This window comes from Achroia grisella, unplaced genomic scaffold (assembly GCF_030625045.1).
Source record: "Achroia grisella isolate CSIRO2021 unplaced genomic scaffold, CSIRO_AGI_Agris_v1 utg1063, whole genome shotgun sequence".
In the NCBI taxonomy this organism is placed as follows: Eukaryota; Metazoa; Arthropoda; class Insecta; order Lepidoptera; family Pyralidae; genus Achroia; species Achroia grisella.
In genome coordinates this window covers 274,388-1,427,820 of record NW_026712567.1, presented here as the reverse complement: position 1 = coordinate 1,427,820, position 1,153,433 = coordinate 274,388, and the positions used below count along the sequence as shown (strand labels likewise).

The window sequence follows — 1,153,433 nt, the reverse complement described above, 5'->3', positions numbered from 1 at the left end:
ATTCAACAGCTCGGATAATGTAAAATCAGAGCTGTAGTGGAATTTATTTCATATATTAAAAAATATAAATTATTTTCTTATATCCGGGTTCATTTTTACAACGAATTTCATGTGTTAAAACAAACTCTTGAATTCACAACCAGAGTTCAAGTATTTTTAAGCTATATTTATATATTTACTATAATTAATAAATGAATAGCAATCATTCTATAAATAGACCTGAAACAATAGTCTTGGTCTCGAATCAAAAACTTTAAGTAAATCTTACCTCAAAATAGATATGCATAAGAATAACATATTAGGTCGTAGTCATCCTGGTCCAAATTAATATCTAATCGGTGATTGTATTCACTTAACACCATATCGTCTCATAAAACAAGCTCATGATCATTAACAATTGGTCCTTCAGACCTAGCAGACACAATAATACCTAAACAGCACAATACATACAGACACTTACATTATGATTTTCTCATAAGCATTTCTCCTCAATAGAATGTCATCATGATACACATGTTTATATGTGTGATGAAGAAATTTGGAATTTTATGCCCTTAGATGTTGATAATATACAATTAAGTTCGTTTGCTTATATTTTTACTTTAAGATGATGATACAATTGGTTTCCAGCTTTACCGCTTACTGAAAAAGTGTCTGTAAATATAGCATAAACAAGGTCTTTCTTTTCTACTGTCAGGTAACCTACATCGATTCTTATATACTTACATGCCAGAAAAATCCTTCTATTACCATTTCTTTATATTTTTTCTATACAAAACAACTTTTATTATAAAATTCCACTGTAATATAAATAATATAAATTTCCGAATTGAATTCGCTTATAACACTCTCTAACATAATTATACATCAACAATCCCTATCGGGTTATAATGCTAAATATATGACAAAACAACGATTACTATAATATGTAAAATTAATAAGTACCCGAATATGAAGAAAGCCAGTACAAATAGATCGCAACCATGGACGACTTTCTTTAAAACAGTTTGTATTACATATAAATATAAACCATATATAATTATCATAATTACCATTGACACTAAACTAAAAAAATGTATATTTGCAATAAATTAATGAATCCTTTAATTCATAGCTTGACAATTATAATTCTCGTTGCTTTATATGAAGATTGTCGATGCTAAGTATTCAATACAAACGTGGCTTTTGCAATACGAAAGACTGGTCATGAACAATACCTTCTCCTACTTCGTCATTTTCCAATGAAGCTTTCTCTTCTGCCATCCTCCACCATTATTATTTAGAACACTTAAATCCCACTATCACATTTGTATATTTCTTTTTTCTACTGTCATACTTCTTTTAGGTACTTGTTCCATTATTCAATGCGTATGAAATAGTTACGTTGCACTTTTATTATTATTGTTACGTATTTATATATACTTCTATTTTAACATTTTTATTCTCTACCTTTTCTGGCGCCATCTACAACGTTTTGTTTTATCTTGTTGCCTGAAGTTTGTTTACTTTTTCTTCTTATAAAGTGGAATTGTTTTCTTTGAGTTACACTTCTGGCGCAACAAAGACTTAAAAAATTAAATAAATAAAAAATACATTTCATGACTTGTCACCCTAGTCTAAAATCAACTCTGTATGTTATTTCCAGATCATATGTCCAAGTTGTAGTTGACTTTGTTGAAAAATATATAAATATATAGGTATACAAACCGGATCTGCTTTATAGAACTCCGTCTTCATTGATTGAAATCAAATAGCTCCGAATTACGACGATATAATAAAAGTTTTCCGCTGAAAATATAAGGAGGAATTAAACTAAAACAATAAACATTACCGGACAAGATCTAATCAAAATGGCAAAATATTCTTAAATAAATCCTCAAAACAGAACGTATTTCATAGTTATTTTAATAAAAAAATTGCCAACTAAATAATTTTTTGATCTAATACACATTTAAAATAAAAATTGAAGAATACTTGGATAAAATACAAATTTATCGATATTCGCGATAGAGCAAGTAACGATGCTTTTACTTATTTAAATAAGATAAATTTAAATAAGATGCTTACAAAAAGCATTCGAATAACATTTTTATAAAATATTCAAGCTGTCATAAAAATGAAATCGTTTGGCTGCTCGATAGTTTAGATTATTATAGTAATATATTAGTCATTTATATTAACTATCGAGCATGTATGTATTTAGCTATGCAATTTTGTTTTACCATTTTTCAGTTACTTCAAACAAAAATTAGAATATGAAGAAGGTCGCATATAGTCAGGTAAGGACATAATACTTCATTATTTAAATTATTAAGAAACACGAAAGTTTAAAATTAACTATAATACTTCATCTTTATAGATACAGAAGTATAAAACAGTTATTATTCTTTGTTATCACTTCATTAATTATTATCTAAATTATACTTATAGGTAACATATATTATATAACTTACCCAAGAAAAGTATCTGAGCAATTACATGTCCAGCGTCCATATGGAACAGACTTTTAAGGAATCCTATGATGAACAGTACCAGAAACACGATCCAAAAGATGCAATATTTTTTCATAAGACCACATTTTTCCTGTAATTGAATTATTGAAAACAATTTTAAATAACTGACATTAATAGGTCTCCTTTTTCATAATAATAACTTAAAATTAATAGGAACTTTTGTAGGGTTATAACACTGGTTATAGAATGTCTAGTAAAATATCTGTAATAGGTTTTATTAGTCCTAAACAGTCTGGAGCAGGGTGACTTTTATCTTTATTTAATACTAACTCTGCAAGCGTAAATTCGATTACAATGTCGGTATATCTGTTACATCTACTTCAGCAGTCAAAGAACTTGCTTTGTTTCATTAGGATGGAGTACTTAGCAGTAAAATTCCTTTCAATATTTAGTCCTCATAAGATGTCCATATTTTTATTGGATAATAATGGAAGCAATCCATGGCATCCGCCTGTGCTAACAGTTAGCGCTGGCGTCGCACCAGTTGAAGGTAAAAAAGGTCAGGTCAGTTAGCCCAACGTGACAAATTCATCAGAAATTTACAATTCATTATCAGTCATCAGTCCATAATATTAGCAATCCCCTTTTCCCCCTGCAGATTACCGTTGGATAGATCATTAGCTTGCAATATAAATAACATTAAAAACCTACACACCTTGTAAACGGCGTAGACAAAAACAAGGTCAAGCACGAACTTTATGAAGAGAAGTATTACAAGCAAAACCACAATGGTGTACACAACGGAAGACATGGTGGTGTCGCCATCGTCCCGTTTCAACTGCGCCTCCGTAGCTCCTTTTATATCGACAGCGAAGGTGATCAGAATTATGGCCAACGTAAACGTTAGAACCTGAAATAAATACATCATACTGTCAGTGTTATATGCTCCTACTTCTATATCTATATTATAAAGAGATAAAGTCTGTAAGTCTTTAGATGTTTTGGATGTTCGAGGTAAAATCCCGTTAAACTTATCCGATTTTAATAAATCTTGATTCTTTTAGCATAGGCCATTTATCCAGAAAGACTGTAAGATTATATGGCATGCTACGACTAACAAGAACGTAGATGAAATGAAAATTGTTGCTATAACGGGGACAATGTAATGCAAACGAATTTAAACTGATATAAATGTTGAGAGAATTTATATCGGTTTAAGTTGAGCGAATTGTTTCGTTTGAAGAGCAAGCATCATCATGTATATCATAATGATATTACAGAGTATGGTATGTCACATTTTGTGTTTTCCGTGATGATGTTCAAGTCCTTAATGGTTGCCATGTTTCGTCAAGAGAACTGTTAACTTGTTTATAATTCTCTTAGATAGATTAATATAAGCCTTACGGAATTTATGATGCCCATCGTAATGCATCCAGTCTTCAGGTCGAATATAAAGCAGAACTTGTCGAGAACTGGCAACTCCATCCTTGCCTGTAAAGAGGAACAAGTGGTCACTGTTACATTAATTTGGTATATTTAAATTTGGGATCAATATCACAAATTTATTTACGCAATTTAAAACATTAAGTAAATATGTGAATAATTTTAGTATAACTAGAAGTAGCTTTTTAAAACTGTTTAGTTTTAAAGCAAGCTGTTCCAAACTATTATTTAAATATAAGATAACAACTATACTTATATATAAATTAAGGTGAAGTTGAAAGAAAAAAGATTTTGGAAGTAAGTAGATTTTATCGACTTTGGGGCTTTGGCCTTAAATTAAATATAGGTACAAATACTATTATTAACTAGGTAATAATCTATCATTGCCTAGAATTAAAAAAAATGGTGGACAAAAGAAACCATCTCTGTACTATATCCACATAAAAAATTGTAATAAATCAATCAAAATTTCAAAACATATCACGAAAATAAAAAAAAAAAATTCCTAATATATAATACATAATACCGTGTAGTATCTACATATTAATATTGATTTATTATAGGTATATCCGATTTTCCAACATAATTTTCCTGTTAGCCATTTTGTGTAATATTCCTCAAACACCAAGAAAATTTACAAATATTTTATAATGAATAAATCAATGCTTTATAATTATATTTATTAAAATTGTAAAGCGTTTTTTATTTATTATAAATCACTTATAAATTTTAGTTATAGTTACTTAATACTTATATCAAATAATGGAGGTCTAAAAATAATAGAAATAAGAATGAATAAAACTCACATATATTTACTATAATCATCAATAAATTAACAAATGTTAAAACTCTTTCATGTTCCTATTTCATTGCACATATTTAAAACACACGCCCAATCAAAATAAAAAGCTACATAAAAAAATACTTACCATATTACGTTAACAACTCAGTACACAACACTTGCCTCCGCTTTCCACCTGTGACTACGTACTGCTCTTGGAAATCATTTTAGTAGGACTTAGTAGTATAACAATGGTAGAAGAGACAACTTCAGTTTGCAAGAGCAACTTTGATTGAAGTCATAAGAGTGTTAAGGCGGCGATCGCATCTACATAGTCAGGCGTTCTATTACAAATTTTGTGTAATGTAACTTATAGTTAGGAACATGTTGTTTTACATATTTATATATTACTCAAAGTAATCACTAAACATCGAGTATAGTGGTTTACTACTTTCTGATAAATGTTAATAAAATACCAGATAGCGTTAATGCAATTTCTTATTAGCGGTTACCACTTGACGTCAGGGTCCGAGATGATGTGTCTGCTTATTTGTCATTTCAAAGACTTAAATGTAATTACTGTATAAAGACAAGACAAGACAACACCTATCACTGTTTAAAGTTAATGCCATAAGTGATCTCTTTTCGCACCAGAATAGCGGGCAGCAAATTTTTATTCTATATAAACAATATTTAATATTTATTGTTTAGATTTTTTTATTCAACAAACAATATTGATGGAGATATTTTATTTCAGACATTAATACTATCGTTCCCTAATTTTTTTAAAATTATGTTAAGATTCTTCCAAGCAAAATATACTTACATCAATTACTGTATTTTCAACTACTTTAATTACATTACCATACCTATTTGAACACAATAAAATCGACGATCAACTAAAGGGTAAGGGATTAATATACCAATATTACGGATTCGTAACTTTGTGTTATTTTCATATTAACATCTTCTTTATACAAATATAAATTTACCCAGGTTACGTTAATGTCAGTCGGTGCCTTAACACAGGAGGCTGCACCGATCTTGCGCAGAATGGATGTGAACACCGATCGATAACATTCCGAACACGAACCTCTCCTGCTCCTCGTGTTTAATGAATATATTCTATTTATATGTTGTAATTATAACATTCATTACATCAATTAGTCAGGTACATTAGTACACACTAAGTTCATCGCATTAATTCAGGTACTAATAACTCTAGGCATTATTTTTAATAAATGATTATCTAATGATGCTCTCGCCTGCGGTAACAGTAGGTATGTCCTGGAAGATAATAGAATGATAATGAAGTCAGGTCAGTTACGTAGACTTCATCCTAATTCTAGACTTATTGTTGCATATTCACCATGAATTAAAAACAATAGTTTCATCTGGGAGAGATCGCATGAAAGTCAACTTGACAGTAAATTGCTAACAAAAGACCATTCGTTCCCATTACTAATAACCCCTCCCCTCTACAGAGGAGGATATTTATATCAAGTCATGCTCGTTAGTTATTATCATCATTTTTAGTTATTAGATTTCAGCCGCCTGTTTGTGATGAGGGTCAAAACAGTCATCTGACATATTTGACTTTTTCGACAATTCTTGATCGATCGAAGTTGTTTTCTTGAAAATATGAGATACAATGGCTCTGAAAGTAATGGGAATGGGAAAATAAAAGAAGTAACAAATGATGGTGTATTTACAACATATTTAGTAATGTGCTGCTACTTATTATATTTTCCATCAGATTGATCATAAATAATAATATAAATCCAGTAATCCAATTCCATTTATTATATTACAGGATAAGCGTAAAGGGCCAGGATAAGAATAAGCATAAAAATAAATTAATACAGAAGCAGGTATGATAATAATAAAATTGAACTACTTATACCACAAATTAGAAAAAAGTTTCAAATTAAACCTTTTATATTTTATACTCGATTGATCAGTTCGTTATATTTTAGTAAACATATTCATTAAAAAATTATTTCCTTCTGTTTTTTGGTGAATATGGTTCAATTTCAATAGTATCCTGGGTCTCTTCTTGGACTCTCCTCTTCTCTATTTACGACTCTATATAAAGTAAAACTTGCCAACCTTTGTTGTTGGCAAGTATGTAAATGGGCATACAATAAAAAACCCAAATAAAAGGTCAGGATATTCCCTACACCAAGTGAAATATACGTCATTGAAATTTAGTGTTTCATTTCTGCTCGTAAACGTAGGCAAAGCAAGCATCAAAGTAGTCGTTACAGGTTGATGTGCGTTAATAAAAGCCTCCCCCTCTGCCTTCATCCCTGTGTTTAAAGTAAGTACCTACACATATATACATATTAAGTACTTTAATGCGTCAGAATTTAGTGTAATAAGTACAAATATGATTTGATATACTTCTTTATTATAAGAATTTCAAAGAACTATTAAGCAGAATAATAAATGCAGTAATTTTTTCTATAAATAAATATTGAAATTTAGGTATTTATTACATATATATGTAGGTATATATTATATATTGTAGGTAGGACACCGACAAGAGTGTGGCTCTTAAATTATGAATGAGATATTTGGAATGGCAAACAGTTGCCTATAGACATACCAGGGACATCAGGTCATCATGCGTAGCCATTCCTCAGGACAACTCCACCGCCTAGTACTGCTGGACTATTATGTATTATACGGTATTGTATTATTATTAAAGATAGAGAGTATAAATATATTTTTAGAATTAAGATTTCTGGTTCAAATGATACTTGTAACTGTTCTTTTTCTTCCAGTTTATTTAACCGGAATGGCGAACAAGCTTACGGTCCAACTAATGGTAAGTCGTAACCGTCTGTACCACACATTCGTTACCATTCCGCGGGACTAAGATGTCACGCCTGCTTATCCTGTAATTTATTTGCATTATGTCACCCTTCAACCGTAACACATTTTACATAGGAAGTACTTGGCGGTGAAGCAGGTGAGCCTGAGGTTTTCCATGCGGAGGACTTTTTACAATTCAGTTCCATTAAACAATTTTATTGATATTTACTCCTTCCTGCGCTAACGGTGTATGCTGTCGGGACTCTAGTAAATGATAATAGCATGAGAAATGAATCCAAAACAGTTAAACCACCGTGACGAATTCGCCAAAAATTAAACATGATGTTTTTAAAACGGGACTACGTTAAACGTAACAAGTTCCTCCGATGCGTACTTCTACTTACATTAGAGCCAATTTCTATACTATACTATCAGTCCTTCAACCAGTCACCAAATTCAATCATAGTCTCATTCATATAAATAAAAAGCGTCGTCCTACTGGCATATATGACAGCCGCGGTGGTCTAGCGGTCTAGCACACCGCTTTACTTCGGATGGTCACAGGTTTTGTTCCTCGCTCGGTGCAAACATTTGTATTTAAGAGTATGGTTGTTTGCATCGGTCTGGGTGTCATCTATGTATATTATGGATGTATTTAAAAATATATATATCTAAGTATTTATATCAGTTGTCTAGTACCCATAACACAAGCTCCAGGGTTACTTATTGGTGTTCTGAGTTATTTATATTGATTTACCTAATAATATCAAACACCTATACTAGAAGACTTTTGACCATTGACAGGAGTTATGGAGAGCTAAGCAGGAGAACGCCAAATTGCAAACACAGCGCAAATTACATTAAACGGGCGTATATATACCTAAGTATAGATATAGTAACGTAGTGATACTGCTTCCATAAAAAAATTAAGCTGACATTAATTTAGTGACTCGAATAAATTCGAATTCAAGCAAGTCTTTTGAATGAAATTGATGACACCCATAATAATTATGCTTAACGTACGATTACATCCGTTGATAACTAAATAGGGTTATCACATTAGTGTATGTTTATTATTAGATATTATGTCGTAAAGATAATTATATATTTTAATTTATAATACACAAATAAAAAATACATTATTAGTATGTCTCCATAATATGTAGCCTTATACTTCCTCGATTATGAAGCTTTTAAGACTCTGTATCTGCGTTGTGTGTGAAACTATAAATTTGATTTATACAATACAAACAATACAAACTGTATACTCATCAAGTTTTATATTATAATATTATTACAGTCTTATATTTTTATAATATAATACTGTAACACAATTTGCAAGTATAATAATCTAATGTCACTGATATCTTAATTGTTTCTAAAAATTGAAAAGTATTTTACACGCGGCTTTTTTTGACGTTGGTAACCTAGATCTTTAAGGATTGAGGTCAATTTTCATAAAGATGAACACATTTTTTTACTTTGCATAAAATAATACCTTGGATAATATTTAAATGTAGCTACTGAAAAATCTTTGAAAAGTAGGCTAAATGGAGGAGTACGTAGGATATAACACCTTGTAACCTGCCCTTACCTGCTAAGTAATATGCGTTCATCTGTGCCCGAGATACAACAATATACTCTTTTTCTATAGGATATAAAAAAACGTAAATGTAATAGCAGGCAACCCTAAACTTAGTACCGTTATAGCTCTATTGTATTACGACCGTCATTGAAGAATCACGTGGTCGTCCAGTATTCGCCATGCGGTCTATTATATTTATTTGGTGGCTTCTCGTTACAGTGCAGTGCTCTATAAGAACTGGTCAGTCCATAAAATAGTTCTACTGACCGATTTCAAATTTAAGATTTTGTGTTTTAAGGTTTTATGTGTACTTAGATATATATTAAGCGAAGTAAAATAACACGCTACGCAAGATAACATACGAGCGGATATTCGTTTATTTAATGACAGTGAGATACCGAGCAAAATCTTAAGTATGAAATCAACTGTTACCTATATAGATAAGTACAATATTTTGTTTCATTATTAAGTTTTAATGAGCTGGTATATATGGAATAAGATTTTTTTAATTATCAAGTACAGAGAAAGTGGAGCCAAAGTTGTCACGAATGGAATAGACCTTACCTTAAGGTATCATAACAGATAAATTATATGCTACTGGGGCATATCTTATAATTTCAAAGCGGAATAGCTTAAAAAGCTAGCTGCTTGATGACAGAAATAAATAGATATCCATGCAAACCATATACTCATATAAAGTCGTACCTTACTAATGTGCAATAAATTATTTAACTGAATTGAGTTTTCTATGGATTGACGACTATCAAGTCTACAGTTTAATAAAATCATTTAATTTGTTTAGATCAGCAATACTGGAAGGATTTAGCTAAAAAGGAGCTGAAGGAAGCTCTAGGAGTCAAATGGAACCAAGGAAGAGCGAAAAATATTATCATATTTATTGGAGATGGGATGGGACCTAACACAGTGACAGCAACAAGGATATATAAAGGTGGCGAAAGTCATAGATTAACTTACGAATTATTCCCGCATGTAGGCTTATTGAAAGTAAGTATATTCCTAGGTATGGATAGTCAATTTAAAATCCATCGCAACCTGTACTATTCGTGAAATTGAAGTTTTTCCAAGGAGTATTTATGAGAATATAATTTTTAGTTTGATCAAGGCAACAGTTCGTCTACATATTTGAAGAATTCTAAATTCGTACGTTTCTACCAAACTCGATAAACATCGGGACATTTTTTAGTTCACAAGTTTCCGAAATACTTTCTAAGATAAAAAAAAGTATTTTGTTTCTTTTGCCATGCCAAATACTACACGAATTCCAAATTTTACGGAGATTGAGGTAACCTATTGGTTAATATATTTATGGCTCCAATTTGGGGCGTAGGACAAATAAATAAACGTTTAACATTTTCAGTAGATAGATTGAACACTCACTTCAACTGAATTCATCGACAGTCCATCTGTTACACAAGTGTAACTATCACGACAGCACCACAGATATCATATTATCATTTGACGCCCGTGGTAAATCACTCATATGTTGTCATATATGTTCTAATCATACCGGCAGACCTATGCAGCTGACAAAATGGTGCCAGATTCAGCTTGTACTGCAACAGCCCTGTTATGTGGGATGAAGGTCAACTCGGATACTGTAGGAGTAGACGCCAGCGTGAAGCGTAAAGACTGTCTAAGGTCATTAGAGCCTGAAGTCAGACTGAAATCAATAGCAGCTATCGCGCTCGAATCGGGGAAAAGTGCAGGTAATAACGATATTAATATTCTACAGAACTACATATCTGTTATCGTCTACTAATATATATATATATATATACTAGTATCTATTATTGTTCAATAACCCAGTTTATAATGACTAACCTGAAGTGACATCTTAAACCACAAGAAATTTATTATCAAACATACCTACCGTAGTCACAGTACATCATCTAATCGATTACATTTTTGATGTAAGTATTGTATCCAAATACGGCATGCACATTAGGAAACTTACTGACAAGTTTGAAGGATCAAGAGAATAGTGAAATCACAATGAGTGAATGAACAGAAAATTAATACCTTAATCTTTTGATCTATCTACTGTAGCTCCGATGCTACTATATTCATTCCAATATGATGTCAGTTTATTTTTTTATTTAAATGAATTTCTGGTAGTAAACGTAGCAATTTCCAATTGGTTTTCACCAACCCTTGATTCTGTATTCGTGAAGCTAACGTCTAACATCCAGTGTTCAACAGACGCTTAGGCTTCATAAGCCTCAGCCTAACTAACTTCGTATTTATATATATTTGTGATTTACATTCTTCGTACTTGACTTATTAGGTTTCGTAACGACCATGCGTGTGACCCACGCAACCCCCAGTCCCCTATACGGCTACAGCGCAGACCGTACTTGGGAATGCGACGCGAATATTCCACCAACAGCGGCGAAGTGTAAAGATCTCGGTCGTCAGCTTATAGAGGACTGGCCTGGAAGAGATCTCAATGTTAGTATTCTTCGAGAGACAATATTATTTACGAATTGACTTGCTAAAAATAAATTTCAATTCTACAGTCGACTTAACAGAACAAAGATGTACTTCTTTGTTCTGTAGTCGACGCTATTCTAAATGTAATTTGACAGTGTTTTATAACTTGTCAATCTCCTAAAACATATAAACATCGGACACTTTTTTATTTTTTTGGCCCCGTGTAATGATTATCTTATCAAAATTGCTACCAATCAAAATAAACGTTGGGCACCATATTACACGTGACACAAGCAGCTGTGATAACGACAACAGTATCAAGTATAGGCTGTCTAAGAATTGAGTATCGACTTATATTCCAGGTGATCTTAGGAGGAGGACGACTGTCTTTAGTATCCAACAAAACTGAAACTCCTAATGAATCTACAACTACAGATATTCCCAGAAATAAATGGGTTTGTGTAAGGCAAGATGGATTAAATCTAATAGACAAATATAAGAAAAATAAAGAAATGCGGGGCCAAAAATATGCATATGTATCCAATTTGACAGAATTACAAAGTTTTAATGCGAATGAAACTGATTATCTTCTAGGTAATTATTTTTTTAGGTATTAGATTGCTACCTCCTAGTTCAAATATTTTAATAAACGTAATCACGATTATAGATGCTACAAATCATTATTATGTTCCAGGGATCTTCTCTGATAGCCATTTAGATTATGAATATGAACGGAACTCAGGACCCGCTGGAATGCCATCAATATCAGATATGGTAATAGCAGCGATTAATGTTTTGAAGAAAAATGAAGAGGGATTCTTTCTTATGGTTAGTCACTATTACTGAAACGGTGTACATCATGTTTACATATTCTGATAATATAAATCTTAATTACGAGTACCTACTTACTTATTATATAAAATTAGATCAAACCATTTCAAATTGTATAATTTCGCATTTTATTCCACTAACTGCGACAGTTAGATACAACTTTTACATTTGAAAAAAAAAATATATTCAGTAAGTACCTACCCACTCAAAATACTCAATAACATTTTTTTTATATAAAGTATAAATTCAAAAGAAATAGGACTATCTACAATTGCTAACGACATTATATTAGACGCACACAATTTATACTTGTTTTAATCTAAATTAAGGTTAGAATACAATCTTAATAGGTAGATATGGTTTACCTATACACTACTAAATGCAGGTGGAAGGTGGAAATATAGATATGGCTCATCACCGTGGACGAGCGAAAGTAGCAATAGAGGAATCTGCCGCCATGGAGGAGGCTGTCAGGGTCGCAGTTGCCATGACTGATGAGAAAGATACGCTATTGATCGTAACCAGCGACCACACTCACACGTTGAACATCAACGGATATCCGAATAGAGGGTCTAACATATTCGGTAACTATATAAATATATTAAATACTATGTGATAATCGATCCGCTAAACCACTAGAACAACGAAGCCGTCAATTTAATAATTGTAAGCAGAAGATTTTGAATAGATAATCATCACGTAGTGAAACTTCAGCCATTCGTTTATCGAATATAGATGGCTGCCATTAATAAGAAAGTAAAACTTAGAAGTGAAATTTATTTATTTTTAGGAATAGCTGGTACTTCGCCCCACGATGGTATCAATTACACCACCCTATCGTATAGTACTGGAGGACCCAGTTCGTTCAAATATTATGTCGACAAAAATGATAAGAACCAGACGACAGTGGTAAGGCAAGACCCTAGCCTGGAACAGACTAATAATGTTTACTATAAGCAAAATGCTGGCATTGTTTTAGATGAAAACAGTCATGGTGGCGGTGACGTCATAATTTATGCTAAAGGTAACCTAAGCTATTACTAAATTCATTTTAATTTCCTTTTTTCAAGATAAAAATTGACAAACTATTTCATATATTTACAACGTTTCTACCATAATATTGTAAGATTTTCCCAGAGTTAGACTTTTGCCATTCCAAAAACATAAATAAAATTTACGATTCATTGTTCACAGTAAACTTAAGCACCTATTACTTAATTTCTTAAATACTGATCGGTATAAATTAATTACGATATTTTAAGGATTTAAATATACCAAATGGAGACATCTTGATCTCGTATTTTTAATCTGAAAAATGGTTGTAAAGTTTTAGCATACTATAATGAAATATACCGAGAGTTGGTGGCTAATGTGAAAATGGCGTCACGTTATTTAAGTTACCCCCTTACTGCTTGGGTGTCTCATTCAATATATTATTTTTATTTTGTTCACAGGTCCTCATTCCCATTTATTCCACAATATACATGAACAGCATTATGTTTACTATGCTGTATTATATGCATCAAAAATGGGACCTTATGCATCGTCTAACGCATGCAATCCTACTTTTTTGGGATTTCTTATACTTTTTGTATTACTGTTCTTGCTTATACAGTAGATTTAACATTAAAGATATCTCAATATAGAAATATTTCATATTTTATTACACTAAACGATAGGTACTCTACCAAGTCTGATTGTCCAATACAATCGCCTATTTCAAACGCTAAGCAACTTAATTTCTAACTGTGTTTCGTTGAAGGGTGAATTAAGCCCCCGTAATAACAACGCATGAGTGATACCACGGCCTTCGCGTGATGACGTTTATCTCTTGTATATGTATATAGGCGACCGCTACCACCTACAATCAAAAATTCTTTGCGATAAGTTACATAAAAAGTAGGGAATGGTTCTTCTACCGGAATGGGAATCCAGATAATATGGGATTATTAATTACAAAAAAACCACGCGATGGTAAACAAACATTATAATGTTCTAATTGGTACCTCAAGGCGCATATTCGAAGTCATGGGATGGTTCATGCAGAATATAAAGATGACTGAAAAAAATGATATTCAACTAGTATTTTTTATTGTCTCAAGACATTGTACATCCATTTTAGTAAATAAAATAAATATTGTCTACGATAGATTTAAAAAGATCTAAGTACTTACATAACAAAATATTATAAAACAGCACCGAGTACCTATACGGTACATCCGTGGATGGACACACATTGTAACGATAAAAATAAATAGGTACTAAAAACAATTTTATATTCATTTGAGCGATATGTAAAGATGTGACGGAATACAAAACAAAATTTTAGTTTATTTCATAGCACAACTTCGTACAATTAATCTATATCACAATAATAATGTTGTTGTACCTACAGTCAAGCAATCCCCTTATTGTAAATATAAGTAGTTAACATTTGTAATAAAAAAAATATAAATCATCTGTTCATTTCGAAATGCACTATCCATATTTCACGAAATATAGCAGGAATATTCACAGTACATAAATATTCGAATATTATTTGGTTACAAGTGGATACAGACATCAATTGGCTTACAACTACTTATTATATACCGGTCACCAGTAACCAGTTTTATTGCTGACTCGATCTTATTTCATCGCTTCAATCTTCAATCTTCATTAACTCAAATACTTTTTGATAACAATGCCTACAACGATAGCGCCAGCCAAAGCTACGATCGCCCACTTTAGATTGGAGCTGAAACAAAAATTTATATTAGTGTAAAAATTATATAAAGTCGTACTAAAAATGGATCATTATTAATTTTGATTATTTGTAAGTTTTATAATTATTGTTTAATTTAATTTGCACCATTATTAAAGACATTATTTAAACAATTATATTTATTGATAACTGTATCATTTGTCTCTATCTGCATGATCCACTTTTAAACTGTACATAAAAATACTGAGTACATACGGCTTTATTTACTTAAGTAACTATCTACATATATAATCAAAGTGACAAGTAATAAAATGTACATTCTACATTTTACATAGCTGCAATTAAAGTCACTATGTAACTTAATAAATAAATAATAAAATAGAGCCTTAACACACTTTATAAATCGTTTGGTCAAATATTTTATAATACAATAATTCAATTAGGTACACTATCATAACCATTTTGCACTACATATTTACTACTACCTACATTATTCAACATAATACAAGTATCAAATTTAAGATATGTAACAAATATATAAACCTTATCAAAAACAAAACATTGTAATCCAACACGGCACATCGAGACAGCTTACCCAAGATACTGGCAGCGATGGCTCTTCCTCTTTGAATGGCCATACATAACCTTTCGGCAAAGTAGCTGCCAGCTCTCGTGTCACTAGTAACCTAGATGAGCCGCGCTGAAATACATGTCCAAAACTATTTCGCTTCCGGGCTCCACGGGCCCAATGACTCCACGGCATTTCGTTACATTAAATATATTTTTGTGCACCCGTATTCTGAATAAATTAGCAGCTTTAGAGAAATTATCTAAGTACAAGAAATAGCGAAACTAGTACCCTGGAGAGGAGGATGACGAACGCCTCTGCCCCTGTCCCCTTTAAAAATAAACAATTACAATATTAATATACTCTCCAACTATTCACAAATACTACATATGTTTTCTACATTGTGATTTTAAAATTAAACCTTTCGCACGGTAGTACTCGTGGTCTCCTCCTATGTAACAAAAAATAAGACTATGTTAAATAATTAATACTAATGACGAACTTGGTGGTCTAGCGGTTTAGCAGATCCACTTACTTCCGATGGTCGTGGGTTACATTTTCGTACAATAGAAACATTTGTATTCATGAATATCATGGTCTGTATTGTTCCGGGTGTTTACATGTAGTAGCAAACAAATGTATTTAATTATTTATTTTAGATATATTTGTGACTATAATGCAAGTACTGTAAAGCAAATAAAATACAGTATTCCACTAAATCTACTAATTATATATTTGAAAAACATAAATGTAATCAATTAATGAAAGAAAGAAAAAAAAATGTTGAATGAAATGAACCTTTCACGTGGGACGACAATTGACTGTAATCTTCTCTCTGTTTTTAGACTTTCAGGCTCTTTGTATTGAGACTTCGGTAGTGAAGCATGACTACTACAAATAAACATATTGAGAATAAAAACCCACACAGTGGCAGGCACCTAATAAAAATATCGATTAACCACAATACGCAGTAAGCAATTGTTGTTACAAAGTTGCTACGTCTATGCTATGTTTGCTTAGATCTTTTTATACTAGGCAACAAATTTTAATATGGAGTCAGATCAGCAGGAGTTCAGCAATAGGCAGAGTGATTCAAGAGGAAGGTTTACATGTTAAACGAATTATCGTGAAAAAACGAACTGAAAATGTATACGCATCGGACCTGCCAGTGGATCCATCATATGTTCGCCAAGTTTTTTCTGTGGACTCATTTTTCGGTAAACGTGGACAACTAAATAAATATAGAAAAATGTTATTGCCTTGTAAGAAAAAAATATTAAACAATATTTTTTACGCAATAATAATAACCTCGTGGCTGAACAGCTCTTGCACACAGGAGTCTTATCCGAACTGGAGAGACACAGAATATTTATTAGTTTGAAATTAAAGATACTCTAGGTATACTAATAACTATTAAGTTCTCAAAATTACACCAGATATTATTAACGAAATAAAATATTTAAGCTGACACTAATTTGCTATGATAAAATATAGAATGCACAATAACCTTGGTAACTTCTTTTTTATTTCTTTACAACTGTGAACAAAATATAAATTAGAAACATTACCTACTTATGATTGCAAATAAGTTTATTATGAATGCTCTTATCTCATAATGATATCTCTTATAATACAATATAATAATAAAATATATATTCCATTGGCGTAACAACAGGATGGCAGAGCAGATACAATACCAAGGGATCCAGGCTCCAAGGAGCTCCTGAGTAGTTCCAGATGCCATTAGCACGGGAAGATAGTAACATTTATAACATAATATAAAAATGTATTTAATAAATTTAATGTGAAGCTTTGTGAAATAAAAGGTGGGCCCTATCCAATGAGGTAATGAGCTTCATACTTACGTCACTACTTCTCACCAATTCCAGATTAGCTAAAGATGTACAATATGATAGATAGAATAGATCTACATTAGATTGTAATAATACATACCAATTGGTAACATTTGAAGATCCACTTTGCTCTGAGGGAGGAAGAGTTCCAATTTTGAACTTCTTCATAACAGTTCTGAAATAAATCAAATAATCTTTATTGGAATATAACTGTACATTCAATATTATATATAGTGATAATTAACTTAGTTTGCCAATAGATATACAACAAATAACAAATTAAAACTTTGGGATTTTTTTTCTATATTACATTTGATTAAATGACCTATACTACTAGTACTATACTACTACTATAGACTTAATACAATATAAGAACTGTTTCAAAATAAAACAACTTTATTTAGATTTATGCATGTTACATCTCATTTATAATTAATGTAATAATCACAACATAATGTGATGTTGTGGTGTTTATGTGGAGTATACAATAGAGGATGGTACCCACCTACAATAAGCCCTCAGCTTGTTTGTGTTTACTTTAAATTTGAGCCAGTTGTATTACAGAATTGAACATAAATATTATAATGGTTTTAAAAATATACTTTAGTATATAAATAAAAATGTGACAAGTTAAACTTATGGAAACAAAATAAACAAACCGGGCATCCTCACTGTGACCGACATCTTCAAAGGCCTGTGTGCCATCCTTTCCAGCCACATCCAACAGTGCCTCTTCACCACCAGGGTGCTAAAACAAAAGTGGGACATAAAAAGGACCTACCATTGATAACTAATAAATTTATAACTATTGTATATCTATACTAATATTATGAACACAAAAATGTTTCTGTTTGTCAGATTGTTTAATACCTTCTTAGAACTAAACGTGTGTTCTATAGATCTGAGGTAACTAATTGATTCTAAACACCTAAATATTTTTTTAATACATACATAATTACATACATACAAAATATATGTATAGTCGTACTAATGACATTAAAAACAAAATACGACTTTAACAACTCGTCTCTGTACCATTGTCGCTCAGTCATGTCCTTTGACACATCTAGTGTGAGGCCATGAATATATGTATTGATATAAAGTAGACCATAATTGATAACTACTAGTATTTATATTTAAAAAAAAACGTACATAGTATTAACTATTATTATTTAATGTAGAACGGTGTCTATTTTTTGTAACATAAATATTAACTAATATATTGTATTTTGTAGTTAAATAGTTATCCTATTTAACTACTTTACTCACTTCTTCCAAATAACTAGTCACATCGTATACATCATTATGAATTACTATCCACACGCTGTCTTTATTATTATGTTTCTTTACTTCGTCAAAAGAAATTTGTCGCGTCATAATTACAATATTAAAAAATTTCGATATTTCACTGAATAACAAGAAATAAATATTCAGTTTGGGTATATTAGAAAAAAAATGTCAAAGTAATTCAGTGTCAATGAATCTGTCAAAATCAGGTGAGTAATGTGACCATGATGAATTATGCCAATGGCCTTTTTTTAAGTCTCTGGATACATCGTTCGAAAATAAATTATGAAAGCATGAGTATTCAGTCCGTTCAAAGTCTATCAATCGTAATTTAACTAGAATATGAAACGTAACGCTTATTTGTTCAGTGCTGGAAAGCAATTCTAGTTTGTGGTATGACAAATTACTACATAACATGCCTTTATTTGCAAGTGACAGCTAATGTGAAATTAATATTATTTGAGATAACCGGAAACAAAACACTACTTTTTGACGACGATTCCAATTGACAGTTTTGATCGACATTTGACATAATAACAAATAACCTAAAATCTAACCTTATTTCTGTATTTTTTCCTGTTCAATGTGTAAGTGTAGTCAATAATACAAATAAATATTGCTGGAAAAATCACAAATATATTATTACTGAGTAAATAACTACTAGGTTTTAGTGTTGTTAATACCGTTTTGTGAATATTTATTACTTAGTCTAGTACTCTCCGTAACGTATTGTACGAATACATACAAACGGTGTTTTTTGCAACTTTGGCGCTGTATGTATTAAAAATATTGAGTTAAAAACATTTAATTAAATTAAATATTAGATGGCTGAAAATAAAGACTTCAATGACATAGTTGATGATATTTTCCTATGTGAAGATAGATATCACAAGGAAAGCTATAATGAAGGTTACAAAGCAGGTGTTGAAGCCGGTAACCCTGAGGGGTATCATTTAGGATATCATAGAGGAGCTGAATTAGGCCGTGAGCTTGGTAATTAATATTTAATTATGTTATTATTAAACTGTCAATCCCATAATTAAATGGCACCGAGAATTTATCAATCCCACCTTCAAATTTATTAGAAATATTTGTGTGGCCTAATAGTTTAGCAAACAACCACAATATTTGCAAATTCTATTTCCATAGAATAGATACATTATACAGTATTCATGACCATTAGGATTGTTTGTATTATAAACAATCCTAATATAATATAGTCATAGAAAATATAACAGTCAGACAAACAATTAATATGGCTAATAATCTGATAGTGACTAAAGCATTATATATTAATCGGTAAATAATTAAATATTAAAAACTTTATATTGATTTGATATCTGTAATATTACTATATGTTGGTATGTTCACAACTAATAATATTTGCTATAGGTGCAAATTAATATTATAATTAATAGAACTTACTTTAAAGCAGTCCAATTATTTTTTCAGGATATTATTTAGGTGTTGTAATATATTATCTAAATGCTAATGAAAAATCTGATGTAAAATATTCAGAGAAAGTGCTAAATACTCTAATAAAAGTAAAAGATTTGATTGAAACATTTCCACATACAAACTCGGAAGAACATGATATACTGGGCATGGCAGAAAACATAAGGGCACAATATAAAAAAGCTTGCGCTCAATTGAAAATATCATCAACAAATCCATATGATGCAGGAGTTTCCTTCTGAAAATTTTGGTAAGTTAATATATGTATTTATATTATAAATTAATACTTACTGAAAACTTTTAAAAGGAAAATTTTACTTTGCTAATAACATAAAAAGCTGTTTACCCTATCGATCTCAAAGAACCATATGGCATTAATGCAAAATTAATAAAGTAATTTAGGGGGGAAAGCGGATTGTTAGTAATATGGACTGAAAGCCCCATTTTAATTTCATATGATCGGTTAACTGGTCTGTTCCTCCTCCTTCCTCGTCATGTTCATCTTACCATCCCATTATCATTATATAATAATATAATTTCTTTGATTATTATTATTAGCTGTAGGTGAAATGGTATTATCATGCTAAAACCTGACCAGTTGTCTGTATGTAAATTTAATTATTGCCATAAAAAAAGTATTACTAAATTCATTGTTACAGGTTGCAAGACTACAACAATGGAGTCCACTGTACACAAGTTACGTCATAATTTAGACTCCATTACTACATTCCTAAATCCCCTGCTGCCACTAGCTAACTGTCATATGGTAGAATTCTTTACTCAAAATCATTGGGAGTCACTTGTCCCTAATGGCTTGAGAGAGGCAATGGCAAATTGGGGTTTTACAACAACAGTTGATAAGTTTTGGAACATTGCAACAGATTTCAACAATAAAGGTTTGTTGTATCTTTTGTATTGTCTAGGTTAATATTATAAAAAATAAGAGTCAAAATAGATTAACTCAAAAAAAATATTATAAATTTTAGTAATGCAATCACCATAGCAATCTATGTTGATTGCATGTCAATATTTCATAATGAAACTAATACACAGATACAGAAATAGAAATATAAAAATTGTTTAAACATTTTTAAATAGCCATAGTTTTTTTTAATCTACCAGTCATTTAGAAAACTGTCACAGCACAAAAAAAAAATATAAAGAAACTTTTGTGTTGATCTTTCTCCAAACCAACTTTTAACGAAATATTGTAACTTCACAAACTCCCAAATTACATGAGTCAATTAGAGTCAAAATATTATGACATATACAGTTGATTGAGTAACCTAATAAGAGTAATTAAGATTGATTTTTATGGAAAATCAATTAGTTATAGTGATCAGGGCTGACCAGTCTCAACAAGTAGCACTCTATGTAATTCAGAAATACATGTATATCATGAGTATGATGCAGTTTTTTAAAATATATTAAGTAAATTACTTAAAACAATATCATAATTTTATTTATGTTTTAGACAAAACTAAACTCGGTGACTGGATCAACAAGGCGCGTTCACACTGCATCACCATTAACAATGATTATTGCCTAACAGTTGAGCAACTGCAGGACCGTATCAAGAACTGGGGAGGTGAAGTTAAGCCAGAAATTAAAGTCAAAGAGTTTATGAGTGGCAAGAAAAGTTATGAGGTATGATTGATAACGTTTAAAATATTGATATCATTTGTGGTCTAGCAAAATAGCTCTTTTTATAGTTATGCACATATATAGAATACATCCAGGTGTTTTCTATTATATATTGTGTCTAAATTAGTATTTATTTAGAGAAACCAGCATATATCTTATAATAAAATTTTTGTGTCACAATGTTAGTTACCATATTTCTCCAAGTGGACAGTCAGTGGCAACGACTTTATTTTATACTATGTAATGATGATGATGTATAGATATTTCACAGTGCATATATATACATAGAATATATTTATGGAAAAAATGTATTTAGTATGTCTGCTGTTTTATAAACTGTGTTCTTGGTTAAGGGTGAGATAAGGCAGTAAAGTTAAAGTTATGTATATAGTGCTATTCATGTGCACAGGCGATGGTTACCTTTAGACTCTTTGCCAGTCCAATTATATAAAAAAAATGTATTTAATATGCAGTGCTTGTAGGTACAAACAATGTCTCGCCTTGTGGCATCGTTGTGCAGCGTCAGTTCATCAAATTGCTGTGTCGAGGCGGGCGGCGGTCGAGGACACTTGCCTGTAGCACTGAGCCTCGGGTATGGTGTACCTAGCCTTACCATCGATTGCGACGTCAAAACATTACAGACAGCGACCGAAAGAATCAAAATTATACAGGTATAATTATGTATGTAAGTATGTATATTATTTATGTATGTATATATTTTTAATAGATACTAAAGGAATAGTATACATCTCTGTGCTACCTGTATACGCTGGCGAGTCACTAGTGGAAGATGATAAGATAAGTATGAGGTCTGTTAGCCCATAGTAGCATATTCACTAGGAATTTATCACGGTGTTACCAGAGGGAACCGCATGGAGGTCAACCTGCCATAGTACATTGATAGCAATGGTATTTTTAATCCATATTTCTAACAATCCCATTCTCCATTAACCATTCTATTACATAGGAATGTATGTGTATTATATGGTCACGTCTCTTTTGTAGTAATATTAACAGATATAACATTTTCGTATTGATTTGTCAGCACAAATTTGAACCAGAGGTAGTAAAAATAGTTACCTTAGTTCACCTATATCAGCTGCCAGCTGTTTTTCAGTCAAAGGGTGTGATTAGGCAATGTAATTACAAAATAAGGCATATCACATTTTAGTCCACCAGAATGAAGTTATTCTTGACTACTACTACATTCTTTGAAACTCCAATTTTTGACAAGTTATTTGCACAAAAAATAGTTTTGAAAAAGATTTTGTACTACAAAAGCTGGCCTTAATCGTGATATAAATAGTATTGGACTATTATGTATATAACATTAATAATAATGTAATAAAAATAGTGCATATATCTCGAAACGTACCCAAAAGACAATCGTATCGAAAAACGTGTCTATGAAGTCTGTTAAAACAACTATACCTGAAACAAACCTAATATTAATTTCAGGTGTAACTTTTATGTAAATCATTATTCACTTATATAAATTCGTTGCCGTAATCTTTAATTATGCCAGTCATCCAGAGGCGTAATAATGGCTTTGTTTTAAAACAAATATTTGTAGTGTAGGCGTATGTAGGATGTAAGTAGTCATAACTTGTGTTATATAGGGTCGATACTAAACATATTACTGTTATGAATGTGTAAGTTTCTACACCTGAATGTTTGATTCATAGATCTCAATAATTCATAGATGTTCAAACCGATTTGGATAGGTTCATCTTATTTCGTGATTTCCTTTTCTTGCATGGGTTTATTGTAAACATTTTGTTTTCCTTGTCACTATGAAAAGTTAATTATGAAGACCACTGGTATCACATTCAATTGGTGACATTCTTAAAAACAGGTGTATGTTTTATAAGAATCAGTGCAGTTAATCATAAAAAAACAGTGAGAGTGTATGTATGTATGTGGATACAAAGATTTTTGTTAATGGAATCGAAATTTCTAAGGACAGTGACATGTAATTTTGCTTATACTTTCTGTATGTGTAAAAAATAAGTCCCATGTTTATATATGCTTGACTCATATTCATATGTAATATATAAATTTGATAACCATAGAAACAATGGCATGCTATAGCTAAAAGGATAAAGGATGGCAATGAGGAATGCATATCGGAGAGTATCAACAAGAATCTGCATAGATTTGCAAGCGCCTATATCACCAAGCACACTGACCTTAAAACTGTAGTTTATGAGAAGTTTCCAGAATTCGCCGGTAGTGACACTAAGTTACTACTAACAGGTAATATACAGTTTCTTCATATTCTAATTCAAATATTTTTACAATAACATGTTAATTATGTTAATATTTTGAAGAGAAATAGAAAGAATTATCCTCAGTATTCTGAACTACAATAAATATGAAATCTAAGAAGTATATCTCATACATTATTAATTTAATCACACACAATTACCCATATAATACTCAGTATAGTTAGTATTTATTTCATAGGGCTATAAGTACTTTTATGATAAAAACAACAACCATGGGTCCATACTGTACTAAAATTTATATACTTTTATTTATTTTTCGAGTTTAATAAATATATATATGGATAATATAACAGGTCTACACACATGTGGGAATTTGGGTCCAGATTCTCTGCGTATCTTCACATCTCAAGACTCCATTAGCACTATCTTCAATGTACCCTGCTGTTACCACCTCCTCACTGAGCGAGTCGATTCGGGCCTGTTTGACATCTTCCAGAGAGACTACGGTCTAGGACATGATGTAGGACAGGGGTTTCCTATGTCGCAGCATTTGAGAAGTTCGTATATCAGTTTTTTAGTTTCTCACATATGATGTATTTATTGGCGTATTTTGGCAAGTAATGGTCCATTACCATGTTAAATTACCAGTTTGCCAACACCATTCTTTAATAATTATAAATGTTGAAAATCGGAATTATAAAACTTTTTATAATTCCGATTTGATTTTTGTTTATTAGTAGTGTTCTGGTTTTTCTCCGGGTAAGAAACCGCGTCTATATCTTGTATTTAATTTCCATTCCTAGGGAGAGGTTAGAAATCTTTACTTTGTGATTACTTTGGTTCTATCTAAATGACTTTGTGAAAACATTCTATCAACCCAGATATTTTTTGTGATTATATTTGTGTTCCTGAAGATGAAAAGTGGACAGATTCTGCGCAGATATCAGCGTTTGTTAGGCAAATAACAGTGTTATATTTTATCTCGCAGATTACAATCTTGGTCGCAACGCAAGGATGCTAGCCGCCCAATCCATAGACAGGGTTGTATATCAGAGGCAGTTGCCATCCAAGAGTTTGCTGTATAGAGCTTTATTAGAGGTAAATACGTTATAATTTTGTATTATAAAAAAACAAGAACAATTAAATTAAAAATTAATAAACCCACAGTATAGTTGGTAAAATCTATTGTCTTTTTTATATAACTGGTATGGCATGCATGCTTGCGGTCCACCTAATGTTAAATGGTAACCGTCGCTAATGTATTTAAACACCTACTGAACGTAGCTTAAAAAGAAGACTGTTTAACGACTAAAATAAGTGAAATTGAAGAGAACATCCGAACGAAGCTGGACTTACTAATAATTATGTAAACAATGACATTATTGTAATAAAAAAACTAAAACTTTGCCTTTTTTAATTCGTTCATTATAGACATCAAGAAAGTCTTCCTATGACTCATACTATTGCATGCTAAGCCCTACAAATTTAATGATCCAATTCTTAGAAACTGTTACAAACACCTATTTTCTATGTGAATAATAATGAAAATGTATATAAGATAGGCTATCGAGTCGCAATTTGTATTTCCCGGTAATAATTAATTTTGAATTTGATGCTACGTCATTGATGCTTTTCACCGAATCTGGTGAAATATAACTATAGTTTATCACGCCACAGCTCCAGTATATCAATAGTTAATTTTTTTTCATACTGTTTTCAATCATTTTGATCCACTGTTTGATATTTCTATTATCATCATCATTGCAAGGCAATGATTATGATATAAAGATCCTTATCCCGTTATTTTAGATGCGCGAATATGTACTATTTCCCTTTTCCAGTAATCTTGGTCAGCCGTCATATCTGAGCTCAAGTTTAAGATTTTATTCCCTATGACTACTTTATTCCTTGGTGAAATTAGTTCATTGGTTTCATGAGTATCGTATCGTACTCGGGCTTTCGGTTTAGTATATCTTTACTACTATCCCCATATTATTAAAATATACATCCGCGACTGTAATTCCGGATGGTGTTGCTAGAACTATTTCTCATCTGACGTCGAATATAATTACATAGTTACCCTGGACTTGATTCATTACTTACTCAATATTATTTTGTTACAGGTAGTAATTAAGAAGTATTTACCCAACGTCCCACTGCCGGATGGCAAATTGAAACGCATTACTCCGAATAAATATAACGATTTCAGAGAATACATCAAAATAGCTGATTCTGTATTAAAGATAAAGCTGTTTGATATTCTACCCGAGTGTCATTTAACTGATATTGAAGAAAATTTGGATTCTCTATGGGAAAAAGTTGTGTTGTTCTATTTGTTAAGGTTGTGTTTAGCACAGGTGATAGAAAGTGTAATATTATTAGATAGAATTTTGTACTTATACGAGAGTGGTTTTGATAAAGTTTTTCTGGTCAAATTATTTGATCCAGTGCTGTCGCCAAGATGTCACAGTATTGTAGCTGTGAGATAATTTGTAAAATATAAATTTGTATGTACAACATTTCTTCAGGGTTTAAATATTTATTTAGGGTTAAACAATAATCTGAACCATTATTATTAAGAAATGGAATTAATTTCATAATTGAACATTAGTGCTAAATTGCCGATAAGACCGCATTTATTGATTGTATACTAATATTATAAAGAGGTAAATTTTGTGAGTTTGGATGTTCCGAATAATCTTCGATACTACTGATCCGATTTTGATTCTGTTGGATAGCCCAGCCTATATATGCTATAAACAATAGCAAAGCGGTAGTCCAAATATTACAAAAACGGGGAAAATGTGATTAAGACGAATTTGCATGGGTCCACCTAATTTTTAATATTTTCAATTGTCCACTTTACGTCTTTAGATACATTAGTTTTATTAATACTGTGGGGTATAATATATGTATATACCTTATGACTGACCCTGTAGTCTATATATTGACTAGCAAATTTCTTGACCATGATTTCAATGTCATGTCGTTGGCTCAATATTAGGTTTCAATCGCTCAATTTTCAAGGTTTATGATTCTATTCAAATTTTTCGCTACGAAGATGTGTATTTTACCTATAATTGTTATTATATATGTAAAGTTATTACGAATTTAGCATTATTTTATTAAATATATTTTAAGTTTTTATATTACTTTTATTTTATAATACCCACTAGTTAATTGGCCTTAATTATGTAACGATGTTATCAGAGGTAGAATATGAAAAGTCGTCTGCGCGAGTACGAATACCTACCTCAGCCTCACCTATTTCATCCGCGAAGCAACTTGCTTTGTAATATTTGTTTCAGTTGTAGGTTGACAGTGGAGGGCAAGACAGTGAAATTATAGGATAAGAGGCTTGACAACTGAGTCTTCTGAAGTGGCAACGCATGAGTATCACATGATGTAGTGCTGTATGTATTCATATAAACGACGCAAAACTGCTTACCATCAGGTTACCGTCAGCTTGCTTGACATTAAATAAATAACCGTGGACAATTAACACAGCACCATATAGTCATACGGTAAGCTTATGTCATGGCTACTAGACAACGGATATAAATAGTTATATATTTTTTGTAAATATATACCTACTACTGTAAATGGACCAATCAACCAACGAGAATAGAAAAGAGACCAACTGCCAGATGGTCTAAAGATATCGGGAAGACGGCAGGACCGACCTGGACAAGACACGCCACAGACAGATTGAAGTTTAAAATTATGCAAAAGGCATACGTCCAGCAGTGGACAAATATATGCTGAAATAAAAGAAAAAGAACTGTAAATGGACTATCTGTATCATTGCAATATTTGTAGCTGATTTATCTATATATATTTTTTTGCCAATCTCATGTGACGAACTGGTTTGAATATATTTAAAATATAAACTATTCTACATTTGAATTCAATAAATAATTGAAATGTTTTTAGTCGACGAATCCAGGGATTGACCACAATGGTTTACAGGAGGGAACCACAAATATCTGAAATGGTACATTAAAAACAGTGTAGTCACTAGTACCCTTTAGTTATACTCTCCACCTCTCCGCCGCGCCGTCCCGCCCTTACAGCTAGATGTGCTGTCTAGATATATTTGCGGAGACTTGTATATGGACCGTCGAATTTGCAAAAATTTTGTCGAGTTGTTAGACGTAATTGGCTTAGGACCGTACTTATGCTTATTTTTGGGGCAATCTAGGTATATCAGCAATAAACAATAATAGAAATGGAACGAACATAATGAACCAGGCAAGAGTAATCCTAATTGAGTATTGGTTCGGCTTTTATCTCAATACGAGTGTGTGTCTGTAAATATATACCTACTATCACCTGCATTTATTATAAGAAGGAACAACGTTGCTTATAAAATATTTTAAGATTTCAAATATTACCTACATTCAATACAATATCGAATCAAACACGAGTCTAAAATTAAGTAAAAATTCTAAATTTAAAATCCTGAGGAATATATTTTTTAAATAATTGTAACGGTGATTCATATCATAAATATATAGATAAACATCTCTTATATGGTATATATTTTTAAAGTAGGTATATAGTCGTCATATTATTTGATGAGTGAGACTATTATCTACACTCTCAGTTCATAATAAAAATCTTTATTAAATCTAAATATACATTAAATAGCGTAGGTGAGAAAGTAGTAAGCTTGCCATATGGATATGTTTTGTCCATTGTAGATACTAAACGAAATTTAATGAAATGGTAAGTAATCTTATTTTTTATGAATGATAATGGTTTGGTTTTCCCGTCTGTGCTAAGATGAGCATGAGGTCAGGTCAGTAAATTCACCACGAATTTATTACGATGGTTTCTAGGGGCCACCGCGTGGAAGATAACCTGTCATGGTACATTGCTAGCAATCGCAATAGTAACAAAGTGCACGATATGGCCATATTAGTTTTATCTGTTTCGTACCTCAATATAATAATATTAAGCTAAGAAAGTAATTTCGTGCTACGACAATAATAAAACTACAAAAAAATAATCAAGCAAAAAGGATTTTAGTGGTAGGTAAAAGTATACTCCTAGGAACTTAAAAGAAAATTATTCTGATCCCCAACAATTCCTAGTTATGGTCCAACCCACTTGAATTCCCCTTGTCGAAATAGCACCTAACTTTTACGAGTTTGTGTATCTAAGGTTTTCAAGGAAATTGAAATAAAATGTGTGTCGTTCGTAACATGAGCTAATTATCCTTGATACTGTAGTGGTATTCTACTTCATCCTCCGTCTTTAATTTTAATCAGAATTAATATATTTACGTTAATTAGTAGGTGGGCCGTTAGAATTCCATAAAAAAATATTGCTACGCCATTATAATTTAAAATATTGTATTATTTAAACGACCAAATGGCCCAACATATTATAATGATTGAAAAAAGTATATCTATCATATGTAATTCAAGTACGTTGTTAGTAAATTGATAGAAAACTATATTAGCTGTTCTCGGGACTTCATTTCTGTGATTGCGACATATTACTAGGTATGGAGATAATAAATAGTGTTCTTCAAACTAGTACATACTGATATTGAATAAATGTAATTTATTTTTATTATTGCTTTACTTTTTTAATTCTCGAAATTATTCGGGTCATATTTACCAAGTACTGATGAAAGTCTTGTCTTTTGTTTCCGATATCGTCCTGTATTATTATTAGTATGTATGCCCAACTTCAGTTGTCCGATCGATCCCCCGTCCAATTCAAAAGGGATCGATATTACGACGGCCTGAGCCGAGGTTCGAACCCCTAGTGGTGCCTTCAGACTAAAGTCGTATCCGTCAGGCGAGAGTTGGCCTTTAGCCGCTCCATAAGTTCTTCCGCGGTTTTGGAGTGCTATCTGCACTCGCCCCCTATCGTCTGGTGAAGCTGTAAAGGCCAGCTGCGGCCAACAGCATTAGAGTAGTCCGAAAAAAAAATGTTAGAGCCGTTTAATTTAATTTAATAAATTTATTTATTAAAATAAGATAGCATATTCCTTAACAGTGTATTATTAATTATTTAGAGATTTCTATTAATTGTAAATGTTAGTCTATAACATTTAAAGGTTAATCCACCGGTCATTCAATAGCAACCTATGCGTTTCAATTCGCTACCTATGCAGTTTTAATGGAACTAATGGATCCTGAGGCATTTTACGACGCCACTTTCAGCAGCTGACAGTCATAAAACTTGAACATCGGTAAATGAAAACATGTAGCTTTAATATCCACATTCACTTAAATTCGCATATTTAGAAACGATCAGACCAACATGAAATATTTTTAGTAGATCATGCAATAAATTCAAAAATGACGTTTTAGTATTTCAATTTATTCATTGGACTTAAATTTAATAGTATCTTTTTAGATAATAATAACATATACCTCTGGTGCCATGAACAGTTGCTATTAATTAGGTCGTAGTGGCAAATTTATTACGAATTAAATACCGGTTACCAGAGGGAACAGATCTAACAACGGGAAGGTTAATCTAACAGAGTACATTGTTAACAATGCGGCTACTAGTTTCCATTACGTAGAATCATTTCCACCAGTTTAATAGTCTTAGATATAGTAACTAACACCGTTTGTAACTCTGGTCTAAAGTTCAAGGATTTAAAATCTACTTAAGCATAGGTATACCAAACAAGGGAATAAATATATATGTCCAAATAAAGAATCAATGAAAGTAAGAAGGTACAGTAATGCATTCGTAACATTTCCGGTGTAGTTCCTGGTAATTATTTTGACTAGAGTAATTTATTTACTGACTTATCGTTTAAGTTTCCTTGTGGTCTGATTCCGAAACGAATTATAAACTTGTATTTTAATTACGTACTAATATTTTACAAGATACATTATAATTACAATATATAATATACTTAAAAGTATCAAAGAGTATCTACCTCTATTAGTTATCCTCTAATATGCAACCGAAACGTTTATGTACTTGGTTACCTTTATTTGTATTAATTTTAAAAATAATACTTTCAAATAAATTAAGAGAAGGTAGAAACGTAGATGCCCCAATTTCTAAGAAAATTATTGTTACTTGGATAGCTAATGTTCCAAATATAATCGAAACAAATAACATTTTAGTTCTTGGTAAACGATATTAGAATCTGAGTAGTATACCTGTTAGTAGTCACTGTTACCAGAAGTGTGTTATCAAATGGCATCACTATTAGTCAGCGTGTGGATACGGCAATGAACATAATAGGTATTTACGTGTAATTTCCATCTATCTATGCCACGTAGAATTTAGACAGGCAGCGCAGTCCACGAGTTAATAAACGAAACCGTTTCCAAGAAGCCAATGAAAGTATTCATTTTCATTATTGGTCTCGTGAATTTCAAAACTAGAGTTGGTGTAGGGAGCTATGATTAATTTCTTTCGAAAATTGCTCTGTTCTTTTTAGCTGTCCCGTCGGTTTCTTCATATATCTGTACGCGCTTAGGCACATATAGTCACGCTTGTTTCCTATTGGAGTAGGCAGAAATTAATTCAATTTATACCTCTTCTTCATTCAAATCATAAAACTAAACAATTTGTTTGATTATTTCATGGCGCTAACCTCTGGATCTCATATATTAAAAAGCTTTTTGCATTTGATAACGCAATTATTGAGGAAGGATGTAGGCCTATTAAACATCACTCCCATGGGAACCGAGCAAAAAGGAAAAGTCACAATAAAAAGTCACAAAAAGAATTCAAAATGTAATAAATCTATTATTACTTTGTTTTACAAGATGATAACTTATTTCAATTTACTTGTAGGTAGGTTTTTATAAGGTTGGGTCTTTTATAAGTAATACCTTTTTGTATACATTATAAACACTAAAACTGCCGTATATGTAATTTAAACACTAGCTGACCTTAGCCTGTGTAACATAGAGGAAACTCTCAAAGGGAACAAATTTTACCCGTTTATGTAATACTTTTTGTTGATAAACTATCACTGCTATTGGTCTTGTTTTTCGATAAGTAATATATTCAACACCGATAGAATTCGGAGATTCTAATTAGCAGATTCGTGAGATTATCGAGTCAACTAAACAAACTGAATAGTTATTCAGCTTTATAATATTAGTGTACATTATATTTTGCACAGGGCTTCATATTATAACCTAGAAACATTTAGATGTGTTTACCAATCGAAGCGTTAATTCCTCAAAACATAGGGATTATGCTGCAATGTCAACTCGAATGAGGTGGATGGAGGCCATGTTTATAATCTTACCCCCTGGTATTAAGTAGGTATATAAGTAGTGTTATTGAAAATTAATGTACATAAATATGTATAATAGGTACATACGTTTTATTTTGAAACTAGTGTACTCGCGACTTCGTCCGCGTAGAATTTAACTTTATATTTCTAAAACAAAAGTAGCCTAAGTACTCCTTATTACCTACATTAGCTACCTGCCAAAAATAGTCCCGTCAAAATCAAGAAGAAGAGATTAGCCAGAACAAACAGACAGACAGAAAAAAATTTATATTCATATGCATGTAGTAAAAAACTGTCATTTCAATATTACAAACAGACACTCCAATTTTATTTATATGTATAGATATATATATGTACATATATATATGTTATCATCCCTCTGTGTTATTTACTTCAGCAAAAAGTATAAGGTCAGTAGATAAATTATTACTTTATGTGAGAGTCTACTCAATATATGTAGGTATACATGAAGAATAACCAATTGTACAGAGGTCTATAGACTGTACATTTTCATCATATTTTTTATAAGAACCTTTAATAGACCTAGGTATACTTAGCTTAATAAAAAATTACTCTACTTATACTAGTATATTATATTTCTCTTATTTTTTACCTACTGTTAGCGCTCTTGAATAAACGAATAAGTGGAATATAAAAATAAAAATAAGAATATAAAAAAATGAGTTAATCAGGATTACAGGAATTACAGGAATCACCACCGAGGCCGTATGACTAATCTCAATCAATTGAAAGCTAATTTATTAAACAACGTATAACCTAATATAATAATTAAATATTTTTATTGTTTAATAAATAAATAATTTATTAATAATACCTCTATATTATATGTTTCCTGTGGTAACTACAGTTCCCTCTTAGAAAATTATTTAAATTAGTAGGTAAAAAAAGGTAAATATATTAGGTTAATTGTTAAAGAACACGTGCTACCTGTACGTTACGCTCTGAATGAGTGATGGTCTCGTAGGGTTATTTTAATGTAATGTAAAATTCATGATAAGACATTATAAACCAGGCAATTAGGGCCTCACAATAAAACTTATCGTATCGTATTATAGTTTCTAAATTAGCATTTACACACTTATGAATGAATAATATTTTTATTATCGAGATTATTTGTTTGAAAGAATGTAATTGTTTGTTGATATCATACCATCATTCACCACTTCGATATACATTCATATCGCATTGGGAACCTAGATACAATCTCAATATTCACAATGTAATATTCTGCCAGCCACATTAGGCAAAAAACACGCTACAAATCTTTAAATTAATAGACAATGCATTGTTTCTGGAACATATGTAATGACAATCGATTGATAATGATTATATTTAAAAAAAATGATAGGAGTTAATGTACCTATAAAGTAGTATAGAAAATGCATTCCCTAACCGGATATGAGGGGTTTAATTACAGCCTCAACATGTGCAATCGATCGAATAACACGTTCTACATTCTTAGATAGCGTAATGAATTACATACAAATACTTTCACCTCACGGGGTGGTAAAGATAAAAGTCATATCAGTGATTTATGGTTTATTCGACACTCCAACGATTTTGCACAGCATCAAAATATTACCACTATAATCCATCCCCATCTGCAGTAGGCGTGGTGACTAAGCTATACGCCTCTGCGAATTTCTGGTGGTTCTGCGTTTGAAACAAAAACTTCGGCGTTATTTATTAGAGATCATTATGAAAATTCGCGCTTTTTCCATTACAGCGTAGGCTGAACCTACGTATATAGCGTTTTATCTGTTCATCTTATCTTTTTTAATTATTTTATATAATACATCAGTTTTGGATGGATGGCCTCCTTTCGAACTACCTGATTAGGTTATATAAAAAGTTAAAAGTTTTCATAAATATTCGTATACGTACTTAGACACCTTCTATCTCATTTAGACCTCATTGCTATTCCAAATATTATATTCTTGAATAGAGCATTCACATGGATCATTCGAATATTATTTTATCTCAGTTTAGTATCTTAAATGTCAAGACCCTGGGAACCAACTTGCTAGACTTTGTTGATTTTTGAACCAAAATTAACTGTCCTGTAAGGAACGTCGTTAGTATCGCTTTTATAGTTGTAGTCCTGATAACTTTTTTTGTCATTTCTTAGCCTCTACTTGGAATAACAAGTGTTGTCGGAACTTTTATTCTTGATCTAAAAATCTACACGCCTAGCATGTTTGGTTCCAAGTGTCTTAATAGTAATTAAAATGTCCAAACAAATTCCGGCTAGGTGTGACGGTTAACTGATTTAAAAGGCCCTCCCGTTTAATTTCGATTTAACTAAGTTTGTATTTATTTTAAAGTTCTTAGTCGTGACTTCGTTTGATAAACTTTCTCACAAGCAGACTTTGTATAATGTCTTCTATTTCACAATTAAATCCGTCGTCAGCCGTTTGCTTTACTGTGATCCGATTTGAAGGACTGAGGACTAAGTTAGATTAGACTAAAAGACTAAGTTCCTATAGGTTACAGAGGCATAACAACTTACTTCTCAGGAATGGCAACTCATGAGAGACAGAATGTGCTCGTATTTTGTAAAGTTGTTGATGTATATTGGCGACTAACATTTTGCGTTGATAAATCGTCAAGTGATTTACAATTCCAATTACATAAAAAATGTATTGAGGAGAGAAAAATGAAGCCTATGACCAATTAAATTGTCTCTATTTATTTACCCCGAGAAAATTTTGAATAGTGGAATAAGTGGAGGGCTGGAGGTCGATCTTCAATGAAATTTTGGTCTCTATCGATCTAGCCATTTCGGAGGAGTATCGTTACAAAGACTCCGAACTGATCTCTAAAATTGCTCCGCGCTTGGCACTACGCTAAATAAACATTTTTACAATAGTAAGAATTGCCATGAATTTACTTACATATAGAAATAAATTAATACTACCAATAAATTTGAAAGCTAAGCAAATGAATTATTCTTGTATTTCATGAAATACGATAATCGGAATTGAAAGTGGATATAAAAAATTCAATTTGCGATGTAACCGGATTCTAGCACATGTGATATTTCATACATCTAAAGAATGACCATTATTACTCATAAATAAAGGTTGGTGCGTTTTGTTGTCTTCGCGGCACGGCGGTGGGCGCGCGCCCATACATCGCACTGGACATAGTACGTAACTGGGATGCTAATTATTAATATTACAATATTGTGGAAACGTATTATGAATTGTACTGCAATACCACGATATACCTATGAGACTACCTAATGGTCGATTTTGTTTTACAGTCTATACTTACCTACACTTAAAATAAAAAAAAACTAAATCATATTCATCATGTTTTAAATAAAGGCATTTTTTTAAATATAAAACCTTCTGTTTATACATAATAAATAAACAAAATATGATAGTTACAAAAAAATACACTAATACACATTGTGTGTGTTATGTTGTATCTATGTTATGTCTATATATGTTTTTGTACATAAATAATATTGAACAAATAATAAAATGTTACGAACTTTTAGTTAATACCTTAAATATATTTTGCCCTTTTAAAAGGCAACTCAAACAGTTACGCCCTACAGAATAGGGCGGATCACTCACCCCTATAGCTAAAAAGCCGGAGCTCATAGCTTATGCGGCACTCTGAACGCAACCATGAAACCAAACGTAGCCTGCACTACCGCGGTGCTAGCCCTGCTACTGGCCGGTTAGTTAAAAAAAGTTTTTAACTTTTTTATTACAACTAGATTTTTTTGTTTCTTTTTTTTTTGTAATTATAAGCATTCTAAATTTGTAATTATTATAAAATTTTAAGTTTCATTGAGTACAAAAAAAAGTATTTTTTTATGTAAAATACACTTAGGTATTTATTGCTCGTAATTTTATACTCTTTATTTGCTGTTCTATATAAGTTTTGGAGTAAACAATAGTTTAACTTTTAATAATTAAAAAAAAAACTCATTTTTAACTGCGATTAAGGTAAGTGCTATATGTAACTTTAAAAATTTTAAACTCTTTATTGATTGAGTTCACTGTTGTATAAATATGTTAATGGACATAAGTTCCTTTAAGTATATAATCCGTAATTGAAATATTTAAAAACATTATAAATTGTTGTATTGACACCTGTGTCAATCAACCACTCCTAAATTCCATGAAAATGTCCTAATTCTTGGCACCCACTGTGTGAACTTAATTAAACCCAACTTTTATTGCGAAGTCTATGACTGTACAAAATACATAATAATATTATCAATACTTTTTATTGCTACATTGTGTTTATCACAGTGTTATAAATTGGATATGAATGGCCTTTATAGCTATTTATATATTTATAGTTTGATTCACGTAAATATGTTTGTAATGAAATTGCAATATTAACAAATAATTGTTTACGTAAGTTTAAATCACGTACTTATGTACCTTGTAAAAAATGTATAAAATTTAAAACAGTACTAATCATCATTACATAATCATATAAAACAAATTCGCTATCGCTGTCTGTCCCTATGTATGCTTAAATCTTAAAAACTACTCAACGGATTTTGAAGCGGTTTTTTTAATACATAGAGTAAAGAGGAAGTTTTATATACCTATATAAGACATATACACCGGTATGAAGCCGCGAGTAGGTAGTTAGTATATAAGATGGTCCTAAGCGTTTTGTTATCATCTGGTATCGTTTTAAAATCGTTCATCGAAACTTATGAAGACTGCAACGATTTACTGATGCGAAAGATTCATTTAGTTTTTCAGTTCAATTTACTTTAGTTTAGATTTTTACCCGTGGCTACATCTACTTTTTTCAGATAAAAGATGGCCTATGTTCTATTGTTTTTCTATACCTACTGTTATTCTCTATTGTTATAATGTCCATCCTCGTCTCATGTACCTAAGTTCATGTAAAATTTTATTAAGATCCATTCAGTAGTTGTGAAAACGTAACAAATAAATAGAATAACACATTTTTATATCCATAATACCAAACTGTTACCAATAACTATGTCTGCTTTTTTAGATAAAAATAGGCTAAGGCTATATATGCCTTCGTGGTACCATCTACCCTCACGCAATTACATTTATCAGTTTAGTCGTGAAAAGGGTAATCAACAGATCGACTGACATACTTTATAGCAGCTATTATTAAAATACTAATATTAATATGAATTATCATCTTTTCGTAACACATACGTAAACTAATTCATTAAGTCAATTATTATAATGGTACGGTTACGAGATGCGTTGCTAATTGATTGATTTCATATTTTATCCATCCCTGTAATGCAATTTGTTATTATTAATAAAGAATATTCTCTGTTAGCTAAGTAGTGGACTGGTAGAAAACGCCTTCCGGTATTAAGTAAGTCCGTCATATGTAGCGTATTTAATTGTGCTTTGAAGCTCGTATAATAAAGTTTACGCCTACTATGACTTTCTTTCACATAAGTTAATTGTAAGATGGTACAGCTATGGTAGAAATTAAACTGTTATTTTCTGAAATCTCGCAATTTTCTTCGAAACTATGCATTTATTTGTGCCTTTTTAATAGAATAGAATAGCATAGAATAGAAAATCATTTATTCAAATAAACTTACATTGAAGCACTTTTGAATAGTCATTACATTTTTTTTAATCTACCGCTCGTTCGGAAAGCTGTCTCATCACAAGAAGAACGAGCAAGAAACTTGCGTGTTGCTCTTTTAAATAATTTTATTATTACTTTACATTTTTAAGTTTAAGTGTGTGAATACAAACCACCAATTAGCACTAATTCAATTAAATACTCAAAAAGAAAAAAATATTGAATACATAACCAACTGGTTAAACAATTAATAAGAGGAAATCAGTCATAGTGATTAGAGCAGACCAGTCCCTACAAGCAGCACCCGTTCACGAGTATGACGGATGAGCCAGCCATCACTGCGCTCGACCATATTTTAGGGAGCCCAATGACCCGGCCCACCACGCCGCCACAAGTCTGGACATTTTAGTGAGCATGACTACTCAAAACACTAGACCACGTCAAAGCTACTCACAATTGCCATCTGATAGTTATAGTATTCACATTTTACATAAGAATGCATGCGGCAATTAATACAAAAACCGCTACGCTTTCATATTTCTAAAATCAATCAATTAAATCAAGAAAGCAATGGGAAAATAAAATTATAACGTTGTATGCTAATAAACTAATTATTTACTTGATATGTTGTCATCTATGAATTCGTCTATCCTGTAATAGGCTTTCTTACATAAAAATTGTTTAATATAAGATTTGAATTGCCTCTCTGTCAGATTTAATGCAGATTCTGGCAGTTTATTATAAAATCTTATGCAATTACCATAGAATGAATTACTGATTTTGTGCAGACGGCATTTAGGTAAAATTAACTTATTTATATTGCGTAAGTTTCTACTTGTACAGTCTTTGAGTTTTTTAAAACTCTCTAAGTTCTTCCGTGCATACATGATATTTTCATAAATGTATTGTGAAGTAACTGTGAGGATATTTGAGTCTTTAAAGCCCTGACGTAATGACTCTCTTGAACCCATACCATAAATAGAACGTATGGCTCTCTTTTGTAAAACAAATATAGTATTTATATCGGCTGCTTTACCCCACAGCAGTATGCCATAAGACATTATGCTATGGAAATAACTAAAATATACAAGTTTAGCCGTCGCTACGTCTGTTAATTGCCTAATTCTTCTAATCGCATATGCAGCAGAACTGAGTCTACTGGCCAATTTTGAAATATGGGGCCCCCATTGTAATTTCGAGTCCACTGTTATACCTAAAAAAACTGTATCATTAACAAAATTTACTATTTCGTCATTAAGCAATAACTGTGTATTTATTAGTCTTACATTAGGAAGTGTAAATTTTATACACTTTGTTTTGCTGGAATTTAATAATAGGTTATTACATGTAAACCAATTTAATATTGCAGACATAGCACAATTTACATCGTCTAATTGATTACTTTGACGTCCAATTTTAAACACTAACGAAGTATCATCCGCAAACAGCACTATATCTGCAATTTTCTCTACCATAAAGGGAAGGTCATTTATGTAGATTAAAAAGAGAAAGGGGCCTAAGATTGACCCTTGTGGAACGCCCATCTTAATATTAGCTCCCTTAGATTTTACACCGTCAATATCTACAGTTTGGACCCTATCCTCTAAATAAGTTCTCATTAATTTTAGATCATTATCTCTTATACCATAATGTTCGAGCTTGTACAAAAGCGTTTTATGATCCACACAATCAAATGCCCCTAAAAAACTCCGAGTGCATCCTGTGACTTCTCCCAAGATTCGAAAATATGTGTCATTAGCGCAACACCTGCGTCAGTGGTAGACTTGCCGGCGTTGAAACCATATTGCTGACTGTGAAGCAGTCCGTTAACCCTGAAGTGTTGTAACATTTGATTTAACATTATCTTTTCAAACACCTTACTTAGAACTGGCAAAATAGATATAGGTCTATAGTTCCCTGGCTCAAATTTATCTCCTGATTTAAATAGTGGGATTAATTTGCTAAATTTCATTAAATGTGGAAAAACGCCACTATCAATACATTTATTAAAATTGCGCTGGGGTAAAAGTTATTGTTATATTAATAAATTACACATTTTTTTTAGTTAGAATTTACATAATTCTTGAAATGTACAAAATGTACATTACAAATAATACGTCAGGATCCAACTTATATATAAAATAATCGTGTGTCAATGTTACTTACTCCTTCGAAACGGCTTGATCCATTTTTATGAAATTTTATATGAATATGCATTAGTAGGTCTGAGAATCGGCTGCCATCTACTTGTGATACCCCTAAGTGATGAGGATTGTCCACACCTAACTTATTATTTTTATTAATTGTTTTTTTTATAATGTTGCATTAAATATACAACCGTATATTTTTACGCTTCTATTACCAACCCATATTTTTAATGGCGACTTCAATTTATATGGCAAAACAACGTTTGCGGAGTCAGCCAGTTATAATATAATCACAGATATCCTTCAGATTATTTGTTACCAATTTTTTTCTAAAATTGGTTTTCTCTCCATGTGTAAAACTACATTTGCGTGAGCGAAGTCGGGAGGTTTCGTAAAAATGAATTCCTAGTTTTTACAAAATAGTGTATATTTATATAAAAATGAAAAATAGCGATTCCACATTAATAGATGGTTATGTATATAACGGGATTTTCCTTTAGTAGAAATAAAATCATGGTAGATACACTGATAGCTACTTAAACTCATTAGTGTAATAATATCTAAAAAATACTAGCTAAATTGTGCAAATCTACATACAATATGAAATAAGCATTTAAAGAATTACATTCGATTCCATTCTGACTTTTATTTATACATATTTTCGGATAAGAATTATCCACAAATTATTGCCAATATTTATAATATTGAAAAATACTTCCAAAAATAATTATGCACGTATCTATACAAAATAATATATTTGGTCCCACTAGAAAAACTATTTCAGAGGTGACGAAATAATTAGATCGTAGTCGGAAAAATGACTAAATTCGATACCAAATATAATTCAATATTAATATATATTTTAAAACAGGAAAATACTTCTTATTTCTTTTTAAATCTGTTAAAAGTTAGTAATAAAGTACTTAGTAAAACATGATGCAACAACCTGTTGCGTTGTAGACTGGATTCTCTAAACAATAAATCGACTAGAATGCACGCAGCACCGACTATATCTAAGCTTACTTTAGCTACATAATTGAATTTTATGCCTTCACAATTTATTTCTTTCATTAATCTTAATTGCCACTTTTATTCACGGCTCCTTCTTGTTTATATATGTAATGGCCACCACGTAATCTCAATTTATAATTTGAAACAATTTTGTGAAAAATTACGGAAGAGAGGTATTTTTTTAGGCTCCTAAGTAGACACACCATTTGAGTACTGTTTCGTAGTCTGAAGTTTATATTAAATTATTTAGTTTGTTATGTTCACTCTTGGATTTTTATATTCTTGAATAAGTACTTCAAAATGTCAAATCTAACAAGCGGCACATTTTCGAGCCAGTTCAAATGTTTATAAGGATGATTCTGTTCATATTCCCACTGTCATCAAGTATATTTATGTAAATAGATTAGAAAGATACTTACAGATGACCCAGTGAAAAAAAATCTCCGACCAAGCCAATGATTTCGTGATTTATTATTGGAAAATTGCCATATAAAGATTAGTATATTTGTTGTTCCTTAACAAAGGTTAGACATAGGTCGGCATAATCACATTAGCGATTAGTAAGTATTAAAACTCTTATGTAATAACATTGGTAGCGTGTTGCATTAGAGTTTCATTCATTGAGATTTTGGAAATATAAGCTTATATCTATAGCCATATGATCACCTTGGATGTCAACATAAAGTTATTACGTATGTTTCTTCTTCAGCTTGACTTCGTCTGTATTAGAACAAACAGACAAACTTGATATGCTTGAAAAACAACTGTAAATATCAAATTAAAAAACGTTCCAAGTCATTTTTATGTTTATATTATATATTGTATAATTTAATGATAGTAATAAATAGAATACATTATACTGAGGGCATTAAAATCAAAGACATCATTTAGGTAGTCATTAAAGTTTTAATTAAATTAAATGTTAAAATCAAAAGTCTCAAAGTTACAAATGTAATTACAGAACCTCAAAAACCTTGTCATTCTGCAGTTAAGGCTTAGAATTACAGTTTTGTTTTAGAGGTTGGCTACACTGCATATACACATATATTCTCTAATGTATATCTAAACCAAATTGTCCAATGTAACAAATAAAATGTCATATTTTACATGAGTAACATCGCGAAATTGAAGAATTTTTCAAGCTTAAAACTTTTACTCATATTTAAAATACTTTCTGTTTGTGTTACTCCTTTAACTTTTTTATTACATTTTTGTTAACGCACAGTGTATATGGCATATCTATTTTTATATTTTTGTCACTGTTATAGGTATAAGTTGTTGTGTATGAACTTTTGATTAATACCTGCTTCTACTTACATTTTTTTTTTGTAATCGCAATGTTAAATAAACTGACGGGCCACCTGATGGTAAGTGGTAACCGTCGTCTATATATATATATATATACATCATTATAAATATCACGCTATAAACGCGTGTGATACTATTTCTGAGAATTAAGATTATCACGCTACTAATCCTGTAATTTCATTGTCTAATCTCACCCTACAACCGGGTTTACAAAGTAAGCTGGTTGGCGGCTGAAATAGAAGAGACAGATGTAATACCCACGCAGGCGACTATTCACAAAGTCTACCTAACTAAAATTTCTTAAAATTACGTATTAGAAGTTGACGAATTAATACAACTTACTATACGTCAGAACTTTCCAACCCAGTCTGAAATTCCTTAGGTTAAACGATGTAGAAATTATAGAAATATTATTATATTTTCCTCGGCTTTATAGATAATGAAATGTACAAGGAAATTTAACAATAACAAATGATACAATTCTTAGTTCCTTACAGCATAATGAAGTCATTAATTACTGGTCCATTGGTCACGAAAGAAGAATAAAATATTCATCACATACCAAATACTTATATAAATATTTAAGCGTTGTATTGTGTTAGAACCATAGACATAGAAACCGACAAAGCAGTAGCCTACCTTAATATATATGAAAACTAAGTGTAGATCTATGTTACTACGACGCTTATTGTCATGATGTCACAAAACTTGATATCAAACTCTCTCCTGTAAAAGTACTTATTATACATAATCAACTAGCTATTTCGAATGACTTCGTTTGCATTTTTCTGTAAAATCTGTCTATGTCCATCCTAGCGATATAATCTATCTTCATTATAATCCGTGCTGCCAGATAGACAGACATGTTTTCGTATTCATACAGTAATATGGATAATAAATACCACTACCCGTAAACCTTTGTTAGTTTGAAATTGTTTTATAAATTGTAAATCATTGTGATAGTAAACATGTAAAAGTGGCCAATGTAAAATGAAGTTTTATTTTTATTGAACACGTAGATGTAGATACGTTATAGGGTTAAGGACTTTAGTTACTATATTTTACCGAGTAAAAAACCATTGTTTTATAGATGAGGTATCTAAAAGAATATTAAACATTTTGACGAGCACTTTGAAAACTATAAAAATATGTTTTATATCTACTCCCATTTCCGGTTGAATATGACATTTATGCACGTAATATATTTAACAGTAATGTAGACATATGTACGAGTAAGTGTAATACATAAGAAGTGATTACAACCTACAAGATTCTCTTATTTTTACCGAGGACAATTCACACAGTGTCATCAAGTCCTAAACTAAACAAAGCTATAATTATACTAACCGCTTCTGCAAATATTTTTTTTGCAATAGCATATGCTAGTGGTCACTCTATTCTCCCAAATTTGAATTTCAATTAAACTGTATTATTGTAAACATGTACATAATTTATTAAAAAAAAATACGAGCTAAGTTTCTTGTCAATTCTTCTCATCTCGAAATTATTCCGAACTGACGGTAGATTTGACATATCATAAGAGTCTTTAATAGAATAAAGATATTTTGAATTTGAAATATATTAAATTTCTTAGACTTAGCTTTAAGTTTTTGACAACACTTCAGACTGACGGGCACCAGCAGTTTCAAAAATCATTTTATGGCTTTATTATTTTATTCTCTAATACAAACTTCGGAACAATAGGTAGTCCAATCAGTCTTCATTTTCTCTTAAAATTAAGTTATTGTTTATTATGCAAAATCGAATACAGGTAAAATCGCGCGTTTATATCGAATAATCTAAAGATGAAGGCATTAACACCCACATTATTACAATTGTTCGAGTAAAATATATACAGACCAAGTTATCTATAATGACTGTGATACAATAGATCCCCTAATTATAAATTCCGAATTAAAGCTATGTGGCAATGAGATAAGTTCAAGATTACAAAAGCTTCTTCGATTGCGAATCAACAATCGACGGCATTGAATTTTGTTTTGTTCTTGATAATAGCTGACTGTTACAAACTAATACTAGATTATGATATTGAATTTGGAAATCGTTACAATAACGAGGTTTTATTCTGTAAAAACAGAGAAGTAGAGATCTCATTACCATCTTTATCATTACGGCCTTCATGTAGGCATCAATAAACTATAATAGTACCTATATTAATAGTAAAGCAGCAATTACACTTATAAAATATGCCCACGTATTACTTACTTACTTTTTGTGCTTCATTTTAGTGCTTCAGCTTAATTTGTTAATATCTAATAAGCTGCTGTACTTTTTAGATATAAAATTTATCGTATTTTTTGTGGTTTCGTTTATTAGTTTATGTTGTTTTCGTTTGTGTCTTTTTATTGTTACCTACATCACAAGTTTACTTTACATGGATATTATTGGGAATCTAGAAAATGAAATAACGTTTGGGGATATGACCAGAAACACCCACAAACGAGCTAATTTAGGAAGGATTTTAGTATATTTATATCACAGACAAAGCTAGATACCACCCCCTTAAAGAGACATAGTATTACGTCTTCAAATTTATTGATAAGAAAAGTACATGTATTCATTGTGTCTATCTGTCTTTTGACAAAAAGATACAATTCTAATATCTATATAGTTTTTGTTAAATTTCTCTATTGCGAAGTATCATAAAAGAAAAGTTGGAATATCGTAATCATAACTTTTTAATAATACATCTGAGATTCGCATTGCATTGTTAAATCATGTGACCCCTTTAAAATATGCTAAGATCAAATTTCATACATTTCTGTTAAATATATGTTTCTTCTTTTTAGCAACATTGACAATGCCTACCTTCTCCAATTCTACTCCTTCTAGATTCTAATTAATGGGCGAACATAAATATTTGGTATAGATTTTGTCATAATCTTGTAATCTAGTAGGTACATATATTTTGTAATGACATTGAAACTGTAAAATGTTCAACTTAATCAACTCTTTTATAGAGACGATCTTCATTCCAAAATTAATTATTTCTATACGTAAGTAGCTATAAAACTTGAAATGAATGACCACTTTGCATATACGTACAGATTCATTAGTTAATTAAAAAACAAAAGAGAAAACATACAACGATATATGAAATATAAGCTTTACTTTTGATACATTTTATAAATATTGTGTAAAATGGAATACGTTTCCTGGTTATTCCAAGAATGATATGAAATATTATATGTTCCATTAGGTTTCTCTACTTGAGCTTGAATTATGGAATGAGGCCTTACTACTATGTTTATTAAATGTTACATTAAAAAAATATATTACGTTACGTCCTTACAAATGTAACATTATTTTTAATTACACAGAGAACCTATAAGTACACTTTTATTTGTAAATTGATATTTTATTTTGTTTACTCCATTAAGATAACGGTGTAATCAAAATAAATTTTCAGATAATATAAGCTGACTGTTGAATTCATGTTTAGGATGGAAGAGAGAGTATAGTAATAAATCCATATACATCTTATAAAAGATTATAAAACATTTCACACTAAAATTACTGTTTAACTTAATAGCACTGCGTAATTTCTCGTATTACGTTACGTAGGGCCAGTTTACATAGTGTTACATTACTACATTAGCATTCCAGCCCAGTTGAAATTGGAAGCCTTCAACTGATTAGAAATAATTAAATTAAAAACTGGACTAGAATACAGCCCATCCAGTGGTATATTTCAACCATACTTATTGCCATACCACGTTTTAATCCAGTGATTCTATTACAATGCAACCGAAATTGTAGACAAGTTTCCTATAGGTCATTTCAATGCTGGAAAATAAATAAAATACACTATTCTTTTCTATATGTGTTTATACACATATTTTTACAGACATTGCTATACAATGTCTGTAAAAACTATTCAAAGAACTTTATAATTTGTTAGTTTCTTATATAATCTACATTAAGTATATAAAGATACTTCCAGTCATATCAAAAGATTGATAAGATGCAATTACTTAAAAACAATTTAATATTATTAAAATTTTAGATTGTTTCTTTCAATGTTTCTCATAGATAGTTTTCAATTTAATTAACGATTTTAAAATTATTAATTAAGTGTAAACAGTCTCTTCACTAACTTGCTAGTCCCAGCAACTCTGACAGTGTAAACCGGGCTTTATTCAAAGTAATTCCTGTAAAGTAATTAAATTAAATAAACCTCCACGCTGCTCACACTAAATGCTCAGTTATTATTTTCAGGCCAGGCGCGCCCTTCCCATGTCTATTGTTATGATTGCCTGTCCCCTATTATTATTAATAAGAGTCTATGTGTAAATATTTTTACCTACAAACATCAACTTACAGACGTGATTGAGTTTAGTAATTATGTCTGAAATCAAATTACTGCAGACGAAATTAAAATAGTCTTAAATTCAATATTGCTGTAAATCCAAACAATTATCGTAAAGAATTAATTATAAAATAGAAAAATAAAGTAAAAAACTTAGTCAATAGAAAACAGCTTATATTAACTATATATAGATACCCAAATTTAATTTTCCGACAGAACTTGAGCTCCTAAAAATCCAAAATTGGTGAAAATCCAATTATGGTCAAAGCTGAGAAAGGAAATGAACGCTTTTAAATGAGCTCAGAAGGTGCACACGTACATGTTAAGGTACACGTTAATGTGTAATACTATAAAATATTTTCTTAAATATATTTTTATTCGTAAATTAGTTTATGTTAAATTTCATTTGAGGCAAAATCTACCCAAGACCGTAAATAGCTATGAGATTAGCTCTAAACATAAAAAGTACTTAATTAACCATTTGCTACCATCTTTTCTTCGTGTAAAATAGTGTAAATGAAATCGTTATTATGAGGTTAAATAGGTAATTTAGGCATAACAGCTCCTGCAATTAAAATATAACATAACATTGAATATCTAAGGTATATTATTATTATTGCTTAATAGTAACTTGTATCATATTTGAATTTTATCATTTATATATATGAATACAATTTAATTATAGACTAAAATAAAATATTCATATTGTATGTAGCACGTGCCGTAAACAGAATTAATCAAGATATGAACAAGGCTTTTTACGTTCCAAGTACTACTTGTAAGGCAGAAATCTTGAAAATTAGTTGAACCGCAAAGGTAGCAAACAAACTCCCACACTGAAGTCTACTATAGAAATATAACTACAACCATTTTTGTGTTGACTTTAAAAAATGTATTTAAAACATAATATTCGATGGTTCATTATATTATTGCATTACAAGTAAATTATTATAATAAAAAATCTGTCTTTGAAAACCCTTATTTTGTTGGACTTTGGCAGTAGTTACTTGTAAATATCAGTAGGTATATCAACTGATTGGTAAAATAAAACCAAGATAATTTTGTTTTCAAAGCTCAATGTGTATATTGTAAACCACACATATGTATTATGAAATATTGAAGTAATAAAAAAGAAATTAAGAATGTGAACCACTTTTGACACTTTTTACTACACACTAGTGGCTCGCCCCGGTTTCGCCCGAGTGTTAATAACTGTCAGTTTTATATATATTATGTATATATTAACATTGCCATCCTGTAATAAAATAGTGAAAGATATTTATCAAGTTTTTTATACAAACATTAAAAGCTTCGTCTTGCTAATATTAGTAGATATTGCTAGTATTTTTTTACCGATTTAGACACATATCATTAAACAGATAATGATGCATATAAGTAACACGAATGAAATGTTATATACATACATACGATTTTATTATACTTAATACGTAATAGTTATAAGTTTTTCTGGTCACACAAATCACATATATATAGAGTACCTTCAGTATTACATATTTATTTCAGGCCACACAAAATTAAATGTTTTGTGTGTTTGTGTAATGGCCGTGACTCGATAAACATGGTCATTACTTACCTAGCACGTGAGTAATTAAATGTTTCTTTATCTCAATAAAGGAGCGATTTGTTAGTTATTTATAGGTATATGATAGATTGGTACTATCCTTATTTGTATTATAATTGTGAGTGTTTGTTTATTAGTTAGATACATGGTTACTACCATTAGGTAGCTTTACGTCTATCAAGAATCTCTAAATGGGACATAAATGTTGTATTATTAATAAAGAATATAATATATATATATATATATATATATATTCATTCTATAAATAAGTTTCGATAAAAATCTAGAGATACAAAAAATAGTCTTAAGATTTTTTTGTGAATATGTGTTACATTTTTGTGTGAAAATACCAATAGAAATTTTAAAAATACAGTTTATTTTGATATTCTTTAAATTAACCATTGTTGCTACGTTCACGTTTCCATCCAACACCACACAGCACGGAAAAGGCAATTCGACTACCTATTACTTAGAAAATATTAATATATCTTATTAAAATAGAAAATATTTAATTACCAAAGCTATTTTTTAATTTGTACGTAATATAATATTTAAATAAAGTTTAAGTTTCAAGAAAAAAATAATTAATTTTCTAATATTTCTTTAAAACAGGACTTCTGACAACAGTGAAATGTTGAGTAAACTTTCTAAAGACAATTTATGTAACAAATATATTTTAATATTGTAAAACAAATGTTCAGGAGGCAAAATTAATGAAGTTGTTATCTTCCTTGATAATTTTGATATTTGAAGTCATCTAATTTCTATATTTTATTAGTCCCTTAATTAATAAAAGCTCTGTAAGCAACTTATAAGGTGTTACATATTAAATTCCCACATTAATTAATCTGCTTACTATAATGTGAATACACATACTTCCTTATTATTTAATATTGTAGTTTTGAAATTTAATACAAAATACAAAGTACGTATACGTTTCTCTCCCCTCTTGTTAATTAAATGTATTGTTATAAAGTTATTGGATATTTGCAATGAAGAAAGATATAGATTATACATTGTCCCGGTCAATCAATATGTCACAATCATACAACAGAGTTCGTTGACACAGGGTATCTCCTTATTTATGTATTATATTATATATATATATATATATTATATACCTAGGCGATCTTTTATATCATAAACGGTACACAAATTCATAGGTTTTAGCTACTTTAATATAATAGGATCATTGGATAGTGATATTTTTTAGTCAATAAATAATATATAGTACATAATATAACTAATAATAATATTATATATATGATAAATTATAGCGGCAGCATTACCATTTTAAATTCTTTTTCTTTTGAGAGCGCCCACTCGCTCCTTGATTTTTACTGCGGGATTTATTCTAAATTAATCAATAATTACGCACTACACTACTAAAAATAATTCACATGGCAAGACCGATTTGCGATTAAGCATAATCACAAGTGCTTAATAAATTTAATGTGAGATCAACTCTATCAAAATTTACTTTTTAAACGTTTCTACTAGAGGGCTCTACTTCCTTTAGCAAGCTAAGAAATGCTGCCTATGATTTAGACATATCATCAAAAAACTGTTTTCTCCAGACAATAATAATAGGAAGCCAATCGCTTACGATGACAAGGGTTGGATCAATCTGTATCCTTATGACTTGGTGATATTTTAATATGATCCCTTCATCGAGAATATGAGAAATGAAATATCACTGTACGCATCACCTAAAATGTAATAGGACACATGAAGGACGCAAGTTAATACTAACAAAAAGAGAATATTTCGATTACTTACAACAGACAACAGTTGAAAACCCACCATAATATGTGATTATTAAAAAAATCAGCAAACAATACAGAATGTATAGAGTAAAATACTATACAATTGTCCTGTATATTTACATATTTAAAATAAATTTATACTACAAATCAAATTTTTACGGGTCCCGCCTATTTAGAGTACAGATTCTCAATCGGTACACTGACAGAGTATGTTACGCCCATTGACAATAATTACAACAGATATACTCGATAATAAACAATAACCACAAATACTACTGTAAAAAGTCCGTTTACTGTCTTTACGAAAAAATATAATAGTAATAATAGTTGCTTTATCCTACAAACGGATTCTATTGAAATAAACTATTTTATTAAGTAAGTAATTTAAGTACAGAAAATCAACTTAAGGTTTAAGAACAGTGTACTCATATGTTTTAAACTAATTAAAATAAAAATATTCCAATTATGTTTGTCATGGCTGTAAGTACATTTACACAAAGAGAGCACAAATCTATTTATTGTTCGTACTTTGATTAATCTTAAACTTCAAAATTCAATACCTACATAATTCGTTTGACTGTCGTAAATCTCAATCGCCTATATTTATTAGAGTGTTATTAATAGGTGTTATACGTAACTACCATCTAATATTTTCTATTATAAGTCTTATAGTTAAGTATTACTATTAGTTGTGAGAGATGTTTTAAATTTTTCATTTGAGGGTAAACCCAAGGGTTTCATGTGTATTACTTACGATATCCATTTCTCCCATGTACGACCAGAGGTCAAACACGTCATTATCCTACACGATTACTCCTACGCATAAGACTAAAACTATAATATTCAGTACATCCATATAATAAGAAGATCCTAAAAGGTTGGCCGGCATCTTTGACTACTTAACTGCCAATAAGATAAGTAGATAAATGTTTTATCTGCATCATATCCTTCTCTCTCACGCATCAAATTGTCATTGGAATGTTAATATACAAAATAGTTTTAAAAATGTTAATATGAAGATATACACTGGATATTAAACTACACAACGAACATTGAAGCGAACATTTTACTAATTTACAGATACTGGAAAACAACTAGAAACTTTTCTTCTTAATTAGACACTAAGTAGGTCGAATCTAAAAACATGTAAACACCTTATAACTACAATACTAGTAAAATAAATTATTTTCTATAGCAATATTTAATTATTATTCTATTATAGTCATTAAATATTTATTTTATAAACTACAGGATAATAAAGAAAATACGAATTCAAAACCTACTATCAATCGAAGGCGGTTGAAATAGCAAGTAGTTATTTATACAATACAATACAATGTCATGGATATATTGTTTTAAAAACGAGTATATTAATATTGAATTTGTCGATAGCTTTTTAGAATGGGTCAACAAGTAAAATACTTTTCATTATTATACGTGAGTGCCAAAAGTTGTAATCCATTTATCGAACATATAGGTAGATATTATTATGTAGATACAATAGATACCGGCGCATAATTTTGACGTAGGTACCATGTTACCGCTTATTTATTTATTTCATTTCGTGGTAATTTACATAACCTAGTTGATATAAATTCTCATTACAAACAAGATCCAATCTTTGTTCTTCAATTATACAGTCAATTACAGGACTAATAATTAAATTAAACTTGCAATTATGTTTTTTATGCAATTAGAATAGCAAAAAAGCTGATAGCCTGATTGTAAGTAATAATCGTTGCCTAAATATAAATAGCACTACAACATCACATTGTCTAATGATGCCCATGACTCGACTCATACGTTGTCATTCCTAATGACTAAAATGTTATGTTTCTTATACTGTAACTTCACTCCCTCATTTCACCCTTTAACTAAAACACTGCTTGCAAAGAAAGCTGTTTGGATGCTGAAATAGGTAGAGAAAATTATCATACCTATATATTTAACCTATATAATTGGAATTTTAAACGTTGGACACATGGAGCCTAGAAGCTAAACTATGTTTGCCGGGTCAGCTAGTAATTCGGTTGGTTATAATTTTGTTGAATGTAAAGATGACAAATACTTACTTTGCCTTGCCATATATATGTACATATAATATGTAGCACACTGTCTACACATCAGGGAATACAGATATGAATTCTAATGCTTTTATAAATGGAGGTCTGTACTCTTTATTTGTGGGAAACACGCTTTGCCACTTTATAACAATTTAGATATTACCAAAATGTGTCATTAATATAACGAGCAAATAACAATTATGAAATGTTACAATTTTCTCTTATTATTGTTGGGAGTCACAAGTGTAGCCGTGTAATTTCCGCCATTTTGATTTTAATTAAGTAACAGAATGTAAAGATAGCTCTTGTTGAAATAGGATATTACAGAGTATATGAATGATAAACATTTGACCATAAAAATTTGTTAAAACCCTTGTGACTTACGAGTACTTGTCAAAAATATGTAGGTACAAGAAATTTAATAGATATCTATGTAAAGTATATTATAAAATTTATATCAGCTAGCTTTATTTAATTAATTCTTGAAATACGTAGGTAAGCACACATATATTGATTAAATTAAATTTGATTTTATATATCTACTTGACATATTATCCAATGTCATTCATAAAGAAATAACACTACTGTATTTGTAACAATACCTGAAAAAAAATATACTAATAAAACCATTATTCTATTTATTAACATACTACCAATGCCCGCGGTTTTTCCGGCGTGAAATTTTTAGCCTATATATTATTTTGTTGTATAAACTATATTACTGTAATTTTTCATCAAAATCCGTTCAATAGCTTTTGCGTGAAAGAATAAAATACATCCATCTATACTCACAAACTTTCGAGTTTATAATATTACTAGTTTATACCCGCGACTTCGTTTGCATGTTTTTTTTAATAAAAAGTAGGTATCCTATGTTTATTCCAATACCTCCAAGAACATGTGTATAAAATTTCATGATGATCGGTTCAGTAGTTTCTGCGTAAAAGCGTAACAAACATCCCTATTTCCACATTTATAATATTAGAGTAGGTAAGGACAAGATTTATATTGAGTAATATTTGATTATATTAGACATTACAGACAGAACATCATAAAAAAATAATGTGTATATATTCAAAGAATAAACGGTTCCTACATATCTCCTATGATATAAACTAGACGTTACGTATCTGACGTTTATCATAAAAGGAAGCATAGAGTTTGCATTTTTCTTACTTAGATAGAGAAAAGCAATAGGTATATTTATAAATGATTTTAATAAAAAAAAAATACATTTTATACCACACTGCCTCAGTGGTCTAGCGATTTAGCACACTTCCGACAGTCGCGGGTTCGATTCCTCGCACGGTACGAACATTTGTATTCATGAATATGGTTGTTTGTATCAGTCTGGGTATTTTCTATGTATAATATGTATGTATTTATGAAAAAACCTATCTAAGTATTTGTATCAGTTATTTAGTACCCCTAACACAAGATTTTGGTAGCTTAACTTGGGTCTAGATGGTGCTGTGTGAATTGTCCTGAGATGATGATTATTATTATTATTATTAAGGTACAACAGTCGTGACGGCTCAGCGAGACTATAGAAGTGAAAGTCTGGATCTCCTGCGGCTCCTGGCTGATAAGCCATTCATCGGACTGGGGCCCCATAACCGCTGGGACCGTGCTCCTCGTATTGAACTCGACATCGGTGCTGCCAACCTGGAACCACACTCACAAGCTCTTAGAAACTATGAAAACAAAGATTATTTGAAAAATTATGTCGACGACGATATAAGGTTAGTGTTATATTTTTTTTATAATATTTAGTTACAACATTAATGCATCACGAATACAACATTTTATTAAACAAAAATACATGTTATTGGTCAGGTTTAAAAAAATTTGAAATTAGGAAGTAAAAATTAACAGACATTACCAGGACGTTAATAACCTTTTCTTTAAAGTCATCAGCTATATTTTCCTACATTGTTGTGACAATTCGATTCGATACTTACTTTAAAAAATATTTGGTGTCGAATACTTACTACTTACTTCGTATTTACTCGTATCGGAACAGCTCTACCTATACTTATGTATATATATATTAAGTAATATTTAATTATATTTGACACTAACTAACCCGCGCAACTTCGTCTGCATCACACTTACTTGAAATTTATCATTATATTACACGCCCATTTTATATAATATCTTTTTAAATTATAGCCTACGTGTTATTCTAATGTATAGACTGTATTATTTTAAAGTTTCATGAAAATCCGTTAGTAGTTTTTGCGTGAAAGAGTAGCAAACATCCAGCCATACTCACAAACTTTCGCGTTTATAATATTTAGTTACAACATTCATGCATCACTAATGCAACATTTTATTAAACAGAAGACACATGTTAAAGGTTTTTTTAGAAATTAGTAAGTAAAAATTAACAAACATTTCCAAGACCGTAATGGCCTATTGTATAAGTTCATCAGGTATTGTATCATTCATTTTTTGCCAATTCAATTCGATACTACTACTTACTTTATCCCCTCCGATAGATCCAATTCAAACGGGGATCGATATTACGACAGCCTGAGCCGAGGTTCGAATCCCTAGTGGTGCCCTCAGACTAAAGTTGTATCCGTCAGGCGGGAGTTGGCCTTTAGCCGCTCCATAAGTCCTTCCGCGGGTTTGGAGTGCCATTCGCACTCGCCCTCTATCGTCCGGTGAGGCTGTAAAGGCCAGCTGCGGCCAACAGCATTAGAATAGTCCGAAAAAAACTTCCTTTATAAAATATTTGGTGTACTACTTAGGTACTTCTCTCTACCTATACTTACATATTAAGTAATATTTGATAAATTTTCGCGTTTATAATATTGGTAATTTTTTTTTTTTTTTTTTATTATCGTCATATCAACTTGCCATTTCTTTAATATTTCGTTTAAAATGTGAGATGGTAGTGAGATTACCAGGCGCATGTATGAGAGGTGGACGTAATGGTCATAGTAATTTATTTGTATAGGCCATCAATAATCAGGTGTTCCGTCAACTTATTAGTTAATCTAATAACAAATAATTATTCTCAGGCGAATGGGGTCCGAGAAAAGGTCTGCGGTAGCGACTGCGCTGAACTCGGGCCGCCGGAGACGCCAGCCTACGCCGGCGCTCGGTAAGGCAGTCACGCCGTATGTCGGCGTCGGTAAGCAACGCCGAGGCAAACACTTTACACATCAACACTATTCCCACCTCTTTCTCCTTACTGCCTTCTACCCGACTACGTCTATACTTTCATGCCATATTTACTACCCCTTCCGGGTTATTTATTTATATTAAAAGATAGGCTGTATCCGTCCTCTTATTACAATCTATCATCATGCCCAAATTCCATTAGGATGTGTTTAGTCGTTTAGTAGTTAAAAGATAACAGACAGACATAATTACGAAGTCACGGGTAACAATAAGCAAATAAATATATTACGTAATACACGGAAATCGCAGGTTGGTATTCTACAAATGCAAGGAACGCTCTGTTTTAGTGCTGTAAGTGTATACAGTGGTAGATTAGCGTACTTCCTCGTTTTATTGCTAACCACGAGTTGTCAGTCTGCCCACACTAAAGATTTGTGTGTATATACTTGTACTATCCCTCCCAGTAATGATGCCTAATCTATTTACGTCACTGTCGCCTGGTCAACTTGGATTCCAGACCTATTAACAACTTCGCAGTATTAGTAGCACGAATTCGACAGTATTATAACGAGTATTAAAAATTTTAATCCATATAAGATCTATCTTTGTACTAAATTTTAATAGATTCTATACAGCCATTTAAGCGTGAAAAAGTCAAAATCATCTAATCTAGATATTATTATGAAGTAATGACACTTTTCTGCTACTTTATCTGCTTCTTTGAGATGAAAGACAGCCTATGTCCGTCCTTGTGGTACAGTCTATCTTCATGACAAATTTTATTAAGATCCTTTCAGAAATTTGCCATAAAGAGATAACAAACAAACAGGCAAAGGCACTTACGCATTTATAATATTAATATGGATATGTAAGTATGAATTTCAAATATCGAAAGCTTTCAAAAAATCTAGTTAGAAATTGACATAACTCTAATTATGAAAACATATTATTTGTGTTCGTTTTTTTTAATATTTCTAAATTTAGAAAACGATACACAAAAGTAGAGTCGTTATTTGCAGATTACAATTAAGCCTTCTAATCTATTTAGGCGGAATTAGTGAATCTTGTTTTTAAAACTAAAAATTGTTTATAATAAATACAATGTTTATTTCCATCGAAATATCTTGTATTATGTAATTGGTACAGCAAAGAGACTGACGAAACCTACCAAGCTGGACCATGATGAAAAGCTCCTCCTACAAACCATCGTGGTTAATCCCTAGTGCATTCATCACGATGGGCTATAAGTGATCTAACTTCATTCTCATCCTTTCATTCTTTAATGGTGACCCTCCAGGGAATACCATTAGAACAGGTGGGTGAAACATGCCATTGTCACCCATTGAAAAAAAAATACCCCTAACATAATGTAGAATTATAACTCATGAGTATATGTAAATGAAGTAATACTAATATGTTTTTATATGATCATAAAAAGGAAGTAGGAATTTGGCAAGTTATTCAGATTCTCATTTAGGCCATTTCCAGTAGTCTGTAAATGGCTTATATGAATCCATAGAGTTATATTTACAGTCTTGTTTACCATCATCTTATAAGGTTTTTGCTTGTTTTCACGAGAATAAATACTTATTAGTGTAGATATCTAACTGAGGACCACATAATATTTGTCTGACTAACAACTCTAACAATATAAATACAAAAGTTTGTTTGTTTGTTACACTTTCACGCCTTAATCATTAATCATGACATTTAGCGTATAAGTAGTATTTGGGATAGAGGAGCACACAAACCAATTTTAATCCCTGTTAAACATCCAAAAAGTCGCATAGAGAAGCTTAAAAGTTGCAGGAATTAATAACATGTTATGTTGCATATACTATACAATATGCTTAATGTACAAATTTCGAAATTATATGAAATCAACATATTTTTAATTGTTTGAAGAAAAACCTTTCGTGTTCTGTCAGTGATTATGCTGGCTTTTTCACATAAAGGCAGAAATAATACAAAACTTAAAATCCCATCATGGAAAGGTTAAGATTTTTAAACTGCTACAATAAATTTAAGAAGATACATTCAATCATAAAATACTTGAAAATTATTTTAATAGAAATCTGTATTCATACATTTGAATCAAAACATTTTCACACTTTGTAGAACACAGAATAGGTGGTAGGTAAGTATGCGTATAAAATATTAAAATCAGCGCGTAATAAAAATACATTTTGTACCAATTGTAAAAAGAAAGTGCGTTTTTATTTGAATTTAGAATACAGTCGATCAATTAATGATAATATGAATAGGAATGAAGCATCCGCGGGCGGCGACTACCCACACAGGCGTAGGGAATGAATGTAATTGGTATTTTAATATTCAACAGTACTTTTTTGACATGTCCTCTGAATTTTTAGACACATCTAAGTTTAATTAAACCTGAATACAATATTTATTCAAAGTAATGTACTAATAGCGAATTAATATCCATTAATAATGACAAATTTATGCGAAATTATGTGGATTTGTATTCCTTTTACAACTGATCCGTTCGGATTTTACAAACGTATAAATATTCAACTAATGAAGTTCTCAAATTCTCTGCCTACTTATTGAGTTTTCACAATTTCATTTCTAAGTCGACACTCTATCTACCGCCCTACGACAATACCCATAATACTTAGATAATATTTTTTATTTGTATCTTAGTACACACATATAAATACCATACAATTGAATATGAGTAAATCTGCATATGTGTGCACCGTAATAATACAAAAGAACTAGGTGTAGAGAAACATTCAATGAACAAAACACTGATTTTTAACTATGACCGCGAGAGTGAATTAAAAACTGTATTATAACAATAGAAAATAAGTAAATTTTAAAGGAACTGGTGTTATTGTAATTGGGGTTACAGATTAGAGCACCAAATATTTATAAATACTAAAAAATTATAATGTAATTAGAAAAATATAAATAATATAAATAGGTATGAGAATTTATAAAAAAATATGAATAGTATAAAAAATGCGAAAGTATCTGAAAATAGGAATATTTTTTTAACTAAGCTTATTATACACGCCAGTAGTTTTCATATTAGTGCAATCTGCAGGTGTCCTTAACGACGTAGGCTCCTTCTTCGACTCTCTACGTGACAATTTGGAGACGCTCGCCTCGCTTTCACCGCAGCAACGGTCTACGCTGTTCCAAGATCCTCCGACTGTGGTCCAGGCACCATCTGCTGGTAATGTACCTACTTCTTTACTTACATATATTTATTTATTTCTAAGGAAACATCTAATAGTTTGAGTGCGGGAAATAACAGAATTTCTATTTTAATATTGTATATTAATTCTATTACCTATATATGTGCCGAATCATCATCATCAATTAGAAACATTCAGCAACCTATGATTTTAACAATAGAACCTTGTTTAATGTATTTATATACCTAAATTGAAAAGATATTTTTTGTTTGAAATTAATAAAATCAAATAATAATGAACCGATGTTAAAATTACTTTCATGAAAGAAAGATACGTAGCATTGATTGCAACTACGCAAAGCCGGGGTGGATCGGTAGTATCGTATGAAGTATTAATGGTACCTACTTTTGAAGTTGATGTTTAGCAGTTCCAGTGATTAGGTACCTGATGAGAGTATTGTACGGGTCACTGCTCACTCCTACATAGCAACATACATTATTTAGAATAGCCGTATTTTAGTACTAATTAGTAATTTGTACACTAAAAGGTGTAAAAAGGTCTACAAATGGTCTTAACTGATTTAAAGAGTTTCAAAGAGAAGCAGTAGGTATAGCTTCCTTTTTTCTAACTTCAACCCACAACTATCACTATGAGCAGGGCGGAAGCCTCTGTCTTGATATTTGCTCAACACAAAGAAGTCTCTAGTCTTTCATTCAGTTCAATAAATGACAAACGCCTCATTTTGCTGTGGCATATAGTTTTTTTTTAAATACAATTTATTCATTTCTGATATTGCCTTATAAAATTGGAAATTAATTTTTCCATTATTATTCATGGAGTATTTATTCCCATAAGATTTTAGTTTATTATTAACACAATACTCTGCATACAAAACATAATTTGATACTAAAAATAAACCATCATCAGTAAAATTAAAGTGAAGTTTTAAGATTAGGGTGTAGGAAACATCGATGACTAATATTCAAGAGATGGTGGTAGTTTAGAGAACACCCTATCACATTAAATTAAAAAATACCCACCCAAATGTGGGCATCTCAGGTGCTGTTTTCACCAGTATACCGACAGGTGATAATGCCTCTGGCTAAATTTAAATATTGGTGGTATATTTAAATTTAGTAGCTAAATCACTACGTCGTTTTGTATAGGATTTTATTTCGAATGATCCTTCTATTGAACTGGTACGATATTCACCTTAAGTTCTAATGCCTGGTATCTTCTTAAAAACATATTTCACTACTTACTTATTTACTTAAATATTAGTGTCTAATATGATAATTATTTAATAAATTCAGTTATAGTGTGTATTCTTTCGTTACGGCATACACTGCAAAATGTGACATTTAAAGTAATAGGTAACTCACTAACTAGTCTCAGATAAAACGCAATGAGAGAATGACACTTGTATTACAAAACTTTTGCATTCACTCGCTGTAGGACGCTGCCTGTTTAACACATTGTATATACGTGTATGTTGCTACATTTTATCATTGGGGAACATATTAGTGATATAACTCTTTTTCTATGATTTTATATATAAACTAAAATATTTAACAAAGTTTAATCTGTGATGCTATATCCTATATACCTATTTACATATGGTAGGTACATAATGATTATAATTATTAAAAAGATTAGGTTATGTATTGTATATAGATGACAATTTTACCATTGAGGTAACATAGAAAAAAATAAAAGTAAAATAAATATTCTCATGGCTGTCAAAATTAGTCGTAGCGTGATGTTATATACTATGTTCCTTGACTATTGGGCTATGTAACAGTAAAACAACAACAAAAGAAATAAACAGCTTTATAATATTAGGATAGATTTAAACTTGTTCCACTCACACAAAATGATACCTACGTCATATAAATTGAGAGGGTTTTAATCGATGCTGATATTATCAAAAGTTGTGTTTTACATGTTAAAACCAATCATTCAAAATATTAAACTATTTCAGGCTAAACCGCATAACGATTAACCACAGATCAATGATACCTATCGTATTTATAGAAGCTAATTAAATTCCACTAACATTTCAGTTGGTTACGGAATTTATTTAATTTTCATTGTTATTGCAAACGTATGTACACGGATAGCGGTATTTCGGACAATAATGCATACCAATGTTTTGCTTTTTTCACTTCATATTCGATGTAGCTTTTAACTATTATAGAATATTTAAATAATTTTAAACATTATAGTAATTACAGAGGTAATATTGATAAATCGAAAAATTATGTATCCTGCCAAGAAAATAAAAAAGAAAGAAAGATTTGCAGGAACACAAAAAGGACATTTTAAAATTTATATTGTGTATAAAAACCTGCTATCTTCGTAAATAAAAATAAACATTTTAAACAAATTAATCTTATAATATTACAATTTTCGTTTCATAATTAGATTTAAGTCTTAGTACCTACGCGTCGACACATTCAAAACAAAAATAGAATACCTATGGAGGACTCGATCTGCCCATCACATATCCCCATTGAGATGTTCTACTCTCGACTTATTGTCTAGTCATTACAAACTTTCCTAATGCGTTCATGTTGTTAGAACAACTTGTGTGACGCCATAATGAAATCCCTATAGATTGTGAACTAATACGGTTACTTTTTAATGCATTGTAATATACTGTACCAGTGTTCACAACTCCCGTCCCTGGCGATTGTGACAAACAGACAAATAACTAATTAAACTTTGTTATTGAACGTGGGACGAACAGATGCAGTTATAGGCTATGGAGTTACTAAAGTTAAAAATGCAATTGTATACTTTGTGTTCAGTATTGGTTATTTGTTGTTGTTGTTGGGTATCTACCGTTTGTTTGTAATCAATAATATAAATACAAGTGCATTCTATCTGCACATGAACTGTTTTAGGTGAAAGTATACAACGGATAATTAACATAATGCCATCCCAAGAAAAGCGGAGCTTGTGTTTTCTTGTACCCACTAAACAACTGATATAAATGCATTAATACATTTTTTTATTACATGCATAATATACGTAGAGACCACCCAAACCGATAGAAACAATCATACTTATGATTACAAATGTTTATACTAGACGAGAATTCGAACCTGGGACCATTAAAAGTAAAGCAGTGTGCTAAAACCACCGAGGCTGAAGAATAAAGCTTTTATTAAGATTATTCGTTGCTTTTCTATAATATTTTAACATAAGTATCTAGAATTCTAAATCTGTAAGTGTATTTACTCAACTAAATTATTTTAAAAAAATATATATACATTAACTGACTCCCATATTTGCAATTTATCGCTCTCTACGTATTTTAAAGAATTATTAAATTTTATTAGATATCCTGTAAAAAAAAGATACCTACTTACTATAATAAGGTAGGCTTATAAATTTAGTTCAGTAGATCTGGCTCCACGATTATACGCCATTTACTCAATACTTATATCTTTCTTTTTAATTTTTAGTATATATGAAGATATACATACACATATATAAATAGGTACTAAACATACAATTATAATTTAGCCCCGCAATCTTCGAGTCTAGAGTTCGGTCATTAAATTGTGTAAAATGTTTGTTAACGTATTTTTAAACGTAGCAAATCGTAATTACCGAGCCAATTGTATTTATTGCACATGAAGCGTGATGATTACGACAATTTTCAATGTTCAATGTTAAATCACAGTAATTTTAATGCATAAAATGTAATGCATACTGCTTTACATTTTTTGTGTAATTATATTTCCATATTATAAGGAGATTATGACAGTGTTACAGTATGTAGGTACTTTTAGTATTAGTATGTAATATTATGTTATCTGTGGTATGAGTAAAAATTAATGACATAGTCTTAGCTTTATATGCAAACCATAAATAACTATTAACCAGGTAAACTAATATAATGAAGACAAAAATTAACACTTTCTATTAAAAATAGATGCTATAATTTATGCGATCATTAAATGCAGCTTTAATAAATATGTATTCCTCGGGGGTACTAGAAACGACAACTTTCACAATATAACTTTTTGTCTTTATCTGATCTTAAATTATATTTATTAATTTATAGTCTCACAATTTAGAAAATAATAAAATTACGGGTATAAGCCTGCCGATTTTCACCCACTCAGTCATAAATAGGTCAATCTAAAACAATAGGTATGAGTACTATTTATTCGTAAATAGAAATTACAAAGAAGACTATAAGATGTTCAAAAAGGTTAAGGAATTAAAATACTAAAGTAAATAAGAAGTCTTTAAAATATTTGTAACAAAAAGCAATGACTAACAAAATGCCACGAAGTTGTCTGACCCAATAAAATTATGTCCGAATCGGCTCATCAAATCAAATCGCATAAAATCTTGATAGAACTTGACAATCCTCCACAAAGGGTCGGGCCATCCGACAGTAATATGATGTAAGTGACCTTTAATGCTATCATTGAACTGTACGATGCGTGCGTACCAATTAGGTCCATTTAAGACCTTCCTACACGTTCAGAAGGAAGCGGGAAAATTTAATTCTAAGAGACGGTTCCGTTTTAATTTAAATTTTATCATCATCACTTGACTGCGTTCCGTGTACTTTTGCCTCAATTATAAACAGATTAGATGTTTTTGCAATAAGGATTATATTATGCTGAGCTGTTTTCATATTTTAAAATATAAATTGTGTTCTTAAAATCTTGACAAATTGGATAAAATTTTTAATGGTGCCACCTTTATATATATAAGTACTTAAATATGGCTGGTCCAAGCAGTCCTTTCTTTGTTATATTATCATAGACAGATAGACAGATATTGTATTCATCTCATATGAATAATGACGATTAGAGTGTCCGAATTTTCAAATAATATTCTGATATTTCATTATTTCGACCTAGTAACAAGATTTTAATTTTAAATCTCAAATTATGCTCAAGATCATATATGTATACTTATAATGTTGATTGGTTGATTAGAGCAGGCATACTCATTGCATTTAATTAAAGATAAACTGCATGTTATTTTATTACGGTATTATATGTATACCAATGTACAAAATTTCATTCCAATTAATCCAGTAGTTTTGAATTCCAATATTGTTGAGATAAATGTAGTTACAGGCAATTAGAATACAGATAATATATAAGTGTAGTAACTATATATGAAATTACACGTTTAGAGGCATGAGATCTTAGTCGTCTGGACTGGCGACGCTTAGACGCGATACAATTGCGGTTGTCACATAACGTGATATCCGTAGTGCTCTGCATGAAATAGGCTATGGTTACCGTTTACCATCAGATACGTCAGCTTGTTTGTCCATAACATAAAGAAAAAAAATTATGGAAAGTAACCAATTTTTTTATTCCCAGGTGGTGGTGGAGGTGGCACTGGTATGAGGAGGCTGCATGCTCTACGACCACTGCGTCCTACTGGAAATATCAGGTGGGCTGACATGACATCAATATTTTACAACACTAACTACTAGACACCGCGTAGTCTTAGTAGACATTTCACCCTAAACTTTGTAGGATTTTGTGGCGTACGGGGAAATTCGACAGAAACAAATATTGTAGGGACTGATGGGAGGGAAAAATTTGGAGTTGGGGAAATGAAGTTCAACTAAAGAAAATAAAAATACCAAATAGGAAATGGTTTCGTTACAAAGTGGTCTGTTACGACAACTAACACGGACTTTTTTTAGGGGGATTTTTTATTCAATACCAGAGTTTCAAAACATAAAATTGAATGATCTGAAAGGGGTTGTTAACTATCTTGTATATAAAATTTGTTGTTGTCAGCTATAATATCACCTATAACAGCAATAGAAGTAGATAGAGACACATTATAAAGTTTATCAATAAATACGAGTCGCCTTTAACCCATTTCGCCACATATGACTATTGCCTATTAAAAATTGAGCTGACTAAAATCTGCACTGAAATGCACATAAAATAATAGTAAATCTCGGAATATAGACATAAAAACTATCTCTATATATATTAAGATAATACAAAATAAATAGGAAACCAATTCATTGCCCTCTGCAATGTAAGAACTATACATCAGGGCCGAATTACTCTATATGTCTTGTATTTCAATTTTAAGATATTAAACACATCGCACAAGCAAGTTCTGTGGGTTCATTGTACAATACTATAATATTTGAGATCTCTTTAATATTCCCGTAAAATTCAGACGTGAGCTAATACAGATTTCATTTATTTGAACTTGTTCATTTATGTAACAACGATATACTCTACTCAGATTAATAAGATAAAGAACATAGATACTTGTACATTAGTCAGGAGCACTTATACATATAATAAATTCAGCCAAATATCCATCTGGGTAATATGCTAGCGCAAATCAGATTATAAATAGATGTACTATAACATTTTTCATTTAATGAAGGTTAATTAAAACTAAAATACTGTATGAAATGAAATTATATACATGATTAATTAGATGAAGTTATTTTTCCCTTTTTTAATAATTCTGTATTATAAATATTGCATGTTAATTTAATGAGACGACTTTGCGGATTCAAACTGTGTCATGTGATAAGGTTAACTTAATCAATAAATATCTTCAGGTACGCATTCTAAGTTGATATTTATATTTAATCCAAATAAAAAAAATATAATAGAATTATTGTTTTTGTTTGTGCATCATTTTCATCAGTGAATCATTTCATATAGGGTACCTATTGACTTGTGTATATTAACCTATTATATTTTTATTACTACACAGTAATATTACTAATATCACAATATATGTAGTAAGTTATTGAGTCAATAATGCTACATACATATTTATTATATGAATATTGCTGCTATGAATGTAATAGGTATATATATATTAATACAAAAACCAGTGTTCCATTACCAAGATATTTTACCAAATCCTTTATAACTTAATACCATTTATTCATATAGATATTGTCTAAAATATTGTTGTACGTAGATCTTACAACCGCAGATCGTTCGTGGAGGCGGACGGCGGGTACCCGGGAGCAAACCACCACGACCCTGGCTTGCTGTGGACCGGCCTCGGACGGTAGACTAGCCAACCCTCCCTTCGTACAGCATAGAGCATATACCTTGCCAAATTTAATCCACTCCCCATATGTTAGAATACCATCTGAACATCCTACCGACTTAAATCGACGTGTTACACTCACTTATACGCCAATGGGCGGTAATTTCAATACAGAAATTAGTTTGTCCACCGACAAGAAACATTCTATTAGGCCACCCCAAGTGAAAATACGTAGTGAACATCCAAATTTCAATTTGATGTACGACCATGTAACATTGCCAGATATCATATTAGCTTTACAGGAATATTGTGATTTGTAAATGTTACATTTCTGAAATGTACATCGATCATATAAGATTTGAAAATTGGATGTGAAAATGTAACAAAAAAAATTTCTTAAATCTCCTCTCTTTTTAATAAAACTAATGTAAAACTGTGTTCTAATAAACATACGTCAATGGTTAGATAACTATGTATTAACTTAGTATAAGACTTATTTATTTGTATTAGGTAGATATAAGTTACTTGAGATAGTACGTACCTATTTTATCTCTGTTACTAGTCAAATATTAATGCATAAATTAAAAAATGCATCTTTTCTAGGTATTGTCAACATTTTGAAGTTTCTTTCGACTATCTTGGTTCAAAATATGTAGTTACCGAATGGTTTATAAACCTGCTATATATATATTTTGAAGTGTTGTAATGTTATATGTAACTTGGATATTTCTATAATTATGCTGCGAATATAAATAAAACATTTTCAGAACAATTAAATAAAATTAAACAGATAACACAAAGTTAACATTCAAATTATCTCAAATTGTTAAACCTACTCGAATTTGAAAGTTATTCGTAATTCGTAAGTGTATTTTTCTTGCTGTTTTTTTTTACTTTAACTATACTAAAATTGTTTTCATTTGTATATAATGAAGTAATTTAATTATCTCTATACTTGGATTATATGAAGTCAATATGACATGTCATTAAAATTATCAACTATGTATGAATACTTGTAATGATTAAGCATCGCAAATATTTCTGAAACTAATAATATTGTATTGCTGATTTGTTGTATGTTATTGTATGTATAGAAACCCTTTTAAAACATATATCATACGTAAGTAAAACAAAATCGCATAAAGGATCTCATAAAATTAACTTTTTTACTCCAACTGTCATTTCTATTAGGATTTAGTATAGGTATTCATTTCTATTATATAGTTAATTAAGTTTTGGAGCAGTTATTCTCAAAATCAGATTGAAGGCAATAATGTGCTTGCTTATCTAGTGCTAAACAACAAATTGTTGTCAATGTGGTAATCAAAGTTAATAGTGCGTGGAAATTCTAAACAATGATAATTTTACCTAAATTCCTTTGCTGTACATGAGCATATAATGATTATGTAAGTATAATTACTTCTGAAAACAAAATATAAGCCGTGAGAGTATGGCCCATGCAAGTAGATACCTGCTACCTCTACCTACATAGAACAGCTATAAACCATAACATAATCAAAGTTGGGTATAGCTCTCCTATTCGGAATCCATTTCTACGGGTTGCTACAGAAATAAAAAAAACACTATCAGCTGAATATTATTTAGTTTTGCTACATAGATAATTTTATCTCATCCACTGAACAATTACCTTTTCTCTCAATATTTGAGGTAGGTAGTACTTCTATATATGTAACTGTTATAGGATGTTCTCCATCTTCAGCCTTCCTGTACTTCACAAATATGTATGAGAATTAATTACACAAATAACAAGCAATGAACTACATCAACGAATAACGTTTCATTTCATGAAGAAAAGTATATAAGAAAATATTAGACCGTATCGTCATTTTAAATAGTCGATTGGTCAGATCTTGTATTTTAAATAATACAAGATCTGATCAATCGACAGAATTTGATTGGTGCTTCCGTTTGCGCTAATGGTATTTGCTAGTGAGGTACCATTAGTAAACTATAGTATGAGGGTGAAGTCAGTCAGGTTAGTGTTTGTTGAAGTCAATCAATTCATCATAATGAGATACCATATGATTTTTAGGGAGAACAGCGTGAAGAGTCATCAGACATAATATATTACTAGAAAGGTGTCCACTTACCAGAAATTTTTGCTCTCCAATACCTACAGATCGCAAAAATTTACATGTCTTGTTCTGTAAGGGTAACCTTTCTATATAGAATAAAGAGTTAATATGTTACCAAGAAAGTCGTTACCCTGATTGGTACCGCAATTGTCGTGAGTTCGAATATGGGGCAGTGTTGACTTCATCACCACGTACACCATATACTGCTGTCAGTACGTCTAATTATACTATGAATCATGAATACATAAATAGACAGTACTCATATGACGGCCTCGGAAGTCTTGGCATTGCTACCGTCTTACTTCCGATGATCGCAGGTTCGATTCACCGCTTAATATAAACATTTGCATTCATACGTATTTACAAACATATTGACAAACAATTAAAACTTTGGCCATATCAAATCGCGGCTGAAGTTCTAGTTAATATTATCATAAAAAAAATATAAAAAAGTGGGATAATAAATACAATAGAGAAACTAATAAAATTAATAAAAAAATCATTACCTTATATAATTACGGGTCAATTCATCCGCACCCCATATTTAAATACAACAAATAATACAAAATCGTACCACATAAATATTATTTGTGTAAGCTCAGCCACGGATGCTCGCTGCGTAAATAAGGAAAATGAACAGGAAACTCGTAATTCTACGCTACATTGACTCGATGTGTAGCTTAACGAAATGAAAGTACACATCATATATGATTAACCTTTCTGTTATTAGTATTATTCGTTTGATAGTTCGCAAATTATTGGCTTAGCGTATTATCTTAAATATATTTTTTTTCTGTACGTATGTGTTTGTTTATTATTAACTCGTAGCTGAACCGATTTGATAGAAATTTGTGTGGATATTTAAACATGTTCCTGATTAACTTAGAAACCTAAATTGCCTTATAAACCTGTTTTTCCACGCAGAACGACTTCTGCCGGATCAGATAGTACCTATACAAATAAAAAAGAGTAATTGCCTTATCAAATATTCTATAGATAGAACATTGCATAAAAACTAACATAAGATAATCTACAATTTATATTTCAATCATATGATTTTATAATATCTACCACATGATCGCTACTTTATAACTATGTATGTATGTATGTATGCGAATTTAATAAACTTGCAATGTTTTCGTCTTTAGCTACAATTGTTTCAACTACATCTGGAAGTATTCTTCAGAATGAGTGCGACGCGTACGTTGCAGCGAATTGTACATGAACAGTGTTGCTCTAGATTAAAGTGAACACTAAATTTCGTACATAGTTATAAAATATTAGTGTGAAATGATCATTAATTTTAATAGTCTTGCTATGTAATATTATATTATCTGTGGTCTTGCTATTGGTTTAAGAATATTCTAAGCAGGTGGAGTGTTGTATATCTCTTGTTATAATATAGATAACTTAGTGTGAAGATTGTCCGCTGTACAAGTACGATAGTACTTAAATTATTTTCCACGAATAGATCTCAAACTGCGGGCCACCTACATCAATTGCAGTCAATTACCTATCAATAGGCCATAGACAGAAACCGAACAACACATCCTCATTGCGTGACAATCATCCATAATAGTCATTGAATTGGAGAGTAATTTGAAAGGTATTTTTGTATGTCTCGGGATATTACGAAATGTTAGTACTGTGTTTGTAATATGTACATACATATGTACAGGCTACATATTTGGCAAATTTATGCATGTGCACAACAAAAATCTGTAGATTGGCCAAGCCGAAAAGGAAAATCCAATGCACATCTTATGTGGTTGTAGCCCACTCATGCATAAACGAAATATCTCCTTTAGAAAGTTTACACTCTATACTGAGGAGATAAAAACCATCAATCCTAAGAATATCCTTCAATTGTTGTCCCTGTTGGGTCTAGGCAGCGAACTCTGAAAAAAGGGCTAGCACAATAGATCTATGTAGGTTGCAGTGCTAGTCAACGCACGTGACAATAACCCAAACCGCCCAATAAAAAATATGTAGTACATACCTATATCCACTTATGCATAAGTGTTATATACAGAAAAATACATAGATATGCTGTGAATCTGAATGTGCAAAATTTAATCTATGCCTACCTATAGATATTACAAAGCGATGAGTCTTGACTGACTGACTCATCTTCTGTAAGTCCAAAATTCAAAATACAAGCAATCTACTTTTATAAAACATATTGTCTTATAGAAGCAATATGTACTTCTGACTATGAATATTAAAAATCCATCTGCATGGCTAATATGAGGCATCTTTAATCTCAGCTCCTCATTAGATCATTTACGAGCTGCATTCCGGTGATACAGCAGTAGAAATGTTAAGTAAGGAAGTACGGGAATAACACTATAGTTCTCAGGTATAAGCTAATCATACGGGGTTTACGAGCTTCACATTTATTCTATGACTAGCAGCACCCGCGACTTCGTCCGCGTGTAATTGAACTTTATTTTTCTAAAATAACTGAATTTTCTAAAATAAAGGTAGCCTAAGTAATAAAAGTCCCGTCAAAATCGGTTCAGCCATTTCAGAAATTAGTCTGAAAAAATAGACAGCTAAAAATGGTAAACAATGTTATTTTGGTGTATGTACCGTACTGCATGTAGTAAAAAACAGTTATTTCAATGTTACAAACAGACAGCCAATTTTATTTATATGTATAGATAATCCGCCGTTCTATTCACAATAGGGTGTTAAAATATAGCATAAACTGTGGGACGCGCCCACTGATTGAGAAGCCCCATGGAGAAAAGTAATTTGCGAAGAAATATCAACTTAAGTTTTAAATTAAATATCACAACTATAACTTTAAATCAAATCAAAATAAAATTCTTTGAAATGTTTCTTTGTAATGAATAAATTCAAAGGGAACATGAAAATATTCTACAGGCAGGAGCAACAAAAAACCTTGGGAAACCCTGAAATATAGTATAGTCTCTTAATTTTAATTTAGCAGGTATAGGTCTCCCATAAGAGATTAGTCTTTTAAGAGAACTAAAACACAATTACAACAATATTTATTTATTATACACTTAAATAAGTGTAGTATCTATATTTATTTATATACTATATAACTACTAGTTTTTGGTAAACTGAAGTCTCAAAGATATTGTCTACATTTGTGAAGTCACGACAAATAATAATTTAAACCTATTTTTATAAAGTAGTAGTAATAGACATTTACATCAATTTGTCATATACATCTATGTATATATATATATATATTACTTACCTAAATATGTAGAGACAATTTTGATGTACATAAATAAAAATACTTTTCGGACACGATTTTGCCCCATCCTTCATTTCCATCGATATTATCTTTGTATACCGGTTATTTATTCACACAGTAATTTAGCGACTAACATATGCGTCATATGAAAATCTCACGTTTTATTAGACAACAATCACTATCATCCATGTGACATCAGTAGCTTCATAAACCAAATTTATGAAATATTTCCCAATCTTCGTAGGACAATTTCACAATAACATTGTTCGCCCTTTTGTAAAGAATTGAAAATTGAAAAAGTGCTAAATTTAGTTGTGATTAGACGCTTTATAATTTATTTATGGCAAACAATTCTTATTGTAATATGAAAATCATGTTATAATTATTTACCACGCTCGCGTCGAAACTTTTTCAATTACTAAATATATTAAAATAACATTCACAAATTATAATATACCTATACAAAAAAATGGTAGTTTAATAAAATCACTAACATTCATGTTACCTTCTACAGTTATTTCAATTAAATTTATATATTGACAGTAGCTACACTATCCATTCTAATTTCGACATATACGTACATATTACATACAGATATCAATGAACAGTTGTTATCTCTGTCTGTATGTTTGTTACCTTTTCATTTCGAAATGAAATTTTATGTAAGGATAAATTCTACCACAGAGACATAGACTAACTTTTATTAAAAAAAAAACGGATAAAGCCGTATCTGCGACTATATAGTTATACCTACAACTGATCCAGCTATTAGGTAATAGCTGGTTCCGTTATATAACTATGCTCTAGTTATAGCCGCTTTTTTTTTAACTGATAAGACATTATGTAATCAATGGCCCTTCTATGACGTCGTAAATTAGATCATATAATGAAAGATAAAAGTAGGGTGAGACAAAAGGGTGACACATGAACTGGGTTTTGTGTTTATCTCATTCATTATAGTTGTCATTATTCCTCTCAAAGGCAATTTCGATAATCCAAAACAGTGGTGGCTCAACATAATCCTTTATTAACTATGGCATCACCGAAATAAGCCCACCTACATACATATATTTTATGCTCACCCCTCACGCTATGACAAAGATGTCCCAAATAATAGGGTGCGCATTAATTGATGACAATCTGGGACAAAAACTTTATGACAACTATATTTTTGTTAACAAAAAAGCCCTTTAGAGAGTGTGAATTTAAGTTAATTGTTGTCTTTGCAATTTTAAACGTCATTTAATCCCAAGATACATGTACACATTTTACAAACGTAATATAAGGTTAACATCATATAACCTACATAATATACACATAGTTACTTATACAAGAAGTTTAATTGTATTGTATAATGATCTCTATCCCGCATTTAACCTCTCGTTTGGGCCGTTGTGCTTGTATAGCCGTGACTCTTAGCCAGTCAAGCTACTCCCAGAAGCACAAAAGCCTCCTGGTTTCTACAAGGCACGGAGAGACTAAAGTTATACATTTTTTTTACAAAATAGACCTAACTATATTATGTAAATATATAGATTATTATTATTAAGGCCGTAACTACATGTTTGAGGAAGGAGACTCCTGGTATTGTAACTAACGTATTAAAAATACAAGACAAAAAAGTAGATATATGTATATACATAACGAATTACACTACTTTTTACACTCCATTGTCTCTATATATTCCATAAGCAAACACCCAATAAGATTTTAAAAAACAATTTGGTTTTTTATTTCTGAAACATTCTGATATGGAAATGGTAAGTACATTTATTCATAATTAAAAATAATAAGAAAATTATACATAACCTTACTTTCGCAAATAGGCAAAATTTATATTGTCAATTTAGTTGCGAAAATTTACAAAGAAACAATTACATGCATGAAGGGATCCTAATTAAATAATGTTGTTAATATTAACAATGAAATTACATAGTATAAAAACTGTAGGGCATAAACCTCATGTTTTGTATCCTATTCTGGGAAGAGCTGTGTACTTATCGTTTTATATAAAAATTAATCTAGGTACTCCAATTTTTTTATTTTCAGTGTGTTCTAGTTAGTAGAGGGTACGAATACATAATATAAAACACTCTTATTAGTAAAATTAACTGACGGTCGTATGTATTAAAATACCTATTATATTTTAATATATAAAATAATCTTACTATATGTGTATAAAGGAATGCTATATTATATTCTATAAAATACTAGCTTCGCACAGGTGTACATGACTGTATTGACCCAACCTCTAGAATCACTGTCTATTGCTAAAAACTGTATTAAAATCCGTTACGGTGTCTAAGATCTAACCGAGCAGATAGCGAAAGCGACTTCATTTTATACTACATAATGTTAATCCTATTTATAAGTTTGTATTTATTTGAATCCTGCATTTTTAAATGCCTCCAATATAAGAAAAGAAATTCTCTCTTTATCCTCATTTTCCTACATTATTATCGTCATAGTCGACCTATAAACTGAACCTCGTCAACGCCAACGATGCCGTGAAGACATTACTTGTTTTCTTAGGACGAATGGAGCACACGCTTTACCTATCTATGATTTTCAACGAGCAAAAGCATATCTCAAAGGTCAGCAGTTTACATACCATAAGAACATTATGTAAATTGCTGGTCTTCGAGATTATAATTATGAATAGTTCTGTTTTAGTATCCAACCCCAAGCAAGGTGCTGACCGGGTCGAGGATCGCTGTATAGGCCAAGCTTGCTATAGGTTTGAAATGCAATGGCCAATATGATATTATAGTACGTTTATTACGTTCATAGTATCAAATCAGAAATCGGTTCCCTTAAAAAAAGGATAGCCTGATCAGGTAATGGAAAAAATGTCAAGTATCTAGGAACTAGAAAATATTTAATTCGAAAAACTACTTTATTACATTGATATTTTGTTTAGTTTGTCTCAAAAATAGATTACCAAATTTTAATACTAAAAACATTCTGCTACTACTTTACTCGTTCTGCTTATAAGCACGTGGAATAGACCTGCCTAAAAGAAACATTAAAATCCGTACAAGCTTTTCAATTAACGAAAAAGACGCAATGACTAATTTCCTGTATTTAAACGTAATGAAATGATTGCGGTAGGCACAATAGATCAAATATCTATTGTCAATTTACATGCAGGTACTAATCTAACTAATGTTATAAATAGGGAACTGAGATTGTTACATCTCAACTGATCATTATAAAATAAGGTAAGGATAGTATTATACATACTTAGAGTTGTTTCTCCATTCCTTACATTTTATCCCGATCGTCGAATTTGTGGCGTGAACGCATTCGCAGAAAAAACTAGTAAACACTCGTAATATGATAACATGATATATTTTGACACCGCTTCACCTATAGAAAAAGATAACAAAACAATACATCATAATAAATATGTTTACTTTGCCTAAACAATGAATTACAGCTATGCAAAAAAAAAAGTTATAAAAAAAATTAAAAAATATGTAAGTAGGTACCTATATAACAAGTAATTTGCAATAATAGGTTTATATATATTTATATATAAACTATATATATATTACAATACCACTATTCATTATTAATTTATAGATTCCAAATTAGAATCAATCGTTTTAGAACACATCATAACCCTGGGCCAAAATCCCACGCAATAAACTGATATAGGTACTAATTATCATTAGCTGAGTATCTAATCAATTGAAGTGCATAATCGTCGATCAATTGTCGAAGTTCCTATGTTAAGCAATTAATAGGATATTTCTGTGCTAATGTATAGGCGATATCCAGTCCTGCTCAAATTTTAATCTTCAATCCTGACTAATTCTTAATTTTCAATTCTTTCAAATCGTGAAGACATTTTAGTAATTTTTATGCACAACCTGATATGGTATGGACATAAAAAATAGTAAAATGTCTTCGTCTTGGTCTTGTGTACATGCCATGGGAAATTGTAGTTCATACCACTCATCAATCTAGAGAATTGATCTGGCTAGAAAATAAACTTAGGACCTACCTATTTCCTTTTTAGCGTATAGTCAATTATCTACATAATAACATTATTTTTATATTTGTTATCATTATTATTATATTTTTGCTAAATTTGTCACAATGCTAACTGGCCTGACGATGATGAGCGTGAGCCTCATCTTATCATCGTCCACTAGCGCCCTGACCGCTGTCAGGGCGCTAGTGGACGAAGCCTTTAGAGCAGGTGGGTGCACTATTCCGTTATCATACAATAGAAAAAATAAACATATACAACTCAACTCTATTAGTAACCATATACATCTCAGTAAGAACAAATAAATATGTAGTTAATAGTTTATTACATTTGTAAATTTTCATGGGTCATAAGAGACAAAATTATAAAAGTTGTTTCTACGCGTTACATTAAGCATCTACAATAGAAGTACACAACATATAAATGAAGAAGTTAATTATGATTTCGTTTTCATTTCACTGAGATGTTAATCACAATAACAAAGTCCCGGACAAGTGACTAGAATTTTAAGTAACTAAGCGTTAAATTACTGTTTATGAATATAACGTTAAGATCCCACATCATCTGATAAAATGCTCGACATTTCTATTTTGTTAAAACAACGTAGGCGGCTTTGGAACTTGGGAACAGTAGCGACTTGACAGAATTGAATCAAGTCTAAATCGTAATCGATCGAACAAATATGGTATTTGTTTATATACGGTATTATCTGAAGTTTATTTCGCATATATATCTAAATATACCTACTTAGTTTATGTTTACGTAGTTTACTATAATTGAAATCAACATTATATATAACGAAATTTACATGAATGCTTATCATGAACTAATACGACTACGACTGCAAAAAAAATACCTATTATACAAATCTGTCTAGCAATTGACATTATAATTAAGTTCATAATTGCTTAGTGTTATTTGCAAATATTCCTATTAAAGTATTATTTTTAAGACATATCCCTGCCTGCAATAACTATTTTCAAATGAACGAATTAAAAGCAAATACCTTTCTAACTTTATCTTATCACTGACTCATCCTAATCATAGAAGGCCTATTTGTCATAAAATGTATAATAATGAGGTATACCTATAGTCATTGTTTAATATTTTGTGCTTAACGATGCGTAAGTAGGTACCTAGATATTCGCAACTCGTTCGATTTTCCTGAAACATGCAGCTAACTGATCCAGCCATTACTACATAGAGTAAAAACAACAGACTAACAGAAATAGGTACTTATTTAAGATAAAAACTTGATTATTATTATTGTATATTAGAAACATTTAACTTTATTAATTATACATCTGCTTACATAATTTTTGTAGACTATATTAGAGTCAGTCTATGTTAGTCATAATATGTAATCATTTATTGCCTATACTAAGCAGGTCTCAATAATAATGTAGGTAGATTGTAAATAATTATGGAACGCCTGGGCTAAAGATATAGGGACGCAGGCGAGACACTAAGCTAAGGATCAAGTAAGGTCAGTGAACCCATCGCGGTGAATTCACCTGGTTTTTTCTGGTTTCCAGGGAGGCTGTCCAAAGAGGAGAATACCTCCGTGCGGAAGTCGAACCGAAACCGCGAACAAATGGCTATTAGTAAGAGAAAAATAACGATTTAATAATTTTACTGCCTACCATTTTCTTTTTTATTCAAATTCAATAATGGGTACACTCACATCCTCCCCTAATAAATAGAGCAATTTTATGCAACGATTTCGTTTAAATGCAATAATTAAAAAGAAAATAGTACGCAGTGAAATTATTAAATCATAATTTTCACTTAATAGTAATAAACGGATAGTATCAAATGGAACGTTTACAGTTCAACGGCATATTAAAAACAAAGAGAGGCATAATATATTTATTATCTATCTTGTCCGTCTACTCTTTGACCTGCGCCAACGCATATTATAAGGCGATAAAGGTCGTGCAACATAGTCCGTCATATCGGACAGTCTGTAAAACTCGCGCGAGTCGTCACTACGTAAACGTTAGCGCGCAAAGTATTTTTTTTTAATTTAAACATGTTATTCTTAATAACAGTGGCAGTGCTCCTGGCCAGTGCACAAGCTAAGTTCTACACGGATTGTGGTATTTATCATTATTTTCATTATAATCTATTATTACGTGTTATTGCAATCGTGACAATTAGAGTTCCGGTAACAACTGATTTCATATAAAGGAAGGTTGATTACCAGTAACAAACACGCCCCTTATCCGTTTTATAAACAAAACATATTATTTACGTTCGTTCACAAATATTTTACGTTTATACCCTAAATTAATGTTTATGTTAAAATAACAAATACCAGGCATATAGATTACTTAATAACATCGTACATTACAGATTGAAAAAATTGCCACCTGCCTAATAGATTTCTACGGTACTGTAATTGCGACGGCATTGCTTTATAATAATAGCATAAGAATTACAAAATTCTTAAATAATACGACGATGTTAGTGTCAGTGCTTAGGGCAAATTACCTCCCAGACTAAATTTTATTATTAGCACGTTTTGTATGAGGAGGCCATACAAAACTTGCTACTAACTAATTAAATTCGATGAAATTTTGATCCACAGCATAACTAATATAAATTTACACTAGTCAGGCTTTTTTATAGAATTACACGTAACTGATAAACTCGATTATCACCCAAAAAAGAGTTCATCTTTGGCTTTTTCATGTCAACAATCCAACACAGTGCAAATATTTTTAAAAAGTGCAAAACATTGGATTATAACGAATTTTAAATATAACGACGATTTTAATTATGTACCTTCACACTTCACCTTCACACAGTTGCATACAATTTTTAATTATAATTTGTACAAGTATAACAGTTATAAGCTAAGTTGTACTAATATTTCCCAAATGCAACAGACTGGTCTAATTTTTTTTAAACCACGGTGATGGGATGCAAGCATACGGCCCATTTGATGGTAAAAGGTTCCCGTATCCTATGAACACTTGAAAACACCGTGGTTGTCACGTGCGCTTTGCCTACCCTAAACGCAGTACTGCAAATTTTAGTTAATTAAAATATTATTATATTTAATATGAGAATTGTTAGTAGATAATAGCATTACATAATTATTCCACCGATATTCTAAAGTCACAATACACTATATATTTCACTGCAGTGTCTCTCTTTTCAAACTGAAACATTGTATATAAGCACGCCGTTTGACCCCAGAAACAGGTGAAATAGTTAGAGTTTGCGTGTGTTATGTATTATGTAAATAACTTTGAACAAAGTCTCCATCTGGTTATGTTATTGTATAAAACAATGCCTAATTAACATGAAACTAAAACGTGTTTTGATTAGACGCAAATGATTATTTTGGCACATAATCACGTATTTTTTATTAAATACGAGATGAATTTATTTACGCTGGATTTTATCTGTAGTACAGATATCGCACGTATATTATATGCTATCGATATAAAATATTGTTATTAAACTTAAGGTTATTTAAATATAAATAGATAGTATATGTGATACTAAAACCACACATTCATTCAAGTTGTATACTCAGTATACAACTTTACGAATTACTCAGTATAATATACTGAGTAATACGAACCCTCTAGTACCTATAATAAATTATAATGGTTTAATAATGCAGATTCATATCATCTTTCAGGAACTTTCACTGTAAAGTTTCCACTATTAGAATAGACTTATTTATATTTTAGTTTATATTTACATCTCATATTGAGTTTATTGACATCACTGTATTTTTAATAAATAGCACGGTAGTTCATACCATTGCACATACTATTTAGGTACGTACTAATGTACTCTCTACTGAGAAACTTCTTTAGAATTTCTTTCTCAATGAGTAAACTCACTGAATGAATAATTAATTAAACAATAGAAAATTATTGAATAACGTGTGTGTAACAATGAGCGTAACAAAACATTATTGTAGAGCAGTAATTATTTGTAATGCTATTTAGATAGGTACCTTATAATTCTTACCCACGTTCTATAAAATATAACGATAGTATGAATGATGGATAACAAACAAAATATAATTGTTACCCAAAACTATACAAACAACCGAACTTTCATTCATCTAAAACAGAAATATGGGACATACGTGTATTCGTATGAACGCAAGTAATGGTGTTTACACACCATTACTTGCGTTCAAACAAACTTTCTTACCTGCATATTTTAGTCCTCAAGAACAGCAGTAGGTATATATATATATTATAAAATTATCTGCTTAATCAGATGAAAATCAACCTACTGAATACACTGTCAGTATTTACATTCAATTACGCGAAAAAAGTTACCGGTAACAGATAGTTCAAGATAAACTAACAACAGTATGAACTCGTAAAGGTTCACTTCTATACAATACATGAATTATATAGGTACCGCGTAGACCGTAACAGTCAACCATGCAGATCAATTCATTGTTCAAATAACAAAACTCGAACGCAGTATCATAGTACTACATGCTGAAAGCACTCCTTTTTTCTATATGTACACATTTTCCCCGCAGCTCTTAGTAGAATACCTGCGTATTATACATGTAGGTATACCTAATAGCAATTCTACTGTGTTCTGTTTTTTTGTCGAGATACATAAATGTATGTATTTTGACAAAAACAGCACACAGTACAATCAGAAAAATCATGAAAAAAACTGTCGAAAGATTAGAATATTTACATATATTGGCTTTAGCCAACCTTATTTGTGAATGTAAAAATAGATTAAATTATACCCTACAAAAGAGTGTCAACCCATCATTGATATGAATAAATTCACTACAATTCAAATAATAATAATGCAATGTATTATTATTGTACCATAATAGATATATGTATAATTATAACTACTCTTGAATTATTATAAATATTTCGTTGTATATTTTATTGTAGAATATACAAAAAAACAAAAGAATTACAGATGACAAAAACTTGTTACCTACTCTAGTAACTTTTGCTACCCATAAAATATTCCTCAGTACTAATGTAAATACCAATTATTGAAAAAAAATAATCGACCTCCCTATTTATTTTTCAGGATCACCACTGGCGAGCATAGAGAAGATAGAAGTGAGCGGATGTAACGACGATGCAAAGGAATGTGTACTAAGAAGAAATACTAATGTCACCATTTCGATCGAATTTACGCCATGTAAGTAGAGTCAGTTTTACAAAAAGTATTACTAAGTAGGTTTTTATAAGTTTCGCCCCTATTGTCCACAGAATAAAGGTAAGTGCCCTTTTTTTGGATTTAATTTTTTTAGTCTATTCGTTTTTGTTTTTCTCGCTTTGCTTACTTTGTGAAAACGTGTGTTGTGGCATCCCGGAGTTTAGGAATTAATTGACTAAGATTAAGATTGTATTTACCGAGGTCACTGCATACAAAGTCGCCTACATGAATCTGGAGCCGTCTGCCTCTACCTCTATACCACTCTCACCTATTTCGATCACCAAGCAGTTTGCTTCGTAAACTGTCCTTCGGATTATAAGTAAATAGCAATGATTACTAATCATATTCAGAACAACGAACAGCCAATAGGACTCTTCCAAGCTATGTACGAGTTCTTTTAATTGCCTGATAATGACTCGTTCAGTGACAAAACACGAGTCACAATATGGGTGTAGATTCAATAACAGTCGGAAAATCACTAATAGGAAAGATCATAATGTCTTAACGCTTTTTATAATTATGGTCGGCCGGGTTTCCGTACTGAACAATTGTGTTCTCGCACACAAAATACATAAAGCCATTAATCAATGAATTGGAGATTGGCGTGGATATTACATATCTAAACAAACGAAAACGGTGGAGTTTAACTCTCTTTTCTGAAGATAAATAAATTGAAAAACAGACCGACAGAAATATTTATGGGGTAGTCAACAGTCCATATAGTGATGAACATAAGACCTGCCAATATATAAGTAATTTTGAGCATATTTAAATCGAACATGGCAGAATACCCCTATATCTCGTTAACAAACGTCTCGCTAATTAGTTGGTTTTCTTTGTCTTCCATCACCGATAATTAAATGATTATTTATTTTTAATTTTCAGCAAAAGATATCGACAGTTTGGTTACGGAAGTGCACGGTGTGATCATGAATCTGCCAGTGCCATTCCCTCTGCCTCAACCGAATGCCTGTCAGGACACCGGTCTCAAGTGCCCCTTAAAGGTTTGCAAATTTGTGATATTTATTGTTTCAAAAATAAATAGAGGTACATCTAAAATAGAGGTATCCCCTTGGTTTTCCATTAGCTGAACTGACAAAGTTAGACTAACTTTTAAATAATAAAGCAGTGTGCTAATCTATTAGATCACCAAACTCATGTATCCATGACTTGTATGTATTTATATCATTTAAGGTTAATGAGTCTTTTTTTATGATTTTTGAATTTTTGTTACCAAACATGTCAATTAAAGATTCATTACTTGTACTTGTTTACAACAAATGGTCTATTTGAAACTAATAGTGATATTAACATTATTATTGACCACTCTGCAACCTGATATATTTAAAAAACCCAATGTACTATATGAACTAAAACTATAAATCCGAAAGATATCATTTATGTTTGTTCGTTTGTACTTGATAAACAAAGGATTGGCCGATTTGAAAAATTATTTTAGTTATAAATATACATGGCCATCGAAAATTGGCTATGTATATAAACACTAGAACCCAAAACAATGAATATTAGGTAATATTAGATGAAAATGAATTTTTATTTATACGTCTGTAAGTTTGTACGCATTAATCTCATAGTTTATACGAAAAAATATAATCTAATTATATTACAGGCTGGGACAAAGGTTAGCTACAAAGCGACGCTGCCAGTCCTTAAATCATACCCCAAAGTTAAAGTAGACGTGAAATGGGAACTAAAAACTGAAGAGGACGAAGATGTTGTGTGCATCCTGTTATCGTCCAGGATCAACTAGATATATGCAAATATATACAAATATGACAAATAAAGTGATATCTTACATCAAATGTATAACAATAGTTATTTTATTTTTAAATCTATTTATATTAATTTTCCAGTAATATTATAACTGTGTACGGAAATTTAATAAATATTACCTACTTTGTTTTCCTTGCACGACTTCATCAGAAAGTTTTCAAAGTTCATTAAAAATTTGCTTTACGTGAAATTAAAAAAGCGAATAGGAAAAATAATAATAACCCTGGATAATCCACGCAGTGCCATCTAGTCTAAGCAGAATTTGTGTTATGGTTACTAGACAACTAATATAAATACATAGATACCTACATATTTTGTGTAAATACATACATACATAAAATACATAGAAAATACCCAGACCACTACAAACTATTATACTCCTGGATATGAATGTTTGCATCGTGCGAGGAAACGAATCCGCAACCATCGGAAATAAAGCGGTGTTCTAAACCCTCTACTACTAAAGGTCGTCAATTATAAATCAACATATATATAATGAAGCATTATACCACAGAATATTCAATAGTTTCTAATAATAAAATGCTTGAAATGTTAATGATGTGAGTTTTCTTTATTTAATTTAGAAAATAGACTTTCCTTGTACTTAAAAACTTGAATCTCTCTGCAAGGTTCCATTTTAACACTGTTACTTACGATTCTCATTAGAAACAGGTTAAAATCACGCTACATTCGAATAGTCGCTATAAGCAGTATATATATAATAATTCATGCAGTCCGAATTCTGCCAATTAGTCGTCGATCCGTTGTAATCTACGTCGTTCAGGGTCATGTTTTTTAAGGGGTGATAATGTAATCGTGCCCTCTCCTGCACTAACGGTGTACGTTGGCTGGGCACCAGTGGAGGATGATAACATGAGTATGAGGCCAGGTCAGTTATACCAACGTTAACAAGACCAATGTTAAACCTTTAAAAAACAACAATTACCTACCAATGAGCTTTTACTTGACATAAACTTTATACAAACCATTAAAAATCTGTTTCATCATAATGTTGTTGTTGTATAATGTTCAGACAGGAGCCATGTGCTGGGACCCGAATAACTACTACTCTTGGCTAACTACTAAAGGCTAATACAGCGCTGACGTCGTTACATCCGGTTTCTACTGTGTTGTAATAATTGACAAATTATACTTTTTTAATTACTTATCTGATGGTTAGAATTTTAAGTACCGAACTCTACTATTACTATTACGTGAAAGTTTTGATGTTTAAATTGAATTTGATGTACATATATGCCAGTTCCTAGGCCTATATTAATAAAAAAAACATATAAAAGCATATGCTTTATTAATGTCATGTCATACATAAAATGCACTTCTGTGATATACAAAAATAATCTTACTACTATATACATATATAGTATTTTATTACCTATACATTTATTTCTTAAAAATATAACAGTTCCGAACCCGAATTGTGCTCTTTTGTAGATTAGACTGCCACAAAAAAGAACGTAAATTTTGATTAAGCTCTAACCTGAAGTCTAAGCTGATCATCATATTGATTTCAATTCACTATTTTTTTACGGTCCGACTTGATTTTATAACATAACGTAAAGAAGGCTTAACGAAATAAATCATTAGTGTATAATTTCATGAGTACAAAATGTAGCGAGACGGCACTATGTCAATGTCATTGGATCGCAATTGATTTCCAAAGTAGACCGGCACACTGTGTGGGAACAGTGTGCCGGTCTACAATACTAGGCATCATTACACACATTAGAAATCGTACACGGGTAATTTTACATCTAGATTGACTAGTCCTACATATAATTTACTGTCTTTTAAAAAAGGCAATATAATATTAATGTAAGTAATTGATAAATAAAATATATTAGGTCATAACAACTGATAATAAAATGAATAAAATAAACTTTAAAATACAATATTATTAATACTGCTCATACATTATTCAGGCTGCAATGCAAAGAAGCAGATGTCAATATTAGAAATAATTGATATTTTCAACATTAATAAATACATTAATCATTGTTATCATGCAGTTTGTGTAAAAGGTTCAATATTATATTCATATTCACACACAACTTATATTAAATTTATTATGTATTGTGCTACAAAGAACTTAAAATCATAAAACAAATTGATTCAGCTGTATTTAGTAATTAATAGTCAAATTAATAATTATGAGACATCATTTAACAGATTCACATCCAAATTATTCACATTAATTGACAATAACCTACACAATAACCCTGTAAAATTTTATAAAAATAACAAACCAAATAATACTTATACCTACTTTCTATCCAGCAAGTGTAAATTTTCTATAAGCTAGTTCGCAGTTAGGACTTCTTTTTAATATTACCTTTACACCTACAGCATAACTGCTGTTCAGATTTAAGTTTTTTTAGATGTAAATTAAACTCTTCCTTTAATATCTTTCTATACATCGATTCTTTAACAGGTGCCACATTCTCACTACTGCAGTCATTATAATACAAGGTATACATTTTTTTTATACTTAAACCAGGTGCCAAGTATTGCTTTTTCTTTGAGTACTGTTTTATAGATTTTGATTCAACTGTTTTAAAAGACATAATATGTTTTCGAACTCTGTCCTTTACCTCGGTCGGCAAACTATGAGCACTTGCTTCTGACAACCCTCTGCCATCTGGTTTGGGCAAATTCATATCTGACTTTCCTAAATGTACATTATAAACTGGTTTTTGAGATATTGCTAAAGTACCTAAATAGAAATTCTTACAAACTGTATATCTAACAGCTCTAACTAGGAAAAAATACTTAAAGGAATACCTCCTCTTGTGCTGAGCATCCATAACTTTATGTCTAGCATAGTTTCTTTCTGTAGTATTTAGTAAAAAATGACGCTTTTCATTTGCATTTAATGAATAGAAAGCCCTAAATATATGTTCTCGGTCCGTATTATTAATCTTCTCATTACACTTGTATTTACAAGTTTTTAAACAGTCTTTTGTGTTTTTCACTCGCCTCTCTGGAACATATTTCCCTCGTCTGCTAATGTATGCTTCCCCTCTTTGATGTTTCATTTTACGTACATTACAAGCCCAATTTTCAGGATTCGGTATTTGGTTCCGTGTTCTTTTATTTGATGGCACAATTTCTATTTCAGCTCCAGTAGTACTTTCAGTTTTACACCTAGAAAATAGAATATAAAATAGATCACAATATTGCAAATAATATTACCTTAAAGAGTTTTAATTATTAAAATTTGATTTTTTTATTTTAATTGACAATATCTAAATATATTGCCTATACTGTTTGATTAATACTTACTCCATATTTTTATCAGCAAGCTCTGGCTCTACTTTAGTTACAAGACACTGCTCCTTCTGATAACCATATGCATAATATTGTTGTTCACTACTTATTAACATATGCTGTTTGAATACAGGTGCTTGAGGTAACAGCATATGTGAAGTTATATGCAAACTATGTGCCATATCTGAACTCTGCAGTGACGCCATATGGCCCTGCATTGGTTGTAAATTTAAATGTCCCTGCTGACATTGCACTGAAATCTGATTCTGATTTATCTGTATAGCTTTGTCCGAGAGACTATTTACAGGTATGTGAAGAGTTTCAGGTGTTAGAGTTTGCTGGTAGGTAATTTTTTCTTGTGACCCTTGCACTGATGGATGAGGAATATTAATTAGCTGACTTTCAATCTTGTTGTTTGGTATAGAAGACTGGTAGACCTGCACAATGTGTGGCATATGTGCTTGATGCAGTTGATCCATTCTTGGACCTGAAAACTTTACAAAGTGTACCTAGAGCATATTGGTCCTGTCTCTTTTCAACTTTTGAACTATAATTATTTTGTTTCCCTTTAGTGAAAAGTTCCTACTGTCTTTCAAATACAAATTAGTAAAAATATACGTATAAATTACTGTTAGTTATAATTATAATAATTATTTTTAAACACTGTATAAAAAGTACTATGACTAGGATAATGTTCAGACTCTGAATTCACTAATACAATATTATTACAGGAAAGTATTTGAAAATCGGACGAGTACTTTTAGGTTATAGTTTGTTTATAATTTACGTTTCAATTAGAATTTCTTACAGTAAAAAAGTATACTTACCATTAAAATATATGTAGCTGTAAATACAGAGATTTACTATTTATTGACTTCTGGAATGATGGGCAAAAAGAAATAAATATTTTGACAGAAATCATAAAACAACAATAAAAATGGCAAACATTTTTTTATTTTAAACAATAACTTTACGACTTTGGATGATATTCATTCGGCCAATCAAAAATCATTCAGTTTTACTTAAAATTCAGATTATTTAGCTCATCCAGCCTATCCATTTTCAGTTTTTACAATAGTATTCACAATAGTTTTCTCTAAATAGAATAAAAAGAAAATAGTTCTTACAAGACTAATAAAAAAATTATAGTTTCGTAACTAGTATCGCTATTAGACATCGATTAAGTTTTACTAAATTGGAATATTAATATATAGCTATTGGGAATGTATGCATTCTTATACATACATTATTATTTCATTAAAACCATCAGTATAAGGAATAAATAACTTCTCGCAGACCTCAAGTTCTTTACCGGGAATTAAGTGTATACTACATATAATATGGAAAGGATAAGATCTCTTTATAGTTTGTTTATATAATAGTTCTTAGGCTGGAATGACTTCTTCAAACTACAAATAACTCATTCCAGGTCAGACTGGCAAAAGCAAAACTATTACGGAGAGATTGTCCTACTAAGAAGGTGACCATAACTCATGGACAAAACAAAACAAACTATAAATTATTAGTAAGTTATAATTTAACTTTACAAAACTTATGACCTCATGACTTATAATATTATGTAATAGTCTTAACTAAATAAATAAACCAAATTTATACAAAACAGTATTATTTCATAAAATTTTATATATGTTCAATTAAAGACGACCATTATTCAGTGTTGAATCCATATTACATCTACAAATGTCTATACTATAAGTCCTTACTATTAAATAAAAAACAAAAACAATTAATCATAGACATATTACTATCATATACTACATTTCAAACAATACTAATGTGGCTTACTATTACGATTAGGTTATAATCTTATTAACACTACAATATCAATACTTTTCCAAGTAGCTACATAAAAATAATATGCAAAGATTTGATCACTTTTATTCACTAACATGTTTATTCGTCCTTTTCATTTCCATTAGTATGGAAAGTTGAAATCCTTTTCGATGTAAAAACGATTGTAAAGTATATATTTCTGTAACGACTCTATCGACATATTTTTGAGGGATGGAGGGAATTGTTAGTAATGGGACCTAGCCACTCCAGCCAGAATTGTATTATGTCAGGTTGGCTTCCACGCGGTCGCTCCTGGGAATTATTGTAGGTAATTCCTAAATTGGCCATAATGCGATAACATACCTAACTTCATTCTATCATAGAATATGGTTAACGTAAGCTTGTGCACCACTTATCCATATAAATCAATCTTTGTTTACGTACTTGTATTTATTTAAATGACGGGCAAAAGATTTTTACAAATTAAGGAGTATTGTGAGGCCTAGAAGTGTTCTCGATAATATTTATATGTGTAGGTATTATATCTTTCCCTGATATAATAAAAATATTAAGAAAAATAAAAGTAATCATAGATATATTGTGTGTTATAAATATTACATGATAACTTTCAGGTGAACCCTGGCCTCGTTATCATAAAATATAAGATTTAATTTATATATATATTGATATTATGTTGGTGAACTACACAATAGTGTTTAAGGATTTTTGAAAATTCCCTAAACATTACACTATTTATATTTATACCTATTTATTTCTGTGCTTGCAAGTTTGTTGTTAATAACAAATTTTCTGGTATTTACCATAACTAATATTTAAACAGTATCAAATTTTATATAGGTATGCACGTATAATGCAATGGAATATATTTTATCTAAAATGTTATTGAATTAAACTCAATTACGTAATGCATGTGATAAGATACAAGTATATTTGTCTCATATAATATAATTTACATACAGACTAGCTTTTCTGTTGGCGTACGATACAATGAAACAATAACCAACATATCTTATTTATTCGAATAATTTGAAATATAGGAACAGAATGACCTTGAACTCTGTCCGTATTTTTTTTTACTGAGGTGGTAGGAAAATAATGTACTAACCAAAAAAGAATTATGTCATATAATTTTCGACGACTTTTGAAATTATAACTTTATACATATTAAAATTATAAAATACATTAGTTCACAGATTGATGAATAGGCATAGACCTACTGAAACTTGTTCTCTAGAAAGTGATATACGTAGTCATATACAACTAACATTATAGCACCACCTGGGCCCAGTCGAAGAACCTTAGGTAACAAACCTTTGTAGAGAGCTCGAAACCTAAAAGAAATGTTATTTTATTTTAATTATAATTCTACATCTAATTTAATGTCCTAAACAGGTAAAATTTGTGACTTTGGATGTTGGTGTTATCTACGGTGCTCGTGGTCCGATTTTGAAAATTCATTTAGTATTGAATAGCCCAATTATCGAGGAACGTTATATTTTATTTATATATCCAAATATCATTTTTATATTTCATTACATTTCAAATTAAAATTTTGTTAAGGGAAATTGCCACTGAACCACTTTTTCTGCCTCATAATATCTTTTACTTTAAAATGCTCTAACATCTCAATTTGGGGCTGAGCCAAATCCCTAAGATTATTTAAAGTTCTTTTGGAGATTTGAAATATTTCTGTATTAAGGTATATTGTGTGTATACGTGAAAATAACATGACCACCACTATTGCAACATATCCATTATCTACTCCTGCAAGACTCATTCCGATTGATCAAATTTACCTACATTTATTGGCCCCTGTGAGTATTGCATCACCAACCTTTCTTTTACTACAATTATGTAATATTATGTTATCGGTGCTACAGGCAAGCTAACGCTTACTCCGGTACACTTTAATTTGAACAAACGAAATAAATAAGTATTGTAAAATATATGAAACATTTTAAATTCTTCTCCTCTATAAACCAACTTACCCTTCTTCTTTATAAACTAATACAATTGCTCCTGTAGTAGATTTGTACTTTACGATCCCTGGTATAGGTTGAGGACCTTGGATACGACTTTTGGCGACGTCGAAAGGTATATTCACACAAGACCCAAGAACACCAGCTGTAAAGCCAATAGCTACTTTTCGGCCAAACTCCTTAAGAGGATCCTGATTACGGGAAAAGAAAGATTTATTTAAATTTGTCAGATTTCATATCTACTGTATGTACACTAAAATCACTTCTATCAAATTAAAATTGGCAAATATAGAAACCAGTTCTTCATTTCAATACCAGTATCACTAATATAAATGTAAGGAAATGAAATTAATTGGCATATCAAGCAACGTAACATCAAGATTAGTATCAGGATCCAGTGGTAGTTTCCGTTAGATTAACATTAGGTATCTATACTTTCCTATTTTACAATATAAACTTAAGCAGACAACTTACATGATATTCTGGGATCAAGCCTTTTACACTATGGTAAAATCCAAAGTATACCATATTAAAGACACCATTTCTTGCAATAGTAGCTGTTAAACCTTTGTTAAGTCCTCGTGAACCTACGCCATGTTCTCTAACGATTTGTCTTGTTACAGACCACGTACTTGGTACTTGGGCTGCTAAAGACGTATTGGACTGCAAGGTTACTTTGACTACTTCGAAAGGATTCACTAATATAGCCTCTGTTATACCAGCTCCAAGTCCTGCTAATGAGAACGTCTGAAAGTGCCATTTTATTATATAAGAAAAATGGTTTATTTCTGAAACTAGCTCAAACAGAATTTCTCTCATTAAATTTTATCTTATCGACATATAATAAAACAGATAAGTGATCAAAAATACCCAAGACATCAATCATACTACATATATAATTTGCCAATATGGTATCGGTCTTTGTATATTTTCTAAATCCTAAGAGTTGATGTATTTGTATGTATGTAATTTCGCGGCAAACCTAGTCAATATATTTAAATTATTTATGATGGAGCAATACGTTTACATTAATTCTCTAACGACATTGAATTGAAATTCAAGTTATTTATAATTCTCTTGTGAACATTGCTGAATAAAGTTTATCGCAGAAACTTTATTTATTTAATTATATATCTTGAATGGCATCATTACTTATTCGTATCACAATTATTCGTCGATAGCATGAAATGCCAAGAAGTTACTTTCGAAGAAAACCCAAAAATCTGACCATATCCAAGAATCAAATAGGTTGATGACAATAATAATAAAACTAAGTTTATATTAGGTACTTGTACGCTACTATACCTACATATGTTGTAGTTGGAAATCTTTATATACCTAATTTATTTGTACCGGTGAAACGTATAATCCGCCAAAAGTAAATTTATAACAACAAATGAACAACACGTGCAACACATCGTAATTATTTATGTATTTGTTTACTCAGATATAATGTGACGGCATCGGTGGTCTTGCGGTTTAGCACACTGCTTTACTTTCCAGTGGTTGGGGGTTCGATGCTTCGCACCGTGAATACATTTGTATTAATGAGTATGATTATGTGTAAATGTAGGTATATTCTGTATGTATTTACAAAAAAATATATATCTACATATTTATATCAGTTGTCTAGTATCCATAATACGAGCTCTGCTTAGCTTGGGACTATTTGGCCCTATGTGGATTGTCTAGGATTATTATTATTATTAATACTCAGTCAGCTCTTAACATTAGTGATATTCTAGTCGTACACATGTAACATATCTATTTCCAAAACTATCACTATCCCTAGTTAACACCTTCCTCCAATATTTTGTATTCAAATATTCAGTTATCTACTCCTAAAGTGCCTTTGAGGAAAACAGGTTCTACTTCAAACATAATAAATGGTATCTAATAACGTGGTTTAGTAATTAATTTATTACGCATCAAGATAATTGTTAAGTTGTTGACTTTTACACAATAAACATTAGGTAATCATTACGACTTATAATTCCGGTAGCAATTACTATGGTATTGTATCAACAATCTATGAAAGATGGTTATTAATATATGTATATACATACGTTTATTTTATGCTTACTATATGCTTTATTTTAGAATAAATAAACACCATTATATTGTTATGTAAGGAACCAAAATTTCTGTTATTAGTTTAAGTCTTACCTAAGTAGTAACTGTTTTTTCTTCCAAGCAAACAAATAGAATAAATACCCAGACTTCTCCGGCCTCGACTGTCAGAATCAATTTCTGAGTTATTTCAATCTATTAATTTTAATTTAAGTCAATATTTAGTGTCGTTAACAAAATTAAACTCCAAACACTGGGATTGCAATTTATACCTTCTCTATATACTGAACACTAGTTCTGGAGTAGAACAGTGTCGTGGTCGTCGTATCAAAGCTTAAGGATCAAACTAATGCATTAAACTAAAGCATTGTAAAATTATTCATTATAAATTATTTCAATATCGCGTTGAAGAAGCAGGAAGAGTGTAATTTAAACACCAGTAGAATTACAATTGCAATATCTAATAATTTAATTTAAATTTACATTGTCGTCAATATCATGGACGCGATTGGTTAACAGACGTGTTTGGTTGCTCAGGATTGAATTTACTTAGCCACGGCTATGAATTACGATCCATTTTGTACTCCTTTATATGCATGTATCATAATAGGGTTCTCTATTATCTTAGAACTTAAATAGATCTTACGATGAAAGCAGCATAATATAAGAAAAGCATATTATAACAGCAGTAGTTTTTAATAGGTAATTTAAGTCAGTTAAAGCTGTTGCTGTAAAAGTAAATAAATAAAATAGAGTTTATTACGATTTAGATAGAGTGGCGTGTTTAAGTCATCAAATACATATATCTGCATCTATTGAAATTAGAACTTACTTTACAGTTGCTTGATACAATATTAAATACCTGTATTTATTTACTTTTACGGCAACAAACAGAGTTTCCTAATTTGATTCTTAAACTCGTTTCAGTCACAAAATTCCTACTTAATACGATACAAGAAAGGTTTATCTTTTTTGTAGGTATACAAAAAAGATAAACCTTTATTGTACTTAACAAATAAATAATGGGGGAAGTGATCATTAATAACGGGAACTAGTGACCCCATTGCAAGCAATGTACCAAGTTAGATTGACCTCCACGCGGTTCATCACAATAGGCTAACTGACCTGACCTCATTATCATCTTATCATCCTCCGCTGGTGCCCTGCTAGCAAATACATTTAGCATATGCACAATTCCAATATCATTCATTAAAAAAAATATATATATAAAGTCTTACTAATGGTGTCGGTGTACTGGAGCCAAACATAAAAAACCTTTTATATTGCTCGAAGGTTACAAACTTTACTGCTCTTTTAGGAGTTTCGGCAAGAATTGGTGGCAAAATTCCTTTCCAGAAAGAAGTTAATCCTTCGTATTTATACATTTTTTTCATACAATCCACTATTCCACTGTAATAATGACGATCACTAGACGCTGGTTTGTTAACTTGTATTTGTAATCTTGTTTTAACAAGATCCAGGGGGTGCATAATGCAGACTTCTACGAAACCTGCACTTCCACCAGCACCAATTTGCATAGCGGCTTGCTTAATAAATTTTTCAAAGTCCGACATTATTTATGAGTAACTTAAATCTACAAATTTAACATAATACACAACATACACTCTTGCGTGTCTAACGCGTAATAGGCAGGCATGTATAAATACCTACTCAGTAAATTTTCTGGTTCTGGAAACTAAATGCGTTCAGCTGACAGTAATATATCTTCTTAAATAATATAGATAAGTGTATCGTTTCCGAATAAGTACTTACGTATTATGTATTTACCTATGAAGATGAATTAATTGTTCTGCGAGAGTTTTTATCATATCAGATATTACGAAACCAAAGAATTTATCTCAGTTGAGGTGCATGTTTCGTTGTTACCAATATATTATATTATTGCTTGTTTATAATACAAAAACTTATTTTATCTCTGGATGTACGTTTAGTTGTATTCCCAAAAACAGACATAAGTTATATTAATTTTTGTACCTTTATAGCATATGTATAGGTACTATCTATAATCCAATAAAGATATGTAAAACACGGCGTAACTCGTCTTAAAAACTTTTTGCTGATACTGATACCAATTAAATTAATTTGTACTTAAAATAAAAACTATTTAATAAAGTGTAAGTATTTGTTCCTAGAGGGCGACCATAATATTTGAACATAGGAGGATAGTAGAGCGCTTTGAAAACATATTTGATAATGAGGCAACATTGACAAATATTGCTGTCAAAGTCAAAAGTGTCAACTGTCAAACAGTTGGAATTTTTCAAGACGAAAACGAGAACTATTGAATTATTGGAATTATAATGATTTTCTTAAAAAAATCTTTCTAGAATTACTTATGATATTAATTTATTACTATAACGTATTAATTCATGTACAAAACTATTTTACATTTCCATACCTGTTTAATTTTTGCACTTTACTTTACAGTAACCACGAATTACTTAAAAACAATAAATGTCTGTAAAGTCTATTTTTGCTTGTACATCACATTTGTCATACAAAATGGCAGGAAATATCGGAGTTTCGCAGGAATTTCGTGAAGAGAAAATATGATTTGTTTTGCGTTATAGATAGTGTTATGTGGATGGGAAGTTGATTAGGTGCGGAAATGTGGACATAGCATATAAAATGGGTTCTCAGACGTTAGAAATATTACGCCAAGGTGTTTGGGCTTCGTTGACAGGAGGATGGTTTTATGATCCCCATCAAAATTTGTTTTGCAACACAGTCCACCTGTATGTTTGGTTGTTTTTGCTATGCCTGCCATTCTCAGTGTACCTGGTAAGTCAATATCTTGTAATTAATAATGCATTTAAGCATCTAAATAACTACTAGGTTATTGTGTGATGTCATGCAAAATCAGGTCAAATTGTTTGTACAACATTGTTATGGTTAATAGTCTACAACAATGATCATTGCTCTGATTTTTATAAATAGTCTTGTTAAAAACATCTAATAGGTATAAATTGATACTGCTAAAAAACACATCTGATGTAATATAATGTCCATTTGTTTTGTATCTTACAATACTAATACAGCTAATCTAATCAAAGAGTAGATCTGTCTTATTGTATGTAATTATGTATTAAAGTTCTTTTGGTGAAATGTTGGTTAATTTTCAACTCATAAAATAATGAATTTATACCTGTACATGATTGTGGCTTAATAAAAATTTATTATTATTTATTTATTATTAACTTCATGGATGAGCTCAATAGTTGATATTTATATCAACAATTGGATTTGAATTTGATCAAAATGACAATGGCTTGTCGTAGAGGTTTTTTTGTTATCTATATGAATCATTTATATGTATACATAGTAACGTTAGATCTATGTACATAAATGAAAATCAAGCTGCTGTTTTAATATTAATATTAACTCTAATTACTCAATTAATAAAACATTTTTGTAGCTATAAATGAAATAAATATTTAGAGTACAACAAATAACATGACATAATTTTTGGACTACTTAAAGAATATTCAGAGAAAAATAATAAATTGTTGATCAAAATGATAAATAAAATAAAATAATGAATACTTTATATAAAAAAGAAATATTATTTGCTATATATATATATATATATATATATATATCATATTTTATGCTACCAACAAGCATTTTGCATATGTTCTTCTTTCAATGAGGGTAAATTGTGGGAGTGAAATTATTTTTATTTGAATCAGATCAAATGATTATGCCTCTAAGAAAATCTTGTGATATATTCACATATTTACTAAATGTTATGTTTTGTATTATGTCTATTATTGAAAAATAATGAAAGAGTTTGTCATTTATCATCACCAATAAAAGTGTGCTCAACTACATCCTTAAGACTGCACTGCACATGCTGATACAAATTGTCAGTACACACAATTGCCATGTGTGCAATTAATTTTATATGATACTAGTGACCCATCACACCTTCATCAATTTGTGACTAAAAACAAATTATATTGAAAATTATCAATACATTATTTTATAAATACATAAGTATTTCTTAATTTAAATATATTTTTTATCACCCTAATAATATAATTTTACAGTATTTCCCGCCAGCGAGTACAGGTTGGATTGTGTACTGTGTTCTCGTTGCACTACTGTTCACAATACTAAAAATACTGAACCATAGTCTACACCATATGTATGATACAAGTGAGTGTATTATTGTACAACCTACTGGTGAAACAGGAGCACCTAACAATAACACTGTGTGAGTATTGCCCTTAAATAACATTGTTTTAGGTAATCATTTATTATTTCTTGAACTTCCAAAAGGGTACCAACCAAGAGACTTGTCTGTTATGTGAATTTGTATGCAATTATTACTCAGTGGTTTAAGTATGTAGTCTATGGTTCTATGTGATATTGTGTTTAATGGTGGAAAATTAAAATTAATGTTGTTAGTGATCTGCTAGTTTTTATCAAAATGGTTCAACATACTTAATATCTTCTACTTAGTTAATTTGCATACACACTGTGGTAATTCAAAGGTCAACAACAAGTATAACAAACATTATGTGTCATTGTTTTTTTATTGTCAACCTCACTATCTCTCTTTATCAAAAAAGTTAGTCATAAGTAGTGTACTCAAATTTAGTTAGTCTGTGTAAACAACAATATGAGCATTCACTTCAAAACATGATTCTTAGGTGTTATGTTTAGTGTACTAGTATATGATACTTCACAGACACTCTTATTTCCACTATGTACAAAGCATACATGTACATATGTACCTTTTTCTGCTGAGTAGTCTTTGGAAGTACCTCTATCTCACTCAATTCAGTCGTCAAGCAGTTTATTAGTGTGCTATGAAATTATAGTGTATGGAGACACTACATATTAGTCCTCAACATAAAGTCATGCTTAATGTTGAGGACTAATGCTACTATGAGCGTTGTATGATGACGTTATTTTAGGTCATGTATACGTCAACTGATCCAGTTTTTTTATTTTTTTGTTATTTGTTATTACTTACCCTGTTCTGGCTTGACATCAACTTCTGGGATACTGTATTGGACACCATTGCTTCTCTCTTAGTAATCTTGTTGCCGTTGCCAAGAACTTTCTTCTTTTATGTAACTGGCATAAAAGAAGAAAGTTCTTGAGGAATACTTTAAAAATAAATAACATAAAAGTTATGGCTGTTTAATTTTAGAATTTTCTTCTAATTTAAATATATCAGTAATTTTTACAGTAAAATCTATTTATTGGCTATATTATTTGCAGACCTGAAGAAGGCATGGAGATGCAAATGCTCCGTCTAGGTGGTGTAGTCGTGCAGGGTAGTGATAATGAGTCCATCACATCTTTGGAATACCACAAACCCAATAACAGTACTATTGGTAAGTTATTATGTTACAGTTTTAGTTACCCTAAATTGTTTTCGTAAATGGCAAATGAAACATCAACCATCCCGCTATACTTACTTTGGAAAGGTTTTGTTGATATCTTGTTTTTTTTTAATTATCAGTATCATGAATCCAGACTTAGATTTTATTTTATAACTCCTAACATACTCCTACTCGTAAATTATACGTCCGAAGGTCGTAAATTTTTGTTGTAGTATTTATCAGAAATCATTATAACAATATACATTGTCTGTATTTTTAAGTTATGTGACTTTTTATCTTTCAACAAAGGAATTACATCATGTTTAAAATCTATACTACAAAAACTATTCGCTTGTGTATTTACAGTAACATTGATATGTAGTTGGTACTCAATTATTGAAATATCAAAACAGATTAGATTTTGTATGATTAAAATGTTAGAAACATACAAAAAGTGTATTTATCCATACATTAATACAAAAAATATATTTTTGGGCCAATTCATATAATGAATCTTACATATAGATTTTGTACAAGTTTATAAAAATATATCAATATTAATGATAAAGAAAGTATGAAATAAGAATAATGAACTATGTAAAAGAGATATTATCTGATCTGAATGTCAAATTGAGCCCAAATAACAAATAGTGGCTAATAATAACTGGTGAATGTTTATTAATAGATCAAAGAGATGATGGATTATTCCAATTCCACCTACCCCTGTATAAGTATATTCTCTTTATTTCAGACTTAAAAGTTGATGTACATCGAAAAAATAGCTCAGAATCCAGTATGGAAGATAGTGCTATGTCTGCTAAACAATCTGAAGCAGTAGCCACAACAAAATCAGACCTGTGTGTAAGCACAGAAATACCTACGTTTGTAGATGTGGCTGTAGGTACAACCAAAAACCGTCCACCCAATAGAACACGATCCAAATCAGGTCACAAACGTGACCACCGAACCTCTAAAACCAGGAGAACGCAAGGGAGCAGAATCAACGAGTTAATAGTTGAAGAAGCATCCAGAAATATAAGAGTAGATAGTAATTTACCAGTACACATGTTAGTAGATGAAGGACCTTTCGCAAAAGTTAGCAGGGGATATCATGAATTTCCCCATAGACGAGGATCGAATAATAGAGGTTCTTGCAAAGAATGGTTATATTTAGACGGCAATGAGGCAATTGGAGAACACTATCAATCAAAGTTTGCCGGCACACATGGATTAGCTTTCGAATCAAGGGATAATTCAGAGCTAAGTGTTGGCCCACCATCACCCAAGAAACGGCCAGCTCACAGAAGAAGGTATACTAATTATCCTGATGAAAGCTGCACTAAATCTGCTATGGCATTGGCTACAGCGCAATCATCTAACATGAGAAGAAATTCTAATTCCACTATGTCCACGATACAACTACCGCTTTTAAATTCTACTGCGCAACTTGTTTCACATATGAGAAGACATTCAAACAACACTGATACTGGTTTCTTTGCTAGTGTCGAATTAGGAGAATACATGATGGTGAAAGCTGAAGCTCCTAGTGGTGATGCAGACAAAAACAAAGGTAAAAGTCCTGGAGTAAGAAGGATAAAAAGTGCTGCTCTTGAAATAGGATGCCCACCACCTAGTGTGTCGAATTTATCACCTCATCCAAATAGTGCAGAAACAATTGGTGGACAAATGCTAAAGAATCCGAAAAGTGCTGTGATTCCACCTCCTAGTAAAAGTTTAACTCGGGGCCCCCATCTTAATCTTTATCCCAAAAATGATTCCGGTGAAGGTTGTAGTTACCCCTATCTGAGTTATGGTTCAGAAATAGTGTATCCTATTGCAGAAATATCAGACGAAATGCAAACATCGCAGAAGGAAACCGATTTGGACTCTAGTGGCGAAAGTTATAGTGATTATGAAGATGAAAAACAATTTCGAGGGTTTGATTGGGATGCAGAGCAATCACCTGCTCTTCGCTCTAGTGATTCCGATTACGAGAATAATGGATCTAGATCACCTTTGCTAGATAGACCTACAGATATAAGAGTGGTCCGTACTAAAGTTCAAAGTGACTGCAAAAAATATTGTTGTGAAAGACATTCGGGATCTAGACACAGTTCTGAATGCCCAAATGACAAATCTAAATCTTTAAGACTGAAGAAACTCACTAAAAATGATTTACAGTATACAAGTAGGCGCCCAGAACAGCATGCCAATTCTTGTGAATGTAAGTTTAATCCAAATGGTGATTATTTCGATAAAGCGAGTGCGAGTTCCAAAGACTTATTAATAGAGAAATCTAGTTTAGAATCTAATGAAAATGCTGACCAATCTGATAAACAAATGAATGATAAAAAACTTGTGGAAAAGAAACTTTGGGACCATGATATATCCAATTCTAGCAGTAGTAGTGATACCAATCTAGAAAAACCACCAGAAGACAATAATCATAAATACAATGCCCCAGAAACGGAAGAATCACAATTGACCTGTGATAGCAAGAGTGCAGATGAAAGAAGCGTATATAGCTTAGACTGGTTATTTGAGGAATCACCGGAACCGATACTTACTAGCTGCTTAGATACTTCAGGGTCATGTCCGTTTATTCCAGAAGAGGCGTTTAATCAGAAATCATCAAATGCTTTAGGTGAGTCATCTTCGAATATTCCAAAAAACTTGGGAGCCATACCAAAGCAGATCAAAAACTTAGCACGTTCTCGAGCTTCGTCTCAGAAGGAGAACAAGAAGAAAGATTGTAAAAAAGAAAAAGATGATAATCAAAATGACGAACGCATACTTATGGATGCTGTTGAAGCTCAGGCTGCTTTGGTACAGGGTTTGGAATGTCTATTTGCTGCGACGAATGCCAATACAGTTGTAATGCCACCTCCAAACAGAGAAGACAGATCACGAAGTCACAGACAGAGTATAAGAGGTGAAAGAGAAAACTCACATAAAACAAGAAAACGATCTATTGAAGAAGTGGCACAAACATCTACCAATACTTTACTTCCAACATCAATGCCATTATTGGCGGCATTTATTAGTTCTCGAATGGAAATGGTGCCGTGTTCTGCCGTACCTGATAATCCTTCTCCGGAAATTCCACACCAATCAGAAGAAACACAAAGACAAAGGCCTTTAATGGACAGAAATCATAGAAATCGTGTCCGTAAAATTAAAAGATCAACTCGTCAGCGGAATAATCCATCACATAACAGTGCAGATAAGAAAGATAAAGCTGTAACCACTGATAACTCAAATAATTCTAACAGTGTCCACTTCGCAACGTCTTTTGATGATACGAGTGATGGAGCGATACATTGTTTTATGGATGAGCATGGTAATTGGATGTCATATACATTTGATAAGAACAGTTCAGGAAGGGTCCAAGCTCATCCAATTCCATTGCCAGATAAAGATGATAATCTAAAGTTAAAACATATTAAACCTGCCGAGAATCCTGACAATTCCCAAGAAACTGCAGGAGAAGGTAGTTGTGGGTCTTTAGAATCCGAAGCAGGAAATAGTGAAAGTATAACAAAAACGAAACGCGGAGATAGTATTGATCAAAGTTCATCTAACCAGGGTAGCAACAATCCATTATTATCAAGTAATAACAATGTGTCTACAGTTGTTCCTATAAATACTAACAACGCAAATAAACGTTTTTATGTATTTGATGGTGGAACTAACACAGATCAACCAAGATCACCTGTAGCATATGTCACAGATAGCTTATTAGAACAAATTGAAGCAGAAAGGCAGTCGCGAATGGGTCTCCCAAGCATGCATATCAATTTCTTGATAAACCAGCAGAGAGCACAGCAACAGGCGCAACAACAAGCTGAAAGTGTATCAAATAATATACCAAGTCTGATGCCCTCTATAGGAGAGGAGAGTGTAGAGATAAACATACGAAGTAAATTCTCGAAAGTCTTGGACGAAATGGAGAAAGTTAATCAACCAAAACCAAAGAGTTATTACAAATTCAAACTATTGAAATGCTTTGAAATAAAGGTTACCATGGATAGACTAAAACTGATGGCGTTATTTGATCGAAATTTAACTTTCAAGGAAACATTCATTACAATATTCTTGGCAATATCGGTTGCTGTGCTAGGTTCTCTAGTTTTAAACGTGGGCTTCTATAGAGACATATATGCGTTTTGGTTTTGTTTTATAATGGCTGGTAGTCAGTATTCCCTCTTAAAAAGCGTTCAACCAGATTCGGCATCACCGGTGCATGGTTTCAATAAAATGGTCGTGTTTTCTAGACCAGTATATTTTTGCTTATGTACCGCTATTTTGTACGCAGTTCATAGTTGCATAGAACAGAGCCCTGTAACTGGCGAAGTCGATACAAGAATAAAAAGAAGTTTCGATGACACTAAACCATTTACAATATATGGATTTGAACTGAAAGAGCGAGAGTTTCTACTTATTATTCAAGAGGGCTTGTCCAAATTCTTATTATTTTTTCCATTGGCCTTTAGTTTAGGTCTGTTTCCACAGGTCAATACTTTTTTAATGTATTTATTAGAACAGATAGATATGCATGTTTTCGGTGGTAATGCCACCAGCAGCTTGAGCGCAGCTGTGTATTGCATAGTGCGATCATTAGCTGCTATTGGCGTGTTGTATGGATTCGCGTACAGTGGTTTAGTAGAAGGCAAGAAATCTCAGCACCAAAAACACAACATTCTATTTTCAATTTTTTGCGGACTTCTTGTTCCAATAGCATATCATTTAAGTCGAAGTGCTAGTGATTATACTTTAATTTGGAACTTGATAAAGAAACATCTTTTACCACCTGAATTATATGTGATTCATAATCCAGAATGTTCACCAGGACATAATAAAGAAGAACAAAATACATTGAGCGATGATAAGAAAAACAACTCGGAAAGTAATATATCTAAGCAAAATTCGATCGGGAGTTCCGCATCGAAAATAAATTTTAGTTCGGAAACGAACATTGCTAGATCTCAAAAGCGATCTCAGACTTCTAGTGTTAGCTCTCTCAAGATGGACCCTCGAGCAGGGGATACCATGAACTCTTCAACTTCTCTAAAAGTTGATCCTCCAACAGAAATGGAGGACAAGGCTCGTGATGCGAACTTAAATAATTCGACCAATAAACAAGAAGCTACAGATAAACCTGAGGAGGATATGGAGGATCCTTTACCAAAGAAATTACAGGCGACAGTGAACGCACGCCTCAAGAACGATCTCATAGTGTGCACTTTTCTTGGGCTGTTCGTATTCGGTCTACATTGCACCACCGTATTTACGACTCTTAGGCCTCAGCTTAATACGGTAAGTTAGTTAATTTAGTTGGTTTCTATATTTGTGCTTCTATTAATCATTCCAATAACACATTTAGATATTCAATTTGTAACATATTTTAATTCTGATTCTTGTCTATTTATATTAATCTAATCATTAAGTGTGGTATTGCAGGTCCTGTGGATAATAGCAGGTATAATGGGGTGGATACTCCACTACTTAATACCCCAACTCCGTAAGCAGCAACCTTGGCTCTGTCTTGCGGGGCCAGTCTTGCGTCAACACGAGCATGCTCAATTCGAAGTCACTGAACCCGCACGCCTCATGTGCTTTGAAAAGGTAACCAAATCATATTAGATGATATTATACTTTTCTGTTTTTTTTTTCTAACGCCAATTATTGGCTGTTGGTGATATTCAATATATGTAGATTTCTTCCTCTTTATATAGAATCTCCACGTCTATTTTAACTATTACAGTGTTTTCTCTCTAAGTAGTTTTTTTTTTTACATAAAAGTGCAATTCTATGCCGGTTTTGGAAAATTGATTGCAACAATAAGTAAGAATAAATTATGGGCTAATTATTTAGTTCAGTATGTCGATATTCAATGGCGCCATATCGCAACTGACAACAATAGTCCATAATTGAAATTTAGCTACATAAGTAATAATAATAATCTCAGGACAATTCACACAGCGTCATCTAGACCCAAGTTAAGCTAACTAAAGCTTGTGTTATGGGCACTAGATAAATGATGCAATTTTTCCGTAAATATATATATATATATATATGTATATAGAAAACACCCAGACCGATACAAACAATCATACTCATGAATGCTAATGTTTGTGTCGTGCGAGGAATCGAACCCGCGACCATCGGAAGTAAGGCGATGTGCTACACCACCTGACCACCTAGGTCGTCAGTCAGCTAAGTGATTCTTATGTTTCGACCTCTCCATAAAATACTATAAACATCGTTAGAAAGTTTCCATTTTTTTTGTATGATTGCTCATTGAGGCATTCTTTCTACTGTAGATATTCGTGTACCTGTGCTTCCTGGAGCGTAACGTGTTGTACCCGGCGGTGGTGGTGGCGGCCACGTCGCAGGCCGCGCCGGCGCTCGCCGCCAAGTACGGGGACGCATTCGCAGCGCTGCTGCTCTGTGTCTGCGCACTCAAATGTACTAACGCACACATTTTATATATACCTATGCCTGAGGTTTCACGCGCTTGAACATATAGCCTATGTGTTATTCTATTGTATAACCTATATTATTGTAAAGGTCATTAAAATCCAATCGATACATATACACACTCATAAACTTCGGCGTATATATTAGTAAATAAATTGTTTTCTCTTTTACCGCCATATAGACCCAAACGAAGCAGAATGTGTAATGTTGGTTTGAACCACTAGACTTTCTTAAATACATTGTTTTTGTATATCTTTATAATATACTAGCGCACTACGTCGTCTGCATTACACTTACTTAACATTTATCATTATATTTCACCTAATTTACATAATATATTTTTAAATTACGGCCTATTTGTTATTCTGATGTATAAGCTATGTTACTGTAAAGTTTCATCAAAATCCGTTCCCTAGTTTTTGTGTGAAAGAGTAACAAAAATCCATCCATACTTACAAACTTTCGTATTTATAATATTAGTAAGATAAAACTAGCTGACTCGGCAGACGTTGTTTTGCCATATAAATTCTAATGCCATATAATTTATCGCCCACCGAGAATAGAATTTTTTTAATGTACTAATAATAACGCTATCAAAAATAAGGTTTCATTGCAGATGGGTGACAATTTGAGGTTGCATGTATTTTTAATGTTGAATCTAATCCTAATAATAAATGTATATTTTTAATGTAAATATAATTTTTACCGCAGGTCTCAGGAACGCCTATTCAGAACCAGATACTCAATACCTTGTCCTCGTGTTTGCAATTCTACTTTTTCAACGAGACCTGAGCAGTCAAAACATTTCGGAAACATTCCTCGTCGACTATTTTATAACGGCTATTATTTTTAACAAAGTTTACGAGTTTTTGCTTAAGGTAAGAATGATTACTATTTTAATTAATATTTAATTACTTTTTACAGTTCTAGATTTAAAAAACATTGTTTGTTTAGATCCAGTTCGTAGTGACATACATCGCACCATGGCAGATCACGTGGGGCAGCGCATTCCACGCGTTTGCGCAACCGTTCTCCGTGCCGCACTCCGCCATGCTTTTCCTGCAAGCCGCCCTCTCCGCGCTGCTGTCCTCCCCACTCACGCCCGCACTAGGTATATAACATTCGCTTAATTGAACAGACACAGTACAAAAACTTTAATATTTTAATTCAAATATATTTCACTAAACATTCTCATTTGTATGCTATCACTTTGCTTTGCTGTACGTACTATCTCAATAGCTACCTTTACACATACACTTTTTCACGCAGGAATCGGATTTTACCCAGAAAATAATGTGTATGTAAATGTGACCATGACGGAACCGCGCGCGCTGCAATCTTGCACATTCCCGCATTCTACAATAATGAGTGCTTTAGCGCCTTTTTGTAATTGTCATTCATTGTCATTGCAAAATGAAGAACATCTGACTATAGAGAAAGACATAATTACAAAGTTATTAATAATTTATAATTCTTAATAGTGGTTTTAGCAACTAAAATCAGTGAATAAATAATAAAATTTTAAAAGAAAGTATAATGACTTGAAATATATGCACGAAAGAGTAATTACAAAGAAATAGTAAAATGTAATCACACAGTATTGCACGCGTTTATTTTGCCGCGCTAAATCGCGCGTAATAGGAAGTTTTTTATAAAGGTATCTATTATAAATGTTTATTGTAAGAAGACAAAAATTGTAAGAAGGACATCTATCCTATGTAGCACCTGCCGTGAAAGATAACTTTCACTAACTAGAGTTCCGATTTACAGGTAGTGCTATATTCATGACATCCTATGTGCGACCCGTTAAGTTCTGGGAGCGGGACTACAATACTAAACGAGTAGACCAGAGCAATACGAGGCTATCATCGCAGCTCGAGCGGAACCTTGGCGCAGGTATTGCACTTAGATATATATTACTCTTACCTCTACATATATATATATATATATTTAGTTAGAAAGGTAAACAAGCTCTCGGCATACCTAATGCTAAGACGTAACAATAGGATATGCGTGCAGTATTACGGTCGTCACATGATAACGTGATGCCCGTAGCGCTGTTCATATAAATCTATTTGGTGGTCTAAATAGGCGATGAATCTTAGTAACTAATTATTCATTCTAACTTTTATTTGGATGGGACCTCAAACATACTAAACACCACATGATGGTGAAGAAGATTGATAATTTATAACTATATTTATTTATAATGCTGATTATTAAACAGAAAATGAGTATTGTATAGTAATATAATATGGTATAGTAGTTTTAAAATACAATTAAATAATGCAAAATGCTGTTAGAATTAAGTATATATAAGCTCTTAATCTGAATGTGAAATTGGGTAATAAATAATTTTACTATATGAAAACAAGGAGGAAACAAGGCAATGATATGGAAACTACTTGTAATTATTGCTTTTTTATAGTTACTGCATTGTACAATAATATAATTTCCTTTATTGCAGATGACAATAACTTGAACTCGATATTCTATGAACATTTAACGCGTTCGCTTCAACATTACTTGTGCGGCGATCTCATGCTCGGCAGATGGGGCCAAGTTCAACAAGGGGACTGTTTTGGTACGGCTGTTAATATTTTTAATGGTGTTGCGGAATAATTTTACGATGTTGTCGATTGATACGATGAATGAACAGATTAGAGTGAACTGACAATTCAACATTAAAATATTGATCTTATTTATAAAATAACAACAGTAAAAATGTCAGGTGGGGTGACAGAATTTGTGTAGTGTTTAGTAAACAATATTTAGTGTGTCTTAGTAGCCTTAACTAATTAATTGCAAGTATTACATTGAAGTATCAAGAAACTGTGTCCCATAAGCAACACATATCCCTGCTTTGAACTGGTGCAATCATAGGTATCTCTAATTCGTTTAAATTGTAATGTAATTCTCTATCTAAAAATAAATTAAATATTCCTCTTTCTAATGAGAAAGAGGAATATTTAATTTATTTTTAAACAATAATAAGAGATTTGAATAATTCTTCTGGTATTCCAGATAAATAGTTATATGTTATATTTCAACTGTCCTGTCGTTTTTATTATATGAAAGGCAAAAGGCAAAGCCAGTCCACATGTGACGACGAGTCAGGGCATTTTGTCTATAGGCGACGATCCCCACTTTTCAACAGGTGGACCGTCAGATTACTTAGCTTTATTTTAAGTTATATTGTTTATACAAATACATAGATATATTTATTTTTGTATGAAAGCACTGAGATGGATACAAACAAACACACTCATGAATACAAATGTTTGTACCGAGGAAACCAACCCTCGATCATCGGAAGTTAGGCGGTGTGCCAAACTGCTAGACCACTGAGCCCATAATCACAATCGCAAAATATAAGTTAATCTGACATAATTAATTTGGGTCTTCCGTTTCAGTTTTAGCATCAGATTATTTGAATTGTCTGGTTCATATTGTGGAAATGGGGAACGGACTAGTATCATTCCAACTACGCGGGCTCGAGTTTAGGGGCACGTATTGTCAGCAACGAGAGGTGGAGGCAATCTCTGAGGGCCCTGAAGAAAGTAATGGTGAGTCCTATTATAGTACCCGAGCTAGGGCCTAATTTCGACAATCATTTTCACTCAGCCGAAAACTTGTAAAATAAATAAGATTTTGTTTTAATTGTGTTATGAAGTCTAGTGAAAGTCAACTGCGTGTCCAAGGGTGGGAGGCCAATAGGGACTGCCATAACCATTTTAGAAGTTTTAAACCAGGAGGAACAGGTCAATGTGACCTGTAGCGGGCTCACGGGCCAATAGTATTAAATATGGTACACATTTAATCTATCCTGTATTTTTAAATGGATGATTAGGAAATCATCCATTTAAACGTACAATAATAGAAAATGATGGGAGCTTGTTTGCCACGACTCATTTGCTCTCACTGGTCGAGGCATAAAATACTGATCTACCGAGATACCTAAGTACAATCGTCTATATACCTCTTTTTACTCACTATTCCAGCAATGTATCAAGTCAGGTCGACCTCCACGCGGTTCTGGAAACCATCGTCGTTAATTTTGATAAATTTGAAAGGTTGGGCTAATTGAGCTGACTTCATGCTCTTAAGATTGTTCACTATGGTCAGCTGATAATGGTCATCCGCACCCTCCATTACAGACGAGTGGGGCTTCAGGGCGAACTTCTTTACCCCTTTACTAACAACCCCCGGGTAATTAAATTATGAAACTTTTAGGGCAGCTACTACTTAACGAAGTAATTTAATCTAGAGACATAATTTGATAAGAATATTTACAATTAAATTAAATTTAACTGTTAAAATAAAATAGAAAGGGTGTGAACGTATTCTGTGGAATATTTACCCACTAAAATCCTTTGGTGTTCCTTAAACTGCGAATAAGACGCAGGCCGTGTGGGGACGCACGGTATTCATCCGCACAAACTAAACTTAACCTAAGTTAAGAAGTGAGCTACGGTGAGCGCAGGCGGGTGTGTAGGATTACTAAAACGAGCTTGCTCGCGGCAGAGGACGGGTACGAACTAGGATTACTAAGACAAGCGTGCTCGCGGCAGAGGCCGGTGCGAACTTGCATTACTAAGACGGGCGAGCTCACGGCAGAGGGCATTCGCGAACTAGGATTAGTAAGACGGGCGTGGTGTCGTCAGAGGGCGTGTGCGCGGGCGCGTGGTGGTGCGGGTGGTGCGCGGGCTGCGGGTGGCTGGGCGCGTGCGGCGGCTGCGCGTGCGGCGGCCGCGTGCTGGCGCCGGGCGCGGCGTGGGCGCTGCGCTGGCTGGCCTGGCAGCTCGCCAGCGCGCGCTACGTGCTCGAGGGGTACTCCGTCACTGACAACAGCGCCGTCTCCATGCTCCAGGTCTTCGAGTTTCGCAAGATGCTGCTCACCTACTACGTCAAGGTGCGTATCGACACATCCTTATTAACACCTCTTATTATAATTGAACAGACGTGACATTTGACATAGTTAAAGTTTATATAGATATAATATATTAGAAACCATTACACGGGCTATCCCCTACATACGAAATATATTAGCGTGTACATTTACGCAGACATACAGACACAAATTCGGAAATATTTTATTGTAACTCGGTAACAAAAAAATAAATTGTTTGATTGTATATATATATATATATATATATATATGTATGTACAGACACGACTGGTTTACAACGGAATGTTACGGATTGTTAAACAATTTAATTTAGCTTATTCGATGTTAAATATAGTCTGTGAATATACAAATACGATAAGATAAAAACAATATATATTAAATAATAAGCTAAATTCAGTGTATTGTCTTTACGTTGATGGCACTCGAATTAGTAATCTGGTAATCTTCCAGCACTCGACGTTGACAGCAATAGGCTCAAAATAAAATAATTAAATCAATATAACACTTGTGCTGATACATATGTTTAAATATGAATCTACAAAGCCGCGCCGAATTTTATATATTGGCGAATAATATACGCACGTCATAAAAGTAAGGTCGGCAAAACCTTGCAAAAATCTTTAATAAAAACCTGTATTTATATTTGTTCATAAGGAAAGCATCAAGAAAAACAAAGACTATTTAACTGAATAACAATCCAAAAAAGGTGACAAATGACACACACAGAGATACACTTAGTTTTTAAAAGTAATAACCGTACGTAAGGTATACTAAGATATACCTATATATGATTATTACTTTTAAAAAATCTTATACTTTCAAAACTGTCACACACACTTATAAACACCTACGAATGAGATTTTATGAAACTGTTATTGACAATGAGCTTTGCGACAGCCGACCTTTCGGTCTAGTCTACTCTGTAAAATAATTCAGATCCATAGACATTGAACACTCATTTCTCAATTTTTTATCACTCTTAATTTATACACACTAGCAAAGTATTAATTTCATGTTTCGTGCTCAATGAAAGAACTTACTAACTTTGTTATAGATTATACGGTTTAGTCTGGATTATGTTTAAAAAGAATAGTATGCAGATGTATTTAAATCTATTTTGAGAGTAGATTACAGAGTACATCTGCTTATTGGAAGTCACCGCATCATAGAATACAATTTACAATTATTATTATATATGAGTAACAATGAGAGATCTTATCTATGTTATCAAGTTTATTCTACCGTAACTGTTTTGATATGTGTACCTTATTATTGTATGAAATGTAACATTGTGTGTAAACACCTTTCATTTACGCACAGAATAAATATATAAAAAAGAAACCATAGACATTTATTATTGGAGAGTGTTCAGGCCAACATATATATATTTCAGTATGTTGCCGTCAAGAATAGAAAATCTTTTAGTAATTTTAATTCTACCTATATTATGTGAGTCTAGCCTACTTGATAAATATTCTAAATTTGTCAGTGAAATAGAAACCATGATCCCCGATATAAACGCAACAGAAATTATAAATAAATATTCTCCTCTTCAAAGTCACTTGGCAGAGGATGGCAAACTCAATTTTAGTGAACTCGCTGTGAAATATGGACAAAAATGTGAACAGTACTCCGTGACCACCGAGGACAAGTACATAATTACACTATTTAATATTCCCGGAAAAGGTCGACCTATACTTCTAATGCACGGTATCATAGACTCATCAGATACATTCATTATAAGAGGAAATACATCTCTGGCTATCACATTAGCTAATGCAGGATATGACGTATGGGTTGGGAGTTTTAGAGGAAGTAGATATTCTTTAGGCCACGAGATATTGAATGCCGAAGAAGATAAAGACTACTGGAATTACAGTTTGTATGAGTTAGGCAATTATGATTATAGTGCCTCTATAGACTGTGTGTTACAGCACACTAATCAAGAAAAATTAACAGTTATCGGACATTCTCAAGGAACTGCAAGTTTTTTTGTTCTCACATCGGGAAGACCAGAGTATAACGACAAAATCAATGTTTTTATTGCTTTAGCTCCCATAGCATATTTAACCCACATGAGAGGTCTAGGGGCGATAGGTGTTAAAGTAGCACCTGCCATATACACTGCATTGAAATTAAAGGGAATTGTTGCGGTGTTTCAAGAGGATTCTTCACTAAAAAAGTTTATAGAGGTTTTGTGCACCCAAATGGAAAGTTATGAACTTTGCTTTGAAGGTGCTATTTTTCCAGCAGCGGGCTATGATAGTGAAGAAATAGAGCCCGAATTTATACGTGTAATCTTTGGTCATTATCCAAGTGGAAATAGTTTAAAGAATATATATCATTTAAGCCAAATTGCAAATAGGAATGCATTTGCTGATTATGATTATGGAGCAATAAAAAATATAGAAGTTTATGGGACTCCGACACCACCGAAATTTGATCTGTCAAAAGTGACAGCAAAGACGGCTTTGTTGGTTGGTCAAAATGATTTTTTATCCACCGTAGAAGACGTAGAAGCCCTAAATGCCGAATTATCAAACGTAGTGCGGTATCAAATATTGCCTGACAAGAAATTTAATCATCTTGATTTCGTTTGGGGAAAATATGCACATGAAAAATTATATCCTTATATATTTGAAATTTTAGAGCAATATTCATAGAAATAGCTTTTAAAATACTAATAGAAGAAATACACAAATAGTGATATTTTATGTATATTGTTTGTTCAAGTTTTATTTTAAATAAATGGTTATGTCTCAATAACATTCATATGAATACAACACACCATATAAAACCAATAAAAATATTGTATACACTCTTCAAGAATGACCGATAATTTCTTCCTCCCCTTTTTTCTTTTTTTTCTTCACTTATTGAGATCTCGTCGATGTATACCGTTTACATAGGCGGTGATATCGTTCCATGATGAATAATAAATTTAATATCTTAATAGAAATAACTTGTACAAGGATGAGTAGACTCATTTCTGTACAAGTAACAATATTTTGAGATTTTCATACTAAATGTATGGTCGTATTAATGAAGTTATTTTAAATTGTTTTGAAGTTCCCATTTTGAATTTGATTAATGGTGGTTCAGTTTTATTAAATTCTACCTGGACATCAACTTAATATCGCGTTATCAAGTCGATATTTTGAAAATAAATATGAACATAACACCTGACAGATATATGTCGATAATAAGGCAGTATTTAATAAACGGCAAACTGAAATCTCTAAGAAAAAAGTTTTATAAAAAAATTATGATTTGCCGAACACTGTTTTTACGAACTTGTTGAGTTTACTTCCATACAACTTTGCATCTACTTTTTGAACTTTCATCTTCCCTAAATACCTATTTATAATTCTTTGTTTTTTAATTATAAAATAATTTAGATATACGTTACAGGGTCTAGACTCTTCATAGTCTTTCGAGTTACTTAAATAAAAACACATATTCCTGAACATTATCATATAATATTAAATTAATGTTTGATTTGCATTTTTTATAAAATTCTGACAAATCAAATGATAAGAATCGATTTTATTGTATATCTAGAGTACAAGTGTTAGAAATTAATACAGGATTTCACGCTTCTGAGTTTATAATTAGATATTCATTAAGCCAAGTAATTATATCCAACGTGGCTTGTGTGCCACATATATTAACACGTTCATGATAACGATAAATTCAATAATAATTATGAACGTCAGGTCCAATGCTGTGACTAATTATTATTGAATAGTGTGCTCTTGAAAACAAATAAACAAATACAGTAGGTAGTATAGTCTTGGAAACCAGATGTTTTTATTTAGTTACGTCAGTTTGACGTAAGAAAGAACTTATTTCCGATATAGTTATTTAATTTCTTTTTAATAATGTGTAAATTTGGCTTTTTTACAGAGTATAATTTACTACACAATACAGTCGAGTAAACTAGAAGAATGGTTGGCATCGCCTGTTTTAATCGAAGCTCTGAAACCGATGAACGAGAGATCATTCGTAGACTTGGATCCAATATTCAATGTCAATCTGGATGAAGATTATGACTTCAGAGCCTCTGGTATAACTAGGTAAAGACAATTGTTTGAATATAAGTACTAGTTCGTCAGTTTATATATACAGTCTTAGTCGTAAAAGGTAAACTAAAACAAAAGCCATGTTGCAGACTAACAAAACTGAAACTAAGCTGTAGACTGAATTGGATGGTAGGGAAAAATATTAATACAAAACACTCGACGTTCATAAGGGACTTAACCTCCTACATTAATAAATTATTTTTATTTTATTTAGTATTAAAAACAACAATATTAAAATTATGTGACTGTGTGCCAAAAAGCAGGATTGCTGGGCCGTTTAAGGCCGTATATGATACAGTTAATTTCTTATATTCTAAATTTATGACATATATAAAGATATTAAAATATATATTTTTTTTTCAAATTTAACAATTAATGTATTTAATTTTATTTATCTATCCCGCAGCAGCAGTGTTAATGTAATTAGAGGATATAAAAGTAATATGTGGTGGACGTGTCGGTCGCAGGAGCCGGTTCTGCGCGGTGTACCAGGAGTGGGTGGGGCACTGCGCGATGCGGCGCGGGGCGGGCTGGCGGCGGCGCGCGGGCAAGGAGCCGGCGCTGGTGACGCTGTGCTTCGCGCTGAGCTTGCTCGGCCGACGCGCGCTCGCAGCCGCACAGCACCTCTCCACCTCCAGGTACTGATAATACGATACGACATACGCTGCTGAACATCACTCACAAGCCTTACAATTCGAAAATCAACTATACGCTAGACCAGTTGGCAGGATCATCTGTCATACTCATAAAAGAATCTTGCTTGCAGGGCCTGGTTTGCTCTTATCGCTAGGACTTATTTAATCTTATTTAGTTGCTTAAACAGTTGATTCTGTATTTAATATTGACTCTAAGAGTTATTGCTAGTTATATTCATAAATTACATCTGATAAATGAAAAGTTTCAATGAATTAAAAGAGCAACACGTTCTTCTTTTTGTGATGCGAAGTAAGTATTGCGAATTAGTGGTAAATTAAGAAAAATAAGTATGTTTATTCAAAAGTGTTTTTATTTTAATTTATCTGAATTAAGAATTTTCTATTCTATTGTTCTTTACTTTCAAGCTATTATACTATCAATTAATCCTGCAATATTTACTGTTTGCAGTGTGGAATTCTTCCTCTACGGTCTACACTCTCTGTTCAAAGGCGACTTTCGCATAACATGCGCACGAGACGAGTGGGTGTTCACCGACATGTCGCTGTTACACTCTGTACTGGCTCCAGCCATACGGATGGCCCTCAAGCTTCATCAGGTATATAAATGAGAAATATTTATAACATAGATAATCTGTTAAACAGAAGGAGTATTATTAGTTGGTAAACATTAATAATCTGTATGAAATAATGATATACTTTTATATTTTATTTAACTACATTAATATGGCTTATCAAACTATTTACTATGGTCTAAATTTTTCAGTCTTATGCTTAGTATTTAACATCCGTTAATATGTTTGAATATAATCTAGCTCAACTGGTATATCTTTTAGTGTATCTCACACACCGCTGGGCTCTTGTCATCGAGAGCAAAGGTGAGGCGTTGGCAGTCAGCCTTGATATGGCGAAGGCATTCGATCGGGTTTGGCATCGAGGTCTTCTATCGAAATTGCCCTCATACGGAATACCAGATTAATAAATTATTTTTATGGGTCGCTAGTTTTTTGTCTGTGTGCAGATGCATCAAAACCGTGGTTGACGGTAGTTTTCTATTTTAAATAGCATATATAGAAATATAAAATATTACATTTCTTCCCCGACATGTTTTTGCTGCATATTAATGATTTGTTAACTACGGTTGACATTCATTGCTATGCGCGATGACAGTACTGGGGACGCGTCTTACACGGGCCGTGCGCGCGGGCAACATCCCGCTTTCCGTTGTGGAGTCGCTGAGCTTGCGCGACAGCGCGTGTCTGAAATCGAGAGCACCTCTCCACCTCCAGTACTCTCACCAGAGTCTCCGATTGGGGGCGATTGAACTTCAATTCAACCCTACCAAGACACAAGCCTGCGCGTCTCACATAAGAAAACCCTTTTGCTGTGGCTCTTATTCCAGAACACGTCCATTTAATCTCTATTTATTGGGATTGCTTAACATCTCTAGCACAGTTGAGTTCTGTATCATCTCGAAGAAAAGGTCAAGCTGGCGTCCATAAATTGTGCTGAATAGAGCGAAGTTTCAATACTTAAAAGCGAACCAGAGACTTCTTTTGTGATGCGAAGTCGCAAGTTCGGCCGCACATGGAGTACTGCTCTCATCTTTGAAAAATACCAGCTCGTGTTTTTATTTTAATTTATCTGTTCAGAGACGTTCTATTGAGAATTTACTTTCGATGATCCCATTATCTCTCTAACGGTAATCGAATATTTACTGCTTGAGGCGAGACTTCGCATCGCTTTGTGTGTTCTACCTCTCTGTACAATGGCGACTTTCGCATAACTGTGTTCTGATGAATTGTTTCACATGATGCCTACGGCTGTTACACTCTGTACTGGCTCCAGCCATCGGATGGCCCTCGCCATCGACAGGGAATTCATCTATGGAACCTAAGTGGTCTCGTACAGTGCGGTTTCAGAGGATTATTAGTTCCCGCGTACACTTAGATTGTGGAATGAACTAATGCCGAGGTATTTTTATATTTTATTTAACTACATAATATGGCTTATCTATTTACTATGGTCAAATTTTTCAGTCTTCCATAGCTACGGTAGTATTTAACATCATTATCTAAGATTATTTGTCACTCAATGTGTCATGTATAAAAAAAAAAAAATCCATTATCCTTGCTCCGCAGGACCACTTCATGTTCCCCGAGGAGTACTGCGACAGCGGCGCGCTGTACGAGGCGATCTCATCTCACGCGGAGCGGCTCGTGATCTGCCACGAGGCGGCGCCCGCGTGGCGCTACAACGTGCTGCGTGGGGCGCCGCACCTGCTCGCGCTCAGGTACTGTACCGTGCTGTACGTACTACATTGTACGATCTCATCTCACGCGGAGCGGCTCGTGATCTGCCACGAGGCGGCGCCCGCGTGGCGCTACAACGTGCTGCGTGGGGCGCCGCACCTGCTCGCGCTCAGGTACTGTACCGTGCTGTACGTACTACATTGTACGATCTCATCTCACGCGGAGCGGCTCGTGATCTGCCACGAGGCGGCGCCCGCGTGGCGCTACAACGTGCTGCGTGGGGCGCCGCACCTGCTCGCGCTCAGGTACCGTACCGAGCTGTACTTATTCAAATCCCTACAGTCGTATAACCCTCCATATAGCCGAAACAAACATCTTAAATGACAAATAAGAAACTATTATACTAACTACAAATTTGTATTTTGTAATAATAATTAAATGTCTAACAATGTAACGACATTATATTTATAATTATTACAAAAATCTAAGGTTGTTACTTTACCTTACAGACATGTAATGGACGAAGGAAACGACGACTACAAAATAATCATGTTGAACAAGCGCCACTTGGGGTTCCGTGTGATCAAATTGAACCGCGAGTGTGTGCGCGGTCTATGGGCGGGTCAACAGCAAGAACTCATCTACCTACGTAACAGAAATCCAGAGCGTGGATCCATACAAAACGCGAAACAGGTATGTACAAATTGTTCAGATGCAACTATACTTTGTGCGATGTAGCATGGTGCGGGTGACAGTTGCCTTTATTATTATAGCTGGATTAAAATTAAGGTACTACAGTTATTAATTATTTAATATATTGCGAATGTGGTACAGCTGAAATACTAAGAGTTAATTTGTAAATCGCGGTAACTTTCAAGACGGAAACGAAATATTACTGAAACTGTCACCCGCGCCATGCTACAGCGCACAATGTATAGAGTTGTAATTTATTATATACCAATGGACTGGTAATAAGTCGCTACCTACTGTGTAAACATACAGTTATTGGACTATAGTGAAAAGAATATTAAATAACACTTATTGAGACTACTTTAAAATGTAAATGTATACCAATTTACAAATTTAATTGTTATTCAAATATACATGTTTGATTGTTACATAGCTTACCATTTGACTAAACTAATAATTGCCATATCTGTTACTACTATACTATACGCTTACGCGGTATTTAATGAAAGTGGTATAATGGGGCATCTATGTTAGATCCTTTAAGAAATGGGAAATAGAGTCGAAGGTGCAAGACGTTTTCTGACAAGGCATTAAGACGAATATTATTTTGTGACCTCATTTTTCTATATTTACACTTTTTATTAATAACATAAAAATAATCTTCGTCCCAAAAACCTTATCATAAAATGCCTCATATCTTCGACTTTCGACGTCGACAAATACAAAATTTTAAGTATTGACCAAATAAACTTAAAAATATTTCCAACACTACACGATTTAAATGTTTAATTTGTAGGCTTACGAAAGTAAGTCTCACGAATGTGATCATTATGAGGATGAGCGAATTAAAAATTCAGTACAATTTGAGTACGTAATTTATCGAAGCCCCCGTGTTAAAGCTTGTTATTTTTTATTTGTTCTGTTTATCCTTTAAAACATGTTCACGGCTACGTTTTACCATCGCAACGCCCGCCATCTATAGGGAATTCATCCCCACACTCTGGAACCTAAGTGGTCGAAAGAAGAGAAGATGCTCTGAAACCGCATTGTTCGACAGTGCGGTTTCAGAGCAGCTTTCTCCCGCTTACACTTAGATTAGAATATATAACTACCTGTTGAGGTTTTTTGGAGAGACTACAGCATGGAGTTTTTAAGAAGGGTATATTAAGGTTTGTTAAGTGGCAACACGCACATGACACCCTGTTTATCATCAGTATGCTTGTTTGCCACGTACGTAGTGTAAAAAAAGGAACTGTTGCATGTTAATGTTTGTGTTATATGTGGACAGGCGCTGCGCAACATAATCAACTCGTCGTGCGACCAGCCGATCGGATACCCGATCTACGTGTCGCCGCTGACGACGTCGTACGCGGACACGTCGCCGCAGCTCGCCACGCTGCTGGGCCGCCCCCTCACCGCCGCCGTGCTCAAGCGGCAAGTGGTCGCGCTGTGGAGACGGTACGTGCCACACCATGCGACACCACATAACATTCAACAAATACGCTAATATGGCACTAATATTAAATTAGATTAAATGGTAAACGTTGTATTATGTCCTATTTCTAGTATGTTGCGTTTCGATTCGTATAATATGCATGTGGTAGTATACATATAAATACGTTGTATATGCATCGCCCATGCGAAGGCGTACCTTTACAATGCAAAGGTACGTCTTCGAAGGAGACATACCTACTGCAATCGATTAAATGTTCCCTACGTTGCTACTGTTTTCTACGGCGGGAAAAGAACGATATTTGTCGATATCGACTACTCGACCTATACTACTTTTGTATGCCACTTGTGCTACCTTTACACGTATGCTTTGTTACACGCGAATAGGCTTTCATTAAGGAAACTATTTGTATGTAAACGTAGACAAAGAGAACGAGAAAGAATCTCGCGCGGATCAGAATATGGCTAATAAATAGTTTATTAATATTATGATAACGCGCAGGATCCGTCGTCGTTGCGGCGAGGGTTGCTCGAGTGGGGGCGGCACGTGCGAGGTGGGGGCGGCCGAGCAGGGCGCGGCCGGCGCGGGCGGCGCGGGGGGCGCGGGGGGACGCGCCGCCACCACGCCCCGCCACAACGCGCTACACCTCTCCAGGACCTCGCTCGGTATGACGTATACTATGTATATCTAGGGTAGTTCTTCTTTCGTGTCAATGCTAGAGCTAAATAATGTTACCGAACCATCACATATCACCATAACAAGGATATCCAGGAAGGTGTGATATGTTTACTGCGTATTTAATAGTACGCAGCAGCGGATGTGTACTTAATATATCTAAATTGCATGCTGGCAATACTAGATTTTCTGCAAGCGCTTCCCTTTATATACACATCGGAATTTCTATACTTTTTCCAAAATTAATATATTTTGGGTTTTGTTTGCAGCCGGAACGCGCGGTAGCTTAGCGAGTGCGGGTAAACCCACATCATCGACACTAGCATCATCTTTAGCGGGATTACTTAGAGAACATTCACACGAAAGGACGCAAGAGGAAGCCGGTAATATTTTTATTTTAAAAAAATTATTTTAATATCGGAATAACTAAATTCATATTAGTTTTATCAATGAATAATTTATTTGCTTTAATTGTATACAAAGCTACTTTATGTTTATTATATTGAACCAACGTTTGAAGTATCTTTTTCGTATATATTTGACTAATGGGTTATATGTATGAAATAAGCATTAATTATGTTTGTTCACGTAGCATACGGTAGTACTCAAGACAACAGCTCCCCGCGGAGACGTAGCGAAGAGAGGGGCGGCAGCGGGACGGGGGGGGCGGCCAGCGGGGGAGGCGGCGCGCGCCGCGAGCGGAACATGCGCGCGCGCACCGCCGGCAAGGAGACCGGCCGACAGGTAAGCTGGGCCTTTGAACAAAAAGAATAATGAAATCAACCTTAGTGTTTCCATTATTCAGTGCAATATAGCTTGCACATTATCACACTCTTGTCAAAACGACAATCGTGAATACAATGCATCGACATGCATTGTAACTGGAACTTTGAACAAAAATCAACCTTAGTACTAACGTGATGCAGTGCAATATAGCTTGCAAATTATCACGCTCGTGTCAAATCGATAATTATAAAATTTTAAGTATGTTGCATTTTATCTTTCTGTGGCATCTACACCAATACTAGAGACAGGCAGGTTGTCGTAACAGGTACTAAAGATATATATCTTTAGTACCTATGACAAGAATTTAGGCTCTGATGGATCAATACAGACTTTATAGTTTTTTAATTTAAAGAGTCGAACTGACAAAGCTGCATGGCTTTTTATTATTCCTTACTTAAGCATAAATCATAATCTTTTCGTATACCTTATTTTTTCGAAAAAATGGTTTGCTTGAATGAAATATATTGTTTCTGAATAGTTGCAACATTTGTACTGAAGAATAATTAAATCATTAAAAAGTTGCCTCGCGCGTATAAAGTTTAGCCTGTTCCTCTGTTCACAAAGACTCTGCATCTATAGGACTATAGATTTTTTTTATGTGGCGTTTAAGGAGGATTATTATGTTTGTTGCAAAAATTCCAATAACTGCATATGATATAAATATAATCTGAATTTCGATGCGAAGTGTAGATTTGATGTGAAAGTAGCGTTGTGATCCTGTGCAGGCCAGTAGCCGCCGCGCAGAGAGGCGCGGCCGGGGCGTGTCGTCGGGGGCGGCGGGCGGCGCGGGGGGCGCGGCGGGCGCGGGGGGCGCGGGCGGTGCGGGCAGCGCAGGCAGCTCGCACGGGTCCCGGCCCGGGGACGCCGCCCGCTCCGCCACCTGCTGCGCCACGAGGACGGCTGATCTCCCGCAGGTCGGTCATTACACTCCTTGACGTCATCATATCCAACATAAAAAAAATAACCCACCGTTGACATGGTTTCCTTGTCATGACAAAAGTGTCATCAAAAGCAACAGATGATACTCAGTGACAACAACAATTTAAAAATATAACCCACTGTTGACTGGGTACTTTCTCATGACAAGAGAGTCGTTAAAATAACATTTATTAATCATTTTCACTTATTCAGCACTTAGGGGTATTAAAAATAGATACTAGATAATTCTCAGGCCTACTGAATATATACATATAAAATTACATAAAAATCAGCCAAGCCGTTTCGGAGGAGTATCGTAACTAATATTGTGTCACGAGAATTTTATATATTGGATATGTATAGTTTGTATGCCACAAAAATATTGTATGTTTACATATTATTTCAATGATTCTTATATTTCTCTTGGTTTATCAAACTTCTCATTGTGCGTACCAAAATTCTATTTTTACCAGTATATTATCGTCTTTAACGAAGTCTTTCCGTAATCTTTATACAAAAGAACAATAAGTAGTATTACTTTATTACCTTATGGATTATATTATTTTGTTTCATTAGCTGACAATTAACAATACAAATATTCAATACGGAAACCGTTCTGGAAGCGAACCTTCTCTATTAGTTATCCAATTTCAATTATCAATTGTGTTAAATTATATAGTCAGTGATAGAGATGAATATATATGAGTATAGCATATTACAATAAATACAAAATATACTTTTTTAATATAAAGAAATGTTTTTGTAATTTTAGGGTTCTTTGGATAGTGGATGGGACGCATGGAGGGAACAGCCAAGACGAGCAGTGAGTGCAAAGGTAAGAAATATAAGATTGCTCTTCATAGTTAAATCAATTATTAAGATTTTTTCACTTAATATATCATTTATAAACGTCACTAAAGGTATAAGCGCTTAAACGCTATTGTTTACACCCATTTAACAACATTGCTATAAAAACGTACAACATGTTTCTATAACTCCTCGCCAAAAACTCTGTGCAAAAAAGCAACATGAAATAACTACTGTGACAAAGAAGCAGAGGCATGTACACGTGATCAGTTTAATGTAAAAGTTCTGTACTTTTAGTTTAACATTTTGTTTCTATTTTGAAGTAGTTCAGTTCTTTTGTATTTAACCCGGTTATCAGCTTAGTATTTTTTTAATTTTGTCTTAGACTAATTTATGAAATTAGAAATATATAGAAAAGAACGCTGCTTTTATTCGCGACATAGCATATTAACTTCTTCCCGTGAATATAGTGCCTAGTAAACATAACATATGTGATATAAAGGTGTGTACACAACGTGCTGCGAGCGCTGACTCCTCGCTAGAAGACTTACCTCTGGAGCCGGGCGGCCTTGGTCTCGACCTCTCACTGCCCGACTGCAAGATCATCGCCAACAGGAACGCCAGGCAAGAAAGAGACTTTAAAAGGTAGAAAGCACCCTCATCACACGCTTGTACAACCACTTCGCAACCTTCGATCCATCATGTCAGTAATCATCAGGATCATATATATATCGTGCATTGCATTTTATAGTAACTAGAAATCATCTATAAATTATGTCACATGAAATTCGTGATTTTTTTATATCTCCCCCACTGTGATTGTCACACTTCTCGGGTGCAGCGCCACGTAGTTTGAAATTTGAAATAATTTCGTTAATATTTAAATTTTGTGTTTTAATTTAGATATTGTAATGTAAATTAGGACCCCTTGACACACAATGTCACACTTGACACATGACGACGTGACATCATTTATGGATGGCCTTTATTTCATTCTTTATTTCATGCTTACATTGTTTGAGTTTGTCCGTTAATAAGAAATGCTTAATTAATTTGACTAACTACATCGAAAGGAATTGTATACTAAGAATTCATACTAAGATAGAACTAGAAAAATAATTTAAACTTTGTTTCACTTCAAAGTTAGCATGGAGTTAGAATGTGCGAACACTATCGCGCAAGTCAATTTTAAAAAGTCACTATCTTTCATTCGGTAATTTTTATGCACATCTATTTTGAAGTTGGTTGAAATGAGATTGGTCATGTTAAATAATGAAATAAATTCCAGGTATTTCATGAACGAAATAACATCGAAGGACCTGTCGAAACTTAGCAAAGATATACGACACGAGCGCGAGAGTTACCGTGATCTCACGGGCCGCTACACCGAAAAACCGGAGGCAATACCTCTGAAAGAGACGCACTACTCCGACTTGTCAAACAAAGAATCAATACTCAAGAAGGAATCAAAAAAAGATTCTAAGGCTAAAGAAATAAAGACCAAAATCAAACGGTCCGATTCGGGCCGCAGTGAATTGAAAATAAACGTCAGCGTGGGCAGTAAAGTGTTGATAATCGAACCTCTGGGGGTGTACGACTGTATTAATTTGGGGAGGAGGATAGACGTCCAGTGGCCGTCAGAATATCAACGGGAGAGGGGCGGTAGGAATTTCTGGGGGAGCTGGGTGCCGCTAGCAGGAATGGATGGATTGGTATGTCGATATTTTTTATTAAATACATATAACATACTACATAGTCCTTTATTCTGTAATAGACGTGTTCTTTAGTGTTTGATCGGAGTATTTGTCGTAAAAAGTCATGTCCATATATATCAGTCTCGCCTATTTCAATCACCAAGCAACTTATAAGCTGTGTTTCAGGTATAGGGTCATATTATAACATAACATTTTAGTCCTCTGAATGGCAAATAATGAGTAGTATCTCAAGCGTCACATAACATCATGTCCGGGAACTGTTCAGTATATGATTACCACTTACCATCTGGGGGACGGTCAGAATGTTTGGCATTCCAGTTATACAAATCGCGCGTTAGATTCCTCACACGGTACGAACATTTGTATTTTGTTTGTCTCGGTTTGGGTGTTTTTTAAGTATATTAAGTATGTATTTATAAAAAAAATGTATCTATGTATTTGTATCAATTGTCTAGAACGATAACACAAGCTCTGCTTCGCTTGGTACTAGATGGGGTCGTGTGAATTCACCTGAGATTTTATTATTATTTAGTCGAAAACTTATATGTATGTAAATATTTATTTATAGTGTTTTTCATAAATCAAACTGTGTTAAATAAAAAGAAATTGCTAATACTTAAAAATTGTTTTCTAAGGTTGTACACAAATGGACCCCAAGTCACAGAGATCCCAAACTCCGATCGCATGTGGACAAGAGCATCCTACTCATCCAAATAGAAGACAAGTTCGTTCCCATCGCGGAGAACTGCGTCCAGGATTTGGGCGATGAAGTATGAACTATCTCGATGTCAATCGGTTGTAATTAACTCGTCGAATTTATATGTTTAATATGTAAGTTAAGCTTTGAAAATTGGTACGAAATAATTCAAATTGAATTGAAATTTATCTTTATAATTATAAGGTTACAATTACATAACATCAGTGGAATGTTATGATAGACGCTGTTGTACAAAGATAATGGCAATATGAAATTAATGAGATTCTTACATTTTATTCTCTAAGATGTATAATAATTACGTAATCGTCTCTACAGTTGTAGAAACCGATCCCGCTTCTGTTATGATTTCTTCACAAAATAGTGTTACATTACTGATTATAAATATCAATACTATTTATTTGTTATTGATCTTAACCGATGTTGTCTATTACATCCCCATGTATTACATTTATCATATATATATATACGGAAGTCGCAAGCAACTTACTATTGTATACAAGTACATATCATCATGTCCCTTGGTTTCTATTTTGTTAACATATGACATCATTCTATTGATTAACAAAGCAAGTTTCTAACTATATCTCTCATTTCATATAATCTTCCTGCGAATGCTTCCTGAGTCTACAACTTCACTCTCAAAATGTATAAATGTAATTCTTTACTAAATTAATGTTAATGTTTAGGTTGCATGATGACTATTCCATTTTGTAAATACTAAATGAAAATGCTTTGTTGTGTGTGCGTAGATTTTATTAAACGTTAGCTTAATTAATGTAAATATACTTTGTAAATATTGTGAACATATGTAAACATTTGTATATTAATCTCTTAATGTAATAAAACGCGTATACTTTATTAGGTGCGATAAGCGTGTGTTAAAGTTCTTTTTTATTTTTGTTATATTTTTCTAAATTATGGTATTAGTGAAACTCTGTCCCAAAAATATCATAGTCTTTCTTTGAGACCAAATGAATCTATTATTTAATTTCTGTACATTACTATGTGAGCTTTGTGCGCGTGATCGTTATCTATATCCAATTGACAAAAAAATATATTATCATAATTTATAGGGCTGCATTTAGTACTAAAAATCGTCAACGCAATTTCAGCATTTAAACTCTTTTTCTTTTAGACTATTTATTTGAAAGAATGCGACAAAAGACACTAATACTTTTAATTAAATTCTCCAATTGTGTAAAATATTTGTAGGACGTTTCACTTTCTGGGTCTGTTTTTAAAGTGCAATAAAAATACTTTTAGTTATGTACGTCAATACTTTACAACACGATTTGTTCAACTGTTGGTAATTTTATACTTCCTCTACAAGTATATCTACTGAGATATTTATGATTAATTATTGAGATATTGAGAATAAACAACATTGTATTATTTAATATTAAGTGACCAGTGGATAGTAACATGTAGTAATAAAAGAATCATATATAAATCCAAGGATTGGGACATTCTTTAATTTCTTGGCCAACATTAAGCAGCGATTTAGCCAACTGCCTTATATGCCGATGGTCGCAAATTAGATTCCGAATCAATACAAATAAATGTGTTCATATTCGTGTGTAGTAAATAATGTAAATATAGCGATCATGTGCACAAACTATTATTTATTTGTAACTGTTATTTGTTATATGTATATATATAAATGTGAAGCAGTTCTCTATCTACGCAATGTTTAAAGTTAAAGTATATAGCACGTTGAGTTTTGTAAATTTACGGGGATAAATTATTAATGTTATTGATATTTGATTATTGAATATTTAGGTGGCAACATTTTATGTAAAAACTCGCGGTAACAAGTCGGAGCAGTACGGACTAACTTATAAAAATACTAGATGGGCCCGCGGTTTCATCCGCGTGAAATTTATAAGCCTATAATGTTATTCTGATGTATAGGTTATGTTATTGTAAAGTTTCATTAAAATCCGTTCAGTAGTTTTTCAGTCAAAGAGTAACAAACATCCATCCACACTCACAAATTTTCGCATTTATAATATTAATAATATTTACACACTGAATCAGTAATATCAATATCAGTATAAATATATAAATTCCATTGAAAATATCAGTGCTTTGTTTCATATTGAATTTAGACAATATACACATTTTATTAGAATCTATTAACCAAAAAATTATGAAATTTAATAAAATTTCATAATTTTTTGGTTACATACATAAAAGACTTAATATATTGTCGTCTAATAATACATTCTTAACATTCATAACATTCTTAAGTTAGTCTAAGTTGGTAACCACAGTGCAGCTCTATTTGTACATTTTTTTTTGTACCACAGTACCATAAACCCCATATGTTTATTAACACCAATTGTCTGTCTATTGATTGCCAAATCGATGACAATTTTATTGTGTTACAATCTCTGCTATGTTATATATATTGTAGGAATGAGGGTAATATTTTAAAGAGAGTTTTATATATGAATGTGGATGCTCCTAAGGGCAGAGGAAGGACAAAAAAGAGATATATGCGAAAGCTGGTATGACAAGAAGGAACTGAATAACGAGGTTACTGCGAACAAGGATGAATGCATAGAGGAAAATGTAATTACGCAAATAATTAATATCCAAATTAATGGTATAAGGACAAAGCAGATACGATATATATACTATGTTAGTATATATAACTTGTGCAAGTATAGTGGTACAGTTTACATTGTGTTCCGACTTGATAACGCTTGTAATTGAATCTACTCTCATTATTGTATACTATTTGTTCTCCCCGAGAATGTTGAGATGTTTACAAGTACTATATGAATTGCGTTGATTCACTTTCTATTCTATAATACGGTTATTGATGTTCACCATCTGTTAATTAGTTGTTTGTACTCAGTTTTTTCCCATTTTTACTGTTAATATAAAAAAATAAATAAAATAAATGAAAATATTTTGTTTTAAATTTCTTATTTTATTAATTTTAACATTTCTATTTTATATTTTCATGATTGTGTTGTTTATTAGACAATTTTAAAATATATGTACTTACTTGATTGATGCTTATAATATATAATTATGTTTAGATATAATGCGCAATTCTAGTAAAAATATATTTCTAGCGTCATACGTTGTAGGAAGTTCAGTTCTGAAATTATTTAAAGACCTATAACTGTTTGCGAGTTTGTTTATGTGACACATTGATAAACCGCGATACTTAGTAGTTCTATGCTAAATAATATCACATTGAACCGTCAGTACTAAGGCGATACAAACTCAATCACAATTATTTCACTAGTAAGTTTAAAGTATACATACGTAACATTCATATTCGTTCATAAAATTAACGTATTCCAACGAGAACATAACAATATAATATCAATACCCTATAATATAAACAAGATCTTTTGCAATCTGCTACTTATTTAGAAAGATATCATACTCTTGAAACAAGATGACATTTTTGTCTTTTTTGAAATCAGTACTAACAGTATTTATGGAGGTAGATACTATATTAACAGATGGTGGACGTTTCGTTGACTGTTGCACACAAAATTATGACACAGCCGTGTCCTTAGTGCCGTCCGTTCGCATTTACAACTCTCATAAGTTAATCATCTCCCTTCACCAATCATTATAATATATCTTCACTGTACAATTCATTCCACTATCGGAGAGTTGACGCTTTATATTTAAAATTATTTTGATTAGAAAATATATAATTGTTTTAAATAATGTCTAATGGTGATTGGTAAATGCGAATGGATCTCATAAAAATGAATATGTATTCTCAAGTTGCCTTAATATATTTTAGACTGATTTTTTATAATCGTGAGCGTGTCTAAGCCGATATTCTATTAATAGATAATTGTTAAGGTATATATTATTGAACTCTTAAATTATTTCAACTATAATAACATCGCAGTGTACTTACACTCCATTTGAGGCGGTTTTTCACTGTTAGCTTTATATTCGTTGTGGCGTATGATTGTTTAAATGTGCATTTCTTGTTGATAGGTAAGAGAAAATTGTTTTGTCACAAATAATATACTGCAACCCACAGCGTATAGTTATTATTATGTTGTACATATATCCAGTTTTTTTTACCGTTTTTAATTTATAATCTTACTAGAAATTCATAGTATCTAATATAATCCCAATTTCTGCAGTTTGTAATATGTAGGATTGGAACTGTAGGAAGGCACAATCCGTCCACAAAGATGTGCGTAATATGCAAGAGACACAAATTACAATTAGAAATAATATATCAAAATGTTTTAAATACTTTGTTGAAAAACTGATATTAAGATATTTTATTTAATCACAAATGTTAATAATTTGTGTCATCCAAAAAGTACACATTTTTAATGAATCGCATCTATATCAGTTCCGTAGAGATGAGTGAAAACCGCCATTAGAACTGTTAAATCGTGTTACATTGAATATCAAGATACCTGTATCCAAGAATAAATCGGTACATGAAGTTTATTTGTTTTATTTTTTGTAACCTACACCTATATTTAACCTATCTAATTGGAATTGCAAACACGCTGACGACCCTTCTGATGATAAGTCGTCGCCTATAATTACCTACATGGTTATAGTCTATACACGAACAGCACGCTATCATGTGACGCACATAATATCCTTCATGTATTAATGTCATGCCTATTATTTTGCAGTTTCACTGCCTTATCTCACCCTTCAACCTACACAGGTTACGAAATTAGCTGCTCGGCAGTTAGGTTGATAACCCTAATTCATAAGAACATACGTTTGCAGCTATTTATTCAAACCGGTATTTCGATGTTGGATTTTATAGATTTAATAATTTGTAATATTCTATTATAAAGAAAAAAAAACAGTTAAGTTAATCAAGAAAAATATTTATTTTCTATATTGTATAATATATATCTATACACTATATAGGTAGCATGAATATATCATATAAATTAAATTCATTTTCTACTTTATACAATGTTAGGAAAAAATAATAAAGTACTATGTTTTGGACGAGTGTGTGACCCTAATACATACATTTTGCGTGAAAACAAAAACAATGTATACTAACCACCATTAATAGATGTCTATATAAAACTCCAAAGGGTTTTTATTACAAAGGCCCGAAACATTAGGTATAATAGTTACCAATTATAAACTATATGAATAGGTAAAATGGACCCAACTGTGGTCAATATCTTTGTTCTATAAAAACTATGTTCTACATATCTATCGTACTAAGCTCGAAAAATGCATATTTGACGTTCAGTTGAAAACGCAAGCCTACAGAGAAAAGTATAATTTGAAAATTTTACCTCCACTGTATTAATTATTTTGAAACTATATTGTTTACTCTTTATCGAATTACTAGTGATCAGTTCCGTCTTTGGTTTGAAAGATAATACATATATTATTACAATACACTCGTTATATTATTATATTGGGATGGTGGAAATTCTAACAGTGACTTTATACTGATTAAATAAGATAGTCTGCGTACATTTGGAATACTACTACTATTCAATGTATACAATTATGTCAAAATAGCATTTAAAGAACCAGTTATAGATATCAAAGCTTAATTAAAAGTAACTACAACATTTTTATCAGTAGATACATATATTATATTCTGCAAGTAATATTAAAAGTGTCTATAGAGATTAAAACTCGGTGGCATAATTAAAATAGTGATGGTAAGCGTCTACCGCTTCCTAACTTTAGGACCATGTGTAGACACTTTAAAGTACTACGTTGATTGATACGTAAAAACGGATGGATTTAAAAAGCACCCAAGCTGAAATAAGCTCAATTGCAACACTAATTTTCAATAACACGTAACAAATCTTATTCCTGTAATATTTAGTCACAAATTACCGTGGCAAATAATTCAGTAACACATGACAACTCAACTCATGGAGCGAGATCTATTATAGGCAGATTTAGATCAATTAATCAAAACAACCGTATACGTTCTCATTTTTAACACTTATTCATTTTAAAAGTACTAAGATATGCGAAAAGTCTATTGTATGGTTCAACTAAATTCGAGACCAATTTTATACAATGCTTGATACTTGGTTCTAAATTGTACCTTTAGTTTGATAATCTTACATTCTTGTTTGATCTAAATCTACCATTACGTTATGTACAAATCTTTATTGATAGTTTATAAAACTATCAGGTTTATTGTTTAATTTATATATTCGTTCTAAATATTGACTTTAAATGGTGTAATACTTAGGTAGATAGTTTATTTGACTGCATAATTTAAGAGATGTAAATATTATCTGTAGCTAGAATGTTTTCCAATATTTTTTTACTTCACTTTTGGTATTATAAAATCATCTTAAATAATCAATGTATGATAAGTTTGCAAATTATGATAAGCGTTTACTTTTATAAATTACTTATCATATTTTTAACACAACACGTAAAACGGCGTAATTATAAAAACTACGCATTTAATTATCAAAAACATACTTAAATATAGATACACAGATCGCCATTAAGGCAAATCTATATGCAAAAACAAATAGTATAGCATATTAGTAGCACCTGTTTAAAACACAGTTCTAATATTTTCCATAATAAGTAATTATTTATTCAATAATAATACAATAAAAATAGCTTATATTGAGCGAAAATAGATTATTTTGAGGCACAAGATAATTACAAAAATATTATTTAGAAATAGTATCTAAACAACTTAAATAATGAACAGTGTCAAGCATAATTTGTCTTAAATCAATCGTTGTACATTATACTATTAATTGATGCGACAAATCACAAGATGATTCAAGACTTGAATCAACAAATGTAAGGCAGGCTAAATACAATAAGAAGCCCGGATATGTACATATTAAATTAGGTCAAATATATTTATACAAGGAAACTCTAAGTAAAAATAATAAATAGATGCCCGTCTCGATTTCGACCGGATTACACTTTAACTTATATCCATTTGAAATATAGCTTATTTTAAAACAGGCAGGTGTCTGCTAGGCTCTAGACAATCATAAATTTACAAAATTAGCAAACTGCGTATATAAACAGTTGATTTGTTCATATTGTAAACATTTTAATAAGTAGAGGAGGGGATTGTTAGTATTGTTAGTAATATGGAATAATAACACCATTATATACCATGTCAAGTTGACCGCCACACGATTCCCCTGGAAAACATTATGGTAAATTGCTATTTGTTGTAAAAATGGACTAATTGACCTGAGTTCCTGCTCATTTTATATTTTTCCACTGGTATTCCGCCAGTTCCGTTAGTGTAGGCGGGTGCATTATTCTCAATAAGTGAGATTCTCATCCTACTATATCTTTACATGTATTATAATAAGAATATTTTCTTATTTACATTCAGATTATACAACATCGTCGCTTTTAATTTATTTGTCCCTCCTAAGACTTGCTCAATTCCTTCCAGAATAAAAGTTAAAATGAGGCCGGGAGTGGTCAGATATAATTTCGATCAGGTTTTACCTAAATTATTTCAGTATTTTGAAATTAAAGTGAAGGTAATTTCCTAATATTTGCAGATAAGTATAGATACATAGTCTAAGCATAAACTACAGAGAATTGCTGATGTAGGCAATGTTTAATACAATTCACGTATATTTACTGAATACAAGATAAAACTTATACGCCAGATTCACTATTGTCTAGAATAGTGGTGCGTTAACATAACATTTTTCATTTCGCCATTCCTAGACGCAGAGATGATTTTTCATTCATTAAAAGTTTATTGAGATTGTTTTTCACAAATTAATTATACTGAAATACGTGTATTAAAATTATCTCACCCTGCTTGCTTCCAAATTATAATACCCTAGAGCATCGCCTACATTGCCTACTTATAGCTAGAATTCCTTGAGAAAACAGCATCTTTAAAATTATATGAAATGTACAACATTTAGGAAATCTGCTTTTATAAATTCTCTACATATTAAATATATTTTGTATTGACTTCATTATTTGTACATGTTCTTTATAACTTCTATATTATCTACAATAGGCCTATTACGAATTATATAAGTATTCCATACATTTAAATTTCTCTTTATTCCAATAGTGCCCTTCATAGATAAAAATATTACTTAACAAAACACAGTCTTACATAGACTAGGTCATTTAATAGCTATATTTATTTTTTTCTTTTGCACAAAATATAATTTTAGGTATCCAAGATTTTTATATTTATTTTTATGTGCTTAATGTTGGTACCTCAAATTATATTATCCTACTGTGCCTAAAATGTATAACTAGTCAATTCAAATTTGTCTATATGAGAGTATTCTTATATTCTTCATTATGTTTATGATTTACTATGTAGAATCTCCATAATGATCCATACTATGGAAACATTTAAATAATAAAATACTTTCTTTACATTTGTTGATGAATGACTGGCCTATACTAATCTGGCAAATGTTTAGGGAAACTCAAAAGGAGTGTATGCTTTTCGATGGGGTTTGCTTACGACTTGATATACACATATTGTAATTAGGGACTATGACAAGACCAGTGCCAGCACAGTAATAGTAGACTAATAAGCTCATAATAAGCCATATTGAACATGATATTAATGTTAATAATTAAATGAAAGTATCCACATAGGGGCTGTTCAAGTATTACGTAAGCAGATTTATCACAATTATTTACCCCCCATCCCCCGTTGTCAGCAAAAGTAAGCAAAGCTCTTACCCCCTCCACCCATGCTTACGTAAACATCTCTCAATTAATGTATTGTTTTTTTAGCAAAGACAATAATTCGTGTAAAAAAGTAAATTACGACCAATGACGTAATCATCATACAGACTCCCCCACCCCCATGTCATCCAAAATAAGCAAAGAAAAGACCCCCCGCCCCCCTATAGTGCTTACGTAATACTTGAACGGCCCCATACCACCTGTATGTGAATACATCACTGTTTTTCATTTCAGTAATTTATTTTTATTATTCGAAATTTTCCTGACTAAAATATGCATGCATGAGCATGAGATGCCAGTAGGTAGGTATGGATGATCTAACACTAGCAAACGAATATCAATTAATTATATGAACACAACTATTTGTAGATAAGTTACAAGGAGGCAAGAATGGAACTAAAACACTTACTAATCTAACATTCCAACATAAAATATCAACAACCTCGTAACATAGTTACATAAATTAGTTTTATACTAACATTAAAAAAAACATTTCGTATTTATAATTACAAAATATTGATAAAGTTTTTATGAACTATGTTTATTAATAAGTGATTTATTTTTCATAGTATATCCATCGATTACTGAGTCATATTTCTCACTCTGTTTAGTCTAAACTACTGTTTACAGTTTACGTACGTACTAAATGTGTGCATTGTTTACGATCCCTCCTTCTTGCCGGACATTCGGTCTATGAGACTAGTGATCATATCTGAGTCTACTAAACCAATGAATTTATCGACTATTAGACCATTTCTGATGGCTATAACAGCAGGAACTGCTTTCACCTAAAATTTAAAGACAACATATTACATATTGTTCACATAGCTCTAATTTAACATTACGATTTAGAAAATATCGAGAAACATTTTTTTTTATTAATAATGGGTTTACGCTTGGTCTTACCTCATCAGATGGTAAATGATGGTAAGACCTAGGATGTAGCGCGCTTACCCACATAAACCTGAAATATTTAGATTTTCGTCTAGGAATCTAAAATCTGAATGAGTGGTAGATTAAAAAACTATTCAAAAGTGCTCAAATTAAGTGCATTTGAATAAAGGATTTTCTATTCTATTCTAGAGTGTATCAAGCACTACAGTCGTGTTTTTTAAAAGATTAAATAAAGTAACTTCGATAATTACATAATTTTTCTAGTATATTTCGGACTTGCTGTTAAACACAACATTGGTCACTTTTTTTGCAATAAAAGATATGCTACGTTACGTTTTCTCTTTTATAATGTTACTACTGATGAGATAATTATTATTTCATATTCATTAGTTAGAGTTATAATAGGCTTATTACCTCGAAAGCATGAACCAGTTCTGCATTATCCTCAACATCTACTACAGCTAAGTCCAAATTATTAAGAGGCTCGATCAATTCCTTCAGTTTAGGCGTAAGGATCTTGCACGGTTCACACCAATCAGCATGGAAATTCACAATCACCGGCTTATCATTATTCATTACCTGTAATTAAAGATAAATGCAATATATCATAATTAGAGATAATAGCATCTTATATAAAGGATATTGTCTGGTCAACTATATATTATATTATTTAATTAAGCCATGGATGCCTTAAATGATAGGTTTTAGTAAGTTATCACTAGATATCATTTACAGCATTAATCCTCATTCAACTAAATACAAAGTGAAATGATAACAAATAATTAGTAGCGATTTTTTTTTCGTTAAATTTGGCAACAAAATCTAACATTGCATTTAAATGGCCTAGAGCCAAAAGGTTAAACTTGTGTCGAGTCCATTTTCAATTTGACCTAATTAATAATCAAAATGCCCGTCTATGGGGTAGGGTCCGACATTTTGAACCACTGCTCTATGGTGCTAAGTCAGTCAGTTATAAATTATATTTTAAAATAGATACTCACCTTAGTAACAAATTCGTTATTATTCTTAACTAAAATTGTTTCATTGTGAACAAGGGATGTAGAAATGTATCTCAACCTCTTCAGTTTTACTAAATTTCTGATTGGTGACCGTAAACCCTGAGATATTGCATTAGACATTTTGCCTGAAATAATATAATAATACTTTAAATAGACATTCATTCAACATATCATTTTAGTAGGAGTTATAGATCAATAAAAGTGATGAATATGAATTTAATATAACTATTTAATAATAATGAAATGGACGGTCATATCACTATTTCTGGAATTGCATTATCAATTTAAGGTTTATTAAAGGTCAGCAATACACACATACAACACTTGGTACAATATCTGTCCATAGGTTACACTAATCATTTACCATCAGATGGAACATAAGCTTGTTTGTCACTATTATTTGCCATCAAAAAATGTGTATTGTGCTTTAGATATAAACTAAAACATGCAATCAATATTTAATTAAATCCATGATGTGAAGTTTATTGAAATCTCGCTGATCAACAAACAGCATGGTGAACAGTGTGTAAGGAAATCAAACAGAACAGGCCATATGTGTAACCAGTGAAAACTGCTGATGAAAACTAAGTTGTATAAACTCAGATACTACTATGGTCTTTGAAAATATATAGTATAAATGCAAACAGGAAATGGTATAGATTCACCATACAGAAAACATATGAATACCCAATATTATATGCCACACCATATCCTACTTCTTTCATTATATAATAAAAAAATCTGCTTTCTTTACAAATGGTGAATTCTTATCAAACTGTAAGCTAGTTGTTTGAAGCTGATAAGAAATACACACTTGGAGATCCTAGCAAAGATACAGTAACTATGGACAAGGCTAATGAAAAGTATAATAATAAAAGAAACCTAATATAAATACTTTGACAAATCTGAGCTAAGCTGCTATCATGTCCTCTACATATATAACAATAACACTTGTTCACTAAGAATATAAAATAAATTAAAGCATCTTTATGGATTGCTCAATATTACCACCACAATATAAAGGTATTATCATTAGTATCTACACAATCAGAATGTACTTTGTCTTTATATAGTTAAGTAGTATATACAGTTAAATATAATGTGTTAACAATTAGCTGTAAGTTTATATTGTATTAATTTAATAAATAAAATAAAAAAAAATAGATCAAATTCAACAGAATACCTTGAATGATATCCTGATATACAACTATATAATCTAATAGACAACTCAGTATGCAGAGTTCAAACAGAACAATTAGTATATGAACTCTTAATGAGCAATTTATAACTATTTAACTAATGAAACCAAGTCATTATAATCTAGATAAGCAAGTTTTCAAGTATACATTGCTAATTTGTAATAGTAAAGTAAGTAACATAAAAATGTAGCAAAGCACAATACTTGCATGCAAAATTTATTTGTGATTATTTGGAAAAGCAGCAAGCATTCTATAGGAAATTATATTGTATAGTATACTATTTTTATTATAACTTCTTAGAGCATTATTATATAGATTACATTATTAAATTATTTTACTAAGTTCCAATTTATGGCTTTATAAAAGAACATACACTGACCCAACTGCTTGTAACTACTACTACTACCTATAACTATTAAATATAATATTATTATGCATAGATAATAATTATCTATAATTGTGAATGAAATATTATATAATAAATGATCATAATAATAAACTTAGGTCATCTGCCAATACTAGTTCACTTATTTCAACATATTTAACTATGTATAAAAATAATACATATAAAATAAGAAAAATATTATTAGATTTATTTCTGTCTATCAATTACAATACAGCTTTGCTTTTAGTACTTTACAGTGACTTACCAGACCAAAATTAGTTTATAATACCAAAACTTTTCACTTTTCGTGTCTCGATGGGAGTTAGACAGGTGTGTACAAAGAGAAATACTGAGCCACCGACAATACTAACAAGCAGCAAAGAGAAGACTGCGTATCGCAAAACAAATAGTTGGTCATAAAAGTTGGCACTGTAATCATACGTGTCCCCTTTTGGCACTGATATAAGTACGACAGTTAGCACTAATGATACGGTAGCCGCCACTTTTCCAATATAATGCCCAGTTCGAACGGATACCCAGCACAACATAAAAGTTACGAACCATACAACACTCAGAAAATACACACCTATACCAAAACTAGCCATTCTTGTTATTTATATAGAATGTACAAGCAATTTTTTTAGTTATTTGCATGATATGATAAGGTTTGTTAAGATTTATCACATGCGATGCCGTTGTAAAATAAATATAGCACAGATTTTTAATACAATCACATTTTGTAGATAAAAATATGATAAAAACCTTCAGAATAAATTATATGGTCACTATTTTCCAACAACTAAAACTTAGGTTTATGTTAATGTACATTAAGACCTTTGTAGTCAAAATCAATTGTCTAATATTGCCGTAATGCGTTCATATATAAAAAAATTAATATTTTTGTATAGACCTTATTGTTTGTTGGTTTGATTGACATAAAAATGACTAACAATAGTTAAGTCATACTGACACACCTTAAAAAATAAAAAAAGTTCATGTATGATGATGTCACTGTCAATTGGTCACTCGGCCACAGACAAAACTAATCTTACATCAGTACAATTTTTAAATACCACACCATACAATGACTACGAATTTTAAGTTTGTTTGTTTGTTTTGTATTTATATACATAGTAGTAAGAGAAATAAATATAAAAAACAAACAAACTCATTATTTTGCTGCTTAATTTTAAAACGAATCCATAAGCGAATTAAGAATGTATTAAAATTAAGCATGCTAAGAGTGTTAAGAAGACCATTTAAAAAATTTAAAAAGTTATTAGTGCAGCTATGTAATTGAATGTAAATAAAGTAGTACATTAATTTATTAGCTTTAGACTAGTTAAAATTATAAGATCTCATTAATTCCCTAATGAGATTTTATCTTTTTAATTGCATTTATATGAATTATTGAATAAATTGCACATAAGGTCATATTGTATTTCTTCAAAATACTCATAATAACATATATTATAATGTAATAACCATTATACATTCATAGTGTATATCTAATTAATTTTCTTCATTATGTAGCTAGCAGACGGAAAACTACTTTGTCAAATATGTCGAATTAATACAAAATCAATTTACGACATTGCTGCTCAAGTTCAATATTATTAAAATGTTTTAGAATGCAGTCAGATCATTTTTTGGATTCATTCAGAATTAAAAAAAATGTACATGATTGAGATATAAATACAATGATTCTATATATTTGATAATGTAATACGGCTTGACAATTATATTGTTATGTTGTCAGTATTGAATTGATACTTATTAATTTTCTTGTGTGTGTATGTAGCTGTCAATTATTTTAGAAAGGTAAGTGGTTTTCTAATTTTAATTAATAAATATACAATTTACAACAGTCTTTTTCAAATACCAAATTGTAAAGTATCATACTTTATTACGATACATATTTACCAGTCCCAAAAACGCGTGAGTACCCATAAATTTATAACGCCATTTCCGTTTTTTTTAGATAGGTGTTTAGTCTATTATTTTCCACTAAATCTTCTACTTCTTTGATAAGAATATAAAATTATTATAGATTAACAGATTGTAATTTCTAACTTTGTAAAATAATGTACACTCAACTCACGAAAGAAATATATTTACCTACTTCATTGACGGTTTCCTACCGTTTGTATTTTGATGACTAATCCTTACGTTTTAACAAGGTCTAATAATTGCTACAATACAGCGAAAGGCAAGGTGCGGAATATTTTTCAGGCAGATATATTTAAAATGTATTAATGTATGCTTTTGTAAGTAATTAATTGAATGAAAACAAACTATGAAAGAACGAGTTTTAAGTAGTTTATGAATATAATTATGATTTCATACACAAATAAGTAGTAAGATAATTTTTTTCTTAAAACGAAGACAAAGTGGATATTAATTTGTACAGCATTTAGACAGCATTTATCTGCTTAAATATAATATTGAAAAAAGTTGACATTGTAACTACTTTCTAATTGGTATTGTTTGATTTCTTGAATGACAGTTTTGAGTTTATTCTTTCTTATAATATAAGATAAATATTTTAATGTTTTATTGTGCCGAGAATAATTATTTAATTCAACTTCAACTATAAACACTTCAACTTTTATGAATTATGATTTAAAAGTCCGGGTATCCTTTTTAAAAAAAATAATTTTAAACTTAATTATTTAAACTTAATTTTTAAAGATTCTTGTTAAACAATGTGGGATATACAAAAACTAAACAATATCAATGTAATTGTAATGGATAAAGAAGGTTAATACTTTCAACATGTTTACTAAGTAAGTATAGAGTATAAAATTATGTTTATTGGGAAAGGAATAACAAAAGGGATATGCATATTTGTAAAATTATCCCAATTCCCAACTATAATTATTCCATGTGAACTGAATCTCACTCTTTCTCTCTGTCTAGCCCATTTTCCTAGTTTATCTAGTGTCCAATCTCCCTGACGCTTTGCCAGAAAACCTGTTCTGAGTTGTCTGAGTGGTAAAGTTGTCCGTGTCCATTTGCTTATTAATATTATTCCACCAAGTGGTGTGCTGCCTGCCCCTATCTCTCGTTGAGATTGGTATCCATATGAAGCAAATATATTATACACTTATATTAAATTTGTTGAAATTTGACTGGTTGATGATTTTGTAATATTATCTTTTTCAAATCAATTATGTTTTAGTTTATTGTTTTCAACAATAAATTGTCTAAAAAAATCCATGTAACTTAATAGTATAATCCTTGTATAATTTACTTTGACAGTGAATATAATCATCAACCTTTCCATCAATTCAATGTTGAATGAGGTCACAAGTAGAATAAAAAATGTTGATATTTATTTATACAGAAATATAATATCAATACTATTTTCCTTGTACTTATAATATAATACCAACAAATAAATGCCTATAATTAATTCTGAGAAACAAATATCACATTTAAAATAATCATAATAATGTTTAATATCTTTTCAATCCTAATACTATTAACTGACCTATACAACTTTTGTTTATTTAGTGTGTTACACTAATTTTGATCTCATACTAATTGTCCCAATGTATTAGAAGTTTTATTCAATCAAGCTGACTAAAAATATGATATCTGATAATTTTAAACTATGTTTTAAGAGCAATCTTTTCCAATACTCTATAAATTATAATAATATTTGCTATTTTTATGCTTATTGTAATAATTATTTTCATATTATTGTATTAAGTTCAAGTGATCTTTTAAACTAAGACATCTTAATAATCTTATAAATGCGGAAGTTTGTAAGTATGGTTGTTTGTTACTCTTTTACGCAAAAACAACTGAGCGGATTTTAAGGAAACTTTACAGTAATATAGTTTATGCATCAGAATAACATATAGGCTATATTTTTTTATTAAAACGTATGTATTGAAATTTAACACAGATGAAACCGCGGGCACTGCTAGTTTATTATATTATCTATATATCTATCTACGGCCTGTATCTGGACGTTGCCTTGCGTTTGCCCTCGTCGCGAGGTCACGGTCGAACGCACGCGCAGTGTCCGATGACAAAAAACCCTTTAATGCAGTCCTCACTGGCAGGTGGATTCAATACCATTTAAAATAAGTGCAGTACAAGCCGGTTTTAAGACTTGTTTAATTATTCGTCTTTATTATTATTATGGTAATCTTCCGCATTACTTGTGTAGCCATTTAGTAGACCTTTTTTTATTAATTATAAAAAAAAAGAACCTGCCAGAAAAAAAATTGAGATTCCAAAACACAATGATTAATACTTCCATAGCGTAGTATTGTAGATATTGTTTTTTATAATAATTATTGGACCATAATTCATTAAAATATTAGGTTTATGTGTGTGCGTGTCATACGCACGGTAGGGTGTGGAATGTTTTTTTTAATTAATCTGATGTACCTATTTTAAGCACTAATATAAAAAAATGAGTACCTACTACAATCCCTTTGCATATAAATTTTAGTTGTACCAAATTTCGTAATTTCCTCCTCGTAATTTTCTTAAATAGGTACAAACTTTTTGCTTCACGTATTAATATTATGATAATAGTGTAGATAGCGTACATATTGATAAATAATACGGATTGACGCTGATATTTAAATTTAACATAGATTCAGTATTTCAGCGCTATCATCAGGCAGTTCTTTAACTTATCAGTACTTAGTAATTATTAGTCTCGAATGTCTTTCGTGGCAATGTCCATACTGTTTATATTTATTGAACACTAATAAAACATTCTCTGTCACGGAACTGTTGTTGCACGGATCTTGATGAAAGTAGATATGTGCGATATACTTAGAAGTTTTATAAAAGTGATAAAGCATACGAAGTTACATGTTTTGCTAGCACGATATTCGTTTTTATTGTTCTTCTGATTATTTTAACTTACATATAGAAAAGGTAGTGGACATGTGTATGCCCAGTCTTATTTATTATTATATTATAATATACTTTTTCTTGTATATGTATGATTTCAGAAGGTCTAGAAATCACTCTGTTTATTTTTTTAAATGTAATGACAATATGGGATTATTTTTGTTAAAAATTGTATCCAAAGTTTGTATCTTAAAAAAGTATTCAGTATAGCAGTTTACTATAATCTTATTGTTTTCCCTTAGCTTTTAATTGCGTTATTCTAAAATATTTTTGACCTACTCCACATAGTGCTGCCAGCTGTTGTTGAGTAAAAATTCAATTTATTAAAATGGGTTTAACTATTTTCAAATGGCAATGTTGAGGTATATGTACTATCTGTTGTGGTATAGCATATATATACCTGTTCCAAAATCCTACTATTTGTATGATTTTGGATTACGTATGTTATTTACTCCTTGACGATATCTTAATATACAAAATGACTGTGCCTTTGACTATTTGTACTATGTTGTAATCTTTGTACCTATATAATCCAACATACATATGATTCAGTCCGGGTGAAGTCAGGATGGTTAATTTTTCAATGCACATGCACACATATGTGTTGTTATCGAAGAAAAATATATTTATAGATAATTTTACTCGTATATGCACGAGTATATCGTTGCGATACCCGTATAACAACGTCTGCGTCACCCTTTTCCCCGTTTCTGCAACATTTTTCATTGCATCTCCGCTCCTATTGATCATAACGTGATGTTTCAACCTGTATTCTCTCATAAATAGGCAATCCAAAACAATATTAAAAGTCGGATCACTGGTACCAGTCATTTAACTCTAACATCCAAATTCACAAACTATATTTCTTTAAATTGTAGTATAGAAGTAGATATTGATTGGGTTGAGTATATATACAAGGACAGATGAAGGAAATGAGAGTTACGGTAAAGGGAAAGTAATGAGTAACGACATATAAAATAGAAAGGCTCTTAAATCCAATTTCACCTGTAGGCATTTGATTCAATTATTTCGCATATCGAGACTGGGTTTAATTGGTTCGTGAAATAGTGTTATTTGGTTCTAGTGATTCATCCCAGCTTTGTCCAGGTGTTTACAACTTTGTGAGTTTTGTACATGATAACATAATATATGTAGTGCATATGTCACTCTGAAATAATGTACCTTTTAGACAGTGAAAAAAACGTCTCTAATTGACTCAGTTGTTTTGAAGTTTACTTACAACAATATGCTTATTTATATTGTAATACTAATTTTAAAATTATTGTTTAATAATTAACTATAGCACAATTGACATAAAAATAAATTCGTGTAGTATAAGCACCAAATGCTTTATGTTTGAGGAATCGAAAAGAAAACGACAATAAAAAACCACAAGAAAAAAGAAGAAATCTCTAGTATTTCAGTCAAATCTGTTAGTATTAAATTTAATACCAAATTATATAAATCTAGTTTAGTAAATTTGGGATATTAACTGTAGTAATTATTTTATATCTAGTACTCTCAGGGTTCACGAATAGTTTTTTTTTTATTTCACTCGTCAAAGCATACTGCCAAAATAGAAATACAATAATCCCAAATTAATAAATAGCATTGTTTATGTGCAATATGGCTTAGAATATTGTTAATGATATCTATTGATAGTGAATACAGTGCTACATACACTTGATTTAGACAATGACTATTATAAAAAATATTAACAGATAAACAGAATCAATGTGGATATCTTCTCTCACTTAAAAACTATTGTTTATTTATCTATAATAATATTATAAAGAGGAAATGCTGTTTATTGTTATGTTCGTTTGTAAGAAACTCAATAAATACTTAACATATTTTTAAAAGTCTGTAAATTACACTATGAGGGTTTTTTTTTAACGGAAGTTAATGGAATAGTACACCTGTATGCGCTAATGTTTTACGCTGGCGGGACACCGGTGACAAAACCAGAAATTTATCACGATGGTTTCTAGGCGTTACTTCTTGGAGGTGAACCTATATTATAAGAAAATAGTTTGGATATATTCCACCCGGGTTTGATTGTTACTGTTTCACGATTTAATAGTTGAAAGCGTATGAATCAAATTTTACATGAAGATAAATTGTATCACGAGTTAGCCTATCTTTTATCTCAAACAAAACAGACAAAGTCGCGAGTAACAACTAGTATTAAATAAAATTTTGACAATGTGTTACCGTCATTTTATTGTCGTGTCGAGATTAATTACAAATGGATATCGCCCATTATGAAGTCATTACGAACTGCGACTTCCAGCAATTATCTGGTCGACGACTTTAAAAGGTCGCATATGATTTATTGCGAGTTCCTCTCACGTACCTATTACCTTTTACCTTTGTTCCGATATTTAGGGTCCAAATGAAAATATATAGGGAAAAAAGTAGAACTACTATTATTATCAAACCTTTTTCACTCTCGGACGATTAGGAAACAAGCGCCTTTTCATGTACTGCCATAAAAATGCGGTAATGACTTGATGGCATTTATTGTTATGAAATAGTCCACAGATAGGATAGGATTACCAACATCATACATAATATGTTCACAGACTCACATGAGTTCGCGGTCTAACGGTTAAAAATCACTGGCTAGTTCTGGCTGGCTGGCTGAAAATCACTGGCTGGTTCCTCATCATCTGCTTCTTCCTTAACCATTAATTTTGGGTTGGCGTAATATGTTTTTCTCTTCCATTCATACCTGTTCGCAATCGTCTCGTTAAAACACTGGCTATTGGACAAGATTGCCAAGTACAATTTTGGTTTATTGATATGCAATTATTATCTTACATATATTTTCTTATAAATAAATTGGGTATCATTCATTATTAAATATTATACCATATATGCAATGTCGCGAAAAAATAAAATTTGTGGAATAACGAGTTTCTTTAATACAGTACGGAACTCTTTCGGACTTGCTAGATTTTTATTAGTCACGCTTGTTTTAAATTCATTAAAGCTTTGTATACGTTATTCAAGCTTCATTATGTATATAGTATTGAAAACGAAGTCTCCGTACATATACTTTAGAATATTATTACGCACATTTGGCCAAGTTTTTTTATTGTTGATAGTAGACTGTTCTCGAATGTTGACCAACGAATCTATCTCATAATTTATTTTTGATATAACGCTTGTTTAAAGCAAGTTACGTAACGTTTTTGAATGATATGATGTGGAAAAAAACTAATGTAAGATCGGACTCGTGTTGCTTTAGAATAAAATTTATTTTTCTCTACCTCAATGATAAGCGACAGAGTATTGTGTAACTAGTGGTTACCAACATGTCAATATGTGTACAGCACTGGAAATATAAAAAAAAATACTGTCGTAAAGCTTAATATATTATATATTTTATAATAAAGATACTGATTATTATTTGATTAGAATACATATTGTATTTACAGGTTGGAATAATATTTTTGGTGTAATTATTTATTTGAATACTTTCGTACGTATATTATTAACATAATTAAAACCCGTTTAACTATATTACTAATGTTTATTTGAAAACGTAATTGCATAAACATTGTTTTGATAATTAACTTTCTAAACAATTTAGTTGAATTTTAATGACACATGAAAAGACGATTCCAATAACGCTATCTCTATGTAAATGGTAAAACTCAGCAAATTACATGATGTTAAGAAGAGATAGAAAACTTGTACTATTAGTGCATTTAAACGGTTAATTTACGAGTATTGCCTGGAAACTGGTAACTTTTCCTTCTAAATTATATGTTTAGCTTATTCACTAACCAGTTACTACGTGCGGGGTTTATTACACAAATTCTTGATTACAACTTCAACTTCTTGACCCAAGGGTAAAAGTAGATATTAGGAAAATTACCACAGCGTAACGGTTCCATAATTAGTATAACGTTTAGAAGTAATCACACTATTCATGTGTTGCAAAAATATTAAAATTTTCTAAATTTAGACAAAACCAAAATCTCGTTAATTATATAAATCGTATTAGTATACTTTGATTTTAAAACGTAGTAGGTGGTAATAAATTCTCAATTCAGTTGTATTTTTTCTTGTACATTACCCGTCATTTTTGTCAATCTGAAGAAATCTGGCTGTTTCTAGGGAAATTTGAAAATATGGATGTTCTATTCGTTTTTTAACTGACTCTATAAAACCGATTGTTGTGCTGATCGTGGTATATCTATTGCTATCACAAAAGGAAGGTATGCTTAATAAGATAAAATATACATATACTATCGTGTCACAGGCTGCAGTGACAGTTTTCTCTATTATTCCTGTTTCTTTGGTTCTACATATTCATTTCATACAGTATTTACATTGTTTGGCTGCAGATCTAGTGTTTCGAAATGATACCAAAGAAAAGTAATTTTCTATTTTTTTTTTATACTACGATGGTGGCAATCAAGCATACGGCCCATCTGATGGTAAATGGTTACCGTAGCCTATGAACGCCTGAAACACCAGGGGTATCACTTGCGTGTTGCCGACCCAATCCAACCTCATTTACTTTGCGTTTGTTTTGCTTTATCATATTATGCCATTATTCATTAAAATTTTAATTAGATATTTTAAAAAATCATTAAATAACAAAATTATTTCTCTTCTCAGCTGAAGTAGCTAGCGGAACTGGACTGTTGGATAATGGTGTAAAATTATGACTTCTATAGCTATTCTAAAGTGTAGTATATGAGTAACTTAATTTGACTAAAATTTATTTCGTTATCCATAAATTAATAAAATATTAAAGTACTAATTGCAAATATTACATTTCTCATATAGTAAACGTTATTGGTGAAAGTAGAATGTAGTAAATAAGTTTCTATTTAATTTCAATCGGTTATCATTTTCTTATCTCGGTTGTTATTTTTTACAACTGTTTAGTTCATTGTGCGAAAAACCTTTCACTGTCTCATTGTAATGTGATGTTGTCAATAATCTTTGATTCGTTGCCGATATTAGAAATTCACTAGGCAAACGGACACCAAACAACAAGTGATTGTGTACTTTTAACTTTGATTAAAGAAGTATTAAGTTGTTTGTAATTTTGGTACATCTGTTACTAGATGTCTTCGCCAATCGTGTTAATGATTCTTTTTGCAGTCCATATAAAACCTGATATTATTTTAGTGAAGTTTCTTGTATGCAATTTAAATAATATTACAGTACTATACATCGTCTATGTGAAATAAGTAACTAATATGGGTAATGACTATTCGGATTTAATTAATTTAGTTAAACTAATATTAATCAAACACAATCTAAATAGATGTGTGGTTGTAGTAACTTTTTCATTGCTTCGTTATCCTTACTAATATAATTATAGGTTTTTTTAATTTACCCTCAGACTCACTGGCGTCTGTTTTATTGATTCACCTGACCTTGTACTTTACTTATGTAACACTCCAGCTGTTTTCGCATGTTTTCTTGAAACGAATCAGTTTATTCGTATTGATGTTATTACATTGAATTTATATACCATATACTTACTAACATATTATTCTTAGTTATATAAGTATTTGCGTTAACAATTTCCAAATAGTAATTACTTTTCCGCAACCTTTTTTTTATTACTCAAAATATTGGTACAAATATGTATCACTAAGTATCACTAGTATAGTTTCGTTACTATATTACTATAGTTTCAGTTGCTTTGTTATGCAATGCAATTGCAAACAAATTCCCTTTTCAAATGATTAAAATCGATAGGGTTGTACTTGTGTGTGAATTATAGCAAAAGTGTAGATTTGAAGTTACAAACGATAATAGTTAACAACTACTTTACATAATTAGACCTCAGGTTGACTGAATAAAACCTTCTATCTACGTAAGTATATAAATAAACAAGTATTGAAATCATGATTCATGGCATTCCCTTTACAGCTTATGCGTGTGTGAGTTTGTGCATCGTCAGTGTTTGTACCGTCTGCGCATGTAGTTGTAAAAGCAATAGGTAGATGGGGCAGGGGTGGCCATGCCACCCCAGTTAACGCGATTGGAAAACTTTAGGGCGGTGCAATGATTTGTATAACGAGATTTTTATAGATTAATTATTTAAAATGTTATTGATTGTGTTTACAATAATTGTACAGTTTATTTTATTACAGTAACTTTAATGCGTTTGAAGAATCATTTATTGATTTTTATTATATAGCTTCATTTATAAATTGTAAATAGAGAATTAAGATTGATAATAAATTTACATTATCAGGAAAGTAATAGATATTAATACGATACCCATATTTGTGGGCTATCCGTCACCGTTTTGTACTATCGACTCGATAATGCTAATCGAGTGGCGCTTGCCTGCGTGCGCCACACTAGGCCACCCCCAGTCGATTCGTTTTAGTACGCATTTGCTTTCATACGCAAACGGACGTGTTACCAAAATATTCGCGAACCGGTATTAAAATTGACACATTTGCAATAATTTACGCGTATATTATATTCCGGAATTTTCTAATGTAATCCCTTTTTGAAATCATACTGTGTTTGTGCATTTGTTGGAAACCTTGGAAGTTATAACATTAACCCATTTGCAGCGTCTGAAACTGAAATTAGCTTTCATGAGCATTTTTGTTATTTTATTTTTCATTCATGTGGTATTGTAGTGTATGTCAATATGTTAGTGTTTATCAGAGATTCGTATATATTTACATTTTATCGTACTGTAATGAGGTCTTTGAATGTATGATCGATTATTAAATTTAATGTTTTCTATTCTGAAGGTCTCAACGTAAATCAGTATAAATTTAACAAAAAAATGAATTTTATATCTTTGTTTTTGTACCTACTAACATTTTGATTTCTTGAACGTAAGCATTTATTAAAATTTAAATTATTTTTTTTATGTTATAAATTAAAAATAGAACCTACTCGTCTGTCTGTGTATTTATTTTGGCTTTGAGACTATTGCGATCTAATATTTATAGGAATTAATGAATTAATTAGCTTTCATTTGGTTGACCTGGCACGTATACAACACATTGGTATTCATAAATACTTATTATGTATTAATATTGGTAACAAAAAAATCACAAATGGCGACCTCGTCCTAGCAAATGTAGTGTAGAACAATCACCGGGCAGTGACAAACCTACATAAAATTATCAGAGAATTTATACTCGAAGCATGATCGGTGATAATGCGTAAAAATTATAATACAAATCTGTTTTCTCTTTGTTGCTAGATAATTAAAATTCCTATGAACGTTTCTAGTATGAGAGAGCACGGTATTTTATCAAAGAATGTTATTAATAATGGTAATTATTCTTTTTTCATTGAAACAAAGGATATATTATTATTGAAAAGTTAACGTAAATCTACAAGAATATATTTCTAAAAATATGTTTCTTTCAATAAACCTTGAAATTTTATGGTACATGTCTTACCCGGAATATCAATAATTTTATATTATATATATATAAGCCTACCTCTAGAATCACTCTATCTATTATAAAATGCCGCTTCAAAATCCATTGCGTAGTTTTAAAGATTGAAGCATACATAGAAACACAGCGACAGCGACATAATTTTATACTATGTAATGAGTAGGATTAGATTAGTCACAAGCAACAAATCTCCCATGTCATTAGAGGTAATTGTGGAAGATTTTAAATATCTACAGATATTAAAAATCATACAAAAATCTCTATATTTAAATACCACTCTGTCACACATTTACACATTCACATTATATATGGTCATGTAGTATATATATATTCAGATTTTTAAATTAGCTAAAAGAAATAAACCTTTTCTGCCTCTGTCTTTATTTTTAATAACGTTAATGTTTTCTTTAAACTCTGTTTAGTTATATTTTAAATGTATATATAGATGCCTACATATCCTTAAATAATTAATATCACTTGCGTGTTATTAGATATTTTTAGCAGATTACGTTTAAATTACGTTTCTTGACTTAGACCAACCAGTTATAATTTATTCGTATAAAAAAACATGAAGTTGTAGCTAACCTGCTGATTATTTTAATATGTCATATTAGTAGAAAAATTATCTTATGATACCTACCTTGGGAAATGCAGCGGTTATAATAGAAAATGTAAATTTTGATTGACCCATTTAACAACTAGTCTATACAGACTTAAAAGATTAACGACGTCATATTGCATGCGGACAACGATGTCAATGTCCTATTTAATGTCGTCTCAATCAGATTACATGTTTTAAATAGATTTGCAATAGCAACACATATTTTATCTGCTTTAATAAATTTGATTATCATCGACGCTTATATATTATTAAATTAAATTTGGCAAAAATATTAGTGCAATTTTTTCCATATTTTTCTGTATTATGTGATCTCGTTATGTTTGCTTACGATTGGAAACATCCAATTTTATACAGATGTAAGAGTATATATATATATATATATTATATTATAACTTATTAGTAAACGTCGCAGCATCCTTGTGGTTTCACCGGTATGAAATTTACAGCCTATGTGTTATTCTAATGTAATAAGATAGGGATAGGATAACTGTAGATTTTCTTTAAAATCCGTTCAGTAGTTTTTGTATGAAAGAGTAACAAACATTTGTCCATTCATACTCACAAACTTTCGCGTTTATAATATTAGTAAGATTGTTGTAAATTCGTGGAAATTCAATTGTTTCAACAAAATATATTTGAGTGTTTTACAAAGAGATATGTCAAAATCCATAAATCTCTTATTTTTTTTCATTTCTCTTTCCATTTTCCTAATCCATTTTAATTCTTATCTATTTATTACAAAATGAAAGTATTAAAGTATTTGCTATTTAAATTATTGTCTTATGAAAATTGTGATTGTAATGGAAGCGATATGCAGTTAACTGAAATCAATTGCCGGAATAGAGCAGAAAGTTGATGCAATTCGCTCTCTAGATGCACTATAATCGCGTGATTTCCAGCTAGTCATGCATTATCAAATAGTTTATGTTGCCTTTGAGACTTACTAATTACGCGTTCTCCAATTTAATTAATATAAAATTAATGAAATCGAGATTATGAAATTTAATCATCGAGTAAGGATTTGCAACTTCTCTTTTTAAAGCCACTCTATAAAAATAGCACAGATGTTTTATTTCATTATTTAAATGAATTTACATTTTATCAAAATATACACAATACTTAATCTGGCGATGAGGATGATAATGGAATGGTGTTCCCGTCTGGGCAGACAGTATAAAGTCGCGGGTCAGCGGTGTAAGCTTATGAGATCAGTCAGGTCTGCCCATTATGACGAATTCAGCAGGAATTAATTAGGATGATCTTGTAGGATGTCTTGAGGGGGAGAGACAGGACAAACTATTAATTTCCTCGGATATACACAATCTTTGACCTATATTAATTTGTAGATGCTGGTAGTGGTAATTAAAATACTAGTTTTTTTTAATTAATCGAATATCAGTATTAATATTAAGAAGTAACTGCCTTATGAATTTACCTGTATTTATGAGGGTTGTTTATATATTTAATTCTTAACTGTTCATTTAACTTAAGCCTGTTGTTTATCATATTTTTAAGTGTATATTTATACTTTTATAATTCACTACATATTACAGTGATTAAGGTGACTAGAAAATTTTCTTATCCTTTTGCAATATAGTGTAGGCCAATAAAATCGCAACTGATATAAAACAAAATAAACAATGTATCAATACATTAACAGTGTAAATTATCCAAAGGGATCAACGACACGCCACACGGCGAGGTGCGTAGGAGTCTATCTATTTTTGCACTTCAGTTTGTATGTCCGTCTCTGTCGCGTGTTACAGAACTGTATAGTGTTATCGCATTGCGTTTAGAAATTGTGCAACAATTGGCAAGACATTTGTTTTCCAGCCCGTCTGTACCGGAATCACACGTGGTCTCATGTGGAGGACCTGTACTAATTATCATTTACAAAGTTTATTTAATTTACATACGGGGGATTAACAAGTAAATACTAAGCGACATTAGTAGTGCTACCCATGTATCATGTTAGGTCGAGCTACACGCAATCCCATCCGGTTTAATCCTTCGTGGTTACGTCACGATGGGCTAACTGACTCGACTTCATATTCTTCCTAACATCCACAGTTAGAGGGTGATAAAAAGAGTAATCAGCTATGCCGTTAGCCCAAGATATCGATTAATACATTCTGTACCATTAGAAAAAACGTATTTGTACCATGTATTCATTGATTACCATATACCATCATAATTATCTTTCTCTCTAAAAATAACTTTGTTTTCAATTAAGTAAAGCTTGCTACTAACTACCTTGTCCTTCCAAGGTCGCCAAGAAGTGTATTCATGCGATACGTTTCGTGACCAACCCTATTATAGTTTCTATTACAGTGGACCGTATTAAAATAGTCGTGTTACCTACAGTTATTATTATTTACTAAGTGCAAGTATTGTAATTGTGATATAAGTACATAACGTGGAGAATGCCGTTCATAACATCTAATTAGTGAAGTGAAATGGTTTAATGTTAGTTTGTACAACAACCGCAGTATAATGTCGAAGACTTTGAATGCCTATAGAATGTAAGTATATTTGTTATCTATGTCTGTGATATATCTATGATAGAAAAAATGTGACCAATTAATCTTTCTCTCAATGTCTACTATGGATTATGATTCAGATTGTGATAATTAAAATGGAAATTAAATTAAGGTCAGGTGATTCCTCTTTTTTTAATAATTGCTGATTTCTATATATATGATTTTATATATTGAATATTAAAAAATAATCTCTTATTTGAAATATTACTTACAAATGGAAGAGAATGAATTTTTTTAAAATTAACATTTTAATTTTAATTCGACTTCGATCCAATTGTTAGGGCCGGAAATGTGACAGTAAATATGTTTGATTGCATTGAGCTTAATAAAATTAAATTCAAATAAGATTTTCATATGACATCTCGCATTAGTAAGATCCTATAAAAGGTTACCAAATGTCGAAAAAGTAATGTTGGTCGATTGAGAAACTGGAATTGTTATTATCTAATCTTTACGTTAAACACTCTGAATCCTACATTTATCAAACTACTACTATACAACACTATTACAACGACTTAGATATAGTTTCCAAATCTATCGTAAATATTAAACATGCGTAGTAAATCTAATTGAATTGTGGTTACAAAATTTTGTGCGTCAGAAATTATGTACCTTTCAATTGTTGCATTTTTCAAATAAAGATGTAATTAATAATTCGGATAAATAATCATACGTATACATACAAATAACAACTTTCGCACTATTTATTCATGAAATTAGTGTAACTTTTTCTGCACCAATATCCCCAAAATTGTAAAAAAGTCCGGTTCAATCCTTATCAGCAAACGGATCAGACATCTCATCAGATTACCTATCTGGAATTTGTTTCATAAAAATCTATATTAATTAGTCGTTGAAAATAGACCCTTGCATTATGATTATAGTAACAATGTTTTAAAAGCATAACATATATTTTCCATCAAACACACGTGGTATATATCTTTTAATATACATACATATTACGATTATAGTAATAATTAATAAAAATTTCTATTATGTTAGAAATCCATTACATAAATTCCTATTAAAAGCGTTTCGTCCTTTAGCCACAGTCTGTCCTTAACCTTTTGCGAAGCTTTCATCCGAAAAATTGCCGGCTGAAAATGTCGTATTGATCTCGTTATAGATATTCGTTAAACCGAGGAATGATTTTGCTTGTTGTAAAAGATTCTTTAGACAGATATAAAAATGTAAGTTGGTCACCAATTATTGACTTCACTTGCATAGAATAAAATAATAATCAATAAAACATGGAGAATCCGTTATTCTTAGAATAGAATAGAATAGAAACTTAAATATTACATGTAAGACTTTCACTTCTTTTAATTAAATTATATGAAGTTTCTGATTAAAATTTTTATTTGTAATTTTATTTCTGTAAGTTAGATGTAGATACTAATATAAATAATATCCGTGATTAAGTAATTAATTGCGGCGAAGGCATACGTTATACTTGCATATGTGAAATATAAACTGAATAGGCTTCTTAGGAATACTCAAATATGAAATAATCAAACGTTGTAGGACACAAATATCATACCAGTTATTACTTTTCATCCAATAACTGAGAAAACAGTTTTAATTCAAAAATGTCAATTTTGGTTTGTTTTATTATTAACTTCATTGATATCAATAAATAACGTTACTTTTTTGAATGCGACGCACGTACATGGTTCAATACCGGTCTTTATGGAAATATATTTTGGAAAGGTCTAAGCTCGATGATAGCCTTTGAAATTGGAATCTGTTATATAGATTGTCGACACATTGCTGACTTTTACAAATAGTAAAAGTCAGCAATGCGTCGACAATCTATCTAGTCTAAATAGACATCATGTAAACTTGTTTTTGGGTGTCTTCTTATTACAAAATCGTTTTATTTAAATAAAATGAATGCTGAAATTTAGAATCCGTCCTTTTTTATTATTTATTAAATTACGATGTCATGATACATACATATAAGTATAATTAGTAAATCACGCGATCTTACCAAGTTTTATTTTTATTGAGTACTGATATTTCGCCAGTGATTCAAATCACGGGTAAACTGAATAAAAATAAAACCTGATAAGATCCTGATTTACTAATTATACTTATAAATGACCGCGTCAAACTTAAAACAAAATATTTACATAGTATAAAATGCTGTCTGTTATGTCTTTTAAATTACGCATCGGATTTTAATGCAGTTCTTAGTAATAGATATACAAACGGAAGGTTTATATACTCGTATATAATATATGTACACCCGTACAAAACCAGGGCGGGTAGCTAGTTCAAGTATAAAATAGTATCTATCTCGTTTCCAGAAAATAAACCATGTCTAGAATAAAGCAGAATCGTAAAGTTGGCGATATTCTCGCCTGCTGGACGCCGGATTTTATTGCTGAACCTGTGGTAGGCTATATGTCTAGACGCATCGATTAGGTACCCTAGCCTTTGTCCTTTGTATAGCGAAGAGTAATTGCATTAGGGTTGCTACAGCTACACATCCTTTTGTCTGACTCACGTAACGGCTAAATTGAATGTAGTGCTTTTTATTAGTCTGCATTGTACAGTGAAATAGTGACTCAGTATCTATAAATTGGCGATGCATCAGTATGTCTTTTCGACGACTTTTATTTTGCCACAGATGCGAGCGAATATAATCAATAATGATTCATTTTGTATTACGGCATAGTCACAGCGTAAGGAAACTAACAGCGAGGGAATATCGTTGAAATTGCTGGAAACGTTGATAACTTTTGAACGTAACTTTGATATTAGACGAATAGTTTCTGTCTACTAAAAGCTATTGATTACGAACCCTCTTCTGCACTTAATAATATCTACATATAGGCATGCTGCGCATAATTTAGAGTAAAAAATTGTCACGGAAATATTATAATGGTAAACAATGAACAAAGGAAATATTTCTTGAATGGAAAGCATAATCACTAAAACACAATAAAAATATTGATTTTATTTTGTGTGTTGGTTTGTACGGTATATTAAATAGTTAATTAAAACATATTACCTTTTTTATATACCTACGAGTATATGTATACAATTTGATTAGTCTATATGAAATAAGGTAGTTATATTTTACTTTATAATATTGTTGGAGATTTGGACAATAAAGGCCCTAACCTCGAAAGTGTAATGTACCTTCTAATTTTCTCGTTCAAGTTCCAACGCTGTATAACGCGTGGGTATGAGGGTTGTAGCCCTTGGTAACCATGGCGACCGGTGTTTTATGTGCCCCACGTTGCCCGTTCCGCCCACCGTAAAAGAGGTGTCAGACTGGATTCCGGCAAAGTTCTTATACCATATACTAACACGTGTCTAGTCAAATTGCAAGATATTTAGATGTTACATACATTGACGTTATATTATATTTTTGGATGCATTCACATTTAGCGCTGAACTAAATTTCGGCACTAAATTTAAGTTTTGGTTTAGTTTAGGTGATACAATAAATTTTCATGTCAAATTTCAATAAGTTTCGTTCAGCCATATATTGAACATGAAATGATAAACAGACATGTACACATTCGCATTCATATTCTTATTACGGGAATATAATAGACACTGAAATATCTCTGACACTTTGTTATAGTAAATAACAGATACTATTGGCACATTATTTACTATTATATGTTAACGTTACCTAACGTCACAAGGCCGAATAACTTGCTAATGAAAAATTCTTGTGTCCGTACACGGACATACTACACATTGCCATATTGTTGTGTTTAACCAAATTACGTTCGTGAAATATATAGAATTTTTATATGTGTTGGTATAATTTGCGTATTTTTCATGGTAGTTAGAGAAAACTAATTATGAGTTCTTTAGTTCTCTAAATTCATAGCATTAGTATAGATCCCAACGCAAATGATATAACAATGTCACGTACGATCCTGCTATAAAACGTCAATTATTAACTAATCTTCAAGAATGGCATCACAAATAAGCACTATCTGTAAAGTAATGGTACAAGATTCGGATTAGTCTGTAATGAAACTGTTTAATCTGTGTTGTTTTGTTGTCTGTGGCATAAATTATAATTGACAGCGGCTCAGTTTTAGAACTTCCTCCTTGAGGTGACTGACCAAGAAACAGCATAATTCTGTGTTATATATAAAACTCAAAATAAATGGAAATACACCATAGATGTCTTTCTTCAAGACATATTCCCATACTGTCCTTACAGTGTATTATGTCCGAGATTCTATACATGATGTATATTTTGGAGGTTACCACATGCACATAGGTCACGCATATACCGTACTACACCTGCACACCTACTATTTGCCTTTATAGTGGAAAATTCAGACCCCAACATATGATCACATGGCTCGGAGATCCATTGTTAGACGCCAAGTCTCCTATTCCGTATGATCAGAGAATCGTTCCTCACGTATATCGTTCCTGATACATATTGGTGTACTAACCAGTTCATTGTTTTGAGTTTCAGTGAATTTTAATTTTATGAAAATTTTCGATTTCTGTACCTTAAATTGCTTAATATTATCACTTGAAAACATAAAAATTTGTAAATGTGCGTTATTGAAATAAACGAATGTAATATATTGTACACACAAAAATGTGTAGTCTTATTAAGTTTTTTTTAAGTTCGTTTACAAAATACCGCAATTAATCATGTTTGTGCCAAATAAAGTTCAGCATACTCTACTAATAACGATTTATCAGACAGCGTGCATGATATTATGTATATATATAAATATATATACCCGATAGTGTGTTATGTTCAAATACCTATACCCCTTGACATAAATAAGTTCATGTATAAAGAAACAAAAGTTCTATTTACTCAGCCCACTTTAATTATTATTATATTATATTATATTTATGATAATCTATAATATACGACGCAGGAAGTACTATAAACCCAATTTCTCGAAATATGATTGTATATATAAAATATTGTCACGTATTAAAATAATAAGTATGTCAGAAACTACAGTTACCCATCGATTTCCTATGTAGATACGACGTTTCGATCTCATTTATAAAACGTGACATACATACTTATTATATTTCATGAATAATATTCAATATACAAGGCGTGTAAACAATTTGTTTGCATACAGTATCTATTAAATATCTAAGGTGTCTTAATAGGGTAGGGTAGTTAAAATTGATGTAATGTGTCTTAATCAATGTGGATTAAGACACATTACATCAATTTTAACTTTTTATTTATTTATATATGGTTTAGTGTTTCTTTTAAATAAAAACTATTATTGAATTTATTTTATAAAATTATTTAACAGATATTTTTGTCGTTTTTATAGTTCTAACAATGCTATATTTGTTTTATCTGGGCAATTTGCATTTGTTTGAACTGCAAAGATAAAATGCGAAAATATAAAAGATATTCCTTTAAAAATGATTTGATTATTTTAGATTTAGATTATTTTCGAGCGGATGAAAATAAAGTAATTTGACTAGTCTAGAAAGCCATTTTTTTTATTGAAGAACATTAAAATATTGGAAAATTCAGATGATAACAAAAATTTAAGCCATGTCAGTAAAGTCCGGGGCTGAGAGTTAGTGTTTGTCATGCTCAACTGCTATGGAACTGAAATGATGATGATGATGAGACGGTAATAAAAAATATACCCTGACCGTGTTTATTAACGATCAGTACATTATAACTTTGTGAGTTTTGTAGATATGGCCTATGTCGTGGAATAATGTATATTTGAAACCTTGGCTGAAAACGACACGACCTCGATGGTCTAGTGGTTTAGCACGCCGCTAGACTTCCGATGGTCAAAAGTTCGATTCCTCGCACGGTACAAACATTTGTATTCATGAGTATCATTAGTTATATTGGTTTACTATGTTATTATTTATATATTTACATAAAAAAAAATCACTTATAAATTATGTCAATACAAACATTCAAAAAATATTATTTTTGCTTTTCATAATATTAGTGTAGCTTGATTCGTTTTTTGTACCAAACGAATTATTAGGGAGGTGATATTAGGATACGAGAACATCAATATTGAGTTCACAGATACATCCGATCTCATTTATCCGTCGCCAGTTTCCCACGGCAAATATCCTATAACGATTGGCGCACCCCTGATGTTTCACAACTTCCAGTTTCAGTTCCCACCCACAACTCGTAGGTTATTGTATATATTCTTTGTATTTGATGTCCTTTTTACTACACTATATCATTGTAATGCTAAATTTATTAATATTTTTTATCATAAGTATAATAATTATAATATAGTACAGTCACGTTTAGGCAATTTTTAAACGGTACAGTTTGGTCAGGTGTTCTGGATTCAGAGAGGTCCAAATGGAAAATGAATATGTACTTAAATTATTTTTGTCTTTATAACCTTTACTGATCGCTTTATAACATTTAATACTGTATCGGTTAGTATAAATGACTTTCGCGTACTCGACCAATGATTATTGGAAATGTTTCTCCATTCCTCAATGCTATTATTAGATTTTAAATAGTTATGTCCTTTTCATATAACCAACACATTCAGTAAACTACATAAAAAAACGAGAATGTCGATTTCCGTAATTTGTAGTTAGTTGAGAATTTAAATGCTCTGTACACATTGGAGTTTTGCCTGTCGCTGGCGCCAGTGACTATCTACATAACACTTAATATACTTTCTAATCTCAGCTGTATAAATAGTGACTTTAGAAGAAAATTAATAGAAAGTACATATTAATTGTATCTATACTTGAATCAAGTATACAATGGCAGTCTTTCATCTGTCTGTCTTTGCAATCTTGATTTCTATGCCCGTCAATCTCTATTAAAGATTATCTTAATATTCATAGTGAGATTATTATCTTTCCCATTTAAATTAAAAAATATATTATAATAAATGTAGTTATAATTTATCGACAAGTAGCGTTTATTGATTGAATGATTGACCGTACTTTCTTCAGTAATTTTACCCGTTTCAATTTTCTTGTTCTTTTAGTCTGTAATAATAATAATATCCCTGAACATTTAACAAAGCGCTATCTATTCCCAATATAATCAGAGATTGTCTTACGGATACAATTTGTTATAAATACTGTATTATATAATTTGTCTATATACATGAACAATACCATGGATACTTGGATCATGTGCTACCCTTGATACCACATATCCGTTTCGGAAGACTCAGGTGTCATGACTCGTATTCTGTAATTTCACTGTTTTATCTCGACTCTTCAGCAGAAATTTCGCTTATAAACCAAATGAGCTTGACAGCTAAGTTTAGACTAAGATACCCTTCAAGACGACTTTAGAGAGTACTAAGTAAAAATATTTGATATATTAACCAAATGAAATACTACAATACAAACTGATGAATAGCGTAATTGGTTTGTGAATAGGTTGCATTATATTGCAGTATATGGTTATCGTACTGCATTATACCGAGCAAAATTCTTTGTTTTATTACAAACGATTTGATTAAATCAGTTGTGCGCGGAGTTCACAATGATACAGTATAAATACGTATGTTATTTCCCTTTTTTAAATTCAAACGTAATGATTTTTGTATTAATCGAATTCAATCTAAATGATAACTTTATTTGTCATTTGTATTCATCATAATTTACACGTTGATGCAATGTAATGACATAAAATGTGTGTCATTAAGTGTATACTAGTATACATATGTTTAAATAGTACTAGGTGGGCGAGAGGCGAGTTCGATCCAATTACCTTAATGTGTCGAAGCCACAGATCGAGGTCCTTTTTATTATTTGTCGAAGTTATTGATGTGCTATTATTTGTATACCTCACGTTTCTAACATTATTGTCAGATGCGTAATTCATTAAACTATAATTATAGTATACTATACTATAAAGCATATTTTCGATTTACAGAATTACTAAGTTATATATGAAGATAATTACTGCCACGACTTCGTTCTCGTAAACTGGGTTCGAATGAATCAAAGCGCCTATGGCTTCTGTTCCGAATGCTAAATAACACACATGATGATTGTTTAAGCCATAAAGTACGGATGACGTAACAAACTAAACTATTTTTGTATTTATATTATTAGGTAATGAATAATTTAGTTAATTATGATTTAGTTTTACATTAAATCAAAATTCTGAATTAGTAAGATATACGGCAGTAATTAATTGAATTTGAGAACCATCTAGAAGTTTGTTTATAATGCATGTATTAAATATGTATTTTCTTTGTTGACAGAAAGAAGATCGAATCGTTAGGCAGGATGACGGCGATGACGCAGGAGGAGATGGTGGCCGGCGCGAGAACTGTCGCAGCCGGGCTCGAAGCACTGCGTGCCGAGCACGCACAACTCCTTGCTGGACTTGCAGCCAATACCGACCATGAACATGAGAAGGCGTCCCTCGTTAGGAAGAGCATTGACGCCATTGAACTGGGATTGGGGGAAGCGCAGGTCAGTTGAAATTAGATTACACTAGTAATAAAGTAACATATACCGTAACACATTTTACAAAACTAGTAATTTGGTTGCATGTCCTACAGGAAATTTATAAAGTCCGTTTCAAATTTATTGTTTAGTGTACACGTGACCAAAAATAATCAAATTTACTTCTTCATAATATTACAATAGATTACAAAAATATTGCATTACATGGTAAAAACCATTATGAAAGACCTATGAGTTAATTTCCTACCAACTCTTCTCTTGCACCCACTTTTTTGTGCCTACTAAAATCTTAGTACTTGTTTGAAATTTAACTTCTTCATGTTTGTTAATTCGAGTATAGTTTATAACATTGTAACAGTCACGAGGCTCTACCATATGTTAAGAACAACAAACAAAACGTGTACAGCTGTGGTTAGAGCATGAGATTCTATCTACCGCATACTGATACAGTCAATCGTGGATGGATGGAACATGTATTATGAAAATAATATTCGTTATGTATACTTACTGGTACTCTTATTGAGTCAGTTTGAGGACGAACTTCCTAAAATTATTATCTGTATTATCTTTAAAAATCATTTTTAAATTTCAAGTCATTCTATATTCAAAATATACACATGCATTTTTTTGGTTAGGACGTTTATTGCCTAGTGGCAATAAACGTCCTAACCAAAAAAATGCAATCAATATAATCAGGTAATAAATTTGTATGACATTATAAATTGAAACTTCCTTAATTTTGGTACCTCCATATTATTCATGCCATCTACAGATTGATTATTTTGCTCTGTCAAATCCAGAGTCCGTCTAATTATACCTCTGGCAAAGTAAATTATAGACATAATAGCAATACTGTTATCTTTGTATAACGGCGTAATTCAATAAGGAATAAGATAATACTTCGTTTTGGACCATAAAATAATATAGTTCATGTATTAACAAATACGGCAAGTAAGAATTCTTATATTACGATTGTTAACTATCGTGTGACGCACCATTAATTAAAAATGGTAAAGTCAATAATCATGTAACCTGAAACGGAACGTCAGAGGCCAGAGCCAAAGTAATCTATGTGACATTGACAAGTGGATGACGGACGATTGAACGGAGGCAGCGGGAGTTTTGGAGCGAAAGTGTTGATATTATTATAAAAACAAATAAGAGATAGATAATTGTGAATATTGTAGGATTGAGGTGTTTCTCTCCCTGACTAACCAGCATTACGCCTAAGTCGTCAGGATACTAGTGATTTTAAAAGTTCAGAAGCGGTACCAATCCCGCCTACAAATTCGACTGTAAGGTAATTCTGACTAGAAGTTGTGGTAAGTGAATTTACGTTAATAACACGCATACCATTAAACGCAGTTTCTCACTTGTTTTATTGAACTTTTGGATGAATTGCTTTCTACATATTAAATAGATTTAGTATGTACGATAACTTGCGAGAGTAATGACATGACATGTAGCACGATATTGAGGTATACAATATACCTAAGAAAGAAGTATTATGAATACGTTAAGTATAGAACAACACGGCTATCTAATTAGTTTAAAATACAGAGTAACTATTGTTATGTTATTAATGCCTATGATAGAGTATGATAGGATATCAACAGATTAGAAACAGTTACATTAACTATGTTGACATACAGGTTGAACATGAGAACACATACCATGTTATACATATAAACAGTGTAATGGTATTGCTGAGTTTGTTGCTAATTCACAGTAAATTAGTCAAACTTACTGTTCAGTTTTGTGTGTTTGTTCTACGTGAATTGAATTGAAGAATTGTTATTATTTCTTTACATAGGTACACATATATGTTTGATGATCCCATTTCAGATAAATGACAATCACAGGCATAGTCCAGGTATATGTCTTGATGGTGGTTATATTCCCAAATTGAGACACTGTCATATGTATATATATTATATTGGTTGATACTTTGATATGTGTTTATTAATGAATTAATAAAGCATATTAATATAGATAGACACAGTATATTGTTGACATAAACTGATACCAGCAACATAACATGTTATATTTCATAATATTAGATATTAAAGACATTTTAGATGCTATCTCATGATTAGCTGTGAAGCTCTCAGTGAAAATAGTACTTAACTCTGATAGTACAATTATTATATTTATTTCTTGCTGTGTTTTGAATTTTATATATATAGCAATGGCTAACAATTGGTAGTAAACTCCAATGTTAAAAAACCGAATAACTGTAAACTATTATTATTAATAGTTCCTTATTTAATCATTATTTAGTATAAAATCCAATTGAGATCTATTAGGATCCTCAAGGTTATCATAATCATATGATATTGATTATTAATGTGTTGAAAAAGCACCTAGAAATGATATCCAATTCCTCAAAGGTGTCATATTATGCTGGAATTATATATTATATGTATGCTCAGATTGAATGTATTATATGTTTGAGCAATTGGTTCACTTCTTTGATGCTTCTCTTGAAATTCATTAGAATGGCCCTTAGCAGCCATTGTTGATCAATAAAGGTACTTAAAGGTCCTGTGCAGGTACCTGTAGCTATGTACATTTGTCATTTGAGACAATGTTTAGTAAGTGAGTGTTGGAATTTATAAGCACCACATTAATATGTGACATGTTAGAAAGTGATAGATTACAGGTAAGACTATTCTTACATGGTTCAGTTTTATAATTTATGAAGTTGTCTTTTAACCTAAAGAAAAGCTTTTGGTAACTCCAGAAATGAATGTTATTGGCTCTTGATTGTATTATTGATTGTACAAGAAACCTGTTGAATTTTCTAAACAATACTTGAGCAACAAGCTTGTCTTTAAATTTACTATTAGTGTTATGAATATGAATAAAAGTTTTTGGAAATAAGTTAATATTTGTGTACATACAGAATGTTTGGATATATATATTGAGTCGCAACAGTGAGAGTATTTGCCTTTTGATGAGTTATAACTCTCCATACAGTAAATTGCACAAAATGTCATGATTTTATAATATGAATATGTACAACATACGACAATTGTTATCACAATAATGAAAATAGACTATTGTAATATATTGCAATGTATTGCTATATTGTCCAATCTTGTGTAGTGCATAAGCTAATGAACTGAAGATTTGCTGCAAGGATCTGAGCTTAAGTTATCCATTGAGTTTTATTATTTAGTGTCATTTGTAGAATGACAGTACTAAGAAACTATAAAGTGGACAGATTCATTGTTAAATCTGTATTGGAATTGAAATGTGAACCAAGGAGGAAATCATTGTTTAAATTCAAATTGTATTATATATTTGTGAAGTACAGATAATAAAAAAAAAAAATAGAATATATAGAATATATTATTGAATATTAATATAAATAAATGTATATCAGAAGATGATAATAACTGATTTAAAGCATTCACGAGTTAATAATGAACTCATCTTGAAGTTAGCACATGGATTGTGTCAAACAGTGTGGTCTAGAATTGTGAAATTTGGATAATAAACTTTATAATTCAGATATTATGGCAGGAAAATGGAAATAAATGAGTGCATAGCACTCTTTTGTTGTATATAGGTATGGACAGATGGGAGAGAATTAAGTGAATACATGTAAACTGTGATATGGTGAAATAGAGGAGAAAGGAAAAATTGGATACTATTTTTAAATGGTTTATGTAACTTACCTTTTATGTATTTGTATACTACAGGATTATAAAATATTTTATGATTTGACTAATGAAGTTTCTGTATATTAATTAGTTATTATTAAATAGTCTCTGTGGGAGGCAATGTTAAGATATTCAAAGTACATAAGCTTTAAAATTATTATAGAGGAAAATTATGAGACACAGACAGACAAGATTGTTAGGAAAGTAAAGAGATATGGATATTCTAGAAAACTTTGCTGATGACCTTGGTAATGTGGTTATTAATAGGCTGCATAACTTTCCATGCATGGAAATTCGTTCCCATTCTATACAACCGTTATATATTTATGAGAATTCCTGATTGTTGGTGTTTTATGCTATGCCTTTATAAGCATGTGGTTTGTTTTATTTAATATAACTTTGTTACCAAAGAGGATGAGACTGAAGTTAGTCGGTTTTATGAAGATAGCACTTCTATACTGTGGCAAGCTTCCAATTATCTTCTGTGAATCTACTGTACTGTAGAGGACAGTGCATGGTGATTTCGGTATAGCTATGACAGGAATATATAAGTAAAAAAAAAAAAAAAGAATAGGAAAAATCCTCAATATATTGTGAACACAAGTTAATCACTGCAAATGTAACTTAGATTGAAAGTGAGAGGTTGGTATCCGTTGGGATGAACAGTGATTCACAAGCACAGTATCAGTATAATTTATAGAAGAAAAAAATATATAAATAGTAATGATTCAAAAGAAAATTGTATCATATGTACAGGTATAAATACATATAGTAATGCCTATTTAACATTTAAATAGTATTGTGATTGATTGGATAGTAGGACGCCATATAATGAAATGAAAAATTTATAAGCCATATATATATATATATAAGAAAATGGCAGAGACGACAGACAAAAGAAACGTAGGACAGCAGAAAAAAAGATAAGCAGATGACATAAGAAAAAAAAAGGAAACAGCAGGAGAAGACTGGATGCAAACTTCCACAGAGAGAGACATGGATAGTCAGTATGGACGAGCTGGTTTATGAATATGGATACTGGCGTAATTTATGAGATTTTTATATGGTTTACTGATGGATAATAAACTACTTTATGAATAGCATATATGTAGAATGAAAAATAAATACTGCATGGTCTAAGTTGTAAGTTTTACATGTTATAGAGAATTATTTGTTGAGAAAATGTTTGCGAGCTGAGCCATTGTTCTTTAATTATAATGGTATTATAGTGAATACAAATTTAAGAAGCACAGGTAGTTAAAAGAAAAACAAAAACAAAAGGACAATTGATTGTTGTTAAATGTATGAGCATTAAAGTTTTGAAAAGTGTACATGGGTATACTAGATTTAAGTTGAAAGGATCCTATTGAACCTATAACTGTTTTAAGAGACCTTTATATCCAATGCAAATAAAATGAGAGACAATATAAGTTGTGGAAGTAAGGCTATATCTGACAATTTAATCCCAGGAATATATAAGAAAAGTTACTAGAGGATATAAATGAAAGTTAAGATATAAGAAAGTTAAATATTGTTAACAATAGATTACAGTTTACAGTTATAAATTACTGTTGTAGATGGTTTTGCCAATTTTATTAATTTCTAGTTAACCTTTGTTAAATCTTGAGATATTGTATCTATTAAGATTTTAATTGGTTGAAAAAAAAAAAAAGAGTATAATCGAAGCGTATAATGCTAAATTAACGAGCATGTAAGAATTGTTGGTATACATGTTGACTCAATTGACTGGAATATGAGATTGGATGTGTTGTATTTAGACCATTGTCACTTTTGACATAACTGTTGAGTTGAAGTAAAATAAAAGTGTTAACTAAGGCTTTTAATAGTAAACTCATCAACATATAAGAATTGATGTTGTCACTTGCATAGCATACGAGAACGGATGTATTAAATAAGTGAGGGTGTTTTAATGTTGAATTGTACAAAATTACAGGTGTAGAGATATTGGAAGTTTATAATAATAACGGTGATGTTGTTTTCAAATATTTGGTTGATATTGATCAGATAAATAAGATTGAATTAAATTTAAAGCGTTGTCTTTGACGACGACGGAAGTTAAAATTTTTATAAGTAATGATCAACGCAATCAAATGCTGGGCATTTGATTCCATAGATTAGTCTGAGCACCTATATGCACTTGTATGTGTGGCTGAACGCCCTTTGGAGAAATCGGATTGACTATTGTACTAACTAAATAGTTTAAATTGAAATTAATCCTTTCAGAATTGATTTTATGTGTCTGTTGTAATTAATGGGAAATTAGAAGAGGTGCTAATTTATAGAACCCAGACACCGTATACAGACACTTTAGAAATATTATGAATAAAGCGCTCGAGGTGTACAAGATAGTTACACTGCAAGATTGTAGTAAGGACGATCACAAGGTAAAATTTGATACACCTCTATGGAAAATAGTCGGTAAATATACGCGGTGAAGAGTTGTACATGAACGAATAGATCTGAAAGATTAAGGAATGCTAGTGATACAATGATGAGTTACAATCGATGACAAGCTGAATTATGAGCAAAATGGCTAATAGAACGGGCGGTTGATATGACAATGAAAAATGATTTGCAATACTTTGATGAAATTATGAGATTAATATAATAATCATATTACTATGAATACGATTTATGGATTTTAAGGTAAATGATGGTGATTTAGATTTGATGATATACTGATGAGATGATTGCGCTGAGATCGCGGCTGATGGTTCCGTATACGTTAGTTCACGGAGAAAATGGGGATCCGCGTGTGCTCAATGCGACGTACAACGAACGACTCGCTTTTTGTTGATGCTACTCAAGATTTGGTAGATAATAATAGGAGTAGGGTATGTGGTAGTAATATATTGCATGTTCGTTCAGAAATTGGTAGATACTAGATATATACCAACCAGATATATAATTCGAATTTGGTACATAATTAAATTGAATTAACTTATGATTAAACGTTATAAAGTCCTTTAAAGCGTTGGAGAAATAGTAAAATGGAACCAAGAAATCCAGTTCTTAAAGATATGTAATAGAATAAAAAGTAATAGTAAATTTTGATGGGAGTGCATATAACCCATAGTTGAGTTGCAATGTAGAGCACTTGAGGCTGAAGTAAAAATAGCATAGTACCATAAAGAATATGACTAGTTGGAGGCCGTAACTCCTTGCGTGCGCAAGCGGTGAATGCCTCATTGAGAAAATGACCAGTTGTTAAATATTTGATGTGTTTCAGTTGGAGGCCGTAGTTCCTTGTGGCGGCAAGCAGTGGCTGAGTCTAATGAGAATCTGACCAGTTTGAGGCCGTAGCTCCTTGTGTGGGCAAGCGGTGGCTGAGTCTAATGAGAATTTGACCAGTTTGAGGCCGTAGCTCCTTGTGCGGGCAAGCGGTGGCTGAGTCTAATAAAATCCAGATCTGTTGAGACCGTAGTCATAGTGGGCAAGCGGTGGCATTTTTTTAATGTTTTCTTTTAACAGGTATTTCACTAATTAGCTAGGCAGCCGTGTTTGCAGAGATGCTGACTAGTACCTGGTGTGAAAAATTAAGTGATACAACTTAAGGCGGAAAAATATAACAAAGACTGAATTCATGATGTTGAAATGTAATGTGTAGTTGTCAGTGGCAACTTTCATATTTTAAGTATGTAAAGTATCTCAAACTAAATTTTATATGATTTTAATTTTATTATATTACCCGATGTTAACTGTTATGATAATATCGAATGAGGCCCTTCGATAACGTTGGATGGCCGAAGTGGCTACGAATACCATCGATTAAATATAAAGTGAATAGTAGGCTTACTAAACTCACGTTCGTTTGACGAAAGTTAGTAATTCGTTTTATGGAAATTGCGCAAGGTTTTACAACAAACTCCCAGAGTCTGTACTCAATTTGCCAGAAAAAGAAATCAAATGTGTCATAAAATATTTTCTTTAAAAAAAAAAAAACTTATTATAAAATTGAAAAATTTATAAATGTCATCATTTATAAATCAGTGTTTTTTTTTAGAAAATATCTAACTTGAAATTCATAGCGCTGTCAATGTTGTCTGATTGAACTGAGATTAAGTGCGTAGCGGTTTTTATGTTGATTGCCGCACGCCTAATCCTTGTTGTTAATTAAATATAAGTAAATCAATATTTATTTAAAAGAGCAACACACAGGTTTCTTGTTTATTCTTCTTGTGATGAATCTGCGTTCTGAATAAGCGATAGATTCAAAAATCTTGACTACTCAAAAGTGCTTATATTAAGTTTGTTTGAATAAAGATTATTTCTATTTCACATTAATCTGGAACAGTGGGTTTTGGTTTATGTTAAACTGGTGTTGTAAAGAAAATTGAGATCAGTATCTACAATCATTTATAGTTCCCTAAATGTACAGGGTTCAAAGGGTGCAATAGATTACTTGACCAGTGAGCTGATGGTATTGTTAAGTAAATCATAACTGAAATTCAATGAATTATGTTATATTAAAATAATTCTCTGGTAAATCAAGAGTATCGTCGAAGTAAAATAGTAGTAGTAGTATTGAGGGTATTAGAACCACTTGAATAATATTGACCTGTTATTTTCTATTGGTGAGGTGAAGGCAGGCAGCGATTTTGTTCTAATTTTATGTCACGAGAATAATACTTTCTCTTTATATTTTTTTCTCTATATATGTAGGTAATTAAGTTTTACCTTTTGTAATGTGATATGTTAAATTTATCCGTTAAAATATTCAAGATGAGAAATGTCAAGTTCTATTTTGGAGGTATAAAAAAAAAATGCAATGTTCATAAGATCGGAAACTTACATTGTGATGGTGATATGTTACAGTCTGACTCATAGAAGTCAATCACCGCCAAATAATTGTTTGTTACTCTAAAAGGTTGTTCATGTTTTTGGGTGATTTGGATTATGTAAATTAATATATGTTATGTTATATTTTGTGCATTCTGAATGCATGCCGAAACTTAGCTCTGTTAGTATTGATTTTAGATTGTAAACCTTTGACAGTATACTAAGATAGTCAATGTTATGAAAGTAATGTGTATCTTTAGTTTATTTAGTAAAGTATTTGTTATATGATCCTGTAGACACTATATCCTTTGATAAGCATGACTACGCTCATCAGTTACCTATGTGTCTGGGCCAGACACTATTGCAGGATGGCCGACTGTTAACTATCGTGTGACGCACCATTAATTAAAAATGGTAAAGTCAATAATCATGTAACCTGAAACGGAACGTCAGAGGCCAGAGCCAAAGTAATCTATGTGACATTGACAAGTGGATGACGGACGATTGAACGGAGGCAGCGGGAGTTTTGGAGCGAAAGTGTTGATATTATTATAAAAACAAATAAGAGATAGATAATTGTGAATATTGTAGGATTGAGGTGTTTCTCTCCCTGACTAACCAGCATTACGCCTAAGTCGTCAGGATACTAGTGATTTTAAAACGATATCATCATAATCATTAATGATGATAAACTCGGAAGGTAAGAAGTTCATTGGAAGTATTCTCATGACCGTAGTGACTAATGAATGACACATTATTTTCACGAAAAATTTTCTATTATTCCAATCTCCTTCCAATAGTTTTTCTAATGACAGACTTCTGATATTACAAAACATAAAGAACTGTACAGCGGAATTAAAAACCTTATTCTTTTCCTGATGTCGGTTAAAAAGAGGTCGAGGTAGTCATAAAAGTAAACTGCAAATGTGCTGAAAAATAATAAATGCTGTCTTAGATCGAAAAATCTTTATCTTCTTGAAGCGCTCTCTGTACCAAAATGAGAGCCCTAAAGGTGTCAGTTTGTCCCACATTCAAGCCTTTAAGGACTTCCCTTAGAAGCATCATTTAGGTCACCTTCATTTCACAAATAGCCTCTAGGGATAGTGTGATAGCGGAGACTTGGTATTTTAGCTCGTTGATGTACCAATAGTGCCTCGCGGTTTTACCTGCTGTTTAGTTTAAAAGGAATGGCGGTCAATCTTGATCTTTGCATTGCATCACCCATCCACCCACGCAATTACGATTTTTCTTATACAGTTCATACCTCGTTCTTTTAGGCCCCATAAATCATAGTTGAAAATTTAAATAATCAAATATGTATTAGTTTAACAATTGTTGGGGATCCTAAATAAATGTAAAAATATTTAAGTCTCTTATTATTCTTAAAGAATATTGCGAAAAAAAGTTTGTCAGGTTTATATATTGATTTAAATGAGAATACAATAAACATGTACTCTTAACCAATTTTGAAATTAATTGTAAAGATTTTTTTAGGAACATATACTAAAAGTTACGGTAGCATTGTTTTAGAATCTAAATTACAATTATTATTATTTATCTCTCTAATTACATTGCAACCACGCATAAGACTTAAGTACCGTTAAACCTTGATCTTCTTATTGGTATATGTTACTAGATGTTACGCGCGGCTTCATGTGCTTTTTTGAGATGAAAGATAGCCTATCTTGATTTTTTCATGAAGATCTGTTTAGTATTGAATAGATAAGAAAAAGTAGACACTCGCTATATTATAGAGTATTAGTGTGGATAAATAATGTGGAAAGGTTAACATAATGTACAAAGGTGGACAAAGGAAACCACAATATAATCTCCCCTCTATTGAGAGCACCTCTACATATGATAAATATACTCTACTGTCGCCATGTCTCGTTACGTAGTGCGTCATCTCCTTTATTAACTCTCCCCCATGTTTGCTTTAAATCGTTGGAGTGTTTGCGTATTTTTCATTTAGCAAAAAATGTTTTGCACAGGTTTTATACATTTTTTTTATTTTCAACCTCAGACACAAAAAGAGGACTGCTTATGTTTTGACTTGTCTGATTATTTGTCTGTGGCATCGTAGCTCCTAAATAATTGGACCGACTATGATGCTTTTTTTTATTTGAAAGCTAACGTCATCGAATACAATTTTGCGTTATTGTTTTTGTATTGGAATTTGACGTACCAATGTTCATATTAAAAATTTATCAAACAAACATCAACATAATACGAAGAGAACGAGTAAAAATACTATGAATATATTTTTACACTTAAAACGAAACAGCCATTATTATTACTAGAGTTCTGACTATAGAGAGAGATAATGAATAGTTAGTATTTCCATTTATAAAACAAACACATTTTTCAATGTTGACTGTATCTACATTACTGAGCAACAAAATAAAATAATCATGTTAGACAACACTTGTAGAAACTCGAATTTCATTCAAAATACATTCTAATTTGCCTCAATCTATATCGATGTAAACAATTGTTAGACATTAAACTGGTGAGTTATAAACTCACCAGGTAACTTGCTACAGGTAAATATAATAATGTGGTTTCTATTATATTTCTCAGGATTCGATTATCTATATATTAATACGTGAAACAAAAACTGTGTGTCCTTTTTGGCGAAAATTGTGCGGACAGATGAGTATAAAATTTCGTACACCTATAGTTTATATAGAAAAGTGAAGAATGCACATATATTTTAAAAATTATTTATAAAATACATTAATAAATTCAATAAAATAAACATTACATACAGTACCATGATTTGACAGACACACGTATTGATACTATAACGCAATATATAATAGTTGAATTGTTATTTCTAGTTGAAAGATATTTTTGTATTTTTTATTATGGTGTAATTTTCACCACTGGTACTATAAATGTCTCAGTCAAAAACACTCTTTGTTTTGTGTATAAAAATATTCTCATAGTACTTTCTAGTCGTTTCTTAGTCCAATGTGTTGATGTTTGTAGTCTTTGACATGGATGTGTGAACGACCAATTCAAATACATCATCAGGTAGACGTAGAAAAGTAATCGTTATATTCATATTAATTTATGTATAATAAATAACTAGTTTTACCCCGCGGTATTGCCCGAAAAAGGGTAAAATGTTAATCTAGAATTTGATCTATCCGTGTGCCTAATTTTGAATCGTCGAGTAGTTTTGGTGTGAAGCAATAATAAACATGTCGCCGTCTATCGTCGCAAATCTATCCTCGTTCATTATTATTGGTAGGAACTACTAGTATAGGAGAAGTACTTTGTTTTGCGATTTCATCCAGTTTAATGTAAAATAATTAGGACGCCCGAGCTATAACTTCGTTATTACTTAGCGTTTCATTTGCTGTTAAACTTCAGGTTATGGTGTAATGTTAAATAGAATATATTAAGCAGACAGATAAGATCCAGTCAGAATAAAAAAAACATTCTGACTGAATTACAAATGGCCTGCGAACCAGCAGCCAGCAACAAGTCAATGCGGCGATCTCGGTTGAAAACTTCTATAATTGTTAAGGTAGCCGTATTATGGAAAATTTAGTGACCGTGATATGAAATAATTCATGAAATTAGGCTTTGGCTAGCTGAGTATAAACCAGGCAGGATACCTGAAAACCTGGATAGTGAGCCTAAATACGGAAACGGATTGCCTAGCCCGAAACGGACAGGACGTATTATGTGATGGCCTTTTGTAATGATCAATTTTGGTAATTATTTTCAGGTTATGATGACCTTAGCTTCCCACCTTCAGCTGGTTGAAGCGGAAAAACAGAAGCTGCGTACTCAAGTCCGCAGGCTGTGTCAGGAGAACGCTTGGCTCCGTGATGAGCTGGCAGCGGCACAGCAGCGCCTCCAAGCTTCTGAACAACGCGTCGCTCAGCTTGAAGAGGAGAATAAACATCTCGACTTCATGGCTTCCATACGGTTAGTCAAATGTTTATGTTATGCTAAATTTTAACCAGATGCAAAACGCTGCATTTCTGCTGCACATTAGAAATATTTTATTATAACGTATGTTGTGCTGACGGTGCATTTGACTAATCTTGGTTCTAATAAAAATTTCCAGACGTTTGTCTAGTATTTCCCCCAATTTTGTACTAAAATAAAAATTCAGGTTTTCAAGATAAGTCTTCTCAATGTAGAAGTATTTGTATCTACTGACCTTTTTTTTAGGCCCACTAGATCTACAAAAGCTCTTGTTGCTTTTTTATAATTCTATGGCTTTTTTTTTTAATTTTGACCGCGTCTTACGCAGCTTTTACTAATTTTATCTTGTGTTCTTAGTTTTTTAGATGTACATAGACGTGTCATAAGCCCCCCGTATTTCCATCTTTATTTTACCCATACAAACCATGTTTGTTCCGAAATTTTCCGCAATGGACACAAAATCCCCTAAATGAAGCATTCCGGCATTAAAGAAATTTAGATTGATTTGACTGTTTAATCCTTAGACAACACATATTTTTTATTTTCATTCATACCGATTTAAAAGATTAATGTGCAAAACACGAATACGGTACTATAGCGTAGTATGTTTCTTGATAAATGTCTTAATTATATAATTACAAATTTATTATCTTGTTATTAGGCTGATACATTTTATTAGAATATAATGTACACATTTACCTTACCTAATACAAACGTAAAAATTAGACTTTGTGATTAAAATAATAATGAATCGATTAATATAGATTATATTCATTATTATCAGTCAGAATCTCAATTTTAAATTTATAGCAGCTAGAGTAAAGACACTGATAAATCCATCTATTGTTGTTTATTTTGTACGTAATATTTCTTTATATAAAAATAATGTTGTAATAAACCAAGAAATAAATAAAAATTGTCAACTAATGTTATTAATATAAATAAAAATATATATATAATATATAAAATATATATATAATATATAAAATATATAAATAATACATAAAAATCTCGTGTCACAGTACTTGTTATCGATATTTCTCCCAATAGTCTTAACCTACTTTTATAAAATTTGAGTGTATTTTGGTAGGTTTAAGAATAGGCTACTCTTTATTTTTTTTATTATTTCTAGGCCCTCTCCAGAAACTATAAGTACCATACATTAAGTATTCTCTATCACAATATCTTATACAGAATTAGTAATCTTATACAGGGTATGCCAATCAGACAGTCACAGTATTCATGAAATTAAACAAATAATATTTCGTATAGACTTTTTCTTGGTAAAAGTCTTTCAATTTCATCTGTCTTCTATCCTGGCTACCCTTTTCAATCAAATTTGTAATTAGCTTTTATCAAAACTAGTATTTATCTAGCAGCCGATTTATTTTTTAGTTATTGATAATATTCAAGTGATATGAACAGTGTAAGGTTCTCTGATATTAATGTCCTCAATTAAATTCCTAATAAATCACGTTTATAAATATTTATATATATAAATTCCTAATAAATCCTTTCTATTGAAAAGATATTGTTTGTCGCCTAATTCCAGTAAAATATTAGATACGCCACAAAGGAAAAAAAAATCATAAAGTTACTATTTCTAAAATGACTCAATATAGTACAAGTGCACTATTTATACTAGGTTTTACCTGCGACTTCTACATACATATTAATTGGCCGAGATGAAGCACTACCCCATTTTAAATACTGTAAATGTAATATAAACGATTATTTGAACAAAAAGATAAGTATACAAAAACACACGCGTTTATAAGATCAACAAGCATTAAAATGTTACGTAAAACGCAATCTATTTATGGACATGTAATAGATTGACCTAGTTCCTTTATCACAGAAGTATTAATTGCACGCGAGGCAATAACCTCTTGAGAAGATATTTGAAGTTGCCCAACAATTATTTCCTGAATATCATTTAATTAAGCTCTTATAATTTGATTGTTCATTAATATCGATCAAGAAACATGACCATGATATAACAAGTGAATGACATGGTAACATTAATTTTCATTCATTATGCGCTACATTGACTTGCAAATCGATTTGTTTTGTTGTTTCTTGGAATCAAACCAGACTACATATAGGTATATTATATATAAATATTTTAGTAATTTACAGTAATGATGTTTAAATTAAGACTCGACTTATATATTTAGATATTACTTTTTATAGTATAGTTTGATGGTGAGTCTTATTTATGCTCCTAAAAGTTTCACTCATGTGTGATCGACTTCTTTTCATCTCCACAAAATCAAAACGGGTCTCAAGGGGATCAAAGTCTAATATAAAAGTTTGTTAGATAAACTTGAATTAAACATCTGTATACATATCACAACCTGTTAAAAAAATATATTATAAAACCTTTAAAAGGCAAAAGCACCCTTATTTTTAGTACGGTCGCTGAAAACGCCATTGTCTGCAGTCTGCTACCCTTTTATTTATGGATGTAACCCACATGATCCCTCCTTCACAATATAAATAAAAGAGGTTCTTATATTATTGTTATATATAGCAGTATATATTAATAATTAAAACAGACCTACTAGTATGTAATCGGAAAGAATTAAATAAAAATGATATTTTTTTAAACGGTAGAATAATAATAATAAGGGTATAAAACCATTAACATATATATATGTATATTACATTAACGCATATAACACCAGCCCTCTATTGATAGAAATATATGTGAAAGTGCTTCTAATTATATCTCTTTTTTACCTCACGACGAAACTACAATCTCTGAAATGGCTGGACCGATTATGACGGACTTTTTTTTGGCAGGTAGTTGATGTAATAAGGAGTAACTTAGGCTACTTTTATTTTAGAAAAATAAAGTTAATTTCCACGCGGTCGAAGTCGCGTGTAATGCTAGTTATTATTATTATATATAACTACTGCGCCCGTGGTTCCACCCGCGTTAAATTTCAATAAAATATATAGCCTATGGGCTATTCCGATGCAGCTATATTACAATAAAGTTTTAGTATTTGTATAAAAGAGTAACAAACATCCATACTTACAAACTTTCGAGTTTATAATATGTATTATTAACATAGTACTTTAACAGCTTCAGCAGAGCTTCCTCGCCGTTTTTCAGTTAGTATAGCTGTAAAAGCTATACTAGTTGAAAGACGGCCATAACTCTGTATTTTCTAATTACGTTACAACTACATAATGAATTTATTGCGGTTTCTCCACTTTCTGATTTCTTGGATGGCTTTAAGCTGTAAAACTTAGCAATTAATTTTATGTAAACAATTTAAGAGCGTTCGAAAGCGAAGTCCCGTAGCATTTGCATTAACTATCAAATTAAAAAAAATAACTTAAACTCTACTCACAGTATTTGATTGAAACGACTAACTAGAACACTGCTTACTTTGATGGTCGCAGATTGCAAACATTTGTATTCATAAATATGATTGTATTGGTGTATGCTATGTATCATCATCATCATCATCGCAGCCCGGAAGACGTCCACTGCTGGACATAGGCCTCCCCCAAAGATCTCCACGACGATCGATCCTGCGCTGCTCGCATCCAATGCCTTCCCGCGATCTTGACCAGATCGTCGGTCCACCTTGCTGGAGGCCTTCCCACGCTGCGTCTTCCGGTCCGTGGTCGCCACTCGAGGACTTTACTGCCCCAACGGCCATCTGTCCTACGAGCTATGTGCCCTGCCCATTGCCACTTCAAAGTCGCAATTCTTCGGGCTATGTCGGTCACTCTGGTTCTTCTGCGGATCTCCTCATTTCTGATTCGATCACGCAGAGAAACTCCGAGCATAGCCCTCTCCATTGCCCTCTGAGTGACTCTGAGCTTGTTGATGGGGCCCATAGTTAGCGACCACGTCTCTGTTCCGCAAGTCATCACTGGCAACACATATTGGTCGTAAACCTTCGCCTTGAGACACTGCGGAAATTTGGACGAAAAGATATATCGGAGCTTCCCGAACGCTGCCCATCCGAGTTGGATTCGACGATTGACCTCTTTCTCGAAATTGGATCTACCTAGCTGGATAGTTTGCCCTAACTATACGTAGTGATCGACATTTCGAGTGTAGAATCTCCGATTGTTACGGGAGCAGGTACGACATGGACGTTTGACATAATTTTCGTCTTGTCCATGTTCATTTTAAGACCTACTCCTTGTGAGACTCTACTGAGGTCTTCGAGCATTTTGCTAAGGTCTTCCAGGGTCTCAGCCATGACCACGATATCGTCGGCAAATCGAAGGTGATTGATGTACTCGCCGTTAATGTTGATGCCCAGCCCGCTCCAGTCCAGAAGCTTGAAGCATCTTCCAACGCAGCGGTAAGCAGCTTTGGCGATATGACATCGCCTTGTCTGACACCTCGCTGCAGTTGGATATTCTTCGAATTCTGGTCGTGGAGGCGAACTGACATAGTGGCGTTTTCATACAAACATTTCAACGCTTCGATATATCGATAGGCAATTTGGCACCGCTGGAGAGACTGTAGCACAGCCCACGTCTCGATCGAATCAAAGGCTTTTTCATAGTCCACAAACGCCAAGCAAAGTGGCAGGTTGTATTCTTCGGTCTTCTGAATTACCTGCCGCAGCGTATGAATGTGGTCTATGGTACTGAAGCCTTTTCGGAACCCGGCTTGTTCGGGAGGCTGGAAGTCGTCAAACCTGCGCGCGAGACGATTCGTGATGACTCTCGAAAACAACTTATAAACATGGCTCAGCAGTGTTACCGGTCTGAAATTCTTCAGAAGCGATTTGTCTCCCTTCTTGAAGAACAGAACCACCACACCCCTTTGCCATGCTTGAGGCGTTTTGCCCTCGAGGATGACGGAGTTGAATAGCTTCTGGAGGATTCGTAGAACAGGTCTACCTCCAGCCCTCAGAAGCTCAGCAGTAACTCCATCATCGCCCGGCGCCTTGTTGTTTTTAAGTTGTTTAAGAGCCATACCAATCTCGTACAGGCTGACGTCCGGGATATCTTCGGTATAGTGTCGGGTTAATTTGGCTCTAGGGTCTTTCGCCGTGTTGTTAACAGGTGCCCGTGTTGTCGTGTATAACTGTCCATAGAACTTCTCAATTTCCCTCAAAAGTTCGGGTTTAGACGAAACGATCCTGCTGTCATCCGTCTTAAGTCGCGTCAGCTGGCTCTGTCGGGCAGCCAGATCCCTGTTAAAGACTTTTGGGCCCTTGTTTCTCTCAATAGCCTCCTTTACACAATTTGTGTTAAAGTGGCGTAAGTCACGAGTCAAGGACTTAGAGATCTGCCTGCTAAGTTGCCGATACTGAGAAGCGTCAGTCGGAGACTGCAGGACCATACTTCGCCTTTCATCCATCAATTTGAGGGTAGAGATAGATATTTTTCCGGTTCTTTCTGCGCGGCGGGTTTTGAAGTGCTTAGACCCAGCCGCACGGACAGTTTCCACGAACCTGTTGTTGTAATGTAATAAATAATGCTATGTATAAAATATATTGATTTACAAAAAAATATTTAAGGATTTTCTATCACGTTACATAGTTGACTCCATAACACAAGATCTGCTTAGCTTTTGATGAAATGTCGATATTTGTGGACAATTTAGTCCAGATATATTATTTATTATATTATTTATTATTGTTAAATAAAATTAAAATATCAGTAAAAATCACTTTTTACGCTAATATAATTATACAAACAGCTAATATTTTTTGTATTATGAAACATCAAAAAACAAGATTATATGTAAAAAGTTTCTAGTTAGTTAGCTCTTTAGATGCTTTTGATAATGAACGTCGAAATCTTCTGTCTAAAACTCGTCTAATTGTTTAATAATCCATTTGAGAAGCTAAATTAAGTTGTTTGTAAATGCTCGAAGCAATTTTTTCAAACTGACGTGGTGTTTGCAAACAATTACTAAGATCTATTTTTAATACATTCTGACATAATGCTTATGTAGAATAGTCACAATGAAACTGCACATAGTGATAAGCAGAACTTTGAGAATATCGTTGAAAAATATTGGGTTTACGTTTTACTAAAATCAATGTACCTAGTAACTAGTGCTGACTTTAAAATATACATTGGTATGAAATGTTTCGATTGCATATTTCTCATTTTTTATAACATGCTGCTACAGATCAGCATGTTATAAAAAATGAGAAATATGCAATCGAAACATTTTATATCAATGTATATTAGTTTGCAGTAAAACGAAATGGACATTTATTGTTTATGTTTTAATAACTTAATTTTAAACCTTAAGTTTATACCAATCTCACCTCATCTTTTGGCCTGCGGTTTGTAATTCTGTAAGTAGTAATATGAAACTTTCTTTTTTAGGAAATATGACAGTGATGTGACTGAAGAGTCTGAGAACAGCCGCAGTGGACAGAGCGAGAACAAGCGCGATGATCCAATGGTGGATCTGTTCCCAGATGATGACCACGAGGACAATAGAACAAATAAGTGTAAGTTACTATACTATTCTAACCCATTACTATTCAACATTAATGGATTTTACTGCAATATTTGGAAAGTAATCTAGAGACGATTCTTTTATAGTTTCCAAATATTGCAGTAAAATCCATTAATGTTGTATGAATCCAGTGTGTCCACAGTCAGAACAATTTGAATGCTAAGATTATGTATAAATGATAAGTTCCGGACTGTTTTCTAACTTGATTGATTGAATACACAATGCTTGAGTGTGGACTGATTCTTACTTGTGTGTAAATACACACATACAAAAATATAATTTTCTGATTCTTACTTGTGTGTAAATACACACATACAAAAATATAATTTTACCTTTAGTACACCCAAATGGGTGTACTAAAGGTAAAATTATATTTTTGTTCCTTATATGGATGCGGAGTGGTCTAAAATGTTGATGGTTGTATTGTGACCTATCGTACAAAAGCCCTACTGCCTACTCTATCCTATAAACCTGTCCATTATACCACTGGTCGGGCGGTTACATATCTTACATAGTCGTGTCTTACAGTATGATAGGGGTAAAAACAGTTAAAACGTTGTATATAACAACTCTTCTTTTACACTGTAAAGACCTAACTACAGAGTCGTAGATAAAAACCACTTGCGATAGCGCGCGCATTTGTAGGCAATTAAAACAGTGTTACCATGTATTATAGCTTTCTGCCACTTTGGCAAAATTAGTTAAGAACTGGTATATTTTGTTTATGTTCATTAAATGATGTATGATGATTAATAATATATGCTTAATGATGAGAAATTATTGCCGTCGTTGTGCACCTGCAACACCAGAGGAGTTGATAGGTATTGTCGAATGTTTAGTGAAAGATGTATGCTCTTTTCTTGAAGATTTCATTATATATCCCGTCTAAGAAATGTCTTTTGCGATTAAACGAAGATAAACCATTTTTAAAGAAAACAAATTACTGATTGATCTTGATTTCATTGCGAGATATTATTATTCCAAAAACGATTTGTTGGTATTATTGCATTAGTAATAATTTTTAATTTTTGCAAAAACTATTTCATTCTAACTTTCGTGTATGCATCTCTTCAATGAAAATAAACTTTATTATAATTCAAAATTGCATTATCAACATAGGTATAAATGGTTCTAAAAGTAATAACATTATATTATTTATTAAAATAATACTTACGTACATATAGTTATAATATTGTGAATTTACATCCTATAAAAACTTTACCTATATAATGCAAAAAATAAAATAAAAATGGCTTCGATGAAACTATCGTGAGACTTCAGCCTAGTAAAAATATGCTGTAGTTGTATATAATTTTGTTGGATTACGAATCTGAAAGAAATAAAATTTGAAAAGGAAGGAGATTTTCTTGTTTTAAAACAGTCAAAAGACGTCCTTTTTCTTCTAGTTCTTATTTGCAATTGCAGTTTTCGTCTAAACTCGATTTAAGTGGCCCATGTTTTTATTGGTGGCCAGTATTATTAAGCGCCCTTTGCTCCAGTAAGTAAACCGTTCATACAATCTGCTTATACAAAAGAACTATAATATTTTATTAGTATATTATCTTACACCAACTAAAATGGTCACACTTAATTTCTTGTATGTTTTTTATATAAATATATATATATAATCTAATGCCTAAATTAAGTCACAATGTATTGTGAATAACATAATACATATATAATACTTTTTAGTAGTGGTGTGCAAAATATAAGTCCTTTGTTACCATAGTAAGTACTACAATAGTATCTGGTTTTATGTTATATGTAGGTGTATGTATAGTATGGTATATGTAGGTGTATGTATTGTACAAATACGCCGTACTATTCACGGACGTATTGTTATCATTTAGTGCCCCTATTACCCCTCAAATACGTTGCAAATCCGGAGCACTTACAAGACTTAATACAAAGTCTATCTCTGGTAACTTCGAGGTTTTTGCTATCCTGATGACCTTTTTTATAGATCTTAGTCTTGTTTCTATTTCTATTGATTATTTATTATATTTCAGGCTACTAATTGCTCATATTATAAATACCTTATATACTAACATATATATGTAATAATAATATAAATATAAATCGTCTTTGTGGTAACGGAACTGACGACGGAAAATAACTACGATAGCGCCGATACACCACCCCCTTGGGCCAGTAGTCCTCTTTCATGAAAGTCAGCAGTATTTGGCCGGGTGCCACAAACGCCTTGAAACTCGCTTTATTAAATATGTTAGTTTTTTTGTATGTCACCTTTTTTGTAATTGGCTAGCAAACAAGTCAAGGTAAGCAGTAACCTACATGAACAGCTCTGTGAACATCACGTTATCAGGTGCCACCCACGATACCACTCCTGCATTATCATTCCAGAGAACTAAAATTGTCATACTATAAATTTATTACAGTAATAGTTTTACACACTTTCGATAAATTATACAGTTTTTTTTAACTCGTAAGGTTTCTTTGTCTTTGCCTGAAGAAATCTAGAAACACTGCTATATTACTTCTATTTTCTATATCGTATATGCACAATTTTTCTTACAACAAAAATGTCATCCATATAACATTATCTTATCAATACTCTCATATCAGCTATAACATACATGCCTTATCAACAATGGAGACCGTTCAATTAATTTTCGATTTTTTTTTACAATTTTACGGGGATACATTTACTACAATGTTAATAATTTTACACTGAAGTTCTTACATAAAATTGTGGCCCGATGGTTTATTATCCTGATTTATATTCTCATACAGGTCGCAATGGTTGTGAGTTTGAATAAAAAAAAATGTATTCATTTTATCACTGACTGTTTCTGATTCTCGAAATATCGATAACAAATCAGATTAACCTTAACATAATAATAGATATGGTTTCAATCTAATATTCGGCTGCGGTGGACAATTCACTTAGATCCACTGTCGTAGTTACTGTAATACCGCAAGTCAGAGTCTTTTTTGTCAATTATTTCCTTCCCTTAGAAAAGTTGTGTTATGAAGCTTAGTGACCTGCAGTTGTGAGGGTAACTGCCTCACAAACAACAAAAAAAATCTTATCAAATTATATCTATAATCTATCTTAACAAATCAATATTATACTTAGATAAAAATTTATATTATATATATAAAAAAATAATCAGCTGTCCGTTTGAACCTTTTTATACGAAATAACGGTAAATTGTGTATTTATATATATATATATATATATATATATATATATATATATATATATATATATTATAATAAAAGAAAGTCAATAATGATGATGTCAATTTATTATTTGCAGCAATGTCACCGACTCCACAGTCGCAGTTTGCCCAGCAAGTCAACGCTGGGTATGAAATTCCGGCACGTCTTCGTACACTTCATAACCTGGTGATCCAGTACGCGTCCCAGGGTCGGTACGAAGTCGCCGTACCACTTTGCAAACAAGCCCTAGAAGATCTGGAGAAAACATCTGGACACGATCACCCGGATGTCGCCACTATGTTGAATATTCTCGCTCTGGTGTACAGGTAGATATTTTGTTAATAAGATTAACTTTGTATATTTTCTTTACTAGTTGTGCCCGCGACTTCATGGGTATGGAATATATGACAAATAACAAATTTCCATTTTCCTTTGTATGTCATATTTATTTATATTTATCCAAAAGCCTAAAAAACAAGTTTCAAACATCTATCTTTAAAAATGATGATACTTCCATATAACTACTTACAATACTTTCAACCCCTTACAATCCTTATTTCGCTATAAAGAGTAGCCTATGTCCTTTCTTAGGGTACTGACTATCTGTGTACTAATTTACACTTAAATAGGTTCAGTAATTTTGGCGTGACAGCGCGACAGACAGACAGAGTTACTTTCACATTTATAATATTAGTAAGGATTACACTTGAAATACGTATACAACAAATATAGACAAAGTGAGCTTATCTAACACTGTTTGGTATAACTAGTAGTGAGTAGGTAACACAATGTAATGTTGAAATGTCAAAAATTTTAAAATAATCATTTTAGTGATAGTGATTTGTATTTTAATTTATAAGTATAGAATCAGTATGATTGTGATGTATTATTATCCCAATTACAAATAATGAGATTGATAAATATGATTGTCTATTCAAAATCTTCCGTACACAATTTGACCTCTAGAAAGATTTATCTATTCTATTTGTGCGTTTTACTTTTAGAATAGACTACCATTTTGTTTATTAAGTGAAGTTTTCTTAGTCGATTAGGGCTATAAGGATATACCGTAATTGAAATAATGTGTAAGTAGGTGTGTAACTTTCACGATGATTAAAAACAATGAAATTACTTTGTTTTGTAATTACAATTATTTTTTTCTTAAAAATCATTATCATTGCATAAATTAAGTGAATGTTATGATAAATATACTATTTTATATTTGCAGAGATCAAAATAAATACAAGGAGGCCGCGAATCTCCTAAACGATGCGCTGTCAATTCGCGAGAAGACTTTGGGAGAGAACCATCCAGCGGTTGCGGCCACACTCAATAACCTTGCTGTGTTGTATGGAAAACGAGGTGACTAATTTATAATTAACTAATTACAAGCGTGCCTTAACAAGCATGATATCGTTAAGTAAAATTTTTCAATCCTTCCCGAATTGTTTTTAAGTAAATCTTTTTCCTAAATTTCAGTTTTCTTAACTATACTTTCGTTATATCTTTCGTTACCTGTCAATTCTCTATAGTCTCATATCGCAATGTGGATTTCAATTAAATAAATTCTAGTACTGATTTTTTAAATGTAATCCCGAACTAAACGAAATAAACGATAGTCAGTTAATTCTATTATTGACCTATTATGTCTAATGTCATGCAGACTGTTGTCCTCATACAAAGTTAACCGTTAGCACTTTGCAATTCAAAACAAAAGTAGTACTTTTTCGTATTTGATAGATGTGGGGTTAATATTAATATACTTCTTCATTTTAACGATAACCATGTTATTTATTTAGTGTTTATTTTTTTAATAAACAAATACACTTTGGATAATAAAAATACGCGAAGGTTTGTGAATATGGATTTTAATTGATTTTAATGAAACTTTACAGTAATATACATCAGAATGACACATAGGCTATAATTTAAAAAGATATATGAATTGGACGACTATTTTATCTTTACATAGTATAAAATGAAGTCGCTTCCACTGTCGCTTACATCTTTTAAACTACACAACGGATTTTAATGCAGTTTTAATAGATTATCAATTAAGTGTGATCAGACGAAGTTACGCGGGTCCATTAGGGAACATAATATATTATATTTGTGGTACAGGCAAATACCGCGAGGCGGAGCCTCTGTGCAAGCGAGCGCTGTGCATCCGTGAAGCTGTTCTGGGCCGCGACCACCCCGATGTTGCCAAGCAACTTAACAATCTTGCGCTGCTCTGCCAGAATCAGGTATATTTAATAGAAGATTATGAAATTGTGTGTCTTAAAAGCCAGTGGAGCATGAGCAGTTGAGTGTAAGGTCAGGTCAAATAACCCATCGTGAGAAATTAATCAGGAATCTATGATGGTGGTTTAAAATAATAGTTGGTAACTAGAATTTATATTTTATTAACGGCCTCCGTCGTTTAGCTTTTAGCATACCGCCTTAGTTTATTAGTATGATTGTCCATATCGATTTAATGTTTTCCATGTATATTATGTATGTATTTACAAAAACAATGTATCTATGTATTGATATGAGTCTAGTACTCATAATACAAGCTCTGCTTAACTTGGGACTAAACGACGCTGTATGATAATTATAGATAATTCACACAGCGTCTATAATTAATGTCTGATCTGGTCTATAATCAAATGAACATTAACATTAATTAAATTTCCACATTAATGCTACAGAACAAATATGAAGAAGTGGAACAATATTATCAACGTGCATTGGAGATTTACGAAAACAAACTCGGCGTCGACGATCCCAACGTAGCTAAAACGAAGAACAACTTGGCGTCTTGCTATCTCAAACAGGTGAATTGTTAAATAGTATATATGTGACAGAATAATTATGTGAACTTACATTCCGAAAGTAGCCATTTATTAATGTTCATATGAAAGAAGGAAGAAAGAAATGCATATAATTTTGTTGGTAGTATTTTGTGAGATGTGCATTATTGTGAGTTACACATTTTTTTTATACTTTTTATTCTATATTGTCGTAGAATGGATAACTTAAGGATAATAATTCTCTAATGCTTAGAGAATTTCAGATATTCTCTAAATGGTACTCTAAACCGTAACAAAATCCGTTGCGTTTTAAAAATAAAGTAGTAAAACATCTGTTTTTAACTATTTAAAAACAGATGTCTTCCCTTACACTGCTAGAGATGTACGATTAGATATACCATTTTCGTATATCTAATAGTGTAATTTACTTATTTCAGGGCAAGTACAAAGAGGCCGAAACACTATACAAGCAGGTTCTAACACGAGCACATGAAAGGGAATTTGGTACTATCGACGGTAAGTAATTACTACCATTACTCCATACAATTTATTATATACTTAAGGGGACTATTACATTATCTTACATTAAAATCATATTTAGACATTTATAATTACTTAGACATTTTCAATGTACATTAGAAATATTATGTGTATATTTTTTATTATACTTGTGAGATCATTTTTATTTTGTCTTGATCCTTAAAACATTATCTTAAATATGATATTGTAATAGTTTCCAAGGCATGAACTATGGAAAATGTACAAATATTGTTACGGGATTGGTATTTAAAATTTTTTAATTATAATAACAACCTAAAAACACATTTGTGGAACACTGTAACTTGTACAAATTATAGTATGTTATAATTATATTTGTTTGTTATTTTTAGTTTAATGAATAACTTATTTGTTTCTGTTTACCATTTCAGAGTATATAGCGTCATTAAAAAAGCCCAAAAAATAACAATCACCCCGCATCTTTTATGTAACTGTTTATAAACAATGACATATTTAAGGTTAAGAAGATATATTAGATCTCAGTTTAATAACATATATTTAATTTCTGTGTATTTGTTCCTATTCTCGGACCAGAGTCAAGAACATTCCTATGTAATAGTTTATTTTACGAATTAAGCCTGCTGTTTATTGAAACGTGAAATCGGTCCATATGTTAAATAAATATATGAATGACAAATATTTTATATACAAAGTTAACGATTTTACTGTACTTTTAATAGTTTACATTGTAGGGTACAAAGTATCAATAATTAATATGAATATTATTTATTTAATAATTGTATATATTTGTTTCATAAATATCAACTCATATTGTATATATCCAATTTAAAGCGGATATGTGTTACCATTGAGCAGGCATTAGCAGTTTGGATAGTGAAACCAAATATAATCGCATCTTATACAACACAAATAGTATTCATACATTATATTGATTTCAATGTAATAATGACTATTTTTTCTATATTTATGGAAATGTGGAATGTATACGATATTTGCTGTAAATTTTATTCTTCATGTAATTGTGGATTCAGGAAGATAACAAATTATTTCTGTATCTACACATGCTAGGCCGCGGATCTAATTCCATATTCAGATTCTAATTTAATATTTGTCATTCACTTGGATTAGTTAACCAGAACAGGGAATTTATATGACCAAAGCACAAAATGGATATCCTAGAAATAATACTGTCACATATCACTGCATAATATCACATTTTTGTGATTTGGTATAAAATGTTTTTACATAACAGTAAACAATAATGGATAATGCAACTATGTTATTGTCGAATATATTATGGAATGTTTAATTTCGAATATTTTTACATTTAGCTAGATGTTTATAAAAATTAGTGTTGGTTTTGTAAATAGTAGATAGTGAAAAGTAATAACAAAATTAAAAAAAAATGCATGGTAAATTTATTACAAACATGTTTGACATGAACTTTGACTACTCATTAAAATATTATATGGAGTTGATAATAAGATTTTATAAAACCGGAAATACTGGTAATAATTATTTTTAATTACCTAACTCTTAACGGTTACATTACTTAAAATGCTTATATAAACTTTATTTTTGTTGCCTATTATACCTGAGTTTATTTTATACATTGATATGCGATTTGAGAGGAGTAACATTTTTTATTTGAACGCTATGATCTATTCCACTCAAATCCCTTTATATATATATGTTATATTAATGCTTACTGGATGCATGTTTTCTTTAATAATATAAGTAAAATAATCGTTAATCCTATAACAAAATAATAATAATTTTTATAGTTATAATAAGTTTTAAACTTATATTTGCTCTTATGCATTTGGTTTCGGTTTGATTTATATATTATTATATTATATTGTTTATATACGTCTTCGAATACGTTTTTATTCAACAAGTCTGACTAAACTTGCCGTCCGATGCCAATTTTTTTTATTAAAGAGAAGCCTTAATCAAATGGGTAAGCCATGACTTTTTTAATTATATAAAATGTATATATTCTATTGTATAACAAACGGCGACGATACTTCATGTAACAATTAAACTAATGAAAATAACTCGTATAATGTCTTACTATAACTGATGATAATTGTGGTATTACTATTATAATTATTAATATTACATGGCCATTTTTTATATCTAAAATAATGCTAATTATCCATTAACCATGTTTCCTACCCGCTTGGTATTCCTAATACATGTATACAATATGAATAATAAATTTTGTATTAACACCATTGTTATATATCTCCAATGTGACATATGTTTGCTTTATAGTTTATCAAATTTCTTTAAAAGTCGAGTAAAATATCTATCTGACATATGTACTATATTAAATAAATATTATTCATTCATAAATTAAGAGCCGCGCTCTTGTCGGTGGAGCCCTTGCCATTTTCTACGATTTTCCATCTTTTAGTTGATGATACGACATGACTCCAACTTTTTCCTGATCTGTTAACATAGCTGTGTCTTGGTCTTCCTCTTCCCCTCTTTCCTACTATTTTTCCTTAGATAATATTATTCATATGTTTGTTGTGTCATATCAAGTGCTCCAACATTTACCACGCCTATTCTCTATATATTCGCGTATAAAATACTAAATTAATAAGCAAATAACAAACTTTTGTAGTTAAATAACATTGATACAGTAAGTAAAAGTTGGGGACGTTCAGTGTTCATTTAATTATAAAATTATATATATTTATAATCTGAGCACTCCACCTTCTGATGTAACTATGGCACGATGTAGGTGATTTAAAACTAAATATTAAATTTAAATTAATTGAACGTTAATATTATAATTATAGTTACTGTGCAATATCGTAACCGTTTCACTCGATTTTCGTAAATATATGCGAGCTGACAACTTCAGACTCTCTTTTTAGAACTAGAACTAGATTTGTAGTGGTAGGAACTAGATGTAATCTGAACGCGGCTGTGTGGTTGTTAGTGATGTTCATTGCCTTATTTATACAACGGCTTAACTATGAATTGAATTTCATATGTTTAAGCTGACAAATGTATATATATAGTGAGCTCAGATGCCTTTTATGTGAAAGGGACTTGGTAGCGTTGTGGAGCGATTTATATGAATATTATTTCCTGTGACGCTTTTTATAGATAGTATATTATAATAATTAGATAGAGTATTCAACACTAAATAATAATTTTCTATATACTTTTTTTTTTAGTTTTGCTCCTTTTTCGGTAAAAGATATTGTAAATAATTAGCTTTAAAATTGGTTTTCACTGGACATTAATAATTTTAACTATTGTAGTACTTTTTCGTCTTATATAACAATAAGAAAATAGCTTCAAAGAAATTTATAGAATATAGGTATACTAGACATTTTATTAATAACGAAGATATTTTAGGTATTGACTCTCAACTTAAAGGTTACATAGTGGCATAGTGAGTGACTGGTCCTGTGAGACCGTCTGCGGTAAAGTTATAGATTAAAAAAATGGTTCAAATAGATTACCGACAGTAACTAGACCCTTATTATTCTCACAGACACAAGAATGATTGCTGTCTGTTAGTTATAACAGACAGCAATCATTCTTCGCTGCTAAACAGTTACTGGATAAGTGAAAACTGGTTTTTACTAATTGGCAAATAAAAATCGATTACGTGTTGAATGCTCTAAGATCTAGTTTTGTATTATATAAATAGTACCATTTCTGAGTAGAATATAATAATATGTGCAATGTTCCAAGTCAATTTTATATGCCAAATATTGAATTGATATACAATACCGCTGAATTTTATTTATATATTTAACAGTAACTACTATTGTAGAATATATTTATTTTGATCATTAAATTTATTGTAAAATATGCATTTGATTTATTATTTAACCTCCTCAGTTCATAATAACATAGCATTATGAAGTAAAAAGCATTTGTTTTTATGATCTGAGCATAAACAATTTTGTTACACAGTCGGTGCGATGGGTGAATTGTTAACAAATACCATAACTATTAGGTGAGTGACACAAGTTTGGATATTGTGTGGCACAGGTAGGAAAGGAATAAACTCTCTTCCGTGATGTTTTTCTATTTTATTTTTATTTTATAATCTATAATCGATGTTGTACTGCCCCTTTGTGTCACACCTTCCCAACTTGTGTCACAATCAATGTTTTCTTTACCTATACTCGGGTGGTGTTGGTTTCTTATGTTACTTCCTATATTATAAGTGCGATTAAACCATGTTTAGTATTAATGGACATGCTACTAAGTTTACCTCTATAGGAAATTGTCTGTGGATCTAATACTTTATGTAATTATATATAAAGTTTAAAAAATTGCATGTTTCTAAAGTATTTTATAGTACGATGACTTGGCTCAAGCGCACTACGCTTGCTGATTATAATATGTAATTTTATTTTAAGCATTGTTAAATGTATTTACTGTATTGACAGGCGATAACAAGCCAATATGGCAAGTGGCTGAAGAGAGAGAAGAGAATAAACACCTTCAGAAGGAGAATGCGCCATATGGGGAATACGGCGGATGGCATAAAGCTGCAAAGGTTTGTGTTTTTTTATAATCTTTGTTTTAGGTCCTGCAAGCTATCTATTAAATAATCCAATGCAGCCGCTGGATGATTATTTTTTAGTCAAATTTTGGTCCAGAATATGCGTATTTGAATAGCTCTTTATTCGTCATTACAGGTCGATTCGCCTACTGTGACCACAACACTAAAGAACCTCGGCGCACTCTACCGGCGTCAGGGCAAATACGAAGCGGCTGAAACTTTGGAAGACTGCGCCTTGCGTAGCCGAAAGGAGGTGGGAAATACATAAAAGCAATATATATAAGCATATGTATTTTTCTTACAAAGATTTTTCTTTTTTGCTGTTGGCTGCTTTATTTTAAAATGTTTTATGACATTTTGTCTAGTTTATGCATATATGACATAAGTAATGTAACTACTGGCTGCACATTTTAATCGTTATCGATTAATATATAGTATAAAACGTTCTTACGTTAGCTTACATCATGGTTTTAATTATTTAAGAAAGGCGCTACAAACAAACTGGACGGATTCTACTACGCCCTCTGTAATTTTTTCCGTCAGATGGAAACGAATATAAATATTTGCTTTGTAACGTGTCTATTATAATACATATATAAGTAAATATTATATTTATATCATGGCTTATAATTATGAAAATTACTTACTAATAAATAATAATTATGTAAGTTATAATATTTTTTGCTTCATTATTATTATTGAAATGCACACCAACACAATCTTTATAAAGATATATATTTATAATGTAATTTCCTATATATTTGATTATATTGAACGCTATTCGGGCACATAATTAAGAATAATACATTGATTTGCACGCTGCCTAGCACGTTCAGCAAGTAAGTTCACGATACAAAAGCTCTTATCACGATTTTGATATTTACCACACGATTAACAATGTTTTGACAACAAGATTTAAGAAGATTCAAATATTTACAGTTCAGTAGAAGTACAATATATAAAAGATGGATACGTTTAACTTTCGAATTTAAATAACAATATATAGTCAACTTGATAGTTTATAGTAATATGTTTTAGGTTACTTCTCATTATCCTAAAGGATGTAAGAGTCAAGCACTTTAAGACCGGGCAAATTAAGAATAATTCTTTATATCAAACTGTCTGACCATCGTGGGAATATTATGTTCATATCTTTAAATAGAACAAGATAAGTAGAATTTATTAGGTTAGAATGAGATTGATTGGCTTTAATTAGCGTTCATGCTGAAATCTTGACACGTATGCAATATGTGTCATTTATTCAATTCTTAATTACAGTTAAAATAAGTTAATATCACTGCGGACGTTGCAAGACTTGGGTGTGAAGTGGTCTTAAATGTATTATGAATTACTCTCATTAGGCGTTGGACATCGTGAAGCAGTCCCGGGGACGAAGCGGACGCCAGGCCGGTCGCGAGGGACGCGAGGGGGACGTGCAGCTCGACGCTGCAGAGGTTAGGATGTTCACATAGCGCGGTTGTCATGTCTGCCAGAGTCACCATCTCTTGTCGCCTTCTGTCGTCTATTGCCCTGTTGCCGTCTCTGTGTCCGTCAGGTAAGGCGACTGAGTTCTTGCCTCTAGACACTATTCTGTCTTTTTACAATATAACCTTAGTCGCCTTACTGGTTTACATTTGGAAAAGTGTGCTTCGGTTCATTAACACTTGGTGTCTGTGTTAGTTGTTTAAATACATATTTTATAATTTTATTATATACTAAATAATTATTTAACGGAAGTAACACAACTTATAATTTATTAAAAATAATTAACTATTATTAAATACACGAATATATATCGCTACGATCAGTTTAACTGAGATGCTTACATTTTGTCAAAAGTAAATTCGGATGATTTTTTTTTGCATCCTATCGTTGTTATTAAAGCGACTGCTTTAATAACAACGATAGGAAATTACTGTGATGTTTATATCCTAGTTATACATATAGATATCTTAGTAATTTGATATCTTTGTAGCTAAAATTTGATTAATATAATATAACAATACTACACAGATATTAAAATCGTAATAAAACTCTTGATACACTTTTCCATTAATCATGAATGTTTCACTCGAGTTGCAAAGATTGTTTTTGATTGTTCATCACTCGTTGTTGTTCTGTCATTTGAAATATTAATTCACACATTAAGCCAAGTTAGGATTCATGCAGATCACCGCCTCTTGCCTCCTTTCACCTAGCTTAGGATTTCACTATTGTGTCTGTTTAACGTTCATTCACACCAACTCTGCTGTATACGAGCACCATATTACCAATTAATAAGCTTTTATATTACATTTAGTCATTATCATCCTATTATAGTGAATTTGTATTTAAGAACATTATAATGTTTGATTTTTAATATGAATAAACCTTTTTGAACTCAGTAATTTGCCCGAATAAAAAAGGTATTGTTTTTTTTTCTCAGCTCACATTGTGTAACTAGGTACGTGGCAGCGCGCAAAGTCAAATAACATATAAATATTAGTTATTTATTGTATATAATATACGTATCGTTTTTAGCAATAAACTTATTATCATATTTATTTTTATTTTTAATGTTTTTTTTATTTTTTTATTATTATAAATTATATAGTACACATTCACGCCACATTCCATTATTATTTGCACCATTTTAATTTTGTTTTGTTTTTATTTTCCTTTTCCGCCATAGGGTTCAAACCAAGCGAGTGAGCCACGCATGAACTTAAAATCAAAGCTGTTCAATGCTCTAGGGATCAACACGGGGAGTAATGCGCCGCACCAGTAATATTAAGAGCTATCGTTTAGAAATAAATTATAAGTTTACTCACTTGCTCTCAGCGCAATGGTTTTGCAACATAAAGTATAGTATGTTATCACATTTTTTTTTCAAATATCATTACTTATCAAATGATTTTATAAGTAGAGTCCATTTACATTTATTTGTTTAAACAACTATATTGATTTTAACGTTGAAAACATGCTTAATTTTATGTGGCAAACGCTTATGATCCCTCGGATGTTTAGCATGAGTGTGGATGAGTAAGGTTTCTTTGTTATTCTCGTTTTATTCATCCCAACTCGCAAACTATCTGCTCACTATTGTGTTGTGGGATCTCACGTGCGTTTCGTAATTACTGTCCGCCATTTTGAATTATTGAATTCATGATTTTTAACATGTAAGTTCTATTCTAATTAATTCTACAACCTATTATTGTATTACTTAACAATAAGTTTTAAATATTCAAAGTGGCAGGATTTTAATAGCTTCGTAAGTATTATTTATTAGCATGCGATAGGGCAATAATGAAAATAAAAAAAAAACAAGTGTGATAGAGAAAGAATGTTACTCAAGTATGTGAGCCGTCTTGTTTTAAATACGATCAGTTAAGATATGTATCTTGTAGACGGTGTAGTTTTATTTTAAAATACAATGACATCTTAAATTTTAAAAAGGTAATTACATTTTTTATAACTAATATGCGTGATATATTAAATCATCTTCAGTCAATATATAATAAAAAAACCTATTCATTACTTACAATGTCATTTTACAGTGAACTACAAGCGTACGAATAGGTGGTAATTTACACGTGTATTAAGTTCTTTGGTTAACTTTGTGTTTTGTGAACTTACAAAATATAGGTTATATAAAATGTAATATGTTCTGAGGATTTTTTGAATATTGCATTTATTAAGGTGTCGAGTGAATATATAGTATATAATTTCATATACTTAATTACACGCATGCTTTAAACAACGATTTTATTTGCTTACAATTGAAATTTTAATTTGCTGATATTATAATTTTATTGTATTATTTGTATGTTCTTTATAGAGAACGATGCATGAATGCAGTTATATAATTGTGAGCGTCTGTTGCTATTTTTTCAGCAGGTTAACTTATAACGTGGTTGAAACGAAATGGAATCTGAATCAAAAGATTTTAGTAACGTTTAACCGCGTCAATCTATTATATCCTGTTTTACAATACAGAACAAAACTATATTTAAAAATTCAAACGCATTTATTGATTAGTTGGTTAGTAAGGCCTTGTATTATGTGGTATACAGTACTGCAACATTTTAATTTAAATCAGCCTTATTGAAAAAATGTTATATATAATAACTACTAGACATCAGTGCGATTTCATTTCGATTCGTTCAAAAGTTAGCCTGTAGATTCTTTATAGTAATAATTAAATTAATTGTTTTATTATTTTATCGTTCATTATCAGTAACATTAATTATGCTTACATAAACTTTCATTCCAATGTTAGTGTATAATATCGGTTTAAGCTTTATGTGAGACTATATAGGTGATAAAATATTATAGTATTTTTTTTATATACATTGATTTTTATATCTGTACGTGGGTGCTGCTTGTGAATGTGGATTTTTTATTTCTAATGTACACTAGAATATATTTATACAGAGACGTTCAACAGTTTTAATAATATAATATATATATTAAAGAATCTCTCATTTGAACACAATAATTTCCCTTGTCACAATATGTTAAATTTCAATTCTTTTTATTGTCTCGTAAAATCGCGTCGAATTATAATTTTAATAATTGTTAATAAATATTTATATAACACATTTCGTTTCATTGGTTTCTTTTATTTCAATAATTTGTTATCGATACATAAAGGTGAGTCTACAGTGTTATGCAATTTATAGCCCACTTTAACAATATGTAGTTATTATGTTTCATATAATGAACGGTTACACATTATCATGAACAATCACGAGAAAACGCTCAAAATATCATTGAAATACACTCCAAAAAGCAATTCATTTTGTTACATTTGACGGCTTTCGCTGTTAGACATTTGTAGATGCATGACCGCATCTCGTCTTCATCCACAAACACTAATTGTTTTTTTAATTTCATAATCACTGGCATTCTAAGTGTTAGTTATTAGATAAGTTTATTTATATTTGGTTCTATTTCCGGAATCATAGTTTCTTTCTGTTATCAGTCTTTATGAAGTCCAGAACATTTACTCAAATAACATAAGTGTCAGCAAGGTAGATAAATAATTATAACAATGATTGACTCCACATCTCAAAAAAAACTTGCATGTTGTTAATTAATTTTTCGTAAACTTTGGTTTAACTTTGTTACCGACTATACATTTAATCAGACATACAATTAAGTATATATTTAATTTGGTTAATCCAAATAAAAGAAAAAAAACACAAATCCTTTTAATATGGATTTTTAGTTGAAACAAAATGGAGTGTAAATTGCATAACACGGGCGCGGCAGGACTCGGCCGAGGTGTCACGCAGTGCGAGTTTCTCGAAACTGCGAGAGTCGTTGAGGCGGTCTTCGGTGCGACTATTCAATCGGATCGCGGGTCGCCACTCGGCTAACCTGCCCCCTGATGTAGACTACACTGACCCCGAAAGGTAAAACTAGGGCCACGACCGTAACACCACATAAGGTTACACACATAGGGTTAGTCGTTAAACTTACACCAAGCCGAAAGTCAATTGTAGTTTCATGATACTAAACAAGTTTACCAAAATAGCAAAATGCATGAAAGAAACTCCTAAAGACCGCGTGGTCACGTGATCAATTTTGTCTAAAGAGTTTTCAATTTATTTTTAGGTGAATTAGTGTTCTATCTTTCGGCTTGGTATATTATGATTGACCTGAATACAGAGAGAAAGCTTTTGCAGCCAGTGCTTATTCTGGAAAGTTCTAATCGTTGCATAAAAATACGACGTATACAAACAATCTACTGTTAACATTGTAAAGTTTATGCAGTATGGAATAGATATTTGTAATATATTTCATGTTATTTGTGACTTTCCACGACACTCACTTTTCAAGCTTGCACTCTGTATGTACCTTAGTGGTAACACTACGCTGCATAGGTGTAATATACATATAATCTTAAGCTGCAATAATTAATATTGTGTATTAATCTCTTAGTTTGCTTGATTGCTGTAAGATGGCTAATTAATTTGCAATATTTCGTGTATTATATTTAAATTTAAATTGTGGTGTAGTGTGATAAGTAGTTGCCCTATAGCTTTGTCGTGTCATTCTCCAGCAAAGAAGACGTCAATTTTATGCATAGAAGTTTGATTTCTATTATAAAGGTAATAAGTGTATTTTTTTCATATATTCATATTTTCTTCATTTATTATAGTAGTATTTTTTATTTATTTATTATCGGTGTTAGTTAATTCGGTTGTACCACTAGGGTTGCCTAGGTTCGTCCGAGTAGTAGAATACTAGTCAGGATAGTTGTGGACTTGCAAAGACTTGCGAGAATTATATAATGCACTCCTGTTTGTATTAAAATAAATACGCTAAGAATTGTCTCTCATCTGATAAATTTTATCTGTATCTGTAATGTTATAGTCAGGTCCCTATACCATGGTGTGTGTTACAAGATGAATTCATTTTCAATACAAAAAATACTTTGTGAGTAAATCCAACAGTAAATTAAGTAGGCTTTATGCTTAATGCTACCGCGTGGTATTACAGAATCAAAAAACTATAATATACATTAAGCTTTTCCAGTATAGTGAACGAATTATTATTATGTTTGAAAGATCTATACATCGGTCAGTCCTGTCACTCCGAGTCTACAGTTATAATATCAGCAGATACCACTAATTTTCATATAAACAGTCGAGGAAACCGTAATTGATGAAGGCTATTAGCATGTGAAACAATCCAAAGTATCCAATTATTTTGTGGTACAACAGAATTCGCGCCCATACATAATATTGGGTATAAACCTGACATCTGTACTAACTTATTATATATTTTTTATATATTATGGATAACCTGCTAACTAGAACATAAACATTGTACTTCAATTACCTAACATAATTATATTGTTTCCATCAGTATGAAGCGCGCAAGTTCCCTGACCGCGCTCAATAAGTTGCACCCTACAAGCCCCAAGCACCAGCAAGTACTACAACAACGGTAGCCAACAAAGAAATCACAAATACTCAAATATACAACGTTCACTTTCGTCCGTATATTAGCACTGCAGTCGTGACTGCGACTCCGCTATTACTAATAAAATAATTAATTGAGTCGTAAAGACTAGATTACTAAGCCGAAACCCACTGATAGTTTTTTTGAAACAGAACAATTTTCTCAAGGGCGTATAATGGAAAAAAATAGCTTAATATGAACTGCGTGATTGTATGAAAAGTAAAAAATTATGTTTTGGGATTTAAAACTTTGTGTCTCAACGAATATGGTTCAGTTTTATAAGTACTCTACCTGGATTTCGGCTTGGTACACTTCTTAGGACCAAGCCTGTATAGTCAGCTTTGTAGAGATTGATCCATTGATCTTTTTACGATCTCGGGATATTTAGACACGTGTGTGATATTCAAATGTCGATAAGATATAGCATTTGTATTTGTATGCTACAAATGATTAAGATGGGATAGGAGACATTTCTCTTAGGTTAATTGTGAGAACAACTCTATGTAGTTGTTATATTGTGGTAACCATCAAGAGTGATCAATAGTATTCTTATCAACTTTGGAAACTTGTAACTTAGTATTATCATACTAAGTTACAGTTGATAAGAATATTTATACTATATTTGTTATTTAATTACAATAATTTGTAATTAAGTGCTTGACAGAATAGAAGAGCAGTACTAATAAAAAAATCATGTACCTACATAAGTTGCATATAATTAAATACTTATGGTTTTAAAAAAATTGTTATCATTGTACTATATTATGTTAGACTGATATATTTTATGAGGCTGACTATACAAGACGTAACGAGTTACTAATCGCAAAGATGTCCTTTAGAATGTTACAATATTTTGCTCTGCTGACGAACTTAAATTATTAAAACTTTATTTTTGTGTAATTGTAATTGCATTAAAGTTTAATGCCATTCTAATTGCATAAGACTTTAGTAATTAATCATTAAAGTCTACCTAAGTCTTATGTAATTGGAAAGTCTACCTCGGTAAATTTCTGTTATTGTTATATTAAATTAAATCCATAGATGGACAAATCTATTCAGTTCGTCAGCGATAGAGCCGCACTATTATAGAATATAATATATCTTTATGGTAAACAATAAGTCTAAACTATGGCACTATCAGGAAGCAGGTACTTAAATGTTGAATGTATGACATGGAAAATTCTAAATAATAAAATAGTTTTAACTTATGTAATTTGACCAAGATCTGTAATAGATCTGTTCTAAAGTGGAAACAAATTGAGCAGCAATTTTAAATATCTTTAATAACACATTGGTCTAATAATATTTTTGCTAATGGTTTTCACTTATTATATATTTAATTCAATATAATATTAATTACAAAAGGACAATTAAACGCAGAGTTAGGTTCTGCACAACCAAAACATTCCGATTTCGCAGTCCATTCATTTTTTATTTACAAATTGAATGATCTCACGCTTTAGCTTGTTCAAATAGGTTATAAGTATTTTAGGAGTTATGGTAGTATAGGATTTGCAGACAAATACTTTGAGGGTATCATACCTACGTATGTCATAGATATGTATTTACTAGATGAGCTGTTTATACTTCGTCTATTAAATGCGGCCAAAACATAATCATACCTATTCGCATTACTTGTGTTATTTGAACTGTTAAACACAATCTGGCTTACTATTTAGAGAAAACTTATTTTGTAGATTATCGACCCAGTGTGGTATGACGGTATATTCTGTAGTATGTAGTACCTCAATAATTTGAAACAATTAATATTTAATTAAAAAAAAATATGATACATACTATTGCGAGTCTGAAAATAAATCTGTATGTGTATTGAGTTCAGATGCGTAGGCTAGGCCTTAATTTAATTTGCAATTTGTGCAGGTATATAGCAAATAAGTATAAAGATAAGAAATAAAAGGATTTGTTCAAAATGGTCTCCATTTCTTTATCAAGAGAGATTGATATTTGTATAATAACTACACGATATTATTAAGAATGTTTTTGAATGATTCCAATACAAGTCTAGGTATTCAGTGCTACGAACTTGCAGCTCGGCACCAGTTCAAGATTATATAGATCGTCTTGGCGGGAAACTATTGGTAGCAGTGGAGTCACTAGCGCCTGTTACTTACAATGTACCCACATTTTATTAACATGTCCTAATTGATTTTGCGGGAAAATAGCTTGAAGATGATCTACTCATCTGACTGAGTATCTTAGTTTCGGTTTCACTTCCTAATTTATTTGCCTTGGTTATTCTTTATTATATTCAACCTTTATACAATTATACCATAAATAATTGTATAAAGGTTGAATATAATAAAGAATAACCAAGGCAAATAAATTAGGAAGTGAAACCGAAACTAAGATACTCATCTTGCTTTAGGATTAAATAGGTGTCTATGTACCTTGAGGAGGTACCTATAGGTGTATTTAGAGGAGATCGAGAATTAAATTTGTTTTCAAAGCTTAAATTATCGTCTAGTTTGAACGTTAACGAAAGGTACGAAATTGGCAACACTAAACCTTTTTCTAAATAGGTACTTTTATGGCCCTGGAAATCAATCAGGCAAACAATAAACAGATATTTAAAAAAAAGTTAATATACTACACTGCATTATTTGTACCTACCTACCTATTACTACAAAAATTAATTGGCTAGGTAGGTAGGTATTCTGTTTCGGCTTGTATTACAGACACACAATGGTGTCAAATATTGCTATTTTGTGCTGTATGCTTTGCTATGCAAATGCATTTAATATAATTATTTAGGCATTAATTGATACTGCTTTTCTACGGTAAAGATAGTGTAAAAATTATTTTGAATTAATTAAATGTCCATTTAAATCAATATTGCCGCTGATTTCATTAAACTTCTGTTTGTTGTCATATAGAATAATTAAACGGATAGGTAGCAATCAATTATTTGAGACAGAAGATTAGTGAAATTTGCTATGTAAAGCATTTTATACTTAATGATTTGTTGCATTTTGTATTTAGGAGTGAGTAGGTATAACGAGTAAAGACTGCGAATATAGTCATTTATCTACGTATTGTCACGAATAAGACAATGTTACTTAAATTATACTAGTAAATTAATAACATGCCTAGTTACATGGTTGTTAAATATAGGTATATTATTCACGAATGCAATCTTGTTTCTAAATTGATTGTTACATTGCATATCTAATAATCTCGCAGAATACCTACTCACTCTTAAGATATGTTTTAATTACTTTTATTATTCATCTTACATTTATTATAAATCTGAATTTGAATAAAAAAAAAATGGAAAAATTATTGTCCATATTATTTTTTATACCTCTTAACAAGATTATACCTTATAGTATTTACAAATGACCAGGATTTCTTACATTGTTCACGCCAATAATTACGAAATTGTGATTAATTTTCTTTGTCCATTGACAAAATTTACTTTCATATTATTTTGTCTGTGTTTTCACAGATAGATATGCGGATTTTAAATAGATAGACCGTTCTATTATAAACACTAGTTGGATGTATTGTTTGATGTATGTATGCTATATATGATGTATTCACACAAAAACTACAGAACGGATTTTGATGAAAAATTTACTGACATAGACAAGTGTACAGAAACTTTTCTCCTTGTTACTCGATTCATGTATCCTACTTTAATTACTGTAAGTATATACTTATATAAGTAAGTGTATACTTATATAAGTAAGTATATACTGTAAGTACCTACTTAGGTACCTAGATTTTATAATATATAGGTAGTAATATATCAAATAAAAAAGCGGCATTTACAAAAGATAAAAATAGAGTGTCCCAAAATCGCCTTGTGTACATTATTAATGAACTTACCGACAATAAATAAAGCGGGATATGACTTTAATCGCGTCTGGTCCGCTCATCAGCGACGCAACCGCAATATTTGGACGCAGCATTGTATTAATCATGTCCATAAATAGTAAGTATCCATACTTATATCTAAATAATACTTTCAAAAATTTGTTTTTGATAGATGAATATGGATTGGTGTACTCGCCTATGCTAACGCTAGGTATACACTGGCGAAGCACCAGAGGGGCATGATAGGATGATCATGAAGTCAGACCAGGAAGCCTGTCGTGGCAAACTCACCAAATTTCAAATTATATAATTATATTATTAGGTAGGTATAAAATCTGCCAAGAAACTACATGACGCTGTGTGAATTGTCCTGGTTTACCTAGGTATTAGGTATTATTACTGGACGTATTAGTACTAGAGTCTAGGCATCTTATTAGTTTATTTACTTAGTTTCTCCTAACAAATGTAATTGTTAAGTGATAAGAAATAAGGCAGTAAAGATGTATATTGATCGGCCGGCAACTTAAGATCCATAATGGAGGAATCATCAAATTAAATAGGTAGTAGGTACAAACTACCACATCGGCACTCGGTGACGCTGTGTGAATTATCCTATGTTGGCTATTTTTATGAGTATCTAATATTAGTATTAGTTAGTACTGGAGTCTATGCATCTTATAACTTTATTCACTTAGTTTGCCCTAGCAAATTTAATTGTTAAAGTTATAAAAACAGTAAAGAAAGTATGTACATCAATATATTGATCATCGGCCGGGAACATGAGACGCAGCTGCCAAAACACGTTGACGTGGGGTGTGCACTGTGCATACGCGCATAATAGTTACCTACACAGTCGGCTGCAATCGAGGATGACATCTTTATATCTTTTTATACGTATTATGTATTTCCATTTGTCATTACTATTCTTTGTTATACTTGTAGGTTCGAGTGTCTGAACAAAATTATTCCATAAATTAATATTTCATTATAATAATACTTAAACTTAGGTATTACTAAGGTGAAAGTTTAGATAGATGTTTCGGTAGATAGACTCGGTGGCCTAGCAGTTTAACACATCGCCTGACTTCCGATGGTGGCAGGTTCTATTTCTTACACGGCATAAACATTCATTAGAATGATTTTTGTCCAGATCTGTGTGTTTTCGATGTAGGTGTATGTATTTACAATTAAATGTATGTAAGCATTTTATGTAAGCAACAGTTGCCTAGTATCTCAAGCTCAACTTAAGACCAGTTAGAGCTGTGTGAATTGTCCTGAGTTATTTTGATATGTTATATTTATTATGTATGTATTCTTAAAATGAAACTAACACACACAGAGTATGTTTCTTTCACGCAAGAAATGCTACTGAAAAGATTTTCTTAATCAAAATATGAGGTAAAAACTTATACATTAGTATCTTACATTACTACATTACTTACTTTAGTATAGCTTTTCCATCAGAATACATAGGCTATAATTTAAAAAGTGGTGTCAAGTATGTCGATAAAATCTTAAATGTGAGAGTTAAAGCTCATAAATACCATAGATTTGTAATAAGAAATCGTACATGGAGGTACGTATATATAAATTATTTGAGCATTGTAGCATTTTGTAATGAACTGTAAAAATTTTGATACAGTACGCAATAACAGTGTGTAATTTACTATTAAAAAATCATACGTTATAATTAGGTACTTTTCACACTAAGTAATTTGGACAAATAATTTGAAATGTATGATGACGCCATTCAGAACTCGGGAAGTGGTCATTTTAAGAGTTGACACGTGATCGTATCAAAACAAATATTTAGCAGTCTTTGTCGCCGGCGCTCGTTAGTTTTGAATAAATTCTTATTACAAGTATGAATTCTTTCTACTCAGCCTTTTTATATAAATTGCTACTGACTCAAAGCGGATAAAGTCGCGGGAAATGGTAGTGTATTTAATCATTATCATTGATCTAAATTATAGGGGACACGGCTAGTTATGAAATTAATAGCTCATTCATTTAGATGTAGTCAGAACTGTATCTATTAGTAAAGGAACTTGCAATGATGCATGTAACCAGGCCGGCAGTATTAGACGAGCACACTCATAGATCTAAGTAGGTACGTGCCTACTAGCGTTTATTATTGGTATTTATTATTAAATAAGTTAATAAACAAATAAAACAATAATATCGGGTCTCGAAGATACTACATAACACGATACACTGTATGTGTATCATGTAGCGTAACCTACGTAATTATGTAACACGCAGAAATATTTACATTCGAAGAATAAAACTGGAGTTGATTATAGCCCTAACAATAAGTTGTTTGTGCCTATCTTGTTAAAAATGTTGGCGTGAACATATATTAGGAAATCTACTTCAAAAGGTTTATGTATGATATGCTTGTCATGATTCTGTCAACAATCGACAGAGTTTCATGCCATGTTGGTAGCATTAGTTCAATGTTTAAATACATCACGATTTATATCGGTTTGGTTTGTAGAAAAAAATCAAATATTCTTAATTATGTAAATCTGATATCATATATACAGTTAAAATTAAGAATTTCTATTTTTTTAGCTGGTTGAGAAGTAAATCATAAACCTTTCATTTATCAGTAATAGCTACCCATTTGTAGCGGCGACTGACGCAAGCGTGAGAATCAGGGGGCAAAGTGCGATCCCGTGGGGTTTCACTAACTAGGAGCTTATGTCAACAAGTCGGCACAATCTCACATACAAATCATTCGATTTTAAATAATTAATTAATTTAGTGCAACAATTACTTTGAATATATACTTCCTACTTACTTTTACTAATTACTTCCATTTACAATTTTTTTTTAACCAGCAGAGCACTTACGTCATATAAAAATGTTTATGACTGTACAAAAAGGATTTAATAGCCTCTTACTGTAGATATCATGTGAAAGTGTCTCCATGAGTAAACAATGCACCAAGTTACTGCCTTTTTGCATCACTGTGAAATTTTGTGTATCTGTAGATATTTGTAATTGTTTCTTTTTTATATACTTTGTTTTATTTTATTATATTTTGTTATCAAATACCTATGTGTGTATGTCTATTTGTTGATGTCTGTCTGACTGTTAACATCTATCTTTCTAAAATCTTTTGAAGAAGGAATCTATTATTTTACTCTTTGCTGTTTCGGAGGCCTCTGCCTTAATCAAGACACATTTTATAAAGTACCTACTGGTGTAATAACTGCTTGACGGTTTAAATAGGTAAAGCAGAGGTACACGCAGCTACTGTAAATAATACGATTTCTTCGATGGTGGCTTGTACCTAAATACCTACTAAGGTTTTTTAATTCATGATAATGGAATGGTGCATCCTCATCCTCATCCTCTGACTCTTACCGTTAGCGAAGGTACTCACTTTCGCTAACGGTATTACGTATGCAGAACGCTATTGGAGGATGATACAGTGATGAGCACGTAGCAGAGAGGTCAGGTTAGTTAGCCCTTCCTGGAGTACTAAGTATTGAAGAACTAGTCTGGATAGGTTTAAGTTACTTAGCGATAGAGGTGTATGTATTATTATTTCGGTCTAAAAGTATCTAATAGTTATTATAAAAAAAATTCGTTCAACAGAGTATGGAACCTACGGTTACATTTATATCATGTAAAAAGTAAAAAGTAATTTAGCCATTGCTTTACAGGGGTTGTCATATAAAGATGACACAAACTGCTGTTGCATATATACATATAACATTATTATTCCTTCATTAAACATTTGTTAAGTTTGTTTCGAATAAAAATAGGATTCAATTCACGCGAAAATAGAGGTGTAGAATCATCAATATTAGACCAGTTTGACGAAGATTTCTTTATACATACATTCTTCTTAAAGTTTGAAGAAAAAACATCTCGTTTTTATCTCGTACTGCATGCATCTCTATGTAATTAAGAGAAATACATATGTGTAAATATATCCGTAGCATTGACAAATGTAACATCCGCACTCCCCGCCCAAAATGTCCCTAAGCTCCGCCTTTCAGTACAACTGAAATGAAATGCGCGTACTCAGACTACGTTCGTGATTTCGCTCATGAAAACGTTCCTATTTAGACCTATCATTAGAATTAGTAAATATTATAAATCAAGTAGACATAAATCTGAATACGATTCATAAATATCAACAATGTGTTGTTAATACTTTACGCGTGTGTTGATTTAGTTTCTTTTATTTAAATATGGAGTATTTGAAAACAAATTTTTTATCACATTCTGAAGATGTGACAGAGAATCAATTAGAGCCATCGTATTTTGAGCCAATTTCATATCAAAATAATGATATCGATATCTCCAATCAACAAAATGTTCATCAAAATTACTTTCCTATTTTCTATGAATATAGAAACATGGAGAGGCATAATGTGTTTGATAATGCGTGTGATACTGATAGCAACCAGTGGGAGTGGTCAGGATGGGACGATGTCACTATAAAGGAAGAAAATGACGCGGAAGTAGGTGGTACCACATCTGGCCTAAGTGAAGAAGGTAATATATTTATAAATTAACTTTTTAAAATTATTAGGGCTGATTTGTTTCGATGTTCACCTTAGTTTATTTACCCACGCTGTGATTGCAAAAGTTACAAATATTATTGTAGGGTATTTGTTTTATATAATTAAAAACTGCAGCCCATGTTATTGTCTACCAATGTAGCTAATCAATAATATAAGAACGAATTTTGAAATCGGAATTTTCACGTTATTAGTCATAAAACGTGAGAAAGATGCATTGTGTAAATAACTAATTAACACGTCACCTTATCGATGAGATGTATCTAGTGTTAACAACAAGACAGCAAATAATTTAAATAAACGGCTGCAAAATAATTTATAAATATAGTGAAGATATGGACAATTATCCAAAAATACCTTTTTACATTAATTCCAAAAATATTAGGTAGGTATTATTCAATGGTAATCTCTCTCTCTCTCTCTAAAAAGAAGACCGATGAGTCAGTAAACAGTATATTTAGTAGATAAACATAAGTTAGTTTATGTACCATAAAATGCACCTGTGTGCGCCAGGAAACTTGACAAACATCTATAAAACATTGGCATAAACAGAAGATAGGCGCCGGCGCTACTACACGCATCTGCAAATGATCATTTTTATATTGCATTTGTCGATTTTAAAATCTTCATAGTGTGATAATTCATAAAAAATTGTGAAGATACAGTTATTTAAGTAATAGGTACGATTGTTTCACAATAATCTAGGATTTTTTACCATACTTTTTAAACATGACATATTAAATTTTTTTTTACCATTGTATAAAATATGCCAAGATTAAAACTTTTTTACATAATTTTTTTATAGAGTTGAGATCGACCGCTAGCAGTCGTAAAGAACGAACTGCCTTCACTAAAGCGCAGATACGAAGCCTGGAAGAGGAGTTTTCTCGTGCCAACTATCTCACTAGACTCCGGAGATACGAGATTGCTGTCGCCTTAAATCTTACCGAAAGACAGGTGGGCAACCAACATGTAAATCTACAGGGGTAGTCGTGATGTGTCTTATATCTACAGTGCCGAATGAACCTAGTAGCAAAAATATCAAATGCTACGGACCCCGCGCAGTAACACACACCCCACACTTTTACTACAACCTGAACATATTCTAATCTATAAAATCGGGTGGAAGGGGATTGTCATAAATTCATGGTGAATTTACCACGATGGGCTAACTGACTTGACCTCGAGCTCATCATATCATCCTCCACTGGTGTCCCGTCAGGGTAAACTGTGAGTGCAGGAGGATCCACCATTCCATTATCTCATAAATCAAATATTGTAATGGCAAACATGACGACGATCTATCTAATAGTAAGTGGTCTATACATGAACAGCAATAGGGACATTACGTCATCAAGTGACAACCACTCATGCGGTGCCATTCCAGATACCTCTTATCTTGTAATTTACACTCTACAACTAAAACCCAGCTTATAAGGTAAAGCTTCGCGGCTGAAATATGTGAGAATGAGGTGCCTATGCAAACTATAATAGTTTTAACATATATGTTCTCTAAACATCACGCCGATGTGAGATCTGTCTACTTGTTATGTGTAACTATTAGGTATGCCATCAAACTCGTAGTTTTTACTGTAGATGCTTTATTATACAAACTATATAGGTATATAGATTCTGAAGTATCTTTAGTATATGGGGCCAGTATGATGGATGACTACGTAAAACTATTCACGACTCGTGGTGGTCTTATTTTGTCACGTGGGGCCACTATGAACATTTCCTATGTTCATAGTGGCCCCACCCCTCCTTACTTCATGGGTAACTTGAGGAAGAGGGGTTTGGTTTAGTATTATACATATATTTAATAAAAGAGCAAGAAGAGAATTATTCAGAATTATTTTCTTCTAGGTAAAGGTTTGGTTCCAGAATAGAAGAATGAAATGGAAAAGAACTAAAGGCGTTTCAAAACACACAAAGAAGAAAGAGGCAATAGTTAAAATTAATTAAAAACATAGATTATATTATTGTAAATAGGCAATGAGTTGATTGAGAGACTTGCAAATAATGTTAAGAAAACACAATATTCTGGAGATAAGGATATGTTTATTACACAATTCATACGTCCGGCACGTAGTGGCCGTTGCGCCGAATATAAACTAAAAATTAATAATTGTAAACTAACACACTATCTTTGGAAGAAATTAAAACATCCGGTTATTGAGGGATTACAATTTGTTCAAAAACTGTGAGCACAACTTCACTCCGACAATAGGCGAACCAAAAAACAATTCATAATGGAACTTCCAAATATTAAAATAGGTACTAGTAAGTATTATAACATTCAAAAGGATTCCTTAGGGCGATGCCCTTCGTATTGCGAATAGAATGCAGTTCTGTTTAGGGCAGTACATTCATTATTTCATGATTTAGTAATAGCATCGCCATAAGGAATATAAATTTTCTGTACATTATTAATCGTAACATTGGACCATAATCTATATAATTGGACCAAAATAAAATACTAGTAATTCTCAACAATATATATATAATATGTAATCAACCATGATATTTATGAAATATAAACTGTAAGAACTTTCCGTATAGTAGTGGTTTGAGTAAGTTGTCATTATATAGTGTTTGTTATTTTAATATGTTTACGTTATATAACATGTATTATAAGTTATACTCCATTGTTAGGCACAATTTTAATCACCATTGTAATTTTGATGAACTTTGTAAATCAATTAGTTATTTTATTTGGCTCTACTTTAATATTTTTATATACTTTTAATTATTCATTATGTAATTAGAAACAATGCTATTATAGAAATGACTTAATTATTCGTATGTGTGTGTATCTCATTTAAGCAATATGGATATAAATAAATGTTATTGAAATAGACTTAAAATTTGTTACATATGTCAAGTATCTGCCTAACTGAAAAACCAGTAGGTATTAAGATATAACGAGGCAACATTTTTAAAAGATTAGTGGTTTATATATATATATATATATATATGTATACATACTATGATCATGTGTATTTCATATGATATCTTAAATTACAACAGTGGAAAAATATGCTCCAGTGATATTCAAACTATACTTTATGCTATACAACTCTATACAATACAGTGATTTGTCTATGTTCACGCAAATGATACGAGGTACGTAACAGTGGGCCAATCGTGTTTTAACTAATGAACACATTACAATAATTTATAAATGCATATTTTATAACCTGACTAGAGAATTTTGTAGATTTAGCTTGTAACTGAACATAATATTTAAGATAATTTAATGGTATTAAACAAATTTATTTAAATGGAATAAGCCTTATTCGGTTCTTTTCTGACAGAGTTGCAAGAGAATTGTCATTATAGTGTTATTTTATATATGTTGCAATATAACAGGATTATAGCAATTTGTAATACACCCAGAACTGTTAAAATTACAGATTATTATTATAGTTTATGGATGAGTAATTATATAAAATTTTATGAGTTACAACATGAACATTTGCTAAAGTTGTATATGTTATTTTGTATGAATATATTTGTATATGTATGATACTTTGTCAATTAATATTAATTCATTGTTACATATATTAATATGTAACAAGTATAATGGATAAATAGAAGTTTATCAATTCAGTGGCTACTTCAAAATTAACTATTTGGAGGAACTGCAATAATTGTATTACATACTCTACAGAGAGACGCACTTCTTATCATTCCATGGTTTCATCTTGTGAATCATTACAAAAAGGAATTTAGCGACAATAGGCACACTGCACCATTATTTCCAAGGCACAAGGGTTTATATACAAGGTTTACAGAATTTATGAAACTGTCATGTTAAATTTAGGCACATGACTCAATAGTGTTTGTGATTTACTTTTCTTAATTCCGTCTTTAAAGAAAGCAGTGTTTTATAGTAGTATCGTTATTTAAAAAAATAGGTACAATTATAAGCATCTCCTATAGGAAATTATTTTATAATATACATCAATGAAGTGTTACGAAATTAAATGTATTTAAAAGTAGTAAATTTACTTATTAGAAAATATTTCCGAAAACTGAATGCGACATAAAAGCAGTGTAAAGTGTATGTAGATCGGGTTTATTTCAAATGCAAACCCATTTGAAGAAATTACACTAAGTAGTATTCGGTAGCACTTCCTTTACACCCTGAATACTATTATTTTATATGAAGCTATTAATGATATTCAAAGAGTGCCACAAAATTGCTTTTTAGAAATATTCTAATTATATGCAGTGGCACATACTTCGGCATTGTATAAATCCAAATGGATTAGCTTTATTGTATAATATTATGATAATAAAATTGTACAGCGTCTGTAGCCTAGTTTTATCATCCTTTTATATCAATAAAGTTAATTCTATTTCCCACACTCATAAAGATTTTTACTGATAATTTGTATATCTATACCTACCCCTAATATATCCCTGTCAACAGTAAGTGCTAAAATATATAAATAACTATGCTATAATAAGTACAAGGGTTACTACTTGTACCACTAGTAGTAGAAAGATCACAATGCAATTATAATATCAGCATTTTCATGTATACATAGCTTCATGTAAAATTTCCTTACTGCTTATTCCATTTATGAAATCAATAAAATAGTTATTCAATTGATTTTAATAATCAATGATGTATACCAACGTATCATTTGCATAAATAAAAGAAAGAGAACCTATAATTTGAGAATAATATATTTAACACAATCCTTGTCACCATTATTCACAGCGCATTTAAATGTCCAACTTCCCTATACTAGTATATACACAGTATATAGTTACTAAGGCTGACCGGTGATCTCACTTAACATATTGCATCACACCTCAGAATCACTTTTAATCACTTTATTGCGTCACATCACAACGTCCCAACCTGAGGCGAGTATCACTAAACATAAGCAATAAGAAAATATGATTTATTAATAATTTAAACGGGATTAAATAGTTCATTGTCTCGGGTTACGTGACTAACACTACACAGCAGGACCAATATGCGATCTCTTTCACAAAACTGTATGGAAATTTGCCAAGGGCATTCATCCATTGGCAGCAAAATACGCATCCATCCACAGTTCGGAATAAATATAGTGAAACATACGGCCGTTTACGGGTGCGTAGTCACGTGAGGCCGTCGCTACACGACCACGAAGATGAGGCGTCGTTATGGACGCGTTCCGTCGGTCGTCGCTTGCGGTCCACTCGCCGCAACGGCTACCGTCTGCGGGATCACTGTCAGCGACTTCGGGATCTTGGGCATGATCATGTGTGTAGTCAACACGGGCAGGTTAGAAGGCACCTCGGCCACACCAGGCGGTGTGGTCCTCGCGGCAGCTCCGGGTGGGGTGGCTCTGGTCGTGGACCCTGGGGCTGTAGGCAACGGTCTGGGGGCCGGGCCCCCGGTTGAGATCAGCGGCCTGGGAGCCAGGCCGGGGCCTGACGGAGTCGGCCTGGCAGCCGCGGTCACTAACAGTGCAGACGACACCACAGGGGCTGGCGGTGTCTGCGAAGTAACTGTCGCCGTTTTCGGCGGGATGGGTGCTATCGTAATGTTCTTCAAACCGACATTCTTGAGTATCGTTGCGGCGTTTGTGCTCAGTTGACTCAGTTCGGGCATATCCTTTGGTTTATCTTGTGATTTTTCCTCGGTAATGTTCTGCACGACGGTGCCACCGTTACCGAGTATGGCCGAGGGCTGGATTTCCGTTACCACGCTAGTCTCTTCAGTGGACTGCCTTTTCGTCTTCGACTCACTGTCCTGTAACTGTTGTAATTTCTCCCGCCTCATTATGCACATCTTGTTGTAGTCCTGAAGCGTAATGTGGTACCGTTTTCCCGAGGACATGACTTGCACGAGGCTGTGAAGTTTGCGGCCGTCGACGGCGACCTGTGTCGGCTCGCGTGCTATCTTAGCCATATTTTCCTGTAAGGAGTAAAAATATTAAATAATAAAGTGTTCAATATATTAAATAATATATTCATATTATTTAATATATTGAACACATATACACAGAATGAAAGCTTTTTAAACCAGTGTTCATTCCAGAAAGTTACAAGTGTTGAATAAAAACACTATGAGCAAAAATATCTTTGGGTGATGAGTGACTGTATGAGTACAATATTATTTGTATTAATTCTATTTCAGTGGGACTAATACAGACTGAATACTAATACCGAAATGAAAAGATCACTTTCCAGAATGCTAATGGTCGAGCTTTTATTCTGTATTTATGCAGTTTACAGTAAAATTATATGAATTCAATGAATGTATACTCACGGGAGTAATAGGCATCAGTGTTGGTCTCCATGGTTTGCTAGTTGTCTTTTGACGTTTTGGAGTATCACTTTTTGAGATTTCCTTCTTTTCTTTAGGGTTTTGTGCATCTTGCTTTTTCTCCTTAACAGGCTCAAATTTGGCTTGATCGAACTTGGGACCCGGTAGAGGCGCGGCAGCAACTTCCGTAGGGTCAGAAGCCGATACGTCTTTTACGAGCTGTTGTATGTTATGTAGAACGTTCTGTATAGCTTTCCTACCTTGAGCATTTGGAGTATTAATAGCTATTAGCTCAGGAGGCAATGGTTTGGATTTTGTCTTGTCACTATTTTTTACAGCTTTGGGTTTGGGGAATATACCTGGCGGTGGCATGAACTTCTTGGGATCTTTGTCGGTATCCGAATGCTGGTTAGATTTGAGCAAGCTTTTACCATTTATTGATGGTTTCTTGCGGTATTCCAGTAAACTAATGGCTGGCTCACTGCGCCTGGGGGCATCATTGCTGATGTTGTCATAAGCACGCAATCTACTTTGCACAGAGTCACTATAATTGGCGGCGTGAGGTGACGCATTATGAGTCAACACCAAGTCCCCACTTCTAAAATATTTTTCTAATAATATTAAGTGGCGTAAGAAACTGGACTGATTACCATAAGGTCTTTGCAATTCATTCCATAATTTCTTAGTTTCTACATCATACTGAATCAAAGAATTGCATTTTTCCCATCCTTCAGGAGTAACACCTTTAACATTACTGAATTCTATATTACACTGCAAGTTCATTTCTTCTTCTCCTGGGAACAATTCTCGAACAGATATTGATGGGTTTGTTTCCAGTCTTTTAACAGGATTGGAGTATTTGCCATCAGTAACTTTCTTTGTTTCTTTCTCTCCACCTAATTTTCTTGATAATTCACTTAAATTTTTCTTAACCTGAGTGAAGCTTTCAGACAACTGCCACTTATTTTTCAGTGTATTTATATCAGCCTGTTTTCTATTTGGTATACTTTCAATAGTGCACTCATCGTTTAGTGTAATATTTTTAAGAATGGCATCTCTGGACTTGTCAAATTCATATATTTCCATGTCATTGCTTTTTTGTGTCATTTTCTCTTTATATGCGACCATATTCCCTAACTTATGAATTCTCTTAGCATTTTTATCATTTATCCTGTGCTGTTGACCGGGCTTCTGGATACCAGACATTGTCTGTAATTTTAGAATATTCTTTTGCTTTTGTGTCAAATTTGGCGTCTTTTGTAAGAACTGAGCAGGATTATTTTGTCTTTGGAGAAGATATTGTAATTCTGTCTGTTTATCTAACGGGAGTAAAGGCGTCTCCATATCAAACACAGTTTCTGATTCTGAACCATCACTATGTGCATTAGGTTCAGTATTTTGTTTGATAGCTCCAGGCACTAAAATTTTGTTAGACGAAATAAGACTTTCTATATCTTCTTCTATAGGTTGATCTAACTTCTGGCTTTCATTACTCTCTTCCTTAATTTTATCTTTATCTAGAGATTCTTCATTGTGAGGACTAGTCCTTTCCGAAGATTCACTATCACCTGTCTTTTCTGGTTCTGTTGATTTTCTCTGTTTCGATTTGGTCCGTTGCTTTTTCTTTTGCTTGCTGATGCTAGAATTACAGTCCTCTTGCATACTAGATTCGTCGAATTCATTATCAGATCCTGGCGGTACTTCTATGTTGTATATTTGGAGTAACCTGCAATATTTTGACACAGAACTTAGGATTTGTATAACAGTTCTTTTTTTAAAAATATAAGTATGCAAGTAAATATTTTGTTATACTTTTGAGGAATCGAACCCGAGATCATCAGAAAGTAAGGCGGTGCGCTAGACCACCGAGGCCGTCTATATAATAAATAACGTACTTGCGGCGGTAGCCCCTGGCGTGCGGCTCGCTGTGTCCGCCGCGCTGCAGCAGCGTGCAGTACCCGCGACAAGTCTTGCACAGCAGCGGTCGTTCCGTGAACTGCACCGGGATGCCGGCCTCTTGCAGCCACGGGTTCAGTTCCGTGTAGCCCTGCAAGAACATTTTTATAAATCCTGTCCATTTGCAATTTCAATTTAATATATATAAAACAATAAAACAAACTAAATATTTAGGCATGCCGTGGTAACCAGTAATTAAGTCAAGACTATATACCTGAACTTCTACAGTACCAGGACGGTACTGTAGAAGTACGGTACAGTACGGTAACGTTACGCAGAAATAATACGAAGAAAGCTGTTAACAGCTTTCTACGTAGTTTCCAAATTATATTTTTTAAACTAATCATCTAAAAAAAATTTCGACACATTTGCATCACAGGTACAGAACTACCCCGCTACAGCTCACATAATATTTTTTTTATATCCATATCTTGCAATCGGCTCACCAAACCTTTAGCAAAGTTGTGGAGTTTGTTTGTGCTAATATTATTTGAAAATTTTAAATTTATACCTATTTAGTCTCTGAGATACATAAAACAGTGTATTAGTGGAAGATTTAGTGTGTATATATACAAGGTGTATGAAGTGTATGTTGTGATGCTTGGTGTGACAACAAACGTAAAGTCAAATTTGTTTCTGAGATATAAAAAAAACAGTGTATAGAGCTGGATATAGTGAGTTACACATATGTGGTATATGAAGTGTATGTTGTGATGTTTGATGAGTCAACATAGTTAATATCAAATCAGTCTCTGAGATAAAATAACAGAGTTTAGTGGTGGATGTAGTGTGTGTACATACGTGGTGTATGAAGTGCACGTTGTGATGCTTGGTGATGCGCCTGCGGCACAGCACGCAGGCTTGTAGCGGCGCCAGCGCGCGGTGGTGGACGCTGCACAGCGGGATCGTGTGCAGCCCGGGGTAGTCGCACTCCAACTTCAGCTGATCAATATTATACTATTAATATACAATCAACTAGCCGCTCCACCCTCATGAAATTTATAGCCTACTAGCTGTACCCGCGACTTCGTCCGCGTGGAATAGTCACCTTGACCAAATAAAGAAAAAATATTTAATGATTTTTTTAAGGTTAAAATATTTACAAACTTTGAATGTCATATATATATTAATCAACAATCTAAAAAACAATTTTCAAGTTTCTAGCTATTATTAGCTGGTGATGATATTACAACATTTCATTTCCCCTTTCAAACCCTTAATATAGTTTCTCAGAGTCTAGACTAGAGTAGAGAGTTTTGGTGTGAAAGCGCGACAGACAAAGTTACTTCCGCATTGATTATGTATCTGATGTAGAAGCTATATTATTGTAAGGTTTCATTAAAATCCATTCAGTAATAAATAAGCGTGAAAGAGTAACAAACAAACAAACATCCATCCATCCATCCACACTCACAAACTTCTGCGTTTATAATATTAAGTAAAATTAGCAATGTACTTTTATTGATAGGGCAGCATCTTATCAGATCAAAGAGGCTTACTCCTAGAAAAGTATCAATAAACTGTGAGTGAAAGATAAGAATGAGAGAAAGTGTGTACGAACAAGATCATAGATAGATAAAACCGTTGGTACTGTGCAAATATGGTCAACAATACCATGTCAGATCGACCTCCACGCGGTTCCCCTGGAAACCATCATGATAAATTCCTAGTGAATTTGTCACGATGGGCTAACTGGCCTGACCTCATGTTCATCTTATCATCTCACTGGTGCCTCGTGTAAACGGTTAGCGCAGGCGGGTGCATCATACCATTATTATTCATAAAAAACATTCATCATCACGTATTGTAGCTAAGATAAATAGTAATTAATAAAGACTCGTCAAGAAGTTTTAATATGTAACACAAGTGCTCACCACTTTGTTCACACTGCTCCTCATCTTGATGAGCCATTTGCGTCTGATGAAGTTATCGGCAGTAGCTGTGCAGCCCTCTGTGTGGCAGATGGCTGGTCGTCCGCTGGCCAGAGGCGGCGCGGGCGGGTCCTCTTCGCTTTCCTCTTCCAGGGACGGACTCGGGATCTTCTCATTTTGTCTATACCGTTTAAATTATCTAATGTTAGAATACGTTGAGTTTTAAAGTCACAGTATATTAAGACGGCTCTAACTTGATCATGTAACAAATTTTGCCAAGAATTCGTCGAAGTCTTCAAATAAAACATATTACCAATCGCATTTTGTAAGTAAGCTATAGTAATGTAGTTAAGAATATACAGTTGTAGATTCTTTTGATTAGATTATTTCAGATTTTTTAGATATATTAGAATAAATATTACGATATAAGTGCGTAATGATGGTTATAACACATGAGGCGGAATTTCATCCGAGCCGGTGCTAGGGCATAATTGACCCCTGTGTGTTAAATACGCACGTATATCGTACGACGTTTTACAACACACTTGCGAGGAAACAGAATAAAAATCATGATATTATATTTTGTTCATTTTTACTGAGTTATTTTATATATCGGAAACTGGTGGAATTAGATCCACTTTACGAGCAAGTGTGTTGCAAAATAAATAAATTAATGAGTTCGTAGTTACTTTTTATATTGACTAGTCCAAGAGTGTACAAGAAAGAATATCTCACGGGTTGGACGGCGGCGAGGGCAGCATGGACACGTCTGTGGGCTGCTTCACCATGGGCCGCTTGCGGTACGAGGGGCAGTTGGCGCGCCGGTCCACGTGGCGGTAGCACGCGTCGCATAGACAACTGTCTATTGTTAGTTTCTCCTCATCTGTAAATAACATTACAGATACTTTATAGAGACTGTTGTATTTAAAATGTATTAATTTATTTTTGCAATCACAGGGTACAAACCTGTTTTGTCGCAGAATAAAATTTAGTCGGTTATTGAATAAGAGATATTTTATTTTTAAGAAATAGGAAATTATCTTTATACAAATAAACTTAATATAAACATTTTCATTATAATATACAATAGTTCTATTTTTTATTCTACCACTTATTCGGAATGCAGACTCATTACAAGAATGTGCAAAAATTTTTACATAAATATTACATTTACATAAAACAACATTTATTTAAAAAAATAAATGTTGTTTTATGTAAATGCACAAGGAGATGAATATCATAGAAACCGCTACGCACTCATTTTTGTGCATTCGTATATTATCAGCACATTTTTCCACATAATCATTATAATCATTTATAAACTCTTCAATTATAATAAGCTTTTTATACGAATTCACCTTAAGTGTTTTTAGAAATTAAAATGCTTACTGTCTAGAACTTTCTTCTGCCTCTCAGAACTTTTCATTTGCGCAATATGGCAGGGTGTGTCGAAGAGACCGAATTTTCCTCCACAATAGAAGCACTGGTCTTGACAAAGTCTCCCAGGGTGGATGCTAAATGATGATGCCTTCTCGGGAATAACTAGGTTCAAGGTCTCTTTGGCTTCTACAGGCTCTGGGACTGTTTCTGTGTCTGTGGAAAAACACTCATTACGAAATATGGACATACATGCAGCATATTACAAAGAAATTAAATTTTAACATTTTAATACAGAATCTATCAACTTCTTACATACTTTCTATGTAATGTAGAAATATATTAAAATATTTTGATATTGTAATATTATATAGTTTAAACATATCACTATGTTTTAAATTACTGATAAGGTATGAAATTGTTCAATATAGATTGGAAAAGTTCTCTACAGTATTTTAATTAAAAATATATTTTATTGAGATAATAACAATTTTTTTATTTCCATCAATTAGTTAAAGTACATTGTACACAGTAGCCAATCAAAATCAAATTCGCGCTGCAGGGTACACCGGGTTGAATTTTTGTGCGCACTGTTTGTAAGTAGAGCTTTCATAGTGAAAAATATGTTCATTAATTTTCTTTAAAATTTAATTTTAGTCATGCATATACAGAAGTCATGCTTTAATCTTTTTTATAGTTTTGATTAATGTTTTAGAATAAGAGATAGAAGGTAATTATGTTCATCGAATAGCGAGAAATAGTATAAAATTAAAACATTGGTAGACTTGTGCTTTTGTTGTCTGATTTGGCATACGCTTGCAGTATACGAAAGCACTTTATTAATAGTGTTTAAAATAGACATTGAGAGAGAAAATTTATATCTTATAAAGGAAAGAAAATGATAATCTGAAATCAAACAAATTGAAACAAGTATTCATTAAATTCTTACCCCAATAAAAATGGATTTAAATATACATAATATTGTATACTTTATACTAAATCTGGTTCTTAAGTGATGGAACAGTTTGTATAAAAGATATTTACTATTTTCAATGCTTCAAGTGGCTTTTTATATTATATTATATGTAATAGTAGTAACACTGCTAGTAATAAAATGACATTAAATTTGTAAATCTTTTCTGTTATAGTCTGTATAGAATACAGAAAGGAAATAGCTAGCTCCATGCATAATAATTAGAATTTGCTCTTTACAATAATTACCCTCTGTTCTGTTATGTGCTAGTGTGGTAACCTTTACCCGTCATATTAAGTTCAAGTTATTGTAAATTAGTACTAATTAATTTGTGATTTTTTTATGTATTCAGATTGGACTATAAAGCATAATTTATTAAAGCTTATATGCAGCCAGGAATTTAAGCCCTAATTCTCAACATTAGAACTCAAATTCCTATCTCCATATAAGCTGTAATGAATTTTACAAATCATAAAATAGACCTTTAGGTGAGATTGTGCGAAATTGAGTCTGCTTAATATGACTAATTTACCAACCAGAATACAAAATTATAACGAAAGAAAGTAAATAAATATATATAAGATATAAAATAATATATATAAAAAAAGTAAAACTGTAGGTAAAACGGTACGTTTTATACCGTATTAAAAATCTAATATAAAAGTGATATTGATTTTTTGTTTATATAAATATACTTTCTTTGCGTATATAATTAAACACTAATTTTGTGCTGTCATTTAGAATTCCCTTAGGTAATAGTAATTCTGAATGTGTATAAATTTTACATTATAATAATAAATAAATTACTTATAAAATTGAGAATGGAAAATGGAGGTTACAGTTAAAGCTTTAAAACATTAACTTAAAAAAAAACGGAAATGGACTAACCATTTCCGTTTTTTTTTAAGTTAATGTAATTTCTTATCATCTATGCAGTATGTATTATTGAGTGGTGAAACTCAAAGCATGAGATATCAGACTCTTTTAAAATAAATTAATGAAGTTAATAATCTTAATGATCTTGAGTATTTACAAAAATTTCACTCAGTTACAGCTAAATATAAGTGACAGCACAAAATTGGAAGTGTTTTTGGAGTAACTATGCGCAAATATTATATATTTATATATAGACAACTAAAAATCTTAAACAACGTATTTATTACATGATTTAAACAAAATGGAAACAGAATTTAAGTTTTCAAAAACTAATACTAATATATACTATATTTGCGCACAGTAAAGTTATGGGTGAGTGCATATGTCCACACACCATGGTTGTTAAGACGATTACTGTAATGTGATTTTCTGTGCCCACCATCTGTTGTTGCACCCACGCCGCCCTGCGGACAAATCAAATAATACCATTTATTAATTCTTGGAATTCATTGAAATTCTTTTGTAAAAAGGACGTGTTTAATGAATAATTGATGTCTGTAAAGATTCAATTGTGTTTTAGTATGAAAAGATATAATAAAATGTTTAATGGATAATCAAGTGAATGAACCAAAAAGGGAAATCTCTTTTTTATATTAAATCTTTAGTTCACAATTATTACTTATAATTATACACAAATTAACAGATTTTCTATGTAAATTTCTATAGAGGATGCATTTGTAAAAGTACTTTTAATAGTAGCTATAGAAAACATTTAATAAACAAAAATTAGTTTTAGTATATTCAGTAGTTTTGGTTTACCAATTAGATGAGTCATGTACTTCATAATATTATTAGTTTTGACTAAACCTATACAATTTTTTTGGTCCTGTATTTTACGAACTATTTCAAAACACCCATGATTGCACTTCAATTATGAAAAATAAAATAATAACTAATAAAATAAACATTATAATATAATAGTTTACTTATTACTGCCAATTTTACAGTGTAAGTATGTAAAAAATATTGGACATTCTTTACTTAATCAATTTTAAATAATTAAACAGATTTTAATGTAGATTGATAAATGGGCTCATTGTCGTAGCAAATATATAAATAAAAGTTCACACATTTAAACCCATAGGCCATTAAAAAGAGGAAATTAAAAAAATATCTCACCTCCCGCTTTTCGATGGTGTAATAGGCGCCATCATCATCAGCTGTTTCTGCACCTTCGGGCGCTGTCTTTCCAGATCTATTTTTACTCTTCTGGAATGTCATCTTCAAAGAGCTCCTGTATTTTTTCTTATCTCCAGTATTTCTATTAAGTTTTATAACAGTTTTTAAAGTTCCAGTGTAGTCACCTGATGTTGATTTACTGGTTTTACCTTTATTGGACATCATACCACCAAGGTTAGAGCCATAAATGCGTTGTTTCTCTTTTAATTTTTCTATTTTAGCTTCTTTTGCTGCTTTATGTGTTAACAAGCCTAGTGTCCTCAATACATTCTCCTTTCTTTTTTGACTTTCAGGGGTTTCATGTAAGACACTACTTGGACCAGGTAAACACTCAATTGAATTACGAGCAGACTTACTTGGTCTACCTGGACTTTTAAGCCGCTTGGCCACACCCTGAGCTTCAGAGGGTTTGTTCTCACTACCAACAGATTTATTATCAACTACTGCTTCTGTTTTTTCTTTTTCAGTATCACTTTTTTCTTCACATTTTTCAATGATTGCCATTTCATCAATGGTGTCACTAGGACCATCAGGTTGTGTAGATGGTTTAATGGTATCATCTTCTGTTTTTACTTTTGCAGAAGTACCACTGCTTTTAATATATTCTCCATCAGAACTTTTAACTAAAGCAGTATTATTAATTAGTTTTGTGTTATCTATATCTAATTCAGTGGTCAGTGAAGATTCATTAGAAATAATTTTGTCACTTTCTGGTGGTGGAGGAAGCGCTTCTGTTTCTATTAGTGGCATTTCCTCTGATTTCGCAGCCACTGGGGAGGGTGTGATGGAAGTGACTGGAGATTTAATATGATGTGGTGGAGATTTAATTGGATTTAGCGGAGATTTAATTTGATGTGGCGGTGATTTCATTTGTTGCGATGGTGATTTAATCTTTTCTAACGTAGCCATCACTTCTTCATGAACTTCATTTGCTGATTCTGAAGATTTTCTTGACAATACATCCAGTGAAGCTTTTCGTTTAGGAATGATTTTCAAATCGCTACTTATTTTCGGCTCAGTGACCACACGAGGTGTGAGAGATACTTGATTAGGGTCTAACACAACACCCGCCAAAGTCTGAGTAGGGTTATTAGGTAGTAAAGTAGCAAACTGTGGTAAATCTATTTGTGTGGGAGGTGATGATTTATCTACTGACTTTCTTATTTCAGTCAATGTTACATCTTTTCCTAAAGAATCAAATATACTCTTGGCATCAGATTCTTTTGAGTGGTTCGAACTTGTTGATTCTTTGCGGGCACTCACACTGTTCCTTTTAATTAATGTTACCGAATTAGGTAGATCAACATCGATGGACTTTCTTGCTTGATCTCTTTTAACAATTGAAATTGCAGAATTATTTTCAAAGCAACTTAAAACATTCTCCTTTTCAATAGTTTTCTCTGGTGATCTCACCGATTGTATGTCTTTCAGTGGTTTAATTTCAGCGCCTGATTTAGGAATCAATACAACATCACTAGTAACCATCATGGCTTTACTATCACTTGATTTAGATTCAGATTCTTGTCTCTGACGTCTCTTATCAAATTCTTCAAATTCTTTTAATCTGTCCATAAGCTTATCTATACTGGCTACATTGCATTTGTATGCAATTTCATTTTTGGAGCCACTATTTGTCTTATCAACAGAATCTTCTTCATAATGAAGCCTTATATTTTCACTATCATCAGTCTTAGAAGGTGTACTTTCATTTGTTAATGATGTACTTGTTTCTTTATCCTTAATAGGTGTATCAGAAGTTGCAATACTATTATTATCACCTAAAGGCTTTGACAAAGAGTAAAATTTGGAAACTGTCTTTGTTTGCAATTGATCTGTATTTTCAGTAATATTAGCCATCTCATGGTCACGGTCTATATTTTGGTCCAGATTATTAATGAGATCATCAATCTCCTTTGATAATGTTTCAAGTGTTTCTTGTTTATCCTCTGTTGAGTCACTAGTTACTGTATTGGTGGTACATGTTTTAGCCACAAGGCTTGGTGTTGGTTGTGTTGTAGCAGCTGCTTTTCTACCTCTCCTTGCTTTCCTCATATTTTTGGTCACTTCTTTTGAATTAAATGTTTCGGACATACTATTGAGTATACTACTACGAGCTTCAAAAAATGTATCAGTCTTTATTAATAATTTGTCTTCAATATCCAATGAATTTTCTATTTTTAATCTATTACTATTATTGTTATCAGAGTCTAAGGATGTACTTCTTTTTAAGCTCATACTTTTTCCTTTACTTTTTCTATTTATATTAGAACTAGGCTCTGGATCTGGTTTGGATTCAGCTATGTTGGAGTCAACATTAAGAGAAGGCACTTTTTCAGGTGTCGAGATCTGTACATTATTTTCAATATCTATATCTAGATCAGTCTTGGATTTATCTAATTTTTTGTTGAGCTCCTTACTATCTGTGTCATTAAGTTGTTCATTCAGGCTGACATCAGACTCTGTGATATCTGAGCATTTTGAGATTTCACTACCATCCCGGGAACATGACCGTCCTCTTTTTAATTTCTTGCAGTCTTCAGAGGATTCTAGAACTTCAGCTGTTTTTGAATCAGAGAGCAAGCGACGCCGCTTTTTCTGCTCTTTCATAACAACTTCATTCAACAAGTTAGTTTTAACTTTTCTTGGTTTCCCACTACGTAAATTTTTACCTTCAGAGAGTAAAGGACTGTTACTTCTTTCTGACCTCATGGAATAGGGACTTGTTCGTGGACCAAGCACCAAAGTGCTAGGTGTATCTGCAAGTACAGATTTCATCATGATCATATCAGAACTCAGCCTCTGTCTTCGACCAGCTGTTTTAGGACTAGAAGATCTAGAGCTTGGTGTCGTATCATCAACTGGCTCTTTCTTAATTTCAGAGACAGGTATTAGTGGGACGGTTTCCTTGTTTTGAGAATTGTCAGGTTCAATCTTAATAGCTGGTTTTCTACCACGCCTCACTGCCTGTTTGATAATTGTCTTTACTGCATTTTTTGCAACTATAGCTTTTTTACTGCGCAGTGTTTTTCTTATACCGAGCGGTCTCTTCTTAACTAGAGTCTTGGGCTTGGTAATAGGCTTCTTAAGTTCTTTAGATGTTTTGGGTTCATCTTGGGTAGATTTAGTTTTGTCTTCTTCTGTAACATCGGAAGCTTTCTTGCGAGCTCGAGTCTTGGGTTCTACTACTAACTCTTCATCGAGGCTCTTATCAGACTCCTCCTTGGTCTGTTTGGTTTTCATGTTGGAATAAATGAGTGGAGACGTTCCCGTTCATCCGACATTAGGTAAAAACTGTTGATCAGCGTGTCTTCTGTTAGATGATGTACAAGTAATCGGTTTCTATTTGTTTCAGTATTCAGCTCGTACAGATTGCTTACTCTCACTGTGTCTTGTAAACTATCTGTATTGCTTCGTTCACAGCAACTATTCTGTACTATTATAATATAACAATTTAACTTTAAAATTATTGACTCCTTGATTTCTGTGATAGTCCTACATTGAGCCATAACAGTTCTATAAAATATGCCATTTGAACCTGAAAACCAAAAAATGAAAACAAACTTTAATGCAATAATTTGTATAACAATTATCAGTGCTAGTGGATATCAATTTGTGGAGAAGAATATCCTTTAATTTTTGTATGAAATAATATAGTAATAACAGTATATTCTCATAAATTTACATATCAAATGCAAACTACATATAATTTAACAGTTATTTATTAATAAATTCGGCATGGTTCAGATATAAAATGACTCTATAAAATGTAGTAAACAAAAGCCAATGCGCGATTATACACAACTTTACAGTCAAATTGAACAATAATTTACCTTTTTTGAATACATTAGGCGACATTTAAGCCATTTGTAAATAACATTTACGTTAAAAGTGAACAGAAAAAGTTGTTTACATGCATGTTCGCTAAGAAAATCGCGCCGGAAAACTCATGAAAACCCCAGTGTTTTGATATTTTCGAGTAGTGGAGTGACACCTAACGCCACCTACAGCTGACCGAATGCGTGTGCGTCGAACGAAAGCACCAAATCATTTCCCTAGCCGTGGCGCACCTCCGCTATGTCCACACAAAATACTCACTATTTATCCAATGAAACCTCCAAAAATCACATTAAACAGTTATTTACACACACAATGCACCATAATATGCGAAAAAGTTCAATATAAACACGCGATTAAACTTAGAAAATGATTTTTGAAAAGCCCAAATGTCTGCAGGCGTCCGCCATAATGTTTCCTTCGAAACGAATAATATAGTTCTTATTGCTCTTGTAGCAATTCGCTCTATTCGCTATTCAAAATGGCGACGGTGTTGCGGTCACGGTGCGCGTTTGCGCGACTTTTTGGCGGAAAAACTGGGCAAATCTTGAACAATGTGATTGATTTAAATATAAAATCAACCCCGGAATCACTATCGGTAATTATTTATTTGTATTTTCACTTGAGTCGTCTTATAATGTCGCTTTGACCACGACATGTGACAGAACTATGGTTATACACCCTGCATAACAAGTTCAGTCGATGTAATTTTTTTTATATTTTCAGTTATATTACTAATCCTTTTTTATATTTTTTTCTTTACATATATTATTTAATGTTTAGTATAATGTAATTGTTACAGTTTTTATAATTAGTAGAGAAATTAAAATATTAATAAGTGATGATATATTGTTTATTTTACACTGTTCTTACTGTTTAATTAAGTATGAGTTCTATGAGTAATGTATTTTGCCAACGCTGATTGTTTACTTTGAAAAGTTTACAATGTATTACTAATTTTTTTTGGTGAAAAGAGTTCAGTTTTAATGAGTACCACCTAGTTTTTACCTTGGTGTACATTTTACAACTAAGGCTGTATATTATGTGTAGGTATAGTTAATTAAGTAGAATTTTATAAAATACTTCATGTTTTATTTTGTTTAACCAATTTAATTTATTGCAGGTAATATCGACTTCTAAAAAGTACTCTAATTATGCACATTCACCGTTTGTCAGAAGAGTGAAGGAACAATACGATTACGAAATTATTAAAAAGCCACAAGAATGGGCTTATGTTGAAAGGCTTATGCCTTTTGAGACAATTCCGGCAATATCTCCAAAGGATAATTACCCCTCGGGATATATACCTCCCAAAGAAGAATCTAGGAATCTTCCATATTTTATTCCTAGAAATAAAAACCATAATTTACCTATACATCTCGATATATCTTACCGTGGTATGCGTAAAATTTCAATTATAAAAAGAATAGATGGAGACATATGGCTTTTAAATGATGAAATAAAAAGTTATTTGAAAAATAAGTACAACAAGCATATTCAAACTAGAGTCCATGAAATGGGAAGGTTCATTGAGATAAAAAAAGACTATGTCAATGATATTAAAGGTTGGGCGTATTCTAAAGGATTTTAAATTGTTACTTTTAGATATTTTATAATAAAAATGTAGTTTGTTGTAATAAAATCATTATTATATGGAACTGTTGTATTATTTGATATAAATGTAATAATAGTGTTTTTATAATTTCATAATTAAATATAAATATAGTAATAAATGTATTATAGTTACTACATTTGCCTAATAGTACAGTCTAGTCTAGTCTAATAATTCATATAAAATTTTACAAAAGCGAAAATATCTTGTAGCATTGTTTGATACTTCTTATGGGTCGCAAACCAGGAACAGATCTAGGAGACCAAGTTTATCCTAATCCAAAACCTCTAAAGTGGTTAAGTATCTGTGATGTTAGTAAGCTAGTAAAAGTCAGCTACATCTGGTGAATTGAGGAGTAATACCCTTGCAATCATGAAAAAAAGAATCCAGTTATTTCACATCAAATCATAGTTTTATCTATATATTAAATATAAATACTAAGAGATATAAAATAGTCAGCTGGGTTTAGCGTGGTCTATTATGTCATTAGATAGCACGAACTAAAGAAAAGTCTGTGATTCCCGCTCACTCCAAAATTTGCTAGATATTAGTTTATTTATTCAGAATAGCATAGCTCGTTAGTCGACTGTAATGTGGTGGATACATGGCAGTTTAAGGTGTTAAAGAATAGTTATATTTAATAATAACAACTATTATTAAAATAGTGCCAATTTGGTACTTCATAATAATAGACGTTATACATTATAAGTCCATTTCAGTACTTGATTAGGAAATTTATTTAATTTTATTAATACTCCTTATGGTATCAGATATAGAAAATAAATAAAGTAATAAATTTACAATAATTAAAAAAAATTAGATCTTACATATACAAGTGTTTTCTTAATGTTAACATTAAAAAAACATTTGTATGAAATAATATAAATATTCTAAGTTAATATGTTATAAGTTCCATCCAAATTGATAACATTCATGTCTTTAAAAGTGGAATCTTTTCATAAAAATCCCATTCGTATGGTTTTGTTTGTCCAAATATTAATTTTTTATATTTCAATTACAATTCCTTAGGTAAATAATCATTGCGATTTACTAAAAAAATGTATATTTAATGATTTATAAGAATTCAATGAAAATTTAATGTATATTTTATATAAATAAATATTTGGCTGTCGAAACCTGTTAGACAGGGTGTACGCGGCATGAAGTTTGTTTTGTTCAGACGCCACTAGGGGCGCTGTCGACGGCGGAAGGTTTTATCTATGTAGCTATATAACATCCGCCCGAGTTCGCTGGGCCTCTGCCGCTGAGCGATATATTTTCGACTTGGATCGCTTCTTTGTTCAAAACAACTTTTCTATATCAAAAGCGAGTTGTGTTGAAATATACCACACTGGTCCGCGTTTTCAGTATGTTTGAGTTAAAGACAAAAGAGTACTTATTAATTTTTAGGTTACGTTTTATTATCAAAATGTTGATTAACATGAACTAGCTTATTTATACTTATGTAATTGTTAATAGCCAGTAATTACTACATTGAGAGACTATGCGCTAATAATAATTCAATGTTTGAACATTTACGGGCGCATTACGTAAGATATTACAGCTAATAGTAGATATAAAGTACATAGCATGGGTACCTACTATGTATATGTAATAATATATAATGAATTTCAAGGCTAAGTGCTTTCAGTCGGCCACGTGTACGTTCTAGGCATTGTAGTTTATGTCTACATATAATATCTATTTCTAGGTACTGTTTTATACTACTGCTAGGGTAAAGAGGGATTATTTTTCTATATGTATATAATTAGACTTCGTTTTTGAATAATTAGTACTGATCTATCAAGTGAACTGAATTCTTAATTACTTTCAAATATTGTTTTATGTTGCTATAGAAAAAGAGAATTCAGTTTTATCGTAGGTAATAGACTTTGCACAAAGTTGTCTGTTCTGGTAGCTCTGACTCAGTTATTTAAGCCGACATGAAGCTTGTTTTGTAAGCTGTGTTTCGGTTGAATGGTGAGATATGGCAGTTAATTTACATTGTATGGAAGAATGACAATACATGTGGGGTACCTACCAGGGTCTTTATACCGAGGATATATGTTCTTGGTGTTGTTCATGTAAATAGGCGATCATTACCACTTTATTACCACTACTGTGGTGTAAACGAAAACTTTACATCAATCAACTTGTTTTCAATTTCAGTTATAAAAACAGTAGCGTATTAGTAGATATTTTACTTACGTACGTAGTAACGTACCTTTGTTGTTATGTATACAATAAGTTATAGTATTAACAAAAAATAATTAGATATGCATCTTTTGAAGAATACCTTGACCTAACATTATTGTCATAAATGTTTTTTTTAATTGTTAATTATTATATTTTATTGTTAAATCAACTATCATTATGACGTAGGTAATAAATACCAGATCAATACGAAACTAGAGTTCTTAATTACATATATAGCAATTATTATAAAACAAAACACCAGAAACGCTTCAGGATAGACGCCTATAGCGTTTGCCCAGATACCTTAAATGATATAACCGAATAGAGACCTACTTTTTATGTGTAGGTAATTCTGATGTGCCTATAAGTTATATCACTGTAAAGTTACAACAAAATCCGTTCAAAAAGTAACAAACATTCATACTCACAAACTTCCGCGTTTATAATATTATTAAGATAAGATTAATACGACATATCATATTGCAGAATGTGTGAATGGAGAATAAAAAGTAATGAATGAAGATCAGGTCAGATGGCTCCTTGAGGCGAATTCACAAGGACTTTATCCAGATAGTCTCCAGAAGAATTTCTCGTTAAATAATTAGCGTCCGCCATTGATGACGTAACATAACGTGATCCTCAGTTTTCCAGGAGAGCTCTCTATAGATATAGTCCACTCTTTAATGTAAATGCTATGACAAACAAACTGACCCTTTTGAACGTAAGCAGTGACCGTCGCTTATATATTATATAAGTAGCAATACGGACATTACGTTATCATGTGATACCCGTGATTTTTTTTTCTACCCATGATAACTGATCGGTGACCCCCCTTTCGCAAACGGTTTACGCTGGCGGGTCACCAGTGGAGGATGATAAGATGAGCATGAGGTCAGGTCAGTTGGCCCATTCACCAAATCACTAAGAATTTATCACGATGGTTTCCATGGGGAACCCCGTGAAGGTCAACCTGACATGGTACATTCCTACCAATAATATCGTCAGTCCACATACTAACAATCTGATTTCCCCCAAAGTCGTGATCTTTATCCTATAATTTCACTGCCTAGTCTGCACCCTACAACATAAACTTAGGTTACAATATTCAAGCCAAACTCTAAGTTAATATTTAGGTATGTTATAACATTGATTTTGAAATTCTTTTAATTTGCATAAAGAAAATATAAGGTATGTATATATTTTACAGCAAAATTTTTAAAAAAGAATTGTTTTGCAATAAAGTACTGTCGCAAAAAGCAATATATATAAACTTGTCGCAGATATCTCTTGGCCGCCCATGTCGCTTTCCATTTTAAGCCGCCCTGTGAACATAATCTGCATCGAGCAGTTTGACCATAAGTATAATATTATTTATTTTATACTTATTAAAGAAAGAAAGAAATAACGAAAGAAAGATAATATTAGTATTCGATACACACAAATTACGACAGTAAACAAAAATAAAAAGTAATCGAATCCTATTTGAGCACTTATGACCTATTATGACTATATTGATATGTAGCGAAATTGGCTTGTTCGTTAGAGTGGTTTTCCGAATAGCAATAGCTTTATGTAACTATTAATGTGAACGAATTGAAAAACAAATACCAAATAAGTGCAATACTTATCTACATCGCTATACTCTGTGAAAACTAAATTAATGTAAGTAAACCCGCTTTTGGAATAAGCCAACAACGACAAACATATAAACACTAGCTGACCCCGAAAACATTTTTTTTACCATATAAATTAAAATCGATATTAAAAAATAAGGGTGAAAATTTGGGGTTGTGTGTATTTTTTAATACTGTGGTATTAAAAATTACACACGTTTGACCAAAAAATGAAAAGAAATGTTAGGGGTTACCCTTATCACTTAGGGGTATAAAAAGAATATGGAAATATAATTTAATAGAAATCAGTCAAGCCGTTTTGGAGGAGTATACCATACTCCTCTAAAACGGTAACATTGTGACACGAGAATTTTATGTATAGATAAGATTAATAAATTCAACATCAACGATTTTTATGAAAAACAATTTTATGTACAGAGACGGCGTTATTGATTTCATTATACTCGTGTATATTAGACCCTTTTTATAGGTTACTAGCGGTGATGATACTTGATGAAGTAGTATTCTGAGATAATAACATTCTGACTGGGAAGGATGAATATTGTATACTCTTCCCAATGCCGCATCTTTTTTTATGCCACGGTGGCCAACTACGTCTTGCCCACGTTTCCGTCTAGAAAATTTATTGTTAGCATTGAGTACTGTTGTAGCAAATCACTACTGCATAGGTTGATTTTCTACTGTTCTGCATGTTTTCTGTTGAGATGTCTACTCGTTGTCCGTTGCCTAAGTGTACCGCTAAGTGTATTACGGTAGGGTGTCTGTCATGTGTAGGAAACTCTAACAACCTCCACACTGTTCAGATGGACTGATGTATTCTGACACTGAAAATAGCTTGATCCGATGAATGGAATATACACCTACGATTTAAAAAATTCAAAAGTAATCTGCAGGGATTGAAACAATTTTGAATACAAAACAATTTATTTGGATTAGGAATGAATAACATTTACAACGCGACAGCTTTTCTTTTTTTCTATTTCTATAAGTTATTAAATTCGTAATATCTATTGAATGGCGTAGCCGATTTGAACAATTCAAAAAGTAATATAGATAAACTGAAACAGTTTTGAAAACAATATGATTTATTTAGATAAGAATTTAAACAGAAGTATGAATAAGATAGTGTAATTTTGGTCGGTATTTCGATTAATTTTAAAATGTAAAAAGTGGTTATTGTAAAAGTGGTTACATAACGATAATAGTTGGGCATATAGTATCGCGAAGTTTTTTGTAGTTATTGATAACGTGATGAACATACTTTTATTCTATCACCAATAGTTTTCGTAGCGCACGCGACGAAATATATTTTATAGCATTTTTTTACACCTTGAGTTACGTTACAAATGTTTTAGTAAGGATCCCTAATATTTTCTAGCAATAAATAATATACCCTATGTTACTCAGGGTGAATGTCTCTCAGCTTTTTAATGAAAGAATTTTTAGAATCGGCAAAGCAGTTTTTGAGTTTATTCATTACAAACATACATATATACATACACAATGTCAGTTAGTTCTCTCATTCACTTCAAAATATGGAATTAGTACGTTGACTCTAAGAATTATAATTATAAGAAGGTGAAAAATCGATCGAGGAATCCAATATTATATTGGATCGAAATTGTTTCCAAAGAGACAGCTAATTGAGCTAGTGCTGCCTTCTTATTGTGCTTATATTGTGTATTATTATTACTCATATGTACTACTAGCATAAGCCAAGATAAAGTTACTTAATGTTACTATTATTATACTTAACAATTAATGTTGCTTAATGTTTTGTTTATAATTTATGACAAAAATTGAGCAAATATATGAATAGAAAAGATCTATTTAAAACGTTAAGTATTATAATTTGAAATACTATCAAAATAGATTAATTTCGTAGGTATAAAATATAATAAGTGAACAACAACACGATATAAAATATGTAAAAAGAGTTATAAGTTCGATTAATGCAGTTTTCTTCTAGTAAGAAAAATAATTAAATAGGTTAAGTATTTTTTGAGTTCATGTATCACAAACAAACATTGAAATCCTATCTCTACCATAAGTGTAGATGACTGAGGCGCTAAACCTAATTATTTATGAAAATGATATATTAGTGTGCTATAAACCTCATAAATATTTATAAGCTATGTGTGATTTTCATTGCATCAGTAGTGGCAAAGTGATAACCGAATTGATGGCCCACTTACTGGCACGTGCAAGAATTCGTCTACCGAGCTGTTTGAATGTAAATGAAACCTTATGATATTATAAAAAAATATGTATCATCTATTTATTATATTATACGATATTCGTTCTAATAACCTTCAAGAATATGTGCACAAAATTTCATGATGAACGATTATTTTTTTTTGTGTGAAATCGTAACAAATATCCTTAATACATTTATAATATTAGTAAGGATTGCACAATGACGAGTGTACTAGTGACAAGTTTAATCCCTTATGGTTATGGCATTCTCTACCAGCTAACTTTTCGGTAAAACTAGAAAGAGTTGTAGGGCAGTGATGGAGAAATACTGTGAACCTTTTTGTTAATTAAAAAAAAATACAAAATACTTATTTAATAAAGCCTCTTTAAATTATTTGGAAGACGACCTTATATGGCGCTACTTATTCAGATAAGGCATTATATATTTTAAATATGCTAGACATAAGATACTTAGACTACATACCTAATATTTTAAGATTGTAATATACTAAAAAAACAAAATGTATACAAGTTTAGTTTCTTGCGAGTTCTTCTCAATTGAAGTAGCTGAACGAAACATCATTTAGAAAAATAATAGGTTTACATATAAATATTAAGGACAGGAAAGGTATAGAAGGAAAGGCAAATTACCTACAGGAAAAATCTACCTATATTTTCTTTATTGATTGTTTTTTTTTGTGTGTATATTAGACAATTTTCAACTTCCTAATAATTTCTTTAAATGTATTAATTTGTTATCTTTGAATAGCTTAGTACCTATAGCTGATATATCATAGATTAGGTATCTATTATTTCATAACTTAAAAGGCTCTCCTTGTATTCAAACTCCACAATAATATATTTTAAGTAGGTATCCATCAACTTAGAAAATATTACCGAAATCATACTTTTATATATAGTAGTTTTGATGAGTTTTGATGTCATTAAATACAATGGAATATCGACGATCAAAATATATAGAACTTAGTATATAGGTATCATCTAACCTGATTACGAAAACTAGTTATGCAAATTTCAACTAATCGAAATGTAATTTTTTGTAATGAAACCGTTGATTTTATAATTAGATTTGCAGTTGTGTTTTTGATTTTTGTTAATTAATTAGAATTATAAGTTTTGCTTACCTATAATTGGAAATTGGAAATTGTTGACTACAGACATGAGTGGAAGATATGACGAATGTATCTTAATCTTAATCTGCAATAGATATGTATTTGTAAAACCGATTCACAGTATACGTACATTTGTATGAAAAAGAAGTTTTGCTTGATAAACATTATAATAACGTAAAGATAATATTAATTATAAGATTTATACATATTCGTATATTATTTTTTTAGATTATTAAAATTATGTGCATTTGTACAGTACCGGTATAATTTAAATTGTTCTTAGTGTTACCAATAGAGTTACATTTTTTTTAGCATTTTTAATTAGAATAGAATAGAAATAATGTTTATTCAATAAGGAATAAATACTTCGGATTACTATTTTTTATAATTTAACTTCATTCTTAATGTTTAATATATCTTAAAGAGTCCAATGACCTGGACACCTTGCCTTTTATTTGTGTTGTAATTCAAACAAAAAGATAATAAAGATAAATATTTATAGTGCAATAACTTTTAAATGCACGATTCAAGCTCAAATGGAACTTATTACACGAAAAAACTAAATATCTTTCAGGCAAACACTCGACTTGAATTTAATAAAAAGGTAAAAATATCGAATGTATAACATTCATTGAATGAATACAATTTCAGACCCTGACAGTGAGTGACCCTGCTGACACTTATTTTTCTTCATTTACCCGTGTATAATATAGTAGTAGTAGTAGTGATGAAATGCTATAAATAAATTAAAAGAAACAGATCCACCTCTAAATATTTTCTTTATTTAATTATATTAGATCGAACGTTTATAATTAAGTAAATTAGTCATAAATTCTTCATAATAACTGAAATTATGAAGAATTTACAAAAAATCAAGGAATTAAAATTAATTTAATTAATTAAATGTATGGTCTCATATTTGAATTAAATAAAGGATTTATTGAATTTCATAATTATAATATACTTAAGTAGGTAAAGGGGAATATTATGACCGTTCACGTCAATATAATATTATGTTCCTAAAATTTGATACGTTATCGACACATCTAATCATATTGACAGAGTACAACCACAGCCAACACAGCCATATTTGAAAATTCTCTATTTACATATTTATTTATCTTAGTTCTGGGTTGTTGTAATATATATAAGTATATTTTATTTTAGTTACCAAAAATAAACAGACCTAAATACTTAATAAATAATTATTGAGTAAGGTCATTCTTAAGGTATTTGATAGTATTTTATTCCCATATTCGTCCAACTCCTTTTTTTCTTCTTCATTTGGCTGCGGTGGTTTGTGTTGAAATGAAGCATAAGTTCGAACTACATTCATAATAAATACTGAGTTAAACAATAAAAGAAAAATTGAAAATAATAACGATCATAGCGTCAAGAACAACTCTACATCTCTACATGTCTATCGATCTAATATTAGCCAGCTAGTATTTTAATTCTTTTAACTAATTAATCAATGTTTACAAACTTGGCAAGAGACAATCTTACAATCGTCTCCGAAATCTTTTGTTCATGTTTTTTGGTAGTAGTAGAATATTATATGATGTATCAAATATATGATATCATTGTTTATAATTTTATTTATTTGATCGTATTAATCTTTAGTACTTTTCAATAACCTATTAATGTACTCTGTAGAGACGGTACAAAATTTCATAACAATGTCTTTTGAACGTCTAATATTGTTCATCACATTGAAATGGTTATGTACGTGTTATGTCGTTGTATACTATTTTAATATATTTTATTCTAAATTTTGTATAGCCTTTAAGTTGTAGTATAGGAAAATAGTTATTGTTAATACTTAGTCAAATAGGTATGTTTTAAGGTTTTCCGCTTGGAATTCGCTTAATAAAGTCTTTTAAATAATATTATATTTTAAAATTATATTGTATGATTCCACGTATAGCTAAGCCTATTTTAGTTGTTTATTTATTGTATTAAAAATAATATAACTAGGAAATTGTATGATACCTATTTTCAAATAAATGTTCTTACTTACTTATTAGCTACCTAAACTAAGAACTAGTGATACAAAAGTATTTAGATAGTCTTTTGATAGATACGTATGTTTTTTTATTTAAACTTTAATCTACAGATACAATATATAAATGTACATATGGGGAATTTAACACCAAAGGCTATTTCTCTATCAGTGAATATCAGGAATACTGAGAAAATAGTAAGCAGTGCATTGTAGTTATGTAACGTAACATTCTTAAATTTTTACTTTTTCTTAAATTTAAACGTTCGGTATTCTAGAACCTTCGACTTAGTTGTAATGGTATTTTTATAACTTTTAACGCTGTAAAGCAGTGTGATGTAAATATCTTTTGTTATATTATATACCTATTATTCGTAGTTTATGAGTTTTCTTAAAGCTCATCTCTACATTTTATGGATTCTGGTAGCAAGTTTAATGTAAGGTATATTAAAAATAATGTATTTCATTTTCATTCGATGATATAAATTGAAGATTATTATATAAAATTTCGATATATATTTGAATTTACAATGTCAATTGATATATATTTAAAACTACGCACTACGACTAGTAGACTTACTCAAATGGTACCTAACGTAGATAATAGCTGTACCTATCAGGCGGGAACTAATAACACTAGGGCTCTTGCCTTCCGTTCTAATGAATGACAGGTAATCTAAAAGTCTTAACTAATTGGAGTAGCAGTAGCAGAGTATGAAGCCGACGTGATTCGCATTGGAGTATATAATGTTAAATGTATGATATACTTCATGAATCACAAATTTACGATTATCATTTTTGTTATACAGATTTGGTCATAAAGTTAATAAAAAAGTTATAGTTCAGTACTCATATTCATGAAAGTGAACAAATTGACTTAGGAATTATATATATAATATAATACGCGACATCTAAAAATATTCTTTATTTATATAAATAATATTCAGCTGTTTGTGTTTTATTTAATAATACATAAACGATTGCATGAATGGGAACGAAATTTAGTACTTTTGTAAAGCATCGAGATAAAGTAGTTAATATTGAATCAAACAATAACATAATAACGAATTTTGAATACGTATTTATATAAATAACTGATAAAATTATTACCACCTGTGTGGTTGAGCATGTGCCTGATATTCTTTATGTTGTGGTTGAGTCCAATATGAATGGAAGTCATAACCCCTTACTCCATAGATCAATCAACACGTCGTTTTGTAAAGAATTGGCACCGCTAATATTGAGAATTGAACCATAATTGATTGTATATTAATCTTATATGCTTCTAAAAAATAAAAGTTTGCACAATTTCCTGTAAAACTGTAAAGAATTTTATGCTTACATATAAAAATAAGATTTACATAAAAACAAAACCTTCAAAAAGAATCTCGACGAACTATTGCCTGAAAATATTGTGTTCTGAAAATAAAATTATTACATTGTCATATAAAATATATTTTGATCGTATTTATATGTATTTATTTATAGAATTAACAACTATTGCAAATATGTCAGACTGTCCGCTCCAGAGGAACTAGATATCGTTGCATTGCTGCGGGCCCAATACTTCTGGACGTTGACTCAGAGATATATATATATATAAACTGAGAGCATATCTCTATATATTATGATTAACTAACATAGTTTATAAGTTGTTTACTAACACAATATGGAAGTAATTCCAATTATCTAAACAAATAAATAAATTTATACAAAGCTGTTGCGAAACATATTGTATTATACAATTCCAATTAAAAATAATACATTTAATCTCAAATCTCAACTAGTTGTACAACAAGTATTTGCAATGTCTAGAACATTGCATATACTCGTTGTACAAGCTGTTAATTTGAAATTACTAACTTCAATTTTATTTATTTATTTATATTTGTCTCGCGAAATTTGGGATAGTTTTGAAATAATTTCTTCATTTAAAAGAAAGTTTTAAAACACTCTAACACTACAAATAGTATTGTATGAAGTTTATGGAAAAGATGTATATTATATTCTACCTTTGCATTGCAACAATAGATTTTTGCATTCCAAGTACATGTTGTTATATCCATTTTTCTGGACACTTTGTAGACACACATACCTTCAGATATATATTTGAGTTTCATTTATAAAATTGATGAAGAAATAATTTTGAAGTCGATAAAATAGCATGATTGGAGAGAGGTAGAGAATGTCATCAGGCATAGATCCCCCAGTATTTTTGAAGTGGAATTAATAAGTAGCTATTGTAATATCAAGATTACCTTAAGTATAAACTCAAGGTAATCTTGATATTATTATTATAATAGTTATTGATCACAATAATGTGTTCAATAACTATTGTGGTAGTGATCCCATCAATCAGTTCTGTCGATTGTTATTAAATCATTTACTCGGTGAAACTTTTAGTGCCTGAAGTATTATAATAAGATTTATATTGAAAATTATAAACAACTCAATATATTTTTTCTCAAATATCTCATAGTGGGACGATTGCACATGTTTAAAATGTCGTTCTAAGGTTTTAATTACTGTTTTGGTAGCCTGACGTATAAAATGAAATTAGTCAATCTACTTAAATAAATTAAAAATGGTACATGTAATGTAATAGTATATATAATATATATAATGTAATAATAAGATTGTTTAGTTTTTTATTGTCAATTAGTCATAGATACACTAATTAGTAGATAGTAATTAATAAGGCATAAAACATCATTTTATAAGAATAATAATAAGGCCGTAGACCTGGCTATTTAAATAATGTTTCGCTTTCACTGCCTATGAGACAAACAACCACAACGTAAACAGACAGGCAAATATTTTTTTTTGTATGTATGAATGGGCGATAGGATATACATGTGGTGGCATCGTGCCGAATTCATCAGAAATTAAACACGATGGTTTCCAGGATTTGATTTGTTACATGGTAGCATGCGTACGCGCAAAGCGTATTTATTTACAGTGTAAAATCCTAGAAAAAAACTCTGTAATTTTAATTAATTCATACAAATAAGTATGAGTAGGGGAAAGCTTATTGCAAATGTATTTGCATTGAAATAAGACATTGTATACAGTTAGTCGCTAAATAACTAAGTTTCGCAAGCGTTTAGCGAAAGCACGAGGAGTGGCGAGTTCTTGTCAAGCAAGTTCTTCTAAGTAGGTACAATACAACTTATATTCTGAATTTCGACGTGTACATGTGATATAGGTGCATATTTATGGGTATATATAATTTAATAAGAGCTGGCCATTGATACAGAAACTAAGGATGCCAATTCAGGGAGGGATTGCTACCTCGGGAACTACCTCCATGTGGCATTTTGACATTTCTTTGTATTATTTTACAAAAGATAAAATAGCTAGCTAAATAGCTCTTACTCGCGACTACACCTACATTCTTTAAGTTAAAAGATAGCATGTTACTGTCCCTGTGTGTACAATCTAAGAACTGACAGACGAAAAGCCTATATGTATATGTCGAAGCAGAGACAGTAAACGTAGTTTTTAGATAAAGTGACGTCAGCTACTTTAATGTCACTTGCACTTATTCTCTCTATTCCTTTCATTATAAAATTAGAATGATGTAGGTAACGTGGAACATGACTGTATTTTCGTATAACATAGTGTAGGTGCTATGTGCAGCTTATACAGAATATACTACGTTTTACCTATTTCAGCCTTTAAGATGTTAGTTGGCTTTGTAATATATGTTTCGGTTGAAGAGTGGCATAATAAAGTTACAGGATACAGAGGCATGACATCTTAATCTTCCGAAACGGTAAAAGTTGAGTGGGGCGACAAGAGTTACATGATGACGCCTATATAGGTAACTACATGGTAAATTTTATAAACGCAAATAAATATAAATATACATATATATTTATTTTATCTAACTCTATATATATATATATATATATATATATATATATATAATATATAGAGTTAGATAAAATCAGCCAGTGGAGCCAAGCAACGCGAAATGAGGTTGAATGTGATAATTTCTCGGAACTACACGTGTGGTGTTGGTATTTTGGTAATATAATAAATGTGAAAGTTTGCAAATTCATTTAAATGCAATATTTACTTTTATAATATAATTTGAAATTTAGATAGACGTCCTTCAATAACATACATGAATTTTTGCAGGTTGAGATTGTTACAATCCAGCTGTAACAATGCATTTTCCTTTTTACCTGAGGTAGACTGTAAGAAGTCGTCTACATCAGTCTCACCTATTTAAGCCTACTTTGTAAGCTGTTTCGGTTGTAGGATGCAGATAAGGTAGTCAAATTACAGGATCTGTTGTAGTTTGTTTTTTATACATACATAGATATAACCCTTATACTTGTGATATATCTCTATGTTTTTTTTAATCTTACAGTAGAAAAAAGGTGACAAATAGTCAAATAACTTCCACATTTTTAATAGTCTAGACCAGTGTTTCCCAACGTGGGGCCCACACTCCATAGGGGACCAATTAGATTAAAGGAGGCAATTAGAAAATTGACTCTTTATTAAAATTATATGGAATGTGAATTAAAATTTTTCAATTAATTTTTAACATACTTAATGTTTAGAAATTTTACTTACTGCTTCATGAACAAATTCCTAGTGATTTCTGCATTTCTTTATGTTATAAATAATGTCTGTTACTTAGGGGAAGGGGGGGGGGTTAAAAAGGTTAGGAAACACTGGTTTAGATTGATTTTATGTATTTATTGATGCTGGACTGGAAGTGGCGGTTTTTAAACTAATCATATGCGTTGCTTTCCTTTCATTATAAATACGAACGGCTGTGGCATCGTTGTTATTTCAATTGAAAAATGAATACAGCAAGCATCGGAATTGTAAAAAAGGCAATTATCTAGTAATACAAGTGTCTAGTAATACAGGTACAAATGATATCTAAAATACATAATGTACTACATAAAATATGAACCGACAGACGTCGTCCTGTCTCACAAAAGATTCCTTACCTGTACCTTCTACAAAAGATTATTTTTTAATGAAAATATGAATTACATCGGTAAAGTCGTTCTTTTCGTTATAGCGTGACCAAGGCAGTTAGTGATCAAAGCAATCTTAATACATAATATGGGCATTTCTATATGTAACTTATGTATGTATGTATTTCAACGCGGTCTATGGATTGAATCGATGGAAAAACTATTAAAACACCAAGTCGTTGGAATAACTCTAAATTAAGGGGATTACAATTCGATGTGTAAAATAGTGTACTGAAATAAAACAACTACCGATCGCTACTGAACGTCTAGAATGGTCTATTTCAAAATTATCTAATAAAATGTGTAAAAGGTTTTACATCTACTATTATTACTGTTGGGGTTCGCAATAAACTACAAACTACAAAAATACCTACTTTTTAAATGTAATTTGAAAATAAAAGCAAAAAGTCTAAATATTTTTTGTTTACAATGGATAGGTATATCCAAGATAATACTTATTCGAATTGAATTACTAGACTTAGAAAGATACATTATCAGAGGGAGGGATAGTGGTATTTTATATTTAAAAGACAGTTATGTACAATATTGATCACTATTATATTTTTTTATGTACAATAGTTTATTTCTTATACAAACAAAAGAACTTGAATTTTATATTATCTTTATTTACAATTTAGCTATCTCTATCTGTCTATTTCATGTAAAGTAGCGACATGTAATATAATGTCATGTCTTAATAATTTTCTTCCTCATTATTCATAAAAAAAAAACTATAAAAATTACTGATAAATGATACTCTTATACTGTATCTAGAACAACGAGGGCAGAGAGGACGTTTTTATGTGGAGGGTAATAATCAGAACCATTTAGCTTACTTGAAAAAAAACTTATGTATTACAATATTAGACATCATTCCCAAGCATAACATAAGACCATAAAATCTGATTCCAAATTTTTCGGAGAATTTAGTTCCGTAAAGTAGATTTTTTTTGTGTGCATCTATAGATATTATTCTTAAACATGCAAGTTATTTAGGTAGGTACACACTGTTCAAATCAGGTAAAGTTCATTATTGAATATTAAAATTAAGTAAATTTTGGAAAATCTCGTACATCAGTCTCACCTACTTTAGCCACAAAGCAGATTGTTGAGTGGCATCTCTAATATATGACCCTAGTGCTGTTAATGTACATACGCGACGGGTTTTTTAACAAATTATTATGAATTGGTTCACCCGCTTGCGCTAACGGTTTACGCTGACTGGGCAGCAGTGGAAGATGATAAGATAAACATGAGGTCAGGTCAGTTAGCCCATGGTGACAATTGCACCAGATATTTATTGAGGAGCGTGGAGGTCAACTTGACTTGGTGCATTGCTAGCGATGGAGTAATTAGTTCACGTTACTAACAACCACTGAGCCATGGGGGACGGTCACCATTTACATTTTCAGATCTTGTTTGTTATTTAAATTTAAAAAACATACGGCGCCTACACATTGGAAATACTGGTTTTAAACTATTTTCGCCCCCAAGTTCTTTCAATAGTCTTGATTTATATAACTTAGTTTTAACATTGTCAGGTAAAATACCATCTAGATGGAAACTAACAGGTTGTTAACGAAGCAATTTTATAGGTTTTCAGCGTATTTAGGTTAAGCGAAGAGAAGGTCACGACCCCGTTTCAGCATGAAGGACGAAACGAGGACAGCTGAAATTCACTTTTCATGTAGATAACACAGAAAACGTTACAAATACAATTTAGGCAAACATAAAACCCAGTTATTAGACACATACATATCTTTTTCTAAAAGTGTAGAAGATATATCTTAGCTGTATTTAGCTTAATATATACCTACTAAAATAAATATAAAAAGAGCAACACAAGTTTCTTGCTCATTCTTCTTGTGGTGAATCTGCATTCCGAATGAGTGGTAGAATCAAAATATGACTAATCAAAAGTGCTTGTAATGAGTTTATTTGAATGAAGATTATTTCTATTTCTATTTCTAAAACATTATGTATGCACAGGCTTTTAGGCACCATTTTATTATCATCCATTAAAAAAATTATAGATTTACTAGTAGCGTATTCTATCGGGTCGACCGCCAAGATGTCGCCTTCGAAATCATTCTGGGTTAACGTTGGGTTAACAGACAAGATTCATGGTCATACTATCGTATATGTTGTATATGGCCACCAGTGGACCATGATAAGCCAGAGTACAGTTAAACCTATTTAAAAAAGACATCTCGAAATTAAGAAATGATTAGGTATTATATTCTTTATTTATTATGCTACACTATTATATAAAGTTAGGAAATGGATACATAGTTCGAGAACACTGTTTTTTTAGTCGTTTAGCGACTCGGCGATAATAAATAGCAGATATGAATATTTAAATGATTTGTGTTTGGGTTATATGATATCTTTGACAAACTGTAAATTGATATTTGTTCATTCGATGCACATTTAAGTATTTTGGTAAATGATAATTCAACACTGATTGATTATTTTTTTACTTACTTCAAAAAAGAGAATATATTACAGAAGAATTCGGTAGTTTTTTTTTTCAATTTTATGACCTCCCCAACTTGTGTAACATTTATACAATTAAAAACTGATTTCGATTTTTTTGAATTTCAAATAATATGCATGCAGAAAGTTCTTAAAACAATAATTGTTGATCGAAATTGTTTTGCGTAGTTTGGTATTTATTCAAAACAATGATAAAAACATATCATTTACTTCAGTTCGAATGCCTACCTTTCGACATTTTCATCAGATGAGGAGTGATGAAACGTGTTTGTAAATGATGTAAATTGACAAATTAAATCTTAACTAAGTTTTTTTTTTTCAAATAGTGCACAAATACAAATTGAAAGCAGTTTAATTAATTTGGAATTGGTGGAATCAAATGGGATAAAATCGATGAGATGCTTATACGAATAAGAATTCAGGCAGGAGTTTGCCTTTAGCCGATAAATTCTTCCGCGGGTATGGTGTACCTCATTATTTGCCATCACTTTTGTCTGTTGAAGCTGTAAAGGCCCGCTACAGCCAGCAGCATTAGAATAGTTCGAAATAATTATACGAATATTCAGACATTAATCGTAAATGATTTATAAATTGACAAGTAATGATATAAATACGCATTACTACCGTTATATATATACTATATTTTGATTACATTTGTCTGGAAATATATTAGAAGCAGAAGCTTTTAAATAAATAAAGATTCACGAAATCAATTCATTCAAAAATACTGTTGAATTAAAAACTCCTCTTTTTTTGTAATTGGTCTAAAAGAGTTGTGTGTGGGCAATAGGCAATTCTATGTGTAGATACCATGTATAGATTAATACGACATGCAATTTTATATGTCGCATTTCTTACTTCCTTTCATAAACATTGCTATGTCAGCTATAAATAACTCACAATGAAAAATTGCAGCGTTCAGAAAATGAAATCACAGTAGGTATATGCGCATTTATAGAGGATTAAAATATTATTTACGCCAAATTCAGTACATTTCCTGATTTCCATTTCGTTGATTTTTTTATGTAATTAGATTGGCATGCTGACCTAAGCTACCCGAGTTTACCTATTTGATGGTAAGTGGTAACCGCCATCTATATATATAGGTACATAAACAGCAGTATGGATACCACCTGTGAGATTCATGAATATTTTTTACTCCAAATTGCAACTAAAGCAGAATTTGTACTTTCATACTCTTTCTTCTCATAAAAAAAATACGAAATTAAAAGACGAAACTATACAATGAATGTGTTGTATAGTGGATACAACACACTCTCATTGTATAATCTTGTTTTTTTAGTCCACATTTAACCTTAATTTTAAGTTTTACACTGGATTCCGTATACCTACCAGACTTAAACTTAAAACCCTTCTGTTGAAACTTAAATGTTTATAAATTTCAATTGTTTCTTTCCCTATTTTGGGGACAACGAGTTCCGTAGTTAATATTTTTGTCTTATCGAATGCTTCAGGCTTGAACTTATTAAATGTTCAGCTATGGCTAATAAATTTAAATTATCATAGTAAATGCAATTAATAATAAAAATATGTAAATATTTTACATAATATATTCAAGGATCATTGAATTCAGTTAAGAATTTCTAATATTAACAATAGACCAAGTGCGGCTAATCTAAAGTTCGTTAAACAATACCTATGCTCCTAGTACGAGTATAAAGCATATTAAAGCGATGATTAATCGAATTCGGCCATGAGTCAAATGATTTTCTTAGCATTTGTCGACTTTTTTTCTTTACGAATGCAACTGTAAAATAAAAACGTATTTTACTTATCATTTCGGTTTGAAGAATATGTGATATTTTCCGCTAGCGTATGGCTAAAAATCTTTCTAAATTTAGAGCTTTAAATGCTTCAATATTTCGACACGTACCTATACAATGTTAGGTTAGGTTAGGTACTGGTAAAGGCTGGGGCGACGTGGTCGGACAACCTCCAAGTATGGGCCATCCATTGGGAGGCTTCCCCATCCTCGTGGATACGTCCGCGGGGAACGGTGGCCGAACAATGGTTTGGTTCTGGTGCGCCCTGGGCGGGATAGTAGTAGTTCCTTCGGGATACTGCTACTATGTCGGCCGATAGTCCGGCGAGTAGGAGTAGGCAAATCTTTCTCTTTGACTTTGTCTGTCTTCGTCTTTTCTTTTCTTTGTCTTCTTCTTTTCTGTCTTTCTGTTTTCGTTTCCTTTTTCTTCTTTGCCTACTGGAAGCCAGGTCTGGTGGGTGCTTAACTGCGCAGCCGGACAGCACTTCAGTGCAACTGGCTTCAAACCGTAAACCTGCACTGGGTGTCGGTGATCACGTCTATCGGCCCAGTGTAGGAGCGGGGGCTCTTGGCTTAATTGCCCGGGGCCGCGAGGAGTCAACCTCTATAAAAAACCTCTTGTCTAAGCTCGGTGCCTGGCGAGGGACAGGTCGTCACGCGGAGCACGCTGCTGGAAATTCCTTTCAGTTAGCGTGTTCCCCGGGGCGGCCGGGTCGGAGGAGTAACTCCGGCCGCAAGCGCACCAACCTTTGGGCACCAGCCGCACCCAAAGTGTATTAGGCCGCAGTCGGTAGCAGGGGGCAACGCCGGCTGTGCAACCTTTCCCCCACACTCGTGGGAACAAAAATGGATGACAAACACAAAAAACCCTTTGATGAAAGGTCCGAGAAGGACGGTGTGACGAAGGAGTCCGTGAAGGACGGTGTGATGACGGAGTCCGTGAAGGACGGAGGAAATGCTGGGTCCGTTAAGGACGGTGAGGCGATGGAGATGAGAGGTCTAATGAGCGCGGAAGATGCGGCGGCGTTCAGCACGTTCGCTCGCGAACTGGAGTTGGCGGAGCGCGAACTGGCGTTGGGATCGGATTACCTCTCCAGTTCCTGCATGTCGCTAGTCGAGGATGAGGAGGCCAAGACGTCGTCCATAGGTACTCGGAGGTCGTCGCGGCGGAAGAGACGTCGTACGGATCCCAACTCAGGGTCGGAATCCGAATATAGTGGGCGTTCTACTCCGGCCCCCAAAAGGGTTGGGCAGAGCCCCTCGGCAGGTGTGGAGGCCCGAACATCAGGGTCAAAGGGATCAAATCCCTCCCAGGAGTTTGGCTACCGGTTCTACGAAGATGAGAAGTTTATTGAACCGGTATCCCTGCCACCAAAGAGGAAGGGGGCTATATCCAAAGCCATAACCACAGATGGGAGTAAGGAGGCCAGGGCAGGCCTAAAACAAGTCGTCGTCAGCCAGGAGCGATTACGGGACTCAGAAATCGAGCCCCCTCGCAGTAGTGAGCAAGGTGCACCCGCCCCAACAAGCGGTGCTGAGGCCAGCCAGGCTATTAGGTCAGTCAGGATGCAGGTCTACCAGCATGCGGAGGAGATCACCGAAGTCATTCGGAGATCAGCAAATATAAAAGGGACCTGCGTCAAAACGATGAAAGATGGGCTGGCCAGCATCAAACGGCTGGTCGATGCGCTAGAGGCGAGCTTAATCCCGAGTTTTGCGTCGCCACTTTTGGCACAAAACATTCGGCTGGAGCAGGAGGTGGAGTTTCTCAAGCGGGAGGTCGCTGAACTCCGTGCCGAGAAGAACAAAGCCGTAAGGGCGGCTAAGAAGGCGGAAGCTCCCGCCGCGAACACCGGAGAAGTTCAGGGACCGGTGGTGGGATCTGAAATGAAGGCCTGGAGGGCACAAATTATGAGGGACGTCGACGGCATAGTCAAAAACCGCTTGTCGTCCTTCATGTCGGAGATGAGGGAGTATCCCTTCCAACATCCGTAGATGGGGTCGGTTCCACCACCGGTCATAATGCAGGAGAAGAGCTGTCAGGCCGCTCCTGCCACTGCGGTTAGGGGTTCTGCCCCCAATGCCCAAGCTGGCCCGAAAACCAAGGCCAAAGGACCAGGGCCAAAAAAGGCCCTCACCCAGGGAGATCACCGTGGGCCCAGAGAGGAGGTGGCGCAGTCGGAACTTCCGACGACGTCATGGGCCACGGTTGTAAAAGGTAAAAGGGGCAAACTAAGTAGTGTCCCCGAGGGGCTACCCGGTGAGCCGTGGAAGTCCCAAAAGCAGGCGTCTGGAAAGCAGCCGAATAAAAGATCGGCACCGGCCCCATCCAAATTGCGGCCGCCTAGCTCTGCGGCAATCATCATAACGATGGACCCGCAGGCTGAGAAAGAGGGAGCGTCCTATGCGAATATCCTCAGGGAGGCAAAATCCAAGATTGACTTGGGGCCCCTGGGGATAGACGCTCTCCGGTTGCGAGTCGCCGTGACGGGTGGCCGCATTCTGGAGATCCCCGGCGTTGACAGCGGGGAAAAGGCGGATGCCCTAGCGGCGAAGCTCCGGGAACTTGTCCCGGAGGAGGTAGCACGGGTCTCCAGGCCCACTAAACAGGCGGAAATGCGTCTAATGGGTCTGGACGACTCCGTTGGCGTTGAGGAGATTGCCGCTGCCATTGCTAGCGCCGGGGATTGCCAGGTCCAGGACGTTAAGGTGGGGGACGTTCGCAGGAATCCTACCGGTGCGGGGGCTTGCTAGTTCCGCGCCCCAATACGTGCGGTGAAGGCCATCACCACCGCGGCGAAACTTAAAGTTGGCTGGGTGGTTGTCCGAGCTGAATTGCTCAGACAGAGACAGCTGCGATGCTTCCGCTGTCTAGAAGAGGGTCATGTGCGCGCCCAGTGCACCAAAGCGGAGGATCGCAGCGGTCTCTGCTATCGCTGTGGGGAGAGCGGCCACAAGGCGGCCTCATGCGCGTCTGCGCCGCGGTGTGCGGTGTGTGCCTCTAAAGGCAGGCCGGCAGACCACTGGGTGGGGGCGAAGAACTGTTCCCCGCCCAAGGGTAAAGGTGTCGGCAAACGCTCGGGCCCCAAAGTCCCCAACCGTGAGAGCGGGCCGAGCAGGATGGATTCCGCCCAGTAAGGGTGGCTCCATCCAAAGCGATCCGAGGTGGAGGGGCGCATGGGCGCCTCAGATCGCCGCAAGGGCCTGAGATGTCACCGCGGGGGCGGTGGCATCTCCAAGAAAAGCCCGAGAAGGTGGCGCGCGTATCCCCGCGCGCCTTCTCAAGAGAGGTGGGGTGGACACCCAAAATAAAAGCGAAGGGGCCCGCAAACTAAAGCGGGCCGACGCCGCCGGAGTTGCGGTGGACTGACATTTTCTCCAAGTAAAAAAAAAAAAAAAGGTACTGGTAAAGGCTATAGGCCGAGCTTAAAGGCCACGAAGAATAGTCACGTGAAAAAAAATACTTCTCATATGTGGGGGAAGAGAATAATAGAGATGCCTTCAGGTTGTGTTATTTGTCCGGTTATAATACCATGGTGAATTAAATTTCAAAGACAAACTGACCTGACTTTGTCTATGTTGTTACGGTACACCTATGCCAGTGCGGGCCGGTAAGCCATCAATTAAAAAAAAAACTAATTTGGGTAAGTTGTTAAATTTCATTAATTACAGGTTTTTCGCTTTGTATACAGGCTTACTTACCATATTTATAACTTACAAATATTGTAAAATAGCTCAATTCATTTAGAATTGGTGGTATCGAATTGGTTAAAATCCACGGGATGTATACAAGTTTTTCGCTTCCATCTACCTACCATATTGTATATCGCATTTTTCAAATATTGTAGGTGTACAAGTATTTGCGGGAGTAACAAAGTATTTATAGTAAGTTTATTGAACAAAGACTATTTCTATTTAGTACTTATGACAATGTAACTTAAATTTTACTTCTGGACTTTATAATTTCTTATTGATTTCTGGAGAAATACATAATATTTTTTACTGTTCATTTGTTCTTTTATTGCTTCAATTCATGAACTTTGTGACATTTTGTATGCAAATAGTATTTGAGTTGTAGATAGGGGCTTTCTATTCCCAGACAATCAGGTAATCTTAGTCAAATGTATAGCAAACAAAAAATAGTAGAAAATATTATAATCATTATTATTACCAACTAATGAACAATTAGCGGTATTTCTATACAGTTGAAACATAAATATGTAATGGTGGGCGTGCCATCACTGCCAAGTCACTGAAATATATAACAACATTAGCTCTATATTTAGCATGGAATGGCTATTTTCAGCTGCATCTAAATGACGTACTATTTTCCTGTGCATCAGTTGATTTTATAAAATAATGTTACTTATCTTTATAGCAAACCAATTACAATAAGTAGTGACTCAGAAAAATGTTAATTTACATATTAGATAGTCCAGTGTCCTTCGGGCCTTTTCTCTATTCAAACTTACATAGGATGTATGTTGTCCAAAGACACCAAAAGACACCTGGCGGTACTTACTGAACCTTTCTGTGGAATAAACATTTCCCATTGAAAAGATTAAAGTAACATATCAGATATTAATAGCTATATGTATATAAATGATAATACGTATAATACACTACTTTGATATGTATAAGTCTACACTAGTTCTAATTAATTCTAAACCTAATTAATCCGAGGAACAGTGATCGATTCGAGTATTGTTCCTTACTGCTATAGTCCTATTGGGGTACCCATAGAAAAGAGTATAAAGGGAAGGGCGAAAATGTATATTTATTTACTGACTTGTGTAAGTGTAATTAAAATTGTTTTATATGTTATTAGAAATGCTACAGCGTGCACACTGTATCGGGTGTGAAAAGAAACTGCTATTTTAACACGAAATATATTATCCCTCTGGAATGGCAACGCATGTGATAACGTGATGCGCTTTGTGCTATTCATATTCATATATAGGCGACAGTAACCGCTTACCATCAGGTGGACAGCCTTTTTTGCCATTCTCGTAACATAAAAAAATGTAAAAAACCTATTTTTCTAATCGATTTTACCTTTATCTAATCTAACAATGTATATAGCGTCATGCGCGTCATGCTGAAACAGGTGAGTATGGCTATTAAACAATAATCTACTTTTGGTTTATAATGTACTAATTTGGGAAAGGGGATTGTTAATAATGTGGACTAATACCCCTATTGCTAGGAATGTTCCATGTCAGCTTGACATCTACGTGGTTCCTCCTGCAAATTATCGTGATAAATTCATGGTGATTTTACCACGATGGGCTAACTGACCTGACCTCATGTTCATCTTATTATCCTCCACTAGTGCCCGCCAGCGTAAATCATTAGCACAGGCGGGTGCATTCTATTGTCATCCACAAGAAAAAAATCTAATTATTTCACTGATCATTCCTACCCACACGCTCAAAATAGCAGGAATAAAGACAAAAAAAAAAGAAAAGAAAACGAAATTTATTTTTTTCAATTTGTTTATTTAAAACTAAATGCAAAATTTTCTCTCTTCATAATATACATCTTAGTACAATAGATAGTTATTTACTGTTGATAGTGGAATCGCCGACATTTAACAAAATGTTATAAGGTACAGAATACATAAATTAAGGAGGTAAATGGACTAACTACGTACGTTCAGTAACACTACGTAAATTCAGGTTTATTCTTTTATTATTAATTACAAAAACGTTATACTTAATTATAAAACCTGGTAAATGTTTTAATATGTTTATTACTTTGTAAAAAGTCTGCTTCAAACAGCTTGCTTTGATGGCGGTATTCCGCTTTAAAGGCTGAGATACGCCAGTGAAATTGAAGTGTACAGAGGTAAAGCTAGTCAATAACAAGTACTAATGTCATACATGTTACTATGTATTTTACGACGTGTATATAAGACGCAACCACATTGCCTTCCGTGGGCCGTCACTTTTAGTTGCCATTGCAATTTTTTTTATTACAGCTCTATGTATAAATGCCAGCGAAAGGTTTTAAGACTTAAGATCATAGATTTTTATTAAAAACAAAATACTACAATCACAAAATTTCTCAAACATAGTTTCTTCATTAATTTAAATGTGTAATCAATATAGCAAGTGTAATCAAAAATATAGCTATAATATTTTTTATTATATATATATAATATTTTTTAGATTTAATTTTTTTTTAAGTATAATATTTATTGTAGAAACATAAAAATTTTATATTAGTAATATTGTTTGTATTAACAAAAGGCTGTGTTCTCTAGCTACATAAGCCGAATCCCCATATTGAGATCAAGATTGCAAAATTACAATGGATATTTATGGAAACCTAAATCATAAACAACTTTAATCCGAACACAAACCCATATTAACATATTTTGATTTATAGTGGTCAATATAAATACCCATAGGGATCGTATCTATATCAGGATTGTGGTGCAGTATTAAAGGGCTAATGTTGACCATGCCTATTCACTATTTATTATTTATAAAATAAAAAACAGATAAAGTTGTAAATAGTATGCAAATACGTTTTCAATCTGGGCATAATAAACTGATAGTCTGTGGCAAAGTGTCATCTATATTTATCAAATGACGTCACATAAATAATGCAGAAAATAATATTATCGCAATTTATTAAGCGCTCTCTTGATTTAAATTAATTAAAGCAAGTGTATTCCTAGATACATAGACATAGTCATAAACTTAGAATTCTCATATTGTATAGTATTGACATAAAAATCATCGTATATATTAGAACAAGCTTACATGTAGCTCTTCTAACAATCTTCTCCATAATCAGACCCTGGTTACCATTTTTTGGGCCTACTCATCGTGAAAACTCCAACAAGAAGAAACAGACGGGCATCATCTTGGGTACTTAAGAAATTTTTGAAATATAACGACTTCTTTCGGCTTCATTTTTATGATCAGTTTTATTTCGTATTGTAATACAAAACTGTTCTATTGTTATTTGTTACTTACATGTACCAAATACTTCAATCGAATGACAGCGACTCTTTTAATCGGGACACAAAAACAATGAATTCAAAATGTAGATTCATTCGATGTATACGATAAATGACTGAAGGAATAGAAAAGGTTAATAAATTTACATATAAATAACATACCTTAAGCACTTATACAATTAATTGTAAGTTTATTTTCTTAAAATCCTTCCCATTTCCACTAAAGTTAAGTAAATAAATAACATTCAGTCAAATTAATTAACTAGAGGTATGTAGCAGACTGACTTTTCACAAATTCGATTCTCTATAATCCGTATTGTTTTGATCGCTCAAATAAATTCAATAACACGTAAAAATATTTAGTATTGTTTTAAAACTCAGAATACTAAGTACTTGTACTTCAAATTGTAGTTATGATGTTAAAAGAAAATTAGCGTACTGATGTCATAAAGTAAAACAATTTAAGCGCTTAATCATAACTAACCATCCACTAATAAGAAAATACAAGTGCAAGTAGGACAAAAGACTGTGATCTTGGCTTAAATTTGTGTAAAACTTAGTGTTAGTAAGATCAGCGGCCACAGAAATTAATATAAAAACATATGTAAAACTACATATAGGTAAACCAATATTGGTCCATATATGTATATGAAGAAATCGACCATCTGGTATGTTCAATTTATTCGAAAAAAATTAGAACGCAGGTTGAAAATTTTAGTTTCATCATAGGCTCAGTATTTCTTATTTATATTACAAATAAATTTAAATAATACAATATTGTAATTGTTAATCAAGTTAATATTTACAGTCAAAATATGTACACCTGAATTAACATATACCTTGAACACTAACAAATGTCGTAAGCTCTATCATGAACATGATTTTCTATGATGTACGTAATAATTATGTTAAGTTTATGAAGGTGTCTCATAACCAGTATATATATATATATGTCTATTATCATTAGGCAAATTAATTACTTTAGCAAATAGCTAATAACATAAAAACATGAAATGGTAAAATAGGAATATCATATAGTAAATGGAGCAGATGACAGCTTAGTTTGTATGAAAAATCTATTTCTTTTGTATAGGCCTGTATACGTTAAGGGCATAAACATTCACACAATGAATTAAATTCGACTCCTATATAAATCTAAGGTTACAATCGTGTGATTACTTCGCTCTGTGAACAATGTTTCAACTTGTATATATGCTCGACCTTGGAAAAGAGTATTGGGATTTAATGGCAAAATATCTTATATAATACATACATTAACTATGTTGACAGATCTTCAGGTTTATATTTATTGAAACTATCGATGAAGTGCGGATTAAATTTTTTGGTACACCATTATTACATTGAAATACATCTAATGACTTTAATTAACTCTACATTTAATTTATATCGTTTAAGGTCGTATTTTGCATGTTTTTACGCTGGAAAAAGAACATTGAATTAATTTTGTTCGGCAAACAGTTTCATTATGGCCGCTTTTCAACAAACACAATAACGTTACCCGTGAACAGTAAATAATGCAGCAAGAAGACTTTAAAAATGAAACAACAAATCGAAAATATTACTTACACTGAATTTATCAATAGTCATTAAATTTATTCAGCCCTTTCCAATAATTTCCTAACTAATCTCCAGTCCTCCATTATATCAGCATCAGGTAACATATAAACAACGTACGGTGGAGACACTGTAACCTGTCTCTTACGTCTCTTTCTGCCCCATTCAGCTCCGCACGACCAAAGGTCTACCGTATGTCTTTCCTCTTCTAATTTTCGAATTTTCTCTAGGATTTCTTCTTTTAGATTTTCGAACGCCAGCCATTTTTCACTCTGTGGACAAAAGAGAATACGCTTATTATCATATTTCAAAATGACATTTGAAACGTTAAAAGTAAAATTTACATTTATTATAAATTAATTGAACCTTTTAGTCAAAGTGACATTGTCAGATTAAACATTATTTCAGTAGATCTAAGTAATAAATAAAAATAAACTTTATCTATATCTTAGGCATTTCTATGCCTAGACTTTTATATGTAGACATTTATACTATTATGATTAGTTTACATTGTAGTAAACGAAATGTGCTTTAACTTTGATAATTATCACAATGACAAATTCTCTGAGTACACAACATAGGAAATCTGTCTCACCTATTTCAGCTGCTAAGCACTTTTGGTATGTAAGTTGTGGTTTACTTGGAAACATGAGATATTCCAGAGGAATACCTCTGGAATGACAACGCGTTAGAGATATTAAAGACGCTACATGATGTGATACTTTTACTGTTCATAATCATAGGCGACGTTAGCCACTTTCTGTTAGCTGTTTGGCATTGCAGTAAATTAAAAAAATATCTACTAAAGCCGAGTCCCCTCCCTGATAATTTATTTCTAGTGCAGGTATAATTATATTTATAACCCGTTCATGAGGGTAATAGTCGACAGAACCGGTTTCAAACGATCGTTTACAATACGAGTAACTTGCTTAGATGATTTTGGGCAAAATTGTCAAGAATTTGGTAAAACAAAAAAAAACTATTTTATCGAACACTAGTGACAATAAACTTTCCTTATTTATATATATTTAGTGAGCATAATATATTATATTATGGTTACTACTATATTAGGCTTATTCCCCGCCTACTCCAGGAGGAGACAGGAGTAACGTGGATACGTATATATTTAGCATCAGCTAGGATATTAGAGCTAAGTTTATTATACTGCTAATTCCATCGTCAAAAATAAAATTTTTTTTCAATACAATAATCTACGAATGAAAAGACATTAATAATGTTATTTATACATTTGACTCTATAAACAATTAAATTTTAGACGTTATACCTGTAGCTATTAGTTTATCCTGCAAAAAACAACAAAATAGCATAATTGAATAGTTTATTGAAGTTTGTACAATTACAATGGATTAAATTAATGTCAAGACAGACAAGGTAAGGTCAGTGCTTAAGTACATACATATGTTGTACCTACATATAATATTACATATACGAAAGAGCACGTCAGTTTGTTTGTTACCTTTTCACGACTAAGCGGCTGAAGGAACTTAATGAAATTTGACGTGGACGTCAAGACAGACTGAATCACGAGGTCGGAAATAGGCTTTGTTTTATCTAAAACAACAATCAGTATTTTTGATATAGGCAATGAAAGTCTATTAATGCAGATGTCAGCTAATAGGTTATTTATGATTTTAAGAACAATTCAAGTCAAATCAAAACAAAAATCATCAAATTTTCTAGGACATTTTAGCAGCTTTGGACGTAAATTTTTTCTTTGTATTATGGACAAGACAATATTTAAAAGCATATTCCTTTAACATAATCCATACTAATATTATAGATGCAAAAGAGTGTCTGCCTGTCTGTCTGTCCACTTTTGTTCTTATTACCTTTACACTTTACCTTTAAACGACTTAATTGATCTCAATTAAATTTGACATGAATATTATTACTTAATAAAAAATTGTTCATCGTCGCAGCACATAATGAACGGTAAATTTTTATCACAAAATAATCTGGGAGGGTGAATCAGGGGATAAAAATGTGCGAAAAATAATTAGTATGTACTTAAACAAAAAAATAATGTAGTAAAATAATAAAGTGCTAGTAACACAACTAATTCCTAGGCAAACAAACAAGATTGTCTTTAAATCAACTCACTTTTGTAGTTTTTTAAGCTGTCTGTGTTCGTAATAGACACCTTACTCTAATGAAAGCGAGTTACGTGGTATTAAAAGTTTAGTTCTTTAATTTGATTTAGTTTTCAAACGTGTTAGTGAAAGTACAATTTTTGTATACAGAAATAAACTATAAACTTTTCAAGACCGCTGAAATTAAATTCTGAATATCAATACGATAGTCTACTAAAATAACAATTTGAGACTCACATATTAAGTTGCCAGGAACGACTTTGATAATTATTATACGCTCATTTTCAAAGTTGGTTCTATAAAATTTTATAATAATATAAGTTTTGCTGACTACTAAAAACAAATACAAAAAGCACATTTTGTAAGAATCTACTTAATGAAGGCCGCCTTATCGCTAAAAATAATCTGTTACAGACAAAATAAAGGTAATATATATAGAATTTTTGGTATTTTCAATTTTTCGGCCTGTAATTCTTTAAGTATAAAAACATTATTAAATATGTAATACATCATTCATTACAAGAAAACTAATATAGTTAGTAGTAACTCATTTAAAATGTCGTTTTAACATGAAAACGTATTTTGTTTTAAATATCATTTAAGAATACTTACATAAATTAGAAAAACAAACGGTAATGATCTATAGTAATTATATATGCCAATAATTCCAATGATATGTTTATTTTAATTTAATTATAGACTAATCAGAATGACATAAATATATTAATATTTAAGAATTAACTTGAACGTCGTTTTAGGATATTTTGGTAGGGTTAGATAATTGCCACAACACATAAATATAAATGATATATTATTTGATAATATATATATTCGACAATATTTTCTGATAAGTAGAATGATAAGTGCTTATTTAGGATTAGCTCAGACCGACAGATAAGATTGCGTTTGAAATAACTGTGGCAATGCTTAGTGAAGTAAAGTGCTTAAAATTAAAGTTACTAATTTTAAATGAATAGTCTTTTATTATTATTGAATAAATAATGGCTATTATTTGTATTAATATCTGAAACAATTTTTATATTAGTTACTTGAGTTTGGTATAATTTTAAAATTTAAGCATATCTATTTCCTATATTATAGACTTGCGACAATCCCTTCAAGCTATCTCCAAAATAAACTATTTTTCTTCACCTTCTTTAATTTTCTAGGGCCAGTTTAGTATCTACGTAGGTCAGATTCTCATTACTAGAGGAAAAAGGAAAAAGAGTTATTTCGGACTATCTATATTATCGAACCAATCTATTCCATGATCAAAAATATAGCTTTAGTATTTTATGAAATATTACGTCAGACTTACGACACTTTTGGATGGTATCATAAAGATATATATGAGAATGTTTGAAAACTGCGAGGTAACAGATGGACTTGGTATGGGTATATTATGCGGACGAGCGTGGACCATGGCTTTAAGAAAGTATTAAACATGAATATAGACGGATAGAAAGGGACAGGACGACCAAAAAAGATGGATGGATTGTGTGAAAGAGGATATGTGTAAGGGGAGCAAGCTCAGATATAACGGCCGAAGTGGAAGAATACAACATACTGCGCCGACCCTAAATAATGGGATAAAAGTAAGGAATGATTACATTTGCTTAATAAGACATTTGTTTTATCTTTTTAATCCATAAAACTAATGTACAATTTAACTTATGGTTTTATAACAATAAATTGATATATGTACATGTATACTCCTGTGGTGAAATTATAACTAGTAATATGTTATACTTATTACTAAAATTATATTAATTGTATTTTAGTGTTAACTAGCGACCCGGCTTCTCGCGTGTGTACAGTACATATATATAATTGTGGTCATATGTATTATAATGTGTATGTATTACATATAAACCATCCGGAATAACTTTTCTAAATGATATTGAAAATCGCAATTTAATTTAGCTTGGTTATGAATTGATTTGTTTGATTTACAAGAATTAAGCAGAGGAATAGGTTAACTGGAAGAGAATACCATATGCCATTAAATTTTGTACTATTTATAAACCATTACTTTAATTTAATATAAATGCTACATAGTAATACAACCTGTATTCCTCTGGCATGTGCAGGTATCTGATATTAATTACTTAACGTGAAATAAAATTCTATAAAATAAATATGAAGGGGTTCCCCTATATATTTATTATTCACAATATTTTAGTCGATAGAATGATAATTGCAGTTAAGAACAGTCACAAGTAGATAATTTTTGTATAGTGCACATCTGGACTAAGAAGGGGCTTCCCGAAATAACTAAACAAACGGTAAATAGCTCAATATAACAAAGAATTATTTGTTAGAAACTAAAGGAAACGTAATTTCATATATTGTTTACTTATAAAGAATTTGATTAATTAAGATTCGTATTTCTTTCCAATGCACCATAAAAAAAGCGAATACCACACTTTAGTAATAAACACCTAAATATTGATTAGTATTTACTGAAAAATAGAGAAGGACAAACTAGTTCCTAAAATATTTGGCTATTAACACATACAAACATTTGAACATAACCAAAAAATCTTTATTTTTAGAGTAATTGACTTATTTTTGCTTTGCAAATATTAGATAGCAATCATACATATAATAAAATCGTGCACGAACTATATCTGACATATAAAAAATATTTGAATAGCATTTATATATATTAATATAATACAATAAAGAAATGGATATTAAGTAATAATCAATAACTGATTTATTGCAGCTATAATCGATTTGATTGGTTTCTGTCATGTATTTCAATTCCAAAATTACAAGCTTCTTGGTAATTAATAATGATTTTAGCACATACAAGCATAAAATTAGATAAACATCTTTTATTTCTATATATAATAATAATTCGTATGTATGTTAGTCTATAAGGTAACTATAATATATAATAAATAAAAAAAAATTGAGTCGGAGGCATAACTAGTTTTCAATATAATTATTGGTAAAATAAGAGTAATAAAAAATGGTCGCCCGTCTATAGAATTCGATGGATAACTGTAGGGTGCGTACCTCAGGTAGAAATGGAGTATAATGGAAATTGTTACATAGACTAATAATAATTCGAGAGTAGTGTCGTGTATAGACGCCATTAGCTCATGGCACGTCGTGTGACTTACAGATCAGGGTTGCCGAACTTAACATTTAGCCTCGTATGAAGAAATATGATAAAATCTCGTACAGCAGCTGACTTTGACTGTTGTGATTTTGTACAGCGATCAAACCTTCCTCGTAAATATAAAAAATCTCGTATTTGTAAGAGGATTTTCGTACTTCGTATTTTGTACTGGTATCCCATCCCTATTGCAGATTGTACTACACGAGGCATTATGGAAATGTATTCGGTCAGGCTGATCTAATAATAAACATTAAATGATTGCTATAAATAAAGATATTAAAACACTTGGTAACACACAAAACAACGAAACTTATCACAATATAATGTACTTTTATACTTACTCGAATTAATTTTAATCTATTTTTGTCAATAAAGTCGCAATTTGTTGTGTGTTAGTACAATTAAATAATTATTCACGAGCGGGTTAAGTTACCATATTATACTATTGTGAAATACAGTCGATTACTTTCTTTAAATACATAACGCTATCACAAAAACATAAAAAGATAAACACAATGAGAAAATATTTAAAAACATTGTATTCGGTTCAAGCTCTCATGTGTCTGCCACTGCTCTCTCATATACCGACTAATGCTCTATCTACATATTTAAAAATATCATAGTGGTACCTAGACGTTACAAATTCTCATTTAAAGAAATCAATAAATCTATCGAAAATAGAAACTAATATATATCAAAACAAGAACGTTATTGAAACGTCTGACTAAACGTAAATGCATTCTTTGTCCTACATCTATAAATTTGTATATTTCTAATTCTATGCGTACCCGTTTCTATAACATAATTCATGTTAATACTACTTTGTATTTGTAACTTTATAAAGACATTTGGAAGTTACTTAAATACGGTTCAACGGCTGGACGAATTTCTAATAGAATAATTAGAGAATTCTGGGCGCGCACATTACATACTACACGCGCAATTTGCCTAACAGCTTTATCAATTAAATCGATTACAGCATTCCACAGTTATGGTACGTCACCACGCGAGAGTTTGTCAATAACAAGCGCGGGCGCAGCGGACAAAATGGCGGCGGCGGCCATTTCCGGGAAACGAGTTGGCGTGGAGCGCACCGCGAGGTCGCGCGGCGATGCCACGCGTTGTATCTATATATTATAAAACAAAATCCCCCCCGCCGCGTCTGTTCGTATGTTTGAGATAGTCCCAAAACTTCTAAACTGATTTTCATGCGGTTTTCATACATCTCATCTCATCTACAGAGCGCTTATTATAATATAAAATGATGTATAGTTGTGTATGAGAAAATCTATATCTAGTAGATTAATAATATTAAAATTACCTCAACGACTATTATCCCAGATGGGGTAGTCAGGGGCACTATCAATTATGGACTGCATGGTGAACGCAACATTAACAATGTTTAAATTTCATTAGATATATTTGAATATAACATAGCACATCCTGCCCTGTTGTATTGAAATACATATATCAAGCTTAGTAACGTTTCTTAGATTAATTTTTGTCCATGTTTCTTTCACTGGAGAGTAAGTCAGTAACATACGATACTGACATACAGTGTTTTGTTAATGCTGTTCAGATTTGAACTTATGGGTGTAAGTCGGTGAAGGGTATTGAGATTACTAGATATATATAGGTTAGATAAGCCATATAAAGTTATAATTTACGTAGCTTATATTTGTTGTAGGTTACATTAGTATGTAATATTTGTACAGATAATACATTTCTTCAATAAAATGATGCAGAAACGTTATTGCGTGTGATAAGGTATGCTGAGTACACATATATTTGTAGTTTATTTATAATCTAAGTATAGGGAAAATGTAATTTTATATTTACTCATTTACAATAATGCTATATTCTGTACCTTACATTGCCCATGAATCGCTTTAGAGCAGTTATGAGCCATGTGAACAGAGTTGAATGGTTGGATTTGGAAGAATGTCAAGTGCACTACAGTGAGACTATTTTATTTAAGTGAAATTTTTTATCGTTTAACAGAATTAAAAATAATCTGCGTATTTATTGTATTATAATGTCCATATTGCAATACAATAAATATGCAGGTTATTTTTAATTATGTAAAACTATAAAAAAATTCACTTGAATAAAACATTCTTTGTTATTTATAACATAAATATTCATTGTTAATCTATTAGAATATCCACATTGTAATACAATAAATACGCATATTATTTTATTATTTATCTCGATTGTCCGTACTTAGCATCCCATTTCGAGTTTCTCATGTGCGTCGAGAGAATTTTTTTGTTCAAATAATATTAATTTCAAGATGTTAATTACTAAATTAAATAGTTTGTTGTGCACCATCAGCACAACCTTTATCACCTAGGGGTATGAAAAATAGATAGTAGCTGATTCTTAGACCTACTGAATATGCATATAACATTTCATAAAAATCGGTCTAGCCGTTCGGAGGAGTATGGTAATTAACATGTGACACGTGTGAATTTGATACGTAATAACAATATACAAATAACTGTCCACTGCTAGATATAAACTTTCTTTAACGCCATCCACCACCATTTTCATTCCAAAACATAACTTAGCGTTCATTTAAACTGAACCAGAACTAACTTTTTTTTTGTTGTTATTTATTTAAAGTCTGCCAATTTTTATTTATATTATTTTTATTATTATAGAACTAAAACCTAAGCTATTTTTTTTAATATATAATTGTGAGTACGATTATCTTGCTCGACAGATAGATTGATATTTTAATATTCCCTGGAGGCTAAATACGCTGTAGAATTTGTTTTTGTATGATGTTTGCACACACATTGCAGGTAATATGGGGTTGTATTGAATAGGTATGGGTAATGCAGCTGTTTCGCTTGGCATTGTATTCGCTTTCTGATGCACGCTGTACGTGTATTCCACAATACAAATGCTCTTAATTTTTATCTCTGTATGAATACCTCATTCGATAGGGTTGTATTTAAAAACATGATAATTATAACTTATTCGCATTTCATTCGCGATCGCAAACGGCCATTAGGTATTTCTAAAAAATAATATAAATCATTTTAAAAATAGAACGTTGAACATAGAGCGGTAGAGCGATATAGTAATGTTTATTTTTGTAAAATTGTACACAAATTTCTTTTAAATTTCACAACATACAATATTCTTACAACAAATTGCATTAAAATGTTTGAAAATTGCCGATATCGTGTGCCTTCCCTGACAAAGCACCATAATAAAATTTACAAAAATGGTACTTCAACATCACTAAAATTATTCGATAATTTATTTATTTATAATATTTCCATATAAATAAATTTCAATCTCAATATCTTCTAACTACTGCAATGAGTGGGTCAGTATGAAATTTTTAAGAGTACCTATCTATGTCTATGTATATATAAACCCAATTTGGATGTGGTTCATAAACCCATCGAAAAAAAAAACCAAGTGGAGAGCCATGTTGCGTTATTCCACTTTAGGGGCTATCATCATGTCAAAACTATTCTTGATAATAAATATATATATATATATATATACGATATATTTGGTATTAAAATAATTGTCTGTAAACTACTGCTTTCGCTGTATGAACTAAGATATTATTCCACTATTATAATAGGTTATATTATAGATGTACGAAAAATATTGGAAAATTCGAGGTATTTTAGCCATAAAAGAAACGGATTTAGCAAATTCTGTCTGGATTGGCAGTAACTTTGTTAGATTTTTTGTGCAACTGACTATATTCCCAAAATCAATATGTAATCAACCTAAATTGTGCCTAAATATAAACGCAAATTCGACAGAATACACTTTCTGATTCAGTGAATTTGGCGGTCGTACAAAGAATTACACTGTGAGCCGTGCAAGCAATCCAACGAACTGTGACTCAGGAGTCGACATGAGCCAATCCTATACAATTGTTGGCGTAGTATATATTGTATTCTTTTAGTTTTGACGGCCTCGGTGGAGTAGCGGTTCAGCACACCGCTTTACTTATGTTGGTCGCGGGTTCGATTCCTCGCACGGTGCAAACATTCGTATTTATGAGTATGACTGTATGATCTTGGATTTCTAAGTATTTACAAAAAAATACATCTAAGCACTTATATCAGTTGTCTACTACTCATAACACAAGCTCTGCTTACATTGGGATTAGATGGCGCTGTGTTAATTGTATAGGGTTTTTTATTTTATTTCTTTATTTAGTACAAAAAAAGATATTAAAAGTGTTTAAGTTTATTCAGTAACAATTTAAATTGTGTTTGCTGCTAACAAATTCATCAACACTATAAAAAGACCGTCCTATAAATGTCCTTAAAAAGTTTCCCATTGTGTTATGTCTTTAAACTATTGGGCACAGAGTTATAAAGCCTTACTGCTTGAAAACCTTCATCGTATTTACAACATTTAGGGTCGGTATTATAATGCTATTTAAATCTGGTATATTTAGAGGTATTGTAAACAGTCGTTGTCACTTGTTTTATATTGAATCCTATGTGGCAGGGGACGAATCTACAACCCATCTCTCGGGTTTTAGTTTGTTATCGGTGTTTCGAATACTGAAGTGTTAATGAAAAATATAAACAGTATCTTTGATTTCTTAATAAAATACTTTAATAAAGTATTTTATTACTAGGCTATCTCTATGCTGTGTTTGTCTGTTCTGTGTTTTTCCTAAAGTTTAAAATAAGTATCAATTAGGCACTAGTAAAATAAAACTATAAATAGTTGTAGGTTTTTATGAAATTAAAATAATAAACAAGTTGAAAGTGATAACTGTCACTTATCTAACATAGGCAGTGAACATCACATCATCCTATAGTATGATTGCTACCAGATTTACATTGGCAGGTACAAGATTTAAAGGGTTATACCTGCGTACCCTTTAATTTGACTGCCATAATCACACATTTAAACCGAAACATAGCTTCTTCTTTTTTTGCCCAGCCTTAGTTCCATTTATTTGAGGTCAGCCCGTCTGGTCAATCATCGCCAGTACAGTCTGTCCTGGGTCGTCTGGGATGTTATTTTTTGTACTATATTTTAAACCGAATTGTGCACAAAAAATAAACAACAGGCCGCAGAAACAAGTAAGATAAAGGAATCCAAGTAGAAGACTATGTCTGAAGCTTATATTGATAAAAAAGGTTTTATCAAATATATATATAATAAAACACAAACATATGTCATATTAACTTCGGAATATGCACACGATAGTGTACACTTGCAGATAAAATATAATGCACAAGGCGGGCGTACTAAGAAAAGAAGGCAAAGGAAGCAGTGAGTCATGTACCGCGACAATCGGACCGAGCCGTGACGTCATGGGATATTTCTGTCTTATAAAGCACAATGCATGACTGTATGCGATGTTTGTGTACCAGACCAGATAAGGTAATAAAGTATTAACGATCTGATTAGTATCTGCGGTCATTTATTGAGATTGATTTCAGCGAGTTTAAATTGAGATTCAATTTTGTATCCTTGCAGGGCTCGGTCCCTGCAAGGATACATGTTTAATATTTATTCTTTAACTGTTACTATATGTTTACTTACTATATATTTACTGGCTATTAAATCTATACCGTCTCTTACTACATGCATATGAATATAAATACGGTACATAAACCAAATTAACATTTGTTACAATTTTTGTCTGTCCGTCTGTTTCTTCCGGCTAATCTCTGAAATGGCTGGACCAATTTTAACGGGACTTTTATTGGCAGGTAGGTGATGTAATAAGGAGTAACTTAGGCTACTTTTATTTTAGAAAAATAAAGTTAAATTCCACGCGGACGAAGTTGCGGGTACAGCTAGTATATGGTAGAACATATAGATATGATATCTATATATTATAATAATAGGAAATTTCAACTTAACAAGTCTAATTTAAATATGCCACACGAAATGCATTGCTATTTACTTAATTATAAATTCAAAGAAAGAATAAAGAATAAATTCAAATACGTAAAAACTGAAATTAAATATTATTAAAATTAATATAAAATAAAACAAAACACTTAATAAGTAATATAGTAAAGGCCTCATATAGGTTTAATAAATAATATAGATATCTTGATGGGTGCAATGATTGACCATTGTCAATCATTGCACCCATCAATTCATCATTGTACAAATAGGATAATATATAACAGAAAGGATTAAACACCTCATAGCTCATTAGCAACGAACCAATTAAATCCATTTCCAGATGGTCCTTGTTTCTAATTAATTTATTATGGATTGTAAATTTACTTGGCTGAATTGAAATATAATCTTTTATTAATGTCTGGCCAGCGCATATATTTAGAGCAGGAGCATCATTGAATTATTTTCCATTAAATTTACATCCTAGACTTGACGGTCCGGTGGTCTAGAGATTTAGGACTTCGTCATACTTCCAATGGTCGCAGGTTCGATTTCTCGCACGATACAAATATTGAATATTTATTTAAAATATTCAATATTAATATCTATTATTTTATACTCATGTATACAATGAGATTTATTATTTATATTAGTTTTTGTGTTTTGGATATATATTACGTATGTATTTACAAAAATAATATGATTTTAGCATTTACATTATTTGTTTAGCACTCATAGTAGAAGCTCTGCTTAGGAAGTACCGTCTACTTCCTAAGCAGAGCTTCTACTATGAATTGTGTGAACTTCTCCGTTACATTAATATTATTAGTATAAAAATGTATAAATACTGAAATAAATAATATTTTATACAATAGAAATCCTTGTTATCATCACAGGAATGGAAACCTCTTTCTGGTCGGATAATTATGAATGCTCAGTATGATTTTAAAACTACGCGATTGAAACAATCATGCCACGCCTTGCCATGCCTTGATACCATTCTACGATGTCGGCTTCTTCTTCTTCCACAGATCCTACTACCTGCTAAATTTAGTAGTTAGCTAAACTCTGCTTTTATGCATATCGTCTTTCACACTATCTTCAATTTTTTGGTCCTCCTCTCCCTTTACATCCATCTTTGTCCAGTGATGAAACATTAATGGCATGTACGTTATCAATTGGTCCAATTTAATACAAATTGGCTGATCGAAGTTATTATTAGTGACACCGATTATAGTTATTGATCAGATTTATGCTATACTAGTTGGGCACAAGATTTTATACGTGCGGTATTATGATTGTATATGGGTTGTAAATAATAGTATACAAACACTAAATACTACACGAAGATAAATTAGCACCAACCTTATTGAAATCGGCTAAGCCGTTCCTGAGATAAGACCGTACTCACACCACAAATACATAAACAAAATATAAAATATTTTGACCTGAGATATACGTACTACAACTACTGTAACGGGTTGAGGGGAGGGGATTGTTAGTAATGTGGACTTTTGACCCCATTACTAGCAATGTGCCATATCAGGTTGAGCTCCACGCGGTTCCCCCTGGAATCCATCATGATAAATTCATAGTGAATTTGTCACGATGGGCGAACTGACCTGACCTCATGTTCATCTTATTATCCTCCACTGGTGCCGCGCCAGCGTAAACCGTTAGCGCAGGCGGGAGCACCATTCCATTATCATCCATAAAAAAACTACTGCAACGGTTCGTTTATATTTTTATTATACGTATGATTGAACTATTTATGTCGGAGGGTTGACCTCCACGTGGTTGCCCCTGGAAACAATCGTGATAAATTCTTGGTGAATTTACCACGACGGGCTAACTGATCTGACCTCATGCTCATCTTATCATCCTGCACTGGTGCATCGCCAACGTAAACCATTAGTGCAGAAGTTGTATTAGAATGGATACAACTTTTATTATCTATGTAAAAGAAAACTTTTATGTTACTGCAGCTTACATTATAGATAAACTTACTTATAATATAATCGCGAAAGTTTGTGAGTATAGATTGATGTTTCTTACTCTTTCAAGCTAAAACTATTCAATTGATTTTGAGGCAACTTTACAGTAATTTAGCTTATACATCAGAATAACATATAGGCTATAATTTAAAATTATATTTTGTATACTGGGCGAAGTATAATGATAAATGCCATGTAAGTGTAATTCAGACGAAGTTTGCGCGGGTCAGATAGTATAATATATTACTAAATATTTAGTACATACCTATACATTATACAGAATTTGACATAATATTATATATGCTTACTTATGGATTTATATGAATATATAAAAAATACCTAAGCTAATATATATATATATATAGATCATAAATATATGTATATACATATATTTACAATATAGTATTTATTTATAAAATTTGTTCAATATGTATAAACGTTTTCTCATTATGTATATATTTTGTATGATATATATGTTTTTATCTTCTTTATTACATATTAGAATATGGTATTTATATTTTTACAACACTCGTGGTAATTCTACTGTCTGCAAACTACCACCACAGTGTTAGATGGGCTGGAAGAGATCTTTGTCAGAGATAAGCCCCCGCTTGCTTACATTTTTGTATAAAAATATTAGTTATTTTATGTCTAAAAAAATGTAAAGTCCAAGAAAGCATATAATTATAATACATTTCATAAACGTCCATAAGGTTTTTTTTTTCAAAAATGTAACGGTTAACGAGATCTGATTACCAAATGGTAAGTAGCGCCTAATAGTAAGTATATATAATACATGAACAGTACCTCGGGTATCACAATATCATGTGATTCTGTTATGACTAGATGTTGACTTTACTCCATTGATTTCACTGCCAATTGAAACGAAATTTACAAATGAAGCTGCTAGGCCGGGGAAATTGTTGACAGTCAATTACCCACGCAAACAATTTTGTAGAAAGTCCAACTCTGGTATTCTATGTAGATTTAGTTTCGATAAATAATGTATTATATTTTTATTACATAATATAGGGCGAACAACCCCTGGGCATGGGGCTTCTGATTCGTTAGAGCAAATCAAAGTCAATTATGGAGGCTTTTTTAGCACGCATATCACATAACAAAATAAAATGTTTTTTTAATGTTTCGTAATAAATCTAGAATAAAAAAAATCTCGTAGCACGTCAAATGCTACGAAAGTGCTACGGCCAAAAGCAAAACTACATCTATGTATACATTATTAAATTAATAATGTCTAATTAAAAAATATTTAACTAAAAATATAAATTGAGTAATAATTTTAACATAAAGGAAAAATTAATATATTTTTTTCAAATTATTAATATTAATAAGCTAATCGGAGATATTGTAAAAGTAGTAATAATTATATATTATACTGTTATGTATATATAGATACATGTATACAGTATACTTCGTAGCATCAATAGAGCTACGAAAGGTCTACGGGCTACGAAATGTATACTTTATGCGTCTATTAGGGATAATTTTTTTACTGAGGCAGACATTGTAAAAAATCAACATTAAAGAAATTTGTTTTATAAGATGTCTTTCGGTTGATAAATGAGATAAGGCAGTGAAATACTGGATAAGAGTTATGCCATTTTAGTTTTCTGGAATGGCAAAGTACGAATATCACGTACATCACTAGATAACGTGACGACCGTAATACTGTTCATGTAAATAGGCTACGGTTACCACACAAGATCAGGTGAACCTTCAGCTTCCTTCCTAACCCAATTACATAAAATAAAAAAAAACATAAACATTGAATGAGAATATAATATAAAAGAAGCCCGACGAATATAAGATCAGTTCAAGAAATCACAGCTCGAGTGTTGCTAGTACAAGTAACATACCGTTAAATATGTAGGCCTTCCATGTATTTTGATTACCTCGGTGGTCTAGTAGTTTTAGTTAGCACACCGGCTTACTTTTAATGGTCGCGGGTTCCATTCTCGCACAATATGTATTTTATTTGTTTAACTTTTGTATTCATCAGTACGTCATTAAATTTGTATTCATCTGAATATATTGTATAGTTTTTTGTATTTAAAGGTTGCTGCTTAGTTCTCATACCAGAAGGTCTGCTTAGTATGGGACTAGTGTGCGCTGAGTGAATTGTCCTGGGTTATTAATATTAATATTCTTCTATTATTATATAATAATAGGATAAAAGAAAGAAATACATCCAACAATCCGTAAATAACATAAAATTAAAGCCTATAAAATGGATTCTAAAACAATAAGCAACGTAACCAGTCCAATATAATATTAGTTATTCAAAATAAACAGTTTAACTTAGAAAACTATGTTCTCTTAAACCGTATGTTAGTTTCAGGAAATTAAAATAGTTACGTGCTCCATGCAAATTGTTACTAATTTAATTTATTTCATTCCATTATCCTGTACTCTTACCGCGAAAGTTTGATGCCAACATAGTAATGATTTTATCGGTACATCATAAAAGTTACCTAACTAACTTGCAGAACTAATTACATTAAAAATACTTACTTGCAACTATTATAACATAGAAACTAGTATCGCAATGTAGCTTAGGTATAGGTTAGGATCGTTTTCTGTTCTCATAGTATTTTAGTACATATGTATGAAAACTAGCATGTATGTAAAATATCCTTACATTTACACTTTCTTAATCTTATGCTTACCGCCACTTCTTAGTCCCTCGTTTGTTATCGGTGTTGTTCACGGGAGAATAATTGACACAATTTTTGACACACGACCTTTGAGGAATATAAGTCAGGGTAGTAAACAAGGCCACTACTTTGTAACCAATTTTATTAGATAAATATTTGATTACAATATGAGAATAACTTATGAAAACCACATATATGTAAATAACTAAAAATACACATACACACTACAAAATTAAAAAAGACAGCCTGACATCAAAATTACATAAAACACTGTCTTATTACTTTTGTTTTATATTTTGTATAAAATATTAGATTAGCTTACATTTGATTAAACCTTAGTGATTTAATTAAACTAAAAGAAATATTAGGCTTTAATAGTTTAAAATACGCTTATGACGATTGATTGGGCTTGGATCTATTTCTTTCATATGGATGGGTTGTTCATGTAAAATCACAATAAACATGTAAATGATGGTTATACAACAAATATATTACATTTTTATCTGTGAAATATATACTAGAAAAACTAATGCAATTGTTTTTTGGTTGATTTTATCAATTTATCAGAAGCCAAAACAATTATTGTAAGAATTTGCCTGTCGTTTGTGCACGATATGGTTTGGGTGTAGTTTTTATAAATACATTGCGGTAAACTTTACTTAAAATTAACTGACATGCACTCAAATTCATCTTCATAACATTTTCCCCGTTTTTACAACATTTTTTCATTGTAGATCGGCTATACTGGTTGTTGCGTGATGTTAAATAGCATATAATATTTCCTTATAAATGGGCTATCCAATACTAAGGGAATTTTCAAAAAACAATCTCGATCCAGAGATTATAAAGAGATAAAGTTTGTGAGGTTGTAGGGGGCTACAATCTCACAAACTTTATATCTTTATATTATTAGTATTTGTTTTATTCCAATCTAATTATATACAAAACTGTTATACAAGTACGAAGTAGCGGGCTTAGTTATTTAAAAATATAAGGTATGAAAAACCAGTGTTGACACTATGTAATATCGAGACAAGAATGCTCCATTTCGCTCTCCGTATGAATAGGGGTACAATTTACTGATATATATGTATATGTATAATAATGTACACTTACATAAATTGCGAGTTGAGTAGAGGATGTTACTATAATGAAATAAATTTATTTATGACTGTTTCCCATGGTTTTGAATTATACTTTCAAATAAATTCCATCCACATGCATCCTTCGAGAGAAATAGTAAGTGTATTTCTATATGGAGCGTTTTTGTACATTTTGATAGATGTACTAGATCTGATTATGCTCACAAAAAAACCATAACGGTTCGTTTTGATAGATAGTTCATTTAGCATAGGATCATATATAATACCAAAAATGAAGGTAAATTCAAATACCATAAGTATACGATTGTATAGATCTAGTACATTTATCAGAAATGTATAACGACGCTTCTATATATATATAGCTTCTATATAGAATACAATTTTGTATAAGTAATTTCAAGTCAATTTATTGACTATTTATCGAGTTTTGCCAATAGAAACATACCAAAATTAAATATAATAAAAATCTATAGCATCAATTTACTTCTATAATAATGTAAATTACTACTATAACTGTTGGACGGCCTATAAAACATATCAATTGTGCTATAAAAAATCTGTTTTAAGAATAGATACTCATCAAATCATACGCCGACAGGTCATAGATCAAATGTCTAATCTTCTTATACCTTCTCTTTAAATATGATAAAATTCTAAACTTGTGACGAAGCAAAATCAGTTTGTTTATATGTATGTGTATTAGGGTTTCACGTAAACACATATAGATGTATAAATAATACCTATATGAGGTACAGTCATTAATTATAAATACTCTATTGTTAATTAATTTAATCATAAAATATACACGGCGTTGTATAAATACTTTATGTTTATCGTTTGATTATCGTCAATGGATGGCATCTACAAATGTGTATTCGAAGTCGTAGTCACTACTAGTCTTATATATAAAAATCAATATTTGTTTGTTTGTATTCTATACGCTGCATTACCGTTTGTGATAAAAAAATATAAACTTATTACTCGCACTTGTACGTAAGTTATTGGCATTATACCATTACTTATCTTACAGTAGGTAAGTACGTATTAGTTAATAGTAAGTAGTCAATAGTATCGTACCGACGAATTTATTAGAGAAATCATTTGGGATTAAAAAAGTGGATGGGTAAGTAAGGGTAGTAGCTAAATAAAATAACCATAGATAGTTTTACTGTACCTTTTTCGTTTTCAAAGATCGGCATGAATTTGAAAGTGATGTTTTCAATTACATTTGGCCAAGTTGGGTATTATTTGTTTTAAATGAAAGGATATACTTTATTTAAATTAAAAAATCTATAATAACTATTCTGTAGTAATTTACGTAATAGCAAATGCAAATCTATGCGAAAAGAATCGAAAATAAAAGTACGCTTTAAAACATTTCGATTGAAACGGAGTTTCGTGTGAGCGGTCGAAATTATTTACTCGTCCTGTTGAGCGCTTTATATATCATATTATATACCGGCTTATGTACTGAGAACATCTGCATCGAGCGTCACTGACATGCGCAGTGCTCCGATCGATTCACCATGACCACGCGCCACGCCACGTGGTCGTTGGGAAATTCTTTCGAATGTGGGTTACTTATAGTGAACATATTTATTTTATTTATTAGTTTAGTTACGTCTGCTTCCAAGCAGATTGCTTTGTAAATTTTCGCCTGGGATTTGGAAGTGGAATTATAGGGTACGGAGTAACCAGGACGACATAATGACTGTTCATATATCCATTTATGCAATGGTTGCCATTTCCATCAAGTGGACTATCAGCATCTTTGCAATTTCGTATGATAAAAAAATATTTATGTAAAAGAAATACTTAATTAACTAAGTATTTCTTTTATATAAAATTTTTTTTATTAAATAAAGTCTATTTAGTCTATATAAAGTTATAAAATTAGCTTAAGATAAGTTAGTTAAATTACTGCATGAATCAAAGAATGACAGAAAGATAATGAAAATTGAAAGGAATATACTCTATAAAATAACTATTCACAAATTACTTTGGAAACTGTCTGTAACGGCCCTACCTTTAGAAAGTACTCTACAAAGAATATCTTAAGAAAGACCGGATCCTTATTCAACTATCTGTTTGCATGATAGATATAAGACTTCGTCTTGTAATAAAAATTACATAGAATTAGAATATATATTTTTATCTATTTACCGCGGCATGCCCTTTACCAATTATCTCTCAATCCTAATATAAGCTTTAATTATTATATATATTTTTATATACGAAAACCTTTGTTATTATTTCACAACAATGGAAAACAATGTGTCTTAACTTTCAAGTTCCTTAAAACTTAACAATACATACACACAACTGAATATTGTTGAGATCGACTTTGTTCAAAGTGGTCTACATGACATACCTATTTTAGCTGCCTATTGGCTTGTAAGCTAATTAGTTTGCTTTGTAAGCTGTTTCAGTCGAAGAGTGAAAAGTACATGTAATTTCAGAGTACAGAGGTACGATACCATCGTCATTCAGAATGCGAGTGCGTCAGGATAGTGTATACGGAAATATAGTACCATAGTTGGATCATTAGTATCTTCAATTACTCTCAGTTATATACAAAAAAACTACATAATGTATCTTTCAATTCACTGTTCCTTTTTTTGTTCACTAAAGAGATACTTACATAGTAAATTCATTCAATTATCTACACAATACGTATACAACATCCATAGTCACATTACATCTATGTATTCATATCTTTCAGACCGAGAACGTGTTGTTTACGCAGGCGAATCGGGAAAATCTATTATTAATCAATACATAGTTGGGTGATATTAAACACGTCTATTTACAGGTGATATTTACATAAAGGTCAACTGTGGGATATAGTTAAGCCTTTAAGTAGGTATATGGTTTAAACCAATTAGCAATAACATTACTATTAGATACAAGACTGTAAGCTTGACGGCTGATAGGGATCAGTGGAAGAAGATAACATACTGCGCCGACCCCGAATAATTGGATGAAGGCAAAACAATGATGGTTATTATTAGATACAGTACAATTACTATGCTGTCGCCACCCAATTTATTAAAACATTTCACACAGTAAATACTATATAAAATAGTAAATCGGATATTTCATCCAAGAATAGTACACAATAGATGTTATTGTGAACTTTTCTAAATTTAGATGTTTTGTCTTTGCGTTGAACTTGAATTGATGTTAATATTATTTACAAATATATCTATTTGGTAAGTTCAATTTTATTTAAAAAAGAATCGAATTTTTCTTTCGTTATGGACAATAGCACAAGCAATATTAATAATGTATTATAAATTCAAATTTAACAAGTAAATAAATAACTTAAACAAGTTTTCCTGCTATAAATAACTGTAATGAACAATGTTCCGGAAATTATAGTCAGTAGGTCTAGAGTTTAATATCAATATCGATACAATCCAATCCATTTATGTATTAATATTTTGTAAAATGTAATAAATCAATAAGAATGTCGATTAGTTCTTCCATTGATCATGAAATATAGAATTAATACGTAATTTAAGAGTACAAAAAGGTGCTAAATGATGAAATATTACGAATTATTGCCTGATACAATGATTCATTACATTTCATCATTAGTTTAAAGAGCGGCAAGTCAGCGTCGAAACTTTAGTGGCACTAGGATTATACTACTGGTTATGTATTGCACTGATGTGAAATAATGAAGTGTATAATTTATACCACATTGCTATGGCTTTTGTGTAATTGAAATGCCAAACTGATGCTGATGGCCCAATTGATGATAAAGTGGTAACAGTCGTATATATATGAATAGCAAGCAGTACGGAGATCACGTCAACATGTGACATCTGTTTGTCTTATTGAGGTATTCCGGAAGATTACGCTATAATGCAAATTATAAAGGAAGCTATTTGGTGGCTGAAATAAAAGAGATAGACTTGTTTGATAATGGATACGTAGACAATACAATAGTTTTGCAATAACAAAAAATATAATTATTCAGAACTTTGCTTTTTACAAGTTATAATATACTTATCAAATATAATTTATACAAATAAATAGCTAGTTTCGTACACAATTTTTGAACATAAATACAATGAAATGCCACAATGTGTTTTTCTGGTAAACGATATCATAGAAAGACGTGTTGATCAACACAAACAGTAATCTTCATTATTTTAAATATTTTTATTATGTGGGGCTATTGGAAATATACAGTGTGCTAATGCTATACAGGTACAATTATGTATTCTTGTTCGAAAAATTCAATTTGAAGGAAAATTACCTACAGATAGATTATTAATATAGCTATGTACATTACATGCATAAAATCACTGATAGACATCCAATAAATACTCAGTACCCACAATTCGTAAACAAAACGTAATAGTTTAAACAACTCTACTTTTAAAAGCAAAGACATTTTTTGTTCTGGTATTTAGTTAAACGATTTTTTAACCCAATTCAAAAAAGGAGGCCACTAATTTGTCTGCTATTTTTGTATTATGCATATATTTACCTCAATAGTTCTATCTACATTATCATGCCTATAACAGATAGTGTAATTCTTAGTTCATAGTTCAAGATGTAGTATATGAGTAAAATTTTATCTTTAATTAGTAGACTTGTTTGTAAGACATCCAAGAAATATACTTAAATTGGTTTATAATTGTATTGACAATACTAGCAATGTTAATTTTGACAGAATCAAAGCGGGCTCAAATCGAAGCCGTGTGTAAAAAATGGTAATAAAACGAGGATATTTCTTTATCTCATTATTAAATATTTTTTCAAACTGAATTTATTTTACTCATTTTTAATTAACATTTCAGAAGCATGTTAATTAGAATAAAATGTTATGAAAAAATATTTTAGCTATTAATGAAATAACGCACAACCAATCACATTTGACCACATGCATTGAGAAGTCGAAATAAGATTTTGGGACTTTATTAACTGTGAAAATATATATCACTTATGATTTTTCTTGGTAATTTAAAAAAAAATGTGTATTGTAGTTTTTATTAGTGGTAGTGCTTGCTGAGATCTTTATAAGCAAATATTGTTTTTTTTTAATCTTTTGGGGTCCTTGTGACATAGGTCTGGTTACGGCCCCCGTGCGCTCTTATGGTAAAGTCGGCACTGCATGCTTCCATATGATCTGCGCATCATTAGTCAACACTCATAATCTCTGGCCTCGAACGAGTAAATCGTGCTAGTTTCTCTCGTAACCTTGTGAGAAAACTGTAATAGTAATAAAATTCTGTGAATATTGCTACGTATACTATATACTTTAGTATAATTTCTTACTATGTGATCTCGAATCCTATTATAATAAAAAAAATACATACATACATGAAATGTTACTTTAATATTGCATTCTTCACACTTCGTTTATGATCCATAGATGGATCATAACTAAAATGGAAATGAAGAAATCTAATACTATTGTATTGGATTACATAATTATAACACGTGTCGTACTAGGTGCCAATATACGAACCATTGTTAAATTCCTTACTATATATAGCAACTTCACCTAAGATTGTTGGTAGGAATAAAATCAGTAAGTACATAACAAAAAATTCTTCGAAATATACGGGGAGGAGGAGGGAAGACCGTGATAGGAAATAGGTCTGTACATTCGGGCCGCTGGCTGGCAAGACATTCCCTATTTTTAAATATTTATATTTTTATATAAATATTTGGTTGCTATGGTTTTGTTGTGATGGAAACATGTAAATGTCACCTGATACACTACAGATATCACAAAATACTTTAGGACTCCTATGATCACTTAATTATATCTGAGTATTGTGATGTTATGAGTTTCTTTCGTATAATTTTACTACCATATCTCAATTTTCTAAATATGGAACAGCACTAAGCTGCTCGCTACATAAAAATATAACACAAATATATTCAAAGTTCTAAGAAATTTATAATCTTCTGGAGAGGTACCGAAAATAAATTGTGAACATAAAAAAGAAATAACTATGTTATTTCATACACTTCAAGAAAATACAAAGCTATACATTTACATCTATTTATAACGTTTTATTTACAAATATAGATACCATTAATAATTTAACAGGCTAATTACTGTAAATGTTCTTAATTTTAATTAACTAAATTAGTCTTCTTTGAGAGCACGTAAGTCACATTGAGTACACATACTTAGAGTGTGTATGTGTACAATACATACCATCTAAAATGTACTAACTAAATTTTTATCTAAAAAAAGGTGGACAAATAAACAATGCAAATTATATTCTGTGCACATACATTTAAAGTTACTGCAAAACACTATAGTGTTTACAGTATCTACTTTAACAAAGTAATATGTATAAAGACGGCAGCAGTCCAATAAGTCAATGCATCCATATTGACGAATATATTATAGTATAACAATGTGCATGTACAAGACATGTATATAACAAAAACAATAATAGAATATAGAATAGAAAATAGATTATAAAAGTTATACATAGTTATGTGAATTATCAGGAATCGTTGAGATCTTTCTTTTTGGGAACCGTCACCCGACATGAACAGCGCACTGTGTACCCATGGTGGTTCTTATATAGTGTCATTATCCTGATGATGGGTTAAGCATGTTGCTCTATTTTTAATTCATGTTATATATGACTTCTACTACGGAAAGTATTCAGATTTCAGTATATAAAAAGACTTTTACCTAAACTAGCAGATTGATCGAGGAACCGACTAAATCTCCGCCTTTTATTAAAATTTTAAAATTTTGAGTATAAATTCCTTTGAATAAGTAGACATCCTTACTGTAAGGTTTTTTCGAAATTTCCACGGGAATTGGATAATGAGATAGTGAAAACAGGGTACGTTTCCTATTGGGCTACGTATTCACTATGCCATCGCTTTGTTAAAAAGCTAGAAGGGTTAATATTTAACTGCATCCAGTTAAATATTAACCCTTCTAGCTTTTTAGGTTAATTAGTTAAAATACTTATGTATAATTTAAGGTGTTGTTGAAATGGCGATGAGTTGATTAGGTACAATTAGCGATGGTAACTTATAAAAACTTGATTTATGACCTATACCTAAAATTAGACAGAAATAGGTACGACGTCCATTCACGCATAATGTTGTAATCGTCCTAATTAAATGTTATTTTTCCACAGAAATGCTTTCGTTACTAATATTTCCTAATTTAAATTTTAATCCAAATAGGTGAATTAGAATAAATTTATATGTTCGTTAAAAAATTACTTTCCAACAGCTCGTCCCCACTGGATTCGAACCCGCATCTCTCAGCAATCCAAGGAAGTATGATAATTAATTAATTAACGTTTTAATTCTGTATAAACATTTAAAAAAGACTGTGTTAATTTATTTGTCTTTGAGGAGCAATCGCTTATTACTGTTATTGTACATTTAAAAGTTATATAAGTATATTTTACGTTTTATATGTATTTTGTATTAATTAAAAATAATTACATTAAATGTCATATTAGTGCTATAAAAGAGATATTAAAGACATGTTATATTGTTAAATATGTGTTAGAATGTAACAACCAGTGTGTGAAAACGTCCGACAATATAATATTGTTCAACGCGGAAACCCAAATTAGGATCTCAAGGCCGTAAACCAGTCGAGTCTGCATGTCGTTTAGATCCATGAAATGTTATTTATTAACGAGGATAACAAAACATTAAATTATTTGAATTAAAACGTTGAATTTGTATTTTATTGTAAACTGCTAAACATTTACGATGTAAATATATAAAATTAGATACATCTATACAGTACTAGTAACTTAATGGGTTTAACATCGCAAGGTTGTAGTTATTATAAGCATCTTTACTTCTTTTCTTCTCTATACCATTCTATCTTTTTTTCTTTATACCATTGTATTGATCCATTTTGATCGTATAAGACTATTTTTTGTGTATACATTTTGAACAGCATAATCTTTTGTAAGAATTAAACGGTACAAAAAATATCTATTTCACATAACACTGAAGAAAACAATATAAAGAGTCTGTTCTTATTATATATGGAATTTGATTACATTGGATATAAAGACATAGAAATAAGGATGATACTGAAAATTACTAAACATTAATTGTATTAATTTTTAAATCAGTTAATGTACTGATAATAATATCTAGAATTATATAATTACAGAACAGAGAACGAAAAATTCATATGTGTTTTGCATGTCTTCACATGTACTTACTATGTTTTTGTCTTTCATACAGTACTCACGCTGATGAAGTCGAAATAATTATCGCGTAAGACGAAAGCATAGTAAATGCATGATATTCTCATACATAAATCATCATCATCTGCTTCTAACGTATACCATTTATTTGGGGTCGGCGTAATATGTTTTTCTCTTCCATTCTTCTCTGTTTGCAGTCATCTCGTTATTTACTACCTTTCTAACCATATCACCTTTCACACAGTCCATCCATCTCTTGTTCGGTCCTCTGCTCTTATAACCATCCACATTTATATGTAACACGTTCCTTAGGATATGATGTTCATTCCTACGCATTACATGCCCATATCACGATAGACGATTCCCATACATAAAATATTAGTGCAACATGATGATGAAGTTTGAAAATGCTTTGTTTAATTAGTGGTTTATATTCTGAAAAAATCATCTCGTTTTCTCCCTTAAAATAGCTAAATAATCCGGCCAGAATTACCTGAATCATTTAACAGATTAAAAAAAATACAGTATATAAAATCCAACAACAACTTCCAACCTACTTTTCGTAGTAGGTTGGAAATAAAGCGAAAGTGTGATACCTGAATTGTTGTTTGGAATCTGTAAACGTTTCCAAACCCAAAGTCTACTTATCTACCATATGCATGTATACCCCTTATGAATATAAAGTAGTTTGGTGAAAACTTGAGACTAATGGTATTCTTTTTGTTGGTGTAATACGAGTATTATATTATTACATAGTATAAAAGAAAGTCGCTGTCGCTGTCTGTCCGTCCCTATATATGCTTAAATCTTTAAAACTACACAATGGAGTTTTCTTAATAGATAGAGTGATTTAAGAGGAAGGTTTATATGTATAATACATGTACACCTGTGTGAAGCCGGGGTGGGTAGCTAGTAATATATAAAAGAAAGTACAAAATACAGTAATCGTATTTGTACTAATTATAAGGTTGTTAGTGCATTATAGCCGTTCACTATGATCATACTTAAAGCAAAAACTACTCATCTATATATATATATATAACCCAAAGGTGACTGACATAGTGATCTATCAACGCACAGCCCAAACCACTGGACGGAACGGGCTGAAATTTGGCATGCAGGTAGATGTTATGACGTAGGTATCCGCTTAGAAAGGATTTTGATTAATTCTACCCCCAAGGGAATAAAATAGGGGGTGAAAGTTTGTATGAAATTTTGTCAATTTTAAACCGATCGGGCTGAGACTTTGCATGCATAAATCTACTATGACGTAGGCATCACCTAAGAAAGGATTTTGATAAATTCCACCTCTAAGGAGATAACAGATAAACGCGAGCGAAGCGAAGTTATAGCAAAACCTAGTTTTACTATAACTACGCGGACGATGAATGAAATTTAGGACAGCTTGGTAGGCTTATGTAGGCAAAGAGAAAAATCCTATTATTTAAGGTCGGCGTAGTACGTTATCTTCTTCCACCGGTCCCTATCAGTCGTCATATACGAGCTTATACTCCTTATAAGCCTATGTATATACAGGCATGCACTTGTATTCATGAGTATGATTATTTGTATCGGTGTTTTCTATGTATGTATATTATAAAAAAAACATCCAAGTATTTATATCAGTTGTCTAGAACACACAAGCTCAGCTTACCGTGGGACAAGCGAGCGCTGTGTTAATTGTCCAGGATTATTTATTTAATTTTTTGTTTCCAATATAATAAATAATAGAATCATACAAGTCGAGCTCAAGATTTATATATTACTCAAGATTTATATATGATTCCACTGGGAATCCTTGATATAACCGAGTGATTGGGTCGTGACGGTAGGTTAAAGTAAAAAAAAATGCCTCTGACGGCGAAAAAGTTATAGTTATAGTGTGAATAATATATTCAATTACACATAAAAATATATTAATACAGCTCTTATTGTATTGATTACAATCCTAACAATCATAAACTTAAGTACCTTTTACTACAGGTTCCCCACTTCACGAGATTCACATGTTTTGACAAAACTAATTTTATCAGGTTCGTGCGTAATTTTATATCATCCAATAAAATTTGAATGTACACATATTTGACACCGTTTAGGGTTTCGTATTATATAATCGAACTTATGGTAGATTTTGACATATCTCATTAGTAATATACCTACAGTAATAAAAATATGATTTGGTTTGATATATTAAGATTATATTAGTAATAAACTAATATATATGACATACATGTGTAAAAAAATAATAGCCAATTAATTATCTTAATATATTTCTGATATATGTTATGTCATGCGCAATATCAGAGTGTCAGCCGTCTTCATGTAATGAATGCGTTTAAAAATTTGGAGCATCAGGCAGACAGCACGGATCTTATTTTATTATTAGCCATTTTTCTTATCTTTATGATGTTTTATAGGTAAAAGGTTCTTGATGACTAAATTCACGGATTCAACATCCCAACTCGTTTCATGTATGCACACCGCTTCTGAAGACTTCTTATTCATCAATTTTATCCGTGATAACACTGCGCATGTCTAAAGGATGTAGTTGTAACATATGATCATGCGGGCCACAAAAATTATATCTATTACAAACAAACAAAGACTGTAAATAAGATAAACAAACTTTTATTTGAAATCCTACAATCACTGTTTGTTTTAGGAAGTAGAAAGACTTCTTCATAGTGTTAATACTAATAATATATGTAATGTCACACGTCACATCCCATCTTCTTCGCCACTGTAATGTCTAGAAAATACGGGAGCACAGTAATAAACACCTGTAGTTAGGAACTAAAATTCATGTACAACTACTTACGAATAACCGGTTTACAGATTACCTTATTACAATATAAAACAAACAGACATGTAAAATAGTAATATATAAGTGTATGTTTATTTTTGAAATATTAAAAAGGTCTAGCACATCATAGCAAAAGCGTATAAGTTATATGTACGTCTATAGTCGGCATGTTACAATTTTAAACGTTATTTCGTTGAGTGCGCCATTTGCATGTAAAGTGCTCAAGTTAACATTGAACTTTCATGCACCCTACTTGATTAAAGAGTCGCTGACCGATGACTCTTAATACTGAATGTATTACAGCTAACTCTGTATGTATTATCAGCTTCAAGATGCAAAAGATGTATTATAATTATAATTCTACTTTATCGACTTTGATGACAATTTTTATAGATTCCCGGTTTGCCACCACACTTATTTAAATTATTTATAAAATATTAATAATACTATTCAATTTAAAATAAACAATACAATCATTATACGTGTTATTCATATAATGATTGTATTATTTACTTTTAAACTAAAAATATTAATTATTGACAGAAATACTTTTAGTTGTAATACATAATTACTATGAAAAATTTATATTTAAAACAATAAAAATGAACACATACCTATATAAGGAATAATTGTATAATAATTTAGATTAATTAAATACTATATACAAAATCTTAGATTACTTTTGTGATAGCATTTATTTATGCATGCTTGTTTTATTAAATGCCTAAAACGGTAAAATGAATTACTGAAATATTATTTAAATTAACTGCATTGAATATCATAGAATTGAGTTCATTTAAATAGTTGTAAATTTTTATATAATTTACTAATTAATCATGCACAGTTCGTGTATGGTTTTGATAGTTTATTGTTTAAGAATTTGTTTATTTTGGTACATTTGGAAATTTCTAGATAAAGATCTAACATCTTAGTATTCAGGAAAAATGTATGCATGAATAATAGGTATAACAAAGTACTCATGTACTGGGCACTGTATAATATGCTTTTTGTACTGAACTAGCAAACATAAATGTCTCTACTAACTCTACTAAATAACTGGAATAAGCAACACATTAAAAAGTATTGTAAGATCAAAGAAATGTTTCAATAAGTATTACAGTAAAAGTAATTACTTAGTTTCGGCCGTGGAAATTGTGCCAACCAGCTGTTGTGGCGGTTGTGCTCATTTTTATTATATTATCAAGCACAGTGTTATGTATTGCTGGTGTGACGTATACATTATTATGGTAGGTACAGGTTTCGACCTAGTTCAGAATCCAGACACTACAAGGAAACAACATTGTAATGTTCGTTGTGAATGGCACACAAACAATATAACTATAATTAAATAAATAAAGATTACCGTTGTATATATATCGTAAAATAACCATACAAATGACTTTTTCACAAAATGGTTGCTGAAAAGCAAACAGTACACTATTTTCAAAACAGTAGTATGTACAATATGGCTTAACCAAATAGACCGAATAAAGATTCTTTGATCGATTTATTCTATAACAAGATAATCTAATATTGCATGGAATATAAAAACATATCGTAAAATAGTTTCATCATGCCACGTACGCCGAAGAAGTTTTCCTGCGCAGTGACGATACAAAATGGCGGCGATAAAATACGATTTTTTTAATTAATATCATGATAACTTAAACTTAGAATGTGTATTGTCTACATCTGTATGGGCATTCTACTTTATCTTGTATGTGCTTTTGTATTGGAGTAGAAATTACATAAAGACGTCTATGTATAGAAACTTCTGTCTCACCTATTTCAGCCACCAAAAAGATTACTTTGTAAGCAATATTGTGCTTTGAAGTATGACATATGGCAGTGAAATTAGAGGATACAGAGTTATGATACCTTCGTTCCAAGGAATAGCAACGGATGAGGTGTATTGCATGACGAGGTAATATCCGTGGTGCTGTTTATGTACAAGTATATAGGCAACGGTTATCACTTATCAGCAAGTGGACCGTCAGCTTGCTTGCTGCATTTACAGACAAACATTAAAAAATAAAGCTGATCGTAAATGAAGAATTTTTGCGTACAAGGAGGTTCAATTCCTATGGCATTCCAGGACGCATTAGCAGGCTATGGTATTCCTTACCAGTCAATCGTTGCGCTGAATAGAAAGTTTAAAAGGAATGGCTGCAACAGTATAAAAACGTTTCTTTCCCATATCAAGTATGTACAGTAGTATTCATCGTCGTACTCAATAGGAACGGTCTTGTGTACAATGCATATATATACAAAGATAAGCATAAGAATGCATTTGTTACTTACATATTCTAACATTAACGATAACACTGTAGACATAAAAAATCTACTTATGAATTAAACTTTTCAATTCTTAATTTAGAAAAGATAAATTAAGTTTTTACTTTTGTATAAATTAAGTTTTTTCTTTTGTATGTTACATAAATTAAGTTTTTACTTTTGTATGTATGTAACATACAAAAGAAAAAACTTAATTTATCTTTTCTAAATTCGTATACCTATTTGTTAAGTAGGTATGTATTATTCATTGGTTTGGAACTTTAATTAATAAGGGTTTAGAAAATAAAAATTTACGAGTACATATATTAGTAAGTTGATTACTTTTATGAAGCGAAAGTCTATCGTAGTGATTTCGCGAACGTAAGCGATTTGCCACTTCGGCAGATTTGTGGGGCGAGTGCAACGGTGCAACCTACAAAACTCGGAATTCTAACTGTATACCGTCTACTCCATTGCTAACTGCGATAACATACTAAAGTGGATAAGTAAGTTCCATATCCAAGTATTACAGATACCACTTATTAGACATTCTGAATGCACAAAGGTCTACTTATGTTTGTTTTAAAATAATTAAATATATAACTAGGCTAGAATTAGTAACATCAGATTTAAGTGAGAATAAATAATCTAACCCAACGCGTGACCCAGAAAGGGTGGTACGATTTTCGTTAAAAATAGCTGACAATTTTCAACCGGTCGCTAAAAGGTAAAGTCGAGGCGCTGTCCTTTATAATGCATTTTTAAAATTAGATATACCTATTTAAAAATCTAAAATGAACATGATTTCTGTGATTTTTTTAGTTTGAATACCATAGACTTCGACCTTACCTTGCGTATATATATATTATATAGGTTAAAAAACATACCTCAATCAACATATTCAAATATAAACGAATAATATATAATATTATTATGAGTTTTAGAATTATTATATATTTAAGTGTAAATTTGGTTAATTAATTTATTTGGTGAATTTGTTAAACATTAATTTGGTAAATAACATTCAAAGAATAGTACAGTAAGTATAACATAAACAATATTTTATACACTTTAATAAATATGAATGGTATAAATTTAATTACCAAGGTTTCTCTGTGATCAATTGATCTCAACTGCAACTTAAGATAATGATTTATTTTTATACAATTGTAAAGGCATATATTATGTATGTTGACGGCCTACATGATGCTAAGTGACAATCGGTTCGGCTAAAAATGTACATTAATAGCACCGCGGTATTCTAGAGCTCCACGATATCATGCCTTTGTAATTTGTAATTTCACTGTCATATTTTCGCCATTCAGCCGAAACATAGTTTTATAAAAGAAATTACTTAGCTGCTGAAATAGGTGAGCCATATACATCCACGCAGACAATTTTGTTTAAAATGTACATCGTTTTATTTATTATTATTAATAAAAATGTTTATTTGAGTCCTTACCGACGTAGGGTCTACAAATACAAGTATCGAAAGAATTGAGATTCCGTTCTTTAAGTTAACAATCATCGTTGATCATTGACAGAAATTATAATTTCAACTTTTTGTCAAACATTAGTCATATATACACGCTACCTAGGGTAAGAACTAGTATTTTACATTATGAAAGAATTTATGCACCCTGCGAGGGTAATACAAACTTCGTTTTATATGATAATCGATTCACCGTCAAATAAATTCATCCCGTTTGCGCACACTATGTACCAGTATCTCTTTCCTTCTCTTCCAAGATGATTTTAACGCGGAACAATGCAGTGGAATTAATTAAGTATCCACCTACATTCGTCAGTCTGTTGTGTCATTATGGGTATTCTTCTATTTTATGGTTATCCCGTTTTTAAATGTAATCAATATTATCGTAAAACATCCCTTATTTAACCGTATTATACGTTTTTGTACTATAAGAACTATTAAATCGTGTACCACTCTGCCTAGGTGACATTGTACACGGTTACATTTAATTGGAAATATACATTACAAAGTATATTGGTATTGAATATATATATATTTATATATAAACATGATTTTGAATATTTGACGACACTTAAGTCATACATGCAGTTTACCCTTAATTTAAGTAACTAATAAATAAAATAAATATACCTACAGCTCATTTAGAGGTATAAAACAGAGGAAGAGAGCGAATTTATTATATTTACACCCAAAATAAAAGGTAAGCTGAAATAGCGACAATAATATCAAAATGAGTTTTATAAATTTTCGATATAAGATTCTTCGAATATTAGTATAACGTACATATTTTTTTTTTTAATTGCCTATGGCGTTCAAACAATTCGTTTGAATCTAAACTCAGAGATAAATAAATATTTCTATTCGAATCGGAAATAGTGAGAACTATTTTGAGTGAGAACCAATGAAACCTGGTTGAATGGGTATAGTTACCAACTTAATCTAAATAAAAACTAGTCTAGTCAACTATTCTAACCTAATTGGTGGCTAATATATACGACAAAGGCCTCTATATTAGATGTATTGGGTAAGATTATATCCATAATGAACAGTTTAATTTACATAATAATGCGGTAGATTATAATTGAAAAATAAATTAAAAAATTGTTTAAATTGACATCAGATCAAATTCAGAATTTCATCCTTTCAGACATCAAAAGCGACAGATATGGAAAAGTCGGTGTGGGAAGCTTCCGGATCGGGGGCGAATCGTAGGCGGAACGGATGACGTCAGACTACAAAACTTGGGCGGAATCCACCGGTTGCGTCACGAAGCGTTTTGTTCGTTCACTAACCAGGTTATGAGAAGATCATACTATTCATCAGTTTAAAGATTTTTTATGCAATTGGAATGACAAATGAGCTAACGTCCTAAGCACCAACTAACTCTTATATACATGAATGCCATTTTAATGAATTCGGATTTCATGCCTCTTATTCTCTAATTTCAAGATGAATCATGAACAAGTTTCTAGTGATGACTGAAGGTGATCCCCTAAATGTTCGAGGATCGCACTCAAGAATAATTAGAAAGGACTATAAAATCAGAAATAAAATATGTCTTAAGCATTTCTATTTTTATTTATCAAATAAAACCAGAATAGCCATCCAATTCTCTCATTTCAGCTTCAGCGAACATCTCTGCAAGTTTAATTTTCAGCTCTGCTTGCATTCTGGGATTGAATTTTTTAAAAGTTTCTGCATAGCTTGCAAATAAAAGGTCTACAGAATCACTTTCCTTTTTAATGTATGATAACATTTTGTCCATGTTGCTGTTGTCTGGCTCCTTATTTTTTTTTACTTGTAACGTTGGTACTGCTACTGGGCGTATTAATGCTTGATGCACTGTGGTTGACACAGAATCTATTGACATGTCTTGGTCTGATTCTAGCACGTTATGATCTACAGATTTGGATGTACATTGGATTGCTGGCATTATACATTGAATACCTGCAGACGCGGCAGTAGATGCTTCCGGGGAACTAGATGGAAATTCATCTATTGCAATATTTTCAGTTTTGAGATTTGTTATTGTAAAACGGTCTTGGGGCTGTTTATCTAAAAACTGCAGATGAGGCCCCCATATCCAATTGTAATATTTTCCTTTCTGTTCCGTTGTACATTTTGTCTGTTTTTTATATTTAGTATAACCATCCCGTAGATTTTTCCACTTAGTTTTCACTCCTTCACCTGAAAAAAAATTAAATGTTTTTAGAACACCACGTTGTTAAAAATGCACTTAAATGAATTTAAGTAATTGATACTTGAATGAATTTAAGTGTATTTTTATCTAATCTTTAATCGACGTCGAGAATTATCATGATAAGTGATTGGATTGGATATCAGTTTTGTCATTAATTTTAATAATAGACTTAATTAGTTTTACAAATAAAATCCAAATAATAAAAGAAAGAGAAAAAATAAATTAAATATATTATCAAATTTTTCCTATAATCTTTGCTAGATAGTTAGTTTTCCATTATTTATATAGTTGACAGCAATAACATTCAAAGTTATTTAAAGTAGCGCACATGCGTACTACGCAAGACAAAGCACACTCACCCGACATTTCATACAATCGCTGTCTGGGTGAACAGTTTCTGTTCGTGATATACGAACTTCTGATCGTATAGAAACTGTTTAGCTTCAAGTTTTTACTAATTAATACATAGCTTGATTTTGCATGAACTGTTATAATACAGATACGAAAATATAAGGCAATAAGACAACCATGTCAATCAAATGTAAATAAATAAACGATTACAATACTTACTGGTTTCATTTAATTCGTCAGCAATTTGTTTCCATACCATACTTTTTGTCGTGATGTTCTTATACTCCTTATCGGTTCTGTCGTATAAGCAGCGGTAAGGTCGAACACACTGAATAAGTTTCTCCGTTTTATCCATAGCTTACGTGTTCTTCTTTTAAAAATCCGGAATTCACTACTGACAGGCTTGGGGTTCGCGTTCGTACCGCCCCGCGCCCGTGTCGCCCCGCGCCCGGTCCCGTTTTAACCGTCTAGTTTTATACAATAGCATAAATATAATGCCGTTCCCCGCCCGCGCCCGGCCCGCTACTCGGTCGCTTGTTGGCGGGTGCACCCATCAGGGCCCCACACGAACCTACAGTAGTAGTAGTAGATACAGAGTGAAAGCTTTTCAGTGAGTGCTCAATATGCAATCTGTAACCTGTTGCAGAAATACAATAATTATGACGGATACTGTCACTATTACGGGTTAATCTTTGGTGTAGTGGTGTTGACTGCATTTTACGTTTCATTCATGTCTTATTAACTAAAACAGCCTTCTGTTATTCTGCAGATTTTGCAGTCTTTCTTACCTGCCGTTATCTTACAAGAGACTTACGCAATTTAATCCATAGACACACTGTCCCATGTGGCTTCTGCAGATTTATTTTAATTAAGCGTACAAGTTTCAATTGTTTATAAGAATTTAGTTTACAAGATTAGACTATGTAAAGCTTAGATTTCCAAAATCACCAGTGAAAACCAATAAGTTTTATCTAAATGCTGTTTGTATTTATTTAAAGCCACTAGAATCATAAATCACGATTAGATAAACATCATCAATAATTATTTTTAATACCAAGGCGTATGTCCCATCTATAATCATATTAATGGACAATAACAGTGATTAAAATCAAATGGTTGTTACAAATATGTCTCTATGGCCTAATTATAAATTACTTAAATTTATTTTCTACATTAATAATTCATGTGAGATAACAGTTCTATATAATACATTACTCAGTATATCATAGTCAGATAAATTTATGAATCTATAATACAGTTTTAGTTATTATTTACCGATGTAGACTAAATATTTTACGATCTAATACCACCAATATTTAATACCACCAGTAATAAAACCATTAGACGTAGATAGAAGTGTTAAACTTTAGAAGTCTTGCTTATACTTTACTCGTGGTGAAAATTTGGAAAACACAACGGGAAAGTGGAAATTTAATAGCACTCTTTTATGAATACGATGGCAAATAGTCATTAGATATTTTTCAAAAATAAATTTAATTATTATAAATTATTATAAAATAAATACACATTCTTCGTCTACATTCTGTTTTTTTAAGTTTATATTCATAGTCCAAATTTCGTGTTCATATTGGGTTTTGAAAAGTGACGTCATGTAACTTAGATGACCTCCCACCCCTTGTCAATCAATGACAAAATTGTGACGTAAATAATGGACGAGAACAAGATGTGAAAGTTAGTTTAAAAAATGATATTCCTTGATATACATACTAAACGGTAATCGATTTTTTTTAAATATTACCATGATTCCACATACTCGTGGGCTTATACGTCACAATTGGAGAGGAGATGTACGTCGTAATTGGATTTCTATATAGAAAAATGTTAGTATTGTACGTATAGAGATGGTTTATATCTATAATTTAGTATTAAATGCCTGAAAGAATAGTGAATGTAAATATATTCATAACTAATTTTCGTTATTACATGGTATATGTTTATGAACCATACTTAATAATGATTGAAGTAGTATAGTATTATATATATGTATTGAAATAGTATCTGTCAGACATTAGCCATGCGTCTATTTAACTATCGAAATCATTACATTGTTTTATAATTCATGGGTTTAATTGATAAAACTATTGTGAATCTCAGAAACAAAACAGATAATTTATATGTATATGTATATTTCTACCTTATTCTATAGAATAAGGTAGAAATATATATACCAATATAAATACTAATATAATACTACTGATACCTTTCTGGTATTATGTATTCAATATGTATATATGTAGAGCTATAGCTGTACATATATACATATTGAAGACACATAACAGAAAGGTATCAGTAAAGGATCTGATTCGCAAAGTATATTCATAAACTAGGATCAGCAATATTTATTTTTCAGTTTTTGGTTTATGGTAAAATATGGGACTATAAGCTGATCTAAGGATTTGGGTAGACAAAATGTTATTTACTAAATTAAAGACATCTTCTGGTTTTGAATTTCATTCAGGCTTATAGAATGTAGAATAATTTTCGTAAACTTAAACATATACTGTATAAGCTATTTTCTAAAATATTATGACGACCTCGGTGGTCTAGCGGTCTAGCACACCGCTTTACAACCGATGATCGCGGGTTCGACTTCTCGCACGGCACAAACACTTGTATTCATGAGTATGTGTGTTTGTATCGGTCTGGGTGTTTTCTATGTATAATATGTATGTATTTACAAAAAAAAATATATCTATGTATATACATCAGTTATCTAGTACCCATAAAACAAGCTTTAGCTAGCTTAACTTGGGTCTAGATGGCGCTGTATGAATTGTCCTGTGATTATTATTATTATTAAACTACTTCTCCACATTATTGCGGTAAAATTGAGATTCGATATGGAATTTATTTAGGTAAGATTAAAAACAATATGGGTAATATTCATTAACTAATAAAGAGGACAACAGATATAAATTTAGTAATGACAGATTAGGAATGTACATATTAAATACAAGTTCGAAATAAGTGCTTTTAAAAGAATGTCGACTTCTCTATTTAATAATAATTTTGACTCAAGTAAAAACCTTTACTTTTATTTACTTAAATGTATATTAATGCAGGTTCTTTATTCATTTATCATTATATTTAATATGTAAAATACTTGATCATGTCGAACTTCAAATAAATAAGAAAAAAATTGTCTATCATAAGTTCAAAAATATAAAATAAAAAATATGTGCATGATGTCAACCTTAATAGGCTAAAGAAACCGTAGTTTAGAATAGTAATTACTCATTTTTGTGAAAAATCGCAATTAGTTAACCAATTATTTATAAAAGCTTAAGCTTTAGTAGCTTATATTTATAAGTAAATATCAAACAAAAATCTTGTTTAAAATGAGATGTCTGTCTTTAATCTGTTTTGTATAATGTAGTGTAATATATAATTTTTTGAGCTTGTGAATAGTTACTCCATAAGCTCGAGAAATTCAAAAACACTCGTAAGCTAATCAAAAAACTTTCATTCGTTTCAACCATAGAGATTACTTATTTATTTACTTAAACTTCAATGCAAAAATACAATATATAAATGTGCACATGGCGATCTAAATACCTAAGGGCGTTCTCTATTACTCAAACGTAAGGCAAAGATAAACATCATCAAAAGTAAGTATATAAGAAGTAGTAATAAGAAGTTAGTAAGCGGAGTATTATAGTTTACAAACACCCACGTGGTAGATTATGTAGTAGACCTAATTCTGTTTATATTTAACAAATAAAAAAATATTTTCTTGACAACAGATTATAAAATAAAGACAATACTATCTCGACATAAACAATTCTCTTATACTATAACTACATATGTAAATCGCACATCTGTAAAACAATTTTATATTTGTATGTAGGATGCTTTGGGCGCAAATATCATATACCTACCAGTACATATGTTATCTCTTCGTTTGTCCTGGACAGTAGCCCACAAATTATAACATAGTATATCTCATCAACACTTGCCGTCTTGTCTATAAAAATATCTGGGAGCTTTTAAATGGGTTAAATCGATTATAACATCAGTAGATACTATAATCAGAATAAATAGATAGTAATTCTACCAACACTAATGTCCTCGATCGATAATACGCCCATAGAGTATCTAGTGTCCTGCTGTTGGTAAATAATATCAAGGATATTTTCTAGGTTCAATGTACGAATATTAATATTGATGTGGATTACATGTTTTAGGCTCAAATGTATCTTGTTTTATTGAGTATTGAGCTAAGCATCTAGCGTCAGAACTAAGAAATAATAAAAGAATATATAACGACAAATTATAGAAATGATTGCTAATTTCATAATTTATTAAACTAAAACTTTTAACGCATCATGTTATGGCTTTTCATGATATAGTTTAATGATCTAAACAACCAAACACGTGGCCTTAATTATATGGTCAAATATTACGAGAACATTATTATAATTATTCAGCGTTAATAGCGGCATATATTGAGTTCTTTAACTGTATGTTGACGATAACGATAAAATAACGGTGATTAATAATAACGACTCCCCTGCCTAACAATGAATAATGCGGTAATTGTTGAAAAAATAAATTATTTTAATACATAATCTAATTATAATCATTTTCTAAGAACTAGTAAATTGAAATTTTATTAATGTGGGCAAATGTCAGTTAACAAAACAAGCAACATTGCATTGCAAAATAAATAGTCAAGAAAGGTTGATGGCGCGTGAAATTCAACACTTTCATTAAAGTAATAGATATTTCAATGATCAACTTTACTAACCTGTAAATTTATATAAATATTTTGAAATGCCTTGATACCAGTTTTTTTGTAAGAGTGATCACACATGAGTGACAGACTGTACCACAACACACTAAATCCTTGAAACTAGTAGTCCTCTGTGTCGGCTCTAGTAGTCTACTAGTAATCTGGCAACTATTGCCAGAAAACAAGCCAACACAGAGGATTTTGAAAAAAGTCGTTAGAATACTTCAGTCTCACCTATTTCAGTCGCCAGGCGGTTTGCCTTGTATATTGTTTCTATTAAGAGAGATAAGGCAGTAAATATTACAGGGTAAGAGGCATGATATGTTAGTTCTACAAAATGGTAAAACATAATTGCTATCACCCGCGTCACATGATAAAGTGATGTATGTAGTACTGATCATATACAGGCGGTCCATTTATCATCATGAAGGAGCGTAAGCTTGTTTCTCATTCGAATCACTTACAATAAATCGATGTGTATTATTTTGAATATACTAAGTGGAATCGATACAGCTTATAAGGCTCGCTATAATACTGAGAGTTATGTACAAAGGTTTTACGCATTCTTGAGAGCATCCACTGCAAACATTTGCAGAATAATAAATAGGATACCTGCTCAGATTATTTTATGCCGGACACTGCCATTCAAATAGATGTATTGTATTATTCTTTAGATGCTATTTTTAGATACATACTGAAATATAGTTTACACAAACAAGTATCCGTCAAAACATTTAGATGTCATCTGTAATAATACAAGCTGTGCCCGCTGTGTGTGCTCATGTGTGTTTTCATGAAATTTAAAGCCTATGTATTAGTCTGATGTACCTATAAGCTATATTTCTGTAATGTTTCATCAAAATCCGTTCTGTAGTTTTTACGTGAAAGAGTAACAAATATCCAATTATCTATCTATCTTTCCATACTTACAAACTTTCGTGTTTATAATGTTAGTAAAATTTATTGGTAACAACGTAATTTATTACACCAAACGTTGTTTTGGCATACAAATTATTTCTAGATAGGGTTACCCTATCTATTATTACCTAAGGGTATATAAAATAGCCTTATTCTCAAACCTGCCAAATGTAGATTGAAATTTTATTGAAGGTCGTTAAATATATCTATTATTTTGCAACAACAGTGATGACATTTTTTTAATTCTGATAACAGATTCAATAAAATGAGTAAAAAACGATTACTTTTTTAGCAAATTTAATGTTTATGTTAATTTATCACAAACAATAAAAACTTAAAAATCTCTATATCAACTAATACGCGTGACAATAAAAGTGCTGCCTATGTAACACGATTCTATTAGATATTTATATATATATATATATATATATATATATGTAGGTTAGATTAGAACATATGAACTATCACAACTCTCACAGTTGAAGTTGGTTGAATTTTTCGTGGAATAAAGAAGTATACTTAATATATAAGCATTATATTATTATTTATATATAGCTGTGGATGTATAATATAATAATGTAATCATATATGTAACTGTATTAACATTAGCGAAGACTTAATATAATGTACAACTTTAACATTAACATGTATGTTAATGTTCAAGTTGTTAACACGTTTTCCTAGACTTATAATGAAAATTAAGAACACGAAGGTGTTATAATATTAATATGGCGTCATTAGCGCCATCTATCGCAGCCGCGACCCTCTTGCGACATGAGACAGCCAATGTGATGCAGAGAGAGCGATGTTTTCATAAAATGAAATCGGTACGCTCTCACGCGACGGCCGTAGGAATGTTAATAAATGGTTGCTCCATAGCCAGTGTTGCTAGATCACCATCTTGTTTTGCCCCAAAATTTTGCTATAATTTCTTTTAAGATCAATGTTTTGAAGAAAACTCACCCCAATAAAGAAAGATCAATATTACTATTACTAAAATACCATAAGCATCCCCCCCTCCCCAAATTTTATCCTATGGCCCCAAACTCCCCTCAGATTTAGGGAAATCCCTATCATCTGGCATTACTGTCCATAGCAGCTTCTTTGTCTATATATTTGTTACGTAAATTACCACGTATAAAATCAAACACTAAGTGACTTATGAAATCTGATAATACAAAATAGATAGGCACTCAAGTATTTATACCGCAAACATTATCTTTAGACGGTTTAAAAGCCGTAAACAGGTTTCAATATCAAATCGTGTGTAAAAATATCTATGTAGGTCCATTCAAAATCGCGAATGACTCTACCACAGTGTTACTTTATATACCTAATTATCATAATACTATAAAATTTTGATACCTATCTGTTCTTAAGACATTGAACTTTTAAATGTGACTAGTTTATTAATACATGCAATTCTATATTTATTAGAATATAATATAGTTAATTCAAGTGTAAGTCAAATGTAAAAACAATATGGGACTGTTTACTGTATGTAGCTTTTTCACTCAATATTTAAATATATATTACAACATTACAACTTAGAAGATATCTAGAATCTGCTAGGCTGTACGATAAAATTTAAATAAATATTAAATAACAAATGAAGATATTTTATATACAGAAATACCATTTCTTTTCATTGCATTGAATAATTCATTGAGTCGAAATCTCTAAACTCTAAATTGATCTGACCGCATTGTAGCAAATCATCAGAGACAGACACATAAAACTTAATCAACACACTACAGACAACTATGAATCGAATAAACATTGCATTGATTTCTAAATAAAAGCACAAAAGGGTTACATGGCATGACACGAAATCATTTTATTTTTTATAATAATAGTTCCGTCCTCTCTACCAAACTGTAATTTCCATTCATTACGCGTCGGTTTCTAAAAAGAAACCATTCTATAATCTGAGTGAAGCCAAGTATAAAGCGACTATAGTATACATACAAACGTATACATATTCGTACGTTCCTTGAAGTGTATACGAGAGGCGACGAGCCGAGCCAAGTTAATAATAATAAAGAGAGAAAAAACGCGCCGACGGCAACCGAGGGGTTAGCGTCTTCCATCCAGTAATGTAAATAGAAGGGTAAATGCAAAAGCATCAAAGTGCACACATTATTTACGGATTATAATCGCAAATTATATCATTAAATTGTCAAGTAAAGTCGTACTTTTTTTTATATTATGTTACATGATATGTATTTCTTGTAGAATATGTAAGAAAATTTGAGTTTAAAACTTGTGATTACAAGGAAAAAGATAAAACAAGTCGAGAGATACACATTCGCGGTATTGTAGTCGCGGTGTGGTGGCACGATCGGGTGCGGTCGGTAATCTCCGTCGGCTGTTCGGCTAACGGCTCTTTTCCCCGAGTGTGCGCCAGCGCTGACTTTCGCTACAAAAATAAACGCTCCTTGGCAGAATATCAAGGCGAGCCTTCGGTTTTTAACGATATTTAATGTTTATGGGCGGCTTGAGTACGTTTTGATAGGTCGTTATGTCGTGACAACCACGTTGGCGAGTTATTATTTAGGAGTGTAATTACTGACTACTTATGTTTGTTTAGGTTCGATACCCGAAGTATTTGTAGAGAGCTGATAAGTCACGGTAAAGGTCAACCGGTCAATATTTAATACACTTACGCATTTAATACGATCAACAGCGGTCTGAACATCACTCTATCTTGTAAAAATAATACAAGAATAAAAAAGTATCAATATTTTTAGTTCCAATAAAAAAAAATAGCAACGATACTCCAGAGTTTTATAACTTATATGGCCTAGTAATATTCTTCAAAATGTGAATTCTATTTGTAATTCAGAGTCATAAATACAGCTTAGAAAACAAAATTGATATAACCCTATTATTTATAATCTTCACAAGGTACTGTAAAACTTTACAATAACATTAAAAAGGAATCAATAGATCCGATAACTCTACTCAACACTTCCTATACCATGTTGTATTCGGTTGACTTCTCTCTTATAAGTTCTCATTTGTTAAGATTTTTTCTAATATATTGAAGTATGTTACTTCAATTTTGTATTTTAGTGCAATAATATATATAAATTCATGTACTTTAATTATATTTGATAATATAATATACCCAAATATGTTCACATCACGCACTTTACGGGTTAAATAAAGACTAGTGTATAAGACTGCTCTATATATATAGAGCTGTCTCTACATGTAAGCAGAATTATTAACAAAGAAAACTAGTAACATTTCGTACTTATAGAATAAGGTACTTACTGCAACCATTTCGTATATGTATGTATAATCAAATTGACATCTGTATACCAATATATATACTACTGTACTGTACACTATGTGTACTGTATACACGTCTCGCTTATATTTTTTTAAATTTATCTTCTAACAATTAAATTTTCTTATGGAAGAGCAGGATGTACCTGACACATTGCTATGCTTAATAGGTCATCCCAATACTGTAATGTTCAAATAGAATTGTTTTTGAGTGGAATATTTTTTTTTCTATTCATTTGTATATTATCAAATATATGTAAATAAATAAATAAAGTCTTAAGAACGATAAACATAGCGTTATATTACATACTTGACATCGCAATTAGAATTCTGTATACAACCATCTTGAGTTGTACAAAATCGTAAGAATTACTTCCCATACATTTCTTTACAATACAATAGCCTTCCTATATATATATATGTAGTAAACAATTTTAATCGAGTCTATCTATTTGAAATTATAGTTGCGTCAATTTTGAAATGGAGTACACATTCATATTGCTATATTCAAGGAATTACAATTAATGTATCTTCTGAGGATTTTGCCAAGTTAATGAAAACTAAATTAGTTCAAGTATTTTGGAGTTCAATTACTAATATTATAATAAACTTATTATATTACTAATATAACAGAAATGGTAATAATCTTTATTCAAATATATTTAACATCAGTAATTTTACCACTCATTCGGAGAGAGATTAAATAAATGTTATTTTATTATTAATTAGAATATTGTCCGTTTTTTTTAATAAAAGATAGTTTATATCCTTCCGCATGATAGAATCTACTTCATACTTTTCATTAAGATCAGTTCAGTCTTAAAAAGGTAAAACAGGCAAATTATATATTTAATAATATAAAAATTCGACACACTTTCGCTTTTATATTATTAAATATAGATATTACTCCTAAATTAATATACAATGGCAGGTATAGTTACGTTTTACAAACGCATATAAAGTTATGAAATAAATGTAGTAATGACATGACGATGTTTGATCACACCACACCGCGTTGAGCGCGATGGATTTGCGTCATACATTTTACATCTTATCAGTTAAGGCCAGAAATTCTACAAGATAAAGTATCTGGAGGAACTATAAATATTAAGTCGATATACATAGATAAAAAAGTCCAATACGAAGTGAATTGGTAAACCTCCAATTATAAAATTTTATTACTTTACAGTTAATATTTTTTAACTGCCGACTTTTCTATTAATTTATTAGTGTACCCGACACGGAAACTCTTGAATGCAACTGTCTTTTCGTTTGTTACATCGCTGTATTTCAGATACTATTATTATAGCATGGATTATATTTGAAATTGTTTTTGTTATAGTGAAAATGAACTTGACGAAATATATTTATTTTTTATAATTAAGTTTGCTGATCTTTACTTTCTTGTTTATAATTGTTATATTAAGGTCAACGTAATTGTCAATTTTCAAAAATTATAAATTATATTTATAATTCTGAAATCATTCGAAAGTATTATCTGATCCCCTAAAACGTTAATCACAAGTTAGATAGCAAAACAGGTAATTTCAATAATGTATTCTAAATTTTCTCTTGAAAATTCTATAGATAGCTTGAAAATTATAAATTATTATTATTTAGGGGAAAGTTATTTAGTTCGCTGTAAATGTGAATTAAGAACGAACGAACGAAATTTAGTATGTTATAATACAACAATGTAGTAAATCCACGGTTAACACTGACACTTACATTTATTTTCATGAAGCTTAACTTGTTGGTTTTATCAAATAACATCTTCACGAAAAGTGAAAATATGAATATAAAAATATATATAAGATATATAAGATATGAATCTTATACCTATATTTTATATATCTTTAAGTATCACAGGAGTATCACATATTACATGTACAATTAACTAGTAGTTTGTTCCCTACATTACTGGAATTTCCTTAATCGAATCCTAATTCTCTATTTTTTAAGATCTTTAAAATAATATTTAGACATCAGCTATAATAACGAAAGGTGTAATTGTTAATTTTTATAAATAGACAAAATTTAATTCAACGTAAATTTTAATTTGAAATAATAAAGAAAAATTTGAAATGACACTATTGAATTAAGTTGGTTCTTAATTCAACAGTATCTTTGCAAAATTTAAAGCAATTTTGGTTTATATTTGTATTAGTTCTATAAAAAAATACACGGTTGGTATACGATATCAGATTGTTATAGATAAAATATACCCTTGTTTAAGTTACAGGTACAGTTATTAAGGCGTCTCGTCTTTGCTATTTGATACGAGAGATGAAATACTAATATGTGTGGAAGATATTGTTAATATTGTCACTTATATATTCATTAAAAGGAAGAGCTATATGAGATGGGAAGTTGCCGCTATAAACTATAAAGTAAGGTAAGGAATTAGTAGTACATCGAATATGCTGCCCCACTCTTCTTCTGGCTACGCTTCGAAGGGCGATCGGTCCCTGACCGCGTTATGTTGAAAAGAGTTCAGAATAATAATAAAGATGGAAATATATTTTTTTATACTACGACGTTGGCTAACAAGCAGCGGTCACTGTAGCCTATGGACGCCCGACAAACCAGGCTTGTTACGTGCGAGTTACCGATCCTTAATAATGTAGATTCGCCACGAAATGCATAATTTATATGTTATATTATATTAATTAGCATGTAAATAATATGCTTATTAATTTATAAATTGTATATTTTTTTACAGTTACATATTATTCTAACTTATATATTTTACCCTGGCCCGCATTATATATGTAATATGTGGCCGATGAATGAACCAACTACGAAATTTAACGGTCGACCGCCGAATACGCAATCCCTCATAGGCACTATTGCGCATACGACGGTCGCCATTAGCGACCACAAGATTTTTTTACTCAGGTTCACACAATAATTTATAATAGGAGAGAAACAAATTATGTAGGTACGACAATTCTAAGGAAAGTTTTTTTTTGGAATAATCTAATGCTGTTGGCCGCAGCTGGCCTTTACAGCTTCACCGGACGATAGGGGGCGAGTGCAGATGGCACTCCAAACCCGCGGAACGACTTATGGAGCGGCTGAAGGCTAACTCCCGCCTGACGGATACGACTTCAGTCTGAGGGCACCACTAGGGGTTCGAACCTCGGCTCTAAAGGATTTCTATGTGTCGCCATAGCGGTAATAACATTGATATATTTCCTGAATTTCTCAAAGGACTTGGGCGCCTTGCTGATGATATCCTTGATATTCAAAAGTGCAACTCTTAGCATCCAGCAACAAATTTTACGATCGAGGCGTTTACCAAATATTAGAGGTTAAAAAGCGATGGATACAGTGCACTGAGGAATTACTTGGACACTTATTATAATCTGTGACGTGGAACCGGTAATTTTAATAGAACACAGTTACAATAAACAACACCTGTTATTATTTATTGTAACTGTGTCCTATTAAAATTGTGGTCAACTCAAAATTTGTTCAAATATTCCCGACTAACATCGTCAAAGATCTCCATTTTATATAATAGCAAGTACAGCACAGTTACAAGTACATGTCTACCTCCTGGCGGTTTCTCTGGGAAAACTTTGTGGGGTAATTATATTTTTTTTAATACACCAGTGTACTTTATTAGCGTAGGTTATGTCAATATTCCATAATTTCACGAAAAAAATTACATTGTTTCATGTAAATTTGATTAATCGATTTTCTATTGAAACATCTATTTGATTAGAAAGCTTTATCTATGTTTAGGATATTGAGTTAATCAACCAGTCCGCCGAGGATTAATCTATTCAGCTGTATAAGGGTACCTCCTTTATAGTAGTCGTAGGATAAGCTTATTGATTATTTTATCTATGTCTATATTTAGTTGTTATTATTAACAGAAGAAATCAGAATTGGATGATGATAATAGACTGAACTATTGATACGCGAATATTTGCGTGTAATTTTATTTTTGCTAATTATTTGATACATTTTAGATCTATTCTATTATCGGTTCCCATTTAATTTCGTCCTTTGTCACGTAACATTAAGAACAAAACTTATGAATTTTAAAAATCAAAAGTAGATTTAATACTGAATCCAGGAATGTCAGTTTTACAGTTGCTGTTTATTTGTTATTTTTTATTTTTTATGTAATGGGTATAAAAATATGTAATTAAAATGTCAAACAAGCTGACAGACTTCATATTATATACATTACCATTCCGGAGGTCTAAGATATGATTCGCTTATCCTGTAATTTTACTATTCTCTCACCCTGAAGCCGAAAAACAGCTAACACGGTAAAGTACTGCTGAAATAGTTGAGACTGAGGCATCCATGCAGGCAACTTAATACAACACACAGGTGACATATACAAAATTATATTCTATCAACAAAATCTATTAAATTTATACTTGATGTTTTGTTACTGCAGTTTTTGTTATTAACTTATTAGAGAGTTGGTTAGAATGCATGGCTATTTTTACGCCTATTATACTAAGATAAGAAAATATCCGACAAAAGATAAGTATTTATTACAATATAGATTACATTTACAAAGATGCATAGAAATCTAGGTCTCGAGTAAGTAACAATATTCAACATGTAAGACATATTATAAAGGAACAAATGAATTTTGTACAAACTAAATCCTAAGGTCTTCAAAATAACTTTTCCGTATGTTTTATTCTATCTAGAATCTTAGTAGCTATTGATGCTGTGATCCTAAATGAGCTGTGCGCATTTGCTGATCAATGACTTACCTACTTTCTACAGATCCCACATTCGACATACCCATTACCTACCTACTCCATTTTACCACAGACAAGACTGTCAGAATGTGGTATTTAATTACTGTTCTTGTCATTGTTATTAGCAGTTTAGTATTAAGTATTAAGTAGAGAATTAAGTAACGTCAATTAACTGTTAGACAACGTATTGGGAAACTATAATGTTCAATAATTAATATAACAAATTAATATGTACTACAAATACTAACAAATTAATATATATATAAAGTAAAGTCTTTGAAAGATATTGAATAGGTGATGGGTTTTGAATGTGAATGGGTTTTGAAATTAGTATATGTATAATACATACATAAAATACCAAAAGAATAGAGAAGCATAGAAAGGAAGCATTTCCATTTTGGAGTCGATAAGAACTTGTTTTGATGAGTGGAAATCTTAAATCGTAATATATTTTTATTAACTCTTTTACGACAAAAACCAGCGCCTACAAATTATATATTAGTAGATAACTGATGTTATTTCGTGCTCATCTCATCTTCCACTAGGGCTAAATTTACTCCAGACAGGAATAATATTTCATCATCCATGAAAACTGACATCACGATAAGGTTAAATCCTGTAAGGCTATATCGAGATCCTTTTTGAGAATAACATTAAAGTGACGACAAAAAATATTATACTACCTACATTAAGTGTTAAAACAATCGAATCGAATCGAAGATGAATTCGGAGAATCAATAATGTAAAGAATTAAAGGAAATTTATGAATCACAAACGTACACGTTGAGGAAAACAACCAATAGGGACGGCCGGTGAAAGCTAAAAACAGACGGTGACTTCACACTATAATTCCTTTTCATTGCTATTGATTAGGTTTAAGGTGTTTACATTTGTTTGTTTTATTTATGTATTTATGGTTTTATATTAAAGATCTTGTTTAATTATATAACTTTAACAGAACACTTAAGTCTTTTTTAATAACATAAACCTATTACTCGATTCATTATATTGATTACATTGATGATATTTTTATTTTTTAGTTTTTTATTAACAAGTATACCAAAATCTCTATTGACATTTAATATTTCTTATTTCGTTTAAATATTTTTGCTATAAATATAAGCATACTCACTAGGGCGAACAAGAGCTCGAAGTATTTTATTAGAATTCATAATTATACAAATTTGTACCCATATTGCGTAAGTAAAATACTGAATTAAATATGATAATAATTAAACCTACGTGAAAGACATGCAAAGTGAGTTGTCTTTAAAGATGCTGAAGAAAGCTCGCTCCAGTGTTTTTATGACAATATTACGAAATATATTTGTTTTTATACAAATAACTAAAAAGCAATGCATAAACATTATTTCTTTTTTCGTTCCTTAATTCATACGTGATACGTACATCAATAGGTATACGAATGTACCCGTATTATATTCGTAACATATTTAAAATTCCATACATTTATTATTTTACAAATAATTAGATTTAGTTGTATTATTATTTCTATTTAGATTTCATGTAACATGATATCTAAATAAAAATAATAGTGCATTGTTTATTCGAAAGGAATGGATCTTTCGAGAAGAATGACATGTATCTATATTTGGTTGAATACAATAAAATATGCATTTCATTAGATTCATTTTACGTATACGTTAATATTACTCAGGCAGAATTTGAAGTATAGTATTGATAAGACTATTTTTTTTAAATAAAATCGGCATACTCATAAATATATAAATGTTTGACATGTAACAATTCACCACCACGAAATTATACCTTTCACCGGTGCCAATATTTTAATGTTACATAATAATTGTAAGTTATACAGGAGTTATGATTTGTTAGTGATGATATGTGGCTGATAAATAAACAAAATCTCACCATTAGTTACAGCTCGCGCACTTTATATTCTCGTCTATTGTTAATCAAAGTATCTCTTGCCCACCATGGAAAGATTTTGTCCACTGCCTTCTAAATAAATGAATAATCACTACACAACACAAACAGGACGTAGCACAATCTAGCCCCAAACTAGACAGACCAGACATTTGGTACTAAACAACTGATAGAAAATACTTCGGTACATCTTTTTTTCTAAATGCATAAGATACAAAGATACAAACAAAAATATATACATAAGATACATACATAAGAATGCATCCAGATTATTACATTTATACTCAAGCATTTACTTATATCATGCGAAAATCGATCCCGTGATCATCTGAAGTAAGATGTTGCCGATGCCGTTAAGGGTGTATAGGTTCTTAGTAAGAATAACAACAGGGTTGACTATAACGTGGCCAGGTACTTGTAAGGGTTGACTAACAACAGGTTTTACAATAACATGCATAAGCACTTGGTAAAGCCTTACCAAGCCTTACCTTTACCTTACCAAGAATCTGTGGATATTATAAAAGAAGACTTGTTAAGTAATAATAGTGATGTTAATTTAATAATACTAAAATAATAATCAGCAATACATAAAATAATATTCAATACAAATAGTAGCCGAAACTGTCCTATAAGATTAAATAGTTTTGACTTTGAATATACATGTAAATGCACTCTAGTTATGCAGAAACCATATCACCCAATGAGTATTACAAATGACATTATTTTTAATAATTGACCTGATTATAAGTGGTTGTTAGAAATGCTTATGGGACTATTTGTACGTGAGTAATACTTTTAATGTCTATATTTACAAGCGGTAAAATTAATGCTATCGAGAAATGCTAAAACTATTTGCTAATGATAATGCAAAAAAATTCAGTCCGTACGTCAACATTTTCTGCATTTATATAATAGATTTATTAACCAATTTTTACTATAATTAGATAACGTATTAAATAATTTTGACGAAAAGAAATCTCAAAGTAGGTGAAATTTAATTCCGGACTGACAGATATTGAACTATACAATACTTTAAATTTTAGTTTATATTTATTAAAATTCAAGTGGTTAAAATTATTTTCAAATTTATGTTCTACAAATATTTAGCAAGTTTAGAAAGATTAATTTAAAGACTAATAATAATTTCGCCTTTAATTTCACTAACATTTCGAATGCCAAAGTGTGTATGTCTGTCTGTCTGTTTATTACATGTTCACGATAAATCGACTGAACCGGTTCAGATATTTTTTTTTTAAAAAATAGATATCGTCTTTACATCAAAAATAAATATAATTATCATAAAAACCAGACGAGATGGCTACTGACTAATGCACGAAAGACAAAAAAGTTACTTTAAATTGTGCAATGATGGTGACTATACCAGATGATTCATCATACTTGGCTAGTGTGAACATCCCCTAAGGCTTTTTAGAAGTGATTCAGCGCGGTATGTATCGCTGTGTTATCTTCATATAAATATTGGTTCGGATTGACTGATATACCATATAACATCTAAGTAACTAAGATTAGGAACTTAAACTTTTCGAATATGGTTTACGTTTACGAAGCAGTAATAAATATAAGAGTAGATGACGATTTGGTGCGCGGGTAAATAATTATTTAGTTTTATAAAATGTTTTCTTTGTAAAAAAGCTTATTATAAAATTGAAGAATTTATAAATGATAATAATGTTTTTGTAGAAAATATCTAACTTAAAATTCATAGCGCTGACAATGTTATCTGATTGAACAGAGATTAAGTGAGTAGCGGTTTCTATGTTGATTGTCGCATGCCTAATCCTTGTTGTTAATTAAATATAAGTAAATCAATATTTATTTAAAAGAGCAACACACAATTTTTTTACTTATTCTTCTTGAGATGAATCTGCATTCCGAATAAGCGGTAGAATAAAAAAACTCGACTATTCAAAAGTGCTTATATTAAGTTTATTTGGATAAAAAATACAAATTTACATTAAATATATAATTATATATACATATTTTGGATTATGCAGTACAATAACAATAAACCACTAGTACTACATATAAGACTACTAACTACTACATATAAAGATACATGTCCTGTCTACTATTGAATTAACAAGGAGTCTAAACCATTGGAGCCTATATTTTATTTGCAATAAGAATGTAAGATATGCTAACGACCCACCTAATTATAAGCTGTAAACAGTTCCTATATACAAGAACAACAATATTGAAATAACGTTATCATATGACACATGCAATAATCCGTGCGTTTTCATTGCAGAAGACCAAGATATCATGCCACCAGTCCCATAATTCGGTACGCTTCAATCTTTCTTGCAGAAACCTATGCCTTAATAGATAACAAAGAAGATCGTAGTAGGTACTTTTAAGAAAAGTAATTCTAAGCCTTAACTACATCAATTAGAATATATACATTTATTCGGACAGCCAAGCGCTCTGCTAGCACCTCTCTCGTCCGAAATCTCCATCTAAACTCATTAAAAACTGTATCATGCTACTAAACGAAGAAATAATATTATGTTGTGGTCACTTAAACATTACAGGCAATGATATTGCCGACCAACTAGCAAAATTAGGAGCAAAAACTCTTAACATGGCCCTAAACCCTTCTGTGGCGTACCTCGATGCTTACAGATGGGACATCCCTAATAACCAAGTCACTAGCAGAATAGGCCAGGGTTAGTACATTCAAAAGCCCTATTAACGGGCTATTCGAATCAAATCTCTATATAGACGAATGATATTGAATAAAAACAATATATGTATTATGTTAGAGCTCTTACTAGTCAGTGCAAATTAAATAAACACATGGCAAACTTAGGGCTTCAACAATGATTTGATGATTTTGCCATGTGGACAAAGGAACGCCAATACACCTCCTATTGTTGTTGTAGTTCACTCATGCATAAGCGAAATATCTTCTTTGGAAAGTTCACATGTATATCTTGAGGAGATAAAAACCATTGCTCCTCAATTATAAATATGTCGAGCACAATAAATAGGTGGGTCGGCCCAAACCTATTAATAAGAAAAATATCTCATAACTTTATTGCCTAACCTCACCCTACACGAAACATTACAAAGGAAGTTGGTAGGCGCCTGAAATGAAAGTTAAAAACTAAAATAGTTTTCAATGATGAAACGTACGAAAACCAAGACAAGTTTTAGTTGAATAGACTGCCTTACTAGTACGATATTAAGTATTTAAATTGCGTTAAAGGTTTCCAAGCAATTTAGGTATGCCATTAGGCAATTTTCATATTACAAGTATTCATTGCTTTTAAACTATTAAGTTATTTCAACAAATTACTGAGAAATATTACATTCTATTTATTCTTAGTGACAAAGTGTTTCGCCACGCCACGCCATTAATGAAATTGTATTAAATACTCTACCCGTACTTAGATAAGTGTCATGTAGACACTGGTTTTAAATAAAAATTTATTTATTTTGTAAGGACTATAAAATACTGATTTGTAATAGAAATTGTTCTTGAAAGTAAATTATATTAGATTGAATTAAATATGAATGTTAAGTTCATTAATAAATGTGTGCAAACGGCACAATTTCATTTACAGAACAACGCGTTCTATTTACGCAGTATCTTCGGGCTCTTGGGGCATTAGGGCCGTGGGGTCACGTACTCGTGTACCGTTTCGCTATCAGTACCGCCATCTATTAGTAATTAAAAGCATTTATACTCATGTTCATAGCTACCAAATGAGTACATAGTAATAACCGACATATTTTAGAAATGCAATGGACTATTATCTATTAACAATGTCTTATCTACTAACCTAAAATGTATTTAACGTAATATGGGTACTACTTATAGGGTAACATGAGATAGATACAATTTGGTCAATTTATAAATACGGCAATCTAAAAACACAAGAACAACAATAATATATTAGAAAATGGTCACGGAATATGCTATTAGTAAATACCTACTACTAAAACAGAATTAGTAAGATTTTTCTACAAAACTTTAAATTTGGATTATTTGAGCAAAATTTGGGTGAAAGCGAGACAGTCATCTGGCAACATAGAATATGGAAATAGTTCTTTACTTAATTATAACCTGAATTTTGACTATTGGAATCTCTAAGTAGATACCAACCTTTTATTGAAATAGGGTAATAAACATAAACTAAAAGCAAACATACCTATTGACGTAGATACTGACGCAATGCAATGGCTATATAAACTATTATTATAAACTCATAACATTGTGTTTTCACATGTTATATTAGTAATGGTAGTAATATATTTATCGTTAAAAAAAACTTCATACTATAGAAATTCAAAGTTAATCCAATTTAGTTATTACATTTGTCTCTTATTTCTGTTTTAAAAAAAATGTATTTTTGGCATTTGGGTCGTTCTTCTTTTTAACCTACAAAAAGGTGTCTTCATCAGTTAAAAAAAAATATAATCGAAAATTATCCGTATTATTTTATTATTAATGTTTCAATATGTACTGTACTAAAAATGTAACGGCTATACACGTTCACAATAAATAAACATTTATATTTTTATAATAAAAAATACGTTACAGAGTCGTCAATCCGCGTGACAGAGGTGTATTTCATACAAATCATAGCTGTCTCCCGCTACCTGAGCCTGCGTTTAATTCATAATGGTACGAAAAAATATAAAGACAGTAGCAAATATAAAAGTATTTTTTAATTCTACAAGATATAGTTAATTTTGTTGTACTGACTAAAAATTTTTGACATTTCTAATAAAAAAATAGAAAAATCTTAAAGTCTTGTCTTTCACTACAGACTGTTTTAATAGGTATATTCGGTCACATGTTTTTTAATTCGAGCGACGCGTATACGCGGGTCGCTTTTGTTGCCGTCGATTGGATATTTAGTCCTTCCTATCCCTTGCTGAGATAAGCTCTCTAGGACTTAGAGATTGCGCGTAAGTCGCCCGGAATCTGTGTATGGAGGTGCGTGTGTTTATTCGGCGACAACTTCGTCACGTAAGTATTGGACAATAATATATCAATTACAGTTAATTCTTATTATTTAACTTTTGCGTAATAAGAAACACTTTCATGCCAACCTGTTACATTTGTATTTTGTGGTAACGTTTACATATTAATAATTTTGTAAGTAAGATTTACCCCTCCGTCACGCTACTACTTCGTCACAATAAAATTGTGACGGAGTGGTAAAGTACGTGACGGATGGGTAAAAAATACTTGCAAAGAATATAATATTTATTTTATCTCATAAAATATAAGAATCTGTTGAAACAGGGCCAGTACTTATTATGGCAACTATTTCGATATGAAGTTTATCTAGTGTTTTTCTAATGTTTACGGATTTATTTACATATTTTCTTTCTCAAGATATTATTATGACGAAAAAGAAGTCATTAACAGCAGAAAAACAGCGGCGTTGCCGTAAGATACGAAAAAGTTATACAGAAAAGGTAGCTGAAGTAAAACGCAAACATCTCGAGAGATATCATACTCGTAAGAAGCTTGTGGCTGACATGACTGTGAGAGAACGTCGTATGATGAAGAGAAAATAGCGACAAGAAAAGAAAAAAAAACAAACGCTTGAAAACATACTGTTGAACACGCCGGCTCCATCCCCATCCAGAAATACGTCCTCATTCTGCAACACCAACTAATTCAGAAGTGTCTAACTCAAGAGGGAGGAAGACAGTGAAAAGAGATAGAACACAGAGAAGTTATACAGAGAGAATATTAGTTTACAAGATAAAATAGAAGAATTAGAGAGGAAAGTTCAAAAATACAAGAAAAGCTTGTACAGAAAATCCAAAAAAGATAGCAATAGCAAAGATGAAAAGAACAGTAAGAATGAAAACAAATATAGTGTCCTTTCCAATGTCATTAAAGAACGATCCCAAACTTGCATTTTTTTTAATCAGGACATGGAAAGGGAATTGCCAATGGTGTTGGTGGAACTTTGAAACGCCAAACTGATGCTATTGTAGCAATAGGAAAATATTTCGGAGACGTGTTAGAATTCTTTTTCTCCATTCAAGATACCAGCAAAATTAAATGGTTTTTGGTGGCAGACGAAGACATGACAATGGAGTATCGACTATTCCAAGCAGTATTTTACCCCTGAAAGGAACCATGCAAATCCACCAACTGTTCTCAGAAACTCGTGGAATCTTAAACTTTAGGGTTCTGAGTTGTTTTTGTGAACAATTCTGTTCGTCGTTTCTAAAACTTATTAGCGTCTGCCTGAAACAGAATCCAATGTTGACAATATTTTGGACTAGTTGTTTCCTAACGAAAAAGAAGATGTTGCAATTCATGAAGTGGAGGATTTGTCGCTCACAATATTACGAACAAAATTGGGATGCCTCGAAAAAGATTTTATGATATTATGTATGAATCATCTGAGGAAGATCAGCCATTGCACACATATATGCAAGCAAAGATTCCTCTAATCCAACGACCTTTTCTAATACTTCTTAAGAAACACTTCACCTCAAGGCCTTTCATCATAGGAATATAGAAGACGGTGTACATGTACTCGTTAAAGTAAAATGTGAATTAAATGATCAATATACATACGTCACATAGGCGATGTTCTGGTGATATTCTTGAAAACAGTCGATGATTGTGGAAGATTATTTATTAGTGGAGAATGAGTTATCAGATGTTCCGTATGAGGATTTGATTAAAATTCTATCAAATCAAAAAGTAGTTAAAAAAGGAAAGAGAACATTTTTTGAATTTGATGAGCTTTTGCCAGTGTTCGAAAAGTAAGACTGATTAGGACAAGTATGACTGAAGAAAGTAATTTGTTGATGATGATTATTATTTTATTTTAATTTTTCAGTCAAGTTAGACATTTTTTTTATTTGAGACTAGTTAGATGTCTTATAATTTAATTATACTAATACGGATCTCATTCCAAAGGAAGACTGTCAAATATTTAATTATTCTAAAGAAGTAATAAATGATTCTAAATAAAATATTCATTTAAAACTAGTTTTATTACAAAATATAACCGGATATTATATAGAATAACAACTCTATCACATACTCTACCACTCTGTCACGATATGTCTCCTGGTTTTAAAATTTATATAGCCATTTTAATATTTTCTTATGAATAGTACAATTTCGGAAAAATTATATTAAAAATAGTTAACTATAATATAATCTACGACATTAATATTTCTGTGCTAGAAGTGGTTAAAATTGAATTATAGCAAAAATATACTTCTAAAAAACTGCAATTGTGACGGAATGGTATAAGATTAAAAATATATATTTATTGTTATATACAGAAGTCTTGCCTTGTAAGTTTTCTAAAAGGACCATTTGATTATTATTGTAAAAAGTAATTTGCAAGCTATCTGAGTTAAACTATTTGATACAAAAAAATAAAAGATATTGTGACGGAGGTGTACAATTATTCGCCCGATCCTGCTTTAAGGCCTCGAAAATCGTACAAAAATTTGTAAACTTCGCGGCCAACAACTTTTTCAGATAGAATAGACATTCAGCTATCACAAAACATACAAGATTTGACTAGAAAGCGCTATATTTTTTTTTGGAAATTTGAGTAAAAATTTTAAGATCATGTAGGTTAAAAAAAAGAATGACCCATTTGTAAAACATGTGTACAAAATTATCGTATATCTACGTTGTAAGAACATTTACGATATATTCCATATAATATACAAAAAAATATTTTACCTATTTATACCTTTTATAAATAACGAATGTTTATCTTCTATTCGTACACTGTTCAAGCTGAATAACATTGCATGTTAAAGAACTTATATAATTGAAATTCATATAAGTTTGAATGGATCTGAGACCCTTTTCCTGTCTCACAGGACTTACCTTCTCATACTTTATACCTATATACTTCTATAGCAGACGAAGCCCCTACAGAATTTTAAGTATACCATAATTTACTCTGAAATATATTTAAAATCAATAAGTACTGCTTCGTTTTATAATAATAGTGTGATGGAGATTCTCAGACGGTTTATAGTCGCCTAGTAGAAGGGGGCTGTAAGTTTTAATATTATTAACATATCTACTGGTTTCTCCTCATATCAGATAACCAACAACAAACTAGCTGACTGCTCGCCTGTTGGGAAGCGGTAACCGCCCCATATATACATGGATATCACTTATCATATGACACCCGTGATAGCACTCATGTATTGCTATTCCAAATGACTAAGATGTCTTATGTAGTAACTTCGCTGCTTAATCGCACCTTACAACTGAAAGATACCTTACAAAACAAGCTATTTGATAGTAGAAATAGGCGAGACCTTCGCTGACGACGTTTTTGTTCTACTTCTCTAATAATGTAAATGAGATTTATTTTGTTAAATGTAGTTTTTATTGAGAAGGATATCTAAATATCAATCAATATGTTTATATGACGTGGACAAATACATAAAATCACAAGTCAGAATAATAAAACGAAGTTATAAAATAATTATAATATGGTGGAATCACGACAACGTTTACGTAATAAGTCTTATCTGCTATGGTATGTTTTCATTATATTACAAGCGGATACTATTTCTAGTGACACAGAAAATTTATTTAGAGATAGGTATGTGGGTGAAATTAGGCGACAACTAGTCCAATATATCTTCGTATACACAGTAGAAATATATATTTTGATTTGTTGTCATCACTTTATTTATATAAGCATATTTAAAGCCGTGGAATATTATTTCTATGTTCCTATAATAGCACATTAAGGATATGTAAATATTATTTCATTTATCTAATGACAAGTCAACACGGCGTTTATGGAAATTTTATAATAACGATTAACCATACTATGACAAAGCTCCCGTAAGTCCTTTAAGTAAATGTTCTAGAAAAAATATAAATATCAAATTAGCTGTCTCAATTTGGCTATTTTCGCGCTTACTTCTTCTATAGCACGCATTGGAGTATATTACGATTTGCATGTACATATGTAATACATATTGTGACTTATATAAGTCACAAGAGCCTCCATTACATACATTGTACAATTGTGCGAAGCCAAAATAGATCGCTATTGTTATCATCATCATCTGCTTCTGTCTTATTCCATTAATTTTGAGTCGGCGTAGTATGTTTCCCTTCCAATCATATCTGTTCGGAGTCATCTCCGATTACCGATAAATCGTTAGTATATCCATATTTATTTAATTTCATCTTAAAACATCACGACTTAAAACTTAAGACATGTAGTACTATATAGAAACAGATGCACTATATAGATTTTTATATAATAAAGTTCATTCTTTATGAAATAATGAATGTTAATATTATTATCATAATTAGAAGTTTTGAATATACACACACACTCTCAAATATTTTGTCGATATTTATGTTAATTATTGCTTGCTTACTTTCATGATATTATAATTCACAATATAGACAAATTGGGACGACCCTTTGAACTCAAATAGGTGTCCAAATACAATCCCGTAATATAATTTCATAAGCCAAACCGTGTACCCAAATTGAATACAATTTACATCTTTAATTTTATCTACTGCAGTGTTCTTAATACTCACTTAAGTTAGGTTCTATTCTATTTGGAGAAAGGTTAAAAAGCTATCATGTATAAATAGAATATTTATACTGTGATGTCTAGACAATTCTCAAGTGTTACTATTCCTGAAGATTACTTAAACTACTACTTACCGTAGTATCACCGTTCAAACAAAACCAAGCTTAATTGCTGGTGGAGAAATACGAAATGACAAAATTTGTCGTATGGCATTGAATTCGGAGCTTGTACATATTTTAACGTAACTAGAATATCAAACAAGTTCATCAGCTTAAGGGCCTTTGCGTCGTACACCTAATGGAAGGTATGATATAAGCAGAATCATGGACATTACAAAATATATATATCGAAGCACAGAAATTCGTTGTAAAGATGGAAATAAATAAAAGGTTGTCTTAAAGTAAGCATTTACAATGATATTGAATGCCTTAATCGTCAGCGGTATCACATTATCACTCCCGCCTTGAAGCCGCCCGCCCTACGTGTACCTGGAACTACATTACTTACCGTAAGGACACAACGCTACTGACGAATCTTCTGAATTAAGTACCACTATTTCAGGGCTTTTGTTAATCAACGAAATAATAATCAATAAAAAAATATCAATCGTCATTTGTTCTTTTTTATATTCTATAATATAATATGTATTTCAATTACCTGAAACAAAGATAAACATAATTTTAATAATGATGCTACAAAAAGAACATATTTGACAATATATTAGTTGCAGTTTAGTTGAAAGCTGAAAATGGCGAAATTGTCTTATATCTTTACATGTATAAAATGAAGTCGCTGCGCTGTCTGATCGGTTAAATCCTAAAACTACATAAACGCACACTCATATAAACCTATTATATGTATATTTTTTATAATAAGGAAACTAATATTTGTAATAATTATTATTATGAAAATTAGTGTTTAGTTTTTATTACAAAAACTTACAATTACAATTTTACTATACTTTCTTCTCCAATAGCATCATTGTTAACTTTTAAGGTAATGAACCGACCATTATTATGGCCGCCATTTTGTAGCGTCAACATGCAGGTAAATAACATGCTATTGACTAACATTGCTATCGATAAATTAACTATATTTCGCTCAGACTATTATTTCACCATATTATAAAATAGTCATGTCTGTTTGTTTATATCGTCATTCGTTTTCTATTACACAGATATGACCATGATATTAAGTCAACTTAATGTATACAAGAAACTGCTAATATTTCAGGAAATGGTCGACTATTTGATATTAATACGACATATACATAACATACATTGTCTTCCTTTTGTGGTTAGAGTACTTTTTATGGTAATTATAAAATGTCCTCCCGCCTGTAGTAACGGTATAGTCGAGCAGGACATCACTGGAAGCTAAGGCTGAGGATAAAATTAGGTCAGTTAGCTCATTGTGGTAAAACCAAGAGTTTTACCAACCACGATGAGTTAATTGACCTTTTTTGAAACCCAGATATACCGGACATCCAGGTTACATTGCTAACAATAGGGATAAAATGGGTACTTCTTTACTAACAATTCTTTTCCCCTTAGTTGAATTACTTGAAAGGCGTCAAAAGACTTGTGACGTATGATTAAAGATGCGAATTATTCGCGTTGTTATTCGCCTGTCGCGACGTCTCACTAGTTAGATAAAGATAATGAAAGTCCAAGGTCCGAGTTACACAAATAAACGAGCTGCCCCAGCCTGTTTACATATCACACTGTACCAAAATCATACATCGAATAATATCGTATACGAGCCATGTGTGTAGACGAAATATATATACATACATATATATTTTATGGATGATAATGGAATGGTGCAACCGCCTGCGCTAATGGTATACGCTGATGGGGCACCAGTAGTGGATGATAGGATGAGCATGAAAATTGGATTAGATAACCCACCGTGACCCGTGATTTTTAACCACGATGATTTCCAGGAGGCGACCGCGTAGAAGTCGAATTGACACCAATGTTTACAATATTATTATTAAGAATCCATTCCCCCTATGAATACATTAAAAAAGAGAACAATTTCTATACGTTGGACTTATTCATTTATTCTTCATTGCACTATTACATATGTATGATAGTTGTATTCATTTCAGAAAACTACGACCACCCATCGATAGCTCGTCTATGGAAAACCTATGACTAATCCGACTTAAAACAGCATTATAGATTATGAGTAGTATTGATTCTCTTCAGGTAGGAGGAATATTTCCCTTGCCCCATGAATGTCTCCATGTATAGATGGTGTAGCTATTATAAATATGAGGTTAATAACAAATTAAGCAAATTTAATAAGAATTACATAACCACATTTATACATTACTTTTAAAAGGTTATCTGAGCCGAGTTCAATTCAATTTATTCCTTTTCCAGTCTAAACAGGCGATAGTTACCACTTTCCAATAGGTTTCTTTTATATAATATATAGCCCGATGGTTATCGCTCGTTTTACTCACTATTTATAGACTACGCATACAGAAAAAGAACTATTATTATAACACAAGTACATATAGTAAATATATAGCAAACACATAGTTATAACAGTTTATTCCGTAACATTTAATCAGGATGGAAAATAAATTATTTTATTATGTCACTTGAGAACAGATAAAGATTTAATTTTTATTCAAATATACTTAATATACTTTTGAATGCTCAATTTTTTTATTCTACCACTCATTCAGAATACAAACTCATCTCAAGCAGAATGAGCAAAAAACTCGTGTGTTACTATTTATTAATAAGAATGCTTAGAAATTTCAACCTGTATACGTAATTTTATTTATTTATTAACTGTTTATTGCACCAGCGTTACAAAGAAGACAAATTAGAGTAATAAGGTACAAAAGGCGGTTTTATCGTATAAGCAATATCTTTCAGACAACATTTAGGTAGAGAAGAGAAAAAAGAAAGTTGTAGATGGAGCATGAATTTAATATATCAATAAAAAGGCACAAGTACAAATTAATTTTATAATACGCAATGTGTCAATAATTATGAACAAGCTTCTCGTAATTAGGATATAGCATAACACAATAAAAATAGTTGACACCAAGAGATATTGTGATTTAATAGTTCTTGAAAATGGGTAGCGGTGGTTATTCGTAGCTAGAATTTGGATAGAAGTAAGTTTCTGGAAAGAGCTATATATAGCTAGAGCTATAGCTATGGAAAGAGCTATGCTTGGAGTTTCTCTGAGGGATAAAATCCGAAATGAAGAAATTCGCCAGAGAACTAAGGTCACCGACATAGCTCTTCGCATCTGTAATTTGAAGTGGCAGTGGGCTAGTCATATCTGTCGCAGAACCGATGCTCGCTGGAGTAGGCGTGTTCTAGAGTGGAGACCGCGAATTGGCAAACGTAGTGTAGGACGCCCCGCAGCTAGGTGGAGCGAGGGTTGCGGGTAGTAACTGGATGAGAAGGGCTGAAGATCGTGCCCAGTGGCGTGCCCTGGGAGAGGCTTATGTCCACAAGTGGACTGCAGTGAGCTGATGATGATGATGATGAGTTTCTGAGAAGAACAGCTTCTACAGAAAGGGATTTACTTTAGAAAGAGGATGTATGGAAAGATTGCAGCACTGCGTAACACAATATTTTGTACCTCACCGTGAAATAAAAATCTTTCTATAAGGTAGTGAAGAGTATTTGATTAAAAAGAATGGAATGGAGAAGACAAAGAATATGCCAGTCTCGGCGAAGGCGTATAGGGAGCCATTTCAGCTGTGAACAATCAACAAATTTCAATACAGTTCATTTCATTAGCCTGTGCCAATTAATTCCAAGGTTAGTTAACCTTAGTACTGCTAATAGCTTATTGGCAAACACTAGTCATAATTTTACAAATTGTATATTTTTAACCGACTTAACAAATAAGGAGTTTTTATTCTACTATTAGGTTTGTAGTATTATTTTACTACTTAGTAACTAGTGACCTCCATCGGCTTCGCTACAGTGTATGAGCACTTATTGTATACTTTATAGTTATGAAACTTTGTGAATTTTGTATACATTAATATAATATGTATATAGCGTATTTCACTCTATCACTAATGTACATTTCAAAGAATGAACGAATTTATTAAATCAGAAGTTTACGTTATTCACAACAAAAGCACATTCATACTTAGAAAAAAACGTTTTTCACGTTAAATACTAACAGCTTCATGATTACAAATTTTGACGCGTGGGTCATCACTACAATACGTTACTAGTCAGCTTAATTCAGCAGTGATGAATCATGATCATCTCTATAATAGATGTAATTATAATTAATATTTGCATCTATTATGGATGTTATACAAACCCTACCTATTGCATAATTAACCTCTAAAACCATGTCCTGAGTAAACTAAATTTGAATTACAATTTACATCGATCTCTAAGGCGAATTATTTCAGTTCATACCAACTTGAAGGTTATGATGATGATGAAAGAAACAAGGCGTTTCTCAATTAGAATGTATAACATTATTCAATTTTGTTTTTTTAATTAGAAACTGGAGTTTCTCATGTGGTGCATATGAATTTTATCAAGATCTGACTAGTCTTTGTGCTATCATTAATAATTTGTAGTATTGTAGTATTTTTTTCAGCAGTACAGATAGATATGATTTTCACCGTAATTATTGCCCCATTGGTAGTTGGGCACAGATCTTTCCAAATATTTATTTATTTTTGATACACAGATTGTAATTTCCGTGCTATGCAGATTTCATGCTCTATTATGTAGTAATAATTACTGTAGATATGTCTACATACACATAAATAAAGAGTATATTAAGTAAATTCCAAACACAAGTATCTATTGAAGTGGTCGGTAAGAATTTTGTGGGTGGGGTCCGGATAGTGTGGGAAAATTTTAACGAGGTCGAGAAAAAAACAACTGATAATAATTAAGTGCTACCTACTGAATATTTTGGTTAAAAATTCTGAATTATAAAACAATACCTAAAATTAAAGTGAGTAACTACACCGAGGGTCTTGAGCCAGTTCTATGTTGTTTTGTACTCGAGAGGAACAGCAAGTTATAAGAGTTTTCTATGTGGGCGACTATGTTATATTAGTGGTTGCTCATATATAAAGTATTCTACCTATGTACATATTGATTTAATGTGTAACACATCAGAAGTCATCGTATTTCATTTTACGTGTGAATATCTGATGCATCAACTAAAAAAAAACATATTTTTTATGTTTTACGTTGATACCGACGTAAAGGAAAGGATAAACTAATACAAAATACAGGGATAATAGTTAAGCATGACGAACCTTTTTTATATATTGTTTAAATTTTTCTGTCTATTATTAAACATAGAAAAATATTTTATACAAACTCTTATTGCATTCTTATTTTCCATATATGTTTTGCTTCTTAAGGTTACTGATTTATTCCCTAAACACCATCTATCCATAATAACAAAGTTACCCATTAAAATTTTGAAATTTGGATATAAATTACAGGAGAAAATGAGGAGGATCAAAAATGTGAGCGACGGGACTGTATTTACTTTTTTAATATGGACAGGCGAAAGAGAAGGAAAGAAATAGGCAATTTTATTAGGAAGCAAAAACAATAGTCACGAAACTGCACTGTTTTCCCTGAAGAAAAGGTCGTTACAAAAAATATAGTATCTAACAATAAATAAATTATGTATTTATCTTTTAATTACGCGCGAAACAATTTGACCACTAAAGTATAAAATGAAATAGTAGCAATTATCGTAACTAACTAATCGCGTAATGTTCTAGGTTCATATTATTATTTATTCTTTATAATTTATTTGCGTACAAATTTGTATCACACTCTTGACAACAATCTTCATTAAATCTCTGTACACTAATAATAATTCTTCACAAAAACAAGTATTTTTATAAATATTGGAGTAAACACGTACCTATTTGTATTACGAAGTGTATTTAATAAAAATGTAGTAGACCCAAGAATTTTACCTTTAGTTGCGTAGCTCAAATTTGAACAATCGTTCAATAGTGAAACCATTGTTCAAAACCTAAAAGAGATGATTGTAACTTCTGCCGATAGACCCTTTTATATTATCGTAATATCATATAGAAAAATTATTACAATAGTCAGTTAAAGGTCGTTCTGAGTCATATGAATGTAGAGCAGACAAAGGAATTATCGGAAAAGGATAGTAACAATCTGAAGGTAAAATAGATCTTCAATAACGAATTTGTATTCGTACAAATTCAGATAATTCCTCCATAACCACTAATACCTATAGCTCAAGGGCAAATTGAAATAATAAGTAGAATAAATACATGGTTAAAAAAAGTGTCCTTATTCAAATGCGTTGCGTTGCATGCGTTATAAATACTTTAAAGCATTAAATAAATTATTCAATTTTAATATCAAATAATAACTCGTTATGATAGATACCATCGTCGAAACTATTTTTAGCATATGCAGTTAGGAGTTTGAAATATATTAATTTAATATTTGATACAGAACCACAACATTGTCCTAAGACACGGCGCTGATAGAATTATGTGTTGCTCAAAGTATTCTATGTATGGCAATCTGTCGTGCTTTTTGTATAGTAAACTTAGTTTTATAGCAATTTCGTTCGCATTTTTTCATGTAATTGCAATTGTAAATAAGCGCCTGTTGGGATGCGGTAATCGTCGCCTATATATATGCATAGCACCTATGTACATTGCTTTATCATGTGATAAGAGGCATCTTATCCTGTAATTTCTCTGCCGAATATGATTATGCAATCGAAACACAGCTTAGAAAGCGAGCTGCTTGGATGCTGAAACGGGTAGATAGAGGTACCCACGAAGTCGACTTTTCAGTTTACCACTACTCATATTGAAAAAACCAAAACCTAACTCAAAACCGAACCTTATTCCATTCCTTCAATTTTATTTCTGCGACAAAAGTAGTATATATACTTTTCTTAGTTCAATTAATTTAAAACTCAAAAAAAGTTCTACAGTTTAAGAGCGAAAATGTATCAAACAAGGTATAAACAGTTACATAGTTCATACAGTGGCAATATGCGAATATCAACACACTCACCATATAAAAATAACCTATGATTTCGAATTTATTGTTTTTATAGTCAACCTTAATAAAACAATTTTCAAAATAAAAAGTCCCGCTTTGACTTCGTATTATGATTATGATGGTGTTATTGATAACAAATAAATAGACATTTATAATAGATTTTTTAATATTAGGTATTATTACTATGGTAGAATCGGACAACTCATTGAAACTTCCAAAAATGACCATGAGTCTAATCTGGTTGAATACTCGTAGATTAGGAGTAATTCAAGATAAGCCTTTTATTTTAGTTGTTTTGGCAGATATAAATATTGATCACATCAGATTGATTTTATTGCAATTTAAATAAGTATACATTAGCAGAAAAGTTCAGGGTAGGGAGAGAATTGTTAGTAATGGGGAATATTGAACCTATGTAATAATGTGTCATGTCGACCTACATGCGACCCCCAGGAAACCATCGTAAACAATTCTTGGTATTCATTATGGTCTTCATGGTTTGTTTCTTAATTCAGATTCGTCACGATGGGCTAACTGACCTGAATGATCAATATATCATCCTGGTGCCCCACCAGGATGATATAGTGAGCATGAAATGAAAACCAGCATTACAGTTAGTAAATAGCATACTAACAAAAAATAATAATTTATATTGTCATACAAAACCATTTAGATTATTAAAAAAAGCTATACGTTTTCCTTTTAGTATTACATATTTACTTAACACTAAACTAAAACTACGTAGATATTAAATATGAAATATTTATATATGTGATTCCTACCAAAATATTTGCGAGTACTTTAATACTTGTGCTGTACTACTATCAAATAATGAACTAACAAATAGTTAAGTAAACTAGACATATATATACGCTAGGGATGGTAATTTTACCGTCCAAATTTAGATTTTTATATTACAATACCATTTACATTACATTTCATTTTAATGATAGTGACGCATTAAACATATAGGCCATTTAATAGTCCAAATGACGTCAAAATACAGACAGGGGCGTAGACCGCTGGCGGTGTTCTGTGACAATCACGTGGATGATTTGTCATGTATCATTTATATGTTGAGTGGGAAGGTAACGTAACAGTTTCCTGACAATATTATTATTACCGGAAAAACTACAAACAGCTCAAAATAGTAACATTTAAATCAATAGTTCAGGTTACGAACACAGATTAAACTTTTTGCTTTTGCAATAGAATTTATAATGAATCGGTATTATTGTAAACATTTATAACATTTTTTAGAAAAGAATACGAGCTGTGTTTCATGTCAGTTCTTCTCATCTCGAAATCATTTCGAACTGACGGTAGATTTGACATATCATAAGAATTTGTAATAGACCTACATGAATAAAGATATTTTGAATTTGAATTTAAATAGAGTATGGTTACATCCATCTATGACGCCATTTATCTTACGTTGTCGGCAGACAGGATTGAGTGACATTAATATCTGTCCTGGCCACACTAGAGACTAAAAGAGAGAGACAGATAAGTCTCTCTTATAGTCTTTTCTTCTGACTGCTCCTCATCGTTAATAATGTATATGCAGGGCATATCCAAGTTCATTTTTCCTTATTACCTTCATTCTTCTACTTCCGCATTGTACATTTGTTTCGTCAATCTTTCATTCTTAACATTTGCCCTTAAAAATTAGGAAGCCTTATTACATGCACCGATACTCTTTTTCAATCCTATTTTCCTACTTCCGTAATTTAATGCATTTGTTGGCAGAGTATGTTGTTAAATTGTGCTGTTCCTAAATTCTACGGGTACAGTCTTATATCGATTTGTATTTCTCTATGTTTATTCTCAATAACTATTTTAATTTTTTATTATGTCATATATAACATCCAAAATTATTATAAATCACCGTTATTAGGTCAAACTTTACTAATTATGAATCAAGCTAGAATTACTTATATAGCTTAATTATTTACTTAACGGTTGCCACACACTATTTAAACGATGATATCTTGTTTCTAATGTAATAAATTATCAAAATAGCTAACAATGTAATAGACCATCTAGTGGTAATCCTATAATAAGAATAGAGGATATCTCTATCGAGGCATATCTCTTGCACACCTACAATCTCGTGGTTGTGCTTATTGTGTAACTAACTTGAGTAAGTATCGTCTTACACAGCGTTTCCAAAACATACCCACAAGACCCACATTTAGTGTATTAAATTATCATGAGTACGCAACATGGGATATATGCTCTAAAATTATATTTCAGGCTCCAATAGGCTGTAATAGCCGTTTACTATCATATGGACCGTATGCATGCTTGCTACCATTTTGATATAAAAAAGAAATAGAGATTTGGATATCTGTAATTCACATACGTCAGAAACTTCTTTAGTGACAAGCATTTTATTCCTAACTCGGGGTTACATGTGTCGCGGTACATACTCAAAATATTTTAGAATCTTACAAATACGATAAGCAATTGAATCTTTAACTAGAATAAATTGTTAACCCTTAGAAGTGTACACCATAAAGTATAAAGCTTTTTTGAGGTGTACGTACGATACACGTACACCTCAAAAAAGCTTTAGGCAAATGTAGCCACCGTTATCAAATTAGTCAAAAAATGGCAGTGCAATATAATTAAAGACTTGCACACTAATTCAATATTTACTGAAAGATTTGTAAAATATCAGAATGAATGAAAGACAATAGACACTTATCTAATTTCTAGCCACTTATATATCCTCTATCTAGTTTAGAAATATTCGTTGCAAAAGGTGATTATTTCAAAATGATCGTTTAATTTATATTTATGTATTTAAGTAGACTATCAATGTTTGAATAAGTTCGTAATGTAACAATTATATTTTGATAATTACTTAGTTAAGCAGGTACTTACTTACCTATTCCATTAATTATATCAATATGACTTTCTAGATGACTTAAGATATAATACAAATCTGTTGAACAAATAATGAAAAACAATTTCCTTTGTATGTGTATAATAGATACATTACTGGGAGATTATAAAGAATTAATTACAATTCTCATTTGATAAATAAGTCTACAGATTCTTCATGGCGAGTGTGGGGGAAGATTGCCTGTATAGGGATGTAGATCCATTGCTAGCAATATATCTAACTTAGATCTTCCATGCGGTCCTCCCTGAAAACAGTCGTGGCTAGTATTGAGTGAAATAAGCACGATGTGCTAATTGACCTGATTTCATGCTCATCTTATCACCGTCCACAGGAGCTCCGCCATCCCATAAAAGAAACTACACTTTCGCGACTATGTATTTTCCGGTTGCAATTGTGAACCGTATAAATTAGATAGTAACTTCAAAAAGATCGTGTTATTATTAAGAGACGTTACTAAATGCAATTTATTTATTTCTATCTTTCATTATATAATAAAATAATCAATTTCTAACACGTCAGTATTGTTTGAGTTTACCAGGTATTATATAATGTCGATATATTTTTTGACATGACGTGCTAAGTGACGTAAACACATATTCGTCGTATTCTATTTTTTTATTTTAACTTTGTTCTTGGTATGGTATTTTAATGATTTCTAAATAGTGATTATCTGTTTCCTAAATCATGCATCATCCGAAACCATTCATCCAATATTGATGAAATTTTAGTTATCAATTCCGCATAAAGGTTTCTGCTAAAAAAAAATATTATTATGCCCTTTATGTATTTTGGATGGAGATTATATACTATCAATAAATATATCCAATGTAACCCAAATGAAATCGCGTGCTTTATACAGTAACAAATATATATCTACTCTTCCTTGTCTATATACAAAGACGATGATTCTGCTATCAAGCGTAACTGAACCAAGTGATGCCATCTGTCGTTTCATTTTGCGAAACATGGCCTAGCGGATTGATTATAAAATGACATCAACTACAAATTCTATGGTACACTATCAGTCTATATAGAAATATTTTATTTTATTCAACGTTGTTAATGGTAAGTATAAGTGAAACATTTAGAAGTAAAATATTTTTCAGGTAGGTATAGCTTATATTAAAATAACCTCTAGTAAAAAACCGTCCTGGGTCTCATAATTATCCAGGGGAATTTATTTCATAAATCTATATCTATCTTAATATTTACAAATCAGTAAATATGTACATGAGTGACTATAGCCTCTTGTATATAGCACGTTACTTTAAAAATTATTAAGTTTAATGCTCTACTTCTATGTACATACAGGCATAACTAACCTATACTTAAATTAAAATATAAATATTATTCAAATGTATAATATTTTTCAAATTATTTAACTACCAAATTGTAATGAAAACAAAAGTTATTCACTTACTTAATATCTACATGACAAAACTAAACTTCGAATCATTATTAACTATTTCCTTAAAAGCCGCTCTAAATTTCCATAAAACGACAAAGTAGCTATATTTTATGAACTCTTATTGTATGTACACTACGTGACTCGATAGTCTAACGGTGCACGTCATCAACCTCTCATATAATCTAATTCTAAAAATAGAACAAGCCTTCACGCCGCTCTGTACGAGCTAAAAGGAAAATTAAAAAGTTGGCATAAGCATTCTGCACGTGTAATTTCATCACCGCGCGAGAGGTTCCTAACGCTATGTAAATGGAGTTTGTACATAAAACAAAATGGCGGATTCGGTTGTCCGGGCCGCCCAATGCACCGCGTTTATCACTCGACATATCGAGAGGCGACTTGGCAACGCTGCGGCCGCATTCCTGCAGCCATGCGGCAACGTCGCAATCGCAAGCGCCTCGCGAGCACTACCCGTGCCTTTGTTGATAATGACGTCGTGAATGATGATAAAACATTTGCAATGTGAAAATGTCCGGTTTCCGAGTGCACATACAAATGCATTCATTTTAGATTGATTGAAAATCGATTGATGATCATTCACATGAAATAACCCAACTAGGTTACTTGCGTAGCTGTCGTGCTGCTTTTGTGTTAGAGGGGTGAAAATCTTATATTTGGAATTTGACATGAACAAAAGCCATATAGCACCGAGTCGCAGTTATAAGTGTAATCAACAACAAGTTATTTATTTAAAAATAATGATTTTTATTGACTTTAAATTCTATAGAATTACTACGGTAATTTGTAATTTTTTATGCTAGTCATTTAGTTAGAAAATGAGTTATTCTTTGTTTCATACATTTACATTACATAATATCACTTGATTTATTATTTGTCCAACAAAAAAATAGTTTCTTGATTCAAAATATATTTTTTAATATTATTATAGTAATGGGGGCAAACGAGTTTACCTCACACCTAATGTTAAGTGATTACGGCCGCCAATAATCACCTGCAACACCAGAAGAATTGCAGGTGAGTTACTGGTTTTTAAAGAAGAATAAGCTCTTTCTTTGAAGGTTTGGATCGGTTCGGAAATACCATTGGCTAGAAGGTGATTAGGCAATCTGGTAGTAGTAAAGAAACTTTTTAAATAAATGTTATGCCTTTTAGAAAAGATTGGGCCTATTTAATGCAAGTTTAACTAGGTTAACAGTACATGAGTCAGTTTTTAAATAAGCGTTAGTTACGACTTTTATTTGTATTTTGATATTAATTGTTGTCTCACACATTACAAAGAGATTTAAGCTACTAATTACCTCAGCGCATTAGTTTAATTAGCCGTGCAATGAGGAAATGCTGCCATCGTGTTTGTAAATTCTTGCACTATATTTTTAGATTTCTTTAATTTGTTTTATTCACTTAACATTTTCTTCTATTATATCTTAAGTTATTTCTCCAAGAATAAACGCTACGGTAATAACAGTACGGTAACGGTAATAACTGATACCAATAAACGAGTCACCGAATTATTTATATTTAATTAGTTATTGATCCGTGACTAGGTCTGCATTATTTTTATAAAATATAGCATAATGCTTGTAAAACAGTTTCGTGAACTAGGTTGTAGTCAAATTTCAAAAAGATTATTTCAGGCAATTTAGCGGGAAAATGTAACTTTTATAGATGTTAACAGATAGAGACATACGCGCTTTCACATTTACAATGGACCTATTAATTAACAAAGATATGGAAAAAAAAATATCTGTAAGAACGAAAACGAATGAACAAGGTAATAAAGAGTTGATTTTGATAATATTTTGTATATTATCAAAATAAAAAGATATATTTCAAATCAAATCAATATATCTATACATGTAAGTCTAATTTAAAGATACTGATGATAAATCAAATCTACCTCGGTTTGATCAAACCTACCTTGAGAAACTTAATCAGTTGTTATAAATTTTTGATATATACATTCATTTATCCACAATTCTTTGTTGACACCGTGTTTTCAATACTTATTATGTAAAATATATTATTATACAACATAATAAGATCATTTGTGTAGTTTATGAAGGCGTACGTATTAAGAATAGAGCCCTAGGGAATGCCTACGTAATTACTTACTGTACATGGTCTACATACACAGTATAAAATTACGTCGTATCAATTTGCTTCTATCTATGACTGTGTGAACGGAAAGCCAATGAACGAAAATGGATGCGGTTTTTACAGTTACCACACAACATTCATACGCAGAGGAAGTTTACGTACAGACAACTTTATCAATTGCGTTGATGTATACAATAACGAAAAACAGATATAACATTTTCGCAGATTTGCTATGTAACATTAAAGATAATTGACACTAAGGATGAAACTGCATAACGAGAATATGTACACGTCGATAATAATAAATCGTAATTAATAGCAATTATATAATATTAATTATGTTTTATTTTGACTAATAAGAAAGCAAAAGATAACTTATTTCTTAATTTTGACCACCATGAAATTTAACTGCGTAATTTAAATAAATTTCAACAACAGTTAACAAACATCTAATATTAATGTAAGATGTATTGTATTGTGTTAGTATACCCTAAAATTTATAAAAAAAATAGACAAAATTTATAATAAAAATATATTAAATCCTACTTAAAGCGAGCAGCGATACAAACGGTCGCTTAATTAAATACATTACTATTTTACACAAATTGGAATTCAATTGCATAAACAAATAGAACATATCTCTGGTAATACTTAGACTTTACATCTTTTATTACTCTAAGCGAGTGAGATTTCTCAGATTTCTCTTGGAAGCAAAACCTTGAATCATGTTTGCAAAGGATAGTAATTCGCAAAATGTGTAATATATTTGAGTTTAATGTGAAAGTGTGTACACTAATATAATAAAACATTAAAAAAATTTTGGACAATATTAAAATATGGTCTTATATGTGATTTATAATTTCTTCTCCACCTGAAATCATTTTCCTCATTATACCGTTACAGCCGCGCCGAATTACTTTCTCTCTGACTACATCCCTCCATCTATGTCGGTCTTATGTCGTTTCCTAATTACGTATCGATTCTTCTTAGCTTGAAAGCACTCTGAACTGACGGTATATTTGAGTCTGTATCAAATTTACACGAATAAAGATATTTTCTTTTCATTGACTTGATATGATATATGTAATCCTTACATTTGTCCTACTCAAATAGCTAAGGAGTTTTCTATATAGCAGAATATTGTATTAGTAATCAATAAAAAGAAGGTATACTTGAAATGTTTACAAATCTTAGAACTCGCATACGGTTTGTTACATAGTTGTCAAAATGCAAGAAGTAAAAGTCAATGTATAAATTATAATACAATTGTTAAGACTAAATATGAAATAAGTATTTATCCAATTAATATATAAAATATTACAACAGTGTTGATGAAGAAAACGATGAATCGAAATATATTTTGTGTCTTATATCATAAAAATCCGATGTAGTAAATTTTTATTTCACATCTATGTACTACAGTTAGATAAATAATTAACAACTATTATTTTTCATCAGAAAATAGAGTGGGTAAAGCAAAAAAGATTATTGCAAACTTTTCTGTAACTTGCCATGTAAATTTTGATATTTCGATTTTAATAATACAAATTATATGTATTTACTCCTTATTTTACTCCTTATTACTGATTTAATCCTTAAGCGTTAAAAGGTCAAGTCTCTTTTCAAGTTTATGTTTATTTTGATCTCCATTATCAAGCATAAAACGTACATATTGTTAAATAGTCATCTTTACAATTCAGAAAGAGTTCCCATTACAGAAATCAAAACAACAAAAATAAAACAGACTTTAAGTTGATTGTACTATCTTAGCCTCAAGAATTAAAAAAAAATCTAAAGTCACATATTTACAGTTTAGGCTTTATCCCAAACTGTAAATATTTTTGTTTATTGCTAGTAATGTACCATGTCAATTTGACCTAGATGCGGCTTCCCCTGGAAACCATCGAGATAATATACTTATAAATTTCTCACGATGGGTTAACTGACCTAATCTAAAGCTCATCTTATCATCCTCCACTGGTGTTCCGCAAACGTAAACCGTTAGCGCAAGCGGGAGCACTATTCCATTATCATTCGTTAAAAAAAAGCATAACTGAGACCTAGTGTTGGCATTTGCTTATTTGGATTCTAAGTTACAATATTACTAGCTTCTACTAAATGTTTAAGAGCTCTGGTATGCTGTTTTACTATTATTTTAAACTATTATAATGTTGTTGGCCGCAGCAGGTCTAAATAGTTTCATCACATGAAAATGCGGGTGAAATATGTGGAAGGACTTATGAAGCTGCTGAAGACAGATTTTAAATTTTCCAGGTAAACAGGTCTGAGTATATAGCTCTGTCTGCTCTATCCAAGATTGCTGAAATATCTGAAATATGTTTTGGTTTCACAAAGGATTTGGAGGCAACGAATGAGAGGTACAATGGGTATCAGATAATGACATGATGTCTGTGTTGTTATTCAATTACATCGACGACTGTCGCCATTTACCTTCAAGTGTGTCAAAGCCTTAAACTATCAAAGCCAATGATTGTAATTTCATAAAATAGAAAACAAGTAAGTATAAGACAATAAATACGTACGTATGTTAGAATAACCATTTTAAATATAAATGGACAAGAATTAACAAATATTTTTCTGGCAATATCAACAAATACTACAAGTTAAAAGAAGACTTAAAAACCTCCTGGTTTTTTTATGTAACTGGAATGGTAAATAAACTGACGACCAATCTGATATTAAGTCGCTGCTTAGCCTTATATAAATGAACAGAACTATCGATATCACTCGTAATACCATATGACACTCAACCCTTACTCTTTATTACATGAAACTAAGATGCCTATTATACTATAATTTCCTAGTAGGACGCTAGGAACAGAAATACAGCTTACAAAGCTGCTTGGCAACTAAAATTGTTCTGAGATACTAATGCAGACTAGTTTTTACAATCTACTACTGTCTATACATTCTGTTTGCTTTGACTTATTTCTACGTAATAAGAATAAAAGACAATTAACACAATCGCCTTCTACTCCCAAGCAAAGCACAGCTTTGTATTATGGGTCCTAGACAACTAATATACTTAAATAACTTTATATGTAATGTAATAAATAATACTTAAATACTTTTATGTAAATACACATATAATATGCTTACAATGCACCCAAACCGATAAAAATAATCATACTCATGTTTGTGCCGTGCGAGGAATATAACCCACGACCATCGGTAGTAAGCAGAAGTATTAAACGAGTAGACCACCGAGGCCGTCATAATAACTACCTAATAGCTAATTTCGAGTGTAAGAAGTAAGAAGAATTTGATAAATTTAATAATATTGACTGTATCTTTGTAAAACCGTCTCCATTTCCCGTCACAATGCACTTTATCTTTTATCTTCATCTTAGGGTTGTCTTGAATAAATATATAATTGTAGTAATTATAATGGTAGGTCCATTATAATTATATACTATTTTATTAATAAATCAATAGGATTTAGCACCTAAATGAAGCAGCGTCTAAATTTGTAATCTGTTTTAGGCCTGTAATGGAAAGGTTGTTACATTATTGTATAATCGTTTATCGTCATTCTAATAAAAAATATCTAAATCTGATACATATAATATTTTTTATATAACGAACACTGAAAAAGCATTCGAAAGTATTTTCGATAATACAAGATAACTTACGGCCATACTTTGAGATTTACTTTGTAAATACACACTTAGAATACAAAGAAAGACGCCCAGGCAAATACAGACGTACTCAAGAATATTTGTATTATGCGGAGATCAAATGTGCGACCACAGATATTTCGAGTGTTCAATAAATAAAGATGTTACAGAAACCCTATTATCCTCTTATGGTGCGTGGACTGCAGTTTGACGTAAATGGGTTTTTATGGACGGTTGTATTTCAGAAACACTGAACGGGTTAGCAATCGGATCATTACCTACAAAATCATTGTTTTAGACAAATGTATTAAAATTGCCGCAGACTGTAAAAAATGTCACAGGCCACGAAAGAGTTGACTTCTTGGCATTGTTAGGGACGTTAAGGATAACTCAAAAAGTATCGATCACATCTTGATCAAATTTATACGAGTTCATATGAAAGGTTTAAAAAGACTCTTAAAATAAATCATTAAATGAAAGAATTATCAAAGTAGTTCATCTAGAAAAGTTTGGAGATTCAGACACAAGATGAGAAGCACCAGCCTTCAAGTAAATAAAGAACCAATAATCACCAGTGTCGGTTCAACTGCAAAAAAGTTCAAAAGTCCCTTACTAAATATCCTTATACCCCCTGTTCCTACATAGTTAAAGATTGACAAATACACAAATACACTTTACAGTTACTATTTCAGTGTTTTGGAGAGTTATCAACTGGAGGTACTGGGATACTACTTCCAGGATTAATGGTGCAGAGGTAAAGTACGAAATTTTTATAACAACATGTTTTCTGTTTTCGTGGACATTCAAGATAAATGCTTACATCATCTACCTTTATGTAAGTTGGTAATTCCAATCCAATATATTATTTAATTGCATATAATTTCAAATATTATATCTAAACACATGAGTTATACAGATGAAATATTGATTTATGATTTGTAATGTATATACCTACTTAAAAAATATAGACATGAGGGGCTCCTTTACCACATAAAAACATCCACGATATTTATATACATACTAGCTTATACTTGTTAGAAATAGAAATAATATTTATTTAAATAAACATAATGTAAGCTCTTTTGAATAGTCATTCGTAAATAGTAAATAGTCATTCGTTTTTTGATTCTGCAAATCATTCGGAACGCAGACAGACTCATCACAAGAAAAACGTTATAGAAAACTCGCGTGTTACTCTATTAAATACATGTTGTTTAGCATTACATTATTAAGATTTTGTGTGAATACAAACTGCCAACCAGCAAAATTCGCAAAAGTAAATAAATAATTTGACAGCCTCGACGATCTAGCAGTTTAGCACACCTGTGGCCGATAAAGGAAACCAGGGAATTGTAGGATATATATATTGAATATTATTATTATATTATAAAGAAACACTACTAACTAGGGCCAGTAAGGGACCGAAAGGAACAATAGAAAGCAGTAACAATTTAAAATAGAATTTTGGTATTCGAAATATAAAGCTTATAAAATAGATCATAGGACTAGTAGTAGTAGTGGCCTGTATTCCACAACACCTTTATTTCCGATGGTCGCGGGTTCGATTCCTCAACAGTGCAAATATTTGTATTCATGAGTATGATTGTTTGTATCGGTCTGAGTGTTTTCTATGTATATTACATATGTATTTATAGAAAAAAAAATCTAAGTATTTATAACACAAGCTTTACTTACATTGGGACTATATGACGTTGTGTGAATTGTCTAGGGGTATTATTATTATTATAGTTAACTTGAATGGATGAATATATCGGTATCTTTGTCAGTGATCAAAGTAGACCAGTCCCTACAAACAGTACCCGTTCACGAATATAACTGGTGAGGATATTGTATATTGAGGTCAATAAAAATATCTTCTTCCATCTTCTAATTTAGGCCATATTAAATATTTATGTGGTGGAGCACGTTGTACCTATCAAAAGGTATTTCCTAATTACACAGAGTAAGCAAAATTTCATAGGAATTGTTTGAGTAGTTCCGTAGTATATCCCGAGGGTGCAAATTCAAAATTCAAAATATCTTTGTTCATGTAGATCTATTACTTTTACGCGGGATATACTACTGTGACTACTTATTACTACGATGACACTATTACTGGAAATATTATGAACTTCAAAAAGAATATTTTCTGGGTTGTGATATAAATATAACTAATTAATTGTAGTTATTTTTTTTATGTATTTATTTATTTTTAATCAGGCTACTAATGGCCCATATTATAAATAACTTACAGAAAAGCATACTTATGAATAATATTAGTAATAGAAAAGTAAATATGAATTGTCTGTGTGATCACGGCACCAATGACGGTAATCTGACATTATATTTATATCACAACTATATAGTTTATTATAAGAGTTAATTTGGTAAACATTATAATTGAGGTTGCTACTATATATGTACAATGAACGAATGTACAACCGGGTGACCGTTATCAAATATAAACAATAGTCATTGTTCAATCGCGGCTACACTAAGTTATTATGCAATAACTACATAAATGTTGAATACTATTAAAATAAACAAAATCAGGATTATTTTGTATAACATATTTTTTATCTAATTTTATACTATAAAAGAAACATTTAATTATGTTACTTGTAAAGTTATCAAAAAGTACTTAATCGATTTGAAAAATTGTTTCATTATTGAAAGTTTTATTATCCAACTATATTTTCACAAATAAAAATATTTGAAAATAGTATCAACAACTGCATTTGTTGCAGCAATTTGGTACCCAGGGCGGGATGCTATTAATTACCAATTAATGTAGAAAGTAAAATTACTATTTCTGAAGATTATTAATTGGCATAGGATAATTCAATACGATGAGCAATATGTAAAATTAAAAATAAAATAAAATTAATAAATAACTAGTAGCTCCTCCGCTTGCACTGATTGTTAGTAAGAAACCTTTTTTTTTAATTGCAATGGCCAACAAGCTGTCGGCGCACCTAAAAGTGGGAACAGCACAGTTGCCATTCCGTAGCATTAAGATGGCATACCTGATTTCCTATAATCGCAATCCTTCAACGGAAGCAAGCTGCATGGTGAATGTAGTAAGCGACACCTTTTGGAAAATATTCCTCGGTGTAATATCCGGAGACAAACCAAAGTGATTGAAAAAGATTAGAAAATTATTGGAGATCTTATGCAACGCTTTATGCTCTTACGTACCTAATACTAAATGCAAGTCACATTTTATTACGTCAGCTGTAATCCTTTTTTTTATTTAAAATGATGGAATGGATCCTGTCTGCGCTTACGACGTACGTTATTTTCGGCTAAAATAACTTGGGATGACATACATTAAACTACCACTGCAAAAAGCACATTGATTCGAAATAAATTCTTCTAAATTATACCACAACATCCGTTTTTTTTTAATATAAAAATCCAACATTAGTATAAAATCTTGACGAGTAGATGCGGGCGAGTGGTGGTGTCCTTCATATATGAAAGTAAATAAAATTTTCTGATTTGCTAGTAAGGTATCACAATATTAGAGAGCTAAACATTTTATTTTTTCTAATTTTTAGCACATTAGAAAATATAACAATGAGAAGATGAGAAGATTACAAAGAAGATACAAAAAGAAACGATTATTTCTTTTTAGTGTCTAATATATATTTTTTTTTATTTTGCTTACAAATACCAAATTTATTGTTTGTTATTATCATCTTTTAGATCCGCATTACTTCAATGTGGAATTTGGAACGTTATGCTAATAGTTTCCACTGTATACACTGTGCCGTATTTCTTTAATCGTAACTATGTTATATAAAGTTCATACTAAATGAGCTCTATTCGCCTTCTAATTAATAAACTCAATTCAAAAATTCTCATTACTAAAGTAGTATAACTTAGTTCTAAAGATTGTAGTCATAAAAATTCATAGACTATTATAAAAACCAATCCATAAATACTCTACTTGCTTAACCTTCATCTACTTCAATATTAATTAATAGATAGCACTGAAGTGCAGCGTTTTATTCAAGGTTTAATATTGCTGGAATTATTACAGTTACAAACTGAATAAGTAAACAGCATTATTACCATTGTATTTGTATATATACATAAATAAAAGGTAACCCAATTACTCGTTTTTTATAAAAAAAATCAATGAAACACTTCGTAAAATGTTATTTTTTATGTCCATGAGCAGATAGTGTACATATACTGGCAATAGTTGTGCCAGTATTAAATAATATAAGATTCACTGTAAGTAGTACCATAGAGAAGAAATTTATTTTTTATTATTATTGAAAATAATATCCATATACCTTTTTAATATGCCTCTAACATTGAAATCAATAAATCTATAAAATGATAATTATAACGTTGCTGTATTGGAATTATTATTCTCAAGTTACACTGTAACTTTATGTTACAGTATTTGATTGATAATTTCATTTATAACCCAATAGCACGGTTATTTCATGCCATACATCTAATTAAATCATCCTAATAGCAGTGCCAATTAAAAAATATTTCGCAAATTGGAACAGAACCTCGGCGCATGCACAGCTTGAACGTGACGCGTCGAGGGTTCGTCACCTTGACACGAGGCCCCACGGGGTACTGTATTTATCTCTGTCACTTAGCCATGTAGCCAATGTGTTGGAACGAGATAGAGGCGTCCTGTAGACGGACGCTTTCAGAAACGCTACGCTACGCGGCTTATTCTCGGCCGCCATTTTGTTGTTTCGGTGTAATTAGATATTAATATTGTACTGTACGTATTTCACAATAAAAATCTATTGACATTTACATATTATTTATAGCGTCTCGTTTGTGGGTCTGTATTATTTAATTTAACTAATGAATGGTAATAGAATGAAGATTATTGCCACACACTTTGTGACACGAAACAAAAGATTTTTATAAGCACTATGACGACTCATGATTATATAAACGTGCACAATGAATAATTCATTAATACAGCATACTAATGTTGAAAGTATTGAATAAACCTAGACTTAGTTTCAATTTTTATACCATTATTAACCTATTTAACAACTATTTGTTGCTAGATCTCATTAGATTTTTTTCTAATTTATCATAATTTTACCCACCTAGATGTATTATTACTGTTCATAATATATGATATATAATATGAAGCGACATACATGGAGTAAGTTATTTGTACATAAACAAATGTCAAATGTACATAACATCCTGTTCGAATTAATGATAACTACCACATAATGCGCAATTTCATATAGAATAACAATATAACATTTATATAATGTAATCTTCAAGTCTGTATACTAAAACTGATAAGATAACGTCTTTTAAACCCTTAAGCATACGCTATGTAAAATTATAATTTTGTCTTTTACGTGCATAAATAGGCAATGACGCTGTACGTTTCGATCAGATCGTTCATAACATCAATCATATAATATAACAATCTTACAATGTAACAGGGAGTAGGAACCAGTTTTAGATGGAACGACATTAGCTGAAAATAAAATAGTGAATCATAATCAAGACCAGTAGCGCCATCTATCCGGTAACTTGGTAAACATAATGCTCTTCACAAGGTTATTAATATAAAGCCCACGTAACCTATATTTTATTGATGTCAGAGTTTTTAATAATATAATGGCCAATGTGTTACCACGAATGAAATTGTAGGTTAAATTTATATCAAAACCTACTTTGCTAGTTGTAAAAAAGTAATAAGAATAATATCAACATGACGATATTGAATTCTAAATAGGTACATGCGATTAAAACAGGCTAAATACATATCATAAATGCAACAGTATCCCTGAATGTCTGTATGTATATTTATTACCTTTTCACGGCTAAACGCATTTCAAACTTTTGATATAAAGATAGATCTAGCCTATCTTTTATCTCAAAAGAAACAGACGCAGTCGCCGGTAACAGCTAGTTATCCATAAATATTTATCTATTTTTATAGATTAAATGTACGGATATTAACGTTATATTAAGGTCTTTGTGTAAACTAAAACTTATTCAATCATAAACTCTATATAGACTTGTAATTTCTTTTTTATTTATACATAATCAAGTCTAAAGAATTATACTAATCCACGGGCGATCTATCAAGTAAAAGCCTGTGAATGAAATATATAAAATCTAGACATAGGTTCTCTCTATGTTGTCTGTAGGTATTTACTATGAAATCTTTAAATGAATTTGGAAAATCAACCCCTGACCGGACGAAATATGCGATAATACAAATATAATTTCAGCGAATAAAAGTCCTGAGTGTGAACATTTATTATGAATGATGGATATAAATAAAAAAAATACATTTTTATAGACAATTAATAGTTGTTTATTAATATACACATACTATACTTTTAAAGCGACATGGGGTTACGTTAAACAGAAATAAAATTATAAGTCTATAAAATAACAGGCGACCTAATCTCAAAAAGCGAACATTTCTCAACAATTTTTTATTATATTATGATGGAAAGGAATACGGTAAATATAGTCAAATTAGTAAAATATATGTAGACTTTAATATGGGTTGTATCTCGCGGCGCTATCCTCGTGAATACGGCTAAAAATATTCTATAATAAAATTAAGAAATGATCTATGCACCAAATACCCAAATCGGTCAAGTAGTATTTGTATCAATTCATTCATAACATTTATACTACTAAAAATTGGTAAAAATATTTTATGGCTACAACGAAATATAGGCACTGCCTGCGGTAACGGTATAGACTGGCAACCAGTGGAAAATGACAAGATAAGCCTGTTTTATTACATTTATAAAATTAGTTCGTGGTCAAATCATCAGGAATTGAACTCGAAGATATGGAATATAACATTAGTAATAGAGTCACTAGTTCCGTTCTATTAAATCAAATGAAAGTATCTATATTCATGACCATTTAACAATAAACCTATTACAGTCTTATAATATGTCAAATCTACCGTCAAGAATGCTTTCGAGCTTAAAAAGAACTGACGGACAAACTCGGTTGTTATTCTTTTCAAATCAGCATGTACATTATTACAAAGTACAGATTCATGTTTAAATTAAACTAGGGAGAATCTAATGACCATCAGCATATATTGCATCAACAATCCTTTTCCCCTTCCTTCACAAACGCATAAGAGACTATAAGTTGGAGAGACAAATTGCTATGAATGAGATGATTTACGAACAGCAATAGTACATACATCGTGATATTCGTCAAAGTTCTAATATGTCAATGTATACGCATATTAAAGTTATTTACAGCGTTTACTACACTGAAATTTATGACATATCATTATTTATTATTAAGATGAAGAATTCTAAAATACTGGTAACTCTGTGTCAACAATCATTATCATCATCATCTGCTTCTTCCTTATCCCATTTATTTGGGGTCGGCGTAATATGTTTTTCTCTTCCATTCATCTCTGTTCGCAGTCATCCCGTTATTTACTCCCTTTCTCACCATATCATCTTTCACACAGTCCATCCATCTCTTTTTCGGTCTTCCTCTACCCTTATAACCATCCACATTCATATGTAACACCGTTCTTAGGATATGATCTTCATTCCTACGCATCAATCATACGTCTACAATCATTATATAAACTTAAAACAGTTATTCTATAAGTTATAATAAAAATATAAAATAAATAAAATATCTAAACATCTGATCTATAAATCATCACCATCTAATAAATAAAAAAAAACTATTGACTTTATAAAATACTACCTAATATTTTTTTACCAAAATTGTCGTAATTTTGTATATATTATTTTGAGTTCCTGTTATATGGGTGTAAAATGTACGTTAATTATGAAAAGGAGTATGAAGTTTGTGCCATTATGGCCATTTGTTTTATGAACTTTTTCTATAAAACACTCTCATCATTTGGATAATTCTCTTCATGAAACAGCAACTTATTCAGAAAACTGTCACGTGTCAGTAAAACTATACCGTGCGTTGCTAGACTCTTGCAACAATCTAAAATTTCCTAAAATTAAATTTACTTTACTTAATTTAGTTTCAAAATAACCTATGTATGACATGAATTCATTTATGATATTAAAGAAATAATATAACTTTCTAATGTTGACATTGATATTGTTCTCGCTATTACTATCCCAAAACGCTTTCTGATTACCTTAAGGTTAGCTGAGAGGGAATGCTATAATAAGCTCGCCTTTTGTACAAGAGGTATTGTTCAATAAATAATAATATTTATTTTGTAAAGTTTTTGTATGCCAGATTCTGGTGCATCACTATTGTGCAATGTAAAAATGCAAATAACTATTTACCGAATTTGCCAGCAAAATAAATTATTCATTAATTCACATGAGTAGACTCATGTGAATAAAAAAATAATTTATTTTGCTTTTATAATAATATCTACTAACAATTTTTTTAAAAATACAAACGTAAATAAAAGAAGTAATGACACGACATTTTCTATTCAAATACTAAATCAAAACTATAGTATTATTAATCTCATATTTTGCAATAGCGTGTTAATTGTAAGTAATATCAAATGACAAACACATGGATGACCATTGATAAGTAATAATTTGCATGACAACGAGTCATGTTATGTCGCATCGATTAAACGCCATTACAGTTGCACAGCACGCATAAAACAAATAAATTTTCATGTATTGTAATGTAAGCACTGCCATTCATTATTATATCTCTAACAAATATTCTAAACTTTTGAACTGTACTTAAAAACAAGTACATCTACAAAGGAATGTTCGTTCATAACTACGTGTATAAATTCTTTAAATCGATTTCATGGTTTATCGAATTAACCAGAACCAAATAACCTCTTTTTACACAGTATTCGCGTGTTATTTATACTGATAATAAAAATAGTTCCTGCAGGTGGGGTGTAATAGATAATGTTGAGATAGTCACCTAACACTGAGCTCCTGCATAATTATCCTTAAATATTTAAGACGTAGTGTCTTTACGTTCGATAGAAAATATATAGGTAAAAAAGGTAAAATTTCTACAAAACCTTTTTTTTATCAGAACGTATATTATTATATTTGCTTACATATATCAAAAGCCTTTACAGAACTAACTGTTTTCCTTCAAAATCTACATGATTTATTAACTTAGCATACAAGGATTCCAGTTACACTTCTGGTATGTTTATACATTGTCAATCCAGCCATACAACATAACGATGTTCGATGCAAATTGCGTAAGCATTTCAATACGATATTCTTAGGGGAAATAGGTATTTCCAAATAATATTAACGACGATTATATTTGCTAAACTATTACTGGCTTCTTACTAAATAGAGTACCAAAAGATTACTAGGAAAATGGAGTTCAAAATTGGAAGTTCGATATATTTTTTATTTTAGCCTAAAACACATTTATGTATTATTATCCTTCAAAATAGGTAAGCAATATTGTTTGTCACAAAATGCTGGCGGGTGAATCATGTAAACCGTCAGCAAGGACTGGGTCCAATTGAGTGACTCATCCCTTCGATATTTTTATTGTTATTTCGATTTTCAATACTGGAATTAGTTTATAAATCTATTGTATGCATATTCAAATAATAATCTAATGGCCGCGCCAATAAGTTTACATTTTTCCCTATTTATTAGAGCTTAATAGTGTAACCCTTCTCCTTAATGAAACGAACGTTAGGTATACATTATATTATAACCCACAAAGTAAATAGTCGAAAAAAATTAACACTAACAAATATTTATAGTAAAAAGAACAAGTAATGTCTAAAATATAAAACTCAAAATCAAATGATTTTGAGTGAACCTTTCGGCCATCGGGTTATACACAGCATATTTTTTATCACTATTCATACTGTACGTAAAACATTTCAATTTACTTTATTGATGCACTTTCGTTAATGAAAATATATAAATATGCAATGTAACTGAAACTCTACTTAACGTCGTAATGCATATTTGTATTTCTTTCGATTATTATCCCTATTACCCAAGGGAGAACATTCTTAGGATCGCTTCGTTTACTAATTTTGTTCAATTATTTATACTAACAGCCAATTACAATGTAATTCATATTTATTTACAAAGAAACCGATCAGCTTTGTCCTGTATTCAAAACATACTGGCTGTAACCTACGACGTGATTTACAGGCAACGTCATCATTTGTTAATCTCAGATAAGAAAGATTGTTGTCAAATACTTTTGAAATGTTAGTTCAAGTTCAAAAATACAAAAAGTAATAATCATATATTTTCGTAATATAACATAAAAAAAAACACACGGCTGTTAGTACAAATGCACGCACAAAGGCTATTAGCCTAAACGGAGAAGTCAAAAGTTTTATCAACTGTCAATGTAGTGGAGAATGCAACACGGATGTGTAATACATCCAAAGTGGTATAATATATATATTGACACATATATTTTTTTTATTTTGCAATATCTTAATTAACGGATGTTCATCATGGGCGTAATTCAGGGTAGCAAATCACTAGGCCGCGACATTCTCAAACTCCCTAAACTACTAACATAATACTAATATATTTAACGATCAGAATAATGGTGTTAATCACATACATAGTTTCAAACTACACCTGCTGCAGATGTTAATTAAACGAAGATCTCCTATTTCGGGTACGGAACTAAAATAGTTCGTTTATATCAAGAAAACTAGATAAAATTTGGTTTCAATTGTGTCAAATCTTTAAATAGGAATTAGTTCAGGGACTGATTGCATAGGTATATGCGGGTATATAAAAAAACATTTTATCATCATATTAGTACTTACTTGTATAGGTACCAAGTAATACTTTTGAGTAGACCTTCATATATTCAATAGATCAATTTGAAAAATTGTTTTGTCATTTTTTCCACGCCACAAAGCTAAACTAAAAAAACCTCAAAGATTGCTGTGGTGGTACCGTAACTAGTATCCGCCAATAAACTAACAGTGGCCTGCAAATTAAGGCATTACTATACCTTAAATTAATAATTAATTATTATTAATTTTATTAGATTTTTTTTTATTATCTTGTTCTAATTAATGCCAATCACACGAGATAGACTACGTATAAACCTATAAAGTTGTTTTGTCTATGTAATATGTATCCTTCTGTTAATAATCTGTACAATAAAGAATTACAAAAAAAAGTAATCTGTGTGTACCTCAGTCTCATCTATTTCAGCCGCCATGCAGCTTGCTGTGTAAGATGGGTTTTGGTTAAAGAGAGAAAACAATGTAAAATTATAGGGCATGTAGTCTTAGGTTTCCGGAATGGACCACCACCAAACCATAGATTCCACCGCCATCACGAGATGTACATGATGATGTGTCCGTGGTGTTATTTATATATGTTTATAAGCGACGGTCACCACTTACCATCAGGAATGGTAGACAAAATGAGGAGTCACCCTCACCTTTGCCGTCCCAATTACTTAAAAACTAGTAATCTACTAGTTTATTCTGTTGACAACAGTTTTGTGTTGATAAAAACTTTTGTAATATTGTACCTGACAAATTGAATAGATATATGTATATTTAAGAGTAATTTATCAAGATCTGTTTTCTTTGCATTACATTACATTTATGATTATAAAATGTATCCTCTATATTACGAAAGTGTCATAAACTGTAACGTATAAAATATTTGTAAGATACGAAGAAAGCTGTATTATATATCTGAAAATGTATGGCGGAGAGCGTCGACCTCCAGGCCGTTGAACCGATTTGAGGGCACGGTACAGTTCGCACTAATTTAGGGGGTCATTTTAATAGTTCATATACCTACCTTAATTGTTTTAAGGGCTCGCTCGTTAACGTGTTCCTCGTAATCAAATATATATATATAGGGATCTGAACTAGAATACTAATATCCAGTAGTCACTTCTTAGGAAATTTAACATACAGCAAGTGTTATATACATAGTTAGTCAGAATATTAGGAAATCAGGCAACGCCTGATGTGAAATTAAATGAAATTTAACACAGCAATTTAATTATATTCTGCAATATTCTTGTCGCTATTCCATCTGATGGGCTGTATATTTACCATCCTAGCCGCTGAAAGGAAATAGTTTAGAACTATCTATTTATCTGTGTTCACGTCAGATCATTTACATTTATTTTTTACTTATCTCAAGCATGCACGCCGGTTCCGGAGTCTTTACCTAATCCTCCGAAGTCTTAGATCTATAATTATAATAATTATATGATAAAAAATTATAGTATAAAAACCTCATTATATAATTTTATTTAGTACAAATATGATCCAACTACATCTATGTTCTATTATATAGCCTAATAGTCATTAAGTTAAGCAAATAAGTCGTGAAAAGGCAAGTAAAATATAGACAGACATACAATATTGTTATGGGTGGCGAATATACATACACCACTGGAACATTAAAAAGTACAAAAAAACTTACAGATCAAAATTTCCGATTAAAGTATTAGTGCAAATATCAGATTAATATCAACTATAAACAAAACATAGATATGTCAATAAACGTATAATATATAGTCAGAACTATTTGGTAGTAAGAAACAACTAATGGGGAACAATCGTGTATGTGTCACATGCGGATTTATATTATTTGTGAGGGTTGGCTGTTGAAATGACGCACATATATAGAAACCACGAAGAAACATCGTACGTGAAAATAAAACTGTTAGTACGTGGCATACATCAAAAGTATTACCTACGCTACGTTACATTACATACATTGATTGTAAATGACAGCAAAATGACCAACTAATGGAGAAACATTTATTAAAAACTTGGGTGTATGTAGCCTGAATGCGCCTTTAGCGATTATAATATATATTTTATTCAGATACATTACTTTTTACAGTTACTGATATAAATAATAATAATATCCCAGGACAATCCACACAGCGCCAACTAGCTGAGCTAGTGTTATGTGTACTAGACAACATATAGTATTAGTATAGTAGCAGTTCAGCACACCGCCTTATTTTCAATGGTCGCGGATTCGATTCCTCGCACGGTAACAATAGTAATCCTGATTTCATGTATTCTAATATGATTGTTTGTATCGGTCTGGGTGTTTTCTATATATATGTATGTACAAAAAAAGTATTTATGTATTTATATCAGTTATCTAGTACCCAGAACAAACTCTGGTGGCTGTTATGAACAGCCATAAACAGCACTATGGACATCACGTCTAAAGACGCCATTCATGCGGTGCCACCCAAAATACAGCTTAAAAAGCAAGTTGTTTGGCTGCTGAAATAGGTGAGACTGAAGTATCCATTCACGACAACAAAGATTCTGAAAAATACACCGTGTTGTACACGTACATTCGTCTTTCCTTTGTCTATGTATAGTTCCTCACAAAACAATAATGTAAATATTTTCCATTAGTCCTTTACCTACATGCAGTAAAAAGTAAGTCAATATTTGTTAATATTGTATAATCATTTGATTAAATGGCATACTATTTTGAACCTTAAAAATATTGTTTGTAGTTAATTTCGAACGGAACTTTCTGAAAATGTGATTTAGCTGCTGTCTTAATTAGTTGTGATTTATGACATATGTAGATTCATAAGTATGAAATTTCGCACTCGTAGATTATATAGATTTTTTTTTAATTTTGGAAAATAAATACTTTAAATCAATAAACGAAACACTACCATTATATTACAGTACTGATAACAAAATGTTAATATTATTAATTGTTAAATCAGAGAATCGAGGTTTATTTCTGTGTTGTTATCAAAGTAATCTGCATATTAATGCGTGAAGCAAGTTTTGACATCTATTGTCCGTGTATTTACCTTAATAATGCTGAAACTTATAATTGAAATTATTTGGCTACTTAACAATTTTCTGAAATATATTTTATATTTTTTGTAGACTTATTTAAAACCTCCTACAATTACCCAAAACGTCGAATTCTTATGTGAGGATCACTTTGATGTAAGTATTTAGAAGAAATCAATATGTTTGATTTTCCAAACATAAATAAAACCTAACCTAACTTAATAAACAAACCTAATTTCTACCTAATAACACTTTGTTTCTCTTTATAACATGGAAATATATACCTAATGATATGGAAAATTACATCCAATATTGGGTCTATTGGTAAAATAAATATTAAATAATAAACTCGGCAGAACAAAAATCAGGATTACAGGCAAATTTGCATCTATTTTGCAATCTATTATGGCCAGATTTGCATTATCCGTTTTAATATATATTTCGTGAAACTTTAGACAACACAACTTGAAATATTTGAGCGATTTTTCTCAACAAACTATAGAACAAATGACATGAGATTACTTAACAACGTTTTGTTTATTGAATTATGACGTCATAAGATGATTAATCATGGCAGCTCCATGTCAACCACAGATAAAAAAAACTCAGATTTATTTTACAAAATAAAATATTAATAATGTTTTTAATGCAAAAAACGTATTGTATGACTGTTTACTCAGAAGCTACCATAAAAAATAGTTTTCATAATTTATTTCTACAACTGTCAAATAGCCAAATATGGTCAAATTTCGACCACTGCGCGTCAATAGTACATAGAAGTGTAAGCCAGTGTCGACATTGATCATATAAAATGATCCATCATAGCTTATGACTATACAAATAAGTCTGTGAATTAATTGTCTAATTCAACATATACAATTTTAGAAATAAACATTTATTATTGCGTGAAAACTATTGACTGTAAACTAAAACTAGATCAAGTGTTGAAATTGATTCCATAAACTTGGTTCCTACGAACTTTATCGCTTGCATTAAACTTTACGATGAAGAAACTTAACTCTACCACTATAACACAATTTCGAATAACTAACGCAATTTACGAGCATAATATAATTATAATAAAAAATATTTATTCAACATTATTTCGGTATCTGTAAGGTTTACAATAAATGTATAAATAGATCATATGATATAGTCCAAAATAAATACGATTGCACTTTTTTGACAAACCAGATAAGTTACCGAGTTCCATCGCGAGCACAAATGAGAACGTCAAGAAAACAGGAATTGTTCGCTATTAACAGATGTCGTACAAACTCTGGTACTCGTTCACCAATTAATAGAATTGTTAAAGCATATAATTATAAGTTTTCTAATATAGATGTATTTACCACTAGACCATCATTATTTAAAACTTATCTTAATATAAATATATTAATTCATTTTTATTCTTAGTAATTCCTTTTTTCTATTATTTTATTTTATTACATTTTATACATATTACGCTTTCTTTATATTAATAAATAAGTTGCATTTTGAGTCTATATTTGTAACTTTGTATAAACTTCACCACTACTGTAAACAATTTTGCATGATTATATAATTATTGTCTTTAGTAAACTGTGCTTAACGACGTTGGTACAACATTACTCTTTCATGTCATCACATATTGTATATATAGTTATAATATGGTATTACTGTTTGTTAGCCCTAAATAAATCTTATCCTATCCTAATGTCTTGTATATGTAATTTAACAATAAGTAGCAATTATTTTTATTTATGTATTTATAGTGTACCTACGCATCTGAGGCTGTTTTTTGCTATAATTAAAGGAAGAAAGAGATTTCACTAACGATAAGATTCGCTTATGTTCCTAGGTTTCCTATTCCGAGCTGTTAATGTTGCCTAAGCATGTACTGTAAATATCTTTATCAATACATAGTATAAAACAAAGTCTCTATCGCTGTCTGTCCCTATATATGCTTAAATCTTTAAAACTTGGCAATGGATTTTGAAGCGGTTTCTTTTAATAAATAGAGTGATTCTAGAGGAAGGTTTATATATATAATAAATGTACACCTGTGCGAAGCCCCCGGCTTAGCACAAGTGTACATGTATTATATATATAACCGAGTAGCTAGTAATATTATAAACGCGAAACTTTGTAAGTATCGATGTTTCATGCAAAAACTACTGAACGGAGAAATTTTAATGAAACCACAGTAGTATAGCTTATACATCAGAATAATACATAGGTTATATTTAACGCGGGCGGTTATATGCGGCTGAAGTGAGAATGAGAGGTACCAACGGAATCTCTCTACAATCTACTAAAAGATCTTGGCCGGTCTAGAGCTGCAGTAACTTCTATACTAGAACGTATATTTAAAGCTGCACTAGGAAGCTCATGTCAGATTTGGCTGGGAAATTCGAGAGGTGAAGGTAAGTGTTGGCGCATGGACCCTGGGCATGTACTATATTAGGTTGATTTCCAAGTGTTTCCCTCTAGAAACCGTCGAGATAAATTGCTATGCCACGATGGGCTAACTAACCTGATATCATCCTCACTAGTGTCCAGCCAGCATACCATAAGTGCAGGCGGGCACAATTAATTTTATTACAAAAAATACAGTGAAGTGAGTGTATCTTCTATTGTATTCGAGTGTATTATACTTCTGTCTCCATATTTCATCCCAGTCGTAAGTAATAAGGGAAATTATTATTTATTATTGGTTATTTATACAGGCAATTTAGATAACTGTAAGTAGATCTAGAGTTAAAAACAACTTCAAACTTTTATTTATTACCTAGGCTATCTAGATGACCTAGCAGGCCTTGTCAGTAAAACGCTTATCATCAGTCAAGTTAAAGAAAGTTATAATTAAATGTATAGTGAAAATATATAATGCACACACAAGGCACAAGTTGCGAAAGTAAAATGAAGAAAAGTTGCTTAAGCTGTCTAAACTCAAGAAATACGATTTTCGTTCGACTCCCCATATAAACTAAAGTAAAAACTTCTTTAAGGACAGTATTTATGATTGAAGCCCTATTGAAGTATACATATTAAATTCATAGTTTATATGAATTTAATAAGTACACTGTAAACATTAAAATATCTTGTTAAATATTCATATGATTTAATACAATACCTAATTGTGCTATTCATTGAGTTAGCAATGAATGTATCTAATAAAAGAATAATAAAATAATTATTTTATTAAGAGTACAAAACTAAATTATTTATGATGTCCTTATGTACATACGACAAAATGGCGCGTATGCACACGCATGGTACAATGCGTCGCCGCACCGCCGGATGTGACATCACGACTTCATGAATGGCTTTAGTGTCGATGACACACAACGTCCGACCATGTGTTCCGTTTATCATCCACTGTATCATTATCGTGTTATATGTTGTGCATTGACAACTTTCTCGTTTATTTATTGAATATACATTTAATATTTATATATTACATAGCGCTTGTTGTATTACGAAACTCTAAGTGGTTCAGTAAGCATGCTATGAAGAACGCTACTCTACTCGTAAATTAACGAAGCCAAGCCACATGAAACTTCTTCACACACGGCGGGTCCATAAGTCATAACTGACAACTTTCTTAAGTTAATTGGAATGGTAAACATGCACTATAGCTGCTTATCTGAAGTTAAGTGGCAACTTACGACTATATTATTAAAAGACTGAGCTTTTAGTGAAACACAAGCTGTATAAAATAAGTTGCTTGATGGTAGAATCTGATGAGATAGAGGTATCCATACAGACGGTTCTCGGAAAAACAACATACCTATTTCGAATTTTGAATTATCAATATTGTAATTATATTAAAAGAACCACAAAAACGAATACATAGAGATAGATAAATTAACAATTTATCTATGTCTATCTATTACTATCTTCACACCAAATACTGGAACATTTTAAATTAAGGAAACTTTTTCTTCTATATAAACAAAACGTGTATCTATTTTTCGAAACTGATGTTAATATAAAACTAAAAATACGTAATTATGCGTTGATATAATTACTAAATAATTATGACAAAGTAGTTAGCAATGAATTTTTATACAAAATTTAATATTACAGGTAAATAATTTAGAAATACAAACTCGTTCGTAGATATAAACATCATTAAAATGAGGCGAGCGGGTTAAAACTATTGTATCTAAAAATAATCTAGTCCTTAGTCCTGGTTATAATTAGATAGACAATGTCAAATGAACTTTACAGACACACTAATGTTATGAAAGCTTAATTGTGTAGAGCTGTGAATAAATTTAACATGAAAATATGTTTGTATGGCGGGCACGGACATTTATCTCAAAAAAACTGACAAAATTACGCGTAACAGGTAATGTTAATAAATGATAGATATATACAAATAACATTAATGCTTGAATTATATTTTGTTTTGATACATGACAGTTCAGAAACACTGCAGGATTAAATCATATAAACTTAAAAAGCAAATTTACCCATAAAGCACATCTAAAGTTTTTGATGGAAAGTGTAAACAAAGCAACTCTGATGGATTGTTTTTTGTTTTCTAAATATTCTAATGTTGCCCATAGCTGTTTTTTTTTTTTCAACTTTACCTGACGAAATACGCATGCAGAATACACTCACAACCCGCGTAAGGGAAATGGAGCGGCTGAAACCTTAACTCCTGCCTGATCTCCATTCTTGTAGAAACAGTATCATTCTAATAAACATTCTTCGAATCTAGGGATGAAATCAATTAGGAGTAAAGGATCTAGGTTAAGCAGGTTAAAACTGCACTCTTTATTGATTTTGATCTAAAATATACACTTGATCTCACAACCCTAACCCCTATAATAAAGGATTAATGGGGGTGACATCCCATTATTCCCATTTGCATTTAGCAATGTTAGTTAATGTATCCTTCCCCAATAGTAACTAAAGTAAAGCAAAAGTTAAAAAATATTTATTCAGATAGGACCTTTCAACGTTACATCCAAGTTATAATTTTTTATTGCTATTCCATTACTGCTACGATAGCAGTAATGGAATAGCAATAAAAAATTGAATAGATCAGACCGAATTCTTGGTTCATGTAATATCATAACTCGTCTCAAGAATACATGCCCGTTCTCTTCTAAAACTAGATTTTGATTTAATTTTATTTAAATGTGTTTATTTTTTATCTTTTCACTACAATGGATTTTAATAAAGTGCATGAACACAAAAAATGATCAATTAAATTAATGGAGTTAGTCTAGAAGTAACGAACGAAAATTTAATAACAATCAATGTTTTACTTTTAAGTACGATTAGTTTGTCCGTCACCACTGAATAAATACTAATCAATATTTTAGTGATTACTTCAGTCCGGTAGTAAAAATAGACTGTGTCATGTAGACTAGTATAGTCTATGTTGTATATAAGCTCACAAAATCACATGTAACGTCTAATTTAAAAGCTTCTAATTTAGCTTATTTCCCTTGACAACTGGCTTGAAATCCAACTAATACATTTTTTAATGTTACATTTTATTACGTTTCTTTGTCAGTTTCAATTTTTAAATATTACATATCACTGAAGTAGTATATCGTTGTATACCAATAACGCAAAAAAAAGATCATTCATTACGCAAAATGACATGATAACACACAGGTCAGGTCAGCAGACCACGATGTTTTCATTCGACATTTACATCTGTTTATGCGTAAAATAGAATAACCAAATGTTAAGTTTAAGTTCAACTTTCGTACAATTAAAGAGTGTCAGGTGCGGAGATCTTATGAATTAAAGTTAAATTTTATTCGTAAGTACTTCGCACTACCACACTATATCTAATACATTAATTGAATATTGAAATTATTTATTTGCAACGGTAATCTTACCTTTCGGTAAGATAACCGACTTAAAAAATAGTTCATGTCTATAGGCGACTAGGGGATACAGGTCGAGAAATGGTGCGTCTTATTATGTTTCACTGGAACGAAACGTTAGCGCCGAATACATTTGTAGCAGCGCCATCTATTGAGGCGGTATGAACTAATGCATTATAAATGCTTAGTTTATTTTTTGTAACACATCAAGCCATTTAGTTGTAATAATCGTAGAAATAATCCATGAAATCTAACGACATGTGATGTATTGCATGATTAAAATTTAAGAAATAATGTTTTGTATTAAGAAACCATATATGTAAATATTGTAACAGAAATATATTTCTATGATGTACCGAAAGCATATATTTAAATTTCAAGAAGGATATCAGTATATAACTCTCATTGTTATTATATATATACATACGGGTGATGTAATCAATAGTAGTTGCCAAGGGTGACGAATTAAATATCAAAGTTATTTAATTAAAAAATACACTCGTCTATTCTTTTTTCATGTATCTATATAAAAATATTATTATATTATACCTAGTAAGACCCATGGCTGTTTAATTTCTGGTGAAATCGTCATAACTGACTTCATTGTCATAATATCATGTGCCATGGGTGCTTCATTAGCGCAGACCGGAAAGCCATTCCATTTCCATCTTCATCCATTGTAAAATACCAACAATAAATAGTTTCAATTACTTTTTATTTCATTAATATTCCAAATGCACAATAACTACTGAACGGGTTCGTCGTTCGTTCGCTGATAGATATCTTAGATTAACACAAAGAACTATTTTATCACTCACGCGGGCAGTTCTGCAAGATACTATAATTAATTTATTCCTACTTTATTTATTTATATTTTCTTGCTCTGATGTTCCAGGGTTCCAGGGTAAAAGCAATCTCGATCCTCATCAAACCTTCTATGGTATAGTCTATAATTATTTTTCCATAACATACAGTATGTCATCACCCCATATTTTACTATCTTTACCATACACTTCTGTTTTATGTCTTGAGTCTTGCTATTATACGTTAATAGAAGAGTTCCTCCGCTATCTTTGTAAGTTGCCCTGCCCAACTCCATTTCTGTTTTAATCTAAATTGGAGAGCCTCTATCAATTTAGTCCTTATTCGGATTCTGTATTTGAGTCTTTTAAAGTTTTATGTGTCTAAAAATACTTTATTTATTTTTGTATGTTTAAAATATTTCTCTACATTGCAGGATACAGTTCAACGTAAATACTAATTATATGAACAGTTGCTTGCGTATTACACAAGGTTTACTTTAAAAAGAAGGCCCTGAAACGTAGGAAGCCTTTCAAATGTGGCAATGTTTATGAAATCAATACTACACTAAGGTTATTTCACTTCCTTGAAATCAGTAAGATTCTTTTTTTAATAATAACCGGATCTTACTATGTTTTATTCGATATTTGGGACGTGTTACAAACGCATGCAAGCGTTTGTAACACTCGTGATTTGTTTTTATATCTTGTACAAGTAATAACAGTAAAATTTGAAATAGTGTCCAATTAAAAACGCAATAAGAAATATTTGGTAATGTTTATTTTTCTAAATCTCGAAAATATAAGTTTTGATAGAATTAAAGATTTTATAAAAACAACTAAAATGCGAAAGTTTTTGAGGAAGGATGATGATGTTTGTTACTTTCAAGCAAAATCTACTTAACGGATTTTGATGAAACTTTACAGTAATACAGCTTCTAGATCAGAATAACACACAGGGTATAATTTAAAAAGATATTATTCAAATTGGGTGAAATATAATGATAAATGTCAAGTAAGCGTGATGCAGACGAAGTTGAGAGGGTCAACTAGTGGTCTAATAGCAACTATACCTATTTATTACACAAAAATATAATTATTAAACTACTGTTTAATTATTATAAATGTGTGCGCGTTTTTAACAAATTAGTTGACGCAATTATTTTATAAATCAGTTGGTTGATCTATTCTTTTCTATATATATAATATATATAAAGCCGTATATATTAGGTGATTTTCTTTTTGATAATACTCACGTGAACACCCCTATAGATCAGTCCTATAAAATAATATAAAATGTATCTGTTGTCCCGACATTTTGCTTTTCGAATGTCGTTTTTAAGACATGAGGTACATCCCTAGAGTAAAAAAGTTTATCTAACCATTTGTTTCTATTCAATACTAAGAACCGAGCAAGTATCGCAAGATCCATTATATATCAAACTAGCTGTTCCCGCGACTTCGTCCGCGTGTAATTTAACTTTATTTTTCTAAAATAAAAGTAGCCTAAGTTACTCCTTATTACATCAGCTACCTGCCAAAAAAAGTGCCGTCAAAATCGGTCTAGCCATTTTAGAGATTAGCCGAAGCAAACATAAAGACAGACAAAAATTGTAGAAAATGTTATTTTGGTCTATGTTACATAGTAACGTATTTATATTCATATGCTTGTAGTAAAAAATAGTTATTTCAATATTAGAAATAGACACTCCAATTTTATTTATATGTGTAGATTAAAAGAAACAAAAGTATCGAGTACCGACCCGAATTTACGTGTATCAGAATATCCTTACATGTAGCTATAATTGAATTACTCTCGCACGAGCTACATAAAAATACATCGTATGGAAAATAATGATAAAAATTACAAACCAGCGAGAGTGCCAATATTGTCATTACAATTGAAGCTACTACTACATATTGGCTAAGAGTATTATACAAATATATACGTTATATAATTATTATTAGGTTCATTAAACTCAAAATTATTTATTAACGTAGGATTTTGGACTTTAATTAATTATTATACAGACAAAAGAGAGACACAGTGCAAGTGCGTCATAACGCAATCACAATCGGAATAAGGACCGCCTGAAAACCAGTGCCTTATAGGTGCACCTCATTGTGGTTGTGCAGCAGAGTCTAAAGCAGGCCTTGTTACCAAAATTGTATGTTTTATTTTATTATTTTTGTGTATACTTTGTAATATGTTAATGCTGGCAATAAAGGTTCTATAATAATAATAACCCTAAGCTGGTTACCCTGGCAAAGCTTGTGTTATGAATACTAGACAACTGATATAAATACATGGATGCATTTTTTTTAAACAAATACATATTATACATAGGAAACACCCAGACCGATACAAACAATCATTACTCATGAATACAAATGTTTGTACCGTGCGAGGAATCAAACCCACGACCATTGGATAGCAAAGCAGTGTGCTAAACCACTAGATCACCGACGCTGTCTATCTACCATCATTTTGAACAACACAAGCAACCTTAATTATTTTATACAGTTCAATAAAATCTTCGTTATATCGGTCCATACATGGCGCATTTTCTTCCACAATAAATGGTGGAAGTAGTGCAAAAGCCGCATAAAAAGGTTTGATTTAACTTCAGCTAGTACAAAATTATTTATTATACCAACACAACCATTTGAAACCAGCGCAATAAGAGCCCAGACATTACTAATCCTAAGATCAAGATACACATACATATAATCGGCAACATCTAGGATATTTTTCTTTTTACCACGAAGGTGCAACAAGCATACTGCCCATGTGATGGTAAATGGTTACCTTAATCTACTGGCTGAACACCGTGGGTATCTGGTGCTTGTTACCGATATTTAGAAACCCTTATATACCCTTATTGAATGCTGTAATCTCTAGAGAATCTTAGTAAGTAGTTTATTCCACAACCTAAGTGTACGCGGGAGGCAGCTGAAGAAAACCGTCACTGTCCGAGATTACGTTAAAGCGTGCGTGTGTTAACTGTTTATATAAAAGCTGATATAAGCAATATTTAATATCCGCATACGTATAAAATACTACCATCTACTAAGAATTACAGACGCACGTGTAATGTAATAACGTGTACATATATACCTATATCTACACCTATATATATTGTTAACTATCGTGTGACGCACCATTAATTAAAAATGGTAAAGTCAATAATCATGTAACCTGAAACGGAACGTCAGAGGCCAGAGTCAAAGTAATCTATGTGACATTGACAAGTGGATGACGGACGATTGAACGGAGGCAGCGGGAGTTTTGGAGCGAAAGTGTTGATATGATTATAACAACAAATAAGAGATAGATAATTGTGAACATTGTAGGCATTGAGGTGTTTCTCTCCCTGACTAACCGGCATTACGCCTAAGTCGTCAGGATACTAGTGATTTTAAAAGTTCAGAAGCGGTACCAATCCCGCCTACAAATTCGACTGTAAGGTAATTCTGACTAGAAGTTGTGGTAAGTGAATTTACGTTAATAACACGCATACCATTAAACGCAGTTTCTCACTTGTTTTATTGAACTTTTGGATGAATTGCTTTCTACATATTAAATAGATTTAGTATGTACGATAACTTGCGAGAGTAATGACATGACATGTAGCACGATATTGAGGTATACAATATACCTAAGAAAGAAGTATTATGAATACATTAAGTATAGAGCAACATGGCTATCTAATTAGTTTAAAATACAGAGTAACTATTGTTATGTTATTAATGCCTATGATAAGTATGATAGGATATCAACAGATTAGAAACAGTTACATTAACTATGTTGACATACAGGTTGAACATGAGAACACATACCATGTTATACATATAAACAGTGTAATGGTATTGCTGAGTTTGTTGCTAATTCACAGTAAATTAGTCAAACTTACTGTTCAGTTTTGTGTGTTTGTTCTGTGAATTGAATTGAAGAATTGTTATATTTCTTTACATAGGTACACATATATGTTTGATGATCCCATTTCAGATAAATGACAATCACAGGCATAGTCCAGGTATATGTCTTGATGGTGGTTATATTCCCAAATTGAGACACTGTCATATGTATATATATTATATTGGTTGATACTTTGATATGTGTTTATTAATGAATTAATAAAGCATATTAATATAGATAGACACAGTATATTGTTGACATAAACTGATACCAGCAACATAACATGTTATATTTCATAATATTAGATATTAAAGACATTTTAGATGCTATCTCTTGATTAGCTGTGAAGCTCTCAGTGAAAATAGTACTTAACTCTGATAGTACAATTATTATATTTATTTCTTGCTGTGTTTTGAATTTTATATATATATAGCAATGGCTAACAATTGGTAGTAAACTCCAATGTTAAAAAACCGAATAACTGTAAACTATTATTATTAATAGTTCCTTATTTAATCATTATTTAGTATAAAATCCAATTGAGATCTATTAGGATCCTCAAGGTTATCATAATCATATGATATTGATTATTAATGTGTTGAAAAAGCACCTAGAAATGATATCCAATTCCTCAAAGGTGTCATATTATGCTGGAATTATATATTATATGTATGCTCAGATTGAATGTATTATATGTTTGAGCAATTGGTTCACTTCTTCGATGCTTCTCTTGAAATTCATTAGAATGGCCCTTAGCAGCCATTGTTGATCAATAAAGGTACTTAAAGGTCCTGTGCAGGTACCTGTAGCTATGTACATTGGTCATTTGAGACAATGTTTAGTAAGTGAGTGTTGGAATTTATAAGCACCACATTAATATGTGACATGTTAGAAAGTGATAGATTACAGGTAAGACTATTCTTACATGGTTCAGTTTTATAATTTATGAAGTTGTCTTTTAACCTAAAGAAAAGCTTTTGGTAACTCCAGAAATGAATGTTGTTGGCTCTTGATTGTATTATTGATTGTACAAGAAACCTGTTGAATTTTCTAAACAATACTTGAGCAACAAGCTTGTCTTTAAATTTACTATTAGTGTTATGAATATGAATAAAAGTTTTTGGAAATAAGTTAATATTTGTGTACATACAGAATGTTTGGATATATATATTGAGTCGCAACAGTGAGAGTATTTGCCTTTTGATGAGTTATAACTCTCCATACAGTAAATTGCACAAAATGTCATGATTTTATAATATGAATATGTACAACATACGACAATTGTTATCACAATAATGAAAATAGACTATTGTAATATATTGCAATGTATTGCTATATTGTCCAATCTTGTGTAGTGCATAAGCTAATGAACTGAAGATTTGCTGCAAGGATCTGAGCTTAAGTTATCCATTGAGTTTTATTATTTAGTGTCATTTGTAGAATGACAGTACTAAGAAACTATAAAGTGGACAGATACATTGTTAAATCTGTATTGGAATTGAAATGTCAACCAAGAAGGAAATCATAATTGTTTAAATTCAAATTGTATTATATATTTGTGAAGTACAGATAAAAAAAAAAAAAAATAGAATATATAGAATATATTATTGAATATTAATATAAATAAATGTATATCAGAAGATGATAATAACTGATTTAAAGCATTCATGAGTTAATAATGAACTCATCTTGAAGTTAGCACATGGATTGTGTCAAACAGTGTGGTCTAGAATTGTGAAATTTGGATAATAAACTTTATAATTCAGATATTATGGCAGGAAGATGGAAATAAATGAGTGCATAGCACTCTTTTGTTGTATATAGGTATGGACAGATGGGAGAGAATTAAGAGAATACATGTAAACTGTGATATGGTGAAATAGAGGAGAAAGGAAAATTGGATACTATTTTTAAATGGTTTATGTAACTTACCTTTTATGTATTTGTATACTACAGGATTATAAAATATTTTATGATTTGACTAATGAAGTTTCTGTATATTAATTAGTTATTATTAAATAGTCTCTGTGGGAGGCAATGTTAAGATATTCAAAATACATAAGCTTTAAAATTATTATAGAAGAAAATTATGAGACACAGACAGACAAGATTGTTAGGAAAGTAAAGAGATATGGATATTCTAGAAAACTTTGCTGATGACCTTGGTAATGTGGTTATTAATAGGTTGCATAACTTTCCATGCATGGAAATTCGTTCCCATTCTATACAACCGTTATATATTTATGAGAATTCCTGATTGTTGGTGTTTTATGCTATGCCTTTATAAGCATGTGGTTTGTTTTATTTAATATAACTTTGTTACCAAAGAGGATGAGACTGAAGTTAGTCGGTTTTATGAAGATAGCACTTCTATACTGTGGCAAGCTTCCAATTATCTTCTGTGAATCTACTGTACTGTAGAGGACAGTGCATGGTGATTTCGGTATAGCTATGACAGGAATATATAAGTAAAAAAAAAAAAAAGGAATAGGAAAAATCCTCAATATCTTGTGAACACAAGTTAATCACTGCAAATGTAACTTAGATTGAAAGTGAGATGTTGGTATCCGTTGGGATGAACAGTGATTCACAAGTACAGTATCAGTATAATTTATAGAAGAAAAAAATATATAAATAGTAATGATTCAAAAGAAAATTGTATCATATGTACAGGTATAAATACATATAGTAATGCCTATTTAACATTTAAATAGTATTGTGATTGATTGGATTGTAGGACGCCATATAATGAAATGAAAAATTTATAAGCCATATATATATATATAAGAAAATGGCAGAGACAACAGACAAAAGAAACGTAGGACAGCAGAAAAAAAGATAAGCAGATGACATAAGAAAAAAAAAGGAAACAGCAGGAGAAGACTGGATGCAAACTTCCATAGAGAGAGACATGGATAGTCAGTATGGACGAGCTGGTTTATGAATATGGATACTGGCGTAATTTATGAGATTTTTATATGGTTTACTGATGGATAATAAACTACTTTATGAATAGCATATATGTAGAATGAAAAATAAATACTGCATGGTCTAAGTTGTAAGTTTTACATGTTATAGAGAATTATTTGTTGAGAAAACGTTTGCGAGCTGAGCCATTGTTCTTTAATTATAATGGTATTATAGTGAATACAAATTTAAGAAGCACAGGTAGTTAAAAGAAAAACAAAAACAAAAGGACAATTGATTGTTGTTAAATGTATGAGCATTAAAGTTTTGAAAAGTGTACATGGGTATACTAGATTTAAGTTGAAAGGATCCTATTGAACCTATAACTGTTTTAAGAGACCTTTATATCCAATGCAAATAAAATGAGAGACAATATAAGTTGTGGAAGTAAGGCTATATCTGTCAATTTAATCCCAGGAATATATAAGAAAAGTTACTAGAGGATATAAATATAAAATAAAGATATAAGAAAGTTAAATATTGTTAACAATAGATTACAGTTTACAGTTATAAATTACTGTTGTAGATGGTTTTGCCAATTTTACTAATTTCTAGTTAACCTTTGTTAAATCTTGAGATATTGTATCTATTAAGATTTTAATTGGTTGAAAAAAAAAAGAGTATAATCGAAGCGTATAATGCTAAATTAACGAGCATGTAAGAATTGTTGGTATACATGTTGACTTAATTGACTAGAATATGAGATTGGATGTGTTGTATTTAGACCATTGTCACTTTTGACATAACTGTTGAGTTGAAGTAAAATAAAAGTGTTAACTAAGGCTTTTAATAAACAAACTCATCAACATATAAGAATTGATGTTGTCACTTGCATAGCATACGAGAACGGATGTATTAAATAAGTGAGGGTGTTTTAATGTTGAATTGTACAAAATTACAGGTGTAGAGATATTGGAAGTTTATAATAATAACGGTGATGTTGTTTTCAAATATTTGGTTGATATTCATCAGATAAATAAGATTGAATTAAATTTAAAGCGTTGTCTTTGACGACGACTTTTGACGACGGCTGGGCATTTGATTCCATAGATTAGTCTGAGCACCTATATGCACTTGTATGTGTGGCTGAACGCCCTTTGGAGAAATCGGATTGACTATTGTACTAACTAAATAGTTTAAATTGAAATTAATCCTTTCAGAATTGATTTTATGTGTCTGTTGTAATTAATGGGAAATTAGAAGAGGTGCTAATTTATAGAACCCAGACACCGTATACAGACACTTTAGAAATATTATGAATAAAGCGCTCGAGGGGTACAAGATAGTTACACTGCAAGATTGTAGTAAGGACGATCACAAGGTAAAATTTGATACACCTCTATGGAAAATAGTCGGTAAATATACGCGGTGAAGAGTTGTACATGAACGAATAGATCTGAAAGATTAAGGAATGCTAGTGATACAATGATGAGTTACAATCGATGACAAGCTGAATTATGAGCAAAATGGCTAATAGAACGGGCGGGTGATATGACAATGAAAAATGATTTGCAATACTTTGATGAAATTATGAGATTAATATAATAATCATATGACTATGAATACGATTTATGGATTTTAAGGTAAATGATGGTGATTTAGATTTGATGATATACTGATGAGATGATTGCGCTGAGATCGCGGCTGATGGTTCCGTATACGTTAGTTCACGGAGAAAATGGGGATCCGCGTGTGCTCAATGCGACGTACAACGAACGACTCGCTTTTTGTTGATGCTACTCAAGATTTGGTAGATAATAATAGGAGTAGGGTATGTGGTAGTAATATATTGCATGTTCGTTCAGAAATTGGTAGATACTAGATATATATCAACCAGATATATAATTCGAATTTGGTACATAATTAAATTGAATTAACTTATGATTAAATGTTATAAAGTCCTTTAAAGCGTTGGAGAAATAGTAAAATGGAACCAGGAAATCCAGTTCTTAAAGATATGTAATAGAATAAAAAGTAATAGTAAATTTTGATGGGAGTGCATATAACCCATAGTTGAGTTGCAATGTAGAGCACTTGAGGCTGAAGTAAAAATAGCATAGTACCATAAAGAATATGACTAGTTGGAGGCCGTAACTCCTTGCGTGCGCAAGCGGTGAATGCCTCATTGAGAAAATGACCAGTTGTTAAATATTTGATGTGTTTCAGTTGGAGGCCGTAGTTCCTTGTGGCGGCAAGCAGTGGCTGAGTCTAATGAGAATCTGACCAGTTTGAGGCCGTAGCTCCTTGTGTGGGCAAGCGGTGGCTGAGTCTAATGAGAATTTGACCAGTTTGAGGCCGTAGCTCCTTGTGCGGGCAAGCGGTGGCTGAGTCTAATAAAATCCAGATCTGTTGAGACCGTAGTCATAGTGGGCAAGCGGTGGCATTTTTTTAAAGTTTTGTTTTAACAGGTATTTCACTAATTAGCTAGGCAGCCGTGTTTGCAGAGATGCTGACTAGTACCTGGTGTGAAAAATTAAGTGATACAACTTAAGGCGGAAAAATATAACAAAGACTGAATTCATGATGTTGAAATGTAATGTGTAGTTGTCAGTGGCAACTTTCATATTTTAAGTATGTAAAGTATCTCAAACTAAATTTTATATGATTTTAATTTTATTATATTACCCGATGTTAACTGTTATGATAATATCGAATGAGGCCCTTCGATAACGTTGGATGGCCGAAGTGGCTACGAATACCATCGATAAAATATAAAGTGAATAGTAGGCTTACTAAACTCACGTTCGTTTGACGAAAGTTAGTAATTCGTTTTATGGAAATTGCGCAAGGTTTTACAACAAACTCCCAGAGTCTGTACTCAATTTGCCAGAAAAAGAAATCAAATGTGTCATAAAATATTTTCTTTGTAAAAAAAAAAAAAAGCTTATTATAAAATTGAAAAATTTATAAATGTCATCATTTATAAATCAGTGTTTTTTTTAGAAAATATCTAACTTGAAATTCATAGCGCTGTCAATGTTGTCTGATTGAACGGAGATTAAGTGCGTAGCGGTTTTTATGTTGATTGCCGCACGCCTAATCCTTGTTGTTAATTAAATATAAGTAAATCAATATTTATTTAAAAGAGCAACACACAGGTTTCTTGTTTATTCTTCTTGTGATGAATCTGCGTTCCGAATAAGCGATAGATTCAAAAATCTTGACTGCTCAAAAGTGCTTATATTAAGTTTGTTTGAATAAAGATTATTTCTATTTCACATTAATCTGGAACAGTGGGTTTTGGTTTATGTTAAACTGGTGTTGTAAAGAAAATTGAGATCAGTATCTACAATCATTTATAGTTCCCTAAATGTACAGGGTTCAAAGGGTGCAATAGATTACTTGACCAGTGAGCTGATGGTATTGTTAAGTAAATCATAACTGAAATTCAATGAATTATGTTATATTAAAATAATTCTCTGGTAAATCAAGAGTATCGTCGAAGTAAAATAGTAGTAGTAGTATTGAGGGTATTAGAACCACTTGAATAATATTGACCTGTTATTTTCTATTGGTTAGGTGAAGGCAGGCAGCGATTTTGTTCTAATTTTATGTCACGAGAATAATACTTTCTCTTTATATTTTTTTCTCTATATATGTAGGTAATTAAGTTTTACCTTTTGTAATGTGATATGTTAAATTTATCCGTTAAAATATTCATGATGAGAAATGTCAAGTTCTATTTTGGAGGTATAAAAAAAAATGCAATGTTCATAAGATCGGAAACTTACATTGTGATGGTGATATGTTACAGTCTGACTCATAGAAGTCAATCACCGCCAAATAATTGTTTGTTACTCTAAAAGGTTGTTCATGTTTTTGGGTGATTTGGATTATGTAAATTAATATATGTTATGTTATATTTTGTGCATTCTGAATGCATGCCGAAACTTAGCTCTGTTAGTATTGATTTTAGATTGTAAACCTTTGACAGTATACTAAGATAGTCAATGTTATGAAAGTAATGTGTATCTTTAGTTTATTTAGTTAAGTATTTGTTATATGATCCTGTAGACACTATATCCTTTGATAAGCATGACTACGCTCATCAGTTACCTATGTGTCTGGGCCAGACACTATTGCAGGATGGCCGACTGTTAACTATCGTGTGACGCACCATTAATTAAAAATGGTAAAGTCAATAATCATGTAACCTGAAACGGAACGTCAGAGGCCAGAGTCAAAGTAATCTATGTGACATTGACAAGTGGATGACGGACGATTGAACGGAGGCAGCGGGAGTTTTGGAGCGAAAGTGTTGATATGATTATAACAACAAATAAGAGATAGATAATTGTGAACATTGTAGGCATTGAGGTGTTTCTCTCCCTGACTAACCGGCATTACGCCTAAGTCGTCAGGATACTAGTGATTTTAAAAATATGAAGATTGTAATGATGTAAATCATTAATTAGTATTAAGTAAATGAGAAGTTATTTCATTGGTTTCATTGTAACCCTTATAATATAAGGGTTTAAGTCTAAAAATTAGTGACGTTGTATTTCAGTCAGGCTTTGGTGACAAAATAAAAGTGAATTTGAAATAATTAGACAAAAAAGTGTAGATACACAACTATTCCACGGCTGAATAAAGACGCGAACATAATCGCGATAAAAACTTTAATTTTAAATGGTTGTGACATATATGTATGTATGTATATGTCACAAACATTTAAAATTAAAATGAGTGTTTGTAATTAAGTATTTAATTTTTCTTTTAATACTTTCTTTGATTTTTTCGTCTATCTGTTTGGTCTTGCTAACCTTTGACGGCTGGACCGATTTTGAAGGGACTTTCACTCACAAATGGCTGATATTATAAGGAGTAACTTAGAAAAAGATACATTCCACGCGAATATAGTCGCTGGTAACAGCTAGCAATAAGATACTGAATTATGCATAGTTATGGATTTCAATATTTGTTTACAGGTACCTATACCATATTAAACATTATTTCATAAGATACTTTTTGTACTAATTAGTAACTAGCACTACTTACTAGGTCCTATTGGGCGCTATGCGTTGAAGTCTTTTACGTGAGTTCCAGAACCTTCGGTGATCATTCAATTGGAGATAAATCCAAAGCATATTGACTTATTATATCTTAATATTAATATATCCATAACAACATCCTGTTAGTATTATAAAATTAAAAAATATATGACTATTTTTGTATGTTTAATTGATAGTTAGAAACATAATTCTGATTTAAACAATATTCTAGATTAAATATTATTAAAATTCAATTTATGAAATTCACACAAGTGTATAAACATTATTTTTATAGTAAATAATATATGTCTGATTTAATTGAGGATTTCTCAATTTGTGACATTGTGTAGATAAATTTACACCAAATTTGTTTAATAAAAAGAATAAAAGAAACGAACAAAAAGAGTCGACAATAAAATAGAAAGAGCGAAATAATGGAAATGGCCGCTATGATTGCCAATCTCGTACACAGAACGACGCTAGAATAAAATATGAAATGCGACAAATCTTTATAATATATGACACCTACTAACTTGTTATTAAACGATAATTTTCATATTATCGCCGTTATATTAAAGATATTATATTACCGTATTCATTTTATTAAATTATGTAAACTAGTTATGTGCAAAATATTACTTCTAATTTTATAGGTAACATCAGTTTCGAGACAAGTAACGCCATCTTGCGGCGAACCGGAGAACTATTCAAGTCCTCGTGCTACTCTACAGAGCTTGCTACAAGATAAGTAAGTAGTTACCAGCTACAGTGGTGCTACGCGAGAATGGGCAGCAAGCGAATATATTTCAATTTTCAGCATATTCAACGAAATGTTACATGTTTACATATAAATACTATAACAGAATACATTTTGCATACTATTTTGTAATCATTGCATGTTTCGCAATGTTGTATTATTAAATCTAGGTACTTGAACTTAGGACAGTTTTTTTGCTATAGTAGTTTTCCATTGTAATAGTGCCTACCTTTTAGTTTTGAGTGAATTAGCTATGTTATTAGATACATAGTATGTTGATGTCTACTAAATATGTTCAATCCATAATGGGCTTGCTCTATACATTGTAAATCATTGCACATATACATCTAATTGGAATATCCTTTCATTTAATATTAAGAATGAAACTATATTAGAATAAAATTGGAAAGTTACTTAAAATATAAAATTTAGCACTTATTTATAACGTTAAAACATCACAGGTTTTAAGATTAACTATGGAGTCACAAGGGACTTTTAATATAGTATAAAATACTACAAGCACTACAATTGCGGTCTTACAAAGAAACATTTAGTATGTAAAAATATGTGGATGTTTTATTATAATCGTTGTTATTTGTGTGTATAAACAATTCCCAAACAAATTAAATATTTAAAACGACGCGATTCGTGCCTAACTTTATGACAGCGCGTATAAAAGCATCTGTATCAAAATTTGTAATTATATAAATTGGAATATAAATGGATTTGTTAACGTATTGACTATGTAATGAGATTTAATAAAGTTTTTCTTTTCAAAGTTCAAGTACATCAATTAGCAATGTAATTATTACAGTTATATCTATGAATCTATTGCTAGTTTAGGAACTATCCCGCATGCCGTGATTTGCCACGTGATTTGCCGTGTGTAACAGTTAAGTAGTTACTAATATTTGATATTGCTGCATATAGAGTCCATATTACATTGAATTCGACACGCGAGTTGTGAAAGCATTGTAATACACGCATTAGATTATATTCTTTTTTATTGCTACGTGAGTATAGTCCATGCATACAAACTAGTTTCGTCTTCTTGCAATCACTATACTAAGACTAACCTTAAAATGCTGATGGGCTGCTTGCTCCTCTGCATCATACTTGTGTTTTATGTTTTCATTCCTATACTGCTTCAATACACCGGCCACTTCGATCCTATAACAAAAACGTAGTATGTCTTTAAGCTAAGATATTGTATTTATTAGTAGAAACTATTACGATAATATTAGGTTAAAGTTATGCCCAACTTTATATAATATTTTGGACCCGCCTCAACTGATTCTCAAGGGGGGAAGGGGCGACCTAACATGTCACATTGTTAGCATTGGGGTCACTAGTCCCCACGTGATGTCAAGTAGACCCCACTAACATGAAAGGAGGACCTCTATGCAATTCCCTCTGGAAACTATTGTGGTTAACTTCTAGTACTTTTATCACAATGGGCAAACAAACCTAAGCTCAAGCTTATCTTTTTCCACACGTGCCCCGCCAGCGTATACCGTTAGCATAGGTGGTTGCACCATTCTATTATATCCATAAAAAAACAATTTTCATGATAATTTTTTAATCAATAGGAGTCAACAATACCATTTTCCCTCCCTCCCTCCCCGTACCATACTAATTTTGTGACATCAGTTTTGTATAGAACAAAAGTTCCTCGTCTTATTGTAAGTTCAATATGTTTACTTTTTCTCGAAGGGTCCTTCTCACTATTTTTCAACGACCCTTTCATGTACCATATGTTAATCATTAACACCTTAAAGAATACTTGCTTGAAGATACAGTACTTTAATTGTTTATATTATACAAAAAGCATTAGTTTGCATACCTCATTCTCATATTCTCCTGAAGTCTCCGCAATGGGACCTGGTACTCCTGTGATCGTCCACCACGCACCTCAGCCAGTTGGTACTCCACATGCTTCATCCTTTCGCAGAACAGCTGTTCACGAAGAACAGAGAACTGACGCTCCAAGTTGGCTGGAAAAATAGTAAATTTTGGATAAGAGAATTTGTTACGAGGCAAGAATAAATATTATATAAATACTATATTATGGGCCTGTTACCCATGTGTTTTATAGATTTTATGGCTGTTTATGAAGACATACAAATTAACTCAATGAAGACATATAAACTCAATTTCTACTGTTTATAAATTACTAGTTACTCAGTCTGGCTATGCATGGGTGTACATGTATAATATATATACCCCTTCCGCTTGAACCACTCTATCTATTAAAAAAAAAGGCCTCAAAATCTGTTGCATAGTTTTAAAAATTTCAGCATACATAGGCACAGAAAGCGACAGCAACTTTGATATGTGTGTTGAATTTGAGATGGATATTTGTTACTCTATCACTCAAAAACTATTGAACAGATTTTGATGAAACTTTACAGTTTCATCAAAATCTGTTCAATAGTAATATAGCTTACAGATTAGATTAACACAAAGGCTATAATTTGAAAAAATATTACAGATATTAGGCGAAATGTAATAATAAATATCAAATAAGTGTGATGCAGATGAAGTTGCATGGGTAGCTAGTAAATTATAATCAGTATAACTGTAACACCAAAGGCTAGTGGCAAAATCTTCAGATGACACCCTCCCTATATTTTATAAATTATATAATAAATGTTAGTGTCTTCTCCTTCTTATGTCCAAATTTGCAGCTTTTAGCCTGACTATTATGACAGAATGAACCTATATTCAAAATATCACATTTACAGCTTAGTTTATTAGACTGTGTTCCTAGATTACTAATTCAGGCTAAATCTGTTTATAAGGATAGTCTGATCTATTATAAAGTAACACCTCATACTAGGTACTAGAAATAATAATTAGCCTATACCTTATAACTTAGTCCTGTTGCTAGTAGTTGAAAGTGTCTAAGAACTAACACCATATTTATATGACAAACCTTTGTTGTTTGCTCCATCCTTCCACATTTAAATGATGTTTTAGAACCAGTTAATATATAACAATTTTGTTATGATTAATTTCTACTATAATAAAAGATTGTATATCTTGCGAAGCTAGAAACTAAGCTACTTCATACTGATCATTTTATATATCATTATAAAAATATTGTTACAGATTCATAAGATTAGTTATTAACAATATTAAATTAAGTCGCTTTAGTAGTAAAGTAATTTTAGTAGTTTTTAGAATTTGTTTTAATGATTTGAGAGGTCATAAGAATTGAGACTATATAAGATTTATTTGTAAAACCTTAAAAAGCAAGCAAAGCTTTTAAGGCAAGTATTAAAAAGAACTTTATAAAAAATTTGGTCATTGTTAGTTTTATGCTATCTTTCTATTGTGAAATAACAACAACAAACATATCTATTATATGCCTATTGTGAATACATTTATTACTGATGTTGTATTAGAAGTCAGATTATGAGAAGTTGTATGTGAGGTCTACATAATTAGGTTTGACTTTATTTATAAATTAATAGACATGTAATTTTTACTGGCAAAAATGAATAAAAGTAACTATATGTCTGATATGCATTCGTAAACAAAAATAATAACGACCTACAAACCTAATTGTTTGTAAACATAACCTTATACCAGTACCTTAAGTGAATACTTACATAGGTTATCGAGGCATTCGTTTCTTCGTCTTTCACACTCGCTCTCATCCATTTCCGAAGAATCATCAGAATCAGGTTCATCAGCTTCCTCAGCGCTGGAATCCCGGTCTGGACCTCTGGACGAGCCTCCAGACCTCTCAGTATCACCACCAGACATATCGCCATCTCCGTCACTATCACCCTCAACCTTCATTGAAGGCATCTTTATTATAGAAAAATTAAGTAAAACCAAAAAAGATTTTTTGCGGGAACACGAAAACACTTTACTCGATAAGTTTGTCAAAAAGTAAATTGATAAAGAACAGACAAAGTGAGAAACAACGTCAACAATGTCAAAAATTGACACTTAGAAATTGTTATGTCAACGTCAAGGTCTAAACTTCTCACATTATTTTAGTGCTTTAAATCTCAATCATTACAATTAAAAACGGTATTGAAAAGAAAAAAACAAAGGTGATTACACTTCTATCAATCAATCTATATATGGGCTAGAATTAAAAATTATATGTAATTTCACGAAATTGTAATTACAGAACAGTAATTTATTTGTTAAGAACGCCATCTATGAATCTATTTTGGATTGAGAGTGTCTATGGCGCTACTATAGTATTCAAACTTTTGAGCATACAGAGCCATCTATTTCATTAACAGCCACAACATATTTTGATATTTAATCTGTAAGATGGAGGGGGTAGGGGTTTATGGCTTGTCTGGTTTGAAAATGTGACGGCAAAGATATTTTAATTTTTTATTTTGTTACTAGAAGAGTCCGCAACTTCATACCCGTGTCGTACGGTAAAATCCAACCAAAGTTTAGCCTATTTCTAAGAATAACTCGCACAAAGAGAAAAGAAATCTAAGAAGTATTCATGAATAACAAGTGTTCATGAACAATGTTCTCAGATTAAAATTTTGATTAATCTTGACGGCCCCGGTGGTCTAGCTGTTTAGCATACTGCATTAATTACAATGGTCGCGGGTTCGATACCTCACACGTACAAACATACAAATGTTTGTCGTCGTTTGTCGAATTCATGAGTACGATTGTTTGTATTGGTCAGGGTGTTTTCTATATATATTATGTATTTAACAATGAAATATCCTAAGTATTTATATTATAGTAATTGTCTAGTACCCATAACACAAATTCTACTTACCTTGGGACTAATGATGTTGTGTGAATTGTTCAGGGGTTGTCATTATTAATGTTAGTTTATAAAAACTACAATGATATTTTTCTCTTACATCTTCCATACATTTCTATATATTATATATTTAATTACATCATTGTCCCGAATTCATAGTGCAATGCAAACTTAATATAACCACAGATAATATAATATTACATAATATAACTTAGTTTAAAATAGGGCCGTGGTGTGCATTATGTACCTAATTATTTTATCAATGCCTTTCATATAATCTAATATATCATCACAGAAACGGTTTTTTGTTTACAGAAAATAATCTATATAAAAAATAAAACACACATTATCTGATATTAAATTTAATAGGTACTCTATTATGTACATTAAATTGTTCTATATTAACATAATATTTATATTTTATTATTTATTCAGTTGTTAATAAATTATATACAGGACTATTTATAAATTAGATAATATCAATACTGTGAAATCTCGACAAATCCACATTAGGTGCAACCGATTATGTGCATGAAAAATATTTTGATTATTGTTCATTACTTTTAAAATTACAGTAATAATTAAGTACATACGCAGATAAGATTCCATTCAAAATATTATTCATGCACATGTCGATTTAACAATAACTTAAAACACGCAGATTATAATAAAACAACATTTTGTTTACAAATTTTAGCACCTCACAGGCTACCACTGATGTATGTTTAAATACATATTCCGACTTACGCAACTAATGAATATTTCTCAATCAATCCAAAAACATGACACCATATCTCAAAATCAGTACACATAACACGAAATGGTAATGGTATAACGCACCTACAACATACATATAAAACAACTTTATTATGAATTAAAAACTTGTGATTATTAAAAAAGAACATTGACCCCACTATTCATCGTGGCCTTATGTATTTGGCACTAAATTATTTGGAATGCACAATCTATCTATGTAGATATACAAATAATGTAATCAAACTAATTTTGAATACTTAACTTCTGGACATTTAGAATATTGTGTCATACAATAATATTGCCATTATATACTAACCTCCATCTAATAATAATCTCTGGCAACCTAATCTACATAGTGCGGACCACTGCGACACCAGTGTCTTTATGTAGTGCCTACAATGGTTCGCTGACTAGGGTCGTCGAGTTATATCATTCGAATAAAAACACATAAACTGTAAAAAAAAGCTGAATATTCATATTACAAAGTAAACACACCAAACTCGTGACTATTCGTCATATTATTGTATCATAGTTATACTTAGTGGTAAATTTACAAAAAGGATACATAAGAATTCTATTGGCCGAAAATTCAAATAGGTATACTCTAAAAAACAGATATGTCGTTGTACAGTAGGAAAAATTGATTATACGGATATAAAATATTGCTTTTCTACTCACTATCATAGCAGTGTTTAATATAGGTGGTTTATTGTAACTATTAAAATTCTACCATCAAGTCATTCCACAAGAGAACCCACAAGAATACTACTGGAGAAATTTTTCAAAAACCCTAGTATTTTATTTTCTACCGTATAAATTTGGCAATAGAGAAAAAGGTATTTTATTGTTTTATGCATCATATTTATTATTCGCTATCTATTTTAAATTGCAACCTATAAATTCCTTTGCATTATTGTTGATAGAATAAAATCTTAACTGTAAATGATCAACATTTTTATAAGTTTAACATGCTTATTTAAAAAATTGCATCTTATTTATTAATGGAATTTATTATTTTATTTTATTATCAATATTTGTATTTGGAACATCAATTTTATAAATATTTTAATAAAACCGAGTAGATACATGGGAACAGTCTTCAGATAATACGACGAAGTATTTTAAATCTCATTAAGCAAGTAAGAGAGGCTAAAAGATTACGGAATTTTTGTATACTTATTTACTAATTAAAAACATTTTACGCTTCTAATGCTCTCCCAGAACAAAATCTGAGTACATGTAAACATACATGTACCAATAAGGGCACGGATTAAATTCTATTCAACAGACGCGATTATTGGATAATTACCATTCAATATTACAAAAACCGACCAGCGGAATAATTTAAATGAAAGGAATGCAATAAATTACCTTTAATTTTAAATAAGTTCAAAGTGTCTAATTACAATGATAAGCAGATAAAATTAAGTTGAACCGCACACTATTGCCTAGTCAAAATCTCAAGTAAAAATTTAAATACAATAACGTACTATTAAAACTACAGACGTGAGCATAAAAGTGTATAACCGATAATCAGTGAAACTTTTTATTTCCTATTTATAAAGTTTGTTAAAGTTATTAATAAAGAGACGATCGCTGAAGAAAAGCTCTACAAGGATATGACCATCTCTTCATTTGTAACTTTAACAAAAGAATTATTAAACTTTATAATTACTCAACATTCACGTATAAGGCAGTAGGTATATTGGTTATTCTAAAAAAATCCAACCGTATATTTTGAACGTTAAAAATGGATTCGTTGGTTCAAGTTTCTACATACGAAAATTTTATCACTAATATCAGACGACAGTGATTTAATTATTGCCAGTATTTTGATGTAAAGTTAATGAAATCCTAATAAATCTATTTATTAAATACGTAAATTTTGTGGTCTACCATTCGCATACGAATTAATAATATTACTAAATTTCTCTCATCCCGGCATTTCCGTAATACGAAACATTTCATAAGTATTTTGCACCTCACTTTATTTTTTTAAATTTACAAGATTTGTAAGTAAAAATATAAGTAATACCTGACATTGTCAACTTGTCACTAACCTATTACAATGTTAATGTGTAACATTACGACAGATAATCTGTTATAAATGTAATTTGTTTAGGACAAGTAGACGTCAGGTTGAAACTTGATATAATGTAAATATAAAAACCACGGCACTGTCGACATATTTCGTCACTCTTTTATTGTCGCAATCGAGTGAAACAAAATACACCCAACAATCGAATATCGAGCAACCGATCTCTCTTATTAGTTCCGTAAATGATCGTTAACTAAATAAGTAATATTTGGGAACACATTTCTAAATTCTAATTTTTCATCTACCGTTTCAGGATCGGAATCCATAGGTACTCGCGTCACTACGTACCTCGACACTATCATTAGTATTACCTACAGAACTCGTTTCACCATTCGCCAACAACCTATCTCTTTTTAACGCATATTTTCGCCGTCTATCGCATGAATTGATAAAGTAGAAAAGCAAATGTAAAACCATTTGCATAATTATTTCCAACAATAATACGAGCTTGAACATTCCGGTGTCTCTCTCGAGTGCGTGGTGCCCGCAGGGGGCGTGGGGGCGGGCCGCGAGGGGCCCGGGGGGGCCATCGGAGCCGTCGCGGCCGTCGGAGCCGCAGCTGCCCATCCCCTGCTAGGTGTGCTTCAACCAGTGCGCGGGCACCCACTGTGGCTCCCTTTCTAAGCTGTTGATTTCATTCAACAACTGTTGGTAGGCACGTTGTGTGTCGTTATTAATGATAATCATGTCGAACAAGTGGCCCCATCGTAATTCCATGTCTCTCGCTGTTGCTATTATTTCTTTTAACTCCTCCTCCTGAAGTGAAATAAAACAGTTGTGTAGTAACTATTTTAAGAGTCCACAAATTACAGAAATTGCTCAAGATATATAAAGGTAATTTAGCAATTATGACATTCAATATTTCAGAAATTTAAAACACATTGTTCAAAGTAGTTTATATTAAAACGCATAATAAAGTAATTTAGTAGGGAGCAAAATTGAATAGTATCGATAAATACCTTGAATGCTTCTGCATTCCTGATTTTCTTCTGTCTTAGCTTCTCGAGACTAGGAGGAGCTACAAACACAGTGTATGGCTTGAGATCGGAATTTCTTAAGATCTTCAGTGACTGTGGATGTAAGTTGAGTACACAGATTTTCCCGGAGTTGACAACTTCCCGTATCGCTTCTAGTGATGTTCCTGAAAAGTAAATATTTATTAATATTTTTTAAATGCTTCTAAAAGTAAGAGAAACTGCAGATCAAAAACTATCGTGGGCATAAATAGGATGTCATTGTTAAGTTGTAATCTTTACGAGTCAGTACATATGTCATATACCTACATAGTTTTCATGAGTTCTGACTGTAGACTAAAGACTGTTGTTTGTATCGATGTATTGTATAATGTATTATTAACGTATTTCGATAAAAAGTCTTTTGTTTAATACACATTGGACATGTTCGGTTTAGTTTGTGGTTTTGTGTAATTTATTTCTGTCACTGTGTAAATTATTGTTCTGCGTTATTATTTTTAATATTACCTCTTAATGAAAGAAAGAGCCTATTATATGCGTTCTAATTATTTATTTTGAGATATCTCTGATAAGTTTGATTGTTACACTATCTTATAGTGATATCTAATAGGTATATCTCTTAATATAAATACTGTATGTACTGACCGTAGTATGCTTTCTCGTATTCTCCGTGCTCAACGAACTTCCTGTTCAGTATATCGGCTTCGAACTGTGTACGTGATATAAAGTGGTAATCCTGCCCGGGCACCTCGTGGTCTTTGCGCGGTCGAGACGTATCTGAGGAAAATTAACACTTATATTTAGCATCAAATAGGTTTCAGTTGACAATATTCGGGTGTTATTTAAAAAATGTACAGAATATTTTAAACATTATTCTGTGCAGAATTGCAAAGCAAGGTAATTATTTATTTAAAAAATAATTCCTTATTTTTTGTTGTACTTATTTGCAATTCATGAATAAATTAATTCCATAATAATTCAATTTTCATTCAAGTCAATATATTAATATATTTACATACGTTATTTTATATATATATATATATATATATATATATATATATATATATATATATATATATATATATATATATATATTATATATATTGTTACTACAGTACCAATTTTATATAACGTAAAATAGATGAGTATGACAGTAACTGTCATAGAATGAATGGATTTTTTTCTATTTCGGCATTGGACAATAAATGGTTGAAAGTATAATGATGCAGTGTACATACGAGGTACAGCCGCGGCGAATCTGGAACTATCCTCCATAAGCCTCTGACGGAGTTCGTGACGGCCGATGTTGGGTGGCCCGATCAAGACGATGGGCCGCTTATGCGACGCTCGAGGGTAGTACAACGCTACCTCTTCGTATGTTAGGATCTCTTCTTGTTCGTATTCTGAAACAAATTGAATTAAGTGAATGGTAAATGATGGGGAAGGTTCTCGAGTGTCATATGATACTAAATGTTTCAGGGTGTCTGTGTTTTATTTGTTCGAGTCGCTGTTCATAGTCCACCATCTTGTGGTCCACGACACTTGAAAATCGGAAGTGATAAAAACTGTAGATTGTGATTTTATAGAACCTCCTTTTCAAAGTCGCTTAAAAATTGTAGTTGATAACCATATTTAAATTGATAACAATATTTCCTATTGATCAACGCAAAATTTCTGGATGGACGGGTACAAGTTTTTAACCCTTTCATGAAAAAAACTACTAAAAGGTTTCGAATGAAATATGGTACACAGTTATGTAACACATATAAATCGTTTACCAGACCGTTAGCGCAGACGGGTGCACCATTCCATTATCATCCATAAAAAAAAATGCACGCACGCAGGAAGGATATAGTAAAATATAAATCAATTAAAGCTTACCATCTGCTCCAGAAGTCGAATACAGTGGATATCCTGCTTCACTTGTGGCCTTCTTTCCTTTCTTCTTTCTAGGTGGCTTTTTGGCACAAAGCAACGTTCCACCTTTTCTTGTTTTATCTCTCGCAGCAACTTCACCCGCTAGCGTCAATTTCATTGACTCTCGTCTAATAAACAAATATATAATTCTCAGCTGTTCTCGTCTAAGAAACAAATTAATTATAATAAAATTCAGAAAGACAAACCACCGCTTTGGTTGACAGATTACGTTTGATAATGACTTTCAAAATTATTCACAATAACATAGTACTTATTCAGGCGACTTTAAACATATTAAGAAGGCCCAGTCAGGGCCTCTTATCCTGTTCACTACCTTTTTTTCACCCTGCAACCGAAACACAATATAAAACTTACTGATGTTGGAACGCTTGACTGGGTATCAGGCCTGCGAGTGTTTGGTCCTCTTCACCTTCCCGGAACGCTTGCCACCAATTCGGATCGTCACGGCTGATCACGTGTAACACGTCGCCTTTTTGGAAACTTATACCTGAAATCAACAAATATTTTGTTTAAATATTGTCACTTTGTGTCAGATACAAAATACAAAAAACGTACGGCCACATAATACGTTTGTTGTTTGAATGTTTACGAGTCGTTGCCATGACCTTTTTATACGGCGAGCTCGCCGGCTAAAATCAAAGTCACATTATAATAATCAATTAATTAGCATTTTCAAATCAGTAACTATATAAATAGATATTAATTGATATTTCTCTTCAATCACTTTAATTACTAAGATGATAATGTGTAGGTATTCTTTTGATTAAAATGATGGTTATAATAGGTACTTTTTTAAAATAATCATTGCAGTTATCATTTATATGTTTTAAAAAGAATGCACTATCTGTGTTTGTCTTCGTCGTTTGGTGCAGGATTTTGTTTTGTACAATCCATCATTATAATATATTCTTGTATATAACTTGATGTGATATATCGCGCGCTTTATTACCTGCATTAACACAAAAATTACAAATTCGGAAAATAGAACTTAACAACCTCATTTTAAAGTCGATTTTCCAAAATTTTTATTTATTAATTTATTGCATTTTATTAATAGACGTTGGACATATCAGGACATGAATTTCTAGATAAATACAGAACTTGAAATTTAAAATAACACATACCGAGCTCCCGGCAGGGTATGTAGACGTCATCCTCGGGATCGTAGTCGAAATGCGCGCGTACGTGTAGCACGCGGTGCACGGGCGGCTGCGGGCGAGTCGCGGGAGAGCGAGCCGGCGCGCGCGGCGCCAGCACCACCGACAGCGTGCCCGACAACGAGCCTAGCACCTGGCACACTTCGTGCACTGACTTGCCTCGCATCGCCACGCCGTTCACCTCCAGCAGCTGGAAAGTTAAAGTAAATTAGGTTGTATTGCTGGCATTTAGCGCTGATTATGATACGTTGTTAGTATAATGCCGAGACTACTAACATAGCCAGGTCCTAACAGAAACGTTGAAGCTTCGTGATATCTTTCTAGGGTTCTTGGAATGACTTCACTGTTCTATGGATTTGTGTACGTTAGGAGACAACTACTATTTGTGAATTACGTAAACAATGTTTCTTCAGCCTCGACAAAAAAAAGACTAATAATTGTCTCTATTATTCTTGTAAAGTTGTTTTCTATTTCAGTTCAGTAATCGTTTTTTCGCTAGAAACTAAATTGACTTAATCTGTAATTTTTAATATCCATTCAAAACCTTCAATATATATTAATGACCAATTAAAAAAATTAACTGGTAGCGAACTAAAGCCATAACAATATTTCACATAAATCTACCACTAAAGATCATATCATTTTACTATATATATACATTAAATTACAGTAATGAGAAACTTATTGCGTGATTTAATACCTAGTATGGTACCAGAGCCAGTTAAATAATCCACATAACATATTGTTTAACTATTAAGAATTGACAAGCAAACACTAATAACTAATGACATAATACGTGGTAAATAAGGATATTAGAATAGTAGTATTTTTAAAAAAGGATACCTAAATATATAGAAGTCCTACCTCATCTCCTTCGTGTAATAGACCTGATTTTTCTGCCGCTCCTCCTCTCACTATCCTTCCAATTATGACTGCTTCACCTTCATTTCTTACCGTAGCACCTAGAAAGTAAGGTAGAAAATCAATTCTTATTATTTAGCTCTATTGTATTAAAACATACATCGTACAAGTCTCTTACAACAATCTCAACAAGAAAATAATTGTAGACTTGTAGATAGTACCGTGACACGTTGTATTCATATTCCCACACGGTATCATAGGTTTATTTATGAACAAATTGTTCCATAACTCCGAGATTATATAATTCTTAGAAAAAAAGTCGTAACATTATCTAGTGATAACAAATATTAAAAAAAAAAAACAAAATCTTCTCATACTTACCAAGTGGTTCATTAGTCTTTTCAATTTTAATAATTTTGATGTGTTCGCTTGGATCGTCTGGCGAATGCGCAGTTAAAGCTTTATCGTTCTCTCCTTTGTGATTATAGTTGTTTCCAGTCTGGAATTATGCAAATATTATTATAAATCCAGAGATAAAATATAGCGGAAATGTATGCAAAAGAGATTATGGATGGTTTATCGAAGCAACCACTCGTGGGTCAGATTGTGTGCTTTAAGACATGATTGTGGGATTAAAGGACCGTAATGAAGATTTACTATTAAGTAATTTAACCCTCTTTCAGTCGTTATTTTATTTTTATAGCTCTCGGAAGTAGAATTGGCTAAATTACGGGTATTAAAAAGTTAGTATCAGTAGTGACTTCCCTAAAGGGATTATCATACCATTTTTATTGTTGCAATGGTATCTGATTGTGCACCTAATGGAAAACAGTAACCTTCGCCTATATACTACACGAACAGTACTACATTACAAATCAGGTTATAATGCGACACTCTTAATACCACTAATGTCATGTCATTCCAGAGGACTAAAATGTTATGTCTCTTATCCTGTCACTAACTCTTCACTAACAAACTTGGACATTACATTATTAGCAATTGTTGATTTCACCTTATGCCTCTTTCCCCTGTTAAAGCAGGCGGGATCGAGTAGAGCGGCTGCCTGATCGTGAGCCTGGATCAGACTTTCCAACTCCATGCCGCCCAGTACCGCGAGAAGTTCCGCCGCTAGTGCCGACGACTCGCTTCCTGCAGCCGTTTGTGTACTTAGTACGTCCATACACTGTTGACAAAAAATAAAATGGGTTTAGGTGATGACACTTGCAATTATATTTTAATGTACATCATTATATTTATTTTTTCTTGAACATCCCTGATATTAAGTATGTCACGTGCACATTATAAATTTTGAAGATGGCTTCCCCAGGACCTCTTACGCTTTATACAAATAAGTATCTACGTAAATAAAATTACCTATATAAAATTGATATATGATTGACGTACGCTATTGAAAATAATTTTGGTATACCAATTTCATTAAAAATTGTACTTTTTTAGTATTGACATTGTTAGAGTAGAAAAATTCTTTGTACAGAATGGCATATAAATATAAGTAATATATTATTTTATCAATGTGTTTATCATATTCTATAATGTGTAACAGAATATTGAAAATACTAATCCTCTATATAATTACAATAAAAACTTCTGTGATAACATAGAAACTAGTGTCTTATAAAACAAAGGCTATTAATAATATCCTGTATATATTTCTTTACAATGCGTTTTCATACAGTAACTAGATACTTTTTGTACTTACTCATAGAAACTACTACTTCTACTTACTACGTTAGAATGCTTGATGTACGCTCACAGGTTTCAAGAATTAGTCGTGTTTAAAGTAAAGCATATATTTCGTTTTTCTACTAGAACTCTAAGCAGTTTCAACAGGGTCATTAAAGAGAAAAATAAATGTTCGCCTATTTCCCACAAAACTGAATAGATTTTTTTTATAACTTGCACATTATTACAGCACTTGAATCACGCGTGACGTCTTGCTGCATTATGTATGTCGCTTGAATACGTATGCATACAAATTAGGAGCTGTCCTGGTTAAGTTCGCCGAAATGGAAGAACATTTACGGATAATACATGATTCATCTTGCTTTCAAATGATTATGTTCTTTATATGCAGCTAAAACATTTTATGTTGAATATTTCCGGAAAAATATATATTGAAGTTAAAGTCAAGTAGTAAAACCGTAAGGAACTTTTTATTTTGTACTAGATAAACCTCGCCACTTCTTACTCTGCATCATACTTACTTAACAGATATTATTATATTTCGCAAAATTTACACAATATATTTTTAAATTATAGCCGATGTGTTATTCTTACGTATACAACTATAAAGTGTCATCAAAATCAGTAGCTTTTGCGTGAAAAAGTAACAAATATCCATACATAATCGCAAACTTTTGCGTTTATAATATTAGTAATGTTTCTATTATTAGTAAAACTGGAAAAAGAAATTTAAAAATTGTGCGAACAGATTAATTTTTTAGATTATGATAATATGAGATAACAGAGATAGATAACTGTCTAACAAGAGCAAGATAATAAAAACTCACACAAAATTAAACATTATTCATTCACTTTATTATACAATAAAAAAGTTTGATATACTATATACTAAATAATGCTATATCAACCTCAGTAGGGTATACGGCTTAATAACCCATTTTAAATTTAAGATGACGCATGAATAGCTATATATTTAATATTCCATGACCCATCAAAGGTAGATGATATGCTCTATTTTACCTAATGGGCCCGCACAAATATCAAATTGGTTTCTAATCCAACGCGCCATTTCCCCCATGTCATAATATTATAAATGGATGAAGTTATCATCTCTTAAACAAATCGGAGATTTTACATTTGGCAGTCGCACATTTCTATCGATTAAACATAAAACAAACATACTATCATGATTGTTTTATGTTTAATCATATATAAGTAGGGTACTTAGACGGGGTAGTTAGAGGCATTGTTAACTGACGATATTGTGGTGAAAACAAAGCAAGTTATGACATATTCATATTTCGTTGAGTATATTTTCATCGAACTTTTTAACGAGGGAGCCTACACGGCGGTAGACTCGCTCTCTGATTATTTTTTTCATGCTTATTTTGGTGTTTTATGCGGTAAGAAACATGTGGCTAAATTGAAAATCATAGGAATGCATTTATGTGGTAATAGATGAAGTTACTTACGTCTTTCAACCTGTCTGTAGCTCGATGCGTATGCGGCGGCGATAGTCCTTGTCGTTTGTGTCTTACAGCGGTGAGAACAGCAGAGCGCGTCGCTAGCGCTGTTCTTAGCGCAGGACAAAGTAGTACACCGGCAGCGCCTGCGACACGCGCTGCAAGCGCTGACTCGCCATTTGCACCAAGTGCCTTTTGCACCCTTGATAGTGCAGCACATACTTCTTGATAATCTGTAATGAAAGAAAAGGATCATTAAGGGTATCTTCTCTTATCATTTTCCGTCCCGAAGCAAACTGGCGTTAAATACGGGGCGAAGTGTGAGTTGCTTTTTATGAAATTGACAAACATGATAGTGACTTTCCAAAATACCTCATAATGCCAATGTATACCTTCAATATAGCTTGATCACAAAGAATGTAAGTATTATCAATCTAAAAGAAAAAAATCTCAGATCCAAGTGTTATGGTATTCCTGAGAACAGAATGACAACATTCCTAGAGGATAGAAAGGATAACATTCCTTTCTTCTAAGGTACTTTTTCTGTATTTCTACCTACCTAGGATATTCATTGATAATGTGCAGTTAATAACACAGAACTGTTTTACTATTTTTAGAACAGATACGATGCAATTATATGCTATTAGCTGAGGTGGAATAAACTTGAACAGGTCAGGTTAGTTCCAGTTCAGTTGGTAATAGTTCGTTGATCGTGTCACATGGTTTATATTAGATCTGGGTCGAGGTGAATGCCATTAACTAAATACATTTCAGACTGACTAACAAAAATCTTATAAGCACAGGTTTCAAATGCTTGCATATTTAAATTGCGATCGTAAAGGTGACAATCTGCTTGAAACACTCGTAGAAATATCAACATAGTTGTTTAATATTTGAGTCGGTGTTAATGGATCCTTCGTTTAATATGCTCTGAAATATTTCAGAGTGAGATTGTGAATTTGATGTTTTTATGAGGTCCCGACTTTCATTTCAAATCGTACGAATTTTACATGTGCTTTGTCGCCTATTTTTCATAGAATATTTTAATTAAAAGTGTTAACTGTTAAATATGTTTATGCTGTTTTACTATTGGTCACAGTTAAGCAGCAATTGTGTAATGTTTAACATCACAAAAGATTTTGGCGATATTACCCTGCCTGCGTTCTGGAAATTTAGATGTTTGTCTACTTGTATACCCAGTAATTTCCTTGATATTTCTAACCCGAAATCAAAAGTGTGAAACTATCTAACATAAACAGAAATCGCCCTTGTTAGGGTGATGGTGGTCTTAAAATCCTGTTAAAATCACTCACCAACAACTGTGTAAAGGTGCGTTGAATCATCGCTCAAATCATCCTCGTATGCATCGTTGATAAATGCTGTCCCGGACGACGGCGGCGTCGACTCCAGAGCCTGAAGTTTGTGAGAGCTCCGTAATGACGTTCTAAGGAATTCATTTTGCGCTGCTATACGTTCTTCAACTTCTTTGCGTTGTCGTAGCTGTTCCTGGAGGAGATAAGTTTATGGTTAATTGCATTCATGGCAAGACATCAGCAAACTGGAGAAGAGACGAATAATTTTTGCATAAAATTGTTAAACTTCCCTTTATTCTTAAAACTAAAGCCTTCTAGAAAAAGGCTTAGGCTTAAGTATTCTCATTTTATGACTGCGTTTAATTTAGTCACATTCTATTGCAAACACGATAATATAAAACTGTAGTGTCTTTGTATTATTTTCAATTGAAACTGTATAACATTAAAACGACGGTATAGTGAACTTCATTCCAATTTAGGAATCATTGCGGTCAAGTATAAATGAGTAAAATGTAACAAAAAAATAAAATGAGTATTTTTTTAACTTTTTGAAAATAGATCTTATTATCAAATAACGTTGCTTGTGTACATGCGTACTGTATTTGTTCTGACAAGAGTAATATTGTCCAAAGCAACGTCGTACATGTATTCATATACGCAAAGCCGTCTCGGAATTTCCTCTACTGTAGGGCAACTTTAGTCTTTGAACAAGAAATTCCCTCTATTTCTCTTTTAAAATTCTAGCATTATAAATTTTACTGGTGAACATTTCTCAAATGAGATTTCGTACTACTTTTGCAGAAATTTTGCTTTGTTAAATTGCCACGGGATACATTCCCGACAAAATATAAGTAGAATAATATTCACACGATAATGGCGATATCAAATAGTAGAGAGGCAATCAACTGATTTACTTAAAATAATTAATTATGTTATGAGTAATATATAATTTATTTTATTTGTACTAAATATATTTTTAAGTATTCTTTCTGTGTTAACAATTTGGTTTTCAAATTTATTTATATACTAATTTATTTTCCAAGAAAACAAGCAGCATTCCTAAGATGTGTTAGTCATGTGACAAATTAGAATAAAAAAACAACATGGTAACCTCACAGTGTCATTTATTTAGAAAGTAAACAGAGTTGTAAACTATGTATAGGAGAAAACTGTTAGATAATTTAATAATATATTTGATCGAGAATAGAAAAATAATTGAATAAAATATTAAATTTTTTATACTCGACATTCGGATTCCAAGAAAATGCAGGCGACATCTAAAGTAACTACGTTTTATGAATAATTTCCTGTTGGATGCGGGGAACAGCGGTAAATTCCTATTTGGGGTAATGTGTCATTATAGAACTTCTGTGAAAGCAATTCTAGAAAATATAGAACAATTGTATTTTTTCTAATAGCTAAATTTGGTTTTCCTACATATAAATTTACTTTATTAAATATATATGTATATGTCTACCTACAAGCTGAATAGTTGCAGTGGTGTAAAGCTTTTGCTATAATGAGGTTCGATTCTCGTTTAGAACATACTAAAGTTACGGAGCAGGTTTGCATACAAGCATTACTACTTGTTCAACAAGTGCTTCATTAGCCAAGGAAATACCGTGCAAGTACACAAAGTTTGCTATCAATCAGTAATATCTCAGTATACTGTAACATTTTAATACGGTACCACAAATATAATAAATTATTTTTCATACACATTCAATATTCAAAACATCTAGTAAGTAATTTAATATTAAACTAATAAATCTTAACTTCTAACGGTAATAAATCAATTCAGAATATCTACAATTATATAAATAGACTTTTTTTATTCATTTCCAAAATATAATAAATTAGATATACGACACAAAACATAACTGCGTATTGTCCGTAAGTAGGTTAGTTGTAATTCATGGCGAGAATCTGTTCAATTTCATCTCTATAACACGGCCAGTGATCTCTAATCCAGAATATTCAGTGCATTTCGTACTCAACGGTCCGGATATCATGACGTTTTTATGCTTTTGTTTATGCCTCGGCCAAATGACGTTTTCATACTCTAATCGAGAGCGGAGAGAGAGAATTAAATATGCTGCTCAATCTTTTGTGTAGCCATTAAAGTGACGTCAATAAAATTTATGCAATTTTCATTAATAAATGGAACGCGACATGACGTTACGCAGCTTCTGTCACGTGAACCTGTAAAGTATACTATTATTTATATCACAAATATGCATACAATACAAATTTATATCGTAACTGCAGGTACTTTGCGTGCAGTAATTGCTCATAAATTAGGTGCTGTTGCATAATGCGGCGTAAATTTTAATTACTGAACGATCGATGTCCTTTATTATGGTTAAATAAAGTTTAGACTATAGGTAAAAATAGTATAACAGTTGGTATTTTAACGCTGGAACGGGTTTTATTACTAATTATTTATGTTCCATCAAGATAGGTAGGGCAAGTAAATTTATAATAAATTCATCAAGTTTTAATTCAATCATATAATACGCAATCATGTCACATATGTATGTAATCTATACAAATGATATTCGTTCACTAGTAATATCGATGGATATTTTTCAATTGATTTTTGTTATTTAAATACGTACACGTATCTGCAGAATATTAGCAGTAGTCGTAATTTTCAAATTTTGTTTTCTTTTATTTAAGATTATATTTTATTTTATAGTATGCTAGACTTATATTAATACCATAGATATACATAATTATTGTATACTTGGTTAAGCAAACATAAATCTTGCGAATAATTTTTATTTTATGTAAATGTGTATTATATAATTTAAAATTTACTGTGTTCCTCTTCGAGTACATAAATAAAATTAAGCTTTTACTATGAATTTATTTTACGATCCCTCTCAGTCATTCAGAGGTTGACTGGAAGAAATCCCAATGAACTCATTCGTTACTTAAGAAGATATTATTTTATCTTAAGCTTTTTTATATTGTAGCTATATTTATGTAGGTGTAATATAAACACAAACAACACTAATAGAATATAGTATATATACACATTATACATATATGTACACGAAGAGATTACTTTTTATAGAGGTGTATAAACGTTTTCTTATGATAAGATAGTATTCATATGCATAAAATATAATTTTGTAAATATAAATTTGTAACTACACAGACCGGATGCGCAAGTAATTCAGTAATTTGGCATCTTATTAACATTTCTCACATTCGTTCTTTTAGTAAATAAAAATTTACGTTAGCTATTGTGCATTACATACAATATATGGCAAGATCCATCTTCCTTTAGTAGCAATAATATAATACATATACTTAAAAAAAAGCTTTTAATTAAGATATTTGTGATAATTTTCTACGGAGTTAAAAAAATACCCTTGTAAAAACTGAAAATAAAACAATTTTATATAGATATTTAATTTTATTCATCATTAGAAAATCTGGGAGAAAATCAATTAATTTATATAATGGAATTGGTATTAGTTCATGATATTGAACTTTATCTCATTCTCATGTCAAGTCTCATTTAAGGAAAATCATCTTAAATCAACGAACATGTTGATTAACGATGACTTGAAACATCAACTATACTAAAAAAATGAAATTTTACATTGTGGTTTTTATACAGGTACATATTCTTCTTTTATATAAACGAGAAAGAGAGACAAAACAACATTAGTTACTCAGGTGGTTCTCCTATCTGAACCACGCCTAGTTAAACAATACGAAAACCTTAGTATCTATAAATCGCATATAACTGCCTACATTTCCATGAGAAGTAGTTGCCTACACACTACCTACGCCCTAAATACAGTTACTTTCTATAAAAACAAATCAACGTGTAGTATTACAAAACGATACTCACCGAGTAGGCCTTAATTCTTTCTGGGTCGACGTCATGTTGCGAACGAGTCTGCGCGCGAGGCGATGACGACACCATGATCTATGGATCACGATCTATACAGCCGTATTGTATAGTCTAACGGTTTATGCAGCACGTACGAATGCAGTGCGCCATTCCAAATGTCATTACATTCACAAATGTTTTATAAATATTTTTAATTTCTTCTTAGATGCACTTGCACACAATATTATCATCATTATTTTCATTTACACATCTCTATCTAAAATACAGTAATAAAATAACAAATGGCTGCATTGTGGTGTTACCATAATAAAGTAGATAATATAATATGATAAGAGTTATTCTAATTTAATTAAAGGTAATTAAATTGCAGTGTTCATACACTCCTACGCGTGTTAAAGTACATTTGTGTGAAGGCCAATTAACGCAACTTTATAAAATATTTAATATTAACAACAATACATATTATTCTGACAACATTGGAATCCGTATATTATCTACATTGAATACTAGTATATGTTACCTTGACAATTACTTATCTTTATCGTCTGTGCCTATTGTATTCATAGTTTTAGAACTAAACTATTCAATTCTAATCAAGGTTTACCAAATATAAAAATTTAATTATATGGCGTATGTTTTAAAAACTTTCAAATTGCACGCAGCCATGGGTAATAGAAATGGGTAATAGAAAAAGCGCACTGTTACCCCCAAGAAATGTAATGTCTATCTCAGGTTAAATAATGAGCTAAATTAATATTCTTAAAGTTTTTCTTAAGGTTTTCATAAAGATACAATCCACATCGAAATGTAGAGAATACAATCAGGTAGGTAAATGCTTTATATTCACCTTAATGCGTACATTAAGGTGAATATAAAGCATTTACCTATACCTATTTATACATTACAATTAAGTCATTAAAGTTATATGAAAGAAAACTGTACGGACTGTAACGCAAGAGGTTTAATAATAATGTAGCGACAGTATTTATAAAACTGAATAACATTCACAATGCATCGTAGACTGAAAAATGAAAATAGTTTTTCAACTTTCAGCGTTCAAATCAATTCTGTAACTACGATGAAAGGTTTAAAATTCATTTTCATATTCAACTCGTGTCCATTGTGAAAAGTTATTCAGTTCCAGTTGAATACTATCGCAAAAGTTTGTTGAATTAAGTCAAACAATATGTGTATCATGTCAATGAAACAGATTTTATACTCGCATAAAGAATTCTGTAATGAAACGTTTTCACAGACTAAAATAAATATACTGAATCAAACGAAGCTTTACTTTCATAAATTTTTATACATTGTCTCGAATATAATGGAAGCTTCAGTCGCTCTGCTTCACAATACAATTGTTCAGTCAGGATATTGAATTTGAGGTTCGAAGTCTAATAAAGATCAATAGAAACCCGGAGTTCGCATATTGCCATATTCGAGAGTTGCATATTCCATTCACAAGTACGATGCAGATTAGTATATTTTTTCCAGCAATATTTGCTGTTTTATATAAATTCAGCGAGCCATTTTTAGAGTGGCCGGAACTAATTTAATTTATACCCCAATATTAAATAGCTCTGCGAAATATATTTTACCCTATACCACTCTGAATCGGGAAGTGCTTAAGCCTCAAGCTATTACTATAATGTTGGAGAAATACATTTATGACGCATAGATGAAAAGGTATAGGCAGCATAAAAAAAACATCTTTTGCACTCCATCTATGCCTGGTAATATCCGTAACGTAATGTTACAATAGTTTAAAATCCAAGCCCACATACAAAGTTACAAGTGACTTTGTCTTTTTTTTTAATAATTATGATCATATGTCTTGTCTACACTGTAACTTGACATTAAATATTACTATCTGCCGTTTAGTCATGAAAAACTAACAAATATGACAGGCACACTTTCGCATTTATATTAGTATGAATTTACTTACTATTACATGAGGGAGAAAAACTTATAAAAATAATATAATTCTCAAAATAAACTACCATTTCTTAATTCAATACTGTTCTTTTCTTAAAAAATTAAAATGAACACTATGAAAAGAGTCCCCGCTTGTTACGTATTTATTTTGCTCAAATTTCTTGGAAGACCGCTCATTAAATGTGAAGGAAACTTTATATAATTTGGGTGTTTTTATAAAAGTTTTTAGGATAATTAGTATAAAATACACGTCAGTCAAAGAACTGCTAACCTATGTATAATGAATAGTGATAGAGATAAATACATTATTACATTTTCAGATTGTATTATACAGTGATGACAATATTGATTAGTGAATTTGAAATTCGTGAATTCCACAGTGGTTTAGCGGTTTACATAGTGTGCTAACTAAGGCAGGGTTACCATACTTGCCAATGGTCATGGGTTAGATCCAGCACAATGGATATGAAACATCCATTGTGCTGGACACTGTCACACCCATGACCAATGTACTCAAAATTCACTCGCGTATAGATCAATAATGTTGAAATAAGAAAAAAACGGTTATCAAGCGAGATAAAAGTTATCTGAAGTGCGGATAACTCGCTATCAAAAATAAGATAATGATCATCAGCTGCATTACATTCATATATTATGTAAGCACGATATAAATTTATATATTATTGCAGGCAAAATACAATACCTTAAAACACTTGTAAGTTATTCAGAAAATTTAATTTCAACAGAGTAGCTACAAATAACCGGGGAATTTTCCTTTCTCACATTAATATAATATTCATTATATGAGAAATAGTAATACGTTTTGGCGTCTACGTAGATAGACCCTTTTGTTAAACATTATAATCGGACCTATGATTTTATATTCATTAGAAAACTCACTTCAGAAGTGAGAATATTACCCAAATTGTAAAATTTAAACTGAGAATAAGTAATTTTGTCCGCTAGAATAATATCTGAGGACGATTCACACGGCGCCATCTAGTACCAAACTAACCTTATTTTATTTATACTAGACAACCGACATAAATACATTTTTTTAATAGACATATTTTTAAAAATAGATACAGTCATACTCATAAATACAAATATTCGTACCGTGTGAGGAATCGGACTCGCGACCATTGAAATAAGGCGATGTGCTAAACCAAACCACCGAAGCCGTGAATGGCAACACCTGAAGTGTATGACGAGAGCACATGATGACGTGATATCCATGGCACTGTTAATATACACGTGCAATGGTTGCCATTTATCGTTAGATGAACACTCAGCATATTTCAGATTCCATACAAAAAAATACAATCATTAAAAAGTAACCTTCGATACAACTTTATTAATGGAACTGTGTTCAGTATCTATCGCTATAAAACTATGTAATAATGCAATCGCAAAGTTGAATCGATACAATGCATTGACATACTTTGTGAAAATCGTTTTACAATGGTAAACATGGACATTATGTTCCCAACTTGTACTGGAAACACAATAAATCGAAGACAAATAAGCCTCCACCAGTCATTACAATGTATTATTAATACGAAAATGATTAAATTTTATACTCACGAAAATATCTGATTTATATAATAGTTGTTTTCTAATTTTATGGGCTTATCGACTTAATTCTACGAATTTCTTTTCTTTTATATAATTCATAAAATCTTGTTTTTAACAAAGCTACCTACACTTTTCTTCTAATTTCACTTCAAGGGCAATTTAAAGATTAATCGGAGAAAATAGATCAATTAGTCTAAACACGAGTAGATAGTTAATTAACAAAATATAAAAAATATTTTAAATTTCTATACAGTTGTTTTAAACGTATACTTAACTGTATATTTCCTATGTGTTTTTTAATGAACTTCAACATATTCCAGTAACAGGACATAATACGCTCGTATCTACTTATAACAAAATACAGACAAGATACGAGAACCCAAAGACATTCACAATGTAACATAGAACAATGTCGTCATATCACCTGTCGACTTTGTTAAGCATAACATATTTAAACTTTAAACAATTCACAATTACCTCATCACCATCTTCCAGTCTCCGACACAAGCAGAATTGTTTCAGTCTCTCTACCGACGTACAACATTTCGTCGTATCTAACAAATACGCATTCAATGTTTGTATTATTTTACCCATGTTTTCACTTATAACATTTTTATTACACTAAATTAGAGAAGCAGACAATCATTTTATAACACTAAATATTTAGTATTTTGGAGGTATTATCGTATCGATTTCCCTTTGTTTGGTGATAATGCGTGTGTGCGACGGGAAAAATGCGCGAGCACTGCTGTTATCAGAGGCTGGCTGGCTATCTGCAGTTTGTCACGGTAGATATTGTTACGATGTTGTGATGACGATAACGCCAGTACAGTCCACTCTGCTAACTCCTAACTCCTTGATAAACATTCCATCAAATTTACCGAAAGAAACCTTAAGAATGCTATGGTAGAGTAAAATATGGCTTTAGAGTTCACTGACTGGATCAGGAATTCTATCTAATACTGTTAAACGCGAAAGTGCATTTTTTGTTCTTTCACGTTAAAAGAGAGCACCGGATTTACATAGATATAGCTGGAGGGATGTAGAGATTTTTCTCGCGGCAAAATATTCCATTTCGTCGGGTAAAAGAACTAAGTGAGGGAGGGCGCGAAAAGTAGTAGCACAGAAATACATTTCTGATAAATGATTACATATGTAAACAGAAATTCTCAGGAGCACACGAATTATAATATCTTTTGATATAACTATACTAAAATAATTAGATACTATCGAGTGCAAATATTTCGCGATAAGTTACGATAACAGAAACGTATAAAACATATCAGATATGAATCATTTTGATAAAATGCGCGAATTCCATTGGATATATTCCATACATATTGGTATTCACTTATTTACTTAAATTTTCACGCAAACATCCCGTCGCAATAGGATAGAAAAATGGTATTAGTGTACTAAAAGGCGGTAATAAAAAAAAATTCTAGTAAAACAAAATGTCAGTTTTAATAAGATGATCTTAGTTCTAACAATCCGATAATCTAGTATAAAAGGATTATTTGCGACAAAACTATAAAAAAGATTCCTATAATCGTGGATTACATATCTATACATATAAATAAAATTGGAGTATCCGTTTGTAACATTGAAATAACGATTTTTACTACATGCATATGAATATAAATAACACCGAAATAACATTTTTTACAATTTTTGTTTGTCTGTCTGTCTATTTGTTCCGACTAATCTCTGAAATGGCTGTACCGATTTTGACGGGATAGTTTTTGGCAGGTAGCTGATGTAATAAGGAGTAACTTAGGCTACTTTTATTTTAGAAAAATAATGGTAAATTCCACACGGATCAAATTACGAGTACAGCTAGTATTCTAATAAATTTGAGACTTCGCCTGCTTTCTTTCGCAGACGTGAACAATGATATATGAGTACACCGTATACTAAAATTAAAGGAAAACAATCTGACATAGAGCTGTAAATAATCGTAGGATATGTTGAAATACAGGATTCCGTGTCTTCCACAAGGTAAACAGCAAGCGTAAAATAATAATAATAATTTTTATTACAGCATTTTACTAACATTAGATTTAAAATATGTTAATTACTAACACATGGGCCATTGATGCTATAATAAACACATTTATTTATTTAATAAACTACAAAACCTGATTGTAGCACAAAATGTTTAAAATTTTAAAAAGTAATATCCATTTTCTAATAACGATACATTAAAAAGTTACTAAAACATTTGAAGCATACAATGAACAATGAAATATGTAATTGAATCTATACATAGTAGGTACTAAACGGCTATAAACTAGTTAGGTATAAATAGCATAATAGCAGGTGATAGTGCCATATGCCGATTAACATAAGCGCAGATATCCAACCAGAGTTGTATTATGCCTTGACATGGCAATGTTAGCATTGTTCACATCTGCTTGTTTATTAAGTAGGTTATCTCTATGGCATACAAACAAACTACTTACAGTCAAGTGAAAACAAGAAACGTCATTGACAACAACGATCGAACATGCACATAACGTAATTATTTCTCATAAATCACGATCAGATCCACCGATATCAATTTGAACCACTTTTATTTCTTTTTCAGGTTTTCTACCTAGAACTTCCTATGAGTTGGGTATTATACCTGTTTGTCAATATTCTTTTACTACTTTTAAAATGACTATATAAGTTTTAGGATCAATTTCAGTTGTAAAAGAAATGTCATACGTTTGTATGAGAACAAATGAAGTATACTGTCTACGAAATAAGCCAAATTGAAGTCGACAGAAACAGCCCCGATTCATGAAACGAGTTATGATAGATTGGGGGATAAGATATGAAGGAGGGTTTAAAATACGCTGAGATACTCGTATCTATCCCGGCCAACTCTGATTCGACAGTATATTGAGAAAGTAAAATAGGAATTTTAAACCGCCATTACAACATGGTTGTACGCCTATTTAAAAGTGGTTGACCATGACAAATGTTACGGAAAAATTATTTAAAAAATAATCAAGTTCAAGGTCAATGTATTTTCAGAGGATAACAAACATAGTTAGTAGATACTAAGTTTCAAAGAATTTGTAAATAATTTATTTCGTTCCTTCCAACTAAAACGTGGTAATAATTTATTGGGAATTTATTTACGGTTTTAGATATACAGAGTTTCTCTTACTGCTAAGTGATTAATCAACATTATACCATTATATACGTATACACTGAAGGTACACAATTGTAAACAAATCTTATATTATTTCAATTCCCATAAGAACTGTATAAATGTATATATATACATACAGTAGGTATATACCAATAGTATATACCTACTACATTTATACATAACCATACCAATAGTACCGAAAGTTAAATAATAATATTACTTGACAAATTGAAAAAGTATAAATGGTATTATAATTTTTAATCTTCTTTTTAAGGATTAAACCTTCATTATAAATATTGCTATTTACTCTTTAAGACTGGTGAACCAACTGATTGATCAACTATTTAATTCTAAATATATATAGGTGCTAAGGACTATTTCTTCAAGAAACAAGAGTAGACATTAAGGGACATAAATAATCATGTGGGTAAGTAGTTTAAGGTCCACATTTTACGGTTCCACCGACGTTAGCTATATTTCACGGTTAACCTCACTAAATTGTGTAATTGGTGGTTTTATTATGAGCGTCGAAACATATCTAGATGTTACTTGTACTGCAGCGAATGTCTATTGACTTTATTATATAGATTTACGTACGCAATTCTAATAACTTATTTTACAATTGACTTTGCAAATGTTGGCACTTTATTGTGTTTTCCTTAAATGACTTTATGATACTTAATTATATTTTCAAATGTACATGATAGTCTTTATTGGTTGTGTGTAGTAGTAGTAAAAGCTCTTTTTAGTTTCGAGCTAGATGGCGCCCTGTGAATTGTACTTTATACACATGAAGTTTAAAAAATCAATTCCAAGCTTCGAGAACAAAAATATACATTATTTAATAACATGTCATCTAAATCCTAAAAATGCTGCAGCAATTTACTTATACTAAATATATTTTATATATAAATATTTTAAATATCTTTATTGTATTCTGATATACAGTATCAATTTAAGATAATGTGAGCAGAGGTGGTATTTAATTATTTTGACAATATTGCCCTGCAAATATTAATAATGAAATTATTTCCTCGTATATCCAGCCTCGCAAAATGCGAGAAATGTGGAGGAATTAAAAGATGTACAGACTGAGGCCGTTGGGTTGTCACTGCCTAACCCCTATGGAACATCGCGTTAAGATTATACGAAAAGACCCTTACATTATATTGAAAATCAAACGATATTATTACTGTAACAAATAAATAACTCTGTTCTGAAAGCAGTCCTCGAAATTGAGCAGTAAATGAATTTTATTTATGAATTGGTCGCAACAAGATATTTCCAAACGCCTTCCCGAGGGACTCCCATATCCTGATGTTTTCCTTTCTCCAAACATTTTCTTTTATTGCAGATATTACTAACGTAATATTTTATCAGTTTTTTGTGTACAGTAATGTACATTTATAACTCAGAAAGGAGTCAGGTAATTACCTATATCAACCCTTTTTACATATATTACGGTTTCTTTTCAAATTTATCGTATTTACTTGACATCAAAAAGTTTATGTCATGTATAAACATGACATAAACTTTTTGACGTTAAAATATATAAATTTGTATACAATAATGGTACCCTACTTGTATAAGAATACCAAAAATGATCCAAAGAACCCTTTCAGGGTCTACTATTTGGTCTACTGTCTAACTTTATATTTACAGAAAGTGGCCTATCAATTTACGTATATTTTTATAAATATCTAAGTAAATTCTAAATGTAATTTGCGCCCACATATAATATGCTGTATGTAAAATACAATACTAATATCTATCTAATAAAAATACTTTTTAATTACCTATAATACTTATTTAATATTAGGCATTAAGTAAAAATGTATGAATAGGACAAGAAGTAGGAAAAATATTTTTTGTATTGTAAAATAACTAAATAGCTATTATGTCATTTGTGGTAAAGTTTCCAAATATTTTAATACCATATTTATAGAATAGAATGTGTAAAATTTTGCCTCCCACGCTTCTAATTTAATTAACAGGTCATAATTTATTTAATACACAAATTCAAATTAATTTTGCCCCAGAAACGGGAATCCTAAAGCTCGAAAGCTCCTTTGAGGATATTTATCTTCAACTTTTTGTACAGCTTGGGAATTTAATTTTAATTTGTAACGTACTGCTATTTTTTTCATGTACTTAACCTAAAGAGGAAATTGACCAATGTATAACAAAACTGGAAGTTATTTCATTGAAAAAATATCAACAAGTGAGCTATATGATAAAAATATATAAATGCCTATATAAAGCCTAAAATAAATCGAACATAGGCATACGAAACGTAAAATAATACCTATTTCTGTTTGACTACAAGACAGATAAAAAAATAATAATTTGTAATACGATAAAGTATAAGTATTTATAGAAATAAATTTAAAAGAGACTGTTTGTTGACATTTAATGTGTAGATAGATTTAAGAGTCACTGCTGAAAGTCGGTGTGTAGCATAATGACGCTCAAAATTTACAATTTAGAAGATATCCCGGTTATCTCCAGCATTTTCTTATATCGTATAATGAAGTCAACGGTAAAATACCTAGTACAAGAATATACAGGCTGGAATTCAACCGAATGTTCGCCATCCGTTTTTACGATCCAACTTGGAATATTTTCTCGCAGTTTCTCATTCACGCTCGTTACTATCTAAAGAAGCTAAAATTATCACCGCTTCTTTGACTTTGTCAAATTCTTTGGAGAGGTAAGGGTTACTTCAATGTGGGCGATACCTTTAGCTTCGAATTAATTCTTGCCAAGTATTATTCGAACCTAAGGATCAACTATTTTCGTGGTAAAGTAATATGTTTTTATGTAGCTGGAATGGTAAAAAAGCTGGTAAGTGACTATTTCGCTATAAATAAAGAGCGCCACAGACGTGACGCTATCATGTGACGTCCGAAGTACCTCTCGCGTGTTGCCATTTTGAAATAAGTCCGTCACCTACCCTGTACCTACTTTCACTTCCATATCTCGCCCTCTATCGAAATAAGTAAGATGGACCCACGCAGACGATATATCGTACCTACAGATAGTATATCGTACTCATACAAATCAAAACACAATTATAAATTCTGATACCCGATGTCATGTTCCGTTGATCATCTAATTCTTGTATATGTGTTGAATTTCGAAACGCTTTTTACGTTGCCAGATTACTGTTACTAATAGACTTAGGGAGGTCCATCAATATATTTACTATAACCAGCCTTTACTTATTTATTTTTATTCTTATTAGTAGAAAATAAACACTAGTATTAAAAATATTATATTTTTGCTGACGTTTATAAATTGAATTTTAGTGGGCAGTAAATTTGATTACGGTGGCCAATTAATTTGTGTCCATTTTATTACTAGTAGAAAAGAAACATTGAATTTTAAATTAAATATTTTATATATATATATTTTATGAACTGTCCACGTTTTAGCTATGACAAGTAATTTCTTGTATTTTATTATCTTCAAACATAATAATGATTAGGTAAACAATTTCATATAGATACATCGTACAATCTTTGCAAATGATATTCTCTGGCACAGCCTGTAAGATAATAAATATAAAATTTCATTCCGCACAGTTTAAGAATATTAAACTCCCATAGAGAAACGACTGAGTTTTAATGAAGAATAATGTGACAGGGCTAATAAAACGATCCTACAGATATACTGATTCAATAAATTATCTTATTCTTATATCTTTTTGAGCACAAGGGAATTACGAGTAAAATGTATACATGTTGAAAACTCTCTAGAATACTTTATGTAACAGAATTCAGAATAATTCAAAATTCAAGTTCAATTGTAGTCTTTAACAATAAGTAGGGATAACGTTTAAAATAGATCGACAGATAAGTTCAGTGAATTTTCAAATAGACCAATCTTAGTGGTTTCCGCTTCGTAAATCCATTATCTTCATTACTCTGTGGTTGTATAGCTCATCTTATGCAATAGTTACTAAGTCGGTTGTTGGTTGTATATTTATTATTCACGATACATTAGCACACGTTTATAGAATGCGCGGGGTAGACAGACCACAGTTGTTGATATAAGCTCGTGACTTGCTTACATTTTTGATAACATTTGTTTCATGGTGGATATTGTTCTACCATGCCATTGTTTCTGGTTGGATACAGTCTGGGTCCAGCTTGAGCCGAAATGATAAGCGAAATGCGAACATTTTGGGCCGCAGTTGTTTTTATACTCTTTGCATTATTTATTTTATTTACATAATATATGAGGACCTATATTGTGAAATTACAGGATACAGGGACACTTGAGTCCTCCAGAATGGTATTACATGAGGGTGTACACCATGATGACGATGATTCATATACAGGTGGCGACTGATATTTGTTATTATGTCATTAACCAGCTCATTTTCAATTCTAGTTAGGTTCATAAAAGTGTCAATAAGTATAAATCTCTTGACGCGGTCGCGAGGGTGGAGGGAAGACAGAAAAGGGGTGGCATTAGTGATATCTTTTTGTTTGTCTATTTATAGCACCATGGCAACAATATTAATTAATATATTTTTAACAACTGGTTTAATATGAATTTTAAGTACTTACTCGATGAATAATTCCTACAATGATGCTAATTATACCTACTTTAATTGTTTTTATATAATTATGGAATTATTACACATAGTACCTACATATAATATATCTACTGCGTATGAATACTTTTAATACAAATAGGTATAAAAACACAATTGTTGCATTGTTTCTAATTATATGTAAAATTTAATTAGAACAATCTATCTATTATATCTATCTTCATACCACAGCAATCAAAATTTGCAAATAGAAACAGTTATTTTAATATTTTCATCACTAAATCGAAATTATAATTGAATTATTATCAGTTATAACATGACTATGAATACAATACTTTGTATGGTACTCGGTTGAACCCGCGAGCATCGGACAGGAAGGTATTTAGCTAAACCGCTACCACCACCGTACCATATACCATACCATACCATACCACAAAGGTCGTGTAATCTTGTCATTTAAATTTGGAATTGTTTGTGTAATGCACTACACTATCTACTTTATTCACTATAGCGTGTGAATCATAAAAATATTCCTAAATTTTTCTAATTTCAAGGTATCGTAAAAACTTTATTAGTTGTTATGGTAAACAAATATTTTCCTGTCATCATTCCTTAAATTAAATACCGCCATAAAGCACCCCTGATTAACGACAGCCTTTGAACGACGGATGATTGGCTATTTCCAGCACGTCGACATTAATATTATATTTTGTATTAATAATAAGTCTTCCTTCAACATTGTTAGAATCTTAACTTTAAAACGTTCGAAAAGAGATTAGTATATTTCAAGCGGCTTAAGTTTGATAGTGGTTTTGGGCTTTGAATAATCAAACGTTCGTAATGGTATTTAAGATTCCGATTTGATTTAGTATCTATAAGAAAAACCACGTATTAGCAGTGTAACTATATCCACGTAATGCCAGTATATTTCTTTTAAAACCATACAATCGGGTTTTAAAAGAAATATACTCAATCAATATATTGAATTGGTGTTTAAAAACCATGTAGTTCTAAAGCTGCTAAGCAATAAAAAAATTACAAGTTATAATTTAAATAGATTAGTTATAAATAAAATTTATGATCTTTAAATTAATTATATCTTATTTTTAATGAAATAATATAGTGGTTATTATGATTTATTATTATTTTGTTATAACAAAATAACACATATCTTTAATTCTAGCCAGTGTGAAAAACGTTACGAGGTGGAATTTAAATAAAGAATAGAATTAGAAATACCTATATTATAAATATTTTAATATATGAAATTATAATTAAATTTCGAATTCTTTCTATCCTTATCTTGCAACCTGTTTTACAATAGCATGAAAGCAACAAAAGAGGTAGGGTGTGCATTGATAAAATGAATAGGGCTACTGACCAGCGTTAAAAATCGGTAGCCATGGTGACAATACAGCAGTCACGTACTTCCCACTTCCTGTTTAATGTATGTATTCAATAGATAGCAACCCAGGCATTGAATGTGCAAAAGTTTACACGAGAAAAATCTTAAATGTCTTATTAGACATATTTCATATAAATCACTTTATTTCCTGGAATTTATATTGTTAACATTGTTTAACATGCGTTTACAATTAAATGCATCTAGCAATGATCGATTGCATTTATAAATTGTAATAAGTGAAAATAAGGAGACTTATATTTAGTAATCCTTACTAATATCATAAATGCGAAAGTAACTCTGTCTGTCTGTCACGCTTTCATGCCAGAACTACTGAACCGATTTATATAAAATGTGGTATATAAATAGTGTAGACCCTGAGAAAAGACATAGGCTACTTTTGAATGTGAAAAAAGAAAAGTTGTATGGAAGTATCGTCATTTTTAAAGTCAGAGGCTAGAAACTTATTTTTAGGCTGTTGATTAAATATAATATCTATAAACATGACATTCAAAGTTTGTAAAAATATTACCTTTAGGGGGTTAAATGAAGTTAGAGGATGAAAATTTGTATGGATATTCCTCATTTTTGAAGCTAGAACTATGAAACGTTTTTCTTTGGATTTTTGGTTCACATTATTAGATATTTTTTCTTTATTTAGTCAAGGTAGCAACAAGTATGAAGTCGCCGTTACAGAAGATATATTTTTGTGTAAGGATATTTCATTACTTCATGTTGAAATCGAGTTTCTCTCTATAAATACACATATAAACATTTTAAAAAGATTCGCACATTTTATTAAAAAATATATTAAGGGGAAATCTTTATTCATGTGACAAGTTATTTGCATTACCGTATAAAAGCTGCTGAATTATCGCTACATGCGGGCATGTTATCCAAGTTACTTGGCAACATATATATGAAACATTTAGTACCCGGCTCAACAGACAACATTTTGAACTGTTATGTTCCCAATTTGTTTAATTCAATCATCTGAATACAGTGAATATTAAACGTTGAACCTTAAATATTATACGTTAGAAGTTTCTGTCAGCTGTGATTAAAAATTACTGTATGAAATGAAGATATTATATATTATAATTGAACAAATAGGATAATTGAAGATCAAAGGACGAAAGCAAATATGAGTATCTTTACTGTAGTAAATATTTCAACACTAATGTCAGATGTAAAACAAAAGAATAACTATAAAAAAAACTGCAAATATAACTGTAAATATGTATAAAATAGTTTCCATCAAAATGTATCTACTAATTTTGTTAATCGAATTTCATATAAAAATAGCTATTTTATTAATATATTTATTTATTTATCTGTGATATTAAAATCAGTGAAGTATAAAAATAAATTCAACGACATTATAAAAAACGCACAAAAGAATACCAATTCGACTGTTGTTTGTGATGGTCACCCTACGTCACACACACACACGCACACATGTACAGCACGCGCAACCTGTCATGTCAGTCAGAACTGTGACAAACCGGAAAAGCCGGCGTTTGTATTGCGGACGGCGCGGCGGCGTATCGAGACGTCATTATAGCTTAAATCACCGAGTCGAATCGAATGATGGTCACAATCAAGGGCGTTTCCGATGGTTGTTTCATGACAAAAGTCCTCGCGAGTAGGTAATAGCATTTATAAAGAAATCTGCGCGGTCATCGGCAATTAAGTGTAATTAATTTAATGAGTTTAATAGAGGTTGAATAGGCAGAAACGAAAGTCGTTAATATGTATAGTAAGAGTTTAGTGTCAGGCATTTATTTGTAAGAGTAAGTATCATCAAATTTCTTTTTTATAGTGTAGATCCAGAGCGTGCGTTGTTTTTAAGTGAAACTCTATTTTTAAGGAAATTACTCATAATTAAGTAGATAGTTCAGTAGTATTAAGAAATTATATTGGCACTTTTAGAGTAAAACCTTTAGTGGTTTAACTCTAAAAGAGCCAATATAATTTCTAACATAAAACGTAAAACAACTAATACCCACAAATTGAATAGTATTAATAATGAGGTTATATATCTATACGTTCCTCTGGAAGGCGATTGGAGTCGATGGGTTATGCTTTCGTAGTCATCTCTTTTTTACTGATACCTACCATGTTAGGGAATATCATTATACACAGGCGGGATCACCATTCAGTCATCATCAATATCCCTATAATAGGCAATATATATATATGGAGCATTATGGGCGAGGCTGTATGTAACCTAGATTTTGAGTGAATAAAATTCTATCACAATTGAACTCAATTGGTTGATGAAATTTATCTGCCCATCACCGAATGAATGAATGAAAAACTCTTTAATTGTTCCTTAGACAGAAAGAACAGAAAGAAATATACTGAATATAAAAACAACATAATTACAATACAAAGGTATCAATGCGCGGCCTTATCGCTAAATCGCGATTTCTTTCAAGCATCCTTAGGATGTGCGTAGAGGAGTAATTAGACGGTGTCTGGTCGAAAATATTTTGTCATTCCCGTATGTATAGATGATCCCGTATGTATTTTATTCAGATGAACTTCCAAACTACTATTTTAATCAGTACAATTAAAAATCTAAAAACACAAAACCTATAAATTTTAGTTCATGAAGCAAATTCAGGACGTCAAAATCTCAAGTTTCTATTCAGTGTTTGGGTAACGAGATATAATAGAGTGTGTAAAGTATTACATTACTTATTAGATTACCCTTACCCTAATTAAATATGATCATTTTAGCAAACAAACTAGGAATAGGGTTTATTCACAATTCTTTAGTACCACATTCATGGACATGTTTAATGATTGTTACTCAGGTGCTTTAGCATCCTCGTAATCCCTATTATAGATGGAAGGCTCAAATTACATTACAAGGGACCACAATATACTCAAGTTATTAAATAATTACAGATAAGCTTAACAAATGGTATCCAATTTATTTCGTTTTAGTAACTCAGCTGGAACTCATATTAATTATTAGAAAATTTCTACGCACACCCATTAAGGCATTACGGTTGCTGATTTACCTAATTATTACTTTTTAACAAAAATCCAATAGCATAATGCTGGAGGTCACTACTTTCTCCCTAAATTAATGTAAACAAGGAACCGTATTATTGTACAATTTCATTTGCTTGAAAACTGGTGCATGACGGTACATTTGACTTATTATGTAATGGACCTCCATGAATAAAGTTTTTTTTTTATTGATTAGGACGTTTTTCTAATACTACTGACAATAACATATATATTAGTGGTCTCCTCGGTGGTCTATCGGTTTAGCACACGGTTTACTTCTGAATGTCACGGGTTCGTTCCTCGCACTAGGAATTGTCCCAGATTCATATATTATTATTATTATAAAACAAAATTTAGATTTAGAATATCATATTATCCGAAGACAAAGTGTACAGGTTGATTATTGACATAATCCAATAGGAGTCACGGCGAAATTACATGAAATTGATGGCATTTTTTCGATGGTATTTGCCCTTTTATGACTTTGTAAAAGGTTTATTTCACATATTTATGGTTTATATACTTTTTCATATTTATTATTTACATTCATGTACGCATGACTGGAATCTAGAAAATAGAACCAATATAATAATATTGGTTCTATTTTCTAGATTTAGAAATAAAAAAAAACGGATCCACCAAAGTTAATCGCGCAATTGAGCTTGTCATTGAGCACGGAAAATTATAATAATAATAATCTCAGGATAATTCACACAGCGCCATCTAGACCCAAGTTAAGCTAGCTAAACCTTGTGTTATGAGTACTAGATAACTGATACATACATGTATATATATAATTCTCGCAAATGTAACTAAAGAACATGAATTTGTGCGCATAGTCGGACTCAAGAATTTAGCAAAATATTTGTCACATCATAAACTATCCAAGACAATCTCAAACTTCTATCAAAAGGAACATTTTAAACTACATTAAAGCAACTAAGTATTCGAAACATCCGCGCTCCACTCACGTCGAGCCATACAAAAAGGTACCAACGCAGAAATATCAAAGGTGGAATTCGTAGAATTACACGTAGTTATCTATGTGAATGTGGTTTATTTTAAAAGCAACATGACAATATTAGGTAGGGCACCTGTAAAGCGTATAGAACCGGTCTACAGCGACCTGACGCCGACTAACGGAGTAACAATTTCAAAATACGTTTTGAAACCATTTTAAATTGTATACTTGATATCATAATCACATAAAAGTAATATTCGCATTACATAAGAACAAGCATAATATTTAAAACATCGTTAAGAAGATTTAAGATCGTTTGTCACACATTACAATAAATTAATTTATGATAAAGGAAAAAACATCTCCCATGTAACTATGTACGCCACAAGCAAATAATTCTCTTCCGCGGGGCAGAAGAAAATCGATGTGGATTGAGCAAATTTAATTTCGATACATCACCTATGTGCTGTTCATACATTATTCATATATTATTTTAGACCGGGAAAACCAATTTTCTAACACACTAACAGGAAGACAATAAAATTATTAAGGACAAGTTAACTGCCTCTTTTTTTTAACTTTTGTTTAACAGTTTTTAACTCTTTTTTTTAACAGTTTTTGCTCTTGTACCGACTCCTTTAGCTTACTATTTACTTCTTTCTGTCGAGAACAGCTTCGTGGTGGACAATTTAACGAAAATACAGAAATGTTTAAGTTAACATTTTACTCTAGGGTCACCTATCCAATTGATGAGAGTACTCAACTCTCCTCGACCCAATTTGTCGACATCGAACAAATGAGTGCAGCCGAACTACGAATCCTTTATCTTCGAAGTTGCTAAAGATAGCAAGCTTGAATATAGGAAGTCGATAACGGATTATAATTAGTGAACAAGATATCTTAAGAAAAACGTTGAGCCTCAACACATATAAATACGCAATCTGATCATTTGCACATTGATTGATTAATTATAAAACCTATAAATAGCCTATTTTTATTAATTTAGAAATACTTAGTTATTTACTGGTAACAGTATTATTGATATTAATACCACAGATAATACTAATTTAGAAATAGATTGAGTGTTAAATAAATTGTAATATTTGATAAATCACTACTTGGAAAAAAAAGTATAAAGGGAAAAACATTAGTATTAGGAAAACATGGTTTATATTAAAAAGAATCTGTGAGAGGAACAATAAAGAATTTAGCATTTCATGTTATATTTAGTTAAAAACTCAAAAGACCGTATTATTTCGTAAGTGTTGCAAAAAATTATATGATTTAATTTTTATGTATAGCAGAAAAATATACTAGACTATACCGGTACAACAACAATATAAAAAGCAAAATTAGATACATTCATAGTCAATACATTTATATTACTTACACAAAATAGGTTTTAAAAATAACACCTCTATTACGTAACCTAAATGAGAGATAGCCTTAAGGCAAAGATTATCTAAGGATATAAAAATATAAAATCTAATATATTTTGACGGGAATATTCTAAGTAAAGAGAACATTGAAGGCTTTTCCGGCTGTCAATGTTCGAGTAAGAGGTTTCAACAGACTCTTGCGAATCGAGGGATGGTTTAACTTGCAAGTGATAACGATTACAGTGCTTTGTATTTATATACATATGTATATACAATAAATGATCATTAACTTCAGTATTTAAAAGATACGTTTATTTTAAAAATATATATTGTTATAAACATATTTTATTAGGCACATTGATTGAAGTAACCATTGCAAGTGAAGTAACAGTTTGTATGTAACGTGCAACTGCAATCGGAACAAGTAAATTATATTTACAACTGTATACGTAATCCACTGATATCTTATATACATATGTATATATATTATAAAAATGAGAGATCAAATGTAATGGATTAAGGGACTATTAGGCACATTGTATTTAAATCCATCACATTTAAAATAAGTATTGTTGCTAGTAACAGTTTATTTAAAAAAATATATTATATTTACAACTAAACATAATTCATATATTTTTCATATATTTTTTTAAACTGTTAACAAAGAAAATTGGCAATACATGACAATTTAAAATGTAAATAAATGATTCGCAAAGTTTACGAAACTGTGGACAATTTCATGGACTAATATTCCTAATCTGTTTTAGTTTTAAAATATCTGTTAACAATATGCAACTTACAATTTGTTTATTTGCTAGGCACAGATAAGGTTATATACTGTTATGCAACTATTCCGTTACCGCTTGTTACATGGTACGTAGCGTTACTTGGAGGCCACGGATATTTCTGTCCGAGGAATGAGGACATCTGCTGGTTACGTAACTGCGGATTACTACCGCCTCCGTGGCCCTCCCCAGGGTCTCACTATATTGGCAGGCATTTTACTGGCCGCATAAAAAAGTCTTTGAATAAACATGGACGCTACGTGGATGTATATAAAAACACATAACTCACCATTTTGTGACGTCAGTATTACAATTTTTACTGGTTTTAAACACAGCACAAAAATAGGGTTGCTCTATAGTTTTTTTTTATTTAGTAGTGGTATTACATTTAGTTTCGAATTCAAATATTTGTTTAAACATATGGTATAACATTCCTATGGTAAACACAGAAACATAACATTGGAAAAACCTTTAACCATTTCAAAGTTAGTTTATTCCACTTATATGTACCTATATAGACAATAACGGGTGTTATACTGTTTGAAATAGAGACAGGTCGCTAGTGCATTACTATAATAACGTTATGTACATGATTATAAATAATAACATATAAGTATGATATGAAATATTTGCATGAAATTAGGACAAAGGTCCAAACCAAGGGTAACCTTTTCATGTATCGAATTGGAATGGTAAACAAATTGACTACCCACCTGATGGTACCTGTCATCTATACATTAATATGAATACGGACATCATATTACTAAGTCTCGTCTACTACCTACCAAAATTACTACACTATATCGATGTTATGCAAGTTAAACAAAAGATATCCGTTCACCTTTTTAATATTACCATATAATTTGGAAATTATTACAATATTAATATTACCACTGCCATAGAAAACAGTATTTTTTTCAGCAGCACGAATTCTTTACTAGCGACGTAATGAGGACGGTCTTAAATATCGAGTTTCGTTTACCGTCCGTAACGCTTACGGCAACCAGCGACGTAACTCAATTTGATACGAATATATCTGTAAAATAAACATATCCGAGGCTAACTTGATATTAATACTTGCGACGAGAAAATTGTGTCATTTGTGAGTAATAATTACAGGGAACTGTTAATTTTACGGTCTCGGTGGTCAGCGGTTTAGCGAACCGTCTTACATTTTACGGTCAGTTCTGTACCTCGCGCAATAAATACAAATATTTGTATTAATGATTTGATTGTTTGTATTCGTCTGAGGGTTTTCTGTCTATAATGTATACATTTATAAAAAAAAATGTATATTTATCAGCTGATCAGTGCCCATAGTACAAGTAGCTTAGTTTGAAAATATATGGGGAACTGTTTGAATTGTTCTAGCTCATTAATATTAATTTATCTGCACTTTTAGTTTATCTATGAACTGTTGAAGCTATTAATGAAGCTTCTAGTTTTTAAGCAACCTGTTGTCGAGAAAGAAGAAGAGAATGCTTGCTATTTCACTACAATTTTAAACTGAAATAAGATGTTCATTAAAAAAAGTCGTAGTGGAGTAGCCTTAAGAAAAAGGTATATATAATAGTTAAATCTAATCGTACATATAACATAATAGTTTTCATAATGTTACTATATGCATCCTATATATAACTTGTAATGACCTAATCATTTATTCCATGTTAGGGAATCCCCGAAATATAAGAGTATCAATATACAATTTATTTTACCCTTGACAAATAAATCAAACCTCTGAACGTACGATTGGAGGTACAGAGAATAATAAATATGCGAATGATCGGTGTTCAACATTTTAATTTGTTTGCGCATGCTAAGGATACTGAAACACAATCGTTTATCATTATAATAAAGTGAGCGAATAAGGAAGGTTTCAACCATTGATTTGTACTTAAGTACATATACGTAATGAAATCTTGTATCATAATAAAATACCTAACTGGTTTTCCGAAGCATGAATAATTCTTGATTCATTATTAATTATATAAATAATGTATAATTCTAGTCATAGATACCTATTAGACCACATTTATTATAAGGGCAAAAACGTTGTTAGGCTAGTATGATTTCGTTATAATTCCTATACTTTAGGTCGTAAAAAATTATTAAAATCGGTACGAAATACACATAAAATATACGTATTGGATAAAATCTGTCTAGTATTTTATGGGACCAAGTCAGGAGTAACCCTATAAAGAGTTCGCTCTTTGATTTTTATAAGATTTACCTAATATTACGTGATTGATAAAAAAGTATTTTGATATAATAACTCACTACGTACCAAATGACTCTTTTAATATTCCATTGATATATTTTGTTCAACAAAGAGCGTTGAATTTACCAAAATTTCAGTAATATAACGCAACTATCGTAAGCTTGTAGTTGTATACGACATGCTCGCGTATGAAGCTCGTATACTGTAACATGCTTTTATGAAGTGTTATCGAGAACGCTTTCATAAAAGCTCCCTTTAATAAAATATTCTATATCGAACTATCAGTTTTAGTAGCAGTCATTTTATATATATATATATATATATATGTGTGTGTGGTTATGGCTGTAATCGAAAATAGCGAAGCCAAGGGCTTCTGTAGACTGTTCCGGTAGAAAAAAAAAATACACGACGAATTTATATTATATTGTTTTCTACTTTAACTATGTGTAGTTATTGATACAATATTCTCTTTTCATCTATACCAAATCAAATTACTTGTAGCATCGAAAAAAATAATACGTATAAAATTCCTCTAATGAAATTTCTTGTTAATTCAATTAAATATTATTTGAAACGCAAAAGAACTTAAAAGAAGGCAAAATATAATGTACGAGAATTTTGGTATATATTTCGTTTAGCGTAATAAAGCTTATTATTGCATATATTACCAGTAAATTGAATATTACAGTGGTTATCACCTAACAAGTAACCAAAGTACTTGAGCAAGTTTTAGATACTTTCATTTATATTTATTTAGACACAACAAGGTGACCAACAAAGCGAGCAGCTCAATTGTTTGTCCACTGGGTATGTACCGCATTAATACCGAGGAGCATAACTTACAAAATTTCTCGAATAACTTCACAGTAATCAAACTGCTTATCTTATTAGTCTTTAGAAACTTTGGGACGTGTGACCTTTATCTCTATTGTTATTGCTACCTATACACTATAAAGGTTATTTATTACATTTCATATTGTGTCCGTGACTTTAAAGACAATATCCAACGACGTGAGCGCGTCTTATAGTTTTATTACAATACACTAGCGACGTGTCCCGATTTCGCACGGAAATTTTGCTTCATTTACACAGAAAGATATTCGTTACAAAATGGTGCTTAGGTGTTTCAGTACTTTAAAGGTGGATAGCATTGATGAGGGTTAAATTTTACGGATAGAGATAGGTATAACCCTCTGGCAGAATATTAAATAATTCACACCAGGTATCCTGCCAAAAATACATTACGTACATCCAAAATTAAAACCATTGCTAAAAATATTAATACCATTTAAATCGAGTTCAACAAAGATATTATTTTACGCATGTACGAATACGTGTTCCATTCATTTCACCGGTTTCATTCCATGTAGCATCTTACATATATCGCTATCGATATTAGATATATATGTTATATGTATCAATATTATGTGCAACTAGGATATAGAAAATAGTGTAAGGCATCCTAATCAATCGTCGCTTATTTCGTAAACAATCTGATTTGGAAATTGACAGAAAGGGACAGACCAAAACATTGAATTAATAATTGTAATGATTAAAAAAACCAATTTATACTGGTTTCTTTGTAAATATTAATTTCATCCTTTTTTGTCATATTACCACAACACTTAAGAATAACTTTTTTCTAATAGAATATTTTATTGTCAAGGTTTGGTCGAAAGAACTAAATTATACGTGGATCAAAATATAGCAAAACTAGAGATTCATTTAAACGACAATTAAAATTAGAAGTTGTGGACACAATTTCTTATTAAAATTATATTACATTCTTTAATTTAATTGATAAACTGTTTTGCGTCTCTAGTTTATTAACTAAAATAATGCATAAACATATTCATATCTTGTTTAGTTGGAAATTATGTTTTAAAATTAATCAAGTATAATTTGGAAGGTAAGTCGGCACGTAGCTACAAACAGTACTATTATATATTCTATGACGTGGCACTCTTCTACGCATCGCTCCTGGTACAGAATTATAATGAGAGAGGAGAGGAAAGCTACATTGAATTTAATTTACAAACATTCTACAAATTTTACGTGCTTTATCAAAATATTTGATATGCATATAGATTAAATGTCTACATCTAGTAATCTATCTGTATAATTTCCTACTAATATTACCATATATTAAGGTAATTCTAGGTAGTATTGGATAGTAGGCAGGCAATTTGTTGTAGTAATATCTATTTATAAAAAAAGTAGCTGCGTGAATTGTTAAAAATGATTTCATATAATCTGTCCCAAAAAAATATCAAAACTATATTGATAGTTCAGTTAACAAATTTCTGACTAAAACTAACTTTGGATTCGGATAATAAAAAGTATGTGGCTTTAGTTAGAAAAAAAAACCAAGAGGGACGAAGTTAGACGACTGTATCTCAATATTATCGCAAATATTTTAAAACAACCTTCCTATTGCGTAACGCAAAAAAAGTATACTCTAATAATTGGAGGAGCTCCTGCTTTTGAAGTAGCTTGAAAACTTTCTACTCTAGTCGCCGGAATCAACCCAGAAACCACTAGGATATTTTCGAATTGAAGTAGTAAAACATTAGGCGACATTCTCCATTAACTAAAGTACCTATTAGCCTATTTATTGTCGAAGTGCTTGAACGCCTCATTAATTAAATCAAGTAATCAATGAGTGATCACTATATTTATAGTGATCACTATAAATATGGGTTAATTATAATTTCGGTGGTTAATATTAGGAAACGAAAGTATTTACATAGATGATATGACAGTTCTATTATTTATCGGGTTTAGAAACCGGAAGCTACGTCATGAGCTAATCTACCTATGAATCTACACGTTATATCATATTGTTAGTCGAAATATTGGAAATATGTATATTTTGTTTATAGATGTTATGAATGTGAAACAAATGAGGTATCTGTTGTTATCTTAGTCATAAAAATGTTATGCACAATCATTTACATTTTTGTGCTGATCCTTAAATTTCGCACACAAACATACTATACCCAAGATTACTCATATTTAGACACCAGCCTACATTTTTCCTAATTTACACGTGTAAATCCTCATGTAATTACAATGTCATTGCTCTCTAACAACCTACCTTCTACACAGATATGCATTTACATAAAGAGAAACCAAAAACTTGAAAGGGTAACATTAAATCTTGGACCGACCTTGCAAGATTTCCTGATACAATTTTTGTGAATGGCAGGAAAACTTGTACGGAAGTCTTTTGAGATTCATATAACAATTGAGAATGTTTGCCAAAACACCAAAATGCTTTGTGCAAAACTCGTATCTACCTATGATTATTTCGCATACTTATCCTCAGGTATGAACGGATATAACAGTGCAATTACAGGGTACAGAAGGCAGCTTATTTGTCAGGAATGGCAATAAATTGTAACGATTACACGATTTTTATGTTGTCCGTTGCTATTCATATAATAATACCTATAACTATGTTTGTAGGTTAATAAGACCTGTACTAATGTTAGTCTCGATTAACAATATCCTTAGTGAGTTTGCTTGTCATTCCAATTATAAAAAAATATAGATCTACTATATTAACGTAGTGTTTTCGCCCACGTATATCAGAATAAAGAGCTATGTTCTAATCTATGATTATATTTTGTTCGTATCAATTTTCACTCAAATTACAGTAATTAATGTTCATGTCTATGGTATATATAAAATGTTACATTGCTGTCGTCTATTTATATCACGCTATTGAATATAGGTACACAATCTGTGCCCTTATAGGTATATATAGGAGAAAGTGTCAAGTCTTCTGTCCTTACAAGCATCTTCTATTTTATCGACTTTCATATCTGGTTTCATGCAAGCGTACCTACCTACATTGATTCTAGACATTCTTTATTTTACTACTCAATGGATTTATATTCTTTATTTTTTCCATCAAGTCACCATAATCAATAACCGATACTTTTTTATTTATTTCATTAGTATATTAAGTACTGTAGGTATCTTAAACAAAATATAGATATTAATATGATTTATTTATTTGTTACTTCAAAGAACTATAATTGTTTTTAATGAACGTACCGATTACATATTAGATGTGCAGGTGTAGGTAAATATAAAATAGCTAATATACATCTAACTTCCTTGTCAATAAAAATATAAAATACAACTTGGAATACTGCTACTTACTATATAATTTAGTTTTTAAATGATGACAGATAGGTGTAATGGTTCTCGAGATTACTCTCCACATACATTCATACTTTGTACATAGGCAAACATTGTAGTCGCAACTAATTAGGTACAATAATTAAAAGCATGTAAAATATGAGCACTTAGTAATATTTAAATTTGAACAGACAAATAAGTAGGTAATTGGCTAAACAAAAAGTTTCAACATGGTAATTAGTATAAGAATCTGCCAGATGTTTTCTACTTTTAATAAGTATGGCTCAGTAAATAAATGTTTCAAACCAAGGTTACATAAAGAAATAATATTGTATTATACAGAAACACATTCCGAGTCACATTCAGGGAAGTAAGTTGGTAAGTAGATTTCATTTGAAAGCATCAAGCACAATCATTGAATCAGTGATTATGTGAATTCTTGTGAATTGTTGCAATTGTGTGTCAGATACCGATAAAAAATAATATTAAAAATAACAAATCTAACTTAACACGCAAATAACACTACTACAACAACAGTTGGTTACTTAAGTAAATTAAATTGTCGAAAAATATCGTGCCAAACAAGTTAGGGCTCCATGGTGATTATTGTAACAACAAAACGTAGCCATCCGTCATTTAAAAATAAAACACAAGCACACACATTTTAAAAAACGAACACATTACGAACTCGATTTAAAATTGGAGACAAGAGTACAGATGTCACAATTCGCGGGTAAATCAAGCTACGAGTAACGTCAACTCATAGCAAAGGAAGGCGGCATACTGCCTATCTGTCGTTCGACAAGACCGGCTCGGCCCTACTACGAGCAACTGCTACCCAGACTACGAAGCTGCACTGTATGTCAACTGAGCACAATATTATTATTGTCAATTTGTTCGTAATTTTTTTGGCAAACTTCCAAGAGTTTTACTACATATTTTATATGTATAGGGAGCAACAGAAAATTTAGGTACGAAGATGTAATTAAATAAAGAAACAATTATAAACTTTACAACTTCCGCCAATGAAGACAAAATTGACCAACAGGAATAGCAGTAGTGACGAAATGACCAAAAGTACAAAAATGTTGACTTAGTTGTAGCAAATTGTCTATTTTTGTAGGAGAGTTTTATGTTCTTTAATATATATTTAAAAAACATAAGTTTTAAGCACATTTTAAAAATATTGTAATATGTTTAGATATAATATACCCACTAAAAACCTATATTTAGAATCATAATTACTAACAAAATAATATAACTTGTCATTAGCCTAACGCACTGTAACATCATTAGGGAATTATAATATATTCGCAATGACCATATGATTAAAATGCAAGCAATTATATTTCAATAATGATCTTTAAATATTTTACATGATTTGTCTTACATTATCAATCATTATAAAACGATGTAAATTTTATTTTAATCGATGCCGCATCCAATTAATTAACAAGAGCTATGTAATCTGGCATTTTATTCGAAAACGAGCAATGTAGGTAACTGTATACAGTTATATCGATGTAATTTTGTTCACACTAGTTGGCAAAAGTTTATTGGGGTATGAGACGAATATATAATTTACATTGCAATTTGCTTACCATTCAAACATAATTGGTGGAAACCGCTGCAATATAAGTGCGTAGTGGCTGACCACACCACTAATATACATATAGTATTATTATATTACTAAAACGACATTGAATATAAAATCTTTTTGGAATAACTACATTTCTTTTATAAATTTACTTATTTTCCTATTTGAAACTTTAATTGAAAAATTTATTTCATTATTAGACAAAATTATAAAATATATACCATCGAAATAAGGTCAAAATCATTTCTTCATTCAGGACATTCCCTGACACAGAACCTACACCATAAAAAACTTTTTTTTATCTCTAACCCGTTCAATTCGGCCATTTCAATTGAGTAAAAAGAGCAAGAAACTCTTTATCGTAAGAAACACTCACCTCATTACATTCATAATAGCGTCAAGAGGTTAATAAATCAATATTAACTACTGAATTGATTTGACCTTTACTTTTTTTAAATTATTAATTTAAAAGAAAGTGCCAAAGTACGAGTACTGTTATAACTAAAATGAGTTTGAATAAACGGATTAAATGTTGATCTATAAAGTAGTTATAATATAACATTTTAATTTGTCACGTGGAACATAATAAAGGTTTAGTTCCAATTTGTAATTGGTATAAATATCCAGTTTTATCATCATGTAAGGCCTATAGGATAAGGAGAGTAAGGTTTTAAATTACATATATTATAATTTTCGTTTCATCATGTTATTACAATAGTAATAAATATTCGAAATTTGTTGACCCGTGTCTTGATTCTCAGTTTTTAATCGAACAATATTTAATTGTTGTCAAATCCGATTTGTCTATAATCTCCTTAAAAGATTAGATTAAATAATACAATTAAACTGCATTATAAATTAAGTTTTAAATTAATTAAATCTTAATTTCCACTCGGAAACTTTGAAGATAAAGCAGATTACTTTATTCGCTCATACTTAATGCAAAGTCTTTTGAATAATATTTAATAAGAATATTCTAATTATTTTATTTTACTTATATAAATGTATATACTTACTACTACTCAAAAAAAATTATTTATATATATATTAAAATTATTGAAAGACAGAATCTCTATAATTGTAAATAAACGAAATAAAACTAATTGTTTTGCAAATATCACTGATATTATAATATAATTACAGTCACACCTATTTTTATTAACACCGATTAAACTGTAGTTAATGGTTTGTTAAATATTTACCCCTAACTACAAAATCCATTAATCTAAAAGGTAAATATTCTTGTTGGTATTCCTGAGAACGAATACTCCGTGTCCTGAAAGTCGGCCACATCTTACAGTTTACAAAGTCATTTAGCGGCAGAAATAGATGAGACATAGGTGCCCACGCAGACACAGATTTTGTAAGATGTCCACCCCGGCATATAATAATTATTCCAGTTTGTGAAGTTCATAAAACATTGTATTGACTTAAGATGTAAAGTTATGTAAATCACCAGACACCTAGCCGAATTGAGAAAATATAACATCATTTTCAGGAATCGACTAACAATTTCATTATGAAACATTTCAGCGTAATATTAATTTGTAAAATTCAAATAAGCGGATTAATTGAAAACTTGTATTAAAATTGAAATATCAGGTAGCGATCGTTTGCAATTTATTTATTAAAACTCACCCGAGGGAGTTCAATTACTGTCAATTAATTCGATGCACAAACGTTGACTGGAGACCCCTCTTGTATCTACTCTCCATAATTGACACCCTCAGTGGTCTGGCGGTTTAACACAACTTTACTTCCTAGCTGGCGGGTTCGATTCCTCCCAAGATATTAACATTTGTATTCGTGAGTATAATTGCTTTATTGGGTTGGGTGTTTTCTAGGTATATTATGTATATATAAAAAATAAGTATAAGGAGAGATCTAATACCCATAACACAAGCTTTGTTTAATTTCGGACTAGTTCGCGCGTAATGGTCCTGGGTTATTATTAATATTAATTTAATTATTAATATTAATGTACTACTCACAAACATGGTCAATGCCTGAAAAAATTACAACGAACATCAGTGGTAAACATTTATGAGACAACTACGGGACATTAAATCTACTAACCCGAAGACTAAAAATATCAACATAGAACCGAAACAAAATTAAAAATCAGTAAAAAAGAATTCAAATGGGGAAACAGCTTTAAGAAACATACGATGATATATATTATTTGATATGTTGTTGGTTTTCATATTATAACCAATAGAATTTCAAACATTAATTATGCAAATATAGATTCCGATAAACGATTAATTGTACTTGATCCGTCATAACAATTACATTAATCCCTGAGTTTTGGACAGCGTCACTGCTAAATAACTGCTTAAGTCCTACAAACAAATAGACAAAGAGTCCGTTACGAATTAATGTTAACTAGAAGAAAACTATATGCCTTGTCCGCAAGAAGTTGTTACCTCCCATTCTCATGAGAATTCTCAAACCCTTCTCAGTGCCTACGTCACACGACTAACCTACCTCAATCTTAAGTGTTTGTGATTAGTCAGCGAATTGTTACTTAGAATTGCGTACATATTATTAAGTATATACGGTTGAGAATAAATTACTAGATTTCCATACATTATACTTTTTAGTACAAGCTTTTGGACGTTTTGTTTAAAATAGAAAATAAAACACGAAAGATACAATGAAAATGAAACACTCAATCATGTTTTATATATGGATAATAACATATTTTTTTCTTTCAGGCAAATTCGAATTCAGAAATTAATGCCAGAAATTAGAATCTATATTTATTATAAAATAAAATGGAAATATGGTTAAGTATATTATGAAACAAGACATTTAAAAGCGTTTGTACTTATAAAATAACATTTCATAGTTTTAATTTAAAACAAGAAGCAATTTCCTTGGGATTTAACTTTATTAATGTTTCACTCATGAAAGGAAAATGAAGGCATAAATCGTAACCCTCTCAGATGAAACAGTAAGTTAGTTTTATAATAGAACGAACTTCTGTTTGCTTTTCGCGGAATAAATTACAAACAATTGTGCCACTAATAATCTCACGCTGTTTCCCGTTCGAAGTATTGACTGACAACAAGTTGATTCTACGAGTATTGTAATTTTCTTGACAAAGTAAGTTCATACATGTAAGCGATTTGAAAATATATTTAAATGGATGATGAAATATTGGATTACGCTAAAAAACTTAATGGTAATTTTTTACCGTAATCCAATATATAAACCAATCATATTAATTACTTACAACTATAAATCATGATTGTTCCACAGTATATAATTCAATTATAAAGATATTATAAGTTTAAAACAAATACAGGAGAAATTTTTCAGTTGCACCAAACACCATCTAAATAAGTATAGTTTGACGAATACACTGCGAAATATGTATACATAAAACCCAGTCAAAATGGGAAACCTGTTACTCTTTGTAGCTGGTTGAATACTACAAAAACCCGCACAAATACAGAGTGACAAATATTTTTTTCAAATAATTGTTTACACCAAACTCCACGCGCACACAAACACGTCAACGTGAACAAATATGGTGTGTTGTTATAATGGGGGTGTTTGTGAAGCCTGCGGCGAATGAGATCCTTAACACTACACAAACGGGATCAAAACAAGTTGCTGCCTAAAAAAGCATTACAAAGAATTCCTTTAATATAGTATAACGTTATAAACTATATATTATTGAGATTTGTTACTAACGACCTACGATGAGTACTTCCAGATAAAATAATTGGCGGGATCTCAGTTGTTTGAAATAATATATAGCTCACATTCTATTGGATTCTATTCTATACCTACTACTACTAATCGCTTCGCTAATATATAATTAAATTTAAAATCCATTAATTACTTATTTTTTTAATTTATCCATTGAAACACAGAAAACATTAAATCATTTTTCTTTGTAACATTAATAAAGATACTGAAAATATATTAAGTAGAATTGAAATTTTTCTCCTAGGTAAAGTTTATTGAAAACTGCATTATTTCAGGAAGTCTGAAATGAGAAATGAATAAATGCCAGGCTCTTATGAAAAATAGATGAGTTGAGATATTAAAGAAAGTAGGCAGGTATATAGTTGGATACTTACTTGTGTCTCAATATATACGTATATATCTATATACATAATAGTTTGTTAACTACATTACTCCAGATATGGGTAAACTAGATTATAAACGTAGTCATAATGAGAGAGGCCTAATAGATACCTCAAAGTAATAATAGTCTAGGGCTGTTTAAGTTTAAATTTCGGTATTACAATATAATGAAATTGAATACGGGCTTATTCATATATACATACAACCAAAGTTTTCAAACTTTTCTACTGTATCGATCTAGTTTAAGTACAGCTTGCATAAAATTTGTTCAAATTACATTTCATATTAGCAGGTTGAAGCGGCTTCATATATGAGTTGGTATTCATGATTTAAATCTATGGTATTACTTATTTATGCCAAATTTCTTCAATTATTGAATTGCATTCAATGACTTTATACTAAATATGACTACAAACTTTTACATTTGTAAAATAGGTAGGAAATGCAATTTTAAGTATCCTTTTTGTACTAATAAATATCTATATAATATATACAATATGGTGTACCCGCCTACGCATACGTAGTGTTATCTACATATACACATAGAATGAGAATGACGTCAGGTCAGTTAGCCTATTGTAGCGAATTCATCAGGAATTAACGAAGACAGTTCCCGAGGGGACCTGATAGGGTAAGATTACCTACCATGAATAATTTGTATTTGTTTTTACTTAATTCTTAGGTAACGTTTTTGAAGTATATTTTCATTATGTACATTTCTAGTTTATTAGGATCTGTGCCTGCGGTTTCAACCTCATGAAATTTATAGGCAATGTTTTCTTTAAAATGCATTCGGCATTTTTTATGTCAAACATCCATTTATCCACACTCACAAACTTCTGTGTTTGTAATATTAGCAAGTTAATATTATTGCTGCTTGCTTTTTTTTATTCCAGCCGTTTGTTTAACATAAGTACTACTATAGCAAAAGAAATTCAAAATTAGTAGTTTTTATTAACATACCACTTTAAATAAGTACGTATCGAATCAGTTAATCGTAAGTTATAAAGGGACATTATATTTTTTGTATTAATGTAAATTTAGAATCTTAATTATTTAAATAATTATAATCATAAAAGTATTAATGATTAGGTGGGTGTAATTTTCTTTATCTAGTTAAATATATAGTTACAGTGATCGTCCTATAGCTACTGCTGATAAGCTACTATCACACAGCACAGTATATTGCACTTTATAAATTCTAGAGGTTAATACTCTGTATACAAAAATAATGTGACTAATTAAAAATTCTCTAAACAAAAATATGTATTAACAAAATAACACTTCGAAGAGAAAAGCAGGTACTAAAGAACCCGCTAGAGTCATTCATCTTGACGACAAACAAATAAGCTATGTCAAAAACTGACGTACGAACCTACAGTTACGAGTGAAAAATGATTTCAAGTTGTTTTAAATAAGAAATAGGCTTACTTACTCCACAGAGTAAGCAGGTTAGTGCCCAGAGGGTCGAAATATAAATAATGTAAGCTAAATGCTTCAAGTGATACATTGCTTAATTTCGTAAACATTAACTCTACGTTATGTTTTATGAATTGGTAACTTGATTAAATATTTTTAAAATATATTTTCATGTGTTTTATAAATATACATCTCATATATAAGAAACACGTTAGCATTAATATTTCTAATACCTATATGAGATGTAAAGCATATTTACACATTTTAAATGAATCAAATAGTTAATTTATTAGGTAATGTAGTGTAATTCATTGTATAATATTAAATGTGAAAGTGAGTCTTGTTTGTTGATATTTAAGATCGCCGTAGACTTACAACATATAACCTACAAACCGATTTGTCAAAAATTTAATGCTCAAGGCACGAAAGTGTAAAAAACCAACAAAAAAACTCTGTTATAATTAGGATTATTTACTGTATTAATGCACTTATTGCGAACTCAAACTGCATGCGTCATTCAATGCTAACTTTTGATTTCGATGGCAAAATGTATTTCGAAACGTTAAAAGCAAAAGGTTACATAGTTGTAAAATTTTTAGTGGCTTACATATGCAACAAATTCTGTAATTTATTTCACTTTTCATATTAGAGTGCTTTTTCAGTAAAATCATTCAAATAGCTAAACTTGTCCAATTGCTTTAATAAATTATGTGTAATACATTACAATAATAACTTAGGACAATTATCAGGCTAAGCATGTCGGTACAATTACTCATGATTACAAAGGTTTGCTTCGTGAAAAGAATCGAACCCGTGACCATCAAAGTAAAGCCACCACCGAGGCAGTTGATTCATGAAATACTTATTGAAACCTATTACTCTCGGTCATTGATTATTTGGGAGATACACTTGCCGACCGTCGGTTGTTCAGACAAGAGATTTTCGATATTTTAAATATGTTATACATATAGACATTATAAAACGAATAACATAAAATAAATTATCATTTGAGTTTCATGTTAGTTCTTAACTGAAGCTAGTAACTGGACGATTGGGATAGTGATAAAAAAGACATGCATAAGTCCGAAAGTAAAAGTATAAATGACTTCTGATATTTGGAATTTTACTATTCAATATAAGTCAGAAATGTTGAAACTTGTCTAATTGATTTTATAAAATTATGTGCAACTTATTATAATATAATATAAGATTACTTTTTGAATAAAACTACTAAGAGACTATTGTAATTGTGTAATAGTTTTTGTAAATCGACAGATAGTATACTTGTTATGAACACTCTTAACTATGATGTCATCTACAAGAACCTCCCCGATGGACCCCGCGGTTCCATATCCGGGTCGAGTAAATAATATGTTACGTAACTCCGATTTAATATTACCTATCCACATTTGGTCAACAAGTGCGAAAACAGATAATTATAGTATGTATTACATTCCAGCTATATTCCGCAACTTCCTCTATTTTTTAAACAATAAAAGATAGTCTATTACCGTCCTAGTGATTAGTCGTGAAAAGGCAAGAAACAGACAAATACTCTTTATTACTTTACATTACTTTCGCATTTATTATATTAGGCACTATGAAGCCTTATATTATCAACCAACTTAAAAAAGAAGTAGGTTCTTTCTATGTAATGAATGACGATAAGATGGTAGGTACACCACGCCACGTGTTAATGGCCTACGCTGGCGGGATTATCGATATGGCTTATTAGTCCCGTATTAATCTTATACCAAATTCTAACAATACGTTTTCTTGTGGAACCCAAAAGAAAACATAATACAAAAATTTCCTTCTTTACAAAGTCGATTCATAATAACTTTATTCTTTTACATATTGAGGTTTAAGGGTAAGAGTTTTATTAAAATAAAAATATGTATTTTTGTAACATCTTAATTTCGACGGGATGTCGGAAAAATGACAGTCATCCGTACACGTCTCGGATAAATATATATTTAGAAATATTTTACATATTTAGCACACCCACTTTACATGTTTGACATGATTGATACGGAAACTGACAGACGTTTATGTATCTAATACTTAAATGAAAAACGTTTATCCATAAATATTTAGTTATCCCATTTCCTCTGTATGTTTATTCGCTTAGATCTTCTAAACCACGTATGACGAATTTTAAAGAACAAAAGAATCACAATTATTTCTTCGCAATACGAGTAACAATTATTTATACATTTTTATTTAATAGAATTGGAATGGCAACTAAGCTGGTAGCCCATTTGATGTTAAGTGGTAACCATCGCCTGATATAAACAGCACTACAGATATCACGTTATCATATACAGCCGTGTAACCGCTCACGCGTTGCCATTCCAGAAGACTCATGCCTCTTATCCTAGAATTGCATTGCCTAATCTGTGCCTACAACCAAAACAGCATACAAAGTAGCTGGCTTCGCGTTTGAGATAATAAGTCTACCTCGGTAGTTGCAAATATAAAGAACATGTTTCTAATGTCGTAAAAATTACGTAGGTCAGTACACGAGTCCTTTGTTAGATAGTTAACTGAAATGACGTCAAATTTATACGTAGGGTGGTAGGGAGGGAGGGTAATCATTCAATAATGACGATTGGTTATTTATAGATGGGAAGAAGGGAATGTGGTAGGGGGTTGAATATTCTACAAAATCGATAATGCAGTTCATAGATCATAGATCTCGGAAATGGGCATGCATACATTTATATTCATTTGAATACTTTAAATTAATTTCAATGAAGGAATCTTGTTTTTTACTATATAGTAAATAATCTTGGAATAAACTGATAATATATGTTGGTTTAATAAATTAAATATGTAGGTACATTGTACATATAACTTACAAAGCGGTTTTATCTTTAAAACTATTTCCAATTCCCTCCAAGTAAACGAAAGACGACATTAAATATATAATATTGCATATGAAATATACTATATTTCATAACATAAGTAACTTCAAAAAGTTTAATTAAATCAAAATAGCAGTATAAAACAGTTATGGAAACGTAACTAAGGCTAAAATCGACTTAATTAAAATTATCTCGATTGCATTTGAAACATTCTTAAATTCACATAATTTAGACTTGATAGACTTACACTTACCCGTACACAATGCCTTGGACAGTAACGTCTTCTTCGAGTAAACATGTACACTCTAAAAGCCTTACATAAAACGGAAATAGTTTAATTTTCAAAATTTTTAAACATTAGCTGTAACTGTAAAAAGTTGTCGCACTTTAAATTCTAAACTAAAAACGCAAGGTTCGCCTGTCGAAATAAAGTATGACAGGAAGTGGCTAACAATGGCACAACATGACTAACGATTATGAATAAAAACACCCAAACAAAGTATAATAAAGAATAAATGCCAGCAATTTCATTGAATTACATTAAACCGCGTTGTAATGTAAATTGTGTACGCACTAAAATCTGTACCGATCAGTACGAGCACAGTACCTATACGACGGACATATGACATACATATGTCCCATTATTATACTCGTATCCCAGTCATAAATGTAATATTTTGTTACATTTATTGCACATGCGATAATATATTGATCAATTGCAAAAAACCGGTCAAGAGTGATTGCACTGAGGGTTCCGGGCAGAGCTATCTATCACGGGTAACGAAAATATACGCACATATACATAAAGTGCACTTTATACGAATAAAAATTGATAGAAAATGGATTTGCAGTGAAACAGTAGAGTTCAGAAAATAACGTAATATTAATATTTTACTACAAGTTTCGTGGGAAATAGGAACGTAACTTCTTTTTCTATTTGCAGATCTCGAAAATGAAATAGAAGTAATCCACCTTAGAGTACGGGGAATTTACGTGTTTATAATGTCATTGTGAACCACAGTGGTCTATCGATTTACCACACTGCACTACAATCGTCATATAGTCGTAGATTCAATACCAGCGTAAGTAAACATTTGTATTTATATGTCCCTATAACAGACGTTTAAATACTGTAATATACATTACAATATTTAAACGTCTGTAAAACATCCATCAATTGATTTAAACCCATATAAGCTCCGTTTATAGTATAGTACCACAATATGCGTGTTGTCCAATTTATTATTCTAGTGCCAAATATACAGTGGAGAGGTGCGATACAATTTTTCTGAATATATATATGTTAAGAGTTTTATTTTCAAAATCGCTAAATGATTTCAATTCATGTTTGATTGCAAAACGGATTGTGATTTACAGTATATTTTAGTAATACGCTGTCCGAGAAGTACTTTAGAATCATTGATGTATTATAGAACGAAGGTAGCTTAAAGCTTTTGACGTTACAGAGTGCTCGTAGCACATATAACCTAAAATTTTATATATAGTTATTTCCAGAGCTATAAAGAAACTCATCAAAAGTTATATAACACTTGAATTAAAATTACAGAGAAACCATATATAAGTCTTAAATTAATAATAGACACTACAGTTTTATATACGTGTATAAAAGGTCGTGTTGTCAATATACAGAAATCCAATGACACTATGAAACTAGATCAAATCTCCTTAAGAAAAAATGAAATTCATTCTTATAAATTCACAGAAAAAAATTATTTATTTATTTAGACAATTCAGTCACAATATTCAACGTAGCTTTCAGCGGATTTCAGGTACTATCATTGGATTTCAGGTCGGAAATGGTTCAATCAAAAGTGGAACTAATTCTAATGTCACTTACTTGATATTTCTTTATGGAGTCCATCTGCTCCTTAGTGACATTATCGTGAGCGGGTCTCGGTGGCGCATCCCTGGCTACTTCCCTTGGTGGCACTGCTGGAGCTGTAGACTTCAGGGTGCCGTTGACCTGCTAAATTTTAAGATAATAATGTCAGATTTACATACATACATTTCTACATTTTCAACTAACTTGACAAGATTCTCAATTCGATATTTTTTGTACCTGTTACGCAATATCTTCGACAAAAATCAAAGGATTTCGATTATTAATTCGGCAACTGATAAGTTTCGTTTCCATATTAGTTCTAGCATATATATTTTTATCTAATTTGGATTTATTTTTTGTGAAATTTAGTTAATTTATATTTTTTTAGCCTAATAACTTTTTGAGTTTTTATATATTAATATAATTTTAAAGACAGCCAATGACACTAGATAATTGTAGTACATTTTAAACAGTAAGATAATTTCTGAAATCTCTAATATAATCTAAAAGGTGCTACAGTACGGTTATTACATTCTTTATAATCGAATATTCTTTCTCCGTCTTAATAATATTAGTATACGATTAAAATAATTAGTATCTGATTTATTTATATCACGTAGGTGGCAAACAGGCATACGGGCCATCTCATAGTAAACGGTTACCGTAGCCTAAGGAGGCCTAATAATCGCCTTATACAGAATCTATAAATATGTCTTCAGTAATAATAAGCACAATAATCATATAATCATACTATTAGTCATTTACATACAATTATAATGCATCATATGCGTAATTAAATTCAGTCACATTAACTAAACACACATTAAAACATGGCTTTATTACTTCTTAAGTGTTTATCAGAAAATTATATCTTCATTGTTCATATTAGATCCGATAACAACATAACGATACTAACTACAAATATTCTCATGTCCACTAATAGTGGACCACTATGCAATGTTAATCATTGCATAGTCAGCAAAAAATATTTACTGTTACATAAAAATGAAAACCTTTATCAATTTTCCATTACAGTACGTAGGTCTATGTCGTCTAATTAGATGTAATTTATATAAAGATTAGATAATTAGATGTAATCCTGTATAAATTTCTTATTTATACAGGATTATGTCGTTGATTCACGAGTCCACACCACGAGTGTACCAGAATGGCAGCCAGTAGGGAGAAATGGCGAGCTGTAAGGCGGACGACATCTGCCTCTCACTCCACTACATAATGACCACAACAGTACTGTCAAGAATGTACTGTCGAATAAGAAGAATGTTCTTGATCCTTTTTTAAAGTACATAATCGGTTTCGAATTATGGAAGATATCGCGTAAGATATTAAAAAGTCGAAATGAGATGCTCCTCAGTTTCCAAATAGGTTTCTAATAATATTGTATTATTACTTAAATATATAATACACAACAATGTTTTTTAACTACTTCTATATTCACAAAGTAAGTATGTATATCTACTGGCGAAACGACATCTAATATGAGCGTTATGCTTAATTAGGAAAATGATTACGACATAATATTAGCAGCTATAGTCTGTTTTTTGATCTCGAAGACTAAATTGACAAACTTAAATGTCAAATCTTCAGATAATGTTACCAGCTCTAACGGGATAGTGCTATACGTGGGATACCATAACAATAATAATCTCAGGACAATTCACACAGTGCCAACTAGATCCAAGTTAAGCTAGTTAGAGCTTATGTTATTCGCACTAGACAACTGATAATTTATTTTCGAAAATACATACATATTATACATAGAGAACACGCAGACCGATACAAACAATCATATGCATGAATACAAATGTTTGTGCCGTGTGAGGAATCGCACCCTCGACCATCGTACGTAAAGCGGTGTGCTAAACCGCTAGACCACTGAGGCTGACAATACTAATTTGTATAATCATAAGTTTTCATTTTAGAATATTAGTTTCAAAGCTCTATAAGAAATTTTCACAATATACATTTGTTATAAAAAGAGTCTGTTTTAATTAAATACATGTCATTCAAAAAAAGCCGTTTTGATACAACGACCCTATATATAATAATTACAATACTTTGCTTATTTTGTATTAATACATTTTAGATAAACACCCACACACTGAACAACCGAAAGTAGTGGGTAATTAATATTATATTAATCTCTGATAGTGCTACAACCCTATTTAAAATAAATTGCAAAAAGCTGACAACATAGGTAATTTCAAATTTGTCTCAGAGATAAAAAAAAACAGACTACAGTTAGTAACAATACAGCATTATATTAACCAATATTAAATTGTTAGTAATTACTAAGTAGACAGATACTAATTATTAAATAATCTATTAGATTATATTATAAGAAAATTAATATATTTCATATTGTTTAATATCCTATGACATTTGATTTATTGAAGCATTTTATCGATAAATAATAATATGCATTCATTATATCAATTTAATTATTCATAGCTACTTAGTAGAGATACTTTTGTAATGCAATCCATATGCAACAAAATGGCATATATACTAATACACAATATAAATAGGTCCGCATAGTTTAAAGAAATTGAATATGAATAAATTAATAATAATGTTATACATAGAATTGAAAACGTGATATAAGAAGATATAATTTATGCACGGAATACAACTACTTATATACATATATGCTTAGTTATTATAGATTTTATTTCTTTAAAATATTAAACGTGATTTCATGCAATTATCTTAGAATATTTTATATACCTACATAGTACGACTGCATTTCTTAGTCAATAAAATTATATAAAAAAGCAAATATAATTAATTCAATATATAGTACTCTTAAACCTACCATTTAATATAAACATGAAACAATACGATAATAAACCCAAATAGAGTTTTTTTTTTAATACAGAGGTATATTAAATAGTATTGCATAGGAAATGTAAATCATAAGTCCGAAAATTTTTAGTAATTGACTATGAATCACAGTGACTATGAATCATTATTTTGAGCAAATTACATGCTAATTGATTATACAATCATAATAATAATAATCATCGCATTCACAGGTAAGATATGAGTACCTACTAGATAACTGATACAAATACATATATATATTTGTTTTTTTTTTGTAAATACATACGTATTATATATAGAAAACATCCAGAACTATACAAACAACTCATGAATATAAATAAATGTTTGTGCCGTACGAGGAATCGAACTCGCGACCATCGAAAGTAAGGCGGTGTGCTAAACCACCGACACCGTCAAATCTAAGCTAGCAATTTGTCGTACACTAAGTTTCTTTTTTTTATTTCAAGCTCCTAAATAATCAGTATATTAATATAATATAACTAATTTATACAATACAATGATTAATTAGGCAATCTCTACTTTAAGAAAAAAGTTTTTAAATAGCAGAATGTGTGTTTGTGTGAATTATATGCATGAATCTGTCTAGTTACATATTTAGTGATTGGAATATCAAACAAGCAAATAGTCTAAATAATATCTGATAAAAAGTCTCTTGTAAAACTCTTGTAAACTGCTTTGCGGCAGAAATAAATTCATGCTTATTCCTGCTGGAAAACTGTGTAACTAACTGTATGAGCAAGCTATATAATTATTTTCGACATGTACATACCTCATATATCACATTTAGTTAGTATATTCATTACACAATTAAATAAATGCTGTATTTTCTAAAACTACATACTACAACTATACTAAAAGGACCAATATATTAGTGTATAAGTTAGAACAGTATAGATTTTTTTTATAATATACCAAGTAAGTGAACCCGAACTACTTTCGCAAAGCAACATTAGGTTATCTTATCACTATGCGATATTGAATTAACCTAATTACACCTTAAAAATAGAAGAGAATACAATAGGTGCAACATAATGTGAAAAAATATATATCCATTTAAATATATATGACTAAGTAAACATATACGATTACTATATTGTATATCTAGGACATTTACATATATTCGACCCAAATTACCCAATATTAAGATCATTCCAAAGCGCAGATTTTCAAAAACAGCCAAATAATATTTCATTCATACATACATACATATTGCCATCAGAGCCCGGAAACATATGTCAAGTAGCAAGAATATGATTAAAAAATTTCGCAGCGAATGTTAGGAAATAACGAAATTGGGTGATGTTAACAAACTAGTTTATATATTACCTATTTCAATGTACATTCGTATTTAACAATTTATGTCGTCATTCAGACTTGTAGGCAAGTATTTTAAATAAAAATTTAAAATAATTTTGAAATTTACTTAAGCAAATGTTGTTAATATTACAAAATACCTACACACACATATGTATATACACACATATATGTATATACACATAGATACACATTGGTTATTCGTTGCGAATTTTTCAAATACAAATAGAATATTTTTTTAATTCTGATATCAGAAAACCCACAAGCTTTAAGATCCACACTTCTCGTAACAATAATGGATAAAATAACATCGTTATAATAATATTTTGGTATCCACGGACAGGAGAGCGCTTCGGTGCGTAAAGCATGGTAATTAATAATGAATTTTATGATAATGACAGTATTAATGATTGATAATGATAATATAAGTGCTTATTTGATGATTTGCCCTTCTTACTGAGCGTGATTCTATACGGTTATGATATTAATCATGAAGATTGTGTAAAACTTTTATAATATGTGCTATGCTATGCTAAGTGCTGAGTATTTTATTTTTATTATGCATGGGAAAATAATTGTTTTTTACGTAATTCTTGAAGATAAATTTTATCATTAGAATTAAAACTACCATATTCTTTATCTTCTTCCAATTAGTAAAATAGCGTCTTTTTAGAGACATAAGATGTTACATGGAAAATTGCAAATTGTCACGCCTGTATTAGTTCTTATATTTCCCCATTTCTGAAGATTAATGGGTATCTGTAATTTGAGTGTAATAAAAATAGTCAGACTGGATAGGTTAGATATATTTCACTTTTTGTGAATCTAAACCTAAGCCTCCAAAGCAAAATTTTCAAATTTGTCTTAAATCTCACTCTGGATTTTAAGTTGCGTAGTTTGGACGTAAATTGCTTGTAATGATTTAGCAATAATAAGGATTAATAAAATATTTAAACAAACAATAAATATTGTATTATTGACTACTAATCTAATATACGTGTTACTATATAATTTAACATAATATAAATCATACCAATAGGGAACTCAATATAATAGGACAAAAGGACAATACATAATATTGTTTTAATGAAAAATGATGTACAGATAGACGTTGCAAGTAGGTGCTTTAATTTGTAACAAAATCAAATGTTTCAATACTAAACTATTTAGCTTGAATGTTATAGAAGGTATTCGCTGACATCAAATCTAATACAGCATTAAAATATTACCGGCAATGCTGATCTTATATATTCCAACTTAGATTTTTTTAATGGTCAATTAGGTATTGTAATACCTAATGTAGTAATTAAGTACTTGCACCATCTACTTGTATACTATATCTGTGCCTTGAAAAACTTTATGAAAGACTACGCATAATGAACAATAGTCAATTAATATGACGATTTTCCATACATGGCAGCACAGAAAATTTATAATGGTTAACCAACAACCCCCCAAAGCCACCACTATACTGCAACACATAAGGAATTTTCAGCCCAAGTATAACGAAGAAATGACCAAATCCAGCATATTTTTTTAATAAATATTTTAAAATGTAAATGATGTGTTATTTGTGTATTTAATAGCTTTTAATAATTTTATTTAGATGTTTCACGACATCTGATAGTTTTAAAAAGGCACCCCTAGTTTCAATTTTTAGGAGATAGATTAACATGCAGTAAATAAAAAGAAAAAATTATAACGTCATTGGAATTTCAGGAAAATATTGATATTGTAAAAGGTAAATTCATACTATAGACTTTGACTCCACAGTCATAGACTTTGGAACCGTAATATTAAAAAAAGACTGGTATTGAATTTGTAAAAATATTCAATTATCGTACGTTTGGGATATAGCCAATAAGATAATACGCCATGAATTAAAACGATATCGGCTCGCACGAGGTTATTGTTCTCATTTCGCTACACGTCATTCAATGGAAAGAGAATACATTGTTTTTATTTGAATTAGGTCATTTCGATCGTAAATGATGCGATAAAATAATTTTACGGTTATTCAGAATTACTATTTTTTAGTTAATTAAAATGTATGTATGTATACTGAATATCCATAAAATATATAGGTAAAGAACTGATATTAGTAAGCAACCCTTCTTGCAAGTATGAATCATATGTTAATGATAGAATGATACATTCACCTGAAAGACATAATAACAACGCCTGGTACACTGTCCGTTTATTACAAAACGAAGAATGTATCAAACGGTGATACTGTTTCCCCCAAGTCATGACATCCATGCATAGCATTAAAGTGCCCTTTACCTGAAACGCCACGCTCTTTCTGTCCACGATACCAGGATATTTCGGTGTTGTTTTCACTATCTGAACAAACGTGTCTGGCACATCTACAGCTACCTCCCTCCCAAGAAGCACTGGAGTCGTGTCAAACCCAGGAGGAAGTTTATAAGATGCATACACAGCTTCTCGGATCAACACGGAGTCCGATCCTGCAGAGTACGTCACTCCCTCTCTACAATCGAGCAAAGAGTCGTCCCCATTAGAGATAAGAAGTTGGATCTTATGGTCGCTTAAGTTGTGCGTCGTATTGGATGCTACTGATTCCGATCTCTCAGACATCAAGTCCCCACATTTGGCTGTTTCTGAAGATCCTTTGCTTTTCTTACTCCCGAAACTAGTTCCAGAACCTTCCGAGCTTTGAGGTAATGAGAGTAATTCCATGGTACTGTTATTCTTGAAACTACCCGAACCTTCAGAACTGGGTTCTGATATATCTAGAGTGCTTTGAAGCACAGTACTCTGTTTACTGCCGAAACTTGTGCCTGATCCACCCGATGATAATAAAAGTGGTTCGTCGTCTCTGGTTGCCCGAAGGCGTACCTGAGGTGGCCGAGGTGGTGGGTAGCGAGGGGGTGTTTTATTCCTCGCGATGAAGCTGTCCGGAACATCCACCGCCATTTCACGGTGGGGACCTGGAAGTATACATAGAAAATATGTATTAGTATCGCCATTCAGGAGGGAAATTCTATATAAAAGTTATATACTCTTCGGAAATCGAGAATATAAACCTCTATGTTAATAATTTGATTTCCAAAAATGTAAATGTATAAATAAAAATCGTAATCTTAAATAAATCTGTCACACACTTTAGAAAAGCTATTAATTAAATGTGAGGGTTAAAACATATTTACATCTCCGGAAAAATTAATAACCGTGGAATAATTCTCGTCAAAGGCTAAATGACCCGAATAAATTTGTTCATAACCACTCTCGCCCTGGTTGCTTATCAACCAATTAGCTGAAATAGGATGCCGAACGAATGGTCTGTGAAATAACCCCAATACAGAACAGCATCACATCGTAAATATCTACGGAAATTCACTATTATATTTTTATGAAAGTGTACAGAGTTATTAGTACCGATCCAAATCTTTATTTAAACTTATTGGTCACAAAAATTCATTTACATAATCTTTATCTCTACATACATATAATAAAAACGTACAATCATAACGAAGTGTAAATTCTGTTTGTAGATATTAAGTTTTCTCGTAAAAACGCGTGGAGTAATTGTGCTGAAATTTTCAAGGAATATGTTGTTATATATGACACAACATATAAGTAACACTAAGAAAAATAGGGAACTAATGCAATACGTAAAATCTTCATTATGTCATATAAAATATAATGATTAATCAAGCAATGGACAACATTGCATAAATGCCCTATTCATAGACATATAGATATAACGGGCGTGGTTATTATAAAATAATTCTCAAATTGAGTACACCTTTAAATCTAAAATCCCTCCGAAACTGAAATATCAATCACAGCCACATTTATTACTCGGACAGGTGGCCTACTCTGGAATATCTGAAGCGTGAATGGCATAAATTTCACGGATGATATGATATACTCGTGGTCCTGATTGACACCAGGTCTGACACGAATGAATCACGATAAATCATTGCCGATTCATCAATCTTCCATCTCGGTTGACCAGGGCACGTATCTAATACATATTATAAAAGTTATAAGCATCAGCCGGCTCAACTCGAATATTATTCTGGATGACTGACTGTTTTGATCGATCGAATGAACTTTTCAGGTCGCGAAATTACGAATGTCATTTTGTTTATGTATTAAAAGTAATTCAACTATTTATACACATTTAGTAGAAGTTCTTTACATTATCTTACTCTACCATTACCACAGTGCTGTCAGTAATAATTGTATAAATATAAGGAGATTATTTATCTGCACTTTTTGCAACACGGGTTAATCAAGCCGATAAGCAAAGATAAAAGTGATAAAGAAGTCCTCACTTCGTGTATAATCTTAATAAAGTCAATAAATTGTTTAATTACTTTATGTAGGAACATGATGTCCACAAAAAATATAATTTGTTAGTTTTGTTTTTTTTTTAATTTGACAATATAATAATAATATTAAGACATGGGTACATATAATAATAATACCCCATGTATTATTATTATATGTACCCATGTCTTTCCGAAAAAAATAATAATAATAAAATAAAAAATTGAAAAGCATCACTTTCTTCATATAACTTGACCCAAAAAGTTATTTTTAGTTGCAAAGGCAAATATTGGATGTAGAATGACGGAACACCAAATGGTAAGAAGGAATCGTCGACTATAGAACAGTGCTACGGATATCACGTCATCATATGACGATTGTGATACCATTCACGTTTTATTATTCTGGAGTACCAAGGTGCTGTACCTAGTAATTTCACTAGCAATTCACCCTCTTTCAATCGAAACACATGTTACAAAGCAAGCTGCTTCGCGGCAGAAATGGGTGAAATAAACTTTATACTGAACTTTATGTAAAGTGTACCTCGGTAAAGTGGTATAAATAATACTGACCAGTGTCAGAAGACAGTGAAAGCATAGTGAGCATTTCTCCGTCGTCATCCGGCGGCGGTCGTTTCTCGTCCTCAGCACCGAGCACCACTATACTGGACCCTGACCGTCTCCGGGGTCTGAAATAAATACAAGTAAAATGTTATTTATTTAAAATTACTTTATTGCATTAATAATAAATTTTTTTTTATGTAAAGTATAATAAGTGATACAGTCTATCTTATTCCCAAATTTCATTAAGATTCGTTCAGCCGTTTAGTCGTGAATCGGTAACAGATAGACGCTTTCGTTAATTATAGATTAATACCCTGTACCTAATACAAAACCGCGTATTTATTCAATACAGCTAATAATTACGTGTCGCAGTGACTACGTGGGAGCAAAATATATATTATACATAGAAATAATGTAAGTGGCTAATTCATTCATCAGAAAAAGGAAGCGCGTCCGTTGTCGAGTTGCGTCAAGACAGACGGAGACGGATTCACCAGCGCGTGACGTCACGCACACGTGACTGTGCACGTTTACGTAACGGCTTTTTACAATTTAAAATATTTTTTATTCTTTCAATGCCGACGTAATTGCAAACAACAAAACAATGCAAGTTTTCAAGCGTCTTCAAAAAGAGACTTTTGATTAGATTCTTTTTTCTTATGTTATATGATAAGTTAGCTTATTGTGAATGGATTGTGAAAATCATAAGGAACATTCATTCACAAGGGAGATAATATCGTAAACTGTTCAAATACGAATATCACGTTATCATTTTGATCATGTTCCATCACCTGAAACAAACTCTAAGCTGGTCTAATTGTCTAAGGATCATCAGAGAGCAAACATTTTCAAGATCACCACCAGCACTGAGTGATCTTAGTAAATCAATCATACATCAGTTTATTATGGCACGTTCTCGCAAAGTCAAAAACCGTACCAGATGGAGACAAATTGCAAAGATCTAGATCGTTAATTTACCACAATAAAAACCACAACCACTCTATCAAAGATGTACGACTTAAGAAGAATAAATGGTGTTTAGGTATCATTTAAGAAGGATGTTTTTTATATTCGATCATTTCTTATATTACGAGTGGATTTTAACTTTTCAAATTTAGATTGGCCTTTACTATTTCTATTTATTATTACATTAGTATTTTATTTTGATCTTTTTGTTATCGTTTATAATTCATTATGTACTAGTAGCCAGATTACCCCGGCAAAATTACTGTTTTATCCCTCGGAGTAACCCGTATATTCAAAAGGCAGGCCAGTGATAAACCAATAGAAACGATTGCATTATTTATAAAGCAGGAATTAAAACAAATTTTCATTAAACTCGCCACTTCAGTTGTATTCGCATAGAAAATAATACGAAGTAGGTACCTGAATAATAAATACTCTCTGTCGAGATTTATAATTAACTTATGATTAAGCAGTAATAATTTATACGCTGTTAAGAAAAGTCTCTTTATTAAGTTCAAGTAAACAATAATTGGAATTCATTATTTTATTATAAACGTTACCTAGTGGTTTAGCAATTAAAAATCTCAAATCGTGAAATCATATCTGATTGACACTAAAAACTTAATGTGTAAATTTATTTTTTTGACGGACTTCCGAGTCATGGAAAACACTTTTGAAAATCCAAATATTCCGATAATAGATCCGCAATGTAAACAGAGATAGGATTTAAATATTCTCGACTCACGTAAATCTGTGACAATTTATCCAGATTGGAAAACCCATACGAAGACTTGTATTAATTTGGTTTCTTACAGGTGTTTTCATCAACAGACGGTTAGTCAGAAACAGAACACGACGCTTTGTAATACGTAAAAATAACTAATAATGATGTGGAGGGCAAATATGCATGCTTAGTGAGAGCACGTACTACGAAATAATTCATTTTAATTCTCTGTATACAAAATACAGTCAGTTAATATTAATATGTTTGCCAACGCCACAAACTTTAGATATATAATAATTGTCGAGATTCGCAGACATGAGTACACTCTGGGCGCAAATTTAGCATAATAACGGGCACCTAAAATTGAAACTTGCCTAACATTGAGTATGCAAACACGAAGTACGGAACAAATTTATTTTTTTTTGCCGCAAGTTGGGACATTTTGGGAAAATTAGTACTCATGATCGTCATAACAAGAATGGTTGTCAGCTTGTGAATTGCCTTATGGTAAGGTGCATATGACTGAATAAACTACCATGCGCTGTTTTGACTGCTTTGGCGGCCATAAGACGTAGACGTATACATTTTTGTGACCATGACCACTGAAATATAAAATACTCTCTGTGTAACTTTGGCAACATGTCTTTTGAATGGAAGATGTAAAGGAGCACATTTTAATTTTATTAGATTGAGGCATCTTATTCCTGTCTCTGTAATAGGAACGCATCACGGGTGGTACATGATGATATCTTGAAGTCCATAATGCTGTTTATGTACACATATAGGTGACGGTTACCCGCTTACCATTATGTGGGCCGTCAGTCTGTTTTTACTATTCCAATTACATAAAAAGATCTAGGACGGGTATACTAAGACCTCAAGATATGGCAGATAAAAAAAAGAACCCGAAAATATTTTTACTTACCTCATAAATAAAAAGGAAACAATAAATATTTAATACCCTTGGTAACCCTAGAGCCTGGTATTCGCCAGTTGAATGCAATCATGGTAAGCTCCGAGCAGGGTTGCCGCAAAGATATTTTACACAACAAACATTAGGCAAGCAATTTCAATTCCAACTTCACCGCAAGTGCTGTGGTGAATGGCTTTGGCCGCCACCTCTTTCGTAAATGAAATAAGATTTACTGTTTGGTAAAAATGAAGTCGTTTTTAACTTTCATCGTAATAACAAGACAAGTTACAGGAATCATGTTTTTTAATATACCAAAATAAAAGTAAAGTACATAAATTAAAAGAAAGTGTATTACGTATTATAAGGCCAAATTTTAAGGATTCATATCTAATTCAAAATAATTCATAATTTATAATATGTACCATAGTACAGCTTGTCAATTCTTGTTGACTATATCTAACTAAATATATAATAATATTCCGATAAAAACAGTGAGGTAATAAAATTAGAAAAGTATGTCGGAAATGTTGAAGTTAAGAAAAAAGGTAGTTAACAGAATTATCTATGTTATATAAACTAAAATATACATTATACATTATACGTTCTCTTCTACCCGTGAACAATCTGTGATCTCTCAAGTTTTCAACCGCAAAAGAAAGAGGTTCACAATCCAACTGGTTTTTTTTTATAATTAAAGATTTGTTCCACAATTCGCATAGCAATGAGACGTGACGTGAGTGAAAGGACCATGGTTAAAAATTGGTTAAAAGTTAGCTATAGGTATGTATAATACTACTACTTTTTGCCAATCTCAAAACTGTATTTAATTACTAATAAATTAACTTAAATTTGGATGTTCCTGTAATTAATTTATTGGTAATTGCATTGATAATATTATAAATTCGTAGCAACATCATTTAATGCAGATAATAACACATTACTTGATCATTCAAATTTAAGTAGTCATTTAAAGTTAAATCTGCAATAAACAGTACGTCACACAAACACAGTGAGATCATCCATTGTATCTGTTTGTGGTCTGGTGTTATCGCTCTCTAGGTTTAATATAATATATTATACCACTATCATTATTATTTGTAATGATTAAGATTTTATGTAACAACTGTTTAAAGAGACCGATTCCAACTACAACAAAGTTACTATGGAACCAAAGATACTGTCGATTACACATAGGTTTTAATGAAAATCGGTCGAAATTATATCGAGTAATATACTAATTAATATAAGAGTATGAATAAACATACTGTTACATTTTACAGTTGGTCTTGAAAAGAAACTTACATTAGCAAAGTACATATTAAGATATTAGGTCAATGAGTATTTTGACTAGTACCATAATACAGTTACGGTTACGGTACGACTCGTACGATAAATGTCTTTGCACACGGATTGCATTTGTGTACCTAAGTATTTTTTTTTATATTATACCAGTTGAGACCTCCACACGTGTTTAAGTCAGGTCTATTTTTATATATAATTTGCTGAAATTTGCACCCTGTCAACTTAGTTCTACAGGTGATTGCTTATATTGTCTTACAGATTCCAATTCGAGTGCACAAACTTCTCACTGCATGACTATAAAAAAATTATAGTTATTTATTCGTGGTAGATAAACTGTTTTAAATTTAATCAAACAAAAAACACTTATTTAAAAAACAAAGATAGCACATAAAGTTCTTTTTAATTATATTATATATTTATTTTTAATATGAAATAACAGCTATGGCATTAGAAAATCAAGGGCTAGATATCATAATTGAAACTACTGGCTGGTATAGTAGGCACGTCTGTGAATGTGCCACTACAAAGCTACCTGTTTGCTGGCAGGTGATGCAGGTAACTCCCTATTGTGTTGTGTGACCCATTTTAAACGCCACAAGTCCCGTTCCACATTGTCGCACACTTATATAGGGAGTTTTCTGCTCTATCACATATCGTAAGTTATAAAATAAAATAATAATATAACACAAAAACCTATTTTGTTCTCCGACGTTTTCGTCAACTGGCATTTAATGTGATATTTGAGTATTCAATTCAATATTATTTTTCAGTACATATATATATAGTTATATTTTTTGAAAAATAATATTAACGCTTATTTTTTACTGTCAGTGTGTTAACCTATAGGTTAACAAACTGACTTGCGATCAAAGATCGCGAGTTCGAATAACAAACATCAGACACAAAATGTTATTTGTCTCAGTTTATATTTCTGATTGACTCTGCAGTGATGGAAACACCTAATTAATTCGAGAGTGCTTGGCTCTCCCCTGTCAGGTTGGATGCAAATATAATAAATATATGCAAAATATATATATATATATTTAAATACTTTTTGTATATATAGACATACCCCACAGCTACGTAACTTATATTCCTCAATATATCCTTCCTAACTTGGCAATATAAAACACCACTCAAATTTGTGTAATATTGGCATTTATTCAGTAAATCAAATTTATTGAAATACCTACAGCAGCATTACCCACAGGATCCAATTGTGTTTTACAATCCAATATCCATTGAAATATACAAAATTTCATCGATATTGATCCAGCCATTTAAAAGGACTTGGTGAAAAACACAAGTACAGAATAATTATATATATGATAAGATATAAAATGGTCTATGAGCCGTCATTAAATATGTCACGATAGTTATCTAACTCAGTACAATAGAGTATGGTGAAGATAGTGGTACAATGGTAGGAGACACGTTGGACGGGTCGGATGTAGGGCGAGGGCGGTGTGTCTATCTACTATAAATAGTTCTACCTTGTCATGTATTTAATATTGTACATCTAGATGTAAATCTATAATAATATATCATCTAGAACAAATGTAGAAAGAAAAACATATAATACCTATATATTAAAATGAATATATTATCCATCTAAAAAACTGATTATATTTGTCCTCTAACTTGTTCATCGATTATAAAAAAAATATCGATAACTTACTCGAACTCGACACTTAAAAAATTTGTTCAAGAAAGAACTTCCTTATGGTTGAAGTCGGTTGAGAAACCTATGAAATTTTATTACTCAGCGACATTATCCGATTTGTTGCAAAAGTGCAAGTGCTAATGATTATTATCATAAATGAATCATGAATTATGCATGATCATTATGAATTCAAACACGAATTTCAAAATCCAATAATACCTAATCGCATGTGCATAGAAATTGCAGACTAATCGTCCTTCGGAAATGTATGTAGTTATAATTATGGTAGGATGTGATACATAACTACATACAATATAATAAATCACCTAATAGCTAGGCATCTACAAGAAACAAGCAGAATAAAAATGTTATTATTGCAATTGAAGCATAGTTTATAATAGCAATCGGGGAGTAAATGTAGTAAAAATAGCGATATCAATAAACTACAACACGAATTTAAAGAGAAATTGTCACAAATAGTAAATATCATTATTAACTTCTAGTAAAGTTTATAATAACACAAACTATTCATGAACCTCTGTACTTATCCAGCAAGGCAAACATCGTAGCAAGCCAAGAAAATCTATGATGTAGGATATCTTTAGCTCTTTGAATTTTCTCAGATTAAAATCTCTATTGAGTCTAGACGAATTCTCATATATGTAATCTGTTAGTATTCTCTAAAACAATCAATCTTCTAATTAAAGTGAAACGGTCTCGTCATTTGCCAAAACCGCTGAACCTTGAAACTTTAGTCGTGCATTCGCAGTATAGTATCAGCTGGATGTCGAAATGTATGTAGAATTCCACACAAGAAATGATGCTTTGAAAGTACAGGAAACTTTTTTAATTTAAAGTTTCAGTAATACACTGAAACTGTAGTATTGAGCATTTGTGGTCACATATGGGGCATGGTTTACATACCTTTGAAGTCAAAATTAAAGTCTAGTCACAGATAATAATGTAATAGTCACTACATTTAGTCAGGTTTATGCATTCAAATATATATTATAATATATTTGAATGTATAAATATATTATAGGTAGATGGATAGATAATTATCAATATCTGTTATGTAATGTGCTATTTTTTATATATATTTATTCATTGTGCACAGGATTATTATTATTATCATCACACATCTAGAGATGTGTGCGTTACTACACCTCTCCTAGGTATTCTTAATTAAAATTTATTTAATATTAATTTAATATACCCTTGCAAAATATATAAACTTCAAAAAAAAGATGTTAAAAAAAATGTGAGAATCACTCTGTCTCTTCCCGCCAACCTAACGCTTATTTTGTCAAGTTTAAATAAAAATAATAAACTTCAAAATGTGTTAAAAAAAGAATCACGTGTTAATATTTTATTGTATAGTATCTTTTGTCCTAACAGAGACTATTGTAAATGAGCCTTTCATATTCGGAACGCGTTTATATTTTCTAAAAAGTATCTATTGCTTTTACATAGTCTATAATAAGTACAATACACGAAAGAACCCTATTATTATCTCTTGTAAAGCTTTCCATGAAATGAAACAATTACTTCTGAGTTTTCCCAAAATCAAATAGAAAATCGAATAAACTTTACTTCTGCATTTCAGGTTATTTTGTACACACCCGGCCTTCAACATAAGTCACAGAGAGATAAATTGTAGATTGAGAATACTTGAAGGCAAATAAAATATTTATATTCCCATGTATTATTCTTTATCTACAATCTTAGCTGACACTAGCGAACGAATAGAAACAAAGTGGTTTTATAAACACTCCTTTGTTTTGTATTGAAAAGCGTCAGGACCGGTTGTATACTACCCCGACTTAGACTAAAAGGTCATGAATTTGAAATCTGCCCGACGACACCAAACATCTTTGTATGTCAATTTATATCTCTAACTCCCTATTTAGTGTTAGAAACACCGATAACAAACAAAAATTTATTCAAGACACGGCTATAGGCTCTCATTCTGCCACTTTCAATTCTAGTACACCGAGCGAATTGTAGGCGTGTCAAATAATACATTGACTACTACATCGACAATAGCTCTGACTACCCCATCCCGGAAAATGGATCGTGGAGGAACTACCTTTTTTTGTTTTGTAGAACCCTAGAACTAAGTTATTTTTTATTCAATCAATCAACGACGGGGCCATCGTCGTAAGAATGTATCCATTTCTATTAATAGAGCATGTATTATTATTGAATCGAGGGATCTGGAATCTCGATACGTGACGAGAATTAAAAGAACTAGGTTTGGAGCACGGCGTGGGTAAGAAATATTATTTCCTGTAGAAATAAAATTTATAAATGCAATATATATTAGAATGCATTTATAAACAAAAGAAACTATCTACGGACCTAAAAAAATGTAACTGAGATGATTTTGTTAGTGAAAGCCAAGTATTAAGTTAACGTGTACTGTTGTTGTATGTACATAAAATATCGAAAAGGGAGCATAAGGTTTCGCTTAGTCTAAATAATACAAATAAATATATTTTTTATTGTATAAACTCACTCAATTGACGGAAAACAACGAGTTTGTGTTACGATACTCATATGAAAAACCCAAGCAGGAAAAATTTATTACAATGACGTCTGCATTTCTACTACGAATAAATCCGAATTTGGTAAAGTGGAAATATTTGGCTTTTTGTTTTTAATGAATAATAAATATTTGAATATTTAAAATTTCATCCTGTTTCATCAACTACATAAATAATAAGTGACATGGACTGCACTTTACGTAGGCACCGAATCTAGCTAGAATATTCTATGAACAACACGGGTCAAAAGTTTTTATTTTTATGCTACTGAAATGGTAGACGAGTTAGCAGTCCAATGTATGTATTAGCAGCACTAGACTAACATCAGCGTGTGATGGCTGTGGTTGCCTAATGCGTTACCATTCCAGAGGACTGTGACATACTGTTTAAAAAAATATTCACTACCATATTCATACTCACTCTTCAATGGAAACACAGTTTACAAAAAAAACTTTTTGGTGAATGGAATAGGTGAAATAGAAGAGTCCATGCAGGCGATTTTATACAAGTCTATCTCAGTAAAAAAATATCCTCATTCATTTTTTTACCCTGGCCAATTTACACAGCGCTATCTAATCCCAAGCTAAGCAGAGCAGTACGTACTATACAACTGATAGATATATATATATAAATATATACATATATAATATACAGACCAATACAAACAATCATACTCATGAATACAAAAGTTTGTACCGTGCGAGGCGTCGAACCAGCAAACATCGGATGTAAAGCGGTGTACTAAACCGCCAGACCACCGGGCCGTTTATTCAAGGACGTGTTTCTAAGAAAATCAATTTGTTTAAGTGTATAAAAAGTGAAACAGTGTATTCGAAGAGATTTTAACAAATTCATTGGACAGGCCATTATAGTTCGCGGCACGTACGCGGCGACCGGCTCACTTGCGCTTGTATTAAACGCCCACGTCCGCGCCCAAGCGCGTCAGGGTCGCCACATGCTGCTTTTGCCAGTTAATGAGAAGTTCGAAGAATTTCATTGAATTGAAATGAGAAATTGTAAGAGTACACTTCTACTAACTCTAAACAGAAATACGTTAAACAACTTAAAGCATTATTTTAGCTATTGATCAGCTACATGCTGCTGAAGTTCGAAGATATTATTGAATTAAAATTAAAATGTAAGACTCTATTGTAACAGGTTAAAACTTGTGCTAACTGTAGTCAGAAATATATCATACATCTTACAGCTTTATTGAGCTGTTAGAGCATTGGTTTTTAAAAGGTGTTTTCGTCATTTAAATATGTAAGAAAATACTAAAAGTTAAGTTAAAATTTTAAAATTTATAAATAATGGCCTAATATATCAAATAGTAAATGGTATTAGAAAGATATTTATTTAAAGTTTGTAACAAAAATCTGAAAGATGATATAATGAGTCAGAAAAAAGTACACAAGAGTAATAGGTGAAATGTGGCAAAAAAACAGGCGAAAGCGAAACAAGAAAATAAACCCTTACGTTTACATAAAAAAGTCCAGAAAGAACTAACTTTGCCCAAGCATCACGTTAACAAATGCAATCAATAAAATCAGTAAATATATTCCATAACCAAACAGCATATATAACCTAACATACAAAAAATATGTAGTTGAACTAAGAACTTTTATTATTAAAAATAAAACTGAAACATGTGACAACTACAGTATATCATAGATACTAACTACCTTCAGATGTAGGTAATATTATCAAGATCGCCAAGTTTCCAACGCTGTTATTAGATTTCGGTTTATTCTTCGATTGTATATCGACATGTCTATTGTGTGACTGCTCCATTGTTCACCGCTTGTATTGGTTGGACTTCATCAATCATAGTGCCCATCTATTGTTTATAAAATATTACACTGAGGAATCTACGATACCATAACTTATATTGATTGCGAATTTATAGACCCTGCTAATATAATAACTATGGGGGAAGGGGTTATAACAGTGGGGACTATCGGCCTCATTGCTTGACATGTAGTGATCATCGTTGTTAATTCCTTCATGCTCTCATGACTTCATGCTCATGCATCCTATCAAGTCATGGACATTAATATCATCGCCTACTACTGCCTTCCCACCGTGTATCGTTTGTACGGGCGCCATTTTCATCTATTCTAGAAAACATTACAAATATAGTTTATTTTTTTTATTTGTTCTTAGCGTCATGAAAGATGTACGCGGAGTACTTTGGGGAAAGAAATAGGTCACTTTTTATCCCGGTCAATCAATATTATCCTGATCTCAAAGACGAGGTAGCGGGTAAAAAAACTAGTAATTTTATAAATGTAAGAGCGAGATTATTTACTTGTTATCTCTTGGTCTTTAATGATTCGGACAATTATCAGTATAAATATTATTTCGGTGGGAATACTTACATCATTTCATTATCATTACATAGTACAAAAGTCGCTGTCGCTGTCTGTCCCTAATTCCCTATGTATGCTTAAATCTTTAAAACTACGCAACGGATTTTGATTTTGAGTTATTCAATGGGAAGGTTTATATATAATACATGTACACCCGTGTAAAGCCGGGGCGAGTAGCTAGTTTTACATAAATTAATCAATATAAATTACAATATACAGAAATAGATTTTATAAATCATAATTGTCCGTGACAACCCCGAAGCGAGTTTACATATTTATAAAATACTAGCTGTACCCGCGACTTCGTCCGCGTAAAATAGTGACCTTGAGCAAATAATAAAAAATATATATTAATAATCTAACCCAATAAAAAAGTTTCATCGTTCTAGCTTCAAAAATGAAATTTCCATACATAATTCCATACAATTCAATCAACAGCCAAAAACTAAGTTTCAAACTACTATCTTTAAAATGAAGATACTTCCATACATACCATACATACATTACATCTCCCCTTTCAACCCCTTATAACCCTTTTTCTTGTTTTTTTTAATGCTACTTATATTAGTGTCATCATGTACCAATGATAAGATGTCGCTATACTGTAACCATTTATGGCTGAGTCCTGTGGCGGTAGGTACTGATATTTTCTCAACAGCCTAAAAAATGGGTTTCAAGTTTCTAGCTTTAAAAAATGACAATACATGCATACAACATTTTAACTCCCCTTTTGACCCTTACAACCCATTTTCGTTAATTATATTTAATCAATACGCAAATAAATAAGATTGAATCTTAAAATTTTAATAAATTCCTCTTTCAGTCTCTTATAACCCTTTTTAGCATTAAAAAGTAACCTATGTCCTATCTCAAGATCTAGACTTTAAATTTCATTTAAATCAGTTCAGAAGTTTTGGCTTTTAAGACAGACAGACAGAGTCACTTTCACTTTCATAATATTAGTAAGGTATTTATTAAATAAACTGACCCAAAAAAGCGTAAGAAAAAAGCTTCATCGTTCTAGCTTCATATATGACGAATTTCCATAAAAACTTTTATCTGCTATTTTATTTTACCCCTTGAATGGTGACAATGTGATATTTACAAATTTAAATGTCATATTTATTTATATTTAATAAACAGTTTAAACATTTCTTTAAATTCTTTTGAAAATTGGTGGTCCAGTTGGCCAATAACATAATAAAATTTTGTTAAATCAAAATAATAGATGTGATATTCTAAATTGCAAACTATCCCTCTACTTGCGCGAACCATATCTATGACTCTACTGGCCAGAATGGAGAAACGCGTATTCCGAACCTGAATAGCTCGGATGGAACGGTAGATGTTGTTTCTTCCAAGGAAATGTTGTTCATATGTATTGACAACATTTTTAATATTATATGTTGTTTTATTCTTCAAAAATATTAATAATATGTTCTTACGCTCTTGTCCAAGAGCAGGGTCATCAGATATAGGCTATACCAGGATTATATTTATGTATTTATAAAATAAAATTGCAGAGCTAACGTTTATTTATTTAAATTCATAAGGAGACAACGGATTGACAATAATCAGTTGCGCGCGCAACGCTGCTTATACAAATGACATATGTTTATTTATGACATATGAGCGTTAATAAGTCGCATATCTAGTACAATACTGGTGTAATTCAGAAATTAAAAATTTTTGAAAATAGACTTAATAACACACTTATAAAGTAGACTTTCCAAAATATCTAATTTTTTAGTTAAGCCATTATTATAATAAGTGTGTATTCAACCGCATAAAGATAACCTTGCATTACCATTTTCAACCCCTTACAACCCTTTTTTCGCATTAAAAAGTAGCCTATGTCCTTCCTCGGCGTCTAGACTATATGGGTACCAAATTTCATTTAAATCAGTTCAGTAGTTTTGGCGTGAAAGCGAGACAGACAGACAGACAGACAGACAGACAGACAGAGTTACTTTCGCATTTATAATATTAGTAAGGATTAGTGTAAAACAAACATAAGTTTAAAAAAATTCTTTTTTTTACGTTGTGCCTTACCTTTATTGACTTTTATATAATACTTACTACAACCTAAAATTAAAAAGCTTAAAAAATATAATACAATAACTAAAACATATTTTAAAGTTTTAAAAATTGAATCTAAATGTTTATAGGAACAAACGATCAACGCATTAATAAACCCTATCGCTATCAAACTTAATCAAAAACTATGCAAGAGCCAATATATTATGTATAAATCTAGAAAAGTAACACAATATTATAATAGAAGCCTTTTGAAACTTGGTCGTAAACAAAAATACAGCACTGAAATATGTGTTACAGCTATACGTAGGTATTATTAATTCTTGTTCCATTTCATTTACTTTCACTGGTGTTCATTTGAGATTGGATGTTCTATTGGATTATAATACATTTTATATGAACCAGTGCCGGAGTTGCAAGCCGAGTTTCCTCTCTGTAGTTCGAAGGCCGTCTGTCGCACCTAATCAAGTAATTGGATTTAGATGACGTTCCATCTGGTATACAACATGTTCACTCGACGTGTTCACAATGTATCAACGTCATAAAACAAGAAATCGATGCATAAACGTAAATGTATTCATATTATAAGCTTTAGGTACTACAACCGATTTTCTTGGAAACCAATTTGAATTTATTATTGCAAAATGACGATTTATAGCTTTCGTATTTTTAAGCATTTAGTTCCATAGAATAGAATAGAATCACCTGAGTTATATTATAATCAGTTAGGTTGCGTAACACAGTTATGTAAGTAGGTTCCAGATTGGATTTATCATTACATTTTTTTTCTAAAATATTAGAAAATATATGAAGTACAATATTTTTCTCTTTCTATTGTTGTCTGGTAACACAGACATTATTATATAATATAAAAAAACAGTTTAGACAAATTTAACTAGTATTAATTTTGTATAACACGGCGAAGCTAATATATAGTTTATTTAAGATTCATTGGCAATTCATAAAAAAAAAAATTATTGTCATTTGCATAAATGTGTTTTTGCCCTATCTGAGACAATTAATAATAATATATATAATAATCTCAGGACAATTCACACAGCGGCATCTAGACCCAAGTTAAGCTAGCTAAAGCTTGTGTTATGGGTACTAGATAACTGATACAAATACATAGATAATTTTTTTTTCGTAAATATATACATATTATACATAAAAAATATCCATACCGATACAAACAATCATACTCATGTTCAATACAAATGTTTGTGCCGTGCGAGGAATCGAACCCGCGACCATCGGACGTCGCGGCGTGCGAGACCACCGAGATCGTCTAATTATTAATCTGATGTTCGAAAAACAGGAAAATACTATTAAGTACATGAAATTATATAAAGTAATACTTAAAGTTCTCGTCTCTGACAACTCCTTCTAGAATTACAATCATGAAGGTTTACTTTTTATTTATAAATAAAGTGTTCTGGCTGGCTAGTTCCATCAGCTTAGACGGCTGCGGCTAGAACATGAATTTTGACTATAGGTTTGTTTTATGACAAGGGTATCTAACAAAGGATTTCCTGAATCGGAAGCTAACGGTTTCCGCTCGGGTAAAGCTGCGTTTCACAGTTAGCACTAAGCAGTCATTTCTTGACTAAAATAGTTCAAAGGATCACACAAAATATTTCTTTCATATTATAATATAAACTTTTGTCGACTTTAAATAAACCTTTAATCGTGTCTCAAACAACAAGGGATGTTAAACGGTATCGACTGTAAAAGAATCAACAAAATCTAACGAATAATATCGATACTGAGAGCCAATAACTGAAATTAGTGTACAACTACATAGAAAAAGTTATTGATTTTGCATGGTGTAAAGTTAATAAAAAATATAACAATATTTCTCATTATGATTACCCACAGTATCTCCAAAAACACAGCATTCGCCGTTCTTGGTAATATTAATAAATTAAAACAAAACGCCTTCTGCAACTGAGCAATTCTAAAATGGTATTGTCGGAACGCCCGCTAAGAACTGCAGGGGGAGTTAACCCTTATAAATTTACATGGTAAGCACCATATAAAATTTGAGAACGGTTCGGAAACACGGGAAATTGCCCCTTTTCATATTTGTAAGGCGTTGCCATCCTCAAAGGTCGCAAGCATTGCCGATATCCGAACGCTTACGGTAACCTCTATTTACGTAATTCAACGTTACAGTATTTGAATTCTTATTGCATGCAAATGGTTCCTGGAATTTTAACACCTAATTTTTAAAGCATTGTATAATCATTGCGTTTACATTATATTGTAACCAAACGTTTCTTAGCCTAGGTATATAGAAAATAAATAGTATTTATTACAAGCGTTATTGTCTTCTTTTAAATATATGTAGCTAATCATAATTACTATTATTTCATTATTTGTAAACTTCTTCCACCAAGCTCTACCGCCTATCATATCTGAGCTTATTCTACTTTTATGCATATTTTTCACACAGTATATCTATTCATTTATCCACATTATAGTCATAATGAATAGACTATCTAGACGATGAAGCTGTAATACAGCACTACAATAGGTATAAGCATTAATCAACAAAGTATAAGTATAAATTAAGCTAAGAAATTTACAGGTAATATTTAATAATTTAAAAATGTAATTATGACAATATATGAATAAGATGGTTAAAAAATATCAATCAAGTTTTAAATGCAGTACAAAAACTGGTCCTGTCACAATTTAAGAATAATATGTGTTACTGATAAAGGTATCTACCTTAGTAAATAATAAAAGTATCTAAAGCTTGTACTTTTATTGTTTACTATAGCTGTGCTAACTAGCTCGTATTCGTGTAACTTATTTGATTCTTAATCAATTGGAATAAAACAAAGTGAATTTAAGTGGATTCTAACACCATACATTAGTGGTGCCAGCGCCAAGATCTTTCGTTTTCGATTCGTTTCTGACAGCAGCGCGCATAAACGACACACACTGACAAACATACTATAATGATGCTTCTAATGCGTTAATAAAATCCCTCAATTATATTTTTTATACTTTTTATAACTTTATAACTTATAACAAACAAGGTTCAGTTCTATATTTATATATATAGATAAACTAATTGTAGTTTCTTTAATCTCTTTTACAAAAATAAGTATTTCGATGCATTGATTTGACGTAATTTCTAGATTGGTGAAAGCGTCCAACATATGTATGTGTATGTATGGATAAAAGAATAGGGGCTTATTATAGTAGTTAGCGACACGCGAAATTGACGCGTCGCGCACCAAGTGAAATGTTCATTTGTATTGCATACAACTTACCAATCACTACATTGACCCATTTTGTTAGAAACTACCTGCTATTTATTGCGTGGATTTCAATTTATTTACACATAATACTAGTTCAGTACGACAGCACTTTAGTAATAATTCTGAAATATAGCTGGTGCAGTAACTGCGCCCGGATTAGTTCATTGCACAGATAAGCCAATATTAGGTGCATACGTAGTAATGAGAACTAGTGGTCGTAGAGCTAACAATGACATGTCAAGTTGACTACCACTCAGATTCCTCTAGAAACCATAGTGGTTAATTCCCGGTGAGTACGTCATTTATGCTAGCGGACAAAATGCTCATTTTATCAACCTACATTTATGCTCCGCTAGATATAACGTCTACGCGGACGGGAGCAGTATTTGTATAAAAGAAAATAGATTTTTATTTATATGTAGTATATGTAGATTAATAGGTTATGAAGGCGATGAGCGACTCCGGTCTTAATTAGAAAATAATTAAAATCTATATTAAACGACATTCCTAAGAACAAGCACTGAACTATCTTATCTTTTGTAGGTTGGTCTATACACTGAAATTCTTTTCGGTATTTATTGTAGTAATACAAGTATCATGTATCACGAGGACCACGTAATTTGTGGGCGTTGCACCATTCGATGACTGTTTTATTATCATACATAAGTATATTATAATACTTTTATACCGTTTTAGTAAATAAAATAAATATATGAGTATTGTTTTAAACCTTTTCGAATATTATTATTTTTTAATGTTATTATCTTTAATAATGTTATTATGGCAAATATATGTTTATATAATGAATAAAATTATATGAAAAATAAAAATACACATAATTTTATTTATAGCAATCAATTATTAAAAAATCCGTGTGTTTTGACGTATGTAGCTACAAATATTCAACCTAAGTAATATATAAATACTTATATTATTTTGTTTTTCGCATATTTAATAATATAATATTATAAACTTACAAATTTGACTTATTTTAATAAATAATTTCTTACTATATTGTATGTCAACTAGTTGCACCTATACAAAGTTTAAATTTAAAAGCTTCTCAGTCTGATTGTATGGTTGTCGCTCCACTCAGTATTTAGTCGTCATACATATTTGCGAATTTTTCTACTCGTACTCTATTATATATATATTTGTACTAAAGCTCTTTTTTGATCCATACAGGCGCCGATTTCCAAAAGGTTTTTTTTCGATTTCGTTGTGTTATTTTTCAACTAAATACGATTATTTTCATTTAAAATTACCAAAAAGCCGGCAATATCAACAGGTAGGCCAAAATAACAATTCAGGTTTGACCGGAAATAAGTCATTAGACCACCACCGTGACGGTGCCTACGTCCGTACACGCCTATGTACGACATAGACATAGAATGTAAACATAACTTGCAGTGTTTTATCAGCTGATCTTTATTACAATATATAATATTGCTTAGATATAAAACAATAGGTAACTGAATAATAGTTTCAACTTATCAATAAAAATATCAATATATTGTAGGACTAAGAAAATTAAAAATTGTCTTATTCTAATCGGTTTACAAATAAAAACGTTATAAACAATTGTTGTTCCGAAAATATAATGTTCTTCCATTACCGTGGTAAATTCCAAGTTCCTGGGTTCTTACTGAATACCAACGTCATACAGTTCTTTAGATAATTAACTACGTATCAAGTAGAAACAGAAACCGCAAGCATCGTGGGGAATGCTGTATCTATTTAATAATACGCATTATTATTATAATATATAAATGTTCGCATAGAGAATTATTCAACGTAAGCATTTACTAAATTTTTTTAATAATTTTTGACGGAAATCCAGTAGAAGATAAGCTAACTAAGGGCGCACGAAGGCCGTGGCCGATATCCAGTGTCTTAGAAACGTTTTAGACGCTTATGTCAGTGGTATATAAAATATGTATTTAAAAATAAATATTATTTTATTGTAAAATATTATTAATAAATTACTGCAGACGATTCGTTTTAAGAAGGGAAAAACTTTATAGAAAAATACAAAATTTGACAATTAAAAACTCTAAATTCTATATTTAAAATATGACATACCTTAAAAATAATAAACAATGAAATACTTTAAAACCTGGACATGTAAAATATGTAATAATAATATAATTTATCATTATATCAAATTTTATTAACAACCTTTCAATCATTTTTATACATATTTATTTAAAAAAGCGTAGTAAATGAACTACAAAATCGTTCAACTCAAATAATGAATAAAGATATATGTATACCTATAGTATATTGCAGTACATCTAACGATAGTATTTTTTTTAACAAATTTAATTAGCAGTCAATAATTGGATCTTAAGTGAAGCCAAACTAATGCGGTTAATTGTGAATAATTCATGATTAGATTGCCCTTGAAAGATAACGAATAACTAAACTAAATTCCCAAATCTTAAACAATTACTTACATGTATTCTTTTCTCAAAACCTTGATAAAAATCCTTGGTTTTTACACTTTCTCTATGTGGGACACTTAAAAACAACTCTTAATGCATAAATTATTTTAAAATTCGAAAACAATAAATATTACGAATATAACGGAACACGCGCACACTGGCAGGTAAAGTTACAAACTGACTAATTGTTTTACCTACTATAGATAACAAGACTTGATAAAAAAATACCACGCCAATGGCTCGTCAAGTGACGGGGCGTGTGCAGTTGTAATGTGATTTACACGGATTTACATTGTAGGACAATATGTGACAGTATGCTGGTGTTATCGATTTGGTTTTACATGTATGCAGGTATCCATATAACACCGGTATAGTATTATATATTCTGTGACTATGCCAGCCATTTATAATAAAAAAAAACATTTTGTAAACTGCATAGAATTATTTAAAAAGCGATGTTATTATATCCTATATTATAATTTCAAGGTAGTAGCCTTGAAATTTAAAATGAATTAAAATTTAAAAGCTATATAAATTTAAAAAAAAACAAACTTTAAATGTAAAAAAAAATATTATAGTTAATTTTAATTTTGTAATATAAGTACATTATAGGAGCTAATTCTTTATACACACCGACAAAACAAGTGTTGAAATTCCCCATTTTCGAACGAGTGCAGCATATGCATTGTTCATAATATAAAATGTATTATATATATGTAACTTTATTCAGTGATTTTGTTGAACCACACACTTAAATCACTACAACTAAGTTAAAACGAGCAACTGTGTACTGTGGAGCAGTAAAACCCTCGTAAACACTAATTAACTAGCCTCTCTAACAAATGATCCCCTCATTAGAGTTATACAACTGGTGTACCTCCTCTTGGGTCACTTTGCCAGTGTTTCATGTGTAGCAAGAAAGTAAACGAAAAGGCCAATTAAAACTGAAATACGTCAACTTGAAACTTCAAATAGACATTACGCGAGAAATAGAGTTGTTAATCTTCTCTGTAGCATTGTTTCTCAATTTTCTAGTGTTGCCACCTACTTAATAATTAAACGAAAATTATGTGAACTATAATGCTTTAAATTTAATTTTATTTCACCCGTACGTTAGGAAAATTATCAGTGGAAGACTAGTCCAAAGTCTTACCTATCTGACTTTGATCAGCCACCAAGTCGCTTGCTTTGTAAGCTGTGTTCCGGTTAAAAGCATTAGTGACACATAGCAGTAAAATTACAGGATACGGAGGCATGTTAGCTTAATTCTCAGGTATTGCAACGTACAATATAATACAACATAAATAATAGTACATTATTTAATTATTTTCCAGAACCTACATACTAATGATAATTACTATTTTGGTGTTTATTACTAAAAATTCGTTGTCTCTTTATCAAATTCTTTTTTTTGTGCACATCTTTCATATTCAAAGGTTGACTGGAAACGAGCAAAGCCGAGGTGGATGGCTAGTTTAAATATAAATTCAAGAGACCATACCTACTGGCATTATGAGAACTCAAGTTAAATGGAACAGAGCCCTCATTCAAGCACTAGACTCGAAACAACTGCCGTTTTGTGTAATGACCCAGTTAATTACCAACACAGCCATGAATGTAGTTCACAATCTCTATGTATTACAGGATATAACCGCTCTTCAATTAAACTATATATCAGTAATTCACATTTACTTGTAATTCGACTAATACTTTACTTGAGATGGTGGATTTACAATTTTTAATGTACTTGTAATTTTCTTTTAATTATATATACATATGTATTTTTTAACCTCAAGTACTTCATGAACCTTAAATTTAAAGCGTTCTATAGCACTACTTTTTTCTGATAAATCAAGTTTAAATGTAGCCGATAACCTATATCGGCATTAAAGTAATTTGTGTACAAGTTTTAGTGTTTAAGAATCAGACACCCAAATGTCTACTTAAACAATCGTGAAATCTTAAAAGTTTGGTACATATAATATTAGTAAGTATACAAACAGATAGTCTATTATATACTCTGTGGTATAAACCTAACTGAGCCGTAAATACGGCTCATGGTTAAATCTACGGAAAGTGTCGATTTTATATGATTCAAAGGAAGCAGAGAGTCAAAGTTTCGAGTCGTAAAACAGAGTTAGAATACAAAACACTTTGTTCCTAAACAATTTTATAGCTTTCATACTTTTAACTTTTTTTCTATAGGTACTTTATGGAACGGCAAACAAGCTGACGACCAAACTAATAGAAAATGGCAACCATTGCTTATTTTATACGTGAACAACATCTTAGATACATGTCTACGTACATACTTTTATGTATTAATCTATAGTAAGTAAATACTTCAGAATATACTTAATTTTTTTATAAACAATAACTATTTTAAGAAAGAGGAAATATACAATTTTATTTATAGACTTCTTTTAATTAGCATGAATAAAGGAGACTATTGCATTATTATTTACTTATGACTTAGTCGAAATTACTAATTAACAATTTAGTTCACACTGCGTCACTTTCTCATGGTCACGGGTTCGACACAAATATTTATATTTATGTATGACTATTATGATTCGAGATTATTGATAATGTGGAATGATTGCTAGCAATGCACCATCAGGCTAACCTCCACGCGATTCCCCCTGGAAACCATCGTGATAACTTCCTGGTGAACATGTCACGATGGGCTAATTGACCTTATCATTAGTGTAAACCGTAAGCGCAGGTACCATTTCATTATCATTAATTAAAACTATTATTCTTACTAATACATTAAGCAGAATAAGTACTCATAATACATATTCTACTTAAAATAGATGATGTGTGATATGCCCATTAAAATATATCATGTGACGTATTGACACCGTTATTTTTTAATATCACAATGAACTTTAATCTCTGTAATTTCTAATGCTTGCACATGATATTGTAGATATTTCGTATTGCGTGACAGTAACCTTATATGCGTACTCGTACATGCACTGCGGAATCAGGTATCTGGACACTCTATACCGTATACCTATTACCTCTATGGTTGTCTGATGGGTAAAAGGAGACAGTTCTCACGATACACGAATCTAACCATGACCGTGATCAGTGTGGTTTAACGGTTTTTTTTATTACCTCAATATATGTAATAAGTATTATCATTCAGTTTTAAATTAATAATAATATTTATTACATGTAATGAAATGTCACTAAATGCTTGAATTAAGAAACGTGCGAAGTTAAAATAGCCGTTATCTGAATATTTTCAGTTTTCTGCAAAGAAAACAAGATGAATGAAATCGGTTACATTATTGTCAACTTATTGAGTTATCAAGGGATATATACATACATACGATAGCGACAACGTTTACAAGTAGCTTGTACTTGGCCAAAGATAAACATGATATAAAATATAATATAATCAAAAACTTTAAATATTTACATTTTTACAAACATGTCTATCCGTGCGAGGTTTTAAAATTTATTGGTACTCTGTTTATCAGGCGTTAAGTGCATCTGATCGAGTTGAAATATTACATTTAAAAGTAAATCCAATGACAATGCTATATTATTATGATAAGGACCCGGCTTGGGCTGGAAAATAGCGATTGGAACTTAGTAATAAAACAATGTCACGTTATTGGGTCTAAGCTCATTTGATTTATCTCAATGATTACTTGTCTGGCAGATATTAAATCAGGGTATGACTTATCACGGACGTTGATGGCGGTCATAAGTCAATACTTGTAAACTTACAAAAGTGTATTTAAATATATTTTTTTGGATGCGGAATTCAGTATTTACATTTGATTTTGTAATAAATATATGATTAATCGAAGAAATGGATAACTAAGTAGGTTAAATAAGAAAACGAGACAAAATCGAACTCACTTAAAACTTTATATAAAAATTAATATACTAGATACATATACGAATTCTGTTTCTAACTAGTATAGCCACATACAAAAGTCGTTACGTTTATCCTGTAATATTAAATTATGGAAATAGACAAATTATTACACGGTCATTACTTGCTTCTCCTACGTATTACGCAGGAATTATATGCATTCCACTTATGAAGGAAATGGAGTATGCATTTGACGTTAATTACGGAGCGATCTCGGGGAGCGATATCCAGATTGTAAATAAACTATACCTAGTTGTAATTTTATGGATAGGCGTTATTTCGTTTTGTGTTCCGATGCAATTTTATTACATTTCGCTGAATAAGTACAGTCCAAAGTTTATGTTTACGTTTTATTGATGATGTTCGCTGTATATCAATTTTCAACATAACACATTTCACAATAGTACACTTTACACCCACCTATTGTATACAATAGATATATCTATTTCCTATTTATTGTAATAATTATAAACGTGATACACAACATAACTAATACTAAATAAAAACTAACTAATTTGCAAAACTATTTTTTTTTAAGATTACCTTTAATGAGAATAGAGTTTTAACATTTAATATTTAATTCTACATCTTATCATTTATAATACACAAATACGGCGCCATCTAGTTTTAATTTAAGCAGAAATTGTACTATTAGGTATAAACAACTATTCCTTCCTTCACCGGAGAGAGTCACAAAGTTTTTTGTTTATTATCGTCCTAATTTGAACTCACTACCTTAACGAGATATAACCACTATACAATGCTCTGCAATATGCTGTGGGTAATTCATGTATACTTTTATTTTAAATACATGTATAGAAGATGGACCGACCTGGACATTAAAATACAGTCTAGATACTACAATTATAAATTGCTTTAATATACATTTTTCAATAGCGAGAGCTCCATTGTTGAATGAGCGGTTTGCCGGTGGCTTCCCACGCGTACAACGCGACGCCGCGCCGCGCCGCGCCGCGCCCGCGGGTGCGTCGTGATTGTCTGCTAAGGACCACGAGTCTATTCAAATTAAATTGGAATATGCACCCATATTGTACTGAACATAGCAACACTACAAGTACTATGACAAATAATTTTACGTAAAAAACTACTATACGAAAAAAATATAATTCTTTGATGGTTATAAAGAAACAAAAAAAAGCAACCTATAAACTCCTAGATTTTGAATTTTCTCCAATTTTTTAGAAAACTATATTATCAGTTTATAACATTAGCTATATTTTATTTTACAAATATATATACATATTATCTACATACACTTCTAACTAAAGTATACTACTTGACATATATAATGAATTTCCACGTCCCATATAGTAAATTTAGTTTTACAATTTACGCTATAAACTTTACAATGATATAAAAAGTATTATTACTACAAATAGAGTACCTATTAAAATACACTCTACAATTTGCAAAAAAAATTGTGCGGCCTAAACAACACGTATCTAGAAGTTTTTAAAGGCAAAAAATTACATTAAATTTCTGAAATATATACAATATACTACACTATCTATTTTGATATTTAAAAATAACGGCTTGGTTTATTTTTTTAATCTTAGTTTTAGCAAATCATGTACGATAAGCACGATGTATCGCACGGCAACTCATTATTATTCGTGATTAGTTTTTCTCATACTGCACTTACTTAGAAATTTAAGCAAAACTAGCGGCTTATGCAATAATAAAATCACGTGATTTACTAAGTTGGTATAAACCCAGCTGGCAGTCAGCTAACATTACTTACTACTTTCCACACTTTCTCCTAGGTTGTCTGCTTGTGTGGCTTGCATTGTTGCGTACTACCTTCTATTTAGATATGATATACAGAATTAATCATACTCTGCTATACCAGTATGTAATTTTATAAAGATATACTTCTTACATAAAATATGGACCCACACGGCAATGCACCGTAATAGGTTTGAAAACTACAATATCTTCGGGTAAGTTAAGGCGAATTCAGTACAGATTTTGATGGCTTGTAATCGATCTTTACAAAACATTATTTATGCATGAGAGGTTTGTAATAAAATCAATAAATATATAATAGACATAGAGACATATTTATTTTGTAAGGCATAGGTGGTCTAGCGGTATAGCATACAACATTATTTTTACGTTACGTTACGGGTTCGATTACCCGCACGGTGCAAACATTCATGATTATCATTGTTTGTATCAATGTGGGTGTTTTCTATGTATATTATATGTGTAGTAGTGTGTACTAACAAAAAAATGTAAAGTAAGTATTTCGATCTGTTGTCTAGTACCCATAACACAAGCTCTGCTTAACTTATCACTGTGTGTATTGTTCTGGTTATTATTATTAATATAACAGCATTTTTTCATCTAATATGTAAGTTACCCGACTCTACATGTTTAGGAGTTGTGTCTATAATAAATAACTAATAATACCTATGTCCAAACAACTCCATATCACAAAATTAATTAAATGATAAAATACACTAGTCAAAACGTTACATTATTTATATATTTTGAACCACATCAAGAATGTTAAAATCGTAACAAAGTCAGTTCTAGAAAAGAATTTTATTTTCGTAATCTTCTTGTTATGGAATTGAGATGCGTCAGCGTTTAAATTGTCTAGCGTTAGCAGTCACGTTTGGTGGAATTTCTTGAGTACATAGGGCGTAGGAAGTTGTTAACGGGGCTCACATATTGCTCCACCATTTAGTATCACCGTACGATACGGAGTTATATTCCGTACTGTACTTACATTACTTCTCGAACAATCGAAGGTGCTCTAAAAAAAACTGTTGAACCGTGGGAACGGATGAGTTTGTTCCTTTATTGTTACAGACAATGATGAGTAGGATTGTAACATTGTTGATTTAAGAACGAATTGCATATTTTTTGTTGATTTCAAGGTTCTCAGTTCCGTTTGGATGAAATAGGTACCTATAATTTAGTATGGTACGTACGTATTTGTAGGACTATAAAACATACATTATAATTTTATTCTATAAAATAATCAATAGGTACACCGGGACAATTTTTCTGATATGGAAAACAGATATAAAGCTAGGACTTGATTTCAAATTATAAAGTCTAAACCTGTTTAAATTCTAGAGTTTAAAACAATTCTATATGAACCGTAATACAGGAGAAACGTATTGAGATTATACGAATACATTGACATAAAAGTAATGAGCTGTATTTGATTATTATATTTGATATTATTATATACATTTTCTTGTTATGATAACCAGTAAAAATATAAGTATGTTAAACCTTGTACTAAGGCGAAAGATTATATTGATCTATTATAACATATTATATATATACTAATCATAACATAGGAGGTTATATAACATAGGTCATGGTTCCCGTTCATAACAGATTGGTTATGAAAATATTCTCTTAAAATCGAAATAATATTGTGAACTGAGTAACAATAACATTACAATAATATCAAATAAAGCAAAGTAAGATGCCGTTAAAACTGTAACTTATAATGATGATGGCAAACAACCTTCATCTTCTCAGGTACATCGAAAAAAAAAACTATAAATCAGGATTAAATTAAAAGAAAATTGTTACGACATGACGTTGATACAATTCATGATATACAATACGAGATGCCTATCTCGTATTGTGTTGTTTTCCATGAACATAAAAAGTACGTAATTTAGAATAAACATCTATTCATAATTCAATATTATACTGGAATCCGATAAAATGCAAATACGAATTAAGGAGGGTCAATTATTCAGCTTAATGTATATAACTCCTACGCAGCGATCCTATTAGAAATTTCGAATATCTACATAAGCAAGTAATGGCCACTTATTTAGTGACTAATAGCTTAACAATTTAACGTCAGGAACACAACACGACCGATAAGCGAGCTAGCTATGTTTACCATAGGTACTTGTGTGATCACGCCCCAATTTCCCCCAACAAAGGAATGTTGAGAAGAATTTACAAGTTTCTCTCTAATAACATTTTTCTAAACGACGCAGTACGTTATTTATGGTTTAACTCATTATTGCTACAAAATGTTGGAGTTATTTGTCTTCTAGACTCAGAAACCTGTCCGTTTTAAAGGTCACATAGAAGACATTAGTATTAGAAATATGTTATGCCTTATGAAATAGGGAATTTAATTTTTACTATAAGTAAATACTAAGCCTTTTTAAGTATTTCTAGATTTGGAATGTCTACATAAAATTTATGTCAGAAAAATTTAAGGGGCTGTATTTATATAGATAATATTATATACGATACGATACAGATAAAATAACAATACAAATTCGGCGGTTCCGATGTAAAAAGGATCATGGTAGTCTATGGACGCTTAAACACCTGAACGAGAATCGGGTATGTCAATTTCCTTTTCTTAACCGGTCACCTGGATGAGTTCTGATAACATTGGATATAGTAGAATAATACTACTTTTTCTATTATAACAATCGGCAATAGATCATACAAAATACGAGATAATGTTTAAATTAAGGTGAACTAAGCATCGTAACAAGAACATAGCATGCAATGAATGTAATGTTACTATTATATGTATTGTATATTCTGTGGGTTTGTGACGTTAGGTACTTATATTTTACTCTGAGTCGAGGTTACAACATTATAATTATAATTTCGTTTTTTTTTTGATTGAAATAATATCTATTTAAGGATTAAATATTGAAACAGTTATGTTTAATACTTAAGTATTTCAAAAGTAAAACATTACTTCCGCAATAAGTTAAATTCATTTATACAATCATTTTAATGCTAACGAAGAATCATATCAACAAAGAAAAATATGCAAGAAAGCTATAATCGTAATCTTAATTCATATCAAAATGTGAGTTCTTGACATAATTATATATTGAAATTCTTCTCAAATATAGACATTAATGTGCATTAAACAGTATTACGTAATTATATGATAATTCTAAAAGTATCGAGGTCAAGCAAATAAAAAAAAAGATTGTTCCCTGAATGCGAGACCGACCGTTACGTCATCGACAAAAATCGGTTACCTGTTCTTTTTTTATTGGGAATTCACAGAGATTACCTTGGTATGCAGAGGTTTTACTTTTTTTGGCTTCCTCAATTTTGCATTGTTGATGTTTTGAGAGAGATTCCTGTGTGAATCTGCCAAAATGAGACAAATTCGAGATGATGTTTTTTTTATTGATATGTTATTTTTTATTAATAATGCGGGAATGGGTCATTAATAAAAATAAAAATTCTTTATTTGCTAAATCCAGAAGCTTATGTTTCTTACTGAATAAAATATCTTTAGGTGAAAGAAATTTTAAAATAGTTTTTTTATATATTATAATACAGATTTTTTTAAACCATTCCTGTTTATAGTATTAGTATATATTATGATAGTAGTTTTTAAGTCATTCTGAAGTTTTCGTTCAAACAAGGATTACAACATTACCTATATATAATAATATTGAAACATGACATACATAGAATGACGCTTGACATAGAATGTCAAGCGTTAAGGGCTTTATAGAACTGGTTTATACATAGGTATTTATACGCACTCATAATTGATTTACTTTCACATCGGTATCTTGAGTCATTTGTATTAGATATCTACTGATAAAATTGTTATGAACCATGTATATAGAATATACCAGACAAAACCGTAGACTTTCAATAGATTCTCGACCATAGATAAATGTGATTTCACTAAGGTATTTTTACCTCAAAACCTACTTGACTGCTGTAGGTATAAATTTTCTTTTTAATTCTTTAAACTGTAAGTTTAATACCCATCACTAATCGGTCCAAGGGAACCTCTTTGATTTGCTCAAGAATTTACTACAAAAAACTTCACGTTAAGTATTTAAGTGAAACCTTTTAAGATTTGAACATGTGTTAACAAATAATATGTAGATACCGACTTATACGACTATACCTACCGAAGCAAAATTTACGTCAGAATGCCGAATATGAAATAAGTAATGTAATTAATCTATTTGTCATTATGACAAATATATTAATTACATACCTATTATAAAAATACTTAAGTGGTATTTTATATTATTTTAAGATTCATATTTTTTAATAAGGTAATAATAATACCAGATGATTTAATATTATAAAAAACAAATGTACATGTACTAAACGATACAAATATTTATATAATTGTTATCAACCCGTTATAGCTGCTAGATAGTATTTTTTATGACGTAATTAAAAATTTTAATTTCATTTGTTTTCGAATTAAAAGCGAATGACTTCTTAAATTATCAGTAATAAAAATATAATTAAAATTATATTATATACTTAGTATATATATAGTTTGGAAGTATGAATGTGTGTTCGTCTCTGTCACGCAAAATCTACTGAACGGATTTTGATGAACTTTTACAATAATGTAGCTTATACATCAAAATAACACATAGGCTATAATTTAATAAAAACATGTAAATTGGGCCAAATATGACAAATGTCAAGTAAGTGTGTCGCAAATGAAGTTTCGCGGGTCTGCTAGTATCTTATAAATATAATAAAATATTAATTAATTATACCCTAAATGTAACGCCAATTAGCTGTCCCTTGTTACAACAAATATTTCATCGAAGTAAAGATTTTAATTACACAATAAGAGCTTTTACTTATATAAATTAATGAAACGTTCTTTATCAATTAAAACCTGACTTAAGTAGGCGATAAGGGATCCGAGTTTCGAAACTCAGAAAACGTTGAAGTTTAAAAAAACATTTAATGGATTGAAATCGGTATCACGGTATTCTGTCTATAATCCGATACCGAAGTCGAATATTAACACGATATCGCGGGAAATTCGTACAACTTTGGAATACTGAGTAGACCATTGTCTTTGCTATTTCATAATCAGAACGTCGGTTAATGAACTTAAAGCATAAGAAAACGAACCTTATTTCTGTGGGCATTAATTTGGTACTCCCTCGATATACTCCTATACAGTGGACGTGAAGTTATGAGAGGCACAATAGTTGATCGTCCAAGAAACTGTCGTCACATGAACAGATTGAAACAATAACAGTTTTGATACAAAATTTTCTCTAAAAGTACATATCGTTATAATGAATTTGTATTTGCGTCGCATTTTTAGCGATACGAAACTAATTTCAATTATTTTCATTAATATTTGTACACTCATTTTTTAATGTAAATAACGGTACGGTGATCGTGAAAAGCAATAATCTAAATATGCGTGTTTAATATTGCTCCGTATGTGGCACGGTTAATTTATGGCTTTGTTGAAATATGTTAATTTCACACTATGTGATATGTTTGTTACAGCGTAAAATATGTTTCTTTTCATAAATAACAGAATTATTTTTACAATCAATAGTATTTAATAGAGTTCATAATCGGCATTCCTATGTTTAGGTAATAAAATATATTTTATGTTGCTCAAACTACGTTTACTATTAGTTATTAATTAATTATAATAAAATTATTAGTTTCGTGAAAAGCGAGTAAGTTGGTATCTATTGCGAATTAAGTTACATTAAAAATAACTAAGTAACCTAAAGTAAGATATCATTACTTTAGTGAAATTTTGTACGGTCTTCTTCGGAGGTGTAATATACCTACTAGTAATAGTACCCCACATGTCTGACACCCGTGGTATTTCATTACAAGTGTTTCAATGTCATATACTAACAAAAAAATAGCAAGTATGCACGAATAAACAAGGATTAAAGTAAACACCCACAATGTCTCGTGCCATAAACGCGTGATATCCAAAATTGTAAGTAGGTACGTATATGTAAAATTTCTGTAGCAATAATAATGCATGTCATGAAATAAAAACAAAATATCATAATTTAACTACACACCAAACTGAGGGTTTCGCTATTCTAAAACGTATCAGGTACGTACTTAACACTTTCAATGCTATGTCGGACAAGCGTGACCGACAAGTATACTTTCTCCATGGGCCATAAAATTTTCGAAAATATACAAAACTCACATTTACTTTTTTTTATTTATAACTATAATTATATTTTTATAAACACAATACATACATACATACTTACTACCTGTCTCGATCGACCCCTACCAGTTCATTTTTTGTCATAAAATATAATCTATGTCTATCCTCGTGATAAAATCTTCTTTATTATTTAAATCAGCAGTTTAGTCGTGAATAGACAACAAACAAACATACAGACTTTCTCATTTGTAATATTAGTATGTACGTAAATTGAAAATTACACAATCTTTAACAAAACGAAATTGTAAAGTAATATTACATAATATAGAAGATAAGATACTGTTGATTGCATTAGGTATTGTACCTATCACGTAGCAGTTAGATAATCTTAGGATTTGCTGGCAATACATAATTTAGAAAGGCAAATAATATAGATACTTAAGTCACCTACGATACTATTTATATGAGACCCATCCCAGACCTCTGCTTACTAAATACATAATAAACAAAACAATTAATAAAAACATTTTCTATATTTACAGTAGTGAGTAATGATCGTAAATAGTAGCACTACTCCTGAACTACTAACTACTGGACTGATAAATGAAAGAATTAACATTTTTGTATTAGATTAGGTCAATATTAGTACATCATGGGTGTTTTATGGAAATGAATTAGAACCTAATATTCAGATACTTACTTACTTACTTACCTAAACTATAGTGAATATCTTCGACATATTTCTAGACCTACAGATATTATCAACATTCATCTGTAAATTAATATATTAATCTACTTGCTCTTTCCCGATTTTGTCTGCTTTTTTACGACAACAGATATTCTAAATCCATCCTCGTAGGGAAATAGACAGACAAATACACTTACGTATTTATAATCTATTTAGATTATAAATTCTAAGGAATGGTATTTACCATTTAACTTAAATTATGTAAGTCTTAATTGTCATGGCTCATTAAGAGGTGATAGGATAGGTATCAAGCACCTATTTATTTGCGTAAAATAGGCAACCGTCTGTTAATGATCAAGAAATAATAAAATAAACAAGGGCAATAAACAAGAAATAATATAATTGAAGTACTACCATATGCATATATGGTAGTACTTCAATTATATTTTAATACTAACTGAGACCGCGACTGCGTCCCTGTATAACGTTTTTCTTTGTAAACCTTCGTAGGTTTACTAAGACAAAAGTAGGTGGTCCTACCACTACAGATTAGCGAAAACCGCAAAATTCTAACAATCATTGTTTTGAACTACGGTACTAATGCCCCAATAATATATACAATAACATTATTCTCGTATATATTTCATTCATAAATATATTATAGTAATTAGTGGGTAATGTTCTTCGAATGCGATTCATTCATTTGGCTAATTGAATAAATTATTTTTGATAAATTTTACAAATTTCTTGATTTATTATCGTTATCACAACTACATATATATCCATATATTATATCATTAAGAGACAGAGAGAGACTATGAATATTGTAAGAAGAAAGTAAACTTTCTGTCCACTGCGCGATGGCGTATATTCTTACACTGTTTGGAAGTAATCCATGTTAAGTGTCCATTATACTTGAGTAATAGAGAAATAATATACATATATTACGTTAAAATACTTACAAAAATACAAATAGATTTTAAAAATCCTGACATTAATTCAGTGAATTAACGTCTCAAAGGTTAACTGCTAGAGAAAACTTCTCTTTCCTTTACTTCTAGCATTAAGGTCGCCTTTTGTACCATGTTCATTTGGCGAATAAAGTTACTTTAATAAATAAATGTATAGACCGGGTGGTAAAGTGGGATAAAAATAATATAAAATAGGATACGCTTGGTGCAATCAATAGAAAGTAAGGAAAAGACCACGAGATGTGAATGTTCCAGGGAGAGATAAAAAAGTAATAAGTGTAGGTAATATTACTGGTCCATGAGTTGAGTTGGAGGCGATTATGATTATGAGATATTACCGGTTGTATACCGCCCCAAGCCGTCGTGTGGAACGATCCTTATAATTTATACGAATCTCCTTGGGAAATTTCTAGAAAGGCATTTTAAAACACTACATTCGGTGAGAATTTAATAATAATAGTGTAGGCAGATAAATAATGAGGCAATTTAAAATAATTTTTAATGTAATGTACGTATTACATCAAAACAATTGTGTATATTACATAGTTGTTATGAAAATACCGAATTCATAACAGAACGTTTTGAACTTGTAGGGTGAACGCGCCGGTTGCTCGACTACCGGTGCTTTTTCGCACCCTTTTATTTATGATACAGAAATTATAGTTTATCTAAAACATTACAAAAGTGCATACAAGTTCTGGTGAAATTATTTTTTTCTATATATATTTCCATCATACTTTTCTATACAGAATCGACCAATATCAATTATGTTGAAGGTCAAAGACATTTTCAACATCAAAATCTTTGATGACTTTGTTATAAAAATATCACTAAAATTTGTGAAGCATTTCTTCAATCGTCGGTAATAATATTGTATTATGTTAGACCACTTACTATTCGTCAACCAAGACTCACCTTATAATGTTTGTAATTATTTAAATAATAGCTATAACTAAGAAATAATATTAGAAGAGAAATCAAATAATGCAGCTTACTTTAATTCTATGTTGTAAAATTTTAACTCTCGTTGAATTATGTGGGACATTCGTTAAAACAAATTACTATACTTAATGGAATCGCACACAGCTGTGCCGCTATGCGCGTAATAAAAACAAAATTATGTCGTAGTCCATTCACACCTGAACAAACCGAGCCTGAGCACGATATACTCACATTAACATCTACTCCACAACCTGATGAAACTACAGATGCATAAAATACACTATTACTGGAAAGAGTATAGGTAGAACTAACAAAATTACCTTTTAAACAATTGTTTGTAATGCATCCTGTGGGTAATTATCGATGAGCACTTCAAATAATAACACACATTTCACTAAACATAAGTCACACACATCAAGCACTACATAACAAAACTATCTTCAGCAATTACGGCACAAGAATTCCAAATATTCACTTAACCGTCGAAAAAGAAAAAAATCAACACGTCCGACAAGCAGGTAAGTTTAAAAAATTCTAAATTCAAATAATGGGATGAACGCGCAGCGCAAGCACAAGGTTGTGCTCGCGTGGGAAAGAGACAGTAAAAAACGGGTCTCACGAGCGCGGGCGCAAACAGGTGGGGGAGGGAGTTTACAGGTAACACTACCCTACGTTCTCGGATGTATCCATAGACGACAAAAGGGTCAAGTGTTGTCGGAATATCTTTTTCAACGGCAATAGCAAGTGTCACTCAGGCAAGTGCCGCTGACGAACTGATCTACCTGCCGATACCACATGCATTACGATCACGTACCGCGCGAGGCTGTTACTATACGTTGAGAAGAAATAAATTCGCTGAGATATGGAAACGTCAAGATGATCAAATTTATAGCCATGAATGCATTATAATGTACATTTTATAGTATAGCAAAGATTCGTTGCGTCGTTGTGAAGAATACTAAATAGCTAGAAAAAATACTAGCTACCTATGACTTTCGGAAAATCTATACAAAATACAGTTAGTATTATCCTTCTTAAAATGTGCGGCCGTAGTAGGAGTAGGACGAATAGTGGAGTCCAATGGGTTATTAATTTCTTAAAATGATAATTAAAATTTAGATAATGCAAAAAGCATTTAATCGATGGAAATATGTAAATTCACACAACAAAGAAGATTCCGCTTTGACTTAAATTGCTTCAATAATATTTACAACAAATTATGTATAGCACATGGATGTCAAACAATATTTATATTATTATCATAATGTACAAATTAATCAGGATCGTACAAGTGCTAATTATAGAAGATTAATCACCTTGCATGGATGTGAACAAGGAGTGCCAACAATTACGTAATATTGCCACAATTAAATATCTATAATACATCACAGAATAGTTATTTATTATTTATACTAGCTGACCACGCGACTTTGTACCTGCGGTAGTTATTCGGTATAACAACAATAACTTTTTATTTGTAAACTGACTAAAATAAATAAATACTAAATTTCATTTCTAACTTACCGATTTCCGAGACTTGCACTAGCGCACAAAATTGACAAATAGACAAAATTTCTATCAATGATTGTGTAAAGTTTTATTTTATGGCGATAAATTACCACAAAAATTAATTGTTGTCATATCTGTCATGTACAATCAGTTATATGTAAAAAACAAATATTTTTAGTCTACTTAGATTATAAATAACCTCTGGTATAATACGGCCTAGTAGGTTATTGTAGGTGAGGTAGGTAAATACAAATTGAAATGTCTATTCAAACATTCTGAAATCATCATAAATTTACACCTTGTTGACATTCATAGTATAATTGCAGGAAGCATGTAAACTAGTAGTGGAGCGGATATTTACAAGAAATCCAAGGCATTAGACTGTGTTATTACAGTCAATGACATACATAAAAGAAGTTGGCATAATAACTGATTTTCAAATGCATCCGATTGGTTGTGAACTACTGCATTTAGTTTAAATCACAATCAAATAATTTCTAAAACTTTTAGGTAGGTATGCTTCAGTTCTCGTGAAAAAAGTATATTAGTGGAACATGTTTTACAACGCTTTATTCGCGGGACCATTATAGCACTTTCAGACCAATAGAAAATAAAAAGTACAAGTGGACCTTGGCAGTTCTTCTCCCCTAAAGTAGCTGGCCGAACTGGATAGTAGCCAGTACAAAAGAAAATAGAACAAAATACTAATAAAAAAATCTTGATGTAGGTAAAACCTGTGATGTCCAAATGTATACTGGTAAATGATTGTAACTTTGACTTCGAACAAACAAATAACTTATGTACCTATATCTGTTTATACAACTAGAACATTGTTCCATAATATTTGAACAACACCACTGTATATCTATACAAAGTGAGTAAAAAATGTACTGTACAATTTTCAAAGATTATTCAATATAATTTTAAATTAATAATCTGTGCGATCACTCACAGTAGTGAATAGCTATCATCAGTACCTGAAGCAGTGCACATACACGTAAGTTACCCAGAAGATCTTGTATAATTGCAAAGATAACGTGACTCCGTCGATAATTGACGTTATCCGTTGTTTGCGTCTCATTCATTGGACAGGAAAATTAACTGGTTCTTAGATCTCCCGGTGCAGTTATCAGCACCAATAATTATAGGTAGCATGCTAGGTATTTATTATTTCAGCAGTAAATTACCTATTTTAAAGCATGTTCAGAAGTTGTTGACATCAAACAAATAAGTAGCTATAAGGAGCTTTTTTTATAAAATTATAAATTATTCTTTTGCGAAATTTGGTAAGTAAATAAGTAGTTTGTAACGTAAATTGTGGTATCAGCTGGATGCGACTATGATACAGTAATTCGAAAGAAAAACTTAAATTGACAATAAATATTACTAATATTATAAACTAACAATTCTAAAGCTGTTGACCTTACTAAAATGGAGGCGCAAAAGGCACTCCAAACCCGCAGAAGGACTTATGGAGCGGCTGAAGCCTAACTCCTGCATGGCGAATACGACTTCAGACTAAGGGCACCACTTTATACATAATACCTATCATTGATAAATGTATCAATGTAATATTTCTATATTTAGACTATTACGTCCTAAAAAATTAAAGTTAATGTGTACAGATAAATAAATTAAGAACTGGTAATAACAAAGCGAAAGCGTGAAGAGAAACCGAGGCAGATCCGATCAGCTGGAAGCTCCGTAAACATAGAAACCATACTGTGCTTATTCACATATTACAGATAACATAAATAGTACACACTTAACAATAATAATAATATAAAATTTCTTGTGTTAATATTAGTTAAAAATATTTTTATGAAAAATATATTTATTATATTTTAGAAACACACATGTATAAATGAATTTATTTGCACGTGAATTACAAAAACAATAATATTCCCCTTCCAATAGATTTAGCGAAGGTCTTAAAAGCATTTCCGAGGGTACAGGTGTATTAGTATTATAATGTGCCTTATGTCTATATAGGAGTACTTCCATATTATCCTATATATTTCAAAGGCAGATAATAAATGTCTGAAGTTATGAACGTCACGTACGTGTAAGTAGTATTATATATTCTACTATTTCACAGCATATGTATCCACATATGTAATATATATTTTTTAGAAGTACATGAGTTTTTGCAATTTCGATTTCATGAACAGGTACATAAAGTCTAGTTTGATGTAATTGCCTTAGTTTCTGATGTTCTAAGGTACGTATGCGCAATATTGACTAACTGACGTCATAGATTCCCTATAAATTTAATAAAAATAAACAGTGATGACAAACAATAGACATAGTAAACGAGTGTGACACATGAAATCGTAAATAAATCGTACCATATTGTTATTATTTTAAGATATTAACTGTCAATATTTATTAACATAAACATACAAATTTGTATTTTCATTTACATATAAAACTTGTTACACATTTAAATGTTTTTGTACTTATACGTTCTACTCTCGACTTATATATATAATATAGTTCACATTGTTAGTACCTATAATTAGTATAGTAATCTAATTAATTGTAACTTATACGAAATGTAGCTATAGATACTCTAAATGAATAAAAATAAAAACCAAAACCAAATATGTAATATGCACAAAATTATCAAGAAGCCTAAATCTGAATATTTTAGGTAACTCCTGTTTCTTCCAAATTTCAAGCAGAAATTTAATATTAATCCAGTACTATGTTGTTAAATTTGATGACAAATCATCTAGTAACTTTTGCTAGATTCGTGTACTGGATTGACTGATGATAATTGGAGTCTTCGTATGTTTACTGTTCTACACTATTCAAAATTCTTACAAACTTCTAAATTCTAAACACAATTCTTATTTATACAAATATCAGTATAAAATCACACACTTTCTTAAAATGATAAAAGAATTCGGATACAGTCAAGTTAAAGTCAACAATGATTAGGATCGATCCTAATACCGTTCGCCGGATGCTAAAAACCTTCGTCGGATTTTATTATTACACTGAATAATATAGAGATTCGCTAGAGCCCCTTACAATATTCAGCAAAAGGAGGGATCTGCCCGATTTCCGATGAATGTAGCAAGAAGCCAAGTAACAGACGGACTGAATTAAATGACGTCGGTACTCTGGAAAATGATCGAGATCTGATCGGATTCAATGTGGCGAAAATAGATTATATCGATACTAATATTATAAATCTGTATTAATATTATAAAGAGAAAAGATGTGATTGTTTATTTATTTGTATTGACTATACTCCGAAACTGCGGGATCAATTTGAAAAATTCTTTTACTATTAGAATCCTACATTGTCCGTGATGAAAATAGGCGATAGAATACGAGTATCTTAAAAAAAGGCATCTATTTGATAACTTCAATAACGTAATTGGGTTACATTATTGAAGTTATCATATAGATGTCTTTTTCAAAGGCTTCAATATCCAATGTCTAATTATTACAGTTATGTCACAATAATTATGTTTTCATAATAAAATGTATAATAGTAACGCCGCGCCGGTACAAACTAGGCCAACTTATTCATATCTTTATTATTTTTGTTAAATAACCATGCAAATCCGATGCGGAATGGTAGTGTATTTATATTTAGGTACACAGGTAGGTTAATAGACATTATTATAATTTCTTAAGCCTAAACGAAATAAAATAAAAAATTTTTCAATATTCTTTGGTTATATTGTCGTTTTATAAATATGTATTATATAGCTTTAAATTATATTACTATTAGGAGGGCAAATAAATTAATGATAGAGTAAATATGAGTATATAAGCTTTTTTTCCAAACCTAATGAAATAAATGTTCCACTAAACGTGAAAGAAACCTAACCAATTAAAAATAACTCAAATTACCTACTAGAGAGTGTACTGAAACCTTGGACGGATTGTGACAGTGTTAGATACGGCTTCCTAGTTCATTCGCTCCTAAAGGCCATTATAAACTGTAATGTAAATAGGTACTTCTATACTTCATATATATATATATATATAAGTTTTTAATTATACTACCCCTGTATAATATTAATACGACCAAAGTAAACTGTTTCTACTCTGATTTATAAAAAAACTAAAATTCCTCTCTATAGTATATAGAAAGGAATTTTAGATTTCAGTAGTCAAATACGCAAGTTGATCATATAACATATCAAATTATATTATTTAACAGGAACAGTGTAAGTTAATAAAACTAGAAACTCACCCTTTCTCTCCTGGTGCTAATTTATTGCTCTCTACTATTGCCGTAGCTCTGATCCTATGATCAGGTTGTTCTCCTAAAAGTTTTTCACTTCTACCGTTGTTCAAATGCTCTCTCGCAACACTATATAGGTCACTTTTACTAACATCTTTATCACTAGTCACTTCACTTTCAATTTTCACTTCACTTTCCACTTTAACTTTGATACTTTTCTCACTTGAATCCTTTTCGTGTTTCTCAGGTTCTATTTTGTCTTCTTTAATCTCTGCTTCTTTCTTCTTTTCAACTTGAATACCGTTCGCTATAACAGGTGCAGGTTTCGCCTGCAATGATTTAGGTTGTGATTTCGGCGATGATATCGTAGGTTTACTCTCTATAGCTCCGTTTTCATTTATAGAAGTTACATATACTGTAGAGTTTGCTATATAACCATTTAACTCTTGTCTATTCTCTGGTTGTGTTCTTTTTCTTCTATTTAACTGAAATTAAATAGCGTATATTAACGACACGATTTTTTTTTTATTTAATAATATATTTTTTAAAATTTAAATAATCTACAAAGACATATGGATTCAAACGATAGTAAGAGTACATAAAAGTAAAGGATAAATTTATATATATAAATGTGCTACATATTATTAAATATATGTAACAAATAGAAATTAATAATCGGTATGCCGATAATTCTAAACTACACACATTTAAATACGTGTAATGTAATGCACCCAACGTGACGAACTGTCATAACGTAAGAGTAACTGTGGTAATAGGCAGGAAAATATTACCATATATACTCAGCTCCTACTTTAGTATTGTATTATTTAGAATACACTAGTTTACTGTTACTACGTAATAATGATAATCTTTTAACTGGAATAGGCATGATGACCAAAGTAAAAATGAATGAAACTTTAAAATAGTATATTTTTTAACTCTGTACGGGAATTTAGTTAAATTACAACAACGTTTTCAACTTTTTCCCGTATATATGTAGTTATTAAATATTAGTGCAAAATGAGTATAAGTTTTGAAAATATAATTAAAATAGATACCTAATAAAAATATTTTTTTATTCAATAAAATTCTTGTATTCAGTAAAACAATAAAACTTAGCAATTTAGCTTTGCAATTAATTTATTTTGGAGCTATGACACTTAAAATGATCTATTAAATTGCTATTTCAATAAACTAAATATCGCTGATTTTCAAGAAAATCGGACACAAAATTGTGGTCATCTACCCTTTGTACAACACACGTTATATCAGCCCTATTACTTATTTATATGGTTCCAAATAATCAATCACATAGTACATATATTACAACATCCTGTTGCTGACCTAAGTGCTAGAAGTGATGACAATATTTCTATATGATTTATATATTAACACTTAAAATATTTAAAATGTAATTGTTAGTTCAAAATTACTCATGATCATGAACCATTGTCATACGTAAATAAAAGCTAAAGAAGCTAAAGATAGTATAGTGTCAGCAATAAAACAATTATGAATAAAATAAGTTTTGAAAAAATTAAGTTCCTGCATAGATGCATCTAACAAAGAGGCTTTTGGACACAACTGGTGATACAAAGGTCACGAATTTTATTCGAAATTTTAATGGATTTGCCACAATACATCAGTTGGCTTACATCGCATCCAGTCCCGACCCCAATTAACTCAACACAAAAAAGAGCACTTGAGATAGGCACGCAAATACGGATTAAAAAAATGTGAAAGCCAACAAGTGGTCTTTGAGACCCTTGAAATGATAATTATTCGTTGCGTAAGCTCTGCGTCCTTTTTGATACAAAAAATACTTTTTGTCCGCAGAAGGAGACCATTGAGTTAGTTAGTTAATTTGAGCGCGCTAATCTAACAGACGGATTTAATAATATACTACTTAATATCACGCCACAATTAGGCACGGAGCAATAAAATCAAATCGAAAGAAATGGCTATGTGAATAGTACTGGCGAGCGACGTTATGCGCTGGGGTAGATCGGTGCAGGTTAAGCCAAGAGATACAACTGGTAAGGAATAAATACATCTTTGTTTTTATGTAAAGTAATGCCCAATCCAAATCTGAGAGCGACTGATTGAAGAATTCAACAACATTGTGCGAGAATGCTTGAGAGCAGATTGAAAGTAACGAAGCCGAAGCACTGAACAATAATTTATTTGAGTGTCGCAAGTGACGAGTGAAAAGTCAAATCATAAATAATTCTGTATTGTGATATAGAATTATTTTTTCTCGAGAATTATTCCAAGAATGAAATAGATCTAAGAATCTAACCTTAATAAATAAATATGTAATATGTAGGTACGCAGTTATTACATACAACTTTATTTGCCATTCCAGTTTAGTGACAGGAATTAACTTCTAGTTTTTTGGATTAATTCATAAAGCACTTATATTTTTGTAGGGTACTTGAGAAATTTATGACATTACATTTTAAGAATCTCACACCTTACGTCCCGTAGATACGTTATAGAATATATGTATACGGGACTGTAGTTTAGGGAGGGGACTTAATTTAATTGCTCCTGAATTTCGTTTATGAGAGACAGATATATAATTAAAACACATGAAATCTCGTCCTTCTTGGACGAGATAATAGGAAGAATCCTGTAAAATATTTTTTTTGTGCAACTACATATATAATATATTCAAAGTTGTAACAAGTATATCTACGAAAACAAATCTCTACATAAGATATTAAATATTTACTTTCAGCGTCACATAAAACTATAAAAATAACTCAACTTCAAATAATAGACCTAAATATCAATAGGTATTATCTAATTTATGCAGAATATTGCAAAATATTAATAATAATTAGCACACAGAAAAGAGATAAAACAAATAAATAAGTTAGCAGGAAATCGTATAACAAAAAGTGATCTTATTGCTCTATGCCAGATCTTGCAGAATATTTTGTTTTGAGAATTAAATAATACCAGTAACTTACGTATAATACAACGTTTAAGAATTAAGAAATCATATACACTGGATACGTAACAATGATCGAGCAAGCTTTCAGTTCTTTGTTGAGAAGTGTCCACGATATACTCAATATTTAAATTATAATTAGTAGACAGGTATACCCAAAGAATAATTGTTCTTAGGTTCCAGAAAAATATTAAGAGATCTTACCATGCTAAGTCTTTCATACAGAGTGTAACGAAGAGCTTATAACAATCCAACGGTGAATTTAGACAGACCGTGAGTGACCGTAAGAAACAGTGACTTTTAATACTGCATGGTTTTTTTGCATACTAACTCATCACTTACTTTGTTGATCGATAATTTTATACGTAATATTTTTTCATGAAATGAAAAACTGTTCTGCCCTTATCTTAGAGTTATTTTTGTTATTTGTTAAGAAATGACAAAATACTGTTATGTGTTATAGTTTCTATAGTATATTAAAATAATACGTTGGAGAATATTGTTCTTATTATTAGTATACTAACTCTCTTTTAGTAAATCCTTCAAATCTAGATTATAAAAAATTTTGTTTATGTTTAACAACCCTACGGCCGTCACATGATAATGTAATATGTGTGGAGCTATCATACATATACCAGGGTTGCCACTTACCTTCAAGACGACCTGCGTATGTGGCAACTCTAATCTGATTTTTACTTACCTCTACTGAAAGTTTGGACATGTCGACTGGAGTGATACGTTTGAGGGCTGACAACCGCTGTAGCCGCTGTCGAGCCTGTTCCTCCACCGCGATGAGGAAGGCATCTTGTATGATGTTGTGGCCGATGTCTGATACTGCGGAACAATAACATCTCATATAAAACAAATATCAAAAATGTCTTCAATAGAAATCGTCTGACTTGTATGAGACGGGAATAAAACACATTAATTACAAAAAAGAAGCAATGGCAAAATCATTCAACACAATCAAGTATTCAGATTTTTATTAAATGGTAATTTTACATTGTAATGATGAAGGAATGAATTCTGACTTTTAAAGTATTGTACTTTAAAAGTTATAATATTAACATATATCGAAATAAGTAACAAAATTAATCAATCGTAGCGTCAGACCATTTAAGTAAAACTTCAAGTAACACCCGCTCACAAGACGAGTATTTAGGTGCTCAATAACCCTCTTCTTTTGAAATCTGATTGAACAATGAATAGATTACCAAAATTCAATTGAAATCATTTTCCATAAGCACGTGGTAAGTAACCAGTATCATCCGTTATTTATTGACTGATTGCGAATCTGATGGAGCTATACAATTAATATTCCATCAACGCACTGCATTCCGTGCCCGCTTGACGTATGAGTCAATAGGTACGGGTACGTCTTGTGCAACGCTATTGTGACGCCTTCTCAATGAATACACAATTTACCGACGCTATTGTCTTCCAACCTGGATGGAACCAGATATATTTATATGAAATTATAGCATCACGAGCATATTTTCATCTAGTTTTGACTGCGTCTACATTGTATTGTAAAGTATGAATATGTTTTAAATAAATGCATTCAGGAGATTCCACGCCGCATACACACAAACTCATAAAATTAGCTTAGTAATGCGCACAGAAATAGATAAGAATTTTGAACTACTTTGTACAAGTCTAATTAAAAAACATTCCTTGTGATAACATACAATCATCCGGATAAATCCATAGATAAGTCGATACCCATCTAAGGTAGTTCCTTAATCAGGACCAGTCTTAAATATAATTGTAATCATAGACAAAGTATATTTATTCTATGGCGTGTCATGTGATGGAATGATGTCCAACATCAACCCACACCGATATCATTATTATGTGCGTGGGCAAATTATAGCTCCATTGATTGTTAAGTATTGTTAAAAAATAGGCAATTTTTAGATAGCATTTAGTTTAAATATAAAATAGTTTTTTTTTATTCAATTAATGTACGACACTGTACAAAAATTTACAGTGCCAAATATCATTCCATATTCATTTAAATTATGCCACAATTTGAAAATGTTTCTTAATAATGTAGCTTTAAACTTCAATATGAATGCAAATTAAAATTAAGTTGGGGCATAGAATATGTAATAGTATAATCTTGGGCTTCGGGTTGGAAGGACAGCGAGACCCATTTTGTTACTTTTATTTTATACAATTTTGTGGAACGGATTACAGTTTCTAGTTGTTGAAACAAAAAGTTTTCTGCCAATGTGTGTAGTAGTGGTATATACGATCATATCATTCAAAATATTATTTGTTATAGGACTACTGTTTTGGGTTCAGTGCAACGTATTTTATTGATTGTATCGTGGATTACTACTATAAATATTTAAGAATGTGTAAATTTCTAAATTGTAAAGTAGTTGTAAGAATACCGTTGTTATGCCAAATATAAAAATAAATAAATTTCTTCTTTCTTTATCGTATTAAGACGAAAATTTTTAAAACATTGATTGTATAAATAAGACGCAAATTTTACAAGATTTTGATTGTATTATAACAAATTTAAATATTACTTATGTCATTTTAAAAATTACTTCTCTATTACATTCGAAAATTATTTTATTAATAAAAATATCCCTACGATAATTGCAACTTGTAGCTGTCTAATATACTCGTATATAATATCTATTACATAGTGTACAGTACAGCTAAGCTTGGATTAAACGTATTTATGTGTGGACGAAGCTTTATGGATATTAAACAAGATTAAAAAACATTAAAATCTTAACCGGCTGGACCTTAACGTTTTCAAGACAGACGTTGTGATTATGACGAGATTATAATGACCCGTAATGTACTTAACAAATTCCTAAGGAGACAATACAAGGTCAATGTAATGTTTTATGGAATATAATTATTTTATATGGATTCATACGGACGGATAATTTACTTCAGAAGTTTTAATACATAAATATATTTATTCGATGCTATCTATACGTACAAAATAAAATCCCTGTGTCATTTGTCTGCATATTCGTGTCAATCTCAAAAACTACTAGGTTGTATTAATTAACTGTTATTTCCGTGCAAAACTGGGACGGGTCGTTACTTACAGTTATAAAGAAAATTTCAGATAGTAACTTTATACAAAATCTTTTACACCCATGTGTCCCCTAAAGTGTATATTGCTTAGACTGTAATATAATATTCCGAAATCCAGCATGAAATGTTATAAATGCTGAGGAAATCGAGAATAGTAATGAAACTGAGCAATCGAAATTTGTAATCCAATACGTGACCGTTCAATATTTAATTGATTTTAAATTGTATGTACCATGTACAATATTAAGTTTTTACTTGAGTAGGTACATTAAAAAACTTCGTTTTTTTCTTATACTACTATGGTGCTAATGAAGTACACGGCCCATCGCTATCATCAATCATAGCTAGTGGACACCTGAAACACCAGAGTTGTCATGTTCTCGTTGTCTACCTTTAATGAAAAACCCCAAGCAGTAACTTCTAGAGAAAACCTCATCATTCATTCAAACCAAATGCGGTTGTGATATTCTGTGTATATATGCAATTACAAAATTTCTTATACACTTTCTACTACATGCTATATGTTGTTTAATTACCTCAATGTAGAACACACTGAATATGTTTAGAAATAGACAAATTCACAAAAAGCATGCTCGCCTAATCAATGGAGAGCTGTATCGAATACTTTTTAATATTATTACGTAATATCTAATAATTCCAAGAATATTATAATATTTTTGTAAATCTTCACAGCTTTTCTTTATGGCCACGAGATGAACTCAATGTCTTTGGAATCCCAAGTCGAGTCAACCAAGAAAACAAGGCTTAAATACATCGATGCAGAAAATGGTTTGTTTACCACAGGTGTTTAAAAACGAACATATATTTTTCAAATCAATAAAGATCGAACCCTCGATTACCTTACCGCTCTTTTACATTATTAAGTGATAATAGGCACGCAGTGGGTGCATGAAATGCTGTCAATGTCTAGTAAATAGCACATCGATGTCAGCCGATGTTCAAACAGACACAACTAGATATTTGAATACCAAATGAGGCAGTTTATAATATAAAATATACATAATAAATTCACAATTGCGCAGTGATATCTACACATTTGTCTATCAGCAGATGAAATACCTTTCAGGTTTTATTAAAGCGATATGATTAAATTTAAAAATTACAGAGCAAAGTCCTTGTTGACTCATCGGTGACTCCAAAATTACTGAATTTAATAAAAATAATACGTATTGTATTAGAGAAAATTAATATATGAATATATTGGTGTTATTCATGTCTGCAGATGTTGGTTTCCAATTTCTATAATACCAGTTGTATAAAAAAACTACATAATAAGATAGTACGAGTACAATTTCAGTACCATTGCTTACTAATATTGCTAAATTTCTATCAAGAAAAGCAAAACATTATTTCCTGACTTGCGCTCTGATAATATACTGTGTACATAGTGAGTCATTCGCAAGTTGAATAAGATAATACGAAACTATTTCCTATTGTACCTACTCGTACACTACTTATGGGCTCAACTTTACTCATTCAAACTCATAGAGAAAGACTATACTGTTCGATATACCGACAAAAGTATTTGACCGATTAGGTATCCAACCAAAGGCGCGGTTTAAATCATACAACTTCCCTATCATCCTTTTTTATTTATTCTTGTGATAGAAAATACTGATAAATTTAAAACTAATCTAAATAAGGCTCGCCTCTATAACGTTAGATTCTAATGTTCTCGACGCAATGTGGGCATTACAAGGTTTAGGTACCAATACATTGAAACTTACCAATGTATCTGTAACGATCTGGTATAATACCGAATGCATTTATTTTTCTTAAATCCACCCATCCTCTATTTTCTCATTTGCGTATTACACAAATAAATTTATTTGTCACTAATATTTAATCAAAATGCGTTGTAAAAATCATAATTCTAATACATGCCTGTGGATTATTTTAGAGTAATTCAAATTACTGTTTCAATGTAATAGCATAAATCATGTTTTATCTCATTTCTAAAGTATTTTCTTTCTTATATGATGTTTTCAAACATATAATTGCTAGTTATGTTCTAAAAATGTCTGTAATACGAGTAGGTATACCTATATTTTCAATTGTTCTTATTGTTCTAGATTAGTGGATGACATGATACAGCCATATCGGCGGTTCTATTTTCATTTGTAAGTAAATGGGAAATCCTCCCCTTTACGAGGATCCAGAGCTCACGATTCATTTAGAGACAGAGGGTTAGATTGTTTTCCAAATTGGCACGGATCTGGGTGTTCCAAGTTTTTCTTTATCCGAAATTCCTATAGTACGTATCGAATATTTTCAACCAAATTCCAAAAGTAGGAGGTTTAATTGACTATATTTTTGGGAGTACCTTACGTCTCCGGTAAATTAAACAGTTTTCAATTTTTCTTTATTGATAGGGTTTATTTGGTTTTGGTTTTACAATAACCTGGTTTTTTAATTATATTGTAGTAAATTGTTTACAAAATATACTTTCATTGTTATAGACAGATAGATATTATATAATAGACGATTAATATCCTATTTAGTGCAAGCTTTATGAATTTGAAGTAAAATATATTTATGTGTTACAATTATTAGATTCCTTATTTTAAAAAAAAGCACGCAGAAAAAAATATAGTCACTTAAATTAATGAGTAGAAGTTAGTTCACGTTAGAAAGTACATATTAGAAATATATGTCCAACATTTGATACAATCGTTACACACCGCAACTGAAACACAAACATATATATGTAATATATCAAATAATATATCTAATGCTGGTTCACATAAAATCATACCTTATCATTCTCAATATACAATTCACATTCCAGTACGTAAGTCGCTAATGATGATACATCACCTATCTTAACATCAGAAAGCGATCAGTGTTTAATACACCGCTATAGAAAAAACAACTTATACATTGTACTTTATGGTTTACTTTCAATTGACATAGTCTGATGCTGTAGCTTAGTGCTCTGCTAACTACAGAACCAGTTCCATACATTCCAGTTCAGGCGGATAGAATGAACGGTACTCGTTCACCGAGTTATTACATTGTAATAGGAACACGCGTAAAAATGTCAGCTAAGTCGGAATCATCTCTGTGGTTTCTCTGATAGACATCAATGTATTATGCAATTAAGTTCAACAAGCTTGACGAGATTCATTTAACGAGATTTAAAAAAGAACAATTTTTGAGTGTATTCTGGCATTTTTTTTGTAGAAATGATGTTTTATTTACTATCTCTTCAGTAATACATAGTCAATCTTGACGATTCCTATTTTATTTGAAAGGTTTACTCTCGTTTTACTTCATTTATACATACTTAACGTCACGACTGTTATCCCATATTGTGTTTTGTAGAACATTTTTGTACTGTACTTATTGTTCTTTCTTTATCTGTGCACAATAAAGAGTTATTATTATTATTATTATTATTATCCCAGATGGAATCAGAAGCATTGTCATTGTCGACGTGATGCTGAACGCGACACTTGACATTTCCACATTTCTCTGGGTACACATGAATTGAGTGTGGCAGGGGGCGACCCGACCACTGTTTCCAGAAATATTTTTAGTTTTTTATTATCGGTGTTTCTTTTACCGGAGAGTTAGTTAGAAATATAAATTGACAGGTTTTTTGGTTTGTCGAATTTAAACTTACAACTTTTTGGGTACAAGTCATCCTGTATATGACAAGACGCTCCCATACCTTTGTTCAATTTTTTGTACATTAATTTAGCGAAAAACTAAAACTTTCCCTTACTATATACAATATGTTATATTTCCCATAGTTAGAACTTGCTATGTAAGTACACTTTGTGCAGAAATTCATATTCCGATAGATAAATGAAACTTTTGAGCGCAGATGGCAGAATCGCCTGTGGGTGAGAAACTATCGGAACAACTAAAAACAATAACAACCAAGACTGGAACGTCAAGAATTGAAACTTAGAGGGAAGTTTTCAGTTTTAAAAGCAAAATAAACTACACTGTATACGTTGTTTTTTCTTTAAACTTAAGTAGAAAACACAATAATATTTGCTCTCGTAACCACACACAAATATTTTTTACCATTTATTTTAATCAACTAACATTAAAAAGGCTTTCATAGACTACATTTTTTGTGTATTTCATACTTTATATATCTCAATATTGTTACCATTTTTTGCAATTTCAGGGTTTTCTAGTATCGTTACCATTTTACAGAAGTAGACTTTGTAGGAAGTCGTCTGCGTGGATACCACTGTCTATGTAAGTTACTTGATGCGAATATATGCCATCTTAGTCTTTTGGCGAGAGTAGTGCCGAGATCATCGCATGATGATGTGATAGTCGTAGTGATAAGTATATCAAATGCGTCAAACTTAAAACAGTAGTTTTAAGTTTGACGCGGTCATTATTTGTAAGTACTTATAAGTCGTAGTGATGTACATGTATATAGGATATAGAGCCTCGCTGGTCTAGCGGTTTAGTACATCCCATTATTTCCGATATTCGCGGGTTCAATTCCTTGCACGGTACCAACTATATATCTATGTATTTATATCAGTTCACTAGTACCCATATCACAAGCTCTGCTTAGCGTGGGACTGTATGAATGGCGCAGTATGAATTGTCTAAGGATATTATTATTATAGACAGGATTACCATTTACCTCAGTACTATAATATAATATTATATGATAGTTAAAACCCACTATACTACTACAATAATATATCATATTAAATAATACTATAATATATCATATTAAAATATGACAAAAAATACTATTAAGTTCGTTCAATTTTTTCTCGCTTGCAATTGTCTTTCCGTCTCTACAATGTGCAACCATTGTATATCTAAACTTCAGGTATTTATTGCCTGTGACAGATACACAATATGTTAATAAGTACCTAAATTATATAATTTATGGCCTAATAAGATATTAGTACATATTAGCTATAGTAGATAATAGCTGTATTACATCGATATTGTAATCAACTGAAGTTGTCTTATTGCGTAACCAGGAGCGAGGTAAAGTAAATAAGCATAGTTTTCAAGTTTCATGATGTAACTTCCATACTACATTACAATGTGCTTTCTTACAGACACTACTAAGTATGTTGTATGTGTATGATACAACGTAATGTGATAAAATATATACATATATGAAATTCGTCAACATGTGGGACAGAGCACGCATTAAGAGTTCCGTAGAAATAATGTAAGCTAGTATTAAAAGTAGTAATTTTATATCCTATAAATCGAAATTGATTTATAGGATATAAAATTAATAATTAATTACTTATTTATAAATGTGGATGCATAAAAATTTTGCTACATATTTACAAATATAATTTATATCTTTGTGTAAAAAATATTTTGTATCAATACGCCTGGATAGAGGCTGGAAAAGTAATAGTTTTATTATACAAATTTCAGACGGCTGAATTTCAGTTCTTACTATAAAGGTTACTTTTGTACATCATCGTATGGAACTCTAAAATAATATGATAAGAGTTGTGGGCCTTAGGTAATCCACCACATGAGCCTATTGTGTGCGATTAATGGCCCGCCACATCGTCAGAATGCTTATGAGACACTGTATCAGAATAACCTTTTACTTGACTTCATTTTGGGAGTAATATATGTGGGTGTGTGTATTTTTAACAAGTTTCTACCCGCGACTAGTTTCCGTCTGCGTGACCGGGGCATTGATTAACCCGGATTAAAAGTAGCTATATATTCCACCCTATCCCAAAATCGTGCTTACGATTTCGCTCTGGACACAAGCGCGTACTTGTAAGTAATTATGCATTTAACGACAAAATCGTGTACACTATTATAACATACATAGTACGCTTTGTGATATCCATGCCGCGTCTATAGGCATTGGCACATTCCATCAGAAACATCGTTAGATAGTTTATTGTTCCAGCCACATAACAAAAATATATATAAGTATTTATATGATTTATCAATGACCAAATTCGCGTTCGTATGTAGGTCGTTTACAATTTCACGCTACAAAACACGTGACATTCCTTCAGCATTCAGAGTGACGTGCAGTTTTCAATGTTTGTAAAACAAAACAATGGCCGGTTACTGTTATTTATTAAATGACAATATCGGCGAACTGTGATTTGGTATCTCGCGTTTACGTCAGTGATGACTCAGGGGAAACGGATTGTAACTTTATATGATACCGAACATTCACTGGTGATAGTTCTATTGCACATCAGTTGAGATTTTGTTGGTACAGAATGCGTTAAGTAACGTTCTAATTAAAACATCAGTGATCCAGTTTTTGTTCCTATAGTCGGCGAGATCAAATGCTGTGGGTATACTCAACAAGCCTTCTTAACAGATTCTTGAAGTAAAGATAAAATTAGATGGACCTTCTTCTCATTATCAACATTTGGTGCATCTGCGGAAGAAATACTTGTAAACTGGATTGGATAACAAACTGAAGACCTGATGGTAACTGCCAACCTTGTGACATCCGTGGTACTCCTCATGCGTTACCATTCGGAAGAACTAAGATGTTGTGCCGCCGTACCTTGTAATTTCACTCTCACATGCTAACCCTCCAACACAACACAGCTTATACATTAAAATGAATGACGGCAAAAATAAGAGTAATACTTAAACAGCAGACGGCGAGTATAAAATACCTATGCCGCGACTATGCACAAAAATAGACTTAGTTTTATGTTATAGCATATATGATAACCGTTATAGATCTCTTTTTACTCTCATACAACACCATAAGAAAATATCAAGACGATAAATAAAAAAATATATTCCATTGTAATCACTTTACAAAGTAACCGTTTCTTTACAAACCCTTGAGGACTAGATATGATATATTATGTTAGTAATTGCCTTGGCTTTCTTACTCTTCAAACCGTAACATAATAACGCTTATTCATTGCCTTTTCAAGGAATTCTAACTTTATTTACCTAATAATTTTGGAAACATGTATTATTGACGGAAAATTTTGAACTAAATTTATATCTGTGAAAGAGTGCAGTTTAAAGAATTATAACTTTGAGGCCTTTCCCGGTTTCGGACGGATGCATTACATATCTTTGAGTTTCTCTGCTTATTCTGTATGGTCTTATAAACCTTTCTCTTTAACTTCTCTTTACTCTTATCTATTGCTGAAATCTGTATTAAAATCCGTTGCGTAGTTTTAAATATTATATATAAGCGAACAGGACTTTTTATTTTACTATGTACAGATATAAGTGATAAACCCCAAAATTATTCGCGTTTATCATTATAAATATAATATTCTGTATTTCAATGGGATAAGGTATCTTTCAAATTATGACACCAATTTTCAAATAGGGCCATTATTTCCTGGCATATACTGTACGCGTACATATACACAAAATGATTAGAATCAGAGACTTTAAAGAAAGTCATCATTATGCTTTTATAACTTATGTTCGTGTGTATTTTCTTATATCCATGGTACTGTTTATATGTATATGGGCGACGTATACCACTTTCCATCAAATGTGGCGCTAGCTTGTTTGCCATTCCAGTCACATAAAAAAGATCGCACTCTCTCTTTACACCAGTTCTAAACTTTTAGTGTAACTTGTAAGCCTTCCCTAATTATTCTATTTTATCTATAACCTTCTCCATTGTTGGGGAAAGGTTTATGAAGTAGGTAGTACAATATATATGCACCTATTGTATTTCCAATGGACGAAACAGAAATTATAAAGCAAACGACGTGGATTAGAAGCTGTTGTTATGTATTAATTACATAGGTATTTCGACCAGCCTAAGCTAGGAATTTTATGAATATAAAAAATTTACGAATATAGGGCACGAAAATCAAATGTTCACAATCAATTATAATATGTTCCGACACCTCTATATATCACTATAAAATTGTTAGTAACTTGAGAACTATAGGTCTCGATATCAATGTAACCTGTTCGATCGACGTCCACGTGATCCTCTCTAGAAACAATCGTGGTTAATGACTGGTGATTTCGCTACGATGAGTTATCTGATCTGACTTCATCTTCATCATACATATCACCCTCCACAGATGCCCTACTAAAAAAATACGGCTTTTAGTATCTCTCAGTTCTGACAGAGACGTTAGACGTCACGTAATAGTATGTAGTAGTATATTTTATCCACAAGTGGATAGGCAAAGGTACGAGACCATACAGCCTAATCTTCAGAAATATTTATTATTACACTGTCAACTTGTTCTACATTATAATCTGCATCTGATCCGAAACTCAGATTTGTAGAATCGATTAATTTTTCCCACGAAACTATCGATCTAAAAGTGAAAATAATTTGTTAATTAATGTTGCAACAAATCGCGCTAATTGATAATAATTAATCAATCAATTTACCAAATCGTATGTGCCTCGAAATCATTTTTTATATCAGTTTATTTTTGAATTTTGAATTATGAATATAAACCTTCAAGTAGAAAATCTCAAAACGATAGGTAAAAAAGTATCCTTTGTCTGCTTTATAAAATAAGCTAATAAACAAGCAGCCAGAAGAAAACAATCACTTTGTTATGTTGGACATGAATTTGAATGTTGATTAAATCGATTATGTTACCATTAAGCTGTCAGCTACGAACATATATCATAGTCTTCCACTTTTACATCTATAACCAAGCCAAAGTATAAAAAAATATTCATACCAATTTTATTTAGGTTCATCGTTTAAAGTTAACTAGAATGATTCCTCTTGAATTCGAATAATTGTTTATTCGAAGGAATGTTAAATACACCTCAGTACTGCACAGGTTGCGCCATATTTACTTATGTATTTTTTTTTCCTTTTATTAATTAATTATTTTTTTATAACCGAGCTTTACCATCCGCCCATGTCTACGTATATATTAGTTTATATGTTCCGAAAGTCACAAGATGTTACCAAGTTAGTCTCTTCCTAAATTTTATGGTTGTACCAGACCTTGCCACCCAGCATAATGTTTGTAATAAAAATTCTTCGTAATCCTGTATATTTTCATATTATTCCAATGGTCTGAATAATCGCATTTAGATGGAATTCCACTTCGTAGCTATAAAGTTACTTACCTACTTTTCAGCGGTGCGTTTTTAAATTAAAATTTTTAAGTGAACTTACCTCGATTCCATCAACTTATATAACTTGGTTTATATTTTTCTGAAAATGTGTTGTGTGTCTGTTACAAATTGTATAAGTTTATCAATCCCACCTGTGTTCTGATTTAAAATCGTAGGATTTTATATCAGACTGATTTTGTGATTTACAATTTAATCAAACAGATTGCTCATGTTTGATTAAATTGAAAATGTCACCCCTTAGTTTTTCTTGACGTCCTAAGTGCACGTATAAACACAAATTAAGTTTTCTACGATATTATCCAACCTAAGGGTATTATTGTAATGAGGATTTGTGGCTCTATCGGTAGTAATGTGTGTGTGATACATGACATAGTAATCAGTCTCGAACTGAGGAGTTCCAAGGCGGTCTTCTTTGGAAACCTACGTGGTTAATTCATATATATACGTACTGTATAATAGTTATCCTATCATCTTTTGATGGTGTCCCAACTACGTATATTGTTTTTACAAAAAAAAATATAGTTATGAAATTGCGTTGTATATTTGTGAAGTTATATATAAAAAAGTATAATGCATAAAGAACTGTGAGTGATCAGTATGTTGTCTAGCCTTGCAAAAATAATTTTATAGTAAGTAGGTATGAGATGATAATGAATTAACTTGTGATTATATAGGTATACCTAGGTAAGTATTGGTATGTATCTTCAGTCAAGGTTATCCAGTTTTTTATAATGATGAATAATATTTTAAACAACTTTGCGGCTGTTGGTCATGATGCGTACCTGTACTTGAGTAGGTATATACCTAGGTTATTTACGTCTTAATAGGTCGGTATTCGGTATTTATAGTAATAATAAAAATTTGCAACTACATAATTTATATATATATATACAATTACATAAATACGTATTTAGCGACAGAATTTACTCTAAAATGGACTGCAGTAGTGACGAAATTAGTATGGAACTTAAAACTTGGGAGGAATCTCCAATTACAAAATAACCAAAATTAATGAATCCCTATCAATATTGCTTGCATTTCAAAAAATCCCTAATTCGACTAGAATTAGTAACATTTTTTTAAATCAAAAGTAAATATTTTTCAGAAAGTATTCGTACGCACCAAACAATACATCTTGAAAATATTTAAATTTTCCTTATATTATATAGAATATATCTACCTACGTACCTACTAATAATAGGAATACGTGTCTCTATAGAATACAAAAAGCTCTTTGGGTATATTTTTTATTGACATTTTTATTGTGTACTATGTTATATACGAAAACAATTTACATAATTGATAAATGATCGATTTATCGATATTGTACATTGTTTCATTTGTTTCCTTTAGCAATATTTTAGTATAAATATTGATCATTAAACATATTTTTTTAAATAAAAATAATAAAAAATGTCTGTATATGAGGTCCCAGTAGACAGACAGTGCAAAAGGGCAAAAGCCTTGGCTCAACGGGCCAAGTTCACTCACCTCACCTCGGCCAAAACCAGAAAGAACGCCACGACCAATCACTTTCTACTCATACATCACCACTGTGTCACATCGAACACTGTTCAACAACTATTAAACACGTATTGTATTGTTTAAACACAGTTTTCGTAGAGCAAAACATCGGTAATTGTTGTTAAATAAAATCGGATCGAGTGGAAAACACATCAAGTGAGTACGGAGGCTCACGACAACTCACAAACCCGTTTTCCCTCTCTCTCGCACTGGAGTTTTATACGGTGTTGCCGCGTAATGATTTTCATTTCCTTAATGACTGTTGATGTAGGTGTGAGAAGTGACGTTTAGCAGATAAGGACATTTTAACAGAAATACTCCGTAATGAAGTGGATTACACCTGATACTGACTGTATATGACTCCCTCATTACATTTGTGCATGACTTTTCGGCATTATGTTTCAGTTATAAATAATACATTCCTTTTCTAATTATCATCTTGAAGAACCGGCAAGTTTAGGAACACTGGACCGGTTCTTCTACTCTATCGAACAAGTCAGTTAGACAAAAGATATTAGTGGCCGAGTTTCTTATGTAATCCAGTATCGTTATGCAATTAATTATCTGATGTAATGATAATAAATATAATTCTATATTTAATCGCAGTCATTATAAATTGTTACAGATAGTGTACATAACATATTTGTATTGGTTCTGGATTATGCAGGTACCCTGTTATACCTACTTAATTAGATTCTAAAAGATTATGAAAATCCAATTCACTCCCACTATTTATAAAAAGTTTGAGTATGAGATATGTTTAGAAAAAGAGATTTCGGGATGATATCCGATGTTCGTCCATAATCAAAAAGATATGGCATCTTTGCCATATTATGGGGAAATTTTATAACAAAGCAACATTGGTCAGATATATAACCTCAAAAACTGTTGATCTATTTATTCATGATCAAGAACCAAGAAAAAGTAGCAGATCACCATTTGTTTGAAAATAAAGTTCTTATATCCTAGAGTTTTTATTACATTGTACTCACCTGTATCTTATTATCTAAGAAACTTGTGGTATAACAAAGTTTGTAATTTTTATAACTTAAAGGTAAGTAGGTAGCTAAAATTATGCTTACGTACTTACACTTTTTAATGATGAGTGTTATTGGAATGGTGCAGACGTCTGACCTAACGGTATATGCTGGCCGAGCACCAATGGAACATGACAGGATGAGGATGAAACCACGATGGTGGTGGACCTGACATAGTGTATTGCTAACAATTGGGCTAGCAATTAACCCATTACTAACAATCCCTTCTCAGGCGTATTGATTCTTAGTATGGATTCTGAGATGAAGAAGTATACCTAGAAAATCTCCCATGACTATATTACTAAACTGTTATTGAATATTAAGCTCTAAGCACTGAATGGAGAGATAAATTTAACATGCTAAACGTTAAAGCCTCAATCATGCTCTCTGTGTAATCATATTAATACCCACATCATATAGATAAAGCAAACGACTTGTTGCACACAGCGATCTGAACATTATTTCCTCATTCTGATGTTATTCAAATAACTGTAGTTAATTATTACAGTACCCTAACTCATATTATAATGAAAAGATTTTATTTTAATATATGAACTCAAAAAACAGTCGATTTATAAAAATATGTATTTTACTAGCTGTCCCGGCAAACGTTGTTTTGCCTTAAAATAAAAAAAAAATTAGGGATGGACTACCCCTAACATTTAGGGGGATGAAAATAGATGTTGGCCGATTCTCAGACCTACTCAATACGCTCACAAAATTTCATGAGAATTGGTCAAGCCGTTTCGGAGGAGTATGAGAACGAAAACTCTGACACGAGAATTTTATATATACCTAAGATAATATGTTACATATTAAAAGAAAAAAACATAGGCCGTATGCATTAAACACGAGAATTGCGGAATGCAATTAGTACTAAATAATTATATAAAAGGGGATTACAAAATTGATTAAGCGGATTTATAAAACTGTATCGATTTATAGCGAAAATAGAAAGAAACTCTACCTATTTGGTGGTCACAATGTTTCAAATACCTCTACAGCATTTTTATGGTTTCTTGAACAGTATAATTACAACTGTGCTAATTGTTATTGATTAGAACTGACCGTGGAACAATTTTAAACTAGCGTTAATAACATACCAGTACCATACTCTACACCTGACGATTATATTATGAAAACAAGTAATAAAAGATCAACTACGACCGTTAAACACCATAACGTGTCTATGTCTGCCTATCTGACATGTAAACCACAGAACACGGATTTTAATCTGTGGTATAAACACTAAATTAATGCATTTGTTCATATTAACCAAGTGTCAAACGACATAGGTACTACATGTATTAAGTATTAGGCATCTAGTTAGAAATAAATTGTCCGAGTTGGTACTTCAGTCTCACTCATTTCAGCAGCCAAGCAGGTTGTTTTCTAATACTAATAATAATAACCCTGGCTAATTCACACAGCGTCATTTAGGGTAAAGCTAATCACAGCTTGTGTTATGGGTACGGGATAACTGATACAAATACATAAATACATTTTCGGAAGTAAGGCGATGTGTAGCCGGTAGACTCCGCAAGATCATCGAGTCCGTCGAGGCTGTAAACTGTGATTCGGTTGTACGGTGAGATTCGGTAGCGAATTTATAGTAAAACGTTATTATATATTAATTTTCTAGAATAAATGATTCAAACACACAAATAGTATGCCAGCCGTCACATAATAATGTGATCTCCTTGTTATTTTTCATGTCATCGTCTTGTTTGCATTGCAATTACAAAAAAACTATGAGTGCAACTAAACTATTATGCTGTTTTTCTTGAGTATTATATATACATTTACATGCACATTTAAAAAGAAATTGGATAAATAACATTTTACACGAATAGTTCATTAATATGGTTGATTATTTTCATTAATCGACAAATAAAAACTACTCACATAACTTTGTTTCGCTGCGTCTTTTCACCCGTAGCTTGATCACACACGACGAGATGCACTGTAACAAATAAGATATAGAAAGTTTTCAAACCTTATCTTATACCTACTTATATGTTCAGTCGTACTCAGTATTACATCTTTAAAGCTTACTTCTAAGCTTATGAACTCATTTTTACCAATTGTGTTTTAAAAGAGGGAGATTAAAGATTTTGTCTTTCAAAACGAAATAGAGATCAAAGTAAGAATGAACTTTAGCAAAAGTAATATATATATTTTAAATCGGTTAAATCGGATGTGCGAGAATATTGTGTAAGAAGCACAAAAAAAAATACAATTCAATTGAAAATACACGTCTCAGCGCAGGTATTCTAACGTTTAAAGTTAGTAGAATATAATAGATCATATATGTAAATGACCGTTTAAGTTATTACAAATCAGTAAACCAGGGAGCTCATGGAGGATTAATAAGCATTTAGAAAGTTACCTCCATTAATTTAAAAGTTTTAGATGAAATAAGAGAAATAATGCTATATTACGCTAAAAATATGAACGATTGGATTAAAAATCTTGATACAGGTGAATATATTACAGATTTTTGTATTATTAGTAAATTAAGTATTAACCAACTGCAGTCTTCCAAAATATTACGATCAGAAAACGGATGTGAAAGCATTTTATTTCATGAAGTGGAAAGATATTGGTTCAGAAAGGACCGGGGTGTGCCCGAGTTCAGGAAATTGCCCAAATTGTAGGACTGGGCAAACGATTTAGTGATTATGAAGATTCGAATAAAATTATTGTAGGAAAATTTTAACTTAAATAATATAATATTATGATCATATATAGTGTGTATAGTGTGTATGACATCACAAAATACTTTATGGTTTGTCATCATTTCTAACTACTAAGGTGTTCTGCTTATACCTAGTAATTTCACTGCCTTATATCACCCTTCAATTTGGAACCAACAAAAATAGACGTCGAATGTGATTAGCTATTACCCGCGACATCGTCCGCGTGAAATTTAACTTTATTTTTTTAAATAAAAGTAGCCAATTGAAAGTTCCGTCAAAATGGGTCTAGCTGTATTAGATATTAGCAAGAACAAACAGACAGATAAATATACGATTATATATACACACTTTGATTTCGTTATTTGAATAGACTTTATCTGGAGACTTTTCATGTGACATGCAAAATTTTATATAATTTCGATTAGGTCTTAAATCAATTACATCAGTATTGTAACCTCTTTTTACAACAGAAATTAATAAAAATTAGAGTAACCATCGCTAATGCTATCTATATTCTATGATGATATATATGATGATCTATATGATATAGCAAAAGAAAATAGAAGAACGTTTTTTACCTCATGTATATGTCCCAAGACTTCGGTCCTTGACATATCTTCAAGCTTGGTCTCGTTGACATCCATGATTTCGTCAGCTAATTCCAAGTTGTCCCAATTGCCAGCCGATGGTGAACCTAAACGTAATTGATAGAAAGGATATTTTAATTGTTATTAATATAATATGGAATAAATTAAATAATAGGATATTTAATTTATTCCATATTATATTAATATCATTATATATTCAAAATTCGTATATAATGATTAAATGAAAGATATTAACATATAAAGTTATCAGAATCTATATCGTTATTTCGATGAAGTTTTAATGTATCGGCTAGTTTACATTTTTACAAAGTTATAATTTAGAATCAGGCGCTGTACAGTAATATTCGAGAATACTAGTCGAAAATTAAACTTTTATTATTTGTAGGATTTCTATGTCTAATGAATATAGAGTAGAAATAGCCCCGCTGTTTCATTCCTAAATAATACAGGATAATATAAAACAACAAAATTTTACTATGGAAATTCAATACTATACTACTATACGCACACTACTGTGGAAAACCATACGCATATAATATATATACTATGATGCCCGTATAAATAAATAAAAGTAAGTAAATATTTGCAGAAGTTTATTTATTTTATTTTATAATCGTACAGACAGACTTTTACTTCTTTCTCGCTTTAGTTGAAGAAATTTATATAAGTTATACTTTACCTACTTTCTTAATATTTGTCATCCCCGTGTGTTCGTTTATAAAAAGCTTTATTAAAATTTATAAAAGTACCTAAAACTAAAAAAATACCCTTTCACAATATCGTTTTCCTGGGAACAATAAATTAAGTGCCTACATGATATTTACGTCATGTTGAAGGCCGAGACTGTACCATTGGGGTTTTCGCGACATGTATATTCATGATTTTTATGAAAATTGCTTTATTTCATCATTTTACTCGCTAAAGTTATAAACGAAATTATAATAAAGCTACGAATAACATTATTAAAAACGTAGTAATTTCCTTCGGTTTTGCTTGCTTTCCATTAAATGATAGAGTGGAAGTTAGTATGAAACTAGGATTTAATTTTTAGTTAGTCAGTGCTTTTTAAATTAGGGACTAGTGCCCTTATTATTAACACTATATTTATACCCTATTATATTTTTACAGAAGGTGCTGTAATAATGATCCGGTTTGCGTTGAAGGTAATGGACATAAACAATTTAGATTATTAGTAGGTAAGTTAAGTAAGTTTGACCTTTCAGTCAATAATTTTTTTGATTACGAAAGGACAAGATACGCCTTCATCTGCATATATATATGCTAAAGATCGTCGTAGATATTCTAGAAAGAAGTTTGTTTATGCAAAGACAAAAATAATCTAACCCACTCGGTAGGTAACTATTAAAATTGGACTAACTTGTGAATCAACTTCTCTGTCGTCGAAAAGGAAAAGCAGTCTTTTTAGAAATTCTTTCTCACCCCGTCGCGTCGTCAAAATTTTTAGAGGTAACGCCCGAACGAAAGATCCTAGGTTATCTCTTTCGATAGTCAGGAATTTTTGTCCGCAGGCATAATAATAGTCCTCTCGTTATCGGTAAGGTTTAGTGCTATTAGTTTCAATACTAAATAAAATATCACGTATTGTGCACACTATTTACTTATTTAACTTACTTAAATATAGGCGAGAGAATAGTAATGATGGTTAACCTAGAATGTATATATACAGTGTCAGCTGATAAAATTTATCACAATATTTTAGAATACAACCAGAAAACTAATATCGTTTTTAATATAATACAACTTACCGTATAATTTCACTCTATTATCCTTGGTTTGCACCACTATAATCACGTATCCCTCCAAATCTACCGATTTACATTTTACTGTTGTCATTTTATCTATTGCATTAATTTGGGTAGTGGGCGCGTTAAAAGAATTCATTTTGTATTATTTTTGTTATAGATAAAATTATTTTTTAATATCTATAATTATCTATACACAAATCAGCTAGGAATAACTTATTGAGCGTTCTCCAGTCGAGGTGACATCGTCTGTCTCGTAGCCCGGCCAACGCTTCCTCCAGCACCACTTCAAGCAAAATTTACCCTTGAAAATACTTTTATAACAATACATTTTGTAAAAAGATTCACACATAATCTTGAAATTAACCAGGTGATAGTAAATCGGCCATTATTTTCTCTACTTTATTTAAATAACAGAGAAAAAAATACACTCTGAATACATCGGAAGGTTTACTATCACAATTATTCACTTAATTTAATTCTTTCTAGAAATTATGGCATTTCAATGGTACTGAAAACTAATTTCTCTTGCTTTTTCACTATGTCTTGTCACATTTTATAGTGTTTCATGTTAGCGCGATGGTTATGCACTGATTCTACAATGAAATAAAATATATTGTGTAGTTAATTGTTCGCGTACGCGTAGACGGGGACTTTTATGTGTTTTTTTTTTGGTTATTAAACTACTGTTTAAGGCGTATAAGCGTGTTTTGGAGATTGAAAAGCGGTCCCACGTCCGCGGGCTGGGTGTTCGCCGCGAATGGATACGACCATCCCATTTTCGCGCGATCAATAATGCTCCCTACTCAGCATCCCTTCAGACTCCTACAGACGACTCATAGCCACACGAATTTGCTTTTGACAGATATGAAAGCATTCTATGTCTATAAGTGAGTATAAACTAGTGAAATATAAGACATGAAAAAAATATCAAAGGAAATTGAACAAAAAATAATGCTCAGGTCCCACCGAGATTTGAACTCGGATCGCTGGATTCAAAGTCCAGAGTGCTAACCATTACACCATGGGACCTCTGATTTTACTTTACGAAATGTCGATACAGATTACAAGTAATTTTTTTTATTGATTTATTTATATTTTATATCATTATTTCATATTCAATAAATTAATTAATACCAATATGGAAGTCTTGTCATAAAGGGTATATTTTTGGGATTTCTTCATTATTTCATAAACTCAATATGTTGTTACTATAATCTAGATGGCGTTGTCCATACATGCTTTTAGAGGTTAGTTGCTAATTTAGTAGTGGTGTTTGGATGTAGTGCCATCTATCCAGAGTAATTTAAACAACTGTTGTATTTATTGCCATGGTCCTTAACAACTTTTCTTAAAATTTTAGTAAATATCCTTATAGAATATATGGACTATTTTAGTATTCAACTATTTTATTAAAGCGGTATTTAGTTTGGTAAATAATAAAAGACAAGTGAAGTAAAAATTTCATTTGATTTTATTTGTAACAATAATTTGATTTGAATAAGGATTGACATAAAATAATTTAATGCAGTAACATTTATTAATATAATTCAATTATACAGACCAATGTAAAGTAATTCACTGAAAGGTATTCCGTCCATTTTATTTAAATTACTGCATGGTAGAAAATGAATTTATTAATTAGTAACACTGAAATTCTCCGAATGACAGTTTGTCACTGACTTCGCTGTTGTATGGTTGTCATTCGATCCTCTATACAAAAACGTGATAGATGAATGGAAAATAATTAACAAAAACACAGCGATAGTCTGTTAAAACTTAAACGAAATTTGTCGTCGTGGGTATTTTAATAAAAGTGAAAATTCCCGTGCAGTGTACACTTCAATAGGACACCGCCATGATCGATGTGGAAAACAAAGATGGCGGAATAATACGGTGATCAAAACGCGTTATTGTATAGCGTTATGTGCGGTGGTAGGTGGAGGTTGCAACAGTGTCGGGACCCTTGAACGAGGAGGAGAGGCGCGATGGAGGCGAGGCCGGGGTAATGCCGCCGCGGCCTGCGGCCGGCCGCGCGGCCATGGCGGCCGAAGAAGAACGAACGCCGTTCCCTCTATTTACCGCCGTCTACGACTATGTAGCACAAGGAGAAGATGAGCTCTCTCTTCGGAGGGGTGAAATCGTGGAAGTCTTATCAAAAGACTCTAATATATCGGGCGATGAGGGCTGGTGGACGGGCAAAATCGGAGATCGCGTCGGTATATTTCCTGCAGTCTACGTGACCGAAGAGGATCCCCTAACTGTAGAGCCTCCACAAGTATCGTTCAGCGAACTGAAACTGGAGGAAGTGATTGGAGTGGGTGGATTCGGTAAAGTTTATCGTGGATACTGGAACGATGAGGTCGTGGCGGTCAAAGCCGCACGACAGGACGCAAACGAGGATATCGATGTAATTAAAGAGAGTGTTTTACAAGAAGCGAGACTCTTTTGGGTGTTAGAGCATGAGAATATAGTGTCATTGAAAGGTGTTTGTTTAGAGGAGCCAAATTTGTGTTTGGTGATGGAGTATGCTCGCGGCGGGCCCTTAAACCGAGTTTTGTCCGGTAGAAAAATTCGACCCGATATATTAGTGGACTGGGCGATACAAGTCGCGCAAGGGATGGAGTATCTACATTGTGGTGCACCAATGTCACTCATACACCGAGATCTGAAGAGTTCAAATGGTATGTTACCTAACCTAATAAGTCTTTCTTTTAAAATTATGTTACAAATAATAGTTGAGCAAATATATTTGGTAACCTCATAAGGTAAAGATGATTTCTCAGAAGAGTTCAACAATTCATAAGTATTATTATGAATAGAAAACACAGAGACCAATATAAACAATATTGGTCTCAGTGTTTTCTATTCATAATAAAACTTTACGAGACAACTCATTACTTGTATTCCTTTTACATTGGGTTAGTGACAACCTTCTTAGCATTCCATAGAACCATTGTATGGATACTGGATCTCACACACTATTTTGAGAGAAACTCTAAATAGTGCATGAGACTTGTGACAGGGGTTTAGGTTTAAAGGGTTCTTTTAGAATACATTAACACTCATGCATGCATTTATTTTACTTATTTCTTTATTTAATTCAGGCTACAGGGCCTAACATTCTTAAGAAATAATAATAATAAAATATCAATTAAAATTGTCTCAGTGGTCACTGATAATGGCAATCTGCCATGGTAGCACCAATACACCACCTCTTTGGGTCAGTAGTCCTCTTTCATGAATGTGGCCAGCATGTTAGTGGGGACCCAGTTCACAAATGCTTTGAAGCTTGCATTGTGACTCTATTCCAGCCTTGTCACCCTCAGTGTCAGGATACATTTGGCCATGTAGTTGACCATGACCTTTAAGCTTCCCACTTGTGGCACTCTCCCTACTAAATCCAGCAACCCACCAATTCTTCCAATATTTACAATTTCTATTGACTATACAATTTACAAATAATGGTACAGGATATTTAACACTTTGTATATTATGTATGTGTTTAAAACAAGTGTTTATAATAATAATAACCCAAGACAATGCACAGAACATCATCTAGTCCAAAGTTAAGCCGAGCTTGATATGTTTTGGTTGTGGATAGGAATGGAATGGTTGAGGGCAGGTCAGTTACCCCATTGTGGAAAATTTACTAGGAGTTCATCATGATGATAACCAGGGTAAACCCGTGGAGGTCAACTTGAGGGTACATTGTTAACAATGGTTTCACTAGTACACATTACTAACAAACATCTTCCCTCAGAATTTCTGTTAGGAATAATAGACAACTAATGTGAATATATAATTTTTTTTTTTTAAATATGTGTATTATACACACAGGAAACTCCCAGACTAATACAACAAAATCATTCTCATGAATACAAATGTTTGTACTGTCAAGAGGAGTCGAACCTGCAACCATTGAAAGTAAGCTGTTGTATGAAACTGCTAGACCATAGAGGCCATATTATATCAGTTGTCTAGTACTCATAACACAAGCTCTACTTAGCTTGAAACTATATGGTGCTAGTTGTTGCTAGGTGAATATACTAGGTCATATAATATTTAATCCTTTAATTGGCCAATTACTTAACATGTTTTGATAGGCAAAGGTCACATAGTGGTAAAATAAGGTAATGGTAGGTCACACACCTATTCATAAATTAGTTACTGTGGTAGAGAAATAACTGTATGGTATTATATAGATTCAGATTGATATGTTGCATGCATACTACTACTGCTTTACTAAACAATTATAAATTTTGGAAAATCAACTTATAGCAAAAATTTGTTAGATTCTTTGCAGGTTAAAATTAAAAGATTTTCTTGTTATATATCACATGTGTCTAACATGACATGTCCATATTATTATTAAGTAGATCTATGCATGCAGACGAAATTTGTTTGCATCACACTTGATATTTATCATTATATTTCACCCAATTTACAGAATATCTTTTTAAATTACCATCCATCCATACTCAGACATTTTTACATATATAATATTACTCACATTTAAGAAAAACTAAAGTCTTTGTACATTTATATGTACAATTATCAACTTATGTTTGCAGTTGCATCCAAGCAAATTTATTAAATAGCATAAACATAATAAACTTCAGAGTAGATGAAGTTTAAAATTTATGAATGAATGGATAAGTTTAATAACATGAATGTAATTTAACTATTTATATTATGGCAAATACTTTCCTTAATTGTAAACCAACTTACTCATTATTTACTAAAGACTTGAATAACATCCTATTACAATAATTGTACAAAAGACAGTGTTATAAAAAAGGTACCATTATTAATAATTAATTTGTAACAAAAGTTATTGTTATTAATTTATAATTGATTTTCCTAAACTTAATTATAAGACTTTATAACTTATAAGGTTCGAATATAATCACATTTGGTATTAACCGAGGAAAATGGTTTGCTACAAGACTGTTCTGAACATGTAATTCATCATTAATTTATTTTAGTATCTATTTGAATTACCCCCTATTTAAATTTATAAAAAATACCTTTCTACTTTATATATGTGCACTAGTATGATAATGTAACCTAGGGTGTTCTATGAGTAAATATTTAAATCAATCCTCTTTATATTGAATCCCAAATAGGAATGCCATGTTATTGTAACTTGCTCATAATCTATGTGGGTTTTTATTAGGTGAAAGAATTATTATTATTGGCCCAATGTTTTTTGAATTCATCAGCATATAAAAAAAAACAATATTTCCTCTTTCTAGTGATGTCTGCGTTTTATTTCTCCTGTTCATTTTTAGAGGCTATCTATTGACGTAATCAAATAATATAAATGAACAGAACATTTACACAACGCCATCTATTATTTTGTGAATTAATTAATTGAATTAATTATTCATAGTAGATGGAGTAATTAAAACAAATAAGGAAAATGGGTAATTTACTCCTTTGGGGGATATTTAGGGGAGATCTTCAGCTTATATATGTATATTAGCTTATATAGCTAACATTTAACCATATTTTGTGTAAATATCAACCTAATTCTTCTAGTTGCTTTTACGTGAAAGCTTAACACGCAAACAGGCCTTCCCTCGATTTTGTTGCCGTATCCATAAAAAATGTAATAATACTTCCTTTTAATAATAGTTTACAAAAAATAACATTTTCTGTCGTGGTTAAACTATTTACCATCACGAATAAAAAAAAAATGTTTCAGTATTAGTATAAAATATCTTGTAAAAAAGAAATAAAAACATTTGATATCCTTTGATAAATTCTAAATATGAAGGCCATATCTCATATTGTTTGTTGTGAATTATCATAATGTCGGAAACTGCGCATTCCTTGTACTGATAAGCTGATATTTTGGCAAGATAATATCAAGGAACTGATTGTGGAATAACTTCTTATTATACATACATACGTCTTAAGTATGCAAGTATGAAACATATGTGGTCAGAACTGTAATCCGAGACGGGGTATTCAGAAGCGTTGTCAAATGTCGATTTTGTGGTGAACAGATATTACTAATACATTAAGTTCGTCTGTTTTTTTTTAATATTATATAGATAGCCTACGTCCATCCTCGTGATACAAACTGTTTTCATATCAAAATTCCCTATGATCTGTTCAGTCGTTTAATCTTGAATAATAACAAACATCCACAGTTTCACAATAATAATAATAGTAGGAATACTCATTTACTTATATATTTAATATTATTAAAATTAAAAATGTAAATTTACTCTTTTTGAGCGACCAGATACCTACTAACTCACGATTTTTGGTCGGGCAGTAAACCTAATGGTTAAGACCAATTAGTAAATTAACAGTATCATAAGCTATATTATTTTATCCAATTAACTCATTATTTAAGTATGTTTTAATTTAACACATGATTGCTCCTAACTTTACGAGTTTGATGATATATATAACACTACCTGTGTGCGCGGTTTTACCCGCGCGAAATTTATAGTTGTATGTTATTCTAAAGCTGTATCAATGTATTCCTATATATATATGTAAAACCGCGCATATATAATAAAATAAATTTACGTAAGGGATACTTACAGTCAAATTATGTCATAATTACTGCCTGATTTGATTGGAAGTGTTAGATTTTAATATGTGGGCGAGTACCAACAAAAATCAGCGTGGGTAGAACAATGCATATTGCATAAAGGGCTATCTCCAGTTTTTGCATGGACATTTGAGTTCAATAAAACCATATTGTTACTATGGTAACTTAAATATTCCTTGAAACATTCTAAGTACTATTTTGTTTGATATCCAAAATAAAATTGAATGACTTTGTATATCACTTTGGCGGTTCTATAAAAACGCCAAAGTAATATTTCTGGAGTTGTATTTTTTTTTTTCATTTTATAAATATTGAAATTTATATATTTTGTTTCATAAATTAAATACTTATGTCATTCAAAACAACAACTACAGTAACGGTATTTATTATATAACTATACACTATAAAACTGTTGCCGTAAATTCTACTCCAGTAGGGAATTCTTGATTACGAGTGAAGAATTCTGTTATTTACCGTTTGTCACGGCATAGTTCCAGTATCTAATTTATCTAGAACTACACCCATTATTTAATTGAAAATGTGTATTTTATTAGAACATTAAATACATCTTTTGTTAATTTTCCAAAATCGTCCAAAGTTAGGACGATATTGTATTAGTTAATGTATTTAAAAAAAAAACTATCTATATTGGAATTTCCAAATATAATTTAGTATATGTACTTACTGTTTACTAAGTTACTTACTTACTTAAATTAATTATACCATTTCCCATAAAGATCATATAGTTATAATATAAGTAAGGCACATATACTATGTGTCTTACTTATATTTTAACTATACAAACGTACTTTTGTAATTGTACTTCGTGTAATCCGTTAGCATATTATCATAACTTGATTGTAATAACGAAGAAAGTATTTTATCTTTGTCGTAAGTAAACAAAGCTAATAATATAAGGAGGCATGAACAAACCGCGGCGCACGCGCTAGTGTTGACTCGACAACCGCACCGTGTTATTGTAACATTGCCCATGCAATGCAACACCAGGAAATACGAAACTAAATTGGCTTGTTTGTCTCTTAATGTGGGGTGGGCTATTACACCAGTGGTAATTATCATAACGTTTTGTGGAGAATTTAAATCTTTTAAGTTATGCCATATTACGGGTTCCGTTTCATATTAGAGTCGTAAGTTTTCTAATTTGCACCAATTACAGAATTTATTGAAACCATACTTTCGCGACATCCCTATATCCTGGGAAAGTGTTATCTGTGATTGTTTCACGACTACTTAAACAGCTGGACGGTTCAAATTGAAATCTATTATACATTTGATACGAAAATAATGTTTTAGGAGAGACATAAGCTATCTTCTATCTCTAGCAATAATCTGTTAAAGTTGCTGAAATAGAGGGTGAATATTAGTGACCAAAAACACGTCCTATATGAATATACATATAGTTTTGAGTTTGACCACTGTAATTTTTTACAAGTTTATTACTTGTAATCTGCGACTTTGCGTGAATCCATAGTTGGAATCTGTTTGTATACCAAATTATACTCAAATTCGCTCAGCGATTTAGTTGTGTATGATAATAATATTTATCATATAAAAAGAAAAGAAGTCATATTCGATTGTTAATTTTTCAGAAGTTATCATTATGATGTTGTCTTTAAGTCATATAAATAATATAAAATGAAAAGTTTTTACAGTAACAAGTAATATGAATAGGAGCATTTGTGACTATAATATTTACAGTTTCAATATTATTCCCTGTTCGTTGATTGAATTTTTACTATTACTCCTGAGTTCGTTCACATGATTATTGAAAGTAGTGTTTTAATTTTAATGAATCATTTCCATTTCGCATGAACTGAAAATAATAATAATGGCTTACAGCGAATGCATAAGATTTTTGACCGTTAGCCAACTAATACTACTACACATAGGTATATTCTTAAACAATTCACGTGGATGGAACATTAATTTGTATGTAAAGAAATGTTTTACATTATTGTTTATTGACAAGTATTTGTCTATCCCAATATGGTTTTTTATGCATAACATTCTTAGAGAAATTCTTATTTTAGCATATTTCTTTCTACGTATTATTCCTAGTACTGATATTATTTTTATCTTATTCATTACTAACTGTACCATGCATCTTCGTCTGCGTCATATTTTTTCCGGTCTTCTAAAAAATTTTGCTGCTCCTATAACATTTCTCGATAAATGACACTAAAAGAATTTTAAAAATCTGTTCAGTTGATCCAGTGATTACCCCCTACAAACTCATAAACTTTACTACGTTACTATACTTTTTATAGATTGCTTATATTAAAATAAAATATATATGAAAATATGTATGCATTGTGTTGTAATCTGCTTTTGTATCAAAATTTTTGTTGACAAAGTAAGTACGAGGACAGATATAGCATCTGATACAGGAAATAATAAAATTACATGAAAAGAAAAGGTTTATAATTTAACTCAATGACAATATTTCCCAGTTTTGGTTATATTATTTACTATTTACTTAATAGCTTGTCTATAATACATGACTTGAGCTTTTTTGAGATAAGATGATCGCTTATGGCCATCCTTGAGATAGTGTAATTTCACTTTAAGTGTGACTAAATCAGTTCCCGTCCAGTCTTCAAAAAGTAACAGATAGACAGTTTTGTCATGAAAATAGCCACTTGTACGTATATTATATTGCTCATCGTACAATTTGTTCAATGAACATCAGCATTAATTAAAAAGTAGGTAATAAGTATTTCCCTCTAATATGGTTACCAACAACTACTTGAGTGGTCTGTTCGAATTGTGGTAGTTAAGAGAATTATTATACTTTAGAGACATTACTACATATATAATTGTATCTGCTGACGATCACTGTTCACCCTAAACCTAAGCTTTAATATATGTATTATTCTTATGTACAATTGAGAAGAGTAAAAACACAAGGCTCGAACCATGTACCGAAGTAATTGTACATTTAACTCATCGTATCTATACCGTAATAAACCTATATGAATATATATATTGTGACTTAATTTGACATGTTATGTAATATTGATGGATTGTTGATATCACTTAAAAAATAACTGTCATACTTATACAGATAATTATAATTCTAATTGCATAAAATGAGGCGTTAGCAGTATAAGGTTTATATAAAGGATAAATAAAATTATACAAATGATAATAATACATAAAAGGGCCGTGGGAAAATTGCAAACGTTCCAAGGATTGTGTCTTTTTTTCTTAGAAAAAATACGTCAATGCCATTGAAGTCTGATTACAGGTTCTGATTAAGACGTTGTAGATTTACCTTAGTTTTAGAGTTATGGGCCATCCATAAATTACGTCACAATAATTTGATAAGTTATCTCTCCCTCCCTCTCCTAATTTTTTTGTAATTGAATCATTGATACCTCGGTTAAATTACACTGATTTTTATAAAATTTTATTGAAAAAATATCCTGGTATATACTTGTGACGTTATCAAAAATTTATTGCTAAGAAAGTCGCGGCAACCATTTTATATAATCGACCTTGGAATAAATGAAATACACACTAGCAACTTATCACATAATCCTCTGATATCATAAAGCTTATGAGTTGAAATTTTGTATTATAGGTTACTCATTAGGGATATTTTCTATAAGGTTTTTAAACTAAAACACTAAAATGATTGCAAGTTAAATCTCGCGCATCTATATTCGCGTAGTGTAATTAAAATCTATTTTATAGATATTGGACACACTAATACAAAATAGATTACAAACGTGGATAAACTACTTATTAAAATTAATTATACAAATAAGTTCTTATTCTATCCATGAGGGGCCGTCAGCCTATTTGTAATTCCAATTACATAAATAAAATACTACACAAAATGAATGGAATAAGATCATCAAATTTCCATCGGAAAAAACCAAACGTGTGGTTTACAAGGTATATGTATATAATAAAAAAAATATTAATCTGATAATATTATTCTAGATTTAACGTTTAATTCTTACTGCAATACCACAGAATTAAGTTAGTTACCTTATGATAACTAACTACATTTAACATAATTAGAATTATTAATGCGGAAGTGTCAGCCTATGTGTGTTTTCACCTAATCACGACTAAATGGCTGAACCTGTGTTAAACATGTAAAGATATGTAATAGTTTATATTTTAGGTAATGAAAAGCAGACAAAGACGAGGTAGTTAGTAAGACAGTTTACAATATCACCAAATATTTCTCCACATACAAGATAATGTCCACCTGAAAATCTACATACTCTATATAATAAATGTACATACGTCGCATATAGGAAACTGGCTTCACCTTATATATTATTTGATAATAGTTCGCAGTTATGACGTCGTCAAAACATCATCTACGGTTAACTGTTGTTGATGTTACTTACACATATACAACTACGTATCACTACAACTCCAAGTTTTATATGCCATTGACGTTATGTAAAATACCTGATAACACCTGACTGGGTAAAACCCAGTCCATTGTGTCGCGGCCAGACATCGCATGGTCGTCTTGGACTTTATTATTAGTCTTACAAGGCTGTTTAGCGTCGTGACCTAGTGGTGTACTACCCCGACTTACAGCCAAGAGTTTGTGAGTTCAAATCGGTCTATCATAAAGAAACAAAAAGACTGAGGCTAAATTTATTATCTGACATTTATTTATGATTTTTATCAATCCTAAATCTGGGTAGAGCAGGAGACGGCTTTACGCTTGTCCTATTCACCACGACTTCATCACATGATAATGCTTCTGACTACCCAATTTAGGACATGAGTCGTGACGTCATACTGTTAATTATATTGTAAGGAGTGCATTAACACAAACGGTAATACTAATATCTTCTATTTAATAAATAAGTTCCATTTAAAAACAGAATAGAATACAATATCATGACTGTATATTATAAGACGGTTTAGAAATAGACATAGAGGAATATTTGATAGTTTATATCATATTATTATACTATAAAGCCTTAAATAGCACTCGCCGAGGTCCGTGTATGTTGATATACCTAATATGTCGCCATTTCTATTTTAATTATGCAAATGTATTCATGCAGTATGTCGGATCTAATATGTTTGATCGACACTTATAGGTCGTGAGAATCATGATACATTTCAATTTAAATTACTACGAAGCTGCTTTCTAATTTAATAAAACTAAAATATGAAGCTAGCAATGGCTAGATTGATTTAGATAATCTAAATCAATCTAGCCATTGCTAGCTTAACAAAAATATTATAGTAACAAAAAATATTTTGTAGCTATAAATTTTTCGGTCATCCAACGTCAATATTTTATTTAGATTCCTTTTGAATTGGTCATCATAAATGTCATGGTACAACGTTAAAATGACAATAATTTGAATAATTGATTGCATTGGATGGTCAGTCTTTTGAGTATATTCTTGTTATTAATTTCCGGCGCTTTGTCTTCTTGAAATAATTTTCAATTGACACATGTTCTGGTCCCCACTGATCGATCTCCCGTCCAATTCAAAAGGGTATGGAAATCACGACGGCCTGAGCCGAGGTTCGAACCCCTAACGGTGCCATCGGTCTAAAGTCGTATCCGTCAGACGGGAGTTGGCCTTCAGTCGCTCCATAAGTCCTTCCGCGGGTTTGGAGTGCCATCTGCACTCGCCCCCCATAGTCCAGTGAGGCTGTAAAGGCCAGCTGTTAAGAGAAAAAGAGAAATTAACATTAGTCTTCTCAGAAGCCAATTCTCGTTTTTTTTTTAAATTAATTTCTAGAATTCTGTTACAGAACACTAATTGTACAGAATATAGACTTGAGTTCTATCTTAATCTGGATTTGATGTTGTTAGTCAAAAACATGACGATAGAACTGTTTGAACTAAATAATACTAGATGGGGTATCTTACTAATATTACCTATAAACCCGAATGTTTGTAAGTAAGTATGGATCATTCGATCGATGGACGTTTGTTATTCTTTCGCGTAACAATTACTGAACATATATAATATAGTAACATTATACATTAGAATAACACATTGGCTATAAATTTCATACCGAAATGAAACCGCGGGCACAGCTGGGCAATAATAATTCTGTCTACTAACCCTGTTCGATGTAATCTTTGCTGTGACCAATACTTACTTCTAATTTTAGCTCCATATTCCATTCCATTTTAACGTCGCTATAGGCGAGCTTATCACCGTTTCTCACGCATTAATTAGGTTTCCAACGGTCCATCGTTATCGATATCCACTCAATATTTTTGTATCGGTCAGTGTAGAACCGAACTTACTACCTTCGGTCTTGTAAATTGTATTTTTTTACTAATAGCCCTGATTTTACTACTTGACCAGGATTATTATAGGACGAGATAATATGTAGACTATTTCCCCCGTCCCAGATGTTATGATGCATGCTAACATGCATGATAATTGATTGAGCCGTTATGGCTCCGAGAGGTAACAAATAAACTCACTTTCACTCACATTTATATATTTATATTAAATTATTATATTGAAATAACCGTTTTTTACTACAAACATATGCATATATATAAACGGTATATACACCAAAATTACATTTTTTTATAATTTTTGCCTGTCTGTCTGTTTGTTCCGTTTAATTTCTAAGATGGCTGGGCGGATTTTGACGGGACTCTTTTTGGCAGGTAGCTGATGTAATAAGGAGTAGCTTAAACTACTTTTGTTTTAGAAAAATAAAGTTAAATTCCACGCGGACGTAGTCGCGGGTGCAGCTAGTGCTAAATAACAACGTTATGCATAAAACGTGAGATTATAAACTGTTTGTTATCGTTTGCAGATAACAAACAGTTTATAATCTCACGTTTGGGAAATTGTTGCACTTGCTGCCTTATTTGCGATGTATGGTAGTAGGATTTCGGAAGCCCAGTAATTTCCTTTTTAAGATTGATTATGTATTTGTATCCTTCCTAGAATGGGAAACATCATATGATTGAAAGCTTTCATCTATTGCTATCAATAAATAACACCGTGGTCATCACAGAATCACAGAATAAAATATTATTACAACGCGCGTCATACGTTTTACCTCGTATTTAAATTTACGTCTACAATAAATTTGTAATTATTAAAAATTTGTTATAATAACCTTTACTAGGTTTATTTTGATACTGTATTAATTGTATATCTTTTCTTTACATAGTATAAAATGAAGTCGTTTCCGCTGTCTGTTCACTTAGGTCTCTTAAACTACGCAACGGATTTTAATAATAAATTTTACCTATAGATAGAGTGATTCAATAGGCAGGATTATATGTATATGTACATTGTACACCCGTGCGAAGCTTTTTAGCTACTCACCCTGGGTAGCTAGTTTTTTTAAATATAAAAGTGAATTTGTTTGTTACCTCTACGTGTTTTGTGACACCGTTTAAGTTCAATGACCCTGCTACTAAGCATAGGATATGAGCAAATATTGAATTTGACACGTCCATTATTTTATGCCTACCTTATAAAATTTGTATCGTCCTTACTAGATAAATGGCAAAAATATGTTAATTACAGTTTACAATATATAAATATTATATAGCTATGTTACATTATTGTAAGTACCGTACCTACATCATAAATTTTTTTATCTATTTTGCCTGCCAAAATCTTAGTGTGGCAGTATCAAGCAAGAAATATTAATGATAGAATCGTAGTAAATAGATTTATATAGACGTGACGTCAAAACGTTTTTATAATTTTCCCAATATTGCGCAAATTTTAAATTTATTGTGTTATTACACCTTTGCTTTTACAAAGTACCTAACATAACAAAAGAAAATTTGCACTTAGCAAAGTACCTATATGTAATTTTTAAAACGCTAACTTTGTTTTTTGTAATAAAAGTGAACGTGACCATTATAATTAATAACAAACTGTGCATTAAGTCACAAATAAGGCAAATGTAGGTTATTACTGTACAAAGAGTTGTAAACATTTTATATGAAATTTATCAAGTAAATTAATTATAATATTTAATTTTAATGAGAAACTTGCAGCTTATTTTATATAAATAATAACATGTATGCCTACATTAATTACTACAGAAATTTTATAGTTTTTACAATTAATATTTTCTAAATGTTCAAGTAATCTATGCGAAAACACTTTTTGTTTCTATCCGTATTTATTACTCTGTGCGGCGTTCAACCTTGGCCGCTGTACAATGCGCTTGCGGTGCCATGCTCAGGCCGGTACAGCCAGATAGCTCGTGGAAAATGTCGCTGGAATTTAGGTAACGTTGTAATATTTTGCATTTCTTTCCCAAAAATTTTCCGAATAAAATATGATTTAATATTTATTCCAAAAAGTACGTAATTAATCTATGCTTAGAATAGTATTTCATTATGTCGCTTTTCCAGATATTGCATCGACCATTTGTTTTGATAAAATTACCTGAGCTGTAATCATATTTTGATAAAGTTGGTTATATTTTGAATGAATGGCGTGTGAATGTCACATTCAGAAGGTTATGGGATAATATGTGTGTCTTTGTAGGCATATATCGGGAAGATAAGCCTACTAAAGTGACTGCCACATTAAAGAACAAAATGTGTTTAATATAATTATATATGTGTAATATATTAATACATAATTGTAATAAAATTCAGGTCAGTGACACACACGTCACAATTTCACAAGTACACAATACATCAAAACGTATGACATTCAGCACTGTTAGCAGTTTAGACACACTGTCTTTTTTTTTTAATTCTGTACAACGACGGTGGTGATATGGTATGCGGTTGACAATAAGGCGGCTTATTGTCAACAGCAGGCTGGGTGACTGTTTCATTCTTTCTTTCTTACCTATCACGACTAAAGAGCTGAACGGATCTTAAGTAAATTTTACATGAATATAGATTATGTTACAAAGATGGACATAGACTGTCTTTCGTTTATAAAGAACTTTCGAAGTCGCCAGAACAGCTGGTATTATAGCTGCGAAATATCTGGCTATTTGTGGTAACAAATTGACTTACTTACGCCTAAATGGATCATAAAGAAATATGACATGAAGATAGTTTGTATCATGAAGACAACCCAATCTGTTATCTCAAAAAACACTGAAGTTACGGTTAACAGCCAGTTGTAAATATGTCAATGAAAAACGGAATGTAGGTATCACTCGTAAGGTGTGATCACTACACGCATTTTATCAAACACTGTCTTACAAAGTAATTAACAGACAATTCTATAAGATACTCGTATAATATTTTCATGTCACAATATAAGGAGCCGGGACCGTTCAGAATGCATTATTTATTGTAGCGCACAATTTTATCAGAAGTCAACTCTAAACATAAAGCTATAAAATCTTATTTGGTTTGACAACAGATATTGTTTACAACGATTGTTACTTTACTCGAGTGAAACCTGACGAAACGTTGAGTGCCCCATAAGGTATGTGGGAGAGACCACGACACTAGGTAAGATTGCATTAAAAAGTTATAGAAACGTCCCGCAAGTCGAAAGTTTCTGTACAACTTAAGTTATTTATAATATACTTGCTTTAGGCCGCTATATCGTCTCCTTTTTTTAAATAAAAGTAGCATATATTAAAAACCTCGTGATACAATCTATCGTCATATTAAATTTCATTAAAAGCTGTTTAGCCCTTTATTCCCGAAATGGTAAAATATAAGGCGTCCATGGAGACTAGATATTTATATAATTCTACATTAATGCTTGTATATATAATTCTTTTACTAGTTGACCCCGTAAATTCATACGTAACACTACATTTTAAGTAAAGCTTTCTATACAATATATTTTGTGACTACCGCATCTAAATTAGCTAAGTCCATATTAGCACGCATAAACGCACAGACAAACAGACATAAAATCTAAGAATCATTATTTTGCGGTCTATTACTTTGATAAATATCTTTTATAGTAGTTTTGCCCATATATCTTCCATGTACAGACAAAATCAATTACATTTTTTATTACGTGTATAGATTTGAAGAAAGTAATAATAATAATGTTGTTACAGTATCATCTCATGTAAGTATTTACGTGATAATAAAAACCAGATGAAACACGATATTTATTACAAGAGAGCACAATTCTGATAAACTCTATAAGGCTTAATTGGGCCACACCTGTACCATTAAGGGAGTTACGCAATGATTTTCGTCTACAGTTATTTAACCTTAAACTTAATGTAATCTCTTAAACCTATTGGTTTTTCGTAAGATCCTACTTCATAAACTGGAAGTTGTAAAGATATTTGGGCACTACAGTTCTTTTTAAATGAATAATTATAAGGGCTTAAATGTAATTTGGTATTTAGATATCTCCTAGATTACTTACAGAGATTACTTTTTAAGAATGTGGTGTTATTGTAGTCTTAAAATGTTTTCCTATTTTATTAATTGAGTAAAAATTGTATCTGGCCGTACCTACATCTATTGAATAACCAGTTAGCATCAAATGAATCCCATTAAAGATATTGAGAATATTTAATTGAAATATACCTTTATGCCTTTTAAGTTTGACTTTAACAAATTGCAGTAAAATTAACATGCGTAGATACGTACCTATTCCATGACTTCTAGACAAGGACGCCTAGAAGCGTGTAGGTACCGAGTACATTGATCTCTCTATTTCTTTTAATTTTCTAAGAACTACATTTTAGTATGCAGTAAACATGTTGTTTGTATCGTCGTAAAATCTTAGGCAATCACTAAATATGAGACTGACACAAATGTTTCATTTTAATTTGTTTAATATAACAGGAGTGTCCTCAACAATGTTTTTTTATGGTTTATTATCTTCAATTTTGTATTTTTAGATAGACTATTGTTTATTATGTGTTTATTACCATCATCAATTATATTGTTATACGTGGTAATATTCAACTATAACAATGTAAGCACAATAGGCATGCTATTGCTTGTTGTCATTATTTTATATGCATTTCCCTTATTTCTAGAGCTTTTAAGATTAGCTTATAAATTTTCTAACTTCTGTCATAATGAGTTTGATTGAAATCTTTTAAACCAAAAATAAAAAATAAGCATAATTTTTAAATCAAAAATTATGCTTATTTTTATGGCACAACTACGTTCGATTTATCTAAATTGCATGTGTACAAAAAAAGTTATTTAAACGTTCAAATTAAGGATTTTGTGATAATTTAGATACAGTTAGTAACAACAATATCTGAAGTATTGTTGTTTCTAACTACTGGGCTAAAGAAATAAAGTTAAAAATTAAATATATGTACTTATATATTTCAATTTCCATCGAAAATTCTACGTACCTATAACATGATCATTAGTCGGACCATGACCGTAGAACGTAACAAACAAACTATCATTCATTTACATTCTGTAATATATTTGTACAGTAAGTACTTTTAACATAAAATATTTTACAAGTAAGTGATAACGGCTTTATAAATACTAGGCATCCGACATCCGTACCGACAGAAGCCTGTTTATCTGTAACCCGTGGCGCCAGATTACAACGTATAACTAACTAGTAACAGGACATTAAACACTAGTGATGACGCGCGGCGTGCCGCGTGCCGACTCCATGTCTACTCGTATACTCATTTTGTAAAGATGAAATGTTTGTCAGTTTATATTTTCGGGGTAATCTCTGATAGTACTGATCCGATTTGAAAAAATTGACTATAGGCTATACAATAAAGTCAGGTTATACGACTTATACGAGGAAGACAGACCAATTTGTGCAATTCAGCTAGTTTTTGTATTTGTATAATTTTAGCACGAAGCGGTTATGGTACGGTTTAATGACGTTTTTAACGTTTGTTCCACCATGAACATTTGTAAACATAATATATGTACAACAATAAACAGTGTCGGCCACTATTTGTTGGTTTTTCAGTACTAAACGATTCTTAATGAAATTTCACGTGAAAGAGATTTAGGTACGTATATATTTTCTCTTAAAAAAGCCGACTAAGTTACCGGAGTTAATGTCTGTGTCCACTTCAAAAAACGCCATATATATCAAAGAATATCAACTATTTAAATATTTCTATTATCTATACTTTTTTTAATTTAAAAATATAAAGTGAACAATAGAATAAGACAAAAATAAATTACGGTAAAGATAATCTCGTAATGCACTACTTGGTATCATGTTTTGATTACAAAACGTTGAAGTGGTTCTCGCGAGTGATAGCTGAACATACACTTTGACTTAGTTTGTTTATCATTACACTGTTTACAATGCGTGGGTGGGCCCGCGCCGTGCCGTTCATAGGCGCCGGCGCAACCGCGAGAGTTATAAACATTTTGTTTTTATAAAACCAAAGTTAAACAATATCCTGTATATAATTGACTATTATTGTTTTCATATTTTAATTCTCAGAAACGTTTTAGTGATTTGCTCAGGGAACAGTTATTATCTAAGATTAATTTTTGCAGACAATAAAAACATTGAAATAAAAATATATCACTATTTGTGTTGTAAAGTTGGAACTTAATATTTGTAATAATGTTTATAATTATTTGCACTGTATTTGTTATTGTAGTTATCTAAAATAATGATATAGTTGCATTAAATGCAACTAAGTTTAATTATTTTAATAATATTACAAGTGCATATTATTAAATTTCATTTCATTCATGAAATATTACATAAAAATGTTAATCGAGACGTATTTTTTAGTAGTCGTTTACTTCATCAAATACTTCGTATAATTATGTAGCAACATTTAAGTATGTACCATGATTTTTACATTTATTTTCATATTCATATCGAAATAAAAGCCGTCTAAAAAGATGGACTACCTATCTTTTTCATTATTCACGAGGAACACTTTATAAGTGATGAGGGTGCTTAGTTCCCTTTCACCACTCGAATTAATTGGTGTCTGAGTGCGCGTACGTTTTTAACAATAACCGCTCAGCTTGTTTGCACTCAAATAGGGCTCAGCAGGAGATAATATTTATTTACCTTCATAGAGAAGCGTTGATATTTTTTTTATAATTTATTTTTTTATTTTAGAATTTTCATCTATCAAGTGTACTCTATTTTTAAATGTTCTAGCGATGAATAAAGTTAAGAATAATTTATTATATGTTGGTTATAATATTCATAGGTGCCTTTTAGTAGTCCATACACAGGATATAGTGCCATAGACGTCTATGTAACACACAACTCTTTATTTATTATCCGAATTTACGCCTTGATCCGGTTTCGGATATTGGACAATAATCTTTTCAAAAAGAGCTTCCTTACGTAGTGTCATTTTGGAGATTTGATGTACATTCAAATTTTTCATAGACATAAGTAGCTACACAGTAAAAGGGGTGGTTCCCTTTTACTGTGTAGCTACTTATCACGTACTTAAAGGCGACTAAGTATCGTCTGTCGCATTGTAAGGATGTCTACATTGAGAGATTTTGTGCTTTTTTTTATTCAGTATAATACCTTCACCTTTTTTAAGTCAATTGAAATCTACTAATTTCGCATGGATTAACTGTTTTAAATTTCTTTTTATTTATATTTTGTTTTATTATATAATTTGATCTCTTTTTAGTACATGGAAAATAAATTTATTACACTCTTTTGGTTCATAGTATATATATATCTAGATTTTAAAAATTAAACTCTAGGTAATTTAATCCAAAACATTTTTAAACGTTCCATTGAATTATATTCTCCAAAGATTTAAAAGCAGCCGTAAGAGTTTAAAATAAATCTAAATAATTGGAAACAAATATTTGGTTCAGTTTTTCAGAAGTCGTTCATCAATGTCAGCGACCTTTCCTTTTCCGCAAGTTACAAACAAGCGCGTTTATTACTCCAAGGTGTTCGTTTTACCAGTGACATTAGCCGAAACGTTTAGCAAACTTTTAACGAGTCACTATCTTTTATGGCAGTTAATGTCCATACTAACGTCAATAATTCTAACATAAAAGTACTAATCTACGCTATTCGTAACTTAGCTAACTTTTTAAGTATGCCAATTTAGTACTAGTTTCTTACGATTTATCTATGAGATTACTTTTTTCGTATTAAATACAAAATATCCAATAATATTTAATTTCAAATTGGTAACAGATTATCTACATGTAATCCATTGAATTATAGTTAATTATTTTCGATTAACTTTTGTCGAAATGTACGAGTATGTGTAAATTAGTCTGAAATATTAACTTTAAATATATTTCAACACTGCCATAATATTTTGTTGATATAATATAGTTATAAAATATTATAATTATCTTTAATGTATTATATGACTTTCGAAATTATTGGCTATTGTTGGTTTCGATATTATAAATGTATGAAATTATTGATCTATTAATTATAATAAGTTTGTCCATTATCCGGTATTTATTTTTGTTTATAATACTGATTTTTCTACAATCATTGTCGGCTCACTTAAAAACATTATAACTTCGACACGAACAGCCTCTTACTTTTTAAACGTCCTTTTTTGCGTAAATTGTATGCCAATAGCAAAATTAATTTTATTTTGCAATTGGCATACATTGATTGTATATAACTTACTAGGTAAGGTGTGTCATGAGTCTTGAAGAATAGAAATGGTAGAAAACAATTAAGTACATACCCCATCAATCCGTTACACATCATAATATTTAAGAGACCTGACATAATGTTTACGGGTAGATAAAACACGTGCGTAGAATTGTAACTTACTAGAAGAATAGAAATGGTAGAAAACAATTAAGTACATACCCCATCAATCCGTTACACATCATTCTCGTTAAAACTCGTAACTGTGTATGTAGTATTCTAATAAATATATTGAAATGCACCCATAATTATTCGAGAACAAGTTAAAAATATAATAATAATAATTACCTAGAACAAGCCAACAATCAAGCCACAGCGCGATCCTAAATCCTGTGTACAATACATACATACTATGCATAGAAAATAAACAATATAAACAATCACACTTATGAATACAAATGCTTGCACCGTGCGAGGAATCGAACCCGCGACCAACGGCAGCAAGACGGTGTGCTAAACCACTACAACAAACGAGGGCGTCGACATCGTATACAAGGTATAAGTAACCAACTACACTTCAAAGAAAATTTGGGAACATAAAAGCGCACATAAAAGTCGACCGTGGTAAAGTCCGCAATAAAAATACTCGATCCTACCAAGTTTGGACATAATTCAATTTTATTGAACCAAGAATATAAGTGGTAAATTGCAATGGTATTAGTTTACGTAGCGGGTGCTAATACAGTTACAGACAGACATATACCAGCTTTTTATCAGCCGTCTTCAATAAAGAGGAGGTTGACACCGTATCTTTACCTAACCAATTAAGGTGATCCTTTTTGTAATCCATAGGATTTTCCTAGTGTTGATTTGATACTAAATTTCACACATATGTAATCATGACGACTGGAATGAATTTTCAGTTTATGAAAAAAAAAACGTAAATTGGTTTTAACTAACGGTATACCATATGGCTTGTCCGTGATAGATATAGGGCATATTGATAAATACACCCGGACGAAGTCGTAGGCAAAAGCATTGTTAGTATTATGATAGATATATACTATATCTGTTAATATACTCTACCTCTATCACCTACATAGAAGATGTCAAACCAAATTTACCTTGAAGAGGTCCTTGCGTGAACATTATTCCAAATTTCTTTAATAGTATTCAACCAAACTTCTATTGAGATATGATATTATATAAACTATGAGATTATATGAATATTTATTATATGTAGTTTAAATTTATATTTTATTTATATGTAATTCATAAACTTATATATTTTATATTGGTATATTAGTATTTTTATATATTTGCATCTGTATATATATGTATTATTTTTATGTATCTATTTGTTATAATAATTAATTATTAAAGTGCAATTATCTCTGATCAACGCGACGGTTGACTGGTAGAGAATGCCATCAGGCATTAAGTCCGCCATGTATACATTTTTGTGTGCAAAAGAATAAATAAATAAATAAATCATAAAAATAAAGGCTAAACCTTCTATAACTATTTTTAGAATAGGTATTGTGAATATGGAGCTATTACTAACTGTTTCATTTCTATTATACGATCTGAAGACAAATGTGGACAAATCTTAAAAATGGTTTACGTAGACCTTGTAACTACGACAAAAGTAATAAATACAAATTATGAAATTGTTTCTTTCCTTACAAACAGAAGTTTAAAAGTTTGCCAAAAAACAAAGTAACTAAATTTCTTGACATATTTTATAACTTTCAAAACAGTAGGTTCAAGGAGTATAAATTTAACTAGTAGATTTGATTTAAAAAAGAAATAGTATTTCGTCGACAACTGTAATGAGGATTCTTTATTACCTGTTAAAAATGCAGTCCTAATTCTTCAAAAGTAAATATATATATATAACCTTTTCAGCACTTTCAGTTACCCCACCTTCGATAAGGGATTGTTGTTCTTCCCACCCATTTTGTACCCTTATATTTTTTTTTATACTACGACCGTGGCAATCACGTCTCATGAAGCAAAATACATATTTTTATCGAGCGAATATTCATTGAATAACATTTCTAAATTCGTTTCAATTTTTCTGATATAATATTATTCTAACTTATAATTTTATATTATTATTAAATATAATTTAGTAGATAACTTGTTTTGTTTTTCAACACTATAATTATTTTGTAGGTATTGTATATTAATGTATATTTATTGTTAATTATATAAGGAACTAGCTACGCACCCCGGCTTTGCACGGGTGTACATGTATTATACATATAATAATAAAACTTCCTCTTGAATCACTCTATCTATTAAAAAAAAAACGATTCAAATTCCATTGCTTAATTATAAAGATTTAAGCATACATAGGGACTGACAGATAGCGACAGCGACTTTGTTTTATACTATGTAATAATGACAACACAATAATCAATTTATAATAACATCTGTATACCTACATATTAATTAGACAACCTCTTAAATATTAGAGATATGCTTGCGTAAAAGTATTGTTTACTGATAAAAATACGTAGTGTTTGAAAGATATAAATATAATTCATACATACCTACAGGTAACCTCAGGTAGGTAATAAATAAAAGAAAAGAAAAACAATCATTGTGCTATAACGACTTTATTACTATTCATAGAATTTTCTATCGATCTTGATATCGAAGCACCTTCAAGCTGTCACCAGACGATGTCGAAGTCTATTTTTAGTTCGCAGTTATTTATTTGTGATAATAAAATGTGACCTGAGTTCACGGTTGTCAATATACCTAACTTGATAATAATAACTATCTAAACTAAATAAATTACTATCTCCTAAGCTTAACAAGTAAGTACATACATAAAAAATCATCATGTGGAGTTTGAATGATAGACTTCAATAAACATTGTTATTAGGCATTTAATATATATGTATACTTAAAGTTATTATTATTATAATTGTAACAAAATATGGGACATACTTTAGTTAGGATATAGTCATTTAGGATTATTGATACCTATGTTTTATATGATTGATCTTTTATATTGTACTAGTTTTAACTAAAGACTAGGCCTATCCGAGATTATAGATTTAAATCGTGCCGTAATATCGTCCCGTCCCAAAAATTTCATTAAAATTCTTTCATCCATTTAGTTATGAAAATTGTAACAAATAGACAAACTTTCACATTTATATTAATATATAGATACACCTACTAATCAATAGCTGGATCTTGATAAATATGATTCGCATAATAGCAACTCTAAAAACTTCATCTTAAAATAAAAGTTTAAAACTTTAACCATAAAAACCTGTTTGTATTCATAATCCGTTGAAGAGTTTTATTATGTATTCAATACGCACGATCTGATAGAAACGAACCGCTTTGCACGTATGAGTATACAGAATCAATAGGTACCTATTAATAAACGCCATAATACTGTATATTGTATTTAAGTGATGGCAATTTGTATTTTAAACCATTATCGCTGTTGAAGTTTATATTTAAACAACTTCTCGATTGTAGTAATATTAGTATACGTACTGATAATAATCTCCCAGGACTATTCACACACCGCCGTCTAGCCCCTACGCTAAGCAGAGCTTATGCCTTGGCTACTAGACAATTGACAGTAGGTAATACTTAAACGGACGTCTTTCGGCTTGAAATAATGATAATGAATACTTAATACATATTTTTTCTTAAATATATATATATATATATATGCATATATATGGAAAACATAGAAAACATAAACGAATACAAACAATCATACTCATGATGTATTCATGAGTATCATTATTTGTTTGTATCGTGCAAGGAATCGACTCGCGACTATCGGAGTTAAAATATGCTAATCCGTGGTCACAGATAGCACATTTTAATTCCGATAATAGTCACAGAGGCCGACATTATTACCAAAGAAGGGCACAGAGGATCTAAACAATAGGAAAGAATGCATTGAACACACCGCTAATTTCTGAAATTTACCATTGACTTTAGAGCAGAAGTAGTAAACTATTTCATTATAGGGAAATTAAAAAAAGTTGTAAGAAATTAAAAAAGAAGTTACATAAGGTAGTAGTTGTAGTATTAATATCGTTTAGTGATAAATGAAAAGAGTATAGTAGTAATAGCAAATTTATCGGTTATCTTTAAAGGGGAGGAACCGGATTTATATCCTGTTAGGCAGAACTTCCCGCGCATTCATTTTCTGAATAATTCATGTCGCACTTTAACAGTCGCGTGAGCAGTGTTCCTGTACCCTGGTAATCCATACCATCCTTGTTCAAATAGTCATAATAACATCACAAATACAAAAATTATTTGACGACTTCGGTCTAGCGGTTTAGCGCTCTACTTTTCTACCGATGGTCGCGGGTTCGATACAAACGTTTCAGTTGCTTACTTAATACCTATGACACCAGCTCTGCTCAGCTTGGGTGGGACTAAATGCCGTTACTAGAATTGTCCAGGGGAAAAATAATAATATTTTATACTGTTGGATTCAGTACTGCGTTGAATCCGGATTCATATTTGTTTACATTATTATTTTTTTGGTTCATTGAATGATTAATGTTTTATACGTACATAACATTTTTATGCATATTTTATTACTTAACAATTGCGTAATTATTTTTATTATGTATTGAACGCACATCCTTACGTAATGAATTTTAACTGATTTTTTTTATGATGTTAAAGAGAAAAATAATATATAATTTGAATGTACAACAATCAACTGTCATGTCAGTCAGCCTGAAGGTACCTTTGTTGCCAAAATGATGGACGCGTGAATCGAGAGTTAATCTGCACTGTCGCGTCGATTTTGATATTTATTCTTTAGCCCGTATTAGGGCGTGGTACGATTTATAAATAAAAATATGTTCCAAATCTAATCGTCACCATAATACAATTTAATAATGTTTAATTAGTATCTAATTGTATGTAATATTCTTAAAATCCTGTTTGAGTTCTTCTTAACCTTCAACGAAAAAGAGGAGTGTTATAAGTGTGACGTGTCTATCTGTGCCATAGTAACCCCTAATCGAATGGACCGATTATGGTGTGGTTTTTTAAGTTTAAGTTTGAAAGCTGGCGTAATCGAGATGGTGAACAATTTATTAATGGGTTAGGTACTTAAAATTTTTATTATTGTAATTATCGAATCATGTAACCATGTTGTCTATTGTCATAGAATATTGACGAAACCAATTTCATTATGTTATTTTTACATTAAAATTACGTATGAATTCAGTTTTAAGCCCTAGATATTATAGTTAATACAAATGACCTTTGTAACACCCATGCGCACTTTTGACATACACGCGTATAGACATTTAAGATCAACCGACCCACGTTCTAGCCTACGTGGTTATATCTCGCTTTCGTTTAACAATGTCATAATTATAATTATATATCGCTAGGGATCTAAAATGTGTATATGTTCATTTCAGTGCTGCTCAGCGAGGCGATACTACCTGACGACACGTTGGAAGATAAAACGCTCAAGATCACCGACTTTGGACTGGCTCGAGAAGTTTACAAGACCACCCGGATGTCCGCTGCGGGCACCTATGCCTGGATGCCGCCGGAGGTAACACACGAGTTATATATTCAATCATAGCGATATTCAACATTTTATAGCCGACTTAAAAATTAAGGAGGTCTTAATTTGACTGTAGATTTTTATGTGATTATGTACGGTTTTTTGAGCAAAATTTATCGAACTGTTAATTGCAGATTTTATTTTTAAGTCTTTGTGGAACATATAGTAAATTATGTCCCACAAAATCAACAATATTAGTATACTATGAATGCGGAAGTTTGAGAGTATTCATGGATAAATGGATATTTGTTACTCTTTTGCGTAAAAACTACTGAATGGATTTGAATGAAATTTTACAATAATATAGCTTCTACATAGGCTATAAATTTCACGCTGGTGAAACCGCGGGCAAACCTAGTTTTCTTATTTTTTTGGTAGTGATATTATAGTATAGGAAGCTGACAGAGATGTGACCTCTGTCCTTTCCAGAAAGGCAACTCATGAGTGCTATCACATGGTAACTATGTCGTAGTGCTGTTCATGTATATGGGGTACGGTTACTGTTTACTCGGGATAATAACTCGGTTTATACGATTAATTATATAATCATTAAGTTGACATAGGAATTTACATAAAAACGTTAATTTATTGCAGACCTTGGCTGAAGGTGTACAATTATAAAATTCTTTTACTTCTTATTTCAGGTGATAAAAAACTCCACCTTCTCACACGCGTCAGATGTTTGGTCCTACGGAGTCCTGTTATGGGAATTGCTAACCGGCGAGACACCATACAAAGGCATCGACGCACTAGCTGTAGCGTATGGCGTGGCCATCAACAAACTAACGTTGCCTATACCTAGCACCTGTCCAGATCCTTGGAAAGTCCTCATGAAAGGTGAGTATTATGGTGCCTTTAATTAACCAACTTAAAAAAAGAAGGTGTTCTCGATTACATATTTTCTTCTTCAAATCCTGTGACATTATGTATTATTTTTTTAATTTAATAATAATAAACTATTTATTGATTCGAATCAGAATAATATCAGTTCTTAAGGACTTCAAAAATAATCCAAAATTGTCGCAGTTATGAATAATTTTAACCTACTATTAATTATAAATACAAAAACTTTTTCGTTTATTCACTTGCAAAATATTTCGTGACATATATTGAATATTTAATTAGTTATCATCTGTTTCTGTCTCTATTTTAAATTAAATCCTATCATAACATTTAATTTATATCCCTTTGTTGTTTATATAAATAATAATATTGTTATATCTCTATGTAATAATTGCATTAAAGCGTACTGAAAATCGAAGGCTTGATATGATACCGACACAATAGCCATTTTATTGCGCATAACAATTAAAAGTAGGTTGTCTTTGTTTGTATATGTGTTACTGCATACTTCATATGCTAATCCTAAGTCATATATATGCGAAATTTTGTTTGTTTGTTATACGCTATCGTGGCTTAATTATCATAAAATTTGGAATACATTTCATTGAATGTAGAAGGATAAAGTCGTGTGGATATGGTAACTGATAGTTAATATACTTATGACTTAAATACCACATGGAAGGTAAATAGTTATTTATTATGATTCTTGTGAAAGTGGTACTGAACATGTTTTTTCTGAGTATACTCGTATTTATATTATATTTGACGTAGCAAAGGATGAGACTGTAATTTTTCTGAATAATTTCGTTAGCTATCGAGGTATTCCCTTATCGAATTAGTTCGAAATTAAATAAGACATTTTTTTAATTAAACTTTATATTTTATCCCCAAGCAGGTAACGAGCTTTTCGGTTTAGTATTACATCGAAATTAAATCTTAAGTAATTATTATTACAAATAAATAATAATAACGTTAATACTGACATAAAAGAGTCACGACGCCTTATATAGTGTCGTAGTGTTTAGATCAAGTATTAAAACTATTGACATAAACAAATGTCCATCTTCAGCATGTTGGCATTCGAATCCCCGTGAGCGGCCGCAGTTCCCTGAGATCCTGGAACAATTAGAACACATCAAGCAGTCGGAGTTTACAAGAGCACCCCACGAGTCCTTCCACACGATGCAGGACGGCTGGCGGATCGAGATCGAGGAGGTATTAAGGGATCTCAGACGGAAAGAAAAGGTATGTAATCGGCTCAGGTATTAAATAAAAGTTTGACATATCAATATCATTTTCATTGCATGTTTTCAATCTGTCTCGTTTTCGCTTAGCAGGTATCTCTCGTTTCATCTAGTATTATTATTGCCTGTAGATTAAATAGGAGTTTAAGCTTATGACTTGTTGAGTTGGCTATAACACTGTCACCTCCTTATGCTATATGAGTGCAGAAATGTTGTTGCAGTGTTTTTCATGTAGCATAATTTAATTCAGTGATAGTACATATCAGTCTATATGTTAATACATCGTCGTCTGAAGCTTTAAAAACAATGATGACCTTAAAGTCATCAGTCATAAAACTAAATTAATGGACTATATTACTGCATTGATGTTATAATCTCAGGGCGAAATACTTATTACATTCCGCTGATTTGTACGAACTCAATCATAATAGATTTCATATTAAGTGGAATTTCATCCTCCATACATCAATATGAATCCTTACTACCAAATACCACTTATACTAATGAGGAAATGTATTTCCTTTGTAATGCTGACAAATAGGAATGCAAAACAATAGAGGAGGTTAGTGATGTAATTGATATTGTTAGTTTTGTTTCTGTTTCTACTTATATATTATATGCTTATTATTCGTTTGTCAAAGATGTCTAGTTTAACCCTAACCTATGTGTTTCAACATTTTTTTTCTGCAAACTAAGAAGAATATAATTGGTAGAAAACCCACACCTCTCATATACATGTTCACTAATCAATACTATATCAATAAACATGTTGCAAAATAAAACAATATATATACATAGAAGGGTCACTAAGTACTAAATTAATATAACAATGCCGTAACATCTGACGTATTGATTTTAATATATATAAAACTTATATAATTAATTGCACCTACCTTCTTAGTTATTAGTAAAAACTTTAAATAGTAGTTAAAAAATAATCAAAAAATTGTTTTCAGGAATTACGCTGGCGTGAAGAGGAACTGACAAAAGCTCAGTTACAACAGAGACTGATGGAACAGAACCTGCAACAAAAAGAAAGAGAACTGCAGATGAGGGAATTCGATCTAGTGGCCAGAGAATTGCATATATTAATCTTCGCCAGCAACATGTCGCATCCACCGCCGCAGCCCAATAAAAGGAAGGGTTAGAACCGTTTAATACCTCATATCTTATGCAATTTTTCCAATATAATTTATATTGAATTCAAAGTTGTCTGCATTTGTACCTATGTCTCATCATTTCAGCCTTCAAGTTTTCACTCAGTTTTACTTGTGGGCTGTATTTTAGCTGCAGATATTCCAGTAAAATACAAGCTATAGATTAGATGAAATAGTAAATATTATATGAGATTTTAAAATTCATTCCTTAAGGTTTGGAACTGTGAACACCATTTCTGTCACCGAAAAAAAAAAGTCCAGCCTGTGCCAAATACTTTACATTTGAATTAGAATTGTAATTATTTGTTTTATAGGTAAGTTTAGCAAAATGAAACTTGTGAAGAAGGACACAATATCGTCCCCTCTGGACTTCCGGCACACGCTGACTGTGCGTCCCTCGGACGACGAGTCGAGCGTGAAACAGCTGGTCGCCGTCGCCAAGGACACGCCACCCGGCTCGCCCGCTATCATGAGGGCCATCGCCCGTGAGTTTAATGTTTGGATTATACTTGGAACTATATATATATTAATACTAATATATGGATGATCATGTTGCGATGATCCCATAATGTGATTAAAATATAAACTTGGTAAAATACCAGTAGATAAGGATAAAATGATAAGAATGAATGTTTATCACTTAGCAAAACCAGGAAGAATCGTAATTAATCTGATTATGGTAGCATAGGTTATTAATAGTCCCCTCCCTCAATCGTGATAATTTTCGCCAGAGGTAGACTGTAAAAAATCGTCTGCTTGGATCTCAGTCTCTCCTATTTCAACTGCCGCAGTTGATTTATAAGGTGTGATTCGTTTGAAGGTTTCAGATTAGGCAGTGAAATTACAGGATAAGAGACATGACATTTTAGTTCTAGAGGCTAGGCTACGCTCTCGAGGCAATACATAAGTGGTTTTTTTTGCGTGATAAAACCACGTGTTGCCATGTATATAGGCGACGGTTACTGGTTATCATTAGTTGTCATAGCCATAAAAAAAACGGTTTTTTTATGGATGATAATGAAATGAGACACCTGCCTGCGCTGAAGGTTTACGCTGACAGGATGATAATATGAATATAAAATCAGATCAGTTAGCCTGTCTTGGCAAATGAATGATTTTTTTTGATAGAGAGAGAGAAAGAAAGTGAGCTCTAGTAATATAGTGTTAGTTCCATTTACCGATATGCTAGTGAGTGTTGTGTTTGCGTGTCAGTGCCCGCGGACGGCGTGAAGGGCAAGACGTGGGGCCCGTCGTCGGTGCACCAGCGGTCGCGCGGGCACCTGCCGCTGCCGGCGCTGCGGCCGCGGCCCGCGCCCCGCAGCGCGTGCTCGGCGCCCGACCTGCCGCCCGCGCCCCGCGCGCCGCCCCCAGGTAACGCCCCCGCGCCCCCGCCCCCGCCCCCGCCGCGGGCCCTGCACCGCGCGCCCCGCCCGCGCCTCTCCAAGTCGCAGGTGCGCCGCGACCAGCCCGACCTGCCGCGCAAGCGCAGCGGCAGCCACGACGACCTCCTCTACGAAAACGACGAGCCGCGCCGGAACAGGTTCCTCCTCTGTCCGATGTTCTCCTCCGCGGCCGACATACCGCACCACTACGACGCGGTCTTCGACCTGGAGACGATCGATAAGAGCCGCCGCAAAGGCAGCCACGGCGAGGTTAAGCGCAACCTCCTCAAAACTATACGATCGAATAGTCTAGCGGGTCTTTTCGCGGTCAATGCGCACTCGGAGACGACGCAGCTACTCAGCGACCAGTAGTTTGGGATAAAATGATTTGAATGTAATTGATACAAATATAAGTGCATTTCGTAAATAGCTGGCTGTCTATATTGCCGTTACATCCGGAACTATGAATTAAGTACAAATATATTTTTTTTACTAGCCATTAGGGAAATAGAAATGGCATAAACATGAAGTTAGTTCGCTTTTTCGAATATAGGTAAGATCAAACAATTTTTTTTATTGTCGTACCTCTAGCGTAACGGCAATGGTTATATCTGAGTCAAATTATTGTCGCCAGTATAATCCCTGTAAATGTACAAATTGTAATAACACATTCACTGTATTACATAATTAAATCATAACATGTACAAAAGTGTTGCCATATTAAAGACATATCATTTTTACTAACATTCCTCTTGTAGCATGTTAAACACTTTTGTCGCATATTTCAATCATTAATAACATTTTATCCCAAACTTTGACGGACAACAAATTAGTGTTTACTCCGTTTCTATATTAAAATAAGTGGTAGTTCTATTGTACGGTGTTGAGGAATTCAATATTTTTTATGGAAATATTGTTAGATTTTAATACAATAAATCTATTTTTAAGTGTCATAAGAACAATACCGTATTCATTTACATAATAAATATGACAAATAAACATTATCCTCATTGCTTCAACTATTTCTAGGGACATTAGCCCTAAAATCCGTTGTTTTGTCACGTAATATAAAGCCTTTGAAAGCTTTTCTTAAAAAGTAATTGTAAGACTGTTATGCAGGAAATACCTATAAAGCTTTATATGTAGTAAACATTTAAAGATACCGGACTCGAATTTTGATGAAGATGATGTCATACATATATTATAACTTCATGTTTCTGCAACTGTAAACACAATAATATTTATCATATATGTATATATTATGTAGGTCTAGGGGATATATAATATTGAAACGGAGTAAACAGTATTCACTACCTACGTCTTGTAAATGTTAGTTAAACAAAGTTCCAAGGATTTGATAGTAAGTGTTAGTATAGTATGTAGGACGTATATGATCTATAAAAAAAAAAGAAAATAAAAAGACTTATTTTTATTAAGATTTATTCCTTACTGGATTCATTTAAACGTTGAAGCCAGTGTCCTTGTGTGTGTATAATTGTAAAATGATATTCGCACATATTACCATATTTTTCATACTCGAATATAAGTTATAAAAGACCCCACCAACTGAATGATTTTTCAAATATTATTGTCATTCAGATTTTCTCCTCGTTTGACTTTGCAAACAATTAATAATATTAAAACATTTTAGTCATTACCAGATTATCAATCTGGATTATCTGTATCTGTAACGAGTCCAAATTACAATTAGTACTTGTATTATGTCCAGCAATGGTCTAATAATATGATATCCTAAAATAAAAAAAGGAATCAATAGCCCTGGTTATAATTTTTCTCTTATCAGTGTAACAAATGGCAGCCCTAATTTTAGAATGACAATAATATGTCTAGATAAATTAATTTTTATTTTTCTGAATTTTTTGGTAATATTTGTGACTTGTATTAATGCAAGATCCATACAAATAGTTTTAGACCACACGCAATTAGAAGCGAAACGAGAACCACTGATTTACGTAGTAGACTTTAATTTATCCGCTGATTAAAATTTGTCCTACTTTAAATTGCAATATATAAATTGTGCATTTACTCCAGTAGTGTAGTTTAGACAAGCAGAGAAAAGACATTATTTTAGATTGGCACTATAACTAATTAGATTATTAAGTAAAGAAGAACAGTTCAGTATAGAAATAGAAATAATATTTTATTTAAATTTACTCATTACAAGCACTTTTGAATAGTCATATTTTCATTCTACCACATGTGACATGCGACCATTATTATCCTCTTTGGATTTAACAATCTTATAACCATAATTTGGAGTAACAGCAATACAGGTTCCGACATGGTCAGTGGTCTCATTTTGCTCAAACATTCCGTTACACATGCATTCTGTCTGTGCTCCTATGTTTTAATTTAAAAAAAAATGTAGTTTATTGGAGTCGGTAATTTCCTATTTACCTACTGTCAATGAAGTGAACGTCTCGCTCGAACGAATAAAGTTGTATTAAAATTGTCCATTGCATTTATATTTTAGTAAATATACATGTAAAATTGCTGACTCAAATAAAATTTGAACTTTTATAATAATGCTATTTTATATTTAAGGTAAGGAGGCATTTATCTGATTTCTACACTACATTAGGTATAATTTTAGTTATTCTATAATTTAGTCCTAAAGGTAGTAATATTAGCGCGACTTGTGTCCACAAAGACTTTAACGTAATTTCGTTTCGACTGATGAAGAATTAGGATCTTGCCAAAATGTTTTTATATTGTGAGCATTAAACGTTTGGAAAAGTAAAAAAATAATAATAATATTTAAATTGTGTGCGTAACTAGGAAATTGTAACTTATGAATTTGTAATAAATTATTGTTTTAATTTTTGTAATTCACTTTTTTAATGCTGCAATAAAGGAACGTCCCAGGATAACCTGCTGTATCCTTGTAAGTATACATACTTTATATAGTATATCAATTTGTATTGTGACACGATCGAAATATTCACATTATATTACACTATGTAGAGCATGCGTTTATCAATTTTTGAAAAAGATGTAAAAGCTTTTATATTTATTTTTTAATAAGTTATTATTGATGAATTTTATAAATGAGTATATAATAAACTTAAATTCCAGTGGACCTAAAATATACATATCATATATTTATTAATTATCAACTCAATTAATATTTCGGCAGTTCTCTAGAAATTATGAGTACAAATACGTTACTTGTAAATGTACTAGGGTTATTGATATAAATTATAATTATCATAATTTAATTAACGTACCATTCTCGAAATAAAACATTAATGTTTCGCATTTTGAAATGACCGCATTTAAATTCACTTTTCATTCTAATTCTCGCTCAACAAACCACTTTGAAGTCCTTTAGATTCTCATAGAAATAGAAGCACGTTTAAAATTATTTGGGTCACAAACTTTTCCGTTTTGTTTTTCGATGTGTTCGTTTTAGCAGATATAAGTAAATTTAAGGGATCATTTACATTTTAAGATTAGTGTCTTGATGTTAATGTAACAGTGGAATTGATTGTATGATAAATAAGTTATATACGTTTTAAGTTGTGTGATACTCATGAAATGTATGTGCGTGTTACGTAAGGTAGTAGAGTTTGTATTGTATCTTATTTGCTGTAATTTTAGTATCCATTTAAACACGGTTTTTTTTTTGTAAATTGTAAGCATTTGTTTGCTTTCAGCCAGGTGTTTATTAGTTAAATAGAAACGCTATGCATGCTTAGCAGTTCATAGTATATGCTATATACGATAAAGTTTAAGACTTATAATTATTTATGTATTTGTTGTACTTACTTATTTGTTAGTTTTATGATCTTCGCTTCGTTTTCACCATGTCATATGGCACGCTTTCAAATGTTTACAATAAAATTCTCTCTAATATCGAATGTACACGTGGAAGTCTATTTGATATGATATATATCCATTTTGTTTCTTTCTGTAACAGTGACATATTTAATTTGTATTGGCTCTTCTACTTTTTTACTTCTTTAATAATTTTAGTCTAGTATTAGTTTCTACGTCCGACTAAGTAACCAGCGATTTAATAGTCACATAGGCTTCCAATATAACATAACAGAACATGTTGTACAACATGATATCCCGCAGTAACAATGTTCCTGGCAATGGTGGTGGAATAGTATTACGAACGATAAACGAAAGGCTCACCTGTGAAAGTAATGTGACCCCAGCAGAGAAATCACTAAACAAACACTCTGCTTTTAAATTGTATAAAAGACAAAAATCGTTAATATGAGCTCTTTGGTGATCTGGTTCTTTATAGCAATAAACTTAGACCCTTTTTATATATCAAATAAACCTTTTCCATATAAATCTGGTGTATTTTTTTAACATGGGTTGACTAATCTGATAGTTACTAACAATCCCTTTAACATTAGGAAAAAACGAGCCATAGAGTGACCGAATAACGATAGTAAAACGACAGGTTACCAAAAGGACGTCTTGGTGAAGGGTGGACGGAAATACGAAAGGAAAAATAAGAACGCTTCTGCTTTATCTCACTCTGGCAATCTCTAATCGGGAAAGGTCGAAAAAAAAATTAAAGCGATTAAACACATATAATAACAAATTTAAACTATAAGGATAAAAGTGCCATCGCCAAGTAATTATTTGCACATGTAAGTATATAGATTCTTGATTTATATTTTTTTGTTTTTTGCTTTTCACATTTATTTAGAATGAACTGTTTGGCATGTGTAGTTATACTCATAAAATTTGCATGTATTATTTATTATCTCAAAATAAACGAGAGGGAAATTATATTTCCTGAATGTTTACTGAAAATAATATTCCTCTTATTTATTAAGTACTTTATTTTATATTTTACTGTACACTGTTTTTATTTTGATATAAAATGCATTTATTAATATTGACAGTGTATATTATCTCATACATTCTTGCATACAATAAATAAAATCAACATAGTGGATGTTCACATGTTTTAAATTGCTCTTTGATGTGAATTGGGAATAATAAAAATAAACCTTGGTGCTTACCTCTCTTTGAATAAGTTTCTCATTTCACGTCAAATATCACAACGTTGTCGTATTTCATCACATATGCACGCACACATGTACACTAACGCGCATATTTTTTCCATTCACCTAGGTTGTTTTCTTCCTTACACAGACTTCAGTCCTGAGGAATGGGGACCCGAGTTCCCTTTGAGCACGTCATCGAGATATTCTGTACCTATGCCGACATTATACAGCACAGAAGGTATGTATTCATACTTAAATATTTTGTTTAAATGAAATAAGAATCTGTAAGCTGGAAAGTGACAAGATCGAAATCGCGTCAAATATTATATAAATATATTAAGTGTAGCACACACTTAATATATGTATGTAATATATTTGACTGATTTTATGACTTTATCAAAATTTTATTTCTATTTTAATAGTTTTATTAAAATATAACTAACTCTCAAGTGATGGAGACGTTGATACTATAGATACGACGGTGGATTCGTCCACTGCCACGTTGAATTCAAATATACCCGACAAAATGTGGGCATGTCAAGTATTGCGATGATTAGGACGTCCACAATTAATTCTAATGGCAACCCTATTTGTCACAACAGTCTGAATATGATTATTTAGTCATATTCAAGATCGTCATGTAAAATCGTTACTATTCGATCTCTATTCAAGTTTGCCTACTGTAACAGAAAACTTACTGAAAATCTAAAAATCTGTCTGTATCTGTAAAATTTTTAGATATAGAAATATTTGGATATTGGTTTAATTTCAGGTTACAAGTACAAGAAGCCCAGTATAATAGAATTGGTTTTATACAATATGGCGGCGCTTCTGGGCGGTGTCGCTGCAGGATATGATGTGAGGGTTTCAAATATTAGCCCCTTGCATCCGACGCTGCAACCCCACAGGTAATATTACTATGTTATAATTGATTCGTAACAAAATCGTGTACCTAATGATTTGTTATTTGTAAAACTTTCAATTTCTTAGTGACTGTGTCGAATTGCGGTTAGAAAAGATTCTCTTTTCATTTTCACTTATATTCATGATTCTGTAGTATATTCATATCTTGAGATAGTTTTGTAAAGTTTTCATTATTAAAATGTTTTTGTGTCTTTACACTATAATCAAGTGCACTTAAAAAATCTGCCACTCAACTATTGATGTGAAAGTTTTTGACTGAGCATTTTAAAGTTTTTATTTAAAATAAAACGTCAACTTTTATTCATTATTATTTATATGCAGAGAAAGAAGTAAGGATATGTATTATATTATTTTTGGTAAATAAATTGCTAAATAATCATAATAATTTAAATTTTTTATTTTAACTGCTGTTAGCTCTTGTAAGAGAAAAATGGAATTGTATGGAAAATATGAACCTTATGTATTTTGTTTCAGGCCTGAAGTAGAAACGGAGCCTCTCAGCTCATCTCTGTATGACGGCTATGGTTTCGCACACAACACTTACCACGGACCTACGAGACATTTGAGAGCGCCACTCAACGCTATAACTGGATCACCTGTAAGTGATGCCGTTACTGATTGTGTGAGAAATACCAACGTCTTACATGAAGATTAGACTACTGAAAGAACTTAACCCTTGTGAATATTGTGTTACTCAGTTACTTATGTTACTCAGGTCTTAACCCTTAAATACCTTATCCATACCAATATTATGAAGGTGATAATGTATCTCTCCTTTTGTTTGTTACTTTTACACGACAGGCATTTACCGTGAAGATATAATAAATAAATATATGAAGGTCGTATTATAAAGATAGAGATAGGGTGGGTACCTTTTATTCGAAAGTAGCAGAAAAGTAGTTTTATGATAAGCTAGTTTTATGTATAGTACACAGCTACTATATATACTACACACTACACAGTAAAATATATGTATTTTGGAATGTATTGTGTGTAGTTTAGCGTCAACACTCCATAACGAGCCCTTCCACAAATATCATGACTTGCATATGTATTTACAACATGATCATGACTTGGCTTAGATTTATTATTATCAAAGGATACTATTTTATAGTAGTACTGTGATACAACTTCTATATGTGGTCCTCTATTTATTAACATTTGTTATAACAGATAACGAGCCTACAGACGGAAGAACAGAAACCTATACGCTTCACTGATTCACCCACGCATTACGCTCATCCTTCATCATCATCCGGATATGGACACTCAGCCCAACCGCTTTCTGGAACTTCTGGACTTGGTACCAACTATACATCCACTCAACCACCGACTCCATCTCCGAGGCGGACGTCGTCTACAACGTCAGACCATCTTGCTGATCTATACCACAATTATAGAGAGAACTTCCAACCATCGCCCTCACAAGATAGAGACTATTATTATAGAGCGGAACCATATGCATACGATAGGACAGCTGATTACGTGGTTAAACATCCATATTATGGGTATGATGAATGTTCCTTTGAATACAGAGAGCCAACTCCCGACTACCGACCACCGGCGCAATACCTCACTCACAGACGGACCCCCTCAAATTCATCCGCAACAAATTCCCACGCTGAAGAATTTTCGCCGTCGAGACAATACAGAACTGACAAATACGCCTCTAAAGATAGAAGGGATGACTACCGTTCACCAAAAAATGAATATCCAAGAAAAACTAGCGATTATTCCTTACCACGAGATTTTTATAGACAAGAATCTCAAGAGAGACCCGAAGTAGAAAGGCCGGCGAACCTCGGTTTAGAATTAGCGCCTACTAAGCTACGGTCGAGCTTAAAGAAATATAATAAAAAGACGAGCGCGTCTGGTGGTAGTTCTGGTGGGGGAACACCAACCAATCCGACTCCTCCAGACAGTTTGACAAGCGAAACGGACAGTTCGTACGTGTCGGCTCGCGATGCGTCCAGCGGATCACAATCTCGGGTTCGATTCAGTCCAGAAACGATGGAAGGCAATACCACGGAGAGAAGGCCGTCGCGACACTCGTAGCGAAGGCTAAAGAAGTTCAACGACTACCTTGTTTGATTTCACAGCGGGACTGTAAATACGCTTGCGGGTAGTACGTGGAACGCTTGTTATGCTTCTTAGCAGAATAGACGCCCTCTCGCATTAAAATTGCAAAGTCGCGATCTACTGTCAGATTTTGTGGTTACTAGTTATGATTTTACATAAGACGTTTTTACAATCTATTGCTAATAATGTGTACTAGCAACGAGTAAGGTATATGTTATTGCAGTGTGCCTACGAAAAATTTACGTATAAAAACTGGCTAAATTGTAAGACCATTACTGTTAATTTTACATTTATTTATAATATAACTTTAGAATTGGATTTTAAAATGTCTTATATAAAATTGTTGTGAAAAATACACAAAACTTTATGAGATTTCGGCATTGCTACACTATTAGACAAGTAATCTCAACATGTAAGTGTCTTACATAGACATATTGCTGAGCGATTTTAATATATTTGATTATGCCATGACACGGGCTTCTTTTTAAACACTGTTGGTTGTTTGCGGTAGCTATAATTAAAACAAATATAGTTTTCATTTGGAAACTTACTACTATATTTACATACGTAATTATTAGAGGCCATGATACCGTGTCTGGTAGATTTGTTGTATTGCAATAAGCTATGTATAATCGCAATTGTGTTCATTATTTAATGTAATTGTGTATTTTCATGTACATTAATGTATAATAATATATATTCATATACATATGGCATGCTCTAAATGCCTGTCGGTTATTAGTCATATTATTTTATGGGTATGCTGTACACCAATGCAGGGTGACATCATCGTGCAGTTAGGTTAGTCAGCCATCGTACAGAATTCACTAGGAATTGGCTTTGTTTCTAGGGGGACCGCGTGGATGATGAATTGACGTGGTACATTTTACAATCTCCTCATAATAGAGAGGGTTTATTTAGTCATAATTGACAGACGTTAGATATTTTCATTAAAACGCGTTTACAGCTGAGGCGTTTATAGTGCCTAGATGAAATTCATCTGAAATAGAACAATAGTGTTTACCTCAACAGAAATATTTAATTTCATAGTTCTGCATAGATTTTATCGGACCATGATTTGTATGTTCTAGTGCCTACAATTTCGAAGATTAATATATATTTGACATTAATGATTCAATAAACTACTGTTATTTTTTGTTTCGCGCAAAATTTGCAATGGATATTAATTTGTTACGAGCCCATAGCATTATGACGTACATAAATCATGAAGACAAAATGCTAAAACTATATGTACAAAATGTAAATAATTCATCTTTTTAATTAATATACCGGCTTTTAATTTGTTAATCATGAAATAGCAACTTTCTTTTTTTCTATTATTATAATGAATTATAAATAGTACAAATGTATTTTTAAGGTGTTTTATGAACAATCGTTCAAATTATGAATATAATTTTTAACTTTTGGCGTAAATATATAATGTATATTTGAACTAACAATTAATATAATTATGTATGTGAAATTTAAAAAACAATAAGTCAATGTGTTTTGTACAGAAATGAAGCAAATGTTAGATATTTTTTACTTAAAAATCAGTAAGAGTTATCAAATAGTAATAAGTACAGCTTTTGTATCCCACAGTGAAACGTAAAATTAGGTAGAATTACTAGTCGGAATTTTGCAACAATGTATTTTAATATACTGCATATCCAACTGTAATTGATATTATATTCGATTTTAAGCTTCTTTTCACAAAACACTGTAATTCTTCAAAATATCAATATGTACCAATATCAAAATATACTTTTTATTTCAGTTTATTGATGGTCTGTTTACAATAACATTTGGATATGTTTAAAATTATCATACAATTAGGATAAATTAATATAAGGTGTATATCGGAAATTTAATTATTAAAATTAGCTTTGATATTATTAGCTGAAACCAGTGCCTAATATTAGCTGGAATGGTTCTTGAGATTACGTAATGGATAAGTGGATACGTAATTGGATATTTGGATAACTCGTTTTACTTTCGGTAACGGCCAGTAACTTAAATAGGTAACTTCGTTGGATTTTTTTTTGTGCAATATGAGAAATTATTTTACGTCCATTTTTTTTTTATTATAAATTTACTTATTATGTTGTATATTAATAATATTTATGAAACAAAATCGTCGGTGAGTTTAACAGTATTTTTATACAGTATTTGAGATTCATTATGCTAATTAATTATATTATACACTAAATTTAATATTGCAATTTGTTCTGTATTATATTGTATGTTGTAACGTGTAGTGTATATTTTTTTTAATTAGCTTCAATCAGTGCCAATATCCAATGTCTTTAAGTAATGAAGTGATTAATTTTCCAATATTTGTTCAAATATTTTGTACAGATGAAATCCAAACCAAATTATTTAAGATTTTATTAAAACCAGAGTCACAAATTGTTTTAGAGTCATAACTACACACCGTTGTAAATATATTTTATCGAGATTCACGGCGCAATTATAATATACAAAACTCTAGTCTTGAAATTTTTATTTAATTTTAATATCAGGCTAGTATTCGAGTTGTAAACGAACGACTGGCGAACGTACTACGAATGAAATATTGTGAAATGTATAAAGATTATTATTCGGCATTCCATTTTTTGTAAACCTTACATTCCATTGTTAGGTAGGCAATAGACATTGTTTTCATTTCTCCATAAAAGTTCTTTATTGACTACAATCAAAACATTCTCTTCCAAAAACTATGTCTATTTCCAACCTTGTCTGAAGTGATATTATGCTCACAAGCATTCATAAGTCGAAAGTAAATGGTGGTTCTGTGTGCCAATAACACGAGGTGGGAGGATGCCTTACATCTGTACGTTAAATCGACAAATAAAAACTAGAATAAGCTTTTTAATGTGTCTTATTATTTCTGCATTTTGTACGCCTAAATTGTTAATCTCCTTTAATTTCTAGTTTTGTACTACTGAGTTCGCATCAAATTCATCTCATACTATGTATTCCATCATTGCATAAAAAATGAGATCTTGGGGTCAAAATCAAATTATCGTACCCTTTTGGCAGCGTGCGTGTTATATGATCTATCGATTTCTGTAATAACAGTAAATTAAAAGCAAGACTTAAAAGAATCATTTATTCAATAATGAAATATATCTAAATCAGTGCATTATGAAAACATAAAGTGCTCTTACTATCTAATTAACTGTACTTACCATAATATATACAATTCACATATTTTATGTGGTAGAAAAGTAAAAAATATAAAACTGCACATAATTACAATATATATAAATCCCATGTGATTGAAATTTCTTATCTATACCTACCGCCACATAAAACATGCGGTTATTATAACATTTTTACTTCCTTAATCTATATATTTCATAAGTGCAGTTGTATTACATACATCCATCACAATGTCTTTCAAATAAGTACTTATAGTGTAATTTTAATTGGAGGACTATTAATTCCATAATTACACATCCACAGTATTTTACATAATTTAACCCTGCAATATTGTGATGCAATTTAAAAGTTACGTTTAAAACCAAAGCATTATATGCTACAAATTACATTTTACCAGAAATATCACAATCGTCGACATATTCTTGTACATCTGTAAATTTTATATTAATTTAAGTATCATTTGGCAACTGTATAGTTGCTAAGTTGGACTACTTGACTAGTATTATTTTGCATCAATCTATTTCTCCTTTGTAATGGTACCATAACAATAAAAGGACAATTCAACAATTCATTAGAGATGATACTTGTATTTTTGAAAATAATACTCGTAACAATTTGTAATTGGCAATAACTGCCAAACACTTTCTATTGAAATATAGATTGGATTTAAATCAATATTACCAAAATTGATTTTAGGTATATTATATTATTTTTAGTTCGACCGACCAATTAACAATATTTAAACTATGTACTTTTAAAATCCTATAGAAGTAAAATCAAATTAAACACGCTACATACATACATACATCATAGTGTCTTAAAATCATCAGTCTGTGTACTAAAAAATACCGAAACGTTCCAAAATGAATGCCAAGTTCATTGATTTTGAAACGTTATGGGTGAGATGGAAAAATTTTACAAAATAGAAATCTACTAAGTATAGAAGGGCATAAAATAAAATAAAATCGTATTAGTTTTACATGAACATCTTGTAAATTCAGACTTCCTTATTCTTATTATATTCGAAGTTACCTGCCAGCAAATCTTTTATTATGAATATGCCATATATCCATCATTCATTGCATTGGTGGCGATGTGCCAGAAAAACCGTTTTATTTGGCAAAGATTCAGAGTAAACCATTTAATTTACTTCATTATTCGAGTATCTATCTCTATCTATAGGCATTTTTCACATTACTGGCCGTTTAAGCAGTTTGGAACTGCGTTAGTGTTTTATCTCTGGTAACCAGTGCGGTAATTGAGCAAATTGAATTCCCTCAAAGCAAAATTCATTTGAAACCAAAACCGTGTGACGATTTTAATATGTTTCAAGGTATTTAAGTATCTGACATACTCGTACCTAATTAATATATGGCGCTAAATTTACATAGCGTAGGTATCAATTAAATTTCAATGTAAGCTCTACACTTAATCCTATTCTAGTTGCTTAATTCTTGTTTATATCGATCATTGCATTGTAATAGGAACCTGATTGGTTATAATTAAGTTACTTTAAATGTAACTTGTGGGATCAACGTAAATAGTATACGGATTGTAGAGATATATTTCCAAAACAGTTAAAACGGATCTACGTTGCTAACTCATACTGCTACTCAACTCAGTGGTAGAAAAGAAACTAATGGTTGTGTTGATGATGGAAGATTGTTTATCACAGATTATTTACGTTATGTTAAAAATAAATATTATTTTGACTCATTATTTTACTGTTCTGTGTATAAAGTAATATTAACGTGGTATATATATTCTGCATTCAAAACATTAAAATAAAAAAATACAATGGAACTATATTTTTATCATAAAAAGAAAAAAAACTTCATTGTATAATAAAACCATGAAAAAGATTAGATAATTTTATGGAAGGCTTATTTTTATCAATAACTGACCGAGTTGGTCCAATTGAAAAAATGCAATCAAATTGAATTTTATTTTAAATCCACTCACTATTTGATGACCTAATAATGTTTCAAATACATTTGAAACAGGCGCAATAGTTACGAATATTACCTTCCACATACACTTATACTCACAAATATTAGTATAGAGGTATAGATTAATAAAGTTGCTGTACTTGTTTATTTGCTTAGCACAAAATACTTATGCTTATAAATGTATGATGACCAATGAGCATTGCGCAGTGGTATTCATATATTCTTGCCTCATATGTAGATAATTTAACTACCGTTTGTTATACTTTCTATATATTGACGACTATATATGCCGTCTTCGGTGGTCTCGCGGTTTAGCACACCACTTTACTTCCAATGTTTGCGGGTTCGATTCCTCGCGCAGTATAAACATTTGAATTCTTGAGTATGGTAATTGGTATCGGTCTAGGTGTTATCTATATACCTATATTATGTATGTATTTACAAAAAAATTTATTAAGTATTTGTATCCGTTATCTATTACCCATAACACAAGCTTTGCTTACCATGGGACTAGATGGCGCTGTGTGAATTGTTCAACCACATTATTATTATTGTATCTGTAACTGTAAACAAACAAATTGATACCTGAATTGCCAAAAAACGTTTTCAGCGTTTAGTATCGCTTAACATACCCTTGAAACAACATTTGTAAAATATACTCAATGTATTATAACTTTATAACTTCTTCTATATAACTTTAATATCCGTTAAGATAATAATGATTATACTAATATAACAAATATTAGTTAAAATTAATTCCGTGCTATGTCTTTACATTAACGTTAGATATAATAGTAAACATTAAAAAAAATGAAATTAATGAAATTACACTTCATTCAATAGCTGACTACACCTTTTTAAAAAATAGCGCGGCGGCTCTGATGTTAAATAAAATATCCATCTCCCGGGCCTAAGACCTTGACCTTAGACCTTTAGAATTGTCGCTCCGATCTAGTTGACCGATACAGTTTTATATCGTCATTCACAATATTTTATGGACTTTTGTTATTGCATATGTATCTATAAATATATTGCTTTATATTAGATTTTATAAGCTGATACTATAGTTAACATAGTACTTATTTGCATATAAACCATATTTTAATATCTGAACTATGTGTATATATATTTTTTACATCACAACTTGTAGGCATAAAATGTTCGAAATTATTTCAAAACTATAGGGAATTTGTTCATTTTCAAGAATCTCTCACTGCTTTCAGGTCTGCCTGATTTGAAGTCAGTTTTTGATATGACCCAGTGGTATTTTTTTATAAAATTGTTCATTTTCTTTATATTGTGTTCAGATATGTCAGATCGCGGGACCCGTAGCATAGTTATCGTATAAAATAGATTGACCCGTCAATTATTTATGTGTGTCAGAGTATCCTATCTGTTGGTACATATAGAAGCATTATATGTATTTCGTGTTATTAGTTCTGCTATTTAAAATTATTATGTAGAATTGTTCCGAATTCTTGAACTTTGGATGTGTGTGACATTTCCATTGTTAATCGTTACTATTACATATTTATAAATAATAACAATTAGGTTCTGATGTAAAGATAAAAGATTAGATAGAGAATCCGCAAAATGTATACTAACATTATCACTTTCAGTAGTCAATACCGAATTCTAAATAAATAAAACAGTATGCACTGTGAAGGTATAAAAAAATTTGGTACACTAGTAATGAAATCGTATATTTAGGAAAATGTCATCAGGCAGTAATAAAATTTTCAGACCAAACCATTAATATGATTGTATGTTTATTTTTGTACAAATTATGTATTCATAATAAGAGTAGCTAGAATCGCAAACACCAGCAAAAAATAACCAGTTTTTGGTTGTTATATTACAAATAAAACTTGGTTTAAGCGGTGAATGTCCTGTCTTAAACGAGTAGGCAATCCATTAAATCCATTTTCCTATACGATTCTTGAATCGTATATTTTAATAAAATAATAGTTATCGTTGTAAATATTCTTTATATCATCTTGAATTTGGACGATCTTTATTTTCATTTACGTTAAATGTTTATATTGATTTAAATAATTTTATATCTTAATGTTCTCATAGTTGGTATCTATATAATTAAAATATATAAGTATACCTAAGTCACAAGTATGTTTAGAAATGCTAATGCGATGTTGGCAGTTTTTTCTTCGATTTGTCTTTTTCTTTTATTTTTTGTAAAACTTTATCATAGGTATAAGACAGTCATTTAATTCCAAATTAAGCAAAACAATATATTAATAGTATTTCGGGAAACTACAAGATACACGCTTGAATTTTATATATACATATATATATAGAAAACACCTAGACCATTACAAACAGCCATACTCTAAGTATGACTGTATGTGTGCGCGGAACAAACCCGTAAGCATCGGAAGGTAAGACAGTGAGTTAAACTGCACAACACTCCCAAGGCCACTGAGAATAAAGGATTACGGTAATTTCGTTTAAAAATAATAAGCATAGAAATACTTTTTCATTTTTATGGATATAATTTTCTGTATTTCACATATTAAATTATTTAGAGTTTTTAATTTATGTAGTATATGTTGGCCATTGTAAATCAACTAGAAAGAAAGCAACGAGCGCACAGTTAGTCTAATAAAAAGTCGAATTATTAAAAAGATGTACTCGAAGAAGAGATTTTTATTTTAAGTGGCCATATAGGGACATTTCGGAAACGCTATGTAATATTTAAAAATTTAACTGACACAAAATCATGTACCAGTTCTTGTCAATTGAAGAAGCTAGTGGAACTGGATGCTAGGGACAGTGATGAAAAATAACACGTGTAGGTTTAAGAGACTGAAAAGTCCTATATGAATAAATGTGTTTGAGTTTTATAAATATATATATATATATATATATATATAGATTACATTTAATTACTAATAATAAGGCATTCTTGGTAAGAAATATTTGTGCACAATAAATAAGTACGTATCTCTACGCATATGTGTTTAACACGTGTCAGAATACCTAAAAGCCTTGATTTTTATATTTGCGTCATAATTAGGTACAGTCGACTTCAGAGATATTGAGTGACAAGCAAGATGGTCAATAAATAATACATTTACAGCAAAGTTTGAATTTTATCTTAGCACTTCATTATCAAATTAATGTAAACAAGAATCATATCTACACGTATGTACTTGTCTACGCCAAAAATTGCCGACTGTATACAAGATTCTAATTATCTTTAACGCCACTCGAACATAGTTTTGAATTCTAATATGATTAAAATATAGGATTAACCCAACATCATCATTAAAACCTGCACTAATTCTCAAATAATATTACTGCCAACCGGCAAATTTTTTGCAGTAAGACGAAAAATTAATGACAATAATTAAAATAAATTAATACCAAAATAAGAAAAACTCTTTTACATTTATTTATACCTATAGGTCATTTTTATCACGCACTTTTATTGTAGCGTTCAGTTCTGCTGGCTGCTGAGTTGAGATTATTAAATTATGTATCCTATTTTTAATGTAAACATTTATTTTGTTGCCACTGATAGGGTGTGATTCGAATGTGTCCAAGAGTAGAAAGGAAATTGGAATACTATTAACGTTAGCTAACTTACCAACGTGACAGTTAATATATATCAAGCAAATTAACAATTTAAATAAGTAGATAGAATCATATCAAATGCTGGCTATTGTATATCATGAAATTTTACTTGGCTGCGCGCTGTGCCCATTTCCGCTTTGGTGATAAGGTAAATTGTACTATTCATTTTAAGTGTAGGTCTCACTCAGACCACAATCCGTCTTCTAATTCAATGATGTATTCAAATGCCTAAAACGGAATACGTATATTATATACTAAATTTTACCGCGGATTTATCCGCCTGATAGTATATTTTAGTTACCATTGAAATATCGTATAACGCTTTATTACTTGTTTAAAAGAACCTATATTAAAAATTAGGAATTACATTTATAGAGTAGTCAGTCAAGATAAGTTAATTTGTATACAGAGATCAGTCGTGAATTGTGATTGTCAGTCGTTACGGAACTAACACGTATTGTTGTATTATCTAAATGGATAAATTAGTAATAGAACCTACATACTAATAACAATCACACGCTGTGAGGTCCGCGATACCCTTCATACACTATTCCAATTGAGGACCAAGGTGTTTTTTATCAAGTATAAGCAATGCACGACTGCACATCTTACACCTACACATATATTATGACGTATGAGATATTGAAGACCTCATATTCCTAATCGACATAAGTGTATCATGCGATAATAAAGCACTATTAAAGTCTATTGGCAGCGAACGGGCTGTGGAAGTGTTTATTTGCCGAATCAAAACATAAAAAATATCAGTATTAGTAGAGCCCGCACTATAACTAATATTCTACCTATTAACTCACTCACGAGTTTATTGTAACTTCACTAATCGCTTTGACCGCGTGGATTTATTTGTTCTCGTGTCCGTCATGTATTTATGTACTGTACGCGCCTTTATCACTGAAACGACAAACTTTTTGACTCGAACGACATTAACTTCCCGTAGATTAATTATAGTATTTTTTCCTGTAACATTTGTTTCATATTTTGCAAGTTCTTTAATTCAATACTTGAGTTAATTCAGTAAGCAGGCAGGAATAATAAGAAATATTATCTCTGGTCCTATTTATCTTTATACCACTGTATCATTGGCTATCATAACATCCTTAATAACACTAGCCCACAATGTTAGTGATATAAACCCGTTTTTTAAATAAATATGCATATTTATAAGTTTACAAAATACGGTTTAAAACTCTACAATTTTTAAGAATAACTATGTAGGAATTAAGCAACGGACAAACTACGAATTATTATTAATTAAAAAAAATAATTACTCACCACCATATCACATTGTGATACTTTCTACTTTCACTCTTAAAACTGTTGTTTGGTAATAATTGTCCGAGTAAGAGGCACGCAGGGTTAGGCACCTAGTGCATTAATTCTAGATTTGTGGCAGTTTGAAAATTCACTTGGTCCATAGGCTCTAGTTTTTTTTTCGGATCACTGAAACATTATATTTCCTACGTCCTACTAAAACACATCCTAACCACATTTGACTTTTTGGAGAAATTTAACATTTTAAATTCTTTAATCACAAATATTATTACATCACTAATGGACTGACTTGAAGTCATATTTTATAAAATTAAAGCTATTGAACTGTCTAAGACAGTGTCAGTAATAAATACATTTATAGTTTATAACATGATAATTCTGAAACTAGAAGGCCTGACTTGCGATTGCGCCAAAAATAATATTGGATAAGTAACTGAGGACGGGAAAAACAATAACGAGAGCTATAACCCTGAGGTAACATAAACAAATAAAAAATATTTTTGCTCATCGACTACACAACATGCAATATGTAAGCAGTTTTACACAGCTGACCTGCCGCCAGACAATACACACAATTATATATTATGTACATGTTAAACTACTGCCACAAATAATTATTATATTATGGGTGGATTATTATTATTATTATTATGTATACATAACGTACGTAAATAAGGACAATAGGGTGGGGGATAAGTATATAGAAAATAAAAATAGAGAAATATACATTAATATCTATTTAAACATGAAATTTATTAAAGATTAAAAACATACAATGCTTTTGTTTACACAAAATAAAATACCTGGAGGATTTATACAGGAGCTGGGGTACACATCTTGCAAGGCGGAGCATACCCAAACTCCCGTTATGGTCAGATATACATACTGCGACAGGTCCATACATAGTCCAATAATATAATACCATATCATATGATAAAAGTGGATACACATATACGATACTGTCAAGCCAACTAAACTCACAGATAGTCATGTTTTTGCAAATATAAAACTATATTAAATCTTACAAAAATACTTATGCGACTATGAAATGCATATAGAAGATCTTCCTTCTCGACTACAAAAATATTCTGAGATTGGAATGAAATATTTCTTTTTAAGGTTTCGGCCCGGTATGATCACAAATAAAACGGCGTTTATAACGTCCGTCCACATCCTAATTATTTCTTTTCTGAGTCTTAAAGCTAACTGATAGAACCTGTCCATTGAGCGTGTATCCGTTGAGTGCTTGAATTGCCATTGCAGCCTCATCATATTCCCTCATATTTACAAAGGCAAAACCTTTGTTTTTCTTTGTTTCAGGATCCTTGATTACTTTTATGGAGTCAATTGCTCCATACGGCCCAAAAAGCTGCCACAAAGCTAGTTCCTCAGTATCCTCACCAATATTATATACATACACTGTAGTTTGATGTGGCGCTGGTGGTGCACCCAGCAGAGGTACAGGACTGGCAGGGGCTCCGAGCAGTGGCAGTGGTGTGTGGTTAGTTGCAGCCATTGGGTTAAAGCGCTGCTGGCCCTTGTTGATGAAAGGAAGGGCCTTACCAGGTGATGGTAGAAGAGGTGGTGGTGAAGCTTGTGGGAATCCAGGCGCGAAGGCGGCCGGTCGAGCACCGAACGCCGCGCTGAGGTTCGTGCCATTAAACGCGGCCGGCGTGGTCCCATTAAACACTGCAGCTGTTCCATTGTAAGCCAATGGCGAAGCGCCCACCCCGACCCGTGGAGTGGGTCGCGGTGCGTTCTTATTTGCATTGGGCTTATTGGCAAACTTAACAGCTATAGCCCCAGCACCGGGTATCGGCGTCTGTCCATTTAAATGCTTTATTGCCTCTTCTGCCTGCGACCGGCTTTCGAAACATACGAATCCGATGCCTTGTGATACACGACTATTGGTTATTATCCCAAATGAACTAAACAAGCTGTTAAGACGTTCCAGCGTCATATCAGGAGGTAGATTACTAATGTAGAGGTTCGATTCTGTGTCTGGTTTATGGCTGACTTTGTTTTCTGGATTGAGCAGTGCGAATGATACTTTTAAGGTCTTTCCTTGCATGAGGAGGCCGTTGAAAGCCGCCCGAGCCTTCTCGGCGTCCTCGTGTTTTTCATATTCCACGAAACCGTAACCCCTGTTTGCGATCAATTTACAACTCTCAATCTTGCCCATCGCAGAGAATAACGCGTACATCATGTCGCGCGTCATCAATTCGGGTATGTAATTGACCATGAGCTTGGTCGGTGACACATTGGAATTGGCGTCGCCGCCGCCATTCTCCATTTCGTTTTTTATCATTGTTCTTTTAATGAATGTACTACACTACTAAAAACAAAATACTAATAAAATTTGCAGTTTAAGAAGTTGACTAATTCATTTGCGAGATGTATATTATAGAACAAAGAAAGAACACAAAACTATAGTCACACAAAATATCAAGCAAAGCCGGTTCACAAGTTCATCATCATCACTCACTCTACTGTCGAATTGTCCGAATTGTCGATTCTCTAGAATTGAACAAGTTTTGCCAACAAAATGTTACCAGGATAACAGATGAATAACTCTTTAGTCTAATCAAAAACACTTATGACAAGCTATAAACGTTTCTGGAATTGTTGTGTGAAAATATTTTAATGAACGAAGTTTATATTTTAATAAAAATATTTTAGACTTTTGGTTTTGATTTATTAATTTTGAAAAATTATTTCTACCACTGAAGAAATATCTACTAATTTCTACTAAATTTAACAGTGTTTGCGTGGCATATTTAATTTTTTGTCTATGGTTATGAAAATTGTAGACATTACCAAATTATTTTACATGAAAAATTTAGATTATTACATTAAAACTCAAACTACCTATGATATTCTAAAAAATTAGCAATAATATTTAATATGTATACTACATCAATAACTTTATAAATTAATTTAGTTAAGATCTTATTAAGTATGTATTGTATTGTTATGTATATAGGATATTACTGAACGAGGAATTAATGATATTAACTTGCACAATAGGTTGCAAAAGAAACACACATAAAATAGTATCTTTATTTAAAACAAAGAACACAAAATATTCACATGCATCATGGGTTTATATTTTAAAAAATTTTGTACTTAGTGCCGTACAAAACTATTAACCAAAAAGTAACTGTCAATAAATTGTCTATGTCTAAATTTGACACGGGTAAAATAAAAATAAAAATTCCAGAAAAACAAACCAGCGAACTTTATAATTTTTGACAAATCTTTAATTACATCATCTACATGAAATATAAATTACTTTTGTAGGAATATAGTCTTAAGAAACGAAAATTACGCAGTAACTATGTTCCTGACGAACATTCTGTTTAAAAAAACTAAGAGCAAGTAAGTTAACCTTATCATGACTATATTTTGTTCGCATGTATTAAATACTATTAATGTTGTAAATTAGAAACTGTGTCTGTCTGTTACCTTTTTATGTCTAAATGTATCTTAAAGCAATTTGGCAAAAAGATAGTTTGGAACACTAAAATGGACGTGTTATCTTTTGTCTCAATAAAATCAGACCAAGTAGCGTATATAACCTAGTTTTCTATAAAAAATACTGTAATATGTTTTTATGTATGTTATTTTATAGAATGATCATGGTTTTAATGGAGAGTGCAGTGTCTGGACACAAATTCGTGACTATCAGAGAACGACTCGCTGACAAATTAGAATTATTACGATTTGATCCATACAGTGAGTATAACTAATGCTACTCAGAAATTGCTATTGTAGTGTTACAGTAGTTGTGAAAATAGTATTTTTTGCATATACTGTTAGACATAGGTTTTATATATAGGTGAATTTTTGCAAATTTGTAAAATTAACAGGCAGATTGTTGGATATGAAAGTAAAAACTTAGTCCCCAGTAATGGAAGTACACAATAACTGTTTTGTCATTGTAAGTTGTATGAATTAAACAATAACTTTTTTTTTATTACATTGGTATAGCAAACAACTTTCCCTGGATTCCCAAACTATGGTAAAAGCTAACCATCTCCGGTATAGATGAAAAGTATTATCAACATTGTATTATCTTGTGATATCAATGATCCACTGTGACTAAAACAAAGCTTACAGAGCAAACTTTTTGGCAATTGAAATACTGTAGACAACTTTTTAAAGTTTCTTTTGGTAAACAATTTTTATTTATATATATATGTACTTTCTTAAATATGCTAACAAATTGTCATTAAGTGACATATATGTGTGTAATGCAACACTACATTGTAGCTAAAGAATATTTCAGGGACTATACAGGTTAACGGTTGTTTACTCAGTAAGTAAACAAGCATTTTTTTTTATATTTAACTCTAATGTAGTTTTTATATGCATATTTTAAAGAAACATGTATGTTGATTATCATTACAAAAAGATAAACCTGGTTTAGCACTAGTAATAAACCATTCACCAATGTATTCCTTATTACAAAATGAAGTTTATCTCTAAATCGTGATTTGTCTATGGTCTAAAGTTAGACCTGCGATGCCCCTAGTTTAACAGTGGTCTAAATGCAAAAAATCAAACTCTATTTTAAAAATTGTATTTTAATTTGTTGTTTTTCGAAAAATATTTTAACTAAATTAAAAATATATTAACTAAAAATATTTAAAGCTAATTTTACGATAATAAAAATATATAAAAGACGGTATTTGTTATTTTTTCACTCATTTGACTTTGAAATAGTCACCATTCGCATCGATCCAATAAAAATATCCCGCCGTTCCTTTTCTCCGTATATATATATTTTCTCCTACTTGTAACTTAAAACTGATTTTCAGCCTAATAGTACATTAACAAATATTATATATTAATGAAATAGTTATAATGAAGACATAGATAAATGGAAATAAATTTATTTTTAGTTTATACATTTTTATTTGAAGTAATATTATTTTTGATCTTTTCAGTTTTCTGGTAAAACGGAACGTAATTGTACGCTAACAGACATGAGTGACTGATTTCTGTATGTAATACATAATGAACGATTTAACTGTAGTACTAAGTAGTCCTCTGTTAGATCTGGATTCGTAATAATGTTAGGTTTATTCCAAGTATTAAATGGTTTAAACCTCGACCATTTAGACCACGTTTCGTCCGAACAGATTTTTTGTAATAAGACCGTATAAGTCTATATATCATAAACAACTTGCAGTATTCATTGTTTCTAATAGGTAAATTATTATTCATGTAATGCTATTGCAGTTAAATTTCTAATGGAATTAAGTATCATTCCATGCATGCCAACTAAATGAAACTTGTAAATGAGTATGCCATGCCAACTAAATGAAACTTGTAATAAGTGACTAAGTCTTCTGAATAATATAAAAAGGCATTGTTTTATATATGCAAAAACTCTCAGCATCAGTATGTTAACAATTGATATAAAAACCAGTTCAGTTTCTTGCTAGTTCTTTTCATCTGAAGCAGTTAGCAAAATTGAATGGTCGGATTAAAATAGAATAATAAAAAAAAATATTATTAAAAAAAAAACAATATTGACTGTGGCAATTCATAGATATCAATTCTTTCTAATGCAGAACATAGATATCATAAGTATATATAAGCTATTTAATAATATATATTCTTTATTACTGTTTCAGTACAACATGAAAGTCTTTATAAAGAAAGAAAGAAGATCAGGAGCATAAAATCATCATAATAACTGTAACTTTAGGATATTAGGATTTGAAATAATAAACAATGTTATATTTAAAATGTTATAATTTAGTTATTTATTGTACTTAAAACAATAAATAGATCTTTGGATAGAATATTCTTTCACTATTTTTCTAAAAGTTATGAAATTTGGTTGTTAAGTACCAATTATCCTATTTTGCCACCAAATTTCATAGATTATGAACAGCAATGTGTCTAAAATATATGTTCAATACAATGATTTTAGAATATATGCTTTACATTTCACATTCTTATTCTAAACAGTTGAGATATCTGTATGCAATTAAATATTTCAAAATACAAATCACAATTACATATCATCAGAATGGTGCCATATCAATACATTAAGTGCTAAGAGTGCTAATAAAAAACAACAAAATATTTATTTTAATTGATACTTTCTTTACATCAGAACTGAGTGCTGATGTTTACCTATTTGCTTTGATATATGCACCTGTAGATCATATATTAAAATTCGAATTCTTAATTCATATATCAATAGGCCAAATAATATATTTTTTCGTATCACCATTTCAAAACTAACTAATACAGTAACCATTTTACATACAACAGTTAAATAAAGTATAATATTTTTGTATAATTTCACCACAATAATATATGAATAATTTTATTATCCAAATCCAATAAAGTGCATTTATTAATATTAACATCCTCTCAACTATAAATGTACTTAAATTCAGAAACACGATTATAAACATTAAGAAACACTTATTATTTACTCTCACTATCATTTTTAAATCTAAAACAGTTATGATGATATTTAAAAATAGTGTATGGTTCAGTATAAATTCAAGATAAGTTTATAAATATTTTATAGATATAATAAGAATTATAAGCAACTAAGTAAATCTTTTAATTGGTAACATGTTGTGAAAATAATATATAACATATCTAACTAAAACTGTAGTCATAATTTCTATTTATTGTATATCCAAATGTTACACAAACATGAAACACAAAACACTGTGTTACTATTTTAATGCAGAAATCTATAAACATTGGTCATGTCATCAGCTTTACATATAAATAGTAAAATTATAGGTAATAATATTATGAATAAAATTGACTAGAATATAGTGTTGAACTTTAAGGTACTTAGTCTACTAATTATCGACTATTACATCTATTTTCTATATTAGCTAAAGGTGCTGATAATAATTGTATCTATAATAATACGTATCTGTACAACAAGTAACTTTATTATTAAAATAAATTAGAATATTGACATCAAATAGTCTTCTAGTGATTAACTAAGTGATTCTGTGCATGGCCTTCTTATGGAGTTTACCTTCTCGCTACACAATTTTTGCTACCGATTACCTTACCTTGTGTTTTAATTTTTGGAATTGTAATGCAGGCTTTTACCGATGCAATGCATGAAAAATGGCTGCACAAGACACTTCAAACCTGCGAAAGTTATCACTGACGGATACGACTTTAGCCAGAGGTCACCGCTACGGGTTCGACCCTCGGCTCAGGCTGTCGTAATTTCGATCTCTATTTATATGGCATTGCAGGAGACATCTAATCCTATCTCGTATAATCCACGTTACGGCCACCATGCACGAATTTTAGGGACTATAATAGAAAATTAAAGTATTAATTACTATAAGACATTTGGTAGGTAATACATGAATATTAGTTAATAATATTTAAAAATAAACTAATACATGTTTATACATGTAGGTGCTTCAAACTATATACTGTATGTACTCCGATTAAGATTATTAAATTATAAGAGAATAACTGTATACTAGTTATGTAATTAATTCTAATTACAATGTTAACATTCTCAGTTTTATAATATTATTATATAATTAGCAATTAACAATGAAATTGAATAAATTTTGGTCCACTAACAACAAGAGATGAGGGTACAAATGTTGAAGGAATGATATCATTAAAATTAATTTACAATTAGGTATTTATTATAAGTACTTCAGAGAATGAAAACGTCAACAGTCAATATTACACTGCTGCCTTTGGCCAAATCTAATCTTATCAATATTCGACCGAAGATTTATATTGGCAATGCAGCATTTTTTATGCAGTTTGGCATTTTTGAGACATTATTTATTTAACAATGAATGTACCCAAAATGTTCATGGAAGTTGTACTTTTTTACACAATATGAAATGAATTTTAAGAGCATTTATTTGATGCTTGACAACTTGACTTAGTGAATTATTTAGTGTGTTGATAACACGTTCTATGTTCAAATCAGTCATCACATAAAGATTCTGGTCTAAGTCCACCTCTAAATTTAGCAAAGCATTTGTCAACAATAACAAACTAGCTTCCTAGGCATTTTGTTATTGTTGTTAAGTGTACCTATCAATCATGGATGTCTAAAACTCTATTGGAGTTTTAGACATCCATGATTGTAATTAATATATTAATATTGATTGCAATTGATAAATACACGACGAATCTTAAAAAAATATAATCCCTCGAGTTTAATACGCCTTTAACATAGAGTCTAAATATTATATTATTTTATATTTACGGGTTATATGTATAACGAGATGCGGTGCTAATAGTGACAATTTTAGGTAAATCCCATCTTTTCCAAACGGGTTCTATTCTGTATTCTAAATTTAAGGAAGTGCCATATTTTGTAATATGGCAACAATCCAACACAATCTTGCCATCTTTATGGAAAAGAACAAATATGTATATAAGTACAGAACAACATTCTCATGTGTACTGAATTATGTAATATTTTTTTTCATAAGTAGAATAGCAAACAAGCTGACGATCAACATGGTGGTAAACAGTAACCGTCGCCTATATATATATATATGAACGGCAGCATGGAGATCACGTTACCCGTGATACCAGTCATGCGTTGCCATTCCAGAGGACCAAGATCTTATGATTGTAGATCCTGTAATTTCACTGTATTACTCTTCAACCGAAACACAGGTTAGAAATTAGGCGGCTGATAGGTGAGACAGAGGTCTAAATAAGAAAATTTTTACAAAGTCGGTTATAATTGTTGTTGAACCTTTCTAATATTCGATTGACTTATGTCGAACAAAAGGACCGGCATTGACCGTTTACAAAATAGATTAGATAGGTAGGTACTACCTACATTGAATATGGTGTCATGATTAAATATTTTTTTATACATTACATCTTATAATACCACCAAAACGACCAAAGAAAGAATAGTAACTTAAGTTGTACAGAATTATTTATAATATCTAATTTATTAAGGGTCAGTAAATGTATCTAAAGGACTATTCTTTCCACCACCTTATGTTTCCCTTGTTCAATATATATTTATTACTACTAGTACTTACTATAGTAATTTATAATAAATTTACTTGTAGTATTTAAAACATTAAATGTTCCCTAAAGAGATAGAATAAATATATGCATGTATACTACAACATGTTAAAGAATTAACACAATTCATTATATACCCCCAATTAGAAAATGTTGCTTGATAACATTATATCAACTCAATTGTTATTAAAATAATGATATAAAACGTATATTATTAAGTCTGAAGTTGTCGACTTCGTGGTTAATGCAACATTGACATGCTCAGCACTAACTCTTATATATTGTTGTAATTTTGTCACAAATGTATGAGAATAACTATTACGCTATATTCTCATTGTTATAAATTAAAAATATGTGAGTTTTAAAAAAATAACATTGTAAGACTTGTGTCTAGTATCTCTATAATTCGAATTCCCTTTTATTTCAGACTACTCTTATGCTGTTGGCCGAAACTGGGCTTTATATCTTTACCAGACGATAGGTGGCGAGTGCAGATGGCACTCCAAACCTGCGAAAGGACTTATGGAGCGGTTGAAGGTCAGCTCCCGCCTAAAAATCCATTATATGTCGTAGAAAATATCTACATCGTTATTTTCATTCACATTAGCCATTAAATGGATCATGTTTACATTATACCCGTAACAAGAACATAACATTAACTTCGCTACCTATATTACGATAAATACTTGGCTAAATATTAATTTTAATTCCAAAAGGCCGAAAAATCACTTCTTTTCAGTACGAATTTTTTACTCGTTAATTTGCTCGTTCCAATTTTTCGATTAAATTCAATTAAATGTGTCTATATAATAATAATAATAGTATATTAAGTAAGTACATACACTACAAATTGTAGAGATGATACACTTAATGCTTACGTATAAATAGTTATACATATACATATATAAGAGATTCCTTATATAATTTGGAACTTTATTCGAACTATTACAGGGTCAAAAATAGAGTGAGCGCTAGAGGGGCATATATATATTTAGATATTTTTACGGTACTTTTTCTAAATGTCCGTATTGATATTTTCAACATTTCATTTAGGTATACCCTCCAGGTCCCACTCATTTCCAGCATGTGCTTTTATGGGGGAAGTTACTAACCATTATACACTATATTAATATATACCATTATACTATACTTCGATATTATTACCGACATCTATTCATTCATATCTATAGGACATAAGTTTTTTAATTCTTAAATTAGTAGGTCTATTATAGTTATAGTAGCATATTTAGATAAAGTAGCGAATTAACTTCTGCTCCCAAGTAAATGAACTAAGTAGAAGAAAGTTTTAAAAGATATCAAGAAGTATTGAAAGTTAATCAACTGCGTATGTGAACAATTTGTTTTATCTTAGTTTGAACACATAATATAAATAATTATAACGTTTTATGAATACTAACAATATAAAGTAATATGGAATTTTTGGAAGATCTATCCAGGCGTCTAAAGGAATTAAAGTTACAAGAAAAAACTGAATTACTTGAAGTGCTTAACTTAATGTAGATACTGATATAGTGGTACGCACCTATATTTATGTACCTATACTAAGAAACATCTGTTAAATAATACTTAAGTATATATATGTATGTTTGATCTAATGAATCTGCTATAAATCTGATCAATTACAATTCCATTATACATTCTCCCATCATCCATTGATTTAGTTGAAATATAATTTTTTTACACAAGGTAAAAATTGTTCAAAATGTATCTATACTTTATTAATATAATGCTTAGTCTAACGTATTCTAACATGTCACGATTATTAGCGTGCTACAAATTTGTCGCAGTCTACTTGACTAATTCTATAGGTATACTCCATCTTAGATGTATGTATTTGTTTAAATCGGTTTTTATGCATCTAATTAGAATGGTAAACTAAGTGACAACCAACTGATGGTAAGTGGTAACCTTCTTCTATAAAACAGTACCGCAGACATTATTATGTAACGACCTCGGTACTCGTCAAACGTTGCCATACTACAAGATACAATACAAGATGCGAGTTTCATGCTTACTATACCGTACACTGTAATTGTACTGTCATATCTCACCGTTCAACTAAAATACAGCTACAAATCATGGTGCTTGGTCGAAATAGGTGAGATAGACGACTTTCTACAATATCTAAATCAGTAAAAATTATAGGCGTTGAAGAAAATGTAAGACACTAAAATTCTCCCTACTCTATAGGTTCAGTTAATAATATTACCTACACGTATATATTATTACTAAGTTTATATAAGTCTAGAGGTAGCGACAAACTTGACAATCTCTATAATTAGTATAAATAAAATATAATTAATTACCATTAATTTAACATACTTTGGTATGCAATTTAGGTAGGTAGGTATTTTGGTGACTTATAATTTAGGTAACTTTAATATTGAAGAGATCACTTAATCATTCACTTTTCAAGTCATTTGCTCCAACAGGGGAGCTATATGAGGGTACTTTCATGCAAAATATTCTGGTTTATGATTCGAATCGTAGTCGGATTCCTCCATCTTGTACATCTGGATGAGCTGCAATATAATTGTTATAATTTAATATATACATACTAATTTTGGAAATGCGAAAGTGTGACGGTCTATGGCCTGAAGTGAGTAATAAAAAAAATCCTATATACACTAAATTTTAATCAGAAATATGCTAGGGCGGGCTAATTGTTAATGTTACTATATATTTTTTTTGTTTTGCAGATTTGAATTCATAACTCCTTGATACTTTCAATGAAGCATGAATAAATAAAGCAATATATACTCACAGTGTCTATGTCCTTTGATAAATCATCCATTTGCTTATCGTGAGTGGCCTTTAGCTTTTCCTTCTCGCGATTCTGTTTGATGGTTTGCGTCTGAAAATTATATAATATTTAATAAAACAGAGGTAAAATATAATACAATTATTCTGTAATGGTTACCTATAGTTTAAATTAATTCATTTATTAGTCTTATTCTGACTTTATTACAAAGTCCTGTCGTTAAAAATTCTAACAATATTTTAGCAATTGAAGTGTTTTGTCCTTTTCTTAAAAGTTATTTTCTTCATTTGAAAGAAAGTGACAGAACATTATAATGTTTTAAATGTGTTTTAAGGAAACAAGTTATTTTTTTAAGAATGAGACCACCCATTTCGTTGAAGTAAGTTAATGTCTTTTTTGTTGTTATTCTTTATAAAACTAGTAGCAGATATTTGATAATCATTTTAATTCGTTAAGTAGATACTAGAGTGAAATGCAGACCTTGCGCTCGTCCATAAATTTCTTAGTATTGTTTTGTTTCTTCTCCCTTAAACGCCTGTCTTTTTCTTGTTTGGTTTTCAAGGTTTTATCGCTGGCAACTTCCTTACTGGTTTCTATGCTGATCTTGGTTTGACGTGCTGTCATCTCTTTCAATTCTCTAACATGAACAATGATTAAATAAAATGTAATGTACGTTTTAATGATTAAGTCAGCTAAGCTTTTAATATAATTTAATGTAAGAGTAAGAGGAGAGGATGTAGATACTCAAAAGCTGTTTTCACTGCATGAAATGCATTCCACCCAATGAAATCTATCAAGATAGTAAAATAATCGATTAAAACAACATTTGAATTGAGAATAATAATAATAAAGCTTTTTATTAAAAGTCAAGTTAAGTATTTTTTGGTTGATAATTGTAACTGAAAAAGTAGTGGTATCACAGAAGAACAAACCTCTCATGCTTCCCCTCCAACTGCTTCAATTGAGCTTGCTGAGTTTGTTCCATCATCTTCTTTAGAAGTTCTCTTTGTTCGTTCAAACGGCTTCTGGCGTTGCTCCACTCTTCGAAGCGGTGTTTAGTGATGAGCTCTTTCCAAGCGACTGATTGCTCGTTGACAAGCTTTCGGAGATTTTCATCGTTGCTGAGCTGATCTTTGCTGGTGAAAAAAATAACAAAGTATGAAAATATGTTTTTACTTGTTTTGTAAGACAATCTTCCGTACACTTTTGGTCTGTGAATGTATCTGTAGATAACATTGAATTGCATTGAAATTGTATTCTATGAACCTGTATAAGTCCGGGCAATTTCCCGGCTGACAGTTTGATGACGACTTGTGTCAACAATTTGACTGCAAGTCAGTCAGGACAAAATGATTTATTAAAAAAACAAATACCTTTTGCCTTTGATGACTTTCTCAAGTGCAGTGCATTGTTGTTTCTGAAGGGCTACTTTCTCTTTGGCTTGTCGTTTCTTCATCGCTTCTTGTTCTTTCTGCTGTTTACGACTAATCTTGACGAAACCTTTGTCTTGTCGGAGCGATTCTACTGTAATAGGCTCGAAGACTAGAGGGGGCTCTGTTGGCAAAATTTAATATAGGTATATAATAATCATGTATTAATTATAATTATTAAAAATAAGAGAAATTATTTGTGCGCCCTTTTTCTATAGTAATATTATAAAGATGAAAAACATGATATTTTGATAATTATTTATGAGCGTTCGTTTGATCGATCATTATTCGTGATCGAATTGTTTATACTATTATTATATATATTATTATTATTATTATAATCGATTTATGTATCTATGTATGTATACAACTATATAAACTGTTTTACATGCGGATAGCGATAGCAGTACGTCTAGTAGGTACCTACATCTGCTACGAAAACGGCAACGAGATTTACGGTTCATTTCATGGAAATTAGTTATATCTCGTTGTATTAAGCGGATACTATAGTTTATATCTGTAACTAGTGACTCGCTTCGGTTTGTCTTATAACCGCTCCGGTATATATTAACATTGTGGCGCTGTGGTTCTGGAATATTTTTTTTTTATTGAATTTATTTCAACAAACTTCATTGTTTTTTTTCTCTTTAATAATAGTACAGATTATAGCACTCTTAATAAATCTCCATTAAATAAATTAAATGTTGCATCTATATAATAAAATAAATAAGTAATCATTAAATGATTAGTTATTTATTTTATTAAAATAATTATTGCTATTGGCTCCGTAAGATAACTAGTTTCATAGCTTGAATGAGTTAGGTTTACATTGCGAAAATATGTTTTTCACGATACATTATATATCTATAATTGTCTATATAACATGTGTGAAATTTGAAATCTTTTTAGAAATATTAAATATAATCTGACCTTTTACGCTTTTCTTTCGGCTCATCATAATTGCTACACTTATTATAATTAACAAATATCTCCGCACAAATTTAATTTATCACCTAAATGTGAAGCAATATTAATTTCACACTTCATTTATATGAAAGTTTTTCCTCTTGATACTGAATTTTCCATTCCTCGGCTACTTTCACGTCTAAAGGAAATTTAAATGAAGCTAACTTCAGAGCGATAACTGCGCAAGCATACTTCTAGGAAATATGTTGTTTTAATGGCATACATATGGTAACATCTAAATAGTAAATGACTGATATTCACTTTATTGGCGCAAGTGAAAAACTTATTGTCTGCTATGGACAAAAAATGCAGATTATGCCGTAAAAGCAAATCATTGGGAACATCGAACAACAATGATAACTAGGTGCATTTTGTCTACTTTAGGTTTCATAATAAAATAACTAGGTAATAATTGAGAAAGTAAAAAATAAAGTACACATTTAATTAATGCTTTACTGTAGAGTGGATTGTAGAACCACATTAAAAAAGTTTTTAATTTATACATATACAACGATTTTTATATATATGGGTGGTCTGAAAAGTTTCTATACCTATATCTATGTATAGACGACGTTTGATTTTTTATATGCCATAGGTGCAGTACCAACTTACATACCTACCTATTATTATCGCCTTGAACAGGAATTGAGTAATCATACTTTTCTAATAATCTGTTTTAGTTTTATTTATTACAAAACTAAATTTTAAATATCTACATTATTCTAAAGCGTTACATGTGCACTCAAAGAAGTAAGTTTTGTTGCAAACCATATGTACATAACACTGACAACATTAAAAAAATATAAGTAAAAATGCTTATTAGATTTTAATAATATAAAAAATAAACCACTCTCTCTATCTCGTTCGAATGAGTGATAGAATAAAAAAAATATGATTGTTCTAAAATATTCATATGAGTTGTTTGATTATTTTTATTTCGTGTTTCCCAGTATAATTTTTTTCAAAAAATTTATAATACCGAATTTGAGAAGATATCGCTATAAGATTATCATTAGCCCGCTATTGTCTTCTTACTCAACCCATCCCCAATCATTGCAAGGATTCTTAAAATATCCCGTTCCTGTCGAATTTGCGCATTCGTTAGCTGTTTTATACCGACGTACTTTTGGCGTAAGCACACGTAAATTATGATTTCATCGGCTATTTAGAGTACGGTAATAATAATGTAAACAGTTTTAAAATTATCATCGTCCCAATCCCGTTGGTATGTAATTTATGTAAAGTTATCGCGTTCTTCAATTGTATCGAATACACGCATTATTTAGATCCTAAAGATTATCTTGTCTAAATTTGGAAAATTATTATCTAGTAGTTAATATTATCTAAATTGCATTTATATCTTAACTAGACTGCGACATCGTATAGTCCTATCATCGTACTCGTATAATTTCTTTGTTTGTAAACAGATTAGAATAAAGGACCAAATTTTATGGAAAACATTGTCTGTTTTTGAGATACACATATCAATATATACAATCATGTTTTAGGTTGATAGTCTACCGATAATAGTATGTATTTCTCATATATCTGTCATGTACATATTATAATTTCAATTTATATTCGTAAATTTATTGTACGCGTGAATGGAGTGGGATCACTACAATTATTAAAAAACGGTAATATTTTGTAGCCACGTAAAATTCCCAAGACGGCTCGCAAAGAGGTCGAAACCTCATTTTTTATATTACTTTTAAGTAATATAAAAAATGAGGTTTCGAAATAATATAAATATTTATAAAAAGGATTTACTTGTCCAAACAAGCTGCAACAGTATTGTATTTAACAATAGAAAAAGTGTCATTGCGGCCTTACACCCGTTGATGGCGACGTTTGATGAATCATCAATTTTCGATGTTGTGTGAACGCAATCTCCGACGTACCCACATTTCGATGGAAATTTAAGTAATAATGCAGCGTTGGTAGCTAGATTTATTTATCGGTGATGGAAGCTAGTAGGCCGTGTAACAGGCAATCTGAATATGTCTATGCATGTATATATATTTGTCTACAAATGTAATGTATGTACTTAACTAAGTAAATTAAATATTTGTACTAAAATATTCGTCTCTGGTTGACCCTAGGCATTTTGACATTGGCATTGGTCCTTTGACCTTCTGTAAAGTGGATCTTCTAGGGCTTATTAATGAATGATAATCCAATGGTATACCAATGTATGCGCTTTCGATTTACGTGGCAGTTGATCGTGGGTATTAATGATGACGATTTCCAGGAACGAACGCGTAGAGGTAGTCCTGACGTGGCTTGATAGCAATGGGACTCCAGTCTCCATACCAACAATCCCCTCCGCACCGTGGATAAGGTTAGAATAGTACCAAGTATCTCCCTTAGTTAAAATCATATATAAAATGCTGATGACCTTGTAACTTAACTAATGTGTTGTTTACTATGGTCACTATACAGTTATAACTACAACGATAGAAACAACATAATTCAAATAAGCTTAACGTAACTACTGTATTTTTTCTACCAATACGAATCTAATAGTAGATTTAAAAGTATGTAAATTAACTCTTTGTATGGCTGAATATAGTGAACACGCGGGCGTCACAGGGAACATAAAAAAAGGAAAACATGTGTGATCTGTAAATTTACACGTTTACCATCTTATAAATTTATATATTTATTTAATTAAACATTATTGATTGGACTATTTAAAAATGTGATGACAAATCTCAAAAATTCGTCGCATATTGCGACAGGTACGGTAGACTATTTCTCAAGAGATCGTCAGCAAGTCTTTGGAAGGGAAGCGGCCTTGCTAATATAAAAAAAATATAAGTAGATATAATAAATACTAACCTTCTTTTTTCTCCTCAATCTGGACCTTCTTTTCCGGGCCACTTTCTTCAATACCCATTTGTTTCATGTTGTCAGTTCGTTCCTTCGCCGCGCCCATGAAAGCACGAGGGTCGGATAATGCAGCCATAAAGTCTAAAATATATACAAATTTTAAAAGTAGGTAGAAATGTATTATATACTATACAATAAAAGAAATAAGCTCATAATTAGAGGGGTTAGTCCAGTGGTTTATCTTAATTTTAATGACCTATGCTCAAGGTACTAAGCGCAACTAAAATTTAACTTCATGTAAGTATATTTTATACTAAGACAGTATGGTATATAGGTATTACGTCTAGTTATTCAATGTTTCAGGACAAGACTGGCTTCTTAAATATAAAAAAAACTGCTTTAGTGCTCCTATGAAGGGAGATCAGGGGGAGTCAGAGATAACTGTCAGTATGTATAACAGCATGTTTAAATTTACACCTCTTGGACTAATTTACTCCATGTAGTTTTTTTCATGTCATTTATTCACGACCTTTGTGGTTTTTTATGTTGTTGTTAAATAAACAGCAAGATATCTAATAAGATCACCTTCGAAGCCATCAGGTACATAGATTTTGAGTTCAATGTTGCAGAACAACATTGGCAGTGACATTGGGAAGTTGGCTTCAGTTCGCAGCGAGATGTGCCGATAACCAGCCTGTAGGCCATCGAGCGGCAGTATACGCTGCCCTAAAAGTTTTCCGTTCTCATCGTATACTCCAAAACGGAGAACAGCCAGATCTGGTAATACAACCTAGAAGAGAAACGACAATTTAATATTTAGTTAAAAGTGGGCTACACAATGCTTGACTAACGCGCATGGAGCGCTATCTATTATTTTATTAATAAACCCATTAATACAATTGTTGGTGGGGTATCCAAATTATTCATAAATGAAATAATGAAGTTTATAAACAGTTTGAATACTTTTTATATTATATTCTTATCAGCTTTCTTTAGTAATATGGGACAATATATAAGCTAAAGAAATTTTGAAAGAAAATAATTATGTGTGACAAGCCGGCGGCAGACATACTTGAGTTTTATTATGCTAATGTTTCCTACATAAAAAAATTACCTTTCGGAACAAAAACGGCTCCTCATTATACACTGGGTTGAGCCCATTAGCAGGCACCATGCGCGTTCTGAACTCCTTACGGATGGTGTCCGAGGGTAGCCCGTACATATCCACTTCCACGTATGTACCAATCTTTTTATCTGATAAGAACTGCCCCGCTATTACCTAGTCAAATGAAATAATATCTATCATTACATAATTTTTTGTTAAATGACAATCTTCTTTAATATAAGTAGGATTTATTTGAGTTTAAAGTACTTTGGAAAGAACTTTCTAAAGATGGGATATAAGTAAAAGGCTTCACAGGTTAGGAAACTATGAATAGCCTTTTAGGTAGAACTTATGTTAATAATACATATTTTATGAGTATTGTTTCTTTATTTAAGTAGATAAGTAGGTATGTAAATTCCTTTTACACAACAGTAGTGACAAACATCATAAGTATCTAGTTACTGGACTCAAGTACGCGCTAAAAGAGATGTGGCATGCGCGTTGCCAGATCCTTAGATCTTATTTTTTTTTTAAATACCATGCTGAAATATCTTTAGCAAATCTCAATATTCAAGTATATTACATATATTTCCTACTATTAAATGAACTTTATGTGATAACTTTTTTTATTATTTTTATGGATGATAATAGAATGGTGCACCCGTCTGCGCTAACGGTTTACACTGGCGAGGCACCAGTGAAGGATGATAAGATGAGCATGAGGTCAGAGCTCAGTTAGCCCATCGTGACAAATTCACCAAGAATTTATCACGATGGTTTCCAGGGGGAACCGCGTGGAGGTCAACCTGACATGACACATTGCTAGCAACGGGGTCAACAGTCCACATTACTAACAATCTCTTCCTGTGATAACTATTATATCTGTTATAACCATGTGACATTGTGTAATTTGAGTTCTTCCGTGCAAGTTCCGGTATAAATGGACAAGACGGTATAGTAGTAGAATTTTGGAGAAGTCCCACCTTTAGGGCTTATGTTGATAATACAGGGAGATTGTAGTAGCCACTCCTGATTTAAAACTTGGTTAAAAAAAATATTGACATTAAACAAACCTGAACCGAGCATTGAGCAGCGATAACACCATCCACTGGAGCGTCTGCGAAGGGATCGAAGCTCCGGTCAGCACGCCTCATGAAATCTGGCTTCAATAAGTACCCGCAGTTGCCGTTATATTCAAACTTGCCCTGGTTGAGCTGCATTGGAAGGTCTGATGTTTGGAAGTTGAGAGACACCATTTGGCAACCAGCATTCCAGAAAACCTGTTAAAAAAGTTTTTTTATGTGATCTTTAAAAAAAAATTGATAATATTCTTGTGGTAGGTGCCTTACAGGGAATTCCCCTGGCGAAATTTAGTATGAAGAAAAAAATATACATTTAATGTTCATTTATTCTATCTTACCAATATCTTAATTCAACAATATTTTAATATAAGGTGAAAATATGGGGTAAAAAACCAAAAAGTGCATTTTATAAAGACTGATATTCAAAACCCTATAACAGGAGACTTACTAAAAAGCATTTCAATTTCTCTTCTTTTCTTTTTCTTATCATATAGGTAACCTAACTACGTGAAAGTAATACAAACTAAACTTAGTTGTAAAGTAAAGAATACGGTTGTAAAGTATCTTGACACCGTGCATACCTGTGGCATATAGTTGGAAGAGTCTGCGCGTGTTCCTTTTGGATAAATTCTTGACATCTGGCGCTTGTTGTAGTTCACAAAATCTATGGCTTGGGTTTTCAGGTAGTTCATGCCAGTTGTCTCCGCGAAGGAAGACATGTTGTGGTAAATGTTGCGCTCTGGTAGAACAAAAGAGGTATTGAATTGTAAGTTTGTGAAAAGTTTTTTTATGTTGAATATAATATACGAGTAGGTACATGAAGAAATGTGATAACTCATTTGAAATTTTATTACGATTTACTAAAGTTTGAATAATAAAAAAATATAAGGAAATAGTAGGAATGAGAAATGTCCTAAAAAATAACGAGAGATATTTTATGATTACGAATTTCGTTATCAATGCTTTTATTCAGTATAACATCTTGCCAAGCCAATAGTAGTACCCAGTGCCATCGATATTCAAACAGAAGTCACATTTCACCACTCACAAGAACTAAATATGAAATAAAAGAAATTATGAAAATTACAAGATTGGTAATGAGACTTACTGTCTGCTTCTTCGAATCCTTGGAATTTGATGGGCTGGGCGTAGTTGACCATGGAAGAAAGCCAAGGATGGACATTGGTAGTGGATCCGGTATATGCAACTGGTGGGGGCGCGTCATCACCCGCTACAGCCGCTTCTGCCACTATCTCTTCCGGCTGCAAAAACATAATAGAGTGATAAGGTAATTTCTATTTTAAACAGATTTTCATTAGGATTTATGCGTTGCGCAACAGGATTCTTAGTAATGAGTTCTAAAAGTTAATTCTTAGTGAATACGTCACAATGCGTTCTTATCTTCATCCAATTATTATTGTCTGGAGCCCCGACAGCGTATAATGTATTCTACCTACAATTCTACATATATTAGAATTAAAGTAAGGCCACAAAAGTGCTGTTCTTTTAGTACAGCAGTTTGCTGGCCGAATCTTAAATTGGTAGTATCATTAGAATAAGCCCCTTCATTGAAACGACTTTGCCCTAGCAAATACTCTGTATCCTAGTCTATATGAGTATAGATATCTTGCATCCTCCGTTTATACTTTATGATATATCTTGTAAACAAATATTATTTATTTTTTTCATAAAAAAGAATTAAATAACTATCAACCAACCTTTTTATCTGGTATAGCGATGGCCGAGGCATCTTCTTTCTCTTCTTCCTCAATGACGAATTGACCTTGGCGGAACAGTTCCAACTCTTGCTTCTCTACTTCAGGCTTCAGTCGCTTATTCTTGATTAGGATCTTTCGTTTTAAAGCCGAAGGCGGTGGTAGTGGAACGCCTGGATCCAACTGAAATAATGCCGAGCAGAACGTCAATGTATGATGTATGATGATAATATAAAATAAATTTTGCAAAAAAGTTATAGCGGGAGAAACGCAATTTTTACTAACAATTCACTACTACCTTCTTTGCATTACTGTGATGTAGAAATACGACAACAGTCTTAATAATATTAGAAACGCGAAAGTTTGTGCTACTCTTTCACGCAAAAACTAGTGAACGGATTTTGAAACGGATGATTAAACTTTACAGTAACATAGCTTAATCAGAATAACACATAGGTTATATTTTTTATTAAAATTTATGTAATGAGATTTATTGCAGGTGAAACTTCAGGTTATGGGCTATCAGAGCAAATAATAAGTAAAAATAAATAATACAGAAATAAAAATAGTGTAGAACAACAGTAAAAATATTAAAAATGGCAGTCGCAACGGCTGAAGAAATTCACCGAATTTGTCTTTTGGACGATGTCACTTCCTTTCAGCTATGGAAATTTGAAATAAAAATTCTTCTCGAAGCAAAAGGTCTATTACAATATATCGATAATGCAGACAATACTGAGGAAAAAATACAAACAGGTAAAGACGCTATGACAAAACATATTATTCTGCAAAGTGTATCAAAAAAGCATAAAACTCAATTGTTCCAATGCACAACTGCATACGAAATGTTTAAGGTACTATGTGATGTTTTTGAAGGCACAGAAGAACGAAAAAAATGAATTTGCTTCAAGATTTTTACAACTATAAATTTGAAAATGACATCCATGGATGAAAATTTTACAAAGCTTGAAAATTTAATACATAGACTGACACAATTAAAAATGCCATTTGATGATGCAATGATAGAATCTAAAATACTAAACATTCTTTCAAATATAGACAACTACCATTCAATCTTTCGTAACAGCTTGGGAAAGTTCTCCTATAGAAGAAAGAACGCTAAAGAACTTAAGAATAAGATTAGTAAAAGAAGAAGAAAGAAAAAATAAGAATATACAATCAGTGGCCCTAGCTGCTGAAAATAAAGGTAGAATACGTAAAAATACAGGTAACGGTCAGGCATCTAGCTCGTATTCTACTAATGTGTTTTAAATGTAATAAGACTGGTCATATAGCAAAATTTTGCAGGAATTTATTATTTTGTAAAATTTGTAAGAAATCAAATCATAAAGAAAAAGATTGTTTTTTTCGGAAAAATAAAAACGAAAATAAAGTTGCGCTCTTAGCCGCAAGTAACAATGTTATAAGTGAGAGAACAAATTTTGTTCTTGATTCTGGTTGTACCGTACATATGGTCAACGACAAAACTTTACTCTCAAATATTAAATCCAAATCTATTGATGTTGGTATAGCTAAAAAAGATGCGACTATGGTATCGCAATATGTAGGTGATTTTATAGGAACAGAATGTGATGTAACGAACGTCTTATGTGTGCAAGACCTTTCTTGTAATTTACTATCTGTTCCAGAGATTGTTAAAAACGGTGGTACCGTATTATTTGATAGACATGGCGTAGAAATTCGGAGCTGTGGTAAAATAATAGCTGGTAAAAAAGAAGATTCAGGCTTATTTGTAGTAAAACTGGATAAACAAATAAAATTTGAAGAACAGGCATACTTGTCTAATGAAGAAAATGATAACTCGGCTGAAAATTGGCATAGAAAATTAGGACACCCAGGTGAGAATATTTTAAAAATTTTACCTGATGTAGTAAACGGCGTAAAAATAGAAAATAAAAAAGGTATGATGACGAGTTGTGAAGTATGTATAAGAGCCAAACAACGAAGGTTACCATTCAAAACCGTAAGAACTAGAGCCAGTAAGAAACTTGAAATAATACACACAGATGTTTGTGGCCCTTTACAAACGGAAACGTGGAATGGTTATAGATATTTTTTAACTGTTTTAGATGATTATAGCCACTACACTAAAGTGTATCTCTTAAAATTTAAGGACGAAGTTACAACATTTTTAAAGAATTTTATTGCAGAAGCAGAACGAGAATCCAATTTAAAAGTTGTTACAATTCGTTGTGACAATGGTGGTGAATATACTTCACACAATTTTAAAAGTTACTGCATTAAAAAGGGAATAAAATTAGACTACTCTGTACCATACTGCCCTCAATTAAACGGAAAAGCCGAACGTCTAAACAGAACTATACTCGAAAAGATTCGTTCTTTGCTATACATGTCTGAAATGAAAAAAGAAATGTGGGGCGAAGCTCTTTATTGCAGTGTATATCTGCTGAATCGATTACCAAGTGAATCAATAAATAATAAAACACCTTTTGAACTATGGTATGGAAGGTTACCAAATCTTTCGAATGTTAGAGAATTTGGGTGTGATGCGTTTGCAAAGATATTGCCACCTAGTAAGAAATTGGATGCTAGAGCAGTAAAATATAGAATGATAGGATATACAAATAATGGATACAGACTGTGGGATGATATAAAAAGAAAAGTTATTGTAGCCCGAGATATTACTTTTGTAAAAAGAAACATTAAAAATGATGATAGTGAAGTAATTCAAAAACAAGAAAAAGTAAATGTAAATACATACTTAAATGAAAAGGAAAATCAAAATAACAAAATAGTAAAAACTGAAATAAACAATGAAACAGAAGAAATAGATCAAATAGAAAAAGAGAACAATGAGGAAATTAACGCACGATTGTTTGAAGACAATTTTGTAGTAGGATCTACTTGTGAAGAAATAACAGATCACACAGAACCAGAAGAAAGTCTGGAAAAAAGGACAAGAAAGCTACCAGAAAAATATGAAGACTATGTTTTGCTAACCTACGAAGAAGTATTAAAAAGTCCTGAAAAAGAGAAGTGGGAAAGGGCAATCGAAAGTGAACTAAATTCTTTAGAAGAAAATAATGTTTGGAAAATAGTAGATCAATCTTAATAATATGGTCATAAAATATTAACTAATAAATGGGTATTCAGAATTAAAGAAGATGGTAAATACAAAGCAAGATTAGTCGTAAGAGGTAATGAACAACAAGACGTAGACTACGACGATATATTTAGTCCAGTTGCATCGCAGACCGCAATAAAAACATTGTTCGCCATTGCCGCAGCTAAAAACTACAATATTATGACGTTTGATGTAAAAACAGCCTTTCTCAATGGTAAGTTGCGTGATGATGAACAGGTATATATGAAAATTCCTAAGGGAGTTCATTGCGATTCTAAAAATAAAGTATTTAAATTAGTGAGGTCGTTATACGGACTTAGACAATCTCCAAAAAGGTGGAATGAAAAATTTTACGAAAAAATAAAAGAATTGGGATTTAGTCAAGTAAGAAACGAACCTTGTATTTATAAAAATCAAGAAATGTCAGTTCTTTTAGCTATATATGTTGACGATGGACTAATCATTGGTAAAGCAGAAGACTTAACACAGTTGTTGTTTAGACTAAACGAGAAATTCGAGATTACATCGTGTTCTGAACCTAAGTGGTATTCGGGTATGGAATTAAAAGCAGATAATGTAGGATGGCATCTAACACAAACTGAATACACCAAATCACTTTTAAAGAAGTTTAATATGGATAAGTGCAAACATGCCCAGACACCCGCAGGAGAGGGAGAAGTAGAGTGTGACAAAGAGGAAAAGTTGATGTACCCTTATAGAGAAGCTGTAGGCAGTCTCCTATATTTGTCAACAAGAACTAGACCGGATATAGCGTTTGCTGTCAATAAAGCTAGTAGAAATATGGAGAATCCTCAGAAAAGGGACATAGTAGCAGTTAAAAGAATCTTTAGATACCTTTCCGGTACCATAGAGGATGGTTTGTGTTACAGGTTCGATTCCAATCTTAAGTTAACATCATTTTGTGACTCTGACTATGCGGGTGACTTAGAAACTCGGAAAAGTACTACAGGATATGTTATTAAACTTGGTGATGGACCAATTGCCTGGTGCTCAAGAAGGCAACCTATAGTAGCATTGTCTTCTACAGAAGCGGAGTTCATTGCGGCAGCAGAGTGCTGCAAACATACTATGTATATCAAGACGCTTTTAGGCGAACTAAACGCTAAACCAGAAGACGTGTTATTTAAAATAGATAACCAAAGTGCTATTGCTTTGATTAAGACGGGCGTATTTAATAAACGGTCTAAGCACATAGATGTTCGTTACCACTATATCCATGAATTGTATATTAATAATGAATTTAGCATTGATTATTGTCCAACAGAACTGCAAATAGCAGATATATTTACAAAAGCCTTAAATAAAATAAAGTTTGATAAACATAAATTCTCTCTGTTAAGGCGAAGTGGCGTAGTGTAGAGTGTATCATGTACTGTAGTTATAGAAATAATTCTCACGCGTGTGAAAATTAGAAGAGAGTGTAAAAAAGAAGAAATTAATTTGTTTTTTTGTTTTTTAAAAGGGTGTCACTAGGGCTGTCTAAATATAATAGTTGTTCTGTAAAGACGTAAAATTCTTTTATTCCAATTTTCCTCGTAAAACCCTTCAAAACTGTCTTGCATAGTTGCATATGTCTTTTTGAAACGTAGTGAGTACTGTGATTCTCTAGATAACAATCACAGATCGGATTAACCTGGTTCTATAAAAATATAATAATAATCCAAGAGAAACTAAAGGTAGGTTAATATTTTCACAGATGAATATATATCTACAAATAAATTCTCACCGGATATTCAGCGATTGATTCCTTCAGCAACAAATCACCAAGAATTTCATCACAGTATTTTGCTAGCTTGTACTGTTGGGCTTTGCAGCAATGGTTCTCAAACGACAAAATGACTGGATAATCTGACGTTACAAATGCCGTGTCTCGTAGAGCGTAAATAACATCCTTGAAAAGAATATCTGTGCACATTGCCATTCCGTGGGTGATGATTGGTTCTTCATCTTCGCCTTTCCCGTCCCAGCAATCCAGTTCTACACATCTGTGTGCCGAAAAAATAACTCATTCAATTATTTTTTTAATTATGTCTAAGAGTAGTCTCACGTCATAAGGTTCAAAAAACACCATCCATGCTAAAAGGAAATTTAATTGGCGCATTTCCAAAGAAGACGGGGTGTAGGGGTGTGTAACACACCGATTGAACTCCACTTTTGATACAGACCGTCCAGCGGAACCTGGATATGATTCTTACAATGCAAGCATACTCTAAGGATATAACATAAAAATAGCAATAAACTGACTTATTCACGCACAATGGAAAAGTAGTAACTGTAAAAGTGCAAATGGTCTAGAGTCATAAAAAATTGGATTATAAATTTAATGCTTTTTGCATTACAAAAGAAAAAAACCCAAGGGAATGAGGAAGGAGTAAGAAGTATAGCCACTTCTTACTCCTTCCTCAATTCTTCATCTGTATTCAGTATTGCAATTTCAGTAAATATGATGTACATACACATATATAAAAAGTGTAACTAAATTCTTATAATTATTTTGTGACGTCCATGGCATGGCTGTATAGGCACAGAGCCTAACAATATTATATTAAATATTAAAATAAAAATTCTATATAACTAGCTGTACCCGCGACTTCGTCCGCGTAAATAATGAAAAAATATTTAACTCAATTAACACAATATAAGTCAAATAAATAAGTTTCATCGTTTCATACATCATTTCATACATTTTTAGCTTCAAAAATGATAAAAAGTAAAAATAAATATTTAATCAATAGGCTAAAAAATAAATTTCAAGCTTCTAGCTTTAAACATGACGATACATCTATATAACCTTGGATCTACCCTTTCAATCCTCTTGCAACCCTTTTTGACATTAAAAAGTAACCTATGTCCTTTCTCAGGATCTAGTCTATCTATGTCTGTTTCAAATTTCAATTTAAATCGGTTCAGTATTTTGGCGTGTAAGCGAGACAAACAGACAAAGTTACTTTCACATTTATAATATCAGTAAGGTATTTAATAAACTAACCCTAAAAAGACAAAGAAAAAAGTTTAATCGTTCTAGCTTCCACAACCACACAAACAGCAAATTTCCACAATAACTTTCATTCTCTATTTTATTGTACTACCCCCCTCCCCCTAAGAGTAAAAATTTTACAAACATTGAATGTCATATTTATTGATATTTAAAAAACAGCCTAAAAATGAGTCTCAAACTTCTAGTTTTAAAAAATGACTATTATTCCATACAGCGTACCATTGCAACCCCCTTACAATCCTTTTTTCACATTCAAAAGTACCCTATATTCTTTGTCCGGGTGTAAACTAACAGTGTACCAAATTTCATTTAAATTTTTATTTTGTTTTGGAGCGTAAGACTGACAGAAAGACAAACAGCGTTACTTTCACAGTTATAACATTAGTGGGGTATTTAAAAATCTACCCCAAAAGAACCAATGAAAATAGTTTCATAAATGACGAATTTACATAAAAACTTGCATCCCCTATTTTATTTTACCCCCTTAAGGGTAATTTTTTTACAAACAATGAATGTCATATTTATTTATATTTAATCAACAGCTTCAAAAATAAGTTTCAAGTTTCTAGCTTCAAAAATGACGAATTGAATAAAAACTTGCATTCCCTATTTTATTTTACCCCTTAAGGGATTTTTTTACAAACAATGAATGGCATATTTATTTATATTTAATCAACAGCCTCAAAAATAAGTTTCAAGCTTCTAGCTTCAATAATGACGATTTTACATAAAAACTTGTATCCCCTATTTTATTTTACCCCCTTAAGGGTATTTTTTTTACAAACAATGAATGTCATATGTATTTATATTTAATCAACAGTCTCAACAATAAGATTCAAGCTTCTAGCTTCAAAAATGACGTGTTTACATAAAAACTTGCATCCCCTATTTTATTTTACCCCCTTAAGGCTAATTTTTTTACAAACAATGAATGTCATATGTATTTATATTTAATCAACAGTCTCAACAATCAGATTCAAGCTTCTAGCTTCAAAAATGACGTGTTTACATAAAAACTTGTATCCCCTATTTTATTTTAGCCCCTTAAGGGTAATTTTTTTACAAACAATGAATGTCATATGTATTTCTATTTAATCAACAGTCTCAACAATAAGTTTAAGCTTCTAGCTTCAAAAATGACGAATTTACATAAAAACTTGCATCCCCTATTTTACTTTACCCCCTTAACGGTAATTTTTTACAAACATTGAATGTCATTTTTATTTATATTTAATCAACAGCCTCAAAAATAAGTTTCAAGCTTCTAGCTTCAAAAATGACGATTCTTCCATACAATCTTTCATCCCCCCTTTTAACCCCTTACAACCCTTTTTTCGCATTAAAAAGTAGCCTATGTCCGTTCTCAGGTCCGTTCTAGACTATCTGTATACCAAATTTCATTCAAATCGGTTCAGTAGTTTTGGCGTGAAAGCGAAACAGACAGACAGAGCTACTTTCACATTTATAATATTAGTTTTTGTCGCAGCACAAAAATATATTTTTATTGTTTCCGTACAAATAATAATTTTACAGTATTAATCTACAAACCAACATTTTGTTTCTTACAATCAGCTAAATAATTTAAATAGTTCCATAATATATGGCACAATGAAAAGGTCATTTATTTTATAAAAAAGACAGTTAGTTTTTATTTTAGTGAAAAATAAGAAAATTCTATTTTGATACAACAACCATATATTTATTAATACCTATACTTTATTATTTTTGTGTTAATGCTTTTTAAATAAACACCCACACATTATTTCTGTATAACCTACAAAAATGAGTAAATAATTTAATTTCGGATAGTGCCACACCACAACATTCTTTAAAAAATGTAAATAATAAAATGTGAAGAAATTGTGATTGTTATTAAATTTTTTTTTTAAGTTTGTCATTTATTATTATTCAACATTGGACATTGACTTTAATTTTTGTAATTTATATTGTAAAACTTTAAGTTGGGCTAAACTGGGCTTGTATCCAGAGCCGTAAAACAAATTAATAAAAAAAATCGCCAAATTTGTCTCGCAATCGGCCAATTTCAGGTTTAAAGAAAAAACACATACACACGATATACGATTTTATCATAAAAAAGTGTCAAAAAACAATATTTTCACTAAACGTCAACGTCATGTTTCCGGCAAGATGTTTCGTTTTACATTATGTTATCTGTGGTTTTGTTCTCTGTGATGGATACCTTATTGGCGCAAACGCACGCGATGTGTTGATTGGTTGTTAGCTAGTGAAATGAAAAGATGGCGAATGGCCCAAACGCACGCGATGTGTTGATTGGTTGTTAGCTAGTGAAATGAAAAGATGACGAATAAGGATTCAACCGCATAAAGATAACCTTGTATTTCCATTTTGAACCCCTTACAACCCTTTTTACGCATTAAAAAGTAGCCTATGTCCTTCCTCTGCGTCTAGACTATCTGCGTACTAAATTTCATTTAAATCGGTTCAGTAGTTTTGGCGTGAAAGCGAGACAGACAGACAGACAGACAGACAGACAGACAGAGTTACTTTCGCATTTATAATATTAGTAAGGATTATAACAACTACAGTTCAGTAGTTCAGGGGTTTTTATGATATTATGAAATACAATTTGTACTATAAAATACAATTACTTATTATTACAATTAATTATTACTATATACAATTTGTAATTCAGTTTGTATGATATTCACGAATGCTTTTATGGTCCTTTTCAATAATGATCTTTTTGACGGCAGTTTGGTTTTCTTAGGGATTGCTTGTGAATACAGGCTTTATATTAGATAGTATAAAATTTATAACCTATGTGTCTATATTTGTAAACTAAGTATTTATATTCAAGAAAAAAAACATTCCCTTACTTGTAAGAAAGTTGAAATAGCCCTATATACCAACATTCGCGTGGCTTTTATTTTCTTAATTGATCTAATCAGCTTGTTATTAGAGTCGATTATTTCACGAGTTTCAACCGGTCCCTGGATTACGTCGAACAACCGCGAAGTTTCAAGTGATGGATTATTAATTGCCACGGTAAGCACTTGGGAAGTTTCAACATTTACTTGGTTATTGAACCGATTTGATGTTCTATGCCGTTTTACAGAAGTTTCAAATTTGAAACTACGTAGCGGGTATTATGAAATTTAGCAAGCACATTTATTTTTAATTGTCCATCTCAATATATATGTATAGTATGTTTTGAAGTACCACTTATAAATACGCCATAATGCATACAGTTGTTTACATGATTGATTTTTAGGCGGACCATTTTTATACATGAGTTTTCTATGGGATGGGCATTACGTATTGTCACCTTAGTTGATCGTTATTTGGTTGGATATAATAAAAACAAGTTTAGTATGGTTAATAAGGAACATGAAGCCGCGATAAAGGTTAGGTATACAGTAATTAGATCTCATTCTCATGTCACATCGTTTTTAAACGTCTTATTTTTTTCGTCTAATTATCATCAATACGTGGGGTCTCAAAATATTCACACACGAGGTCGTGGGTATATACTACTATTGCAGTACATTTCGTATTATTAAGTAGTTTGACGGCAAGTAGTTCGTTACAATATTAAATAAAACATTTGGGCAAAGGACTCACCTACATCCAGCCAACAAGACCTGTCGGTACATTTCAACTGAACTCTTTCCGCCGAATTGTCTTCCTGACAAATAGGTGTTATGTGACGAATTTATGTAATAGTGAGCTAGAGGTTGGTCCATATCCATGTAGTTATCCAGCCGGTCCAGAAAGACAGGGGCGTTTTCATCAGACATGAGGTAGCGGATCAAACCATCTTTTGTGAGGCATTCTGTAAAAGGGAAGCAAGTATATACGTCACTATTAAAGCTTTATACGTCAATACCAAAACTTAAAAAATGAGGCATTAAAAATATAAGTCCAATCAAACATGTTTTAAAAATTTGTGGTATGAAGTTGCTTGTTAGGAATTAAAATGGTTGAATTGGATTGGAATGGAACAATTCCACGTGGTTTTATTTATAAATATTAATAATTTGATAATTAATATAATTTTTAGAATTAAGCTTTTAAGACATGAAGGCGTAGGTACAATATATATACAAACTATACATATCGTGATTTTTTCCCCTTATATTAGTTTTCAAATAGTGTCTAACTAGTCCGTTTTAGGTAAATGACTTATAAAGCATCTTCTATGCAAAACGACAATAAGAGGGGAGCTGGTGCTCAATTATTCCAAGCAAAGTATTAAGTAACAAAGCGATAGGCTCTTTAATTTCCTTTCCCTAAAAATAATTAAGTTGAGAGTGGATTATTTTTAATGTAGTCCAATTTACTTAATTGTCTATGTACAGTAGAAAACAAAAGAAGTTCAGATAATAATAAACAAGCAAGCACTATTATATTAAAACTCACATTTAGTTGTTCTTTTACTGATTTATTTTCTATAATAAATCAGTAAAAGAACAACTAAATTTGAATGGCAAACAAGCTGACGGCCCACGTTATTGTAAGTGGTAACCGTCGCCTGTATACATGAACAGTGTATCATGTTATAATGTTACACTTGCGATACCCATACGTTGCCATTCCAAAGGACTAAAATATCAATATAAATAAAGTATCGCTACAACCAAAATACAACTTAAAAAGCAAGCTGCTTGGTTGCTGAAATATGTAGGTCAGACCGAGAACTTTACACAGACTTTACAGTCTATGATTAGTTTCGATCAGATTGTTCGTTTATTGTACAAGGGAAACTACACAATAGAATTTTAAATCAATTTGTTTATATCTAGCTGTGGATCGATCCAATCAATCAGATATATAGATCTGATTGATTATGTGTCAATTTTGTGCCGATAATAATATATTTTTGCGCATTACATGTATTTTAATTTACATTAAAAACATGTAGCAATTTTTGTTAGACTTAATATAATAAGCAGTATGTCTAATATTTTACAGACACAGATTTTGAGATGATCATAAAGTCACTTACTTGCATTTCTAGCATCTTCATTTTGTTCGTAAGTATTGATAATCTCTGCAGCTCTCTTCTCGTCGTATAGTGGATATAGGATCTCATTCAGTCGAGGGTCTCTTTGTTTTTCATTCAGGAAATAGACGAACTGGTCCAGGTTGATTTGATCTGATTTGCCTTGAGTACTATAATAGAATTATTTTACTTACATATTTCACTTGATTAAATGTAAAATTTATAAATTTTGGAAATACAATTTTAACCTCTTGCATTAAGGTCGATTATCCAATAATTATAATGATTAGGCTTGAAATATGTAGAAAAAATGTTGGATTATTAAATATAAAGATACGAATGAAATACTTTATCTAATAGAAATCATTGTATTTTTTTATTTGAAATATGTATACGTGAATACTAATGTTTATGTAAATATAACAGTAGTCACTATGATTATAATACAAGTATAATACAATAATAATACAAGTAGACATTTGTTTTTTAAGCAACATCAAAATAGAAGCAGATTATAGGTTCGACGGGATCTCTACTTTTCTGGATGTATAAAATAAGTTGACATCGATTCCTCAGGAATTTATAAGCCGATTTGCGTGATTCTTTGGTTACTGAATGGATTTGCACTTAATCTTAATACTCTTAGAAATGAAGTTACAATTTTTTTCGGAAAATTATTTAGTACTTACATGGATCTAAATAATTCTTCAATATCATTTCTTGGACAAATCTTATGGTATAAAGCATAAAACTTGTCAAAGGTGAATGCTTCTTTCTCCATTACATCATTCTTGCCTGATGGAAGACCCAGTTCAGATAGGCATTGATAAACTAATTTCTCAGTTTTGCCTGAGGCGAAAGTTCTCGCTACCACCTTCACAGGCACCTTACCGCGAGGGTCAGTCAGGAAACAAAGACGCATCCAACTGGGGAGGAAATTTATTTAATTATGAAAAAATGTAGAGATTAAGCTTGTTATGTTCAAAATATTGACGGTCATAAAAAACGATTAATTCTCTTTAGATTATTTGCCAAAATCTTAATACGCGTAATTAATGATAGTATTCACAACAATCTTCGTAAGGAACCTAGCAATAGCATGTCCTATATATACTATTACTACCAGTTTCTTTGTTTTAAATCGACATATTAAAATCACACTACTCGTTTACTATCCGTACATAACTTAGTACCTATCATAACGCTTAATATAGATCACAAAAAAATTGTTTCAAGTTTATCCTTTAACAGACATCGATATTCCAGACACATTAAACTTTATAAAATAACAGCATAAACTGTTAAGCGCCGAACATTTACTGAAATCGCAGCTATATTTACAAGCAATAAAAGCTATATTAACTATTTTTATTAATTGAACTACAAAATAAAAATTTGGATTTGGACACTCAATTTCTCAGTTCAGAAAATGATATTGCAGATCATTTGAAACATGTTTTAATGTATCTACCAAGCTAGCTATTCATGTATGTATCTACGTCCTAAAATGCATAATGAAAAGAAATATAATATAATAAATTTCTCATATTTACTTATTTTAAATAATAATTTGTTTGTAATTTCAAATACGTAATTTTTGTTTTTCTTTTCTGACTATCATATGGACTTTCTAATTAACACGTGGATTGACACAAAGAACCAAAAGATTTCGAACTAATGATATTCTATCCTAATCAGATTCGGTAGTCTAAAGATTTGGTTTGTTCATGAAGTAACTATTGCCTTTTTATTGCAAAGTCCATATATAGGTACAGTATTAAAATAAAATATCTACTTAATATTAAACCTCAAACTATTCAATGTTTATTTATGGTCCGGAAAACAGGTAAAAGGTAAAGCTAATATCCAATAATTTCTGCTAAAGGCCTTTGTCAAAGGATAGTGTAATGTATTTATAGGCCATGTCAGGCAAACAGTGTATATTGCAGCGTGAACTATAAACTCAACTAAACTGGGGCACACTGTGCAAACTGCTGCTGGTAAATTAAAGCAGCTAGGGGTGTGGTAGAAACTGCAGACACTATTGTAGTTAATTACATTCCTTTAATGAGAAATTCTGGAAAATATATTCATAGAAGTTTAGCTAAAATTTTGTAAAACTGTTATCTAATTTCCACAGATATCCACTTGTAAACCAGTGAACGGAAATGTTATAAAAACCTTTCTTTTAATACTTAAATACAGTAATAAAATGAAGTAGCTTCCGCAAGTTGTTAATTTTTTAAGGTTACTGTATTTGTTTTAAAGTGCCGTGATGAAGCCTATAACAATCTTAAAATTAAGGTCAATCTAACATCATCCCGTTTATTCATTAATCAAGCTACCTTATTAAAAGATTTAAAACCGTTGCATTAAAGATACGAATATCCCACAAACATCATAAAACATTTTACTATACAAAATCAGAATGCTTTAAAAACTATGATACCAACACACTTCATACTTTTGCACAAAGAAAAATACAATCACATTCAACAAATATATTATTATCTATAGAAAAATGAAAGGGCGAGAAAATCGATGCTTATTTTTCATTATAAAGCGAAGAGTGGTCGTTTTTCAATCTATTACAACCTATTTTATAAACGTAGGGTAATATCACTGATCATTTCAAGTTTTGCCAGCGTTGTTTTAACCAGAGACTGCAATATCTGAAGAATAAAGTATACAAATAGTGTTAGTGGGAAGACACAAAGTATAATTTCTACGTACTGTTTCATTAAGTTGGTCCTTGGACAGACATTGTTGATTTTGTTGTTGTGAGTGATGGCACGGAGACCCTCCTTCCACACCTTTGGCAAAAAGCAAATAAGGAAAGAAATAAACATGCATTTACGTACTACACACATGACTTGCGCTTATTTTAGAAATTATTGTTCAACAGTTAAACATTAAAATCGGGTGTCAAGTTTGTATGTATTGACCCCAATGTATTTGATTCGATATAAATTCTACATATCCAAATCTATTTTAGTTATTGAAATGTTTCATGATTTTCTTTCATGCTATTTTCATTATTAGAAAAAAGTGATTAAATAATTAAAATAAATTTGTAAGCAACTTTAGTTATTATTAATAACGGGTTTATAATATTATATTGTAAAACAAATATATTACAAAATAATGCGCAAGTCACACGCAACACAAAATTATAAAAACTTAAAAGGTATGCAAGCCATTTAAAGTATCGCAATAAAACCCAAACCTAACATCGACTACACACACCAAGTTAAGACTGATACTCTTGTAAGCCATGCTTCATTTGAAACATGCCAGAGACTTACTGTTTCTTTAAACAGGTCATGGGGCAAACGTTGTTGGCTTTTACATTGTGTGTGATCCTCCTTAGACCTTCCAACCAGACCTTTTGAAAGCGTTGGGAATTTTAACAATTTTAGTATTATATTATATAAAAAAAGAATAATTTATTAACACCTAGCTATTTGTCGTATTAAATCAAGGGTAACGCAGTATGTCTTCCTCTTAAGTATGGTTTAAGTATGACGCCTGATTAGGCGTCATACTTAAACAGTTTTCTAAATCATCTTTCGTACATCCATCCATTCAGTCGTCATTTCCATTTATATATGATGTATACTTTCAACTTCTTTACAATTGATCTTTTTAACATCAGCAGTAAATTCAATATCTGAATATTAGTTAGAAATATCATTATATCTATAAAGAAAGGTCCAGAAGCTGATATTTTTTTAATTAAATGTACTGTTAGATTAAGAACATATTAAATTCCATCCCAGTCCTTTATCTTGCATACTTATAAGAAATTCTAATGAAAGGATCTATATATGTATGGAATATTTTATTAATAAAGACTGCATCTACAGTCAAACCAATAAATACGAAGTTTGAAAAATTGTAATGTAGAATCTATGTATAAGATATTACATACGGTATTTCCTTATTGTTCTATACTTAAAAAAAACTAATATCAAATTGATATAATATAACACTTACAATTCACTAACATTAATATACTACTAATATCTAATATTCTTATAGTAGTTAACATTTCTAAAGCAGTGGTTCAGTTGTTATACTGCATGGATGGAACTAGTGAAACTTTTAAAAGTAACAAGTTGGTCAGTTAGTTCAAAGTACCGCACTATAAATACGTTTTAGTAGCAATAGTTTATCGACTAATTGCCTAATAGCGTAATGCCTGATTAGGATAATAGTCACTAACCTTAGCGGTGGCAGCATCAGGACAAACAACGTGCTGGTAATTGATATTGATGTAATCTGTGCCACTACATATAGTTAGAGACTTATCTTCTAAGCTTTCACCGTGTTTGTTTTGAAGGCTGGAGCTCAATTTCGACTCCTAAAAGAAGAAAAATAATAGTATATGTTTTAAAAAAGTAATAAAGAATGTTCATAAATTGTCAACCAACTTCAAAAAGGAGGCTTTCAATTCGATTGTAATTTTTGTGTTCAAACATTCTCAACCTGATCTTTTGTTATTTTGCTAATTCTTTTATTGTTTAAAAGCTGGCGTTTCTCTTTTAGGCTTCTTGTAGGCATCTTTCATCAAAATACGACCAGTAGTTTTTCTATTCACTTCTCAGTGTTATGGAGTAGGTATAGAAAACAAAATCTAAACATATATACAAATGCAGATGTAGATAGTGATATGCGATTGCCTATATAAATTAATATTTAATGAAATCTAAAAGTGGGTAGGACCTGGGAAGAAAACCCTGGAAATGTTAATTTTGACCTATAAAACTCTTTTTGTTGCGTTTTAATATTTGTTGATATATTTACCAAACAATTCTTTATGGTTGGTTTGCTGAATAAAAAATATACTTAAGATTGTTTAAAATAATAAGTTGCTCATAATGCCTTCATAAATATTTCTTATTTCGTATTTGATGACTTTAAGTCTTAAGTCTCGTGTTTACAACAAACAATCTCATTAATTTGTTCTAGGCCATTGGAGCATGCCGTTTTCATTTCATTGACGATTTTGTTTCGCATCAGGAAACATTATCAAAGGTTTGCAAGGAGTACGTCACGCGTAGCGCCCGTGGAACGTTATCATTATCCTTACCTTTAATGGAACACCTCCCGACCTCACATCGCTGACTTGGCACAGTTCTATCACATCGCCGTCCTGGAACAAAGTAACAATCAGTTGAGTTACGACATTAATTAAAATGTAATTTACATACAAATTTTGTCGTATGAAGAGCTTCATAATTAGCCGGATTTAGTCCGAATGATCGTAATTCGAGTCTGGTCGATATCAAATAACCATTGTATATAAATTTGTATTTTGATTGACTTTCCGGTAATGGGAACAATGATACCAGACTAAAAATCATGTAGGTCACTTATCCTTGTCTTGTCAACCCTCGTATATACATTATACATTCTGTTTCAACTGTTCACACGGTAGTACTGTACTATCTTGGGAAAATTTAGGAAAGATTATGTTATATATTTATGTATTTAACTATTAAGTACTCGAACTTTGTAGAAATTTGTCTGCGTGGGTGCCTCTTTCAACGATAATATCGCGGGTGAACGCTGAGATATGACAGTGACTTTATGAGATACAAAGTGGGAAACGTAAATTTTTACTGTGTTACAACTTATAGTAGTCGTAACATACTTTGTGACGGTTACTACCTTCCATCTATTTACTTGCCATTTCTCTTTCATATATAAAATAACTATCACTCTCATTAAGTTTGCCGTTTTAACTTTAAATTATTCTGTAACTTGATCACAAAGGCAGATTCATTCCTAAGACCACTATTATTCAGTAGCAACATTGTTTCCTCGTCGTAGACAGTAAATGTCTTGAAAGGAAATTAGGTTGACTGCACGCAAACGTCCTGTGAGGATGTTGCCTCAAGGAAATTATTTATGTAACACGCTTCAGTATACCTACACATATTTTCTCCTCTGTTTATGACTCACAATATATTTTTAGCGACAAATGACAAAATAAAAATAATTTTCAATTTATTTTCGACTGTTTTAGATATATTATGTGCAAACATTTCGTTACGTTACTGGAACTGGATAAAAGTACTATTTATGGTAATTTTTTACAGCCATAAAAGTATCCTTATAATTTAACCTTTTTTAATATATTTATGTAAAACGTTTTGACATATGTAAGTATTTAAATTCAGCATTAAATAACATGAGTGAATGTGGAATATTGAAATTGTCTGTTATGCGTACACCTCAAAACAGATACCTAGAAAACTTTAATTTTCTTGATAAAACATTCCTGGGTCTAGCACCTGTTCGCCCATAAACCTTCGTCGGAACGGTGAAACGGACCAAATAATGTATTCATGTAATCTAAAATGTAACTCAGGTGCGACTACACAGTGTAATGGGGTGTACATTTTAAATTTTTACGGTAAATAATATGGATGGGTATAGCCATGGGATTAAATCAGTTTTGAGGGTACAGTTGTGCAGACGAAGGACAATCCTTTGGGGCTTTTTGGCGGTAAATACTCGTGTCCTATATTCAACTAACTTCCAAATATGTAATTTTATTATATTTTTTATTACGTGCGTATTCTATGATATCTTCGCCAAAATTTCGATTTTTCTGTTTGCAATTGATAGGGTTTATTTGGTCTTCTATTTATTTTTCTATTACGTACGTAACCGATATAAAGATTTCATATCAAGCTATCCCGGATGTCCCCTACTTATATTTCTTTAGTATAAACGTGATAGTCAAGAATATTATAAGGATAATATTTAGATACTGGTTGAATTACATCCATGTCCAATTTCATTTATATGTTGTTACGTTTTTTTTTACAGTATATATATTGTACCACATTCAGTTGTTCATTGATTCAAAATTTATTTTAATTTACACATTGACATAACAAAAGGTTTTAGAGAAAATAATATTTATTTTCATTAATGCATTCGTATCACAAACTACGGCACAAGCATTCACTTCAAATCAATAAGCGGGGAATAGAATCGACGACCTAGTTTATGACAGCTCCGGAAGTATAGACGTAACTAGATCTAGTTTCAATCGAGATTGCAACTGTCGGACGCATTCGACTTATCGCAAATATACATAGGTGTGGTATAGATGTATACATAGGTACTGCGATGCATGTCCATTCATCCATATCAGATATATAAAATGTGAAATAGAATTCTTCGAAGTTACATGTTCATTCTAAAAAAAATGGATCGTTAATATGTAGACATTATTTGTTGTAATTATTATTTGTTAGTATCGTCTTGCAGTAGGTGCTACTTACAATTTTCTTAAACTCGCAACCGATCTGACTCGGTTTTATTATTTAAAGGATTCCTTCGTTTTTAGAAGGTTTATTTGTTTAGTCTTCCGTAAATACTTCTGTCTCACATGATATATGATAGATATTGAAACATGTGCCGCCAACCATTTTTTAATAAATATTGACCGAAAATAGAGTTAAAACGGTGAAATTACAGGGCATGGAAGCAAGACAATTTAGTCCTCCAAAATAGCAACACAAGAGTGGACCTCACATGGTGACGTTCGTGGTGTTTTCCACATATACTCGTATGTATAAGCGACGTTTATTATTCATTATCACATGAGCCTGATTTTTGTGTTATCCGGGATGACAATCCCGGTCATACATAAAAAAATATAATTCATAGTTGTAATGATTTTAAAATCTAACGGAATAAATATTGGTCAATCAAAGTATATGCACCTACATTTCCATCCCTATTTCTGTGAATAAAAAATGAACCGAAACATCATCGCTCATTATTCTCACGTTTTCCATTTACGACAAATAAAAGACGCTATTTCATTATACGGGAAGAAATCTTAATGTTCCCATAATTTCCGAGGAACACGACATGTTTCATTGTCATCGTCACATCTTATTACTGTCGCTGTAGGTAATGTCGTGTTGTTTATTAATTCCGTATATTGTAAGCATCGGCTTTTGTATTTATATCCGGATACAATCAGTCCTTGGGCTGGCATATACTTTTTTTTTTGGAATCTGTCAAATTAAACGCAATAAGTAGTAAGTTTCCGAAATTGTTCGATAAGCAAGGTAGTGTTGAGTTGAACACTGTCATTTTGAATAGCAACAGTTTTGGATATATTATTTTTGGAATAGATCCTGAAAATTTCTAAATTTAAAACGATTTGGATTTGCCAGATTACAATATACATAGCAGTACACTAATAGTTGGAATTAAAATGAATACTTTTGGTTCAATGTATATATAGATAACTTATAGAAGAAATGTTTTATGAAGAATTTCAGTACATTTCTAATTTTAGCGATTTGGACCGTTTGTTGATACATCAGTCAATCATTTTCTTCTTTTCACTACATTCCTACTCGTGTATAGTAAAATTAAATTTCTTAATGTTAGCAGCCCTATTTGTAGGTTAATTTAAACCCCTTTGGAGTGACTAATAGGTAATCTCTTAAAGCATACAGTGATCACTGTTTGTAATCCTCCTAGCTACAAGGTGAGCCGACAGCCGCGACTTTATCTTGCTCATATATCTCCTGGGATTATCGATCGTATGTGTAATGTTAGCTGAGGATACACTGTACATTGTCATTGTCTAATATGTGACGGTAAATATATTTAAGTAGATAATTGTGAAAGCGTCGTAGCCTAATAGTTAATTCTCGGACTTAGACTGAAAGTTCGTGAGTATAAATCTGATCTACACCAAATAGAAATTTTGGTGTCTCGATTTTTATGGCTGACTAACTCTCCGCTGAGTGCAAATTAACCAGAGAGAAGAAAGAAAGAGACAGCGGCAGCCACGCCACGTTAGTCAGAAAATATATAGAAAAATAAGGGAATGGCGAATGAATTCAAGTGTTACGTTTACTTTGACATTTGCCAATGCATTATTAGTCGTGAAGGTGCGTTGTTATTTCCACTATATAGGCACTAGTAATTAGTGAATACGGACTTAATTATCTCTCAATGATGAATTTGAATGGAGACCTTTTTAACTTTACATTAAGGATAAACCTCATTCCGTAATAAAATCCTGGATAATTGTAAACATTCACTGTAATATAATACTCAATAAGATCGTACAGTAAATTAATGGGCCCATTAATTAATCGTAGGAACAAAATTAATAATTATATCAAAAAAATATGTTCATTTAGAAACTGAAGTAGAGTTCCGTGTTAGACTTTCTCAACTGAATTTGAAACTAAAACTGCAAGATATGGAAAAAAAATTGACTTGTATAAGTTATGTAAGTGTCAATTAAGGATAAATGTATCATTTTAAATTTAGAAATTATTATGATTATAGCATCAAATGTTTTAACGAATATAATATTCGGTAATACTTTTCCATGTATTACCGAATATACTATATTCGTAATATTATATAATTTACAAATACAGTTTACGCGCATGAAATCACACGACAGCATAGAAACATATTCATTTAATTTAGTATAAATCTTTATAATAATAATAATCAATTCACAGCTATATGCTTTGAAATTTTAAGAAGTCAACTCTTTGAATCTTTCTGACAACATCAAGGACTCCGCCATAAAACTCTCATGAAGAAAGTAAAAGACTAAACAAAAGAAACACACTAGGTCGTGCAACTATTCATTTCAATTTCGCATGACATAAACATGTAGTTAATTTACATTTATGTGCATAATTTAACGGTCAAGCCCGTGTAAATATTACCTATGTCATGAGTATGTCGTCATAGCTTTGTACATTCTATGGTAAAAGTGTTTTATCAATTTTCAAACAGTTGCTTACGTCACTACGTTAAATGTTAGTATTGTATTGCAATGGGGTAGATTAGATAGTCTAATTTGACTATCTGGATCAATATTGAGATTAGCTAATTCCTGTACTGACTGTAATTATGATTATGTTAACTACATCTTTTCTATTTCAATGTATTAGTTAATTTACATAATTTTATTTAAGGAATTCTTTAGTTTCATGATGTAAACACAAGTGTCAAATTAGTATATTAAACCCTCTTTGTTATTTTTAACTAACAGTAAACAGTTCTAGTTTCTTTTTTTAAATACTTTTGTAATTGAAGGTTTAATTAAACAGTATGATAGGGGTTATTTTTAAACTTTCGTGTTTGATATACTTTTTTTATATTATTATACTAGGTGTATTATTAGTCGAAACGTCGAGAGAGGTAAATAGATTTATTTGTCATAAAATTAGTTTCTGTTAAGACCCGATTAATAATATAAATAATGATACGGGTATAATGTTCTTGTAACAATCAGATATATTTTTGTGAGTTGATGCTATTTAACGAGCATTTAATAGATTTATTAAATTAAGCATTTAAGCATTTGGTAAAACTTAGATACCTTTTTATTTTAATTAATATATTCATAACCGCGACTGCAACATTAAATGGTTAGTTTAAGAAGTATTAATTAACTATTTTGTGGTTTCTTCCAGAAAATATACCGTACCTTACTGCTTAGTCACTAATTAATCTTAGATTTTTTGTGAAAACCTTACTAAATTCCGTAGTTCACTTACAATTTCAAAATATCATGTTTTTTCTTAGATTCAAATTTCGTTAATCTAGCACTGAAAACATAAATGTAGATTTACTTACTTCAACATAATTATAATATAGTACTATATCCAATGTAACATTTTAAATCTCACATAACATTACGTAGGAATGAAGATCATATCCTAAGGACGGTGTTACATATGAATGTGGTTGGGTCTATAAGGGTAGAGGAAGACCGAAAAAGAGATGGATGGACTGTGTGAAAGATAATATGGTGAGAGAGGGATTAAATAACGGGATGCGAACAGAGATGAACGCCGACCCCAAATAAATGGCATAAGGAAGAAGCAGATGATGACATAACATTACTTCTAAGATACGTTGCGTTGTTTACTTCTAAGTCAAGATTCCTATTTAGATTTTATTATATATACTAGCTGTACCCGCGACTTCGTCCGCGTAAATAATTATTTAACTCAATTAACACAATATAAGTCAAATAAATAAGTTTCATCGTTTCATACATCATTTCATACATTTTTAGCTTCAAAAATGATAAAAAGTAAAAATAAATATTTAATCAATAGGCTAAAAAATAAATTTCAAGCTTCTAGCTTTAAACATGACGATACATCTATATAACCTTGGATCTAACCTTTCAATCCTCTTGCAACCCTTTTTGACATTAAAAAGTAACCTATGTCCTTTCTCAAGTCTATCTATGTCTGTTTCAAATTTCAATTTAAATCGGTTCAGTATTTTGGCGTGTAAGCGAGACAAACAGACAAAGTTACTTTCACATTTATAATATCAGTAAGGTATTTAATAAACTAACCCTAAGACAAAGAAAAAAGTTTAATCGTTCTAGCTTCAACACACAAACAGCAAATTTCCAAATAACTTTCATTCTCTATTTTATTGTATAGAGTAAAAATTTTACTTGAATGTCATATTTATTGATATTTAAACAACAGCCTAAAAATGAGTCTCAAACTTCTAGTTTTAAAAAATGACGATTCTTCCATACAGCGTACCATTGCAACCCCCTTACAATCCTTTTTTCACATTCAAAAGTAATATTCTTTGTCCGGGTGTGAACTAACATTTCATTTAAATTTTTATTTTGTTTTGGAGCGTAAGACTGACAGAAAGATAAACAGAGTGTTTCACAGTTATAACATATGAACCAATGAAAATAGTTTCGTCGTTCTAGTTTCAAAAATGACGAATTTACTAAAAACTATCCCCTATTTTACTTTACCCCTTTAAGGGTAATTTTTTACAAACATTGAATGTCATATTTATTTATATTTAATCAACAGCTTCAAAAATAAATTTCAAGAAAAATGACGATTTTACATAAAAACTTGCATTCCCTATTTTATTTTACCCCCTTAAGGGTATTTTTTTTAAATGTCATATGTATTTATATTTAATCAACAGCCTCAAAAATAAGTTTCAAGCTTCTAGCTTCAAAAATGACGATTTTACATAAAAACTTGTATCCCCTATTTTATTTTACCCCCTTAGGGTATTTTTTTTACAAACAATGAATGATGTATTTATATTTAATCAACAGTCTCAACAATAAGATTCAAGCTGTTCAAAAATGACGTGTTTACATAAAAACTTGCATCCCCTATTTTATATGGCTGAGAGATGTATTTATATTTAATCAACAGTCTCAACAATAAAATTCAAGAGCTTAAAAATGAACATAAAAACTTGTATCCCCTATTTTATTTTACCCCCTTAAGGGTATTTTTTTACAAACAATGAATGTCATATGATTTCTATTTAATCAACAGATAAGTTTAACTTCTAGCTTCAAAAATGACGAATTTACATAAAAACTTGCATCCCCTATTTTATTTTATAAATTTTTTACAAACATTGAATGTCATTTTTATTTATATTTAATCAACAGTCTCAAAAATAAGTTTCAAAAATGACGATTCTTCCATACAATCTTTCATCCCCCCTTTTAACCCCTTACAACCCTTTTTTCGCATTAAAAAGTAGCCTATGTCCGTTCTCAGGTCCGTTCTAGACTATCTGTATACCAAATTTCATTCAAATCGGTTCAGTAGTTTTGGCGTGAAAGCGAAACAGACAGACAGAGCTACTTTCACATTTATAATATTAGTTTTTGTCGCACAAAAATATATTTTTATTGTTTCCGTTAATAATTTTACAGTATTAATCTTTTTGTTTCTTAAATCAGTAAATAATTTAAATAGTTCAAATATATGATGAAAAGGTCATTTATTTTATAAAAAAGACTATTTTTAGTTTATGAAAAATAAGAAAATTATTATATATATATTAATACCTATACTTTATTAATTTTGTGTTAATGCTTTTTAAATAAACACCCACACATTATTTCTGTATAACCTACAAAAATTGGTAAATAATTTAATTTCGTAGACACCACAACATTCTTTAAAAAATGTAAATAATAAAATGTGAAGAAATTGTGATTGTTATTAAGTTTTTTTTTTAAGTTTGTCATTTATTATTATTCAACATTGGACATTGACTTTAATTTTTGTAATTTATATTGTAAAACTTTAAGACTAAACTGTATCCAAAAACAAATTAATAAAAAAAATCGCCAAATTTGTCAATCGGCCAATTCACATACACACGATATACGATTTTATCATAAAAAAGTGTCAAAAAACTATTTTCACTAAACGTCAACGTCATCTTTGTGCAAGATGTTTCGTTTTACATTATGTTATCTGTGGTTTTGTTCTCTGTGATGGATACCTTATTGGCGCAAACGTGTGTTGATTGGTTGTTAGCTAGTGAAATGAAAAGATGGCGAATGAAACGCATGTTATATATGAAATGAAAAGATGACGATAACCTTGTATTTCCATTTTGAACACAATTAAAAAGTAGCCTATGTCCTAATATTTAAATCGGTTCAGTGTTTAAAGCGAGAGAGACAGACAGACAGACAGACAGACAGACAGACAGAGTTACTTTTTAGTAAGGATAGTAAGGATAAGAGCTAAACTTCTTGCATTCGTAGACCACTCATTGTGGTTTTAAGCAAATCCTTTTGACTAGTTAAATTTAGTACATTCATAGACTCTACGTACCTATAGTCGATCTATATATATAATAAAAAAAAATATACTGTGCTTATTCTTTTAGTCAAGATATCCTGATATTTAAATAAGCACTGCACGAAGTACAGAGTAATACAATAATATAGTAGTTACTAATTTTGCAGATGATTTTGCATCAGTTTTAATTCATCTAAGCGGTTTATAACGTGGATTTGATTGATGTAACCAGAAATAATGAAACAGAAATGTTCAAGCGATATTTTATTTTTGTTTGTTTCAAAAAATACTCAATTGAAGTCAACGCAAGTTGTTTGAAAGGTAGTATTAACGAACATTTATGATGATGGATGGACAAGGTCTGGACGACGGCCAAATAATCTGAATTTCATTCTCACTTCTAAAACAATTGTAAAGGGCATCTTTTACATTATTTCAACTAAAAAATAGAGAAATTTTTGTGAAGGCATCGCACAATCCACAAAGCTTGTTCATGCTCAATGGAAAAAGCACTTTAAGTTAAGTACCAGAAAGTTCAACGTGAAGATAGCTCATTACTGCAAAGAATGTGCAAGGTCGAGTACCCAAGAGTCTGGGAGAAGGAATGTAGTACCGCCGAAAGGGTGCTTGACGGCTTTGTTAATGGCCGTGGAAAATTAGAGGCTATGATTGATATGGTTCGTAAAACAAGAATTACAAAAAAAGATGAAGAAAATTTTATCACTCTGCCTGACTACTACTAATGCAACAATTTGGGCTTTATTTGAAGTTACTTATTAATAAGATTGGAATATTTTTAAGTTAATATTGTTTTACTTTTGAAGTATAGGAGCCGAAAACGAATTTTTTCACAAGATTGTGGTATTTAGAACTCATAACATTAGACTATGGCACACTGCAACATCCACATAACATTTCCGGTTGGCAGTGATATAAATGATCCGTGGATTAATAAATTATAAAAGGCTATTTAATACACATTTCTTCACAAAATAACACATTGACCCCGCCCTTCGCAAGTGCATTCCAGCAGTAGGTCACTTAAATTGGAAACCTTGACATCGTTCCGGTGTTCTGTGAATTTATTCCAGGTAAGTTATATTAAAATAACATTGTCTGTTATTTTTATATGTTATATTATATATTATACTAATAATAATAATCTTAGGGCAATTAACAAAGCGCCATCTAGACCCAAGTTAAGCTAGCTAAAACTTGTATTATGTGTACTAGATAACTGATACAGATATATATATATATATATATATATATATTATTTTCGTAAATAGATACATATTAGACATAGAAAACGTCTAGACCGATACAAACAATCATACTACTGAATACTAATGTTTGTGCTGTGCGAGGAATCCAACCCACGACCATCGGAAGTAAGGCAGTTTGCTAAACCGTTATACCACCGATACGTCAAAATGTTATATATATTTTTTGTGATAGTGTTTTCTATTATTTTAAATTTTATTACGATCCTTTCCGCCGGTTAGCTATAAAAAGGTAAAAAATACACTATTTAAATTATCAGCGCGTAAGAATGAATGGATGGGAAAGAAACTAATTTTTAGTCCATTATTTACTTATTTGTAATATTGTATATAAATAGGTTCTATGTATGATATACGTGCAAATTGTAGACAATATGTATATCATAGCTAAATTTGTATTCATATAAAGGAAAACATTGTTTATCTTTAATATTTTCAAAGAGATATTCAATGTTTGTTTTAGCTTTATATATACTTAGTCGGTTATTCACAAAATTTTAACGTTAAATTCCCATCACACGGGAATACCTGTAGCTTATTAATTTAAGGTGTATAAATAAGCTAGAGGTATTCTCATGTTAAGGAAATTTAACGTTAAAATTTTCTCGAGATTTTACCGAAAATTAAAAAGAGTAGTACTGCTTATAATTTTATCATAACTGAATTCAATTGTGAAAATATATGTATAAGTGGGTTATAAACTCACATAACGTCTAATCAATATAAATTTAAATTCAATGCAACTTGTTTATTTATTAAGATATAAATATAAATTGTAATGTAATCGAGACTAAACCGAATAAATCGACAACTACGTCAATTAGTTATTTCACGTTAGTTAATGAATGAATGAAAACACTTTTTTGTTCCTCTCACAGAAAGATATAACAATTACATAAATTAATATGTACATCAAATATAAATGGACAGACAACATAATTATAATATAGAGGTAACAGTATTACAGGAGGTTAAGTTATACAGTAACCATTAAACAAGGAATTAATACGTTGGTAGAAATTAAATTCAAGACTATAAAAAGGTGAGTAGGGGCGCAGTGCAATGAAGTTTTATCGAAATTAGTTTTTAGAGTCGATGGGCTGGTTGTATAATTTAGGATTACATAGGTACTTTACATTTCACATAAAAGCATTCCATACAATGTAATATTGTTCATTTATCTGAACATTCCCTTCATATCTAACACAAACAATTTTCATTTCAGACAATTCTCTTTCACGTTTGTACACGCATAATATTTAAGAGTAGGTGGATGCAGGGAGGTAGTAAGAAACTCCAGGGGGTCCATCCAGTGAGAAAACAGAAACAGCAAGAATATTAAATAATAATCAGGTCTCTTCGGATAAAATTACATATATAATTTAATAGATTTTGACAAAAATAATTATATTGTTTCATACGATTGAAATGACAAATGAACTGGCTGAGTGTTACAAAATAATGACCATAGTGTATCCATCAGAATGAGATAGTAAAAGGTATTTTCCTCTCGGTTATTGATTATAACAAAACTTAAAAATCCCAGTTTTAAAATACTTGTCCGTTTTTCTGTAACCTTTTACGACAACAAGAATTACGAAGTGGGCAGTATTATTATAAAATTACTTATATTAAGTTTATTCGAATACTCATTATTTTTATTATTGTTATACCCTTTCTATAAATACTAAGAAAACACATGTTTTGAACGCTAATATCAATTGATGGATTCACACGCTTTCAATTTAAAAAAAAATTAAATTGATAATTTTTAGGTATACATTTTTCTGTTTATATAGGTGCCTCATCTCAAAATGCCAATAACATCAAAAAATTTGATTATAGCTGGAAAGGCTGATCGCAGATAGAAAAAAAATATATAAATATTTATTTTTTTTATCTATATCTCCATAACTTTAAAAGAGCTTTTCTAATTACGCTTCCCTTTGCGCCCCAAAGGCCCTTAGTAGTGCCCACTTTGCTTATCCCATCTCAAAATAGCGACGCTTTTAGGTGGACCATTCAAGTTACCATAATAAATATCTTATTGCGATGGACAAGTCTACCTTTCGAGATTTGAATTGACAAGGCCTGTCAGTTATAATGAATCCCACGTATTTTCGTTTGAACACTGTATTTCTTATTGTACAAAAACGAAGTTTCTTCATTATAAGTATTGAATATATTTAAACATACAAAAATATGTATAGGTATGTAAGTACCTACCTATTGTTATTAGTTAACATTTAAGCTCTGTAGTTGAAGAAATTCTATCTAATTCCCATGTTTCTTTATTCTATATTCGTAAATTATTTATATAAATTAAATTTTCTAAGTTTCACTTACCAGATAGCTTAATATCTTACGAACCGTAATATACAGATTTCGTTATGGATTCATTAAAAGTAATTGTTTTCCTAAGTTCTGTTTATGTGGATAAGTTTAAGTTTATTTCTTTGTTTTAGGTACCTCATTATTTTTAACAGTATTTATAATAAACAAACTATATATTCATTTTATCTAATAGAATAGAATAATACATGTATTATTTTATGTACATCTCGTGACTCGAGATCGGTATTATATCTATGTATTGTTAAATATAAAATATAATTGCCTATCACGTGGATGTTCCATTAAAGGGACATAAATATTGTATGTTCTAAATTTGGATGATTTCGAGTATTCATATAGGTAATAAAATTAAAGTAAATATTCGTAGAACGGAGATTTATTGCAGTGTGTCAAGAGATGAAGTAAAATCAAAATAGTACGCGAACGGAACTCTATAAAAAGAAACAAATATAAATTTAGAATATTTTATAGCTAATTACAATACTATATAAAATATACAATACTATGTAAAGTATTGTATATATTGTATGTAGTATCTACTACAACATATTGCATTTACTACATACTATAGTCATACAACTTTAGTATGTAGTAAATGCGATATGTTGTAGTTTGTCATTATTGCCTCGATTATAAATATAGTAATATATGTTGTGGACTATTTTACATGAGTCGCCTGCAGCTATTATCTACCGAAACCCACAAACTGAGTCTGTAAATTTTGTACCTATCTATTGTTGTATTCATCGTACAAGTTTTTCCTATACTACAAACTCATTTATGGCCATAACATAATATTACTAGAGATAAGATAAAATTACAATATTACTAAAACGAAATGGAACTATTATAGATTGAATATTATGTATTTTTTTGATTTGGATTTTATAAAAATAAAAACTATTTTAGAATTTTCCATTATTTTCTTGTAAAATAAAAGTAGACTACGTTAACGTGAATATTAGCTATTTACCAGTGAAAGTCTCTTTAAAATCGGTCTAGTCATTTTAGAGATTAGGAGGAACAAACGGATGACGTTTTTGGTGTCTTTTAAGTACCGTTTATACTTCCATATGCATTTAGTGACAAGCTGTTAATTTGAAAACAGACACTTCAATTTCATTTATTTTTATAGATACATTCAAGTTTATGACCTATTAAAGTTTAGTTCCTTTAAAATAAGCCTCCCAACGTATTTAAGTTCTGCCTTACTTTAACTTGATATATAGAATTCTCCCCATTTATCTTCCTATCTGACCCTAATCGAATCCTAATGGCTATTTCGACTGATGCCGCCTCAAGGGTACGTTTACGATTGAATCATATTTACGAATAGATTTTGCCCTTTTATCATTTTCTTTATTTTTACATATAATAAAATCGTCGTAAACTGTCTGTTTATGTTTGTGTGATAAGGTTTTACGTTAAAACGGCTGGAGGAATTAAATTATAATTTTAACAGAACATATTGTTATATATTGGTCAACACATGGGCGAAAGAAATAGGAGAAAAATATTATTTATTGGAAAAACAAATTATTATTAATTAGCACATCTACTATTGTTAATTAAATTATTAAATAATAATAATACCACCTTATCCCGTATAAATGTTTTATTTATTTTTGTTGTTTGAATATCGTTAATAAATAGTGCCTATAAATGTATACGTATATCTATGTTTATTTATTTATTTGAGCAACCAACAAGACATACACCATGAGGTTACGATTATTATAACTTGCAAAGAGTTAGGTATATAGTGTTGACTTAATTACTGGTTGCCACGGCATGCGTAATGCCGCACATCTGACAATTTAGTCAAGTCAAGTAAGTCTAGTACACATAAGACAAGTTTTGCTTAGCTTGGGACTAGATGGCCTTATGAGAATTGTACTATTATCATCCATCATTATTAGTATTTAAATGTCTGGTCCTATTTTATACGGGAGATAAGACACTGCTATTACTGGACGAATTTGGTAATATTGTCGAATGAAAAGAACTACAGGAGAAGAAGAGAATTCGCGCAAAGATACGCCCTTTGTCAGATACGCAAAGGTAATATTAAGAGCCCACGCACGCAGAGAGCGGTCAGAGTTCTGCGTTTTAGTGTCCGTTGACCACCCAAGAGTTCCAACGCACACAAGCGGCGTGCAAATTCTCGCGTTCTAGTTTCATTTGGGTCTTTGCATATGCAACATGTCACTAGAAAGTTCGTTATCCGATGAAGAATAAATGCTCTTGTGGAGCTTAGCAGCTTCAAAAAGAAAAGGTGCTCTCAATTAACACAACGCGAAAAGAACATTACTTACATATTACTTAAATCGTATAATAAACTCCTTTCCCTAACCAATCCAATCAACTTTTTCGTGTTTCCAAACTCAGACATCGCGGCGTTCCGGCGTTCCCTGTCTTAGTGGGAAAAGAACTCTTGGAACGCGAAGTTCCGCTTTGATCGCCGCGGTCAGACTGCCCGCTGTGTGCGTTGTTGTTATAGACTCGGTACATTCTAATAAACGCCGAACTCGGAACTCGGAACTCCTGACCGCTCTCTGAGTGCGTGGGCTCTAAGATTATTCACTAGTTCTTCATATATCACAACGTCATCAACACAGATAATATTATAGTCACCGCAGATTCAGAGCCAATAAATGATATATCATATTAAACCCAGTGAAGCACGATAGGCCAACGTAATTTAATTTCAATCCTGTCATTTATGTGCCGGATTTTCAACCGACATCAGATATGTGAAGGTTTTTGATTTAATTGTACTTTTTATGTCACTTGATTCTCATATTGCTGTTATTTGTAGTTGTGAGATTGCTTTTTTTCTTTTTTTGATATCAATATAAGTAACGGGAACAGTATGATAACGGTGATGAAAAACATGATGACCCTCCTGATGATAACCATAACCGTTAATGTACTGTTTGCCAAGAAATTTTGGTCGCTTCAGTAGGTACAGACAATATAACGTAGAATGACAACCAAAAACAAATAAATCAAAAATGTAAAAGGTGCGTCGCGCACACCAATCGATACCAATATTAAAAATGCGAAAGTTTGCTTGTCTATCTCTGTTTGTTTCAAATGAGGCCACATTTAGTTTATTTAGTCACATGATTTTATATATTTAACTATATAAAAAATCATAATAATTGTTAAAAACTATGATAAGTATAACAAAAGATATACTTCGACATTTATAATATTCGTCAGTATAGTAAGCAAATGATTTGAATGAATCCAATCACACTGATCGAGTTCATCGCCACCACACAAAGTATTATTGCATTTAACAGACATACACACTCGTACAAATGGCCTGATTGTGTGAATAAAATTAGCTTTAACGGGCCATTTTGTATCTTTATCGTGGCGGGAACTGAAACACCTGACTGACTGACTGACTCATTACTGGTAAGTTGCACTGGCGCTATTTTTAGTGCACTTATGTTATTACATTATAGCCGAGGCAGTGACTCAACATCTTTTCTTGAGGTATTCTAAATATTGTATACATACACCTAGGTACGTCGCATTTTATTATTATAGAACTAGGCTACTATTATAATGCTGTAATACGAGATGAATTAGGCTTTATTCCTAACGTTTCTTTTTTTGTATTTTATCTTTTTACAATATTTTATAGTATGACATATACTATAAAATATTGTAAAAAGAAAAAATGGCAAAGAAGCTAACGGGCTTCCTTATGTACAATTGTATGTACATGAGCGGATATCACGTTATTATGTGTCGTCCGTGATACTAACCACTCATGTATTGCCACTCTGAAGGGCAAAGATGTCATGCCTCTTTTCCTGTGACACTGCCTTTTCTCACCCTGTAATCGAAGCACAGTCTAGTATCCTTTGCATTTGAAGTCGGTAAACACAGGTTTACAAAATCTTCCTAAAACTACTATTTTAAAAAAAAAACCAAACAACCATCAAAATCAGTTTAGGATTAATGAAGTACAATCATACGAAAACATATATGTGGTTTAATACCTATTTTCATTTAATATACCCCAAAGTTAAATAATATACACGTATTAACGTAAACTCAACTTGCATAACTATGCTAATAACCCCTGGGAAATAAAACAGGCTATAGACTTTTAATGCAGTGTATGTACCTCTAAATGGAAATTGCATTAAACAGCACTTGTACTCCTGAATATTGGACGAGAAATGTTTATGTTTATATTTAAATATCTATTTCAGGTACTTAATATCTTCTCGACCGGTATCCCAGATGTTAGTCATGGTAGTCAGAGGTATTATCAAATGTAGACAAAGACGCGTCGTATCACCCAAATATGAACTCACACATTTGGGGTCAAGGCATAGTTTCTTCTTAAGTAGTACACTTTATAGTACTAAACCATATTAGTATATGGTTCTCGACGCTCTCTTTATCCTGTATTTTTTTATATTACACACGAATATTTCAGAATTGTACTGAAATATATACTGCAGCATAAATAATTTAATTAAGCCCGCATTTGTTACCTACTTACCCAAAGAAATGGAAAGATAAAAGAGAACTATGTGAACGAAATGTGAATTCTGAATTCACAGACTTTAATACAAAGTAGAAAATGTTTGATCTTCTGGAATATTTTATATACGGGGACTGTAGCTAGTGTGGTAGGTAGGTATCCTTTAAAGTTATGAGAAATATTCATTAGGGTTAATGAAATTTCTGTGTAGAGCATAAACCTCGAATTTTGTATCTAATATTTTCATAGCGAGCCTAAAATTTTTTATGTCTTTTTTATAGATACCTAGTATCTACTATCTTCACGTATTGTAGTAACCTTATTTAGGTAAAAAAATAAAAATAATTCTGATATATATTTCTAGCCAATACTATCGACTACGTCCAAGAATAACTATTTATTCCGCGAAATAATTAATCATTAATAATCATAAATGTAATACAACAACACTTTTTCTGTGTAAAAGTGTTGTTGTACTACATATATGTCTTTCATAATAATTATTAGTACAGCATAATAAATAATTAGTGAAGAATATCATAAGCGATAAAAATACGAATTTGATTAAATCGACTTCGATTTGACTGACTGTTTGACATTGTCAATTACTTAATTATAAACCGGAAATAACTATTATAATTTTGTTCTACTGACGAAACTGCTATTCAGTGTCTTTATTACATTTATCATAAAACTATGCAATAATCGACCATTCGGAAGCATACCAAAAATGTAACAAAATAATTTTAAGATAACTTTGTGAAAATGTATCGAAGACGATCGAAAGTGTATAAGTTTACTGTTTTAAATTTTTTCACAGTTGTTTGTTTCAGAGAAGCAGAAAGAAAAACATTTATTTGGCGCATACTACAAACGGTTACAAAATAAACAATTGTAAAAATATGTTAATACAATATACAATAGTAACAGCTACCAAAATAATCCCGTAATGTGTAAAACATCTTTTTAAAATCATAAAGATATATTTATTTTTCAAGATGCCACAAAATAATGAAAAATACTATTTAGCTTGCCTAATTAGGCAAAATGGGCCATTATACATACTTCTCATTCGTCACCTATGTTTTTACGCAAAATAAAATTGACTTCCTTTCACTTTGCTCCATTGTCCTAGACTATTTTAGCTGAGCTAAGTAAAGAAACAGATTGGTCACTAGGTCACTCAACAAACATGATGTCCAAAATGAAATAAATTTTGTCATTCCATTCAAATATTTTAGTAATAATATAAATAAATGTTACAGTCACTTACCCGGCCTTCGCTTTTCCAGTAGATGAAAAATCCATACTCGTCTACTTTGAACAAACAATTCTGCTCCAATTCGGTGTTATCTTTCTCTTCAGTCCATCTGTCAAACACAGCTCCCTATAATAAAATAAGTTATATATTAATATATATAAAGTTATAAGTTTCAGTACGAAGTATGTTAGTTACCAAATAATTTATAATTTGTCGTATTAATCGATACGTCACTGGTAATCTACTCATCAATATTTCTGATATTGCGGTACCTACGTGTAATATTTTTTTATCAATCATAATATTTTATTTCTTTATAAATGCGAAGACGTAACTCTTATTTATTTACATTTTAATATTGGATAGAGTAAATTCCTTGTTTACTGTTAGAATGAGGTTGGGATTTTGCTTTTGAAAAAGATAAAATAAATATAGGTATATTCGCCTTTATTGGTTGACACGTTACTTTGTGGAATTCTGAACCCGGACTGAAACTGTGCTCAATTCAGTAACCTGAACTGCAACTTGTGCAATGCAAATTAAATAAAATAAAAACTCTTTAGGTATTCCATTTTCATTCTCGTCTCACAGAAAACACAGTTACTTAAAAGAGAACGTTTTTTATCGTTGTTGACCCAAAGTTTATTAATATAATACTGTATTTATTAGTTTTGTACATTAAACGACAAGTTGAAAAGTTTGAAAGTAAACGACGGTAAAACAACAAATTATATAAAAAAAGACATTATTAAAAAGAAGTGTTCATACTTCGAACTTCCGAAATGATAGTAATAGAAAGTTAAAGCAATCGGTCGCCAAAAATGTATAATAAAGAAAAAACACATGTAGGTATGTATATACTAAAGATAGCGAAGTAACAATGGGCGGCCACCCATCTATTTCCCTCTCTACCATCTCGTTCAGACAACATAAGGATTGAGAGGAGTGATTAAACTTGCCTCTCGTTGAGGTGTCTGTACTGTTCAGAACGTACCTATTACAATTTAACTGCTACTATATCACTCAGATTCTCACACCTATACCTAGATATGAAATAAATGTAGCTCACCTATACGCTTACACTAAATCGGCTCCCGAACGTTTGATGTATGACCAAGGTCGTAGCAATATCTCGCTTCTTTTTCAATTTTATGAAGTCAGAAGGGATCTATAAAAAACCACTATCTTTTATAGACGGTTTATAAATACTGTATAGTTGTTGGATTGAGTGTCGGCTGTCGAGTTTAGAAACATCAATCCAATGAATATTTACTTGGCTTTAGGATCATTTATTAGGAGAGTAGCGTTTTGCAGACCTCAGTGTGCTACATTTCTGTTGATGCAGTATTCATGTTTCGATTTGAACAACCTGCAAACCCAATGTACTCTTAGTTTTTTGGGGTATATAAATATTGTAAAAAAGAAAAGATTTTATTAATATATAAGCTTAAAAAATACATTATGTATTTTAATTTTAATTTAAAGATTTAGGTTGCTTTTCATAGAACTCAAACAGAATCCTACCTACATAATGTTAGGGAGGTTCGATATCTACATTGCCTAGGGGTATCTCCTATGTTTATAGTTTAATGTGGCCCAGTGATATTTATTGCTTTTGTAGCTCATTAGAACTAGTAGCACTAGTATGTGATGGACAGCTTCCCTTAATTTATACATTAATCATTTTATTATGTTGTTTCAAATAAAAAATAAAAACGAAATCAATAAATACGGCTGCAAAGCTCTAAAGACCACAGTTTTAATTACAAAATATAGTCTTTTCATGAAAATACTACTAAAGATATATGATCTCTTCAACTCTAAAACCAGGAAATACAGCCTGGCTACGAGATACGGAGGATTTCCGTTGGGGAGCAATTTTAAAAAGTGCATAGATACGAACTGAGACGGTTTTTTGTAGGATCATTATGACATAGTACCCGTAATGCCATCTGCCCTAATAGTATACGCTGGCGGAGCACCAGTGAAGAATGTTAGTATGAGCAAGAAGTTATGTTAGTTAACCCATCCCACAATGTCCATAGCAATTAGAATACTTTTTAAATTTTCGGTAATCAATGTTCAAAATTGTCAGCAATGGACCTAATGGTACCTATTACTAATAATTCCCTCCCTTCATCAGTCAGATATGTTGTTGATATTGGAGCGTGTTCAGTGGGACATTAGCTTTTCAATAGATAAAAAAATGAACAGTGTGGTTGTCACGCGGTGCTCTGATGTCTTTGATCGATAGTTGTCTTCACTGGCTATCAGCCAACAGACTATCTAATAGAAAAATGCAAATTGTTGCAAAAATCTTGGTGTATTTATAGATTGAATGATTAAAAAATGTACCAGACGAGATCCTTGACAGTAGTTTTCCTGAAGAAGCTAACCGAACTGAAAGGTAGGAAGAGATATAAAAAAATTACGTGCACAAATAAATTGCGTAACTTGGTATTAGGTACATTTGAGGAACAGAGCTGTGTTTTTTTATAAAACATATTTTAAAAATAAAACGGTCAGGATTCTGTGTACATTAAAATTAGGATAGAGCTATTCAGAAGGGTAACGCGGTCAGCGGTCAATATTCTCATTCCCTAAAGTGGTGGTTAAAATTTAGGACCTGTTCTTAATTTAGTTGCTATACCTGCGAGTTTATTTGAACAGAATATAAATTACTGAGCTCCTAATCGTTATTTTAACGTTTCAATTTACTTTAGTAATATTTTAAATATGAAGATCGTTAGTCTGTTATATTTAATTATATATTTGAATATTATTCTCCTTTTTATAATTTAATTATTATTACAAATATAAATAGTATGAAACATAATACTAAATCTCCCATCATTGCAGTGTGTATAGATACAGAACAATGTATTCCTATAAAATAGGTGTTAGCTTTCTCGATGGGAAATAGGTAAATGGGGACTAATTTATCACTCAATCAGAAGAGACAAGTAGTAACAAGTCATTAAAAACAAGTGAAATCCAAAGGAGAGCTTTAAGGCAACACTGGTGTGTTTACTCGTGTGCAGCGTCCCATCTTTCCATGTTCCGCTTTGACTAAATATCCGCGAGCACGTAAAGATATGACCAAGATATTTTAATATCTAATGGGAAAATATGTGTATAGAAATAAGAAACTGTTTCTAAGATGAAAAGCAATATGAACAAAACAGCAAAATGGATTGAAATGATATTTAGACAACATTTTACTATTTAGATGCAATCTACTTGATGAAGAAAAATACTTCTTTATCCTCTACTAGTGACATGCCGCGTTAGCGCAGATGGATGCACCATTCATTATCATTCATAAAAACCCCTCTTTGTTGCATTGTATTAACAGTTTGAAAGAAGATATGATGCTGGTGCCGTAAGCTCGCTAACAGTGGGGCCCGCGTGGCACGCCCTTCTGGGCGGGCGTAAAATGGTGCTTTCGTAAACATTTACATTCCACTTTGATTTACGACGTACTTCTAAAACAATTTCCTAGACATTGATATAGCCATTTTTAAGTTTAATGAATGAGCCGCTCGTTATGTATATAAATAAATACAGCTTGTTATGTGTGAATCGAACATGCGCCCGTGGGATTTTAGTATATTCACTAGAACTATGGTAATTTACTAATTGTAGAACTAATTTACTATTCAAAGTATTTACTAACATGTACATATACAGTTTAATTATGATACATTTACTGACTATAGAATGAATTTACTTGTATATAAAAAAATGTTATTGGTGTGCCCATTATTTTCTTTCACTATTTCTTTTGGTTACAAGATTTATATACAATTTTGTAGAAGACTATAAAGAATATTACAAAGTGGAAATATTTAATTTGTTGCTTGTACTGTAAACTCAAGAATAATTTAAAAAAATGTAATCTATTAATTAATTCACAATAAATAGAGATATCTGTCTCATATCGCCGGTAATATACTGATAACCGATACAGTACATAATATGAGCACTTGTATATAAACAACCTTGTAACTTCCTCAGTATATCGACTCATCAATATTAATTCAGCACTTAAAACAATAAACGGGCTGTCATTTTCAGATATTAGCATTTATAGACTGGAGTGAAAAGATTAGGGCACCGTTCCGTAAAATTATATTTCCGCCATCACAGCAGCCTAGAATCTCATAAGCCGAAGCAATTAAGAAGGAGCAATTTGCATTTCTAGAATATAATCGAATCCTAACGGCAAGAATGTTTTCAAGAGATACATCAATGAAGATAGAACGTGGGATCGTTTAAAATATAATTTAATCTAAATTATTCTATGATTAAATTGGAAAGCTAGTTATGCTTTCTCAGTCTATCTGTGTTTATATAATAACTGATTATCCCACATATTAATACTGAAATAACACGGAAGTTTGAATCTGTATTTAATTAACTTAATTTGTATAAAAAATATATATTTTTATATTTAAAACCTTACCGAATTTTAAAATAGCTTTAATGAAAGATATAAATTTATTACAAAGTATAAAGAAACTAGACGTACCTGCAACAATGGTTCTGGAACGGGAATTTGCCAGTTGAATTCAAATTTCTTCGTCATCTTGTAGAGTAGATATTAGTCTGCACCGCAAACCTTTTCCGCCTTTTCTCACAAGGTAGCCATTCTTCACTCAATCTGTAAAAAAGACAAGTACCTATTTAAAAAAATAGTTTTCACAATTGGAACACATGTAACAGAGAGTAATATATTTTGAAATTTTACGACTGCAAATCAATTAGTAAAGTAAAAATGCATATACGAAGTTACAATTACTACTGTACTAATAGCAACAGACCCTACTGTTGCGATAAACATCTCACGACATCGTTATAACATTCTTATAACCGCAAAAGCAATTTAATCAACTATTATTTCAGCGAAAGTACTGTAAATGTCCATGCCCCCAAAGTTTATTCAATCTTCTCTTACCGCATCTTAACAGTACCCAATTAGGCTTAAGATTGGGCGCGTCCCCTCCTATTAAGTATTGTCCTTATCTAGAGACCCGGACAAGGGTCATGGAGGTTGAACTCAGGGTCTTAGAGTAAGGACGCTACAGTTCCCACTTAAATTAGACTTACAAGTAATAAACTTGGATTTCTTGATTAATCGTCATGATATGTTCTAGGAAATTGTTGTATTTATTCAACGAAATATAAGTTTATTGTAGTCGTACTTACGAGTACAACAGTATATTTATTGTGTTAAGGTTATTTTATATATCACTAGGGACCAGCCATGGTTTCGCAGGCTTTTTAAATTATTTGACACAAAACCTAAAAAACATAGATAGGTGTTCGGTAGTTTAAGATTATCGCGACTTTATATTATAATATGTATCGATAGGTATGTAAATATATTTTACTTAATAACAGTTTGCTCTTGGTTCTACGTCACCTGATTGATAATAGTCGTAAGTTTTAATACAGCGACTCATAAACAGTGTTCATTATTATAAAATGTATCGACTTCTTGTTTAAGATACAGTAAGACATATTGGCAGGTTAACAAATACTAAGTAAGTCCTAAGTATAAATCCTATTATACATTTGAAATTAATTATAACAGTACTAGTAGTTATTATGGAATAAAATATGGTTAATACACAAAATAATTATTTTAGTATTTAGTTTCGAGTTTTCCGTAATCTAGTTAGATATAGTATGTTAAAAATCCATTTCTCTCGTTTACTACGTTCTTGACATAAAGATAGGATGATGCTAAATATATTAATACAACACATCACTGTTGATGTGACATATTTCTAAGAGACATGTACATGTTTAAGTAAGTAACCTCGTACGTTACGCTTTAAATTACGTGCCTACGAAATAAGATAAATTGTCAAGATTAATATAACGTTGTGTACAATTTAACCTCGCTATTATTATACAAAAAAGAATAATATATTTTTTGTATAATAATAGCGAAGTAGCGAATAAGTATACACTTCGTCTAATAATAAACAGTTATCGAATGCTGTAAAAATTGACATCAGAGATATATGAAGAACCACATCCACTTTCGTTTAGGAAAGCTTTAGTATGGTTCTATTGTACCTGTACCTAACCTGTAACGTTTGCTAGAGGACGATCATTTGAAACTACACTGTAAATGATCATTAGATTTTCTATCCAATTTGTGGCAAACATTTTCTGACTACGACGAGTAGCGTGATGATTACAATGTGGGAGTGACAAAAACAAACATTAGTTAGAAAGAACTATGAACAATATATGTAGGTATGTTAAAAGAAATAATAACAATATTTAACTTCCAATAAAATCCAAAGTACATTCTATTCAATGAAATTATAACATTTTTCTCTTTAAAATAGTTAATTCAAACGTCAGCTTTATGGAAATAAATGTTATGGAATGGTCCAAGGTTGAGAAATTATACGTATTCATCTATTGTAATGCAAGAAGGAATATCACAAGAATTCAGAAAAGAGAAAATACAACAAAGCGTAACCTTTTTATTGAATTTTTTTTCTACATAGTTATTTATTTTCTGTGGATACTGTACTATAATTATATAGACAATAAAATTATACAAAAAAATCACTAAAAATAATTAAAAAACACTTAAAAATTAAATTAGAATCACTACACTAAACAAAATCTATGAAAATATCAAACAGCATATTCCTGAGAGATTATCTCAAAAGAACTTTTCATAGATGTGTTCAGGAACAAAAAATATTAGAAGATATACTTATAATGTTTTTATAAGGATATAGGTATAGATCATATGTTATTGTTATATGTGTTACACCAAGTATTGCGATATATGTCGTTTTAAAAAGAACATCGAAGCAATATGTCGTGTTTTAAGAGGACTAGCTTAAGTAATTTTATATTAAATTGCAATTGATGGTCAAGTTCCGGACTCAACGAGTGGGAAGTTGCGGTCAGAAACTCGGTCATAGTAGGGATATCCATTAATGCTGAACACTGTTTCAATAGATAAGTTTCTTCTACACTATATATACAAGTAAGTATCTACATTTATATCTATGTACATACATTATGCACTACAATTACAACGAAAGGGTCACTAATAGTATGTAATATTATCTTATAGTTGCTAATTGCCTACACGGAATATGAGCGCTGTGACACTAACCTGTCACGGCATAAGTATAATTCAAATTCAAAATATCCTTATTCATGTAGGTCTATTATAGACTCTTATGATAATTGTATCGCTGGGCGATTCACACAACGCCATCTAGTCCTAAGCTAAGCTTGTGTTACGAGTACTAGACAACTGACAGATACGTTTAAATCAACTGTTTGAACCGTGCAAGGAATCGAACCCGCGACCATTGGAAGTAAAGCAATATGCTATGCTAGACTAAGGAAGCCGCAATGCCACTCAGGCTGAGGCCGATATGCCGAGTGTCGGCCATGTTACCAAACAATAATGTAAGTAACTATATATTATGTATTGTAGAGTATTATCATATAATGTAGTTAATAGATCCGCTTAAAAGCTGATGTATAGTATATACATACATAACAAATCCGATTCTGATAACATAATCAGGATCGGATTTAGCAACTCATGAGTACGGAGTTAGTAAATTGTATAAACTCGTCTAATACCTTCTTAGAATTCTTTGTTAATTGGATGTACAAACTGACAAATTGTTAAGTACACAGTTGAAATTTCGCGGACGTATCATGTATATTGCTAGTGATAATATAACTCGATGCCATATAACTTAAATAATACGAAGAATACCAACAATATCAATAGGAAAATTAGTACAGCGCGCGAAACAAGCTTACAAAACGAGTTACTTTTTTATATATATATATTTTTTTTTAATAACCCTGTACATTTGACACGGGCCCATCTAGTCCCAGAGTAACTTTTTTTAGTCTATAATGCCGACATATGGCGAAAATAAAGAAGAAATTTTTTAATATCTAAAAGTAAAATATTTTTAGAATAAATAGATATAATACTTATACATTTTTATATTAAATATAGAGTAACTCACTCACCCTAAATATAATGTTTTATACAATAGATACAACGTATATCTATCTAGTGGCGGAAACTTTCATGTGGCTATAAAACATGATTACTGACATCAGAGGCGCCTAGTATCTATCTACACATTTTTATTGTAATCTCTTGTAGATATATTTTGAATTATTATATGTAACTTATGTAGGTATGTTATCAATATATCTTGGAAAGGTGAAAAAAATTTTTACTTACAGAACAATTAAAAAATATTTTATAATTACTACTTAATAGATTTATATTATTTTGTTTAATTCCGCTACAATATTGTAGTGATTTGGGCTTTCGCAAAATAACACGTATCTGAATAAAATATAATTTTATAATTGTTATTACCGACGGCTTAGGCTTTGTACAAAGTCGTCTTGCTCTGGCTCTTAAAGTTTAGTAGCGAAGCGGTTTACTGTGTTTCTTGTGTTTAGGCTGAAGAGAGATATGAGAGATTACAACGTTCGGAGGTACGACACCTCAGACCTCCGAAATGACATTGCATGTATGTTGTGCTATTTGTTTACATGTGTATATAGGCGACGTTTGACAGTTACCATCAGCTGGGACGTATGCTAATTGTCATTCCAATATTATAAGAAACTAGCTGTTACCAGCGAGAAATAAATAAAATTTCTAAAATATAAGTAGATTATGTTACTTCTTTGAACATTAGGTATCTGTGAGTGAAAGACCCAACAAAATCGGTGCAACCGTTTCAGAGACAAGCAAGCAAGAATAAACAGACAGACAAATGCCAGCCCATGAGCATCCGTAACACCAAGGAATCGCAAGTACGTTACCGGCTTTTTAAGAAGGAATAAGCTCTTTTCTTGAAGGTTTCAATGTCGTATCGATTCGGAAATGCCATTGCTGGAAGGAGATTCCACAATGTAGTTGTGCTTGGCAAAAAGTTTCTAGAAAAACGCACTGTGGAGAACGCCGTGCATCCAGATGATCAGGATGACATTTCTTTTTCTGGTGGATGGGACGATGGTAAAATTCAGCAGCTGGTATTAATCCGAAAAATTCCTAAGAATTTTTTAAATTATTTTTTTTTATATTTAAGTACCATATATGCTTTCACATATACATTTAATGAATCTCTGTAAATTTGAATTTACAAACAGACACTTAAATTATTTATTTATTTATATAGATTGAGGTTTTCAACAACATTAACAATTACACTTCCAAAAACTAGTCATATTGTGGCGCGATGTACACGTGATTTAACAAGTACGTCATATCACAGATATAATTATTACAGTTACTACGTAATCGGCGAATTAATTACATACACCGTGTTCAAGTCTACTGATATAAAAGTCTGCAAAAAGGTGTGTAAATAATAACTGTTTTTGCTTTTTAACCGACGTCAGCGCAAGGTATAAAACATAATACTTATTTTTTTTATTTAACTGGAATGACAAAGAAACACGCTGTCTGATTTTATGTACTTTCCTGATGGGAAGTGGCAGCCGTCGCTTATAGACATGAACACGCACATCGAGTCGTCACGCAAAGCCATTCATCTCTTCAGGCATTGCCATTCCCGAAGACTAAGGGGACATCTTCTTGCTTACAAGTCCTGTAATTATATTGAAATATCTCATTCTTTCAGGTGGAAAACAATGGCTGCTATATCTCACTGTTGAAGCTGGAAAATATATTTTTTTTTCTACTTTTTTATTCAAATTCTACTGTGGGTTTTCATTTAATTGTCACGTGTTCAAAGCCCTAAACAAGTTACAATTAAACAAAATAAAGTTTTCATTTTTATTTTAATCGCCAACCGTTACGAAATAACTTTCATATACTTAAAATGGCAGCAGACCTAGCTTGTGTCGAGCAAGCTAGTTGCTGAAATAAAACTTCGAATGAATGGCAGCGCGGAAGCCTTCAGAAATTGCTTCGCTGTACAGTAAAATAGAAGCATTGTGAGAAAAGTTCTGGCTGCTCACCCGGCGTCTACACACAGAATCCTGTCACAAACGACCCATTGTTTATACAGTAAATGTTGTTTTAGAAACGTACTTGTATTAGTAATTTTAACTATTGACGAATAAAGAGGAGCGATAATTACTATACGAATAACGTGTCTGTGTATGTGTATATTTGTACGCTTGTCTGTGGGAACATAATTCCCAAAAGGATAAATTGATTTTAATGCGATACTTTTTAAAGTCGATGTGATAGTCTCAGCTATAAATATTGCAAATCGATATCGCTATTTTTAGGACGAAATTTACTTTAATTTTTAATTAATGTGTACTTGGAAAATACAAATATTCTAAAATTTGCAGAAACATCGTAAAATTGTATATAGTAGATACAGATTTGTAGAAGCTCGAAATACATATGATAAGGAGGGCAATTAGAATTTAACAATACTGAAGACCAGTAGAAAAAAAGAAAAGCCAATAGTTTTGCAACTATAAAATCTAATTATTTTATAAGCCATTTATTTTAATAATATAAAAAAAAATGGCCCAGTGATTCACTATCACACGATCCCGCCCACGTTTTATTTTAATTTGTATATACTTAATTTAATTATTCAGACTTCAGATGATAGTATTGTTGAAGTACAATGGGTATAATAATACAATTCTTAATTAATAGAACGTTTTCCCTGAAGCAATATTTGATACATTACTTGAATAAACATTTCGTGACAAACGACGAACGATACTCCCAGAACCTAACTGACATATAACTATATCGCGAAATAAAGATATCCCAAAGGGCAATCAACCTACGAACATATTTTCACTAGCTAACTTATTTTAAGATTGAATATTTAGAGTAAAAATATGTTACTTTTTTTCAATACGATCCAGATAACAATGACATCGTCCCAAGAATCATCATTCATTTCATCATTTAATGAGGTCGAATTCTCGAATAAAAACAATAATATATACGCTTTCAGCATATTCCGCCATCATTACCATAACATGTCAACAAATAAATTTGTTCTATAACAGTTTGATTGAAATCTCATATTGTTACGTTTTGCCTAACAATATGAAATTTCTTAGAAAAGCCATCAACGAGGACTTGTTCCAGTAAATAACTTTTCAATAACATTATTTCCCAAATACCTTTTTAAAGAGCAGATATTACAAAAACATCAAAGCCTAAGATGTTATCACCTTTTCGTAAGGCTTTTACATAAACGCAATTTTTTTAAATGAATACACCAAAACACCTCTATGTATTACAAAGAGCAGCGAAATCTCATTTGTACAATGGCATTAAGAAACCTGCGAGGGTGGGCAGTAATGCGATTACAGAGAGCTATGGAGGTCGTCCACGTGGACCCGAGGCAACTTCTTAATAAAATGTATTAATGTTATTTACTGATAAATTTGCTATGAAAAATTAATTACCGAAGACCTGAAATTTAATAACGCGGAGGTCACCACATGGAGCGACGACCTCAAATATATTGCAGAGATGTACCTAGATAAATAGTCTATAGAGGCTAGATAAGTGACAAACTAATCAATGGTACTTGTTGGTATATGAGATCAAACGAGATAGCAATGTTTGCCGTCTTCTACTTTCGATGTGAATACGGTGCTGTGTTACAGTAGTAAGATTATTTTGCTAATTATCTAAAAGGATCTATTAATGATTTGTCACAATTCCGCTGACCGACGCGCTAGAACGCACGTATGTGCTCGCTAGTCCCGCCGCCGTCTCGCTGTTCTCTGCTCCCTCGAGCAAACCACCGCGCGCGCGCACGTAGCGCAGTTACGTTCGCGCGTTCTTATTCATATACTTCGCCGCGTGTTAGGGGCACTCGGTGCACCTAGCGTGGCCCGGGGCCTCCGTGTCCCGCGCCGACCGCGGCCGACCGCGCTCTCGGCATCCGTTCCGACACAGTGCTACCGGACTTTCCGCGTGTGTAGTGTTGTGTTGTGAGGACTGAAGGAGAAACTCTCTTCGTTCAAGTGAAGTGAAGTGTTGTGTGTGGACGCTCAGTGGCATGGACTGTCGTGAGTTAGGGAGGTGCGTCACGCCTATTGCGCGACGCGCCGATCCGAGCCGCCGCCGACGCCACCAAGTAGGTTCGCTTAGGTATACATTTTTCACTCAATAAGATTAGTGATCTTACATATAGGGTCACATATCAATAGGCACTTCCTTATCTTAAGTACTGACTTACCCTATTGTTTCATTGTATTGTATTGTTATTGTGTTGTATTGTTATTGTATTGTTTTATATTACTATTTCTACTCTTATTCTATTCTTTTGAACAGTGGTAATTAACATTACCACTGTTCAAAAAAAATGTCCTTATCAGAGGCCGATATGCCTCTGTTCTTCCAGTTCCTGGAAAAAAAGTGTCCCGGCATCTTAAATGCTTTTATAGCATTCAAAGCCGCCAAGCCTGTCCACTTAGTGTACAGCTCGCCCCCCGCGTCCCCAATGATGACTCACACTGACGAACCGAACACTGACACTGACGAATTCGAGGACGACTCGCAACGGCTCCCGCCGCTTCCCCCGACCCAAGCCGACCAGGCCGAACCCGCCTAGCAGGACGACTGTCGCGGAGCTTGACGCTCCTAGTATGGAGCTCGACGCCATCCGCGACGGCGACGTCCCCTCGCCCATCCCCCCGGTCTCCTCAGACGAGGACGATTTTATTCTTGTTGGCAACAAGCGTGCCAAGAAGACCCAGGGCTCCCAGCCAGCCAAAACAAAGCGTGCCCATGACGGCACCGCTAAAACCGCCCCCGGTCCGAGTGCACGCAAGTCGCACCCCGAGACCAAAGCCCCGCCCCCGTCATCATCCAGGACAAAAGTGCCTGGAACACCGTATCCAATATGCTTAAAAACAAGCATATCAATTTCAGCCATGCTAAGGCTACCTCAATAGGGATCAAAGTATCAGTCCCATCATCTGACGACCATGTCGTCTCACCACCTTCCTGCGGGAGAAAAACATAGGTTATCACACCTATGCTCTCGATTTGTAATACGCGGTTTACCCAAGGAGCTCTCAACAGACTCCATCCTTGATTCAGTCCCAAATTACCCAGCGCACGAGGTACATCGTATGTACCAGTCGCGCTCACGCAACAAGGCCGCTATCGACCTTGTTCTAGTCGTATTAGAATTATCCCCAGAAGGCAAATCGATCTTTGATATAAAGAGCGTTTGCCAACTATCCTCGCTCTCCGTAGAGGCGCCTCGCAAGCGTACCTACCCCGGACAATGCCACCGTTGTCAGAACTACGGGCACTCTGCCCGTAATTGTTTCGCTCGCCCACGGTGCGTCAAGTGCCTAGGCGATCACGCCACCGCAGATTGCGGCCGTAGGCCCAACACCCCCACGCCCCCAGTTGCACCCTCTGCCTCACAGAGGGTCACACCGCGAATTACCGCGGTTGTTCACGCGCCCCACGTCCCGCCAAAAAGAAGGCCACCCACACCCAGGGCAACCGTGCTCCGGCACGTGCCCCCGCCAAGGCTCAAACACAACCCGAGCCGCTCGTACCCGCCCCTCTGCCTGCTAACAATGCCTGGATTAAACCCCCGGCAATTGTAAGCAAACCCGCCCGCCCAGAAAGCCCCGCCCGCCCAGTCGGCCCCGCCCGCCCAATCGGCCCCGCCCATGCCCATACACAAACCCGTCCCCAAAACACTTACTTCGCATTGGTCGCTCGCTTAGCCAGCACCATCGACCCTAACGAGATTGCCCTTCTGGCCTCCAAGCTCCGCCTGTATAAGGAGTCGCCCCAAAATAGGCTCGCAGCCGTCTGCGAGCACATCGGCGTACTTACCGCCATCCTCAATTTTAACCTGTAATTATGGGTACTCGAGCTCAGAGAGAAAAGCCTCGGTCCGTTCGAATAGCGTTTTTTAACGCGTTCGGATTAAAAAAACAAAAGGAGGAAATCGCCTCCTTTCTCACTGACCACCAAGTCGATATTCTCCTCGTGCTGGAGACCCTACTGAAACGTTCAGTCCGCGATCCTAGAATCGCCAATTACAACTTAGTTAGGCAAGAGGCGGCAAAATAATAAACGGTCCCTACATTGTATACCGCTACAAACACCGCCTCTCACTCATATGGAGGCCTCCGTCTGTCTTCTCGGCATGACCGGCCACCGACCGCTCGCCGTGGCATCCGTATATCAGCCTCCCGGCAAACTACTGCTGGAAAGCGACCTACGCGCCCTCCTAGATATCAACAGCGCTACCATTCTGGCTGGCGATTTGAATTGTAAACACACCCGCTGGAACTGCCACGTGTCCACGACAAACGGCCACAAACTAGACAGACTAGCCGACTCGCTCGAATTCGAGATAATCGCCCCGCTCCGCCCTACTCATTATCCCCATAACGTGAACCACCGACCCGACATACTGGACATGGCACTGCTGAGGAACGTAACCCTACGGGTGAGCTCCCCAGAAGTCCATGCCGAGCTTAACTCGGACCATCGACCGGTAACCCTCCTTCTGGGCCCTCCGCCCGACACGCCACTACCAACCAAAACAATAACAGACTGGCAACGACTCGAGAAATCTCTCGAATCGACCGACACACCGATACTAAACCGTATTCCCGACGTCATAGAGTCCACCGAGGACACTCTCATTGCGATCGACTCGCTTACTAACCACCTGCAGTCGGCAGTCAAGGACTGCTCCAGGGAGGTACCGGCGACGGACGACCGTCGCTGGCAGCTCCCCGATGACCGAACCGAACCGGGTGCGCCTGCGAACAGCGTAGCGTTAAGGAGCGCATCGCGCAGATCCGGGACGGCCGGTGGGGCAAGCTCCTAGAAGAGATAACGCCATGCCACACCGCGTACTGGCGCATAGCGAAATCTCTCAAAACCGACCAACAGACAAACGACATGCCCCCGCTAGTCCGACCCGACAACACTATAGCCTTCTTCGACGAAGACAAGGCTGAGTGTCTAGCGTCCAACTTAGAAGCCCAATGCTCCCCCAGCACGCTCCCAGTCGAGGCAGGTCATCTCGAGAAGATAGACACCGAAGTCGAACGCATCGCGTCCACCCCGCCCACCGAATCCCTCTCACCAGTCACGCTTGATGAGGTCAAAACGCTAGTTAAACAACTACCTATCAAAAAATCACAGACGGCATATCGAATAGATTAGTCAAAAGTCTGCCATCCCAACTTTTGTTATTACTCGTCGCTATTTTTAACGCGGCGCTGTCCAACGCTATATTTCCAGACAGCTGGAAAGAAGCCGTGGTCATTGGCATCCCCAAGCCCGGTAAAAATAAATCCGACCCGTCCAGTTATCGTCCTATCAGCCTCCTCAAGGCTATAGGCAAGCTGTACGAGCGAATCCTCCTCGCCCGCCTAAAGGAGTTTATATACTCCAAAGGCCTGCTCATCAATGAGCAGTTTGGCTTCCGAGCCAAACACTCATGCGTCCATCAAGTGCACCGCATCACGGAGCACATTCACAAAAACACTCTGTACTTCGCCACCAAGTCCCCCAAAGGCGGTACAGGCGTCCTATTTTTCGATGTGGCTAAGGCTTTCGAAAAGTCTGGCACAACGGCTTGATTTACAAGTTCATCAGTTAGGTGTCCCCGACAGGCGAAATTGTACGAGTTTCCTGTCGAATCGCTCTTATCGCTACCGTATTTACGAGCCGGCGTTCAGGGCTGATGCTCTACTCGTTGTACACCAACGACATCCCTAAATTCTCCGACTTAAAAGTCGAAATATCGCTGTTTGCTGATGACACGGCTCTCTTTACATCCGCCAAGTCCCGTGCGACAATAGCCAGACGGCTTCAGAAAGCCGTAACGATACTGGGCGAATGGTTCCGTCGGTGGCGCATAGAAGTCAATCCCGAAAAAAGTGCAGCAGTACTTAGCAGGAATCAATGAAATCGAACTATAGTTTTCGAAAACGAAATATGGCGTCAATAGGTGTTTCGTCCTCACATCAATTTTGTTTATACAAGATCCGTCCCATCATAAATTCCCGTCATATAATCAATTCATTCAGAATAATAGTTTCTTAATCTGCCCTCCATCAAGCAGTTTATGAAGGAAGCGTCTCGACGCGTCGACTCTGCCCAATCCCCCCCCCAAACCCGCGTATCGGCAGTGCGGTCGACTACGCACCGAGGAGTACATACGCGACAACGTCGCCCGATTGTCATTGACCCCGACGACCCCATAACGGCAGGTAATCTCCCTACGGGCCCACCCGTTCCACCCCGACCACACTTTTACACACACACACGACACCGTCCTCGCCGGCGAAGACGACGACCTCAAACACACAATATCGCGCATTCAACCGGGCGCCTGCGCGCGCCCGGGCGCTCCACACCGGCGCCCCCGGGCGCCCCTATCGATCCCCCGTAATTCAAACGGGGATCGAAATATTAAAATCCGTCGGGCATTCAGCCGCTCCATAAGTCCTTCCGCGGGTTTGGAGTGCCATCTGCACTCGCCCCATAACGTCCGGTGAAGCTGTATTAAGTAGTCCGAAAAAAAAAAAAAAAAAAAATAATGATTTGTCAGAGTATACAAAAATGAATGGCGCAGAAATGGCCATCAAATATTAATTGGTTAGTAAGTTTTCGCAATTAATAAGGATTTCTATCATTGTTTACAAGTGTTTTAATTACTGAGACCTTGGATGAGATTATTGTTGAAGTACAATAGAAATAATAGAGCGATTCTTTACAATAGAACGTTTATTCTGAAGGAACAAAATAATTACTGTTATTATGGATACTAAGGTTCACATAAAACTATTCAGTAGAGTAACTGGTAACTTAGTATTCTCTAAAGATAATTTTAAACAGTATCTATCTACTTAAATCTTACATATATTTAAGAATTATTTTATGTAAATATTCATTTAAACTTTAGATGTAACAGGAGAAAATCTTGACTAAATAATGTATATATTTTGACGGTAATTTACACTTTGAAGACTGTACATTATATGGTAGGGTAATGACCCTAACACAGCCATCAACGCTTCATTACTGGCTCCCCTTGTCCGTCACTAGATACCTCCAAACATTTCAACCTTTGAACACAAAGGGCTGTTACTCTGAAGTGGCGAAATTAGTCTGAATATTTTTAGCGCTGAACCTCCATTTTCTGGCACGATAAGGCACACTGTTCATTGCCCGACAGAATTTATAGTTCCATCCTATTGCCTACTTACTGTCAAGAAAGTAGTTACATTGGTGTAAGGTGCTGAATATTGTTTATAACTCATAAATTGTCATTATAATTTTCAAATAATAGTTTCTAAGTACGTGATTATTACATTTTTATACGATATTATTAGCTATATAAAATTAAGTAGGTATAACAAAGTAAACGCAAGCATACTTGTAATTAAAATGATATTCCATAATCATTCCGAATATAATACTAATGATTCCTAAACATTAAAAATAAACTATGTGCACTATACCTCGCATCATAACCTCTATACAACACAGAATATTTTGAGATTTCATATTATATATTATAGTAAGCCTAATTTTATATAATAGAAAACGTTGGTAATCATGTTGTGCCATCCAATATAATGTAATCATATCACTGGTTAAATTTAAATTCACATAGCACCATCTAGTCCCAAGCTAAGCAAAGAATTTATATTGGGTACTAGACAACTTAATTTAAAATATTTCAGAGATGCTTCTATATTTGGTAGAGTTACGTTCGTTACGCTATTAAAATGAAAATGAAATTTTAGAGTTCTACTTCTGGTGAACAAGTGCATTTTTTTTAATATAATACTGTATTACACTGACCTAATCCTCAATATCCTACAGAACGCGACTTTCATGTTCCATACTGTACGACACGGCTAATTTTCCCCATTGTTCTACACACAAACAACAGGTCAAGTACCTGAAAATATTAAACTCGTGTTTATATTAGTATTAAGTTTCAGTAATAAAATGCCGATATGTAATATAATTTGTTTGTATGTTGTGTTTGCTAGCAATTAAATATAATACGGGTACTATACTGTCTAACAACTGGGAAGGGAATCTTCGTTTACCTTATTTCGAACTAATCTCTATTGTAAACACAAATATTAAAAACGAACGTAACTATCTTTTTTCCTATTGGTATCCTCATCTAACTTTACGGTCTGGAATTATTAGAAAAATAAAACTATGATATCTATTTTAAAATATCATCTATAAAGTTGGGACTATAGGATTAAGTTACGGGATTAACATTAATCATAATTTAGTAATTCCCTTATAAATACGTTAACTTCATTCAGAGATCACAATTTAATTAAACTTTCTAATTGGGGTTTATTTTCTAGAAGGTTGAGAGCAACATTTTAATTAGTTGAGAAAAGTTTTAGTTTTTGATTATTAACTAAATCATCAAGGATTAGGGATGTTCACATGCAGTTAAATTATTAAATATAGAAACCGCAGTTCATGGGAAGAGGAATGTGTACCTAGATGACCAGTTGTAACTTCTATTTGATAACCTTCAGATGGTCAGTCTAAACATCAACAAACCACGAAATTTATCTAAAGCAGTACCAACCAATATTGCAAAAGAACATAATCACTCAATTATAACAAACTATATGTTATATTTAATATTAAAATAAAATTCATTCAATTGTATATTTCTTGCTTAAGTTACACAATGTTTACAGTAGTACAGAGTGAATATCAATGATTCGTATTTGCAATGCATATCTAGAGTTAATTCCAATTTTTTTATTAATATGTACTTTATGGTAAAAAATATAAGTGTATAAATTAATGGTTGGCAATTAATATCGATAACGTTTTAATTAATTAGATATAGTTTGTTGTAGTTGTTATTAAAAGTATTATAACAAGCAGACCACAGATTATGAACATGTCAAGGGTCGGAGTAGTGCGATCGATAGTAGCGCCCCACCATGGCTCGTTATGCCAACTGAAGGCATCGAAATGGACTTCGTTCAGATGTAGAACTACATATATTACTTGTATATTGATGATTCTTAAATTGTACTAATGTACGAAAGAAATGTAACAAAATAGACTAATAATGGTTTTTTCCCTGTAAACAGATTCTTTTCAAATTCACACTAATATTATAAATAAAACAGAATTAAAGACTGTTTGTCTATTTGTCTGTTTGATATCTTTTCATGACTAAACTTTGAACGGATAATGAAATTTCGAGAACACACATATGCCAACTTTTAACTCATAACCAGCAGGCAAAGTCCAGTTAAGGATACATAACGCTAGTATTTAAGCCACAGCCATTCAGCCTATGTTTGTTTAAAGTCTCAAAACGCATTAAGACCCAACTCCGGTAATATTGGCATCATAATTTCCAATAAATACCCAATAGGTATTGGTAGTTTAATTAAGTTACTGCAATAAACTCAATTTAATGACTGAAGAGACATACCGTCACGACTATTATCGTGGATGGGGTAGTCAGAAGCATTAGCTTCTTATTTTCCGTCAATGGTCGAAGTAATGGTGCAACGGTAACGCAATACTTGAAATGTTCATATTTCGCCGTGTACTTGTATATTTAAATCCAACGTGACAAGGGATTCTAGAGATTTCCAATAGATACCCGATAGGTATTGACAGGTTAATTAACTTACTGCAATAAACTCTATTTGATGATCTAGTAATAAAGATTTGGATTATAGATTTCAGACATGTCCGTTTAGGTCTGACTCGTAACTAATAATTGAAATAGCAAAGGGAGAAATTTAGGTAATAATTTTAAAGTCAGGCTAAGGTTCATTTTCACAAGCTGCTGCTTGGCAGATAAATTTCAAATATAATGAAAGCGTAACCAAGCCGTGTCTGTACATTAGATTTGTATTTTCAATAAAACAATTAGTAGATACACGTTGCACTTATATTACCTTAATTTCTTTAGTACTTTGTCCATGCTTCTGCACGCTAACCTCAGTAACCGTTTAACAGATTTATATTTTGAATAATTTATTGTAACAAAATTCCGGTAACAACTAGTGTTTCCTTTTTTTTCCAAACTTATAAGTATTGATAATCCATATACTACACATACAAAGTCGAGGCACAGCTAGTCAGATAAAAGTAAATGCCTGATCATTCGATATGTCCGTTATGGTCGCCTTATATTTCCGATAAGAGTAGGATGGTTCCTGCCGACGACGCGCAACGCATCGATCAGACGCACCAATCAAATAGCGTCGTCGGCACAGGCCATCCGGACTGAACCTGATAATGTGAGCCCACTGTCAGAACTCTAGATTATTAATAGACCATAAACTTTTGTGAGTGGTCAAACGTGATTTGTTGAATCGGCATTTGCTGAATCTAGATAACGGATATAGTAATAATCTCAGGACGATTCACACAGCTCCATCTAATGGTACTACTAGACAACTGATACAAATACATAGATATATAGATATTATACATAGAAAACATCCAGACCGATACAAACAATCACACTTCTGAATACAAATGTATTTGCCGTGCGAGGAATCGAACGCGCGACCATCGGAAGTAAGGCGGTATGCTAAACTTCTAGATCACCAAGGCCTGAAGAAATTATCTGTATTGAGAATTATTTGAGAAAATGTACTGGTACTAGTCCGACTTAGATGAAATATCCTAATATAAGATCTGGAGCACAAAAAAAACAGCGATAACATATAGGCATGTCAAGTATCAAGTGTTTCGTTCACCATGACGTAGACAGTTCATAGCTTCTGACTACCCCGTCTGGGATTACTGGGGGAAGGGATAAACATAAAGTATCATTTCGCTGGTTAGTGAGCAACAGATAGAAGACACTTAAAAGTGTTCTTAATAGAATGCATAAACTTTCTTAAATAAATGCCCACGCAGAAACTTGAAAGTGCTTTTGATGTCCTCGGAAACGAAGATATGAGTACAGGACTATGTAAATTATTTATACAAGTCATATGACTCTCTCAAATAAGCCCACGCAAAAATGGCCGCGGAAGCACCTAGTTAGTAGGTAGGTGGTGTCTTTATTATAAATATTTAATATTGAAAATTACTACACGCCGTTCCACCGTTTGTAAAATCTTAGTACAAAGTATTGAGCCGTCATTCTCATCCATAACCCGTGTTTTCAATATGTATCTACAAGGACTAAATTAAACAGTTTTACAACATAGTATAAAATAAAGTCGCTGTCTCTGTCTGTCCATCCCTATGTATCTATGTACCTATGTATCTAAATCTTTAAAAATACGCAACAATTTTAAAGTAGTTTTTTTTAAATAGATAGAGTGACTCTAGAGGAAGGTTTATTTATATCATTTTAAATTCATATAATATGTACTCCCGTGCGGGTAGCTAGTTACATGGTATAAAAGAAGTCGCTGTCGCTGTCTGTCCCTATGTATCCTGAAATCTTTAAAACAACCCAACGAATTTTGAAGATGATTTTTTTTAATAGTGTTTCTAGAGTAAGGTTTATATGTACAACACATGTACACCCGGGCGAAGCCGGAGCGAGTAGCTAGTTATTTATTATCTATACCTTATAACTTAACTAACCATTTTATTTCTTGGCCGTAGTCCTGACGAAAATGGCGGTCAGTGCATACGAAGTCGAAACCGCGGTAAGATTCGTGAAGCGGCTGATAGCCAATACCTGCCTGACTAATGTGCCTTTTGTCTGAAGACAGTTTCGAACCTCAGGTCAAGTAATCGTAATTGCTTAATTGTAGGAATAGAGCAGAGGATCGGTCATATTTGTTTTTACATAGATATTTTCATAATCTTTAATAGGCTTGGTTCCTAAGAAAAATATATTTTTGTTATCGGTTCAAAGAAATCTTATAAGTTAATCCTCCAACAAGATAATTTATACATGTTGAAATAACAAACTCTGAGTTATCTGTTGTTGACTTAAATTCTTATTCACGAAATCAAACAAATCGCAACGAAATAAGATCGTAGAGAGATAATAAAAGTATTTACGGTTTAAAAAAACTAAATACTTTAAAAAACCTAATAGATATTTGTCATATTTATGAATAAGTGAGTAGCATACAACACTACATGTAAATGTTGATTTGAGGGATTTATGTACATATATAATTATTAATATAGATATGTATTAGATTAGATTAGATTATATAATAAACATATATATGAGTCTGTTCCATAAAAAAAAAAATATACGTATTGATGACAAAATTAAATACATTTTGTTGACATATTCAATATATATTCAATATCATTATGTATATACACATATAGATCTCAATATATATATATATAATATTGTTACCCAATATACGCTTTCAATGCGTCTGGTAGGATGATAGAACCAACAAAACTGTCTGGCAATTAAGCAAACACAGTATTATAGTTCTGTGAATATAATATATATAAAATTCAGCTTTCATAAAATAACGTAAGTATATTTATAAAATAATATAGTTTAGGGTTGTCTGGTGGGTTGGCTGGGGGGTTGGAACCATACTAAGTGTCTTGGTGTCTGGCAATAAGCAGCGCAAGTTTTAATACTGTTACGAACAATATATGAAAAAATTGATTATCATAATTTAACGAATTTCATACGAAATTTTTAGACCTTCGTTACCTTTTACCTGCCAAAGAAACCACGATCCAGGTTTCATGTGTGGGGATCGTTCTTCCATCGTAGGGGACACACATACAAGAACTTTCACATTTACTAATAAGACGAATATCTGGCCGTCGTTGGTTGTTGCTCTATAAGCACATCACCTCAGTATAACTGCACTTATTTGACAAAATATGATTTATTGCAGTATTTGAAATTACGAGTAACTGGACAAGGTTGCATGAAAAAGTAAAAAATTTGGGTAAAATCTCCATATAAAAACATATTGACAGATTGACATAAAGGGATGCAAACGTGGTGTGGGAGAACGAATTTGTATTTTTTTCTTCATAACAACTCTTGTGCAAAGCCGGGGCTTCTACTTAGTAGGATATAATAATGTTACTAACACATACAAATTTTAAGCATCTCGATATATTGCACACATGTATGAACCTGTAAAATGTTATCTTTACAACCAGCCTGTGTTAAATATAGCAACAGTCAACAGAAAATTATCAAGTTGAGTGTCAAGGTCGCTATTATTTATTTATTTTATTCAAATACAGCGATAACCATATTTTGTTTGTATTGTCTCGCAAACCCACATAAGATGTTTGTCTCCATGCACGTATTAAGTATGGTATATTCTGTGCTGCAAACTGGTGGATTATGTTATTATTTATGTGTATATAATATACACATATTATAAAACAAACTTGCCCGTCTCGTCTGTTCGCCATAATCTCAAATACTATTGAAAACAGATTTTCATGCAGTTTTCATATATCAACAGAGTGATTTCTGAAGGTTTAGGTGTGTGATGTTGTGAAGAATTTAACGAAATGATCATAAGAGTATGAGATAACAACCTATATTGTATTTATGACTGATATATTAATCTATAGTGAAATATTATACGTATTTTAGACCTATTTTAATTTTATAAAGTAATATTTTATCAAATTTAATATTACTCCACGAGACTAAAGGTCATGAGATGAGATAAACGAGAGGCCATTTATAAAACAGTAGTATTTTATGAATACTCTATTATTTATGTCAAAATTAGTATTTTACCGACAGGTTTTAATCATTTAAGTTGCATCCAATTCCTTTACTTTAATCTATACTTAATATCTATAATTAATATTTTAAAATAATTATATGTAGGTGAGTGTATGAGTAGAGAATACATACGCTTTTTAGTAGCAATTATTCGCTAAATTAGAGGATGGCGTTTGCTGTATTTTTTTTTATATTTATGTGAAATGAAAAAAAATCTTAAATGTGTTAAATTGGTTACTACTACTACTACTCTGTTAAATTGGCAAAGATATGTAAATGTGTGTATATATAATAAAAATCATGGAATCGGGAACATATTTTTTTAAAGGCAATGGAAAGGTGCTAAGTCATTTCGTAATGTTTCTAACAAGAAGCTGCAATCATGTTATAATCATATAACGAATTAGCGTATCAAAATAGTGGCTTTATAATATATATGTATATATTTATTATTAAATAGTTCAAACACCTAAAAGTAAAATAAGCTGGTATATTAAGTAGATTGTTTACGAACTAGATTTTTTGAAATGAAACTAGATTAGTAGTTCAATTATGAAATAAATAAATTCAAGATCATGCTTTGTTTATAAAGATTGCTTGTAAGGAAAGTAAACAAGCTCTCTGGGAAGTAGGATTAGGTATGTCTTAAAATATGATTTACAAAATAACGTATAGATTATACAGTGACGTCCTTGTAATAGATATTCTTGCTCAGATATTTCTAATTATGATTGCCATGGTATGGTTACCAGCCAACGGAAATGAAGAATATGATACAATATTATTTTGTAAGTACGTCTAAACGTGACAAACATGTCAAACGTATATATTATCACATAAATTTATAATTAGTTAATGAATAAAAATAAACTTTATTAGGTTTTATGTACCTACGTAGTTCAATCATTACCAGGAAATCGCATGACCGTTTCTCCTAGTAGATATTAATATAATATTTTATACTTAGTTTAAAACTTTATACACAGAAATTCGATGTTGTAATATTATACCTACTTCGCTACAACTCGTATAGATAAATAATTAGTCATTAATAACACGTATTTTAGTATTATACGCAATAGTGTTATGCGAAGTCAGCAAAAAATAATGATTATGATGATTATTTTAATCAAAAGAAATTTGGTATCAGTTTCATATAACTACCTCAGGATTATTAAAAATAAACTAACATAGAAAGTCAAAGGTATGTTTATATATAATTAATTCCACGGCTTTCTTTCGACAATCGCGTATTGGGTTCCTCTGACAATGCAAACATTTGTATTAATTAGTATGATTGTTTATATCAGTTTGGGTGTTTTCTATGCATTTAATATTATGTATATATCTATACCTATAAATAAAATTGGAGTGTCTGTTTGTAATATTGAAATAACCGTTTTTTACTACATGCATATGAATATAAGTAGGGTACATACACCAAAATAACAATTTTTGTCTGTTTGTTCTGGCTAATCTCTGAAATGGCTGGGCCGATTTTGACGGGAATTTTGGCAGGTAGCTGATGTAATAAGAAGTAACTTAGGCTACTTTTATTTAAAAAAAAAATAAAGTTAAATTCCACGCGGATGAAGACGTGGGAATAGCTAGTTTACAATAAAATGTAATTATATATTTCTATCAGTAGTCCCATAGTCTTACAAACTCTACTTACCGTGGGACTTAGTATTATTATCAATAAATAATATGTATACACAACTACGATGAATCATATTAAGTATTTGTGAGATAGTTTACTAAACACAAATACTCGTAGGTAGGTAGTTATTGTTATCAATTGTGACGATAATTTTATTCAAGGTGTCCCCACTCAATTCTTATCTGGGGCTTGGATAACGCAGTTGTTAACAATTCTAGTTTGAAACAGCTTGTCGTTTCTTGTATCGTGACCAATATCGCAAAATTGACGATTTTAAATTAATTCTAACAAGAATTGGCAGCACAGACGATTTTACTAGTTTAGCGGTTTAGCACACCGCCTAACTCCCCCGGTGGTCGTAGGTTCGATTCTTCGCACGTTGCAAACATTTATATTCAGGAACGTTTGTTTGAATTGTCCTCAGATATTATCATTATCTCCGGTAATACAGTCCTGGATTGGGTCCGTATGTACAATAGATTAATCTATCAATACATATCATAATATAAGGTCTGTTTGTTCGCAATATTCTCAAAGACTACTGAACAATTTTCAACAGAGTAATTCCTGACGAAGTTGTAAGTGTATCTGTATATATAATGTTCTCCTGAAGCTGGGGCAAGTCGCTAGTAATAAATATGTAACGTTGGGTTGAATAATAAATGTATCTAAAATATTACTTCGAAGTTTCATAGTACGGAAGCAGAAAAGAGCTTGTGAAAAAAATAGATATTTTGGCTTCAGTGTATCATTTACTCATAAACTATAAATCGCACACTATCGAGGATTATGGTATCCTCATACTTCGTATAGAAGATTAAAAATATGATACGGTTCGCATCCTTGTATAAATACAACACATTTCGTTTCAAACTAGCTACTACTCGCTAAGTAATTATTCATTTACCTAAACGTATATTGGTTGTAATATTTATCATTCAAAAATATCCAAAATTTTGAGTTTTTATATCTATACATATAAATAAAATTGGAGTGTCTGTTTGTAATATTGAAATAAACCGTTTTTTACTACATGCATATGAATATAAATAGGGTACATACACCAAAACAATATTTTTTATAATTTTTGTCTGTCTGTTTGTTCCGGCTAATCTCTGAAATGGCAGGACCGATTTTGACGGGACTTTTTTTGGCAGGTAGCTTGTAAGGAGTAAGATAGGCGATTTTTTTTTAGAAAAATAAAGTTAAATTCTACGCGAACGAAGTGGCGGGAGCAACTAGTAGGAAAAAAAACAGAGTTATTGAAGTATAACTGAAGGATATAAAATAGTACAGGAACAGATAATCTATAAAAAAAAACTTGAATACAAATTTCGAATGGCTAAATACAAAATAATTAAAGGGTAATAAAAGATAGGACATGTCGCATTTTGCAAACAAAGTATTTAAAATGTATACAAACTGTTTCAAAACAGTAAGTAGAGACGAGTCTTTCACCTAATTTATCAGTAAAAGCAACGGAAAACAGATGTGTCTCTGTCCCTGGATTCATCTAATTGTATTGCACAAAGGCGGTCAATTGTTTTGTTGACGCGACATTATTGAAAATCCTATATTTAGTAGCAAACGTAGATAATTGAAATTATTATTTCAAAGGCACAAACACAGTGTTTTGAATAATTAATTAAAGTGCTATCAGTCAACAGAGTAATATTTATTATCACTGTCATTATTATGTGCAGTATTGTAGGTAACCTGTAGGTTTGTATATTGGAGCCAAAACTAAAGTTGATTATGAGAATACAAAAGAGGTACGAATAGAAGTGGTACTCAAAGTCATTTTTCGAGGGGATTGGTGGGGTATTGTAGGTACGTAATCTATAGGTTTGTACATCTGAACCAATACCTACTAATGTTGACTATGATGATGCAAAAGAGGTACAAATAGAAATGGCAGATAAAAGTCGTTTTTCAAAGGGACTGGTGGGGTAAGTTTTTAAATTGAAAATATATAAATTTATGTAAATTATAAATTAATACAATACACAAATAACATAGAATACCTAGTAGGTAGGTATTCTATGTATTTTTACTTACATATTACATAATTATTTTAAACAGTCATTCTATAGCACATACTCAGAGACGGAACAAAAGGCACGCAAAACCATTAGTTACGTCCTTGATATTATATTTGTGACTTTAGCGAATTGATCATCAATTTTCACGGAATGTCTATCTATACACATCGAATTTACACGATATGAAAATAACACATGATATGGCTGTTTTTGTCATAACCTACCTATGCTGGACTACTATCTATACCTAGTATTTAAAGGAATTACAGTTAAATGATCAATTTTAAATATAAAATATGTATTCAAATATAAAACATACAAGATAAAAAAAAATACATCACAATAAACTTGTGTGAAAAACAAGAAAGTAAGAAGGGATCTGTATGTTGTTGCGTTACGTCATGGTGATCATTATGGTCTTAGTTTTATCATGCTGATTAAAAAATGACCGTGGTCTATGAATCATTGGAATGACTGAAACAATGAAGCTATTTGTTACCACATTTCCTAATAATTAATATAAACAAACATGGTTGGTATAGTGTCTAAAATAATTAGTTCTAGATATTCGTTAGATCGATATCTAGACTGATATCAATCTAAAACGGTCTACACAAAAATCAGGGGCAATATGGCAGAAGGAAAGGTATCTTACCATAATCATAAATAGCGGCCATTAAAATTTTTTGGGTATAAAGGTTTTCAAACAATTAGATAAGTTATATTGTAGAATTATTAACTACTCATACGATACTATATATAACTATCGTCATTAGCAAAAAATGTGTTAATAAAAAACATAAACAAACTGTATAGAATGCAACATGTGCCGTAATGTACCTACGTACGTATAAACTGCTTGTGAAAATTTATTGTAAACGGTACAGGATGATAGTAAAATATTACTTAAATCATAAATTACACGAGTTTACTAACCTTGAATTTGCGGAAGTTTTGCTACGATGTTCAGACCAAAGGCACATTGATTTCTTTTTATGTTTTCTTGTTTATAACTCGGAAAAGTTTTTTGTAGTGTTGTTAAAATATTTGGATGCTCTAATAATAGCGTACCAATGGGTGGTACATATTTCATTTACGAAGAACAACAACTTCATTGTAATAATTAGGTAAAGTAGTAAATACGAGTATAACTAAGAATGATTTATATATATAATGGCTTAGAACGAGATTATATGATTGTTATATAAATAGTATTAATTATATATATGTATGTTACAATTATTTTGTTGATGTTTAATTTTAAGTCTTATTACAGTAGCAACTAGCCTTTAAAAATATAATCTAATGTAGAAATATGTTGGTATTAATAATTTATATTGCAGCCTTGTGCGTATTTTCTATAATTTTCCTTTAAAGGATGAGAGAAACAATTAATCTATTCATATTTTTACTTATACTTTTATTTATATCTTCCTATATATCTGTATCTGCATTAATGTTTCCAATTTTAATTGAGTATTAATAAATGTTCAATCGATAATTTTGAATATAAACAATTGGTTATTAGTTTTAAATAAATATACTTTATTTAATTGATTACTGACACTAGTTGTTACATAGGTATAACGTAAGAACTAGTGTATACTTATCCAAGTTAGGTATATCAATTTCAAAAACATTATAAAACCAAATATCTAAGCCACTATTTCTACTATACAAGCTACCTATTTGTTTATTGTTACGAGGCGAAACTGGGAGCACTTCAGACAACCATAAACCTAAACTTCGAAGCAATATGGGTCAAGTGAGGAGCCAACAAACTAGTCGACAATGTGGTTGTTAAACTAATAGCCAGTGGCTTTGTAAGGAAGGAACTGTATAGAGGCACGTACCTACTTCTGACAATATGTAGTAGTACAATGGTGTGTATAAGGATGGTCTATGCAAAGTTTATAAATAGCATAGATTAAATAAGTATCTACTACATGCTAAATATTACTTAGTGTATGGATCTGTTTATTGTTATCATTTATTTATACAACAATATGTTTTTGTCGTAGATGGTTGTTATAATTATCTATAAGTGATAGGTATATCTTTCTATTAAGATGGGTCTCGGCTTTTTTGTCATACGAATCGTATAAAAATATGTATATAAGCATAGCTTTAAGAAAAGGTTAAAATAGTAAATAAAATTATTACGAGTATTTTAATTTTTATGACATATAATGTATATGGTATAAGGCGGTTTCATAACCATTTACATTCAAACCACAACCTTGGCTTCGTATTATAGTTAAATAATATCTCATACAGGCATTGGATACGAGTCACAGTCACTCTTCTTTCAATAATTCAAATATAAAGAAATGGTTAACATTGGACTTCATTGAATGAAATTTATGTCACTTACATTTTACATTTCATCCTTTAAATCCTTTTATTTAGTAGGTATTTAATCTACTAAGTATTATGAAGGATGAAATATGGCAGTGAAATTACAAGGTACCAAGGAATGAAACCTTAGTCCTACCACAGACAACATAACATTACATTGTCCTACGGAATGGTAACGGATAAGGCGTCACATAATGCACGCATCGTTTGCTATGTGAGATATATCAGTCCACATGCAGTATACTAAGGCGCATGAACCTTACTTCCCTAAAATGGTAACGTATGAGGGTTGATATCCCGTCATAACGTAATCTTCATCATGCTGTTCAGATATGTATGTATTTGGGCGCACGCGTGTAAGTGTACCACCAGAGGGCAGTCAATTTGTATGCTATAAAAGTTAAATGAATAAAATATTTTCTTAGATATATATTTTTTCTTTCTCTGCCGTTATAAGAATCCATTAATTTTTAATAGATCCCAAAGAAATAGTAGTACTTATCTTCTGACTAATGCAAAAGTACATATGTGAGTGTGGATGGATGGATGTTCGTTACTCTTTTATGCAAAAACTACTGAATGGATTCAATGAAACTTTACAATAATATAGCTTACAGATCAAAATTATATATAGGCTATAAATTTCACGCGGGTGAAACCGCGGGCAAGGTTAGTATCATAATAATAGGCTTCGCTAAATGTAACAACTACTTACCTAAAAAGGTTCATAATGGTAACAAATTTGCAACGTTTTTGTCAATATTGTAGGTATACCTATTACATGCGTAATAAATTGAGGCAGTGTCTTCAGCTAAGTACATAGTCTACATCACGTACTAATTATGCTATGAGTATATTGAGTATAATATCTATCTATTTTTGATAGTAATAATACTAGAAGATTCTAATAAAAATAAAATTATACCTTTTACGATGGTTGATATGTATATGTTTAGATATGTAAAGGCTATATTTGATGTATAAACACAATTATATGTGGATGATCAATTACGTAAATAAACACAAGAACTAAGGTTAAAAAGTATTTTTCGTGTAGAAATAACGGTGTGTGAGACAGCGACTCCAAATCCTATCCTAACGGGTTTTTACTACATAAAAAGCAGTCAAAGAAAGTTAGGATGCTGTAATGCTACTCTGTGACTTGAGAAGTTATAATGTAGGTATCAGATTAAGAATAAAGTACGAATAACGACGCACTGCGCGAAGTTTATTTAGAAGTAATTTATCTTAATGGGGTCGCGGTTGTCATCTAAACACAAAACTGCGGATTTATCCATAAGGAAGGAACCATCTCAACTAAATTCCTTAGGTTTGTGATTGTTTAAGTATGTAATCACTTATTGTTCGTAACTAATAAGTGTTCAATTCCTTAAATAAACCAAGAATTTTAAATATCCTTTCATAGAAAAATAAACATAAAGCGTATGAATTAAGATATAAAGTTATGAAAATGGCTATACAAGATGCCTGTCAGGAAAAACTCTACAATGTCACCATGGAAATCATTATTCTCTGATGAATTCGGCAAGAAGTGCTAACTGACCTGACATTATCCCTTTTTATCTACTTTTATTAATTTTTTTTATAATTATTCTCCACTGATATACTTTGCGTATATACCGCACCATTCTATCTTCATTCACATAAAACTCATAATGTCATAATAGTCTATAAGCAACGGTTACTACCGTTAGGTTCGACTTTTTTACAATTACATTCACATAAAAAAGATCAAGAACTCAACAATCTCCATTCAATAATCACACGCAATATACTTATATGTGTGAGCTACTGACAGGTGACTGATAATAGCAGTTAAGTCAAACAGAATATTTCGTCGAATTTTATTTGAATTTCACCGTAACATGGATAAAACGACTTCGCCGGTGCGAAATCGTTATCTTTGTTCATGTGGGAGTATCAAGAAGACGTTTCTTAGTGAATCGAACATTAGATTAGAGCATAAAAATTGCTGTTACTAGACACAACAACAGATAAGAGAACGCCATTTACCACAACCGCTTAAGCTTATGTTGACAGATTAGTCAGTAAATTTTTAATATAAATAGATATTAGAATACAATACTAATTGGCTCTGTGAATTCGTACCCATAAAATAATTTTGTTTGTAAACCGTTTGGAAAAAAGCAAAGATTAAATTTTAAGTGTAACTTACATAATTCATTAGTGATCTCCTGATTCAATTGAGACGTTTCTTAGATAAGCGCGCACAAACACACAGACTAACAAACAAATATTCTAAAAATCAACTCATATATCACCAATGTTTATTTTTATTATGTATAATAATAATAATAAATGTGTATAGTTAGATTAACGTTATTATATATATTAACTAAATTAAATTTCTAATTTGTTAAACACGTGTTACTTTTACGACTGAGCAAGGACAAAGTTCTAACTACACGTAAATATTACTGTGGAAGTAATAATAATAATTTAGATACGCCAATATAATTATTTACGTAACATCTACATGTTTACTGAGTGACACCGCCTGCGTGACACACCTACAATAACTTCCTTATCAGTCAACATTCTGCAAAATTATCACAGTACGGTATCTTTAATATAATAATCTGTAGAGCCGTTTAAACTGCCAGCTTTACATAGCTGTTTTCTTGGTTATGTTAAGAGAAAATGTATTCTATGTTTGTTAATTTCATTTAAATCATTTCGAATATATAGCATTTGATGTTTACGGTAATAAATTTGATTTTATATCAATTAAAACCTATGTCTTCTTTGATCCGTTAATAATCTCGTCAATATATTTTTTTGGGTTTTTATATTTGTTATATTACCATGACGACGAATGGGTCATATTTATTCGTAATATTTGAGGAAAAACTAAGCTAAACAATGTGAAATGTTTAGTAGTATCAAAACAATTGTTTCTACCCACGATATACCTTTAGAGACATCTTTTTGTTTAATTTAATTGCGCTCATCATTATAATGACGACACGGACGGATAAAGTAGCCTTACAGTATCGGATGATGTTGGATAGAATAAATATATCTAGTAAATTGGGTTGGAAAATAATGTACCTCGTATTATACTAACTATAATTTGTCTTAGATATATTTCTAATTTAAGTCAGATCATATATCATATAATACACTCTGAGAGATATATTAAATACACTGAAGGAGCGGAAGTCAATACATATTTGTAAATATAACTTAATTTAAATATACATATATGTCTAAATTGAGTCATATTGACAAAATTCATACATCTAATTGCACATTACTGCATGTTTTGTTGTTCTAATAATTATGAAAATCCCCTTATTAATATAGTTAAACGGGTTTTAACACGAATAATTTAATGGCAAATAAAGTTATTTATCTCTCTCGACGTTCCGAATATAGTTGCACTAGCTGTGGTTATAATGTGTACAAAAGTTTTAAGTTACTAGAGTTGTATGCAAAGATTAAAATGAGTATCTAACGCCTTCTTTTGTGTTTTAGAAATAGGTTTAAGTATGAAGCAGTTTAAATTGCAATTTTTAAAATGTAAGTATCTTTACTATATTACTAAAAGAGCGTTTCTTTTTTGGTCCTTCATAAACGATTAAACATACAAATGTATGTATACACAATATGTTACACATTTAGGTGAAAAGTATCTATGCTAATGTAGTACTTCTGATGACCAGTACTGATTTGGGTTACAAATACATTTACCTAATGTTATAGGTATTATTCATCATATTATAAATACCTATAGAGATTGGAATAATATATACATACATTAAAGTGAACTTTATGAAATATTGCAAACTCGTAATAATAACAATTATGTACATTGATTATTATAATTATATATTAAGTAATGTTAGATAACCTACTTTAGTTTACGATAATAAAAATTATATATATTTTCTACACTTCATATACGGATTGTTGTTGTAGTATAATCTTAGTGTGTGTCATACTAAGATTTAATAGGATACAGTGTTGACGACCCGAATAACCGTTACACAGAGTAAGCCTAGGAGGCAGAGTAAGAGAAGTAATGAGTGATCTCTTTTCAATAACTATTTATCAAGCGGAAGGAACCTAGGAAATGCATTGTTTAGGGGCACCAACGTGGTTAATTTGGACTTGGCTGTACTTATAATTAATTTGATAACTAAAAATATATTGGTATACTACGCTTCTAACATTTAAGTAGGTATGTACTACCAGAGAGTGACTACAATTTCAATTGCTACTTCATACTATGTCTCATTTGACTCGTACCTGTGTTCCTTGATAGGGCCTTTTTCTGCACATCTATTTTTTTAACGAAATCTAAATGTAGCATACAAGCAGGCTACTAATCAGAAAGAAAAGATTTTTTATACCATACCAGGCTAACAAGTACACAAGCAATCTGATGGTAAAATGTGACATTTATAATAACTGGGTATCATATGTAAATAACTCTGTATTTACAGATACAAGTCAATTTGTAGAGTTCACAATTGCAACTGTCAAATGATTACTCACAATTCTTAATGTTTTGAATTATGATATTGTAACTAAATTACATGCATTTGCAATTGCAATGATAATTTACATTATCATTTCGTATTTTAACATTATCAACGCTTAAATGTCACATTGCGCATCCTGAACAAACCTTATTAAAAATTCCACTATGTACAGTCTATGGAGAAACTCAAATACTGTGATAATACGGATAAAATAGCAGTTAGTATTTTAAATGGAAGGAAAATTTGACTAATATAACAATTCAAGATTCTCTTACCAATTGGAGCTCATATTTTATTCATGCGGTTTATTTCAACCCTTTGCTATAATAAGACTCTCAACAAGTGTTACGATGCGTTAAATTTCTTACTTGGGTCAGTAGCTGTACCTATAGTTTATTTACAATCCCCTTTTAACCTCCTTTTTATGTGGTATAGGTCATAGCACTAATGCAACAGATACCTATCTATTTATCTAATAGGTCGACGATACCTGAATATATATTTTTAATATCACTCTAAATATGATAGTTTATTAGGAATGTGAGAAGTTGGAGGGTGAGATAAGGCGGTGACATTACAGGAGATGAAAGTATGACACCGTAGTCAAAAATGGCAACTTGGAGGCAACGGGGGCTGCGACGATTTCTGACTCTGTTTCTATTATATACGGCGTCTGGTACCTAATGTATATATACCAGTAAAATACCGACCTTGTTAAAAAATCTATACCTTTACCACAGATAACATAATATTACATACCTTTACGGTTTAACGGAATTTAAAGAAATCTTACCTAAAGATAGATTGTATAATAAAAATACAAAAAAACACAAAAATAATAGTAGTAATAGTTGAACGATTCTTAACAATTATGATATTTATAATATTTATCACTAACATAGATATTAAATATATTATACTATACTGCTGTCAAGGATAAATTCTTGACAAGACGATTTATAATAAACACATACTTTGATATCTACTTATATATTCATTAAAATTGTAATGTATTGTATTAAACCATATAAGTATATTTTTACTGTATATGTTAAATAAAAATTAATGAAGTACATAACTATATACTATAAGGTGCCACGAAATTATAAACAATTATGTTTTTTGTATAAAAAAAAATCCAATGCTAGGTACAAGAGAATGCATAAGTAATAATATGATTGATTACTAAGATGCGTTGTTCTATCTATTCTTTTTACATTGATGGCCTCGTTGGTCTAGCACACCGCTTTACTTCCGATGGTCGCGGGTTCGATTCCTCGCATGGTACAAATTTTTGTATTCATGAGTTGTTTGTATCAGTTTTGGTGTTTTCTATGCATATTATGTATGTATTTATAAAAATTAATTTAAGTTTTTATATCGGTTGCTTAGTACCCATAACACAAGCTCTGCTTACCGGGACTAGATGGCGCTGTGTTAATTGTACAGGGAAAAAATGTATACCTAATGTACTAGTTTTATTTAACTTATCCGTAGAATACGGTCGGTACTTAATTAATAATCTCAATCTCGTGAAAATACGTAAAAGATAATTATTCTTGGGGTTAATTGTCTAGTAAATTGATAAATAATGGCGTAGATTAATCTTGCTCCTAAGCCTAAGCAATTTCTTTTAATAATTAATTATGTGTAGATATCGTAACCAGCTGGTACAGCTTGTCAAATTGATATTGTAAGTACCAATGATGCAGGCAGACCAAGTCGGGACTTTTAGTAATGGAAACTACTAGTGTCATTCTTATTGTTAGTAATTTACCATATCAGAATGATCTTTACGCGGTCCTGCCTGTGAATTCCTTTCCATGGGCTAACTGTGCTGACTGTTAGCATAGGCGGGTGCACATTATCATAGACAAAAACAACATAATATACCTGCCTACATAAGAAACACCCGGCCAATATAAATAATTATACTCATAAAAGTTTAAGTAGTCCGAGATCAATCTTGCGATCAGGTATTGTGACAGCGCTGGACAACTGAGATGTTTTATATATTAAGAAGTCTTATCGCCATCATTTCAGTAATACATTGTTTATGACTGATTATATGCTGCCCTTATTGTATGTAATAAAATAAAGTGTTCTTATATTGAGTTGTTATTGTGTTAGACACACCCACAAATTATCCCAATCTTTACTGAAATTGTATGGCAGTAGGTAGTATATAACAGTACTAAGATATATTCTAGAGAAAAAAGTTGCTTAAAGTCTGCATAGGGGTTTTTTATGTACGATAATGAAATGGTGCATCACTAACATTGCTAACGGATTGCGCTGGCGGGGCATCAGTGGAAGATGAAAAAATGGGCATGAAGTCAGGTCAGTTAGCTCATTGTGACAAACTCACAAGGAATTTATCACTAACAATTCTGTATGTTTGTCTGTAGAGGGGGAACCTCTACATAGGGGCTATCCTGGGCGAAACTTTCTTTCATTGAACTGTATATGCCAGGATGAACATATGAGATAAGATTTTTTTATAATATCTAGACAATAGACTAACAATTCCTTCAATTCCGCAAGCTTCAAATATTTTTAGAAAAATGCCAAACATTAACATAAATTAACAAAAATCTTGACCACATATTATACCTACCAATATTCAGATAATAAATCCTACTGTTACAACGAAGTCCGAAAAAATAGGTCTTCGGGAGTTGGTTAAGTGTGGTGTATTGATAATTAGGCGGTTTTTTAAAAGTATGTACTTACTCCTGCAAGTAATAAACAAATTGACTGTCAGAAAAATTTGAAGCAGCAATTTATTCGTTGTTATGGCTTGAAGAGTAGGTAAAGTAGGGCAGGGCGACACTGTATCAATCCGATGAGGTTCAAACTTGACTGCCACTTGTTTTTGGAAAAGGAAATGAAGATTGAAACCCCGCCCGTTTTATTTTTTTATAGTAGGTACTAAAATATATTGTACCTGTAAAATACATATTTCTTTATATTTGCCTAATAATTCTTGTATCTATTTGAGACTCGTGATAGGAAATATTTTCATATGGATGGCGTAGAGCCATCTGCAATTTCAATAGGCACCCAAACATTACAAACCAAAGGTAGGCACTAAAGTTGTTTTCCTCTATTGATAAATTTAAAAATACGCATCAACATACAGCGTTTGTGTTACTTATAAATTGCCGACTAAACAGAACAGTGTTTAGACAAAGAAATGTTACAAATCGAATGGAATTTTAAGAGTAACATCGCTTTGTACCAGTAGCTACCATAGAACCATTCCATTACTAAAGAGCAATAAAAGCTAACGACGTACATTACAGCGTTATTCAAACAAACAGACAAAACCCAGTATGGATACAACATATTAGCAACGTATTGAATTGTCGAAACGTGACAGCTTATAAGATTATTGCCATTACTGACCTTATTGAAGCGCAACTTATCCTGTTCACTACACGAGGAATATATTTATGTGTGAAAGCCGTTTAATGTTTGTAGTTGTTATTGATGAGTGAGTTTGCAATGTGTCGGCCGCGGGCGCGTTTCTATTTAGCGCGCTTCGCGATAGAGACGCGGCCAGAGCGGCGCGTTGTGGCGGACTGTCGGGGAAAAGTGGAAATCCAATGTGGCCGGACCGCTCGGCTGTCGGCGTTGTCGGCTGGCTGTGGCAGGTGACGCCGTACGCATGCGCGGCCGGCCAAGGTCGTGCGCCAGAATACCGCTCCTAGACCACAGACTCACAGCACAGATGCTACATGCACGCAGAGTGGAAACTTGATCACTCACTAACCATCTCAAAAGTGGTACTAGTGAAAAAAAAATGTTAATATTAAAAAATATTGTCTACTCTAGAGTTGAACAGCGATACTGACCGCGTTCTTCATAGATATAGATAATATTTTTATCTAACGATTACTGATTATGAAATATCAAAATGAGCACTGGTTGAAAAGATTTCACTCTGCATTATATAGTTTTCAGTGTACACTACGCTGTATTCGCTGACTAAATGATCACAAATGGTGTATACAATACATCAATCAGAGGGCATCATAAGTTTATCTGGTCGTCGTTTAGAATAGAACGCGTAAAACTGTAATAATCGAAATCCTTACGAACGAACGATTTTGGAATAGTTAGGGGCGAAACTAAAAGCAAAAACATGTTGCAAAAATATAAAGTAAATAAACATTTTGCACCCACACATCTTCAACTGCTAATAAACACAGCAGTAGGTACTTCGGTTATGTTTAATGTGACCATTTATTCTTCGACTCAAAACGGGACACAATTAACAGACAGCCAATGAAAATACTCTTTTTTAAAATTATCTATTCAGAAAAAGTTATCAATTAAGAAATATATCCGATAAATATAATTAAACATTTTGTTTATTCATAGATAGTTTATATTTATCTGATAAAAATAAAATGTTTTGTTATCAGAGGAACAAATTTGACTTTTAAGAAGTATTTAAGTAAGAATGACACTCTTGGCACATTTTTTTTATACTCACCTTAATTACCAACAACTAACAACCGGCTCGTCTACCCAAAATTTCGCACCGTTACCGAAAACGGGACAATTTTGCGTCCCAGAGTCCGTTTCGGGGACACCGGGACTCGTAATTATAAAAAGGGACTGTCCCGTTCATTACGGGACGTCTGGTCACATTAGTTATGTTAGTGCTTCTGGACATAAATATTTAGGTGTTCTTAATATTTAAAAAATTATACAGTGATAATAACGATTACTAGATGATGAATAAATTTGTTTTCGCAAACTCATGCTAAATAAATCTCAATTTAAACATGCAGGTATCATGAGGAATAAAAATATCAAAGAAAATCTGTGTGTTTACTGTGCGTTTTTCTAGTAACTTTTTGGCACGCACAATCACATTGTGGAATGTGGAACTTCCAGCAATGGTATTTCTGAACATTTAAGATTTTAAAACCTTGAAGAAAACAGCTAATTTCTTAAAAGGCCGGCAACGCACATGCACATACCTCTAGTGTTCCTGTTGCTCACGGGTGGCGATAATCACCTACCATCAGGTGTGCCGCAAGCTCATTTGTTCCCTGTGTTATGTATATATTTATATACTGTAAGATTCCTACATATCACCTCTCATGAGTTGTTGCTCTTGAGAATATAGAAGAATACCAACAGACGACGCTTTTTGGTAATCGTAAGACGATTTGCTTTAAATAGCCCGCTGATGAAAACATGTGAAAGATCTATTAAACTTGGCAATTATTATAAATCCAGCAAGAAATATTAATAACAAAATTCGCATTTTTATAATTACTGCTCTACCTCTCTACCTTGCCTAGTGTTCATTATCTTCCATACAAAAATAACTAATAAGTTCTAATTACCTATAAGTATGTACGAATTAATCACCCCATGAATGTAAATAAAAAACAATTATAATATGTGAAACATTTAAGTTGAAAAACAATAACAAGTTACAACAAATTAACAACAATTCAACAATAGTTAAGCTAATAGAAAGTATAGTATAACAAAAAACTCTACTCATATCAATACTTTATTTTGAGATCATGATCTAATTTAATAAATTTATACTTGTATATATATGATCAACAATAATAACAGTAAAAAAAAAATACGGAAACACAATTTACAAAATATAATTTTTTACTTTAATGTACTATACTGATTTATACCTGGTGGTATTGGAGAATTACTAAGTATCTTACTTGTTTAAAAATGATAAATATAAAATTCTCAGGGACGTTATATTTTAAATTAAATTTGTTAATAATTGCAGGTATGTAAGTATTAAACTTTAGTAAATTATGTACCCTGAGGAATTCATGACACTGATGCTTTTTTATTATTAATTTTTAAAATGTCTGAAATCTTTTCACTTTTAACATAAAAAAAATAGTTAGTAACCTATACCCTAATGTAAGTAACATTAAGGTACAGGTAATCTCAAGTATAGCAAGATTTAAAGAAATATCTACTTAAAACCTCTAATGATTTATCGCTATGCTCTTACTTATACGACTACAAGTACAAAAACTTTGTTTTGAACATGTTTTTGTAATGTGTGATATTAAACAACTATTACAAAAGTATGTGCACGGTGACAAAAACAATACAAATAACTAGACGTCATGATCAACTAATAATCTTTAGAAGGTTTGTTCACAATTATTCGCAAAGCTATTTTTTACTTACATAAATATTTGTGGTGATTTTGTCGCTGCAGACACTTTAGGTAGGTACGTTTAAAATAACGATACCATATACAAGTATATAAAAAAGTTTAAATATAAAAATCTACTACTATATATTAAGTTATACTTAATGCCAAAACATGTTTGTTATATTAATATAACATAGCAAATATGTTTTTTTTGTAAATTTAGCCATTTACGTTTTTTCTTAATTCATTAAATATATGGCTATCAGTCTTGCCTTTAAAATTATGAGTATAATATAGCTACAATTTCATACATATGACACTGAAAATATTATATAAATTAGTTTACTAAGGCCTCTTAAATTCAATTCAATGTAAATAAGTATACAAAGTCGCTGTCTTCAGTTTATAACATTCTATGTACGGGCCAATAAATAAAGATTACTCTAAAATACACTCTTTTTATATCTGTATATAGAAGTTTCAATTGGAAAACGAAAATCTATTTACAACACGTATTTCTAGCTTTCTTTTTCTTTAAAAGTTTTTTTGCAGGCGGAATATCCATATCATGAACAAAAACACAATGTTTTTTCAATTCGGAATATTTCCGAAACTTACAACCGCAAACCAAACAATCTACTATCATCTTCCTTACGTTATGAATAGTCCATTCATGGTCCCATTTCTCTTTCAAAGTCTTAAAGTATTGATAACAAAATCTACATTTAAATCTGCTACGCACTTCCTTAGTATGAGCACATTTGATATGTTTATTGAGCATAGATTCGAAGTGAAATATCTTACTACAATATTGACACGGAATGGGTGAATTCTTCTTGTGATACTCCATGTGCTGCGTGATCATTTTCTTAGAGTTGAATTTTCTTTGGCATAAGTCGCACTGCAGGTAAGTAGTGCCGTGGATCTTCTTGTGTTTTGAAAAGTTACTGGAATCGCTGAATGATTTGTCGCAAAATGTACATTTATACAATGTCAATTTGGCGTGTTCACGTAAATGGGCCTTGTAGCGGTCTATTTTAGTGAATCTTTCAACTTGACATACCTCGCACTGTATGTTGAGTGTGCCATTCTTGCTCACCGGAGTTTTGGCGAGGGTGCTTCGTATTATATGTTCTATAAGATGTCTTTTAAGATCCCCGATTCGGTCGAATGTCTTGAAGCAGACCTCACAGGACTGTAAATTATCAAAGAAATATAAATTTATCTCATGTCAATTTCAATAATAATAATAATAATCATTAATTGTAAGTAAGTATTTATTTACTAGCTGACCCGTGCAACTTGGTTTGCATCACACTTACTTAACATTTATCATTATATTTACATAATATATTTTTAAATTATATACATAGTCTATTTGTCATTGTGGTACCTATCCTATATTACTGTAAAGTTTCACCAAAATCAGATTAGTAGTTTTTGCGTGATAGCACAGATAACATAATATTACATAGTGATAGTAACAAACAACCATCCATCCATACTCACAGACTTTCGCGTTAACATCAAATGAAATAAAAATACATATCTATGCATCGCGGTCTAGTAGTTTGTTATCCTGCCTTGGATTCAAATGTCCTAAGTTCGAATTTACCCTAAACTAAAAATATTCGGTCTCAATTCTATCTGACTGAATGGTAATGAAAATGATTATATCAAAGGAAATAATTTCGATAGACAGCGGGAAGCTCATTTGGAGGTTCAAATATACCCATCGAAATGTAAGCATGATAAGTGTTGTGTTATGTTCACCACGACATCGACAATAATATTTATAACGACTACACTTGGACAACAGTCGTAAAGGTACATAATATATATAGATATATAAATATTTCACTTACCTTATTGTATTTCCTGTGTTTTCTAGCTTTCTTAGAATGTAAGAGGAAAACCTTATTCGACATCACCTTAGCTATAACAGAGTCAGCCTTTTTTATTTCATCATCAAGGTTTTCCTTGGAAATAGCACATTGATTATCCAAATTTAAATTGTCACTGTCCGTGGATGACTGTGTCAACATGAGTGGCGGAGAGACAGTAATAATATCTGTCTCATTAGATGTTTCATTCACAAGTGAGTCTGTGCAATCAGTTTCGTTCGATTCCTTGGTTACATCTGCATTATGCGTTTGTTGGTGGTTTGATAATTCAATATAATTCTTAGCCACAAAATTACAATACATGCACATAAAAATGAAATGCATTTTAGCAGCATGTACTCTCAAATCTTCAGCTTCTGAATACGTTTTGTAGCAATAAGTGCATGGATATTTCCGAGCGTGTAACTTACGATGGGTGCGTAAAGTAAATTTTGAGGCGAACACTTTATGGCACTTGTTACATTCTAATTCCGGATCACCGTGACCCATGCAGTGGATTTCGAATTTCTCTTGATTTTTGAGACTCTTGCCACATTCGGTGCACATAAATTTAACTTCACTCGCAGTACTATTGCTAGCATCATACAAGTTCAAACTTTTTATCATTCTATGATTACTGACTATGTGTTGTTTGAATGCAGCTATTTGATCAAATATTTGCTTGCATTTGTCACATTGATACTTTTTCTGATTAGAATCGGAAGTATCGTTATTATCTGAAAAAATAAAAGTGTTTTGTGAAAATTCCATCTCATATATTATATAGCCAAATATTTGAGAGTACACGCATTAATATCTATCAGCATTTAAAAATTAATGAACATACATTACTGCATATTAATTACCTAGCCTCAAGTTAGGAAACAAGAAATTTAAGATACATAATTTTAATAAATAAATAACTAACACCATAGATTAACTACTAGTTATTCTATGCTCATACCAATGGCGCTGTGTGAGCGCCATCTAGTTAGCTTGTTACCGCTGATAGTGATTGTAATTTATAAACAATTACATAAAACACATTAAAACGTCCAGACAAACAAATAAACAGGGAGGACGAGATTATCAGTAATTGGTATTTTTTTTTAATGCCTTTTTTTTATGGATGATAATGGAATGGTGCACCCGCCTGCGCTAACGGTTTACGCTGGCGGGGCACCAGGGGGGGATGATAAGATGAGCATGAGGTCAGGTCAGTTAGCCCATCGTAACAAATTCACCAGGAATTTATCACAATGGTTTCCAGGGGGAACCACGTGGAGGTCAACCAGACGTAGTACATTGCTATGGGGTCATCAGTCCACATTACTTACAATCCCCTTTCCCCCAGGAATTGGTATTAATAACTCCATTGCCAGCAATATACCTGTCTGGTTGACCATCAACATGGTCACACCTGTAAATCATCGCAGAGAATTGCTTTTAATTAATTACTGATGAAATTAATATATATATATAAGCCATTGAAATTATATCTTAAATATTGATGTTGCATTGTTTGAGTAATTTTCAGACAGTAAATTGAAAAACAAACACGACAATAATCCACTAAGAGTGGCCGAAACCAGAATTGAAAAAGTCGACACTAATTTTGTGAAGTGTAGCAATTAGCATCATAATAAAGATAAATTATAATTTTATAAATTCAATACAGGACAAAATTAATTAAAAGAAAAGTGGGCATACTACTAAATCTACAATGTTACTGAACTGTAAAACTTATGTAACTTAGGAAACTTACCAGTCTCAGCATCTTTATTCGTATCACCAACGCTGTAACATTCTAAGGAAGGGTCGTTGACCGCTATCTTCTGTATTGTTTGGCCGCAGTGAGAATCGTGACCGAGAAACAATATTGTCTTACGTTGCTTCGATGCAGACTGGATATCAGAAGACATGAGCTGCTTCAATGCGCCATTCTCACTTTGCATTCCTATATACTTCATCTCTTCTCTAGCTCTATTTTCCTTCTCGTTTATTATCTCCTCTGAGAGCTGAGATAGAAATACTCCACATTCAAACTCGTCTTCTTCATAAAAACTAAAATTTGGATCTTGGCTGTTCGAAGGCTGCTGGCTGACGGTTTCGGATGCTTGAAGTTTTCTAAACTTTTTATGCTCAAAATCGTCTATGGGTGAGTATTGGTTAGATTCTTTATAGTTGAACACATTCTGGGTTATGTATGTACTGTGTTGCTCAACAGTTATGTGGCTGGTATGCGACTGATGACATACTGAGTACTCCTGAGTATCAGTTTCGTCATACTGGTTATACACATGTGGACTTCTAATTGGATCTATCCACACCTTGGACTGGTTGTACGAAGGGTAAGCTGATGTATTCCCTTGTTCATGAATTATTAATGGAGGCTGTTCAATATCAATGTAACTGGATGATCCACTGTCATCCGGCGAACAAACGTGATGAATATTAACATCATACTTATCTATTAACTTCACATTACATAAACCAGAGTAAATACACATTTCATTGCCTTCAGTATTTAGTGAGGTTATATTCAAATCAATAAACACATTATCAGTAGCCTCACAGTTGGTTTCTAAATCCGTACACTTTCTAGGTATGAGGAGTACTGGACACATAATATCCGAACCTTCCGTGTTCACGATCACTGTCCCCGGCTCCATTTTTTTATATTTATCCTACAAAAAAATAACATGTTTATTCTAACAGCTGTACATAAACTTTGATAAATGGAGGTAAATTAAGAAAATATTGCAATTTTATAATGGTAAAATGAAGGGAAATTCACTTACCACGTGCAGGAACGGCGTTTCGATGGCGGTAAAAAAGAAGTGAGAAATCTGAAGGTAGCTATGTATTCTACAGGTCATGATTTTAAATAAGTCCAATAAAAAATCATAACTACCCTCGTATGTTTACATTATGTTATCTTTTATTATTATTTGTAGAAGTAAAAAGCGGGAGTTGATTTTATAAGTACATTTAAAATAAATATTCATAATAATAACCACTCATACCTTAAGAAAAATACAAAAGAATCTAAAATTCTAAATTCAAATACAAAATTTAAATTTTTACTTTGAAGACATCACAGCAGATGAAAGTGAAACTTATCCCGAGGCCATAAGTTACAATTTACTTGAAATTTGCTTTTGTTTACGTTTTCATCGATTTAATAGAGCGGTCAGTGCATTATGCGTTTTGTTTACAAAGCTTGTCTTTGTATAAAGAAAAAAATATTCAAAAAAGGAATTGAATTAGTAATAAATTTATTTTATTTTTCGGAAAAAAATTAGAAAATTATATTTGCTGTCAATAGTTTTGCTTTCATACATTTAAATTAGGTCGTTATTATCGATTTTATTATGAATATCCGAAAACTTAAAATTATAAAAATTATACGGAATTTAGTGGGGTTACCTGCCTACATAAATATATATTTTGCTTTGATATTAGTTTGTTGACATGTAAAAAAATACGGCGATATTTTTATGAATAAGGTAAACAATTCCAATATCTCTATTACATATATTTTATGATATTTCTTGAAGGCAATTGTAATTATGCGTTAAGTAAGCTTTTTGATATGAGTGTTTTACAGTTGTGTGAGGCCTATATATGATTCGCCAATTCGAAATTGATTTTTATATTCTAAATTACAAATGGTCTGAGTATATATCTGTATATAGTTTGTATGTATATCTGTTTGTTATTGATTAAAAAAATACAAATTACATACTAAAGAATATTTAATATTAGATTTCGGTTGAATAAAAATTCATAATTTGTCCCTCACTTGACAATGGGGACTATATGACTTAATTTATTAAAAGTAAAACGTCCAATTTCATTATTACATATTCTCAAAATATATTAAGAGGGGAGAATAAACTCGCCACGGCTTACAAAACAAACATAGTCATATCGACATATTATATTTTATATATAGCAAGTTGTTACAGTAAACAAAGAAAATAATTATTAGTATTGACATATTTATATACTATTGATGTCTCTCTAAGAAATAGCTAATTAACTTCATTATTGGTCAAGTATTATTAAACCTGAGCACCTGAACGTTTTTATAACAAATAAAATTTATACAACAATAAGGCGAGTTATAAATGTGGTGAAGAATTGTTGTGTATTAAATCAATAATCATAAATATTAACATAATTTGAAAATATAATAACTATTTATTATACTAAATAACTATTAAATCGTATTATATTTTTGTCAGAATCACAGCGTACAGGTAATCGATGATGAGTAGAAAAATAGTCATTTTATACAAGTGACTTTTGCCAATTAAAAATTGCATTGAAATTTTAGAGTTTCTTTCGTAACGATCCTTCTTGGATGATTTATAAATAAATATATATTCATTTATAGAGTCATATATTTTAACCATAACTACTACTCCTTTACCTAAAGGTTATTGTAACGCAATTTGTATTTGACTGTTGTTAATGTTGTACATCCAATCTGCGGGTTTATAATTAAAAATAGTAACACTAAGTATTATTACATTTATTTTTTCACATATATAATAAACATTTGTATAAAAACAATATTACAGCTAATACAGACTTATTTTTTTCGCAACAACTGGTGTTCAATAATTCACATTAAAAACTGAATAATAATTTTAATTATTATTATTTAATAACATTGCGATTACTTTTTAGTGCTTTTTAATGGAGAATCTATTTTATTAGATATTTTAGACTGTGTTTTGCAGCAACCAATCCCTGTAGGCACTGACACGTACGAACATGTCTGGTGCACCGCGCGCACACGCGAAACCCCATGACACTATACCGATCTGCTCATGAATGTCTATGCGCACTAAAGCGCTGCCGGAGTCACCCTGTAACAAATATTTATAATATTAATACAATTTCTGTAACTAATTAATAATTATTGCTACATGTCCACAACACCACTCGTATGTAATAAACATTTTAATTACTAATTTCTACTACCAGTTACTATACACAACTACAGCAGGCACAAACATAGGCAACAAAGATTTTAGTTATTACTTTTTTAGACTTTTCTACTTAGACCAGTCAGGGACAAGAATTGAAAGATATTCTTAGGAGCGATGGTTTTTTTTGTGGCTCAAAATCGAGAGACGCCACAATATGCTAGTTCCACGGGTTTTGCTACACTTGTGATGTCATAGAAACATAGGTTACGATTGTTACTAACGTTACAAGCACCGAAGCCCGGCGAATGGTAAGTACAGATCTCGATGTGTGGCTCAACTGGAGGCGGGAACATATGCCACTGTTCTCCGGCTGCTTGCACGTCTGCTATGCAACGCTCGCCGTCGATGGTTGACACGTCTAACTCTAAGAGGACAGCCGACAACGCTCCGCCTTGCTGGAAATATATGACAATATATTAAATTGACATGAATTGAGCTAAGCAGCAATTTGTATGCCAGTAACCAAGCGAACAATTCGTTGTATTTTTTTTTCAGGTATTAATATAGGTAAAATGCCTAGTATTTTTTTTATTATTATATAATTGGAATAGCAAACAAGATAACCTACATACATAATGGTAAGTGGTAACCGTCGCCTATATATGTGGACAGCAATACGGCTATCACGCATATATTATATGTCACGTAATATCACATATATGTTGCTATTCCTAATATATTGTTTCTTATACTGTAATTTCAAGGCCTATAATCTCAGAATACAACCGAAACCCATCTAATAAAGCAAGCGAATTGCCGGCTAAAATAGGTAATAGTGAGATACCCACGCAGAAGATATGTTACAATATCAACCTTGGCAAAAAATGAAATACTGGGTTACCAAAACGCAGGTAAGATTCGCATGAAAGTGAACAAATAATCTGATAATATTTTTTAAGATTATAATAAATTAGTCACGTGACCCATACCATTTGCATGAAAGTCTGAAAATTTACTTCTGATGAGTGCTATCACTAATACAAGGATAATAATAACCTATAACAATTCACACAGCACCATCTAGTCCCAAGCTAAGTTACTGTGTAGTGTAGTGGGTACTACTCGTACATAACTGATACAAATACTTAAATACATTTTTTTTTTGTAAATACACACGTAACATACATAGTAAACACCCAGACCGATACAAACAATCATATTTATGAATACAATTGTTTGCATAGTGCGAGGAATCTACTATTGCAAGTAAACGGCGTAGTGCTAAATCACTACTAAAATCTTGAGTTCTTACCGCAATTCTACCCCAGCCTGCGACCCTGGACTGAACGTCCCCGGCCTGGAAGTCGTAATTGAGTGGAAGTAGAACCACCTCATCGGAAAGTTGGACATCTACTGTGGTGATCAGCAAACCGATGTCGTTCTTGATTGTGGAGGATACGTAGTTAGTGTGAGTTACGTTCCGTTCAACGGTGTACATGGTGCCGCCCAGATTCCAATGCATTGTGCCGAGAATGACGCGGACATTGCTGTAATTTTACAATTTATATGCATAATTTTATTGAATTACAGATACACAATTAAAAGACACCTATAGGGAAAAATAAAATTTATTGTCTAGGGGTATAAAAAATAGCCTACGATGTATTCTCAGACATACCAAATATACACTTAAATTTTCATAAAAAACAGTCTAGGTAAAATAGGTTTGTTGCAGAAGACTGTTTTCAAACAAAAACGCCACTTACAAAGTCAGCTCGGCAGATGACAGGTACCTAAGACTGAGGTTCCCATGGGCGATTCTATTAAATTTTCTATTCAAGTACTAATAATGAATGTAATTACCTGCTAAGAACACCACCGCTGAAAACAGCAGCTATACAATGTGCAGCTGTGAGTACAGTCCTCCCGGAGATCAGAGAACCTCCACAGACGAAAGTTCGGACCAGCCCACCATTGCTTAGTGCCACCATGTGTCTATGGCGGCTCGGATTTGCTACTGTTCCACCGACAATGCGTGCCGTTGGGTCCACTTGGTCGAAAAATATCGACATATCTTGCTCGGGTTTCGGGGCGGCTGCAAATGATTAAAGAAGATTCTTTACAGTATAAGCATTTTCCAATTTTAGACAAACAAAAATTACCTGAAATCACACGATATTCGTACGGGATAATAACTACAGTATACAAAGAGTTAGTCGTAAAAAGTATACAAAGCCGAAAACCAGATAGAATATGAATAATGAAACGTAACTTTTAATCACAAAACAAAGAGGACATCAAATCAACAAAAAATAAATAAAAAAAGTGATCAAATAACCGTGGAATTTGTGTCAATATAAAAAAAGATTTTTTAGTTCATTTTGTTCGAGGACTCGAACTCGTTACTAGCTTTCGGATTACTTATCACCGATTATGGAATAATGGGGACGATTGACGCTCTTGTAACCATAAAATCATCATCGTTGATTCCTTATGTATTCACCACGAGAGAATGAATTACTCGTGTAATACCAATCACAAAAAAACGTAACTATTCTCTATTTTGTATTATATCTAAGCCAAATATTACAAAAATAATCAGCAATATATATAAATATCGAAATTAGTAGAATTGAGAACGACTTTATTTTTAAAGTCGATAAAAAATACAAGCTGCTCATTGCTCTCATTTACTGCACGAATCATTTAAGTACATCATGATGAAAATAACGTGCTTACCTGCATCGTGTCCAATTTAGGGGATACACAAACAAGGGATTATTTGTGGCTATTTTTTTTTATGTTCAAATAAAAAGTTAATTTTTAGTACAAATGTAGACGACCGATTTCAATAAGGATATATACATATATGTACTTATATCTTAATTATGTTCTCCACTGAATAAAAGTCTCTTCCACAACATATGTAACTTATCTATGATATCACTTTTATTTTTTGTACCAGAGAGAGATATTTTCTCAAAAGAATTTTCTTCTATGAGAGCCGATCCAAAATATTGGGAAGAGACATTAAAAGAGAAGTGATGGATTCTTGTATAACTGTTGTACTGACTGACTTGACTGCGTATAATTTTAATCAAGCACACGATTTGCCTGATCTCAAACAAGAGTTAAAGTATATTACAAAAATCTTGAATCACAGTACCCAGCATTTTCACACACATGAAATGAAAGCAAACTTCTTTATAACGAAACAGGTTGATTTCACTGAGACACAATTTTAATTAGTAAGAACGTAATATTAAATCACGTTTTTAAATAATAATTCAATATAATTACCTAAGCTCCCAATGAGGAGCATTAAAAGCACAATCCCCAATTTGAAATCCATTTTTTGTACTTCTCTTAAAAAAAGTAATATGACTACATAGGACGTTGGTGTATTTATACATTTGGTCACTTATAATCCTTTCATTAAGGCGATAACTGTGATTGATCATATACAATTATAAGTGATATAATAATTATCAATAAAGAATACTAATGAGGTCGATAAAATAGGTATATGTCCAGTCCATTCCTAAATGTTAAGTGTATTAATTATATGTTACACTACAGACTATGCACACATGTTCCCAAAAAAAAGTATTTCATGGCCGGCAATGCGCACATGACACCCCTGGTGTTTCAGGCGCTCATAGACTACGCTAACCGTTTACCACAGGATGGGCCGTATGCTTATTTGCCATAGAAGTGGTTTAAAAAAATAGTAGTATGTTGTACATTTTACACATAATGAATAAATTAATTCTACAATGTCACTTGTAATTGTTAATATCATCTGGTAATTATATTATGGACCTCCGCATTACAGGTTCGCCTAGTGCGGGCTATATGTATAACAACTGTATTATATCTTTACATAATATGATTTGCAGTTCAGTGTCTGATCCACTATCTGTAGAATAATTAAAAAAAAAAAACCCCAATCAATTCGTGATCTATAAAGAGTAAAGTTGAATTTTCAAAGAAGCTATTGCCCAAAATAATAATGTAAACATGGCGTATTTTGGTGTAGCGCATTAGTCAGTATGGCTGTATTGTTTCGTCGTGACATTATCAGGAGACAGAAGCGAATTCCAATCACAGTCCAAAGATAAACTCGCGGTATAAATGATAGCTAATAATATAATCGTCGTCTGGGTTTGACATTTGTGCGACGTTGAAAATAAATGTATAGTCGTATACAATTACTGTTATTATTATTAATATGTAAACAATTAACAATTTTGCTATATTTATATACACAAATTAAAGATTTCTGAGATGATTAATCATATATGGACATATGACTCCTTCGACTGGTGTCTCAGATGGACTAGTCAAAGGCCTGTTGTGAACGCAACACGTGACATGTGCGCATTTTTTTTTGTTGGCCCAGTTTGAACTCACTACCTCTTGGGTGTAATTCAGGTAATAAACCACTAGGCAACAATGCTCTCATTAATCATACATAATTTAACTAAAGTCAAAACTAATGTAGTAATAAATGAAATGTTCGTATAGTGTTCGAACCATAATGAGAAGGTAACATATAAATATTAATGTATGTTAAATGATTATGAGAAATATCATTAAAAAAAGATGGCTACAACTTCATTAGTAATTTTATGTATCATTTACCTTTGTAATATAATTTGAGGTTAGTCCTTTACAGTATTCTAGATAAGATCAAAAGTATTATAGTAATACTACATGCATAATGCATTATAATTAAACATATAATCGTCACATTTCATCAGTAGACAGCGCAAATTGCGATAACAGTAATAATCTTACAAAATAAAAGAGTTGATACAATTAAGAATTAGAAACAGAAACATTAAACAAATTATTTAACCATATTATAAATTTTTATTTAATTACAAAAAAAGAAAATTTTCTTCTCCAGGAAAAATTAATCCGATATAGTTTACAGGTTTCCACATAATAAAATAACTTCATTGTTATTATTTGGTTTATATTTACGGTGCCTCATTTCGACACAAAGTAAAATATCACAACGCTCAACTAACAATCTAAACTCATACTTAAAATGGCAATGACACATTACATTAAACAATTACTGTACAATGAAGTTAAATTTTATAACTATAATTGAGTATGAAATATGAATGTACTTATATGAACACAAACCTATCTACTTAAGAAACATACATCACACAACACGACACACACCACATGTATAAGTTAGAACGAAACAACAACCTTCAGTGTGGTGCAATTATCTAGAGAGACTGCAGTAAGACAATTATATGTATATAGCTTTGTATGTATGTACAGATATTTCTTTTCTATACTCATGTGAAATTGATATCATTAGCTTACAAATCTTTTTTTCTAAGAACATTTAAGTTCCACAGTTATTCCATGGAATAAAAATAACTATGTAAGTATCAAAATGTATGGTACTTTTTTTAAATTATAGTAGGTTTGGCAGACGACTAGCAATAAATAAGTAGCTTATTTAACATTGATAACATGATGATAGATATTAATCTATCTAATCCTTAAAGTAATCATTATTTGTATACAACAAAGGTATATTTACATAAAAAATGTTTTTACCATTTTAATAGATACCTACATACTATTGATATTTTATGTAGAACATACACATAAAGCCTCCGTCCACATACCTAACATATAATGAATAAAACCGCTAATAATATTTGTTAGCAATTGATAAAATATATCGTATAAAAATAGATTAATACGTTCCAAATATTGTTCCATTTAGTTATTAATTTCTACATGCATTATTAATTAAAATATGCTTTGCACTTTACTCATTTAATTTTTGACAACAAGGCTGTCAATCAGCCTACGGTCCACCTGGTTATAAAGGTCTATATTTATTTATAGTTATAGAGGCAGCCCATTAATGTTTTGAATAAAAGAAAAAAAACATCATACTTGTTTACCAGGCCATTATGACACAAAGATATTGTGTTATAATACTTAATAATGATCTTGAATGCTAGCACGCAACTGTCGGCTGAATTAATTAATACAAAATATATTAATTTATGGTAGTCTATTGCAATCTACCGTCAGTTTGGAGTGCTTTCGATCTAAGTACAGACAAGAAACTCGGCTCTTATTCTTTTGAAATGAACATGTTTTTAATTTAATTAGGGAGAATTGAGTGACCACCAACATATGCTATTGCAATTTTGTCTAAAGGAAATAGTCTAATCAATGGCCAACCTGAACAGACCAGTACTCATACTAATAAGTAAAATATATAAGTGTTCTAGTACGTTATATTACCTTATCAGTTACCAATCTTTCTTATAATTTATTATACATACTATTTGTACACATTTATACGAAACAAGATATGTATGTAATCTATCGTATATGTACATAGATAGATAGATAGATAGATAAAAATTTACATACATACCAGTTAGGTATTTACAATTAACAGATTCAATTAGAATTCCTAATAGTAAATATTTAATTACTGATAGATATGTTAACTATTATTATACAAAGAATAATAATATCAAGAAATTTAATTCCCAACCAACAACCGTTGTAAGTCTATTATTAATAATATTATATATCCTCACTAATAAAAAAACAACACAATAATAAGATATACAAAGAAACGAAAACAAGTATGCGTAACTTGCTTAATCAGTAAATCACAATAAGATAGTGCGCATAATAATAGTTACACGGATTGGTCACGTCAAAGCCATATTGCCATAGGTCAGTTACGGACGCGATGATATTCGTAAGGCGTAGATAGATTCTAATGTTTAAAATACTCAGTTGAAATATCTGATCCCTTTTTATGACTGTGTGTCTTAATATAAAGGATAATCGTGCATATTATTAGAATTTACATACTATCATATTTATTCCGATGTATATGTTATATTACTGTAAAGTTTTTGAAGTTAAGTAAAAGAGTAACAAACAGTCATTCGTCCATACTCTGAAACTTTGCATATATAATATTAGAAAGATTAATATGTACGAGCATCTTTTATAATAAAGACGTCAAAACTGAAGTCGAAACATAATCTAAACTTTCCGTGACAGAATGACGTATGATTCAATTGATATCACGTACCGATAGCATGCGTATTCTAAAGTTTTTAAACATTTAGATTTATTGACTTATTTTTGTAGATCATATATAAAAGACTGTTTGATTAAGAAATACAGGTCGAACCCGAAAAATTCACACGATGTCACAAATTTATAGGTATATAAATACTAGGTATACATAGTATATATTATGATATTGTAAACTTTACGGACAAACTTTGTACCTATGTCTTTTTGTGTTAGTTATTATACTGCCAAACAGCTCGCATTACAACATGTGTTTCGGTATATATTTTAGATATTTAGGAATAATCTGCACAAGTGGTGCTACGGGCGTCACAAGATAACGTGATATCCATGCTGTTCATCTTTTTATGTGACGTTTACCACAGACTGTAATGTTGTTAGTTATTCCAATTATATAAATAACACTTTTTAATAGTACTCGTGCTTCAATAGCCTCATATATTCTTGTATTTATTTATATAAACATAAAGTATCTTTAATTAATTGAAACTATTAAATAACAGTAACAACATTTAGCTAAGACGAACTAACAACACCAATCATGAACACAGTCTCCGTGACATCTCGATCGTGTCACATAGCCACTAGAAAGGGACCTCAATCATCTAAGCAGAGCTTCGATTTTGCTCACAGCTTCCGCACTTAAATTATGCTTCTCAAGACCTAGCAACACTTCTAAGTCGTTATCACTGACAAAGCTATTCAATACGCCTTTAGGCAAATCATTATATATTACGAAAGCGCTTAATATCTTCTTCATTTCTTCTGGAAAAGCATTAATTCTCCTACTACTCGGCAAACCTAGATATTTTCTCAGGTAGGGTGTGATCTTTTCTTCCCAACTATCAAAGATGTTGGACACCTTCTGTTTAATGGCCAGCGTGAACTCAGTTGATATGAGAGGTTCGTTTATCACGTCTTGCCCGTCTACTTTCATTTCATTCATTGATTTCCTATTGTGATTTTCCACTTGTGATAACAGTAGTTTAATTTGCCATATGTGATAGGATGATGGGTCTGTTTTCATTGTTTTTATTATCTAAAAAGAATAATAAAATAGTTAATTCTTAAACAGTAACGTAGTGACAACGAAACAAATTGTATAGACATTAGACATATTACAATATGAAAATTGTGTGTTACAATTATATTGTATTATATTATAAAGGCAGAAATTGTAAAGAATTAGTAATTTAATTTCTCCACACTACTATGTAATGAAAAACGGGATAAAATTATTTTAGTACAGGTATTTATAATGTTACGTACATTATAAATACCTGGTATTTACATTGTTAGATGGAAAATATAACTAAAAAAATAATTAACAATACCTTTAAAAATGTCGTCCATATAGGCAAAGCACATAATATGTCTTTGACAACACATTCATAGGTGACCATACTGAGCGCTTGCGCATGTTCCTGTTCCTCCTTGCTGTATCTCCTGCACTGACACTGTTTCGCCATAAACGGCTCATTCTTTAAACCTTTCCGCTTTTTCGATATCAACAAACAGTCCCCACAAATATTTGAAGCAGTGTCCTTGCTTTTGATTAAATAATGTTTGATAAAGTTCCGGATTTGCTCGTCGTTCGAGAATAAATCAATGTTTTCGGGAGTTGCTGACCAAATATTCGATTTGTCCAGTGTTAATGTTTGTGCCAATATGGTGAGAAAGCCTTGAGGGTCGTCGAGGTATGACAGACATCCGGCGCGTTGTTTTATGTCAATACACCATGTGTAATCAAGGAACGTCCTATAACAAGGAACATTGAAATTTCTGCGTATTAAATAATTATTGTAAAATTTGCGGTTGTTACAATCTGTTTGGTTTATTTTACAATTCGAATTTTTATAGGTTAACTCGATTATAGTGACAACGACCATTTTTTTTTGCTAAAGTATGAAAATATATTTGAAAATATATAATATTTAAAAAAAAGACTTAGTAAAAACTAGCAAATACTTAGTAAAAACTATAAATGCTTACTTTAACACATCCCAATTGCGGTCTCTCTGGAACGTCATAGGCCAGTACCTCGGGTCGTTGATTTTGACCTCCTTCAGTTTATCCAATTCGGGTATAATACACGGCGCCTTCATTTCCTTCACAGCACCCTCAAGATCTATCACCTATCGATAGCATGAGTGATTTATAGATATTTTTAAAGTTTTGTTATAAATTACAAACAATTGACAAAAATGTTTGATTTTGAACTTAAACCCTGCCAGTCCAGTCCATAAGAATTCGGTTCAGTTTTTTTTGAGACCATTCTCTGACTCTTAAAAAATATCTATAATTTATGTACTAGTACATAAAATTATACAAAACTTTAAAATTGCGTGACAAAAATGTTTGATTTTTAGCAACAATTTCTGAGTGTAAAATTCCTGATTGTAAGTAGTAACCGATGTATGTACTCATGAAAAGTTCTATGAAAATCAGAAACGATCACGAAGGATGCCATTATGGTGGACTAAGATGTCAAGACGTAATTTCACTGCCTTATCTCACCTTTTAACATAATCACATCATACAAAACTTTGCGCTAGAAATAGGAGGGACAGAGTTACCCACGCAGACAACTTCATACAAAGTCTAATTTGGTATAAGGTGGATAAATAGCTAAGAATATTCTACATACATCAATTATATAAACTTTGAGTAGACTATCTATACAGTAGTAGTAGTAGTTATGTAGCCATACCTGTATATTAGCATAGCACAGTTTCCCGGTACTAAGATCACGTGGCAATATAAGTCTAGCTTCTACAGCTAACACATATAGATGTCTGAAGGCCTGCAAATGGTACCTGCAAGAATTAAAAAGAATTTACGTTTTTTTAATTCTGCTATAAACATAGATGGTTTGCTTAAATGAAAGCTTATGTTGGGTTCCTGTTAGGAACAAGCTATAGAAATAATTTTTATTCTAATGAATTAAAATTAGAAAATAGATTGTGATAGCAATCTATTTTTAATAGGATTTTGTATAATTGTAATATCATAATATCAGCCTATTAATTGAGCAAATATTATAAATAAATGAACTTTGATTTTTAGATTCTTATTTATCTCAATATTTAAGTTAAATTATGTAGAACACAGTCAAAAATAATTTTTCTTCTCTTTGGAATTTTCTGAAAACCTATATATGTATCCACTTTTAATAATTCATCAGAAACGTTTTCTCATGACGTCATAACAAGATACATTTTTAAATTAAAAATTTGCTAATTTTATGAAATTAAAATTGTAAAATTGATACTATGGAGGCTTCCATAGTATCAATTTTACAATTTATTTATTTACTTAATAGTAAGAACAATAATTTCGTAATAGTTTCGGTCAGTTAAAAACAAAATTCCAATTATATAAAATAATCACTCTTTCTTATCGTAGTTGTAGAAAATATCCTTGTTGTTTACCTATTGTCCTCGCTGTGTGTCGGAAACTTGGGGAAAAAGGCGGCTAGCAATGCCGCTATTGCGGTAGGAGTAGTGCTCAATGTTGCCCGACCTCCTCCCAAAAACAATAGTCCAATAGTACAATGAACTGCCATCTGGAAAAAAATTACATCTTTTACAGCTGTTTTTAGTCGATATTTATGAAAGCGTATAGCAGCACTCATAAAATAACTGAGAATTAACTTTTTTTACATGTTTGCGAAGGTGCTACTTCTCAGCAAACACTGATTTCACTAAGTTTCATAAGACAACTTTCTTAACCTTAGTCTTAGAAGTTTTCGACCGGGAATTCGCGGTGTATAGTGCGCGCAGTCAGTGGCTCGCTCAGCGCCGACAGGTGGCCGCGTTCCGCGTCCCGTGACGTTGCGTGTTAGAAGACTCACCTGGCCGCCGTGTGTGAGCGCGGGCGCGGCGGTGGCGGCGCGGCCCGCAGCGGGCGGTGCGGCGGCCGGCAGGCGCGCGCGAAGTCGCCGGCATACTCGTAACACTGACATATCGCCGCGACCCGCCATTATCTGGTGCATACGACATAACTGTCATTTTAGTAACAGGTGACAACGTTTCGGTTGGAACTATAACTGTATAGGCCTATACAGTAATAATTTCAATGGCGCGAAGGACCAAAATTAAATAAATTTAGTAAATTTTAAGGTTTTTAGTACACATTAATTATACTATTAACCGGATCTTAAAACTTAATATTACAGCTTCTTTTTGTTGCGTGTCGCGAATTTTCGTTGAACAATCTAGTGACGGAAAAAGAAAAATCTACTGTCACCTATTTACATTGATATCGCTGTTACTCGAGTCAGCTCGAGATCACGGCTAGTGCAACCTAATAGAAACATCGAGAAAGGTATCACCTTTATTTGGTATAAAATTTTTGATATAAAAGTTCGTGTTAGAAAGTGTTTAAGTATTCAGCACATATAGTTCAAAACCATATTTTAATTGCAATATAGGCACGTGTTTTAGTTGTCTAACCTGCATAATGAAGAATAAAGTAATAGTGGAGTGGACTAACCATTCCAGCAGCTAGCAGACACACGCAAAGGCAGGTCTCGAGGGTAGACCGGCCAGCGAGCTCGGCGATACTTTTCCCAGCGAGCGTGAGGAACAGCCGCGCGAAGTGCAGCACCGCATCGCGAGCGTCCTCATCGCCCGATCCAGCAAACCGCAGGCCCATTGCGAAGCACGCACCCGCTATTATGTTGCAGTACGCCTGGCTGAAATACAACAGTCATGTATATTAACATTTCAAACATAATCTCTACAGCGTTGAAATATACAAATTTCAGATCAATGGCATAGAAAGCTTAACAGAAGTAGGAATTCCCATACATAATCACCAATTTTCATTTTTTTATTTTCAGCACTTTATGGACCTGTTATTTTTTTCGTAAATCATATATTATATTCTCATGACAAAAAAGGTGAGAATGTTCTAATTGGCTAACATTTAGAATGTCAGCCACAATTTAGTTACTTTACAATTGATAAACTTACTTCATTGCTTCATAATCAATAGTATCGTCTGTGGGCTTCACAAAACAATAAGGTTTTATTGTTGACGGTACTTGATCTTCGATCCATTCTTCACTTGCTTCGATACTGTCCCATAATACTAGTCCTGCAAAATGTCATAATATGAAATATTTCTCTCACCAAGATTTGTGAGATATGATTTGATTGAAGAATGAGATAACGAAGTATTTCTCTCCGTACGCGAATTATATGTATACAGCTCACAATCACCAAGGTCTCACAGCTATTCAGGTTATGTCCTGTTTGCATGACGCTTCAGATGTCAGCAGTTCACAGCTGTGCGCTAGAGACGACATAATATATCATTCTCTTTCCCACATATACCTCTGGCTATGATGCGCAGCATGAGGAGGTCGGGGCGCACGAAGTCGAGCTGGTAGGCGGTGCGCGGCGCCTGCAGCCAGGCGGCGGGCGCGGCGCAGCCCGACCGCATGTACATCAGGCCCAGCGCCAGCGTCGCGCCAGGCGACGTCACGTCCAAGTTCACGGTCGAGCCCTCGCGGATCGCGAACGACCCTTGCTTGTATTTCTCTTTCTGCGCGCCTGAAACGTTTCATTTTATAGGTTTTATTTCGAATCATTGGAGAAAGTCTATTTAGAACAGACGCCGTAATGATGTTGGTGAATTCAAAACGAGCCGTATTTATTAATTATTTAAGTATTTGTTGTACCTTTTTACGCGGTTCCAAATACTACCTAATTACTCTCAAATCCCTATTAAAAAATTACAAACGGTTATAAAATTTCTTTTTGAAAATAAAAGTTGTCTCGCAAAATATTACTTTCAGCAATAAGCGTAACTCTTTGAGTAACTTTTTACAAATTACGTGTATCTTTCTTAGTTCTACAATGCAATTATAGTATATTTTTGTAAGTACGCACTCGTGCACACCAATACTGCGCACGTGAATCGCGTTCGGCACGTGTGTACGTCTGACCTGTGAGAGGTAGTTTGTCGCCGCCGAGCATGTAGGTACGGAGACGACGAGCTACGTGTGCGGGCGCGCGGCTGCCAGACCGAACGCACACCATGCCCAACGCTAGCCCGGCCGCCAGCGCGTAGCCCTCACGTTCCACGCAGTTCTCCATCTCGGGGCCCGGCGGTTTACCTGCGCAATTACAATGCCGCAATACTATTCACTGCTTTACATGAGATAATCTTTCACGAGCGATCAGGAGCACAGGAAAGTCAGCGGGCGCAGTCGTGAGGGATTGCGTTTACCTATTTCATAGATTACATTTTCCAGAGACACGTTCAAGATTCATAAATTGTCAATGACTCTATAATTACTTTGCGTTATAGTCAGATGTCCGGCATTTTGCAATGACAATTAAAAAGGTGCGCACACACGATTGAAGGACGTGGGAATGCGCGAGCAGGCTGTGCTCGCAATCTTTCTCGTTCTCTTTATCTATATTTACATGGACATCCTTTCGTGCGTGAAAGAGAGTACGTCGTATCGTCGTGAAAATTTGAGAGCTATCAGACATCACTTATTCTCTATAATATTTTCACGGCTGGATTTTATGTATTTGTTATACAACAACATTGTTAAAAATCAGTCAAGTCAATAGTAACTGACACGTCTCCTCCTAGTACCTGTTTTAGATTCGTTTTCAGCCAAAAATATGTTTTTATGATTAAAGTGACTATTATACCGCCTTCTAATATTCATGTGACATATGTCCGCAATAAACAAAGAATAATATAGATATTCTATATTTATAAAGGCCATAAATATTTTCTCACCAATTTCATTAAGTAGTACTTGCGCATAATGTGTGTGTCCAGTGTCCTGATAGATAAGACCGACACCTAGTAGTGCTGCTACAAGGATATTCTGCTGGATGTCTAACTCAATCGACGTTGGAGGCAGTAACGGTTCTAAATGGATGCTCATCATTTTTGTTGCTTGAACGTCCATGGTTCCTAAAATATATTATTATTATCATGTATAAAAAATTAAGAAAAAAATGCTGGCTTCGGTGGTCTAGCGGTTTAGCACATAGCTTTACGATGGTCGCGGGTTCGATACCTCGCACGTTGCAAAAATTTGTATTCAGCATATGATTGTTTATATTGCTCTGGGTGTTTTAAATGCATTCATATGCATTTACAAAAAAAAATGTATTTAAGTGTTTATCTTCGCTAGTTCAAAGCTTTTTCATTATGATAACAAAATTAGCTTGAAATATATAGTATATACATAAATGTAATAAAGTTATATAAAATTGTGTAACATAGACAGACTTATTTAAAAACCTTTTCCATATTATTATATGCGTTTCCATGTGCATTTGTGTTGCCCACCTGGATTTACTACTATCAAGATAGTATTATTAACATTGTATGAAGGTATAGTTAACCTCTGTATGTAGCAGCGAGTCCCAGTAGCAAGCCGATGCTGATCATCTCGTGGCATTTGACCAAATACTCGTACATGTTCATGAAAGGCATATCACGCAAATGACCGTTGAGGCCCAACGCCATTAGAAACCCGGCATGTTCTGTGGACATTTCTGTCGTACCCTGTTTGGTAAAAACATTTATTAATAGATTTGATTGACTTGTGATATTAATAAGCACTAGTAGGTACTGCGTTAACATTGAATTAATAATTTCTCACGTCACTAGCATCTCCTTATCTACTTGCTGATTTGAAGTAACTTAATCATGCATAAATGTCTAAAGGGATTTCAATAATGTAGTACACTAATTCTGGATCATAATGTACACTTTTTGGTTATTTTAATCACATAGGTAAACTTGCACGGCCTTATTACAAAAAGATAAACCTGTTTTAGCACTAGTAATAAACCATTCACCAATGTATTTCTTATTACAAAATGAAGTTTATCTCTAAATCGTGATTCGTCTATGGTCTAAAGTTAGACCTGCGATGCCCCTAGTTTAACAGTGGTCTAAATGCAAAAAGTCAAACTCCATTTTAAAAATTGTATTGTAAGTTGTTGCTTTTGGAAAAATATTTTAACTAAATTAAAAATATATTAACTAAAAATATTTAAAGCTAATTTTACGATAATAAAAATATATAAAAGACGTTATTTATTATTTTTTCACTCATTTGACTTTGAAATAGTCACCATTCGAATCGATCCAATAAAAATATCCCGCCGTTCCTTTTCTCCGTATAGGACTCCTACTTGTAATTTAAAACTGATTTTCAGCCTAATAGTACATTAACAAATATTTATATATTAATGAAATATTTATAATGACGACATAGATAAATAGAAATAAATTTATTTTTAGTTTATACATATTTATTTGAAGTTATATTATTTTTGATCTTTTCAGTTTTCTGGTAAAACGGAACGTAATTGTACGCTAACAGACATGAGTGACTGATTTCTGTATGGAATACATAATGAACGATTTAACTGTAGTACTAAGTAGTCCTCTGTTTGATCTGGATTCGTAATAATGTTAGGCTTGTTCCAAGTATTAACTTTAGGAATGGTTTAAACCACGACCATTTAGACCACGTTTCGTCCGAGTTTTAACAGATTTTTTGTAATAAGACCGGCAGTGTTTAGAACAGTATACAATTATACTAACCCTGGGCTTGTTATAAATGATCCAGCTGGAATCTATGCTGGCGCCGGTCATGGGCACGAGCGCGAGCCCGGCGGCGACGCCGTTGTGGAAGGACGGCCACAGCAGGCAGTGCGGCGACGCCTCCGCGGCCGGCAGGCTCACCGGAGGACACCGCGGCGGCGGCCCGCGCCCCGCCACGCACAGCCGCGGCACGCCCACCGGCTCCGTCGGCGAGCACGGCGCCGTGCGCACCGACACCATGCCCCTGCACACACACGCACACGGCTCGCCGCACTACTCTACACCGCGGCGGCGGCCCGCGCCCCGCCACGCACAGCCGCGGCACGCCCACCGGCTCCGTCGGCGAGCACGGCGCCGTGCGCACCGACACCATGCCCCTGCACACACACGCACACGGCTCGCCGCACTACTCTACACCGCGGCGGCGGCCCGCGCCCCGCCACGCACAGCCGCGGCACGCCCACCGGCTCCGTCGGCGAGCACGGCGCCGTGCGCACCGACACCATGCCCCTGCACACACACGCACACGGCTCGCCGCACTACTCTACACCGCGGCGGCGGCCCGCGCCCCGCCACGCACAGCCGCGGCACGCCCACCGGCTCCGTCGGCGAGCACGGCGCCGTGCGCACCGACACCATGCCCCTGCACACACACGCACACGGCTCGCCGCACTACTCTACACCGCGGCGGCGGCCCGCGCCCCGCCACGCACAGCCGCGGCACGCCCACCGGCTCCGTCGGCGAGCACGGCGCCGTGCGCACCGACACCATGCCCCTGCACACACACGCACACGGCTCGCCGCACTACTCTGCACTGGCGACCCACAGACGGCCGCGGTATACCGAGCGACTAACACGCGCCTTATATGGAGCAAGCAAATCTGCATCACAGTGCGCACTCGTCCTCATTGCAGCACAGCACTCTCACAGCATCGTGCGCAGAATCATCCTAAGTTGTTCCTTTTATGAAACAGGAATGATAAACAAGTTTACAGTGTACCTTACCATAGTAACACTTACGTACATATATTAACAGGACCCGTAACAATGATTTTTATGATACCTTTTACCATTTATAATTCATATTTATAACCACAGTATATACCTTGCAATTGGTAGAGCCATTGTACGAGTACTTATAGCAAAAAGATATTTCTCTTGTTCTTCAATGAAGTCGTGGTCTGATACTTCTGGTCTTTGTGTCAAATTGATAGTAACCGGTATTGAAGATTGCAATAAATTGAATACTTCAGTCATCCTATAAAAATAATGTAACTATTAGAAAAAATGTGACATGAAAGACTACTAAATTATAAATTAAGTATTTTGTACTCCAAAAAATACTTAAAATTTAACCACAATATTAAAAAAACACTAAACAATAAAATATATTATCCAAAGTGGTTCCCGTTGATCACGTTTTTTCTTTCTTTCTTTAATAGATAATTTTACTTTGAAGTCTGTTGATATTAGGTACTTATTTAAAAACTGTAACGTATTACAAGTCACATATAAAATATGATCTATCTTTATTTATGTATATTAAATAATCTATTTGTAATCTCCCACAACTTATAAGTTCATGCATAAGTATGTTAGGATAGGAGTGCATGTTAATATCAGCAATACGATCTAAAGTGGCATAATCTTTTATTTACCTGTGGTCTCTTGGGTAAAGCAGAGCAAGGAGTCTTGAGTTGAGATGTTCCATACCGGTTATAGTTTCATTGTCTTCACTCTTGGTATTTACATGTTCATCCATGGCGTTTGTGTTCAGTGAATATGCCGTCTCTTTCTCGAGAACTTCCAGTGCTAAAGCTATTAAGGAAGAAAGTACTTTCATTAAAAAATAAAAACAGTCTTGAGTTTGAAGCCGCGCATCCAGTAAGTCGATGATAGATCGTAATATGATGAGGATCTAGTAGACTTGTTATTTAAATTTGGGTTTTATACGCATAAGATGTATTGTCACCAAATGTCGGTTGGAGAATTTTTAAAGTTTGATTAAATGTTAAATGATATTTGTTCTACTCACTCTCCATATATTCCGAAGTTGATTTAATAGTTTCAGCAATTTCAGCTTGTTGTGATAGATCCTCCCTCATCACGAGTTTGTAAGCCTCTTGTGGCCAATCCACAGGTGGTTCACTTTTGCACCGACTGAATATTGTTAACATCAGGAGACCAATGGCTGGAGGTAGGTTATCAATGTCCCGTAATGTTATACCTGTAAAATACGTAAATATGAAGTACCAATTATCTATTACATCGGGTTATAACACACGATGCAGAATTTCAGCCTGAGTATAGAGCCGAGTGTGTTAAATACATATGTATATCGTACGAGGTTTTTCAACACACTTGATTTTAAATAAACTCAATCATAAAACTGTGATGCATACTGCTTCTTTCCTACGTTTTACTTTTTAAATTAGCGCTCATTTAAACTTAACCGAACATTTAAAAGGATCGTAATGAAACTAAAGTGTGGATAGATTGTATCATGAACATGGATATAGTCTACTATCTTACATGAATACCCTGACGATTGTTATCCCAGATTGAGTAGGTAGAAGTATTGTTACTTATTAACATTATAAAAAACGCAGTATTTGATATATGAACGCTACTTGGCAAGAGGCGAGCTTATCGCAGTCACTTGACTTTTTCTTTGATAGAGTCAGTCAGTAAAAATATTAATCGATACACACAGTTTTTTTGTTATACTCATAACCTTTTTTGCATAATTCAGGTTAGTAGCTATTTACTAACGTTAGGTTACGCTCTCGAGGCTATTTACAAGAAGCAGTCAAAATGACGGGTAACGGGTAGTACCACACGAGGGCTGAAATAGAAGTGATATCCCCCGGTCGTACCCCGGTCTTACCCCGGTCGCAGAGGGCGCGCACGGCGTGGCGGTGGGGGCGGTGGGGGTGGGGGTGGGGGCGGGCGGCGGCGGGCGCGCGGCCGCGCGGCGTGCTGCTGGCGCCCACGGCGTCGCGCCCCGACATCGTCTGTACGCCGCCGTTGCGACCGTACTCCACTATTGTCAGCACCTGCGATCGATATATGATCATTTATTAGAAGACCGACAGCTTTTTTTTTTTATTTAAATACATTTTTCCACAGACATATTCGTCCGTGCCTTTTTTAATTTACTTTAATATTATAATATTTATTTAATTTCCACTTTTGTACAACTCCAGCCGAGATGTTACAATTTGCCTAACAGTGACACCGAGGCAGACCTTATCCGTCTGGCCCAGAACCACCGCTGGCCGGCCGGGTGAGTTGACAACATGCAGTGTCACCCGTCTTTATTTGGAGGATTAGATTTACCAGTATGCATATACAATTATATAAATCTTACACTACTACTAATTTCACAGTTTTCATTACATTGTGCAATGTAAGAATTCATAATGTAACAATACACATTATGAATTCTTACACTGCATATACAATTATATGAAATCTTATTTTAACACTACTTTCAAAGTTCACTATTTGTTGACCGACAGCTTACAATCTAAAACAATAAAGAACTAGTACATCTCTAGAGAAAACCAGTAACAGGTCTTCGGTGACTCAGCGAGCGAGAGTTCACTTAGAATCCTATTAAACGATTTGCTCCTTTTTCTGTAGGATATAAGTTTTTCTAAACCAGGAAATCAGTATTTAAAGCTGTTTACGACGGATACCGTAAATCGAGTACAAAAATTACTGTATTTATATAAAAGAAAAATATATATACTAACCTCAATAATGTTTCTCGACATGTTATTGACGTCGATGAGATGAGGGTAGTATCCGACATCGATATCCCTTAACATTGAGTTCAAGTAGCTAAACACATTTGGTGGTTCCTGATTAAAATATGATGGTGGACAAAGCTTACTCAATACTAGATCGGACATCTGTGAATCTGTTTGATCATAATCTATATTGTACTCTGTAGGAAAATCTAACCAATAGTGATTGACATATCTGTCTAATCTCAAATCTCTCGATATTTGATATAAGAAGCTGGATAAGGGTTTTAAATAGGCCCACAATAGTGTGTTTAGTTTTATCTCTTCATATACCAAATGGAAAGCATATAGCACTTGAACAGTATATGGAAAAAGCAATGAATTTATATTGAACTGCGCACATTTCTCCATCTCCACATTATTTTTTGATTTTGAATTTCTTGTTTGTCTGCCTTCTGAGTTCTGGATGGGATGTAAGTGTAATGTTGACACTAAAGAGTTTCCGATTACTTTATGCATTTTAGTGTTCAACAAATATTCCCAATCTTCATGTGTTCCATCACTAGAGGTTCTTTGCTTTTTGGTTGCCACCTCTGCATGTTCAACTTGATCATCATTCTGTTTGGTTTGGGTTAATCTTTCGACATCATATCCAATTAGTGCAAAGAGGAGGTTAGAAAACATTGACCATTCTTGTTCGGGAGTTAGATCTTGAGTACCAGGTGCATTTCGAACTCCATACCATTTTATTATAACCTGCAGACAGTCACATTTGAAATATTTATACCTATTTAACAGTATATTTGCTTCTTTAGATAAGGATACATACAAGGATGAAAGGTCTTCATTTAATAAATTAAAAATATTACATTTATACAATATTGATTAAGATTTAACAGTAATTAGTTTTTTATAATTTTGACACATAAATGTAATTTATATGTTGATCTATTTCACCTGCATGAAATTTATGATGAGTAAGCTAGTACAGTAAAGTTTCATCAAAATCCGTTCAGTAGTTTTAACAAACATCCATGCATGCATAAAATCTAAACTCACATACTTTCGAGTTTATAATATTAGTAAGATTAATTTATAAATTACATTTACCTAAATATATTACCTAACACCCTATAGTGCTTACGCAGATGAGGTCATTTCTGAAGTAAATAAGATGAGTATGGAAACGCCTGAAATAAAGACCTTTTTATACAGCCGTAGGATTAGATAATTTCTTGATAAGGAAAATAACCAAAAGAATAGGAATACGTACCAGCATGCCGATATCTTTGGGCAAGATGGCTCTGAGTGCGTCACAACAGCGCGCTACAAGCGTGGCGCAGGCGAGCGCGGGCAACGAAATACGGTAAAGGCCTTCCGCGCCATCCGCGCCGAATTGTAGCGTGACGCGAGAACCGGCCGGATCACAGAGACCACTTAATCCTATACAAATAATAAAACTCTTCTTACATAGTTCCCCTAAAAGGTACTTAGTTGAAAAATTACATTTTTCAAACACACATTTACAGAAATTCAAAGAATATTAAAAGTGACATTTTCACAAGACAATTCACACAGCAATATGTAGTCTCAAGTTAAGCTAGCTAGAGCTTGTGTTATGGATACTGACTGGGTATAAATACATAGAATATAATATATATAGAAACATGCAGTACAATGACCATATAGCCTGTACACCAGTCCTAACTTAATTGTTTTGATGATTTTATTTATACCATACTTAACAATCCAACATATAGAAAGCAATATATATTAACACTAGCTGTACCCGCGACTTCGTCCGCGTAAAATAGTGAACTTGACTAAATAATGAAAAAAATATTTAATGATCTAACCCAATAAAAGCCAAATGAAAAAGTTTCATCATTTCATCTTCAAAAATGATACTTCCATACTTAACTAACATATATAACTCTTTCAACCCCTTATAACTTCTTTTCTTAATATATATTTAATAAATAGGCTAAAAATTAAACTTCAAGCTTCTAGCTTTAAAAACGACAATATTTGCATGGAAACATTTGACTCTCTTTTAAATTCCTTACAACCCATTTTTCTTTATTTACATTTAATCAACAGCCTAAAAATCAGTTTCAGGCTTTGAAAATGGCGATATATCTATACAACCTTGCACCTTACAACCCTTTTCCACATTAAAATACCCTATATCCATTCTCAGGGTCTTCTAGATTATATGTTCTAAATTTCATTTAAATCGGTTCAGTAGTTTTGCTTGTATGTGAGATCGAGAGTTATAATATTAGTTATTTAATAAATGTACCCAAAAAATCCAATGAAAAAAGTTTCATCATTCTAGCTTAAAAAATTATGAATTTACATTAAAACTTTGATTTTATTTTACACCCTTAAGGGTAAAATTATTACAAACTATGAATCATCATCTCATCATCTTATATTTTAGGTTGGTGATGATTGACGTTTATTTAATTTGATGATAATTGAGTTTCAAGCTTCTAGCTTTAAAAATGACGATTCTTACATACAACCGTGTTTTTTTAACGTCAGGAAAAAATCTTCATAGAGGCCCACCGGCTTAGGGGCCAAATGGGGACTGCCGGATTCATATCGGCCAAAAACCTGACGACTATTCCTCTTCGATCATGTCGCCGTAGCTATAGGATCGCATATGCATTCTCCAAGACTACCGGCACGGTTCCCATTGAAGGGACCTTTCATCTAGGCGTGCAGGGAATAGCCTCTGCACGCCACCGTAATGCCTCCTTGTGAGCTATGGATCGCCCTAACAATCCTCCACCCTAGGGTCAAATATGGATTCAATGGCCACGCTGATAGACTCAGTTGTCCATCGAATCCTCCCCTCCCGCCGGTGACCTGCGCTGCGGCCGCGGCCCTGGCCTTGGCAAGCGACACAATTTTGTGCTACCGACTCCATGGTCCGACTTGCGGTTAGCCGCAGCGCAGTACCAGCAACGTGGCGATGGCGCGACACATCTCGCGGTCTTGTGGCCGCCCTGACCACGGCGATAGCACCTATCGCTGCAGTCTTCCCCTGCAGTGCACCGTTGGCCTACGTGCCCCGTGAGCAAGCACCTTACCTTAATCCGACCCGCCTGGATTAGGGTTTAGGCTGCTGCAACCGGGCATCGCACCCAGTTTGAGCCCACGCCGGAGGGAGTGCACCGGACCTCGCCCGCCTGTATGCTTGTATCCGCCCATCCTCCCACTCGCGGCAACGACGTTCTCAGATGTTACTGAGTCGTCCAGGTCACATAGTCTCAGCTCAGCCGATTTCTCCGGCCTGGTGACCCGGACTTTTTCTACTGGCAAGATCACTAACCTTGCGGCTAGTGAGTTCGCTTTGTCGCCGGTATCGGCGCCTGGCACTTCTAGGATGCGACAACCAGTCACACCCAGCCGGAACCGTAGGTCGGACAACCTCGTATGCATGGCATGTACCCTTTCAATCCCTTATAACCCTTCTATCGCATCCAAAAGTATCCTATGTGCTCTCTCAAGATATAGACTAATTGTGTACCAAATTTCACTTAAATCTGTTCAGTAGTTTTGGCGTGAAAGTAAGTGAGACTGACAGACAGACAGAATTACTTTTACAGTTATAATATTAGGTATTTAATAAACTAACTAAATTCAATAAAAAAGTTTCATAGATATGGCTCCAAAAATGGCGATATTACCTAAAATCTTTCATCCCCTATTTTATTTTACCCCCTTAAGGGTAATTTTATACAAATTTTGAATGTCATATTCATTCATATTTAATCAACAGCCTCAAAAATAGGTTTCAAGCTCCTGGCTTCCAAAAAGAGGAATTTACATAAAAACTTTTATCCCCTATTTTATTTAACCTCTTAAGGCTAACATTTTTATAAACTTTGATGGCCTATTTATTTATATTTAATCAACAGCCTCAAAAATAAGTTTCAAGCTTCTAGCTTCAAAAATGACGAATTTACATTCAAACTTTCATCCCCTATTTTATTTTACCCCCTTAAGGGTAACATTTTTACAAAATTTCATGGCTTATTTATTTATAGTCAATCAACAGCCTCAAAAATCAGTTTCAAGCTTCAAAAATGACAAATTTACCTAAAAACTTTCATCCCCTATTTTATTTTAACCCCATAAGGTTAACATTTTTCAAAATTTCCAGGCTTATTTATTTATAGTCAATCAACAGCCTCAAAAATCAGTTTCTAGCTTCAAAAATGACAAATTTACCTAAAAACTTTCATCCCCTATTTTATTTTACCCCTTAAGGGTAAGATTTTTACAAACTTAGTATGTTATATTTATTTATATTTAATCAACAGCCTCGAAAATAAGTTTCAATCTTCTAGCTTCAATAATAACGAATTTACATAAAAAAAATATCCCCTAATTTATTTAACCCCCTTAAGGGTAAAATTTTTAATAACTTTGTAAATCCTATTTATTTATATTTAATTAGCATCCTCTAAAATAAGTTTCAAGCTTCTGGCTTCAAAAATGACGATTCTTCCATACAATCTTTCATCTCCAATTTCAAACCCTTACAACCCTTTTTTCGCATTAAAAAGTAGCCTATGTCCTTTCTCAGGGTCTAGACTATCTGTGTACCAAATTTCATTTAAATCGGTTCAGTAGTTTTGGCGTGAAAGCGAGACAGACAGACAGAGTTACTTTCGCATTTATAATATTAGTAAGGAAGTAAGGATCAACAGCCTCAAAAATCAGTTTCTAGCTTCAAAAATGACAAATTTACCTAAAATCATCCCCTATTTAATTTACCCCTTAAGGGTAAGATTTTTACAAACTTAGTATGTCATATTTATTTATATTTAATCAACAGCCTCGACAATAAGTTTCAATCTTCTAGCTTCAATAATAACGAATTTACATAAAAAAAAATATCCCCTAATTTATTTAACCCCCTTAAGGGTAAAATTTTTAAAAACTTTGTATGTCATATTTATTTATATTTAATTAGCAGCCTCAAAAATAAGTTTCAAGCTTCTACCTTCAAAAATGACGATTCTTCCATACAATTTTTCATCCCCAATTTCAACCCCTTACAACCCTTTTTTCGCATTAAAAAGTAGCCTATGTCCTTTCTCAGGGTCTAGACTATCTGTGTACCAAATTTCATTTAAATCGGTTCAGTAGTTTTGGCGTGAAAGCGAGACAGACAGACAGACAGACAGAGTTACTTTCGCATTTATAATATTAGTAAGGAGTAAGGATAGTAAGGATAAGGGTAAGGATAAGGAAGTAAGGATTGTTGTAGCTGATGTACCATATCGAAAGAAAATTTGATAACGTGTGAAAACAAAATAGCAAATATTACCTAAAGTTTCTTTTTGTTCGATCCTCGAAACAGAACTGTGAGGGACCGGTGATAGGAGATGTAAAGCTGAATCGTCAAAATTCGCGTCAGTGCAACGGCTTGGTAACAAACTGCTGCGCCTTGGGAATGGCGATTGGAATGTAGAACGTTTAGTATAAGGAGAGTCTATTAGACGCGCCAATACGCCGCCAACATGTACCTAGAAAGAGTTTGTATTAGAAATTACTATACAAGTATTAGTATACATATAGGTTAATATAGTCACTATTTTATTCATTAAGTACATAAATATACATTGTGCCAAGTAAATAAACTAAGTATGTCATAAATTACTTGAAAACCATCCATGTCAATTATAGCTGTTTGAAAATGTTGCAACTTTGTAAACATTTTAGTTACAAAACAATAAAATTAAATGAAATTGTTGTAATAATATCTTTACAAGGCAAATAAAAAACTTAATATATTTAATTGAATTAGGCGTTATTTTGCGGAAGTCCATTTCATTTAATATAAATCCATCGAGTAGTAAAAAATTTAAGACCAACATGCAGAAGTGCATGTAGAAACAGAATAATGGCAACAATATAGACCATGTCAACAGTAAAAGTTCATACATACCTTGCCAACAAAACTGTTTCCTGACTGTAAAATTATATTGCCAGATTCATCAATCAATGCGATCATTTTCAAATTATCTAACACAACCGCGTCCTTCGCATAAACTGATGATATAGAACCCACAATGATATTGCTCTTGGTCGACTGTCCATGGGAGTGTGATTTCTGTAATCTTATAATCTGAAGTCGACTTACACCATTAACTTTTATCATGCAACATAAGTAATCATGTCCAACTAAATCCGTATGCAGAAATGTTTTTATATCAGACTGGGATTCTATAGGATCTCTTCGAATTGACTGACTGTCAGTCCATATATGATCTAAACATATATCAGGATATAAAGGCAACGATGGCGGCGTTTGAGCCACAGCATGGGGCATCATTGATACTGATGAAGCTTGGCCTATAGATGCATGCGGCGACATACCTTGCTGATGAAAAATACTGGCCATTGGACTATTCAAACGTGAATGGGAGTGAGTAGGTGTGCTAGGACCTCTCTTAGAGTGATAAGGACTCCCAATTCCAGTAATCCAACTCGTAGCATTTCGTCCCACATTGCTATGCATTGGACTACCCACAAAATCGCATGACTGACTAAATACTCCTGTAGTAGAATTTAAATTTGGACACATAGTCAAACATTCCTCCCGAAGTGCTTTGCGAATTTTCCACAAAGAGTGTGTAGCTATTTTCCAGTCATATAAAAGGACAATACTTGGGTTTGAACTCACAAATATTATTTGCCAATCTCCATCAGTGTAGTATTGCAAACCATGTGATGACTTCATTAATATAGGAGTTACTTCATCCAACGGATGGGATAAAGAGAAACATGTAGGTAGTGGAACATCATGTTCATAACCTGATATGGATTCCGCACGTAATTTTGCGCTCATGTTGAATGGAAAGTTTGATTTTGATCTTGAAAATGTACTGTTGTTATGAGATTCATTCAGTTTAAAAAAAGAATTTGCTAATAAAGAATTTTGAATTAAAGGTGTTGCTTCTTTTTCTAGTAAGACACCATATTTCATTGGCCATATTTTTTTAACTTGAAATGGTACACTGTTTATATATTCCCGACCATCAGTTCCAAATACTCTCATACATTTGTTATCCATTAAGAGAATAGTAGAAATTACTTTAGTCTGAATATGTTCAGTAGTATCTTCAATTTTGATGTTTTTCTTGATATCCCCTATTTGTGAATTTAATGCATCAATTAGCATTGTATTATTGATGTTTACATGAAAATTACAAAAATGTGCATGTTTTATAGGGTTTTCCAAAGTATAACAACAAATTGTTTCTCTGTGTTCAGACGCAGAGAGTTTTGTAGCAGGTGTGGATATTAGGCCTGAAAATAGTTTAAAAATTAGTTTTGTCAATTTAAGAACATGTTAGAAATATTTAATCCTCATACATTCATCTTGCGGAGAAGCTCTATCAACATATACAAGTAGAGCAGTTGAGATTACCAACAACATGTAGGTGTAATATGTATATGTGTATATTTTACTGTATTTTTTTATACTGGCTAATAATTATGACATGGTGCACCTGCATATTATAGTAGTTGGTGGGCTACCAGTGTAATATGGCTCCAGATAGAGTAATCTAAGGTATTCCTCAATTTTATTAATTGATCATAATGTAACAACAATTATCATCCACATTTAACGGAGTATAGTTGAATTCAACAAGGGAGGCATGAACTCTCCTCAAATCTTTCTCAAATTAATTTTGTTTTTAAGTAGTATTTTTTATCACCAGAAACTTACTAAGCCAAATTTGAACTCACAATGTTATACTGAAAGGTCATGAATTCTAAATAAAGAATGTCAAGGTAGTAAAGCTTAATAGCTTAAATATCTTATGTAGGAAAAAGTACAACAGTTTACCCATGATCATGGAGGGTTGTAACACTGCCAAAATATTGGGTACTGAATTTAAATAAAACATGGTAAAATTCCATAATTTACTAATGTATAATTAGCAAATTATGGAATTTTACCATACATATATATAGATATAGATTCTATAAAATTTATATTAAAAAAATTACCTTTCGACCAAACAGCAGTACACCCCTTGACATATAATTCCTCTTCATAAGAGCAATCAGTTCTAAAATTTAAGGGCCTTTTGTTTGGACTTTTATACTGACCAGAGGTTAGATTAAATTTTTTAGACATATTACTAGAGCTATTTGCACTGCTTCCTCTAGATGGTCCAGCTGAATTAAAACATTCTGTATCCATTTTCTTGGCACCACACAAAAGCTCAGATTTAATTGATGCATTAAAGTCACTTTTGACTCGGCTTGGGGGACGAAAAGACTCGGATGCATAATCATATTTATTCTCCTTCGAAGACATGGGTGGGTCATCATTAATTTCTGAAATATTTTAGATAGAACTAAAATTATCTTTCAATTATTAATATTCCAAATGTATTGGGAATGGAAGTAATTTACACTTGCTTACTAGCATTACAGAAAATGAATAAAAACCAATATTGTCTATACATTTACTTCCCACCTTCTGCATGCAAAGAAACTGTTTATGAGTTCAATAGTTTTAATTAGCAATAATGAGTAATGAGACAAGAGTTTGTTTTATGCTTACAATGTGTGGAATCAAAGAAAATCTTCCTCACAAATTAATTAAAAATAAAATATTTAAATAATCCATAATTTCTTACATAATACAAAATTATTTAAAAGAGCAACATACAAAATTCTCTTTCCTTCTTCCTGTGATGAGACAGTTTTTTAGAATGAGCAGTAGATTGAAAAATAAATGTGATGAAAAGTGCTTCAAAGTAAGTTTATTTGTGTAAATGATTTTAAATTCAATTCTATTCTATACATTTCAATATTTATATTTATAAGACAATAAGTGTACCAGGAAGGAATTCTGCTTTACATCATCTAGATTGGCTCAATCTAGATGATGTAAAGCAGCTTGCTGTTAGTATCTGTATTGTATTGTAGGTTGGACTACATTTTCCGCAATTGGCCTCTCATTTGGGCCATTGTGCGTGTAGAGCCAGGCTACTAACGTAGCCCGCCAAACTCCTCCCAGAAGCGCAGAAGTCTCCTGGTGTCTTCGCAGGCTTCACGGAGCGACCTCACCGTTCCGAGGATTTGATTTCGTTGTGTGGTCACTGCTATGCACTCCAGGATTACGTGAGCGGCCGTTTCCTCGGCTACAAAGCAGCCCCGGCATAGGGTACTGTCTGTAGCACCTATATTGTACAGATGTTTGTTTAAGGGACAGTGGCCCGACATTATCCCTATCATTATTTTAATGTTGTGCCTGTCCAGATTTAGTAGGCGTTTTGTCATTCATTGATTAGTTCTAGGAATTGCCACTTTTGTTTGCAATCAGTGGTTTGTTTCCATCTTTGGTTTTGTATCTCAGTCTTTGGCGAATGCAGGATCAAAATTGTGAGAATGGTATTGGCAAGAGCGGGAGGGGGCCTGCTACCGTCATGCCTGATCCTCTCTCATGCACTATGCCCTTTTATCCACTGGCTCTGCAACTTTATCCATGATATTGTGATATTCGATTATTAATCTGTTGGTCGATTTCCTGTTCTGTAGTGCTTTTAGCACGGCTGCACTGTCTGATATAAATTTTATGTTGAAGTTGTTGACACCTAACCTTTGCACTGTTCGCGCTGCCTCAGTCAGGGCAAAGCATTCACGTTGGAAAATCGAACTGTGTGTACCGAGAGGTATGTATAAATTCATGTTGAGGTCAAGGGCTTCAACTCCTGAACCGTTTTGTGTTTTGGAGCCATCTGTGTATATGCATAGTTCATTTACTGCAGATTGGTCTTGTTCCTCCTGATTCATTTGTATCTGGTATTTTCTGTTAAATGAATGATATGTTTGAGTTCTGTCACACGGAGCGGCAATCCTATTGTGTGATCTTTCTCTTTGGAGAGACACGCTTTTACCTTGACTGCTTGGTTGTTGTTTTCCATATTTATGTAGAATTGCCTCCAACATTCCTGTTGTCTTTGGTGAATTAGTTTTTTATATTGGTTTCTCGAAGTTGTGTATTTATCCCAGTCACTTTGTGATCTATTATTTATAGCTACATTGAAAGTTTTCTTCAACTTCCCGCGGTATTTCTCTAGCTCGAGACACCACCAGTGTTGCCTACCTCTGATTTTGTTAGTATCATGACAGTATATTAATATGACCCAAATGCTTCTGGCACCTTGAGGTATACCATGTGGCTTTTTGGGTGTAAAGAATTCCACAATCCTGAAATGATGGCATAAAATTCTTATAGACTTACCCTGTTCATCCCTGGAATACACTTCTCTGACAGTCCACCATTCCCTGTCCTCTGCCTCCTTCACTTCCAATAGACTCTCATCTTTTATAGCAAAGTTAGTTAACTTGTATAATAGTGAATTTTCAGAGATAGAATTATTGTGACCTTTGTTGTAAATTTTGCCAGGGTGTTTCGTTACCACTGTCCTGCCGTGTGGCACAAACTCCTAAAACATAATGGAATATGTAGTTATTTTGTAGGTATAGTACATGCAAATAGTTCTTGGTTTCCCTTGCAGAAAATATGTTATAGATTCTGAGATTCAAAATTAGAAATAAGATAGACAATTCGTGGCTACCTTAATTTAAAAAAAATGTTTAATAGATATACAAAAGTGTTAACAATTTCATAACTAAAACATACCAGAGGTTCGGAGGCGGCAATCATTGTTTTCTCATCCAGATTTGAAACAATATGCGAATCAACGCACGCTCATAAGCACAAAAACTGATTTAGTAGTGCTAATTTGCTAATGCCTTTCCAAATATTCTAACAAAATTTATTCAACCGGTGGAATAAATTTGAAAAATAATAATATTGTTTCTTTTGTCTATATACTCTGTGATAATTCTCGAAATTGACGTCAAAAGTGCTCTGTGTAGACAGAGAAAATAATTCTGTATCTGTGGCTGAATGATATTGATACTGTTTTCTCTGTCTACGATTGATACCCAAATTTTAATACTATAGGTCTACTGGAAAAGGAAAAAATTAACACTAGCAATACTGGAGAAATTGGAATAAAACGTTTCGATACTTTTTTTTCTTTATAGCTAAATTTTTGTGTGATACATATAATATAAAAATATATAAATAAAGCAAATATAAAAATTTATCCAATGATAAGTATAATTTTTGAAAATTACTATGGGGTTCCAAATTTAGATGAAAACTCCAATTACTCTGTTCATGAGTTTATTAATTTATTATAAGTTATCAAGAACTTGATGGTTCCAAATACTGTACATCCATACAAAAGTCTTCATGGAAGGAGGAAGACGTAGTATTTATGATAAACCTTTCCTCCTGCATCTCAGTTAATCGATTTTGTTCTGTGAACTGATTTACAATTTTTATTACTTGTTGACAAGATTTTTGCCATTCATCCCTATTTGAGAGAAAGCTTCTTCTGTTAAAGATTTTATATCACTTGCAGGTCTATTTATCGGATATTTAGATATCGGTCTATTTAGGATATTTATTATATCCTGAATATTGATCGAATGTAATTGTCACTCTCTATAATAGACCTGCAAGTGATATAAAATCTTTAACAGAATATATGTCAAGAGACCTAAGGTTTAATGCTTTTGCTATATTATTTTTGTGGTTTTTTGATGAGGAACTTTTATGTGGCCTTTTTTTATTAATGATGATAAGGCTGAGGTCACCAGTAAAAGATGATAAAATGAGAATAAAGTTAAGTTATATAATCAGTTAAGTTAGCTCATCCTGGCAAATGGCAATTTACTACAATGGGCAACCTTACTCTGGACATGGTACCTTGCTAATTCCACTTTACTAACAACATATTATACTTATTTATAATATCATATTAATAATTGGGAATATATGTTTTTCTATAGATAGATACCTACAGAAGAAACATATTTTCCCAATTTTATATTATTACTAACTGTACCCGCGACTTCGTCCGTATGGAATTTAACTTTATTTTTCTAAAATAAAAGTATTTTTCTACAATAAAGGTAGCCTAAATTACTCCTTATTACATCAGCTACCTGCCAAAAAAAGTCGCGTCAAAATGGGTTCAGCCATTTCAGAGATTACCCGGAACAGACAAAAATTTTAAAAAATGGTTTTTCGGTGTTTGTATTTATATTCATATGCATGTACTAAAAAACGGTTATTTCAATATTACAAACAGACTCTCCAATTTTATTTATACGTATAGACGTGTAATCCACCTTTTATAAAAATACTAGAAAATGGCTTACAGCAATACAAATGTCCGGATCCAGAAGAATAAAAAAACTTAATAGTAAAAAAAGCGACCAAGTAGCGCTTTTTTTATTATTGCGTAATTACTTGATTTCCTAGGTAAGTTTTTTTTATGGATGGTAATGGTGACTGAAAAAGGTTGGTGTACGTTGCGCTATGCATAATTTGCAGGAAGAAACGATTTCAATTCCTTTGAGGACTACTGGCATGCTCAGCAGTTTCCTAAATTTTGAAATATTAATTCTTAAAGATATGTAATATATACTAAATAGTAATTATTATAGCCGGACTTGATAGTCCGCGAGCCAAAAGCTTTTTCGTTAATTATTTCCTCCCGGTCAAAAACTTCATGGTTATGAATGTTGTGTTAAGCATAATGGAACCTACCTGCCGCGCTACGACAGTAGACAGAAGCGCAGTACCTTTTCTACGTTTAAAAAAATAAGTCATTTTCCGGTTTAAATTACTATCAAATCATAGACCTATATATTGAGTTGCTCCTCCATAATTGACCGTAATTGACTTTCACTAAGCTTTCATAACACAACTATTATAACCATCTTAGAAGTTTTGGACTGCAGGAAGTCTTCAAGAAGAAATTGGTCATCTTAAGTTGTTCCTGGTTCGAGGCCCATGAGGAAAGGAGGATTTGTTGAATATTAGAAAAACAATTTTCCTAAGAATAAACTTTATTTCTACAATAAAAGGATATTGATTAAAACCGCGCTCGTATATAACAAAACATTCAACAATATACTTTGGAAACAAATAGGTAAACACTTTGGGTGCCGACTTATTATGCCCTAATTAATATAGAAGACCAGTGTTTCTCAAACGGCGTATATTTCATCCTACCCATATAAATAAATATATTTATCCATTTGTGCTGTAAAGTAATAGGTATATTGAAAACCAAACTTTTCCTATGTATATAATTTCACAGCACAAAAAGATACCGATAGCTTATATTTAATATTTATTTTATGATATTTATATTGACTACCGTCCATTGCTAGGAAAGAAGTAACAGTAGCAATGGTAAACATTCTTATAACAATACAGATCTTCCAGCACCATAATTTACTGATAATAGATTTTATAGGTTTAAAAACATTGTAAAAATCAAGTGTACCGCAGTACAATCAAGTAAACCTAATAAAATCCATTCTCATTTTTAAAGGCCCAATAATGCGCCTGCAATTCGTTTGACATATTCGTTATCTCTTCCAGACATTCTGGCCCCCTTTTATAGTTTTCTTAATCTAAAGTGAATAATATAAGGCTTTTTTATCAACAAGGCAAAAAATATTTCTGATAAGGTTATTAATAATTGCAGTGATATTACAAAGGCCAGTACAGCTCATCAGTTCATGATTTAGGAACCGCCAAAAGCTCACCACATGTACCTATTAAAAACGTAACGATAATAAATCTTTTTTTATAAAAACAATTAACAATTTCATTAAAATCTTTGTTGTATAGAACAAATTTTAAAACAAATAAGCAACAAAATTGTATTAACATATTTTTTTACAATTTCGACTTCATGGAATGCGATAACAATAGCCCGTGTTATATATACATACTAAATCTTAAATATTACATATCAATATCTACAGCCTAGCTTCCCTAATCTAAATACATTTGGTCTTTGGATGAGCATGTCACATTATGGCTTGTGTCATCATTTGTGATTATAAAATATATAAGTGCACTTTCGAATTTAGTACTTGTATCATTTTATTTTAACACTAACTCTAGACTAGACCTGCAACGAAAGCTTTACCATCATGTACCTTACAATAGGAGATAGAATAAAATCACAGAAATCCTTAAAATTCATCACAAATAAATAAAAACAATATTTGAGAAACACTGTTCCAAAAACAACACATATATGAATATGGTGTAACTGAAGTGATTACTTTTTTTTATTTTTTACCGATTTTATGACTGTATGGTGTGGACAAGACCAAAAATAATTTAATCTCAGGTACCTAATGGGGACAAGATTATTATTCCATAATCCAAATAGTGAACAATTAATTACACTAAATAAAAAAGCATATGCTTTGTTAAAACTTTGAAAAACATTTATATATGACAGTGAACATGATAAGCAATTACTAAAATCAATAACTAAATTATAAAATTGACAATATCCCAACCGAATTACTGGAGGGATTATCATTCATAACGAATTACGAGTTTCACAAGGTTGTATTTTTATATATAATTGCCTCTGTTATCTAACATCTATAAAGAATATTTTTATTTTGCGTAAATTAATAACAATTTTCTGAACATTTTGTTTTATCAATTAATTACCTATAAATTCGTAGTTACACACAAAAACACTTCATTTCCGCCATAAAGGCACTAGGTAGCTACTGTTAAATTAAATCATACATTTAAAATTGGTAAAATAACCCATTAAATAGTGTTGTTGTGTGAACTTAAGGTACCAAACAAGTGACGAATGTCACGATATATATAAAACGTACATACAAAAGATAATTGTATACTAACACGCTATGTAATAAGAACAAAACAAATCACCTTAAAAATGCAATGCAGTCTATGCACATGGTGTCTTGGTTCTGATTTTTAATCTAAGTATTAAGGCGATTAAATAAACTATCCTTATACAAAATGAGGTTAAAAATTTTACATAAATTATGACTCATGTTTGACATTTCATAACAATACCTTCTTTGTGATGGTACATGTTCAAAATCTTTAGAAATGAAAATTATTATGGGTCCAAATGTAAATTATCTTTTGTATTTTATACACGTAAATTACATTATGCCTTGATGTTATTTGTGTGATGTTAACATTAGGTCACATATATTTCTCTAACACTATCGAAGCAGAATGTAGCAGCCTATTATCGACAAACTAAAATAAGTATACATATATCTCTATTTTCATATAAATAAAATCTATTTCTATGTTATAAAACCTACAATTAAGTGTACAATAATAATCTTTATGCATACTATGTAAAAGTAGAGCTATAATATATATATATATATAATATAAATATCTGATTATAAAGTAAATAATTTTTGGAATATCTTTTAAGGCTAGTTATGTAGGTATTTTATACCTTGGAAGCGTTTTCATCGCTCGCTTTGGCGGTTATGGTCTCCGTAATTGATGAACCTTCAATTTTGGACTTGTTAGCCGCCACTTCGGCCAATGTTGCCAGTGCCAGTAAGTCCACATGACAAGGAGGCTGTTTACATATCTCCATATTTTGAACGACTGTAGGAGGGGCTTCGGTGGCTATTTTGATGTCGGGACTTATTTTATGGACTTCTCTGAAATCCACGCTAGAAACCATTGAGTTGAAATCCAGTCTTGTAATGCTAACTTTTCTTGGCTTTCGTTTTTGACTACCGACGATTTGTTCTCGCCAATGTTCCCGTTCGATATTCCGTTTTTCATCTACAATTGGTCTGGGAACTGAATTGATAATACGATCGGTTTCGAGAACTTTTGGTTTCAGATTAATAGTTTTCTTTTTGCGTTTATTTTCCCGCTTCTTCTGTTGAAATTTTTCTAAACTAAGTGAGGGTAAAGCTCTAATTTTAGCATCTAAATCGAAGTCGGCAGCCTTGAATGTTTTGTTTGTGTTATTGTCTGATTCTGGTGCGTCAGTAATATCGTTCTTGATTTCGTTTTCAACGGACGCCTCGTTTATTGAATCGTCTTGTTTCGAATCGTCGGCAACAGTTGATTCTTCGCTACGTGAAATACCAGTTTCCCAACTGCAGGACGCACTGTAGTCTTCGTCTAATATTTTATCTGAATTCTCCCTTTTCTGTCTCTTATTTACTATCAGTCCTCCAACAGCCATAAACTCCTGGTATCTTTTTCCTTTACAAGACCTTCCAGATCTAGGATTCCTCTCGTCGTCCGACCAGTTCCTCAAATATCCATCATCATCTTTAGAATATCTCTTATCAACTATTTGGTCTATCACATCTTGGTTAGTAAACTGATCGCTTGGAATACCACTGTAGCGGTATATTCTCCCTTTTTCTTCATCAAAATCTTCTTCAAATATCTTACTCGTTTCAGTAAGTGCATTCTGAAGTTCACGTATACTGTCTTCTTTAGAGAGACCCCTAACTTTTGATCTTTCTAATATGCTATGAGATCTGTATTCGTTTGGGATTGAGATCGCATTATATTTAAGGCAGGGAGGCGAGTAATAAGGGTTTGAAGTTTGGGTTTCAGTCTTAGTGGCCAGGAGACTACTTAAGCCTCCCATTTGGGCTTCGTCTGCTAATTTGCCAGGTGTAAACATTGATAAAGGTTTATGAATATCTGCGTATGCATGGTCATTGTCTTTCTTATTTAAATCAACTTTAGTGGAGTTGTTGTTTGTTTTTTCAAGTTCACTTTCGTGATAGTCACTGTTGGGAAACTCATTTTGCTTGTCGTTTGATTCTCTCGGCCGTGAAGAAAGAGTGCGGAGAGGTGGTGCGGGTAACTTATACCATTTAAAGTTCGGATTGGCACTGAAGAAGGCGTCTTTGTACTGAAATTAATATAATTAAACATTTAATATTTGTTTAGAAGGGTTAGCACAGGTTTGCAAACAATACCCAAATGCCCAGTAGGGTGGTCATTTTATTATTTTTATGTAATTGAAATGGCAATCAAGATTATGGTCTACCAGATGTTTAGTGGTAACTGTCACCTATATAAGTAAATGAACTGAACATAATAAACTTTTCGTTAACGAATGCAGAAATGAAATAAAAAAATAATCTACCTGTTTAGCAAGACCTGTATAACAAGATTTCTCTTCCTCGTCCAAGTTAGCCCACCATTCTCCCAATATTTTTGTGATAGATCTGTAACAAATTTTTCACAAATTTAAACTGTTAAGAATAAAAATCTTATAAAGGCCTCGGTGAGTTTAGCACATCGCCCTAATACCAATCATTGCGGGTTCGATTCTAGACATGGTACAAATAGTTGTATATATGAGTATGGTTATTTGTGTTGTAAAAATATATATGTATTTGTATCAGTAGTTAAGTACTCATAACACAAACTCCACTAAGCTTGTGACTAAATCGGGCCGTATGAATGTCCTGGGTTATTACTATTAATTTCAATAAAATACGAAAAGAACTAAAAAGTTAGACATCTTACCTGTTTTCTAGACTAGGATATTTATCGCGCACGACACTCCTGTGACGTTTGCAGAATATAAGAAAGGCATTCATGGGCCGACGCGCGTGATGCGCCGGCTTACCTTCGTCGTCCTGTTCATGCATGCTTCACTATCTGGAAAAAATTAAACAACAGTAGGTATAACATTTATTATACGGGAAATTATGAAATATATTCCAGTTGGTTGTGACTTACTGCATAGTGCTATATATAATATGGTATTTTCGCACCTTTTTGTACAAACTATAACAACAAGTAAATCGTTATCGAGGCAAGTAGATGAGAACAGTAACCGAATTTATAAGTGTATGTCTATAAATCTTTGCCTAGTCATACATGTAGATATGAAGACAAAAGCAGTACAATCTAAATTATGGACAGGAGTTACTAATTGAATAATTATATAATAAACAACAAATATATACATTATTAATACGTAGTACATTAAGACATAATTAAGGTATAGACATATATAATTATTTAATGACATTTTAGATGAAACTCATTGTTGTTACAATATTTTTTTGGGTAGTCATAATATTACGTATTACTTAATTGCAAATTCGGTTCATTGGATGCTTACCATCAGGCAGTAAGTTTACATTATAGTTATAAAAAAAAGTGAACACCATAATTTTACACCACCAAAAGTGAACACCATTATTTTATGGTAATTGCGTAAGATTCTATAATAAACTGCCAGAATCTACGCTAAATCTGACAGAGAGGCAATTCAAACTTTATATTAAACAAATGTTATGTAAAAAAGCCTATTATAGGATAGATGAATTTATAGATGATAGCAATATATAGCAAGTATAAGTTTATTTGCGGACAACGTTATAATTTATTTTTCATACTGCTTTCTTGATATATGATAGCGTAGCGGCTTTTGTATTGATTGCCACATGCATCCTCATGTAAAGTGCGAATACTGTAACTACCGTACAGTAATTTTTGTAGCTGTGACGTGGTCGAGTGGAATGAGTCCAGACATGTGGCGGCGTGGTGGGCCGGGTCATTGGGCTCCCTAAAATATGGTCGAGCGCAGTGATGGCTGGCTCATCCGTCATACTCGTGAACGAGTGCTGCTTGTAGGGACTGGTCTGCTCTTATCACTACGACTGATTTAATCTTATTGTGTTTTTATATTTGAGCCTAAATAAATTAGTGCTGGTTGGTAGTTTGTATTCACACGTTTCGACTTGTAAAATGTGAACTTATAAGGATTGTTTAAAAGAGCAACACACAAGTTTCTAGCTTATTCTTCTTGTGATGAAATTAAGTTAAGTTTAAGTGCTTAAATTAAGTTTATTTGAATAAATGATTTTCTATTTCTATTTACTTTCAAATTAGTAAAACAAAAAAATTTGAATTCCACTGGTCGGTCGTAATTCTACTTTTTTAAGAGCTTAATCACTTATTATAAGCGGAACAGACTTCTATGTTTTTCTTTTGGATGATTTAAAAATAATGTTAACGCTTGTCCTGCACAAGCGTTAACACTATTTTTCAATCAGTAGTATTTGCTTGACTCGAGTTGAGGAGGAATCAAATAAGCTAGCCTACTAGCGTCTCCCTAGCGTCTCAAAATAAGAAGATTTATTCACGATGGGTTTATGGGGTAACAAAGTGGCGTGGCGGTTGAAATTGTTAGCAAAAAAATTACTATTCCCCATTTATTAACAATCTTTTCCTCCCAATAATGAATATTGGCAAACTACCCACAATTTAATAACAGCAATCAACTCCATAAAGTTTTCTAAAGTTATCTCACGAAAAGGGATAACAGGTACTTTCTTTGCCAAGTGCATGAGCGATAAGGCTAGATAAGGAGGGTCGATGATCTATATTTGTATTAGTGTTATCAGCAGTGTCATCGCTGCTTATGCTTACTTTGGTTTGGCTGTATTCATAAATAAACTGCATGGATATTAATAAAAATTAATGATTGCAGATATGTGGATACATTGCCGTTATTAACGTAGTGTTTTTAATGTATATTTGATTAACCTTATTAGAGACTGATCAAAATTAAATTTTGGATCCATAATTGTGATATAGTAGCCTACATCCCATCAAATTCCAGACGCGTCAGACCTTGACCCAGTGGATCAAAGTGTGCCGAGGCTATCAAGGGGGCAACGGCCCGTGAAAGCGAAAACACGCGGTGCGAACCTGCGCGCGCGCAGTTAAGAACTTTCGACTGGTGGATCCCAACCGGTTAAAGAATTTGTGACAGTAAACTTTACGATAAGGATGTAAAACATTTTGCTGATACACGTGTAAGTATTTGAAACATTCTGTGTGTTTAAAAGAAGCCTAATATTGTAATTACTTATGATTTGTTTTAGAACTGTACAAGAACTTTTTTAGAACAATCCATTTATTTAATGGGCTTATAATAACCCATGTTACTAACAGTACAGATCAGACTGTCACATCAACGCTATTTCTTTTTTCTGCTTTACGGTTCCTGATGACTAGAATGTTGTAATTCCATGTAAATTCAATAATTTCACTGCCATTCTATCATTGTATTCTTAAATCCCGCAACACACCATGCACGTAGGAAAACAATACTGTATTTATACAGATATTTTTTGTTACCTGACAGTTAATTGTCAATGGACATTATCAAGCGGAGGTACATGGATTTTAACAATACTCCAAATTGAAAGAAGTCTCAAGAAAACATTATAAAAATTAATCGTGAATGTTTCGCACTTATGGTTTATGTATACAAAAATTGTCATTATACATAGGTCGTGTCACATCGATGATAAGCAAATAAACTGTCTCGATATGGTGTAACGGTTATGTAACCGCAATATAACGGTAGTAAAATATCAGTTAAGTGCTCAATAACGTACGGTTTTCACTTGGCCGTGGCGGAGTGCAATCAACAAATGCTCTGCGCTTCTGATATTTTGGTTGAAAGTACCTAATTCAATTTTCATTTATGTTTTAGATGCTGTTTCAACGAATATTTACTATTCCATGAATTAATTGCAAATTATTTCCGGTGATTACATTCCAAAATTTGATATTTATAAAATATTTTACATTTCCTATAATTCAACTTACAATACATTATGGGGTCTAAAATAAAAACGTAATGATCTAAGAAAATAAACACAGTGCTATTACAAGACAAGTTTGCTGAATTCTACTATTTGTACAATAATGTAAAACGAGATAAATGCTGTTAATTTTTCTTTCGAACTAACAAGTGGCAAGCAAGGTACTTTTCTGTGATGTGTTACTTAACCTTCTTTCTAATCGCAATCTCTATCTCAATTTACTGGAAATACACGATTACTCATTATTATCACGGGGTAATATGTACTTTGTATTATTATCACTCTACCACTCTTAGGTTAGGGATAAAAATAATATTTCCTTTCTTTATACCTACTCTACTTAGGTTTAAGATAAAATAAATTGATACAAAAAAGAAAGATCAAAAATTGTTTATGCAACTACGTAAAAGACAATTTTACATATTTTAAAGAGTAACCTGTGACCCTAAGTCAAATGCTGCCAGTGTTACATAACATATATATGCTGTAGAGAATTGCATGATACAAAACATCTAAATAATAGACACCTATCTAATTATTATTCGCAATATTATTTCGCATCAATCAAGGCCACGTTATAGTCACACAAACTAGCTGCGGCGAGTAATTTACAGAGATTTTGTTGTCAAGGTCAAGGTCTCTGCAGAACTCATCTCTGTGAGTCTAACACGTGTTCCTCACTCACTTCAGGAGGTCATGTTTTTGCTTGTTCAATAAATTGGATAGGTTATTTGCTGTTAACTTTATCATATTACGGTACAGGTGCTTGCTTTGTCAAAGGAATTTAATATTTATTGCGCATGATGTAAGGTTTCTAATATTTTCGATCTGCAAAATATTTTATTTTGCGTTCGAAGGTTTACTAAATTAATTGGTTGACTGTTTAAAAGTCTAAGCCACTATGATACTATATAAAAGAAAAACATTGTGTTTGGTTTATTTCGATTTGGTAACTAGATATGTATGTGTAAAAGATAAATGTTTCAATCGATAATGCTAATTACTTTATATTGATATTTAAGTTGTTTAAGAAAATAAATTTGAAATGTTATGTCAAACAGGATTAGTGAAATTCTATCTGAATTATTTAAACTATATTAAAATTAAAAACTGAAAATAAATTTAGAAATTTTATAATTAATTGGTATTAATCAGGTATACTGTCTATAGGGTAATTTGAACAATAACATCTACACATGACACTAAAATTCAATAATGGTGGAGATAAAAAGGACTCGTTGGGCACACTATAATCGGCTCTGATTTTGCTACAAATGAGAGGATGGGATCTAGGAATTTATCTAGGACACCATTGGTCCGATATTGTTCACAATGTTCGTGTCGTGTGCAGGCCGTCCTACCGTCAATTTCCATATTACGTGTATTAAATATTTATCACTACACTGTGAGGGTGGTTATGTATACATATACATTTACATAGGTACATCGCAACGTGATATTACATTATGTTCATTTAAGCGACTACTATTCAGTTTACTAATTTATTTAGAAGGTGTAATACATAGTTGTTATACGTATCTTTGTTTTCAAAAATCCTTTCTTAGCAGCTTTCTAAGACTTAAATGAATGGTGCCAAGATTATTATCTTGGCAGCATTTATGACAGCTATTTAATCAGGTCAATCAATATCCTGGTCATATGAATGAAATTGCCGATAAAGGTGTAGTTATAAAACAATAACGTTCTTTAAACATATATTTAATTAAATATATATTTAAATAATATAAAATATAAGTATATATACATAAAGTTATTTTCTTGTGGTCAACATTTAACTCGGTCACAGAGTGAAGTTGCAGGTAAAATAATAACAAGACATCACGAGTCACAACGTTAGTAACATGTTGGTCGTTTTAAACAATGGCAGCTATGAATCCATTAACTTAGTTCAGTTCATATAATATATGTATAAAGCATAATTAGGTGTCTATATATCTACATATGATACACAAAAGCAAATAAACAATGAGAGCATTTAATAATAGTTTATAATCGGAATGCGTTTTGCGATTACATGCGTTTCCTGTACGATAAGGGTACGGAAGGAAAGATTAGACGAGTTGACAATTGAAACGTCGATTATTTGGCAATTATGCTTTTCTAGAGAGCGAGCTCAATTCTAACAAAAATAAACTTCGTGTCAATTAATATTTCTGACACTCTGGTGAAAGAAATACAAATATCAAAAAACAATCCGAGAGACTGTGGTGTTGAATTCAAATATCCTACAAAAGGTAGGCATGTTAAGTGTTGCGTTCACCATAACATTGACAGTTAACAATGCCCCTGACTACCCCATCTTATCTAATAGTAGTAACGGTATTTTACTTAGTTTTGTTGCATTTAAATATTACATATACAGCATCATTAGCCTATCAGACTCCATTTACACAATTGAGGTGTCTGGGCCGTCGTCATTTGTCTTTTGACGTTATTTATAATTTAGCAAAATTAATGTACGAGTACCTATATAAGGACATTTTAATGACATCAAAACTGTGGCATTATTTGAAGAAAGATGATTTCTATTCTAATTCTATTCTGATAAGTGTTATTATAGGTATAGACAATTTGAGTAGATTGTTTTCATAGAATTATGTATTAATGATGAAAAAGAGATTATTGTAAACTATAAAAACTGAAACTATTGCAATAAAGTATACAAAGTTTTATACATTCCTCATTTTTATAGTTATATATAGAACATTGTGATAATTTGTCACAAATGGCAGATGACAGCCCTAGATTTGAATTCTTTCAACTACAGATTGAATGAAATCGGTCGTTGGTTTATTATTCGTTTAACAGTATCGACTCAGTGAGTTTTTATTCAACGCTCTAATTAGACCAGAATGTAACTTTAGTCCTAAATATATCTAGATTCTGATAGACATATTCAGTAGATATGGTTTATTGTTTTTTATGGTTTTTACATCGATCACATCACAATCGTATGCTAGTAAGTTTAAACGTGATTTTTTTATTATGTCTAATAGTCTTTAGAAACTTCATCATCGTCGGTCGATATCATATTCAAACAATCACGTTTCGCTACATTTATTATATTATTCAGATTTACAAAAGAATAAGAGATAATAATAAGTAAACGTGTAAATTTGTTCATGCATGAGTTTCGTACTGACGAATGATTCATAGTTTACAGCGATTACCGAATGAGGTGCTGCAATCATCTGCCAGTGTCTACTACTTGTGATTTTTAATAGGCGTGTAACAATGGAGCACCCTCATTCTTCCCTTACCACTGCATTTTATATTCACTTCAAAGGATTTCACAAAGAAAAATCACAACTCAATAACTATACATAAGACAATCAAATTGTAATGATATTTTTAGTTGCTATTGATTTTGGTTTTACCAGAATGTTATATACAATACCGATATAAAATGAATCTAAAATAGAACAGAGCGCACACAATGGTAGCTGAAACAGTTCTAGCTCGCTTATTTATGTCAATTTACTGCAAACATCAATGGCGATCGACGACCTCTTTTAACAATATTGCAGTTATGTAAGGGTAAGTTTAGACTGAATAACAGACGATCAGTGCCAAACAGTGTTATTTCTCATTCCTAAAGAGATAAAAGCTTGTTGTTCTATAATTAGTTTATTTTTGTTTTATTCAATCATGCGGTTGGCATACGACGTGGCTGTGACGCCAAAATAATGGGTATGATCGGTGAAAACAGCGACACACGTGTGATGCGTTATCTTCGAACAGGATTGGCGAGTGACGGCTAGTTGCGAGTACCTCCAAGACATTTAGGTATTCTCCATTTTATATGCTAATAAGGCCGATCCTTGCGACTCGATGCACGGATGTACAGTGTATGTGACGGAGACCGTATATAAATTCTATCTATACATAACCTTCCGGATGAGACGATAGTGAAAACCGTATCAAAATCCGTTGCATGAGTAAACGGAGAAACAGACGAGCAATAACAATGACTTGTATTAATATTACGTATAGATTATTACTAGAATATATGCAAATAAAGTGTATTGTACGGATTACTTTTATATCTTATCGTGATAGCTTACCTAGGCATTCTCTATGTACGTGTATATAATAAAAAAAAGTAGAATACCTAAATGCAGATAAAACGCGAGCACTGCGCAAAATCTATGGATTAAGCTGGCTCATCGCATTTGAAGTATGAGAATATAGATATAAGTACGTGAATGAGTCCATGTAAAAATGAGAAAGGGCATTCCAAAGTGGGCGTTACTTTCAGCATTATCAGAGGCTTTGTTTTAGATAACAGTAAATCTATTGTTAGCGCTACAAAGTACTGCCGAATAAAAGTAAAAGGTCTTTTTATTCTGATTCAAATTGAACAATATTACATAGAATATAATAAAATAGATATACAGTGCAAAAGTAAAGGAAAGCAGGTACTAGTCTGATATATCATTGATTACTGAATGTCCTTTTGTTGTAACAATAAATTTAGACTAGACGGATCGACACGGTCTATTTTCAAATAATACGTTTTATTAATTGTTTATATAAGAAGTTCACAATATATATAAATTAGATCTATTTCCATAGATAAGAGTAGGGCCCCGAATACACATATATATTATATGTAGATAAATGTTGAAAATCTTCATTTATGAAATACTGAATACTAAACTAAGTACTTACATTGAGTTAATTTCCATAAAAGCTATTTATTTTTATATACTAACAACATAGTACACTAATAACAACATTTTTTCATATACGGGTATAACATAATTTTTAGGCTTGTGTAGTTTTGATATCCTGGCCTTGCCAATAAAAAAAAGATTGAGCAGTTTTAAGTAGCAGAAGTAATTGAGTAAAAATAAAGTAATTGATACATATGTACGAACAGGACAATATATAATACACGGTCTGATGGACAAACGGGCAAGTAGCCAGGAACAGTCAGGATGGAAATCGAGTGCAGCGCTTAATAAAATGTCACTAACAGTACCGGTTTTACATACAAGTATCCGACCTTGATATTATTTCTGATTGTTCTTATCAATGTGTAAATACCAGGTAATACATTGAATAACTTATTCAAATCATTTCGCATACTCAAATTACCAATCGCCCTGGGATTTGTCTGCTTGAACTACATTAAAAAGTATCTTATGCATTACAAAGGCAAGGTTAGACTTATTCATCATCATTATTTCCTTGCTTTTATCCATTATTTAGGGTCTGCGCAGTATGTCATCCTCTTCCACTGATTCCTATCAGCCATCATTTCTGAGCATACTCTCCTTTTATTCATATCATCTTTCAGACAATCCACCCGTCTTTTTTTAGTCGTCCTCTTCCAATCTATCCATCCAGGTTCATATTAAATACTATTTTTAAAACATGATTCGGATTCATATTATTTTACTATATTATTTACAACTATGAGCCGTCCCCGGGTGTTTTAACTTGAATGAGTTTTAATGATCTATATGCTATTTATTGGAAATTCATTTATTGATAGGTTTAGGTATTAACCAAACCAAATTTTTGCCAAAGTGATTTACTTATTAATTAAAATTGCGACATATTTGTTTGCGTACTAATTATAAATAATTTAAACTATCTACATTATAATATTAGTACAGATAAATTACTGTAATTTTTTAAAAGAAAAGAACAAAGATACTTTAAAAAAGTTCTGCTATAGCAAGTACATCGCAAAGCAAGCCCATGTTAATATGATTCTATTTACAGACTCGTCAATTCAACTGAATGCGTTTTATTATAATGCAATGTATTCTGTCATATTGCAGCTGTCTCACGGACAGCATGCATAATTAATAATTAAATTACGATTAATATTATGATAAGTATTTCTGCTTTTAACATTAAGCTTGATATATGACCTATAGCACCTATAATTGTCATTTATAATGATTATAATGAGAGCTACGTTATGTATGTACTATAAATCGATAAAGTTATATAATTATCTACATAAATATATTTAACGAGATAATGTTTATTATATAGGTATAATAAAAGTTGTTTTGCCTGGTTTTTTAATTGAAATTTTCTTCGTGACTATTATAAAGGTAACGATATAGCTATTTTTGAAATTGCTATTATTTTTTATTGCAAGATACTGAAAGGAGTTTTCGACGAAATGTTGTAATACAAATGAACTAAAACGGTTGTTTTCTCAGAATGTTATCTTTTCTATATATAAAAGCGTCAAGTATTCCATATATAAATTATAAAGAGTAAATATTTTTGTTGACTGTTTGTTATTATTAATTTAATTGATCAACACAGCCTTGAAATGCTAAGAAAAATTGCAAGGGTTAAAAAATTTATTCATGTGTTCAATTAGGATATATAGGGATAGAAATAATTAAGCGAATAGATTAACGATTAAACAAAGAGATTTGGTGTTGGTAAATAGTTTGTTTGTAATGCTTAATAAAGCAACAATAGCAAGCAGCATACAATAGTACAGATTATTAATAATAATCATTCGGACAGGCAAAGCTACGAGAAACAAACAGTGTGTTTTAAATTTATAATGTGGTTTTTAAATAAAATAACCCAGATCCATTTATAAACTTAAAATGTAGAATTTACATATTACGAGGAAAATACTAATTTTATCCAATGTTTTGTTATCCTTAACTAAACTCAATTTGTCAGAAAAAAGATCAAATGTCTTATAAAATATTTTCTTTGAATAAAAAAAACGCTTACTATAAAATTGAAGAATTTATGATAATAATTTTTTTGTAGAAAATATCTAACTTAAAATTCATAGTGCTGACAATGTTATCTGAGTGAACAGAGATTAAGGGCATAGCGGTTTCGATGTTGATTGTCGCATGCCTAAACCTTGTTAACGTAAATCTAATTAAAGTAATATTTATTTTAAATAGTAACACACAAGTTTCCTTCCCATTCTTCTTGTGATGAGTCTGCAAGCCGAATGAGCGGTAGAATAAAATAAAATATGACTATTCAAAAGTGCTTACATTAAGTTTATTGAATAAAGGTTATTTCTATTTCCTGAACATTCAATTTTATTCTCCTATCCTTAATAATTAGTCTAGTGTTATAAGATAGTAGGTATACTATAAACTATAACTGATCATTGTCTGTATATAGGGTAAATATATATAACAAACTATTATTGAGGGACTTTATTAACATTATTCGAAACATCTATTGTTATAATTTCTGTCATTATGCATTCATGCGTGCTAATTTCGAATCGGCTTAACCTAATGGTAAGCTTCACTTAAACTTTAATGATAATTAAATACTTATCTTATCATATCATCTTACTTTATAATGGTTAATAAACAAAAATTAATAAACTATTCTTACTTCGAATACCACGGGTCGAAGTCGTGAGCTCAGCTAGTATATAATTCATTTCATTGTAATATAACGTTTCTAGAACTCGTATAACGATGACGTGGCTTGTAAACATCAGGATGCGTTCTGGTAATATGAATTACAGAATATTCATTGAGAGGTTGGTTACCTTAGTAGTAAAATACAAGTGTACTTAATACACAAACGGAATAAGATATCCAAATTTGATTTCGATGACTTATAAATATTGACGCGGTAATTGGGCATCAAATATGGGACACGCCTATATCTACATTAATGGGAGCATATATCTACAATTGATTCACGATGGATGGAATACAATCACAGACACTGGAATATCTGAGGACATAATAATATGTGCAAACAGCTTTGACTAACTTACATATGATAAAGAAAATATTTATAAATAAATACATCATTAGGATCAGCAAAAAGCAACAATCACGACAATCACGTCGCAAGAAAATCGAAAAATTAATAAATAGATTGCTGAGCTGGTGTTTTTTTATGTAAAATATTACGGTATGAAATGAAGAACCATAATGTCTCTTAATCGATAATAACAATGCCTTATAACACCGTTCAACCGAAACAGCGTACAAAGAAGCTGCTTGGTGGCTGAAATAGGTGATACTAAGATACCTACATAGTCGTCTTTTTGGAAAGTCTGCGAATACTTTCAACTACCCGTTGCACTAAATTTATCATTCTCAGAGAACACGATATGAGTGACATGGTACGTATTGTTGACTGTTTAAATTTCAAATGCGAATTGTTAAGTACTTAAGTCCTATACTTCGAAAACAAAATAGGTCCAAGGTTCAGTAGAAAACAAATGTATACGGAGTCGATCGTCTACGCGATTGATTGATCTTATTTATTAATGCATTCACTGAATTTAAAATTCTATTAGCTATGTCGCTAATGTAAGAGTGCATAATGTATAGGATTGACATACATGAGCTTTCGTTTGCTCGTTACAAGGGGAGTGTGAATGCCGTTTTTAACATTTTCCAATACTACATGGAATAATAAATTTAACTGGCTCTGGAATATTATATATGTAGTTGGATTACAACTTAATTTTATTATATTCCATTTCATATACTCGGATCTCTTGCTGATGAGTTATCTACTAAGTCTCTAACTAATATCATGCATGGTGGCTACGATTAGCACTTACTATCTGGTAGGTTATCAATTTTATTGTTATTACAATAACATAAAAAAGGATAAACACAAAGATGCCGTTATTTCAATAGAAATGTGGGCGATGACGTGACAATAAATGGGACCCCGGTGACCCGTATTAATTAACTCGATAGAATTACATAAATTGCAACATTTCCGCCAGTGCATCGAGGTCAATAATTTCTCCAAGTATCTCTATAAAGCGTGATCGAAAGCGTAAACAACTTAGGTTGCATTGTGCTCACGGTACAAGCATCCGGCTATTTATAAGCTGCTTACATTGCTTTATTGTGGGGCATGTGATCGACAACAAATAGTAGAAAAAAAGCTGGTTCTCGGTTCAATGACTACTTGTTTCTTTTATATATATATTCTGTATTCGCGTTGTTATTCTTGTAGTTTAGAAGTTGTGTACTGACCGCTTGCGTGGAATTTGGAATAACAACATGCTTATAACTTTTCGTATGTAATCCGATTTGAATAAAAGAAATACTACGGAAATTTGCTAAAATACAAAAAGTGAAAACAGTATTTATATCGGTTAAGTCGATTCTATAACTATTGTCCACAAACGTACTACCAGTAAAAAACCATTTTTATGACCCCGATATAATTTATTATACCAATATTTTATGCAAAAATATTTAATGTACAAAGGCTTGTACTTAAGATTTTATGACATGTATGGTGATAAGTTGTAAGTAAGAATTAGTACTCCATGTCCCCAGGACGCTGTTAGAGTTAAGGTAACAAAGTACACTAACTACACTGGTGCAAGAAAACTAAACTCTAAATAAACACTATATCAAGCCATCTGATAGATGTAGTAATAGGCAAATATGCTCTTTAAAACAACCTACACATACACATGTCTCTAAAATCAGGGGCAATATCGAAGAAGCTGTGGGTGGATGAAAATTGTCCGGCGAATAATTTCGCTACACTCGAGGAGATCTAGGAAGCAATCCAGGGATTCGTCATATGTTACCCCTAAGTTTAATATCGTGTCTAGAGCGTTTTAGGATGAGATCGTGCTCTGTTGCTGGAAGTCAATATGTTGTTAAGGTACAATCATATACCATAGAATATGATTTATTGTTTTAAGAACAAAGTCGACATTACAAAACTTAGCTGTACATTAACCCCAGTTTATTGGTGTAGGTGGCCAGCCACATAATCTATATATACATACATACATACATAGGTACGTAATGTTTACTCATCTGTTTACGTTTCAGTTTATCAGTGATATACTTTTGTTGCCTCTAGTATATTACATTATCGTTATTTCTAAACCTTGATTTTAATAATACAAATATATAATAAATAATACTTCAATCCAAGATAAGATGATACAAAACATAAAAGAATTTTGTTATAGAGTTGCCTTACTATTCTGAATGGGTAATTGGATACCTTTAGTACTTTCGTTTAAGGTAAGGTAAACCAATTATTTAAAAAACTATGACATCATTTTTAATTATACAACAACATTCAATTAAATAAAACTAATTGTAATATGCAATTTACATAAATTGAAATGTTACCTTATTAAATTTATCAAAACGCGAGCGATATGGGAATGTTAATCAAATGTTTATACTGCGAGACTTGTCGGTTGGAAATTATTATTTGTACAATAATGTACTCTAAAATAATAAGTATAAGAATTTTAATGGAATGATGATAACGAATGGATGAATAAAAATATTACTAACATATCACAAAACAAACAATCAAATAATTCATGAATTATCTCTTTCAATACCATGAACTCATATAAATAGCGACATATTTTTCACAAGTCATGTCAGTCAACTGGCGAATTATCTCTATAGTGTGGGAAGTACCGATACATATTTTAAGCATAGGAGGTATATATTTAGGGTTGCCTCTCTAAGTTTATTTTAGTTTTATATAAGAAATATTTGCAGTGCCTACATAAATAATGCTGACATAATAAATGTACCTCTATATTTTTTTAAATAACAGGAAGTTCAACTTTAATTTACCTAGATCTTCATCATCATTCATCAATTGGGCATTACATGTGACGTCCATAGCCCATGGTTTCGAATAATTACCTAACCTAACTAAATAGTAAATTGTGTATTTCAACAAATCATAATATTACCGTAACTTTACTTGGTTGTGCATTACTAATCACATCACGTTACCGCTTACAAGCAGCTTATTTGAAATTTGAAATAGTAGAAAATATATACTAATATAAGTTTTTCAAACGAATTAGTCTTTATTAACTGAAGCTTATAACGGCGATAGCCCTGGGTGGCGTCCATTTGACGTCATAACCGCAAATACCTATACGGTGCATATTACTATGTCAGAAACATACTGAAAACTACAGCACGAAGTTATACAGTCATACTATATTTTTGTTACACAAAATTGCAACATTTGTTTATTATGTTCATGTTGATTTCTAGGGGGCCAAAATGAAATTGGGTGTCGTAGAACGTATATTTAATGTCTTTTATTTTTTGTGTTTTGTATGTATGTCTCCACTAGTAGATGTCTCAAACGTGCCAGGTTAACAAATTTTTCTACATCCATTAAAAATATATAGATATTGAATTTATTTATGACATATTTATCACAGTGCAAGCTTTGCATTGTTTGTAACTAAATAATTCTATGTGATATAAAATGGGTTATTTATTTTTTGTAATCTTGAAAAATCATTTTTATCTATATAGAATAGTTTACAGAGTTATTCTGTCACACGGAATATTACTATGTGCGGTACTGTTTATTGAATATCACGAATTCTCAATACGTGATGCGAGTAAAAACGCAATGAAAGTAAAAACAAATTTAATTAGGTACACTGTTTATCGTTAGGAATTTTACAAATACGACATGATTACAAATGATGTCACGTAACAGATATATTTATAGAGAGGTAATGTTGTGATATTCTCTCTATTCGCTTAATATCAAGAGAAATTTTGCATCTACATCTGATATTTTCTTATATAGTTTTATAAATATAAGAACCATTTAATAGTCAAATAGTAAAGGCAATAGATAACTAAAGAACTGATAAACACATTTATAAGGTTCGATTATTCGTAATACATTTTCTAAACCGAAACACCTACCATTATTAGATACTTTTGTAAACATTTGATGAAATTATGGACCTTTTTATCTATATTATTATTATAAAGAGAGACTAGATTATTTGTTTATTTCTTTGTATTGTATATAAAATAAAAAATACTTGACACATTTTAAATATCTTTTATCTACAGAAAACTACATTATCAGAAAGTGACATTTGTTGGGTTTTATTGGTAGACAACGCCGCGGAATTATTTTTTACAATTTAATATACTGCCCAATTAATAGAAATTTATAATAAACCCGTCGAGTCGTGAACAAGATCACCATGGACCACTGCATAGAATACTATGACATCCTTCAGACTTTGCCATTCTTTGACTAATAATCTTTATTTCGAAAAAGTACGCTAAGTAATTTCACTGCCTCATCTCACCTTTCAAAACCAAACGATTCCAACATTTCCAACTCAGTATGCTAGTATGCAAACAAGCTGCTTGACGGCAGATATAATAGATGAGACAGAATGTTCAATACATAATCGTTTAGAGTCGGTTACCTTCGACTACAGCGAAAGGTCAAAGATATGTTCTACAAAGTTGAATGCTTAATATACCAATTATATTGTACTACTTTTTGTGGTCGAAGTCATAAATATTAAATGAAAAGATTGCTGTAAAATACAATTAAAAACTTGTCGTTATGTACATTTTCATTATAATAAAAGTTTACTATACATTCATGAGAATAAATTAAGAATTATTTATAGAAAACCGTCGTAATACATATTAAAAGTAATCTCAATCCATTAAATTAAATAATATTATGCAAAATCTTCTTAAATTTTAATAGTAATCCCAATCCAACATTAAGTATTTATTATTAAACAATATTAAGTATGTAACTGATTGCTATTTTCTTCAGTACACTGACGAAAAATTAACACTTTTTTATGGAAAGCAGTAAATCCGACACTAATGAATATATAGTATAGAAAAATTATTACTGTTTGTATTTATTTTAATAGATAGATACATTTTTAGCCTGAGTCATCGTTAGAGACCGAAAATGATTCAAGACTCCAAGTTTTTTTTAGTTATCAGTATCACGTGTTACATATTATTTCCTTTGTAACTAGTAATTTCCTATCACCCCTATACACCCCATGGATGCCATAAGTGTCCACTAAAACTAAAAAAAACATACAGACTTATATTGATCTAGATGAAATCTACAAATAAGACATCAAACCGCCTGGCCTTGATATAGTTATATAGTAGACAAAATAAAAAAAAAAAATAAAGGCCAAGGCTGAAAACTACTGCCACTTAGGCCAGTGAGGCCATGTAGTTTTCAGTTAAAAATAAAATCTATGTCTACAAATATAAGAGTTTCACCTACAAACAGTTAAATATTACATATCACAGGTACATATTATAGTTATGAATTAATTAAAAATAGCTATGTGTTTAATATAAATGTGGTCGAATTGAAGGTATGCCAGTGAAAAGTAGAACTGCAGTAAGTTCTTAGATAAAGCTGCACTACCAGGCTGCTCCGAGATTTGGCTGGGCAGGGTAGAAACAAGCGATGAAGGTGAGTATTGACGTACGTCGTTAAACCTACACCCGTGTCACGAGTCCCGGGAACTGCTAGGAGTTTGCCACACGATGGAGCCGGTTCCCGCGCGTTGAATAAGATACTAAGAAGTTCGTCTCGTACTAATTTATTAATTATCAAATTCGATAAAAAAAATGCGGTAAGATAATAGTAGGTCAATAAATGTAGCACAACACGGCAGCAAATATGAGTTACCTACTAAGTAGCAGTAAATACATTGTTAGCAACTATTAGTATGTATCTTTACCTTTAATAAAAACATAACAGATCCCTACCCGTACACGAAAGATATATGTGAAATTTATCTGTTTATAGATTTATCGGTACGGATCGATATATAGATCGATCGATCGATTCGAATTTTAGTAGACGTTGCCATATGTGAAACATAATGAGATTCACTAATAATGAGAAAATAAGTTTTTTCAAACAGATTTTTTACCTAATTTTAGGTTTCTCACAGAGGTAGTGCATAAAACGGAGCTAGAAATAGTTAAGGATATTTTTTCTTTGATTAACTTGGCAACACTGATTCAGTCAGTCTGCCGCACAACGCAAATAGTGCATTCAGTATTCGTAAAAGTACCTACTTATTACAGTATCTATTTGCAGTAACACTAAAAATAGGTCTAAATATTAACTGCATTTTCCTTCTGTATGACTTATCTAGTCGGATAGAGCATTATTCAGCACATTATAAATTTTATGAATTTGCTTAGTTATTAAATCATAGGCTTTGGTCTCTAGTTTATTTTATAAATAATAATAATCCATAAGAAATATAGATATTGTTTGAGTCTGCTGTAAGCGGCAGGCAAGCGGCGAAACACGTGACTAATGATTTTATTTGATAAATCTTTATTACAAATAAATTGTAACGATAGTTTGAGTTTGATCCTGTTTAACCTCCATTAGGTAAATAAGTAGGTACCTATTTACACTCATTTTTATAATTACAAATTAATTGTATTGGGGGTTGAGCAATCCTGATGTATTAATAGGTACGTAATAAGTTACTATGTTTTATTAGTCTATTTTTGTTTCAAGCTAGTATTGAAAGTTATTGGAAGCCAGACATGACTGTGTAGCTAAGTATGTAGGTAGGTGAACTAAAAAACTCAGTAGGTACTCCTACCTACGTATACAAGTGTTGCGCTACGCGACAACCATTATGCCAATACGATAGGACGGCCATTTTCAGATACATAAAACTTACGTACCTGTCTAATATACATAAATATTACATGTTTATACACTTTCAATGTTCATACAGTATACAGTAAATGTACTTTCTACGTGTCGAGAGCGTTCCATTTTTAGTCAAGTGCGCGCGACGGGCGTTTCGTTGCCAAGCGGAATGTGTGGAGGCAATGACGACCTTCAGAGGCCGTCATCATCAATGGAACAGAAAGCAGTACCTGCAGATCAATGTTCGCAAACCATCAACACAGCGACGCGATTTTTGCTGCATAATTTTCAAGGGCATTGTAAACTTCTATAGCACAACGCTCGTCACGTATGGAAAACTCGAGGGGCCCCTGCGTTTGTTTCTTAAAGATTCATGAATGAAAGTCACACTGACTAACAATGGAATAGCACTCGTAATACACTCTATTTAATAAAAAATATAACAAAAATAAAAGAAAATACTTACGAACTCGTCAGCCGCGATACGTGTTTAATAATCACATACATGACGTCATTTGACGCAACACAAACCCGAAAATATTGAGTAAAATGTATAGTAACTGTGTCGAAAACAACACCAACGCGAAATAAACACTTTACTTTATAAAATACAAAGTAAATCTTATGTTAATACAGGCGATTTAGGGCATTTTACAATATTTATTTGTTGTCACTGAGTTTAGTTTTGACAAGATGGTCGCGCACCGACTGTTTTTGCTTTGCTTGTCAGCTGATACGAGGTCTGCTATATTTCAAACGCAACAGTGAAATCTTTTTACTCTCTCTAACTTACCGGGAAACCGTTAGTACAAGAGCGAGATAGGTAACATGACTCTTGTTTTTGAGGATTTCAAACACTATAAACGTCATTTTCTTTTTGCAATAATACGAACGAAAACTCGCGAATATTTTTTTTATTTCCAGTCGATGAATTGAAAATTTTTGCAACGTGAATAGTAAGATGTTTTTATTTCACAATATCATGTAATCGTTTATCAATTAGCTGTAATGGGTTGTGACATATTTTGTTGTTTACTGTACAGGTGACTCCATCTAGCAGAATATTGTAGTTTTAATATACATTTGCTTTTCTGCGGCTTCTGAAATTACAATGATGCTTTTTCACTCAAGAATAAGGACCTAAAATATCAATATCCAGTGTACTACAATTAGATAGGTATTTCTTAATTCCTGTAAAAGTTATCCATACTAAAAGCACATATAAATGAAACATTACAATTTGTGATCATACCTGTTCATCATTTCCAAGTGTAAACATAGATGGCAGCAGTTGTACCAAAATCGGTAATTGGTAGTAACTCGGTTATTTGATAGAAACTATTATGTATGTATGAGTGTCCTGCATAGTCCAGTAGTTATTGTACATATATATATATTGCTAGCTATCATTAATCAATTTATATTATACAGTGAGCAGGAATGTCAACGTTAACAACAGACTGTGAGGAAAATTGGAGATTTTTTATTCGTCTGTATTGTTGTGTGCGAAATTGTTGCTTAAATTGAATATACCTTATTAATCCCGTAATAATGGTCACTATTGCTTCTTAGATTGAATCACATGCAATAATTTTTATTATTCATAAAAATCACTTGTGTAGCTAAATAACTGTCATTAAAAGTAGGTACTGTACTGATCTATTTTTAATTTAACTATTTTTTAAAGATTTACCCATACTAGTTCCAAATTAATTTTATTCAATCATTACTAATTTATATTTTATGTTTTACTTGGTTCTATTTTATAGAACTGCCTATCACTGTAATAGTGAGACAGGACTTGCATTCTGGACTCGCGTAAATAAAAACATGGTTAATTAATCAATTAAAAATTTAAATCTCACCTTACAATAGTTGTATTTTCGGTCCCTTTAAAATTTAAATATTGTTGTATTCATTAGTTAGTGTTACCAATGTACTGTGTCTTTGTATGAGGGAGCACCCGCCTGCGCTAACGGATTACGTTGGATAAGATGAGCATTGTTAGTAATGTTGAATTTATCACGATGGTTTCCAGGGGGAACCGCGTGGATAGCCCCATTGCTAGCAATGTACCAATGTACTGTGTCAGGTTGACATCCACGTGGTTCACACTAGAAATTATTAACCTGTACTGGTGCCCTGCAAGCGTATATCGTTAGCGGAGATATGTACACTTGTACAGTACACCAATCCTATTTATATTAAAAAAAAAATTGTGTAGTTTCAACTTATGTAACGTACCTATACAATGTAAACTTTGTTGGAAATAAAATATACTTATTCTTATTAATGTATAATTATATAAAAAAAGTATCAAAGTATTTCTTTATATATGTTGTTTAGTATCCATATTATAAGTTCTGCTAAGTTTGGATTGGAGTTATGGCGCTGTGTGTTACTGGTATATTCGAAGTTTATTTATATATCTATAATTATCTATAAATATACTTGATCACTGTTGTTCGTTTATACGTGCAAACTTTTAGTATGCGTAGGAAATCCTTAACTAATTCTATGAATTAGGCATCAACTCCGTAAAGTTTAGCTAAAGATCAAAGTTTCCACGACAAAGTTATCCAATCAGAGAGGCGATAACTTGCTTCGTGGTCTTTTGGTATCTACTGTAGTCTGCTCTATAGACCTATACCTATACTTCTGTAATATATACCTAAAGTTGTTTATTGTATTTAATGTTGTTTATATAATAGAAAAAATTACAATTCGAACGTTACTATATTTGTCACAACAAAATTTTATTTTGGCATAGTTTATTGAATGTCTTACAATCAGGTATTTGACCTTTCATTTACAGAAAAAAAAACTTATCTGAAAACGATGATAATTATATTATCTTAAATATTTTGAGGATAAATATATGCGAGAATGATTTGTTTATAAACGTGATTTTTGTTGTACATATGTGGTGTTGATCGTAGAAAACTTATTGTTTTCTTTGTCTGATGTATTCGATATATTCTTCTATTTCTTGAGAAAAACTATTTAGTTTCATGTGTACTGTCACCACATCACTTAAGTATATAGTAGGTAAGATAACATCGGAAGACGAAAGAAGACAACTATCTAAGGAGGAATAAAATTAAGAGTTTTCGTATTTACTGTACCTAATTCTAAACATGAACTTACCTAACTAAATTTACTATATAGATAAGTTTAATTGAATTTCCAAATTCATCGAGTGACCTTCGTTTAGTTGGTTCGTGTAAGTCTCGACTGTCACTTGTAATGTGGATTTACAGACAAACTCCACAGTTTAAATTTTGTAGCTATATTATTTTCAGACACTATTATAGATATCATATTTCTTTCTGCCTATCCTGTAAGTGATCTGGTGTGAAGTTAAACTGATAGACAGATCAACGTTGCAGAATCCCAGGAAAATTATACATCATTTTCTATTTGTTTCTGCAAAACATTATAAAAATAAAAGAAAATGTTCATTACGTTCCATTTATTTTAACATCAAGTCGTACAACATTTCATTCATCTAACATTTATACAATTAACATTAATATGTACATTTTTAATTACTGCTTAATATTTATAAAAGACGCATAGCCATAATTATCTTTGGCATCATATTGTACAGGAGTAATAGAGTTACAAGTGTTGTTTGATAGATACTAATTACAAATAGTGTACCTACATTGAAAATATATTCTGGCCGATGATGTGCCACGGTTTGACGGCAACTTATATATCTAACCACCAAAACTTGTGTAAACCGAACATATTACCGATGACGAATTCTCATCATCTACTAGAGAGTTTTACATTTTTCCATATTTTAAACTACGAGTAGTAGAACATTCAGAAATATACAAAAATAATTATGCTTTTTTTAACATTTCATTGAATTTTATACATTTTCGCTAACATTTATAGTATTTTAGAAAATACAATTTTTGAGCACAGTAAATAAAATACATAATTAATGAATTAATATTTTTGTTTTCAGTCAAAATCCTTATAGGTGACCTAAACAATTATAATCCTCCTCGTTACATATTCGAAATTACAAATTATGGTATTGGACTACCTGTCCAATGTAGACCAGCAGTCAAAATTTTTGTCTATCACTAATATATACAGATTAGACAAATTCAGACATTTAATAACCATACTTCTACAAAGCTGTGTTCAGTAGTGTATGGTTACTCTTGTGTTTTGGGTTAGTTTATTATAGTCCTATCCTATCTACTAGATATGCGATAGAGCTATAGCTAGCTGGGTAGATTGTATATTGATTATATGATGTTTTTTAAGTTTTTTTCAATGATGTGAATTGTATCTATCCAAATTGGGTTTATTTGATTCTGACATCTAAATAGTATTAGACTATGATTCTGACGTTAGACCACAATCTACGTCATATCGTATATAAAGGTATATATAATAGTTTGTTTTAATATGCGTTTTTAATTATATAATTTGAACATATTTGTTGGTTTAGGCTTCAATCGATCAATTTATTTAATGAGTAAAACTAATATTTACATGGTTTGGTGGGTGCCTAAGTTTTGGGATATTCTAAGTAAAAAATAATTAAAAATTTTCATATGGCACTAATTCATATGCAAAATCACAGTTAATATTTATACTACTTATATTAATATATTATCTATTAAGAGACAGTCAAGAATATTTCTAATACAGACTACTATTTATACAATAATTAATATATAGGTACTTAGTGAATAAAGTAAATTTTATTAAATGTAACTATATATAATTCATAATATTATAATGTACATAATTGCTTTACATGGATATTATTCTTTTAGATAATAATACTGCTCCACAAACAATTATTTTCTGTAATTAAATTTTCTCGAAATCGTGATGAATGTGAGTAAGGCTAAAAGCGTATTTATATCTACATATTTAAAGAAACCTATAAACTAATTATCACATTGCAATAAAATATTACTTAAGCCTCTTGTTACGAGAAAATTTAATTTAGATTTAAGGAATTTTATTTTTTAATGTTTTAGCATTTGTAGGGCAGAATAGATCACAACCATTGGGAACAATTCTAAAACAAAATTATGCATACATTAAACATAATTATATATATATTAATTTATTACGATATAATATCCTAATAAATGAATAAAATATAATAAGTCTTAGGAAACACTTTAGATTAGATATTCCAACTTGGCATCTGCATTTAGTTATAGTTCAGGATTATATTCTTAGGACACAGGATATCTACAATTTTTTTCATTGCTACACTTACTCTCCTCTTAATCAGAGTTAAAAAATGTTAAACAAAAGGGGGATATGGTCATGATATATAATAGAATAACAGTGCAATGACCCTATAATCTGATTAATGAACTTCATATTATGAGAGTGGGTAATACGAGTATTTGCTTGTTTTCATTCTTTCGCTTGACTGTATGCTAGATTATTATTACTATTAACAAACTATCGGTTTAGCCTCTCATAGAAATAGGTACTTATATATTTTTTAAATATAAATCTATATATTGTAATAATTGGAATATTAGAAATATGAGTATTATAAAGAAAAAAAAATTCTACAAGAAATAGATCCAGTACTTAGTTACATTAGGTATACGCTTTTTGGTTTAGCAAGACATAATTTTTTAAATTAGGTACTTGTTTTTTGTATGACTAAAAACTAAGAACATTGATTATATAACAGGTTTTATATTTGACTACTGAATTTGAGTCCATCTCATTTATATACACTTATTAGTAATTGATCAATATATATTCAATCTACAAAATTGGTGGGTTGATTAACTGTATACGACATAAAAGTCTATGGGCTAGGTGCCACAATTAAGTATCTTCCTGAACGCCTTCCTGAATTCTGGGTTGAAGATGGTGTAGATAACTGGATTCAGGAAGGAATTTATGTAGCCCAGCCATGTAGTCAATATGAAGGCAGTGACACCTGGCGAGTAGGACAGTTCAAATTTTGCACAGAGGGCGTCGAGGACGGAGCAACTGAAGAATGGTGCCCAACAGAATAGGAACACGCCTGTAAAAAGAAAAAATAAAAATGTATTATTGGCACTACATAAAAATACTGGTGACCATAGGTTTACAACTTCGTTCTAATTTTGAAATTAGATATTAACCAAACTATGTTCTACTGTCTGTAATTATAAAGATACCAAAAGGAAGTCGCATGGAGGTCGATCAGACATGGTACATTGCTAGCAATTGAATGACTAATAATTATAATTAATAATTTCCTCTCCCCAATCACATGTAATTTTATCATTGTTATATTACATATTTATTATTGTTGTTATTTAATTTATAAAGCGTTTCTTAATTCAGTTTAGGTTCTTACGATATTTTCGTCAAGTTAATTTATATACTCATAGGTCACAGTGACGCAACAATAAACGAATCATATCTACGTCGAAGATTTTTTGGAATCTGTTTAGGTGACCCTCATTACAACCTTTCAACGTTGCAAATCTTAATTTGCAATGTTGAAAGCCCTTTTTCAATTTTTACGGCTTTTCATTACCAAAAATCTTTTTAACAACTGTAGCTCAATATCAGAACTGAATACATTGATATTCTTTGACAAAAATCTGAACTGTTTTTCATTATCTGAAATCAAGTTATTTTTTCTGACGTTACATTTTACGTTATTGGCGTAAAGTTGTAAAAATTGAGCTCCTGTGACAAACTGAAGAGAGTGACTGAAGCTAACTTCAAGAGTAATTTATGTAGGTTAAATAATAGTAGCTAAATAAAATTTCTTATAGTATTTTTATTTAGCTACAATTATTTAAGCTACATTATTTATATTAAATTTCGAAAAGTATTTCACTTTAAGAATTTTTTTCGATTGCATTTTTTATCATTTTTCATAAATTATATTGTTACGTCTTTGCACACCCAATACAAATGTACATACCTAAGACTATAGCGAGTGTCTGAGTAGCTTTCTTCTCTTTTTTAGCAAATGATTTCGCTCGCAGTTTCCCGGCTCTGTTCGCTCGGAAAATGGTGAATCGAGCTGCAGAGGCTGCGCTCCGGAAACGTCTCCGAGGAGTTGATATCATTGAGCTACTGCTAAGTCGACTTAATTTCTTTCTGTGGACATAATTAAAGAATTATGACATATATATTTCAAAGTAACGACAAATTCACAGCCCAAGATTACTAAAAGTGAACATTTGTTCTCAATGACATAGTCGAGAAAAGAATCACAAAAATAATATTTTTTTGTGATTGTTATGACATATAAGCACAGATAACATAACATTACATAGCAAATACTCTCGTTGTATTTCGAAGAATTAAGGTATAAGTTTGCTTCAAGTCGACACAACTTGCTAGGTCAGAAATTTGTACAAAACTTTAAATATTATATCAATATTTCTTAAGGGTTGTTACAGAAGTTATTCTGTTTAATTAATTTAGTTACTTTAAGTGTAAACAAGAGTATTTAGTTATGGAATATAGTTTCAATACACAGTTGCAGTACTATGCCAGTCTACAAATACTGCACCAATGTCGATATTTTGTATAGTGGTATCACGTACGACTTCGGTGCACGGTACTAATGATCTCTATTATAACAGGTTAGAAATATGCATAAACTCAGTTGTAATATTAAGTATATATATACACATATCTATAACTGTTTATTACACCTTACATAAAATATTACTTGGTATATACAAAATTTGATGCATTGTTAGTGCAATCTTCTACATACGACCTTGAACATTGTTATCTGGATTAAGTCAGAAACGCTATAGTAAAAATCTGACATATTTATGCATTGCTACGTACTTAAAACGGTTCATTGTTACGTAGATATATAGTCAAGATTCCTTTTATTTCCAATTAAAAACGCTATGTCAATCTTGATAAGCGATTTTCATTGTGTCTCGGTAAGTTAACTAATAATGAATAAATAGTTGGGCCCATACATAGGTATTAGTTGATCTTATATATTGATATAACCTACAAGTCTTCTAACCATCTCCACCCGCCTGAATAAGGTGCCTTGAGACGACCAAGCCCAAGATTTGCTTCACTGATTTCACACCAATTGAATTGGAGTTCGGTCGATAGAGCATCAATCGTTTCTTTAGTTGAAGTTGCTCTCGAGGCTCAGATGAATTCATTGAGATAAGTAATGTAATGTGATAATAGAATCACTTTCGGTTGAAGTTTTTAAGCGCCTGGGTTAATTCTTGCGTCTTATTCGATTCTTTTACTCTTAATCTACTATAGAATTCTACTATTAGAGTGTTCATTACATTCATATAATGTAATGAACACTTTAATAGTAGAATTAAATTGAATTAAACAGTAGATATATTTTGATATGTATTATGTAATGGAAATCAAAATATACTGTTTGATAAACACAACTACCTTAGTATTTAGTGTGTATATGTATACGCACTAGATTCTTATGATGTATTTGCAACTGCAGCGACTGGTCAGGTCAGTGTATAAAGTTAAATAAACATACGTAATCAAGTTGAAACGGGTGCGCACAATCCTATCAAACTTTTCGATTGCTTCCTATAAATTAATCAATGCATTGTTTCGCAGCGTTTTACGTTTCAGTAACGAATGTGTTCAAGCGGAGAATTGTAATTACTCCATCGCAAGTTGCAAGAATAACTGTTACATCATTTCTCTCCTATTATAAAATAATGATAATATTTTTTTCTTTCTTATTGAGGGGTTTTGGCTATTGTCAGTTGCTAAGACCTATAACACTGGAACCTGTATAGATCAATTGTGCTCGCCGTTATTCATAGTTCTCTATCTAGATCCATGAGGCACAAGAATTAAAGGATATTCTTAGAAGCGATGGTTTCTCCTCAGGATAGACTATGTATACATAGATGTATACTTTCCAAAGGAAATTAGTAGTATTTATTATTTATTTTATTAATAAATTTATTATATTAGTAGTAGTATTTCGTTTATGCATGAGTACTACAACCACATAAGATGAGTAGTGGCGTTTCCTTTTCTCCTTGAAAAAATCTGCAGATTGATGTCAAGCTAAGGCCTAATTTCGCCATGTGTCGATTCAATTTGCAGTGTAACGGTAATAATATATTAAAAATTCACAATATGTTGTACAGCAATATCTGAGAAACATATAGGTATGACTCCCATTGAATGATATGATGTAAATTTACGATTAGATAAAAATCTTACTTTAATTCAGGTTTCTTTGGTGCTTCACTTTTCTCTTCGGTCTTATCTTCTTTCTTCTGCTCTTTTTGTGTAGGAGATGCAGGTGGGGTATGCTCCTTGATGTCGCCATCAATATGAGATGGGGCATAACCCGAGTCATTATTTGTGTTAGGATCCATCATTGGTATTGGTGATGCTAAATTGGCCATTATCCTGTTAAAATATTATTATAATATATACTTAGATAAGTTGAAGTAGACACCAAAATAATTCAATATATAATGGTATTAAAAGTCTTCAACATTCTGTTTATTTTATAGTATAATATCTACATGATGAGATGAAAATATTAGAAGAAAGTTCTTCTGTTAAAGATTTGTTTCTTAGTAAAATAGATTTTGACTATTGTAACTTACAGGCCAGTTTCTTCAACAACAGCTGCCAGCATGAAACGAGCAGATCTGGAGTTCACCAATTCTTCAGCATAAGCCCCCATCTCTGTTCTATCGGAGCTGAAAATAGAAAAGCTAAAAAGTACCTTAAGTTATTTTCAAATGGGGATAAAATATAATTAAGCAAGGAAACATCTTTTTATTCTTAACTTATGATTAATCATGATTACATCTTTCTATCAATCATTACGAAATGCGTCATCCTCTGAGAACGCTTGTCTATTAATAGATATTTATTAAGAAGTTTCAGAACCTTAATACTAAAGATGACATATATGTTTTGGCGAGAGGAGAGGAGCAAATCAGGTTATTTTGGCCCAGGAGGAATGGGGCGGTTCAGTATTATTGACGAGTTGCGGTTTTTTGAAAAATTAATGCATACATTATAATATAATAAGCTTTAACGGATTCAATACTCAGGAATAGACAGTTGGCCGCCCTAGACACCCCCCTTAATGGGGTCGCCCAAGCATATGATTGTTAGTTTAGGCACTTCGTACTAATATTATGAAGGTTTCCATAAAGATACCTAAATATTTGCTATTAAAATTTATGTATAACATTTCAAACACACACGTTCCATGCTCTGTATTATTTTATATTACAATACACGTGGAATTTAGTTTTTAGTTTTTATCGACGTTAAAAATATTTTACTCAAATCAACATACGACATATATTATATAACTGGAATAGTAAATAAGGAAAAGGGAACAGTCGGCTATATACTTAAAGAACGTCACAGACGACCACATCGTCGGGTCATGCCTGTAGTATCTTCTGCGTTGCCATTCCAGAGGACTGGGGTGGTAAGCCTGCCCTGTAATTTCACTGCCCTATCTCATCTTGCAACCAAAACGCTTAAAAAAAAACTACTTTTATATGATTGAGATATAAGTATACATGTAGACCACTTCATACAAAGTCTATCTTATTAATATAATAAACGCGATAGTTTGTAGAGTATGGATAGATTTTTTCTAGTCCGATGAAACTTTACTGCAATATAGCTTAACTTTTTTAATTCTATGAAATGAGGATGAAACTGCAGACACAGCTGGTATCTTTATATAGGAATAGGCACATTTTTTTATGTTTTAAAGGCTTATTATATATATCTCCAGTATTAAAAGCTAAATAAGTAAAAGATAAACCCAGTTACATTTTGACTTGTCATAACAAAACCATTTACACAGCGTGTCGCGCTATTAACCGCTTGTCACACGGTTTTACGGCATAACACAATCCGCTTTAAGTTTTCGTGACCCGGAAAACCACGTGTTAACAAAATTCTGCTCTTTGTTTTATTGACAAACAAAATTACCATATTTATATCGCTGTTAGCAGCCTATTCAGCATTCACTATAAAAGATTTAGGCTTCATAAGTTTACTGTTCATAAATCAAACAAGTAAACAACATTATTTGATTCCCTGCCTGTAGCTACGAAGCGAAAATGTTTTGTTTTTTCGTAATATAATGATCTACATATTTATATATATGTAGCGGACCTATCTACTGAGATTTACACATTCGCAAAATATAGATGAATAGAAATATGCAATATTTTTTACAGAAAATATACATAATTAATACATTCTTATTTTATTTAATAAAAAAATAATCGTTATCAAATATTAAAATGATTGGTGTTTTCGCTTTGTTCACGTTGTCATCAAGTAATCTTACGATATTGTAAGAGGACAATAGAATCATATTTGAAAAGCAATTACATTATTTATCTCTTTGTATTTGAGTAATAATATAATGAATGCAAACTCTAATAACTTGAATTGATGTCATTCGAGATGGATAAAAATACAAAAAATATTTGTATTATAAACAGCACTGCTTAATTATTGTTTTACTTACGTAGTATTCTTTCTTAATATTTCTTTTTGTCTCCATTGTTTTTTTATCTAACGGTAAATAGCCTTACTGCCCGCCGAATGTTCAGCGGTAACCGTAGTCTTTATATATGAATAGCACTACGGACATCACGTTATCATGTCACACTCGTCATACCACTCGTATATTGTCATTCCAGAGGACTACGACGCAGACGACATTTTACAGTCTACTTCTGATAAATAATAGGTATATTTGAATCTTATATGACTTCAAAAGATATATGTATATTATAAACCTATATAACCTATACAAGGAAATATATTTCACAAAGTAATTAATTTTGTAATTTCGAAAGTTGTGAAATTTATGTTACGGCCTCGTCTTGTTTAAGAATACCTAAAGTGTATCAAAATAAAAACTAAAGTAGTTGAGCAGAGCACAAAGCATGTTCTATCGGGTAACAGAAGCCTGTCAAATCAAGGGCGAGTCATGTTTTCCGAGCATGGCTTTATAAAGTCTTGGCTGGAACTTTCCTAATTTATTTGAGTGACGTTCTATTATAGTTTATAAGGTCTAATATGATTTTTACTTAAATATAATTATAATATCTACCTCTTTTTATATACTGTCACACTAAAAAACAAATTCGAGAGAAAAGATCACTTCATAGTGCTGCTTACTTTTTTCAGTTATTACGTCTTAACATAATGAATTTATCGAATCACATACTAGTCATACTTTAGCTCAAATTTCATATATAAAGAATCATGAAAAAATGAATTCTGGAACTAATAAAAAAGTAATAAATATTTTTTTATTTGCGACACTATTTGAGCCATGATAAATAATAATAATGTTTAATTCGAATTATTATCTATAGTGTCAGTTATAATTTCTTAAATCTAATGTAAAGTAATAAATGTGAGGCGAGTAATCTTTAATTCCAGATTAGACTTACTTATCATCATCCTCGTCTTCATTGCTTCCCGACGCGGTATTGGTAGGTTTGTCGTCTTGTAGCGAGCCATCTCCTAACTTTTGTGTTTGGGCAACATTTTCAATAACCACTGCAGCAGTACCACTGGACACTGCCGAAGTAATTGCGGAAGATGTTTTTTTCGCTAGTTTCTGCTTCTTTGCTCTTTGTCGTATAGCCTAGAAAAAAATAAAACGCTAGACTGTGTCTTGCAGACCGCTTAAAGGTATCTGTAAGTATCCAATCGTGTTGTAAAGAATATGTACAAACATGCAGTTGTATTTCAAATGAATAAATGTAAATGTCAGAATTTCCTTGCGGTTCTTCCCTGTAATTATGCGACGGAAAACAAAGAAAAATCGAGTCGCGCGTACTGAATATTTCTTAGTCATAAAAATGTCAAACGTATATAATACCCATTAAACTACAGAACTATATTCTCCTTTTCTTACAAACCGTTAAAGACTGTGACAAGTACCTGCAATAGTTATACTGTATTTGTACGAAGTTTCATTTTTATGTAAAATGTTGATTGCAATGAAATGCAATTATTCTAGTGATGTGAAATGTTTCCTTAAAATTAAATGAATATTTCCTTAGAATTGCGGTAGTATTTTGTTATAGGTATATTAATTGCTTAGGAAGGAACCTGAGAAATATCAAATACCTGGATATATTTTTTTGTACATGACTTAAATATACTAAAATAAAAATAGAAAACTCTAACTATTTTCTGCTAAGATTTATAAATTACTCTGAGGCTTCACATGACATAAAGAAACTCATAAAGAAACGTGGCTTAAGAAAAATGTTTTTGGAAATCGCCGTGGAATTAGAAAAAGCCGGATTCCGGTTGAGCAATGCTGTGTAGTTTTCCTTTTATACAACTTTGATATATTACGTTAATCATTCTTTCTTATGAACACCTTACTGGGAATTATAGCATCGTATGTTCTATCAATACAATCAATATTATAGTTCTGGTAGAATATCAACTATTCTACCAAAATAAACTTGGTATGAAGTCGTCCGAAGTGACAGAGAAATTACAGGGTAAGGAGGCATGGCACTTTAAACCTTCGGGAAAGCAATGTATGAGAGACACCACGGCCTTCACATTATAGAGTTTGTGTGCTTCATGTATATAGGCGATGGTTGCCATTTACCATCAAATTGCCCGCAGTTAGCCATTTTGGTTAAATAAAAAAATGAAGATATTTGTGCTTACATCATTAAAAATTAGTTTTAAGTCAACCTCTAAGGCAATTAAGCATATATAAGCGCATAATAATGCTTACTTAATATCAAATCCTATTTCAGGGTTACCTTTATTAATTAACTATGTTTTCATGTAGATTTCTCTAACTATTACAGTAAGAAGATACTTCCATTAATACCAAAGTTTATGAGCCTCCTGAAATTCCCTAGGTTAGTAATTATTAACGGTAATGTATACCCACTTTAGGATTACACTGTTGAAATATTGAAATACAATGTTACATCGCTTATAACATATGAATACTGCAATAGAAAATGTAAATAAAAGTCATATAATAAAACTGACATTTTATGTTATTAATGGTGAACGCATTATTATCAATTTGAAATATCAGTTGCGTGCATATATAATAAATTTTATATTATATATAGTTGATATTTATTTAACTCCTATTAAATATGGCGACACCGCGGCATATTATATATAGTAATGAAAAAATGAAACTAAATATCAAAACAAAAATCCATTATGTAAATCCAACTCAAAAAAATGTTATAACGCACATTTCCACGCGATCGCTCCACGCTGTTACAGCAATATAAATACATTTGCTTTTTTAGTATATTCGCAGTGCCGTAGTTTGATATTTTATTTTATTATTACTTAACTAATTGCATCCTTCGGCGTTGTTTGAGTGAATTCAGGTAGAAAATACCACAAGTGTTAATTCAAGATATGATGTCTGGATTTTTCTTGCGATTTTTTCTATGTAAATTTGTTATTTCTCGGTACCGTGAAATGTTTGTGAAATCCATAATTAATGTTTTTTTCTACAACGGTCAGCTGTCTCTTGGGACAAGTCTCTTTGTAATACACAACTGTATAACTTCTATGAAAATCCATCTAAGAGTTGAAACTGTTGTTCCAAATCGAAGAATATAATTATAATATAATGTGCAGAAATATTAATATTATGTATTAGTATTATTATATTAGTTCTCAACTAGTCGGTTGTATATTTAATATTTTGTCTATTTAATTAATTTATAATAATTAATTAGTAATTAAAATATTAAAGTAACAACAAAACTATTTAGAAGAACAACATGTAAATTTCTTCCTTGCTCATTGTTCTTGTGATAGGACAGCTTTCCGAATGAGCGGTAGATGGAAAAAAAATATTCAAAGGTGAAAAGGTAATTTAAAAGGTGTTAAAGTACATAATTTTATTTGATTAAATGATTTTCTATTTTATTCTATTATATGTTAGATTATTAGTTAGTGCAATCTCTAAGATTTCAACTTTATCATGAAAGTTAGGGTCATTAAACAAATTTGAACCTTTGGAACTTAGCAACGCCTTTATCATCACGTGTCTATAAATGTAGGTTTATTATTTCAATCACTTACATCAAACCTTTTATTACGAGGCACGGTATAATGGTAGGTATACGATTTTTCCTTCCGTGGATAAATGGATCTTGAAAAGGAAATCGGTGAATCGAATTATTTGTTATTGCTTTCGTGGTCTGAATTCTTTCATAGCTTAAATCACAGAATAATTATAGCAGAATAATGCATATTTCATAATATTCTAACTAACTGCGTATTGTAATTATATTCCTAAAATGATAGGAAAAACAACATTTACGGTAGTTCTTGTTATATAGTAATAATTATTGATTATTAGATATTTAAGATTTCCATTTAAAGAATTTCCGTCGTATTTCAGAATGAATAAACTGCATTACTCCATCAAAGCTACATTTATTTCATTATGTATAACTGTAAAAAGTATTAAAACTTGCAGAATGTATGAAAGACTATATTAACAAATATAGTATTGTTTACAATTTTAGTAACATTAAAAGAATACGTACCTTAAAAATATTATAATATAGGAACATCATTATTATACAAGGTATGTAGAACGATCCCAGAGACGAATATATCACATAGTCTGTGTTATTAAACAGACATTGATTGGGACTTCTGTCTGGAGTGTTATTCAGGCCAAGCACAATTGGGGATCCTATTGCACAAGAGACCAGCCACGCCACCGCTATCATCAGCCATACACGCCCGCTGCTTTTGTGTTTTGCGTATTTAATGGGTTGCGTCACTGCAATGTATCTGTGAACAATACATTAAAAAATATTAAAAGCATAAAAATATGTGAAACCCAGAGATGTGAGAAATTAAAACGGATTCAAGGCCTTTTCTAAAGACTTATTATATTTACCTAGGTAGACTGTATAAAAAATTATATTGAATAGTGGGGTAAGGCAGTGCGATTACAGGAAAAGGGGCATACATCTTAGTCTTAAGGAATGGCAAGGTACGAGGTGGTATCACGGGCGTCACATTATAACGTGAGTATCGTAGTGCTGTTCATGTATGTACATGCAACACGGTTATCACTTGCGATGGCAAAATCAGGTGAGCCGTTAGATTTTTCGCTATTTTAATGACATATAAAAATACAACAGTCGCGAAATATAGATAATTAGAGCAGACCAAATTACTTCTTTATCATTTTTTTAGATGTTTGTTGTTGCGTTATGTAAAATTTTTATTGTCCTCACAATATCAATTTTAATAAAGATATATACTTTTACATAATGGTATATATTTTTGTAGTTAGAACAAGACATAATGTTATGCCGATTTTCCTAGTTTATAATGAACCAATAGGTATAGTATTAGACAAATAATAAAACCCTCAATACAGAGATAGTCGCAAAGAGCCAAAAGTCAATCTAATAAGCTGAACCACTTTCGCCATGAAACAAAGCTGAAATATGAAAATATTTTGACATCATGACGGTTTTTATGAACATTTTTGAAACTATTTTCCAGTTTACTAACTATTTTACTGTTATACTCTTTACGAGCTTAACTGCTTGTACGGGTTTGGTGTGCTCTAATCACTAAGACTAATTTACTTTTATTTAGTTAATCAATTAGTGCTATTTTCGTAGTATATATTCACCCGTTTTAACTTAAAAATGTAAAATACACGCAAAGAATTTGCTCGTTCTTCCGAGATAGCTTTTCTAATGAGTGGTAGATTTAAAAAAAATAAATATGACCATTCTAAAATGTTGAAATTGAAGTTTATTTGAATAAATATTTTTTCTATTCTGTTTTTTGAAAACTTGTTTAGTTTTATGAGTGTTATTAGGTACTGGTTTCGTCTTGTTACATAATCTGTGATTAACTCCCCCATTTCGTTATGTATATGTATGATATGACAATGTATTGAAACCGATACGATTAATACTATTAATAACATTAAATAGGTTTAAGTTTAATATAACAATGATTTTCAACAGCTAGATAGGACAATGTTAAAATTCGCTCAGGTATCGAGGTTAAAGTGTATTCCTAGATACTATTTAATTGTAAATTGTGTTTTAAAATGTGTACATAAAAAAAGTTTATCTACCGGCCTAGAGAGTACAATATACAAGAACAATATTCTAAAGATATTGGTATGTGATAGAAATTCTGTGGTCTTGACTATTTTAATAAAAATAACTCTGGCCAGTGGAGCGCGTATACAGAGGAAAGTGGCATTCTTTTATATCATTACAAAACAACTGGAATATTTTTATTTGAATTTCATTATAGGAAAATGTATTAATAGATTATTTATAGGTATAATATCAGTCAATGATATCTCTTACTTATGATTTATATACATACTGTATAGAGGTATTAAGATGATGTTGGTGATTAATAAAATACTTCATAAATGGTAAAATACAATGGCATAAATATGTGTTTTCATGTGGACAGGCTTTTTACACTGTCCACTTCGTTAATATTCATTTGTCAGTAGCTGAGCCAGCAACGACGTACCTGTATAACCTTTTTGTTTGTACACTGATTAGGATAAAACAACACTGAAGTTTAAGTGAAGCTTTATACTATAATACATATATTAGTGTTTAGTAATCACACTCAAACCGTTTAAGCAGTTCCTGTAAATAAACAAATAGACCAAGAGACGAAATTTTCAACAGTCATTGTTTTGGGTAATAATCGTTTTTCAACAATGAATTATATTTTTATTAAATGGCATTCCATACTATACCAGTGTGGAATGCTCAAAACCGTTTTAACTATAATCAATATACTATAACTACGAGTAGACTTAGATATCGGTGCATGGCGAGTGTTTTCGTACTATCAAATTATTAGTAACTTACCGCCAGATGGCGCTGCAGTACATCAACCTCTCATGTTCAACTAATCCCCTTGAAAAGACATTTTTTATCTAGTGTTGAAACTTATTGTATAATTTGTATATATTGGTATATACATAACGTACGATAACCGTTTATCATAAGCTTGTTTGCCACCATCGTAGTAACGTAAACCAGAGCACAAATTGAAATGGTAATAATAAATATTCATTAATTTAGATTCCCATGAGAAAAATACGTTTAAAATTCAACCGATATAATAAAAAAAATGATATGTAATTAGTTTTAATGAAAATTTCAGCGGCGAAAGCAATAATTTAGACAGAATAGATGCAATATGAGTTATATGAGATACAAATCAAAGCATTTGTCAAGTTTTATTAATAAAATATTAACTTACTACTTTTCAAGGTCATATTTATTAAATTTGAATTTTTAACTATGCGAGGTGTAGAACTGTAATGTTCTTATGATCACATTAGGACTACATAGACCAAGAGAAGCGTTCTTGTAGGAAACGACTTTTTTATATTAGTAATAGTTTTAAATAAAATATAGTTGCTTTTACATTTTACAATTATTGAAAAAACTTCATACCTGTCAACAGATATGGCGACCAGGTTGAATATGCTGGAAGTTGAGCAAGTGACATCCATCGCTATGTAACAGTCGCAGACGACGGCCGGTAGACCCCACACACCGTTGACCTATGGGTAGAAAACAGAGTAGTGGCAGTTTCAATCACCAATATATTAACAAACTGTATCTGTATCTACATATATACCATATGCTAATATTATAAAGAAGAAAGTATTATTATTTAAATACATGTTACTGATAAACATAAAAATATATCACTAATTAAAAAAAAAATATTAACTGTTAAATTATACCAGAATAGAAATATATATATACAGACAGAAATCACGACTATAATAATATTAATAATAACAAGTATGACAACAAGTTTATTTAATTATCCTAACACTTCATATTAAGCATATTGCTGGACTAGTCGTCATGTAACCATACCAGTTTTGTGTCGGAGAAGGCCTTGGGAGATATTAAAATAAAAAGAAGTCCAACTTTTTATACCAAATACTTTCTAGATAAGCAGATAAAGTCGTGCGTTTCTTTAATTATTTCTAAATTGTTTGTATTAAGAAATTACGTATACAGTGTGAAAGAAAGAAACGCTCTAGACCAATAAAGGTATACAAAGTATTGACATTTTTATGAATAAGAAGGCTTAGAAGGTAGATTGAAATGTTTCCACGCCCATTGAGTAAGAGATTAATTTAATAATAAAACGTTGCATTTGTATTCAAAGAAATGAACAATTTAATTATATTACCGTTGAGATTGTCAAAGAAATGTTTAGGAGAACGTTTAAATGAATTTTACGAAATATTATTCTAATTTAATTTATTACAGCTGATTTACAGCTGTAAATCTTAAAATTTTTACTCTGAAGAGAATTAATATCTTTATATCTTACTAGCTACTTCTCCCGGCTTCGCACGGGTGTACATATATTATACATATAAATCTTCCTCTTGTCACATCACTTCATCTATTAAAAAAACGCTTCAAAATCCGTTGCGTAGTTTTAAAGATTTAAGCATAAATAGGGACAGACAGACAGCGACAGCATTTATATATTTGATCAACGTTTATACATTTGATAAATAAGACAATGTATAAATTATAAAATGGGAAAATATATTTTGTTAAAAGTTTAAATTCGTTTTCTTATTATTTTTTTAATAGATGGTAATTGGTATACCCCCTACGCTTACGGTATGCGTTACTTAATGCTTTGCTAGTAATGGGGTTCTCCCTCTAGATTACTAACAATCCCTTTTACCGTCCGGACAGCAAGTAATTATTAAGCATACGATATAGGTATAAAATACTAGTCTCATCTAACTGACCTTACAACGCAAATCAATTGGGGATATGTATTTAAAAGTTTATTGAAGTTAGTATATACATTTTATTACTTAATAATACAGAAATACTAATTAAAAAAATAAACAATGGAGAATGGATGTATTTTTAAATATAAAAACGAATGACATTTCTTGTTAATAATAAAATAAATTTAGTGCACAAACTGATGTCAACATTCATAAGTACGTTTTGGGATTTAAAATCGAAGTTTGTCGAAAGTACTTGGGCGAAGCCAAATTGGCTCCGGTTATCTACAAGGCTGCAGCCTGCAGAGTGCTGATATTCAACCCAGTCCTCGCTACCTTAGTTACTCGTAGTACATAGAAATGATTATAATGTGCGCGGTGGACTAACTAACTTTATTTATTTGTAGTAATAATTTATCATTGCTCATGGTTTTTGTTCTGTTCCATGTAAAAACATATATACTATATAATCCTTATAAAGTTCAGATATACTATCATCAAATTTTTACTTACTGTTTAAAATTAAACAACTTGTTAACAACAACATTTGGATAACTAACACAACAAAATAATTTACCGATTGTACTTAGAATATTATGTAAAATGTAAATATCTTTAGAATTGTGGTTTTTTATTAAATATAAATTTACTACAATATGTAGACAAAAAGGTATAGGTATATAACCTTAGATTAAGAGTTCTATATAAAAGTTCTAAATTACATATCATTATAAAAGTTCATCTAGGACTCAGTTCAGTAGTTCGAAATAATATTGTTATAGGTGGCACAATATACTATGATAATCAAAAACATTTATTTGGGAGATTTTAAATCCTACAAATGTCAACATTTTTTATCACTTTTCCCACTTAAGTTACGCTAGCTACTTTAATTAGATATTCAGAGTAAAATCTAGTAATTAGATGGATATTATTCTCCAATTCCACTTTTCATATTTTTAATATTGTACAATAAACCATTCATAATTGCAGACCTGAGGGCATAGTTAATTGGTTATTATGACTTATTTCTCTATGAATATGCTGTAAGTTACAGTATACAATAATTATTATGTGCATCGTGAACAAGAAAGCCATTATAAACTCACTATGTTCACAAGGAAAGAGCTATAAGATTCATACCGCTCTTGCATACTTAAGCTACGTGTAGTGTAAAAGAGAAATTGTTTTCGAAAATGTTTAACCAGTTTGCATTATAAATTGTACATTTCCACTTAGATACAATTAATTACAATTGGTCCTTTACGTGGTGAAGTACAGTGACATTATAAAAGAGTTGTATTATGAAAATTATATTCGTTCATATTTAAAATGTACATTGTATGTTTATAAGGAATAAATTCAAAAACTGCGGAACTGGTTTCAAAAATTTCTAATATGTGAAATTTCTTTTGTGTCACACATTGCCTATTGTTTATGCTACATAAATATAATATCGGTAATTGAATTTGACAATGACCATTAAATGATATATAACAACTTAAATAATACTTTTTACATTAAATACCTATTATTAGACTAATATACATATATTTTAAGGTGTAAAATAGAAAAAATACAGTCAACAAACCATCGAAAATGTTACTAGAAAATCTAAAAGATAATAGAAGTTAAAGAACGCTGACATGAATTAAAACTTTATAAGTTATTTTATTTGCACACAATTACTTAAACATTTTATCTAATAATTACATTGAAACTTCGGATATAGTTGAAATGGTGGTCAATTAAATCAAACGCTTCGTTTTTACAAACACTAATGTTTGGCTACTTAGTATCTATATAAATTTTATCATGTAAATGCGTAGTCTCTTGATATTTTTTATACAATTTTATGGTGATTCATATATATGTAAACGTTTGCTGCGAATATTATTCGCAGCAAACGTTTCACGTAATTCGTTTTAATTCACTCAAGGAAATTGCGAATGGATCTTTATTTCGTGCAAATATTAGTAAATGGATGTTGGATGCTTTATTTACATTAACGAAATCATTTTCTAACCATAAAAATATGTATCGTTTAGCTATATATAGCATAGCATTGTACTATATTCAATTATAAATTTATTTTATGATAACAGTCTTCTATTAGTATAATCAATACTAACTTTATGAAGACGTACAGTTTGTGAGTTTGGATGTTCGGTGTAAGCTCCGGTTCTATTAACAGATTTTGAAAATTCTTTTAATTGCACTCCTTTTAAAGTATGCTGTATGCTATATATCATAATGCTACGATCGATAGGCGGGGAACAGTTGTAAAACGGGAAAAATGCGACGGAAACAAAGCTTCATTTATGGAACTAATGAAACCATGAAAATAATAAACCACGTCTTTATCTGTTCTATACTCGTTGTAATCAACTAATGAACAAGTAACAACAAATATTTTGGACAATAACTAAATAAATAAAATAATACAGTACAACAACCTGTAAGTTGTAAGTATATATTAACAACGGCTGTAGGGTCAATTACAGTATTTTTGAAACCGATGTTATTTATTTCTATCTCTTAATAAGTCTTCTAACTAAGTTTACTTAATTAAGTTAAAGCTTCGCCCCTGACGCTGTTCGTAATTAATCTAGGTTGTTCGGGCACAAAGATGAGTTCCTTCCGTGACTTTGGTCTCTAGACGACTGTTTTCACCACGTTGTATTCTCTTATATAAGCATAACGAATAGATATTTAGTGCTTGTACTAATTATAATTAATGTCGGTCGGCCTAATAAAGTCAGGGCTGTTTCAATATAGTATCGAAATATGTATAAAACGCATTTTCCTATTGCAGAAATGTAAAGCTGTTAAACATATTTTCATGAATCTAAGTACATCACAACTACCACAAATGAGTGGTAGAATAAAAAATACTAGATATTAATATGCTTATTAAGTTTACCTATTGATATATGAATAAATATATTTTTTTTTCTATTTCTGTATCACATGGAGAATTTTATGGTCTTTGCTATATTTTATTTGCATATATAATAATATTTTCTTTATTTCTCCTCACAAACTGGTTGTTATGTCTAATGTATATATATATTTACCTGCATTTTATAACAAGTCATAGCATTTGTGCAACATATTATATAGATATCGGACAATGTATATATAGATTGCTACAAAACTTAAAATAGAGTTCAAATCGCGTCATATTAAGTTGGGACTTTTCAATGCAGGTTCTTTGTGTACTCGACAGGACGAATTTGTAGCCGCCATGGGCCGATATTCTATAGACATTGTGGCAATAAATGAGACGTGGATTAGGGAGGGGAGGAGGCCCGTGCGCCGTTGGTACCAGATTATCGCTTGCGCCATGCCCCGCGACCCGACGCAGTGCGAGGAGGACGTGGTGGGGGGGTAGGATTTTATATACGAAATAACATAGGTGCCAGGGTTTGTCCCCACCCGGGTGATGGGAATGTTGAGCAGCTGTGGATTCGTTTTAAAATAAATACGGCCACAGTCATTATTGGCACTGCATACCGTCCACCATGGCAAGACATCAATCTTTTTCTGGATGCACTGACAGAGTCCATAACTGCATTTACTGGATTTGACCATTTGTTTCTGTTGGGAGATTTTAATATAAATTTGTTAAACAATGACAACAAAGTAAGGCTTTTTCAAAATTTTCTTCAGTGCACATCTCTTAATCAATATGTAAATGAACCAACACATTTCACAGACCACAGTGAAACATTGATTGACGTAATTTGTTCTGATACTCCTACAATTAAAAATGTGACAGTTAATTATATACCAGAATTGGGTGCCCATGCATTGATATCAGCGGAGCTATCTTTAAACAGAGTTAAACCGGTACCATACTGTACTACATACAGACCTCTAAAGAATATAATAATAGAAAAATTCAATAAAGATTGCAACAGCATAGATTGGAAGTATATAGAGGGACTAGCTGATGTTAATGAAATGGTTGTAGCCTTCAATAATTTTATGCTTGGATTATTTGATCTCCATGCTCCAGTGAAAACACTGACAATTAAGCATCCATCTCCTCCATGGTTGACAGACACACTGCAACAAATGATGAAGATCAGAGACGACAGCCATAAAAGGTATAAAAAAACAAAATTAGAAATGCATAAACTTTTTTATAAAGACATGAAAGCCGTAGTAAAGGCAGCCATTGTTTCAGAGAAATTTGCCTATTATAACAAATACATTAACAATCACATTCATAATCCTAAAAAGTTATGGTCCAACCTTAAAACATCTGTTCTCCCAAAGAAAATGCATGGGGACTGTATTCCTGAGTCATTTGACAACCCAGATGCCTTAAACAGCCATTTCCTGAATTTACCGGGTAGAGATTCTGTTGAATTGTCTGAACTTACATATTATGAATTCAACCGATTTAGTAAATCTGTATTTCAGTTTAGCACGGTTTCAGAACAGGATATCATAAATATTATTAGGACACTTAATTCCAATGCTCAGGGTACTGATCTTATTTCACTTGACATGATCAAGCTCACTTTACCATATACACTTAGTGTCATAACTACTATAGTAAATAAATCAATTACCTCAGGCATCTTCCCAGACTTATGGAAGTGTTCTCTAATAAAACCAATACCGAAATCTTCAAATCCAACTGAATATAAGGATCTTCGTCCAATAAATATTCTCCCTTGTATTTCCAAGTTATTGGAAAGGGCTATAAGTCGACAACTTACTACTTATTTAGATAAAGAAAATATACTCCCAAAATTTCAGTCAGGTTTCCGTAAGTCACACAGCACCACTACCGCTTTACTTGATGTTATTGACAATACAATAAATGAGCAGGATCAGGGTAGGGGGACAGTCTTGGCATTGTTAGATTTTTCTCGTGCTTTCGAAACAATAAATTCATCATTGTTGCTGTCAAAACTGTCATACTATGGATTTGACTCTTGCGCAGTCTCCTGGTTCCATAGTTATCTCACTGGACGAATGCAGATAGTGGAGATTCAATCAAATTGTGGAACAAGAAATTATTCAGCACCTAGATCAGTACACAGAGGAGTACCTCAAGGATCAATTCTTGGTCCAATTCTTTTTATTCTGTACAGTGCTGATATCATTGATTGCATGCAGCATTGCAAATATCATCTTTACGCAGATGATCTGCAATTGTATATTGATTGTCACCCGAAGAATACACTGGACAGTATTAGAAAATTAAATGAAGATCTAGAGAGAGTTAGTCTGTGGTCAAATAAGAACTGCCTGGTGCTTAATCCAACCAAATCAAAATATATAATTCTTGGTACAAAGAAACAGGTGAATGGTATTATAGAACGTATGACATTGCCTGTTTCTATAAATGGGAAATCTATTGAAAGAGTAACGGAGGCAAGGAATCTAGGAGTTCTCTTTGATTCTAACATGAATTTTGAGAAACATATAATTGAGGCCACCAGGAATAGTTTTTATCGACTTAAGCTTTTGTACCAAATTAGACAATATCTTTCGGTGGAATTGAGGATAAAGTTGTGTGAGTCTCTTGTATTGTCAAAGTTGAATTATGCAGATGCAACATTTGGACCTTGTCTTCTTGCAAGATCAGAGCGCTTAATACAGCGTGTACAGAATGCTTGTGCACGTTTTTGTTATCATGTTCCTCCACGTGCACATGTCACACCTTATCTCAATAAAGGAAATATGTTGAAGATGAATTTTAGAAGACAGTTACACTTTGCCACTCTCTTATTTGGAATCATTAAAACAAATAAACCTCCATATCTTGCTGAAAAGTTGTCGTGGTCTCGTGATAGTCATAACTATCGCACAAGGGCCTCCTCTCATCTGCTTACTACTCAAAAACATAGAACTGCGTCTTTCAGGGGCTCTTTCAGATACTCCGCTACGTCTTGCTGGAATAATATTCCGCCTCCATTACGTGCTAAAACCACAAAATATAGTTTTAGTAAATGTCTTAGAGAACATCTTATTAATAGTCAAAAATTGTCTAATTAAATTAAATTACCTTTTGGATCTGCACGATGGGCACGGCGGTGGATGGTGGCTTGATGTAGCGGAGAATAATCCCTCTGTGTTGTGTTTTTTCTTGTTGTGCTTGTAGTATTTTAGTAACTGTAGTATTTTTCTGTTCCTTAATATTAATTTTAAAATTGTAATTGTGTACGTGGCAGGTCTCGAACACGTGTAAAAATTTTGCTGTCAGTAACAATAATGACATCTGACAGATGTCAAAGGTCAAAAAAACTGACATCGAGCTGTACGTGTTGTCACTAATGGCAGGCACAGAATACCAGCGCCGTGACAGTAGCTGTCACGGCATATGCTGAGTGTCAGTCATGTTGTCAACCATATTTAGAAATAAGATAAATTATTATTGTAATTGTTCTAAGTGTGTATGTATGTATGTATATATGTATATGTAAAAATGGTTGACAATAAATGTTTTTCTTTCTTTCTTTCTTTCTTTCAAACAAATATATATAACAATTGTTATTCTAAGTATTTTAGATTTGTAATACTGAACTAGCTAAGAATTCATTTACTATAAATGATAACCGTTACATAATGAAAAGACATCGTCTCGGATGTAACAGAACATTTGATCTCGTAAGTCCGTATATGTGATCCATGTCAAATTAGGGCATAATGCTTCCGTGGCCAGAAATTTTAATATTCTCACCGGTCCAATCGGAAAACATTACTAAGTATGCGACAAACTTATGCATTAAGTAACTGTGGTAGGTTCGAGTATATGCCGCATAGTGTGTTAAACTAGTTTACTAAATCTAAGACTATTAAATAAATAGCAATATTTAGTGTAAAAAAAATATTATCCACTTTTTAAGTGATGGCAAGTGGTAACTGTCGTTTATTTATTTATATGAATAGTACTACTGCATCACAATATGATGTTACGTCTGTTACTAATCATTGGTTGCGATTCCGGAGGACTATGACGTTCTACCTTTTATCATGTAATTTTACTGCTTTATCTACAGCTTACAAAGCAACTTCTAAGCTTGGTGGCGGAAATAAGTTACAGAGGTACCCACGCAGTTGAATTTTACATAGTCTACCTCGGTAAATCATTATAGCTAAAAATAATTTAAAATAATGTAAAATAGTCATATCATATGCGATATTTTTTATTATTAGGAAACAATTTGGAGAATTAATGATATTTATCTTTTTGAACAATTTTGAAATATTAAATAACCAATTAATTTCTTATATACAGGGATTACAATACTGTTATAATTAAAACTTTAACCTATAATTTATAAGATATTATTTCAGTATAAAGTTGAAATAGGCCGTTTGTTGACACTAATCTCTACCCGCGATAGAGATTATAGTGTCCGAATTATTGATTTAAGTTAACACAAATTGATGACTTAAGTTTAATAGAATAAGATTATATATATTTGAATAAATAATTGTAATACTAAATATGTGTATAACTTATATTTAAATGTGACATCTTTATCATCAGGTAAAACTGTTAAGAAAAATAGACTGTAAAGTATATACATCACATATTTAATTTTTCAAAGAATCATATAAATGAATTTATTTCTATAATGTTTCTTCGTAAATAGAAGATAGATTGATAGGTGCACCTATATGAGAGAATTTTATTTTCAATTTAATTTATGTCTGTCTTCTTTTCATGACCTAGAGACAAAGTAACGAATTAGCATTACAATGTCAGAGATCTTTGTAGAGAACTGACTATAGTCGATATTGTAGACGGTATTTATTGTTTTCTTTAATAATGTTGTAACATTTAATTGTAGAATATTGCTTTGTAAATGTGGTGTTCTGTCTTTTATGTTTTGCCTGATCATATAATATATTGAATTATTAGATCAACACTGGTCTAAGTTATGTTCTTCAAATTATGTATTATCCATACTTTATAATATTATGCCAAAATGTGGCTATTTGTATTATTGTTAGTTTTTCAAGACTAAACTTTTAAGAATCTTTTAAACATTAGAAATAAATATTAATTGACGGTCGGTAGCTAAACCTAGATAACCGGGGTGATCTAGGTTTAGCTCACTGTTGTACTCCCAAGTAGTAGTAGTAGTAGTAGTAGCAGCGGGCACAACTTCTCGTACGATGTAAACAATTGTATTCATGAGTATGATTATTTGTATCGGTATGGGTGTTTTCTATATACATATATTATGTATGAACTTACAAAAAAAATATATATATTTATATTAGTTAAGTTAGTCAGATAGCCTGGTGAATACATATCTACTTATATACATATCTACACATCGCTGGGTATATTTGACTACAATAGAAGTTGTGCCCTATTATATATTATATTAAAGCATATTATTTCAATATTACTATAATATTAAACAAAAACGATCAATATTACCTTAGAGAACTTTTCAGTTAAGCTGACGATCATATGGCAAGTTCGTGATCTAGCAAAGAATTTATCTACATATTATTATCTTAGAATCAACTTTGATATAACGATTATAAGTAAACGAGTCCTTAATAAGTTCATCCCTGAGGGTAAGATATTGTAAAATGGTTACGGTCAGGTGCACACAAAGTAACGTTTGATGTTGTTTACAGCAGGGTGGGTAGCTTAAGGCTTCGGTACATTACCTGCTTTCCACTTGAATTCCACTTTATTTACGTATGTAATAGAGGTAAAATGCTAATATAGACCGACGATATTCTAATCGATTATTTTGTTAAAGTGTAATGATGCTTGAAAAAATAGGATGGAACTAGCTGTTAGAGGTGACTTCATCTGCTTAATAAACTTTTAACTCCTATTTTACTTCTAAATAATTTTGGTATAAAAGATTTTGTTAAGAGTTATGTTGTCCCTCGTGCTATAATCTACCTTTACATTAAGATTTAACGACTAGCTATGTAGATATGAAATAGTAACAAAGAGATACACAGGTAGATACAGGAATATACAGATACACTTTGGCGGTTACTTTATTAGTACGGATGTTCGGCTTGATTGTTGCGGTTCGGTGAAGTGAATTAAATGTTTAATGAATTTAGTCAATTAAATTCATTAAAAATTTAATTACCTTAATCAAATAAATAGAATCTTAAATCAATAAGCAGAAATTTTACTCATATTTGTGACTTTACAAATAAATAGGTATGAACTCAATATCGACTAAACCTGGTGGAAATGTTTAATAAACCTAAACGGATTTGGATATTGCTCATTCGATTTGTCAAAGTAGGATGAACTATGTTGCACGGAATGCTTTATAAACGAGTCCAACTGCTGAGGAGAATGTTTACTACTTGTCGAGAGGCAAAACTTCTTCAGTCGTAATTTAACGAAACTTGATAAATTTTATACTGCACTAATACTGATTGGTTTATGTTTAAACTAAAATCAAAGAATACAAAGTTGTATCCACAAATGCAAAATGTTCTATTAGGAATTTTAGTTCATTGTTTATTAACAATTAACATATCTAGACGATTAGGTAACCTTTGTGTATTTAATTTGTATGTATAAAAATTACATATGGCGGATTTAACACCTTGCGGTGTTATCTTCCAGTCAACCATGAGTGGTGCAGATAGAAATTGTTGGTGGTGCACTAATATAACCGCAACACGTCAAAAAAATATATAAGGCACCTTTATACTCTCACTTCAAACGAGATTTGATTTCAATCTCCAACAGAAACAGCTTATAAAGAATCTGATTTGTCTGACTTAAATGGGTGAGATAGAGGTACCCAGATAACTTTGTACAAAATAAAATTAATGGATTGACTTTTAAAATATGAATAGCACGAACTGAGCGAAGTAACGAATCAGTGAGCGATGTAAATCTCTGTAGAAAGATTCAAAACGTGGCCTCCAGAATAATAGGCCGTCATTGGAAAACGCTTTGCATCCCATTCTGCGGTATATGGAACACATTTCAATTTACAATCACGCTTCACTGTGATTGATAGCGCGCCACTTCCCTTTTACTTGTTACGACTTACTTTATGTATATATTACTTACAATTATTTAATACTGTATGTTTCATAAAATTGTACATAATTAATAAAAGTGTACGCAATTTTATATAAAAACTATTAACTTATTTCGTTAATTTAAAAAATATGTATCTTATATATTAATTCAATACTAATATATAATCATTGCATAGTATAAAACAAAGCCGCTCTCTGTCCGTCCCTATGTATACTTAAATCTTTAAAACTACGTAACGGATTTTACAGTTTATAGTTAAAGTCTAGATATATAACTGCGTTAGCCAATCTTCTGGGTGTTGTCAGAGGCACGAATATCGTCGTTGTGGAAAATAAGATCGTGGAACACCATATGGCGTGCAGTAATTGCATGAAATTGTAATTTTAGTTCCATAGAGTTCAGAGTTCTTAGTTAGTATCGTGATTTTATTTTAATGTAGCGTAGTGCCCCATAGAGTTACTGATGAAGTCGAGGAAGTAAAGGACATCCAAGATCGTGAGTTTTTAAATAGACTGACACAAAGAAAAATATGTCTCAATTTATATTTCTCATTACCTCTTTGTTGATGTAAACACTAATAAAAAAAACATTAATCAGAGTGACAACGATAGAGTAGCCCACTGCTACGTTGGAGTGAAATACACTCGGCGAAATGTGTCAATGCCTCTTGTAACTTCACTTGCATTTACTTTGTGTAAATACTGTTAATAAAAATAATATAAATAGTAAATGATGATATCCACCTAATTGTGTAAAATCAATTGACTAGGGATTCTGACTGAATCTGACCTGAGTTTGTAGTTGAAGTGCCGGTCTACTCTGGAAACTAATTTCGATTCGAATTGTATTGGAATGAGCCGTTTAGCACCTTGTTACACTCTTAAAACATATATTGTAGTCAATGAAAGGTCTGGCAGTGGTAAATATTAATTAACACCTCAGTGACGGGAGGACTTAAGAAATGATACTGATATTTGTTTACTGAAAACACTCAGTATTTACTGCAGTAATTAGTTAGTAATTAGTTGTTCAACGGCTCCATGGCTGTAAGATTTAATTCTTAATTCTAATACAGTGACGTCATTGTATCTTCCGCGAAGTCATCGCTGTATTTATTCGTATTGTTTACATATTAAATTTGTAAATATATTTTTTTTGTATTAAGAATTATACTCGTTTATACAGAAATCACCATGAATACAATTCAATTATTTAATCAATACAATTGGCGACCTTCCGCCACTAACTCTTTTGATATTTTTAAATTTATATTTTTAGAACAGTTCTTTGTATATGTCAGGTTATTTCATACATTTCAATTATTATCTTACTAGTACGCAGCTACATTATAATAATATATTTTAATATCCAAACCTACGTGTATTCATCATTTAGACCCATGCAGTCCGCCGATCCGTTAGAATCACAATTATACATTTAATGGTATACGTAGGTAAAGTTACGGGTACATGTGTAGAAAAGTGATTCACCCCGAGTATTGACCAGTCCCTCATGGTTTATGTATGGGCATTAGCTCTGAGTACAAAAGTGTGCAGAGCTAAAAGGCGTCCTTTCAACGGCAAAGTGCTACCGAATATAACCTACAACCTTATAACCTCAAAGATCAGTACAGAAAGAATAAATTAAAACACTCCCATGAATTTTCTTCCATAAAATAGGTAGTTGATGTTGAGAGCATATCCTTCTTAATTTATTTAATTCAGTAGAACAGTAGAACTTCTTGCCAGTTTTTCTATTGAATCTATTTTCCAAACTCATCAAGACGTACCATACGTCTGTTGTATGAATTTATATGTTAACTGATAATTGATTAATTAATTATACGGTCTAGCACACCGCTGTAGTTCCAATGATCACAGGTTTGATACCTCGTATGGTGTAAACATTTGTTCAAACATTCCTGTGTATGATTTTTGGTATCTTTGGTCTGGGTGTTTTCAATGTATAATGTGCATTTATTTAAAAAAAACGTATTTAAGTATTTCAATCACTCGTCTAGTATCTATATATAAGCTTAGCTTGGGAGTAGACGGCGCTGTGAGAATTGTTCTGGATTAAAAAAATATTGTATTTAATTTTTCCTCACGTCCATAAACCTACAATAGGCGTTATACCTACTTATGTATTTCTGAGTGGGTATTAGGGTGGCATAAAAGAATATAGTATAAATAAATTTATGAAATAAATGTGTTCAGCTGAAATTACTCAGTAGGAAGCTTTTTTCATCTGACTGGGAAAGCCAATAAGCAAAAGCAAGCCTGATGGGAAGTGGAAATTTGGTAGACCCATAAACTAGAACGTTCTCAATTAGATTGTAATCTTGATTATATTATGTAATACATTCGCTAAATCTGTATATTATTTTTATCTACAATGATAATTACCTATATATATACTTACTATTAATATTTATTGATATTTAAATTCGAAAGTGTATCTGTCTCTTATCTTTTCTTGACTAAAAGACTGAAAAGTTTTTAAAGAAAATTGACGTCAAGACACATTAGCTATTTAAAATTAAACCAGAAAGATAAAGTCGCGGGTATCTACTAGTTATATATCAGATATTACTTAATAAAGCGTACACTGTCAAGCAGCTTCATTAACTCTGAATATTAATGGACCAACTATGGTTGAATTTGTAGATATTAATATAAATTCCAACTACACATAGCTACGTTACTAATAACTACCCGTGCACATATGGTGTCGGCTATGAGTGTAATTATTTGGATGGTAATTTTAATTACTAAACTGTTCTAATGGCTATAGAAGAGCAATAATTTATATGTAAGACCACAAAATTGTAAATATAATATAATTTATCTATGTACACATTCATTAAAGTTAAATGTATTATATATTTCAAGTTGTAGTCAGGAATAAAATATTACAATCATGGTTGCCGACCTATTTCAATTAATTTCAACAAAACTTTGAACAAAGTTATTTGCGAAGGTATATCTGTCTTACCCATTTCGTCTGGCAATCAGATTGTTATGGAACATGTATTTCATTTGGATGGTAAGATATGGTAATTAATATAGAGGCATGACATTTTGATCCTCTGGAATGGTAACGCACGAGTATTATGGTTGTTACCTGAAATATGATGCCACATACCATCAGGTTGTTTGTAATTCTAGTTAAAAATGTAATTCCATTAAAAAAGGCCTGCTCATGTTTATAGGCGATAGTTGCAACTTTCCATTAGTTGGGCCCGTCACTCCATTTGCCATAACAAATGTAGAAGATTAATTAAGTACAATGTTTTTGTTCACGTCTCATAGGATTACTTTATCTTGACATATTCATTGTAGATATAACTAATAAAATAATAAGTAATAAAGAGAATAAACTGACTGAGAAATGAGACTGAAATATTAAGTTACACATTTCATACAAGGAACCGTGACTAACTATACTGTTCAAGGAAACTGTAAGAAGTTTAAATTGTTTGGAAAATTGCTATGGTTGGGGTGATTTACTGGTGCTATCAATTAAACCGAGGAGGAGACGTTGATAAAGTTCAAATGTATATGTAAATTATACAATGTCGCTACAATAATATACATATCGGTTAGTCTATAGACGGTGTAAAAGAAAGCGTCTCTTATTTATATAAATATACACAATATTTTGAATATTTAGAGATATTATAAAACGACAGCTCTACTCAAAGTCTAATCTCAATATTGATTTAAATGCAACTAATCAGTTTTAGTACTAAACTGTTCGTAATGTAAAGATGACGAAACGTAATCATGAATAAACCGAATTAATCAATAACAAAGTCAGTTTATTCTGTCATTGACCACGAAATATGAAATAAACATAGCAGTGTACAAAAGAATTGAAGACAACAAAAAAGTGCGAAACGGATATTATTGTATCGGATTAGATTAGGAGTCGAATCAATTTTTATTGATAGTTTCATAATAACTATTTTTAGAAATATGTTTAGAGAGTAACTTTTTAGATTAGGTTCTTTCAGAAAGGAAAATTGAAAAACATCTCAGTTGTGAGACTCGTATTTATTCTATTCTGTCTTTCTAGAAAATCAAAAGTTTGAGATTGGTTTTTGAATTTACATTTTAGGGACATATCGACGGGTGACTAAAATAAAAATCAGTATTTAATTTTAAACATAACATAAATATTAACGTGTAAAGCACTAAAAGTGATTTACACGTTAATATGCCATGAGGTAATAAATAAACAAATATTTTTCACTTTTTGAAGATATTATATACCTTTCATAAAGTACTAATTTACAACATTTCGTCATATACAGTTAATACAACTACCTACTACAATTAACTTACTCGTATGTTACCTAATCCAGGTTCTTAATGAAGGTGAGACTATTTGATAATAACACCTAAATTCTAAAGATTCATTAAAAAGGGACCGTACTTCAAAATTATCGGTATAATAACAATAAATTACTGAGATTTAAATTTTATAGTGACATTAATTTAAGCTGCTTTTATTAGATAAAAAATAAATATATTTTAAATTTAATATATAAAAAGAAAATGTTATTGTTTTAAATGTAGCTGTTTAGAATGGCATTAGAATAAACATTAGTATTTATTGTACAAGTACGATTCGATGTACAAATTAGGTTTTGTTTAAAAATATATAAACTACATTTTTGGTAAATAGTTATAAAAATATGGTAATTTCCTTCTCACGATTACAAAAATATATAGCGTAAGTAGCGCTATATACAACTTGGAGAGTGAAACATTCAATTTGCTGATTATAATTACAGTTACTACTTCAATTTTCACTGAACAGCATCAAAAGTAATTAGGTACATTATTAATTATAATATTACAATAAAGATTATATTGTTATGACATAATTAATTAAGTTACCGACTAATATGGCTCTTCCTCAAACTATAATATTTTTCTTAATGTAATAAGAAAACAAACAAAACAATTCTGTCACAAACTGAGAATATATCAGTTCTGTAGGCTTTCATGTCTACAAAATGAATATTCGTGTATGTTATTATTTGGTTATTGTGTATTTAGTGTGGGTATTGTACGAGGTAGCTGTTTGTTACAGATATGGAATAACAATGCATTTGGAACGGATTAACCGCTAATGGTACACGTAACATAGTAGTTCGGCACCGTGTTGAATTTAAATGTCGAATCTCACTATAAGATATTATTATTACTAAACAAGATATGTTGTATAGGTATACAAATATATTATTTAATAGTAAATCATTAATAAATAAAGAATATAGTATATTTTTGCGAGATATTGAAGTAAACTGTTGCCCCGATAAAAGTCAAATGGCAATGACGTTTGTCGATAATTTAAAAGTACTGTATGTACTGTATGTAGCAGTAAGTACCTACCTACTACAATAGAAACTAAATTGTGGTAGGTACTTGTTCCTTGTTGTAAAAATAACTGAAGTGCTTGGATATTACAATTTTCTTTCCACGTTCACGATTTTAAACATTTTATTTCTGTGTGTAATAATAATTCATTAAAGCATTAATTTAATCAAATGTGCTATTATAATTAAATAAAATTAGAAGCTTAGATTTTTATAAAGTTAAAATCCACTTACCAAATAATATACTCCAAATGGCATGACTACCACAGCCACTAACAAATCGGCCACAGCTAGACTCACTATAAAATAATTAGTTGCAGTCTGCAAACTTCTCTCCCTAGCCACACTCATTATAACTAAAACATTTCCGAATAACGTTAATAAGGGGAACACTAACAAAGAAAGTGCCCAAAAGTTATAATTATGCACATCACTAACACAAGTTCCATTTTCTAAAGTACAGTTCGAAAACGTTCCGTTTAGAGTCATATCGAATCCGTACATCTCACTGATTGAATCGTTAAAGTTCCACGACATCCTGAGGTTTATCGAGTCGCTTTCATTGACTCTTTCATGTATAAATGGTCGATGTAGGAAAGTGGCATTAGGATCAGGTGGTCTTAGCTGGAACGCCGTTATTTTGGTGGCGTTTTGACAGTTGTTGGAGCACATTGTTTTCGGAAGATCCATTCTAATTTCGCGCGCTTTGAAATCTTCTTGCTTGCTGTCCCCATTCATTATTCAAATTTAGTCTCTGAGCACACGGTTTACTTGATTAGATGGAGGTATGGAGTTGCGTTTCTGCGCCACGGCACGGTGCTTTTGTGATATTTGCCTCCATACTCTCGGTTGTCGCTCATTATTCTCATTCACCATTCTGAAACAGAATTAATTAGCTTTTATCAACAGTTTTACTTCAAAGACATACATGTTCATATTATTTTGCAATTTACACGCAGATTTGTTGTTCGAATTAAATACTTTTACTGCGTAAAATTTTCGTGCGCTTTGTCAATTAATCTTATATATGATCGTTAAAAATAATCATGTTTATTAATAGAAATTATTGTATAAATCCGACAGCGCGGTATCCGCATCAAAACCGCGGATAATGGACCAAAATCCAATTATTGCCGATCCATAATGGTCTGCGTTGTGCCCGCGACGGCTCATCAATCTGATATCTGTCCTATTTAATTTCAGCATTGACATAAAATATGTATTCAACTTGGCCTTGCTGGGAAGTAGCCCACAGGTCTTTACCTTACCAGGAATATAAAATGGGTAATAAATAAGATCAATATTTACACAATATTGATCTTATTTATTACCCATTTACTTAACTTCTTAGCTATCAATACTTTATTGTAGTTTATAAAATTTAAACTACAACGACCATAGGATATATATGAATGAGTTATTTGGATATGAATATATCTCCAAATACGAATTATATCCTAACCATAGCGTGATATGTCTGACTAATATTGTCGTGGTTTGTAATAATATCCATTTTAGTAGATATAGCATAATTGAATATAATTTATATTTTATAATAAATTAACAAGAGCAAATTAAAAATATTTGGAATAGTTAGCGTGCGAGTCCGACTGAGACTTCACCAATTTCTGTTAATTCTATTTACTAAATGATATTATTTGATAAACACATTTTTTTGCTTTTCAGTTCTTTTAGTTATAGTATACAGCGTCTTTGGTAATCAATGAATGCTTTACATCATTCACGAAGGGAAAGTTTGGGCCGGAACAATTTAATATAAAATGAAGTGAACGGCGAAAACAATTCAAATTGCACCGGTTCTATAGAAATTAATTAATCGTTTCAAGTTTAATTTCTAATGATTGATGGATTTTATCAGGTTTTTGAATAATAAAACTTAAGTTACAAGACGTTATATACGAATATACGAATACAAGTTTTACTCAGGTAGTCTTTGGAAAAGACATCGGCGTGGTTGTTCAGGGGTTCAGCGTTTGCTTATGTATTTCGGATACTGTTATTTCACTGCCTTATCTCGACAGTGCAATTTCAGTAGAAGAGGCATGACATAGTAGTTTATCGGAATGGGAACGCATAAGTGGTATCACCGGCATCGCATGATTATATGTTGTTTATATAGGCGAGGGTTATATCTTAACCTTAACCATTGGGCTATCAGCTTGTTTCCCATTACAAGAGAGAAGGCTTCATGTTTCTTTAGGTTTTAAACAACGAAGACATTAAAGTGGCAGTGGAAACTTAGGATAATGAAGTGTATTATTGCAATGAGTTTCATTAAACACCCGAATCCCTCGATCCCTAAAGTTACAAATGTTACGTCATTGTCTAGAGAAACTTTAGTTATTGTGTTATAAACTATTTAAATGTTATACTAGTTTTTACTTGCGACTTTATCTGTATATGTTGATTAAAAACAGCATATTTGTTTCTTCGTATATTCGTATCAATAATTACAAGAATGCCTAAATTAAAATGGCGGTTAGTTACGCTCTTCGCTAAAAAGTTTCGTATTATTCTATTTACATGTACATTAAAGAGACACGTTACCCATACGTTCGTCTGCTTCTATGAGATATTTGTGTTTATGATAAAAACAATATTTTATGTCAAAGTTCATTACGATATTTTCAGCCGTGAAATAGGAATAAACAGGGACATATTTTAACATTTATAATATTAGTATGAACTTTAGTACTAGCTGTGCCCAGCGTATGTTTTTATGAGATAAAAGATAATCAATGTTCGTTATCATGATAAATCTATTAAGATCTGTTCAGCCGAATAGTGCTCAAAAACTATTGTAACAAATGGATAGACCGATAGATACTTTTGCATTTATAATGTCATAGACTAACCATAGTTATTATAGGATGGCATTAATATGTATGTAGTAGCTATACTAGTAGATATAACATATATAGTATTGTAAAGTATGATCATTTGTTGAGTTCATAAAGACAATGTTTGAAAGCAACCAAATTTCCTATAAATAAGCGAGGCACGCAACACAGTCTGTAATATATGGTCCGTAATTGGCAGTTCGATTTCTCATTTTGATACCATGGAGTCCCCTTATGTCTGTCATAAAAGGCTAGAAATAGTTAGATATCTTTTTTATACAACTAGAATCGTAAAACCATCGGACGACTTACCAGATTGTAAGTAGTAAGCGTAGCCTATATACATGATCACGTAAATCATGTCATTATGTGACACTCATACTGCAGAGTACTGGTATACCCTGTAATTTTATTACCACATATCATCATTCAACCGAATCTCAGCTATTTAGAAATATACTACGAAAACAAACAAGAACAAATCAAGATAACAGCAAAGACTTAAGAAACTTCAAAACAACAAAGTGTTAATTACCAACCTATACTCACTTAAGACGAAACGCATTAAAAACAATTAAGTAATACAAAAGAAAAAGAAAGCATCTAATATTCAATCAACTTTACCGAGTTTAATTTTTCGATTAACTCCACTTGAGGACTCTTAAGTAAGCCCACTTTTGAATTAACTACACATTTTATAAGTATTAAACTAGAATGAATTCATTTCTCTACCAACGTCATCTAGGGAATTGTCTTGTTTATTGAGTTACTTTGTAATAAAGTTATTTAGATTTAGCATTATATTTGTATATTATAATATATGTAATAAAAAATGTACATAACCTTTACGTGGAATGAAATATATAAGAACATGTATTATTGTGGGACTATTAAATATTAAAACACAATGCAATGATAGTTAGAATTTTGTCTCATTTTCTGTACCTTTGTGCTTGCTATTCCCAGAAATATGTAGCTTAACCGATTTGGTAGCATATATTTACAATATAGTAGTAGTTAAACGTCGCTCATAAGTCAGTACATGTTTTATTTCTATCAGACAAATATAAAATATATACATATGTTTATTATATACATACATGACTTAAGTACTTCACACTGAATTTGAACTATTTTTGAACCACAAATTTAAATAGAATAGAATTCTAAGTAAATGTGTCACAAAAAAACTAAAAAAAATAAATGGAGGAACTAATACTTTAACATATAGTATCAATAAAGGGACACAAATTATTCACCCAGCGAAAAAAATAAAATTTATATGCTATATTGTCACATTAATTATTTTATTAAAAATTGCTTTATAGTTAATACTGAATTAATAAGGCATATGGTGTATTAGTATGTACGTATAAGCAGATACTAAACGTTATTTTGGCTTTAGAGTGCAATTCAGAGTGCCAAACATGTCTTTTAGTATTTTGGAATAGAGCCATAAACTGTTCGACAAATTCCAATTAATTATTAACTCATGTATATCGTTATTTTAAATAGAAAAAACAAAAAAATCTTTATTCGAAATTTGAAACAATAAATTTAAAAAGAAAAACTTTCTAGAAAATAGTTTTCATTCTCTATAAAGTTACCTTCTTATTAGTTTCAAACGTAGTCTATGAAGTTTTAAATACTTTTATTTTATCAAATTCTAAGGGCAAATAAAAACAAGAATATTAGTGTGTGTGGCAGGTTGTAAAATAGCATTAAATTATGGAATGTTTTTGTAAAAAGTAGTGTAAGATTATATTGTAATAAATGAGATACATAATATAAATGGGATATTCTAATTAACATTTGTCAAAATTCTCAAAAATATTGTCAAGTAATACAGAAAGAAAATTAAAAAGAGAAAATGTAAAAAATTGTTTGTCTCCTACAGTTTACTGAGTGTTAAGAAGAAACAACACTTGCAGTGGTTTATTCGTTTTACAATTGCGGAGTACCTAATGCTAAAATACCCAAGACGTAATTGTACGGCTTTGGCAGAACATTCGAAGTCTGGGACTTTCATCTAAATTGTACGTAAACAGTGACATAAACTAATTTAGCCCTTTTGCGCCTATCTCACTAATTGAATCACGCTGTTGACTAAGACAAAATGAAAATTCTTGATAAGCCTCAGCGGTTCTTTTCTCGTAGCAATCTGAATTTATTTTGTAATACAAATTGCTTATTTAACTTTTTATGCCGCTGTAGAAGGATACATTTAAGTTTTATATTGCCCTTCTGACTATAATTAAAGTTATAACTTCCAGTAAAACATTTTTCCTCCGATCTTGATCGCAAACAAGTTTTATTACGTTTATCTTACAAAAGGTAGTAAATTTTTTTAAACAGTCTTGAAATGAAAAAGTAATTACATAAATAAAGTGCTATCAGGTATTCATAGCAGTCATTTATTAAAAAAATAAACCAGTATAATTCACAAAGTGCAATTTAAACCTACGATAAGCAGAGCTTACTTTATGAGTACTAAACAGCAGATACAAATACTCAACACATTATTTTGTAAATACACTCTTATTATACATAGAAAATACCCAGACTAAACTATATAACAAACAATCTCGTATTCATGAATACAAATATTTGTACTGTGCAAGGAATCGAAGCCGCGACAATGCTGTCTGTGTACAAAACCGCTAGACTAGCAAAGCGGTAATTTTTTTTAATAATTATCATTTTTATACGTTGTATGTAAATAGGTCTTTATTTAGGTACTAAGAAAGTTTATTAATTTCTTATAAATAGCTACCAAAGCATGTTGTCAAGCAAAAGAAACAGCAACAGCTGTTTTAAAAGCTTATTTACACAGAACGGAATATTCACATTTAATAACGATATTTTTTTTAATAAAAGAATTTATGACATTAGAGATATGAAATATCATAATCATTAGCATAATGTACGATGTCCTGTAGGAAGGAATGTAGATAATTTGGTAACACGTAATATAATATTAGGTGTTGGTTTTTTAACTGAAGTGATAGTAAGTTGGTTGTGTACTCTTTAAAAAAATAGCTTATACAAAATCTCCTCACTAAATCTACATACGACAGCAATTTCACAGGAACTCTATAATTTGACTTGACGTTATTACACAACTATGACAAATATTGTCCCATATTTTAAGCGGGGTTATGGCGCCGAGCTAAATTAATATATTCAAGCCAATGTAAAGACATTGAGTCCCTTTAAGTATTTAGAATTGTAGATTACTACGATAATAAATTGGAAATGCATAAAGAACTAGAAATTCTCTAGATATATGTAAAAGTTGAATAAAACCAAGACTGTACTGTAGTGTTATATTTAAAAAAATGTCTGTATAAATTTATGAATGGTAACCTCTAATTCTAATTCGCTCAACTAAATAAATATTTCCTTTTAGAGATTTATTATGAATTATACACATAAATAGTAACATTACATTAAATGGAAATGATTGACTATAAGTGAACAAAAAGACCAGGAGAAGTACTAAATGGATGTTTTCCGCTTCATTCATTTCCACGCTAGATAAATGTTGATTTTATTAGTATTTTATGCTAAGTAAACTCATATATTTAAATTTTCTTCAGTATTGCCTTAAACAGTCTATATCTATTCCAAACGAGTGATATCGCAAAATTTGCTTGGTAGGTGCCCAAATCCGTACCAGGTCTGTGAAATAAATTGTACTTAAGTAAATTTATTTACTTGTGAAAAATATGTTATAGGTAATTCCTATTTGATTTCAGTTCAGTATTTTTTTATGAATAGGTTGTATTTTACTATATTGTTCTGATTTGTTTGCAGAAGTAGCAATTTTTTTAATGTACTTACTTTATGTAACTATCGCCTAAGTACATGAACAGTACTACCATACAGGAGTACCACTAATATGTAACATGTAACTTCGTTACTTTATCTCACTCTTCAACCAAAATATAGCTTACAAAAGCTTCTTAATTGCTTAATGGCTAAAACAAGAGAGCTCCGTTCTATTTACTCAACAGATGACTCTGTACAATGTTTATCTTAGAACTTCTACATATCTTTATAATATTTCATATCTTTAATCATTGCCTTGCCTTTATCCTATTATTTGCCGTCGGTCACTTTGTTAATAAATACTATTTTATTACTAAGATTGGCATACCGTCCCATATTCTTACTTTTTCTCCACTTTCATTAATAATATTACATACTACTTCCACTAAGCGCAGATAATCTGTAAATATAATTATACTCTCCCGCTCCCTTGTCTATATAAGTTTATGAAATTGCTATTAACGTCACTAACTATGGTTTTAGCATTATTGCAAACTATACCTACTTGTAAGTTCTATAAATATTACTACTCAAAGCCCGTCTTGTACATTGTATTGGATAGTTTCTATCTCATATCATTATAAATTGACAATTCTATTTCAAACCTGCTACCACAATATACCTTGGTAGCATCAGTCGTTTCGATCTTAAAATAGTACTATCATGAAAAAAATATTATCACACAGTATGGGGATCAGTAATGAATCCTCCACCGAGACAAGCAACATGAATAATTGTGTATTAAATTTTACAAAATTAGAACATTTTAATTTGTCATTGGAAACACAGTTCTATATTTTACTGGAATATGTTTTATCTATTCTATGTGATAAGAAATAAGACTTTTAAGTATGAAGATCTATTGAGGAAATTATATCATTATTTTCTTTGTCTATCTATAATAAATTTATAATGAACTTTGTGAAATGTTTGAAATAAAATAATATTTAAATAGTAGATAATGACAACTTGTTACCGATCTCACGAATGCGCTCCTTTAATAATTTCTGCTGTAGAATCTCCAATAATACCAGCCACCTTGCGCTTTTTAAACGCGATTGTCTTTGAACGTGATCTTAATTGAACTATGAGAAAAGCTGATACATAAAATAGAATAAAATTTTATTGAATAAAAAATTAAATAGACTTTCTAATTATAATAATTTTTGGATTGCCCAAGTGTAATCTTATATGTGTATCCGTCTAACTTTTTGTTAAAGATCTACAGCAAAAGTGATATTTATTATATTAATAAGTATTTTATGTTTAAATTAATAGTAATATGTCCATGAAAGGTCACCACATGTAGGTATTTTCTGCTATCAGTTTAAAAAATGTTGACTCTCTGTTTAAAAGAATACATGTTCTTCTTCAAGCAAACGTATTCTATAAAGATTAAGTTTCGTAACCCATTTTATCAGCTTGATTAAAATATTAAAACTAGGAGTAGACATTTATAAAAGCCGATACTTTAAATACATGCTTTTTATATATTTGTTGCAATATCTATACTTTAAGTGAAATTTATGTCTCGAGACCGCTTATTTCGTCCCAAATTTGCTATTAAACATGGCAGAAGAGAACAAGCAAGTATTGAAAGTTTTATTTACTACAAAGTAGGATAAGTTAAAAGATATTTCTCAACAGATTTGAGATATTTATCTTCAGATCGGAAGTCAGCAGTAAAGCTGCCTACAATAGCCGGAAATACGGTTGCGCTAGAAATGTGGTTTGAATTTTGTGCTATTTTACAAGTATCAGTCGTTTCGGAACTACCGGTCCAGTTTATAAGCGGGCGCATTATGAAGAATTGTTTTTGTTAGTAACAGTAAGCTGTAATTTATAACTGAAAAATAATTCTAAGCATCAATCAACGAAAGACGACAGCCGCGCTTACTGCGATTAAATAAATTACTGCTCTATCTAATTTTAGATTTTTAATACATTAACTTGCAATTATTGTGTTTGATGTTTATAATTTACGTCAAAATATTTGTATATTATAGTTACATTATGCATAAAAATATTAAAAAAAAACATGTAACAAAGAACTAGATAAAGAGGTCAATCTATGCTGTTTAATTACCTTTGTTTATGTTATTTAAAATTTAGTTTAGTTTGATTTATTTATTTATTTATTTATTTATTAGCATACAAAACAGATTACAGTCAATATAATAATATAATAGGAGCGTGTAGTTCGGTACAGAACTGGATTGTAATCCAACACTATGTATGCCTAAGAGCTAAATTATATAGACGCATTCAATATACGCTAGATAATTAGATAAAGTTATATAATAAAAAGTAAACTAAATAGAAAATGATATATAACTACGTAATGCAATAAATTATCATGTTAACAGAATTTTATTTATATTAAAGAAAAGAAAATTGGTATACCTAATGTTAAATATAATTTGTCAGTTTACGGTGGAAATTTAATTGTCTCCGGAACTGGACCAGCGTTGAATGGAAAATATCTATATTTCTATTCGAGACAAGAATTTCATTGTATTGGCGACACATTCGAACTATTGGATTATAATAAGAAGTATTATTTGAGTAAACCTGAAGATAGAAGGTGTTATAATTACGGTTGCGTGATCTAAATCTCGTATTAAAGTTTAATAGAGAAAGAAGAGTGGACGAGTCCAACTGATGATGAATAATTTTATGTAACAAGGTTAGGTCATTATTTTGTCGTCTTATATATAAAGGGTCCAGATTAAAGTATTTCAGACGTTCACTGTAAGATGCAAGTTTACGACCTAAGCCGCATCTATAGCTAAGTATCTTTAAATAACGTCTTTGAATACTTTCAATTCGGTTGCTATGTAGTCTATAGAAGGGAGACCAGATAGCCGAGTTATATTCTAAAATACTACGTACGAGTGAGTTATAGATACTAATTAAGCTTCTACTCTGCCGAAAGTTTTTAGTTGATCTTGTAATGAACCCAAGAAGACGGTAGCTACGGTCAACAATATTATCATAGTGGTCTCGAAATGTTAGTTTGTCATCAAAAAGCACGCCCAGATCTTTTGCGACACGATTACGTTCAAGAATTTTATCCCTAAGGATATAGTCAAATTCGAGTTTATTTGTTTTTTTAGTAAAAGTTATAACGAAACATTTACCCACATTGAGCTGCATGAAATTACGATCACACCAATCGGAAAGTGAATTTAAATCCGATTGCAATCTCTGAGCGTCAGTACTATTGTCCACCGTAGAAAATATCTTAAGGTCATCTGCATAAAGTAGACAAGGACAGGATAGGACATCGATTAGGTCATTTATGAAGATGACAAATAATAACGGGCCTAGATGACTACCTTGCGGCACACCAGAGAACAGTGTGACGGGAGCAGAGGTATGACCCTTAATTGCAACCAGCTGACTCCTACGACTCAAGTATGACTCGAACCAGCGAAGCAGAGAGCCATGTACTCCGAATTCTCCCAGTTTTTTAGAAAGCGCAGCGTGATTGACCTTGTCGAATGCTTTTGAGAAGTCGGTATAGATGGAGTCCACCTGTGATCTTTTTATAAAAGCCCTGCAAAGATAGTTCTTATATTCCATAAGATTAGAGACGGTAGATTTATTGGCAATGAATCCGTGTTGTTGAGGATGCAAAGAAGATTTGACATGACTATACAGAATATCATACACTACACTTTCAAAAAGTTTTGCTAAACATGATAATATACTAATAGGTCTGTAATTTCCACAATCAGTCTTGCATCCTGATTTATATATGGGTATTACATGTGCTACTTTCCAAACTGTAGGAAAGGTACCATACTCAATGGATTTATTAAATAATACATTAAGAGGCAAACACAGTTCATTAGCACAGTTCTTAATAAACAAGGCAGGAATACCATCAGGACCAGGACCTTTATTCGGATCTAACTTCTTTATTTTGGCTAATATCATTTTATGTGTGATGTTAATGCCGCTTAGGACACTGCTGTGAGAACTAGGAGGTGAACTGGCGTTAGAATTACACTGACTGTTTACAAATACAGAGCTGAAACACTTCGAAAACAGCTCGCAAACTTCTGATGGATTATTTGATGAGACACCGTTATATTCCATAGTTACAGGAATCGAGTTCACTCCTTTTTACTATTGACAAATCTCCAAAAGGACTTCATGTCACCTTTTAAAGATGTCTCTACTGATGCTACAAAGTCCCTATAACAAGATTCGATTAAATATTTGCTCTTAGTTCTGTAATTAGCAAATTCATCATAGTCAAGAGGATTGCCATATTTCTTATAGCGCTTATGATATTTCAGTTTCATTTCAATATTATGTCGAAGTGCAGTACTAAACCATACTGGGTATTTATCGGTATTGTTTTTCGATAGAGGCGTATGTCTATTGATAATATCTTGTAATATTGTATAAAAATTACCTACGTCAAGGTCAATATTAGATGAAGATAGTATTGAGTCCCAGTTTACTTTCGACAATTTAGACTTAACATCATCAAATTTGCATTTATTAAAATTAAAGCGCTTACGAGAATATTCTTTTACGTATTTAACGTCCTGTGCAAAATCACAACAATTAATGTCACAAGCTATAGCAGGATGATGACTATCCAAACGACTAAGAGGATCTACACCATATACTTGAATTTCAACTGTGGACAACACGAGGTCAAGAAGGCGACCATTTGCATTTAGTATACTGTTAAATTGCTTGAGCTGACATAGAGACATGATCTCACACAGAAGCCGAGATTTATAATCACACGTTGAAGTAAAGTTCAAATGTAAACAGTTCGGAATCCCATGCCAACTTAAGCCAGGGGTATTATAGTCACCAATACAAACAAATTCGGCGTCATTGGAATTTAAAATTATATTTTGGCAATTTTCATAAAATCTTTCTAATAAATTAAAAGGCAGATCAGGTGGCAAATAACATAAACAAATATTAATTTTACGACCTTTTCCATTACTAGACAAAACTGTAATCCATAAATCTTCAATATCACTATCCCACGAGAAACGCCTAATAATGTCAATGCCCTTTTTTACTGCAATAGCAACACCACCACCTTCGTCTTTTCTTATGGAGGTAGTACAACGGTCGCGACGGTAAATGTTATATCGAGAATCAAATAATTCTGCATCGAAAACACTGCTATCCAGGTTAGTCTCAGTGAGACAGATTATGTCATAATTACAAGTAAGTGCGTTAAGGTATACATCTGTGATTTTAGAACGAATTCTGTTAACATTCTGATAATATAATAACATTTTCAAATAAAAAGGTGATCAAAAATTATACAGTAAAACAAGCTTAAATTAAAATATGAAGTTAAAATTAAAATTACAAGATTACAAGAAAGTGAATAATATACGTTGTTTATGGAGATAGTCTTTGCAATACTTCTTTGTTTTTAACATAAATACTTCCACACTTATCATCCTTGCGTAGGTACACTCTGCCATATTTGACCCAAACGTATTTATACTGTTCTTCTTTCGCAAACTTCCTAGCCATTGCAAACAACTGCTTACATTCTGGTGAGAGATGTTCTACGACATATATTTTTTTTGAGTCGCCTGACAGTGCCAGGTGGCGGGAGTTAAGAGTGTCCTTGGGATGTGCCTTATTAAATCTCTGAACGCTAGATATTAATGTATCTTTCATTCGTGGTGAGGCGAGGGTAACCAGGATATTCCTCGCACGCTTGGAGTTACTATCCATTTTAGCTACTCTGCGACAAGCGAGTACGCAGTGGTCTTCGATGGGAAAATTAACGGTCTCACATAACTTTTTGAATAATAAAGTCACGTTCTCATTTTTTGTTTCCGGTACCTCTTGTATCTCAGCATTGTAACTACGACTAGTTTTCTCCAGGGCTGATACACGATTTGTCAATTTAATAATCTCCCCTTGCATAAGTTCGCAGTCAGCCTCCAAAGTCTTGATAGTGATATCTTTTTGTTTTATTTGAGACTTCAAGATTTCATGTTCAGAGGTGAAAAGGTTAGTAGCAGTGTCAAGGTCATTTCTCATCTCTTGTACCACGGAGCCCATCTCCGCACGAACCATACCCGCAACATCATCCCTTAGCGCCAGACGAAAACTGTTCATAAATGATGTAAGCGACTCATTCAATTTTTTATCAAAAAGAGCACTAATTTTATCCATTGTCACACCATTACATCCAGGATGACAAGGAGCGACGTCCGCAGTGCCATAGGATAATGAGGTATTATCGTTCTGAATGTCGAATGACATATTAAATGAACTGTCGTTCCCTACTGGTATTTGGCGTTGTCGAACTGGAGTGTCAATATTATTCTTACGCCTATGGGACACGTTGCTACAGGATGGGCAAGTCCATGTTTCTTTATATGATTGAGTTAGTGTTTTATAGTGGTCATCCCCTATATTAAGACATTTGTTGTGGAAACATCCCTGGCAGTATCGACACTGTAGATAGAATTCAGTTGAAATAGCACTTAAGCATCCACGGCAACAAGGCATCTTCGAAGTCTCTTAGCGAATGTCGTTTGTTTACAAAAAGCTTCTCTTACTGTTCGCCGTAAGCCAAAGCAATAAATGCAATAAATAACGACGTGAGTATAAAGGATGATACAGGAAGCGCCCTCTCTTGTTAAAGTTAATTACTATTAATGCAAGCTTATGTCAACATGTGATGATGTTATGCTAGTGCACATAAAAGCAATGAACTGAAGAAGTGCAAGAGGAAATTGATAGATGTCGCCTGTGTATCGGAAGATGATGAAGCAAAATCGATATTCAAATGAATATTAATGTTTTCATATTTCAAATGCGATAATGAAATTAACACCACAAAATTACAGTTTGCACTACAGTTTTTGTCACATTCATAACTCAAAATTGTTAAGTATTCACTTTCTTGAAGAATGATTACGTTAATACATTACGAAGTCAATAGTCAAAGGTATTATAGACACAATCTTTAATAATAGCATATTATTTATTATCACTAATAGTTATAATAGTCACTAGCACTGATATATTCACTATAAATTAGTTCTTAATAATATTTACTAACTTTTTACTATTTATTTTTAATTAAACTCAGGAGCAAAGATTTATGTGTATATACTGAACGGCGCCCTCTAGCGAAAAAAAAAAAAAAATGATTAAAAGTTCACAGGAAGATGGAATTGATTTTCTAATATTTCTGAGCATAACTTATATTATACGAAGTTACACATTCCTATTACTAAATCTGTCAAGGAACAAACCACGATTGTCATAATGTCAGCCGGCACAGATGTCTGTAGGTATTCACATGAACAAAACAAATATATTATGTAAATTTTTACCCAACCCAACTCTGTTAATTATGGTCAGTTGCTTTATACCTTTTGTGCGTGTTTTAGTGGTCACAATGTCGGGTTAATTTAAAGTATAACATATGTTTGTAAAATATATTATACATAGAAGGATTTTTTAAATTGAATGACAATATTATATCAACTATTATATATGTAACTACCTACTTATATCAATACACCTGGATATAATATTGTGAATGCCTTTCTATATATGGTTTCATTGTATAATATTAATTTTATTTTGATATGTATTACGTATGATATGTATTATGAAATAAAGTTTTTACAATATTCAATCTAAACAGTGGTTACACCCTATTTCATTGATAGATATTCAATGTTGACGATATTAATTAAATGCATAAACCTTTATACTAATAAAGTTTTAAAACAAGAAAATTGATGTAATTGGAAAACTGCAACACATCAATGTTTTTCTAGATTCTAAATATAAATATTGTTTAACACTTATTTTGTAAGCAGTCTCTACCAATAACTACAACAACTAATTAATATGCAGTTTCAAAATATAGGAGACTAGGATTTTCTTTAAGTTCTAGAGATATTACGTGAAATACATATCTAAAATATACATTACATCACTATTATATAGTTGTAATAAAAATGTAAGTACACCGAACTGTAAATATACAACATTAAATTTTATATTTCGTTTGTTATTTAAAAATCCGCATTTCTATCATCAAGGAGAACGAGCGGCCATTGTACGGGAAGGTCGCGCAAATAAAATTGATTACCGCCGGAATCGTCCTAGTAATATAAAGTAAAAGTCAGCAAAACGATATTTTATTGACTTATGAAGCATTCGAATGATCCTCCAAACGTTCTTATTCTCATCAAAAGTATTTACGTTTTAACTGAAATGATCGCTCTAATATTGAAGTAGCCCTTCAAAATATTTTTATAGCTCCTCCGAAACTCAGTTTAAACTTCTGTAGGCTAGAGAATTTATAAAATAATCTGTTTCCGAAATTCTAAGTATTACTTATTTTAAATAATGTGTTACGAATGAGATAGTAAGTAGATATATTTTACTATTAACATCCGAATTACTAAACCAGTAGCTGTATTGTTTTTTTTCTTAAGAACTATTTCCTTTATTTGAAATAAAGTATATGCTGTATCAGGCGAAATAGGTTTTTTATGTGATTTGAATATCAAGACACTGACGGCCCGCCTGATGGTGAGTATTAACCAGAGCCTACATACTCGTATATAGACTATATGCTACTGTCATTACATATCAGGTGACACATAATATCACTCATGCATTGTCATACCAAATTAATATGTCATACCACTTATCCTGTGCTTTCATTGGCGAATTTTATCCTACAACCGAAACACTGGTTACAAAAAAGCTACTTGGCGGCTGGAGTGGGTGAAACTGAGTTATCCACGACGACTTTCTAGACTACATGTGATGTAATTATTATTATTAATATTAGGAGGTTTTAGTATACACGAATAAGGGGATTAAATATTGACACACATCCATAATTATAAATGACAGAAACGATTTCTGCATTCTGCATTAACAAAGGTAGACTAATTTGACTCAGCTAATTATAACATGGAATTCATCGAAAATATGAGTAGGTACAAACACTAATAATAAAGAAATTGATACTAAAAAGAACTGCAAGTCCCAAGGCTGTTTCCTAATTAGAATGGCAATCAAAGCGATGTTGTAACCGTTACCTATATATACGAGTACGCACTAAGGACATTAGGTTATTTTGCACACCTGTAATAACTTGGTGTACTGTTTGTTAATATCATACACAAAATATACATACATAACAATAAAAATGAATAATTTAAACTAACAGCACTTCTGTCAATGTGCTTTGGTTTACAAATATTCCATTTAATTCTTAGTTCGCTTGTGGTCATTAAAACTTATCAACAACAATTATTATGGATATAAATTTTCTATAGAGTACGACGTTGTATTATATTGCATAAACGGCAAACTTTCCCCGCGCAGAAATAGGTTGCAGATATTTAACATTGCAGATTATTTTTACGTCATCACTTTACAAGTATATAGCACGATGTTATTTCTACCAGAAGGATAGTTTTTTTTCTTTTTCTGTGATTACTCTTTTATAATCTGTTGCTTAAACATTTAAACAAGTTTCTTTTGTACCGGATTCGGTGGTCTAGTGGTTTAGCACACCGCCTAACTTCATGACACAAATATTTGTATTTATGAGTATGATTATTTTTATCGGTCTGGATATATATAATATATATTTACGAAAAAAAATTATCTATTTCTATCAGTTATCAAGCTATAACTAGAGACTAGATGGCGCTGTGTGAATTGTCCTGAGATTATTATATTCTTATTATTATTTTGTTGGTCTTTTTTTACTTAACTGTCAGCATATGATATTAGAATACAATGTCCAATAAAATACTAATAAATAATGATTATTGCAGAATAAACAGCTGAGCGGAATTTGACTAAAAAACCAATTACTTCAGGCTCGATTTGGTTTCGTGTGTAATATTTACATGGAGATGATCTCTGTGAAGCAGAGAGCATTTAGATAGGTTCCTACTTATTTAAACATTTGTAATTTACAGATATATACACTTCAAGCTTCGTACTCATTAGAAAGTATATTTGTGTTTATTTGTAGATATTTATACTTAGGTGCGTTGGTTGGTTAAGAGCTAAGATACGTGTTATATAACAGTTATTATCTAAAGTTAATTATAGAGTTAGACCTTGTACAAAGCCACCTGGATAGGTACATCTCTCTCATATCATTCAGCCGTCGAGCTCGTTTTATAAAATGTGTATTTGTGGAAAAATACAATTTTATAAAATACAAATTTATTTGTATAAAATAAGGCAGTGAATTACGAAGTATGAAAGAACGAATTCTTAGTCAATGCTTGAGTGGTACCACGAATGTCATATGATATACGTGGTGCTTTGCATGTATATAGGTGACAGTTACCACTTAAAATCAGGTGTATCATCTGTTTGTTAGCAGTTACAGTTATGTACAAAAAAAATGATTTGATAACAAGGTCATCGGTAAAATACAAAATCGTTTCAATGCCCTCCAACAATATGAGTTTCGTATAATACCCACCGCCAGTTTTCTCCTTCAGGCCAGACGGTGAGATTCCAAGTAACTCGATATAAAAATGCACTATATACTTAAAAATTTATCACTTTACCGATCAATAAAAAGATTAAGCACTTTCAATGTCTATTGCCACACTACAGTATCTGATTGATATTTACTTATGTATATATTTTACACTTTATTATGTACCTATGTACTCTTATGTATTGAATTATTATATTACAACTTCTATACAATGTACTCTTAAAGACAGTTGCTAGTACAAATGGACTAAAACTAGAGGCGTCAAGATACGTACGTTAGTTAATGTCTTGAATTGAATAGGGATGTAACATTCTGCACAAAAAGTAGACTATAGACAATCGATAAAATATCGAATAATTATGTTAACACAGTTATTGGTTAAGAATTAATCGTTATTTTTTAATTAACAATAAAATAACGAGGTTTGATTTGGCCTGCAAGTGTTTTTATTTTTTAGGTCGCTACGTATATTGTTTTTTTTAAACGAATTAATTTAATCGTCATGTAACTTAGTATTATTAAAATATATTTTTTTATTTAATAATAAACGAAATTTGCCATAGTTCACTTTTTCACATCCCTAGAATGGAATTGAATTAGCATCGCAGGACCCTCTGTTAATGGACGTTACGAATAGAAATTGATACGCTCAGAGCAGAAAGTTTTACTATAAGTACAACTCGATGTTTTAAATATGTAAATTAAATTGTTCTTCCTAATTTGTATTTTAAGCGCTAAATAACTATAATGGGCTGTTTAAAAGTAGTATTAAAGATGTTACCACGTTTTTTCGTATTATTGAGTTCCCAATATCCTCTCATTGCTACAATCGCCATGATCATGGGTAAACTATAGGTAGTAAGTAGGTGGTAAATTATAGGAAGACACATTCATCTACCGTCACACGTCTTTGTCGCTACAACCGAAACTCGCTTGATACTATCTCGACACACTACACTCGCTGTATCTTGAATACACTTCTCTGTAGAGCGGTTTAAGTTTAATTAGCTTTCTAACTTAAAAATAAATTATATGAATTTCTTTGCATATTTATTATTTATCTACACCTTTGTATGCTATAGGTTACTAGTAATCTATTTATTATTCAAGGATAATATGTTTCATTATTAAAATCTGTTATCAAACATATTTCACTTTTTTAGAATTACACCAATACTAAGTTTAATACAAATTAAATTAGGTATATTTATTACAGATTTTCCTTTAATATCTGATTATTTCGGAATAGTTCTCTTTAACAGAAAGTCATTGGAATATGATCCAGAGCTTTCTTTTATACCATTAATGTTATCTTTCCGAACCACTCTAATACAGTTTGCAGTTATCATTTACTTTTCTCTAGCATTTCATTTGTTATTACACCGAATAAAATGGAGCCGATAGCATAAGGCACTCCGACACTGCGGAAGGTCTTCCAATTCCTGCTTGACTTGCTTCCTTGCTTGTTTGAATGGAATATCGAATGGAGGGGATTCATTGTCTATGTTGTTATATCATTATGTGAAAATAAACGAGCTAAAAACGTAAAATTACAGGTAAAGAGGAATGACATCTTAGTAGTCCGGAATGGCAACGCATGAGTGGTATCACATGATAACGTGATGTGTATAGTGTAGTTCATGAATATAGGCCATTGTTACTATTTGCTATCAGGTAGGTCTGCAGCTTATTTCCTATTAAAAAAATAGAAATTCCGCCTCTACTTCTTTTTAAAATTCATATTATTACACCATAGACTTATTTCCTGTATACTGTACATACCATCTGCAGTGTATATACAACGAGTCTTGCTTGCTATTCTAAAAATCTAAAACCGCCTACATTTCTCTCTGAAATCTTATTGTTACGCCATAGACTTATCTCCGCAACTGTACACAACAATTGCGGTGCACATACGACGAGTCATGAATATAATTGAAGTGTCTATTGTCAGTTGTCTTGTCTCATACAGAGTTATAAACTTTACAGTTTACAATATAAAAAATATTGAATGTGTATTACATGATATTAAAAAAATAAAGGAACAAATTGGGAAAATTATTACAATCAATGATATGAATTATAAATACCTAAAATAGAAGAAATGTGTGTATTAATAATTCTTTTATTCTCATAAAATATCATACATGTATTAAATTTAATTCTAGAACTAAAATATTGAGGAATTGTACGTATATTCGGTATCAGTACATTTGAGTAGAGTTCCAATTAAGTAGAGACCATATGCTTAGATTAAGACAGCTATCAGTAAAATGTAATAAATGCGATGTATACCGACAACATACGATATACATTTTCTAATGGCTGCACAAAAGTCAATATACCCATTACAGGAGGTAAGTAAGTGTATTACATATTATAGTAAGTATTTTAGTAGGTATATATTTATCTATGTATGTTAGGTAATATTACGGGTTTGACCTTTCCCACTACTGTCAATTAAACGTATTCTGTTCTTATCTAATGGTTAGCTGGTAGAGAATGCCATATGGCACTAAGCTCGCCAAATTGTACAATTTTATAAATGCAATAAAAGAATAAAAAAATATAATAATAATAATAATAATAATAATATATTTTATTGACACCAATTTAAGTAGTTACAGTTATTCTCCTTATAAACTATTACATTTTTGTTAAATACGCATCATACATATAATTTACCAGTAGCATCTATTAGATACTAGGCCGAGCCTGTATCATAGATACTACCTTCTTCCAGCGACAAATAGGTAAAAATTAAAATGTTGCAATTGCGTGGGTAGATTTACATTTCAACTTGTACAAAATATGAATGAAGTGCATTGGCATCAATCCATTCGCAGCTCGTAAACAGGTTTACAAGTGACTCAGCGCGACCACAATAACCATGAACATAAACAATATAATAACGTTAGTTAACAAACTAAAATAATATAGTTTTAATTTTATCTTTTTATATCTTAATGTACGCTTAATCTTAAATTTGTTTATAATAACAGTATATCGTAGATGTATATAAATATATATATTGCTTGTTTAAGGTGTATATTTTTAATGTTACATTTTCATACTATTTAATAAAGAGATGTATATATAATAGTGTGTATAGTGTTTACGTGTGTGTGTATGTGTATGAGTGTGTGTGATGTTTGTGTATGTGTGCGGTTGTATGTGTATGTACTCATGTCATTTTACTGCTACAAGAAGCTTTTCAATGTCATTGTAATTTAATGATTTTAGCCATATTGTTAGAATTTCTTTACATTTTAAGTAATTGAGGTGATATATATCGATAATTTTATTAATTTTATTATAAAGCATAGGACCGAGGTACATTTGAAATTTATTAATAAAATAGCTTTTGAAGGGAATTCTTTGGCAAACATCTTTTCTACGAAGTTTCATCAGATCCATGCTAAATGGAGTTTTTAGGTGTTGGGACAACACTGTATCTCTTACAAACATTTGTCTAATGGTTAGCACATCAGTATCTGCATATAATTCTATAGTAGGATATCGAAAAGGTTTGAAGGTCATTACTTTTAGTATTGCTCTCTGTGCTCGCTCTATTTTTAATAAATGGGTTTTTCGTGCTCCACCCCAAGTAGTTATACAGTAACTTAATATTGACTGGACCAATGCAAAATAAACTTTTTTAATTAATTTAGAATCTGCTATATGTCGTAATGTTTTAAAAATATAAATAAGTCGTCGTGTTCGTGATGATAGCAGGTCAATATGAGGTTTCCACGTTAGGGTTTTGTCGAGTATAACTCCCAGGTATTTAATGGTGTCTGTTTTACATATGTAAACACAGTCACAGCTGTCGTTATTTGCGGCCGTAATATCATTGAAGCATTTATGTATTTTTATGTGAAAATTTTGTTCTGTGGGAACTAGTCTTTTTGTAATGCCAAAAGTAACATATTTTGTTTTAGCGATGTTTAATGTTAAAAGATTATTGTGTAACCATTGAGCCACTATTTGAAGTCCTTTTTCAGTTAGAATTCTCGTCTCCTCCCATGTCTTCCAATAAAAAATTAAAGCAGTATCATCAGCATAAGTAAAGACTTTACAAATTTGAATTAATAAGTTACAGAGATCATTGACATAAAGTAAGAAAAGGGTAGGACCGAGGACACTACCTTGTGGTACTCCATGGGATATATCAGCTTTATATACAGCATCATTATGATTCAACATACACTTAAAATAATTGAAGTATTTAATATACGTTACTATTAAACAGTTTAATGTATTCGACCTTTCTATGATTTCTACAGTTTATTTACACAAAGATGTATAAAATAGAGTTGCTGAGTAGACTTAATTTCCCCACTGTACATATACAGCGGTGCTAAGGTCATGAATAATTGAAGTTTGCCAGAAATTATGCTTGTTGAATATACTTTTCTTTGAGACATTCATTTTAATACAAGTTTAATGAATATATGAATATAATTTTATTTATTTCTTATAAATGTGAATTTTAAGGCAAATGTGCTCAATATTATTCCTAGCCGTCTGTTACGTTTTCTTTTGTATGAAAGTTAATTATTTGTTTATATTTTATACTAATTACTAACTGATCCACAGAACTTCATCTGCATCACATTTACTCCACATCTATCATTAACTATTTCTCAATTTACACAATTGTGTGGTAGTGGTATAGTAAAGGTTTTATTTAGGTCGTTGCCTTAAATTACTAAACAATAAAATAACTAACCTGTAATTCAGTAATTTTTACACAAACATTAAAACATTTAAATGACTTAATAAACTTTTACTTTAATAATAGGAGTAGAATAAAAACTTTGTCGATATAAAAGTGTACGTACAGTAGAGTACATGGTTTCTATTTTCAATGTCTGTAATATAGAGATGGTGAAGAAGTATTGGAAAAGTTTCGGTTGTCTGATCGAAAGCTTGTCGATCATACATAGTTTGTAATTCATACTAGTATAGCGACATCTATACATAGTAGTAATGTTATCGAAGGCAGGCCTGCTAAGTATTTTTTTACAATTACTGTACTTTGAAATTTTGTTTCTGTGTTTCAACAAAAAGATTTAAGAAGTATATATTTTTAGAAAATACACAGATAGTAGGTACTTACATATCTCTAGAAAATTTCTTTAATTCCTTGAAAAATTTGTAATATATTAGTAATCTAAGTTAGTTCATAAAATATTAGCCATATGCGAATGAAAGTCCCATCTAAATAGGTTCAGCCATTATAGAGAGTAGCAAGAACAAACAGAAAGACATTAATGATATTTAGATTTTTTTTTATTGTATTTGCATGCATTTAGTTCGAAGTTATAAATGGGAAATTGCAAGCAATAAACATTAGAATAATTCATTAAAATGTATCACAGTTAGCATAAGTATGATTTAATAAAGGAACAAGTTTGTTATGAATAAATTGCTTTTGTAACGTCAAGGCAAGTAGACGATTTATGAGTAGTGACAACACCATTAATTTTCATATAAATTGTGATAGATACTTCTGTCGGCAGTCACTACCTGTATCTGTGATTGGAAGATCGTTTCCGATTAACATACAGACTTTACGTTTTACCATAAGATCGAATCGGCACACATGTAAATGGATTTAGAATAGAATTGTTGAATTCAGAAGCGAATTTGTGTAACCATTCTACAAGTAAGCGTCTACAAGAGTTTGCGAATATCATTCAGCGTTTTCGTAGGGTATATATTCACTTTACTCTGATATTAAAAAAAAATATTGTAAACGATTCAATACATTTTGTTACTTATTTACGTTAATGCTCTCGTTAAACTCTGAAGTGGTTGTAATTTTAGACATGCATAGCCTCCCTAATACTATTCCTAAGATTATTATATGTCCTGCAGGTTCCGCACCGGGGCGGGGTGCGGATCCTTATATGCTTCATCATGCACGATTCCTGAGAGCACTCCGTCTGCTTAATGAGATATCTCTATTTTTTTCCTGTTATTGTTATTTATAGTTCCTGTTTTCTATTTTTTGTCTCTATTATTATTATGATCATCATAATTATGAGTATTAATATATATTATATATAAAAGTGCTTGTATTAAAAAAATTGTATTAAGTTTATTTGAATAAAGGTTATTTCTATTTCTATTTCTTATGAGATAATCAGGGACAAGTGGGCAGGTAAATATGGACTAAAAAAAAATGGTCTTGAAAAAAAAAAACTCATTGATATAATCAATAATCATAAGTTATAATATGACCAAAGAATCTAAATATTAGAGAAAACTTAATATAATCTATATCTCTTAATAATACATAATCTATACAAATAAATAAATTAGAACTGTTCGTTTGTAATTTCAAATAAACTGCCGTTTTTCTAAATGCCTATAAAAGTATATTCTGGTATAAAAAAAAATGTCTATCTGTTTGTTCTTGCTAATCTATAAAATGGCGGGACTGCCTTTGGCGAGAACTTTGACTCGCAGATAGCTGATGTTAAACTTAGCCTATTGTTTAGAAAACTGTTAGAAATTCTATTTATTTTAATAAAAATAAAGTCCAATTCCACGCTGCCGAATGCGCAATTAGTTAAGTAGAATTAACAGTTATCTAATATTCACTAATGGTCACGTTAATTATTATAATAATAATAACAACATTTGCATAAGTTTCACACAAAAAAAAAAATGAATATTAACTTTAATAATTACCAAACCCTAACCCAAAAAAAAACCAAAACTACACCCAAAAAAACGTATAATTCGAAATCTTTGATTTTGTTGGGTATCTTTTATTCTGGTAAAATGTCGTTTCTCATCCGCTATATTTATTGTATTGTGCATCAGGTACCGATCCTATGTCAGTTAGGCTGTCAGGACCAATCGAACGATATCAATTATTAAAATCCATCCAGCCCTTCGGACGATATGAGGTACTAAAGAAAAGGATAAATATATATATAGTATGTATACTTGAACCCTAAAAGCATTTCTCGTCTCGAGATAGTGCAAGAAAGCGAGCGGAATATTTAGTCTCCAAATTTCAATCCTGACGTTTCATTTACAATTTAATTAAGACTCAGTCAAAATTATAATCTGTTGGGAGATTTAATGAGGATTCGTAGATTTTTCGCTAAAGTCCTCCTCGATCAATTTCAGATTTAAATTTATTTGAAAGTAGACTAATAAAAGCTTTCGGATGAAATTAAAGAGTCTCTCAAATATAATTATTTCATTCAAACTGATTGATTGATCAACTTTCTTAAAATCTTGATGAAATATAATATTTATTTCAATTTACAGAGATAACTTGTATGGAGGATCTGTAATATTGAAAAATATAATTAGATATGTATGTATAAAAATAAATAATTCCTTATTGTTTAAATGTGTTTAAATAAATAAGTATAGGAAAGTCGTTAAAAATACGTAAGAGAAGAGAGAGTTATCGATATTTGCACTACATTTGCATGACGTTTTCATTTCAATTTAATTCAAACAAATTGCGTGCGTGAAAAACTGTCAGTAAATTTACTGTACTACAGGTAAAATTTAACTTAGGTAATTACCATTTTATTCTAGTACTACCTCCCATAGGCATAAAAATAAAGCTTAAACTCAGTCATTACCATACTATTAGGAATAATTAGTTTTTTTTACAAGTTCTATCTCCTACTCATTTTTCAAACACTCTAGCTAATTAAGTTTAAGTATTGCTCTTCGGAGAAATTTAAGGACTTCGCATTGTTTTTGAAAAAATTTGCCAGTTCTAATATGAAATTAGACGTTGACAATAAATCGCAGTAATTATATTTATAATAAAATAGTAAAAGAGCTTTGTCTGCATATTAAAATTATTTTCAAAGTAAAATTATTATACCAATAAAAAAAATAAGATATCGGTTCATTAGTAAAACAATTGTAACCTATTGTTATCTCTATACCACACGTAATGTACTAGAACAGCTCATAAAATAAGATAGGTGCATAACTGTATATCCAACTGAGTTCGGACACATGATTTGGCTGACAAATGCCAATTAGGATTTCATAATGAAGTTTTTTTAAAGTAAAACTCATAAAATCCTAATTGTATTGTACTACATATAGAAACTAGTTTTTTATATACTTTTGTGAAGTAGTATGTTAAGTATAGTTTACTGAACAGGCTTAAATATTTTAGTATTTCAATTGTACTAGAGTGTCAATGCTTATAATGCCGGGGTGGACACTGGACCGTATCGGGTCAGAACAGGCAAAATTCTTGCATGCCTGTTATTTCTGATAATAGCCCAGAGCTGTGTGTACTCGGAGACTACGTCTGTATAACAACACCATCTAGTTATTTCTTATAATTAGTTAATTAATTATTGCTAATGTAGGTAGGCATTAATATGATAATTCTATTAGAGTATCATAAAAGTTTATTATTTATTTATATACGTTAGGGACTTATACATCTTGAGGCATTTTTCCCAATCAACCATAGAGCAAACAGAGACTCATGTGGCGCTGCATTTTTAAAGTTAACTATTGAAGTGACAATCATTTATGTTCATTTGAATAATGATTATCTTTTCCATTTTAGAATGTTACACCCGATTTACTATTTGATGTAAATTTATTTCATGTTGGTCAGATAGCTTTCACCCCATCTATCTCTATCTAAGATCTTAGCGTATATTATTGTTATTAATAAAACTAGAGAACTATATGAATATATAAAACTTATATTTACAAGTAACAACTACTTAGTAAATGTCTATGAAAAAGTACCTGACCAATATTATGAATTAGGTGTAAATGATGATAGAAATTATTTTGCTACCATGAAATATTACTTTTTAATTTTGATATTCTGTGGTACAATGTAAATTATGTACTACGTATATATATTACTAATATTATATATTAATTAGTATTGTTGACGTGACATACATAAGTTAAATCTAATAAACGATTCAGCTTGAAAATAATTATATCAATAGGATATTATTGATTATTGCTTTTTAACGCCTTTTAGGTTATTCAGAGTTTTAGGGCATACAATTTACATGTGACGTCATACTAGATTTATCGTACAAATAAGGTCACAGGAAACAACAGCTGTTAATACTTATTGTAAAGGATGTTTTACTAAACATTCCAATTTGCCTACAAAAGCCGATTACTTTGACTAGCTAAGCGAGAGTTCATAATTAATTAACTACTCTCTTTGTCTCTATATTTACATCTACTTAATACAGTTTAGTCTACGTTTTTCACTGATTATAAATCAAGATAACAATTTTTCTTGAATATTTAGGCTGCTATATATTTCTATAATAAAAAAATCTATTTATAATTAGATATTTCTGTAATGTTTCATCACAAAAAGAGTTTAGTACCTGAGTCCATCATCCTGCACGAAAGAGGATAAAAATAAAAATGCACTAAAATTAATGAAACGATCAATTTGTGGAATAAAAATATGGGTCAATAAAAGAATTAGAATTTAAAGAAATTTTAGAAGCAAATAATTAGAGAATTACAGCGAAGAAATGAATATTATAGTTAAGTAAAATAAATATTGGAAAAGTTATTGGAGTAGAACAATTGAGATATTCTATAATTCTATAAAATTGCTTTGGATCCAACTGTTTTTACCTATAGATTTCCTCCTTATTATCCATCTTTATTGCGGTGGGTTCTTAGAATATTATCGAATAGAATTCTCGGTGGTTCAAGTTAACTTATACTTTGTTACAAAGGGTACTTTTTGTAATGGAAAATATTTATAATGAGAATATGCAGGATGTTATTATGTAAAACGTTGCTGAGACATATTTCTCTTGAGTTTAAATCTGAAAAATGCCATGCCTATTTGAAATATTAAAATGTCATTGCTTGCTCTTATCTTATATTTCAGTACCATATCTTAAACTACAAACTAAAACAAGGCTAATAAAGCTTCAAGTTGTGGAAGAAATAGGTGAGACAAATTCAAACTTTGTATATACATAGTGTTCCTCGTTAAAATAACGAAATAGGTATATTCCTACGCTTTAAACTAGACTTAAGAATATGTAGTCTAGATTAAACATACCTAACCAATGTCAACTATTGGGATAGACACCCTAGTACGTTCCACATAAAGTAAACAGTACTAGTCTATTCGGTACACAACCACTAGTCTATCTGGATCTGAATAAGATATTTGATGTATATCTTTGAGCGGTGTCTACAAGTAAGTAAATGTCAAAAGGAATTTACCTATAAAATATTAACTCTCTACCACTATTGAAATAACTTCTGTTTCTAAAACCACCGAAAATCCCATATATATTTATTTATGCTAAAAGTATCTATAACGATTATATTGTCGCTCATATATCGTAGTGGGCACAAAAGTACTGAACGTCGCGTCGGACATTTGAAGTACTATAGTTAAGTTCCAATTTCCGCCATTCCGTATACACTATTCCATTAATTTTGATTATTATTCTTATGTAATCAATAGACAGACAGCATCAATAAACACAAAATGGAAATAAAATTGATTTTCGTTACTTGGTGCGGTTGGTGTCGTGAGTAAAACTTGATTCCGTATAATGTTGTTTTGGTACACAGTATAAAATCAGAGGAAAGCTTCTCTTCACGTCGTAGCTTCGTAAAGTGGCAGTGTGTCTGATCTGGTTTGGGCACGGCTCTCGAATGCAACGACTGAGCGAGGAAATATGAACGTCTTTATTCCTATGAAAATGTAGCAAACATTTCTCTATATTTCTATTTCCGAGGAGAATGTTTGAATCGAAGACGACACTAGTAATATACTTCGATGACCTGCTTATTTCTAGTTATTCTAGCAGTAACTAAGCAATCCTGTAAATATAATGAAATTAAACATTTTTTGACTAATATCTAAATTTTGAAAGCAAATTTTTGACACCTACAGGATAAATTTGAAATAAACAGGTGTTAAAAATATATTTTAACATTAGATGTCTATGGAAACCTATCTAATAACGTTGTTATGGAATAAGTAAGGGCACTTCCTGTGCTTGATACAAAAAAAAAATATAAATGTAAAAATACAAATTAAATTTATATTACCTTCATTTTTAATTTAGATATAACCTTGAATCTTTTAACTGTTTGAATTATATGAGGATCAACCCTATTAACAATGGAAGGCAAGGCTGCCAAATCGCTAGACGACCAACGTTAACTGGATTGTTACGTGTTTCTATATTAATTTCGCCAATTAATTGATACGTCATGACATATCTCCGTAAATATCACTTGATTTAGTACCCTATTAAGAGAACAGCTGGTGCTCTCAACATTTTTTGTTAGCGAAGAAGAAAACGAATGTTCCATCATTCATCAATCTTTGCTTATAACAGCTAATGTGCGGAATTAGTAGGGTATGCCGGCGCTATATAGAACAAGTTTTATTCTAACAGTGATATATTCCGACAAAAATATAAAATATACTTAATCCTTGTATGGGAAAGCCTACTATTACAATTTTTGAATGCACTTAATTAACGTTTACATTCCTATTCCTAAAATAAATGTCACATATGATACATAACGACTATTATACAGCCTTTTATTACCAAAAACAAAAAAAATCAGTATATTCGATTTGGTTGGTTTAAATTATTAATGATTTTCTTTAAAGTAATGGAATCATACCTCTATTACCACTTACCATGAGTTGGGCTGTCAGCATGATTCCTATTCTAGATATATTATAATAATAAAATATAAATAAATAAACACGCTGTGTGTACCTATTGCAAGTCGGTTTATTAATTTTATGTTTTGACTCTTCTCCTGCATTAGTAGTATAAAGGGAATAGAAGCTTACCAAATCGTTGTTTCAGTAAGAAAATTATATTATTGTTATGCTCAGTGGAAATGTTCCTTGCGACTATTATGTACGGAATGCTGCAGAGACTCGTTAGCAGTGAAAGCTATTTCGTGCGGTTCATTGCTTCTTGTTTACTATGCTCGTTTATTATTTGTGTACAGGTTTTAAAAACAATCCGATCTGTTCTACTTGGTAGATTTTAAATTAAATTTGAAAACAAATTCTAATTGTCAAAATCTTTACTCGTACTTTAATCTTTAATCATACTTTTTACTTCGTAGTAATAGGTACAAAATAAATAGGACGTATTGCCAAAACTATAAAACAATACGACTAAAACTAAACTACTTAATTAAAATCGAGAAAAAAATTATCTTGTAAAGTTCAAACATCTGAAAAAGCCTTAATAAATTATAACTAAAACAATCTTGTTGATGTCATATATTAATAAAAATGCATAAGATCAGTTTGTCCATTGTGAGCTTTGATGTCACAGATACACAGTTACTTATTGCTAGTATGAATTGCTATTAGCCTTATTGTGAAACCTTCTTAAACTGTATACTAATACGCAACACCCATTCAGATACTTATCGGCTGTACCACAAGACTAGGGTTTTACCCGCATGAATTTTATATACCCTGTCTAGAGAGGTCTGTTTTGCGTAAATAAATGTTTTGTATACGTAGCACTAAAAGTGTGTGCAAATTTTATGAGAATCGATCAAATTGTCGATTGATGCCCTTTTTTCCCACTAAATGAATATGAAGAAGTTTATTTAAAAAATAAACTTCTAGAAAATAGAATGTCGCTTCCTTTTAAGAATCAGGTAAAAATTATTTACCGATTTGAGGTAGGTAATGTTTAAAGGTATTTTATGTTGTGAATAAAGCCTACATAAAACTGATTTTCTTACCTTAACATAATGACTCTTTCTTCAGATGCAAAGGCGATATGTCGAGGGTTTCATTTTCTGAATATTTTTTTTACTGAAACAAAAAAAAATAATTTTATTTTATTGTAAAGATATATAATATAACATTTTTATATATTCTCAGTTTAACATAACCTTAGTATTGCAAATATAGCTTATTATTATCACAGATAACATAATATTACATACTATTATGTAACCTACTATTACTTAAGATTGTTTTTTATAATAATATAACTTTTTATTGATACTAGAATTTTTTTTACAAAAATATAGAAAAGTTTTTAAACCTAAAAAGTTGTATCTTAACGTCATTCCGTATTAACATATGTAGGGTTTTTCGTAGAAATAAATCAACAAAGTTTAGAATATTATCAAATTATATGTTTAAAATTTTGATGTCCTATTTTATTATTTCATTTGATCTGTTACTAATCAGTATCAATCACTTTAATGAAAACAATATGAAATAATAATAGCAAATGAATAAATTGTTAGAGTTTTAAAACTCCTTTACCGAAATTCGAGTCACGTAGGGTGGAGCAAACAGATGGCTGCCAGTTTACGATTCGTGCCCTCAGAAATTTGCGATTGTTTACGATTATTCGGTCCCCTTTTAAAATATTCACAAGACGTTAGAAGCCGAGAATTCGAACTCCATCGTATTATGTGATTGTAAAAAGGATATCTAAAACGGCTAGTAATTCGTCGTTTTTATCGTGTTTACGATAAATCGATGGAAGTCATTTGTTTTTTTTTATTTAATAACATTTTTAAATTAGGCATTTCCCTGCATTAGGAAGTTTAAAATACGCATAAGATTGGAAATATTGGGATCAGAATCCAGATTACACATGTTTACAAATAGTATACATAAAGAAATTAGATGGCCCATATCGGATGTAAAGGGATGTCTGTGGCGTGCATTAATGTGAAAAGATTTTATATTTTGTAATTTCAAAAGACTTTGACAAGATGCGCCGCAGATAGAAGAGAGAGAAAGTGGAAGTTAATGCAACAGGCATACGTCCAGCAATGGACGTATTACATTTTAGAATTTCAAAAGAATTAAATGATGAATGAGGTGATTTATACTAAATGTGTTTTGAAATTATAGTATGGTATATTACAAATATACCATATAAACACGGGGATTACCTAGCACTAATGTTACGATCCACAAATTAATGTTATTGTACAGAAATGAGTAAATATTATTTCACCCATGTTGGTTGTTACCGCCACGCTGGTGATTAGTAACGAGGACTTCCAAGCGAAGTTTCTCGGTACTTTATTATTATTTTAATAATTAATATATAAAATAACACAATTTACCATAATTGCATAGGATCAGAATTTGTATCCGTAATAATATGTCTCTTTGATATTAATATAAATAATAGAAAGAAAAACATATGAAGGTATAGCGATAACAATTTTTTTTAAATTTACTTAATTATTATCCTTTTTTCTCGGTGTAGGTACCTTTGTGCCAATGATAAATTTCACACATAAAATAAAGCATAAAGGTACATTTTTACCGTGATTCACGGATGAAGAGGATAAATTTGTACACATACGGTGTGACGTAAAGGATACAGGTACAGAAATGCGGTCACGGTTTACAATTGGAATGTGTATTTTTCATGATTTCGTTTGAAGCGATATATATATGTTGATTGTGTATTGGCAGGTATTCTTAGGCATTACTTATTTATATCTACTAGTCTCAAGCCTATATAGCACCGAAGTAAGTATAGTTAAAACAGCACTTATAAATCATAAATAAATGCACAGTATAATACAAACATGCATGTTTATAAATACAAATACGTATTTAACATGAATTGGGCTGAAATTAATTTCAAACTTTAGAAGAAATAGTGGCAGTACCAGTGATTTTATTTTCTTATGTGCTCTACATTAGCTGCAAGGTATTATACCTCCATATTCTGTAATTTCACTACTGTCGATATTATTATAATATATATATATATATATTGGTTATACATTTTCACGATTGTGTATATAATAACAAAATTTATGAAATATCTTAATAATATAAAAAAAACTCAATATATACATTTTGAGCTGTATTCTATTGAGACAAAATATCGTTAGTGAATATCCTTAATATACAGGAAACGTTAGTTATTGTGTTTGTTATAGATAAAATAATGCCCCAATAAAAATCTGATAGATATCAGAAGGAAAGAAACCAAAGTATCCCTATTCTCTCGTGTTTCCATCTATAAATAATGTATTGTTTCTACGAGAATGTCCGCTTCGTAGTCCGAAATTCTTCCAATATTTCACTCGGATAAAATTGCGGCGCTGGCTTATATCCGGATTATTTCTAAAAAATAAGTGTATATTAGTCGCCATGCTTAAACAGACAAGAGAGGATATTGGATTTTATAGAGTACAAGAATATAGAAGGGTCGTGTAATCGAAAACAAAAACAAAATATATTTCAGGGTATAACGGACAACCCTTTCCGTTATCAAACAATAAAACGTTCCGTTAGCAAATAACAAATCGCAATTCAACTATTGAAGCTGCAATCTGAGTTTTGAACCAATCGAATGGTGATCATATCAAATAAAATAAAAGATTTCTATAAATGATGATGGTGGCATGTATGATTTCTGTGGCATTTTACAGATGTTTTAAATTTATTTAATTGTTAAAATTTGAAACCTAAATGACCTCGAATGAGTCGACTTTATTCATTCGTATGTCCATTTGTCTTAGCGTTATGTTTCCAAAACTGCACTTCGGTTGAGTAATGTTCCGGTAAACAATTAATGCGTATAGTTCATACAATACTCATAAAATATTAAGAATTTTGAATACGAGAAACTAGCCTGTTATGCAAAGAAAAAGTAACTGGCAGGGAATAAACTTGCGGACTTTCGTGTTTTATTACACTCTAATGAAACAACTATTATACATTTTTGCCGCTCCTTGATAGACGTGGAAGTTTCTGGAACCAAAACTAGTTCTTAACAAACTTATGAGACTTTCGTCTCCGACTGTTCTTGTACGTTGAAAACCTCACTATATACAACGACTATGAAATTGTTCTTTTTTTGTTTGTGATTCTACGTTTTATGTAGTTTATTTTTCAATCCGTGTCGTGATATATTGTTTGCGGCTAGAATCGCTGACTATATGAAACTTTTTCACTTACTTATATGTCGTAGACGTATATTATGTTGGTAGTTAGTAACATTTATATTTTATCGCCATAAAATACATTCTTGCTCTTACATAAAGTTAATTTATTTGAGCTGTATCTAGTAACTATAATAATAATAATAAAGACATTTATTCAGCATTACATCAGTATCTAGACACGCGGTAGCGTGTCAAGCCGAGTTTCAAGTAAACTGGCAAGCAGCGCCGTGTGTATATTTACACGAACCATTTGGAGCCACTTTTGACCCCCTCATAACTCAAAAACTCTTTCACACAAACCTGTCAAATTTGGTTCATATATTGAGACTTGCGAGATAAATATGTGTTCCAAATTTCATAAACATATCTCAAACGGTTATTTAGATATTAATTAAAAAGTCATTTTTATCACTGATCAACTATAGATCAAAATTATAACCCACTTCCAGATGACCTAGGAAGTTCAAATTTGGCATGCAGATAGGTAATTAGGTGAATATAAAGGAAAAAATATAAAATATCATTTCTTCTTATAACTTAGGATAATATACTGTAGCCTAAGGTCTAACTTGGCTAGTTTTCATATACGAAATATACTGTAGCCTTCGCAAGTTCTAAACATGTTACTTATCGGTTCCTATTTTAATATTAGTAGTAACTAGCAATCGAAAGTAATAATTGGTATAAGAGAACTGGCCAAGTTAGAACTTAGGCTACAGTATATTATCCTAAGTTATAAGAAGAAATGATATTTTATATTGTTATAAATACATTTCAGGACAGACCATTGAACTTGGCACCCATTTAGATCTCATCTCTTTTGTCGTAGAAGTCAACAATCAAGGCATATATCATAATATTAAACTCGGCTATCATTTCACATTTATGTTTTTGATGGGATTAGTAGTTTACAATAATGTTTGTATAATACATAAAAATTGATATATTGTATGTATTAAACTTGTATTATAGTAATATTTCAATCATATGTAATATCAATTTGAAATCGTTATATTATATAAAGAAAAGTAATGTTATTCTGAATATCATTACAACATGTAACATTTGTTTTTCAAATCTAATTTCCTAGCTTGGGAACTTGGTAACTTTATACATTTCCGGTATGAAGGTGAATCATGGTAGTGAGATTATAGTGGACAATGAACTAAATAGAATATTTACTTTTATAATAATCCAAATATTTTTTAACAATAAATAATTAATCTCTTGCAAAAGTGGCAACAAAATGGTATACATAATTTTTTTTAATATAATATACTAAAAAGAAATGAATTTAAAAGAGTGACATAAAGAACTGTATTAATTCATAAATTTAATTTCCATTATATTTATCGTTATTATAGTTTGTAAATGTGTAACTGTGAAATGTGTTCTAAAAAATATTGGAACTCACAGATTGAAACCTAATAGCTAGGAATCTTTTATTTTGTAATATAAAACGTCTTGTTATGTAAAGTTGTGTTTAAAGATGTAAAAAAGTTTTTCATTATTCGCTTCACTTACTCGACCTCTGCAGTCATTCAGTTTCTGACGGACTTGTTTAATTAAATAGCCCAAAGAAGGGAAGTTTCTTATTCAGTTTAATAATGGCCGGCACGTAAGGCAATATATTTTTCTAAAATAGTTGTAATTTAAACTGAAAGTATTTAGAATTTTTATAACTTTATTTTATTATAATGTAAACCCCTAATGTTGTGTCCTCTAACGTAAACCTCTGTGGGAGGAGGGCGTATTAACAATCGGATGAATGGCTTCAGCGTCATGTACCATTTCAGACCGACGTTCTGGCTGTAACTGAAAACCATCGTGATTACATTCTATTTTGGGAAACTGAAAAGGAAAGGTCACTACACATTCTATGTGGTTTTTTTTATACTACTATGGTGGCATACGTCATACGGGCATACGACCCATCTGATGGTAAATGGTTACCGTAGCCTATGGACGCCTGAAACACCAAAGTGGCTTTAGCTCACTCATGCAAAAACATAATATCTCCTATGCAAAGTTTACACTCTATCCTGAGGAGACAATAACCATCAATCTTAAGAATATCCTTTAATTCTTGTCCCTGATGGATCTAGGCAGAAAACTTTGAATAAAGGGCGTGCACAATAGATTTATGTAGGTCGAAGTGCTACAGGATTCGCCATCCTACTGAATTTGTCACGATCTGCAGACTGACTTTACTGCGTGCTATTCCTATCGTTCTTCACCGATGTCCCAGCCACTACTATAAAAGAATGTTGAGACTGTATTTGACGAAACAGTTTCAGGCTTCGCGCGAGTTCGTATTATTTTTTCCTAAGTCTGGAGGTATCATGTATCTAATTCAATCCTGTGAACGTGATGTGGAAGTTGAATGGCGAAGGCTTTGATATTGACAAGGTTACGGTTTCTGTGATATAGCCTTCACTACAGTAAACTAATTCTCAAAATGTTATTCTCGAATTGTTAATTTTGAACTTTTACTTTTTTTATGCATATTTTCGTGCATATTTCATGATTTTGTTAAATTGTTTCTACTTGGGATGACGGAATAAAACAATTTTCATTCCCGTGATGATATCTCATGCACATATATAGAAATTAGGTACAAATAAATATTGGTAGTAGATAAGGAATATTGAATACAGAATGCTGTAGCAAGTCTATTGGTATATAAACAATGGATAATTTTTTTTTAATTTAAGTTAAAAAAACTCTAATTATAACTGCCTAGTTATTTTTCTGTTCTATGAAATATGACAGTATTAAGTAATGGATAGATATATAAATGATTCTTGACCAAAAAAGTTCTGGATTATAGTAGATAACTATAGTTCGCTCTGGAGAGGATTGTGGTAGCATAATGCGGGCCGAATGTAGTGCGGTTTGCTAGGTCGTTTGTGGTTAGTAACAGGGTTGCCAACCTTAAAACACTTAGTCTCGTAAGAAGAAATATAAAATCTGATAATATCTCGATTTGGCTCTTTAACCATAAACGTAGCACGTATTTGACCGATTTATGTTATTGAGCTTGTATGAGGTCTAAACAGCAAAGTATTTGTACGAAGAACCTTGTACGGTTGGCAACCCTGTGATTAAAATGCTATCATGGTAAGCCGGTCACTAACTTGCTTTAGTATTTTTACTTAATGATAATAACATAGTTAGTATGTAAGTAATATGAGTAAATAAAAAAACATATCTAGAAATGTGAAAAGTGATTATATTTAAAACTTTAACAAGATAGACACAGTTGCAGTGTCTTAAATAGTTTCTTGGTTTTGGATTGTCTTCTACCCGTCGTATCTCTTTTGTTGCATATAGTATCAGAATAGGTTTAGTTGTCAAAAAGAAAAGTTTGGCTAAAACAAAAGTCAACTTTGGTCGAGTATAGCGCTTTTCACAGAGTTACACGATGCAAATAGATATGACTATTTATGTGAAGCAAAATTAAAGAGGCAACTGTCAGCCTTAATGTTAAAAAAGCATTTTGCATAGCATAGTTATGCTGTTTTTAAACATTTTTGCTATTTTATTTTGCAACTTTGAATGATAATGGCTGCCTAATTTAAAATATATATTCAAGATGCATAAAAGTTGCGATAACTAAATTTACACATACAGTCGACTAAATGCTTGCCGCTTTATTTTAATATAACAATGGTAGCAAACATGCATACTAGGCTCATCTGATGGTGAACCCTTAGTAGAACCTATCAGCGCCAGCCAGGCATTTTGAAATACTAAGAAGATCACATGCGTTGTCTACCATTAAAAACCTTTTTATAGTATTCTTAAAAACTTCATGCTCTAGAGAAAACCTCAATAAATAAAAATATATTTTTATTTAATGTATAATTTTTTTTAATGTATAATGGAAACCAAAAGCATATTCTCATTAACTATCTAAATGATTAAAGTATATAGTCCAAACGAGAGACATATGTAGAAACTAAAATGTGTAATAGTTTGTAGATTATTATTTTGTACATGTATAATATGTACTAAGTATAGTAATAGGGAAACGTCATGACCTTCCCTAAGCCCAAAACTATTGTTTAACTAATTGCTTGAAGTTAGTCTAACATTGCGATTAATGGCAATAAATCTTACCGTTATGGGGAAACAATGCTTAGTGGCATGTTACTAGTATGTAATTCTGTTTCTGTTTATAATTTATGACTTAATAACTTATTTCATGGGTAAGTGTTTTAGTTATTATAACTTTACGGTAGGTACGGTACGGTAGATTTTGTACAAAGTTATCTGCTAGAGTATCTCACTTTGTCTCATCAATTTTAGCCGCCAAGCAGCTTGCTTTAATAGGCTAAAGAAACTACTGAGCATAGAGGCATGCTGTCTTAGTCCTCTAGAAGGGCAAAGAATGTCTGGTACCATAGACGTCATATGATGACATGATGTTTATGGTACAAATGTTATGGTATAAATGATGTAGACTGATGATGATGGATAGGTATCACTTCTCACCAGCTTGGCCATTGTTTGCCAGTCCAGGTAAACAAAGGAAATATATATAACATTATATCTATTGGTTTAGTTTGACACACTATAATGACTTTATTCTATATAGATATTATAAAATGAAGTCTCAGTCGCATTTGTCTGTATGTTCGCGATAATCTCAAAAAGTACTAAAAGATTTCAGTGCTGTTTTCATACATCATCAGAGTGATTTCCGAGAAAAGTTTAAGTTTTATGTCGTAATGTTTTGTATTGTTTAAATATAATATAATATTATTTTTAGAAAAAATAGTTTTAACTTATTTTGGTTAAGCCACAACTTCTTAAATTTAAATTCAAAAGAATCATACCTAATTGTTATTTACTAAGAAAATGTGAATTGATTTTCATCGTCCCTCTATCCGGTTCTCAATTGATACCTCAATCGGCTTAGTTTTCGATGTAATCCTATTACGTTAACTGGCTATCTACTTTCTAAGCTATCTTGGATGGGTGTTGATACTAAAGGAATTGGTTAGTAACATTATTACGAAAGAACACTTAGTAAAAAATTGAGACAATATAGATGAATATTTTAAGAAAGAAAAGTTTATAAATATATTTTATATTTTAATCACTATTTTAATGTTATATGAACACTATTCTCTACTTTTAGCCTCACATTTGTGCCGTTTTTTATCACTATTACCCAGATAGTAATATAAATTAATAGATGTTTACGTTGAATTCTCCGTGTAAATTTATAATAACTTGGAACTTAGACCAAAATGTACAAATTTTCTCCAATTGCACAAATCTGAACAGAGCTGTGTTAATTTATGTTTCTGATTGATTTGATTCAAATGTAAGCGAAATGTTGGAGTTCATCACGACTATAGTTCATGGTATCTCTGACAAATCTATCTAAGTAGTAGTTATGAAAGTATATTATTATTTTTTTTATAACAGAACAAAAATATCTATTAGAATATGAGTTTTTATTAACATAATATCTGCAAGATCATAAAACATAGATACAGCAGAATATGAACCCAGTAGCAACCGCGAAAAGGTAATGGGGTATGAGGAGATTCCTCTACCCCACTGCTACCTGCATTAATAACTTAAAATTTTGTTGGAATCAACGAATGAAGTGAATATTGAATAATGATGAAGTAGTTCTGAACAATTCTTAAATTATTAGATTATTAATTGTTAAATTCTATACCATATTATATTATTTTTGAAACAATTTCTATTACTTATTACTGTATAATGAAAATGCGTTTCCACATTTTGACAAATAGCGCTACGAGGCGCACCATGTGGTTTTTAGTATGTACAAATTCCATTACACTCTGATTTTCTCGATAGATGATAGAATACTGGTAAAAAAGGTTTGTTAGCAAAATACATATTCTCATAATAGTCGAGTCTTTTGGCTCATTTGCTATAATGATTATTAAGAATACACGATACACATTCGCTATATACTTGCAGGTTAAAACATTTTAATTATGAAGTTATATAATTAAAGTCACAAAGAAAATATACTTAACCAAGTTGTATATCAATATTTCAATTTCCTAAATGAGAAAGGCTAGGATCAAGAATAATATTTAATACACTGAGAATAAATAAAATAATACTGTATGTGTGTATTTTTCTAATATGTAATTTATCATAGTAGAATTACAATTATAGCAAACTTGTAATAAATAAACTAATTACTATTTGTATTAAAATGCACTTTCAAGATAAAATCATATATAATATATGTTCCCCTTCAAACTTATAGACAGAATACTTATAAAATCATTTACAAGTATTCTGTCTATTGTTACAAAAACTTTTACAATATATTAACCATATGCGCCATAAACTAAAATACATATAGTTGATATTGCACATTTATATCTTCTATTCCATCAAACGTTACCATAAAGTATATACGACAGATGTGAGTTATAAAGCTGAGCAAGCAAATGGTCCCTAGAGTCGGACTTTAGCACGGAGTAGTGATTGTACTGAATTCTGGATGATTTCTCTTCATTCTTTTATCTTAGCCTTAGAAATATTAACATATAATAATAATAAGTCGAAATATGGAATAATATAATATAATAATAATAAAAAATAATAGAAATTCGAGAACACAAAATGTATGAATAAATAATAATAATAGTCTCAGGACAATTCATACAGCGCCATCTGGACCCGAGTTAAACTAAAGCTTGTGTTATGGTTATTAGATATCTGATACAAATACATAGATATTTTTTAATATCTAGATATTTAAATAGAAAATACCCAGACCGATTCAAACAATTATACTCATGAATACAAATGTTCGTGCCGTGCGAGGATCGGAAGTAAGGCGGTATGTTAAACCACAAGACCACCGAGGCTGTCAAATGTCTGCATTAATGCTATATTTAAGTAATGTTACTTGCCGACTTCAAAATGGAAGATGTATTTTTATGTAACTGATAAGCAAATATGCTGATGTCCGAGAACTAGAAAGTGTACCAAAGGCACCTCGGACATCAGGTCATATTGCACCGGTATTACCTTTAAGAACTAAGATATTTTTGAATCCTGTAATTTCAAAACGAATCACAAAGCAGTTTGTTGGGCGTTTGAAATAGGAGAGACAATGCACCCACACAGAAGCCTTTGTATAAGACTTAGTAAAATTATGCCATGCAATTTATTATTTGCGTAGAGTCTCCTATACAGGACTTTTTGTACCCTGTTGTAATAAAAGTATTTGGATTATTAATAGTATCACGTCATGAAGTGTAGTAAAGTGTTTACTTTAACCTTCCAATGGTTGCGGGTTCGATCCGGATATAATATAAACATTTGTATTCATGAGAATGACTACGTGGGTCTGGATATTTTACATAGACATTTTGTGTATATACGATTTATATTAAAAAAAAACAAATAACTTCTTTAGTACTCACAGTACAAGCGTCATTCAGTTTATCATCAAAATCACATTTAATTATTTTTGCCAATATTGAAACAATAGAATATGAATTAGCATTATAATCTTAATTAATAATTAGATATTTTAGTAACATTAACTGAAAGTTATTTAATTCCACCACATGTAAATATACAGAGTAGTGTGCAATTAACATTCGCAACAATTCTTGGTTTTTAGTTGTTTATTTGTAAATTTCTATACGTGAAAACATTAATTACCACTTCCTTTTTTTATTTCAACGTTACAGCATAGAGGTATATTAAAAGAGATAAATCTGCATGCAATGGTAATGTTGAAAATGGTCCATGAGAGGATTCAGCAGTAGAATAACAAAGAATAGGTGCGAAGACTACCTTATTTTTTACAGCCGCCAAACAGGTTGCTTTCTTAGTTGTGTTTCGTTTGAAAGGTAACATATGCCCGTGAAATAGATAGCATAGTTCTCCTGAATCGAAAAGCCTAAGTGTAAGGGCGTATCTATAGTAGGAAGAGCGTTACTTGAATATATTATGTTTGAAATGCCGGTCATTTAGGCGACGGTTATCACTTACCACAAGAACATGTTTTGACCCATTTCAGTTACAAAAGATTTTTTTAAATAGTATTCTAATTACTACAGGGAAATTTATTACAAAGAACCATTTAGAGTTCTTTGTTCGCCATGATAGCAATATAACGTAATTTAAACTCACAGAAATATCTACAATTACAGAAATCAGTACAATTAGGGTCACAAGTGTTTAAATAATGTAACAAATCTCGATACGCCCCATGAAACCTTTTTCCTATTGCGTTCTTATGCTACCATATCACGTCTAAGTGCCCAATGTTTTGTTCCGATTCAAAAAGTAACCTGTGAACAGTGAATTTTCCCTCTGGATTGTTCCGGCAAAATATGTAATTTAGAGGGACGGCGTACCGCCCATTTATATAGCTCAGCGATAACCCCTATAGGGTTATGTGGCCGGAAAATAGGTCACAGGTCACCATTGTGCTTACCTTGTCTTGAAAAGTCTAATAATTTAAGTTGGACATAACTAGTGTAATTAGTAATTTTTTGAGATAAACTATAACCGTAACATATTTACAGCTGTTTTCTTAATACTCGTATAATGATTAGTTATTGTTTGTACATTATTCTATATTTTCTATTTCAATAACAACTTTATATTATGTGTAACGTTAAAATTTTTAATTAAAAAAATACTTTTATTTTTTTCTTATGATAATAATAATGACATAGAACAAGTCTGAAATTTGCAAATAAGTTTTGATTAGTCATTATGAATGTTTTAAATTTCACAGTCTTTACTACCTTTTCAGGCATCTCATTAATTCATTATAATTAAAAATAGCTTTTCTTTTCAACGGGTCGTAAACCTAATATTGCAACAGAGTGTATAAGTTGCTTTTGGCACTAAAATTATATTTTTTTATAATTAATATTTATTTTACATTATTGCCTAGTGGTTTATTAGTCTGAATAGAAATTTAAAGAATCAAAAAAAAGAAGTTGTATATATATTTATATTTCTAACTGACTCTCCAGTAAGGGAAACGCATATCAAACCAAAAATTAATCCGAGAGACGGCGGTGAGACGCCTGCTATGTTGGGTCAAGTACACTGAGTGAAATCTGTCAAATGTTGACCACAACATCCGGAGCTAACAATGCCTATGGGATAACAGTCGTTTTAAGTCAAAAATAAAAATAAAATATTATATACAAAACATACCATACGTTACAAATGTTTGCATGTTTTAAATTTATACTATTTTATATATAATATAATTATATAGTCATTTACTGTATTTTGATCATAAGTGTTAATATATTATATTGTTACTAGCTTTTTTAATTTATCCCCTTAGGGGTGGAATTTATCAAAATCCTTTCTTAGGGGATGCCTACGTCATAGTAGCTTTATGCATGCAAAGTCTCAGCCCGATCCGTTTAAAATTGACAAAGTTTCATACAAACTTTCATCCCCTATTTTATCCCCTTGAGGGAAAGAATTAATAAAAATCCTTTCTTTGCCGATGCCTACGTCACAACATTTATCTGCATGTCAAATTTCAGCCCGATCCGTCCAGTGATCTGGGCTGTGCGTTGATAGACCACTATGTTAGTCACCTTTGACTTATAAATTAAATTATTATGGATAGAACGAATAAAACTTATGAAGGTTTATAGTCACATACATTACATTTTTTACTTTATTAAGAATTTAATAATATTTTTTGTACACAGAACATTAGTTTAATAAAGTTTTTGATAGACAACAATACATACGATAATCAAAAAGTTTAAGAAATACAGGGCTCGATTACCTCGTCTCACTATGCCAGATTAATCAAAAGTTGTACATAATCTTCTCTCGGTTTGTTAGGTCACGTCAGGGTTACACCCCTGTTGGATAAACAAAATAACACCGAAACAATATCCTCACCAAACGGATTGACTTTTCTGTAGGGCTGACAGGTGCTTATATTCTTATTCGATTTGTTCATTTGTCCCATCCCTTTTATAGAGTAATATGATTAAAGGGTTAACGCTTATTTCGATTAGTGTTATATATATACTAGCTGTACCCGTGACTTCGTCCGTGTTGAATTTAATTTTATTTTTCTAAAATAAAAGTTGCCTAAGTTACTCTTTATTACATCAGCTACCTGCCAATAAAAGTCCCGTCAAAATCGGTCCAGCCATTTCAGAGATTAGCTGGAACAAAGAGACAGAAAGACAAAAAAACACACACAAAAATTGTAAAAAATGTTATTTTGGTGTATGTACCGTATTTGTATTCATATGCATCTAGTAAAAACGGTTATTTCAATATTACAAACACACACTCCAATTTTATTTATCTGTATGGATTATATTTGCCAAACAGCGATTAAAGTTTTTGGGCATTTCCAGTTTCGTCTAATTAAGCCCTCGACTTCATATTCATATAACTTTTTGTTTATCTACCAAATGCAATAAAACCAGTAATAGATTTTAAGCGATGCTTATTATAATATATTAGTCAAAATCGTATTTAAATTGTATAGTCCGTTTCTTAGATTAGGGCACAGTAACTTTCATTGACAAAAATTCAATCATTGTTTTGTGTAGTATAAATGTAATAGATTTCTCATATATATTCAAATCAATGAACGACTGAATTTTAGTCCTACTAACTTCGAAACTTAATACACAGACAGTAATTATAAAAAGTTTTGTTGTAATTACTTAAGGGCAAACTATGTCCACTTTTTAGTTTTTCATATTCTGTCCCGACAATCGCTCGAGGCAGTGTTTCAGTGTTTTCACATAGTGAGCATTTATAAAAAAAGTCCGTCGGCCTCTCACCGGTCGGTCCTAAATAAATATATAGTTAGGTTGAAACTGTGGACTATGTTATCATACATAAACGTCATGTAAGTAGTTCAGAGGACAATCTCATATAATTTGTCATAAAGGTCGAGTTACACACTCCACGAATATCACGTAAGCGGTCTCTTGAGTGACAAGACAAAAAAACACCTAAAAGCCGCTATGACAGGACTGATGTGGGTAAGTAATAAGTAAATTTTCGAGCAATGTTGATATTTGTTTTGTACGTTACTAACCCTTGAACGATTTACTTAATCAGGAATAAAATTGTGTTGAAAAAATTCACATTCCAACATGGGATGTGAATAATCAGATACGAAACAAATAAAAATACAGTTGAATCAAGAACCACCTCCTTTTTGAAGTTATATGATTATATTTGATGAAAAAACTGAAAAGGTTTTTGCTGTAAAGGGATTTATGAAACAAATTAATATATCAGTTGATCTAATGGCAAGATTGTTTGTATTTAATTGCTAGATATATTATTTATTATTGGAATCGTATAGCACAGTTTGTAGATGATACGATTAGGGATAATATGCCTAAACAGGGACGTAAACGTAGACTTGAGGTAAGCAAATAACTCTACTCAGTACCTAGCTTTATAATATACTAATAATATTAACGTGTATTAACAAGAACTAAAGTAACCTACTAGCAGCAATTAAAGGCCAGTAACTCAAGTGACCGTTTGACAAATATTAAAATTTCAATTAAAAACTATTAGTGTGTAATATAATTTTGTCTCTAATTAGTCTGTATATTACAACATATAAATATTTACTATGTAAATGTTCCAAATGTGAAGTGTATAACCAACAGGTTGTATTGTTAAGCATGCAAATGTTACCTTTTTCATAGAAATTCAGTTCTGAATATTTTACAGAACAAATATTATTGTACATTTTTAATCACTTTATTTTAAATAGGTCTGTAAAATAAAACTGAAACTCAATTTGCATACAAGTTGAAAGCAATTCGAACAATTAAAGCGCTCAGATATGTGTCATACGATATGATACATGTGAACCAGATCTGAAAAATATAAAAAAAAACGGCCAAGCGGATAGTTTTGTACGTTTCAAAAATAAAAATATGTAATATCTGCAAGTGAAATACATCTTCTAAATTAGATATTTATATTTTTAAAATCTAGTCTATGGAGGATGGTTTGTTAGTTATTTTGTTCGTTTACTAAGATTAAAATTGTAAAATTTTTGCAAACAAATTGCCAGTGACAATATAACTAATGATGATACAAAGATAGATGTTAGTTTATTAGTTACATATATTGATTTGATATGAAGGACTCATCTAATAAGTACCTGTATTAAGTTTATTTGAATAAATTTCTATTCTATTTTTTTACTGTAATGTGAATTACAATGATTACATCCACCATGATATACTTGATACCGTGTTAGTAAATGATATTGGCAAATTTCATGAAATTCCCAAGGATTACAGAGAAGTACATAAAACTGGTTTAATTGCGTATAAAACAATTAAGACGTGATAAGATCGAGTTCGTAAGTGGGGAAAGCAAGCTAAATTATAGAGTAGAAGTACCCCAGAAAACTGGGCCGGGGCTGGCTATGAATCTGTCTCTTGGCCCATTAGGGCAGGGAAACATAAATTTATTTTCTAAAGAAAAGGTAACTACCGTTCACCGTTGAACATTGTTGCGAAAGTAATCACGGCCTTTAATCATTTTTTCCTGTTCACGGTGATTTATCGTACTTCTAAAGGCTTGTTACAGATTTTGTATTTTATGGGGTACTTATCGCGTGCTCGGTGGCTACAAAAGACGTTCAATAATAATTTTATGGCGTTTTAATAGAACGATAACATAGCACTGTTTAAGATTGCTCCACAGTCCGTGAGATAGCTATTTGTCACGACTTTGTTGTTGCTTTGTATTAAAGTTAATTCAAGGATAACAAAAACCAGTGTAGCGTAAACAATGACTGAAATAATAGGATCTTTTAATGTTACAGTACTACAATACAGTATTTTATAAATCGTCATTTTTTAAACAGATTATCCGGATTCTTTTACATTTATTTTGGGAGTATATGACGGCCTGGTTGCTTTAGCGGTTTAGCATATCGCCTTACTCCAATGGTTGCGGGTTCGATTAGCCGCACGGTACAAACATTTGTATTCATGAGTATAATTATTTGTATTAGTCCGAGTGTGTTGAAAATTGCTATATTCTTGTGTTTTATTTATCTGGTTGTATTTTTGTAACAATAGTCATGAAAAGGCCAATCTGACTCAGTTATCTGATAAAACGAACAATACAGTCACGAGCGTAAACTAAGAACAGACTTGATAAAGCTTTCAGGATAAAGCGCAAACTAAACAAGTGGTTAGATTTGACAACAGAATGGAAAGAACCAAACAATAGCCACTGAAGTAGCATTAAGTGTTGAGAATCCCTGGATTTGCATTGATATAAAATGAAGCTCTTGATATAGGGATCTCACATTGACCCGTTTCCATATCGAGATCAACTTTCTTATTATGTTATTCTCACAAACACATTTTATATCCAACTAATAGGGTTTTGAAGGAGCTGTTCGTATATTTATGTCCCAATATTAATTTCAAGTTTGGGAAGAAAGGTGGGTTCCTATTATGACATACTCTTATTACAGTTTTTTTGCATTGTAGGATTGCGGAAATGTTTTCAGGCCTAAATTACAAACTTAGTGAACGTAGTAACCTACATCCTATCCATACATTGTGATAAATCTGGTTAATACTATAAATTATGTTTATTTATTTATATTTTTTTATTCTAATCTAACTCTGTATGATGGAAAACGTCGACGACAAACCAAGGCAGCAAAATATCCGAATATTAAATATAGCTTCAACCACTATGCTAATAACACCTTTGACTATTGATGATAATGGTCGTAATGATATATGTATTATTATTAGAAGACTAAAAAGTTGTCACTAAATTTATCCACTATTTCTACGGATATAAATTAATAAATTATACGAAGTTAATTATTTGCTAAACCGTCTCCCTGACTTTCGGCGGACAAACATCAAAGAAAAGGTAAAAAGGTTAAAGGAGGAGGAACTTTTGTTTAACACTTTGTGATCTTCCATTAATTGTATATTCAACTACAGATTTTCGAAAATCTATATTGTATGAGATGAGGTTTCTAGAACATATTTATTTAATGTTCTCGTGAAGATTTATAAGGTTAATATAATTATTAACCTTATAATATATATAAACGAGTTTCAATCAGCAAAACTGATGATATATTTCGTAACTCGTTTGATAGGCATAGACTACAGCATGGGGAGTTTCAAGAAGGGTATATGATAAAACATAAATAATAAAACACAATAAATATTATACAAATATTTAAAAAGGTCATTCTTCTATATATATATATATATAATTCTTCTTATAACTATAATTTTAGTTTACGATACTTGGATCATTATAAAACATCATTAAATGCCTATTAAATTACAAATTTAATTCAGGTATGCAGCGCTAATTGAGGTCTTGATAAGTCGAAACTAATTCTATAGCATCTAACAGTAGGTATTGCGTGATCTACTAACACAAATATAAGTGGTCTATCAGTCGTTTACAGCTTTCAGAAACAATTAACCTAGTTTGGTATTTAGTGCAGTGATCTGTACAAAAAATGGCAAATAAAAAACTGGAGATATATAAAGGACTTAGTATATATAAATAGTAAATACGATATAACCATAGTAAATATATTTTTTATATTTCATCGTAGTGCTTATATAGTTATGATGTATTAAATTAGTATAATTTAATTTTATAGGTGGGCTTAAATTATACAAGCAAAAATTATCCTGTAAATATTATCAGAGATAAAAAAATATTCCATTTGTTTCATATAGTTCTATATACACATATTTTTATAATACTATGGTGGCGTTATAATTAATAATTATTGCGTAGGTTCGCGTAATTAAATTGGCCGGAATGTGTAAACGAATGTTATGTGTATATATTCTACAGAATATGGATTGAACATATTATATTATTTTAGTATGCATTATTCATACTAAAATAATATATATGTATAATGTTAAGAAACATATGTAAAAAGAAAATTTATAACACATAAAACAAAGATTTTACTCCACGTGCTGCCCCAGGGAACAAAAAATATTTGCTATGTGCTATCAATGTTGAAATATATTCAACAAAAAAAATCAGGCTTTGTTGGTACTGCCCACAAATCCCTTTATAGAAAAGGAGTACTTACAGAATATTACGATAATACAATACAATATAATTTTTTTTACGCAAAAAGAGTTTTCGATTAACAATATCGTGAAAACGAGAATCGCTAGAATTCCATTATCCCCTCAATAGCCTAAGGGTTCTAATAAAACTACTCTATTAATACACAGTTGACTTCAGGCTTTTTGAATTCACTCTATTAGGATTAGGTAATAAATAAATTTTCTTATCCTTATAAAAAGATCTTTATATTTAAGTAAAGACTTATTTTTTAATTCTAGTTCAAATCTTATGTTGAATATCTAAAAATTATAATAATAAGTTGTTAAAGGATAAATCAAAATCCCCGTTTATCACCATCGTGCATGTATACTTTACTCCTGTAGATAGTTTTCCTTCTCTGTCCTCTGCCATAAGAAGAGAAAGAGGTAATTAGTGATGTGCGCATTATTTGGAATTTTTGTTTTGATCATAATTCAAATTTGGATTTGAATAAATGTAAAAATTGATTAGCAGTTAATACAAATATATAATATATGCAAATATAACTAGCTGTTTTCGTTAAAATGAACGAAAACAACTAGTTATATAGCCCGTTCACACTGTCTGACACTACTTTATGTGTAATAAATCTTTTATCCTACTTTTATCTCCATGTGACACCAACAATTGGTTACGTAAGTCGACGTAACAAATTCTCTTTGCCATTGCTTTTCTCTATTTTATTTTCGGTATACCCTAAAATCGTAGGGTAAAATCTTGATCTAGTTATGTTGAACTAAATCAAAACACCTATCACACTTTTTCATATTGATCTTTCATAGGTATACAGTATTCAAGCTTTACCTAGATAGATAAGGTTTGGATCTATTTGTAATAGCAACAAGTGTAACAAAAAGACTAAATGCAGTGACTATTAAAGTATAAGTATACATTGCATTATCAATATTAGATACATATGCGTTAAAACGTACTGTATAAGTTTAGATGAGAATAAAAATATGCAACTCAAGAATTGAAAGATTAAGCAACGGTACATATATTAGACCAGTAATTTACGTTATGGTGAACTAGTGTAAATATGTAGAAAAACATGGAATAATAAAATCTAGTTTGTAGGACTCAACCGCGTGATAGTATTAAAATGATTAAGAATCTTTAGACAATAATAAATTACAATATAAATAATGAACATAGGTACATATGTTCATTATTTATATATGGATTAGGTAATCCATAATTTAATACGTTGCTAACATATTAAACTTTGGTTTAATTACGGAATTTACATGCATGTCTATCCTACTTTGGTTTAAGAAAATATAATACAAAATATATATATTATTCTCATAATTATTACCACCCAATGAAAGTAACAATGCACGAGAAATCTTGAAATGAATTTTGAAATATTGCTAAAAGAAAGTCACAAGTCATTCGTGCGTAAACATCACAGTCAAAGGGTATTTGCTCTTAGAATTTCAACGCGAAAGAAAGAATGAACTATTCCAGTGGACGCTAGTTATAAGAAAAATTTTGAAATAGATTAGAAATATTTTTTATTAAACAAATTATATTTATTTTAATAATGTATTATTATGGATTTTACATCTTATAATTAATACCTAAATACTTTATATATAAGCTTCAATATTTAATTCATGCATATACATAGAATAGTATTCTGTAGAAGTAAATAATTTGTATTATATCTAGGTAATATCTTGCTTAAATATAGAAATGGGATATAATTAAAAATACACAAGCTCGTAAATATACGCAAATAATAATTCGAATTATTCGTGTACAGTGTTTATAAAAAAATATGCAGGTCGGATTCAGCAAATATTTGCCAATTTGGTTCGGTATGTACGAATTTAGTTGGTGCATAACAACAGGCTTATATCAAATACGTAACATTTAGTACTATAAATTGAAATAAACCGACGCTGAAATCCAATAAACGATGCTAGTTGTTTACAACTCGCACTCAATTCAACATACACTCGACGAGAACGGTTGCCAAAAACGTTAATCGTAACCTAAAGTGAACCCTATCCTATTGTAACAATGTTTACAGATAGTATTAACAACGGCGACATGCGTAGATCAACACAGACGATAAAATACGAAACAGCGTTTCAAATAGTATACCTAAATACAGCCTTTCAGCTATTTTATACCTAACTATGTTATACAGCAACACGTTTAATTTAACAGTTTAAAATTCAATATTGTAATTTTAACAATTGTTTGATATACATAACCATGTACGTATAGGCAACTTTATATGTAAATCTTTAAAGATACCTGAGTGGTCCAAAACATATTAGCCCTAAAGATTCACATATATTAGTAAACAGTTTAAAGTTATAAAATTATTGCAATAAATCGTATGAACAAATGGGGAAACATTTTCACATTTGTTTATAATTGTACTAATTATTTAAACGGGACATTTACTTTGTTAATATCGGAAGCTCATAAATAATATTGTCATCGTAAATATATCATTTACATAATGTGTACACATAGATCGTATAGAGATGAAGGTTTCTTTAGAGTTGAAATAAGTTATAGATAGGATAGTATATTAAAATAGGTTATAAGTAGGATAAGATATTTTTCTACATTTGATATTTAAGACAGCTTTGATTGGTTTAATTTATACACTTATAGTTTTAAACGTATAGTGTATAATATTCAATTTGTGTCCTCAAAATATCATATTGCTAATTCTTGACAGTACGGATCCGATGAGATCTAGACTCTCCTATAATGATCAATTTGTTCATAATAGGGTGGTAATATTGAGTACATTAGAAAATGTGAGATTTTTTATTTTTTGTTTATCAACAATACCGGTTCGAATCCGGCAGGGATTAGGATGAAAGAATTATTAAAAAAGAGGAATTAAAATTGGATCTAAGTATCCAGACAGTATCGGAATGTCGACTGTATTCTGATCCTATCTGTATACCTGGTTAATCGGTTAGTCGTCCTGTGCGACCATCGTTCGATTGCCTCATAAGGCCTTATGCCTCGTCCGTTTTGGAAATCCACTAATTAGAACTGGTTCGCTTAGGACAATCGTGCGACTGAACTTTATAATATGAGGCTAGGTTAATTTTCTTTAGTTATCATAATACCTATATAAGTGCTACAATAATTTCGCTTGTAAATTATCCTTAAGTCTCAACATCTATCATATTTGACCAAGCAAATTATTACGTTATAAACGATGAGTCTCGAGCTGAAGCATAATCTTTTTTGAGTGCTTTTTACGTGATGAGAAATGAGCCAGAAATAAAACAGACAAATAGACATTTCTTAGAGCTCATTGAAACATAAATGTTAAGAATAATTATTTATTTATAAAAGGTTTTTTTATTTCAAATCCTACTTAGAGCCTCTATAATCCTTCCACCCTTTAGTTGTATAATATATATGCATGTATAAGTATTGAACAATCATTATGTAAAACCTTACATTTTTCAAACGCAATATTACTGATGCGTTCGCTCGTCAAAATAATTTATCCCAAAATTTGCATATTCTGGCGAATGCGTATATCCGAAAATTTGCATTTGTAAAAAAGTAACTGAGATGATTTGGTATTTCTCGTAGTCAGACACCAGTTATTGACGAAAAGCGAGGCAAATTTATTGGAATTGGTTGTACGTGTAGAGAGGAAGCGAAGTTGGCTAAAAGTTGGTCTCTGCTGACTTCCAGAGCAAGAGATCTAAATTGTTTGCTTTCCAATGAATAGGTACGATAGAAATTTGAACCTTATTCTGCTTGGATGAACAAGGCGAGGCTTTGTACGATTTCGCTTTGTTTCTTTTTTTAGTGTATCTACAAAGTATTCAGTTGCACCTTTAGCTCAGTGTATATCAAAGCTAAAAGGACGCTTGAAATAAATGTATTGCTCAGAGACAGTCAATACTTTCTCGTTTCTTGTACTGTATTATAAAATACATAACAGCAATGCAGCATATGCAGACTATTTGAAGTTTAGAAACCTAATTTTGAATGATTATAAATTGAAGAGTAATTATAGATACATAATTATATCTACTACGTATGACTCTCCAGTGATTGAAAGACCGATATCAAATAAAAAAAAATGTTCCAGAAGTGATGGTAGGCGCGCGCTGCCATGGTGTGTTCAAATACACTCAGCGAAATGTGGGCACATTGAGAACTGCGCAGCCGGAATCATTGGTAATCAACGTCTTTGTGACAGACTCGACCCATTGGCTCTGCGGCGAGATATTGCATCTCTGTGCATTTTCTACAGCATATATTACGGTGAGTGTTCTGAGGAATTGTTCGGATAAATACCAGCTGCTAAGTCACACCAACGTACCAGAAACTTAAATACCACCCTGATCATCTGGATCAATGGCCGTTCTTCACAGTGCAGTTTTCTAGAAACTTTTTGCCACTCATATACGCTGGATGGTGATCCCACATAATGTGGCATCACCATCCAGTAATGGTATTTCCAAACCGATACGATATTTAAACCTTCAAGATAAGAGCTTATTCCTTTTTAAAAGGCCAGCAATGCACTTGAAATTCCCCTGGTGTTGCGGGTGCTCATGGGTGGCGGTAATCACTTACCATCAGGTGAGCTACAGGCTCGTTTGTGCCCTGTGCTTTAAAAAAAAACTTAAGTGTTCCGGTCATTATTGTTTCTGATTACCTCATTTGGTATATCAGTCGTCAAGGTATAATATTATTATTTATAATATTTTTCAGTACCTAAATCTCACACGTAATTGATATAAGGGCTGCTTTTGCAACAAAGGAGAATAAGGATAAAAATGGTTTCAAGGCTTGAACTAGAACTTGAAAAGGCTGAACTAAAGCATGGAATAGACGCGTTATGTGAAACGCGTAGAGTCCATTAGGAGGGGAGAACGGATAAAGGCTCTTATGTTCCACCCTGCAATATTCAGGTTTCGTGAGAAGTAGCAAAACGTACTTTTTTATCTAAACATAACTAGAATATCCAATAAAAGATTTAAAATGAAAGCATAATACATTGAGAGAGTCATATGTGATCTAGGTTAGACAGTTTAGTTTATATACAGATTTAATAAATGTAGTATATACAGGGCGGTAGTTTTAATAATGAAATAATATAATAGATATACAACGATTAAATGCGTATAATAAATTAGTTAATAGATTATTTACAAGGATTGTATAAAAGAAAATAAGGGTATAAACTACAATATGGAAGCTATACACATCTATAATGGATGACAGATGACAATTTTGCATACGAAATACGAAATGTATCTTTTATAGAAGCGGCCGAACGTTTTGTAAATATGTAAATAATTACAATTTTCTTAACCTACTTCGTAGGAGAAGAATTGCATATATGTCTAGGATTTCTTTGTGTATATGTATTTACTAATATAATTGTTACCCTAAAATAATAGGGTCTAAATCTTGCGTAGCCGAAGGTCGACAATATCTTGTTATGATGATAGTGATTCACTTCAACTAACTCTTTCATCAAGTAACCTTAAATAATGGGGTTCATGATTATTAAACACTGGAATGTTTTTAATTATGGAAGTTTCCTTGTTCACTACCAAATTGTGGGCAGAAACAACTTATTTACTTTTAACGACTCTTAAGAAACTCTGATTTGATTTAGAACAACAAAAACAAGCGAATACTTGCGCGAAATCCCCATAAAACGTAATAAGTAACATTTCAACATTCTTCTTAATTCAGTTAGTTTTTTGATTCGGTTTTCTTTGTAAACAGACCTCAGGAAAATTAAATTACTATGGTATACGATGTTGTTGACACATTACATAATGACTAGCTCCTTTTCATGGTTTTGCTTGTTTGTATTACTTTTATTTATTATCCCTGATTATTTCGAGAAATATGTTTTTACATCAAAATACAAAAAATCTTTGTAAGAAAAGTTGATGATAAAAATACAAAATAAAGTAGGGTAAATTAAGTAAATTCTATTTAATATTTAAAATATAATGAATACTCATATTTTGTATTCTTATATTAGTCTAACTGAAATAAATAGAAGTAGATACATTTAAGTAAAAAAGGCTTACCGGCTTGAGGTATATTTAATTTCCTGTTCTACATTTCCTGTGCGTCGGAAATGAAACAAAATATAATTTCAGTTAATCCTTAAGTCCGCATATAAAATTGCAATTTTTTGGGGTTCCATATATAATATTTAAGTATACTAGACTAGGTTGGTCTATTTATACATAAATTTACATATTCCTAAACGAGAATAAATATTTCTAAAAATATGAGATTTGAAGTAACCTAATATTTAATTTCACATTTCATGCTTTTATTTAATCATTTCATTAAAAACTATTCTTTCTTGCTAAACAGTAGCTTGGTATAGTTTACTTAAACCGTCTCGCGCTCTATACCCTTTTAATTATTCGTCTTTACAAATATATATATATATATATATATATATATATAATGGCAATACTTAACTCAGTCATTTATAGAACAATGGCTTCTTATTGTAGTACGTATAGTGTTCCCTCTTGACTGTTTTTCTTACTCAAATGTTGGAATGAATAGGTTCTCAAGGTAATTTCCCTTTCAAGGTAATGTAGGTCGCGTTTTCTAATATTTCATGCTTGACATAACTGCACGTTCTGATAACAGCTAAGAGTTATTCTGACGCTTTTTAAAGTTCTGTTTAATATATTCATAAATTTTCAAAGTTAATTAAAAGGATTAAAATTAATTACCGTGATAACTGTCTTTCCAGGTGTGGTAGTCACAACGATTGTCATCTATCGATAGAGTGGTGCAACATTAAATATACTCACATTTTACTCAGTATATTTGAATAAAACCTGATAACGGGCGAATCTACCGCTATCTTTCGGAATAAGTTTTCGGTATCTCTTCACTGAAGAGTTAGTCAGAACTTTAAAACGCACGCGATGTTTTTCGTTTCTAGATTTGAACTCAGGACTTCTTGAATGTAAGTCTGGGTAACGGCACGGCCACAACATTGTCCATAAATATTATGGAACATCAAATAAGATAACTCTAAATAAACGAACTATAATGTGATTTTTAATATCATCATTGGATTCACGGATTCATTTAGACCTATGACATACATCTCTGCATTGTGTCATAACTCTTAGCTCGAGAAACGAAACAAACAAATTTATCACTCTGTCCGGCAAAAGAAAATGTGGCGAACAAACATACTTCAACAACATAGGACTTTCTAATGAAATACATTAAGTTATATAAATCATCTAATATATAAAATAGTCGTATCGCGGTGTTTGTTACCAAACTTCACTGAAACGGCTTTACCGAGTTTTATGAAATGTTGAGACTGTTTGAGAATCGGCCAACATCTATTTAATGATAAGGATGATTTACCCCTCAATATATTTTATACTATTGATTTTTTTTTATTTTTATTATAAATATTACAATTTAGCATTGAAAAATACATACAGCTTCAAATTTTTACTCTTCTATTATCATTAACCTATTTTTATTGGAATATTAATTTATATAGCAAAACGATGTTTGCCGGGACACCGACTTACATATATACATGTATAAATAAACTACATCATATTAGAATGTATTTTATGATGAGTAAATGTAAGATAGTTAATATTTTTTGGTCTGGGTAGTTTAGTAACTAATTATTTGATCTCCTGATTTAAAACCCTTTTCTACATGATAAGCTGATGCTATATGCAACAGAAAGATAGACAACAGCAGTATTTACCATAGATACATTTAAAAAGACTTTGGAATTTGTTCTCATATTTTTTATGTTAAATATACGTATGTATATATATTTGGATTCACGTCAGTTAGTTAATTAAAGCTATACCATCAGGAGTAGTTGTTTTCTACTATACAAGGCATGCTACTAGTATTCAAGCGAGATTGGACTGTATTATTCATAGGTAATTATTTTTTAGAAATGCAATTTAAATTTTGTTTAGGATGCTTTCTAGTGTCGGCGAATGTGTTTCAAAGAGAGTGTTGATCAAAGCTGACCCTTTTTTAATCTTAAGTAACAAACACCAACCACTGCCGACCCTTGTCACTTTTTTACTAATATTTATGTAACTGGTAATAAAAAGCTGACGTTCCACCTGATGGACAGTTGTAATTATCAGTTAAATATATTTGAACAACACCATGAGTTCACGTTATCTTGCGATGGCTTAAGCCTTTTTACTGTCCATCTCAACCTTCATACTGAAAAATAAATGAGACAAAAGTACCTATATACTATACACTGACAGTATTCGTTATGAACATATTAATATATTACAAATATTGGGTTTCTCAGACTCAACCTGAGTCTGAGAAACCCAATATTTGTAATAATAAAAATGATGAATTAATATTCTTAGTTTTATTGATTTTTTTCTAGTTTTTACTATTATATGATATCTATAGCCGGAATAATAATTAAACCTACTTTAGATAATAATTCATTATCTAAAGTAGGTTTAATTATTATTCCGGTTAATTTACAAATACATATAATATTAGGTACCGGATACTTACATATGTGATAAGGCAACTGGAAATACTCCCATATATTTTGATCGTGAGTCACCGCTTCAGTTACTTTAGGAATACATATAATAATAAAAAGTTATGGACCAAAACCAAGACTCATAACTTTTTATTAACTCAAGTTAGATAGCTTATTTTTTTACTCTGTCTATGTAGTCATAATTGTTAATACTGAATATATTCATATTAGTGGACGTCCTAATACACGGCGATGCTTGAAATTAATATTAATAGGCAGACATTATCAATGGTGATCAATGAACTGTAAATAATCCTTTGATAACGCCTCTATACAGTGGATCCGTTCAGGTCACTAACTGTTTTAATAACAATTTATGGTAGTATATAATTTAATATTAATACAATAAAAGTAATGTTTATATAAATTAAATTCATGCTAGGCATATTCAAATAGTAATTTATTAGATTTTATTGGCACGCCGTATCCAAATTTAGATTTAGTTAAGAAGAATGTGGAAGAAACTTGGCTAATGCTCTTTTTAAGAGACTGCTGACCAGAGCTGACTAGAGAAATAATTTCAAAATATCAGACGTATAAAATCAGAATCTAGAATAAATAAGATTTAAAAAGATATATATTAAATTAGAATTGTCTAGAATAATCCTATTCCTACAAATAGATGTACGAGTATAACGAATGACCCAGCCGTCATTGCGTTAATCGATATTCTAATAATCGGACTGGATTATTAGGATTTCGGATTCCAATTACGCCAATTGTTTGGCCATATAATACCTACCTGCCTACTCGAGACGCGCGTAATATTTTACATATTACATACTTTGAAACATTTAGATACTGAAATTGATTTCCGTTGTACAATATTTATTTTCGGGATAATCTCTGGTAGTATTGAACTGATTTTGAAATTTCTTTTAGTGTTGCATAACTTGAGATCACGTGACCAATGGAAGCAGAGCTCCAATGAAAAATGTTGCAAAAATGGGGATAATGTGATACAGAGCAAGTAGCGCAGGTCAACTATAAGTTATAAAATAATACCAAACAAAATGAAAATAACAACCGTGCTTACAAAATGCCAAGATAGATGAGAACAAAATAGAAAACTGTTTAGTCGGTGTTACGAGTTAAGTTTTTAAGTTTCTAATAAAATAACCTTGTAGTTATAAAAAAAACAATTGATGTTTGTATTTTTTGGAGTCAGAATTTATATTGAAATATAGGTATCTATGGTGTTTACACATGCATGGTCTAAATCTAAATTCAACCTTGTTTTTAACTTATTCAAAATCTATAAGACCAAGGTATAGTTAAATTCAGACTCAATTGCTACATAGTACTAAAAAAATTAATTATTTTTTAGCTTTATTTAACAATTGAACATAGAATTATGAAAATAAGAGTGTACCTATGTTATAACGACGTGTATGGATACTATCAAAGTCATCAATAAAAAATAACCTATATTTAACTCGTTTCCGGAACAAGTGAAGGTGTCGGTGTCAATTTTGAAAATAACTTTCTTATTCGACAAGGGTAGAGGATAAAGGTCAAATAGGGGCTTGAAGTTTTATGGAATGTAATGCTTAAGCATTCTAAATACTTATAAGAACTTTTTACATATCTCAGTTTGTTTTTCACCCGCATCTTCTTGTCTATGTATTTGTAAGTACTCATTTGATATGAGAGACGTTGACGAAGGTTCTAGTTGTTGTCAAGATGTCGTCATGATGAAGAAGGTTAATGGTAATCGAACTGTAAGGACAGATCTATTATACTAGATGATTCAAGATTTCAGTCTATTATATATCGATAACTGCATGGTTATGTTCACTAATTATGAACGCTGATGTAAGTTTGATTAAATTTATAACTAAACTTGAACATGACATAGCAACCATTTAGTTCTAAACTAATTAGATCTTCAATTACAGGTACTAAACTACTGCTCTCAGTTCTAAGCTAAACATTATTTTTGTTAATATCCATATAATATATTATATACAACAATAGAAACAAACCTCATCACTATATAAATGTATATATATATATTGCTCGAGGATCTATTATGTGAACATCAGCAATCTATTAAATCGTTTCTGAACAATGTTTATTTAAAAGAGCAACACGCAAGTTTCTTGTACGTTTTTCTTGTTATGAGTCTCGATTCGGAATGAATACAAAAAATATAACTATTCAAAAGTGCATCTGGGCATCCTATATATCCATGTAATAATATACGCTACAATATATATTACACAAGTAATATTTGCAATTTAAAAGAACACAGATTCTACATTTTATCCTGCACAATTGTTTAAAAATGGTACAAAAATTATTTACTTATAAAAAGCTCCATACAAGTATTTCGTTTTTAATGATTTAATAAAACATAACATACGTTCTCGACTATCATCACAGTAGTGGAATTGTCTACTATGAATGTAGTGAACCCAACACTTGAGATGTCGGCGACCGCCGTTTCTCGGATTAAATATGGATTTTAGATCGACATTTCCTTCACAAAAGAGTCAGTCAGACACAAAAAGTATTTTTCAGGTGTCAGCCAAATTTAAACTCACGGTCTCTTGGGTGTAATACAGGGTAGTAAACTACTAAGCCATGACATTATCCATTTAACTTTCAATGTTCTATTATGTTGTCATAATGTTAAATCATGATTAGGGTAATGTATATATAGGGTTAATATATTTTGGAAAAGATATTTCGTCTAAAATAATAATTTGTAAGATTTTTTCGTTGTGAATTCGTCATTTCAATATGCACATTATTATGTGTGTGTGTGTGTGTGTCTAGTGCTTATAACAAAAATCCTGCTTACCGTGGAACTAGATGGGACCCTGTTAATCGCCAGGGTTATTTATTTATTTATTAAAATGAGTGTAATGTGTTATTATTATGATTATTATTACTAGCCAAATGTATGTAAAAAATAAGAATACCATAACATTAATGATTTAATCAGATTTTGTGATCAAACGTACCTGCAGATGTCGAATAGAAGGTATGTCATAAAATCTTTATAGACCCAACATTTCAGGAAACCTCATCGAAAAGAAGTAATTTATCGTAGTCCGAAAATTGGCAAATGGGATTACCAGAGGTTTATTCTGTACTTACGTTCGTGTACCTACTCAAAGTAAAATTATTGGTTCAGCTTCAGCAGATAAAAAATCTGCGATTTGTGAAATTGAATTGTGTTAATAAAGATGACATAGTACTTTGTTAACTACAAACCGTTGCCCGCGACCTTTGCGTTTATTTATATAACTATCTCTCGTGATTCTAATAGTCTATACTCATGATACATTTTACTTTCACGAAAAACTTTATTTGATCGATCTAGGTTTTAAATGTGATGCGCTGACCTTAAATAAGGTAGGCAAAGAAATGATTGTTGAGTTGCATCAAATTATCGGATTATTAACAGCCTATATCCTATCACAGAGTCTGACTGTCTGTTTTGAAATTTCATTTAAATCGGTTTAATAGTCTTGGCATGAAAGCGCGGCAGACAGACAGAGTTACTTTAGCATTTATAATTCTAGTAAGAATTATACATGTGATCTGCACTTCAAATAACGTCAATAAAAAATTTTTAGCTAAAGGGCCAAAATAGTATAGATTGACAATAAAACATTTTACTTACAAACAATCATTTCTCAAAATTAGTCAATCAAGTAATCATTAGGTAAAATCAAACGAAACCTAAATACGATGGAGTTATGTTATTTTATTGCGCATTATTCTTACCCCATCATTAAATCGTGATAAGAATATAATGTACTGTCATACGATTTATATATGTACCTCCTATGCAAAATTTCAGCTCCATTGAATGTGAGGAAGTGCTTGAAATGTAGATTACAAATGAACTGGAAAGTCTCGGCGGTCGATACATATACGATACGAAGAAAATTAAGTACCTGTAAAGTAATCTGTAACCTGTAAAGTAGAAAACGTCGTTTACAATCGCCGAAAATATCCAATAGGTAAGTAATACACATAAAACGTATAACGATATTTAAAATATCCATTAAAAGTGAATAAAGATAAGGTAATTAATAATATAGTTAGCGTATGCATGTTTAAACATTATACTTGTATATAAATAATCAGGAAAAAATTCGAAGCGATAGTGAAAACCGGATCAAATACGTTGTTAAATGAAGTATGGATGGAGAGGGATAATTGAATATATCCCTACTATGTATTGAATATATGAATACAATACAGTGATTAAAAAACAGTGAAGCATTATCTTGATATAAGTATTTTATTCTCCAAAAGTTAAATAAGTAGGCCTAATTTTGAATAAAGTAAATACCAAACTGCCGTACAAGGTTAGAGTGTATTCTTGCTGAATATTTATTTGAGTTGGGAAACGACTCAGTTAATGAGAGGGACTTATTTTTGGACTCTTTCCATTTCTAATAAACAAGTTCTGGTGTCACCTGTCAAGAGGAGAAAAGGAAGCTAAGTTCCGGAGCTAAATGAGCACTTGAATGGTTTCTTACAACTTAACAGTTTGAATTACTTCAAGGTTTTGTTATTTGAATTATTAAATGGAGGTCTAATTTTTAAAACGTGTTCCATGTTCGCTGTACGAAATGCTATTCTGATTTTGATTTATAATACATTAGAAACACATTAATTGGAATTTACACACTATTGGCATGTTTAAGTTTGGTCCTATGCATGTTCCGTATATGAACTCAAGTTTAATAAACATTTTCCTTTCAATACTAAATTACAGATAACTATAATTAATGAAGCTAAACACCAGAGTAATAATAAAATCAATAATGAACATTGTGTATAATAATATTGGACCTATTATGATCGAGTCCGTTTAAACATTTGCTAGCTTTAAGTTATCGAACAAAAAAGATGAAATTTAAGACTAGTATTATTCACCAAAATATGCCATGCACCTCAGGGTATATTTTCATCATTTAGGTATTCAGTAATAAAATAATATATAATAGATATCAATAATATTTTGAGATTATCATTCAATAATTACATAGTATTTAGGTTGTGCAAACTGGTTGTTATGTTCTTGACTTGTTATGTTCATTCGTGTCCGTATACATATTTATAGGCGATGATTACCACTTACCATCTGGGGAACAGTCCGATTATTTGCCATTCCAATTAGGAAAAGTAATAAATACTTAATAATAAAGTAATTGTTACTTAATTTTCTCTGTACTTATAATGTGGTTGGCAATTTATTCTATAAACGGTTTGATGTCAACCTGTCATCAGATCCTCTTGGGGCAAATCCTATTAACATTAATTCAATCAAGGCACTCCATATTCTACGCCACGTATTGTGATCTACATATATGAGAAGATAATCAGTACATATGTTAGTGGCAAAGCATTGTTATTCAAGTTTAAACCCAATGTCAGAATGACATATAATATGGTTAATTAAGTGTGCATTTATCTACATAAACTAGCTTACAGGTCATAAATAATATCGAGTTATATAAATAATATTAAAATATAATAATAAATAAAAGGAATCAGTTTTCGTGTAATTTCCTTCGTAATCAATGTTAGTAACACATTATATAATTTAAACTTATAACGAGTTACGACTAAATATGATTATATGATCAATTTGCATTAAATTATGATAATAAATTAATAACAGCAACAAAAGATGTAGTTAATGTTTTTGAAGATTTTTTTGCTAATATTCCGATTAATATTACATCTTCTCTTGACTCATCTCCATCTCGAGCAAAAATATTACTAGAGTCTAATATCGGTTGTTGTGCTTTAAGATTTAAATTTTCACATGTTAGCCCCGTTCATATTATAAAAATATTCAAACATCTAAATTTAAAAAATACAGAAGACCTAAAAGTAGTTAGTTCTTTCATAGATATTGTTGCTCCATATCTAGCTACTATTTTTAATAAATGTATTGATAATGGGACTTTTCCACAATTAATGAAATTTAGCAAATTAATCCCACTATTTAAATCAGGAGATAAATTTGAGCCAGGGAACTATAGACCTATATCTATTTTGCCAGTTCTAAGTAAGGTGTTTGAAAAGATAATGTTAAATCAAATGTTACAACACTTCAGGGATAACCGACTGCTTCACAGTCAACAATATGGTTTCACCGCCGGCAAGTCTACCACTGACGCAGGTGTAGCGCTGATAACACATATTTTCCAATCATGGGAGAAGTCACAGGATGCACTCGGAGTTTTTTGTGACCTATCAAAGGCATTTGATTGCGTGGATCATAAAACACTTTTGTACAAGCTCGAACATTATGGTATAAAAGATAATGATCTAAAATTAATGAGAACTTATTTAGAGGATAGGGTCCAAACTGTAGATATTGACGGTATAAAATCTAAGGGAGCTAATATTGGAATGGGCGTTCCACAAGGGTCAATCTTAGGCCCCTTTCTCTTTTTAATTTACATAAATGACCTTCCCTTTATGGTAGAGAAAATTGCAGATATAGTGCTGTTTGCGGATGATACTTCGTTAGTGTTTAAAATTGGACGTCAAACTAATCAATTAGACGATGTAAATTGTGCTATGTCTGCTATATTAAATTGGTTTACATGTAATAACCTATTATTAAATTCCAGCAAAACAAAGTGTATAAAATTTACACTTCCTAATGTAAGACCAATAAATACACAGTTATTGCTTAATAACGAAATAGTAAATTTTGTTAATGATACAGTTTTTTTAGGTATAACAGTGGACTCGAAATTACAATGGGGGCCCCATATTTCAAAATTGGCCAATAGACTCAGTTCAGCTGCATATGCAATTAGAAGAATTAGGCAATTAACAGACGTGGCGACGGCTAAACTTGTATACTTTAGTTATTTCCATAGCATTATGTCATATGGTATACTACTGTGGGGTAAAGCAGCCGATATAAATACTATATTTATTTTACAAAAGAGAGCCATACGTTCTATTTATGGTATGGGTTCAAGAGAGTCATTACGTCAGTGTTTTAAAGATTCAAATATCCTCACCGTTACTTCACAATACATTTATGAGAATATCATGTATACACGGAAGAATTTAGACAGTTTTAGAAAACTTAAAGACTGTACAAATAGAAACTTACGCAATAAAAATAAGCTAATTTTACCTAAATGCCGCCTGCACAAAGTCAGTAATTCATTCTATGGTAATTGCGTAAGATTTTATAATAAACTGCCAGAATCTGCACTAAATCTGACAGAGAGGCAATTCAAATCTTATATTAAACAATTTTTATGTAAGAAAGCCTATTACAGGATAGACGAATTCATAGAAGACAACATATCAAGTAAATAATTAGTTTATTAGCATACAACGTTATAATTTGTTTATCTCATTGCTTTCTTGATTCAATTATTTTAGAAATATGAAAGCGTAGCGGGTTTTGTATTAATTGCCGCATGCATTCTTATGTGAAATGTGAATACTATAAACATCAGATGGCAATTGTGAGTAGCTATGACGTGGTCTGGTGTTTTGAGTAGTCATGCTCACTAAAATGTCCAGACTTGTGGCGGCGTGGTGGGCCGGGTCATTGGGCTCCCTAAAATATGGTCGAGCGCAGTGATGGCTGGCTCATCCGTCATACTCGTGAACGGGTGCTGCTTGTAGGGACTGGTCTGCTCTAATCACTATGACTGATTTCCTCTTATTAATTGTTTAACCAGTTGGTTATGTATTCAATGTTTTTTTCTTTTTGAGTATTTAATTGAATTAGTGCTAATCGGTGGTTTGTATTCACACACTTAAACTTAAATTGTAAGTAAGAATAAATTATTTAAAAGAGCAACACACAAGTTTCTTGCTTGTTCTTCTTGTGATGAGACAGCATTCCGAATGAGCGGTAGATTAAAAAAAAAAATGTTATGACTATTCAAAAGTGCTTCAATGTAAGTTTATTTGAATAAATGATTTTCTATTCTATTCTATTCTATTCATTTACTAAATACAAAGATTGTCGTACCTATATAATATATATGTATATAAACAGAGAAACGATAAATAATTATTTATAAGAGCAAACTAATAATAAATAGTAAATTTTCTTGTCTAAATTTGAACAGCAAAGCTGCGTTTACGGACTTTAATGAGAGATTATGTTATAATAAGGTAAATTTTCATTAAATTCAATTTACGCTAATTCACGCTACGCCGTAGAGATGTTGAATTAATGAGACGAGAAGCAATGTGATGATTTTTTAATGGTATCCAGGTTAAAAGTTGTCTATTTGCCAGTTAGTATTACATAAACATTACAATCACAAAATATTATGATTTGAAGACATAAAAAACATACAATATAAACCTTTTGTAATATTATAAATGAAAATTTGATTATTCATGTTTGCTTAGTAGCCAAGCCAGTGATATAATTCACTACGTCATATGTATAGTAAAAAAACTATTACACGGCATCCATTGGTCAATAGCGTTGTCCTTAGTAGTTAGTTTAACAGTGAACTTTAATCATATTACAAAGTGAAGTAAGCTACTTCAAAGTCTGTTCCTAATTACAGGATAGACGGATGGTGCTATGGCTGCATCTACTTATGCTCTTGGAAATTATAATGTTACTTAAAATTTCTAACAAGGGGAAATGTTATTACATTAAAATGCAAATAAAAAGGAAACCGCATTCTCAGTGTCCGTTTACTTTTTAATTAACTGCGGTTCAGGTCATATTTTATAATAAAAAATTCATTTTTACGAGTGTTGTCATAAAAGCGTTATAAATAACGGATATAAAATGTATATTATTTTCAATGGAAAAAGTGGGATTTATTATATTTTTGGCTTGATGTCATTAGTTGATTTGAAGTCAGAATTCAGTTTTCAGTTACTAGTTACAGTTACCGATTCAGAATTCAGTTAACTGAAAATGGACTTTGTATCCGAAAACTTCTTTATATAGCGGTATCCGAGCACTAATGCCCACATCAATAAATTGACCGCTTCATTAGACATCCGTCTCAATATTGTCAATCACTACCAATATAGTAACTGAACAAGCCCCGGAGACGCTGTTCGTTGCTGTTAAATGAAGTGGAAATCATTATTACTATATAGAATAACAAGTAAGTTGGAATATTTAGTCGGGAATGCTATCAGATACGTTATTGTGCGTGATCTAGTCATTAAGCCTCATAAATTTTGTTACGTTCCAGATAACATGGTTGATAGATATATTGCTGTATGAGAAGCATTATAATGTAACACAGTATTGGTTGAGTGTGCCGTGTTCAATATATTATCAGGAGTTTCTCCCGTTTTCTTTATCGTTTGACGAGGATATTTGATTTCCTATCTGTGGTGACTCGATCCTGTTCTGTATTTCTTCAAAGCTTGAATTTCAATATATTGTTTGATATAATATTGTTCTTACAGAAAAGGTGTCTTTTAATTTATAAAAGCTTTATATAGGAGTATAATAACAACATAATTCATTCGTGTTTTTTTTTCTGTATAATTTTATTAGTCACGCCTCCTTTCTATCTCACACACTTCTTTCTTTCCCTTTCATACTCTATTTTTCTCCATGCAAATATGTGTATTTACGATTCTAATAATTGTAAATATAGCACAAGATAGATATTACAAATTCTGTTTAAAAAGCTGGCCGCTTTTTATATACCATAATTATTTAAGTATGGAAAAGGTAAAGCATAAGTCATCATAAATTTCTTGAAATGTTATTAAAAATTCTAAATTGATATTGATATTTAGAATTTTTAATAACACTTGAAGAAATCTTTCGCAAGTTTTTTTCTTGTAGCATAATAAGAATGTTGTATGATATTAATTTCTAATGTCATAGCGTATTGTCCCAATATAGGTACCCATTCCAGACATTTCCTCCATTCACACTTCAATAAGTCGGCCTCAAAGCCCTGAAATGTCCCTCCCGTCCCGACCCTTTCTCGAAGATTCGACCTTTTTAATGTTAATGGACGAAGTAAAATTCCATAGTCCTCCAGTTATAATTTTTTTCAAATTCAAGTCACTTTTAGAACAATTCATTTTGTTGGATAACTCCACTTAGAAGTCATTAAGAATACTAAGTAGTGTTTTAATGATTTATTTTCTTTCATCTTTACTACTTTATATTTCATTGTTTTATCATTAAATTCTAAAATCCTAATTACATAATTAATTATATATTATTTTCATTTCTGTATTATATTCTTAGCAAATAGAATGGTACCGCGTACTGAATATAATTCAGAAATAAAAAGTATATAATTAATAATTTGATTACGTTAATTCGTTTATTTATAATTTAAGAGGCATGCGCTTGTCGGCGGAGCTCTTGCTACTTGCCATGATCTTCCATTGATTTTATTAGCTCTAACATTATCAATTGTGTTACAAATAAATAGATTTATAATATTCCTTATAAACCTCCGAGTTTAATAGGTCTATATATGTCAGTACACTTTCACTGTCAGTTTATACAAAAAATATGGCATTATTACACGCCTAGCTGTGGTGACTTAATGTAATTATTACATAATATTTTATCTAGGGTAATTATCTATAACGCATAGTATTACGCATTTATTTTATTATTTGTGTATAAATGTGTTTGGTATGATAAAGTAATTATGTTCAGCAACATTAATGTAGGAAAAGAAAGTTCATATATCAGATATATATTTATGATTAGTTAGGTAATTACTCAATATTCTGAGTGATTATATACATATAAGCCTACATTTATAGGTCCAACAATATTTTATATATTGGAACCTCCATCTGGAATTGCTGAATATAAGGCTGCCCTAAAGATGTCAAAAATAACATTACTAACCACAATTCTATATGAATCAAACATATTTATTTATATTAATAAGTAAATATTTAATTATATAAGAGTAGATAACAAACAAATACGGTTTGTAAATGTCTGGTGACCTCCATAATTCATTTTATGAAATGACTTGCCTGAAAGCTGTACCCTAATAAATAATAAGAGAAAGCAGCAGTTGTTGTGAACACACGAAATGATCTCGCAAATGCTCTAACGTTAGATATTAAAGCTTGAAATTAAAGAAAAAAGATAGTATTACTATTATTTGCAATTTTTACTTTTATAGCTACGAAACCTTTAATCGGAAATACAATCTCAAGTCAAGATATATGATTATTATTAAGTATACCTGTAGATCTATATAAGTACATACACCAGGACAGATATGGCAAAATCTGTAATTAGTGGACGTGTTTCTGTCTCACTGATTCACTGTATTTAAATAACAGGTACTATAATATGTAAAAAAAAATGGACAAGGCTATCATGGAGCTCATATGTCCTCGACGAACAAATACCTTCAAATAAATAAAAGAGAAAACAATTGTAACAAATAATTTTATATAATTTAGTACTGTAACATAATATTACATATGTGACTAACGAATAGGGCAAACGTGTTCCGGTACAACCATCCTGGAACCCATTAAAATATACACACACATTTTCATACAAACGTACAGAAGATTTATATATATACATATATTAAGACAAATATAATGTCTCAGCTTTCAAAAACTGATTATGAAAATGTTACTTCACGTTATCATTTTTGAATATTTTATTTATTATTACATTAATACCCTTTATAATAATAATATAATAAATAAAAAATTCTAATAAACTCAATAATTACGAGATAAAATGTATATGGAAGGGTTGTTTGGGATAAGTATACAAAGTTCAAATATCTATTGTTGAATTATTCATGATATTTTCTGATAACATCACAACTTTCCACTTTCATGGACTTTATTATTGCTGTCACGCGATTTATTTTGATTAACGACCTAATAGCCAATATCGAAATGGTTTACAAATGATTCACCTTTAATTTATATTTTATCTTATTGATACGATGCTAGGGCGAGACGAATGATTTCAATCGAAGGTGATATACGTATGTATTTTCATAACCAAATTTGCTTTTGCAAGACGATTTTACGTAATATAAAGATAAAATATATTTATAATTCGCTAGACTTATTCTGATAAAAAATAGATTGGTTTTTAAATTCATCATAATACTATACTTTCATGACTGGATACCATGCGATGGATGGTGTAATCAAAAGCATTTAAACCACCGATATGGTGGAGAATATTATACTTTACATGCCTATGTTTTGCTTGGTATACACCAAGAAAAACATAGGCATGTAAAGTATATCAACTTCTGCCACATTGGATTCAGATATCTGAATCAACCTAAGTCGACCCTACGGCATCACTCGGATTAATTTAGTTTGCAATCAGTGTTTTCCAACACCATTAAGTCAGAAAGCATATAAATTGATACACAATGTTTTTGGTGTAGGTTTGAGCTTATTACCTTTTAGAGTCTAAGACGAGTATAGTATTAGGCCAAAACTCAAATCAAGGTTTGCTTGTAATACATTTAAGCATATTCCTAATCAGATTCGTTATAAAAATAAATGTTTAAAATGATTTTCATGTTATAGAATGTACACATAAAGTACACAAGTAGATATTTGTACTGTTATTAGGCAATTGGGCAATCCAATTTCCATCCAATGCATCCGGTTTATAACGAGCCTCGAAGGTACCATCGATTGAGTGAGCGGAACGAGATGCGTGCCAGATTAAATTTCCATCCACCCTACAGATAGAATGGAGTGACCGGTGTTTTTGCCTAATGAAATACATAAGTAATGCTCTAATTTAAAATCTAAAACATTTTCACTTGTTTAAAAAAATCATAAGTATAGTAGTGGATTTTTTAGAATAGGGTGTAATATGATATAATAGTTTTTTTATGGGTGAATATCGAATGAATGAAATTCAAATAAAAAATAATTTATTCATGTAGGACATTTTATCCGCTTATGAACATCAAATGTCTTGTATTAATAATTTTTCCCAACCATCCAGTTCAGTATACAGATTCAATTGAGATGAAATGGAAAGAGACCTAACAATATTTTTTTAAGACCGGTTTATTTATATTGTGTACTTATGTAGGTGTCTATGTCTAACATTAAATGAAAATCCCGTGTATGAACTATTATATTCATGCACGTTTGTCATTCGAGTAATCGTTTAGAGTGTAATGATGCACCCGCCATTAATGAAGCAACGGTATACGCTGTCGGGGCACCAGTCGAGGATAATAACAAGGCACATGAAGTCAGTGCACTTAGTTTACTATGTTAAAATCAGTAAGAATTAATCAGACATCTATATGCCATGTTTCCATGTAAGTATTAAACATATGATAGGTAGGTATGTGCATTATTGTACATGATATTCACTGTTTACATATCATTAATGACCTCTGCAAATAAGTATTGCCGTAATTGTATGATTTCCTATAATTAAATATATAGTACCATTAAATGAGCATAAATACCTATATATATTATTTTATGAAACTACCGTAACAAAAAGTCAGTTATTTGAATACCATCTGTAGATATGTATAAATACCATGACAAATATAATATATGTTGGAATGTTCTTGAACTGTGGTATCGATCACATATATTTAAGATTCTAGGTATCCTGTAATTTACTTGCAATACTTCCCGTTCATACTGAAATACAGCTTGCAAAGTAAACAGTTGCAAGTAGTAGAAATAGATGAGGTACAGTTATCCACGACTTTGTGCAAAGTTCCACTTTGGTTCATGAGTTGTAAAAGAAGTGTAGTAGTCACAGAAGGTATATTGAACACTAAATTTCCTCGTAAGGAACAAGCATCAAGCTGGACTTATTCTAGTCAGGTTTATTGACCAGCTAGTATTCTAGAAACATGTCGTGTGGCGAAATCGTTATTTTATCTCAGCAAATTTAAAGACGGGACCTCGGTCGGTTGTACCATTGAACTAGTTCATTGTTTATTTGTTACCCTACTACAAACAGAAAGGAAAGAAATTATTTTATTTTAAATTCAAATATATTGGTTATGTGCCAAGTATTATTATGTGCCAAGTTAGGTAGATATATGTTTTTGTTAATACAGAATTAACTATGATAACTCTTTTGAAAATCATTAGATTTTCGAGCTGGTTAGTATGATAGTATATGACCTTATTTTGTTATGAACAAAGTCTGCTTTGTTTTCAAATTAATTCCTTAAGACAAATTAAAAATACTTATGATAATTTATTGTTCTGTTCTTTAACCTAATTCAATGACAAGAAAACTCATTATTAAAATATGAATGTGGTAGTATCAGTTATAGGAAAGACTGAAAAAACCTGAAATTTTTTTTTAAATCGAGAGTGGTGTATATATAGTATGCGACTATATTTTCATTAAATCAAAGTTTGTTTTGCTTTAGAATAAATTCTTAATCACGGCTCCTATACATTCGGAGCATTCGAGGTCCACTGCAAACCGACGGCGCGTTTACTCCGGACAAAATTATACCGAGGTGTCCTTTACATAGATATAGCGTTTCGTATAGGTCTACAGGGGGCAGTGAAGACACTGCACGATAGCAATAGGCACATTGACAAATAGCATAAACACACATACCTATCGGTATGTATGTTTATGCTATTTATATAAAGTTGTGTCGTTAAACTCTATGTTAACTACATATCTAGATAAATATATGGACGTTAGATTGTATAAATATGAGCATTCTAACCCTAAAGGGTACTTATCCGGGGCTATGAAACTGAAATTTACCTTAAGAAGTCAATGGGAGTCTTAAAGATAATTTGGAAATCCTTTATAAAGACTGAACAGTATAAGTGTATAATTTATTTATCACATTATTCATCTGTGAAAATGAAATATTCATTATTTATAGTATTAACTAGGTCTTAACACGAATAATTTTATAGCAAATAACTTATTATAAAATTCGTTGTATATTACTAGAAATCAATTTGTTCTTTATGTGAGTACTTTAAATCATTATAATTCTGAATTCTACAAGCTAAACTATGAATTACTTTCCATAATTTCAAGGAAGTAATGAATATAAAGAGATATTGAGATTTCAGATATTACCAATTTTGTTTACTACGCTCAGGTAAATTTGAATAATTTCTACCAGGTATGAGTAGTCAGTTAAAATACGAAAACATCCAACTTCTAACTAACATACCTATCGACATAAGACAACAAATAATTTAAATGAAATCGTTATTATATGGATAAATATTGTAAAAATAGATTAAAGTTATAAAATTAAGTAGATAATAGATTATAACTATTTTTATATCCATTGGATAATTGTCAATAATTTCCAATGAATATTTCCGTAGATTCGTTTGATATTGATATAAAAAATAGTTTATGTTTGTCATCCTTTCCTCTTTTTTTACCACGACCAATTTAATTAAGATCTGTTCAGTCGAGAAAAAGCAATAAATGGACAGATAAACATATTGAATATTAATAGATATGCAAGAATTCGTAGCCAAAAACATCTGAAATTGTTTCTTATAGATACAAATTATATACTTACACAGATGCATAATACTAAATTAAAACTTAAAGATTTTTTTTCAATATGATACGAAATTATTGTTGTATTGTCAGCTTACATTTATATATACTTTTGGCATTTATTTGCTTGAAAATAACAAATTAGTATGAAATCGTACTATAACAAGTAAAGAACTTGTATAAACAGTGTTATAAAGCAAATATGTAACCTACTATGTTATTTACAGCTTACCCAAATTTATTGTTTAACTTAAAGGTTTACACTGTTAAAGCTAAACCGGTTTTATAGTAATTTAACAACTGTATTATGGAGACGGAATACATAATATCCTATTTTATATATTCATGTATGCCCGTGACTTCTTTGGGAAGCTGGCTTTAGAATTAGAAACTTATAATAACCTTACCGATGTGAATTCGAATGTAAAGTGATGTATGTGTTAATCTCTATATTTATCTGTTTACGAAATGTCGTTTGAATGTGTCCAGGAGTTCGAACATCGAAGCATCCATGCAACGACGCAACGATTTGTGGCGATAATGCAGTGAAGATAATAACGGAACGTATAGGAATATACGAAGATAATAACGAAACTTATACATTCGTGAAGTTAAATTGAGAATATCTTTATTTATGAAGTTTGTTGAAAACTCGTATAAATTCTTTACGAGTTCGAACTGACGACAGATTGAATGTTGTAAAAAGATATGTTGTAATGTACCACAACGTTTAAATAAAAATTGAATTTATTCCATGTTGAACTTTCATCTATAGTCTGTAGTTTCATGGAGAATTTAAAATATTTTCAAAGGAAAATGTCGATCGTTGCTCTGACGGAAAATGCAAAATACTTCGTAAGAAATATATTTACAATGTTGCCCGTATCTGAAATGAGACATAGTTGCTTTATTTACCGTATTTCATTATGTTGCAGCGCTGAATAAATAACCCTACGTGGTTTATTGAATACAGAAAATAACAATGTTTTACGTACAAACTTACAAAGGTTTGGTACAGTTTACTAACATACATTCACATACTTTTTTATTCATATTGCGATTTCAAAATATAATCCGAAAAAAGATCTCTAATGGAAGATACAGGTTTAAAATTTTATTCTAAATCTGTTTTAGGAAAAATGTTGCTGTAATTAAATTGGGATCCAGTTTCCGTTAATGAAATTGAAATTCTGGAATGAGAATTATTTTCTAATGATGTTTTCAGGAAACAAAGTGATTTGGTTCCGTTGCTCGATTAAATTTTAGCTATGAATTAATTAAGAATCTAATGTCCGAAAATGGATTTTCAAACCAAGTTTGGTATAATATATCATTATGTCCTTCATTCATATTTTAGTTACAGAATAGTAATTGTGTGCTGTTCTAAGTTTGACGCGGTTATTATTTATACGTATAATTAGTGAATCTTACCACGGATCTTACCACGTTTTATTTTTATTTGCCGAGATGAATATCGAGCGAGTTCCCACAGTAGCAACAAACGAAGACGTGTGAGGGTAGACAAATATGTCTGCCCATAAAAGATTTATTTACCTTCTACCTGCTGCTCTTCAGTTTACCCGTGATCATGGCGGTTGAAACACTGCCGAAATATCGAGAACTCAATAAAAATAAAACATTGTAAGATCCCGTGATTTACTAATTATACGTAGTAAATGTCTGATAAGTAGTTATTTAGTGAATTACTAACTAATGGAAATACTTAGTTAAGACTATTTTTTATCAATTAATATTACAAAGAAAGTAGTTTTATCAAATTTTACTAGAGGGTTATGGATATATTTCTTATATTACCTATTAAGATACCAATACGGTTGCTTATTCCGGTATTAAGGGTGAGAGAGGGTGAGCGTGTTTGAAGTATGACATGTTGCATTCAAATGGCCATAGATTTTTAAAGATAGGATCTTGTGAATATTGGTTTCGACTACTTTAATTATACAAACTAACCAAATTCTTTATTCATAATATAAATATAAGTTAAGAAAAAAGAAGAGATGTGAACATTTGCGAACACTGCTGGCAACTACAAATATATCAAGAATATAATTTTATTATTAGTTCAAACTTTGTGCCAGTTTTCCCTCCCTATAGCTACGTAATAAAAGTTTACAGTAAGCACGTATATATGCATAGTTTTAGTTCCATATTCTGCAGTAGTAAAGTACATAGTTCATGGTTGTCGAATATCTTGCAAACTTTGATGTAAATCGTATAAGATAAATTTACGTATACTGAAATAATACGCTGGCAAGAAAATCATCCATTTTAATAAAATCGTTAAATACTTACTTTTAATAACATAGCTAATAAGATATAGAGAGTATTATAGTGAGAACATGATATATGGTACCACCAATTTATATGGGACTTCACAAGGTTTCAAATTTAAATAAAGAATTATCAAAATAGGTTTATATAAATAGAAAATGCAGACGAATTAACAAGCCTTTTGATTGAAGCCGGCTAAAATAAAAACCAATACCTTTGTATACATATAAATATTTCTGACCGAATCTGTCGTGATGTAAAAATCGATAACAAATCGAATTAATCTAACGTTGGATTATGATACTATTATATGTACAATAAAATGTAGGCGTGACTAGTGTTGCATTCACTACTCACGTCGACAGTTGGCATGGCCACTGACTACCTTATCTGGGATTTAATGGCTGCTTCGTATAAAGATTAGTCCGTGGTCAAATAAGAATATAAAACCTTCTTGACTTATTGATTGATTGACTTGATTGTATTTTACTTTTTATTTTGTATAATGATTCGAAATTCGAAATTTGATAATTATTAATTACATTGCCATCAAGTTCGATATCATAATATGGCGTGTTAAGAATATTTATCTTGTAAAAACATTTTTATTTTGTAAAATTACTTCATATGAAACAGTAGTGAACAAGAAAGTCGTATTATTTTTTAATTCAGTTATTCTTATGGTCCTTCGAACCGAATTATACAGTGACCTATCGATACAAATTACTCTGAAATATTTACTACATTATAGAAGCACATCGTAACTTTCATTTCTCGGATTAACTCCATTGTTGTTTTGCTCTTACATTAGGTTAATGAAAGGCTCAAATTGTCATAACTTATTTAGATCTTAATTTAAAGACCGATTGTGCGATAGGATTCTACTGTTTTACCTAACAATAGAGACAAGGGGCAACATTTAAGACTTATAATACTTAATTAGATTTAACTGTAACAGGAATTGATTAATGAATAAATGTTGCTATAAATTTACATTATATTATATTAAACAAGAATTGTTCGTAATTCTGTACTGGGTCTTTTATAGTAAAATCATCAACAAATAATAATATGACTTTTTCATGTAATTGTAATAGTAAACAAGTTGACAGCTTGTCCGATGGTATATATTACACTGTAACCGCCGGCTATATGTTTACATAAATAGCACTACGGACATCACGTGACGCCCGTGATTATCTACACATGCGTTACTATTCTGAAGGACTAAAAGGGCATGCCTCTTATCCCTTAATTTCATTGCGTTATTTCACTTTTCAAACGAAGCTGCTTAGAAAGCAAGCAACTTGGCGTATAGATGTACTATATCTAACAGACAACTTTTTATAAACTCTACCTTGGTATAGTACATATGTAAAATAATAATAGTACCTACTTACTAAATGTATTTCGAACTACAATTAAATGTTAAGACTGTAATGTAGATTTATACATTAAAATCTGGGTAAATATAATATATAATCGATTTATTACGTTATTGCATGAAACATAAATGAAGTAATCATGATATAAAAGAAAATAAAATAAGAATAAATATTTTAAATTGCCACTGGAGCAGTACTACGGGCATTGAGCGGGAGTGAAAGAAACATACAACTTTTATACGAGAAATGTTGTCGACAGGTTTCTTTCAACAGACTTCAATAAGAAAGTTCAGTAAGACTATTTTTCTATTGTCCATTAATATTTAGTTTTAACCTTTTTTCTCTAGAATTATAATATCTAATGTGACAATAAAGTACATAAAATTTATAGAAAGGCATATTAACTTAATGTATTATCTCTTTTGTACCAATTTTTTTACATATAAAGATTACAGAAAATGTTGAAATATGTAACTACTGTATAGTGTAAAACTAGCTTTAGACATAGCACGCACGAAAAACAGGAAGGTTGAATGAACATTTTATGTCACAGAATACCAATTATACGGTCAATAGATGGTACATACATCGTAGTAGGCACAGTTGAGCAAGGACGTTAGGGGTTGTAAATGTACAGTCACATACATTTTTATATCAAAGCTATTCTTAGCTGTCAATACAATCTATAAATTATCTTCATTTGCACTATTGAATATGACAATATTATTAATATAGTTAAACACGAATAAATTATTTTAAATATTAAGGTATAAAATTATCTTAAGGATCGAAAATCGAAAATCGAGAGAGGTTTACATTACCTATGTTTACATTAAAACTATTTGGGTTAAAACCCGTTTAAGTATCTAAAACGTGGGAGTTTAAAAATAAATATTGTTTGGTTATATTTTTATTACATATCAAAATCCTATAATAATAATACATTTAACGAAAATAGTCAATCTCAAATTAATATTTTATCTTAGTATATCAAGATTTTTATTAATATCCCTACCGTCCTATAACCTACCTGTTAGCTACAGTTAAGAACTGTTTTTTTTTTAATATTTTGTAATAAGTTTAATATTACCACTAGGTATATATATTAATGAATACTCTACTAAATGTTATTCTAATAGTAATTATATTAGAACAACAATCAGTAGATTATTCATAAATATAATAGAGTATATAACACTATATACAATATACATAAGACAAAATTAAAACTTTGCTGTCAATACACTCTTAGTCCGCCTATTACAACAACAAACTACATAATTTGATAGGCACAACTTTCCCAAATAGCTATCTGCCGACACAACGGCAGTACAAGGAAAAAGGTTAATGCGATATTAATGTCACAAATTCAATGTTTGACAAATTACAAAAAAACTGTAATTTATTAATCATGGTGATAGTAATCAATAATTAATAGATCATACAAAATGACACCATATATTAATTGTTTACAAAGTGACCTACAGAATTTGTAATATGTATAGCATTTTCAGAATATTAATAAAGAGCTTAAATAAGTAGACGTGACACGAGTATATGACATGTTTTGAATGTATCTCATTTATCAAATGCGGTTTAGCCGTCTAATTGCTACGAAGGTACAAGGTTTTACTCACCAAGTCACTCATATTATCTACATATGATACAATCATATATATTCAAATGGTTGAAGTTCATTTGAATTTAGAATCTCATCTATCAGAAGTTGGTTAAAAAGCTGTTAAAAGTCATCTGACATTATTCTCTAATCCAATCCTACTCAATCAACCGCAGACTGATAAAAAGTATCTTATCTTATTTACTGCTTAATCTAAAGTCCAACTCTCGTAAATTGGACACTCTTGGTAAAATTTCCCGGAATACCTTCTTGGATAAATTGGCTGGTGCAGAGCAGGTACTTTGCTATAATAATGTGCTTAAATCAAGATGGCGGTTAAAGTGGGGTGGGCTCATTTATAGGAAACATGATTCAAATCTGTTCATATCTGCCCTACAAAGGATTATATATAACATCTAATATAACAACAATAAATTAGAAATATATTTTCGGCAAGAAATGTACTATAACTATTGTTATAGTAATACCACATCCATCAAAAATCATTTATGTATATTTTTTATGCAAAGAAACATTTGTAAGCATAATATACACTTGTGGCCACGCAACAAAAGCATTTCACATACTAATGTGTACTAATTGACGTGCAGACTGAGATATTTAATATACTGTATTGTATTTCCTTTGCCTAATGGCTAAGGAAATACAATTTAGTAATACATAAGAAAAGTAACACTACAGTTGAGTATAAAAATAGCTTTTAAATAATTTAAAATTACTCCTGAAGAAAAATTTGCAAATTGGTAAATAGCTTTTATTTAATTTCCCTTTAAACCATATTTTTATTGAAACAAATTTATTATGTTTATTAAATGAATAAACATAATACATTTATTTGTTTCAATAAAATTAAATAATTTTAATACACAATACAATAGTACATTTGGCAGACTTAACACCATGCGGCAGTATCCCTAAATTTATTATTAAAATTTTCAATCTGTTGTATATTGAGTGCATACATAACGTATGTATTTGAAATTTTCTGTGTTGTGAATATGTGTTGTTATTTACTTTAATAATTGAAGGAGCTTAGCATGTTTTCATTACGATTCAAGTAGGATTAATTTGTAATTTTTATTACAAATTAACCTCTGAAATTAGTGATCTTTTGTTTGTTTAGTATTAAAATAATAGCTTATCGATAGCTTACCTAAGTTCTCGTCACCAAGAAGAACTTTGACCTGAAAATACAAGAATTACGTATTTTTAAAGATTTGGAATGTTTTACAGTAGGTACATACGACCCCATATATAAAAGTATGTAACTACTAAATAAAAAATTCCACGAGTCCACGAGAAAAGTCCACAGATTGTAATCCCAGATAACTAATCCCGTGACGGTGAACATAACACTGGACTTTCCTGTATTTTCTGCCAAGAATGTGACTCACCTCTTTCATGATCAAGTAGAATTGTATTAAATATTATATTAGTATCACAGCGAATTTTAATGCATGCTCTTGGTAGACTGTATGTACTTCACTTAAGCTTTTGAAAGTATACAGTAAATAATTACTCTCAACAGTATAGTAAATTCGCTTGCTTGCTTGTGCATGCATGCATGGTGTGCGCGACTACATATTCATCATCAGCCCACTGTAGTCCACTGCTGGGCATAGGCCTCTCCTAAGGCACGCCACTGGGCATGATCTTGAGCTCTTTTCGTTCAGTTAGTGACAAAACTACATTAAGTCGTCACTTCACCTGACTGTTAAAATGATAATTTAAATTGTTACATACTTTCAAAACCTGTTTTTAACTTATTAATTCATATTACATAGGAGTAATATGAATCCAATTTAGAAGTTGTTCATCTGTATACTTATTAAAAGCTTTAGTGATATATATTCATAATTTTATTTTAATTACTATTTTGTATGGAAATGTAGAAATTGTAGATATACAACAATGTCTTCATAGATTTCTCTTTACAACTCCGCCGAGGCTTCATAATGTTACAGTACGTGATTTTAATTTGAATATTGGAAATATGCAATATTGCCAAACAGTATCTGGCATATTGCCATCTCTTCCGACGACGTAGATACTTCATTGGTATGACAATGTCGCCACTAGATTGTCGATAGATTTCTCGGTCTATGCCACTATACATGTAAAAGCAATTTGCTTCTGCTCTTCACGATAAAATGGCTGAACAGATTTTGATACAGACTACCGGCCTCGGTGGTTTAGTGGTTTAGCACACCGCTTAACTTCCGATGGTCGCGAGTTCAATTTCTCGTACGGTGCAAACATTTGTATTCATGAGTAGGTATATTAATAATATGTTTATATTTACAAAAAAATTATCATCTAAGTATTTATATTACTTATTTACTACTCATAACACAAGTTCTGTTTACCATGGGACTAGATGGCGCTCTGTTAATTTTCCAGTGTTATTTACTATTTATTTATTTCTGTAATTATTCATCATTATGACAATTAATTTATCAGAAGTTATTGAATTATTAGAAGTTATCATTTTACACTATTCAGAAAAAGTCGAAAGTAAAAATATGCTGTGCGTGTGTGCATCATTGATAAGCATTAGATTATGTATTATTTTTTTAATATATGAATTTAAATCTATTCTTTCGTTGCTTTCGCTGTTAATCAACTTTTTTCTAGTGACTTGTATATAAAAAAGGTATCAATCTAAAACAATGATATAAAATACAGAGGAAAAAGTTTTACTTACCTTCCATTTTCTTACATTGCATTCAAAGTGCAACTAATTTACAATGATGTATAAAAATTGTTCAACTGACTTTTTACTCTGGAAAAAAGCAACTACAATGTAACTACTATTTTATATTGACTGTAGTTAATAGAAAATAGCATGTGTAATAGAATTTATATAAATTCTATTACTATATATAAATTCTAATACTAGAAACCGTAACGAATCAACGAAAACTATAGTTTATTGAACAAACATATAAGATTCTTTATACTATCAGAACTCTGTTGTAGAGTTTTAACACACGAATTTCTTTTTATTGTGTTCTAATGTTCCAATAATACCGAAGATCAGCTATAGAAGTTGTATATTCATATGATTATGACTCCGTAGTCAACTGTTGACATCGTTCTGATGCAAAGATTCTAATCTTCACTCATTTCGCTGGGCTAATTAGAATCCAGTGACAGGAGGCGGTGATGCTATCGTGATCTTTTGTGTTAATTTGGTTCGTTAACGATATTTCCATTAACGGCGAGTGAGTTGAAAATATAAATTGATACAAAGTTTTTTGATGTCGGCCCGATTCGGTTTAACGAATTTTGGGTTATAAGTCAGGGTAAACGCATTTATTTTGCAAGGTTTATGCTGACAATACAAAAAAATATTGAATGGTAATAAAAAAAGTTCCATTCATCTTTAAATAAATTCTGGACATCCCGCCACGACACTTAGATTTCATTGGTCCTTTAACACAAATAAAGTACTTACCTATCTTTATTGTTTATTAGATATAAAAACAACTTCATAAGCCTCTTACGTCCATATATTTTTATGCCAAAAAGCTTTTCCAAGCCAGTTCTATAAAATTTAATCGTTATTATAGTTAGAGGAGATTTTTAAATTCTATTCATAAAAAACAACTCGAAAAAGATAAGTATAGGTATAGGAATAATATTTTAAAGTCCAATGTAAGTACTAACATATCTTTTTATACTAAAAGCTTTTCTAGATTTCTCATAATACGTAGGTCTTATGTCAGCTACTAAAGTAGTGCATTACATAAAATGCAACATAGCTACTCCGTTCTACTTAGGCTGGTGATACACAGCTGGTTAGTTGTAAGAGTAATATTTCGATAGATTACGATTGGCGCACTTGGTTGCTTTTTTATGTAACAGGAGTGACAAAATGACAAACAAACGAACTTCCCATATGATGCCAAGTGGCAACCGTCGCCTAACAGCATCACGGACTTCATGTACTTCATGCATATCATTCCAGAGGACTAATGTAGCATGCATTGGTACACTATAATTTCATTGCCAAATGTTATCCCTCAACCGAAACAGCTTATATAGTAACCTGATTAGCGGGTGAAATAGGTGTGACAGGTATACCTCTGCTAAGAACTTTATACAAAGTCTATCTCGATCGCGCCCTTCCTTTGCTCCATCTTCTTCAGAGAAATGTATGTCTCTTCATACGTTGTATATCACCAGTCTTATTGTCGCTTTGAAAGAACGTACATGTATGTAGTAAACTTAATGTGGTTTTTCAAATGAAAAATTAAATAGAGGCAGAAGTGGGTAGTAATTGAAGACTATTGTTCCGACCGTTTTAGTACTGCGTTAAATATTCACGTAAATTCGTTACAGGCCCTTTTAGTTACTCGTATTTTTGGTACTGTTTTATGTAAAAGGTTTTCTTTTGAGAGCGTCATGGCCTAGTGGTTTACTACAGCGACTTACAATCAAAAGATTTAATCTGGCCGATACCAAAAAAATATTACGTTTCAATACTATTACTTAATATTACAAATGGCAGTAAGCTTGCAATTCTGACTTTCCGATAACAAATTCAATCATTAATAAATTAAGACCGGCATCGATATGCTTGCCCCCTTCCAAGTTGATTTAAATATTTCTTGCAAAATTTATTGATTAACGACAATACTTTTTACCCATCCGTGATATCTGTTGTGTATGGTTTTTTTATGGTATGGTGCACTCACCTGCGCTAACGCTGGCTGGACACCAGTGGAGGGTGATAAGATTAGTATGAGTATGAATTAGATAAGCCCATAGTGGCAAATTCACCAGGAATTTAACATGATGGTTTTCAGGAGAAACCGCTTGTAGGTCAACGTGACAGTACATTGTTAGCAATGGGGTACAGTACATTGTAACAATCCTCTTCCCCCCTGTGTATGGTATTGCTTAATGGGAAATACCCATTACTAACCATCCCCTCCCTCCCTATAGGCACTATTGTAATAATGTATTTCACATGAAAGGGCAAAAGTACGTTTACCGCTAAAATAACTCTACTCCCTAGGTCACCGTAAAAATGTAAAGTTTATAAATAAAATATAACTGGCACTTTGGCTTGCATGCCATCCTTTATAAAGAAAAAAGAAAGAATACTTTCCCTTAGAGGAACATTTTGTGGAATTTCACATTTCACAGAAACATCCTAAAATCACAACCAATTCCGTGATACTTACGTTTTTTATTTGTTATCTCACTTGTGAATTACTTAACATGCCCTCACTGGTTATGTTGATTGAATGTTATTAAATTACATAACGTAATGAAATCTGTCGTGATATCGACAATAAGAAATAAACATTCGATAGTTCAATAATACTAGACTTTAGTTACGTTTATTACGTTTAGTTACGATTGTTCGGGTTGTATAAAAAATATAAAGATGGTCTGATGGTAAATCTGACAAATTATAATGATAGAAGCTTGATTAAAACTGTATAATAAAACTTAAAATATTACTATAAAATGAGTACGCGCGGCGCTCTTGATGATCAAATGCGAACTGAAAAATTAAATGTTAGTATTGCGAAATAATGTACATTGCTAGATCGTATACGATTTATAACTTTTTTTCTAAAGCTTTTTAAGAAACTTATAGCTAATCGCGGCAGGGGTTGCTAGAGTCATTCCAGATATATATAATAGAAGATGTATAAAAAGCTATAGAAATAGAAATTTAAAAAAATAAGCATACATGCATATTGTGCTGGGATAAGATAGAATTTAAGGAAAGTACAAAAATAATATAATAAGTAGAGCTAAGAATAACCGGAACAGATCTATATATGATCCATATTAATGAAAATTAATGGCAATAGAGCCATGTAATAATCATTAGGTACACACACCGCAAAGCTTATTTTAGCGAAAATACATCGTTTTTCACCACAATAAATCTACCTAACCCTCTTCTGGTTATAGGCCGAAGTTGGCAAGTTTTCAAACACCTGGCAAGTTTTTAATAAAAGTCCCTTGAATAATTCCTTTGGTAGTTAAATGAAAGACTAAAAAAAGTTTTGCTTTTGAATTTTATTTCCGTAATTTACATTACATTTTTTATTCTCTCACTTTATTATATAAAATTGTGCTAGATTTTTGTGTGATCCACCTCATTGTTAGTATCCATCTATAGCTATAAAAAGCAAAGAGTAGAAAACGCTATTCATACTTTTACTTCCCGTCACATCTTTGCTATCTATCATAGATTTAGCAAAGATTATAAGTACACCTTTCCTTATAAGTATATGTTTATTGTATACACGAGTATGTAAGCGTTCAAATATTGTCAATTATATAAATTATTCTTTTGTAAATATTAGTTCACTTTGTCTTGCGTTTTTGTAATTTTTATGTAAGTGGAATTGCAAACAATCAGACGACTCACCTTATGATAATTTACTTTAAATATTTATGTCATAAATAAATTATTACGTAATAACAATTAATGATATTATTTTTTCATTTTAATAATAATTTTATGTTAAAATAACTGTTTTCATCTAATATAGATTACGTAAGAGCATGTATTCAAGCTGTTTCAAATGGATAGGTGATTAATTGTTCGTCAATAAGAACGATTCATTCGCTCTATATTAAATAAAGTTGAAATTTGATTAATGTTTCTACTGGCACAAAAATTACGTTATAAATGGTCTTGGTCCGTCCTGGGCCGATCCTGCCTGTCTGCTATTAGTACTGCGAGTAGAATATTGGAAGTTTTTCCACTTAATACTGTGACAATTTTTCAAATTGCTTAATGTTGAAAATCTTTTTCTTTTATAAGCACAAGATTTTGCATTATGAGATAATTATGGGAGTGAAATTTCAGAGTATAGGGCGACGTGAATAGGTTATTAAATACTCACTTATCTGTATTATTACTAATCTATAGAAAAAGCTAATAAGCTATAACAATAATGCAAAAAATAAATCAATGTTTTCTTATATTGACACGTTAATCTAGATGTCATTACAATCATCATCATCATCATCTTATGAAACCATGTTAATGATATATAATTTACATCACTAACAACAATTAATTGCTTGTAATACTATGCTATAAGTTATTTTATACGTGTGAAGTTTCAGTACTGTGAAAACCTAATATTTGAGTGCGTATGTTCTAAAAGAACTTAGAAAGGGCGAAGTTGATTGATTTAAATTTTGGTAGTAGTGGATGAGACATTTACTATAGAATTTGTAACAATATAAGCAAAAAGATAGTTTTATCTTATATATTATTATATTATAACCTTTAGGATTGGTTTATTGGCCTCGATAAATAAAAAAAAACTGGCACTGATGCTAAAAAGCTTTCACTAACATGTTTTCCCATTATGTATTATGTAGGTCGATTTTTTGGGTCCTAGTCAGTCACCTTATTATCATATAAATTATGTACATACATAAAAAATATATTTATTTCTATCAGATGTTTAGTAACAAAAGTATAAGCTCTCTATGCATCAGGTCTAGATAGTCCCGGATATTATTATTGGTATATTATTCACGCTTAGCACTAATGATACAAATGATTAAAGTTAGATAAAAGCTCGCCAGTATTCGCAAGGAGCCGAGTTGGATTGGGTTGAGTAGAACCATGCTTGCTTGCATATTTACTTTCATACTTTAGATGGATGATACTTTGTATTTACAGCATAAACGATTTTTTATACGACGATTTTTTTAAACAGTCGTAAGTAGGTTTCCTAATATAGATGAAAGGATTTTGGATGACCTTAAATATTTTATATACTTTTAATTAAAATACAGATATGCTTACATACAATAAAACGGACTAAGAGGTTCATATAAAAAAATGTACTTTGTTTTGTTTTTTATTTAGGTTTTAATGTTCATAATTGTCTATATTTTTGTAAAGATACCACATAGTACCATTGTGGTTTATAAAAAATATATTGTTGGTGTAAAGTTTTAGACGAATATTTTCCATAATTATGTGTATTAAGATTACGTAAAAATTTAATATATTCCCGATTCATAAAGCTTAAACCAATAAACTAACAAAGTTCGGTCTTGATTAATTGCTAATCAAGTAAATCAAGCTTCGCTTTTCCGAAATTTAGACACTGCACAAAACCCGACTAACCACAGACAGAGAACTAAGCTCGGCATCTTGCGCTTCTGAAACATTTAGCATGAAATTCAGCTACCGGTTGACCACAAATGTCATTTTGTATCTCAATTGTATTTACATAACGTTTACAACGTAGCGTTATAAATTCTTAATAAATGTGGTAAATCCTCACGGATCAAATTCCTGTTAATCTTATTTTACCGGTGTTTTGGGTATTTAATAGTAATAGCACAGTTTGCTTCTGATGGAGGTAATAGAATATTCTATACGCTTCTGACTGAGAAGATGAATGTGATAGTAGAAACCAAAGTATATTTACGTACTTGTATTTAAACTAGAAGATAACTATGCAAACATAGCTAATCGGCAAAAATATCTGTTTTCACTTAATGCCGTTATTCCCGAATATTAAATTGTTTTTTCGTTATAGACTCCTAAAAACAAGTAAGATAGAAGTGTGATCCCAGAATTGCACCATGCTATGTAAATTTAAATAATAATTAATATTTAAATAAAGTACTAATAAAAGAAGGCAAAAAACAATTATTGGTACTTTATTCTAAAGTCTACAACAATAAAAAAAATGCGCATAAAGAAAACTTATATTATTTTTAATATGTTAGACATTAGACACGAAAAACTTAAGATTTAGTATTACTACTTATATTACTTACTTACTTAGTACTGTCACTAAACTTTTGGAAAATGTCACCGTGGACAGATATACAATGGGTAACATTTATCATAAAGGCCGTTGTTATCATAATGACATACAAAAATAAACCAAGTTCTTCTGTTACACTATTAAATAAATCGCCATTCGTATAATAATATTAATTTACAAACATTACGTAAGTTTACTGTGGTTTATATAAGTAATTTATAATACTTTATGAGATCTTTATTATCTGTTAATTAAGGCTTTATTGTGGGCAATTTTGTGCGATGAATCTGCAGATTCATGGTGTCTAAATGCTTTTATAAATTCACTAAAGGGAGACTTTGTACAAAGTCATCATTATGGGTACCGTTGTTTCATTTATTTTATCCAAAACAGATTGGTTTACAAATGTGTTTCTATTTATAGGGTGAAATATTACAGTGAGATTATATAGTACGGCGACATAAGATCATACTTACAATGTATTTTGTGATGTATGTGATTGTTTTTATATATATGTATGTATACAGACAATAATTATCACCTCATATTAAATAAGGTACATTTAATATAAAGTATAGATAATACGAGTAGTTGTGTTTATATATAATAACTATACATAGTACATGCGAAAATAATATACTAGAAATTATGAAAGGTGTAAATTGTTGCAGAATTTATCCAATCTTCTATATAGGTTTGTGTTCTATATTGTATATGATGTAAAACTCGGTGATCAAAACCATCTTAGATATTCTATTTTCGATATTACTATGAACTAGCAACTTATCCCGGCCTTGATTGAAGTTTGAAGTTTAAATATGTGATACCTATATAGGTATCATATATTTAAACTTTACGGAAAAGATTCTCGAAGTAATAGTGAAAATGTGGCATAAAAATCTATTGTCTAGTTTAAAACAAATAAGCGGCGATATAGCTTGATGAAAACAGTTTCTTTGCTACATACCACGTGTAGGCACGAAAACTATTGTGGTGTAATGCTAATTTCGCATTTTTTCATCATGTAAATGACGTGCACCACATTATCTACGTTGATGTCTTGTTCGCTGAAAAATGGAAGCAAGAAATAAAGGCCGCTATTTTTGTGCTTTTTTTCAAATTACCTATGGTGTTATTATGCTGATGGCCTACAATATATTCCTGCCTCAACTTGAACGATAAATTCAGAGGACTTTAGATAAATCATATAAGTTCAATGTTGTATGTTAGTTAAATATTCTACTTTAAAAAGAGTTACTACTATTTTCTTTACTTAATAGTTATGTTTCAGTTTCCTAAAAAGTGCTTTAAATATTTCTAGTTAACTTGAGGTAAATTGACTTCCCTGTCGAGCATATGTTTAAGAAAATTGAAATTATAAATAATGTTAAGTACAAATCGAGAGTAACTTTATTTCACAAGGACAAACTTAATTATTTCTATATAGTATCTACATAACTATGAATAATATCAATATCTAAATACTACATTTAAACCACAATATATATTTTCAACCGAACCGTAAATATGGCCGGAAAGGCCGTACACAGGGGAAAACAATATCGTCTTTCACAAGCCTTTTTTGGATCACAACTATCGACTATAATATGATTGCCCGACAAGTTTTCGATCATACGGCACGACGGCCGTAATATTTGTTATCGTCAATTTCCCTTCTTGGGTCCATTCAACGTCTGAAATATAGTACCCTCTAGTAACGCTTCTAGTTGAAGGATAAAAAATTTGCCATAGGCCTCATCTTTGGCGCTTTAATTTGACCTTTATAAGATCAACTTGGAAGTTCCCGACAATTGAATAGTTAAGTCTGTAACTTTTACATTCTCCATACTGAAGATAAGTTAACTTGATAGTTACAAGGAGGGAAGGAATGGTTAATAATGGAGACTAGAGATCCCATTGCTAGCCCCTGACGTAGTAAATTACGAGTCGATCGTCGTCCACGCGATCCCTCTCCCTTTGCTTGAATTCGCCACGATGAGCTGACTGAACTGACTTCATTCTCCACTGATGCCCCACCGGCATACAACGTTATTGGGTCCATGATTCTACCACAAATAACATAATATTACATATTCTTCTAAAGAAAACTTAGTAATTAATATATAAAGGCAGATATGGAGAAAACGCGAACTATGTAGTTTAAAATACTATTATGATATCAAGTATTCGAGTATAATATGTAACCTTCTATCCTGATTAATATAGTCAATACGAAATTGTATTATTTTTATATTTCTTAGTACCTTAATGACTTAACTAATCATTATAAAATTCTACAGTTAGTTAAATTAGTATATGAGAAGGAGAAAGAAAAAGTCATATTTATTTTTCAATATTATAGTGCAAATGAAGTCGAAGGTAAAATGCAGCACTTTTCTCTATGATAAATTAATAAGATAAGAATAAGCAATAAGATGCAAAACAGATCTGAGCATATTAAAAAAATATATTAGACGTGAACCGAATTCGTTGGCGGAGTCAGTCTACAACTACATTATATCTATACTAATATTTGTTACAGTGACGGTTCATAATAAATCAATGCTTAAATCTGCTATCACCGCAGTTCTGACAAGGAAACTTTCGGTCGTTATTTTTTCTTTGTTTCCATCATATTTCTGAAATAGAAAGTTCGAGATGATGGGTATTTTATTCGTATCCGTTGTTATTAAGTGCAGTATTTTCTGTCATGTCGGATCCTTATAGTAATCCTTATCAATGTAGAACATAGATTTATAATTTTATTGTGGCCTTGGAAGAGCGCTTTTTAAAAATGATGAAATAAAATCATATAGAAAATATTTAATTACAATAAGTTTATTGAGAAAGTAGTATTAAAGGGAACTACAAATCAGCAAAGCAACTCAAAATATGCGTTTTTATAATTAACGCCAATCTGCAGAGGCTATCATAAAAAGGTTTAATTTAATTAATATTTTTTTATAATTATTTTCAATTTTTCCTGTAACATATATTAGGAAATGTAGATATTAACAGTCACAATATGACAAGAAATTATCATTCTGAATAATTTAATTATCTTACTTTCGTCTGAGTTTAATAAAACTGCAACTGTGTCATCTGGCATCAATTTGTTACTGCACGCCCCCTAATGAAGACACACTTATATTACGATACGACCAGCTGACAAGAACGGCGTCATTTATTAGTCTGCGTTATTATAACGCCTCCAATTAGTAAGGAAGGGTTGTAAGATATATAACAAATTATCTTTTATTCCTACAAATTATTGTCAAATTTCAAGATGGTTCCATACGTACATACAATTGAAAATCATAACTATTTAGGTTTATTACGAACTTTTTTTATGAAACCGTAAAGACAAATGAGCTGACTGTATATCAGATACTCATTACTCACTCATCAGTTAGGCGGTTTCGTTTGTCACGGGAGTCGCCATATATTATAATAATAATCTAATATAATTGACACAGGACCATCTAGCCCCAAACTAAGCTGAGCTGGTATTATGTGTACTATAAAACTAATATAAATGACTAATACATTTTTTCTTTAAACACACACATAATATACGTAAGAAATACCTAGGGCAATACAAACACTATTCAATCCACCCCAACTATCGGAAGACCACAGAGACTGTCGACCCGATATGTATGTACTTAAATAAACTGTAACATGAACATGACGTTGTTATGTAACGCTTTGATATTCCAATCTTGTCATTCTAGACTGACTGACGAGTCATGGCTTTACCCTGCAATTTATTGACGTAATACAGTACTCCTAAATATTATATTAAATATTGTCAAATTACATTGCACTGAATAAAATATTTTTCTTTCTTTCTTTCTTTCTTTCAAATATTTCTTTGGAATATTTTGAATGTGAATAATTTATTTGCTTTAATTCGTGTGAGTTGTAGATAGGTAGTTCCAATAGATGATTTGCTTTCATAATTTTTTTTCTTTACTTTATGCGATTGGAGGCACCACTGTCTGATACAAAATTAATTGTATGGATAAGTTTCAGTGTTATCTAAATACAAGTCATGTATCACAGCTAACAACAAAAGTTGAAATTAAAAAAGTTCTTTATTCTAATTGAAAAGGGGTCCAACTGTGGAGGGAGTCTAAATTGAGATGTGACCGACCATAAGCTCAGTGGGGTATAATACAAAATGTCTCACTTTGAGGATGCTGCATTATAGAATATAAATAATTATAAGCAGATATTAATTTTAGAAAAAAATAAAGCTGTGTATTTTTATTTGTTTTTTTATTGATTGAGTGTAGAAATTTATAGTTTATGTGTTATTCTGATGTATAAGCTATATTATTATCAAGTTTTATTCAAATCAATTTTGTAGTTTTTGCGTGAAAGAGTAAGAAACATCTATCCATCCACATTCACCAACTTTCTCGTTTATAATATTAGTAAGATAGATATAATTACTTAATTACGTGTATCTCATTAATTATTTTTAGCAGATATTGAATTTTATATATAGACATTCACGAATTCTTGTGTATATATTTATATGCTACATGTGTATATTACTATATTTTAGTTCAAGTAAAATAGTTCTTATTATAACTGGTTAGACTGGTTATACTGGTTATAAAATATTTTCTGGTATTTTAATTTGTAACGTGTATTCGGACTCAATACTGTGGAGTAGCCGTCCCTGTGACCTGTTTCTTCTTCCTATAACCATAGATCCTTCAAGAATAGCATGGAAAAGCACTTAGTAACCGGGCATGGCATGGTCAAACGTTGAAGAATAAATTTCCTCTTTGGTTATACATATTATATAGATCAGACTGGGCCACCATTATAGCGGGTGTGGCTATATGTTGACTTTTTTTATATAATTGAAATTACAAGAAAGCTAATGGCAAAATGGCCCATTACCTTGGCTATTAAGATAAAACTATATATTAGGTTTTAATTTTTCTTTCACTACCTATAGAATCCATCGGAAAGTATGTCTGTCTGTCTGCTTATGTTTTCACGAATAAAGAATAATTCATATTCTTAGTGAAATGTAACGTGAGGATGGTATTACGAGGACGGATATAGGTTCAAGAAATCTAGATTTTCCGTTAGTATCTAATAGTTTTAGACATTTTATTATATTAGATCTTTGAGTATCATTCGGACTAAACATTAATATTGCAAGTATAATGTATGGCTTTTGATATCATGAACGTCTAATATATCTGAAATCCTGTTCGGTAAATAGCAAAAAGAACCGGATTCAGCATTAAGTTATTATAATTTGAATAAGTAAGTAGTGAAAAGTAGACGTTCATATAAGGAAAAAAATATTAATTATGAACAAACACAAAATGATGTGGTTCTCTGACCCAAATATTTCATTCTTTAGTAATTTCTTTTTGTCATATCTAAGTAAATAAATACGTACTTATTATAATATATTCTATTAATACCTACTTATCTAATTAAATTTCGCGTACGTAAGACAACCACTGTTATCTCCGCCTTTTTAGAACCATATTTGGTAATTTGAACTTTATTTCTATTAAGAATAAAGTGAAATTACTTTTACCTTTGTACTTAATTACTTAAAGCCTTCGAACGAGAAAATTATTATATTTTCAGTCTTTTCTATTAAAGTAAGTACTGCTTGTTTAGAATGAAGACTAATTTCGAGAACGTAACGGTTTACGTTAAAGTTTGTAAAGATATTTTTATATTCTGTATAAGTATCATCAATATGATAACAGTAATAAATATGTTACTGTACTCTAATAGCTAGACAAAGAAGAAGCAATTACTCGCTACTACATCTAATTTATTAAATCACACAGACATACAGAAAGTTACAATAACTCACATCTAAAAAACGCAGCATGCTACCTAAATCCATTATTTATTAAACCATCTGAACCTAACGAAGTAATTACTTTATTTCATTAAGTTAAAAATTTTACTCATACCTGTAATATCTATTTAGTCTCAATAACTATTTGCTTCGTATCGTCGTCGTTGGTAATATTGCTAATATTGAAATATAATTTTTTAGAAGGAAGGCCTGCCACCACATTAAACCTGTAGTAATTTGAGGGCAGAAGACTAAAATTTTGCAAAGTGAATATTAATATTAGATTAGTAAGTATAAGTAGTGATATATTGGTCTAATTTTAAGGTGCTCTTGTTCTATATCTAAATATGTAGAATATGTAAATTCATCACACATGTAGACATAGAAACATTCCGATAGAATAACTGTCGAAATCATATTTTATATACAACATTGAAACAAATATAATAATGATAATAACAACATTTCACACAGTGCCATTTAGGCTCGTAGCTAGGAAGAGCTTTTATTATGGGTATTAGACAACTGAAAGAAGTCCATAAATACTTTATATTAAATACATACATGATATACACAGAAAACTTGGTCTTGGTGTTTTCTGTGTATATTTAATATAAAAACAATCATATTCATAAATAGAAATGTTTGCATCGTGCAAGGAATCGAAACCGCGACCGTCGGAGGTAAGATGGTGTGCTATACCGATGGACCACCGAGGCCGTAAAATTTGCCTTTTCTTACAGCGTCAAAAGTCTTTGTAAAGTTCTGTATGAAAACTTCGATTGCGAAGTCGCGCTCACTTTGGTAGCTGTGTAAAGTGGCTAATCATTCTTTGGAAGCAATCTAAAGATATATCAAGAGGCATACTCGTGAGTTTCGGAAACTTCTCACTCGATGCTCCGACATTAATGGATGGATGCTTGTTGTTTACGTTTAAAGCCAAAGAACGAAAATGTAATTGTGTTGACGCAGTGAACAAAAGTTTAATATAAATGGCTAAGATGAGTTGATTTTATTGCCGAGGACTTATAAAACAATTAATTATTTATTTTATTTTAATATACATAGTAAAAAATGAAATAGTACATTTGGCGGTTTTAAAACCTTGTGACATTTTCTATCAGTCACACTTAGATAGTGCAGAGAATAATACTTGGCGGTTCAAATAGAAATGAAAAACAAAATGCAGCATCTTATTATTGAACCTCCTATTTAATAACCATATATCTAAGATTATTGAGAGGTAAAATATGATTCTTTGTTTTCAATATGTTAACTCAAAAAATACTTACTTAAATAATCGCAATTAATAATTCTTTAAACTACAGTTACATTATAAGCGTGAGTATGTGCAGCGCAATAGGATGCAGCTATTATAAAAATGTATCGCCCGCTGACTAAACAGACACCATGAAAATACAAACATACAATTTACAAAGCTTCTCATGTAATAATGGTGTCCATTAAAGTAAAAGGCTTTTTGAAATTTCCCACGGGATTGAAAGAAAAGGGGTAAAACTCGAAAACTCCCAAGTTCCATTATCATTATTTATCATTTTAACAATTCATATTCATCACCAACGAGATGAAGAAATGTCGGGCACATGAGAAGATACTATATATCTTATTTATAATTAATAATATAAATCTAAATTACGTCAATATCTCTCCCAAAACCAGAATAATTCCTTTTCTAACATTAACTGTTGATTTGTATAAGTATATATTCAATAGTACGCAATACATTTATACGTAAATATTGAGTATATGTGTAATTATGTATTATTTATGATTATGGACTCGTTTAAATCTGAACCATAGTTAAGTCCGCAATACGCATCTATGTTTGCGTATTTGTGCATTAAAGTTTTAATGAATAATATAAATATATAGCTATTATATATAATGACTTTATGTTGGTAAGTAGTAACCATCACTATATACATTAACAGGATATGGTTCATCATCATCATGTGGAAGTATACCTAGGTGTAAATTTAATATAGTAGTTTAGTTTATTTTAAAAGTGACATATGACAGTAACTACTGCTATGATGGTAATTATTAGGTACGCAGTAAATCATAGGTTTACAAGCAAGGTTACCGTGGAATATACAAAAGGTTCATATTAAAATCGACGGTCATGAAAAAGTAATCTTTAGTAGTAGAGAAAAAACGTGTAACCATCATAAATCAATATTTTTTATATATTATCTTGATTACTGTTATCCCCGTCAAAGTCATTGCCAACTGTCGATGTCCACTACATAAATGCAGAAAATTGTTACAATTACATGTGCTGAGTATCTCTCGTATTATTTAGTTTGTTTCTATCACTGCAGTGTCAGAAATATTTACAAGAACTATAAATTAACGTACACAGATTTTTGCCATTGCCCAGATTTTAACTTATTACTTAAGTCAGAATAGTAAACACAACGCTCTCAAAATACATTAAAAGTTCGTATTATACATGACAGTTGTCATCTAAATGAAATGTTATAACGATTAATTGTCGCTGAATACTTCCCTAATGGCCTACATTGGATACAGCAGCATTGTTGTGTGTTTATCGACTAATGGCTTTTGTTTCTTAAAGCTTCAGCAAAGTATACCAGCCATATATTATGTAGCTATGGGAAACTCACACACTGTACTCTAAAACAAAGTTAAAAAACGGTAACATTTTAGATCCTTTCTGCATGACATACAGTATCTTACAGCTTGAGTCTTTTGGTTGTTTACTGTTATGAATTTTGTAACTTTTGACAGTTACTTAACTTAACTGTTGTTTTGCATCAAATTTATTATGGTATCGTAATTTATTAGATTATGGAAAAATCACTGACAATGCCGTAGATAAGAGAGTTCTATGTGGCGTAATACTGAAACATTATGACAAAATACGGATTAATTTGGTTTTAATAATTTTACTGCAATCGAATACACGTGGCATATAGGCAGTTGTTTTATTAAATACAATCGACTTAATGACTATTTGATGAAATAATATAGAACAAAAATATGAATACAAACAAGTGGATTGGCTCCGTTAAAGTTTAATGAAGAATTAAGAAAGAGAGATACAAGTGATATTTTCATTCGGTGTTATAAGAATTACGTTGGGATACTTATCACTACAAAGTAAAAACATTAACAAAGTATTACCTGAATTCTCCGCATTGTTTTTGAGGAACACGAGATTCACAGAGGTTTTTTATGTAGAATACTTCCACATATCATTTGTATACTTGATTTCATAAGTATAGGTGTAAAACTTATATATGGAAACTAATGTGTGTAACAAATCATCTATTCGAAACCATGTATCTATTTAGACAAGGTTGATTAAATAACATACAAATCCAAGCCTCCAAATATTTACAAAATTAAAATGTTATGTATGAACAGCATAAACACATAACTTTGTTGTTCTAGTTTTAGTATTCTACTCATTTCTGCTCTGCACCCTACCTATTAAGGTTTCACTTCCACTAGTAAAGTTCAGCTACTCGCTATCCATAAAGATAAATCATTTCTTTATTGTTGTGTTGCTATGCTTTATCTCTTATAGCCAGTTATATTTCATATTAATAGAATGTTATAAAATAACGACTATATTGAATTTTTTATATTTATCCTAACAATATTATAAATTTGTATGTTTGTTATGCTTTTAACCATATACCACTGAATTTTGGTATCGTAAATATAGACAGAAATTTGTGATATGGTTATAAAGAGTAATTCTGCAGTCTGCAAAAAAAAAATTACGTCATAAATAAATGTCATACAAAAATCAGTCTATAATTTTCTTGCTAAGAGTTTATAAGTGGTAATATTTGGTTATAATATTTAATTAACTTTTTTAGTTAACTGACAAAATATATATTACCCCGAGCAAAGCCGCGGGTAAGAGCTAGTGTAGATATAAAGAAAACAGTAGTAGAAAGTGAAAATATTAATTGTAGACCTATATTATTTGTATACAAGATCTATATCACTAAACTCGAACTACTTATAATTATACAAATTTCTGTTAGTATGCGTATATTTTGTTATATACAGTTTTAAAAAAGTCAATTGTTTTTAATTTAAACATTTAAATGCAATCGAGTAACATCCTTTTGTTTATTCAAGCGGAAAAAGTTCAAATATAAAAGTCAAGCAATAAATACAAGTTGGGTTCGATTTTACGTAAACTACACAGAATACTTTCAGCATTAAAAGCTTCCATTTACTAAGAATAAATAAAACCATAAAGTAACGGAATTGAATATCCTCTCTGTGGCGTCACGGCATGTGGATTTTAAATTCCATTATATAATTGATAGCTTGTTCTATAGTAGTAATCCGACCCCGATTTGCAAAAGCGCGATTATTGTAGAATTCTCTTTTTTAGGTGTATCCAATTTTCAAAATTGGTTTAGATATGGCGTGCAGATAAATTAAGATTTTTTCTATTTATCTGCACGCCAGATCACTTACGGGGTAGGCAGAAGGAATCGAGAGCAATTGTTTTCTGTACATGTAATACTAGTTTGGAAACTAAACTAGAAATATACAAGACTCTGCTATTGGTATATATTGAACTGATATACATATATATGGCACTATGAGGATTACAAAAATTGCTGATACAGAAAAAGGTTAAGAGACTTTAAGCGTTTACTTGAAAAGCTTAGATCTTTTTCTGTCTTAGAAGTATAAAATTAGATTTTAAAAAGTTGTTGTCTAAAAATAGGTTTTAGCTCACTTGATTCGTCTTAGAAATTTCATCCTTTTTGGGTATTATTGAAATGCCTGTACTATAATATAGTTTCATTTCAACAAATCTGTCTGCAAATTCAGGGAATTTATTTCAAAGAGACTTGTAAAATATTTGACTTTAAAATGTTGAATGTTCAGCAACTTATATTAACAGTCGACTTCAAATATATAAGAATGAAAAAATTTAAGAATATTGAATATTTAGGTTATTTAATAGGTGTTGTTTTGTATATAATAAAAATAACTTCAAACAAAACATATAATCTCAAATTAGTCGGATGTTCTGGTTATCATGCCCAATATTTTTGGATATTAGTTTTCTTCTCAGACGTATAGCCAAATAAGAAAAATGGAAACGTAGTACCTTTTACTTTATAATATTACCTATTGCTTGTCGCTTTGTCTGTTTTCCTATGACTAAAGACAGCCATTGTCCTTTTCCGTTGTACAATTCAAATAAAATTTGACATGAAGGAGATGAATCTTCTTTATATGAGTCCTTTAATTGAAAGGTAACAGATAGGGTAATTTTTTCGAAGTTATTTTACTCTACTCCTACTTTGCTGTTTATTAGTAAGAATAGAAGGCTGTATCAATACCCAAGCATTCAAAGTTTTGTATTGCGAGAGAAATAAACCTACGAAAATTGGTAACATATAAAACTAGAAATAGTTACTCAGTAGGTATAAGAGTCATCTGACGTGATAGATCTATTAGAACATTAAAATTGCTCTCTCATCTGTTTACAAGAATATAAATGTACGTCATTACAGTTAATTAGTACAAAAACTAATAACCCAACTCGTTTGTTACCGTTGTTTATTAGGACTAGGCAGTAACGAGTTACACAACACGGATTAGTAAAAACATTAAAGGTTACAGTTACTGCTATTAAACTGATACCCGGTACACATGCTACCGTAATTACAGAGCTTCTCTATTAGTACGTACTTATCAAATTACAAGGACCTTAGAAGAGTACACTGTTAGAAGATTACTTTAAAAAAGTCACTGCCATTCTCGAAAACCGTATTGAAATAAGATTTATGTCAACGGTAATAATTATAATTGAAAACAATATCGCATGTTTATATGCTATATTGTTTTCAATTATAATTATTACCTAAATATATCCTTACGATGACAACGAGTTCGATTCCTTCACAAAACATAAACATATATAATCGTAGATGTTTATGATTGTATGGATCTGAGTATTTTCTGTGTATTATGTAAATAAAACTAAAAAGTAATTTTATGCTGTCTAGTTATGTTGGTATACCAAGCTGACAAAAAGAGGACTACATATTCTGTAGTTTTCTACTTTAGAAATTATTCAATAGTTCCACAATATAATAAGTTTAATAAGTCTGTAAAAATATATTTGTACCTAAAAACATTAATATATTATAATAAAAGACTCGTTTTTATGAAATATAATATTCTAATGAACGTTACAGTTTTCAACAATACAATTTATGGGCAATATCAGTAGACTTTTAAATTAAGCTATGATCATATTTCACTTTGTAGCTAACTAGTATTTAAATTACTCGTAAATAAGCGGTCAGTATGTTGCTGTCATGTTCAAAAGTCCAAACAGTCCAATTTAGTGGCCTTGAACTTACTGATAACAAAATCAGTATGGTTATCTTTCATCGCGTTGGCTACTAAATTTAAACGTTCTTTTCAGTGATTGGTGGAAACCTGATTTTCAGGTTTTGGGGTATTTTGTGATACTAAAGGGAGAAAATTGATAAAGGGATTTGAAGAAAGCAATAAACTTAAATGAATTTAACATATTTTCAAATCTTTACGTTTTATATACTATCATCATCATCATCTCAGCACGGAAGACGTACACTGCTGAACAAAGGCCTCCCCCAAAGACCTTTATATATAGAAATACTGACTTATATTTTAGGTTTTTTTCTCGATTTTTAAGAGATTTTAGAGAAAATATGGAGAAAATCAAACTCATCTGACACCTAGTTATGTGTCTAAATATCTAATGGTCATATTTGCATAAGTATTGTATGCGTGGCCTATGATTTATTTAAAAGTAATAGGTATTGAACAATCTTTAGAATTTGTGATATTATTAAGAAATGCAACAGTGTATTTCCCAGACACATTCATTCTGTAATATTTGAATTTATGCTAGTAAATTCTTTGATAAATTTAAATGAAAAAAGTAACATGTAAATATTTGAAATAAGTTTATTTAAAAAACAATACTTTTTTACCACGATAGACTCCGTAGTAGCAGAAAATAGTCTGCATGGGTCTCCTGTCTCACCTACTATCGTCGCTTAGCAGCTTACTTTGTAACTTGACTATGCATTAGAGGTAACACGGAAGTCAAATAATGACGTTATGTTCACTATACTGTTCGTATATATAGGTTATGTTTGCCATTTATCATAAGGTTAGCAGTCAACTATTTTAACTTTCTAGTTACATTAAAAAAATAAAAAATGTTAGCGTGCTATTTGGTTGTAAAACACTAGAAAGTGAATTCAAGGTAAACTAGTTTAAAGTACTCGGAATAATTGTAATCTTTTCAAATATTTCACTGGGTAATGTTAGCTATACATAATATAATCTATTTATAAATAAACAATGTAACAAAATCACCCTTTTCTCTGATGGTATCTAAGTATCATCTCCGCACGGCACAAACCGATTTGCTCATGTACTTCTACAAAAATATATTAAACATATATAGATAGATCTTTTTTATCCTTTATATACGTGAAATATTTAATGATAAGGTAGAAACGTTTATGAGAATGAAGTGAAAGTAAATAATAACCTTATGATGCGACACTCTTCTACCCAATGATTAGCACTATATTTTAAACTTCTGAACAAACAACCCTTTCATTCGAAATGTACCTCTAATAGCATATCAAACAGTTAGTACATAATAGATATGGCAATAGAAACAACCTTGATCTAACTATTTGTAACTTGTCAAGTTCAAGGATTATTTACTAAACAATTTAAGTTTTGTATATATATAAATTATATAGCTTTTAAATAAATAGAAGGATGATAAACATGTGATCCAGTAGACTATAATAAAGATATACCTGGAAGACAAGTTTTTCCAACAAATAGTCCTATATAACACTTTTGCCTTCATTTTAAATAAGATACATAAACATAAATCTAAAGATTTTTTTGTGGTTGTGTGGTTGGACGAAATAATTTCAGGAACTACTGGTTTGAATAGAAGATATCATTTAGGAAGGTTACAGCCTATATAATATTTCCCTACGACCATATATATTCTATGACTAATATTGAAGCATTATGTTGCAAAAACGGTGAAAATGTGACGCATACAAAATAAGTTTGTTTTATATAAACCAACCAAACCTGACCGAAATAATGGAGCGCACAATGGATCCGGACGTTTATTAATTACAATAACTTCAATACCTGGTATGAGTTATGGTGTTTATATTTTATAGAGCATTCAAGCAAATTTAAAGTGTTTATTTTCTAGGGTTTTATTCTGGCTAAATTTGGCTGGTTATAAATGGCTAACATTATAATGGTTAAAACTACCTATACATGCTCGTATATACATACTAAACGAAATCGCTGTCTGCACATAAAATATATATTACCCAAACTATTATCGGTGGACACTGTCAATGACAGACCGCAAAGCAATCTTTATTAGTATTTAGTTCGTTTTTATGTGTATTTATGCACGGTAATCTGAGAAACAGTACTTTATGGTAAGCTTCACTTCATTAGTGTACGTTTTGTTCCAATCGGATTACAAATAAACTATTTATACGGGTACGATATCGGTCGTTAGTTACGTACATATTATTACTGCCAGTAGTATAACTACTTCTACTAGTACATATGTTCTACCTAGTATATTGACAAAATTCATAATACTGGAATATATCTAGCGAAATGAAAAATCAGAATCAATTCAATATTAGGTACGTATGGATTTGTGAAAACTATTAGTATAAAAAGAGGTACCTTTAGAAGGTATATTTTTTAAAAGAGTTCTATTATAGTTTATGTACAGTTTCAGTACTAAGAAGATATAAGCGAGTACTCTTTTAGAATAATTTCTTACTCCAAGCGGTCTAAAGTATATTTACAAAGGTCAACCCATTCGTGATTTCAACCGTTCACATTTGCACTCAACATTTCCTAACAAGTTGTTGTGTGTGAGTTGTATTACGTGGAACGTATTCCCTTTGAGAGATGTAGGCCGAAGGTTGTCCCAAACGTAGATGGACATTTATAGTACGAGTATATATGGCGATAGATGAAAATGTCCACAGACTATAAAAATATATTACGAATTTTACTTAAAATTTATTATTAAGTGCTGAGGTATTGATTTATTAAGTTAGTGAATTGTACAACAAACAAAGTAAGAATATTTATGAATTTATCTATTTAGTACCCTTTTTATATTATTTATTGAATTAGTTAATGTTGTAAAAACGTACACAGAGATATTAAATTAATAACTTTTGTTATAAAATAAATTAATAATAATTAGTTAGTATATTTCGCACTATACCATCAAGTCCCAAATCAAGCTTGTACTATGAGTACTAAGTAACTGATAGAACTATTTGTATTTTTTTACTCTATATATATTTTTAATATATTTTAGTATTGTTGTATAAGAAATACAAACAATCTTATACATCAAATACAAGATTTTATTTATTATTATTCGGGTATCTGATCAATGACAATCAAGAGCAAAAGCAGTATGCTAAACCGCTAATCCACTATGTCCCTTAATTTATGTTATATTCTCACAACCACTTTCCATCAATGTCACATCACCATACATTCAAAGAGAAAACAAACTCACACTCTAGCATATAAATGATCACATACACTTCAGTATCAAAGGAGATTCCTCTCTCGAACACTCAGGTTATGAGCTTCCTACGAGGTTTTCTCCAGAGACTACGGCATGGAGTTTTTCAAAATAGGCGTAATAAGTTTCTTGAGGGTCGGAAATACGCACGTGATGGCCTAGAGTTGTAGACTCTTATAGGCTGCTGTAACTATTTAAAATAAGAAATGCCGTTTACTTGTTTACCATTGTTTGTTTATTGAATAAAAAATACTATAAGAATACGCGGAGAAAGGGGCGACTTAACAATTATTAAGTACCCATGTACTAGAAAACTATTTTCAATATATACGTAATTTTACTTTTTTAGACTTTGAACAAAGTCATCTGCGTAGGTAGCTCTGTATCACTTATTTCAATAGCTAAATAGCTTGTTTTGTGAGGCAGTGAAATTACGGGGTAGCGAGCAATGACAGGACATGACAGTCCTCCGAAATGCGAACTCATGAATACTACAAACTACGTATTTCACCACCACGAGCGTCACATGGTGCTGTTCATGAATATAACCATTGTTTACCACTGAAAAGGTCCTTAAGCTTGTTTACCATTCTAATTATATAAAAAAAATATTTATAGTAACACTCTTTTCTGTTTTCTCTTGAATCGAATGCTATGAAATTGATATTTGTCAATGAAAACGTGTGACACATGCAAATGAAAGCATTAAACATAAATTGGACATTTTCATTATCAGTGTTTGTTCAGATACATAGATACTATACAATTACATATTAAATATTGGGGGTTTTGCCTGGGGCTATAGGAACGTGAAAAATAGACGTCAAATCTCTTGAGAATTTTTTGGCGACAAATACATTTTTCTTCCTTTCAACTCCTCCATTTGTTTCAATAAGGATAATCTGTCTGATAGATGGGATCTGTGTGTTTGTCTATGTGAAAATTATATGAATAATATAAATGTAGAAAAATATGCCCTAATAGCATTTTCTGACGGTATTAGATAAAAAGATAAAGGTGCAAAGGTATAAAAATTTATATACATGCTCATAATTGCTCCTGGATTTCAGTTTGAAAGTTGAGATGACGCAGTGAAATTGCAGTATATTCAGGCATGTTAGTTTTTAGCAATGGCGACGCATAAGCGCTATCGTATGATAATGTGGGTTTAGTACATATTTAATACATAAATTATAAAATATAATATTATTTTATAAATATGGTAATATGAGCCAAAGAAGCGAAAGATATAGATTAGAAAATGAGTTACATCTATAAAAAAATAAGCGTAGTCAAAAATTAAGTTTAAAATGAATATAGCAGTGCAAATTTATAATAAAATACCTTACGTTATAAATATAAATTTCACGCGAACTATTTATTAATAAAAATAAATAACTGGTAACACCACAAGTATTTCTACTCTATTAGGTACCAAATAATGAGATGATTATTATAGTTTATTATAAAAATACATTAATTTAATTGATTTAAAAGACATTAATTGCATACTAAAGTATATCCTATTATTATACATATATTACTATACATATATCCTATATTGATGTAGCTTGACTTAATTTTAAAAGAAATTAAGTTTAAAATTAAATTTAAATTTAAAAAGAATTAATATTAAATTTAATTTGATAATGGCCTTGATTGCTATTACAGGTACATACAAAAAACCAAATATATATAGGGGTAAGTCCTGCATAATATATCAATCGGTGACAATGTGATGCTTAACATGAACAACATATTCCAAGAAATATGTATAGTCAAAATATTTCATCATTACAGTTTAAACACTCTTTAAATAGTTTTAGTATGGATATGGATGTATGAAGTATAATATATTGTTAATACTTATCAACAATAAAATTTAATGTAACTATTCGGTATCTGTCAAGTTGATTTCATAATGGCACAAAAACAGCGAGGACAGACAACGACGATAATACGAGTTGACAACGGTAAGTCATAATGTTATTAATAGTTATATCATCCAAAACAAAGTTTCAGTAGATAAAATCTAACATTTATAACCATTACAGCCTAAGAAAGTTTGAGCTTTTTACTTCAATTCATATAAATTTACATTTTATTGCAGCTATTTTATTCAGTACGAAATTAAATGAGAGTTATTCTGAGATTCCTTTTAAAGTGTGACAAGTGATTTAATTCGACCTTTCATATTGTCACTAAATCCGTTTATATTCTCGCAAAGTATTTCTTTAATATAAGATAACTATTTTTTATATAAAAACTATAAAAAATTAGGAAAAAATAATTTAAACAACTTTTCTTTTTTATTATAAGCCTTCCCACTCTTGCCTTTTTCAGGTGAATACAGACCACTCATTACTACTTTGCTTTTTATCTGATATATCACTTTAGCTTCTTCTATGTACGCACATATTAAATACGTTACGAGATATTAGTACGGTATATCAATAAATAATTACGTACTTATTAATATATCGTACTCATATTTGTCAATGACATACATGGATGTAAGTGATAATTAGTCTGCTTTAGTCACTTTAAGTGATAAATTTTGTTACTTATTAATGTTTATCTTTATTTTCCTTTCAATATACATTTGGAATGTAATAAAATTAAAAATTATACCATTTTTATAATTTTGTTAGCTTAACAAAAGATAACAAGTATCCGTGGCATAGGTCACAAGTAATAGTTAACTGTCTACACATCAATATGGCTGTAAATACATTCATTGCATTACACCACCATACGCTGTAAAATTGGTATTTATTTACTACATTAAGTCGTGCTCTTTGAAAAATAACTAAAGGAAATTGCAGGAAAAAGTCAATCCATTAGCAAATTACATTTAAGTACACCTAATTTCTTTCTCAATGTTTTATAATGATTAGTCAATTGCTAACTTAAATTTATTACTAGTATTTACATAACCTAATTGTACAACTAAGAACCTAAAATTAAAAAGCTTAAAAAAAATATATAATATGATGACTAAAATATATTATTAAAAGGGGTCCCTTTAGGCAACGTTCCGAAGATACTGGCAGCGTTCCCTCTTTGAATAGCTAGACTAATTGCTAACTGTATTAGTTTTACTATGAGCATCACAAAACAAAAGGAAGAAAAAGATGAGCGCAAAAAAACTTAAAAGAGTCTGTATTGCAAAATCATCGTAGAGCATAAATAGCTTGCAGTGCAGCATAGGATGGACGGTAATATTCGTCGTGGATAACCACTTATGTGATGAAACGATCAAGTTATATTGCTCAAATAGCAATAGGCGGCCTCTTCATTTGTATCCCGCAATGGTAGCTGGTAAGGTAGTAAAAGTCTATCGGCGTGGCTACATATATCATACATATTCAAGCCGCCAAGGGTCTTAGTCCTACGGAATGGCACAATGATTGGCGTCACACGATGATGTGATTTCTGCGATGATTCATAGGCGAAGGTTTCTACATAGCATCATGTGAGCCACCAGATTGTATGCCATTCTACTTACATTAATAAAAGAAAAAATATCAGAAAAGAAGAAGAATGTTGAAAAAGAAGAAAAAAATGTAAAAGTAAATGTTTTATTTCTAAAAGACTATCTTGGTACAATATTCAAGTAAAGTCACAGTTGGAAATGCCGAATTAACTGGAGTATCATTTGGTTCTAATGGCTTGGCCTTGTAAGATAAATTGTCAGCCTGTGCTGTATTTCACAGCAGTATTTATACAAATGACTACTGAAAAACACTTTTTCATGTTTCTTTTGCATTTAAATCACAATCTGTTGTTTCTGTTTATATTAATAATACTGTTTTATATTCATGTGTTATTTCTGTATTGTAATTACTATGAATTTAATATGTCAATCTAATTTAATTTTGATCTTGGTAAATATTACAATCTTTCTTCCAAATTCCTTTCATCTATATGTAATTGAGCAACAAATGGTAGAATATTTGATAATCTAAATATTTTAATATAACTAAATTTAATAAATAAATAAATACCTATAGTATTTATGATTGCTTTTTTATTGGCATATTAATATCTACCTGTTTATCTACTTTAACGACCGATAGGCCTGTTGCTGCAGGCAGATTGATATAGATAGAGTACCATAAGCCTAGATCCAGATATACAACTCTGGCTTACTCATCTTGTAAACATTAAGCTTAAACGGAGGCGGAGACTCTTGAGTTGTTATTAAATTATTATTCAATCCACAGTTTAACAATTAATATGTTAAGATTGCATTTTGTAAGTTTAATATGTTTTATGTGTACGGGGAATTCATTTTATTTTCCTGTAGCGAGGCGGTCCGGCTTCGCATTCGGGTACAATTTAATTTTTACAGCCCGTTAGAGAAAAATATTTTTATGGTATGTTCAAGTATTATTGTTTTTAGTAGTCTTGTGTATATATAGTATTGCATTGACAAAATGCCTTTAGGGAAGTAATATATATTGAGACAGTTAATATGAGCATGTATTTACAATTATTCCACAAGAAACAAATTGATCACTAATTCGAACAATATATATATATGTAATCATCACGTATAAATCGTATAAATTTCCAAAAGCATCTTCGAAATTTATTCACTTTGGGCGAAGATATCCCGTAAAATATGCATAACAATATCGTCAAATTGGAGACCCCCTAGTTATGACAGACGGTAGACTACAAAAAGAAATATGATTTAATATATTCTATCCCTCTATTTTGGAACATGCTAAAAATTCAATACACCTTGTCAGCAACAAGACACGCGTACAAATAACATTATACAAACTAAATGTTCATATGATTCCAGCTGAAAATTTACAGCAGCCAGGAAAGTAAAAAGGCTTTTACGTAAACAGTTTGACGAAGGTACGATGCAATACCGAGTTGTGCACACAAAAGGTAGCCTCGTGTTCCCTTTATTTTTCAAAGCTATGCGGATGTCTCCTTTGTCACTGCCGAGTAAACAACGCCGATGATTGATAGTAGTCTGTACGTCCATTGTTTAAGGATTACAGGAAAATGCTGGGAAGCATATTCCTCTAGTTATTGATTGATTACTTACTTAGTGGCTGATATTTTTGCAAGCAAAATCCTAATATACATTTGACTTTATTTAAGTAATATGACGTATGGATATTGTAATAGAAAACAAGCTCTATATATATATATATTTTATGAAACTGAAATGGAACATTCTGTATCCGAAGATGTTAAGTAAAAAACTTATGCACAGTAAAATATAGGTATCTCTCTTCTGTTATTTATATAGTACAAGTTACAAAGAAAAGATATATCCATACTGTATTCCTCATGGGACGGGTAGAGAGGTCTGACTCAGCTTTCAACAATAATTTAATTATTTCAGTTCAGAACATTCATTTTTCAGCAGGACATTCATTTTTATTTCTAAAGATAGATGAATAGGTAGTCGATAAGTCGCCAATGGCGCCACGGTTGAAAAATATCAAACAAAAGGTGAATGGAATTTCTCAAAGATGACATTTGTAAGAAGAGAATGAAAGAAAAATAAGGTTGGAGTACTTAAATGATTTTCTGTTTCATTTAGTTTTCTTTGGCATTTCATGTCGAAAGTGGTTGGCTATATGGCTAATAAAAACTAAAGAAAGATGGATGCAGTCTGTGATTTATGATGTAAATGTTATTGGGGTATTTGGAATTGAAAAATATAATATCTGTATGGCTTGTGTAATTTTTTCTTATAGTATATATGTTTGAGTTTGGGTGACTGTGTTATGTGTTGTGTGTACAAAATATTGTTACATTAATTTAATAACGCGTACATACGCTACCGTAGCCTGACACCACTGGTGTGTCAGGCTACGGTAGCGTAACCATCAGCATAGCCATAGCGTAGCCGTTACCATCAGAGGGGCCATATACTTGTTTGCCATCATCGTAGTATAAAAAATTAAAAACTCAATAAGTAAATATTAGACTATTCGGTTTGCATACTATTTTATTAAACTTTTTCTAAATGTATTAAATAAAGACATTTCATAAAAATCCTTTATAATGAGAATCATATGGTGGACGTTCCAATTGTATGAGGAATGCAAAAGTAACCACTGCGCTTACACTACGCTAAAAGTCGCAACATAGAGAACAGTTTTCATATAATAATGTGTCATTCAATGTGGTATCTAACTCATCCTCGCCACCTTAATTTGAAATGACAAAAGAAAAATTAAAAAATAACAAAGGAGTCAACTAACTTAAATTGCTTTCTTTTACATCAAATTGGTACTTTTATATTTGGTCTATTTTCATGAAATCACATACAATTTGCTTTTATCTTCTTTATTTTCTGTAACATGAAAGTTTAAATATTTCACTTTTAAATTAAAATAGTAACTATGACTAATTATTATCAAAGTTAAACTTATTGATAGTTTATTGCACGCTCATAAGTAGCTTTCTTTAACAATCGCCTGATGACGTCTTCGTTTTATGTATTTTAAACATAGATGGTTTCATGTTTAAAATACATTATTAATAGTAAAATTAAAAGTATTTAGTAATATTCCTCGGATAGTGAGGAAAGAAATAAATATAATGTAAATGTATTTCTTCACTAAGAGTAGAAGCAATTAAAACCATTGAGCACCGAAATCTCGAGACGTCTGGATTATCTGCGAATTTTCAAAGACAATGAAATTTTTAATATTCATGAGTGATTATCTAAAAAGTATTGTAGAAGAGGAGTAAAACGTTAATTAGTATATGCAAATTATCGACCATTAATATCTAGTTCATATTTTGAATTTGGAGATTCCAAATATCTTTATAATATTAAAATTTGATTTTTCACTGATACTTTCGTTAGTGTCTGGATTCAGTTTGCAACTAGAGTAGGTACTGCTTAAGTAGACAAATCCACACTCTTTATTTTCCTAGGTAGTGCTGAATGTATAACTGTTAATATTTTCATTTACTTTATTTATGAGTTTTTTTAATTTTCAGTCCCTTTCGTACAAACTTGATAATCGCAATCGCAACAATAAATAATTTATTGTTATAGGTGCAATCGTTTTGAAGCGATTTGCTTACGTAGAATAATTACTAAATTTGAAAATGGATTTGTAAAACTTAACTTATATTGTCTGAAACTTCGGTAATGAACGTTTTTGATGGTCAGTTACACATCTACGTATATGGCTAGAGGTACTAGATTTTAGATAGCTTCCGGTCTGTTAGCTAGCTATAGCAACCGAAACTAATTGGTTAAAGTTCTAGCATGCGCCTCAGTGACATCTCCAGGGTAGCATGTTATAGCCTCTGCAATAGATATCCTAAATGTTGTATAATTTAGTTGTTATAGAAACATTAAGTTGAGCTGAGTTCGCATGTATAAATCCACACGAGCTTTATTACTTACATTATCATCTTAGTAATTTGACAATAATATTATATTTTGTAAATTAATTGTACTGTATAATATATTGAAAATGTATAATCATTATAATGAATTTACAGATATTAACTAAAACAAAAACTATTTATATTTATATTATTTATAGTCTAAATAAAAAAAAATATATTCTTAATTAATATTTTATATTTTTTTAATTTTCGAATACTTTTCTTCTGGATCCAGTTGTTGTATATATTGATGGGGTTTATAATAGTAGATTTTTTATAATACTGATTTATGACTGCGGGTGGACCTTACTTAGTAAACAAAGAAAAAAATCTCACTCAAAATATCAAATGAATCTTTATTCGTCCAATTTTTTATTACTGTAATTGTGCTATGTATATTAATTAACTCAACAGTACTCATGGAATCAGTTGTACGGTACCTTTGCGTCGCTATTGTAGTTTCAATTTACTGAATTCAATGTAGCTTTTGCATCATTTTATATAATCCTTTTTATTTTATTAATGTGAATCCATCTTTAATTAGCTCAAAAGCGTAAGTAGTCGTAAGCTTTAATTCGCCGCAAAGTAAAAATTACTTTCCATGACTAAAGTAATAAAAAGGTTTTGTAAATGTATAAATATATATATATCAAGAGAAGAAAATAATAGTATGATAGAGCCATTACTGTAACTTTCTGATGATGTGACAAACAAAATAATACTTACATTGTTATCGTAATAACTTCTTCGAAGAAAGTTTTTGTAGACGCAAGCACTCGTAAACTCACTTACACTAGAACAATAAAAACAAACTGTATTGTACCTTAAGTGTCAACAAGAATTGTTCTTGAATTAATTTACCAGTAGTTTGTATGAAATAGTAAGCTCCGTATTTTTTTAACGAGTGTTCAGGGCACTAACGAGTGGGGACAATCGCACGTCCGTTTGGGGGATGGTTCTGAAACCAACTGAAGGCTGAAGGCTTCAGAGGTGATACCGCCGGGCACTTACGATGCACACGCGCATAGAAAGCGTGGTTTTATGTATATATTGTAGTGATATGTACTACAAATTATAATTTTGAACAGTAATCAAAATTCGGGTATCCCTAAATAAAATATACTTTTTCACATAAATAGTTTGTCGGTATGAAGTGAGTAAGGATTTGATAAATAAATTGGTTTGTTAAATAAATAATAATTATTTATCAAACATTTTAAATTCATCAAACTTTAGTTAACAAAAAAAAATTAATACCTAAGTTATAGTATAAAAATTATTATTATTTGCTGTAGCAATATTGTATTGAAATAATAAATGATATGTTTATTAGCAATGCCTTGAAATGTACTAGAAGAAGAGTATCAAATTTTACAAAAAGAAACAAAACTACATCGCAGTCCTATCTATGCTCGACGTTTTATTTTCAAAATACATATATTTTATTTGTAAGAAAAATCTAATGGCTATTTTTGATCGTGAAATAATTATTTTGAATATAAGTAAGTGTATGCAATAGAATTAAATAATCGATTTTATATCTATTTTTAGTCACAAAGTAATACCCAGGTAAAATTTGTGGGCGTTAAGTTAATTTATAATTGTCACTACGTGTTTTTGTGTCGATAATATATTAATCTTAATAACAATACAAAAAAGCAAAATGAAATTTATTTATGTCAATAAACTGAATGTAACCATGACTTTTATGCCTCAACAAATATAGAAAGATTTTTATAATTGAACTAACAACCATCGATGTTGTTACTTCAACAATGTAACATCATAGCAATAATTAGCATACGGGTTTATTCATTGACGTTACTGTTGTCTGTTATCTTCACGGTTAAAGCAGTTTATTGATCACGTTTTAACGTGATCGATAAACTAGAAAAAATATTTTTTGAAATGTATTAACATGTAGATACCCTATATATGGAGAAATAAGATATAAAATATAAACTTCCTAAAATCCGGAAATCTGGCTTGTTTGGTATATTGCACGAAGTTTCCTTTAGAAGCTCTTCAATAAAATCCCAAAAGTCCCCATTGATAGGGTACGAGTACCGCAGAAAGTGTTTCGGGAGGTTAAACGTGTGATTCACAAATAATCGTTTCTCGTGATATATTTTTATCGGTAGAAAGTTTTGGGATCCTGTTTAAAATAACAATAGAAAGATTTACAAAAACACTGTTTTTAGGGATACTCTCAATATACTATGAACATAAACGGCTTGCATTTCAAAATTCTTAGATTCTCCAATACAATCAATATATACTATATCACGTTTAGAAAATAAAAAACAATTCTATACATATTATAAATATGAAAGTTTAGGGGAAAAACTCTGTCGAAGAGATTTAAAAAAATTTTTGTACACAGATAAAATATACAATACAACTTGCTCATATTCACGCTGAAATCATTGAAACTGTTACAGGTAATAAATACGAATCGTATTTTTTCGAGCTGACTACGGTTAGTGCAACCCACTTAAAACGTCGAGAGAGGTAAATACCTTTATTTTCCATAAAATTAGTTCATTTTAAGACCCGGTTAATAATATAAAAAACAATTTTTTTCTATTTTACTGTTTTATATATCGAAATATATATAACTCAAAGGTGACTGACTGACATAGTGATCTATCAACGCACGGATCACAGGACGGATCGAGCTGAAATTTGGTATGCAGGTAGCATCCCCTAAGAAAGGATTTTGATTAATTCTACCCCCAAGGGGATAAAATAGTGGATGAATGTTTGTATGAAACTTTGTCAATATTAAACCGATCGGGCTGAGACTTTGCATGCATAAAGCTACTATGACGTAGGGGATGCCTACATTATAGTAGCTTTATGGACAGCCCAAACCACAGGATGGGTCGGGCTGAAATGTGGCATGCAGTTAGATGTTATGACGTAGGCATCCGCTAAGAAAGGGTTTTGATTAATTCTACGCCCAAGGGGGTAAAATAAGGGGATCGATTAACGCGAGTGAAGCCACGGGCAAAAGCTCGTTTAAATATAAAGAGTTTATAATGTTTTTCAGTTATCAATTGCATAAGAAATTAGTGTTTCAATGTTCAATTGAACACTAAGAGTTGTTTAGGAAGCATTCAATTATATTGTTTTTATTTGTGTTATATTCTATCTGTTCCATTTGTTACAGTGTAACAGAACGGTGGACAGTATGGATGTTTAAATGATGAAAACATGTAGAATATGATAGTAAAATACATTGGAATACACTTTTGCACTATATAAAAGACAATGAATCAATAAATTGAAAATTATTAAAAAACATGACGTATAAAAAGAACTGTTCCAAAAATATAAAAATAAGAATAATATCAAAGGAGTTCGGTCGTCGGTCGCCAACATACAGTAAAAATAAGTTATGTCCTTAGACAATAGAACTTATTATTACATGATTATATCATTTGTATTATGGTATGATTATCGCATTTCCCGAATAATTAATGCAAATAGTTAACGTATTAATTAAACGTCACATCAATGATTCGGGATAATAATAAGGTGCTCAATTAAATTCATAGGCTTCGTTTAATGAGATGTAATTAAGGATAATTATCGCTGCCTGTTCCGGTTGATGATGTTAGGATTATTATGAGCTTGTACGCTAGAGGATAAGCTTTTTTGACGTAAACATTATTAGCTGTGTTATGATGGATGGTAGTATTAATTTATTATATGAGCTGATAGCACAAGAAATAGGAGGTTGGTACTTATTTAGGTGAGTTGGTACTTATTTAGTTTAATTTAGTATTTATTTTATTATTTACGTTATCTTATCAAGGCTGATTAGCTGTAATCCCATACACAGACATTATTATAGTGAATAGTGTACGGACAATTAATGCATATGATGATATAATAAATGTTTTTAATATAATTATTTTTGGGCTTATTATTATTGTTGTAATAAATATTCTACAGAAAATTATCAGTAATTATGGTACAATATTTTTTTTTATTATCAGTAATTTTGATGTTATTAAAGTTGCGAAACGATCGTATTTATTTTTTATTTATACTATTTATGCAACGAAAAATTCATAAATAAAATAATAAATTTATACGAATTAATAAATAATGCGGTTTTATCGTTCAACAATCCCTATCATTATATATATATATATATATATCAGACAATCTTTGGATAAAGGGTAGGTGGCGTATATTATAACAAAAATATAACATACATTTTGAATTAGTCCGTGATTTTCCTGAATCTATATTATATATATCTTGTATATAAGTGATGGTGGCCAGCTATTTAACATTCTAATAACATAAAAAAGTTTAATTTCAACGAAAGAAATATGATGTACAATATCAAGTTGCGAAAGCTTTATTAGTCTCTAATATTGTTATTATTACATGTCAGCGATTTGCTACAGACGGTCATTGTTATACGGACAAACCGTACGTAGTATTGAGGGCGCACACTACGTAGGCCGTGCTATTCTACAAAGGGAAGGATATTAATCCTTCCCTTTGTAGAATTGCGAATAGCTTGTGTTTGAAATCAAGAGTACTCTCTGATTTCTCGATAGTCTATTTTACCACTACGTAATGATTGTAGGAATTTTTGGACATGATATCTACTATCATTGTATATATTCCAATAAGGAATAAGTTGGACATAATATCTACTATCATTGTATATCTTTCCATAAGGAATAAATTCTTAGTCTTCATATCGGGAATCGAAATGGTCACATACATAGCAGTTTCAGAGAAGTTCTTTCTCGCAAACACTAAGGTGAGGATTGAAGTCAATCCCAAGTCTTACAGTGATTATACGATATGAGATTCTCTCACAATGCACAGCATAATACATAATTTCTTAAATTAGGTTTATTTTAATTTCATTATTCAAATTCACCTATACAGTTAATCAACTATTTCAATTTATAATTGAAATCGCGGTTTTGTATTTAGCTTGCAACCACAGCTGGTCGCTTGTTAGGTTGGCCTTATTTATCACAAAATTGTTCATGTTTAAACCCGATTTATTTAATCACTTATAGCTAAGTTTAAAACAAAACTAGACCTCTCTTCTTTCTTTTTTATTCTGCTTTCAAAATCAGTGTGTTCACTTTGCGCATTCATTTATTACGCTGCAAGTTCTTTTTGTTTCTTTCTAAATTTCATTTACATAATAATTTTCATACATTATGTTTTTCATGGACATTTTCATTGTCTTTTTTCTATTCCTAGCTGTTGTAGCATATTATAAAATAATATTTACATGTTTTTATCATTTCAAAGGGGCAGCAATGGTTGACCCATTAATTATTTTTTCATTTCAGAAATATGTGACGTAAATTTTTTTATGAAGCATGTATGTGTATGTGTTGTGAATATAGCTTTGCTTCTTGTATATAGTATGAATTTACCGCAGCGTAATATCACTTTTGGCATTGAGCGATGAAGCCTGCGCTGTCTCAAGGGAAACTACCGCCGTCTTAATACAAGCAACGGATTTTATAGAGATATTTTCAAATTTATATTCATCATAAATTTTTATACATTTATAAACTGACAATTACAATATTACGACATAATTGAAGAAGTATTCCATTCGCAATCCAAATTAAGTGAATTATCCTGATTTAGTACTATTAATTATTTATTAAGTAGATATACTAATGAAATTAACATGAAGAAGAGAACATTTAATACCAGCACTTACCTCTGGGAGAGTTGCTACAAACTCGTCTGCATAATCATACCGCCGATACACTGGTTTACAACTAACAATCTTATGTTAAACTAACGAAAATCAGATTATATCTATAACTATAACTAAAAGATATAAAATAACTAAAAAAAAGCGTTGTTGTTAGTCAAAATGTGTTAATTTCTCTCTGTCTAAAAGTTTTAATACTAATTGCAATATTAAATTAAATGACGAATCTCTGGAATTTATAGAATCTACTGTCTTTCTAGGAATCACACTAGATAATAAAACACAATGGGGTGCATAAATTCAAAGCGTTGCAGCGAAACTAAGTTCAGCAGCTTTTGCCGTGCGTAAGGTTAGACAGTACACTGATACTGATACTGCTAGATTAGTCTATTTTAGTTATTTTCATAGTTTACTCTCTTATGGAATATTACTATGGGGAAAAGCGGCAGATATTAAAAATATATTCATATTACAAAAACGTGCCGTTCGAGCGATCTACTGTATGAAGAGTCGTGACTCATTAAGAGAGAAATTCAAAGAGGCAAATATTCTCACCGTTGCTTCTCAATTTATATATATATATATATATCCTATATAAAGTTCATAAAAATCTTGACTTATTTCCAAAAAATATATCAGCAATATTCATAATATTAATACAAGATTTAAAGACAAACTTGCTGTCCCCAAGTATCGTTTAGAAAATAGGACAAACCGTAATAGGGCGCACACTACGTAGGCCGTAATATCCTTCCCTTTTATAGGGAATAGCTTGTGTTTGAAAAATTTACAATAAGATACCAAAGGATATGTTGGAATTACCCTTAAATAAATTCAAAACATCTGTTAAATCATATTTACTGAGCAAAGCCTATTACTCACTAAACGATTACTTGAATGACGAGTGTGCATGGCAATAGTTGTTCATGCACTGAATTTTCATTTAATGTTAGACATAGACACCTATATAAATATACATTGTAAATAAACTTGTTCTTTAAAAAAAAAGCTAATTCAATTCTCTTCTTTCTTTTTTACTCTGAAAATCAGTTGTTCTTGCCAGTTCTTCTCAATTTACATCTATATACCGAACTGGACGGTTTTTATCATTTCAAAGGGAAAAAAATAAAATTATAATGTAAAAATTTGACGTTCATAAGCGGCTAAAATGTCCTACATGAATAAATGATTTTTGAATTTGAATTTGAATTTGAATTTGATAAATTTTTATACTGTGATAAAGTCTAGTATCCCGCAATCATGGTACCTACTTATTTACCTTTGTCATATATACCACATATACCTACAGAGACATTGTTAGCACGCGTTGTGTTTCAGCTAACAAACTAAATGATAGAGTTATGTCATAGAAACTACTAAGTACGGAGGCAGAACTCTGTAGTGTCATCTAGCAGGGCATTGCATATTGGATGCCAGGGGCAACACATTATGTATTCAGTCATATATATGGCATAGTACATATATGTTTATTGACACTTGTCACTTTTAATTAGATGTTAGCATATTTGACATTCTAAGTACCTAATATTATAGGTACCTTACCTTTACTTAATAATTATTTTAAATATTTAGAAACCTTCATGAATTTCATAGAATGGAGTATTGGTATTGGTGGAAAGTATCTGCCTGTGCTATAAATGTATTTACATATTAATGGGCCAACAGTTGAAGATGATAGGATGCAGATGAAATCAGGTAATGTGTGTCTCTGTCATCAGTGAATCCTTCGTGGAAGGGAGCGAGCCTACCACTATCTGTCATGTTACTTTAGTTTCTTGTCTAATAAAATATAAATTAATACACGAAACTTTTTTGGTGTTGAGCAGAATTCAAATTACGGCCTAAGATCCAATAGTTAACAAAATTTAGCAAACCAAGCACAATACCTTTAATGCAACCACTTATAAATAAATAAGAGGAGGTTTCGTATACCTAACAAGGCGATCACAGTCCAAGTAATAGTAAAGGCGCAAGGGCGAAGATATTTTAGGGTGGAATATGTGCCTGTTGGTTCTCATAAAAAGAAGTGTTTACTTTATGACGCAGCAAAAAGGTATGGTGTTGGTAATATTATTAGGTACTTGCTTGTTTTGTGGCTATACTCTTGGAAACAAGAATCATTATAAAGGTATTTTGTAATGTAATTCACTAACAAGATATATTGTTGTTATTTTGTTGAAGCACTCTGAAGAGAGTCTTATTTTAACCTTCTGGTTTACTGTACAAACTTAAAGTTCTCAATGATAGTGAAATTTCGTTAAAGGAACTTCGTTAAATTTTGAGTTAGTTGTTAAGGATTTAAAAACCGCTTTATATATATCTTTATAGGATTTCTTGCATACAATTCATGATTGAACCTATTCTAATCTAAATCCTCAACACGAGAGACCTATTAAATTAAGCAGGACATACATTGGCGGGATGTAAAGTAATGCTGCTTGCGAAGTGAAGTAATTAAGTACAGCGGGATCACTAACCTCCAGATAAATCCTATGGAAACATAAATAATGTCTTAATATTCAATAACAGTTAAGGCAATTACAAAATTGCCTGTAATAGTCTAAATGTCAAATATTTTTATTTAAATTTTCTTCACTAAAGTAATTATATTAACGATCACTTTCGTAACTTTTTAAAATTCGATATATTATGTACATTTTAAAAAGCTAATAATTTTCTTTAATTACATGTCTTTAATTGTGTTCTTGTTTAAAATAAAGTAAAACAAGATATACATTGTAAAACAAATCTCAATACATAATTTAAGATAGAAGAATATTATACCGCTCGTCTGCTTTGTCCACATATAGCACGAACTGAGGATAAACCATGAAACTTTAAACACATGTTCTTTTTATTACGTATTCATCCACTAGGATGTCCTGTGATATTCCCAGTAGAATAGAATAGTTTAGTGTCCATTGGTAAGGCAGTGGTAAACAGCTAGCTTATATCTGTACTAAATCTTTATCTTATTCATTTATTTACATTTTATTAAAAATTATATAATCATGATCAGATGAACACTGCCTGTGTTTGTCTGTTTCCGTGCTAAGATTTCTCTAATAAATAGTTGGATTAAAAAATATTTTATTTACAAATACATATGTTGCTCAATATAAGCTATATACCGCAATATACTATAGAAAGCTATGTAATTACATTGCCCAAAACATGAAGTAATTTTATGAATAGTTTCAGTACGCCATCTACAATTGTATTACTAATATATGTTTTATTTATTGTTGACGTTTGATTATCGTCAATAAATGACGTCTTCGAATATATCTAAACATATTAAGTTGATGCTCCCGCCTGCGCTAACGGTTTACTCTGGCGGGGCATCAGTAAAGGACGATAAGATGAGCGAGACGTAAGGTCAGTTAGCCCATCATGACAAATTCACCAGGAATTTGTAATGATGGTTTCCAGGGGGGACCGCGTGGAGGTCAACCTGTACAACCGGTACATTGCTAGCATTGGAGTTATCAGTCCACATTACTAACAATCCCTTTCCCACTTGCCGACACAATTAGTATCAAATAATAGAATTGATGTAGGTAAAAAGATACCTACAGTTTCCGACTAACACGAATACATTTCAGGATCCGCAGGATAAATGATTACACTAATTAAAAACTTAATTACACGTGCGTGACGACTGTAGGTACCTATTCACACAATTTTGCCGTTTATCTTACAGAACTTATTTGCCGCTAGCTTATTCAGTCTAAATGTCTCAATTTGTACCTATAAATTTAAGATTTTCAACATTTCATTGTTTGTATATATTAATATTATAAATGCAAATATGTCTGTATGTTTACTAACATTTTTTTACTAAATGTTTGAAGGAATCTTAATAAAATTTGATACGAAGATAGATTATCTCACGAGGAATAAGATAGACTATCTTTTATAATACAAAAAAATAACGAAATCGCCGTTAATATATAGTATTTTTAAAGTAAATTGCAGTATTATGAAATTTGACATACACCTACATTGCATTTGGAATCGAGGACTTACGTCATGGTCATACAATAAGATAATATTAAAAATGAATGATATCATTATTGTCAAAATATTTTGATCGAGTATTTAAAAGTAAACTCATTACAAATTAATTAATTTCTCTGTCATCATTCCTACATTTATCTTCAAATGTTTTGTCTGACCTGACACGTGTGACAAGTGGGCTTAATTTGATTTTGTATTGATTTTAAATTTAGCGATAGCCATCACGCCTCAACAATCCACCGGTTTAATTAAACGAGTGAAAATAGAATGGTATACCTGCTTGGGTTAATGGTGTGTGCATGAAGTCAGGTCAGTTAGCCCATAGTGAAGAATTTACCAGGAATTAACCACAAGTATATTATTAGCAAAAGAGTCACTATTCCTCTTTATTAACAAGCTTCTGTTCCAATATTAAAAATAGAAAGGAATTTAGTAATTTTGGCTGAAAGATAACTTAACAGAATAAAATGTTTGACATATTATTGAAGTTAGTGAAAATAGAGAAGTAGCACGATTACGATTAATTGAAACATTGTAATAAGAAACCATGTGAAATAAAATCTACAGAAGGAAACATTCTATAACATTGCAGTGTATAACCTTTGTTTCATTTCAATTTGCTATTAAACACTTGGTTGCTTTCCTTTTTAGAAGTTCGAAGGGCGTATGTAGCTATGCCAGGGAAATGACTGAAGCCTTCATAAGGCAAAAATAACAACGTTTGAGAGTCGAGTTATTTTCCATTCTAGGTCGAATAAGAAACATATATCTGTAGTACAATAAAAATGTTCACTTTGTGTGAGTGTATTGGAAAAAAATTGCCACCCTCAAAAAGAAAACACGATCTCATCAGTTACGTACTCTAACATATTTACTCACATCTGTCTAACCTAAATATAACAAAGTCTCTAATACAGCATACTCCTGTACATTTAAAATAAAATACTAAGGTAATTTATATATGATGATGCGAATTAAGTACGTAATGGTCTACATTATGTACTATTCACTTATATATAAATATAAGATTATATATGTACTCCAACATTACCATTATAATCAAAAGTCTCATCATATATGGATTCCAAAAAATAATGATATTTGTTTTATTCATATTTGAATTTGAATATTTGATAATTCAAAGCTACGAAACACATGATTCGTTTCGAATACGTTTATTAAAGCATAAAGTTGCACAGCTGGTATTTATTGTAGAAATACGAAAAAAATTATTTTAGCATATATGTATATGCTTATTGAATGTTTCTTGATCTTGAGATCACAAGATCTATAATTGAAATAATGTTCGAGACCAAAAAGTGAATTTGGAGCATGTTTATCACCGTTTTATGTTATTTTTATAGGTACACGATTTAGACGTCTTAGACGTGCCCCAATTCGTGATGCTTTTTTAATCTGAATCAAGCAATACAATATGTATATTTATTGCTGGAACTTAACTGGAAAATAACATATAAAAATACAAGATGCTTGATTAAAAGTTCCTGCTATTTTTTTTTTATTTTTACAGGCTTTTTACGCAATATCTTGATATGCAGAAAAACAACATCAATAATCAATTTGAAACTTCTATTTCAAGCAATTTTATTTATTTATAGTTTATGTTATTAGTAAATACAATTTAGTATGTATATACTTGCTGATGTTAATTAATATGGAATAGTCTTTAATGTGTGAATAGGTATCTATAGTTACTTAGAAAAACTATAGATACAAAATATATTTTAGCTCTTCGATAGTGTTTCTTGAGAATGAGTTACCTAATGTAACTTTAATAGTAATTTGAAGAGAAAAATATCAAGTTGTTTATTTGCAATATAGTTACATATATTATATTAGTATACAAAGTTTGACTGGTAGAGATAATGCCATCAGGCATTAGACTTAATGCCTGATGGCATTATCTATATATATATATATATATATATATATATATATATATATATATATATATATATATATATATATATATCTATATCCCGTCATATATACATTTTTGTGTGCAAGAGAAAAAATAATTAGTGTTTTAATTTTTTTAAGGTTTTCAAATGTATTTTTATTATTATGTAATCTTTGCTTACTCCATATTACTAAATATATAATAATTAAAATAAAACTCAACATCGTTATGGAGGAAAATTCAACAACAGGTTTGTCTTTTAGGAGTTTACATTGTAGTGTTGTTGTTCAAGTAATAAACAGAAGTCGATTTTCATTAGACATTTCTCTTCTTTTGATTGTGTTGTGTTTTAGTTATGCAACATTTTTGCCAATTTTGTATAGATTTTGATTATTATATATGCAATTGATAGTGTTTGCTTCCTAGTTTGTGTTCAGCAAAGAAGCTAATGTCGTTTGTTTGTTTAGTAGCTTACTTTTTACAGTTGTCTAGGGAACGTCTTCTGGAAATTTTGTATGTACCTCCATAACATACCGTATACCGTTAATCTGATATACCAATACACTAGATGTATAGAAAACAACTATTACGTTCTACGTTCAGATCTTATTTTCTTCCTAGAGGAAAGAGGAGGGTCAATAGCTTGTTTGCCGTTTCATTACAAATCAATAAATATATAAATACTGGATTTTCGCACTAAGCTTATAAATTGTAGAAAATATTCGTCGTACCGTAACTTTATCTTAACGTTTGACCAAACAGCTCGTAAAGCATTGTCAGCACAAGTTAACTACTTCTAAAACTGCGCGCACTATTTGTTTACACTGGACCGTATCTCCTTATATAGAGTTTCAAGCTTCCTTCTGTAAAATGTTTCTAACTGTCTATGTCTGCATTATGAACTGTTTTTTATTATTTTAGTGTGCTCAGTATATATAATGAGCCTGAATCCATTACAACTCATAGTTGGCATAATCTAATACATACAGCAGCCAAAGGAGATACAATTCATTGTACTAACTTCCAACATTTATTTGTATTATTATTCTCCCTCTATTAGTATTTATATATATATATATATATATTCCTCTTTATTATTCATGCGCGACCTACCACTTTGTTGTTTTTTCTCTACCCAAATGTAAATGGAAACTCTTGTATAAAATATTTGGCGCAATAAAAAGTTTATAAATAAATAAGTAAACGTATGGAATAGAAAATACGGTCCACCTGATACAGATGGTAACTCTCGCCTGTATACACGAACAGCACTATGGATATCACGTCTTTACCTGACGTCCATGGTAAGCCTTATGCGTTACCTCACTAACTAAGATATTATACCTCCTTTCTCTACGTCAACCGAAGTATACTTACAAAGCAAGCTGCTTGGCGATGAATATCGATGATAGCGAATTACTCACACAAACAATGTTGTAGAAAGTCTTTTCTTTCTTTCTAGTACTTTCTAATAATCTATACTAAAATCATAAAGGAGTAAGTGTATCTTTGTTATCTTTTCACTATTAAACTTTACATGAAGATAGACTGAATCCCGATCACGGACAAAATTAGTAATTCTACTCTTAAATATAAAACTTAAAGTGAGTGAAGTTGAGGATTGAATTTGTGCAGACGAAATTAGGGAGAACAGCTAGTTTGAAATAAATTTATTTTATAATTATAACGACTTACTTTAGTTTTTCTGTAAGATTTTCTTCACTTATTATATGACTGATGGTAAAGGACACTACTCATTTATTTTATTATTCTAAGTTTGCAATGAAAAAATTTAGGCTGTAACTGTATTACGAAATCCTATTCTATCTGTTTGATTCGTTAGGGTTTTATCTGATTGTATCTTGAAATTAGATTAAAAGCTATCCAGTCAGTTACAATTTTTAGGACATAGAAGTTTTAGTGCAAATAATACCTATATAAGTACCTACATACAATATAGTTCACATGATTGGTAGTATATTTTTCTATGATATTATCAACTGCATTTTAACAAATGTTAAAAACAAAAGAGTATTTTTTAAATTTATTTGATATATACAGTTGAATAGATGATGATATTCCTATTAAGTCAATGTCTTCATCTGCTATATATATATTATGTAGTTAAATTGAGATAATATAATGGAATACATTTGTAAAATCAAATTTGTAGTGTAAAATGTAAATATATTCCTTCAATTACCATTAAATCCGAATGCTTCAAGTCAAGTTAAGTTCAATAATTAAGTTTCTGAACGCATCAGATTTTGGTATACGAATAAATTATTAAAGAAAATATTTTTCGTACTATATTTAGACCTATATTTAAAACAATTTCTATGAAAAATACACCTTCATCCCTCCAGTCTCATTACATAAAACAAACAGACAGTTTTTACTTTGTCACTATATTACGATTATATCTCGGTACGCAAATAAAATAAAGAAAAATATGTAAATATAATAATCGTCCGAACAACTGTTATTTGGAAGGTGAAATGTCCAAGTTTTAAATATGCATTGCATATTTAAATTTCCTGGCTGTTGTACATTTTAAGCGGGAAATCTTGTTCAATTATTCGCGAGTTATGTAATTATACCTGGTCTCGGATAGAAGTTACGTAGCAGAGTGTCTCAAGAGGAACGGTTTTATAGAATTGCCTCGACTCTCTGTAACACGGTGTAGTGCGTTGATGTTCACTCGAATTACGAAGTGTGTATTCAGTACTCTTTATGAATCTTTTAAGCTCAAGTGAAAGAGTGAATAGATAAGTTTGTATGTTTAGGTATATAGATATATTTTAGAATTTTATTCAAATGGAAAATTGGTAGTAAGTAATTACATATTATATTTTATGTTTAGTTTTTGTTCATAAGCGATGAAATTCACTTTCGTCATTCTATTGTATATAATGGGCATAGATTCCTTTTTAAAACAGAAGAATAAATATTCTGATCACGCGGATGGAGTAGATGTATTATTCTTTCATATCATAGGATAGCCTTTACATAAAGTAGTATATGCATAATTACTTATTACGATCTTAAGTTTTAGTGAACTGGTAGGTAATCTATGATCCAAGAGATGTATTTATATTTTATGTATATATGTTTAGTGCTCAACAGTGGAAATGCTGAAGGGTAGATATAGTTTAGAGTATATTGTATCACAGTATACTGTGATATGGAAGTATTATTATTTCTTATATGATCTAGTAGCTTGATTTCAATGCTTAATAGAAAAGTAGCTAAATTGCTATATTAAATAAGTTGATATGAAATAAATATAGTTATTCAATATATTAAGGAAATATCGAAAGGAAACCCGTGTAGTTTATTGTACTATATGGGTTTACCAGGCAAAAGCTTGATTACTTCAGTAAATATATTGTATAAAGGAAGTGAAAATCCATGTTCCGTCATAAACAGAATCTAGAGACAACGATCTTTGATGTATCATTTCTTATACTTTATAATGCTATAAACGTTATCATTCATATTTTATAGAATATGTGATAGTCCGCGATTTTTTATCTTAACCGATATGGTTTTTTCAACCGATATAAAAGGTTATCATTATAACTATAGGTATTTTTAATTTTGTAATTTTATGTTTTGTAATTCAAGGCAATATATCTGAATGAATCTCTAATGAACGATAAACCGAAACGATGGATTGGGTAAAAATATTTTTTATCACTTTTGTGTATAGTATTTTCTTCTGGAATAATATATATATAATATTTGTTACTGTATTTTGTATTAGTATTGTCATTATCCTCTCGTTCATGACCTTTGAACGATCATTGATAATCACGGTACCTATAAATTTTACTCACTTAGATACAATGAAGCTATTTGATGGTAGACAAACACGAGACAGAGGTAAATACCTTCAGACGATCTTGTACAGTTTCCCCCTAGTAATAAGTATATAACTAATGATATACCAACTTGAAAAGTCATAAAACGTAATAGGTTTATTCACCGTTCCTATTGAAAGTGCCTTTGAACTTTCAGCTAATTTTCATCCAAAGTGGTTTATTATTTTAATTATGATTCCGTACATTAATATAAAATATAGATAATGTAAAAAGATTTAATTTATTATTATTATTAAAATGTAGTGAATTATTTATAAAATAAATGCTGATACTCCACTCATTGTGTGTGTGTGTGAACAATTTTTAAACGGTTTAAATTATTGATCTGGATTTTAAAATTGGTTTAAAGAGATTTATTTCTATAATGCATTCAAATTATATTTTTGTCCTATTTACATAGCCAAAACCAAGTGGTACAGTTACAGCTTATATAATACACGTTATTAGATTATTTACAACGGCGAAGTTTTTCGTATTTTTGTTACATAAATAAAGTTTATGGAGTCTTCGCTCGGATCTAATCAGAATTATTTACGATTTCTAATATACTTACTTAAGAATATAAAATGTTTTACTTGTTCAAGTTAAAAATAACATAATCTGATATTCAAGCACGCAAGAAATTTCAAAACTAATTTATTTTTATAAAGAGTTCTTTTAATTTAGTTACATTTTATTAGTCAGATATTTACCTATCTTTGTATAAAGTATATTTTATGTGTTGTATAATTTTAAATACCTATGTTTATTTATAAATAAACAATTAATATGGATATTTTTGCTAGTCTAAGGCATTGTAGATGCATCGTTTGTAATTAATTATTTTTTGATGGTACCGTGTTCGAAATAGATTTTAGTTATAATTTATGAAGATCCTTTCAAGCGTATGAAGACTATCGACTCATTTTCTAGTTAGCAATAGCATTACATATATAAATACGTATCAAAGTAAGTATCTAAGTTGGATTAAAAAAAAAATTAAGTTCACTTATTGACAATCACGGTATATACAAACTGTGTGACTTTTTCATTTCTTAATTTCATTACATGACATAGATTTAAAATGTAGAAAAACAACCCTCACGCCGTTTGAATCTTCGTTATGGATTTGACCTCGTCTACCCGAAAACCGTAACTTGGTAGCGAATAATTGTTATTTTATTATCCATACTAACATTATAAATACAAAACTGAATTTGATCATTAATTTATTTGGAATTACTTGACGCTCTGTTAAATCTTTCTATAATTACATATATAGGATTTGGAATAAAGATGATTGAGCTCAATTTTATGCAACTTAATTTATTTGTACTGATGATGCAATATATAGATACTTTGTTATATTATATTTCAAATATTTTTTGTCGGCAGAAACTTGGTTCGTAGTCTAGTTTCAATAAAATATAGTAGTGATATTAAGTAATATAGGAATTACCATATCCATCATATTCTGGTCATGTTTTGCATAAGTGTAATTTTACTGCCATACTTATCTAACCCTTCATCGGAAACATAGCTTATAAATTAAGATGATGCTGGCAGAAATAGATTAAGAATGAGGTGTCCACCCAAATGACTGCACAATTTTGGTTACTTGCCCAAGCAGATGTTCAATTTATCTAACCGACAAGTCGTTAGTTACATGAAAAGTTTTTATTTTAAATAACCCAGAGAAATGTAAAAAAAACTTTTAGCGGTGTCTATTTGAATGTAAAATAAATTTCTTATTATCTCAGGATATCACTGAGTAACCCGAAAGGTCGGGAAAGGATGCTAATATTTCACACGAGGCGTTTAATATCGTATCGTACATTCGCAATAAGTGGAGTTCTACGACTTACCTATCTCTAGACATTGAGGTTGATATATTAGAGAGCCCTAAAAAGACTGTTCACTAGCCTCCTTTGTATTCTATATCCATTGTAGAGATATCATCACATTATACTTGATAATTCGCAATTTACTAGCAAAAATATACCCATTAAAATGTTATAATGTTGACATTATACTTCATTTAATAGTTCTTTTGGTTATAGGTTAAACATGCCATCGATTCTACGTCCAATCCAAATAGAAGCCGGCTAAATAGGTAGGTAGTATGAACAAATGACACTATTTTATTTCAAATTTGATGTTGCTTTTATTATTTATGAATAAAAAACACACAACTGTGAAAAAAGAGGATATCAATTATATTTTTCGGCTGTAAAATTATATTTTTTTCTATCCTTGGAAGTGTAGTTCTTTTCATAATTTCATTGAAAAAAAAAGCCGGATAATTCTATAAATAGTTACGTGATGTTAACCATCTGGATTGCGGTCATATAATATGAGGTTTTATGACATATGCATATAGATATAAAATATTTTAGGTTCCATTATAGGTAATAAGGCGGTATAAGTGATCTCAAGGGTTCAGAAATTATTCCGATCACGAAGTTTGATCTTACAGGGTTTGGTTGAAATATAAAGTCCTTATGATTTCACATATTTTTAGAGCTGTTTAGTTGATAATAAACGAATTTTGCGAGAGAGAATATTTTCAATTTTTTCAATCAATTTACTATTTTTATATAATTTCTTGATATGTTACCATTACTATTTAATTTATTAATCCTAAAGTATACAGGAACTATGTTTTTGTATATACTTAAGATACCTTTTCTAATACTGAATACCTACAATAATTGCTCACTAATTTAGATTAAGACCGTTTTTTCGTTTGATAACATCTTAAACTGTAGCAGTTAAAATTGTTGTTGTTAGTTTTTATGCATAATAGTTATAGCAATCCAACTGATGGCCTATTTAATAGAAGGTGAAAAACGTAGTACAATTTACTCAAAAAATAGCCGAACGGACATCACGAAAAACATTGTGAAACTAGTGTAAATCCAGTGCATAGTGCCATACTAAGGTACTCCAAGCATGCCCTCCATAATAATGGAGGGCATGCTTGGAGTTAGTTTTGCGTGATCGTATCGATATCGATGAGAGATACGCAGAAGAACTAGAGTGACGGACATAGCCCGCAGTCAATTGCAAAATTGACATGGCAATCGACAGATCCTATGGTTCGTAGCACAGATGGCCGTTGGTGCAGTAAAGTCCTCGAGTAGCGACCGCGGACCGGAAGACGTAGCGTGGGAAGGCTTCCAGAAAAGTGGTCCGACAATCTGGTCAACATTGCTGGAAGGTGTTGGATGCGAGAAGCGCAGGATCGATAGTCGTGGAGATAGATGAGGGAGGTCTTTGTTCAGAAGTGAACATATTCCGGTCTGTAATGATGAAGGTATTATGCCTTTATGCTCTATTCACCTTCTTCGATCAGCTACATAGCTTGCAAAGAAGACTTTTGTCGTAGAAATAGCTGGAACAGTGGTATCCGTGCAATCGATTTTGTACACAGTTAAAAATACTGTGTTAGCTCAGCTAAATGTCCACTACATTTAGATTGCAATAGTCTATCGTATCATAAATAGGATTTGTTACTCAAGTTCGCACTTTAATCAAAAGGTCAGGTATGTCTTAGCAATTTGCACTTCAACTTTATTGTATTTTCAACTTTGATGGTGTCGCGATCACCTTCCGATGGTCGCGTGTTAGATACCTTTATATAACGTAAGTATTTATGCTTAGCGTTATGTAGGAGTATGAGAGTTTTCATGCGTTCTCATTCCAGAAGACTAAGACATCGTTCTTCATATTCCGTAATTACAGCGCCTTATCTAAACTTGATTGTTGCAATATTTGTTAGACTGAGGTACTCACTTGGACGACTTTTCATCATATCTACCTTAATAGGATTCAAAAGAATATAGGTAAATACTTATTTTTACTCTAGTCAGACCACAGATAGTGTAATATAGTTAAAAATGCCGAGAGAGGTAAATAGTTTTATTTACAATAAAATGTGTTCAAACCCGTGTAACTACATTAATAAAATAAATGTAAATACTTTCATAAGTAGTGCAATGTTCTATACGAATAATTGTTTTGGAGGTATGAATTATCTAGTATCCATCATACAAGCTCAACTGGCAATAAAAGTAGACCACTTTGTATGGTCTGACTATATCCCAGTTCCTTAAATTAAGTTCCTTCTATTAATCTTGTATTCATTCTATTAATTGGTAGTTAATATAGTGAAATTCTCTAAAAATCTAAAGTGAATTGTTGTCAATCTATACAGGTTTACAATTGTCAAGGGATTTTACAGTGCATGAATATTAATAGGAAAGCCTACAAACTGGGAATTCATAAACGGAAATTAGAGACATGTTCACAATTTCCTCGGTAAATAACGATGACATCTTAGCAAAATATCGGGTTGCGATTTAATGGCGGTGTGATATATTCCAGACGCGGTTCGAACTGTCGTGTTAGTTTTGCAGCGGTGGAAAATCATAATTTGCTAAAATGTTGGTGTTTACTCGTAACTTTATTAGTCATATGTATTTTCTCATACTGTAAAGGCTATAAAAACGCAAAATGTGTTAAAATGCACTAAAGCAAAAATTCAAAAACAACATTATTCATTTAGTTTACTTATAGTTTAAGCTCTGCATTTACATTACAGACAGAACTAGACAGTACTTTGTGAATTATATTTATTATAGTAAAACTTAAATTAAAATAACACATTAAAATTTATTTGAAACTGATTTTAAAATAGTTTTTTAGTTTTCAATTAGATTTAACATTTATTTTTTTATTATTTGCTGATTAATTTATTATAAAAAAAAAATGATAATTCCTCTGTCCATTATTTTGGTCTATAACATGTAAAAGAGCATAGTAAATAGTATTAAACTTGAACCAAAAAAGTGTAAAATTTACTTCACAACAAATTAATAGTTCTCAATCAAATCATTATTTTCTTTTCATGTGAATGGCATGGCAAATAACCTGACACTGTGGTTATCATTTACAATGCGATGGAAAATCGTAACGTTCGCGCAATGGTCGCAATAGTAAAATGAACAGCAACATGAATTACACCTTTAAATTTTACACCTTCAAAATATCCGGCATGCATTGCCATTCATGATATCTAAGGTAACATGCCTCAGTAGCCACTAATATAACTCTTTCCACCTTATTAAAAACGAGTAATCCATTATAAGAAAATAAATAAAAGCCATCTCACAAATTTTCACCCAGTCGCAGGAATATATCTCCGAATAATGCATGAGTGCAATTTTGTAGCAAGGACGTTTTCAAAGGTAGGGTCATAAATACTTTAGTTTGTTTACAGTTTATAAGATACGGTACTACCTTCTATTTTAATCATACTTTCATAACAAAGAAACAACTCTTTTCATCATAAATATAGTTAATATTTAATAGTGACGAACTTGTGTAGTTTATTTAATTACTAGGAGATCCTTTAGCCATCATCTCTCTAGAGATTTTCATTATTTCCTTTTTTTTATATAATTTTAGAGTACTATTAATTGACACTCATTTATATAAAGCATATTACAAATGAAGGTCATATTTATATGTGATAGTTAACAAAACACTAAATACTACACTACCTACGCTGTAGTTAATTACTCAGAATAATATCAGACAATAATAAATTACATAATTTTACAGTTCTTGGGCCAACGAATAACTTTTATAGCCTATTTTAGTCGTTGTTTTAGGCAACATGAACCAGAAGTATATATACATTTTTGCCACATATCCATAATTATATATATTTTTAGTTTAAGCATGTTTTAGTGTATTTTTTCCTATTGTGTGTGATACCAGATATACCAGCCCAGATGTCATCTATAGCTGAATTTTACCAAATAAATAAATTATGCTGTCAGTCTGGTGGGACTACAAAGAAACGTACTGTGAACTGTGAATATATAGGCATGTATGTATATAGACGACGCGACAGATACCACATACCATCAGCCATTTGCTTTGTAAGCACATTCTAATTACATGAAAAAAAATGATCGTTCTTTAATAATAAATAAGAATGAGTTTATAAGCGACATCGTGTCGTCCTTTTTTCGCACATGGGACTCTACATTCTGTACAATATTTTTGCATTTTACTCAACAAGCGGGTGTCGCATGTAATTAATTTTTAATGTTTGCATTTCGCATATTGCTTAAACCGAAAATGTATGGGTAGGGCTGTGTTTTTAAATATTAATTGTTATAAAATTACTTATGTAGATAATTCATTATTTTAGGCTAACTGTTTTTTAGGAATTTTTAATGGCTCTTCTTTCATTTATAAAGATTATTACGTGCAAGGATTTAACGATATTTTATTAGTGAATTCATTTAGTATTAATTTATCATTAATACTAATTAAAATTAGAGAATCTATAGAAAAAATACATTACATTATGTACACAAAAAATACTGCTTTGTGGAAATAGTTCATTTTAGCAGTAGGTTAAAAAATGGTAACGTCCGTAACTTTTTGAATAGGAGGGTTGATTTATTGTACATTGGCGTAAAATGAGTTCTATATAACCCTGCCTGGATATAGCAATTTCTCCATTTAAATGTAATAACATTTTTGACATCACACTATCCAATAGTATTAATAATAGGTAATAGTCAGTAGTAATATTTACATATATAAGTACTCGTTTAAAACAATGTTGCCACCGCTGTCTGTTCGTTTATATTTTTTAAATTATGTAACGGTTTTTAATGCCGTTTTCAGCAGTAGATAGAGTAATTTAAAAGAAGGTTTATATGTACAATACCTGCAGGTTATAGTATAGAACAAACTGAGAAATTAAAAGATTTGTAATACATCCGTGCGAAGCCGGGACAGGTCACAAGTAAAGTAAATAAATAAATCTTTGTTTTTTAAGTAACTATGGATTGGTTTTCATCTGTCTTCACAATTTAGCAAGTGTAGTATCAGTGAAAGATGAATAGTTTACCATATCGTCGCGATTTCACCAGGAATCTATCTACAATAAGTTCCATAGAGGACTGCGTGGAGGCTGCTATAGACAGACTAGTTCTCATTAGTAGCAATCCGATCTCCCTTTGAGCAATGATTATAGTACGGATGCGAAATGCTATTGGGAATAGAAAATAGAATTTGCTTATCGAGTGTCATCTGTCGAATAGTGATGTTGGATCGAGCTAACGGATATCGAATTACGGAGTAGGCCTTCAAGAGACTTTAATATTCGCAATTAGATCCAACTCGATCGTAGAATATACTCAACATGCAAATCGAAATCATTTAATTGTACTTGAGCCTTTACCTACCTTTCTTTAATTAAAGCTTTAACTATCTTTTGACGGATGAAAGAATTACTTGGCACTGAAAGAGAAAGATACAAATTAACGCTTCGAATTTCCAGACAAAGGTATTTTTATAAATTACAAGAGATTGTTTGATGGTCATTATCTACATTAAATATATATATCTATCTGATTTATTTATATACATGTTTTTTTTATAACCTATATCTAAAACATATGTATATATACTAGAGATATAGACATAAAACTTTTTTTTTATTGAAATGTCTCTGAATAGAACAGTTTATGAAGCATAACATAAATATAATAATGCATAAGGATGTACAGTGACAGGGATAAACATTTGTGAAGATATTCACGAAATTACAGTGAAAATCGTATTAAAATCCTATGCGTAGTTAAAATATTACAATTACAATCCGGAGGGCCGGTGACAACCGTTCGGTTACCATATTTGCTATACCCCGCTGTCTTTCAAAATTAAACGGCGGCGTTAGCACAGTTGGTCCAGGCTGAATCTGTTACACTGTGCACAGGTATATAAGAAATTATCGTGGAAACAACATGGACGTATTCGTATATTGAAGTATAACTTGTATTTAGAGGCAATAATACATTACTTCTAAAAAATAATAACTAGTAACACTGTTACCTATTCGTACTACATATTTCAGATAAGGTTTGTTAACCATTTACAGCGGTCAGCCATATTAGAGTGTTTCAGTGTATGCACTGAAGACGGTTTGTGAAGTGAAATGTCTGGAAATGGTAATCTTTAGTAGGTGACTAATAGCAAATGCGGAATTTAGACGGTGTAATTTCTTTTTTTTTTTAAGGGGGTTTGGGCTATTGTCCGGGGCCAAGACCTGTAATACTGCGACCTGAATATTCAGTTAATAAACATGAACTTTATAAAATAGAAACTATTTATATAATGGTATATCAGATACTAAAGATGTACTAAATATTTATCTGGGTACACAAAACTAGTATACCACAATCATTATTTTTGATAATTTGATGATTTCAGTACAGCAGATAGGAAATAATGTAAAACGATGTGAGAGTTACAGCTACATTATTGGTACATTTTACATCAATTTGAATGGACAATATTGCGATGTACTTTACTACTTTTTTTGACACGATACATATTCGAGTCTGCCAAGAATGTACGGCATTGTTCGTACACAATGTTTATAAAAAAAGTCCAATAAGAGTATACCTGTATTGAAGTTAAACGAAAAGTATTGAACAGATTTTATAATTTTTATTATAAAATAACAATGGTTTTTGTCTATGTATCAAGAACTATTTCCTTATTCATTCATTATATATATTTTATTAACTATTTTTAGTTTATTATGTAAATTTATTACAGTAAATCAGTAACTAACTTTCTAGGTATACTTAAGCCATAAAATCTAGTAAACTTACTGCAAAGTAGATATAAAGTTTAAATGATCTGGGTTGAAGTGAAATGTTTTTTTTAATTACTCTATTCAAAATATCTAAATTATCTTCTCAGTTTTAATTACTTAGAAGTTAGAATAAACAAACATTGGATATCCAATATATAAGTTGCATCAAGTATTTTGCTGGCGAACCAGAACCACAAGACCAGTAATTGCACGAGCGCCATTTTCTTACACAAAAGGCCTTCACTGTAAAGGTTAGATTTCTAAAAGCTTTCTTGTCGTGATATTCATTTAATTGAGTTTCTTTAGTGCCATAGAATTGTGATTCACCGTTCTATTAGGGAGAATACTTTTGAACACGTTTAAGATTATGGCTAATGTAGTTGAAAATAATTTGTTTGATTTAACTCATTTAGGTCTATTTGGTTTAGGAGTAGATGGCGCTGTATGAGCATTTCTTAGTTATTATATCGTTTATTTCTTATATAATAATACTTATTTAAAAAGTCAGTGGGCTGACTTTGATACTTTTGGGCACAAATTAAAATACTTTTTCAATGAAGGGAAACCGTTGTCTTGAATACCTCACGTTTCATAAATTATATAAAAATAAATAATTGGAAATAAACATTTAATTGTAATATAAAAAAAATTATCAATAGCAAATTATGATTTGAATTGGATCGCATCAAAACTCAACATTACAGATATTAATAAAAATGTACGTTAACAGATTTAAAAAGTAATTAAAATATACGAGTCATTGAATGATGTTAATGAAATAATTCTGTTTACACGCGTAAAATGTATGATAATTAATATTGTACATATATATAAAGAGAGAATACCTTTAATACGAAATTATATGTATACGAATAAGTACACTATATATATATAATATCTATACTCCACTTATAATCTCATATTACACAACAGACGTATATAATTGTGCTTGTTTCTCTTTCTTAATGAGTTTTCCTCGCATTTCCTTAAATTAAGACCATAATTATAACGAGACCTGAAAATATAATGTACCAATAGCTCGCAAAATGGAGTCGTAATGTCTAATTACAGTTCCATTAGTCTATGTCACGTCTCTCTTCGTAAACAGTACGTGACGAATGTTGTTTCTTGCAGTATTGAATGAGGTACATTAATTCATGCATTGGTCCAAGATGTTTATGATCCATCTAATTGGAAATCTGGATGTATAAATGTGCCCAGATTTCCAAATAAATTAGTGCTCATAAATAAACCCTCTTACGACGATAGTATTTACAAGTGCCTGGTGGTCTGAAAGACCATAAAAAAAGATCCAGAAGTAAATGCAGGCATTCATTTATAGGATAATAACGTAAATTCATGTTTTAGTATTTTTTTAGTAGCAATATTTCAACAACAAAATGGACCGATTGAAATTGTATTTTTTTAACGGAAAATTACTCATTGTAAGCAGCAAACCGATTCTGGTATTTAGATTTTTTTTAAATATTTAAAATTTTTTTTTTTTATAATGCATGCAACTCAATATATTTGAGATTGCCCTTTGTTATTTTTCACTTTTATTGTTTGTTAAACTGGTGATTGATAAGTAGAAAATAAACAACCAATATCGGATTGCTTTGTAAAATAATTCGTAGCTCTCTATGTCACTATCTAAAGCATAGTGAGTGGTGAGCTTTATGTGACATAATGGTAGCATTTTTTTTCTTATGTAATGGAATGAGAATTTAATATTATTTTATATATTTATATCTTTTCATTAATTCATTCATATCTAAGTCCTCAGAAAATATGAGAGAAGAAAACGTAATATTGCTGGTTAATATTACTTGTAATATGAAATACCTGTTAGTAAGTTACCAATCTACAGTATAGGTCTTTTCACAGTATTCTTTACTAGTAGTAGGATGATAATGGGTCATCCTGATCTTAAGCATAAATATATAGTTATAAGTACTGCATAACTCAATAAAATAAAAATACATATTCTCATAATACACATTCAAAATTATATCTGTTTATCTGTCTGTTGCCTAAGTTTTTACAAATAAATAACTGAATGGATTTTCATGTAATTGATAGTGAAGATAGATTCACGAAGACTTCTGTTAATATCTATATATTACAGGCTAAAACGTCAGTTTCATGTTGTTTTAGCCTATTTATCATGACGAGACATTCTATAGGTATACTGTTTCAAAATTTTCAGGTAAAATGTAAGTTATAAAAATAATATCAAATATATTTTACCGAAATTCAAAGGATATCGAATATTACATAAGTTACACAAATCCGGAAGACGGTTCCAATCCACTTCACGACACATTTAGAAAGTCCAATTCCTAAGAACCCTTTTCTGTTCCATCAAACATTATTCGATTTGTAGAGGCTGAGTAGAATTCAAGGTATGAATTTGCATATTTAAATAAAAGTTGGTTGAACTTGCGAATTTCAAATTAGGTTAAAGTTTGTTGTTATAATTTATGCGTTTTCTCCAGGTCAAACAGGGACAAATAGAATAGTAATATTATAGTATATTACAGTTACTTATATTAAGTAACTCCTAACTTATTAGGTCTACAATGGATATTTTAAAGTTTAAAATACCCCTTCTCTGCGAAGGATTCTCTGTCTAATTCTGTCACTAAAGATTATTGCATTAAAGAGTATTGTAAGCTGTATTTTGGTTCAGAAACAGCTCTTACATGTTTATTTAAAAAAATAGGATGATAATGAAGATGATACAAAGTGATGGCTACCTTCAAGGCTGCCACGACATACACATATAAATATACATTCAGACACAACACAATTGCTGTTTATATAATATATAAAAGAACGCAAATAAATAAACGCAATGGAACAGCCACACTAAAAGAATTGGGGAAGATATCGCGTAGCATTTCGCAATACAATAGAACTGTGAACTTTCTTTTTTTGAGTTCGATTGAGAGAAATATTTCAGTATTTACTTTAATTAAGATTATTGAGTGGTAAAGTCGTTTTAAATTAATTGGTGCCTATAATATTGTTGGTACAGTAATGAATTTGTTTGTCATTTCGACGAACAATCTAACTTATAATTGAAACGAGCAATTCAATTTATCAAAGTGGTTACATTTTAATAATGTCTATTGTATCGCAATATAACAAATATTTACACGAAATATAAAATATATATTTTGATAAAAAAATTAAAGCAGGTATAAGAAACAAAAGAATATTTTAACGACTGCGACAAAAGTTAACATACGTAATAGGAAATTTTCAAAAATAAACATATACATGTTTTAATTGTTATTATTTAATAATTAGGAAAGTAGTTGATGAAACTAGATATATGTCTTGAATTAATAAATAGAACACAAAAAAAGACAAAAGATTTAATCTTATTTAATTCGAACAAAGGAATAAAAAATCATAGACTATTTTATGTAACAAAAAATCACAAATAAGCTTATGACGTTCCAGATTTGCAAAAATTATATATATATATATATATATATGTTACCCTTCATGAGTTACCATTGTAGATGACAAAGCCTCCGTATTATGTAATGTCAAATATTTTTAAGGTTAAACGCAGTTAAGTAAGTTTTTAAGCAGTTGAAACGATGAAAAGATTATTCTAAGGGTAACAAGAAAAGCTTAAACGTAAAACGGGGACAAAAAACTTTTTATTACATTTATTGTCGAATTAGCATTTCATCAAACTTTTGGATACTTGGCTCCAAGAACAGTTTGTTTTGTTAGAAAACGTTTTGTTTTTAGGATACCGCGGGGACTATGGGAAAAACGAAATGATTTCGTAACTCGTCATAAGCACGTCACTTTGTATCAACATCCCTGGGTAATCCCAGGATTAAGATAGAGTAATGCTTTGTTTATCAATATTTGAAACAAAATAAAACAGATTAAATTGAATTCTACTCCTAAGTGTGTAAATAATTTGATTGTAGGTAATATGATCCATTTTTCAAGAACTTTTAAAAACTGATATGATTGAATAGAAAATTATATACTTGTTTGCGCCACAACTAGTTTAAATGCACATCTCGTGTAATAGACAAGGACAGACATACTCACGATCTAGGGCCGAAAGGAGCCGAGTACGCCCGCGCCATCGCTGGAAAGAAAGATGGCGCTTCTTCTTCGTTTCCCGCTCGTGTCTGAGAAACGCCGCTCGCACATAATTACGTTTTATAATAATTGAATCACTACGATTCAATAAACTATTGAATTGTCAAGGTGTATATAGATAGTGTGCAATATTCAAGGTGTATATACACTAATTTCCGCCGCGCGTGTTGTGTGTGTGATCAGTTCATCGATCATCATCGTCGTCGATCATCGATTCCTGCACCAAGACGCCATAGCAGAAAGCCAGGTACGCTCGTAACTCCTTACTTTGCCCGTGATCTGTGACGACAGTCTTATCGAAGGAATATATCTCTCGGGATACATATCCCTAGGGAACCGCTTTAACATTTTTTGGCCCGTTGCGAACCGGATATTTTGCTATTTTTAAATTGAGTTACATTTAATAACGTACCCCTTTTGCTATTTATTCGCAAGGTCCTTCGTTTAATATTATTATTAAGAAACCGCTTTCAAAATTGATAATATAAAATCCGCTTATTTAGTCTTATATTACTTATTTGTTTCTCAGACATACCCGCGTAGCCATATAGGATTGCCTTGTTATTTCTTTATATTATACCGCAACCAAGCACCTATATGTGTAATAGTTTATTATTTATAAACATATTTATTATATACCGCTATAGAATACCATATAATATCCCGCATTCCTCTGTATTATCTCTTTAGATAATAAATATTTATATCACCGCATTTATAGTATAGTCTTAAAATTGTATCCTATAACTATATTATACATAATATACTTGTACATCCCGCACACCTACAATATACAAATATAAATGTCTATATCCCGCATTCCATTATATTTTATATAGTAATCTACGCAACACTTAACCGTGTTCTCGCTACATACCTACATATAATTTTATTTTCGTTACTGTCCGCTTACGCTGTCTATTGACAGGTCACTGTATAATTACCTATAGTTATATTGCGTTAAATCATTAGATATGTCACGTAAAGATAAAGATGCGCCTACCTTTTCACCTAGTCGTCAACTTATTATGTTAGAAGCTAAACGTAATGCTTTATTTCAACGAATACAAAGTATTTACGATAAGTCGAAGTCGGCTACGGAATCGGAAGAAAAAAGACGTATGTTTCTTAGTTCATGTATAACCATCGATGACGTTCGTAATAAGTTTCAAGATGTACTTGATGAATATAATAGTAGGATGCTTGATGAGAATCCTTCTGCCGTACCTAATTTTCATGTATATGACTCATTTGAAGATTTGTTTTGTTCAATTAAACAGACATTTTCTGATCTTTCTTCTGCGCCCACGGGTGGGAATTCGTGTGGGATAGATGCACCTGTATCTAGGCCCAGGCTCCCCCCCCTGGAATTAGTCTCCTTCAGCGGCAATTATCAAGATTGGAATTTATTTTACGCTAGTTACAAATCTACTGTCCATGACAACTCTCACTTACAAACTCAGAAAAACTGTATTATTTACTGGGTAAGTTATCACCCAAAGTACAATCGGTATTTGCAGGTATTACACCCTGCGCCGAAAACTATGAAATTATATTTAAGTCTCTGCTTGATAAGTATCAAGATATTCACGTTCTCGGTTCTAATTACTTAGACCAGATCTTAAATCTTAAATTAGGCAAAATGCCTTCCGCCGCAAGTTTTCAATTATTTATAGATAAGTATGTCACCGCCGCTATGTCGTTAAAGGGCTTAGGTATAAAACAATTATCCGATTTCATTTTATTATATATTGCAAAACGTAAATTCGATTCAGAAACATTACGCGCGTTCGAATTACACTCTTCTATAACAAAATCACGTGATTTTGACGGATTTATTAATTTTATAAAAACGCAATGCCGCATATATGAAAATACACAACCCGCGCCCGCCACCAGTACAGAGTCAAATAAATACCGCCCGCCTACTAATAAATACCGCCCGCCTGCTAAGTACCCGGACCCGCAGTCTTATGTTTCAAGTGTAACACCTATAAAATGTTCACTTTGTAATAGTAATATGCATGATCATTTTTATAAATGTAGTGCATTCGAAAAATTGTCACCTCTCGATCGTTATAAACATATTAAAGCTAACAATTCATGCGTAAATTGTTTAAGTACCAAGCATAAGTCAGGTGTTTGTACATCAAAATCTTCGTGTCGTGCATGTCAAAAGCGCCATCATTCTTTGCTACATTTTGTTACGGATCGGGGCTCGCTGCCCGCGCGCGATGCGCCCGCGCCCCGTAGTAGCATGGCCTCACCCCCGCTCCCGTCACACAGTGGCGAGGCCGTGGCCAAGCATGGTCTGTCACTTTGCGCGCTCAGTAACAAAACTGTGCTACTAGCTACTGCACGCGTTATTGTGTATGACGCATTAGGTAAACAACACTTAGTTCGATGTTTATTGGACAGTGCGTCCCAAAGTAATTTTATTACTGATGAATGTTGTGACCGCTTAGGTTTATTAAATGAATTAAAATATTCATCTACGATGGTAAAGGGTATCGGTGGCTCACAAAAAAACGTTAAGGGTTCAGTAGAATTTAATATATTTTCTCGTTTTAATTTTAATGTTCACTTTAATATTTCCGCGCTTGTTGTTGACCGTATTACGGACAGTTTGCCTTCCGTTCCTGTCAATACCGCCGCATTTTCACACATTAAAAACCTACCGCTGGCAGACGGCGAGTTTGCCATTCCTAGTAATATAGACGTACTTATAGGTAGTTCTATATTCCCGCACTTGCTATTGCCGGGTATTGTGCATAGCAAGCATCGTAATATTCCGCCTGCGATACAAACCGTATTAGGGTTTGTAATCATGGGTTCCGTACCCACTTTTAATTCCGCATCGCCTAATTCCGCATTATTAAATACCGCATATACAACGTCATGTTGTTCCGTGATTCATGATCGTATGGACACTCTCTTCCAAAGTTTTTGGGAATTGGAGGAGATAACCGCGCCGCCCGCTCAGAGTGCCGATGATCTCGAGTGTGAACATTATTTTCGCGCCACCACTACTCGTGATGATAGTGGTAGATATATCGTATCCCTGCCGTTTCGAGAGGACGTGTTCTCCTTAGGCGACTCTTTCGCTGCCGCACATAGACGTTATTTATGTCTAGAACGTAAGTTGGAAGCGTCACCTCATTTTCGTTTTTCTTATAACGAAGTAATTCGCGCATATATTGATAAGGGCTATTTAAGTCCAGTTAAATCGCATCAAGACAATTCACTTATACCCTCGTACTACATTCCACATCACGGAGTGCTACGAGAGGATAAGGTCACCACTAAATTGCGCGTGGTTTTAGATGCCAGTTGTAAAACGACATCTGGTCGTTCGTTAAATCTTATATTGCATAGTGGTACAAACCTAAAGGGTGATTTATTTAGTATTTTAATTAACTTTCGTCTTTTTAAAGTTTGTATTTCCGCCGACTGTTTTCAAATGTTTCATCAAATAGTTGTACGCGAACCCGATCGTAGGTTTCAGCGAATTTTGTACCGCTTCAGCACCGATGATCCTGTGACTGAATATGAATTTAATCGTGTATGCTTCGGACTGAGGTCGAGTCCATTTCTCGCGCTCCGCGTTGTTCGACAACTAGTTGAAGATGAAGGGGATAAATTCCCTGCTGCTGCCGCTGTTGCTTCGTCCGCACTATATATGGATGATATCGTATCTTCTGTTATGACAGATGAACAGGCTATTACCATTAGCAACGAACTTATTGCACTTTTAAAATGGCACAGTTTGATCTCGTAAAGTGGACGAGCAGCTCCCGCGACGTGCTTGCTCACATCCCGGATACACACAAAACCCTCAGTGACAAATCATTCGATAATTCCACCCCGCACAAGATCTTAGGTCTATTTTGGGATAACTCTAATGATTCTTTTAAGTTCAAAGTAATCACGCCAGACGCTATATGTACTAAGCGCGCTATTCTCTCCGCTGTTGCCCGTTTATGGGACATTTTAGGTTTCGTGGCTCCCGCTATTTTGTACGCCAAGCTCCTTATTAAGGAACTCTGGTTGTTGAAATGTGATTGGGATGCTCAACCCCCGCATCATATCATCGCAGCCTGGAGACAGTTCTGTTTAGAACTGCCCTCGCTTAATAGGCTTCGCATACCGCGACACCTAGGTGTGGTTGAGGATTGTCAATTGAATATTTTAGGATTTGCTGACGCTAGTAAACGTGCTTATGGCGGTGTAGTCTAACACATTCAGGTTGATAATAAATATTTTGTTCAATTATTATGCGCCAAGTCAAAGGTCTCGCCTGTAAAAATTGTATCCATCGCGAGATTAGAATTGTGCGCGGCCGTATTACTCGCAAAACTACTTCGTAAGGTTGTTGATACTATCGCACCACGGTATCCTGTGAATAATATATACGCCTTTAGTGATTCAAAAGTGGCTCTTTGTGGGATCCACTCTTCTCCGCACCGCTGGCAAACTTTCGTTGCCAATCGGGTAGTACAAATTATCGATAACGTCCCGCAGACTGTTTCTATCACGTTGCTGGTTCCGACAATCCTGCAGACTGCCTGTCTCGTGGTCTCACACCAGACAAGCTAGTAAACCATCCGCTATGGTACACCGGACCTTCATGGGTATTAAGTAATGGCCACTTGTTGTCAATCACGACTTATCGAATGAAGACATTCCCGAACAACGGACTGTTATACACACATTAATTTCAAATACCTCTGAATCACTATTTTACGCGCTATCTCAACGCCTTTCTGTATATTCTAAATTATTACGGACTATTGTTTATATATATAAATTTATTAAACGCCTTCCTCGTAATACCGTTATTACGAGTGAAGACTTAGATTTTGCTGAAATAAAGTTAATCCGCGCCGTGCAAGAAGTATATTTTGCACATGAGTTTAATAATTTAAAAAATAATAAATATTGTTCTTCCGCTTTAAACAAGCTCCGACCATTTATAGACAAGGACGATGTCATCCGCGTCGGTGGTCGCTTGTCAAGTTCCGCTGAGGATTACTGCACTAAGTATCCTCTACTTTTACCGCGCCGCGATCATGTTATCGATATTCTTATCGATTTTTATCATAAGAAGCATCTTCATGCAGGACCAGAGTTACTTATGTCCTTACTCAGGCAGAAGTACTGGATCCTGTCCGCTCGCCGCTTCATACGTTATCGCATTCATAAATGTAACGCTTGTTTTAAAATAAAACCGCGCCCTACGTTTCCACTCATGGCCGATCTACCGAGCCACCGCGTCACTCAAGTTGATAAGGCATTTACGCATGTAGGCTGTGACTATGCCGGTCCCTTACAGTACACACCTATTCGTGGTCGGTGGGTTAAAGGCCGCAAAGCATGGCTATGTATTTTCACTTGTCTGACAACCCGTGCTACTCATATTGAAGTTGCTACTGATTTAAGCACGGTTAGTTTCTTATCCGCACTTAAACGATTCTTATCTCGCCGAGGCCCGATAAACTGTTTATATACGGACAATGGAACATGTTTCGTGGGTGCTCGCAAGTATCTTCGCGATTTATATAAGTTTCTTGATGAATATCGCCCGCATTTAGAATTAGAACTTTCAGAAAATCGCATTAGTATGAAATTTATTCCTCCCGCTGCTCCCCACTTCGGTGGAAGTTGGGAAAGTATCGTAAAAATAGTTAAAAATAATTTATTTAAGGTGATAGGATCACAAATTCTCTCTTATGAGGAACTTATAACAGTGCTTTCTCAGGTTGAGGCACTTATTAATTCGCGTCCACTCACAGCTAGAAGTAGTGACCCCGCTGAGCCGTCTGCTCTTACGCCGGCTCATTTTTTAAATACTGTCCCTCTTTCATCCATTCCTGCGCCAGAAGCTAACACGCACGATTTAAATCAACGCCATTCCCTTCTGGATAGCATTGTACAGTCTTTCTGGCGCCGGTGGCGAATGGAGTATCTGCATCAATTGCAGACACGCGCTAAATGGAATCTTCCATCAGTTCCCATTAAGGAGGGTACTGTTGTAATTTTAGTAATAGATAACGCACCGCCCTTTTCATGGCCATTAGCTGTCGTTGAAAAGGTACATCCTTCCAAAGACGGAACTACGCGAGTGGTCACTGTTAGGACTTCAAAGGGTAGCTACCTTCGCCCGGTAGTTCGTTTGTGCCCATTGCCGCATCAATAGTTATATATTTAATATAAGTAAAAATTAGATTTAGCTTAGTTATATATAACTTTCATTCATATATCGTATTCACATAAACTCAGATAACTTCCCGCTTATGATTAATCTTATACACATTAATATACCGCTCATTTATTTATATATATCTTCCGCATACTGCTATTCATTTCCCAGTTGTATATATATATGTATATTTCTTTTAAAGGCAACCCTTTAAGGCCGGGGGAATGTTTGCGCCACAACTAGTTTAAATGCACATCTCGTGTAATAGACAAGGACAGACATACTCACGATCTAGGGCCGAAAGGAGCCGAGTACGCCCGCGCCATCGCTGGAAAGAAAGATGGCGCTTCTTCTTCGTTTCCCGCTCGTGTCTGAGAAACGCCGCTCGCACATAATTACGTTTTATAATAATTGAATCACTACGATTCAATAAACTATTGAATTGTCAAGGTGTATATAGATAGTGTGCAATATTCAAGGTGTATATACACTAATTTCCGCCGCGCGTGTTGTGTGTGTGATCAGTTCATCGATCATCATCGTCGTCGATCATCGATTCCTGCACCAAGACGCCATAGCAGAAAGCCAGGTACGCTCGTATCCTTATGATCTGTGACGACAGTCTTATCGAAGGAATATATCTCTCGGGATACATATCCCTAGGGAACCGCTTTAACAATACTTGTAATAAAAATTATGTATTTATGTACTTGAATAATTCTATATTATTAAGTTTTCATAGCTTGGGAACTTATTAAAAGTTTTACTTATAAATGCTGATTCTCGTATTACATATTTACACTTATATCTATTGGTTAGATAGATATAAATAACATTATTTTCTTAGTTTATATGTATATATAACATTGAATACGAAACCGCAACACACGCGGCATTACCGTACAAAGTAACTTGCAACTAATTTGTTAGAAATCACATGTTGGTGTAAAATGTTATTTCTGTTGTTACAAATTAGTTGGAATTTACTTTGTATGGTAATACCAAACACGTGGAACCAGAATCCAGTCTGACACGTGTACTAAGTTATATAACGTATTTACAAGTAATGCTATATATAACAATGTATAGGTATATATTTATATAATGAAAATTTATTATAGTATACCTATTTACAATTAATTTTTTTTGTTTCAGATCCGTCTCTTCAATATGGACTGAATACCTGAGTCTGCAAATGATATTTGACTTTTAAATGAGTTTCGGCAGCTTTGACCACCTTTGGCCATTGTTATTCTTCTGACAATACAACATGAAAAAATATTATATTACAATATATATACATATAATAAAAACGCAACGAAGGCGTATGTAGGTCATGTGTAATATTTTTAGAAGTATGCATTATAAGTTTTATGTGTAATATTTAAATTTTCTTATAATGTTAAAATTATAATATGTATGTGATGTATTATTTGAACCAACCTTTTTAGAACCAAGTGGTGACCACTAATTAAAAAATTACGATCTATTAATAAATTTTAATATTATGTACATAAAAAAGTTGTAACAATGGGTTCTTTATTTATAAGAACCCATGTTCTATGTGAAACTAGCTGACCCTCGACTTTGTCCACGTGGAATATATTTTTATTATAATAAAATAACAGTGTTTGAATAGTTTCAGTTCATTTTATTACAGTAAAATTATCTAAAACAAAACTAGCTGAAGATATTTCTTATAATATTACCTATCTGCGAGTGACAGTCAAGTCAAAATCAGTGTAGCCGTTTCAGGAACAAATAGACATCCCTCAAAAAAAGAAAAGTTTTTGTTGCAAGTAACATATATACTTCCGCACTTCTATTTATTTATTTGTATAGATACTACACAACTACCTCAAAGAAGAATTATCATTATAATATAGTTAGAATAAATGAGTGAACATAAACTTTTTCAGAAGAAAGTCTGAATTTACAATTGGGTTAGGTGTTTATATATGCACGTTTCGTTCTATAGAATCGTCATCACATATAACATTGCGTGTGTAGATCCATTAACTTCAGAGTGCAAAGCCAATTTAGAGTCAACCCTAAACTCGGTTTAATGTGCATTTCGTCGTGTAACCTGTTTATTACTCGAAAGTTAACTGTTTAGTAAAAAGGAAGAGTCGGTTGTTTGGTGGATGAAAACATCGCAAGTCCATCTATCATCATTCTAAAGTCGGTAGAAGTTTAGTAATTACAAGCCAAATTTTAATATCTTGGTTTACTTCTAAATATTTTTGTTTATACAAATTAATAATATTTACATATTAGAATCTGTAGAAAAACCATCGCCGGGTTCACCTTACCTCAGATAAAACCTTGTTTTATTTTACATTTCGATATGTTTTGTTACAATATTCTCCACTTTATTGCATCTAGTTAGTATTAAATATGCATTATGTCATACTCTATTTTTAATTATCTGTTCAAGAAGGATTTTAATTAAACTAAAAGTACTCTGCAGAGTTTGCTTAAATAAATTACGGAATGGTAGAATGAAAAATTCAAACTCGCTGTTCGAATGAAAGCATTAGGCATTCTATTGTCTCTGGCTACCCCAATGGAAGACAGCTAAAATAAAAAAGGAAATTATATCTATCCATCTTGCCTATTAAAATCTTTGAGATAGTAAAGCTGAAATGACTGCTGTTGTTGTGTACTATTCGCACACACAAATTGTATGCGAGATATGTATCTATCCTAAAATTGTAATTACGAGATCCTCTATGAATAATATAACAATAAGTCTTACACAATCATAGTTGTGTTGTCCTCAACCACGGACGTCCGTGGTCTGGTATCTTATGACACAATATGGGAGTGTATGAGAAAATCTGTAAGTAACTAACTAACGAAATACCTAAAATCCAAAATAGTCTTGAAACGTTCCTATCTCATTGTAGTATGAAACTTTTCCGAGAATAGAAACCGCTTCACATTTCCATAAATCAAATAGGATAGACGTGATAAAAACAGAACCTATGTATTTTTTTTATTACCTGCATCATTTGAAATTTTTGAAAAAACTTTCTTTAATTATATCTAAACTAGCTGTGCCCTCGACTTCTTTCGCGCAGCGCACGTAACGTAAGCCCTCATATATGTATAATTTTCCCCTTTTTGCAATATTTTTCACTGATTGACTGTTCCTGATATTAGATCCGCGTTCAAACAAAAAAACAAACTTTCAGCTTTATAATATTAAAATAATAATATAGATTAGTATGGGACCGTAATACATAGAATTCCTACAAATTAAGCTAGCTAAAAAGAAACATAGATAAAAACATTTATTATTTACAATTAGAGTGTTCATTTTTTAAATCAATTGAACTCTTATATTATATATATATATATATATATATATATATACATGTATAGATAGATCGACCGACATCTATATCAATTTGCAAAATGTGCAACTTTCAAATTCTCTATTTGTAAGAAAGGATAGAATCATGAATTGTTTCCGATACAAACTGAATCAACTATGTTGACAGGTAGACAAAGTCAGACAATAGATTTAGATGAATTTCGAAGCTTTTTTTTAGTCATAACCTAATAAGTCATAAGAAAGACGTGCCAATTGGTCTTTAATTGAATTAATTTAAAATTCAATTAGTTTGTTAATGCGAATACGTTAATATTTAAAATTTATATTTTTAAAATTTTTTCAAAATAATATTTTGACTTTCCACTGTAATTTTGCTTTATTCATTGTAAATTTTCCTTTGTTTAGGAACCGACTATGAGAACTAAATTTGTTAACTTTTAATTTACTCTGTGTTTTATTTTATCTTCCCGATTTCCGAACAGATTTTTTCAATTTTAGAAAACGGTTTTAATGTAAAATTTGATATTAAATAGTAGTAGACTGGTCTGAAATATCTAGATGACAGGAAACTAGAAATAGTCAATTCAAAAGTACTACAAGCAGAGCAACTTCGTCAGCTTGTTAGCTTAAATTGCTGAAAGTTTGTCTGGCGGAAAGGAAGATTTCTGCTGATACCGTACAGAAACTGGAATCGTGACATTGTAAACACTTGGCAACAGAATGAATAGGTATGTTGTAGAATAGAGATGTTCATTGTTGTCCAGTTTATAATCTATATTTTGTATAGCTATATATACTCAGTACTTAATATTATATTATGTCGCGCCATAGATCGATTTTTATTTTTTTTATAGCACACAATAATTGGGGACAAACGAGCTTGCAGCTTGCCTGATGGTAAGTGATTACAGCCACCCATGAGCATTCGTAAGACTAGAGCAAGTGTGTTGTCGGCCTTTTAAAAAGAAATAAGCTCTTCTTGAAGGTTTCAATATTGCAAATACCATTCGGTTCGGAAATACCATTGCTGGAAGGTGATTTTACAATGTAATTTTACAATTGTGCGTAGCAAAAAGTTTCTATAGAAAACCATACTGTGGAGGACTACCATTCATACAGATGGTCAGCATGGTGTTTTAGTTTCTGACGGATGGCATGAGTATTGACTTGGACCTCAACTCAAAAACCCTTAGGGGCCGAAACACCATATTACGGACCTACTTCTGAATGCATCACGACGATAGTCCAACACATAACTATATTGTAGAAAGCGAGCGGCTCTGCACCAAACACCGCTTTACCGAGTAGAAACAACCCCCTCATGGTGAAATTCAGCAGCTGGTATTAATATAATCCAAACAATATGCAAGATCCGATGTAAGCAAATTAAATTATCATGTAATATGTTATTTAAATGAAAATTAAAGTTACATCTAATTATAATCATAATACAGTTATAAATGGGAGTTACAGTTACCAATGTATGTGAATTATTACTTAGACATTGGGGCGTAATTTGTGTTACGGGAAATGCTACTTGGAAATGTGAGGTTGAGAGTCAATTAAGTCTCATGATTTTCTTAATCACCAACACGTTCAGAGAATATATTCACATAAAAAAAAGTGCACTGATCACTTTTTTTTAATCTTAGATATTTAGGGACTTCATATATAGATACATTGTATTTTGTGCATTTTTATTTCGCGATATGTTAATTTTATTAGTTAAATAAAGTCTGCGTGCGAATATTGATTGAAGATGTCTATAAAATTGTCATGGTATAAACGATGGGGAAGGAAAGTACAAAAACATAACAGACACTATCTACATCTTTGAACACTTTGGAATATGGAATGGAATGTCTAAATATAAAATAAATAAAGTGTGCAAATTCATATTTTCTAGTTGATTTCGAATAATTTATGGAAAATATAAGTCACGTAATTTGAAAATTCTAATATTAATATAAAAAAATTTTGCATAAAATGTTATGAAATATACATAATAATGAGTATTGCCATTTAAAAAATAAGTAGATTTTCGTTTTATTAAAAGGCTAAGAAGCCAAAAAAATAATATGTTATGAATATTTAATATCTCGAGGGATTATGTTACGAATTATATAGAAGTTTTCATCAACATATCTTGTAAGATAATAAAATTTTATATTATATATATAGTATTTTTAGAAGTAAATTTATCGAAAGTTAATGATGTTAATTACACTTTCTGATAACAGGCTTGCACCTTGTCTGTTGTTTTCAAATGTTTTCAACTAAATATGTCAAGAGAATGATTCTCTATATATTATAAGTTATTATATATGTAGACATGTCGACAGTTGGCAATGCCTTGTAACAACCCTATAGTACTACCTGCTATAATGGTCAAGGTTTATTGTAAATTCATACATAATAAAAGAATAGAAGGTAAATAGTATCTGCATTCTATAATTGAACTGATAAAATTACTGCGTACACGTGGTGTTCATTGTACGTACACGTCTGGACGGGTAACTCACTTAAGTTGATGAGTATGTGGTGACCGATGGTAGATATATGAGTAGCATTCTAATTGGCTTGTTTCGTAATTCCTACGTCGTTATTCCATTTACGAGCTAACTTAATAATAATCTATTTATAACTTTTGGCTTAAGCGCTGTAAGAAATACGGGATACGAGGATAAGTTTACAGCAAAAGTTTTAACGTATGAAATTATCTTGATTTATGGAACTTTGAAGTAGATTTATTATATTTTATTTTAAAATATGTAGATAACATATTTTATTAGAAAAAGTAAAGCAAATTGAGGAAGTCAACTGACGAAGAACAGAGTATGTGACTGTAGTATGCTTTTTTCTCACTACAACATCTTTTATTGGTAAATGATTTTGTATGTTGTGTGGAACTATAGATGTATGTATGTGTATAACTGTAAATAATTGTTGCTACATAACAAGATATGCTCAATTATTGGCAAGCAAAAGAATTCTAATTTTCATTAATATAGTATTAGCAGGAAATCGTAGCATTAGTAGTAGCATTTTCATCTCTTTTGCTGGTTTCTTACGCTTTGTGGTGCATACCACGCTTACGGGCCGTAACTAAGTAATTGCAATATGTATGTGTATTATTATTATTATGAAAAACGATAGATTGTCAAGATTGTATGAACAAAAGAGTTGCAGATGCCACTTCAATTCAACGATTCGCATTTGTAACTATGGAATGAGCTGTATATAATTGCTAAATTGAAAAATTACAAAAATATATGAAATGTAAAGGAAATGTCTCTCTAAATCATCTTGTCCTTCAAGCACTAAAATATTTTAATAGCTTTTTAATTTTCTATGGGATGCTGGAAATATAGAAAATGATAGCTAGGTACAGACATGCTTTAATTTCGAGGTGCACGGATGCCAAATGCATAAAAATGCAAAATTTGACAGTAAAATGCATTTTTATGATAGCCTGCACCGCATGGCTGGAATAGCAGTCATGTTCCATAATTATATGCAACAGTTATTGTTCAATTCATCATTATTTTTAAATTACAATAATATGTAGATTATTTTTTTGTTTAATTTGAATAACCAACTTTGTTTTGTCAAAGTAATATTACTGAATAAACATAACGTATAAGTCTTATTATACTAACTTAATTTATGGATTTTTTATGTGATTGTAATTGAAACAAGCTGACTCGATAACCGGATAATAGTAAGCGATAACCTACGCCTATATACATAAACAGTACTATGGACGTCAGTTATAGAATGACATATGTTATACCACTTATACGTTACCATTCCAGAACGTTATGTATCAGGCCTCTTAGCCTGTAATTTCACTGTCCTGTACACTCTACAACCGAACCATAGCTTACGCAAGGTGGCTACAAACACCTTCAATCTCTGGTAGACTAAAAAAAAAATAATCAAATAATAAGTGAAATTGATAAGCCAAACATATTCGTTAGATATTTTTAGTTTATATTGTGTCATATCTAGTGTATATTGTCGTTATTTAGCGAAATTAGATGATTAAGACATAAAAATCACACGTCTGTTTTGTTTTCAACCTGGACCATCGGATACTATACATTGATGGATCAGCCTATCAAAATGTATTTTATATACACAGTTTAGACTAATGTATACTAATAAATGTGTAAATAAAGTAAGTAAAAACATAGTAATAAGAACCTTCTTTTTATCAGAACAATATTTTAAAAATGTATTAAAAGATCAGCAATATTATTAAATTGGTGTAACATTACTTAATGAGGTGTGCAGACGAGATAAACTCTACATCTGTCTTCAACACTGGAATAAAGTGTATTTGTATAACTTCATACAATACCGGAACATATACAGCATTGTTACAGTATCCAGGTTACTGCATGATAACTTATTCAACATGAATTTCCGCATTGGGCTTTACATTCGCTGTACATCTACCTCTAGGTAAATGGTAGGTATTATATACAGGAAGTTACAGAAAGGGTGTATAACAGCTTTACCAAGTTAGATTAGGATACAGTCAGTATATTTTGTTTTATTAAAACACACCGACATATTATTTTTATGAGCTTATTTGCGTTGCAATGAAAATACGCCTCTCCTTCAAGTTTCTGAATCTACTTCTTTATGAAAAAATATATGTAAACATAAAACAACAGATAAGAGATAAAACTAAACATCAGTAATTGAATATATTTCATTTAACGTAATTATCAATTATTTATGAATTCAGTTCATGATTGGATAACTTTTTTATTTAACTTTCCGTGACAATGGTTAATTAGAAACTGAAACTGCTCAGTTGAGATGAACGAGCAAGACACTTAAATTGTATATTATTAGTATTTATATTATGTTATGCCGATACATGGCCATAGAATATAGAGAAAACTAGCTGTACTCGCGACTTCGTCCGCGTGGAAATTAACTTTATTTTTCTAAAATAAAAGTAGCCTAAGTTACTCCTTTATTACATCAGCTATCTATCAAAAAAAGTCCCGTTAAAATCGGTCCAGCCATTTCAGAGATTAGCCGGCACAAAGAGACAGACAGACAAAAATCGTAAAAAATGTTAATTTGGTTTATGTATCGTATTCCTATGCATGTAGTAAAAAATGATTATTTCAATATTACAAACATATACGCCAATTTTATTTATATGTATAGATAAACGCAATAAAATTGGTACGAAAAGAAATCAGTGCGAAAAAAGTAATAAAGATTTTCTTTTCTCAGTTTTATTTACTTACATATAGACAAAAGAATAAAATTAACCCGAAAATGTCAACTATAATAAAATCAATCGTAAAGGCATGAAAGAGCTTTGAGAAACCAATATAAGACTGTCTGCCCTTTCTCAAACTGTCATCTATACAAAGTACGACCGCATTATTCATATCCCTAGAAAATCTACATAATTTATTGAAGTATGAAATTACAATGAAGCCCATCGAACTAGAAATTTATTGAAAATTTCAAATATTTTTAATATTATTAATAAAGTAAACTTTATACAAAGTCGTCTCTGTGAGCACCTCGGGCAACAGTAAGCTGTACTTCAGTTGAAAGGTGAGATACAGCAGTGAACTTTCATTTATTTTTGTTTATGTCTGCTGAAAAGAAATTTATCTTATAATTAAGAATATTGTATTTTATACGAAAAATGTAATTTAAGAATTCATACCTCGCAAGTTAATCAAGTAAATGTTTTTCTTACATTTCGGTAACTTAGTAAATGGTCTTCTCAAAATCTACCGTTACATTATCACTACAATTTGAGTTCGTATATATTGAGACTTCTATTTCAAATATCGTGACTAAACGAATCCTTTCGAGTTTCACCCCGGAGACCCACTTCATAACTTGTTTGCGCCGCTTCAATAGAAATAGTGTAACCAGAGTTTACTACGTGAGTATTGGTTTCTGCAATTTTCTCTAGAGGCTGAATTGAGATCCTATAAAATAAAACGAAAGTTACCACCAACAAGACAAATCAGTACCTTACACATAAAAAAAACAAAAGAGTTCATTTAATTTTTTTATGTATTCGGAATGTAAAGTATTGTAATAACACTAATAATCATAAAACCTATAGTTTCATACGTTTAGCTAGTTTTCAACAAAGTAACAATAATTAAATTTTTAATTGACTTAAAAAATAACGATTGTTTTTGATAGATTTTGAATTTGATATATGTGCTATCTGTATATTTATTAACCACCCCACATAAAAGGGCCAGTGTAGTAGTTAGTTTCATACAAGGAGATTGCAACTATTATGATATTTAATAAACAGGCTATATATATATATGGCTTTGCTAGCTGTTTACCGTGACTTTATTTGTACAGACTTACGTTCCATCAGATTTTTTTTTTACAAAAAAGATATCCTGCATTCGTTCGTTGTCATTAATACTAAGTTTCATTAACAATTGCTCACCCAAAATTAAAAAAGAAGTTATCTGTCTGTTTGTTACATTTTCATTACAAAACTGTAATGAAAATGTAACAAACAGACAGATAACTTCTTTTTTAATTTTCACAATATAATATTAGAATACATTTAGATTCACTCACACTTAATATCTAAATACATGCGATGCTGTTCATGTATATATAATACCTGATAGTAGCTACTTACAATCATGTGTCTCATAAAGAAATTAAATATTTGTATTACATGAGCAAAAATAAGCACCAATAACCTACCATAGTTATAAGGGAAGGAACAAGTTACAATGTTTCCTGAGTAACTATAATCAGTAAAGTTATGACGGACACAGAGAACCAACTCCAAGAAAAGATCACAATTAGTGAGTTAATTATAGATTTACGTCATTACTTACTTTCATATCATGTTACTTATTACTTGCTTGTTCAATAGTAAGTCAGTTTCATAATTCATCTCATACATATCATAATAATTATATTATTAGATAGATTATATGTTTCTTATGGAGGAGTTAAGGAAACGATACGTATAAGGCGAGTTAAGAAACCTATTGAAGTATCACCCTTATTTAAATACTAATTGTTTGCGCTAGCCTAATGAAATACAGATTATGTTCGTCATAATAATATCGCTATTTAATTATAGGTTAAATTATTTATCTAATAGGTTGAGTATTTTTTGAGATCGATAACGCCTAATATAATATATTTCGTCAACGAACGATTAAAGGCTATATTTTATATATTCGCGTAAAATATGTATCAAATTTAAAAGCATAAATTATTTTTTAAGTCTTAAGTCAGTAAAGTTTAAACAATTACAAATAAAATCATAGCTGTCTTGTTGAAATCTAGCTAAATGATTTTAGTTAGTATGTAAAAGTGTTAGGAAAAATGTAATACGAGTTGACACATTTCATGTTATATTACAATAACAGTACCATTGACGCAACAGTAAGGGAATTGTTAGTAATAATTTATTATCCGCTCCCCAAAATTTTTCCGTGTTACTTAGTCGTTTGGGGAATAAAACGACAGAACAATGAAACTAGGTTAAATTTTATGTTCGTCGCAGATGAGAAACTTTTAGTTTGAAATAAAGCACGGTAAAACTAAGTTAAATGTAGTATTTATATGCAACGACGGTGGTAATTAGGCGTATGACCTACCTGATAGTAAATTGATGTCACGTAACACAGTTAACGCCAGTAACAACAAAAGCAATAATTTAATAATTGCCGACCTGTTGTGCTATGTATCAAGAAAACAACATCCACTATGAAAATATACATAAAAGAATTCCAATACATCATCAATTATAGTAGTCTGTATATTGCATGCTCGTCGAAGCGAGCTAATATGCGAGAAAATTTATTCATACTTTTGTAAGTATGAATTAATTTTTTGCATATTAGTTTCATGTAAAAAGATGCTATGGTTCGACCACCCTTATTACTTGGCGGTATGGAAAATAGTTTTTGTTCTATTCTAAGTCCTAGTAAGAGAACTCACAAGATTTTATAATAATCGGTCAAGTCATTTCGGAGGAATTTCTATTACAAATACTGTTACACGAGAAGTTTATATATTACAAGCAAATACATTTTAGAGCGCCATCTGTTAACAGGATTCGGAACGAAAATGTTTCAGGATACAGCAAGGTTTCATAGCAAGGAGCAACACCAAGGCTTTAGAACCTTTAAATTACAAGAGTTCACTCAATGACACAAAAATATTCCAGTAGGTGACATATATTCGTAATTTTCTATTGACAAGTAATATCCATATATGTATACATACATTATATTAAAATGAGTTCAGAGTACTTTAGTACTATCTTTTTATATAAGAAATAATATATTTATATCGTGTTAAATCATAATGTATAAGTAAAACAGAAGGAGAGAAATAATAAAAAGTTAATTCTTTTATGTTTAAATATTATAGAATGTAATTAAGAAAATATACTTATTTCTTTATTATATTAGCCGAAACAAAAAGATGAAATTTCTAATTAAGTAACAGATGCCCATAATAAACTTCTTTTTGTAAAAAAATAAATTGAGCTAAGTTGTGTACGAAAACTGTAGATTAAGATTAATTTTATTAATTACCGTAGATGTAGCTGTTGTAGTCGCGGTTTTTTTCTATATATATTATGTATGTGTTTACATTAAAGTATTTCTATAAGGTCACTAAGTACTGGATGCTATTACCCATAACGCAAGCCATGCTTAGCTTAGGACAAGATGGCTCTTTGTGATTAAAGTGCCTGGAGAGTACTAGAGAATATAATATATACCTACATGAATGAAGGCAACGGTGAGTGTCACCACATAATAGTACAGGTTATGGTCTATGTAGATCTAAAAAGAGAACAATAGTTAAATAATTTGACCCGTAACGAAATTCGGATATTAAATTTGAAGATTGTTTTAATATTTGGCCTTCAGATCTCTTGCCCTCAAATTCCCCTTATTTGTATACTGTACTAACAGAGATTCATTGTAACGTGACACAGGCAGGACTTTACGTTCAGCCATTCTGTAAGTCCTTACATGGATTAAGGTTGCACTCTACCCTCAGTCATATTTTCTTTCAGTGAATCTATAAAAAAATGCGGCCAACAATAGTAAAATCTTTTAAAAAAAGAAATGTAATATCTATAAGTGTCTTTTTATAAATTCTAATAACCCATCGTTGCAAATAACACAGAATTACTTATTTAAGTTAATTTTAATAAAATACACTAAAAGCCCGAACTTCATAGTATATAGTGCGTCACTATCTTGAATTTATTTAAGGGGTAACAAAGCGAGTAAGCGGTCTTTAGTCTCGCCCAATTTGAGGTAAAAATACCGGGTAAAAATCGCAAGAGAGCAAAAATCTAAGTCGTTCCCCGAAATGGGCCGGCTAACCACGCCTTCATGTTCTCCTCGACTTTGAAGTTTTACCCTAAAAATATTTGTCTTTTTTAAGAAGGGAAGCAGCGAGATGAATTTGTTTGTACAAAAATTTTTAGCTTACTTAGTTAAACCAATGCAATTTGCTTCAAGTATGGTAATCGCCACTGTACGAATCCAAAAATGACATTTTATATTATAATAAAATCACCATAATTGTGATGAAAATAAAGTACAATATGTAAATTTCGTACTGTGTTCATTTTGGTTTTATTACATTGTCATTTATCTCTGTATTTTTTATATTTAAGTGTATTGTTTGTCATCTGATATTAAAAATAGAATACCAATAAATATATTAAAAAATTGAGAGACTCGTGAATTTAAGGTGGAAATTAATCAAACTAATATGGCCAATTTTAATTCATCTTGGTATCACGAATCTGGCTAAATATATTAATAAAAGTTAGTAAGGTTGCCAGTGTAGGTGTTTGTAATTGTTTTATGTTAAAACTACTAAGAGGATCCGATGAAATTACACCAATAAATCGTACAGAGTATCACTAGTTTAAAAGATATTATCTGAAACAGATACATCGCTCCAAATATTCTATTGCTAAAACATACTTACTTCCAATTGTGTATATATATAGTCAGTGCAAATAACTTATGTACCTTTATAGTTACTGTTATTATTTGGCCTCCACTGAATCTTTTTTTGCTTTTTTTGTAAAATAACAAAAATCATTCTAAACGGAGAAAGGTTATTTTCCATAATATTTAAACTATACACGTATGTATCTACGTAACATATTTTTTACGTAAATGTACGTAGATAATTCTTATTATAAGAAAATAAGTAAAAGATTGACAAAAACGTAATATAGTCAAGTCGTGTTATTATGTGTAGAGATAAAGTTGAGCGATAAGGTGAGAAATAATGCGATTAGAAAGAAGGGTGGTTTAAGGATAGACAAAGAGACAAGGGTAAAGAAGGTAATATTACGGCTTGCGCAGATTATAGCCGGCCGCACCCGGTCGCATTTCAACGCACTAGTGGATCGGTCGCTAAGGGTGTTCTGTGCCGTTAAAAGGTAGATTGTGAAGGTAGTTATTTCTGGTTCACACAATATATTTTAACATGTTCAAATATAAGTACAAGAGGTTTAAAGAAATTTCCTTGAAATGTTCGTGACACTTTTGTTTCAATAATTGATACTTTTAATAATTACATTGTAAGATAATACAGTAACTGTATGAAATATTATTTTTTCATATATATTCTATTGGTATATCAAACTAAAGTCTTTAATTAATTCCTATAGTACTCCATTGATACAAAAATGTAAGCAAAATAATTATATATAATAATATATATCGACAGGATTTGGATTTGATTCCGATTAATCTAATCGGCCAAATACTATAATTTGTGTCGCTCAGTTTTACTGTGCTTGCTGACGTCTGTCAATGAGACGGTTTCTTAATAAACAAACAAGTGAGTCCAGGATATTATTAATGAAAATAGTAGTAGCTTTATTATAAATATATATCCATTTCATTATAGTTCCATAAAAAATTTTCAAATGAAATAAATATAATTTCAAATACATGCAAAAATAACATAAAATAACAATAATCTTGTTCTCTTGCTCAATAATCTGTTGTGTTCAATACTCATATTAGGGATCTCTCAATGAGTAAGGGTCTCCTCCAAATTACTCTGTCTCTTTTCTTTGCTATTATTATCCAGTCCTCAGTTTTGTGAGTCTGATCTATCTATCGCTCCTTTTTTCTTAATGATTGTACATATTTGTATGTACATTCCTAAGAGTTATAAATATTTGTATTCTGCATCTATTTCGATTATGTCATATTAATGGTATGTGTCATAAACGTGAATACTTTGTTAATAATTTAAACCATATTCGTGAACGAAGCATGGTTGTTGCTAGGTAAGACGAGTTTGCAAACTAAACCGCTTATGAGATGTACGGTTAAGTCTAAGCATATGTTAAGATATAGTACGTACGTAGTATAGTTTTCAGCTATTGCGTGTAAGTGGATAAGTTTATTATTATTTGTGATCATATTACATTTAAAATTATAAGAGTTTTATTTACTTGTTCTATAATATAATATATCCCTCTTTTTATTTTGATGTTTTTTTATTTTACTACCCCTCATTTCTTCCATGCCAGCCACCTACGAAGTTAAACAATCTAATTATCATAAAAAGTTGTAAGATAATTAGACTCTTTAGCTCTGTTAATAAAGTGGATATGTATGACTCATTCGATTATTACCTAAATACATAAAAGATTCTAAGATTCTTTTCTATTTCTATGACCTTCTCCCTTAATATATTTTTTCTCTTAATATTCTTTTCTTTCTGTAAAGAATTGTTTGAAATTGTTTGTAAAAAAGTAGCAATTAATACTCAAAAAATGAATGTAATGATATTTGATAACAATATGAATTTATACAGTTTTCTTTTCTTTGTAAAAGAAATATTTTCTTGGCACAAGCCGTCGCTCCCCAGTTGTAACTCCAAATTGTAGAAAATTCAGAAAAAACAACAACTTCCAGTCGACGTTTGCTTCTGTTGTCTTTTACAGCTTCCCCGAACATTATATGCAGAAAGAGAGCACTGGAGACAATCTAAACATCGAGTAGGACTTACAAAATGGCTCATGGCCCATTTACGTCCTTATTTCACGCGATATAACGTAACAAATAGGTATGCAAGGCACTATGTACAAGTATTTTTATAAAATTTTAGGTAACTTATCTGTAAATTTCATTGAATAAAGAAACTATAAAATAGTGTTTATATTATACAATGACTAAACAATGGTTGTCCTTATTCGTTGTATATCTTCTTCATTGTCGATTCCTCAAAGTCTTGACAACCAGGAATGCTTCTTCCGGCCAAAATTCTCCAGGCTCCATTATCCTGTTAGATAGACTTGTTATCCAAGTGGTTAAATAGACGTATATAATGTACAAATACATATAGGCGAAAGAGAGGGAACCAAATTTGGATTCATTTGCAAAAGCAAATAAGTTGTTAGCCTCTTGATGGAAAGCGTTAACCATCACTAATAAACATGAACAACATTTGATATTGATATTCTGTGCGCGCAACGTACATAATAATAATGTAGGTATTTTCATAAATTAGGATAGCCAAAACCGAAGTTACCTTGATTTGGATGGGAATTTATTTGATTTGCACTCGAAAATAAACTTAGTAAATCCAATGGTTTAGGCTTCAGCCAGTCATGTCACGTAGACGCTCGTGCCGTGTTTTTTTTTACTGCACGAATGGACAGTCTTTCATTGAATAGTCTCTTTGCATTTTGAAAGGAAGTAATTGATATTAGAATACAGGCAATTTGGCAAGATATTTTAAGACGACCTTCGGCATAGAATCATTTAATGTCAGTTATGTATCAATAGATATATACCAATATTTCATAGCTTTCTCTGTTTGCTTTCTAATCAGTCTGTATCACAGACTGATTAGCAAACAGAAGCATAATAAATAACAATAATATATACCAAAAAGATGTTCAAGATCGTGTTCAATCTCTTTAGCATTCACAATGTTATTCATATTGTGTTAATATGTCTTCTTTTAACATTTAACATGTCAAGCAATACTAATAAATAAGTTCACAAAAAAATAAGATTTTTATATTAGACTAGAAAGAAGATTTTATTTCTTTTTCATTACTAGTTGTCACTTAAGAATTCATTAAAAAGTAATACGACGAAGGATGTACTTCTGTGAACGGATATCTTAAGACGGAACGGTTTCAAATAAACAAATCGTTTTTTGGTATTAAAAACGGATGAAGGTAGTAAGATAACACTATGCCACTGTAACCATTTATTTCAGAGAGACTGTGTGCTTTATTTAGATAGGGCATGTTATCCTAAATTGAATGACAAACAGTCGAATACTGCATAATATCCGGAGAAGTAAATATCTAGAAAATTTTATGTCTGAATTTCTACAACCATTTTACAAACTCCATTATCGAATTATTTTATTGTCATTATAAAAAGTATCACATCTATATAAATATATATGTACATAACATTTCAGGTTCATCCAAACTATCGAACTATTATTATTATTAATATTAAAAGGCAGATTTACTCAATCATATAGAAATCGAACTAAATAAAAGACTGTATAAATTAATGTGGGTACACAATATTATTACACGTAATTAATTGTACTTACATAAAAAAATTATCAATACGTTTATCTTCTAAATTTAATTGGATTTCAGTGAGGAAAATAGAATTAAACTTAGTTAATTACAAAGGAGATTGAAAACGAAAGCTTTCGTTACGTAAGTTAGCAGTGGCATAACTCTCCGAAAGATTTATTTTCTTTTAAAATTCATCCGGATGTTTTACATAAAAAGAATTTTCAAGTACTGGTGACGTTATAAAATTAATAAACCAACTTTTAGGAATAAATTTTTTAAGGATACTTTTTGAAAATATCTACTCTGAAGTTTTGTTTACAGGTAACTATATAATAATATAATGGTTATTTGAAATAATACCAGAGCATAATGGGTCATAGCATGCAGGTTGCTATGATTGTGGAGATTTTCATGGAACCGTTAGGCTTTCTTAGCCATTATAAGTTTAGCTGCCTTACCACGCTCACATTTATTGTATTGAATTATATGCTTAAATTATTGCTATAAATTATTTACTACTTAGAGAATAAAAAAAATTACTATTATTTTCTGATAAAATATCTAGTTCTACTATTGGATTGGAGATGTTACTATGCTATACACAAAATATAAACATATCGCAAACCCAGGCTTGTGCACAACAAAAATCTGCAGATTTTGCCAAACTAAAAAGGAAATACCACCACACATCTTGTGTGGTTGTAGCCCACTCATGCATAATCATAATATCTCCTTTAGAAAGTTTACTCTCTATTCTAAGGAGACCATAAAAACCATCGCTCCTAAGAATATCCTTCAATTCTTGTCCCTAACGGGTCTAGGTAGCGAACTCTGAAAAAGGGCGAGCCCAATAGATCTATGTAGGTCGCAGTGCAGGTAGGTCCAAGCACCAATACCCAAACAATAGTCCAAACCCCCCAGTAAAAAAATACTGTGCTACAAAGGCTCAGATATTTTCACCATTTTCTACTTTTCATGTTTTCCCCTCCTTCTAAAATATGTAACCTTCTTTCTTAAGTTTGTAGAAATAACGCTATAGTTGGGCTATACTCAAGCAGTCACATATAATCATATTATACACTTGTATTACTACGTTTAGGTGTTTGAAAGAAGTAAAATCCTTCGCGGTTTCCGGTCCAATTTAGTATTCTTGCTACGTATTTACACCAAATCACCATAATAAACCCTTCGTAAAACGATTTGTTGCTGTAGTGTCAGCATTTATTTCTTTTAATGTTTGTTTCAATATAGCTACACCTAAAAAATATACACACATATAGCTTATGTAATGCCAAGTTCAGAATAAAGTATAAAGAATAATAATTTAGTGTTACTAAAATTAATACATTGCCATAATACTTAATAATAATAATAATAATAATCTGTTTATTGTGCATATAGAAGAAATACAATAAGATAACAATAAATAGAAAATTAGTAGCAAAAGGCGGTCTTATCGCTATAAGCAATTTCTTACAGACAACAAGCAATAGGACTAACGTACATAGAAGAGGTAGATGGCATACACTAGACACTATAATTATTAAACGTAATAATAGACATAGATATATATAAATAAACTTACACATATACATACATATATACAACATATTGGAAGATTTCAGAGATAAATTGAGAAAAAAAATGAGCTATAGAGACAGATAATGAGACTTTAGACGATTTTTAAATATTGCATGAGATTGAATGAAGACTGGTAGAGTTCTAAAGGCGAATGGCTTGAACAGTGAAAGAGTTGGAATAATATGTGGAGGAGTGAGCAGGGTAGTCGTTAGACAAAGGCTACTTACATCATGGTACTGTACAAATTTTAATAAAAAAAAATAATATCATATTTGTTTCTGTTGTATGGTGAAACATGAAGAAATAAAATTATATACCATGTTTATAAGTGACGGTTACCACTTACCATAAAGTACGCCGTCAGTTTATTCGCCACTCCAATTACTTAAAAAATAAAGTATTTGCTATTAGTAATACAGAAGAAATATATTTCGACTTTCTAGTTGAAAAAGCTGTCAAATTACCCTCTTTGCTTCTATAATAGGGCACGATGAAGAAATGGAGTGGGGAATATTCATAAATCATGTACCTACCTACCTAGTTAGAATATATAATGGACCTTAAGTGAAGAGCCCTTGAAAATATAAATATTTTGAAAAGGAAAATATCGAGTGACTGCCGTGCTTCAGACAAACATTTACACTTTTCGTTCGCCTACTTTGGCTGAATGGTCTATTTGGCCAGAATAACGTAATAGAAGGGTCTATTGATATTTATATCAGTTATGAATTTCAGACTAAATATTTAATAGTCTGTAAATATTTACATAAAAATATAATGTGTTTTTTAAATCTAATGTATTTGGAATGTAACTTACCGATGAAGACTGTAAATGGATGTCTGCCATTGTCTGCGTTGGATATTGAGGTCTCCCTCAACCGTCAAGCAGCTTCTTTTATGAGCTGTTGGTAGGATATGAATGTATGAAATCTTAGTTCTCCGTAATAGTAACACATGAGTGACTCTACGGGCGTTACACGGTAACATGATATCCGTGATGCTGTTCATGTATATAGGCGATGGTTAACATTTAGGTGGGCTGACAGCTTGCTTGCCATGCTAATTACTTAAAAAACTTACCAATTATCTGACAGTACATCTAATGGAAAATAACAACCTTTCGCATTTACATATGTACACAAAAATATTAATGTATAGCACCACGAATGTAATGTCATGTGTCGCCTATTAGGATCATACGTTCTACTGTATATATTTCAGATTTTTATCATTTGACTGTACAGACGACGGTAAAGACTATAAAATATAATAAAAAAAATATTCTTGGACAGTTCACACAGCGCATCTACACTCAGCTAAACAGCAATTTCTCTGCTGTATCACCCTTCGAACAGAGAAATTGCTCACAAAGTGTCATGTAAGTCACTTTATAAGCTATTTATATACAACAAAAATAAGTGAGACTGTGGGAGATTCAGACAGATAAAAAAATAACCTAGGCATAACTATATGTAGCTAATAATCTATATATAGCATTATAAACTGACTTTACAACTGTTGATACTTCTTACAGTTTTAAATATTAACATACTTATTCTTAGTAACTTTTACGGATAAAAATGGTTTGGTGCACCCGCCTGTGCTAACGGTATCGCTATATTTATTGTACTCGAAATAATAAAGGATCGTTTTCATAAGGGATTTGAGAGATACATAAGCATAATAGTATCTACAATGAATTGCATTACAAGATTTTGCAGATTTAAATGTCCAATTTATCTTTGAAATACGAATCAGCTATCTTTAGAATGAAATACAGCTTGGATAATTTAATAAAATTAGTAACAGATTATCATGCTGATATCTCATCCGTCACGGAACCAGACGTTTCATGTTTACCCACACGAAACAGTGGTCAGCAGGCGCTGCTACACAGATCTTATAAGAAAGTCAAGCGTTTCAATTATTTTGTTTAAGTCTTTAATTAATAAAAAAAAATATTTATATGAAAATTTATGTTAATAGTTGATGTGTAGTAAATTATTTAGATTAAAAGTATGACTAAAAACAAGTTTAAATCAATTGGAGATAAATTTGCCCAAACTTCAACTAAGTCAAATTATGCAGAATAAAATATATTTCATTCTGCATTTTTATTTAATTTCATTTGACTATTAGCGGCGGTAAAGACTATAAAATATAATAAAAAAAATATTCTTGGACAGTTCACACAGCGCCATCTAGTCCTCAGCTAAACAGAGCTTATTTTTGTAAATACATACATCGAAAATACCCAGACCGATACAAAGAATCATACTCATGAATACAAATGTTTATACCATATAAATATACATTGTGGGGAAATAAACCCAAAATGACTATAAATGATTTTTGAATTTGAATTTGAATTTGAATTTGAAAATGTTTATACCACGTGGGGAAATAAACCCATGACTATCGGAAGTAAAGCTAAGTTCTAAAGCGATAGACGACCGAGGCGAAGTAAATTAAACACTACCAAATATATATCAACTTTTAAATTAATAGTCCTCTAAGTTTTACATTTTGTATACCTACATTCAAGTTACATAAAGAAATAAAAAAAAACATGTTTCTCATTTAAATACCGTATCTAAAATACTTATTCGCAATTTTAAGTCGTACCAGCTGCTTTTCCTCCCGGACGCGTGACGCCATCTTGTTACTTCCCTGGAGCATAATTTATTCTTTCCGTGCACTATTGATATTTAGGTACAGTAAAAACCATTTGTCTTAGGCAAAGACTTATTGAAATACTGAGTACAATTTTAGAAGCGTGAATAAAACGTGGAAAACAATTGTAAATCATGAACATTTATGATTTACAATTATTCTCCATTATTATTTTCTGTATTTATTGAATTAATGCTAATTGGTAGTTTATATATTTCAACTTAAAAATGTAAAGTAACAAATAAAGTATTTAAAAAAGCAACACGCAAGTTTCTTTTTTGTTCTTCTTGTAATGAGACATGTTTTCCGAATGAGCGGTAGACTAAACAAGAAGTGAATGACTATTCAAAAGTGCTTCAATGTAAGTTCATTTGAATAAATGATTTTTCTGTTCTATTCTACTATGTACACAGTCAGCAGTTGTGACGCCTGCGCTTTACCATGTATTCAGCGTACTCCTACGCTGGACGAATGATGGTATGAAGCGGCTCTAAGCTAACGAGATACTTGAGGCTTCATAACGAGGCTATACGTGACCATGGCTTTATAGTGTTTATCTGTTAGTAACACATTCAACAAACTCAAATTCATATTACGAGAGAATGGTATTGCCGGAAAGAGATGGATGGACTGTGTGAAAGATGGTAAAAAAGGGGGTAAATAACGAGATGTCTGTCTACAAGGATGGAAGAGAAAAACATATTACGCCGACAATCATGGGATAAGCAAGTAGCAGATGATGATGATGATGATGAACATAGTCAACAAACTGATGAAAAATATGATATCATAAAATATAATAGAGCCGACAGACAAATCTATAAATGCACACCTTACTAGCATATTTATGGTGGATATTAAAGAATAATCCATTGTCATGGTTACATTAACGTTTAGTAACCTTATTTGCAAAAAAACTAAATATTATATCTAACAATCTAATCTAAATGTCTAATACCAACAAACTTTTTAATTTCATGTTACAAAGGCTATATTAAACTGATATATTAATACCTATTAAACTGAAGACATACTTACTATATACTAGAAAGTATTTATATTACCATTTGGCATTTTAATGTACATATTGTACATATGTACATTAAAATGAAAATTACGAAATTCAATATTCGGTAATTTGGTTACGTTATATTTGGATGGAAAGGACCACACCTCGAGTAATCCTTTACACATAAACATATTAATTTTTATTTTTAGGCTTTATTTCAAATCAGTATGATTTATATTTAAACGCAGTTATATTTACATGAATGATTTTAGATTACCATTTATCAACGTTAATCTAAACCCGTTACGTCCTCCAACATCATCCTTACTTATTAACTTTTTAATATCATTAAGCCTACCTGTCTCCATCAAAATTGTCTTTGACACGTTAATAAGCGTGAAATCATATTTTAATTAACCTTTTAAAGGGTAATTTATATTTCGCGAGCATCGCTCGAAGGTTTCACAGAAAATTCCGAGTCCTTAATTAGTTAATGAACTTGTCCTTAAAAAGACCCATGATTGGCTGCTCTATGCGCCTATCGATAAACTATAGTATTTTCATAAATTAAATCTATTTGTCTGTTTATCTAGACTATGTTGAGTTTAAAATACACGAAATAGATGAATAATCAATAATTACATATTAATTCATTAAACTTTATTTATAGGTTTTTTATAAAAATAAACAAAAAAATATATAAAAATCTAACTTTTACCTTTATTTACTTTACCTTTATTTGATATAATAGATAACTGTTCACGAAATGTTTATATTAAATATTAGTTTTAATTTATTAAGTATATCTATTACTAATTACAAAAACTATGTTGTAACTGTAAAACTTTGCTTACATAGAATTTTTAATTTATTCACATTATCATGGCTTTATGAAAACCAAGCCTTACGAGTTGACGTGTTAATAGTCAATTAAATCTTGTGCATTGAAGGTAAAAAAAGTCACCGGGCAATACACACTCCTGTCTGCTGCCATCAAATAAAATATTATATTACTCATATCTATTCACAATATTGTCAAAAAGAGTACTACTGAGTAGGTATCTGAGTTACCGATGAGTTGAGTTTGCTCGGCGTCAAATTGGTTTTCAGAGTAATTTATATAAAACAATATTGGATTAAAATAAAAATTGTCCAAGAAATAATCTACACTAATTAAAGTTTCTTCTTTATTCAAAATTATTTATTCTTTATTGTACACACATATAGAAAAAAATAACAGTAATAAGGTAAATGTAATGTACAAGGGCGAGATTATCTCTAAAAAGAGTTTCTTCCTGCAAAACTACAAAATATATCCTATAACAGGTGGTCACTAGCTCAGCCACGCATGCACACGTGTACGAGAAAAGAAAAAAAAGGAAAAGGTAATAATAATAATAAATCAAACTATAGGTATGAATAGACATACAAAGTAAAAATATATAAGTTAATCGTCTTATAGTTCTAAATCAGGTAGTAGCTAAAACGATTCTTAATTGTGGTATGTAACATTATCTTTTTACAGATAAGTGATAATAAGAGTAAGTTCTAACGTAACGTAACTATTGCTAATTAGAGGTAGGAACCAGACTTAAGTAATTATGTAAGCCGAAATCTAAGATGTGATCATATAAATTTAATGGATATGGCAATTATATTATTAGTTTATATACAAAACTATTTTAAAATGTTTGTTTTAAAATATTATAAGAAGTTCCAGTACACACTTATATACATATATAAATCCAACAATCACATAATTCAGCTATAAATACATAATGTAAAAAAGTTGTGTCCTAATAAATGGTAACGTAGTTATATACGATCAGACGCAAGATGCTACTGACGATAAAAAAAAATCCGTGAGGATATGTTTAAATATACAAATATATAAATATACTAATATATGTATGTATGCATAAATGTATTCTTATATATTTCAATGTGATTATATATGTATATATGTATATATTCATGACAGATCCACTCATAAAACAAAATTCTTTGAGCTGTACTGCCAATTTTAATTCTAATTAAAAAATCATTTATTCATGTTTCATTTAAATAAGTTATTAGTTCACTAAATTTCCGTACACAGAAAATATTAATGCAATATATGTATGCATAAGTTTTAAAACTAATATATTTCATGATTACTCAATCAGACATATGCTACAGACTCTTGTACTTTGCTCTTTCAATAACAGCATGTTTCTTTCTTCTTACATCATTAAAGTTCTCGGAACAAAGTTGAAACAAATCACCTATAGGGCTCAGTATTGATGAGTTTTCTTAGGAAGTGCGGTATCGCAGAAAGTTCGCGGTTCACGCTGCTGAATAATCATTTAAATAGCACTCGAGGGGTGGATCAGTTTTATCGTTGTTCGAATTATGTTCGACGCCTTTTTCCACTTAAATTTTCACAATGAAATTATACTTCCTAATCCATTTTTAAGGTTACACTATCTAACAGTGTTGCTTACCTAAGAAGAAACTACAAACCGGTAAATCACTTCTTCTTATTACTATTTCGTAATATTTATTTGTTTTTATTGTATGATCTTTAGACATGTATATACGAGTATGTTTCCAATGGTACAGTGAGTTCTAACAGTATTACACGTATATAAATTAAATAGTCGTAACCATGTTTTGCGGAACTCAGCAACTCTCCTAATGCATTGATAAGTTATACAAATGTCGTTTATTTAAGAAGTAACTTACGATTTAAGATGTATAACTTGCATGCCTATATATTTATTTCATTTATAAAGCAATTATACATTTACAAAATTAATAAAAACCACATTCCCAATGTAACCAAGTACAATTAAATGCACCTACTTTAGTTACATTTAAATATGTAGTTATAATACAGTATTTCAATGCGAACGAAGAAGCGAGTTAGAGTTAGTAACTGTATTATAAACATTACATGCTAATGTGCAACCACGGCATTGCATTCCAATGGGATCTGATATTAGAACAGAATTGCATCTTTTTATTCATGAGCATGTTTCCACACTTTTGTCGTATCCTTGTGCCTTCAGAGATAGAAACTGAATGTATTCATGTTACGGAATTGTGGATACCTATTTTAAGCTGAAATAGTTTATTGAAAAGTAAGTTCAGGTGTTATATTAAAATTATTACATTAAGGTTGGTAATGACAGTCGACATAGATTTCACATTTTGAAATATTATAGCTGTCTTTATAAGTAGATATAGTTTAAAACTTACACGGTTTTAAACTTATAGGTTTGTTTACAATTGTAACATTATATGAAAGAGATATTTAGCATGATAATATGAAATATCGGGCTCTTTAGTAATATTGTCTTGGTAAATATTCGTTTGTATAATGTGTATAACAAATATACGTTATAAATTATTCTTTTGTTACTTGAATGGTAAAGTTACTAATCTACCTGATGGAAAATTACAACCGTCGCCTATATTATGTTTGTTTGTTATTTTTTGTACATACCGTAAGTAGTTCATACGAATCGATAGCTAGCTGATAAAAAATCTTTTCTGACACATTCCTATGAAATTGTTAAATCGTAACCTTAAATGCGTCTTATCTTACATAATCTTAGTACAAAACGCATAAATCTCTGAGGAAAATCTTCCAGACCATTTATATTGTTGGAAACGCTGTTCCTCGTTTAGGTAAAGTAATCTAGATTTTTATCACTTACCCATCGATCAACTAAAATATCCATATCGGCTTAGCCTATTTGTGATTGAAGATATAAAAGTAATTTAAGTCTGAATTTGTTCAGATTGTTTTGTGCCTTTGACGGAAATTGGATACGGCCTTCAAGTAAGACATTTCATGATAGACGAGAATGAAGAATCATTAGTTTTAATGTTTCTAAAAGAAAAAGCTATTTCTCTTAATTCGACTAAAACTTAGTATTCGGGTAAAAGGATAAATCATCAAAATCGTTTAAAAATTAAGGAATGATGACGCGTTTCTGATGTCTTGGGTATTAAATACTTTCTCTTATAATAATTAACTAGCTATCAACACCGGTTTCGCACGGGAGTACATGTATTATACATGTAAACCTTCCTCTTGAATATCTATATCTGATAAAAAAAAACCGCTTCAAAATCCTTTGCATAGTTTTAAAGATATAAGCATACATAGGGACAGACAGCGACAGTGACTTTGTTTTATACTATGTAATAATGATGATTAAAAATATTATCGGTTTGGGGTTCAGCCCTGCTTCTCTATGTGGAATTCTGAAAAAATATTCACGTACTGACTTCTTACCTCTCAACTGTATCTACTACACATAAAATAAAATATTTGGATATTCTATTCACGCTCCAACTATTGGAAACTCTGCAATATGCCAACTTTGGCCTGATGAAGTCAGTGAAACTATGTTTAGATAACTTTATTGTTTAATAATTTAGTCGAGATCAAGGGGCCAAGCTAACTCTCAAATTATTAATGGTTGAGATATGACTTATTGACACGAAATAACAAAGGTCAAACATATCATAATATTTGTAACGGTATATATGTATCTCAAAAGTTACTTAGATAGTATAAATATTACGTAAAATTTCTCTTGACTTATTGACACCCAAAATATAGGAGAGATAAAGGTATAAAGTTGATATTGTACAAAGTCTCACTGGTATATTAAGACATCATATTTAATTATTCATGATTAATGAAGGTTGTTTAGGATGGCAGAGGATGTGGTTACCCGTTTACTGAGTGGTTGGGACAAATTTGTTCAAATAGAAATGGGTAGCTTTGATTGCGTGTGATTGGAATTAAAACGAGATTAATATATATGGAAAGTACTAAATAGTTTGAATAATCGTCAACAATGTTATATAAATATGTTTTGGGACTGGGTATAAAAATTTACAATAAGATACCAAAGGACATAGAATTATCCTCAAATAAATTCAAAACATCTGTTAAATCATATATACTGAGCTAAAGCTCTAAACGATTACGGTTATAAACGGTTCTTCATGCAAGGGATTTTTATTTAATGTTAGACATAGATACCTGTATAAATATACTTTATAAATAAAGTGACTTAAAACAGAAAACAATAAATTCGATTGAATTTCTTGACAGTTCTTCTTAATTGAATCTGTGTATTGTAAGTGGACTGTAGGGAAAATTTTATAATATTTTTTTTAAAGGAAACTTTGAATTACCTATTTTGAATGTAAGAATTATTATTTTTCGTTGACAATAGTACACAAATAGGAGAGGAGGTATATTTATTTGTTGACAAAGTTTAATTAGTTATGCAATTGTTGCCAAATATGGCGAATACTCATAATTATTAGGCATTGGTATTGTTTGCCATCATTGCGATACAAAAAAGGTACCTAATTTGTCACTCGTTAGTTTGTAACTTTCTTCTTTAACTCACTTGTTTCTAACTTTGTTTTTAATACCTCGGCTACCAAACAGCTTCTTTTTTAAACCGTATTTCTGTATAATATAGCAGTATTTACAGTGTATAATATTTAATAAATCTTCTTCAAATAGAAAATATTAAAGACATTTTGTGCAGATTCCCCAGATGCAACGTAAGTGTCTTAATACCTATGGGAATGGAAGAAAATGGTGTCCCCGGTGTCAAAGCATCGTTGTTTTCTTCTAGTTTAATATAAAATGGAAGTAAAGATCTCATAAAAACCAGGGCCGTGGCCCGTCTCAGCTAATATGTTGAGCGAGGTCCTTTTGTGCTAGATATTGCAATGTCATTTAATTGCCGTTGTAGTTTTGTTTTATGAATTTCTTCACCCACTTTGTAATAAATTGAATTGTTGTGTGTGAGCGACAATTATCTTCACTTATCTTAGACGTAAGTTTACATATATTTTCCAATTGAAATATAAGTTTTCATAAACTTTGTGTGATTAAAATAAAATAAAAGAAAGCTAATATTATCGTCTTATCCAGAGAATGTAGTGTGAGTAATGAAACTATAAGATTTATTAGATGGAAAAATGTAACCATTATTACCTACACTATATAATCGAAAATATGGGATAAGATATTTTCTTAATATTTTTTAATTGATGTTATAATTGACGACAAAAAATTTCCCTGCTATTTATAATGCCATATTAGAATTTATAGAGATAGAAAATTATATAGTTTAGTTATTTACTACTTATTTGCTATTTAGTTTTAAATAAAAGTGATATACATTTCGCACTAGATGTATATTAAAATACTCATCATCATATTTAAAAATATTAAGCACTAAGTATATTTGTTACAAAATTTAATATTTTTAATTGTATTTTCATGCAACGAAAGTGTCTTTATCAAAAGAAGATTTTCCCAGGACATTATATTGTGAAATGAATTTTGTTTGTGCATCTGCACACAATTATAGGATAATAGCACTAAGCATAATGACGAAAGCTCTTTCAAGGACTAAACAGTTTAAACACCTGACATCTTGGTGTCCACGCATGCGTCAAAAGTTGGGACCTATCCGCGTGGTGTATGGTGTCCCTACATTCAGTTGACGGACGATCCTCGTTCACTTCCCACGCTGAACAAGGAAAATTCGGGTTTTCGAGAAGAAAACCGCGCGACAGGTTGAAGGCGTTTTTTGGATTTAGTTTCGTGCGTGAAAAAAAAAGAGTTTCGTGAATGAATTCTAGTGTAGTTTCGAGTCATTAGTGCTTTTAAACAATCATAAGGTAAGTTCTTATTTTAATATTGATAAAATTTGGTATTTAATATAATTATCTATAGGCATAGGGCGTGGAAATTATAAGGTAAGGTGTGTTATAAACATTTAAATTGATCAAATATTTTTGTTGACGGTACTAAGTTCATGTTGGACGTGAGATAATTTCTTTTTTATCCTGATATAAAAGTTATCGTGATATAAAAGTTTCTTTAATTTTTAATATAACACTGAATCTATTACTATTAAAACTGTCAGATATGTATAAAAGTAATAGAAATCTAATTCAATTAAATAAATATATTAATTATAATAATAAAAAAAAAATTATCCAATTTCTTTTCACTAAGGATCCAGTTTCGAAAGTGACTAAATTAGTATAAGATCAACGTGAGTTTATATACATAAAAGAGTAATCATAATTGATGCTGAATAAATTATTTAAAAATACATTCTAATGAAGAAAGTTTTCTAACCAAATCGGTGGAATTTATTTACAAGTAACATAACATAAATGTACTTTATTTTCTAAATTTGCACGCCTTTCGTAAGACGCACATTATTTTAAAAGTTTTCTAATTTTAGTTTGGTGGTATTTTTTAGTCACGTGTATACTTTTGTAAAGTTTGAATAATGTTATGTATGTTTAACAGTCTCTCCATTCAATGACCTTAGTGTAAAATGTGTCAATTTTTAAATAACCAATCGAATACTATAGTCATCTTAAAATTGTATATTTTGTTTTATTGATTTATTTTAATAATTCTGATCCTAATAATATTTATATTTATATTCTGGACAATTTCGATTACATTATTGTCATTGTGAATAAAGACATTGTTATACATATGTACAATGGACTCTGTTAATATTATATAATTTCTTGAGTAATAATGTAAAAAGACGCATGAAATATGTAGGTATAAATATTGTAAATGTATAAAAATACAATATAAGAGTAATAATTTACTCTTACATAAGTACCGACTTAAGGGCAAAGTCATTATAATTACTAGTGATCGCCCAGTGAGCGAAATTCGACCATCATTATTTAAAATTAAAAGTTTGAACATGTTGAACATTCCAAATTATATAAGATTATATATTATATTAGTTTTATATATGTAAATTGAGTGTGGGATATTTCACTAACAAGTAATATATATATTAGATAAATAAATTTATTATGTATACATATGTCTGACATTCAGTAAGTCTATTAATAAATAATATTAAAGAAACATAAGATTAATATATTTTCATTTTGGCAATCAAAAGAGTTTTGTTATGTATAATTAAAAAAATATTAGTATTTTGCTCACCATCTCTATAAAATTTTATACTCCTTCGTCCGCGAAATTTAAAAGAAATAAAAAGTTTTTGCTACACGTATTAGTATATGTATAGATTAAGATTGAATCGAGATAATTATGCACTTGAGCGAGGATATAATAATTCTATTATGCCACCCATACATATATTCATATGTATGGGTGGCATCCATATCTACTGTTATTATTTGTAATTATATAAAATTAAGTGATAATATGTGTCTAGGCGGGGGTTTTTTTTCAGAGATGATAACGGTATGGTACACACTCCTGCGATAACTATGTACGTTGGCGTGGCACCACTAGAGAGATAGGAAATTTATATGAAATTTAGCATGATGATTTCTAGGGGACGTGCCTGGAAGTCAACTCGACATGGTCTATAAAATATGGGCAGATATATAAAAATGATAAAGAAAGAAAACTCCAATTAATCAATAAGTACCATGTTGCCATTAATCCTACTCTTTCGAGATATGATTTATATCTAATATAATATGTAGTAAGATGAAAAAAACATAAATGTGAAATCTTTAATGCCAATATTTTTCTGTCCTGAAATGTATATAACAATATAAAATATCATTTTTCTTATAACTTAGAAGGTCTAACTTGGCCAGTTCTCATATACTTGCTTTACTATTAATATTAAAATAGGAACCGACAAGTAACATGTTTAGAACAGTATATTTCTTATTTAGTTGAAGAAATGATATTTTATATTGTTATAAATACATTTCAGGACAGTCGTAGAGATCAAGGCATATATCATAATATTAAACTCGGCTATCATTTCAAAATCATCTTTTTGTACATAAATTATACCATTTATAACTAAATTAATACTTATTTTTGATAAATTACTTATTGTCGTATATTTACGGGGTATAATTGTCTTTTTTTTGTGTTATTTTCTATATTTTCTCTCAACTTTTAAATGTTCAAGTGCAATGCCAATTCATCAGTTTTTGGGCAAATCGGGGCGGTATAACGTCCACAGATGGTTGTACTCTACAATAGAGCTCTCGTGACTTGGATCTAAATTGTTAAGACGTATCCCATCTAAGGTTTTAACTCTGGAGAGTCCAACGTAAACTTGCCCTTTATTAAATATAGAGGAGGCTATGTTGAGAAGAGGACTGCCAAAACTAAGGCCTTGTATTTGTGGATAGTAATAGCATATGTTAAGCAAATACGGAATTGTTCTCTATCAACATATATATTTAATATCTGAAACTTAGTATTGACACGTTATAGTTCGTAAAGACGATTATGTAACAAATTGACTGTTCTCTATTGAATTCTCAAGAAAACAATTTGTTACAATAAAATCTATAACCTATATTCCTACTTATAATTATACAAAATTAATAAAATAATATATATTTACTAAAATAATGTAATATAATATAATTATATATTTTGAAATATAAAAATTGAGATATCGATTGAGTTTTATCGCACCGCTCCCACACGGCGCCGCCGCGGCGCCCTATACCGAAATGCCTATTATTTAATAATTATTTATAAAAATAATGATTTTACACTATCGATGTGCGCTAAATATTGAAACAATAATTAATACCAAATCTCAGTTAATAACATAATAAATAAAATTCGACTATACTCCTATTATATTATATTTTAGACAGAATCTAAATTATAGCAACTAGTGTTTACCGCTCAATGCAATATTTGAAGTTTGCTAGTTATCGACATATGTGAGGGGTCAACGTAAATTGGTAATTTTCGACGTTTTCATACAATATTACTTTCCGTCCAACAAGATGAATTTTTCGATGTCAATTGGTGGTTATCGACGTTTAGAATTATTACATAAATCAATTAAAGTGAAAAATTGTAGTAAAATGATAACAATTTACCAGTTTCAGATTTTTTCCTTTATATTCACCTATTAAAATACCTTTAATTGAACTTCCTTCATCTGGAAGTTTATAATTTTGATCTATAGTTGATCAGTGATAAAAATGACGATTTTTGGACATAATATCTAAATAACTTTGAGATATGTTTATGAAATTTGGAACACATATTTATCTCGAAGTCTCAATATATGAACCAAATTTGACAGGTTATTTTTGAGTTTTTGGCTCCAAATGGTTCGTGTAAATATACACACGGTAATAATAATATTTTTGTTAATCTGATTTCTTTTTGCCTCCTTTTCAGTTTCTTATTTAGTTGGGCAGAGATACCAAAAATCTCCACAATTAACTAAAACTTGTGTTGCTATCGCTGTTCATGTGGTTAATTACGTGCGGGAATATTAACTCTACTGTATTCCTTTACCAGTATTTTCTAATAAGAATTAGTAACTTTGGTTTTACCGCGTGGAATTCAATAAAATCTATAACCTATATTCAAAATCAATTAATAATAATATATATTTACAACTTCTTAATATAATAAGTTTATATTTTGAAATATAAATTGAATAATCATATTGACTTTACATGATACAGATGTGTTATAAATTTATATTAAGAAAAAAATCTTATTATATTATTTTTAAATTCTTTTAACATAAGAAGAATAGAAATTAGAAGAATAATGATGATAATTTGAATTATTACATAATTACCTCAGAACTGTGAGAATTGTCTTTCTTTATTAAAATACCTTTAATTAAATTCACATTATGAAGCTTTATAAAATATATCTAACTTTTTTATGAAATAAATTTGATTGAATTATTATATTTTTATTTCGTAATAATAATAATACTAATATTTTTTTTTTATTAAGAACTAGAAAATAAATATACATAACAGCTCATATGAGAATAAAAACTTTTCATATGATAATCATATGAAAATATTTTAAAAATTTTAATATAATTGTATAACGTATAATTATACAATATAATTACATTTACACAGACTTCGCTTATGTGATTCTTCCCTCACGTAACCTTATTTTTTAAAAAAAAGGCGCCTTTGAATAAAGGTCTCCATTACCTTTGTTTTAAATTTTAAATTAAACAGGCAACAACACCCAAATGTACAAACGTTATTTAAAATATCACTTTGATTCACATTGATTGATAAAAGAAAAACTTTATAAAGGTTTTTCTTTTATCAGAAAAAAAAACTATATCGTAAAACTTTTGTCTTAATTAGAGTAACATTTAAAATTGTTAAGGTTTTATTTTAATATATATTAGATTATATACTTTCATTTCCTGTGAACTCTCATAGCATTTAGGCAACATCTGCCAAAATTATTGGACTGTGACTTACAAGTAACCGTCTAAGATTCATAAACAAAAAAACGGTAAAAGAATTGTTTCAAATATTTCAGTATGGTGTGATAACTTTAAAGATTTCATTGTAATCATTATTACTTAACATTATATTTTTTAATTTTATTCCTTTGATCCAGCAAACTCTAGATTAAAGATTCTGGATTATACTTACCTTCCATGAAGTACTGTATCAGTTATGAATGAAACCCTTTTACACTTAACCCATTACATTTTTTCAAGAACCCAGGACAGATTACTGGTACTAAACTGAGCAGAAATTTTACTACGGGCACTGATATAAATACTTAAATATATGTTTTAAATTGTTATAGGTATATTAGATATATGTGTACCTATAATATATCATAATATATAGGTACACATATATATAATATATGTGTACCTATCTATTTTCATAACTAAAAAGAAGAGAAAGGGATTTATAATAATGGGAACTAGTGGGCACATTGCAAGCAATATCAACGCAGTTTCACCAAACCCCCCACCCCAAAGGGTTAATTGTTAGTACATCTTGAAGGACTGACTGTATGCTTCTAGTGCCCTGCTATCCTATACCGTTAGCGCGTGTGCATTATTCCATATTCATTCATATAAAAAAACCATAACTGAACAAACCAGATAAACGATAAAACCGAAGTTCTATTTATACGGCTTAAACATGGTTTTAAATCCACATGCCTCGTTGATAATCCCGGAAAATGCCACGTAACGAGGATAATAATACAGTCTCTGGCTTTATTGACCCGTGATATTGCCTCGCTGAAAAATCGTCGCTTGCTCGTCAACCAAACCAACGCATAAAGGGAAACAGTCAACTGTTTTAACGCCATTGTCATTCAAATGTATTCACTTATTTTATATTGCCAAACACATTTACAGCATATTATTATTTTTATTATATAAATGGCAAATTGAAATTGTATACATGAGTATCGCAATTGTTGTATATTTATTTAATCATATATTATTTAATAATATAATTGAATAAACCTTTATCCATATAAGTCTCTATGTGTATATTATAAATATATCTATTGTAGTAATTAAAGTATACGCAATAAGATTTGTCCGTCCATGTGTTATATCCTATTGCATTAAAATGTGCTGGTAAATGTTTATATGATATACTGGGACATATTTATACCAAAACCCAGCTACATTTACCTAATATTGACACCAATTTGGAATATAGTTAGTATTATAATGTTTTATTTAGTTTGAGAATATCTAGTTACATCAAGACTTAAGGACCATTAAATCACCCATATAAATAACATACGGTTGGCTGGTATTTATATGGTTAAAAGTGCACTGACGCGGTAGCTCAAGTCGTAAAATCACAATTTACTCGTCCCGATATGGCATATAAAGTGCAGGTACTAACTCCGTCTATATTAATATTAATAAAAATTTATATTAAATATAATTTTATCGTATTATAATAAATCGAATATGATTTTTCTACTTTAATATAACATTATATAACTCTATAACATTTTTTTGTAAATAAACTCAAAATGTCTTTATCTACCTTTATACTGACTTGAAGAGTATACAATAATAGCTCTACTATTTCTTCGTAGGTGTTGGCACCTATCTATCGGAGATAGAATTATAGCGATCTTTATTTTATCCGCGGCGGTCCTGAAAAGGGACCTGGTGCTCAATCCAAACCATTGCCTGAGGTTTTTTAACCGGAAAGTACGGCGTCTGCTGGTCTTCGGCAAACCTGGATTTTTTTGTATATATTAATTATAAATAGCAGGAGAATGTATTTTTCATTCCGCATTATGTGACCTAGGTTTAGTACTTCTGTCTTTTTTTGTAGCTCTATTATTATAGAAATCAAATCTACCGTCAGTTCAGTATGTACTCTCTGTGGGGACGATAAAAGAGAGTAGAAGAGACTGTACATAAGTAAGTATACCCAAAATAATACATTATTAAAGCTTAAATATACAGGGAAAATAATAAATGCCGGCTTAACTAAACTATTACTTAAAAATAACTTAAAAATAAAATTTACAATAATTTAAATCACCAGTTATAACTTAAACAGATCAATTCCTACAAGTAGCGTTTGACAGATGACCACAGAATTGACCCAAATATGACATTTGTAGTAAAATCACAGATATTCTCTTAATAACGAGTGGTTAATTCATGGCGAATTACTACGATGGGCTGATGACCTGACTTCATAATCATCTCATCATCTTCCACTCTTGCCCCACCAACTTATACCGAGAGCGCAGACGTATATAATTACATCATTATTTATATATATAATTTGGAAAAATCACGGGATTTTTTTATCGTGAACGTGGTAAGATCCCGTATTTCCTAATTATACGTATACATTATACTATTGTCACACAAAATTCCAGGAACAACTAGAAATAGGAGTTTGAAAAAGGGTAATTTAGATAAGTATGAGAATGACTAGAATGACGTAGTAACAGAAAATTATATTTAGTTTAATTAAAATTTGACCCTGGCTTCACTTAACCCCGTATGACCCTGTTGAATTACACATAAAATGGTACCTTATTTTGTGTATGTTTTATAGACCATTTATGTTGAAGAACGGTTAATTTAGAAGGGATTTATTGATGTTTAGAAATATAGGTATCGGATTTTTATTTTAACCTTTTTTTGTTACTGTGTGATTTGTGAAAAATATCAAAGTACATCGAAGGAACTTGAAATTGAAGAAAAGTCGTCATAACGTTTTATTAACTACTTTTTCTCAATTTCATCATAAATTCATTCATTTAATAATAAATGAAATTTGATACATATAATTATAGAAATATAAATGTTGTACTTCAATATACGACTTCATATTAGTCGAGTAATAATACAATAGATAAAAAGAAATGCTTATTTTTATTTTTGGAATGACATTTTGAATATTGCTACCTACACAATTCTCATGAACCATTACATTTTTATTTGTCTTTAATTATATTTTTTAAAGCAAAAGAATTGAATTAATAATTTATACAATATTATTACTATTTATCACAGTGAAGTCACAGAAGTCACGAAGGTTAATCTATAAGATAAAGTAGTATATTTCTCTAAGTAAACAATTGGATGCTTGCATTCTAATTTACCAAAAAATAATGTAAAGGTTTAAGCGAAATCTAATTAAATACATATATACAATAATAAATATATCTCTATATGTTATTATTTTTTAATACTATAGTTATTATTAGTTGGCTATATAAATGTAACCAACTGAAAATAACATATAGGGTTAAAATTATGACGTGACGTGTATGTGAAAGCGTAGTATATGTCTAAATTATTTTGATTTTGCTTTGACTGATACCAGAGCATTTTTGATTATGTAATTAATAATTCTTCTTTTTTATTGCAATATAATGCCAGGTAACAATCAGATGCTATGTATGCCACTTTCAGGTGAACCGCTTGTTTGTCATTGTATTTAGGAAAAATAAGTTGTTAAACGGTATTCTGACAATGTGAGACGACGACATAGCTCGGCTGTTTGCGGTGGCTGCTTTCCGGTATCAAGATGCAATTTTCGCTTCTCATTCCTACCAGGAAATGACTATTTGCCGCAATGGACTATGTCAAGGGTCAACATTTGATTTATCTTCCATTTGGATAATAAAAAATCAAGAGCTCTGAAATTCTCTACTGCGTAGACAGTGTTTTAATAGAATCATTATTTTAAAGAACATATGGAATTTAAGATTGTATTATATTTATAATTATAATAGTTTATGTAAAATTTGTACATTTAACACAAAAGTGACTATATTTAGATAGGTAGATAGGTATATTATTTTATATAATATTATGTTTTATTCGACAGTAAATTAGTAAATTCATTCGAAAATATCGCGTAAAAATGCGTTCTAATTATTTCATTGGATTGAGTTGGATAGATTAGATCATTATATATTCATAAGGACGTTTTAAGCCACTACGTATGGGTATGTATGTTGCCTAATATTTATGTGGCTGACGTGGCTCAAATTGTAAAAGCACAAAATACTTATATTTTGAAATTCATTTAGTTTTAATTTGTTTTTATTTACTATAAAGTTAAAAAAATAGTATGAGCCGAATTGTAAAAAAGACTAGACAGTTGTTCTTTTACTCGAATGTACCCTTAAATAAACAATAAATATAGAAAACCAAGAAACGTACAGACGTATTTACATAATAAATAGATTCAGCATTTTGCCAATACGAGCTACAAAACACATCGTGCGTCGCCGCATACTATTGTTAAATTAAGTGGAAATATAAATAATTTGATATCACATTATTAAAAGGAAATGAATAGTATATTATATATATAATGTAATTTCGAATTAATATTGAGAGTAAGTTATAATGAAAATATAATGTAAGTTATTATTCTTCGAGGTAAGATGTCCTCGCAGTGATTAATGATTCTGGAGCAGCTGGCGTTGAGCTAAGTCGCGGGCTCGCATAAGTGCAAAACCTATTCGCCATCATTAATATACGTACCTCACTACAATAATAAATGAATTACAATAATATACTCTAATAATATACTTAGATAATTAATCGGATATTGGTAGATTAGTAGTCAGATTAACGGACTAGTGGACCGCCTTGGCTTTGCACGGGTACTCATAACATTGTATCTTTGGTAAATATAGTCTCAGTTCACCTTTAGCTCAGTCATTTTATAATAATTCATTCTTTTTCTTCTAAAACAGTGAAAGAATTTCTGTCTTATGATAAATGGTAACCGTTGTCTATATAGGTATACATAAACACTATGGATATCATGTTATTGTATGACAACCGTGCATGAACATTCTAAGTGTCATGCCTCTTATGTTATTGCAAACTACTTAATCTACTCTCCTCCCAAAACAAAATAATCTGCTTGGCTGCTGAATTAGGCGAGACTGAAGTACCCACAGAGCCGACTTTCTGCAAAGTTTACTTTAGTGAAAATTGTGTACATTCTATACTCATATCTGTTGATATCTGTTAAAATGTGATTGGACCTCTCAAATTAAACGTCGTTGACAAATGCGGAATTTAATGTTATTTGTCTAAATTTTTGTGACTTTTATGCCAGATATTTAATACTTTCATTATGCGTCCATATATACATTAAAAGAGTTATAAATAGGCTTATAAGCTTAACCAGCTAATTATTTGTCTAACTTCGCTAAATATCGGATCATACTTGTTATTTGGATTACGTTCGGACAAAACTTCATACAGGTACCTTTATTGTAACAAAAAGCTTAATGTATTACTGAGCGAATATTTCCTTTAGATGTACAAAGTACCTAGTATGTACTTTCATCTGAAATGAAGTCTTTAGAAAATTAATTGGCTTATGCTTGCTTTAGAAAGTAATAATATGCCAACTCTTTCCTTTTAATGTAACTGACTGAACCAATCATATTTAATACTTATAATAATCATTAGTTTAATTTAATTTTAATCTGATGTCAGATTTTGATATTTTGCACTACGCAAATAAAAATTGGAAGAGATATAAAAATCATGTTAATTGGTATTGAATTCACTGGAAAAGACCTTTTTTTAGAGGTACCCAAGTTGGGTCAATTTGGTATAGATACAAACAAAATCATATAGCCATATATTTCTTATAAAATACGTAGGTGCATTTAGACCTGTTTTAAATACGTACATAAAAGAGACAATGGGATCAATGTAATAGTAATTAAAAGGAATGAGTGTTGTTTACTTTTATACAGTGGCTTAACTTTTTTGGCATTTATATTATGCTGAGATACAACTGGGGACAGAATAATTAACTTGAACAACGAACAAAGGTGTCACATTTATTAGGAAAAAGAAGCGAAAATGTTTATAAAGGACGACAATAATTTTAAGGTTATTGTTATATAAAAGGAAGTGAATTCAATAGTCACAAAATCAGTACAGTACCACCACCGAAACAAATCCTATTGAAGAAAAAAAATATAAGAAAAACAATATTATCAACATCACTGTCAAATTGCAAAAAAGGTCTCAAAATTTTTAATATTATTGTGATATTATACTACATTTTAGGTCCTATAGTAATAATAAAATCCCTTAACAATTAACACTATCTAATCTAGTCCCAATATAAACAGAGTTTGAGATTGATTCCTGTATATTTATAATCTATCCTAGATAATCCTTACATGGACGGTTGAACTCTCGAAATCTAGAATATTAAATGTTTAATCTCATTAAGAAGAAATACATTATTAACATACACAAAACAGTACCATCAAAGACATTGAAGGATTAATTTATGTAGTTATCTATACAATTCGCTGGCAAGAACTATCGTCAAAGTGGACGTGATATTAATTAGAGCCAGAACCAACTAGGCCGTTTCGGGTCCTTCATACCAATCGATGGAGCATGAAGGTCGGTGAGATATAAGCTCACATGAGCTCCACACACTGTAGAACGGTCGCTGACATATTTCTTCAGTGATTATGAGGCTTACTTCAAGTCTTATTTCTATTCAGTTTATAAATGCTCCCGCAATTATTTCCACTTGAACAAAGTTTTATTGTCGGTAGAGATAAAACGAGAAATATTATAATACCTCTAACAGAGGGTACAGTATTCTCCATAAATATATCTTACTAATATTATAAATGCGAAAAATTCTGAGTATGGATGGATAGATGGATGGATGTATGTTTGTTACTCTTTCACTCAAAAACTATTGATAATGAAACATAACAGATAGGCTACAAATTTATGTATATTTTAGTAGTAATTTGCTTGTTCTCATAGTGTACATAATTTTGATATATAATGACTGTGTATATAATTATTATTTGTATACTATTTTTATACTGTATTATACAATTTATATGATCCTGACTGTATGATACAACGTAGGTGCTTTATTAAAAGTTTGTAGAATAAACAATAGACTGTACTAAGGAGATGCATAATAATGTTTTTACTTGATTATATTATTTTAAAATGAATTGAAAATAATCAAAACAAAATGTGTTGCAATTTGATTTAAATAATTTAATAATTTTGATTTTATTTAAAATTTGACTTTTGTGAAACTAAAACCTGCAGTTTTGTCAAGGTCACATTTACTTATTTTTTCAATATTTTTCTTTGCAGCATATTCATATTTATCATAGTGGTTTAATATGTATATATAGCTTATAGCTTTTCTAGATAATGGGCTATCCAGCACATATTACAGAAAAGATATTACCTAAATATCCGCACTCACAAACTTTATTTCTTTATAGTATCCAGTACATAAATAGTCATCTGTTGTTTCATATTCGAATATATAGTTAAATATAAATAGGATACACCCTTCGAATGTATTAGAATTAAATTTAACTATAACATGTATTCGAAATCATATTACGAAATTCATAATTCATTCATCGTATCACGATTTTCAAGTAAGCCAATATAGTTCCCTGACAATCTTTACTAGGTTAGCTCAATTCCGATTATTCAACAGTACGACATTTGATTTCCCATAGCACCTCGTGTGTTGGAGGGCCAGTCGTTTGAAATAATTGTCTGGTATTGATCACTTTTAACGTAGTTATAATGAAGTGTACGTGTACTACACACACCAGACTGATCTGAATTGGGTATATAATCTTTAATTATACACAAATCTATATACTGTATAGTATATAGATTTGTGTGTAATCGCCAAGTATGTCGCCTGTGGAGTATATTGATTTCGAAATAAAATTGTCGGGAACGAAAATGTTAAATACACAAATATGTTTAATATCTTTCTTTCTATTCCTCTATGCGATATTTGTCGTCTGTATGACAAACTGTTACCTTGTTTGCCATTGAACTCTCGTCTTTTACTAACGTAGGCTTTGTACAAAATCGTCTGAGCTGAATAGCTAAGAGAGACGCGAATACACAGTTACACCTGTGTAGTCGCGTCTCTCCTAGCTACATGTTTCAGATGACGTGATGTCCTTGGTGGTGTTCAATAATAGGACATAGTTATCATCAGGAGAGCAAAACGCTTTTTTCCATTCCAGTAAATAAATCAACATAATATAGAACTATAAAATAATACTTAGTAAAACATAAAAATAAATAGGCTCGGATGAATTTATATTGTCAACACAATAAATTCCGAATGACATTTCCGAAGCAAAGATAATAAGGAAATACTCCCCTAAATTTAATTTATAACTCGAGTTTTGTCACCAACAAGTACCATTCAAAAGTTGTAAAAGACAGAAATCATGTAGGCGGATATATGCTAACTGTTCTGGAAAGTTTGTATAAATATATAATAATTGTTCATATAAATGAAAAGTTCCGATATAAATCGTGAACGGTAAAGCGCTATAAATTATTGGAAAACACCTGAGCAACGAATATTTTTGAATTAAAGATAAAATAAAGACTGATAAATGTCTGGGAATTTATATCATTCATCAAGTTATTGTAGTTAATTACTACTTAAAAATATAAATGCTTAGCTAAACAAATTTTAAGACATTATTTGATCTCAGTCATGACAAGTGACCTACGCAATGTTCCTCGACCTTGGCATTACAAGGTCAATTATTATACAAAACTATTTCATATAATTATTATGTATATGCTATAATGTATGTAGGTATATAATAAAATATTTATTTTATGTCTTTACTTGTTATACATGTTTTTACTTTATGGTTATGTATACCGTAAACAAATAAATATTTTGACGTCAGAAGCTTTAGGTACCATTACAATATATACATAGGTGTGTATAAGTATGTTAGTATATTAAACGATTGTCTTTCTAATATTACCCAACTTTTAGCCAATACGTTGTGAGCCATATTTAACAGCGTTTTCTGTAAAAATTTCATCGCATTTTATCAAGTTATTTTTAATTTTATGTATATACGTATAAATAATTCAGTATTATATAGGAATTTTATATTTGTTTGCATATACTACTTTAAATTTCTCAAATTAGTGCAGTGGTTCCAAAGGTTTTAATTAGTAATAGCTATTTATTAATAATTGTAATAGTTATTTATTAATAATAATGGCAGCGATGTTTTGCTAATCCAGCAGTGCAATAATAATTTTAGAAATGTGTATTTCTTAATATAATAATACTTAGAATTTATATTTTCGATTCGATTACAATTTCCGTTTGTGGCAGAATTTTGGCAATTAATAAAATTTCTTGTCAGTATGATGGCACTGAAAATGTGAAAACTTTCCTGATTAATTGATTAAAATCAAATTAATCCAATGAAATTTGTGGTAGGGGAAATTACTAAAAGGCGCACATGTCTACCTACAAACTCAAATTCGAATATCCATGATATATATAGTTTAGAATTCTGTTTGATTACCATCGAAAATTATCTAATCGGATTAAAACTTGCCGATTTCAGTCTGATTTATTGACCCTTCAATTACCATTTCGAAGTTTTACTTCAGCGATCGTTTAATAAATATTTACATTTGATATTTCTGTACTATATTTTAATATAACATCCTAACATACATACTTAGATATGTGGGCTGACTGAGAGAATATAAATTAAATTTCAATAAATCCATACTAATATTTTTAATGCAAAGACGTAGTTTTTTTTTATATTTTAAGTCTAAACTGTTTATGTATATGTTAGTTTTTAATAAAACTTGACGTGAAGATAGATTATGTCTCGGGGACAGATATATGCTATATTTTACAAACAGAACTTTTATGGACATCTTAGATTATCTTTCATCTCAGAAAAAAATACGAAATCGAGGGTAATGATAACACACTGTAACATAGTAATATATTTTCAACTAAATATCACACAAATAAATTTAATTAATATCTGAAGATTCTTTACGAATATAGATTAGTATATATTATTGTACAATAACTAAAATAACAATACGGCGCAGTATTTTTATTTTAGTATTGCCCATGAAGTTCCGCGGGATGAATAGAAATTTAAATATAATATTATAATAGATGCTTTTGAAGATTGTTATACACTCTAAAAATATAATGAGGAATATTATACGTTATTATGTAATAAATGTGTAAAAAAAATAATACAAAAGGAACAACAACTATATCTGTCTAAGCTGCAAAATAGAATAAGAACGTCTTTAGGTTATATTTCTATTATTGTAGACAGTTTCTAATATTTTATCTACCTCTTGTGCCATTTTTAGAACTCTGCATGTTTTTTTAAGATTTAATCTGGGTACCGGTTTTTTCATGTTGTAGTACGACTTTATTATGGTAAACACACAAACATACCTGAAAACCATTAGCTTAATCCTTAACGGATTGTTTTTGATATCAGCATGCACAGGATAAACAAACAAATATTGTAACAATTATTGTTCTGGAATCTATACATAGATAGAATGTTCCTATAATAGTTTTTATCATTAATCTTTTATGTACAGATCGCGATTTTTATTCAAGACATTTATTATATGTAGGTATAACTATTTATACAGATAATTGCCTTAAATCAACGAAGCATATTTGCTTGTAGAAAATATGTCAATGCCAGCAAAATACAACTAGTTGATAAGAGTACCGATTCTTCGAGGTCAAGAAATATTAAGGGCGAATTGGTTATCTTTTAACTTGCTACAACCAACTAAGCTTTAACACTGAATTAATATTAAATAGGCGTTAAACTGTGAGGGTCTAATTTGATTTATGTATAATGACAACAAAAAATGAGTTAAATTTATATACATATTATTATAATAAAAATGTATTTTGTCGATATTAATTTCTTAATGAAAGATATGTACAAGAAAGAAAAAAATATTATGAGGGTTATGTATCAATTTATACCAATATTACGTTATCTGTGCCAATATTAAAATTGTTAAAGTTTGTAAGTTTATGAGATTGTAGAGGATAATCTATGTCCTTATGATACGATTTTGAATTCTTTTGCTTTGGATTTGTTTTATTCCAAATTATTATATGCATTCATGTTGATTATTATTATTTTTTATTAGTTACATTCAGTCGACTCACCATTAAATTTTCCGTGACTGAATTTTTGATTAGTTTTTGCATGACGTAAAAAATATATTGACCTCCAAATTAATCTAATCACCTTATGATTAGACTATGAATTTTAATTATTTAAAGTAATTTTTATGACGTACTTTTATACATATAGTATGTTCTAAAATTGATACAAAATCAGAATGCGTTATCTTCTTGTACGAATTCGAACAAGCTATGTCGCGGTAAAAACACAGTATGTAATTTTAGGAACAGGTTTGATGTATGACGATGACGTTAAAAAAAGGTACTTCATATTATTTTTACCTTAATTCGATATTGGCGTTAGATATAATCCACAACTATATTACAGTTATTAGAAATTGGATTGAAATAACCTTGACATTCAGTGCTATAGAAATAGCATTAATTTTAATGAATTTATAACCCATGAAAGTGAAATGTTGCGCATAAATTACAACGGCTATATCACAGAGTTGTAAATAGGCCTTGATATGCTAATTAGTTGTTCGACCCTGCAAGGAGTTAATAAGAGGTTAAATATAAGACAAATGGGTTACACCTGAAGTGTTTGCTAATAACGTATTCCAGTTCATATATTTTTCTATACAGGTTTAGTCGTATAGAGTATATACTAAACAATTTTCTCAAAGTGCAAAAAGCAAACTGGTTTAATGAAAATAATTTATGAAAACTTAATAAAACCTTTAAAAGAAAATGGTAACACATTTTAACTTTATTGCTTAGTGAATCAGCTTACTGTTTTCTGAATAACACTGTATGGGATTTTTCATTAATGGCTTATTCAACTTTCTTAAGAGTAGGTATGTGACAGCGCCAGTCAGACCGACTACTATAGGCTAGTCAATTTACCATCAAAAGATCTGTATGGTTACTTACCTCCTTTGTGTTATCACAAAAGTCAGCGAGATGAAATGGATATTTTCAATAGAACTATCGAATGCCTGCATTTACTTGAAAAATAGTATAAAATGTGAAATTAAATAAGTTCAACATTTTTTTAAATTAGTCTTGAGTGAAAAAAGACTTGATTAGTATATCATTAGTGGTGTTGGTCCAAACTTAGTAATTTCGCAGTAGATCTAGAAACTCTTTGATGTTCGTCGAGTTCAGATTAGTGAAACTAGTAACAGATTTAATCGATTCTGAATATTCAATATGTTTGTAGCTTACACAGAAGACGTTAGGTATACAAATATATACATCGAATATTATTGGATGTTAAAGCTATTTACATTTCCGAAGATTACTCACGGGGTAATTTAACTTTTTTTGAATGCATTTAATTACAATAGTACGGCAAATTATTAATTTTTCTATCAAATATTTTTTATTCTTTTTTTTAGGTTATTAGTTAATAGTTCGATTATTTAAAAGATAAGTAAAATATACTTGTTATGATTTTTTTTAAATCATATTTGATTTCACGACGCCTAACCAAGATGCAAGTAAAAATAACTAAATATCGGGAGCTCAAAAATTATTCTATAATACGGCAATTATCCTGTTTATATAAAGATAGTTTAAAAAGAATAAGTAACGTGTAAATGTAAATGTGTATTGTATCTATATTCACAATTTACATTGATTAGTTAAAGGAATATACTGAAGCAGATACGGCATTCCCAATGGTAATCGTAGTGATTAACTGACAACTATTTGAGAGATTTCGATTAACTGTCAAAATGTAGCACAGAATACTTAATAGATCTACTACGGTAGTCAGAACGTGTTAGTGTTACAGAGTATTACGCTATGATCAGATTGGCATCCCTTTAATTAAGCTCGATAATTTCAAGTGATCTTATGTGAAGATTAAATTGATCCCTTTTTACTACCCCGTCATTAAATAAAGCCTCTTCACGTGAGGTAGGATTTAGCGAAATAGTGATGCGCGTGTACACTATATCGAGATCAATGCCATAATATACATTAAATAAGTAGATAACTTTAAATTCATTCACATGATACAATAATTTATATAACAAAATTAAATAATATTTAATAATAACCTTTAACATTAATTAAAAATACTTGCTTACATACAAATTTTAATTGTTTATGTAGGTTTATCAAAACTTTTTTATTATTAGTTTAATACGAAATGTATTAAACTAATAATAAAAAAGGTAGGTGAAAAAATACTTAAACTGAAATTCTACAAGCAAAAATCCAATAAAAGTGTGTTTTTCGTTTTTAATTGGACTGTGAAATTTTAATTGCTCAGAGCAATAATCAGCAGTAAATTCGCTAGTCGATTTCGACAAAAAGCGTTCGCGCCGATACATTCGGCAGCTATTATACGATCACTGTAATTAATTGCTCACTTCTGTATCAATTCTTCATTTTGAATTGAATATTGAACTTCGAAATGTAATTCAGTTTATCATTCTAATATTTCACCTATTAATGAAGGTATCGTAATTGGTGGTGATTAATAGTAAAAAATATTGTTTTGGTCTCCCGATTCAATACCTACCTGAATTTAATTACTTCATGAATAGAACATAGAACAGCCTGCAGGTTTGGAATCCAAGAATGTAGACTTAGTAAAGATAGCTAGATTTTTTCATTAAGATATATTAAAAAGGTGCAGGAAAACTTTTAGTAAATTATTTTTAACTAAAGATTAAAATTTTAATTCTATAACAATTTAGTTAAGGTTCTTATTTTAAAAATATAACTAGTCAATTGACAAGACGAAACTAGGTCAGGATACTTCTTTAAAAATCGGCCATTTAATATTTATCAAGTTATACTTATTTTTTACTTGAAAATTGTATTATAAATATATTAACAATCATGTTTTTTTATTGTTTACCGATTGGGATTTAACTTATGTAACTTTTATAGTTTATGCGTTTTCTTATTTTAAGGAATATTTATTGTGAAATTATTATTCATGGCATTTAATTCATTTGCAAAACATAAATTTCGAGGTAAACTTTGGAAACAATTGTGTTTGTAGTTAGCCCAGTGCCATATATTTCAGTTGATAGGCAGCCTGTTTCATAAGACGTATTTTGGTATTATCTGTAATTGTAGTATGAGGGATATTACGGGTGGCTCACGATAATGTGAAGTCTATAGAGCTTCTAACTGTTTATTAATATAGGCGACGGTTACTGTTTACAATCACGTAGTTTTTTTTTCATTTCATTCATTCATTTATTCATTTATTATGGTCTACGGCTCTGGAGACTTGTATCCTTTGGCCACTTCGTGTGCCATTTAAATTATATAAAACATGTATAGAAAATATTTATTTTTAAATCTCCATATGCAATAGAAATATAGCTTACGTACTTAACGGCCTAGAGGTTTTTATTCGTTGGGAAAAACAAACAGTCGGAAACTAATTGTATAGGCGTAACGGAGAGAAAACTTACGATATCCCAGTAGCAAAGTAGAAAACCGTTTCAGAAGAGTGAACACATTATACAAAGTGCATGAATTTTTTTTTCACAAAATAATCTCAGCTAAAACATTAATGAAATACCTATTTTTATTTTATGCGGAAAACTATGCATTTATAATTTTCAAAAACTGTAATATATCTCAGAAGTAATATATTGTAGACATCATAGAAGACCGAAGAGCTGGCAGCTACCTCGGACAAAGAATTAGTCTAGCCATTCAAAGAGGGAACGCTGCCAGTATCTTCGGAACTTTGCCTAAAGGGACTCCTTTTAATAATATATATCTCCTATGCAGAATATAGGGGAAGGAGATACAAAGAATTTATGACCTGTAAATAATGATTAAAGTGTTTTTTTTTAATAAATAAAATATATGAAATGTTAAAATTCATAGTATGTATTATGAATTTTAACTACTTCAGTCATACTATTGTTTTTATTTAATATGCAGTATCTTAGCAATTTGTTCAACTGGTTTACCTTCCGTAGGTAGACTGTCAGTTTAATTTGTATATTAACTTATTTTTACTTACTTATTATACAAATAAAAGAAGATTTAACTATGTTAGAACTGAATAAGATAAATCTATGAACTACATTTTATAATTTTTATATAAATATAAAAAAGGTTTAGTAAGATTTATAAAAAAAAAGTTAGAGTATTTATGTGGAACCACAATAAATAACAACGACCGATACAATGTAAATGATCGGACTATAAAAATACGTTGGATCCAATTTAATGGCCCAGTAGTTTTGGTAAATGGCTTAATATATTTGATTTTGTATGAAACATGCGTATTAACTACATTATTTATTGTAATATCAGATCTTGTGTGTATATATAGCTTTATCGTCATTAACTTAGTTTTATCTTGTTTTTAATATAATTATTATTTTTAATTTTAAATTAAATGACTACTAATAATATTTATAAAATGAATACTTAAACTTCAAAGAAGAGTAATTGCTTTGTGCTGTAAGATTACTAAGATTTATGTTAAATGTAGGATTTTTACAGTGGTGACTATCCGTCTAATGATAAGGGGTTACCGTCTTCTGCATATATATGAATAGTATCACGGACATGTCGTTATAATGGGACGTTTGTGAAACCACTCATGTGTGGTCCTGCCTCCTTATCTTGTAATTTCTCCTCGAGAGTGGACATTTTTATATTACAAAAAACTAGTTTTGTATATGTGTGTATCACTTATCAGTATTACTTAATAGTTTTATGCAGAATACGTGTTGTGTTTAAGATTCATACAAGTAAATTATTTACTGTACATATGTATATTGTTATATTATTTTTGTTTTTATCAGCTCTCAACTAAGATAGGTAAATAAGTAATATATAATTCGTATAACAAACTCATAAGTAAACAATATGTCCTAGACCAAGATTACATTTTTTCAGACCGGTTTCTATTACGAATATCATATTTGATGCGAGCTTTGTTTTGTTTGCTTGCCTTTTCTAAATACTGTCTAGACTTGTTTTTCTGATTACAAAACAAATTTCTTATCTTACATTATTAAATGTATCATTATGTATCATATATATATATAATGAAAATAATATGCCAGTGTGGATGATTATAAGAGGAGGGTAGGCCAAAAAGAGATGAATGAACAATAAGGCTGCAAATAATATAGAATATCGATGTGGATGGAAGAACAAAACATATTACACCGAACTCAAATGAATAAATAACCCTGAACAATTTACACAGTGTCATCTAGTCAATACTTATATATAATTTATTGTAAATACATACAAAATATACATAGAGTCCACCCAGACTGATATAAATAATCATACTCGTTAATATAAATGTTTGCACCGTGAGAGAAATCGAACTTGCGACCATCTGAAGTATGCTAAACCGCTAGACCAGCGAGGACGTCATGAAACAAGGTAGAAGCATAATTATGATGTTCAAACAGAAATAAAGGATCAAAATATTAATGTAAAAAAATCATACTAATTTCGCATACAATATAACGATTTTATAAAATGTATGTTTATTTTTATCGATGTATTTGTGATTTGTTCCCATAATAGGCTCTTACAACTGTCTAGGGACGATTAGGAGTGGCCACACATTGTATTCTTGCTTACTTGTTCTTTGTTACTCAGTCACCCATAGACTAACTGAATTTCAATAGAATTTGGTGTATAGAACCCACAGCATAATGAATCTCAGTAATGTATTTCCAATGTAAGTCCACGCTACCAAATTAGGCGTATTATAGTCCTATACAGTATACAGGACTATACTATTTGGTAGGAAATCTCATAGGGGCTACAGACTTTATTTTTTTATGTTGTTTGATATCCTCAATACATGGCGTTTACAGAAACCTACATACGAGTGATGTCACCTGCAGTATTAGTACAAATTAAAAATTTAGATATATTTATATATAATGTACATCAACAAGTGCTTGTAAAGTGAAGGGTAATCAAAATATAAACACTAGGTTTTAAATCCTTATTATATAGTAGTAGTTATTAACATTAGTATGTATGTCTTTTAATTTCTTGGTACATCCTTATTTTAATATTATTTTGCTGAATGACGTTAACTTTTACTTAAATGTATGTATGTAATGTAGTATTACGTAAGAAGAGGTGATATATATTTTTATATGATTGAAATTGCAAACAATATGATTGCCGACTGAATTATAAGTAATTCCACAGGTGTACACAGATGATAAAGTAATGTTCTTCTCTATAGGTGACAGTTACCACTTACTATTCAGTTGCCATTTCAGAGGATTAAGCTAACTACTATTGTATATCTTGTATTTTACTGTAGAATTGCAACCGAAATATAACTTACAAAAAAAGCTACTTAGCGGCTGAAATCTGTTACTGTGGTACCTCAGTTGAGTGGGATAAGCAACCGGTAAGTTTACAGGCTAACTTCAGCAAATAATTATAATTATGGTCTTAACGACCATCTTTGTTCTTTCTTCTTTTCTATTGCTTATCTAGTTTCTAACAGAACAATTCGGTTTGATACTAGCTATAAGTAATATGAATTTGAAGATAGTAGACTAAGTAAGTAGATTCAAACCAGAAATGTACAATTTTCTTTACGTTGTGGACACCATTGTGGTCTAATAACAATAGATGACTTATCAGTCTATTGTTTTGTAAAATGAGTTTGCAAAGATGTTGCTTGGGAGCTATTGAGGCATTGTGTTTAAATCTACTAATACTAAGTTGCGATACCAAAATTATAAAGTATATAATTCTTCATAAATTTATTAAAAGTATTATTTACTTAGAGTACTTAGTGCTTCATTTCTAAGTAATGACTTTTATCAGTTGTTACTTTACGAAAATCTTACAACTAAGTAATAGCTTAATACACTTAGCAGGTACTGTATTGTATGCTCATAGGCTGAAACTCCTAATTCGCCTTTTACTATAGTAACTTGTAAATATTATCAACAACTATTATGTATTATTCAAGGTGCCTCAATGAACTTAGATGAATTAGAACCTGGCTGCTATAGCTATCTGGAGAAAACTGTGAGAGAATACAAACGACGAAGTCAACTTACATCATTAGAACTTCGATAAAGTTGTAACTTTGGTAAGGATTTTTCGCCTTCTATTTTACTCTTTCGTAGCTACTTGATGGAAAAGAGAAGAGGTGTTTATTGCTTATATGAAACTATTTATCATGTTTAATGTACATACTGCTGCAATATTTTATCCAACACGTCAAAGTTATGTGTATTAAAGTTTAAATTTTAAACGAATACTACGAATTTCTAACAGATTTATTTATTAAATAGTTATTAGGTAAGCTTAATATAATAATTGGTGTAGGTAAATATATTTTATTAGATTTATTTGAGTGACCAATATTAATCAGATTAATTTATATAGTCTCGTAGAAATTTAAAATTATTATATTAATAATAGTAATCACATCATATAGTACAAAACTAGAGTAGAACTTTTATAATATGTATAAAACAATATACATTATATATATTTAAATACGTGTCTTTGTAGAAATAATTTTCCATCCGAAGTATTAGATTTTACTTTTAGATTGTTATCATTTTTCAAATAATTGCGAGAACGCGATGGTAGAAGTTTTTACTTATTCACTACTATTAAACAAAGATAATTTAAAATAACTATGTCGTTAGTTATCATTCAAGATAACAATTAAGTGTGAAAACTTTTAATGATCTTGATATTAAATGTAATTTTATTCAAATTTAAATAAAGTTACGAACTTAGAATGATTTGAATGAAAATTAGTACAATGTAGAGAAATCCTCAATTACATTCGAGGAAGTATCAGATTTAATTGATTACTTAATTATGCTTAATTAAAAATGATAATTTATTTATGTATATATTTACCAAACACAATGAATATTGCACTTCTTACCTCTATGAAACTGAAAATAGAACTATTACAGTTTATCTTTATTAGACACGCAGGTTTATTGTTAGTCTAATTTTAAATTCGATTTGAACCCAAGTTTTGTACTATTATAATGTAATCAAAACCAGAATAGAATCGAATAATAATAATGTTAGTTATTGCAATACAATTTTATTTTCGTTGACTACTAAAATGTAATATTAAAACTTTATTAGTGTATAATTCCAAAATATAAAAAGTTGACAAATGTGCAACTATATTAGTTTGCACATTGGATGAAATTAATTTCCAAAGTGGACCAGTTGATCTTCGTTTAATAGTTGTAAATTCAATATAGGTGATAAACTTTTATTCACGTATGCTTAGCATTACGTAAGTACAAGTTATATACATAAAAACTACTGTGATAGATCATATTACTAGTATTTATGTATATGTACGTACGAGATTATTTTATATTATTTTGCAGATTCTTTATTTTTAGAGAACTATTGCGATTACATGTATTATATCGTGTTATATCACATGTATTCTTTATAGTATTGTTCGTTTCTCTTATATACAACATGGACAACAACCATATTCCTAGCGCGATGCCTCTTTTTAACAGATAGTTCTTTTGTATCGACTGTTTATAATTAGTTGTGTAATATTATCTTATCTGTGGTACAACTTGTAATCATATTCCAGAGTATGTGTAATATAGTGTTTAACTTCAAGAGACTAGTGATAGTGATCACAATGATTAATTGTACTCTTACATACATTAATAAAAAATATTGCAATAATTTTTGATGAATACTAAATAAATAAATAAAAATTGAATTTTCAAACTCCTTCGAATGTAATTTCACGTATAAAAATATATTATGACGTCATAATTCATAATGGTGGAAAGAATTCTATTCTAAAACACTTGAAAAGCCATTGTATGTCACCGTAACTTATTTCACTGGCGCCATAATCGTAAACTTTCTGGATGTTACGCTACTTACAAAGATGATGGTCTAGTTGCAGCCAAATTCATGCCTTTACCGGGAGGGCTTATTGACTATGTTTATGTGGTTCTATTTGGATTTCTTTTTACCTGTATTGTGATACTAAGTCCGCGACTTTGTACATGTATAACATATTTATTTGTGAATTGATTGGAATAAAACAATTACTATTTTTTGTGAATCTTTAGTGTAAACCGCAACTAAATCGGTTAAGTGTGTTCTAAAAATAATACACTCAAATGCAAACAAAGAGACAATTTTTTTAAAACATATTGATAAAGCTTCCACAATAGTTTATCTCATATATCTTTCATGTATGGACAGTGATTACTTACATTTTTATTCTATGATGAATAAAAATGTAAGTAATCGTGATGTTAAAATACACATATGTAGTATATGTACTACATCACGGGCAACATAACATTTCATTTTGTGTTATGCAAATGAAATTCCATAAGAGCTGACCAATGAGTTGATAACGAATGGTAACAGTCGGCTGTATAATTGTACAGAAATGTGACTATCACATATCAGTGGCACATATGCGTTGCTTTGCCTTCGACTATAGTGTCATGTCTTCATTTGCCATATTGATTATATTTCATATTGCAATTGTTCAGGGTAGTAGTTCAGTAGTAGGGCAGCACCCTTATATCCCGAAACAGTTCAAAAAGAAACAGTTACAAACTGGAAAGATGAAAAAAGGGTTTTTTTTTCGGCTGCCTTTAACCACAGCTGGCCTTTACAGTGTAGACGTCGAGGCGAGGCGTGTTCAAACCCGCGGGAGGACTTATGTAGCGGCTGATGGGCAACTCCTGCCTAACGTGTAGTGGATCGCAGTAGAAATAGAAGTAGCGCATGCAGATGACTCTGTTTACTTGAAACCAACATATACTTTTGTCGTATTATCAGAAAACAAAATCTTATTTGGAAACATTCCAGTTGTTTTTCTGAATCAAGTCAATTGTTATGCTTTTTATATATTAATGTATTAATATTCTACAAATTTGTCCGTTTTTTAGCAATTCAGTGTTGTATAAATTTTAATATTTTCAATTCACTGAGTAGGAGAGTCGAAAGTGTGGGTTCGAAATTGAAAAGGGTTCAAGTGATGTAATGTACTTGTAAAGGCTCGGTATAAGATTGATATTTATGTATTTATCTTCCATTATGGCTTATAAGATGGTAATAAATTATTGTATTGTTACGAAGTATAATAGTAGTAGAATATGCTATAAGGCATTAATATCGTATTTTGTTTGTATAATACAAAAGGCGATATTGCATTCATATATATAAAGAATATCGAAAAGATTAATATATTTCTACAGTTTAATTAATGGTAAATTAACTACTAATTTCATTTATTGAACTTCAAAGGATTTTAGATTCGATAGACATTCGATAATTGAACAGATTTCAATGATTCTTTTTTCTGTAGTTGTTATAAAACAATTTGCTACATGCAAATTGTTTATTGGTAGTAGTCTGTTGTTTATGTAATGAAATATATTTGCCTAAAATTTATAAGGGCTTAAATATACTGAAAATGGTTCTGAATATATATTTTTGAAGGTTCAACAAGAATTGTAAGTATTATATTCGTAGTAGATACGTAGTCATCTTAAATTTTATTATGAAATTCTCAAGAAAAGTGAAACATTTTTTTGTGAGTCCTTCGACACGTCGTGGTCTTTATTCAAATTCAAATTTAATTACTTCGCGAAAAAGCCAAGAATAATTAAATTTATCAGTCAAAAAGGAATTAACTTTAATTCCTCCGAATAATGAAGTAATATCGTTCAAAGCTTCACTGAGCGGTCGGTTTGTTTATTTCGCTCGTGAGTATAACCCCTTACTGGGCTACTTTACCCAAAGGCGTATTTACGCCTTTCCTAATTTTACCTTTTATCCCTATTTAGCTATTTGGATAAGTGAAAATTCTGCCGTTACGACGTGAATCGTTGCAAACGCGGCCCTGTTTATATTCTCACTTGAATTATGTTCGGAAGATAAATAATATCACCATAAAAAATATTTCACGATTGTCACATATTCAACACGAATAGAAGGAAAAAGAAACACATTGCCAAAGGCGTTATGATGAATAGATAGCGCCAGTACGACGTGTATTTGACAAATAAATAAGATTGCACGTTTGGTTTTCTTTAAATATTATTTATATCACTCGATAACAAACGAACATTTGCTTGTCCATCTAATGGTAAATATTTATAAAATTTGTGTATCATAAAATAAACCCTAGATGAAATATTTAATATATAAAAAAAAATATTTATATATTAATTTAATAATAGTTACAATAAGTATTAAGTAACTTCATATAATATGTTCAAATCTTCCGACGTTAAAGAGAAAAATCACATCACAATGAGGCTTTTTCTCGTTTGGTAAAATGAGTAGTAATATTATATTTGAGATGAGGATGAGAAGATATTGCTTTTAGATTGTCATCTAACATAGTCGACTAATGAGACAGTCGCCACGCGAATATTATGGTAAAATAAATCTATTAAATATGGATACTTGACCGTGTCGCTAAAACGCGAAGAATTTGCTAGGATTGTATGTTAACGGGGACTTGCCTGGATTATAACTATGGCGTTACAATCAGGTTCATTCTGCCACCATATTTATCTCGAAATCTAAATTTGTATAGTAATAAAAATTAACTATAATTTCAATTTAATATTACATCAAATGTTATGTCAAAGAATATTTCATAACATTTTACTAGTAGTTTAATTCTTTGTATTAGGGATTCATTTGAAATATAAAAAAACTACACGATTATTACATTTGTTTTGTAACAAAATTTTAAAGTATATAACAGAGCCAATTTTGTTATGAGCATGTAAAACCCGAAATTACTGCACCAACTATTTAGGTGAAAAGTAGAGTATTTCAGAATGACGTAAGCTATTTATTAATATATATATATTCAAACTTACACAATAATGAATAACATATAAACCGATCATTACATTAATAAAATTTAATATACAAATACACCTTTTTGGGTAACTTAATCTCAATTATTTCAGCCGCCAAACAGCTTGCTTAGGTGCTTAGTAAGCTGTCTTTCGGTTGAAGTATGCTTGAAGGTAGTGAAATTATAAAATTTATTAAGAGTTAGTTGGACCGTCAGCTTGATTGCTATTAAAATTATATAAAAATAAACTTATTTTACAAAGTTATATATAAAAATAAAACAAAACTGTTATTGAACCTATGTTATATATTATTTAATTATTGCAATATCATTACTATTTATGTTTAGTTTTTTTTTTCAGAACGATAATTAATTAACTAAATGCGAATTACTAATAAATCAAGTAACTGCTTGTAAAATTACCAATATTTTAACGCTAAAAAATGAACAATCTGAAAATACAAGTAATTAATAATGATAACATTGCAATAAATTACTTTTATCACGGCACCGATCTTTTATACCAGTAATAAAAGTCTATTATATAAAAGAACTCACGAACAATTTCTCGTCGATAATTTATAATTTAAACATTTTCAGTAGTTGTGAATTCAGCTGATAATTAGATATTTGTATTAATGAAAAATATATACGTACAAAAAGTACACACTTAATATATGTATATCAAGATTGAAGCGTACTACGTGGAGGTCCACTTAACATGATACATTGCTAACAATAGGGTTATTAGTCCACGTTACTAATAATCCCCTTTCTCCCAGTTTTAGGTATTATAACATGACACTCGATGTAAAGCTGCGTTCCATTTATACATCATTCAGCATGTAGATCTCAATTTACCAATTTACCGAATATCAGAGCGAATATATGCCAGAATTTCTCTCGGATTTCGCCATTTTATAGTTTCTACGTGATAAGTGACGCACCTATTGCCTTCTCCGACATATATCACGTTGTATGTATTTCATGGAGATTTTAGTTCACACGTGATTCGTTTGCTGAACATAATGTCTTGAAGACGGGGTTATATATTGTTTTTCGCACAGCTACGACATAAATATTTTGAACCGACTTCAAATTAAGGCAGTTTTGGATTTTATTATGTGGGCGATAATGAAAACTAGGAATTATCGTAGGAAAAAATATATTTTGTGTAGAAATACACTAGAACTATCTACTACAGCCAGGAAGGGAAACAGATTGTAACAATTTAGAATTCGGTATTCTAAAACAAATCACATATTACCATAGAATCATTACAGTATTGTTTAAATATTTATATAGCTGAAAATTAAATATTTAAAAATAAAAACCTTAGACATATATGTAGGTATCTTGGTTAAATCAAAATCATATCGGATGTCGAGTAGATATAGTTTTCATTTTATGTGTGTAATTCATGCGGGGGCACGGGGTTTATCGTAAGTATGTAATATTATATTTTCTGTGCCGCAAGTAAGGTATGAGGATAAATTTTCATATGGTGCTTTTTAGAAGTAACGAAAAATTCGTTACATATAAATTTTATTTTCAGTCGAATAAGTTACATTTATTATTATATTTTTATCTAGTTGGAATAGATACCTTCCATTTTGATATTTAGACTTGGGTCTAAGGGCGATAACTTAATATAAAAGTATCAAACAACCGTATCCAATCATATACACCTTTCACAAAGGAGATAAGTGTTCCTTCTAACATATGTCAGCTAAGTTTTGGCGCTAGTATATCCGCCAGGTGCGCCTCTCCCGAGCCGCTAAGTTTCACGGCCCAATAGCCGCTCACCCTTTGATTTTCCACATGATGCTCTCGGCTTGAAATAGACCAGACATGACAGTAGACAAAGAGAGATGCCACGCATGCGAGAGAGAGCTATGATTACATTTAATAAATCGGATTCCTGGGTTTCGATTTAAAATATAACCACCGGAAATAGTCTACTAAAATATATCGTAACAATCAGGTAATGTTACGTTTTAAGATTTTGCTTTTACATTTTAGTAGGAAATTCCTGCTACGCAGTTAATTTTCCTACAAACTAATTAGGTAATATTACAAACCAGAAGGACGTTTTCAATTAAACTTTTTTTATTTGCATGTTTAACAATATCTTCACCAATTCTGATTCGAATATCTGATGTACTTACTAGTTAAGACATGTAACTTCGTCTGTGTTCGCTCTAAGAAACTGTTATTTTACAACATTTTTCATTACTGCTCGGTTCCTATTAGTCGTAGCGTTATGTTGTAAAATTTTTATCAATGGACTATTCAAAACCCAAAAGAATTTCTAAATTATCAACATATTAAAAGTATGTAATATTATTTTATCTGTACTAATTGTATAACAAATTTTTTGTATAATAAAAGAAAGCATTGATTTCTTAAAGCAGGAAAAGTACTTAAATTACTTAGATGGTCTTATATTTCTATGTTATTTATGTCTGTGTTTTCTACTTGTATTCTATACCTATTATTACTTGCCATCCCTAATGATTGCTTGCAATAAATTTTATGTATTGGAATAAAATATACTGCAATATATACTTAATGTTATTGCATAGTGCATACCTTTTAACTTTGATTAATTAGAGAACTATACAATCTCTAATTGCAGATTATTTTAATTTCAATGACATAATAATAATTTATTAGTCAAGTTTTCTCATTTCGTTCTCATTACATTCACTTTAACAGCTGTTTCATTTAAATTGGATGATGCTTACAAAACTCATAACAATAATTGCGATCATTTATTATTCAACTCGTTAATTAAAGGCGTAATATAACACTTATGTTTATTACAGTAATTACATGAGATTACAGGCCTTCGGGCTCTGGCAATAAGTACGTAATTAGTTTAAACTGTCAATTGAGCGTCACATTGGGTTTATGGCGTTGTTTCATGTATTTCTCGTTCTATTTTATTGTAAAATACAATTGAGAGGAAGATGTTTAGAATTTTATGTTAATGTGCTTCTAGAACACAAGTGTAAGAGCTTGTTTGCGTGGCTCATTCTATAATAAATAAAAAGTGATACACTTAGCGGATAAATAGCTGGTGATACACATAGCGGAAAAATGCAAACAAAAGTAAAACCCTGCAAATTCCACAAAAAAAATTGCTCTTGTAACTTGCTGACAATGTATAATGTTATGTATATTTGGAAGGCTATATATATAGGTATATATATAACCAATATAAACAAAAAACCTTATCTTTCTTCATGATATCTTCTGTTATCTATCTTTATAATCTTCTTCTTAGTCGGTACACTCTTGTCAGAGTGGTCGTGGTCAACAAATCATTTTTTTGAATCACGATGATCTTTCCGCGAAACTGAGCACTTTTGATCTGATATTGGTGATCTACCACGTGGCCTGGTGCCTTCCACTTTTCCTTGCACTACGAGACGCTCTATGGAGTCATAACCACAGCGAGATACATGGCTGAAGACGGTCAGAATGCGTGACAGCACTGTGCTTGATAGGCTACTATCTTTATAATAGTTTATGTTAAAAAACTCCATAATAATCCTAAAACATTTATATATAACATTTAACTACTAAACGAAATTAAATTAGCTACATGAAATAACAATTTGTATTACTGTTTGTTGATTAGATAAGATAGTAGTAATCTGGTTAAGTGGGCCGTGGTAAATGCGAACAGATGTCACAGCAGTTTAATAAAGTTGTACAATTCTTTATATCTGTTTCATTGCTTGTTGTTTGTGATAGTTTGTACAAATAAATTATACAATTGTATAAATAATTTATTCTCGGTTTCACCTCTTTTCAGATTATTTTATTTAGATAAAGTTACCTACGTTAATTTTCGGGATACTATCAGTGTTCTTGTCTTGTCTTAATTAGATTAAGACCCGTTAAGCCTTTTAGTCATGAAAAACTAACAGACACACTTTTGTATTTATAAAATTGTTATTTGTATGTATATAATACAGTAGTTTTTAACTAACAATTTGATAGTATTAATGTAGTTTTTTAATTTGATAAAATATATATTTTTATTTATAGATATTAGTTAAGATATATATTTGGTTTATAGGGTAAGATATAAATATAGTATTATACTTCTAAACAGAATACAATAAGGCAAACAAGCGATATAAGTTGAAAGAGAGAAGGAACCATCCACGTAAGGCCGTTTACTTATTCTTTATAGATTCGCTTTCATAAGCTATCTCGCATCCTCTTAACATGTATCCTCTTTCGAGCTACATCATCTAATTTAAAGCCACTCTCTGGGGTATATTAAATTTAAAATACCACACCGTTGTTTTCCTGTCATATAAAGAATTTTGGATAAAGATTGAAGAAACTGATATCAACAGGTATTGGGAGATACAGGCTATTTATATATCTTCACACTAAATCTCTTACAGACTAGGCAGACTGTCGTGTCCTGTTACAGAGGTATCTTTCTATAGTCGTAGTATCTATATTCGATATAATTTGTACACGCAATACTATAATTTATATTCATGATCATGTTTGTTAGTTTTGATCCGAGTATTTGTATATTATAAATATATGAACAAAAACAATGTATTCAATTTTTATACAGTAGTTTTTATATACTATATGGAAGTGATGCTGTGATTTGAGTAGACTAATGTTAATTAGTTTAATTTTACATTAATGTTACATTTCTTTGTCCGAAACTTTATTTAAATTCAGATAAGTCTACGATAAAAATGAACACACCAATTGTATAGCCCGTAGACCGTCTGCTCTCGCTTTGTATTCTAAATAAACATTACCTCTATGAAAGACTAATCCGTTAAAATCTCTTTGACTATACAATTGCTGTTGGAACGGGTCACTGTTATTATCTTGCTTATACAGAGTTGACACAAGGCAGCAAAGCCTTTCTGTTTGGACGGTTACACTATATAGAACCGCTCGTGTTTTTTTTAATTTCGTTCTCATACGACCAGACGAAAGGATCGACCTTTTCCAGAATATATTTTGATGTATACTTAATTTAAATATTCTCATTTTATTAGATATATATCTTTTGATATAAAATAAATATTTTGTGATAAAAGCGATTAAGATGATGTATACAGAAATTTAATAAAGTAATTAGATTTTTACGTCATTAATTATTATGACAGAAACAATGATCTGACATTTAATTATAATTATGCGCAATAAATTATTTAAGAAAACTATAATATAATAAAATTAAATACACATGCTCGTATTATATAATTAAAGACGACTTTATTTAATTAAAAAATAAGAAAAAACCATGAAACAAAAATAATCTTAAAATTTTGCTTATAATCTGCTCATGTAACGTGGGTATCCATTAAGAAAGGGTTTTCGGTATAAGCTATGAGGAATAGGATGAAAATTTGTCCCAAGGCTAAAATAATATACATTTTATACTTAATTAGATACCTACTTTATTTAATTTTGTAGGTATAAGTACATTCATTATATTATACTTAAACACATTTAAACATGTTGTTTGTTTGTCAGTTAATTACTAAGCAATTCACATTTAATTAACAAAAATCGGGCTCGTTGGAAATTTCAAATTGTTGCTTATAATATGACTTCATTAAATAAGCTATGTTACAATTCCTTTTTATCCCTTACCGCTTCACGAAAGGGTATATTCTTGGAGAATTATTAGCGCGACCTAAATTATATTCAATGGGATTGAAGAGAATTCCACTTGAATGATGATAAATAATTTAAGGCCTCCATTGAATAATGGTATGTGAAATGTGAGTTTGGAATTTAAATTAAATCTGCCGAAGGTTCAAAGTCAGTTCGTCTTCGTTGGTTTTTATTACCTCAAGAAACTTCAGTCAATGGGTCTCATTTCAGACCGCTGAAAAATTACTTAAGTTATTAAACTCATTTATGTTATTTTGCTCGAACGAACTCTATTACAAATAGCTAAATCCCTATATGATAATTAGGTAGTTTAATAATTATTACAATTATAATAATTATTATAATTTTATATATTTTATTGTATTATATTTACCCCCCCTCTTATCTATGTTTCATTCCTAGATCTCGTGATTAACGTGTACCTACTCTTAATTAGGTTAAGATGAAATAAGGTACAGTTATATACGATATACAATTATTGTGATGACTTATATTTATATAATTATACTTATATGAAATGTTCATGTACATCATCATTAAATAGTATAAAACAAAGTCGCTGTCGCTGTCTGTTATGTCCCTATGTATGCTTAAATCTTTAAAACTACGCAACGGATTCTGAAGCGGTTATTTTTAAATAGATTTAGTGATTCCAGAGGAAGGTTTCTATATATGTAATACATGTACACCCGTGCGAAGCCGGGGCGAGTAGCTAGTATCTGATATATAATAATTATTTCTTGTGAGATATAAATATAATAAAATATAGAATTACCAAAATAGCAAGTAAGTACCTAAGATATTTGAATAGTAATACAAAATTCATATGTATAATATCTGAACCAAAATATTTTATAATATTGAAAATACGACGTAGCGAATAATATGAAAATAATATGTAACAAAATGTTACAGCTCTAAGATATTTATGAATATCAGAAATATAATAATAAAAGTCTTAATCTAAGAGTTATTTCCTACTATTAAATTATGTACTAACTTTGTAACTGAACTTTGTAGCTAATCTGAGCGAGCCGACATTACGCCATACATAATAGAAAAACAATATGCGAAGAGTGAAAATCTGCGAGATACTCATAACAATTTATATATAGTAAATTAATTCTTCTTCAAAAATGTTAGTGAAAATGATGACGGCAGTCAAATTTACAGCCTAAGACAATGAACTAACTGGTAACAGTACCCTATAAATGCACTTGCGTTGCGATTTCTATTACACATCTACCTTCACACCAAAATAGTGTACACATAAAACTAGTTGGTTAGCAGAAAATTCTACTTCGTTGTTGTAAACTATATTTATGATATTTATTTGTTGTCCATAGTAAATTAATAGTATTACAAGAACTAAAAATCATCTGTCTCGAACAAACTTTCCTGACATTGTGAAAAGGGTTAAATGTAACAGTTGCTACTTACAGGATTTTCTATTGAACATCTCTTTCGCCAACAGGTATATGATTATGCCAGAACTTTAGAATTGTAGCCTATATCAAAGTGATCCCTGAGGTATAAGCTTTAGTAAGCACACGCAATAGATATTTCGCAAACTGTTTGATATTTATAATGGAAAAGGAACGTTTATATTCATGCAAGGTCGGCCATTGTTTAGCGAAATGATCTTTTGTACAAAAGCTAATTTGGATTTCCAACTATTCATTTGCGAGGGTTAAAGTAATTAGACTAGTTTACACTCAACTTTGATGTACATATATTACTTTCAACAGATTGAACATATTATAAAGGGATCCAACTACTTGGAACGTTGTCTTATTATGTGTATATTTTAATATTAAAATTAAATTAGATTTACAAAACCAACCGAGTTTAAAGAGAACAAATTTATTATTTCATTTTTAATTACGCTTTTAACGCTTGTATTAGGCTAGTATAATATTAATATCAGTATATAGGATATTAAAATTATACTAATACAAGTGTAAATCCATATTTCATTTTCAACATTTAGAATATAAACATATCAAAATTCTTGGCGAATAAGGTGTCAATAATTCATACACATTTTTCACACTTAGTACTTGGTACACATTTATAAAATTAATAATGTTTTTTACCCTTATTCTCTAGTCCATTTGTTTTAGCTATAGAAGTATTTTGTACCAATTATACTTATTTAAAAGAAAGCAATAAAACACTCTAATGATTAAAATACAGTAGCTCTTACCTTTTTCGAAAAGTTGTGTAAGTATCAAAGGAGTAGAAATATGGTCCGTATTTTGTATATATTTTGAATAATAGGATATTACATAGTACCTGTCCAAGTTAATTACATTTAAATGTACTTTAATTTTTTTATAAAATACACAGCTAGCTCTTGTTAAAATCCAACATGACGAAGCTAATCATAGCAATACATTTAAAATTTTATTTCAAGAACATCATGAACTTTCATTCGTTACATCGCCATAAAATTAATCACACTCAATCGAGGTAAGGCTATCAAACAAATTATCTTGTCCGGACCGTTGCACTGGAAAACACAATGAATCTTGGAAAAGTGAAAATATTCACGATGAACACAAGTTTATGTATACGAAGTTTATAAGGTTTTATAACACTTTTAATATACAGTAATATTTAAAAACGCAACCAGTTAGTCATATGGTTTTTTAGAAATATTATTATGCGAATTATTCATTCTTGTATTTGCCACTTTTAATTTTTAGTGCAGATCACTGGACAGTAAACACTGGAAATAGCCAGTGCGCAGCAAAAACTAATGTCGATGAAATGAAAATCTGCAAGAAAAATAATCTCGAAATTATAACTTATATTTTTTTTTTATACTACTATGGTGGCAAACAAGCATACGGCCCATCTGATGGTAAATGGTTACCGTTGTATAATCGGTAGAACACACAAAGCGAAGCGAAGTCTCGCCTCAAACTAAGTGGCTCGATACCGTCAGAGAGATCTTTTCTTAGCGGTGAACGCGCAGGCTTGTGTCTTGGTAGGGTTGAATTGAACTTAATCCTCTGGTAAGAGTACTCATTTCAGATGCTCCCTTTCTGTTGTCATTAACCCATAAAATGAGACAGGAATTTATTTTAGAAAGCACAAAACGAGCCCTTGTACGAGTAACGAGTAAGGCTATCAAACAAATTATCTTGTCCGGACCGTTGCACTGGAAAACACAATGAATCTTGGAAAAGTGAAAATATTCACGATGAACACAAGTTTATGTATACGAAGTTTATAAGGTTTTATAACACTTTTAATATACAGTAATATTGAAGAACGCAACCAGTTAGTCATATGGTTTTTTAGAAATATTATTATGCGAATTATTCATTCTTGTATTTGCCACTTTTAATTTTTAGTGCAGATCACTGGACAGTAAACACTGGAAATAGCCAGTGCGCAGCAAAAACTAATGTCGATGAAATGAAAATCTGCAAGAAAGTTAAACTCGAAATTATAACTTATAGTAAAGTATCTTATTACAACTTATCCTTCACCTGAAATTATCTTCAGAAAATGGCGATATCAGAATAAAGACATGTCAGAGGTTGACTGGAATAAATATATAGTTTAGTCTTAGTTGAGGCTATACTGATTGATTAATTAATACAAATAAATACAAATAGTATTCTCTGTTTTTAAAATCTAAATTTTCAATTGAACACTTATTTATTTACATTTATATAAAACTTATATAATTGAGTATTCCGAAACAAGTCATATTATGGTACTTATAGCGTTTTCCTTTTATAAGTGTCATAAAATACAAATGTTGGTATCATAAATGTAATTTACGATACTTATAATTAATGCAATAAATAATTATTCATTATTGTACTATACAGCGGAGATGGATGCTAAATACGAAACCAAACGCGACATGCCTGTGAATTAATGTTTCCACTATATATGCGCCCCCGAACTTGTTTTATGGCATACATAAATACACTTAAGAGACTAATATAAATAGGTAAATAACCTGACTTACAATATCCTATTAAGCTATTGAAGCCAAATCTAAAATGGTATGCTTAACTATTTAACATCTTTATTTCGTTTTTATTTACATAGCATACATATGCACAGTTTTAATCAGGTTTGATAAGCAGATTTAAAATTCCATTGGAACCAAAATATTAAGTGTTAATTTAAATTGCTGGCGATGAACTCCATTATTCTTGTTATTTACTCATGTGAAACACAGGCTTGAATAATTCATGCCGATACATGTTTGGAAACCCAACGTAGATGAAATAAATTGGTGTACAGTAATGGCAACTTTTGAAATAAGAATAAACACAAACAAAATTGTATTTTTAAATGTATTTGAGTACCTACATAATTTTTATCAATCACACCGGTAATTTAAATTTTCCTAGTTAAAGATGTAATAGGTTGTAAATGTGTCCAATGGTATTTCGATTTGAAAAATATATTAAACTCATATTAAATAATCATGGTCATCTCACTTTAAATTAATACCGACGAGTATTAAAAATGATATTATTTTTCAACCGACAAAGAATATAGAAATTACTGTATAGATATTAAAAAATAAATTTAACACAATGTCTTTTATAATTATACAAGTCATTGACTGATATATTACAATTCAAATTAAGAAAGTTCCGTTGATAAATTTTTATAAAATAAAATATATCAGAAATTAAAAAGCAGTCTTCATTGTAATAGAAATTCTTAAATTTGATATTCAAGACTATTCACTGCTTTTCTCAGAAGGAATATTATTTTACTAATCATACAACTAAATAGCTATTCTTAAATTATGCAGCACAATCATGCCACAACAAATTAAACTTTAATCTACTCACACGATATAATGTGTATGTTTACCATAATGAACTTGGAAATCTGGCATTTTGAAATCGGGCATCCCGCACTAATTGCTTGTTGCAACGTTGGTACAAACTGAGTGGAATTCAAAATGGGGATTAAAAGATTTTTACAAACCAGGACATAAAATGACAGTTGAACCAATTTGTAATCAATATGTAAATACAGCTTTAAAGCTTGGCATTAATGTTGAAAGCAAACGGATGCTATGCTGATGGATAATCATGTATGTATATGATAACATGCTTTTTAGAGAGCTTTCAAATTCTTTTAATAGATAGAGATCTATTAAAAGAATTTGAAAGCATACATTAGTATACATCGATTCATTGATTGAATGGGAAAAAATACAACATTAAATGTAAAGTTAAGTAGAAACAAATAGGTTTTATCATTTTATTTATAGGTTTTATCATATATTTTCATATTTTCAATCTGTTACATTTAGAAGCATTATTTTTTGTCAAATTTACATCCAATTATTTATTCTCCAAGAAGTATCGTCAATATAGATTAACTCTATAAAAAGTTATTCTATTCGAATACCATCAATGTACATGTAATGGCTTACATTTAATCGTAATTAAACGCTTCGATCCTATCTGGCAAATGATTATCGATCAGACGATAATGTCAATTATTTGTGTCTATCTGTGGCTATTCTGTTTGCAAATTTTTATTCACAACCGGACCAGTCACGATATCAACATGTCTATGATTTCACCATCCCGCGCAATATTGTCGATGGAAAATTATAAGCGTCTACACAAAACTGCATATATTTTGCTTCCCTATTCTATCGTTATGGTAACCTCGTACAATATCGTGCTATTCTACGATAAATTATAAGAGCACACAATAACGTATAGATATTGCTTCGTATAAAGAAAGTGCTGATGTCATTTTTCTGATGTAGTTTTATTTTTACAATTTTTATTTAATTGTTCGATTTTAATATCTACTATCTTAACTTCGTAGGAGTAATATTTATGACACTAAGTACAAGTTATAATTCAGTCTAAAAAATCGTCATTTATTAAATATGCTTATTTATATTTATATAGATATTATAAATAGCCATGTAATAAAGTTGGAAGGAAAAGACCGTAAAATCGATTATAATATGGAACATAAAATACTAATAATTATTGTCACTTTGCATCTTCCCTAAAATGACAATGGAAACTCATATAATATGACAATATACTTAGAAGTTCGCACATTTCGTGCCTAAGTTGTGGCAAGTAGACATATTTCACGATAATTATCAGGAAAGTTGGAGTTGCTAGCGTGACTTGGGGGCAAATACCAACAAAGTTCACATTCCTTCCCCCCTACTAAATCTTCAATAATAGCGGATATTTTATCAATAATTGAACAGTTATGTTCAATTGGATTTCAAACGAATATTACAAAAAATGTAATAGAATATAAAGGGTCCTAGAGAGAGAGGTTTTGTGCTACAGGTACTAAAGTTTTGAACTTTTATAATACTGTCCATAAAAGTTCAAAACTTTAGTACCTGTAGCACAAAACCTTAACTGCTTATGCTTAGACTTAGCTGATCGGTAGGGTATGCTTAGGCCTTATGTTACGGCCTTACTTACCTTACTCTACGGTAGTAATTATAAAAAATATGACTTGCATAACTGGCTAAAAAGTCCTATGCGAATACATTTTGTTTTAATTTTTTTTAAGGCCTGATTCATTATTTTTCTAATAATATTATAGAAAAAGTATTATTACTTGCTAATATATTTTATATTTGTTTATTTTTTACTTTGTTTACTGTTATGAGTATATCTTGTAACTCTAACCACTTCATCAATCTTTGAGTCACTTAATGTACATGTATGTTACGTATATAATAGAGAATAATATAAGCTACTTTTTATATCGGACAATCAATATGCCTTAAACCCAGATAGGTATATTAAAAATAAAATGAAAAACTGAGAAGATTCATTACATGCCTATGCGTGTGTTTCCAATTTCGGGGGACTATTACACATTTTATAGGATTACATTATTCAAGCGTAAAATTCGTTTTAATATATTATAATGAAGGTGCTTTTTGAAGAATTTTGTAATATCGAGTATACATAAGGGAATGGAAGTTGGAAAAGAAGTCGAAATATCTCAGAAAGTCAAATTGTTACATAAAATGTTTAATATCTTTCAGCTTAGGTTTGCTTAGGAATCATAATTTAAAATTAATATATTGTAATACAATACAGTTTCTATGTTAAAATCAAATTGGGTGATTTTACTTAGAACGATAAGTTATTAGACATTCACAGAGTACACACAGTTCAGTTCAGTACAGTTCTATAATAAAAAAATATTATATAGCTTATAAAATTATAGATAGCGCCTTATTTAAGCATACCAAGTCCGAAAATTTTGTTTGATACTTCTTCTGTGTAGTAATTGAATTTGGCGTAATTAGATTGAAAAATCTGCTTCGAGACATGACTGAAGATTACATTTTTCAATATTATATTTATATAGAAGACCAGCAGTAAAGCATTAATAAGGCTATTACGTAGTACTACACCTTTAGCACCTTTTGATCAGTCTGCGGCAACTTGGATCTTAATATTTTCTTTATTTTCACGCTCGTTAAACTCACCAAAAGAAATTGGAGACACAAATCATGGAAACATTTTTTTATTAAACAAAAAAATGGAACATTGAAATGAGAAATACGTATAAACGAGTAAACGATGTTGTCGGATGGTCCCGTCATATTTTTTGCGATACTCGGGAGCGTGTTGAAAGACACAACTGCCGAAATAGTTTCAAATGAACGTAACATTTTGAGAGATGTCGTCTCTTGAAAAATATGTTCTCGTATTCTGCTTGATGTATGCAGCGAATCCTTTTGATGATCATATTTCCGAGCGTGTTTACATGACCTTATTTATAAAAATATAGCTGATATAAGGAGCGCTTATTTGACTTTATATATTTGGAATTACTTGAAAAACAAGTGATTTAGAGGTTTAGCATTACCTTTACCTTACTTCTGATTCTAGTCCGCGTATGGTATCCACATTGGTATTCATAATTACCAAAAATATATAATTAAGTATTTCTACCAGTTATCCATTACCCGCAACACAACTTCCGCTTGGGACTAGTGGGTACTGTGTGAACTGCCCAGGGATATTATTATTAAATATATTTACGTCAAAAGAATGTGGATCAGTATTAAATTATTTTTAACGTTTACCATTTGAGGCAAGTACAAACACAGATTACTCTAGATGATTATGTGATACGTTTCATATTGTAATAAGTGCTTATATTTAAATACTATTGTTCTTTTGTATAAAGTCATAATTTTAATAATGCTCGGTATTCTTTACTGTACTTTTACTTATAATATTACCTCCACTTATTATAATACTGTAAACTCAACATACTTAAATATTTCACACTAAACATACAAAAAGAGAAAGAGACAGGTGTTTTTTGGATTAAATGGCTAAACGGATTTAAAAAATATACATGAAGACAGATTATGTCATGAGCTTTCTAATTATCAAAAAAAGCATACAAAATAGCGGGTACCTAAGGGAAATATTAAATGTTAGAAACTGGTTTACATATCTTTTTTATTGTTTATGTTTTAGTAACAAATATGTTGTTTTGGTGCCTTTTTTGCTCTCGTCAAATATAATTTAGACTTTCAAGTCATTGTAAAATAAAGTATACATATTAGGAGTTAAGATGGCAGCACACTTAGTACAGGAACTGTGGCTCATCGATTAACAAATTAGTGCAGGTTCAGTGCCCATATGACTCAAGTCTTTATGGAGCGTAGTAGGTCATAATTATTGAAAATGAGGAAATGGAGTTGTTCTAAAAAAACGACTAAGTCAGTGGGTAACATATATTTAATATGTATATATTAACATGTTATCCACTGACTACTGTACATGTGATATAATATGTCTTCATTCAAAATTTCATTAAATCGCTTTAGTCATTTTGTTGTAAAAAATGGAACAAACAGACAGACGGACATACTTACGCATTTATAATAATAGTATGGATAAAAGCATCTATTACATGAGGTCAGGTCAGTTAGCCCATTATGACAAATTCACCAAGAATTTATCACGATGTTTTCCAGGGGGAACCGCGTGGAGGTCAACCTGATATAATAAATTGCTAGTAATGGGGTCATGAGTCCACATTACTAACAATCACCTCCTGATCTTGACTTTTTTTTGAGATTTAAAATAGCTTAATCCATTGTCGACATTTAATTACAATACCTTCAGTCGTTTAGTCATGGACAGGTACGAAATACACGCGTAGAGTTCTGCATTTATAATATTAGAAGTATGGATAATGTAACTAATAATAGAATGATAATCTATTTCAGATATTTGAAGTATTCATCCATATTAAAAGATCTGTCATTAATTTTCAGACTAATAAAATATGTTTGAGCACGATGAATCCTTCTCGACCAATATAGGCATAAAAGCGTATAAAAAGTTTATTGTACCCAGAGACGGGGTAGCACTCGGTGTATTGGATATTTTTCCCCCATTTATTATGTCGTCAATATTGGAAGAATGCATACCTAAATTTTTATTCCGAACCCTTGTGTTATTTTATTGGGTCTTTTCGGTGATATAAATTATATATCGTTACATACAGTAAAATGGTGCAACGGTTTAGCTTTTAATTAAGTTTAATATTGCATATGTATAGCCTTTTATTTATATACCATCAAAACACTTTTACTGAAGTAGACTTTATACAAAGTCATCTGCTTAAAACCTTTCTACTCAAAGTTACCCACAGTACAGATTTGGGGGAACGGTGAACTGATTCTTAAAGAGAAATTATGTAAAATATAGGTAAAACTCAGCCATCAGAAAGTAAGAGACGTCGGACAGACATGATATCTAGTCTATTACCAATATGAATGAGACACAATAATTATTTTTTTAATATTATAGAACATTTATTCATATTTTGTTTTGTTCTGTTATTGGTGCAATAAAGAGTATAAATAAATAAATAAATAAAATTTAATAAACGGTACAACTACATTCTTGACAATCAATTAAAACAGAATCTATTAGAATTCTCATAGTTATGGGAACCACTTTAGTCTGTTTAACATCTAGCAGACAATTTCACTACTAATTAATTTGGAGACAATTGGCTATAGAAACAAAATTTGACATCAGACATTTCTTATTGACAAGTACTCTGCCAGACAAGGCCTTGACTCTCGAGTTAATGAATTTAATTGGTTTTACTTATCATTTTCACCTTAAACTTTCAATACTTGTTAGATACAAATTCAATCAAATTAAGTAGGTATCTTGACTTGAAGGCGTTATGACTGGCTGGTTTGCTACTTTGACTTAGAAGGTCGTAAGTTCAAATCCAGTCAACATAAAAAAATATTTGTTACATATATTCCGGTTTCCCAAGTATAGAATCACCATTAAAATACAAAAACTAAGTATATATATATATATGTAAGTATATGAGTCGCCGGTGGACTAGCTTACTGTAATGTTGTATTCAAATAAACTCGACAAAATGTGAGTAGCCGTATAAAAAAAAATATTTCAATAACCTCAATGTCTAGTATCTAGCAGTTTACGAAGTATATTTTTTTTATACCACAATGTTGGCAAACAAGTATACGGCCCATCTGCTGGTAAAGCAGATAACGTAGTATACCCTTAAGACATCTTAATATACGCTTCTTGGGGAACCAGATGTTGTAGTCTTGCCTGAAAATTTCGGCAGATATTTTATTCTATAGTCTAACTGTATGCGCGAGAAAACTCTTCTCAAATCGAACTGACCGAGAACAGTTGGTTTCTAACGCGTGGGGATGAATTCCATGTCGATGGTAAAACGTAGCCGTAGGCATCGAGTTAAAATATTTCTATGTAAGATTTAAATTGAGGACTACATATTAATCTGCAAAAATCTCATTATTATTACTTAACTACCATTCAAGTGTCATTTCAGTCATCTGTAAACGAAAATAAAAATATCCACAATGTCTAAACTGTGAACGTTTTTATTTCCGTTTACACTCAATATAGGTAGAACACCTCTGTATAGGCGTGTCGTGTTATATCTCGGTATAGAGCATTGCCATTCACGTGAAACAAAGCGTGAGTAGAGGAACTAGACGACGTATGCCATGAATTACTACGCTTCACGACGGGACATTCACGTGTAAACAAACTAATCGGTCACTATGTTTTTATGTCATAAAAACAGTATTCGTTTAAGATATAGAATCATCTTGACTACTATTTCTAATAATTTAATCCTTATTTTTTATGAAACATTTAATTGCAATATTTACCCGCGAATTCGTCTGCTTTTTGTGAGATACAAGATAGTCTGTCTGTTTTTATAATAGAATCTTTATTAAGATCCACTCAGACTTTTAGTTGTGAAAAGGTAACAAGTATAACCTTGGTATGTTAGAATATTAGTATGGATATGTATACAAAAACCAATATTTCCTTAGTCTATATGATCTATATCGATTTGTATCACTATGTTTAATGCACAAAATTGAGTAGTGTAATGATAATCCTCACGTTAACTTTAAAATTATCTTGTTATATCCATACAATTAGTATCTATGTTCCAACACTAGTCATGCTCTATTAAGTTCTATTGGAATATTTCTATGAACTGTACCAAAAATATAGTCTGCGACAACCCTTATATCGTATTGATAGACCGATCGCAATAGTGCCTTATATTGAATAAACTTCTCCTTGCGATAAAAAGAGAAGGAAAAAAATCTTTATCAAGTTAACGAAGTGGGGTACATGCTCATACCTACTTGATTTACTTAGTTGTATTCTTTATTAATATCGTAGGACCGATCGTTGTGGAGATCTTTGGGGGAGGAATCTTTGTTCAGCAGTGAACGGCTTCCGGGCTGAGATGATGATAATGGTGATGATTCTCGATTACAAGTTTTGCAGTCATAGTCTATAAAAATACGTATTAATAAATATTTTGTCGCATTCTCTCTCCTTGAAAAAATAGTTTCATGAAAAAAGATAAACGTATTTAATAATTTCAATTCAGTTATTAAACATTAGACGTTTTAATGAGGTGGAGATGTGAATCTTTTTATTAAACCTATAATGATAATATATTATAATAGCTATAATAATAGTAACTGTCATAAACTACTATGAACCTTGATCTTCAATCTTCGTACTGAAATACGCATATGTAGGTACATTTCATTATGAAATGTTACTTGGACAGTCTCAATATTTTAGAGTCCATGGCTACCACATACCGGACCCATCCGTTCGGAACTGTCGTCGCTCTAACACAATGTATATAGGTATGTAATACACTTTAGTAACACCGTGAAGGTTTACTTTACGTTTACTTCAATAGAATTATAATTATGTTTTCCTTTGCCCAAAACACAAGGTGTTTTTGAACAAAATAACGATAAAAGGGAATTTTCTGTAAATTAACACATTAACTTGAATGTGAATGAGCCTTCTGGAATAATATAAATAATTATGTACCTACAGTATCTTGTTCTGTTAAATTAATTACATTCATTATTTGTTACAGGTACAAACACCTTTTTGTATATTTTCTACACCAGTTTCAGGTAACAAAAGAGAAAACAATGTGTTATTTATTATTTTGTTTTTCATCTGTAATTAGCCTTCTTAATAATTTTAATTTGGTTACACATCATGGTGTGTAGTAACCGTCACCTATATATGTACACTGTATAGCATTTTCATCCTGTAATTATACATATATGCCTTACTATATAGTATACTATACTATATTACCATTTCATTGAATCATTAGGTACAGTGTGCTTTATTAGTTGAAGCAGAGATAGCCATGGAGTAAGCAATAGGAATAGCAATTATATATAATATTAAAAAAAAAATTAAATTAGCAAACAATCTAAAGGCATATAAATGTAGAAATGGTATATAAATGTAGAATCATACCGAATACGCTGTAGTAGTAAAATAGTTTTCATGCTTTACTATACCCGATAACAAAAGCGTTATACTTTTATACTCCTTTATTTTACTACCATAAAATTGTCACCCTTTAATATAGAATATAACATGCTAGATATTTGGCGGCAGGTACAAAGATCTCTATGACAACTTTGTCAAAGTCTGTGTTTTGCCGTAGGAACATTGCACATAATAAGGAAATTGTTTTTAAGAACTAACTAAACTTTAACTTAATATAGGTATTTATTGATGACGCGGTGAGCAGCACATTATATTTTTACAATATGAAACAAAACAAAATCGTAGCTTTACATTCGATTTGTGGTCTAGCGGTTTAGCACACCAGTTTACTTTCCATGGTCGCGGGTTCGATTTCTCGCACAGTGCAAACATTTGTATTCATGAGTATGATTGTATCCGTCATGACGTATATTATGTATTTACAAAAAAAATTAAGTATTTATATCAGTTGTCTAGTACGCATAATGCAAGCTCTGCTTGCAGTCGGACTAGATGGCGCTATATTAATTATCCAGTGTTATATATTTATTTATAACAAATACCTAATGGCTATTGACTACAATCCGCCTGTCTGTGGTCGCTGAAACTATAAAATCCAATCGTTTTCAACGGCAATTTTGTCGCAACAAAATACATACCCATTTATATAACGCTATCTTGTCCTAAATGTTCCGAAGTATCGGTTCCAAAAATAATGTGGGAACCCCACAGCGTTTACTCTTTTATGAGGGTACGCCTCTAAGACAAAGAATACATTGAAGTTTCGCTATCATTCTTTTCCAGTTGACTGGTATGCGTCATCTCAAATAATGTCTCTTTATAATAGTGTATTTTATACAGTAAATAAGTTTTTTTTAGTAAAATGACATATTGTCGATAAAAATAACAATTCAATTAGAAAATATGAGAAATAAAGTCTCAAAAATCTGTAGAATGAAAAAGAAATCAAATAAGTGGTGAATTTACATTCATTATATTAAATGTTTTCATTGTGAATACGTTTCTTGATAAAAAAATATGTATAAATCTTACTAATTTTTAAATTCGAATGTTTGTGAGTATGGATATAATGTTTGTTACTCTTTTACGCAATAGCTACAGAGCAGATTTTGATAAAACTTTAAATATAACTTATACATCAGTATAACACATAGATTATGATTTAAAAATAATTATGTAAATTGTGCGAAACATAATGATGAATATCTAAGTGTGATGCAGACAAAGTTGCGCGAGTTACCTAGTTATTACATATATATTAAAATAATCCGTTATTAAGTTATTTACGCTTTAATTTACTGATATAATAGATACTGTATTTTTACAATAATCAATCAACTGGGTATAATCCCGCTGTAATTTTATGCTAAGTAATGTCTTTTTGATTTTTTTTCGGACTACTCTAATGCTGATGGCCGCAGCTTTACAGCTTCACTGAACGATAGGGGGTGAGTGCAAATAGCATTCCAAACCCGCGGAAGGACTTATAAAGAGGCTGAAGGCTAACTTTTGCCTGACGGATACGATTTTAGTCTGAGGGCACCGCAAGGGGTTCGAACATCGGCTCAGGCATCAGAATATCAATCCCCGTTTGAATGCGGTATTCCACGTCTGTACGTGGGGTATGTACAGACGCGAAATGACTGTACTCACACGCAGCTGAGGGCGCGCCGCCTCTGCCGCCTTCCTGTTCTAGGACCTGGCAGCGGGGGCAGCGAGCGCCTCGCGGTAGTTTTGTCAACTTTAAACTGGTCGGTACGAAAACTGCTCGTTCCTTATAGGTACATCATACGCCTAAACACATTTTATTTTGTTAGTTCTCATAGCCTTTTTATTCTTGACAATAACCATTTCGAAGTAATTATATTTAATCATTGTTAATGGTTTAAATATTAAAATACATATCTAATTGTTAGTAGGAATTTAATATATGTATGTATGTATGGCCGGAGAAAATGCAAATGTATATATGTTTATATACATATATAATAAGAATGAAAACTGATCCATATAAGCTTTTTAAAACATTTAATTTATTTTACATTATGAAACACAGCACAACTGTTACTTTTTGAAGTAATACATATTGTTAGTACAGTAACAAAAGGCAATATTTGGCATATTTGCTTCAATGAGATAGTTTACCTTTGTTTGTTTAAAGCATTTTTGTATTGCATTCTATGGAAAGTTTGTTACTTTTTGTTTAATGTATACATTTGACATATTTTGAAGTTTACTAAAAATATTATAATAAACAAAAAATTCTGCCATGTCATTTTTAAATATTATAAGAGTGAGTAACATTTATATCCAGCCTAAAGAAATCCTAAATTTTGGAAGTTAAACTTTTATTTTTAAAGGATTTAAATTTTGTTCAGTTTTTAATTTTCTATATAATTATTACGAGGTTTATAAGATTGAATTACCTACACTAATACTAGTCAGAAATTAACGGTATATGGTTTTTTTTATTTATTCATGGATAATCTGTAAATTCGTGGTTGCGGATGGAAATGAATTTGTGGTTTTAAATAAATATAACAGTTCTGCCAAGTACCATTATTACTTTAATTTCAAATATTAGCACATAACGATTGGAAAGAGCCAATAGAGAGAAAACTACTTAATGGCCCATTTCAGAGACGGTATCGAGTGCACAGTTTTAGTGCACTATATATACTCGAACAAAGATAGCAGTTTTAAAGTAATCTTAAATACGTAAGTCGTTCGTTTGCAGCTGGGAAAAATTCTTAGTATCCAACCAACATTTAAATGAGAAATATTGTTGGATTTTGTTACTTTATCGCGTATAAACGAGTAGATGAAATTTAAATAAAATTTATATACAATTAAATTATATTTTGTATATACGTTTGGATGATAGATAGATGGTATTACATCGAATAATTTTCATTAGATATAAAATTCGTGGGCAAAGGCAAAGTAACTTTAAGATAATACTTTGATATTCTAAATGAGAATAATAGTAGTAATAACGACCTAGGACACAGCGCCATCTAGTCCCAAGCTAAGCGGAGCATATGTGCAGGTCCTAAACAAATGATAGATATACTTAAATATATTTTTTAAAATACATAATATACATAGAAAATACCTAGTCCGATACAAAGTATTTGTACCGTGCGAGGAATGGAACCCGCGATTATTGGTGGTAAATTGTGGATTAGTGTGTTAAGTCGCTAGACCTCAAAGGTCATCAACGTTAACTTATTTGTTGAATTATTTTCAAGTTAATAAAGCACAGGTTAAATTATTTTCACTAATTATTATAAATATGAGTGTTTATAAAAGTGTCTGTTCATCATGCTGATAGATTTGAATAAAATATTATACTACGGACAAAATCCTATTATAAAACATGTACTTATTAATGGTATTATTGTATAAATATAAATAATTATTAGAAACCAGTTTTCTCGTATAATATATATAAACCTTCTTCTTGAATCTATATATCTATCTATTAAAAAATCCGTATCAAAATCCGTTGCGTAATTTTAAAGATTTAAGCATACATAGGACAGACAGTGACATCGACTTTATTTTATACTATGTAATGATTTTATATATTACAACAACGGGACAATTAAGAGCTTGTAAATACTATGGTATCGATAAATATTCCAATTACATCACACTCTGTACAAATACATGTTTTCATCAAAAAAATATCGTAAATCCCATACTTATAGTACGCATTTTGTACAAAGAATATCGTTAATAACGTTAGTCAATATGCCCCAGAAATGCAATCGAAGTTACGAACCCAGGTAACAGCTATAGGAAATCACTGGATTTTTATTTCTTATCGTAATAATGGGAAATGCAAATTCTTCAAGGAAACGTAATAACGGAGACAATAAAAATAAATGGTAATCACTAAGTTATAAATTTCGCAGGTAGCAAACAAAATTACTTAAAGAAACCGGTTTCAACCCTATTACATTCCTGGGGAGAGCAAAAAGGAAGACGATCCGTTTAAGTTTCCATTTGGTTATAACCATGATATCTAATTTGCTCTTTCACAGATTTTTCTCTTGCTTCCAAATGACATAAGTCGAGATGAAGGCACTTCCTGTGAGTAAAAGAATTGTGCACAGATGTCTTTTATTTCTTTAAAAACTATTGAGATATAAATGTATATTATTTATGTTATTTACTTTTATAATACTAATATACTGTGTTTACTTCAGATGTTGCACGCAGAAATAATATTTTGTTAAAAATACCTTCACAAGACATAATTTCGTTACTTGGATTTGATGTTTGTGTAGTATCTGTAATTACTGAGGTTGTTTTTCAACTTAACATATTCAGGTACATATTTCTGGGTTATACAGCTTCTTATACATATATTTTTACAGTCGTAAATATATTGAAGTTTTGTTTTATTAATTTAACTGAATTGAGATCATTTTCACAAGAATCTTTTGTAGTAATTGTTATTAATCCGCTATTATATACTCTATTTTTTAAAATTATAGTAGTATTCAAGTATTAAGAGTATTTTCTTATAAACTATGTGTTATACTAGTTGATCCGCGCAACTTACACGCAAAAATCGAAAGAAAAAGAAAGTTCTCAAACATAATAAATATTTTAAATTTGAAATCGGGCAACGACAATAAGATCAATTCTTATTGGTCGTTGCCCGATTTCGAATTTTAAAATTAATGATTTCTAATTTATAATAAAAAGATAGATGTATATTTCTAAGATTTACCCAGAGTAATTTCGAAGGGCGTTCGTTAATACTCAGCATTTACAATTTCTTTAGTGACAGTAATAAATGTGAGGATATTTTGACAATGGACGTGTCACCTGTTCTTTGTTACTGTTGGATGAATAAAACCGGTTTTGCTATCGTTGTTGCATGTTTCTCCATATTTTTTATTATGGGAATATATACGCTGATGACCCTTGTGATCATAAAAGGTCGCTGTCTACAAAAATGAATAATACTATAGGTACAGCGGCGAATGTAACATTGAAGCGGAAAGATGTGATCTACTAAAATACTCAATACTCATTACATATAGACATATACCTAGTTGTCTAATTATTCCTATTTGTCTAGCATTTATAATGCACTAGCACATATATGCTAATGACCTACGTGATGGTTAGAACGCTGTCAACTATAAACCGAATAACAAGTGGTACTAACTGCCCTAATATAATACCCAATATTTACTAATATATTATTTTTATAGGAGTATCAATATTAAATTTAATTATATTATTTATTGCAACCTACTTGTCGCTGACATTTTATTAATATTATATTATAAATAAAAAAGAACATTATTAATATAGAGAATTTAACCATTTATCTCTACGACGACAACAGAACAGAGAAGTAATTAGAAGTAGTAAATGGGCGTAACCTGTCTGCCATAAGTATGGAATATTATTCATACTTTGATCTTCGCAAGCTTCAGTAGGTAGTATTTCTTGGTAGTTACATATTAACTTTAAAATAAATAATAATTTAGTCACAAAATGTTCTTTATCTTGTTATTTACGAGAACAATAATAGTAAAAATATATATACAAATAGATGAAGTGAACAAACAAGTTTACATTCTATGCGCCAAGTATCATCGACATTTTTTATCCATTTTCTCACCTGTGAATAATGGTCTTATACTCGTACAATCAAAACAAAACATCAAAAATAATAATATAGTCATAATTAGTATAGTAGTATATATATATTAACCATCCTAACGAAAGTAGTATAAAAAACATAATATGTGTTACGAAAGTCTATAAATTCACTATTAATTTGTAAAATAAATATTATATTATTTCAATATATATAATAAGTATGTATCTTTATAATTATATTAGTAGAATTTAGCAACAGAAACTTAAAACAACTTGCTTTAAAGATTCTAAGTTATAACATAAAGTTAACGTAACATTTTAAAGTTTTTATGTACACGGATTTAGTTTCAACGTGATAGTAGATTTTGTAGTGGACGCTTAAGTGTGCTAAGCGAGTTTTGTTCTAGATCAGCGTTTTAATATTGGAAAATGTTTAGTGTAACATATTGGAAACAGTTTAAACATTAAATATATTCATTTAATGTTTAAAATCTTTACATTAATGTTCTTTAATTATTAAGGGTAAATTAAGGATAAAGATTACTATGTAATAATATATATGCATAATTCAATTTGTATCCATAGGATAACCATTTTTTATTGTGTATATAATATATAATTTGGGTTTATAGAGCACTTTTTAAAATTCAATATTGAAAATAGGAATCGATTATAATTGCCTTATATAATAAGGCCGCAGAGGATTGAACTAAGACTAGAGAGTATATACTTTACTAAATAAAGTGTGTCCGCAAAAAGTAAAAATGAACGTATATGCCTTCCAATGCTGCTTGCATTGGAAGGCATATACGTTCATTTTTCACTGGCAAAATAAATAGGCGAAAAAGTAGTACCTGTATGGACTTTGTATAGTATATTCCTATAGAAGACATAAATAAAAATATTATATAAATATAAATACATTAAATAAATATAAAACAGGTAACACAATATAAAACGTGTACAATAAAAAGAACAGGAATTATCATAATCACAATCTTGTTATTTTAAAAAGAATAGCTCCCGCTTTATTACCTATTTAATTATTACCCAAAAGGTAACGTTACTTTAACTTAACACGTTTTTGTTCTCGCTAATGGGCTTTTATGGTCCTTGTTAATCTTTTCTCATTAAATGGCCTGAAACGTCCAGAGTATCAACTTGAGGAAAAATGACGGCTCTTTGAAATTATATAAGGTAATATTGAAACTAATGCCAAAGTTCAAGGAAAAATTTGCTCATCGTCGAAATTGATTACGGTTATTACAGCGGAACATATGGGTGTTACAAAATTTTATATTAGTCTCTTAGGTACATAAAACTGAGTGGTTGACTGACAGACAATAGATAGTAATGTAATGAGAAAATAGAACAAAAATGAAATGTAGTTTTTTTATACCACTATGATAGCAATTGATCATACGAATCATCTGATGGTAAATATTTAGCAAAAGCGGCTGAAACTGTGGTAACAGTTATGAGTCAGTTCTTATATAACTTCTTACGGTAGTAGAGAAAACCTTGGCGGGTGGTGCTTTCTACAAACTACTAAGAGTGCAAGATGGAAACAAATTTTATTTATATTTGATAGTAGCTGTTCACGCGACTTCATCCGCGTGGAATTTAACTATATTTTTCTAAAATAAAAGAATATTTCTAAAATAAGTAGCCTAAGTTACTCCTTATTACGTCAGCTAGCTGCCAAAAAAAGTCCCGTCAAAATTGGTCCAGCCATTTCAAAGATTAGCCGGAACAAACAGACAGACAAAAATTGTAAAAAATGTTATTTTGGTGTATGTACCGTATTTATATTCATGTGCATGTAGTAAAAAACTGTTATTTCAATTTTAAAAAGAGACACTTCAATTTGAATTATATGTATAGATTATAAACAACATTTGAATTTGATATGTAATCTTATCCACTCGTTTAGATTATGTGGAATGAAAATTGTAATTGTAACAAATTAACATACAGTTTGGTTCAATGAAGTATTGTTATTGTGAATATTAATATTAGAGAGTAGTTAAAGACTAGTTGCATTATATATTTAACAGTATGTGATGTTAACATGCCATTGTTATGCCATATAAATGATTATACTTATTTTATATAGATAAATGTTTTACTTCAATAATAAATAGATAATAATAACCGTAAATAAATAATTATATTTATTAGTCTTAATGACTGAAACTTATTATTCTTCATATATACGTGCGATGTAAAAAGTCATATGGAATATAACGAATAAGTTTTGAAATGATTCATTTAATACATTTTATATCGAATTACTCGGCTCCGGTATATACATACATATAGGATGGAATAGTGTGGTCTTAATTTTGATATAAATTAAGGCTTATTTTAGACTACACAAATCGTACCTAAGCAGCCTTACAGTGTAAAAGTGTAGCACATTTTGCAAGTGTTACAAAGCAGTGCAATTTACCTTAATAGTAGATGATATTTCTTTCAAAAATATATCTCGTAGGAAATATGAGCTGCTGTTGAAGATATTTCAACTACAATATTCAAGCTTTTATGATTTAAATAAAAACAGTAGAACAAAAGTACAATGTTAAGAGTTTAAAGTCTTCTCAGTATTCCTTTAAACATTTAAAAAAAATATTAAGTTAATGTTATGGGGCCTAATTAATAACACACAAATCTTACCAAAGTAATCAAATATTTATTTTCGTTTATATTTCTCAATAAGCCATTAAGTAATAAGTGGTGTATTATAGAACTTTTATGATTTTTATGAATAGGCGGGTCTATAAATATATTTACACTGTTTTTAAAGTAATATAGAATAACAAGAATAGTAAGTATAAATTTTATTTTAACTCATTTCGAAGTATCGTCACTAGTCAACCATTCCGTTTTAACGACTTTATATTAAATTGTAAGAGGTTGAAATTAAGTCACGTACATAAAACGAATATATTACTTACTTTGAAACATCATACTTTGTAGTTATCTTGCAGGAAATACGATCAACTGAGTAAAATTGTTATAGATATTTCTTATTACATACACTTTATATAAATATATATAGACGTACACGTCATGAAAATCGACATAAATATATATATATATATGGAGGATAGAAAGCAGAAGATACTTATGTAGTTATCTTGAAACTAAATAAGTAACATCACCTATGTGGCAAATAGAGAGAACTCTACTTTGAAAACTCCATTTAGAGACACTGGTAGTTTCTACAAGTAAATAGCAGACAAATAATGTGCAAGCAAGTATACTTTAGTTTTCGGTAAATTTATTTTACTTATGCACATGCATATACAATAAATTTATAACATAATTAACAATACACACACGGACTCTGTTTAAATAGTATAGCAATTTATCTTATTTGAAATGCGAAAATATGTAACCTAACCTTATTTTATTATATACTAGTTTTCTGTGTGGACATAGGAATTATTGGTTATCGTGCGTTTAAAGATTCGTGCTCGTTAGGTAAACTACACATTAAGTGGAAACAAGTAAAGTTAATAATCAGTCAATTACCTCGTTTACCATACACACTACACTACAACGCCTTACCACCGTGCCTCAGAAAAATCAAAACATGCACGTGCGCGCAAGTTTAGACTTTTTCGGGGGTACTAAATAAATAAATAGGAACTATGTACATATTCTAGTAATGTTTATTGAATATCTATACTAATGTTATAAAGCGAAGGACAGTAAATTTAATAAACTCTGGATACACGCGACTTGCAAAATTCTTTCATTGTTAGAAAGATAGATTGTTCTAAAATTATATTGGTTTTACATTATATTAATATTTATAAAACTCACAAAGTCTTGAGCAACTGAGCGAAGGCGAGGGGGTGTCTTTAGACTCAAATAAGGTAAAACGGGTAAAACAAGATATCCAACTGTTCAATTACAAACCATAATAAGAGAGACTAACTTAAGAAAATTAGTACGACATAATTTATGAACAAACCGAATGAACCACCGATCCCCGAATATACTGATGAATATTAAATATTTATTCTGAATGACATAATTTTGCTGAACCTCATGAATTATTTAAGAATATCTTTGGAGGAAATTTCAGGCACGAATGAGTTAAAAGGCGTAGACAAGAAAATCGATTTATTTAAGTACCCAAATTGATGTAGTAGTAGGTAATAATTTGATTTGAAACGAGTTTTAGTACTGGGTGTTTGTTATGATTAGTTATTAAAGACTGAACTTTTCTGAATCACAACTGCAATTACCAGTAGATATTTTTTTCTAAAGGCGATCAAACGGATGTCACTCTTTTATTAATTGTAAACTTCAACTTGTTTCTACGTATAATTAGTAAAAGTCACGGGATCTTACCTCGTTTTATTTTTATTGATGATTGATATAACCGAAATGAATATCGAGCGAGTCTCAATAGTAGCAACAAATGAAGTCGCTTGAAGGTAGACGCATATGTCTGTCTATAAAAAATATTTTATTTACTGTTTACCCGCTGGTTTTCTGTTTACCTGTGATCATGGCCATTGAAACACTGTCGAAATTTCGGGACTTAATAAAAATAAAATGTGGTATAATCTTGTGATGTTTCACTAATTATAAGTATAAATAATGACCGCGTCAAATATAATACACTATTTAACTGGTTTCTTCTGAAACCGCGTACTACTTATATGACAGAATCGACTGAGGGCAATATAGGCCCACATAATTCCATAAATATGATAGTGTAATAGCTCCTACGAAACTTATAGGAACTTTTGAACAACAAGAGAATGAAGCTATTAATCCATATGACCAACAGGTGTAACAAAAGTTGATAAATAAATCTTTGGCCAACTTGTTCGTGATTTACGCCCCAAGTTGTATGAGCGGTTAGCGCACTTATTTGTAAGAATATAGTATGTGACGAATGTATAGCGCTTAAGTTGAGAAAGTTTATGCATTTATTTTCATACTATTTTAAAATATTTTAAAGGTGTACTAGTCTTGTAGTTTCTCAAACTACCGCGAGCTCTACTTTACAACTTTCTTCTAACTCAAAGAATACATTGAGTAGATAAATTTTATTGAATTCATAATAATGTTTGGAATTCCTGTGAGATATTTGATTACGAAATAATGATCATCAGAATGTACAGACTATAATCAACAATTAATATTCAATATATAATCTTATAACTCTATATAAAATTCTAGTGTCAAAATGTTCGTTACCATTATCCTCCGAAACGGCTTTACCGATTTTTATGAAATTTTATATACATATTCAGTAGGTCTGAGAATCGGCTACTATCAATTTATTATATCCCTAAGTGATTAGAATTTCATCTAATGAATTTAATACATAAATATAGGTACGGTTCGATAACAAGGTGGTTTATACCAACTTCATACTTATATTAGTTGTGTATGCCCAGAGGCGACTAGTTTAAGTTGTTCTAGTTAGAACATCAATTCCTTTAAACTCGGGTTAGACTTATAGATCCCTATTAAACTACTAACCTACTTCACTTTGTACTTTTCGTTCCGTTTCGATCTGAAATTCAAAGGAAAAAGGACCAAAATGTAAATAATAATTCATATCTCAGATTAGGTACTGAAATAATGATGTAAGATACTAAAGATTCTTGTTATGGATACATAGGATACATAGAATTTAGTGCATTGTTCTTTTATATAACTGTAATATCAAGCAAACTAACGGTTCACACAAACTATGATGATAGTATTTAAAAATATACTTGTAAGACATACTATATATTATGAATTTAGAATAGGAATTATAAATAATCAAACGATAAATATTTTCTATTAAATTATATATTCAAACATATTACGATATTAAAAAAATGCTCTATAACTAAGAACTTACTTTTTTGGGTAAAAATTTCTTAGAGTTTTATAACAGTATGACTCATGTTTAGGTAGATCTTTAATTCATATCACTTTTTATTCCAAACTAATAAGAAAAATAATTTGTATTTACCTATTTTGATATTAAACCTGTATGTCATAAAGGCCATTTTTCATTGACATCAAGACGTTATTTGTAAAAGTTGGCGTATAACAGAGTATAATCCATCACGCCTAGTATACTCAGGCTGGCATAAAGTGAAATATTTTGATGAATAAGGTTGTACCGTCATCCTTGTCTAATTATTGCTAGGTAATTGGTTTTTTACGTTGACAGGAATTCATAAAATATGTAGACATCTTAAAAAGGTCGCATGTAATTTATGTGCATTTTTATGCAAATGTCCAGCTGAGGGTTTTTGTATGATTTTTTAAATAATATCTTCACTATTATTGATTTGAACTTATTTTTTATTCTTTAAATTTCTTGTTTATAATGAATTAATTACTCGAATAGCCCTAGTCGCTTTATGCGACTTCCAATCCGATTGAAAACTGTGCAGACTTAGTGCTGTTATTCCCAAGTTACGTGTATAGTCTTAATGTATATTATATTATTTAGTTATCTAAACTTATATGACTTGATAATTGTACTTTCATATAAATCTATTATGAAGTCACCAAGTTACAAGTGGCCTGTCTAAAAACAAAGTTCCACGGAACAAGTTGTAACGACCACATGTCGCTCACTAAAGTTAGTGTCCTAATGTCGCCACACTGATTAAGCAAGTTTCAGTGACGTGCCGCAAACTTTACAACCATCACTGGACATTGAACTTATTGAACAGTTACAACGTTTTGCGTGCTGACTGTACTAAAATCCAGTTAAGACATCTCGCTAAGAAATGTTAAAGTTTGATGAAGTGTGATAGAAACAGCAGTAGAAAAGATAGAGGTATCTTAGAAAACGTGTCTTAAAAATCAATAGATATTTGCCGACTCAATCTTATCTATGGAATTTTAACAGACACAATTAATCATTTATTTCTAACGGAAACTACTTACAATCTTGTATTCTGATTTAAAAAACAGGATGAAGTAGGCTATTTTCTAGGCATGACTGATATGCTGACGCAAAATCAACCCACCAAAAATAAGTAATTAAAAAAAATATTTGGCAGAGGTAAAAATAATATATAATACACCGCCATTATTTCTAATATAAATAAATAAGAAATGAAAACCTATCTGGTGCTATGTGAGTCAGCCGTTACTATTGTGATTATTTCTTTAAACCATATCCTTGAAGATGTAAGTAAGCTTACGGCGTAATTCTTGTAGAGTATGAGTTAAAGAATCTTGGACCTGTCTGCAATAATACTCTCATACAAACTTTCATAAGGCTGATTGTTATATGTTATAAGACTGAGTATTACATATTTATAGCTGTTTTATGTTTTTTTTAGGTTTAAGGTAGCCTATCTATATGTCTATCTAATACAACCTATTTATCTAGTCGTTTAGCATGAAAAATTAACGAGTAGGGAGACATTTTTGTACACCTAAATATGTATCTACTTTTTCTATTAAAGTAGGTACATTTAGGGCAACATGGAAAATCTTTTATTTAATTTTGTAAACAGAACATCCATTCTTCGGGTGATGACAGGTGGAGGCTCACGTGTAGCGCCGCATGCCTCCGTTGGAAATTAGAACCTTTTACAGCGACGTGCACAGAATTTTGAATAACACACACTCTCCATATATTCATAATGGATAATATGCCTTTTAATCTCCTGTATTATTTCAATGTACCTGTTGATTTCATTAAAAATTAAATAATAAGACGTATCAGTTACTATATCAAGTATATAAATACGTAGCATCAGGATATTAGTACTAAATAAATATATTAAAATCAGTATTGAAAAATATTACATGTTCCTACCTATAAAATAAATCTAAAATTGGATCAATAGATATTAGCAATGTATGCAAAACAAAAGCATAATTGGAATATATTAATTAATTTACTCATTTACATTATGTTTATATATATATATATATACATATTATTACAATATTTACATTTCATATACATTAAACATAAATATTTATAAATCTTACATTACAATAATACACGTGAGTATAGTATAGTATATATGTAGTAATACATGAATCTGCAGAACAAGTTTTTTTTTCTTAGGCAGCTGATTAAATCAATATTAGTTAGTATACACACAAGATATTTGTATACAGCAATATAGCGCTGTATAAAAATATCTTCCACTTTAAAGTCGGTTGCATGTTAACTTACTTGTATATCAATATATGAATAAATCATAAAGCTCAATATTTTCGGATATTGCTCCGGGCTCAACATTTTTCATAAAATGTAAGGCGTGTATAAACACAATTTAATATGTTAGTCATATATACACCAAGATTGTTTTTCTAAGTAACAATTTGCGTAACAAATTAAAAACTTTATCAGATGGATTTGACGTTAAATTTGCCGTATCACTAATTGGTAAATAAGGGCCATTGTAATCGAGTAATGTAATTCATTACTGTATTTGGACGGCCAGGGTTATCTGTTTAGCACATCGCTTTACTTTCAATGATCGCGGGTTCAACTCCTTGCACGGTGCAACCGAATTGAACCCGCGACCTGTTACTGATACTTACTGTATTTATGTACGATCGGTCTGGGTGTTTTCTATGTAGATATCTAAGTATTTGTATCAGTTGTCTAATACACATAAAATAAGTTCTGCTTATCTTAAGACTAAATTGCGCCGTGAGACTCCTGGGAAATCCTTGCAATGAAATACGTATTCGTAATAGAGAAAATACCTATTATTATAAACAATGAAAATATAATTATATATTATTTATTTATCATGATTATAAGATTATATTAATAGGAATATATTGTACATAGTCACCTCCTTTAAGTATTTTTACCGACTATAACATAAATAGTAAGCTTCATTTGCAAGTTGAGTATTAGTTTTAAGGCCAGTGATTTATTGTAAGGTACGAGACATAATAACTCAATAATGTAATACATACATATAACTCAATAATAATTAGAAAAGACTTCTTCAGACTTAAACCATAGAAAAGATATATCTAAAAACTTCAGACTTATACCATAACAGATAATTAATATTAATCCCATAAAGTATATATATATATATATCCCATAATATATGTCCCCTGAGTGATTATTAAGATTATTACATATATACATATAGTCTACAATATATTGTTAAGTACAGTATTATAATGTCTTTTCTCAAACGTTAACACAGGAACGTCTTAAATGTAATTAGAATATTATTAATGGCAGAACGCTTGACAGACTTTGACGTTGTCTCCTTGTAACTATGACATGAAGATGCTTTGTAGTATTGTGTTCCAAGTATTCAGATTATAGATAAAGTTCTTAAGTATATAGCGACTGTCATAATCCCTTAATAGTGAGGCAAACAAAAAATATTGTATATTTGTATTTTAAGAACTTTCAATTTCAAGTTCTGCGCACAAGTGAAGTTTCGGTCCGATATTAAATTGGCTGACACCATTAAATTTTATTAACATGTCGATAATCAAACGTTTTTGAATAAAATGTAACAATTAATAATAATTTGTTCTGTTTCGTATTATATTACATAGCTATGCATAAAGCTAATTATCGAACTAAAATAATTAGAAATAATTACGTCTAAGAATTAAGAATCCCAAAAACAAGGTCTAGTACATAATAGTTGTTAGGACTTATATGTACTAGAACGTGTTTTTGTCACTGGCTAACTTCATTAGAACGTACAGCCGGCGGAATTGTCTCCTATATTGTTAGGTATTGTTGGATTACGAATCCGTACTAAGAAAAAATTTGAGTATGTATATTATAAAAAAGAAAGTAAATTTTGTAAAAGGATATGATTTAATCTAAGACGAAAGTTTTCCAAACCTACCAAAGTACTCAAAGTAATAATACCAAACTTAGACACCTTTGCTCAAGAACGTCCCGACGAATTCGTATATATATGTATTTTAATGGCCACGTACTCTAGAGTGTAGTTTTATTACTAACAATTTTATTTATTTATATTTTCTTGTCTTAAATAAGAAATTCAGAGCTTATTGCATAAGACTGAATATGTCGTATTCAAAAACATATTTGAAAATTAGAACTGTAACGATACTGTTCTAAATTTCAAATATTTTTTTATTTTTATTAGCCACATGTTTTTTCTTAATGGCCAGTGTTGTTTAAATCTTTGCTTTAGTAAATGAGCTAGGGATGCAACTTATTTATACTACAGAATATTTATTTAATGTTGATATACACGGTCTTCCTGAAAACTATACGTATATATTCCTGAAGAATTTACCATGATTAGCTAAATGGCTGACTTCATGCTCCTTCTATCGTTCTCCACTAATTCGTATATCGTATGGTTTCAATCCATATTCATGTCTAAAAGATAACGCACAACTAATATTATGATAATAGGCAGATATTCTTCAAATTAGTGTTTTGATCGTTTCATATTTTATTATGTTGCTCAGGAAATTGTTGCTTAGGCAAAAAATAAATGTAAGAAAAAAAATTTTTTATTCTAAATATATTTTTTTCCTAGCATCATCCTAGTTGTAGTTGTCTCATAACTTGAATACAAACAGTTTGGCCTTGAGATTAGGATGCACTTTGTAATGTATTATGGATGTTCAGAGTTGTCTATTTATTTATAACTAACAAAACAGAAATGAGTAGTAAATATTTAAAAGACGTATTATTTTGTGATACTTACTGACATTTTGACTGAATATTCTGTAAACGTACGTAAAATAATAAATTGTCGTTTGCCAGACGTCTTGTAAGACAAGGCTGCGTGTTACGAGTAGAATAAACGTCTTACATTTTCTTAGTTACTTTATATGTGAGTTTTCGACATGTACCTAATATCTAACTAAGCGTTTCATAAAGCTTTCGGCTTGCCTCTGAATGTTTAATGAACATAGGTATTCGTCAATTACACCGAATACACTTTCAGAAGTCGTGGAATCTGTTATTATTATGATTAGATGCTTGTCTTATGTCAATTTTGAATAATGAAAATTGATTACGAGTAAAATTTGATATTTATTTTGAAATCTTCTATTTCTTACATTTAGGCATACTATGCTAATCAATCTTTGGAAAATACATTAAGTGATTAGATATTTTAAAACAACAGCGGTACTGGCGTAATAATATATACTAACTTTTTAAAGTATAATAGATTGTTTATCTATAATAATATCTTCACAACTAATACTTTACAGGGTAGGAAATAAAATAGAAACCATAATAAAATATAACAATCCGAAATTAAGTGAAATACATTTTTTTTAATTTAAGATCACCAACAATTACTACAATCAAACAATTAATTTAATTACTTGTAATGTGTGGTCTAAATGCAGAATTATTTATAGGCGAACAGGGCAAGCAAAACAATATACAAAAGTTAAAATAAAAAATCTTAAATTAACTGGTTTTTTTATTCCTTTAAACCTGTTATATCTGTATGTCCGTTAAACCTTCCCCTAGAATTACTCTATATATTACTACTATTAGGTATATTATATACTATCGTTTCAAAATCCGTCGCTTAGTTTTAAATATTTAAGCATACATAGAGACAGACAGCGACATCGACTTTGTTTTATATTATGTAATAATGATGACGAAGTAGTATTACTGGATTATTTTATTAACCGTACTAACTTTTGAAAATAATAAATATTGTTTCCAAGAAGTCTTGTGTTAAAAAGTCAATGTCCTTTTGTAATTTCGCCTCTTTACCTAATGTTTTCAAGTATGTTCTATTCTATTACTAAGTATTAAGTGCTACAGCACTAAACCACGAGCACACAAAAACACACAGAAACTTTACAAAGTGTACACGAAGATACTGTGTTTACTAAGATACTACTGAAACGTGAAAGTTCTTACTTTCTTGTACATTCTTTCCTTTCTCTTTAAAACAATGAAACTATGGGAAACCCACCAACTGTAAGTTCGTACATTTTATTTAAATGTATTCTTATGTATTGTTTTTACAATAAATGGAACAAACAATTCACATCTACCCCACTTGAGTGATTTTGAATTAGAGTTTGTACTATGGAATTTAAACAACTGATACAATTACTAACACATATATCTATAATATACATTAATATATGTATATAATTATATAGACGGCCTCGGTATTCTAGCGGTTTAGTTCACCGCTTTACTTTCCGACGATCGCGGGTTCGATTCCTCGCATGGTACAAACATTTGTATTCATGAGTATGATTATTTGTATTGGTCATGGGTATTTTCAATATATATTATGTAAGAATTTACAAAAAAAAACTAAGGATTTATATCAGTTGTGTAGTACCCATAACCCAAGCTGTGTTCACATTGGGATTAGATGGTGCCATGTGACTGTCTAGGGGCTTTATATAAAAAACACAGACTGATACATGCAATCAAATTAATAAATACATATGGATGTATCGTGAGAGGATCGAAGACGTGACTATTGGAACTAAGACGATGTGCAAACTGCTGAACAACTGATGCCGTTAATATACTAGTAAAATATTAGTCTGTGTCATTATACAAACGAACACTAGCTGAATAGGTAGATAGTTAGATATTATCGTATCCAGGAATCGATCCCGAGGCAGTCAGCTGACGATGAGACTTTATCTTGATTTATGGTCACATTAGCAGTTAATGGACTGGGTTATTTGAGAAAATTTAAAAACTTTTAACCGTATTACTGGAAAACGACTGTTCCATTACATTTATTATGATTTAACTTCAAACGTTAAACAATACTACTCATATGTTTTTATTGTATATTTTGAAAAATGTAAATACTTAGTTAAGTTCATTATGGAACAGTTTATTTTTAACAATAAACTTTTTTTATTACTATTATTTTTATTAATAGCTTTAAGGGTACTACGGGACTCTACCTTACAATATAAGATGCAGTTTTTAATTTAATTTGTTTATACTCCTGCTCAGTTACTATTCCATGGCTTATAACAAGATGTTCTTTATAAAGTCGCTATGACAGTTCATAATTTTTCCTCATTGATGTTTCATACAAATCTTTTACTAGTCAAGAAAGGAAAAACACAACAACCGTTCACATGGTTAGTCATGGTTAGGTATAAACCACTGGGGTTTCAACAGAAGACCACGTGGAGTTCAATCTCATAATGTACTTGTTGAAAACTGTTTTATATATTTTTTTATTATCTATATTTCTTTATAATAACTATATTGTTTTACATATATGACATTAGTTACATATATGACATCAATACAACATTTGTGACTATACCGATGCCTTTTCTTTGCCTGTCCTGTGTTTGATCTGCCTCTTTTACAGTACTTGTAGAATCTTACATCTTATAATCGTATGTAGGTAACATATAAAGTGTCTGTTTATGTTTAATTTTCTTACGTACTTACTAAAATGAAAGAGTAAATGAAATATTAAAATGAAAGATTTTATTTGTTTGTATAGTAAATAATAGACTTCAATAATGCTTAATAGATTTAAACAATTCTCCTGCCTGCCTACAGAAAACAATATTATGAGAAAAAGTAGATGTATTCCTACTTTAAAAAAATATAGGGCACTACTAATAATTGTAACCATACGAAGTCGCGACGGATCACTAGTTAGTGATAAAAAAAAGGAAAAAAGAAAAGAGAAGATTAATGTTACAAGTTAATCGTCGGATAAACTGTATTCAACAAAGTCCGCTATGTAATAGACATTGACCCGAACTTCTAAGTGCGAATTAGAGTCTAATGACGTGCAGATAGACGATCCATCAACATGGACGCTGTCCACTGGGACAGTCGATCAATATAACAAGAAGTCCTAGTCAACTATACGTACAAGTATAAACATATAAGAAGTGTCATCTTATATTAGGTCTATTTAGGACTATGTTTTCCAAAGGGACTCCAGGACAGGGAATTATATAAAGTGTAAAAGGCACTATTTTATATAGATAAACTTATAACTTCTGTAACTGATATAACAACATGTCATATCTTTTATATGGCATGTTAGTCCTCTAAAATGATCACGCATGAATGATATCTCCTGTCTTACGTAGTAATGTGCTGTCCGTAGTGCTGTTCATTTATGTGGACCGTTTGCGGTTTACTATTGGAGGGCTGTCAGATATTCTAATTACATAAATAAAAAAGTTCATCAATACGTGATTAAGAATAGGTATGCTAACTTTTCTTAACACGTAAAAATATATAATATTCCCACAACATTACACTTATTATACTGATTATAATTAGGCATATAAAACCCATTTTGAAATCAATGTTTTCTGAAATGTATAGGTATAAATATAAACTCGATGTCTGATAAGGATTGTTTGTAATATTTTATCTTTACAGAACCTTGGAACACGGTATTAATTAACTTGTCAGTGAGCTATTTAACTTAAAATTCTTCAGAATAATTATGAAATTTCATGCCTAAAGGAAAGTTATAGATAAAAACCTTTTCATAGATCCACCAATAATACAAGTTTGATGCTCCAATCCAATGCAAGCACTTCTGAGGAAATTGTACTTCAACAATTCTCGGAAACAAAACATAAATCAAAACATTTCCTACGCAAAATACTGCCCTTATCTTCTCACAAGAGTACCCTGTTAGCATCTGTAATGATGTTTTGATAGCACCTACTTTCGGATACGACCATAATTAAAATGTCGTTAACAAAAAACTGGGCAGAGTAGAAAAAATATCAGGCGTCCCAAATTAAAATGAGCACCACATATTTCAAATTAAATCATCATAACCTTCATGTAATTAAATAAATTTAATTTTCACTTTATTGTTAAGAGGATTTATTAACAAACTATATTAATTATCTGGTACTCAAAGTATGTTCTAAAGATCGTTAGCAAATTAATATGAGTCGTTTTAAAGTAGGTCAACCAAGTAAGAAGGTTTATCCAATATGAATACGAGTACATGAAACACCAGAACCAAAATTTTAGTCGTAGGTAATACATGAGAAATATTATTTTATTATTAATATCAAAGTAGTAAGTAATAAATTATACAGATTAATGACATGTGTTATCAATCAGTTATAAAATTACGCAATTTTTTTTTTATTTGTGGCACTTCAAACAGAGTTAACTTACTTGCACGTATATTCTCTAAAAACCATCTTATTTTCCTCTCTACTACTGTTGAACTGAATTTATTTCTATTTATATTTTATTGTTTATATTTATGTTTTGTAAATAATATGCTACATAATTTTGATATTAATGGGTGATTGAGGTATTATGACAGGCACCAGTAAAGTTAGAAATCAGAATACAGATTATTTATATTATTAACCGGGTCTTAACAAGAATAATTACCTGGCAACAAAAAAAAAACTACAGAATACAGATCCCATTAATCACAACCACAACTATGATGATTATTGCAGACCATATAAGTTAACAGATCAGGCTATTTTGCTAACAATAGGGCTAATAATACTATGTGTATATTATAAAAATACGATTTCAATAATATTTATTCTGTAAAGATAAAAGAACTCGAATAAATGGAAATCTAGTCACGTTTTCTTTTCACAATACGCTTATGGGGCGATCTGCTTGAAACACCCGTAAACTGACAACAAAAGAGTTCTCAGAGCTTCAAATCCATCAAAGTCTCGAATAGCCGTTCACATTAACATAATGCCGTTTATAGTTATCCAGAAAATCGTATTGCTAACTGAATTTCATAAAGCAATTGTGGCATGATTATTATTTTGTTATAAGAATTCGAATGTTATTGTAATAGAATGATGGTAATGAAATTCGAGTAGAATAATGTTATGTACAAGTATGTAGAGTGTATTATATATACAATTTATGCAATGAAACGATAAAGAATTGGATTATTAGCAAGGAATAATTACGAGCATATATTTAATCTCTGTTTTGTTTGGACATAACTAACTTATTCAAAAAGAGTAAATAGGTCTTCATAACTTTGTAAATTTCATATTTTAACACAAAATGTCGCCCATGCCGCTGAACTAATACTTATCACAAATCGGTTTAGTGGTTTGAGAACTTACTTTCCTTATGAAGAAAATTATATTCTTTGCTTTTTATAATTAGAGTTTAGATAGCCCCACTATTACTAATATTGTATTGTTAAATAGAGAATAGGATTATTAATTTGACACACACACCGCCTTAATTTTTGTTAAGGTTTAAATAGATTGTAATCAGTGAAACAATAGTGTTTGCATTCAACGCCAATAGATGGCGCTGTAACAAAATTGAAATGCGCTAATGTTTCACTTTATTGATTTCTCATATGTTAGTTGTAATATTTTAGTACTTGTACCTGTATTTGAAACCGACCAATAAACCTTATATACACGAGTGTAGTGTTTTAGTTAACCCTTAGGACTTTGTGGTTTTAACAATTCTGATGATTCCTCGCATTGTATAAACATTTTAAGTAATGAATACGTTTATATGTAATTGTCTGGTATTTTCTATGAATATTATGTAAATACAAAAAAAAATATTTAAGCATTTATATTATTTCTCTAGTACACAACACAAACTCTGCTTAGCTTAGGAAATGGAGGGCGTTGTGTAAATTACACAGCGATATTAATATTATTAATTTAACAAATAACAATTTTACAATTTATTCCATGATATCGAGGAAAAATAGTAACATCATTGTAATACGTCAGTTTTGTATGTTTGTTTATTTATTATAAATTGAATAATTTTACAACATACTGACACATTTACTGTCACCATTATATCATATCACAAAGTTTTTAAATTTATAAAATTATTAAATTATTATGTCAACATAATAATTAAAATGAAAAATTGTCAGATGATTAATCACGCAAGAATAGCTTCATGTAAAAGTACTGTACGTCACTGATTTTTCCTCTATCAATCATTTTAAATTGACTACAGAGATTAAAGGAAAAAAGACCTTCTGAGATGAACATCAGCTGTCGTGATTAGAATGATATTTTACGGTAAAAGGTATGATTGATGATGAATTCATGTATTTTTGGATATTCCCGCAGATTTTAATTATATTTATTTAGTACATTGGTAATTATTAATATAAAGTTTTTATATAAATATTGATATCAGAGATTTTAAGGTGTAGAAAAACCTAAATATAATGATTAAGTATATCAGATATATTGTATATACACAGACAATAGTTACCATTTTCCGTCAGGTGGATGGTCGACTTATTGAGCAATTTAAATACGTATAAAATAATTTCAATTCATAATAATTGTTAGACTAACATTAGGATGTTTTAAATATAGGTACTGTGCGTTTAAAATTTAGTACAATAAGGAATAATATTTTAAATAGTAAATTTCCTTTATTATTGTTTCAGATCAGTGACAATCATGTTAACAAGAATAGAAAATATATCGTGAGTGTATTAAATTAGCATCTATAGACATGATAATACACCAAAGATATAAAGAAAATGAAGCAAACGTCACATAGTGGGGTAAGGCTAGACTGGAGAACTATGGCAAATTCAACACAAGTGCCATATTATTATAAAACTACCTACCATAGCTCAACAACATACCTATATCCGTCAAAACGACCCCCCGATGACGTAAAAATAGAAGAAAACCATACAATAATAGTTAAGACAAGACAAGCATTTCAGAAAGTAAACTATAGAAATGGTACGAATAGCACGAATGGAAATTTTATGATGTTAGTAGAAGACTTTAGTGATTACTTCTATGGAAATGCAAGTAATGATATATTTAGTGAACATAATGCTACTCTAGATGTATTAAACGATGTATATGAGTATGCGAATTGTTCGTTCAACGGCACTTTCAATGTTTCGTGCTTCAATAAAGCAGAATCGGCACCCGAGTATAACCTTTGGGCGCTATTGTTATTAATATTTCCATTTTTTACTCTATTCGGGAATGTATTAGTGATAATGAGTGTTGTGAGAGAGAGAACACTTCAAACTGTGACCAATTACTTTATAGTGAGTTTAGCCGTTGCTGATCTTCTAGTCGCCGTAGTTGTTATGCCGTTTGGAGTTTATTATTTGGTAAGTGTAGAGTATATATTATATTATTATAATTTAGCAATAATAATAAATATTTTTTATTGTCTTTGATGTATGCATACCAATTTCTGGAGAAAACAAAATTACCAATTTAGACAAAATAGTCCACGACGTAGGAAAAAGGAAACTACCCTCTCTGGTATTCTGTCGTAGTCTTTTCTTACATATTTTTTTCAACGAAAGTTATGTTAATAATTAAATGTATTATTCGTAATTAAGTTGTATTACTACTACTGTCAATTTAGTAACATAAGTTTTATTTTAAAACATCCAATTTCTACTACGTCATATTTTTGTTATAGGTATAAATATTCATAAAGGAATAGAGATAAAGTTATTTATGATTTGTATATATAAAATTGCCATTTCACTTTCATTTTCAAGTGAAATGAGATTCCAGACAACAAACGGAACCAACTTTGGTTGAAACTCAGTAAAATGTAAACTAATCACACTCGAAAGTTCATAGTTCAACCAAAACTAGCAACTAACTCAGTTTCAGTAAATGCTTAACTGAACAAAAGCCTTGTATCGAATAAGCCTCGTAGATTTATTTTAGGCATCTATTCTGTATTATATATTTTCGATAGATTACCTTTATACAATTGTTGCCTATTGTTATCACGACCAGATTATATTTTTTATTGAAAACAAGCAAATTATAATTCTGTTGGGAAATAAAATTCTGGCCCAGTTAATTTTTACTTACAATACAATGCTATAAAATGTACGTAATTTCTAAGGTTCTTCTAACTGACATTCCTGTTATCAAGCGAGAATTCAATTTTAGCTTTATGTTTAGTGTCACACAGATAACTATATGTTAAAATTATTAAAAAAAAATGTTATTAACAAATAAAAGCCTTAACAAATAAATCATTGTGTATAATATTCAAATTAAAAAAAGTTAAATATGTTATTTATTTGACTAATGATATGGAGATATTATGGTTCTATGGTAAAGTGATAACCTGAATATAATATATATTGTACAATAAGATTTTATATTTATATAAACACAGATTAACAGTTATACACCCCAATTCTATATTTAAATTTAGCAGCGACCATTTTGTATAAGTAGGTAGCGTGAATGGCGAGAATTAATTTCATAAATAGATGAAAGAAGATGGAGCAATTACGAAACATAAAGATGCAAATAAATTCCTTTAGAATGATCAAAATAAATCGAGGGAGATGTTCTTAGTCAGCTATAATTGGTTATTTTGTGGAAAATGGTAAGAAGTAAGTTAAATTACTCTATTAGGCTTTGCGTTTAGAATGTTCAGGTATTAGGTTCTACGAATATTATTATGTTAGATAATTATCTTTTATAATAAAGCGAAGGGCATTTTATTTTTAAGCTTGAAACATTCAATTATTTTTTACTGAATTATTAAAAAATATATCAAAATACATCATCCACTAAAAGAGACATAAATAAAAAAGATGCTCCATAGTAATGAATTATAGTAAATTAGATTATGATTATGCTGTTAAAGCCTTTGGCTAAGATTCGGTAAGAGTTATTCAAGTTACACATCAGAAATAAAAATAGTAAGAATATGTAGTAGATACAATATATAATAAAAATAATAAATAACATAATTAGAATGATATGATGTTTTTGAATGGTTCCATATTAACTGATGTTTAAGAACCTTCCCTCTATATAAATAATTGTAAATAATATAAAATAATTGAATAAATGCAATCTGTTACGTGTTAACACAGAATAATCTTTTAACTGAATATAATGTAATAAAACATTTCCTGCTTATATTTTCAATAGCAACATCGAAATCAAACTGAAAGAACCAATAACGACAAATTATTTTTAGTAATAAGAAATAGAGAAAGTTACAGAAAATGCAGTACAAATAAACATATCTTCTTTTTTTACAAATCTATTACAAACTTACTGAATTGTATTGTACGCCATACAGTAAGCAAGTAACTGTGTGTATATTAGTTAAATAACGAGAGTGTAACAACAAAAGTTGCAAACAAGCCATGCCAGTTGAGCATTACAGTTTGTCCGAGTTGCAAACTCGTGTTCATAAAAAAAATTTGATATTTCATTCGTAAAACAATCATTGCAAAAGTACAAAATAAAGACTTTTATATTCTGGTCACATAATAGGCATACATTTATTGGTAACTAGTGACTGGCCCTGGCTTCGGTCAGTTTTTTTATAATCTATGTTATGACAAATAAGCTAAAACTTATTGGTGTGTAATATAGTGACTATAGATGAATAATAACACATGTCATCAATATGATGCTCGTGGTAATTCTGATGAGTTAGCCATATTTCCTTATGTTTTATTCCTGGTTAAGGTATCATGCCAATAGAGGTAGTAAGTTAGGTTATTTTAAGAAGCAGATTATAGAATCTGTAATTTCATATGTATTACTGTAGGGATTTCTTACATTAGAATAAAAGTTTATATTAAAAAAAAAACAATATCTACGTCAGGCTTAAGTTACTCAATGGTAATATAGTTAAGTTTCTATATGTGAAACAATATAAAAACCAGTAATGTTATATTATAATAGGGTATAAACAAAACAATGATTACTCCGTATATAGTGATTGCCGATAATAAGAATATAATATATTGAATACTACTTACAAACGAGTTAATTCGAAATTATTCCTTAGATGACATTAAGGGACCCTTCGCTACAACTGTTAATACTAAACAGCCTGTATTAAAATGAGTACAGAAAAAATTGCATCAAGCAGGAATATTGACAATAGGTTTGTGTCTCATGGTCAGATTCTTAAGGAATTCGGTTTTAAATATATATTATTTTATTTTCTAATTGAATGAAGCACGTAAAATACGTTTATGTTGAAGTCCTCCGTTTAATATCGAATTCATAAATAAGCAATGGTAAAATATATGCTAATTTTCGTGGAGAAATTTCGGTTCTATTTGTGTTATAAGATAAACGACCGGAAAGGTGTTAAATGAAAATTTCAATATTATGATAATTTGCTACTGAAAGGGTACAATACCAACTGAATATCTGTTATTACTGTATGTATATTTTTACTTAAATGTATTTGAAATCGAAAAATCAAAATTTATTTTAATTAGACGTAATATTTAAAACACAATTGTTATAAAATCATAAACCATCACAATAGGACAAATTATTACGTTTCTTTATGTATAATTTTTACATTTATTTATTATCTGTACTATGTAATATTACATTATCTGTGTCTGTACTATGTAACATTTGATGACTTCTGTTTTTTTTTTGTATACTGTCTGCCTGTATTAAAGGTATGAGCTAGTGGGCTCCAGTGATACGATGAGCTTGAAGTCACGTCAGGTCAGGTAGCCCATCATTCCGAAATCACCAAGAATTAACCACAGTGATATCCAGGCGCCAGTACTAGCATTACATGTGGCGCGATTGTTAATGTAAGTCTAAATACTAACAATCCTCTCCCTACGATGACTTCTTTTATTACTATGGTACCTATGTACAGACGCTGGCTAAATCAGTGCTTGACTGGAGTCAAGTCCTATGGAATGTTATAGTACGATTATGTTTAACATTTAGATAAATCATCCACTAAACAAGCATTATCATGGATATTATGGAAACGCCATCTTTCCGGAATTCAACTTCAATGGATGAAATCCCTTACGTGGATAGTAATTTTACTAGATTTATTAGTCTTCAAACCGAAGCGATCACATGAAATATGCAAGTGGGTGTTTTTTAGTTATGCAGATGAAAAATGTGATGTATTAAGCAGAATCTTAGGATGCTGAATAAGTCGTTCACATACTAGTTTTCCGCCTGAACTTCGCTTACGTAACTTATAGTACGATAAACAGTAGCCGTGGTCTTTGCCAAATTTGAATATTTGCTTTTTTAGTATTTACTTAATATTTTCTTTTAGCTATTTTGATATAAGAAATAAATAAATACATTTTTATAGAAAAAATCAGAAATATGTACCTAGTTCACCTAATTGTAAAAACTGTCGTTAATTCCATTTTTATCTATTTGGTTTTCCTCTAAGAAATTACAGAACTCATCTATATAATAAATGGTATAAAGATTATAATACCTAATTAAAATATTAAATATTTTATATTCATACTAGTTTTTGTAAACTATATTTATTTTTAATTTTATATGTAACTAGCTACTCGCCCCGGCTTCGCACGGATGTACATGAATTATATATATAAACCTTCCTCTTGAATCACTCTATTTTAAAGATTTAAGCATACATAGAGACAGATATCGACAGCGACTTTGTTTTATTGAAGTTTATATTTTTATTATTATATACTATATTGTGTGTTATTATACTATGTAACGATAGTAATACCATGCAAGCTGACAGGTTATCTGCTAAATGACATCACGTTATCCTGTGACGCAAGCGATATCACTTATGCGTTACTATTCAAAAGGACTAATATATCATGCCTCTTATCCTGTAATTTACTGGCCTTCAACCGGAACATTTTACAAAGCTGCTTGCTGGCTAAAATAGGTAGACAGAGATCCGATTTTTTACAAAGTCCACTTAGGTAATTATGGATCAATAGCTTATTTGCCTGTAAATATTTTCATTGCGATTCTTTTCAAATCTCACAATCGTCACATTTGACACGAACAACTAAGGAAAGAAATAGCTTAGAGTAAAAAGCATTGTTCTAATTCAAAACGACCTTAAAGTTTATAGCAGTTTTAAACTTTGCGTGTGTAAAGGCCGTGAGATGTTAAGAACAAAATAATTACTACGGTGGTTGATTAGAACAATGCAAATTGTTATAGAAGTCGGTGTTACAGTTCTATTTCTATGATCATTAATTACAGTACAAAACACATTAACATACGGTAAATTTATTTTATAAGGAACTTTTTCATGTAACTCACATGTCAACGTCATGTGGTATGTTATTTAAGAACAAAAAAACGACTTACAGTGCAACAACTGTACAGTATTAATATGCAATGTGTAAAAACTATTCTTCATTTAAATGTCCATGATATTTTTTTCTAATACAAGGTTAATAGAAATAGTTTTGGAATTAACTTCTTCAGATATGAAAAAATATCTTTATAAAAATACAGACGAATTGATAGAATTGCTTTTTATAATCGGATAAAAAGCCGGCGGAAGTTCTTCTCCGTACAACGGTTGCAGATTTGGAGTGAGAAATTCCGTTATACCCTTCCTTTAGAAACTTAGTCTATAACTTACCGTTTCACGTAAACTTTCAAAGTCTGACTAGGTACCTATCTGATTAATGTCACCCGCAGGAATTGACAGTTAAACGTACTGACAGTCAGTTATTATTTGATACTATAACAATACTTGTTCCTTAATTTACGTTAAGTTACTTTAAATTGACGCAAAGATAAACATAGTTTTACAGTTTTAATAGATGCTTAAGATCGACACCAAATTGTTAGTCTAGTATCAATTAAGGCATTAATAAATAAAATCTATACACAATACAGTTTTCGCTCTGTAATAACTCTTACGCATGATCTATTTTACGTTCGAACGTACCATCCGGATACAAGGAAACGCCGTAAAAGTTTTAGGGGGCACATGAATTTCGGCCCGCCGTAAAATATTTGTAATAAAATTATATTTGCCGAAAAGATATACTGGCCGGTGGTACAGGATTTTTCGCATTCTTCTCCCCTTTAGATATGTTTCTGAAGCGATTTTATTGCAAATCTAGCTTAGATGATAGAATTAGGGGCCAATCCGGGTCGAATGTTTTATGGTTCACTATTCTTTTTTTATGTCAGTAGAACAGTGCTCTATTGAAGATGTTTTATCAGATTAGATTGAAATTGTATCTGATACATACATATGGTAAGTTGCAGTGCATTGCATACAGTCGTTTGCATTGTCACCTCTGGCTCCCCTATTTCAGCCTCCAAGCAGCTTGTTTTATAAGTTGTATTTTTTACGGAGGTATAATATCTCTAGAGTAGAATCCCATGAGGATCACTATAGGCGTTACATGACAACGTAAGGTATTACATTTTGTTGTTCGCGTATATAGGTGATAATTGGTACTTACCCTCCGCTGGGCCGTCTATTGTTGCAATTCTAGTTACATAAAAAACTTAAAAATATAGTATTAACTGTTCACGTTTAAGATACTAAAATGTTATGACAATGTTCATGACGACCCTCAATGACGCGTCAACACCAAAACGTTAGATGCAATATTGTAGTAGTCAAATCATAAAATAATCTTATATGACTAAATGACTTTCTCATGTCCACAACGTGACAAACGGAAACAGATTAAATTTTTGTAACAAATAGACATACCATAACTTTTATTTAGACCATATTCTTCACTTATACTTACTTTTCATAATCAAGCATCCTAGATTCATTATGATTCAAAAGTGCTTAAATTATTTATTTCAATACAGATTATTTCTATTTCTATTACTAAGTGTGTGTCTATAATATTATGATGTGACATTTTGACATAAAACAAATTAATAAAATAAATCACCCTACATTTCAGTTTACGTAATTACGAAAGAACCAAGTTGTGGTCGAACTTTTAAAGATACAATTTCAGAGGAAATGCTGGCCTTCTAATGGAGCTTTAAGGCGAACAGCCGATTCGCCGTTTAAGCAACTTAACGATTGTACAATGATTTAACTTTGCGTATTTTAAACGTTAAAATTGGGTTAGAATGGTAGCGACAAGCGTTTAAGATTGGATTCTAATTACAATTTCATAATAAAATAAACATTATTTTAAAATGATTATAATGTAGTGGCCAAATAATTATATGATACAAAGTCTTTATTGTTTCTGTGTATATTGTTATTGCTAATATAGAATTTAAGTTAAAATCTATTTATTATTGTATAGAAATAAAGAAAAAGAAGATATATATATGGTCGATATAAGAAATGGCAAAAAATGGAGAATATAAAATTCTTCATCGTAGCATGCTTCTGTAGTATATTATTTAGACAATTATGTGTGTTTAATATAATTCAGTATATCCATTTTAAAAAAATCTTTTCTATCAATTTAGACATAAAGCTACAAACATACTTTTTGCTGAGAAAGAATCGCCTTTACTCATACCACACATTTTAACGCCAGCAACTCTTCACTAAATTACAATTATTATGACTAAAGTTTCTGCTTCTTACAGCACTTCAGTATTTAAGTTTCCCCCAAATGGACTATGTTAGGTAAATTTAAAGCAACGAAATATTAATTAATTGTATTTGCATATTTTTTGCTTGCGTTTTCTTACCCCTAATTGTATTCCATGGAAGTTCGGGTGTTTATGTTTTAATAACTTGGAATTAATTTCTGCTATGTTTTTGGTCATTCACTTCAGGACTTAATATTAACAGTTTTGTGTTTCCTAACGATTAGCAAATGACGATAAAAACAACGAAATTTAGTAATACAAAAACATGTAGCATTCGTTAGTAATAAAAAAAGTAAAATCAGTTATTATTTTTGAAATCACATTATTTTCAATTTCAATAAACTACTACAATTTAACACTAAATTAATAAGTTACTGAATTATAAATCGTATGTTTATGACTCAACGCTTCAGGTGAAGACAATATTATTTCAATGAATGTACACGATATAATTTGCAGCAAAGCGGATTCCGTGGTTGACCCTTGACACGCGTAACAGACGTACTACTCGACCACAAAGCTTAGGCTTTGCATGTGTGTACAATTAATTATTTAAACAATAATCATTCCTATCTTCTGCCCCGTAACCATTAAATTTGTACGTATGCTAAAGTATTTATATTTATTATATTTAATTGCAATTAGAATGCTATGATGCGGCCTGTCGATGATAAAAACTATTTTATTAGTATAATAAAGTCTGTCATTTTGTCATTGCATAATTATATGCATGTATATATAGATCAATGATTAGACAAACAGAAATAAAGGTTTATTTACTGATTGATCAAAAGAGATATTTGTACCTAAAACATATTAATTATTCGTGGTCCTGTTGTAATTGTTATAACAATTCTGTTAGTATATTTTTAAATAAATGTACAGAAAATCTGCAAAACTAAGTTGAAAATTCAATGCGTCAATATTATTATTCAATTAATTCGTTTTTAAGTACGACTACAAAATATGTAGTAGATAAAAATTAAATAAATAAATTATATTACAGTGAGTAAAATATCATAATCTAGTAAGAACAGTTATTATATTCCTTTAAAGATTGATAAAATAAGATATTATGGAAACTATAATATACAATAAAATTATTATTTCGCATTTAAAATAATCTTTAAATTACTATTAGGGCGATATTAGTTCAAAAAGAGTATTTGTATTTACTTATTTAAATACTATATGCACGTCTTTCCTAAGTGATTGGTCACACTTCGGTACGAGATCATGAAACGGCAGACACTTAAGTGTAGTTCACTATGGAAAATAATTTAATTACTCTGTGTAATAGTATGATAAGGACCCTCCTATATGTACGTTCCTACATTAGAACTTGTGCTTTAATAGTGCTTGTGTAATTAATACTAATTCAATACTATCTATCAGTGAAATCTATAAACTTGATATAAGAAAATATCTATATGTATATTAAAGCGTAAGTATGATTATTTAAAAGCAAGACTTTTGATTTCAGCGAGTTTCTGAAGTCTTGATAATAACTTTTCGATTCCATAAACTGTTTCTCATTTCTGATTATATATAAGTAGTGTAAAGAAATAATAAAAAAATATATAAAATCATCGTTATTAGCCCACTGCAGTTACTGCTGGTCATAGACATCTCTCCAGGCTCGCCACAGAACATAACCTTCAGCCCTGCTCTTCCAATTGTTTGCTGTATCCTGCGTATGTCATCCCTCGATATTGCCGCAAGTACCTACTACGTTTGCTGATACGCTGTTTCGACTCTAGAACGTCTATAAAATCCAACAATTAAGAGCCTAACATATGCTGTTATAATACAAATAACATAATAGGAGAAGAAAAATACTGTATTTTTATTCCATTAAAAGGTGTATACATTTTGGTTGTTAATACTTGAGACTGTACGCCATATACTAACGTTGTTATATTGTTCTTTGTTTTCATTCTGCCTCCAGAAATTGCCGAAACGAAGCGAACTGTGTCCTGCACAGAAACCAATTAAAAAAGTTTTTCACAATTGCTTCAGGCTTCTACTTATGAGTGACAAAGTTGTTGAATGGTTGCAAGTTTCCCATATCTTAGATAGAAACTCCAAGTTTCTATTTACTTTAGTCCCAAATTGAAAGGTAAATTGTACTTTGAATTTTGGTACTTTAGTTTTCCAACGATGTAATTTGTATGCTGCTTGAATTGCAGTTAGTGGAACTTCTCCAATTCTCGGAGAAATTGTTGCACCTGTTTCCATTATAATTTATTGTAGTTTAATGCATTATAACTATATTGATTTATGTAGTGTAGTTAAATTATTAAGATATTCAATACATAGTGGCAATACAGGAAGACTATTAAAATCTTAATTATGAAGAGATATTGTACCTATTCCATTACCATTTCCATCATGTGGGCCGTTAAGATGTTTACAATTTCTTTTTTTGATGGTAAATATCAACCGTTGTATATATACATATAAATGTATATATATATATATATATATATATATATATATATATATATATATATATATATATAAGTACATGAACAGCACCACGTACTTATCTTCATCATGGAAGCCCTGTAATTTCAGTAAACTATTGAACTCTTCATTCGAATACACCTTACCAAACAAGCTGCTAGATAGAAGAAGTGAGTAACTGCAGAAGACTTTGTAATTTTTTAAAGCTGAGGTAGACTTTGGTGAAATGCTTAATTAGTAGAATACCGTAATAAAATCACACAAGAAATAAGAACATAAAAGGACGACGAATAGAATAAAGGAGTATTAAATCCAAAATGTCTCTGTATGGTCACTGTTATAAAAAGTAAGCTGCTAATTACAAGACTTAAGTGTAAATAATGACAAAAGATTATACGTGTATATAAAAAATCTAGCTCTTAAAATGCGCACTTTTAATTAAAACATAAAGCAGGTGTTATTTATATACGGATAAAACTTCTGCGAAATAACTAAATAAAAGTGTGTGCGCGGTGTGTTCTAGACACCTTGTCCTGGCACACGACCAATGAGGAAAATGTTATATTTTGACTTCGTACTAGCAAAGGCAACGAGATATAGATGATTTTAAAACGGCGACGAAGTTATCGGTGCTCTAACTGTTTAGAACTTCGCCTTTCTTCCGATAGCAGTAAATTTGATCCCCTCACAATACAAACATATGTATGAATAAATATGAATAGAAATACATACATATATACTACATAATAACAAATATATATTATAAAGTACATATCTGTAGTGATAGGTATGAAAACACCATATCAAGAAGTAGAATTTACCGATTTTTTTAAACTGCATACTTTTATTTTATTTTTATGATAACTATTTAAGTCTGTTACGGCTTGACGCCCTGTATATTAATTTACATTCAAATCAAAATATATTTTCATTTAGATAATACATAAATATTATAGCCATCACTATTTTTTACATCTAAATAAATCTTCCTTTATTTTTTAAAATAATACTCAATGTATCCAATGCCTATTGATTGCAAATAGTTTGTTTATTTTTGATAAATACATATAACAATAATACACGAAGTGTCTTCCGTTTTGTGAAACTAGTAACAATGAATTTTAATATCTAATGCGGTTCTGTTATGAACTTATGAACTTATTTATTAATGTTCAAGCCAGCTTCTCATGGGTAGAAGGGATCGATATACAATTGTAACAATGATCTCTGTCTTTATATTAATATCTTGGTACATTCCACGGCAGTATCTTGATTAGACATTTACGAGTGTGTTGTAGACATATCATAGGCAGAATACCTTTAACCGTAGATACCTAATGTAATACTTTACTTTTAGTTTTTATTATATATTCATTTTGTTATCAATAAATATATTTTTAATCTATTCTATATTATTTAAAACCTTAAATTATAAATGTGATATTAAATATATTTTGGAGACCTGACTGAATACTGCTACAGTTGTAATATAGGCCATTACAACAATACGCAGGGAGTTCTCATAAACCCTTTTTTTTTTTAAAGTGAAAAAATAAGCGGCTTCATGAAGTTAGTATATGAAATTTTAGTCTAAACATATCAATCCAATTGAAAATACAAATGTAATTTAAATTATTTTTTATTCGTATTTTTATTATACTAGTACAAATCAGTATAGTCTGGTGGATAAATTCTCCTAAATAAACATTGTATTATTCACTTATGGAAAATATAACAAAACATGTTATCATAATTACCCACAAGAAAGTCAAAATATTTATTAAGAAAATGTATCCGTAGGTTCGCTTCGCTTCTACCTTTAGTGATTAAGATTATATTTTTATTTTGTTTGATTTCCGGATCAGAAGACAGTTAAAAAGTTGCAAAAATTTATTTAATTTTTCCTACAATTATATTTTCATTGTTCATTTAGGGCCTGACTTTTTTAATTTGTATATATATATATGTTTAATGTATTTATTCATTTATTTTTTATGCATCGTTTATTTTAAATAATCTCTACTACAAATGTTAGATTACAAATAATTTTTAAGAATACCATACGAAAGCATAATAAAAATGGTTTAAGAAATTAGCATGCCATTTTGTGTACAACAACAACAATGGCAACAAAAGGTTATATATTTGTATTTGTAATGCAGCGGATTATTTTCTGGTATAACTATACAAATGTAACCTTTTGTTGCCATTGGCATGCTGTACACAGCAAACCAAGATTGTTTTCCTGTGTTAGACTTGCTAATTTATTCTTATATTTATCTATTTCTGCTGAGTTTATTGCAATTCAATACTGCGCTGAGCAGGACATAGTTTCGGTTTATGTTCGTGTCTCGGATTATAAATATAAAGTTCTACGTACCTCTACTGTATGAATCGACATTTACTTGTTTATGCCTTGTATATCATCAAATCAGTATCACGTATAAAATCGAACTGACATATTGTCTTCTTTTTGGTGCCCGGCTCATACCATTAGCCCACATTTTCACACAGTTGCATTATTCCATCATTATCCATTAAAAATATATGTTGCGCCTTTACAGACTGATACTCAAACCCGTGTTTTTTTTTTACCAAAAATAGGTAACATGGTTTTCTCACTATATGTACGTTTACTGAGAATAATTGCTCAATCTTGTACATTACGTTTAATTTAATTAGTAACTGGTATCTTACATATATGTATAGAATATATATGTATTAAGGCCGTTATTAAACGTATATTCTATAATTGTATAGGCATAAAATAAAACTAAAAATAAATACAAAAAATATTATATACTCAATGGGGTTACCTAAGGAAATATATCTGGTAATATCCTGGATATTACCAGATATATTTCAAATCCTGTATGACAAAAAACTGCATTAATTAATGACTGCTTAATCGATTTAATCGAGTATTAGGAATGCTTCTACTTATATGGTTTAATACCATGCTTTATTGGATTTATAATAATATTTGAAAGAAATTATTTACATACAATTATATAATAAATAAAAAATAACCCAGAAAAGATTAAACAGATCTGCAGTAGTTAGGTTGCAACAAGTTAGTACTACATAGATAAACCTAAATATTGAAAATATCAACAGCCCGAGCTAATAATTAATTAGATACATAGTTGCGAAACTTTTTACTTACGGAAGCTTTTGGAAAGTTCGCGAAATCTCTAAATTATTCAAACAACCATTAACTCAGTTAGCTTTATGATGCTTAATTAAATTTCTAACACAATTGTTAAATAATTTAAAATAGAATATTATAAATGTAAATTACTTCATCCTTTTAAGTGATTACTATGGTAAACAAGCTGATGATACAATTGATGTAAAATCATCCCTTGACATGAAAACTATGAATATCACAATACATAATATAATGCCCGCTCAGGTTTATGTGTGTAACTGTTCTCGTATTTAGATGTTTAAACATAAAAAAACAGTTTGCTTGTGTGTATAATATAGGAGAAAAAATATATAAGTATACCTATATTCAGCATTTTATAGAGTCTCTATATCTATACCTTCGTTAATACTTATAAGCAAATTTATCAAATCAACTTGAGTAAATTAAGTATTTCAATTAAGTCAAATCTGTACTTTCCATAATACTGATACGTAAGGTAAATCTATAATTATCAATTCTATTTTATATATTTTGGTATAAATCGTTTATAGATGAGTACTATCCAACAGCTAAGTGTAGATGACACAACCACATTGGACAATAGTAGAAGACGGTACTGCATATCCAAATCATGCCGTGTGGAGTAATATTGAGCCAAAATCTAATATATAGAAGTTTGTAGACCGCAGTTTGCAAGTCAATATTCTGCATAATATGGCATGATCTAAACGTACAACAACTCTATTTGATTTAAGTAGACTTATTTTGATCGCTCTTATTCAAAGCTTGCTCAATGCTAAACAAAATTATTCAATTAAGAAGTAAAATGTTTTGTTTATCAAACTTTTTTGTAATTAAAGCATTGAAACTTATTTTATGGATAATTATATATATTTTTTATTTGCTTGGAAAGTATTGGAAAATATAATAAAGAAAATAAAGATTTAGTTCTAATAGAAAAAAATAAAGTCGAATTTGGTATTTATAACTAAAAATACTAGGAACATTTGGATAAGGGAGAACTAATAAAGTTAGGAACATCACTGATAGACAAAATAATTTAATATATCCAATTTGGTAATATGCATAATATAGAAATAAAAAAATATCTTGAAAACGGCAGTAAACATAGTAGATTATTAGATTTTCAGTGCTAAGTAGAAAAAAACAAACAATGATTATTACACTTCATTACATCTTCGTCCTCTGGAATGGCAACTCATGAGTACTAATATAATACGAGAGTCACATGATAACGTGACGTCCGTATTCTTGAATATAGCGATGGTTACCGCTTACCGACAGATTGGCCGCCAGCTTCTAAGAAAAACCAATTACCAATTAAAAAAGAGACAAGAAAGACTAAAAGAGGATGCTTGCGCACATTCGGGCAAACCAAACTGGATAAATCACGTGCACGGCACGACGTATGGAGAGATTTAGGGGAGTTGTACTCCGTGTAGGGCACCATCGTCTTTATTTATCTAGTTACAAGTTTTTGTTTGACCACGCTATTTTTTATAATGTGGACTATGCTACGAGATAGATATTTTAGAGATTTGATATTTGGTTGTAATTATTATAAGTGCAATATTAGAAGAATACGTATAAAATAATAAGTATTGTATTATCAATTGTACTAACAATTTGAAAAAAAATCTTATGCAATTATCTTGAAAAAAATAATATAGTGAGATTTCATTATTTTCAAGAAAATGGGTAACCATCGCTAAATACGAGTAACTTTACGGATAATATATATATGCGGCAGGCGTTGCCATTTCTGACGTCACATGGCAATCACATTACTTACTAATATTTAAAATATACTTTTTAAATCTTTAATGCATATATTTTATACCTGCATAAAATACATGGCAAAGAAATGTGACAAGCCATATTTCAACATGAAAAAACTGCAATTTTTTCATATTAAGTTTTATATAGTTATATAATATAAGCCAGAAGTATAAGGTTTACTTATACAAAAGTAACATTAGATAAAATTGTCTACTCGGAAAAGTGGAGTGGAAATTTTACGGGAATTCCGAAGGCGCGAAGGGCCACATAAAGATTATGCGAGAACCGATGCTCGAAAAATGGATTTTCATATGAAACCCTTGAAATATGAACGACGCTCATATTTCATAGGGCATACTAACTCAGTCGGAACGAACGGGCTATGTGTATTGGAACAAAATGAGATCAACTTATGTATAACTTGATAGACGAGCTACCAAAAATTCTGTGTATTTTCTTTCATATATATTCTAAATAATAACATAAAAGAACTAAATATATAAGAAATATTTTAACTCTTCTAACTCTAAAAGTATTAAATACATATATATATATACTATGAGGTTATGAGTAAACATACATGTGGGGCTGATAAATTTGTGTAAACAGTAGAAAATTTCGCAATTTGTATGTACTTTTCTAAACGTAACTCTTCATTTCGTCAAGTAACTCCATATATCTAATAATCTAATAGAACCAATAAATCAGTAAGTGAATCTAAGAAGCGGTACGCCACAGGACTATAAATAGAGGCGATCATTTCCATTTGTAACTGGAACTGGGGATACAGCTTTGGTGTACAGTCTAAGTGATAAACTGAAACATTTGAAACTCAGCTTAATATCTGAACTGACACTAAAGTATTCATAAATTGATACTGGAAAACAATCTATGCTGGCAAAGTGTACTTCGTCTACACAGATTGACTTAATTAGTTACCAATATGTTTCTACCTATTTCATAAAGTTTAATTTAATTCAAAGAGACGTACTAAACTATGAACCAAAAATATAAATTTGAGTTTATGTAATGTAAGGCCAGATATTGCTAATGTTCTAATGTATACATATATTGACTGTATTTACAATACAATGTTATTCAAACCACGTTAGTAATAACTATAAAAGAGGGCCCGGTGGTCTAGCTGTTTAGCACACCGCCTAAATTCTGATGGTCCCTTTTTCGATTCCTCGCACGATACAAATAGTTGTATTTATGAATATTTTCTTTGTATATTATATATCTATTTACAATATTATATATCTATTTACAATATAATATATATTTAAGTATTTATTTCAGTTGTTCAGTACCAATAACTCAAGCCCTGCTTAACATAGAACTAAATGACATCGAGTGAATTATCAGAAAGATAAAGTTAAGAAGAAAAAATATATGCGAAAAAGTTATGTGTTACATTTTTACAAATACGCAAACTTAAAGTCTTTCGAAGCCAAATCACGCATAATAAACCAACAGTGAGTCTGGAATGAAATTATAAAATAATATCAGTTAAGATTTTGTAGTACAGTAAAAAGTATAAATAATGGAAAGCTAATAAATAGCAAACTTATATAAAATACTTTACAAAACATCTGTCTTGAGAATTTTGGACGATAAACTGGCAATTTAAGTAACATTCAAATCAATTACTTTGGAACTATTGGCTCAGTGAAGCGTGTTTTATTTGCGAGTTAATTCCGCTTTATTCTTATATATTATGTTTCATGTATTGTCTATACTATCAGAGGTAAAGCGGGAAACGATCCAATGAGCGTTAAACTTGTGCCTTATTTATAGTGAGTAGTGGCATTACTGTAAAAAGGAAATCCGTAAATGTATACGTTCTTAGAATACTTATTTTACGGGCTATAAAAAGGGCAATTTATCTTTGACGAACACTAGGTACCTGGTAGGTATTATTCGAAATGCCATTATGTAATTAAGACAGAGTTAGACTAAACGGACGAATGTACATTCCTTCCTGATTTCTTCTTGACTCCTCCTATATTTATTTAATATATTTACCATGAATATTCTAAAAAATGTTTTAGTGGAATTAATGTATACGATCAAAATTTCTACATTGTTATTTCGTTATAATGGGTATTATATAATTTAAGTATTTATTCCAACTTTCTCTGATCTTCCAATTGTTATTTTAATCTAATTTCGCCTTTATAGATAAATATTCATACTGTTAAATGTTATTCGTGTTATAACGTGATATCAGTCTATTTAGCAATGGTTACCACTTATTAACAGATAGGCCGTTAGCTTGTTTGCCTGCCATTGCATTTCATTAAAAAAATCCTATTTATTCTCCATAATTTGGTATTTAATTTGTTATGATGAAAGAGAATTCTTTCATCATAACAAATTAAATTCCAAATTATATAACAAATTAATGTCATTAGACAATTGTTACCATATTCATTATGTTTATACAGCTGCAAAAAATGCAAAATAAATAAATGAGCAAATTTTTTATAAAAACCCTTTATTATCATATTTTTCGTAAAACCTAAACAAATCTGAACCGCTTCTCTTTTTTTAAATAAACGGTCCATATTTTGCAATTCAAAATTATGGATTTCTGGAACGCACGAAAAAATACCTACACATTTTTACGTCATTAACTCCGCATGATATTTTCAACGCAGCGCCCTTTTCATAAAAAAATATTTATTCCTGTTGTGTTTTGTTCGCGTTATCCCAAAAAACCGCTTCGGATCAGCTTCCGAACATGGGACGTGTTTGTTAATTATTTGGTATTCCCAATATAAACGATTGCATAGCGTTTTCAGTTGTTTTCGGAAGTTAATATTAATGTAATCGGTAATTGTTTGCTTCCATTTGCTTTTGAATATTAATAACATAATTAGCAATTATTAAATTTGGAGACGTTCCTTTGGTTCACGTGGAATAAGATATTCTCCGGCGATAAAATTAAGCCTATATTTTAAGTTCGACTTCTAGCAAAACAGCACTTTCTCACTCTGAAGAAGATTTCTGTACAAAGTAAAAAAATATTCACGAAAGAAATAAACAAAGTAAGTAAAGAAATAATAATAATTTTTGAACCATATTTCGATTCCGTGTAATCATGCTAATGGTGCTGTAATATCATCAACATTGGAGATTGTTACATATAGTATTTATTAGAATATTGTATCGTCCAGGGATATCTCAAGTATCATCTGTCTTGCGTGTAATATACTACAGAGGAATATAAAGATAAGGTTAGTATATGATATTGGTATTTTAAAAATATGTACTCCATTTGTCATATTTCATGGAAAGTTACTGTCTAATATATGTATAATGAGTATTAGGCCTAGTACTTTGAAGTATCGTCTAGGCGTATATAATTTATTTTGACAAGCCATCAAATCAAATAGTAATTATTACTGCTCATGCTACAAAAACGCATAATTATTACAACTCACATAATTAAGGATAACTGAAAAACTACTGCCAGATCTTGATAAAATTTGTATGGGAATACAGAGAAAGCTCTCAAGTAAGAATATTAAATATGGTTTACGTAAAAAACTATCGACTAGTGCAGAGAACCTCCTTGTTTTTAAAAGTCGTGGAAGGCTTTCAATATATATATTTTCATGTTGCTCATTTAATTTATCGTTTTAGCAGGACTTGTTAATTGTAAATCGCAAAAAGTTTTGGGCTCGTCCGGGATTTGAACCCGGGACCTCTCGCACCCTAAGCGAAAATCATACCCCTAGACCAACGAGCCACTTATATATTAATGGTGTAGTTACTGATACCTTTGTAGATATGAATAGTAGTGAAATTACCGGTTATAAATATTATCAGTTATGGCTTATTCACATGTCAATTAATGGTGGGGGATTTAGCTAATGTAATAAATTAGATGTACCCGTGTATAAAGAGTATAAAGTAATGTAATGTAAGTCTGTATAAAGAAAAATATTCAATAAGCTAACGAGAAAACTTTCATCCCTCCTTTCAACGCCTTACAACCAATCTTTCGCTTTAAAAAGTAGCCTATTTCCTTTCTCTAGACTATCTGTGTATCAAATTTGACTTAAATCGGTTGAGCCGGTTTGGGGTGAAAACGAGACAAACTCTGTCTGAGTTATTTTCGAATTTCGAATATTAGTAAGGAGTAAGGACTAGACATTTTAGTATCATGTAAATGTAATTTATTTATATATGTAATATCTTTTGTCTCATAAAAGTCAGATAGATCGAAGGTAGCGGCTAAAAAACTATATATACTGGCAAACAATAATAGGTATGAGTCTTATTTTCAACTTTATTATATAATGGGCAGGCAAGGCAATGATTGTATAAAAAATATAAATTATACGTGGACTGGCCGCGAATAAAACTACTTCTATTTCATTAAAGACAACTAGTCAGATCTGATAAAATTTAACGGGAAACATTAGCTTTTAAATGTAAAAAAAACCAGATTTATTCAGGTAGAAAAATATTCTGAGATAATACATAAAATACAGTAGAAATGCTGAGCTCCTTGATTTTTTTTAAATCGATTTATATAAGTTATTAGAGCATTTTCATGCTGTACATATAATTGATCAGATAGGCTGTTTAGTTGTAAATGGTAAAAAATATTTGGGCTCGTCCGGGATTTGAACCCGGGACCTCTCGCACCCTAAGCGAAAATCATACCCCTAGACCAACGAGCCGCTTATATAATATTTGGTAGTTATTCATATCTTTGTATGAACAGTAGTTAAATTACCGGTTATAAAAATTATTATCAGTAAGGGCTTGACCACGGTTAGTTCAATTGTTAATACAATAAAATAGTTATTACGGCATCATGTAAATGTAATTTATTTATGTCTAGTTTGTCGGTTAAAATTGGTACACTATTATGTATTTATTAGTACTTTATTATTAAAAACGTCAACATAAATTCCATATAACTGATAACGACTAAAGTATGTATGTGCACTCTGAAATAAATTGCCTTTTATATTGATTTACCTATTCACTTGCTAAATCCTATTGATGTTATAAAGTGTCTGTCTCTTTGCCTGTCTGTCGGTCTCTATGTTCCTTTTTTATGGATCTAATAGAATTTAACACAATGTATGTGTGAGGACGATCTTAGTCTATCTTTTAATCTCATAAATGCAGATAAACTTGCAGGTAAGCAGTTAGTAAACCATACATAAACAATAAGGTCTCAATTTTAACTTCAATGTATTATCTGACTAATCTCGCACTGCTGCCAAATATACAATTAACTAAGATAATTAAATTACTTTAAACACTAAAGGAACAAACAAAACATCGACCCAGATATCCATTGTTCCTATGTGTCTGTGGGCGACGGTTTCCATTCCACTTTCCATTAGGTGGGGCGTTTGTTTGCAACTCTCCGTAGGTACAAAAAACATTTTCACAAATTAACTATTGGACCAATTTCAATGAATTCGACAGTATGGTAATTGAAACCCAAGGACACATTGTAAACTAGTTCTACACCGAGTGTAATTTATTATTTAAAGAAACAAAAAAATGCTATTACGACAAAATAAGTATGTAGGTAAACAAAAAAAGTATCATCAAATCAGTTGTAATTTAGAAGATATCATCACAGAATATATTAGTAATCATTTTGGTACAAAATTACGTAACACGAATTAAGGATATTATCATTTAAAATTATTGAACATTATTATATTCTATATGTTATATAAAAATCGACATGTGAATACATCCTAATAAGTGAGACGTAATATTGATGATATTGCAACGTACGAAATGTGTGTCACCTTTCACATCAATTGTTTATACAAATTTCGCCTTTAGTACTTTAGAATAGAGAATAGAATTATTAAATTGTTTTTCTTTTTTTCAAAAAAAACGGGACACACTTATTTCAGTAAAAGGTCCGAAATGTAAAAATCTTTAGGGCGTGTGGGTCAACTTTCGAGGATGGCTATATACCACATAACATCATGCTAGAACCAATATGTGACGAAGTAGCATGAGTTAACTAGTATTTTGCAAACATAACTAATTAAAATCTAGTATGCAATAAATTTATTGAAGATTATCAAATCCATCCATCTATCTATTTACCCCTTTGAGATTCATACCCAAAACATCTATTATGGAGTTCATTACTTATTTTAATGTATATAACAGAAAACAGCAAGCAAAATAGTACTGACATAATTTACTAGACATTGAAATCAGTCGAAAGCATGGACATAATTAATAAAAAGGTTGTTGGGCTCGTCCGGGATTTGAACCCGGGACCTCTCGCACCCTAAGCGAAAATCATACCCCTAGACCAACGAGCCGCTTGTAAATTGATCGTATAAAAATAACACAATCGCATTACAAACGAATTCAGTAATCCGGTTGTAAATTATTTCATATGATAAACGACATTGTAATATCTCTTAATCCAGTTTACCAACTGACAAGCCCACGCCAGTCACCTTCGACTGGTTAAAACGCAGATATAGTAATAAGTTGATTAAGACAGGTTTTATTAATTTCCACCCAACCTCGTCGGCGTGACTGAAGTAAAAAGAACTAAGAGATATATACTAAAAAGAAAGTCTTTTTTATTTGCACATAAAAACTCAACACCATTTTTACATACCAAACTAGGTCTCCAGAATTTAACATACGTCGGCATTGGCAACCCAAAGTAGTCCGAGTATGCTTTTTTTATGAAGGCGGACAATTTTTGATCATATATTTTCCACAAATACCTCTAGACCTCCTTGAAGAAGACACAATGAAATTTATAAATAAACTAATTTGAATATACCCCCTATTGATAGAAATTGTCGACTACTCATGCAAATTCAAGATGCCATCTGTATAACCAGAGCTGCTACAAAAAATCAAAGTGTAGATTCTAAATCATCGCACCCAAATTAATAAATATGGGTAGAAAAACCTCATGCAACCTCATGCATATTTTATTGTTCTGTGTTGATAACTGAGCTGTTAAAGCGCCAAAAGGCATACATAACTCAAACACACTGACTTTCATATTTTTAACAAATCCTGTTCATTTGTGGGCTATAACATGACTGTTATTTATTATAACGTGACCCTTAATAGTTGCGGCAGCAGCACCAAGAAGAACAAGATGAAATAATTAGTCCAATTGTGTGCTATTTACATTATATACATTAATTATACTGTAGATATATGCATAGAATAGAATAGAATAGAAAATCATTTAATCAAATAAACTTATATTGAAGCACTTTTGAATAGTCATTACATTTTTTTAATCTACCGCTCATTCGGAGAGCTGTCTCATCACAAGAAGAACGAGCAAGAAACTTGCGTGTTGCTCTTTTAAATAATTTTATTATTACTTTACATTTTTAAGTGTGTGAATATAAACCACCAATTAGCACTAATTCAATTAAATACTCAAGTAGAAAAAATATTAAATATATAACCAACTGGTTGTTTGAATATATAAATAATTAATAAGAGGAAATCAGTCATAGTGATTAGAGCAGACCAGTCCCTCTAAGCAGCACCCGTTCACGAGTATTACGGATGAGCCAGCTATCACTGCTATTATTTTATGTATTTTACTCAACTATAAAAAATTTAATAATAAATACCATAATATATGAACTCCCTATACTCGACGTCTACTGAATGAACTTGAGTGACAAGTAAAACAACTTGGACTTGAGCTTAATTAAAAATATGACTATTTTGCCAGATGGGGTAGTCAGAGATATTGTCACCTGTCGGAGTAGTAGTGAACCCTTGACATATCCAAGGGCTTATCGCTGTCTCTCAGATTTCATACGACATAATTTATACACGTAGAACATAAATAATAAAGTAAAATCTCCCTGATTGCGATTATAGTATGAAAATATCAGCAATGTCATATAGATTAACTTTCACTCACTTGTTCGATTCGTGTTGTTACTGCTATTTTAAAGACATATACCAAGCGGCTCGTTGGTCTAGGGGTATGATTTTCGCTTAGGGTGCGAGAGGTCCCGGGTTCAAATCCCGGACGAGCCCAAACCCTTTTTTAATATACAGTTAGCAAAAAAGTAATATAGTCTTACTATATTATTTTCATTGAAGGCATTTTGAAGGAAACAGCATGTATATTGAAAAAAATAATACATTGTTATATTATAAAAATGAAGTGAGTTTGGTATATAATGATATATCTATCTAATTAGTCAGTTAAAAGGTTACTTATATACTTACCTAACTAGGTCAGGACTCAAAGAATAAAGAAAACAAACTATATTCTATACTCAATTATTTGAGTATTAAATAATTCCGCTCCTTTTTATTTACAGAACATTTGTTATATGCTATTTTATCCTGTCCTAGTAGTAACTTAGATAAATGAAAGGCCCTATAGTGCCTCTCCTTGGTGAGTCCTAGAAAAATAACTGTATCTGTCTACGTCATCCCCATATCAAAACTAGTCCGTAGTCTAATCTAACCTAATCAGAGTTATAAATGAATAAAAACAAATTTTCTTATATCTTTATATTCGTCATAATATTCATTTTTAATTATTATTCAGTAGTAATAAATAATATATATGTTTGTATGTATTATGATGAATATATATACTACTTGAGAGGATTAAAGAAAAGAGACTTATCATAGATATTATTGAGAATAGGTGGGGAAAAATGTTGGGGCACCTGATACGACACGACGAACTAATTAACAGCATTATTGAAGGAAACATATATGGAAAGAGAGGAAGGGGAAGACCAAGACACAGCTATATCAAGCAAGTTAAAGGAAAAGTTGGAGTCATATTGTATCAACAGCTAAAAGGACTGATAGAAGATCGTAGATGGTAGCGGGAGCTCCACCGACAAGAGCACAGCTCTTAAATTATGAATGAATTAATATATACTACAGAGGTTTCGCATGATTACCGCATATATATGTAGATATATGTATTAATATGGCGTGGCGTGATTATAAAAATTATAAATCTTCCTCCTGAATTCCGCTATCTATTGCTGAAAACTGCGTTAAAAAGTGTTGCACTGTTTAAAAGATATTACTATGTAAAGAAGACTACTATCGTATATACACCATATACATAATATTTATTTCAATTCATATTATGTCTAAACAGTATCACAGTCATCTAAATTATTTCTTCAAAATCTGTTTCTCCCCTTTCTTCATATATATGACATAATTAACTTTTATACGAATTTATGTATGATATATAGTATATACATTACATATCTATATAAAAAAACTCACAACAAATCAATTTTTTTTGGCTGGACAGATACTTATCACTGCATGATATTTGTTTCTGACTGCCGGTGAAGAGTGTGTTGCAAGGAGAAAGTTGTAATCCATAACGTTAGTTATGTAAATTAAAAATATTTTGATGACTTTTTAATGTATTTTTTAAGGCATAAAAATGAACTCTGTAGTATTTTTCGTTTTTGTGCCATATAAATTTGAGTCGGATTGAAAGATTTTCATTCGTGTGACAAAATAAAGGTGCTTGTTTTTATTCTTCATTACAAATAATGTGTTGTATCTACTCCTTATAAAATTTTGCTTGGAGTACCTACTCCTAACTCTGACCTCTTTTCCTCTGGCCTCCTAATCTGATCGTATAATTTGATGAGAGTTCCACCATTGACCAGAAATACATAAATAAACGCCTATATAACATTATCATCCAGAAAAAACTGACTCCGACTTAGATATCGAAGAGCAATAAATTTTTATAGATTACAACGATAAATATTTATGACTCGTATAGTAGTTCCGATAAGTGATAAGGGATTTTTATAAACCGTATTTCATTAGAATAAGGTCAACATGTTTTTATAACCGATTAAAAGTTTTTCAAAAAGTCTTATTTTGCATTTTGCCTTTCTTAGTTGTAACTAGTCGCTCTAGAGATCGTGTTTGCAAGCAACGGTTGTTCCGTTACATAGGTGAGACATTAGCTTTTATTAGACTTCAGGGTATCGTCATACCCTAATAAAATCGTGAAGGAATGGACTTCGTTCATAATACCTGTACCATATAAGCTAAAATTTATAAAAGAGTTGATCTTCAGTTCATTTTAGTAAAAGATTACAATAGCCTTCTGACAATTTGATTTGATTTACCATCTGTTGAGTCTATAACTAGGTAATAAATAATATATTTAAGAGAAGACACAGTACTGCTAATTTTATATACATTCTACTCGTTGGTATCTGTCAATATCGATACATCGGAATAGATAAATAACGATTCATCGTTTCCGATGTGTCGAGCACGCACTTCCGTAATAACATGTTATCGATATTCTGCTCACAGCCGGCTCTATTAATCGTATTGTATGTGGTGTGTATAACAATAAAACCACTTTGTTTGTGCGAAACAATACCGTGTTTAGACCACGAAAAAGCCGATTTGATTCGCATCGTTAACAATAATTAAATAACAGATGTTATACAATTTTATATGTTACCACATTAAAATCACCGGTTATTAAATTAAATAAAAATGAGAAATTTCTCCTTTTAAAAAATATTTAAGCGAATATTGTGCAATAATAATAATAAATTTTTATACAGCATCGACTGATTGTTGACAGGCATTTTATAACCAGGCTCATAGAACTAACATTGTCGAGTACCATACAATTTAGAAGAGATTTCTCGTAAACTCGTTGAGAAAAGAAAATCTGTTTATGACTTTTATAAAGAAGTTATAAAAACATTTTTGCTACTGTATTTAATAAATTTGTGAGGCCTTTAAATTGTCGTTTACATAATAATAGCTTGATTTCAACTCTTGAGGTATTTAAAAGTTTTCACATGACGTAATCAGATCGAGACATTTCATGATTACCGCAACTGGTGATGTAAAATAATAAAAATATAGGCCTAATATTAGGATAACATTAATAAAAATAAAAGTCCAGTTAGGACAAAAATATTTAATAATGTTATAAATGCAAAATGTGTATCTACGCATCTGTCTGTTTATACCTTTTCATAACAGTTGAATTTGATTGAAGCTATTTAATTTAATTTACAGGCTTTTCCTGTAAATTACAAATTACAAATCACGAGGATAATAAATATTGTGTAAAATAAAAATTGGGATTGAAATTGAATACAACCGAAGAAACTAGTTTATTTTATATTCGCTGTAACAGCAAATCAATAAATAAATCACTAGGCACAATGAAATAAGTTTGTAGGCATCGAACATTTTACAGTAGTCACAGGTAAAAGTTTGTTTCAGTAAAACCTTCGTAATGTAGCGGTTAGCACACTGCCTCCGATTTACATGGTCGTACTCGCGACCATTGGAAAGTTGGGAGGCGCCTCAGCACAATACAAACATTTGTATTCATGAGTATGTATTGGCATAGGTGTTTTTCCATATATATTATGTATCTATACTTTAACAACCCTTATCGGTTGTTACCTTCTATTGCAGGGTACGGATATTTATCCATAAGAGGAATGTATTAGGCAGTATTAGTTTACTATTATGATGCGCACCGAACGGTTTTGTATAGGTTTTTAGTGCTTCCCCTTCCTTGTACTATATATGTAGTGTATTTCCCTAGTCGACTCTCAAGATATGTAGTGCTTACAATAGTTTGGGGATAAAAAAAGGTCTTATAATAATTGACAAATACTAACTATGTTATAACACTGATATTGTTATGCAACCATATACCTATTTGCCTATTTGAAAAAAAAACCTACGTTGTTTAGTATAAATAATACAAGCTTCTTTGAATTCGATGACAGTTTGTGATCTTATTATATTAAGGGTTATTTATTTTAAAAAGATTGGGCTCGTCCGGGATTTGAACCCGGGACCTCTCGCACCCTAAGCGAAAGTCATACCCCTAGACCAACGAGCCGCTTATACAGTATATTAAATTAATATAACATAATATTAACTTTGCACGTATGTAATATACAATTACTATTACAAAATTATTATCTGGCGTACAATAAAGATTATAGTATGATAACTAATATTCATTTGTAATCCTTTCACTGGTTAGGGACATATAACAGTGATAAACATGAACGTGGAGCTCAATTTGATTGTAATAGGCACCCATATATCTATATTCATGATGGTACCAAAAAAGGCTGTGAATTCAAATTTACAACGGATTTTTCAGCAAGGGCAATTTAAAAAAAATCTAATTAACAGGGGAACCGTTTGTTTGTTTTTATGTATAGGTAGATATATGAATATTATTTACTTGCTATAACAACCATACATAGGTATTCGTGTTTGTTAAACTATAAAACCTTTGAACTCATCAGCCACCCACTCATCACCCATCAACCAGTCACTTCCTTATAAATACAGAATAGTTTGTCTACTTATTGTAGTTAATAATTGGATTGCCTCGGTGATATTGCGATTTAGCACAGATCTACACCGCTTTATTTCCGATGGTCGCGGGTTCAATTTTTCGCACGGTACAAATATTTGTATTCAGTATGATTGTTTGTATCGGTCTGGGTATATTATATATGTATTTACAAAAAAAATCTAAGTATTTATATCAGTTGTCAAGTACCTTCAAAATACGCAAGCAGCTAGTTCGTACATTACCGTGTCTTTCAATCATTCGTGCTTTAACGCCGTTTTATAATAATTAATTAATTAATATTCCAAAATGGCAGACTTCCGTTTATCGAGCAGAGACATAAGTCTAGAGATTTTCATAATTTATAAATCTAAAACGTGTTTTTGATAAATAAATATAAAAATTTTATTGTCAAATAAAGTGAAATGACTCAAATTATGCGCGCAATAGAGTGAATACAAAATAATAGTTAAATGGTTGTATGGGCACAGTTCCATGTGCCTTTCCTGTCAAGAATAAAGAGAACGAAAAAAATTTAATGGATTTTAAAACACTCACAATAGCGCGCTTATGTTCCCGCGCTAAATCGCTACCCTGAACGCGCGTAAAAGAAGGTGTCGTCTATAGGTAGCTAATGGTGCATAACCATTCTAATTATTTTTCAGATTACACACGAAGTCGCGGGTATTTTTAATTATCTAATAATCCTAATCCTTATAAATTGTTATATTTATATAAATTACATTACTTGTTCCGGAACCTCAAGATGGAATTTGGCTCGAACTTAATATAAAGTATTTATACCTTATTGCAACTTATTAATATACCTACTTTTAATAAACATTTAAATTGGTAATGTTAAATTTTTTAATATGTTTTAATAAGTCATTACGGCGTTTCTCTTTGTAGCTTACCACCCCATTAAAATAACTGTAATTTACCTTTCTAAACGAAATTGGCCAGAGCCTATAAGTTCTTTCTTTTCTAACAAAACTCAAATGAGAGTAATTTTGATACGATACGTGAGCTGAGGGTCCAATGAAGTATCCAAAGGGTAGGTACTTACGTTTATTGTAAGTTTGGGAACAAAATCAACGAAATCTCAATATCGTTTCGTGTAACCAGACACATAAAATACATTTCAAAAATTGGAATTGCCAAAGCAGGTCCCTGCAGGTGTCCAATATTCTCATTTGAAATTCTAGGTTTTAGTGTATACATATAAAACAGAATTTCGACTGTTTTACATAATTATACTGTTCAATCTGTACTAATCTGTAATATTTTAAATGAGAAGTGTGAATATTGTTTGTTTGTTGCTGTAATATTTTAATAATGAGATCTAGACCCAAGTGTGAATATTGTTTGTGGTGACAAACGGCCACAAACTTGTTTGCTATATTTTCACGACCTAATAATAATCAATAATAATAATAAATAATAAACAATAATCTCTCTCGAATCGACCGACACACACCCGACGTCACACCGAGGACACTCTCATTGCGATCGACTCGCCTGCTCCAGGGAGGTACCGGCGACGGACGACCGTCGCTAGCTCCCCGATGACGTAAGGAGGTTAATAAGCGATAAGAACGCAGCCACTAGAGCGTACGATCGCTAAACCGAACCGGGTGCGCCTGCGAGCCTTACAGCGTAGCGTTAAGGAGCGCATCGCGCAGATCCGGGACGGCCGGTGGGGCACGCTCCTAGAATAGATAACGCCATGCCACACCGCGTACTGGCGCATAGCGAAATCTCACAAAACCGACCAACAGACAAACGACATGCCCCCGCTAGTCCGACCCGACAACACTATAGCCTTCTTCGACGAAGACAAGGCTGAGTGTCTAGCGTCCAACTTAGAAGCCCAATGCTCCCCCAGCACGCTCCCAATCGAGGCAGGTCATCTCGAGAATATAGACACCGAAGTCGAACGCATGCGTCCACCCCGCCCACCGAATCCCTCTCACCAGTCACGCTTGATGAGGTCAAAACGCTAGTTAAACAACTACCTATCAAAAAATCACCCGGCTCAGACGGCATATCGAATAGATTAGTCAAAAGTCTGCCATCCCAACTTTTGTTATTACTCGTCGCTATTTTTAACGCGGCGCTGTCCAACGCTATATTTCCAGACAGCTGGAAAGAAGCCGTGGTCATTGGCATCCCCAAGCCCGGTAAAAATAAATCCGACCCGTCCAGTTATCGTCCTATCAGCCTCCTCAAGGCTATAGGCAAGCTATAGCGAATCCTCCTCGCCCGCCTAAAGGAGTTTATATACTCCAAAGGCCTGCTCATCAATGAGCAGTTTGGCTTCCGAGCCAAACACTCATGCGTCCATCAAGTGCACCGCATCACGGAGCACATTCACAAAAACACTCTGTACTTCGCCTTGATGAGGTCAAAACAGAAACTACCTATCAAAAAATCACCCGGCTCAAAGGAGTTCACACAGCCCGGTAAAAATAAATCCGACCCGTCTTATCGTCCATCAAAGGCTATACCGCATCACGGAGCGAATCAAGTCCCCCAAAGGCGGTACAGGCGTCCTATTTTTCGATGTGGCTAAGGCTTTCGATAAAGTCTGGCACAACGGCTTGATTTACAAGCTTCATCAGTTAGGTGTCCCCGACAGGCTAGTACTCATTGTACGAGATTTCCTGTCGAATCGCTCTTATCGCTACCGTATAAACGGAGCGTTATCCGACCCGCACCCCATACGAGCCGGCGTCCCTCAGGGCGCCGTCCTCTCTCCGATTGGTTCCGTCGGTGGCGCATAGAAGTCAATCCCGAAAAAAGTGCACATCCCGTGGGTTTCGAAAACGAAATATCTCGGCGTCACCCTTAGGAAACTAACGTTTTCTATCCTTTTATTAACAAGCACAGTAAAATGTGTGTGACATTATACAAGGCTTGCATCCGTCCCAGACCTACGCTAGTCCCGTATTCGCCCACATACCCTACTGCTTAATCAACAGACTGCAGGTACATAGTTTTTTGCGCCGTGGTTCGTAAATACATAATCATCAAGCAGTTTATAGATACATAGAAAACACCCAGACCGATGCAAACAATCGTACTCGTGCCGTGCGAGGAATAGAAACCGTGACCATCCGACAGTGTGCTAGACCGCTAGACCACCGAGGTCGTCAAAGTAAAAATAACTAATGAAGTCATTAAGTCGTGAAAATACCAAAAGTTAAAAAATAATTTTCATTAAGTAACGATAATTATTTTTTAACTTTCGGTATTATCGAAATTTGGACGTGGATATTATATCACGAGGTCGAATATAGGCCCTCTGCAATCACGAAAAAACAGACGAAATTGCAGGTAACAGCAAGTCATATATGTATATAGATATGTATCTACACTTTGAATCACCAAATTGATTTTTAAAAATAAACATTTAACATTATAAGATTGTTATCGTAAGTTACTTCTTTTTTACTTTTTAATCTTTGTTTTCTTCTAGGACGTAATTGCACAATCAAATCGAGAACTAGAACCAGAAAAATGCATTTTTATTCCTTACTAGCTAATATCGATGTACAGCCATTAAACTTTCTAAAAATCGTGAAACGATACTGAAAACCGTATAAAAACTCGTTACGTAGTTTAGAAAGCATAAGCATGGAAACAGACATACTAAAACAGCGACTTTGCTGCTTGCGATAACTTTTACAATATTATGTATATCATACAAGAAAATAAGTATCAGCATATACTTCCCTAGTTAATACAAATAAAAATATTTCAGAAAACCTTTCAGGAACAGGTGCGCTGATATTACTTCCACAGATTCGAGTATGCCAAAAAAACTGCGAGACAGATACCGTTGTCTCTTTTAGGGGTTTGTGTTACCTTTTTGGTCGGAGACCCTAATAAATTGTTAGGTTTATTATTTCTTATCTGCATTGACACTTTTAAAAGTATAAATTATATTTAAGCCTTATTTATGTATATTTTTATAATACCTACGTAAAATAACAGAATTATAAAAAAATATCGTTTTTACACTAACAATATTTCCACGTATAGCCCGTGTATTTGTGTAAAAAGTCAACGTTCGGATAAAAGCTTTCAGTAATTATTGTAATATTGAACTAGGTACATCTATATGTGTAAAATTGTATTCAATTAAGCCCAGTAGTTCTTTAATGAAAAAAATAGGTTGGAAATACGTACGTGACACTCTCTCACACTCCTGTTGTTCCAGGTGTCCACACTGTACCTTAATCGTTTACTATCGGGGGAAAAGGCGATTGTTAGTACTGTGGATTAATGTCCCCTTTACTAACAGTGTACCCTGTCAGGTTGCCCTCCACGCGGTTCCCCCTGAAAACCATCGTGATAAATTCTTGGTGATTTTATCATGATGTGCTAACTGACCTGATTTCATGTTCATCCTATCATCCTCCACTATTTCTATTTATATTTCACTGATGGTTAAAACTGGCAGGTGCACCATTCCCTTATCATCCATAAGAAACTCTTTCCTATCAAATAGGCTAAACGCTGGATTACAACCATGGTGGTATAAATCATTCATCCATCTATCTTCACAAATGTTTATGAATACAAACATTCCTGTCATATTAAGTGTTACTTCTAATTGTATTAGGAGGCATAGTATTGCATAAATTATCATACAGTTTCTCTTCTGTCAAATTGTATATGCTACTTACAATAATATTTGCACGGCGAATCATGTATAGAAGCATCGCAGTACTAATTTACCTTTAGTAAACACGAAAAAACTCACTCTTTGGTTTTTTTCTGTATATCTCACTCTTATGGTTATGCTTAGTATTATAATACATATATATGTAATTACAACTAATGTAAAAAGGATATATTAATTAATAAATAATTTTTAGACTTTTATTTACATTTTGTTCTTATTATAATAGTAATACAAAATGTTTTCCTCTTAGAGACAATTAACAGCATTCATTTGTAAAACAAATTGTTTTGATTGAAAAACTTGTAGCCACCCTCCCTGCTCTCATTAGGGGCTGGTCTTAATTAATTATTTATTACCCTCGTCTTTTGAAGTTCCAACAGATTTATGTTTTTAATTTTGATATAGGATTGCTCGATAAACTTTAAAGTAATGCTTTATTGCAGATAAGAAGAGGCAAGATCATTTTTTGCGAATTATTTAAGCTAATAATATCAATTCCAATCAATCTCAATCTGAATCTCTCGTTCTAGCTTACATATCTTTACTCGAATAATAAAATGTTATATTAAGAATATTTTTGTTTATAATTTTATGAGATGATGGAAAATAATTAAGATTAAACTAATCTTAAAGATTATCGTGGCAAATTCTTTTTCTTTTTCAAACGGCTCATTTACTGGTTAGGAGCAAGTGTCGCCTATAGGGGGAAAGACGATTGTTAATAATGTGGACTAATGAATCCATTGCTATATGTACATATCAGGTGCAGGTCTGTTAGGTCCACGTAGTTTACCACAATGGGCTAACTAACCTGACCTTATACTCATTTTATCATCCTCCGCTAGTGACCCGCCAACGTAGACCGTTATTGCTGGCGAATGTATCATTTCATTATTATCAATGAAATAAAGCTGCTATCACATCGTCAAATATTTTTTATAAACATAAATAGTTCGCATATTAGAATCATAATATTTAAGTTACATATTGAAAACCTATGTAAAATATTGCATTTTTAACTAGCAGGTACGCTAGGTTCAAGAAAGTGCTTAAAAAACTAATTAAAATTTTTCTTTACTTTAATTTTTTCTACTGGAACAGCGTTAATTTTGTATACCTAACTCAGCTTTTTTTTATTGAACTTTGAACTGAGCACTGCTGCTGGCTAGAAAATTCTAGATAAGTGCTACGCAACTTTGCGAAGATACCTTTTAAGTAAAGGAAGATTGTTTGCTTTTTGTGATTTTAAAGTGATCTCAAACTCTTACAATTAGTGTAGAACAAACAATGTTCGTTCAAGTGCAGTGGAGCAACTATTGAAAACTCCCGAATACTTTTGGTTTTTTATTCCTTTGGATATTTAGAGGCTTCCCAAAGTACCACAAATTCAGATGGTGACAAGTTTGATTAATTTAGGTTTTAATAAATGTCAGTTATTTTCAGAAATTCTTTCATACAGAACTAGTTCTGTTGTCAGCAACTTGCTTTGCAAACAGATTTCTTGCATTCATGTATATGGCAGTAAAATTAAAGGGAGGTAGGACTGATATTTTATAATGGATATTAGTAATGGTAAATTATGGATAGTTAAAATCTACAAAAACTTCTACTAAACTAAACTTTAAATATTTAGAGGCGATGATAGTTAATTTCCATGCATGATAATCACTTCAAGTGTATTGTTAGCTTATTTGGCATTCAATAGCATAAAAAAGTTATTCTCTATTTTCTATATGGACTTAATATTTTATTGCAGAAAAACATATCTCAATTGAGAGAAAATAACTAACACAAGTTTAGTAAGAAGCTCTATATAAAATATAACCATAAAATCGGAATAGGCATAGATATCGTACAAACATATAAAAAGGGTAGCCAAACTGAAAACTCCACAGTAAATAACTCAAGATAACATTTATCAGGCAAACAAAGGATAATACTTAACCCGTATTCGAACAAGGAAAATATAACTGCACTTTTTGGCGAAAGTAAGTTGGCATGGATTCAAATACGGAATTTCCAGGTTTTACAACCACTTGAACATACTTTACAAGAGTTTAATGTTATTATATTAGCAATACAGTTGCAGCAAAGTCTACTTTTAAGGGCGCTTAATCTGAAACAGAAGTTAAAATGAAATGGAATCACAATGGAAACGACTGTAGCGTAGCTATTTACATAATATTACCCCGACTTTAAAAACACTACTTGAATGTTATTTGAGATCTAGAAATTATATTAAACCAAGCAAAGTTTGTAACGACATTTCTATTAAGGGTTGCGTTCAGAGTTTTATAGCTTTGTTTTTCTGACTTGATGTTCATTACAACGGAAACAATCAACAAAATATTTTTTTTTTGTAATCGTCTTCCCAATAGTAAGATAAATTAATGCTAGGAGAGTGATGTGAAGACGATTCAACTCGTCTGCTATATCAGATGAATCTGATATGAAAATATCCACAGATCAACAACTAATTTTAACTAGCCTACCGAAATTCTCTGTTTGAACTTCTTGTGATATTTACATTTTTCATGAGGTACATCCTCACGATGAACTCGAATCTTCGAGGTACTACTTGGTAAAATAGATGTTTAAATATTTTTAATATATTCTATGGGTTTATTAAAGCATTTTTGCAACTAACCAGTATTGACACTATTGTCTTATGGGCACTAGATAACTGATATAAATACATCGATTCAGTTTTTTTCGTAAATGCATATTATATATAGAAAACATTCAGACCTATATAAACAAACATACTCTTGAATACAAATATTTATACCATGTAGGAATCGACCGTTGGAAGTAAGGCGATATGCTAAACTACTAGACTACTGAGGTTATCATGTATTTAGTAACAAATAGATCAGTCCATATTGAGAATACGTATTCACATAATGGACTGATTTGTTACTCACGTGCCAATTTGTTAAGATTTGATGATCCATTATAAAGTAACAACTTAATCCATTCTTAAAGAATAATATCTTTAATTATTTTACTACATTTGCTCTTGATATTCAGGTCTGTCCTTTAAATATTTTTAACATTAACATACAATTTTATTTACAAATAAAGTATTCTATTTTATTGTACATTATTCTAATAGAACTTACTATAATAGTAATATTTGCAAATATAATAGTTAATATGGTTTGTGGCTGGAACTTTTAAATATACTATTTTATATACATAGTAGTACCCTAAATTTTTAGTCAAAATTATGTTCAATATGCTATTAAATTATTATGTGAAATAATTTTGTTGTATTAACAAATTAGAGTTTCCATTTTAGATATGATCCAGAAAATTCTATGTGCGTATCTTACTAAAAATAACTTCGTTAATACTCGGTTTCAATAACGTTTAAATTTAGTGCCGTCCCTCAATATCCTGACCTTGTTAATTATTCTGAAAAACGGCAAACAGCCTGAAGGTCACTGCTTCCATAAAGGAAACGAGTTTTCGCTATAAATCTGTCTGTAACACTTGATTACACTCCTGTACCTCACGCCGTGGCATTTTAAGTGTACAGTCGTGTACAAAAGCTACTTTTGACTAATTTACCTCAATTTATGAACAGTTTCCAAGCGTCCAGATTTCAAGGTTCGACATTGTATTACAACACGCCATGGTCTGTGGCAAGTCCTACACTAATATATTGCGCCTTGTCCAGTTTACATAAGCGACATGCTATTTGAAGTGATGAATATATTTTTAAATGCCTATTATTTTTAATCGAATTTATATGATTTTTCTTTATGTATTTTAATAATATCTCTGGCAACTACAACTAAAACATTATGTAATTTGGATGAAGACACTGAAGTATTTTTGATGAAGCGGGGTTTATATAGTCACTTCCACAAGTTTGTATAATTGTATATATCTCTTACTACGCGGCAAATAATACCTATAAATTAACTGAACCCTCTGACCTGCAATCTAATCCAGAGCACTGTTAAAGAACAATGCGTACACCGGATCCAGGCAAAAGAAGACGTCTAGATGGCGGGAAAAGCGAGACAGTCTCTTGCGGAATATAACGAACGCCACTCGAGAAATCGTTTAACAGTAAACACAGACAATATATTTCTCTAGGAGTAATTTTCATATACTGTTCTATAACATGTGTAAGTATAAATAATTATTTAATGTGTATAAAGCAGAGCTCAAAATATCTATATACCTAACATGATATTTTATTAAAAAAAACAAAAGACGACGGACGTTCCCTTTTTTCTTCATTTTTATTTAAAAGAATGTTCGCTTTATTATATATATATATATATAATTAAATTATTTTGAATTTAGAACATCATTGACATTTTTATTATTGTAATATCATTTAATAATCACGAAATATGTATACAAATCATAATTCGTCTGTAATTTTTGAAAGGTGTATTATTGTTATTGAAATCATTAATCCGCGAACCAATAATTGTACATTTAAAGCAATTATTGGCGATAGCGAAAATCGGGTTAAAAATGTAGAGAGATACAGTTTTCAGTGTTGAAGCAATTTATAAAAAATATTTGCACTCTCTAGGCCGTTCTTGTACTGTTTAATTTGCTATCGACATGGTAGCGAACTTGCGAGCCAATATTGCAAAGTGATGAAGGATATTGGAATATAAAAATAAATTATATTGGAACAAATTATATTAATCGTTATTTGTATGCTATATTATAGAGCAGCACGGCATTAGTTCATGAAAACAGAAATTTTAAACAGTTTATATATGATATTAAAAAAATACTGTGGAAAGCAGATCTAAAAATTTAACTGCTGTACACCAAAATATGATTTTTTTATAAGAAAAAGTTATTTTGAAAGATGAGGCATATTTTAGAAACTACTCTCTTTTTATTAACAAAAATTGAAAATTTTGAAACAAGATTTTAACAAAAGTAATACGGATATAGTTCTCTATATAGATGTATTTTACTATGGATATAGAATACACTGGAACCAAGATATCTATTTTTTAATAAATTAAAAAACAATACCGAGCAATTAAAATACAAAACCTGTTATTATTTTATCTATATTTTTGGAAATTCTAGCGCGAAACAACTCTTGTAGTATTTTTATAACCACATCCATTATAATAAACCGTTTCTAGTTGCTCAGTATTAAACGGATGAAATAGCGAGAGATATATATTTTTTTTTTTTGTAAATAAAGCGAAACGTATAAATTGTTACAGTGATTGGAATTATTAATTTTCAACGCACCTAGCCAAAACTGTTTCATAAGTTATTTACAGTGTACCCGTATATTGATACCGGAAGCTATCGAAATATAACGATATTACATTGTATCTGTTTTGTCCCCAATACTTCAGGTTAATACGAGATGAATGCGTTAAATTTTATTTTATCTAATACCGGAACAAAATAAATGCCAACATCCTACTCCGTCCCAAATTCTACGTGTTTATCATATTTCATACCGGTTCGTTCGGTAATAATATATATATATATATATATATATATATATATATATATATATTTACCGAACAAATCGAATAAAAATTTATATAATATATATAAATTTTTGTCAAATATTATGACAGTATCTTTGCTTCTTCTGCTTTTGTGCTCTCTATTGCGCCAAGCCATCAGGCCAAAGTAAGTAATTTCCTCCCGGTTGAAAACTTCAATAATGGTTAAAGTAGTTATATTATGAATTGTAAATATATATGTATATTAAAAATCGTAGTGAACATCCGCTGCTGGCGATGCACCCAAGGGTGGGTTGAGAAACCTTAGCCCTATAACTTTAAAATTTATCTCAATGCTTATTGAGTCAACAGGTTACTGCTCACTAGATGGAGTTGTACAATATGTAAATGGCGCCATCAAGTTGTTTTTTTTTAATGTGATACCTTTTTGATAAAAATGTATTACCTTATTAATTACAACTTTAATGTCTATTTAAGTTTTTGTTGACCAAATTATATTAACTAATAACTGTGTATATAGTGCTCCTTAGATGGCAATGTAGAAAAATTAAATGGTGCTTGCTACTAAGTAAGCCTTGCTTTTAAGGACTGATAAATAAGATTTGATCAGTAAAAAGTTCGCGAGGGTTCTGCTCCTCTCCTATGAACCGCAACCGATTTTCACTAAGTTTCAGAATACTAGATATAGTATCTAGTAATTAACCATTATAGAAGTTTTCGTCCGAGTGATTTTTTCAAGCATAGGTAATGCTTGAAAAAATTAAACCGGCGAAGGGACTATATTTATTCAAGTAAAGAAAGGTTTAAAAAAAAGCAACAGTCTTGAAAAATATCTCAATAATAAATGTTTCATTTTCCTCTTTTATTTGCGCTTTTAATATCCAATGAATGGTAAAATACAGAGTGCTATCTATTGGAAATATTAAGTATCAATTGGAGCTATTTGTGGACAAACACAAATATTTAAATTGTATATTGATACCTAATGGATGATTCGGATGGAAATCATTTGGTAAGTATACACATAAATTGGCAAGTTTAATCAAAATGAAGTCTCTACCGACCATGTTATTCTCTGTGAAATATTACACAGACTCGCTTAGGCAGGTGGGTTTTGGATCGTAAATTTTCAACTTTCAGCTTTATTTAAAGTCGGATTAAAATACGCCATAACTTCCGATCTATACGCGCCAGTCGTTGTATTTTGTATAGAAAAAAAGTCTCGTATATTTTTATTAAGTAAAACTTTGGCCTTAGAATTATTAACGACTTTGATTATCATGAATTATTCTTGCATAAAATGAATTCCAATTATAATAAGCATTTAATGGTTAAATTTAATTATATAAGCATTAAATCAATTATAATAAAACTAATTGATAAAATAATTATAAATTTGAGGATATATAAAATTTTTACCACATAACACTCACGAATATCAACAAATTGTTATGTCGAAGTCGAGTCAACAAATTATTATAATTTTTATTTAACATTATTGCTTGATCCCTATAAAAGTTATCCAATTCTATTTATTGTTATTTTAATGCAGATTCCTTACTAAATAGAAAAACCGAGTCATACTATCCGTGTTTATTTATTTAAAGAGACTCTTCAAATAAGTGATAGTATATATACAAGTATACACTATTATTCAAAGAACTTTAGATACAATATAAAGCGTTGAGTTTATATTTGACAATACATATCATAGCAACCCATTAAATCAACCTACTAAATTGCGCGGGTGATTCTTTGTGTATTGATCTACTTGGTTTGGTTTTGAATGTTCTTTTGCTTTCACACATATATTGTTTTCTGTTTTGATTTTTATGACATAAATTGAATTTCAATAGCTTCTATTATATGAATTAGTCCAAAACATAATGAATCTGTACATTAATTTGTATTCAAATGCGTCCACCTGTTTACAAACTTTCTCATTTATAATATTAGTAGTATTACGACATATTATCCATTAAGATTTAACAGCGCAGGCTTAACAGCTATTTCAATATAACTACTTACATAATTAAGTTGGTATTTGATTTTCAAAGGAAGTAAAGCGTGCAGTACGGAGCTAACAAGAAACCTCATTAACCCAGGCGGCTCACCTGTGATTAACGTGAACATTATCGTGGACCGACCAACAGCCGCGCGCACAATGAATTTAGTGATGTTTTTAGATTTTATCGTTATACGTTCAACTTGATATGAATTATTCGCCTGATGAACTTAATGAAGACGGTGCAAAGACCCCTACACTATATTATTTTTTGTATTTTATATATCAACTCCAGGCAAATGTATTTAAGGATTAATACCATATTAAAACCATTCAAATAAGATAATATGTTTTGCTTAAGGGATAACAACATTCCTGTAATTCCTACAGTATTATTCATAGGCTATAATCATTTACTCAGATGAGACATTGGCGCGGTAGCACCTCAAAATTGCTCCTATATCCTATAAAAAATGTAGAAAATTGGATACTTAGTGAGTTAGTGGAAACTCGCTTTCATGACAGTTCAATTTATGCTACTTAGAGGCTGCATTACAAAAGTTTAGAATTGTTCCAAATATTTTGAATATTTTTCACTGAAAAATTATAAATTATTTTTATAAAAATTATTATAGTTACGTTACTATTTTTTTTTCAACGTTAGAGAACTGTACCATAGATCTTTCTTTATGACTGTACAGTATACATCAACTTTCAGTTGAATGTAGTCTCAAACAGCAATAACTTTTTAATTATTCCTTCCACTTTTTATTCCGGACTTATAATTTCAAACAGTTTCGTACTTAAACTTTGTTTGGAAAATATTTATTTTAATGTTCATAGTATAAGTTACGTTTCTTGAAGACTGTTTGTTTAAGCATAAATGTTATTACCCATTTATAGAATTGGCATTTAAAGGCAAAAGAAGAATTCAATTCTTTGACAAAGTATGTCAGAGTTTATCACTTGTCATTCTTATCTATATTACTATTATATAACCTAAGACTTATCTACTTATATCTAGTAGATATGTGATTAGTAAGTTAAGTTAAGTTAAGTAGTAATTAATTTATTTGACATCATCTACAATCAAAACAAAACAAGAAAACTAAATCTAGGTATAGTTATTGTCTAAACCATTTCATCCACCCAGTTATACATTAACATAAAATGTATCCTATGCAATAACCGCGATGTGTTCTATCTAATAATGTTCCAATCCTAATAATATGTCTATGATCAAATACCATCCAAAAATGTTAATATAAGTTTTACATTAGTAGGATTACTTTTTTAAAAAAACTATCGACTATATTTAGAGCACATCACTAAGTTAGTATTCGCAATCTAGCGTAACGATCAGCTATTAAGGACCAGGTAAAAGTAGTCGAAACGTGTTATACAGCACTCGACCTGTGCACCGACTTTGCAGCGTTGGTGTTATAAGTTTACGCGAGAAAGCTTTTATAATTAAAATGTTAGACCATTATTGCAGATAACGTGGTTTCATGGTTGCAGACTAAATAATGTTTGACGACTTTTCATTAAAAATGTTTACTTAGTAATTATAGATTAATTTATAGTTAATTAAAGATATTTAAGACATGAATATTTTTAGACACGGTAGTAAAAACTATTTTAAATTATATGAACATAATTATATGTAGAGATACCTTTGAAATGTACTAGTAATATATGTAGCATAATAAAAGCCTAATAGATTAATGTATCTTATATATAATCCGCAAATCAACTAACAAATACATCAATGTAGTTCTTGTTTAATAGAATATGTTCTACCGTATAATGTATAACATTTTTATAAATCAATCCCGTTATTAGTTTTATTATTAACATCTTTAAGTATCTCCTAATGAGTAAATGGAGGTTGATGGTATGAATAAGTAGATGGCGATGATGTTAAGAATGACATCTCAGAATTGTTGTTATTATTATATTTTACAAAAGAAACAGATTAAATATAAACTTTCCCTAATTCCAACATCAAATAAGTTATTTGTATCACCTCTGTTAGCTGTAAAGAAAATAGGTCTTAACGTAAGAAGATATGGATTTAATATGGCTTACCAACAACCTTGTACTTGTATAGAATTTAAATTAAGATCACAGCCGAATAGTTTTTGAAATCCGTACATCAATACAAAACAAAACAACTAAACTAACTCTAATGTAAACCTAACGGATATCGCATTAATTGTATCATCATTTACAAAATCATTCACATGTCATTTCCACACTAAATCACAATTATAGTATAAACAAAATTTAAAAAAAATATGTTGATGTGGCGAAAGTAATTTAAAGTATCTATTCAGCACTATTTAATTTATTAAGTATGTTCATAATTCGTCCAATTGTTAATTAAAATATTGTTTTATTAACAAACAAATTAGGAGTAATATTTTATGACATGCCACTGCTTCGTTGTTAAAATTATTAATTATAAATTCATCATTTAGAAATTATTATATTTAACTTGAAACGAAAGTGAAAAGAAAATGTTTACCATTGAGTTTCCTTGACAGTTTTCTTAGACCATTTGACAGTTTTAATTTTAATGCTAAATTAGATTATGCAAATAAATATATAACTAGTACAAAAGTAATACAATTAATCATTGAAGAAATTAACAACCAGTGTATAGGGATTTTTATGTGGAACTTATTTTTTACTGTATTAAGTATAGGCATGAAAGTAATACAAAATCAAAGAACTATAGGAACAGAAAATACAGAAAGCCAAACTATAAAAAGAAATATAAAGTCAATTTTCACCTCGTTTATTCATTATGTAAAACGCTCAAATTGCCAACGAAAACAACATATGAGTTTCAACCGCGCAGAACCGGCTCGTATCGTTGGCTATGTGATAGCTGCGGTAGATAATTTAATTATACGGATAGCCGACAATTGCCGGTTTCATGGAACGTTTCGTCTGCCGTCCGCCCATTCTTCCGAATGCACTTGTGCTATTAGCATTTTAGACGACAAACATAATCCTTGTCGTTAAACTAGATTCCTGTTACTACGCTTGGTTGGCTCTGTTCTATCTTTGAAATAATATTGCTTATAAAAGATACTATTTGGCAACGGAAACTTGATACTACATAATATTAGAATAAATCCATCGACTTAATGTAGAAGCGTCCGTAAGCGTCAGTAGATGGGATGCTACGATTTGGCAACGATTAGAGTTGTCGTCTGGTCAAGCCAATCTAATTATTACTTTATATGGGTCATTATATTGAGCTGACTGACCAACTTCTTTATTGACAATGTTATCACTACTACTATAAAGTATATACTTAGGATAGGCATATTGTCACTAATGTCGTATCGTCCGTTACAGTAGATCGTATCTGTAGAGCAATTATCACATGTATCATCTGTATTATGGATAAAGTCAACTTAAAATATATATATTTTAGTTTATTTATTGTAACTTATCTGATCTTTCCAAAAAATTTTACTATACACGATATAATATTATACTTACCAGTGATAGAGATAGATATATGTATATTATAGATAGATAGATAGATATTATATCCAATGTACCAGAACAACCGACGAGGTAAATAATATAATACTTTTTAAGAAAGGATTCAAAAATATAAACGATCGGTTACTTTATACTTCAAACTTTCTTATTCTCTAAACAAGAACGGGCACCGCTTTCCTTAAATAGGTCAATCACTTTTCTCCGGCCATACAGTTGTGTAAACAAGCCGAGTACGTGCGGACCACGGTTCGAATCCTACGGGAGAATTGTTGAGTTATTCCTTTGTTGTTTGCGTCCCTCACTAGAACCCTATATTGTTTTCATCTTAACGATAGATAGCATCCATAATTATTCTCTTTGTTTGTATATTTGGGTGTTAAATGCTTATCTTGATAACATTTTAATTTACTATAAAGATTCTAAACAATTAATTGAATGACATAGTGTATGATTCAATTTTATATGCTTTGTTTAAATTTCAGATATATAAGGTCATTTAATATAACCATTTCTATGATCTATATATGGTCAACTTACTATGCTTGTGGTTTCATCTGCATAAAATTTATAGCCTATATTATTTATTTATTTATTTATACTTTTGCACACAAAAATGTATACATGGCGGACTTATGCCTGATGGCATTCTCTACCAGTTAACCAATTATTCTGTATAGTCACACTATGATAAAGTTTAATTAAAATCAATTCAGTAGTTTTTCCGTGAAAGAGTAACAAACATCCATCCACTCACAGATAAACACACACACACAGATAAATTTTAAAACATTTATAATAGACAAGTTAGTTTGAAACTAGATAAGTAGGTACAGTTTTTTATTTAATGTTAAAATCGTGATACGAAAAGTCTACACAAAAATATTTGAACTTCCAAGTCTAAATTTAAAGATGACGTACTTGTTATTTGTTGAACCCAAACTAAACTGACCTTCTAGAATAGCAGATCTAGACTCTATAATCTAGAATCTTAGATCTACTAAGGTCTAAATATATTAGTGATATAACCTTCAATAGATAGATACAAACACTTCTAGCGTTATTAATGAAATAAATTACTACGTCTAATAAAAAGAAAGAAATTCGGCACGACAAACACAAAGGGACTACCCATTCAAGAGTATGATGCATGGAGCTAAGCCACTCGACAACATATATGGGTAATATAAGGAAACGCGACCCATGTCAGCTGTTGGTTGGAGAGACCCAGTTTAACCCTACGTGAAAGCAGGGTGTATAAAAATAAATCCGATCTCTATTAAAATACTAGCTCGTGCCGAAAATTTAGGGTGCGTATAATTTGAATCTGTTTAGTAAGCTCTAAATTTTTGTATCGTAATTAAAACGTCCGATATCCGTATATTGATTAATTTGTAATTGGAAAACAAGCTGACGACTTACCTGATGGTAAGTGAAACTTTGGCCTACGTATTTTTGTATTTGCTGGTGTTACATGTATCCCTCATGCTATTTTGGAGGTTTAAGATATCCTACAGAACGAATAGGTTAAGATATACTATGCTTTAATTCATTGGGTAAGAGTAATAATTAGGTGTTCAATAATAGATTCATTAAAAACTCTTTATATCTCTTACTTGGACATATAGACACATGTGACTACGTAATTAATACATACATGATAATTCTTTTTGTCATCTATTATTTTAATAAGTATCAAATGCATTTCCGTAGTTTAATGTAATATGAAAGTCTATGCGAATAAATTCGCAAACCATCATTGCTTATGAATAAAATGGTATATTTTAGATTCCACTGAGAGACGTATAAAACATATTTGTAAAGTTATGTTCGATTTTCCTTATCAATTGATTGAATTTCCATTTGAAATTTGCATGCATATAGCCTGGTGTTGTTGATATGAGTTATATATTTTTATATGGTTTATTGCGGTTAAGAGTTTTTAATAACTCATTCGAGGAAAGCTGCATGAAATAACTTTGACGAAAGTTATTAGCGGTATATTCGAGTCGATCGATTTTTCAATCGATAGGAATGGTATATCCACTTATTTGTCCCCGCACTAATTTCCTATTTTTATTACATTTTAACAAAATTTACCTCTCAAAAGAGTATCTATAGTAGCATATTATCTATAGTTTATTGAAATATTGAGAAAATAGAAATGTTTTCTCAATGTTTCTATAATATTTCCCTATTTATGGGAAATTGTAGCAAAATGAAAGTATGTAACGGGAAACATGATATCAAACAATTTCTCAGAATACTTGTTCAATACAAGCAATATAATAACTGCGTAGAGGGAAGCAACATCTCTACAATAAGTTAAAGACGCCCCATATTCCCGTCTACAGGTAAAGTAGTATTGTAAAATCCTTCACATGAAATAGTATTATAACCTATAGCTATAGTATTCATTATAATATAATATATAGGCAAAATATCTAACACTACTAGTAATGTAATAAAAAGTTATTATTATGATTGGTATATTGAAGGATATAGAACTATTCTAGTCTATAAAATCTAGCTAATTTAAAAATAAATACAATATAATCACAACAACTGTGTTGATCAGTCGTTGTGATTGTTTTGTATGTACAGCAAATATACCATATTTTAAAAATCAAACATGAGACGGTCTTCTATCGGGAAACTGCATGAAGTACTTGAATGCCTCTACCTTTGTCTCACCTTTTTATGACCTCAAGCAGCTTTGCAAGCTATATTCAAGTTTAAAAGTTAAGATATGGCATACAGCATTATATGAGATGTTATCTGATATATTGCAGTTAAAATAAGTACGGAGGCACGATATAGTCCTTAGAAGTGAAAACGCATGCACACTTTCTATCAATCGTCAGCATGTAAGTTTCAGTTACATAAAAAAAGGGAAATATTATATGATAGTAATTTATAATATATAATATACAATACTCTATTATTCTGACTTCCTTTCCTAATCCTCGTATATTTGTATTAAACATAACAATTAATTTAATTCGCTCAATCAATTCCCCCCTTCTCCTTTCTCCTTCCGAATTCTGTTATTACAGAGTTTTCTACTGGATTCTGGGCATTTCCAAAATCACTCTCAGCTAGATAAATAGACTATCACAGATTTCTTCTGCAATTTGTAGTCTATAACATTTTATTCTTCAGCTGATAAACTAGTTGCTCAATATAATTTGTTGGCGAATGTCATATTGACGCTTAGTATCGTAAGTCCTTTGGGAAATCTAACGGCCAGGCGCTTTCATGACCCGGATGCAGATGTAGGCGAATTTCGCAAATCTTATGAATGGAGCCCACGTACTTTGTTGTGCTGTCTCTGTAAAAAAGGCATACGTGATCCATGTTTAAACTAGTGTAGAATGAGAAAATATATACTTGAAATACAGCTTGCTTAAATCTTTGCATATTTAAGGTGTTTAAAATTTTTATTAAATTTAAGTCACTAGATTGTTCCACAAATGATTCCTTCGCTTAAACTTATTTATCACTAAATTACACGCAGATGGCAAAATAATTATAAATTAATATGAAAATAAGCAAGACTTCAAGTAACACATATTAAACGTAATAAGAGGGGGGAAATGTAAAAGTTATTATCATTAATATCCACACGAACGCCCAATTGTTACGTATAAGCACATCATCATCATCATCATCATCGTAGCCCGGAAGACGTCCACTGCTGGACATAGGCCTCCCCCAAAGAGCTCCACGACGATCGGTCCTGCGCTGCTCGCATACAACGCCTTCCAGCGATCTTGACCAGATCGTCGATCCACCTTGCTGGAGGCCTTCCCACGCTGCGTCTTCCGGTCCGTGGTCGCCACTCGAGGACTTTACAGCCTCAACGGCCATCTGTAATATATAAGCACACACACACTGATTTGATGTTCCACGGAGATTAACAGAGCTGCCCAAGCAGCATCATGTTTCTTTTATATTGTGTGTACTCAACGATCTAACGGTCTTTTGAAAGAATTAAACATTTTTTATTTTCATTTTTAAATGATAGTTAGTTGATTTCTATACCTATACATATTTACCTGTTTTCTGGCATTTCGTAGGATAGCAATACATTATTTAGATCGTATGTTAACTTCAAATTGTTTTTCTTCTAATATACTCGTATGTAATACGTACGTAATACTCGTACATAAGTAATGTAAAGCTCGCTTAGTATGATATATATAAATAAATGTAAAAGTTTGTGGTAAATAAAATACCATGTATCTCATACATGTTGTAACACGTAATAATTTTGTACAGAAAATCACCTACTATAATATGATATCAATATAATTTTTTCTTCCAATTACATTTTTAAAACCGTAATAACTTGCAGCCTAGTTAAACTAGTTCAACAACAGGTTTATTTATTTACTGAGCTATTTTGTACGCGGTAACTATCGTATCACAGCGCTTGTTTAAGCTTGCACCTGAGTCTATGGGTATTATAAACTTATTTATAACTTATTGTAAGTACAAAAAGTGTTAAAAATTTTCAATAAGTAAAATTTTGAATATCATACGAGGATTTCACAGATTTTATAGAGGAATAATAGATGAACTTTTCTATAATATAAAATATTACTAATAATTAAGGAATTTTAATAGACAAAAATATCTTAAAATCCAAATATCCATATTATACCATAACTTTTTCTCATAAATAGTAGCTAACTTATGAGGAGAGATCCACTTAGTTAATTATAGTAATAGTAACCTGATACCACAGTTAGCTAACAGACTTGGTTGAGGCTTTTGTATCAAGTATCCCTTCTTTTTCGGTGGATGAAGTTTGTTCTGTTTCTAAAAAAAGTTTTTTACAATACTAAAAGGAGCAGTGATATTCTCTCCAACATGGAGGTAATCATAAAACATAGAGCTAAGCAGAATAATCATAAAATCAAGCTGCATTGAAGTAACTAGTTTCATTTCTCCGCATACATGTTTGATACTGACTTCTATCTAACGATAGACAACTTTATTACCATTTGGACCTTTTCCAATAAGGATCACCATATTATTCCAGGATGTCGTCTGACCGTCGGGTGTTTTATTATCCTATTTAATCCTACATCTGGAGTCTCGAAATGTTAGGTTATGAAGGAAGCGACCACACGTATTACTGTTGGCCGGCCAGTCCTTACTTTCAATTAATCTTTGCTATATATAACTAACGAACGGTAACAGATGGCTGTATATAACTTGAATTTGCCTCTCATAGAATTCACTATTTAAATAAATTATGTATTCGAACTGTTAATACTTTAATTGAAAATTATATTTTAATTAGGCAATATATTAAATTATCATATCCATAATATACATTATTTTTAAAAGACACGTCTATAAGTATATGGTTAATAAATAAATACATAGCATAGTAAAATTTAAGGATTGTTTGACACTCAATTTACGCAGTGTTAGCGACAAATTAGTGTATAAATTTATCAATAATTTGTTGATACGGACAACAAATTATCCATCAAGTCTAGGAAGACTTGGTAACACAAAACTGACTAATTCGTATTTCGGCGCTTCTTCCATCATTCGGCCATTCCTCAAGTTCAGTCTTTTGGGTCAATATCCTACTAAGATTTTACGCTTATTCCGCCAACCTAGTTATAGTGTGCCCGTTAAACGAGGTGCTTGGGGCGAGGTTATACCAACAAAATATTTAGATAGGTATCTACCCTAATATTAGTGTAAGAAAACATACCTACACCATCGTTAACTATACTAACTTTTCTGTCATATATTATATTTTGAATACGTAGAGTTGCGCTATCATGCGCAATGATATCTGTGAATTTTAACAGGCAAGCAAGTAGAAATAGAATTTTACTTTTCGTGTAACTTCAGCATCAAGAAACTTTTAATAAGATATGTTTTGAACACTTTATTAGATTGTAATTATTCGCAGAACAGTAACTTTATTTAGTATGCATAAATACATTATTGTATCTATATCTGTAATAAATTATAAATAAATAGTTAGTTTGATGAACTCTTCTTTAAGAATTCCGGTGGCAGCAGTATTATACTTTTGACAACAATTGGTTGGGTAGATATTACTACCATTCAACGTCGGTGCTCTACCTATACGATATGTACGTCCCAGTTCAGTCTTTTGGGTTAATATTGTACTAAGATTTTACGCTTTATTTCACCAAGCCAGTTACGGGTGCGGTAAACGAGACGCTTTACTGCAAGGGTATACGGTGGTATGAATTATCTATAAAATAACACAGAAGGTCAGTTTATTGTTTTGTTAAATGGACTAGTAGATTATAAGAGTCATAAGGCCTTAGTTAAATTAAATATAAAGTAGAAAATAGTTCAGTATAGAGTAAATTCTTATTTTCTACAATATATTATGTCATACACTTGACAGTGGTTTCGAGCCTAATTTATACATTTGTATTCATAAGTGAAATGAATCCATAAATTGGATAATTTCCATAGCTGTTTTGGTTTAGGACTACATTGCGCTGTATAACACACACATATCTGTATACGGTTCTAATATACATATTGAACCGAAACATTCTGAATTTCCATTACTTAGTAAAATACAAACCAATATTTAGAACAATAGACCACCACATCGGCAACAAAAAATGTGTATAAAAAGAAACTTGAATTGAAGTGGGAATCTAATTGAATCAAAAGTGATGGGTTCGAATCCTGTCAGATCAAGATTTAACACTGCTGGTACTAGGAGCAGTATAAGTATTTAATGTGATGCCAGTATTTGTCTATAGCCAACAAATATATTTTATCTATATGGGATTATCTATATTACAGGTGAAGAGATAATACTTTGTCTGTAACAAATAAGCCTATATCTTGTTCTACTAATATTAATTTATTACCTCTAAGATACGTGTAAGTAATATAAATATCATTATTTTAAAGTAATATATAGTGGCTCGTTGGTCTAGGGGTATGATTTTCGCTTAGGGTGCGAGAGGTCCCGGGTTCAAATCCCGGACGAGCCCAATTTCTTTTGTTACATTTATATTTTAATTAAAATTTTATACACACGGTATTATTATTATTAATTTAACTCTTACATATAAAATAAATGAAAAAATATGCATATTTAACGCTAAGGTATGTAAGTATTTCTTAATATCTCAAACGTTGACTGATAAAAAATGCATGACAATAAATCAATAAATGGGAATCGAATTCACATGCATATCCCTCAGTATGACATAACCTAAGAAAAAAAAATCACCTTGTGGCATGCATAAAGTGATTGATAATAATTTATTTTGTAAAGAAATTTTAATTAAATATATAAAAACTGTCTTTACATCAGTAAATTTTTCCTTCCATATAAAATATTGGAAATCCTATAATCCTTATCTCAATAATAATATTATAAGTTATCTATGTTGATCTGTATGTTTGTTACCTTTTACGACTCAGTAGATCTTAATAAAATTTGACCCGAATATAGATGTATGACGAATGTATCACGAAGACGAATAGGCTAAGTATTATCTAAAAAAAGCAGACAAACTCTCAATGTTTGTCCAAAATAATTTGTATATAAAATAATTAAATTTGTTTAAATTAAATTCTGTAATACTTTAAATGATTATTGTGTCTTGTTTCACATTCCACTTCAAAATAGAAATTAATTATGTTCAAAGAATCTTCGTGTTTTTAAAAGATACAAATATTAATACAAATTGTAAAGTACAATTGGACAACGAATGTAATGGAAATGGAATAAAAAGTAACAGCTGCTCGAATTGGCAGGCTCAAAAAAACGTTTCCTCTATCAGTTTTCCTTCGAATGAACCTCTAAACTCGTCTAATCAAGAAAATGGCTCAGAATATAAAGCATTGTTTTTTTATATCTTCCCCTTTCAACGACTACTCGTACTACCAAATAAGCAAACAAAATAAAATTAAATACGAAGAAGTGTTTTTACGTATAGAATGAAGCAGTTAGGTATACAACGGTCTAAAAATAATTAAATTTATTTTGACTTCTTGTGTTTTCATACTTCTGTGTATAATAGCTGGAGTAATAAACAAATAGACGGCCCACCTTAATTGGCAACCAACACCTGTGTGATATTAATGGAATTACAGATATCGCGTCATCATAATTATTATTTCAATAAATACAACATAATTATACACAAAATAAATATAACTCCTAACATTTTGTTGTGGACAAAACTTCACAATAAATTATATTATTAGTATCAATTATTATTGACATATGATTAATATATGCTCGACTTGAAAAGTTCCTCCTTTTTGATGTCAGTTAAGAATTAGCACTAAACCTTAACAGTCTATCTTAACAATGTAATATAACATACAGAACTTTACACATGAATTCAGTAAAGGTCAAATTAGAACTCATGTTCGGGCTCTTAACATTTTCGCCAAACGTGTACACATGGTAGTTGTAATTAGTATGTGAGATACAATACAAAAACTCGTAACGTGTCAACGGCCATTCCGTCCCAAACTCCCTCGAAGTATTTGGAAAGGTCATGACTCGACAATTGCATTTGGCTTCTCTCCAATAAAAGACAGTTAATAGCTTGTACGTACAAGGCGGTTGCCCCGAAACTCACAAGCAAAATAAATTTCAGGCCATATCATCTATTAGTCGTTACTTACGGGTCATATATTGGAAAATATGTTTATTTCTAATATTTATTTAAATTTATTCAAATATATTTACATGTTTTCCAGACGTCTCGTGAATGGTTATTTTCCTAAATTACATTGATTTCATATTACGTTAAAGAGACTATTATAAGTTTGAGACTTTGTCTACTTTCATGTGTGGTTTTGATTACCATAGAAATCAATTTAAGTTTACATTATATTTGAAGCCTGTATTTATTTTATTTAAATCGAATAATCTATTCATAGAATTATACTGAGTTATTTTGCCTGTCTCAGAAAAGAGTAGTCCTCGAGGAATTTACAGTAATAAGAATATAGCAGTATAATTCAGTCGCCAAGCAATTTTCAAAATAAATACATTAACTTTATTTACAATCAGAATAAAATAGAAAGATAACATTAATAATAGTGAGATCGGACCTGAGTCTAAAAGTGAAGTTATCTCCTGGATACTCCTGGTACGTATTGTTGAGCAAGAAAGATCAACCAAAGGTTTTCACGTAGTATTTGTCCTTACACAGTAAGATAAACATAAATATATTATTATGTCAATAACACGTTACTACCTTGCTTTTAAATAATATTCTATTTGTGGTACATAAACTGTTACAATTATAATAACAAATAGCATTGAAAATTATTTATGCAAATAAACTTGTATATAAGTACTTTTGAATAATAATACTTATTTAAAAAATATACAAACATGATAACTAAAGTTGTTATATTCCATCAAGCATCTTCTAATAATGAAAACATATGGCAGTAACATACATAAACACACCCGGAGTTGTGTGAATTGAATTGTTTTGTCTAACGGTACTCCAGTAGGGGGTTGAGATACGCTTCCCGCCTCACGACAATCATTATTTGATACGAACGATGTTTTATCCATAATACTGCTTTATAGGTTTTGTAGGATAATATATGAAGGTATAGCTTGGAGTTACATAGCTCCTAAGTTTATGGGCCTTCTGGTCTTTATTGTTCTTCTTGATTAAATTCCTGCATGACACAATTAATCTTTTAAGACAAATTTATAGTCATTATTTAATATGTTTGTTTTCTATATGTTCGTAATAATATTTAATTTAAATCAACGCTTATAAATTTAGTGATTACCTAACAGTTGATGTGTGATAACAGATAGTATCTATGAAGTACTACGGATAATATGTGACACAAGTTATAGATACAACTCTTACATTACCATTTTGAAGAACTAAGTTACCATGCCACCATGTTCTGTAATTTCACTGCCTTGTTTCATTCTTCAACTGAAACGTAGTTTACAAATAGTGTTGCCAGGTGTCCCGATTTTCAGGAGTATGGGGACGCGTCCCTATTTACACTTCGGGACGCTAAATGTCTGATTAAGACTAGATAAGACTAAAGACTTGTTATGTAAGATACTGTCTACTATCTAAGATACTGTCCCAATCTGCAACTCTAAACCCCGATTTTTTGACCTCATGTACCGATTTAAAACAAATCGGACCTGGCAACACTTACAAAGCACGCTGCATGGCTGAAATAGTTGAGAGTAAGTGTTTTTACAACGTCTACCATACTTAAAAGCTCAATTCGTTTATTCATTAGAAACTTTTTAAAAATAACCTGTACATAAAACACGACACTAAAAGAAATGTTATTTGTTTTTCACACCGTTTTCATGTTGTTTCGCTTTGTTACATGCAGTGTTAACAAACTTATGTCTTAGGAAAACTCACACGCTTTTTTCACTTTTTGCGGTATGTTACGGGCTTTCACTATAGTAACTAGTATAGTTATATGTTACATTACATTATATTACATTATATTATAATGCAACATATAACTATATATTATTACTGAGACAGGCTTTGTAAAAAGTAGTCATAGTCATGTAGTACACTAACAGGGTCTGTGGTTTCACTCGCCTTAAATTTAAATAAAAAATATAGTCTATGCGTTATTCTGATGCATAAGCTATATTCCTGTAAACTTCCATGAAAATTCGTTTAGTAGTTTTTGCGTAAAGAGTAACAAACAATAACAAAAATTAATTTATTAATAATTAGTGTTTACTTATTTACTAATAAATATAATAATCAAGTTACTTAAATAATAAGTAGGTACCTACGTATAAAAATCTAAAATACCTAATTATACGGACTTCATGAGACTGAATAACATTACCAAAAGTCGCACAGCTATTTTAAATATAATTTATATTCAATTTCGTTCATAATCGACACTAATTCGGTCTATATTAAAGGCTTGATATGGCATTTGTAATGATGACTTTTTCTTTATCTCTATTACTAATTACTAATAGTGTTCGCGCGTCTTCTAAATCCATAAAAAAAAAAAAAAAATAATAATAATAGGTTGGTAAGCCGCCACACTGCTTTTTCCCGCCCCCCTTTCCCCGGCACAATATGGACAATTCATTATTCGCCGCCATCTAACAAGTGAAACAACCACCGCATGCATCAATTTTAATTAATCAAGGAGTTCCTTAAATATTATAACAAACTGTATTTGTGTCGCGAGTGTGGTGTATTGTAATTGAAAACTTCAAGTGCTTCAAGTCGCCGACGCAGATCATCAATATTATAATTTGTGCAATTTGGGTGAGTTCCTTAATTTCCCTTTTCCTACGATCACTGCAGTGTGGCTAAAAAATACATCATTTTATGGTACCAATCGAACCGGATTCCTGTAAAACTGATCCAGAACGCGTTTTTCTATATATATATTCCTTCATCGCATTGTATTAGCATTAAAAACCTACAAACGCGTTCAAAACAATTGTCGTCGCTAGCGCACGGCATTCGCCATTTTGAAACCTATCGCTAATTGCACGTGATCGTGATATTCAATTTTTTTCTATTCGCTACCGCTATAATAATATATTTCTACTGCTATTCGTATAATCGCTTAATACGAAACATCGTAATATCAAACCGCTTAAAATACACAAACTTCGTACAACCGCGTAAATATAATTTAATTATTTACAAACCTATTTCATGTCTACATTCGCATTATTTTTTAAAAAAAACGATACTTATTTAACTTAAATAACGTGTTATTTGTGTAATACGAATAGATATCGATGTTCTATATCGCATAGTAACAAGCCGCACCTGTGTACCTATTATTTACAGGTAATTTAGTTATTGAGTACTTATAACTGCCCTTCAATTAATTTATAATTAAATAAAGCTATTCGCCATCTTTAAAAATGAGTTCTAAGGTCACTGTTTTAGTTGCTAAAATTAATTGCACTTTTCAACGTATAAATAGGCTGCATGATTGCGCAAAAAAGATTAATATTTCTAGTCCCGAACTGCGTTCTACGGAGGCGTTCATGGCGGATACGGAGACATTGTCAGTAATTCGTGATGAATTTATTGCTAATTTAGATATGATAAATCAATACAAAATTGATGATGATTCTTCGTATGTACCCAACTATTCCCAACTTAATGCGTTTGAAGATATTTACACACGCATTCAGAGAGTTCGTTCTCAGTTAATGCAATCGCAGTCGCAGAGTTCTCGTATGCAAACCCAGAATGTCAGGTCTACTATACCCCTTCCACCTATTGATCTTAAATCATTTGATGGCCGATTGGATTCCTGGCCAAGCTTCTATGAATGTTTTAAAGCTAATATCCACGATAATAAAAGTTTATCTGATTCCCAAAAGATACATTATCTGATAGGTAAATTGTCAGGCCCCGCTTTAAGACTAACGACTGGGATAGTACCAGCCGGAGAAAACTACGCCAGCATTTGGCAAAGTTTAGTTGATAAGTACCAAGACCAACGAGCATTAGGCTCTCATTATATGTCCATTTTATTGAATATTAAACCCGCTATTAATAATTCTGTTTCGCTTAATTCTTTTATCGAATCCTTCAACGCCGCAGTGTCAGCCTTAGAACAATTAAAAATTGGTGATCTTAAAGATTTCATATTATTAACGATTGCCTTAAGAAAAATAGATTCTGTAACAGCACACGCATTCGAAATGTCAATTAGAGATAAAGATATTCCTACTTATTCGGAGTTTGTAGATTTTATTAAAAGTCAAGTAAAAATATTAGATCGTACTAGCACCCGTCTTACGGTTTTTCCTATCGTAGCTAGCCCGCGTAATAATACAGTCCACAACTCGAAAGCTTTGCTATCCCACGACAATAATGAATGTTGTTCAATGTGCAATAGTGGTGATCACTTGCAATTATATCAATGTTCCTTTTTCAAATCGCTTCCAACCGAACAACGTTTCGATTTTATTAAAAATAAACGTGCATGTATAAATTGCTTGAGCATGTCACATACTGTATCGCGTTGTAATTCATCGCAGCATTGTAAAATGTGTAATAAACAACATCACACATTATTACATAATAATAATATTGTAAACAATAAATTTAATAATAATCGAAAATCCTCCGCGCCGCCGTCCTGCTCGCACGCATTAGTCACCGCGTCAACCGTCAATTCTGTTGACGTGCCTGCTCTAACCTCATGCAATTGCCCGACGCCGCCGCCACCGCCGGCGGCGGGGGAGGGGGCGAGGGCACAAACCGCTCAAGTCGCAGCACAGCTGACCCCAGCGAGTCAGGTATCATTGTGTGCTCGCGCGCATGTTATTAATAACAACAATACAATATTGCTTAGCACGGCGCAAGTAACTGTCTTAAATTACTATAAACAAAGATCGAATATTAGATGCCTTATTGATAACGCGTCACAAAATCATATAGTGACAACTGCTTGTTGTAAACGGCTTAATTTAAAACCAATTGCACTTAACACGCATTCTACTATTAAAGGTATAGGGTCCGCTTCGCAAACCGTTCGCGGTTGGGTTCCGCTCTGTATTTCTTCGAGAGATAATTTATATACATATACTATTGATGCGCTTGTCGTCGATGTCATAACGGATAACATGCCTTCCGGTTTAGTAGATATGACGATTATTGATAATTTATTAAATATACCGCTTGCTGATCCACTCTGGCATACGCCTGGACAGATTGAGCTTGTAATTGGGGCTCAATTATTCCCATATTTACTATTAGGTGGTAAAATTATTGCACCTCCCGCGCCAGCCGCTCTGGAAACCGTATTTGGATACATTTTAATGGGAGACACACCTTCAGTCGTTGACTCCAATACGAAACCCGCTTCTTCAACATTTCTTGTATATTCCGAACATGATAACGAAAATGATTACTTAGATAAAACATTATGCAAATTCTGGGAACTTGAAGAAATTCCTTCAAATAAATTCATGAGTCCGGAAGAAAAAGAGTGTGAACAGATATACTGTGACACAGTGTCACGTGATTCCTCAGGTAAATATTGTACCGCGCTCCCATTTTCTAGGGATCCAGCTATATTGGGTGATTCCCGTTCTGTAGCTACTCGCCGATTATTCTCACTGGAACGTAAATTAAAAGATCCAAGTCTTCGTGTCAGTTATAATGAAATCATACAAGATTATCTCCGTAACGATTACCTGTCTGAGGTTCCACCCACCAGTAACGAATACGGTAAAGGGTATTACATACCACATCACCCCGTCATTAGGAACGATAAAACTACCACGAAAGTACGCGTAGTTCTCGACGCAAGCGCTAAATGTCATAATAATATATCCTTAAATGACGTATTACATACGGGACCCAATTTACAGGCAGATATATTCATTCTCTTATTAAATTTTCGCTTATTTCCCATTGCACTAACAGCAGACATTAAACAAATGTATTTAAGAATTGAGGTAAAACAAGAACATAGAAAATATCAAAAAATATTGTACCGTTTTAATTCTACAGAACCCATTCGCGAGTTTCAATTTAATCGAGTCGCATTCGGTCTCAGATGCAGCCCGTTCCTAGCCATGCGTACTGTCAGACAGTTGGCAGAGGACGAGAAGGGAGTGCATCCGCGAGCAGCAGATATAGCTACTCATGAACTGTATACTGATGATTTAGCTACCTCCGTTCCGACGCTCGAGGAGGGGGTGGCGTTGTCACGTGAACTCATTGACTTATTTAAAAAAGGGGGTTTCCATCTTACTAAATGGGCTAGTAACTCTGTAGAACTACTATCTACGGTACCTGAATGTAAACGCGCCGCTATTAATTTTGTAAATGATGATAATTTAAAAATACTCGGGTTAAAATGGCTTCCCTTAGAAGACGAATTTACTTTTTCAACATGTCCCTTGGACAACAAATGTACTAAACGTACTATCCTTTCCGCTATTGCTCGCTTATGGGACGTTCTGGGATTCGCTGCGCCCGTTATCCTTTTTGCTAAACTTTTAATAAAGGACCTGTGGGTCCAACGGATTGGATGGGATGACTCACCACCAATAGACATACAAAACCATTTTCTTAATTTTAAACAGCAATTACCTCATCTCTCTTCTTTAAAAATTCCTAGACATGTAAAGGTAGAAAATGGTTGTAGTACTAATATAGTCGCTTTCGCGGACGCCAGTATGAAGGCGTACGGTTGCGTAGTATACCTACACGTCACAGATGCTGCAGGCATTGTGCACGTTGCTTTAGTATGCGCTAAATCTAAAGTCGCGCCCATCAAAATTGTAACTCTTGCTAGGCTGGAATTATGTGCCGCTGTATTAATGTCAAAATTGGTAAAATTAGTGTCAGAAACGTATCGTACACGCATTAATATTAATAATACGTATGCATTTTCCGATTCAAAAATAGCACTTTCGTGGATTAATTCATCACCACACAGATGGAACATTTTTGTAAGTAACCGCATTGCTAAATGTCAAGAAAATCTAGACCCTTGTCATTTCTATTACGTAAATACGACAGAGAATCCTAGTGATTGCCTGTCTAGAGGTTTATTACCTGATCAGTTGATATGTCACTCATTATGGTGGCATGGCCCCGCTTGGTTACAGCGACCCGTCGCCGAATGGCCAGTATCACCATTCAAATCTGTAGCATGTGAACAGTTACCTGAAATAAAAAATAAAACACTTACCTGTACGACGTCTACTCCCGCTTCTATAATATACCAAATGGCGCTGAAGTTCTCCTCCTGGAATAAAATATTACGTATTATTTCGTATATTCTTAAATTTGTAAAATTAATACCAAGTAGCCCCCGCGTCATGTCTTCCCATATTAATGTATCAGAAATGTATCTTATTCGTGAAGTGCAAAAGTTATATTTTCAATCGCTTTTTTATGATTAAAGAAAAACAATTTACCTTCTTCTCAATTTCGTAAACTGGATCCATTTATTGATGATAATGGACTTATAAGAGTAGGAGGAAGATTATCTAATAGTAACTTACCCTTTGAAGCTCAGCATCCTGCATTGTTACCTAAACACGATCATATTACTCATTTGATTATAGATTATTATCACCACGTGCACTGTCACACTGGTGCGTCATTATTAACTTCATTGTTACGCCAAAAATATTGGATTTTATCAGCTAGAAGTGTAATTAAACAAAGAGTTCACTCTTGTAACAAATGCTTTAAAGCTTCTCCATCTAGTAAGGCGCCAAAAATGGCAGATTTACCTTCGTACCGCGTGCGTGAAACGAAAGCTTTTGTGCATACCGGTGTGGATTACGCTGGACCTATAAGTATAACTCTATGTAGGCGTCGCGGCCAAAGATCTCAAAAGGCATACATTTGTTTATTCATTTGTCTAGTAACAAAGGCTGTACACATTGAGTTAGCCACAGACCTATCGTCCGATATCTTTATTTCTGCTTTTAAACGCTTCATATCTCGACGCGGACCTGTTTCATATCTTTATTCCGATAATGGAACAAATTTTGTTGGAGCAAAGGCTCAACTTCAAACTTTAGTACTTAGCCATCGTATCGAATGGCATATGATCCCTCCCAGCGCACCTCACTTTGGAGGTGCGTGGGAATCAAATATCAAAAATATAAAGAATCATCTATTTCGTACTATCGGTTCTCAATTACTCACGTACGAAGAACTATTAACAGTATTAACGCAAATTGAGACAATTTTAAATTCAAGGCCTCTTTGTGTACTCACTGAGGAGCCATTTCCAGAACCACTAACTCCTGCACATTTCATTATGGCATCTCCTCTTTCGTACTTGCCAATTGAACGCGTATCCGAAGATACTCGAAGTATTAGACAACGTAAACAGCTACTTGATCACATGGTTAGAAGCTATTGGAAAAGGTGGCGTTTAGAATATCTTAATAATTTACAAGTGCGACAGAAGTGGCTTGTTAATAATGAGGATGTAAAACCCGGTACTGTAGTATTAGTGCATCAAGATGATGTACCTCCGTTACGTTGGCCCTTGGGCGTTATTACTGAAACATATCCTGGATCAGACGGCAAAGTACGTGTCGCGCTAGTAAAAACATGTAGTGGTTCGTACAAACGCCCCGTTGTAAAACTTTGTTCTTTACCGTCTCAATAACCCAACTTAACAAAAATTCCATAGTTAATAAACAACATATAAATATTAGTATAGTATCATTTAATTTCATTCCGTTATTTCTCTAACTCTTATTGAAAATACTACGTATTCTCAAGGCCGGGAGAATGTTCGCGCGTCTTCTAAATCCATAAAAAAAAAAAAAAAAAATAATAATAATAGGTTGGTAAGCCGCCACACTGCTTTTTCCCGCCCCCCTTTTCCCGGCACAATATGGACAATTCATTATTCGCCGCCATCTAACAAGTGAAACAACCACCGCATGCATCAATTTTAATTAATCAAGGAGCTCCTTAAATATTATAACAAACTGTATTTGTGTCGCGAGTGTGGTGTATTGTAATTGAAAACTTCAAGTGCTTCAAGTCGCCGACGCAGATCATCAATATTATAATTTGTGCAATTTGGGTGAGTTCCTTAATTTCCCTTTTCCTACGATCACTGCAGTGTGGCTAAAAAATACATCAAATAGTATATATACCTTTTTAAGTCAACATCCCCTGGAAATGTCAGTAATCTCTATAATTTGTTGAGAATTATCTCATCTATTAATTTAGGTTACATACAAACAAAACATACGTAGGAAATTTAATTAAATATGATTAACGCCTGATTGGAAACATATATACTACTGTACAAAGTTTTGAGTTTCTGTTTCTTAAATTTGTAATACTAAACTTATTTTCACAATAAAACTTTATTTAAAACTAGCTGTTGCCCGCGTCTTCGTCTGCTTTCCGCCGTTTTTCGTAAAATAAGTAGTCTATATCTTTCCTCAAGGTTCAGTGGTTTTGATGTGTTTTCCTAACATTTCCCTTCACTGCTCTGCTCCTATTGATCGTAGCGTGATGAAAAGTACTATAACCAGCCCAGAAGTATGAAGAATAATTATACGAAGTTTTTTAAGTTAAAATCCGTCGAATAGTTTTATGTTTCTATAACGAACATACAGACAGACAGGCAGACAAAAATTTTACTGATTGCATTTTTGACATCAGTGTCGATCACTAATCACCCCCTGATAGTTATTTTGGAAATATATTTCATGTACAGAATTGACCTCTCTACAGATTTATTATTAGTATAGATTAACGATTATCACGCACGAAACTGATTTCGTATTAAGAAATATTTGGCAAAACTATTAGATCTAAAATTATACCATTAAAGTACGGTTTGATTGGCATGGAAGTTTTAAGATACTAACATGTGGTATAAACTGTTACATCCGTTTCACCTATGTAATATTATGTTATCTGTGGTTTCAACGATCATATTTCAATACCGAAGTGTAATAACACTTATTTTATTAAAAATCAATGTAAGTAACTACGACATTGTGAAACCATTACATGTTTTACCTGAACTTAAACGTGACAACAAAATTAAAATTAAAATTAAAATTATTGTTTCTTAGCACCTGTGTTATTAAATTAGGCATAATTAATTAAACCGATCAAAGGGTTAACTGAAGGCTTTGATCACACGTACAAATATTAACAAATTTTAATGTCAAACAAAACTGGTGTTTACTCGTTTACAAACAGAAATTAATTTTCCACCAATAAACGCAATAATCAGATTTCAGTTAGTTCGTATTTGAATTTGGAACCCAACCGTACTGCCTCCTTCATCTGGTAGAGGCATATCACAATACTGTGTTTAGATTTGATACCAATATGATTTGAATTTCATGTACGATACTGTATATAATATTGATGTGTGTAATGTGTATACTCTTCAATTTAGAAACGCAATATTAAGATTAAATTCGTGATAATATTATATTATATCATATTTTCCTTTTAGGTAGCTAACAACTTATTAACAAGTGCAATTTGCTACTCAAAAATTTGATTACCAATCAATTACTAAAAAAATGTACCAATAAATATAACATCCCAGCATAAAAATGTTCACCTAATTACAAATAAGAACTTTCTCCTTTTAACTGTATATATCAAATACAAAGTAATCTAAGTAATTTATTATAATGGGCAATTAGGTAATAAATACTAACGTTTAAAAATAATATTTTAATAAAATAACAAGCAATTGTAATTTGCCGATTTAAGCGTCGGATACAAAACTAATTAATTAGAGTGAGTTTAATCCTCTGCCCTCAATACGAATATTCAATGTTTCCAATTTGCTAGATTGTTCAGAGTTTGAATCTCGGCGGTTCAAAGATAAATAGAACAAATTGTTTTGCAATTTCCATACGGATTTCTTACAGAACTGAAACTTTGCTACTTCGCGACATAATGTATATTGTATTTAGAACTTTATTGTCTAGAGATAAGGTTCGCTGGCTATTGACAAACATCTATTAAAAATATACCACTGAATGAATCAATATTAAGCCCCGGAGTGATTGCTAAAATATTAATTTCTAATTGTCGCAATGATTCTTTACTTAATAAATGGTCTCCGGTATAACATTGTACCAGAAATGCCATTTTGTTAAGGTTGGATAAAAATATCTCTGCATCCAAAAAAGTAACATAGAAATAAATATTTTTAATGATATACAAAATGTATTTTGTATTTGCTTAAATAAAATGTTTACTTTGTAGAAGTTGGATTTACTTATTTTACTAATTGTAAATAATTCTGGTACAGTGTTTTTTTTGTTTTAGACAACGTTTATATGTTCATAAATTTATATTTATGATTAATTTTTATTATTATTTTTTCATTATTTGATAAGATAATAAAGATTAATGAAAAATCTATATTTAGACTAGTACTTAACAATTAACATGTAATTTAATTAAGTGTTATAAACTAATATATATAATATAAATTATATTAATTGCTACAAATCTATTAAATATCCTCCACTCCTAGTAATGAGATTTTGACAGATATTTTGTAATAATAATGTAATGTAGGATAATCTTTACTGTCATTATTATTTTTCCTGATTAGAATCAAACCCGAATTAACTGTAATGACGTTAACATGAGGAAAAAGATCTGAGACTCTATAGAGCAAATGTCGTTACTCTGAAATCTTACTGGTGCGGAGAGTATCAACTCATAGCATTTGTTTTTGTTTCGCTTTTTGTGTCTCATTTTCCTTCATGTATTACCAATTATATTGGCATTTTTCCAGAGGCTTCAAAAAAATCTGTCGAATTTGCAGTGAGCAATTCTATAGTTGTTTACGTTTCATTAGGAGTTAGGTACGTTATCAAAGTACTAGAAATAATAATATTGTAACAGAGCAATTACTACAAAATACAACCAAGTATTTTTATAAAATAGAAAATATGTATCAAATAAATACAACATCATAAATAAAGAAATTTGCACAAAATTAAAAGTATGTGGTGTGTTATAAAATGAGGCATAATTAATTAGAGTTATCGGGGTTAACTGAAGTCTTTGATCACACATACTATAAAAAAAAATAAAGACGATAATAAATAATTATTATTCACGGCAATAGCGACTATTTTAAAACTTGGATACTGCGCCGATTTTTTTTAAATAACCTCAGGAGCAAATAATTTCGCTACAAAGGTTATTTAGAAAAATATTTTATTTTACAAAGGGCACTTTAGTTCAAAAAATAATATTATGTACATTAATATATGTGTATATATAAAGTAATTAGATCATAAGTTTACATGTTATATGTGCTTAAAGTAATAGTAATAAGGAAATAAACAGTAACTCCTCCCACCCTTATTGGTCTTTGAACAGTCACTCTAACTATGTTTACTACTAGTAATTGAGGACGACATCTCAAGCACTTTGGTCTCTTTGCAATTAAACTAATAGTTATCAACTAAGCTTTGAATCAATTGCCCGAATATTGGTGACGGTAATTTTACTAATATACCTAGGAATTCAGATATCGAAATATTTGTGTATTACACATAACTAACTTCTTATACTTTATACAAGGTTTTCAATTCAACTAATATAGCTTATTTTTTTATAACTCTCATTACCTCAGTCACCCAAAAATTTCAATTGAGGCACAAAATGTTCTTGTAGTTCTTCAGTCTTGGTAGAAAACTAGCTATTTATACACCACGAGAGACGCCACTCTGTACAAGTATTGTTATATAATCACACTGAAATATTTTTTTTTGTTTTTATATCAAAATCAAATCTAAGTTTTCTTTAAACTAAAATAAACTCAACCGAACTTATTTACAGTACAAGTTAAAGACAAATTTGCGAAATAAAATAAAATACGAAATAACAAAAAGTAAAGGTCGCAGGGTTAAACTACGATTGCAATTTCTACAAATTCTATAGAAGTTGGATATATTGCGGCGTACTGTTTCGAGGATTTTATTCCGCCAACGTATTTGAATGTATACAGAGGTTCGATTGGATATGTCTTAGACTTAAATGGATATTATGGAAGATCGATCTTGGATCCATTACCCACACCCCGCCTTAAGGGAGGCCGGTGTAGTGCAAATATACGGAGAAGTTTCACGCGTTTGAACGATGCAAGCTTATTTACATAAAGACAAGTAAAGCTGCTTAAATCTCTACTGTTTATAAATTATTGATGAACGTGAATTGTGAGTTAATAATATATGTTAATACTTCGGTTACTCGTGAAATGTTATTGTATATTCTGTCCTAAATGCTCTATCCTTACGAAACTTTACCTAAATATTTACAAACTCCTAGTTTATAATAAAAGTTTTTTTTATTTGACGTTGCCTTGAAATTCATCGGATACGTATTGTTTAGAATGAAGAAAGAGATTCTTTAATCTACTGGTCAATAACTATACCTTTTTTACATGGATGAAGTTATAGATACAGCAAGTACAAAACGAACAAAGTTGAGAGACTGATACAGCACAAAATAAAGTTGAGAGACGATATGTCTCAATTAAGGATACTTGAATAAACTTAAAAAAAGTGTCACTGAGTAGTATCAGACACATAATAAACATAAGAAGAACGTTTATGTCAGAAATTATCTTTAAACATAATGTCGTGAAATAACGTTGAATGAAGTGGTCCAAAAAAATCCGAGTTGAATGATAACATTGCCGTGTCCACCTTGTACAGGTACAAATAAATATTAGTTTTGTGTTAATTTATAGTTTTTATTAATTTACCATATTTAATCATTCTGAACTTGCGGTAACGGGAAATATTAAAATATTCGTAAAATAATTTTTATTATTCTGATATTTTTATTCACGTAGAGAGTAGAAGTCTGATAAATACGTAATAAATATTCTGGACCGTGTATTTTCAATCTTCGCTTTTGAACAGAGCCAGTATAAGAATTCACGGACGCGCCCCTTCAAATGACAATTTGAAGCTATGTACTTTTATTTTCTGGTGTCTATTGATATTGAACATGCGTAAGTATGTACTAGTGATGTAACAATAAAACTAAAAAGAAATAAATGTCTGAAAAGTGTACGAATATATCAATAAAATAATATTGTCTGTATTTCGCCGTTACTTTCTTGGGTTGATTAAAGGGCCGCTTTATTGTATTTATACACTGAAATTATAATTTGGATCAGTGTTATAGTAGACTTATACTATCTTCTTTTTTTATGAACAAGTCTGATATATATTTATAAATTACGCATATTTTAATCTTTCCTTTAATTATATAATTTCATTTAGTTGCCATTGAAACGAAAGAAATAGTGTTGTATAATCCAATTATAGTATTGTTAGGTGTAACTTCCTGTGGTGGCGCCACCGTCGTGCGGCGCGTCTATAAAAGGCTGCGAAACCCGGTGTGCGGCCTCTTTTGGTCGACAGACGTGCTCTCGAACGAATCTCCGTATCATACCGTGTTTGCTTTATAAGTTCTTTTACTGATTTTGTTAAAATTAATTATACGATTTGTTATCAGTTTCTTTTATTTAATTAAATTTAGAGGATACTCCTAACATCAGAAGTGGGATTCGAGGCCATTTTTGGTCGCGAATAACATTTTTGACTAAGGATTGATTACATGTCGAGTAGAAAACGCCCATCGTTACGAGAGCACGCGTCTCCGTTCTCCACCTATCAAATATAGGTGAACTAGGAGCGTTAATGGACGCAAGTCTCAACAATTGGTGTCGCTGGAACAACGTGCGGGTAGCTCAGCGAAACAGGGGTTCGCATATAGCTGCCGACGTAGATGCTGACGACGTGCCTGCGCCGGCACCGGCCCCGCCACGCTGTCGCCGCCCGCGCAGACAGTCGGCGCGCCAGCCAGACCCGCCAACGCGGCGCCAACGAGCGCACCTGGTGCGGTGGCGCGATCGGTTGCTACCTCAACAGACATTACGAAACGTCTTATCGACGTTTAATGTCATGAATCTGGTGAGATCTTTCCATTTTTATATTTCATACTTTTAAGTATGCGCAACATTGACGAGTAGTTGCGATGAAGTAGATCGTGGTCATTCAGTGAACCGACAGACGGTGTCAGTTTTGTTGTTAAAAGGCGAAGCAAGTGCGTAGTAACGTGAGTGAGTTAGTGATGATCATACTTGGTCATATATGATAGCAAACTACGTAGTATAGAAGTAGATTCTCAAATACGGTGCTATAGTTGCAATATAGTCGGGTAGTATAGAAGTAAATTTAGTTCTTTTGAAAAATAACCTACGGACAAAATCGCATATGCGTTTTGTAAGAATATAGGTCATACTGAATACGCTTACTTTACAAAGAAATAATCTGAATTAGGCTAACGCAAGTTTTCGCCGTGACTTACTAGTGATAATGCACATTTACGAAATTATCGCGCCGTAATATGCGGGTACCCACAGATGTTTAGTACGATAGTGGTTCAACAACTTCTTTTAAATCAAATGATCGTCTTCGTGTTGTAAGATGCACATATTATGCTGTTTAGACGAAACGGATATGCGGTCTGATTATACCCACAAATGTTTAGTACGATAGTGGTTCAACAACTTCTTTTAAATCAAATGATCGTCTTCGTGTTGTAAGATGCACATATTATGCTGTTTAGACGAAACGGATATGCGGTCTGATTATACCCACAAATGTTTAGTACGATAGTGGTTCAACAACTTCTTTTAAATCAAATGATCGTCTTCGTGTTGTAAGATGCACATATTATGCTGTTTAGACGAAACGGATATGCGGTCTGATTATACCCACAAATGTTTAGTACGATAGTGGTTCAACAACTTCTTTTAAATCAAATGATCGTCTTCGTGTTGTAAGATGCACATATTATGCTGTTTAGACGAAACGGATATGCGGTCTGATTATACCCACAAATGTTTAGTACGATAGTAGTTCAACAACTTCTTTTAAATCAAATGATGGTTTTCGTGTTGTAAGGTGCACATATTATGCTGTTTAGACGAAACGGATATGCGGTTTGATTACTTTCTTACTTAATCTGCAAAATTCATAACATCTCACAAGAAGTAACTTCTTAGTACCTTGTGATTATCTTAAAGACTTCGGTACTCATTGGTAATGATATTTTTAATATTGAAAAGACATTGCGTATACGAAATAACGATTTTTAGCGTATTTTTAGAAACCGCTCTTTTGAAAATAATATAGCGCGTAGTGAATCGATAGCGCGACTTCAATTGATAAATACACCGTTCCGTGGTGATGAAAAAGAAAATTTGTAGTCTTAATGAATAAACATTCTGAATACTTTTTAGTGGCTCAGTCACAGCTATGGTCAATACCGTATAGAGATACACATTCGACTACTTGTTAACGAAGTAGCGTTATGTAGGTACGACGGTTAATTACCGAATCGACCATATAAATTATTTTACGGTTATAAATTAAGCATGCGTGTGAAAATCCAGGTTTACAATTAATTTCCGCTAAGTGTAATTACCTCGCTCCTGAGGTTGTGTATCCTAGGAGACTGGAACTATTTGTAAGAGTCAGGTCAGGCCGAACGTATCCAAAAAGAAATGATGGATTCTTCGTTCAAACAAATTTCAATTTGAGCACTTCATTCATTCATCAAGTAATACTTATTTTTGAATCTTCCGCGTGAACTATCTTATCGTATAAGGAACGAGCGAGGAAGACTAAGTCTGTTGCTTTTTTGAACACTTGTGGTAACTGTACATTTTAAGTTCAAATGTGTGAATACAAACTGCGAATTAGTACTAAATCATTAAAATCTAAATATTAAATACGCAATCAATTGGTTGATTAAGTAAATAAGATTAAAGCGGTGTTAGAGTAGGAAAGTCTCTACAAGCAGTCCTCGTTCATGTGTATGACGGACAGAGAAAATAAATGCCGTAGTAGTTTTGGATACCAAAAACTGTCGAAGCTGCTTGTTGCGGAATACGATGTTGTCGGTTGAGACGATGTATAATAAAAATGAACTGATCAAATGCAAACAATAACATTTAAGGAGAGCTGACATGGTTTGTGCAATATTTAGTTGATATTATTTAGTGATACTGGTCAGCCATCTTATTCGGTATATCCCGTGATACACCCAAATCGCCTCTTGAAATTTTAACGGGGAAAAGAATAGAAACTAGAGAGATGAGATCATCTCTATGTTGGCTAGTCAATCCGCGTTGCTTATCTTTGACTATTTACGGACTGAAGTCCATACGGATGCAAGTGCACTAGGTTACGGTACTAATTCAAATAGGAAAGGACGGACGCATATACGCAGTAGCTTTACAATATGTGCAGATCCAAGGTACTACTCCTGAGCTCGAGATACTTGCTGTTGTCAAGGCGTTGCAACATCGTCATCTCATCGGAAAACATTTTAGGGTAGTAACTAACTGCAGCGCCCTGAAAATTACGCGAGGATCTCTTGCCTGGGGTGGTGCGCTGGTGAATGTGCCTATAGGATCGTGATTTGACGTTTGAATATCGTAAAGGTTAGTTCATATCTCACGCATCGAAATCCTTTTAATAACCTCACGAATCGTAGTAGCATATGCTGTTGATGATGAAACTACTTGTACAAGGGCAGTTGAATAGTTTGCGATATATAAAGAAAATAAATCTTAAAGAAAATAATTATTAACATATCTCTATAGGAAAAAGTCGCGATTATTGTTATATTTCTAAAGACTATGCACGTGTGGACCATATTGACATGGAAACGTTGTCGAGTTCAAATTAGTTGACGGTTTCAAAGTAGGGTCCATCTTGTAAAGAAATACTATAGAGCACGGAATTGTTTGTTTAATGTGTAAACATGTTACCTTATACTTTATATCACGTTCCTCTCCACCCAATGTCCAGGTCCACTATACTTTCAATACCTTATGATGCAGTACATAAAATGTAACGAATACAAATATATTCTCGTACACTCAAATGCTTTCTCTATTGTTCTAATCTATACAGAGTCAAAATAGAGTAGAGTCAAAAAGGAATTTGAGTTTTTCTAATGTAATTTGTATTTTTGAGATAAATTTTATCGTAAGGTATTTAGGTAACACCTCGTGTAAGGCTTTGTGCAGCATCGAGTGTGTTATAGGATACACCTCGTGTAAGGCTTTGTGCAGCGTCGAGTGTGTAATAGGTAAGCACCTCATATAAGGCTTTGTGCAGCATCGAGCGTGTTATAGGATACACCTCGTGTAAGGCTTTGTGCAGCGTCGAGTGTGTATTAGGTAGCACCACGCATAAGGCTTTGTGCAGCATCGAGGGTGCTAAAGGATACACCTCGTATAAGGCTTTGTGCAGCATCGAGTGTGTTATAAGATACACCTCGTGTAAGGCTTTGTGCAGCATCGAGTGTGTTATAAGATACACCTCGTGTAAGGCTTTGTGCAGCATCGAGTGTGTTATAAGATACATCTCGTGTAAGGCTTTGTGCAGCATCGAGTGTGTTATAAGATACACCTCGTGTAAGGCTTTGTGCAGCATCGAGTGTGTTATAAGATACACCTCGTGTAAGGCTTTGTGCAGCATCGAGTGTGTTATAAGATACATCTCGTGTAAGGCTCTGTGTAGTGTAAAGTGTGTTATAGGTTACCTCTCGTATAAAGCTTTGTGTGGCTTCTATGTATACAAGCTTAGATCAGATTTAAATTAGTCCTTGTGAGGCAACGTGATCCTACTTCCAAAAATAAAATGCTTACCACTAACTTATGGTTCACAGGTTGTGAAGAGTCACTGTTGACTCGTCTCCGAGCAATAGCCCTGAGAATACTTTCAGCCTGGACAGAGCGCATAAGATTAGCAGTCGGACCAGACGACGCGCCGTGACCAGAAAGCATCGGGGACGATGCTCCGTCAGGAGAGGCCGTGTTAGGTGTAACTTCCTGTGGTGGCGCCACCGTCGTGCGGCGCGTCTATAAAAGGCTGCGAAACCCGGTGTGCGGCCTCTTTTGGTCGACAGACGTGCTCTCGAACGAATCTCCGTATCATACCGTGTTTGCTTTATAAGTTCTTTTACTGATTTTGTTAAAATTAATTATACGATTTGTTATCAGTTTCTTTTATTTAATTAAATTTAGAGGATACTCCTAACAGTATATTATTACTATATAATAGATATATGTTATTTTGTTCAATTCCGCTACAATTAGCATGTTGTGATCACAATATTCAGTGCGGAAACTTGACTACCGTTACGACCTAATGGTGATCGAATTTCGACCGTTATTGAGTCTACACCCATACTGCAATTAAAGTATGTTATATTCTTGATATCTATCAAAAGAATACTTAGATTACTATAGATTACTAATCAGAAGATTACTTATCAGTATTGCTCAGCAGTTAGTAAATATATGTATATATGATTGTCAGGCTATCGTGAGAAATGCTCTTGAAATATCTGTATCCACTGAATGTGCGACAGGGAGGGCTTTGATAGTACTGAGTACTATTGACGGACGTCTTTATTAGGAATGTGTTTAATTACTAATACTAATTTACTAGGTAAATCGATTTCTTTGATTTCCCCTGGAAAATATTATGGTCAATTCCATAATTTAATTCCAAACATCTCTAAAAATATGTACAATTCTTTAATGTGTTTTAATTTTCCTACCTCCATTATTTGTTAGAGTTGAGTCCTTATCTTTCTCTTAAATTATTAAGTTTTCAGGTATACATATTAGGAAACTATTATAATACTTTCGTAATATAAATTATTATAGTTAGTATATTTACTAAAGAATGAATAACAGAGTAAAATATATTTCAATCCAGCGTGTTTGGTCAAATCTGTTTCAGCTAAAGAAACACAAATTCAGGAAAGAAATATATAAGCACGAGTGTGACGGAATAAAAATACACTTGATGTCACAAAAACCGTTAAGCAGAATTTATACCGTCACATAACTCACAAAGAGCGGCTGGAGAGCTCTAGAGCGCGTGTCGTGACTTATCTGGCTCCGTTGGAAGTGCCAGTATTCGAACTTGAGCAACCATGTATGCAGTTTGGATAGCCGCCAGTGTACGTTTTGTCGATTGTTACTTCATTGTTTGGTAATTGTACTCAAACAGTTTCCGATTAAATAGAGCTGATTAAAATATTATAATAGCCCTTATATGTATAATCGCATGGCTCTTACATGTATATTTGCACAGACATGTTAGGACTATAAATATCATAAGGAACATAGAAACGTATTAAGCAATATTTTTCTAACATGTTATTATTGATAGTTGTTAGCAAATAAACAAACAAACAGAAATTCCTAACATAATGAAGATTTTTTTGATAACAGATAGCATATCAGTTCTCGTGACAATATATGTTTACTCTCACATTTAATTTGATTAGAATGAATTCAGCCTGCTTAATCATAAAAAGATAATATTTACGAGTATAATTTTAATATGGAAGTATGAATATGTATATGTATAAAACAACATTTCTATTTTGACAGTATTACAGTTAGCATGAAAAAATGTATAAATAACAATAAATGTTAGAATTACACGGAACTAAAACCAAACAGCCTAAGCGGAGTTAACAAGTTCAAAGCAAGATAATCCAAATAATTCTGCCATAAATTTAAATCGTATTTATTAAGTTCCGGATGTAACGGCCTGTCAACCATCAAGGGACTAACAAAACAATTCAGAACATCATAAGGCTTTGGCATCCTTGTGCCAGTTACCAACTGGGGTACAGGAAAAACAAGTTTCTCAATAAAATTAATTCAATTGTAGGTTTTAACGTTCACTGCAGAAAACTTTATGTATGCAAGATAGCTGGAAACACCTGAGATAAATTATTTCGTATGTAATATTTCCATATGAAATTTTCCATATAATATATGATTAACATATGAATTAATCCATCAATTTGTAAACTATGTAAATGTACTTCTTACGACTAAAGGCATACATCTTTAGTCGTAAGAAGTACATCATAACTTCTGTGAATACCAGATAGCATAATTAGTAACTGACGAGAGAAGGACCTCTATTGAGAGTATATAGTATATGTTCTATATAGTATATAGTAGTGGTAAATATAATTTAACATGCCAAAACAAATTCGTTGAGTATTTATTGAAGTACAACTTAGCAGTAGTCAAGCCTATTGGTGACTCTCTGGCTAATTATTTTATCGATATTTATCGTCTATCGTCAATATTATTGCATTGATCAAATTAGTACTCACAATCTTTTGGGGTTTATTAATCGGGATAGAAAAATGGGAACACTACTAGGTATAGGAATAATAACGTGATAAGCATCTAGTAACTGTTAATAGAGCACATGTTTAAATATTATTTCAATAATTTTAATACTTAATGATTTTATATTGGTTACTTTTAAATTTATAAAATAATAACGAGTTTAGCGTTCATATAAATTTAGACTATTACAAAATAGAACAAGAAGTTAACATATTCATATTACCATCAAAATATATTACAGAGTTTTATTAACATGAGAAACTTTGTAAATGAAAATAAACGTAATAATATTGAGTTAATCATAATGCACGAAGCGCTCTGAGCTAATTGGACTCGTTAGTCATTATCGAGTAACAAAGTTAAGCAATGTTGAGGGCGGTGGTTCCGTGACGGATTGTCTGATCTTTGATCTCTCCTGTGACCACTTACCTATGTAGTATATAGGACCGTAACTCGACTACGTACTAACGATTTTCGCACTGATTAATTGTGCTTAAATTCCTTATTTATCTTTTGTCTTTTATATACTGCGAGAGTGTAGGACGATCTGTGGCTTGGTATTTTCAGAAGAATTGCAGTCAATATTACCTACTTGCTTTATGGAATTATGCAGTACCATGGGTATCACGTGCATGTTAACGTAATAAAGTAATTGTATATATTATGTTATTTTAAGGAACCCTAAACTGCAGTATCTAGGGAAAACCACGACTGTTAATTTTCTCCTAAAATAGTATAATAACGTAGGTCGTTGTTAATTTACCCTAACGTTGTTTGTACGCTAATACAAATATATAAACAACAAAATGACTACTTGATGTATATATATTCTATTTACTTCTCATTAATCAAAATGTCTTTGTCAACAAATATTTAGGTGAGTTCGAAGGCGGTATGTAATTGCCTTAATCTTGAAATGAAATGTTCATCTTTACACAAAATAACATATAATGACGTAGTGTTAGGTTATGTTACTAGGGACTTTATTTATATTCAGGTTTATTGTATTTTATTGGATTACGAATCCATATAAAGAATAAATAAAAGTAGAGAGTGGACTGTATTTTTGAAAAGAAAATAATTAATGGAAAAGGCAGGAGAAATATGATTTCGCCCGGGAAGAACGTCTTCCACACTTCGAACATCCCAAAGTAAGCAAAGTAACACCAAACTTACTACCTTTGCTCAGGAACATCCCGATGTGTATGAAACAATTATATAATATTAATTAATTAAATCAATAAATTTCTTATTTTAAAATAGTTAAATATACGGAGCGTCCTTTCTAATCCAGTTATTATTTTCAATTAATTATTTTTCTATATTCGAAATTTAAATGCTCACAAGATTTTATTAGTGGCCAGTATCTAGCGCCCTTTGCTCCAGTAAGCAATCCTGATGATACAAACTGCTTAGATTAAGGAAGTTCGGAATACGGAACAATTATAATAAAAGTTAATTGCACACATAGACATAGACAAAGGTATAATCATTTTTTTTAGTCCATATTCGTCCATCTCCTTTTCAGTGATGGAAGAGGTAAAGATCCTTAGACCGTACAGCCTAGTCTACGTTTAAACTTCTTCATATTTGTACAAGTGATGAGGCCAAAGGCCAATTCTGATGTATGTTTATTCATTATGTTTCATTCGTGTTCAAAATTTAAGTCTTATCCATAGTAAAGGTAATTGTATAAAACAATTACGAATTAGGAGCAAAAGAATAGTTTTTTATTTTCCCGCGCAAACGTAATGCGCCACAGATGCACAATATTGCACGGCGAGCAGCCGCAGTAGGAAGATGAGCAGGTTATAGCTGTATAAGCGATGTTAATAATAGTAGGAGTATTAATATATAGTTCTGTTGCACATTTTAACATTTTATGTAGAAATAGGATAACTATGTTTGTATATAGCGACTTGGTAATATATTATATAATAAGCATAGCGCTTGAATCCGTGAGAAGTTGGGCTTGATTTTTTTAATGTATTAGTATTGATAATAATACCTAATGATTCTCCAGTGTGTTCTTATTTTAATTTTTATGTGATCTGACGGTTCACGTCCATCACCATGTCATGTAAGTTGCCTATATACATAAACAGTATAAAGGAAATCACGTCATCATGTGACTATTACTTATAAGAATTTAGAGATCCGGAACCATCATCTTATCATAAAACAAGTTCATTTTAAAGTTATATTTCTCTAATAATACACTTTATTCTGAATCTCTACACCCTATATGATAATATAATAATATATATATAATTAATTGAATTTTAAATAAAGTAATTACTGAGCGTGTTAATATTCTTATTTGTTTAAAATACATAGCTAACTTTAATTTGTTTATTTTAGCCGTGCATTCATTAAGTACCGCCGAGTATCACAGAGATACCATTAATTATTATTAAACCTCACAGAACTTTCTTCAAGTTTTAAAATTTATTCGGTCTTCCTCTGTAAGGTTTGTGTTAATTATGCTTTCTTGTACAAGTTTATGCTACACAGTAACATTGTTAAACACACATACATCTTCATACATTACATTACGTAGTAACTCCAAGTTTGTTTTGTTTTGCATAAATACGTAATGACTTGTTATACTTAATTCAATATTTGTTAGGAATATGTTCTACAGAATATTGGAAATTGTATGTTAGTTTACGAGTTCCAAGTCTATTGCATAATTAGATTACAATTGTTATTATTAACACCCAGCAGGGCAGACTGGCGTTATTGCGACTTAGTGGCCATACGGGCTAATTCCTGCTAAAAGGGGGGACTGGACTATTAGTAATGGGTAATAATGCTGCTATTGCTAACAGTGTTACACTGTCAGGTCACTATATCACCATGTCAGGTGGATTACTTATATATTTAATGCTCCGCTAGTGTACCATTAGACATTAGAGCAGGTGGGTGCATTATTTCATGTGTATCTGCTATAGACGGAAATACAGACACACTTGTCCGCTTGTACATTGTTAAACACCTTCGATAATATTACTATACTATTTTTTGTTCATAATAATAAATATATTAATAATAAAGGCCAATGTCATATGTATAAATAATAAGAAAAAAAATGTATTCCTTTGTATTTATTCAAAGTTTCTTTAACCTATTTGTAGACCAATATTTAGCAACACATGCCGTGTAAAATTACTTCTTATTTAACTTCTTCTATCTTATTAAACTCTTACCTCCAGACGTTTTGAAATGGTAACACAAAAACCGTTGTCGGCTCATGATTTTACGATTATATTATGTATAAATAAGGTAGCAAAGATAAAGATATAGATAATATAAGATATACACATATATAAGATATGCGGAGATGTACTTGTCAGTAGACAACGAAATCGTGTTAGCGTCGCAAAAATAAAGTTAATACAGAAATTTCGTAAATATAACAATGGAAACAATGAAATTGAACCCCTCATAATTCACATGAAATTGAAATCTGCATATTTAGATAAGGATTATATCTAAATATGAAGGTTACAATTTCATTATTAACAAGAAGTGTACAAAAGGTTCTCGTAATTAGCTGTAATCCCATATTCTATTCGGTTCGTATAAAGGCTTTCAGAAAGATAATAGGCGTGCATGGGCGCACATACATACGTTCGCATGTCAATAGACGCATTTGGCTTAACTCGGCGTAACCTCCCAACCAGGGATGCCAATCATATGAGAATCCCAATGCAAATACGAGATTTTTGGCCTTCGGTATGAGGCCATTTTCAAGTGTAACTCACGAAATACCATCATATATTTTTACAATTAGATATGTGAACTATACAGCAAAATTGAGATATATATATATATATATATATATATATATATATATATATATATATATATATATATATATATATATATATATGTAAGTATATCTCAATAAAATAAGTACTTAAGATTGACAACCCTACACGCGATATAACTCACCGGCGAAAGCTTTTATGTGGATTTTCTAGATTACGAATATAATAGGGTTGTTAAAAATATTTAAGAAATACTATTTTGATAGGCACTAACTGAAATACTTAGCAATGAAATATGCTTTTAGAAGTTTTAGAAGTACTTTAAGCAACTATTGTTTGTGATATCACAATATTGAAATTATGTGACTTGTACTTAAAATTCATTGGCATGTTTTATACAGACAGATATAACAAAGTATTCTACTTAAAAAAAAATACTAGGTTTAACACTAAATGGAGTAGTAGTTTTTAACTTAGAATTAGGTACACATCGTATCGTCGTAATTTTTAACACTATCCCTATAAAATATGTCCTAAGATGTCTATCTGCGAACTAAATTATTAAATAAAAAATGCTTAAGCGTTGAGACAATTTTCATACATTTTATTCCATAAAAACCGACAAAATCCTGACAAAAATGAAGGCAAACAACAAAGGAGTTATGGAAATCCATTAAGAGGGATTAGTAAAAATAGCAAACGATGGCAAAGCGATCACTGTCAAATCCATGTGATAGAAAGAAACAGCAATATTCCATGTCTTGCTCTTTCTCATGAGTGCACTAGTGATCAATTCGTTATCGTAGCTTGATAGATTCGTTTGTGTGTTGTCCAACCCCTCTATTTTGGAAAAGATATTGCATACTAAATGAAAAAAATGCCATCGATTTTAGAAATTCCTCCTATTGGTAGGTACCGTACTCGAGTTTAATTTTACGCCTCTCAAAATTTATATTTGTTATATTCATTTATATATTGGCTTTATAATTGTATATCTGTACCAAAATTAGTCAAATGTGACTTAGGCGATTGAGAAGGCGCAGAAATTAATAATATTGGAATGGATCTATTAAAAAACTGTATGTTAGAAAAAATAATTTAATATTCATAAAAATATGGTTAATTATTAGAAATTAGAAACTCTGCTTTCATAAACTCGTTACACAAATATCTAACTTTTATGTCAGTTCTTCAGTGGAATTCAATTTCAGTGTTTACAAAATAGACATTGTTGTTCAAAGTTATGTATACCGAATGTTCTTCAGTACAGATACTATAATTGTTCAAGTTACAAATATTCTCTCTATTGCTTGATAACTTCTCGTAGCTATTTCAATAATTGTGGTTTTAAAGTTATTTAGAACAGCGAGGAAAAATATATATATAATATTCCTACTACATTGTACATATGATTTTACGGGTACTACATAAAAGGAACACAATAGTATTTTTATTTGGTAGGCTATTTAGACGAAGAATATGCAAAAAAATTTGCACACTTATAATATTGCTGGTTGTAATATATATATATATATATATATATATATATATAACCTTGTGTGAATACACTATATGATCTTGTCCCAAGCTAAAATATTCAAATTCATATAGAAGATAAATAATACAATATATTAACGTAGAGTCATTCTGCAAATCGTCAATAACGTTTTAGTACTTTAGAACGATGTCAATATGTTCTTGTTCTATCTAATGATGATTCGAAATTCTATGTGAGGGTATCTCTTATAATAGTGAAACAAAGGATATTAAGGGTTCGCTATGTACAACCTCACTAGTAATTATAAAAATGAATCATGTATACTATCTATGAAAGTAATAATATTGAATAAATATTAATTAACCTGATTACATAATGCTAGCGATATAAGAATTGTCGAATATTTATCGATGTTATACTTTTTACGACACTTTTCTCGACCACCAAGCCTCTTGCTTTAAAATCTGAGTTACTAATTTAGATTTGACAGTGAAATTACACGGTGCCAAGATACCTTAGTTCTCCATAATAGCAATATTTAGGAGGAATTACGGACATTATGTCATCATGACATGATATTTCTGGTTTTGTTCGTATATACAAATAACAGGCACGACTATAATCAGGTAACCCTTTAGCTCTATTTTTTCATGTCACGGGAATTTTTATTCCAGTAAAAAATATCGGATGAGCAATGATGGTTGATTTGAGTCAACAGTAATTATAAAGAATCTATTGCATTCCCTAATATAATATAGCTTATAAATGCTCACCACCCTAGTTCTAGTCTAGACATTTAAACAAGCATCTATTACTCAAAATATCTCAAAGCAAGAATGTATGAAATTCCAACTGTAATATTCATTGTTAAAATAAATAAATTGAATTTATTAACTTTTTTAAGTAGGCAAATGGATCCACTTTTTACTATATTTCGATTTTTGTGATCAGTTTGTAGTTAATTAATTAAATCAATTTCACAATGTTTCTTTTTTCTATTCGATTTGTTTAAATATACCTTAATAAAAAATAAACTGTATTATAAAAGCCAACTTGTTACTTTCGTAATTGCATGATATACAACATCTTACATAATAATACTATTCATGAGCACAATTTTCCCACAAAGTTTCTATCTTAATTAAACATGTAAGGTCATCACTAACCTACAGGCGAGGAGCCCAGTATTCATCTTTAAATATTATTTAGCCGGTTTTTCATCCTTGGAACTCATTATCTCACATTTCTCATAAGAGTGGAAGAAATCCATTCTTCGTAAGGATTTGAACGTTATATTTACAATCGTGTAGATCGACAGATAACATTAGTTATAATTAGGTGTTAGAGACCTACATATATATATTATAATACTGGTAAAATACGATATTTGAAAAAAATGGTCTAAATATGTATTATTAAAAGCAAAAAGTGAAGCTAGGTAAAACAATAGATAAATCAAAACTTTAAACATCAAATTTTAAGATACAATATATAATACATATATAATAGCTACTACCGGCAACTTCGTCTGATTTTCAAAATTTTCTTTTTCTGCAATAAAATATAGGTAACGTTCCTTCTCGTGATACAACGTTATTAACGTCAAACACTGTTTAGTTGCAAAAAGGCAACAGATAAACATACTTTCACATTTTTAGTATTAATTCTGATACAAAAAATGCTATTCAAAAAGGCTGGCTTCGGTAACAATAAATAGGTACACAAGAAAACAATATATTAAGGCACTACGATTAAATCCAACATCGTATCTGAATGTAATACCTTTAGAAACATCGTTGTGCCTATCTCCTCTCAAAATTTATTAGTAGGTGTGCCATTACTCACACAGCTGTCTGCAGCCGGTACAAGAATTACATTAGTGGTTTAATCTTCATTTCAGGAATTAAACCCAAGGAAATAGACTCCAATAAATCGAAGAGGCCAAGGTGAAACTCAATAGGATTGTAGAACATCATTACCATTCGTTATTTAACTGCAGATCAATGAAATTTGCTTACTTAATCAACTATATATAGATGGAATTGTTTCAATCTAATTGAATCAGGGTCTGACTGTGGGTCGTTCAGCCTACTGAATATTAATGAAATAAAATTAATACAATTACTGCAGCTTTTTTAATTAAGACTATCTGACTTAGTTAAGGTAAAATCTCTAAGGTTTTTAGATATATTATTCATAATTAAGTATCAAATTATTTGAGTAGACCGTGAAAAAAAATAAACTGACATAAATTTTCGTGTTTATAATTTTAATATGGATTATGAGCATACTAAGATAATTGTTTATAAAACTATTTAAAGAAATGTTACATTACACCGGTTACATACATTTATTATAATTAGTCGTCGTTTAATTTTGTCGTCGTGTATTTTTATGCATATTTTTAAAAGTATATAATCACTCTACATTCCTTCTCTACATAAACTGTAAATTTGCGTAATTTCATACTACTCTGCACGCGCGAGATTCGTAAAAAAACGGTACATCGAATAATACATTATTTCAATGAACTTTTTACTGCATGACGTTAAAATAAGTACTTTTAAGTTATTTTTGTGCATTATTTCAAACGAAATACATGTTTGTTTGTTCGTTATCACTTGGCGCTCTGCCGTCCAAACTCATCGTGATGAATTTGGCACAAATGTAGAATCTGCAATGGGGACATTACCGTCTAGTTCTTATTTTTTCAATTTATGCTTCTTAGTGACGTGAGTAAAGTCGTGGTTTGAAGCTAGTATGGTTAAAAATTAACGCCTACATTTTGTACATTTAAATAAAGTCATAAAACGAAATATACGATAATGTTAGATGGGTAACCATTAAAATGATATTCGTCATAAAGTCCCAGCTCATTAAAGGTTCGTTCATGCGTAAAGTTGCTATTACTTGCTATATTTACATCGTTCAATTCAGTTTATTGCGTATTAATAATAAAATTTTGACAGCTCGCATTATACAGAGGTAACAGGAGTTATAGTTATTGGATATGGTTCAGAAAGTCAACTTATACTTATTTCATAATATAAATTAATATCAATATCATTGTTCGAGTAAAATCATTTTTTTTTGTTAGTCATTTGTTCAATCTATATTTGTCAATTCTATACATATTTGTAGGTGATATATTTTTTTTATATTTTTTGTTTTTGTCTATTATATAAACAAAAATTCAAACAATAAAATCAAAGTCTAATAATTACAATATGAATATACTACATCATATTGTTATTAGTATTTAAATTGCTTGTTTTTTCGTTTAAACTGCAGTATTGTACATCACAAATTAAATATAGAACTTAGATTAGATTACGAGAGAACTTATAAATTTCTATCGCATCTTTGCTCTCCAAGGTGATGGAGCGTGTAATTAATACACAGCTCCTCAGATACCTAGAAGATTACGATTTATTGAGCGATCGTCAATATGGCTTTCGCCATAATCGCTCAACTGGTGATCTTTTAGTGTATCTCACACACCGCTGGGCTCTTGCCATCGAGAGCAAAGGTGAGGCGTTGGCAGTCAGCCTTGATATGGCGAAGGCATTCGATCGGGTTTGGCATCAAGGTCTCCTATCGAAATTGCCCTCATACGGAATACCAGAGGGATTATGCAAATGGGTCGCTAGTTTTTTGTCTGGCAGATGCATCAAAACCGTGGTTGACGGTAGTTGCTCCAATAGCATGGACATTAACGCTGGCGTTCCGCAAGGCTCTGTTCTCTCCCCGACACTGTTTTTGCTGCATATTAATGATTTGTTAACTACGGTTGACATTCATTGCTATGCGGATGACAGTACTGGGGACGCGTCTTACACGGGCCGTGCGAACATCCCTCTTTCCGTTGTGGAGTCAAAGCGCGAACAGCTTGTGTCTGAAATCGAGAGTACTCTCACCAGAGTCTCCGATTGGGGGCGATTGAACTTAGTTCAATTCAACCCTACCAAGACACAAGCCTGCGCGTTCACCGCTAAGAAAACCCCTTTTGCTGTGGCTCCGCAATTCCAGAACACGTCCATTACCATCTCTAAGAGCATTGGGATTCTCGGTGTCGACATCTCTAGCACAGTTGAGTTCCGTAGTCATCTCGAAGAAAAGGTCAAGCTGGCGTCCAAGAAGCTCGGTGTGCTGAATAGAGCGAGGCGGTACTTCACTGCGAACCAGAGACTTCTATTGTATAAGTCGCAAGTTCGGCCGCACATGGAGTACTGCTCTCATCTTTGGGCAGGAGCACCTGGATACCAGCTCGGTCCTTTTGACTCGGTTCAGAGACGTGCTATGAGAATTGTCGATGATCCCAATCTCTCTAACGGTATCGAACCACTTAGCTTGAGGCGAGACTTCGCATCGCTTTGTGTGTTCTACCGAATATACAATGGACTGTGTTCTGATGAATTGTTTGACATGATGCCTACGGCTACCTTTTACCATCGCACCGCTCGCCATCGACAGGGAATTCATCCCCACACGCTGGAACCTAAGTGGTCTCGTACAGTGCGGTTTCAGAGGAGCTTCCTCCCGCGTACACTTAGATTGTGGAATGAACTACCTGCCGAGGTTTTCTCGAGAGACTACAGCATGGGGGTTTTCAAGAAGGGTATATTAAGGTTTCTTAAGGGTCGGCAACGCGTATGTGACACCCCTGGTGAAAAAACTTAAGTAACATAAGTTTTTAATAAATTTTATATACAGTACAAGAATAAGTAAGTTATAAAGTATGCAATATGGAGATACAACAATTTTATTTACGGTCGAAATCTGTTCCGTAATTCGAATACGGTTTTGGTACGTTATTCTAAATTTGGACAAAGGTATTCCTATTTTCATAGAGTTATCTCATATACATCATCACTGAAATGCTAACCTTCTCGTAATGCATCATTTTTGGGAACATATTTTGGAATAAAAACTTTTTAATGTATTGTGATACCAATTCTCGTTAGATAGATAACCTCAAGGATTTGACTACAATATTGAAAATACACAAGAGATAGTATTATAAAGGACAATCCCAAGAAACGAAAAGCCAAGGACTTTAGATTTGATACGGTTCGCGTAGTGGAAATATTGCTTTAGCGTTCGTGTAATAGTCGTATCTACTTTATATTCTCTATGGACTGAAAGCTGGGCGGAGTTTCTTAACAGGCCGTTTAGATATACTTTGATCTTATACTGTCTTCAATATATTTCTGTGGACATGTCCTATATTTCATTAAAATTCATTTACATAATCTTTGAAGTAATAGTAATAAAAAATATTAACATATTTTTATTTTGTTTTTAGTAGCTTATTTTAAAAATATAAAGCTCCAAGATTCAAAGTTCTTAACAAATGAGTAAGTACAATAGCGGATTTATCCCTATACAGGAATTTCTAAAGTCATCTTTTGAAACTTTAGAGTAGTGGAAACAGGTTATTCATGAATATTTTAATGAAATTAGTTTTACGCTAACACTGGTGACATAAGCCATATAATCCAACACTGTAACACTAAAAATCGTAAACGTATCCCTTAACACATATAAACCATAATAAAATGGTATAAACACAGCCGTTATGTAGAATTAGGGTAACTTCCCAAAACTCGTCTCAGATAATGGTGTAGTAATGCTATAACCTGTACATTAAAAATTCTGAAAAAGGTTTTGTAGGCTTTTTGTGACCAAATATCGTGCCTTTACAATCTGCTGCAAAAAAATTAAATATTTTGTGTTTATAGTATAATATCGTCATTTAATTTTTAAGTTTACAATTTTTTTATTGTTCCTTAAAACATTTAGCCAGTAGCAATAAAATAACATTCACCTCAAGATAAATGTATAATAAAATCGCCACAAATATAAAGTCGAATTGGTCCTTTCTAAAACTTAAAACATATCTTACACACACCTTAGCAATTTTATTATATATGTAGTATATTAAAATGAAAATGTGAAGTATTAAAAATATTTTTATTATCACTGTTGATAACACTGTTTTCTTTTTTTTTCAGGTAAGCATCATTCTTGGGTTATGATGGTATTGTTGAGGTATCCGACAATGACGAATATCATTAGGTACCCGGAAATTGTAGTATCACCTACTTGGAATCAGCGAACGAAATGTTGTTCCAACAGAATACAACAAACAGTTACAACGGAATGAATAGTTCGAAATTTAAGTCACAACAAATATTAAAAATGTCGACTACTCATATTCACATTTGACTAAATTATTAGTTTGTTGACTATATTATTTCTATACAGAACAATTTGCTTCTGTATAGAAATAACTACCGTCTTTCATCCACGTACTCAATATTTTGATATTTTATTTAATTATTATATAATTATTGTATTAATACAATTATAGTAAACTTATTTCTAATGGATATTCAAAAAAGTGAAAGGCTTCCCAAATGGGTCTAATGGTTCTGGAGAATGAATTATAGTTTAAATAACCACATAAAAATACAGCAAAATCATCGAATAAAATTAAATATCTAAATTTGTATTTAATTGTTTTTTTTTTATATAAAATATTTATTAATTTTAAGTGGCGCCTTCCTCGTAATACTGAGCCCGATAGGCATTGTAATATTAATAATATTTAGCCGCGACTTGTCTACTTTAGATCAAAGATATAGCTTATGTCTCTCCTCGTTATACAAATTTCTTTAGGATCAGTTAATTGAGAAATGGTCTTAAAATCAGACAGATAGACACACTTTCCTTGTATCCATTAATATTAGTAAAGATGTTACCCAGTTAATCACATCATGCAATAGAATGCAATCAGTAGTTGGATTGAATCCACTCGAAATAGCTCAGTACAAGGTACCTTATAGTGTACCCAATGCTCAAACATAAGGATGTCGCTCTTAGAATGGCAATAGCTCCTTGAAATTGTAACAACATTGGTGAACGCTACTGTATCCACTTGTATCTAAACAGAAATCTGAAACGCAACTCGCACTTAACCCAATATAGGACAGACTATTGAATTCCCTCCCATCCCTCAGAACACGACCTTCGTAAATCTGATAACGTGTGTCTTACGCACAAATTATTGCATTATGGCGACATCTTGGAGGCCGGGGCGGAATTGATGTAGTTATTAGGGTTTTGAAGATCGGGGAATATGTACCGTTTTATAGAACCACTTTAGTTCCCTTTGGTTAGTAGATATTTTTATTATTAAAAGGCCAATTTAGCAACATTCTTTATGTTATGTTTTACGACATTTAATAACAAAAAAATAAATACAATATATAACATAATGTAACTCTCTTCTCAAGTTTTCTCTATTTTATTTTTATTTACTTAAACACATTTTTTTTCATATAATATACATATTTAAGTTTCACTAAGAAATAATATTTCAGGCGTATTTGAATATAATATCAAATACGCCTGAAATATTATTTCTTAGTGAAACTTAAATATGTATATTATATGAAAAAAAATTTGCAGATCTATTAAATCGTTACATAAAGTTCCAATTATAATCAGACAATATGATCTTCCAATTTCTACCTCTATATCACAATTAATTGAACCTTTTAAGACACCAAAACGAAGAAGAACACCTTCTATAAGAAGAGCGGAATAAAAGAATATATAAAAATTTACTTTGCAATAATAACCTCACAAAATTATATTTCAAAATCTCTCTCTATGAATACCGTAGATAACCTATTGTATAGCTTTCACTTTCACAACATTTTATAAGATCTCGTATTGTACTCATATTCACTCCTACTTCATATTATTCAGAACAAATTTTGATAATTCTTATCGTGAATAATAAATGTTTACTCGTGTATTTATCCCTTTCAAATGTTGGAAAACAATATTTTTTTAACAAAAATGAAGCCAGTTGTTATTATTCCTTCAATATACACATCCATACATACATATTTCTATTACGTGAAACGTTGTCTCCGTGGAAAGTTTAATAAAGTTTTAACTTCTTCAGTTTAATGCGTATAACGTATAACGTTCATAAGTAAGTATTAAACTGATAAATATACTGTCAGATGAGAAATGGTTAAGGTTTCGTAATTGCCGTTTGGCTGTGAAATCTTGAAAAGCAACATTTTTATTCGAATCTTATTACTTTCTACCTTCTGTACCTACTTGACGAGGTAATTTGGCGTGATATTCAAGAGTCTGCTTGAACTCACACATAGGTATTTACATTACGACTTACGAGTCATGTCGTACCATCTCTGCAAACTGAAATAAATATTGCTCGGTGCTGAGAATAAAATATACGATTGCTGTAGAATGTAGATCATATCCCTCGTGTTGTGAAGATACATAAACTACGATTAGCGTATGCTGTCAAGAGATATACGATATAGGAGACTGTATTTGAGTAGTTTCATTATAATTAAAGTTATTATTGTTGGGTATTAACCTTTTTACAATCACAACAAGCTCATGACAGTAACAATTACTGTAAAATAAATTATTCTTAGAATATTGTATGACGAAGTTTAGTTTTATGATTTTATTAATTTCTTTACATTACCGTTTTTACATAAGCCGTTATTCTATAATAAAAATCTTTTCTTAATATATATTTCTGACATCATCAGAACAACTCTCACAGTATCAAATAAAATAATAATATTCTGTAAAATTGTTTGCAAATACACGGTCGAACAAAATTGTAAACGTAATGTTATTCTATCTGTAGTTGCAACTACAGAATTATTTTAAAATATACTTAGCACATAGTTTTAGTAAGATTTTATCAAATATGAGAATGGACGCACGTTATCTAAAAAATCTGTTACTTGATAGGTATTGTATTAAGGTATTTCAATCCTCTCAACCTCCAACCAAGTTCCATTAATTTATAAAGTATTTTTACCTTAGTAGGTTAAAGATTATAATTTACATTAAAGTTTGTTATGAAACTATCAAAAGTACTCAGTTTACTTTTTATTTGTATTTATTTGCTAAGAGTAATAACCGAAGACGGTCTCTTAACAATTATTAGAGTCGTAAAAGTTAGCTTTCAAATGTGTACTTGGAGTTGAAATCGTAAATAATAAATATAAAAGCAACGAATTGGTGGTCTTAAGTCGCCAGTAAATTATATCGAGTATCAGCGTTTAGTGGTTAACAGTAAACATCGACAACTGAATTTTAGTGTCGACGCAGCGGTGTGTACACGCCATAAATTCACGGTTCAATGATAGGCAATCAAATTTAAATTTGATGACCCACTGTTAGTATTGCGTTAAAATATGAGGATTTGTGAATTGTTGCACTTAAAAAATACATTTTTATACGTACAATAATAAATAAATAAATATGTAAATTTCTATTATTATCCGAATAGAGACAGATGAGTTTTTCGTATGTTTGTCTTGATGGAATTTAACACTTATGCTATATGTAATAAAAATCTCATTTTACACAGATAAATGACCTTGAAACTTTGTAGAAATAATATTAAAATATGTTACTTTAAAACTGAAAGATTCATAATATGAGTGATTCAAATTGAGTTGAATTGTTGTATAGAAAAAACATCATTTTCTTCAATATGAATTTTATTTTGAAGCTATAAATATTTTTTGATATCAATCTCCAATCGTAATACCTTAATATTATAGAGCATTTAAAACTTTTATTTATTATTTTATTTATAACTAAACAAAATATAGCTACTAGAGCCATAAAGGTCCACGACTCAAGTTATTAATACTTCTTAATGTCATAATAGTACAACTTGAGGTAAAATTATTATGAATCATTTTTTGTCGTTATTGTGAGTAATTAAGTATTTCTTAGGAACGAATATTACATTTTGAAATAGATATCATGTAATGTCATTTCTCATTATTCAATGTATGTAATAAATAGAACCTTTTCGTATCACGATTTAATACTTCAAGAGGCAGACCTCGCGTCCCGCTTGTCATGGGTTCAATACGAACATATATATTCTACAGTGTTTTTCTTAGAATTAGTCTAGGAGCATTTATGAAAAATATATCTAAATATATTATAGTATCATTTATTTCTAATTTTACGTTTGTAACATATCTAAAAATTTTGCCTAATTAGAAATATGATAATATATATAAATAAGTATTGCTTCGGATATACCAGGATAGTCCTAGGTACTGTCAATAGACAAGATCCTTGTGGACGCCACATACACATACACAGCGTCCAACATTTCATAAATAGGGTCGTAAAACTGCATATTGAAATCTAAATGGAAAATATTGATGAAATTAGACAACGCTATAAAACTAGTGTCATCACACCTAGGTTGCTAATGTAGGTATAAAATAATATTGATTAAATTATTTTACATTGCATCGTATACACGTACATATGTATATACAAGGTAACATTTTAATATATCTGTTGGATTTTCCTTGACATCTGACTTCTCATATTCTTTTCCATAAATAGATACATATTTTTTTTCTCGTATTTCACAACCACAACAAAATTATACGTAGGGAGAAATTTTGCGATTGAATGTCAGTGACGAACGTTCTGTATTTACTCAATTCATCTTTTTTTTTTCTAACAATATCGACAGTACAAGTCTTGTTACTTTTATCGATTGTGTAGAGATAAAATAGATAGAGATTTAATCGATTTTCGTCCGATAGTCGTGGGTTCGTTTCCTCGCACGCTTCAAACATTATGGTAGATTTATGGTGTATTGCGTATAATTGTATAATAATTGTTGCACATAATTACCTATATTCATGATGATTGGCGGCTTGCAATAGAGATGCTCCATAGTTCATCTTTAATATAGTATTATCTCACGTCATACGTCACTCGCCATGTACAGCTCTGTTCCATATACATTTAAAGAATTTTTACTAATTTTGTATTTCTTTCAATATACTAATTATTAGTCAAGGTTCTTTTTCATTTGTATACCAATTGCTACTGACCCCACGTATTGAACAGCATTATGAACATCATGTATAGCATGCATAACTTCCTCATGTCTCTATTTCGAAAGTCTAAATTGTCATTCATCTGTACCATGAAACACTGCAATATGTCTGTTCCTTACTTATCAAGCTGCTTGGCGGCTGAAATACATAAGTAGAGGATTTTATTCACCTTCCATCAATGTTATCCCGAATCACTTCAAGATAAGAGCTTGTTCCTTTCTAAAAGGCTGGCAACTCACTTGCAATTCCCCTGGTGTTGCGGTAATCACTATAAAAAAATCTCGGTCAAGTATATCATATTACTGATTGTACTTCATTATTAAACTATTATATTATAATTATTAATTATCTTAGCACTATTGCGAGATTCCATTTACAACTAATATAATTATTTCCGTTCAATTCTAATATGCGCGCAATTTTTCTCATTAAATTAAGACAGCCAATGCCAATTTGTACGAGATCCCGTAATTTTATGATACGGCTCTTAAAATAGTAGGTACATATTGGAGTAAAGCCTTAAAGCCTTCTTAAAACACTTTCAGACATTATTCTCGGCAACAGCACTCGCTACTGCTAATGTATTTAATGTAATTGCAATTCGGATCGCGTTCGAATCGAACCGTAGATGGTGCAACACTTCGTCTTATAGTACCTAATTAGTTTAAGAGCTATTGGAGTAGCATAACAAACATGACCTGATTGAAACAAACGATGTCTAATTGAGAGAAATGCAACTTGTTAGAACTCTATTTTGGAACACTTTTGTTTAAGTAGTACATCATTATTTTGTAACTAATAGACTAATTTCATGGTAATGATTCGAATTGAATATAATTAAATATTATTTGTATAGAGAATATTTTATATAACAATACGAATGATTTATTGTAAAATTCATAAAAAATAATCACAAAGTAAAACGTCTATTATTTATGCAGTCTATTAATTATGTAATATTAAGTTATCTGTAATTAATGTTAATTTACCAATATTTTTATTATTAATATGTAGAAGATAGACATTTATGCATTGGTTATACATATACTGTGTTAAACAAATCTAAGAACAAATTATCAACCTTAGAGTAATTCCAGTAACTAATTCGAAGTCATCACTGTGCAGTGGTAACAAGAATGTTACTTTACGTAGACGAAGTACCGACCTCGATTCTCGGTAGAGCCAATTTAGGAAACGAACTTATCACAATTGGCTTGCCACGTTGTGGGCTGCTTTGTACTACCAGATGTTCTTTATCTCATAAATCCTCACATTTCTTACATGGTCTTTCAAAATTATTATCTTTATTTAACTCTGATCGATAGATGGACACTTGGAATAGTAAAAAATATGTGAATAAGCGACAAGAAACATCCTAGGTGTTGGTATTGTGGGTGTTTTATATTATTCTTGTAATTTTTGTTCATAGTTACTCATTTCGATTGTAACCGTTGTAAACGTCATAAACCTACCGTATTATAAAATATTGTATATATATAAAAAGACTATGACTTTTCACCTTTCCACTATACACTCCATTAATAGATTAGAAAATATAATAATATAAATATATAAATTTAATTAATTATTTTACTAATTACTTCATTTTGGAATCACGCATGATATGAAAAATGGCAATGTATAGACCTGTTTTAGTACTACTAGTATGTCTAATACTAGGTTTAGTTAAACATTAACTGAAATCTGTTGGCAGCTTGCGCCATAAGATTTGATGGGCTTGAGATGATCTGGCATAAGATGTAATGCAATCTCATTATTAGTATTGGACTACCTATCCCATTATTAGTAATCTTGTGTTGATTTAACTGTTAAAGTTATATGAAATATTCAAAGTGTTTATATCCTTCAGTTTGATTGAAAGACAATCACAAATGCATTGCAAGGAGGAGGAGATATAGTGGCATTTCTAATGACAGTATAAATATTTAAAATAATCACGTTGATGATTGATATTCATAGTTTAAAACTTTTAGAAATTATTATAGATTTCCTACTCATAGTTCTCAACTAGTAATATTTTCTGAAGACGGTTAAAATCTGACACTTTATAGCAATATATATAGCGTAATCTTGTTTACCACTCAATGAAAGTTATGACGGAGCTAAGGCATATCTTATGCTGGGTTTCTTAAAAGGAAAATAAATTAATAATATCTCATATTTTTCCCACAAGCTGAAATGACTCGTAATTTTAGGTGGCGGCCCTAACATTCCCTTGGTATTTAGTATTCCGAACTCGCAGCAATCTCCCCCGGAATCGTCACTTCACTCCACAAAGCTTTATTTATATAAGTACATAAGAAAGTTTCATTCTTTAGTAGTTGGCCGTATAAGAGCTCAAGATATAGCAATTTAAAGAATTTTATTATTGAACTAACATTCTACCCGACTTTGCATGGCTATACAGTTATTATACAGATAAACCTTCTTGAAGATATTATGTAAATAATAATGAAATTCGTTACTAGATTTAGAAGAAATAAACGTAGAAACAGAGAGAATGTCTGTAATATTTTTTTTTTATTGTGTAATCAACATTATTGAATACCATAAATATTGTGCTTAAAGTATTAATATTTTTATACTACTATTTCTCCTATATTTATGTATAATAAAAAATATATACCAGCAATTAAATAAATATTACTATTTCTTGTGTTCCGTTCAATTTCTCAATCCAATTTTGTTTTTACAACCCACTTGGGACAAACTTTATTCATGCTTGCTCTACTCAGTCTTAAGATGTATCAATATTTAATACACAGTTAATTCTTCCTCAAGATATCCGCGTTGTAACAATGAAAACCACACTCAATTTATTTTAGTAGTTCCGCAGATTAATTAGCGTTGTTCGTTATGTGGGTATTTGTTGCTTTTATTATTTACAGGAATTTGTTTGGGTACGGTTGTATGAATCTATGGCCCAAAACATATTTTTTAAACTGCAACACGGCAACATCGGGATTACAATGAGCCAGAGAGAAATCGACGGTTACTTAAAATTAAAATTAGCTAACGATCGCACCCACATATAATATATCAATAAGCATCCATTGTACCCATTTTCATTAAATAAAAAACTAACCAGGAATCTCCGATTTTAATTACATAACCAAGATTTACATCTCACGAAAAGGTGTAAACAGAATTAAAGGTATAATTCTAATTATATTATTTATCTGAATATGTTTACATGATCAATTGATCACACATTTTAGAAAATTTCAATAAAGTTAAAATAATTATTTTTTACACAGCCAAATTTGAAATAAATAAGACTGTTCAAACTGTTCATCTGTCAAGCAATTTATATGACCTGCAAATTTGTCAAAGTGATCGAAAATACGTAATGGACCATGATAAAAAAATACAAACGTTTTAAATAACGCGTATATACTGTTGCACAATGATTGTTTAAGCTCTTCAAGAGCTAAGGATTACCAACTTCACGTAATATTAATATGAATGTAGTAATATAAATTATTAAATATTGTCACATTAGTGTTTAAAAGGAATCAATAAGAAACATATATTTTTTACATAAATATACCTAGGTATAGTCCCTACATAATTATTTGTTGTTCCTGCTGATTTGTGCAAGGGGATTTACCGTAGTCAACATTGTTTATACAACAGTACGTAACGAATTATAAAAACAATCCGTTCCCAAGTATTATTGTATCAATGTCTTGAAACAAAATTTTCATTTGTAAATATAATTCTTATGGTGCTGATTTTTTTTGCATTTTAATAAAAACTAATTCTTATCAAGTTATATATACAATTTGTGCATTACTTATTATTAACCTATGTTGTTACGCCGCTGGCTAAAGATTATCCTATTAGGTATATTATATTTATGCAAAAAAATATTATTTGCAATGTTCCTAATATCAGTTTCCTAGATGGTGAGAGTTGTTACATCAGAAAATAACAGTTGAAAAAAATATTATTTAAAAGAATCTGAGCAATTATACATATTTTATAACAAAAATTAATGTAATGTACGAAGCAGCATCATTTATTTTGCAGACAAATTCATAGCTGCGCTATATAAATATGGCAACGACCTTGTCGCTGACAAAGCCAATGGCACAAAGCGAATATAATATGAACATTGGGCTTTGTGAACTCCAAAGTCTACTCGCTTAAATTAACTCGAGATGGTTAGATAATTCTTTATATTTATATATATGGAACACTAGTTATAAAACTCCAAAGAAATTATAACATACGATTATGCGGAATAATAAATGTATGCAAGGTTGCTGGTAGGATCCCCACCTCTCTTTTTTTTTAATATTCTATTATTTTCTGAACCATTTTTTGACACTTTGATTTGATTGGCTCACATACAAAACAAAGAGTCAACAAATTTTACTTGTTTTTTTTAGAATAGTGTTTGTTACTCTCTCCAATAACATGCAAATAAGGTAATATTTACATTACATGGAATTATATATTTAACTTGCTTCTAAAATCTCTTCCTCACCGATTCTGTGTCGTTTAAAAATACAGAAATACAATCGAGAGGATTTTCAAACCACTACATTTTTTTTACTGTATGCGGTTTTTAAACCAGTCTGGACGCATCATATCAGAACTACTTACTGACTCGGCTATTTTGAGGTATTTATAATTATTTTGAATGGATTTGTATAGGTTTAGTATTTTGGTATAAACAATACCCTAAATATTTTTTGATAAATGTTGCCAGATTAGATAGAAGACGAACGATCAATTCTTCGTTGTTATTTTAATTATTGGACTTTTTAACTATTTCAACCTCAATTTTAAAGAATAGGATAAGGATAAATGTGTATATACGTAATTTCTTCACAAATATATAACAATTTGTCACTGTGCGTGTTGACGCAGTAAGACGCAATAAGGCGTCGGTCTCATTGCGTCACTTGGGATGAGTAATTGGCACAAACAAAAGCCCAATGCACATGCAGAGGAATTAATATGTAACTTATGATGTCAACCAAGATTCCCTAACACAATATTTATTTACCTATTATTTTAAATATAATCTAGCTGTAGTCTTAAAAGCTTTGTCTTTCGCTATCACAAAACTATTTTAAAATAGTGACATTCCAAAAAAATATGTCTTATTAATTAAATATTATAGCTCCGTTGCTTAGTTATTTACAACCTTGGCTTATAGACCTCAAAAGTTGTGAGTTCGAATATAGACATAATCAAAAAGCTTTATGGATCAATTTATTTCGAAATGACATTCCGGTGATAATACGATAACACAATTAATTCTAGAGATCGTGATAGACTCGCTCCCTGCCCTGTATTTGATTCAGACATATTTATAAATGCGAGCATACGTAGATATAGTATACATAGACTTGATAAATTGTTGTGAACACAACAATTTCTAATTTCGTACGTCTACTATTCTATTTGTAAAAATATAATTGAACACAAGCGCTTAAACCTAGATATAAAAATATTTTCAGACTATTTCTAAGTCAATAAATTATGTGTGTATTATTTTTAATATAGCATATTGAATGACTGTTTGATCTATATACGTAGTAATTAATATTTATTCACAATTAATTTAATACAAATTCTAAGAAAGCCATGTTTTGATAAAACGTATGATGCTTCAATAAATTTACGTGAATTGGCTTAAGGATGCATCTGGTACTTGATAGGGTAAGTTGACGCACTAAGAGCAATGATTCAAATGGGGAAAATAGTGCCTCAGGCGCATTATAAAAATCCAAACGTGTATTTGGAGAAACCAGTTTGTATTAGAGGCATATATAATATTATTATGCATTACTTACGTAATTATGTAATGCATTATTTGTAGCATTATTATTGCATACTAGTTGCAAGAATTTAAATAAATATCAATAAAATCAACACTAGGTATGTTAATTTAATACTATAAAGAATACCTGCTACTTCTACTTATCAACATTGTCATTCTGCCACCGGTCCCTAAACATGTTTATTAATATTCATCTTTTCATTAATTAATTAATTCATTTATCATTTCTTATTTAAAACCTTTGAAATGGCCCCAAATCTTCAGATGATATGTATGTATATACAAATCATCTGAAATATACAAATATACACTTATTTATCCAATACAGGATTAAAAATAAAAGACTTATAAAGAAAGTAACTAGTATGATGAGATTGATCGAAAGTGTCTAATAATACTTAATGTACTCGACACTTACACTGCCTATTGTATCTGTCGTTAATAATATACATTTCTTAATTTTCGAATGTTTCCAAGCTTAAGTGCTTTATCTAAATCACGTACCTAATTTTGATACAGTTTTCACTATCATATCATGCATTTCTTCTAGCCGGTATATATGCACCATACATGTTTATAGATATTATATTATGGAATATATATAGAAATTGTCATATACATTGAGGACTCCTGCAGAGCAAATTTAAGTCGCTAGTTTAACTTAACATAATAAACACGAGAGCAAGATGATACTGTAATCATTTTAAAATCGACTAATAAGTATTTCGTTAATTGCTTATCTCTAACTTAAATACGCTACTTTACATCTATCAAAAATAAATTGTTTTATATAATCCCGTCAAAGAAAATGTAACAGTCTGTTAATATAACGCCCTAAATGCGAGTGGCGTATTAAATTTAACGCGTAATACAAAATCAAATCCTGTGTATGCTGTATGACAAGTAGTCATTTTTAAAAATCTTGAAATAAAATGAATAGAAGTTTATATGCATGACGAGATAAATTGTTTATATTCTGCTATTTTACAATTAAATACATACATATAATATGTGCGAGAGAGACATGAAAGTGCAAGTTAGGTAAAGATCCAGTTAAACGATAGTCGGAAAATATTATTGTTGTTGAGGGACTTATTGTGTAGCAATATATATATATATTTGTATAGCAATAGGGAAATCTAGTTAGTGGCGGTTGATAAATGTTGAGATTTCATTAAGTAATTCTAAACTACACATTATGAAAATATTAGATGTATCAGGTAAGCCACAAGAATTAAACTACAAATTTAGTTGTCATATACTTATATCTTAATGGTCATGTATAAAGAAATAAATTAACAAGAGTAATATCGTGTCAGTCATAAATTCTGGCATAAACATTTTTTAAATTTATTATATGTAAAACAAAGTCATTAACAAATCTCAAAGTTATACAAAATCTTTTATTCGCCCATTGTAGCTTGATCCGCTTCTGTGCCTAATCTAAATGATAACGACTTTTTAAATGAGAAAATGCTGCCATTGTTGGAGTTCTTAATGAATTGGTTCAACTTACTAACTGAATTATGTAGACCCGTATTTTTTTCTTGCAGCAAAGAAACTGTAAATATGAAAGGTCAAGAAGTTTTGGTCGAGAGCAAGTAAATACTTGTAATCATTTGCACCATTTGTCATGATCTTGTTTAATAATGAATTCCCTCGTTTCTTATTTTCTCTGCCATTACTCATGGCGCCAGATGTACAAATTTAATCGTTCACTTCAGATTTGAGATTTAGAAAGGTACATAGCTACTTTGATTTAACGAGGCTTGACTCTGGTTGTATTATCAAATGTTCAGCGAAATGAGAGCAAACTAATTTCTATAAATATAAACTATACAATCATATTCTTTCTAAATTGAGATTTAATATTATTAACAAAGTTGAAAATAGATAAATAATCACTTGTAACTACTATTATAAAGTACTATATTTAAGTAATAGTAGTGATACATAATTAAATAATTTGCCTATAAATAATTGATAAAACCCTCAATTGTTTGCCTGAAATTTCTTTCATTCTATTAAATAGACATACATACATAGATTAATCTAATATATAAAATTCTCGTGTCACAATATTAGTTACCATACTCCTCAGAAATGGCTTGACCGATTTTTATGAAATTTTATATGCAAATTCAGTACGGATTTTTTTTTAATTGTTGGGCAATTTTTTTTATATTTTTATAATGAAGCATTAAAAAATACATACAAACCTAAATTGTCACCCTTCTATCACCAACCCCTAATTACTAACAGCCATTTTTATTTTTATTTATAAGCTTTTTCGTAATATTTTTCCGTTTTGGCAAAACAACCTTTTCCGTGTCAGCTAGTATATATAACAATATAATACAATCGTATCTATTCTAGTTGAAATAAAAAATGCGTCTGTGTATTTTCAGCGTTTATTAGAATAATAATATCAAGACAATTAAAAAGAAAGATGTTGTAATGCATAAGGTATACTTGAATTTATAAAGGGAATACAGGATATTGCATCAGTATAAGAGAAACTTAAAGAATCCTTTATCAAGTTGCCTGAAGCGGAGTCATAATTAGTATGGGGACCCAGAATAAACTAACATAAATACTAGACTTATGAAAAAGATCCATGTTCTACTATGTAACCGTTGTTATAGAAAAAATAAACATTTTCGTCACACGGCATCATGATTCACCATAATAAAATGACGTCAGGAAATTCCAATTCTACAATGCGTAAAAATGGAGCTTAAATACAGAGTATGGATGATCGCTCGTTCATTCACTCGCCGGTGTCACAGCAAGTGACAATTTTTAAATTAATTTCAATTAAATCTGAGAAAACTATTAAATTAATTAAAATGGCTTTCTACATTTATGTGTCTGTGCTGTGCTTATTAATTATCAGTGTTGAGAATCGTATTATAAAATCGTTTGATCTGAATGTGCCGCCTGAGGGTGTGTCCTTGGAGATAAATATTCGACAAATATCACCAAAACATACCTACGGAAAATATGAACCGAAGGTCACTACAAAATTATTTGATATGGCTAAGTTTAATATGGAGAAGGTTTTAAGAGAACCAGTGACTCCGACTTCAATTTTGGAACATCGTCATGGCATTCTAGTGGGAAAGTGTCCGGCGGGCCACAAACCTGTTGGTACAGTTTGCATGCCCGATAACGATTATTAAAGCACTAGATCAGACGCGGTACTTCGTCTGCGTCATATTTTCCTCGTTTTAGCAATATTTTTTATTGCTGATCCGTTCCTATTAGTCTTAACGTGATGCTATATCGCCTACCTTGATAAATAAGTTATTTAATACTAAAATAAATATTCAATTCGAGTAGTTCCTGGGATTATTAACACATTCTTCCAATTGAATAAACAAACGCTGAGAAGAGCTGAAGTGTATATATTGGTACACATTTTATGATACCGGTTATGTAGACCTGAATGGCGCATACATTAATATTGTTATAGAATATATAATAATATGTAATATAATGTAACTGGTGAAATACGAACTACAAGAGAATAAAAAGGAAAACATTGGAAACGTATGTTTGTAAAGATAATATCAAGATGTGCACAGCCTCAATAACAGATGACCTACCGATAAGAATGAGGCTACTAAATAGTCAAATAATGAGACTTCATATAATAGTGTGGCAATTTTAGTAATAAGAAAATTTATTTATTTAACTAGTATTTATTTGTTTAAGTTATTTATTTTTTATAGTAAATGTAATTATATAAAGAAATTAATTATTAATACTTTAAAATTAATAACAATGGAGTTCACTTTCGCTCATAAACTATAATAACGAACAGTCCTGATTATTATACTGTAATAATAATATAATAATTCAGAAAGCTTTGCTCCATATTGACTGATTAATATTAATTTTACAATTTTCTAATAAAGAATGGATATAATACATCTTTTACATAATACAGAAATTAAGACAGTCTTATATTTTGTAATATTTCGTGTATTTATATTAAGTAAATTACTCTGCAATAACTGAAAAATATGTTGATATCTGCATATAACATATGAATCATATATATTATTTAGATTCTTTAGAACATATTTCATTCACTAACTGATGTATCAGTGACATCTTAGAGTGAATGAAATATAGATGAACAATCTATTAAGAAATAAATTTAGTGCAGAAGGTCTATAAATATCATTTTACTTCACATATTCTTCAATATTACATCCTTATCGAGATAATGAAGCAAATTAATATTAGAATTGTTTTATAGAAAATAAGATTTTTTTCTTCCATAAAGTTTGCAAATTATATAGGTAGTCCTTTAATAATAATTTTAATAATATGAATTGTGGAACTTACGAATGTAAAGCGATATTGTTTTGTACACTTGATCTATTTATTGGTTACATCATTAGACATAAAAATAAATACACACACATTTTGGAATAATAGCGGCCCTATCTTAGCTGCTAAATATGTATACAACTTTACTAGAAATAACAAAAATATAGTGGAGCTATATGATTCATGTTTTGTATGCCATAATTAAAATATTAATTTTATCTTTAAGAAATATCTGATGATTGTAAGAGATTGTATACTAATATGCTATCGTATGTATAAAGCATACTATTTTGTTGTATCGTGCTAATACCCAATTTGGTGTATTTCTAATGTAATGGAAAATATTGTACTACAGAGAAATATTTACGTCTTGTAAATTGTAAAAATAAATTTGTTTATTAACACAAAATGTTCATAACCTTGTTTTTTTTTCACATATGTGACATAAAAAATTTCTTCTCGAGTTGATTGCACTGATTACGTTATAAATTAGTGTATTTTTATGTAACAAAAATAATTTGTTTATTAAAACTTTAACATATTATAATAATATGTAAATAATAAATCCCAAACCCTGTGTGTTTATTGCAGATTATTAGTATAATAAACACACAAATCGTAAAACGTTGTATAAGATACAGACATTATATACGCTATGAATTTTAGGTTCACGTGTTTCTCGTATCGTATACACATCTTTGAAAATACAGCCTCCAGCTGAATTCCGGCAATATTTGTTCACCTTACCCAATTCACCGCAGGAACACAGGTCTATAAAAGAATGGTAAAATTCAATGTGGTATTGCAAGGCTTAGGTACCACTATATCTGCAAGAATTGATAAAATTTTAACCATAACCATTGTAATTCCAATCATAACAAAGTTCTTTCGTATGAAATAAATGTTGGCTAAACGGGATTTATTGATAAAAACAAAAGATTAAAAATAAACTATAATGTTTAGAATAACTTGTATACAACTGAATACTGATTCTCCGTTCCTTTTTTATTCCTCGCTGTTACAAACATATTGTAGACCTATTCCAAATAATAACAATAAAAACCCACTTCACATAGCACCATCTAGTCCAAGATAAACAAAGCTACCAATAGACAAACACCTACTAGACAACCGGTACAAATACTTAAAAACTTTTTTTTGTAAATATTATATTATTTATATGTAATATATAAAACTATAAAATCAATACAAACATGCATACAAATATTTGCATCGTGCACGGAATCTATCCCGCAACCATAGGAAGCAGAGCGGTGTGCTAAACAGCCAGACAGCCGTGGCCACACGACTACTATCTGATAAGGACTATCAAATATGACCAGAAATGAGTTAAAATAATGATAAGCTCTATTTAGAAGTGAAATAACATGTCTACTATTCTATAAAAGTATGCCGTACATTTACACTATTGCTGATTCATAGTATCAGCAATAGTGTAAATGTACGGTACGGTATATATTGTAGGTATGCTGAATTTCCTGAATCATCATGATGGTAAAGTTAAAACGTCATTACGTAATAAACTTAGTATTACTATGTAATATTATATTATCTGTGGTATAACATTTGTTTAAAATATTTAAAAATAACATCATATTACGCATATGATTAAATATTATGACTAGTAGATATACATTGCATATTATTGCATTTATAAACTATATAAATGTATAAATGAGTAATACTCAACAATATTTAATAGATAATATAATAGATAATAGACAATATTTAATAGATTGGCTTGAAGATGGACTTTAAGTTAATTCATTAGAAATGACGGGTCATTTTTCTAATAGTCTCACATAGTGACATTAAATAAAAGTGACTGTCAATGTATTAAAGTAATTTTGTAGCGTAGCGAAGAGCTTGACTTTTAGTTGAAAAATACTAAAAAACTACTCTTGATCCTTCAAGCGCTTAGGCATAATACTTCTGTTGATAGTAATTCTGTATTTTAAAGTGTTTAATGATTTTTCATAATTATTAATTAAAGTTTAGTTTTAGTCTTATTTACTTATTGTTGTTTTTTTAGTTTATTGTTGTTTATAACTTCATTGTTATTATTTGTTACTTTATTTACAGATAATTTAATGTTATATTATGGGCCTGTTTTGTATAAATAACTTATACTATAATAACATAAAGAGGTTACATTATGAAAAAAATTAAAGCATTCTTTAAAAATTGTATAAATTCCCAACTGACGAAAAGAAATGATAAAACATTTTTTGATATCACAATGTCCTCTGAGATGAAATGAGCTTTTTCCTAAGTGCGAAGTAGAAATCGCATCTACGTGCATTAAGTAAATGAGGGAGGATGTGCCGTTACTAAGATTTGAGCCCTAGATTTGTTACGCAACATCGCGTATAAATTTATTCACAACTGGATGCTACATACACATATAAGTGTTTGACTTATGTCGCTTGAATAATTTTGTTTGCTTCGAACAAATAAAACAAGAAACAATCGTCATTAATTTTCTATCCTAAATACTATGAGCATTATGATGTATCATAAACATCGAATCGACACAATACTTCTAACATGTGTAATAATAACATTAAAAAAATATTTAATACTAGCTGTCCCGGCAAACGTTGTTTTGCCTTAAAATAAAAAAAATAAAATTTAGGGGATTCTCAGACCTACTCAATACGCTCACAAAATTTTCTGAGAATCGGTCAAGCCGTTTCGGAGGAGTATGGGAACGAAAACTGTGACACGAGAATTTTATATATAAGATGTAACCTATGTAGACTAACTTAATTAAAAATAAATTCATGTTTCTTTTACACCATTTGCTTATGCTGCATCTACAGATTTGTAGGTTTCAACTAGTTTTATTTGTTAAATAACATGCCGCAACCATTAAATCTACCACTTCTAAAAATTTAACATTGTATTTCGGTACGTATTAGAGTTATATTTCTTGCAATATCTTATTCTACTCTTATAGAAAGTAAAACCTTTTTGATACCTGTAAGTATCTATATATTATTACATACATTAGCTCTCATATTTTAGTATTCTGATTCACGCACGGCTTCAACCACTTGTCACTACAATTATCTCCAACAATATGTATTCAAGATTTACACAAGTGTGTGTCAAATAGGCAGATAGACTCCCCAGTGACGATTATATAACAGGTATTATTAACATGTCGCATACATGAATGTTCAATTAATTGATTCTAATCACAGACACGTCTTTATAGAGCATTTAATTGAATACACGAGAAATTAGTAACGTTTCAGCAAGCATGCTTACAATTTTAGATATGTATAAACTATAGGATATTCCTTTTATGGGTCAAATTATATACTTAGTTGCAGACTAATAGAGGCATTAGGGTTAATAAAACAACAAACGCACAGTAAATTAAGAACAATTTGACTGAATCGGGAACACAACAACTTATTAATAAAAATCTTTAAAAATTGTAATAAATTAAAAAATAGTGAAGAAGTCTAAACAAAAATGACATATGAAGAATATAAAAAATAATACAAAATTTATAAAAAGAACGATGGATAAGCTGCTAGCACCATCCCACTCTCCTGTGACATAGTCACATCCTACTGAAAGTCTACTGGCAACTTGACCAGCTTTTTCAGTGGCCGTCGGAGAATGCCTTCAGGGGTGGTTACCTCCGCTATCCTGACTTTATCATTGCCAATTAATTTGGGTAAAATTACAAATTTTAATACCGTATAATTAACTTTTTTCAACGTTGTTTACAATTTTATATATTAAATAAAAAATTACATAACATAAATGAGATATTCACCATCATGACGACTTCGGTGGTCTAGCGGCCTGGCACACCGCTTTACGTCCTATGGTCGCGGGTTTGATTCCTCGCACGGCTCAAACTTTTATATTCATGAGTATGATTGTTTGTATCGGTCTGGGTGTTTTCTATGTAAATATGTATGTATTTACGAAAAACAATATCTATGTATTTGTATCAGTTGTCTAGTACCCATAACACAAGCTTAAGCTAGCTTAACTTTGGTCTAGATGGCGCTGTGTGAACCGTCCTGAGATTATTATTATAATTATAATATTATTAAAGAGATTTCGATATTTCGACGCTGTTACAAACGTCCTAGTCACGTCGACTTTAATAGGATTATCATTGTAAATATTCCGTTTATAAAATGTGTATAAACAATATATGTATTACTACACAATATATGCTAAAGTACTGGTGAACTGGAAGACGAAAAACATTTAAGACGTCACACTTCACGTTTACAAACTTACTCATTGTATAAGTTTAAATATGACATGACGTAAGGCTAAATAGTCTATCGGATCTTAATTATATGGTACAATATTTACATATTTTAAAATTGAAATAATGAAATTATATATGACATGCCGTAAACTGTAAATTGACTGTACATAATTGTATTATCTCAGATGATAATTAATACTGAAATATATTATTGATATTTCTTGAGATTTAATTTTGCTGAGATAATATCGTGTATCTTGTATTAATATGAATTTTAAATATATAATGTATGAATTTTATTTACCCTGAACCCAGAAGAGCCTTCTTTTTCAGATGTTTCACAACAGGAAGCGGTACTAAGAATTATTTATTTCATTCCTAATTCAGTAAATTAGGATTGACATAAATTATTCTAAGTTGAATGTTACCGTATACAGTCATAAATGTCACTTACTATATTACCCTTTAAATTATATACAGAATACAGAATAATTACGTAATGTATAATAACTTATATTGTATTGAAGATAAAGTAATAGGGAATTCTACGGGGAATACCTCCTTCTGCAACTAAATGACGATACAAGGTGACGCCGTTATACTATCGAAGAAGGTAAAACCGGACGGAAATGTGTTGAAACTTATTCTGTGTATATGTAATAAGTAAAATCCTCCTACAATGCTTTTAATAAAATATGGATCTTGTGTATGTTTGTTGAAATGTTACACCTGACTTCGACCGTTATAGATGTATATATTAAATAAATAATTTATTTGTACTTTCAGCACATATATATTAAAGTAATAATACTTATAGCAATAAACTATAAATATTATATCTAACCAGTAACTAAATTAAAAGAAAATAGCCATATACACAGCCCAATTGTATTGGTCTGCATATTACATAAACCTTTTCAAAAAATATAGGCTAAAGACTGGTTATTCATGTGACTCAGTACCTGAGAAAGCATGTTTTCCGGTATCCGGTGACTTGGTGATGACATGATTGTATTCATTAGGAATTTCCTAAAAGATAAAACCATAACAAAACACATATAGTCTGTACTTGTAAATGCAAATATTTAAGAAATTAAATTAATAATGAAATTCGAAAAAAAAAATATTTTAATTTCTCAGTACTAGTGCAGAATAATAGGGACATATACATTATTTTATTTTCAATAGCATACATACTTAACACTCCTGGTTAAAAAGAAACTATTAGATAGAGAGTTTCCAGATAAACTTTTTAGATTACTGGAATACTGTACATAGTATACGGCCACTAAATGCAGGTCATCGTATCTATATTAGTATTATAAAGCTGTTTGCTGTTTGTTTGGTTGAAAGCACTAAGTTTTGTAACTAGAATCGAATTAAAAAAAACACAGTGTTGGACAGTTTTATTTGTCGACGAATGACGTCTATGTAATTTCACATTACAACCAGTAGGAGAACATATCAGTCAGTATCAATGACTAATGTATAAAAAGTATTCTTTATGAGACCGAATGACGTGGTATGGGCCTCCTAGTTATGACATATGCGGATGCGTCAATTTACAACTTCCCGATGACGTTCGAGGAGTGTCATTGATCCATCTTATGGGAATTGGGACAGTATGCGAGTATGCTATTAATATCGCATGCCTCTTACTTGTTATACTGTAATTATTTATATAAAAAAACATCTATTCAAAAGAGCAACGCACAAGTTTCTTGCTCATTTTTCTTGTGATGAATCTGCATTCAGAATGAGTGGTAGAATCAAAATATTAATTACTATTATTAGACTATTCAAAAGTGCTTGTAATGAGTTTATTTGAATAAATATTATTTCTATTTCTATCCATACTATCAATATAAATGAAAAAGTGTCTCAGTGGTGCATTTGGTGATCTGTGATCATAGATTACTATATGATATTTCAATTATACATATTAAGTCTGATAGCTATTATCATTCAATACCTATTACCGTTAACTACCCGTCTCTCTGTCTGTTAGTAATATTTCAAAACTTGACGGCTTATCGGATCTTATCGAGCATGGATATATATTGCATCATGAAGATGGAAATAGCCTATCCTTTATCTAAAAAAAGCAGATAAAATGGCCAGAAACTGCAGTTGCACATACTGTGTACAACGGAAATATTATTTTTGTCGTCTGTCTTTTTCCATCTGTGTGTCGCAGTCTAGTAACTACTAATATTGTCCTTGTGGTCAACGAAGTCGTCTTACCAGTATTAAGTTTAAATAAAATTTTGATGGATGAATCACTGCATGACTGTTTTTTTACAAGCATTTAATTTAGTTTAGTTTCTAGAATAGTCAGTGATTCAGAAAGTTAGGCATCAAGTAATTAACAATGGACAATGGTTTCCAGGAGGGACCTCGTGCGAGTTGATCCTTTATTACTAGTATTAAAGGAAGCATTATTAATAATCCCTTCTCTCTTTGACTAATACCAATATTATAAATACTAAGGTATGTATTCCTATTTATTCGCCTTAGACGACTAAACTGCTAAATGGATTTTAATGAAATTTGACCTAAAAATACATGGTATTAGGAATAAACTTGAGCGATGTTTTATGTCGCAAAAAGCATTATTGCATATACTTGTAGCAGGTATGAAATTTTAATAACGTACGTAATTTACTATTCAGTGTATTTTTTTAATAATTCAAACATAAATGCAATGCAATAACTAAAAATAATCATCTAACTTTCAAATTGTAAGTTTTATTACCATTTTATTCACGGAAAACGTTTTGGAAATTTCCATAAAAGGGAACATTTCAGCTCCCAATACCCGACTAAAAGCAAAAGGTCGCTAATTGCACCATATTTCATTCCCTCGGTTGACACTACAATTTTGTAAGCTTAATTAGAATCTACGACATAGACCAAGTTTTGCTTACGTTACTCGTTTTCTGAAATACAGCGAAGTATGTGAGCAAACTGTATTATGTGGAAATTCATACCAAGTACCTAAACTACAAGTTGTAGTTGGACAATATTGTTGATGTATAAAAGAAGATTATTTTTTAATGCAGGCAACCCATATAATCATCACATCATCAAGTGACTGACTCCGCGATCTTAGTACCGATATGCTACTAAGATGTAATATTATGTTATCTATGATAATACTATTATTAAGACTAAACTTACGGTTAGTAAATAATTGCTAAAACCTATTTATAGTATGTATCTGAAGCGTTTTTATAGCTGTTTTTAATCAGCACAACCGACCATAGTTACTCAAAGATTGCATTGTTGCAATAAAGCCACCTTATTTCATTCATATAATAAAGAAAGCAATAGTAGATATTGTGGTGTGGTGCAAATAATACACATGTAAAAAAACTTTACCAAAGTCTATTCGCGAAGGGATGTGTGTGATTGTATTTATACTTACTTAAAACGAAATTTAATATTCTAGGTCCACGCGCTCATAGGATCGTGTTAGCATTCTATAACAACTCTGACGACAAAATAATTGTCCACATAGTAGCATAAATTACATATCTAATTTAATCTATCGTTCTAGTTTTAAATGAAGGTAGAATATCAAAAGAAAACTATATTATTCCATCTACATAGTTTCTAAGCTAATAAAAACTTTCTTGTGATGCCTCATGGATGTAGACATATCAACAATAAACGCAACTTTTAGTAAATATTTTTATATCTACACACAGTAACTTTTTAAGTAACTTAGTGACTATTATGTGTCAATAATAAGACTAAAATAAAGTTATTTCTTCAGTACTGGTATATATTATAGTAGGTACGACTGAAATGGCAAATGAGCTAATGACCCACTTGTAAGTAACTAACTGGTGACTGTCTATAGATTTAAGCAGATATATGTACATAATAAAAAATATTGTGACTCTAGTGATGTGCTCCACCTTCGTACGTAACTTCACTGTTATAAACGCAATAATTTATCTTACATAACTTTTCTCCAATTTATATACTTATATGTAAACTCTTTAGTCTGCCTCTTGTTTGAGATAAGCGTTTACTGCAGCCACCCCTGTGATAAATCTATCTGTATACGGTTATTTTGATTAAAGTCACGAAAATATAACAGTTAGACAGACACACTTTCTTACCGATAATATATATGTAATATTTATTATATATTAACATAGTACCTATATAAGTATTTATTAAATTGAACAGTTTTTAAATATATTTTTAACATCATTATTAATTTTAAAGTTTATTACATTCAATATTAGTAACAGAAATGAAGCAAGAAACATCACAAATTATAATCATTTCCCCAAAAAAATAACTTTCTCCAACCTCGGAGGTATCATAATTAATGCCATTTTTAACAGACTTTCAGTGAAAATGGGAATTTCTTGCAGATTACTCCTGAATTTACCCAAGAGGGAACTCCTGCGGGGTCCGTATTATTATTTATATTATTTTACTCTTAAGCATAATAATTAGAACATAATTATATCAATACAGTGGACATTTTTAATTAAGTAATAACTTAAAGCTATGAATAATAAAAATATTGCTACATGCATGACAGGTATTAAAAAATAGAACTTTGGACATTTTGAATTATTGTAGCTTTATACATATATATGTAAAGAATGGTAAACAAGCTGACAATCTACCGCTAGATTAGTGATGACCATCAAAGTTGTCATGTCCGTGGTAGCTCATGCGTTACTATTCCGGAGTATTCAGATCTCATGCCTCCGTACATGCTAATTTTACTCTTCAACACATCTCACCACGTTAACAAATTGTTTTATTATTATATCCGTTTTAGACATCTATTATTAAATATAGACTAAAGGTAGACTGTAAAACGTAGTCTGCATTCGTACCTCAATCTCATCTATATCAGCCCCAAGCCTTCTTTTGTAAACTGTGCGTCGGTTGTAATGTAAAAAAACACATACAAAATAGATTTATCCTTTAAAATTTATATAAACCCATATTATGATGATTATGATTTGAATGAGACTGCTCTTTCCTACACTGTACACAAGTACATCCTAGTCCTCCGGAAAAACCACACGTTAGCTGTTTCACGGGTGTCACGTGATAACGTGATATCAGTAGTATTATTGATGTATATATATAGACGATGATTACCAATTACTATCAGGATATCAGCTTATATGCCATTCCAAGTACATAAAAAACGGTTAAAGGTAAGTAAAACAAAGATTAAGAAATTACTAGCAACGTGTTACGTTAGTAGTATTTATGCTTTAATTTTCAGCATTACGAAGCACGTCCACGCTTGTATTATTAGGTTTCTGTGACCCAAGTCGTCAGCTGGTAGCAAGCATGCCGGTTCTTATTGAGTTAGATGAGACTTTTGGGAAATTTCTTCGTATATTAAAAGTAAGCAGCAATTACAGGGCGAATTGTAATGAAAATATATTATGTATTACTAATTGAACGAACTAATTACCTGCAAACCAATATCAATATATTTCTATCAATGTCTGGTTTATACATTTAGAAGGGAATAGCATGTAATTCATGTTCATTACTGGTGAATTTGCCAGAACGGGCTTATAGATCCGAATTCATTCTTATTTACTGATCCATCAGAGTATAAGTTTAGTGGAGGCAATTTTGCCATTCCATTACAGTTCCTAAAAATATACTAAGAGATTCTTGTGAAGATAGAAAAGTCCTAATAAGACATTCTAAATTTTATTATACATATAGAATGTGTATGAATTAAAAATTAACAAATCTATCTCTTATAATTTTACAGTATTATATGTAATCAATTTTAAATAGACAATAATAATAGAAAATATATTTTGCTTTCATAAATAAATAATATATCCATACTAATATTATAAATGTTCAAATGTGTTTATTTGTCTGTTATTTACCTTTTCAGAACTAATCGGCTGACTGGATCTTAATGAAACTTGACCTAAAGATAGATTATATCACAAAGACAACCATAGTCTATGGATTAAAAAAGTTGATGAAATCGCGGATAATAACAAATCGATTATAATTAATACTGTTAAGAATACAAAAACAAAGTGTTTTTAGTATAAACTACAGATTTTACTTACATATGCGTATTAAGTAGAATATAAGCGGAATATTTAGTTTGTCCAATGAATAACAATGACAGCACGGGTGCCAGTTCAAACCCGGCGCGACATTGATAAGGGTTAGTGATAAGGGTGAGATAATAATTATATTTTACATTCAAATTATCACGTCACCGCTCGTTCACCTCTAATTACGAGCCAATAAAATTGTCACTTCCAGCAACCATTTACAACCATGCTGTTATATATACTTATACAAAACGGCTGTAAATATATATATATATATACATATAGTCGCATATATCTACTGTATCATACCCGATAAATGTTGTTTTGCTTTTTGTATAAATTATTTCTAGATAAGTAAGAGTAGCTTTAAAAGAGTGACTTTTATTAATTAAATGTATAAAAATTAATTAGGATCTATTTTAAGACCTACTAAATATATATGTACATCAAAAAAATCATACAAATTAATCAAACTATTCTGAAGGAGTTGGATAATAAACACTATAACACAAGATTTATATAAAATGTATAATATATTTATATATTTAATTATTAGCTAAATAATTTAAAAAGCAGAAAATCCATTTTTCGTTATTGATTGACGAGACTTCTAAAAAGTTGACGATTTGGGTGCCTGACTGCCAGTGCCAGTGCCAGTTTTTTAAGCTATGTTTCGATTGACATGTAGTGAAATTACAGAATAAGGGGCATTACATATTAGTCAACCGGAATGTAATGAAATAATTAATGTAAAACATGAAAAATTAACAAAAATTAATTTATTATTAGTATATTAATATTATGCTATTTGGTAGATCGTATTTTGGGGGAGGCCTTTGTTCAGCAGTGGACGTCTTCCGGGCTGAGATGCTGATGATGGTAATTCGTATTCTCACATATTCAGACTCAAAAATGTACTTACAACATTGTTTAAAAGAGAACTGTGTTTCTTGTTCACTCGTGTTGTATTAAAACTTGTTTCCGAATGAGAGGTAGATAAAAAAATGTCTAAAGTGCTTAAGTTTATATGAATAAAGATTGTTTCTATTATATATAGAGAATATCTATATTGTGCGGGAATCGATCCCTCAAACTCAGGACAAAAACTCATAGATAAAATCTAGACCGACGGTTATCACCTATGACTATAAAATATCTATATAAGTTGTTATTCAGACTCGTCAACTGTCTCCGTTGTTTGTGGTCAATGTAACATTTGACATGCCCATATTTCACCGAGCATAACGATTTGGCACCGTGAGCAAGGGTTATTGATGGCTATGTACGTGAGTTATGTACTAGTCAGACAAAATAGTACATTTAAATGTGTATATATGTATTATTTTTATTGTAAATTATATAGGTTTAGCCTGCTCTATTTTTTGTGGCATGTCTTATTTATCTTGTCTGCACCACTCATGGTTGACTGATAGTTAACGCCGCAAGGTGTTAAGTCCGCCATATGTACATTTAATTATGCTTAACAACACAAAATGTTATTTTAAGCAGTTTACAAGAGAATTTGTGTCTTATTTAATAGTGTTGTTAGTTTAAAGAGAAATAACAGCATACCAAGTCATTACACAGTCCAGTGAAGTTATCAGATATTTTGGTTTTTGGAATGTAAGACGTACAAACGTCATCCGAGGTTTATTTATTCGAATATATATTTTTAGTTTTAGTTTATTTCAGGCTAATAATGGCTGTTCAGGCGCGGTTGTACTATATCGAAATCATTATGCGATTTAATCAATATTAATTTAATACAGTCCACTTGCAAAATTCGAGGTGTCGAAAACAATTACTAAGTCAACACAGATATGCGAAGTTGAGCTTAAATCACGCATTAGTAAATACTCAGCACGTATTAAATGTTTTGTATTCTCTTCCATTACTTCGACATTACCCGCCGCTGTTTATAATCAAGGCGCGCAGTCTATAAAGGCACCTGATAATATACAGCTGGCGGATCCATGTTATTTTGAGTCTCAAAATATTGACATTTAATAGGCGCGGATAGATTTTGGGACTTATCATGCGAAGGTGAAATGAGGTTGTCAAATGGACCCTTTTTACAAAATACAAAGTTAGGTTGGATAGTTTCGGGTCCTATTGACCACAACATACGCAATAATAATTTACCTATCCAGTGTAATTTTGTACAAGCAATTAACACACAATTAGAAGAGTAGTCTAAGAATTCCTACATAAAGACTGACAACGAACGGGCGTGTGCGGAGCATGTCGTTGTTACCACTATGCGCAACGACGGAAGGTTTAACCGTACCCTTGCCGTTGAAACGGTCGCCATCTGTCTTAAGTGAATCCAGTTCGCAAGCCAAACATCAGTTTTTGCCATTAGAAAAACGTTTAAAGCAATGTCATTTAGTCAATATTCTAATCCGCTTAAGACAACGTACCCACTCTGCTTGTTTGTTACACGTGTTACAGTTAAACAAGATGCTGCGCTATTTATTGTACGCGTCGACCGAAGTTGCAAATGGTTTGTCAGCGCTTAATAACATTCGTATATCGCGTTATGTTATAGCTAGCCATGCTATACATATAGAACTGCATATTTTTACCGATGCATCGCAAACAGCCGTGTTTAAGTCTGGCGTTACTTATTTCTATGCAACTCAAAACAACAAATACACGATCGACAATCGGTTGTTCCCACTGTTGACTATTCGAGAGGTATAGACTCATCGCTAATTCGTTTATCACAAATATAATCCTTTCCAAAGGAGTATATATTGCTAGAAAATAATCTTACTTTATAATAAACATATTTATTTCAAATTAAATTAATTTAATGTCAAGAATAATTTAATTCGCGTTGGTGGTAGAATTGTAATTTTGCCTCACTTCATTTTGGATAAGAATCATTCATTTTTAATTTTATCTATACATAAATTTTCTATATTGCTATTTCGTCATGAACAATTGCTATACGCAGCCCCACAGGCATTTCTGTTTAAGTAACAGGAAACATTATGACCTGTTGGCGGCAGAACTTTATCGGGAATGATAGGATACGATTACATATTTTGTAAACGTTTGGGAGGCAGAACGCCTGCCCGGCTTATGGGTGACTTACCTAAGAATCGTATAACTTCGAGCTTTCCTTTCATACGTTCTAGGGTAGACCTCGTATGCACATTTATTTGTTTAGAGACGCGCGTTTTGCACTTCGAACTCATCAGTGACTCATCTACTAATGGATATTTACTACTCCTAAAACATTTATTTATACGCTTCACAAACTATGCGACTATTCTTTCAGACATATAACCAAAATTTGGTTGTTTATTTTACCTTTATATTTATATTTTATAATTTACTTTATACCACCCTATGCACCTCATTCATTTGGTAGTTTAAGGAAGTTCAAATTTTGATGCTGTAATATTTTTTTTTCCCTGTGTTTTAGTTTTTTTTTATTCAGCACAGTATTATTCAAATCGAAACCCTTATTTTCCTGCCCTTTAAGTCCTATATCCTCAGATCCGCACGACCTTATTCCAATTAGCCCCAAACATTTCCTGCCAGGCCGTCCCCTTACCACGCCTGTCGGTCATGACTTCAAAGAGCTAGGAAGCAGTCGAAGAGTTAGTTTCGCCAACACTTCTGGTCTCATTGGGCGAAGGAATGTATACCAGGACATCAGACAAGTACCAAAGGAAGAAGGAACGCTATAAAACTGCAGCTAGATATGCCCCTTATACGACGACTAGTTGTAATTATAAAGCACTTTCATATTGAAAGTTGGTGCTTCCAAGGCAAGACAAGTACAACCGCGCCTGAACATACCCCATGTTTGCTATATAAAAAATAATACGATGACGACGACGACGATGCAGTGTTGCTAACATACCCCATGTTCAGGCGCGGTTGTACTATATGTGGCCCAAATATTATTTTTTATATAGCAACACTGCATCGTCGCGTTTCAGCGGGTCAGAGACAATTACAGTTCAATATTCAAAATCTGTCAACGATCGTATACGCATTATCATACGCAACCATTGTAAACCACTATCAAGTAAATTAAAAAACTAGCCAAGAATCTCCAAGTTTGATTACATTGATGGTGTCCCTCTTCTCAATAAAAAGCGCAAACAATGGCCAATATTATAAATACCCTATAGACTAACATACATAATAAAATATTAATATAAATATAAATTGTCTCTGTGATCACGGCACTGACAACAGCAATCTGTCACGGTAGCACCGATTCAGTACCCCTTCGGTCAGGGCTAAGGAGGATTCCTTCATGAAGCTGGGCAGCATGTTGATATTGACCTAGGTTACAAATGCATTTAAACTCGCATTGTAACTCCTGCTGCGTCACCCTCAGGTTGGAAAGTGTGTTATATAAAGTGACGGCGATGGTTGCTAATTTCTAAATTACTGTCTGCTTGTTTGTCATACAAGCAAGCATTGGAAACAAGCAACATATTTTGTTGAAAATGGGGGGCATAATATTTAGTTGGAATTCTTCAGGCCTATATATGTTACTTTCTATAAGATAGACAATTGTACTGTGTGTCATTCCATTTAATAAAATGAAAAATATAAGTAAACGAATTCTTTTTAATTTTTTTATAACTTGAGGTTTACTAAACAACTGAGTAAACCTCAATTTATATTAAAAAAGAATTCTAATGATCCAAATAAAAGTCTAAAAATATGTATACCATAATGAACTTGTATGTTTCATGACTGTTTCAATTATATTTGACTTGCCTCCAGTGCTTGTTTAGCTTTCCATAATTAACTCGTTTTAGCATTAACCCTACAAGTATTATGTGCATGACAGGGGCGTACATGAGAAGGGTTAACTTTTTAAGGCCTGTTTGTCATTCCTATTGTCGTGTATGTTTTGTTTTGTGTTAATTATTAGTGATTAAAATGTTTTGTTGTCAACAAATGTGATGTTATCATACATTATGAGGGTTAATATATACATATATACTTTACTTTTCTTAATAAAGTCGATAATTTAGTATATAATAGTGTTTTAAGCAGATAAATCTATTTACATATTAAGTTGTCAATTTTCGTTACTATACAACAGTGAAAGTCTAACGAAAACAGATAGACGGATTGACAAATTTTATAAAATACTCAAGAACTCATTAAAAATTGGCATATTCTGAGTGCATCACCAAACGAATAAGTTTATATCCATTTAAACCACAGACACATCAAAAATATGATTTACTAAACATCTTTATTTTTAACATTGATGTAGCATAATATACGCAAATCAAATCGAATTGTGAACATCACTTTTTGATAGTTAATTATAAAATAATAAGCACTGTTAATCTATGTGATAAAGATAGAAATAATTATAAATTATTATCGACACTTCTCTATTTTTGTTCAAGAATCTAGTTAGACTATTAATTAATGGATTATATTGTTTTTTTAATTAACAACTAGTCAGTACTAGGCTTCCAAGCAATATCCGAGCTCTATTCATGGCTGATGATGCCCCGCTTAGAGGCGAAACATGTTACATTATGGCTGTATATTCATCACTAATAGACAAGGTCGTAACGGTTCCCGTAGCAATGGTCGAGTTTCCGCATTGAATCTGTGTGGACATGTGCTAATTGTAGTAAAATTAAACAAAATAATATAAATGCATGAAGCAAGGGAGCAGTCTTCTACAAAAAAGACATTTTACAAAATCATTTAAATAAATGTTCATTATAATTTCTTATCCGCAGTTTAGATTCATATTATATCTTGCTCTCTTAGGCAAACTTTCATAGAAATTTCGGGGAATCGAGTGTCTATTGATGAGATACTTGCTACACTAAAAATTTAACATTATATTTTTGTGAGCAACAATAGCAGACTAATTCTTAGCTAAATGCTGGAGTAACGACTTAACTTTCACTTTCTACCTACTATAATGTAAGCTATTGTTTAACCAGGTAATTAAAATAAATATTAACTAATATCAATTGTCAAAATTCGTATAGAACTAGAGAGGGCGCTAAATTATTACTAAGATGACTAATTGAAACTTTTTCATTTATTAATCAGTTTTTCTTTCTATTTTTTAAATGCACAGAAATATTACACTAAGTTGTTGTAAAGCTGCTTGGCAATTTGTCTGTGTTACTAAAAAGTTTGATTCAAACATATTCACTGTAACATATATATAGTACAGCGACATTTATTTTTCAAATATATCCACTGAGAGAATTTATTTACGTTGTAGCCACTATGCGGCAAATTCTGTTACCGCTCGTTTCATTTTACAATGGATAACAGACTCTTCCGCTACGAAACTAAACCAAAATAGTTCTACAAACATACACGTGATTGCTTGATTGCATGTTTGATTACAGTTTCACATTTTGCACATTGGCACAAGCAGGTTTCATTACACAATCACTGCATTACAAACAGAAATAGTCGAAGAAATTACTACCTACGAACTTAATACAAATATACTCCATTCAATCCATGACTACAACTATCAGAAATTAGTTCAAATGTTTTCTGAGTGAAAACTTTAGTTTACAATTATTTTTAAAATTAAATGTAAAAATTTAAAAAAAGGTTTGAAAAATGCCATATTTTTTGTATAGTCTCTATACTTTATACCCAGATTTATTTAAATATCATAAAGTTGAGGAGTCTTGTTTGTTTTGTTAATCTCAGGAACTACTACTTCAAATTAAAAAATATATATATCCTGTGTTTTATTGGTAAAAAACACCAGAAGTAAAAGAATAGTTGTACTGAAATGTGTTTTCTGTCAAAAACTCTGAAATTATTAAGAAACATATTATAATATCAGTAGTTATAGTTATAGATGTAGAAAGAACGGAAGGATATACAAATTACACTCAATATTTTTTGTTTTAATATTTGAAAATATAGAAATTTAATAAGGTTAGTTAGTATAAATAAATTTATTGTAGTAAAAATTGATTTTTCATCAAAAAGCTTAGTTACATTAGCCATTGTTATAAAGTAATATCGTTGACTTATAAAAAATATATTCAGCAATTTGAAATTCATTCAGCTGTTACAAGATTAAGTTACTACTTCCGTGCAACGTTCAACTTGCTCTTTCAGTAAAAAAAAGGCTTGGGCAACGTAATCGTTTCAAATTTTGAACCATTATTGATATATATTTTAATCAAAATTTTATTAATTTTTTTGCAACATTCAACTACAAAGTTTCCGGACATTTGTGTAAAAAATAATATATAATAGATTTCTAGTAACTTTCACACAACCTGTTAAAAATACAAAAGTAGAATTAACTATATCCTTCTTTCTGAATACTGTAAAAAACCGTTTGGTTTATTTTTAAGAACGCCTGCAAAAAGAATAGCAAATCCCAATAAATGATTGCATCCATATCATATTTCCTTTCAGTCACTTGACTTGAATTCACAAGCAAGGCGAAAACGTGAGCATTCGATACAATTTCAGTGCAGCATTGCGTTATAAGATAGGAATTGTTTAGAGTTAGTTACTAAGTTATTAAATATAATCAATTTTTTTTCTGCCACACAGAATTTTTTATTTAAGATTATAACGTAATAATATGAATGGGTTAATGGAAAAAATACTGTATCTCTGTTTGTAAACAAACATATATTTATTATATTTATAAAATGTATTTTACGTATAAATTTAATTTATGACAACGGTGATCAACAGTTTCGAGTAATTGAGGGCCAAGTACCAAGTTTCGACTTCATTCGAAAGTCTTCTTCAGCGTGAATGCAGTGCAATAGTCACAGTGCAGCCTTGCAGTGAACACAAAAATACAGTAACTTGATTAAAATCCTGTATTTTATTAAAATATTAGTGCACAAATGAACACAACTTTAGTATTTCTTTTCAATTAGGGTTGAATTTCTTGATATCAATTTCCATTAAAAATTCAATTATATGATTTGAAATAATTTAATTTGAGAAAATACAAATTAAGTGGAAGTTTATAAGATTACGTTTTAGTGAAGTACCTTTACTATGATACTCTTTCTTCTTCTGAAGCTCATATATACGTACCAGGAACCTGATAAGATAATATAGACATAAGACAAACAAATACACATCATTACACTATAAAACACTATAATATTATTTCTTAAAAACTTGCGCGCGCATCATGACCAACGTTAGATTTTTGTATCCCTAAGACAGGGTAGTCAAAAGATAAATATGAACTACCTTTATATAAGAAAAAATCAGAATCGCTTAAAACAGTTGTTTAGTATAAGCACAGATAATATAATATTACATAGTACAAGGTATTTGTTTGTTAATAAGTAGAAGCAAAAATTTAGAAGTATTTACCAAAATTGAACACTTTTTAGACAAAACTCCTAAAACTCAATTCGCAACGTAAACAATCAAGCGACTTTTTCGAATTCAGTTTATTTGTTTGAGTAATAAATTAATGGAAGAGCTCGTAAATTCAGCTTCCGTAATTTCTAAGAGTCCAGAACATTTTTATTTCGAAAATAACGTACTATACAACAAGGTTATTGCTTATTTATTTAAATTTATGTAATTACTCGTAGCAGTTAGCCATTTTATATTCGTTCATTGAATTATATTTATACAAAAAATAATTATTTTTACTAATAATAATATGCAATAATAATCAACACATATTAATGTTCTGTTTAAATATTTTGACGGAAGCATGAGCTTTGATATTGTAAGGTAAATATAAATAAAAAACATTAATATATGATTTAAATATAAAAATAATAAATTTATATTATTAAATTTTATACGTGAGATTCATTTATTGTATTTTTTATTAATCTGCGTAAGGTAATGTATAATGATGTCTTATTAATTACGTCACGGAACTGTTAGGGTACTTAAACAACAAATTAAACCACGCCTTTGAGGTGCCACAAAATTTAACAGCCATAAAAATTGGCTGGCCTGTTTCATATAAAGTAAATATGTCACGTACAGAAAAATTTTAGACGACGGAAGATAAAGTTTCTTCCGAACACTCAAAAGGAATTCCAACAAAAGATAGTCCGTGAAGGCCCCGAGCGTAGCATTCAAGGAGTCCGCGCAATCAAACCGCCCATCCGTTCGGAAAGAACCGTTTAAGACATTTGACGTGATTCTTTCACAACTCAATGGGTATTTTTAACTTTAATAGAATATAGGAAAACATTCTTTCTCCTCTTACCGACGTGACTAGGTAGTTGCTTTTATCTTTTTTTTTTTATACAAATAAATTTGCATATTTATTTATAAGTATGAATAGACACCACACATTCATAAAAAAAGAAATAATTTCGTATTTATCTTCTGTCTCTTATCTTTGTTAAAATTTTACCGCATTGTAAACACATAGCAATCCATAAATTATAATTTTGTGTTATTCCTATGCCTATTAATGTCGTTACTTTTGAAGTCAGTTTCCATTGTGACAAAATCGCAATGCGCTCGCAGTTTGTCCTATAATAATAAAACATAATTAATTATTCGCGTTTTAAAAATTGATTAATTTGAAACTTACCTATTTATGGAAATTTTACATTAGTCATTTAGAAAGTTTGCTAAATATTAATTTACTGAATATAAAAACTTTCCTAATTCGAGCTATTTGCTAGATAGACATTTAAAAATTAAATATATTAGTAACCGACGCAACTATAGATACGCGTGTACATTTATACAAAAGTAATTTATTTTAATTTGTGTAGGTACCAATATTGCTTTTTACCTCTAACATGGTAAGGGTCGAAGGTCGAGGGACTTCTCAAGAATGTTAGAAAAATAAATAAAATTCTGCAAGTAAAAAATGTGCTAGAAGATCTATCTAAAAGATTTAATTTAATTCTAAAAGCTAGGCTAAATTGTCAAGTCTCACTGTTTTAAGGAAACGGTGAGTCACAAAATAATAAAAAAAAAATCAACAGACTCTTTAGTCCCCTGATAGAAATAGTCAATATCCCTAAAATATCAATATTTGAGTATCATTACTTTTATTGATGTTAATGTAATGGTGCACCCGCTAACGGTTACACTGGCAGAGTACCAGTGAATGTCCCCACTGTTTAAGTCTTTTTGGTGGCAAAGTTCTATTAGAATCGGTAATGCATTCACAGTTTGAGGTACAATATTTATAGCAGTATGAGTAAATCAATCCATTATTAAAAACAAATTACTTTTAGACAATAACTTTTATGTAATAAAAACAGTAGAGATTGGGACTACTATATTGCAAGAATCGAAATCGAAATTCAACTTCGCTGACTTGACGGCGAAAAAACAGAAAACAATTGAAAATAAATACTATTCAGCAGCCGTTTGGTACGTACAAAGAACTTGTTGACTATTATGAGATCACTCAAGGAACAACAAAAACATATAAAGAACACGAAAAGGTCAAGGACAAACATGTTGGAAAACAAAATACATATTAATATTACTAAAAATAATATCTATATATATTATAAAGAGAAAACTCCTGCTAGAAGTTACAAATATACCTAGATAAATATAAAAATATTTGACAATACGAACTCAGCATTTAAAACAAGCGTAACTAAGCATTTCATAAATAAACATCGGTTTTAATTTGTTGATATAAATTAAGCATATCACGCTGCACTGTTCATATCGAATACAGCCTGTGAATATATAAATCGTTCAAATATTTTATAATCTCAATAGTATTAAGAAATATTATACAAATCTTTTTTCTTATTTGTACTATATCCTAGTAGAGATTAATATCAGTTACTGTACGTTATAAAGTTCACTCAAAATATTTTTTTGTTAAAACTAACAAGCGTCCAAGACCAGACAACTAACCGATTACTCATACATCATTACATGAATGGTAATGATGATTAATAGCTAGAAACAAAATAATCCAGCTTATCAAAATTATTATCAAATATCGGTGCTTTTATATAAGAATTAAATTAGTGTATTACATGTATATTATGTACATATATGTATCACGTATATTATGCGTTATATCAACTGTATTTTGAAACTAAAGTTTACTTATCACTAGACTTTGTCTGGTGTTGTCATTTTTGATGTCTCGTATCAAATAGTACAAATAAAACGAATGTGCTAGAATAAACTCAGTCTGTCTATCATCATAAAATTATATAATTCTACAACGATGCATTTCTTTTATGTAATAGGAATGATAAACAAGCTTGTTGTTCACCTGATATAAGTGGTAACATTGCTTTGTTGCACATTGTCTGTAACAACAGTTTATCATATAACGCCGTCCGTCATTGGTATTACACGGGCATCATGCGTTATCATTCAAGAGGATTAAGATGTCGCGCCTTATATCATACTACTAGTCTTAGAGTAATATAAAGGGAAAGCTAGATTTTTCTTGTTTAGATGGTTAACACGATGATGAGTTGCAATCGACGCCTGCGTATATGATGTTCATCCAGGAGAATCTCTCTGTCGCTATATCTCACTCTCTAACCTACATTAAGCTTATAAAGAAACTGTCTGAACCCTGAAATAGGTAAGATAGAAGAAGTACCCATACTGAAGACTGTACAAAGTTTACGTCTACTACCAACTGAATAGAACAGATAGAAAACTCATGAAGCTAAATCAAATTGAATTATGAATATAAAAGTAAAAAATATATAGAAATATCCGAAAGTAACAGTAATAATTACATAGATTACTAACACTTATCTGCATGGGTACCTCAATCTCACCTATTTCTGCTGCTCAACAGCATGCTCTGTAAGCTGTGCTTCGGTGATGATTAGACAGTGAAATTATTGGATAAGAGGCATAACATAATCCTTTAAAATGGAAACGAATGTGTCACATGAAAACGCGTTGCTCATTGTACTGTTTAAGTATATAGCAACGGTCACTGCTAATCAGCAGATAGGCCATTGGCTTGTTTACCATTCCACTTATATAAAAAAGGATATATATGAATATATTATATTTAAAGTATGTAATGCAGAAGTGTCAGTAGGCTAGTCTAGCTAATACTCAACCATTTTCATGTATAATGATATGTATAAAAATTATTGAAATTACCCACTTATCTATTCATCATCTAGTCACCTTTTATCTTTAATAATATAATTATTACTAACTAAAGATAATTTAATGTGATTCATATTAGTATCATCACAACTGATATCCGAGATGAGGTGGACAGAGGCAATGTCACCGTTGTAAATGCAATACTTAACATATCACGTAATTAATTAATGTTTCCTTTGTAAAACTGGTTACATTTTGCTCGTCTTTTCCAGATGCTCTATTAATTTTCAAAAAAATATTTATAGGTGATAGATACACATTATATAGCATTCATTATTTTTTATAACTTGATATTTTCATAAATTCTTGCAATAATAGCACCTCAGCAGAATTCACACAGCGCCATTGAGTTCCAAGGCAAGCAGAGCTTGTGTTATGGGTTATGGGACAATTGATATAAATACATAGCTATATTTTTTTTGTAGATAGGTACCTACATATAATGCACAGAAAATATCCAGACTGATACAAATAATCATATTTATGAACACAAATGTTTGTACCGTGAGAGGATACGAACCCGAAACCATCTTTTTGAAATCGCTGCTCCTCTTATAATAAAGAAATGTATATATGTAAATAGAGCTACAAATAATTTCTAATAATCTCTATTACAGGAAATAATAACCCAGGACAATTCACACAGTGCCATCAAGTTCCATCATCATTATATAGTATAAAATAAAGTCGCTGTCGCTGTCTGTCCCTATGTATTCGTAAATCTTTAAAACTACGTAACGGATTTTGAAGCGGTTTTTTTAATACATAGTGATTCTAGAGGAAGGATTATGTGATATATATATATATATATATATATATATATAATACATGTACACCCGGGCGAAGCCGGGGCGTGCAGCTATTTATATAAAGGTATGTTCTATTCCAAGGATAGAAATACAAAAACCTATATATGTCTTTATGCATTTACAGCAGTAGATGGACTTATTAGTTATTATAATATAAATAAAAGCTACACAAAAAATTTAACACTTTGTTTTAAAAAAAATATATTTAATCTATAATAATATATTATATATATACATCGTTTTCTTAATGAAATAAATATCATTCATATTCAATCTTATAACAGTTACTAGAATAATACTAACATCAACACAATTTTACATCCTTTCTCACATTGAACAAGAGTGGTAGACCTCCTGAAATACTTTGTACCACATGTGAGGTGGGGTCTATAGTAGGGTAACGCTTAGTCTCTGGTGCAGGTTCTACAGAGAACTGAGATAGAATAGCAGTCAAACCAGCTAAAGATTGCATTAATCCCAGACGAGCACCTGGAAAATTACATTAACAAATTAGGTGCACATACATGGTATGGTATGTTGAGAAACTGAATACATACACATATCAATAGTTAAATTTATAATTACTACCTATATAAAACTGGACCTCTATGATTACTTATTAGTTAAGTTAACTAAGCACCACTCGCTTAGTTCACTAAAGCAAAATTATTTTACAGATTTTTGTTTAATAGGAAGTTAACTAAGGTAACAATGAATGTGGCCGAGCAGTAATAAAGTAACAGTTACACAGTTGTACCACAGATAACATAATTGGTTGTACCATCAACTAATATAGTCAGTTAAGAGCAGACCAATGGAATTAAATTTAAAAAAAATAAGCATCACTCGTTCTTATGTCTGAGCTATTTACATATCATTAAGCACAGTTAGCCATACTTTAAATAGGTCGTGGTTTTGACTTGGTACTAGTCAAAATTCCTTTTTGTTACACCATAATACTACTTCAAAAGTGTATTATAATATATAAAATATTATCATACAATAATACATAATAATATACCTAATAATATGGCTTTACGTATAAACTACTAAACTGAAATAATGTAAAAAGTCTGACTTACCTATACAATTGCGAGGGCCGTCACCAAATGGAAGATAAACACTTTTGTGAATTTCATTAAATTCATCAGGATGAAATCTTTCAGGTCGAAATTCTTGAGGATTATCCCAATACTGAGGATCATTATGAAAGGATTGAATGGGTATTACGATGTTTACTCCTTCATCAATGGTCAAGTCACTATTTGGAAATGTATATTTTTTTCTGCAAGTTCTGGCTAAAAATCCTAGTGAAGGAAAAATCCTCATTGCTTCTTTAAAGGTCCATGTTAAATAAGTCAGTTCGTTAATAGCCTCATAACAGAGCTTGTTGTCGTATTTAGCTAGTACAGTGTCAATCTCCTTGTGTACTTTTTTTTGTACTTCTGGATTATGAGCAAGTTGGTGTAATGTAAAACTCGTTGCAGAAGAAGATGTTTCAAAACCAGCTGCGAAAAATACAAATACTTGGGCGGCTATAATTACGTCATCGAATTCTAATTTAGCCTCTTTAGGAGTTCCATCGTCGTTAAATTTTTCTATTGACTGACCAATAACGGTTCCTTGGTTTTTGCATTCTAACAACAAATCGATGAAATCATGTCGTCCAGAAGGTTTGTAGTTTCTCTTTCTTAGAATCTCCTTGACCAGAATTATTAATTCACTTTCAACTTTCCCCATTATTCTCAAGTTCTTTGCCATAACTGGGAACATATCTTTTAATAGCACAACTAAAGCATCTTGAAGATCGAATGTAAATATTTTAATACCTAGCTGTCGGAATGCAGCATCTTCATCGTTGAGAGAGTCCGCTTCTAGGCCGAATCCACAAGCACCGATGAAATCTGTAGTATATCTTGCCATTAAATCTCGTGCATCCATTGTACTACCATTGACTGCTGCTTTTAGAGCTCGTGCTCGCAAATGTTCCGCGCGTTCAACAATTAAGGGAAACATTGCTCGTAATTTACCACTGGTAAATGCGGGTGTTAGTCGTTGTCTTAGTAAGCGCCACAAGTCACCTTCTCCGAAGAACAAATTTTTAAACATGGGTTCTAGTGATTTACCTGGTATGATTCCACGTTCATGAAAGTAAACGAAGTCGGAGATTATAACATTTTTCACTATCGCAGGATCTCTAATTATCAAAACTGGAGTTGTTGTTCTAAATGCCCCTACCAGTTTCTCTTTGGGGTAGTTATTGTATATTTTGCACATTGCGGTAGTCATACTTTCCTGTAGCATATATGTCTTTACTACAGATCCGAAAATTATCACTGGTTTTACGTATTTTATACCTCTTTTTTCCCAGTAATCATAATTTCTTACATTGTATAGATACAGTGTAATAAGTAATACTACAACTATTGCTAATAAAATCATTTTGTTAGTAGTTATAACAAGATGTGTCAATTATAGCAAATAAATATAATCACTGCGTTGCTTCTTGATATTCGTATTTATAAATACTATTACCAATTTTCTTATCGTATCTTAACAGTTGATACAATTATAGTTTTATTTGTGAATAACTCATGATTCATAATTATGTTGATTAACTAAATATTTCCTGCGACATTTAACGTGCAAATCGTGCAACGTTTGAATGAGTTATGGGATTACTTTTTAAAGTTTTGCAGTCCTTGGGTATATTATTGCTAAGAGATTAGTTTATTGACCTGATTTAAGTATATGAGAGGTAAGAAATAGTGTTATCCTAGTCTCCTCCTAAGTACTCCTACTATGAACAAAAGTAAGTGTAGAGAAAACGCTATATAAATATAATATAATAATTGTTATAAATGCAAGTACTATTTATCAAATTTCCTGTTATTATAATTAGATCTCTCCCGATAGTTAGTGAGTAGTAGTGGAACAATATACTTCAAAAGATTTTAATATCTATATAACTTTAGGTAGTAGGTAGATAGGTAATATGAGCAATTGTTAAATCTCTTGCTTTATGCAAACCTAATTGTATATAATCTCTTCATGTTATCAATATTAAGAAAATGATATCCTGCTTTAAATATCGGTCAGTGAATCCGTAATTTATACTAATTTGAAATAATATTTTCAAGTCAAATTATTTTTTGGTTTCACTTTTATTTTTATTCATGAAAATGGAATGATAAAACTGTTTACTAATAAACAAGTATATATAAACTATTAACAAAACTATTTGTATCTCATAATTCAGCTATCAATAAGTGAAAAGTAAATTAAAATCGTTCAAGTAATTCTTATTGCAAAACATTGTGGACTATTTTAAACAAACATACTAAAATTAAAATATTTTTTTATATATCTGTTGCTGTGGAAAGTTTAGTAAAAAGAATTAACTGATTATTAAGATAGGTAAAGATAAATAGCAGGAACATACAATGCAAAAAAATTTAATACAAAATAATCCAGCTTATCAATATTATTGCTAAATATCGATGCCGTTATATAAGAATAAACTGACTTTGAGCATTTGCACAGTCACATTTCTGACCAACTCATATTATTATAAACATAAATATATTACGTCACATATCGTGCATCTTATCAACTGAATTTTGACACCAAGCTTCTTTTATCTCTAGACTTTGTTTGGTGGTAATTATCAATTTTAGTGATTCGTATCAAACTAAGGAAATCTGTAATAGACTCAGTCACATACTCTGTCTGTCTACCTTTCTGTTAGAAAATGATAAGTTTCTACAACTCTGTATAGTACAAACAATACAAACGCTTTTTTATGTTACTCTTAAAGCAAATAAGCTAACCTCCCACCTAACTAATAGTAAGTTGCAATCGCCGTCTACAAATATTTGTTTGAAGAGGTACAGAATAGTGATGTCACAATATGATGCGTCATTCCGTAGGATTAAGATATGCCCCTGTAACCTGTGATTCATTACCATATCTCATCCTTCAATCTAAACACTGCTTACAAAGAAGCTACTTTGCGGTTGTCTGAAATAAGTGAGGTAGAGGTAGCTACGCAGTTGACTGTACTCAATTTATTTTTGCAACCAGTTAGAATAGACGTGGAATCACATTTGCTTAAAACTTACCTTGAATAACAGTGAAAATGAATAGAAATAGAAGTTTACGAAGTATGTGTATATGGTAGTATATAATATGTTGGAAATATATAATACAGAACCATCGATATGCGAAACACTTGACCGTTGTCATACATAATTATGCTACGTAAATAATGTATAAATACATTTATCTACATCATATACGCAACATTTTTTCTTTGAAACTATTGCTAAGTAGAAATAATATATGTGACTTAATTTGTATTTGTACCATTACGCCAGATATCCCAGATGATGTAGACAGAAGTTACTCATTTGGCATTGTCGACGTTGTTAGTAATAAAAACTGAAAGCCCCATTGTTAGCATTGAACCACGACAGATTGGTGGGGCAACATGATATACTCTGGTGGTGTACCAGCGTATACAATTAGTTCAGGCGGAACCATAATTCCATTATTGGCTATAAAAAAATCCGCCATGACCTCGAGACTTTTATTAAGACTCACTAAAAAGTATCGAAGTGTGAGGTTTCTAAAAATTAAATAAGATGGGTACATCGATACGTAAAATTAACGATTTTCTTAATATTACTAATATAGATTCTACAAAGTAAATTACGTATAACATAATTTACTTTGCAGAATCTGTCCAAGTCTGTCCATGTCTGTCTGTCTGTTTGAGTATAACTATGTCTTAGACCTCTGGGTCCTATGTGGGTGATATTATCTATATGGGACCCAGTGCCTTAAAAATCCTCTGTACACGAATTGTAGTCGTAGTCTGCATTATATTGCCTATCTCAGAAATTATGACACAGAGTAAAATTTGTGTAGATGATTTTCTCCAAATTCTCTCGTAGTAGAGATCCATGAATAGTCTTGATAATTTATATACTACATTTAATTAATGATTGAAATTAAATTAAACATACTTATTTTTAAATAGATGTATTTTAATCAAACTCATCTTTTGTATAAATGAAATATTATTCACAATCAATCGTCGAGTTCGCAGATGAAACTGCCAGGTACTATTTTCGCATAAGATTCCACAATGAATTGATACAGAACTTTATAATAGACATATCAGCATACTTTTACATCTTTTCTGACATTGAATAAGAGCGGTAAACCTCCTGAAATACTTTGTACCACGTGCGAGGTAGGGTCTATAGTGGGGTAACGTTTAGTCTCTGGTGCAGGTTCTACAGAGAACTGAGATAGAATGGCAGTCAAACCAGCTAAAGATTGCATTAGACCGAGACGGGCACCTGAAAAAAAAAAACAAATTCAGTATACACTTTACTCATAAACAGAGCTTTGCTCATAAAAATGTTTTTAGTAGGCTAATATGTAATAATAATTCTTAATTACTATATATATATGAAAGTTATTTTCGCTCTCCATACACAATTTGTTTAAAATAAATGGTGCTACTTTGTGTGAAGCGATTATGTTTTGATTGTTAACTTTAAACAATTCTATACGATTTAATATATTATGCTCGAAACGTACATATGTAGGTATATACATATACATATATATCTTTCACTCGTGATCAAAATTAAGTTACTTCACTTATTTTTTAAATAAGTTAAAGTTAACAGATGGCAAAGTAAATATTAGTAGTTTTCAATTATTAATTTTAATCAGAACATTCCAAAATATTGTGTAACTTTACTATAATTATCGCCCAATTAAAAACTCTTCACTACTTAAATATTGTGTTAATTACGTATTCTATACTTAACCACAATATTTTATTGAGATTAATAGTAATATATGGTAGAGCGGTAAATAGTCCGACGATCACAATTAAAAACTAATAATAAACGATGCACCTGATGTAACAGTTGAAAATAATCAAGTAACAGCTATTTAGTATGTTTGTTATCTATGAGATGTAATTGATTTTAACTATGTTGCCAGGTTTTTGTGATTCTTAAATAGTGTTGTGCTACTATCGAAAATAATATTAATTAACGATTTTTATACGTTATTCATAGATAATATGTGGGTTTAATTAAAATGTAATAGGTTTTAAACACATAATAAATATAGTATTAGTATAAATGAGGGGTTATAACATGACTGTAGTTTTTATATTTACATATACATTAGATATAAAATAGAAGAATTAGTTGTCTCATAAAAAGATACGTTTGTACGATATCGTGTTTTATAATAATACACTTATTAAAAATGTTTAGTTGACTGAAATAAAAAATTGTTGGTTTGTAGTTTGATACTTAATATTATACTATATGCAGAGAAACCACAAAAATGTATTTTTATATTCTTTAATTGAAAGAGAGTAATGGAAAACTGGTGTGTAGGTGAATTTTATTAACTTCATAAAAAACTTTAAAACTAATCGTCTAAAATAAAAAGTTACGATTCAACGAACCCTTTATCGGTAATGACTGAAGGCACAGCACTACACCACTACAGCTGGTAACATTATTTGAAAATATGACATTTACCTATCTATTTAATCTTCGAGATAAAAAAGTGATTACAAATTCACATATTACCATTAATCTTCTGTAGTTAATTAAGAGTTTCTTGGAGATTATTGCAATTGGTTAAAGTAAGCCGAACTTGTTCACAAGTGTGACTTATGAAGTAGTCATAATACAAGTCAGCCATTTATGAAAAATACCGTGGTTTAAACATATTACTAGTCAAAACTTTCTACTGGTTGAAAGATAGCGTTACGAATTTAATAGTATGTTATGGTATAATGATATTATTATTTTTCTAAAATTACTGTTGATATTATTACGATTTTACGTATAAAACAATAAATTAAAAACTATAAAACGTATAACTTACCTATACAATTGCGAGGGCCGTCACCAAATGGAAGATAAACACTTTTTTGAGTCTCATTAAATTCATCAGGATGAAATCTTTCAGGTCGGAATTCTTCAGGATTATTCCAATACGCAGGATCATTATGAAAGGATTGAAGTGGTATTATGATGTTTACTCCTTCGTCAATGGTTAAGTCACTGTCCGGGAATGTGTATTTTTTTCGGCATGTTCTAGCTAAAAATCCTAGTGAAGGAAAAATTCTCATTGCTTCCTTAAAGGTCCACGTTAAATATGTCATTTCTTTAATAGCATCATAACTGAGCTTGTTGTTATATTTAGCTAATATAGTATCAATCTCCTTGTGTACTTTTTTTTGTACTTCTTGATTGTAAGCAAGTTGGTGTAATGTAAAACTCGTTGCAGAAGAAGATGTTTCAAAACCAGCTGCAAAAAATACAAATACTTGGGCGGCTATAATTACTTCGTCGAATTCTAATTTAGCCTCTTTAGGAGTTCCATCGTCATTAAATTTTTCTATTGACTGACCAATAACGGTTCCTTGGTTTTTGCATTCTAACAACAAATCGATGAAGTCATGTCGTCCAGAAGGTTTGTAGTTTCTTTTTCTTAGAATCTCTTTTACAAGAAGGGTTAATTCATTTTCAACTTTCCCCATTATTCTCAAGTTTCTTGCCATAACCGGAAACATATCTTTTAATAGTACAACTAAAGCATCTTGAATATCGAATGTGAATATTTTAATACCTAGCTGCCGGAATGCAGCATCTTCGTCATTGAGTGAGTCCGCTTCTAGACCGAATCCACAAGCACCGATGAAATCAGTAGTATATCTTGCCATTAAATCTCGTGCATCCATTGTACTGCCGTTGACTGCTGCCTTTAAAGCTCGAGCACGTAAATGCTCAGCACGTTCAATTATTAAGGGAAACATTGCTCTTAATTTACCACTGGTAAATGCTGGTGTCAGTCGTTGTCTCAGTAATCGCCACAAATCACCCTCTCCGAAAAATAAATTCTTGAACATGGGTTCTAGAGATTTACCTGGTACAATTCCACGTTCATGAAAGTAAATGAAGTCAGAGATGATTACTTGCTTTACCATCGCAGGATCTTTAATCACTAGAATAGGAGTAGTTGTTCTAAAGGCGCCTACCAGTTTCTCTTTTGGGTATTTATCGTATATTCTATTTATTGTGGTAGTCATACTTTCCTGTAGCGTATACGTCTTTATAACAGATCCGAAAAATACCACTGGTTTTTCATATGCTATACCTCTTTTTTCCCAATAATCAAAATTTCTTACATTGTATAAATACAGTGCAATAAGTAATACTACAACTATTGCTAAGAAAATCATTTTGTAATAAGTTAAAGCGCGATATACTAATTGTAGCAAATAAATGTAATCACTGCGCTGCTTCTGGATATTTATATTTATAAATACTGTTACCAATTTTCTTATCGTACTTCAACAATTGATAAATATATAGTTTTTTCTGAGTTTATCGTACAAGTTTTTATCTACTATTAAGACATGAGACTTAATTATATTGGTTAACTAGACGTTTCCTGCGACATTCAACTTATAAATTTATTTTCCGTTGCAGTGAGATTTTCGAATGTTTTCGTTTTATTTAAGTTTTGATCACTTATTAGATATTCCTGTTGCTCGATAAATAAAGTATTAGTTAAATGAAATTTGAGATACATTTAGTATGTGGTACATAATAAATGCTATTTTTTGGGATAATTTTATTGAGTCACCAAAAACAATATATAATATAAGGATTTCCGGCCATTCAATATCAAGTTTAAAACCATTATTCATGTGAAGTTGTGATTTCTTCAGTTACATAATGTATACGAAATGTTCGAGTGTTTCTATTAAATGAGATCAACGGTTCTTTGCTGGTAACAATAACAAATGAAGATAATAATTTATCATATTCCGTACTATTATATATCTCGGTGAATTTACAAATGTGCAAAGAATTTCTCGACCTATCTTTGGAAACTGATTGGCACTAGCTATATCGGTAGTCTATAACATTATAAGTACTGTTAGTTACTTAATATACTCAAAATTACAAAATTTTCAGATGTATTAAAGTTAAATTTCAGTTATCGTAGCATTAAAATTTAACTCTAATATTTATATAATAAACAAAAACCCCAATATTTTATTTTAATGTACAGGAAGAAATGTAAATAGAGGTAACAAGATGACATTAGTATCTACAACATTTACAAAATAATACTTTCTTACCTTTGACTCTATATTACTGCCATAACAAACATCAATGACGACGATAAAAACAATTTGTCTTAATAAAATTTTTATTATATAGAAATACAAATCATTTTTATTGGCAATTTAATAAATAACTTATTCTATACAGTAGTCTACAAAGAAGTGCCATTTCATAATTTAATAAAGTATTACTTATATTAATAACCTGATACCACAAGAGTAACGCACACACATTGTTACATAATTCCACTGGGCAAACTACCAAACTATTAGTAAATTCAGGCAAATATGTGATCGAATGTATGTATCTTTTAAATAAATAATAAACTTAAAAATCTTACATCATATAACACACTCATTATGTCTATATATTACCTAATAGATTGTATACTCACGGTAATATAAATAATTATTTGATTGATCAACATGCTACATCTTTTCTCACATTGAATAACAGAGGTATTCCTCCTGTAATACTTTGTACAACATGTGAGGTTGGGTCCACTGTAGGGTACCGTTTAGTCTCTGGTGCAGGCGCTACTGAGAACCGAGATAGTATTGCAGACAAACCAGCTAAAGATTGCATCAAACCAAGACGGGCACCTGGAAATAAAATAATAAGTTGATTTACCCAGAGACACATAATAAATAGTAATTATTGTGTACGCATATGTACTAATTGCACTAATCTCCCTACTTCGCTGGGTAAGTCATAGACAATGGTCTCTCTATGTATGTATAGTATATCATGATTTAGTAACTACTGTTCAAATAGATCCATGTACTGATGTCATAAATTTATGACATTAGTTCATTTAAATTCTTTATTTCTGATTATTATCTTAGAAAAATATATAAATAAAAAAATAGCATTATTTGCAATTACCAAACAGACATTTCGTTCACTTTCGTTCATCTGATACTTTCATAGTTTTATGCAATACGTAGTACAGAAGGAATGTCAGGATATGCCAAAAGAGCGGATGGAGCACGACCCACAAATTTATTTTATGTATGTCTGAAATATATTGACAGACTGTAATATAAACTTTTAATGTTATTAGTTAGGCAGTCGATACTTACAAGATGATAGATGTCTGATAAAATTATTTTACGACGTTATTAAACAAGAGTTGAAAACGTTATCTAGCAAACACGTAACAATTGCGAAGCGTGTACGCATCCATCCAGTATGGTAATCGATACATCATTTACTATTTTTTTATTTTCATAAACTTTTTTATGATTATTACAGATAAAGTAGACGCTTTGAGACTATATGATCTATGGTAATGTAAAATAATAATAAATAGTATAGTAGTAATAATAATATAATATAGCCGTTTACTAATTGTAAACATCCCACATTATTATGTAATTTATTAAATTTATATACATCTAGCTACTCGGGCTGGTTTCCTCTTGAATCACTCTATCTAATAAAAAAACCGCTTCAAAATCCGTTACGTTGTTTTAAAGATTTAAGAATACATAGGGACAAACAGCGACAGCGACTTTGTTTTATACTATGTAATGATGATAAGTATGGTTAATATACATATATGAGATGTTTAAAATAACTAGTAACTAAAAGTTTTAATAACTAGTTTATGCGTGAGTATAGATGTGCCCTTAAACTTAACACAATTTAAGGTCTCGTGCATGACATATCGATTCATGTTACTGAAGTTCTTAAAATGTAACATAAATGCATGTATGTCGATTACAAAACATATAGCTGACTTTTATTTCCACAATCAGATCAGTTCTATAGTAAAAACATTATATTTTAACAGTCAAAACAATTCGATAAATATTAAATAATAATTATGCGTCATGAATGGTTTAAATAATTTGCATCCGAATTATAACCTGATAAGTTTTATCAGGTTATTTAAGTAGTTTAGTACATAAGTTATTTAGAATTGTATAAAAATATTAAAACACTTACCTATACAATTACGAGGCCCATCACCAAATGGAAGATATACGCTTTTCTGAGTTTCTTTAAATTCATCAGGATGGAATCGTTCAGGTCGAAATTCTTGAGGTTCATCCCAATACTTGGGATCATTATGGAAAGCTTGAACAGGAATTATGACATTTACTCCTTCGTCGATTGTTAAATCACTGTTTGGAAAAGAATATTGTTTTCTGCACGTTCTAGCCAAAAATCCCAGTGAAGGAAAAATTCGCATTGCTTCCTTAAATGTCCACTCTAAATAGGTCATTTCTTTAATAGCATCATAACTGAGCTTATTATCGTATTTAGCGAGTACAGTATCAATTTCTTTATGCACTTTCTTTTGTACTTCTGGATTATAAGCAAGTTGATGTAATGTGAAACTTGAGGCAGATGAAGAGGTTTCAAAACCCGCTGCGAAAAATACAAACACTTGGGCCGCTATAATTATATCATCAAACTCTAATTTAGCCTCTTTTGGAGATCCATCAGAATTAAATTTTTCAATTGATTGTCCAATAACAGTGCCTTCTTTCTTGCATTCTAACAACAAATCAATGAAATCATGTCTTCCAGAAGGTTTGTTATTTCTTTTTCTTAATATTTCCTTTACCAAAATCGTCAACTCTTTTTCTACTTTTCCCATTATTTTTAAATTTCGTGACAAAACTGGAAACATGTCTTTTAATAATACAATTATAGCATCTGGAATACCAAATGTAAATATTTTAATACCTAACTGTCGGAATGCAGCGTCGTCATCATTGAGTGAGTCGGCTTCTAGACCAAAACCACAAGCACCGATAAAGTCAGTAGTATATCGGGCCATTAGATCACGTGCATCCATAGTACTGCCATTGACTGCAGCTTTTAGAGCTCGTGCTCGTAAATGCTCAGCACGTTCAATGATTAAAGGAAACATTGCTCTTAATTTACCACTAGTAAATGATGGTGTTAGCCGTTGTCTCAATAACCGCCATAAATCACCTTCTCCAAAAAACAAATTCTTGAACATGGGTTCTAGTGATTTGCCTGGTACAATTCCACGTTCATGAAAGTAAACGAAATCAGAGATGATTACTTGCTTCACCATTGCAGGGTCTTTAAGTAACAGCACTGGAGTTGTTGATCGAAATGCCCCTACAAGTTTTTCTTTGTGGTATTTTTTGTAAATTCTATTTACAGTAAGCGTCATACTTTCTTGTAACAAATACGTCTTAAGGACCGACCCGAAAAAGAGAATTGGTTTTTCATATTTTATGCCACGTTTTTCCCAGTAATCAAAGTTTCGCACATTATATAGATATAATGCCACAAGTACTATTAGTACTATCGCTAAATAAATCATATTGTTGTAAGCTACTACGGGATATATTAATTGGAGCGAACAAACTTTATTACTGCGTTGCTTCGGGATATTTGTTTTTATAAATACTGGCACACACTTATCTCATTTCAATAAGAGATAATGGCATCATTTTTACTTTAACAGTTTTTGTGTAGTAATATAAATTAATAATGAATTAATTCTCTATTAATTAGGTGTCTCCTATATTACTATGTTATAGTTATTTTTTACAACTTTATTTGGTCAAATGGTTTTAGCCAAAAATTTATACGTAAACTGTTTTTTATAGTATGTTTTTATTAGTAACAAATAATGGATTTGATTATTTTTAAATACATATTTTACTAGTATATACAGTTTAAAATAACAAGTCCTGAAACACTTTTTGCATCAACTTATATTTCTGATTGAGTCTCAGTGCCGGGTAATAGAAAAACTACATCATCGATGGTCAACAATGCCTTTGACAACCAATTATATGGTACTATTTTTTTGTTTTTAACTCGCCCAATCTGTTGCATATAAACAGCGCAGTAGACTACTACAGTAAATAATTTTAAGGCAATTTCAATATCTAGTTAAATATAAGCCTCCGAACGGATATTTTTTTTTTAAATTAAATCTATAAGTATTCATTGATTTAACAGCATTGGTAGTTCAGCGGTTTAGCACACCCGCTTACTTTATTTATTGCGGGTTTGTTACTTTGCACGACACAAACATTTGAATTCGATGAGTATGATTGTTTGTATCATCCTGGGTGTTTTCTGTGTAGATAATAAACATAGAAAACACTCAAATAAATACAAACAATCATACTCATGTATTTACAAAAATGATATTTAAATATTTTTATCACTTGTTTATTATTCGTGACACATGCTATGCTAGGATGAGATTAATTGTCGGCGTGTGAATTCTTATTGTTATTACTAATTCAAAACATGCTCCTGCGGGGGCTAACCAGCTGCCATATTGTCATCATTTATATATAAGCAGTGGCACTCAATGAGGAAATAGCCATTATTATTGCTAAAAGTTGCATATAGATGGCGTGATTGGTATCGATGGAATTCTTCATAGTTTTGCAAACGTTTTAAAAAACAAAACTGTGTTTTCAAAATAGTTTAATCCATTTTTAAAAAAATATATATACATGTTAAAATGAAATAATGCGTTTAGAAAAGTAATTTTCATATATTTACTCATTTTGTTATTTTCCAGTACTTAATTACACTTTAATCAGTGCTAATACGGGGCTCAATGTTTTCAAAATGCTTTCATAGATGGCATTGTTGTCATTTGTATCGGCCTAATTAAATGTCTTTTTTATATTTTCCAATAATAAGCACTTAATATATTATTATTGTAAATTAAACATATAAAAAAAGTTTAAGTAAATTAAAAATAGCCGAACAAGCAAATAATACTATTTCCAATAATACTTATGTATGAAGTGTTGTCATATTAAAAATAAATACATGTATTATCGATTTTTTTAATAATCGATAACAGGATTTTATTACAGCGCATTATTCGATGATGCTTTTAATGAGTCGTTGTGAACAGTAAATTTTCATTATTTTGTATTAAGTATAGCAGTATTCCGTTTCAAAGAACGGAATATAGTAGTACATTATTAGTGTCGTTGGTTATTTACATTTGTACTGAAAAATCGATTACATAATAATTTAAAATATCGAGTACGAATCGTAGCTGTCTTCGAATACTGGCAACTGGTAAGATTAAAATAGTTTTAAAAAAAAGAGAGAACTCGACCCTAACTCGAATACCATAAAGTTTATTTTCCTTTCTCATTAATATCATAGCAGTTTGTTTTTAACTTGCGTATGACTCTGTGGTGATGTTTAACGTGTATTGTTATTGTACGGATACATTTCAAACATTATATTTTAATGTAACAAACATTTCTTTCACATTTCAAATGTCAAAAATTATCTTTTAATGTACAATTTCTTTCATACATTTCATACATTTCAAAAATGAACTTTTTATGTAGATACATACATTTTTTCATACATCTCATACATTTCTTTCATACATTTCAAAAATGAACTTTTTTTTTTATGTAGGTAGATACATTTCTTTCATACATCTCATACATTTCAAAAATTATATTTTAATGTAGGTACATACATTACTTTCATACATTTCAAAAATTATATTTTAATGTAGGTACATACATTTCTTTCATACATTTCATACATGTCAAAAATTATCTTTTAATGTAGGTACATACATTTCTTTCATACATTTCATACATGTCAAAAATTATCTTTTAATGTAGGTACATACATTTCTTTCATACATTTCATACATTTCAAAAATGAACTTTTTATGTAGGTACATACATTGTTTTCATACATCTCATACATTTCAAAAATTATATTTTAATGTAGGTACATACATTTCTTTCATACATTTCATACATTTCAAAAATGAACTTTTTATGTAGGTACATACATTTCTTTCATACATTTCATACATGTCAAAAATTATCTTTTAATGTAGGTCCTTACATTTCATACATTTCAAAAATTTCATACAATACATTTCTTTCATACATTTCAAAAATTATCTTTTAATGTAGGTGCATACATTTCACACATTTCAAAAATTTCATACAATACGTTTCTTTCATACATTTCAAAAAGTATTTTTTAATGTAGGTACATAACACCCCATGTCAGACCCCTTATATTTGGAAGAAACTTAAAAATAATGCCAAAAATATTAGATGAATATATTTTTAATACGAATATTGTTTTATTTTTGTTCATCAACTTTATCCCTCACTAACAATATAGGTATAATAAAGATATACGAGTAATTCAGAATGTTATCAAGTTCAAAATAAGCACACATTACTTGCTTAGATAACAGAGTAATATTACTAGTAATAAAAACATTTGTAATACCCATATGTATACTTCGTATGTATAGTAAGTACTTTCGCTGCGGCGCCGTGAGACTTCATCTATTCGCGACTAACGGACGATATAGTAGTAAGGCAATGAGTGTCCCAGTGACATCATTATAATATTTTCTCGTTAAATTTTATTGTAATATACACAATTTCGCACTAAATAACGTGTTACCCCGTTACACATTTCTAATAATGAAAAACCTAGACCGACCCTGTTCACTTAATCTTACAAGATCTGACTTTAAAAATTACGATATCCTCATATAGCCTTTCATTTCCCCTTTCAATACTTTTTCGCATTAAAAAGTAGCCTTTCTCAGGGTCTACATTATCTGAAATTTCAAATAATCAGTTCAGTTTTGGCGTGAAAATAACAAAAATGACAGTTACATTTATAATATTTGTAAGAATATCGCTATTAAAAATAAAAGGCGTGTATGTATTTTCAATGTAACACATTATAAATAAATAAAAAATTGTCCATAATACAAAAAAATATTTTTTCGGGGTAGGCCACCCCTATGACTTAGGGGTATAAAAAATAGATAACAACCCTACCTCAGACCTGGGAAGTATACATATCAAATTTCATCAAAATGTGGGAGAAATATGGCAACTAACACTGTGATACAAAATTTATATATAAGATATAGCGGAATTCTATTAGGTAAAAGAGGGGTACATCGTAATAATAAATATACCATAAATAAAAATAATACATATAACGATTGAAATAAAAAATACGTACGATATCAAAATCAGGCTATACGTATAGCGCAGACGCGTTACAACATATCAAAAAAAATAGGCATGGAATGTAAAATAAACCATAACACAAAACATTGACATAAGCGCAGAGTGTCGGCTAACGATAATACCTACACATTTACATAATCTTGAATCGTCCCTAATGAGGTACACGATACAGTTACCTACATATCTAATATAAATATCTTTGCAAAACAGATGTCATATTTTAATCTATTTTCATGCTTTGTTACTAAGCACCCACTAGTAATCCGAACTGCTTCATTCTAGCGACATCTATACGGTGCAAAATAAAATAGTGAAGAATAAATATTTTCTTGTAATGGGGTATCTGTATGTAATATTATGTTATCTGTGATATAAGTAGAAATTAATGGCTGACATATTTGATGAGTGAGAATCAACTGTTGACAGTTTTTGAAATAAGGTAAAATAATAAAAATGACAATACATTAGGTAAAAATTTATTTTCTATTAAATTTAATAAATAATAATAAATAATTATTTAAAAAAATCATAATACTTTATAGATGTAAATATGATACGGTATAATAATTTTAATCTTTTAAACAAATAAAAATCTATATTTTAATTTCGTCTCTATGGTCATTTGCAGTCATTGCAAAATAAAAATAGTGAAATATACAAATAGTATCTCAGAGATAAAAGTAGGAAGAATGAAACAAAATCGGTGTTGTTTTGTTAATACCAAATTTCGGAAACTCTTAAATTTAATTGAATCGTTTTTATCTAACATGTAAAATCTTATACCCCAGGGTTTGTTATCGAACTCCTACGAAACGGATATTTTTAAACTCTAGTCGATAAGGGTGGCAATAACCAGAAATAATGTACATGGCAAAACAAATTTTGGTCCGCTAGTATCTTTCTTTATATAAATAAAATACATTAAATATTCTTAAATAAATAATTATTGTAATCCGCGAAGCACTCTATATGACACTATGAACTAACAATATGTAATCGTAAGAGGTGACAATGATGTAATTGCATATTATTTGTTATTATTATTTGGTATTGACCCTAAATTAGAGCCGAGATCATAAACTTTACATAAAACTTTCCTCTATATAGGAAGAAAATCTTAGATTGTAGTACTTATCTGTTATTATTCTCATAACTATACCTACTATGTACAATATCTTCTTAAAAGACACACTGAAGTTAATGTTTTATTGTTTACTCGAACTACCTTGAAAATTAATGTAAAATTTCACTTATCGTAAGTGTTTATCTATATCAATTAAGTTTTTTTTTATTACTCATAACTAAACCTACTATGTACAATTTCTTCTTACAGACACACTGCTGTTATTATCCATACTAGTCAGTAAAACTACCTTGAAAATTACTACAATATTTTACGAACCATTATTGTTTATTTTATTAATTATTAAAGTATATATTACATATTATTAAAATTTACTTTAATGCTTAAAAGTTATAGTTAATACTTATTGGACATTCACCGTTGTATATAAGCAAGCAAGCAAATTGCCATTCACTGGCAAAGTGATGTTCTAGTACATTAACTTTAATCGTTTTAAAATAATACAAATATACAATAAGTAAGTAGTTTACATATCAACTTAATTTTACATCTTTCCTCACATTGAACAAGAGAGGTATTCCGCCTATTATACTTTGTACCACATGTGAGGTAGGGTCCACAGAAGGATACCGTTGAGTTTCCGGTGCAGGCCCTACTGAAAATTTAGACAGTATCGCAGTCAATCCAGCTAAAGATTGCATCAAACCGAGACGGGCACCTGGAAATAAAATAGTAATAGTTTAATGAGACATAATATAACATACTTAATTAGAGCGGATTGATGTGTAACTGCACAGCCCATCTGATGGAAAGCGCACTCGTGCCCTATATACATCAATACTTCGAGTCGTATTTCTCATGCGTTGCAATTTCTGTGTAGTGTAGTTTCCTAGTAATTTCACTGTCATATCTCACCATTCAATTTATGAGTAATAATTCTCTCTATCTAAAAAATATTTTGTAATCATATAATTTTTTTATTGTTTTTTACAATACTCTATAAGTGTAAAATAACAACATAATTACATTATACTTTCTACAATTATAATAGAATAATACAATTACCTATTCTAATATTTTATATTACGACAATACAAATTTATTTCGTATAGATAGATTGGGTGAAAAAACTAAGTTCTGAAGCTAAATTACTAATTACCTATTGATAATACTTGTTATTTAAAGATATTTTAATTTTATATTTTAAAATTAACATAGGTACTAGGTAATATATATTTATTGTCTATTACATGTAAAGTATATTTTAAAGTACGAGTATATTTTAAATAATAATATGCTAATGTTTGAATGATAGCAGAGATTGTATGTCTATCTACTTCTTCTATGTCAGATTTATGGCCGTAGATTTGTAGCTATGTTGTCTGTTAGATACATTCGCGTCTAATACATTCTGACGATATGTGATGATTACCAGAATCTATAAAATGCGTACTTGTAAGATGTTATCATTGATGTCTGTAGGGTTAATGGGGCCACGAATTATTTAAAGATAAAAGATGTATGTTCAAACATCACATTTATATTTAACAGGGTAGTACTGGCTATGATCACCAACGATCCAAAAACCTATATTTATAATGTGCTGGATATTTAGTAAAATACTATACATTAAAACATTTATGTATTTCACTAAGTAGCAATAAAGTTGCAAAACCTATCTATCCTTTCTTAATCTAGAGTTATTTTTTCATGCTTTGACAGGTCCAGATCAAATTGCATTAGTACATATAATCAAACCCAATTAAACGAATTCAATATCAATTAGGTTCAATTACATATTTACATTATTTCTAGACTTCTCAATAACATATAAAGTTACAGACTTGCTGACGGACTGACGCATAAAACAAAAACAAAAAATGGTTGTAAGACTTACCTATACAATTGCGTGGCCCATCGCCAAATGGAAGATAAATGCTTTTCTGAATTTCATTGAATTCATCAGGATGAAACCGTTCTGGTCGAAACTCTTCAGGATTATTCCAATACTGAGGGTCATTATGAAAAGCTTGTATTGGAATTATGACATTTACACCTTCATCAATACTTAAATCACTATCTGGAAAAGTGTACTTTCGTCTACATATTCTAGCTAAAAATCCGAGTGAAGGAAAAATCCTCATTGCTTCTTTAAATGTCCACTCTAAATATGTGAGTTCTTTAATAGCATCATAACTAAGCTTATTGTCGTATTTAGCGAGTACAGTATCAATTTCTTTATGTACTTTCTTTTGTACTTCTGGATTATAAGCAAGTTGATGTAGTGTGAAACTTGATGCAGATGAAGAAGTTTCGAAACCCGCTGCGAAAAATACAAATACCTGGGCCGCTATAATTACATCGTCGAATTCTAATTTAGCTTCCTTTGGAGTTCCATCGTCATTGAAGTTTTCAATTGATTCTCCCAAAACAGTGCCTTGATTTTTGCATTCTAACAACAAATCAATGAAATCATGTCTTCCAGAAGGTTTATTATTTCTTTTTCTTAAAATTTCCTTTACCAGAATAGTTAATTCTTTTTCTACTTTTCCCATTATTTTCAAATTTCGTGCCAAAACGGGAAACATGTCTTTAAGCACTACGACTATAGCATCTGGAATACCGAATGTAAATATTTTAATACCTAACTGTCGGAATGCAGCATCGTCGTCATTGAGAGAGTCGGCTTCTAGGCCGAATCCACAAGCACCAATGAAATCTGTAGTATATCGGGCCATTAAATCACGTGCATCCATTGTACTGCCATTGACTGCAGCTTTTAGAGCTCGTGCTCGTAAATGCTCAGCACGTTCAATGATTAAAGGAAACATTGCTCTTAATTTACCACTAGTAAATGATGGTGTTAGCCGTTGTCTTAATAAACGCCATAAGTCACCTTCCCCAAAAAATAAATTCTTGAACATGGGTTCTAGTGATTTTCCTGGTACAATTCCACGTTCATGAAAGTAAACGAAATCAGAGATGGTTACTTGCTTCACCATTGCAGGGTCTTTAAGTAACAACACTGGTGTTGTTGATCGAAATGCTCCTACAAGTTTTTCTTTGGGGTATTTTTCGTATATTCGATTTGCAGTAGTTGTCATACTTTCCCTTAACATATATGTTTTTAACACGGACCCAAAAAAAAGAATTGGTTTTTCATATGCTATACCTCTTTTTTCCCAGTAATCGAAATTTCGCACATTATATAAGTACAGTGCAATAAGTAATACTAGTACTATTGCTATAAAGATCATTTTGTTATAGAAATATTGTGAGGCACTATTTGTATTAAACAAACGCGAATACTATATTATTTTTCAATATTTTTTTTATAAATACTCTTTAAAAATTTGTTATCGTATTTCGTCAAGAGATAAGATTGTAGTTTTATGATATGTAGTTTACTACCACGATCATGACATGTTAATTAATATAAATCAGTTTACTTGTTATAAACTGATTTGATTGTACTAGCTGTTTTGTCTGTCTTTGTGCTTGCAAATCCACTATTCAACCAAACAAAAAGAGAAGTAATCCATAGAGTCCATTGTCGTATTGATCATGTAATCCAATTGTCAACAACGATATCTTCCTATTACTATGATTTTATACATAAACGGATATAATAACGAAAGAAGGTTTGCCTCCTGCCACGTTGTAGTACTATTACAATATTTCACTTAAACAATTCACCACGATTTAATCGTTGACAATATTGCTACTACTAACTACTCCATCTGGGATAGCGGTCGTGAGGGTATAGATTTTATATTATATTCCTTTTCTACAAATATTAAGGTTTATTAAGGGTGGGTTGTAGCCTATGGATGCCTAAAACGTGCGCGTTGCACGTTTTAGGCATCCATAGGCTACAGTTACCATCAGATGGGCCGTATGCTTGTTTGCCACATACGTGGTATAAAAAAAATATAACGTATTCAGAATAGAAATTAATCAGGTAACCTCACAGGCCAACCCCGTAAACAACACTTGAGTATATTAGTGATTCATACGAAGTAAAAAGAAAGATAACGTAACTACCGTGATTGATAGACTTATATATACCTAACATAAATCACAATATATACTTTTTAAGGCAATCTGCATTTATAAAATTTTATAAATTTATCTTATCTTAGTCAAGCAATACAAACATGTTGTGTATTCTTCAGGTGTTAAAGGTGCTTATTTAGGTAGGTAAGTTGATTGGTGGATGGTTGGTTGGGACAAATAAATTTTAATTTCAATAGGACTACTTTTTATTAAGTAATAATTAGAATTAAGAGTTGCATTATTATTATGCTTTTATTACCTTAAGCATATTATAATTATACATCAATTTTAAAGAGAATAATAATAATTCTCTTCTGTACTTCGTGTACTTCGAATATTATTTATTATATTTGTTGAAACAATTTGTCATTGTGTTATCTTTATATATGAATTATTTTTAAGTGTGTATATCTGTATCTTTAATTCGGGCATTAAAAACTTACCATCCAACCTAACTTACCATATCCAGGACAAACTCCTTTCATGTTAGCCACTAAGCCAGAAAAAAATAACAGCAATTATGGTTAAACTTTACATTTAACGACATCTTAGTAACGTTACTGTTACTGTTACTGTAACTTGTACACAAACTATGGAAAAAAATATAGATAAAATAATTATATATTTACTATTATATAAACGAACGAAATGCTTTTTATTTATATTATAACAAAATTATCGCAGACCAAACCATAAGAGCTGTGAAGTTAGTACCGAGTAGATAAAATTATAATTATTAAACATACGATAAACTTATCTATCGTTATGTATGATTACACGATTGGTACCTTACTGTATCTATAAAAAATATTAAAATGTAATACAGTACTCACGGTTATTTGATAATAAGTACGTACGCTAAAAGTTTTATAGCAATATGATTTATTTAGCAATAATTTTGGTGCTACTTGTGCTTTTGTATTTATATAATGTAAGGAATTTCGATTACTGGAAAAAAAAAGGCGTGGTGTACGCGAAACCAATTATATTTTTTGGATGTGCTGCGAAAATGTACCTGTTACTCGAAAGTGCTGTCACAAGTTTAACTAATTTTTATTTCGAGCATCCCAACGAAAAATTTATTGGATCATTTCGATCGACTGCTCCATCATTGGTCCTCAGAGATCCAGAGATGGTAAAGCAGGTTATCATCTCCGACTTCGTTTACTTTCATGAACGTGGAATTGTACCAGGTAAATCACTAGAGCCCATGTTTATGAATTTATTTTTTGGAGAAGGTGACTTATGGCGATTATTAAGACAACGACTAACACCAGCATTTACCAGTAGTAAGTTAAAAGCAATGTTTCCTTTAATAGTTGAACGTGCTGAGCATTTGCGAGCACGAACTCTAAAAGCTGCTGTCAATGGTCATGCAATTGATGCACGCGATTTGATGGCTCGATATACTACTGACTTTATTGGCGCTTGTGGTTTTGGCCTAGATGCAGACTCACTCAATGACGAAGATTCTGCATTCAGAAAATTAGGTGTTAATATATTTACATTCAGTTTTCGAGATGGTGTTGTTATATTATTGAAAGATATGTTCCCAACTCTTACACGAAAGTTAAGAATAATGGGAAAAATCGAAAATGAATTGACTACATTGGTAAAGGAAATTATACGGAAAAGAAATTATAAACCTTCCGGAAGACATGATTTCATTGATTTGTTATTAGAATGCAAAAACCAAGGTACTGTTATCGGTGAATCAATTGAAAATTTTAATAAAGACGGAACACCAAAAGAAGCCAAACTAGAATTCGACGATATAATTATAGCGGCACAAGTGTTTGTATTTTTCGCAGCGGGCTTTGAAACGTCTTCTTCAGCCACAAGTTATACATTACATCAACTTGCTTATAATCCAGAAGTACAAGAAAAACTACACAAAGAAATTGACACTGTACTCGCTAAATACAACAATAAGCTTAGTTATGATGCTATTAAAGAAATGACATATTTAGAGTGGTCATTTAAAGAAGCGATGAGAATTTTTCCTTCTCTTGGATATTTATCGAGAGTATGTAGAAGAAAATATACCTTTCCAGGAGATATATTAACTATTGATGAAGGAGTGAGTGTTGTAGTTCCAATTCAAGCTTTTCATATTGATCCACAATATTGGGATAATCCTCAAGAGTTTAGACCAGAACGGTTTCATCCTGATGAATTTAATGAAATTCAAAAAAGCATTTATCTTCCATTTGGCGATGGACCTCGCAATTGTATAGGTGAGTCTTTTATTTCTAACATTATCAAAAGGTATGCAAAAGTTTATTATTATAATAGATATTTACAATCATGAAATTAAATATAATTTACCATTGTATCTGTAAAGCTGATTAATATATTACATTTGATTAAAACACTAAATTTTGAATAAAACGCAACATCAATTTGGAACTACGATGGCTGTATCAATAAGCCCCATTTTGGAAATATTATGAAATGAGTTGTAAAAGTAGATAAAGGAATAGATATTTTTATGGCAGGAAATCTTTGGCATAATCTTCTAAATTACTGAGTGTATTATCAGTTTGAGTCTAGAGTATTATTCATGATATTCCCTGCGTTATTTATATGTCATTATTTACAGGAGCCCGCCTCGGATTAATGCAATCTTTGGCTGGTTTGGCTGCGATATTATCGCAGTTCTCTGTAAAGCCTGCACCAGAGTCTAAGCGTCAACCCACTGTGGACCCTACCTCGCATGTTGTACAGAGTATTAAAGGAGGCCTACCACTTTTATTCTGTGAAAGAAAGAATGTAAAATTATGTTAATAAAGGCATTACATCACATAAATAGCATATTCATAGTGTCAATTAATATTTTTATATATTGGGACTGGAAAATATTTATATATTCTTCTGATTTAATAAATAAATATATCTATTTTATTTTATGTTTACGTTTATTTTTTATCCCATATAACTTTCTTTTTTTAACTGTAAAATAAATTACATAAAATTTACATTACTCACCTAGTTAAAAAACTAGTAGTTCTAAATACATTCGTAGTTATATAAAAACAGTACGGGAATCTGCAAACGATAGTAGACCCATGCGAAGCCGGGGCGAGCTAGCTAGTATAATAAGTGACAATTGTTAGTTTATGTCACGTAAATATTCAGCTATATCCTTACCTATGCGCTGACGGGATCGCCATTTCATTATCGTCTACGAAATAGGCTATATGAGCAATATAATCAATGATGCAAGCTTTTAAAGATATTTAATATATTTTTACTAGTCCGACTAAATCAGTAAAGGCGCACAGTATCTATCTTTCTAAACAATAAGTTTAGAAATAAGTATAAACTACGGTCTTATATAAACCTCGCAATATGATTACAAACGGTTATCAAAAAGTACTCACATCCGTGTAACCGCGCCTGAACTCTTCACCCTGAGATGGTAGTTCTGACAATCTCAATATAAATGTTTACGAACTTATATAATCTGTTTATTACTTACCTATCACAGCTAATGCCTAAACTTTTCCCCCTAAGTACGGTAATGTGCAATTATTAACATGTAACTACTTAGGACTTTGCTCTGTTGACATACTGAATTATTTTAAATATATTAACAGTTTTAATAATTTATAAAAAGTCAACTGTGTTTGTACCTCAGTGACACTTATATCAGCCATCAGGCAGCTTTCTTTGTAAAATGTGTTTCGGTAGTAAATGTTGTGGTATAACTTCGATTAGAGCATAAGGCTGTATGTACAATATAGGATAAGAGGCATGACATTTAGTCTAGCAACACATGATTAGTATAACGTGATTTCCCTAGTGCTACAAATGAATTATATATCGCCTATATATAATATACATCAGCTACAACTTACCATCACTTAAATTGTTACGTCACAAGAAGAATGGACAAAAAAATTGCGTGCTGCTCTTTTATATAATTTTATGTGAATAGCAAGATTGACAAAAGTGACTGAATGTGTATTAAAAAAAAATGTAAGTATAACGGTAATAATGCTGTATATGTATGTGTTATCTCTGTCCTAAGCATATAGCAGATATTTGATATTCTTCGACGTAGAAATATCAAGAAGCTTACATAATACTTGATTACAAGTAGGTAGATATCACTCACTGCTAATGAGAACATTTACCTTGCCACGCCTATTCAATTCTTCTCGCTGAGAGACTAACCTTCTATGATGTTAGACATATGTCTAATTAAACAATAATTTAATCTTTTTTACATATTTAGGTGCATGCATATGCACCTAAATATGCACCTTACCTATATAATTAAACAAGATTAACTAACTTGCTTTAAAAACAAAACAGAAATTCAGTTGAGTTTTTTCAATTGATTCCATAGACAGAATTATAAAAATATTAATTGAAAGAACTTGACTTTCATAAACGACTATAATGTCCTGTGAATAAAATTATTTTTGATATAATACTCTGTTATCTTTAGTAATGTCTATAATATACAGTTGAATACTACTGGTCCTTACCTAATACCTGTATTACTTTGTCAAGTGATCGACTTGAAATGTGAATATGAAATATCTTACTGGCGCAGAAAGAGGAATGACAATTTAGAATGTCTAGCGATTAACAAAATTGCATTCCTTGCCTTATTGATATCGGGTTCGATTCGAAAACCAGTGATAATTTTCGGATCTGTAATAAAGACATATATGCTACAGGACAGTATACCGCAATGTGTAAAATATACAATAAATACCCCCTTCGATATTTATCTGTCTTCGATAGTATGTATTCGTATATATGTAATGTAATGTGGACTCCATTTTCCGCAGTTAGCCTCCTAATTGGGGCCTTGTGCGTTTCGAGCCGAGACTACTAACGTAGCCAACCAAGTTCTTCCCAAGCGCAGAAGACTCCTGAAGACTTCACAGGCTTCGCGGAGCGACCTCACCGTTCCGAGGATTTGTGTTCCTTGTGTGGCCACTGCTGCGCACTCTAGGATTACGTGAGCGGCCAAAGGGGACTGTTTGTAGCACCGATTGTGTGGCCAGTGGCCCGTTATATGTATTATATATCAAAATATGTTTAAAGTTTATATACAAAATGCTTTGGTTTCGCATAGTTATATTTTTGTTTTTCTCATTCGTAAATTAAACAAAAGAAGTCAAAAGGACTATATGAAAAGAAAAGAAATATTCGATTTACTACGTTATGTAATACTTACGTAATACAAGATTCTACGTAGTGCAAATAAACAATACACTATCTAATTAGGTACGATATGATTCACATTTTATAGTACGTGTTATTTTTTCAATGGAAACAACGCTAAGGCATAGTGAAGGACATCAATGAGAGATGGTGGAATGAGAATGACATCGAAAAAACTTGGCATATTTGCTAGGAATTAAACACAGTGGTTTCTAGGAGACCGCGTAGAGGCCGACCAAACGTTTGCTAGCAAGGTGGCAATAAACTCCATTATTTATACATCCAATATTATACAATGTTGCCACATTATCTAATTTGGTACATAATTTAATACGGTATGAATCATTTTATAATACAATGTTGATGTGTGTTATGATGATAAAAGTTGATGGATATGATCGATTAATTAATTAATGAAAAACTTTTTATTGTTTATAGTTATCTCTAATAAACCTATGTTGTATTTAACCGACACCGTGTTGGGCATACACTTTTATAGAATTCTATAACTGATGTTATATCCTCAGTTTTTTGTCAGTTAGTCGTAATAAACAATTACACGGGGGGGAAAGGATGAAAAAGGATGATGAATCATCCTTTTCCATTTATCCTTTTCATGATGGGGCTACTGCTAACCACTAGTAGTTCTCTCCGGTCGATCTCGACGCGAAATCATTATGGTTAAAGCCTGGGCAATTCACAACGATACAAGTACTTACTAAATTGTCTGATTTCATTCTGATCCTAGCTTTTTACATCTTTCACTTCCGACAATGTTAACGGAGGTGTCGTGTCATTATCATCCTATTTAAAAATACAATATCTTACTGTAGTATATTGTTATAGTATAGCTCATAGAATATTTATAGTTCAATTAATAAAAATTAATAGCATTAGAAAAATTTTAATCTAATATTACAATGATTAGAAATTATTATATTATAATTTAAAAATAAAAAACATTGTCTTTAATATTTTCAAAAATTGTTTATTGTCTGAATATCCTATAGGCCTAACACCTAATGTTGTATTGTGTACTCAAATGATTATTTACATTCATTATTTTCTGTAAACCTTAAAATTATGATTAATATATAATATATAGATATAATAATGATTATTTTGATTAATTAACAATAAATTACATTACTATGTAACGCATTATTACTATTGTACGCGATAAACACATTTTAATTACTTTATTATTATAAATAGACACTTAATCACTGGACCAAAGTAAACACTTATATCACTGATTTTCATTCACACTATCAAGGTTCGTAACTCAGTCATATGTAATTATCTTTTATCTCTTGTCTTAGTAATGTGTAAATAAACCTATCTTGTTCAACCTCAAAATACCCACATATTCGTATATTAAATATATTCCACTGTTTTATAACTACAACTAGCTAATGCCCGGACCTTAATTTACATTGTCAGACTATCTACTTCAAGTATTTTGAACAAGGTAGATTTATATACGCAATAGTGTGTGAGTAACTCTGTCATATCATGGTACAGTTAAAAGGGTAAAATAATGCACTTAATTACAAAATATGGAGCTATGACATTTTCGTCCTCCGCAATGACAACACACAGGTGGTACTCACTCATGGGTTTTTATTTGCCTTAATTGAGAAATAATTAATGCTCCACATTTGTAGTATACACTATATAATATCAACATATATATTGTTGGCAACCGACCGTCGAACTCCTTTGATAATTTTATTATTTCAAAATTTATATGTCATTTTATTTGATATATTTCACTTTATTGATTCATTGTCTCTTAGATAGTTCGCAACTATATGCGAATATATTATATTATAATAAGTTTATTAAAAAAATAAATAAAAAACGTAGTTACGTTTTTTCATCATTTAGACACCCATACAGTCCACTGATCCATGTAATAAAATTATAACTGAATGCTGTCTAAATTATAATATACATGAATAATGTTTATTTTACTTTATTATCAACATAATATAACTCTAAAAATAATAGTTATAATTGTATTCTGTTTGTCTAGTTATTGTATGACTTTTGAGTCCGCTAATCTCAGAAATTTGGCTGGCGGTTTGCTTTATTAGTGTGGTAAGCTTTACTTAATAATTTGTATTTGTTTTATGCCAATTAGTTTTAAAATAAAAAGTTGTACTATCTCCAATTTGTGGACCCACCTAGTAATAAATATAGATTGTGATGATAAATGATAATAACGCGTATATGTATTTGGAATATTAGTCAATGTATTTTTAATTCAACAAACTTCAGCAAACAATTAGTGTAAACACATTGTGTCGTACCATTTTGATTTATGATATAGCTTGATTGATTTATGATATCACACAGTCATCAAACAAACACCATCTGTCGCAACATCGGATGCAATATTTTATATTTTCGTTCTACATTCAATCCGAGTGCAATTAATAATAGTAAACACAGGAAATTTTGCGATTTTTTTTGGGTTATACGATGTTTAATATCAAATTTTCTACAATCGCGTCGCTCACCATCGGTAGGAAATTCACCCGCACATCTTGGAACCATGACAGTCGGTATCAGAGGAGTTTCCTCCGTACTCACGGATATTTTGAAATGAAAAGCTGCCGAGGTTTCGCTAGTGTCTACAGCATTAAGTTTTTCAATAACGCTATATTAATTGGCAATGGAAACGTGAACTGGTGTTGCAGGCAACACAGGATTTTTAGACCACAATGATGACAAACAAGCCATCAGTAGGCTTGTTTGTCATCATTGTGGTCTAAAAATCAACGAAACGGATTTTGATTGTTCTTTTTATAAACACTAGGCATTCCCATACACTTAGGTATCGTACTAATATGATCACGACTGATATTAAGCCAGTTGGTCATAAACAAAACATGTGTAATGTAAAATCTATTACAATACACACATAGATACGGTATCCGTAGTACATAAATTACGTTCCCTCGTGGAATCCATTATTTGCTATTACGTGGAAATTTCGTTAAATTGTATCTTATTGAAACGCTGCCTCGCAAAAGGAAACTTTATTCAAAATTTCAAATCTCGAGCACGAGTGGTTTAATATGGCGTTGTATACAACCGCGCACAAGTGTATTCCACATGCAGTATTCTGCACGCGAAGTAAGGAAAATTTTCACATTTTGTTCTTATGCATATATATAGATCTAAAGTATAATAACAAAATATGATTTGTTTTTTTTTATTTGCACGTATTTTGTTGTATTTTTTTTTTATAACACAGGGGACAAACGAGCTTGCGGCTCACTTGATGGTAAGTGATTACCGCCGCCCATGAGCACCCGCAACACCAGGGGAATTGCAACACTAACCATTTTCTCTTTCGAGATTCATTATTTGCCTTTATTTTTTTATTTTAGCATCTTGAAAATTGCTTTCACCGGTCCAGTAATTTATAGTTGAGTAAAAACAAATCATTAAATGAAAACTTAAAGACTTTTAACATAAATGAAAATGAAATCTGTACGTCATTACTTCTTGTTCTTCAAGATATTTATTGATTTATTTGTTTTGTTAGTTTGGTTTAATTTATTTTGTTTTAAATAAAATGAATCTATATTACTTGTCCTTAGGACTAAGTTTTACCTGTAATTTTATTTGCATTATGGCTGTAATTACATCCTTCAATTTTTTCCGAAAAACACTTCTAGAAGCAAGCTACCTGGTAGATGAAATAGGCCTATTGAAGGGGATTGTTACATAACAATCCCCTTCAATTTAACATCAAGTTCGTGAATTTGCTATTATATTATGGGCTAACTGACCTGCCTTTATAGTCATCTTGTCATCATCCACTATTGCCCCGCCAGCCTATAGCGTTAGCGCAGACAAGTGCACCATTCCATTATCATCTCTTAAAAATAATAATGTTTTACACCTATTATTATTTTTAAGACAAAGTTTGTACAGAGTTTACCTACCTATAAAATTTATAGATCAATTACTGGTTTAAGCAAACTCAATTATATTAATTATATTTTTGTCATTAAATAATAGACGAGTATTTGCTGTTTTCGACACATTCGACATATTCTGTGTCGACAACAGCAAATGTTTAAACATTAACATTTCTGCTGACACAATTCCCGGATTGTTTCAGAATGGCCGTTTAGACAATCTTTGCAGGAAATCATGCATCCTCTCCACTGCCATCAACAAGTGTCACATTCCTAGAAAGTGTTTTAGACGCAAACATAATGTTCTGTGACTTTAAGAATGTTGTGTTACCAAATTGATAACCGACACCGTACTTAACGGCCTGGGTGGTCAAGCGATTAAGCACACCGCTTTACTCCCGATGGTTCGCGGGTTCGATTCCTCGCACGGTGCAAACATTTGTAGGCGTGATTATGATTGCTTGTATCGGTCTGGGTGCATATGTTATGTACGTATTAAAAAAAAACTAAGTATTTATATCAGTTGTAGTAAGTATACTACAACTGATATAAATACTTAGATTTTTCAGCTTGTATTATGGGTACTAGACTTAGTACAAGCTGGGTTTGCCGTGGGATTAGATGGCGCTGTGTTACCTGTCCAGATTTATTTATTATTTATTATCATTTATTTATTATACTTACTTTGATCATTTCGTCTTACCAATAGTATAATTTGCGCGTTGATTATAATATTCATTCATTAATGTATAGAAATTTATTGACTAATAGAAAACTACCATAAGATATGCAGGCATAAGAATCTGTTTTAAAATCCATTTTTTAGTAAAAAGAACATTATATTATGTATAACAGTAATATACAATTTGATCCCTATTTATTGTCTGATAATTAATAATATTTTAATGTGTGATAGACAGGAGTTTAAATCATGATATCTTGTGATAGATAAATATAATCGTACAATGTTCTCTTAATAATTAATAACAATTATATCGACAGCAGATATTCTTAATTACAGCTACTTAAATGTTGCAATATAATTACTTATATAACAGCAGAAGATACGTCACTATCATCACTCACACTCAACAGAGTGCTGCAGTAGTCTAAAATATTATGCAGTTAGCAAACTATACCTGTACGGTCTTACTCCGATATGTATGTTCATACAAAACGGTTACACCTAATTGTACCCTGTATCTTCGACCTTATTATTATTTTTGTATCGACTGTTAAATATAAAACTTCTTATGGATATAAATATATTAATTAGTACATAGATAAATATTTTTTAGGTTTGGTTAGGCAACCTTACAGGTCAGAGACACGGTGGGACAATCGGAACTACGCCTATAGAATAGATATAACTTTTTGAAGTATGTAAAAATAAATTGTAATATAGTTTTTTATTATATAATCCGGTGTTTTATTAATATTCAATAAATATAGTATTCTCATTATTTATGTAGTTATTAGACGATAACGAAATCATACAGATTGTATTCTATAAATAGAATATTAATATTGGGTAGGCATAAATATTAGGTAGGATCCATCATCTTTGAGATGACATCAAAGCAATAATAACAGCATTCAGAAACATAGATAAATGTAGCAAGTGGGGTACTAATAGGAGTAGTAAGTGACGACAAAAAAACATATAAAAACGAAAGGAAAAGTGAACAGAGAGGAAGCTAAACAGTTCCGCACCGCATAATTTCGCTTTTATATCATACATTGGAGAACAGCTTGTAGTACAACTTTATATACTTCTATACTAAGTTTATCTATCTACATAAATTCATATTTCTCAAATCAATATATTTTCGACTAACTGTGCTCGCGTTTTTATTTATATATACAATTATTTTATAAATAAGACACATACTATACATAAAATCCTTGACGTAATAACATATAACTAAATTAAAAAAGTTATCTATTGTACTTTTGACGAATAAAAGAAACAAAACAATGACCATATAAAAAAATTGTTAATAATCTGACCCAAAAAGATAAGAAAAGAGTTTCATCATTAATGCTTCAAAAATGACAATTTCTGAAGCTTTAATGATGAAACTATTTAGTTATATCCCCTTAAGGGTAAACATTTTACGAACTCTGAATGTCATATTTTTTTATATTCTAATCAATAGCCTAAAAGATAAGTTTCGAGCTTCTAGCTATAAAAATGAGGATTCTTTCATACAAATTTTATTTCCCCTTTCAACCCGTTAAAACTCGTTTTTCGTTTTAAAACATAGCCTATCTCCTTTCTAGGCTATCTGTGTACCAAATTTAATTCAAATTGGTTTAATAGTTTTGACTTAAAACGCGACAGATAGACAAACAGTTACTTTCGATTGTACAATATTAGTAGGGATAACAGACAAACCCCTTGCGTATATAACATTAGAATTTCAAATTCCAAATTCCACTAATACGAATAACTTTGCTTATAAAACTGACAACCAGAAATATTTGCAAAATGAGGGTAGGTAAATTACAATTCATTTATTACAATCACTGAGTTGTTGGTGAATCACTATTATATTCTAGTGTTTCAATAATAACAGTCAATGTGTTGAGCTGAGGAATACAACATTTTATTACGTTTGGTGCATGTGTTTGAATAAATTTATTTTCATAACGAAGAATATGACGCAGAAAATATAATGAAGCCATCACCTGAGGTAATATCCATCAAAATATTATAACGTACCATTCCAGTATGAACTTACTAACGTTTAGAATAAAGTATTTTCTTTCGGTGCTTATTCAAAATTGTATTACAAAATACTAACGATATGTATATATCTACTGTGTAATATTTAATATACGTAAAAGTTAACTGTGATATACTTATTCAAATATGATATTTTTTATTTGAACACTAAAAGATCGTTATTTTTTTGCAATCAATTTCAAGCGCGAAAGTTCTGAGTGAGTTCTTGTGTATTTTATATTTTGTTTATAATTTTATTAGTATCTTATTTATACATAATTTAGTACTTTTTTAAATTAATGGATCAGGCGCATATCGCACATAGGCATATTATCAATAAATACTGTTGCTGACGTACTGGCTATATAGTTTTATACTTCATATTTACATTTTCTAGTAAGAATTTAATTATATATTTTTGTATACCAAACGATATAGTCTAATAAAGAATTTTAATAAAGAATAATAATAAATACTATAAAAAAATATGAGATAGTGGCGGATTGTCCTTAGACCATTGAAAAGGTTACAATTAATTTTATTAGTGAAAATCATTACACAATTAACTATGAAGCTTAATATATAGTTTGTAAAGGTTAACTTTTTCACCAATGTAGCCGACACTTATAGGTAATGCGGTTGGCTAGAAAACACGTTTTCGCTTTTTGCTAAGTCGATCTCAGACGTGAAATAACGGAATTGTGTCAAAGGAACCTTTTCGACATAAAGTCGCAGTTACGCTTTCTTATGGTATTTTATGATGTTTTCATTTTATTTAAAATAGCATGAAACCTAAACTATGTTATAAGTGGTTATTAACGGAACAAAAAATATTGTATGAATTATAAATATTTTTTCTTATAAGCATAATCCACTGCATACTTACAACTTTTTGTGTCTATTTTCTACTTAGAAACTTATTAATTTTTTTAGGCCTGTTGTATTGTATGTCAATTACCATTCTGTTGTTCTAATTGTCGATGGAAACACGAGAAATCAGCACATAACCTCATGTTTGATTGCTCAATATGTCGTGGTAATAGATTTCTTTGCAAACCAAAAGAATTAGAAGAAAACTTTTTACGTCATTTATCTGAAGAACATTTACCCCTGAAGTGTAAGAAGTGTAATAAGATTTTTAGTAGAATGGAAGACTTTTTAAACATCGATAAATGTAATAGCATTTCGGAATTAATAAACGCAAAACAAAATGCGAGTAAAAATCAGTCGCGTGATGTTGACAGGAAATTTGAGTCTCTATATGAGAAAACAAACGATAATGTTGAGTGTATAGTATCTCTTAATAAATCGAGCAAAACTGCTGTAATAACGCCTATTATTAGAAAGAAACATCTGGTTGACTATGAGTCCAGCGATAGTGAAACTGAAGATGTTAAAAATCAGAAGAATATGACACCACATCCTAAATTGGTTCCTAAAACACCTAAACTAAAACGTCAAAGAGCTGCTACACCGCATGCAAAAAAAATACTTACATTAATGAGACAAAACATTGTAGAAGAATATGATGAAACTATTGATGGTAATGGTTATGATGGATCAGTTGCCGCAAGTAAAACTACACCATTGAGAAATGAAAACAATGATACTGGTAAGTGTATCATATCATATTTTAATTTTTATAAATAAAAATGGACATAAAATACTCATGTCTATATTCTCAACTACAATTAGGGGGATAATCATATAGAAAACCATAAGGTATATTTTATTTATATGATTGAATTATATTTCCTTGTACAATAATTATGTTAAAATTAAAACCTATTATGAAATCATGTCTGGTTTAAATATAGTACTTGTATATTATCTATTTCATATTATTTTAATTAATATATTACTAACGTTTTAATCGTTATTATTTACATACCTACTAATTATATATGACATATATAATTATTAATTATCAATAACAGTTTCAGAACCGCAAAAAGAAATGACAACTCCAACTTCTCACATTCCCAAAATTTTGAAACTAGCAAAAGTAGTTACAACTTCTACCCCAACTCACCCGGTTGACAATGGAGGTTGGTCTCTGTTTCCTGAACAAGGAGCTGATTCTCCACTATCAGAAATTGAGAATGCCGACAGTCCAGCTCAGAGCGTAACAAATGAGGTATAAAAATAATAATCCAGAAAAATATACACAACATAACACCAAGCTCTGCAGAGTTTATTTTGAGGGTATTGAATAACTGATAGAAATATTAAAATACATTTTTGTAAAAACGTACATAATAAGATATATGAAACACCCAGATCGATTCAAAGACACGCGAGATCGGAAGTCATATAGAGTGTTAAACCGCTAGACTACCGACGTCTATATATACATATATAAATAATTATTATTATTGTATTCGACTTCATTATTACTATAATTATCATAAACGCATTTTTATAGTTTATAGTTTTAACAAATTACATATATCAGACTTGAAAGTGCGGCATTAACATTTTTTTTATTGTCCAACAGCCATCAAAAGCAGAAATAGAGTGTGTACCTCCAAAATTGAAAAGCATTATTGTCACTGGTAGTCGATTACGCCTTGGTAGTCAAGATAGCTCAGAAAAACATGTTACTTTCCAAGATTCTGCAAACAATACAGACGTGTCTTCAGTAAAAACTAAAAAAGTACAATTTGCTGAAGATACAGTTTTTGAACAGCAATCAAAAGTAAAACGAGGTAAAAACCCTTTCATTTACATTATAACTTCTACTCTGTAATTATTCTAAAGCTAAAGAATACTATTATCATTATTTTGTCTTAATGACAGATTTACAAAATCAAGTGTTATAAATCTGTGATTTTCAGAACAACACCTGAACTATACGTAACAATATGATATTATTAAAGGACACTTACCACAGAAAGTCGTCTACGTAGGTACCTCTGTCTCACTATGTTGTATGTAGCTTACTTTTTAAGCTGTATTTTGGTTGTAATGGGCAGATACATAAATTATAGGATAGCACATCACGGGTGTCACATGATATCATGTATAAAGGCGACGTGTACCGCTTACTATGGTAGCCCACTAGCTTGTTTGCCGTTCTAATTACAATAATTACATACAATGAACCGCTTATTGCATTTAGTAGTTTGTTAATAATGCTATATTATATTGTACTTATAAGATGTAATAAGGTATGTAATATATTTTTATTTACAATAAAATTTTCAATTCATATTTCAGTATATCGAAAACCGAAACGAATGCTTACTCCAGGACCACAAAAACCGAAATTCTGTCATAATCCAAGATTTCAGGCACTCATCAATCGATTTGAAAATAAAGGAATTACATACGCAAGAACTCCTATACATTTTACTAAAGAGAAACCACTTGAAAGTACACCACCAGTGGGTGATCACACAAATATGCTGGCCAGGGCTATAAATTTCAAAGAAGATAGTCCCATAGTTGAATCAGAAAATTACTCAAAGGATTCAAACGAATTATTCAGAACATGCTACAACTCACCTATTCAATCCAATGCCAATAATGCAATAACAGCACTCACTGCTAACATTGCCAGCTCTTTGCAGAATTGTCTTACTTCTGCTTTGAGAACAAATGAAGAGGAAACAGAGATACAATTCAAGTTTGTTATTACAAAGAAAAAAGTTAGTATCAAGAGAATTGTAGATGATCAAGATGGAGTTGATGAGAGGTCGAGTGAAATCGAAAGAAATGTGAGCCCAAACAAAGAAAATATCTGGTCAACTGTAGCAAAAGCAGTGAAAAATGTATTTTGGGGAGAAGGGTCTAATTTAGGTGCATGTTTTTTATTATCCACTTTCATAAATAAATCAACGCAACGCTTATTAGATACTTACAGCCTTTATAAATAATATTTTCCGTAAGCTGTATAACATAAAGGATAACGTGACTTTAGTTATCAATCAATTTTTTTTCTGATTTTTTCTGTGTATATACATATAAATCTCATTAGTTTGAATGTAAGAAAAGTATATTACACTATTTACAAACTGTTTAGTAATTAGTATAGGAAAATTTTAATAACAAACATTGGAAATTGTAATCGAAACTTATATACCCAATCTAATCATAACATATATGTAATATATACAACATACGAGTATATTTTGTATTTTTTTATATTGATATGTTTTTCGTATTACTAAAGTTTTTCTAGCGTTATCTGGTTTTTTAACTAAACGATAATCTCTGTCTGTCTTTCTGATACAGTCTACTTTTCATGCAGCCATTTAGTCTAGAAACAATCACATATACAAACAGAAGGACAAACACACTTTCAAAATATAAGTTTTGTTTAATTGGTACGATCTAAATAGTACTTATATTTTTTTTAATAATATGTATAATTTGACATAAAACAATTACTATCATTGCAGCTATATCAACACCCTATAGATCACGAGAAAGTAATACATCATCATCCTCATCCTCATCAAAACGCAAATGTGACGAGATGTCGGATCATGAACAGAGTCCAATCAATCACAAACGACATAAGTATAATGGCAGGATCCGAGGAAGACCACCACTCAGAAGAAGTAAAACTTGGGGTGTATCAAGCGTGCTTAAAGAGATATCCACTTGCAATGACGATTTTATGAATCAGAGTTTCTAGTATACTGAAATATTACATTTTAAAAAAATTGTTTTGTAGTAGTCAAAATAGCTTTATAGTATATTAGTATTTATAATTTATACACGTAGCAATAAAATTTAAATTATAAAAGAAGGTATTTACTTTGATTATGCATGACCTATGTTAAATATTTTTGGTTCGGTTTAAACGATAAAATACACTTTAAATCCCATCAACACAATAGCCCGTATAATAAGTATTATTTTTATTTCTGTGTTGATTGTATAATATACAAAAGTTATATTATACACACAAATAGTCCACTATTCAATTTTGTTAGTATTTTCTTCTGGTGCTAAAATTTAGGACTTCAGTACAAGAGGCATATCCAACTGTCAACGTCGTGGTTAACGCAACACTTGGCATGTACCTATTTCACTGAAAACGTTTAGAACCCAACGTTGCCAACAGGAGAAAATCTACTAGTGTCTCTAAGATTAATTTCTTCTGCTATAGGTATTCTTATTATTAGAGAAGCAGTCAAAATGTATTTTTATTAGTCAGATTCGAACTTACATACTTTGTAATCGTGCCATAACTATGGTATGACGCTCGCATAATATTCGATAAATTATAAATACATACAAATATTGAGTCAAAACATATGAGACATCCATCTATTATAATTATAATTTATTATATCTTTTGATAATGATAACGATAATGTGCCACATAGTGATTTGATTACGAGTATACTAATGATAAAAAATAAATCCTCTTTTAATTCAATAATGTAATCACAACTTATATAATTTTATTTATGTTTCTCATATAATACGTTTAGTGCAAATATATAAAATCTATGATGTTTGCAAATGATTACAGATTTATAATATTTATAAGATTTATAATAATTACAGCATATTTTATTCAAATAAATAAACAACATTTCGGGGTTAAAATATATGATAAATAAACAAAAATAACTTTATTCTCAATATACTTTTTCTCCTATTTTAAATGGTATATATAAAAATTTATTTAAATTTGTTAAACACTTGTTAACCCTTTAAATACTTTTTGAACAATATTATTATATAATTATATATATGTCTATGACAGTCTCATATGTAGCATTCCCAATAATAAATCCGTTAAGTACATGTACGTATTAATTATTAATAAGAATCTAAAAATATACCATATTAATATTCTTTTAAACAGTTTAAGTTATGAATTAATTTAATAGCCGTATTTCTACCCCCAAGTGCGTTGCTTTGTAACTTTTGTTGCGATTAAAGAGAGAAATCAGATGGTAAAATTAATGGATATGGAGGCATAATATCTTAGTCTACCGGAATAATCTAACGTAGTCCACAGTGACATAATAACTGCTGTCCATCGTAGGTTCATCATTCTATTTGATGTAGATAACAGTTGCCACCTACAATTAAATGGAAAACCTCTTTGTCTTACCAACTATTTAAAAAGAAAAACAATACCAGAAAATATTAAAGAATTCTGCCCTAAAACAAATAAACTAATAATATCGGTAACATTACCTTGTCACAAACATTTTCAATAACTCTAAATGTCAATCATATAACTTAATTTGTTCAAAATAATATTACGGAAAAAGGAAGCCGTATAACGGTGGTGCAGCTAAAATCACTTATGAATGACTGTGCAATATTCGTATATTACCAGATAACGATCATAGCACGTGCACAGAATCTCTCGATTGCTCTTCTCTATAAAACTGCTAAACTGTTGAAATCAATACAGACAGGTACGGAACGAACTTATTGTATTCCAAAAAGTTTATTTTGTACTAGTTGTACTCTGTATACTAGCATACGTGATGGAGAATTTGCCGAACGAAAACGGAAATTGTATTTTGTGTTGCATTGTATTGTGGATTGATATTTTAGCGTAGGTGCCTTCACTGTTATTAGTATCTTTTAGCTGATGTCTCTATTATAAAATAGGTTTTATTGTATTGAAAAAAAATCACTTTGATCTTTATTATAATATAAATAATGATTCCTCTTAACAGCCAGGTTCAAATTGAAAGAAAAAAGTTAGTAATATATTATTATAACTACTACTGTAGACATTCTTGTACTTAATATTACTCGTTCTTATATCACACGGTGCTGCTACTACTACGCTGCTCATTAAATAAATATTACTGTTTAAATCTGCTTTACATAGGTAAGAGAATTTAAAAAATCGGTCTTGTACCTTTTGAATTTATTCATTAGAAAGAAAAATCTTCCCTATTTTTTTAATAACTAAAGTTTTGTAAATATTAATTCAATATTTTAGTAAGTACTGAATATTAATTAAATTGGATGGCAGATATTGTGCCATTACAATATTGCCCAGAAATTTAGTGGTTACATAGAAAAATATTACGACATATAGTTATTGTATGGGGATATTTAACGTGAATAGTTTATATAATTAGTATTATTCAAAGCTAGCGAAATAAAACTAATGTAGAGGCAATACATTATTTTTATTTCGCCAACTTTGAATAGCCACTAAGTTTCGTCGTATATTGCAGCTAAAGAATATTATAGCGCCCGTACTTGGTATTCAAACCGCGATTCCAACCACAAGATTATCAATATATTAATAGAACATGTTATATATTCAGAAAAAGTAGAACATTCTCATCGTATCTTATTTTTGAGATAAATGAGTAGAAATAAACATATGAATAGATCGTTTTAGATAACAGGGACACACAATCAGACGAATATACTATTCCATTTTGAATATTAGTATAACTCAACTGATACGTATTAAGAGTATCTACGTAACTTATGCTTTTCTCCCCTTGATTGACCGAGTAGTCAAGGTAATAAAAGATAACAACTAGAACACACATCACAATTACATTATTAATAAGGATTCTCTGCTATGTTAGTACATTCTCCTGATACAAACTATCTGGCAAATTTCATTAAGATGTAATAAACAGACCGACAAATACATTCCTACTAGAAACATTGGACCTAATTCTAATTCATAAGTGACCCTAATAATGGGTGATTTGCAGGACACGAAGTTGGTGCAAATTTTCAGATATTATTATTGGTTCAAACACCGCGACATTCTGAGCACGCGCGATGCAGCACGTGACAGTATTATTTCAAATTCAAAGGGTAAAAAGCAGAGGCTGTATTAAAAAGGATGGCTCTCTTGTAATAGAAGCCAGGCACGAAATGACGCTACTTCATTGCGATTGGCGGTCGCGATGGGAATAAGGCCTTGCAGCGTTATGCCTGCGTGGGCACTGATTGTTCGTGCGTCGACTCAGAGCTTCTTTTCGGCCAAAAACACCCCTATTACTATTGTAATAATACATTATGGAACTAACCAATGTTGAATACGAAAAATGTTTAAGTGATATAGTGTTGTGGCCGCGAGACTTGCACGATTCTTTTCATTCCCTTGGAAGTCATTATGCTTGCTTATTTATTCTTGTTTCTGATTTACTATATCAGTTTGGACAACCGCAGTGTTTATACAGGTTATCAAAAGTAATAGAGTAAATAACTACCAATATGAAATAAAAATATTTATTGACAATATTATTACAGGAGGGAAAACTAGTGAGTGGTGAAGTACGAGAAAGTACATTAATATAATAGTATATTAATATATACCTATATTGTCTTTTAACTTGCTACTATTAATCAATAATTCTTTATTAATACGATGCAATAAATTGATGAATGAAAATAGTAATTTTAAAATAATATTAATATAGTAATTCATCGTACAAATAAGTGATTAATTACTACGCGCGGTACAAACATTTGTATTCTTGAGTGTGAATGTTTGTATAGGTCTGAGTGTTTTCTATATGTATAATGGACGTATTTACAGAAAAATCTAGAAAAACAAGTTGTATAGTATCCATAAAACAGACTCTGCTTACCTCGGGACTAAACTGTTGGGACTGTGTTAATTATCCAGGGGTATTATTATTATATGTGTATATCGAAATACTTGAAGTTAGTAAGATAACTTTTGTTATTTTTATTACTGATTACTGACTTTGAACCGTTTTACGTTATACTTTTCAGATGTTTTTAATAAAGGTTCAATTTAAATATAGATATTTCATTAATTATATTATAGATTATATCTTTGGATCACGTTTAGTCGAATAATATTGGTTAAAACACCATTTAGTTAAATGTTTTCAAAGTGGAAATACGAATATATTTTTTTATCTATGTTATATCATATAGTAATATTGATTACGTGTTTGCGCAGTTTGTATGAAAATTTATATTTAGCCTTAGCTTCTTTTGCAAAATTTGTTTATGATGAGGGCTATAAGTAATAATCAGATTAGATAACCAACAAATCGCAAGAATTATCGTGCTCAGACCCAGTAATCCGCGAAACTTCATAACCACAACAACGTTATAATCGTGATTGATATAGAGATACGTAGATACTAATATATAAACCCAAAACATCAATCGAAGCCTAATCGAATACGTGTCCTGAATAGTTATTCATTGCAGGGTTGAAACAAGATCTCTCCTCAGTAGGGATGCTTTTATACAGACATGATTATCGAATACAGACTTTAAATAGAAACAGTACATTTATATTTTTACAAATAAATGTACTTGTGTGTAATAATAATTTATAGAATCTTATAGGTACTCACCGTTGCAATAAAATATGTCACAAAAGGTACCTACATCATAACGTAAGTTCCTGCCACTATGATTGTATAATCATTTCTAATCATTTTCAAATATAGTTTTACTTTTAAATTACGTAAGTAGATATCGAAACAATATAAAAATGACATAATTATAAAAAACCAATGTATGTCTTTGCCTGAAGAAATAATAAATTACAAAATAAATATTCTTGCTAATATTGTTTCCCAAAGTAGCATACTATCAGTAGATTATATATGATTAGATTTAATAGTGGGTTAAATCTTCCACTTGTCAGGAAGAAACTCGAAAAATACACTTTAAAGGATTTTAACGATTAAAGCAATTCCTCAGTATTCTTTGGTATAGTGAGAATCGAGTGATTTAAATGACGTTATATTATATATTATATTATTAAATTTAAAAGAACCAGTTCTGTATGACTTTTTAATATAAAACATTTAACAGAATATTTATATTCAGAGGTAGTTAATGTTTTATTATTGTAATTTTCAATAAATTAACTAAAGTGTCGAAAAAGGATTTATTCTTACTCAAGTCGAGAACGGAAGATGACGCCGAGAAAAGGTAAGTAAAATAAGATTTATGGAGACCACCCCACCGAAACAGTAAAATAGTCATGACCTACTTATTTTCGGCGCGGAATGTAACGGCACCCTATTTTCGGCATAAGTCTGACAATTTCTCGATCTAACTTCGAGATAGTTGGCGTCACAACCGTAAAAGTGACTATTACCGAAAGCAACCTCGTAAAGTGATTCTCGGAATAGTTTTCGCTGATAAAATGCACGATTATTGCTTTGCGGAATATTTTATGTATATACCGATAATGATAATTGTCATATATGTAAATGATCATGTATAAAATTTTTATAATATAATATAAGAGGAACTTTGTAGCCTTCGCGTAGCTACGAAGTTCCTCTTAAAATATATTGCGCTATTATTAAGCGTATATTTTTAATAAATGATGTATTTATACAAAATTAACCATGATAACTTATTATTTTTAAGCACAGAACTTAAAGTATTATTAATAACGTATCGGTATGAAAATGAATAGACGAAAAATTAAAAAATAGTAATTGTAAAACCTACCGAAACCACGAAAACATTAAGATAAAATTCCGGAATTAAAATGAATTAAACTTTTAATATACGTATATATTAAAAGTACATTTTAATGCATTATGTCAGGAATTTTATCTTAATAATGTCTACAAAAATTAAAATAATATTTAATACCAAGTGATCATGTTCATCCCGAACATGATCAATTTAATTCGTATTGCTCTTATGATTCGAATGAATTAATTTTGCTCCATAAATAATCAATACAGAAAGTTCAGTCTTAAACATTGTATAGTCTGAACTTGTATGTACTTTAGTCGAGTTTTATAGTAGTTTATAACTCAAGTTTGCGCCTTAAATGCATTATTTTCAACTTTCTATATAGTTGTAACTAAGTATATGACTTCAACGTATTGTTCTGATTCAGTTTATAGTTCACTCTCAGCTTTTATTTAAAAAGGTGCAATACTTTACGGGGACGCAAAACTTCATGTTTACTCGAATCTCGATGCACAGTCCAATACATATTTCTAATGACTCCTTTTATTTAATCGTGAATTCTTTTATTTCGTAAGCTTTATGTTTAACTCATAACTTCTTAAATATTTGATTTTACTGTTAAAGTAAAATTAAATATTAAAAACCCTCCCGAGATAGAAGGAACTGAGTACTAAAAGCAAATACCCGGTATGTATGTATGTCATTAAACTCTCGTTCAGCACTGTGAGGACAAATAAGCATAGAACCCATCTGATAGTATAGAATTGCTGTTCAGAGGTTAAGATCGAGTAAATGATCGCTTCAGAAATAGAGATTCTTCAGAGTGGGCAACCCGTCACAGATCCTGAAAGACTTAGTATTATATACAATTCTACATTCATATATAGTTATTTCAGTCCTAATAAATAGAGACGGCATTGTTACTAATGCGGACTGATATTATGATTAATTGCAATATTTCCTATTAGGTTCCTAGTTCTCCGTAGGCTCCTATTGTATATGATATTGGTTGATTGTAGATGAAATTGTCAGGATGGACTAACCTGACTTCCTACTTATAATGTATCATCCATCGGTGCCCCACCAGCGTATACCATTAATGCTGACGAGAGGACATTTGAGGCATTTTAATATATGTACATGTTGACTTACAGGTTACAATCCAGAAGGTTTTCTTCGAAATTGTTATTATGTATATTTGGCTATATATATAATCAAAATAGAAACAATAAAATACTTTTATAAACCTGTCCTCATAATTTATTATTATTTTCTTCCAAATACTTGTCTTACACAAGCAACATTGTTGTTGACAAATGTAGATAACAACCTTTGCAAAATATACAAATCTAAGATAATCCTACAAGACACTATTGGCTCACGAAAACCACATTTCTTTATTAGCATCTTGTTTTTAACGTCAATATATGTTTCACAAAGAATTTTCATTTGTTTATTACACAAACCACATTATTTTATTTAAATATAACGTTTATAAGGGTTCCTTAGTAGCTTTGTATTAGTGTTATGTATTATTTAGTCAGTAGTAGATTTAAATAGGGCTAACAAATAAATTTATTTTTCTTTTACCCACAACGAATGTACAATAAATACCGTTTCATACCATACTTTTTACCCTAGGTAAGAAATCTATAGCATGGCTTGTCTCAAAGACCATTTAATATTTTTTATTAATAAAATGTATAAGCCATAAATATAATAACTAAAGCATATAAGTATTGTTCAATTATAATATGTTTTGTTATTAATATCTGTTTATATAAGTATCAAAGATTTTTCAGTATATTTATTTAGCAAGTAATACCTATTCACACTTCATGCTACATACTTAAGACGCTATCTTTCGCTTAATATTAAGAAAAATAACAAGGAAATTTGTCATCAGACAAATATAGTTTCTAGGAAGCATCAAAGTACACGTACACCTTTGGGAAAAAAACTAATAAAAAAGCGGGCAACACAAAAGATAGGGGACAATGGATGCCCGACGGAAGTTGGTCTCGATACCGGATGTTGTCAGATGACACAGCTAGTAAATTCGACATTCACTAGTACCTCCAAAAAAAAACATGTATATGGAAGCAGTATTTTAATATTCCTTATTTTTAATACAAGAATTCCTAAATTTCTCATGTGCACATGTCTAATATCATCATAATTTCAGTACAAATTTATGAATACAACTTGCCTTTTAATGTAAAAACACATAAGACTCTTAAGTGAGAAGTAGGAACAATAAGGGTCACTTTAAATATAAAATTATTTGCGATCATTTACCCCGTTTTCGACGGAAATAGTCCAATGACAAATTATTCGTTTTACACGCAATCTAATAATGACAACACCTTTATAAAGTTCATATTACCCTTTTAAATTTAGTATAAACTTTAATTCACTAAAATTTTTTAAATCTCTGGTACCAATGTGACTATTATAAATTAATACTTAGAATTAAAAAATAACAGAATAACTAAAATTAATTTAAGGTAACTAAAATATCAGATAATATTCTTATTAAATTTACTTAAGACGACATATAATATAATGTACAATATTTTTTAGCTGATTCTTATATTCATTACAACAAAAAAATTATTATTTTTATTAATTTGCTGCATTTAAGTAAGATCTAATAATTAAAAAATCTAAAAATTATATATATATATTTATTAAAAATAATAAATATATCATATATAATAATAATAAGATAATAATATATATATATATATATATATATATATATATATATATATATCTATGAGATATAAAAACCTAGACAAATTTATATCTAGCTTAGCATGGTATATATGCCGTAATAATATTAATCATTGACTACTTCCGTTTAAGTTACTTCAAACATTGACACGTCAATGTCGATAAAATTATAGTTATAACAAAAAATATCGACCAAAGTTCGACAAAGTTAAACAAAGTTTCCATATACTTACGCATCCTCTTGCGTCGACGTTGTGCGGTTATGTCGCAATATTTTTTTGTTATCCAAACATAATCGCTATCTATATATACAATAAGGCTTGCCCTGTCTCACTGTCTGATCTATTAACGCACTGTATACACCACTGAGGAAAGAAACAAATTTTATGAAATAATAAAAACCGTGCCGGCCTTTACAGCTTCACCGGATGAAATTCGAAGTGCAGTGGATATTCGAAACTCGCGAAAGCACTTACAGGGCGACTGACAGCCAACTGTTGCTTAACGGATACGACTTTAATCTGAGGGCATCTAGAGGTTTGAAACTAGGCAACAGGAGAATAATAATATATAAACAAAATCCCGATATAAGTGTCTAACAGAATACCGCATACAACAATGTGTCTAAAATAATAAAATCTTGACTACATCCTAATATATTTAAGTCTATAAGAAAGGGTTTCCTAAAATGCAACAGGCAACGAAAACTAAAGCCATTGATTTCACGCAAGCGAAGTCGTGGCAAATAACTAGTGTAATATAAAGTACTGTGTGTGTTATGGAAGAAATTGTTTTTGCACATAATTTACCTACTGTAACATCAGAAATAAAATATTATCTCATGACACGACAAAACAAATGATATGTACGAGTAATAATTATTTGTTACTTGCTTTGTAATATGTCATCTGATAACGTTAATGGTATTATAGGTTAATATAATATTTACATTATAATCATTAGGTACAAGCATTTTATTATATGTAAATTATATTTCTTAACGTACACATTTAAACATAGTTGAGTTGGCCACGATTTCTTTCATTTAATGTCTTATGAATACAATTAACTGTTTTAAAATTCGAATATAGAAGAATGTAGGTTTGCTATATTTAGATGATACATAGATTTTTAGTAAAACTAATGATTATCTGGGATATCCTGATGTATGACTATAAAAATCTCGCGTAGTAATATTATTTTTTCTTTAAGAAATATGACTTACTCCAACTTAATACAGGATAAAAATACAATGGAGTGACCCTGAATATGTCTATCTATACTTAACATACCTACTTTCATTTATTTAGGATTGTAATGTAATGAGGAAGGTTTTAATTATTTCCATGTGTAAATGCAACATATATTTCACCAATTTTACGAGTTATATACCATGTGTTTTCTATGTAAGTCTATGTATTTGTATCAGTCATCTAGTACCCACAACACAAGCTTTAGCTAGCTTAACTTGGGTCTAGATGGCGCTGTGTGAATTGTCCTAAGATTATAGATTATTATTAGATTATCATTATTGTACCAGTAGCTATTAACAACGAATACCTTCGACAGTATTCTATGCGGTTAAAGCTGAATAACAAGGATTGGTCACAACGTTTGCCAGATCAACCAGTAGTATATACATATATTTTTTTAATATAATTCTGAACAACATTTACTTATTTAAAAGAGCAACATACAAATTTCTTGTTTATTCTTCTTGATTAGTCTGCGATGTAGAAAAAAAAATATGACTATTCAAAAGTGTATGTTTTAAGTATTTTAATAAAGATTATTTCTATTTTTATAAAATTGTTACATCTATACTATATTTGTATATCAATTTGAAAAGTTCTAAATTATTTACGTATTATAATAGATATATAGAACTATATATAACAGTATAAGATCACGGGTTATTACTCGTGACTGTAAGTTATGTAATATCTATTGACATTGATTTGAATGTTAATTGACGTCAATTGGCCTATTTACGAGAATTAAATTATATTTTTCGTGTAATGAAATCTTCTTTGAAATCTTAACTACAGTTTTATTTTAAAGTAGGTGACTAGCTCGGAACTTCGTCTCTTTGATTCCACATACAAATTATTATACTCTTTTTTAACTTTATTCTGGTCAGTATATTCGAACAAAATCACGTATTATGAACTAACTTCCTTACTTATTATATTTTTTTTATATGTAGTATTACGAATGTAAGTCAGTAAAATATACATCAATGATTATTTATACATTTAACACAAGTCATCAATAGTAGCGATCTTTATACATATTTTCAACGACACATTGAACCCAATATCCTGTCCACTGCCGTATGTAAAAGCAAACTAAATGGGCGACATTGCTACTGCGGACGGAAAGAAATAAGAATTTCTACGACTTATTTTAGGGAGGTTGGACAATTTATGTCTTCAGATATTCTCATTCAAAAGATACTGCAATAACAAACATTTTTGGGTGAACTTGACTAATATATTATACAAATAAATATACAACTTACTAGTTGTTTACTTTACATTTAAAATAGATTACTTTTTATTATATTTATATATTCTAGATATTTACATTTCAAGTTATATGCATCTATTAATGAGGTTTATTTTATTTTTAGAATATTTCAAAACTTAACAACATATCAAATATCCGGTGAAATTATGATATTTATATGTTACCTTCTTTATATATTATAGGAATAATATAATATATACATTAAATAACAGCTCACTAAGAATTCATACCGTATTCTAATAAATCCATCCACATAGTATAAAACAGAAAAAAATATTGACATTAGTAGAAATAAATAAATAATAAAAAAAATTTTAACTTAGAATGTGGTATGGAACTAAACTACTCATTTATAAGACTACTTCTCATTATTATTATTATTAATCATATCTTTTTTTCTTTGCAGGTAAACGGTTCGTGGGGCTTGCCGGCCTTTGTGTGTGATGTGTATATTGCGATGGACGTTACCTCCTCCACTTCAAGTATTTTCAACTTAGTCGCCATCTCTGTTGATAGGTAAGACATTTTATACCTATATATATAAACATATATTTTTCTAATAATATAAGTATGGCCAATAAACTGTACAATAGCAAGCCGTAATACTACCAGTATTGTACTGTGTTACCTCAACATGATTAATTACATTACATGATTCAGGAAGATGATCAGGCGTTATGAATTATTTTACAGTATGATAAATTTATTATCATTTTAAATAAAGAATCATCAAAATCAGTTAAAATTTAATGAAATATGTGAAAGAAATATACAAAACCCTCTTTGAGCAGTCGGATGGTAAAACACATAGTCACTATTGCTTTTCATCCCAGTAGTCTCCTATTTACCTTTTAGAAGCGGGGTGTTAGGCATTATTGAGCTTTAAGCTAGTACCCATAACACAAGCTCTGCTTAGCTTGGGACTAGATGGCGCTGTGTGAACTATTACTATTATTATTATTACCACATGTATAATTGGAAAAAGTCAACATTCATTGATAAATCATCGTTTTATAATTAACAATTAAATCTAACTATAATATAAACTAACGGTCTACGTGATGGCAAGCGTCGCCTACGTATTTTTTTAAACGAAGGTGGCAATGAATCATATGGCTCTTCCGATTCTAAATAGTTACCATAGCCCATGAACGCCTGAAATACCAGGGGTATCACGTACATATTGCAGACCCTTAAGAAACCTTAATAAGGGTATATTATATCTTGAAAAACCTCACAATGTAATTTCTGGAGAAAACCTCGGCAGATAGTCTATTCCATAATCCTATATGAACAGCACCGCGAATTTACGTCATCATATAACGCAAGAGACTCTTGTCTTGCATTTCTAGGTGCCTAGGTAACTTGTAATTTAATGTCATATCTGATATTTCAACCGAAATCAAACTACTCGGTGGCTTAAATAAGTAAAATTGAAATACCTACGGAAACGTCTCCATTCAAAGTCTATATTTGGTGAAATATATCCTTATTTATTCCAATCTATCCCTCAGGTATATAGCAGTAACACAACCAATAAAATACGCAAAACATAAGAATAACCGGCGGGTGTGGTTCACCATTGTTCTCGTATGGCTGATATCAGCCGCCATCGGTGCACCTATTGTGTTGGGTCTGAACGACACGCCTGATCGCAACTTCGACGAATGCCTCTTCAACAGTCAGAACTACGTTATCTACTCATCATTAGGATCTTTCTATATACCTTGCATCATGATGATGTTCCTCTATTATAATATTTTTAAGGTAAGATACAAAAGAATATTATTTATTACTAATCTTTTCACATGTTTAATTAATAAGAAATGCCAGCTACCGTCTAATGCTAACCCACGGTGGTGTATCACCCGATATTATTAGGTACTTCTTTTTCGCTCAATGTTAATTAAGTTCTTATTTTTGCTCGGTTCTTACAAGCTGTAGTATGTTGTTTAATAGTCTAAAACATACTTATTTCTTAGCTGTTAACTAAAATCAGTTTTATTTTTAAATTAGAATAACAGTTCCAGGGAATATATCACAGAATAAAAAAAAATATTGCATAGTTATGTGCCAATACTACACTATGATTTTGAAAGATACACTGGCATTTGATAAATATAATCAGAAATACAGTTTGATTAATATAATTTTATATAACTGTCTCTCTCTTTCTAATATACCTATGTATTAAGTGCATGAAACTATTTAATACTGTATAAATAGAGAAATAGGTACGCGGTGTAGGAAACAAGAATAGAAAGCAATATAGCAGATTTGATAAGTAGTATTACATTAACGTTAAGCCTTTTTAATGAATGATGTTCTAAAAATATTTGAGAAGAGGAAAAATTTTTAAATATTATATGTAATATTAATATAGAAAGCGAATGATATAATTTAAAAATAGCTTTGTAATATCAACGCCTACAAGTTTTTTGTGAGCCAAAAATATTTTCGCTACCAAATTGTTCCATAGAAAAAGTATTAATAGATAATAAATATTTTTTGTCTGTGATTATAAGAAATTCATAACATTACACGCACCTTGCTCTGTTTTCGCTCGTATTGTTCAATATTGTAATAGGATATTTTACACAATCTGTACAATATCTATGCGGTCTATATCTACTCATTTTACGAAATAAAACATTTCCTGTAGATACATTTTTTTATTATATTTCATTCATATTAGAATTAAATATGTGCTAATATTTATCAAAAATGTATAATTGTGATTAGTACTGGCAAATAAATGATACCTTTAGCATCTTTTCGTATTTATCGTCTCTAAGAATTTACTGTAATAACTTCTGTGTGAAGTTATTACAGTATATTCTTATTACAGTAGAGTACTTATTACAGTACCTACTATTAACCGGGCGTTTATAAGTTAAGACTTAATTTTAATAATATACTTTCATTCTTAAATATAATATGGATTGTTATGGTATGGCATCATAAAATTAATCAGGTACTCATTTACCGATGACGGATGTAACAAAAAGTGGGTTCTTCATCTACATTATCTACAGCGATCTACTGTATGAAGAGTCGTGACTCATTAAGAGAGAAATTCAAAGAGGCAAATATTCTCACCGTTGCTTCTCAATTTATATATTCAAATATCCTATATGTTCATAAAAATCTTAACTTATTTCCAAAAAACAGCAATATTCATAATATTAATACTAGATTTAAAGACAAACTTGCTGTCCCCAAGTATCGTTTAGAAAAAGTCAATAGGTCTTTTATGGGAATAGGTATAAAATTTTACAATAAGATACCAAAGGATATATTGGAATTACCCTTAAATAAATTCAAAACATCTGTTAAATCATATTTACTAAGCAAGGCCTATTACTCACTAAACGATTACTTGATTGACGAGCGTGCATGGCAATAGTTTTCATGTTCGGGATTTTCATTTAATGTTAGACATAGACACCTATATAAATACCTATGCATTGTAAATAAACTGGATTTTAAAAAAAAAGTAATTCAATTGAATTTCATGCCAGTTCTTCTCAATTGGATCTATATACCGAAATGGACGGTAGGGAAAAAAAATTATAATGTAAAAACTTGACGTTCATAAGCGGCTAAAATGTCCTACATGAATAAATGATTTTTGAATTTGAATTTGAATTTGACATTCATTGGTACCTAAATGAGTAATAAATATCTATGATCCTGGCGATGTTACACATTTTCTTCACTAAAACATGACGTAAAACTATCATTTTTACATTATAATAATATAATGTAATTAATATCCAACAGGCATTAAGAAATCGAGCGAAAAAACAGCGTGCCGCTAAAAAACCTCCTATATCTGGGGATCCTACGACAGGTGCTACAGCGGCTGTGGTCATAGAAAATGTAGCACAAACAAGAAGGCTAGCCGAAACTACGCTACACGATGATAGACCTACTAATACTGGTTCCGGTAGCAATGAGGATGATCACGAGGATAGGTAAATAAACAATATTTAAAACTTTACAAACTGTTTACAAACATGAAATGACGGGATATCTATCGTGATTGTTTTTTACAAGCTTCCTATTACTTCGAAGCCATTACCAGTTCAAGTCAATTGGGGTCATGCTTTAGCATTGTCACGGTAAATATTTCGTTAATGTTAACACTGTTAAATGGCAATAACAATTAATAATTTTATAAGGACAAATTAATAAAGTAATGTCCGAATGTTCGACTCGATGCAGTTTATTTTATTGTATTTCATAAAATATAGTTGCGATTTCTAAAACTAATTAAGAGAATTGACTTCTTTTTAGATAAGGTATGTCGTTATTAATGTAGATTTTTTATATAATAAACTAATATAAATTCTTGGAATATTAATAATGCTGTAGTTCAGCATTATTCGGAATTTTACTTTTGTACTATATACTTGTCCCTTTTTGGTATTTTCACCAAATATTTGGATACCTTGCCCTATGGAATGTCTTAATTTTCGAGCAATGAAGGCAAAGAAATGGAAGGTGGTTATCATACTGACTGACAAATCCTATTATAGCATTCTTGGGGACCTTCCTATTTCTATAAAGTTGTAAATATCAATAATGGAATACATAAATTCATATATAATCATTATTAATCATAAAGTACTTACAAATAAATGTAATATGTAGTTAGTTCTTAATAACGAGTAGATCGTTATTATGTAGGTATTATGTAATTGAAGATCCCTCTTTCGGTAAACGCCTCCTCCATCCTACTCCAAGCTTCATATTTTTGCAGTATACTTAATAAGGTTATTTATAAAATAAATAATATTTAATAACTAATTTCTAGATGAAGGAATTTGTATCATAGAAAGAATTATTTAATGAATATATTATAATACAATTAATCTTTCAAAGTATATAGTATATATCTTCAAAATAGATCTTAAGGTATTTTCCTAAAAATACATTTAAACATGTCTGTATTCTTACAGAATAAAACACAGCGAATCTTAACTTGTACTAAATTAAAATGTACATTTCTTAAATTACATATTCTATAAAACTATGTATAAGCATTAGTAAGTAACTAAGTATTATTTTCTTCAAACTAAATATACGCTTAGGTATACCAAAGACTTATAAGCAATGTTATTTGGACAGCTTTGACAATAGATCGGCGGATCTAGAAGCGGATGCTGACGACTGTCATGTCATACCCAATGATAAATCAACGGAGTTCATGCTAGCAACTGTTGTTGAAGAAACCGCAAAGTATGTTCATTTTTCAATAAATAACATATATTTACATTACTACTGACACGAAACAATAAGAAAAGGAATTAATAACAGTATTGGCAAGTTATCTAGTTTGTAAACTGTGGTTTAGTTTGAAGGGTGTTAAATGGCAGTGAGGTTACAGAATATAGAGACAGGGTATCTTAGTCCTCAGGATTAGAAGTAGGAGTACTGGCATGGGCACCACATGACATCGTGTTGTATAATGGCGATGATTGTCACTTACTATTAGGTGGGCTAGTAGTTTGCTTACTATTCCAGTTGCATGGAACCAACGTAAACTTAATGTAGGTATAATTTATAATTTAAATTCTTATTAATAAATAATAATATTACTTTTAGTATTTTTTTTATTAACACAAATAAAAACTAATAATATGAAAATACTGTAATAAGATTAACATGAAAACATCAATAGAACAATTTTTACGAATATATTATTATTTAGCAATAGTCCTGCCATGCCCAATGCAGCTAGTAATGGTTTAACTAACTACTAGTGGTCCCTGATATTACTTATTCCATTAAAATATTTGTTAGTAAAAAAATAGTAGTATTGTGACAAATACGGTAATGTTTTGTTGAAAGTCTTCGAAAGGAAAAACGATAAATACAAATCCAATTAAAGATTGATACGCTCCTAAAGAGAATACTAAAAGACACGCTTTAAGAAACGGGAAGTTCTTTAACGAGTCCATAAAGATTCTGATTATTCAATCAATCAGACTACTTGAAGGACCAAAAGAACTCAGAAGCCATTGACTTCTCACTTAATCAATTACGTAAAGTCAAGTAAAAAGTAAAAAATAAAACGGAGAACGGATCTGGGATGTTTAACTTTTATGGCTTTTTCTGTTTTTTTTATATCTCAAGTTTTTATAAAGTTTGATATTAAAAAGTTGATATTATGTGATATGGTAATAACATTATCGATACAAATGAAAATATTATTAGTATAGTTGCATTCTACGACAATAAACCAATATTAACTAATTTGACAATTTTATTATTTATTTTCTATTTGTCAATATAAGATATATTGTGTACACGTATTTTATACTATAATAACCTTCATTTAAATTTAGTAGTTTAAGTTTGATTAAGAAACGATTATTCAAAGATTTTCCAAACTTTCACGTTATATTGGACTAGCAATCGTCTTCGCAGGGGTCTTTTACAAATATTTCCATTTCTCATCCTTATTTACTATAATATTCTTGTAGTATACATATAAATCATCCTCTTGAATTATTGTATGTACTTGTGAAAACTGGATTAAAATTCGTTTCGTAGTTTAAGAGATTTAAGCAGTCAGCTACGGCAACTTTATATTTGTGTAAACATTCATATTTGTGTAATATTATGATCACGTGAAATTAAATTAGTTTTTCAACTTTTATAAAGTTAAAAAAACCTATCTGTAATAGACTTACAAATTACTGAATATAGTTTTTATATCTTATGTATAGAAATATTATTAATCTCTTACATATCTTAGGCCTTAATACACTTAATATTTTCGCAGCACTCCAAAGAAAAGTTTGAAGTCGCAACCTCCCGATCCCAACGGCAATAATGATTCAGGATACGCACCGTCCAATCTGGAAGACACCATCAGGGAGCACATGTCCCCTCCTGGTTCACCCAGCATGAAAGATGCTACAATACTTAAGAACATGGGATGTGATGGCTCAAAGTGGAAGAAAAATGGGAAGGCGGCAAGAGTGGTCACAGATTCGAGGTAATATCAAATTTCTTTAGTTTACTTGACACCTTGTAGTAACTAATTGAATCAATATTGGTAAAGTACGTCGATATTGTAATGAAATTACAATATATTTTTTATAAATCTCTTTCTTCAAAAAAATTCTTTCTTTAAAATAGGTTGATACGATACATATAATATGATATGGTTGCAATGAAAACCGACGAATCTCCGTTATTTATCTTTAAAAGCTTCTACAATAAGACCGAATTATAGTTACAAGACTGAGAATTAGTGTTTCTTTTTTTTTGTATAAATGTTTTTTATTTTGGTCGTCAAATTGGCTATGTATAACAAAAGTTTAATAGATCTATACAACCGATAAATTGACACCTAAGGAGGCCAGTTATGTTTATTAGTACAACATGATAGTGTTCTATCAGTTGTCAAACGGAGTCTAGTTATTCCTAGACACTTTACACAATAGATTAGACACCGAATTAAAACATCGTGTTGCTAAAAAAATTCCCATCAATTAATCTTTACTATTTTCTAGAAGTGTTTCGTTGGCCGTTCGTTCTGAAGACGATCACGAGGCTAGCACATATGATGTTAGAGACGGTTCATCAGCTAAAAAAGAAAGAAAAGCCAGTGCAGCCACTGCCCGATTTACCATTTACAAAGCTAATAAAGCCAGCAAGAAGAAGAGGGAAAAGTCATCAGCAAAAAAAGAGAGAAAAGCTACAAAAACGTTGGCTATCGTTTTGGGTATGTATTAGATCAATATCTTTTCTGTCTGAAGTTCATATTATGGAGACTGAGTAATGATTGTGCCTTATACTGAGAAAAGATATACGTTATATCCAATGGAAAGTGTCAAACCACCTTATTAGCGCCGCACAGTGTCGTGTTAAGTGTCATGCCTCCATTGCACTTAATTAATATAAATTTGCACTTTACCAAATTTTATAGTACCATCCATTGTTAAATATACATATTACATATATTCTAATCATATCGCATTAAATAAGAAAGAAGACGCAGGATAACGATAATAATGTAAGTTTCTATATCTAAAGAAATCTCATGGGTGTATCGGAGCTCCACGAAACGCGCATTTTATGCGTATTGACTTCCTATCTCCATATTATCTTATGAGCCGCTTTACTCCCTGAAGTAGAATATGCCAGAATCTCTATTTAGCTATCTCCAGGTCTATTAGCATACAATACCTACTTATCTTTTGTATAATCGATTAATGTATTTTCTTTTAATAAAATGTATTTTCTTTTTTATATTACACTTGAACTTATTAGCTGAACTTAATACAAGCAGTTTTGAATACATGCTAGTATATACTATAGAGGATAAAAAATTACTAAAGATTATTATAATTATAATCGATAATTACAGGCATAATTCTTAAACTTTACTTAAAATATTTTAAGTATATTTGACATTCTATTCATTTAAATAATGATATTAATAATCTAGAACAATTCATACAGTGCCATCGAGACCCAGCTAAGCAAAACTTGTGTTATAGGTACTAGACAACTGATACAAATAGTTAAATAATTTTTTGTACTTAACATAGACAGTATCCAGACCAAAACAAACAATAATGCCCATAAATACAAATCTCTACACCATGCTAATGCATGAACCCGCGCCCATCCAAACTAAAATAGTGGGCTAAACTACTAGACCACCGAGATCATTATAGGGTATCTATACCCTAGTCTAGTATGAACTTAGTCGTCCAGAATAACACACATCAACACATGCAAGATACCACGGATAGGATGACGTAATATCCGCACTTGATTTATTTTTTTATGTTTCTGATCATCTTTGTAGTATTAAAGCAGTAAATTGTAAGTTTATATTTTTACAAATTAATGACATAATTTTACAGTAAATCTTACTACGGTCTACATAATAAGAACTTCAAAGCCTATAATTACAAAGTTCACTTTACTTATAATTCTCGCAACTGACCTTTAGATAATGCTGGTGGATTCTATAAACAATTTGAAACTTCTACTAAAGGTTTTACCATAAATTAAAGTTGTATATTCTCAAATATGTATCAGAATGAGTAATTTCTAATTCTTACTTACAGGTGTTTTCTTGTTCTGCTGGGCGCCATTTTTCACGTGCAGCGTTTTGGGTGCTCTATGCGACAAATTCCAGCTGCCGTTTTCCCCGGGTGTAACCACATTTATACTAACCACGTGGTTGGGTTACATAAATTCCTTCCTCAACCCCGTCATATACACTATCTTTAATCCTGAATTCAGGAAGGCCTTCCGTAAAATACTAAAATGCGGTACCTAGCCTTTAGATTATTTGGTCGTCTTCACACAGTAGATCTCGTCTCGTCAAAATAAAGCTCTCATATAACTTTTTTTCCTACTTAATAATTCTATCTTTCACACATATAGTACTTTAAAATTAAATCAATTCTTGTTTCTCTATATATCTCTCTCTATCTCCTTTTGTCTCTAACATTATATTACATTATATGTAATAGTATTTTTATAAAAGTCATTAAATATCCATCTTCATATTATTATTTTCATAATTGCTAATCCTAATTCGCAAATTGAATCTTGATTGAAACTGTCAAACAAATATCTTTTCGGAGAATAAATCGTATTATCTATCCTCATCTATTACTGATTTAATATTTCACTAGGAATTATATATAACAACGAAATATTAGTTCTAAATTCTTAATTTATTATGAGATCTACTAGACGACCAAATAATAATCACTAAAATTGTCAAAACATCATTGTAATGTGATAATTCAATAATGTAGCGTAATTATCAAGGATGTTAATATTATATTATAATTATAGCATATCATGCGCAGGTATATAAAATAATGTGGCAAGATTTAGTAAATAATGATTCATTTAATAAATTTTATCTTAATAACTTTAATGTAAGAATATGAGACTTATTAGTGCTTTGCGCTTCTGTAAATAAGAAAATAATCTAGTCAATGATCAGTATTACATAGGTTTATATTTGTAATTGATTATGCCAAATTTAATAGCGATATTAAGAAGCTTTAGTTCGTTTAAGGTTGTGATTATTTTAATTTTTAATTGGTAGAAAACATTCACCATTCACTATTGTTGTATCATACTATATTATATTATATACTTATGTATATTAGAAAGCATGCCTCTTCGTAAATAATGTAAAATATTATGTGTAAGTAATACTAAAATAGTTTATAAAATAGACATGTATTACATAACACCAAAATTGATATTGTAGGTAATAAAATGTTTTCATTTTCATATTACAGTGTAACTTTATTTCTTCTGTACA

At 31.2% G+C, this 1,153,433-nt stretch overlaps 33 protein-coding genes and 7 non-coding genes across 64 annotated transcripts; 16 read left to right on the top strand and 24 right to left on the bottom strand.

Moving 5' to 3' along the window:
- Positions 1–368: 368 nt before the first annotated feature.
- On the bottom strand, positions 369–4,915 carry LOC131841151 (uncharacterized). The gene is made up of 5 exons (XM_059189412.1): positions 4,826–4,915; positions 3,858–3,944; positions 3,169–3,363; positions 2,436–2,583; positions 369–430 (listed from the first exon to the last, which is right to left on the bottom strand). The coding sequence occupies exons 1-5, from the start codon at positions 4,826–4,828 to the stop codon at positions 369–371; spliced, it is 495 nt and encodes a 164-aa protein (XP_059045395.1). The 5' UTR covers positions 4,829–4,915.
- Positions 4,916–9,234: 4,319 nt separating this feature from the next.
- On the top strand, positions 9,235–14,010 carry LOC131840942 (alkaline phosphatase-like). Of its 2 annotated transcripts, XM_059189161.1 has the most exons (9): positions 9,235–9,319; positions 9,882–10,084; positions 10,614–10,806; positions 11,385–11,548; positions 11,893–12,124; positions 12,225–12,358; positions 12,747–12,945; positions 13,152–13,385; positions 13,816–14,010. In XM_059189161.1, the coding sequence occupies exons 1-9, from the start codon at positions 9,259–9,261 to the stop codon at positions 13,977–13,979; spliced, it is 1,584 nt and encodes a 527-aa protein (XP_059045144.1). In that variant the 5' UTR covers positions 9,235–9,258; the 3' UTR covers positions 13,980–14,010. The 2 variants fall into 2 exon arrangements, with proteins under 2 accessions (XP_059045144.1, XP_059045152.1); XM_059189169.1 differs by lacking the exon at positions 9,235–9,319 and having other exon boundaries at positions 9,949–10,028.
- Positions 14,011–14,342: 332 nt separating this feature from the next.
- On the bottom strand, positions 14,343–19,602 carry LOC131840919 (cytochrome b5-like). Of its 3 annotated transcripts, none has more exons than XM_059189136.1 (7): positions 18,756–19,602; positions 18,146–18,234; positions 17,587–17,661; positions 17,141–17,170; positions 16,796–16,983; positions 16,432–16,524; positions 16,054–16,084 (listed from the first exon to the last, which is right to left on the bottom strand). In XM_059189136.1, exons 1-6 carry the CDS (start codon positions 18,861–18,863, stop codon positions 16,475–16,477), a joined length of 540 nt encoding a protein of 179 aa, XP_059045119.1. In that variant the 5' UTR covers positions 18,864–19,602; the 3' UTR covers positions 16,054–16,084; positions 16,432–16,474. The 3 variants fall into 3 exon arrangements, with proteins under 3 accessions (XP_059045133.1, XP_059045119.1, XP_059045126.1); XM_059189143.1 differs by having other exon boundaries at positions 16,432–16,521; XM_059189150.1 differs by lacking the exons at positions 16,054–16,084; positions 16,432–16,524; positions 16,796–16,983; positions 17,141–17,170 and adding an exon at positions 14,343–15,098.
- A 750-nt stretch (positions 19,603–20,352) lies between these two features.
- Positions 20,353–27,032, top strand: LOC131840910 (probable methyltransferase-like protein 25). The gene is made up of 8 exons (XM_059189128.1): positions 20,353–20,478; positions 20,888–21,124; positions 21,703–21,875; positions 22,355–22,543; positions 23,945–24,128; positions 24,454–24,657; positions 25,089–25,198; positions 26,224–27,032. The coding sequence occupies exons 1-8, from the start codon at positions 20,448–20,450 to the stop codon at positions 26,587–26,589; spliced, it is 1,494 nt and encodes a 497-aa protein (XP_059045111.1). The 5' UTR covers positions 20,353–20,447; the 3' UTR covers positions 26,590–27,032.
- An 8,957-nt stretch (positions 27,033–35,989) lies between these two features.
- Positions 35,990–65,568, top strand: LOC131841026 (uncharacterized). 2 transcript variants are annotated; one of them, XM_059189269.1, is made up of 6 exons: positions 35,990–36,047; positions 53,646–53,871; positions 55,159–55,271; positions 58,332–58,463; positions 63,789–63,861; positions 65,383–65,568. In XM_059189269.1, exons 1-6 carry the CDS (start codon positions 35,996–35,998, stop codon positions 65,477–65,479), a joined length of 693 nt encoding a protein of 230 aa, XP_059045252.1. In that variant the 5' UTR covers positions 35,990–35,995; the 3' UTR covers positions 65,480–65,568. The 2 variants fall into 2 exon arrangements, with proteins under 2 accessions (XP_059045252.1, XP_059045244.1); XM_059189261.1 differs by lacking the exon at positions 65,383–65,568 and having other exon boundaries at positions 55,159–55,241; positions 63,789–63,923.
- Positions 65,569–76,725: 11,157 nt separating this feature from the next.
- LOC131840902 (ecdysteroid-regulated 16 kDa protein) lies at positions 76,726–81,796 on the top strand. Its single transcript, XM_059189116.1, has 4 exons — positions 76,726–76,881; positions 79,832–79,945; positions 80,849–80,967; positions 81,594–81,796. Exons 1-4 carry the CDS (start codon positions 76,815–76,817, stop codon positions 81,732–81,734), a joined length of 441 nt encoding a protein of 146 aa, XP_059045099.1. The 5' UTR covers positions 76,726–76,814; the 3' UTR covers positions 81,735–81,796.
- A 2,029-nt stretch (positions 81,797–83,825) lies between these two features.
- LOC131841044 (uncharacterized) lies at positions 83,826–85,982 on the bottom strand. Of its 2 annotated transcripts, none has more exons than XM_059189281.1 (3): positions 85,870–85,982; positions 85,058–85,536; positions 83,826–84,919 (listed from the first exon to the last, which is right to left on the bottom strand). In XM_059189281.1, the coding sequence occupies exons 1-3, from the start codon at positions 85,870–85,872 to the stop codon at positions 84,085–84,087; spliced, it is 1,317 nt and encodes a 438-aa protein (XP_059045264.1). In that variant the 5' UTR covers positions 85,873–85,982; the 3' UTR covers positions 83,826–84,084. The 2 variants fall into 2 exon arrangements, with proteins under 2 accessions (XP_059045264.1, XP_059045270.1); XM_059189287.1 differs by having other exon boundaries at positions 85,058–85,529.
- A 1,983-nt stretch (positions 85,983–87,965) lies between these two features.
- Positions 87,966–92,568, bottom strand: LOC131841059 (mitochondrial 2-oxodicarboxylate carrier). The gene is made up of 4 exons (XM_059189292.1): positions 92,145–92,568; positions 89,311–89,583; positions 88,846–89,027; positions 87,966–88,188 (listed from the first exon to the last, which is right to left on the bottom strand). The coding sequence occupies exons 1-4, from the start codon at positions 92,478–92,480 to the stop codon at positions 88,071–88,073; spliced, it is 909 nt and encodes a 302-aa protein (XP_059045275.1). The 5' UTR covers positions 92,481–92,568; the 3' UTR covers positions 87,966–88,070.
- Positions 92,569–93,555: 987 nt separating this feature from the next.
- On the top strand, positions 93,556–122,580 carry LOC131841144 (pecanex-like protein 1). The gene is made up of 26 exons (XM_059189400.1): positions 93,556–93,708; positions 94,977–95,143; positions 96,160–96,275; positions 97,015–101,579; positions 101,724–101,888; positions 102,587–102,731; positions 103,455–103,621; positions 103,698–103,854; positions 104,514–104,639; positions 105,211–105,327; positions 106,157–106,315; positions 107,477–107,655; positions 111,559–111,728; positions 112,202–112,372; positions 112,839–112,986; positions 114,529–114,680; positions 115,149–115,332; positions 116,618–116,787; positions 117,284–117,447; positions 117,727–117,840; positions 118,050–118,201; positions 119,041–119,157; positions 119,934–119,996; positions 120,471–120,592; positions 121,257–121,680; positions 122,319–122,580. The coding sequence occupies exons 1-26, from the start codon at positions 93,556–93,558 to the stop codon at positions 122,457–122,459; spliced, it is 8,508 nt and encodes a 2,835-aa protein (XP_059045383.1). The 3' UTR covers positions 122,460–122,580.
- LOC131840983 (lipase 1-like) lies at positions 109,047–110,315 on the top strand. Its single transcript, XM_059189205.1, has one exon. The coding sequence runs from the start codon at positions 109,047–109,049 to the stop codon at positions 110,313–110,315; it is 1,269 nt and encodes a 422-aa protein (XP_059045188.1).
- An 8,698-nt stretch (positions 122,581–131,278) lies between the features above and the next one.
- Positions 131,279–135,556, bottom strand: LOC131841065 (thioredoxin, mitochondrial). 4 transcript variants are annotated; one of them, XM_059189322.1, is made up of 4 exons: positions 135,491–135,556; positions 132,979–133,121; positions 132,392–132,556; positions 131,279–131,871 (listed from the first exon to the last, which is right to left on the bottom strand). In XM_059189322.1, exons 2-4 carry the CDS (start codon positions 133,114–133,116, stop codon positions 131,743–131,745), a joined length of 432 nt encoding a protein of 143 aa, XP_059045305.1. In that variant the 5' UTR covers positions 133,117–133,121; positions 135,491–135,556; the 3' UTR covers positions 131,279–131,742. The 4 variants fall into 4 exon arrangements, with proteins under 4 accessions (XP_059045305.1, XP_059045292.1, XP_059045283.1 ...); XM_059189309.1 differs by lacking the exon at positions 135,491–135,556 and adding an exon at positions 135,343–135,423; XM_059189300.1 differs by lacking the exon at positions 135,491–135,556 and adding an exon at positions 135,167–135,330.
- A 755-nt stretch (positions 135,557–136,311) lies between these two features.
- Positions 136,312–195,869, top strand: LOC131841267 (kinesin light chain). 7 transcript variants are annotated; one of them, XM_059189565.1, is made up of 14 exons: positions 145,840–145,888; positions 149,818–150,020; positions 158,246–158,459; positions 170,661–170,863; positions 177,194–177,321; positions 180,613–180,841; positions 181,744–181,877; positions 182,637–182,761; positions 183,209–183,334; positions 183,748–183,826; positions 188,257–188,366; positions 188,509–188,625; positions 189,734–189,826; positions 191,044–191,785. In XM_059189565.1, exons 2-14 carry the CDS (start codon positions 149,992–149,994, stop codon positions 191,137–191,139), a joined length of 1,683 nt encoding a protein of 560 aa, XP_059045548.1. In that variant the 5' UTR covers positions 145,840–145,888; positions 149,818–149,991; the 3' UTR covers positions 191,140–191,785. The 7 variants fall into 7 exon arrangements, with proteins under 7 accessions (XP_059045566.1, XP_059045548.1, XP_059045574.1 ...); XM_059189591.1 differs by lacking the exon at positions 191,044–191,785 and adding an exon at positions 195,228–195,869 and having other exon boundaries at positions 145,847–145,949; XM_059189573.1 differs by having other exon boundaries at positions 145,847–145,949; positions 149,830–150,020.
- Positions 195,870–203,368: 7,499 nt separating this feature from the next.
- Positions 203,369–205,698, top strand: LOC131841135 (homeobox protein MOX-2-like). Its single transcript, XM_059189387.1, has 3 exons — positions 203,369–203,675; positions 204,507–204,658; positions 205,568–205,698. Exons 1-3 carry the CDS (start codon positions 203,369–203,371, stop codon positions 205,664–205,666), a joined length of 558 nt encoding a protein of 185 aa, XP_059045370.1. The 3' UTR covers positions 205,667–205,698.
- Positions 205,699–205,742: 44 nt separating this feature from the next.
- On the bottom strand, positions 205,743–222,469 carry LOC131840786 (uncharacterized). Its single transcript, XM_059188987.1, has 10 exons — positions 222,363–222,469; positions 218,208–221,802; positions 217,423–217,492; positions 215,192–215,395; positions 214,538–214,685; positions 213,806–213,983; positions 212,733–212,873; positions 211,871–212,022; positions 209,979–211,701; positions 205,743–209,624 (listed from the first exon to the last, which is right to left on the bottom strand). The coding sequence occupies exons 2-10, from the start codon at positions 221,505–221,507 to the stop codon at positions 208,866–208,868; spliced, it is 6,675 nt and encodes a 2,224-aa protein (XP_059044970.1). The 5' UTR covers positions 221,508–221,802; positions 222,363–222,469; the 3' UTR covers positions 205,743–208,865.
- Positions 222,470–222,558: 89 nt separating this feature from the next.
- Positions 222,559–223,753, top strand: LOC131840796 (large ribosomal subunit protein mL49). The gene is made up of 2 exons (XM_059188997.1): positions 222,559–222,699; positions 223,225–223,753. Exons 1-2 carry the CDS (start codon positions 222,583–222,585, stop codon positions 223,690–223,692), a joined length of 585 nt encoding a protein of 194 aa, XP_059044980.1. The 5' UTR covers positions 222,559–222,582; the 3' UTR covers positions 223,693–223,753.
- Positions 223,754–249,944: 26,191 nt separating this feature from the next.
- Positions 249,945–364,103, bottom strand: LOC131841098 (breast cancer metastasis-suppressor 1-like protein). Its single transcript, XM_059189344.1, has 4 exons — positions 363,805–364,103; positions 362,034–362,184; positions 361,267–361,360; positions 249,945–250,973 (listed from the first exon to the last, which is right to left on the bottom strand). The coding sequence occupies exons 1-4, from the start codon at positions 364,004–364,006 to the stop codon at positions 250,740–250,742; spliced, it is 681 nt and encodes a 226-aa protein (XP_059045327.1). The 5' UTR covers positions 364,007–364,103; the 3' UTR covers positions 249,945–250,739.
- Positions 364,104–365,304: 1,201 nt separating this feature from the next.
- On the bottom strand, positions 365,305–488,322 carry LOC131840758 (protein PALS1). 4 transcript variants are annotated; one of them, XM_059188977.1, is made up of 20 exons: positions 488,187–488,322; positions 486,391–486,506; positions 485,019–485,076; positions 469,118–469,251; positions 465,471–465,946; positions 427,093–427,208; positions 424,505–425,172; positions 418,058–418,186; positions 377,214–377,406; positions 375,910–376,133; positions 373,746–373,916; positions 373,115–373,232; positions 372,737–372,834; positions 371,840–372,062; positions 371,070–371,202; positions 370,659–370,822; positions 370,016–370,180; positions 369,423–369,554; positions 368,763–368,944; positions 365,305–368,559 (listed from the first exon to the last, which is right to left on the bottom strand). In XM_059188977.1, exons 1-20 carry the CDS (start codon positions 488,320–488,322, stop codon positions 368,377–368,379), a joined length of 3,819 nt encoding a protein of 1,272 aa, XP_059044960.1. In that variant the 3' UTR covers positions 365,305–368,376. The 4 variants fall into 4 exon arrangements, with proteins under 4 accessions (XP_059044960.1, XP_059044936.1, XP_059044945.1 ...); XM_059188953.1 differs by lacking the exons at positions 485,019–485,076; positions 486,391–486,506; positions 488,187–488,322 and having other exon boundaries at positions 418,058–418,183; positions 469,118–469,233; XM_059188962.1 differs by lacking the exons at positions 485,019–485,076; positions 486,391–486,506; positions 488,187–488,322 and having other exon boundaries at positions 425,081–425,172; positions 469,118–469,233.
- An 821-nt stretch (positions 488,323–489,143) lies between these two features.
- Trnaq-uug (transfer RNA glutamine (anticodon UUG)) lies at positions 489,144–489,215 on the bottom strand. The gene has a single exon. It is a non-coding gene; the product is annotated as a tRNA-Gln (tRNA).
- A 635-nt stretch (positions 489,216–489,850) lies between these two features.
- Positions 489,851–532,423, top strand: LOC131841298 (mitogen-activated protein kinase kinase kinase 11-like). Of its 2 annotated transcripts, none has more exons than XM_059189628.1 (11): positions 489,851–490,867; positions 514,673–514,812; positions 515,469–515,661; positions 516,737–516,912; positions 517,868–518,054; positions 518,383–518,553; positions 519,281–519,439; positions 524,593–524,682; positions 525,217–525,352; positions 525,843–525,966; positions 526,542–532,423. In XM_059189628.1, exons 1-11 carry the CDS (start codon positions 490,192–490,194, stop codon positions 527,421–527,423), a joined length of 2,934 nt encoding a protein of 977 aa, XP_059045611.1. In that variant the 5' UTR covers positions 489,851–490,191; the 3' UTR covers positions 527,424–532,423. The 2 variants fall into 2 exon arrangements, with proteins under 2 accessions (XP_059045611.1, XP_059045602.1); XM_059189619.1 differs by having other exon boundaries at positions 524,572–524,682.
- Positions 532,424–538,173: 5,750 nt separating this feature from the next.
- Positions 538,174–539,983, bottom strand: LOC131841017 (ELAV-like protein 1). Its single transcript, XM_059189251.1, has one exon. The coding sequence runs from the start codon at positions 539,754–539,756 to the stop codon at positions 538,623–538,625; it is 1,134 nt and encodes a 377-aa protein (XP_059045234.1). The 5' UTR covers positions 539,757–539,983; the 3' UTR covers positions 538,174–538,622.
- Positions 539,984–540,627: 644 nt separating this feature from the next.
- LOC131841260 (large ribosomal subunit protein bL33m) lies at positions 540,628–543,235 on the top strand. Its single transcript, XM_059189546.1, has 3 exons — positions 540,628–540,826; positions 541,080–541,183; positions 543,091–543,235. The coding sequence occupies exons 1-3, from the start codon at positions 540,786–540,788 to the stop codon at positions 543,147–543,149; spliced, it is 204 nt and encodes a 67-aa protein (XP_059045529.1). The 5' UTR covers positions 540,628–540,785; the 3' UTR covers positions 543,150–543,235.
- Positions 543,236–547,135: 3,900 nt separating this feature from the next.
- On the bottom strand, positions 547,136–630,431 carry LOC131841245 (1-phosphatidylinositol 4,5-bisphosphate phosphodiesterase). 2 transcript variants are annotated; one of them, XM_059189535.1, is made up of 22 exons: positions 630,269–630,431; positions 597,077–597,208; positions 592,558–592,671; positions 574,592–574,654; positions 573,725–573,862; positions 572,805–572,884; positions 570,189–570,425; positions 569,503–569,669; positions 568,119–568,329; positions 563,244–563,502; positions 558,394–558,573; positions 557,784–557,937; positions 557,257–557,414; positions 556,667–556,873; positions 555,603–555,767; positions 555,074–555,278; positions 554,498–554,629; positions 550,634–550,814; positions 550,193–550,396; positions 549,741–549,897; positions 549,264–549,353; positions 547,136–549,021 (listed from the first exon to the last, which is right to left on the bottom strand). In XM_059189535.1, the coding sequence occupies exons 2-22, from the start codon at positions 597,131–597,133 to the stop codon at positions 548,953–548,955; spliced, it is 3,228 nt and encodes a 1,075-aa protein (XP_059045518.1). In that variant the 5' UTR covers positions 597,134–597,208; positions 630,269–630,431; the 3' UTR covers positions 547,136–548,952. The 2 variants fall into 2 exon arrangements, with proteins under 2 accessions (XP_059045518.1, XP_059045510.1); XM_059189527.1 differs by lacking the exon at positions 572,805–572,884 and adding an exon at positions 572,233–572,312.
- Positions 630,432–632,501: 2,070 nt separating this feature from the next.
- On the bottom strand, positions 632,502–637,581 carry LOC131841225 (zinc finger protein 699-like). The gene is made up of 3 exons (XM_059189503.1): positions 636,675–637,581; positions 634,892–635,646; positions 632,502–634,221 (listed from the first exon to the last, which is right to left on the bottom strand). Exons 1-3 carry the CDS (start codon positions 637,579–637,581, stop codon positions 633,526–633,528), a joined length of 2,358 nt encoding a protein of 785 aa, XP_059045486.1. The 3' UTR covers positions 632,502–633,525.
- A 1,933-nt stretch (positions 637,582–639,514) lies between these two features.
- On the bottom strand, positions 639,515–643,961 carry LOC131841233 (chymotrypsin-2-like). Its single transcript, XM_059189516.1, has 5 exons — positions 643,153–643,961; positions 641,716–641,947; positions 641,165–641,399; positions 640,134–640,307; positions 639,515–639,789 (listed from the first exon to the last, which is right to left on the bottom strand). The coding sequence occupies exons 1-5, from the start codon at positions 643,202–643,204 to the stop codon at positions 639,643–639,645; spliced, it is 840 nt and encodes a 279-aa protein (XP_059045499.1). The 5' UTR covers positions 643,205–643,961; the 3' UTR covers positions 639,515–639,642.
- A 95-nt stretch (positions 643,962–644,056) lies between these two features.
- Positions 644,057–670,028, bottom strand: LOC131841214 (anaphase-promoting complex subunit 1). Its single transcript, XM_059189493.1, has 24 exons — positions 670,004–670,028; positions 669,602–669,806; positions 667,354–667,686; positions 665,282–666,645; positions 664,661–664,859; positions 660,587–660,756; positions 659,320–660,069; positions 658,449–658,617; positions 657,597–657,788; positions 657,220–657,379; positions 656,667–656,819; positions 655,561–655,804; positions 654,348–654,510; positions 653,731–653,910; positions 652,919–653,089; positions 652,305–652,523; positions 651,942–652,065; positions 651,460–651,661; positions 650,819–650,950; positions 650,397–650,530; positions 649,676–649,781; positions 648,958–649,100; positions 648,300–648,723; positions 644,057–648,004 (listed from the first exon to the last, which is right to left on the bottom strand). Exons 1-24 carry the CDS (start codon positions 670,025–670,027, stop codon positions 647,567–647,569), a joined length of 6,399 nt encoding a protein of 2,132 aa, XP_059045476.1. The 5' UTR covers position 670,028; the 3' UTR covers positions 644,057–647,566.
- Positions 670,029–672,292: 2,264 nt separating this feature from the next.
- On the bottom strand, positions 672,293–695,061 carry LOC131840887 (uncharacterized). Of its 3 annotated transcripts, none has more exons than XM_059189085.1 (4): positions 694,820–695,061; positions 676,778–676,912; positions 676,392–676,473; positions 672,293–676,154 (listed from the first exon to the last, which is right to left on the bottom strand). In XM_059189085.1, the coding sequence occupies exons 2-4, from the start codon at positions 676,900–676,902 to the stop codon at positions 674,709–674,711; spliced, it is 1,653 nt and encodes a 550-aa protein (XP_059045068.1). In that variant the 5' UTR covers positions 676,903–676,912; positions 694,820–695,061; the 3' UTR covers positions 672,293–674,708. The 3 variants fall into 3 exon arrangements, with proteins under 3 accessions (XP_059045068.1, XP_059045078.1, XP_059045086.1); XM_059189095.1 differs by lacking the exon at positions 694,820–695,061 and adding an exon at positions 694,584–694,673; XM_059189103.1 differs by lacking the exon at positions 694,820–695,061 and adding an exon at positions 679,221–679,239.
- A 4,459-nt stretch (positions 695,062–699,520) lies between these two features.
- LOC131840991 (dopamine D2-like receptor) lies at positions 699,521–759,627 on the bottom strand. 4 transcript variants are annotated; one of them, XM_059189227.1, is made up of 9 exons: positions 759,556–759,627; positions 729,814–730,456; positions 712,851–712,960; positions 709,923–710,175; positions 706,806–707,002; positions 703,962–704,072; positions 703,567–703,758; positions 701,288–701,466; positions 699,521–700,390 (listed from the first exon to the last, which is right to left on the bottom strand). In XM_059189227.1, exons 2-9 carry the CDS (start codon positions 730,315–730,317, stop codon positions 700,176–700,178), a joined length of 1,761 nt encoding a protein of 586 aa, XP_059045210.1. In that variant the 5' UTR covers positions 730,318–730,456; positions 759,556–759,627; the 3' UTR covers positions 699,521–700,175. The 4 variants fall into 4 exon arrangements, with proteins under 4 accessions (XP_059045210.1, XP_059045202.1, XP_059045217.1 ...); XM_059189219.1 differs by lacking the exon at positions 759,556–759,627 and adding an exon at positions 746,770–746,847; XM_059189234.1 differs by lacking the exon at positions 759,556–759,627 and adding an exon at positions 746,770–746,847 and having other exon boundaries at positions 703,962–704,057.
- Positions 759,628–972,055: 212,428 nt separating this feature from the next.
- Positions 972,056–1,152,425, top strand: LOC131840854 (dopamine D2-like receptor). Its single transcript, XM_059189052.1, has 8 exons — positions 972,056–972,167; positions 1,143,519–1,143,628; positions 1,144,627–1,144,879; positions 1,146,896–1,147,089; positions 1,148,246–1,148,356; positions 1,149,906–1,150,121; positions 1,150,642–1,150,853; positions 1,152,211–1,152,425. The coding sequence occupies exons 1-8, from the start codon at positions 972,144–972,146 to the stop codon at positions 1,152,423–1,152,425; spliced, it is 1,335 nt and encodes a 444-aa protein (XP_059045035.1). The 5' UTR covers positions 972,056–972,143.
- Trnap-agg (transfer RNA proline (anticodon AGG)) lies at positions 990,492–990,563 on the bottom strand. The gene has a single exon. It is a non-coding gene; the product is annotated as a tRNA-Pro (tRNA).
- Positions 991,432–991,503, bottom strand: Trnap-agg (transfer RNA proline (anticodon AGG)). The gene has a single exon. It is a non-coding gene; the product is annotated as a tRNA-Pro (tRNA).
- Trnap-agg (transfer RNA proline (anticodon AGG)) lies at positions 993,064–993,135 on the bottom strand. Its single transcript has one exon. It is a non-coding gene; the product is annotated as a tRNA-Pro (tRNA).
- Positions 994,781–994,852, top strand: Trnap-agg (transfer RNA proline (anticodon AGG)). The gene has a single exon. It is a non-coding gene; the product is annotated as a tRNA-Pro (tRNA).
- On the bottom strand, positions 998,646–998,717 carry Trnap-agg (transfer RNA proline (anticodon AGG)). Its single transcript has one exon. It is a non-coding gene; the product is annotated as a tRNA-Pro (tRNA).
- Trnap-agg (transfer RNA proline (anticodon AGG)) lies at positions 1,021,824–1,021,895 on the top strand. The gene has a single exon. It is a non-coding gene; the product is annotated as a tRNA-Pro (tRNA).
- LOC131840865 (cytochrome P450 6B7-like) lies at positions 1,094,572–1,096,724 on the bottom strand. The gene is made up of 2 exons (XM_059189059.1): positions 1,095,350–1,096,724; positions 1,094,572–1,094,756 (listed from the first exon to the last, which is right to left on the bottom strand). Exons 1-2 carry the CDS (start codon positions 1,096,707–1,096,709, stop codon positions 1,094,572–1,094,574), a joined length of 1,545 nt encoding a protein of 514 aa, XP_059045042.1. The 5' UTR covers positions 1,096,710–1,096,724.
- On the bottom strand, positions 1,099,449–1,102,557 carry LOC131840825 (cytochrome P450 6B7-like). Its single transcript, XM_059189024.1, has 2 exons — positions 1,101,198–1,102,557; positions 1,099,449–1,099,633 (listed from the first exon to the last, which is right to left on the bottom strand). The coding sequence occupies exons 1-2, from the start codon at positions 1,102,555–1,102,557 to the stop codon at positions 1,099,449–1,099,451; spliced, it is 1,545 nt and encodes a 514-aa protein (XP_059045007.1).
- Positions 1,103,873–1,106,762, bottom strand: LOC131840845 (cytochrome P450 6B2-like). The gene is made up of 2 exons (XM_059189043.1): positions 1,105,403–1,106,762; positions 1,103,873–1,104,054 (listed from the first exon to the last, which is right to left on the bottom strand). Exons 1-2 carry the CDS (start codon positions 1,106,760–1,106,762, stop codon positions 1,103,873–1,103,875), a joined length of 1,542 nt encoding a protein of 513 aa, XP_059045026.1.
- On the bottom strand, positions 1,112,083–1,114,806 carry LOC131840837 (cytochrome P450 6B2-like). Its single transcript, XM_059189034.1, has 2 exons — positions 1,113,447–1,114,806; positions 1,112,083–1,112,267 (listed from the first exon to the last, which is right to left on the bottom strand). Exons 1-2 carry the CDS (start codon positions 1,114,804–1,114,806, stop codon positions 1,112,083–1,112,085), a joined length of 1,545 nt encoding a protein of 514 aa, XP_059045017.1.
- Positions 1,116,483–1,118,392, top strand: LOC131840816 (cytochrome P450 6B6-like). The gene is made up of 2 exons (XM_059189013.1): positions 1,116,483–1,117,842; positions 1,118,208–1,118,392. The coding sequence occupies exons 1-2, from the start codon at positions 1,116,483–1,116,485 to the stop codon at positions 1,118,390–1,118,392; spliced, it is 1,545 nt and encodes a 514-aa protein (XP_059044996.1).
- Positions 1,127,406–1,132,097, top strand: LOC131840806 (uncharacterized). The gene is made up of 6 exons (XM_059189006.1): positions 1,127,406–1,127,423; positions 1,128,389–1,129,067; positions 1,129,393–1,129,592; positions 1,129,953–1,130,163; positions 1,130,675–1,131,256; positions 1,131,859–1,132,097. The coding sequence occupies exons 1-6, from the start codon at positions 1,127,406–1,127,408 to the stop codon at positions 1,132,095–1,132,097; spliced, it is 1,929 nt and encodes a 642-aa protein (XP_059044989.1).
- Positions 1,152,426–1,153,433: the final 1,008 nt, after the last annotated feature.

What these genes read in the sequence shown, in the direction of transcription:
- LOC131841233 (XM_059189516.1), bottom strand. Translation starts at nt 643,204, where the DNA reads ATGGATTTCAAATTGGGGATTGTGCTTTTAATGCTCCTCATTGGGAGC. An exon ending in AGCGGTGGTGTTCTTAGCAG is followed by an intron (nt 641,400 to 641,715) that starts GTAATTACATTC and finishes GTAAAATTACAG; the next exon opens with CAATGTCCGCGTCATTCTCG. An exon ending in CAGGCTGGGGTAGAATTGCG is followed by an intron (nt 640,308 to 641,164) that starts GTAAGAACTCAA and finishes ATATATTTCCAG; the next exon opens with CAAGGCGGAGCGTTGTCGGC.
- LOC131840983 (XM_059189205.1), top strand. Translation starts at nt 109,047, where the DNA reads ATGTTGCCGTCAAGAATAGAAAATCTTTTAGTAATTTTAATTCTACCT.
- LOC131840825 (XM_059189024.1), bottom strand. Translation starts at nt 1,102,557, where the DNA reads ATGATTTTCTTAGCAATAGTTGTAGTATTACTTATTGCACTGTATTTA. An exon ending in CGGCCCTCGCAATTGTATAG is followed by an intron (nt 1,099,634 to 1,101,197) that starts GTAAGTTATACG and finishes TTTTTTTTTCAG; the next exon opens with GTGCCCGTCTCGGTCTAATG.
- LOC131840887 (XM_059189085.1), bottom strand. Translation starts at nt 676,902, where the DNA reads ATGCATGAACAGGACGACGAAGGTAAGCCGGCGCATCACGCGCGTCGG. An exon ending in TATCCTAGTCTAGAAAACAG is followed by an intron (nt 676,474 to 676,777) that starts GTAAGATGTCTA and finishes AATTTGTTACAG; the next exon opens with ATCTATCACAAAAATATTGG. An exon ending in ATACAGGTCTTGCTAAACAG is followed by an intron (nt 676,155 to 676,391) that starts GTAGATTATTTT and finishes TATTAATTTCAG; the next exon opens with TACAAAGACGCCTTCTTCAG.
- LOC131840910 (XM_059189128.1), top strand. Translation starts at nt 20,448, where the DNA reads ATGATGCAGGAGTTTCCTTCTGAAAATTTTG. An exon ending in TATGTCGCAGCATTTGAGAA is followed by an intron (nt 24,658 to 25,088) that starts GTTCGTATATCA and finishes TTTATCTCGCAG; the next exon opens with ATTACAATCTTGGTCGCAAC. An exon ending in TGTATAGAGCTTTATTAGAG is followed by an intron (nt 25,199 to 26,223) that starts GTAAATACGTTA and finishes ATTTTGTTACAG; the next exon opens with GTAGTAATTAAGAAGTATTT.
- LOC131841151 (XM_059189412.1), bottom strand. An exon ending in CGATGGGCATCATAAATTCC is followed by an intron (nt 3,364 to 3,857) that starts GTAAGGCTTATA and finishes TATTTATTTCAG; the next exon opens with GTTCTAACGTTTACGTTGGC. An exon ending in TTGTCTACGCCGTTTACAAG is followed by an intron (nt 2,584 to 3,168) that starts GTGTGTAGGTTT and finishes ATTCAATTACAG; the next exon opens with GAAAAATGTGGTCTTATGAA.
- LOC131841065 (XM_059189300.1), bottom strand. An exon ending in ATAACGAATTTGTTACTAAG is followed by an intron (nt 132,557 to 132,978) that starts GTGAGTATCTAT and finishes CTTTAATTACAG; the next exon opens with GTAATGAATAATGATAAGCC. An exon ending in AACTGGTTCATGCTTTCGAG is followed by an intron (nt 131,872 to 132,391) that starts GTAATAAGCCTA and finishes TTTAAATTTTAG; the next exon opens with GTGAAAGCAGTTCCTGCTGT.
- LOC131841135 (XM_059189387.1), top strand. Translation starts at nt 203,369, where the DNA reads ATGGAGTATTTGAAAACAAATTTTTTATCACATTCTGAAGATGTGACA. An exon ending in ATCTGGCCTAAGTGAAGAAG is followed by an intron (nt 203,676 to 204,506) that starts GTAATATATTTA and finishes ATTTTTTTATAG; the next exon opens with AGTTGAGATCGACCGCTAGC. An exon ending in TAAATCTTACCGAAAGACAG is followed by an intron (nt 204,659 to 205,567) that starts GTGGGCAACCAA and finishes ATTTTCTTCTAG; the next exon opens with GTAAAGGTTTGGTTCCAGAA.
- LOC131840786 (XM_059188987.1), bottom strand. Translation starts at nt 221,507, where the DNA reads ATGAAAACCAAACAGACCAAGGAGGAGTCTGATAAGAGCCTCGATGAA. An exon ending in CCCTCGCCGCCGTCCAACCC is followed by an intron (nt 213,984 to 214,537) that starts GTGAGATATTCT and finishes TAAACGGTATAG; the next exon opens with ACAAAATGAGAAGATCCCGA. An exon ending in GCCAGGGGCTACCGCCGCAA is followed by an intron (nt 211,702 to 211,870) that starts GTACGTTATTTA and finishes AAAATATTGCAG; the next exon opens with GTTACTCCAAATATACAACA.
- LOC131841260 (XM_059189546.1), top strand. Translation starts at nt 540,786, where the DNA reads ATGTTCCTGACGAACATTCTGTTTAAAAAAACTAAGAGCAA. An exon ending in TTTAAAAAAACTAAGAGCAA is followed by an intron (nt 540,827 to 541,079) that starts GTAAGTTAACCT and finishes GTTATTTTATAG; the next exon opens with AATGATCATGGTTTTAATGG. An exon ending in ATTACGATTTGATCCATACA is followed by an intron (nt 541,184 to 543,090) that starts GTGAGTATAACT and finishes TTACTGTTTCAG; the next exon opens with TACAACATGAAAGTCTTTAT.
- LOC131841017 (XM_059189251.1), bottom strand. Translation starts at nt 539,756, where the DNA reads ATGATAAAAAACGAAATGGAGAATGGCGGCGGCGACGCCAATTCCAAT.
- LOC131841026 (XM_059189269.1), top strand. Translation starts at nt 35,996, where the DNA reads ATGAAACCAAACGTAGCCTGCACTACCGCGGTGCTAGCCCTGCTACTG. An exon ending in GCTAGCCCTGCTACTGGCCG is followed by an intron (nt 36,048 to 53,645) that starts GTTAGTTAAAAA and finishes ATTATTATTAAG; the next exon opens with GTACAACAGTCGTGACGGCT. An exon ending in TATGTCGACGACGATATAAG is followed by an intron (nt 53,872 to 55,158) that starts GTTAGTGTTATA and finishes AATTATTCTCAG; the next exon opens with GCGAATGGGGTCCGAGAAAA.
- LOC131840845 (XM_059189043.1), bottom strand. Translation starts at nt 1,106,762, where the DNA reads ATGATTTATTTAGCGATAGTACTAATAGTACTTGTGGCATTATATCTA. An exon ending in TGGGCCTCGTAATTGTATAG is followed by an intron (nt 1,104,055 to 1,105,402) that starts GTAAGTGTTTTA and finishes TTTTATTTCCAG; the next exon opens with GTGCCCGTCTTGGTTTGATG.
- LOC131841214 (XM_059189493.1), bottom strand. Translation starts at nt 670,027, where the DNA reads ATGATTGCCGCCTCCGAACCTCTG. An exon ending in TGTGCTATGCTAATATACAG is followed by an intron (nt 649,101 to 649,675) that starts GTATGGCTACAT and finishes TGCTATCGATAG; the next exon opens with GTGATAGATCTTGAGGGTGC. An exon ending in TATGGACGACATTTTTAAAG is followed by an intron (nt 648,005 to 648,299) that starts GTATTGTTAATT and finishes TATTCTTTTTAG; the next exon opens with ATAATAAAAACAATGAAAAC.
- LOC131841298 (XM_059189619.1), top strand. Translation starts at nt 490,192, where the DNA reads ATGCCGCCGCGGCCTGCGGCCGGCCGCGCGGCCATGGCGGCCGAAGAA. An exon ending in TTGGAAAGTCCTCATGAAAG is followed by an intron (nt 515,662 to 516,736) that starts GTGAGTATTATG and finishes GTCCATCTTCAG; the next exon opens with CATGTTGGCATTCGAATCCC. An exon ending in GACATTATACAGCACAGAAG is followed by an intron (nt 524,683 to 525,216) that starts GTATGTATTCAT and finishes GTTTAATTTCAG; the next exon opens with GTTACAAGTACAAGAAGCCC.
- LOC131841044 (XM_059189281.1), bottom strand. An exon ending in CTTGCTGATAAAAATATGGA is followed by an intron (nt 84,920 to 85,057) that starts GTAAGTATTAAT and finishes TCTATTTTCTAG; the next exon opens with GTGTAAAACTGAAAGTACTA.
- LOC131840854 (XM_059189052.1), top strand. Translation starts at nt 972,144, where the DNA reads ATGCCGTTTGGAGTTTATTATTTG. An exon ending in GTCGCCATCTCTGTTGATAG is followed by an intron (nt 1,143,629 to 1,144,626) that starts GTAAGACATTTT and finishes TCTATCCCTCAG; the next exon opens with GTATATAGCAGTAACACAAC. An exon ending in TCTATTATAATATTTTTAAG is followed by an intron (nt 1,144,880 to 1,146,895) that starts GTAAGATACAAA and finishes AATATCCAACAG; the next exon opens with GCATTAAGAAATCGAGCGAA.
- LOC131840758 (XM_059188977.1), bottom strand. Translation starts at nt 488,322, where the DNA reads ATGAATTCTTTTAACGCGCCCACTACCCAAATTAATGCAATAGATAAA. An exon ending in TAATAGAGTGAAATTATACG is followed by an intron (nt 486,507 to 488,186) that starts GTAAGTTGTATT and finishes AATTACGTTTAG; the next exon opens with GTTCACCATCGGCTGGCAAT. An exon ending in TCTTGGGACATATACATGAG is followed by an intron (nt 485,077 to 486,390) that starts GTAAAAAACGTT and finishes TATTTGTTACAG; the next exon opens with TGCATCTCGTCGTGTGTGAT.
- LOC131840902 (XM_059189116.1), top strand. Translation starts at nt 76,815, where the DNA reads ATGTTATTCTTAATAACAGTGGCAGTGCTCCTGGCCAGTGCACAAGCT. An exon ending in TAAGTTCTACACGGATTGTG is followed by an intron (nt 76,882 to 79,831) that starts GTATTTATCATT and finishes TTTATTTTTCAG; the next exon opens with GATCACCACTGGCGAGCATA. An exon ending in GTCTCAAGTGCCCCTTAAAG is followed by an intron (nt 80,968 to 81,593) that starts GTTTGCAAATTT and finishes ATTATATTACAG; the next exon opens with GCTGGGACAAAGGTTAGCTA.
- LOC131841245 (XM_059189535.1), bottom strand. Translation starts at nt 597,133, where the DNA reads ATGACGAAGAAATTTGAATTCAACTGGCAAATTCCCGTTCCAGAACCA. An exon ending in CTTCCAACTATATGCCACAG is followed by an intron (nt 556,874 to 557,256) that starts GTATGCACGGTG and finishes CTTTTTTAACAG; the next exon opens with GTTTTCTGGAATGCTGGTTG. An exon ending in TTGGAGGGGAAGCATGAGAG is followed by an intron (nt 549,898 to 550,192) that starts GTTTGTTCTTCT and finishes TGTTCATGTTAG; the next exon opens with AGAATTGAAAGAGATGACAG.
- LOC131840837 (XM_059189034.1), bottom strand. Translation starts at nt 1,114,806, where the DNA reads ATGATCTTTATAGCAATAGTACTAGTATTACTTATTGCACTGTACTTA. An exon ending in TGGGCCACGCAATTGTATAG is followed by an intron (nt 1,112,268 to 1,113,446) that starts GTAAGTCTTACA and finishes TTTTATTTCCAG; the next exon opens with GTGCCCGTCTCGGTTTGATG.
- LOC131841059 (XM_059189292.1), bottom strand. Translation starts at nt 92,480, where the DNA reads ATGTCGGACTTTGAAAAATTTATTAAGCAAGCCGCTATGCAAATTGGT. An exon ending in CCAGTACACCGACACCATTA is followed by an intron (nt 89,584 to 92,144) that starts GTAAGACTTTAT and finishes TGGCACTTTCAG; the next exon opens with ACGTTCTCATTAGCAGGACT. An exon ending in GCTTGATCCCAGAATATCAT is followed by an intron (nt 89,028 to 89,310) that starts GTAAGTTGTCTG and finishes TCCCGTAATCAG; the next exon opens with GATCCTCTTAAGGAGTTTGG.
- LOC131840816 (XM_059189013.1), top strand. Translation starts at nt 1,116,483, where the DNA reads ATGATTTATTTAGCAATAATTTTGGTGCTACTTGTGCTTTTGTATTTA. An exon ending in TGGACCTCGCAATTGTATAG is followed by an intron (nt 1,117,843 to 1,118,207) that starts GTGAGTCTTTTA and finishes CATTATTTACAG; the next exon opens with GAGCCCGCCTCGGATTAATG.
- LOC131840806 (XM_059189006.1), top strand. An exon ending in AAATGAAAACAATGATACTG is followed by an intron (nt 1,129,068 to 1,129,392) that starts GTAAGTGTATCA and finishes TATCAATAACAG; the next exon opens with TTTCAGAACCGCAAAAAGAA. An exon ending in GGGAGAAGGGTCTAATTTAG is followed by an intron (nt 1,131,257 to 1,131,858) that starts GTGCATGTTTTT and finishes CTATCATTGCAG; the next exon opens with CTATATCAACACCCTATAGA.
- LOC131840796 (XM_059188997.1), top strand. Translation starts at nt 222,583, where the DNA reads ATGGCGACGGTGTTGCGGTCACGGTGCGCGTTTGCGCGACTTTTTGGC. An exon ending in CAACCCCGGAATCACTATCG is followed by an intron (nt 222,700 to 223,224) that starts GTAATTATTTAT and finishes AATTTATTGCAG; the next exon opens with GTAATATCGACTTCTAAAAA.
- LOC131841098 (XM_059189344.1), bottom strand. Translation starts at nt 364,006, where the DNA reads ATGCCTTCAATGAAGGTTGAGGGTGATAGTGACGGAGATGGCGATATG. An exon ending in CAGGAGAATATGAGAATGAG is followed by an intron (nt 361,361 to 362,033) that starts GTATGCAAACTA and finishes TTTTTGTTATAG; the next exon opens with GATCGAAGTGGCCGGTGTAT. An exon ending in CAGCCCATCAGCATTTTAAG is followed by an intron (nt 250,974 to 361,266) that starts GTTAGTCTTAGT and finishes TTTTGTCCACAG; the next exon opens with AGTGAAAAATGGCTGGCGTT.
- LOC131840865 (XM_059189059.1), bottom strand. Translation starts at nt 1,096,709, where the DNA reads ATGATTTTATTAGCAATAGTTGTAGTATTACTTATTACACTGTATCTA. An exon ending in CGGCCCTCGCAATTGTATAG is followed by an intron (nt 1,094,757 to 1,095,349) that starts GTAAGTCAGACT and finishes GTAATTTTCCAG; the next exon opens with GTGCTCGTCTGGGATTAATG.
- LOC131841267 (XM_059189565.1), top strand. Translation starts at nt 149,992, where the DNA reads ATGTCGAAGACTTTGAATGCCTATAGAAT. An exon ending in GGACAATAGAACAAATAAGT is followed by an intron (nt 177,322 to 180,612) that starts GTAAGTTACTAT and finishes TATTATTTGCAG; the next exon opens with CAATGTCACCGACTCCACAG. An exon ending in GATGGCATAAAGCTGCAAAG is followed by an intron (nt 188,367 to 188,508) that starts GTTTGTGTTTTT and finishes TCGTCATTACAG; the next exon opens with GTCGATTCGCCTACTGTGAC.
- LOC131840991 (XM_059189227.1), bottom strand. Translation starts at nt 730,317, where the DNA reads ATGAATGGGGACAGCAAGCAAGAAGATTTCAAAGCGCGCGAAATTAGA. An exon ending in CATTTGGAGTATATTATTTG is followed by an intron (nt 712,961 to 729,813) that starts GTAAGTGGATTT and finishes TTCTACCCATAG; the next exon opens with GTCAACGGTGTGTGGGGTCT. An exon ending in TATATTATAATATTTTTAAG is followed by an intron (nt 707,003 to 709,922) that starts GTACGTATTCTT and finishes ATTTTTTTCTAG; the next exon opens with GCTATACGACAAAGAGCAAA.
- LOC131841225 (XM_059189503.1), bottom strand. Translation starts at nt 637,581, where the DNA reads ATGGAGCCGGGGACAGTGATCGTGAACACGGAAGGTTCGGATATTATG. An exon ending in GAATAAAGATGCTGAGACTG is followed by an intron (nt 635,647 to 636,674) that starts GTAAGTTTCCTA and finishes TTATTTTTTCAG; the next exon opens with ATAATAACGATACTTCCGAT. An exon ending in AACACAGGAAATACAATAAG is followed by an intron (nt 634,222 to 634,891) that starts GTAAGTGAAATA and finishes GATAATTTACAG; the next exon opens with TCCTGTGAGGTCTGCTTCAA.
- LOC131841144 (XM_059189400.1), top strand. Translation starts at nt 93,556, where the DNA reads ATGGGTTCTCAGACGTTAGAAATATTACGCCAAGGTGTTTGGGCTTCG. An exon ending in CCCACTCACGCCCGCACTAG is followed by an intron (nt 103,855 to 104,513) that starts GTATATAACATT and finishes TCCGATTTACAG; the next exon opens with GTAGTGCTATATTCATGACA. An exon ending in CAGCACCTCTCCACCTCCAG is followed by an intron (nt 112,373 to 112,838) that starts GTACTGATAATA and finishes TACTGTTTGCAG; the next exon opens with TGTGGAATTCTTCCTCTACG.
- LOC131840919 (XM_059189136.1), bottom strand. Translation starts at nt 18,863, where the DNA reads ATGACGCGACAAATTTCTTTTGACGAAGTAAAGAAACATAATAATAAA. An exon ending in TGACTAGTTATTTGGAAGAA is followed by an intron (nt 18,235 to 18,755) that starts GTGAGTAAAGTA and finishes CTTTTGTTTTAG; the next exon opens with CACCCTGGTGGTGAAGAGGC. An exon ending in TCTTCAAATGTTACCAATTG is followed by an intron (nt 17,171 to 17,586) that starts GTATGTATTATT and finishes TTTTGTTCACAG; the next exon opens with TTGTAAAGAAATAAAAAAGA.
- LOC131840942 (XM_059189161.1), top strand. Translation starts at nt 9,259, where the DNA reads ATGCGGTCTATTATATTTATTTGGTGGCTTCTCGTTACAGTGCAGTGC. An exon ending in GGCCTGGAAGAGATCTCAAT is followed by an intron (nt 11,549 to 11,892) that starts GTTAGTATTCTT and finishes CTTATATTCCAG; the next exon opens with GTGATCTTAGGAGGAGGACG. An exon ending in CGTCATAATTTATGCTAAAG is followed by an intron (nt 13,386 to 13,815) that starts GTAACCTAAGCT and finishes TTTTGTTCACAG; the next exon opens with GTCCTCATTCCCATTTATTC.